General features: G+C 42.8%; 2 protein-coding genes, 1 long non-coding RNA gene and 5 other non-coding genes across 8 annotated transcripts; 1 reads left to right on the top strand and 7 right to left on the bottom strand.

Moving 5' to 3' along the window:
- Positions 1-364834: 364834 nt before the first annotated feature.
- On the bottom strand, positions 364835-407451 carry LOC126095089 (uncharacterized). Its single transcript, XR_007521908.1, has 3 exons — positions 407296-407451; positions 390858-391059; positions 364835-364979 (listed from the first exon to the last, which is right to left on the bottom strand). It is a non-coding gene; the product is annotated as an uncharacterized LOC126095089 (long non-coding RNA).
- A 197-nt stretch (positions 407452-407648) lies between these two features.
- Positions 407649-417222, bottom strand: LOC126095460 (mucin-7-like). The gene is made up of 3 exons (XM_049910252.1): positions 417130-417222; positions 416776-416976; positions 407649-407780 (listed from the first exon to the last, which is right to left on the bottom strand). The coding sequence occupies exons 1-3, from the start codon at positions 417220-417222 to the stop codon at positions 407649-407651; spliced, it is 426 nt and encodes a 141-aa protein (XP_049766209.1).
- Positions 417223-431293: 14071 nt separating this feature from the next.
- On the bottom strand, positions 431294-1100294 carry LOC126095459 (lutropin-choriogonadotropic hormone receptor-like). Its single transcript, XM_049910251.1, has 21 exons — positions 1099900-1100294; positions 792787-792858; positions 690988-691059; positions 670477-670620; positions 663068-663139; positions 645924-645995; positions 644741-644809; positions 632381-632524; positions 608932-609072; positions 582021-582086; positions 578387-578530; positions 531581-531652; positions 472685-472977; positions 467469-467651; positions 465484-465678; positions 461909-462181; positions 454826-455130; positions 449752-450037; positions 445520-445739; positions 431498-431757; positions 431294-431301 (listed from the first exon to the last, which is right to left on the bottom strand). Exons 1-21 carry the CDS (start codon positions 1100292-1100294, stop codon positions 431294-431296), a joined length of 3486 nt encoding a protein of 1161 aa, XP_049766208.1.
- Trnas-cga (transfer RNA serine (anticodon CGA)) lies at positions 532709-532783 on the bottom strand. Its single transcript has one exon. It is a non-coding gene; the product is annotated as a tRNA-Ser (tRNA).
- On the bottom strand, positions 826199-826273 carry Trnat-ugu (transfer RNA threonine (anticodon UGU)). The gene has a single exon. It is a non-coding gene; the product is annotated as a tRNA-Thr (tRNA).
- Trnat-ugu (transfer RNA threonine (anticodon UGU)) lies at positions 826623-826696 on the top strand. The gene has a single exon. It is a non-coding gene; the product is annotated as a tRNA-Thr (tRNA).
- Positions 830670-830744, bottom strand: Trnas-cga (transfer RNA serine (anticodon CGA)). Its single transcript has one exon. It is a non-coding gene; the product is annotated as a tRNA-Ser (tRNA).
- On the bottom strand, positions 1069487-1069560 carry Trnat-ugu (transfer RNA threonine (anticodon UGU)). The gene has a single exon. It is a non-coding gene; the product is annotated as a tRNA-Thr (tRNA).
- Positions 1100295-1153433: the final 53139 nt, after the last annotated feature.

The raw sequence follows: 1153433 nt of genomic DNA, 5'->3' as shown, positions 1-1153433 counted from the left end.
AATTCTATGTAAACACATCACGTATCACTACGGAGTCACCATCACCTTGCACACAGCCTTGTTGACAACTTTTGGCTATGGCTTCGCGGAGTCGCGCCACATTCTAACTCTACTATCAGCTCTTACCAATGAATTCGGGACTCACGTGATCAGGCCACGATCTTTCAGTCGTCTAGAGTCCAGTCGATATGGTCACGAGCCCAGTAGAGGCACTGCAGGCGATGTCGTGCTGTTAGTAATGCCACTTGCGTCGACCACCTCCTGCCATTGCCCGCATCTCGTGGTCGTGCGGTAGCGTTCTCGCTTCCCACGCCCGGGTTCCCGGGTTCGATTCCCGGCGGGGTCAGGGATTTTCTCTGCCTCGTGATGGCTGGGTGTTGTGTGCTGTCCTTAGGTTAGTTAGGTTTAAGTAGTTCTAAGTTCTAGGGGACTTATGACCACAGCAGTTGAGTCCCATAGTGCTCAGAGCCATTTGAACCATTTTTGAACCTCCTGCCATTGCCCATTAACACCAAATTTCGCCTCCCTCTCCAAACGGATACGTTCGTCGTACGATCCACACTGACTTCTGCGGTCGTTAAGTGAAGGCCGTCGGCCACAACGCTGTCCGTGATGAGAGTTAATGCCTGAAATTCGGTATTCTCGGCACACTCTTCACACTGCGGATCTCAGAATATTTAATTCCCCAACGATTTCCGAAATGAAATGTTCGATGCTTCTAGTTCCAACTACCATTCCGCGTTCAAAGTCTGTCAATTCCCGTAGTGAGGCCACAATCACGTCGGAAACATTTTGCGCGATAATCTGAGTACAAATGGCAGCCCTTTTATACCTTGTGTACGTAGTATTAACGCCATCTGTATACATACATGCATATCGCTATCCTATCTCTTTGTCACCTCAGTGTATCTCTGTACCGATACAACCCAAACGACGGGTCCTTATACCAAAACACTCACATAATATTCTTAAATAACCTCCGATATTTTGTCTATGCAGTTCGGGTTTACTTTATGTATGTAGGCCTGTACTCGGTGTCCCTTTGTTTGTTCTGAATGTTATTGGTATCCCGATACTACAATTCGGAACAAACAACACAGTTCAGCTAAACTAATATTAGACAAAAGGAGTTCAGACAAATTCAACAATTCCGGAATATACCAGCTCACATGTAACTCATGTCAGGCCCAATATATTCGACAAAGAAACAGAAATTTCCCAATAAGGTACACATAGCACATGAGAGCCCTAAAGAGTGACAGCACATATTCCACTTTCTCAGAGCATGTAATGAACAAAATCTACATACAACCCACTAACGTCGAAAGTGATCTACACGTCCTGAAACAGAGCAACAGTTTGAACCGAGAAATTACAATAGTAGTAAATTATTGCACACAAAAGGCTATAGTGCAAGGGAAGAACATAATAAACGAAAACACAACACTTTGCAACAACACTCTTTTTACCGCTGTAAGAGAATTGACAACTGGTTCAAATGGCTCTGAGCACTATGGGACTCAACATCTATGGTCAAAAGTCCCCTAAAACTTAGAACTACTTAAACCTAACTAACCTACGGACATCACACAACACCCAATCATCACGAGGCAGAGAAAATCCCTGACCCTGCCGGGAATCGAACCCGGGAACCCGGGCGCGGGAAGCGAGAACTCTACCGCATGACCACGAGCTGCGAGAATTGACACAGGACCCAGAATAGGAGAACACAAACACACATACACATACACATACACACACACACACACACACACACACACACACACACACACACAAAACACTCCCCAACCACACACAGAGACATAAATGAGGAACGGAAGTCGTCAGAACTCCCCCTACAATTTTCATAAGCTGCTCGTAATATGCGATACACGCGAACAGCAAGATGGCGTAATGTTTCGAACTACGAACGAGATGCGGAAGTTATGTTTTTCTGTGTATAAAACTAGCAAGTCGTCCTACAAACGTGAGTACATGATAAGCTACGTCACAACCTAGTATACACCACAACGCCTTATCAACGCCAGTCGTATAACGCTGACATACAGAAGTTCAGGTTTTGTGTTTGTTCACAAACAGCCACACACACAGCTGCTGTGACAGGATTTACGCCAAGAAAAACGGCAAAAAAAAGATAGAAAATGTGTCAGGAAACGGCTACAAAAATCGTAAAACGATGCTGTGATGTATAGTAAATAAGGTATTATGAAATATTTGGAACCAGACAGTACACAAATAGTAATGTTTTACAAGTATGCTATTTCTGCATGCTTTAGAATCAAAGAATCCACTGGTGATGGCGATATTTGTCGCTGAAACAGGTTTGGAAATAAATAAGTAAATAAACAACGGAAGTGTTTTGCATCAAAGCGGACCCAAAATACCTTATTGTTTTTGTATGAAAACACACACCAATGGAAGACGTTCAAGATAAAATTATTGTCCTACGAAAACTACGTCTCATAAGTGAAATGAATTTTCACATTCAAGTGGGAAGCTATGAGAAACACTCATATCTATGTAGAGGCAACTGCATTTTACAGGTCTCAGCGAGATGTAGAAGACCGAAATTCTCTTATGAAAGACGGATGGACCATTAAGAAAAATTAGTCTTAACTGCGATCTAAAGTACCTATCAGCCAGCCAGTTTCACGTGAAAAGAAGAAAGATGTTGATGCTTTAATGAAAACCACATTCGGAGAAGACTGGTAAAATCAAGAGCACTTAAGCTGGCACATGTCCATCATTGACGATATACCCATCATGTTGTTTTGTGTCATCGTCAAAGTAGGGAGAGAGTGCCATGGATATGATACGCGAATTGGGATGGCAATCAATAAAGAAAAGACGAAGACGAGTTTCGTTGCACCAGCGTCGTCTCATGAAATTTCCATCACCAATTTTGTTTTCCGAGTGTGAAAATATTTTGTTGGCGCCAACCTACATAGGAAGGAATGATCATCAGTATAAAATAAAGCAGGACGGAGTGGCCGTGCGGTTCTAGGCGCTGCAGTCTGAAACCGAGTGACCACGGTCGCAGGTTCGAATCCTGCCTCGGGCATGGATGTGTGTGATGTTCTTAGGTTAGTTAGGTTTAATTAGTTCTAAGTTCTAGGCGACTGATGACCTCAGAAGTTAAGTCGCATACTGCTCAGAGCCAATAAAATAAAAGACATCAGAGGCCGCGGGAAATATTTAAGTGTACGTTTTTCTTGAGCACTGTTCGAGATTGGAATGGTAGAGACACCTCGAAGGTGGTTCGATGAATCCTTCTCCAGCCGCTTAATCGTGAAATGTAGAGTAATCATGTAGATATAGGTGTAGAACACAGAGGAAGTTGCTCATCATCGTTTAGGAGATTGTTCTGGTTTATATGTTTCAGTATAGCAGTTAGCTCAAAGAACTTATCTAATAATAAGTAATGCCAGGTACCTTATTGTTTTGATATGGTGACTTGAAACATTTCAAATAATTGTGAAGCAACAATAAAATCAGAAATTTTGACACAGCACTGATAAAGCGTATCGACTTTATAGTTGTCAATTTGTATTTTTTTTCTAATTCATATTTTGTTGTCTTTACAAAATAATGAATACAGAGTATTTTACACTAGCGTATCGCACTCTGCTTCGCTCGCATAAACTTTGTAATCTGCACCAACTGTTTTTGTTTTTTTTAATCAAATTTTTATTTTGTTCAAAAACTGTAACAAATGGTTCAAATGGCTCTGAGCACTATGGGACGCCACTGCTGTGGTCATCAGTCCCCTAGAACTTAGAACTACTTAAACCTAACTAACCTAAGGACATCACACACACCCATGCCCGAGGCAGGGTTCGAACATGCGACCGTAGCAGCAGCGCGGCTCCGGACTGGAGCGCCTAGAACAGCACGGCCACCGGGGCCGGCCAAGAAACTGTAACACCTTCTAAGCTTTTCATGCTAATACAGGCCATGGAGTCATGGTCTTTTCTGAACGTACTTATGGCCAGAAAGCGTTCTCGGAGCTGGAGTGCAAGGTTTTTGTTAATGATACCTCCTGCGTTGATATTTCCACGGAAACTTCCATACCGTAACACTTTTTCTTTGTATGTTACCAAGAAGTAAAATACCAGTTTTCATAGATTTAACTTCAAAAACTTTTTAATATAACGAATATTTTCTTAAAATTTTCATCCGCTGTTTCACCCCCCTTAGGAGTGGAATTTAGAACATTCCGTTATTAAACGATGCCTATACTATAAGATCAACAACTTTTCCAAATTTCAAATTCCTATCCTTAGTGGTTTGGGCTAGGTGATTATGAGTCAGTGAATCAGTCTAGTCCAGTTCACCACCTTAGGGGCTGAAATTCCAAAATCAGTGGACCACGTATTTTTTTATTTCTAAGAGAGAATTCATATACAAATTTTCATCGATTTAGCTTAAAATGCGCTCATAACGAAATACTTTCGTAAAACGTTTCAATCCCTATTTTACCCCCAAGGGATTGAATTTACAAAAACACTGAATGACGTTTTTCTTTTATTAGTAAACTATGAATTCAGATACCAGTTTTCATGGATGTATCTTAAAAATACTTTAGTAGCTCTTTAATACTGATTTAATTTAAAAACAGCATTTTACCCTCTACTTTAAATACTGTCTATAAAACTTTTTAAAATTTTCAGAAATTTTCTATATGTAGTCTCAAACGCATTAAATATCGCATATTTTTTTAAAAAGTGATGACCAGTTTCGATAGCGTAACTACCATCAACAGATCACCTACGGTAGTTATATATGCACTAGGAGTACACAACACCGTTGTACCGTCCATAACATTCTTAAATGGCTCTGAGCACTATGGGACTTAACTTCTGCGGTCATCAGTCCCCTAGAACTTAGAACTACTTAAACCTAACTAACCTAAGGACATCACACACATCTATGCCCGAGGCAGGATTCGAACCTGCGACCGTAGCGGTCGCGCGGTTCCGGACTGAAGCGCCTAAATCCTCTCGGCCACTCCGGCCGGCCATAACATTCTTATTTTAAATCTGCGGGTATAACTTGAATGTTACTGACGATGCATGGTAGTTGTTCACTAGTGGAGCATTTATAGTATTACATGTTATCCGATGATGATAGTTAAGTTACCAAAAATAGTCATCACTTAGTAAAAATATATATTGTTAGATGCGCTTGAGACAGAACATACAAAATTTTTGAATATTTTAAAAAGTTTTATAGACAGTTTTTAAAGTTTTAAAATTTTACATTTGATTATTTACAAAATACTAGTGTTTGCTCGTGTTTTCACTGAACTGCGTGAGATCGGTGCAGTGCCTCGCAGTCACATGTCATCTGAATGTGCGAATGAACAGATGAAACGAGACATGATTGCCTTGGTAGTAGGTAATCCTCCAAAAATCACACGCAGAACTTCTGTACGTATGAGTATTTCATATGAAAGAAAATGGGAGTCATTAATTATGCACGGACTGTATCCTTATCATTTACGGCGGATTCAACACGTTAGAGAATGAGATGACAGTAGACGCAGACATTTTCTGGAACGTTCCCGTATAAATGTGTCGTTTGTTATGACAGATAGGCAGCTGACTGGTCCTGTTGTATTACCGGATTGTCTTACAGGATGCTGTTATCTGAACTTCCTCGATAAACGGACTTCAGTCGCTACAGGGTGAAACTCTTTGAGCTACGAAGGAAGGGGTATTCTTCCAGTACGATGGAGCCGCTGCTCATTCTTGTCGCAAGTGACACATCCCCGGAGGATGTATCGGAAGAAATTGTCACCTTTATTGGACAGTAAGGTTAACAAACGTTACGCCGTTAGATTTTTGCCTCTGGAGAGTACTGAAAGACGAAGTTTACAAACAAAAAGTAAACCCAAGTGACGGATTGAGCGTTAGGATTATGACGAGTGTTGTTCTTTTGTAAGGAGGATTCGATACTGCAATGACACCGGAGGTGGAATTTATGAAAATCCACTTTGAACATAATCATATGTCTTCACATTAAACCTTCGGGATCTTTGGCATTCCAACAACTGTATATCGATAACCAATAAAAATTGAATCCATGTAGTGTGTTTTGTTCGAGTTAGTCTATACTATCGTTCCTACAGTATTTACTATTGTGGGTTGGCAGGAGAGCCAACACCGTGTTATTAGAGGAAGCCGAAAGGCACGCGTTTTAGCTCACGCAGGCTGGCGTGAGGTCTGGAACAGGACAAGGAAATTAGAATTTAAAAAAACGGACGTAGCTGATGGAATACTTAACTTTAATCCATAAATGGTGAACGTCGCTCTTGACTGTACATGATTCAGTATCAATAGTAACTGGTAATGGCGCCTTGCTAGGTCGTAGCAAATGACGTAGCTGAAGGCTATACTAACTATCGTCTCGGCAAATGAGAGCGTATTTTGTCAGTGAACCATCGCTAGCAAAGTCGGTTGTAAAACTGGGCGAGTGCTAGGAAGTCTCTCAAGACCTGCCGTGTGGCGGCGCTCGGTCTGCAATCACTGACAGTGGCGACACGCGAGTCCATCGTATACTAACGGACCGCGGCCGATTTAAAGGCTACCACCTAGCAAGTGTGGTGTCTGGTGGTGACACCACATTTACTATTCCTCCAAAGCATCCAGTATGTACAATCTGGCGACGCACAATAGAGATAGCTATGAATAGAATAACGTCCTCAGACGATTAGAAAATCTGCCGGTGCACGAAATATCTGCGTCGTGAAATACGTAACAGACTTCTACGCACGGGAAAGGTATCGCGAACAAATAAAAACAGCGTGGTTTGGATGAATCTACGCTAAACGGGCCTTACACTGGAAAGATATCTAGAACATTTAACTGAAAGAGAACCAGGTGAGAGTGAGGGCTGGCTGCTGGGCGAGACAGATTGTGGCTTCAGCTTGGGGGCAGAGGACGTCAGCCGCGCCTGCGACGGGGCCCCGGCCCCAGGAAACGTCGCATTAAGCCTGCATTGAGGCACCACGGCCGGCGAACCGTCCCCCCAGGTGTCTCCGAGGGCTGCTGTATAAACACTACCAAATGATAAATACGAGAAACAGATCGTCCGTCACCAGTGGCAGAATTAGTCCTGCATGTGGATTATACAATTAGTCTTGTGAAGCCGAGCGAAGAAGCGTCAATAGTGAAAACATTAAATGAAGAATGGTTACGGAAAATGTTGTAACTGCCAAACCCGACATTTGTCACGAGAATTAAAAAACAATGTATCCCAATTCTATTTGTACATAAATGTTGTATCCAAAGAAATGAGGTGTTCTGGTACCAGAGGACTACGCTATTGCCGGCCGGAGTGGCCGTGCGGTTCTAGGCGCTACAGTCTGGAACCGCGAGACCGCAACGGTCGCAGGTTCGAATCCTGCCTCGGGCATGGATGTGTGTGATGTCCTTCTGGTAGTTAGGTTTAAGTAGTTCTAAGTGACTGATGACCTCTGAAGTTGAGTCCCACAGTGCTCTGAGCCATTTGAACCATTTGACTATGCTGTTCACCGCATCACCCGCCCCCCCCCCTCCAAAAAAAAAAAAAAAAAAAATAAGCGTCTAAAATTAGAAAATCAAGTGCCATATCAAGAGACTGAATTGGTTCTAAGTGCAAATAAAGTTTTAACTCTGTTAATAATACTACTCGTTTACATAAATAATTCTGTTTATTCACCAGTTTCGAAGAGACAGGTACATCTCCAGACGGCTGTTCACATTTATATTACATTAGTTATTAGCTACAACAGTTGTAATTATAAACATGAACAACCGCCTGAAGAGAAACCTGTTGATTTGAAACTAGTAAATAAGTAGAAATATTCGTGTAAAGAAATATCATTATTAACAGTGGCTGGTTGCTGTTTCCTTTTTTGCACCAATCAACTTGTATTCTGTACACAGACACGATCTCAAAAATGTCCTTTTCGACAAAATACCAGGAAAAAAGTTTTTGTTCCTACTGCCATTAATACTGAGGCATTTAATATAAGTACATAAATACAACCGCAGGTTTTTACCGAGCACAGCTGTAACGAACAATATATCATTCACATATCTATTATTTTATTTAATGGTTCAAATGACTCTGAGCACTATGGGACGTAACATCTGAGGTCATCAGTCCCATAGAACTTAGAACTACTTAAGCCTAACCAATCTAAGGACATCACACACATCCATGCCCGAGGCAGGATTCGAACCTGCGACCGTAGCGGTCGCGCGGTTCCAGACTGTAGCGCCTAGAACCGCTCGGCCACTCTGGCCGGCTATATTATTCATGGCTGTAATTTTCAGCAACTGTAGCATTATGCAGTATTCAAGGATAAAATTCAGTCATATTACGCTTTACCGGTTTCGACAAGTTAATACGTCATCTACAGAAGCCTACAACATCAGGGATATTATAAAGCTTTTGATATCGGCCGTACATGTATTTGAAGGATAGAGTATATTACTGAAAGTTACTCAGTCTTGGTTTAGCAGATGCCAATGTCTTCTTGATAGAAGCATAATGCCATGGTATGTCCAGAAATGAACATTTTGTATCTGACTATTTTGAACACTGATAGACAATTTACGATAACTGAATCACATCTAAGATACTTTAGTGCCAGCAACAAAGAACATATATGAAAATATAACAGAGATATACAAAATAGTTATATACAGTACATTTGAATAGCATCACACATAGTTCTAATATATGAAATAAGTTTTTTGCAACTGATGACTGAATTTTATCATGGAAAAATTTCAAATATTTTTTTTTAATTTTGGAACTCCAGGAGGAAGCACATCTTGGCATAAAAGACCATACGCCACGTACTAACGAATGTTTAAAAGACTTTCTCTATCGTTTGGCAATTTGCATCGACCCTAGGTACAAGCAAGACAGTACCGTGAACACAACTGCACTGAAAAAGAGTTTTTTGAAGAAAATGATGCTTAGAAAGTTTTTGGTTTCCACTCTTTAAATGTCGTATTTCCGAAACGCGCTCGTGCGCTGACTGTGACACCACGTTCAAACTCACTTAAATCTCGATAACCTGCCACTGTCGCAGCAGTAGCCGATGTAACAACTTCGCCAGACACTTGTTGTCTTTTGTGGGCGTTGCCGGCCGCAGCGCCATGTTCTGCATAGAAAATACCCCTTTGTATGTAAAGAATGACAGTGCTGGAAAAATTCTTACGTTTTTTGATTTTCAAACAGCTGAGCAAAAGTGAACCTGTCAGACAATTCTCTCTTTACTTATTCTGATCATCACAAAACTGACACACAATGTTTTAGCGCAACGTAATCTGACTCAAAAATCCCTACAAAAGAATGTCTCTGACTAACAATAACCTATACCCTTCATGAATCACTTACCTCACAAAAATCTTCGTTATTCGAACTACTGCAATACAGCGAGCGCCAATACTGCCAGCTAAATAAAAGGTTTTAAAAACTCTGGCATCTCTCTCAAAAAATGGTTCAAATGGCTCTGAGCACTATGGGACTTAACAGCTGAGGTCATCAGTGCCCTAGAACTTCGAACTACTTAAACCTCACTAACCTAAGGACATCACACACATCCATGCCCGAAGCAGGATTCGAACCTGCGACCGTAGCGGCCACGTAGTTCCAGACTGGAGCGCCTAGAACCGCTCGAGGCATCTCTCTCCCCAGATTCACTACTGCTGGCGGCTCACCTCCAACTGCCCAACGCTACACGCTGTCCACATCCAACTGCCCAATGCTACACTACCGAATATTCCAACAATGAGCCCAAACAGCCACAGACTGCACAAAGCGCAGTCAGTGATTTTCATACAGATGGTTCAAATGGCTCTGAGCACTATGGGACTTAACATCTATGGTCATCAGTCCCCTAGAACTTAGAACTACTTAAACCTAACTAACCTAAGGACAGCACACAACACCCAGCCATCACGAGGCAGAGAAAATCCCTGACCCCGCCGGGAATCGAACCTGGGAACCCGGGCGTGGGAAGCGAGAACGCTACCGCACGACCACGAGATGCGGGCTGACTATCAATGTACCTATCTATGTAAGTGTGTTGTGTACCAACTCTCTTCCTCTTATTAACACGCAGTGAGCTTTTTGACACGCAGTAAGAGGAAACTCTGTCTGGGGGAAGTAATGGAACACATGTACTCTCCTGGCCATTAGGACTGCTTCATCATGAAGGCGACAGGAGACAAAATTCAAACCGACGTGAAGTGTCCGATATGCTTAGTTATCCAAATGATTAGCGTTTCTGCGAGATCATACGTAACGCCACACATAGTCTATACTTAAGGAAATATTACCCACTTGTGTTTCACAGTCACAAACCTGTTGTTTGTCTTAACGCAATGTTGATGGCACGTGTTGGTAGGGATCCCAACAGTGACATGCCAATACGGAATCGATGCATTCATGTCCGCAGCACATGTTCTAGTGGCTAGCGTTGCTACCTCTGGATCAAGGGGTCCCGGGTTCGATATCCGGCCGGGTTGGGGATTTTCTCTGCCAAGGGACTGGGTGTTTGTGTTGTCTTCATCATCCTCATCATTCGTGACAGTGGCTAGATTGGACTCCAAAGAAAAAGTTGGACTGTGAAAATAATTAGGACTTTATGTGCGCAATAATGACTGCGCAGTTTAGCGCCCCACAAACCAACATCATCATCATCAACTCAATGCCGTACAGGGCCTCATCGGTCCCACCCACCTACCGTCAGACATGACATATTGTCCGCACCGCAACGCAGAATGGTTCAGCCACATGAGTTGCCTTGAGTCAGGAAATGAGCTTGTTTACACCAAGGGAAGCATCAACACCGGCAGAGCGATGGCTTCTTTGTCAAGATGTTACCATATACTTCAAAACTGAAAACATTACGTCTTAGGGTAATCCTGATCACCAACGCAAGTGAAATGGGAAATCAACCTAGGACCACGCATTAAAATTTTCAGTTTGATTATCTGTGGCTAATATGGAAACCTGTAATGTTAAAATTTGTAATTAGTGATGTGAAGTTTCGTTTGTCCAAAACGGTGAGAATGCAACAATTTGCCTTACAGAGATCCAACTCTGCAACAGCTATGACAAAATACTCCTTTCCATTTCTTCGAATATCGTCTATCCGTAACATGTTGTTTTTAGTTTGTACATTGAGGTGATAAAAGTCATGGGGAATCACCTAATATCGTGACGGAACTTCTTTAGGCCGGCATGATGCAGCATTCGACGTGGAATGGACTCAACAAGTCGTTCGAAGTCTCCTTCAAATATATTGAGCCATGCTGCCTCTAAAGCCATAATTGCGAAAGTTTTGCCAGTGCAGGATTTTGTGCACGAACTTGAAAAAAAAAATGGCTCTGAGCACTATGGGACTTAACATCTGTGGTCATAAGTCCCCTAGAACTTAGAACTACTTAAACCTAACTAACCTAAGGACATCACACGCATCCATGCCCGAGGCAGGATTCGAACCAGCGACCGAAGCGGTCGCGTGGCTCCGGACTGAGCGCCTAGAACCGCTCGGCCACTCCGGCCGGCCAAAGGTGCACGAGCTGACCTCTCGATTATGCCCCATAAATGTTCGATGGCATTCATGTCGGACTATCTGGGTGATCAAATTACCAACTCCAACTGTCCAGAATGTTCTTCAAACCAATGGCGAACAATTGTAGCCCGGAGACGTGTCGCATTGTTATTCGTAAATATTCCTTCGTTAATTCGGAACAAGAAGTACATGAATGGCTGCAATTTGTCTGTCAGTCCCCGAACATAACCATTTCCAGTGAATTATCGGTTCAGTTGGAGCAGAGGACCCAGTCCAAGCTATGTAAACGCAGCCCACACCATTATAGAGCCATGATCACGTTTCACAACGTCCTCTTTCCAAATTGGGGCATGGCTTCGTGGATCTGCGCCACACTCTAAATCCACCATCATCTCTTACCAACTAAAATTAGGGCTCATCTTACCAGGCAAGCAGCCGATGTCGTGCTGCTAGCAAAGACACTCGAGCCGATCGTCTGCTTCCATAGCCTATTAATGCCAAATTTCGCCGCACAGTCCTAGCAGGTACGTTCGTCGTACGACACACATTGATTTCTGCCGTTATTTCACGCATTGTTTACTGTGTGTTAGCGCTGACAGCGCTACCTGAATGTCACTGTTCTCGATAATTAAGTGAAGGCCGTCGGTCACTGTGTTGTCCGTAGTGAGAAATAAGGCCTGAAATGGTTCAAATGGCTCTGAGCACTATGGGACTCAACTGCTGTGGTCATAAGTCCCCTAGAACTTAGAACTACTTAAACCTAACTAACCTAAGGACATCACACACATCCATGCCCGAGGCAGGATTCGAACCTGCGACCGTAGCGGTCGTGCGGTTCCAGACTGTAGCGCCTTTAACCGCTCGGCCACTCCGGCCGGCTAGGCCTGAAATTTTGTATTCCCGGCACACTTTTGACAATGTGGATCTCGGAATACTGAATTTCGTAAAGATTTCCGAAATGGAATGTCACATGTGTCTAGCTACAACTACCATTCCGTGATAAGTCTGTTAATTCCCGTCGTGCGGCCGTAATGACGTCGGAAACATTTTCACATGCACCATCTGAGTACAAACGACAGCTCCGCCAGTGCACTGCCCATTTATGCGCTGTGTACGTAGAACCACCGTCATCTGTATATGTGCATGTCCCTACCCCATCACTTCTGTCACCTCAGCGTAAAATAGTTTTCTACTAAATGTTAATACGTTTTGTTGTCAAAGATGCATACTCCTAATATTTAATAAGAAAACTACTACAAACTTAAGTTCACTCTGTAAAATAGTATTCATCCTCCCTCCTTCCCCGCCTTGGGGTTCTGTAAACGGTACATAACGTGTACCATCTCGGCACGTTACTTAAGGGGAGACTGTAAGTCTTATACTGCCAGTGTTAAATTATCAAACTTTACGATCGATTAGGGTGAAAAGTTTTCAAGGCACTAGCTTTTAATTTTGCATAATTATTTACTGTAGTTTTCTAGACCTTGTAACCTCCCCACACGTAAAATTATTCACCACAACCTCTCAACAGAAAATGTGAACATATATAATATTCACGCCAAGTGTAACCTCCCCACAAGAATTTTATTAAATTGAAATTAATTATATTATTATTATTATGGATAGCGATTCTAATTTTTGTGTGACCTCAGAACAAAATTGGTTCCCATTTATAATCTCCGTGCACAAATGCATTCACATTTAATGCACCCACAAAATTCTTTTCTCATTTAATGTAAGCTCGAAACAGAAGAATTCCTGAACCTCATAATAAAAAATAAATTCAGTAACCTGGTAAAATTTGGACGACAGCAGTGGTGCGCCGTGGCCCTGTAAGATCGTTCTGAATAAAAAGCAAAAATTCTTACCTCAATAAAAACGGCGAATATATCTGCTCTTACTTAACACTTTTTTGGCACAGCTCCGTGCAATGCTGGCTTATACATTTGTGATTTGTGAAAGGAACAAACTGATTTTTAAAATTGAAATGAATGCTTTTAAAAATTACTTTATATTGCAAAAATTATTATTAGGACTTTTAAAAAAAAAAAACATTTGGATGACGGTTCAAATACATCACTAGATATGCGCGACGCTGCTTCTTTACCTTATACTCCATCTCCAGATTCCCGACCAGAGCAGACTGCAGACAAGCGCAGACCATCTCAGACAAGCGACTAGCAACAACTAACTGCTACAGTGACACAGTTCGTACTGCAGTCAACACTACTCTCTGGTCAGCGATTCTCATATCGCAGACAGCGCATACTTCTTACAACCTACTGATTCAAAATGGTTCAAATGGCTCTGAGCACTATGCGACTTAACTTCTGAGGTCATCATGTAAGTAGGCTGTTTATGTTTTCTTTATGTAAGTAGGCTGTTTATGTTTTCTTATTGGCAACGTTACGTAGCGCTCTATATGAAAATCACTGGCTGTGCTGTGTGCAGTCTTTTTTTGTCTGCCATTGTAGTGTTGGGCAGCGGTAGCTGGATGTGAACAGCGCGTAGCGTTGCGCAGTTGGAGGTGAGCCGCCAGGAGTGGTGGATGTGGGGAGAGAGATGGCGGAGTTTTGTAATTTGTCATGAACTGCTATATATATGATGATATTAAGGTTGTTTGTTCTCCATTAAAATCTTTCATTTGCTAACTATCCCTATCAGTAGTTAGTGCCTTCCCTAGTTTGAATCTTTTATTTAGCTGGCAGTAGTGGCGCTCGCTGTATTGCAGTAGTTCGAGTAAGGAAGATTTTTGGTGAGGTAAGTGATTTGTGAAACGTATAGGTTAATGTTAGTCAGGGCCATTCTTTTGTAGGGATTTTTGAAAGTCAGATTGCGTTGCGCTAAAAATATTGTGTCAGTTTAAGCACAGTCTCGTATACAATTCTTCTAAGGGGACGTTTCAATCAGTTGCCTAGAACTTAGAACTAATCAAACCTAAACAACCCAAGGACATCACACACATCCATGCCCGAGGCAGGATTCAAACCTGCGACCGGAGCGGTCGCTCGGTTTCAGACTGTAGCGTCTAGAACCGCACGGCCACTCCGGCCAGCTAGACCTACTGAACTAGAATTATTGCAAAATGCTTATAATGAGCATGTTATGATTTATTTCTCAAGCACTTAATTTTTCTGGTATGATTTTGAAAATAACCGAACGTAAAAACTAAATAACATAAGACATTTTTATTTTAGTTCCATGTGTGTTGAATCATATTCTTGGCGTACTGTGACAATTTCGTGTTTCTACATTCAATGCTTTTAGAGTCATCTTGTCGTTTATAGCAAAAAAAAGTAGTTCCGAGACATTGAGGTTCCAAGTTTTTTACTCACTAACTTTTATACAGACATAAAAGTTCTGGCTCTTTCAGGCATTAGAATTTTTCTGGCCCGTACTCTGGATCCTGTTCAGTGACATAATCAACCAATGTTTGCCTTTTTCTTTTTTACTTTCTTGCTTACTTCCTCATTTGATGATGAACAAACACTGTTCGCATACACGAAGCACATCCAGTTCTCACAGTCCTCTATCTACGTTTTTCCCCTGTCACTCATAACATGTTCAGAACCTTTGCTGTTATAGTTTCAACGTTAAATATATTACAGCATCAGACACTGCTAACTTTAGAGTCATGAGGGGAGAAAAATAGGCACACAGGACTAGAAAACATTACTGAAGGAAACGTTCACATCCTGGATCTTCCCAGGCAAATATTTATTTTGTAGTTCTGGATTTGACAAAAAGTTGATTATAGGTTTGATTTCCTCTGTTACTGTCAAAGGTAGATAGTGTTTACCTAAGACTGCATCTAGGTTACTCGAAAATTCAACTTTCGTATGCTTACACCAAGCAATATTGGGTGTGGTCACTTCAGAAACATTATTCTGATTATTTACATTTTCTTCGCCGTTTGCACATGTATTTGGAATCCGTAAATTTGAGTATCTATTACGCGTAGTTATTCTACAAACCTACAAAAGAACAATGTATGGAAGTCCAATACAGAAATCGCTGGCCAGCACATAATTCTCTAATTTCTCTAACAAACTAGTGCCAGAAACGAAGTATGACTTTTTTTATTCGTAATGCCAACTTATGAGACGTAACAGTGGCATCTAAGCAAGGCAATTGACAGTCTTTTAGACTTTATGGTTTGCATCATGTGACTACTCAGTTCTGGCGTTGTATACGAGGAGGTAAATATTGTCAGTCGTATGTCAGATTTAAAGATGTTATAGTCCTAAAACTGTCTGTTTTTAGCGCATAATATAACCAAATGTTCACGAGAGTAAAGTACACTATGGAACAGAAAACAATACAAGACAAATTTCATTAAATTTAACATACAATCTCCCCTTAATTACGGTGCACAAGTGTTGCCTTTGTTTGCTTAAGATAGTTCAGAGTTCAGCATGACGATTTAAACGTCACGATAAAAGATATTAAAATTAGATACCCATGATTTGCCTAAATTTGCTTCCGTAATGCAAGAGCAAAAGAAAAGTTATGAACTGGGGCACATTCAGACTTCATGACAGTTACACTCCCTCCCTAAGTAAAAGTATTCTAGCGGCCATTCACCGCTCAGAATCTATGACATACGTGACCTCAGGCAGGTCTGCCTTCTTCCAGACCTTGACATAAGCGTGTCCTGAGTCGCTCGACTCCCATAATGTTCTACCACTGCGTAATTCACACTGGCTGCAGTCCATGCCCACTAAATATATATCGTTCTTGTGTTCTACGGCCATGTTCTGACTCAACTTGACCACTTTCTGTTTTATACTAATATTTAGCAAAAGAATGCTGTAAACATTCGCTCACACTCAGACCATTTACCATAAATGTAAATAATACTTTGTTGATAGATAAATAAGCCAGCATGTTAATGTTAAATGGCAGTAAAATGATATTAAATATTGGTTAAACAATTATTTAGATTTGCTTGACGAAAACGTCTTTTGGTACTCTTTCCAATGGTGGTGTCACATAATACATCTGACTGCCCATTTTTAAATTACAGATGTTCTTAATGTCAACGTAGTCAACATTTAAAGGATGTCACTGGCAAAACAATAAAATATTCATTAAATAATTACACAAGTATGACAAGATATAAGGCATTGATACTGTTTTCGGTTGCTGTGTTATCATGGAGAACATGACGTTCTGACAGACATTTGTATTACTAAACAGATAAAAGATACAGATGTGCAGTTTTCAGGAACGATAGCTAGAGTGCTATGCCGTCATGATGTGAAACGTTGTTTGTTCAAATCCCACAAACACTGAAAAATTGTTGATTTCAAGTTTTATTGTGAAGATATCCAGTTGCTGTAAATTATTAACTTTTGTAGTTTCTAAAATACTGAAAATATAATTGTTTGATTGGATGCGCCTCCATTTTCTGAGATCGCAAAGGAATTCGGATTTGCTTTACTATGGAACTGTAGTTTATTATTGAATTTTTAAGAATTGTAGGTAACCATATTTGACATTGCCTTAAACGCCACCATTACTTGTACATCATTTGCACTCCGGCCATGCAAGTAATTACCGTCCAAATTCACCCTGCTCTGGGAGTACCCAAATCTGGCGACGTGCTTACAGCCTTTGTACCTGAGGGCGCCTGGGTATTAGCGAGGCGTTTCCTTTGGGTGACTAATCATTTTGTAGGATGTGCCTATATAGAAAATTACTTTCAATTAAACAGTAATGAAATACCAGTTTGTAATTCAATTTCACTCCTTTGTACCAATAAATAATCATATAAATAAAACGAAATAACCGGCCACCATAACTTCCAGATGTTGATCTAAAATAATAAGCTCTGCTGCTAGAAACTCTATCGTGCAGAAATAGTCTCAAGAACTGACGCCACGTGTCCATTGTCTCCATTTCGGCGTGTTGGACGTAAGCAGCTGTCGCGCTAAGAAGGCGGCACTGCTGTCCACCTCCGCGCCTCATCTCCATAGCGCTTAAATCATGAAAATTCCGCCGGAATGGTCGCGAGGGCGCGGCCTCTCCCTTTCACTGCTACAAAGTGTTGCGTACTAAGGGCCGCAATATCCCGCGCCAATAAACAAGTTTTTATGGCGATCGCAGTCGGCGGCGCCATTCGGCATGACAAAACAGTGCCATAAAACTAACTAATCGCGCCGAGTTCCGCCGCGGCCAGGGAGCAGTAGCCGCCAGCGCCATCAGCCGCTCGGAGCCGAGTCGGCCTGCACTCTGGACCAACGGCGGAACCGGGAGGACGGCCTCCCCTACATGGCGACGCGTCCTGCGTGTAAACTAGCGCCCACAGTCCGAAAACAGCCAGCAGCGAGTTCCGACGTTACACACGAACTCTAAAGTTCAGGGCGAAACTGTTTCAGGAAACATCCATTTCTGTCCAACTGTTGTTACTACACACGTTTGTCGGGCGGTCATTCTCACTTTCACCCTCGACAAACAAACTACCATAAAACAGAAGAAGCAATTACTTATAGGTCATAATAACAATAATAATAATAATTATTATTATTATTATTATTGTTGTGGTTGCTAGAGGAAAGTGCCATAAACCGAAGCCACATTTTGTTTCTGGTTTAAAAAAATAGGGAAAACTGTGTTTCAAAAGCAATATTATTACTTTTTAATGTTACGTATCATCTACAGTCAGCTCTGAGGAAACATCATTAAAGATTACGAAAATAATTTCAAAATAAATTGTCAAAAGCGGACCTCTTCTAGAAATAAGGAACGCAACACTAAAAAAAATTGGAGAAAGGTATTGAATTAGAGAAAACATTATCTAAATTGAAACTAGGTATCTTCCAGAAGGTTAAAGAATACCTCTGTGTTTCATTTGCTGAACCAAAGAGCCCTGCTACAGGAGGTTCCTTTAGGCTTTCTTTCTGACAATTTGATACATTTTGATTTATGTCGACTATGAAAGAGACTAATCCAATTTTCCCCGACAATTTGGTCTTTGAAAGGGTGTTCAATGTTATTTTTCTCTGCTAATTGTAGGACAGTTTTTCACAAGACAATAAGATTATGCTCAAAGAAAGAGGCTAATACTATACTAGCTCATTTTCAAGATCTTAACCCAAAACTGCATGTCTACCTATTTTGTTTTCGCTGCTTTCTCTGGCGTGCCGTACTTCACGTTGCAAAATCTCATGACAGTTGTTTCTGGAACATTAACTGTTGACAGCTCTTCTTCCAGCTCATTCTCTTTTTCTAATCTGCGTGAACAGCCTTACTCATTTTAGAAGGACTTCACTTTCTTTGATCAACTACTTTTTCTATCAACTTTCACCTTATCTTCTTGGAATCCGCAATGGAATTCCAAGAGAATAAAAGTATGTACTAAGACACGCAGACTTTACACATGAAAAAGTGAGGTGTCCGTTTGGAGCAACTGAAGGGCGTCCAGTTTATGTAACTGCAGCCCACATTTTGTTAACCAAGTAAAGTTTTAATTATATGTCTAATTTAACATGTTTAATACCATTCAACAATCCATAAACGTTGAAATGCTTGACTGGGTGAATGTAAGATAAATCACGAAAAATGTAGCACAATGTAAACACTTTTTCCATTTTCAAAATATGTAATGGTGAGCTATAAGTACCAAGTGCAGAGTGCGTTTCGTGCCCCAGTTTCTACCAAAGATTTAATTGTACGTAGCAGTGTAATCATACAGATGTAGATACAGAATAGTAGAAGCCCAAACCACTATCTACACTTGGTTCCACTAGAGTTCAGCAGAATGCCGAATGCGGAGTCAAGAGCCAGGGAACTACTTCAGTGGAGTGGGGTCCAGTCTTATTGTCATTTGTGGCCGAACGCAAGTCTTCACACACTTGCTCTCCATGTCTTTCTTCGCCTGTTGCTCTCTTTTTTTTGCACGTAGTTTCTGCTTCCTTTAATGTCATCTTCCATCTTGTCCTTTTCATTTCTCTTCCACACACTAATCCTTCCAATAATGTAATCATAGAAAATGTCCGTCGCAACATGTGACCATGGCAATTCTTCCTCCTCTTTCTTATAACTTCCAATATCCTAATTCCCTCCCCAGTTCTTTGCCTCACCTCTTCATTAGTCACTCTCCAACCACAATTCCTCCTTCCATTTTAATGAAGATTTTTCAGTGCCATACACTCACATACACACAAAAGAAAACAGTTGCCTACTCTTTACCTGAGCTCTTATCAAACCTTCCATATAACTAGTTCCTCTTTCTATTGAGACTCTACATGGAACTAGTTCAGACCTTTCAACATACTGTTTACATTACTATCGCTTACTTCTAGTAACACCGAGGCATGGATGTTGACTTCGGATAGAGGACTGGTTTGACACAGTTCTCCAAGCTAATGTATCCTGTAAAGGCCTCTTTATCTTCAAATACTTACTGTTGCAACCTATATCCATTTGGACCTGCTTACTGGATTCGTCCGTTGCTTTCTGTGTGCATTTTTTACAGCCACACTTCCTTGCAATAAAAATTGACAGTTCCTTCATGCTTCAGAACGCGCTCTGTCAACCGAACGCTTGTTTTAGTCAATTTATGCCACAAATTTCTTTTCTCCCCATTTATATTTAGTACCTCCTCATGGTTACAAGATGTACTCATCTGGTCTTCAGCATTCTACCATAGCACCACATTTCAAAAGATTTTACTCTCTTGTTGTCTGTTTCACTTCCATAGAAGGCCAGACTGTAGACCAACGCCTTCAGAAAAGACCTCCTTATACTTAAATCTGTATTCGATGGTAAAGAATTCTCTTCTTCAGAAACGCTTCTCCCGACACTGCAGCCTGCATTTTTTACCTACTCTACTTCGGTCATCAGTTGTTTCACTGCCCAAATAGCAAATCTCATCTACTACATTATGTCTCTCGTTTCTTAATCTAATTCCCTCACCATCGCCTGATTTAATTCTACTATATTCAGTTACTCTCTTCTTTCTTTCATTAATGTTCATCTTATATGCTCCTTTCAATACGCTGTCCATTCCGTTCAGCTACACTTCAAAGTCTTTTGCTGCCTCTAACAGAATTACAATATCATCGGCAAAACCTCTAAATTTTCTTGTTCTTCTCCATTAAATATAATTCCTTCGCCAAATTTCTCTTTGGTTTCCTTTACTGCTTGCTCACCGTACTGATTGAGTAACATCAGTGAGAGGCTACAACCGTGACTCACTCTCTTCTCAACCGCTATTTCCTTTTTAGATCCTTCGACTCTTATAAGTGTCACCTAGTTTCTGTACAAGTTGCATATAAACTTTTTCCCCCGTATTCTACCTCTGCTCCTTCATAATTTCAAACAGTGTATTCCAGTCGACATTGTCAAAACAATTTTCCAAATCTACAAAAGCAACAAACGTAGGTTTGCGTTTCCTTCACCTATGTTCTGAGATAAGTCGTAGATAGTATTGTCTCGCGAGTTCCTGTATTTATTTGAAATCCAAACTGATCCTCCACGAGGTAGGTTTATTCAAGTTATTCCATTCTTCTGTAAACAGTTCGAGTCAGTATTATGGAACCACAAGTTATTAAACTGATAGTTCGGTAATATTCCCACCTACCATCGGCTTCCTTTGAAATTGTTATTATTACACTCTTCCTTAAGCCTGAGGGTGTGTCACGTGTATCACATATCTTTCACATCGTGGGGAATAGGTTATTCATAGCCTGCTCTCCCAAAATTAACAATGAGGGAACGCTTTCGACAGAACATTTTGTTGCTCCTTAACACAGCTGGTGACTCACTACAAGCACATAACACCCGTCACTCGTTTTGTAAAGCGTCAGACGACCACCCGCTAGAGAGCCCTGCTGTATCAGTTCTCCCTGTGGTGACGCGTAACAGAACCAGGGCCGTTATCGCACAGAGCAGAGCTGGAGCAGACGCTGGGATAAGTCCGGTCTATACGCGGTGTGCCGATCGGCTACTGTACGTGACCGCGGCGGCCAGGCGCTTCTTAACGGCGGACCCTGCGGTCGGCTCCGGCAAAGCCGGGATAAGCGCCGCGGTCAGCGGATTACAACGCAGCGATCGGAGGGCACACAGCACGCTGGGTACACGCTGCAAAGCACAGTCTACAGCAGTGCTTCACAACCTGGGAGGTAAACTGAAATTTTCTGAAGACTAAAAACTAAATAATTCGATTCTTTTCCAGACACCAAACTAAATTATTTTCAAAAGAACATCGCTTTTATCACGTTTTTAAGACTATACCATTGATTATACTCTGAAGAGCCAAAGAAACTGGTACATCTGCCTAATATCGCGTAGGGCCCACGCGAGCACGCAGAAGTGCCGCAACACGACGTGGTATGGACTCGACTAATATCTGAAGTAGTGCTGGAGGGAACTGACACCATGAATACTAGGCGGCTATCCATAAATCCCTGAGAGTACGAAGAGGTCGAGATCTCTTCTGAACAGCACGTTGCAAGGCTTTCCAGATGTGCCCAATAACGTTCATGTCTGGGCAGTTTGGTGGTCAGCGGAAGTGTGTAAGAAGAGTGTTCCTGGATCCACTCTGTAGTAATTCTGGACTTGTGGGATATCGAATTATCCTGCTAGGTTTGCCCACGACCGTCTAAATGCACAAAGGACATGAATGGATGCAGGTAATAAGACAGGTTCCTTAAGTATGTGTCACCGATCAGAGTCGTATCAGTGGTCCAATATTACTCCACTAACGCACTCCACACACCATTTCAGACCCTCGACAACCCTGAAAAGTCCCCTGCTGACATGCAGCGTCCAGGGATTCATGAGGTTGTCTCCATATCCGTACACGTCCATCCGCTCGATGGAATTTGAAGAGAGACTCGTCGGACCAGGCAACATGTTCCCAGTCATCAACTGTATAATGTCGGTGTTGGGCGGATCAGGCGAGGAGTAAAGCTTTGCATCGTGCAGTCATCAAAGGTACACGAATAGGTCTTCGGCTCCGAAAGTCCATATCGATGATGTTTCCTTGAATGGTTCGCACACTGACAGTTGTTGATGGCCCGGCATTCAACTGTGCAGCAATTTGCGAAAGCGCTGTACTTCCGTCACGTTGAAAGATTCTCTTTAGTTCAAAAATGGATCAAATGGCTCTGAGCACTATGGGACAACCTCTGAGGTCATCAGTCCCCTAGAACTTAGAACTACTTAAACCTAACTGACCTAAGGCCATCACACACATCCATGCCCGAGGCAGGATTCGAACCTGCGACCGTAGAGGTCGCGCGGTTCCAGACTGTAGCACCTAGAACCGCTCGGCCACCCCGGCCGGCTCTCTTTACTCGTCGTTGGTCCCGTTCTTGCAGGTTCTTTTTTCCGGCCGCACAAACTAAATACCATTCATTTTAAAAATAAAAGTGATCCAAAATAAGTGTTTCTTTCTGCAGATTAGTTAGGTGATAAAGTTGGTGATAATGTGGGAGAGGGTGGGGGAGGAGGCAACCGGCGGCAGGAAGGAGGACAGGACGGGGGTACTAGTTGATGGCTGATTGCGCTCAGGATAATGGTTTAAAATATGTTGGAAACCACTGGTCTACAGGCTCTCCGCTGAAGGGGCCTGAAACTCAGGAACCACGTTCAGTATAGGAAAGTGCCAAACAACACGTGGAAGGGAGACCTATCAGATAGTTCGTCGTTTTCACCAAATTAACATTTATTTAAGATAAACATACTGATCAATTAAAGTCCACATTAATAACAAGAAAACCACCAGAATTATAGTCACATGTAAAGTGCCAAACTACTGAAATTTATTGATATAAACAAAAGAGAACCGTATTCAATAAACACATAGCATCTGAGTTTATAACAGTAAGAATGAAATTTGAATCTTAGTTTCCAACGTTCACGAGTTACTCCTGCCAAACTCCACAGCCTAAAACACTGGCGGCAGTCGCTCAACCCAGGTACAGCTCCAAGGAACAATACAATTACTCAACTTTTGCTAGGTATGACAGACGACGCGGCAAAGCCCTCCCGCGGCAACAATTTAGACTTCGGGCGTTGGGCAGGATGACACCTGGGTAGCGGCCCAGAACTCACGGCTGCAAACACACAGGTAGACTCGCGTATTTTTCAATCAGCTGTGAACCTAAATGACACGCGAGGGAGCACCCTCAAACTATAAAAGAATATACACTCACAAATGATCAGACTCGCTTTAGCAAGATAAAAACAACTCGTAACCTTAGATAAAACAAATAGTTAAGCCAAACTTAAATAAACTATACACGCTTTCAGATGGCTTTTGATCAGGTCAGGAGAAACCCGCTAAGATTGATAGAAATAATTAGAAAGGGTTTGGGCGTACACAATAAATACATACGCCGCTGTCTAGGTACGATGATGAGATAATAAGTGAGTACATGTAACTGACAAGGTGCAGTTACAAACAGAGCAGTTGCAGTTAAACCCTTGAGAAAGGCAGAAAATCTCTCTCAGTAGTAGCCGTACGTACTTCAATTATGACTAAAACATATCAACGTAGGTTACAATGAATACACTTTACTAAATCACAATTAGATTTCAAAATCGTACCCAGTACCTGATACAGTACCTTGACACTGCCAACGGGTACAGTGCCACTTACTTTAATTTATAGCATCGCATCCCAAGCGAGTGTACACAAGCGGTTTACCAATAAACAGAATCAGTTGGCTTCAAAGAAGACGCACTAATAGCCATTGGCCACTTTCAAGCCAAGACACACTGCAAGACAAACAAATACATATTATTCACTGAACACGACACAATAATATTGCGCCAATTTTCCTTTAAACAATAAAAGCACAGGTCAGAATGTCCACAGGCAGTATGTTATGGTGCGGTCTTCCCACCGTTAATTATCCTTTTAACTCCTCTTCAAATAACAGAAGGTAGGCCCCCGTCACCAGAGCTCCAGAGCACGACCTTCGTCACCTTCTTTAGCGGCTGCCCAACATTCGACAAGACGCTCGGCGATCCGGCTGCGTACATGCGTTGTCCATCCAAAATCTGCCCAACCAAACCCCGCCGCCCGGCACTGCAGCTCCAGCCCTCCTCTTTCCGTCACATTCCGTTCACAACTCACCCGCCGCCGTACCGAGCCTCCACCTCAACTAGGAAAACCAAAGATAAGTCACGAGGGAGGTGACTATCGATACCGGTGCCAGAGTTAGTTACGCCAGCAACCCGAGCCGCCACGACTCAGGGCCGAGCATATCCTTTCCATTGTCGGCAGGGACATCACAAAACGAAATTAGTCGTTTCCTTTCCATTTACAGATACAATCAAAAGGAATCGCAAGAAAATACGTAAGAAGTACGTTAATATTGAAACAATGTTCTTGTTGTGATCTTCAGTCGCAAGACTGGTTTGACACAGCCCTCCATGCTCTCCTACGAAAACATGTTTGTCTCTTTTTAACTACTGCAAACTTCATCCATTTGAGACCCGCTTACTGTATTCAAGTCATAGACTTCCTCTACAATTTACCCGCTCCATTTCCTTCCATTACCAAATTCAAGATTCCTTGTTGCCTCAGGATGTCCTCCTTCCTTTAGTGAGGTTTTGTCACAAATTTATTTTTACCCCAAATTTGTTTAGTGCCTCCTCATTAATTATTCAATCTATCTGTCTAATCTTCAACGTGCTGTTGTAGCACTACATTCCCAAACCTTCTCATTTTGCACAATAAATTGCAGAGAACCGTAGGAGTTGCAACATTAATTTTTTTCTATTTGATGACTAATTTTGAGCTCGTTATCAAACCCTCCCAAAACTCGGAAACCAAGTACACTCCTGGAAATTGAAATAAGAACACCGTGAATTCATTGTCCCAGGAAGGGGAAACTTTATTGACACATTCCTGGGGTCAGATACATCACATGATCACACTGACAGAACCACAGGCACATAGACACAGGCAACAGAGCATGCACAATGTCGGCACTAGTATAGTGTATACCCACCTTAGGCAGCAATGCAGGCTGCTATTCTCCCATGGAGACGATCGTTGAGATGCTGGATGTAGTCCTGTGGAACGGCTTGCCATGCCATTTCCACCTGGCGCCTCAGTTGGACCAGCGTTCGTGCTGGACGTGCAGACCGCGTGAGACGACGCTTCATCCAGTCCCAAACATGCTCAATGGGGGACAGATCCGGAGATCTCGCTGGCCAGGGTAGTTGACTTACACCTTCTAGAGCACGTTGGGTCGCACGGGATACATGCGGACGTGCATTGTCCTGTTGGAACAGCAAGTTCCCTTGCCGGTCTAGGAATGGTAGAACGATGGGTTCGATGACGGTTTGGATGTACCGTGCACTATTCAGTGTCCCCTCAACGATCACCAGTGGTGTACGGCCAGTGTAGGAGATCGCTCCCCACACCATGATGCCGGGTGTTGGCCCTGTGTGCCTCGGTCGTATGCAGTCCTGATTGTGGCGCTCACCTGCACGGCGCCAAACACGCATACGACCATCATTGGCACCAAGGCACAAGCGACTCTCATCGCTGAAGACGACACGTCTCCATTCGTCCCTCCATTCACGCCTGTCGCGACACCACTGGAGGCGGGCTGCACGATGTTGGGGCGTGAGCGGAAGACGGCCTAACGGTGTGCGGGACCGTAGCCCAGCTTCATGGAGACGGTTGCGAATGGTCCTCGCCGATACCCCAGGAGCAACAGTGTCCCTAATTTGCTGGGAAGTGGCGGTGCGGTCCCCTACGGCACTGCGTAGGATCCTACGGTCTTGGCGTGCATCCGTGCGTCGCTGCGGTCCGGTCCCAGGTCGACGGGCACGTGCACCTTCCGCCGACCACTGGCGACAACATCGATGTACTGTGGAGCCCTCACGCCCCACGTGTTGAGCAATTCGGCGGTACGTCCACCCGGCCTCCCGCATGCCCACTATACGCCCTCGCTCAAAGTCCGTCAACTGCACATACGGTTCACGTCCACGCTGTCGCGGCATGCTACCAGTGTTAAAGGCTGCGATGGAGCTCCGTATGCCACGGCAAACTGGCTGACACTGACGGCGGCGGTGCACAAATGCTGCGCAGCTAGCGCCATTCGACGGCCAACACCGCGGTTCCTGGTGTGTCCGCTGTGCCGTGCGTGTGATCATTGCTTGTACAGCCCTCTCGCAGTGTCCGGAGCAAGTATGGTGGGTCTGACACACCGGTGTCAATGTGTTCTTTTTTCCATTTCCAGGAGTGTACATATAATTTTACATATTGTGTATACCAAAAAATATATAGACTTTGTCCACCCTCATGTTCATTAGGGGTGGTGTAGAAATTTGAAGTAAATTATTTTGTACATTAAAAAATAGTGCCACAATATAAAGATGTCTGATGACAATTGATACATTCCAGTAACATACAATGGTCAATCAGAACATTATGACCACCCACCTACTATCAATATAAACTCATCCAGGCGACAGCAGCGTCACCTGGCGAAGAGTGACTACTAGCCAGACGCACGCAGGGTGCCTTAGTCTCACTATGTGTGCGGTCCGTATGTAGAATGTGAAAGTCGCGCGATCTTTCTGAGACTCACCGAGGGCAGATTCTGATGGCCCGGAGGCGTGGCACGAGCGTTTCCGAAACCATAGATCTGCGAGGAGTTCTGTGGTAAGTGGTTTCAATACGTGGTGAAACCAAGGTGAAATCATGTCCAGATGTCGTGGGGTTGGGCGACCATCCCCATTACAGATGTCGGACATCGTAGGCTGGGCAGACTGGTAAAACAGGATGTTGTTGTTGTTGTGGTCTTCAGTTCTGAGACTGATTTGATGCAGCGTGACTTGATACTCTGTCCCGTGCAAGTTTCTTCTTCTCCCAGTACCTACTGCAGCCTACATCCTTCTGAATCTGCTTAGTGTATTTATCTCCTGGCCTTCCTCTACGATTTTTATCCTCCACGCTGCCCTCCAATACTAAATTGGTGAACCCTTGATGCCGCAGATCATGTCATACCAACCGATCCTTTTTTCTAGCCAAGTTGTGCCACAAATTTCTCTTCTCCCCAATTCTATTCAATACCTCCTCATTAGTTATGTGATCTATCCATGCTTCTGTAGCACGGCATTTCGAAAGCTTCAATTCTCTTCTTTTCCAAACTATTTATCGTTCATGTTTTTACTTCCATACATTGCTACACTCCATACAAATACTTTCAGAAAAGACTTCCTGGCACTTAAATCTATACTCAATGTTAACAAAATTCTCTTCTTTAGAAACGCTTTCCTTGTCATTGCCAGTCTACATTTTATACCCTTTCTACTTCGACCATCATCAGTTATTTTCCTCCCCAAATAGCGCAACTCATCTACTACTTTAATAGTATCATTTCCTAATCTAATTCCCTCAGCATCACCCGACTTACTTCGATTACATTCCATTATTCTCGTTTTACTTTTGTTGATGTTCATCTTATATCCTCCTTTCAAGACACTGTCCATTCAGGATAGGCTGCGAGTTGTGGCGAAACTAACATCAGACTTTAATGCTGGGCAGAGTGGGTCTGAACACACAGCGCACAGAACACTCCTAAAGATGGACCTCCGCAGCCGACGATTCATGCATACGCTAATGTTAACACCACGCCATCGGCAACTACAACTGAAATTGGCACGTAACCATCGACACTGGACGTTGGTGCAGTGGCAGAGCGTTGCGTGGTCTCATGAATCCCGATACCTTCTTCATTATGCTGATGGGAGGGCGCGAAACCATAGTATGCCAGGGAAACAGCTTCTTGACACCTGTTCTGTGGCACTGAGACAAGCAGGCGTCTGCTCCATTATGCTCTGGAGAACATTCACGTGGACATCCTTGGGTTCAATGAAGCTCGTACGTGGCTAATGACCATCGTACACTGGTTGCAGACAATGTACACCCATTCGTGACGTTCATGTTTCCCGACGACAGTGGTATTTTTCTCCAGAGATCTATAAGGCCTTGCTTTCATGTCATGACGCGTCGCCCCTGCCATCCGTGCCAAAGCAGGAACTTTATTTTAGATACATTTTTCCCTTTTTCCAGCTTTTATAAAGTAACAAGCGTTAAGAAATACATAGTAAAAACACAAGCAAAAATGTTTACAAGAAGACAAATTGTAAAGTAATGGGAGCAAAAAGACTTATATATGTCGTCATGGCAGCGCCATACTCGGCAGATCGATGAATCCAATTTTGAGCGTCCGGATGACGCTAGTAAAATAAAAACAAATTAACACCAACAAATAGATCCATAGACAAATTATTACAGACTGCTTAGTACGAGATGGCAAGGTAAGAAACTCCAACATTAATAAAACCAGGTGTGTGGCAACGGGTGGCGGGGGAGGGGAGGGCTTTGAGAGCTATAGCCCCCCCCCCCCATGGAGTATCATATTGCACTACATCAAATGACTTCAGAAATCAGCGAATATATTACTCCAATAGATTCCATCATTATTTTTATAATTATGTAGCAATATAGGTTGCCATGTATTCAAAAATTGTTCAAATGGCTCTGAGCACTATGGGACTTAACTTCTGAGGTCATACGTCCCCTAGAACTTAGAACTTCTTAAACCTAACTAACCTAAGAACATTACACACATCCGTGCCCGAGGCAGGATTCGAACCTGCGACCGTTGCGGTCGCGCGGTTCCAGACTGTAGCGCCTAGAACCGCTCGGCCACTCTGGCAGGCTGCCATGTATTCCAAAAACGTTTTAACAAAAGAATAAGAGCGGCAAAAAGTTACTACCTAAACCAATAAATATCATTTAACTTAAAATAGGCGTCTTATTAATTATTAATATACATTTTTTACCCTGAACCCCAAAACAGTTACCAAAAACTATTTTCAGCAACACCAAATTTTACCAATTTGTCGGTAGAGGACACCAACCCTCCTTTTGTTAAGCCATATTCCATTCCCCCAACCCCTCCCCCCCTTCCTCCCATTAGCCGCCCATTGACCGACTTCTAAAGTCGCCCCTGAATAAAACTACACATTCAGGTAGATAATTATAAAAGTTAGACATGAAATTGTGGTAAAACCACACAGCCTGGTATAAACCTTTACATGAAGTCGAAAATAGTAGGAAAAGGGGGAAATAAAATTTCGATTCCCTTCTTGCCTGAACTTACACTCCATACATATATCTTCATGAAAAATATCCTAAGAGTTAAAATGGTATTCGAAGATAGCAAATCATTTTTTAGAAATACTTTTCGTGCTATTATCAGTCTGCGTTTTATATCTACTCTACTTAGGCCGTAATCCGTTATTTTGTAGCGACAATAACAGTAATTATCGATCACTTTTAATGTCTCGTTTCCTAATCCAATTCTGTTAGCGTTCCCCTTGTTTTTCTTTTGTTGATATCCGTCTTACAACTGCAAAGTTTTCATTTCCTCTCCATCAAATTTAATTCCCTTTACAAGTTCAATTTTAATTTTATGGAATGTTTGCTCAGTGTACATATTGAATAACATCGTAAATAGGCTGCTACCCTCTCTGAAACCCTTCTTGACCCCTACTTCCCTTTAACACGTCTTGATTCGTATAACTGCAGTCTTTTTTCGTATAAGTCGTAGATAACTTTCCGCTCTGTGCATTTTTTCTTTTCTGCATTCAGAATTTCTAAACAGTGCATTCTAGTCATCGTTGTCAAAAGTTTCTCTGAATCTCCAACTGCTATAAACGAAAGTTTTCATTTCCTTAATATGTATTCCTTCGTAAGTACCGTTTCAAGAGTTCCTTCCCCTATCCGAAATTCAAACTGATCTGCCCCCAGGTGAGCTTTTACCAGTGTATCCATTCTAGAGTAAACTACTCGTGGCAGTATACTTCTTACACTATGGTTCGTAAATATTTACACCTATCAGCATCTGACACTCTTGAAATGGGACTTATTACAATATAGCTGAACGGCTTTGTCGCTGTCTTTCCCAAGGACATGATTAACTCTCTTGGAAATGTCGCCTGGGCACTTGTTTCGACAAACGTCTTTTAGAGTTCTTTCGAACAGTTCACCTACCTCATCTTCATTTTCTTCTTCTCTTTCTATAACATTTTTTTTAAGTTGATTTCCCTTGCAGAACCCCTTAGTACATTGCTTCAGTATGCAGCTTTCTCTCTTTTGTTTAGTACTCGCTTGCGATCTGAGCTCCTATATTCATACATTTGCTCCTCTTCAAAATCATCTTAAATTTTAATGCACGCTGCATCTATCTTTTCCATATTCATGCACGAAAAAAAAAATGTTCAGATGTGTGTGTATTCCTAAGGGACCAAAGTGCTGAGGTCATCGGTCCCTATACTTGCACACCACTTACACACACATACACACACACACACACACACACACACACACACACACACACACACACACACACACACATGCACGCCTGAGGGAGGACTGGAACCTCCAGCGGAAGGGGCCGTGCTATCCGTGACATGGCGTCTCAAACCGCGCGGCCACTCCACGCTTCATGCTCCTTTCTTACACCATGAAACGATACTAGAATGATTTTTGTGTCTGTGATTGGTTTTCGATGTATGGATAGCTAGATGCACTATGTCAGGATGGTGAAAGATAGGAAAAGGTCTCCAAACTGCCTGATGGACTAGCGGGCCATTGGGAAGTTACGAAATGATATCAGTGTGGAGGCCTTTAGTGACATCGAATGTAAGGGGTTCATTATGTAAGAGGTTTACTGTTCACTACCCTACTGGAGTAAATGTAATTTCGATGTATTGCTCACACGCTGCCCGCGATATAAAACATCTCTGCTGCAATAGAATCGCAGGTCAGAGCAGTGTCGGCAGCAATAATAATCGCTCGCTCTTACAGAGCAGTCGCAATAGTTCGTTGTTATGGAGCAGTCGCAATAGCTCGCTGCTATGGAGACGTCGTAGTAACTCACCGCTATAATACAGTTGCTGGACACGTAAGAGCAATAGCAGTCGCCGCTGGTGCAGCGCAGTTCATTGCCATGTAGTGTAAGGTAAACTTTATTATTCTTCATTGCCATGCGCGGAGCCGGCCGTGGTGGCCGAGCGGTTCTAGGCGCTTCAGTCCGGAACCGCGCGACTGCTACGGTCTCAGGTTCGAATCCTGCCTCGGGCATGAGTGTGTGTGATGACCTTAGGTTAGTTAGGTTTAAGTAGGTTTAAGTAGTTCTAAGTCCTAGGGGACTGATGACCTCAGATGTTAAGTCTCATAGTGCTCAGAGCCATTTGAACCATTTTTTTTTTTTTTTTTTTTTGCTATGCGCCGACTTAAATTTGTTGTCTGAGATGTAAATACGAACTTTTTTCAATATTTTTGTGATATTTCAGCACTAATTAACTTAGAGTTGTAATGTTCCATTTTTATGTAATAGTTTGCAGAAATGTTTTCAATAATAAGGTTTCTCAGAACATAATCTTTTACCAGTCATTTACTTGAATTTAGATATTTTACAAATGTTCCCAGGCCATAGTCATGTGTTGTTTAATAACCAGAGGACCAGCTATGCAGCTGCGTCAACAAGCAAAGTCAGTTTTTTTTTCTAATAAGGCAAATATCAGACAAATGTTGTTCAGTAGTAGTAGATAGGCCAGCATTGCACTAAGCTATGTCATTTAGGAGCAGATATATAGACAGCGTTATCCGGCTACACCATTATGAGGTACGAATTTTTTCAGTTTATTCAGGCTGATTTCACAGGGCCTTGATGTAGCGCTGCTTACGTCCAAAATTTATTAGTTTCAATTCTCAGTCAGTTTTGTACCGGAAATTTTTCTATATGGGAAGGTTACACGACACAAAAGTGTTCAACCGTACAGCTAAGCTGCACGTTTGGTCAGTTAGGCTTAAAACTGACAGAAAAGCAAGCAACCATAAAACACTTAGTCAACATAAAGGATCAGCCTCAAAGCTTACGTGTAAAATAAGCTTTCCGATCAGGTAATCGTCAGAAATACGGGTAACTGGGACTACTCATATAGTAACTCCCGAATTTTGCTTTCAGACTTAAATATAACTATAGTTTATTATGAATTATTCCGCTACGGAAGAATTCCATATTTAAGGATGAATAACAAGTACACTGTCTTTGTTCTACTGATTTTTTCAATCTTCACGAAACGACCAGTTTCCTGAAGATGGCATAATAAGCCGAAAACTAGATCGAAATAAATAAAAATCAGTAGATCAAAAACAGTGTACTTGTTATTCAACCTTAAACTATTGTTATTATTGTTTCTTTTCTCAGACGTTATGTCTGGTCAAAAATGGAAAGTGACGCGGACCTTGATCAAGCGTGACTTCCTTTTAACTGTACGGTATATGTTACATTGCATTTAGGAACTTTCGGGTAATTGAACATGTATCAATAATTACAGATTTCTGTAGTTGTATAAATAAGTTTGGATGTAGCTGTATTGCGTTGATGTACTGGTGGATATTGCGTGGTATGACTCCTGTAGTTGAAAGTATAATTGGTATAATGTCAACTTTATCCTGATGCCACATGTCCTTGACTTCCTCAGCCAGTTGGATGTATTTTTCAATATTTTCACCTGTATTGGGTATGAATATTTCGATTAGTTGTGTTAATTTCTTCTTTTTATTGATGAGTATGATGTCAGGTTTGTTATGTGGTGTTGTTTTATCTGCTATAATGGTTCTGTTCCAGTATAATTTGTATTCATCATTCTCCAGTAAAAAATTGTGGTGCATACTTGTATGTGGGAACGTGTTGTTTTATTAGTTTATGTTGTATGGCAAGTTGTTGATGTATTATTTTTGCTACATTGTCATGTTTTCTGGGGTATTCTGTATTTGCTAGTATTGTACATCCACCTGTGATGTGATCTACTGTTTCTATTTGTTGTTTGCAAAGTCTGCATTTATCTGTTGTGGTATTGGGATCTTTAATAATATGCTTGCTGTAATATCTGGTGTTTATTGTTTGATCCTGTCTTGCAATCCTTCCGTCTCACTGTATATATTGCCTTTTCTTAGCCAAGTGTTGGATGCGTCTTGATCGATGTGTGGCTGTGTTAGATGATACGGGTGCTTGCCATGTAGTGTTTTCTTTTTCCAATTTACTTTCTTTGTATCTGTTGATGTTATGTGATATAAAGGGTTGTAGAAGTGGTTATGAAACTGCAGTGGTGTAGCCGATGTATTTATATGAGTGATTGCTTTGTGTATTTTGCTAGTTTCTGCTCGTTCTAGAAAGAATTTTCTTAAATTGTATACCTGTCCATAATGTAGGTTTTTTATGTCGATAAATCCCCTACCTCCTACCTTTCTGCGTAATGTTAATCTTTCTGTTGCTGAATGTATGTGATGTATTCTATATTTGTGGCGTTGTGATCGTGTAAGTGTATTGAGTGCTTCTAGGTCTGCGTTAATCCATTTCAATACGCCAAATGCGTTGGTCAATATTGGTATAGCATAAGTATTTATAGCTTTTGTCTTGTTTCTTGCTGTCAATTCTGTTTCCAGTATTTTTGTTAGTCTTTGTCTATATTTTTCTTTTAGTTCTTCTTTAATATTTGTACTATCTATTCCTATTTTTTGTCTGTATCCTAGATATTTGTAGGCATCTGTTTTTTCCATCGCTTCTATGCAGTCGCTGTGGTTATCCAATATGTAATCTTCTTGTTTAGTGTGTTTTCCCTTGACTATGCTATTTTTCTTACATTTGTCTGTTCCAAAAGCCATTATTATTATTATTATTATTATTATTATATCCTAATACACCTGAAGGTATTGATACTGTCCGAACATCTGATACTGCCTAACTGATGTAATTCGCTTTACCTTCCTGAAGAAAGGTGTCTTTCATAGAATGAAAGAGCCACATTCAGGCTTCCGAGACTTATTACGGTTGGAGATAGACTTCGGATGTAAGTTCGGTAGTTCGCTTTTCCATCACGGTTTTGGTGTAAAGGGGCTACTTTCAAGTGGGAAGAGATTGCTTCAGTTATGTTTAGAAACCATTTCCTTTGTTTCGACCCTTGCGTCCCAAATTGGATGGCGATTTCAGTGAATGCCTTAAAATTAGTGCAATGTTTCCTCTCGTCCAATGCATTATGCTGTGAAAAGGAACGAACGGGTAAGTAGTGTAACACCTATTTTCGAACTATTTTCTATCGGTATCGATATTTCTATGTCGGTGTGTGGTGTTGCTTATGTAAAGTGTTGTATCTATCATGGAAATTCTTTGACTATGTATACATATTTCAGTTATGTGAACTTTTTGAACGATGTTGTTTAAACTGGGCTTCTGCATCTAAAAAACTACTGGAATGATTGTTATATAATGTATTGTAAATGACTTGGTCCATAATTAGGGAACGTTGGGTTGACTGTAAAAGACGTAAGGAAGCCCCGCAGCTACGGAAGTAGCCTGGCGCAGTGGAGAAGGTGTGGCTGGCTCGCAACTGGCGACTCGTCCTTAGTGACGAGTCTGTGCTGAGCAATGCTGTGGTTATAATCTCGCTAGCAGTAACGGATCATCGTCGCTCGGAGTTAAAGGCAGTATTTAAGCGCCTCGGATGCTGCTTTTGGTGATACTATTAACATGGTACTGTTTTTGATCCTGTAAACATATACCATCCGACGCCAGAGAATCTGTAGCACGGCGAGGCCAACAGTATTGCCATGACTGCATCGCCGACCTGTTAACAGCCACTGCAAATTATGCCACCAGTCTTTCACTAAATTGTTTATACTTGTCACTCTGTAAAAGGACCAGGAATTTGTGAAATTTGGTTGATTTTAATAATAATTGTGGTGTTGCTAAAAGCTCTATCTTACACCCGTGATTATCAAAAATCATGAACTCCGACAGGAATCCTATCCTAGTGCATTTAATTCAAGGTGTCCTAATTTATTCTGGAAAGATTTATTCGGCAACTGTAAAAGTAACTACGATTGCCTTCTAATGTGTGGAGTTATAGTATTTAAAGTTCAGTTTTATAGTCTGAGAAATATCCCATTACCAGTGTATTTTTAAATCAATCTTTTCATCTGTTTTCTTAAACAATTTGCCTAACTTGAAAAGCTGGCTGAAAACAGTAAATTTGTTACTTAAAATAACAGCAATATTGATCTGAAGTGAAAAAGATTATTAATTGTAACATTTATGCACTTTGATCAGAATTACAAAGCTTTATCAGTGTTCATTTGATGAGAAAGTATTTGATCTTGAATCAATGTTGTGATTGCACAGCAAATTATATTTTGAGTAGATTAAAAGACTGCTTATAAAACTACATTTGTTATTCAAAGATTTATAGTTCGTTGTACTTTACTTAATTAATAATTACTGATGAGAATACTTACCATTTCTCATACATACTGTGTAGTTTTGTTAATGAGTATGGTCCATCCAACAATGAAAGTTTGAAGGCCCTCATGTGCTAGGCTAGTTAGTTAATGAAGCAAGGCAAAAGGCTCCTTCAGAGCCAGTGTAGCTAGATTTCCGTTCTGTTTAATTGCTTCAAACTGAGCTTAAGAAAGAAATATTTACTGCAAGTTGGTTAATTCACAGGCGTAGAGAACCTGTACTAAGGGGTGATGATACAATGATCATTAACAGACCCCTTGATTTTAGTCATAATCATTTCATGCTCTTCCCTGATTGGTATTGCTGTTAGTTTCATGTGCGTTGGTGATTGGTTCTATAAACTGCTGCATCTAGTTCGTTTAAGGTACGTGTTGTTGAGAGGCATAAGTTGCTGTTTACTATCTCATTGGCCACTTGTTTGTCTGACTTCCAAGTTAGTAGTACATTTATCTGGATGATTATGTTACTGTATTGTAGTTTGAACAGATGTAAAAAAACAAAAGAAGAAAAGAGTTTAGTGTGTGTGTGTGTGTGTGTGTGTGTGTGAGAAAAGGTTAGGTTAGCCTTAGCACTGCCTTTTGCTTTATTATATTGCTTGACACAAGAATGCCTAATTAGGCTCGCTACCTTTATTAGTATTTAACGTTAAAACGTGCTTTTGAGCTGGGAGAACGTCTGTTCCTGACCCACCTGTTTACTGTTGCTTATGCTCTGCTGGAGTGTTTCGGAAACGAATCTCAGTCTGATTGTTCTGTTCCCATTAAGCTATCTCACGGTCACAACTTTTCTTAAAAATTCCTCACAGAGGTTTAACTTTAGCATCGACTGCCGTTTAAGGTGATCAGTGTTACCGTCACAGTAGTTTCTTTCGTAGCGACAAAGTTATTATAAAAGGAAGAGAGAGATATGGGGGACAGTCATTCTGGTCTATGGCGTTCAGTTAGTATTGCTAAGCACACGTTTTAGTGACTTCCTTTCAGGTACTATTCGATCTCCTATGCCTTCCACATAGCAAAGTTTTCATCTGGGTTCCTCCCCCTCAACAGCGTCTTTGACGACTGGAAAGCAAACTGACGGAAGAGAACGACTCCTTACATCGCTCAAACGCTCGATGAACTTGACCCCTGAGACAAGAGGTAATGGATATGTGCGATAGAGTCCTCACATAGGAAGAACGAACGGGAGAATAGGGCAGTTAGTTCAGTGAGGGGCTCTTGGGCGACAGTGTCATTTCGAGGAGAGGTAAAAGGACCGTGCAGTTACCTAATATGACCCATCCACTTTTACAGCGACTGGCTGCAAGTTGGTTGTAAAGGAGAGATGAACAGTGTTTCTTTCACGAAGGTAATTAAGACTTCTACCCTCTCTCCAATGACACTGTCCCTTAAATGGAAACAAAATCTGACTTATTTTCTTTATTCTGCGTTTTTATCTACATTTTACTATCACTATCCTTTTGTGGTGAGACAGGAATATTTTATTTTACTTTATCTGCTTATCAAGGCCATACTGGCCATAGATGGTATACTGCCAGTGTCTTTTGTTGACTGTTCAAATGGTTCAAATGGCTCTGAGCACTATGGGACTCAACTGCTGTGGTCATCAGTCCCCTAGAACTTAGAACTACTTAAACCTAACTAATCTAAGGACATCACACACACCCATGCCCGAGGCAGGACTCGAACCTGCGACCGTAGCAGCAGCGCGGCTCCGGACTGGAGCGCCTAGAACCGCACGGCCAGCGCGGCCGGCTTTGTTGACTGTCTTACGGGTACTGCATTAGGGATGGCCACGACTCATGGCTAAGTGGTTAGCCTCGTTTAAACGGAAACCTCCTTCCCTGTTCAGTAGACTTTCGGCGTCTTTATTTCGATATCCTTTATTACTCTGTCCTGTAAACTTGGCTTTTGCTGAAAGCCAGTACTTGTGAGACACCGCCGAAGGTGACGATGTGTCCGATACTAGTCTGCCAATAAAATAAAAACTCTAAGCAATAGAATCTACTGGGCAAACTTCCATCAGTATAATTTTCAAATGAAGATAAATGGATGATCGTCATCCCTACTCAGGTGTTACCAAACGGACAGAAGTAGGCTACTTTCGTGTTGCTTTGAAGTTAGTCATATAAAATTGGCAAAGGCACTTACGCAGCTGGATTCATTTCCCACGTCTCTAGTGATCTGCTGGATCTTTGTCACGTCTGTGTACAGGATTACTCAAAAGAATAGGAAATTTTTGATCATGCTGCGAGATAGATGGCGCAGAATAATACATATAATACTGCTCTTACTGTCCTGCCAGTTAGTAAATGATACACACGGAGCAATGGAACGGTGTGCTGTGTGACTTTGCGGTAAAAGCCTATTGCAAGTATGTAAGCGGGAAGACCGCGCGTCGAGAATTTAAGTGCCGTTTCGATGTGGGACGGCACGATCGTGTTCTCTCATCGCATTCAGTCAACTCCTGGTTCCGCGATTTTGAAGCAACTGGTTCTGTATTGAAGTAGCAATCTGGAGACATACCAAGGCTGTGCGAACTACTTTCCGAAGAAGACCACAGCATTCTGTTCGACATCATGGAGAGTCTGTACAGTTGCATCGTCCGAATGTTCAACAAATACTAAAAGTGTGTTTAAAGTTCCGTATAAGCTGCAGGTCGTCTAGCAACTTCAGCATGACGATTTGCTAATGCGTAAACAATATCCTTAACTCAAATTAGGAAAAGTGCACGACGACACAATTTTGTTAACAACCTGTGGATGTCGATCGAATCCCGCAGTCACATCAGATGCTTTGTCAACAGGTAGAATTTTCGCTATCGGTCACAGAAGACGTTAGCTTCACGAGCGTCCACTGCACAGCAGGAAGGTTACTGTATGGTGCACCACGAAATCGAGTGGCGTTGTAGGCCCCTACTCCTCTGAAGATGATGATGGGTGTGAAATAACTGTAACGTCTGTTCGGTATGTTGCCATGATAAAGATTTGTTGCGCATGAATTGCCCCATTTTCCTGCCAACAGTTGGTTTAAACGGAGCAACGCAACGTACGCACTCATCTCGATGGGGGCTGCACGACGACTGTTTTGTAACCGTGTCATTTCAAGGCATGGTGACACTGCATGTCCCCCAAAATCGCCTGAGCTGACAGTATGGGATTTTTTTTCTTAGGGGCCATCTTAAGAGCGTCGTTCACCATACTCGACCTGCTACCACCGAAGAACTTAAAGCAAGGAAATCTCCGGGATTGAAATGTTAGGTCGAGCCATGCATGACGTTCCTATCAGGCTGCAGGAATGTGTAGGCCGAGTGGGAGCTCATCTATTGGATGTGGTATTAAAGAAATAAAAATGTTGAACATTCAGTAATGTCATACTCCGTACTATACACTGACATAAATAAGTATGTGTGAAGTAATTGTGCTCTTCCATTAATCTCCATTCCAAAATAACCCGTTATTTTGTGTCACTCTGTATTTTTAGCAGGCTACAGTTGATACTCGGCTTCTGACAACAAACAGTGCGTAGCTCAACATACGTACATGTTTCTGGTGACATTTAAATATGTTGCAGCCCAAAATCTGATAATGATCAGGAAGGAATGAAAGCAAGCGTGCTATTTGCGTAGCCTTAAAACTTCCTCGTTAGCTTCGAAGCCACTTAAAACCCGTTGGTCGCCCCTGTGTAGCTCACAATGTGCCGGAGCTCGGTTTGAGACCTAGGGTGGTAAGCGCCACTTTCAGAGGTATGCAGGACTCCATTGGTCTGGACGTAAAAACGAGCGGCGCGGGCATCAAATATGCGCAAATAACGTCAGATGAGTGCACTGCCGGAAGGTTCATAACGTCGCACATCGTAAAATGGTGTCCCCACAACCAAGTCGCTTGCGCGTGACTAAGCCCGCCGTTCTTATTTCACCCAGACGACCACGATCGTCCTGACAGTTTTTCTTCTCGTCGAATTCCTCCCTGTTTCGCTGCACGTAGGCAGCATTAAATCGGACAGAGAGCGGATGTTGAGTGTCGTGACGGGCGTTTCTCCGAGATGTTGTTCTAAATCCTAATTTCATCATGTATTACACTCTAATAGACAACTTTTCATTTATTACAAATGTAAAAAATCACAGAAATTTGACATTTAGGTAATGATTAGGTAATTTGAAAGTTTGACGCAGTGCATTAAATATCTGAGTTCTGTGTATTCTGGTCGTTTATGTGTATTTATCCATTGTTATTTGATGGCTGAATGGTCAGCGTGATGTCCTAAGGGGCCCGAGTTCGATTCCCGGCTGGGTCGGGAATTTTGTCTGCTAGGGACTGGGTGTTGTCTTCATCGTCATTTCATCCCCATCCGGCGCGGTCACCCAATGTGGCGTCGACTGTAATAAGACCTGCACCAAGGCGGCCGGACCTGCCCCGTAAGGGGCCTCCCGACCAATGGCGCCAAACGCTCATTTCATTTTTTATTTGTAGTTCACTGTTATTCGATTTTACATGTTGTGGGAGTGGAGTTGTGGACGCTAGAAAATGTAGTGCAAAGTGGAGAACTCTTAATATTTCCGGCATATTCTGCCTTCTGAGTTCAGTAGAGGGCCGACAGCGGCGGAAGTAACCAGAAACATTTGCACCGCGTATGCGGAGTATGTCGTTGGTCAGAGCACAGCAAGAAAATGGTTTTCTCGTCTTAAGGTTTATTGTTTTGGCATTAGAGACACTCTATGTTGTGGAAGACCTCCGGGATTTGATGAAGATCGTTTCAACGCAGCATTAACCCACAATGATCCGTGTCAGTGTACTCGAGAACTGGCAAATGTGATGAGCTATGATCATTCCACCATCGTGCGACATTTGAATGCTATGGGGAAGCTTCAAAAATAGGTTGGAACAACGACGGTAATGTGTACTATGAACTGTAACCATCACTGCAAACTTTATTGTCAACAACTGAGACGTCTTGCAGACGCAGTCCATAAAAAACGACCAGGAAGACTGTGTGAAGTAATGCTACTAAACGATAACGCCCGCCAGTATTCTGCTAGATTAACAAAAATGCTAGGCAGGAGTTAGGTTGAGAAGTTATTCCGTACCCACCCTATTCAACTGATGTTGTGCCCTCACATTTTCACCTTTCCCGCTCTCTATCTAACATTCAAGGAACTCCTTTTCTCGATGAAAATGCGCACCGAACATCTCTCGACCAGTTATTCGCCTCAAAATCACTTGATTTCTACAGTCGCGGAGCCTAAAAGTTACCGCAGCGTTAACAGACTGTTGTAAATAGTGAAGACGAATATACAGGGTGTTACAAAAAGATACGGCCAAACTTTCAGGAAACAATCCTCACACACAAATAAAGAAAAGATGTTATGTGGACATGTGTCCGGAAACGCTTAATTTCCATGTTAGAGCTCATTTTAGTTTCTTCCACCTACGCTCAATGGAGCACGTTATCATGATTTCATACGGGATACTCTACCTGTGCTGCTAGAACAAGTGCCTTTACAAGTACCACACAACATGTGGTTCATGCACGATGGAGCTCCTGCACATTTCAGTCGAAGTGTTCCTACCCTTCTCAACAACAGATTCGGTGACCGATGGATTGGTAGAGGCGGACCATTTCCATGGCCTCCACGCTCTCCTGACCTCAACCCTCTTGACTTTCATTTATGGGGGCATTTGAAAGCTCTTGTCTACACAACCCCGGTGCCAAATGTAGAGACTATTCGTGCTCGTATTGTGGACGGCTCTGATACAATACGCCATTCTCCAGGGCTGCATCATTGCCTCAGGGATTTCATGCGGCGGAGGGTGGATGCATGTATCCTCGCTACGGAGGACATTTTGAACATTTCCTGTAACAAAGTGTTTGAAGTCACGCTGGTACGTTCTGTTGCCGTGTGTTTCCATTCCATGATTAATGTGATTTGATGAGAAGTAATAAAACGAGCTCTAACATGGAAAGTGTTTCCGGACACATGTCCACATAACATATTTGCTTTCTTAGTGTGTGAGGAATGTTTCCTGAAAGTTTGGCCGTACCTTTTTGTAACACCCTGTATTTTTTGTGACTGAAATCTCTTTTATGTGTATTTGTTGTGTCTGTAAAGAACGTTATGAAAGAACGCTACGAACTTATGCACGAAACAAATACATGTAAAAATGAAAGAACCCACATGGTTATAAGAAGTACGAAAAATCTTGTTCCTATATTTATTAGTAAGAAACAATTTAACGAAAGAGAGAAATAATTTTTCTTAGCTCATTCACATCTTTAGGAGTTGTAGACAACATTGCTTGTAACTTCTCAAAGACGCATTTGCTTCTTAACAACATTGGGATTGTCAGTCGATGGTGACTTGTGTCATTCTATCTCTACAGTGTGAAACTGTTCGAAGGATACTTAAAGGGTGGTCGGAAACAATCTGGAAAGCTTGCAAGAGTGTTGCAAGGTAGATTGTGCTGAGAAATAATTGTTAAGAACGAAATTCGATACGTCGCAACGTTTACGGATTAATTTGGATAGACGTCATCCGATCAGGCCGTTGCTCACGCAAATTAAAGCGGCCCGCCAGATACAGTATGAAACGTCCATTTAGAAAAATTAATTAATTACTGTGCTGTTAAACCTCTTACATTATTTGATTTTCAAACAGCTGAGCAGAACTGAACGTACTCAGACATTTCGCTCTTTACCTATTCTGATCAACACTAAACTGACACACAATATTTTTAGCGCAACGGAATCTGACTTTCAATAATCACTACAAAAGAATGGCCCTGACTAACATTAACCTATACCTTTCACAAATCACTTACCTCACAAAAATCTTCGTTACTCGAACTACTGCAATACAGCGAGCGCCACTACTGCCAGCTAAATAAAAGATTCAAACTACTGAAGGCACTAACTACTGATAGGCATAGTTAGCAAATGAAAGATTTTGATAGAGAACAAACAATGTATTTACCTTAATAGTGTTCAAAAGTCATTATATACAGTATATCATGGACTGATATCAGTCCATGATATCCAATATTACAAATTTACTCTTTCTGATGGACACACGTCCAGATCGTCCGCTCTCAAAATTCCGCCATCTCTCTCCCCACATCCACCACTGCTGGCGGCTCCCCCCCAACTGCGCAACGCTACGTGCTGTTAACAGGCAACTGCCCACGCTACAACAGCGAATATTACAACAATGCTAACCAACCACAGACTGCACACAGCACAGCCAGTGATTTTCATACAGAGCGCTATGTGGCGTTACCAATATAAAAACCTAAACAGCCTACTTACAACAGTTAAAGTCAGTCGTTCTCAAAGAGTAGATTACAGCGTGCGAGACTGCTCAGCCTTCGGTCCTTATTACCGTCCTATGTCAAATTTTTGTGGAGCTCTCTTTCAGTATTAGGAAACCAAACAAGACGTTCGGCGACACCGTCTCTGACAAGCCGCTTGGATTTGCTCTAGCAAAGGCCTGAATTGCTAACTTAAGTGCTTATTAACTCGGAAGCGGCGCAACGTATCGTTTTTTTCCTCAAAATTTACTTATCAGCACAATTTGATTGAATTCTCTAATGTTCCTAAGCTGTAGCTACCCTGCAACACCCTTACAAAGCTATCCAGACTCTTTCTGATCACTCCGTATAATAATTATGTTGTCACATTTTGTGATTATCTTTCAGCCACATTTCCTTTTTTGTTTTGCTATATTGTCTTTTTTGAATAGCTGTGTAACCAATTCACTGCCTTCGATCAACACACGTTCCAGTCAGCTATATGCGTTACATGTGTCCGAGGCCAAACTCTTTGCAGTATGGTAACGTGGTTCATTTTGCAGCGTCCCATTAGTAAACACAGGCTCATGTTGCACGGGAAAGAGCAAAAAACCGAGAATAACCTTTTAGATTTGATCATACTGGCGTCCATATGACCCTTAGAATTCTAAATCCGAACAGCCAGGTGGAAAATTTGACGTTTGTTCTCACGAATAAATGTCAAACTGCGCAACAAATGAGATACCTCACTCCGTCGAGATAGCAATCAGATGTCTGGCAAACATGATGGTGCGTTTTAAGGTACATATCTACAGACCTAAAAATGTTGGTTACCCATGCAATGAAAGATCACACTACGAATGATCTCATTTCCTCGTTAACTGAAGTTTGTGTGTGTGTGTGTGTGTGTGTGTGTGTGTGTGTGTGTGTGTGTGTGTGTGTGCGTGTGCGAGTGTGCGCGAGCGTGAGAGGGAGGGTGTGGGAGTGGTACATTCATGAACCAACCTTCTACTAACAGCTTCTCACTCCGTTCTTACAAGGGAACCTCCCCATCGCACCCCACTCAGATTTAGTTATAAGTTGGCACAGTCGATATGCCTTGAAAAACTGAACACAGATCAATCGAGAAAACAGGAAGAAGTTTTGTTGAACTATGAAAAAAATAAGCGAAATATTCAAACTGAGTAGTCCATGCGCAAGATAGGCAATATGAAGGATAATGTGAGCTCAGGAGCGTCGTGGTCCCGTGGTTAGCGTGAGCAGCTGCGGAACGAGAGGTCCTTGGTTCAAGTCTTCCCTCGATTGAAAAATTTACTTTCTTTATTTTCGCAAAGTTATGATCTGTCCGTTCGTTTATTTACGTCTCTGTTCACTGTAATAAGTTTAGTGTCTGTGTTTTGCGACCGCACCGCAAAACCGTGCGATTAGTAGACGAAAGGACGTGCCTCTCCAATGGGAACCGAAAACATTTGATCGCAAGGTCATAGGTCAACCGATTCCTCCACAGGAAAATACGTCTGATATAATCTATACGACACTGGTAACGGCAGGTGCGTCACATGACAGGAATATGTTGTCGACCCACCTAACTTGTACACTTGGCGAATGGGTAAAAAGATTCTTCTACCTTGCCCGATTTAGGTTTTGTTGGGGATGTGATAACCACTCCCAAAAAAGTGTGTTTCGATGTTTGTTTAGGTGTAGCGTCCCCATACTACGGCGCAGTTACCTCACATCAGGCGGATGAACGGACAGATAATAATTCTCTGAAAATAAAAAATTAAATTTTCCACTGGAGGGAAGACTTGAACCAAGGACCTCTCGTTCCAGAGTTGCTCACGCTAACCACAGGACCACGGCGCTGCTAAGCTTACACTTTCCTTTATGTTTCCTGTCTTGCGCATGGACTACTCAGTTTGTATATTTTGCTTATTTTTTTCATAGTTCCACACAAATTCTTCCTGTTTTCTCGATTGATCTCTGTTTAGTTTTTCAAGGCCTATCCACTGTGCCAACTTATAACTAAATCTGAGGGGGGTGCGATGGGGAAGTTCCCTTGTTAGCAGCGTACCAGCGTACCAGCGTACCGTGGATTTCATAAATCTTGGTAGGTTGCCGGAGGTAATGTCGCGTTAGGTCACGCAGATCTCGTAAATTACTTTCGGTTTAAGATCAGGTGAATTCGGTGGCCAAGACATCAAAGTGAGGAAACTATCATGCTTTTCAAACCACTGCAGCACAATTCCGCACTTTTGACACAGATCGTTGTCCTGGTGGAAGTGATCATCGGCGAAGAGTCAACAGCTTCAGGTGGTCTGCGGTAATCTTCACGTAGTCCACAACAGTCGTGGTACCTTTGATTATTACCATGGATCCCGTGGAAGCACGCGTGTATGTCCTCCGCAGCGCAATACTTCCTCACCAACATGCGTCGGTCGTGCAGTACAAATTTCGAGCATCCGTTCGCATGGATGAAGGTATGACCGGACACAACCATCCTCGCGTGTATGACGGCATACCATGTCACGACCATCGTTCTGGTCTAACACGAAACGAAATTCATCCGACCAGGCAACACGGTTCCATTGACTCGCGGCCGTGACTCGATGATCCAGCGTACACTGCAATCGTAATTGACGACCCCGTTGAGTGGAAAGGAAAGCTCTTATGGGTTGTCTGCTACTGAACGCTATGTGCAACAAAATGCACAGAGCGGCATGATCTGAAACGCTTATGCTTTAAACAGTTATCTGCCAAAGAACGCTGCCTACCCTGTCTCACGGGGTAGGCAAACCTTGCGAGGTGCCGGGGTGGAGAAGAGTTTGAACCTCTTTAATTGTGACGAATTTTGCATGAGAACGAGACATGCACTCGACCCTCTCCTTATCTACCACCTAAGTAATTTTGCACAAAACGGTAATCGAAGGAAATGATGGTGGACCCTGCTAGTTTGTAAAATAAGTAGTGCACACTCACAATAATTCAATAAAAGTCGTAATCTACTCAGATAAAAAAAGAGAACTTTATCATACTAAACAACAGGAAATGGGATTTTGTATATATCTAGGAAATGATATGAGGATTAAATATTACAATGAGATTTATTATGCATCAGAACATAAAAGCACATTATTACCGACACAAACAGTAGGTTAAAGGGCGGGGTGTTCTGAACCGAGAATAAGAAAGAGTTGGTTCGAGGACAAGAGGCTCCTACTCTCTGTGATGCAATAGATTGACGATAATGACTGGAGCTCCTAATGAATCAAATATTACTCTTCCGACTATATTGCAGTATCGCGATTAGTAGCGAGAGCTCAAATGGGATCACATGGAGAAACAAGCAAGGTGGACGTGTAGCAAAGCGAGCGCGCGTGCTGCTGAGGGCTTCAGTATACAAATGATAGGTCCTACAGTGCCGGAGCCTCAAAATACTATACTAAACCTGAAATCTGTCGCAGGTCGTCGGTAGGCAGCGTTCTGATGATGTAGGCGCCGGCTTCTGCTGTGCAGCAACTCTGTTTCAACCTCTGGATGCGAAGGCTGTCCGAGATTTCTAAGTTCTACCGAAAAAGTGCGACTAAGTCGCAAGACCGTCCGATTCCCACGAAGATCAGACCCCGAATCCCTACGTCCACGCAACGTAAGAACGAAGCCAACATTGATCAGCTCCCCACTCTCCTCTAAAACCGCGAATCAGCATTCAGTGCTGATTCCAAAATTCCCTCATACTGTCTCAGAACATCATTCGCGCCAACAGCGACCGTTCGCTCCGATTTCGCTCAGGGCTTTATGACGTCAACTAGCATCAGTTTAAGCTGACAATTTATGCCTCTGCTATTCAGCAGAGGGCGCTGAACTTGCCATTTAACAGCGACGAAAGCAACATGCCTATAATGCTGGCCATCTGGCGCCAGACACTCGCACCGAGGGACAATGCACTCAGTCGGTGCCAGGAGTCTTCGTTCCAGACGCGCTGGAATGGTAAACACATAAACTGCAGTGACACTCAGGCTTTTCGCATGTCGTGTCGCCCTCCATACAATAGGCGAAGCTCGACCGACGTCAGTTGTTCCGCCAGGCGTTTAAGCCCTTTGTACGAACCCCTCAGAATTCGGGGAAGTGCAGCCCCCAACCGGAAATGCAGTGTGCCGCGTCACAGAGTAAAGGCCGGTTCCCACTAGAGCGCGGCGTGCGGCAACGGCAGCGGCAAGCGTTTTCCGCGTTGACGCGGCGGCTCGCGGAATTGGCGTTCCCATCTGGAAGCGGCAGACGTTAGCGGCAGCCAATGACGGACAGCCACTGAGGTACGGGGCAAGACCCACTGAAACGCGCGGTGCGTTTGAAAAACTATATCTAGTTGGGTGAAGACATACCAATTTTTCATTTTCTGTACAATGTACTCTTTCACATGTTCCATTATGCATCTTTTCTCATTTCACCATAAACAGATTTCATGATTACCGTTCATCATTGTTCACTATCTAGCACATTGCTTAAGAATCATGAAAGAATAATACATATTTGGAGCAAAGTTTTCGAAACCAGATTTTAAATTATAAGACATTTCCCGGTGCAGACGCAAACCTACAATACTTTATTAGTTACGAGCTGCAATTTACAACTAAAGAGACAGTAAACGGTAGCAAATTAAGGAAATGGAACTTGAATAAGTCAAGACCCACAGTTTTTCGATAATCTTAAAGTTAGCGTAATGCAACGACTGACTGAAACAGAGGAAGGAATCCGCTAGAATACGAATGGATATCTTTGAGAGAAGAAGTGGTGAATACAGCTGAGTATGAGAACAGGAAGAAGGTACAGTAGAAATCCTTAGATAAAACGTGAAATATTAAATCTGACAAGAGGGGAAAATATAAAAATGCAGCAAATAAGGTAGGCCATTGGAAATAGAAATGTCCAAACATGACGTTGACAGAAAGTCCAAAATTGCAACGTGATTTTGCACTTGGAAAACATAAGGGAATGAAAATGAGAAAGAACAAAGAAAACTTTGCTCAAAGGAGAAGCAACTGTCAAGAACTCATTTGGCAAGCCAGAACTAAGCAAATAAGAGAAGGCTACATAGTGGAAGAAATATGTAGACAGGAGAGGGGGAGGGGTTGTACAAACTAACATAAGTACAATGTTAGATTCGTGTGAGATGTCTGAACACGCAAGGCAATTCTGATCCTACCACTTAACTAAGTAGACACACTGAAGAACAGCGAAACTGTGTTTATAGCATTTGCATGTTTAGAGAATCTTAATTAAAAGATTCTTTGAAGCTCTGGAGATGTCATCGGTAAAACACAGGGACACAAGATTATCTACAGCTTGTACAGAAACCAAACTGCATTTCTAAGACTTCAATGACTTGAAAGGGAAGCAGTAATTGAGAAGGCAGAAGTAGAGAGGATATAAAATGTAGACTGTGAATAACAAGAAAAGCGTTCTGAAAAAGAAAATTTGTTCACATGGAATATAAATTGTAATGATTGGGTACTATTTTACGAAGGTATTTGTGTGGAGTGCAGCCTTGTAAGTGAAATGTGGGCGATGAACAGTTCTGTCGAGAAGACAATGGACGCTTTCAAAACGTGGTGATCAATAAGAATGCTGAAGATTAGATATGAGGATCGTGTAACTAAAGAAGAGGTATGGAATTAAATAGAGTAGGAAGAGGAAATTACGGCACAACTTTGACTACAAGAGGGGTAAGTTGACAGGACATATTATGAGGCGTCAAAGAGTGAGGACAAAGGGGTTGGGTGATAGTATTCTGATAATAATCATTTGTTCAAATGCTATTCTACTATTTTATCTGTTAATGTAAGCAGTGAATTTAGTCTTCCATGCACTCCTCCACAAAACATTTAAACCAAAACTGAAATCAGCTGAACACCAAACCTTTCAACCACTGTCTGACAACTACTGGATTCACTTTCAACTTTCTGTAACTATCACTGGCTAGCCCCACACATATACAGATATAAGGAGAACAGAAATAAACAAACAATTTCAGCATATAATTCTTTAGGTTGGCAACATGTACATAAACAAACCAAACAGGAAGGGGCATGAGGTGAACACACTGTAGTTACGACTTCAAATCAGTGTTTTCGGTAAAATGTCTACAGCTAGTGACAGAAGAAAAAAGAGCAAACATGAAAATGTGCTTATGTTCCATAATCTAAGTTTTAGTTCAACCTCCAGCATGTGACCAGGTGAGGGGAAACGTATATGTCCGCCAAAAACTCGGTTCACTGTAAGTAATCAGTTATGCATTTAAAACAAAACTGAATCATTCTAGATTCCACCGAAAATGCCTTAAAGTAAAAGGCGAAACGCGTCTTGAACCAATAAAGTACACTCGATAAAAAAAAAAAAGTTTGTTACTTACCAAAGAAAATAATCAATAGCTGTAAACACTTAGCAAATTACATCTTATGACATACCAGCAAATTAGTTTCTGTTTAACTTCTCATTCCACACGCTATTAAATGCTGTTTAAAAAAAAATCATCTATCCCTTCTGAAAAACTGTAGTTTCTTTCATATCTCGGTAGATAAACAGATTTTGGATATTTATCATGCAACGAAATACATGAATTTCACAAGTTATCGTTTGCAAAAAAACGCTTTTAGATTTCTTGAACCGTTAACGAAATTTGCAGTTGATACAACCACATGGTTTACAACGAGCAGGACGAAGTATCGGTCGCGTCGCGAGCGACCCGCGCGCGGCCACCGCACAGCACGTCTGCCGACATATCATTCAATATCTCGAGAACGGTGATAGCTATCGTTCTGCTCTCAGCTTTAAAAGCAATTTCGATATGTTGACTAAATTTCATACGCAATACTGTATTACCTAAAATGAACTGTACGCAAAGTCCACGCAATGCGTTTTTACCTCTGCACACTCATTAAAATTTCGTGTAAAGGTTTACGTAAATGCGATACAGCAAGTAACCACGACGAATATCGAAAAGAAATTCGGCCCTTTATCGAGAGAAGATGTCAGGCTGTAACATGCCCAAGAATCAAATTTTTCTACCGGATAGTTTCCTTGGAATCGGATGATAAGTATTTCATAGCTGGCGCCGCGTCCGCGCCAGCGGTTCGGCGAAAGTTCTTGTGGCCTGGGGTTGCGTACCTGACGTCACGCTCAGCGCGTTCTGTGATTGGCGGCGCGCACCTGGGGCGCATCACGCGGCAGCGGAAGCGGTTCGACATGGTCAAACCGCGACGCAGAGCCCGCCGCGCCGTGCCGCTGACGCCGTTTCCATGGCAACCACGCCGCTGACGCGCGGCAGCCCTAGTGGGAACCGGCCTTAACATACCCCGCGTCCTCCGATGCTCGCCTCGCACAGGCCACCCAGGGAAGTAACTCAACATGCATAGGAATCAAGTGAAAAGTGTTTTTGAGCTCTCAGTACAAATACTCTCATTAGAATAACGTTATTCGGTCTGTTACCACCATGCAATTACATAGAACATTAATAAAATTGATGAAAATGAGAAGTGACATGCAAAAGGAGACATGGAACCTCTCAACGTCTGACCTCCACGTTCTAAGATGTTTGGACGTGCACCACCAATTCACTTCGTCGTGTTATCACTATCCTTCAAATACTTTGCAGAGTCTCTCATAAGAGCATGCTAGTAATCGAGCAGCTTCGCCGTTTGCGAGATGCTCGATCCCTGGTGCCCGGTCATAACAGTCTGATTTTTGTCAAAGTCGCTAATGTCATGGATCTCCCCATTTGTGGCCCTCGTCGTCGCCAGAACGATTTCCCATAAGTCTCTGGTGCATTTATCTACTTTCTCTGCCGTATGCACAACGCCACCAGGCGGAATTCAGTTTCTAGGTGGGCAGTGATTTATGTTTCGGTTCATTGGCATGTGTGTGGAAACGAATACATTCGAGATATGAGCCATTTCACTACGCGAAAATCTGATTGTCGACATTACAGGACGTGCCTGACATGATTACTACCCTTGTTACACTTAACCCCTCAACGCACATGTTTGAGGGTGTCAGTAGGAAAGGTTAATGTTTCAAATGGCTCTCAGCACTATGGGACTTAGCATCTGAGGTCATCAGTCCCCTAGAACTTAGAACTACTGAAACCTAACTAAGGACATCACATACATCCATGCCCGAGGCATGATTCGAACCTCCGACCATAGCAGTCGCGCGGTTCCAGACTGAAGGGCCTAGAACCGCTCGGCCACACCGGCCGGCAAATGTTAATGTGCAAAACCTAACTCTGGAATGCTTGGACCTATGTCAGCGTGACTTGATACCCTTCCTATATGAAAACTATCGAGACTGTGGCACCCGTGGCAGTCCGTGGTATGTTCACAGAACAGAGAGTATATAGAAAGAAGAGCAGAGGGCGGCTCTTTTGATTTGTGGGTAGACAAGCGTTGCTTTCGATATCGTACTGAAACCGAGTAAACGCGAAAAGATAGCTGCTTATTACTGCGCGTCGAGATGGACATTTTTACGAAACGAGAGTAATCTAGCAGACTTACAAAAAACTTTTACTAAAGGAATCGGTAACGAACGAATCTGTGCTAAATCTTTAGTTAAAAACCTAAGCTTTAACACTGATTCATTATTGTTCACATATGGAAGCTGTGAACGGTCACTGCTTTTGCCTCAGATAACAATGAAGCTACTTTTTTCCGTAAATAGCGGGTTTTTCCTTGGAGAAATTTTATTTTACTTCTAAAATTCTTTTCCGGCACTATGAGCTCATAAATCAACTTCACTTCCTGCAGAAACAGCTCTTATGGGACACTCTGCAGGAATTTCAGTGTTTGTGTCAGTGCAGGAATTTTCATTCATGCTTGGAAGTATCGCTCAAGTGTTACTTTAATCGAGGACAGTAGGCTGCAACTAAGTTTAATTTATGCAATCGCTTTAAATTAGGCCCAAACCTATAAGTTCACTCTGACGTACGTAATATCAATCACACTCGTTTAATAAATGATGACTAATACATGCCGTAAAAAAACTTTTTGCATGATTTATACTAAATGTGAAATGTGTTTCAGCTTTTCGATTATGTAACGGTTGGTGAAGAATTTCTTCTTCTTCGTCTTCTTCAATTTCTTCCAGCAGTAAGTACATCAGTAAATCGCAGTCACTAATTTAAGAAACGTTTGTGTGTTTGCACGAACTGTTCACGTTTAAGCCGCAGGCTACTTGCACGTGAGGCCGTCAGGCAGCGCGCACAAAGAAAATAATTGAACGTCTATTTTCTACATACTGTAGTGAGATGTGGCTCTCTTTCTAACTTTGAAAAAAAAATTCTATATATTACCTACATTTAATACAAAGCATTGAAATGAGCCGAACGGCCGGCCAGAGTGGCCGTGCGGTTCTAGGCGCTACAGTCGGGAACTGAGCGACCGCTACGGTCGCAGTTTCGAATCCTGCCTCGGGCATGGATGTGTGTGATGTCCTTAGGTTAGTTAGGTTTAATTAGTTCTAAGTTCTAGGCGACTGATGACCTCAGAAGTTGAGTCGCATAGTGCTCAGAGCCATTTGAGCCGAACGTAAAGTACACAACAGGCACATTTTTCACTGTAAACTCATCAGTGTTGTCGTGCACTGTACTAGAGTATCACAGTAAATATGATTAATATCGGAAAAATAGACACTTTGTCATCGAGCTGTAATATGAAATTATAATAAAAGAAAAAAATTATTTTGTACGCCAGTTCGTTTCCTCATAATCGAACGAGAGGTAAAGGCATTTCCCATCAAGGGTCGCTTCCACCAGCCACTACGCCGAGCGTCAACTTAGTTTGCGCCTATTATACATACAGTAGCAGCGAAGAAAACGCGCAAATGCGAATCAAGTCGTTTTCAATTTCTTTCAACAAAAAACAGAATGTCTACCAAAAACTAACCCTAGGAGATGATGTAGGGTTGCTTCATTTACATACGGCATTTCTTACAGTTTAATGGAGTTTTACTTTTCACAGCAGCAAAATCGGAAAACTCGTATCTCTCATGTACTGCTAAGAGCTGCTTAGTAGGAACTGCTCGTTACTCTCCTGTGTGGTGTTTTTTTTTTCATTACTAAATCAAACAACTGTTTACTTGATGGTGAGCCCAGCTTCATACAAAGCTGTTTACTCGGTTTCAATAAGGCAGACTTCGTGAATGCGCCTAATTTTTGACGCACGGATTGTTGCCGAATTTTCATTCTGTATACTTTCTAACATGACGAATGGTGGTGGGGGTATGGAGATGGTGGAGTGTGACATATAGGCATAACACCATAGGCAGTTTTAGTTCTCATTCTTACCTGGTGTAAGATTAAGGTGTGACTTGACGGCTCAGTGGGACAGAATCTAAGTTCTAGGGTTTGGTCCTCAGTCGGTCCTAGGCTTCTTTTTATATCGGTTACCGCTTCTTTTCTGTGGTGTCACCGCCAGACACCACACTTGCTAGGTGGTAGCTTAAATCGGCCGCGGTCCATTAGTACATGTCGGACCCGCGTGTCGCCGCCATCAGTACTTGCAGACCTAGCGCCACCACATGGCAGGTCTAGAAAGACGGACTAGCACTCGCCCCAGTTGTACGGACGACATTGCTAGCGACTAGACGTACGAAGCCTTCCTCTCATTTGCCGAGAGACAGTTAGAATAGCCTTCAGCTAAGTCCATAGCTACGACCTAGCAAGGCGCAGTTAACCATATCTGGAGAGAGTCTTACTTGTATTCACCATAGAGATGTACCACACAAGAGAATAAAGTTAAGTATATGAGACGCTCCGTTCTTTTCTTATTAGCATTCATTGAGCATCCTGTTTCAGACTTCACGATATTCTGGGTGAGATTATAGCGTGCCTATTCGGCCCGTCTAAATAACACTGTGTCGGCACTTCTGTCGACACATAACATTTTCCCTCAAGCCTAATTTGTAAATGGGGGAAAGTGGGGGAGAGTAACAAGTTACCCGTGGTTCCAAGTCCAAATGCTTGGAATGCACAATATATCTCCAGTTTTTCTAAGCAACTTATTATACCATTTATTTAGTCGGTGGAGTAGTTTGACATGTTGTTCTACTTTTCCAAATGGGTCTCATTATGTATGCGTGTGGCTACTGCTGATGTTTTGCGTCTGTTATGTGTGTGTATGCATTAATGTGCGCTGTGTATCTGGAGTTGAAATTTCGGCCTGTTTGTCGTAGGTAGAGCATGGTGCATTCCTGGCATGTTGCTTTGTGTATTCCAGAGTCACAGTACCGGTCGTGATTACACCGTATATTACGTATTAGTTTTTGTTACAGTTCATTTGATGTAGAAAACCCAGCTTTTACTTTGTGATTTTTGAAAATATTTCCAGTCTTCCGTGACATATTGCCAGTGTACATGATGCTAGATATACGTTTGTTTTTGTCTTTGAGTTTAGGTCTTTCTTCACTTTGTCTAGGACCGTGTCAGCCATGTAAGCAGTATAATCATTAATAACTGCAATTTATTTCTCTAGTGTTTATTTCTGTTGTATGGTCTCTTGGTTCAGAGGTATTTTAGTTGCCCCATGTTACACTGACCGGTTTGCTACCTGCTTACTGATGTCTGGGTGACATGAGGTTGTAGCGGTTTGGTATCAATCACTGCACTTTCCCTATAAATTTTGAATGTGCATGTGGTGTTGTTTCTTGTAATATTTAGGTCAAGATAACTGATGCTTTTGCTATGTTAATGTTCCACTGTAAATTCAATTTTCTCATTTAGATTATTGGAGCAACTTAGGTCTCTTATGTCTTTGGCATCCCCTTTCAAACGCAGTGTGTCGTCTACATATATTCTAAAAAATTCAATTATATTTACTCAGGGTTCTTGGCTGATAAAAAATATTTTTTCCAGGTGATTTATATTTATGTCAGCTATGGTACGTAATATGCATGATCCCATTGCTAGGCCATCCGATTGCTTATCAATGTTGCTATTGGAGGTAAAGTAATTTTAACTTAGAATTAACTTGAGGTGTTCCAAAATTTCAGTAATTTCTCTGAACGCAAGTTTCTTATGTCTTTTGGATTACTGTTACAGGTTATTGTATTGGTGCCTTTGGTAATTTTAAGCGATAAGAACTGAGCATCTTGGGAGTTTTTTGCCTTTTAGTTCTTCAGCGAGTATCATGTTGCTTTTTATCGTACTGTTAGGCACGGTGCCTTCGGATTCATGTATGTAAGATATTTCCTCTCAGTTTGTGTCAACAGGAGACGTGTCTCTTTAGTTGTTTCTTAATTTTACTCTGAAATTGTTTTCTTGGGTCTTTTTTAAATGTGTTGAATGTTATTAGCATCAACGAATTTACATGTTTTCTTGTGTACTCCTTTCCTTTCGTCACATTTAATGTACTGATTTTGTCTGACTTGGTGAGAATGGATTGGTTGTTTTTCAGTTTATTACATATGGATTTTGTATCATTTATTGTATATTTAGAATTAAATTTATCTTTCTTCATTTCTTTCTCAAGAAGCTTGCTTACTTTGTGACCTATTGCAACTTTCGGATTTAAGTTTAATTTTGTAGCATCTGCTGCATTTTTAGCTGCAACTATTATCTGTTGTAGTGTATGGCTGTGGAGCTAGGCTTTATGTTGTATTTTAGCCCATTTTGGAGAAGATTACTTTCTCTTTGGTATAAAAGCACCATTGTAAAATAGATATAAGAATATTATTATCCATTTTGTTAAGATAAATATGCCTTGTACACAAGCATATCATACTCTGTGTAAGACCTGTAAGATTATCTCTGTCAACTGCCCTAAAACCATCCTTGTAACTGTTTGTTTATATAAGTCATTCTCGATGTATAGTGTACTCTGAAAGTTTTGTGTGATGTTTAACTCATGAGAGACTGTACATAAATGGAACGCGAGGAAACTAAGTACAAGTTATTCCAAGTTTCACCACTAACTACATACAAAAATCGCTAACTAAACATTGCACGTTTTCCATAGTTGCAGTGAAATCAAGAAAACAAAGCAGAACCTCACACATCGAAAACAGTACGTCAAAATGGCGTAGTGCAAAAGATGAGAATCGTTCCACGAAAGATGTCGTGCAAAATATGAGTGAAAGAAAATCGTGACTGTTGGTAGAAAATTTGATTGCAAACAAGCCGTTTGAAATAAGAGCAGTTAAGAATGGACTGAGATCTGAATTAGTAATAAGTAATAAATTGGTATCTGCATGAATTTGGTTAGTAAATATTGTTATCATTATTGTAATTAACAGTTAACTGACAATTTTTGTATGATTCAAACAGTTACCAAATGAAATTTTACGGCAATAATTAATAAGCACATAAAGTTACAGTTTACGCTAATTTCCAGGTAGCAGTCCTTCATGTAAATTATATGCAAATAAACAGATTAATGAATAAATTGTCCACGTTGAACTATAGTACACAGTGTAACTAGTTAGGTACGTCAGTTCAATCTTACGGTATGCTGATAACTTTTATGTCTGGACCGTCTGATTACAACAGAATGAAGCACAGCTTTAGTGGCATACTCGTTTCGCCTTCATTCTTTCCAAAGCTCCTTCAGTGGCGGTTTCCGTGGATGTTATTCTATATGTTGTGTTTTTGTTCCATTTTTCGCTTTTATTCTTCTTGTAATTGCCATTTGAAATTTTGTTTTTCAGACTTCACAGCACTAGGAACTGAACACATAGACGGTCCAAAAGTCAAAATTTTTAACATACCATAATGTTACACGCAACTGAGGACGACAGGACTACAATAGTTGAAGACGTTATGTGAGGTCAAACTTCGGAGGAAGGAAAGGGCATACCATTTTGAATAGCACATCGTCCAGTAGAGCACTACAGTGGTCAAACCATCCTTCGGATTGTGGTCGACTTGTAAGAGAAATAAGGAACTGGGTTAGTCTGAGTTATCTCATCGTTGGGTATTTAAATTTTCTTTTATTATTAATTCTGACGGGATCATGCAAGGATAAATGCTAGGGAGTTATCCAAACTTATTAAAATAATTAAATAAATTCTTAAATAAATGATTTTTGTTAATTCATATCCCTTATTTGGCGCGCTTGACAACGACTTTGCGTGTAAGGGACGTTCTGATTCTTTTACTCGACTGTGGATATCTCTTCAGATGAAAACTTCGTTTATAGGATTTCGAAAACATTTACTCACCGAAGAAATGGTTCATACTGGACTATTTATGTGCATTTGAAGAACACAGACCCCTATGCTATCTCAAGGCGCAGTATAGCTTAGGATGACTTTTAACAAACAATGAAACAAATATTAAGTAATATTACTATACTCAACTATCACATATAAACAAATTTACAGTGACTCTCTAATTAAGCAAAATATAGATGATACTGGCCGTGTGCCGTGTATATATCACATACAAAACGCCCAAAAACCTAAAATAAATTTGCTCAATGTTGTAATGAATGTTCGAACAAGTGAAGTGAGTGTTTTATAGCATGTCTTTCTGGCTTTTGACGGAGCTAAGACATCTCGATTGAGATGAGGCTGAAAAGCATGTAATGTGCGAATCACTTATTAACAGATTGCATTTACAGCACAAACAGACACAGTAAATACACTTGAAAAAGGCGAACGTTGCGCATGGAGCAACTGATTCCAAACAAAACGACAAATTATAATTGCAGGTGCTGTCAAACTTAGTCACACAACTCGTGCACCACTGATTTAATCTCATACACGTTCACAGAAACGTTGTGCGAGATCATTTAAAGTATTCGTGAATGAAGATGTTTACATGTTATGATGGATAACCAGGATGCCGAGTTAGGATAGCCACTGCACGACAAAACATAATCATACATACGGTAATTGGATGCTCATCATCATTTCTTGCAGATCGAAGCGTAAGTTGAGAACCGCTTGATCAAGGGCTGCCATCAGCTAGGTGCTATGACGAGTTTATTAAGAATCAGGAACCAATGGATATTATTCACCAGATATCCCTGCACCCGGTTCTTCAAACTGGCGTACAAGAGACGAACCCGGCACCACAGGGGACGCAGGCTTCTTGCAAATTTAAATACCGAGAACAAGTCGGGTTCCGAGCATCAAGCAGAGATAGTTTTTCCAATGAGCAGTCCTCACGGCCACAGCCGATACTCGGTCCCACCGAACCCGCATGACCAAAATCGCAACGTTTAGCAGCGGGCCAAGGACCGTGTCGGCCATGACGTCACGGCGTTTGCTCCAGCCGCTGTCAAATACACTGCTCAACCGCGAGTCACTTCCAGACCACCTCCTGGCTGCGACAGCGCTGAAACGCCAGGCGGCAGACCAGGCCTCTATAGGCGAGAAACTATTACGTCCAGAAAGGCTAATGACGAGTGGGCACTATCGATATCGAAATCTGTCCGCGCTGCACATTATCTTTCGGCCATCTTCTTGATGTGCTGGCAGAGTGAAGCTACAGCATTACCACCGATCTCTTAAACCTGCTGATCTTGCCACTGCACTTGTGGCCACAGACGCATAAACTTAGAGATGTAGTCAGGCGGCATACGACTACCCATAAGCTAAGTCTAAGGTATAGTTGGTCGATCAGTGTTTGGATGTCAACGTGTGGTTAGAAGCTGCTCTGTACCGACCGCTTTACGAGTTTGTTAAGGACAGCGACCGGATTTCAAGCTTTTATCCGCCTGCTACCCCAAAATCTATTAATTATATTCTTCTGCTTATGAACTTCTACACCTTCCTTCAACACTGACACTCAAAACTGAAGCCGACGCTAGAATTTCACCATTGGATTAACACAGATTGACCGGTGTTGAAGCAGTGCTCCGCCACAGCTGGTTTATTGGACTATATCAGCCGGGTGCTCCTTCAGTGTTCCGTGTATATTTCATAGAATGCGCGAGTCGTCTACTCATTGTCTGAAACGTCACACACGCAGTGGATATCCTAACCGCCCGCCTTGTGCAGCATCATATTTTGCCGACATCCCATATATAGCAGCAAAACCAAGTATCTGTGCCTCTCTATGTCATCTTCCTCATTCCGTAAATCCACTATCTGTTTGATCCATAGCGTGGATAGTATACATTTGCTTCAAGAACTCCTTTTTAAGTGCAGAAGCTCATTTGTTCAGCAGTGCGCCGACTCTGGGGTTGATAACGAAACTAACAGACGACGACACCCGTGCTTAGGACACCCTACAGAGTACTCCAAAAAATGGTGGAGATTTTGACTGTCTAGCCAAAATTGAACGAGACTGTATTGAACTGAAGCATGATTTTCGATAAGCTACCTATTAATACGAGGTGCATTAAAGTTCTAAGGCCTCCGATTTGTTTTCTCCGGACTGGAAAGAGATAGAAACATGCGCATTGTTTTAAAATGAGGACGCGTTCGTTGTCAATACGTCCCAGAGATGGCAGCACCGTACGGCAGATGGAATTTTACCGCCAGCGGCAGGAATGAGAACTGTTTTAAATACTTAAAATGGCGTCGTTTTCCTTACTTGAACAGCGTGCAATCATTCGTTTTCTGAATTTGTGTGGTGTGAAACCAACTGAAATTCATCGACAGTTGAAGGAGACACGTGGTGATGGAGTTATGGATGTGTCGAAAGTGCGTTCGTGGGTGCGACAGTTTAATGAAGGCAGAACATCGTGTGACAACAAACTGAAACAACCTCCAGCTCACACAAGCCAGTCTGACGACATGATCGAAAAAGTGGAGAGAATTGTTTTGGGGGATCGCCGAATGACTGTTGAACAGATCGCCTCCAGAGTTGGCATTTATGTGGGTTCTGTGCACACAATCCTGCATGACGACCTGAAAATGCAAAAAGTGTCATCCAGTTGGGTGTCACAAATGCTGACGGACGACCACATGGCTGCCCGTGTGGCATGTTGCCAAGCAATGGTGACACGCAACGACAGCATGAATGGGACTTTCTTTTCGTCGGTTGTGACAATGGATGAGACGTGGATGCCATTTTTCAATCCAGAAACAAAGCGCCAGTCAGCTCAATGGAAGCACACAGATTCACCGCCACCAAAAAAATTTCGGATAACCGCCAGTGCTGAAAAAATGATGGTGTCCATGTTCTGGGACAGCGAGGGCATAATCCTTACCCACTGCGTTCGAAAGAGCACTACGGTAACAGTGCATCCTACTAAAATGTTTTGAAGAACAAATTCCTTCCTGCACTGCAACAAAAACGTCCGGGAAGGGCTGCGCGTGTGCTGTTTCACCAAGACAACGCATCCGCACATCGAGCTAACGTTACGCAACAGTTTCTTCGTGATAACAACTTTGAAGTGATTTCTCATGCTCCCTACTCACCTGACCTGGCTCCTAGTGACTTTTGGCTTTTTCCAACAATGAAAGACACTCTCCGTGGCCGCACATTCACCAGCCTTGCTGCTATTGCCTCAGCGATTTTCCAGTGGTCAAAACAGACTCCTAAAGAAGCCTTCGCCGCTGCCATGGAATCATGGCGTCAGCGTTGTGAAAAATGTGTACGTCTGCAGGGCGATTACGTCGAGAAGTAACGCCAGTTTCATCGATTTCGGGTGAGTAGTTAATTAGAAAAAAAGTCGGAGGCCTTAGAACTTGAATGCACCTCGTAAAAGGTAAAATTATGTCTGTGTTCCGAAGACTAGAGAGAGATGGAAATTAGAATATCTTATTTGTATTTTCGAAGTATTTTAACTGTGATGTAATTACTGTCAATTTATTCGTTACTGATTTTCACTAAAATCGCACGACAGTTATATGAATACCCTTGTCTATAATCATAGAAAGGTGCTGGAATTTTTCTAGCCGTAATTTTGAAAACAATAAAAGCAATTTTGACACCTTTTCGTAGTAATCGACTTTCATACTAAGTTGATCATTCTCCATCGAAATAACTTTACTGGCAAGAAAAAGCCCAAAGCGTTTCTAGTGGCCAAATCGGAACACGTTTATGGGCAATCGTAATTCTACTCAGTTTTGTAGTACAGTACTGCTAAAAATCAAATAATTCTAGTGAAAAATGACTGGGCGTGATTCCAGAATAAATCTTTTATTCTGCATCGGAGTACACGTTGTTTAAAAACTCACTAGTTGATTGAAACTGTGTGCCGTGACAGAACGTGAGACAGCCAAAAGCGAGGTTCCGCGGTCGAGTCTAGGTCCGTCGCATATTTTTAACCAGCCCGGCACTTAATAAACGACATTAAATAATACTTTTTGGTATTAAAAGATATGTTCAGTACATGATATTCCGATATTTCATCACAGATTGATTTGTTGGCGACTTTTACATTACAGATTTCCCCAGAAAACAATAACGTGAAAGCCGGCCGGAAAAGCCGTGCGGTTCTAGGCGCTACAGTCTGGAGCCGAGCGACCGCTCCGGTCGCAGGTTCGAATCTTGCCTCGGACATGGATGTGTGTGATGTACTTAGGTTAGTTAGGTTTAATTAGTTCTAAGTTCTAGGCGACTTATGACCTCAGAAGTTGAGTCGCATAGTGCTGAGAGCCATTTGAACCAATAACGTGAAATCATAACAGAAGAGTAAAAAGTAAAAATTTGGTTGTTGATTATTGGAACAAATAAAAATGATTTTAGCAAGGAGACCAACATACTGTTATTGGTATAAATTCCCGCAGTCACAAGTCCTACATTTCTTCCTCCTAACATTAATTGCAGTAAAAACTCGGTTAGTGCTTTTGTTCCTTCTATTGTTGGTCAACGGCTGTTTCGTCGTAAATCTCTCTTCCTTTTCGGCGCTCGCAGAAGTCCATCAGACACAAAAGCTAATTTGTGCTCGATGATTAAATGCCTGGCGCAGAGTATCTCTGTCCATAGAGAGAACATAAAGGTCTACAGAATTGTATAGTAAGACCATTATAACGAACCGAGATAGTTCGAGAACGCTTAGAAGCTTTGGTGAAGTGTGACCCGGAAAACTAATGGACTGGTTTAGTCAACATTTTAAAGGATGACACTGATGCTCAACTGATTTTTGTCAGACAAGCCTGGACTTCGTTGATTGTTATCTCCAGAAAGCAGGAGTTTAATCACAAGACTAGGGCAGATGTCTTTTCTCGAATAAAATTCGGAATGAACACAAAAATACAGCTCTCAAGCCACTCTGCCTGATGCTGAAGAAAACACATTGTGAAACTGAATCTGTAACATCCTTGTCCCAAAAAGTTTCAAATCATCTGAGCAATTTTAGTCCAACTGTCCTCGATGATGGCAAACAACAGAGAAGAACACCAAATCTTTGCGGAGAAATCAATAATCCACCAGATTTCGTGCATGCACCTGAGGAAAAGAAGTGATCTTCTTCATATGACATTTCTACCTTACACCTTTCGGATATTTTTCGAATGCGTCATCAAACAAAAACTACAGCACTCGTTCTTGTCTTTTAAATCTGTGGGTCACGCCACTACGCATCTCTGTACATCACACTTCGCAAGCCACATAGCGGTGTGTGGTGGAGGATGCTTCTGGTACCACGAACTTATCTCCTGAACACTTTCCCTGTCCCATTCGTGAATGGCGTTTTGGAAGAATGATTGTCATTAAGCCTCTGTATTAGCTTTCATTACTCGAATTTTCTCGTCGTGGTCATTTCGTTAGCTGTTTGTGACAGGAAGTAACACGTTGCCCGACTCTTCCCGGAAAGAACCTCGTCCAAATTTCAAGGGAAACCTCTCGGTGATACACAACACCTCTCTTGTCGTGTCTGCCACTGACATTTGATGAGCATCTCTGTAACACTCTAGCGCGGACTAAACGAGAGTTAAGCAGCAACTCCGAATTTCTATCATACAGGGTGACAATTATTGAACGATATGAAAAAAACGTAAATTAATTACCAACTACGGCGTACACGCCCCTTATTCAACATGTAAACGCCACTAAAGGTATTAGAATTTAGGTTGTGACATGTTCGATATGCCTGCCATCATTGAGGATGATGTGGCGCAGAGGAATAGCGAAATTCTGCAGGACCCACTGAAGTGTCGGAATGTCGATGTCGTATATGACCTCCTGAATGGCTGTTTTCGGCTCAACAGTGGTTTTAGGGGTATTGCTGTACACCTTATCTGTAATACAGCTCCACAAAAAGGTGTCGCATATGTTCAGATCCGGAGAATATGGCGTCCAATCGAGGCCCATCCCAGTGGCCTTTGGGTAACCCAGCGACAGAATGCGGCGCCCAAAGTGCTTCTCCAAGACAAAAAACACTCGACTGGGTCGAGCTCCATTTTGCAGGAACCCCTTGTCGCCGGAATCAGGGTCTTTTTTGATAATGGAGATGAACTCATCTTCTGAAACCCTCACGTAACGTTCGGTAGTCGTCGTGCCATCAAGGAATAATGCACCGATTATTCCGTGAATGGATATTTCACCACACAGTCACCCGTTGAGGCTGAAGAGACTTCTCGATCGCGAAATACGGATTCTGAATCCCTCTAACGCGCCAATTTTGCTTACTGATGAACCTATTCAAATGAAAGTGGGTTTCGTCGCTAAACCAAACCATATTCACGTCAAAATACCCATCATGCCCCGCGGCCAACCGAGCAGTATTAACGTCCTAACGCAGACCGTTCAGAAGTTATGACGATTTTATTTCGTGTAGTTCAATAATTGTCACACATGACCGTGAAGTTCATAACCAGATACGAATACTGGTGCCATGTTTTACATAAGCACGAATGGATTTCGTGTAATTCATGCGACAGACCTGAAGATGACGTGAATGGAACGTCGAAACTGGTCGCTTAATAAACCAAAATCAAAACAACGGCTCTCGGTACAGTATTATTATGTGTAGCTCATGTCACTGCGTTGTTCCCTGACAAAATAAGACTGAAATACTACATTTAACTATAGTTGTGATTTGCAAAATTTTAGATAGTTTTCAATTATCTATTATTTTTATTTTGAAAAAAACTGAAAAACCTGCATTACTCAGAAAACTTAGTAATAAACAGCTAAAAATTAAGGAAGCAACGCCCCAGAAAGGCAAAAGTACAGGCTGTCACCAAATGTAGACTCAGTGCTCCATCAAAAAATAAATACATCGCTCTATTGCTGAGATGAAATAAAAAATAACTCGTCCGATACAGTACAGTATATTGGCTTATTGGTGGATATCCTAAAGACATTCTATTCTAGAACTACTAAAAACAGACTCAAATAATCTTTATTTCTGGAAAATAAGTTAAAATGTGAAAACATCGTTTTTCAAGCAGTGCTGCCATCTACTGACAACATGCAACAACGAAAGCAAGTGATTCACAGAAAACACGTGGTGTGAAATATGTGCGAAAATCGAGCATAGCGAGTTTAGTTTATTCCACAAGCTAGAAAAAATATAAATAAATGTTAGATATAGCATATATGCTACAAAGATGCTGAGGAGGTTACGGAGATGGCAAATTTTGAGAGTCATTGATACATACGTAAGAATGATTTTCTTCATGTATAGTACCACAGCCGGGTAGATTCAAAATCAGTAGGACGAAAAGTAAGCATTCATATGAGTACAGTAATGACTTCACTTCAGTAATACACATACACACTGAAAGATTAAATATCACAATTAACTGTGGTAGCAATGAAATTTGGCTTTAATATTAGAAATTGTGGCTTCCGCGAAAGAAAAGGCGTATTGTGTGATAGTCGCAACATTGCTAGATGAAAGAAGCAGTTCGAGGAGGCAGGGTGCATATGGAAGGAGAAACTGCAGGAGGGCCAAACGCCGAGGATTATGTGGGGGAAGACATTCGTACGATCTACGAAAGAACCCCCAAAAAATCAACGCGTGGAGCCATCAGATAAGTGAATGTGCCGCATCAGCAGGGCGGCGTGTGTTGCGCAAGCTTCTGCTGTAGAAGGAGTACAGAATCCAAATGTGGCAGACGCTAAAACTAGCCGATAAACCAGAACGGAAACAATTATGCATTGTTTTCCAACCACTGATTGAGGTGAATGGTTCCGCATACAGGTTTGTGTTCTCTGATGAAGCCAAATTTTACTGAAACGCCCAAGTAAGCAAGTATAATTTGCAACCCCATGCCTCGCTGGAATATTGACCTGATTCTCTGAAACTTGATGTTTTCTGCGCCACTGGTAAATGCAGAATGTTTGTCCCTTTCTTCTTGCGGAATCTACCATTACAAAAATAACCTACTAGTTTCTCGAAATGCTTTCTCTCTGGCTTTTACCTCAGTTGACTTTATTCTGCACGTTTGCATAACCTCATATGCGGTCAGATGAGCGGACATCTATCACAGTGCTGAACTGGTCGTGTTGGGTCGAATGCTGCGTCGCCCATGTTGTGGCCCGCCAGCTCAGCTGATTGGATTTTTTCTTTTTGGGATTTGTGAAGGACATGAGTTGTGTACCCCCATTTCCGCAGGGGGGGGGAGGGAGCCATATCCCATTTCGGAATGTTTTGTACATAGTTCCGCGTAGTCAGTGCTTACACAACTTTCCCACTAGAGCGCGCCCCGCGAAGCACAATAGCTCAGGCGCAACGCTCGTCCGTCTCCGCACTACAAGATGGCGCTGCCATAGAGACGGACCAAATTCTGCTTCCGCCGATCGGCGTATTAATATGTAACGCAGCCAATGAGATTGCTGCTAACGTAGAACCTTTTCTCTTCACGGATCACACTCGTGCAGTGATACCTGAACGTGCAAGGTATTATAACGAGTATACAGACCTCCGATTTCGAGTCTGCATTTGTCTGGATCAGTCTGCATTAGTCTATAGTCAAGTTTCAGTCGGCACCTAGTAAGATTATCATATTCCTGTACATAGCCATGGAGATAAATGTATAGACACTTTGTCAAGTATCAGAGATATGCGAGAATAAGATTAACATAACAAGACCAAAGAAACTTCAGATTGTCAATTGTAAAAAGCATCCAGAACCAAGTTAAGCTATTTTTATGCTTTTTATTATTCTAATAAATGTGTGTGAAAATTAATCAAGTTATGTTTAAAGTTGGTCATCGTCAATCTGCTACTCTAAGCGCGCAAGTAGCATTTCTATCATCAGACCTAACGGCAGAAGATAAACACGCCACGATAAGACCAAAAGACATATTGCTGACACTCGCCTACATCGTTAGAGCGACAAGTCAAATAACCTGATGGTGTGTGCACTGAAGGTCTTACAGCACTCACACCACACGGAAATTATTAGGAAATTCAGAATTCCGAGATCCACTTTGTTAAGAGTGTGCCAAGAATACCACATTTCAGGCATTACCTCTCGGTACGGACAACGCTGTGGCCGATGAACATCACTTCATCACTTAACGACCGAGAGCAGCGGCGTTTGCGTAGAATTATCAGTGCTGACAGAAAAGCACAGCTGCGTAAAGTAACCGCAGAAATCAACGTGGAACGCACGACGAAATTATTAGTTAGGTCAATGCTGCCAAATGTGGCATTAATGGCCTATGGCAGCAGACGACCGACACGAGTGCCTTTGCTGGCAGCACGATATCACCTGTAGCACTTCTCCTGGGCTCGTGACCATATCAGTTGGACCCCAGAAGACTGGAAAACCGTGGCCTGGTCAGATTAGTACAGATTTCAGTTGGTAAGAGCTGATGGTGGGGTTATAATGTGTGAGCCACCCCTACGAAGCCATGGACCTGTTAAAAAGACACTATGCACGTTCATGGTGGCTCCATAATGGCGTGGCCTATGTTTAGACGGAACGGACATCCTCTAGTCCAACTGAACCAATCATTGGCTGGAAATGTTATGTTCGGGTACATTGAGATAATTTTCAGCCATTCAAGGAATTCATGTCACCAGACAGTTGTAAGACGTGTATATTTCTATTGTATATTTTCAAACCACAATTTATGAAAGATGTTTATATTTTATTAATAGGATTAAGTAGGAATAATTAATATTTGTCATTTTGGAAATAATTGTGGTAGCAGGGAATGTCTGCACCAAAGTATTGTTGGCGGGAGAGACCGCACACTCATATAACTTTAAAAATGGCGGGAGAGACCGTGTATGAATACATTTTAAGAAAAGAGCCGGAAAGACAGCGCATTGATACATTTTGTAATGGTAGCAGCGATTGTCTTCGTCAGAAAGCACTGCTGGCGGGAGCGACCGCACTTTAGCGTTCGTAGAAAGTCAGTAGTAAGCGAGATGTGAAGCGAGTCGGTAGCAGGTCTGAAGCGAGCGGTTGAGAGGAGCGGTGTGCCTGCCAGCCACAAGCTATGATTTACAAGAGACTATAAACGGATGTACAGAGACATCAGCTAACTATTATCATAAGAGGAACTAATTTTACTGAATTACTTTTTTTTTGAGAAACTCAAGACTACTGAAGGTATGTTTTTGCAATGCTAGTTGTAAGATTATTGTAAAAAGTAAGTCCCATTGAATGTTTATAAAATGATTTCATTACCAACAGTAAATATTTGAACAATCGTTTTCAGAATATAATTAATTTTTGCCAGCAATATTGCATTACTGATTATAATCCATCCGAAAAACAATCAATGTAAAACTTTGCAAAATTTTATTGTTGTCAAGAAAAAGTTTAACTGTGAATTACGTAATTTCAGTCAAATGAATTAGAGAATAACGTTAAATTTGCTATTGAACAATAACGTCAGCTTTGGTAATAAATACTTCCACTTCTTATGACAGCCCACCAGCAGCTAGTAGAGTATAGTAAAACAGAGTAAGTATATGTCGCAGTTCGATGTAGCAGTCAGATGGCGATCCAGTAACAGTAAAAAAGGTAAGGAACAGTTTTGGGCTATTGCAGGTAACGACTGAGGGCCACGACGACGACACATTCTATGTTTCGTCAAAATAATCAGCAAATCACTTTTCATAAGCAGCATTTAAATTTGTATGCGAAGACTGCACTTATTAAAAAAATTAAATGTGTGTGGAATCCTATGGGACTCAACTGCTAAGGTCATCAGTCCCTAAGCTTACACACTACTTAACCTAAATTATCTTAAGGACAAACACACACACCCATGCCTGAGGGAGGGCTCTAACCTCCGCCGAGACCAGCCGCACAGTCCATGACTGCAGCGCCTTAGACCGCTCGGCTAGCACTTATTATTATTGAGAAAGAGGATTAATTTCAACGGGAAGATTTTATTTGTTACTATTAAGCAAGGGATAGAAATCCTAAGGGAAGGTTTCACAGGTTATTGTAGAAGGGAAGGTTGCGTAACAAAAGAGATATAGAGGAGACGGGAAGCAAGACTTAATATTTATGCAGGGGGCTTCTAACAACTTGTTCAGTCCCTGTCACATCGAGTTGCTACACTACACAAGGCGAATGGAAGTTCGGCAGCCATCCGGGGTGACCGAGCAGTTATAGGCACTACAGTCGGGAACCGCGCGACCGCTATGGTCGCAGGTGCGAATCCCGCCTCGGGCATGGATGTTTGTGATGCCCTTAGGTTAGTTAGGTTTAAGTAGTTCTAAGTTCTAGGGGACTGATGACCTCAGAAGTTAGGTCCCATAGTGCTCAGAACCATTTGAACCATTTTTGGAAGTTCGACACTATATTGGAACGTGTTGTGTACATAGTTCTGCGTAGTCAGCGCGTACACAACTTTTCCACTATAGCGCGCCCGCTAAGCACAACAGTGCAGGCACAGCACTCGTCTGTCTCCGCACTACGAGATGGCGCTGCCATAGAAATGGACCAAATTCTGCTTCCGCCGATCCGCGTATTAATACGTGACGCAGCCAATGAGATTGCTGCTTACGTAGAAACTTTTCTCCTCGCAGATCAGACTCGCGCAGTGATACATGAACGCGCGAGGTATTATAACGAGTGTACAGACCTCCGATTAGTCAGTCTGCATTTGTCTGTACCAGTCTGCATTAGTCTGTACCAATCTGTACGAGTTCTACATTTGTCTCTACCAGCCTATAGTCAAGTTTCAGTTTGCGCCTAATAAGATTACCATATTCCTGTACATAGCCATGAAGATAAATGTATAGAAACTTTTGTCAAGCATCAGAGATATACGTGAGAATACGATTATCGTACCAATACCAAAGGAACTTCAGATTGTCAATTTTAAATAGCATCCAGAACCAAGTTAAGTAATTTTTATGCTTGTTATTATTTTAATAAATGTGTGTGAAAATTAATCGAGTTCTGTTTAAAGTTGGTCACCGTCAATCTGCTAATCTAAGCGTGTAAGTGGCATTTATATCATCTGACCTAACGGCAGAAGATAAAAATGCCATGATAAGATCACGAGACATATTGCTCACACTCGCCTACTTCGTTAGAGCGACAGGTTAAATAATCTGATGGTGTTTGTACTTAAGGTCTTACAGTATGTACACCACAGGACGTACCCCATGATTTTTGTCATCTCACAAGGGAACCTCCCCATCCCATCGCACCCCCCCCCCCTTCCGATTTAGTTGTAAGTTGGCACAGTGGATAGGCCTACAAAAACTGAGCACAGATCAATCGAGAAAACAGGAAGAAGTTGTGTGGAACTATGAAAAAAATAAGCAAAATATACAAACTGAGTAGTCCATGCGCAAGATAGGCAATATCAAGGACAGTGTGAGCTGAGGAGCGCCGTGGTCCCGTGGTTAGCGTGAGCAGCTGCGGAACGAGAGGTCGTCGGCTCATGTCTTCCCTCGAGTGAGAAATCAAATTTTTTATTTTGAGACAATTATCAAAGTTCAGGCACTCACACATAATCAACTTTGCTCTCCAAAATTCCAGGGCATGTTCAGATTTGCTGGGACATATTTGGATTTGACGGTCTACACACGGAAAAATTTGAAAACGTTAAAAACGTATGTTTTGACAGAGCATAGGGAAAACTATGCGACTGTGAAACTGTTGCATTCATTTGTTACAGTTTACGTGACAAACTCTTATGTTTTCATCACTTTTTGGGAGTGATTATCACATGCACAAGAAAACCTAAATCGGGCAAGGTAGAAGAATCTTTTTACCCATTCGCCAAGTGTACAAGTTAGGTGGGTCGTCAACATATTCCTGTCATTTGACGCACATGCCGTCACCGGTGTCGTGTAGAATATATCAGACGTGTTTTCCTGTGGAGGAATCGGTTGACCTATGACCTTGCGATCAAATGTTTTCGGTTTCCATTGGAGAGACACGTCCTTTCGTCTACTAATTGCATGGTTTTGCGGTGCGGTCGCAAAACACAGACACTAAACTTCTTACAGTGAACAGAGACGTCAATGAAAGAACGGACAGATCGTAACTTTGCGAAAATAAATAAAGTAAACTTTTCAGTCGAGAGAAGACTTGAACCAAGGACGTCCCGTTCGTGCGGTTAAAGGCGCTGTAGTCTGGAACCGCAAGACCGCTACGGTCGCAGGTTCCAATCCTGCCTCGGGCATGGATGTTTGTGATGCCCTTAGGTTAGTTAGGTTTAACTAGTTCTAAGTTCTAGGGGACTAATGACCTCCGCAGTTGAGTCCCATAGTGCTCAGAGCCATTTGAACCTCCCGTTCCGCAGCTGCTCACGCTAACCACGGGACCACGGCGCTCCTGAGCTCATAATCTCCTTGATGTTGCCTTTCTTGCGCATGGACTACTAAGTTTGCATGTTTTGCTTATTTTTTTCATAGTTCCTCACAACTTCTTCCTGTTTTCTCGATTGATCTGTGTTCAGTTTTTCAAGGCCTAACCACTGTGCCAACTTATAACTAAATCTGAGGGGGGTGCGATGGGGAGGTTCCCTTGTCAGTCGGATGTATTGTGACATGCTGGCACCTACGGCACTTGGGAATGGCTTGCGTGAAGCTAAAGAAAGTAAAATACCTATATGAAACGAGCCGATGCAGGAACGTCACAATTTCCTTCAACATATATAATACTTCGCTAGTGCATGTGGCCACGTGAAACGTAGCCCTTCATTCAACCACGGAAACTAAATTTCTAGATAATGTGATGAAAAATCCTTTCTGTGGAGGTTATTTCGCTGCGGTTCCCCGACGTCAGCCGCTCAGAGAGCCTAGCAGGCGTCAGCACCTCCGGCGCCGTCACACGCTACCCTCTCGCAGCCCTCGTACCCTGCCCGTCGAGCCCCTGTCAGCAGCGGAGCGAGGCGGCGAGACGCGAGCTGAATGGCGGCGACGGCTGCCAGCTTTGCGTAAGACGCCGCTCCGCAGATTATGGCGTCCAGGATTCCATCGCCGCCGCGCGCGCAGCTAATGTATTGAGATGGCGCACTCTGTATGCCGGCGGACCTGGGGGCCGTCGCTCGCGCCTGCTACGCTCTAAGCACATCGGCCCTTCCTCCCCCTTCGCGGTCCACGTCTCCACGTCACAGTTAGACCTGTCTCATTATCCGCTTAGGCACGTACGCTGTTGCATTATGTATGGCTGTGTACCCCACGCACCTCCTTCGTCAGCTCAACCGGTACACCGTCAACAAAGCGAAGTTGCTGCATTTACAATAAAACTTCATAAATCACTCTTTTTTTTAATTAGTAGACTGCGATACTTGTTTTCCAGATTACGTCCTGTCATCAGGTCATAAATTGTGTTGCCGTTTCGGTTAGATGTAGTTGCGTTACATGACACTAACTGAACATCGTACCTCACACACAACCTTAATTCGTATAATGTTACAATGCAAAAAATAAGGCGAAGTTTTCTTTCAGGGAGAATCTTATTTATTCGTCTACCCCATGGTTTCACTTAAAAATAGTCTATGTTAGAAACCAGCGGAAAAATGCTCCTGGCGGAGCATAAAAAAGTCTAACTGCCTTATTCTGCTTTCCTCAGTATCTTCAGGATTTTCCAAAACATTTTGGCATCTGAACATATACGCGCTCTTCTTAACATGCAACTCACCCCCCACGAGCTCCCCTAACTGTAGCTCACACCCACTAGTCCATAGCTGTAAGTCGCTCACATCCATCCGCTCCCACTTGCACATTCGCACTCACTTATTCAGCCCAACTCATTGTAATTATCTCTTTGTCTCTCTCCGTCTCTCTGCCTGTTTCATATTTGACAGCCACAGATTTCGTTCTGTCCTACTACGACTGTATCTTCCCACAGTCACTATTTCAACTTGCTCTCTGTTACTGCTACTACCTCATTCATTCATTCCCACTGGTGCTGTCTCTTCGCACTGTAACTACCTCTCTTTTCCTCCTTGTGAAAACTCTGTCCCTTATTATCAGTTTCTGTCACCCACATCATTGTCCCACTCTTTGCTCCTCTCCCACAGACTCTCCGTACTATACTCATTTCCTAGCACTATTCGGTCACTGTCAGTTGTATTCAGTGGAACTGTTTCCCTCTCTTCTTCTCACACTGCCATTGCCTCGCTCTTTCTATATCATAATCTGTTCACTGTCTTTGTCCGCAGCTCGTGGTCTTGCGGTAGCGTTCTCGCTTTCCCCACACGGAGTCCCGGGTTCGATTCCCGGTGGGGTCATGGATTTTTTCCCTGCCTCGAGTTGACTGGGTGTTGTTGTCTTCTTCGACATTATTCATCCCCATTACGGTCGAAGGAAGGCAATGGCAAACCACGACCTTGCCTAGTAGGCAATGCGAGTCACCTGCATCGTTCCCTACGCTCTTCAGTGTATGGACCTCATCATCACTATCACAGATGCCTGCTTCAGCGGCATGTCACACATATGAAAAGAACTTTATCGGTCAGTAAAATTCTAGCAGTTTACTTACATGAAATTGAAATAAAGGAAAACAAATTTTACATCTCAGACCGGATTTTACACGGAAAAAAACTTTGAATGTGCTTCAGTACTACAAATGAGGTTCCCAGAACCATTCTCTTGATAACGGAGACACTTCGCAGTATATTTATCTCTGCTATGTTTTCGCCTCACACTGGATATTACGCTCGCCATTTACGTATGCAAGCAGTGTAGCTTTCAGCCTCTGTACCTCGGAAACGGAAAATATATCAAGAAATTTTTGAAGGTTATTCGAGATCGGAATCTTAGGATGACACCGTAAAAATTTCAGCCATTTGCTGTCCGTAGCCGTCTTCGAATCCGCAGCTCAGTTTTGCTACCCCAAAGCGCTGTTTTGTTTGTTTTTTTTGGAACCGCCCGTGAACTAAATGATCGCTCCATAAGTTTCTTAAGGTGCACCGTATGCGACATCTAATGCAAAAAGAACCAACCGATTTGCTCCATTTGCCTAAGCTGGAGGAAGTGTGTAATATTCAAACTTTGATGCTGTAGTGTAGGATAGTTACAGAAAGATGATCCATCTGCTGAGTATAAAAATGTTCCCTAGTCCAAGCACTTGACGCTACCTTTGTATCGCCCATACAATCTGAAGTATGAGCCCCGAAAACCTTGTTTTTATGCGCGACGTTTTGGGACATTCTAGGAAGCGCATGCGTACCGATATGCTGTAAACGCCTCGAAAGAGAAACAGATCAAGCTTCACAAATTCATGTCAGTACCCATCATCCTCTATGGATCTGAAATGTGGGTTACAACATAAAAGGCTGTGAACAGGATCCATATTGGAGAAATCAGTTTACCCCATAGTATTAAATTGTGCACCAGAGGAGATCGCTTACGAAATGAAGACATTACAAATGAATTACAAGTTGATTCAGTACATAAGACAATGGATCTGAACAGAAACTCTCGACTACAGACCTAGAGTAACAATACAAAGGAGAAGACCACAGGAGAAATAGTTGATCCTTATTGACCGCTACACTTGAATTCAGCTAATCCCTTCATTGTGAAGAAAGAAGAAGAAGAAGAATATGATGATGACGATTATGTTGATGAAGATGATAACTATGATGTAAATCGCATGGGGCCATGTCTAGCCAATATGGAGGCTAGGGCATCATTACCGTAGCTTTTTTGATAAAAAATTCACGAAGAAGCATCGGAGTATGAACCGGTTCATTATTGTGGTGTAAAAGCGATGAATTGTTTCCCCACACATCAGTACGATTTTTCGATTTGCGTCACATAATAGGTGTTGAACTTGTGAGTAGTACCCCTTACTGATTGTAAGTCCTTGCAGGAACGACACATGGTACACTACACGTTAAAAATTTATCAGCACATATGGCTGCACTGGTCAAGCTTTCTTGCTAAAGGCTAGCCATCAACAACGTCCCCCGCCTTCGAAATCTGCCAATCTATAAATTATTTTATTATAGGTATAAATGGGACGTCCTTCAGTTTCTAGGCTAAGGGGAGAGAGTTGATGTCAGCACTGTGTAGTATCGCTGCTACATCGAGCTTTATTACTGCAGTAGCGAGTGGGCGCTGCGTTTACGTGCTGTAGAAAGCGCGAAGTATAGACTCTGCAAAGTGACGATCTGACAACTCATTTTGCAGTCTGACGATCAATTCAGTATTATCCAATGATCTACAGAGAGCCACTTTAATCTTGAATTAAAAAGCTAGAGAACATATTAGATCAATATCTTCGTTTGCATGGCCATCTTCCGGGGCAGCTATTATTATTATTATTATTATTATTATTATTACTAGCTGGAGTACAGGGCTTCGCTCAGTGAGTTACTAATTGCATTTTTCCATTCATGCAACAGAATCCTGGTGTTTCTCTACTGCATTTTTTTCGCGTTGCAAAGTTAGCACATGTTATCCTTTTTCCAATTACGATGTGTTTGTGTTTGTTATATTCTTTCGTCCGGTCGTAGTGGAACGCTTCATTTGTTAGGCTGTGCTGTTTAGTTGTCCTCGTCCGCACTTCTTATAGAGTGATATTCTCACCATGGCTGGTTTGAGTTCGAAGTCTTTTATTGTAATATTTGGTCTCAATTGTAGATTCTTCAATCCGTTCACTTCATTGTTCTGTGGTTTCTCTGCTACTCAAGCTGCTCATTCTCGTTCGTTGGGAACTAAAACATGCTTCGAGCTCTTCGTCCGTTTCCTTTTCCGCTTTTCTTGTTTTCGCCGTTTTGCTTCACAACTGACAAGATCTCCTCTTTTATGTTTGTGCTCTGTATAAAATATAAATCAAATCTACTTTTTATTAAAAATTGCTCTAAGTACACTTTACACACTTTTCATACTAATTTTCGATTTATATTCACTCACTGCAACAATTTGACTATTCACATTGCACTGTTTGTTTTCATTCACTCACTGCATTACTTTTTATTTCCCTCCGTTCGTCACTGATAAGTAACTGACGTTCGAACCCATGACGGGTCTTGCTTTATGTATCAATGTGTAGTTCCCCCAGAGGTGAATTCCAGAACACACCAAAAATCCTTCGAATGGTCTACAATGTTCCGGAACATTTCACAGTATTCGGGAGTGTTTTGGAATGTTGCACAATGATCTGGGATATTCCAAGATGTTCCGGAACATTCTGGAATCTTCTCGAATGTTCGCGACTATTCCCTAATATTCCAGAACAACCCGTATCATTGTGGAACATTCTTAAATGTTGTAAAATGCTCTCGAACACTCTTGAATGTTTTGGAGTGCACTAAAAATTTCTGGAGGCGAAGATTCCCACTCCTTGTATCTTCAAACGCATACCTTTCCGGTTAAAACGTGAAACTTCTTCATGAACGGGGGTAGACGACTACCACACCATATAACTCACTCGATTTTACCAGGACTAGTTTCTGTGTTTTGGTGACACGCACACTGTACACTTACTTTATAATACATTATTATTATTATTATTATTATTGGTTTTCCCTACTTAAGTTTGTTACAAGTAACTAAAGAGTATATTTCACCAACTTCAATTCGCTTTTATTTATAAAGTATGTTCTCTCATCATTCTATAAATACAGTATAGTATTAATTATAGACGTATGACACATCATCACTCATATTATGTATCCATATTTCCAGAAAGTAGAAGATTGTTTATAAATAAATGCAATCTGTCGAAAAATAATCTTTGATTGCTTACAGCTTGTTGGAAAAGGAAAGAATTAATAATAATTCATTATGAATAACACCTCTTTATTACCCAAACTACTAAGGGTAAAACCAAAGTAAGTGATCCGATTATAGTTAACCATATCAAATACTTAAGATTACAAAATCATGTGGGATATGGATCAAACAAAGGAACAAACTAAATCCTTTTAATTATTTCTGTGGAGCCGTACGACGAACACTGGGGTGCCAAGCCCCCAACCATAATTAAATTTTATAAAGTAACACCATTACAGATGTTCCTGTATAGCAGTTACAACAAAACAAAGCCTAAGATTCTGAGAACTTTTTTAGAACATCTATTGAGAGCGACACATGTACCTCACAGTTCTCAGTATAAATTCGTATTACTGTGATACATAATTTGCTGCAGAGTTCCACGTTCAATAGTGTGCGCTGAATGGTGTGCCGCAAGACACTAGTACCTGCACGATTGTACTCTGTCGCCGGAACGGCCAAATATTGCCACCTGTCGCGCTTTACAGAGCGGGCATGCCTTCGATCTCTACGTCCTGTGATAAGGCGTGGGCGTCCAACACCTTGTCGTGGTTTCACCGTGCTTCAGACACTTCACAGAGATGCTCACGATGGTAAGCAGCTAACAATCAACCAGCTTCTCAGCTTCTGCTAGGCAGCGACAAATAACAACCTGCTCTTTGAAAAAATATAATGTCAGCGGATTTTCCCATTTACGGCCCATGTCGTCACTGGAATGTTTCCCTGTTCGTCACTGCTCCGCCTATATACGAGGGCGAGTCAAATGAAAACCTTAATTATTTTTTAAATATTATTTATTGTGCAGAAGTGGTACAAAGCTGTATCACTTTTCAACATAATCTCCCACACTCTCAATGCAAGTCCTCCGGTGTTTACAAAGTACATAAATTCCTTTAGAAAAAAATGCTTTTGGTAGTCCGCACAACCACTCATGCACCGCGTGGCGTACCTCTTCAACAGAACGGAACTTCTTTCCTCCCAATGCGTCTCTGAGTGGCCTAAGCATATGGAAATCACTTGGGGCAATGTCTGGTGAGTATGGTGGATGAGGAAGACACTCAAAATGCAGGTCTGTGATTGTTGCAACGGTTTTACGGGCAGTGTGGGGCCTTGCATTGTCATGTTGCAAAAGGACACCTGCTGACAGCAATCCACGTCGCTTTGATTTGATTGCGGGCCGCAGATGGTTTTTTAGGAGATCTGTGTATGATGCACTGGTGACAGTGGTCCCTCTAGGCATGTAATGCTCCAAAATGACGCCTTTTTCGTTCCAAAAGAGAGTCAGCATAACCTTCCCTGCTAATGGTTCTGTTCGAAACTTCTTTGGTTTTGGTGATGAGGAATGGCGCCATTCCTTGCTCGCTCCCTTTGTTTCCGGTTGGTGGAAGTGAACCCAGGTTTCGTCCCCAGTAACGATTCTTGCAAGGAAGCCATCACCTTCTCGTTCAAAGCGTCGAAGAAGTTCTTCACAAGCATCAACACGTCGTTCTCACAACTCGTTGTGCCTGACCTGGACGAGGAGAACCTTCCACTGAAGTCACACCATTTGCGAACTTCCTACTCCATTCGTGGATTTGCTGCTGTGATAAACATGCATCACCGTACTGAACCTTCATTCGTCGATGAATTTCAATAGGTTTCACACCTTCACTACGCAAAAACCGAAAAACAGAACGCTGTTGGTTCAAATGGCTCTGAGCATTATGGGACTTAACTTCTGAGGTCATCAGCCCCTAGAACTTAAAACTACTTAAACCTAACTAACCTAAGGACATCACACATATCCATGCCCGTGGCAGGATTCGAACCTGCGACCGTAGCGGTCGCGCGGTTCCAGACTGTAGCGCCTAGAGCCGCTCGGCCACCCTGCCGGCAGAACGCTGTTCTTCCCTGGTGCAAGTCGCAAGTGGGGCGGCCATCTTTATACTGATATTGCGACCGTATGAGTGCATCTGCACTATGCTGCCATCTACAGGCCATTCTGCACGCTGTTTGTAGCACGCTTACAAACTTACACGATAACGGCGCGAAATTTCGATTTGTTATTACAAATGTAAGGTTTTCATTTGACTCACCCTCGTACTGTCATCGCGTCTTAGGCCTGCAACTTAATATGCTTTCAGTTATCAATGTATATTAGTAGGTTTTTTTTTTTTTAGTTTGTGTAACAGTGTCATCGTTTGTGAGACGTAGAGGGCTCGTTGTGGGCCAGACCAGAAACGAGCTCCCCTACAACACACTACTACACCAACAGAGCTCAATTTGACTTTCCTAATTTAAGCGCTAACAGTTACTATGTACATTTTCTTTAAACTTTATAACCATTGTGGGACCAACTATCTACCATAGTTCACTTTTATTACACATTGTTACATGCGCCAGAATCAGTCATCGCACTTGAAGTCTTCTACGGAAACCAGACGTAGTGATTGGTTTCTTGTTATATAGGGTGATTTTTTCCACCATGTACAAACTCTAGCGACTGACCGATGAGAAGATATGAACATAAAAGGTCTAATAAGCGTATATCCGAAAATGCATGATTTCCATGCTCGACGCCATTTATACAATCATACATTGTTATGTGGTCTAAAACGTGCTGTACCATGAAGCCAGTTACAGTATGCGTTGAAATTGGTTTCCACATTCCTCAACGCATGCATGTAAGCTCCGTAGTATCTCCTGTCTCACATGTTCCTAACGGTCAGGCTGCACGAATACGCTGCACCTGATTCTCCTAATCTGGAATGGGATCTGCATACAGGATACTTCTGGAACAGTCCCATAACCAGAAATTGCACGGATTGAGATCCAGTGAACGAGCAGCCCATGCAACTGGCCCCGTTGACCAATCCATCGACCAGGGAAGACACAAATGAGATGTGTCCGGACGTTAACGGCGAAGACGGCTGGTGCAGAATCATGTAAAAGCCAGATAACGCTTCGAATTATCAAGCAAATTTGTAAATTTGTGGTAAGGTCTTATGGGACCAAACTGGGAGGTCATCGGTCCCTAAGCTTACACACTACTTAATCTAACTTACACTAATTTATGCTAAGGACAACACACACAGCTATGACCGAGGGAGGACTCGAACCTCAGACAAGGGGAGCCGCGTGGACCGTGACAAGGCGCCTTACACTGCTCGGCAACCCCGCGCGGCTCAAATCATAAATGGCACTTCTTCCAGCAGGGGAGGCAAAGTCGCCCCGCGAGAAACGCCGATAGTTCGGTCCTCATTGACGACGTGGAAGGAAGACTGGTCCCACAATACAGTCCTCAGTTATCCCGGTCTACATATTCCAGCTGTACCGATGCTGATGATTCGCTGTCTCCATACCATGGGGGTTCTGCCTACTATCCCACAGATGATTGTTACGAAAGTTGAAGACACCAAGGGTGGCCTCATCAGTGAAGAGGATGGTTGATACAAATCCCGGAATCGTGCTTGCATGGTGAAGAAACCAGTGACAAAACTGTTCCCCATGTGGAAAGTCTGTAGCTAGCCCTGCAGACGCTGCAGGTGATAAGGGTGGTAACAATTGTCATGGAAAATGTTCCATACGTCGTCTGGCTTACTCTGTTCTGGGGGGCCCAGCTGCCTGGTACGGACCCGAAAATTTCGGGTAAGTACTTCATGATTTCCTTCTTCCAAGGAAACGACACTGTCTCACACAAACGGCGAAACACTGTTCCAGAGAAGTGAATCGGACACGACATTACCAGTTACTACGGCAGGAGAGACGCTAGAGCATGACGTATGAGGAACAGTACCTACCTCTAGGAAGAAATGATACGTACTGTAACTGTGACTGCATGATACAGTGCGTATTAGCCCGCAGTTTGTGTAACAAACTATGACTGAGTAAATGGTCTCTAGCATGGAAACCAGGCATTTCCAGACGTAAGTTTATCAGACCTTCTTGGCTCCGTATTCTCTCATCAATGAGCCCCTAGAGATTGCACCCAGTGGAAAAAAAATCACCTGTATATTTGTACAACTGTATGATTTTTGTCGTTCGTACTACAGACCGTGAAGATGACTACAGACGCGTCGAAGCTGGTAGCCTAAATAAAAAGCTATAAAAATAACGTCTGTTGGAATAATATTTTTACAATTCATCGACCAGCCGCTGTCCCACACTCTGTAATCACAAGATGAAGCTACGTTTAAGTTTGGCTGAAATCCGTTAAGGATTTTAGCAGGAGATTTTTACTCGCAGCTTTGTCCATGTACACAGTTGCCACACATCTTTCACACACATTTAAAATATTTCACTCATGTTTCTACACATGGTTCACCTGCGTATTTAGTGAATTTCCCCTTGCAATTTCGTTTTCAAGCAGCTCTATGATATCACATCTACTGAACTATATGCCGTACAGTGATGTAATATTACTCGTAAATTCAGTGATATCCTGTCTGCAAAACGTGTTGCAAATGTTGGTACCAGTTTTTGTTGTTGGGGTCTTCAGTCCTGAGACTGGTTTGATGCAGTTCTCCATGCTACTCTATCATGTGCAAGCTGCTTCATCTCCCAGTACCTACTGCAACCTACATCCTTCTGAATCTGCTTAGTATATTCATCTCTTGGTCTCCCTCTACGATTTTTACCATCCACACTGCCCTCCAGTACCAAATTGGTGATCCCTTGATGCTTCAGAACATGTCCTACCAACCGATCCCTTCTTCTAGTCAAGTTGTGCCACAAACTAATTTTCTTCCTAATTCTATTCAATACCAACACATTAGTCATGTGATCTACCCATCTAATCTTCAGCATTCTTCTGTAGCACGACATTTCGAAAGCTTCTATTCTCCTCTTGTCCAAACTATTTATCGTCCACGTTTCACTTCCACACATGCCTACACTCCAAATAAATACTTTCAGAGACGACTTCCTGACACTTAAATCTATAATCGATGTTAACAAATTTCTCTTCTTCACAAACGCTTTCCTTACTATTGCCATTCTACATAATTATGTCCTCTCTACTTTGACCGTCATCAGTTATTTTGCTCCCCAAATAGCCAAATTCCTTTACTATTTTAAGTGTCTCATTTCCTAATATAATTCCTTAGCATCACACGATTTAATTCGACTATATTCCATTACCCTCATTGTGCTTTTGTTGATGTTCATCTTATATCCTCCTCTCAAGACACTGTCCATTCCAATTGCTCTTCTAAGTCCTTTGCTGTCTCCGACAGAATTACAATGTCATCGGCGAACCTCAAAGTTTTTATTTCTTCTCCATGGATTTTAATACCTACTCCAAATTTTTCTTTTGTTTCCTTTACTGCTAGCTCAATATACAGATTGAATAACATTGGGGAGAGGCTACAACCCCGTCTCACTCCCTTCCCAACCACTGATTCCCTTTCATGTCCCTCGACTCTTATATCTGCCATCTGGTTTCTGTACAAACTGTAAATAGCCTTTCGCTCCCTGTATTTTACCCTTGCCACCATCAGAATTTGAAAGAGAGTATTCCAGTCAACATTGTCAAAAACTTTCTCTAAATGAACAAATGCTAGAAACGTAGGTTTGGCTTTCCTTAATCTTTCTTCTAAGATGAGTCGTAAGGTCAGTATTGCCTCACGTGTTCCAGTATTTCTACGGAATCCAAACTGATCTTCCCCGAGGTCGGCTTCTACCACTTTTTCCATTCGTCTGTAAGGAATTCGTGTTAGTATTTTGCAGCCGTGGCTTATTAAACTGATAATTCCGTAATTTTCACATCTGTCAACACCTGCTTTCTTTGGGACTGGAATTATTATATTCTTCTTGAAGTCTGAGGGTATTTCGCTTGTCTCATACATCTTGCTCACCACATGGTAGAGTTTTGTCAAGACTGGCTCTTCCAAGGCTGTCAGTAGTTCTAAAGGGAATGTTGTCTACTCCTGGGGCCTTGTTTGGTACCGTAAAGAAGTAATAATTGAAACATTTTGCCTGATTCTCCTTTTTCACTGCATGAACAGCGAAAATGTAGAAAGGATAATTTTGTCCATCACTTTTTGTGGGGCGTGCGAGAGAAAAGTCTCGTAAAACTTTGAAATTTTGTGTAAAGTTCGTTGCATGTCGCTAACTGCTGTCATTCCCAAATACTCGATCAATATAGCATGACTATTTGCGTGTCGTGATCTACAATACTTTTTGACCCCCATCCCTAATCCTTTGAGACAGAGCTGGCGGTGGTGGTTATTACTGTCACAGTGGTTCGTAACCTCATAGTGGTACTTTGCAGACAGTAAGTGATATATGTACTAAGTTTGATTGAAATCGATGCAGAGGTTTAGGAGGAGATATGGAAGATACATACACACACTTTTGTAATATATATGGATTTACATTCCAAGCAAAAACACTGTTAAACGTAATCGCATATTTGAGTACCTTTCCAATAAGAAAACTATTATGAGGTCAGAGTTTCTCGCGACAACATCCTGGCATGAAGTATTCTGTTTTCTTGAGAATGTTCTATCGTCTTTCCCGCGATAACTAACTGTCGTGGCTGGCTCTGTGGTGAGCAAACATGGTTTATTATTGACATCATTCGCGCAACGTATACTGCTAGACACAGCGTCCATGACTGCAATGGCTGCGCCATTACACTCTTAGCATCGTAAACAACATTGTACCTTGATCTGTTTTTACTCGTGGTCAAGAGTTCGCTTCTACGTACCACTAATTGTGAGATTATAGCCACTGCATCGACTAAAATCGTTCTTGCACATTCCGAATTGTACTGTTTCTTTAATAACAGGCTACAAGCATGTAGAAGCGCGAGACAAGACTGTAGTTTCCTTAAATACTACTCTGTGTTTACCTGTCTCGCAACTACTGATTTCTCAAATTCTTGATCTTTAATGTGGCTTGAGCATTCTACATAAGGGTCAGTAAACGGTGCGAATAGACTGATCGTTGTGACCGACATAGCTGCTCCCGCACTCACAAGGAATGTTGTAAATTATAGGAACCATGACACTAAGACAGTTCTGAACCCTTTCACAGGCGCATTTTTTGTTACGAATAAGTGAAATTAAGTTTTTGGTATCGCATTGGATCAATTGGCTATATTTATTTTTCGATAATTTTACTTTTCTGATTCAGGACCAAAACTATGGTGGTACGTACGTACATCCTCCCGGTCCGCCGGCCGAGGTGGCCGAGCGCTTCTAGGCGCTACAGTCTGGAACCGCGCGACCGCTACGGTCGCAGGTTCGAATCCTGCCTCGGGCATGGATGTGTGTGATGTCCTTAGGTTAGTTAGGTTTAAGTAGTTCTAAGTTCTAGGGGACTGATGACCGTAGAAGTTAAGTCCCATAGTGCTCAGAGCCTCCTGGTCCTTTTGTGAGCTGTTAAACTATGGTTGTAAGTGTATTTTCCACTTCCCTTTTTCGATCTGTTATGTGTTGTGTGTTACTATTAAAAGTGAAAAAAATAATAAAAAACGCGTTCTTTTTTTTAACTTTACTTACCACAGTGGGAAACCAATCCTTGAAACTGGTGCAAGTCTTTTTATTTGACACCGCTTAGCGACTTGCGCTTCGAGTATGATGAAATGATGATGATAATGATGATTCCCGAGCAGAGAAAATTTCCCGATCCCGTCGGTACCCGAACCCAGGACCCCGTGATTGAGAGTCAGCAAAACTAGCCGAAAGATCACGGGATCCTGACAAGTCACAATAATATAAACTGTGGAAGCGAAGTTGTGTGTTTAGACTTCACAAACGACAAAACTAATGATGCCATGATAAACAGAAACGGTTGTTGTAGCAGTATTATACATCTGGCACAGCGCCAGGAACACGCAGAGGGGGTAAGACGTATTCCCATCAACGTTGTAAAACCACTGAAGTAGTGGTAAACAGGCTTCTAAAAATCCACAAAAGTAATATTAGTTTTGTGTTAAGCATACTTTCCATGTCTTGTGGAGCATCTACGTATTTCCCAAGGGCCTTGAGAACAAGGCTAACTGGTGGTATGTATGCTTCCCACGGCCCTAAAACCTTTGTTTCACTGGTGTAGCGGACTACCACTAGATGCGAAGAGCGTATAGAAGGGGTACGACATATTTCCATATACATAGTAAAGATATAACAGTTATTTGAAAGGGTTCCGGGAGAAGCTTCTCCTTTCCGTTCTTTAGTTGATCGTAGACTAAGTCTTATGTTGCAGACGGGAAAGAAACACGATATTGTCCAACATTTTTATGAGCTAGCGACTTTGTGAAGGCATTGAGAAATACAAGTATGTTGAATTGTTTCCATTCCTACGAGAGCAGGCGTGGACATAGTCTCTGGCAGTGACATACGCCAACCAGTCGTAAAGTGTGTATGGGAAAAAAAGTCAACAACAGCCATACTAGTGAGGAAGGCGATGGAGATTTTCCTGCAAAGCTCGAGATTTGATAAAAGTTTCAAAACCGAGGATGTTTTACACATGAAGACTGTTAGTCCCGCTTGTACACAGAGTAACGTGTCCATAATCCTACACTAATGCATGCAGGCACTGGAGGCCTCGATAAGCGTTTCAACCTAAATTACGCTCTAGATGAACACGGAGATATGAAAATAAATATCTATACGAAACATGAACAGGAGAACATTTATACAAAAAACTGTAAGATGGCAAGAACTATGCCTCTTACATGAAGTCATTAAAGATCACCTAACTCACGTTGAGCGAACAGTAGGGCTGAACAAAAATGACTGACAAGGCACAATGCATCTTGTAGAGGGTCGTATTGGAATAATTAATGTCGGGTGATGGTTTTAAAGTAATTCACTCGACATGAAAACTTTATGGAAACGCGTCGATTTACTGGAGGCTAGTTTATTCCAGGGAAGTATTCAAGTGACCGTGGCCGGCGGGGCAGCGGCGAAGGGAAGCGACAATAGGCAGCTTAGGGCAGCTCAAACTCTGAGAAAGCGGTAACGGGGTGCGGCCTCCAGCCGCCTTAAGATGAGTGGCAGTGAGTGGGTGGTTAACTCCATGCTGGTGTACTGGGAAGCAGACAGAGAACTTGTACACCTGTTGATAAATGTCCGTCGTCCTGTTTTCAGTGAAACATGTGAGAAAGCCACGCAAAGCTACGGTGGAGTGGTCAACAGAGGCCAAAATATGCGTGTTCGTGACTATAGCATCTCCACGCTGAATCCACTGTCTGCAGAGTCTGAAGTAAATCAGGTGAAGAGCGACAGAATGAAATACGCCGGCCTCTGATGGGAACATAGGACCGAGGAATTTGAAGTACTCTCCTGGGAGTCAGAATTCCGGAAAAATTGGTGTTTGTGCAGATGCTAACCTTGATGGGTGGCCTGGGAGGAGCTAAATAGCAGAAGTTGAGAGGAAGGGAAATTATGTGGGAATTTGTTCACTTCCCAGAGCAGGCACTGGTCGGCACTGGGAAGCGACGCGTAATTAACGCGACTTGCACTGCAATTGGCGTAAGTGATTTTGCTGGAGGGGAAACCGAGGTGAAGTGCGGACTGGAGAAGTCTCCGTGGTGGTCTTCCGTTCCCAGCTTGCCTAGAGTGCGGACGTGGCATTCTTTACTCAGCTTGCCTGAGAAAGAGTGAGCATCTCTGCAGTTTAGGACTTAGCAAATGGAACGATTGACCTTGGAGATAGGAAGTTTTGGTTCAGCTATATACTGAGCAAGATAGATAGGAGTGAATAGACGAGCGCAGCCTTGTAGCACCGCGAGGTCGGCCGATGTCTGCACAATGACGCCGCTCCGCCACGCTGTATTTGGTGATATTGTGCCCTCTCCGGCCACTGATTAATTTGTTGGATCACGTCGGCAAAGTTTCCACGAGGGTTTCATGGGCCGTGCATTGTAGAATTCTTCTCGCACTACGCATTACGCCTGAGTCAGTCGATAGGAATTACTTTTGAGTTATCGCGCTTTACTCCACGCAAACACAATTTATTACCACTGCCTGATAGGAGAGTCTTGCAATGTGATGATTGAAGGTCGGGAGTTAAAATAAATTTGTGCTAATCGACTGCATCTGTTTTCAATCAAGTAGTTGAAATCCCAAGTCACTTTCTTAATTAATTTTATGTTCAACATTTGCATCTGATGTTCAATAGCTGAATGTAACATCAATGTGCACCCCTTTTAATTAAAAGGGATCAACTCTGAATCAATTAATGTCAACACTGCCACCGCAGTTCAATCGGGAGTCACAGGGCCATATTACTTCCTTTGCGTTATCCGACATTGCGGCAGTTTTGCACTCTCTGTTGATCTGTTAGTCAATTACCTGGTGTGAACACACACCAAAACCACATAAGTGACGGGTGGGGGTGTTACAAAACATGAAGGATCCTGTTGTATACTGCAACGTGTGCCGTATTTCTCAGCGCTCTCATGACCAACGATCCCATCCTTACACGCAATACCATAATCTGCCGTCGTTCACCCCCAAATCATCTCTGGAAATTAACACTTACAATCTTAAAGCCATATGTTGAATTAGTATCCACGTTATTTTTATGGCAATGAAGTGTAAAAACACAGTGCTGAGAAAAAAATTTAAGAACACCACCTAATTTCATTTACGTCAATCCTGCCCATAAACTTATTTCTCGACATAAAAGTTGTCTGGGTGTGGTACCGCGTCATAATGTATAAAACTACTACTGCTAGAGAAAAACCAACTTTTCGGCCATGGTTGCAGCGGTCTTCTTCTGGACCTATACTCATTTCTTATCTACTTTAGAATTAAATTTGTGTTATTCGTCCTTGTTAGCGAAACACTTTGCATAGGGAGACAATTATGTAGCTAAGATGTTTTAGAAGTTGATAATTTCTTTGCATTTTCAAAAATGACGAATAATTATCTAATATTTAACGGTAAAAATGGGCTATCTCAAAAGCCACTTATCATACGAACACTTTAAGTTGTTTACTGCTGTGCATTACAAAAGTTAAAAACTTTGTTTCACTTGTTATTTGGGTATTTTGATTCTTGATATGGCCTATGCTTTCTTCATTGTTATTTCTTTTTCTAACGTCTTTTGGTTTTTTTTACCACACCACTTTCAGAAGGAGTAAAACATCTTAGTATCTGAAACTTCCAGACAGATTCTGGAAACATCACCCAGGGCTGTCGTAAAGCCATGTCTCCGCAATATCCTTTCTTCCAGGAGTTGTAGTTCTGCATGGTACGCAGGAGAGCTTCTGTGAAGTTTGGAAGTTAGCAAACGAGGTACTAGCGGAATTAAAACTGTGAGGACGGGTCGTGAGTCGTGCTTGGGTAATTCAGATGGTAGAGCACCTGCTTGCAAAAGGCAAAGGTCCCGAGTTCGAGTCTCGGTCCGGCACACAGTTTTAATCTGCCAGGAAGTTTCATATCAGGGCACACTCCGCTGCAGAGTGAAAATTTCATTCGGGATCTTAGTATCTGTTGCCAACTGAGGTGAAGGGGCATATTCAAAACAGCTTCAACAAAAAGAAAACCCAAGAAAAAATAGACCGTTTTAGAAACCGGAAAACTTAAAACAACGGGTGAAAAATATTATAATTTTTCGTAATGCACAATAGTAAACGTCTCAGATCATTCTAGCCGGCCGCTGTGACCGAGTGGTTCTAGGCGCTTCAGTCCGGAACAGCGCTTCTGCTGAGGTCGCAGGCTCGAATCCTGCCTCGGGCAGGGGTGCGTGTGATGTCCTTAGGTTAGTCAGGTTTAAGTAGTTCTAAGTCTAGAGGACTGATGACCTCGGATGTTAAGTCCCATAGTGCATAGAACCATTTTAACCATTTAGATCATTCCATTATTGTGCCAAAACTCAGTCCTATGATGAGTCACTTTTGGGCTAGATCATTTTTCCCCTTATAAATCAGGTGATTATTCGTCATCGTTGAAAACGCAGAGAAATTAATAACTTCTAAACCACCCGAGTTACAGGATACTCGTTATCAGCGACCTCAAAAAAATTTGCATGCGAAGTCTTTCCCGAATCAGCTGAACTTATAATTTCTGATCCATCAAACTGTATCCGCCATTTTGAATCTTTTAATTCCGACGTCGGATTCATAATCCACTACCTAAAAAATCTAAGAAATATGCAGTTCGTAGGATTTTATGTCCATTTTTCTGTAATGTGCACATTTTGAAGCGAGTTGGCCGACTCTGCGAGAGATGATCATTGACAGCTGTTAGCGCTTTTGCCACCTGTCACCTGTGAACCACAACGACTGCTGGCGAAAACAGTAACCTTCTCTAGAGATGCGACTGTGACAGCACTGAGACGTTGCCGTAGAGGTGTATACAAAATTCGTCACGATATTGGCTGAGGAAGACGCACGAAGTCCATCGCAGGTATCAGGGATATTTGCTCTCGCTGACTCTTCTATGGTCGTTTGCTGTAAGGGTATATCAAGGAACGACTTTTGGTGAGCTCTGTTGTCAGTACGGCAACGTGGCTGTGCCATTCCCCCCCCCCCCCCCCCCACCTCCCACCCCCTCCTTCCGCTCGTGTCCTGTAGGTGCGGATACGGCCGATGTGCCACATGCAGCTCAGCTCATAGAGTCAATTACAAGCAAAATGAACAATCATGAAACTGTGGGCGTTTTAGACGTGTGAAACGGATTGTCCTCTCACTGCGCCTATAAAAATGAAAATCTATTGTTGCATCTTGGTATTTAAAAAAAATTATATGTTACTCATTGCTGACAAAGGCTGACTCCTCAAAAAACATGCGTGTTAACTGCACACTACAGTATATGAAATGTAGTTATCAAAGTAAGTAGTTATTTGCTTTTATAGTTAATGCATCTAAGAGCTGTGTTATTAAAAACTTTTAAAACGAGTGAATTCTGAATGCATAAAAGACTGCCTCTTAAATAACTGAATTTATGTAGAATTTAAAATAATTTATAATTACATTGAAACAAATAATGAAAATATACGTGTTTATGTGTTTCGCACCAGGCATACGCTGCCAGGGTTAAATAAAAGTGCGAAAGTCCTAATATAAATTTTGCCTTAAGGAATCCATAGAGGCTGTATACTACCGGAAAATATATCCTATATACATGTGGCTCACTTGCCCCTAATATAAAATAAGGGCAGGTTGGTGCCTGCCAAAAAAAACCTTGAAGTCTTCTCCCTAACAACTTCGGGTAGTTGATCCTAGGACTCACACTTTTTCTATATGTTTAGAAACACGATATAAATTTTGAAGTAGAATACTCGCTTACATATTGTGTGAGTATGCAATTCCTTTCCGCTTCACTAAACACCAAGTTATGCCCTAGCATCTGAAGCTAGTTCAGCAATGGAACCTCGCAACGGAGAAGAAAGATCTGACCTTCCGTACGAATACAGAATGCAAGTTTAATTTGTCTCTTTACAAGTGCTTAAGGAATGCCTTACAAATGTTTTGCAAGTACTTCTATATTAAACTGCTTCTTGGAGGGGTTTGACGATCATTAAAAGAATAATTCATGGCCATACATCAGATTTATTACAAGGTATCTCACTTTCAAACATAAAAGACATTGGTAAACCAGTTTATGAGATTCATTTTATTTTCTGACAATTTAGACTGATATAACTGAATTAGCACATGACTCAGCAGTAGTATTTCTCAGTAATGAATCAGGTATAATGATTAGGGAGGAAAGGGAAAGGAATATGTGGCAGTTTAACAGTTACCGAAGTTGCTAATGATAGCAAAGATATGAGAATTATTAGCATGCACACCATGTAGATAGGAGACGGACTGAGGAATAACTCAATGCAGGACGGATAAAAGAACGAAATGGCCTGCAGTCCGCAGCTTACGCAAATTTCGATGAAATTTATCACATGATTCTTGGATGACTTAAATATAAAATTAGTTATTACTATTATAATTAGTATTATTATTATTGCGAGCTCGAATATCTATCGTAAAGAGTCAACCACTCGCCACATGGTCTCAAGATCTGACACATTAAGCGACAGGATTCTATCCCGTGAATACCGCAAACTCTTAACTATTCAAGTCGCTCACGGATCACAGGACATGGTGGAAAATCGATAGAGGCAAAAATAATGAAGCGTGAGAGACGTTACTTAACGAGGACCTCAAGTGAATCCACGTGCATGGAAACTAAGTAATAAACCAACCCCTTACGCAAAGTACAATATAGCTCAAATCTCGGTGAACTTTACGCACAATAAATATGAAAATACGGATACTATTTCAACTGGAATAAAAAATAAAAAAGCGCTGATGCTTCCTAACTCACTAAAAGCATCGCGACTTTAATTTCGTGTCCATTAGAGACACACATGTTTACCGACCAAAGGCTGGAGCACGACTACTCCGCAAAGTCAACCTTTGTCCCTTGTTCAGAACAGAGACTGAAGTTCTTAGGTGAGGGGAGTGGCACCTCTTCCAATAGCCTATGAGTATGGAAAGAAAAGCAACGAAAGCTCGTCGCGGTTTTAGCAGACATCGCATTTTTAGCAGACAGCCCAAGGGAGGCGGGATCGACTGTGATTTGCTGAAGTTCATTCAGGGAGAGCTCTTTGCGGCAAAAAAATACGGTAAGACCGAGATTTTAAGGGTTCGTACTACTACTTAGGAGTATAAAAAACGGGACTTCCTTTGCCTCTACAAGACATTCAAACCACTCATCCATGCTTTCAAGGTAAAAGGTCTGGGCGGGAAAGGAAACCATTATAGCTGCAGGACAGAGACTGCTGAATTTAAGGAAACATGAAACAAAATATCTTTCTCCCACACTATTTCAAGTGTCAATGTAACTTTGTCACAGATAATTATGAGGGAGAGACGCACGTCTTTTATTCTTTGCATGAAATCGTATGATAGCAAAAATATTACGAGGTATCGAAGGCTGTCGATAGCTGTCACCACACGCCGATATAAATGCAGTGACAGTTGTATAGACTGACTCTTTTCCACTGTGGAAATCCACATGAGGTCCATGTAAATTGTTCATTTGCTGTACAGGCGTCGCCAGGTGAATCTGTAACAACGTGAATGTAATGTCCTGCAGCGCCGTCATGCTTATTCCGCTATGACTACAGCGAATCATTTTCAGGATATGTTCTTATGACAAGTCGTCAGTTTATTATTCTGAGGTACCCACCTTCGACTTTGGTAGAGGTACTTAAATATACCTTGTGTATCTATAAGTGAACGAACAACTGATTGACGGATAATCACGGAAATTTGGCCGAGTTGTTCTTCATGCACGCGCAGTTAAAAACAATAACGAAAGGAAAGGATTCAACTATCCTCTGAAAAGAAGCTGAAAGAATGTAGCCGATCATACTACAATGAAATTTGTGTACATCTACCACAAAATGGCTAATAGATACTGTTAACTACCAACGAAAAGTAACTAAACAACAATTACCCTCAGATGTAGACGCAGCTACCGATCAAACACGTTTGAGGCCCGAAAATTGTGATGTAGCTGCAACTAAGGAATCATGGATTCTTAATAATTATTGGTGGAAGTTTTTTGTTGCAGTCTCATGCGTCTTCCATTAATATTGTAGTAATGCCACCTACAAGAAAAAAGATCTGAAGCTGAAACAACGTTTGGCAACTATATGCCAATTTACAGAAATGTTTGGACTTCGCGCAACACGAATGCCATTGCTACTGACAACATGGCTAACGATTTTTAAAGTGACGAGTAAATAGAATATGTTATCAATAACGCCTCTGCACAACGAGCTTATTATTATGAAACGTTTACTAAAAGTGTGTGCAGGTTGGGTAATTGTGGCTGCAAGAAGGCAACTTTTGTTTTACTGCTGTTAATATGTTACCCGCACAGCTTTAGCACGGCCGGCTTGTGCGCGTAGGAACCTGCCGCTAATTGTGTGTCAGTTCATATCCAGGTTCTTTGTGAAAACCACGTCTTTATGTGAATCTCATATGCAGTCACTGGCAGCACTGAATAACGCTCAGCTGTGTGGTACGTTACCGCTCTACTGCTGCTCAGCGATCTTTCCGAGAAACACGCTGCGTAGTGATGGAGCTGCATCTGCGCCAGTGACTTACCTGGAATCAGAACAGAGAGACACCAAATTAAAAATTTTATGACTTAGATTAAAAGTGTATTTTAACGTACCAGTGAACCTTAAGTACTGGTGCTCTTTGATTACCTTTATTCTTTTAAGATTTGAAGGTTAGTGACCTTACAACAATTTTCTAAGGCAGTATGATGCACTCGTCGAAAATATGCGAAACAATAGACTTTGAAGTTTCGAAGATGCGAGTGGTGACAAGTATAAATAATTTTGAGCGTTATGTAAAATATATCTACTCCTTGTTGTGTACACAACATTTTAGTCTTATAATTGTTATGTCACTGAATTGATTCTCGCTACAGACTTTTTTTTCAATTCTGTACTGGGTGTCAAAGAAAAAGTGCCAGTTATTCCTACAGGAACTAGCCCTTAACTCACTAGTTGACTTTTCTGTAACGTATACCACGAGGCGTATTCAAGGGGCCTCTATCTTTAAACCAAGATTTAAGATGCAAATCGTTTGAAAATTTAATTTATCTTATAAAACATTTGTGGTTACAAATATATAAGTGTTGTTTAAATATTCGTTGATGATTTTAATGCACAAATAAAGGCACCAGTATTTAATTTCTGTATCACGCAAAAACCACATACTTTTGTGACGCTTTATCAATAGTACACATAAACGAACTGTTAGAGGACTGAATTTTACGTTTTGAAAAACTATGGTATCTCTGTAGGAAGCAAATTTTAACATAAAACTAATGTCCGGTGTTTATACTTGCATTTAAAAGCTGAAGTGGAAAGTCAGAGAAAGAAAGGCTACAAAATTATCATTCAGTGCTGAGCTCTACATTTTTCTTTACCACCACTCAGAATTTTAACTAACACTAAGTATTTTGTTGGAGAAAGCTTCTCATCACCACTGTCTTTAAGTTCTTCCTCTGAATGGTTCTCTTGTTCGCTAGCAGAATTATGATCACTGGCTATTTCAAAATCGTTATATTCTTTGTCTACTTCTTTTTCTGCGTCATTGACATCAATCTCCATCCACCGACTAAAAATTTCATCGAACTTAGAGTGCGTAAAATTGTCAGATTCTTGCGAACACATTTTGTACTGAGCTGACGAAAACAGGTGCGTTGTTCACGAGGCGAGGTCTAGGAGATACCATCACATGTCAACAGCACATGTCAGCAACAATCAACCAAGGCAATAACGCAAATGACAATAGTAATTTGTAGAGTTAGTGATTACAAGAGGGTAGGTGATAAACTATTCCACCATAACTGACCTACGAGAGTGACAAACTCCTGGCGCGATCTGAGAGACCACATCTCGTAATTTAAGAGCTAGTATTGGACAAAACTAGAAGACATGTTGGTATAATTATATGTCCAGAAATGAATAACTAATGAGATGAGAGCCGCTTTGCTTGTGACGAGTAATTTGTAGTATTCGGTAACGTAGGACGTCACTAGATGTGGCATAGAAAATTACCACCGTTCACACGTATGGGCAGATGTGAAATGTCAAACTGTCATGGAACTGCGGCAAAAGGATCGATTTAGTGTCAATGTAGGGCCAGGAATTTGCGGTGGCACTCATAAGGTCGCGCACTTCACGGGCGTCGGATTTGTTGAGGTGGTCAGTTAGCAGGGCCTTCCCATTGACAAGACCCGAATCTGTTTTTTCTGTCTGTGGGGAGATTTAAAGGCTTCGGTGTATCCATGATCCATCGACAATGAGGAGACATTACAGAAGAGAGTGATCAACGCATGTGACACAATCAGAATGGAGCCAGGTATATTCGAAAAGTGCGTGCGTGATTTACTGCGAAGGAGGGCTGAAGGATTTGTCAAGATACATCGCAACCACACGCAGCAATGCCTATAGTGCCTACTTCTACGTGAAAAAAAGATGTGAGTGAGAGAACAGATTGGCCCATATCTGTACAGTCATTGGTTTACAGGCATATAAATTTACAGACTTTTATTTTTGATCAGTACTACCTCATTTAGCAATACGCTGCACATTTTTCAAGAGACTACTTATTACCAAATTTTTTAATAGTGATTAAGAAACACTGAACCATGGTCTTCTACTGAATAAAATTATAAATGTTTGCTTGTTCAAAATCGTAAATGCCGGCCGGAGTGGCTGAGCGGTTCTAGGCGCTACAGTCTGGTACCGCGCAACCGCTACGATCGCAGGTTCAAATCCTGCCTCGGGCATGGATGTGTGTGATGTCCTTAGGTTAGTTAGGTTTAATTGGTTCTGAGTTCTACGGGACTGATGACCTCAGCAGTTAAGTCCCATAGTGCTCAGAGCCATTTGAGCCAAATCGTAAATCTCCGAAACTTCTTCACCGATTGCTCTGAAATTTTGACACAACGTTCCATTCGAATACGGCTTGTTTTTATACACCTACTAGAACGCCATATGTAATTTTATATATATATATATATATATATATATATATATATCTATATATACTCCTGGAAATGGAAAAAAGAACACATTGACACCGGTGTGTCAGACCCACCGTACTTGCTCCGGACACTGCGAGAGGGCTGTACAAGCAATGATCACACGCACGGCACAGCGGACACACCAGGAACCGCGGTGTTGGCCGTCGAATGGCGCTAGCTGCGCAGCATTTGTGCACCGCCGCCGTCAGTGTCAGCCAGTTTGCCGTGGCATACGGAGCTCCATCGCAGTCTTTAACACTGGTAGCATGCCGCGACAGCGTGGACGTGAACCGTATGTGCAGTTGGCGGACTTTGAGCGAGGGCATGTAGTGGGCATGCGGGAGGCCGGGTGGACGTACCGCCGAATTGCTCAACACGTGGGGCGTGAGGTATCCACAGTACATCGATGTTGTCGCCAGTGGTCGGCGGAAGGTGCACGTGCCTGTCGACCTGGGACCGGACCGCAGCGACGCACGGATGCACGCCAAGACCGTAGGATCCTACGCAGTGCCGTAGGGGACCGCACCGCCACTTCCCAGCAAATTAGGGACACTGTTGCTCCTGGGGTATCGGCGAGGACCATTCGCAACCGTCTCCATGAAGCTGGGCTACGGTCCCGCACACCGTTAGGCCGTCTTCCGCTCACGCCCCAACATCGTACAGCCCGCCTCCAGTGGTGTCGCGACAGGCGTGAATGGAGGGACGAATGGAGACGTGTCGTTTTCAGCGATGAGAGTCGCTTCTGCCTTGGTGCCAATGATGGTCGTATGCGTGTTTGGCGCCGTGCAGGTGAGCGCCACAATCAGGACTGCATACGACCGAGGCACACAGGGCCAACACCCGGCATCATGGTGTGGGGAGCGATCTCCTACACTGGCCGTACACCACTGGTGATCGTCGAGGGGACACTGAATAGTGCACGGTACATCCAAACCGTCATCGAACCCATCGTTCTACCATTCCTAGACCGGCAAGTGAACTTGCTGTTCCAACAGGACAATGCACGTCCGCATGTATCCCGTGCCACCCAACGTGCTCTAGAAGGTGTAAGTCAACTACCCTGGCCAGCAATATCTCCGGATCTGTCCCCCATTGAGCATGTTTGGGACTGGATGAATCGTCGTCTCACGCGGTCTGCACGTCCAGCACGAACGCTGGTCCAACTTGAGGCGCCAGGTGGAAATGGCATGGCAAGCCGTTCCACAGGACTACATCCAGCATCTCTACGATCGTCTCCATGGGAGAATAGCAGCCTGCATTGCTGCGAAAGGTGGATATACACTGTCCTAGTGGCGACATTGTGCATGCTCTGTTGCCTGTGTCTATGTGCCTGTGGTTCTGTCAGTGTGATCATGTGATGTATCTGACACCAGGAATGTGTCAATAAAGTTTCCCCTTCCTGGGACAATGAATTCACGGTGTTCTTATTTCAATTTCCAGGAGTGTATATATATATATATATATATATATATATATATATGTGTGTGTGTGTGTGTGTGTGTGTGTGTGTGTGTGTAACAATAATAGCGGAAATCATATAAAAAGGTAAATGTTCCTTTGATCAAAATCCTACATTTACGAAATTTATACACCGACGGATTCCTTGTTGCGATAGAAAGTGGCATTCGAATATGTGCGTTTTATCTTTTTTCCATTTAACCGGACTACTCACAGCAACATGTGGTCAGAGACAGTTTCCAATAAAAATATCATATTCTTTATTTAAATGACTAACAGAACGAAAATGCCAGTACTCATTCTAAAATATTGGCACAAAAATCAGAAATGTCTTACCGTTAAATATGAAAGTTTTATACATGAATTATACAGTTTACATTTGTCTATAATCTTTATAAACAATACAGGAGTTTTTTTGGACTTTACCTTGCTCATTTTTGTACCAAGATTTCATAGCATACCTATATAGTTATACAGGTGGTAATTACAAACAAAACGATATTTTATCTAGATAGTGTGGTTCAGTAGCTGTTCATCAACATTTATTTGTGTTGATAATTTATATGATTCAATTAGAAACAAAGAAAAATTCGATCTACCGTGAATCTAATCATATATTTCACAATTCAAGCCAAGATCGCTGCACATACAATTACACGCAGTTCCGTCTAAGCCGGCTCGAATAGTCAAAGTCAATCTTTTGAGTGTCCTAGGGCAGTACATCTTAGTGCTTTTGGAAACTGCCCAGTAAGCCTCGGCTCTTTAAACAACCGAACTCCCATATATCAAAAAAGATTCAAACGTGTGATTGCTTTAGAAATGACTTACGGATCGAAATATTCGGCATTAAATACATAAGCGAGAAAAATTTTACGAAGTTTTAAAATTGTCCTTAAGGTTTGACGGAAGTCACTAACTGCGTTCATTATAAAACACTGAATGAATATAAACTGGGTAATTTGCGTTCCATTTTAAGCAACCGAATGTTTATGACGACATGTTCTCCAGCTGTGTCAGTTGATGCTGAAGTTTTAGCGAAAATACAAGGTAATTCAGGTGTCCCTTACCAATCCGTTTCATAGCATCTGCCCTGCGCCTATGTCAAGAACAATATCGAGACAGGTGACAGCTTTATAATCAATATAAGTTCCCTCTCAGAGCTCTGGGCGACTGTTGGCAAACTGAATCACACTGTAAAAAGTACTAGTGAGAACTGATCGTGGGTTACATGGTATTTTTGGACCAAGATATATCTTACTTCTGCCGTAGTTACCAAGTGTTTCCGTTCTTCCTTTGTCTAATTATCTGTATAGTCATACAAGTATTGGATGTCTCTGTAAGTTTATTTCGTTTGTAGCATTTAATGTTTTATAAATGGTTCAGAAGTGTTGCTTTATGAAGTTTATTTTACCGTTACAAACAACGAAATTAACATGAAATATCAAAATGGGAAGCATGAAAGGAACAACATTCCAGTATGTAACGAAATGAGAAGATTAATGTATGAGTCACCACGTTAATGGACTAAGGTACTTTTATAAACAAAATTTGTGTAATAGTTCTACGATGGCTTCGTATACTTTACCAGTTACTCTGCGACATTTTGACTATGATTCACATCTCCAGAGTTAACTGATCAGTAACAATGTTCTGCCGTGAGAAGATGCATAAATCGGACATCGGTAGGGGCGGCTGAATCGCCCTTCGTATTAATCGTTTCATTGGATCGTATGTGGGAAAGTTGTTACTTTCACATTTCCGCTATTGATCTGTTAATTTCGTTGTTTCCGACAGTGAAGCACACTTTATAAGACAACGTTTCTGAATCATTTAGCAAGATTTAGCACTATAAACGGAGTAAACTTACAGAGGCACCTAAAACGTGTATCCAAAACGTGTATGACAACACCGCTAATTTCACGAAGAAAGGCTGCAGACACTTGGATACGTATGGCAGAAGTAAGGTATATCTTGGTCCAAAAATACTTTGTAACTCATACTCAATCCTCACTTGTACTTTTTCAATATGTGTTTGCTAACAGTCGCCCACCACTCTGAGAGGGAACTTTTAACGATTACGCCTCATCTGTCTGGATATCTTTTCTGATCTAGACGTAGAGCGGGTTGCATGAAACGGATCGATAGGGGCACCTGAATCCCCCTGTACAGTAAGTGATAAACTTTTTTTCCTTCCACCATTTTGTACCGGGTATCGAAGAGATAAAGTTTCATAAAGCCTTGAAAATGTGTGTAGCTGGAAGTCGCTAGGTCCTATAATTCTCAAATCCTGAATGAATGAAGTGTATTTGCGTGCCATTAGTTACGCCACTTCAAGACAAACACGTTTTTTCTAATTGTAATACTTGTCTTTCAGAGAGAAACTTCTAAATTAAGACTATATCTTTTAATGAACAAATTATGATGCGATATTAAATTTTAAATTCGATCTGTGATTACACTAAGCACTGAAAGTCAAATTTCTTGGTCCTACACTGCGATTGGTACCGGGTTCTGCGATAGAAGTTTAGTAATGTACAGTAGATGTTTGGGCACTGACCTTCAAATCCTGTAACTATGAACAAAGTTGAGACGGGGCAGACTGTAAAGATGTGTTTGCTAAATAACATAGGTTCATAATTAAATTATTTTCCTAAAGGATTTTTTTGTTTATTTTTTGGTGCTGATTTCAGATAAGGTACCAGAATGTCGAATAACATGAAGTTTTCACACAGATTTTGCGTTTCTGTGAAAGATGCAAAATGTAGTTATTTAACCGTTTTATTAATGTCAGTACTTTTTGTCAAAGTCTGCAACGGAACTTGCTACAAAAAGAAGTATAATTTTATAGTTCATAACACAGCTACATGTATATTTCAGTGATATCGTGATTCTAAGGACTATATGTTTGTTGTATATATAATTTTTTACGGAAACTTCACCAGTGTATGATAAATCGACTGGTGCTTGCTTTTGTGAATTCTGTGGTTTCAAGGGGCTATATTACTACTCCTGATTACGTCTACTACATCTGTGGTAAGCTTGCAGTGCAAAAACAGCAGTGGACAATCTAAGGCTTATCAAGAAGTGTATTTGGGGTTAATTGGCGTAAAGTTAGAAGATTAAGTCAAGTCACTAGCCTCACATCGAGTATATACTAATTCTATGGAAGGGTTCCTGCTTCCTACGCAGATGAGACAGACTGCAAATGACAAGCACTGTCAAAAATGTGGCCAATTAGAACGTGAAACGTTGAAGAAGGAAACGTATTATTCGATTCAAAGGTGGCTCCAAAAATGTTTCTATCTCCACCTCACATAGAACTTGGAATTATTAAAAACTTTACTATAGCCCTACCATAAGATGGTGACACTTTCAAGTGTATGTCAAGTACGTTACCAAAGTTGTTAGAAGATAAAATAGAGTTATCATCGATCAAGATATTCGGAAACAATAAAGAGGAAGCATTCGAAGACAAAATGAAGCAAATTTAAGGAACATCTTTAAACAATTTGATAATAAGTTTCTCAGAAATTCCAAAGACCCTTGTTTGTGAGTAGCGGTATATGGTAAGAAGCGTGCTGGATAAGTTCAAAGCACTTTCCCAGCAAACCTACGTTTTGCAAGTAAGGAAGGGGGAGACAGATTCACTCAAGAGATTAAAGAAACGAAATATTGGTACCAAGACCGAAGGGATGTCTAAAAGATAGCTGACTACTGTTGGATGCTGCACTGGTAATGCATTCAATCAGTGCATAGAAGAAAAAGCAACGGAGATTTGTGCTATTCCTGAAGAACATACTACTTCATTATAAGGCTAGGAGCGCCTTATTTTATATTGTTTTTGAATAAAGTCTTTTTGCATATATGTGTTTTATATGTATTTTCTGTTCCTTCATTAGTATTTTGTGAAGAACCTTATTTGATGGAGGGAAGCCCTTACGATTGCTGACCAGTATAAATTTGTAGCCTTGTGTAGTAGTATCAAAGAACCACTTGACGATCATAAGTGACACGATCTCAGATACATCAAATAACAAGCTTGTCTTTGTTGACGTTATGTTGGGAAGCCCCTGCACAGTTTATGAAAGATTATTGTGAGAGGTATAAGAAAGAAACTGTAACGTCCCCTTTGAAAAATTATTAATAACTGTTCTGGTAAACTACGTTATTTGATTTTCAAAGAGCTGAGCAAAACTCAACGTACTCAAACAGTTTTCTCTTTACTTATTCTGATCATCACTAAACTGACACACAATATTTTTAGCGCAAAGCAATCTGACTTTCAGCACTCCCTACAAAAGAATAGCCCTGACTAACAATAACCTATACCTTTCATGAATCACTTACCTCACAAAAATCTTCCTTACTCGAACTACTGCAATACAGTGAGTGCCAAAACTGCCAGCTAAATGAAAGATTCTAACTACTGAAGGCACTAACTACTGATGGGCACTGTTAACAAATGAAAGATTTTGATAGAGAACAAACAATTTATTTACCTTAATAGCGTTCAAAAGTAATTATATACTTGTGACATCCAACTAAACAAATTTCCAATTTCCTTTCTCTGATACAAACACGTCCAGATCGTCCTCTCAAAACTCTGGCATCTCTCTCCCCACATCCACCACTGCTGGCGGCTCACCTCCAACTGCCCATCGCTACGCGCTGTTCAAATCCTACTGCCCAACACTACACAAGCGAATATTCCAACAATTAGTCGAACCAGCCAAAGACTGCAAACAGCAAGTCAGTGATTTTCATACAGAGCGCTACGTGGCGTTACCAACATATAAACCTAAACAGCCTACTTACAAACTGAAGAATTGGTTAATGCCCTGTTAGAGCACCACTGTCGTTCGAGCTATAAACGTCTCCTTACGCGATGTTAGACGCGCGCCCTGTTGCTCGATCATCTCACTGTCGGTGGCATTAGGTGAGCCGTTTACTACGGACATTAACTTGCGCTTCACGGGGAATCGATGTGCACAATGACATTAAGAAGTGAATGAGACAGATTAAGTACATTTGTCATCTTCCAAACACGATAAATTACCGGGCATCAAATAAGTAAGATCCCCTTTTTAATCGGGATCATTGTAAAGATATATTAGAGGCAATGCGGATTTTAATTACAGTATCTCAGTAAATTTTCTAATGCGTTATGCACATCAAAAATGACAGTTATAATTATTGCACAAACTGTTCTGTCCATTACTATTGAACAAGATATACGATGAACTTTGTAATGGAATCATGCTAATAAGGTAATAAGAAACGCCAGTAGCAGTTGGTATCGATCTTTGATACGTACAATTTCGATAAACACACAGTCATTAAAGTGAGTATTTAATTGCGTAAATATTTACATCCTGCACATTTAAACTGAGGCCGCAGCTCGTGGTCGTGCGGTAGCGTTCTCGATTCCCACGCCCGGTTCGATTCCCGGCGGGGTCAGAAATTTTCGCTGCCTCGTGATGACTGGGTGTTGTGTGATCTCCTTAGTTAGGTTTAAGTAGTTCCAAGTTCTAGGGGACTGATGACCATAGATATTAAGTCCCATAGTGCTCAGAGCCATTTGAACCATTTAAACTGATGTTGAAGCATTTTACCTGGATTCATGTCAATCTGTATTACTAATTGTTTCAAAGTTGTACCAAAGATTATTATCGATAGGTTTATAAACGCTTTGCCGTCTACGAGAGATTAATTTCCTTGTTGGTTGAGAGGGAGGTACACAGGGGTAAGACGGTGTGGAATGGACGCTCTTGGCAAAAGAGTTCTTGAAAAGGGACTTGATACTGTTTTGTAGTACAGCTGAAGGTATATATTTAAAAGTTCAGAAACTGCACTTATTGGAGAGGCCATCGAAAGTTACCTGAATAGCAGTCCCCTGACCATTTAATATTCCCTTGGTAGAGGGACAACTAGTTGGGACCAACAACATATCCATGGAAGGCAACGACACCAACAACGAAAAACACAGTTGTTTGTTGTTGTGGTCTTCAGTCCTGAGACTGCTTAGATGCAGCTCTCCATGCTACTCTATCCTGTGCAAGCTTCTTCATCTCCCAGTACCTACGGCAACCTACATCCTTCTGAATATGCTTAGTGTATTCATCTCTTGGTCTCCTTCTACGATTTTTGCCCTCCACCTTGCCCTCCAATACTAAATTGGTGATCCCTTGATGCCTCAGAACATGTCCTACGAACCGATTACTTCTTCTAGTCAAGTTCTGCCACAAACTTCTCTTCTCCCCAATCCTATTCCATACCTCCTCATTAGTTATGTGATCTACTCATCTAATTTTCGGCATTCCTCTGTAGCACCACATTTGGAAAGCTTCTATTCTCTTCTTATCCAAACTAGTTATCGTCCATGTTTCACTTCCATACATGGCTACGCTCCATACAAATACTTTCAGAAACGACTTCCTGACACTTAAATCTATACTCGATGTTAACGAATTTCTTTTCTTCAGAAACGCTTTCCTTACCATTGCTAGTCTACATTTTATATCCTCTCTACTTCGACCATCGTCAGTTATTTTGCTCCCCAAATAGCAAAACTCCTTTACTACTTTAAGTGTCTCATTTCCTAATCTAATTCCCACAGCATCACCCGAGTTAACTTGACTACATTCCATTATCCTCCTTTTGCTTTTGTTGATGTTCATCTAATATCCTCCTTTCAAGACACTATCCATTCCGTTCAACTGCTCTTCCAAGTCCTTTGCTGTCTCTGACAGAATTACAATGTCATCGGCGAACCTCAAAGTTTTTATTTCTTCTCCACCGATTTTAATACCTACTCCAAATTTTTCTTTTGTTTCCTTTACTGCTTGCTCAATATACAGATTGAATAACATTGGGGAGAGGCTAAAACACTGTCTCACTTCCTTCGCAACCACTGCTTCCCTTTCATACCCCTCGACCCTTATAAGTGCCATCTGGTTCCTGTACAAATTGTAAATAGCCTTTCGCTCCCTGTATTTTACCCCTGCCACCTTCTGAATTTGAAAGAGAGTATTCCAGTCAACACTGTCAAAAGCTTTCTCTAATTCTACAAGTGCTAGCAACTAGGTTTGCCTTTCCTTAATCTAGCTTCTAAGATAAGATAAACAAGGTACGTAGTAATTTAGACCTATAGATGTGATGTGGGACTCAATAAGAACTAACTACAAGCTAATGTTCAACGTCTTGTTTGAAGGCTGATCTTTGAACAGCCAGTATTGAAAATCCCACTACAACTTACATTTACCAAGCAAAGCAAACACAAAACAGCATTTTGTACGAAGTAATAGTATCATCCAATAAATGTTGCAACGAGATCAAAGATATTTCTAAAACAAAATTCTTTAAAAAGGTAGTTTAGTAGTAGATCCTATACAATGAAGTACTTCTTAGATAACACACAGAAGAAGTTTTATCATTTTTTAGCTCTGCTTTCATTACGTATGCATGCCGATTCAGTTTTTCAGACAACTCAATGGGGAGCTTATGTATACAACATTGAAGTCATACTCGTTGCAACGGTCTTTGTGTAAGCTTATTGTCTAGCGTTACATTATGAAATGATATGTATATAACGTGCCGAGTAACCGGTACTGCGAACTGAAGTAACTGTGAAGCGTTATCTTTTTTAGGTTATTAAATAATTTATTTGCAGTACAGTATTGTACACTATGGAAAACCGAATGAGGTTGCACTGCAGACTAACGTTGTATTCGGAAGGACGGAAAAAACGGGAATGATGATTAGTGCTTAACGTCCCGTCCACAACGAGGTGATTAGAGGCGGAGCACAAGCGTAGATAACGAAAGGGAGGGAAAGGAAATCGGCCATGTCCTTTTCAAAGGATCCATCCAAGTATTTTACAGGAGCGATTTTGAGAAACCACGGAAAATCTAAATCTGGATGCCGGACGGGAATTGGAACCACTACACCACGTCGGTAGGTCGGAAAGAAGTAGCTCTAATCTCCATCCAGCCACAGTGACTAAGTTTCTTCATGATTACCCCGAATTAGTTCGGGAAAATGCCGAGATCGTTCCTATCAGAAGGTCACGGCCTGGTATATAAATGCTTTTGTAAATGAATTACGTTTCTTCTTCTTCTTCTTTCTCTTCTTGGACCGTAATACCAGCGAAATCTACCATCGAGCTGACCGAGCAGGATAACACATGCCAGAGGGTGAAGTTCAAGGTCGCGCACTATCTGTTCACAACATTTTTAGTAATGTGAGCATCCTCGTTTCTCTTTCGTCAGATACTGTGTACTGAGTGCCCCTTTTCAGTCCATGTAGAAGAATACATCGAACAATAAACGTGCTACAGCAAATACATTTCATACAAAACTTCTGTGGATAGTGTCAGATGATAACTTTATTTTTTCCGTCCTATATTATTTTAAAAGAAGTACCCACCTTTTATTGCATATCTTTGGTGCTACAGACTACATAGCTTTTGGTTGATAATTGTTTTCACCGCTCTAATATGTGGTGCTTTCATCGTTCAAAGGCATGTGATGTTTCCTCATTGAACTTCCATCTCTTAGAAAGCGCTAACTGTCGGAATATATTTTACCCAATGTACACACGAAGAGGTTGTGCAAACAGCATTTGGACATTATTTGACTTGACAAATACCGACTTTTTTTATCATGTAATGAATCATCTGCTTATCATCATTTTGATCATGAAAATTTGTAGTAGTTCTGCGGAATTTTGTCACAGTTACTTGCAACGTTACAGATATTATTTCAATACATACCCTTATGAATAAACTGTTTCTCATTATATCGTGTTGTATACGGATGAAGGCAAAAATGGCAACGGAGTTTAGTGCACATAATTTGAGGTGCTGTTTGATCTGTTTATCATTCTCCTAAGATGCTGGAAGTCCGATCCACAGTAACCTACAAAGAATGCTAGCTCCTCATGAGATCATGCGAATATAAGAAAGAAATCATGCAGATTTAAGAAAGTAATCAGGGTTACGCAACAGGAATGTCTTGTTCAAGGAAAACTAATAGGGGTAGCCCAAGCATTCATGGAAATACGGGTACCACACCACACATGGACATATTAATGAAGGGGCCCATCTACTACAACAGAAACAAGTTATCACTTAATCTGACTTATTACCATAAAACATTGACACATGAATTATCTTCTGAGATAATTAAGTGAACATTTAATAAATGTACATGTGTATTACTTGTATGAAATGATGGTGTCCTGGGGTGATAGATTTCCTCAGAGCGCTGTCTGTATTCGTCTGGGGTTGTTGATTCGGTAACATTCTTGGTATCTACTGCTGTTAAATCGGGGGACAGTGCGAGCCATTTCTGAGCAACCCAGAGCCCTAACCATCTTTTAGGAAGTCTGTTGTTCACTTCTTGTACATGATCAATCGGAGAACGGGCTGCGCGCGTTTCGTGCTGCAACGACTCACGGCCTCTAACGTCGTTCTAGACATTTGAAAGGAGAGCACCAAAACTGTCGAAAATATAACCCCGATACATCTCATCCGTCACAGCACTTGCTAAGAAGTGTGGACGGATGATTTCATCTCCACGATTCCCACAGCACACATTACTGAACTCCTTCCTTTGTCGATCGACATCACGTACCCATTTAGGATTTTCTGTAACCCAGTGATGCATATCACTCGGTTCACTGCACCAAAATTTGCGTACATGATTTCATTAGAGAACGTAACACTTCTAAGGCATCATGAGTAAAATTATTTACAATCAGTTCACGGAAAGTAACTCTTTGAAGTGATATCGTTCCCATGAAACTCCAATGTCTGTGGCAGGTGGTACGGATGAAACTTGTGTCCGTGTGCTATTCGAAACAGAGATGAAAGTCTGATGCCAGCGGCTGCAGCAACTTTTAGAACCCTCACGTAAGGCTCGTAAGGTATCTCAGCTACAAGTACTTCCATATTTTCACTTCTTGCTCGTATTCCTGGATTACAGTCACGCCCCCTCATTTTTCTTGTTTCTCGAAATCGCTGTTCAGCATGTAATTGGTGATGGAGCTCGTCTACCAGGCCGTCTCAAATTTCACTGACGTGTCGCTATTTGCCGTGTATCAGCAACATGTCAGTGTACTCGATAATGTTTATGTCACGTTTATTCTAATCAATATTTGTGGCAAACCAAACATCGTTACCTCGTCCATTCCCACAAGCCTTGTATAATACCTATTCGGGTATTTTCTACAATGTAGGCGCTAGACGAATTGATAATATGCTACAGTTACGCATTGTACTGTACATAGGCGTTCTTATTGTGCACTGCACAATATCTTGCTGAGGAATTACAAGCGTTGTAGAGGCTGACAGGGGAGAAGGGTGTTGTGTTGTGTTGTGTTGGGGAGGGAAAGTATGGGTGGTATGGTAGTTGGAGCGCTCTCTCTCTCTCTCTCTCTCTCTCTCTCTCTCTCTGCTGCTGGTGCGTGTGCGTGAGTGTGTGTGTGTGTGTGTGTGTGTGTGTGTGTGTGTGATAGTTGGATTATTGTTCTCCTGTTACTGCTGTTTTGATTATTGTGAATATTTTCGTTTTCTGTGACCCTGTGAATAAAATTCTCTTTCTGGAGAGTGAGTATTCGTGTTTGCTTTGTTATGTTGGCATACGACTGCCATATCTGTTACTATCGCAGTGTGATGGTGGTTTTCTTCTATTGCATGTTCTGCATATGTGAAATGGCCGCTTACACTCCTCAATTCCCTTACACACCAATGAGTCCGCTACCCACAGAGAGACTGTCCGCCTCCCAATTTCGCTGCAGGTACACAGAGCGGTAAGAAAAGTACACAAGCAGTACAAAGATAAACGGGGTATCATTCTGTCTACGACACCGGCGGCAAATGGGAAATTCACTGACGTAAATGACTTTGACTGAGGCCAGATTATTGTGTGGCAGCCCACGACGAAAATCATGCATCATCGTTTTACGTCCAGGACAGTACCAAATCACTAGTGTAGATGACCCTAAACCCGAATAGGTGTAAAACAACAGTCAAAAACGTCACAGCTTTACTTGGGTTCTTTTTTTCTATGTCAAATACGTCAAAAAGGTAAGACAGATGATAGTGTCACAATACGTTTTATATCAAAAGTGTACATAGATTCTGTTATTCTATTACGAAAATGTTTTTTTTTCAGACATTTTAGATGTCATCTATACTTCCAAGACGCAAAAGGACATTCCAGCGCTTGATACTGTGCTATGCTGAAAACTGCTATTTACTTATTACTCTCTTGTTCCTCAATTCACTTCGCACGGACACAACTACTTACACCTCCCAATTTCGTAAAAGAATTGAAAACTTCACAATTTAAAGGTCACATTATTTTTTATTATGAATTGGTCGCTACAGGACATGTCGCAGATTATCGCCAACAAAAACCATCCATATTAATCACGACGTGTGCTGTGAGCACTGGGTTGAATATGGTTGTTGATCAAACAACTAGTAACGTAAGATCGTCAAATTAGTTAACGTGGTCGAGTATGTACTCAGTGTTCAAGACTCACATTTTAATTACAATGCTTGGGAATACGCAGTTTGTAATGTTCCTCAAAGATATGGTTGGGTTGGGGCTAGAATTTCCCACCGTTACACTGAAATTTCGCTCTAGCAAATTCTTTACCTAGTTTTCGTGCTATGACCGCTATAAATCACACACATGTCGAATGGTATGACAACGAGTGACTTAACGATTTTTCGTGACTTACCGATAGCCAGTTATCAGAAATGAGCCTCGTTATCTTAGGCAAAGAATAAGTAGTTACAAACTGTATAGCTGTCACGAACTTCACTTTAATATCTTTATAAAAATGAGTGATTTCGACTAATTACTTTTATTTCCCAGAAGGAGATACAGAAGAAATTGGTAGTGACCTGGAGACTGATTTTGATGATGACGATAATGCTTATGAGTCAGACAGTGATTAAAAATGTAACCTTTTTTCTCTTAAATTGTATTTTTAGAACTTTATTCCACTTTGGTTTCATTCAAAAAATCCTCCAGTATGATGGTTTCGAGTAAGATTACACACTATCTTACCACACTGACTCTCATACATCTCAATACGATCTTATAATGGTTTTTGAGTACTGAATAGTTTTCTGATTAGTAAACTGTCGCTCTAAATTTGTCTGACAATTTTTTTCTGTATCTGGGCAATATATTTTACCAACTCCAACAGTTTTCTGATGTCATGCTTTGTTGGCGAACCATTTAAATTTAATATATTCGTAACGATCTCAGAATGGAAGATGCTCATACTTGCCTCTGAAAAATGAATTTTGCATAGTAATTGACCCAAGTCTACTAGTAAAACAGATTCTCAGGCGTTTTCCTAGGATTTTGTTTTATGGTTTCATTATTTATTTTTTCTTATTATTCCCCAGGTTTGCGCTACGCTTGCAGTCGTCTGAAAAAAAGTGTTTTGGGCACCTTAAATCTATCATTCAACGGTATTCTATAAAATCAGAAGTGTTCCTATGACATATTTCGCTAACATTTGTTCAAATTTTTTAAAATGCTGTCAGCTCATGCATAACGCCAGATATTTCCGAAATCCTTTTTCTTTTTAGTAATTGAATCTACTGAAATAGCACAATTTTAGAGACTTTCATGGTCTCATGCAGACGTACTTTTATGTACAGAGACTGAAGCAGCGACTGAAAATTTGTAGCAACGCTGGGAATCGAACCCAGGTCTCTTGCTTACTAGGCAGGTGCGTTTGCCAATGAGATATTTGAATCCAGGAAGGAAGCGCGCCACGGTAATCCGTGCAACTGTGTGACCTGCCGCGCTCGTGGCTTAGCGGCTAACACACTTGCCTAGTAAACAAGGCGGCCGGGATGAACGAGCGGTTTTAGGCGCTGCAGTCTGGAACCGCGAGTCCGCTACGGTCGCAGGTTCGAATCCTGCCTCGGACATGGATGTGTGTGATGTCCTTAGGTTAGTTAGTATTTTTAAGTAGTTCTAAGTTCTAGGGGACTGATGACCTGAGAAGTTAAGTCCCATAGTGCTCAGAGCCTAGTAAACAAGAAATTGGAATTCGATTCCTGGTCTTGATACAAATTTTCACTCTTCGCTTAATCTGTTGTTGTTGATGTGGTCTTCAGTCGAGAGACTGGTTTGATGCAGCTCTCCATGCTACTCTACCCTGTGCAAGCTTCTTCATCTCCCAGTACCTACTAGAACCTACATCCTTCTGAATCTGCTTAGTGTATTCATCTCTTGGTCTCCTTCTACGATTTTTGCCCTCCACCTTGCCCTCCAATACTAAATTGGTGATCCCTTGATGCCTCAGAACATGTCCTACGAACCGATCACTTCTTCTAGTCAAGTTCTGCCACAAACTTCTCTTCTCCCCAGTCCTATTCCATACCTCCTCATTAGTTATGTGATCTACTCATCTAATTTTCGGCATTCCTCTGTAGCACCACATTTCGAAAGCTTCTATTCTCTTCTTATCCAAACTAGTTATCGTCCATGTTTCACTTCCATACATGGCTACGCTCCATACAAATACTTTCAGAAACGACTTCCTGACACTTAAATCTATACTCGATGTTAACGAATTTCTTTTCTTCAGAAACGCTTTCCTTGCCATTGCCAGTCTACATTTTATATCCTCTTTACTTCGACCATCGTCAGTTATTTTGCTCCCCAAATAGCAAAACTCATCTACTACTTTAAGTATCTCATTTCCTAATCGAATTCCTCATCATCATCCGAATTAATTCGACTACATTCCATTATCCTCGTTTTGATTTTGTTGATGTTCATCTTTAATCTAATCCAATTTACTGATTTCATATGGTTTTTGCCGTATTGCTAAAAGTCGAAACTTTTGGTGGTGGGCTCTCGCATTTTTGTTATAGCCCAGCTCCTAGGAACGCGCATCTCAGAACTGGCGCAGCTGGTCGGCTGGTCGCATGCAACTGTCGCGAGCATCTATGGAAAATGGTTGGAGGGCGGTGAAAAGACAAGTAGGTGTCAAGTTTTTGGACGAGGACATCTTCTCACGAAACGTGGTTCAAATGGTTCAAATGGCTCTAAGCACTATGGGGACTTAACATCTGAGGTCATCAGTCCCTGAGACTACGAAACTTAACTAACCTAAGGACATCACACAAATCCATGCCCGAGGCAAGATTCGAACCTGCGACCGTAGCAGCAGCGCGGTTCTGGACTGAAGCGCCTAGAACCGCTCGAACACAGTGGCCGCCCCGGAACGTGAAAGTAGAAGGCTTGCCTTCTCTGTAAGAGGAGATAGGCGGCCATCGTCGGCAGATCTGATAACCGAGTACGTTGGTGATACAGGTACAATTCCTTCGGAACAGATCATTCAGCACAGATTGTTGTACAGAGGGTTCCGCATCAGACGACCCCTGCATGTTCTAGTATTGATCCACAGAGGACATCGTTACCAATGCAATGGGCACTGTTCATCGAGACTGAGGCCGTGGATCACGCAAACGTGTCACCTGGTGGGGTGAGTCACGTTTTTTTATCGCATCAGGTGGACAATCGAGCCTGGATAAGGTATAATCCAGACTGTGGAACAAGAATCGCACCGTGGACGCGGTCACATGGTTGCTGTGTTGTGTAATGAGGGTCACATTCACTTGAGCTTCCATGGGACCTGTGGTAATAATAGAGGGCAGCTTGACTGTTGTGGACTACGTGAGCATTATTGCGGACAACCTACATCGCTCGATCCTTCATGCCTTTCCCGAAAGCGGTGACGTCTTTCAGTAGGATAGCTGTTCGTTCGATAGTCCATAATCACGCTACGCGGTTTGAGGAGCACGATAGTCACCTCGCGCGGGTGTCTTTGGCCATCACATTCGCCTGATCTGCTCCCGATGGAAAAGCTTGGGACGTAAGTGGGTGCCAGATATACGTCTCGTAGTTAATGGGATCTGAGCGATCGGTGCGTAGACGCCTGGTTTCACGTACCTCTGGATATGCATAAAAGATTTTTCGAATCAATGCCAAGCCAAACTCACTGCTATATTGCGCTCCAAAAGTGGACCAACACGTTAAAAAACAGGTGGTCTCAGCACTTTTGGTCGTCGGTGTATGTTCTTTATACTTGGTATTAGAAAGTCTTGTAGATATTTCAATGGTGAGCACTGAGAGCTGTAATTCAAAAAATGGTTCAAATGGCTCTGAGCACTATGGGACTTAACATCTATGGTCATCAGTCCCCTAGAACTTAGAACTAGTTAAACCTAACTAACCTAAGGACATCACACAACACCCAGCCATCACGAGGCAGAGAAAATCCCTGACCCCGCCGGGAATCGAACCCGGGAACCCGGGCGTGGGAAGCGAGAATGCTACCGCACGACCACGAGATGCGGGCAAGCGAGCTGTAATTCATATAGTCTTGTACCAGACTCTTTCTCTTCTCCTTGAAAGTTTTGTTTGTGAGCTGGGTTTTATGGTTGTGTTGGGAGATGAATTTTCTGGGGTGTGATTGCATTGAGTGCTACTGTTCTGCATTCGTACAGCTGAAATATTTCTACTTTTGCTATCTTCTGTATGTGCTATAACAGTAATGCCTCCGAATATTTTTATGTGAAATCTATAATGCCTCTTAAACAAAACAATCGTTAGTAAAATATTATCGGGCTTTCAGCCGCGTCAGGAGGTTAAAATCCCACGAGCTTTCGACCGAACTCTCGTCAGCCATTGTCAAGTGGTAAGCGACTGCAGCGCCGCCGTCGCATCGCCTTCATCTAGCCGCGCTGCTGGCTGTGACGTCACTGCCGTGGTGGTCTCCCGCATCCGTCGGGCTCGCCTTAGCCTCCCGACGGTCGGGTAGCAGGCTGCGCTGAGCTGCAAACAGCTATGATTTTTGATGGTGTTTTTAGCGTCTCAGACACTGAAAATCTACCACCAGAATTAAGCCAACTCTGAAATGCCTTCCGGGAAAATGGCTAAAATCATCGCCAGGCAACACACGATATTTCTGATGAGATACGCAGGGAAAACACCACCGAAAAACAGAACACGGAATTCGCATTTTTGCCTTTCCGTAACACAGTGTCGGGAAAGATCAGCCGGATCCTGAAGAAATTTTTCAGCCCCCAGGAAAAACACGACTGCTAATGAGGCCTGTGAAGGACGGTATGGGGCACAGAACGCCTGGAGTGTGGCTGCTGCTGCTGCTACTCGGCCAAACGGTACGGAACACGAGAGGTGCTTACGGCTACGATATCCTGAAAAATCAGTCGTGGCAGAACACGCTTTAGAAAATCGACACCAATATTTATTCGACGAAACATCTGTAATTATGAGGACGTAGGGACTTTGTGATAGGCCTAGGAACAAAAATATCTGAAAACTCCACCAACAAGGAGGGCGGTTTGCAGCTCAGTAGGGCCTGGATCTGCCCATCACGAGGTTAAGCGGGTGCGACAGACGCGGGACGAAAACATTTCCGCAACTGGAGAAGGAGAGCGCAACAGTGACGTCAGAGCCATCGGTGCGGCTATATAATGGCAAGGCCATGGCGACATGGCCGTCATGTATCACTTGACAGTGTCCACGAGAGCTCCGTCGAAAGCTCGAGGGATTTTAAGCACCTGACGCGGCTGGAAGCCCGAGTAATATTTTAATAATTCATATCGCCGCGAGACCATGCATTCATACAAAATAAACTCTATTCCACATCTTTATTTCTCAACATAGTCACCCTGGCGACGAGCTCGTTTTTCCCGACGAGAGACCAACTTGTTGATAGCGTCACTGTAGAATGTTTGACTTAGGCACAATCTCGCCTCTGCTTGGACAGGTTCCTCACCATCAAAGTGAAGTTCTCGTAGGTACTCTTTTAAGTTCCGGAAACACTCCGAGCTCTGTCACACTCCTTGAGGTTAGCACCACCGTTTCCTTTATTACTATCACAAACAACACAACGGAGCACATAACTGATATCTATACAAACATCATCGTACACAGCTTTAATTTTTCTATGAATTTCAATTGGAAACACGTTTTCTGAGGTTAGACACTCAATTACAGCACGCTCTTCCTCACGCATGGACAAAGTTACGTCACACACCGCCTTGTTATACGCTGCTATTCAGAGAGCCCTCTGTGAGCAGAGGGTTGCATTTTGCGTCAGCAAAACAGGAAACGCGACCGAGTCGACTTTTTAGCACGGTCTCATATCTGCTTTCTAATAGTGTAGTATAGCCACTGTTTTTGTACAATGTTCATGATATACTTCACTCTTTTTTATATTTATATCTCCATAAGGTGTTTTACGTAGTCTGTATGTCATGCATGCACCAGTTTTTTTTTTTTTTTTTTTGGAAAGGGCGTTCTTTCATTAAGTGTGCGTCATCCATGTCTGCAGTAGTTTCGTTTCTGAAAACGTTCAGGTAGTGTATTTGCTGATGCAGAATACATCTTAAATGGATTTTATCTGCAGTATAACATCTGCTTTTTAAGCTATCTATTGCAGCATACCACATGGTTCAAAAATTCCTTTCAAGAAATAGTAGTCACCAAATTCTCGTGGATTCAAGACGATTTTGGAAGAAAATTCTATATTAATTTTCTTCTCTAGAAAATGAAAATTTTATTGAGTTGTCTTGCAACAGTAGATTTGAGACACAACAAGGCAACATGGATGTCCATTATGTTTGGATATCAATAAAAGATGAATATCCATTGGCCAATGCTAAAGCTCGAAGAACATCCATCTTTTACAGTTGTGTGTTTCAAACGTTTGCTTTTGTAAAGAATAAATATCTGAGAAAATTGAAAATGGACATGACATCAGGTTAGCTGTATCTAGTTTGAGAAACTGTGTGGTAAACAACAAGCACGTCTACTCCACTAATTGTGTTAATGATAAATCCGAGCAGTAAATTGTTTGTGAATTTCAAATATGACTCATTTGTTATCGTATTTTTAAACTGACGTAACGGCACTTTAACTGGACTGGCAGAGCATTCTGTGATTCGCGGTGTCGCATGTACGTATTAAACGTTTGGGAACCGCTGGTATAGGTCATTAGCATTTGCAAAATGCTTTTCGTGTGCGAGTGATCTTAAAAACTAATAACAAGGCTCTTAAGAATTCGTTAAAGCAAAAATGTTATGCAAATAATGTTTATCACTAAGGATGAACTAATAAGATAAAAGCCTTAAAAATTGCAAATGTCTCGAATAAAGGAGTGAACGACAACACTACGATTCTAGGCGTTATGAAATGCAGAGAAATAACAAAATAACTTTTATTGATATTCTCGAGGCTCCTTTCCTCTAGTTGCCTGCCTCGAAGATTTACCAAATGGTTAATTTCCCTCTGGCAATCTGAAATCGTTTTTTAGCCCATCTACTCACAATACACTGTTCTTTTCCAGACGTGAGGTTTGGTGAGTTGAGACGAGTAAACTCGAACATCTCTTTGAACCACCGCTTTTAGTCCCGATAAGAGACGTTGAAGTAATTAAAAACAGAAAACGCAATTAACAGACTAATGAATAACATGACGGTAACAGATATAAAGATTGGCAACTACCTACACTTGTACTCAAAAAACTTTACTTAGCATGATGGCAAGAGTTCAGATTTCTTCTCATTCCAATTTTGTCACCATCATACGTAATCGGGTGAAAAGTATTTATACATTCATAACTTAATAACAGTTCTTGAAACTTTATAAGTAACCTTTCAGGGGATCTGTCTTCAATAGTCTATCCTGTTCTTTCAACATTTTCGTGATTCTTTCCCGTATGTCAAACAAACTGTGACCACTCATGTCGCCCTTCTTTGTGGCACCCACATCAGTTGAGACTAAAAGAGGATCTGAACAATTACACGTCGAGAAATATCGTGAGATGGGTCGTACAAGTGATCTGCAGACATTTCCTTTTTGTGGACTGACTGCTAATAAACGAAATTTCTGACAGAAGATTTACCTACGACTCACCCTGTATGAACAACTCATTTCATGCTCCAATAGTCCACTGGTGTACTGCCGGTCCATAGTGTCCAACGGGCACAGTATTTCGGCGATCAGACATGTCGCCATTGTCAGGTGAGCTAACGAACTGTGCTCCTGAGGGCGGACAGCTGTCTTAAATCCCCTCCTCCTGCGAGGCGTTCTCTCTGCAGCACTATTGGGAAGTGTCAAAGACAATCTCGGTTTGCGGAAGGTCGGCATATACCAGATTCCGTGTCTGTGTGGGAAGACTTATACTGGACAGACAGTGCGCAAAATCGAAGATCGTTGCCGAGAACATCAGAGGCACACTCGACTTAGGTACCCCAACAAGTCGGCTGTCGCAGAGCACTGTTTTTCCGACAACATACCATCTAAACACTGGGACAGACAGCTAAACATTGGGGCAGTATCGTTAGAGAGGCTATCGAAATTCGTACCAAGGACGGACTCATCAGTCGAGATTGCGGCTGTAACCTCAGCAAGACATGGGAACCAGCGTTGAGACTAATTAAAAAGACGCTCATCAAAGAAATCGGACGAGCGACCAGGGCGGACGAGGCAATTAGGCCGACGCCACCACAGACGCCGACGCCAGCATCTCACCGACCGCCGACTCGCAGCCGCAGGCGCGGACCGCGGAAAGAATGCCCCGCAGGGGGAGGGGGTTTAAGACGGCCGCCCGCTCTCAGAAGCTCAGTTCGTCAGCGCACCTGACGATGTCGACAGTCCTGATCGCCGAAATATTGTGCCCGTTGGACACTATACACCGACAGTACACCCGTGGACTGGTCGAGAAAGAAATACGACGGGAGAAACTGAAGAATCACAACACATTTCATATCTTTACAAATTGTTACACCTTGGTTTCTGAATGACTTGATTCTTTCTGTCAGTTGCCTAGCAACTGATGTGTTTTCGTTTCAGACATTTCTTGTGTAACATCGTCATCTGAGTTTTCCAGCAAAATTACCAAGACAAGTGTTTAATACAAAACGTCAGCCGTGAGACAGAGTGGTTATAATTAAACTTCCGCTACTTCAGAGGGCCCACATGAAATACATGTGATCGTAAGTCAATTAAATTTTGTGGAAACATTTTTAAGGCCAAACGGAACAGAAATAACGAATAACCCATTGAAAGAGGTACATTTATTTTCCGTATTAGTGGTTAACATTTGTTAATCGTGTCCGTGTTTGCGTTTCAAGTTGCAAGTAGTAGTCAATGTGACGACCAGCCGCGTCCACGACAGCCTGCAAGTGCTGTAAATATTGCTGTACTGCTGCCCGGAACAACTCATGTTGAATGTTGTCCACCTCCGTCGCTGGGGTCATCTCCAACCTTGCGATCTTGGTGCCCATGCAGTATGGTAAGATTATTTGGTTTTCTCCAAATGTGTTACACAGTAACGGTGTGACCTCGTGAGCGATGTCAATTGGAGCTCTATGATGCACCAATACAGCTGAGACCGAAGCACCTCTCCCCCATACAGAGCAGGGAATACATGTTGGTGCAACAGATGACAGCAGCGTGTGTCGTTCACCCAGCGTCCCCTTGGTCCTTGAGGACTGACTACCGTATCAGTACTGGCGCCTAACGGCAAATCGTGACACTATCGCTAATAACAACGCAAATCCTGCAGCACACAATCTGAACATTATTTCTATAACGTTGGGTACCCATATAGTTTACTATAGTTTTCCGTCTACGCTGGCTCAATTAGCGAAAGTTTAATCATAAACACCCTGTACATTTTCCTCCTGTTTCCATTTGTTTACTATCAAATCCAGCAAGTGGATGAGTTCCGTCACTCCAAGTACCAGCACTGGTTTCTAGTTTATGAGAGTCACAGTCAGTTTTGTGTTACCATTTTAATAGCTTCACGGTTAAGTCATTGATACTCTAAGACAAAATTTCTACTTGTGGGTATATCTCTGGCAAGTTTCTTTCGCGATGTAGCTGTGTTTTGCCAATACGAAATGTTGATATCTTCTTAGCACCCAACCTAAATCGTAAGTTAAATGTTTTATAATCTAGGTGGAAATGAAGGGGGAAAAAATAAATCAGTTTTTCTGTTTTCATGTCGCTTTTGCGAAAGAGATGTTCAACTACAGATTATGTGGCTGCCATCTCCCTGTGAAAGATGAACACTTGAAAAACAATCAGCGACAATTTTAAACACGTAGCGTCTCTTGACATTGAGAAAAAGATGCCATGTTCTTCATTTGGATATGTAACAGTAGAATCTATATATTTTCTGTGACTTTTTTTTAGAGAGAGATGGTGGATCAACATCGACATTATACAGGGTGTTACAAAAAGGTACGGCCAAACTTTCAGGAAACATTCCTCACACAAAGAAAGAAAATATGTTATGCGGACATGGGTCCGGAAACGCTTACTTTCCATGTTACTTCTCTTCAAATCACATTAATCATAGAATGGAAACACACAGCAACAGAACGTACCAGCGTGACTTCAAACACTTTGTTAAAGGAAATGTTCAAAATGTCCTCCGTTAGCGAGAATACATGCATCCACCCGCCGTCGCATGGAATCCCTGATGCGCTGATGCAGCCCTGGAGAATGGCGTATTGTATCACAGCCGTCCACAATACGAGCATGAAGAGTCTCTACATTTGGTACCGGGGTTGCATAGACAAGAGCTTTCTAATGCCCCATAAATGAAAGTCAAGAGGGTTGAGGTCAGGAGAGTGTGGAGGCCATGGAATTGGTCCGCCTCTACCAATCCATCAGTCACCGAATCTGTTGTTGAGAAGAGTACGAACACTTCGACTGAAACGTGCAGGAGCTCCATCGTGCATGAACCACATGTTGTGTCGTACTTGTAAAGGCACATGTTCTAGCAGCACAGGTAGAGGATCCCGTATGAAATCATGGCGGTGAATCGAGGAAGTACAGTACATACTGACGAAACTAAAATGAGCTCTAACATGGAAATTAAGCGTTTCCGGACACATGTCCACATAACATCTTTTTCTTTATGTGTGTGTGAGGAATGTTTCCTGAAAGTTTGGCTGTACCTTTTTGTAACATCCTGTATATCCTGATTGTACAAAAGTATCTTGTAATTTGTTCCAGACTGCAATACAGTGTATGTTATTGGAAGGAGTTGTTCCTTTTATTCAGATTTCAGCCTGCTATTTTCTGAAAAATTTCAGTTACTGTTTTTAAGCACACAGTTTTTGGAGACAAGAGTATTATATCATGAATTTGCTGTGATAGTAAAAGTAATTAATTTGGAATCTGAGCACCACATTGCACTTATGTGAGGCTGATTAAGACGAACATTTCCAGAGACAAGCGAAGCTTGTGACTATAATTTCACGTTAGTAAAGATGAGGTCAACTTTATGGAATTTAGCTGAATATGTAACTAATATCGTGGCTGTAGTGGTTTAATGGTCTTAAGAAATTAGAGAAGAGACATAGTGCTAGCTGGATGCTTTCTTCAGAGATCCGTTTGCTGTGTGACAATGATTGCCTCCGAAGCGTGTGATGCAGGAGACGCAACGACGTTTGTAAACTAGATGCATTATTATCTTTGCAATCCTAGTACTATAGACTGTTAATTTCAAAAGCTGTGACATCAATACTAGTAAACAACCGGGTATTTCTTGTTAAACACTGATAGAAAACTATGCCAGCTTCACTACTCATTAACTTTTTACCGACAAGTCCCCATTTACTCTCTAATACAGGTCTATTGGCCATTAGTATCCTGCCGACAATATTTTAACTGTGCTTCGTTCGCTTCACAAGTGAAGTCCGGTTTACACGGATACATTTGCTACTACTATCAATGTAGTAGATTTACAACACACTGATACATCTACATCTACATCTATACTCCGCGAGCCACCTTACGGTGTGTGGCGGAGGGTACTTATTGTACCACTATCTGATCCCCCCTTCCCTGTTCCATTCACGAATTGTGCGTGGGAAGAACGACTGCTTGTAAGTCTCCGTATTTGCTCTAATTTCTCGGATCTTTTCGTTGTGATCATTACGCGAGATATATGTGGGCGGTAGTAATATGTTGTCCATCTCTTCCCGGAATGTGCTCTCTCGTAATTTCGATAATAAACCTCTCCGTATTGCGTAACGCCTTTCTTGAAGTGTCCGCCACTGGAGCTTGTTCAGCATCTCCGTAACGCTCTCGCGCTGACTAAATGTCCCCATGACGAATCGCGCTGCTTTTCGCTGGATCATGTCTATCTCTTCTATTAATCCAACCTGGTAACGGTCCCATACTGATGAGCAATACTCAAGAATCGGACGAACAAGCGTTTTGTAAGCTACTTCTTTCGTCGATGAGTCACATTTTCTTAGAATTCTTCCTATGAATCTCAACCTGGCGCCTGCTTTTCCCACTATTTGTTTTATGTGATCATTCCACTTCAGATCGCTCCGGATAGTAACTCCTAAGTATTTTACGGTCGTTACCGCTTCCAATGATTTACCACCTATGGCATAATCGTACTGGAATGGATTTCTGCCCCTAAATGGATTTCTGCCCCTACGGATTTTACGGACTATAAGACGCTACGGACCCCAAGACGCACCTTAATTTTTAAGCAATTTTTACCATTTTTATTATTACATTGCAAAGCAAGAATAAAAAATCTTAGTTTATAAAACCTAAATGACCTTCAGAATCACTGAAAATCCTCATCTAAACTTCCTTCTTCTTCTTCATCTTCTTGGTCTTCTTCTTCTTCCTCTTCGTCGTGGTTATTGTCCTGTTCATATATAAGATTGTCTTCACTGGCATGGAGAGCGTTACTTGCTCCGCACTTCTTCTGCCGCTCCTATTACGCCGCATTTCTTGAATGATTTAACAGTAATGTCTTGGTTCAAATGGCTCTGAGCACTATGGGACTTAACAGCTGTGGTCATCAGTCCCCTAAAACTTAGAAATACTTAAGCCTAACTAACCTAAGGACATCACACATCCATGTCCGAGGCAGGATTCGAACCTGCGACCGTAGCGGTCACGCGGCTCCACACTGTAGCGCCTAGAACCGCACGGCCACTCCGGCCGCCACAATAATGTCTTCTTTCAATCTAGATCACGACTGTTGTCTCGTCGGCCGCGGTGGCCGAGCGGTTCTAGGCGCTTCAGTCTGGAACCGCGCTGCTACTACGGTCGCAGTTTCGAATCTTGCCTCGGGCATACGTGTGTGTGATGTCCTTTGGTTAGTAGGGTTTAAGTAGTTCTAAGCCTAGGGGACTGATGGCCTCAGATGTTAAGTCCCATAGTGCTCAGAGCCATTTTTACCATTTTTTACGGTTGTATCCACTGACACATATGATTGTAGGTCGTTTTAAAGCTCCCTTCGCCTTAAATTCATGTTGGAATTCATCCATCATCCATTTTTTTTTCCATTTCTCTCTCATATACACTTGAAATGGTTTATTGATCGAACATCAAAAGATTGCAGTTATGAAGTAAGTTCTCCCGGAATAGCCGGCCGAGGTGGCCGAGCGGTTCTAGGCGCTCAGTCCGGAACCGCGCGACTGCTACGGTCGCAGGTTCGAATCCTGCCTCGGGCATGGATGTGTGTGATGTCCTTAGGTTAGTTAGGTTTAAGTAGTTCTAAGTTCTAAGGGACTGATGACCACAGATGTTAAGTCCCATAGTGCTCAGTGCCATTTGAACCATCTCCCGGAATATCAGCAAGCGCTCTATTTCCATGTCTCAATTTCTCTTTCACAGAATTTTTCAAATGACCACTTAACTGATCTAGCACAAGAAGAGAACTCCTTTTCGATAAAGCATCTTTCCTTCTCTCCCACATTCTGATAATCCATAATTTCAGACCAGCATAATCCATCCAGTCTTGGCCATGTACTTGAACAACAACACGTGGCGGTATTTCAGAAGGTTTTGGCACTGTTTCGTGCTTGGAAATGATTAAGTTTAGCACCAGCAGCACAACATGAAAGGACAACAATGTAGCATATTTTTTCATGTCAACGTGTTTTTACATTTACAGTTTTAGCACCTTTCATGGCATCTGTTCTCTTACTCGGCACATCAAATGTCAGACGACTTTGGTCCATATTCGCTATTTGACTTAGTTCAAAACCGGTTTTCTTTCGATGTTGAGTAATAGAGCGAAGGAAAGATACTCGTAATATTTGCTCTTAATACTCTTGCGGCATTTTCTGAGATATTTTGGTTTTGGTTCGGACGCTAAGTCCATGATGCTTCATAAACCAGTAGCTCCAACCAACTCCACCCTTCAAGTGCCACTGTAGCGCTAGCTTACGAGAGTGTTTTTGAATCATTTGTTTATTAATTCCATTGCCATTATGACGATGGCCTTGAACCCATTTCAATACGTCGTCATCTAGTTTAGGCTACTTCGCCATTCAGTCCTCTGTTTGCACATTTAGTCTTCCTCACTTTCTTCAGTTCTTCTTTGCTAGCCCGCCAATCACGAATAGTTTTTTCTTTTTTTTTATGGAGGCCGAAATGCCGCTCAGCTGCTCTGTTTCCATGTAATTCTGCATATGCTATTACTTTAAATGTGTATTTCGCGTCATATGAATATCTTGTAATTTTTTGCATTAAGAGACTAACTACTAGCAAAAATATTGGACTGTCACTTTCATTTCAAGTTTACTGGTACCGTAGACTCCAATGTTTGGGTTTGTGGTGATGGGGCTACAATTTTATCATGCTGTGAATCTCCGCAAGTCATGTTCATCGCATCGGTGCACCACTGCTGCCATTTGAATCCAATGTTTCCAAACAGAGAGAGCTGCCAAACATCGAATATGTGGTCATTTTTAAGACTGGCGGGAATTTTAAATCAGACACTGGAAATTTTATATTAATTTCGAGTGTAAGACGTATCTGAATTTTGAAAGCAGTTTTCCGAAGAAAAATGTGCATCGTATAGTCCGTAAAATATGGTACGCTTTTCAACAAGTCTTAGAAAGCTTAAGTACCTAGATTCCCGAATGAGAAGGACAGAAGGACAGAGTGTTATTTAAAATTATCTTTCTGTTGCGCACATGTTCGTAACAAAAAGAGTTGCAAGGCAACCATCGTGATTAATGGCGTACTGCTATATTTATTTTGCATTGGACAGGAAGTATTTTGGGGTGGTCAATATAAATTGGAGACTGTATATCATGATAACGGCCTATGTCGAGGTAACCAGTGACACAGAATAACTAACTTGCAGCGAAATGAAAATTAAAACTGAGAACTGGTTGCACCTGAACGCATAGGGGCAGAGAATGACTATAGCATTTCCTCTCCTTTAATAATTATTTTAATTTATATGATGAAACATTCGCAGTTACGAAATCAGTTGAACTTTGAAGTGCACTACCGGCCATTAAAATTCCTACACCAAGAAGAAATGCAGATGATAAACGGGTATTCATTGGACAAATATATTATACCAGAACTGACATGTGATTATATTTTCACGCAATTTCGGTGCATAGATCCTGAAAAATCGGTGCCCAGAACAACCACCTCTGGCCGTAATAACGCCCTTGATACGCCTGGGCATTGAAACAAACAGAGCTTTGATGGCGTGTACAGGTACAGCTGCCCATGCAGCATCAACACGATACCACAGTTCATCAAGAGTAGTGACTCGCGTATTGTGACGAGCCAGTAGCTCGGCCACCATTGACCCATTGGTGAGAGACCTGGAGAGTGTGCTGGCAGCAGTCGAACATTTTCTGTATCCAGAAAGGCTACTACAGGACCTGCAACATGCGGTCGTGCATTATCCTGCTGAAATGTAGGGTTTCGCAGGGATCGAATGAAGGCTAGAGCCCTCGTAACACATCTGAAATGTAACGCCCACTGTTCAAAGTGTCGTCAATGCGAACAAGAGGTGACCGAGACGTGTAGCCAATGGCATCCCATACCATCACGCTCATGTGATACGCCAGTATGGCGATGACGAGTACACGCTTCCAGTGTGCGTTCACCGTGATGTCGCCAAACACGGATGCGACCACCATGATGCTCTAAACAGAACCTGGATTCATCCGAAAAAATGACGTTTTGCCATTCGTGCACCCAGGTTCGTCGTTGAGTACACCATCGCAGGCGCTCCTGTCTGTGATGCGGCGTCAAGGGTATCCGCAGCCACGATCTCCGAGCTGATAGTCCATGCTGCTGCAAACGTCGTCGTACTGTTCGTGCGGATGGTTGTCGTCTTGCAAACGCCCCCATCTGTTGACTCAGGGATTGAGAGGTGGCTGCACGATCCGTTACAGCCATGCGGATAAGATGCCTGTCATCTCTACTGCTAGTGATACGAGGCCGTTGGGATCCAGCACGGCGTTCCGTATTACCCTCCTGCTAACATTGGATCTCGACCAACGCGAGCAGCAATGTCGCGATATGATGAACCGCAATCGCGGTAGGCTATAATCAAAGTCGGAAACGTGATGGTACGCATTTCTCCTCCCTACAGGAAGCATCACAACAACGTTTCACCAGGCAACGCCGGTCAACTGCTGTTTGTGTGAGAAATCGGTTGGAAACTTTCCTCATGTCAACACGTTGTAGGTGTCGCCACCGGCGCCAGCCTTGTGTGAATGTTCTGAAAAGCTAATCATTTGCGTATCACAGCATCTTGTTCCTGTCGGTTCAATTTCGCGTCTGTAGCACGTCATCTTCGTGGTGTAGCAATTTTAATGGCCAGTAGTGTAGTAGTGTATTTGTACCAACCCCTGCTCCCCTTTAAGCTAAGCTCACACTTGTTACGGGATATTTGTGTGCTGCGAGACGTTTCTTGGGCGTGTTCTGTGCGTGTTGTGCGTCCGGAAGAGCGCGCCTCGGCCGCACGCAGGCGGCGGCGCGTGGCTCTGCGGCCGGTAGCTAGCTGCGTGGAGGCTGGCCGGCGCGTGTCCTATATAGCGGCGCGCTTTCCTCTCGCTATGGCAACACTCGCGCCGGCCAGCCGCGGCCGCGGCCGCCACGCCACGCAGCTCGGGCTCCGCTGCCGCCACTGGCGCTGCCGGTGCCGTTGCGACAGCCCGCCTCGGTCGCCACCGGCTGGTCTGCCGGGCCCCACGCTCGCTGCTACCTGCCTCCCATTCAAGGTCACGCTTCTGACCTCTGCTTGCAGTTTCCTGCAATACGGCACTTCAAATGGCTCTGAGCACTATGGGACTCAACATCTTAGGTCATAAGTCCCCTAGAACTTAGAACTACTTAAACCTAACTAACCTAAGGACATCACACACACCCATGCCCGAGGCAGGATTCGAACCTGCGACCGTAGCAGTCCCGCGGTTCCGGACTGCAGCGCCATAACCGCTAGACCACCGCGGCCGGCAACAATACGGCACTGTGCGGTCAAATTCTAACCGAGCACCGCTCTGCCTTCAGAAAGAAGAGCGAGCGATCTCTTCTTTTCCAGTTCTTGATTGTAGTGAAATTACGAGGAAATTTCGGAAGTAGAAAGTTACACCAGTATGGGTGACGTTCGTCTCTTGCAGAATCCTAAAATGCACTGCTCTGCAAAACCCAGGTTCTCATTCAAAATGGTCGAAAATTCGATTTTTTAATTTGCATCTTTTACAAGGATGTACCTATCTATCTATAATGGTGGGACAAAAATCTTTTTTAATTCCTGAGTTACGAAAGTTTCTACAGTCTACTGTTCGCAGCGCTGCTTCCTGGACTCGGGTAGGCGCGCCGGCCCCGGATCGAATCCGCCCGGCGGATTAACGACGACGGCCGGTATGCCGGCCAGCCTGAATGTGGCTTTTAGGCTGTTTTCCACATCCTACTAGGTGAACACCGGGCTGGTCCCGACGTCCCGCAGTTACATGACCCGCAGACTTTTGTAACACATTTACACTATTTCACGATTTACAAGAGACGCAGGCAGCTGGGGTACACTAATTCCGTCCCAAGGGGTATGGGGTGGCGGCAGGAAGGGCATCTGGCCACCCCTGAAAATTAACCATCCCAATTCCGTACTTAACCCTGCCGACTCTGCGCACAATGCGGGATAAAGGCAGTAGCAAAAGAAAGAAAGAAAGAAAGAAAGCATGCAAACATATTCGCCGAAAAAGCTGACAAACAACGTGTGCAGGCTGCCGAACGCGGCATATCCAGCTCAGCCAAATCGGCTTTTCCCACCAATCAGAACGGGGGAACTGCTCTCCAAGAACAGTTAAAGTTAGAGGAAGAGTTGATATACGGTCCTGGAATTTTCGTCAAATTTGGTGACGCGCGACCGCTACGGTCGCAGGTTCGAGTCCTGCCTCGGGCATGGATGTGTGTGATGTCCTTAGGTTAGTTAGGTTTAAGTAGTTCTAAGTTCTAGGGGACTGATGACCACAGCAGTTAAGTCGCATAGTGCTCAGAGCCATTTCAACCAAATTTAGTGAAAACAAAATTTTTGTTCCCCCCGTCTGGATTAGCCAATTTGAATATCTAAGTTCGGATTTGTGTCCAGCAATATAAAAAATACACAACAACACGAAGTTTTGGTCCAAACAGAATTAATAAAACACATAAAAGTTTTCACTAAATTTTATACAGGTTTTTATCGAGAAATGATGTTTCAAAACTGCGTGCTGCGGTTCAACCTGTCCACTTCTACCTTTGACCCACGAAAAGTAAACTCGTTTCTTGGGAGGTTGTATCTGTAACATACGCAATTTCTTAATATTAACTATTGTTTTGTAAAGCCATAAAGAGTGAAACGAACCCCCACAAATCAAGGTCAAAGTTCGATTTAGTACCAAATCGTTAAATTTAAGGTTATTCCATTGTGGTTAGCTATAAGTTCCAATAAATTGAACATAGTATCGACTGATGTTATCCGTTTTTTATTTCAGATAACTCTTCAAGGGCTATGGTGTATGGCTACTCAGTCTGCGTACTTAAAACTCGCAAGCTCTTGAATGAGATTTTCACTCTGCAGCGGAGTGTGCGTTGATATGAAACTTCCTGGCAGATTAAAACTGTGTGCCGGACAGAGACACGAACTCGGGACCTTTGCCTTTCGCGGGCAAGTGTTCTTTGTCAAACCATAATTACAGGCGCCATTCAGTATTTCGTTTCTGTTTTTGTATTGTAAATCTAAGATAAAGTTCAAAGTATGATCAATCATAAATCCCAAAGGGATTCTTTGTAGGTGTCTTCATTGTCTCAAAATAATTTCCAAACCTTACCTATTTTTTGCTGATTTGAAAGAGAACCTGGCCTTACAGACGAGCTAGATGAAATAACATAACACATTGATTGCTTGTTGTAAGTGGATGAAACTGCGGAAGCATGCTGCCAGAGGTCTCTCAGTCGTGCACAGAAGGCTGTACATCACACAGCGTGAGCTCTGCGTAAGTACTGCGCCAAACGAGGTTGACTCTGCAACACGAGGCAGTTGAAGGAACGGGAAAAAAACGTGTGTAAATCATCGAGCAAGTACCAGTGCACTGTGGTGCTGTTCTTCTTTATAACATTCCCGAAGATATCTGGATGATTTCTGGCGGGAAAGATTCATCGGGAAACTGAATGGAGGGCGAATTGTAACGAGTGTAGCCCAGGAGTTTCTTAATGCTCACAGATTTTCTTCACGCCCATGGGGAGTGTTCCGAACCAAAGACAGCGCTGCCCAGAAGAGAAGAGATGGTCGACCACAGTCAACTACGGTAGCAGTTGACCGCTACATTCTGGAACAGGCAAGAATGCAGCCACGTCAGACAGCGATTGCAGTAGCAACCACGTTTAACATGACTGCAAGGCACAAAATCTCACTCTCCGCAGCGGCACGACAACTGGATTACTGATCTCTTCGCCAGACGACCAGCACATCGTGTTCCGTTGACGTCCGCACATCCCCGGCTGTGGTGTCAAGAGCGTAGCGAAACGACTAGCGAAGCGTGAGGTTGCACATTCTTCTCGGATGAGAGCAGATTCAGTCTGAGTAGTGATTCTGGACGTACCCTCATATGGCGACAGTGGGGACCACGTAATGCACCAAGCCACATTGTCAAACATGATCGTTTTGATCGTCCAAGTGATGGATCGCGTAGGAATCGAACCCGGGCCGCCTACCAAGATATTTATTTATTTATTTGTGATGAGCACAGTCAGGGGCAGGCTGGAGGGGGAAAGGCGGGCAGGGGTCGAATTCCGAGGCTTGGCCACTATGGATCCCCCGTCCTACCACCGAAGCACACCTTAACATTTTTTTAATTTTAATATAATAAGCAACAAAACAAAAGTTATGACGAGGGCCTTCTTTCCCGCTGATATCACGTTACCGAAGCGGGCGGAAAGTAAAAGGCGGTCGTCATTACAATGGGAATCACCAGTCATCAACGGTAGGAGTGCCCGGGGCCGCTGCACACAGAGACTGTTTCTGTTATCGTACGGGAATCGTGGAAATATCACGTCTGCAAGTCAACTTCTTCTCACACCCGGCACACCCGAGCTGGGCCGTGTGTCCATCAATGACGACCCAAACAGTTAGCAAAAAGTTTCCGGTATTCCGTTCTGTTTGTTAAGACCAGGAACTCGTCGATCATGTAGCGCCACAAATCGAGGACTTCCTTTTCGCCGTCACGGTGCATGTAGTGTATTGCTATTCCTTATACCCAATTGATCGCATTCATCCGGGTCATCGGCAAATAGACGGCGCCGGGATGAAAGAGGTCCAGCGGCATAATCGAAACATAGTGGAAGCGTAGCAGGAAAGCCAGTATCTGGCGGATCAGTTTCCAGCATTCGCGTGCGGGGCCACACTTCAATCTGTGTTCACCCATATCTACCGTCACATGTGGTCGTCAGTTGGGCGAATGGCATGTAGCCTTCGTCGGGTCGGAAATTTCTCGTCCGTGAAAGTACCACGTCGACCGCACTAAAGTGGACAGGAAGGGTGCGTGGATGGTTCGCCAAACCCGCGTCCAGCCTAGCGTGGGGTGGCGTCGTACAACGTCGTTAGCCGGATTCCAGCGTTGGAGAATAATAAATCTTTGCTGTCGGATTTCGTGTCTCCGGTATACCCCCAAAAATTAGATGTGGTCCACGAAAAACGTCCTAATATGTGATAGCGAGGGCGATAAATGTCCAACGGGTACCGGTGGGCCCACCGTGTGAGGGGCTACCTCCGCTATCAGGATGCCAGGAAGATTGTCTGTTGGTGAAAGCCGGAGTCACCGCTTTGAGCGAAGGTAGAGCGGCAACGCTATGTGCCTGACTGAGTCCAACATCTCTTTTGTGGACGGCTAAACTAAGAGCAACGAAACGGATCTTAAAAATCGCACCAGCGTTCACTAAGTGTCCGAACACAGCCTGTATCCTGGAAGCCAACGTGTCTGACATCGATAATACGTGGGCGTAAGGTTAAGTTGAGAAGCCATGTACACATTGACGTACTGAGCGCGTTGCAAAATGTCCAGCGTTCTAAATTTGTTGAGGCGATCCTCTATGCAGAGTCGTAAGAACTTACGATAAGTAAAGGCCGCCGTACGTTGTATTTTTCGATGGAGCGATATCCGTAAACATTTGAGCATTGAGACTTTTGTCAAGGGAACATCCAGTTCTGCAGCCTGCTTCGTCCCACCTCCATATAGGGTGATTTTCAGAGGTTGATCACGCTGTCTGCCACCGTTCCATACTTCTGGAGCCAGGAAAGCGCCTTTCATATTTCGTCACCAGTCCGTGCTAACAACATCATATCATCGGCGTCTGCGCCACATCGAAAGGTCACAGAGTGGAGACTAAGACGTTCCAAGCGCCTCCGCAGTCCGTGAAGAGCAGTTTCGAGGGCAATGGCGAATAACATGGCAGAAAGAGGACAACCTTGTCTGACAGACCTCTTGATACGGACGGGAGCGGACAAACAGCCGTTTACCATAATTATCGTGACAAATGTCGCCATGCGTGGGATACCGATGTGTTCCATAACTGCACGCAGAAAACCATGTTCGACGCGATCGAAAGCGTGATCAAAATCCAGCGCAACAAGCGCGCCGTGGAGATAGCATGTTTGCAGCAGCGCTACCACGTCACTATACGTGCTCAAAGTCGTAAACACATTAGCGTTGCCTCCGAGGCAGGTTTGATCAGTGTGAATGGCTGCCATTACCGTAGATCTGAGCCTCTCACGGAGGATGCGTGTCAAAAACTTGTAGTCGGTGTTTGGCATTGTCATTGGTAGAAAATCAAGTGGACGACGGCCTTCCCGCGGGTTTGGCCACCGGAATCAAGAGGCCCTCAGTGAATTCAAATGGAACTTGAAAATCGGGGTTCAGGAGTTCTCTGTACATCCTGACCCACATTCGTCCCCTAAGATCAGAAAACCTTTTGTAAAATTCAAGAGGGAGTCCGCCATGACCTGGAGTTTTGTTGGGAGCACCGCGCAATATAGCCTCTCGTAGTTCCTCCAAAGTCACCTCCTACATGAGCGCCGCATCATTTTGTGGGTTCCGAGAGACGGGTACGTCGGATAGGAGGACTTCCCTGACTCCTACATCCATGTTGTACTCTCGCACGTAGAGAAGTGTGTATGACTGTGTGAACGCTCGAACGATGTCCATTTGCGTTTCAGCTCGTTGTCCATCCTCCGTCTGGACATCCGTAATGAGCTGCCTCTTGCGGCTTCTCATATCTTGAATGATATGGTGGAAGGAAGGTCGTTCTCCTCTAACATCACCAGTTGTCTTCACCAGCACCCGCACACCCGCGAGACGTACGGCGGTGATACATAGCAACTGTGCCTTGACGCCGGCCGGGCTGGCCGAGCGGTTCTAGGCGCTACAGTCTGAAACTGCGAGACTGCTACGGTCGCAAGTTCGAATCCTGCCTCGGGGATGGATGTGTGTTATGTCCTTAGGTTAGTTATGTTTAAGTAGTTCTAAGTTCTAGGGGACTGATGACCTCAGAAGTTAAGTCCCATAGTGCTCAGAGCCTTTTTTTTTGTGCCTTGACGTGGTGCTCTGCCGATTGTCGTTCCGGTGACGGCGGCTGCACAGCCAGTTCGCCGAGCGCAGTGTAGTAGAAACCAGTGGTCGCGTTATACCAGCGCGCTCTATCTCGTCCGTAGCTGGCTAATGTTCGGCACAAGGCGGGCTTGACATACAGTAACCACAATTGAAGTACGGAACCGTAAGCGGGTAATCGCCGTTGGCATCTGCTCCATGTGGACTCAACTTCGCGTCTGCAATTTACCTCATCAAGAAGGGCCACACTGAGGCACCACTAACCTCTACTTCGTCGGACACGTTGGCGGGGTAGGGTGAGACTACACACATACGCTAGGTGGTCCGTGAACGCTGCCAGCCACATCTCGGCGTCGACAACTGCCGATAGCAGGCCGCGTGTGAATAAACTCGATCCAGACGGCTGACGGAATTACTAGTAAAGTAGGTGTATGCCTTTCGGTCTCCGTGTTGTATGAGTCGTGTGTCTGACAAAGCCAAGTCCTTTACAAGCGCCTGAAGTGCTGGGCAGGTGGTATAGTGCGGCATCTGGTCGGATGGTCTGAGAACACAACTGAAATCTCCGCCTACCACCAAGTGATCGGCATTGCCCTGTGCTAGGTCTTCGGCTAGAAAAGTGCGGCGTTCTCTCCTCCTGTCGATGCCGGAAGGAGCATACAGGTTCACCAGACGAACTGTACCAACCGCAAGTGCGACTCCCCGGACCGACAGTAAATAGGATACGTCAGTTGCCATAATCCTTTTCCTCAGCAGAATAGCCGTACCTCGTCCGCCCTCATCTGAAGGGATACCGTACGCGTCATATCCGTAGGTATCGATACAGAGTCCTGCTCGGACTTCTTGAAGGAAAACGTCATCCAGATCCGCAGCTCGTAAAGTATCTTGCAACATACCGGTTTTGAGAGCAGAAGTAACGCAGTTGATAGTGACGAGGCGGTATGCCTGTGCCACCAAATCGTGGTTGCTGTCCTTGGTATTACAGGTGGAGCGTCTTCAGGGCGTAGAGATAGGAAACGACAGGAGTGGGGTCATGCTGGCCTAGGCGTCTGTCGCCGTCAACGTAAACGTTCCCAACGGCATCGGGGTATCGTCAGGGTCCTGAAATGCATCCTGCTGCATCTCCATCTCCTAGGCCCAGTCTCCCAGGGAGGTCAATACCACTGGATCTTCAAAGGTAGTCGTGGGTGCATCCCTGGGGACGGGGCTGCGGTGATCTCCCGCAGCCCTACAGAGCGCGGACCCACCGGTAGCGGGAGAAGACAGCGAACCGTGCGATACGTTAGTATCGGCCGTGTCGCATCGGTTTATCGGCTGACGCAACTTATCATCCATCGTCGATTCCTCGGGCCCTTCTACTGCGTCGTCGTTATGCGCCGTTTCTTATGTCGCTTCGGCGATTTCTGTTTACGCTGTCTCGCCTCTGTGTCTGGCGCTGGGCAGGGGATGGACGCGCCATCCTGTTTTTCAACTTCCACCGTACCGTCGGCTTGTCGTTGTAGTGATGCGCCTGCGCTCGACGAGAGGGCAACAGAGGCATCGGCACTGGAAGACTCAGGGGGCTCCTCAGGAACTGTGGCAGAGGCCTCCAAGGCTTGCACCAATATAGAAGGATCGTCATAAACAGCTGGCGTCTCCCGTCTTGCCGCCGCAAGCGTGGAGGTCGCTCTCGACTGTCGAATCTGACCGGATGAGGGCTTCTGCACGAGCATTAGATATGCACATGTCCTACCTGTCCACATCCGGAGGAGGTCCTCGGCTGACCGTCGCAAATAATTATCGCCTGGCAACCAGCGATCGTGAGGTTCGAAGGTATATGGCGGTCAATTCAATACGAACCTGCCACTCCCGGTTAAGGACAAGGTAAGTTTCGAAGGTCTTTCATTTTTCGGCCATATGACTGAGGACTGTGCCATGGGGTGGAAGAGCAAGGGAGACCAAACACGCGCACGTTTTGTATTCCCAGTCCAGCACGTTCGAGCGTTACCACACCCACGTTCCCGTCAGAGTGGCAGAACCTATAACTTTCCGTCGATCGTCTGAGAGGGTATTCACAGACCTCATCGTCAGTGAACATAAGGTAGAAAACGCTGGAGACGATAGATAAGGGGTACCTAGCAGCTCGTTGGGGTCAACATGTATCACGTTGCGTAAAAATCTCTCTACTTCGTGGGTCTCGGGTCGAGAGTACTTAGTGTCAAACTACAGCTTGATTGTGGCTTTCCGATACGAGAGAGCCATCGGATGTCAGGAACGTAACTATGACGCCCTACGCTAGCGCGGTGACGCGGTAAACAACAACACACCCGGAAACGCGACACGGAGCGACCGGGACGTACCGCACCGCTCCACAGCCAAAGGCCGACTGGCCAACTGACCTAACCAAGCACGACTCACTACCCGCCCTCACAGCTTTACTTCCACCCGTACCTGACTTCTTACCTCCCAAACTTCACAGAAGTTCTCCTGCGTAAATTTCCGGGCTAGCACACCGTGATAAAAATATCTAGTGGGAAAATGCCTTAGCCACAACTTTGAACAACGTTTACGGAACAAAATTTCACTAAGCAGCTAGGTGTGCTCTGATTTAAAGAGTTGCTGGCAGTAGGAAAGCTGTGAAGTTGGATAGTGGGTTGTGCTCGCAAAGCTCATTCAAGAGGGCATTTGCCTGCGAAGGGCAAATGTCCCACATTCGAGTCCGGGTCCGGCATGTGGTTTTAATGTGCATATAAGATACATCTTGCCTTGTTTTTATACGACACTTTGCAAACAACAGGTGAAACGACAGATTCCGTACCCCTACATACCAAAAAGGCGTCCTGTCTAAGACAGATAACGGGGAAGAATCCGTGGGAATTCAGTATAGATGTCCATTTATTACTTGTAGATTTCAAAAAGGTCTACTATACTATACGCTCCAAAATGTAATGAGGGAATGTGAAACACTGTCAAAGGCAATTAGAGTAGTCAAAATGTACATAGATGAAATTTTATATTTGATGAAGACACCTATAGGAGAAACTGAAAATTTTGATCACTGGATTGAGACAAGGGGGTGCCATTTGGCCTACTTTATTTTTAGGAAAGTCAAATGAAAACAGAACACTTGCCACAAAGGGTCCATGGAACAGTTCCATTCAAAAGTAATAATCACACGCTTTAAGACATTTATCACACTTGGACAGAAGGCGGATAGCCGCTGACAGATCCACAACTTCACCCATGCTTGAAGTTCCTCGACTGACTAAGACCGCCGGCCACGCATATATTTCTTCAGGTCGCCAAAGATGCGAAAATCACGCGGTGAACGATCCGGGCTGCACAAAGGATACTGCATTGTTCCCCAACCAAAGCGCTGAGTGTAGCTTTCGTTCGATTGGTGTTATAGGAGAGGGCGTTGTCGTGCAACAGGGTTATTCCTCCAGCAGCATTCCTGTGCGTGTTGACTTTATGGGACATCGCAGTTTCTGCAAAGTGCCTTCATAACGCTGCCCACTGTCGTTCCATGCTCGAAGAACTCCAAGAGCAGAGGGATCCTGCAGTCGAAGCTGCACCATCATGCCCGCCAACTTGCTGCGAATAGGAAGAAGGCTACGCTTCAGATATTCGGTTGGGAATTACTGCAGCATCCTCCGTAAAGCCCGGATACTTCACCGTGTGATTTTCACTTCGTAGGTGACCTGAAGAAAGACTCGCGTCGACGTTGTGGACGCTGATTTAAGTCGGATGAGGAATTGCAAGAGTGGGTGCGGTTGTGCATCCATCAGCGGTCGACGGCGTTCTACGAAACAGGAATTGATCGTCTCGCCTCATAGTGGGATAAACGTCATAAAGCGTGTAAGTATTACTTTCAGTCCCCGCATCTCGTGGTCGTACGGTAGCGTTCTCGCTTCCCACGTGCGGGTTCCCGGGTTCGATTCCCGGCGGGGTCAGGGATTTTCTCTGCCTCGTGATGGCTGGGTGTTGTGTGCTGTCCTTAGGTTAGTTAGGTTTAAGTAGTTCTAAGTTCTAGGGGACTGATGACCATAGATTTTAAGTCCCATAGTGCTCAGAGCCATTTGAACCATTTTATTATTTTCAGTGGAATCATTCTAAGGTCCCGTTTAATCGGGAGTTCGGTTTTAGTTTGACTGCCCCTCGTAAGCTCGTCTTATAGAAGGTCGATAGAGAATTTAGTACAGCTAAGCTACAAGGGATCCAAATATTGGAGGTGAACACTGCTAAACTTGGCTATGCAGATGATTTAGTGTTAATAAGTAGTTCCCAAACAGAATTAATCGGAGGGATGCAAAGTTATTACAAAATCGCTGAGAAAACAAAATTACTTGTTAGTGGAGAAAAGACGAACATCTGGTCACAAATACGGGAGATTGTGGCTGTTATTATAAATTTTTCAATGGTTGGAGTTCAGAAGTCTACAGCCATTGGCTAATGAGGATCCGGTGATGCCAGAACCTGCAACATTTTGGGAAAAAGAGCAAATACTTAGTTCATCTTACATCTTCAAATGTGAAGCTATTTCGTCTTGGACCGTCAAAGGCAGACATGCCTTCGCTATAGAGCTGCAGAGAGCTTATCGAAGCTGCCGGGTCTGAACTTTCAGTTGTCTCTGCAACCACCCTCAGTACCTAAGTCTTGAACTGTTGGTAAGCATGCGCTGCACTTGCCTGCATCGTGACGAAGGGACTGCGAATTCATTTGTTTCGAGTTGGAGGCTTACTTTTCTAAATTAAAATACGCAGTCAGCTAGTTAAACTCAACATGTGGTTAGGAAAGCGAGTTGGCACATATGTATTTTCCTGGGTCATTCTTCAATCTGTTGTCCAACTCAGCTATCAACGGCAGTTTAAAGTGACATAGCTAATCGGATCATTTCATTTCCATTTCCACTCACTTGTGCCAATGTCTTCTACACCTACATATACACTCCGCTAGCCACAAAGCGGTGTGTGGCGGAGGGCACAATTCGGGCCAGAGTCCTCCCCCTCTGTTCCACGCGCGGATCGCGCGAGGGAAAAACGACTGAACGCCTCAGTACGAGCTCTAATTTCCCTTATCTTTGAATGGCGACCAATACGCGATTTAAAAGTTGGTGGTGATAGTATATGCTCTACATCCTCGAGGAAGATCGGATTTCGGAATTTAGTGAGCAGCCCCTTCCGGTTAGCGGGTCGTCTATCTGCAAGAGTGTCCCACTTCAAATTTTCTATGAGATTTTTAACGCTCTCGCGAAGGCAAATGTACCAGAAATGAATCTTGCCGCTCTTCTTTGAACCTTCTCAATCTCTTGAATCAGACCCTACTGGTAAGGGTCCCATACAGACGAACAATACTCTATGGACGAACTAACGTATTGTGAGCAATTTCCTTTGTTGAAGGACTGCACCGCTTCATAATTCTAACAATAAACCGCAACCTGAGTTTACCTTGTGCGTTACTTGTGTAATCTGATCATTCGATTTGAGATCATTTCGAATGCTCACACCCAGATACTTGACGGATGTTACCGGTTCCAAAGACTGGGCATTTATTTTGTATCCCAACATTAATGGGAATTTTCGCCTTGTTATACACAGTAGGATACACTTACTAATATTGAGAGATAACTGCCAGTCATTACACCACGCATTGATTTTCTGCAAATCCTCATTCGTTTGTTCACAACTTTCGTGTGATTCTACTTTCCTGTAGACTACAGCACCATCGCTAAACAGTCTAAAACCGCTGTCAGTACCATCAACCAGATCTTTTATATAAATCGTAAAAACAGCGGATCTATTAAACTGCCTTGGGGCACACCTGATGTTACAGTTGTTTCTTTTGAAGTCTCCACATTCAAGACGACATACTGCTCTCTGTCTGTTAGAAAACTTTCTATCAAACCGCATATGTCATCGGATAGACCGTAAGCGCGCACTTATTGGAGCAAGCGACAGAGGGGAACTGAGTCGAATGCCTTTCTAAAGTCGCGAAATATGGCATCATCCTGGGAGCCGGTGTCTGGAGCCTGTTGTATATCATGCACAAAGAGGGCCAGCTGTGTCTCGCATGATCGATGTTTTTTAAAACCGTGCTGATTTCTGCAGATGGGCTTCTCAGAGTCTAGAAACGTCATTATGTCTGAACACAAAATATGTTCCATGATTCTACAACAAATAGATGTCAGTGGAACTGTCCAGTAATTAAGTGCATCATATTTTCTACCCATTTTATAGAGTGCTATGATCCTGGCCTTCTTCCAGTCCCGTGGAACTTTCCACTATTCCAATGATCTCTGATAGATGATGAATAAGAATGGTGCTACATTTGTAGCACAGTCAACATAAAATCTTTCAGGGATACCGTCGGGGCCAGATGCCTTCCTGGCGTCTTATGTTAGTTTTAATTGATCTGAACCTTTGTGCACTTCAGTATTACTGGTTTTGTAATTTAATGAGTAGAATCACATTAATGCGTCGTTATAATAAACAGGATTTTAGTAAGACCTTTGGTTTCATTTTATAATTCGATGATACATCTTTCTCATTATGTCTACGCGAGTTATGGTACCAACATTTACATACTTAACTGGGCCACTCCTGTTTGAATTAAGGGGAGCCGGAGGTGGTCAAATCCAAAAAATTAAGATTTTTTTCTTGCCACCGAAAATTAATTGGAACATTCCTCTTTAATGTAAACTTTGAATTATTGTTCCACTCGCCCAAGAAGTGGAGTTATTACCATTTTCCCCCACGCCTGCAGAGGAAATGGGCGGCCGCTGAATGCATCTAACACCCTCTCGTGACTTCCTGGGATTTTCTTGGCCTGTTACGCATACAGCGCCTTATGTTACGCATACAGCGAGTGTGCAAGGGTTGGCTACATTGTTTTCTGTGACAAATGAAGCGCTAAGAGCGTGGAACATCGTCTGTTTGCTGTTTACCTTTTCGAATTAGTTCAGTGTTGCGCCTGTTGTTGGTAGTATTATACTTCTTGTGTAAAGCGTTGTTCTGGTTACGATGCCACGTTTTAGTAACCGTGTATATAAGAAGAGGAAGAACGTAGGCAAAAGAAAATTAACACCAATACCAAGTTGCGATACTACAATTACTGAAAACAGTGCGTTCTTCTGCTAAGCCACACATGGCCGGCCGTAGCCCTGCGACATCTTCTAGCAAATACTACCTTGGGGATGGTGACTCCAAAGGTTTCAAGACTATAGAGGAACTGAAACCATATGGAAATGAATTTGTAGTTGAAAAGTTGGAATACATTGGGCATGTGCAAAAGCGTATGGGTGCACGGCTTCGAAGGCTCAAACAAACATTGGGTTCAAGTAAGCTCAGTGATGGAAAGACAATAGGAGGGAGAGGCAGGCTTACTGATGAGGTGATTGAACGTCTACAGAGATACTATGGGTATGCTATAAGGAAAAATACTAGTAATTTTAGTGACGTGTGAAAAGCAGTGTGGGCATTGTTCCTTCATGCTGCCTCTTCCAATGAATACCATCAACACATCCTGTGCCCAAAAGATTCCTGGTGTAAATATGATGCAAAAAAGGACTATGATCACAAACATGGTTTGCCAGCAGCTGTGATAAATGCTACAAAACCAATTTTTCATGACTTAGCACAGCCAGAATTGTTACACAAATGTCTACACGGAAAGACGCAGAATCCTAATGAGAGCGTAAACAATTTGATTTGGAAAGTGATTCCAAAAAGGGTATTTGTAAGCATAAAAACACTGCACTTTGGTATTTATGATGCAATAGCAACCTACAACCAAGGGAACAGTGTGAAGTTCAGAAGGCATTACGATTTACAGCTGGGGTGAACACTGTACAAGCACTAAGAAATATTGACAGAGAAAGGATAAGAGGAGCAGAAAGAAGAGAAAGGCATATGAAGTATGATGGAACAACAGGCCAGAAAAGAAGACAGAAGAGGAAACTTTTGGAGAATGAAGAAGACCACCCTGATGATCCATCCTATAGTGCAGGAATGTATTGAGATACTTTGATAGCCATTTGCCGTAAATTAGAATTTTTCGAATATAAGGAACATTTTCTCAAAATCCACTCAAGCTAGAGAGATGAAATTTTTATACAGCACTCCTAGTGGTCAAACTTACATTGCAACACAGCCATTTGCCAATATGTTCAGTAGTTTCATTTCAGTTTAATTATAAAGCAATTATTTGTAAAAAAAATTGGGTCATTAATAAAAAAAATAATTGGAAGGAAACTAGAAAAGATACTCCAAAATCCCTCTGTCATAACTGCAATACTAAACCACTCTACATGTAAAAAAAATTCAAATTTTTCTATTTGGTAGTTTATTCATAAATGTTACTCATACTTAGTGATTTTAACATGGGCAGCATAGCCACCTCCGGCTCCACTTAAGATGTTCAATGGTTTCCGTTGCGCGACTTATTCTTAATATTTCTCATGATCTTATGGGAAGCTGTTTGTGCACTGTCACGCGGTTCGGATCTTGTCACCACATCAGGGGTATGCTAAGTGCTCACGTGCAGTCTCACACCGCACCATTGATCAGAGACTAGATGGAATTACCCTTCCCTGTGTAGGCTGCCACTAACACCACAATATAAACAGCTACGTTAGAGATGTTATCGTCAACCTTCGTCAACGAGTATGTTGGCGGCATTGAGAGATCCTTCCAATGCTTGGAGAGGCACAACGGTCTTCGTGTGAGGAGCCATCGGGCATGATCTCAGGTCACAGCAGGTAGTGATTTAGGTAATTGTGACGGCACAACGATACGTCACGGATATTCTGCGTTCTTATGCATTACCTTTCACGTGACAATACCGTGGTGCCATTTTCAACAGGGCTCGTCCGAGCACGGGGCTCACAACCCGAACCACACGCCACTGTTAAGCACTAATGAAGGACTGGGTCCCTTACTTCGATTGCACACTATCCGTTAAGGTCAATCCAACACATTTATTTCAAATAAAATAAATGAAGTTACATTTGAATCTGTCTGACATTAAACAGGAATTTTAAAAAAACAACAATTTCAATATCAGCTGATTTAGTGCATGAAGCGCGAGTTAATCCAATAACCAGATAAACTAAACAATTCTCCGTAATTCAAAAGAAAGAGAAAAACAAAATTGAATCAATACACCCCACTGACAAATATCCAAAAAACCTTACAACACTACTCAAAAGAATACACTGATGTGGGGAGCAGTCATTCACCCGACGGAACACTTCAAAATGAGTTCAATAACACAGCTGCGTGCCCCAGAAAACTGCAAGACATTAAATACACTTCATTTGACAAATAACCAATACTCATTAACATTACGCCACTTCTGTTTGAACTGCAGTGTCCCAAAGAAACAGGCGCTTATTCTGATAGAACAATTTTTTTGATATGTTTAAATCACAGCATTAAGGAATTCCAAAAGATTTCCAATCGAACCCCCCCCCCCTTTCCATTGAGGCAAAAATCTTTCCCCTTTCTAGGCGGAGGCTGAGCCAGAAACAGAAAATGCCACAAAAACACAGTTTTACTGTGAAGTCTTACAGGACACTCGGAAGCAGTAACAGACAATGGGTCGGCACCCACAAATAATACAGACTAAGAGTCAGGCTTGGAGCACATCCTACGAGAACTTGTTCACACTATGCTCACACAAACTGTAGACATTCCGGCCGAACATCCACTTGCGGTGGCTGCCAGAAGGACGAAGCAACCAACAGGCCCATGCCATGCCTCTCATACAGGCACCTCAATTTGTACAAACATCTAGGCCAACAGCAACTCCGGACTCCCCTCTCACTGCGAGGCTTGGCACAGTTTATATGAAATGCCTTCCAAGCAACCAGTAACCGCTGCAGGTTCAAAATGGTTCAAATGGCTCTGAGCACTATCGGACTTAACAGCTGAGGTCATCAGTCCCCTAGAACTTAGAACTTAGCGGTCGCGCGGATCCAGACTGAAGCGCCTAGAACCGCTCGGCCACTTCCGCCGGCCCGCCGCATGAGTTTCACGATTAGCAAACATCCCCAACGTATCAGACATCACACATGTGCTTACGCCCGAGCCACAACTCCGCCAGTCTCACCGGCCGCCCCAAACCGACTTACTCTCGCCGTCCCGCGCGCCCCAGCTGAAAACGCAAACATGCTGATGCCCGGGGACGCGCCAAAGATAACAAGCCGATCGCTGATGATCGACCAGCGATCTGGCTCAAGGGCAATGCGCGTTCATACATAGCACATCATCTCGCTATGAACTATGCGTGATGTTGAATTATTCCCGCGGTCACAGGAGAATAATTCCGTGGTCTGTTGCTTCTTCATATGTCACTCACACTGATCTGCTACTCTAGTGTGCAAACATCTTCCTTAACAGCTAATCCTACCATATCCATTCCTCCCCCTCCTCAAATTAACGTCGTAGTTATATCTCGACCTTCGGTCTGATTGTCCATCACAACAGTGATGAACCTATATGAATGAAATAATTTATTTAATCGTATTTTTTTTTAAATTTCTCTGCAATTGTTTCCGTTAATCCGCCTGAAAATGACTAAGATGATCTTAAACATGCTGAGTGAAATGCAAAAATGAAAACCAGAAACTATTCCATCGCACCTGTTGCGTTTTCAAGGGAAACTGTCCTCCCATCTACTGAGAGCTCTTCCTACATTCCATTGTTCTACTGGCCTATACTCAGCCAAAACCTTTTTAACTCTATTACTGTTCATTTGTTCGAAATGCTCTTTTCTTTTCAAGTTAAAAATGTACAGTTCCTTCCTTACAACAAGACTTAATATTTTTCTGTCTCGGCAGATTTTAATTTCCTCTTATCTGCGTCAATCTCACTGCCGTATGTTAACACTTGGACTACGATCAGATTGTGCTCTTACGTAAAGGATAAAACGCTAGGTAAACAATTGTGACATACAACAATAAAATGACAGTTATCGTCAATAACACTGAGCTTTTGCATAGAGCCAACAAGCGGCGATGTCTTTATGTGAATGAAGAGCTGGAAATGTGTACTGCCAAATGAAAGGAACCTGATACCTGTCTTTATCAGCAAAATAAATTGTTTCGCAACGTTTATTTTAATATTTACGATGATGTTCTGCAGCAAATGTTCAGTGCCTGACGGCTCCCTCATCCGCTAACATGGATGTGTTTGCTGGCCGTAGGTGGACTGTTCGGCGCAGACTGCGGCCTTCAGCACGCCTCGTCACTTCACAAGCTATCGATCGTGGCAACTGTTTCGCCAATTACCTTGTAAATCTGTTGTTAATATGTAATAATATTGTTTCTAGTTTTTTTCTTGCATTTTAATCTTCTCCAAGTTGTGTTTTAACCGATGGAGGATTCAGTTAATGAAAATTAGAAGGGTTTGTTAATTTTAAACTTCGTCTCATGAAATATATAAATAGACGCGAAAATGTACAATCCTGCTGAATCTGCTGTAAGGTTATTTCCTACATTTCTATTTTTACCTTTATCTTGTGATACATCAGAAATACTGAAAATGTATCAGTCTGTCAATGTGCTGGTCAATGATGTGAGGGCACTGACTCGTGCGCGTATCACTTGACTGACTTCGTAGCTTTCCCTATCCCATGCTCTGTACATTTTTACACAATTTTATGTTATATTCTTTCTTGCTTGTCAGATCGAAAGCGAATATTATTAACAAAAAAAATAGTGATCGAGGCAGTGTGTTTATTAAAGAATCTGTCATCTGCCTTTTCTGCTGTCTGTTTGATACGGTCGTTCCGCTTTAAAGAGCTCTGTACGCTCACTGCGAGATATTTAATAAATATGCCAGCGTCCATTGATTATTCGGCAATCGCCTGGTAAAACAATAACAGATCTTTCTGCATATTTATTCCCAATGCGATACATTTGTTTATATATAAGGTCAGCTGCCAATCCCTGCACCAAACGTTGACCCTCTACACGTCTTCTCATTTCGCTACAACTTTCAAGCTTCGCGGAATCTCTGTACCCAACAGAACATCTACATACATCGATCCACGCTTCCGACGTTATCAACTGTTCTAGGGATTGTAGAGACGTCTTACAAGGAGACCGCACCTACTTGATGTCAACGATTTCGTTCAGATACATGCAAGGCTTTGCCAGAAATGAAAGTGACTTTTTTGAGTTTCAGTCTTTTTACGTTACTTACACTGTAAATGCGCCGAAACAGTACTAAATTTGACGTGTTTTTTAGGTTTTCATAAAAGGCATGAAAAGAAAAAGCAAAGGAAAATTTAGGACTAAAAATAAATTTCCGAGAAAGGATTGTAGTTACAGCGTCCACGAGGACTCCACAAATAATTTTCCAAGAAGGTGCTGCGTGGCGGGATTTTTCGCTCTTTCTTTCGTCTCCTTACCCTCTATCTCCGTCACTTTCATCGAACAGTTCACCTACCTCTATATTTATTCTTTCCGACGTCCCTTCACTCTGCGGTAGTTGATACACGCAAGGCAGTGTAAAGCAGCGTTGATGAAACCATTACCTAGCCCACAGAGGCCGCGTAACTCAAGTTGCAAATCAGTTCCTGAAAGTTCATTTTCACAAATTTCGGGCGGTAGGAGAACGCAGTATACTTGTAGTAAGCATTTGAAAATTCTCTTAATGTCTTTTTATTCATAAGGAAGCACATTTAAAGGCTATCAAGTCTGTATTTAATAATGCAAATGCTCTACCGTTCCAAGTTCTCTGTGTATACAACATATTTCACACGTAACTAGAATTCCTGGAAGTCCGACTCGATTAATTTTGCGATCGAACCATCACTGACCCACCGCTATTAGCAAGTTGAACATGCAATCGTTTCAGTTGTCTTCTATGTTAGAAGTGCTCGCCAAAATATTCCACAAAGAACACGGAATATGCCACGCGGATTTGTCTTTACGACCAAATGATCACAAGCCTCTAAAACTTCAACTAATTAGTTCCGAAACATCACATTTTCCTCAAAATATTCGTAACTCAAACCGCTTCAGTCACGACACCTTCTATCTGAAATGATCTTACTAGCTCTTCATTTTACATATTATTTTCGCGAAGACATCTAGCATGGTGTTACCTGGAAGCAGGTTAGTGAGCGACTTTCTCGATGCTCCTCTCCTCCCTCTCTATGTAACTGTCAATTTCAATTTCTAATATATTGTTTAACAAAACAGAACGAAATGAAAAATATTCTTTAAATTAATATAGAAAGTTATTCCGCTTCACTTTTATTCTGGCTGCTCTCTTACAAAAGCAAGCACACATCGACATACGTGATCAGCATCGTTGCTGCAACACAATTTTCCCACGGTTCAATTTCGTAAGGTTTTACATAAAATCACATTAAGTTTTAACGTACGTCCCACATACTCTCTCATTCATTTCCATGTATTCACACAACAAAATAATAAAAAAAATAATAATTTAGAATGATTTTTTACATTACGTAACATAGTGTAATTAAAGTTTTGAAAAGAAAATTCCAATTAAGTGATTTTTTTATATACTGTGAACTTTGTTATGGCTTCAGATGACAATAAAAAACATTTGGTTATTGTTCCTAACTGAGTTTTGAAACACAAGTATCGATCTTAGGACATTTAAGTAATTTTCTCAATCTCCGTAACTGTAATTGAGAAAAATCTGAAATTTTGACAGGATCCCTTCCTTAATAACAATTTTAAACAAAATTGGATGATAATTACAATGGTTTATTTAGATTCGTAGGGGGTATGAATTTGCGTATCGACTGAATGTTACTTGAGACCCTTCTCACGGCTGGTAACGTCTGCTGAGCTGTGAGTCAGAGCGAAGAAAAAACACGGCCATCCTGAAGCCACCATGCTACACAGCTGCGTGCCTTGCTGCGTCGAATGATACTTCGTAATAACTTGCTATGTTACAAAGAGATGGTAATTAGTGTGTCCGATCCAACAGGTAAGTCGAGAATTCTCACTCGACAACATCAACCTAAATCCTCTTTTTAACGACTGTGTAATAAAATACGGACATTTGTATATGCTCTTCCCAGATTACCTGTTCAAATAGACTTAAGAACGAACCCTGAACCACTGATGTGCCAAAGTATTTCTCGTGAAAGCACAGGGTATAAACAAAATAACCCACTCGTATAGGGCGCAATACGCTGTAACCGTTACTGAAAAATTATTGCCAAAAGTACAGGGTTATTACAAATTATTGAAGCGATTTCACAGCTCTACAATAACTTTATTGTTTGAGATATTTTCACAATGCTTTGCACACACATACAAAAACTCAAAAAGTTTTTTAGGCATTCACAAATGTTCGATATGTGCCCCTTTAGTGATTCGGCAGACATCAAACCGATAATCAAGTTCCTCCCACACTCGGCGCAGCATGTCCCCGTCAATGAGTTCGAAGGCATCGTTGATGCGAGCTCGCAGTTCTGGCACGTTTCTTGGTAGAGGAGGTTTAAACACTGAATCTTTCACATAACCCCACAGAAAGAAATCGCAGTGGGTTAAGTCGGGAGAGCGTGGAGGCCATGACATGAATTGCTGATCATGATCTCCACCACGACCGATCCATCGGTTTTCCAATCTCCTGTTTAAGAAATCATTATGGAAGTGCCGTGGAGCACCATCCTGTTGAAAGATGAAGTCGGCGCTGTCGGTCTCCAGTTGTGGCATGAGCCAATTTTCCGCGGGCTACGCGTGAAACTTGCCCGCACGCGTTCAACCGTTTCTTCGCTCACTGCAGGCCGACCCGTTGATTTCCCCTTACAGACGCATCCAGAAGCTTTAAACTGCGCTTCCATCGCCGAATGGAGTTAGCAGTTGGTGGATCTTTGTTGAACTTCGTCCTGAAGTGTCGTTGCACTGTTATGACTGACTGATGTGAGTGCATTTCAAGCACGACATACGCTTTCTCGGCTCCTGTCGCCATTTTGTCTCACTGCGCTCTCGAGCGCTCTGACGGCAGAAACCTGAAGTGCGGCTTCAGCCGAACAAAACTTTATGAGTTTTTCTACATATCTGTAGTGTGTCGTGACCATATGTCAATGAATGGAGCTACAGTGAATTTATGAAATCGCTTCAATCATTTGTAATAGCCCTGTATGTGTATGCCCACAACAGAATACTGGCTCAATCGGACCGCGGCTTCGAAAGTCGGTGGATGCGTACGCTGCAGACACTAGAATGTCGTCATTACTTCATCGAAATCTAGCAAACTAATAACGGTCATATACAAAAATAATTTGAATGATGTGATGAAACCCTACGTGCAGCAGAATAGATTTCTTCTGTTACTTGACTCGTGTGGAGGACAAGCAGATTCACAGTTATACAACGAATCTTTGCGATATGAAGAAGGATTACCTTCGTGCAGTATTTAAGAGATTCCTCCAAAGTCTCTCAATTACTGCAGTCACAACGTCTATTTTTACCGTAAGTAAATAATTTCGCCAAAAAGCTTAAAAACTGCTCTTGTATCATCGAGAGAGGAAAAGAAATCACATCCCGAGAAGATGCTATCAAAATATGTTCCATTGTATATCGGGATCTATCCGCCACATTATTTTGCGAAATAATCGGTTACGCGTGGTTTGCTGCCAAATTGTTCGAAGAGACAGAACATTTTATGGATGTGCAGCAAGTTTGTTGTTCTACAGAAACTTTTAAAAAACCGTGTCATACCATGTCTTTGTAAAAATGCAGCGTTTATAGAGTGGCGAGAAAATTTCTGCTGCCCTGCTCTTACGATGAATATCACCCCATCACGTTTTTGTCAACTGTGAAACAACAGACATACGTAATTTTGTAGAAGTTCACGCGTGTGACTTTCAATCCCTCCTGCAAATTTATTCGCAATCCCAAATTTTCCTTGGCCTTTTATGTTTTATGCACGCCTTCATGCATTACTTCGCTTTATTTGCGATACGAGAAACGCAAAATTTGAAAATAAAAAAAATCCGCGTAGTGACTTGACCCATGGTCCGTTCGGTTACCACTCTGTTCTCTTTCCACTGCACCAACCGCTATTGAGAAACTTTTTTTTTTTCTTTGTCATCAGTCTACTGACTGGTTTGATGCGGCCCGCCACAAATTCCTTTCCTGTGCTAACCTCTTCATCTCAGAGTAGCGCTTGCAACCTACGTCCTCAATTATTTGCTTGACGTATTCCAATCTCTGTCTTCCCCTACAGTTTTTGCCCTCTACAGCTCCCTCTAGTACCATGGAAGTCATTACCTCATGTATTAGCAGATGTCCTATCATCCTGTCCCTTCTCCTTACCAGTGTTTTCCACGTATTCCTTTCCTCTCCGATTCTGCGTAGAACCTCCTCATTCCTTACCTTATCAGTCCACCTAATTTCTAACATTCGTCTGTAGCACCACATCTCAAATGCTTCGATTCTCTTCTGTTCCAGTTTTCCCACAGTCCATGTTTCACTACCATACAATGCTGTACTCCAGACGTACATCCTCAGAAATTTCTTCCTCAAATTAAGGCCGGTATTTGATATTAGTACACTTCTCTTGGCCAGAAATGCCTTTTTTGCCATAGCGAGTCTCCTTTTGATGTCCTCTTTGCTCCGTCCGTCATTGGTTATTTTACTGCCTAGGTAGCAGAATTCCTTAACTTCATTGACTTCGTGACCATCAATCCTGATGTTAAGTTTCTCGCTGTTCTCATTTCTACTACTTCTCATTACCTTCGTCTTTCTCCGATTTACTCTCAAACCATACTGTGTACTCATTAGACTGTTCATTCCGTTCAGCAGATCATTTAATTCTTCTTCACTTTCACTCAGGATAGCAATGTCATCAGCGAATCGTATCATTGATATCCTTTCACCTTGTATTTTAATTCTACTCCTGAAACTACGCTCACACAAATGACTCACGCCTTGCCCGCCCCGCCCCAAAAATGCTATTTTTTCTTGACGCTTGGTCATCTCGAGCTCCCACTTCTTACGCTTTCATTTCTGACCAAGCCCTGCATATGACAATCAGTCGCGGTCCGCTTGTTAGTAGATAAATTTTGATAAGGAACCTGTAACGCAAGGTACCGTCTGGATTTAGAATAAGCTCGAATGTCGCATTACTTTCGAATTCCCCGCTTCACGGTACAGTACTTTATGGTAGCTGCACAACGTGTGTATACCCGATGTTTTCCGGATGCGATCCAAAGACGGGCACTACGGTTTGTGGAACGTACGTTTGGAAGCACGCGTCGGAGACGCATTTCACAAAAAAACTCAAGCAATTCCGTAACTCGATCATCTAAAATGACTGGATCTGTCAACATGTTGGCGATCACTGATCGAAAGAAAAACTTGGAAATCGGCTTCCACTGCAGCGTGAGGATTTTCACTCGACCTTCAACGATTATTACATCTTTTGTTGAGTCCATTCCCTGTAGACGTGGCTTCATCTGTAAATACAGCGTCAAAGAGGTAGGGTTGGTAGCGCACGTAAGTGCACGCCACTAGGCCAAAAATACAAACGTACGTTAAATGTGTTCTATACCCGAAACCGTTCAGAATAAGTATGAAGTTTTCTGCTTCAAATGAGCATTCCTCTTATATCCCTGAATATTAACTGTTCCACCTGGGATACCATGTGTGATACTATACGCTATTCGTGTTATCTGGCGTAAATATTCTTTAATAAGTGTAATTTTAGTATTAAATGTAATTAATCTCTGAAACTGACTTCGTGTCACGAAATGCAGGTTGTGCGTCACTTATGGAAAATGATAATGAACGTCAAATTTAAATATCCCCAGATATAACTATAATACACAACCCACTATAAGGTTAAGTATCTTTTCTATTTTGTACGTTTGTAAAATAGTATTCATTACTTGTTCATTAATCAGAAAAATATTAGGATTAGGCTACATAAATCATGTACGCGTGAACACTGGAACTGACTTCTCTTACTTTATTTCCTCGTAAGAATTAAATGCTCTTACCTCAGCGAGTCAGCAAATTATCATCGGCACTTCGCTAAATGTTTCAATGATCGAATGCAGAATGAACGAATGAAGAATGAGTCTTTTCCATACGTGTTAATTCATTTTATAGTTACACTAAGAGAGTAGATACGCTTGGCGGCAAAGCACCCTAAACATCAATTAATATAGCATCTCTAGGTTTCGAGGCAGAGATAAGGCAAGTGCACAAAGTACGAGCTCGTAAGTGATATGTTACAATGCGTACCAAGGAACGAGAGATTTTACGGTGATTCATTTTACATCCAATTGTAAATTTCCGGACATGGGTTCCTTATCAGAATTTTATATGTGAAGTCCCTCTACAGCCTATAGGAGCCTGCAATAGGAGTAATTCAAAAAAATTTTCAAATGTGTGTGAAATCTTATGGGACTTAACTGCTAACGTCATCAGTCCCTAAGCTTACACCCTACTTAACCTAAATTATCCTAAGGACAAACACACACACACCAATGCCCGAGGAAGGCCTCGAACCTCCGCCGGGACCAGCCGCACAGTCCATGACTGCAGCGCCTTAGATCGCTCGGTAGGAATAGCTAAACAGGCTGTATATGTGGAATAGTGGATGTCCATGACACTCCTTCGGCGTACGCTCTAATTTTTCTTTTAGTCCGTAGATTTCGCCACGGTGAAGAATGACATGCTGTATTCTGTTTCCGAAAAAAGTGTTCAACACATTCACAAAACATTCACAGATGCTCCGTACGTTCGAGTTTTGTTGAGCAGGTGAAAGTGTGGGACGCTATGTAAAACTACTCTGTTCTATATTGAATCATGAAAGGTTTGTGTACTGGAATAAGTCTGTGTGTATTGCCTTGCGGTAAAGAGAATTGTCAAGCCGCCCATTTGCAGTAACATGTAAAAATGGCGTTTTTTCCTCCCGTCTGTAAGCTCTGTATACGAATGAATTCGACGTGGCGAAAAAACGGAGAAACATGTAGCCAGGAATGTCAATCCGAAATATCTGCCACAATTTACATTTTGAAAGAGAAACAATGCCATAGCGAAATAACGTAAAACAGTATTACGTCGAAAACCAGGTCGATATTTTTTCTTATCTTAATAAAATAGTGTTTCGTTACCGTGCAGAGAAATTTTCGCTTTGCCTTACCGAGGGTCACGAAACTTAATTGAAGGCGCAGGGCGCTATTGTGTGAACAGCTGCGCACGTTGTACGTCCGCAGAGGAGAGTCCTCGGCAGGAATGTGGATGTGGAGGCGCTTCGGGAGAGGGGGCCGTTGTCCCGCCTGGGGTCCCCACCAGAGCCGCCCACGCATCGCGCTCTGCCAATTCTCGTAGCCGGCCCGGCCCGCACAGCGCCGCGTGCCAAATCGAGACGGACGCACGGTTGAGCTGGTCAGGCACGGCTACCGCCCACCACAACCTCTGGCTGGAGACCAGAGTGCCGGCAAAACAGGTGTGTCTCGCACTTGTATCCAACGCCATCAATTATTTGCTGGATGTATTCCAGCCTCTGTCTTCCTCTACACTTGTTTAGCCTCTACATCTCCTATCATCCTGTCCGTCTTCTTGCTAGTGTTTTACATATATTCCTTTCCTCGCCTACCATGCAGAGAACCTCCTCGTTTCTTACCTTATCAGTCCACGTAGTTTTCAACATTACTCAGTAGCACCACATCTCAAACGCTTCGATCCTCTTCTATTCCTGTTTTCCCACAGTCTACGTATCTCTATCATACAGTGCTGTACTCTAAATGTATATTCTCGAAATTTCTTCCTCAAATTAAAGCCTGTGTTTGACACTAGAAGACTTTTCTTGGCCACAAATGCTCTCTTTGTCCGTGCTAGCCTGCTCTACATGTCCTTCCAACCTCGTCCGTTATTTTGTTTCCAAAGTAGCAGGCTCCCCTACTTTGATATTTTCCTCCTGATCCCTTTTCTGCTGGTTCTCATTACTTTCGTCTTTCTTCGGCTTACTCTCAATCCATATTGTGTACTCATTAAATTTTCCATTCCATTCAACATATTCTGTAACTCTCCTTCATCTTCAGCGAGGGCAGCAATATCGTCAGCAGAATATTGACAGCTTTCAATCAGAATTTTAATCCCACTCTTTTCCTAATTGTAACTCCTATTCCCCTTGGAACATCTAACAGCATTTTACATTCTTCTGTAACTTTTTTTGTACTCCTTTCCCTACTACTGTGTTCCAGACGCCCATGGCTATTAGATTTTCATCTCCCTTAGTAACTTTGCATAGTGAATTACACCAATATCCTCACATACTTTATCTTCTGCTTATTAATTCGACATGTACACCTAAACTGTTGCCGGCCGGAGAGGCCGAGCGGTTCTAGGCACTACAGTCTGGAACCGCACGACAGCTACGGTCGCAGGTTCGAATCCTGCCTCGGATATGGATGTGTGTGATGTCCTTAGGTTAGTTAGGTTTAAGTATTTCTAAGTTCTAGGGGACCGATGACCTCAGAAGTTAAGTCCCATAGTGCTCAGAGCCATTTTTGAACCTAAACTGTTGTTGGCGCTGACTTGCTATCGATTCTGATGAGAACACTCCTACCACTGAACTGTACACAGTAGCTCGCTCTCTGCGCTACCTTCCTCTCCGTAATGAATCCCACTTTCGTTACACCATTTCTCTGCTGCTGTTGATTTTATCCGACATTCATCTCACCAGAAATCCTTATTCCCTTTTCGCTTCAGTCACTGCTGCTGTATCTAGAATGAGCATTTGAATTTCCCTTTTAAAATTTTCGAACTTCACAAACACGTTCAAACATGTCACATTCCATGTTACGGCTTTTAGTGTGTGACACTTTCGTTGTTCATTCGATCTATTTCTCATAGTTACATCCCTCTTGGCAGTCCCTTGCAGGACTCTTTTGCCAATGCATAGATTATGACCACACAGTTTTTCAATTATTAAGCGCGTGTCCTGTGCATACACATTGTGTGACTTTAATTCAGTGGTTTCCGTTGCCTTCTACATGCTCATGCACTTCATCAGTACAGATTCTTCCTCCTGTTACACTCAGTTCCCCACTGCAAGAGTAGCAAATCGCACGGAAACCCTGTTTTAATTATCTCTCGAAAACATAGAGTTGCGTAGAAAAAACTAAACTCCTCCCGCATAGGCCATGAAGGCAAAAAGGTACCGACTGGCCGCCATGTCATCCTCAGCCCACAGGCGTCACTCTATGCGGATACGGAGGGCATGTGGCCAGCACACCGCTCTCCCGGCCGTGTGTCAGTTTCCGAGACCAGAGCCGCCACTTCTCAATCAAGCAGCTCCTCAGTTTGTCTCACAAGGGCTGAGTGCACTCCGCTTTCCAACAACGATCGGCAGACCGGTTGGTCACCCATCCAAGTGCTAGCCTAGCCCGACAGCGCTTAACTTCGGTGATCTGACGGGAACCGGTGTTACCACTGCGTCAAGGCCGTTGGCCCTATACAGTTGCGTAAGTACATTTTTCCGTTCTTGGTACATAGGATTGGCGTGTCCTCTGTTTTTAACCCACTTTTTCTCCTGTTTCCTGTATTCTCGACATTTCTCTAGTACTTTACGGGTTGTCCCGTATTTTACCCATCTCACGTATATCACTATTTAATAATATTTTATTTATTTATGCAGACATTCCCGTATCATTCAAATATTATTGTTCCCAAATCAACAATCGATATTTCCAGTTTATCATCTCTGAATTCTCTCTTTTTCATGTTGGCTAGCTTGAACCTTCCATGACGAAACTTTCATCTTGTACTTCGGTAGCATGTGGACGCGCAGTTTGAGTTCATTTCAGTGGGCAGTTTGTAATATATTCAGTACATATAAATAACTAGAGGTAGGAAAAGTGACGACGAAGATCACTCAAAGACGGAGGATCATTATATGTGCGCGTATCTGCCAAACTGGGAAAAACCTTCAGTGGGATCAGTAAAAACTATTAGCAAAATGCTATTTACTCTTTATGCAGAAGGGAATTCAGCATAGCACATGGAGGGGCAAAAGCTCTTTGCAGCAGGCATCAACTATAGATAAAGTACTAATTAATTATATTGGTAGATGAAGACAATTACATTTACATTAATTTTTTAGTTAAACCTCTGGACTAGGCCTTTATTAACAAAGTAAAAGAATTTATGAAAGCCCATAAGTTAAAACAAGTTACTAATATTAAGTCCTTAACGTTTGTAGTCACGGAAACAAAGAATAAATAGCAAAGAGAAGCAGCATTATCTATAAATTTTTGAATACCGGCAACACATCAGCATTAAGTGACAGAATCATGGCTCCCGACGAAACTGCAGTCTACCACATTCTGAAGCATAATTTAAGCTATAACAGCATGAACTGTGAAAATGAACTACTTAACAATTAAATATTTTGGTAAATATGATTAGTGCTATGATCCTATAAAAGTTGCTGTGACTAAATATTGTGGTAAATATGAGTAGTGTCAGAATGTTGTAAGTTTGTTCTAATTAAATATTTTAAGTACCATGTACAATGACGAATTCTCCTTAATTTTTGAACCTGTTTCATTAAGGGAGCTTCATTACGTAAGCGTTTTGGGAAACACTCATTATTTGTGTAGAGTTGTAGGTAAACGCCATTTAAAGGTAAAACTTGTCACATTGGGACTATGTTGGCCATCATTTCCAAAATATCCTGCATTTTTAGTTTGGAAACCTGGCATATGTCAGTTTTCCAGGCACGCATTGAAACGGCCGACCCACAGCGTCGCAGCACGCCTCTGCACCAGAAAAGAAAATGGCACAATCCATTGATGAAGTGGAGTATTTTTTTTTTTTTTTTTTTTTTTGGTAGGGACAATCAAATATGGAGTTGGTGCAAATGTACGGCAAAAGTATAACATCACATGATAGAGTGGGTAAGTAGCTCAGACGTTTTCTGTGGTATCGCCCAAAGATCACGGTGCCACACCAAATTCGATTGGTGTCGATACCACAGGTATTAGCGATGACTCGCTACAACCCGCAGCAACGAGTGGGAGAGGCTAAAGAAGACACACCCTCTCTCAGCACAGCAGTGCCAACTTGTTCCGGTAATCAGTGATCCCCTCTTCAGAAATTAACTGTCGAGGCTACGGGAGCATTTTAACACGAAGACTTTACTGAGTTTTGACAACTGTAGTTATAATTCTTCCTGTGTGGTCGAATAAGTCTGAATGGTGAAGAACAAAGTAGCAGACCATCTCTCCGTGTACAACAAGGGATCGCAACGAGCGATGGGAGTATCACTATGATCCCGAGACATAGGAGTAAAGGCAGCAGTAGTAACATGAGGATCCCCCACGGCCAAAAATACATAGTCAACCGTTCTAACTCCCGTGATGGCAGACCATTTCTGCATGAAGAACCAGAAATCGCTCCCGAATAGGAAATTATGATTTTAATGGAGAAACCGTCACATTAATCCCTCTGAAATTTAAATTAGAGAAGATGAGCTTCTTTCATAAAACAGTTAATAATAACCTTTAGTCTCGGCAATCGATTTCGCTTCATAAATTTACTGACTAAGTTACGGGATGATGTTAATACACAGAGTTTATTGAGTTTTGACACCTGAAATAATATGACAGAATAACTTCTGTATCTACTACATTGATTGCAGCATTCAAACATATAATTGCATGAGTTGGACTACATTACTGGCGTATGATCGTTTTCGGTCATCATCTGAAGTTAGGATACAGAGGAGGTTACTGAATAGATATGTTATGTTACCATTAGGTATCCTTATTATTGTCACATCGTATTTGATGTTCCAGTTTAACGGTATACTAATGAGAAAATTCTCCCTTATTAGAGGAATTCGAAGTGAAAGACTTCAGTGCGTTTCTGACTGCTGACTGGAGAAGCCTCAGTTTCATTATCTTCAGGAAATGGACACATATCTGGAACTGACGAAAAGCAGCCACACAAAATGCTTAAACCAGCAAATACACTATGTGAGAATAGTCAACTGTCCTCATAGATTCAGATCCACCAGTATCCTTTCTGTCAGGAGTGCGGAAAATATGGAGGAGAACTTGCTTGTTGTTTGTAAAGTCGGAGAGAGCCACTGACTGAAGTGGAGCGTTGAGAGCGGGTCATGATTCCTGTCTGGAAATGTCAACCAGTAAGAGCATTTACCATGAAAGAAAGGTTACGGATGGGTGTTCCGATTCACAAACAGTTTTAATCTGCCAGGTAGTGTCATTTTACAGAGTTGTCAGAGACTAACACAATGTAATGGGAAAATGACTATTCCACTATTAAACAGAAGTGTGCCATGTGCTTTACTTATTGAGCCTAAGCGATTATTCCTTTTTATAAACTTGAAAATGGTTATACCTAGGTATTTTTATGAGTTGAGTGATTCCAATTGTGGCTCATAGAAATTGTAGTCACTGCAATTGTAGTCTTTCAAATTTGTGAAAGAAACAAACTTTACACTTGTGAAGCTTTAAGGAGAGTTGCCAATCTTTGCACTGCCATGAAATTTTGTCAGAATCTGACTGTTACATTAACTTTGACTTCTCTGCAAGAGTGTTCGCCAGACATACTGTGTTTGTGATTTTACACCCAGTTTTACCACAGTGGGTGACAATCAACTGAGGCAGAAGACAATGTATGACACAGCAGTTTCGGGAAACCGTGAATGATACTGTCAGGCTTATATGTGCAATGGGACTTCCAGATTTGGGGAACAGACACAGAAAAACTGCACTGTGCACGAGGCAGGCAATGCATATTTTTAATATATTTACTGTCGGTAGGGCAAAGGGGGTATCACCCCACTTTGAACTATGGATGCCCCCATTCCATCTTGAATAAATCTGGCAACAGTGCAGAGTAGGAGGATACCTGCTTGGCCCTACTACTACTGACACCGAAAGTAATAGAATGTATGCAAACTCACTTTTGAAGAACAATAAATAATACTGTACATGTTGTCTAGGGGGTAGCGTCTTTGATTAGCAGTCAAAACGTCGTGTCCTCGGTTCGAACTTCGCCACCACCTAAATTTTCAGTAAAAGTCACCAGCATTGGTGGCCTAAGACTTATGGCGTAAGTAGTGAACCTAACTTTGCCAATGGCCTTGTCATAGAGAGCGGACGGACGTTCAGGGCATTCTGTTGTCCTTGGGATGGGAAATTGCCCCTAAAAAGGCAGAGGAATCAGCAGTGATCAACAGTATGAGGATGCAGAAGGTAATGGAAACCACTGCATTAAAGCCACATAATGTTTATCGATAAGACATGAGGCCTGTAATGAAAAAGTTTCATGATGATCTCTCCACTGGAAAAAGATTCCAGACTAGCCCGCTTCAGATCTCCGGGGTGGAACTGCCATGGGGGAGGTGACCATGAGAAAAAGATTAAATAACTAACGACAGAAAAACGTTCTGCTTGTCGGGACATGGAATGTCAGAAGTTTCAACATGGTAGGGACGCTAGTAAATCTGAAAAGGGAAATGCAAAAGCTAAATCTAGATATAGTGGGAGTCAGTGAAGTGAAATGGAGAGAAAATCTAATAGTCACGGGGGACTGAAATACGGTTGGAGGGGAAGGAGTAGAAGAAAGGTTTACTGGAAAATATAGTCTTGTTACTAGGAATGAGAGTGAAGAATGGTTAATTGAGTTCTGCAATACATTTTAGCTGGAAACAGCAACTCCTCTATTCAACAACCACAAGAGGAGGAGGTATACTTGGAAAAGGCAGGGAGATTCGGGAAGATTAACTTGGATTACAACATTCTGAAAGCAGATACTGGAGTGTAAGGCGTACACTGCAGCACATACAGACTCAGATCACAATTTATCAGCGATGAAGAGTAGGCAGAAGTTGAAGAGACTAGTCAGGAAGAATCTATACGCAAACAAGTGAGATACCGAAATACTAAGGAATGGAGAGATACGCTTGAAGTTCTCTAAGACTACAGAAACTGAAATAAGGAGTAGCTCAGAAGGCAGTTCAGTTGAAGAGCAATGGAGCTCTCTAGAAACATCAATCACAGAAGTTGTTAAAAAAACATAAATGAAAAAAGGTAATTGCACAGAAACCATGGGTAACCGAAGAAATATTTCTGTTGGTCGATGAAAGGAAGAAGCACAAGAATGTTCAGGGATATTCAGGAGTACAGAAATACAAGTCACTCAGGCATGAAATAAATGAGAAGTACAGGGAAGCTAAGACAAAATGGCTGAATCAAAATGTGAAGAAATCGAAAAAGAAATGGTTGTCGGAAGGAATGGCTCAGTATATAGAAAAGTCAAAACAACTTTCAGTGAAGTTAAAGTCAAGGGAGGTAACATTAAGGGTGGAATGGGACCTCTCCTTATAAATGCAGAGGAGAAACCAGATATGTGGAACGAGTACGTTAAGGGCCTCTATGAGAGGGAAGACTTATTTGATGACATGATAGAAGACGAAAAAGGAATCCATAGGGAAGACCAAGGGGCTCAAGTATCAGAATCAAAATTTAGAAGTGGTTGGAAGACTTAAAATCATTTAAGGCTGAAGAGATAGATAACATTCCATCAGAACTTCCATAATCATTAGGGGAATGGCAACAAAACGACTGGACACGTTGTTGTGTGGAATACATGTGACAGGCGACATATCATCAGACTTTCGGAAAAACAGCAGCCACACAATTACGAAGATAGAAAAAGCCGACATGTCCGAGAATTATCGCACAATCAGTGTAACAGCTCAGGCATCAAGATGCTAACAAGAATAATATACAGAACAACGAAAGAGGAAACTGAGGATCTATTAGCTGGCGATTCGTTGGGCCTTAGGAAGGGTAAGGGCACCAGAGCCGTAGTTCTCATGTCCCGGTTAGTAATGGAAGATTGACTGAAGAAATACCAAGTCACATTCATAGGACTGTCGACCTGTAAAAGGCGTTCGACAGTTAAAAATGGTGCAAGATGTTCGGAATCCTGTGAAAAACAGGGGTCAGCTATAGGGCAAGACGTGTAATATTAGAATAATCATGAAGAAACATTAAGAATGAAAGACCAAGAACGAAGTTCACCGATTAAAAACAGTGTAAGTTAGGGACGTAGTCTTTCCCCGCTGCTGTTCAGTCTGTAAATCGAAGAAGCAATGACGGAAATACAAGAAAGCTTCAAGAGGAGATTAAAATTCTAGGTGAAAGGATATCAATGCTAAGATTCGCTGATGACATTGCTATCCTGAATGAAAGTGAAGAAGAATTACAGCATCTGTTGAGTGGCATGAACAGTGTAATGAGGACAGAATTTAAACTGCGAGTAAATTGAAGAAAGAGGAAAATAATGAGAAGGTGCAGAAATGAGAACGGCGAGAAACTTAACATTTGGGTTGATGGTCACGAAGTTAAGGAACTCTACTACCTAGCAAAGTAACCGATGACTAACGGAGCAAGAAGGACATCGAAAGCAAACGAACACTAGGAAAAAAGGGTAGTCCTTGTAAAGAGAAGTCTACTAGTATCAAACATAGGAAGAAATTACTGAGAATCTACGTTCGAAGTACAGCATTGTAAGAGAGTGAAACATGGACTGTGGGAAAACCAGAACGGAAGAGAATCGGAGCATTTGAGATGTGGTGCTACAGACTAATGTTGAAGAATAAGTGGACTGATAAAGAAACGAATGAGGAGGTGTTGCGCAGAATCGGAGAGGAAAAGAATGTATGGAAAAAACTGACAAGAAATAGTGATAGGATGATAGGTCATCTGTTAAGACATTACAGAATAACTTCCATGATACTAGAGAGAACTGTACAGAGGAAAAACTGTAATGAAAGATACAGATTGGAATTCATCCAGCAAACAATTGAGGACGCAGGTTACAAGTGCTACCGCAGTAAACCGGCAGCAGACTGACAACACAAAAAGATCACTCGACTACACACAGACACAGACACACACATCACACACACATCACATCACATCACATCACACACACACACACACACACACACACACACACACACACACACATGCGAGCGCGCGCGCGCCCAGCTAAATTTTCTATCTAAACTAACCAAAAGCATTTCTTATGTAATAACTTTGATTGTAAGTTTTATATCACTGCAACAAAAACTTCTCTAAATTAACTGAAGATAAAGTTAATTACTTGGTGAAATGTGGGTAATCCTTAAGACAAAAGGAAGTGTGTGTGTGTGTGTGTGTGTGTGTGTGTGTGTGCTGTAACAGTATATTGTAACCTCACACACTATCATTTGACGATTTTAGTATCTTATCTAATGATTAACCTTATAATGCTTTACGTCGAGATTCTAAGCGTACATTTCAGCACACGTAATCAAATATTTTTGTTTTTAATTGTGTTCCAAAGCTTTTATAAATTGTTATTATGACATCATTGTTTAATGTGAGATTTTTGTTAACAGCGAGTGTTACATAAACACGTAAGAAATACAATATGATAAAACATAATATTCAGTCATGCAGAGGTAGGTGTCTTCAAAAACTTGTATAGAGCCGTGTGGACACTACCACCAGAGAAACTACAATGAACAGGTAGGTCTGGCACATCGGTCAACTTGTTTGGTGTTATCGCTTTCCGTCGACTACTTTTTACTGCGTCTACCGCACGCTTTGTCTTCTGCAACTGGTCGTACAGCCGACTGACGATGAACTTGTTTTTTGCATAGCTATCATAGTTTTCCACGAAGGCATCTCGAGTCTCGACACAGCTAACACTTTAAATGCGTAGCAGAACAGGGTTACACTATGTAATGAAAAGTATCCGGACACCCCCAAAAACATACGTTTTTCATATTAGGTGCATTGTGATGCCACCTACCGCCAGATACTCCATATCAGCAACCTAAGTAGTCATTACACATCGTGACAGACCAGACTGGGGTGCTCCGCGGGACTCACGGACTTCGAACGTGGTCACGTGATTGGGTGTCACTTGTGTCCTATGTCTCTACGCGAGATTTTGCACACTCCTAAACATGGAGGAGGTTTGCACTCTTGTTGTTTTGCGTGGCACTATCACAGCACAGGCCTACATTGATGATTTAAGCACCTTCTTGCTTCCCACTGTTGAAGAGCAATTCGGAGATATCGACTGCATCTTTCAACACGATCGAGCATATGTTCATAATACACGGCATACGGCGGAGTGGTTACACGACAATAAAGTCCCTGTAAAGGACTGGCTTGCACAGAGTCCTGACCTGAATCCTACAGAACACCTTTGGGATGTTTTGGAACACCGACTTCGTGCCACGCCTCACCGACCGACATCGATCCTTCCAGCACCTGATATGAACGTATGCCTGCGAGAATGGAAACTGTCATCAAGGCTAAGGGTGGGCCAATACCATACTGAAATCCAGCATTACCGATGGAGGACGCCACGAACCTTTAAATCATTTTCAGCCATGTGTCCGGATACTTTTGATCACATAGTGTATATAGTAATGTTTAACACTCTCCTCCCTCATTTAAGCAAGAATACTACCTGGCGGTAGAAACTATCATCTCCCCTTAATATTGCTTCGCTTTTCGAACACATTGTATTATTCCTCAATATCTTCAGTTACATTTTTACTTCAATTTGTGAGAGCATACAGTGCGTTGAGTGGAAGTAATAGCTAACTCCATCATAAAATACAGTTTGGAGTGCACCTGTGATTAATGGTAAATTTTGAATCACTCATGTGACAGTGGTTTAAAAACTGCACGATGTAGCTGTAGACAAAAAGGAAGCTAACTATTGGTTTGAGAATTAGAGACCTTTGAAAGAAGGAAAATCGCATAGCAGGATCGAGAAAATCAAATACACTGACGGAAAAAAATCACAAGAGCAAGAACTAGTTGCGCCACATGAACGAAATTTGGTAGGCGTGTTTCTAAACTTGAAAGATGGCGTCTACTCAAATTTCGCGGCGGTCGCATATAAGTGGTGCTAGCAGCGCCACTGTCATGAACATTAGTAACCCTTGAGATTGGACGTGGTTAGTCGACGTTGGTCAAGAACGCATTTAAGCGACGAAGACGTCATTATCAACAACTCATTGAGTTTGAACGAGAAGCGGGACGTTCGTTGTGCGATACTGCAGAAAGAATTGTCAGGAATGTAGCCAATATATATGACTGTTGGTAGTGGTGGTCACTAGAATGTACGGTCGCAAGAGAGGACTCCGGACGGCCACGTGGCACTACCGAGAGGGAAGAACGTTCTGTTCGACGTACGGTTCTGCGGCATCGCACTGAATCTGCAGTAGAAATTTAAGCATGAGTTGGCACCACTGTCCCATAACTATCACGAATCGGTTACTTGAAGGACAAGTCCAACTCAGGTGCCCCAGAGACACCAAATCATCGCCATTTGCGACTTCAGTTGTGTCAATCGAAATCTTTTCGGAGGGCAGGAAAGGCCGGTGGTTTCTGAAAAAAGCTGGTTCTGCCTCCGTGCCAGTAATGGCCGTGTATTGGTTAGGAAGAGGCCAGTTCACGGCCTGCAACCATCCTGTCTGCGTGCTACAGACACGGAACATACACCTGGAATTATGAAGTGGGGTGCTATTTCTTATCACAGGATCACTTCACGATACGTGGATGACACGTTTGTGCTGTGGAGACATGACAGGGAGGAACTAAGCCGGTTCCACGAACATCTGAATAGTATAAACTCGAGAATTCAGTTTACAATGGAGGAGGAGGTAGACGGCAAATTACATTTCCTCGATGTGCTTGTTTTTAGAAACAAAAATGGTAATTTGGGCCACTCGGTATACCGCAAACCCACGCACATGGACTGTTATTTGCACCGGGATTCGGACCACCACGCCGGCCGGAGTGGCCGAGCGGTTCTAGGCGCTACAGTCTAGAACCGCGCGACCGCTACGGTCGCAGGCTCGAATCCTGCCTCGGGCATGGATGTTTGTGATGTCCTTAGGTTAGTTAGGTTTAAATAGTTCTAAGTTCTAGGGGACTAATGACCTCAGAAGTTAAGTCCCATAGTGCTCAGAGCCATTTTTTTCGAACCACCACCCACAACAGAAGCGGCGTGTTATCAAGACGTTAGCGGACAGAGCTAGAAATATTTGTGAACCTGAGTTGCTCGACGCTGAGATGGAACATCTCCACAATGCACTAATGAAGAAGGGATATTCGTCCCCCGAAATAAAACGTGCGTTGAGACAGCCACGCAGAAACCATAGTGGCGTACAGGCTACTGCAAAATATAAGGTTTTCCTGCCGTTTGTTAAAAATGTAACGGAAAGTATATGGAGGATCTTGACGAAGCGGAATATTACCGTAATTTACAAGCCCACCAGAAAGATACAGGAATACCTTAAGCCTGCCAAGAACGCTCGCAAACCATTGGAAAAATTTAGTGTGTATAGGATCCCATGCAGCTGTGGAGATATTTATGTGGGCACCACTAAAAGAACTGTTTCAAAACGTTTCGAAGAGCACAAGGGCAATTGTAGAAGAGGACAAACGGAACGATCAGCTGTTGCGGGGCATGCTTTCCAACCAGGAAACCACCATATTCGTTTTGAGGAGACGCAAGTACTAGCGGCCACAAGCGGATATTACGAAAGGTTCTACAGGGAGGCAATCGAAATCGCCAAACACCCTAATAATTTCACTCGAAAGGAGGAGAGCGTGAAATTAAACGGTATATGGATGCCGGTGTTGAAGATGTGTACCACGCGTCCACCACTGGATGATGGCAACGGCGATCGACGGCGACGGACAGCGGCCAATTGCACTGACGTTTTCAAAACACGTGACGCCACGCCTCGGCGAGGGAGCGCGCGGACACGGAATTTAGCGGCAGTCAGTAGCGAGCCAGTGGGTGTGTTGGACCTTCCATCGAGCTACAGACCCCTTGAAGATGACCTCCGCAGACGGGGACGAAACGTTGGGAATTGACACAGAATTCATCAACCGACCGCTGCATAACAGTCCGGATAATTATAATGGACAGGAGAACTCTCGTTGTTATCCGACGCACCCTGACTGCAAATTTGTACGTCAGCCTGGTGATTCGACCTGCTGTGCTCTCACTGATGAATAGCGTTCCAGGGGGTGTTTTTCATCAGGACAGCGCTCGCCCAATATGCTCTACAGAGTGTCGATATGTTTTCTTCGCCTGCTTGACCACAGATGTCCCCAATCGAGTAAAAATGGGACATCATCTGACGATAATTCCAGCGTCATCCACTAAAAGCTGGTCGCAGGTAATGCTCCAAAAACGACCATCTTTGCGAAAGAGGCGACGACCCTTTCTGCGCGATCCACTCATCATTTTGCACGACAATGCGCGGGCGCGTACAGCGCAAGCTATGGCTGCTCTGTTGGGTCGATGGGACTGGGAAGTACTGTACCATCCACCATGCTCCCCAGACGTAAGTCCTTGTGACTTTCATTTGATCCCAAAGATGATGGAACACCTTTGTGGAATTCGCTTCAGAACTGTTCGAGAGATTCGACAGGCAGTAGACCTCTCCATTCGCACTATCAACAGAACAGGCTCTGCTAACGGTATACTACACCTTCCACATCGCTGGCAATGGTTCTACACAACGCTGGTGACTACTCTGAAAGAGAGTGACAGGTGCAAACATGTAACTGTTTTATATCCGTTGTGAATAAATAGCTGCCACTACTTAAGTTAAGTGAAGAAGAGAAATTTGTTAACATCGAGTATAGATTTAAGTGTCCGGAAGTCGTTTCTGAAAGTATTTGTATGGAGTGTAGCCATGTATGGATGTGAAACATGGACAATAAATAGTTTGGACAAGAAGAGAATAGAAGCTTTCGAAATGTGGTGCTACAGAAGAATGCTGAAGATTAGGTGGGTAGATCACGTAACTAATTACGAGGTATTGAATACGATTGGAGAGAAGAGGAGTTTGTGGCACAACTTGACTAGAAGAAGGGATCGGTTGGTAGGACATGTCCTGAGGCATCAAGGGATCACAAATTTAGCGTTGGAGGGCAGCGTGGAGGGTAAAAATCGTAGAGGGAGACCAAGAGATGAATACACTAAGCAGATTCAGCAGCATGTAGGTTGCAGTAGGTACTGGGAGATGAAGGAGCTTGCACAGGATAGATTAGCATGGAGAGCTGCATCAAACCAGTCTCAGGACTGAAGACAACAACAACAACAACAACAACTACAACTTAAGTTCCAACCTACTTATATGTGAATTCCTAAGGGACCAAAGTGCTGAGGTCATCGGTCCCTACCCGAGGGAGGACTCGAACCTCCGGCGGGAGGGGTCGCTCAGTCCGTGACATGGCGCCTCAAACCACGCGGGCACTACGCGCAGCGCAATCCTTCGATCAGTTTCAAATGACAAACCACACACACACACACACACACACACACACACACACACACACACACACACACACACGTCACAGACAGAGAGACTTAAACGAATTGTGCTCGAAGCGTGTCGTGCATCAGCAATAACAGGGAAAAAATTTGCTGGTTGCAGTATTAATAGAACTCTATTGTTCGAACAACAGTCAATCATGCAGAAGGACCAATACCTACGTCTATTAATTGGAAACACAGGTGATAAAACTGATAGGTTCTCTATCGTAAAAGAATACGTCACTATATTTAAATGATCAGTTATTTACAAAGTATAATTAACATAATTAATCTAAGAGAACTGTACAAGTGTTTTAGCTCTGTTTAACGGAAAGATACGGTCGTGGATAACTATAATCTTCATTTTCACTCTCCAGTCGGTAGTTCCTTCGGACAAAAGAAATACTTGAGTTACTAAAAATACAAGATAAATTCGACGTTCATGATGTTTCGTGATAGTCCCCAGCTTGACTTCCCATTTCTGAACGGCGTTTTTAATCATGTGCATCTCGAGATGAAAGCAGTGCCGAGCTTCTTGCTGGATTTCTCGGCACTCCGCTTACGTGAGATGGCCGACATATCGCTCTGACATGCGACGTAAGCATTCTCTTTCTGTTATGACAGCAGCGCATAAACATCTCAAGAATATTGCTGTGGAATTTGTTTTCATGACGTACTAACAGCCGTAGTTAGATCGTAAGCTCTGTACGTGCGTAACCACAACCAATCCACGAGTCACAACAGTGTACAAATTTCCTGCTGCAGCCCATATGCCAACAGTGCTGCAGAGATCTGCTCGCTCTTGAACACAGACTTGTTCAGCACAGGGGATTGCTTAAAACTTCTGTGTATATGTTTAATATACTACCTCACGGAATGCTTCAACTCAGGCTAAAGTCAATAGTTATATCTCATTCAGTTCATCATGTATATTTTGAAGCCACGCGGGATTAGCCGAGCGGTCTAAGGCGCTGCAGTCATGGACTGTGCGGCTGGTCCCGGCGGAGGTTCGATTCCTCACTCGGGCATGGGTGTGTGTGTTTGTCCTTAGGATAATTTAGGTTAAGCAGTGTGTAAGCTTAGGGACTGATGACCTCAGCAGTTAAGTCCCATAAGATTTCACACACTTTCTTTTTTTATATTTTGAAACCCATTTCGAAACTCACAGCCGTCAATATTTTTATGTTCAGAAACTTTATGCATTTGCTAACTCCATGTTCAACTGTTCATCTGAGATTGTTATATAATTTCTTAACGTCTTCTGCTACTTCACTCTTATAGACATAAAGAAATATGATAACGCCACCCATACATTTTGTCTAACATGTACTGAAACTTCAGTTACACAATGGCCTATTAGCTATTAAGTGCTACTTCTAGTAGTTCTCATTTCACGGCGAATTTTCATTTTTCTTTTCTTCGTCGCCTTTAGTCGAAGACTTCATTACAGACAGAACTCAACACGTCGCTCATAACGGAACAAAATCGACAGAGGTATAGGTAGTTTCAGGAGTAGCTCAAGGAAGTGTGATAGGGCTGTTATTGTTTACAATGTATATAAATGATGTAGTCGAAAGTGCCAGAAACTAAAACTGTTAGCAGAGGATGCGCTTGTCTATAAGAAAATAGCAACGCCAGAAAGCGGAAAGACTTACAGAGGATTGATGCAGGCTCTCACAGTTGAACCTGAACGTAAACAAATGCAACAGAAAGCGCATACATAGGAAGGGAAAACCACTATTGTACAACTACACTGTTGATGACAAATTGCTGGAAACAGCGCCTACCGTAAAATATCTAGGAACAACTATCCAGAGCGACCTTCAGTAGAATGACCACGTAAACAAATAGTAGGAAAACCGAATGCCAGACGGAGATTCATAAGAAGAAGTGACTTACAAAGCACTTGTTCGATTGATTCTTGAGTACTGTTCATCACTCTAGGAACCTCACCAGGCAGGACTGATAGGAGGGTGGGAGGGAGAGAGAGAGAGAGAGAGAGAGAGAGAGACGGGCGACACGTTTCGTTAAGGAATCGTTTGGTCGGTGCGAGCGCATTACAGAGATGCTCAAGAATCTCTAGCAGCAGACATTACAAGAGAGACGTCATATATCACGGAGAGATTTGTTACTGATATTCCGAAACAGCACTTTCTGGGAAGAGTCAGAAAGCGTATTACTTCCTCCCACAAGTACCTTGCAAAATGAACACGACAAGATAGAGTGTTAATGCAGAGGCTTATCAACAATCGTTCTTCCCAGGTACCATTCGCGAGTGGAGCAGAAACACGGGGTCATTAGTTCACCAGAAGTACTCTCCCTCACGCGCCATCAGCTGGCTTGCGCAGTATGATGGAGATTTAAATATCAGTCAACGCTGTCTGCTATCATACATTACGAATAAGGAGTCTCATAATATCTGTGGCGTAATTAGTTGAGAATATGACAAACAGATGCAGTTCTGGGTTCTAATATTACTAATACTGCAACATCTGGAGGAACAGAGCTTGTCAAATTCGCTGTCATTCGCTGCATCTCTACTTTTCATAAGCCTTTCATAATTCGGCATATAGTTGGCGACTTAAAGCGTATGATGTAGTGTGCGGCAAATAAAAGTGGCCCAAAGAACAGAGTATCAGGGTGCAAAGAAACATAGCAGAGAAGTGGAATACAGTATTAACCTGATTATAGCAGATTTTGGAAGTGACCACCATTCATCTCTTGGGACTTTTGGGCCCTGGTCAGCAAGTTGCTGAATGCAGATGAAAGCTGGACTGCGAGAATTGCTGCAATCTTATGCGAAATGTTCTTCTGCAGTTCTTGAAGACCCTGAGTGTTGCTGCGATACACCTTAGACCATTAAACTTTTGAGCGACCAACTGACCACACCGTTTCCACGGCTTCGTTGTCACGTAACTTTCCTTAACGAACACCCGCTGCTCCACTATGAATACCATCGTCCATTCACTCTGAACCGGTGTGGATCACGTGGTGGGCGTGTACACGGTGTGTGCTCATCATGTTGTGTGGTTACATGCATACATTCACGTCCAATTGAATCCACTCGCCCGTGCCACATTTATTTGCCCCCACCCTATATTTAAAACATAGCCTCGTACCGCTCCACATCAGATAATTGCCGTACAGATGGTTCAAATGGCACTAAGCACTATGGGACTTAACATCTGAGGTCATCAGTCCCCTAGAACTTAGAACTACTTAAACCTAACTAACGTAAGGATATCACACACGTCCATGCCCGAGGCTAGTCATCCCACTCTAAGACCACTGCGCAGCGACAGGGTTGCATTGACAGAAGAGAGCACACGTTTACGGTTTCCTGCATAAAAAATTCTGCTGCGGTACGGATAACGGTTGCATCACAGTATGAGAGTATGGTGGTGCGGCAGCTGGAAACATACTCCAAAGCTGATGTAGGCGGCTAGTGAGGTTACTGCGGGCAAACCGTCTAAACTACACACATGTTCACAGTAAACTTCTGGCGTTATGTTGATCAAATGCAAAGTCTAGTACAGCCGTAGTGAAATGATGCCAACGATATGACTAAGTGCCCACTGACATGGGTGATGTTGATCGGGAAATCCAGAACTTACACACCATGCGATTTCCATCTTTTTGTCTAGCTGAATGAACATCTCAGGCAAGAGATTTTCCAACGATGGAAACATTCACATAGTGGTTCTCGAATGGCTCCGAGAGCAAGGAGCGAATTTCTGTCATTAAGGAGCTGAACGATTGGTAGAGCGTTGCGATCGCTATTTTCTGAGGATTGTCGGCTATGCTGAAAAATAGTGTCATGTATACTTCTCACTATGAAGTGTACTGCAGCATTCAATAAAAGTTACTTGGCCTACCATGGTATGTGTACTACACTTTTTGAAACCCTTCGTATTTCGTTATTGCAATAATTAGCCGTTTACTGTCCTATTCCATTCACGTATTGTTCGAGAGCAGCATATCCTAATTATTCGTATTCGTTCTCTCTGTCCCTAAACGATATGCAAGGTGGAGGCAGTAAACTTGTTAAAAACTCAAGGTCAAATACCGTATGAATAACTAGCTATCAAGATTTCTCAAGAACAACGACGCCCTCCATCCAACGATTCGCACTTAAACTATGTAAACTTCTTTGCGATGTGCCTGTCAGATCCATCAATTTCTTTCTTCCGATCTATCAAATCTTGTTGTTGGTGTGACTGTTGCCGTTCTTGTAGTAGTATTCAAGCCCTATACTGGTTTAATGAAGCTCCACGCTAGTTTATCCTCCACACAAATGCTGAAACCTACATCCATTTAAAGCTAATTATGCGAGTAGGCTCTTTAGGTTTTTATGTTGGTAACACCACGTAGTGCTCTGTATCAAAATCGCTGACTGCGCTGTGTGCAGTCTGTGGCTGGTTGGATCTTTGTTGATATACGCACTTGCGAATATATATATATATATATATATATATATATATATATATATATACACTCCTGGAAATTGAAATAAGAACACCGTGAATTCATTGTTCCAGGAAGGGGAAACTTTATTGACACATTCCTGGGGTCAGATACATCACATGATCACACTGACAGAACCACAGGCACATAGACACAGGCAACAGAGCATGCACAATGTCGGCACTAGTACAGTGTATATCCACCTTTCGCAGCAATGCAGGCTGCTATTCGCCCATGGAGACGATCGTAGAGATGCTGGATGTAGTCCTGTGGAACGGCTTGCCATGCCATTTCCACCTGGCACCTCAGTTGGACCAGCGTTCGTGCTGGACGTGCAGACCGCGTGAGACGACGCTTCATCCAGTCCCAAACATGCTCAATGGGGGACAGATCCGGAGATCTTGCTGGCCAGGGCAGTTGACTTACACCTTCTAGAGCACGTTGGGTGGCACGGGATACATGTGGACGTGCATTGTCCTGTTGGAACAGCAAGTTCCCTTGCCGGTCTAGGAATGGTAGAACGATGGGTTCGATGACGGTTTGGATGTACCGTGCACTATTCAGTGTCCCCTCGACGATCACCAGTGGTGTACGGCCAGTGTAGGAGATCGCTCCCCACACCATGATGCCGGGTGTTGGCCCTGTGTGCCTCGGTCGTATGCAGTCCTGATTGTGGCGCTCACCTGCACGGCGCCAAACACGCATACGACCATCATTGGCACCAAGGCAGAAGCGACTCTCATCGCTGAAGACGACACGTCTCCATTCGTCCCTCCATTCACGCCTGTCGCGACACCACTGGAGGCGGGCTGCACGATGTTGGGGCGTGAGCGGAAGACGGCCTAACGGTGTGCGGGACCGTAGCCCAGCTTCATGGAGACGGTTGCGAATGGTCCTCGCCGATACCCCAGGAGCAACAGTGTCCCTAATTTGCTGGGAAGTGGCGGTGCGGTCCCCTACGGCACTGCGTAGGATCCTACGTTTTTGGCGTGCATCCGTGCGTCGCTGCGGTCCGGTCCCAGGTCGACGGGCACGTGCACCTTCCGCCGACCACTGGTGACAACATCGATGTACTGTGGAGACCTCACGCCCCACGTGTTGAGCAATTCGGCGGTACGTCCACCCGGCCTCCCGCATGCCCACTATACGCCCTCGCTCAAAGTCCGTCAACTGCACATACGGTTCACGTCCACGCTGTCGCGGCATGTCGTGTTAAAGACTGCGATGGAGCTCCGTATGCCACGGCAAACTGGCTGACACCGACGGCGGCGGTGCACAAATGCTGCGCAGCTAGCGCCATTCGACGGCCAACACCGCGGTTCCTGGTGTGTCCGCTGTGCCGTGCGTGTGATCATTGCTTGTACAGCCCTCTCGCAGTGTCCGGAGCAAGTATGGTGGATCTGACACACCGGTGTCAATGTGTTCTTTTTTCCATTTCCAGGAGTGTATATATATATATATATATATATATATATATATATATATAAATAATGACATTATTAAGGAAAATATATTGTTTGTTCTCTATCAAAATCTTTCATTTGCTAACTACGCATATCAGTAGTTAGTGCCTTCAGAAGTTAGAATCTTTTATTCAGCTGTCAGTATCGGGGCTCGCTGTACTGCAGTAGTTCGAGTAACGAAGATTTCTGTGAGCTAAGTGATTCATGAAAGGTATAGGTTATTGTTAGTAAAGGCCATTCTTTTGTAGGTCGCTACAGTACAGCATTCATTTTGATTATCGGCGTCAGCAAGCCATTTTGTCATCCGGGTCAGTGACTTAGTTCGAAATTGTAAAGACAGTGTGGTCAGAAAGGTCTGTAGTTGGGTATATATATTTTAACATAACATGGATATATATATATACATGCAGTACATTTCAACGAATCTCGAACATGCACACATTACACCTATCACATCATAAAATGACGTTTGAAGAACATGAAAATCACAGTATATCGGCATGTGAAGTATAAAACAATCACTTCATAAAATTCCATGCTTATTGCACCAAATTACGTGCTCATTTTCATACAATATTTGAATGTAGACAGATTCTGAAGTAAACAATACAGTTGTTACGGTCAACCAACAAGCAAGGGGCAAGAATACATCTTCTCATATAAAGAATAACTGCAAACTAACATCGAATAATCAAAAAATTCAATTATACAATTTTTCAATTCGTAAAAGAAGAGTTAATCGAAATCAGAGAAAATTTAAAATTATTTTGTTAGAAATTTTTGAAGTTTAAAAAAAAATTTTAAAACTTTTAATTTTTGTATGAAATCACATAATCATCACAGAAGATTTTCGACAAAATAACTTACAGAAATGCACTTAAAGTATAGATGTTACATGTATCAAGAGTGTACCAAGAATACCAAATTTCATACATTATCTGTCACCACGGACAAATCAACGGCCAACGTCCTTCACTTAACGACCTAGGGCAGCGCCGTTTGCGTAGAGCTGCACGACATAGTCGCAGAATCAATGTGGGACGTGCGGCGAAATTTGGCAATAATCGGCTATGGCACCAGACGAGCGATGCGAGTGCGTTTGCTCACACCGCAACATCGCCTGCAGCTCCTCTCCTGGCCTCGTGACCATGTCGCTTGGACCTGCGTGCACGCATATCCGAAGGAACAGGCGCTGTGGTGGCTGTAGCCGTTATGAAGTGCATACTAACACAGGTCAAGCGACTTTCAATTATAACGTCTCCCCTGTACGAGAGTATACATAATGAATGTACAAGTGCAAGTTTGCAGATACGTGGTAGACGACGTGCAGAAGTTTGGGTATAGACGCGAGTCGTGCTCGGATAACCTACGGCAAAGGCCACCGATCCGCGATAAGTGGGACATCAGCATTCTAGTCCCAGCACGGCACTAATTTCCATTGACGTCATTCTTTCATATACATATAAAAAAAGTTTAGCGTCACCCCGGTCCACAGAACTCCTGAAGACAGACGTTGACTATGGATACTGTATCACAATCACAGTCCCAGTTCCTTGGACTGTTCAGCGATGTCACTAAATCCGTCCAAAGATGTAAACAACCATGAATGAGCAGTGCCTATTAGATGGAGGGGATGCGACAGCCTATCAATTCCAGTCATTCCACCATGAAAGAGGTACACGACTCGTGTTGTCTCTCGTTCAATCATGCCTGGACGGTCAATACCGCGGTTCGATCGCGTCCGCATAGTTACTTTGTGCCAGGAAGGGCTCTCAACAAGGGAAGTGTCCAGGCGTCTCGGAGTGAACCAAAGCGATGTTGTTCGGACGTGGAGGAGATACAAAGAGACAGAAACTGTCGATGACATGCCTCGCTCAGGCCGCCCAAGGGCTACTACTGCAATGGATGACGTCTACATACGCATTATGGCTCGGAGGAAACCTGACAGCCACTGCATCATGTCGAATAATGCTTTTCGTGCAGCCACAGGACGTCGTGTTACGACTCAAACTGTGCGCAATAGGCTGCATGATGGGCAACTTCACTCCCGACGTCCATGGCAAGGTCCATCTTTGCAACCACGACACTATGCATCGTGATACAGAAGGGCCCAACAACATGCCGAATGGACCGCTCAGGATTGGCATCATATTCTCTTCACCGTTGAGTGTCGCATATGCCTTCAACCAGAAAATCGTCACAGATTAGACACACTGTCGAGCGAGTACAGCGAGGTGCAGGTTCCCTGATGTTTTCGGGTGGCAGTATGTGTGGTCGACGTACGCCGCTGGTGGTCATGGAAGGCGCCGTAACGGCTGTATGATACGTGAATGCCATCCTCCGACCGCTAGTGCAACCATATCGGCAGCATATTGACGTGGCATTCGTCTTCATGGACGAAAATTCGCGTCCCCATCGTGCACACCTTGTGAATGACTTCCTTCAGGATAAGGACATCGCTCGACTACAATGGCCAGCATGTTCTCCAGTCAGGAATCCTGTCGAAAATGCCTGGGATAGACTGAAAATGGCTGTTTATGGACGACTTGACCCACCAACCACTTTGAGGGATCTACGCCGAATCGCCGTTGAGGATTGGGACATTCTGGACCAACGGTGCCTTGATGAACTTGTGGGTAGTATGCCACGACCAATACATACATGTATCAGTCCAAGAGGACGTGCTACTGGGTTTTAGAAGTACCGATGTGTGCACCAATCTGGACCACCACCACCTCTGAAGATCTCGCTCTATGGTGCTACACCATGCAGTGTGTGGATTTCATGAGCAATAAAAAGGGAGGAAATGATTATGTTGACTTCTATTCCAATTTTCTGTACAGGTTCCGGAACTCTCGGAATCGAGGTGATGCAAAACTTTTTTTGATATGTGTAGCTGATGATTGTGAATATTGGGAACTGCGAATACATTTCACGTATTCCCAATTACAAATGACAAATTATTGTTATCGGCAGTATTTGGCTAGCAAGTGTAGGATATAAGGTGATATGCAACATCTCAAGTCCTCTCTCTACATCTGCGTTTAGGTACAGTTCGCAACCGGACAACTGTGTCTCTTGAATGTTCAAATGTGTGTGAATTCCTAAGGGACCAAGTCTCTAGACATACACACTTCTTAAACGAATTTAAACTTACTTATGCTAAGAACAACAAGAACAACAACAAACACACAAACACACACACACACACACACACACACACACACACACACACACACTAACACACGCCCGAGGGAGAAGCCGTGTCTCTTTAAGTAAGGGCCTGTGACAAAGCTGATGATGACCCACATTCCGGACACGGATGCTGGAAACTGCAGCACCTTTGTTTTACGCCACAGGAGAAGGCGACTGCCAACACTGGGTTTCACGTTTTCCCTTCTCACAATCACTACTATCACCATCATAAGTAACACGACACTGCACTATAAACAAGTCAGTCATCTACACTATACACACCTAAGAGGCTGACGCGCAAGCCGCACAAAGATAATTACCAAGTCTCGCACCGTATTGTGAACAATGTGTGTTCACTTGTTTGGTACACTGAGGACAAGTTCGAATTTTACCGCGATCGTTGTTCAACTGTCTGGTGATTAGGAACTGCCGCCCCCATCTTTTGCCCCACGCCAGCCAAATTCTGGAAATGAAATTTGTTCTGACGTCACAATTCGAAATGCCAACGTTTTGCTGAAGCGCGATCACTGTACAATACGGTAGCAAACTTGGCTCTTGATGCCGATCTTGTTGGAATAGGGTACAGAGGTATACGGGGTGTTCAAAAAGTCTCTCTGCAGTGCCGTATGATTGTTAGCCGCGCGTGTCGCGTGTCGCAATGAATATACCAAAATGAACCTCAGTGAAATACAAATTATTAATTTATTGAGTATTCATTTATACTTACAAATGTTCACATTAAATGTTGAAAGTGTCCCTCCTGTTGTTGAATACAAAATTCAATTCGTCTAATCAGGTTTCCAAACACAAGCAGTTACATTTCTTCTGTAACAGAAGCATTGAAAGTGGGTATTGCAGTTTTCAGTTCTTCGATGGATTTTGGACGGTTTTTATAGACAGTTGATTTCGCTGCGCCCCAGAAGAAAAAGTCAGGAGTTGTTAGGTCAGGCGATTTTGGAGGCCAAATTCGTTGTGAAATTATGCGACCACCAAAAACATCAGCAAGCAGTGGCATTGGAACGCGACCTGTATGCGCGGTTGCACCATCTTGTTGAAAATAACCGTTTAGTATTTAACTTAACACAAGTTCTTCTGTGAATGGGTACAGATAGGATAACAGTGCAGTATCGTTGAGTGTTTATTGTTTCGCTGAAAAACCCAGGCAGGCGAACCATCATACGGCACTGCGGAGAGACTTTTTGAGCACCCCGTATTTTTGCAAGCCTACACGTCGTAATCCCCTTCATTTCCGACCGGTTGCGAGGACGAGCGCACGCTACTTGAAATCCGTTTGATATAAATTCAGTTTCAACGCGGAGACTGTAATGTGTGTCCTTTGTCTCTCTGTGTGTAATACTGATGATCCAGCTAAACAGTTAAGCGATACGCAATTTTTTTATGAGAATTAGGAGTGGAAAATAAATTTATAAAATAACTTCCTTCGACGACATAGTCATCACAGTCTCGTTCACTTCTGCATAGTAGCAGCAACTCAATGACATTGCAAGAAGACGAGGAAGAACTGCCACATCAAAAATTTCTTGCAAACAGATAAAACTCGAAACGGAAATGTGAGATGAAAATATACAGGTAAAAAAATTATTAGAGGAAAGAACACTGTCAGTGTATTTTGACAACGGATGAAAGAGTCTAGGCGAAGAAATACAAAAACATAAGACAAAAACTATTGACATTTCAGCCTATTAGGTGCGGGGCGGTACGTGCAAGATACGGCTGAAAGTCAGATGAATTGATCGAGTGAAGAATGAGGTCAACGAGAAAAACTGCCTAATAATAAAAATAATCCAGAATGAAATTTTCACTCTGCAGCGGAGTGTGCACTGATATGAAACTTCCTGGCAGATTAAAACTGTGTGCACACAGTTTTAATCTGCCAGGAAGTTTCAAGAAAAATAATGAATAGATGAGATAAAATGGTTGGTAAATATTATGAGACCTGCTGTAGGAGGACTGGTTATCTCTCGACGGGTAGCCACACACTGCTTATTACCGTTTTGGCATCATGTTAATTCGGTGAACGGTGAAGTCCCGCCACACAGGTAAATGTCATGACGAAGATGTTAGGACCGTGCCTAATTGGACTTGGTTGCGACGTGTGACCTCGGTTCGCCCACAAATATTGTATATGCGATCGTACACTGCAATAAAACTGGCTCAGGCACGCTAGATAAAGCTATGAGTGGAAACTTAAAGGCAAACTAATATATTTTTGTTAAATAAACACAGTTAATGCGACTGCCTGTCCAAAATATAGTAGGTGGTTCCTGTATTAAACATTTCGTCAGCCGGTCTGTAAAAACACACTATTCCGCTGTCGACGCTTTGGGTTATTTGGGAAAATGTTCCTGAGCACAAGATGTTTACTAAAGTTTAGTAAACAGTCCGTGAACGTTATTAAAGTCACTTTCCAGTAAATTTACAACATTTCCAGTATTAATGCTGTTATGACAGTTCATGTTCACAGTGTTGTTTATAATTTCTGATCCTTGAATACGTACGGTTTCCTTCTACATTACATTCCACCAGTTAAACATTAGTTAAGCGGCACATCGCATGCAGAAGCTATAAACGACACACTAATTCTTATTTCTGCGTATCACTTGGTACAAAACAGATGTTATCGGAACGTGTCAAACAAGGGATCACCCCATAATTGTTTCAGCGCCCACTGAACTGACTACACCCATAATGCAAGTTGCTCTGCGAGTTACGGACTTTCAGAGGATGGGGAGGGGCATGTAGCGATAAAAGACGCCTACAGTAGCTGAGGGGACGCAGGATCGGAGCTAGGTCGAGATCACAAGGCAGATCGTCGGTGGCGCGGAATGTAGCATTTGCGCTTAAATGCAGAGTTGTCTGACAAGAGATGTAATGGAATCGAATAAAACTTACGGTTGATGAGAAAACTGCAATTAGTACACTACATGCGTACTGCTGTCTCATCAACTGTCGGATTGAGTATATAGTTATAATGTTATTTTCCGTTTACTTGCGTCTGCAGACTTGCAGTTGTCTAGAAACGACAACATATTCCGCCGTTACGGTTATGAAATATATTTCATAACGATAAGGAATAGTTCACGTAGCAAATGTGGATCGTGCTGTTACTTTCCACACTGCTGCCACTAAAATGACAACGCTGTTAAGCGGTACGCAACTAATGTGAAACTGACAGCAATTGTGCTAGAATGAAGTTTTCACTCTACAGCAGAGTGTGCGCTGATATGAAACTTACTGGCAGATTAAAACTGTGTGCCGGGCCGAGACTCGAACTCAGGACCTTTGCCTATCGCGGGCAAGTGCTCTACCGACTGAGTTCCCCAAGCACGACTCACGCCCCGTCCTCACAGCTTTAATTCCGCCAGTACTTCGTCTCCTACCTTCCAAACTTCACAGAAGCTCTCTTGCGAACCATGCAGAACTAGCACTCCTGGAAGAAAGGATATAGCGGAGACATGGCTTAGCCACATCCTGGGGGATGTTTCTAGAATGAAATTTTCACTCTAAGCGGAGGGTGCGTTGATATGAAACTTCCCCGCGGAAGGCAAAGGTCCCGAGTTCGAGTCTCGGTCCGGCACACAGTTTTAATCTGCCAGGAAGTTTCAGCAATTGTGCTGCATGCTTGGCCATGCACCTGAAAATATTGGTGGATTTCTGGTTGCATCATTAAGTTGTTCTCGATCGATTATATCAAATTACGAGTCCAATTGTCGTCATTTGAAGGTACTTGTTTCTGCTTTGATATGAAGAAATCTGCGACTGAGACTCATAACAAGCTATGTAAGACCTATGGTGAGGTACCTGTCAGTAAAAGAACATGCAGAGAATGATTTCAACGCTTCAAGAAAGCTGATTTTGACGTCGAGGATCAGAGGTTTTCAAAGACACTAAAACCGACGAAACAATAAGAGGAGATCGTTATCGAAACCAATTGACGTTTTTCAGCCACAATACAGCAATGAATATGACAAGGTGATTTTTCAGGATGGAAGTTCTAGTATTACATATATCTTAACACAACACCGCTTTGATAACGCCATATGCAAGAAAAAATATAAGAAGTCAGTAGCAGAGTCTGTTAGAGCTGAAGCACCATAAGATGAGGGCACAAAATCCGAATGGTTATCGGGCATAATTTTGGAATGAAGATACTTTTGTCACTGAAATCGTAATTTGAAAATAAGCCCACCGAACACAAAAAGAAAATCTCCCCTCCCCCCCATTCCCCCTCTCACATGACATCTCGCTAAAACTGTGTAACACCACTTATAGCCTTGGTAACGGCCAAAATTCGCAGACGTAGAGAGAATATATGTCAATTCATATATCAAATTAAAGCCGCTCGCATTTATATATACAATTTCAACCGGTGTATGATTGTATTCACAAAACTCTAAAAGTAGTCGGTCGATTGACATGAAATTTTTACACAACGCCGCATTAGAACACGCGCATGTTTTAAATACCTATTTTTAAATGTATATAACATATAAATAAATATATTATATGAAATGTTGTTAACAAAAATCTCTAAAATTTCTGGTCAGATTTACTTTAAGTTTTTACAGAATATTCCAATAAACTTGTCGGCGGATATAGAATATATAATTCGAGAACAGCTCTCAGCAAAAGTCTCGAAACTATTTTCATTCTTCACCCCTTGGGGTGGAACCGTTCCTTCGACGGTCTCAGGCGCTGCAGTCATGGACTGTGCGGCTGGTCCCGGAGAAGGTTCGAATCCTCCCTCGGGCATGGGTGTGTGTGTTTGTCCTTAGGATAAATAAGTATTAAGTAGTGTGTAACCTTAGGGACTGATTACCTTAGCAGTTAAGTCCCCTAAGGTTCCACACACACATATGAACATTTTTCGTTCCTTCGAGGTCTGGCCCATTCAGACACGTAAGCGGCTTCCGCAGAAAACAGGGAAGTTCTGTCTATTGTTTATCGGCTTATGACTTGAATACTAATGTAGAATCTGAATTTTCAGTAACAGTAAACAAGGCTCAAGGTCTGACAGAGCGAGGGAGGGGGAGGGGGGAGGAGACGGACAGAAGGGAAGGAAGAAATGGAAGTAGAGAACGGAAAGCATGAAATGGACAGAGAAAGGAGGCAAGAGGAAGACGTACAGAGAGGAGACGATTGACTGAGTGAGGGCGAATGAGAAGGAGGTGGACAAATGGGGGAGGAGAAGATGGGCAGTGACAGAGGGAAGAAAGAGAGTGGGACGTATATCCAGTTGCCATACATATTACAAACGTGTGATTTCGCTTTTCTTTCTCCATTTCAGCAGACTGCACCACAGCAACGCGTGGCCGGCTACATCTAGTTAATGGTAAGATTCCCTCGAGGCACCAGATTGCAGAAATGTCGATTGCTGAGTTTTACCAGCAGTTCGGAGTCGGCCCAGACGTTTTCAGTGGGATTAAGACACGATAATTTAGCGCCCAGTACAGTGCGAGTGCGGATTTCCCGCACTGTCCTCTACGCTCCTCGGAGTATGGGACATCATCATCATCATCATCATCATCATCATATGTGCAATAGGTGGTCCACGTGTCTGTCAAACCCGGAACGTACAGATACTGTTCGCGTACAGCTGTGGACAAGAATATCGAAACATCACTATCAAAATACATTCCATGCCCAATATGGTGTAGGTGAAACTTTGGCATTCGAAACAACTCTTAGTCGTTTAGGAATAGATAAATACAGGTTCTGTATGGTTTTCAAGAGAATCTCATACTATTCCTCCCGCAAAATAGTGACAACTTCAGGCAACGATTATGGGAGTGAGTAGCGATCACGCATCCTTCTCTCCAAAGTAGACTACAAAGGCTCAACAATATTGAGATCTAATGATTATGAGGACGCAGGGACATGCGACAGTTCATCCTCGTGCTCACAAAACCAAACCTCGACGAAGCGAGCTGTGTGACAAGCGCTCCTGTAGTCTTGGTACACAGCAGAACCACTGGTGAACAAACATTAGACTATGGTATGGATCTGAGCACCAAAATGGTCATTTTATCCTTGACAGTAATGCGACTTTGCAGAGTAAAGACCGAGCCCATGGGATACCACGATATGGCTTCCCAAATCATCACCAAACCACGGCTATGTTTCACTCTTGGCTAGAATTTGGAAACTGTGAGAAACAAAACTCATCCGACCAAATAACTTTCTTCCGTAGTATGGATTATACGCCTTCGACACCACGTTTTCCTGTTACGGGTATTTACCTCACTGATGAGTGGATTTGGAATTCAAGCTCGCCTGCTTATGTAGCTAGCTTTGCGTAGTGTCAGTGATGACAAAACTTGGGCGAGTGTGATATTCGTCTCTGCAGTGACTTTGACATCTGTTGTCCTCTTATTTTTCGTCACAATTCTCTTCAATGGCCGTCTGCCACAATCATCCAACACACACCTTCGTCTACGATGTAACTTAGCCGATGATGTCTTACCACTTTCCCCGCACGCGGTACAAACCTTCTATACGGTTCCTCTTGAAATACTAAATACTCTGGCTACTTTGGTTAGAAAAGCACCAAACAACGGGCACAAACAATTTGGCCATGTTCGAATTCAATTAGTTCTGACATAATGAAGTCACAATTACACAGAGCACTAATCTGACCATGACTGAAACTTGTAACATACTGAGGGCACTGTCCAAGTGTCGTTCATGGTCAAACACAACAGCGCAAGCTGCCGGCTTGGCTAACATCCGCGTTTGTTTTCAACCATGCATTTCTCGCGGTGTTTCCATATTTTTGTCCAACCCCTGTACATCCAATATATCTGTGACGTTCGACTTTTTGATCACATTTCACTAGCATATGCAAAATTGTCCTGGCTGCGCTCAGACAAACGCAGAGATTTCCATACACTCTGTCTCATTTACTTCCTTATAAATGTACACTGTCCCTCATATCTCTCCTCGTCCTTAACGCTTATGTCGGAACAACATGACAGAAACACACGTTCCCATCATAATAAAATCCTCTCTGTTCCACTGCATCGCTCAGTCACCTTCTCCACGTCCTTTACAGTAGCGGGAACCCGACTCTGGAATAACCTCCCCCATTATGTTAGAGAACTTAAAAATATGTCCGGCTTCAAAAAACAGTTAATGACTTATCTACTTAAGCAACAGTAATGCCTTCCTCTGTATATGAATGCACTTCACCTCATTACTTCCCTCTTTCCCCCTCCTTAAATCTCCCTTCCCCAGAACTCGCTATACCATTAAACATCTATTTTACACACCAAGATATTAATGTACATCTGCACAAATCTTCATTACTATTGCCAATTTTTCTCATGTTTATCATTATTATTTGATTTTTTTTACTGTTATTATTATTGTTTTTATCATAATTTGTATGTATAGCACCTGTTGTAAAAATACTGCCAGCATTTACTTTATTAGGTCTTAGTCATTACTCTTTATTCATATTGTCACTAGAGTAATATAATTTTCTTATTTAAACTATTGTCATGATGTACCTCTGATGTGTGAAATGCTGCATTTGTGGAACACTGGTCCGATGTAAGAGAGGGCCTGATGGCCCTAATCTGATCAGGTTAAATAAATAAATAAATAAAAAATAAAATATATTGGCGTGCTGGAAGATGGGAGTGCTTGCAGCATACTTAATATGGAAGTATACAAGAAAGGCAAACACTTGGTTCATCGAGTATGTACAAATAAACATCTTAGTCGATTTATACGGTAATCCTAATGAGTGGAACAACTTTCGGCCATCGCGTCGGTACATTCATCGCCTTGAATGGCAAACCCGTGACTGTGGATCGCACTAGACGCTTCGAATTAGCTACAGTTCAGTGCGTGTGTTGTTTGACCCACTGAAGACATGCACTTCACGTTCCATTGCGAGAAATGGACTTCCGTGAGACAACCGACTCCAATATGCATTGCATGCTATATTCTAAGCAATGTTGGCACGAATTCGGTTCGAGATCGAACTATATTCAGTTATTTTCAGGTTCGAATGACAATGCATGACACTCTTCTCTAATCCCTGTCGGCATGGCTCTTTTTACGACGCGCCGATTTACATAACTAAGAGCGGTACGGCTTTCCTTGTAGACACTTTGGACATTCCATGTCGATACACCAACCAATGTGGCAACTTCTTCACGTTGCGGTCGGGGTACGCGCAAGCATGATAGCTCCTTAGTCCCATTCCGCCACGTCCTCATGTCAACCGTTGGGACCAATTGTAAGTAGGCTGTTTATGTTTTCTTTATGTAAGTAGGCTGTTTATGTTTTCTTATTGGCAACGTTACGTAGCGCTCTATATGAAAATCACTGGCTGTGCTGTGTGCAGTCTGTGGCTATTTTTGCATTGTTGTCTGCCATTGTAGTGTTGGGCAGCTGGATGTGAACAGCGCGTAGCGTTGCGCAGTGTTGCCAATTTAGAGACTTTGTCGCTAGAAATGGCGACTTTTGCCTTCGTCTTAGCGACAAAAAAGAACTTTCTAGCGACAAAAATTATTTAGCGACATATCTGGCGACTTTTTGAGTACTGACGACTTTTGAAGTACAAATCAAAACTATTTTGGGCCAGTATTTTCATTAACAAAACTAAGATTTTAACTATAGAATGGCTACTACACTGACTTTGTTCTAGATTTACTAAGTTAAATTAAGTTCTTAGCAGATCATGTAGCATTGTTTAGCATTTAGTAAACCTGAATTTGGTAATTGCCCAGAGTAAGAAAACCTTGACTATACAACAATTCATTATCCACTAGCTTGTTATCATCCATCCATCATCCATCTATAAGTCTTCAACTTTTGAACTCCCTTTATTTTTCTAATTGCTGAGTGGTCAGCGTGACAGACTGTCAATCCTAAGGGCCCGGGTTCGATTCCTGGCTGGGTCGGAGATTTTCTCCGCTCAGGGACTGGGTGTTGTGTTGTCCTAATCATCATCATTTCAAATGGTTCAAATGGCTCTGAGCACTATGGGACTTAACTTCTAAGGTCATCAGTCCCCTAGAACTTAGGACTACTTAAACCTAACTAACCTAAGGACATCACACACATCCATGCCCGAGGCAGGATTCGAACCTGCGACTGTAGCGGTCGCGCGGTTCCAGACTGTAGCGCCTTTAACCGCTTGGCCACCACGGCCGGCATCATCATTTCATCCCCATTGACGCGCAGGTCGCCGAAGTGGCGTCAAATCGAAAGACCTGCACCAGGCGAACGGTCTACCCGACGGGAGGCCCTAGCCACACAACATTTCCATTTTTATTGACAATAAACATACGTAATATTAAGTATAATAAAATACATTTCTGTCCAGCAACCTCTAATTTTTCGAAATGTTAACTCGCAGTCAAATTATCACCAGATGCACAGTGGTAACGCAAGAACTATTCGGTGGGGTATCTCAGACATTATTACGTTTTAAACAATTGACAGTATGACTGATATCGAGTTACCGAGTGAGTAAATTGTTTCATGACCTCTAGTTCGCCTGAGTTTTAATGTATTTTTAGTGATTATAAATTGGTGAAACTTATGTTGTGGTGGCTTACATAAGGGATTTACCGCAGAAGAAGAAGCAGTACGCTCAAAAATATCGGGATGCGTGGGAAGCAGAACCGGAATTCAATGGGTGGCTGAAACCAGTCGTTGGAGACTTATCCAAGGCAAGATGTCAAGTATGTGGAACAGAGTTTTATGCTAAATTGTGTGATATTAGAAAGCATTCGAAAACTATTAAGCATAAACAAAAAATTGATTTAAAAAAAACAAACCACCTTACCTGTGAAAATTGTTCTGAAAACTACAGTTAGAATAGTAAGCAGAGCGGAAGGCGCCCTTTCTTTATTTATTGCTGAACGTTGTTCTATTTTATCTGTAGATCATTTAGGAATACTGTGCAAGAAGGTGTTTTCCGGTGATGAGGGCGTTAAAAACATGCAATTACATCGTACAAAGTGCACTAACATTATAACTGAAGTTTTGGCTCCATATTTTACACCATCATTGGTTGAAGATATAGATAACCAAAAACACAGTGTACTAATAGATGAATCAACAGATGTATCAATATCTAAAATGCTAGGTATTGCTATACGGTACTATAGTGTAAACAACCAAACCATTAGATCAGCATTTCTCAAACTCGCTGTAGTAGAAACTGCAGATGCAAGAAATCTGTGAATTCTTGTGAATTCCTTGAAAGATCGCAAACCTGCAATTGCTGATATGGTAGGAATTTGCACAGATAATGCTTCTGCAATGGTTGGAATAAACAATGGGCTTTTCGAACAACTCAAGAGAGAATATGATTTGAAGCGTTTGGTATTGATCCGTTGCATTTGTCACTCTCTTCAGCTTGCAGTTTCGCACGCCTCAGTGAATACCACACCTAAAAACAGAGTTTCTTGTACGGGAAACCTACAATTGGTTCTCCATTTCACAGAAAAGACAAGAGGAATATAAAAAGGTTTATGAGACAATAAATCGTGGAAAACAGCCACCAAAAGTTTTGAAGGTCTGTGCAACACGTTGGCTTTCAATTGAACCAGCAATACGAAGAATTCTGGAGCAGTGGAAAGAACTAAAGCTACATTTTTCACTTGCCATGGTTCAAGACAATTGTTACACTGCCGATCTTTTGTACAAGATGTATTGTGACGATTCAAATCATCTTTACATGTTTTACCTTAAATATGCATTAAAAGACGTACAAATATCAATAAAAGCTTTTGAAGGAGAAGACAATGGCCCTACTAAATTACTAGATACACTTGTATTTCTCATGCGGTCACTCGGACAAAACATAGTTTTTCCAACTGTTGATTTGTTGACAACACCAGTTCCAAGCGAATGTGTGTACGCAAATCCGAACCTTGGCTTTATGTTTGAACAGAAATTGTCTGAGTCAAGTTTGTCTTAAGAAAATAAAGTTTATTTGAAGAAGAGATGCATTCAGTTTAGTCTGAAACTCGTAAAAGAAATTCAACAGAGACTGCCAAGTAACTTTACGATCCTGAAAAAAAATGTCAATGCTGAATGTTGAAGAAACACTAAAAGTGAATGTAGCCAAAAATTGGGTTTTAATGGCGATTTCATAGACGCTATGCTGCAAGAATGGCATAATATCAACTTCATTTGGTGGAATAACACTACTAACACTGTTCGATTCTGGAGTGAGGTTTTGCAGTATAAAAATGCCGCAGGGGAGAATCCTTTCTCTTTGATTTCACAGGTGGCAATGACTGTTCTATGCCTACCGCATTCAAATGCAGAAGTGGAAAGAATATTCAGTTCTATGAACAGTATAAAAACAACGTAACAGATTATCGTTATAGACAATTAATGCTTTGATCATACTGAGAGACCAGCCGAAGAAGCAAAAAGATTGTGCATCTTTTGACATCCCGTCGGACGTATTGGAGGTTATTGGAACGAACAAAAGTTACTCTTTTGCGACAAAACCAGTCGAACTTCAACATCACCTTTTGAGCGACGTTCAACCTTCTACGTCAACAACAGTTCTGTCAGAGCATGAAACAGAAGAGTTATTCGATCTTCTGAGTGACGACGATGAATAGCTCACATACCGGTATGTATATATTTTGTAACCTAATTTGAGTTCTTGCTTTCTTTTATTACAAATATAGTTGTATATTTCTAGTATATTTCACTACTGTGATTGAAACAACAATTTATGTGTTGCGTCAATTATGATAAAATGTTTAATTAAACGTTAGCGTATTTTATATGTATGTTATTGCAAGCGATGCGTCATTTAATGAAGACAATATAGCAATTACGTATGACAATTTTATTAATATTTTATTACCCCCCCTCCCCCCCCTCCCCTCCCACACACACAAACTGGCTTATTGCACCATTCACAGCACGAAATTTTCAGTACACCCATAGTAAAATCAGTTTTAGCGACTTTCTAGCGACTTTTGATATTGACTCTAGCGACTCGGGTTTTTTAGAGTTGGCAACACTGGCGTTGCGCAGTTGGAGGTGAGCCGCCAGCAGTGGTGGATGTGGGGAGAGAGATGGCGGAGTTTGGAAATTTGTAATACTGGATGTCATGAACTACAATATATATTATGTCTGTTAAGGTAAATACATTGTTTGTTCTCTATCAAAATCTTTCGTTTTCTAACTATGCCTATCAGTAGTTAGTGCCTTCTGTAGTTTGAATCTTTTATCTAGCTGGCAGTAGTGGCGCTCGCTGTATTGCAGTAGTTTGCGTAACAAAGATTTTTGTGAGTTAAGTGATTTGTGAAATGTATAGGTTAATGTTAGTCAGGGCTATTCTTTTGTAGGGATTTTTGAAAGTCAGATTGCGTTGCGCTAAAAATATTGTGTGTCAGTTTAAGCACAGTCATGTATAAGGGGACGTTTCACAATGACCTCGCAGTTTGGCGTCCTCCCCCAAATCATCCAACCGGTCTTACTGCGGCAATCCTATACAACCGACTGGAACACACACACTTCTTCACTGCTATAACGTACATTAGAGGTGAAGGGTCATATGACCGCATGATGCCAGTACTTTACTATGTAAAGGGCGCCAAAGCGACCAGTGTGCTGTTTTGAGGAGGTCACTGACTGTCTACGATACGGACTTAGTTTGATTAGAAGAGGAAAATTTGTGGTAAGTTTCTATGGGACCAACTGCTGAGGCCATCGGCCCCTAGGCCTACACATTCTTACGCTAAGGACAACAGAGACACCCATGCCCGAGGGAGGACTCGCATCTCCGACGGGGGGGGAGCCGCGCGAACCGTGGAAAGACGCCCTAGATCGCACGGCTATCCCACGTGGCAATTAGAAGAGGACTGAAGTCTTTGGCGATATGCGAACTACTAGTGAAGGTAAACACAACGACGAAAGTAAACTCTGTCTCCTATACTACGTGTGGTACTAATATTTAAACAAAGCACGACCTCTAGAATAGACGGAGTTTCGCAGAAAACACGGAATAACAGCCGTCTACTTTCAGTTGCGATAAAGTCGCGCAGGGGACCAGCAACTAATATGGTAATTCTGAGCAAGTCTTGCATCATTGTTTTATTAGAGACCTAAAATCAATAAGTCAATTGTTGTTAAAAAGTATCTCTGCTGACGCGTTTTGGTCACGGCCCATTAGAACATGTACCACATGAAACACAATTGCATTAAACTGCAAGCACCTCTGCCTCGTGATGACTGGGTGTTGTGTGATGTCCATAGGTTAGTTAGGTTTAAGTAGTTCTAAGTTCTAGGAGACTGATGACCATAGATGTTAAGTCCCATAGTGCTCAGAGCCATTTGAAACTGCAAGCACAATATATACATGACATTAACAGCCAAAATATTTAAAAACGTTCGCAATGAACAGTGTTAGTAGTACATAGTATTGGCACAAGCAGTTACCCGCTCGATATTCGTGTTCATCTGACGGGCTACTAAAATTTTAAAAGTACCATTTCCTGCAAGCAGTTTGCTAACTTGTATGGTTGTAGTGACATTAAAAGCGCTTATTAATGGTAGATGTACACATTAACCCTAATAATACCAACACGTTTTCCATAGCGCGCATTACCAAGCGACAAAGAGCGGGGGGTGGGGGGGGGAAATGTGTGTGTGTGTGTGTGTGTGTGTGTGTGTGTGTGTGTGTGTGTGTGTGTGTGGGGAGGGGGGGGGGGGAGGGACAAGAACCTAAAAGTGTCTTTAAGCACACTCTTAACAGTGTCAATGCGGTTTCAGTAACGTTTACTACCAGTGTACCAACTGGGTGGGGGTTGCGGGTGGGAAGGTACTTTACGCTCACCCTAAAAAGAAAATCAAAAATGCTTACTTCGTTATTTGATGTTGACTTTTGTACACAACATATGCTTTTCAGAGATACTGATGTGACACCTGACAATATTCAGTATGACATTCATTGGGGAAAATGACGTTTGGTATTACGACTCAGTCGGCCGAGATGGCCTAGTGGTTCTAGGCGCTTCAGTCTGGAACCGCGCGACCGCTATGGTCGCAGGTTCGAATCCTGCCTCGGGCATGGATGTGTGTCATGTCGTTAGGTTAGCTAGGTTTAAGTACTTCTATGTTCTAGGGACTGATGACTTCAGAACTTATGTCCCATAGTGCTCAGAGCCATTTGAACCATTTTATTACGACTCAAACTTCTGAGTTAAGTTTTAATGATAAATTTAAAGCATTTATGGATTAAAGTAAAAGAATTCATTAGAAACAATAAATGTGTTTGCGAAAATTTTAAAATACAAGGTAACTGACTAGTTTTCTATACCTTAAAAAGGTGGGCAGAAAGTACAACCCTCCCTCTTTTGGTATTGCGAGGGTTAATGACAAGGATAATCTTTGAAAAATGTTTCCTCCTATTATCTTTACATTTTTCTAATACTATTACAGTTATTAATTTGTTTTGTTTACTTTTAACGTCTCTACAGCAATACAATTTGGCATCTGATGGCATGTATTTGTAGTTAATTTTTGCAAAGGTGTCCTGCTATCAGTTGAGCACCGATATCGAGAACGTAACTATGTGACACAAAACTATGTATTAAAGTGTTTTATGTGATACTTAATTGTGGACGTTTTTAGATTGTTTTACTCTTAATGTCATATCTACGTTGTGCTTTTGATGTCCTGATGATGGGTTATGCCTAAAACGCGTCAGGAAATACAAGCTTTAACAACAAATTATTTTTGTATTTAATGACTTAATAAAGTTAGTTAGTTATTTAGTTAGTTAGTTAGTTACGTGCTCCATTGATTAATTGCACGGAAAAACCGTTACGATGTGGAACTAGTCAAATGCACAAGAAATGCGCACAGAAAAAAAGGTTTTTTTTTACATTATAGTGTTACACCTAAATATTTCTATTATCTATCCCATTCCCTTAAATGGGACAAAATGCTGCATATATTATATCTCCACATGTATTTACTCATATTCAAGAATTCATCTATGGTATAGAATGAGTTGTCAAGGAGGTATGATTTCAATTTGTTTTTGAAACTATTACTGCTGTCTGTCAGACATTTTATTTCATCTGGTAATTTATAAAAAAGTTGTACAGCAGCATATTTTACCCCTTTCTGTGCCAAAGATAGGTTAATTGTAATCGTGAATGTCGCTGTTGATTTTAAACTGGTCCATGTTGTTGAGAAAAAATTTCATTACTGAGTAAATGTACCGTGAAGCAGTTGTAAGAATTCCTAACCTTTTAAGGGGCTCCGGAACGCCCTATACTTGCAATGTTAAAATAACGCTTATAAATTACACCTTTCCTCACAAAGTATTTGAGGTAGGAAGTTGAACTTTTTACAGATTATTATTGGAATATGGGCTACAACTTAACACAGGGATTTTACAAAATTTTAGTTCAGTTATTAAGGATGATTTTTTTTCAATTGTAATGAAAATTCACAACATTTTTTTGCAATTTTTTATTTATATATTCTAAAATATACAGTTTTTTGGAAAAAGGCTGTGTTAAATTATGCAGAAGGTACTGTGTAACATTTACTGAAAGTTTGAAACAAATATGTTTGGAAGATCCTTAGAAAACATGTAATTAGTACGAGAAAATAAGAGTTTTGGGAATCGAGCGACAAAGATTGGATTAACTTTTTAGTGCATTCCAGGTCCATAGGATGGATTATCTTCATCCTCTGCAAACTCCTCCTCCAGCTTCCTATTGTTCCTCCTCCTGTTTACTCTTGCTTGTATTTCTAGACTCTTTACAGCCCTGTCTGCAGCCCGAAGGCGTTCCTTGTCTAAAGCAAGCATCGCTCGTACCATGTTAGAACCTATCTTCATTCCCATATTTCTAAATACCTTGCACCTTACAATGTTGCCATCATTGAAAGTCGCAACAGCATCATACACACCAAAGTGAAGTGTTTCTATTCCAACAAATACAGTCTTGGGGATTCTCGACGATATAACACTATTTACACTTTCATTGGGGTTTTGAGTTTTTCCGTGAATACACTTTTTCAACAGTTCAGGTGCTGCTAAGTCCCTTTAAATAGGTTTTATCACCTCCATTATTGCATGAGGCAGACTATGCTTATGAGTGTACACTTCACGAGTTAGTAATCCTTTGTTATATTTACACCAACTGTCTTCTTCTTTGGGACACAAGCTATGTTGGGGATTTTCATCGGTTGAAGAAGTATGAAAAAAAAGAGCCCAAACAGCCTTCTTCATTTCGTCGACACTTTGTGTATTTTGCCTAATAGCCATTCCATAATAGTTCTGTATTTTGTCAATTACACTGTCAGTTAACCTTCCCTTCCCATCCAACCCTTTACCATCACTGAGTTTTTGTTTTTTGTACGAAGCTTTCAGTCGCCGAAGTCTTGTTCCCATTCGCTTCTGTACGTGTCCAATACACTCAAATTTCTGCACTACAACATCATCACCATAGGGCTTCAGTCCTTGAACATGTTTGAAACTTTTAGAATCACCGTCACCAAGGTAATTAACATATCGCACAGCGCCACAGTGGGTCATGCCCATGTAGAACACATTTCAAAAAAAATTTAAAAATAGTTGTAGTCTTCGGAATTGAATAAATTATATATCTATTAAAAGGTAATAGTCTGCAGATTCAGAAAACGCAAAAAAGTAAAAATTGAACTTTTCATGATTTTTGAGCCTTTCCGGAGCCCCTTAAACAGATGCCTACAAGATGTGCGACTATGAACCCCACACATTATTCTAACTACTTAGACAGCTGTAAGATGAGCTCAGAGTTTACAATGGACTACAATTTGCTTAGCCACGAAAAAAGTACCTGTCTCACTGATGGATGTATTACGTGTCATCGAAATATGATCATAATGAGTTAGCCGCGCGGGATTGGCCGAGTGGTCTTAGGCGCTGCAGTCATGAACTGTGCGGCTGGTCCCGGTGGAGGTTCGAGTCCTCCCTCGGGCATGGGTGTGTGTGTTTGTCCTTAGGATAGTTTAGGTTAAGTAGTGTGTACGCTTAGGGACTGATGACGTTAGCAGTTATGTCTCATAAGATTTCACACACAATTGAACAATCGTAATGAGTCACTGCACTATGGATTGGCTGGAAGGTTTTGTCAGATGTATTGGACACGTCGTTGTGTTTAACTCCGCCGACGGAGCAACCATTAAAATGGAAGTAACAAAAGAAAAGGGGGTGGGGGTGAATGGCCAGTGGGGTACTGTGGGAGAAGGGAGCTGAAGTGTGTTGTGAGCTGGGACACCGTTTGTCTTTCCGGGGACTCCGATAAACAGATAGCAGCCACGCGCGCAGTCACAACATGCACCGCTACACGGGCCGAGCCGCCGCTGGTGGAGTGGGGAGTCATTCTTCAGGAAGCGAGGCCGCAGCCCGCGTAAACAGCGAGAAGGCGCTCGCTCCCATTCAGTCAGCAAGCAGACCGGCCGGCTGCGGCGTGACGCAAGAAGGCTTAGTGGAGGGGGGTGAGGGGGGGGGGAGGCAGGCTGGAAGCAAGTGGCCGGGCCGCCTGTGGCGTAATAACGGCCCAATCAGCGGGCTCTACACACACTGGGGCACCCGGATCCCGCCACCCAGTTCCGGACAACGTTCGCCACGCAGCTACAAGCGTTCAGAAACGCAGTGAGAACGACTGCACTGTTGAGGATTACGTACGTCAGACACAAAGGCGTCACTGTTACGTTACTGCGGTTCTAGCTTTCTTCCTTCCCCCTATAGTCAGGGAATGAGTGCGGGAAGGTGGCGCTACAGTCGCGTCCCACCGCAGACTTGACGAAGGTACGGAATAGGTTCCCAGATACGTGAGTGGCTCGACGACGTCTTAAGGGGCTCCGGAACGCCCTATACTTGCAATGTTAAAATAACGCTTATAAATTACATCTTTCCTCACAAAGTATTTGAGGTAGGAAGTTGAACTTTTTACAGATTATTTATTGGAATATGGGCTACAACTTAACACAGGGATTTTACAAAATTTTAGTTCAGTTATTAAAGATGATTTTTTTTCAACTGTAATGAAAATTCACAACATATTTTTGCAATTTTTTATTTATATATTCAAAAATATACAGTTTTTTGGAAAAAGGCTGTGTTAAATTATGCAGAAGGTACTGTGTAACATTTACTGAAAGTTTGAAACAAATATGTTTGGAAGATCCTTAGAAAACATGTAATTAGTATGAGAAAATAAAAGTTTTGGGAATCGAGCGACAAAGATTGGATTAACTTTTTAGTGCATTCCAGGTCCATAGGATGGATTATCTTCATCCTCTGCAAACTCCTCCTCCAGCTTCCTCTTGTTCCTCCTCCTGTTTACTCTTGCTTGTATTTCTAGACTCTTTACAGCCCTGTCTGCAGCCCGAAGGCGTTCCTCGTCTAAAGCAAGCATCGCTCGTACGTTCCTCGTCTAAAGCAAGCATCGCTCGTACCATGTTAGAACCTATCTTCATTCCCATATTTCTAAATACGAGTACCTTGCACCTTACAATGTCGCCATCATTGAAAGTCGCAACAGCATCATACACACCAAAGTGAAGTGTTTCTATTCCAACAAATACAGTCTTGGGGATTCTCGACCATATAGCACTATTTACACTTTCATTGGGGTTTTGAGTTTTTTTCCGTGAATACACTTTTTCAACAGTTCAGGTGCTGCTAAGTCTCTGAAAATAGGTTAGCCACAACACATACTTTATCTCACATCACTAAAATGTACCTGATGAACACGGACGTTAATAATAACACCATTTGACAGCAGTTTAACAGCGCCACAGTGGGTCACGCCCATGTAGAACACATTTAAAAAAAAATTTAAAAATAGTTGTAGTCTTCGGAATTGAATAAATTATATATCTATTAAAAGGTAATTGTCTGCAGATTCAGAAAACGCAAAAAAGTAAGAATTGAACTTTTCATGATTTTGAGCCTTTCCGGAGCCCCTTAAGGGGAAACAACTGGGTGATTGTCGAAAAGACACGATTCTTTTTTCATTGCGGAATTCTAATGTATATGCGTTGAAGAATTATTCTCCAAAATATTATGCTCGAATCCCAAAAAGTAACGAGGCCGTGAGCGCTTGAAGCAGAGCGTGACGGCACGCCTCGCTGCTAGAGAACCGGTTGTCACAAGTCGTTATCGATGCTATCACTCCTATTTATACCGATATGAGTAAATCTTATTTGCCGGAGCGTCGTTTGGGCGGTTATACTCAAAATGTCAACGTAAGTTTCAGTAGTCTCATTTGGAGATACGCTAAAAAATAACATCCAGCCGAAGTGAAATTGTAAACTTTGTTTCAAATTTGGCATTACGTCTAGTCATTATTGGCCATACTGCATTAATGCATGTAGCAAATGCCCTTCAAATCAAAACAGACGATGAAATGTGCCGATTCTGTGAAGATAGACTGCAGCGGTGATAAGCTCAGCGACGAAAAGGTCTTTGAGGTCTACAATAAGGGCTTATCTGTTCAGAGTAGTAGAAAGCGGCCATCCACTAGCAGGGGCGATACTTATTATGGTTCAAATGGCTCTGAGCACTATGGGACTTATCATCGGAGGTCATCAGTCTCCTGGAACTTAGAACTACTTAAACCTAACTAACCTAAGGACATCACACACATCCATGCCCGAGGCAGGATTCGAACCTGCGACCGTAGCAGCAGCGCGTTACCGAACTGAAGCGTCTAGAACCGCTCGACCACAGCGGCAGGCAATACTTATTATGGTCCGGGCATCGATAATATCCCCTAAGTTTCTAGCTTTGTGCCTTCTTTTAGTATCATGATTACTTGCAAACTTTAAACATGTATTTCTCAAAACCATGTCTTCCGGCATGGCTGTCGTCACTCACGCTATAATTTTCACCCGATTTTAATGATTTTTTGTCTCCCTTGAAGCAAGCGGACTTCTTTTCAGTTCATAATAGTCCAAATTTTTGTGTTGATAATTAGTATTTTCTTCTGCCAAATGACAATTTCTTTGAAATATCTATAATTTCGCCTAAAAATATTGCTTTGCAAATCCCAATGATTAACTAAATTTACATCTGTAAAGATCAGGATGTTATGTTACTTTCATGTTTCACAACCGGAGTTACAGCAACATCCGTCAATCTACCCCCTTTCAGAGCTGCCTCAGGAAAATCGCAATTATACAGTGAATATAGAAATATTTTTGAATAAAAGATACTAACGAAAGCTTCAAAGTATGCTTTATTCATTGCAGCAAACCCTATTTGTTTACTACGTTCCAGTACAATGAAAAAATGCTTAATTTGAGCAATATTTTCAGTGCGTCACCCCGTCGTTCCCCCTTAACTAACAGAGCTCATGGCGTAGTCCTCGACGGAGGATAAGGGTATCGTCAGCAATGCCCTATGGAAGCTGCAAGAATTTCTCCCGTGTGCTAAACCTCCAGAAGTACCTCAATTTAGCCAGTGAGTCGGTAGAGGATGGTACGCTGAAGAGCCATAGAAGTTGGTACACCTGCCTAATATTGTGTAAGGCCCCCGCGAGCACGCAGAAGTGCCGCAACATGACGTGCTATGGACTCGACTAATATCTGAAGTAGTGAAGGGCACTGACATCAAGAATCCTGCAGGGCTGTTCATAAATCCGTAAGAGTACGACGGGGTGGAGACCTCTTCTGAACAGCACGTTGCAAGGCATCCCAGATGTTTTCAATAATTTTCATGTCTGGGGAGTCTGGTGGCCAACGGAAGTGTTTATCCTCAGAAGAGTGTTCCTGGAGCCACTCTGTAGCAATTCTGAACGTGTGGAGTGTCACATTGTCCTGCTGGAATTGCTCAATTCCGTAGGAATGCACAATGGACGTGAATGGATACCCGTGATTACATATCATTCTAACTGCATAAGTCCCACCCATTACAGAGCCTCCACCAGCCTGAACAGTTCCCTCTTGACTTGCAGGTTCCATGGATTCATGAGGTTGTCTTCATGCCCGTACACGTCCATCTGATCGATAAAATTTGAAACGAGACATATCCGACTAGTCAAGTTATCAACAGTCCAATGTCGGTGTCGACGGACCCAAGAGCGATTTGAATGTTGGTGGTATAATATATGCTCTACATCCTCGGCGAAGATCGGATTTCGGAATTTTGCGAGCAGCTCCTTCCGTTTAGCGCGTCGTCTATCTGCAAGTGTGTCCTACTTCAAACTTTCTATGAGATTTGTAACGCTCTCAAGATGGCTAAATGTAGCAGTCACGATCCTTACCGCTCTTCTTTGGACCTTTCTCAATCTCTTGAATCAGACCCAACTGGTAAGGGTCCCAAACAGACAAACAATACTCTAAGACTGGACGAACTAACGTATTGTAAGCAATTTCCTTTGTTGAAGGACTGCATCGCTTCAGGATTTTACCAATAAACCGCAATCTAGAGTTTTCCTTGCCTGTTACTTGTGTAATCTGATCAATCCATTTGAGATGATTTCGAACAGTCACACCCAGATACTTGACGGATGTTACCGCTTCCAAAGACTGGGCATTTATATTGTACTCGTACATTAATGGTGATTTTCGCTTTGTAATACGCAGTGGGTTTCACTTACTAATGTTGAGAGATAACTGACAGTCATTACACCAAACATTTATTTTCTGCAAACCCTCACTGATTTGTTCACAACTTTCAAGTGATACTACTTTCCTAGAGACTGCGGCATCATCAGCAAACAGTTTAATGCCGCTGTCAATATCATCAACCAGATCGTTTATGTAAAGACGTGTAATATGTGATGTGTGCTAGATACACACTTACTCGCTATGGGCAGTAATGACCTTTTCATTTGCAAGATACTTTGATGTTCGCTAACTGTAAAAGGAATGTCAACAGAAGTTGGAAATAATTGAGGTAAGGAAAGTTGTTTTGTTACTAATGCAATGCACGTGTTCATAAGTGATGACGGAAACTATAGCACTCACATCCAATGATTTTGTAAAGCTAACTGTTCATGTATGCCGGCCGGTGTGGCCGAGCGGTTCTAGGTGCTTCAGTCTGGAACCGCACGACCGCTACGGTCGCATTTTCGAATCATGCCTCGGGGATGGATGTGTGTGATGTCCTTAGGTTAGTTAGGTTTATGTAGTTCTAAGTTCTAGGGGAGTGATGACCTCAGATGTTAAGTCCCATATTGCTCAGAGCCAATTGAACCATTTTTTTTTTTTTTTTTGTTGATGTTTAATCAGTTTACTCAGTGTGTTAATTGTGAGCAATATTAATTTTCAAAGAGTCAAACTACAAGTTTTAAAGTTACTGCTATATTGTTAGTTGCCCCAAGTCCATATCAGTTCCCAGATCCACGTGATTTTTTATTAACTACTTTTCTCAAGAAGTTATTGTCTGTCATATTCGATTCCATTAAAATGTATGCTAAGTAACAGCGGTGCACAGTGGCTGTTTGCTAACTTTACAGTTTAAAGTACTAACAGAGAGCATTACGAAGAGCGTTACCATTCAGCAAATAAAGGGATAAAGGTGAGATATTTTATTATTCTAGGGATAGCATTCATTAATCAGAGGGACCATTATTTTCAAATTGACCATGTTTTTTTACCATGGCCAATTTCAAATCAATGGTGTTACATGAGATTCAGCTTTTGTGTTACGTAAATTCATGAAGTTTTGGTTTGATTTAAAGTTATTGACAGTTTACATTTCCGCAGTCAGAAAATTTCAAAGCGCATAAGCGAGAAAATAAAATACACCTTCACATGCCATTCCTATTCTAACAGTTGTGTTTCAGACTACTGCCAGTTACCTAATTTCAGTTATATTTCAACGTATTTGCAGTCGATTTCTTAGTGGATGAGTCAGGTAAGATGGCATGTTGGACGGTAAGCGATCGTTTATTTATACATTTATATTCTTTCCGAAGAGTCGCCGCTCATCGAGAAGGAAGGAGGAACGAATAAACGTTCCTTGGACGGCGAGCCCATTAGCGACGGAGCGCAACGTAATTTTCACGGGAAACCACTACGCTGTATTCTTTAAGTCGTTTAAGGAAACAAAAAGTAAATGACGATTGATGTTATGAATCGTTTCCTCCGAATGCGAGTGCAATGCCTTAACTCCTCCCTTTATGGTTACACTGGTTAGATGATACGTATTAGACACCATATGGATGAGGACTTCATCTCAGCAACATTTTTGGAAAAGTCCTACTAAAGGAGCTGTGCTATAAGACGCCACCAGCTGTAAATTATAACTTGACATTTGGACGTTCCAATTTTCGGTTATAATATGATTTGTAACACGTTTTACAGTAATACTAACTGTACTATTTCTCCTTTGGTCTGTATGTTGGTTGCACCTATTACAATCCTACAGGAACAATTTAGTTGGCAAATCATGGGTCAATGAGCTCCAACAATTTGCATCCGTAAACCACTGGACGAAAACATTATCCGTAATTCTAGATCTGTAGGTTTTAGTGTATTGCACCTGGCTGTCTCATCCCTTATTAGTTCAGTAATCAACCAGCCACATTTGCCCGTTGTGTTATTTTAGACCACTCATATTGAAGCTATATAATGGGATTAGAATTGAACTTCTTGCCACACTCGTTTCATCATAGCCCGACAGTCTCAACACCGTTATGATGCAGAAAGGATGCATCGGTGCCAGGAGCGCATCGAAAAAAAATGTAATTGTGCTGGTCAATTGTGAATTGTTAGAACAGTCAACCCTTGTAATTGAGCTCCTGCCGTCTCAGAGAACCTGAAGTGGTGGTGATTTAGAGCACCTTGTTTTAATGGGGCAACGGAGAAAATAAATTTAGTAAGAGCAAACAATTCCTCAGCAAAAATTACCTTACAACTGCGATGATGATGATGATGATATTTGGTTTGTGGGGCGCTCAACTGCGTGGTTATCAGCGCCCGTACAATTTCCCAACCTTTGCTCAGTCCAATTTCGCCACTTTCCTGGATGATGATGAAATGATGAGGACAACACAAACACCCAGTCATCTCGAGGCAGGTGAAAATCCCTGACCCCGCCGGGAATCGAACCCGGGACCCCGTGCTCGGGAAGCGAGAACGCTACCGCGAGACCACGAGCGGCGGACTAAAACCTTACAACTGCATTTCCAGTCACACATAACACCGTTTCTCATACGGTTAAACTCCACTTATTCATACTTTGCATAAAACTTTCACAGAACTCCCCGACAAACGTTCACCTCGTTTACGTTTCGCTCGTTCAAGATGTGACTTACTGTAATGGTAGGGGTAAAATGACAAACATCATCAATATTACAACGAAGACCAAGAAACAAAAACAAAATAAGGCACATGTTGTCTTCCGGAGAATAAACTTTTCATGTACACAGCAGAAAATACTAATAAAGTCGTAAAATTTGGGCTTATGAAGCGCTTTCACCTGAGTAACGGTTGTATGCGACTTGAGAATCATCTTTCGTGAAACCTATATGGCAGGGAGACCTTTCGCGTCGAGGGAAGCCATTATGCACGCGAAAGTCGCTGTTAACGACACGCCATGTAGGGTAAGGCACGCTCAACTACAATAAACTCTACAATAACTTTACTGCTCATCTGTATGGATGTGTTCGTGGATAAAGAGAGTCGTAAAAGCAGAACGTTCATCAGAAGGAAAGGTCTAGGGATTTCATTATCCGACGTTGACCTCTGTGTAGGCGTAGTCTTCCAGTACATACGACGTGGCTATAATTAAATTGCCGGTACTCACCGAGGTCAAGTGTGGGCTATAATTATCGTATAGCAGCGAAACTTGGCAAATATCCTAAGGCGTTAATATGGAACTAGTTCCTATTTCGGCCACCAGATGCAAATCTGGCGCTGTAAGTGCGAGAAAGACGTAAATAAGTGTTTCCATATGTGATGGATTAGGAACGGGACGTGCGCAGAAAATGTCAAACATGTAAGAAAGGAATAATTTTGATTTTATTATTAACTGCCGCTTACAAAGTTTGCTCGATTCGAGCACTGGAACCGTCGACGAGATGTTGCATCTGTAAAATGACGTCATCAACAGTTTCTCACAGCAGTTCCAGTGTAATAAGCAAAGTGTTCCTGTGTACAGATCAGGTGGAGACAGGACGTGTCCGCTAAACGCGTTATACTAGATGTCCCCAGAGGGAGAAGTCATACGGAATCATATTGGATGATCTTACAGGTCATGCATCTGGACAGCCTATGGAAGCTCGTGTTAAGCACATCTTTCAATGGCCGAGCGACATGAGGTTTCCACACAGCTGCGCTCTTCCAAAGCAAAAGCCACATGCTGTACAACATTTTGATAATGTGCTGACCTTACAATACACCTGCCAGACCCTCTACGTGTACTGTCTTCAGTGGAGAACGGACCGAAAATAGAGATGTTTGTGAATCCACACTACACGGTCACATACGGTGAGTGCAGTGGCTTTCGTGCACAACACGCGGTTTAAACGTACCGAACTTCGGCAGTTCTATGTATTTACCACATCCTGTAGTTTAAAGTGTACCTCTTCATTCCATGCAACGTTGCTCAACTGCATGCTATCAAGAAAAGCAGGATGCATGTATAAAATGATTAAGCAATCCCACAACTGGAAAGATGCAATTTTGTAAGGAGAGAATAAATATTGCTAAATACGTGATAAAGGCACACCAAGATCATTGGGATAGAGTTATTTCTAATGTCAGAATGATGTTCACCGGAGACAGCAAATGGCCTATAAAGTTTTAAAAATTTGAAACAACAGAGAAAGTGAAGATATTAATAAACAATATTGAAAAGAATAGTGGGTAAATTATTACAAAGAATTATGTTATGATGAAACAGCACAATAAATTGAAATTGAAAGAAAAGATGACAAGGTTTAGATGAAATACAGTCTGACAAAATAAAAATCTGCCTTCACAGTATTTAAGAACAGAAAAGCGACAGGAAGAGATGACTTAGTGCTGAACTGCAAAAATATGGAGAAATGATGCTACAATTAGAATTGTTACGTACCTTAGACGAATGCTGGAAGAGCGAAAGTAACCACGAAGACAGAAGAATACTAGAGTGAAATCAATTTTCTTAAAGAGACAAAAGCCTATGCGGCAACTACAGAGGAATGAGTTTAATAGACTCTGCATACAAGATATATGCTAGGATTTTAAACTTAAAGGAAGCAGTACTGCACGAGGAATAAATGGATTTTATGAAATGACGCTCTAAGATACCTGCAGTTTTTATTTTACAGCGGATAATATAAAAATGCAGAGAATATATTAAAGAAGAGCACATTGCTTTTGTCGATTTAAAAAAAAAAAGCTTTTGATAATGTCAGTAGACAAAAACTTGTCGAGATAATGACTAATCTAGGATACCCAAAACATCTAATAAAGCCATTAAAAGTAGGTATCAGAACTCGACTCTCACTCTAGATCTCAAGGGAAGAATGTCTAACGAGATGCCAATTAACAAAGCAGTACAGCAAGTTTGATGTATCTCTCCAACTTTGTTTAACATTTACATACATGAAATAATACATATATGGAAAACAGAATTTCAAAAAGTTATATACCTAGACAGGACGACTCTTTTAAATAACTTACTATATGCTGGCGATGTAGTGATCCTAGCGGATACAGAAGAGGAACTTCCGACAGGAATTTACTTACTGAAGGAAATAAGAGCGAAATTTTACATGGAAGTATCAACAGAAAAAACTAAAACAAATCCCTTCATATGTAGAGTTCACATTAGAACCAAACTAGTGGTAGATCTAAAGATTTTAGAGCAAGTAAATCATTTCAGTTGCCTAAGATGTGAAGTGACATATGGCTACAGTAAAGATATCGAAATTAAGCTTTGTAAATTTAGCCTGGTGTGTGAAACACTAAACAGAAACCTTAAAAACCTGGGAAAGATATTCAAATTAAATTCTACAAAACAGTTGCAGCTCCCACTCTGCTCTTTGCAAGTGATACCTGGGGTGGTTATCAAAACGCAAGAAATCTGTACTCAGGCACAAGAAATGAAACTCCTGAGACGTGTTAAAGGTTGCACAATGGTAGACAGAGTAAGGAATCAAGATATTGGAGAGGAACTAAATATTTTCAGTCAAAATGACAAAATTGTAGGTTATAGGGGAAAGTGGAACGAACACCTAGAAGGAATGAAGACTGACATACTCCTCTTAAACGCTACAAAATGTAAGTGCCAAGGAAGAAGAGATAGAGGAGGACCCCGGTAACGATGGGTACCATAACAGGCAGTTTCACCTTATTCCTGAAGAGGAGAACAAGAAGAAGAAGAAGAAGAAGAAGAAGAAATGTCATCAATTTCGATCCGTGTCAGAAACCGATGAGCCAATTGAGAACGTTGTTGTGGGTAAATGAGGTTTCAGCTGCTGCGCCGTCCAGATCCCGTACGGGTGTCAGTGTAGTATAGACCGCAAAACTTTCCGTACTGTTGACCGTGAGATGGACAATTCTCGTGAGATTGCAAGAGCACTACCACGGACACGTGATGCACGGTCACTCACAGCAACTACCACTATGAGAGGACGTCTTTCTCTTCCAGATGTCACACCAAACTCACCTGTGTTTTCGAATTTCATTGTCATCATTTTCAAAACAATGACATTGCTTCTGTCCTCAAACCTTTTAGTATGCAATACCCTCTCAATGCAGCTCTGTAACGGCTGCCGTTCAGATAAAAAAGTATCACTAACAGCGCCATACTGTTCACTAACGTCCTGGCTTGTAGGATGACAGCGTAGATGTCATACCATCGTAGAATCAAAGAGCGTACAGTACCAGATTTGCAACTAGTGGCCACAAATGGAACTAATGTTTCTTCGAGCGTAAACCGGTTTCGAATTTATCAATACTATATACACTATGTGATCAAAAGTATTCGGACACTTGGCTGAAAATTACTTATAAGTTCGTGGGGCCTTCCATCGGTAATGCTGGAATTCAGTATAGTGTTGGCCCACCCTTAGCCTGCTCCCACTTTGGCAGGCATACGTTCAATCAGGTGCTGGAAGGTTTCCTGGGGAATGGCAGCCCATTCTTCACGAAGTGCTACACTGAGGAGAGGTATCGATGTCGATCGGTGAGGCCTGGCACCAAGTTCGCGTTGCAAAACATACGAAAGGTTTTCTGTAGGATTCAGGTCAGGAGTACGTGTAGGCCAGTCCATTACAGGGACGTTATTGTCGTGTAACCACTCCGCCACAGGCCGTGCATTAGGAACAGGTGCTCGATCGTGCTGAAAGATGCAATCGCCATCCCAGAATTGCTCTTCAACAGTGGGAAGCAAGAAGGTGGTTAAAACATCAGTGTAGTCCTGTGCTGTGATAGTGCCACGCAAAACAAGAAGGTGTGCAAGCCTACTCCATGAAAAATACGACCACACCTTAACACCACTGCTTCCGAATTTTACTGTTGGCACTACACACGCTGGCAGATGTCGTTCACCAGGCATTCGCCACACCCTGCCATCGGATCGGTACATTGTGTACCTTGTTTGGCATTTACCGGCGTGACGTGTGGCATATGGGCAGCCGCTCGAACATGAATTGCATGTTTTCTCACCTACCGCCTAAGTGTCATAGTGCTTGCACTGGATCCTGATGCAGTTTGGAATTCCAGTGTGATGTTCTGAATAGATGTCGGCCTATTACGCATTACGACCACCTTCAACTGTCGGCGGTCTCTGTCAGTCAACAGACGAAGTCGCCCGGTACGCTTTTGTGCTTTACGTGTCCCTTCACGTTTCCACTTCACTATCACATCGGAAACAGTGGAACTAGGTATGTTTAGGATTGTGGAAATCTCACGTAAAGACGTATGACACAAATGACACCCAATCACCTGGCCACGTTGAAAGTCCGTGAGTTCCGCAGAGCGCCCCATTCTGGTCTCTCACGATGTCTAATGACTACTGATGTCGCTGATATGGAGTACCTGGCAGTAGGTGGCAGCACAATGCGCCTAATATGAAAAACATTGTTTTTCGGGGTGTCCGGATACTTTTGATCACACAGTGTATAAGAAATTTCGCTATCATACGCTAATTTTTGCCCACACTCTACCTCCGTGAGTAGCTATGGGCCGGCCACTGTGGCCGAGCGGTTCTAGGCGCTCCAGTCCGGAATCGCGCTGCTGCTACGGTCGCAGGTTCGAATCCTGTCTCGGGCATGGTTGTGTGTGATGTCCTTAGGTTGGTTAGTTTTAAGTAGTGCTAAGTCTAGGGGACTGATGACCTCAGATGTTAAGTCCCATAGGGCTTAGAGCCGTTTGAACCATTTGAGTAGCTGTGCTTTAATTATAAGCACCCATAATGCCTCCTGATACACTCGGACTTCACTGAAGAAATACTGGCACATTCCGATTGAGTGATTTAACCATACTTGAGTGAAATTCGACATCCTTCTTTCCGGTCTCAGGATACAACAGTCACAGATTGGAAAACTGCGGCCTCATTACGCCGACACTACTGTTATTATATCTTTGTTAACCTCAGTGTAAGTAACTATGAGACCCCTGTAATGGTCAGTGTAATATTTTTTTGTGAAACACAAAGACACAAGCCACGCTTCTGGTGTCACCGTCTGTATGTGAAGCGCCATAGCTAACCGTTACAACTGCTTCAAAACTGAGCGACCGAAACGTACGAGTTGTGCCTTATGCGATCGTGCATTGACTTGGTGGAACACTCACTCTTTACAATGTTACTTCCGTCGATGTTCTTTCTCGCCTCCTGTTAGAATATCACGGCAGAGCTCTCTAAAGACCGTTTGATCCAGGATTAATGAACCCCTTATGAATAAACCCGTCATTATTAAAAAACAGGACAAGAAGTCAATGCATTTTTTTTCAAGTGAAGTAGCATTCTTCCGCTGTAGCTGTAGTAGATGATGCTTTGTTTCAGCATCATACATATAAATCCAACATCCATCACCAGTGACAACATTTGAAAGGAAGTTCTGCCATGTTTCTCCTAACACTCTACGAAAAGTCGTGGCAGAAACTTCGATTGATCTTTCTAATGTTCAGTTCACAACTTCCTTAATTTATTTTACAGGAGTTGGCGAAACCTTGGATGGTGCCTCTAGGACAACGGTTCCCAACCTTTTCTACTTGACGCTCCTCCTTGCGCTCCCAGAATATCTTGGCCCCCTTTCCTTATTTATTTTATTCATATTTTATTCATTTATTTCCTTTTTTGTTTTTCCCGAAAAACTTTATTTGACAATAATCTTCCTCTTTAGTACAAAAGGGTCGTCAAATGCAGAACATTAAAAAACTGTAGTGTTTCGAAGGGCTTGGTAGCCGATATATAAATCTGTTTACGTCGCACTTAAATAGCTAATGATATTGTTTTCACTTGAACAGCACTTTCTCATCTAACATTTATTTTATGTGACGAAAGTCTGAAGGAAAATTCAGAACATCAGTGAAATGGCTGAAAATGGTTTTCTTTAAGCAGCTCCCGAATGTTTGAATGTTTGGCTTCAGACTAGTTAACTCACATCTAAGGCCACTCTCGACGTTCAGGCGACTGCTGTGTTTTGTTTTCATGATGGCTAGCGCCGAGAATCCGGTAGCACATAGGTATGCAGATGAGAGCGGCAGGAAGACTAAAGGCTTCCTTTGCCATTCTTGGATAACTAGGAAAAAAGCTGGCTCAAAGTTTCCCATTCGCTAAAACTATTCTTTGGCATCAGAATCAAATTTCAATTCAATTGTACCCTGTTATTTCATCAGGAAGTACATGCATATTAATTGTGAATGGTGATCTCGCTAATTTGCAATGCCCATCTTCTGAAGACAAATGAGGAAAATAAAATTTGATCTCTTCTTGAACTCATTTCAAGTGTTCACTCAAGACAGCTCGTTGACATCGCACTGTTGCCTATCTATAAGTTCATCGAATCAACACAATGACAAAAAGTTAGGAATGGGAACATTCAATCGACTTTTCCATAGCTATGTCTTCTCCAAGACGGACATTATGGAATCTCTGGAATCCATTACTGTGATTTTCGCATCTTGTAATTTCAAATTGCGTTCTCGCTTCCCCCGCTCGGGTTCCCGGGTTCGATTCCCGGCGGGGTCAGGGATTTTCTTAGCCACGTGATGACTGGGTGTTGTGTGCTGTCCTTAGATTAGTTAGGTTTAAGTAGTTCTAACTTCTAGGGGACTGATGACCATAGATGTTAAGTCCCATAGTGCTCAGAGCCATTTGAACCATTTTTTGTAATTTCAGATTCAGATTATTTAGCGATTCAAATAAGTCTGCAAGGTATGCAGGGAAAACATAAAGCTGGATATGTACATGTAAGGTAAGATAATGTTGTTCAGCAGTGAGATCATTAAATAGGACTCAGGAAAAAACGAGTTTTCACAGAAGTTCACACGTAATTTTGTTAACTAAATTGATAGTCACTTTCAGTGCAGTTTAGTTTCTCAGGTAAATTTTTAGAAGCTACGGCTTGTCTGTGGTTCGTACAGTGAGAGCCAATAAATAAGATTTTTTTCTTTGCCAGTACTTTTTAAAGCCGAGCGTGAACCTAGCATGACTTGTGCTCTGCCACTACAAATTCTCATACCAGAAATTCATTAAAGGCAGAAAATTCAACCGAGACTTTGGATGTCGTTTATAAGTTTTAGCAAACAGTGCCTCTTCCATTACTTTCTTCTCATCCACGTAACGGTATACCATTAAGTGATATTGTTGAGCTGTATCGGTAGAATTGTTACATTGCAAAGCAAAGAAACGAGACACTTTCAGTCTTTCAACTAGCTATGCTTTCACAATCAGGGCCATGCCTCTGATCCTACATCACACTGTGGATAGGAAGACGTGTCTTGTTCATTTTTCACTAAATATCCTCCAGAAACAGTTCTGGTTGCTTTAAGAATGGGGGTTTGATTAATGTTTCACCAATAATATGATGTTTCCACATGATGCTTCAATAACTTATTCATTTTCCTGCTGAAAGACACTAGTACAATCCAGTTTCGTGCGATTTAAAGAATTTATTTTTCCAATAAATAAATAAATAATTTAAAAATCTGTTTTGGTTTTTTCCAACGGGTGATATGTTATTTGGTGGCATTCCAGACGCTTATTCTTCGTTATACAATCCTTTTCTTTGGCAGGCTTTCATTCAGCTTACAAAATAAATATAAATACTTTTTACTTCCACAAAGAACAACCGGCGTAATACTGAGTTAAGAATTCAGAGCGTAGAATAAAGAATGTGTTGTGTTACCCAGCTGTCCGGCTGTTGGAATGTGCGAACACTCTCAATCGAAGTGATCGACGGATCACAGTCAAATACCTCGCTGTTCAGCTGAACATCCTTGTTGGTAGTGCTGACGCAATAGATTTTACTATGTTCAGAACAAAACTTTCAGGTCAGTGATAGCAAAGCCGCAACCTCTCGGAAACACGAGAGTGGAAAGTCAACAGCTGTCCAAACCACTTAAGTCGCAGCCACTTGCTGCATTTTTTGAAGAAGGATGTTTAGGGAGACACCAAGCGATATTTCAGCGTAATCTTAACCACTTGCGCCCAAAATTTAAATTTAGGGATGTTTTGGATACCACTTCGTGGAGCCCGTAACGCGGAGAGAACAACAGACATTGACAAATCTCCCATAACTGCGAAATGATGACAAATTCATATACATGCCTCCAACTGATATATTTAGTTAATTAATTAATTTATTTATTTATTTGACCTGATCTGACTACAGCCATTAGGCCCTCTCTTACATCGTACCATAGTTTCAAACATACAGTACCCTTTTTACACATAGTTACCTAAGAAATAACAGTTTTAGTGAGACTACAATGTTAAAATTAACTACGTGTCTATAGATGTTTTCTGTTACAGTGAGTTCTAAGGTAATAAAATGTTAAGAGACTGCACCAGCTACGAACACTGCGAAATAAAGAAGATCTGTTTGGAAAGAAGGCCGTACAGGGGTAACGAGCGCATACAGGGAGAATGATAACAGCTATTTTTGCTGCCGTAGATGGTGTCATTAACTGTCCAGGGTCGGGCTCCTGCTACTGAGGAGGACTTCGAGAAAGTGGCTGAATGATGGAGTGGGACAGAAAGGATTTTGCTCTGATGGGAACGGGTGTTTCTGCCGTGTCTTTCAGACAGGAGAGTTAACGTCGAGAAGAAATATGAGGGACAGTATACGTTGATAACACAGTAGAGGAGGCAGAGGATATGGAAATATCTGCGCCTTTCTGCATGCAGCCAGGATTACTGCGCATATGATGACGAAATATGATCAAAGAGTCAGGGATATAACGAAGACAGGCATTCGTAACCAGTTCCAGGCGCCACTGAGAAAGGCCTTCCAGGATATCATCGGTGTAATCAATAACTGGAAGTATAAGTGTTCGTACAAGTCCCTTTTTCTGGTCAAGACGAAGAGCTTTTTGTGTGTATTATAGGGCATGGAGAGACGCTGATGCGTTCTTGCACACTGCAGTTACGTGCTCAGTCCAATTTAGATTTTCTTCCGTTGTTATTCGTAGACCCTATGCTGAGGAAGAGAAGCTGACGTTTATCACATTTATGATTAAACATAATAGGAAGATCCCGATATATCGGGATAATAGGCATAGAATGACCAATCAGCACCGCTTAGGTTTTGCATAGTTTGAGCTTTGGCACAAATATTCTGTGTCCATTTAAATAGCACATATAGGCCAGTTTTAATGGTTTTGCACTTAGCTATAACTGGAGGCTGCTGACTGCAGTACAATTTTACTGGCGCCAATTTATATTTCGCGGAAAGACCACAAACAGAAGATAAGAGAGATCAGGGCTCGTACAGAGGCATATAGGCAGTCATTTTTCCGTCGTTCTGTTTGGGAGTGGAACAGGGAGAGAAGATGCTAGTTGTGGTACGAGGTACCCTCCGCCACGCACCGTATGGTGGATTGCAGAGTATGTATTTAGATGTAGATGGAGGTCATCAGAGAAGTTGTGATATTTGCAGTAGGAAGAAACTGATAACACATCATTGACAAGGAATAGAAGACTGGAGGAGCTAACGCCGAACCCTGGGGGACGCCTGATACTTCACACCTCCATTGTGACGTTTTGGTAGCGGGCATCACGCATTGATGGCGTGACGCCGAGTATGGGCAAAACAATTACACTGTACTTGGAACGAAATTTAGGCTGCTGAATTCTAAGAAGCGTCCATGGAAAGCTTAAGGTCATCTGTTACCTTTATTAAGGCAGATATTGTGTTAAGATGTTTACAGAAACCTGATAGGTATTCGTTCAGCAGTTTGTTTGTAGCTAGATAGTTTATTGCCTGGTCGTGGACTACATATCCTAAGACCTTGGACAGTGCCGGAAGAATACAAATAGGTCGGTAAACAGAGGGTGCAGTGGCAACGTCCTTTTTAGGTGGTGGCTTAACCAGTCCCCGTTTCCAGACCTCAGGAAAAACGTGGCTCAGGAGTAGTTGAAGATATCTGATATAGTGGGCAGTAGGAGGTTAATAACACGATGGCATTTGGATGCTGACGCTATACGCATTATGATGTGTCTTATGCAGGTTAGTCCACAGGGTAGCAGTCACCACTTAGACACAAATTTTAAGGCTACAACAACAGGCAGGAAAAGTTTGCAGATATACTGCGTCCTGCACATAGGCTGGCAATAAGTCATCAAAATATGCAGTTTCTTCTGATATCGTAATATTACTTGAATTTTCCGCCCACCTACTAAGATCCTGGGCGAAGTGGGATAGAAATAGATGTTTGTAAACTATGGGTTTACCACATGAACTGCCAACGTGTGAAATCGTACACTGACAACACACTGAAGAAAACTGAAGACAGATGCTAATTATACAAATGACACGTGCGTACGATATTTTTGGCAAGGAGATCTCTTCTAAAATTGTTCGGCCGCCTAGTGCAAGTCTTTTTGTTTGACACCACTTCGGCGATCTGCGAAATAATGAGAAGAACACACACACACACACACACACACACACACAGACACACACACACACACACACACATATTTGTTTGACACCACTTCGGCGATCTGCGAAATAATGAGAACAACACACACACACACACACACACACACACACACACACACACACACACACACATATATATAATTATTATTATGTGCGATTGGACCCATACGGATCACGCAAAGCTTTTCCGATTCAATTTTTTAATTCTCCAAACTTCTCTCATTCTTTCCCCATGAATTCTCTTTCTTTCCTCTGTCCATTTTGTCCCCTGTCTCTTGCAAACTTCATTCTCGGGTTGTACTGTCCAGCTATTGATTTTTTGCCTGTATACATTTCTGTTTATAACTTCTGAAGAATTTATTTGTGCATTTGCTAGATCTGTTTTGGTTTCTTTTATCCAGGGTATGGTTTTCAATTTTTCAATGTATATTAAAATTTTGTGGGAGCGTCTGGGTGTTGGGAGTCTGTGGATATGACCGTAAAATTTTAGTCTTCTTTTCCGGATGTCTGCGGCGAGGTTAGATAATTTTTCTGTAGTTTTCCGAGACTGTAACCTGTATCCATCTTCAGTTCTCTTTGGGCCAAGAATCTTTCTGATAATTTTGCGTTCCTCTTTCAGGATGCCTTCCAGGTCGCCTTTTCTATGGAGTGTGAGTGTTTCGCTGGCATATAGTGCTTCGGGCTTGATAACTGTATTGTAGTGTCGTATTTTTGAGTGAATGGAGAGACACTTTTTATTGTAGATGTTGTGGGTTTTCCAGTATGCTGTTTTCAGTTTTTGCAGTCGAACTTTTTGTGCAGTTTTCTCTCCCCCTGCGGGTTCAAGGACCTCGCCTAAGTATTTAAAGAATGGAACTCTCTCAATTTGTCCATATTTTATAGTCAGTTTTTGAGTTTCAAATTTTGAGCAGATGAATTTGGTTTTTTGGAAGGAAATTTGTAGCCCAACTTTTTCGGCGCATTCTTTGAGAATGTCTATATGTTTAATTGCTGTGGTCTCGTTTTGTGCTAGAATGGCCACGTCATCTGCAAATGCCAAGCATGAAATTTTAATACCATCTTTCGATCTTCCTAGTTGAATAGGCTTCCAGTAATTTTGATTTAACAGTTCTTTTTCCCATTCTCGGATGACTTTGTCTAAGACAAGGTTGAAGAGGAGTGGAGACAAGCCGTCACCTTGTCTGTCGCCGGTTTTGATCAGGAAGGGCTCTGATATTTCACCCAGGAATTTTATCTTAGAAGTTGTGTTTGTGAGCGTTTCTTTGATAAGGTTTAGGGTTTTCGGATCGAGTCCTAGCTCCTCAAGGATAATAAAGAGAGATTGCCTATCGATTGAATCATAAGCCTTTGCGAAATCAACAAAGGAACAAATGATCGGACTGTTTCTGACTGCTTTGTATTTTAGTGTTGTCTTCAAATTGAAAATTTGTTCTGCACAGGATCGGTGAGGGCGAAAGCCAGCTAGGTATTCACCAATACTGTGTTCGAGTTGTTCATGTGTTCGTTGAAGAAGACAAGCTGAGAGGATTTTATAAGTGACTTGGAGAAGGGAGATGCCTCGATAGTTGTTTATATCTGCCATGTCTCCCTTTTTATGCAGTGGATGAATTAGGGCGCATTTCCAATCTTCTGGTAGTTTTTCTGTCTGCCAAATGTCTGTGATGATTTGAGTGAGTTCTTTGAGGGAATTTGGTCCACGATTTTTAAGTAGTTCTGCAGTGATATTATCTTCTCCGGATGCCTTGTTGTTTTTCAGTCTATGAATATGTCTTTGGATCTCCTCTAGTGTAGGTGGTGGGGATTCTGGATTTGTGTAGACAGCAGTTTCTTGAGGGAATCTTAAAGAAGGTTCAGGGCAATTGAGGAGTCCGGAAAAGACCTCGCCAGCTCCTCACAATTTTCCCGATTTGTGAGCGCTAGTTTTCCATCTGGTTTTCTGAAACATAGATTTCGTGAGCCGTATCCATTGATTCTCCCAGCAAAGGTCTTATAGAAGTCTCGTACATTATAGTTACGGAAATTTTCTTCAATAGACTCACACTGTTCCTTGAGGTACTTCCTCTTGACTTGTCTGATTGTTTTTGCCACTTGTCTTCTGGTGTTGTGGAAGTGATCTAGATTTTCTGGGGATTTTTTACTGTTATACTTCAGAAAGGCTTTCTTTCTTTCTTCCAGCGCTTTTTCACATCCAGAGTCCCACCAGGGGTGTTTTGCGTTCTTTTTCAATGGGATCAGTTCTTTTGCCTTCTTTGTAATTTTTGTTCGAAATTTTTCCCAAGAGTCAGCTGGTTCCTTTTCCCACTCCTCCTTCAGATTGGTTTCTTTGATTGTTCGTGTGTCAAATTTCATCATGTGTGTTTTCTTCGGATAGAATTTTTTTGGGGTGAATTTCACTTTAATGCGTGTTAAGTAGTGGTCTGAGTCAATGTTCGCCCCTCTGCGGACTTGGACATCATGGATCTCTTTCTGTACGACATAGGAGATGGCAATGTGGTCAATCTGATATTCGCTGATCTCTTGTATGGGGGACCTCCAGGTCTTTTGTTTTCTAGGTTTTTTTCTCAAAGATGTAGACATTATTTTTAGATTATTTTGTTGGCATAGTTCAATAAATCTCAGTCCGTTTCTGTTGGTGAATCTGTGTGCTGGACATTTTCCTACAGTTTTTTGGCGTTCTTTCTCTCTGCCAATTTGTGCATTGAAATCTCCCATTAAGATTTTGATATCATCCCGGGGAATTTTGGCCATGACATCTTCAAGTTTAGTCCAGAATTTTTCAGTTTGTAGTTGGCGTTTTTTGTTGTCTATGTTTGTGGGTGCATGAACATTTATCAATGTGTATTTCTTGTTGGCGCACTGGATACGCATGGTCATGAGGCGATTATTTATGGAAGAGACCTCTCTAATTGAGCCTAATATATTTCTGTGCACCGCAAATGCCATGCCCAGGAGTGGCGTACCATTGGCAATTCGTTTGTCAGTCTTGCTCCTGAAGATGCGATAGTTTCCATAGTCTATTGTATTTTCATCCGTGAATCTAGTTTCTTGTAACGCTAAGATCTTAATTTTTTGTTGGTCTAACTCTGTTACTAAGTTGTGTAATTTTCCAGGTTGAATTAGGGTCTGAATGTTAAAGGTACCAATGTACATGGGAACCTTGGGACGAAGTTTGCTTGAGAACTCTGATCGTGATGGCCCGGGTTCCCCAGAATCCGAAAACCCAGTTGTCGTCTGTCGACGAGTGGATTGGTTACCACCTGGGGTAATTCTGTCATTACTATATATATATATATATATATATATATATATATATATATACTGCAAGTCTTTTTGTTTCACACCACGTCGGCGATGATAATGAGAACAACACACACACACACACACACACACACACACACACACACACACACACACACGATCCAGAGTGGAGGAAATTCCCACCTTCCCACCTGGAACGGAATAGAACCCAGAATCGTGTGATCAAGAATCAGCAACCCTCACCACAAGACCACGAGTTGCTGACGTCAAGAATACAAAAACCATAGAAAAGTTACAAATCAAGCAAGTCTAGCTTTGTTTAGCACTCAACTGTGAACGGTGGATTGCAGAAAAACCAGAAATGCCCGAGTCGCCTTTTCTTCAACCCCCCCGGACAACAATACTGAAATAAGATTCTAAATGTGGATCGAAGTCAACCTCTTGTAATGCTCAGTGGAGATGTAAGCGTGTTCCAGGCTTACTCAAAGCTTAACGCTGACGGATTACCATCCTGTGTTGGTAGGGTGGCAACCGCTAACATATGCAAGATTCAATTTCATGAAACTACTGCTGCATTATGTTAAATAACTAACGATTATCCTTACTTATTCGCAAGAAGTACACTACTGACCATTAAAATTGCTACACCGAGAAGAAATGCAGATGATTAACGGGTATTAGTTGGACAGATATACTAGAACTGACATGTGATTACATTTTCACGCAATTAGGGTGCATACATCCTGAGAAATCAGTACCCAGAACAACCACCTCTGGCCGTAATAACGGCCTTGATACGCCTGGGCATTGAGTCAAACAGAGCTTGGATGGCGTGTACAGGCACAGCTGCCCATGCAGCTTCAACACGATACCACAGTTCATCAAGAGTAGTGACTGGCGTATTGTGACGAGCCAGTTGCTCGGCCACCATTGACCAGACGTTTTCAATTGGTGGGAGACCTGGAAAATGTGCTGCCCAGGGCAGCAGTCGAACGTTTTCTGTATCGAGAAAGGCCCGTACAGGAACTGCAACATGCGGTCGTGCATTATCCTGCTGAAATGTAGGGTTTCGCAGGGATCGAATGAAGGGTAGATCCACGGGTCGTAAAACATCTGAAATGTAACGTCCACTGTTCAAAGTGCCGTCAGTGCGAACAAGAGGTGACCGAGACGTGTAACCAATGGCACCCTATTCCTCGTGCCGGGTGATACGCCAGTATGGCGATGACGAATACAGGCTTCCAATGTGCGTTCACCGCGATGTCGCCAAACACGGATGCGACCATCATGATGCTGTAAATAGAACCAGGATTCATCCAAAAAAATGACGTTTTGCCATTCGTGCACCCAGGTTAGTCGTTGAGTACACCATCGCAGGCGCTTCTGTCTGTGATGCAGCGTCAAGGGTAACGGCAGCCATGGTCTCCGAGCTGATAGTCCACGCTGCTGCAACCGTCGTCAAACTGTTCGTGCAGATGGTGGTTGTCGTGCAATGTCCCCATCTGTTGACTCAGGAATCGAGACGTGGGTGCACGATCCGTTACGGCCATGCGGATACCTGTCATCTCGACTGCTAGTGATACGAGGCCGTTGGGATCCAGCACGGTGTTCAGTATTACCTTCGTGAACCCACCGATTCCATATTCTGCTAACAGTCATTGGATCTCGACCAACGCGAGCAGGAACGTCGCGATACAATAAACCGCAATCGTGATAGGCTACAATCCGACCTTTATCAAAGTCGGAAACGTGATGGTACGCATTTCTCCTCCGTACACCAGGCATCACAACAACGTTTCACCAGGCAACGCCGATCAACTGCTGTTTGTGTATGAGAAATCGTTTGTAAACTTTCCTCATGTCAGCACGTGGTAAGTGTCGCCACCGGCGCCAACCTTGTGTGAATGCTGTGAGAAGCTGATCATTTGCATATCACAGCATATTCTTCCTGTAGGTTAAATTTCGCGTCTGCAGCACGTCATCTTCGTGTTGTAGCAATTTTAATGTCCAGTAGTGTATATTCTACAGATTGCTACAGAAACTAGACCACGAATCGCAGGATCATTCAGAGCTTAAGAACACATGGGTCTCCATGGTTTATTGATAGTGTTTTGAGAGATAGTAGGATAGAACGCGACAGATGCTAGATAATAAGTACTGCTCAGACCATCCGGAGTTCATGGACTAGGGCACAAACGCGAACGCCAATTACGACACTTCAGCAGTTAGTATCAACTACTGAAGACTGATAGTCAATAACAACTATGAAAGATATATGGAAAAGGTACCAACGCAGCTGTATCTTGAGAATAACTTCATTGTCTCAAGATACAGGTATGATGGTATTTTTTCTCATCTGTATGTTCACCTGAAGTCCATCGTTCATGCACCTGGATGGACATCCATAAATTTAACTGCGAAAGACGTTCGAAGCAACAGGCGAATGCCCCACATAGAAATTTAATACCAAATAGAATGGAAGGGCTTTCCAAGGGACAACTGCGCTTTTATTAGACTCCTTCGCATGTGACCATGCAACTAATCTGAGCGCCTATCTTAGTATGACAGGGGAAATGTGCAGAAGTAGTGGACATACAATGTCCAGTCACACTAATGTGGTCATCTGTCAAAAGCCTGAATAACCGCCTTTTGACGCGCGAAAACTTATCAATGAGGTTCTGGACAATACCGGCTGGGACGTGGGGCCATGCCGTCTACATTGCCGTGGCCAGCTACCGCTACGTTTCACGGTCGGGTATCCGTGGCGCGAACAGCACGATCGAGGTGGTCCCAGATATCCTCGATTGGGTTTTAATCCGGGGAGGTTAGTGGCCCGGTGAGTACGGTCAACTCATCCTGGTGTTCTTCGAATAACGCACGTACACTGCGAGCTGCGCGACACGTTTTATTGTCCTGCTGGTAGATGCCGTCGTTCCCAGGAAAACAAAAGTGCATGTATGGGTGGACATGGGCCCCGAGGATAGATGTATATTTGTGTGGAGACGTTGTGCCTTCCAGAATAATGAGATCACCGAGGGAATGCCACGCGAACATTCCCCAGACCGTAACGATCCCTACTGCGACCTGGACCTTCCGACGATTGTTGCAGACTCTTTTTCCTTTAAGGCGTTTCACGCCGATTGAACATAAAACGTTATTACTGTACTGTGACGTCGGACATAGGCGGCAGTCCTGTGAACGTAACCTCTTATTGCGCTTGACTTGTGCTCGACGCTATCGAAATATTCTTACCACATCTTCATCATAAAGGCAAATGCAGAACAAAGCATTTTGTTGCACTTCTGTGTGGATACGTTTCAGCTTCATTTCTCGTATCATTACCTCGGCTTACACTAAGTCGGCACGAAGCGGATACTATGAAACACTTTTGAATCAGTTAGGGAAAAATGATTTCTACGATCTTGGGGATCTCTAAAGAATACAGCCAACACCTCACTGTTAGCGGGACTCGAGTTAATTCTATTAGGCCACACGTGTTTCTCGTGTCTTCCCAAATGGTAAGAACCGCAGAGAAACTTTGTCGAAAGGGTACAGTTTTGCCACACTAGGTTTGCTAAGCTAGAGGATGGTTGAGACCGCCAATTATTTAGAACCGTAAGCTCTTGATATGTTTTAGGCATTGTATCGTAGAATTTGTTATGGGTGAATTTTCAAACAGTTTTCAGGAATGTTTAATAACATTTCAGCATTACTTCTGCAGTGAATGTCCTTTCTTGGACTAACAATAACATTTATTCCTTGATTTGGTTCAAATGGCTCTGAGCACTATGGGACTTAACATCTGAGGTCATCAGTCCCCGAGATTTAGAACTACTTAAACCTAACTAACCTAAGGACATCACACACATCCATGCCCGAGGCAGGATTCGAACCTGCGACCGTAGCAGCAGCGCGGCTCCGGACTAAAGCGCCTAGAACCGCTCGGCCACAACGGCTGGCCCTTGATTTGGAATTTTGTATTATTTCAATTTGCAGAAATCGTCACTGTTACAATTTCGAGAAAAGATCGAGTGAGTTCTGTGTCACCTAACAGGGGAAGAAGTACAATGAATGCAGATGAGGCTAACAGTGTCATTCATTAAAAAGTCCGTTTCCTGCTAAGAACAGGATTTATTTTGTTTATACTGACTTACACAGTCACGTAAAAGGCTAGTCGGATTACAATCCGTTCTTTACTCAAATATCTACCCTTGCTCTCTATAGTCCTTGCAAGGCAACCTTATTTTTTTTTTGTAAGAAATCGCTTTTTCTAAAGACTTCGAAATTTACCCTCCACTAAACACTGACGAATACAGATCCACTTACATTATCACGTGCACACTCAAGTTGGTATTAAAGTGCATCTCTCGTCCCCATCTGCACTCAGCACTACCAGTACTGTGAATCAGAGTCATATAAAATATTATATCCGCAGTGTGATGTGGAACATTGCGCTCGGGGTGCTTGGATCAAAAGAATCAGTGTAAGTTGATTGGTAACGACATGCTTCCGTTCATGAGCAGCATTACTTATCAAATAACACTGTTAGCAGCAGCATTGCATAACAATACTTTGTAATTTCAGTTTCAACCGTATAAAACGTAAGCTCCATGCATCACCTCTTATTTCCTAAAAACACAGGCGCACGATTGATTTACATGCTGGCTACATTACAAGGGTATGCTTAATGCGAGGCGAGGCTCGTTTACATCAACTCTTAGCAGCCCAGTGTCCTGTTGCATTGTGCATGCAGGACTTCAGCGACCGAAGATTTTCAGTACTAGAAATCACCTTTCATTCTGCCATCTTCCCTCTTAAAAAATATGTCTTAAGGACATTTTTTATAATCTGGGTGGCTCATATAGATTGGTTTTAATTACGTATTGGTTGTACGCTTTGCAAAGATGCAAGCAACCGCAAAATGCAAAAGCTGATTTTTGGGATACTGTGAGGCACGTCGCCGGTTTAATAACGATAACATCGAAACTTTGATGTCATTGATCCCAGTAATGATGTCTAGCGCGATAAAGTAGCAGGAGAAACACACACAGTTTATCTGATCCTACGCAGTCGTCTAACAAGCATTCCCAGTGTTTAACTAATGAAAATGTTCGGCTAACGAACACATGGGACTGAAATGTTTGATTACTGCGGTATCGTTCTTGGCTGGTTGATGTTTTAAGATGAAAAAAATCTGCATATGGTTCCATTTTTTTCTAGCGAAATATATTTAGAAAATGTAATGTTGGCTATACAACTAGGAAGATTCATTATTTTGACGTCTTTTATATCGGACATCGATCTAGTGAGAACAACTGCTCACAAATTCTTTTGATTCGGCAGCCTGTACCGGCGCAATTCAGGGAGAGATTAAATTGAGCCAGTTTTATTCATGTGAAACTCGTTTCCTCAATGGTTATTTATCTTACGACTGCTTTTATAATCTCTCTCTCTCTCTCTCTCTCTCTCTCTCTCTCTCTCTCTCTTTGTCTCTGGACAAACACACAAAAACACGAGAGAGAGAGAGAGAGAGAGAGAGAGAGAGAGAGAGCGCTGGCTATTGTGTATTCCTGTTGTAGGCGTAGGGCGGAGACGACACCTTTTATTACTGCCAATATCGAAATTGTTAAGGACGCATAACATTTATTCACGGCTGTCTAAAACAGCTTCTGCGTCTCCATTCTGACAGTAGCCGAAGCTCTCATGGAACAGAACATGTTTCATTTTATCTTCGTAACGCGAGATTTCGGAATCCATTGTTCAATCCAAAGATGACTTGTCCTCATTGTGCTTTGTTGATTCAGATACTTTCCAGGCTTTGGGCAACTGCGTTACCTGATGATGCCTTCAGAGAAGTACTGACCTTGGAAATTCGTTCTCTGGTCTTATTCGACCAGCTGCAGTGCCCGCCGTTGTCCAGGATGTTTAATACCTGCCACATAAAGTATTTAGCTCTGTTCCTTGTTGATATACTGAATGCAAGCCGCATGGGAAACTGCAGTCGCTTTATATCAAAGACCATATTTGAATCACTGGGTGTCAATGGAATCCGACGAATGAATACGTCTACATCTGCAGCATACCCCGTGATGTTCGGCAATAGGTCCTTCACGGCCAGCCTTGTTTCGTTGCATATGTAACGACGGCAACTAATCAATAAATAAGAGTTTGCATTCATGTTTGTGTCAAATTGATAAGCTTTCTCTTGTTCCGTGATCTAGTGACGTCTGATAGTTCTATCTGCAAGACGGCTATTGCCGCTATAATTTATTCTCGCGACAGGAATTACACTCAGCGCGTTATTTTTTCTTTTGTTGGGTATTTAATTTTTCATTTATTTCCTTCATTGTTTCATCTGAATGTAGAAATTTGAAGTAAACCGGCCAGTACTTTGAAGTAAATCGGTCAAGTGCGTTTTGAGATGTTTGACAATAACGTTTCTTCTTTATATGTTTTATATACATATAATTTTACATATTGTGTATGCCAAAAAACATATAGACTTTGTCCACCCTCATGTTCATTAGGGGTGGTGTAGAAATTTGAAGTAAGTAGACCAAGAACTCTTAGAGATTTTTGAAAACAACCTCTCCCCTTAATATATTACGTACATATATGTTTCAAATCAGATTACGAAACCAGAGACAGTGATCTTCGTCTTACTTTCAAGGTAAAGGATGCAAAATCTCATCAAGATCGGAATAAAACTATAGATTTGTATGAATTATAAACAAACAAACAAACGGAAACACTTCTTCATATATGTATAGATTTTCCTGTTCTGATCTTTGAAGATTACCATTGTTCACGCTGCTAAATATGGTATATTATGATTTCAATGCACAGATCTGCAGAATGTAATAAACACAAACCAGTCAATAGTAAATGTGAAACAGAGATCCTGTAGTGAACAAAAAAAATGTTGAACAGCTTCATTTTCGCATATGTAATAAACCCAACATCTTTTGTAACCTGTTTTACATATTATGATCTCTGACAGCTCCCAAAATTTTTCCCTCTAAAGTAGTTTCAGTGACACTTTGCCGCTACAAATGTCCCATTATACTGTGTCTTCTGTGAAAGATTTCCCCATTGTTTCTTTCATCGGCTCGTCTCTCTATTAGTCAGCCTTGCACAATTTATCTTTTTTCTTCTGAGTATAGAATGGCCAGCAAAACTTCATTGAATCAGGCCATTGTACTATAACAGCGAGTGCTCACTGTTTCGTGAAAATAGTAAATGAGATTGTTGGATAGGCAGGCGACACAGAAACTAACAACTGCAAGTACGCCAAACGTTCCTTAAAAGTTTGTTTCGTTCAAGATAATAATCAGACACACAAAAAGTTAAAAATATTCCTAATATGAATCACGATATTTCAGTGTTAAAGCCAGAATAAGGTACGAACATACAGGGAAGTGATGACGCAACAAGAGACGACTATAACTACAAGAAATATAATGTAAAATAAATGAAAGAGTGTTTGTGTTAGAAGACAATTCCCCAAAACTGAAGAAATGAGATAGCTGTACTACTTCGCAAGAAAGGACACAAAAAAGAAAACTCTACAGGTGTAACAGTCTCCCCACAATAACGCACAACACGATCACTAAAACTACCCAGAATCACATATTAAAACCATTATTTCAGGGAAACGAACAGGCTGGTTATATAAGTTGAGAAAGCACATTTCAAGTCGCGAGTGAAATTGTGGGACATGGCTACGAGTACGAAGTGCCACTTAGATGGGATTTGTAGATTCTGAGAAACGTTGTATGGTAGCAACAACTCATGCGAAAAAAGATGTTGATTCAGCCTGTGGTAGTACACTTAATATCAAAACTGTGCTACAGCTTCCATTAGACTGCATGAGAATAATGAGAACAAGAGTCCGATAAGAAGATTCCACTGCACCAAAAGCAGTCACAGCAGGCCTGTAAGAAGTTTCCCTATTCTTAAACCGTAGCAAAACCGGAATATACACTCCTGGAAATTGAAATAAGAACACTGTGAATTCATTGTCCCAGGAAGGGGAAACTTTATTGACACATTCCTGGGGTCAGATACATCACATGATCACACTGACAGAACCACAGGCACATAGACACAGGCAACAGAGCATGCACAATGTCGGCACTAGTACAGTGTATATCCACCTTCTCAGCAATGCAGGCTGCTATTCTCTCATGGAGACGATCGTAGAGATGCTGGATGTAGTCCTGTGGAACGGCTTGCCATGCCATTTCCACCTGGCGCCTCAGTTGGACCAGCGTTCGTGCTGGACGTGCAGACCGCGTGAGACGACGCTTCATCCAGTCCCAAACATGCTCAATGGGGGACAGATCCGGAGATCTTGCTGGCCAGGGTAGTTGACTTACACCTTCTAGAGCACGTTGGGTGGCACGGGATACATGCGGACGTGCACTGTCCTGTTGGAACAGCAAGTTCCCTTGCCGGTCTAGGAATGGTAGAACGATGGGTTCGATGACGGTTTGGATGTACCGTGCACTATTCAGTGTCCCCTCGACGATCACCAGTGGTGTACGGCCAGTGTAGGAGATCGCTCCCCACACCATGATGCCGGGTGTTGGCCCTGTGTGCCTCGGTCGTATGCAGTCCTGATTGTGGCGCTCACCTGCACGGCGCCAGACACGCATACGACCATCATTGGCACCAAGGCAGAAGCGACTCTCATCGCTGAAGACGACACGTCTCCATTCGTCCCTCCATTCACGCCTGTCGCGACACCACTGGAGGCGGGCTGCACGATGTTGGGGCGCGAGCGGAAGACGGCCTAACGGTGTGCGGGACCGTAGCCCAGCTTCATGGAGACGGTTGCGAATGGTCCTCGCCGATACCCCAGGAGCAACAGTGTCCCTAATTTGCTGGGAAGTGGCGGTGCGGTCCCCTACGGCACTGCGTAGGATCCTACGGTCTTGGGGTGCATCCATGCGTCGCTGCGGTCCGGTCCCAGGTCGACGGGCACGTGCACCTTCCGCCGACCACTGACGACAACATCGATGTACTGTGGAGACCTCACGCCCCACGTGTTGAGCAATTCGGCGGTACGTCCACCCGGCCTCCCGCATGCCCACTATACGCCCTCGCTCAAAGTCCGTCAACTGCACATACGGTTCACGTCCACGCTGTCGCGGCATGCTACCAGTGTTAAAGACTGCGATGGAGCTCCGTATGCCACGGCAAACTGGCTGACACTGACGGTGGGGGTGCACAAATGCTGCGCAGCTAGCGCCATTCGACGGCCAACACCGCGGTTCCTGGTGTGTCCGCTGTGCCGTGCGTGTGATCATTGCTTGTACAGCCCTCTCGCAGTGTCCGGAGCAAGTATGGTGGGTCTGACACACCGGTGTCAATGTGTTCTTTCTTCCATTTCCAGGAGTGTATGTTAACGGAATCTATGGGAACCACATACGTTTTGCTAATTACGTTGGTCTGTTTGCCTCTGACCTAACTACAAGAATTTTCAATACTGATTTATCCTTCAAAATATGTTGACTAGGTGGCATAGTAAGATGACTTGAAATATCGATCACTTAAAAATGAGGATCCGTCGGTTAAACAACAAAAGCTTAGCTATACAACTGTATTTGTAGTTTTTATTAGTACCTTTTCACGACATCATTCCCGATCATGGGATTACTATACAATGAGTTAAGCGCTGCTCAGCTTGTCTACGAATTATCACATGGTGCACGAAAGAGAGAGTGACACTAACACTAAAAACAGGAAGTGTACTGTTTTTTGTATTTCACTCCGTGTTTAGACAGCGCTGAATGATACTGAATCCGTTGTTGAGCTTCGTAGCGTGTTTGAAGTGTGGAGTAGGATTCTCGATAAGGATCGTCCCGGGAGGGAGGAAGGGACGGGGGTGCGGGGGGGGGGGGGCACGCTAACAATTCTTGCGTTTGCCTTAGTACCAATGCAGAAATATGGGATTGAACCTCCCTGATAAAAATAAGAAAGTCGAGTCCATGTGTATGTGTAATTTGATTATAATGTGTGTGTGTGTGTGTGTGTGTGTGTGTGTGTGTGTGTGTGTGTGTGGAACAGTAAAGCCGATGGCTTGACGATTTGTAGTGCAGCATACGTAATCGATCGAGTATGACGTATATCAGATTGTCTCGTTTCCACTTCCCCGAGTATTCCATCATGATATAGCAATACCAATTGCAAGAACCATAAATAATCAGTATAATGACACTGAAAATTGTTTACGAAACTTTCTGTAGGGTTTAACAAGCAAATGAACGCGTACGACATGAATTACAAGACCAGTATATCGCCGACTGCTAGTCGCACCTCGCGGGTTGAGGAGAGCCGTCCCGAGACAAGCGCTACACATTTGCCGCTGCCTAGAAACACGTGTTACGGCTGCCGCAGGTATGTGGGTGTCCGCGAACGGTGTATTTGTATTCATGAGTGTCGCGTGTGGCTGCCACGAATTATGTGGTGCAGCGGCCGCTTACATACGTCACAGGGAACGCAGGTCGCCGTATCGCGTCGCTTGTCTTGCGCGCCGCGTCACGGAAAGCTCAGCCCCTGCTGTCCCCTCCTCATCTGCGAGTCTCGCGAACTGTTAGGTCTTATAAAGCAACACAATGTATCTTTACGAGAGAGTAAGAGGAACGATATATCTCGCAAAGACAGTAGTTTTTGTTCACTTAGATAGTTCCTCTCCTAGATGACTACACCGTGTTTCACAGGATGACGGCGGGTAAACTCGGACGGAGAAAAAATAATAGTCAGTGGGGGGAAATTACGAAGGGAGTCCCACACGACTCAATTTTTTGTCCACTCCTATTCCTTGCAGATGTGAATGATCTTCTGCTCAACATTCATCAATTAGCATTTGCGTTTCTTATTATAATAAAACTTATTAGAAAAATAGATACAGAAGAAATTGTTAATGTTGATTTTTAAAGTGGTTCTCTGTAAATGGAATCCTTAATTTTGTGGAAACAACTGTCCGATAAAGAGTCATATCCACAATCGATGTAGCAAATGACCAAGATAGACAGCATAGAATTTTTTGGGTGCACATATGGATGAAAATGTAACTGACAGAAATACAGAGTCTACCAGGAAAATGAGTACACACTCTCTCTCAGGCTCTATCGATACATTTATGTTGTCGTTCGATTTGAGTTACTAGTGTGTTGTAGAATGGTCTTTGGCTCAACAAATGTTAGTACTGGAATGAGATTTTCGCTCTGCAGCGGAGTGTGCGCTGATCTGAAACTTCCTGGCAGATAAAAACTGTGTGCCGGACCGAGACTCCAACTCGGGACCTTTGCTTTTCGCGGGCAAGTGCTCTACCATCTCATCTACCCAAGCACGACTCACGACCCGTCCTCACAGCTTTAATTCCGTCAGTACCTCGTCTCCTACCTTCCAAACTTCACAAGAGTTTGGAAGGTACCATAGGAGGAGTCCTATGGTAGAGCACTTGCCCGCGAAAGGCAAAGGCCCCGAGTTCGAGTCTCGGTCCGGCATACAGTTTTAATCTGCCAGGAAGTTTCAAATGTTAGTACTTTCATCTCTGTATCGAGAAAACAAGATGGCTGGAGCACGCCTGACATTCGAGCAACGAAAATGTATTGTGAAGTGATTTTTCAATTTAATATAATCCATTATGGAGTCGAGGTAGCAGTTGTCGTTACACTGGTTATCACTGTTAGCATTCAACCGCGATTCTTAAACATATATTTTAACAACGCGTTTGAAGAGACAATGCTCCTATCATCAGGTTGTAAAATCTATGTCATGAAATTAAACGGACTAAAAAGACAAAATACCATCACAAATAGTTGGGAAGTCCATATAGTAAAACAGAATTAAAAGTATATTGGACTGTGGCATAGTAAGATGACTTGAAATATCGATCACTTAAAAATGAGGATCGGTCGGTTAAACAACAAAAGCTCAGCGATACAACTGTATTTGTAGACGAGGACGCACAGTCCAATATACTTTTAATTCTGTTTTACTATATGGACTTCCCAACTATTTGTGATGGTATTTTGTCTTTTTAGTCCGTTTAATTTCATGACATAGATTTTACAACCTGATGATGGGAGCATTGTCTCTTGAAACGTGTTGTTAAAATATATGTTTAAGAATCGCGGTTGAACGCTAACAGTGATAACCAGTGATTTTTCAAGTTTGATAATGCCGTTGAAGTGCAACGTCAATGCAGGCAGGAGTTTGAAATAGAACCGCCAACCCGCCTAACAGTTAAAAGCATCATTGACAAGTTTGAATTGCGTGGAGCGATTTGCGATATTCACAAAAAGGATATCAGAAAGACAGCGTACAGTTACAAGTCCAGTTTGTAATATTTCTGGCTTAGTCAGCCATCATATTAGGCTCCAGGAAGCTGTTCCCAGAGCAGTGGAGATGCAACAAGTATATAGATGACGAAATGTTGTGTGAGGTACCTGTGACAGATGTTAGATTCGGTACCATTCCTGTGAGAAAGACCGCCTGCATAATGCTACTGCTCTGTGATTGGCTGCTGTGTTCGAAGCAAGGGCGCCAAAACGTTAAAGTATAGTTACTATTATTAGTTAAACTACTCATTGGAATGACTTCACATTTTAATATAAATATCTCTCAACAGCTGACTATCAATCAGTCATGTTAGAATTATTAAAAACAATTTAAATCAAAACCAAAAAACTGACTAAATTGCAGACGAAGCACTTCGGAAGCGTTCGAGTCACGGCTTTTCTGGTATGGCGCGCGAAGTGTTTCGGGCTGTTCGTCACTCTGGATTAGGCAGTCGAGAAGAACAGACATGTTGTCTGTCGTAGTATGTGTTTCCAATTTTTATTTAAGTTCCTGTTCGTCACTCTGGATTAGGCAGTCGAGATGTACAGTCATGTTGTCTGTGGCAGGATGTGTTTGCCAGTATTCAGTATTAAAAGATTCAGTCCGGTAGTCATGAGGCACAGACACGTGCCTCAAATAGTGTAAAGATACATTTTCGTAAACATTGTGTTTGATCATGTACTTTGCTGTATCATAAGGTGTTGTAATAAGATCATGTAGTCTTCTCGTGTGGCTATATTAAAATACGCGAGTGGCATCCCAAAGAAGTGATACATTATTTCAGAACAGAACTTCGCTAAAAGTCAGTTACAGCCTCAAGATGCAGAACCTGCGACCTGCGTGCTGTTTTCTGCGCTGGGGACATCAACTTGAAGACAGCAGGTTAGTGAACTATAACAGAACCTTCGTATTCCACACAGTGCAGTAGAAACAACTAGGTCCCTCACGTGTAGCCTACTGCATGCACAGAACAAATGTGCTCAGTGACACGTCATCTGCAGTAATGCAGAGGAGGTAAACGAGGATGATGGTTATTAACACCAACAATCAATTAATTCTTCCTTTCTTGCCGTATGCTGTTTTCTAGAGTCTTAGCAGGATCATGTTTTTTTATGCTACTGTCACTGAAGAAGTGTACCTGGAAATGTTACGTACATCAGTTTTGCCAGGTATACGTGCGCCTTATCGAGCTGATGAAAAGGTCTACCAAGAGGACGGGGTGCCACCACACTACCATCTAGCCGTACGAGTTTCGCTGGATGACAATTTTCCGGGACATTGGATTGGACTAAGAGCGCCCAGTGGGTTCCCTCAACGGTCGCCATATCTAACACCTATGGACTTTCACTTGCGGGGAACTGTGAAAGATAATGTCTATCGACGTAAGCCATGCACGCTGGAGGAACTTCGCCAGGAGATAACAGCGACATGTGGAGCTATCTCCACCGTAACATTGACTTACGTAGTTGTGGCGACCGTTAGTCATTCTGTTACATGTATAGCGACCAACGGTGAACATTTTTAACATTTAAAGTAACCATGTGCTAAACTGAAGGTTGTACAACGTGTGTGATCAATTATTAAATGTAAAATAAACACATCAGTAATACTTCTCGTTCCTAAAAGTGTGTATAAATTTTTCTGGCTGACTCTGTATGTTACTGAGCTGCTCAAACCCTCAAGTACATTTGCTTCTGTTCTTCGTATACTCGCTACTCTTGGAAACAAACAAATCAACCTGCCAACATATTTTGCGTATTCCCAATTAATAGTGTCCTGTAGAGCAATTTTCTGAGGTAACTCATCACTCAGAAAGAAAATTCTGATTGCACAAACTAAAGCGCTATGAGTAATATGAGGTGCTCACCTGCAATCATTTTGTAGTACCTTGAAAGAGTTAGTCATTCGAACCGCACCTTAAAAATTTTTCTCTATCCTCCTCTCAATCGTTGTGTCCCCTCTTCTTAATCTTCATCCCTTCTACTATCATATGAACAGCACATTTCTTCTGGACGTGTCTTTCTATTCCACCGACGAATTTCTGTTTGAAAAGATATAACCTCTCAGAACTCTAGTTTTACGAATAGTTGCTTAACTTTCACTGAGAAATACGTTCATTAACCTTAAACTTAGGTGTGTCATTTAGGAACTCTTAATTATGTATCATGTAACCATCCACTAAAATTAGTAATGTAGACATATCCCACACATTACCTCATTCCACAACATTTCTAAAAACAAATCGTTGAAATGATCTATGGATCACTTAACTGACTAAATAACTGAGGCTAATATTGATCATATACAAACTCAGCCAAGCGCCTCACGGGTACAACAGCTTTTCCGTCAACCTCCCGCCCCCCCTTTTCTCGCTCCATTCTGTTCCACTCTTATTTCAAGAAGTACGTTATGTGACGTTAATCTCATTTAAACCGTGCCAAAGACTTATTGATAACGCCAAGGAAGAGTTGACTTGTAGCGTCTTCTGTCGCCATCATCGGTACTGTTATATGTATCGTGTTGTTGTTATGGTCTTCAGTCCTGAGACTGGTTTGATGCAGCTCTCCATGCTACTCTATCCTGTGCAAGCTTCTTCATCTCCCAGTACCTACTGCAACCTACATCCTTCTGAATCTGCTTAGTTTATTCATCTCTTGGTCTCCCCCTACGATTTTCACCCTCGACGCTGCCCTTCAATACTAAATTGGTGATCCCTTGATGCCTCAGAACATGTCCTATCAACCGATCCCTTCTTCTGGTCAAGTTGTGCCACAAACTTCTCTTCTCCCCAATCCTATTCAATACCTCCTCATTAGTTACGTGATCTACCCATCTAATCTTCAGCATGCTTCTGTAGCACCACATTTCGAAAGCTTCTATTCTCTTCTTGTCCAAACTATTTACCGTCCATGTTTCACTTCCATACATGGCTACACTCCATACAAATACTTTCAGAAATGACTTCTTGACACTTAAATCTATACTCGATGTTAACAAATTTCTCTTCTTCAGAAACGCTTTCCTTGCCATTGCCAGTCTACATTTTATATCCTCTCTACTTCGATCATCATTAGTTATTTTGCTCCCCAAATAGCAAAACTCCTTTACTACTTTAAGTGTCTCATTTCCTAATCTAATACCCTCAACATCACCCGACTTAATTCGACTACATTCCATTATCCTCGTTTTGCTTTTGTTGATGTTCATCTTATATCCTCCCTTCAAGACACCATCCATTCCATTCAACTGCTCTTCCAAGTACTTTGCTGTCTCTGACAGAATTACAATGTCATCGGCGAACCTCAACGTTTTTATTTCTTCTCCATGGATTTTAATACCTACTCCAAATTTTTCTTTTGTTTCCTTTACTGCTTGCTCATTACTGCTGTAATTTTCACATCTGCCAACACCTGCTTTCTTTGGGATTGGAATTATTATATTCTTCTTGAAGTCTGATGGTATTTCGCCTGTTTCATGCATCTTGCTCACCAGATGGTAGAGTTTTGTCAGGACTGGTTCTCCCAAGGCCGTCAGTAGTTCCAATGGAATGTTGTCTACTCCGGGAGCCTTGTTTCGACTCAGGTCTTTCAGTGCTCTGTCAAACTCTTCACGCAGTATCGTATCTCCCATTTCGTCTTCATCTACAATAACATCGGGGAGAGGCTACAACCCTGTCTTACTCCCTTCTTAACCACTGATTCCCTTTCATGTCCCTCAACTCTTGTAACTGCCATCTGGTTTCTGTACAAATTGTAAATAGCCTTTCTCTCCCTGTATTTTACCCCTGCCACCTTTAGAATTTGAAAGAGAGTATTCCAGTCAACATTGTCAAAAGCTTTCTCTAAGTCTTCAAATGCTAGAAACGTAGGTTTGCCTTTCCTTAATCTTTCTTCTAAGATAAGTCGTAAGGTCAGTATTGCCTCACGTGTTCCAACATTTCTACGGAATCCAAACTGATCTTCCCCGAGGTCGGCTTCTACCAGTTTTTCCATTCGTCTGTAAAGAATTCGTGTTAGTATTTTGCAGCTGTGGCTTATTAAACTGATTGTTCGGTAATTTTCACATCTGTCAACACCTGCTTTCTTTGGGATTGGAATTATTATATTCTTCTTGAAGTCTGAGGGTATTTCGCCTGTTTCATACATCTTGCTCACCAGATGGTAGAGTTTTGTCAGGACTGGTTCTCCCAAGGCCGTCAGTAGTTCCAATGGAATGTTGTCTACTCCGGGAGCCTTGTTTCGACTCAGGTCTTTCAGTGCTCTGTCAAACTCTTCACGCAGTATCGTATCTCCCATTTCGTCTTCATCTACAATAACATCGGGGAGAGGCTACAACCCTGTCTTACTCCCTTCTTAACCACTGATTCCCTTTCATGTCCCTCAACTCTTGTAACTGCCATCTGGTTTCTGTACAAATTGTAAATAGCCTTTCTCTCCCTGTATTTTACCCCTGCCACCTTTAGAATTTGAAAGAGAGTATTCCAGTCAACATTGTCAAAAGCTTTCTCTAAGTCTACAAATGCTAGAAACGTAGGTTTGCCTTTCCTTAATCTTTCTTCTAAGATAAGTCGTAAGGTCAGTATTGCCTCACGTGTTCCAACAGTTCTACGGAATCCAAACTGATCTTCCCCGGGGTCGGCTTCTACCAGTTTTTCCATTCGTCTGTAAAGAATTCGTGTTAGTATTTTGCAGCTGTGGCTTATTAAACTGATTGTTCGGTAATTTTCACATCTGTCAACACCTGCTTTCTTTGGGATTGGAATTATTATATTCTTCTTGAAGTCTGAGGGTATTTCGCCTGTTTCATACATCTTGCTCACCAGATGGTAGAGTTTTGTCAGGACTGGTTCTCCCAAGGCCGTCAGTAGTTCCAATGGAATGTTGTCTACTCCGGGAGCCTTGTTTCGACTCAGGTCTTTCAGTGCTCTGTCAAACTCTTCACGCAGTATCGTATCTCCCATTTCGTCTTCATCTACATCCTCTTCCATTTCCATAATATTGTCCTCAAGTTCATCGCCCTTGTATTGACCCTCTATATACTCCTTCCACCTTTCTGCTTTCCCTTCTTTGCTTAGAACTGGGTTTCCATCTGAGCTCTTGATGTTCATACAAGTGGTTCTCTTATCTCCAAAGGTCTCTTTAATTTTCCTGTAGGCAGTATCTATCTTACCCCTAGTGAGATAAGCCTCTACATCCTTACATTTGTCCTCTAGCCATCCCTGCTTAGCCATTTTGCACTTCCTGTCGATCTCATTTTTGAGACGTTTGTATTCCTTTTTGCCTGCTTCACTTACTGCATTTTTATATTTTCTCCTTTCATCAATTAAATTCAATATTTCTTCTGTTACCCAAGGATTTCTACTAGCCCTCGTCTTTTTACGTACTTGATCCTCTGCTGCCTTCACTACTTCATCCCTCAAAGCTACCCATTCTTCTTCTACTGTATTTCTTTCCCCCATTCCTGTCAATTGTTCCCTTATGCTCTCCCTGAAACTCTGTACAACCTCTGGTTCTTTCAATTTATCCAGGTCCCATCTCCTCTAATTGCCACCTTTTTGCAGTTTCTTCAGTTTTAATCTACAGGTCATAACGAATAGATTGTGGTCAGAGTCCACATCTGCCCCTGGAAATGTCTTACAGTTTAAAACCTGGTTCCTAAATCTCTGTCTTACCATTATATAATCTATCTGATACCTTTTAGTATCTCCAGGGTTCTTCCATGTATACAACCTTCTATCATGATTCTTAAACCAAGTGTTAGCTAAGATTAAGTTGTGCTCTGTGCAAAATTCTACCAGGCGGCTCCCTCTTTCATTTCTTAGCCCCAATCCATATTCACCTACTACGTTTCCTTCTCTCCCTGGATCGTATCACTTTTAAATTTTATGTACTTTACTTACGTACACTCCTGGAAATTGAAATAAGAACACCGTGAATTCATTGTCCCAGGAAGGGGAAACTTTATTGACACATTCCTGGGGTCAGATACATCACATGATCACACTGACAGAACCACAGGCACATAGACACAGGCAACAGAGCATGCACAATGTCGGCACTAGTACAGTGTATATCCACCTTTCGCAGCAATGCAGGCTGCTATTCTCCCATGGAGACGATCGTAGAGATGCTGGATGTAGTCCTGTGGAACGGCATGCCATGCCATTTCCACCTGGCGCTTCAGTTGGACCAGCGTTCGTGCTGGACGTGCAGACCGCGTGAGACGACGCTTCATCCAGTCCCAAACATGCTCAATGGGGGACAGATCCGGAGATCTTGCTGGCCAGGGTAGTTGACTTACACCTTCTAGAGCACGTTGGGTGGCGCGGGATGCATGCGGACGTGTATTGTCCTGTTGGAACAGCAAGTTCCCTTGCCGGTCTAGGAATGGTAGAACGATGGGTTCGATGACGGTTTGGATGTACCGTGCACTATTCAGTGTCCCCTCGACGATCACCAGTGGTGTACGGCCAGTGTTGGAGATCGCTCCCCACACCATGATGCCGGGTGTTGGCCCTGTGTGCCTCGGTCGTATGCAGTCCTGATTGTGGCGCTCACCTGCACGGCGCCAAACACGCATACGACCATCATTGGCACCAAGGCAGAAGCGACTCTCATCGCTGAAGACGACACGTCTCCATTCGTCCCTCCATTCACGCCTGTCGCGACACCACTGGAGGCGGGCTGCACGATGTTGGGGCGTGAGCGGAAGACGGCCTAACGGTGTGCGGGACCGTAGCCCAGCTTCATGGAGACGGTTGCGAATGGTCCTCGCCGATACCCCAGGAGCAACAGTGTCCCTAATTTGCTGGGAAGTGGCGGTGCGGTCCCCTACGGCACTGCGTAGGATCCTACGGTCTTGGCGTGCATCCGTGCGTCGCTGCGGTCCGGTCCCAGGTCGACGGGCACGTGCACCTTCCGCCGACCACTGGCTACAACATCGATGTACTGTGGAGACCTCACGCCCCACGTGTTGAGCAATTCGGCGGTACGTCCACCCGGCCTCCCGCATGCCCACTATACGCCCTCGCTCAAAGTCCGTCAACTGCACATACGGTTCACGTCCACGCTGTCGCGGCATTCTACCAGTGTTAAAGACTGCGATGGAGCTCCGTATGCCACGGCAAACTGGCTGACACTGACGGCGGCGGTGCACAAATGCTGCGCAGCTAGCGCCATTCGACGGCCAACACCGCGGTTCCTGGTGTGTCCGCTGTGCCGTGCGTGTGATCATTGCTTGTACAGCCCTCTCGCAGTGTCCGGAGCAAGTATGGTGGGTCTGACACACCGGTGTCAATGTGTTCTATTTTCCATTTCCAGGAGTGTATTTGTGAAATTTATCATCGTAATATCGTTATATGTATAGCTGCGTACTGTTTCTTATTTTTTATAAGGTTGTTGTTAATGACGCTTCAGTATGTTCACACCCGTTAAAGAATTAGCGTGAGTATTTTACCGACATAAACTTTGGTGTTTCAACAGGTGTTCAGACATGAAGGGTTTCACATTCGTAAATGATGAGGTCATTAGGAATGTGGTATTGCAGGAGAAACTCGGATAGGAGAGGAATGAGGAACGAAAGTGACACTGTCTTTTTCGAAGGAGTCAGCGCCTTAGTGGATTAAGGGAAACTCTGAGCAGCCTGAGGGCAATGTGACATCCCGTTGAATACGGTTCCAGTAACTTGAGAACTGCGTCAACTCTCTTTGTAAACATGTACGAGGACAAAATAACAATTTCTTTTAACAATGTAAGTGTATTTCCACCTGTTCCCTGTTTACGGTAATGCATTTGGTCCAAAATTTGTAACGAGAGTCCTTTTGGCTCCAAAAACTGTTCTGGGAGCACTACGAAATATCTGCGACTGTAATAATCACTTCATTGGATATAATATTTTTCTAGCCACAAATTTCCTTTTATGCAGGAATGAGAACAAGTAAAAGATGCCAAAAATTATGATCAGAGTAGACCTTCCGACAATTACTATTTTCATTTCTCGGTTTTTCCATTGCTAAACCACCTTAGTGGAAACGTGCGAATGAAAGACTTTTTCTTGCTTTTCCAATATAGGTTTACGCCTTTCGTCAACCCAGCGATCCAGAAGCTTATAGTTTATTACTCTTCCCTTTAAAATAAGTTGATTACATTTTGCATAAAAAAAAAACAGTAGCTGTAATACTTACAGCCCATGAAAACTTCGCTTTTTGGCTGCAGATATCTTGCCTACCACTCACTACTTTGATTACCATTTCCACTCCATCGTAAAGTGATCTATCCCTGTCTCGTCCACGAGGTATTTGTTTTCGAATTTGCGTTTGAACAGCATTCAATAAGTCACAGCATAAAATAGGTCGTAGTCCTCCTTGCATACAAAATATATGGGGATACCCGTTCCATCTTCTTTGAACACTGACTGTCCAATACTTTATTCTGCACATTCATTATGTTTCTATTGTTTTGGGTCGTCCTCCACATGGCCGCTTTCAAGATAAGTTCAGCCACGTTTGATTCCAGTTCATCATTTTTCAAGGAAATTAAAAACGCCATATTGAGCTTCTACTTTCGTTGAATTTATGTTTCGAATAAAGCATAAAGTAAAGAATTTTCTATACGGTTCGTCACTTTAGAATATGAATTTGAACGAAACGCTCACAGTTAGATTACTATACAAAATCACATAAATGAAATCATTCCGCAGTTGCCCTTAACACTTTATTAGCGTTATTGTAAAGTGTGTTCCAACAAACAGAAACTAAATGTCATCTACCTCAACGTCGCCCGTGGATTGTCTGAACAGAAACTCTTCATCTCGTTTTTGCGATAAGCCACAGTAATTTAAAAAGAAACATCTAACTGTTTCGGGAAACGAGAAATTAATAAAACAGCTACTAATTTCGTGTTTCCTGTTTTCATGATATATTATTTTCATTGAAACATTATTAAACTAATTTAATGTGAATTTTGAAAATACATTTCGCGTAGTCGGGTTGTACGATTTTTTTATATGTCATTTGCTGTTATGTTGAAATACGGCAAATAAATTAAAAACCGAGTAACACCAAACGTGCACCACTGTATAGATAACACTTTTACTACTTCAACGAATTCGACTGCTGAAACTGGTACTGAGCGGTAGATGTGTTTTTCCCTTACAAACAAAACAGCAGTCATATTTTCAGAATCCAGCTCAATGTAACTATTTGTAATTGTAGGACAATCAGACTGTTACTCTCTTTTTTGGGATTGAAGTAACCGTAATTTTAATAATTGGAGCCATAAGAAACAGGACTCTCCAATATTCTAATTGCAAGTAATCTCAAACAGTGTCCGCAGAGCTGAACCTTGCTGGATGTTACTGTGGATTTACGATTGCGGACAATCAGCTTGAGTTAATCTGAATATCGTTGAACAAAGAATAACTTAAGTCGAATCGTACAACTTCAAGGACAGATAATGTGGTCAACCACTAAGCAGTTTCTTGGTAACGAAATGGAATAAAACAAGTTGGGTACTCACTTAAGTAGCGTCCTTCATAATGGCGTACACAAGGTCTTCTGGGTGAATCTGATTACATTCATAATCACAGTGTTTTAGTGATTACCAAGGGTGTTTTGTTATTTGAAATCTGTGCCGTAATTGTACATAAACAGCGAAATTCGACTGTCGGTTCGCTGAAAACGACGCTTTTCATTTTACGACGTGTTAACGACTATCGGTGTTAAGACAGGCGCTTAATCGACCACGCAGCTGTTCTCACATACCGTATCGATTTCTCCCCGTTCTCCTGCGTCAGGATGCCACCGCGTTAGAACGTTTCATGGAGATAAGGGAGCATGCAACAGCATATGTGTGGTGTCGTGCGATGAGCGAGATGCCAAAGTAAGGTTGGTACTTCGCAACTCAACTATAAGATAATCGCTGCGAGCCGTTTCGACGAGTGAGCAACAACGACAAGTCACGCCCGGAAGCATTTCGCTACGACGCCGTAAACGCTCTTCTACTTATAGCCGAGCACAGAACCGCTCAGCCTCGTCCGCTGTCAGCGAGTAAGGGCGACAGCATCATCTTCTAGCAGGCCAGATGTGTGGTCGATGTATTAAGCAGTACACTATGTTAAAGTTATTGTAAAATGTACTCTGAGCTAGAGAAAGGTAATTGGTCTGTATGAAGTGATACGTTAATGTTCAGAGACAGTTATACATACTGGCAACATTAGTGAGGAAATTAATTTTTCAAAGTGAACAAATTATTTTTATCTAAGTTATAACAAAGTGCACTAATGTATTATGTGCTACAGCATCCACTCGGTCTCCTCCTGGAGCTAAGTTAAGAACCCAACGTTGTACCTACAAGTGTATTTTCGTCTGTTGCGACAGTAGGTAGCAGAATTAGGCTCTCAAGGCCAACAACATAAACCACACTCCTGGAAATGGAAAAAAGAACACATTGACACCGGTGTGTCAGACCCACCATACTTGCTCCGGACACTGCGAGAGGGCTGTACAAGCAATGATCACACGCACGGCACAGCGGACACACCAGGAACCGCAGTGTTGGCCGTCGAATGGCGCTTGCTGCGCAGCATTTGTGCACCGCCGCCGTCAGTGTCAGCCAGTTTGCCGTGGCATACGGAGCTCCATCGCAGTCTTTAACACTGGTAGCATGCCGCGACAGCGTGGACGTGAACCGTATGTGCAGCTGACGGACTTTGAGCGAGGGCGTATAGCGGGCATGCGGGAGGCCGGGTGGACGTACCGCCGAATTGCTCAACACGTGGGGCGTGAGGTCTCCACAGTACATCGATGTTGTCGACAGTGGTCGGCGGAAGGTGCACGTGCCCGTCGACCTGGGACCGGACCGCAGCGACGCACGGATGCACGCCAAGACCGTAGGATCCCACGCAGTGCCGTAGGGGACCGCACCGCCACTTCCCAGCAAATTAGGGACACTGTTGCTCCTGGGGTATCGGCGAGGACCATTCGCAACCGTCTCCATGAAGCTGGGCTACGGTCCCGCACACCGTTAGGCCGTCTTCCGCTCACGCCCCAACATCGTGCAGCCCGCCTCCAGTGGTGTCGCGACAGGCGTGAGTGGAGGGACGAATGGAGACAAGTCGTCTTCAGCAATGAGAGTCGCTTCTGCCTTGGTGCCAATGATGGTCGTATGCGTGTTTGGCGCCGTGCAGGTGAGCGCCACAATCAGGACTGCATACGACCGAGGCACACAGGGCTAACTCCCGGCATCATGGTGTGGGGAGCGATCTCCTACACTGGCCGTACACCACTGGTGATCGTCGAGGGGACACTGAATAGTGCACGGTACATCCAAACCGTCATCGAACCCATCGTTCTACCATTCCTAGACCGGCAAGGGAACTTGCTGTTCCAACAGGACAATGCACGTCCGCATGTATCCCGTGCCACCCAACGTGCTCTAGAAGGTGTAAGTCAACTACCCTGGCCAGCAAGATCTCCGGTTCTGTCCCCCATTGAGCATGTTTGGGACTGGATGAAGCGTCGTCTCACGCGGTCTGCACGTCCAGCACGAACGCTGGTCCAACTGAGGCGCCAGGTGGAAATGGCATGGCAAGCCGTTCCACAGGACTACATCCAGCATCTCTACGATCGTCTCCATGGGAGAATAGCAGCCTGCATTGCTGCGAAAGGTGGATATACACTGTACTAGTGCCGACATTGTGCATGCTCTGTTGCCTGTGTCTATGTGCCTGTGGTTCTGTCAGTGTGATCATGTGATGTATCTGACCCCAGGAATGTGTCAATAAAGTTTCCCCTTCCTGGGACAATGAATTCACGGTGTTCTTATTTCAATTTCCAGGAGTGTATTTCAAATATGATCACCAGAAGTAGCATCCAAAATCCTTCCATAACTGCTTCGCTAATCTGCTCTCAAGACCTCTGTACCATATAACTAAAAAAAACTCTTATGTTATCTCATGTTGCCTCAACTTATCCCACCTATTATCGAAATGCTATAACAATGAGTAGAACCCATTTTTCGGAGTTCATTGCGTCGTGTACAAGGAAACTACCGTTGAAATGGATCAAATGGCTCTGAGCACTATGGGAATTAGCTGCTGTGGTCATCAGTCGCCTAGAACTTAGAACTACTTAAACCTAACACACATCCATGCCCGAGGCAGGATTCGAACCTGCGACCGTAGCGGTCACGCGGTTCCAGACTGTAGCGCCGACAAACGCACGATCACTCCAGCCGGCAAAACTGCCGTTGACAAAACACTCAGTCTTCCGTGTCTTCTAGTCCGCTTCTAAAGCATGGTTATACCAATTTTATATAGTGATAAGTTTTACGATCATATGGAAATTTTACAGTGACCATATTGAATAAAGAGGAAATGAAAGGAATGCACTCATGCTCAGAAAAGCAGAACACCTTGAAAGATTACAGATAAGACGTTCATATTCATAGGACACGTACATTAGTATGTTCTGCGCAAATGATTAGCATTTGAAACATGTCGGCCCGCGGGTTCAGAGCCATCATTGATATCACGGCGGAACATCACCTACCGGTAAAATATGCCTGCGGCTCTCGTTGTCTCTGTAAACCGAAGGTAATGGATCAGTGTGACTTAGGCAGACGTGCAGGTTACCTCATAAACGTATGCGCGAACCGTACCGTCAAATCAGTGAGTTTGAAGGATGGCGCATTATTGACACCAGAAAATGTAATGCATCCAACCGGGAAATTGCTGACCGTGTGGGACAAAGTGTTTCGGCAGTGCAACGGGTGTGTGCAGAATGGTTGATATCAGTAAGGCATATGATACTACTTGGAGACACTGTATTCTTGCACAACTGCATCAATGAGGCTTTCGTGGCCGCCTCCCCATTTTCATTCGGTCTTTCCTGTGCCAGCGGTTTTTTCGGACCCGCGTTGGTAACACACTGTCTGATCGCTTTGAGCAAGAGAACGGTGTCCCCCAGGGCAGTGTTTTAAGCGTTACCCTCTTTGCCATATCCATCAACAGTATAACGTCTACAGTGAGGAGTCCAGTACAGTGCTCCTTATTTGTGGACGACTTGGCTGTTTTCTGTTCCTCCTCCAGTGTTGCAACCGTGAGCCGTCAGTTGCAGCTAACAGTGCGGCGGTTAGAGGAGTGGGCTGCAAAGACGGGTTTTCAGTTTTCTGCTGATAAGTGTGTTTGTGTTCATTTTAATCGTTCTCGTCGTCTTTTTACTTTGCCTGCCTTGCATATGAGGGATACTGTCCTACATTTTAGAGACACAGTGCGGTTTCTGGGCCTGATTTTTGACTCCAGGTTGTCATGGCTGCCGCACCTACGTGACTTGGAAGCCAGAACCCTGAAGGCACTCAACATCCTCAAGTGCCTCAGCCACAGGTCTTGGGGAGCGGACAGGGCGCGTCTCCTTCAGTTTTACCGAGCTTTTGTGCGTTCACGGTTGGACTATGGGTGCACAGTATATGGGTCAGCGAGGCCGTCTTATTTGCAGATCCTTGACGCTGTTCACCATGCTGGGATTCGACTGGCCACGGGTTCTTATCGGACCAGTCCCGTACCCAGCCTCTGTGCTCAGGCTGGCGAACCGCCACTTACCATCCGGCGGCAGCTCCTGCTGGTACGCCAGGCTTGTAAGTTTCTTGCAGCTCCCAGCTCGCCTGCTCACCATCTTGTTGCCCATCCACCTCTGGACCGCCTTTTTTCACGCTGTCCTCGGGCTGCGTTGCCGTTTGGGATCCGTGTGCAACGTGTACTAGAGTCCCTCGGTGAGGAGTCTGTACTACCCCAAATCCAGGGTTTTAACCGCCTGCCACACTGGTTACTGAAGAGGCCCGGAGTGATTTTAGATTTATTGCAGTACAAGAGAGATTGCACTCCTGCCACCGTTTTTAATGCAGCATTTTCTGCCATTTTATCTGAGCACCACGAATATGTAGCTGTTTTTACGGATGGGTCGAAACAAGGGGATTCTATTGGTTGCTCTGTTGTTTTTCCGGATCGTGTCCTCAAGGTCCGACTGCCTCAGACTTTTACTGTCTTTGCTGCAGAATTGTCTGCGATCTTGCGGGCACTGGAGCAGATGAGACATTCTTCCTCTCCTAAATTTCTTGTCTGTTCCGATTCACCCAGTGCCCTTCACTCATTGCAACGTTTGTATCCGGCAGACAAAATAGTCCAGACCATCCAGGATGCCGTCCTCCGACTACAGCGACTGGGGAAGGTTGTAGCTTTCTGCTGGGTTCCGGGGCATGTCGGCATTGCTGGGAATGGAAGGGCAGATCTCGCAGCCAAGGAGGCGTGTCTCGCCCCACAAGTATCTCAGTGTGCTATCCCCTTGCACGCACTCACCTCGCTGTTGAGCTCACGGGTCATGCGTCGGTGGTAGGATGAGTGGCTGGAAGTGACTGACAATAAGCTCCGTACAGTCAAGCGCACAACGCGTGTGTGGTGTACTTCCTTTCAGCCCCATCGACGGGACGAAGTTCTTCTCACTCGGCTTCGAATAGGCCACAGCCCTATGACGCATGGCTTCCTGCTCCGGCGAGAGGACCCTCCAATGTGTGGTGCTTGCAGCGTCCAGGTCACTGTGCGCCACGTTTTATTGGATTGCGTTTTATTTTCTGACCAGAGGGCCGCGGCTGACTTGCCAGCGGACCTGCCATCTCTTTTAGACAACACTCGGACGAATGTGGCTAAAGTTTTAAAGTTCTGTGCCACGTCAAATGTTTTTACAAAGATTTTAGGGAGAGGATTTTAATTTGCTCACTGTGTGCCAAGCTCGCCCATATATTATGCAAGTGGCCAGACAATAACCATTTCCTGTGACATTCTTGTTGCTATGTTTTCCCTTTCCTTCGGTTTTACTTTCTTATGTAGCATTTTCCTTCTTTTCCTGCTTTTTTTGAGTGTGTCCTTCAATTTTTTTAGGTCTGTCCACATTCGTTCCTTTTAATGTGTGTCAGGCCGCTGATGACCTCGATGTTGAGCGCCCATAAGCCCCAACACACACACACACACACACACACACACACACACACACACACACACACACACACGGAAGGCCGTAGCCTGCATCTCGTGGTGCGGTAGCGTTCTCGCTTCCCACGCCCGGGTTCCCGGGTTCGATTCCCGGCGGGGTCAGGGATTTTCTCTGCCTCGTGATGGCTGGGTGTTGTGTGCTGTCCTTAGGTTAGTTAGGTTTAAGTAGTTCTAAGTTGTAGGGGACTGATGACCATAGCTGTGAAGTCCCATAGTGCTCAGAGCCAGCCACGGAAGGCCGTAGAACACGACGCGATGGGTCACCTCGCTCCCCCCCCCCCCCCCTCCCGAGAAGATCGACACCTCATCCGAAAGACACTGCAGGACATATCTGCGTCTTCCTCGGCTCTAGCTATCAGGGGTGACAGTCCATCGTCGTTTATTACGGCATCGGTTGCGTGTGCGTCGTCCACTTCTCCACTTCCTTTGATGAATGTGCAGAAACATGCTAGATGGCAGTGGTGCTTGGAACGACATCACTGGGGACAGAAATGGCAATCAAATAGTGTTTTCGGATGAATCCAGGTTCTGTTTGTTTGAAAACGGTGGCCGCATTTTGGTTAGCCGCAGACAGGGGACGCAGAATTACAGTAACCGCATTCGCCCAAGACATGCAGCGCCAAGTCAAGGCCTTATGGTATAGTATGCTACTGGGTACGACTACAAAACACAGTTGGCACGCGAATGACATCCAGGGACCCGTAGGCATGCTCTTTCCGCACAACACCCCAGACGCCGTTTTTTTAAAAAAAGAAAATGCACGGCCGCATGTTGCTGCACGAACACGTGTCTTCTTGTTGTCACAGGATGGCAGCCTTTTGCCTGGCCCACGATATCACGAGACTTGTCGCCAATCGAAAGGGTGTGGGATGTGATGAAACGGTGGTGGCAGCGATGTGACCCATTGCCAACCACCACAGATGAACTCTGGAACCAGGTGAATGCAGTATGGATGGCTATACCACAGGACGCCATTCACGCCTTATACCCATCGATTCCATCGTGCATGTAACATCAGGACCCATGGCGGACCATGTGACTACTAGGCACCAGGACACAAGCTGAACCGAGGTGACTGAAATGCTAATCATTTCTGAAGAACATACTAATATACATGTCATGTGCATATGAATGACCTATCTCTAGTCGTTCAACGGGTACTGTTCTTCTGAATATTAGAGTACGCATCGAACAACTGACCGAAATAAGTGGCACTTACTCCCTTGCCCCTCCCTTACATGGACAAGTACTGACAACAAATGAAACCTTAAAATCAATATACAAAGTACTACATTCCTCTTACACTTCTGGCCGTAAAGAAATGACTGCTCGTTCCATACATCTGTCTAAATACGAAGAAAAATAAGCATAAAAACGCCTCACTGGAAGTGAGTTGTCCTATTCCCACGTATAGCACAATGGCAATGCTCTCTGCGAAGCTCCAGTAAAATAATTTCTTTCGAAACGAGCAGTTAGAACGAAATTATCTATGCCTATATCCTTTGTTCACTTGTGGGATCTTATTATTCTTGCTTTTTATCGGAGAGAAATCTGTAAATGTGGCAGTAACGTAGGGAACAGCCTGACGGAGCTTTATACGACTGTTCTTAATAACTGAATGACCTAGTGGGTGACATTAGAACCTCCATGAGGATGTTAGCTGATGATACATTAATATACAGCGAAGTCGCAACGTTAGAAGTTCGTAGCGAAATTTCAGAAGACCTGCAGAGAATCGAAGCGTATTGCAGGGATTCGCAGTTAACTCTCTACATAAATAACTGCAACGCACTGCGCATAAACATACTGCAATACCCGTTATTGAACGATCACGCGACTGGCGAACCATCACTGTAAGCCGTCACATCCATTAAATATTGGTGAGTATGCGCACGTAACTATTTAAAGTGGAAGTATCACACAAAATTAATCGCAGGATAGGCAGATGCCAGACTGAGAATACATTGGAAGAATCTACAGGAAGCTAGTGCTTGCTGTATATTGCTGGAGAGTTAGGAACCTGTATGACACTGCCTTGACAGAAGACATGGAGAATATCCAAAGAAGAGCAGACTGTTCGTCAACGATTCGTTTAGTGAGAAAGCGTGACGGAGATTCTTACCCAAATTCAGCGTCAGGCACTAGTAGAGTGATGTGCGTTACGGCATGATTTACTGTTAAAATATCGACATCATACGCTTCCGGCAGGGCCAAGTAGTATATTGTTTTTCCTTTTACGTATAACTCCAGAAATGACGATGATGACAAATTCACCACGTTTGATTTTGTAACCGATATTCAACACTTTTTTTCTCAACAAAATAACAAAGAAATTTCGTGTCTCACTTCAGACGTTAACTGTACATCCTTAGGATAGTATTAAGTATTATTTTAAGTCTTCACGGTAAATGATAACAGCCAAACAGTTGCAGGATAAAGATTTATTGAAATCCTTGACCACGGTTTCGGTGTATCTAAATACACCTGAACAGGAAGACACCTTCATTAGCAAAAAACTTAGCACCATAACTGAAACAGGAAAAACAAAACACTTATAGCTTTAAGTAACCGTAAAATTAGCAATGTATTACAAGCACAAAAACTTTTAGTCACTTACTAAAATCACATCCTGCAGTGGAGATACGTAAAACAATCGTGCCAAAGGCGTCGTCAGTAGTTAAAATTAAAATATCACCTCCATCTGTACAGCATAATTATGAAGATAAGGTCGCTGCAAACATGGCATATTATCAGTACTTAGCCTGTGAAGTAGCGTGAAGAGTGTGTGGAAGCCCTAGGGCAGACAGCTTCACCGAGAGAGGGCACCTGTGGTATGCGCGATACACTCGCGCAGATTAAAACCCATGGATACATACTCATGCGCATCAAAATTTTAAAGGTTGTGCTAATTCATACCCTCAGTCTTAATAAATAAAACATATCAGAACCATTTAAGACACCTACATACAGTATGTTGTGGGTTGGCAGGAGAGCCAACATCGGTATGAGAGGAAGACGAAAGGCACGCGTTTTAGCTCACGCAGGCTGTCGTGAGGTCTGGAACAGGACAAGGAAATTAGACTGTAGAGAAAACTGACGTAGCTGGTGGAATACTTAACTTTAATCCATAAATGGTGAACATCGCTCTTGAGGGTACGTTATTCATAATCTCAATAGTAACTGGTAATGGCGCCTTGCTAGGTCGTAGCAAATGACGTAGCTGAAGGCTATGCTAACTATCGTCTCGGCAAATGAGAGCGTAATTTGTCAGTGAACCATCGCTAGCAAAGTCGGTTGTACCACTGGGGCGAGTGCTAGGAAGTCTCTCTAGACCTGCCGTGTGGCGGCGCTCTGTCTGCAATCACTGATAATGGCGACACGCGGGTCCGACGTATACTAACGGACCGCGGCCGATTTAAAGGCTACCACCTAGCAAGTGTGGTGTCTGGCGGTGACACCACACAGTAGAAAATATGAAACCAATTTGCCTGTGTCCTAGTGTCAAGCAGGTGAAGCTTGCGCTAAGGAACACCTCTAACGAGAGAGGGCACTTTTGTTATGCGCGAGAATCTCGCATAACTTAAAGACTAGGATACATACTAGCTAAAACGAACAAAAGGTTGTAGTAACTGTCGCCGTGAATAAAAAACATAATAGAATCATTTAAACCACACATACACATCGAAATCCGCGAACAACAGACACAACAGTATGATATAAAGAACACATGCCAAGTAAAAATGGGGAAAACTTATACAATTTCACGTTTGCTGAAAATCTATTGCTCTTACAGCATACGCCATGTAAATTGGATGACGTAGACGTGCTACACAAAGTGAATAAGGGTTACAAACTGGAAGTTTTCGAGGATTTTGAGATTTTCAAGCATCTGTCTCAAAAAGATGGTTTTATTCTTAATTAACAGGTGTGCTTAGAAAAACAATTTTTTGGTTCGTTTCAGAACCCTGCTTGCTCTAATATCATATAGTCTGGCTGTCTAGAAGTTAGTTTTCTTGTCTGTTGATGCTGGTGAGATTCTCCTTTCCTATCTTGTTGGGATTTTACGTATTTTTTGATGTTTGTTTTCGCGGCTTTGGATGTGTATGTGTGGTTTAAATGATTTTGTTATGTTTTTTATTCATGACGACAGTTACTACAACATTTTGTTCGTTTTAGCTAGTATGTATCCTAGTCTTTAAGTTACGCGAGATTCTTGCGCATAACAATAGTGCCCTCTCTCGTTAGAGGTGTTCCTTAGCGCAAGCCTCACCTGCTTGACACTAGGACACAGGCAAATTGGTTTCATATTTTCTACTGTATGTAGGTGTCTTAAATGGTTCTGATATGTTTTATTTATTAAGACTGAGGGTATGAATTAGCACAACCTTTAAAATTTTGATGCGCATGAGTATGTATCCATGGGTTTTAATCTGCGCGAGTGTATCGCGCATACCACAGGTGGCCTCTCTCGGTGAAACTGTCTGCCCTAGGGCTTCCACACGCTCTTCACTCTACTTCACAGGCTAAGTATTGATAATATGCCGTGTTTGCAGCGACCTTCTCTTCATAATTATGCTGTACAGATGGAGGTGATATTTTAATTTTAACTACTGACGACGCCTTTGACACCATTGTTTTATGTATCTCCACTGCAGGATGTGATTTTAGTAAGTGAATAAAAGTTTTTGTGCTTGTAATACTTTGGTAATTTGACGGTTACTTAAAGCTATAAGTGTTTTGTTTTTCCTGTTTCAGTTATGGTGCTAAGTTTTTTGCTAATGAAGGTGTCTTCCTGTTCAGGTGTATTTTTGGTTCTGATGAGGGTATATTTAGATACACCGAAACCATGGTCAAGGATTTCAATAAATCTTTATCCTGCAAGTGTTTGACTGTTACCATTTACCGTGAAGATTTTCAACAGTTGCTGCTTCAGCCATGTTTAAAATTTTGAATTGCTTTAAGTAAAACATTTTCAGCCAGAGGACACTGCACGTCATCGACGAAAGGCCTTTGCGGAGTGCGAGGATTGTTGGTGGGAGCTCTGAACGTCACAATTTTCAACGTAGCAAAAACTTTTAAATACTGCTTTGAAACTAGCGCTACTGTCTAACGTACTACGTAGGGGTATTTTAAAAATTGTTTTTAGCAAAATGACACCACTCTGCAATAAAAGACAATGGTTTCGAGAGAAAGATCGTACTATAAACGTGCACCAAAAATCGAAATTAAAATATGTCATAAGAATCCTTTTTACTGCATAAGAGAAAAAGCATACTCACGAGTTACAAAAAGTTATAACGTAACTACAATTATATTTCAAGAGTTCTAGCGTCTGTCAACTTGATTAAGACTGTTTTGAAAAAAAAAAAGCAGCGTCGGCAATGTCACCACCGTACAGTTTGACTTTTTTTCGTCGATGTCGAAACACACTCACTTTGACGGAATTGTATTGTTAACTGCTTTCCGCTTACCAGTCTAAGTGTTCTTCGCACGACAGAGGCTACTTTTCGAAACTTTTGTGTTCTTGTAAATACGATTGTTCATCATTTTCAAACACTCGCGTTTTACATCGTTTAAAACACAAGCAAAATGAGAAGTTGAGCAGAGGCAAGACAAGCATGTGCTTTCTGGCTCTAACATGAACGAATAATGGTACGAAGATAACTCTTGTTGAGAATAGTATTTGTGTTACTAGTAAAGCCCTCTGTGATACTACCCAAACTAAAACGACTCCTAATCCGTCACTAACTACTATGGTACCACAACGATTGCATTCCAGCCCTCGGATGCGCCAGACCCCCACGCAGTAAATCACGGTTTTAATATACTTTAACATTTATAGCACACTACCAATGAATAAATCTTAAAATAGACTCTCTAAGGAACATTTTAAGCCAATAAAAGCCCTGGTCTACCCCCTTAGAAGAAATTCGAGCTCACAAGGGAGGCTTGCCGACAACTGTTCTCACGCATCATTCACGCCTAGGATGGAAATGGGGAAAAGTGATAGTAGTATACAATAAGATGGCGCAGTGAATATAGATGTAAGTGTAGATGTTTCGGGAGGGAGACCAGGGACGCAGTGGTGGGGATCTCAGTCAGATCCTGGAGAACGGCGGTTCACATCCCTCCCCGTCCATACGAGATTTATGTTTGCTGTCGTTTTCCTAAAGCGGCTAAGGCAAATTCCACGACGGTTCCTCTCAAAGAGACACTGCCCATTTCCTTCCTTATCCTACAGCAATCAAAGCTTGTGCTGTGTCACTAATAATCACGTCGTCGATGTGACGTGATTAGTTTGCGTATGTGTCGATTCCCTCTGTCGAATAGTAAAGCAAATGGTGCTTTCTTCATACACTTACGCTTCTCCATTAAATTTCTGGCATACAGCCGCGCAAATAAAATTTCTTCCACTGATATTTCGTCCACGTATCGTCCGGTCATCCTCAGAGTGAGTCACAAGACTGACGACAAGATGCCAAGTGCGAACCTCATATGCTCCACCGAGGCGGTACTGCGCATGCGGGTCACAGATGCTGGTCGGCGGCAGAGAAATACGTTTACACATGCGGTGCCTGTGGCGAAGGCGTACAGACATTCGATTTGCTTATCGATGTACGATCGGCGGCGGTGACACCATGACGATTTCTCGGCAGTTTAATTACCCCAAGAGCCGGATTCCATGCTGAGTCCAAATTAAAACCATTATCTCTATTTATTAAATTATTAGCTAATCTAAACTCTATAGCTTCCTTGAAGACAGATTCCCAAAAAGAAGAGGTGGATGTTAAAATCTTCACATTCATGGAATGCCCAGTATCAATACAATATTTGGCCACAGCTGACGTGTCTGGCTGTAATAAGCGTGTGTATCTTTGATGCTCCACACACCTCTCATGAACGGTGCGTGTTGTTTAACCTGTGTGTGACTTTTCACAATTTCCGCGAGGAATCTGATACACACCAGCTTCACGAAGCTGTAAATCGTCCTTCACAGAGCCGAGTAAAGCTGCAATCTTCGTGGGGGGCCGGAAGATCACCTTAACATAGTGTTTCTCAAGAATACGGCCTATCTTCGAGGGAAGATCACCCACATAGGACAAAAACGCACTAGATCTGAAGGAATTACTATCTTCTTCCCCATCACATACCTGCATTTTAGGTTTTCCATCGAATGATCTACGAATTTGTTGCGGAGAAAATCCATTCGATTTAAAAATGCTCTTGAAGTATGTGAACTCTTCTTGCAAATTGTCTTCACCGGATGTACAGTGCGCCCGATGCACTAAGGTCTTAAGGACACCTATGGTCTGTGAAGGGTGATGGCAGCTACTGGCATGAAAATAAAGATTTGTGTGTGTTGGTTTCCGATATACGGCATGTCCTAATGTGCCATCACCCTTTACGGCGAACGACAACATCCAAAAAGGGGTGGTAGCTGTCTTTTTCTATTTCCATAGTAAATTTAATGCTAGCATGGATGGAATTCAAGAATTCGATGTAATTCATCCATCCCATGGGGCCATATTACGAATGTGCCGTCCACGAACCTCCAGAAGACCGTTGGTTTAAAACTTGCTGAGTCCAATGCCTTGTCCTCGAAGTCTTCCATGAATAAATTAGCTACCAGAGGGGTCAGGGGACTTCCCATGGCAACACCATCAATTTGCTCATAAAATTCACCATTAAACTGAAAATAAGATGATAAAAGCACATGTTGAAATAAGGCCGTTATGTTCTTATCAAAATATTGGCCGATAAGAGATAAAGAGTCCTTTAAAGGTACCTAGGTGTGTAATGATGCCACGTCAAAACTAACAAGCTTATCCGTACTATTTAGCCTTGACACAATCCAAGCTTTTGCTCCTTCTCTAATGAACTCAATGTTAACAGGACATTCTGCCCAACCTTCCTTCCTTCCTTCTGTCCTTCCTTCCTTATCTACTGGCCGACGTAGGAGCCAACGTCTTTCTGCACCAATAATCTTCCCATCATCCACATATTGCTTTTCGCGGAGTCCATCATTCATTGGGACAAACATACGGAAGCCAAAGGAGCGAGATCCGGGCTGTGCACACACTTGTGCTAGGCATCGCGTTGTCACGGATAAGGAGAAGTTCGTTTGCATTTTTGTGCCGACGAAAACGCTGCAGCCTTTTTTTTTTTCAATTTCCTGAGGAAGCACAGCACACTTAACCGTTGTACCATGAGGGGCACTTCATCGTTGCACCATGAGTGAGGACACCAAACAGATTAACTCCTTCAAAGTCCCAGAAGACCGTCGCCGTGAGTTTACCGGCTGAGGGTGCGGTTTTGAACTTTTTCTTTGGAGGAGAGTTGGCGTGGCGCCACTACTAATCCCGTTTTGTTTCCGGTTCCAAGTGATGAACCCATTTTTCATCGCCTGTGGCGATGTTCAACAAAAAAACTTCCACGATCAGACTCGTAACGCAGAAGCAATTCTACAAAACGGTCCTTCGTTGCTTTTCACTTCTCTTAGGCGATGAAAGCCCAGAGGTCTCTCACCCAGAGGGCCACGAGTGTGTCTGTACTACCAACAGAGACATCCAGTTGCATAGCGATGTGTTTGACTGTGATCTGTCGATCACCTCCAATGAGTGTGTCCGTAAGTTCGAACAATGGGCGAGTCACACCTCTGTGCTGCTGGCCGGCACGAGGGCGATACGGCAGGTTTGCGCGACCTTGTTGCGATGATGACAGACACCTCACCCAACTAATCACTAAGCTTTTGTTCACCGCCACAGCCGGCCGCGGTGGCCGTGCGGTTCTGGCGCTGCAGTCCGGCACCGCGGGACTGCTACGGTCGCAGGTTCGAATCCTGCCTCGGGCATGGATGTGTGTGATGTCCTTAGGTTAGTTAGGTTTAAGTAGTTCTAAGTTCTAGGGGACTTATGACCTAATATGTTGAGTCCCATAGTGCTCAAAGCCATTTGAACCATTTGAATCACCGCCACATCTCCGAAGACATTCAGCAAGCGCCTTTGAATATCTGCGACGCTCTGGTTTTCCACCAAAATAAACTCAATGGCATCTCTCTGCTAGGAAAGCACTTCTTTCAAAGACGCCATTTTGAATAATAGGAGGCGTGTTTTTTTAAGTAAGGTCCGTTTTGCTGTAGACGCTAATAGTTCGCGCGCATACCGCAACGAGCGCGTGCGTCGTATACCGGCATGCCTTGGGAACAACTGCGCTCATTTCAGCTTTGTAGCTAACCTGTACGGTTCTATTCTGTGCTTTCAAAATGTTTAAGACTATCAGCTCGCCCGCCGCTTGTGAGGTTCGCTCAGTGATACGGTGTTTGTCAGCAAGCAACCTGTCTGCTGCAGAAATTAATCGACAGATTTCCGAAGTGTACTGCGATACTGTTATGAGTGAAAGCAAAGAGCGTCAGTGAGTACGAGAATTCGAAGATGGCCTTGACAACGTACGTGATGAGGACCGCGCCGGTCGCCATTCTTTGATTACAGACGATTTGGTGGCTTCGGTTGAAGCGAGGATTCATGAGAACAGGTGCTTCACAATAACAGGTCTCTCAAACGAATTTCCTTACGTGTCGAGATCAGTGCTTTACAACATTGTTTCTGAACACCTAAAGTTTAGGAAACTTCTCCCGTTGGGTCCCGAAATTCCTAACCGAGGACAACAAAAACCAAAGATTTGAGTGTGCGATAAAGTTCTTGACTCGTTATCAGGAAGAAGGTGACGGTTTCTTGAGTCAGATTGTAACTGGAGACGAAACATGGATTTCGCATATCAGGCCCGAATCGAAGCAACAGTGCATGGAATGGAGACACACACGGTCGCCTCTAAAGGTGAAGGCCAAGCAGACTCTGTCCCAGCGCAAAATCATGGCGTCTATGTTTTGGGATAGGCTTTTGCAACGAGGAACCACTATCAATCCAGGAGCATACTACCAAACCCTGAGAAAGCTATGCAGAGCGATTCGAAACAAAAAATGGTTCAAATGGCTTTGAGCAGTATGGGACTTAACATCTGAGGTCATCAGTCCCCTAGACTTAGAACTACTTAAACCTAACTAACCTAAGGACATCACACACATGCATGCCCGAGGCAGGATTCGAACCTACGACCGTAGCGGTTGAGCGGTTCCAGACTGAAGCGTCTAGAACCGCTCGGCCACATCGGCCGGCTCAAAACAAATTACGTGGCATGCTGACACAGGAAATTGTCCCTCTCGATGTCAATTCATGACCTCACACTGCAGGTGAGACTCGTGATTTATTGGATAGTTTTGTCTGGGAAGTTTTACACCACCCACCCTACAGTCTTGATCTTGCGCCGACCGATTATCATCTGTTCCTCCGCCTCAAACAACACCTCAGTGGCAACCGTTACAATGATGACGACGACGTGAAAACGGCAGTGAACTCTTGGTTATCGGAGTAGGTTGCAGGTTTAGAGTGAAGTATGTACTTTCTGAAAATAAATTTACTTTTTTGAAATAACCTTTCGTTGTGTACCTATATTCAAACGGACCTTACTTAAAAAACACGCCTCGTACATGTAGAGCCGCCACCCATCGGACCTTCAATGAAAATGAAAGAATATCGGCTGAAGCGGGAGTATTCCACGATGTTCCTCAGCAGAAGTGCATTTTTTTTAACAGAAATTGTCTGAGAAAATAAATGTGTTGCATTACTTATTCAGTGCCCCTCATACTAAAGGAATTTTCATGGGGTTTTCAGGGTTAACATGAGCATAGCTAGGGACAACATTTAGGTTTTATTCCATGAAAATCGTTAAAATACATATTAAAGTTTGATACATAATGATTTTTTTCCACCATGTACAAACTCTAGGCATTGATCGATGAGAGGATATGGAACAAAAAACGTCTAATGAACTTATGTCCGGAAACGCATGGTTTCCATGCTAGAGACCATTTACTTAATCATACTTTGTTACAGAGACTGCCGTCTAATAGGCGTTTTAGAATGCAGCCACAGCTACAGAATGCATGGTTTCCTCCTCGAGAGTGGTGCTGTTCCTTGTACGTCATGCCCAAGCGCCTATCCCTGCCATACTAATAGATAAATCTTGGTCCGATTCAGTTCTCTTGCTGACTCACCTTGTAGTGGGTGTGATGCAGCGTTGTACTCAATGGTTCCGTATTCGAATCCAGAGCTTACCGACATGGTGTTTACTTACAGAGAGACAAGTGGCAACGGGCGGCGGGCTCCAAGGTTGTATCAGGAGACCTATCCCCTCCAACAACAACCACAGGATTCAGTGTTTGCAACAGCATTTCCCCGTTTGTCTGAGACAGGGTCGTTTCAGGTAACAGGAAATCATGGACATACCGGAAATGATCGTACACCAGACTTGAAGTAAAATATGATTAACACTGTGGAAATTTACCGCTGTGTCAGTACCAAGCAATTAGCCCGCAAGTACAGAGTGAACCAGACAACCGCATGGAACATTCTTCATGACAATTGTTACTACCCTTGTCACTTACAGCCTGTGCAGGGCTTACTAGCAACAGATTCTCTACACCGGGAGCAATTTTGTCATTGGTTTTTTCACCAGGCAACCACGTTTCCGGTATCTGTGTCAATCATCCAAGTCGCAGATGAGGTCACCTTTACGCGGAGTGGTATCTTCAACTATCATGAATCATCTGTCGGATAGTATGTAGAACCCCCAAGGTATGGTGACAGTGAATCATCAGCATTGGTCCAGCCAGAATGTGTGGGCCGGGATAAATGGTGGTCGTATTTCGGGACCAGTCTTGCTTCCACGTCGCCTAACAGTCCGGTACTATCGTCGTTTCTTGCGGGTGACTTTGCCTCCCCTGCTGGAAGAAAAGTCGATGGGTTATGTGGCCGCTACACGATGGTGCTCCAGCCCACTTCGCCGTTAACGTCTGGACGCATCTCAATCGCGTCTTCCCTGTTCGATGGATCGGGCGAGGGGTTCCAGTTGCATAGCCTGCTCGTTCACCGGATCTCAACCCATGCGATTTCTGGTTTTGGAGCCATCTCGAAAGTATCGTGTATGCAGAGGCCATTCCAAATGTGGAAATACATCAGCAGCGTATTCACGCTGCCTTTGGCACTGTTCGGACGCAGCATGGCCGATGTGAACGTGTGAGACAGGACGTGCTACGACGCGTACACACATGCGTTGAAGCACATGGAAACCATTTTCAACATACACTGCAACTGTGGCTGTGGCTGCATGGTAAAACGCATATTAGACCGCAGTCTCCCTAACAACGTGTGATTGAATAAATAGTCTCTAGCACGGAAACCATGCATTTCCGGACGTAAGTTCAATGACCTTTTTTGTTCCGTATCCTCTCATCTATCAATCCCTAGTGTCTGTACAAGGTGGAAAAAATCACCATGTAGATGCGAAAGTGTGTTTGTTATCTTTGTATGACGTTGAACGGATTTAGATCATCCGGTTTTTTTGGAACGTGTGTAGAACGAGATGATTGATGATTTGTAGGATATCAAGCGAATTAGAGAAATACATTTACTCTTTGCAAAAGCTTTCTAACCTTCGAGTTTTCATCTTTATCTTCTTTGTGGAAATGCTTTTATTGACTGATATGTTCTACACAATACTACTTAATATAATAAATACGATTCTTATATGATGGGCGTTCAATTAAGTAATGCAAAACTTTTTTCTTTCTTGGCCAGTTTCGGTTGAAAAATATGTAAATTTGCTGTGGGGCATCGTGGAATATTCCTGCTTCAGCCCCTATAGTTTCATGAAACTCTGATAGGTGGTGGTTCTATACGGAGCCTTCAAGGTCTCATCTGTAGGGAGGTGTGTTCCAAGCAGAGAGCTGTCATTGAGTTTCTTTTGGCGAAGAACCAGAAGATCGCCGATATTCACAGGCGCTTGCAAAATATCTACAAGACGAGTCGCTGAACGAGGCGTCTGTGATCTTCGCAACAAGATCGCGCAAACCTGTTAAACTTCCCTCTTGCCAGCCGGCCGCACATGGCTGTGTGACTTCTGCAATGTTGGAACTTCACGGTGTTTGTGACGACAAAAATTCAAACGAACTTCTCGTTCTCCATGACAACGCAAGGCCTCGCCTCACACGAGTCTGTGCATCCGAGAGGAGCCTACGGAACTACTTTGGAGGTCTCTTCTTCATTCATCCTACAGCTCGGATCTCTAACGTTCCGACTACTTTCTGTTTGGCCGCTGCACTCCGCGACAGGCAGTACCTGGGTGATGGATACGTGACTGATGCAGCAAAACGTTACCTCCAACGTACACCAATGCAGTCATATCGAGCGGGCATGCGGGCACTCCAAATAAGTTGGCAAAATGAGAACTGAACAGAGATTATGTTAAAAAATAGCGTCTTGTAGCCAAAAGAGTGGTGAATATTATGGTATATTGGAAAACCAACCTGCTTTCAGAAAACAATGTTTTACATTATTTACTGAACTCCGCTTGTAAATCTTCGACGTTTATAGTCCTTACTTCCATAGTGTAATATAATGCTTGTAAAACAATGTTACGTTTTCACGGCTAAACCGCTGAACCAATTTCAATGAAATTTTATGTGGAAATAGCTTAAAGCTTGAGGAAGAGCATAGGCTACTTCAGAAAGAAAAAAAAGTAAGAAAAATCGACGAAACCGTGATGTAGGGGGGAACTATATATTTTTTATATCAGTGAAATACATCATGTTAAAAAATTACTAAATTTGTCGCGTGATGTAGATCCTGTATAATGTATAGATGCTTCAGTAGCATGATGCATATATGCACGCACCTGCCCACGCACCACCCGGCAGTAGCGCTGTATGCGTGCCACGTAGTCTTGTGTCGGGGTAAGTGGTATGGAGTGCGTCTGTGCATTGTGCTACGTTTACCTTAACAGTGAGACACGTGAGAGCGGCTGACGTTGTGCGTACAGCAGCTTACTTACCCAGCATCATTCATCACAACAAAACTACTAATGTGAGAGCATAGCTGCTGGTAATGACTAGTAAATAGATATTTTTATCGACTAGTAGGCCTATCGACTGGTAGTATCCCTCTAATCTGGCAGTAGATGACTATTTCAGGCGCTTGCCTCGGCTATCTGCTACTGCATCCTACTGTTTTACGACCGAGTAGCTACGAGAAACAAACGAGGACAGTGAGTAGGAATGGGTCAAATTAAGTGGTTAAAACCGATAGCGGTATTTTAGTTCTGAATAACCAGTATTTACGGTATTTCTTTGGTTTCAATTATAATCGGCTTCTTTTCTTTTTCATTTTTTCCCTTTTTCCTCTTTGATGATAACTGGGTGCAAAACCGATGTATCTATTTCCCAGAGCAGTAATGCTAAAATTATTGGTGCTAGCTAAATTTAAAGAGAAAACAGCATTTCGTAGGGTGTTCTGTGGCTTTTGGATGATTGATATCATCTTTGGGAATTGCCTCGCATGGGGCCTCCCGGCCAACAATGCCATTCGATCATTTCATTTCATCTTTGAATGATAATGTTCCTCATGAAAGAAGTCAACTTACACATCAACATATTACAGAACTTGTATTTATGAGCATATTCCACAGTAAATATTCGCCATTGGATTAATTCATTATTGAAATTTTAACCATTGTTACGTACTTGTTCCCTGTAAATGTTATATTGTGCGCAGATCTATTCTTTTCGTTTCAATTTTCTGAAAGAGCACTTTTAACTTTCTCACTGAAAAATCAGTTATATTCAAATTCTCGTTATAAAGCAGGCTGAAGATAATACAGGTTTGACTAAAGGCATTTTTCATACGAAATAAAGAAAAAGAACGTTACAAATTTTACACATAAGCTTATTATTTGTCAGTCATTTCTGAGAAATAATAAAAGAAGAAGGAAGTTATGGCATAAGTAATAAAGTAGAAACTTAACATTTCATGCATAGTTTATAATAAAATCAGAAAATAGCTGATCTGCTGCCTATGTCTACATAATATGCCTTTATCTGCTTGCAGCTCTTATACACGGAAAACTTAATACAGAAATAGTTTCCAAACCATTCATTGGCACTGATTATTTCTTATGCCCAAATACTGGTATGATACTCGACTACAAGGTGATTTTTTAACATATAAAAAATTCGAATGAGTCTGAGAACGTCGGTAAATTTTTTGTAGTACTCAATCCTCCATACTTTTCGAGAATAGCTTCGAACAGTTGAGAGACTAAGTTTTGTTTTCAATTACCTACTTTATTTCATATTTTTATTCTATCTACCTTGAAACGAATAACGCACTGGGGGAGACGTAGAATTTTTCAACCTTTGATGTCTACGTTTATTGTTGGATAAAATAGAAAACATAGAAAAAGAAGCACAGAAAATCGGTTATTTCAGGAACAGGTTATTTGGTTAAATCGGAAATGAAAAAAAACCGGTGTAAGTGAAAACCGGTTGTTTCACCGACAACCGCCGTCCCTAGGACAGAGTCTAGGATGGGTGCACTGCGGCTCGTGCTGGCTGTGGCGCCGTACGAACAGCCGCCCGCCATATTCTTAGCTGGGCGGTGTGTCCCGCTGCCGGAAAGCGCTCTCAATTATTTTTTGAGATAAATTTAGGCCGCATGCGCGCCGCCGCTGTCACACTGCCAAAATCCAGCGGCGATTGCGGAATTGTTGCTGTCCCCCTCTCCCCCCCTCTTTCTCTCACGCAGTTTCCAGAGCCACTTTATGGAAACATGGCTTCCATTAAGTAACGGAGGTTTTAGTCGCGCTGCGTGTTCGCTGGCACAGGATTTCGCCCGTGTCGGCGGTTTTACTGCTAAAGCGCAGCCAAGCTTCCATCTGTAACTAACCGGCCGGTGTTTCTCTCTCTCCCTCTCTCTCTCTCTCTAGCGTGCAGAACAGTGGAACGGAAGAACGGACGTGTTACGGCTTCCGCTCACTCCATTGTTCACCTTCCACACACATCCGCATTGTTCCGCTCTGTAAACATCACTTATCCTATCTATTCTGATCGGCTCCGGTGGAACGCAGGACAGCATTAACTGATTCGAATAAATGTAATTCGATGTGTTTTGTTTATTTCATACCACTACGCACAGTTCGCTTGGAGCAGATAATCTAAAATTGAGATCGAATGAAACATCACAGAGTAAACAAATGTACGATGCACTGCTAAAGCACTTAGTAAATACAGTCGGCTATCGATGATTCGAAGTTCAATTATTCTAGGAAAAATCTCGATTAATGGATAGTGCGTTTTAAAAAATGTTTGTCAAAAAGTGGAATAAAATATAGGTTGACATAAGGGTATTGTCAACAAAAATAAATTTAAATGGTTCAAATGGCTCTAAGTACCATGGGATTTAACTGCTGAGGTCATCAGTCCCCTAGAACTTAGAACTACTTAAACCTAACTAACCTAAGGACATCACACACATCCATGCCCGAGGCAGGATTCGAACCTGCGACGGTAGCGGTCGCGCGGTTCCAGACTGTAGCGCCTAGAAGCGCTCGGCCACTCCTGCCGGCAATGAAGTTAAAAGTTAGGACTTTAGATTGAATAACATTCATATATATTTATAAAATGAAGCAAACAGTAACAACTAGAACGTTTACTCCAGCTATAAGTACATCATTACAATTGTTTACAATGAATACTTATATTCTTTTCGTATCAAGGAAGGAATCAGCTCCTTTTCGTCGTCGTCGTCGTCGTCGTCGTCGTCGTCGTCGTCGTCATCGTCGTCATCGTCATCATCTTCTTCTTCTTCGCTATCGCTCTTGATACGCGAAACGGCCAGTTGTGTCCATCAGGCCGCTTCAGACTGCATGATCTTCGGAATGTAGGAAATCATCGAATGTCATATATCCTGCTACGTTCAAAAGAAGGCCATAGGTATCGAGGAAACCTAGGTGCACTCACGCGTTGTTGTTGTAAATACTGCGGCTCCTTGATGAATTAGCATTTCTTGAAACAGACTGAAATCGCCGCCTTTCACGCTTTATCAGCCGTGGCTATCGTTGCTGGAAGTGTTGCGTTGGGCCTCTGACCATCTGCAGTATTAGACAGTACAGTGTTTACAAATTTCTTGTAGTACACTTTATAACTCTGAATCACTCTGTGGTCAAGTGGTTGTATCTACGAACTGGCATTTGCAAGTACAGCACTAGTGGCTGCCGCATCGCGGTCGCGAAGTGGGGCCGAGGCAGTTTCTGGTAAGTTTTTACTGTCTGACGATAATTCATGGATTTGTAGTTTTAACTTTAAGATGTCCACTATGGACAAACGGTAGTTGCTTTTATTCTAAAGAAGGTTGGGTTATCCCGACTGAAACTTAGGAAAATTCTAGGTAAACGGTGCAACTGAGGTTGTTGGTCATTAAATTTAAAATGATGGTTGTTTCTATTCGAACGTGGTAGGAGATGTGAGCTACGCAGCTATCTATAAAAGCTGGATTTTTCGTTTCCTTTTCTTCATTTCTATGTCCATGCTGAATAGCCAGTCATGGAAAAATATTTTTGTCATCGGCTTCTTTTCGTTGGAGCGGTAAGAGACAGGAAATCATCTGATACCCTTGAAACATCGACTGCAAGCAGCTTTCGCTATAGAAAGAGGTTTTAGTTTCTGAGACCTTCCCTAGTTCATTGCAAGCAAAGGCATTTCTCCTTCTTCCTCCAGTTCCTCTCTCCCCCCCCCCCCCCCAAATCTTTCCCTGCAAGTGACATTTCCTGTCACTGAACACGTCGCAGAAGTCGTTATTTATCAGCGAGTTTCCTGACTCATTTCTCCACGTTCAACAAATTGTGTCACCGTCGCCGACTCTTCCACCGTTGATCTTCATTCTAAATTTAATGAACCACTGAGCCACCAGTAATTGGCGGCGAACCATTCGAGGTGTAGACTAACAGCGTGTGACTTTTTAACGATTCAGTTATGCAATTATTTTTATTCTTCATGAAAATATTAATTTCAAACTTAAAACGAGACTGAGTGATGGAAGAATTGCGACAAACAGGAAAAATCCTTTCATTGATAATTTTACGAACAATTTGTTACATGTTCACTGCTAGAACGATGGAGCCACCGCCCAGCTTTGCATTCCGCGAAACGCAGTAGTCACGAAACATGTGATTGCGGCTATGGGCAGAACAAGCAGCGGTTTTTTGCAAAAAAATTGCAATTGCAATGCATTCATTTTGATCGATTTATGACTGCGCCATGTCTATTGCAGTTACCAGTCATATTTCTCAGTGTCAGGAGTTTATTTTACGTAGTGCAGTTATGTGAAGTATTTCGTTCTAAATAATATCTCGCTGTGTGAGTTCCTTCTTTTTGCTTAAGCAAATCGCTGGGTGAAGCTGAGATAAACTTTTAGTTTCTGATTTATAATTCTGCGTTGAATTGTTTTATGGGCCAGGCAAAAGAACGTTTTTAATGCAATAAGATGCTAGATTTAGGTAATTTTTCTTTTAGGTCCCTCTAATGTGTCACGCATCGTCAAGCAAAATATCTGATAATAAGTAGCCTGTTGTATCTGATGGTATACGAAGTAAGCCGGCCGGCGTGGCCGAGCGGCTCTAGGCGCTTCAGTCTGGAACCGCCGATAGAGGTACTCAGGGTACCCTCCGCCAAACACCGTCAGGTGGCTTGCGGAGTATGGATGTAGATGTAGATGTAGACCGCTACGGTCGCAGGTTCGAATCCTGCCTCGGGCATGGATGAGTGTGATGTTCTTAGGTTAGTTAGGCTTAAGTAGTTCTAAGTTCTAGGTGATTGATGACCTCAGATGGTAAGTCCCATAGTGCTCAGAGCCATTTGGTACACGAAGTAAACCAAACTGACTTTCGCCGTACGCAAAAATCTTTGAAAACTATTTCTAAACTACAGGTTTTCAATTTCTTTCACCTACTTATTTGAAATATTGCTTAAGCATACATTAATAGCAGTACCTTTTCTTTCCTAAGGAGTCAATTCAAGAACATCAGAAAAAAATATAATGGATGGCATTTTTTTATGTACTTTATTTCTTCCAGGAGAATGTAGAACTGCCATAGACTGTTTTAAAAGGCCCATGTATATAGCAGCTCTGGATTCTTACGCTACCAACAGAGTAATGTGTGATGCCTACAATGACTACCGTAGCAGAATATTGTCAAATGGCATTTTACAGAACCAAAAGTTATTCTGGTCGTATGTAAAGGCTGTTAGTGGCACCGAAGTTATTGTCCAGTCCCTAGCGAATGAGAGAGGAACTGAAATTGAGGGTACTAAAGCGAAAGCTAAAATGGTTCACTCCATTTTCAAATGTTACTTTACACAGGAAAATCCAGGAGAATTGACCCAATTTAGTCCTCGTACCACTGAAAAGATGAATGAAATAGTAGTGTCAGTGGTGCTGAGAAACAGCTGAATTGTTAAAATTTAACAAAGCTCCAGATCCTGATGAAATCCCTATCAGAGTCTGTACTGAATTTTCAGCTGAGTTAGTCCCTTTCGTAACACCAGATCCCTCGAACAAAAAACCCTGTCCAATTCTTGGAAAAAATCATAGTCACACCCGTCTACAGGAAGGGTAGTAGAAGTGATCCACAAAACTAACGTCCACTTCCCTTAACATCTATTTGTTGTAGAATCTTAGAACACATGCTGAGCTCAAACATAATGAGATACCTTGAACAGAATGGCCTCCTCGATGCCAACCAGCATGGATTCCGAAAACACTTCTCATGTGAAACCCAACTCGCACTTTTCTCACATGACATATTGAAAACTTTGGATCAAGGTAAACAAGTAGATGCAGCATTTCTTGATTTTCGAAAACATTTGGCTCAGTATCAAACCTATGCTTATTGTCAAAAGTATGATCGTATGGGGCATCAAGTGAAATCAGTGACTGGATTGAGGACTTTTTGGTTGGGAGGACGCAGCATGTTATTTTGGATAGAGAGTTGCTGTCAATCGTAAAAGTGTACCCCAGAGAAGTGTGTTGGGACCTTTTCTGTTCATGTTGTATATTAATGACTTTGCAGACAATACTAATAATAGTATCAGTCTTTTTGCAGATGACGCAGTTATCTATAACGAAGTACCATCTGAAAGAAGCTGCATAAATATTCTGTCAGATCTTGATAAGATTTCAAAGTGGTGCAGAGATTAGCAACTTGTTTTACGTGTTCAGAAATGTAAAAATTGTGCACTTCACAAAACTAAGAAACACAGTATCCTATGACTATAATATCAATGACTCCCTGTTGGGATCACCCAACTGATACTAATACCTGGATGTAACATTTTGTAGGGATAGCATGGAATGATAGCATCGGCTCAGTCGGGGACAAAGCAAGTGGTAGAGTTCGGTTTATTGGTACAATACTGGGTAAGTGCTGTCAGTCTGCAAAGGAGCTTGCTTACAAATCACCCGTGGGACCCATCCTAAAATATTGCTCAAATGTGTGAGACGCGTACCAAATAGGACAAACAAGGGGTTCTTGGTTCAAATGGCTCTGAGCACTATGGGAGTTAACATCTGTGGTCATCAGTCCCCTAGAACTTAGAACTACTTAAACCTAACTAACCTAAAGACAACACTCAAATCCATGCCCGAGGCAGAATTGGAACCTGCGACCGTAGCAGTCGCGCGGTTCCGGACTGAAGCGCCTAGAACCGCTCGGCCACCGAGGCCGACAAGGGATTCTTAATGTATACAGAAAATGGCAGCACGAATTACCACAGGTTTGTTTAATTCGAAGGAGAGTGTCACTGAAGGAACTGAACTGGAAGAATCTTGAAGCTAGACGAAAACTATCCCGAGGAAATCTATTAAAATTTCAAGAACCGACTTTAAATGATGACTCTAGGAATCCCCTACGAATCGCTCATGTAGGGATCGTGAGGATAAGATCAGAATAATTACCGCATGCACAGAGGCATTCAAACAATCGTTCTTCCCGCTCTACATCCGTGAAGGGAACGGGAAGAAATCCTAATAACAGGTACAGTGGAACGTACCCTCCGCCATACACATCATAGTGGTTTGCACAGTACATGTTATGTACATGTAAATTTAGAGAACGATCAGAGATTAATACATCGCAAAGAACGCGATCTCAATAAGACACAAACACGATCTGAATAAGGTACATCGTACTCTGTATTGCGGTGTTTCACTCGAGGCATTGAATAACAGGTAAATTCTAACCTCATTTTTAGGAAAGGGTTCGCCTCAGTTTTGTTAAATATGTAAGCCATGACAAGTAGTTTTTGTCCTATACAATGACTAAGCCTTATCAACATGCACTCTCGAAGACGCGGGAGCTCACCCTGACGGGTTCACTTCCTCTCTGCATAAGAAATGTACGCAGCAATCTAATCTCTCTGCTTCAGAATTGTCGACAGCGTGGATTAGGCAACCCCGAAACTTTTCACTACGTCCATCTTTTTCCACTCCACACTGCTTGCGAGTAACGTTGTTAAACTTAACTGTGATGTCTAGGAAACCAGAACGCACGGAATGTTAGGCCAGCTGTGTGATTGGATCGAACAGTTTCTAAAAGACAGACCACAGCATGTCATTCTGAATGGAGAAAAGCCTTCAGACGTAAAAGTAAATTCGGGCACGTTCCAGAAGAGGACCATTACTTTTCACTATATTCATTAATGACTTGGTTGTTAACGTCGGACGTTTCATGAAGGTTTCCACGGATAATACTGTTGTTTACAGAAACGTGGTGACAGTAGAAAATTGCGGTTAAGTGCAGGAAGATTTAGAGGATTGACACCTGGTGCAGATAATTCTTTCTTAGACCACCCGGTGAGTGTAGTCAGATATCATCCAGTACTCCCGCCCCCCCCCCCCCCCACTTACACTACTCCCATCTTTAACCGCTCCCCCCCCCCCCTCACCAATCCTCGGATCAACTTTAACGCCTAACTAAACTTTAGAACGAAAAAGAACTTCCTTTGAAAACCTTTGTTTCTAAAATGATGAAACATAAGTGATATTTAGTATGTTGTGTGTGTGTGTGTGTGTGTGTGTGTGTGTGTGTGTGTGTGTGTGCGTGTACGCACGCAATCGCGCTCGCGCTATAATGAATGATGAAACAATTCCCAGTGAATAACGAGTGCTACCTACAATTGAGTCACCAAAGCCAACTATCCACAGTGAGGGTAGAGACTTGGTATAAAATGTGCTTCCCTTGCACTACTCCTCTCCCTACCGGTTTTTGCTTCACCCAAAGCATGCATCCCTATTTAAAATACACCTAATTAAAATGTGAGCACTATAGTTACTGTTAGTAAATCACTTGACTGCTGGAATCCTTACTTCTGGAGTGGCAGAGATTGCAACAATTCAGGTTGTTAGCACTTTGTGTCTTACCTCTCTAATAACACAATAGTGATGACAATTCTGGGCACAGCACTATAGTGTCGGGCAGCCAAATATCTTATATGACTGTTTTAAAGGAAGTAGTGAAGCAATTTCTGGTCTATTGCAGGAACCATCTACAACCTGCAGCAGACATTTTCATGAGATATTTACCTTTCGTTACGTATGTATTACTTTTAATTTCATGGATGAAAAGTACAAAGTATGTGTGTAATCGGTTGTCAATGTTAGGTATTTGTGACTTCCACCGCATGATGCCATGCGTTAATGCTGGCAACTGAGGAAAATGTAACAGTATTAAAGTTTTACGAAATTGTTATAACAGTAATGATGTATTAAGAGTAATTTAGTTTCATGACAAACACAATCAACCCTTTTGGTTTTTTACCACTTAGTAAATCTCATTTTACCCCTTGGGAGGTAATTACCACCAGGTTTGGGAACACTGTCCTGCACAAACGTAACGTATTTCGAATACGTAGATAGAAACAACCTTTATTGTATGATTATATCATTGCATAACAACCGCTCCCCCTCCCCCTCCCCCTTCCTCGGATCAACTTTAACGCTTAACTAAACTTTAGAACGAAAAAGAACTTTATTTGAAAACCTTTGTTTCTAAAATGATGAAACATAAGTAATATTTAGTATGTGTGTGTGTGTGTGTGTGTGTGTGTGTGTGTGTGTGTGTGCGCGCGCGCGCGCGCGCAATCGCACTCGCGCTATAATGAATGATGAAACATTATTTCCATGAAGTATATAGGAGCATCCATACGGAGTGTTCTGAAATGGAACAACCATTTAAAAGTAATCACGAGTAAGGCAGATGCCAGACAGATCCACTGGAAGAATCCTCAGGAAATGTACTCTATCAGTAAAGGAAGTACCTTACAAAACACGGTACTTGAATATTGTTGTCGGTGTGGGATGCGTACCACGTAGGACTGACAGCGGAAATACACAAAATCGAAAGAAGAGCAAAGCGTTTCGTTACAGGTACATTTAGTAAGCAAGAAAGCATCACAGAGATGATCAACCAACTTCAGTGGCAGACGCTGCAAGAGAGGCGTTCTGCGTCACGGGGTAGTTCGTTGTTAAAATTCTGAAAGCGCACGTCCCTAGATGAGTCAACATATATACTGCTTTCTCCCGCATATATCTCATGGAAACACCGTGACATTAGTTAGTTACGTGTTCCATTGATCAATTGCACGGAAAAACCGTTTTGATGTGAAACTTGTCTAATGCACAAGAAATGCCACAGGAAACAAGTTTTTTTTTTACATTAAAGTGTTATACCTAAGTATTTCTATTCTCTATCCCATTCCCTTAAATGGCACAAAATGCATATATTATATCTCTAGATTTATTTACTCATATTCAAGAATTCATGGAGCTGTGAAGAAGGTTTGATTTTAATTTGTTTTTGAAACTATTACTGCTGTCTGTCAGACATTTTATTTCATCTGGTAATTTATCAAAAAGTTTTGTAGCAACATATTTTACCCCTTTCTGTGCCAAAAATAGATTAAGTAAAGGGTAGTGTAGGTCTTTCTTTTTTCTGGTATTGCAATCGTGAATGTCGCTGTTGATTTTACACTGGTCCATGTTGAGAAAAAATTTCATTACTGAGTAAATGTACTGTGAAGCAGTTCTAAGAATTCCTAACCTTTTAAACCGATGCCTACAAGATGTGCGACTATGAGCCCCATACATTATTCTAACTACTTTCTTTCGAGCAGTGAATAGCTTTTCCCTAAGTGCTGAGTTGCCCCAGAATATTATTCTGTATAGCATCAGAGAGTGGAAGTACGCAAAGTATGTTAGCTTACTAATTTCTACATCCTCAAAATTGGCAATCATTCTGATTGCAAAAGTTGCTGAACGTAGTCGCTTTAGGATATCCAAAATATGAATTTTCCAATTAAGATTCTCATATATATGTACAGCCAAAAACTTAGTATGCTCTACTCTGGCTACTGACTTCTTTTGATGTGTTATGTTTATTGAAGGAATTATACTTTTTGCAGCATAAAATTGGATGTACTGTGTTTTTTCAAAGTTCAGAGCAAACCCACTCGCAGAAAACCAATTAATAACTTTTCCAAAGACCTTATTTGTATCATTTTCTATCGGACTTTCTTTTACTGGATTAATAGTTATGCTTGTATCATCAGCAAACAGTGTCAGTTTAGCATCTTGTTTTACATAAGAAGGAAGGTCATTCACATATATCAAGAACAGGAGGGGACCCATGATCGAACCTTGTGGAACACCTAATGTAATTTCACCCCAGTTAGATGAAGTGACAAACTCCTTTGAATCACTTTAAGCACATAAAGAGACTTTTTGCTTACTGTTTTGTAGATATGACTTAAACCACTCACTTGCTGTTCCATTTATACCCTTAGAACTGTAATTTCTCTAACAATGTCTTGGTTCACACAATCAAATACTTTGGATAAGTCACAGAATATTCCTACTGGTGACATTTTACTATTTGAAGACTATTATGTGGACAGTGGAATTGTATATTGTTTCAGTGGAACAGCATTTCTGAAATCCGAACTGTGATTTACTAAGCATCCCATTACTGTTGAGATAGCTAACCACTCTTGAGTACATTACTTTCTCAAAGATATTTGAAAATGCTGTAAGCAAGGATACTGGCCGGTAATTATTGACACCTGTGGTTTCCCCCTTTTTGTAGAGAGGCCTGACAATGGCATATTTTAACCTGCCTGCAATAATACTCTGAGTCACTGATGCATTACAGACGTGACTCAAAAAATCAGTTGTAATTGCTCCACATCGTTTTAATAAGTTGTTAGAGATGTCATCTACTACAACAGAACATTTATCTTTCAAAGATTTAATAATTTTCCTTATTTCACAAGAGGTTGTTAGATGAAACTTAATCTGACTAAAATTTTTCAAAACTTTCTCTTCCATGTACTGCCTGGCTTTCTCTTTCAAACTATTGTCACCAGTTTTTTCTCCTACTTTTAAGAACTGATTGTTAATTACATTGGCTACCTGTTTACTGTTGGTTAGGATGGTCTCATTCTCTTTAACAGTAGTACTACCTACCCCAGTGGTTACTTTTCCTGTCTCCCTTCTAACAATATTCCATATTGATTTGATTTTATTGCTGGAGTTGTTAATTTCTTCTCTAACATACATATTTCTTGATTTCCTTACAACTTTTCTCAGTATGTTACAATAATTTTTATAGTGTAAAACTACTTTTGGATCTTTACTAGTTCTTGCTCTCTGATACAGTTTTCTGTTTCTTTCTGAAGACACTTTAATACCTGTAGTAATCAAAGGGTTCTTTGAAAAGTTTGTGGTGTTACATTTAGTAATTTTCTTTGGAAAACAATGTTCAAAAATGGATATAAATTTATCAAGAAATATGCTGCATTTATCATTAGCATTTGGCTCATTATATACATCTTCTCAGTTTACATTTCCTAAACTTTTTCTGGAGTGATCTATAGATCCCGGGTTGAGCACCCTCACACTTTTACTTAATGGTTCCTGAAGTGTACGCCCTGTTAGGTTTTGTAAGTTAATCAGTTGTGCATCATGTTCAGATAATCCATTTACCACAGGGAAAACACGTGTTTGTTCTCTTGCTGTACAAATACATTACCTATTAGAGTATTACTGTCTTGAGCTATACGTGTAGTGATATTGATCACTGATTCTAAGTTATATGTTGTTAACAACACTTCTAGTTCACTTTTCCTATCACAATTGCTTAGAAAGTTAACATTGAAATCACCACAGATTAGTATCTTCTTCTTTTTGTCTGACAGACCGCATAATAGGAAGTCAAACTTTTTATGAATAACTCCCAAAATATATCAGTGAGATTCGATTCCACATGGAGTGTCACCAGCAATCATTCTTTCCACAAACTATTGGCGGCTGGAACAGGAAAGAAGGGAAGTGGCAGTGATGCACAAAGTATCCTCTTCCACACACGTCGACAGCTCGTGGTCTCGCGGTCGCGTTCTCGCTTCCCGAGCACGGAGTCCCGGTTTCGATTCCCGGCGGGATCAGAGATTTTCATCTGCCTCGAGATGACTGGGTGTTGTTCTCATTTCATCATCATTCATGCAAGTGGCAAGATTGGACTGAGCAAATGTTGGGAATTTGTACGGGAGCTGACAACCACGCAATTGAGCGCCCCACAATCCAATCATCATCATCATCATCATCATCTTCTTCTTCGTCTTCCACAAACCGCATTGCATAAATGTAGATGTAGATCACCTGGTATCATGAAACTGCCTGCAGATGGTGTAATGAACAACGAAATCGAGTGGAATAGAAATAAACCTGAGAAATACAGCTGAGGGTGTCATCCCTACTACACATAGCAACAGCTGTTGTCCCGTGAGCTGTCGGGAGATGGATGCACGGAGACTCAAAATATTTGTCAATTAGAGAACTGGTCACTTAAAAAAATAATAAACTTGCTCACCGAATAAAGCTGCACTGACCTTCGTTTAGAATCAGTGCCACATGTTACCAGTGTAGCTTTAATAGCATTTATTATGTTTACCATAAGTCTGACAGTTTAACGATAACGTTCAAATGATCACACTGAAAGTGTGGAGGGCGTGAACACTGACGGAAAGAAAATCGCAACACCAAAAGATAATCAATGAAGAAAAATTTTCGCTATCAGTCACAATAAAATATCATTTATTCGCCACCCGAACGGTTTCGTGCTTGTGCCCATCCTCAGGTGTTTATACATTCATGTACACGTTTATATTGCCGGAGATCAATAAAGATGAAGTGGCCTAACTATAATAATGATGCTTCATCTTTATTGATCTCCGGCAATATAAACGTGTACATGAATGTATAAACACCTGAGGATGGGCACAAGCTCGAAACCAGTCGTGTGACGAATAAATATTATTTTATTGTGACTGCTAGCGGAAATTTTTCTACAACGTATAAAGGCACAGTCACGGAGTTCAACAGCATCTACTATCGATAAAATCCAATTAATGAAGACTAAAGAAATTTCGGGATTACGTTTGGGTAGATAACTTTGCAGAATCACATGTTAATGTAAGTGCGACATAAGCCATTGCAAATGTGAAATACTGGTACAGAAATAATCGGTATGACCACCAGGATGTTGACTGCAATGAATGTAAGCACGCTAACGAGCGTACATTGTCTTGTACAGGAGCGGGATGTCAATTTGTGAGATATAATTTCATACCAGTTGCTGTTAATAGTTGGTCAATAGGGGCAGTTAGTACTGTTTGTGGATGACGCTGGAGATATCGTCCGATGTGTCCCATAGGTGCTCGACTGGAGACAGATCTGGTGACCGAGCAGGCCGAGGGAACATGTCGACACTCTGTAGAGCAATTTTGGCTACAACAGCGGTAGGTGGGCGAGCGTTATTCTGCTGGAAAATAACCGTTGGAGTGCTGTTGTCGAATGGCAGCGCGACAGTTAGAAACATCAGACTGAGGCACAAATTTGCAGTCACGGTGTGTGGGATAACCACAATGGTGCTCCTGTTGTCATACGAAATCGCACACCAGACCAGGTGTAAATGCAGTGTGTCTAATACACAGACAAGTTGATTGTAACTCTCAGCTGGCCTCTCCCTAACAAAAAGACAAAGGCACAACCGGCTTTCATCAGAAAATACCATAGGCCTCCACTCTGCTCTCCAATGAGCTCTCGTTTGACACTACTCAAGTCGTAAATGGCGGTGGTTTGGGTGCAGTGAAATGTAAAACCGTTCACTGTGTCGCTGTGATGCGATCTGCTGCTCATATTACTGCTGCAGAGGCAGTACGATGCTCCAGAGCCATACGCCGACCACGATCATCTTTCCTCCCAGTAGGACACGTGGCCGTCCGGAGACTTCTTGTAAGCGTACCTTCCCGTGACCACCACCGCCTGCACTTATATACAGTGGCTATATTCCTGAAAATCCTTACTGGAGTTTCGGAGAAGGAACATCCAGCTTCTTGTGGCACTATTACACGACCTCGTTGAAACTCAGTGAGATCTTGATAATGGCGTCTTTGCCGACTTAAAGGCATTCTTAACTAACACAACTCACTACGTTCAATCTCAAAGGCAATTAACGCTCACGACCGTTACAGCGTGTATTTGAAGCAAACCTGATATTCATCCTTACAGTGGCGCTACTAACACCATTCTTATGCCACTACCGAGCGAGGTGGCGCAGTGGTTAGCGCACTGGACTCGCATTCGGGAGGACGACGGTTCAGTCCCGTCTCCGGCCATCCTGATTTAGGTTTTCCGTGATTTCCCTACATCCTTTCAGGCAAATTCCGGGATGGTTCCTTTGAAAGGGTACGGCGGATTTCCTTCCCCGTCCTTCCCTAACCCGAGCTTGCGCTCCCTCTCTAATGACCTCGTTGTCGACGGGACCTTAAACACTAATCTCCTCCTCCTCCTCTTACGCGACTGGCGCGAAAATGGGATAGACATCATCTTTAAGATGTAGAAATACGCCTACCAGCTTTCGTTTATGTCACTCATCTCTTTCTTGGTGTTGCGATTTTTCAAAATGCTCTAGATTCTAGCATTTTACAAAAGAAGATGTCGCGTTAATTTTCACTTTAGTAGCAGTGTAACGTTGTTGCTTGATTTGCTATGAAAGCGGTGCTGATAGACACTAAAAGCGGGTTAAAAGCTGTGAGCTGTCTGGGGAAGTTAACCTTGCATTACTGCGCAACTGTTTCACCAGGTATCCAGTCTAGCTTACCAAATTCCCAACCAGACTAACATTAATTATAATCTTTTAATAGTCATACGACAACCGGTGATATATATATAAGAAGAGAATTTAAATAAAAAGAAATAAATCAGTTTATATTTGTAAATTTATTTTAACATTGATCATTGAAATTTCAGCATATTACATTTGATTCATAACTAAACTGGTGCCTTATTTAGGATTGTGAAAATGTGAGATTGTAATCTTACGGAGCACATCAAATATGGAGCCAAGATTGGGAGACTGCATACAACACTGCATTCATAAAATAACACACGAAGAACGTTGAAACATATGCAAGAGGAAATTAACCACAACCAACCGATTCAATTTTCACCCAAAGAAGTTACGTTCGTAGCACAATCCTGTCCGTCATGTAATTACCACACACTGGTATACTAAATTCATACTAACTCTCTGTGAAATCTTCCCGAAAAGAATAGCTGAGGGCTACTTTAATGATTACACCACATGCTTCACGTGGTCAACTTGGTTTACACAAAGCGTGTAACTCCACAATAATTTTGATAATTAAAATAAATTAAATCGAAAAGCAATTTACAATAGAAAAACCTCGAACTGGTTACTAACGTCTTACTATTAACCTGATGGGTCAAACAATTATATAAGCACGTGGTAGTGGTCTCACAAAGTACACCCCACGCGGGTTGAACATAAAGGAAAGTTGCTATATTGAGAAATATTGTCAAAACGAGATGTTATAATCTCACGCACACTCGCATTTAAGATTGATGATCTTCGTTAGAGTTACTGATCAACACGTGGTTCCACTTTACTCACAAAGTAGTGACAAAGCAACTACTGGAAAATATTCTGAACTTCACACGCGAATTACCCTGTGTTGCAATTTAAGATAACATTAGATATTTTAGAGCTAAACCTGAAATAAAGGTCATTAAATTTTCAGTTAGGCTGAACTTAAGAAATCCATTGTCCTATGGACTTAGCAGACACGCGCATAGCGGGAGATCGTACCACTTCAGACGCTCGCCACGGACAGACTGACAGGTCCCTTCATGACGGTGGCTCACAAATACAAACGGAAGTGGCCAGAGGGGCAGCTTCCTATACCAACAAGACAAGGGACAGACATGACCATACTAAGGATAGAAAACCTCTTTGCTTTTAGAAAGCGTAGCTACCTGTTCCGACATTGGTCCTACTGTTCTCTAGCAGACAGGCTTGTCTGCTACCCTCAAGCATGCAACTAGAAATACATTTGCTCATTCATCCTCTCACACAGAAGGGAAACGGGATGACAGTATCTTATCATATACAGTACATAAAAGAAAGCGGATGTAGATTCCGTATGAGACTGTGTGACATGAATTACATATAAACTGTGTTTTAAAGTGTAGTAGTGTGACAGATCGTTCTTGTTTATGTGTACAAGTAACACGTTCCACTACTCAGTCTCCTCCCAGATAGTCAGAAACGCCACAGTAAATTTAGACGAGGAATTTATGCCGTAAATGACAACACATTTAAGAAATTAACATGAAAGGAATCCAACAGAGACCTTTCAGCAGTAGTCGTCCTTTTCCGTGTTCGACAACCTCTCGGAGTTTCCTATGCAGCGTCGTTTGTTACCTTTACACTCCAACCATCATAAATGCACATACCACGATTTGTTTTACCGACGCATTGCGCTGTTCTAGCGTATTCGTTACGTTGAGATTACAGTTTTTTTACTATTTTTTGTGTTTCTATAAAGATTGTTTCCTTTCCTCCTTGTGTTTCGTCCCCTTTGGAGAAGCAGCCTACGCCTGCGTGCTTTGGCTGTTGGCGTTCCTAAAACTCGCAGAAACGCCAGCCGCGTTTGCACGAGACAAGGGCCCGCACCCCGCCCCCCTTGCCCCCTACTGCCTGGTGTCTGATATTCGCCAGTGGCACGGAAATAGCGCCCACACAGCTGCCCGTCTCGCCCCAGGCACTCGTGTATCAGCCCGCTGCTCAAAGGGTACGGCGCGCCCTACACACCAACGCTTTCTGAGGAGCAACACCGGCGTGTCTCGTTACCAGCCGCCAAAGTAATAACCTTCTGAGAAATATATTTATCGATGTCCCACCTCGTAAGATAACGCGTTTCGAGTTTCTAGAGGTCTTCTCCAAACGTTGAAAGCAAAAAAATTCAGATTGTAAGCATATCACGTACGATCGCGATTACCCGACGCCGTGTACTGTTTGAGTTTCGTACGTCAATCGGTAAAAACTGAAAGCATAAAAGATTACTTTATTGTTCTTCCGTCTGTCTGCTTGTCCGACTCTTACGACACACTTTTCTCAGCAACGAATCAGCATCAAGCTGAAATTTATGTTTCGTACTACGGTGTATAGCAACTTTGTGGGCATCGATTAAATCAATGGGAAAGTTTAAAATTTATGCTGAACCGGGATTCTAACCTAGGTATCCTACTTGCTAGAAGATGTGCTGACTATTGCGCTATATAGATACAATGATGTTCAAAACTGAACGGACAATCCTAGCACACAGCCAGCAGCGTTGGCCGAGCGATTCTAGGCGTTTCATTCCGGAACCGCGCGGCTGCTACGGTCGCAAGTTCGAATCCAGCCTCGGACATGGATGTGTGTGATGTCCTTAGGTTAGTTAGGTTTAAGTTCTAGGGGACTGATGACCTCAGATGTTAAGTCCCATAGTGTTCAGAGCAGTTTGAAATTTGAAATCCTAGCACGCCTTCCATCGGATCCCAATTCGTAACTTAACCACACTCTGAAAATATAGCGCCCCTTCACCATTACCTCATTATTTGCTGTATTCCGCCGATACACATTAAAATTTTAGTGTGGTCCGCATCTGCACTGAAGGGATCAATTGGTTGTCGTCTTAATTATATGTATGGTGTCTGTTTTTTTTCGGACATATCCCAAAGAACAGACACCACACACGTGAAAAATTTAAGCTTATAAGTAAATGCAGTCAAAAGGAACTGTCGTTTGTACCACACACACACATCAAAAAAGGTTTTGCACCACCCCAGTTCCCAGAGCATCTGAAGACAGACGTTGACCGTGGACATTGTATCACAGACACAGTCCCTTTGACTGTTTAGAGGTGTCACTAAACCCGCCCAATGGTAAACAACCATGCATGAGCAGCACCTATTAGACGAAGGGGGTCCGAAAGCCGAACAGTTCCAGTCATTCCACCAGGAAGGAGGTACACGACTAGTGTTGTCTGTAGTTCAACCATGCCTAGACGGTCAATACTGCGGTTCGATCGTGTCCGCATTGTTACTTTGTGCCAGGAAGAGCTCTCAGCAAAGGAAGTGTCCAGGTGTCTCGGAGTGAACCAAAGCAATGTTGTTCGGACATGGAGGAGATATAGAGAGACAGGAACTGTCTATGACATGCCTCGCTACTGCAATGGATGACCGCTACCTACGGATTATGTCTCGGAGGAACACTGACAGCAACGCCAACATGTTGAATAACGATTTTCGTTCAGACATAGGACATCGTGTTACGACTGAAACTGTGCGCATTAGGCTGCATCATGCGCAACTTCACACCCGAAGTTCATGGCGAGGTTCATCTTTGCAACCACGACACTATGCAGCGCGGTACAGATGGGCCCAACAACATGCTGCATGGACCGCTCAGGATTGACATCTTCACCGATGAGTGTCGCATATGCCTTCAACCAGACAATCGTCGGAGACGTGTTTGGAGGCAACCTGGTTAGGCTGAACGCCTTAGACACACTGTCTAGCGAGTGCAGCGAGGTGGAGGTTCCTACCTGTTTTGGGGTGGCATTATGTGGGATCGACGTACGGCGCTGGTGGTTATGGAACAAGCCGTAACGGCTGTACGATGCGTTAGTGCCATCCTCCAACCAATAGTGCAAGCATATCGGCAGCATATTGGCGAGGCATTCGTCTTCATGGACGACAATTCTCCCCCCGCCCCCCTACCCCTCGTGCATACCTTGTGAATGACTCCCTTCAGGATAACGACATCGCTCGACTAGAGTGGCCAGCATGTTCTCCAGACATGAACCCCATCGAACATGCCTGGGATAATTTGAAAAGGGCTGTTTATGGACGACGTGAGCCCCCCCCCCCCCCAACCACTCTAAGGGACTTACGCCGAATCGCTGTTGAAGAGTGGGACTACCTGGACCAACATTGCCTTGATGAACTTGTGGATGGGTATTAGAGGTACAGGTGTGTACAGCAATCTTGACCACCACCTCCGAAGGTCTCACTCTGGTGGTACAGCAAGCAATGTGTGGCTTTCATTAGTAATAAGAAGGGCGGAAATTATATTTGTATTGATCTCTATTCTTTACAGGTTCCGGAACTCTTGGAACCGAGGTGATGCAAAACTTTTTTTGATGTGTGTGTTTTTACAGTCGCAAATTCACTCATCAAAACCTATAGGATACTTTCCACTGCTTTAGTTCGGGAAATTTGGGAAGAAGCAAGGTTTGATTGTGGTACAAGTAAAGGAAATAGCTGAAAATTATTAACTTGCAGTAGTATCACACGAAACAAATATTTCTCTTCTCACTTGTTATCCGACTGACTGTCTGTTAAGACAACTTTTTTACAGGGACAGATAGTTGTAACAAGTTCAACGTTATGTCACATTCAAAGGCCTACAGTTAAGCTTCTATGTCAATGGAATAAAAAGACACTGCCATTTGTGTCACATAATTTGATAAACGGGAACTCAGTCGTCATCTACATCTACATCCATACTCCGCAAGCCACCTGACGATGTGTGGCGGAGGGTACCTTGAGTCCCTCTATCGGTTCTCCCTTCTATTCCAGTCTCATATTGTTCGTCGAAAGAAGGATTGTCGGTATGCCTCTGTGTGGGCTCTAATCTCTCTGGTTTTATCCCCATGGTCTCTTCGCGAGATACACGTAGGAGGCAGCAATATACTGCTTGACTCCTCGGGGAAGGTATGTTCTCGAAACTTCAACAAAAGCCCGTACCGAGCTACTTAGGCACAAGGCCGCGACATTACCGCACTGACAGTTTATGTCTACGATTCGCACAGAATCCGTTTCGTTTCAAACCAGAGTAATACTGGTATTTGACGCAGGATTGCACTTGCGTTGTTACGAATAAGTTTCCTGTATCTCAGAACATATCCATTGAAGTGTCCCACAGAACAAATACATCTACATCATACTCCGCAAGGCACCTAATGGTGTATGGCTGAGGGTACTTTTTGTACCACTAACTGAGCCCTACAATCCTGTTCCACTCGCGAACAGCACGTGGGAAGAATGATTGTCGGTAAGCCTCGGTATTGGCTCAAATTTCCGGAAAGTGCTCTCTCGAAATTTTAATAGTAAATCTCTCCGTGACGCACAACGCCTGTCTTGTAGCGACTGCCAGTGGAGTTTGTTGAGCTTCTCCATAAAACCGTCGTGCCGACTAAACGATCCCGTGACGAAACGTGCCGCTCTTCGTTGGATCTCCTCTATTTCTTCAACCAGTCTGATCTGGCAGAGATTCCAGACAGATGGACAGAACTCAAGAATGGGTCGAATAAGGGCTTGGTAAGACAATTGCTTTGCGGACGAGTTACATTTCCTTAAGGATTCTGCCTATGAGTCTGTGTCTGGCATATAGCAGATGCTGTTTTCAGCGGTGTGTCATCAATAGTGTAGCACACCGTTGGGTGGCTTGCGAAGTATAAATGTAGATAAATGTAGATGTAGTGGATTTCTTTTCCTATGTATGTGCAGTATGTCATGGTAATTTACCTTCAGGGTCGACTGCCAGAGCCTGTATCATTCCTCAATTCTCTGGAGGTCATTCTGCAACTCGTTACTACCTTCTGAAGTTGCTACTTTGTTATAGACAACCGCTTAACCTGCGAACTGCCTTAGGGAGCCTCCGGCGCTTTCTACTAGATCATCATATGTTTGTAAACAGCAACGGCCCTATCACACTTCCTTGGGGTACACCTTAAATTACCTTTACGTCTGTGGATTTTGTTAGACATTTGCGTAACAACAACAGCCCTGTGGCTGTTTTTTTTTTTTTTTTTTTTTTTTTTTTTTTTTTTTTTTTTTTACCGCTGGATACTTCCGTCAAATCTTACCAGTAATCGCAAGGAGGACAATAGCAGAAGAAGTCAACACATCTTCAATTGACAGTTAGCATTGCACGTTAACATAACTGCACAAAACGTAAAACAAATGAAAAATTACAATAGCGAGTGCGAAGTCACCCAGATGATTTAAACTTAAAACATTCTCGAAAGTCTTGGAATTCCTGACACCCATATCATGCCATTATAGGTACCGATAACAGGCATCGCCCAAAGTTTCAATTCCCGGTATGGACTAACTGTATATATAATTAAATTTATACGGAACGTTCTCTGCTTGAGTCCTACGCTCACTTAAAAGGACTTTTTTTTCTTGTTGCTAAAGCCATCTACATCACTTCATTTAAAACAGCGTTTCGGTTACTGCCAACTTAATGATACGTGTTATACTGTACACTTCCTGGCAGTAAAAAATTGCTCTTTCAATAAAACCTATTGGCTGCCCAACCAGGGTGTCATAGGATAGACTGTTGCCACCCTTCGCCTCGGAACGAGCACCTCGCTAACAGCGCTTCTGGTCGACTGTTCACATGCTATTGCCTCGAGTATCTATGGAAAGTGGTTTAGGGACGATTAAACCATGAGCAGGCAACAAGGTGTTGGACGTCCACGCCTCATCACAGAACGTGGAGTTCGGAAGCTTGCCTACTTATAAAACATAATAGGTCGCAATATGTGGCAGATATGACGACGGAGGGACAAGTGTTTCGGAGTGCACCGTTCAGCATAGATGATTAAACATGAAGCTCCTACATGTTGCCATCTGAACGCGGCGACATGAGCTACGATTGCAGTGGGCATGGGATCATCGAGACAGGACCTTGCAAACTTGTCATCTGTGCGTATGACTCACATTCGTGGTTACACTAGGCTGGTGGCTGTGTCCGGATATGCCAATTTCCACGCGAATAACTCTACGAAACGTGTACCATGCCAGACATGGAGGCCAATGCCGGCCGTAGTATGGTGTGGGGGTGGTGTGGGGACAGGTAGAGGAATCGTAGGTACCATGACTGCTTTGCACTACGTGAACATTATTGCGTACCACCTGTATCCTTTCATGTTTTATGTACTTCATGATGACAGTGTAACGTTCTAGCATTTTAGCTAACCTTATAATAAGGCCACAATCGTGCTACAAGCGTTTGAGGAGCATCATGGTGAACCGACACAGACGTTTTGGTTACCAAATTCACATGAGTTCTAGTACAGCACTCGTGGCTGCCGCATCGCGGTCGCGAAGTGGGGCCGAGGCAGTTCGAGATAAGTTTTATAGTCTGACGATAATTTATGGATTTGTCCACTATGGACAAACGGTAGTTACCGTAATTCTGAAGAAGGTTGGGTTATCCCGAATGAAACCTAGGTCAGTTCTAGGTAAACGGTGCAACTGGGGCTGTTTAAATTCAGCTGGCCTGAGCCCGATGGAATACAGATGGTACCCTATCAGGCACCAGTTCCCCACCCCCAAACCACCGGCCCGCAATTTAAGATAACTGTTTGAAGTATTGAAACTTCCTCTTTAATTATTTTTTGGTAAACACTGACCTACAGAATTTTCCCTGTCAAAGACAAATCAAACATAACCTATTCATACATTACCGACAATATACAAGACGAACTCAGTCTGACTGCTATACATTGACAACATGACTTCCAACAATTAGTACAAAAGAATGACCCTGAATTGCAAGAAATCTTTACAGTAATACACTCCTGGAAATTGAAATAAGAACACCGTGAATTCATTGTCCCAGAAAGGGGAAACTTTATTGACACATTCCTGGGGTCAGATACATCACATGATCACACTGACAGAACCACAGGCACATAGACACAGGCAACAGAGCATGCACAATGTCGGCACTAGTACAGTGTATATCCACCTTTCGCAGCAATGCAGGCTGCTATTCTCCCATGGAGACGATCGTAGTGATGCTGGATGTAGTCCTGTGGAACGGCTTGCCATGCCATTTCCACCTGGCGCCTCAGTTGGACCAGCGTTCGTGCTGGACGTGCAGACCGCGTGAGACGACGCTTCATCCAGTCCCAAACATGCTCAATGGGGGACAGCTCCGGAGATCTTGCTGGCCAGGGTAGTTGACTTACACCTTCTAGAGCACGTTGGGTGGCACGGGATACATGCGGACGTGCATTGTCCTGTTGCAACAGCAAGTTCCCTTGCCGGTCTAGGAATGGTAGAACGATGGGTTCGATGACGGTTTGGATGTACCGTGCACTATTCAGTGTCCCCTCGACGATCACCAGTGGTGTACGGCCAGTGTAGGAGATCCCTCCCCACACCATGATGCCGGGTGTTGGCCCTGTGTGCCTCGGTCGTATGCAGTCCTGATTGTGGCGCTCACCTGCACGGCGCCAAACACGCATACGACCATCATTGGCACCAAGGCAGAAGCGACTCTCATCGCTGAAGACGACACGTCTCCATTCGTCCCTCCATTCACGCCTGTCGCGACACCACTGGAGACGGGCTGCACGATGTTGGGGCGTGAGCGGAAGACGGCCTAACGGTGTGCGGGACCGTAGCCCAGCTTCATGGAGACGGTTGAGAATGGTCCTCGCCGATACCCCAGGAGCAACAGTGTCCCTAATTTGCTGGGAAGTGGCGGTGCGGTCCCCTACGGCACTGCGTATGATCCTACGGTCTTGGCGTGCATCCGTGCGTCGCTGCGGTCCGGTCCCAGGTCGACGGGCACGTGCACCTTCCGCCGACCACTGGCGACAACATCGATGTACTGTGGAGACCTCACGCCCCACGTGTTGAGCAATTCGGCGGTACGTCCACCCGGCGTCCCGCATGCCCACTATACGCCCTCGCTCAAAGTCCGTCAACTGCACATACGGTTCACGTCCACGCTGTCGCGGCATGCTACCAGTGTTAAAGACTGCGATGGAGCTCCGTATGCCACGGCAAACTGGCTGACACTGACGGCGGCGGTGCACAAATGCTGCGCAGCTAGGGCCATTCGACGGCCAACACCGCGGTTCCTGGTGTGTCCGCTGTGCCGTGCGTGTGATCATTGCTTGTACAGCCCTCTCGCAGTGTCCGGAGCAAGTATGGTGGGTCTGACACACCGGTCTCAATGTGTTCTTTTTTCCATTTCCAGGAGTGTATAAATCCAAAAATTTGAAATTGACGAAATATTAAACTACCTCCAACTCTGTTCATTGTCTGAACTCATTTGAATCAAGAATCCTGATAGCGGAAACCCCATTCTTTTCCGTAAGTTACTTACCTCACAGAAAATCTACAACAATTAGAGCAAGAACGAACGACAGCCAGCTAAATAGTAAAGATTATAACTAACTTAGACTAACTACTAGGAGGCATATTGTTAGCAAAAGAAAGATTTTGTTGAAAAGCAAATAATGTACCTAGGAAGTTTTACTTATTCATGTGACATCCAGTTACAAAAATTATATAGTTGTCAATAATTCCACAGCCCAAACATATTCACAACATCCATCAACGAACATTTCCTTGCACATGTTCTTATCAACACATCATTTCATCTCACTTTACACTGCGTGTTCTACCAACACAGAGTCTCCACTAAGAAAATCATGTCTGTACACTTCCTTATCCACTCGCTAACTGCTAGTCCATCCAACCACAGAATCTCTCGCCAAGGGCGCGCAGCGCTGTCAGCGATGTTAACAGTCTATAGCGCTGTCAACATACAAACAGGCTACTTACAGTGTGTGTAGTTATCTGGGGCCACATATTTCCGTAAACATACCAAGCACTTGTGGAATCTCTGCGGTAGTGTGTTCCAGAGATGTTCGAACACGCTATTAAACTTTATCAGTAAACTCTTCCGGGCGAAGTTTCCGTGGTAGATCTGTAGAGCTTCTCCTCCCTGACGTTTCGTTGTCAACTATGGAGAACATCTTCCGAGGTGAGTCGACGACTGGCTGCTAGGAGCTGGGGCCGCCGCTTATACAGAGATCGGAGGGGGCGCCACCACACGTCACGTGGCGTCGATATGCAGCTATCTCTGGCTATCGTCTGTTCTCTCGATTGCAGGCAATCGATTGTCATGTGATTGATGCAACGTCGACCGCCATATCTTATCCAATTTTAATCCTTCTTCTTTACGATTAAAATTGTATTGATGTTTGTGGATTTCAATTGCCTCTCTATACATGCGTGTATAATAGTGCGACGTCCTCGCTAGCACGCTTGTTCCACCGAATTTTATTTCGTGATCTCCATCCTTAAAAACATGTTCCGCTACTGCCGATTTGTCGATATGTCCCAAGCGACAGTTTCTTTTGTGCTCCGTCAACCGTGTATTGATGCTTCTTTTTGTAGTTCCTATGTAAACCCTGCCACAACTGCACGGAATTTTATATACCCCTGGGGTGGCTAGGGTGTGACGAGCATCTTTTGTTGATTTTAGGCATTCACTAATTTTCTTAGTGGGTCTAAAAATGATCTCTACCTGAAACTTGGCTAGTACTTTTTCCAGTGCGATCCGTGATATTATGGATGAACGGAAGAAATACTTTTCCAGCTGATGATTGTTGCTGTCTCCTGTTTTTAGGCATTTTTCTATTTGGGTGAAGTGCTCGGTTAATCTCGTTTTTCGTATAACCATTTTTCGCAAAGGCCATTCGTAAATGATTTAGTTCTTCTTGTAAGTAGCCTGGTTCACAAATATTATTGGCCCTATCCACTAGTGTTTTTATGACCCCCCTCTTTTGCCTAGGGTGGTGGTTTGAGATCTCAAAAAAAAAAAAAAAAAAAAAAAAAACAGGGGGGGGGGTGTCATAAAAACACTGGTGGATAGGGCCAATAATGTTTGTGAACCAGGCTACTTACAAGAAGAACTAAATCATTTACGAATGGCCTTTGCGAAAAATGGTTATACGAAAAACGAGATTAACCGAGCATTTCACCCAAACAGAAAAATGCCTAAAAATAAGAGACAGCAACAATCATCAGCTGGAAAAGTATTTCTTCCGTTCATCCACAATATCACGGATCGCATTGGAAAAGTACTAGCCAAGTTTCAGGTAGAGATCATTTTTAGACCCACTAAGAAAATTAGTGAATGCCTAAAATCAACAAAAGATGCTCGTCACACCCTAGCCACCCCAGGGGTATATGAAATTCCGTGTAGCTGTGGCAGGGTTTACATAGGAACCACAAAAAGAAGCATCAATACACGGTTGACGGAGCACAAAAGAAACTGTCGCTTGGGACATATCGACAAATCGGCAGTAGCGGAACATGTTTTTAAGGATGGAGATCACGAAATAAAATTTGGTGAAACAAGCATGCTAGCGAGGACGTCGCACTATTATATACGTATGTATAGAGAGGCAATTGAAATCCACAAACATCAATACAATTTTAATCGGAAAGAAGAAGGATTAAAATTGGATAAGATATGGCGGTCGACGTTGCATCAATCACGTGACAATCAATTGCCTGCAATCGAGATAACAGACGATAGCCAGAGATAACTGCACATCGACGCCACGTGACGTGTGGTGGCGCCCCCTACGATCTCTATATAAGCGGCGGCCCCAGCTCCTAGCAGCCAGTCGTCGACTCACCTCGGAAGATGTCCTCCGTAGTTGAGAACGAAACGTCAGGGAGGAGAAGTTCTACAGATCGACCACGGCAACTTAGCACGGAAGTGTTTATTGTTGAAGACGCCGGCCGTGAAAGCCTACATGGAATGATACGCTATTAAACTGTTGGTCATTGAACACTAATAGATTCCTCGTCGATAGTACGAGGCTATATCTTTGGCGGTCGCTAAGCAACCTCCTCCTGTCGTCTGGCGAGAGGTCGCGCGCGGTGGCTGAACACCGTGCTCCTCCGTCTCTTGGTCAGTCCTGCCTTTTCGCTAACTGGAGAAGGAAGTTCCTGAGGAGCCATAAGTGGTTCCGTGGGGCTGACAGCCGACGAGTATTTCTCTGCATTGCGTTGTTTTTTTTAACGGATCTTAGATTGCTAAGCTCACTTGTCTGAGGAACACGACGCCCGAGTTACAACACGGCCTTGGTTCACCTTCGCTGCTTGGTCCCTGGGTATACGGATAGAGTGCAGCAGCGGATGCATATGGATTTGCTTGGTGAGCATCTTGCTCAGTCTTGTGGTCTGCTTGAGCTCTATGGTTAAGCTCATGAATTTCCAAAGGAGGACAGATAGCGGCGTTATTGGGTTATTTTGCCGATGTGCAACTGCAGCACTTGTCTTTTATCGGAAATATGTTTAACAAGTGTCTATGGCATGTATATACGGCTTTGGAAAGCTCAAGTTTCGTAGTGTTATTTTTTTGAGTTCACTGAAACGGTCTGTGTTGGTCATATTTACATGTGCTGGACGAGGTGAAGTGGATGTGTTAAGCATGAACCAATGTGTCCTTCAGGCTCTAAGCTACTGATACAATTTTTTAATCTGTTGTTAATTTGTTTTTGTTTGAATATTTTTAATAGAAAAATCATTTTGAGTGTAAATTTTATTTGCCCAATAATTGTCTTTTTTATGTAATATGGGCATTTGCTTGGAGTTCATGATTATTGAAAAGATATTCTTCAGTGTGTGGTGTGGGCTTTGTTTGGATGTCAGTATTTTGGGCACTCCTGTTCGTGCAATTTCTGAGCCTCATTTCCTTAATCGGAGTTATACGTTGTATTGCGCCCTTTTCTTATTGTAATTGGTCATGACAGCTCACTAGTTGATCTAGGGTGATTCTTAAACCTTCTTGAACACTCTTTCTCATCACTGTGTAATGTAATTTTCTTCTCTGTTTTAGTATTGTTTGTCTGATACAGACTGGACCAGGGGCAGTGCAGACTAAAAATAATTAAATTTCAACTTTACATACCTACTGTAAATATGTTACTAATATCTCTTTTATATGTTGCTACTTACTTGAGTATTGTTTTAATAGAAAAGTCCTTTGCTGAATTAATAGTACTCACTTACTAAAATTCTCAATCTTTCGTTTTTTTAAATTCTTTGAGCATTACGAGTCATCCATTTCGCTTCCATAAGCAGACATTTTGTAATAAAAGTTGAAGTAGAGAATCTGAATTTTTATGGTTATTAATTTTAACTGATGTTTTCATATAAACGACTTTTCTGGTGCAAATGTCAAGTTCTACTTCCCAGCACCTAAGCCGGGTGATGTTGCTGAGTGGTTCTAGGCGCTTCAGTCTGGAACCGCGCTGCTGCTACGGTCGCAGGTTCGAATCCTGCCTCGGGCATGGATGTGTGTGATGTCCTTAGGTTATTAAGGTCTAAGTAGTTCTAAGTCTAGAGGACTGATGACCTCAGATGTTAAGTCGCACAGTGCTCAGAGGAATTTGAACCGTTTTCTGAACCATCACCTAACCGCTCCCTGCTCCACGGTGGCTGTCCTGTTTCAGCCATAATGCTTTGTCTCATCAGTGTATACATACTTGAGTTTCATGGTACTTAAATATATTAGCCGTAACAAGCTGCTACTATTAATGAACTTGTTACTGCTACAATTATCATACATGCTTGATTCATGAAAACTGTGAGCTACGAGGTGAAATTTGCCCAAACAATGCAATAAAATGTATAGACTTGTAGAACAGACTATAAATCGTAAAAACACTTCAATAATTAAATTAATACATTTCGAAAGCAGCTCCAACTTTTGGTGGGATCAGTAACTTGATCCGTGAGTTTGAAATGCGTGGTGCGTGGTCTCGTTGATGGAGGGAAGTACGCAAACTGATTTCATTATATGCATTGGTGTGCAAAATTTAAGGACGATAGTAGCTTTCGTATTATGCGTCATTGCCAAGTAACATAGGTCGATAAACTTTGACATAGGAAGAACTGCTGAAGTATTCTACAGAAGGTAACGGTAGGAAATGCGCAAAGAGATGAACAGAAATAACACTTTTATTCAAAGAGAATAATTACTCTGAAGTCACATCGACTTATATTGCTCCCCTGTACATTGCACAAGGCGGAATATGGTTTTTAATAGGGTATGTGATCAACACGGCCAACGGCCTTGGCGCAGTGGTAACACCGGTTCCCGTCAGATCAACGGAGTTAAGCGCTGTTGGGCTGCGCTAGCAATTGGATGGGTGACCATCCTGTCTGTCCAGCGCCGTTGGCAAATGGGGTGGACTCAGCCCTTGTGAGGCAAACTGAGAAGCTACTTGACTGAGAAGTAGCGGCTCCGGCCACGAGAACCGACAACGGCCGGCAGAGCGGTGTGCTGACCACATGCCCCTCCATATCCGCATGAAGTGATACCTGTGGGCTGAGGATGACACGGCGGCCGGTTGGTACCGTTGGGCTTTCATGGCCTGTTTGGACGGAATTTAGTAGTGATGAACACTGACACCAGTGCATGCAACGTGTTCAGACACTGGTTACAAGGTTGGTAAGGAGTTCCTGCTGGTCGGTCGCTGGTGTATACGGACGTGCTGTAGTAAGTCTCCTCAACGCACCCCATAACTGTTCGATGGAATTTAAGTTGGCAACCCCTGACGCGACAGAGTTGTTTTATTGGAGAGGCTGCTCTCATCGCGACTGAGGACTCGCTGCTGAGGGCGCATGCACATTTCTCCTATCGCACATGTCTGTTGTTGGTGCAAGCCGTTATCCAAATACGGGGATCTGGATAGCTCGTCGCCCTCAGGCAACTTTGGAGGTGAACATCGTGCGGCCTATCAATGAGCTGTGGTCGACTCGGACAGCTCTCGAGTGCTGGTCGACCCATAACATGCCTCAAATGATTACTGCAGCACAGTCCCAGCCTCAATACCATAGACTTGTTTTGACCACGAGCGCTAGTCTTCTTTTTGTCCTCCTTAACTTCGTCTACTTCGTGATCACTAATTTTAATGTTAAGTTTCTGCTACTTCTCATTTCATTCACTTTTCTTCGGTTCATTTCATCCCGGACAGCGTGCTCGTTAGAATGTTAATTTCCTTCAAAACGTCCTGTAATTTTTCCTCATTTTCATTGAAGGTAGTAAAGTCCTCTCCGAACTTTTTCACTCACAACCTTCCACCTTAGATTTTAATTCGCCTCCTGAACTTTACTTTTACGTCTGTCATTCTTCCTTCGATGCATAAAGCTTTTATTGGGAAACAACGGGGAAGTAAAGCAGCCGGAACCTTTTCAATAGAAGCATTGTCTTTACCAAAACCACGGATAACCTAAATCTGGTTGGTAATGTAGTCTTCCCGAATGCCAATCCTTGCTGTTACTGGTGTTCTGTCTCGCTTGATAGTATGGTAAGACGTAAGGGCTGCTCACTGGCTTCGTTCTTTGTGGAGCACCTTTCGACGTTTCAGCAGTGTAAATTACAAGACGTGGAAAAACGTCGTTCCTAGACGTTGTCCTTAATGCGTTTTGGGGTGACGTCAACCCTGCCAGGGCTGCTGTTTGAGGTGTGGTGACGTATGTATTGTTGCTTATAGTGAAGTTCTCGACACTGGCCACGCTTCTACTTTCATATGGCTGTTTGGTTTTCCGTGACGACGGCGGTGTTCTGTAATATATCTGTGTTCCGTAATACCTCTGCTCCTTCTGCGAATCTGACAGTGATGGATCAGCAACCAGTCAGCTCTATCTGAACTGGGTGTCGGACTCCTAGTCCAGACTGAACTGTTACCTCCCTTCCTGTTTATTGCGTCAGATCGACAACTTGAGTTCCACAGACTCTTGTCCTAGAAATTTGAAACCGTCTCCACGACACTTTCCCCATGGCTTCTCGTTAAATAATTATTCTCCAGTCAGTGATTGGCTACGACTGTGGTGGTCAGATACATCTCCAGTCTTCCTTCAATACCTCTTCAAATATCGTAATTTTCTCTGCACGCGACGTAAATGATTGGAATCGTACATGAAATCTATTTTCTTGGTGCTGTTGAAAAAGCAGACAGACGCAGAACATGCCGGCTGCTATAATGATGTAGCAGTCATATTTTTTTATGTTTGAGAATTATATCCGTGCAATATATTTCCGATCTTTGGGTTTTATTTCTGACTCTCTGTCTCTTCAGGCGTTTTGGCACGGGGTACTCTTGGTATGTCGGAAAATTAGTGGTAGGTATTGTAACTGTTCGGCTAGAATTACTTTGGCTGATTGAATGGCATACCTCTGGTAGATAGTGTTGACTCTTAGATATTAAGATATCTTAGAAAATGAGTCCAACAGCTCTTCATTTACGCAATGCTTCCGGGAATTGTATGTAAATCAGAAAATGCTCTGTTTATCCAATAACGTTGGGAAGGTACCCTGAAACGAGCAAATAAAAGAGCGTAAGAGAATAAATTGTGATTCTGTCCCTAAGAGAATGAACCGCTGGAACATTTGGAAGTTAAATACCAGTTGGCAGTAGTCCAGTACACTTCAGTAAAATGCTCACCCTTGTCCTGTGACTTTATTGGTTAATTCCTATCTTACTACGAGTTCTTACAAATCTATGAAGCTGCTTCAGTACAGTTATGATGTTCTGTATTCTCCCTCTCCCTCTTCCTTACACACACACACACACACACACACACACACACACACACACGCTTGCACGGTGTTTCACAATTCCCGTTACACGTTTCTAGAGGCTGTGCAAGGGGCTTAGTAAATTCTTGATAAGGAAGCCATTCCTGGAAATACACCGTTTTGAAACAAAGTAATTTTGAAGACCACTTCATTTTCAAGTCGCTCGCTTCACCATGCGACATCACACATCTCTTTCGTCCGACAGCAACAATGGCGGCCAGAATCTGGTACATTCGCAATAGAAGGATATACTGTGGCTCTCCACAGTCGCGTAGCACTTTAGACTTCGAAGACAACGCCCTTCGTTACTTAGAAGTGAAACCGACGGTGAGAACTCGAAATATAGCCCATGTCACGGACGCTTTCCACATGAGTATCTGGCGTGTTCTGCGTGACCCGAAACTCCATCCTTTCCACCGGCATAACGTGCATGCATTCACTTCAGTAGATTTTCTGCTATGTGTCAGTTTCTCTACGTGATTTCTACATCAGTGTATCGGCATGCCAGAATAGTATGTCACGTCGCCAGGGAGCCGGTTTTGAACAGTCGAGACAGCCACATTTTGGATGATCAAAATCCTCATGGAACACCATCACGTGGACTTCAACAACGCCAGTACTTCTACACTGGTAACATTGATTGTTGTGTTATTGGGCCTTACGTTCTTCTGTACTGTTTGACAGGGTCCCAGATACTTGACTGACTTTCTTGGTAGAGGTACTAGAGGAGTTACTGGAAGATTTACCACTGTCACTTCATATGCAAACGTGGTTGGAACATGATGATGTACTAGCGCACTTAGCGAACATCTGAACTAAACATATGGTGATGGGAGGTTAGGTCGAGATGGACGAACTAGCTGGCCACCGCGGTCACCAGATTTAAGTCCTCTAGACTTCTTCTTGTGGGTCTTATGAAGAGACATAGTGCTTCCACCAGTTCTGGTGGCAGCAATAAAAATTCAACACACAGGAAGGTTTGTGGACCGTTTATATGTAAGTATGCGTCCCATATACAACTTGTCCATTGCTTACCTGCTGTAGAGCAGACAGATCAGGACCTCATACTCTTGGTTGTGTGTTTGTGTGTTTGCCGTGAAGTGGGAGATTTGAAAGTGATCATCAGACGGTACGTTTCCGAGCATGGATTGCTTATCAGAAACTACTCTCTCCATATGATCTAGAAACCGGCAATAGGAAATGTGAAACACCCTACAAAAACAAAGAAAAAAGAAAAAAAACACGCTGTGCAATGAACAGTGAACAGCAAATAGTATGCCGACAGAAAAGGCTGACTTTCATGAGGCATTTCAATGTAAGTCAACGGTTGCTCCTGGTTTTATTATTTGGAATCATATTAAAGTTTCTATTGTAACAACTACAGGATATTACCAAGGAAAGAACATTTGAAAACTTTATACATATATACGGATAGGCAAATACATGAAAACAAAGTTGTAGTAATACGTAAAATACGAACAACTTTACAATATGACTACTTCATCATACTTGGCAAGTGTCCAAAGTAAAATGTATGATTTAAGTACAATCAGAGCACAGTTCATTAACTACTTTCGATTGCCTCTGATGCAACGGTCTGATAACTCCATGAATGTAGTGTACAACAACTTCAGTTAGATACAACTTTTGGCAAGTTTTGTATACCATGAAGATGTCTTCTTGTAACTATAGGTTTGCTATGACGGTACTATTATTGACTTTTCCATTCTTAATGCAGCTACTCTGACGTCGCAGGAAAACCGATCGCATCTGCTTAGGATGGACGAGAGGAGGACATCCCACATAGGTAGAGCCTGACAACGTCTTCCGAAAAAGTGTTAGATAACCACGATGATCTTATTAACACAAAAAGTCTTCCACACAGTAACCTTTCAATATTCTACGTTGCGAGTGGGTACCTGCCTGTCGATTCTTTTTCTTAACATTTTCATTATAGTCGGCCACGACGCAAACAGACTTCTTATCTCTCGTTCTGCCATTCTTTTTACAAGAGGTATCCAGGAAGTAAGTTTCGATCGGTTGGGAAATAGAAACCACAGTGAAAATCCGATGAAGTTTTGCACATGTGCGTTGGACAGTGTCTCTGGTATGCCCGCCGATAACGTTACGTTGCACTTTGCAGTTCTAAGCGCACAGTGAGCAGATAAATACACCCAGAAAACAGTGACCCCCGCCGAGTACAATAGTCTGAAGAGAGATCTCACCTGATTTTATGCAACCGCACAAAACGTAACTGTCATGAATTTCTTCCTTAATGATAATTCTCGGACGTACAGTGCAAGGGCAATGAAGACGCTTCTGCAAATTTACAGTGGGAAGTGTTTGATATCCCACTACACAGCCTGGACTTGTCTCCCTCTGAGTTTCATCTCTGCTCACATGTACCACTGGCTATGAAGACCGCATTTCGGCACAGACAACAAGCTGTAGCTCAGCGTAGAGAATTGGCTGCAAGCTCAGGCGGCCGCCGTCTATGGGACACTGGAGAATTGCCACAATGCTACGACAAATGTCTCAGTTAGAGCAACGCCTATGTAGAGAAGTAGCTGCAAGGTGTGGCTAACTGTTGCAAATTAAACGTTTTTTTTTTCCATTTCGCGACGGATCGGAACTTATATTTTCCATGTCCCCTGCCGGTACTAACTAATACGTATCCCACAGATGTGAGCAGTATCCCTAGTATAGTCGTAGGACGCACATGTGTTCTGTGAACATTTCTAGCAAACGAGCTGCAGCTTCCTAATATCCTACCCTTGACCTTCTTCTTAATTTTCCTCTCTCATATGTTTCCGGGGTCGGCGAGTTAATTATTGGATCTGACAGAATGGAAGAGACTGGCTGGATGCCTTTTCTGTCAACAACCGTTTCCCCTCTCTATGAAAAAATTTTGTGTATTCTCTCAGTCTGCCATTAGTGTTATGTCGCGGGACTCTGTGCGAACGTTGTCTAAATGTTTGCGAATCGTATAACTGAAGCAGGACATGGGTATTCACCTATTCCGATGTAGAAAGTGTAGTGGGACGCGAAATTGAAGCGTCACCCATCCACCAGTGTCAGCCCAGTTTGCAGGTGAATATAAGTTTAAGTTAGTTTTGTTTATGTATTTTTTGTAATATTTGTAATGGTTGTGAATTGTCTAAAGTTTTTGTATTTATTTTTTATGTTTCATGTACGGAGAGGGCGGCGCAACGAACGGAGACAGCATCTTCGCTGCCGGGGCCACAGAGAAAATTGCTGGCCACTAGACGTCGCGGGTCGACAGCCAAAGAGCAACAGAAGATTCTGAAACCTATTTGTTGCGTAGTGCTTCTAAAAATTGAAAATGAATAATTTGTAATGTTTTGTACAACAATGACGTTATAGAGAGTTTAATCTTATTGAAAATGCTAGTCCTATCTTGTCAAGGCTCAGGTTCACGTCTGTATGTAGGAAGATGATAAACTAGTGGATGCTACTAAAGTTGAAATACGTGTTCCGAGGATTTATTTATGAAGAATTATGTGAATGAATTAATAATATATTTGAAAAGATTATTGAATTTTGACAGCGTTCATCGCGACTTTGAATCTCAAAAGTTTATTCAATGTGGTCCTAATATCGATTAAATCAGATAACGTGTATCAATATAATTTCTGAGGAGAAACAAACGACATCTACAGTTGAAAAAGTTTACGCAAACCAATTGGCCCGAGTGACGTAATTCTGGGAATACGACTCAAATGATGTTTTACAGTTTCGTTCAAGAACCATTCTGAGACAATTTAAAAAGAATATAAATTATTCTGAAGTGGGTTGTAACTGACGTAGGTGACGAAGTCTACACATGGTCATATGTCGAAAGAAAATCGTTTATAAAAAACTTACGTCGTTACACTACAAAATCCGCCTAAAAACCACATCTATGTTGGCCGGCACATCGGCCCTTATTCGTACGAGGGCGAATTCGACCCCGAGACGGCGCCTCTCCGAACCACGAAAGCGGGATGCTCCTGTGCACAGCTATCTGGACAGGTCTTTCCTATATCCTTCCAGCATATGTATTACTATAATTTGTTTCTATCATGTTACCAGAATCACTTCTAGCTCGACATTTTTCAAGGAGGAATTGGTGTAATTTTCAATTAAATCGTTAGTGACTTTGTGTGATGCAGACAGAAAAAAATGGGGAACGCATGCTCCAGCGCTACAGGCATCGAATGACTGAAATCTTAACGGAATTAAAAATTGGATGGCTAGAACAATTTCTTGTTAACTAACTCAACCCTGTGACCCTTCTGCCAGTTTCAGGGCTCTGCAAAGTCTTCACTTACACTCTGTCTTCATCACCAGTAGCTACAGCCTCGTGACCTTTCGCGGCACCATCATAGAGCAAATGATACACAGTATGCATTACACTGTCCGGAGGACTGGAAGGGAAACAGAGCATGGGCAAAGAGGTCCTGCAAGCTAAGTGACATAACCAGTTCTACAGCTCTCGTACGACAAAAGAGGGCAGAGACGAGAAACAGAGAGAGAGAGAGAGAGAGAGAGAGAGAGATTGACGACAAGGAAACTCGGGTCAGAGGCTATTTAGCACCCAATGAACAAGACGTTTCCCTACACCGTAAAGATTAAATCAGAGGTATCTAAATGGAAAGTTGTCAGCAGTGAAATGGAGTTCTTACAGACTTTTCCTGTGAATGAGCCACATAAATTAGACCCCATTAGTGTCTCGTTGCCAATATAGGTGATACCAAATAGTGTAATAGTTCTTTTTCCTGACACACGAGAAAACAAATTTACGGAACACATCGCTCTTTTCTATGACACCGCATCTGGCGGCCTAGGTCAGAATTCGACGAGGAAAAAACTACGGAAGGAAAACAATAATTATTACCCGGAAATATGCGATCTGCATTATCATACACGTACAGCGAATCTATTTCCAAAAATCATGCAAAACAAGAGGGCATGCACGGTGATCGGCTACTTTCTTAAGTTGATAATGTTGTCTGAGAAGTTTCTGATTCCGGAAGAAACTGGTAATAATGTAAATGTGGGAAGTGGTAAACAGAAAAATAATCCGATTCGTAGAGAGAACTTAATTCTATTTCTCGACAGCAGGCTGCTCTGTCGATGTAATGAAATACATACTTTTAATTATTTTTCATGATCCAAGAATCCAGTTTGCTATATCTTATGATGTGGAAACTGTCACTAACTTTAAAGATAGAAATACAGTTAATCAGCAAACAAACGGCGGTAAGATTATGATTTAAATTATGGGCTTTTACATTAAACACAATTTATGTTTAATGTTCGTAACTGATCTACTCAACAATTTATCTGTGGAATAAAAGGTATTGTCAGACATTTTTTTCTACTTGTATTACTAACTATTTTCATACTCTTTTAATAATGTTGATTCAAAGAAAGACTCAAATATTTTAACTATTGAATGCATTACGGGAACAGCATTGATCAATGTCTTATAAATAATTACTATTAAAAACAGTCTTGATCACGATTTATTTAACAAGGTGACCGGTTTCGACCACTACTGTGGTGATCTTCAGACCATTGAGTAGGAACCTCTTTCTGTTGGAGAATCACTACTAGTGAATTCTCCAACAGAAAGAGGTTCCTACTCAATGGTCTGAAGATGACCACAGTAGTGGTCGAAACCGGTCACCTTGTTAAATAAATCGTGATCAAGACTGTTTTTAATAATAATTAAATATTTTAACATCTGATGCTTTTCTCCCGTATGTCCAAGGTTAGGACGGAGTTGCGGGTTGCCGAGGTAGTTTTTGTCCCTCTGTTACATTTGTGAGTGTTGTTGTTGTTTCAGAATTTTAACAGGTTCTTAACAAATGGTTCAAATGGCTCTGAGCACTAGGCGACTTAACTTCTGAGATCATCAGTCACCTAGAACTTAGAACTAATTAAACGTAACCAACCTAAGGACATCACACACATCCATGCCCGAGGCAGGATTCGAACCTGCGACCGTAGCGGTCGCTCGGTTCCAGATTGTAGCGCCTAGAGCCGGGTTCTTAACAACCAGCTTCATTAAAAGACCCACTGTTCGGCAGTTGGATGGTATGCATGGGTCTTTTAAAACAATAACCCTCGCAGCACGTTTGAATGTGATGGACACATCGCGCAAGGGAAACCCAGAAGTTTTGTTTGAGCACCATCGAACTTTAGTAGGCGTTGTCTTATTCTTCTACTACCTCCGATCTAACTTGCCCACATTGTCAGAAGGAAGGGTGGTGTGGGGAGGGGGGGAGGCGGGAGGAAGAGGCGGAATATTGAACTACGATCCTCTGTATCTGTACGACCACACATATCCACTGCTAAAATGCATCATGTACGACTGAGAATATTATTCTTAATGATATTCATAAACGTATGTAAGCAAAGTAGCCTGACGCTATCAAAATCAGCAATCTTATGAATCGTGTGACAGTATCTGTAGTATGTGATTGCCAATCAAATTTTTATCCCTATGCACACTCAGGACATTAGAACGTTACATACTTCTGTTACTGATAAAACTATTCTTCCTTGGACAGAAACGAACGGTTTTTCTGCTAACTGAAGTACTATGACTTTGGCATAAATCCAATGAATAATTTTGGTAAAAGTTTATTTTGCCGCTCCTTCTTTTGGTGTGTCTCAAATGAGCTTGATTATTTATCGTTTATTTAGACTGATCAGAGGCCTTAAGGACCCCTCTTACATTGGACCAAAAGACGCATACCTAAAATGTAACAAAACATTCTCAAATTTTTGCGTACTTCTGGTTCACTGGTGTGCTTCTGAGGGGTATTATGGGAAGAATTGTAATTACAAACGCAAATATAACAGTGAGTAATAATAATAATAATAATAATAAGAGAGAACATGAAGAATAACAATAATAATAATTTAGATCGTTTAAAGGCGTGTTCTGTATCATCACAGACATAAGAGGAAAACACATAAATGACAATGACAATAGCTGTTAAGAAAGAAAGTCTTTAAGTAAAGGATTCTGAATACAGGGATGAGGGAGAAAAGGTGAGAGAGAAGAGATTGTCGAGAGTGAGCTGCGGACAATTATATGGAAGCGATAGCTATTGTGGAAGAACGTGGACGGTTACCTGCCTTTTGTAACTTGAGAAGAATTTAACTTCTCTGGTATGTTGAGGAAGATTGATCCAAATTCTGTCTCCTCACAGAGAAAATGATTTTCAGAGATGCCTGGATTATGTAGTGTTTTAGAAAGGATTTTGCTTTGTTAAGAAGGAGCGTTCCCGATGTGCTGTTCGTATAGTTATGGAAGAGTTGAAGGTAAACAGGAGGGAGGTCAATGACTGAGAAAACATTGGAGGAAGTATAGGGCATGATGTTCTCTACGCCTGGAGACATGTAGTCATGATACAAGTACACTTAATTAAAGAGAAAACTAAGACGAGAATGTGCATCTAAATGCGCTTTCATAGACAGGAGTTGTCGAAATGGTGAATGTCACAAAAGTATCGCACACCAGCATTTATTGCCAGTTCCAGCCGGCGTGACCTCTCATACGCGAGTTTTGGATAGTCTGATCACCATAATTAAGTATTGGGAGTGTTAGTGACTCCGTGAGTTTCTTTTCAAACTCGAGATACATGTATCATCAGCAAACAAAACAGCTGTCCATCATAATAAGATGGGCGATCATTTATATAAGAGGCAGTCAAACTCCGCCATTGCCGGTCCCAAGCCCGGATCCTCATCTTACAAGTGATGAGGGAGGAGGAGGGGGAGGAGTAACAACCTCGTAAAAAAACCTGGGTCCATCTGGCTCCGGATGGTAGCACCCTGTGAGGGCCCCTGCCTAGGGTTACGGGTGAAAACCGGTCAACGGTCTCATAGGCGGATGAGGAATTTTTAACTCCCAACGGCTGAGAGAGCGGAGGAACCAAAAATCTATAACTGCAAGCGTCTGTACCCAGATTGGGCGGCTTGTGGGCTGCGTCTGTTCCTCAATGTTAGAGGCGGCTGTTTCAAGAAAACCTTCTAACGCTAACAACGTTAGTCGTATTCCTGGTAGCTTACGCAAGTAATCTCCCCAACTTTGAAGAATTTCAACAGTTACAATCTTAACGCATGATGGAAATGTCTTTCAATAACGAAACTACCCCAGGTGGCCAATCCACCGTCGGCAACGACGCAAGCAGACCCATGGATTCTGGGGAGTCTGCAACACCATGCAAATCCAACAAGATTAAACCCAGAAAAATCTTCAACATAGCAACTCTCAACATAAACTCCCTTCTCAAAGTGGGAAAACTTAAGCACCTTACAGACCAGTTACACACGGAAGGCATACAAATTGTGGCGCTACAAGAAACTCGCTTCACTGATGAAAACACATTTGAATCAAACAAATTCAGAATATTTAAAGGAAAACCTGGAAAAATTGTAATGAAGAAATGCCCTCAGCTTGGCACAGCTTTTGCTGTAAACACAAAAATTCTGAACTCTGTCGAACATTTTTGGTCAACATCATCGAGAACATCTTTCCTCACTTTTCGATGTGCAAATAAAAAATACACATTAATTAATGTTCACGCTCCCACAAATGACAAAAATAATGCTAAAAATAGGGAAGAAACAGATGAATTCTGGGAAAAACGTAAGGATCATATATCAGAAATCCCAGAAAACAATGCAAAAATATTTCTAGGAGATTTTAACGCTCAGATTGGAAAAGAAAAGAAATTCCGCGATATTGTCGGCAACTTTCCCGCACACAAACGAACCAACAAAAATGGAGAAAGGTTAATTATGCTCTGTAAGCAGTTTAAACTCAAGCTAATGTCAACACGTTTTAAACATCTTCCCAGAAAACAAAAAACCTGGGTATCTCCGATAAAGAGTATCGGAGAATTTCAAATAGATCACGTTGCCATCTCCTCCAAATGTGAAAAAGAAATATTGAACACACGTGTCCGAAAATCTCTAAACCTCGACTCCGATCACTATCACACGAAAATAAAAACTAATCTGATCCCACAAAACAAACAGAAAAGCAGAAACGGTGAATATAAAAACAGAAATAAAATAAATTTTGATCTTACAACCCTGAGAAATTACAACCTTAACTCCAACTCTAACCTCAAGGATTTTCAGAAAAAACTAAAGACATTCTCCCCTTCACAAAACCTCCAAGAATTTCAGAACAACTTGATTGAGGCAACAGAAACAACCTTTCCAAAAAAGAGCAAACCGAGACACCCGTGGTGGGACAGCAACTGTAATGAAGTTCTGCATGAAAGACTTAAAGCCTGGAAAAAGTGGAACTCACATAAAACTGAAAACAACCTTGATGAATTTAAGCAAGCCAGAAAGAATGCCTCGAAAACTATTCGCAACACCAAGAGACAATATGAAAAACAACTGGACTCAATCGAAGAGAATTTCAAGAAATGCAACACGGCAGCTTGGTACAAAACATTCATCCAGAAACTCCGAGGACACCAGTCCCCTTGCCTAAACCTTATGAGCAATAATAAGACTCTCGTCACTAACAATACTGAAAACTGTGAAATCCTGGCTGAATATTTTGAGACACTCCTAAACTGCCAAACACCCATCCAGACTCTCAGTTTTACGCAACCAGAAACATTACCAACACATTCAACACCTCCGACACGAGAGGAAATCACAAACATAATCAAAAATCTCAAAAACAGGATAGCATGTGGAGAAGACACAATTACAGCAGAAATGCTCAAGCTTGAGGGAGAAACATCAGTAGAAGCACTACACAAAGAACTTTAACAAGTATGGGAAACCAAGAAAATCCCAAGTCACTGGAAAACTGCCCTAATTCACCCTTTGTTTAAAAAAGGTGACAAAAGGGATGTTAACAACTATCGTGGAATATCGCTTCTCCCAGTCCCATACAAAATTCTATCAAAAGCCCTGCTCAATCGTGTATCACCAATTATAGAGGGAAAACTTGGAGAATATCAAGCTGGCTTCAGACCAGGAAGATCCTGCGCCGAACAAATTTTTAACCTCAAAACAACAATGAACTATTTATTTACAAGGAGCAAGAAATATTTCATAACATTCATTGATTTCAAAAAAGCTTATGACTCAATCGATAGGGACACGGCATTTCGAGGTCAAAACCGGCGTCAGACAAGGAGATGCGCTGTCCCCGGTACTCTTCAACTGTGTTCTTGATAAAGTCATAGCGGAATGAAGAAAACTCACTCAAAAACATGGAGTTGAGAAAGTCCAAATTGGAGGGAAGTGCTACAAAGCCATTGAAACCAACTGTTTTGCATTCGCTGACGATCTCGCCTGTTTAGCTTACACACAAAAAGACACAATAAAACAAATAGAATTACTTAAAGAAACTGCTGAAAAAGCAGGCTTGCAAATTTCATTTGAAAAGACAGAAATCATTACAAATATCAAAAATCCACCAAAGAAAATAACTACGAAATACGGGAAAATACAGGTATCTAAACATTTTAAATATCTTGGTGAACTAATTCAGCCTGTGGCAAAAGGTCATCCAGCCTGCAGGGCTAGAATACAAAAACTAGAGACAGCAACTCACTACTGCAGACAAATGTATTCAAAAAAATGTATATCCAAAAACATTAAACTCAAACACTACCAGACTGTCATTAGACCGCAGATACTATATGCATCAGAAACACTGGCAAATTTTACATACGCAGAACAGATAGAAAATCGTGAAAGAAGAATTGTGAGGACAATTCTTGGACACAGGAAAATAACAGATGATCAAGGCAAGCCTGTATACAGACTAAAAAGCAACAAAGAAGTGTATACGAAGTGTAGCAAAATTACAGACGAATTTAGAAAAAGAAGATGCTCCTTTTATGCTCACATCATGAGGGTGAACCCAATAGGCTTACAAAACAAATATTTTCGTACATCGCAAATCTAAAAAATAAAAATTTATGGTTTATCAACACAGAAAGAGATCTAAAAGAAATGGACATAGATCAGGAAACAATATTTAACAGAAACCTTTGTAGAAAAAAACTGAATTCATTCACGGGTTTCGGTGTGAAAATTAAGAAGACTTGTGGAACTAAATGGTCTGAAGAGAGAAAAGCCGCCTTCAGCGCAAGAATGAAAGAAGTGTGGACTGAGAGAAAGAAGACTTCCCAGAAGCGCAAGAAATAACTGTTTTCACGGTCTTTAACGGCTAGATTTGTATAATAATAATAATAATAATAATAATAATAATAATAGATAGTCAATTGAAAACGAGAGAGATGGAAAAAAGTAAGTAAACTGTTTATCATTCCAAGAGTAATCGCCATTGCTGTTAACGCATTTATCACATTGTGAGACAAGACGGTCAACACTTTCACGGAAAGATTTTTATGGTTGCCTACGGATCCAAGATCGTACACAGACGCGCACCACTTCGTCCGAAACAAATCGATGCCACGAATGTTCTTTGTTTAGGAATCGAATAATATGTAGATCACATAGGGAGAGATTGAGAGTATATGGAGATGTGTAAGGCTTCTCAGCAAAACTTTTAGAGTGTGATCAAAACAGCGAGCACGCCAGCTCCGGGAAAGTCGTGACGACATTTCCCTTTGACTGCAAGGGCCCGCTACTCACTGGCTTTCTGGGACATGGCAGCACACTTAAATTACAGCGGCACGTGGACTGTTGGCAAAAATTGAAGCGCACCATCAAGCCTAAACGCCCAGGAACACTGACGGACGGCATCATTTTGTCGCAGGATAATGCCCGCCCAGATGTTGCCAAGGATGTTCCGGCTACGCTGCAGACTTTTCGGTCTCTGAGTGGGATAGAAATATCGAATGTTCCGGAATTACTTTTAAAAGCAATAAACAGTTTAGTTACATTTTTCCGCCTGCCTCGTTTTCGTTTCTCTGGTACCATATACGCACATATCACAAGAAGAGCGGGTATGAGGACACTTTCAGTGATACCCTATGCGTACAAAATTGTATGTTCCCCACTAACTTGCGTAGCCATCCTGCTTATATCCCCTTCGTCAAACTGCTTAAAATTCCTACGGACATCGGCAGTCACATATGTTTGTCGCATTCGATAGCAATCCACGTTCATATTATGACGACGCACTTTAATTGCAGGAATGAGATTAGATTAAATATTTTTAATCAAATTGCTCCATGGGAAGAGATAGTAATACTAACAGGTTTCAGTCTGGGGCAGTAGCCGGACATGTACATGGGTATGCACCACATACTCGCTACTACTGGAAAGATAGGCGCGAAGTCATTATGGCTACTTAGCTAAACGTAGTTCAGGATTCTTTTGAATGGTAAAGGTATACACGCATTAATGGTGACATGTGGGCTTTCAAGTAGCTTCTGGAGAGGCTAAAATTTTTGACATTACTGTTGCAATATTCAATGAGGAAAAATAAAAATAAGTCGAAAACTGAGGAAAATCATGACCAAACTTCACTTTCAGCTCCTGTCTGGCGACATGATCCACATGTTAAGAATTGTCATAAACCATAACCACAAGTACGATGATTACGTTCGTGTAATGTGGCCATTTAGGGGACAGTGTCAACTTCACAATTTCTTAAAAGCCTACTACGTCTATGAAGAGTTACGGAATGTAATATCAGGAAAACAAAATATACGTCACATGAGTAAGCATTGTGACAAATTAAGAAAGAATTCTATCCTACATATTAACAACCAATCTATGAGCCGTGCGGGATTAGCCGAGCGGTCTGGGGCGCTCCAGTCATGGACTGTGCGGCTGGTCCCGGCGGAGGTTCGAGTCCTCCCTCGGGCATGGGTGTGTGTGTTTGTCCTTAGGATAATTTAGGTTAAGTAGTGTGTAAGCTTAGGGACTGATGACCTTAGCATTTAAGTCCCATAAGATTTCACACACAATTTTGAACCAATCTATGAGTACTGAAATGCCATAACAATTTTTTAAAAACAAAACACTCACGTCTGGTCTCATGCTAGCGTTATTTTGCACTAGCACCGAATTGAGCAAATTCATTAATCACCCTGTCGTAATGTAGATCAGCTGCCTTGACCTTCCCTGCGAAATAAGTGATACTATCAGAGAATGACCTATAACAGACAACATTGAGATGCCTGTCGGCTGATCAGGCATCTGTACTTTATAGATTTAATAACACTGACTCACATTTTATGTTAATTAGTACATATCTTGTTTAACCGAGTATATTTCAGCATAATATTTATTGTTTTATATAAGAGAAGTCGAATTATATTCCCATTTCTTCTGATTATTCACATTTTTCTGGCCGCCTCACATCGTAACAGGACCTCAGTCACCTGATAAAGATACTACGTTCCAAATCACTGAGTGTGGCCTTGTCATCCGCTGTGCGTCGCAATTACAGAAATCCGTAATTTCGGGATGCGAGCCATTATCAGTGACTTTCATTTCATCGAATTTTAATGAGGAAAAACATATTTGCAATACAGTTTATATTCAACTACAGCTTTCCCAACTGTTCGCTTGTTTAGTCCGTTCATATGTCTTCGAAAGTCAAGGGTGCACAATCCGCAATATAGCTATGGACACTGCAGCACTTCGGGTTGATGAGTGACCGTATTTACGAATACTCTGGGCTTGAACTGCTAAAGCTGCAAAGACACTTCATAACAATTCGTAAAATGTTTTGTTAACTGACCGTGACATGTTTCAAATTTTAAGCATCTTCTTCATATGATAATACTGGGTTATAGCCTTAACTCGTCGCTTTACGGGGAGCTATCCCAGTGACATAAGATGTAAATTAGTTCATTATGTAGTTGCCTAACCATTTTAAATACGCAGTGTCGAATGAATACAAATTGACGATCATGATGATTACAACGGTTATTTCGAAGGTATAGGGGAAATTACTGAAACGCTATACTAAACACGTAGGTCTACTTACCACGAGTCTGAGAAAGTGTTCCTGCAAGACAGGTTACTGTACGAAGCCGAATATGATCTGAAGATGGGCATTTTCTATAGCTAGAAAAGAAACCATGAGTTCTGAAAGAATATTCCAACATGACGAAGGACTATGGAAGCATACTGATGTATGGTGTCATTATTTCTATGAACAGTTTTGAAATATCATTACTCTGGTGAATTAATATATCGCCGCTATTAAATTGTTTTTGTGTGGGACAGACATACCGTTGACGTAGCGTGCAGCTTTTCCTCGAATCTTTTCTATTTCTCCCGTTAACCGAATATAATAAGAGCCCCAACCTCGATAAAACAACTGTCTGAACGATGGATTCGTTACTGACTTCTTCTCTGGTGAACGTGAGACTGCGATCTCCCACCTCACTACTTCATTTATAAGATAATTTCATTTTAAATCATTCGGAACAGACGGACACAATTTAAGTTTTTGATGATCTGAGAACATGTATTCAAACAATATCTTATCTCTTGGCTTACTTGAGGTCATTACATTTCACATATTTACGTATACACTCACATGTCAGTCTTTCCTATTATCGCAGGGAATTTGACGTCGATGTCACGCGCAAGTGTAATATACGTATAATAAAACTTAACGATCTTTTCGTTTCTTAAGCATTTCACTATCTAAATTTCCATTATTTCAGCCAGCACCACGATTCTAGCGTCTAGCTTCACAAGGTGCAGGAAATAACTTCCCGTAACGCCTCTATCTGATAATCAGCCTGATGTAGTTCAAAAACTAGTTAATGGTACTGGGAGGTTATAATTATAGTGCAGCTACTCACAGAGACCCAGTGTAGTCTGTAATTATCGTACGGCAGCGAAACTTGCTGGATATGTTAATGTTGATACGATTTGATTGGAAAAAAATTAGGTCCAACTTTGGCCAACATGTGCAAATCTGGCGCCCTGAATGCAAGGAAGGCAGGTTGAAATGTTGGGATATGCACTGGATTAGGAATGAGACGCATGCAGAAAAGGTCCAACAAGTGAGAAATAAATAATGTTAATTTCATTATTAACCACCGATTTCTCTATTTCTGTAGTATGAGCATCCGAGACGCCAACGAGATACTGACAGGTTGCATACCATCGGACATTACCGCTTGGCTCAAAAATGGCTCTGAGCACTATGGGACTTTACTGCTCTGGTATCAATCCCCTAGAACTTAGAACTACTTAAACCTAACTAACCTAAGGACATCACACACATCCATGCCCGAGGCAGGATTCGAACCTGCGACCGTAGCGGTCGCGCGGTTCCCGACTGTAGCGCCCAGAACCGCTCGGCCACTTCGGCCGGCCATTACCGCTTAACAATCGCTTTCTTTACGTTTGCTATCAGTGTCTTACTACAATCCTCTAAAAGCTGGTGAACCGCCTAGAAACAAAGTGAGGATATGTGAATGGCAAGGTAATTTACGGAATATTTTTGTTCTACATAGTTATCCTCTTGTCTGTTGCTTAAGAATAAACAGTAGTTCAATTCATTTCTTATTCGAAAATCGTTGACTTGTAACGTGAAACACTGGGATTTCGTAGTAAAAATAAAAAAATCACTACAGATTTATTCTACAGCGCTAGAAAACTGAATTTCTTCAACAAAAATGAAAAGTAAAAAAAAAAAATACGAAAATATATCAAATATCGCTTCAATACTTTATTGAACTTAGGTAAAACGTGTTTTGTTGTTCGAAAGTAGGTAGATACGCTAATGCGTGAATGCGCTCTACGAAAACTACAATTCGGTAGATTTGATACACTACATAAATCATGTAATAAGTGACAGGATTACCGGTACCATTGGTAGGGAAAGAATGATAACGAATATGCAAGAAAGTATCTGTCAGCTGACTACTTCATTTTGATTATGATGGACGTCCTATTGAGAACAAAACACCGACAATAATTGTATGTTTTTTTACGTTTGTGTATATAATCTGTACTTGCATCAAAAGGAATTGTTTTGATTTCATAAACAGCGGAGAAGCCACGGGAACAACTTATTTTTATTACTTATAAAATGAAATTTGTATTCTGTAAAGATACAAAATACGCAACGAACTCGCACTGAATAATGTGCGGATCTATTTATGTGCAAAACAGACAAACAAACAAACAAACGAAAACACAAAGTGAAGTCGTCAGCTGACAGATATTCTCTTGCATATTCATTTACATTCTTTTCCTACCAATGCTACCAGTTGTATTGGTAATCCTGTCACTTACTACATGATTTATGTAGTGTGCATCATATCTACCGCATTGTAGTTTTCGTAGAGCGCAACACTAGCACTAACGCATTAGCGTATCTACCAACTTTCGCTGCCTAACGAGATTTACGGCCCACAATGGTGTTCCATGAGTAGCTGCACTTTAATTATAACCACTGGGTACAGTTGACCGTAGGCTTATCAGTTTCGAAAAGCGATAAGCTGCCTATTACACCTACCGGATGATCCAAAAGTCAGAATAATTTTGAAAACTTAATAAACCACGGAATAATGTAGATAGAGAGGAAAACATTGACACACATGCTTGGGACAACATGGGGTTTTATTAGAATCAAAATGCAGGATGGCGCTCCATCCCATATTGCTAGACGCGTCGTTTGGTGACGATCATGTGCTCAGCTGACACTTTCGTCATGCTTGGCCTCCCAGGTTCCCGAACCTCAGTCCGTGCGATTATTGACTTTAGGGTTACCTGAAGTCGCAAGTATATCGTGATCGACCGACATCTCTAGGTATACTGAAAGACAACGTCCGACGCCAATGCCTCACTATAACTGCGGACATGCTTTACAGTGCTGTTCACAACATTATTCCTCGACTACAGCTATTGTTGAGGAATGATGGTGGACATATTGAGCATTTCCTGTAAAGAACATCATCTTTGCTTTGTCTTACTTTGTTATGCTAATGATTGCTATTCTGATCAGATGAAGCGCCGTCTGTCGGGCATTTTTTGAACGTTTGTATTTTTTTGGTTCTAATAAAACCCCATGTCATTCCAAGCATGTATGTCAATTTGTACCTCTCTATATACATTATTCCGTGATTTATTCAGTTTTCAAATTTATACTGACTTTTTCACCACCCGGTACATAAACCACAAATAAAAGTTCGAGTTCTCGATAATTTTCACATCCACGACCCTATAATGATGGCTTGTGAATCTTGGAGAAGAAAGCTGAGGCTCGTTTTCGCGTAGCTCTGAAGAACAGCGTGGCACGGCGGCTGCTTCGAGACACGCGGACAGGCGCGTGCGGAGGTGGGCGTGGCCCTGCAGGCGCGTGCGCCGTCTCAGCCCACCCAAACACACGCCGCCCGGAGCGCAGGGTGGGGGCGCAGCAGGCGGCATTGTGGGCCTGCAGTAAGTGGGCCACAGCACGCGGCAAGCGGCCCACGGCCTGGTCAAAGGTCTCGCCATGACGCTGCAAACACACACACACACACACACACACACACACACACACACACATGTGGCAAAAGAGTAGTCTGCACTGCAATGTAGCGACCCACACACACCATCAATTAACTGAAGCAAGCTGTCTGAAATACGTCTGGGTACAGTTACACGCTCAATAGAAAGGCATACGTCGGAACTTCATTGCGCTAATTGACTGATTTGAATCTTACTAGAACCGTAAATCTTCTGCACTTATTTCTTCTTCCTACGTGGCGCTCAACTAGAGCAACTGTATATGGACCTGTTGCACAAGCTGATATGTAGTGCACAGAGGAAGGTACAACGTGCAACATGCCAATACTATCGATTTTCTTTCCTTTTAAATAAAAATTCCGCTGTTTAACTCAGTAGATCGCTTGTTCTACTAGACAATCATGATTTTGGCATCCTGCCATTTTCAAATATACCGGGTGATCAAAACGTCACTATACATTTGAAAACTGAATAAATCACGGAATAATGTAGATAGAGAGGTACAAATTGACACACATGCTTGGAATGACATGGGGTTTTGTTAGAACCAAAAAATACAAACGTTCAAAAAATGTCCGACAGATGGTGCTTCATCTGATCAGAATAGCAATAATTAGCATAACGAAGTAAGACAAAGCAAAGATGATGTTCTTTACAGGAAATGATCAATATGTCCACCATCTATCCTCAACAATAGCTATGGTCGAGGGATAATGTTGTCAACAGCATTGTAAAGCATGTCCAGAGTTATGGTGAGGCATTGGCGTCGGATGTTGTCTTTCAGCATCCCTAGAGATGTCGGTCGATCACGATACACTTGCGACCGACTTCAGGTAACCCCAAAGCTAATAATCGCACGGACTGAGGTCTGGGGACCTGGGAGGCCAAGCATGACTAAAGTGGCGACTGAGCACACGATCATCACCAAATGACGCGCGCAAGAGATCTTTCACGCGTCTAGCAATACCTTTTTTTTTTTTTTTGGTTCTAATAAAACCTCATGACATTCCAAGCATGTGTGTCAATTTTTACCTCTCTATCTACACTATTCCGTTGTTTAATAAGTTTTCAAATTTCTACTGACGTTTTGATCACCCGGTACATGCACACAGAGCGAAGCGAAATTCGCGCACTCGTTATTCACAGCGCGACACCTCACATGCCAGCGACAAGAAAAAGTTCTGTCCCAAAATTTCGTCTGACGAGAACATCCGGCATAAACAGGACGTTAAAGAGTCACAATCTGGCAACACTGTAACCACATGTATGGTGACTACCTCTGTCAGCACATGTAAGTTGTACTGTGCAGTTGGTGCAGTGTATAAAGTTGTGTGTGAGCTTGCAGGAGGTCGAGGGTTCGATCCTGGATCGAGCCATACTTTTTTTATTTGGTAAATGTAGTCCAGGTGGTACGGTATCTGGTATCTTAATCGTCAACAGCGATTGTAACGGATCCTGTAGAAAACATTTGCACTTACATGGAAGATTGATCAGCTTTGGAAGAAGCCCTTTCCACATTTCGGGTGTGAATTTATTCGCACCATTTGATCTACTAGATGTGAGACCTGTTTTCTTTGTACCTTCCTCCAATGGTCCCATAGATTAGTACCAACTATTATTCTTGCCTCGTTCAGGTCCATTACATTTCGTTAGGGCCTTACTTTACCAGTAGGATTAGCAACGTACTTTGTGAATAATGTCCGAACTCGGTTACTATTTGTATATGTTATCACTATGGTACCACTAATTATGCCTTTCAGTACTGAGTCTGGTAAACGCATGCTGTTTAGTACGTATCTCAATGCATTATTAATTTATTATTATTATTATTATTATTATTTCTTTACTTTCTCAGACGTTAAGTCTGGTTAAAAATGGGAAGTGACGCGGACCTTTATCAAGCGTCACTTCCTTTTAACTGTACGGTATATGTTACATTGTATTTAGGAACTTTCGGGTTATTGAACACGTATCAATAATTACAGATTCCTGTAGTTGTAAATATACGTTTGGATGTAGCTGTATTGCGTTGATGTACTGGTGGTATTGTGTGGTATGACTTCTGTAGTTGATAGTATAATCGGTATAATGTCAACTTTATCCTGATGCCACATGTCCTTGACTTTCTCAGCCAGTTGGATGTATTTTTCAATTTTTTCTTCTGTTTTCTTCTGTATATTTGTTGTATTGGGTATGGATATTTCGATTAGTTGTGTAGATTTCTTCTTTTTATTGGTGAGTATGATGTCAGGTTTGTCATGTGGTGTTGTTTTATCTGTTATAATGGTTCTGTTCCAGTATAATTTGTATTCATCATTCTCCAGTAAATTTTGTGGTGCATACTTGTATGTGGGAACGTGTTGTTTTATTAGTTTATGTTGTATGGCAAGTTGTTGATGTATTATTTTTGCTACATTGTCATGTCTTCTGGGGTATTCTGTATTTGCTAGTATTTTACATCCACTTGTGGTGTGATCTACTGTTTCTATTTGTTGTTTGAAAAGTCTGCATTTATCTGTTGTGGTATTGGGATCTTTAATAATATGCTTGCCGTAATATCTGGTGTTTATTGTTTGATCCTGTATTGCAATCATGAATCCTTACGTCTCACTGTATATATGGCCTTTTCTTAGCCATGTGTTTGATGCGTCTTGATCGATGTGTGGCTGTGTTAGATGATACGGGTCCTTGCCATGCAGTGTTTTCTTTTTCCAATTTACTTTCTTTGTATCTGCTGATGTTATGTGATCTAAAGGGTTGTAGAAGTGGTTATGAAATTGTAGTGGTGTAGCCGATGTATTTATATGAGTGATTGCTTTGTGTATTTTGCTAGTTTCTGCTCGTTCTAGAAAGATTTTCTTAAATTGTCTACCTGTCCATAATGTAGGTTTTTTATGCGATGAATCCCCTTCCTCCTTCCTTTCTGCTTAATGTGAATCTTTCTGTTGCTGAATGTATGTGATGTATTCTATATTTGTGGCATTGTGAACGTGTAAGTGTATTGAGTGCTTCTAGGTCTGTGTTACTCCATTTCACTACTCCAAATGAGTAGGTCAATATTGGTATAGCATAAGTATTTATAGCATTTGTCTTGTTTCTTGCTGTCAATTCTGTTTTCAGTATTTTTGTTAGTCTTTGTCTATATTTTTCTTTTAGTTCTTCTTTAATATTTGTATTATCTATTCCTATTTTTCGTCTGTATCCTAGATATTTATAGGCATCTGTTTTTTCCATCGCTTCTATGGAGTCACTGTTGTTATTCAATATGTAATTTTCTTGTTTAATGTGTTTTCCCTTGACTATGCTATTTTTTTTACATTTGTCTGTTCCAAAAGCCATATTTATATCATTGCTGCACACGTCTGTTATCTTTAGTAATTGGTTGAGTTGTTGATTGGTTGCTGCCAGTAGTTTTAGATCATCCATGTATAGCAATAGTGCGATTTTGTGTGGGTATGTTCCAGTAATATTATATCCATAATTTGTATTATTTAGCATGTTGGATAGTGGGTTCAGAGCAAGACAGAACCAGAAAGGACTTAATGAGTCTCCTCGGTATATTCCACGCTTAATCTGTATTAGCTGTGATGTGATATTATCTGAATTTTATTATTATTATTATTATTATTATTATTATTATTATTATTCTATCGATAGGAGTGTGAAAACATCAGGTCTATTACCGTCAAGGAAACAGGGTAATTCGAACCGAACATTTCACAATTAGCGGTGTCGGGATGAATCATGCAGAACAATATCTGTCAGAAGGGTAATGTGTATTAGGTGGAACAACGCACGGGACTGAAGGCGTGTTTATACTTTATGCGCTGTCCACCAGACAGGGACTAGTTGCGAGCGGAGTAACGTCCCGTGACAGACTCCAATGTACATGTGTACACGTATCGAATTTTCTCATTGTAAATGTCTAAATCACTGTGGCAGACATATGGCATAGACAAACGACGTATATGAGGATGTGCTTCTGGTCCTTGGTGCCTCTGATAACCGGGCTGGTGTTGCCGCTCGTGAATATGCTGCTAGATATCCTCGTCGACGCAATCCAGAAAAAATGTGTTTTGTCATCTGGAGCTGCGCCTTCGGAAGTCAGGTTGTCTCCTTCCAGCAGAAGTCGCCCACGGACTCGCCGTACTCCAGCTACTGAGGAAGCTATTCTGGAGGCCATACACCAAGAACCTCAGCGAAGTATGCGTAGCGTAGCAAGGCAGCTGCGTGTCTTGCAAAGCACGGTAGTTAACATGCTGCACGAGCATGGGCTGCATCCCTATCATTATGCTTTCACGCAACACCTGCATCCTGCACATCGCCGTGAGAGAATGTAATTCTGTGAAAGGTTCCAACAGCAACAGGAAGCCAATGATGACTTTGTGAGCACCGTAATATGGTAAGATGAACGAGTATTCACTCGTGAGGGTGTATTCAATATGCACAATGCCCACCATCGGTGTGAGGTTAACCCACGCATCACCCACGAGCGTGGATACCGAGTTCGCTTTGGTATCAACGTCTGGGCCGGAATATTGGGCGACAGGTGGTTGGGCCCTACATGTTCCCTGACTGGTTGGCTGCACGAAGGTATCACGCATTCCTCTCGAACTATCTGCCTGATGCGCTGGAAGATTTTCCACTACATGTTCGGCAGAGGATATGGTTCCACCGTGATGATGTACCTCCACACTCTGTAATTAATGTGCGACAGTATTTGGACAAAACGTTTCCATGGAAATTGCTCGGACGTGGAGGTCCAGCTGTATGGCCACCGCTTTCCCCTGACCTAAATCCCCTGGATTTCTTCCTGTGGGCACACCTTTACTCTACTCCGCGACGAATGTGGGTGAATTGGTTGCGCGTGTTCATGCTGCTCTTGTTACTGTGTATGCACCTTTGGTGCGAAGGGAGCAGAGCTGTATGATCCGGCGATTGCGAAATGTATGGACGTGGAGGGAGGTCGCTTTGAGCATCTGTTGTTCTGAGGACAACGTATTCTGTTGTGAATGTTATGTGGTCATTAGTATGGACATTATTATTGTCACTGGTTGACTATGTGCGACGTCTGAGCGCTCTATTACATGTAATATAAATGACAAGTAGATGTTGTGTTATTGTGCTGTGCTGTCATCTTTAGCATTTTGATACTGATATTGTTTTTAAAGTTATTCTGTCCTGTGACAGGTCATTTGTTTCAACTGTCTATTTCTTATTCGTCTAACCACGTATTTGTTATGTTCAGAGTTACAAAATGTTGTAAATTTAGGATATGCGTCGCTTAAGAAATGGTGTATATTACAGAATAAAATGTCGGAATGAAATAAGCAATTAAAGAAATGCGCCCCAACCCAGGATCGAACCCTCGACCTTTTGCGAGCTAACCCAAAACTTTATACACTGCATCAACTGCACAGTACAACCTATAGTGCTGACAGAGGTAGTCACCATACATGTCGTTACAGGGTTGCCAGATTGCCACTCTTTAACGTCCTGTTTCTGCCGGATGTACACGTCAGACGAAATTTTGGGACAGGTATTTTGTATCACTGGCATGTGAAGAGTCGCGCTGCATCGTAGGACGTCAGCCTATGTCGTATACTCAATGGTTGACCCCAGAGAAGTGATAGAGGTACTAAACCATAGTTACATAAATTGAATAAGGTTCATGTGCCGTTGGAGCGTCGTTCTTACATCATGATGTAAACATGTGTGCTTATAACAGGAAATTTAACAGTTGTAAGAGAGGAGTGTTATGCATCTTATACTATGTCTGATATGAAATATGCCGGCCGCGGTGGTCTAGCGGTTCTAGGCGCTCAGTCCGGAGCCGCGCGACTGCTACGGTCGCAGGTTCGAATCCTGCCTCGGGCATGGATGTGTGTGATGTCCTTAGGTTAGTTAGGTTTAAGTAGTTCTAAGTTATAGGGGACTGATGACCATAGATGTTAAGACCCATAGTGCTCAGAGCCATTTTTTTTATATGAAATATAATCATGTCTCAGGATAATCATAGGTCAGATGTAAAACAACTTTACGTAACCATCTTTTGAGTTGTATTATGAAGCAGGCCTATAGATCAGATACAATCGCTCTAAGAAATAGCCTATGAATGTTTACCATATAAATATTCCATACTTTAACGTAGCAGTGTATTGCAAAGCAATTGTATAGGTACTTGTGCTACACAAAATGTTAGATGTTGAGGCAGAAAATGGGGAAGGAGGGGGGCAGAACGTAATAGGTGGTCGAAGGGAGATACAGATGCAAGTACAAGGTGTTGTAGAGAGAACAGTGGGGAGACGTTCTATAATAAAATAAATAAATGAATATGTATATAACAGTGTGGGGTTTGGGTATTATGGATGAAGAGGACAGGGGTGGGAAGGCAAGGTGGGAAGCAGGAAGGGGACGGGGGAGCAGTATGGTGATGCTGCAGAACAGAGTAATGTATATACAAGATACAAGGATAGGAGTGGGTGAAGGTGTTAAAGGAGAATGTTACAAGGTGGAACAACAGGTGGTGGGGCGGGGGGGGGGGGGGGGGTGGAGGAGGAAAGGCAGAGGAATAAGGAAAAGTAAACAGTGTAAGAAAATTCTGTAGGAATATACAAAAAAAAAAGATGCAAAAGGAGGAAAGGAGGGAGGGAGGGTGGGAGGAGGGATTTTGAGGGGAGTGGGTAAAGTAAGAAAAGGAGAGTAAACAGGAAAAAGAAAGGAATTCAAAGCTGTAATTCGAATGCTTATATAAATGCTAACAGTAGTCATATAACCTCATAAATATAGTAATAATTTATAATTTTCTTTCTAGTCTATTCGTGTATTAAGTGATGACTCCACCTCCGTACCTCACACGTCAGTGCTGCTGATAGTTGACCCAGGTTCGATTCCCGGTTCTGTCAAGAATTTTTTACCTTGGTTGGTAACTGGTTGGGGTGTAGTCAGCCTTGTGAGACTTACTGAGTAGTTGCTCGACGGATCAGTAGTGGTTCCAAGGACAAGAAACACACCAACAGTCACAATTCGTGGTGGGCCGTGTCAAACTAGTCAGAAGACTGAAGACAAAAAGAATGAAGAAAGTACGACTACATGCCTCTGAATGCACCCTACTCCCCATTCATTCTCGTGACACCTAGGTCACATATACGATAGCGGAAAGTTATTGCAACATTTTTTCTTTTATAAGAAAAGAAAGTTTACTCAACCCAACAAGCTGTAGCGAGAGCTGCGCCTTCCGTTCAAGGGTTTGCATTTAAGTTGCCAAGCATTTCTGTTACGCCTCCATAAAAACTATGGCGACATGTTACGCTCCTAGCAGGGGTCTTCAAATCGTTGGATGTCCGTTGTCATACTTGCTTCATAAGGACACTAGAGCATCGCACTAGCTCTCGTATGTGGTTCAATGTACAAATTTACAGAACTTTCTCACAACGCTTCAAGAAAATCTAAGTCTTCCATTAGCCAGACGTAATTTACATGATCGTCTCATTTCATACCCTTTCTTGGTACAGTAGTATTCCTTCTCTTTGTAGTAGTCATCACCTTATTACAGATATTCACATTTAAAGAAACATATCATTTTTTATATGAAGATGACATTTTGACCAAGTCTTTCTGCAAATCGTTACGAACCTCCAAAAATTATACTTTAATGCACACAGCACCAAGATCAGTGAAAAATCTTATAGTGCTCCTGATCTCATTTGATAAGTCGTTTATGTACGAGAGGCGTTCAGTAAATAATGCATCACAAATTTTTCTGAAAGCAAGTTGGTTTTATTTAGTATTCCAAGATACTATATTATTCCCAACTGCTTTAACTACAAAACTATTTTTCAGAATAATCTCCGTTCACTGCGACACCCTTACACGACTTTACTGTTGAGGGCCTTTATGACCACATAGTACGACTTTACTGGTCGATGTCGGAGCCAACATCTTGGTATATCAATAACCATCATCATCCACGTACTGCTTCCCGCGGACTGCATCTTTCATGGTGCCAAATGGATGGAAGTCTGAAGTTGTGTCATCCGAGCTGTAGGGTCGATGAAGAAGAACAGTTCGATGAAATTCTGTGAGCTCCTCTTGGTCGCGCAGACTCGAGTGAGGCCTTACTTTTTCATGGAGGAGTAGGAGGAGTTCGTATGCACTTTCCTTCACAATACGCTTCAGAGTTGGTCGTTGCGCTTTCAAACATTTCAAACAGAATAACCCATTCAGAGCCCCAGGAGTGGCTCAGGCTGCGGTTTTGTCGTGTGGTGACATTCCACGGATTACTGTTCGTTTCCAGTTCGAAGTGATGAATTTATCGTTTCATCACCTGTAACGATATTCTATAAAAATTTGAGACGATCAGCCTCGTAGCGGGCAAGCTATTCTGCTCAGATGATTCTTCGTTGCTCCGTACACTGTTCTGTTAGACGGCGAGGGTACTTTCGAGAACCCCAACTGGTGGACGGTGCGCCAGCACTTCCAACAGAGACGTCCAGTTGTGCAGCGAAGCGTTTGATTATGATTCGTCGGTCACCCGGAGTGAGACTGTCCGCACGTTCCATCATAGAAGGAATCACAGCCGTATGCACCTGGAAAAATCTGGCACCTTCGTGCGACCGTATTGCAGTGATGAAAGACATCCCGCACAGCTACTCACAGAGCGGTTTGTTCACGGCCCAGGTCTCCGTAGAGATTCTGCAATCGACTGGGATGCTCTGGTTTCCCGTCAAAACAAAGTGAATGACAGTTCTCTTCTTGGAGCGTACCTTCGCTAGAGACGCCGTTTTGAAGGTTACATATAGTGCTGCCACCTATCGGAACTTCATGATACTATAGTGGCTGAAGATGGAACAATTCCTCGATGTCCCACAAAAAATTTCGCATTTTTCCAACCGAACGTGGCAGAGAAAGGAAGTGTTTCAGTAATTATTAAAGGCCTCTCGTATATCGAAAGCATTACAAGTCCTATTACTACTGTAGTCTCATCGTGCAAGATTTTCAAAATATGAAGCAAACTTAACGAAGAATATTTCTATGTTGTTGCAAACTCTGAATATGTTAATGGATGAAATGGTTTACACATTATTGCAGAGAGTATTCATTTTGACCTAGCACGTTAGGAGTGCCATTTATGCCGAGACTCACAGCGGCCTTCAAAGAAGAGATAGTAACGGTACTTCAGAGAAGGTTGAGCCAAGCACGGCTCGCGTTTATCTTATTTACTGTTTCTCATCTTCTATTACGATACTCCCACCTCCTTTTCTTATTTCATTTACTGGCGTCACTAACTTCCTGCCTTACTTGCCCGTGAGTGGCAGCAGCAGCGCGTACCGATAAGTGCACTGTCGTATCATCTCTGGAGCGATCGATAGTATTTCCGGGTCGCAGTGTGTCTGGCAGTCAGTTCGGGATGGACCAGCAGTCAGTTCGGGAAGCAGCAACGGTGAAGTCGGGCACGGAGCGCCGGTGAGGCGCCGTCAGCCAGTGCTCGACGACCTCTGGTGACACACATGAACTGTGCGACGGAGGGAGATTGAAGGGGGACGACCGTTGGTTGGTCGTTCGGTTGGTCGTCTCATCGGCCGACGTATATCTGGTCCTTTCGCCGTTTCCGGGCCTGAGCAGTAGGTCAGTTGGCGTGGAGCAAAGAGGAAATCTCCGCGGCCCGTAGTTTGGCCGGGTCACTGGCGGCCTCTACCCGTTGTCGGAGTGTCCCGTTGCTACGAGGTACATGGCCCACCGATCCTGGACATGAAAGTTGAGTTTTGACTTAATCTACCAGCAAGTCACGACTGTTCACATTGTGTCGTTTGGAGTTCGTTGTCGGGTGTTGGGATATTCCCGCGAGCAACAACGTGTGTTTTCAAGCTGGCAAATTTCAGCCACCCTCCGGTGGAGTTTAACTGTACTTGGTTACTTGAACTGAAGTGCACCAGCGGAATCTTCTGCCTTGTGGCCGTTAACGTTCCGGTTACCTGCCCTGGCCGTTGACGTAATTTCAGGCAGTGTATTTTCCTCATCGTGTTGTCGCTGTCCAGCACGGTGTGTAGTTTGACAGCTCAACGTACTCGTATAATTGGTTGTGGGCGCGAATACCTTCTACGTTGTTCCATTGAACTCCCTGTTGTGTGCTGTTCGGGTGAAGCGGAGGTTATCTTGTCGCTGGGTCCGTTGACAGTCTGTCGCTTGGGTTATCGTAGCATCGACAATGTTTGGGCCGACTGCCTGTCTCACCTAAGCGAGCATTAATGTTTGAATTCCAGGCCGACCCTCGGAAAATCTGAGCGCCCTTGGGTGTACTGCCTTTTCTTGTTTTTTCCTGTTTGTACTTGTATGGCTCCTAGCCGATTTTTAGATTAAGGTTGTTTTGTCCTTAAGGCGTCAGATGGTTTGGGCCTTCATCCTAATTTAAGAAATGTTTTATGTAAAGCCTTTGGCATTTTTAAAATTAATGTTACTGAGCCTTAAGTATTGAGCCTTCAACCGATTTTGAATTTAAGTTGTTTGTTCTTAAAATGTCAGATACTTTGGGCCTTCACCCTAATTAAGGAACTGTTTTAAGATAAAGCTTCGCCTTTTAAATTTCTGATTTTGGATGAGCTGTAAGTTATTGGCTTTCAGCCATTTTTAAACTGAAGTGGTCGTGCCCTTAAGGCATGAGATTGTACGGCGCATTCAGCCGCTAAATAAGTTCCAAAACTAAAGCTGTGTTTTTTTTTAATTTTTTTGGCTCTTATAATGTTTGATCAAATAAAAGGTTGTATATTCGAGTATACCAAACAGCCGCTTATTCTAGACCCTTTCCACAACTTAAACTACCTGTCCTGTCCTGCGGGTTTAGCAGCACGTCTCAAAGTCAAACATCATGCTTCTGTACGCCAAGTTCCTGAAGATGGTCAAACGAGGGCGCCAACACGAGAAATCCTGACCGACGTGCAAACTTCGAATTCGTTGAGTCCCACGATGTCCGTCCTGCACTTATCTTGCCATTCTGCTCTCCCTGCTGATCGCATCCACACGGCACTGGGCAAGTGTATAAGGATGCATGTGTGCAGAATTCGTGCTGCTGTTAGCTGGAGACAATGGAAGGCCCTTAGCTTTCTCTTGGTTCTTCCTGCCATCTCTAGCGACAAATGGCAAAGAATTCGATTATTCGTTTTCCTCTGATGACGCACTATTTTACGTGGATTGATTTATGGATCCACAAAAGCGCCGTATTTACGATCTAAAACAACAGCCTATTACGCAGCGTTATGGGCTGCAAAATACTAACGCGAATTCTTCACAGACGAATGGAAAAACTTGTAGAAGTCGACCTCGGGGAAGGTCAAATTATATTCCGTAGAAATGTTGGAACATTTAAGGCAATACTGACCCTAAGACTTATCTTAGAAAATAGATAAAGGAGAGGCAAACCTACGTTTCTAGCATTTGTAAGAGAAAACTTTTGACAATGTTGACTGGAATACTCTCCTTCAAATTCTGAAGGTGGCAGGGGTAAAATACAGGGAGCGAAAGGCTATTTACAATTTGTACAGAAACCAGATGGCAGTTATAAGAATCGAGGGACATAAAAGGGAAGCAGTGGTTGGGAAACGAGTGAAACAGGGTTGTAGCTTCTCCCCGATGTTATTCAACCTCTAAATTGAGCAAGCAGTAAAGCAAACAAAAGAAAAATTCGGAGTAGGTATTAAAATCCATGGAGAAGAAATAAAAACTTTGAGGTTCGCCGATGACATTGTAATTCTGTCAGAGACAGCAAGGACTTGGAAGAGCAGTTGAACGGAATGGACAGTGTCTTGAAAGGAGGATATAAGATGAACATCAACAAAAGCAAAATGAGAATAATGGAATGTAGTCGAATTAAGTCGGGTGATGCTGAGGGAATTACATTAACAAATGAGGCACTTAAAGTAGTAAAGGAGTTTTTCTATTTGGGAAGCAAAATAACTGATGATAGTCGTAGTAGAGAGGATATAAAATGTAGGCTAGCAATGGCAAGGAAAGCATTTCTGAAAAAGAGAAATTTGTTAACACGGAGTATAGATTCAAGTGTAAGGAAGTCGTTTCTGAAAGTATTTGTGAGGCGTGTAGCCATGTATGGAAGTCAAACATGGACGGTAAATAGTTTGGACAAAAAGAGAATAGAAGCTTTCGAAATGTGGTGCTACAGAAGAATGCTGAAGATTAGATGGGTAGATCACGTAACTAATGAGGAGGTATTGAATAGAAATGGGGAGAAGAGGAGTTTGTGGTACAACTTGACTAGAAGAAGGGATCGGTTGATAGGACATGTTCTGAGGCATCAAGGGATCACCAATTTAGTATTGGAGGGCAGCGTGGGGGTAAAAATCGTAGAGGGAGACCAAGATATGAATACTCTAAGCAGATTCAGAAGGATGTAGGTTGCAGTAGGTACTGGGAGATGAAGAAGCTTGCACAGGATAGAGTAGCATGGAGAGCTGCATCAAACCAGTCTCAGGACTGAAGACCACAACAACAACAACAACAACAACAATGGGTTTATTACTTAATTGCATAAAAGATTGCTGTACGCTCTGCATTTTTATAAACTGATAAGATTAAAAATTAAAAACTGAAATCATTAGGAACAACAATATAAAGATTGATCACCCTGAAGCAAAAATGAAAAAAAGAACTTCAGTTTTATCAGCGTCTTCAGGAATAGAACACTTAGTACTAACTAAATTTGCTTGTATCAATAAATATTATACCGTTGACATTTACGGTTATGAAGCACTAATATTTAGAAAAAAGCTGAAGAAAAACTGTTAATTTTGCGGAGAAAAATGTTAAGGGAAACCTTTGGACCTGTATGTGATGAAAATAACGTGGAGAGGACAAGAAAAAGAGAAGACACCGTAACATCTTCGGAGTGATAGAGAAGAGAAGTGTGAACTGAAATGGCCATACAGCAAAAATGATGCAGAAAATACTATCTAGAATAACGTCCTGAAAGACAGTAGATCGAACGAGATGAAGCGGGCTACCCAGAATTAAGGGGCGCGATAACAGTCGCGAGGGCACAATTATGATGAACACGTCAAATGGACAAACAGTGCACTCGACAGAAGGAGATGGAAGATGTTCGTACGCCAGTTGTATAGTTGATAAGGTCTTTGGCACACATAAAGTACGTCTGTAGGTACTCAGCACGGTTTAGAACATCGCTATGAGTAACTCTGTTCTAAGAAACGAACGAAAAGTGATTTGTGTCACTGAAAAAATTAGTATTTCTCTTTTAAAAATATGATAACAATTAAAAAAAGATTCGCAGAAACCGCCAAATGATTTGTGAAATTCGTAAAAAATAAGTACGAAATAAAATAGAGTAGAGAAACATTTGATTCGCGTTTGAATTATCATCAAAATCATTTGCAGTAGTTGAGATGCTCGAAAGTTAATGACGTCAGCTGACCGCAGAGTGATATTCTACCACATACATATCGTTTAACACTATAAAATTCTGTGTTAAACATCTATCTCCAAATTTTTAATCTCAACCTGCCTTTATGAAAATGATTTCGAGCAACGTTCGAAGACGGGTCAAATGATTTCCTAACCTATTTTATTCACAAAATTTTTGACTGTGCTTTGTCCAGAATTATAATATACTGATCGGAATTCTATTATTATTATTAACATTATATCAACAGAAAACAGAAGTTTCAATTTATGTTGTGATTTTTGTGACATTTATCACATAGCTAACAGCAGCCTTTAACTAAATTAAAAAAAATTAGTTTAAAATTTTACTGCTCATGCTCCAATATTTTACGTGGTGGGAGATGATTCTTACTTTTATTTAGCTATAACAATGAAACCCTACACGAAGCTGGAAAGCGATCGTCCTGTATCTTTGGTTCATAAACGGCTATCAAGAAAATTTTCTTTCTTACGGAATGCTAATGAGATAAAACATTGTAATATTTCATAATATATGTTAATAAGTGTGTTTCGTAAAGTAGATCCACTCCAAGCAAAAGTTCTGTGACTTTGGCCTCAGTAAATATATTTGACCTTGTCGCCTATCAGGAAAATCATCAGATTTCCTTTACGCAATGTCGAAAATTGCAGATTTCTATTTCAGATATACAGCACGATTAAATGCCGGCGGGACCGACTCAAAGCTCTGCCGCAAACACTTCACCTTTAAGATATGCTACTTGTCTCACAATATTTTTGAAATTAAGTTGTGACTGGGACCCCATAAATAATTCGCACGCGTTTGAATAACACTTTGTTTTCAAAATATTTTTTCAAAATACATTTACATTAATTCAGCAAAGAACATTAATCAGAATCAAATCAGTAAAGGAATGTGATGCGAATGAGAATGCCTATCTCAATGAAAGAGTCCACATTGTTTCGTCACTTGTACAACAATTGTGAAAAAACATTCTCATCACGTCTACGATTTAATTTCTTCCTGCTATTACATAAACTTAGCCATTGTGCTTGAACATTAACTATTATTGGTTATAAGTAACTAGGGAACCATAAAATACGACAAACAATCCTGTTGGACTAACATCCGCAACTGACCATTATACTACAGGTTGATAATACCGCTTCAGTTGTAAATTTCTTTTACTATCACGACCGGTTTCGGGCTCTCATAAGCCTATCTTCAGGTGTCGCTACTGTGCTGTGGCCCCCAAGCGCCGCGGTGGACATGTACTAGGCTCCAGAGCACAGTTGCGATACCTGAGGATGGGCTTAAGAGACTCCGAAACCAGTCCTGATAATAAAAGAAATTTACAACTGAAGCGGTATTTTCAGCCTCTAGCATAAAAATCTACGTAAAAACTCAAATTTAAGAAATGGGGCGCCACAGGCTGCTGGTGACTATTAAAATTTTCCCACAACTCAGTAATTAAGTGTTTGAAACGTATGTTATAAGACATACCTTGTTTCATTTTTCTCATCGTTTTACGAAGAAACCATTAGTCTCTGCGAGACTTAATGTTATAAAATGTGTATGCACTAACATAGATCAGAGAACAGATATTAACTAGAGGCCATAGACAGTGTGCGTAGAGCGTAGTAAATAAACTCTTTTTTGTTTTTTGTTTTTTTTTTTTGAAACGGAAAGAAAATGTAGGAAGTGAGGACTTTCTCTTCATTTCTGTTTTCATTGCCAAGCCATTAAGTAGTTTATGTTGCATTCTCTGTACACTCTTTTGTTTTATTGAACAATCAGTAAATTTATTGCTAATGCTATCTGCATTTAATGTAGGAACTTTTGTCAGTAACCTGTTCACTTTATTTGGATGATTTTAATGTGTTTCAGTCGCATACAGGACGAAGTTTTATACACATTGTAAATTGTTGGAAGGCATAACGACCCTCTGTTTATCGCGCAGCATCGTTTAAATATTGTATTATCAGTAAGTATTTTACGAAGTTGGAATTAATATGCTCTTTACCAGTTTTTACGTGGAAGTCAAGTTAGTATTTCCTCCGTTAACGGACACTCAAACGGTGACGATGTGTAATAGCCACAAGGCCTTACACGTCAACAGATCACGATACGCGATGGTAGAATCCGTTAATGAAGGTGATTCGGTGCAACTGAAAATCTGATGTACATGTTGATGTGTGAAATATCTTTATCGACATTATGCCATCGCACTATTATTGTGTCTTTCCCGAGGCAAACACTTACTCATGCACAACATACTTTAAATATTTCTTTCATATTTTCCTACCAGTAAGGAAACATATGTTATCTGTCCCTTATTTACACTGATTTCTTTCAAGCAATTAAATTGTTATTTGAAAAACTAGACCTAACGCTGATCAGTTTCACAACCCATTTGTTCATTTCCAACACTTGATTTGGTTATGAAAATCTGGTAACTTCTGGGGAATACTGTTTTTACTTCACTCAAAACATGCTTCTTAGAGAAATTCAGGAAAATAAATCGAATGTAACAACTATCAAATTTTACTTTTTAACTCGTTCATATACAGTACCTTCGCAATCAATAAGTTTCAAAATCAAATTTTAAAATATTCTTATTGGCTATTTGATTTGCGTCTACGTATATCTTCATAACAAAATATTGACGGTGTTAGCTTGATCTCCTTATGACGTTATGAATGAGTATGATGTGGGTCTTAAGAAGTGAATACTAACTGGCTTAATTCCTATCACTTGTCCATTGACAAACTTTAGGCGACTAACCGCTTTTACAATAATTACATTTACGTCTTCTAAAGTTGTAAGTGGGCCCACACCATACTGTTAAAACAAATTATTGTGAAATATAATTTTGTGGTTTGTGCCTCTTTTCGGCGCGGGACCCTAGGCTGAGCGTAAATGCGGTCTTGATGCACATACGTCACGCCTTCGGAACACAGAAAATCCACACCATCCAGCTGCACAAGTCCACTTCGTACGTATAAAAATTATGTGTATTTCTGCTACTCCCTAATAAATGTCACAACGTATGGTTAAGAACATGCAGATTGTATTGTCACGTGACTCTCACAACGGAAGGCACTTTAAGCAACTCTCGTGACATATCATTTCCTCATAGCATTTTGTTACTTTTTGAACACCCTTTGTCTTGATGAGCTTACTCTTGGTAATTTTGATTTAACACCAAAAAGAAAGGAAGAAGAAGAAAAGAATGATTGGGGTCTAGCGTGCCGTCGACAACGAGGCCATTATCTCGGATTGGACAAGGTTGCGGAAGGAAATTGGCTGTGCCCTCTTCAAAGCAACCGATCCAGCAATCGCATTTAGTGATGCAAGTAAACCGAGGAAATCTAAATTACGATGGTCGAACGCCGATTACATGTCAGCCTTACTACTGCACCATGTCAGTCAGTCTAGGGCACGGAAAAGATAATACTGTTTTTCCACTAACAGAGACGGTTGTTTAAAATTATCTTTACAACAATTTAACGAATGAATGATTTCACTGCAGAGCTTAAAGCTTCTATTTCCGCGTAACTATTATTAACCGTATTTTTTGTTTTATTTCTTTACTTATCTTTGTTTATATTCTTTCTAATTTAATTGTGTTATGCCGTATAAATTAGTTTCTTAATATTACACTGTTAGGGATACGAAAAAATGTGTACAATAAAGTGGACAATATTAAACGCTGTGAATGTACTGTAGGACCTGCTTTGCACAAACAGCAGGGCCGGTTTCATGATTGCAATAAATAAATTAACAGGTACGCTCTGGGTGTTATTTTCTTGACGATCTATGCTGCGAACTCTGTTTTTATCTGGCTGGACCTGTCGTAGTATTACGACGTACTTGGGCTTTATACGTTGTTCACCATTTGTGTAATCGCTACTAGCAGTAACGTGTATATAGCCTTAACTGGTATTTGTGTTCAAATTAATGGAAAAACAAACGCATTCCAATAGTGTGAACATTGTAATTCTAAATTATCAATAGCTCCATTCAATGCTGGTACTTCCTTGCCTTCCGCTGTCTTCAGTCTACAGTTTAACGCGAAACTAACTATGGTGCACCTTGAATGGTAAGCATAAAAATAGCGCTACCAGAGGTGCAATTAGAACAAGAACAATTCATATGCCGAATCGGGGATTAGCTATCCTCAGAAATGATTGATAACGTGAAGCGAGATCTCGGCTTCACATTTAAGACATACGGGATCGGGAACAGCTATGTTTCATTGTTTACACTAAAATTAGCCACTTTAATTTATTCATATTCTTAACGTCTCGCTGTTGATTTCACGTCGGTGAAGCCCAACTTCAAAGGCAGCCACTTTCTCGAAAGGCTGACACTAACATTGTCCGTCTTTTTCTGCCTTCTTAGAAATAAACTTCATGTAAAGATCTTGTCGATAGTAATTTGGATTGTACGAAGAGAGATAAGTTAGTATTGTTTTGTTCGCAAAGGTCAGTAATACTGTTGCGCCACAGATGCATTTAAAAAAGTGATATACATTGTAGTCTAAAAATTATTTGAGTTATTAATTTTCTGTTAGGCACAACATTAAGCCATGATGGAATGAATCAAATGACACATGGCTATGCTCGCAATATCATAAGACGAAGGATTAGAATGACAAATGAAACTTTGTTTATGAAAGCTCCCGTAACCTTTCCAATAAATTGGAAAAAAAAACTTAATCAGTGGAGTATGAGCGACTAGGAATTAAATAAGAACCGATAGCAAAAACTTGCAATGAATCCATCGTTTACAGTCCTTATAGAAGGCAGCAATACAGAGCGGAAAAACTGTACACAACTCTCACAGTCCGAAGCAGAAAATTCGTGTTCGGCATTTTTGGGCTTGGGACCTAATCTTGAGATACATAATTTTCCATTGCCTGGTGTCATGTTTCAGTAAAATAATCGTGGTGCTTTGACACTTAACTAAAATTACGATACGTAAATCATATACCCGCTGTGGATTTGTTAACGAATCTGTTTTATACGAGCAATCAGTGACTGGTACATAGTATCTCTACCGCGAGCACTGAGACAAGCGTCTCGAAAAAATACACTCCTGGAAATGGAAAAAAGAACACATTGACACCGGTGTGTCAGACCCACCATACTTGCTCCGGACACTGCGAGAGGGCTGTACAAGCAATGATCACACGCACGGCACAGCGGACACACCAGGAACCGCGGTGTTGGCCGTCGAATGGCGCTAGCTGCGCAGCATTTGTGCACCGCCGCCGTCAGTGTCAGCCAGTTTGCCGTGGCATACGGAGCTCCATCGCAGTCTTTAACACTGGTAGCATGCCGCGACAGCGTAGACGTGAACCGTATGTGCAGTTGACGGACTTTGAGCGAGGGCATATAGTGGGCATGCGGGAGGCCGGGTGGACGTACCGCCGAATTGCTCAACACGTGGGGCGTGAGGTCTCCACGGTACATCGATGTTGTCGCCAGTGGTCGGCGGAAGGTGCACGTGCCCGTCGACCTGGGACCGGACCGCAGCGACGCACGGATGCACGCCAAGACCGTACGATCCTACGCAGTTCCGTAGCGGACCGCACCGCCACTTCCCAGCAAATTAGGGACACTGTTGCTCCTGGGGTATCGGCGAGGATCATTCGCAACCGTCTCCATGAAGCTGGGCTACGGTCCCGCACACCGTTAGGCCGTCTTCCGCTCACGCCCCAACATCGTGCAGCCCGCCTCCAGTGGTGTCGCGACAGGCGTGAATGGAGGGACGAATGGAGACGTGTCGTCTTCAGCGATGAGAGTCGCTTCTGCCTTGGTGCCAATGATGGTCGTATGCGTGTTTGGCGCCGTGCAGGTGAGCGCCACAATCAGGACTGCATACGACCGAGGCACACAGGGCCAACACCCGGCATCATGGTGTGGGGAGCGATCTCCTACACTGGCCGTACACCACTGGTGATCGTCGAGGGGACACTGAATAGTGCACGGTACATCCAAACCGTCATCGAACCCATCGTTCTACCATTCCTAGACCGGCAAGGGAACTTGCTGTTCCAACAGGACAATGCACGTCCGCATGTATCCCGTGCCACCCAACGTGCTCTAGAAGGTGTAAGTCAACTACCCTGGCCAGCAAGATCTCCGGATCTGTCCCCCATTGAGCATGTTTGGGACTGGATGAAGCGTCGTCTCACGCGGTCTGCACGTCCAGCACGAACGCTGGTCCAACTGAGGCGCCAGGTGGAAATGGCATGGCAAGCCGTTCCACAGGACTACATCCAGCATCTCTACGATCGTCTCCATGGGAGAATAGCAGCCTGCATTGCTGCGAAAGATGGATATACACTGTACTAGTGCCGACATTGTGCATGCTCTGTTGCCTGTGTCTATGTGCCAGTGGTTCTGTCAGTGTGATCATGTGATGTATCTGACCCCAGGAATGTGTCAATAAAGTTTCCCCTTCCTGGGACAATGAATTCACGGTGTTCTTATTTCAATTTCCAGGAGTGTACATTGGCGTACCGCTGGTTAAGAAATGTTATGCTCCTGCGTATTTGTCCTCGCATAATAATGCAAGCCGAATGGTGTAACGTAATGTACTGTTTATGAAAGACTGCCCCCTAATTATACAGTACGTAAAAACAGCGAGTTACTGCTCTACTAACTTTTAAAGACCACTAAGCTTTTCACTGGCCATGCCATTATCATAAGGTGGATTTCGTTCCACTTTCATTATGGAATATACTTGTAGTATGCACATATGACGTCTGTTCAGCGTAGATCGATATGACGAGAAGAGTATTTCTCGTCTCCCACTATTAAATAAATTGAAAAGTTAAATGCAGCACAGCAAGGTTTCTTAAATAATGCTAATTATACAGTGTGATAATTATTGAACTATATGAAAAAATGCCAATTAGTTACAAACTACGGCGTGCTCACACTTTATTCAACATTTAAAGGTCAGCATAGATATTCGGATTTAAGTTATGACCTGCTCGATATGGCCGCTATCATTGGCGATGATGTGGTGTGGTGCAGACGAACAGCGAAATTCTGCACGATTCGCTAAAGTGTAGGGATATCGATGCTGTCGATGACCTCCTAAATGGTTGTTTTCAGCTCAGCAATCGTTTTGGGGTTATTGTTGTATACCTTTTCTTTAATATAGTGCCACAAAAAGGAGTCAAATGCTTTCAGATCCGGAGAACATGGCGACCAATCGAAGCCCATGCCAGTGGCCTCTGGGTACGTCAAAGCGGTCCCCAAAGTGCTCCTCCAGGACATCAGACTCCTGCTTTGATGGGATCGAACTCCGTCTTGCATGAACCACATATTGTAGAAATCAGGACCACTTTGGATAATGGGGATGCAATCATCTTCCAAACCCTTCATGTACCGTTCGGTAATCACCGTGCCATCAAGGAATATCGTACCGATTATTCCGTGACTGGACATTGCACACCATACAGCCACGCGTTGAGGGAAGAGACTTATCGATCTCTAAACGTGAATTCTCACTCCCCCAAACGCACCAATTTTGCTTACTGATGAATCGATGCAAATGAAAGTGGGCTTCGTCGCTAAACCAAACAGCAACGCGCGTAATAATTCCCATCATGCCAAGCGGTCAACAGTGCAGTCTGCACGCCCTAACGCAAACCGTTCAGAAGTTGTGACGATTTTATTTCATATAGTTCAATAATTGTCCTCCTGTATTTAGAAACTTGCGTAACAGAAAGATATACACTTCAATTTCATATGCATAGTAAGGAACACACGTTCTGCTCTATAGCAGCACGTATTGACGTAAATAAGCATTCTCCATACACTTAGAAATATCTAAAACACGTTGGTATGTTGCAGTTAACGCTAACATTTCTTCATTAGTGCAACACTAGATATAACGTTCTTGTGCATACATACATGCATGCATATACGATGAAGCTTTGCACCGTACTTTTGAAGAACACAGAAACTGCAATATAGTACTTATCTGCCAAAACCGAGCAAACGACTTTCAATTAAAATGCCTCCTCTGTACGGAAATATTCATACTGGATTCAGGTTGCCGGTTATAGACACATGGTCGGCGCCATGTGGAAGTTTGGGTCTGGCCGAAGTCTTGCTCGGACAGCCTAATGGTAGCCGGCTGAGTGCTCTCTGTAATAAAAAAAAAAACTGAGTCAAGAAATCAACGATCAACTTCAACGGTGGTCTTGTGACGTCCGCCAAGACAAAACGCAACGAACTATATCGAAAAAAAAAAATAAAGAAAAATAGTAAGGTGGCCGCTCGCGATAAGTAGGAAATCCGGATTCGAGTGCTGTCGGACACAAATTTTCACTGTCGTCATTCTATTATACAGCTGATGGTTTTCTGTATTCGCAACTGCGAATATATTGCATGTATTTCATAATGCCTGTAGTCACTGCAGTGTCTGTTGCCCAATTCGAGGCAGAAGAAAAACCTAGACCGCAGTACTCCAAAGACGTCAGATACTATGAAGCAGAAAACTCATATGACGAATTGAAGAGCCCAACACGGAACAGAAGAGCGGAGACGAAGAATTGCTGACAACTGATATTCATAGAATGGCTCAAATGGGTCTGAGCACTATGAGGCTTAATATCTGAGGTCATAAGTCCCCTAGAACTTAGAACTACTTAAACATAACTAACCTAAGGACATGACACATATCCATGCCCGAGGCAGGATTCGAACCTGCGACCGTAGCGGTCACGCGGTTACAGACTGAATCGCCTAGAACCGCTCGGCCACACCGGCCGGCACCGATATTCATACTGAGATTTGAGAGGAAGACCAAAGGGGCCGTGAATGAAGTTAAAAACTCCATCTTTGAAACTCTCCGTTTATTTGTGACCACTGACTTCCATAATTTTATGTATCTACAAAATTCGACATATCTTCTGAAGGAATTTGTTCCCCAACATCTTCCATACGCAGACAACCTACTTGTTTGTCTATTTTTATTTGCCATTATTTGTAAGGTTTGTCGTCTAACGACTATGACAAAGCGTAACGACTACTACATAAGAAGTAAAGGTATATCATAATTTAAGAACATGATCGTTGCTTTAACACAAACTGCAATATAACATGGTATTACTTATCTACTCAAAGATATCAGATTAAGTTAAAACTACGTCTAGTTTCTAACTAAACTTCTTATTTCTGATGAGTCCTCGTAGCAGCACACTTATGAGCAAAGTACATACAGCTTATTTGCTCGAGCTAACGGCATTGTCCTTCACTGCTTCCCTGACATAAAAAAATCCTAATCTACGTTATTTCATGTTCTATCATTAAACGCTGTAGCGCTGTAACAAATATGTATGAAAAGGCTGCGCGCAAAATCGCTGTTTGGGGAATCCTGATCCTCGGTACCTATTTGAGATAGGCACATGGGGTTTTTTGGTTTAGCTCTGACCAGCAGGACTCTGTATAGTCACTCTAACATTTGTCTTACTGTACCTATGTCACAGTATATTAAGCAAGGTTTGAACGAAGACCTGGAGCGGGCACACCGACAGATTGTGCGAATAGATTAATTCCTTTTATAAAAGATCTTATATATGGTGAGGGGTATAAGAACAGACAGACACAAGCTTACGAGCTTCTACAGAGCTGGATGCATCTACAACAGGGTGTATCCGAGTGTTGGGTGCACGTATAAAAGGAAGTATCCGAGAGTGGGGGAGCATCGGTGGGGAGGCGTTCATCCTGATCTTCAATAACACGTTGTGTCGTATTGCACGACATGAAAATGCCATAGTAGATGATGTGGCGGGATGTGTCATTTTATGCGACACGTCTTCAAGTATCATGTTACTTGACACGCTACATTATATTACATGTTATAGGCACTAATACAAACTAGTAAACACGCGCGAATGTGTCAAGATGTTTCGATTTAAATATCTTTGAAACTGCCAGATCAGTTGGAAAGGCACTTCCCCTCTTTTACATCCCTAATTCTGCCTGCAAAATATCTGACTTTTTTGTGCTGTGATAAGATCATTTTTCTTTCTATTAACACCTAATTCCTAATAAACTGATAGTTAGCCCAAAATTGGTCTCATTATTTTATCCCACCATTTGTAAAAATCCCATTTATAAATGTAGTACTGCAACGATAAAATACTTTGGTACCCTGATCGCTAAGGCAGATTTTTTTATCGACTACTATATATCTGCGTATTACATCCTGGAATCTGCGCTAGAAACGTGTAAACTAATAGAAACCCCGTACGGACATCCAGTTTTCACATCTCCTACGACCTGATTCCTCGACTTGATGCTACCTAAAATTATCTTTCAGCCGACTTTAACAATTTCCACAATAAAAGATTGTTACCTCAGTTTCTTTCCTGGGCATTTATTGGGTACCATACTAGACAAGCACTGTTTATCCACATCCTTGACATATTTCTATAGATTTTTATTAACCACGTAAATTTTTAATAAATTAATAGGCTTTTGGCCTTTTTATGGTTGAATGTAATCGTTCACATTTATTACAATAGCAATAAATATTTGACGTCAATAAGCGTAAGCACTACATTCAATAATCAGTTTGTTTGCATAGCCAGTCTCTACAGCAAGCACGGAAATACCTGTTTCGTAAATGTAGAAAAACAAACCGAACAGGAGGAGCCACATAATGAAGTTACAATATTTATGCATTATTAAAAGCACAGTGCTCTAACGAACAGCTACATCTAGTGGCAAAAGAATAATATTCCACCACAAAAAAGGAGAAACATGATGACCAGTATGAGAAAGTTCGGAATACCAAATTGTGCTTATGTTTCCGAAATAAAGGGGTAGTGCGACCTCCAGACCAGATGAGAGGAAACGCAGATCACTGAAAACTACCCAACTTAAGATGCCTTAGAGCAAGGAAAAGGCGAAATGTGCCTGGAAAAAATAAATTAACTTGCAGCAAGAAAAGGCGGTTTTATTTACAAAACGAGTGCATTCAACTATCACATTAAGACTGTGGACCCATCCGTCATCAAAATTCTTCTTTGGTCGAATGTCTGAGTGCAACAAAACTACTTATAGACTGAAGAGCCAAAGAAACTGGTACACCAGATTAATATCGTGTAGGGCGCCGCGAGCACGCAGAAGTGCTGCAAGATGACGTGGCATGGACTCGAATAATGTCTGAAGTAGTGCTTTAGGGAACTGACACCATGAATTCGACACGGCTGTCCATAAATCCGTAAGAGTACCAGGGGTGAAGATCTCTTCTGAACAGCACGTTGCAAGATATGCTCAATAATGTTCATGTCTGGGGAGTTTGGTGGCCAGCGGAAGTGTTCAAATTCTGAAGAGTGTTCCTGGAGCCACTCTGTACTAGTTCTGGACGTGTGGGGTATTGCATTGTCCTGTTGGAATTGCCCAAGTCCGTCGGATTTCACAGTGGGGATGAATGGATGCAGGTGATCAGACAGGATGCTTACGTACGTGTCACCTGTCAAAGTCGTATCTAGAAATATCAGGGGTCTCAAATCACTCCAACTGCATACGCCCCACACCATTACAGAGCCTCGACCAACCTGAACAGTCCGCTGCTGACATGCACTGTCCATGGATTCACGAGGGTATCTCCATACCCGAACACGTCCATACGCTCGATACAATTTGAAACGAGACTTGTCCGACCAGGGAACATATTTATAGTCATCAATAGTCCAGTGTCAGTGTTGATGGGCCCAGGCGAGTGGTAAATCTTTGTGCCATGCAGTCACTAAGGGTACACGAGTGGTCCTTCGGCTCCAGAAGCCCATATCGTTGATGTTTCGTTGAGTGGTATGCACGCTGACGCTTGCTGATGGCCCAGCATTGAAATCTGCAGCAATTTGCGGAAGGGTTTCACTTCTGTTGCGTTGTACGATTTTTTGCAGTCGTCGTTAGCCCCGTTCTTGCAGTATCTTTTTCCGGCCGCAGCGATGTTGGAGATTTGATATTTTGCCGTATTCCTGACGTTCACGGTACACTCGTGAGATGGTCGCATGAGAAAATACCCACATCAACGTTCCCTCGGAGATGCTGTGTCCCATTGCTTATGTACCAACTATAACACCACGTTCAAACTCACTTAAATCTTGATAACACGCCATTGTAGCAGCAGTAACCGATCTAACAGCTGCACCAGACACTTGTTGTCTTGCATAGGCGTTGTCGACAGCAGCGCCTTATTCTGCCTGTTTGAATATCTCTGTATTTGAATACGCATGCGTATAGCAGTTTCATTGGTGCTTAAGTGTAAACTACACAATGACTTTGTCCGAATTTTCAAAGCCAAAAGAAGAGAGGGAATTGACAGATGGGATATCAGACTGACGCCAGTGAGATCTAGTTTTGCAGAAAAATATTTAATTTGCTTTAAAAAATCAGGGTAGGTCAAAAAAACTTAATGATTTGAGGTAAAATTGAAATATTTCACGAAGAGCTACTGTCGTCTATGAAAATGAGGTGGTGGTGATGATTGGTTTGTTGCGCGCTCAACTGCGTGATTATCAGCGCCCAATATGTACGCAGTCCAGTCTAGCCACTTTCAAGAATGGTGATGGAATGATGAGGAAAACACAGACATCCAGTCCATGGGTAGAGAAAATGCCCAACCCAGCCGGGAATCGAATCTGGGACCCCGTGATCTAGAGGTAGCAACGCTAGCCTCTAGACCAAGAGCTGCGGTGTCAAAAGATTCATCTCTTCTAGACCTAGCTGTTTCGTGCATAAAATGTTGCATTGGTGTGATATTGAACTCTCAAAATATCTTCCTTCAAACCCAGTTCTAAATTCGGACATACTGAGAACATAAGACGACAAGAATGAGATTTTGTAAAAGTCTCTGCGGTGACGCTTCACTGTTGTACATATGCATTGTTCGTCTTGCAGCTGTTAGCGCTGCACCGTTGAAGAGACGTATTAGCGTTTGAGGTTGTCGCTGTTTGATTCCGAGCGGCCGCTTAAAACGGAAGGACTTCCTATGCTTTGATCGAATTGCTCTTTGACGATGACAATAACGAGCATGAAGGTAGACCATTTCAAAAGTTGAAATTACTAGAATTCCACTTCTCATCAGATTAGAAACTGTGGATTTCTTTGTGTCACACTGAAAAGCTAAAATCAATATGAAATTAAGGCCAATATTGATACTTCTCTGCGATGTAGGGTTTCATACTTCAGTCGGTAAAAATGGAACCGTTATAAGATCGCTTCGTTGTCGTCTGTCAGACTGTTAAAAACCCTTCTCCTCATAAACAGGTAGCTGTACCACAATGAAATTTGTCACATACCGAGTTCTATGGTCGCTTGACGGTGTAACAAATTGCAGCGTCCAAGCCAATGCAGTCAAACGATATGGCCACTTATGACACATATTTTGGTGCTTGCAAATTGGCTAATCAAAATCTATAAAGTACTTCCCGTTGGTTGAAAATGGCTCTGAGCACTATGGGACTTAACATCTATGGTCATCAGTCCCCTAGAACTTAGAACTACTTAAACCTAACTAACCTAAGGAGATCACACAACACCCAGTCATCACGAGGCAGAGAAAATCCCTGACCCCGCCGGATATCGAACCCGGGAACCCGGGCGTGGGAACTTCCCGTTGGTCTTACATCATGAAGTATGGGAAAAAAAACAAGTTTACAGAGTACAACTAAAGGAAAAAATCCGAGAATCGTTAATCTGTAACTGCATCACTCGTAAAAAAAATTTCTTTTGGCATTCGTCAGCCGAACTCTAATGTAAAGAAATCAGTAGTTCTGCATTCAGGCCGTCTGTGTCGCAATGGTGAAAGAAACATCAAGCAATGAATGACATTACTGCTGATATTATGCGTTTCGGAATTTATCCATCATCAGGTATCCAGGAGCGATTAGTGCACGTAAATATGGCATTTCAAGTTTTATGTGATCAAACAGAAGCAGACTAGTCGTTCCAGACGTTTAGCTTCTACAGTTGCGACCCAGTCAGCCTGAATAGGTAACTAATGATTATTACGAGGGCTATTCGGAATGTAAGGCCCGATCGAGCGCGAATTTGGAAACCAGTGAAAATCTGATGAAGCTTTGCACACAGTGTTGAGCAGTGTATTATATCCGCCCATCGCATCATGTCGGTCTTTTCAGATCTAAGCACACAATGAGCTGATAAAAATAATCTCCTGCCAAGTATGAGGACCTGGTGAGAAATTTCGCCTGATGTTCTGCATCCCACATAACGTAACTGTCAAGCGTTTCTGTCTTCATGACAGTTCTCGGCAGCACTCTGAAGTTGCAAGGAAGTGCACCTGCAGCGTTTTCGATGGGAAGGGTTTGATCACCTACAATCCAGCCCATAACTGACTCCCTCTGTGTTTCATCTATGCTCAAACGAAACGCTAGCTATGAGGACAACATTTTGGCACAGACAACGAGCTGTAGACCAGCGTAGAGAATTGGCGGCAAGTATATCCGGGTGCCTATTATGTCAAACGTATTGATGCAACGCTACGACATATGTCCAGGTTGGAGCTGTGACTGAGTAGAGAAGTATCTGGGAGTTGTAGCTAACTGTTGTAAATAAAACATTTTTTATTTTCACGGTAGATTCCATTTTGCGACCGATCGGACCTTACTTTCCGAATAATCCTCTCATAATAATGGTTGCCTCCCTACTGCATGACTTTGTAACATTTGTAATATGGAAATTAAAACGTTCTTTAAAATCTTGGAATCCCTGGAACCGTTATCTTGTCAGGCGAAAATGGTCGACATTGTCGATTCGCGGAATGGATGAACTGTGTCTTCATAATTGCAATTCAAACAACCGGTCAAATGCTTTGTGAAAAATAGATCAGACAAACATTTGCTGCCCCTTTCAGTGATTCTCGAAATCATATACATCAAATAAGATACCGATCGAGGATTTAACGTTCAATGTTTAAGTTACAATTTTTAAGGGCACTGGAGGATATTTGTCTGATGAATCATATTGCCCGTTCAATCTGCTGTAGTACAGTCTTGACGTATTTGTATCATCTATTGTCGAAGGTGTAAAAAATTGCCAACAATTTCTGTCTCAAAAATATTTAAATAGCGAATTCTTCAAATATTACGGAAGAGAGTGTGTGTGGCGTAAGAAGTATATCCTCTGTACAAGTGGTGTCGTCATCGCTGTCGTTTGTCAGTCACTTTCCTCTATGAAAAAATTGAGTTTATGGTTTAGGCACCATTCAGAGCGCTTCAATAGTTTTTCTAACCTCTTTAATTCTTACTTTCAGACAATTCATTTCACAAAACGTAGGACATTTTTTCAATATTTTTTGTGATGTTCAGTTTACTTACCGATAACTACTTTCACGAGCCATAACTGTAACCTTTCATCTATTCTCTTCACGTGTCATCCTATGTACACCACAGAAACGTTCCATGTTCATTTGTTAGTTATCCGTAGCCTCGTGTGGACCCTCTCGTTTCCTTGATTTAAGCTGTACGTCTATTCATCCCTGTCGGTCACTTGTCTCCTTTTCCCTCGCCGCTCTTTTTGTGATGTCTCCTAGGCGCAGTTCCAATAGGTGTGTTCGCTAGGTGCTACATGTCCAAATTCATATATTTCTGAGTGAAACTATGTCAAAGATAATTCGCTATATTAAGTTTAGAGGGAATATCTTCTAAACCATCATACATAAAAAAAATTGTTTCATCTGAATGTTAAAATGTAATTAACGTTCTTGAAAACTGTATAAGCAGCTTTTGTAATAATTAGAAATTTTGCAAAATAGCGCACCCCTATTACCTAATTTTGAAAAATTAGAACTTTCGTTACAATATAAATTAAAGAAGCTTTCACGCCACATACATGTATAAATGTGTACTAAAGCTGGCTTCTGTGATACCATTTTTGGAAAATAAGCTCAATACACAAAGTGCTGTCAAATTGTTTTCAACATACCTAATTACAATATCTATACTTTCACTATTATTGTGATTAATTATTTTACTTATTTTTGTTTTATGTTTCAAATTGTTATTTTACGTTTTAAATTCTTGCTTTTCTGTTTTTAATTTATCATTTCACATACAAGTATTTTTTTCACTGAAAATAATAAGTAACTCATCATTATGATAAAAATCGTTACAACAATGAATGTATGAAGACATGCGTAAAATATAATCATTGTTAACACTATGTACATAAAATGAGTGAAATTTCCTCATGTAATACACACGAAAGACAGCACAATATATCACAAAATATAGCAGGATTTCAAACTGCGATGCGTGATCCGACTAAAATTACTTGATGGATGACGCCTGTCACTTACAGCAACAGTTTTGCCACATGGGCTTCCTGCTGCTCCTCTGTTATAAGTGGCACACAAACATGGCGGGTCATTTCGCAAATGCTGTTAATGTGTAAAGTGGAAGTGGCCGGGCGAGCTACGCCGGAAATCAGAGATACTCAATCGACTGCTGTTTTTAAGTGACCGATGAATGAACTGCGGCAGGCGTCGAGTTTTGTAGCTCTGAATTTAAATTCAATCCTAAGCTAAACACATCATCGTGGTATGTAATACATCAGAGAAAACGTCGGTCAACAATGTGTGGCAGTACTAAAATCACGATCGCTCTACGAGCAAACTGAAGACAAAAAAAAAAATCAGTTTCAGCGCTAAAAGCGAACTGTTATTTCTCGTCATCACTGATTATCTAACTCTGACCTCACACTGACGACTTCAGCTGGCGCGTTACAAACCGATGAGCAGTCCTCGTTGGCGCTTTCTTATAGGTTATAGGTGACACAGGCAGATTCCAAACAAAAAAAGAATGATAGGAAGAATAATAAGAGCACATAAAAAGTCAAACGATGATGAAAAATTACGTAACAAAGAATTAGAAATAAAAACTGTATTTAAACCAATTAACTGAATAAAAATAAAATCAAACTCTTTCGGTCAGATTCAGAAATAAAAAGTAATTCGCTATAATTCACCATCTTCAGACCTACAACCTTCTACAGATAAGGCTAATACGCTAACCATTGCGTTACACCACATCACTGTAGATTGTAGCTATATTTATGACTCTGATGGCCCAATCGCAACGACAATTGCAGCCTTAAAAATTTCGCTTTAACGCAAAACCATAAGAAGTTTATCTATTATAAACCGATCTCTGATGGTAATTCTATGTGGGACGCCAAATAGTGTCTTGCGCAGGAATTTCTAGTAGTGTTTGGTTAGTACTGTGCTCCGTTAGCATCGTCGTGTGTATATATATATATCAAGATATATATATATATATCAAGATTCAGGATCCAAACACATCAAGAAAGAAAGCAGAACAATAATTGGAAGTGAACGGACTAATTCTTTTGGCAGTTTGGCAACGGCGAACGCTTCGGGTGTTACGTTGAGCGGTTTGATTGGAGGCAACCAGCACCAACGCGTTAAGTATCAATTTTTAAGTAATTTTAATCGAACTATACTGACTGCTTCTTGATTATATTGTGTCTAGACTGGATAATGACATCCTAATCAGTCAGCAGAAGTAGATCAGAAGATCTTTTTCACAAAGCTATTCCAACATCGAAAGCTGTGTACGTCCCACGGCCTTATGCAATCAGCCTTTTGCAAACACCAGATGAGAAAGTTTCTAGTCTTCCAAATGTTTTCCTTGTACTGGCCAGCCCCGTTTTCATAGTTTTAAAAGTAACTAGTAGTGTGTTTGGACCAAGAACTCGAGGATCTTTTTTTGTAGCTGCTAATGTTCCTGTGAGCATTGATATCTGGTAAACTAATGTCAGACCAGGTGAAAAGATACCTGAAAGAAGTTCTCTTTGCCAATGCGGGGAAGACTCTTGGGTGGTCAATGTGAAAGAACCGTTTTCAGCATCGTACCTTAGAACACGGAACTTCTACGTCTGGTGACCCCAAATCGCTCTACTGGACAGGTCCATCCGTTAACCATAGACGTCATTTGATTTTGAAAGAACTGTGAGATTTTTCTAATCTAATAATAGGTTTGTTTATAAATATATCTTCTGCTACCAGTCACGATTTTTCTTTATTTTACTTGTCGCACGACGCGTTTCGGGAAATGGTTCCCCTTTTGAAGTGCATTTTTTGTGTTACCTCTGTGGATTACCGGTAAGATCTTTGAAACTGTTTTGTTTATGTAAGATATTGTAGATGTGTAAAGTGTACAACAAATTGTGTGTGATGTTAGTGTGTGTGAGACTTTGTACAGATGAACCATTAGAAAATTTAAAAGTCAACGAAATGAAGCAGACTCACACGCACTGACGACATCAATAGAAATGGCTTAATACACACAAAAAATGCACTTCAAAGGGGGAATCATTTCCCGAAACGCGTCGTGCGATAAGAAAATTCGTGACTGGTAGCAGAAGATTTATTTATAAACAAACCTATTGTTTTCATGGTCGCAGGCTTTCAAAAACCATTTATAATGGATCAAATCAGAATTTCAAATCTGTTTCTGCTGAATGACTATGATAGCAATGTCCACTCGAGTAAAAAAAAAATATAATCGAGCTTCAGTCAACATAATCAATTCTCTTTGGGAAAGTTTTGCAATGGACTGAAGAAATATGCCTGATACAACTCTGGATATTTAGAGGACCTCCCGCCATAATTTGAGAATGTTGCTGAATTTTGTTTTATATTACGTTGTCCGTTAAGTATATTATGAGAAGAAATTTCGTTCATTTTATGTGTATGATGTAAAAAAATTATGTTTTAAGTATATCTTTACACATTAATGATTTTATATCATAACAACGAGTTACCTATTATTATTAGTTAACAAAATACAAATATGTGAAACTAAACTAAAAAAAACATGAATTTAAAATTTAAAATAACAATTTAACACAAATAAAAAGTAAAATTAATTAGAACGATAATAAATGTTTAAAAGGGACATGTATGTTGAAAATATTTTAACAGCACATTGGGTAGCGCTTATTTTCCAAAAATGACATTTTAGAAACACGTGGATGTATGTGGCGTGAACGCTTCTTTAATTTATGTTGTAACAAAATTTTAATTTTTCAAATTTCATTAATGGTGGTGGGATATTTTGTAAAATTTCAGATTACAAAAGTAGATTACACAGTTTTCAAGAATGTTAATTATCTTCAAACTTTTATATGAAACACATTTTTTTATGTATCGTGGCTCTCTTGATATACTCTCGAAACTTAATATCGCAAATTGCTTTTCGGGGAGTGTTTCATGCCTGGAAATTTAAAATGAGAGAAAACGAAAAAATACATATTGTATTATTTTGATTTCTCTACATACCCACCAGATATCATCAAGATGGTTTATTTACACTTGGGAATGTTCCCTTGTTAGTATAAACATCAAATTTAAAATACCACTCTATATTATAAGAAACATCGTCATATTTTATTGATTAGCCAATTGTAATCTAAGAAATTTCCTGTAAAGTTTGTACATTGAAAAGAATTTTATTCGGACAACTAAAAACAAGGAGGCCCGCGTAGGAAAGCGATCTGTAACGGCTGCATGGGATAGATTTGTAATAAATCCAAAACCGTAAAGGTTTTATTGAAATGAACATTTTTATGTCCTACTTGTAACAGCCTGGTGTCTTAAATTATAAACGTTATAACTGCATTACAATGTCTGTTTTCGACAAGAGAGCGTTTCCGAGTGTCGTTTGCCATAGTGACGCAGAATCATAATTTGGAAAAAAAATTGCCAAGTGAGAGTAAGACTCGCTCTGCGAGGGTTCCATACAGACTTAATCACGTTTACAGACAGTTCATCTATTCCGGGAATCGAGGATTCGACGACTTTTGCCCGCTATCAACATTGATTCTGGGAAGATATCGGTCCCAGGAATTCCAAGATTTTTGAGGATGTTTTAAATTCAACAATACAGACGTGACAAAGTCATGCATTATTGTAATGAACAGTAGTTTTGCATTCAGGCAGTCTGCGTCGCGGAGGTAGAAGTCAAACATCAGGCAAGGACTGACTATTGCTCAAATGGCAAGTTTCGGAAATTTTGCATCATCAAATATGAAGGAGCGACTGTTCGCAGACTAGTCTACAAACGTTTGTTTCACACACAACTTGAAACGTCATATATACGTGCAGTAATCGCTGCTGGACATCTGATGATGGATAAATTCCGACAGACTACATATGAACAATAAAGTCATTCCTTACCTGATGTGTGAATTCTACCTCCGCGACGCAGTCTGAATGCAGAACTACTTATTATTCTAATTTCAACTTTGAGCTGGGATAACAAATGACATACGAAATATTTTTGTCTGATATAATTACGAACTAATAATTTCCGGATTTTTCCATTGATTGTACTGGACGTCCTTGCTTTATGTCAAATCTCACGATTTTAGGTCAGTATGTGACATAAATGGCCGTATCATTTGATAGAAACTTCAATTTTTTTTTATACCGCCATAAGGCTATCTATCGATTTCAGTATGTGACAAATTTTCAATGTTATACGTCTATTCATTTCTAAGAAAAGGAGGTCTTAAGCGACGGACGGACAAACAGATAACAAATGCCAAAAAAGGTTTTTTTTCTTTTGATATAATTACAAATTTACAGTTTTCGGATTTTTTCCTTTGGTTGTAGTGTGGAACCTTCCTTACTGCCAAATTTCACGATTCTAGGCCAATTGGAAGTACGCTATAGGTTTCGATGAGTGAGTTTGCGAGTTTCAATATATGTGACATAAATGGCCGTATCTTTTTATTGCAGTGACATCTGAGTCTAAACGGCTACTCTGGAAATCACATTTAAAGGCCTGGCAGAGAGTTCATCGAAACATCTTCAAAATAATTCTCTATTAGACCACTCTCTAACGGTGAGCGGAAAGAAGAACGTTGTATATTTCCACGCTAGCTCTGATTTCCCTTATTTTATTATGACGATCTCCCTATGTAGGTAAGCGTAAAAGTAAACACTTTCGGAGGATAAAGTTATTGATTGAAATTTTGTGAGAAGTTCCCGCTGCAACGAAACACACCTTTGTTTTAATGATTACCACCCCAAATCCTACCTCTTATCCGTTACATTCTCTCCAGTATTTCTCGGTAGTACGAAAGGCGCTGCTCTAAATCCTATATGGTAAAGATCCCACACCGCGCAGCAGTACTTCAAAAGAGGACGGACATGTGCAGTGTAGGCAGTCTCTTATATGTTCTAAGTGTTCTGCCAGAAAAACTCAGTCTTTGGTTCGCCCTTCCCATAACATTTTCTATGTATTCCTTACAATTTAAGTTGTTCGTAAATGTAATTCCTAGGTATTTCGCTGAATTTAAGGCCTTTAAATTGGACTGATTTATCGTATAACAGAAGTTTAGCGGATTCCTTTTAGCACTCATGTGGATGACCTCATACTTTTCGTTATTTAGGGTCAGTTGCCAATTTTCGAATCACGTAGATATATTTTCTAAATCGTTTTGCTATTTGTTTTGCTCTTCTGATGGCTTAACTAGTCGATAAACGACAGCGTCATCTGCAAACAATCTAAGATGGCTGCTCACATTGTCTTCTAAATCCTTTACATACATATGGAATAGCAGAGGGCCTATAACACTACCATGCGGAACGCCAGAAATAACTTCTGTTTTACTCGATGACTTTCCGTCAATTACTACGAACTGTGATCTTTCTGGCAGGAAGTCACGAATCCAGTCACATAACTGAGAAGATATTCCATATGCACGGAATTTGACTACAAGGTACTTGTGAGGTACAGTGACGAAAGCCTTCTGGAAATGTAGAAATTCGGAATCAATTTGAAATCTCTTGTCAATAGCACTCATCACTTCGTGTAAAGAGCGAGTTGTGTTTCACAAGGATGATGTTTTCTAAATCCTTGTTGACAGTGTCAACAGACTTCTCTTCGAGGTAAATCCTAACGTTAAAACACAATATGTGTCTCAAAATCCTATTGCACATGCACGTTAATGATATATATGTTTATAATTTATTTACAATTTATAATTTGTAATACATGTTTGTAATTTAGTGGATTACTCCTACTGCCTTTCCTTAATATGGGTGTGACCTGTGCAACTTTCCAGTGTTTGGGTAAGGATCTTTCATCGAGCGAGAGGTTGATTTTTAAGTATGGAGCTATTGCATCAGCATACTTTCTTTTATTGATTTATGGGCTTCACTATTCCGAAGATATCTACTTTTGAGTTAACCATGTTGACAGCTACTCTTGATTCGAGTTTTTGGAATATTTACTTCGTCGTCTTTGGTGAAGGAATTTGGGAAGGCTGTGTTTAGTAACACTGCTGTAGCAGCACTGTCGTGGATAGTATTTCTATTGCTAACGGGAAGAGAAGACATTGATTATGTCTTTCAGCTACCATATTTTGCATACGTCAGAAGTTCTCTGGATTTTCTGCCACGTTTCGAGACAATATTTCGTTGACGAAACTATTATAAGAATCTCGCATTGAAGTGCATGCTAAATTTCGAGCTTCTGTAAAAGAGTGCCAATCTTGAGGATTTTGCTTTCATTTAATCTTTGCTTTTTTAAAAAAAACTGTTCTGACGTGTTTTGTGTATCATGGGGGATAAGCTACGTCGTTTATCGGTTATTTGGTGTCGATACTATGTCTTTTAATTCAAGACACATCTTATCTACACTTACATTGCTAATTAGGAAGAAATGGGGATTGTCACTCACTCAGTAAGGCGTAAAGCGAATTTTTATCTGCCTTTCTGAACAGATATATTTTTCCTTTGTTTTTGGTGGATTTGGGAGATACTGTATTCAGTCTCCCTTCGACAACCCTGCACCTGTTTTGATGCTCTTTATTAGTTCAGATTTATTTATTTATTTTTGCTAAGAGGTTAAGTGTGTTTTCACAACCATTTACTATTCGAGTGGACTTATCAACTAACTGCTTGAAATGATTTTCAGAGAATGCATTTAGCACAATTTCGGATGATGTTTTATGGTACCTCCGGATTTAACCATCTATTTTCCCAACATACCGAGTGTAAATTGAAATTAGCAACAACTATAATTTTATGAGTCGGATACGTATTTGAAATTAGACTCAAGTTTGCGTTCTTTACCTTTCACCGGCCGAGCAGCCGAGCGGTTCTAGGCGCTACAGTCTGGAACCGCTTGATCGCTACCGTCGCAGGTTCAAATCCTGCCTCGGGAATGGATGTGTGTGATGTCCTTAGGTTGGTTAGGTTTAAGTAGTTCTAAGTTCTAGGGGACTAATGACCTCAGAAGTTAAGTCCCATAGTGCTCAGAGCCATTTGAACCGTTTTACCTTTCACTAATTGTATGTCTGTGCTGGGAGGCTAGTAGAAGGATGCAATTATTATTTTATTCCTGTTGCCAAGCATGACCTCTACCCATAGTAGATACCTAGAAACCATCTACTAAAATTTCGCAAAAACATAAACTACCTCTAACAGCAACCAGTTGACGTTTAGTATGCCGCCACGGTATCATACACGTCAGTATGTGATGTAAATGACAACTTGACACGTCCACCCGTTCCCGAGAAAAAAGATTTTTAACAGTCGGTGAACAGACGCACAGACAGACAAATGACAAAGTCATCATATAAGGGTTCAATTTCTTCTGATCGGGCTCGAACTGCTAAAAAGAGATATTTGTGCCATCAGCAACACAATCTTATGTTTATTGTCTACCGGTTTCGAGTACTGCAATCATCTTCACAGGAAGTGACTGTAATAACCGAAACACGCAGAGAATAAACATATAATTGTTCTTTTCTTTCAAATTATCTTACAGCTGTAGGCAGTCACCTAATAAAAGCTCCGAAATCGTAAGTGTAGCCATTCGCAAAGCATCCTGCCTCGTTAAGGGGGGTAGGACGTCAAACGAGCCGACTTGGAGCAGGAGAGGCACCACAGGACATTTTAATTTCCACTGTTTATACATTTAGAAATAAATTCATAAAACTTTTTCAGCATGACCAGGAAGGATTCGAAAACATAACGAAGTAATTTCTTTTTACATTTTAAATTTCATCATTTTTTTCACTTACTAATGGCAGCATTTGTTGCTATAGGTACACTTTTCTTCATAAGTAAGAGAGATGGTTCGATGAATTTTGCACAGCATACAAACCATACTTAAAGGTGTATGAAACTCTAGAATTTTCCAAATCTATTAAAATCTGTGGTAAAAATTGAGGTATTTAACTACAAAATTCGTGTTTTTTCTAAACGTGAAGTTTAAAATACAACAGATCATTCGTTTTTTCATAAATTAAATAAATTCTAGAATTTCATACACCTGTAAGTATGGTATGTATGCTGTGCAAAATTCATCGAAGAGTCTCTCTTACTTATGAAGAAAAGTGTACCTACAGCAACAAATGGAACCATTAGTAAATGACAAAATGATGAAATCTCACACGTAAAAAAAATTATTTTTTTATTTTTTCGAACTTCCACTGCTGTGAGTGTGAGTTCTGAATCCTTCCTGGTCAGGCTGACAAAGTTTTATGAATTTATTTGTAAAAGTATAAACAGTGGAAATTAAAATGTCCTGTGGTGCCTCTCCTGCTCCAAGTCGGCCCGTTTGACGTCCTACCCCCCCCCCCCCCCCTTAACAGGCAGATTCTCACACATCGCTGCAGACCACCTCCGTCCGCGTCAGACGCGCCGCTCCTGTGTGGAACCGGCCGGCCGGCTGGCCGAGTAATCCGAAGTCAGCTGAGTGCAGCCGCGGGCAGCGCGGATCACTTACGCAAAAACCGGCCGCCGGCCACGGCGGCTGCCCTGCGATGGCATCGCGCACGTCGCAGCCGCCGCCGGCGCTCCATCTGCGCGTTACGCAAGCGAGCCGCTTGTCGGGGAGACCTCGAGGGCCCGCTTCCCATCGCGTCCGTGGATTCAGCAACATTTGCTCATGTGCCCTCATTCCTCTCTCCTCTCCGCGTCGCGGTTTTCGAAGGAGAGTTGTCCCCTTGCTCTTGGAGTCTTGCCAGCGCCTCTCTTCAGGAAGACGTACACAGCGTGGCCTACTGCGGCGTCGCGCAAAAAGCGGGCCATTCACACGGCGTTCTTGCGATGAGTGAGCACGCGTAGCCGTCACACTCCCTTCGTGACACATCTCTCAACCACAAAATGTGTTCTCAGAAAATGGATCCCAGCTAATTTGTCACCCTGTATTGTGATAGAAATTGTTTCAATTTGAAGCACGGCTCCACTATCCGTACTCTTGCCAGTCCAGGTTTAAATTCCGCTTGGCGAAAAGTTTGTTAAAGTACGTACTGTTTCAAAACAAACACGTTCCCGTCATTTTCAGAAGGCTATTACTAGCCGACCACGACATTACTGCACTTGCCGCTATCGGAAGCTCGCGGTGACATCACAGTGGCGACTGAGGAAAACACATTGCATTGGGAGTGAATTGAAGACAGTTGTACATACGCTGTCAAATGATTCAGGCTGTTCTCGCGACGTATCACGATAGAAACTCTATAATCCAACCGAAGCGTCCCCACTCCCACGTGCAGTAATATTGTGGTCGACTAACATGTGACAGTCGGGTATTCCCTGAAATCGTGGTTCAGGTGACACTTCTGTACCGTAGGTCTAGGTTAGGTTGCAAGGTGACAATTCAGTTGTTAGACGGGGAAGCCAACATATGTGAATGCCTAATAATGTTCGGGGTAACAGACGGATCTGTAGCTTGGTTTGACGTCTACGTTTGCACACCATATTTAACGTTAACGCACTTATCGTTATATAAACAAAATGTGGAAGGTAAATACAGGAAACAAATGACAGATAATTAACGGGCTCAGACGAGAATGAGATTTTCACTCTGTAGCGAAGTGTGCGCTTATATTTTGAGTTATATATAGATATTCGAGTCTCGGTCCGGTGCATATTTTTAATCTGCCAGGAAGTTTCAGGTCTCAGACTGTTTTGCAGCATGCACTCTATATAAAGTACAAACAACGTGTGGGGCACAACCATGTCGACTTTACTTTACTTTTAATTTCTAGACACTCATGGAACAACTCAGTCAGGTTACTTGTAATAATCCGATTAAAAGACCACACACACATAGAAACATCGTATCACGGGACGTGTGACTTAATCGTCACTGAGGATCTAGCCCCAAGTCCGTGAAACGTGTACCGAAGTTATGGCTGTACCTCGTTTAACATGCACTAATATGTACTTTATTATTCACTCACTTTCCTACCACCAAAATCAAGGAGGACGAAAATGAAGTGAACGTAGTTGTTACCTTAATTGTAGTTTACAACTAAGGAAGAACTCTATGGGATTTTCTTTCTTTTTTTCTGATCGCAGTTGTCTTATCTTTCCTCATATATGAAACAGCAATCAAGCTGAGTCCTTTAATACCAACAATTTCGTAAAACTTGAGCAGACGGCACATTCTTACACTTACGTGTGGCGCTATATTGAGGTATTGGAAAGGAATTCCTTTTATCCTTACTTATTTTTAATTTCAATTTACCGACTTCCAGTTGGCGGCCACGCAGCCATCTCCGTAATGGAAATACGATGCGACAGAGTATTGGAGACGATTTTCTTCTCAGTTTCGACGTGACCAATATAAGGGCAACACAACACCCAGTCCCCGAGCGGAGAACAGCGTTCTGCCGCGCTGACCGCCCACCTGCATTGGCGGAAAACAGAGGAAATTGAATTGTTTAAAAGCGACAAGAAAAACTCGACCATTTAGCGAGACCTAAGCTACGATGAGCCATTAGATGATACTGGTGTTTGACATGCAAAAGCGATTACAGGGATAAAAATCATTGCCTGTGACGGTGAGACAATGCTGAACCGTATCCAAAGTTGGCTTCCCAGAAAGGAAAGCGGTGCGCGTAGCTCACTGCTGTCCTCAGTGCTGTGTCACCGGTAGGTCCCTTGACGTCACGCGGTACTCACAGTTTGACGGTGGTCCTCGGCAGGTCGAGCGCTGCCACCACGGCGTCCCCGAGGGCGGCGCCGCGGCAGGAGACCTCGCGGGCGCCGGCCGAGCAGACGCAGCCGTCGACGGCGCACGCGTCGCGGCGGCGCAGGCCGTCGAGGACCCCCGCGGCCGCGGCGGCGGCGGCGAGCAGCAGCGGTGGCAGCAGGCGCAGCAGCGGCCGCCGCCGCATGTCACTGCATGCGGCACAGGTGGGCACGGCGGTCGGCTCGGCACGCGCACTGAACACGACGCGACGCTTACCACACCACACCGGAGCCAGCGGCTGCCGCTGCCCGCCAACAGGAGGTGTGTACCGCCTCGCGGTCGCGCACTAACTGACAGCCGGCTCCGACTCGGCGGACCGGTCCGCCGTGGGCTGGACCCGCGCCAGCGCTGCCATCTGGCGGCAGCGCCCGCAACCGCAGGGGTCCCACCGGCTCTCGTCAGCTGCAGGTCTCCCTTTTGCGTGGAATTGGTTTTGCACTTGTTTACTATGACGAATGCTTTGCAGTCTTTAGAATAACATTAATCGATTCAGTGGCAATTTTCGACGAAACCACACTATATGACAAAACAGTAACCATTATATGACCAATCTTCATCGCAATTGCTCTGAATCAGGTAACACTGAGTGTGTGTAGTATTGTTGTTAGATGGCTGGAACCAACACACCGTGTAAACAGAAATCCATGAGACCAGTGAATATATTTGGTTCAAATGGTTCAAATGGCTCAAAGCACTATGGGACTTAACATCTGAGGTCATCAGTCCCCTAGATCTTAGAACTACTTAAGCCTAACTAACCTGAGGACATCACACACATCCATGCCCGAGGCAGGATTCGAACCTGCGACCGTAGCGGTTGCGCGGTTCCAGACTGAAGCGCCTGGAATATACGTGGTGCGTACCCTAATGCACTGATGGTTGGACATCACAATTCATTTTTCATAGGGATCTGAAGATAACACTAATGCAATGTCGAAACGTGTCGCGTTATTAATATGTATATTTTACAAATAATACGGCTGTTGGAATTCCTTATTTACACAAGACACTCATTTAGATACTTCGCCGTATTGCTAAATTACTTCCAATAAACCCGAGATTGATTCCAACTACAAAACCACGGTTGACCTATCCACTTTTGTGAAACTAGACATGTATTCTAGAAATATTATGGAACATCATTTACATAAAAAATGTGTGTGGGAAATCTTATAGGTCTTAATTGCTAAGGTCATCAGTCCCTGAGCCTACAGACTACTTAACCTAAATTATCCCAAGGACAAACACACACACCCATGTCCGAGGGAGGATTCGAACCTCCGCCGGGACCAGCCGCACAGTCCATGACTGCAGCGCTTGAGGCCGTTCAGTAATTCCGCCCGGCATCATTTAGATTTGTGAGTATAATTTACTACTGGAATCATTAAAATGCTTAAAATCGAAACTAAAAGAAACTTAAACTTGCTGTATCTAGTCATCCCTTGTGAAAATGTAAATGCTAAAAAATTTCTTATTAAAATGAAGTCAAATGAAACGTGTCAAATTGAGGGTACTGTGAAACAAGATGTAATGATGCTTAGAGGTTACATACCTGACAGTATGATTCTGCAGTGCATCAGTGCAACCTTGCTCGCTTCATTTGCGGCAATCACCAACAAAATTTGCCTACTCTACGCCATCACAATTGAGGTGAGCCCTTAGAGAGTAAAGCAAACATAGCATCCAGATCTCTCAGTGTTGTCAGGAAAAATTTCCTAGCGGGCCGCAGTGGCCGAGCGGTTCTAGGCGCTACAGTTTGGAACCGCGCGACCGCTACGGTCGCAGGTTCGAATCCTGCCTCGGGCATGGATGTGTGTGATGTCCTTAGGTTAGCTAGGTTTAAGTAGTTCTAAGTTCTAGGGGACTGATGACCTCAGACGTTAAGTCCCATACTCCTCAGAGCCATCTGAACCATTTGAAAAATTTCCTTCTCCAAAGTGACATTCATATTGTTTGGACCCTAGACGACTGAAAAACTGTGATCTGGTCAAATGAGTCCCGATTTCAGTTGCTACGAGCTGACGGTGATGTTCGAGTGTGGCGCAGACACCACGGAGTCCTGGATCCATGATCTCAACAAGGTACTGTGCAAGATGGTGGCGGCTCCATAATGGTGGGGGCTGCGTTTTCATGGGATGGAGTGGATCCTCTGGTGAAAGTGAAACAATCATTGTCTAGAAATTATGAAGTTCGATTAGTAGGAGACCACTTGCAGCTATTCATTGGTTACATGTTCCCAATCAACGAAGGAATGTTTATGGATGACAGTGCACCATGTCACCGGGCCAAAATTGTTCACGATTGGTTTGAGGAACATTCTGCACAATCGGACGTATGGGTTGGCCACCCAGATCGCCAGACATGAATCATATATCTCTGGGATATAATCTAGAGGTCAGTTCGTGCACAAAATCCTTCACCAGCAACGCTCTCATAATATGGACGGTTTTAGAGACAGCATGGATCAATATTTCTGCAGGGGACTTCCGACTACCCGTTCAGTCCATGCCACGTCAAGTAGGTGCATTACGCCGGGATTAACAAGGTCCGGCACGATATTAGGAGATATCCCATGACTTTTGACACCTCAGTGTATTTCGTTAGGGAATTACATGTTTAAACAAAAACCTTTGCTTTCTGATTACAGATTGTGTCATCAAGAAGAGAATGAGACAGAAATTACAAATCATCATTGCCTTTGTAATCGCCGGCCGCGGTGGTCTAGCGGTTCTGGCGCTGCAGTCTGGAACCGCGGGACTGCTACGGTCGCAGGTTCGAATCCTGCCTCGGGCATGGGTGTGTGTGATGTCCTTAGGTTAGTTAGGTTTAAGTAGTTCTAAGTTCTAGGGGACTTATGACCTAAGATGTTGAGTCCCATAGTGCTCAGAGCCATTTGAACCATTTTTGAGCCTTTGTAATCGTGTAATGTTTCTCTATGTTAATTTTAATGCATCTAATTTCAAACCCTAATTATTAATTGTCACCAAGGTGACCATTAGTGACTCTCCATTATTTGAGGAACGACACCAGAAGCGGAAGGATACTTTCCTAGGAGGTTGTTGGTGGTAGGACCAGTCAGGTAACGCCAACCTAACAGATTAACAGAATTCCCTCAGAACTCATTTGCAAAGGTGGATAAAGCTTTTTGTAGGACCGACCATTTAGGGTGGCAACAGAAGACAGTGTCTGCCTAACCAGTCTACTGTTTTCATGCTTGGACACAGCTTTTAAATAGGATCCAGCAAGGTCACCCAACCCTACTTTTCTCAGCTTTCTGAATCGGTTAATAACGAACGTCGGCGTGGTCCGGGCCCTTCAGAGGACCGCATGGTAGACGAAATGTTTGCAAAAGCCGTCGCTAGGAATTTACGTACATAAATGCGTTGTGAGATCAAAAATCGAGTGCGACGTTTACTATTCGCAAGACATAAATAAGTGATTCATGCAATCGGAAGATAACCGCTGGCTGCCGTTTGCATAACACGTACACGTGCTACGGCCTATAGGCTAGCCAACATGCCCCCAGCAACAACCTAGTATTTCTCTCTCTCATTTGTATTAACTCCTATACTGGCTTCCTTTACATAATTTTGTAAATTTTTTAACTGATCTATGACCACTTTTGATACCTTGCATTGAATACTAATTTACTTTTCCCTCTCGATTTCGTAACACATTCCCATTAATCAGTCAAATGTGGACTCCTACCATTGTTGCGGTTATGTTCTTCATGCATATTTTGAACTGGTAGCTTCCTGCCTGGGCGTCTATATTTACGTACAGAGACTAGCATGTTTTCACTTTGTCCATTCTTCTTCCTAAATGTGTCATCTTACTTCTAAATATTGACCACTGTTTTAGATATCTTTTCTCTATCACGGACTCGGTTGTCATCACTCCGGAAACTGTCCTCTGCAACAGTAATGCTGCTCTGCAGGTGCTCAGATTCTGCCCACCTTCCTCCACATCCTGTGTTTACGCTCCTACGAGTGTGGCGGTGTATACCCGCCAGCCGCAGGTCCTGCAGCAACTTCGGACGCCTCTGCAGTGTTTCACTATTTGTCTCAGCATTCTTCGCCTGTGTTCTCTACGGTTCCGGGGTAGAGTGCCCTTTGTACAGAACGGAGCTCGGTTTACGTGAGTGATGTTCCTGCTAAACTGTTTACTTGCCACGCCGACGCGGGTAGGCGACTGTGTTGCGTGTCTGGGCAGATCAGGTGTAACCTCGAACAAACTTTGAAGTTTTCGTGAGTAAACATGAGATAAAATACTGCCCTGCTTGGAAAAAAAGTATGGCAGTATATACAGCAGGAAAGACACAATCACATCAGAGAGGCAGCAAGTGCAGTAGTGCACGTGATTAATAGTTCATCTACGACAACAAGAAAAACTTCTGTCGGTCATTTGAAACATGTGAAATGAAACAAGAACTACAAAGTTTCACTGACGCATGTTCTCTGCACAACCACATTATATACAGGATGAGTCACCTAACATTGCCGCTGGATATATTTCGTAAACCACATCAAATACTGACGAATCGATTTCACAGACCGAACGTGAGGAGAGGGGCTAGTGTAATTGGTTAATACAAACCATAAAAAAATGCACGGAAGTATGTTTTCTAACACAAACCTACGTTTTTTTAAAAGGAACCACGTTAGTTTTGTTAGCACATCTGAACATATAAACAAATACGTAATCAGTGCCGTTTGTTTCATTGTAAAATGTTAATTACATCGGGAGATATTGTAACCTAAAGTTGACGCTTGAGTACCACTCCTCCGCTGTTCTATCGTGTGTATCGGAGAGCACCGAATTACGTAGGGATCCAAAGGGAACGGTGGTGGACCTTAGGTACAGACGAGACTGGAACAGCACATTACGTCCACATGCTAACACCTTTTTATTTGTCTTTTTCACTGACGCACATGTACATTACCATGAGGGGTGAGGTACACGTACACACGTGGTTTCCGTTTTCAATTACTGAGTGGAATAGAGTGTGTCCCGACATGTCAGGCCAATAGATGTTCAATGTGGTGGCCATCATTTTCTGCACACAATTGCAATCTCTGGCGTAATGAATGTCGTACACGCCGCAGTACATCTGGTGTAATGTCGCCGCAGGCTGCCACAAAACGTTGTTTCATATCCTCTGGAGTTGTAGGCACATCGCGGTACACATTCTCCTTTAACGTAACCCACGGAAAGAAGTCCAGAGGTGTAAGATCAGGAGAACGGGCTGGCCAATTTATGCGCCCTCCACGTCCTATGAAACGCCCGTCGAACATCCTGTCAAGGGTCAGCCTAGTGTTAATTGCGGAATGTGCAGGTGCACCATCATGCTGATACCACATACGTCGACGCGTTTCCAGTGGGACATTTTCGAGCAACGTTGGCACATCATTAGGTAGAAACGCGATGTATGTTGCAGCTGTTTGGGCCCCTGCAATGAAGTGAGGACCAATAGGGTGGTCGCCAATGATTCCGCACCATACATTTACAGTCCACGGTCGCTGTCGCTCTACCTGTCTGAGCCAGCGAGGATTGTCCACGGACCAGTAATGCATGTTCCGTAAATTCACGTCCGCCGCTCGTGGTCTCGCGGTAGCGTTCTCGCTTCCCGAGCACGGGGTCCCGGGTTCGATTCCCGGCGGGGTCAGGGATTTTCACCTGCCTCGAGATGACTGGGTGTTTGTGTTGTCCTCATCATTTCATCATCATCCAGGGAAGTGGCGAAATTGGACTGAGCAAGGATTGGATAATTGTACGGGCGCTGATAACCACGCAGTTGAGCGCCCCACAAATCAAACATCATCATCATCATCACCGTAAATTCACTGTCCCGTGGTTTGTGAAACCCGCTTCATTGGTAAACAGGTAGAACTGCAACGCATTCTCTGTTAACGCCCATTGACAGAATTGCACTCGATGATTAAAGTCATCACCATGTAACTGCTGATGTAGCGACACATGAAACGGGTGAAAGCGGTTACGATGCAGTATGCGCATGACACTACTTTGACTCAGTCCACCGGCTCTCGCAATGTCCCGTGTACTCATGCGTGGGTTCATGGCAACAGCAGCTAACACACCAACTGCACCCGCTTCTCCTGTGACGGGCCTGTTACGGACCCGTTTGCGTGCTACGACCATACCTGTTGCATACAGTTGGCGGTAGATGTTTTGCAATGTGCGGCACGTTGGATGCTCTCTGTCCGGGTACCGTTCTGCATACACCCTGCAGGCTTCAGCTGCATTTCGTCGGCACTCGCCATGGATGAGTATCATCTCCGCCTTTCCAGAGTTCGAATACACCATGGTCACAGTTCCTACAACACTACACTATCACAGACGTCTGGTAACACAGTGTACTACAGTTGGTCTGCGTGCGGAGACGAATGCAGAATAACAATAGCAGCAAGCGCTACATGCGGACACTGCGACAGCTAGACCAAACCACAACAGTGCACTACAGCCACACTCGTAAACACGGTCGTCATCGTAAACATGTCAGTGCAGATGCTGCTCGCCGACCGTGGCCAGTGTTTGTTACAACACGCCACTGAACGTCGGAGGTTTCAAGCGTCAACTTTAGGTTACAATATCTCCGGATGTAATTAACATTTTACAATGCAACAAACGGCACTGATTACGTATTTGTTTAGATGTTCAGATGTGCTAACAAAACTAACGTGGTACCATTTAAAAACGTAGGTTTGTGTTAAAAAACATACTTCCGTGCATTTTTGTATTGTTTGTATTAAAAAATTACACTAGCCCCTCTCCTCACGTTCGGTCTGTGGAAATGGTTCGTCAGTATTTGATGTGGTTTATGAAATATATCCAGCGGTAACGTTAAGTGACTCACCATGTGGTTGTGCAGAGAACATGCGTCAGCGAACAGTTTCGTGAGCAAATAACAGTTCAATACAGGAATGGAAAATCATGAAATGGAGACACAACAATCAGTACACAGTAACTGAAGGAACTGAATAACTGAAGAACCGACGCAGTTACGATAAACAATTTCTTTGCGTCCGGCTTCTTCACATTCCATAGTGTGCAGTGTGTTCGTGCCAAGCATACACAATGACTGTCCTCCACTTAGACACAGCGACGGAAGCAAAACGTCTATTTGTGTCGGGCGTTCCTTCAGTCAGTCACCACTTCCCGCTTACTCGTAGTAGTGATTAGATTCGAACTAGCCTATCGGGACTGCGTTCGTGGAGATAAACCCTACTCTGTCATAGAGCGTCGACAGTGTGTGTGGCCACACTAGAATAACAGTTCGGGTCTACCTAGGCCACAGTGCCGAATACCGCCCACCACAACGTCGAAAGAGCTTGAATCGGAGACCTGTGTGGCATCCATTCCTAGCCGCTTGTATGCTCCTTTGAGTGTCAACGGTTTTCCTACAAAAAAAAACAAAAAAAGGTTCAAATGGCTCTGAGCACCATGAGACTTAAAATCTGAGGTCATCAGTCCCCGAGAACTGAGAACTACTTAAACCTAATTAACCTAAGGACATCAAACATATCCATACCCGAGGCAGGATTCGAACCTGCGAACGTTGCGGTCGTGCGGTTCCAGACTGAAGCGCCTAGAACCGCTCGGTTGGTTTTCTACACCACATTAAGCGTGAGGAAGTTTTGCAACTGTGATGTTTCCATATTTCTGTCCATCCGCTGTAGCTTACAAATACAAACAGTAGTTGACCGGCGTTGCCTGGTGAAACGTTATTGTGATGCCTCGTGTAAGGAGGAGAAATGCGTACCATCACGTTTCCGACGTGATGGATGGTAGCCTACCGCGATTGCGGTTTATCGTATCGCGACATTGCTGCTCGCGTTGCTCGAGATTCAATGACTGTTAGAGAATATGGAATCGGTAGGTTCAGTAGGGTAATACGGAAAGCCGTGCAGGATTTCAACGGCCTCCTATCACTAGCAGTCAAGATGACAGGCATATTATCCGCATGGCTGTAACGGATCGTGCAGCCACGTCTCGATCCCTGAGTCAGCAGATGGGGACGTTTGCAAGACAACAACCATCTCCACGAACAGTTCGATGACGTTTGCAGCAGCATGGACTATCAGCTCGGAGAGCATGGCTGCGGTTACCCTTGACGCTGCATCACACACAGGAGCGCCTGCGAAGGTGTACTTAACGAGGAACCTGGGTGCACAAATGGGAAAACGTCATTTTTTCGGATGAATCCAGGTTCTGTTTACAACATCATGATGGTCGCATCCGTGTTTGGCGACATCGCTGTGAACGCACATCGGAAGCGTGTATTCGTCATCGCCGTGCTGGCGTATCACCCGGCGTGATGGTATGGGGTGCCACTGGTTACACGTCTCGGTCACCTCTTGTTCACACGGACGGCACTTTGAACAGTGGACGTTACATTTCAGATGTGTTACCACCCGTGGCTCTACCCTTAATTCGATCCCTGCGAAACCCTACATTTCAGCAGGATAATGCACGACCGCATGTTGCAGGTCCTGTACAGGCCTTTCTGGATACAGAAAATGTTCGATTGCTGCCCTGGCCAGCACATACTCCAGATTTCTCACCAATTGAAAACGTCTGGTCAATGGTGACCGAGCAACTGCCTCGTCACAACACGCCAGTCACTACTCTTGATGAACTGTGGTATCGTGTTGAAGCTGCATGGGCAGCTGTTCCTGTACACACCATCCAAGCTCTGTTTGACTCAACGCCCAAGCGTATCAAGGCCGTTTTTACGGCCAGAGGTGGTTGTTCTGGGTACTGATTTCTCAGGATTTATGCACCCAAATTGCGTAAAAATGTAATCACATGTCAGTTTTAGTATAAAATATCTATCCAATGAATACCCGTTTATCATCTGCATTTCTTCCTGGTGTAGCAATTTTAATGGCCAGTAGTGTGATATGAGAACAAAGACGCACCTTGGATATAAACAAATCTTTTAACTGGTTTGGAGCGTTCATAACGATAGTAACGTAAACCTTTTCCCATTGCAGTCAAAAAATGCATGTATATTACACGAAAAAAACTAGGATGTAAATGAACAATAACTACAAGACATACTTTATGTGCGTCGTGCCGTAAGCTACTTCTGTATATTCCTCAGTACCAGTTACTTGTATGTTTCTGTTTGAGTGACTTTCTTCGGATTTATGCGTTTTGTGTGAGTGTACGATTACAAAATATCATTGTTCGTTTGCGCCACTTTTGTTCTCAAGTGGTGGACATTTCGGGAAAATAGTGATTTGTTTTTGCAAATGCGGTTTGCAAAGAACGAATTTAAGGATTCACACTGACAGCGCCATATGTTATCCGTTTTTAGAAATGTTTAGAAATTTCTCTATTACTTTTATGTAAAATACTTACAGCCTTTACAATAAACATACCTTTTGTTGCTCTCGTCTATCAACCTTTGTTTTCGATATATTTATTTTTTGAATAAGGGGTTCCTACCCTGGACACGCTGTAATATTTTCATTACTAATAGTTTAAGTTTTTATGAATAAAGGTGTTCTGCTCTTAAGTATGTGATATCTGTCTGAAGCTAAAAGTTGTCCCCTGGGAAATACAATAAGCATTTATATCTCTCAGTGAAGGGGGTGTCGATAGAATTGTTTTGTCCAAACACATTCTGCTACATTTTAGTGTGAAAATGTGACATAAATCGGTCAATAACTTTTCAACATTTTTGCTAATAACATTTTCGTTTACATGTTATGTACGGTGTATATTTATATACCGTATATATTAAAATATGTAGCTTATGTCTGCCAGAACTATTGTTGCGATATCGTGTAAAAAATTGAGGTAAATAGGTGAAGCCCTTTTCGATTGCTTTAGCAACAACTTTAAATAAGGTTTTGTTATTGTACATTAGTATGAAAGATTAGTGTGATACCGCAATATCCAGGATCACAAACAATTATCGCAGCACCTGCATTAGGATAATTACAGCTAAACAATCCTTTGAGGCTATCAAAAATATTTCTGTATAAAGTAATTAGTTTTAATTATGTTTTATTTGTCATCTTACATGTTTTGCTCAGTGATGACTTCACACTAAAAAGTACTCTCCACACTTTTTGCTGATCGTGATTGCTATTAATTCAGAAGCCGGTAATTTTCGCTAAGATGGCGTTGTCCATACCAAGGGAGCCCTTAGTGAAAAACTCTGAACTGTACTACACTCATGGATACACAATAGAAGTGCCCAGAGAAGCGATTTTGAACGTTACAGTAAGGCAATATTTGCCAATCTAATTTAATTTCGTAGGCTGGCCAAAACTGTGAAAATGAGTTTTCCTCCTCAACCCGATGTGTTAAAGATAGACTCCAGACCACATTAAACTACCGTTTATGTGCCATCTCTAGGTCATCTGAGTTGATACAGGCACCAGGAAGTCGATCTAACACTACTGATAATTCAGAGAATCAATACTTGGTCATGATACCTGTTAGCTGCAATAATCAGACTATCCAAAACTACTACTCGTAATTACGATCGCAAGCGTATCACCTCTACTCCCTGCTGCCGCCTATCTAATCTCTCTCGTTTACTATTGTTTCCCCACCATTAGATGGTTACTCACTGGCTCGCACTCAGTTACGTATATTAAGTTCTTTCTTTTGTATGTGGTCTAATGATACATGTGTGCAGGATTTCTAGACTGATCTCGCGTTGTCTGCCGGTTCTGTAATCACTATCTTGTATCCGGGCACTTTTGTCATCTATTTCAGTGTCATTTTACCTTGTATGGGTTTCATTATTGATGTAACTGGTTTCTCTTCTTTTCATTATACGTTCTTTAAATAGTCTATAGTCGACTATTATTCCAGTAGAGTTGTGCTACCCCTTTTTTCCTTAATCTACCAGATCTAATTCTGTGTGTTTGTCAAGGTAATTACGAATCACGGCTGTAGTTGGATGTCAAAGAGATTCCTTAGGGTCACCCGGGGAAGCGGAGGACTGTTTCCAAGCCACAGTGCTGGTCCCACGATTGCAGCCTCTTCCAATATGTCTTGCATTACTACAGTATATTACCAATGAGAAAGCTTGACCACAAGGCTTACACACAAACACTCACACAAAACGCATAAATACGAAGAAAAGTCACTCAAACAGAAACATACAAGTAAGTGGTACTGAGGAATCTACAGAAGTAGCTGTAAACCGAAATACCTTACGTCACGACGCACATAAAGTATGTCTAGTAGTAATTGTTCATTTACATCCTAGTTTTTTTCGTATAATATACCTACATTATTTGACTGCAATGGGAAAAGGTTTACATTCCTATCGTTATGAACGCTCCAAACCTGTTAAAAGATTTGTTTATATCCAAGGTGCTTCTTTGTTCTCATATTATTTGTAAGCATCACAGTTACAAGACTTCCCCAAGCTCAGTGCGGTGTAGGAAAACCGACCGAGCGGTTCTACGCGCTTCAGTCTGGAACCACGCGACCGCGACGGTCGCTGGTTCGAATCCAGCCTCCGGCATGGATATATGTGATATCCTTAGGTTAGTTAGGTGGAAGTAGTTCTAAGTTCTCGGGGACTGATGACCTCAGATGTTAAGCCCCATACTGCTCAGAGCCATTTGAACCTTTTTTTCTTTTTTTCTTTTTTTTTTTTTGTAGAAAAACCGTTGGTACTCAAAAGCGGCTAGGAATGATTAAATACAGGTCCCACATGATTTCGATGGTATCTTTTACCGCTCTTCCTGCAAAACAACGGCAGGTTCTGGTAATGATGATGGAAGTGGATAGCGATCAAGCATTCATTTCTCCAAAGTGTGCCACAAAGGCCCAAGATTGTGGTGGCCTAGACAGATGGGACATTCATCACGGTCCTCACAATACCAGAGCTGGACGATGTGAGTTGTACGTACAGCAGACCTGTCGTCTTGGAACAAAGCATCCCGACGTGGGATCCACGTGATCAGCCAAAATGGTCACATAATACTCGACAGTAATCTGGCCTTGCAGAGTAACAATGGGGCTCATTAGAATACCACGAAATGGCTGCACAGACCAGTCACCGAACCAGGGCCATATTTCTCTCTTGGGATGTAAACTCGACCAGAAGTTGTAAGCAATGCGCAGAAAGGCTCATTCCACCTAATGACTTATACTAGGTGTTGCGGCTTCGGCACATTTACCTTTTACGGGCGTCTGTATCACTAGTGAGTAATTTTGAATTCCAGCTCGCTCTACAGTTCCCCGTGTTGTCTTGATGCTGATAGGGACCGCGAATGCGTCATTCAGTTCTACAGTGAGTTTTACAGCTGTCCTCGTATTTTTCGCCACAGTCCTTTCCAGCTACCGCCCGTCCCGATCACTCAACATAAATATCCTTCGTGTTGTAACTTAACGGATGATGTTTTTCCGCTTTCTCTGCACGTGGTATAAATCTTCCATATGGGGCCTCTTGAAACACTAAATACTTTGCCGGTTACGGAGACACCAACAAACGAGCACCAACAATTAGCCTCTTTTCGAAGTCACATGGCTCAGATATAATGCATTCATAACTACACAGAATATTGTTATGGTTGCGACTGACAAGTGCAATATATTGAGGACACTGCAGAGGTTCCCTTTGTGGCCAAATGGCTCAGCTGGCTCTAAGCACTATGCGACTTAACATCTGAGGTCATCAGTCCCCTAGCCTTAGAACTATTTAGACCTAACTGACCTAAGGGCATCACACACATCCATTCCCGAGGCAGGATTCGAACCTGCGACTGTAGCAGCAGCGCGGTTCCGGACTGAAGCGCCTAGAATCGCTCGCTCTCAGCGGCCGGACCTTCGTGACCAGAAACAACAGCGCAACCTGCAGACTTGACTAGATTCTGGATTTAAGTTCAATCACGCATTTCTCGTGGCGTTTACGTATTTTTGTTCGACTCCTGTAGTTACTAGCATAAGCACAGTTCTGTACACTACAGCTGTAGAATACATCACTGAAATGTACACAGCCGTTTTTCGAATCTTTCATTCCAAGATCAAGTGAGCTAGATAGACTGTTGTGGAACTCTGGTCTTTCCAGCCATTCACGTCCCAGTGAGTTTTAACCGGAGAAGCGGTTTCAAGTTGGTAATATTTGGCAGGAGATTTACAGCTACAATATTCTCCTGAAACCAAAGGACCCCTAGTCTGGAAACCGGGGCTGGAGCGCTCTCTCTCCCTCTCTCTCTTTCTCTTTCTCTCTCTCTCTCTCTCGCTCTCGCTCTCGCTCTCTCACTGTGTGTGTGTGTGTGTGTGTGTGTGTGTGTATCGGAAACGGAGCCGGCAGAACTCTTGAAGTTAGACGTTGACTGTGGTTACTGTATCACAGACACAGTCCTCTTGAGTGCTCAGAGATGTCACTAAACCCGCCCAAAGATGTAAACAACCACGCATGAGCAACGCCTATTAGACGGAGGGGTCCGACAGCCAATCAGTTCCAGTCATTCCACCAGGAAGGAGGTACACGGCTCGTGTTGTCTGTAGTTCAACCGTACCTGACGGTCAGTAGCGAGGTTCGATCGCGTCCGAATTGTTACTTTGTGTCAGGAAGGGCTCTCAACAAGGGATGTGTCCACGCGTCTCGGAATGAACCAAAGCGATGTTGTTCGGACATGGAGGAGATACAGAGAGACAGAAACTGTCGTTGACATGCCTCGCTCAGCCGCCCAAGGACTACTAATGCAGTGGATGACCGCTATCTGCGGATTATGGCTTGGAGGAACCCTGACAGCAATGCCACCATGTTGCATAAAGCTTTTAGTGCAGCCGCAGGACGTCGCGTTACGACTCACACTGTGAGCAATAGGCGTCATGGTGTGAAACTTCACTTCCGACGTCCATAACGAGGTCCATCGTTGCAACCACGATACCATGCAGCGCGATAGAGATGGGCCCAAGGACATTCCGAATGGACCGCTCAGTATTGGCACAACGTTCTCTTCACCGATGACTGTCGCACATGCAGTCCACCAGACAATCGTCGGAGACGTGTTTGGAGGCAATCCAGTCAGGCTGAACGCCTTAGACACACTGTCCAACGAGTGCAGCTAGGTGGAGGTTCATTGCTGCTTTGGGGTGCCATTATGTGTGGCCGACGTACGCCACTGGTGGTCATGGAAGGAACCGTAACGGTTGTACGATAGGTGAATGACATCCTCCGACCGATAGTGTAACCATATCGTTAGCATATTGGTGAGGCTTTCGTCTTCATGGATGACAAATTACGCCCCCATCGTGCACATCTTGTGAATGACTACCTTCAGGTAACGAAATCGCCCGACTAGAGTGGCCAGCATGTTCTCCAGACATGAACCGTATTGAATATGCCTGGGATAGATTGAAAAGGACTGTTTATGAACGGCGTGAAATACCAACCACAGTGAGGGATCTATGCCGAATCGCCGTAGCGGGACAATGTGCACCAACTTGATGAACTTGTGGTTAGTATGCCACTACGAATACAGGCATGCATCAATGCAAGAGGACGAGCTACTGGGTATTAGAGGCACCAGTGAGAACATGTCTGGACCACCATCTCTGAAGATCTCGCTGTATGATGGTACAACATGCAATGTGTGGTTTCCATGAGCAATAAAAAGGATGTAAATGATGTTTATAATGATCTCTATTCCAGTTTTCTGTAGAGGTTCCGAGACTCTCGGAACCGAGGCGATGAAGAACATTTATGATGTGTAGTTTTTCTCATTTACAGCAGAACTCAAGCATTCGTTTTAATAACTCAAGGGCTTGTTTTATTAGTATCACAACTGTGATAGTAAAGTTCACCTAATTTCTCCAAAACCTCAATATTAATCAGATGGTTACTGTTTTTACTGTTAGCCAAGTGAAAGGATAACCAATAATTTGAAACACTACACTGTTAGTGTTTGTGTGTCGCCGGCGACGCTGCCGAGCAGTTCTAGGCGCTTCAGTCTGGAACCGCGCGACCGCTACGGTCGCAGGTTCGAATCCTGCCTCAGGCATCGATGTGTCTGATGTCCTTAGTTAGGTTTAAGTAGTTCTAAGTTCTATGGGACTGATGACCTCAGATGTTAAGTCCCACAGTGCTCAGAGCCACTTGAACCATTTTTTGTTTGTTTGCGTGTCATGAGCGATAGAATTACAGTACTCCGGTGAATTCTTGTTTTTGATAGATTGTCTGTGATTTAGTTCACGTCTTCCACTGGAGTGGAAAACACGTCTTCCACTGGAGTTTCAAGCCTTTAGTTTTCTGACAAATCCTTGACAACATATGTGAAACGTTTTTTCAATCTTTTATATGATTTGGTATCCGTTTCTACATACAATGTCAGGTTTTTACGTAAAATAAGCGTTTATGTTTTATGATCTTGGCTTATCCAGTACAGATAACGAAATATTGTCAATATAATAAGCACAGCGCATTACAAACAACGATCATAGAGAAAACTCTTGTTGTGAGTTAGAGATCAACACTCTGATGCCTCAAAATCTTTGGTATTCATAGAACTTTAGATCTTAGGACCAAGTATTTATACGAGAGAGAGAGAGAGATATCCTGATCCATGTCGTTCACTTTGTATTATTTATACCAAAATAAATACTCTCAAACAGAACAAAATATACATTTGCTTCGTAACGATATCACTCCCCAGCTTCAGCCTGAAAATTCTCTGACTTAATCTGAAAATTAGTTTCTTTTTTTTTTCAGTGCAAGCAATTTTACCATTGTAATAAAGAAACCTTTGCTGAAAATACTACGTTTAAAATAAACTGAACAATATTCAAAAATTCGCATTCTGCTGCACGACACAGCACAGTCACTTGATCGAGATATTGGTTTCAGTGTAATGACGTCATCCGTTATCTCTATCGTCTATGGTATAAGATAAGGTACTGCACATGTCGTAAATGTCTAACCGTCATTGGCAGGTGACACTGGCACATTTCTGTTCTTTAGGCACACATTTTGCTTAAAGACGGAAACTTTGATATTGCGTGTATTTGCCCCGTTCTCATACATATATTTTTCATCAACAACAATGTTGATGAATTTTTGCTGCTACGGAAGCAAGTCTAATTTCGCCAAAACAGCGAAAATCTGTTTTCCTAGGTGATAAGATTTAAACCAGGCAGTCTCAGTCATCACCTCCAGCTTATCCCCTTCTCCAAACCGTTATGGTTATTTTAAATTAGTCACAATGCAACATCAAAGTGCTAGTATCTATGACGGGAAGAATCTGTATCTGTAATTAATATTTTAGTTTCCCAAGGGGTGAAAGATCTAATCTATGATCCCAGAAAGTACAAACTGAATAATTTCGTCCTTAAAAATATTTCGTAGTTTGAGAAATCGCTAACTTGCTCCATTTCATGGTTTCATAGCCAATATTTTAGGCACTCTCTCTTTGGCGTGCATGCAAGGCATTTCGCCATGCTATGGAATCATAATTTATTAAAACAGAGACTCGACAATACTATCAAGAGCACAATAAAATCTATAAAAATTATGATGACAATCCTTTCTTTTCATACAAAAAAGTAATAGCGACAAAAAAGCGGTGACAACTGCCGCAAACAAGCGAAATGCCCTTACATATACCTCTTCAAACCCTTAACCCAGTTTAATCCAAGGCATCTTATGCAAATGATTAAGATAGCTGTGAAAGACGGGTACAACACCACGGTACTTTTAAATGAGGTCTACCTATAATAGCGATGTAATGACATTCAAAATCTGCAGAGCGCTTACGAAAAAATAAATAAATAAAATCATACGCCACAGTATCTCACATGACGTTCTGTGTCCAAGTAGATGGTCGAAAAATATTCTGTTCTGCTTATTTGAATGCCCTCTCCATAGATACTTCTACTGTATGGTTGAAGAAGTCTTCCTTACCGTGCATTACTCATGGAGGCGTGGCGTTGCTGCTGCTAATGCAGTGGGGTGTCTTTGCGCTGTTCCCAGCAATCATAACAGGGCACAGCATGGGCTAGTGGTTTTTATCAAATGCTGTGAAACTTTATTTCTGGATATATTAATAGTGATGATTTGTATAAATAGTGTTTATCAAAGGAAACATTAGCTGTAGTACACGAGGTTATTTCAGAATAAAATATCCATGTTTAGGTATTCACAACACAGTGTTTCCAAAACGTTAGGTGGCTAAACTAATAAAATTAGTTGAGTAACAACGTTTATTTAAGTAAGAGACACACTAATTAATGCACAGACTACGCTCCTACGAAATTTCTTGAAACTGCAAATTAGAATTTTCTCGTGGCTGCTGTAATCCGTTGTCATCCAACTGCACCCGAACGTCTGATTTAAAACTAAAATTTGTCACCGCTGATTACAGGCGCAAATCGGTTCGTGCTAATTTCCGATACCATACGGTACTCAAGAACATTCATGTGATTATACCAAATAATAATTTCAATACCAAATGTCTACGTACCGAGGCAGTTGATTCCTTCCTTACATAACTCAGAATCACGTCCAGGCAACGTTGAAGCCAGACTAGGATCTCCTTACTCCTCACATTCCTCGTAGATAATATCGTTACCTATTTTTAAGTTAAATTTGGCAGTAGCTACGAGCACATATCCTAGAATAAATTAATATTTAAAAATACGCATGCTTAACAGTTCCTTGTGTATAATAATACAGAATTACGTTCACGCATATACACAACAGCCTTGCTACAAAGTAAGCTACCTCATCAAAATTCCTTGCACTCTTTTATCATTGTTAACTCCCTTTACTGTTTGATGACAACGGGTCCATTCAGCAATGATAACTGAAAGGATCAACAAATATTCAAAGCTGTTATTTTATAGTGTAACGCCTTTCCTATTAATGAATATGGATTGATGACCGATCCACAACTGTCCTTTTGCAACTAACGTAAATGCTATTACAGCTTGTAAAATGTCTATTTTTAACGTGCATATTTAAGGAAATGGTTCCAATCAGAGAATGTGATTTACTCAGGGTAGATGGAGGTGAGATCAACGCCTTCAGTGAGGCCTAACAACACTTCATTCACATAATGCGTTACATAATTAAGATGTGATAATCTTATCGAACTACATTCAAATATGTGCTCAAAAAATATAACAGCGAAAAAATATCTTGGTAATATAATAACCAAGGTATTCGGTAGTCAATGTAGTACAAAGAATCGATTGTGGAGAAGTGAAAACAGTAAGTCTTCAAAAATGAATTTGGTGCCAATAGTTGTAATTTATTCATTTGGAGGAATACTGAAATTACGAGATGAAGCTGACTTTAATAAATGTTAGGTACATAATGGGAAGTTGTTCAGTGCATTGACGATGACCAACAGGAAGTTTGTGCTGGATTCCTGAGAAATAACTCTCTCGTAGCCTTGTCCAAGACTCTGTAAAAGTGGTCTCTCCTTGTAATGAAGTGACATAATTATCTCTTGCACTACACATTCTACTACTTTCACATTATTTAAATCATTAATAAAGTAAACGAAAATATATCACTGTAGAGTAAAAAAGGTAATGTAACTTTTGAATAGCTAAAGCAGAAATTTAGATAGTTTCACACGCTACTAATAATTGGCACTTACTGTTTTTTTTTCATAAAACATTAACACTTATACTGAAAGGCTTCAAAGTAAACTATTTAACAAATAGAAAATGAAAAGAAAGAAAATTTAAATCGTGAATTATTTCCTTGAATTTACTGTGCCATTTACCTGTCCTTTATCGCTTAACTTCCGTTGCGGGTTTGGTACTGTACATCATAGTATGTACGTGATAAGCTACTACTAGCCATCAATCAATCAATTAATCAATGAAAGAACAAACGACGAAACGCCTTTTGCATTAGTGTGGATCTCAGACAATCATATTTTCTATGATTCCCTCCAAAGGCGTGCCACATCTTCTGAAGGAAACATCTGTTCATTTCCACGTGTTTAAAAACAGTTTTGATGCTACAGCAGTAACGCTCGATCGAGGCCGATGTACTAAAGAGTTGTGGCTGATATAGCATGAATACAATACCCTTTGTGTGTGTGTGTGTGTGTGTGTGTGTGTGTGTGTGTGTGTGTGTGTGTGTGCATTTATTGGTCTTAGGTTGCACCTACAGAGCCACCATAAAGATACAGTGTCTTCAATTATGTGGTGCATAATACAAAATACCAAACATAAAACGCCTTAGAATAATACTGAAATAGATACATCGACCCCTTAAGTTAGCAATCAGATTTCAAACAGTGTGACGGTATGAAAAGGAAAGATTGCTACTCACCATATAGTGGATACAGGCACAACAGAAAAACTGTTAAACAAGCTAGCTTTCGGCCAAAAAGCCTTCTTCTAGACATCACACACAAAGACACACACACACACACACACACACACACACACACACACACACACATACATACAGTCACACATACACAACTCACACACATTATCATTGCCGAAATAGTGACAAGGGTGCTACCACTGTTACGAATAAAAGTGTGTTCGTCAGGGTGGATCCAAAACCTCCTGTTCATGTACGTAGAGCTTCGTTATGGTACCTGCCGAATGTCTGCAGCATCAGGCCGTGCCATATAACGTGCAGGTATAATCTAGGTGAGGCTGCAGCAGTGTGCGCTACATACATGTCTAAAGTTATTACGTGCACAAACTTTATTCAGTACGCTTTCATACTTACCTATGGTAGGAGGTAGGACTATTGAAGTTTATTGTCTGTATGAAGGCCAGAAATTCTTCCCTCCTGAAACGTTAGGTTTGGAAAGATCTGACGGTAAGGTTCACCTTTTAAGTCTAGGCCTGTGTTATCTTTCAGCTTCATTGACAGTGTAACTTCAGCAGGGTCATTCATAGTGCTTTGTTACTGTGACTTTAGAAGCAGTGACATATTCAGCTCTCTGACTTTGTCCAGTTACACCAAGTCCTGATGAAAAACACCACTCCTCGTTGTAGGGTGTTACATGGAATGAGCTCGATGACAGGCTGTGTATCGGCTGTCTCATTTTTTCCCACAACTGTTTTGTCATTAACATCTCTCTACTGGACAGCTGACTGATAAGCGTTCACTTTCGACTTGACAGGGTTCCGACTTTACTGTTGTTCGTTTGACTTCTATACAAGTATAACTCTGCTGGAGCACTCTGTAGTTTGGGTCGTCTCTGAAACCCCTTCACTTCACTGTTCAAATGTAAGTTCAGCCGCCACCTTTCATAACGCAAGCGTACAAAAACTGATACGTTATCAAAATATCTTGATAAAATCAAAATATCTTGAAAGGAGGATATAAGATGAACATCAACAAAAGCAAAACGAGGATAATGGAATGCAGTCAAATTAAGTCGGGTGATGCTGAGGGAATTAGATTAGGAAATGACACACTTAAAGTAGTAAAGGAGTTTTGCTATTTAGGGAGTAAAATAACCGATGATGGTCGAAGTAGAGAGGATATAAAATGTAGACTGGCAATGGCAAGGAAAGCGTTTCTCAAGAAGAGGACTTTGTTAACATCGAGTATAGATTTAAGTGTCAGGAAGTCGTTTCTGAAAGTATTTGTATGGAGTGTAGCCATGTATGGAAGTGAAACATGGACGATAACTAGTTTGGACAAGAAGAGAATAGAAGCTTTCGAAATGTGGTGCTACAGAAGAATGCTGAAGATAAGGTGGGTAGATCACGTAACTAATGAGGAGGTATTGAATAGGATTGGGGAGAAGAGAAGTTTGTGGCACAACTTGACTAGAACAAGGGATCGGTTGGTAGGACATGTTTTGAGGCATCAAGGGATCACAAATTTAGCTTTGGAGGGCAGTGTGGAGGGTAAAAATCGTAGAGGGAGACCAAGAGATGAATACACTAAGCAGATTCAGAAGGATGTAGGTTGCAGTAGATACTGGGAGATGAAGAAGCTTGCACAGGATAGAGTAGCATGGAGAGCTGCATCAAACCAGTCTCAGGACTGAAGACCACAACAACAACATCAAAATATTGAAAATTCGTTGGCAATTTTAAAACTTTTATTAAAATTTTTATCTTTAACGATTTTATAAGATTCTTTCCGAATAGTTCTGATAATGAAGGCACGTTCCTAAGAAACACGTCAGTTTCAATGCTTTCGCATTATGAAAGTTGACTGAAACTACATTTTAGCACTGATTATGGCAAAAACGACATCGTATTCATTGCGGATAAAATCAAATCTCTTTCTCCCGTTTTCATCTATGTACGTCAGCCTTTTCTTCACTGATCACTTTAATCTTCTTTTCATGGAGACCAGTAATTTTCTGTTGTCTATCTGTTATTAAATCATTACTTTTTAATTTACCTCCGTTCAATGTCCACTACTTCATTTTACGTCTGCTGATCCACATTGCTCAGATACCACCAAACCAGTTATTACAAGTAACACAAAAGGAGGAAGAAAAATATATGTTGGCGCAAATTTTTCCTCATGTGCTGGCATCTTTGTGAACGTGTAACAGATCTTCATTAGCTAAGCATGCTTGCTTTTCTTCAGAATCTACTTTTTTTTCTCTTCTCCTTACATTTCCTTGATCGAATGTCTCCTGACATTATTGACTCTTTGTGACACACTTAGGAATTATTTCACTAGGCTACGGTTTCTTGAAAAAACTATATGATTTCCCACAAAAAGTTTCCATTAATTATTTCTGTGGGACTTATAGTCTACACGTAGTGAGAGAGAGAATATGAAAATTTTGTACGTGGTATTTGAAGGCGTTGTGGGTTGCATAAAACGTGCAGGTAAGGGCAGCTGAAACACACTGTGTATGTAAATATATATCGTTTTTCGTCACTTCAGAGATGTACCGAAGACAATAGCTGGAGCCTTACTGGTCTGCATTACTACTTCTTAGTAGATAAGACATTGTTTCCTTTGTGAAAATTACATTAGAATCTCTCCACTGAATGATCTTTTTAAGGTCCTCCAGTCATGGCCTACATGATTTGAAGTGTTTGTGTTTGTTGACCGAAAAGTTATTTCTCAGAACTCTTTAAGCCACAGGAGATCGATATGTACAGCAACCCTCGCTGTGGAGGTAAACATACATCAGAATTATGAGAACAGCTCAGTCATCTCGATGTCTCTTCCGTTCCATGTACTGGAATTTGGGACAGCTGTAAACCCCAAATCGGTGAGTGTAATGAATCGTCTTACTGATGTCCCTCATGTCTTATAACTACGAGAGAACACAAAAATTAAGGGTGTGTGAGTTCACAGGCTATTGAAGGAAGCATACATGAGAGTTAACTTTTGTAGGATTCATACATGTTAGGTTAATGTACTCGTATTTTTCTTGTCATTCAATATAATCGGTATGTGTTGTCCATATATTGACATTCCACCAGTGGTACAAGTTTACATACTTCAATCATAATTTGACGAATACTGACTTAACTGTGGCAACTAGTTTGACATAGACATTGATGTAAATGTATTAATTTGTATAGGAAGTAAGCCTTAGATGATATAGCGTTGATATTACCAGTTGTTCTAGAGATGCTTTGAAAAACGTCTTGTGTCAGCAGGAACAGACATTAGAAGAATTAATGAGAGTTACTGTTTAAACTGCTCTAAACTACCTTAGAAGACGAAAGCAAATTTTATGCCCTCCGAATGAAAGCAGGGTGAAGTAAGTGGGACACACTTTGAATTTTATTGCCAACATAAACATTAACAGACAAAACAGTATGTACACAGATTCCCAGAGAGACAGTCTTTAAGCAGCTCCAGCAGGGAGGACGCTTGAAATACTCCAAGGATAAGCGAATGCCCTGCCTGCACAACGTCTACGCCACTTCTCACGATGACGCACACCTGTAACATACCAGGTCATTAATTTAACAGTGTTGCCTTGGTGAAGTAACTTAAGGTTAAAGATGATAATGCTTGCATTCATGTAGATAGGAAACTGATAATAAAATTAAATCAATATTGAGAAAATTAAGGGCTATAGCATTCATTTTTCAGATATATTTCTTAGAATACTATCGGTACTGGAATTTCAAGAAATAAGCTGTTCATTGTACGTCGGAGACACTCCCATATGCATGTAACATCAAGGAAAAGCTTCCAAGTAAGCCATCTTCTCCCAAAGAAAACTGAATAGCTTAACATCGCTCAAAAGGAAAACTTTCGATGGCTTTGCATATTTAGACTAAAGTAAAAATTTAATTAATTTCAGTCTTTTCTTTAAACATTTCTTTCCAAAGAAGGTTCCATTTTTCAATTAATCTATGAAACAATGCTGCAATTCAGTGCTATAAAACAATCAACTAGTTCTTTTGATTTTGTTGTGTAGTTCACTTTGTAGGATTAGAACACTGTAGACGAATTAGATCAGTATTAAAGCCCTGGGCACTTATCCAGTAAGAACTCTGTTCATATCCTCGTCTAGTAATCACTAAAGACGAATGCTAGGAAATTTCTATTGAAAACTCAGTGGTCAATTTCTTGCCCCATCTTAGTCCAATTCACAATAGTGTCTATCTATTATGATCCCGTCAACAATCGAATGCTTAGGTATAATCTTTATTCGTTTTTTCATTAGAAAAACTAATGTTCATCAGCGCTATGGATATCGCGTTAAGGAACTTGGTAACTATGTGTAATGAATGTGATAAAAAGTAGTCCATATCGAAACAAATAACTTTTAACTCCCATAGTCGGTTTCGGTCTCAATGACCATCTTCTGACTGGCTTCTCGCATCATCTGTAGCCTTTTGTCTGAAGATGATCGTGCAGACATAAACCGATTACTGGAATAAAAAAATGTATTGCGATCTGGACTGCTTTTTATTAAGATATTAAGTGTGATCTTTGTGGATCCTCAATACGTGAAAAATTATTTTGTATAATGAATAAGAATGTACAGAATATGGAGTCCTTCCCATACTCAAGAACATGAGTTCTTTTGTCTGATGGCGATAGCATTACAGCGAAGGCTAACACGTTTACCTAAATACATTGACGGCAAAAAGAAGGAATTGTGCGACATAAACGAAAGTTAGTGGGGGTGTTTATACATGTGAAAGACGATGTCTGTTCCAATTTCGCGCCATATGCATATGAGTGGCGCTAGTAGCGCCGCTATGAGAAGCAAATCAGATTTGTTTAAAATATACTTTGTAACGGTCGTGACTGTTAGTTACGTAAGAGATTGGATGTGGTGAGTTGATGTTCGTCAGGAATATCTTTCAGGCAAACAAGACGCCAATAGGGTACGAGAAGCTGGATGCTCCTTCTCCGGTACTGCAAAAAAGTCATGGTAGAAATTTAGCCACTATACATGACTGCTGGCTGCGGTGGTCACGGGAATGTACGGTATCAAGAGGACTGGGCTCGGGACGGCCATACGGCGTTACCGAGAGGGAAGACCAACGCGTTCGGCGTATAGCTTTGGCACATCGCACTGCATTTGCAACAGCAATCTGAACAGGAGTCGGTACCACAGTGACAGAACGAACTGTTACATATCGGTTACTTCAAGGCCTGCTCGGTGCCAGACGCCCTGCAGCGTACATTCCACTGACCACCGCCATTTGCGATTTCAGTGGTTGCCAGGCTAGAGCTCATTGAAGGGCAGAGTGAAAGCTGCCGTGTTTTACGATGAAAACTGATTCTATCCCGGTGTCAGTGATGGCTGTGCGTTGGTTAGAAAGCGGCCAATTGAGGGCGTGCTGCCAACCTCTCCGTGTGCTGGACACACTGGACCTACACCTGGAGTTATGGTCCGGTGTGCGATTTTGTATGACAGTAGGAGAACAGTCGTGGTTATCTCACGCTCCTTGACTGAAAATTTGTACCTTAATCGGGTGATTCGACATGTCTTGCTGCTACTCATTAACAATATTGCGGCCGGCCGCGGTGATCTTGCGGCTCTAGGCGCTGCAGTCCGGAACCGCGGGACTGCTACGGTCGCAGGTTCGAATCCTGCCTCGGGCATGGATGTGTGTGATGTCCTTAGGTTAGTTAGGTTTAAGTAGTTCTAAGTTCTAGGGGACTGATGACATAAGATGTTAAGTCCCATAGTGCTCAGAGCCATTTGAACCATTTTTTGAACAATATTGCAGGGGTGTTTTCCAACAAGAAAACGCTCGCCCACATATCGTTGTTGTAGCTCAACACGCTCTACAGTGCCTTGTCCTGCTCAATTACCTGACCTGTCTGCAGTATATGGGACACCATAGGACGACAACTCTAGCGTCGTCCGCAACCAGCATTAAACGGCCCTGTACTGACCCACCGAGTACAACCGGAATGGAACTCTGTCCCACAAATTGACATCCAACACCTGCACAGCACAATGCATGAACGTTTGAATGCCTGCATTCAACATTCTGGCTGTTACACCAGTTATTAATGTACCAGAATTTCAGATTTGCGAAGGCTTATATTGTTCATACATTAACCAGAGGTCTCGCAATTGTAGTACCTTAAACATGATACCTAGACAAATGTATTCATCAAATTTCATTACTCTATATTAATTATTTTTTGGTGCTGAAATTTTTTCTGTGAATGTATTAAGAAGGCCAATCACATTTTCTCAAAACATACTCTCATATTTGGCAAAAAAGGACATAGTATGAAGTGGTAACTATTTATGTCTCTTGCATCAACGTTCTAGCAACTTAATTTTATTAGCAATTGTTATATGGTTTTCTGAAAGCAAACTGTGTTGAACTTAGCACATTCTGTTCTACAAGGCACGACACCTGATAGCCTCCCTGAAAGTAATACTCGAGCAAATGTCAAGAAATAAAATGAATTGAACAATATGTGGAGTTCATGTAGAGAACTCTTGAGGCAACTGCGCACGCTGACAAAATTCCTAGCGGTACATTTTTCAGTTACCAATAATAGTTTGGAAACGTTACCATCTCTCACAATATAAGTAACAAAGAGAGGTCGTGGCTTCCGACTCCCGATTTCGACAATCTTTGCTGCCCGAAAGCAACCTCTGTGAAACGGTTCAGGTCAATACGCTTCGTTTTCTGAAATCATCTAGGGCAAAAACCATGGTGCGGGATCCTTTTCGGTTCGAGTGTAGCTGTTAGAACATTCAAAAATATGATAATCTCATTTAAACATATGAGTACCAAAACATAACAGTTCCGAGAAATTGGAGAATTAGTGGATTCTCTACGTTGGGTTTACACTTGAGAAGGAAAGATAGCTCTTGGTAACGAAGGTACGAGGAAAGTAACTGCGAAGAAACCATGGGTAACGGGAGACATACTTCGGTTGATCGATGAAAGAAGAAAATGCAAAAATGTTGAGGGAAATTCAGAATACAGAAATACAAGTCACTGAAGAATGAAACAAACAGGAAGTGCAGGGAAGCTAAGGCGATATGGCTGGATGAAGAATGTGAAGAAATCGAAAAAGAAATTATTGTCGGAAGGACTGACTCAGCATACAGCAAAGTCAAAACTACTCTAGGTGAAATTAAAAACAAGGGTGGTAACATGAAGAGTGCAAAGGGAATTCCGCTGTTAAATGCATAGGAGACAGCGGATTTGGGGAAAGAGTACACTGAAGGCCGCTAAGAGGGGGAAATTTATCTGACGTGGTAGAAGAAGAAAAAGATTCGATTTAGAAGAGAAAAGAGATCCAGTGTTAGAATCAGAATTTAAAACAGTCTTGGAGGACTTAAGATCAAATAAGACAGAAGGGATAGATAACGTCCCATCAGACTTCGTAAAATCTTTGTGTAAGAGGCAACAAAATGACTATTCTGGTTGGTGCGCAGAAAGTATGAGGCTGGGGACATACCAACTGACTTTCGGAAAAGTATCATCCACACAATTCCGAAGACTGCAAGAGCTGACAAGGGCGAGAGTTCTCGTACAATCAGCTAAACAGCTGATGCATCCAAATTGCGGTCAAGAATAATATACAGAAGAATGGAAAAGAAAACTGAGGATGTATTAGATGACGATCAGTTTGGCTTTAGGAACGTTAAAGGCACCAGAAAGGCAATTATGACGTTGCGTTTGATAATGGAAGCAAGATTAAAGCAAAATCAACACATCTTCATAGGATTTATTGACCTGGTAAAAGCGTTCGATAATGCAGAACGGTGCAAGATATTCAAAATTCTGAGAAGAACAGGGGTAAGCTACAGGGAGGGGCGTGTAATATACAATATGTAACAGAGCCAAGAGATAATAATAAGAGTGGACGACAGAGACCGAAGTGATCGGATTAAAAAGGATGTAAGACAGCGATGTAGCCTCTCGCCCCTGCTGTTCAATTTGCACGTCGAAGAAGCAATGTTGGAAATAAAAGAAAGGTTGAGGAGTGGGAGCAAAATTCAAGGTAAAAGGATATCAATGATACGATTCGCTGATGATATTGTCATTCTGAGTGAAAAGAATTACGTGATCTGCTGAACGGAATGAACAATCTAATGAGTGCAGAGTATGGATTGAGAGTAAATCAAAGAAAGACGACAGTAATGAGAAGTGGCAGAAATTAAAAGAGCGAAAAAATAAACATCAGGATTGACTGTCACGAAGTAGATGAAGTTAAGGAATTCTTCTATCAAGGCAGCAATGTAACCACTGACAGAGCAAGGAAGGCATAAAAAGCAGACTAGCACTGGAAAAAAGAGCATTCCTAAGAGAAATCTACTGGTATGAAACATAGGCCTTAATTTAAGGAGGAAATTTCTGATAATTTACGTTTGGATCTCAGCATGGTATAGTAGTGAAAAATGGGCTGTGGGAAAACAATCGAAGCATTTGAAATGTGATGCTACAGACGAATGTTGAAAATTAGATGGACTGATAAGATAAGGAATGAGGACGTTCTGCGCATAATCGAAGAGGAAAGGAATATGTGGAAAACACTGAAAAGGGGAAGGGACAGGATGATAGGACATCTGTTAAGACATCGGGGAATAAATTACACCGTACTAGAGGAAACTGTAGAGGGCAAAAGCTGTAGAGGAAGATAGAGTTCGGAATACATCCAGCAAATAACTGAGGACGTAGGTTGTAAGTGCTACTCTGAGTCAAAGAGGTTGGCACAGGAAAAAAAACGAAGGCAGTCGCCACGTAATTGTCTTTTTGGTGTTGCGGTTGATTCTTTTGCCCTCTCAATACTGAAAGAGACAACTTGTGAGCTGAGTCATACTACTCGTCATTGTCCGCGAAGTGCCTGCATCACAACGGGCCGTTGTGACTGCATCTGACTGGGGTCACTGTGTACTGTCAGTCCGACCTTTTCGTGAGACAACAGATGCGTACGAGACTTGATAACCTTCTACAGGTGTCGCCGATTTAATTTAATCTTACAGTGGGATGCTACGACATTCGGATCACAGATTTACTTCAAGCTTTGTACACTTTTTGTAGCCTATTAGGACAAGGTAATGTGCAAACAGTAAGGCGCACTACTTACGCGATTTCGAGAGTATCGCAAGAGAAGTTTTACACGCCAGTGATGTACCGGTGCGTTGTGACCCTGAGCATGAGCTGGAGGTAATCATGTGATTTGCGCCGAAGCTCCGCTGAATCGAGTCCCTCTCACTCTTTCTTTAAATTTATGTTTTTTTTTTTCAATACTAGCCATATTACTAACTACATGTTACACCCGAAAGGTAACATGATGGAAAGACAGGTTTATTTGCGTTAACTTCTATTGAATTTTAAATATTATTTTCTTTTAAAAGCTTTTGTTATTACAACAAATATATGCGACTTTTATTTTTATAGGCAAGTTAAAACCTTTATCAAGAGGCTTCAGATTTGTTGATATTTGATTGACAATGAAAGAAAAATTGCTTCTTATGAGGATGCTATTAAAACGTTCAATCGTACCTTGCCAATTTTTCGAACCTATAATTACGATATCTTTGCGTTATATATATATGTTTTGCACCAAAACTGGTGTCCAGGTACAAAGTAGTTCGTGGTAGCTTACCCGACTGCAGGTATAAAGGATTTCGGCAATCACGACAAGTGTACATTTTCAGGAAAACTTTATGCATTTGGTCATCTTCTTGTCGATTGTTATAAATATCATATTTGTTATGATGATAAAAATCAGTAAACAACTAAATAACAATCGAAATTCAATTAAAGTTGTTTTTTCACCATGTTACTCTTCAATTATAATATGTATGACATAATATGACTAGTGTGAAAAAAATATAAAACAAAAAAGAATGATACATGAGTGAAAACAATTATTAGTAACAAAATAAAAAGATTCTCAGTAACCAGGAACCAAACTCAAATTCTTGTTTCTATTTTTAACTTTTATTCTATTTTCTATTTTTTTATGTGTGTAAGGAAGAAAAACGAACAAACCAAGGCTTCACTTCACTGGGCATCAGAAACAGGGAAGAATCAAGGCTACAGGGAAACTTAATCAACATTCTGTCGATTAAAAACAAGAAAAAGAATTTTTGCAAAAAACGCTCGATAATACGGGAGCCAAAAAAATGGCTCTGAGCACTATGGGACTTAACATCTGAGGTCATCAGTCTCCTACAACTTAGAACTACTTAAACCTAACTAACCTAAGGACATCACACACATCCATGCCCGAAGCAGGATTCGAACCTGGGACCATAGCAGTCGCGCGGTTCCGGACTGAAGCGCCTAGAACCGCTCGGCCATCGCGGCCGGCTACTATGGGAACCGCAGTCACTTCTAAATACGCGGTTTTCAGATGATGATGTAAGACACGGGAATCAGGGCCGTTCCCTCCATCAACAATGTAGTGAATGTTGTGTTCCAAGTGCCAGTCGATCGTATTCTTTTCCGTCTCAAGAAAAAGGTATACATCCGGAGAAATAATAAATTCACCGGGAAAAGCAGATTCACGCCGTCGCGAAAGAAAAGCCAACTGTCGACAAGTGAGAGTAATTGATCCCGTCCACAACAGACCAGGCCGCGAAGTAGTATACCAGTGTGATGACATTCGTCATGTTGATCAGTCAGGCGACAGCCCACGCGAAGAAAACGGTCGCCGGTGAGTATCAAACGATGAATGACCATATAGCATGACAAAGCCATCTCAGTCGGTAATATAGGTAGACTATTATGAGACCAGAAAGTTTTCCAGGCTCTTGACGCGGAAGCTACTTCAATAGCGCAGAGGCAAAATGGCTGACCGCCACGGCATAATAAGTCTGCGGCTGCGAGGTTCGTCGTTGAAGGGATGTCAACTCTCAAGAAACTGACAATTATATTCTCGGACATGTCGCAATTTAGGGTTAATCCGTCCAGCACTAGCGGATGGATTCAGACTGACCGGCTGGGGACAGGACAATAAGTGACATGTAATGGAATTCGGAGCCTGTGCGCCTGTTACGACATTGCGTCATACAAACAAGGTGGACTCTTTCACTTCAGCATCGGGAAGACACAATCCTCTGATCTTGCGGGGCCTGACCACCACTTCATACCCAATCCGAAAGATGGTTCGTCGCCACAAGAATCGACCGGATAGTTATTTGAGGCTGCGGTGCATCATCGTGGCAAGCGGAAAGATCTGCGAATGTAATGTACTTTACTGAAAATGTAGGTGTCTAAGACGTGAATTACGTGAAGGGGGCTAAGGGAACTGCGTTCGTGCTCAAGAATAGCTCCCTGACCACGCGTCGTTACCTCTCGCCAGTTAAGTGCCATCATTTTGGGCTGATTGCGATCTGCTATGATCCCTTAAACATTACAGCGCTCGACAACCGTCTTCCAAGGAATTACCTCTTGGTTAAAGCCCCGCAATGGCAGGAACGTGCATTTGTGATCATCAATGTGGGCGCCAGCCGGGCGACAAAAGGAATCCGTGGTATCCTCGACCCTGAAATGTCGTCGGCATGACGTTATCGGCGTAAGCGTGGACGGAGAATCGTTCTTGCAATATAGTCCAGTCACGTAGTTGCATGGAAATACGCTGAAACAAGGGTTCTAAAAACAAAGATCTTCCTTCGGGTATAGCCCGTCGGATCTAAATCCGAGGGGGTAAGTTGACCGTTCATAACAACTGATGCATGGATGCCAGAGAAAAGATTGGCTACGGCCTGGCATGTGTCGTGAGTAAAATTCAAAGTGGTTAACACACTCATGAGAAAACTGTGACTGGTAGAAACAATTGCCTTGTGCAAGTCGAGAAAAAGCAAAGTCCCGGAGATATGAGTGGTCGCAACCAGGAAACGACATCTCGATATTCGATAATGTAAGTTAGTACCGTGCGTCCAGACGGACAACTTTGGCGAAAGACAATAATTTTGTCAAGAAACGTAGTGAGACGGGTGTTTATGGCTCGAGCAATTGTTTTATTGTCGAAGTTCATCAGGTGGAAACCTTGGTTCTTGGGATGAGGACTATTTTACTTTTCTTGAAAGGAGCAGCAAGCGAGACACCCTGTATCACTTCACTGATCTGCGACATTATTGTGTCACCAAAAATGAACATAAAATACTTTTAGGAATACAATACAGTCAAAGTGACTCTTGTGACAGGCCCGGTAACAACATCATATATATCGTACTTAGGAAATCAGGCAAAAGTCATCATCAAAATTTTCAACCCACACAGTTCAATAACGTTGTTAAAAATTAAAATGAAAACGTCAAGGTAGGGCGTTGACACACCACCATCGGCATTAGTAAGGCATGCAAAGCAAACGTATTTCCTGCGCGCTCCATACGGATAAGACGGTATAGTGAAGTCAATTCACATTGTAATGCGGATTTTTCCCGTTGTCTGAAATTGTTTTAACTCTATCAGTTTGGCCTGAATTCGACGTACATCCGTAATCCACAGAGGAGCTTGCCTAGCTCTATCGTAAAGCTGGCTCAATACGGAGTGCTAAATCCTTGGGTCTGCATAGTTTCCACCAATCCACAGTAAACGAGTACCGTTCTATAGCACAGGAATACCAAGGGAATGGCTCAATACGAAGTGCTAAATCCTTGGGTCTGCGGGACGTTCGTCGCCGTTACGGCACCAAAACGCGTAAGAGCTTTACGTATTTGTGGCTTGGCATGCAGTTTCCACCAATCCACAGTACACGAGTACCGTTCTATAGCACAGGAACACCAAGGTAATAGTCTTGTAGATAGGCTATACCGAGCATCCAGAGAAAACGATACAATTTTACCGGCTACTGCACATAATTAAATGTGACGGCTACAGCACAACGATCAGAAGAAACAAACGCGTATCACGTCAACGTCCACAAGCTTCCTACACACGGAATCAGCAAGGTAAAAGCGATCAAGTTGACTGCTAGAGGTGGCAGTAACATAAACGTTTCAGACAAGTGTAGGATACCGACAAAACCAGAATTAGGAAACTGACCCACCGACCGGACAACACAATTAGAATCACCACCGTAAAGTATATTTGTAGGGGACTTGCAACGTACGTAAATGAGTTTCACTTTGTAGAAAGAAACGTGAACGTATCACAGAACGACGAGAGCCAGAAGGCGCATAGATGAGAAGCAAATTAGGATCACAAAAGTTGCATCCTAATCCGTACCATCATCGGGAACTTCTAAATTTCTTAATGGAATTCCTTCTCTAAAGTAAGGCAGCGTCCGTAGAAAGTTCGGAAGCCACAGTAATAAAGGTCGAGAGTCCAGGAATCGAAAATAATACCAGTCGCAAAGCGGCGAGCCTGAGTTCAGAACCAATCCCTTTAATGTTCAAAGTGATGAAAGCATATGGCTGCGTAGACAACTAAACAGGAACAAAAATTACAAAGTTACAAAACCATCATAGAACGGAGCTATGTACCGGTATACATAGCTGAATCATCGGACGAAACTGAGGGTGAAGTAGTGTGAACATCTCGTCCAACTCTTTTTTCTTCTTCCGTGATGCGAGTCTCTCTGGCTGGATACGTCGTTTACTGCGGCTCCTCGGAACTGCCGCTACCACATGCGGTTGTGTGGGTGGGTCACGCAGAAATCAGTTTCAGATTGAGAGGGACAGACCTTCGCGCCTCACTCGTCGACGGACAGGGACCCGAGTATGAAGATTTGCTCAGTAAAGACGGGGTGGTCTGCCCCTGGGAATGAATCAAGTTATGCTCGTCAAGGGGTTGTGCGCGGAGGTCGTGACAGAAGGTGGTGAAATACTTTGAGAAGATGAGACGACCCGTGAGGTATCCGATAGAGACGAGGGAGCAAGTGGGGCCCTGAAAGAGACTCCGTAACAGGCCGCACCTACGAGGCTGACTGGATGGTGGGAGAATCGTCAGATGATCTGATCAGGTGCGGAAGCACCCATGACTGTCTCGTCCACAAACTCAGGCAGGAGAAGATGGTCTTTCAATGGAGAGCTACCGAAGGGCGAGCGAAAAGAACAGGGTCCTCTACTACGTCATCGTCTTTTATTCTGCGACGCTTGCTTTGAATAACCGGGGCCAGCGCTGAGGGAGTGACGGTGTTAATCTTCCGACATGGGGGCAGCAAGGAAAAATAACGAGCAGTGTCTTTCAAAGATCCTCTTTGATCATCAATAACCGTGGTTGGTTCAGCTGCAAGACTCTGCGGGAGAGGAGAAGATCCGATAAAGTCAACTTCTTACGCCGCTCGTAAGCTGATTTTAATACTGCCGCACGACGTGGACAATTTGTGCGGACGTGGCCGCTATGATTACCTGCTTTACAGCAGGTTCCTTCCTGGCCATTATAAATTATGTGAAACCGATAACCACATACCAGCAAGTGAGAGGGAATTTTTCTTGTAGTCACCATTTCTACCGTACGTGGAATAGACGTGGGAAGCATGCTGGACATCAAACAAAAAAGAATAGGTGGGCGGGTCACGATCCAGCGAGCACGGAACTTGAACGCTAACCACATGACGGCCGCCATCCCGTACCAGGGGTCGCAGTGCGCCAGTACATCCTGACACGTAAATCTTGTCTTGTGATTTTCTCGACATCGGTACGTCTTACTACTTGCTCATTTTGTTGTCCCAATGCATTACTGTCCGCTCCCCGTAGCTGAGTGGTCAGCGCGAAAGACTGTCAATCCTAAGGGCCCGGGTTCGCTTCCCGGCTGGGTCGGAGATTTTCTCCGCTCAGGGACTGGGTGTTGTGTTGTCTCAATCATCACCATTTCATCTCCATCGACGCGCAAGTCGCCGAAGTGGCGTCAAATCGAAAGACTTGCACCCGGCGGACGGTCTAACCGACGGGAGGCCCTAGTCACACGACATTTTTAATGGATTACTAAAAGTGCACAAAGTTCAAAGTAAATCCGTGTTCCCCCCTTATTAGTACATTCAGAAATCCCGAGCGAGGTGGCGCAATGGTTAGCACACTGGACTCGCATTCGGGAAGACGACGGTTCAATCCTGCGTCCGGCCATCCTGGTTTAGGTTTTCCGTGATTTCTCTCAATCGATTCAGGAAAATTCCGGGATGGTTCCTCTGAAAGGGCACGGCCGACTTCCTTTCCCATCTTTCGCTAATCCGATGAGACCAATAACATCACAGTTTGGTCTGCTCCATCAAATCAAACCAATCTGACCAAAACTAAATTCAGAAATAAAACTGAAAAACGTAGGTAACGGCAGTTCAAGAAATCAAATATCCCCAGGACTACGTTCAAGCCTCACGTGGTTTCTGGGAACACACTGATAAAGCAGAAATCTGTTTCAATGATCTGTACGAGTCGAGGACATCGACATATTCTGTTCTGGCAACGATATAGAAATGAATCTCTATGCAGGACTGAAGTAAGTGGGGTTCTGTTAAGTATGATCTCGAGGCTGGCTCTTTTTCTGCCACAACTCACACTAGTATAGAAAATGTCAACAGTGCAATAACGATCAGGATCTCGGCAGCTGGTGAGACATTAGACTCTCTCCACTGGACGCGAATATCGGTAAACCTGGAGACCTCATATGCAAGCAACAGGATTAAGCGTGCTGAACATGTTTCATCCAAAAACCATGAGGTAACAAATATACAGAAGACAGTCTGGCCAAAGCGGAAGCCGTCTTCATAGAAGCATTCACGAAGTTTGAAAAATTTGTACTCTAATGACGAACATAGTTGTACTTCACAAAATGTTCAATAATTAGGCGTAAGAGTCGTGGATAGAGAGGAAGTACAATTTGTATTCAATTGTTAATTTTCTTTTTCATTCCTCTGGCATAACATTCGTGTGTTGCACTGATATATTGTGAAAATGACTGTGCATGGATACGAAGAATCTGCATGAGTGATCTAGACACACATGCATGAAGATTCTTTTAAATTTGAACGAAAATTGCTTCCTACCATTCTATATTTCAAGTAAGACTAGATAGTGAATTTTGACAAAAGAATCAATAAATCTTTCACGATGTTTATACTGGGCGTTCATAAAGTCTCGATACCATTTTTTAAAAAATCATAGTTTGATGGTATTAAAGAAAGCGAATTGTGGTTCACTTTAAAAGGTTTAGCAGATCTCAAACTTTATCTATTCGTAATTTCTTGCAGATTTGACTTGGAATGTATAAAATTATAGACAGATCAGAAGAAGGCGCAGTGTGTGGTCTGATACGGAGAAATCAAATCTGTGATAACGGTACTCCGAAATTATCGATGTCGTTGTGGGAAGGGACCACAGCCAAACACAAGTATAACGAGATGCTTCAAAAACACTGAATATACAGGCAGTGTCGTCATGGTACCATCACATAGCCTTCGCTCTCCCTATGCCCAACTATTTGACTTCTCTTTGTAAGGTTACGTCAAGGGTCGCGTGTGAACAGGCCCAGTCAACGACATTGATAACTTTCGTGCACGGATCAGTGAAGCAATCAGAAATGTCGATGCTACTATACATAAGCACAATTTGAATATCGCCTTGACTTTCTATGAGCGACGAGTGGGACAAACACTGAAATTCTGGCATAATAGAAAAACATTTCAGAACTGCTGAATGTTATACAACAAATCATAACCTTCTGTTATTAATAGTTCCCAAATTATAATCTTATGAACTGATAGCGGGACTTTAAGGAGACGCTATATATTGTTATTTCAAACAAATACTTTTTATTGTGAGCAAGTAAGAAGGGACTTGCGTACATCCGATGTTTATTTGTTTCGCCAAGTAAAGAAATTCATTAGTACGACACACTTCTTGGAGTATTTCGAGTACTGTATCATCGAAACGATGGCATCAAGACCAATAGACTTGATCTTAATCAGCTGTCACCCACAATATTAAAAATTATTTTATCGTAAACAAAAAATTCACCGAAATAAACCGGTAAGATCTTGATAAACGTAGATGAAGTTTGATTTCCATCGCCTATTGAGCGGTAAATACACTCTAAGTGAAAAAAACGATGAGCGACGAAAGAGTTATCTGAAAGAACCCGAAATCGGTAGATGAGATGTACATGTACAGATAAACAAATAATTATAATTTTAGAAAAATTGAATGATTTGTTCCAAAAAATAGAGCTTCACAAATTGGACAAATCTATAACATGTTGATGCACCTCTGGCCCTTATGCTAACAGTTATTCGGCTAGTCATTGATTGACAGAGTTGTTGGATGTCCTCATGAAGGATATCGTGCCAGATCTCATCAGGTTGACTCATTAGATCTTCAGAATGCCGAGATTATTGGAGGACTCTGGCCATAATGCTCCAAACATTCTCAACTGGGGAGAGATACGCTGACCTGGCTGGCAGAAGGCAGGTTTTGGTAAGCACGAAGACGAGCTGTAGAAACTCGCGCTCAGCTTGCGGGCACTAACTTGCTGGGATATAAGATCAGGATGGGTTGCCATGAAGGACAACAAAATGGGGTGTAGAACATCCACGTACCACTGTGAAGTAAGGGTGCCGCGGATGACAACCAAAGGTGTCCTGTTGAGAAGAAATATCACCCAAGACCATCACTCATAGTTGTTGGGCTGTATGGCAGCTGTAAGGAGTATCTCTCCAAGACACGTCTCTGCTGGTCATAGGGGCTCAATTCGAAGCGGAACTGATCACTAAAGACAGTTCTACTCCAGTGAATGAGGTTACAGGCCGAAGACGTGACTGGAGACGCCATGCACAGCGGTGCGATGTCAGCCTGAGAGTCGCCCGCCATAAGGCTCGACAACCAGAAGTGATGGTCTGGGGTGCCATTTATTTTCAAAGCAGGATCCCTTTAGTTCTCAGCCTCGGCGCTCTTACAGCACAGCGGTAAGTCGACGATATTCGACGCCCAGTTTTGTTCATGGCAAGCCATCCTGGGCTTACATTTCAATAAGATAATACCCGCCCGCACGGCCAGAGTTTCTACCGCTTGTCTTAAGAGTTTGACAGACCCTACCTTGGGTAAAAAGTCGCAGGATCTCATCCCAACTGAGAATGTTTGAAGCATTATCTGCGCTCCAACCATCTCGAGATTTTGACGATCTAATGGACCAATTGGACAGAATTTTACACGGTATGCTTCAGGGGGACGTCCAGGAACTGTGTCAATCAATGCTAAGCCGAATAACTGTTTGTCTAACAGTCAGAGGTGGAGTAAAGCATTACTAACTTGCTCCATTTGTACAGCTCTTTCTCTTGACGAAATCATCTTATTTTTCTGAAATTCTATTTATTTGTCTGTACATGTATATCTCATCAATTATCTTCTCATTCGGATAATTCATTCGTGGTGCGTCGGTTTTGTGCGCGCGCGCGCTCGCGCGCGCGCGCGCGTGTGTGTGTGTGTGTGTGTGTGTGTGTGTGTGTGTGTGTGTGTGTGTGTGTTTTACGGTTTATGCGCTTGACGAAAAATGGCTTTCATGAAGGAAACGTTGCGCACACGATTTCTTTGATTTCCTTGTCTCTGTACTGAATACTATCCGACGCAGAGAAGGCTTCCGCCAACAGGAACAAATTAAGTGAATAGTCATTAAATGCCACTGGAGAAAGGAAGATAGTAACGTAATTGCTCAGCTATCTTCAAATATCAGCGCACACTCCGCTGCAGAGTGAAAATCTCATTCTGGCATCTTCACATTCCTGATAAAGGACAATAAATTTTATGAGAAAAAGAAACAGCCTATACCGGGAATGAAACATGTGCTGTTTATCAAAATATCCACGGGTGTGCTGCCGGTCTATAGTGCGGGCACAATATTTAGGCGATCATACATGTCGCCATCATCAGGTGAACTGACGGACCCAGCTCCTGTGAACGTGCCGGCACGGAGATCCGTACGCTATGGCTGCTCAGAGGGAACTGGGTTCGGTAGCGGCGGCGGCCGATTTGAATACCCTTTGTCCTCCAAATAAAACTCGTGCACTGGTGGGGAGCGCCAAAGATGACCTCGGTTTGAGGAAGGCCGGCGTGTACCAGATTCCGTGTCAATGTGGCAAGTCGTATATTGGTCAGACGATGCGTACCGTCGAGGATCGATGCCGTGAACACCAGAGGCACACTCGACTGATGTATCCGAGCAAGTCGGCGGTCGCTGAACATTGTTTGTCGGAAAATCACGCCATGGAGTATGACCGCACGAGGATTCTGGTACAGACGTCGAGATACTGGGACAGCGTTGTTAGAGAGGCCATCGAAATTCGCACCAATGACGACCTCATAAACCGTGACAGTTGCTATAATCTTAGCAAGGCTTGGGAACCAGCGATTGGGTTAATCAAGAGTAAATCGAGCAAACGTATAGTTGTGACGACCACGGCGGACAGAGCCATCACACCGACGTCATCTCAGACGCCGTCGCAATCTGTTCCACCGCGCGACCGTGGCGCGGGGCGCGGTCGGCGGAGGGAGCGCGCCGCGGGCGGAGGGTATTTAAATCGGCCGCCGCCGCGACCGAACCCAGTTCCCTCTGAGCAGCCATAGCGTACGGATCTGCGTGCCGGCACGTTCACAGGAGCTCAGTCCGTCAGTTCACCTGATGATGGCGACATGTATGATCGCCGAAATATTGTGCCCGTTGGACACTATAGACCGGCAGCACACCCGTGGATATTTTGATTATCAAATACGCCGGGAGAAACTCAAGAATCACATGTGCTGTTTATCTTCATAGTCCCGTATGCAGGTGATTTTATTTTTCTTCTTAATAATTAAATGTATTTTATTTAAAACAATATGATATAAATATCATGATAGGATTTATTCATTTTTTAAAAAAGTAAAATATATTACGAAAAGCGTGATTCTATCCAAAGAACACGGGAAGTGTTCAAAACGCACGTCTAATAAACAGCTTAGCAAGTATTCACCTTGTCAGGCAAAGACTGATGAGACGAACAATATGGTCACTGTCCTTCGCGATACTGAATGCACTGTTCTGGTGGCAGTGTGGGCATGTGACACGGTGCAGAAAGTGAACAGAGCGACGATGTGGCCACAAATGGGAAATCCAGTAACATAAGCGACTTTGACAAAGATGACAAGATTAGCCGGCGCCTGGGGACGAGCAAGCCAGGAACGGCCAGGCTGATCAGCTGTTTGCGTACTACTGCGTGTCTGGAAAGAATCTGGAAGACAGTGATGTCACACGTAAGCAATGAAATGTTGGACATCCGCGTCTCATCACGTAACTCATCACAAACGCGCGGCGCAGAGCGCAAAACAGCGCCGCGTAAAACTAAGGAAAGAAGTTCGGCGCAGCATGGCGCGCCTCGTGTACACGGCAAACAGCGCCGCTTTGCGCATCGACAAATTAGTTCAGCGCAAGGTCGGTACATCAAAGGAAGTGGTTCGTTCCCGAGTGGCTCAGTAAAGACAGCGTTTCTCGTTTTCCATTTCTATTGACGCAAGGGCGCGCACAGTGGAACACCGCTGCGGACCTACGAATACATGTGTCCAAACTGACTCACCGTGGCCGAGTGGTTCTACCACGCGCTTCACTCTGGAACCGCGCGACATCTCCGGTCGAAGGATCGACTCCTGCCTCGGGCTGGATGTGTGTGATGTCCTTCGGTTAGTTAGTTTTAAGTCCACTACTGGCCATTAAAATTGCTACACCACGAAGATGACGTGCTACAGACGCGAACTTTAACCGAAAGGAAGAAGGTACCGTGATATGCAAATGATTAGCTTTTCAGAGCATTCACACAACGTTGGCGCCGATGGCGACACTTACAACAGGCTGACATGAGGAAAGTTCCCAACCGATTTCTCATACACAAACAGCAGCTGAACGGGCGTTGCCTGGTGAATCGTTGTTCTGCTTCGTGTAAGGAGGAGAAATGCGTAACATCACGTTTCCGACTTTGATAAAGGTCGAATTGCAGCCTTTCGCGATTGCGGTTTACCGGATCGCAACACTGCTGCTTGCGTTGGTGGAGATCCAATGACTGTTAGCAGATTATGGAATCGGTGGGTTCAGGAGAGTAATACGGAACGCCTTGCTGGATCCCAACGGGCTCTTATCACTAGCAGTCAAGATGACAGGCATCTAATCTGCATGACTCTAACGGATCGTGCAGCCACGTCTCGATCCCTGAGTCAACATATAGAGACGTTTGTAAGACAACAGTTCGACGACGTTTGCAGCAGCATGTACTATCAGCTGGGAGACCATGGCTGCGGTTACCCTTGACGCTGCATCACAGACAGCGGCGCCTGCGATGGTGTACTCAACGACGTACCTGGGTGCACGAATGGCAAAATGTCATTTTTTCGGATGAATCCAGGTTCAGTTTACAGCATCATGATGGTCGCATCCGTGTTTGGCGACATCGTGGTGACTGTGACCGCACATTGGAAGGGTGTATTCGTCATCGCCATACTGGTGTATCACCCAGCGTGATGGTATGGGGTGCCATTGGTTACACGTCTCGGTCACCTCTTGTTCGCATTGACGACGCTATGAACAGTGGATGTTACATTTCAGACGTGTTACGAGCCGTGGCTCTACCCTTCATTCCATCCCTACTAAACCCTACATTTCAGCAGGATAATGAACCGCATGTCGCAGGTCCTGTACCGGCCTCTCTGGATACAGAAAATGTTCGACTGCTGCCCTGGCCAGCACATTCTCCAGATCTCTCACAAACTGAAAACGTCTGGTCAATGGTGGCCGAGCTACTGGCTCTTCACAATTCGCCAGTCACTACTCTTGATGAACTGTGGTATCGTGTTGAAGCGGCCTGGGCAGCTGTACCTGTACACGCCATCCAAGCTCTGTTTGACTCAATGCCCAGGCGTATCAAGGCCGTTATTACGACCAGAAGTGGTTGTTCTGGGTACTGATTTCTCAGGATATATGCATCCAAATTCCATGAGAATGTAAACACATGTCAGTTCTAGTGTAATGTATTTGTCCAATGAATACCCGTTTGTTGTTGTTGTGGTCTTCAGTCCTGAGAATGGTTTGATGCAGCTCTCCATGCTACTCTATCCTGGGCAAGCTTCTTCATCGCCCAGTACCTACTGCAACCTACATCCTTCTGAATCTGCTTGGTGTATTCATCTCTTGGTCTCCCTCTACGATTTTTACCCTCCACTCTGCCCTCCAATACTAAACTGGTGATCCATCGATGTCTCAGAACATGTCCTACCAACCGATCCCTTCTTCTAGTCAAGTTGTGGCACAAACTTCTCTTCTCCCCAATCCTATTCAACACCTCCTCTTTAGTTATGTGATCTACCTATCTAATCTTCGGCATTCTTCTGTAGCACCAACCACATTTCGAAAGCTTCTATTCTATTCTTAACTAAACTATTCATCGTCCATGTTTCACTTCCATACATGGCTACACTCCATACCAATACTTTCAGAAACGACTTCCTGACACTTAAATCTATACTCGATGTTAACAAATTTCTCTTCTGCATAAACGATTTCCTTCCAAGTGCCAGTCTTCATTTTATATCCTCTCTACTTCGACCATCATCAGTTATTTTGCTCCCCAAATAGCAAAACATCTTACTACTTTAAGTGTCTCATTTCTTAATCTAATTCCCTCAGCATCACGCGACTTAATTCGACTACATTCCATTATCCTCGTTTTGCTTTTGTTGATGTTCATCTTATATCCTGCTTTCAAGACACTATCCATTCCATTCAACTGCTCTTCCAAGTTCTTTGCTGTCTCTGACAGAATTACAATGTCGTCGGTGAACCTCGAAGTTTTTATTTCTTCTCCATGGATTTTAATACCGACTCCGAATTTTTCTTTTGTTTCCTTCACTGCTTGCTCAATATACAGATTGAATAACATCGGGGAGAGGCTACAACCCTGTCTCACTCCCTTCCCAACCACTGCTTCCCTTTCATGCCCTCAACTCTTGTAACTGCCATTTGGTTTCTATACGAACTGTAAATAGCCTTTCGCTCCCTGTATTTTACCCCTGCCACCTTCAGAATTTCAAAGAGAGTATTCCAGTCAACATTGTCAAAAGCTTTCTCTAAGTCTACAAATGCTAGAAATGTAGGCTTGCCTTTACATAATCTAGCTTCTAAGGTAAGTCGTAGGGTGAGTATTGCCTCACGTGTTCCAATATTTCTACGGAATCGAAACTGATCTTCCCCTAGGTGGGCCTCTACTAGTTTTTCCATTCGTCTGTAAAGAATTCGCGTTAGTCTTTTGCAGCCGTGACTTATTAAACTGATAGTTCGGTAATTTTCACATCTGTCAACAGCTGCTTTCTTTGGGATTGGAATTATTATATTCTTCTTGAAGTCTGAGGGTATTTCGCTTGTCTCATACATCTTGCTCACCAGGTGGTAGAGTTTTGTCAGTACTGGCTCTCCCAAGGCCGTCAGTAGTTCTAATGGAATGTTGTCTACTCCCGGGGCCTTGTTTCGACTCAAGTCTTTCAGTGCTCTGTCAAACTCTTCACGCAGTATCGTATCTCCCATTTCATCTTGATCTACATCCTCTTCCATGTCCATAACATTGTTCTCAAGTACATCGCCCTTGTATAGACCCTCTATATACTCCTTGCACCTTTCTGCTTTCCCTTCTTTGCTTATTACTGGGTTTCCATCTGAGCTCTTGATATTCATACAAGTGGTTCTCTGTCCTCCAAAGGTCTCTTTAATTTTCCTGTAGGCAGTATCTATCTTACCCTAGTGAGATAAGCTTCTACATCCATACATTTATCCTCTAGTCATCCCTGCTTAGCCATTTTGCACTTCCTGTCGATCTCAATTTTGAGACGTTTGTATTCCTTTTTGCCTGCTTCATTTACTGCATTTTTATATTTTCTCCTTTCAGCAATTAAATTCAATATTTCATCTGTTACCCAAGGATTTCTACTAGCCCTCGTCTTTTTACCTTTTTGATCCTCTGCCGCCTTCACTACTTCATCCCTCAAACCTACCCATTCTTATTCTAGTGTATTTCTTTCCCTCATTCCTGCCATTTGTTCCCTTACGCTCTCCCTGAAACTCTGTACAACCTCTGGTTTAGTCAGTTTATCCAGATCCCATCTCCTTAAATTCCCACCTTTTTGCAGTTTCTTCAGTTTTAATCTACAGTTCATAACCAATAGATTGTGGTCAGAGTCCACATCTGCCCCTGGAAATTTCTTACAATTTAAAACCTGGTTCCTAAATCTCTGTCTTACCAATATATAATTTATCTGAAATCTGTCAGTATCTCCAGGCTTGTTCCATGTATACAACCTTCTTTTATGATTCTTGAACCAAGTGTTAGCTATGATTAAGTTGTTCTCTGTGCAAAATTCTACCAGGCGGCTTCCTCTCTCAATTCTTACCCCCAATCCAGATTCACCTATTATGTTTCCTTCTCTCCCTTTTCCTACTACCGAATTCCAGTCACCCATAACTATTAAATTTTCGTGTCCCTTCACTATCTGAATAATTTCTTTTATTGCATCATACATTTCTTCAATTTCTTCGTCATCTGCAGAGCTAGTTGACATGAATACCCGTTTATCATCTGCATTTCTTCTTGGTGTAGCAATTTTAATGACCAGTAGTGTAGTTCTAAGTTCTAGGGGACTTATGACCTTAGATGTTAAGTCCCATAGTGCTCAGAGCCATTTGAACCATTTGACTCAGCGACATCAATCGCGATATTAGCGGGCATGGGAATATCGAGATTGGGCCGTGGATAAATCGGAACGTGTCGCCTGATCGGATAAATTACGTTTTTTGATCGTGCCCGGATAAGCCATTGTCCAGACGAACGTTTGCTCCAAACGTGCACCACGCCACGGACGCATCTACAAACATACCCTGCAAGGTGCCGAACTGTGCATAGAAGAGTGTACCATGCACCTGTTCATTTCGTCTTCCACTTGCAGACAGAGCGAGAAAAAACAACTCTCTATATGCCTCCGTACGTGTCCCAATTTCGCTTGTCATATTTCGTGGTCGTTATCTGAAATGTAAGTTGGTGGCAGCATATTCGTTCTGCACTCAGGTTCAAATGCTGGTTCTATAAATATAACTAAATGGTACTATTGTAATTTGTAATTCCAAGTACGCTACTAAGTCTGATTGCTGTTATTTTACAACAGGCCTGTTTCGGCTGAATTGCCATCATCAGGTTCTTTGTAAGTAAATGGAACATAATGCTGGTACAACATTTTTAACTTTGTAGGCGATTCTCACACTTATTTCATTATTATATACCTTTTACATATTCTAATGGTTTTGGTATCCATGCGATATTCGTGGCCGGTCACTCTCGATTTGTTTGTTAGCTACGTTCCGTTGCTGTTACTCTACTAGTAATTATTGGTTTTCACCTTATTCGACTTATTACTTTATGCGGTTGTCATATTATGTTCTTTAGATCTGCATTTCTGTGACAGCTTGTTTTACAGATAATCCATGGAAATAGTATGGTTACAGGCAGTGCTGTTTATCCTCAATTTTCATGTCGTTGTGGCATCGCTGGGTGCTGTCATTGTAATCAATTTTCGTAAACGGATTACTCCAGCGTAACGAAACTAACAAGCAAATAGACAATGACAGAAGCACCGTTATCACTTGTATATAAAAACCATCAGACGTATTAAAAAGGTATAACAATGAAATTCATTTAATAATTTACCTATAAAATAGGAATAACGTACCAATAGTATCTAGCATTCATTACACAGAACATCATAGCAGTTCTGCCGAAACAGGTCATTTATAAGGTATGAGCAATCAAACTTAGCAAGCGTATCTCGAATAATTAATTACAATTAAAATATTCAAAAAAGACGTATACTACGCGGTGGGACCAGAAGAATATAAATTTCTTAGTACTGTTCCGGAAAAGAAAGTCTTCCCTCCAAAGATTCCAACTTGAGTTCGTTAAGCAACTCCGTAATACTCGCGTGTTTATCAAACCTGCCAGTAACAAATGTAACAACCCCACCTCTGAATTGTTCTGAAGTCTTTCTTTAATTCGAACTGGTGGGCACCCCAAACACTCGAAGAGTACTCAAGAATTTGTCCCACAAATGGCCTATATGTGGTAGGAAAACTCTACTTACCTAGAATTCTCCCAATAGAACGAAGTCAACCGTTCCCCTTCCCTACTACCGTCCTTACATTGTCGTCCCACTTCATAATATCGCTTTGCAACGTTACCCTAAATATGCTTTATTCGAACATTACGATATAGTTTTTCTCCATACTTAGAGCAAGCTAGTATTCATCAAACCAAACAGAAATTTTGTCCAAATCATCCAATTTTCCCACAGTCAATAAACGACGACACCTTACCGCACACCACAGCAACATCAGCAATCGGCCTCACATTGCTGCTCATCCTGTGTGCCAGAACATGTAAGTATATAGGGAATAAGAGCGCTCCTATCACACTTCCATGGGGCACACCAGACGTTAGGCTCTTAACTTACGAACATTCGCCGACCAGAACAATGTACTGAGTTGTATTACTTAAGAAGTCCTGGAGCTACTCACATATCTCGGAACCTATTCCGTATCCTCCTACCTTTGTTAACAGTTTGCAGTGTCGTACCGTGTCAAACGCTTTCCGGAAGTCTAGGACTATGAAACCTGAATGTCTCCCTCCATCCGTAGTTCGCAAGATATTATCTCATTGAAGGACAAGTTGAGTTTCGTTCAAGTAGTGCTTTCTAAATGCATGCTGATTTGTTGATAGAAGGCATTCCGACTCACGTAAATTTATTATATACGAAATCACAATGTGTTTAATAATTCTACAGAAGACAGATTTTAAGGATATTGATCTGTAATTATTAGGGGCTGTTGCTTTACCCTTCTTATATGCAGTGGTCCCCTGCGTTTTCTTTTCCAGTCGCTTGGGACTTTGCTCTGGATGAGAGATTCGCGATAAATGCAAACTAAGTAACTGGGCATTGATTACTCTCCGTAAGCCGAATGCAGGGTGGTGGTGCAATATTACGCTACGGCTGACATTAACCTGCGCTTGCACATGGCCTGTGAAAGTAATCGCACCGAGAGACCTGTGGTCAATGTCAAAATTATTGTGGATCACTAATATTCCTCCATGCTTGTTGTCTTCCCCGACAGCGATGACACCTTTCAGCAGGATAACAGTCACTGTCACAAGGCCAGAATCGTGCTACAGTGATTTGAGGAGCATAATAGTGAACTCACTTTGACGTCTTGGCCACCAAATATGCCCAATCAGAATACAATGTAACATATATGGTACACTATCGAGGTCCAAGCTCCGCGCTCACAAAACGCCGGTCCATATGAATTTACGAGAAATGTGTGCCTGTGCATCGACATCTAGTGCCATGTGCTTCCAGAAAGCTATCAAGAACTTGTCCACGTTACGTCCCTCAGAATCGCCGCTATATAGCGATCGAAATGTGGACCAACACGCTATTAAGTAAGTGGTCATAATGCTTTGGATCAGCAGTGTAAATCATGTATATTATCCATTACTCAAGCACAGCTGGCTAAAGATAAAAATAAAATTTGCAGACAAAAAAATCATTTATAACTTACCATTCAAACAGATGCTTTTACACTACAGGCCATTAAAATTGCTACACCACGAAGATGACGTGCTACAGACGCGAAATTTAACCGAAAGGAAGAAGATGCTGTGATATGCAAATGAATAGCTTTTCAGAGAATTCACACAAGGTTGGCGCCGGTGGCGACATTTACAACGTGCTGACATGAGGAAAGTTTCCAGCCAATTTCTCATACACAAACAGCAGTTGATCGACGTTGCCTGGTGAAACGCTGTTGTGATGCCTCGTGTAAGGAGGAGAAATGCGTACCATCGCGTTTCAGACTTTGATAAAGGTCAGATTGTAACCTATCGCGATTGCGGTTCATCGTATCGCGACATTGCTGCTCGCGTTGGCCGAGATCCAATGACTGTTTGCAGAATATGGAATCGGTGGGTTCAGGAGGTTAATACGGAACGACGTGCTGGATGCCAACGGCCTCGTATCACTAGCAGTCAAGATGACTGAAATCTTATCCGCGTGGCTGTAACGGATCGTTCAGGCACGTCTTGATCCCTGAGTCAACAGATGGAGATGATTGCAAGACAACAACCATCTACACGAACACTTCGATGACGTTTGCAGCAGCATGGACTGCTAGCTCGGAGACCATGGCAGCGGTCACCCTTGACGCTGCATCACAGACAGGAGCACCTGAGATGGTGTACTCTACGACGAACCTGGGTGTACGAATGGCAAAACGTCATTTTTTCGGATGAATCCATGTTCTGTTTACGGCGTCATGATGGTCGCATCCGTGTTTGGCGACATCACAGTGAACGCACATTGGAAGCATGTATTCGTCATCGCCATACTGGCGTATCACCCGGTGTGATGGAATGGGGTGCCATTGGTTACACGCCTCGGTCACCTCTTGTTCGCACTGACAGCACTTTCAACAGTGGACGTTATATTTCAGGTGTGTTACGACCCGTGGCTCTACCCTTCATTCGATCCCTCCGAAACCCTACATTTCAGCAGGATAATGTACGACCGCATGTTGCAGGTCCTGTACCGGCCTTTCTGGATACAGAAAATGTTCGACTGCTGCCGTGGCCAGCACATTCTCCAGATCACTCACAAACTGAAAACGTCTGGTCAATGGTGGCCGAGCTACTGGCTCGTCACAATACGCCAGTCACTACTCTTGATGAACTGTGGTATCGTGTTGAAGCTGCATGGGCAGCTGTACCTCTACACTCCATCCAAGCTCTGTTTGACTCAATACCCAGGCGTATCAAGGCTGTTATTACGGCCAGAGGTGGTTGTTCTGGGTACTGATTTCTCAGGATCTATGCACCCAAATTGCATGAAAATGTAATCACATGTCAGTGCCAGTATAATATATTTGTCCAATGAATACCCGTTTATCATATGCATTTCTTCTTGGTGTAGCAATTTTAATGGCCAGTGGTGGATATAACGAAAGTAACTTTAGATACGCATCGAATCTTGACAGCTGCTTTGAAATTTCGTTTAGTTCATGTTATAATGTAATAACTGATATTAACCAAAGTTTATTTCCCCTAAGCAAAAATTAAGTTCATCGCAATCATGGAATTAGAAAGCTAAGAATAATTTCCTAAACCACCAGTATGTAGCCAGAGAAACATTTAAAAGATGCATTTGACTATTTGATTTATAACATGCTGATATTACATATCATGTTTCGCATTTTATGTGAACTATGGAAGAAGCAGCAAACAAAACTATTTACATTATTAATGGAAATTAGGATATTGGGCATCGTAATACGCAACTTCTAAGCAATCTTTATGCTAGGGTGACATTATAGCTACGACGATACTCACCAAGTCCACAGGAAGACGAAGGCATATCGAGGATGGTTTGTGGGAAACTCAAGTGCCACTGTGTGCGGATGACACATGGCAGATGACACTGGGCTGTGGCATCTCGGGGATTCCCCGCTACCTTCTCACGTCGTCGGGCGGAGACAGTGGAAGGAGGTCGCAGGTGAGGTGTGGGCGCGTGTCGTCAGTGGGTGGCGCTGCTCTGGAAGGAAACCGGCACGACATGAGGGAGGCACACTGCCCATCAAACTGCTATGGATTTAATGACGAATCGGGTAACGAAAGACCAGATCTGTGAGACTCGGAAAAGAAGGTGTATTAAGAAACAACCGACGCGAAATACTACCTATGTTGAGGTAATATAATAATACTGTAACCTTCACGCACATTCAAACATCTTAACTGAAGAAATTTTTGAAAATAGTTTGTGACAGTTGCTTCGGTGCTTCTGTGTATAATTACGTTACATTTGTTTGATCTGATTGTATATTAAGTATTTAAAGTAAAAATTGAAATACAGTTACGTAATTAGTCATACTTTCATTGAGAAATCGTATTAAACATGTGAACTTAGTGACGCCTTTCACGTTATACCGAGTTGCCTTAAATGTGTTCAACGGAATATGTAGCAAACTAACTACCATAAAATGTGATTCGATGCTATCACGTCAGAAGACAAATGGGGATATCATTCAAAGATTTTTTGGACAGGTCGGTAATGAACCAATGATACAGAAAATAATTTGGATTTTGCTGTTGAAGGCATTATCACTTGATCTTTTTCTTACCTCTATCACAAACATCGGATGTGGTGCTGCATTCGCTTACTTCGAACTTCAGTTGTGAGTACTGATCTAAATTCCAAGTTATATCGGTTATACCGTCTTTTTCCACTGTAATACAAGATTTATTATTCCTTTTGATGGTAGCAGGAGCGTCAGCTCCTGTTTTGTGTGTGTTTATACTGATGTGTGTATAGCCGTGTGTGTGTGTGTGTGTGTGTGTGTGTGTGTGTGTGTGTCAGCGCGCGCGCGATCGCGCGTGTGTGCGTGTAAGGAGAGCTAAAATGTCTAATGTCACCTAACCTCTGTGTGCGTAAATTATTGCTTTACTATGGTACAGTGGTGGTGATTGAGAGTAGGTGAATTGTCTTGTTGATGTAATACTATTTTTGTGGCATCTACAAGGCTTTTATTTATCTACAATAACTTTTATTGGTTTAAATAACGTTGGGTTGCTAACGTTTGTTTGCTCGATTAGTATGAGTTTCTTTCTTATTATTGCCTTTCGGATTTGAAAGTTCACCTGTATGGCCAGAAGCTGTTTCTTGTTACTGAACCTGACTATTCTCATGTATGTTTCTATTGTGGTAAGGTTGTGGTTTTCAGTGTCGGAGGTGTTCTGCATATGTTGAATGGCTGATGCCATGCTTCCATGTTCTTTTACGTTGTTTAAACCTTGTTTCAAGTGTTCTACTGGTCTGCCCTAGCACAGAGCATCAGAATCATTGCACTGGAGTTGGAAAAATTCCACCTTTCTGTTATACGTCGGTCTCATCTTTGTTACTTAAACATTTCTGCACTGAGCTATTCCTTTTGTACGTTATTTTTATTCTTTGTTTCTTGCTGATCTCCCCAATTATGTGCATCAGCTTCATTCTATACGTGAGTATGTACCATCTTTTTTTATCCAATATACTGTCTCAAAGACAGAGGAAGGACACAGACATCATAAATATAGTCCTATAAGTGACCTGATATGAAAGAAAATTAAAAGTGTCATAGCTACATGAGCATAAAAAAGCGAGACAGATAAACACAGAAGCTAAAACTCTGGAAACCCTTAGAGAAAAACTACACAGAAAATTTAATCATAACCACAGCGGACAAGGGGAACACATTATTTCTCATGGATCAACCGTGGATCTCATGGAAAGTAGCAAGTCACACAATTTCATTTCACAGAATAAAATCACAGAACTACTATCAGTCCCAAACAGCAGCTTTCCATACAAAAAGAAAAATGTTTTAAAGACTGTAGAACACACACTCGATGACAGACAGAAAGCTCATATCACACTTGTGGAGCCTAATGCTCTAAAACTTAGGAGCCAACCAAAACCTCGAAAAGTAAATAGTTATGTTAGACCAGTTGTAAAATAAAGAAAATCATCCACACACACACCTTCACCAGAAATACATTAAATCTACTTACACGGCAGTATAAAACACCAAATGACAGAATAGTAAAAAACACAAAAGAACTAATAATCACCAAAAAAGACTTCATATTCCAGAAACATAATTCCGGTGTCATTTAATGTAGATAACGTGCACTCCACATTCACATCAAAAGAAGCAATCAAAATGCTAGAATGAGACCCAGATATAATCAGTTACCATAGTAGCACTCTTACACATCATTTCTGTTAGAAACTACTTTCACTTCAATAAATCATTCTTCTTACCACAAGAATGGTTACCATCGGGATCCTCATTTCAGGAATGAACATAATTTAAGAAAGAATGTTCCAGAAAATAGTGCCAGGAAAATACAGCATAAAATATTGTTAGAGATACATGGATCAATACTGTGATTGGCAAATGACCAAAAAATAAGTTAGAACAACCACACACAGAGATAAACCAACTACACATAAACATGGTTCAGTTTAGGGAGAGAAAAAGCACGCCAAATACAATTCCTAGATGTATCCATCAAAAAGGAAAATAGCTTACACTCATTCAGTATGTACAGTAAAAAAAGAAAAGACCACACCAGAAATAATATTGCACAAACCATCTAACCACGCCCAGTATGAAAAACAAGCAGCTCTCAGGTATATGGTTCACCAACTAAACAAAGCACCATTTGATGGTCCGCCCTGATAACTGAATGGTCAGCGTGACGGACTACCGTCCTAAAGGGCCTGGGTTCGATTTCCAGCTGGACAGGGATTTTCTCCGCTCATGGACTGGGTGTTGTCTTCATCTTCATTTCATCCCAATCTGGCGAGCAGGTCGCCCATTGTGGCATCGAATGTAATAAGAACTGCACCAAGGCGGCTGGACCTGCCCCGTAAGGGGCCTCCTGGCCAATGACGCCAAACGCTCATTTCCATTTTCATACCATTTGATGAGCAGAACTATAATAAGGCGTTGCACATACAATCCATGTAGCAAAAAGTAATGGATGTCAACAATTTCTAGTTTCAGAACTGAATGAGAAAAAAAAATTAAAAACAGGAATCACAAGACCACATAAATCCAGAAATGGGCAACACCCACTACAAACACACACACCAACAACACCTTCACGGCACAATGAAAAGAGATTCAGTAACAAAAAACATCTTCTGATGCTAGAAGAGAACTTCCAAATCGAAACGGAAATAATGTAAAAGAACTGCATAGCAAAGTAAAAACAAACTTTGGCAACCAAATATTATTTAAACTAATAAAACATGTAGTAAGTAAAGAGGAGTCCCTCAAGAAGCCACAAAAATAGTGTCACATGAACAAGAAAATGTACGCACTCTAGATCACTACCACTGTACCACAGTAAAGCAACAATTTATGTACACACAGGTAAGAACATACTAGACATATGAGCTCAACTCTCAAACACATACATACATACACACACACACACACACACACACACACACACACGCAACAGGTATCACTATATGTACAGGGTGGTGACAAACGGTCTGAAAAGCTTGTAGGGGGGTTGCAGGTTCCTCTGCGAAAATCTGTTACGGAAAAATCGATACATTGCGCTAATCAGGCCATTACACATTCAAATTCAAGCAGCCTGCCAGAGACATGTTCTTTATTTGGTTTCACGAGCCGAACAAGAGAGCAATACAACAACTGGACGTGGCATGGCAGTAAGGTTCAAACACGTTCCAAATTCTGAGCGGTCTTGTGAGCTAATATCTGCGATATGAGAACTACTGACACTAATTGTATCTGGAAAGCCACCTGAATTTGTGTGTGGAATTGCCTGATTAGCTAACTTAAATGATAATAAACTCAAAAACGCCGCAACATATCGAACTTTTTTCTTAACAATAACTTCTCAGCACAGCTCCTCTATAATACCCTTGCAATCTTTTCAGACTGTTTTTCACCAATATATAACTCCGAAACCGCTAATGTGGTGCTTCCTGGACTCTCAGGTAGGGCGCTAGCCCCAGATCAAATCCACCCGGCAGATTAACGACGAGGGCTGGTGTGCCAGCCCGACTGGACATGGTTTTTAGGCGATTTTCCACATCCTGATAGGTGAATACTGGGCTGGTCCCCACATTCCGCCTCAGTTACACGACTCGCAGACATTTGACAAATGTTCGCACAATTCCATGGCTTACGCTAGACACAGACAGCTGCGGTACACTAATTTCGTCCTGGGGGGGGGAGGGGGGGGGGGGTTGGGGTGGTGGCAGGAAGGGCATCCAGCCACCCTCTGCAACTAACATTGCCAAATCAATACTAACAAGGCCGAACCCACCCTGAAGTGGGAAAGGCCCCGATAAAGAAATAAATAAATAAATAAATAAATAAAGATACTGACTGACTGTCTCTCCCATGAATCATCAGGCGCATTATTTCAGGTGTTTCACCAGATATTTGCAACATGGAGCTGGGGTAAGCCGAAACAAATCCTGCTCATCATGTCTTTCATAGACGCCCACTGTCGACAGAAAGCCTCGTTCTGTTGATATTACAAACGAATTACCTTTAAAATGCAATTTCACGTGCCCATTTTCAGAGCAGTCTCAATTTTCTTTCATGTGTTACTCGTTTTATAGATATATATTGACAGGAACAGTAAAACATGAAGAATAATCAGTACTCCAGCAGCGACTGAGCAGCACTTTCGTATGATGGTAGCAGTTAGCTCAGCCCAGAGTGGCGCTGTCACTGTGGAAGTATGCTTATTCTTTGCGTTTTACCGAACCTCTTAATACACACCGAAAATATGAATATCGGAGTAGATTAATTTTGTCCAGCTCTGTCGAATGGGCACAAGAACATAGACTTTAAAAATCATTTTGTTTGTGATGGGAAACAAATCGACGGCTTCCGTTGATGGTGGATATCACAAGAAAGAGGTGATAAGCAGTATTTGTTTGGGCTGACTCCAGTTTTATATTGCAAAAACGAAACTGCAAATATCTGGCGAAACGCCAGTGAAAATTATCACACACACACACACACACACACACACTCTCACACATACATTAGTCAAAATACATAAACACACAGGCATCAATAGCAGAAGTTTCTGCTCTACCAAAACGAAATAAAAGACAAATTAATTCTGCAAAATCAAAACAATGTACATTAAATGGTGAGTTGACAGTCGACCTTTACATCAAAAAATGTAATATATAAAGTGTTAGTTCAAACGCTGCATGTTGAAATCTATCCACATATGTAGGGAAGAATGTAAAGAATGACATAAGAAACAAAAAAAACCATAGAGTAGTAGTGATAATTTAATACTATTAATAGTAGCAAGTGTAAGCATGAGGACTGTTCATGACCCTAGCAAACAAAATTGTAAGAAATTAGATATTGTTATAGTGACCTCGGAAGATGCTTTAACATAAAGCGAAACTTGTTCTTAATAAGACCTACATCACAGATTCAGAAGACAGTATACCCTATATAACTTATAAAAAGTGTGGAAAAAGAGGCTGGAAACAGAGATGACAATATTTATAACTTAAATTTTGTTGTTTTAATTTAAGTAGATGCTAAGCAAACGTTCAGTCCAGTTTCATTGCCCAAAATTTCAGTTTTAAGGTATTCCTTAATCTGACTTCTGTTTTGGCTAACCGAAAATGCAGGGTTGCGTATTTGCAAGATGAATTTAGACAGTAATTGTTAGTGTTCCTTCAGAAGAAGACCAACAGTTAACTGACAGAAATGAAGAACCACCTTACAGTGTTCGCAATTCAGGATCTTATGCTGTGATTAAATGTATGGAAAAAGTAAGCAGTCACTAATTTTGTATGCATGTAAAATTTGCTATTTAGAAGGCAAAAGTTATGCTAAGGTACTATATTTAGTCAAGCAGATAACATATGAAAGTTCCTTGTTACCTGAGGGAGTCCTAGTTGAGATTCAAAGATATTATTTTTAAGCATGATGTTGGTAACAATGTACTAACAAAAAAGAAATTCATCATTTTAATGTTGCAAGAAAGTAATTGTAGATGTAATAACTTTTATTTGGAAAACCTTCTAGAAGATAAACTACTGGTGGAAGTAACACTGTGAGGATGAGTCATGAATTGTGTATGGATGGCTCAGTCGATAGAGCACTTAGGCTTAATACAGAAAAATCAACAATTACTGATATATAACAGCTGCTGTGGAAGACAGCCATACAAACAAAAAATTGTGTGAAGCATATCAAGCATTTTAACACAACAGCAAATAGCTGAGTGAGCATTGCTATCATGAAGTACCTGGTTTATGTTTGAGTAGCAATTACTTTTTGCAACTTATATTTGAATTCTATAATTATTATCAAATCGAAAAATCAATTAAAGATGAACAAATATTGACTCATGGTTTTTAATAAATTATTTTCCTTGTTTTTAATTATAAATGGTACAGAAGTAACTAAAAAATTATAATGAAATACCAACTGTGTTGTTAAATGAAAAAGTTTCTTACAGTAACAATAACATTCAGTCTCTAGTTCAATATGTGTTTTACTTTTAATTTCATATTTTACATATTTGCAACAACTTTTTATTTAAAGTCACTACTCACATTTTATATGACTAGTAATTAAAAATAAAAAGGTGCACTTTTATTGTAAATTGTTATTCATTATTTATTAATTAACATTTCTATTTGGTAATAAATATAATATTTTAAAAAATTATAAAATGGATTTAGCACTACTGAGTTTCAAACCTATGGCTCTGTGGTTACAAGACTTACATGCTATAAAAGAAGCTGGTGACTTCATTACACTGTCAGAAATCTTTAAATGTCCACAGTTACATTTTTAGAGGTTTACTGAGGATTGTATCTTACTGCTTTAGGCAACAACTGTGCACAAATCTTCCAATTCTATAAGTGCAAAGGAAATCAAAGAGGATCAGGCCATAAGGTTCACATGTCAGCCACCGGGTTAGTCTAATTTCTAAAATTCTCAGACACAAAATACTTTTGGAAGTAGCTGAACATCATGATGAACAGATATACCACAGTTGCCATTTACAGCGCCAGCTGCCAGTCTCTGTACACACATGCCACGTTCACTGTGATATTAGATGGACTTCATGCTCTGTCCCCTAGCTACCACCCATGCCAAAGCAACCAACTATTCAATCAAGTAACGTGGACTGCTGCTCATCTGGCCTGCTAATGACCGTTCCTCTGGATATCAGATAAAAACAGACCACATCAACAGACATGCACAAGGCTGTTTTCAACAAAAACTCCAACAACTGCCACAATATTGTGTGACGCCATCCTCGCCACCTGAGCCTTAAGCATCGCCACAAACAGCATTGGCATTACAGTACTACCTTGCTTTCATAAATGACATTAGAATTCTTCAGCAAGCCAAGTATTTAGGCTGCTGACCGTCTGCTCTGCAGCCAGTCCACGCTTTGGGATTACGCCAGTTATGCCTAGTTACTCATCCTGCTGTGGAACAAGGAGTGTCCATACACTACAACCATCTTTGAGTTACCGACTCACTGGATCTTGCTTCAACCACCTTCAAGCTGCCACCTTATTATATCTTCACCATCCTCAAGCTCACCACATCATTGCACATCATGTTCAATCCATCCTCAAGAACTTCCCAGTTCTCCACTGATCATAGCCTCTCAGACTTAATTCTTGAAAGAACATTCCAGGACAACATAAGTCATTGATTTTCAGTATAAACCAAGTAGTTTGGATTGACATCCCAAGGAAACTGTTTTATTGGACTCCCTTCCTTCGTCTTCTTAATAAATGGACAATTGCTCTTTGGTACCTCAGAACTCAACTGTAGTCTTTTTTCCCCTCAGACATGAATACTGCGATGGTGATGAGGATAACCTCTCCATTACATCCCAGGAGTGACTAGTGTCCAGGCATTCAGACTTTTCATGTTTTCATGTTTTGTGTAGCCTTCCATAACTACTGCATGGTCTGTTGCTGAATGCTTATCACTTTAGAGATGGGCGATCCACTACTGAACTGATTGAAAGAGCTAGACCCTTTCACAGAGTGAGTGATCAGTGACTCAGGAAAAAGTAATAGTAGCTCTTCAGATCTGAAAAGCCTTCCCAGTGATATCAGTGTGTAGAACAAAGATTCTAGGCCACTGCAACAGAATCCCACTGAGCATGCTGAATTAATCACTATGACTGCAAAAGAAACACTGTATACAATACATTAGATATAAGTTTAGATAGTTTGCTACCGTGAGTAGCTTTTGTCAGTCACGAAAAGAATAGAAATATCACTCCCTTCGAACACTGTATTAATGCATAAAACACTTTCTTGCCTTTTATTTTTGCTTTTGATTTGAAAAGGCAGCTCACAATGAGCTGGCATATTAGCCCATTCGATACTGCACCACATGACATAATGCTCCTTGAAGCGGAAGGTTGTGGCTCCCCTACCACTTCCTACTGAGCACAGAGTTGATGACAGGTCACTCATGAGTCACAGCCCTCGTTGCTCACTCACTGATTTGTATTGTATGTGACTGACTTGTGATTTTGCTCTTCACTCATTAACTCACTGAACTCCTAGAAGCTGCTCACTGCTTCTGAATATACACAGAGTGACTCAAGAGCTGCCCTACTCTTAGCATTCTTGGCTCACTCACTGATTCAGCTCACAGTGATCATGGCTCATTCCTGATTAAGCTCACAGCTTGACTTGAATCTTTTGAGTAACAGCTCTTCATTCAAATTAAGCTTACCTTAGATATTATCTATTGTAACAATAATAATGTATATATATATATATATATATATATATATATATATATATATATATATATATATATATATACACACTACATTATTAAGTTTCATATATATATTAGTGCTTTTATACATTATTGAATACACTGAATGTACATGTATTCTCATTTTAAGTTTTTACTATTTAAAAAGTGCTTCTTCATAGAAGTATTTCAATTTTTCAACATGAATTTTTTTAAGATCTTAGAATGTAAGTCAAGCAATTTGCCTTCATTCATAAAAATTGAAAGTCATAAATTATATGCTTTTACCAATCTAGATTAAAAATGCAAAATGCCATTAGCAGTAGTTTCCTGTTCTTCTGGCTCCTCTTCAGACCTGAAGACCTATCTAATATTAAAGCACATAACACTAATTCTGGAACAATGTGGTCAGAAACTTCATCGAAATCAGTCAGTCGATGATTCTTAGGCAGAAATTTGAGAAATTGTTTCTTATGAATCATGATCACCAATGTCTGCTTCCACTTCAGATGAAGTTCTCAAAACAGGAAATTAAAGTGAGTATCTCATTTCAATCTGCCATTGTCGTTTGGTTCCAAACCCAGTCCTGGTTTGGTTCCTTTTGAGACATCCTCACTCTTAACCGATTTTCGTTCGAAAAAACATATAAGCAAGTCTGTCAATGATATAAAGGCAGTCACATTAAGTAACATCATTAATTTCTTGTACTATGAACCAACACATTCTATAATTTCTTTAAATGACACCATATTCGCTTGTATCTCTTCCTGTTCGTATTTCACTAATGCAGTTTCTGTGTTTGAGCCATTTTCAAGGACCTACTAAGCATAACGTAATATAATGAGAAAATCATAATAGGAGACCAACGGTAAGTACAATCAGTTTTGTAGTTTAACATTCATATACTTACAGTGTTTTATGTTATGTAAAATAGGTAAAGTTGTTAAACGACTGTGTTAATGTTGATGCTAATATGGTCATTGGTTTTTGTTACTGGCATTAGGACATTTCTTATTGATGGTCAATGACAAGTGGACAATATTTGTCTGTATACACCTACAGCACATTTTGTAGATGGTAAAACTGCATCAAATCTGAAGAAAAGCGTACTATAGAAAATATTTCGAGCTGGGTAAAGGCCATTAAGCCAAATATAACTTGAAGTTAAAAATCAGTATTATACAGATGGACAATAGTTCAAATATGAAGCCAATTGTGAAGCTTCTGTAACTTCCATATGTCCCATGTTTTGCACACTCCTTACATCAGACTGTGGAACACAGTATGAAAGTCAATACCGAAAACATTTGATGAGGTTAAAAGACAAGTTACGTTTTTCAGTAAGAATTCTTTTGCCTTCATACAACTATCTGAAATACAAGAAAATTTAAAGAAAGGCCAATCAGCAAAAACTGTCACAAAAGATGGCAACTGTTCAGTTTTGGAGGTGTTGGGTGATACTGTCAGTCTGTTCCAAGGAAGCCACAATCTGGGGCTAGCAGCGATTGCCAAAATAGACATATACTGCTATGCTGGCTGTAAATGACAACTACAGATAATTTCAGAAAGTAATAGATTAATTTCAGTTATATTTCATATAATACTTTGTTTTCAATAAATTTATGAAAAATTAATAATAATGAGTTACTGTTTTAATTTTCAACACCCTTATTCAGAAATTTGTTGTGATATTTTTAATTGATACTGAATTAGAAATGTAAAAGTCTTTGGAAATCTTAAAACTGTAAGGAACGAAAATTATTAGTCCTATTCCAACATTCTTTAAAAACAGGATAAAATAAAGTAAAATTATATGTACAGTGACCTTGAATTAAAAAGGAAAGGCGCATTGCTTTCATTTAATTCGAGAAATGAATGGTGAGTGGAGAATCATAAGAAACAGCTAGCTCATTCCAATGAAAAAATGAAATGATCATATGGCACTGTTAGCTGGGAGATCCCATTCGGGCTCAGCCGCCAAGTGCAACTCCTATTTCAGTCAGTGCCACACTGGGCGACTTGTGGCCAATTTGAGGATGAAATGACGATGGTGACAACACAACATCTAGTCCACGAGTGGAGAAATTCTCCAACACGGCCGGGAATCGAACCTGGGCGCAGTGCATGGGAGGCAAGCACTTTACCACCCAGCTAAGCAGGCGGACAGTTCATTTCAATGAGTCGGTAGTTATGATCTGATTCTTCAAGAGAATAGTTTCGCCCATCTCTACGCTAGATGTCTTCTAAAAATCTACCATCTACTTTCAGTGTAACACTGCAGCACTCTGACATATTGGCACAGCTCTTGCTTCGATTGCAGCACTTACAACATGGCTCTGAGCCCCCTTGCAGACGTTAGCTCTTCCACACCCTGCCCTCAACCCGGAACCAATGACTGGGCCACTGATACCTGTGGAACGAAGAGCTGAAGCCACAGCCCGCCTTCTTCACAATACAGTACTTCAGATCATGCAGACACTTGCCAATGAGCTTTTCTTCTCGCCCATTCATCTGCTCATACCTACTGTGCTCCTCAGTTCCTCATCCCACCTCTATCGATGCCACAGAATTCCTTACTTATCCTCCTTACCTGTCCACTTTTCCATACTCTTTCAGACACAAAACACCCTGCAGTGTCCTCTGTATTGCTACTCATTATTCCAGCTGATCTGTACTCCTTATTCACACTCCAATGGCCCATCCCTATCCAGTCCAACTGCAGATGACCCAACCACTTTTTTTTTTTTTTTGGTCATCAGTCTACTGACTGGTTTGATGCGGCCCGCCACGAATTCCTTTCCTGTGCTAACCTCTTCATCTCAGAGTAGCACTTGCAACCTACGTCCTCAATTATTTGCTTGACGTATTCCAATCTCTGTCTTCCTCTACAGTTTTTGCCCTCTACAGCTCCCTCTAGTACCATGGAAGTCATTCCCTCATGTCTTAGCAGATGTCCTATCATCCTGTCCCTTCTCCTTATCAGTGTTTTCCACATATTCCTTTCCTCTCCGATTCTGCGTAGAACCTCTTCATTCCTTACCTTATCAGTCCACCTAAGTTTCAACATTCGTCTATAGCACCACATCTCAAATGCTTCGATTCTCTTCTGTTCCGGTTTTCCCACAGTCCATGTTTCACTACCATACAATGCTGTACTCCAGACGTACATACTCAGAAATTTCTTCCTCAAATTAAGGCCGATAGTTGATATTAGAAGACTTCTCTTGGTCAGAAATGCCTTTTTTGCCATAGCGAGTCTGCTTTTGATGTCCTCCTTGCTCCGTCCGTCATTGGTTATTTTACTGCCTAGGTAGCAGAATTCCTTAACTTCATTGACTTCGTGACCATCAATCATGATGTTAAGTTTCTCGCTGTTCTCATTTCTACTACTTCTCATTACCTTCGTATTTCTCCGATTTACTCTCAAACCATACTGCGTACTCATTAGACTGTTCATTCCGTTCAGCAGATCATTTAATTCTTCTTCACTTTCACTCAGGATAGCAATGTCATCAGCGAATCGTATCATTGATATCCTTTCACCTTGTATTTTAATTCCACTCCTGAACCTCCTTTCTTTTATTTCCATCATTGCTTCCTCAATGTACAAATTGAAGAGTAGGGGCGAAAGGCTACAGCCTTGTCTTACACCCTTCTTAATACGAGCACTTCGTTCTTGATCGTCCACTCTTATTATTCCCTCTTGGTTGTTGTACATATTGTATATGACCCGTCTCTCCCTATAGCTTACCCCTACTTTTTTCAGAATCTCGAACAGCTTGCACCATTTTATATTGTCGAACGCTTTTTCCAGGTCGATAAATCCTATGAAAGTGTCTTGATTTTTCTTTAGCCTTGCTTCCATTATTAGCCGTAACGTCAGAATTGCCTCTCTCGTCCCTTTACTTTTCCTAAAGCCAAACTGATCGTCACCTAGCGCATTCTCAATTTTCTTTTCCATTCTTCTGTATATTATTCTTGTAAGCAGCTTCGATGCATGAGCTGTTAAGCTGATTTTGCGATAATTATCGTACTTGTCAGCTCTTGCCGTCTTCGGAATTGTGTGGATGATGCTTTTCCGAAAGTCAGATGGTATATCGCCAGACTCATATATTCTACACACCAACGTGAATAGTCGTTTTCTTGCCACTTCCACCAATGATTTTATAAATTCTGATGGAATGTTGTCTATCCCTCCTGACTTATTTGACCGTAAGTCCTCCAAAGCTCTTTTAAATTCCGATTCTAATACTGGATCTCCTCTCTCTTCTAAATCGACTCCTGTTTCTTCTTCTATTACATCAGACAAATCTTCACCCTCATAGAGGCTTTCAATGTATTCTTTCCACCTATCTGCTCTCTCCTCTGCATTTAACCCAACCACAGCTGGCTCAAACACAGCAGCTCAAACACAGCCAGCCCAACTGCAGCGACCCAAATGCAGCTCTTCCAATTGCAGTTGCCTCAAGTGCAACTGACCAAACCACAGCCAGCTTTTCTGCAGTCAGTTTCACCTCATCTGCCCACATTGCTACGGACCTGTTGGAAGCCAGCTATTCCTCATCTGCACATTTTTCTCAGGCCACTAGCTACATTTCCCACAGCCTCTAGGTATGCATTCTTCAATTGACGCAAACCTGTGTCATGCTGGATCCTACATTCACTGCCATCATCAGCAGCTCGATCTACCTTAGATGATGATGATGACATTGCATCTCCATCAGCATCGCCATTCCTGGCGACCAGGTCGACCTTCCTAGAGGGTGACAACTTACATCTCTGTTTTTCAGGTCCAATTCCACCAGTCCTCATCCAAGTTGCTCCCGTCTGTTGGGGGCCTCGTGAGGGCCATCTGACGTCCTCCAATGCTGCCTGGGTCCACGCTTCTGCCATCATTCCAGTGACCACCTTCCTGATCCTCGGGCGCCTACTGCCATTGGAAGTTACTGTTCTTTGAGACAGATCTGTCGTCTCTCCCTTAGGGAGAAAAGAACGCTGTGACTGTGGCTACTGCCTATACCAACAACCATGCAGCTGTATATCAAGAGTTACCACAGCTCTGGTCTGCCAGTGGCACTTCCACCGGAGGTCAGATGAAAACAGTTCACATCAACAGACACACGCTGTGTTGTTTTTCGACTGAAACTACAGCAGCTGCGAAGGTATCATATGTCATGAGTCTTGCCACCACAGGCATACACATTGCCGCAAATATCGCTGCCACCACGTCACTACTTCACTTCTGTGAGTCACGTGCGTCCACTAATATCCTGCTGAAGGAGTATTAAGTCACAGCTTGACTGTTCTGCAGGGAGTTCACACTCCAGGATTACCCAACCTGAACCTAGTATCTCACCACTCAGAGCTCACCTCGCCCACCCAACAAGGAATATTTCACTGCAGCTTCCTTGGACTTCAATCATCCTCAAGCTACCACCTCTCTGGACCTCGTCAGAACAGTCCTCAAGCTACCACCTAAATGTACCTCATCTTCACCGCACTCGATCTCGCCACCTCACTGGATGCTATCTCCAGTCCATTTTCGAGCAGCTTACCCTCTTCGTTGACCAGTGTCTCACGGACTTCGTGTCTGTAAATCATACAAGTGCCACATAAATGACTGACTGTCAACTTGAACCAAGTAGCACAGACTGTCGTCCCAAGGAAACTGTGTTACTGTGTTCTGTTCCTTCAACTTCTTTATCGATGTACACTTGTTCTTTCCAAGCTGGATACTTCAATCGTAGCGTGTTCTTCCCCTTGGACGCGAACACGGCATGTAAACTATGCTGCTGGCTTGGATGCAGATACAAGAATTATCCTGACATCTTCGCAGTCAGCACATAACTTGGTGTATTAGACTGCAAAATTACGGTTCCGTAGCAAGGAAATCACCAGACTATGGGCCGCCATGGTATCAGTGGCAGTGAATTTGCCTATGTTCTCGCTAAGAAAGCCATCATATTGAACGATTTGTGAAAGGGACTTGAATGAATGGCACGCAGGTGTTCTTGTTACCACGTCGCAAATATTGGCCACACTAAGCGTCTTTCATGCGGGATAAAAACTTAATGTTTTATCAACTGGTAATTTTTTTATTTCCTGTACGTGTTACAGATTTGGGTTAGTTATCCACTGAAATCGTGGGGGTAATTGAATTTAGATTACAAAAGTCATGAGATAGCAATATGCACATGTACAAAGGGCGGTAGCATAGAACACACAATGTATAAAAGGGCAGTGCATTGCCGGAGCTGTCATTTGTACTCAGGTAATTCACATGTAAAGGTATTCGACGTGATTACGGCTGTACTGCGGGAGTGACCAGACTTTATTCGCAGAATGTAGTTGGAACTAGACGCAAGTGACATTCCATTTCGGAAATCGTTAGGAAATTCAGTATTCTGAGATCCACAGTGTCAGTGCTAACAGACAACTAACACTGGGTGACATAACCGCAGAAATCGGTGTGGGACAGACGACGAATGTATCCGTTAGGAAGGAGCGGTGAAATTTGGCGTTTTGAGCTGCACGCCAACCTGCAGCGTCTCTCCTGGACTTGTGACCATATCGGTTGGGCTCTAGACGACTGGAAAACTGTGGTCTGGTCAGATGAGTCACGATTTCATTTGGTAAGAGTAGATGGTAGCGTTCGAGTGTGACGCAGATCCCACGAAGCCAGGACCGAAACTGTCAACAAGGCAATGTGCAAGCTGATGGCGGCTCCATAATCGGGTTTGTGATTACATGGAATGTATTGAGTCCTCTGGTCCAAGTGAACCGAACATTGACTGAAAATGGTTATGTTCGGCTACTTGGAGACTATTTTCAGCTATTCATAGACTCATGTTCCCAAACAAAGAGGTCTTGTCAGTGGGTCACAATTGTTAACAGTTGGTTTGAAGAACGTTCTGGACAGTTCAAGCGAATCATATGACCATCCAAATCGCCCGACGTGAATACTATTGAATATATTTGAGAGGAAATTTAGAAGTCAGTTCATGTACAAAATACTGCACCGGTAACACTTTGGCAATTATGGTCTGAAATAGAGGCTCAAAATTTTTGCAGAGGACTTCCGACGACTTGTTGAGTTCATCCACGTACAGTCACTGGACTGCGCCGGGGAAAAGCAGGTCTGACATGATGCTAGAAGGTATCCCGTGACTTCTGTCTTTACAGTGTAAGATTTAATTTACAGGTTTGCAAAATAATATGAATATTTTATCAAATGCATGGAAATCAGATTATGGGTTGTGTGTGTGTGTGTGTACGTGCGTCTGCGTGTGTGTGTGTGTGTGTGTGTGTGTACGTGCGCCTGCGCGCGCGTGTTATTTGCTAAAATGGGTGCTACACACTGGGAGATTTGTAGCACGTAACGTATCGGAAGCTGTCTGATTGTATCATATCTAAAGGTCACAAATAAATTGAAATGAAAATACCTGACCACGTACCTAACGTACCTGGAGGCATCCTCTGGGACAGCAGCCGGCGCCTTCTGGGTCGTCTGTATGGAATGTGGTGGCCAGTGGCTTCAGGCGAGTCACGTGTTGGCAGCTGAAGGCTCTGGCGGATGGGACGGGGCGTTCGGCTCACGACAGGGCGCTAGCCGCGGGGGCCATCTGGGATGTGGGCGGCGGCGTCGGCAGGCAGGCAGCGCAGCGGGGCGGCGCCGGCCACGGGGGCGGCCGGAAGCGGAGGCGCGGGAGCGGGCGAGCACCGCCGGCCGCAGGGTCCATCTGGCGGCGGCACCCGCCACGGGGGCGGCGGGAGGCGGAGGCGGAGGCGCGGGGGCGGGGCGCGCCGCTCAGGACGTGGGCGCCGGCCGCGCCGACGACGCTGACGCCGACGCCGAGGAAGACGACGACGACGTGGAGGCGCTGCGCGGCGGCGGCGCCAGCGGGCACAGCCGCGGGTCCGGCGTCGTCGTGACCACCACCTGCCGGGAGTGCCGCCCACTCACTCACCACCTGCCTCTCAACCCCCAGACTTGTCCACGGCTCTAGCAACAGATAGCTCATACTTTGGCAACGTAAGCACCACGGGGGCTGTCCTTTATTTGATTAATATGTTTATATTAGTTACTATAGACAAAAATGAGCCAAAACATTTTAAACTTCATCCGAAAGTCCCACTGGTACAGACCGACCGCCGTCTCGTCCTCAGCTTATAGCCGTCGGTGGATTCGGATATGGAGTAGCATGTCGTCAGTTCACCGGTCTCCCGGCCGTTGTCTGCTTTCGTGCCTCGAGCTACTACTTCGCTATCAACGGCTGAGTGCACCCCGCTCGGCAGACACGGATGGTCGCCCATCCAAGTTCTAGCCAAATCCGACAGCGTTTAACTTCGGTGATCCGCCATAAATTGGTGCTACCGTTGCGCCAAGTGCGTTGACCAAAACATTATAACTAAGTGCTTAACTGAGAACTGATATACCTACGGAACTTCAGCAGTGAAGTATTTCCATAGTTCTGCCTCAGTTAGTTTTCAGTCAGGAATTTCAGCTGGGGGGGGGGGGGGTACAGGAACAATAGGACAGTCAACGGATGTCCCGTTTGAGGTTTGTCCTTATTTTCTGTTCTGCTTTCTTTTATCGCCAGCGGCCTTGCCCAAATGGTAACACCAGTTGCCATCAGATCACTGAAATTTAGCGCTGTCAGACTTAGCTAGCTCTTGAATGGGTAGCCGTTTGGGTTAGCCAGTTGCTTCTGGCAAGCGTGGTACACTTAGCACTTGTGAGGCCAATTGAGGAGCTACTTGAGAGCCAAAACTGACAACGGTCGGGAGAGTACAGCGCTGACTGTATGCCCCTCCATTCCACATCCAATGACGCCTTTTGGCTGATGATGACACAGAGTTCGGTTGGCATTGTTGGACCTTCCGAGGCGTGTTCGGACGGAATTTATTCGTTTTATCTGTTGACCTCGTCTTCACAGGCAGAAATTTTGATGTCAAAAACTCACGAGTCCCAACTGTCTGACTGTCTGTTGACTCTACGAAATGAGATTACTTCTTCATGATACTTCATATATTAAAGCAAATATTTCAAACAGACACACTTCTTATAGTGGTTTTCTATAGTAATCTTGACATTCAATACATTAATACATCAGACTTTACATATGATATCGTTGAGAGAGAGAGAGAGAGAGAGAGAGAGAGAGAGAGAGTGCTTATCACATCACCGCTCACTGTCACGACTCTCAGAATTCTCTGGAGCAGTGCTTGTCTCCAAGAAGGGGTACACTTCCATGGAAGAACCGCCGGGCCCAACAAGTGTCTTAAAACTGGAACCACCCGCCAGAGTCACGTCTTTATGCAGAATTGGGGCTCCCAGATTTCCAGTTATATGCACATATCAACGCATTGTCACACGGTATCCTTATCTGTCTACAACGAGGTATCAGATCTATTTTCCGGTATCTAAGAAGATAAAGCAGATGCTATGCCCTGTTAAGGACAGAGTCGGCCTCAGGATTCCTGCGATTTACAATATCCCGTCTGAGTGCGCAAACAATTACATGGGTCGGAGCATCCGTATCGTGTCCGCCCGCTGTACAGAACTTCAACAAGATATTATCACCAGAACGAGGCTCCTGCTCATACAGCGTCTGGCGTGGTCAAATTAGGTTACCAGAATGAGTAAATTTGTTATCAAGACTGATCTTAATAGTAACTATTAAAAATAGGAAACTGGAGAAATCTGCAGTTGCTGAGAACATCCTCGCAAACAAACATAAAATACTGTTTGAGGAAACAAAATTTTTTCCCAGGGTCCCACATACTGGGGCTCTACAATTAAAGAGGCTATAGACAGAGAAAACCTTCAACAGCGATAGCGGATAAAATTTTAGCTGTAGGCTAAAGCAAGATGTCGATGCAGAGAAGGGCCAGAGTCGCAATATTTACACTACGGTGGGAGTGGTGGTGCCACCTACGTAGACGTTGACACTATCTGGGACACCATGACATAAGTACCGACCAATCAGGAGCCGTCTCTGGGGTATCTAAGGCCACCACAGCACCAATTTTGACGGTCAGTAGCTCCTGACGAAGCGATAATGGAAATCGTTGAAGCTCGAGGTTTTACACTGAAGCGACGCGGCAAGTAGTCCGAGAACGTTTTATACAAGAGTGCCGTCGCGAAAGGCTTCTCCCTCATATACTCAAAATTCTATCTGCGGCTGACGAACATCGTTCATCGGCAACATCGAGTAACCTATCACTTTCATGAAGTAATACGTTATGCTTCAGCAGCCGCTTTACGTTGATTGTATTCGAAAAGCCTTTGGTAGTTTACTGCAGATTCGAGGCACCAGATATTTAAGTAACATCGTCCAATTTTCGTAAATTATGAGCCGGTGGCTTGTGGGCGCTAATATGTCGCCCGTTGGCGTCATAGATTTTTTCTATTGGTTTCAGATCGGGTCAACTTGCTGACCAAGACGTAGCCACACTACCATTCTCCTAAGACCACTGTTGCACAAATCTGGCCTTGTGACACGGACAGTTATCCTGCGAGAACATACCATCGCCATCGGAGAGAACATCAAGCATTAAGGGAGACAGGTGGTCCGCAGTACCTCTGTTTATATAATCGACAGCTGTTATTGTGCTCTCGATTATCACCATAAGTGCCACGAAAGCTCAGGTGAATGTTCCCCAAACGATAAGACTGCTGCTTCGTCCGTGGCGCCGTGCATGTTTCGAGCAGGCATTCGCACGGAAGATGGCGTAACTGCAGCTCTCATGTACTCATAAGCGTTTGCTTCATCAGTGTACTTTACAATGGTGTAGCAAGAAACGTGATTCAAGCGCCCACTTGAAACGCTTCCATTATTCCACTGTCTAATCTCGATGATCGAGTGGTCAGCTAAACCTTATTTGACGATGTCGTTGGGTCCATGGGAACATTTAGGGGGCTCCTGCTGTGGATCCGAATGTTCAACTATGTGCGCTTAATGGTGTGCTCCGAATCTCTGACACAGAACGGCGCCTATCCTACTCTACCGGAGCAGGCAATCTTCCGACCTCCAGGTTGTGTGATGAGACGTGGACATCCACCACTCTTCAACCACTTTAACAGATACTCGCGAAAGTAGCACACGAACAGCCGTCCAGCTTCCCCATTCCTGAAACGCCCGTTCCTCGGTGCCGGGTCATAACAATCTACGCTTTGTCAGTGTCACGTATGTGAGCGGATTTTTTCATATAGAGCCCGTATCGTCGTTAGATTGATATCGCATCCTATTCCGCTCCGTTTATTTGCAGGGTGGTTATAACTGAACTTTCGCAACTTGAGATGGGCTTCCGTGATAAACGACTTATCGTAGGACAATTTTGAAGAACCATTTTTAAGGACATGCGGAAGAGATGTAACGAATAAATCAGTGAAAGAAATACATTTTTCCATATTAGAGGGTAAAAATTGTTAATCACGTACCATGTTCATGTTCCAGGTTAAAATCCTTGCCATTTTTTAAACTCTTGTTTCTCATGCAGATTTATTTTATGGAAGGTAGTTCAATAGTGTCAAAATTGATACCTGTAAAAAAAAAATTAATGGAAATGGAAATGGGACCTCATCATAAGCCACACAACCCCCTCCCCCAGCCCCTCCCTCCCTCGCTACGAATCCGCGCCAGACGTGAGGTGTGAGGAAGTGAGACAGGATTTTATTGGATCCAGTGAGCACTGATTGAAGACGATAAATGCCAACAGAGCGACGGGAGAGGCGTTGTAAGTTGCAACGTTACTGAAGTGTTATAATTTGAGACCGGTATAGCAGCAGAATAATTTGGAACAGAGGTACACACTGCGTTGTAAATCATTGAAAGTTACTTAAACCGCGGAGCGTTATGCGACATTTAAATTATTTAATGAAATGCCGCTCCAGTAGCTAATAAAAGCTTTATTAAGTCCACGACTGGTTTCGGCTTGTACTAGGTTCTTCATTTCCAATGTATTGGAGAGAAGTACATTTAAAAAAAATTAGAAGAAAGCATGGGACACTTAAGAAAAACGAGGGAAAACATATATTTAGAAAATTTTATGCACACAGCACTTGCCCTTTGAACCAGGTACTCTGATGATTCCGAAAGACTTCTGTAATTTCTCTGCCGCACTGCCACCGAGCTTTAAACTTTTACGTACGTTTTTAAAATTTTATTTTGACATTTTATCATAAAAATCTGCGCACGATGACCAACTAAAGTGTGTCTTGACTATGAACAAGGCCTTCACTTTTTCAATTTTATCTCTCCTTTGCGTTTTTCTTTTTTTAAAAAAAAAATATCTGGTTACAAAGAGTTCATTAAGGAAAACCCGTTCCACAGCAGCATTTGACCGGCAATTGCCAGACACAATTCCTCCAAATGAATCTCATTTCTCGTGTTAATGTTTTTACTATTGAAATAGATGGACAATTAACACGAGTTTTCACGGATATTTCCATTGTCTCCTCATTAACTTTTTACGCCATTCTGAACACATGAACACGTTATTCGCAATGTCAGACCTTAACAGCCCACTTTTCATATTGCTGTTAAAATTGCGCTTTCGTTTTTGCGTGTTGAAACAGTGACTGCAGAGATCTAAAATAGACACATACGCACTATAACGTCTTCACAGTACTTATTTCAACGGAAACTGAAAATCTTGCTATGTAAACCAATCGAAAATACAAGTTAACATGAATTGGTACTACTAACAGTGCAAAACAATAACAGTAAATAAACAAAGGTTGTAGAGTAAATTGTACAAGTGCCGCTTCTTAGCGTATACACTTACACAGTAAAATGTAAATAAAACATCGCTAAAAAGCGGGATATTTGAGCGTCCCCCCCCCTCCCCCCAAATAAATTTTCGGGAGAGCTGGACTTGTTGGAAAAAGACAGGGCCGTCCCAGGTAAAGATAGGACAAATGGACGTCATAGCCTGTAAGTCATCCCATCATCAAATGGATCATAAACTGCATCTGTTAGTGCGTAATATGATGGCTATATAAATATTTCACATAACTGGAGGGGAAAATAGAGCTTAGATATGTAGAGTGTAGTTACAGAACTAATATATATTGTTGAGGAGAAATTCCAAATGACAGAAAACGTAAAAGTCAGGTTGAGAAAAATGAGCGTGTCATGGCTGTAAAAACTACCATTACAAAGAGCTATATTCTGATATGTTCGAAATTTTAGATTGCATAGTTTACCAATAAAAAGGTAAAACTAATTATTGGATTCAAAAAGAGTTTAAAATAGTTTCAGTGGACGGGGTGTTCAAGTAAAGTTACAGAACCTAAAATAGTTTCAGTAGACGGGGTGTTCACGTAAAGTTACAGAAACATTTGAAAATGTCCTGATGTACAGATCGAAACAGGTCGTGGACTCGCAGTTACCAACTGAAGTGACTTTTGATGGATTGAACATAGAGATGTGTTACCAGCACACTCAGAACAAGGAAAAAATAATAAATTTAGACCATTTCATCTACTTAGGTAGTCCCATATCTCTATGGACGTATTAGGAAGATACTTTGTGTCACGTGATTCCTAAATCGAAATATTTTGTTACAAATATATGAAATACTGCACTGTGAATAAACTGAATAAATAATCTTCTGTAGTGGAGAGAGATAAGGATCACTGCAGTGGACAAAAAGAATTTCGGTTTTATATGAAGATGCTAAACATTCCATGGGCAACTGAAGTTCTACAGGCCTATGATGAGATACGAAACCCCATTGAAAGAAAACGTGACACCTGGTTGGGGCAAACACAGGGACATAAACATCACATCACATCACAACAGTCTGCGAAACAATTGGTCAGTCAATGATGAACAGTTTCCAACAAACTGTGTTTATAGACAATCTCTTCTAGCGAAACGGAACGGGAGGGTATCTGGAGACGATGTAAATACTTATAATATTGGAATCCACTGCTGTGAGTATCACATTCTTCAATAAAACACTAGGATATGGAATCATTATCTCTTGGAGTACAGCCAAATACAATTATCAACCATATGATGTAGATCCGCTGAGCACTTGAATACTGAAGTCTGCTCGCTGGTTTTCTACGCAGCGAAGTCCTCCTCTGCTGCCCAAATCTGTGACTACTGATTCTAATACACAACAATCGCAGTCCCGCCCATGGAGGGAGTGCCCTTGGTATAGTTGCTCGATATTTGGACAGCCCTGAAATGTTTATCTTGACAGAAAAAATAGAAACACGAAAAAAGCTCCGTTTCTTTCAGTATTCTGTGAGGATCAGATTATCAGCAAATTTAGCAGACTAATATTTGGGGTAGAAACTGCTGTAAGTTGCGTGGCAAAGGCGTTGCGTGCTGTCCACAGAGAGAGTAGCGAAGTGGAAGGCTGTGTTTCTGCTGAAAAATTTTCCAACGCCGTGGGCAGGCGACAAATTAGTTTAGGAAATAAGCGCCTGAGGTCACGCACTTCACCCAACGAACAGTGAACACGCACTATCCTTTTACCAGTTAAGATCCACGTATGCTTTCCTATGGCCTCAAGGCCATTCCCTACTCAGGTTGTCTTCACCCGTACCTAAACAGCCAGCGTACAGAAGTTATTTAAGTAAGACACGTGGGCATGGTCGTCTGAAGAGAAAATTCCATTTTTTATAAATGAGTTGATCAGTTTCGAGACGTAATGCTTTAAGAACTAAAAATTATCGATGACAAAAAAGGTTGTAATTTTGTAGAAAAATGAAGTTTACACAGTCACTATAAGAATGAAGACTTTTTTCTCCAGATTACAGGGGAGTGGGCGGCAAATGCACCCTCTCACCCATTCTCTCGAACGCCTAAGCCGCTGTGCATTACAATAACATACAAGCCCAATATTTGCGTCACGTCACTTGACACAACAACGGTAGTTGACCTGGAACGTACATAAACGTAACATATTGCACGTACATAGAAGGAAAAATGCACTTTGTTCATCTACACCACTTATGACAATTTGCTGGAAAAAGAATCTACTGAAGAGTATCTATGGTTTTCATTAGGGGCGACCTTAAGTGCAGAGGAACATAAAACAAATACCAGGAAAAGCAGACGCTACACTGACTTCATGAGAAGAATGTCAAGGAAATGTAATTCATCAACGAAATAAGTGGCTTACAAAACATTTGTTCCAGCGATTTTCGACCATTGCTCATCACTTTTGCACTCTTACCAGGTAGGACTGACAGAAAAGATACAGAAGATCCAACGAAGAGCAGTGCGTTTCGTCACGGGGTCGTTTTGTCGACGAGGAAACATTACAGAGATGCTTGACAAACTCCAGTGTCAGAAACCACACGAAAGTATTGTGCATCACGGAGTGGTTTGCCATTAATATTGTGAGATATTATGTTCCAAGAAGACTGACACCAATTTACTTCCTCCCACATACGTCTCAAGCAGTGATCACAACGAGAAAATTCAAGAAATTAGAGCTGCTAAAGAGGTTTACCTACAATCATTCTCCCCACGCGCCATTCACTAACGGAATACGGAAGGTGTGAACAGATGGTGCTACCAGACGTAGGTATACGCTAAACTCTCGACATCAGTATTTGATTGTACTCAGTATATCATCAGTCATCCTGTGTGTGTGTGTGTGTGTGTGTGTGTGTGTGTGTGTGTGTAAAAGATTAAGATGCATGACAGATGTCGATACAAGGCGAAGCTGTATCAGACAACTCGATACAAAGTCTATGTGTGTCACATAGCTCGACACACGACCAGTACATATCACACAATTCGACACACGGCCAAGGCTACTAGCTACTAGCATTGCCTCGTACGACTCTGTATGAGAACTTTTTGTCACTCATCTTGATACAGTTATTTATAATACACCAAATGAAAGATCACCATATGGTCGACTGGTGATCTCTGTGAGCCTCGGAGTTGGGAAGATGGTTTAGACATGCCAAATGTCTGCTTGTAGGGTCAAGTTAAGAGGTTCGTGTAACATGCACATACCGAAACTTATTAGTGCCTCTTGGAAAGAAGTCGATGAAACATCTTCAGAGTTGCTCAGAGGGATATGATACAACTTGTGCAGCGGTGAAGAGACTCTGGAGGACAACTCTTTCTAAGGTAGCTGAGAGCATAGCAAGTCGTGAAAGCCGTGTAGGTAAATATCATTATGATTAGAATGCAGTCTCTCTCTCTCTCTCTCTCTCTCTCTATCTATCTATCTCTTTCTTCCTTTACTTCATAATTTTTATCATGTACTTTCATTTTTGAAATGACAGTTGTACGATAAAACCTACAAATAGATTTTATATGACACGTCTATACAGATTTCTAAAAGGAAGTCCCTCGCCGCGTTTTTCTGTCTGTAGGTTGACGTGATCGCAGTAACTACTGTAAATATTTCGATTGGTTTTCATTAATAGATAGAGTGATCGACGAGGAATGTTTTTGTATACAAATTATCAGCGCTACGCCAGACATGTCGTCCTGTCGAAGATACCTGTACTTTCAGAAATTTCGTCCAAAAATGCAGCCCTCACCGTCGTAATTAATTATATATGTAGTGTCTAAGCATGGGCACTACCTCAGTGTAATGTGATGTCAGAATCTGGATCTGACGGAAGGCGTCCGTGCTGTTGTGGTCGCCAATATGTCCGGATGGTGTAGTGGTCAGTGCATCTATCTAGTAAGCAGGAGATCAGGATTCGAATTCCGGTCTGGTACAAATTTTCAACTTGTCCCATTGATATAAATCAATACTCACTGCCAGTTAATGTCTTGAATTCCTTCATGTCTTTATTCATAGTGACTACAGGACCTGTCAAAAAGAACAGCCACCACATGTAGATAATAAAACAGGTGTTTGTACATCTTTCAAAAACAGGCCACACCCTCAGCAAAACAGACTGATATGGATAGCAGGTAGTATATTTGCAGAGAGGATACCTTGGTCGTGTGTGGCGGCCCAGTATGGAGGACGGCATAGCAGGGCGTGGTGGTGGGTTTCGTGGCTGTGGTGGTGGTGGTGAGCGCGGTCTGTGGAGGCAGCAGCGCGGCACGCTCCTCCTCCTCCGCCTCCTCCTCCAGCAGCTCAGCCTCCCCAGAGGACGGGATGGTGGTCAGCAGTCGCGGGGGCGGCGGCAGCACCTGCGGTAGGGGCGGTGCCGGCGCCGGTGGCGGCGGGGGCGGAGGAGACGGCGGCATCGGGGGCGGAAGGAAGTCGTCCAGCTGCACCGCCGCCTGGCGCGTCAGCCGCGGCCGCGGTCGCCCGGAGGCGGGGGTGGGGGTGGGGCCGGGAACCGTGCCACTGGACGGCGGCGTCGATGTGGGCGTCGCCGACGACGTGGCTGGGGAAGCGGGAACTGCAGGCGCGTTCACTAGCCCTGCAATCATAAATCCATTTACCACTGCTAGGAATTTGTAACCAGTCTGAACATTACCGTAAATGTGTAAGTGTACATAATTAATTTTCACATGTTTCATTTTCTAGAACCCCCCAGTTTAGCCGAGAGCGGTAACGCGCCGCTACCTAGACTTGGATAGGCCCGCCGGCCTCGGATCGAACTGCCCAGCGGATTGACGATGAGGGACGGTGTGCTAGCCAGCTGGGATGTGGCTTTTAGACGGTTTTCCACATCCCTCTAGGTGAACACCGGGCTGGTCTCCACGTCCCGCCTCATTCACACGACTCGCCGACATTTGTAAACGTGCGCACTATTTCATGGTTTATACTAGACGCAGACAGCTGGGTACACTGATTCCGTCCTGGGGGGCACAGGGTGATGACAGGAGAGGCATCTGGCCACCCTCTGACACTAAAATTGATAAGTCCATAAAAACAATGCCGATCCCGCATTGGAGTGGTACAGAGGCCCAAAGAAAGTGATGACGAATGTTCAAATGTGTGTGAAATCTTATGTGACTTAACTGCTAAGGTCATCAGACCCTAACCTTACACAGTACTTAACCTAAATTATCCTAAGGACAAACAAACACACCCATGCCCGAGGGAGAACTCGAACCTCTGCCGGGAACAGCTGCACAGTCCATGACTGCAGCGCCTAAGACCGCTCGGCTAATTCCGCGCAGCAAAGTGATGATGACATATTTCATTTTCAAGGGTTTGCGGGGAGAGGATAGACAATGGCATAAGTTTGCGGTTTTAGGTAATAATACCTTTGTATTCTGTAATCTTCCGTATGTTATACATTGTGTCCCAGGAGGAATGGTCAGATTTTCCGGTATATAACATGAACGCCCATTTAAAGCAAGAAACTTAATATGGACTTATACCCTATTTCGAATGCTGTCCGAGATCGAACTCATTTAACCTACATTTGTTTTCCGGTAACTGGCGCACGCATGTGTGTCTTACTCACCCTGCCTCTTTGACGATTATTTCTAGCCAAACCTAACTCGTTGCTTTCAGTCTCTTTGCTCGGGATGTCTTTCTGCCATTAAACTATCCCGCTGAACGCCCAGTTGTAAGTGACATATTGTGAGTGAAGTAGTGCGAGGAATTCAGAATTTATCAGAGAGAATCATCGCTTAACTGTTTTTGTACACGCTCTGGCTAAAATGCCACACATCTGCACTAACGAAGAATGTACAGAAATAGTGTACGTTTACGGCTTCTGCGGTGCCAGTCGCTTCCCGACACCTCGAATTCCTATTCGCAGAGTGTTTACAGGAGTTTTCGCCACATTTGTTGAAACAGATAGTCTTCCAAGTTCCCATTTTTCTTCTGAACGTGTAGTTCAACAACCTGCCCAGGAATAGTAGCACAATGTTGAAATGTGGCAATGTAGTTCTACTACGAGCACACGGCGACTTTCTGCACGTGTCTCACGTATATATCTGCGGCGAACACTACAAGCGGAAAACTTGTGCCCATTTTGTGGTGTCACCGCCAGACACCACACTTGCTAGGTGGTAGCTTTAAATCGGCCGCGGTCCATTAGTACATGACGGACCCGCGTGTCGCCACTGTCAGTAATTGCAGACCGAGCGCCACCACACGGCAGGTCCAGAGAGACGTACTAGGACTCGGCCCAGTTGTACGGACGACTTTGCTAGCGACTACACTAACGAAGCCTTTCTCTCATTTGCCGAGAGATAGTTAGAATAGCCTTCAGCTAAGTCCATGGCTACGACCTAGCAAGGCGCCATTAACCATATCTAGAGAGTCTCACTTGTATCATCAAGAATGCTGTATACAAATGATGGATTAAAGTTAAGTACTCCAGCAGCTACGTACTTTTCTTTATAGCATTCATTACGTATCCTGTTCCAGACCTCACGCCAGTCTGCGTTAGATTAAACGCGTGCATTTCGGCCTCCTATTCCAACACAGTGTTGGCTCTTCTGCCAACATTACACATTTCATATGCACCGTGTCCACAGTCTTCATATTGCCAACAATGCCACACGACTTTAACTTTGTCTCTTGTTAAATGTAAATCGTCATATGCTTTCATTAACACTATTCACTGATGAAGCCACATTTACACGGAATGGAATCAACAACACACGTAATAATCATCGATGATCGTAAGAAAATCCACGCGCTACAGTGGAAACAAATTTCCAAGTTAATTTTTCGATCAATGTTTGATGCAGCATGATCGTTATATTATTGATAGATCCAGTCATTTTAGAAGAGGGAATGGGGGACAGAATTATTTGCAGTTTTTGGAAAATTCCTTTGTTGAACGCCGTGATGACGTTCCTTTGGCCACACGGACTGCGATATACTTGAAGCATGATGGAGCCGTTCCGTATTTGACCGCCCTTACCCTAATCACTGGACTGACCGTGGTGGTACAATTAAGTGGCCATCAAGGTAGCCAGACCTTGCGCCATTAAATTTTCGTTAGTAGGTTTGGATGATTTCTGAGGTGTATAAACAAAATGTGAATGCTCGAGATGAACTACTTGGTCATACTTTTCACATCTTCCAGGCTGCCGCCCTAATTAAGGACCGTGAAAGGCACTGAGACAAGCAACTAATGTTCTCCATAGAACACACAAATGCAATGAATTTGACCATGGGATATTCGAACATTTATTGTGAAATATACAACAGCTGTAACGTGACGTGTACGAAATGTTTAGATGTGAATATGTTAAAAATATGTATTATTGAATCGATACAGTGTAAAACGCATATTGTAATGTTTACAATGTACTCTATAATGCAGAGAATAAATAGCAATGTGCGTCACGTGTGTTCTATCTAGGAATCCTGAATGCGTGTATATCCATAGGGAGTTTTTGACTTCAAGTGATAGTTCCTGTCATATCCCTGAATGATGACCATTTCTCCCGGGATATCCCGTACAGTATTTGTTGCAACGAGAATCTGCGCATAATGTAGCTTTGATTTATATTCATAGTTCTGAGTTGCTTGTAATATCGATCCCTTGCCTCCTTTCTGCCGCCTTACATTCTATTATGTTTATCATTTGAATTATTTGTCTCAGGTTCCCTGCATTGTATGCGTTTATTGGTAATGAGATCAGCATCCCATTGTGTGTCTATTCTGTCGTCTCTGCACGATTGCTTGTTTACTGGTGATTTGTTTCAGTGTGAGTTGATCTGGAGTGTATCAACTTTTGTTGTAACTGCCAAAGACATCCAGACATTAAACGCACCAGCCAGAATGTCTGTGGTGGTCCCAGGGGTGGTATGCATAAACTTGTAACCCTCAGTGATTGACTTACTTTCCAAGACAATTACATTACTCTGATTTTGTATGAAGAACCCTGCTAGGTAGTTACTTTATAACACTATACGATACTTCATATTTTTCACATGTTTTCTTTCCACGTTTTAAGAGTAATTTCAGATTACAAACATATATATTTCATCAGTTTATTGTCAAGACTATCTGTCAACACTTATTTGGAATACTGTAGCACAAATGTACTGCAAACCATTAAAAACGATATGGTAAAGAAGAGCAGTAACAGGTTGGGAAAAGGATTTTTGTTATGTATAATAAAAATATATTACAGATGTGGTGTCACCGCCAGACACCACACTTGCTAGGTGGTAGCCTTTAAATTGGCCGCGGTCCATTAGTATAAGACGGACCCGCGTGTCGCCACTGTCAGTGATTGCAGACCGAGCGCCGCCACACGGCAGGTCTAGAGACACTTCCTAGCACTCGCCTCAGTTGTACAGCCGACTTTGCTAGAGATGGTTCACTGACAAATTACGCTCTCATTTGCCGAGACGATAGTTAGCATAGCCTTCAGCTACATCATTTGCTACGACCTAGTAAGGCGCCATTATCATTTGCTATTTATCTTGTGATGCATGTACCGTCAGACCGATGTTCACCAATTATGGATTAAAGTTAAGTATTCCAGAAGCTACGTACTTATTTTTACTAGACTCAACTCCTTTAACTGTTCCAGACCTCACGCCAGCCAGCGTGAGCTTAAACGCGTGCCTAACGGCTACCAATCATAGTGGCTTGGCTGTCTTGCCAAGTCACAACAACAGACATGGCACTAACACCGAGAGCGCGCACAGACAGGAGTGCAAATTAAAAGTGAGTGAGGCCACACATATGTAATCGTGAAAGCGCATGCAAAACTTAGTCTACAACCTTCGTCGTGATAAAATGTTGGGCAAGGCATTGTGAAGATAACGAGCAATAGTATGAGCCATTGTACTCCACTTATTTGGGAATAGTTTCAAAAGTATTAATTGAGGAAAAGTACTGTATTGTCAGATATATTTAATTTTTCTCATGAATGTGCCGAAGAGCATGTTGTCTAACAAATCTCGTGATCAAATCACCACGCCTTGCCTACAACAATTCCACTTCAAAGTAAGACTGCCATTTCAGAAATGTAGAACGTAAAAGACTTTCCAGCATATAAGAATCAGCAGCTGACCTTTATCGGTATTTTATTAACTTCAAATTTATTCAGTGTTAGTAACTAGCCCAAGCAATCACTGCCAACCGTAGGACCCATTTCCTTTCATTTTAATAACCGAGTATCACATAAACAAAATAACTTGCATATTAGATTCATTAAAGACACAAACAGTAAATCTTAAATTTTATTAGCTCAGTGAAAAGAGAAACTTTACAGTTTACCTGACAGTGTTGATTAATTTTGTAAATTCAACTACTTTCAGTGCCATTCTGAAAAAAAGAGACTTATTAATCATTTAAATCGGGCGTTTGTCTGGAAATACAACAGTACATAATTTATTTCAACAGTGTTACATAAATTTATGTATTTATCTGTACGTTGTGTGATTCTCGGCTTTCGAACGTTCGGCGTTGCCTGACTCTACTGTTGCTGATTGTTACGTATTCAGTGTTCATTCATTATTTTTCAGGTAATGAGTTTTGTGTATTGAAAGAAAACGAGTGCTAAATCCAGAAAACAGTAATTATTATAGTGAAGTAACGCTCCTCTATCACTGTTGTATTACGTGTCACACTTGGTGAATGAAACGTAGCTTCTGAATTATTACAAAGTGTTCAGTGTTATGCGAATTAAGTTTCAGTGATTTTACAACGTATCGCATTTTCCACTGACCTCTCGCGTATGCATTGATTTTCATTGCCTACAAAAGTTTCAGTACTTATTACGTAAATTCTCATTTTCACACAACATAATGAGTTTCATAAGTTTTGCTCAGACATGAGCTGGAGACAGTATTTTTCATTAGGCAACTTTAGTTTTGTTAAATTTTAGTTAAAATTAATCGTATTCTCGTTAGCTATTCGATATCACTGAACATAATTACTTTGTAGGAGGTGGTGATCCACAGGTCGTAGATATTTGAAAAATGTCATGTTTACCCTTTTTAAATCTTTATGTAAGCAGCCATCGGTCTACTGCCCATCATCAAGTTCTTATGTGCACTTATAGCAACATATTATTCGAATACAAAAGCACTGTCGTCAGATAATAAAATCATGAATTTGTCACTGTTTCGCTTCGTAACATTAATCACACTGTCAATACAGAAACAGTTCTAGGCAATGCACTTTTTCATGTTACGTCAGCAATCGGCATCAACGTTGTGAACGGACAGTTAAATAATTTTTGTTATCTCGATCGTTAATAGTGCAGCGTATTTGGTTAGCTTAATAATTTTCAGTAGCACACTTATTCACATTCCGTCGGTACAAAATACTTCGGAGTAGGCGGCTTTTCTGAAAATAACAGAACATTAGATACACGTGCCATTTAATTACCAGAGTGTGTGGATGGGTTACAACTTTAATTTCCTAAAATTCTCGTTCGTCCAGTTTGACGTCACTGATTTCTGCTCTACTCTACCAATGGCGTTAATTCTGTACAGTCACTGCGTGCAGTCCCACGCAGTACAGACTAGGTGTTTCAGCCCTCAATACCCACTGTGATTCTTGGGGTTCACTGTGGATCTGTGGCCATAAAGCGACCGCGTGTGGAATTTTGTACATTCATTGTACCACAAATCGCATTATTCTGAAGAATGGATACTACATTTACTTGCTCAAGCTGGTTCATATCAACTGTCAAATTTAGGGAAATGTAAGATTCAAGTTGGTTTGTTGGTAGATAACTAGCTGCGTTCTTTACTGGGTAAAGTGACACGGCAAAGGAGAACAGGTGCAGCGCCTCGCATCAACTGCAGCACTAAGGATGGCAGCTCATTTGGACAGGACGGCGCTGCAGAACACGCTCCGTCCCGTACCGACAGCGGTCAAGTTTCTGCGCGCTTGTAGCTCGCTGACTTAACGCTTTATAGCGGTAGCGTCGCAAACGGTGAGTTAGCAACCTTCTCTGCATTTTGTTAGTATTAGCAATGAAACATTTTTCAGGAAGTCCTACCGAACGTGGGAACCAAATTTTGCGGTTCAACGCAATGTTTGTGCGACCGTAATTGCTATGTACCGATGTAAGGCGCTTCCACACCCAGCATATTTCCAGTTTCTGTTGTGAAAAGGATTCACTGGGAGCAATGAAACAAAAACTCATGTAACAGTCTATATAAGACGTCTAGAATATCAACAAAAATAGAGCAAGTCAAGATCTCATAGTCTGTGACGATGATTACTTCTGCATTGTTTAATGCTTACAAAGGCGCAAGCTTGGAACGCATTAGGTCGATAGAGACAGACTAAGCAGTCGAATTTGTTTATTAGTAACCATGTAACAGTCGTTGAGTCATAGAAGTTCGTTATGCGGAAAATAGAGAATTATCAAAGATGGATGAACCACGGCTATGTTGCTACTACCTTCAGTTAATACTAAACACCACGACAAGAGTAAGGTGAAGCTAACCGTCAGCAGAAATGAAATTCACTCAAGAAGATGTACGAGTGTATTTCTTCGAGACTATAGATATAGCGATAGTGAATACTACAGTAGCTAGTTGTGGGGGAAAAGTGCTAATTACAGAAGTTAGACAGACAAATTTATATATTTTTAGGTAACTGCGAAGAAATTCTGCTCACCAGAACGAATAAATTTATCGACGAATGAGGAAAACACAAAAAAATCAGAAAAAGTATGGAATACAGCAATGAGAGGCAGCAGGAGACCCAAAAAAGTTAAAGAAAGTGGCTGCAGCAATAATGTGAAGAAATCAGAGAGGAAATGGCAGTTATAGTAAATACAAATTACCGAGAATGTTGGTCTTGGGCTTGATAACGTGAGGTACCCATATCCTGCTTCTCTCTCTCTCTCTCTCTCTCTCTCTCTCTCTCTCTCTCTCTCTCTCTGTCTGCTTTGACCGCTACCTCGAATTCCTCTTCTGCGCTAACCTTTTCATATCAGAGTAGCAGTTGCACATTAGCACTTGCGCCCTACGTCTTCAGTTATTTCCCTAGAGTTTTTAGCGTCTACGTTCCCTCTGGTACCAGAGAGGTTATTCCTTGATTTCTTAAGACATGTCCAATCATCATGTCCCCTCTTTTTGTTAGGGCTTTCTATATGTTCCTTGCTTCGACGATTCTGCAGAGAACCTCTTCAGTCCTTATCTCATCAGTACACCTGATTTTCAAAATCACCCCATCTTAAATACTTCGTTTCTCTTCTGTTACGGTTTTCCCACAGTCTATATTTCACTATCATGCCATGCTGTGCTGAGAAATTTGTTCCTCAAATTAAGGGCTATGTTTGACACTAGTTGCCTTGGCCAGGCACGCCCTTTTTGAAAGTGCTGGTCTTCTTTCTATGTCCTCCTTGCTCCGTTCGTCATGAGTTATTTCGCTGCCTAAGTAGCAGTCGCTATTCTCATTTTTGCTGCTTCTCATTATCTTCGTCTTTCTTCGATTTACTCTCAGTCCATAGTCTTTACTCATTAGACTGTTCATTCCATTCAAAAAAACGTGTAATTCCTCTTCACTTTCACTGAGAATACTAATGTCATCAGCGAATCTTATCATTGATATCCTTTCACCTTGAATCTTAATCACACTCTTCAACCTTTCTTTTATTTCTGTCATTGCTTTTTGGATGTACAGCTTGAACAGTAAAGCGAAAAACTGCATCCCTGCCTTACACAATTTTTAATCCCAGCACATCGTTCTTGGTCTTATGATCTTATGGTTTCCTCTTGGATGTTGTGCAAATTGTATATTAGCCGTCTTTTCCTACAGGTTACCCGTATTTACTCAGAATTTCAAACATCTTACCCATTTAAAATTATAGAATGCTTTCTCTAGATCGACAGATCCTATGAGTGGTTGATTTTTCTTCAGTCTAGCTTCCAATATCAAGTGCTACGTCAGAATTGTCTCTCTGATGCCCTTTTCTTTCCTAAAGTCAAACTGATCGTCGTCCAACAGATAATCAGTTTTCTTTTTCATTTCCCTATATCATTCTTATCAGTAGCTTGGATGCGTGGCTGTTAAGCTGATTGTACAATTGTTCTCGCACTTACAAGTGGTAGACAAAAATCTGGAAACACCTAAAGCACAACACATTACTGTTCCAATCGTCTCGGAACTTGTGGATAGAGGTTCTGTACTGTTTTCAAGGGAACGTTATACCATTCGTATTACAATGCAATGAAAAATACAGGTATCAATGATGGAAGTGGAAAGCGATCATACACCCTTCTTTCTAGCATAGCCACAAAAGGCTCAATCATATTACGTCTGGTGGCCGAGGGGATGCGACAGTTCTCCCCCGTTCTCAAATACCCAATCCTGGACAACGCGAGCAGTACGAATTAGGGCCCTGTCGTCTTGGAATACAGCATCACCACGGCGATGGACCAGATGAGCTAAAATAGTCATACAGCCTTTGACAGTAATGGAACCTGTCAGAGAACCTGTGGGGCCACGGAATACCACGGTGTGGTTGCAGAAATCATCGCTGAATCCCCGTTACGTTTCACTCTTGGGGCGTAATCTCAGCCATATTGGTCCATAGTGCAGGTGTTACGACTCTGGCACTACGTTTTCCTGTTACGGACTTTTGGATCACTGATGAATGGTTTTGGAATTCCTGTTCGCCCTGAAGTTCCTGCCTTATGGAACAGCCTTCGTGTTGTTTCAGTGCTGACATTGTTCACCAATGTGACATTCAGTACTGCAGTAAATTTTGCAGTTCTCATCTTCTTATTTGTTGTCACAATCCTCTCCAATGACCGTCTTCCACGATCACACAACACACAATTTCGACCACTTTGTGGATGTCTTGTCTCGGAATCTCCGTCTGTCTATGTTGTAATCCAGGTGAAATCTTCCCATATCTCCTGGTCTTATCGAAGTATACTACATCGTCTTGTGATTCTCGAACAGAATATTCGTTATTACCGTCTATAGTTTCATGCAGAGCTCAGTTAGCTTATCTCCTTTCTCATTAATGCTGCCAAGCCTTATACTGCCGTAACCGTTTCTTCTATTCCTTCCCCTATAACCACGTTCAAAACTCCCACAATTATTACATGTTCATCTCCGTTTACATACTGACTTACACGTTTAATATCCTAATATACTCTATCTCTTGCTTGCGATGTTGGCATGTATAACGGAACTGTCGCTGCCATAATTGGTTTGTTGTCGATTCTCATGAAAACAACCCTATCACTGATCTGTTCACAGTGGCTGGCTCTCTGCTCTACTTCCCTTTTAATAACAAATCCCACCGTCGATGTAGCATTTTTTGCTGCTGTTGATATTATCCTATATTCGTTTGACTATGACTTCTTATCTTCTTTCAGTTTCACTTCACCGTACACAACTATATCTAGATTGAGACTTTGCTTTTCGCTTTTCAGATTTTCGTCTCTTCCTACCACGTTGAAACTTATGGCTGCTCCGATTCGTAGGATGTTATTGTTTGTTTCTTTATTTCATCTTTTAATGTTGGTTACCTCCCCCTCTGGAGTCCCCTGTCAGAGATCGGAATGTGGGACTAACCGGGAACGGAGAGATCTTCATGAAACTTTTCCAGTTACATGCCACATGTCCTCTGGATACACTTTATGTAAGGTGCAGTCACATTAATGTAACCACCGCCCATGCTCTACGTCAACATGCAGTTACTACTCACAGATGGCAGGTGGCAGCAGTGCAGGGTATACGATGCGTGAACAGTGCAGTCTTGTCATAATACGGAAATTGAGTGATTTATCTGACACTAAGAATGACAAGATCATTGGTTTTAGGGCCAAGAATGGAAGTATTTTCGAAACGGCTAAGTTTTTAAACTGTTCACTTGCCGCCGTCGCCAAAATATACCGTCCATGGAAAAATGGCAGCATCTAATACTGGCTGCAAGGCAAGTGCGATGACTACAGGCCATGGATGACAGAATTGAATAACAGCAAAATGGCACCATCTAATACTGGCTGTAAGGCAAGTGCGATGACTACAGGCCATGGATGACAGAATTGAATAACAGCAAAATGGCACCATCTAATACCGGCTGCAAGGCAAGTGCGATGACTACAGGCCATGGATGACAGAATTGAATAACGGCAAAATGGCACCATCTAATACCGGCTGCAAGGCAAGTGCGATGACTACAGGCCATGGATGACAGAATTGAATAACGCCTGCGATGACGTGTACGAGTGAAGGTGCGACTGTTGAGCTACTAACCGCCCAGATGAACCAAGGGACTACCAACAGTGTTTACTCAAAGACTATTCACCGAACGTGGCTGCGTATGGGCCTCCTCAGCAGGGAGGCGCCGGATTACATATAACCACGCTGACTGCCGTTCTTCTGCGACGAAGACTGGGATTTGCACGGCAATACCGCAGCTGGACGCGCACTGAGTAGTGACAATGGCCTTTTTGGATGAATCACGTTTTATACTCCATCGGACAGATGGCCGTTGGCGTGTACGACTTTTTGAAACGTCTGGAAGCTAACACGCTGCAACGATCGTCGGAAGAGTCCAGGACAGAGCCATTCCTTGAGTGATTTCGTCAGTCTGGAGTGCACAAAGGATCAACACAACTATGCGTCTATCCTAGAGGACCATGTCCACTCTTGGATGCAGTTCGTTTAACGGCAGCACGGTGGCATCTATCAGCAGGACATTGTAATGTGTCATACAGCTCGCAGTGTCCATGCACACCGGAATGAGTTACCTGTACTTCCCTGGCCACCAAATTTCCCAGATTTAAACCAAATCGGAATTCAGCGGGACCACCTCGATCGAGCTGTTGGCGCCATAAATCCTCAACCGAGAAATGTAGTGCAGCCGCCCACGGCACTGGAGTCAATACCGCTCCACATCTCTGTCGACACAATCCAGAACCTCATTGCCGCTCTTCCCGCACGTCTTGCGGGAGTTAGCGATCCAAAAGTTGTTCAAGTTTTTAACAATGGATGGCGTATGTTTCTCATGGAGTACTTCGCATTGCATTCTGCATACTGATTCCATAGGTAATTTGATCGAAGCTGGTTGTTGGAGCTTTTAGGGGCACCATCTCACCTCGAGGTGAGTATATCGAGAGGTTGTAACAATGGAAAATTGTACTGAAATGCGGGAGGATCTGCTACGAATTGACGCATGGTGCATGGAATGGCAATTGAATCTCATTGTAGACAAGTGTAATGTGCTGCGAATACATTGAAAGAAAGATTCTTTATTATTTAGCTACAATATAGCAGGTCAGCAACTGGAAGCAGTTAATTCCATAAATTATCTGGGAGTAGGCATTAGAAGTGATTTAAAATTGAATGACCATATAAAATTAATCGTCGGTAAAGCAGATGCCAGACTGAGATTCATTGGAAGAATCCTAAGGAAATGCAATCCCAAAACAAAGGAAGTAGGTCACAGTACGCTTGTTCGCCCACTGCTTGAATACTGCTCACCAGTGTGGGATCCATACCAGATAGGGTTGATAGAAGAGATAGAGAAGATCCAACGGAGAGCAGCACGCTTCGTTACATGATCATTTAGTAATCGCGAAAGCGTGACGGAGATGATTGGTAAACTCCAGTGGAAGACAATAATATTATCTTGGAACTCTTCCATTTGGTCAGTGTTTGCATAGAAAAACAGTAAATTGAGTGCGCCTTGACGCAAAACACATTGTTACAAGTTTATTTCTTTATAATCCCAAACTAGTTTCGGCGACAAATATCACCATCATCAGGTTTGAAATATAGTTTTCTATTGATACTTTCATACTACATCATTTATTGTATGTTACAGCATGTTTTAAGCAATTATTGGCGCTGTTTGCGACACATTTTCTGTGCTCATTTTTCCTGTTGCCGTCTTTTTACTCACTCTTTACATGGTTTCAGATAACATGATGTTTGCTAAGTGAAAAGACGGCAACATAAAAAAAAGAGCACAGAAAATATGTCGCAAACAGCGCCAATAATTGCTTAAAACATGTTGTAATATACAATAAATAAGGAAGTATGAAAGTTTCAATAGAAAACAATATTTCAAAAGGCGAATTGTAAAAATGTGATAATGTTTTACTCTGTTTGTATAACGATGCCATTTTCTGCATGTTTTAGATTAAAAAACCCCAGTGATGATGGTGATATTTGTCGCCGAAACTAGTTCGGGATAATAAAGAAATAAACGAATAACAAGGTGTTTTGCATCAAGACTCAGTTTCTGATATTACTGTTTTCCAGTGGAAGACTCTGCAAGAGAGACGCTCAGTAGCTCGGTATGGACTTTTGTTGAAGTTTCGAGAACATAAATTCTTCGAGGAGTCGAGCAGTATATTGCTCCCTCCTACGTAAATCTCGCGAAGAGACCATGAGGATAAAATCAGAGAGATTAGAGCCCACACAGAGGCATACCGACAATCCTTCTTTCCACGAACACTATGAGACTGGAATAGAAGAGAGAACCGATAAAGGTACCCATAGTACCCTCCGCCATGTAGATGTAGATGTAGATGTAACAACCTTGAGACTCTGCTTGCTCCTCCGCTTTGTCTGACAACATCGTTGATCAGAACAAGGATGACTTCCTATGTCGGAAGCCTTCGGCCGTCATTGGTAAGATTTTTATTCAAATTTTATGCTGTGGCTCGATTCGAACCCAAGACCTTGGACGTTTTGATTAGTAGTCAAATACATTACCCCTAAGCCTCTCGCTCTCATTTTTACATTATCACATCGGCTGTCTCTCTGGCTGTCACCGAGTTCATCTTCGACACTTTCTCTCTCACTGTCTCTCTATGTCTCTTTCTCGCGGTAAATTACTCGCTCGTACCCATTCACTGTGTGTCTGCCTCTTATTCACTCTCACTGTTTCTGTCTCTAACCTCGTCTCTGTCTTCCACTTGCAAAACTTATTTCCTTTCTTTGGCCTCACTTTCCCCCACTCTATCTCTTTTACTCTCACTGTGTCTGTCACACTCTTTCACTCGCTCTCTCTGCTTCTGTTTCGCTCTATTTCTCTTCCTCTGTCACTCCAACCCTTCCTCTTTCTCTCCCTCTGCCTGTCTATCTACAGCCTGTCTTCTACAGTTTCTCTGCGTTGTACTCTCATTTTCTCATTCTCTCCCCTTCTCTAGCTCTAGCTGTGACGCTCTCTCTCTCTCTCTCTCTCTCTCTCTCTCTCTCTCTCTCTCTCTCTCTCTCTCATGGTATCTTTCTGTTTTGATTTCTCTCTCTCTCTCTCTCTCTGTCGCTCTCTCTCTCTCTCTCTCTCTCTCTCTGTCTCTCTTTGTGTATGTGTGTGTGTGTGTGTGTGTGTGTGTGTGTGTGTGTGTGTGTGTATGTGTGTGATTTTCTCTCTTTCCCTTTCATTACATCTGTCTATCTCTCTGCCTTCTGCCTCTTTCGGCCTCACTGTCTCTATTTCTCTGTTTCTGTTGCTCTCACTTTCATCTACTCTCTTTCTATTTTTCTCTCATTCACGCTGTGTCTCTCTCTCTCTCTCTCTCTCTCTCTCTCTCTCATTCTTTCAGTATCACTGTGTGTGTGTGTGTGTGTGTGTGTGTGTTCCGTCGTGTGTCTCTCTCTTTCCCTCTCATTATATGTGTGTATCTCTCTGCCTTATGCCACTTTCGGCATCACTGTCTCTATTTCTCTGTTTCTGTTGCTCTCACTTTCATCTAATGTCTCTCTCTCTCTCTCTCTCTCTCTCTCTCTCTATATATATATATATATATATATATATATATATATATATATATATATATGTGTGTGTGTGTGTGTGAGAGAGAGAGAGAGAGAGAGCGAGCGATAGTGTGTACGTACCTGAGACAGGTGCGGCGTGCGGCAAGGAGGCGGCGGCGGTGGCGGAGGTGGCGTCGCTGGAGCGGGAGACGCGCCACGTGCTGGTGCTGGCCGACCCGGAGGAGTCGTTGCGCGAACTGGAGAGCGTCGAGTCCTGCGACTGCTTGCGCGCCGCCAGCCACGACGTGGCGCGCTTCTTGGGCTCGAGCAGCCGCATCGCCATCGGCACGCCGTACTGGTGCGGCGGGCCCGCCTGCCGCCAAGAGTCCGACCGCGACGAGCTGCGTAGAACAGCCACACACACCTGTTGTCAACACCTGCCTGACGCCGTCCTCACACGGGATGTCAACGCCACTGAGGAAGTGAAGCGGCAAGTGCTCTATGGAGTCACGATGTAAAAATTTAAAGCTGCAGAACACTTGCCAACTTGCAACAACAGAATAAGCCTGCAAAATTTCCGCAGTTTAATTCGAATGCTTCCGTTGGGCCTTCATGGCCTGTTCGGGAGGTGTTTTTTTTTTTTTTTTTTACTCGAATGCTAGACAAGATCGCATTCTACTTTGCAGGCTGCATCGAGCAGACGTCATACTAAATACAGTTATCTAAAGCCGATGTGCCTATTTGTTGATTTTTTTAATTTGCTTTTTTAATTTGGTTCAAAATGGTTCAAATGGCTCTGAGCACTATGCGACTTAACTTCTGAGGTCATCAGTCGCCTAGAACTTAGAACTAATTAAACCTAACTAACCTAAGGACATCACACACATCCATGCCCGAGGCAGGATTCGAACCTACGACCGTAGCGGTCACGCGGTTCCAGACTGAAGCGCCTTTAACCGCACGGCCACACCGGCCGGCTTTTTTAATTTGCATTTGACTACTATGGAGGTGTGCTTTTGCAAGATAACGGTGCACGGAAGAGACAGCGACAACATATCTTTTGGGAACGATTCTTATAACGAGGCTCAGTTAAGTGATACGTCAGAGATGAAAATTGCTTTCGTACCTAAAAGTGCAGATGCAAGGCGAATCCAAAGTAACTTCATATTTTCAACAATTCTTTCAAATGAAGCGGTATAAGTTACTTACTTACACACGTAAGTGGCAACACTGCACTCTGCAACATCGTTTGACGCAACAATTTGTTTCGGTGTATCGCTGTGGATGGAGCTCTGTGTTCAGTGTTTACTGACAATGTATCGTCATTCCGTCGAAGAGCGCTTGTTTCTAGTGAAACAAGAATGAATTCAAATGGTTCAAATGGCTCTGAGCACTATGGGACTTAACTTCTGAGGTCATCAGTCCCCTCGAGCTTAGAACTACTGAAACCTAACCAACCTAAGAACATCATACACATCCATGCCCGAGGCAGGATTCGAACCTCCGACCGTAGCGTTCGCCCGGCTCTAGACTGTAGTGCCTAGCACCGCTCGGCCACAACAATGAATTACTGGTTGCATTAAGACGTGTCAGCAAATGTTCGTTGAATGGATTGGTGACCAGTATATACTGTCTAAGTGTTCCGAGCAAAAAAATGGCTCTGAGCACTATGGGACTCAACTGCTGTGGTCATAAGTCCCCTAGAACTTAGAACTACTGAAACCTAACCAACCTAAGAACATCACACACATCCATGCCCGAGGCAGGATTCGAACCTCCGACCGTAGCGTTCGCCCGGCTCTAGACTGTAGTGCCTAGCACCGCTCGGCCACAACAATGAATTACTGGTTGCATTAAGACGTGTCAGCAAATGTTCGTTGAATGGATTGGTGACCAGCATATACTGTCTAAGTGTTCCGAGCAAAAAAATGGCTCTGATCACTATGGGACTCAACTGCTGTGGTCGTAAGTCCCCTAGAACTTAGAACTACTTAAACCTAACTAACCTAAGGACATCACACACATCCATGCCCGAGGCAGGATTCGAACCTGCGACCGTTGCGGTCGTGCGGTTCCAGACTGTAGCGCCTTTAACCGCTCGGCCACTCTGGCCGGCCGTTCCGAGCAAAAGTGAAAACGTTGGAAAACAGTGGAACGGTGTTTGATGTTTATGGCGGGGAACGGCCGTCATTACCGGAAGAAAAAGTGACTGACATGAAACAACGATTATTAGCCTCTCCTGAAAAGTCTGTTTGACGCTTATTTCAAGAATGTGGTATGTCACAGAGCGCATGTTACAGAGCTGCGACGAAAGCAGGCGTCTATCCATGCAGGCTTACATTTGTTCGGGACCTGAATGCCAACGACAAAGACAAACGCATTACATTTTGCCGTTGGTTTGAGCAGTTTATTCCTCAGAGGACAGGTTTAGTGATGCGTATTTCTATCTCTCTGGCTATGTAAACTCTCAGAATAGACGTTCGTGGTGTAATGAAAATCCGCATACACTGGTCGAGCAACCCCTGCATTCACAAAAGATTCACATGTTCTGTGCAATATCACAGCATCACAGACCAATTTTTTTCAAGTCTACAACGACAAGTACAGTTTACATCCATATATTTCGGGAATTTGTCAATCAGATGGACGATCAAGGACTTACCCTCGGCTGGTGTTTTTTGGGCCTATTTCGAGTGGGACACCCTGTATAATTATATATTACAGGGGCTACTGTGCTACTTGAGTTACAAGGCAAGCATTGAGATGATATTCGTACTCTTCCCAAACATTGTGCAGCATGTCAGCGATGATGTACCTGCGATACGCTGACATAGCTGTGGCAAAGATTATGGCAGGGGTGAGGCAAACACTTTGACATAGCCCCATAACAAAATTATAAGTCACTACGTCTGGCGATCGTGTTGGTCATATGCACCACACTTAATCATTAACACCTGCACAGCCGAGACATCATCAAGGCAGATTTGTGCTTAGGTGTCCCATACAGCCAAGTGAAAGTGAGCCGGTGCACTATCTCGTTGGAAGATGTCGATGGAATTTTCTTGCAACTGAGGCAGAAGTCAGAAATGAAGCATGTTGAGGTAAGCGAAAGCTTGCGAACCTTTTATCTACGAAAAAGAAGGGGACCTAAATCTTCTCCCTCAACACTACGCAAAACACATTGAAATGTGGAGAACCTCTTTTATGTTCAATGGGGAAATGGGGTTTTTCTGTTGGTTGGAAATGAACATTGTATCAGTTAACTTGACCTTCAGTAGGAAACGATGCTTCGTCACTTAGAATTAACATCTTTGACATGTCGTTGTGACTGTCCATCCTTGCCAACATCTCGGTGAAGAAGTCAGATCGTGCCGCATAATCCCCTGGAGTGAACACGTGAACCAGTTGTAATACGTACAGTTTAATAGGAACGTGTTTAAACTGTTTTTTTTTTTTACGGTAATTTGAAGCTTATGACTTGCACTACATGGTGATTTCTGTGGGCTTTCCTGGCCTGCTTTTCGAACACGATCAACATTTTACTACGTCACAAGATGTGGATGAGGCTTTTGCCTTTGCAGATCGCTTATTAGGCGTTAATGGAGATTCCGTTTGATGGTTCCCGGTGCAAGAATGTGCGAAATTTCCTCTGAACAGAGGTTACCGTTTACGTTTTGCGAACTGAGGGGCACACTAGCTTTTCTGTTGTATGTAGTCACCCTAATGGACGCGAGTAATCTTTGGTGACAGCAGCCTACAGAAAATAATTACTACCATATATAAAAAAGGAAAACAGTTCCCAAGATACTCTGTTAACAGCTTCAAGTCTGAAGCGAATATGTACTACCGACTAATCTGTATGAACTTTTGAAAGTGTAAAGTTCTTTTTTGTTCACCCTGTATATAAATGGGAATATTAACCTTTCCGTATTTTTCACTGCACCAATGTCTGTGCTCCAGTTTCCACGAAGAAGTGAAACAATGGACTGAGATAATTTTGAAACATAAGGAAGAAAACAACGTTCAAAAATAAATTTTAATGACTATCTTCATACGTAATTGGAATAGAACGTTTTCAAAACTTAAGAATCTGCTTTGGGTTCCCATCGGACAGTATCGGGCAGTATCCTTGTAATTAAAAATTTTCTAAACCTGACATTCCTAATGGAATACCTCTGCAATAACGGTTTGTGAAACTAATTTTGTAATTTTTGATCAATGACCTACATTAACATATCTTACAAATTCATATACTAAAATTCATTTATTAAATACAAATATTTATATAACCCACGTGATGGGGTAGGTATAATACTCCGAAATTTACCTTTACTGACGTTGAAGTAAAACATTGGCAAATCACAAATTTTAATTTTCTTAAAATTACGGAGGAAAGAAAGAAACCAACCCACATCAAACTGCAAATACTTCTTACATTTGTACCCACAACGTTTGAAACTGAGACTGCGTTTTCTGTAACAATATGTGTGTAGAAATGAACTTTGGAAGAAACTTTAATCTCTACGCCAGAGCGGTGTTTGTAGTCAGACCTCTGTCTCCATCGATATGTGCTAGCCCAGCTGTACGAATACTTCCCCACGTATTGACTCAAACCTTAAACGCGGCCCCATTTCTCAGTTACTGCTCCAAGTTCCGCAGAGATCCACCTCATAACTTTGGATGTTTACCAGATCTGTTGAAAGAGATACTGAATGTGAGAACATCAAATAAAGTATTATTCAGAAACGACAGTGGGACTTATTTACACGCTCTACTTTTCGGGCAACCATTCTACGACATGACACCAAATTACTCATATCACTGACATCGATTTGTACTGCATCATTGGAACGTAGAATATGTTCGTTCGAACACAATGAAACCTCTCAAATAAACATATGTTGACACATAAGCAGGAGGTATTATGAAGATCTCTTTCTTGTGAGGTATAAATTGCTTTTTATTCACACTAAGTAATGAGTACTATCGACAGAGGATCCAAATTCATTCCATATTTCTAGTTTTACAGAAGGCTTTCGATGTCATTCCTCAAAAGGGGCTTCCAGTCAATCGGCGTGCCTATGCAGTATCGTCTCAATCGTGCGGCTGCATTCGTAATTTCCTGCAGAAAGGTGCAGTTCGTAGTAACTACAGGAGCTCACTTAGAGCAACCGAAGTGACATCTGGAATTCCCCAAGGGCCTTCCTCTGTTTTTAATATATGTAAGAGATTGGACTGTTTGCAAATCACGTTGTCGTTTGCCGTCTAGTAAAGTCAACAGAAGATCAAAACGAAGTGCATAATGATCTGGACAAGATACCTGCATGGTGCGAAAAGTAGCAACTGATCCTAAACAATAAGAAGTGTGCGGTCCTTCACTAGGGCACTAACAAAAGTCAGTTAAATTACCGTGTACGGTAAACCACACAAATTTATAGGTAATATATACGGATTACGTTTACGAATAACTTAAGCTGAAACCATCAAATAGAAAATGTTGTGGGGAAGACGAACCAAACGCTACGTTTCATAGGCAGAAAGGAGCTGCAACAAATTTACTAAACGGACCGCCTATTCTACATTTGTGCCTACTCCTCTGGAGTATTAGTGGGCAGTATGAGGTCCTTTTCAGCTATGATTGACGAAGGACATCGAAAAAGTTCAAAGAAGGGCAACTCCTCCTGTGTTAGCTCGAAATGAGGAACAGAGCGCCACCGATACGATAAGCTAGTCGGGGCGGCAATCATTAACAGAAAGTCGTTTTCCGTTACGGTGCTATTTTTTAGTTATGTGCTTGTTTTTCCTATGTACTTTTACAGTGTGGAACGGTCGAGGAATAGTTTGAAAGCGGCTCTACGAACCCTCGACCAAATACTTAAATGTAAACTGCATCATGTAGATGTAGGTGTAACTAATCATGGGATAATGAGCTATGAAGCGCGAGAGAGTTGTAATAAGTGCTGATTTATATCGATTCGCCTGACGTGATAGTACAGCTGACCTATAAAGGTGGAGGATTCTAGATGAATCTGCTTCGAATCCCCGTGAAACTATTGAACTTTAGGTTCCAGTGATTTCCCTAAAACAACAGAATATGTTGAGATGATTTTTTTGAAACAAGTCTCACCATACTTGCGCTACGGTTTCTGAAAACGTTCTTGTCGACAGGATGCTCAATCCCAAAATTTCTTTTTGTTTCAGATAACTGACTTATAGCTGATTGTCAGTAAATGGGAAATATGGGAGGACATATGCTAGTACAAAACGCTCGTCATAAAAGTGTCCGCTCTCTGTTTTCACAGCAAACACAGTTTCGCTTGAAGCAGTTAGACGAGCACGTGAGAACTCTGTTTCGTGGAATCCAAAATTTCTTGCTTGAAGTGCTTTTTTCATAGCGTGCTGACAGCATACGATATCATTTTATGGACATAATACGAGGGCGTACTGAAAAGACATGCTTACGATTTTTTTAATATGAAAGACTTAAGCTTTTTAAATATAACAACTCTTATTAACATTCTACGTGTTAATTTTTCATGTCTACCTATTTGCAGCCCTCTGCCGTTAGAGGACTCCAAACAGTAGCGAGTATCATGGCGATATGTAATGTAACTATGTTGGTGCATCATAAACAGCATGCTGTAATCGAGTTTCGAATTCCCAGAGTTCGTCCACACATGGAGCACACTCTCCATCATTATTAGTATGCCAGACCTCACACAAGCGCTTCGATATCTGCAACAATACTATTCCTTGGGTTTACTGTCATCGATCATCCTCCATACCGTCCCGACTTTGCCACATCAGATTTTCATCTGTTTCCAAACTAAAACAAACCCTCGAGGACTTCACTTTGATAGTGATGTGGTGATGCAAGCAGAAGTGAGGTTGGTGCTCCGTCAAAGCTGCAAGTATTTCACAGAATAATGGTGCCAAATGTTAATAATGTTTGATTTATTTAAAAAGCCTTAACAGTTTTCTCATAAAAAATTTGGAGGCACTACTTTTCAACAAACTCTCGTATATGTTTCAGTGCTTCGTTCACATATGTGCTGTTAATGGATGTTATCACTCGTGCACGTGCAACGCCTAGCATTGCTTCTGATGCTTAAGTAAGAAGTAGTGAAGTTGTACCATCAGTCGTCGGTCATCAAAATTATTGTAAATGAATATTAATGAGATACTAAAGACATGACAGAGGATTTAGGTGGGACTGAAACATGCCATTTAAGCTATACTGTTAGATTAATCATTATTAAAACGGAACTAATTGAATTACTTAAAGGTAGAAAACTGAGCAAGGCCTCACAGCAGTTAAGACACTGTGAAATTTCCTGTAACACTTGATAATTTGCTGTAAAAATGACTTGATATCAGATGCCTCCCACTATTGGTCATCCTTCTTCCTACACTTAAAAATAAGTCCACAATTGCACCTCACTGATTAACAACTTTACTTTTGAATTTCTGCTGTTTAAACTTGTTGCACGTTAGCTAAAATTTTCCTTGATAATAGATTCTTCCATTTCTTTGCCTCTCCATTTCATTCACTGTTCTTGCCGATGCATTTCCAAGGAACCTCAACTGTTGACATTATACGTCATTTTAAACATGATGAGCCTTTGAAAGTAATGATCTGCTTGTGCAGCATAATGCACAGCATGTGACGTTGCGAGTCAAGGATGCTAGCCAGACTGAGGTTGAATCCATACGTAGATGTGTTGTTTCTAGGCAGTTTTCCACGCTTGCTTAGGTAAATAGTGGACTTGTTCCCCATATAATGATTTAAACAGAATGATATGCAAACAAAAGAAGATAACACTCAGTTTACATGAGGCACATACAGGTGGTATCCACTACTTCCCTTAGGTTAATTTGACAACTGTGGGATCAGCTATCTGATCACAAAGTTAAATAATAAATGATAATTGTGAAATCGTGAAGAAACAGACCCCGCACCAGGTGGGATAAACGCCAGAGAAAGAAAAGACAGAGTGTTGCTCTTATAGTTTTCCTATACTACCACTGACCTACATGAAATTTTTAAGTAATTACATATTGAAAATAGTAGTAGTGGTTCTACAATGCTGAGGAACCCTCCACTTATGCGATAGAACATATACAGTTGATGCAGTCTAGGCATCAAAATCTGACAGAGCTTTGGAACTCTTGCCATGAAATAAGGCAATGGGAGGGGCAAGGGCAATGGCAACCAAATGACAATTCAGGTTGATGTGCAGAATCTATGAGACTGGAGACATGCCATCTGATTTCTGTAAAAACATCATCCACACTATACTGGAGCCAGCAAAGGTAGATAAATGCAAGAACTATTGCCCCATCAGCTTAACAGTTCTTGCATCCAAGATTATGACAAGAATAACATACAGTAAACTGGAAAGAAAATTGAGGACAATCAGTTTAGGTTTAGGAAGGGTAACACAACAAAGAAGTAGTTCTGGATATGGTGCTTGATAATGGAATCAATACTTAAGAAAAATCAGCATACCTTCATGGATTATTCCAGTTTAGAAAAAGCAATGGATCATGTAAAATGGTGCAAGATGTTTTAAATTCTCAGAAAAGTTTGATTCAGCTATAGGGAAAGACAGGTAATATATAATATGTACATTAAGCAAGAAGGAAGAATAGGAATGGAAGACCAAGAATGAAGTGCTCAAATTAGGGACAATTTATGACTATTTATCTGGACAATGAAGAAGCAATTACAGAAACAAAAGGAAATTCTAGTTGAAAGGATATCAAGGATAAGATTCACTGACATCATTGGTACCCTTAATGAATACAAAGAAGAATTAAAAGACCTGTTGAATGAGATGAACATTTTAATGAGCACAGAATATGAAGTGAGACTAAACCAAATAAAGGAAAAAGTATTGAGAAGTAGCAGGATTGGGGTTAGCAATAAATTTAACATTAAAAGCAATAAGCTTAATATTAATAGAGAAAATGAAAGACTTCTGCTTCCTTGTAAGTAAATACCCATCACAATATCAAAGAAGTTATAAGAAGCAGACAAGCATAGGCTAAGAAGGCATTCCTCCCTAAAAGAAGTCTCTTAAACATCAAACATATGCCTTAATCAGAGAAAGAAATTTCTGAGAACATACTTCTAGAGCACGCCATTGTATGGTAGAGAGAAGAGAATGTAAGCTTCTGAGATATGGTGCTACAGAAGAATGTTGCAAATTAGGTCAACTGATTATATAAGAAATATTCTTCAAATAATTTGCAATAAAATGAATCCTACAGGTAAATGTGGACGTTATGTGTCAGTCATAACCTGAGATCAAGAAGTTGGCACAGAATAGTTGTGGTTGGCTGCATCAAACCATTCAAAAGCCAGATGTCTCAAAAAAATAATACCTGTAATCCATGAGCCATTATAGAATGCGTAGTGGGGAGGAGGCTAAAGAAAGCACAGGCACAATTTAAGGACTTCATACTGATGCAAAGTACCATAAAATCGATTGAACTCTGTTTAGTAAGACATCTCCTTCATAGCTGAAATATGCTTCCTTAGTAAGCTTACAGTGGGGTTTCTGACAGCTTCTTCCATCCCTATGCCACACTTAACAGGCAGATAGGTAACAGATAAATTGGCAATACATACATAATCTACTAAAATATAGCACAAGAGTGACCCGGCTCACTGGGATCAATAACACACATAATACAAAATAATCTTCCATGTACTCATATACAACAACAAAACAGACAATATAGTAAGCAGGATATTACAGACACAGAGTTCCACAAATAATACAACACAAAAGCAGTCAACAAACCATGTCTGAGTGACTCACACACAAATATCAACTAACATGCAATGTTTGTCCATTTCAGTAGGTGAAACATCTAGCAATTTTCATACGAGGTATTTGTAACACCTGGTAAGCCTAAAAATCAACAGTTAGTATTACAGTTTCTCAGAACACTCAAATACTCACAACAATAGACAAACAAGACAAGGAAACACATTTAAAATAGCTAAATCAAACCAAGTCATACATCAGAGACATACCCTGAAGTAAACTTCCATAGGTGGTGAGCAGTAGCAGAGGGGAAACACATTCTATGTGGATATTAAGCATTCTGTAATGACATATTGAAAGAATAGAAAAAATTGTACAGGCAGAAAAACTGAGAACTAACAGACCTACACAGAAACATACATTTAATGATGCTCTTGAGTAGGGAAAAACAATGAAAAACGGCAACAGTCACATTCGTAGGGTGTATATAAACATTGTGTTTCATGAAGTTAGTGCCAATCGTTAACAAGTGTACGATTTATGTGCCACCAATATCACACGGGGAAAACAGACTGTGGATCGAAAACATTATTATTACCGACCAACTCGAGACTGAATATCGCCTTATAGTGTTGCGGGAACGTGGCGCGAATGGGGAATCCGTCTGCCGACAGTATATGTCGCAGATGCGGAAATTCGCTAACATGAGCGATGGGGACAGTGGACAGACTGTTATGTCTCGGCGTCTGGGAACGAGCATCTAGAAAACAGTAAAACTAGTTGGCTGTTCATGTGCTACTGTCGTATCTACAAAAGTTATCGAAAGATAGTGAAACTAGGAGTAGGTCGTCACAGAAGGTGAATGTCGGCAGCTTGATCGCTGTGTAAAGCAGGATAGGTGGAAATCCGTAACAGACCTGACATCAAATACAATGTGGGTGCTGCTCTGGAGCATAACGTTCAGCACGCACTGTTTAACTTTGGCAGATGAGTCCTATGTATTCTCATGTAGACCCACAATAATGTGACGACTGCCTATGTTCCACATGAAAGTGCTGTAACTATTCACAGATGTCAGGTAGAAGCACTAGCAGTGAATGCAGGAGATATAAAGTGTGTCGGGGGGGGGGGGGGCGGAGAAAAGCGCATCCTCGCCGTGAAGTGTAAACAGCGTGTTTTGTCTCGTGTCCAGAAGGGCATGGCTCAAATGGTTCAAATGGCTCTGAGCACTATGGGACTTAACTGCTAAGGTCATCAGTCCCCTAGAACTTAGAACTACTTAAACCTAACTAATCTAAGGACATCACACACATCCATGCCCGAGGCAGGATTCGAACCTGCGACCGTAGCGGCCGCGCGGTTCCAGACTGTAGCGCCTTTAACCGCTTGGCCACCACCGCCGGCCCAGAAGGGCATGATCATCGGCTTTCAGGCCAAAGGTGGAAGCATTTCCGAAACGGGTAAGTCTGTAAAATGTTCGTGCGCCCCCGTGGTTAAAGTATACTGTGCATAGAAAAATGGCGCTTTCCAAAACTGGAGGCAAATCGGCTGGGTGTACTACAGACAATGGATGACAGGAGTGAACAATGGCTGGGGAAATGCGTACGGGCGAATAAACGTGCAGCTGTTGAGCAGCTGAGTATCGAGATGCACCATCGGGCTACCAACAATGTCTCCTCAACGAGAATTCAACGAACGTCGCCGAATATGGGCCTCCAGAGGGGGTGCCTGGTTTGTGCACCCATGGTGACTGGCGCTCATCGGTCACGAAGGCTGTAATATACACCCCAGTATTGCATGTTGACGTCCACTGAGTGGCGAAAAGTGGTCTTTTTAGAGGAGTAACCTTTTATTTGTGCATTATGCGAAGCGTCTGAAAGGAACTACCGTGCAACATCCGTCAAAAGTCTCCAGGCCTAAGGTGTGAGAGTTACAGACTGGGGAATGTTTTCGTGACATTCTCTGGATGATCTACTCATGCTGCAAGGCACTGTGGATCATCACATGTATGCATCTATCCATGTCGACAATGTCCACTCCTACATGCATTTTGTTTTTCCCCTGTACTGCACTGACAACACACACTCTGGATTTAAACCCTACCCAGAATGTATGGGACGACCTCGATCAGGCTTTTCACGCGGATCCTCAGTCGAGAAACCTAGTGCAGCTGACTACAGAACTGCTGTCAGTATGGCTCCATCTGCCTGTCGGTACCTTACAGAACCTCACTGACTGTATTCCTTCACGTCTCGCGGTAGTCCATGCTACAAAAGGTGGTTATTCAAACCTTTTGACATGTGGTCTGATTAACTCGACTGCACAGTTTTTATCGTAAGTTGCGATTGCAGTGGGCACGGAATCATAAGAAACCTGTCGGAGGAAGAATGGAAACTTATCTCCTTGTATAATGAATCACTTTTCTTGTTACGCCATTTCGATAGCCATGTCTCGATTAGCTGTCAGACAGGCCAACGTCTGGTCGAATCATGCAATTCAGCATGGACGCTGGGTAGTGGCTTCATTATGATACTATAAGGGATATTTACCAATGCATGGTACTTGTTCCAGTCATCGAAAGCGCCGTGACGGCTGTGGGAAACATGAACATCATTGCACACCATCTTCACGCTCGATGTCTTCCCCAATGATGAAGACATATTAAAACAGGATATTTGTTATTGTCGCGAGATCAAACTCGTGCTACAGTTGCTTGAGGACTGCAACAGTGATCACGCAAGCCACCGTATGGTGCGTGACGGTGAGTACCCTGTACCACTAATAGTTATTCCCTTTCTTGTTCCATTCGCAAACAGACTGAGGGAAAACCAACTGTCTATACGCCTCCTTAGGTACCCTATTTTCTCTAATCTTATTTTGATGGTCCTTACGCGAAGTGTACGTTGGCGGCAAATGCCAGCTCTTTTAGTTTTCTCAGTAGTAGTCCTCCAAAAGAACGTCGTTTTCCCTCCAATGATTTCCATTTGAGTTCCCGAAACATCTCCGTAATTCTTCCCATGTGTTCGAACCTACCGGTATCAAATCTAGCATCCCGCCTCTAAACTACTTCGATGTCTTCCTTTAATCCGACCTGGTGCCGATCCCAAATGCTCAATAACAAATAGCACTAGTGTCCTATACGTGGTCTCCTTTATCCTATACGTGGTCTCCTGTACAGATGAATCGCACTTACCTAAAATTCTTGCAAGAGATAAAGACGACAATTAGCCTTCCCTGCTACAGTATTTAGATGCTCGTTTCATTTCACATCGCTTTGCAACGTTACGCTTAGATCTTCAATCGACGTGAATGTTTCAAGCAGGATACTACTAATGCCGTACTACAACATTAGTGGTATGTTTTTCCCACTCGCCTGCACTAACATACACTTTTCTATATTTAGAGCTAGCTGCCATTCATCACACTACCTATAAGTTTTGTCTAAGTCGTCTTTTATCGTTCTACAGTCACTCAACGATTACCCCTTCCCATACATCGCAGCATCAACAACAAACAGCCGCGGGCTGCTGCTTATCCTCTCCGTCAGATCATTTATGTGTGTAGAAAATAACAGCGGCCCTATCACACTTCGCTAGAGCGTACCTGGCGATATCTTTTGCTCTGATGAAAAATCGCCGTTCAGGACACATACTTAAGAAGTCTTAAAGTCACTCACATATCTGGGAACATATTCTGTAAGCTTGTACCTTCGTTAATAATCGGCAGTGTGGCATCGTTTCATATGCTTCATGGAAAGCTAGGAATATGGAAACCGTCTATAGCCCTTCATGTAAAAGTCTTCAGGATCTCTTGTGAGAAATGGGCAAGCCGAATTTGGCATGAGCGATGCTTTCTTATAATTTTTCTTAGAGACACTATCCGTTAAATTCAGCTGCTCTTCTGAGTCTTTTGCCGTACCTGGTATAGTTACAGTATCATAGCAATACTCAAACGTATTTTTATTTCTTGTTCCTGAAGATTAATTCCGTTTCCAAATATAACTTTGGAACTTCGGTTTCCAACAATGCGTTAAAATTTAGTTTAAAAATGTGTCAAGATAACATGTGTGCGTGCGTGTGTGTGAGAGGGGGGGGGGTTTGGTGGTTGTGCACAGAACATTTCTGGTGTAAGGGTACCCAATTACTAGAGTAGCACAGTTCTGTATCTTCGAGCTGGATAGAAGGTGTAGGGTGCGTCAGCACTGAAGAACTGTAGTGATAGGTGCATTCAGTGTGGAGAGCAGACAGCATGCAGCGGAAAGCAGAGCAAGGCACGGCATGAGAAAGGAAGCGAGAGCATGCGGAGTTAGTCTGCTGGGCGTTACGTGGGGCGGGCGGCGAGCAGGGCGGCGGCAGCAGCCTCCGGGGGTGGCGCGGCGCCGGGGTACCTGAAGTTCTCGCTGGAGGACAGCGACGCGTTGCGCTTGCCGTGCACCGCCGCCGGGCGCGACGTAGCTCCGCCTCCGCGTCGCCCTCCGCCCCCACCGCCGCCCCCGGAGGCGGCGTCGCGACGCCACAGCCGCATCAGCAGCGCCGCCGCCCACGAGCGCCTCCCGTCCGCCGCCGCCGCCGCCCCCGCTCTAGATCGTCCTCGGCCGCCTTTCATACCTGCCACATACCACCACGAAGCTGTTAGTGCGAGGCTGGCTAAGTCGCTGAAGAAGGGTGCGTGTTCGAAACGGTTACTGCATGCACAGAACTCACACCATTGGGCATTAATATTATTGCAGCACCACGAAAATGACATGCAACAAACGTCGAATCGGCATGAATGTGTACAGTATATACGCAGTCTGCCTACTGTGGAAATGCAAAGGTTACGTAGACGGCTTCTCGTGTAGAAATATCATTTGAAAGTTGTTTACTGTCGTAAGGTCGTATAAGAAAACGAACAACATGTGGCCTATCAAGGCTGTAGTTTGTTCTCCGATATTCCTGCCCTCGTCGGTTGGAATCTCGCGAGTATCTTGCGAATAAGCAACCGATTGATTCGGGAGGGCCGGCCGCGGTTCTAGGCGCTTCAGTCCGGAACCACGCGGCTGCTACGGTCGCAGGTTCGAATCCTGCCTCGGGCATGGATGTGTGTGATGCCCTTAGGTTAGTTAGGTTTAAGTAATTCTAAGTCTAGGGGACTCATGACCTCAGATATTCAGTCGCACAGTGCTCAGATCCATTTTTGATTCAGGAGGGCCATACTGAACCCCATGGATGTTCCAAACATCTCCACAAGATTAGAATCGTGCAGGATCTACCAGCCACATGACCTACATAGAGTCAGAAAATGGGCAAGTTCGCAGCAAGACTATTATCTACAAGACCAGTGCGTCGACGTCTGGGGAAAAAATGGTTCAAATGGCTCTGAGCACAAAGGGACTTAGCTTCTGAGGTCATCAGTCCCCAAGAACTTAGAACTACTTAAACCTAACTAACCTAAGAACATCACACACATCCATGCCCGAGGCAGGATTCGAACCTGCGACCGCAGCGGTCGCGCGGTTCCAGACTGTAGCGCCTAGAACCGCTCGGCTACTTCGGCCGGCGTCTGGGGAAACATGGACTGTCAGCGTCAGGTCGAGTGGTGCGGCGTCACTTGATGCGGGAACAGAAAGATGTGCAGACAGTGGCGCTTTCAACGACAAAATTAAATCCAAGAGTAACATCACATCGTCGTTTTAGAGAAGTGAAGTTTCTGATTATAGCGTGACGATGGACGTATCCTCTGAACCCGTCTCACTTTGCCAGCTTGCATTCATTATTGTCATACCTACTCAGCAGTGCTGTCTGTGAGCCCGTCTCGAACTGCATGATCAGCTTACGACACAGCTCGATAAAACTTGTTTACTGCTCTATCTTTCGATTTATCTGCGCTCTAGCGACTTCTGCTGGTACTATCTCGACGGCGAGTATTAGCTTTTCTAAACTACTGTGGATTTTAATAATGAACTGGAAGACACGGATGTAATATCTTCTAGTGCGCAGGTCATTTGCGACAACAGTAACTAATAAGTGTATAGAAGATCGAAATCACGAGTCGCTCAGACTGTCGATTTCACTAGTTACGTGATTTACTGGCGTCTTTTGGTGTTATCTCCCCGACGGGTCTTGCCGCTGCCATTTATACTCGCGATAGCAAATACCGCAAGTTTCGTATGATTTATTTCCTGAGTTATGTATGTAAGTTTTGATTAATTTTTTCCTTGTCTGATCTTAATGTCATCATCTTGTTTCCTAGCTGATTAAAGGATCGTAATGTTTTTTCTAATAATTATATGAACACATATCGAAATGGTCATTTCTAATATAATTGGTTAACCATTACAATTTCTCATAAAGAAATAAAATATTTTATTTGGCTCAGAAACAAGAAATTTTTCACCTTTGAATGTTAACTTTACATAAATAACAGTGTAAAGTTGTATGTGTATTCATAAACACCGTTATCATACGAGAACAGTTTTTCAATGTTTTTCAAATACAATAGTTTATACAGTGGTAGGATTTAATGTTACGCCCGTCCCGGTAGCTGAGTGGTCAGCGCGACGGAATGTCATGCCAAGGGGCCCGGGTTCGATTCCCGGCTGGGTGGGAGATTTTCTCCGTTCAGGTACTGGATGTTGCGTTGTCCTCATCATCCTCACATCTCCATCGACACGCAAGTCGCCGAAGTGGGGTCAACTGAAAAGACTTGCGCCAGGAGAACTGTCTACCTGACGGGAGGCCCTAGCCGCACGACATTTCCATTTAATGTTATTTACGTCTATGTTTGACACTCGCATTTTAAGAAAGTTTGTAGCAGCTAGTTGGTAGTTACTCGCCTATCCCATGAACTTGCTTCATGCGAGCCAGATGTGACGTGGTTGTTCAAGCAGATTCTATCGCACACGGTGGCATATCGGGAAACCTCGAGACCATTGGAACGCAAATATATAGTTTTTTCAGCCCTCTGTCTCGGCACCTTCAATGGTGTAGGCTACAATGCGTAACCGGGTGTTACTCCTAAAAGTCGTCAGACTCATTTTCTCTGGCGTTTCGGCTGATATCCGCAATTTCGTTACTGCAGTGCGCAGACAGAGGCGGTCCAAACAAATACTGCTCATAACATGTTCCACGTGACGTGTCAACAGAAAGTGTCTGGTTGTTCCCCATTACGGACGAAATAATTTTTAATTCTGTATTTTACGTGTCCATGTGACAGGGCGGTCCCAAACTAGTGCGATATTCCGTTTGTCAATACGTATTGATATGGACATCAAAACACCAAGAATAAATCCAGCAGCGATTCAGTAGCACTGCATGCTTGGCGGTAGCAGACAGGACGGACCAAGGCGGTGCTATCGCTGCTGGATTATTTGTTATTCTTCGTCTTTCAGTGTCCGTATTAACGCACATCGATAACACAGATATCGCACTAGACTAACATGGGACCACTCTATCGAATGAGCACTTAAAATTCCGCTTTAAAAATCATTTTGTTAGTACCGGGAAACAAGCTGACGCTTTCCACTGACACTGGGCATCGCATGAAAGACGTGATGAGCACTGTTCGTTTGGGCTTAGCTACACAATGCAAAACCGAAATTGCAAATGTCTGCTCACCAGAGAAAAAGTGCCTGACCCGGTATAACACCTGTTGTGGACTGACAAGACAGCCAGTCCACAGTGACGGGTAACCGAAAGGCACGCGTTTACACACGCAGGCTTGCTTTAGGTCTGAAACAGGATACGTAATGAATGCTATAAAGGAAAGTACGTAGCTGCTGGAATACTTAACTTTAATCCATCATTTGTATACAGCATTCTTGATGATACAAGTGAGACTCTCAGATATGGTTAATGGCGCCTTGCTAGGTCGTAGCCATGGACTTAGCTGAAGGCTATTCTAACTATCTCTCGGCAAATGAGAGAAAGGCTTCGTCAGTGTAGTCGCTAGCAAAGTCGTCGTACAACTGGGGGCGAGTCCTAGTACGTCTCTCTAGACCTGCCGTGTGGTGGCGCTCGGTCTGCGATCACTGACAGTGGCGACACGCGGGTCCGACATGTACTAATGGACGGCGGCCGATTTGAAGCTACCACCTAGCAAGTGTGGTGTCTGGCGGTGACACCACAACACCATCACACAAGCTTCGCAGAGCCAGTAATTTGAACAGCAGGCGATACAGTACCGATATGTCAAGGCCAGTGGTTGCGTTCCATCTTTGACATCTCCCTGACGTTATCTCTCAACAAAGTGACGCAAGACCGCATACTTTTATTGCCTTCCTGATCTCCATCGATTGAAGAGATATTCGACTGATCCACTGGGCACCACGTTCTCTACATGTCATACTCACTAAAAACATCTCGTCCTGAGTTGCTTGGAAACGGGGACGCCATCACTCTGTAGCCAATACGATTGACAAACCATGGTATGACGTACCTATATTTATCATACAAGTTCAGTTCGACTAAATCGCCAGCCGTATTATGGCCACTTACAAATTAAACAATGTAATTTTCCTACTATACTGTGTACATACAACAAATAAATATTGGGGTTTGCTGTTCCTCCTTGTTGCCGCAGTTTTAGTAGCGAGCAGTGCAGCTGACAGCTGCAGTGAGATCCTGCTGAGGAATGGATTACCTCCGCAGGCGCAGGCGATCTGCTGGTGCTGGTGATGTAGCTGTTGCTGTTGTTGTTGCTGCTGCTGCTCCCTGGAGGAGCGGTCTGCGAGGCTGTTGGTGTTGGCGGGCGTCTGCCGGTTGCTGAAGTTGGAGCTGTGCCGGCAGCGGCCGATGCCGCGCGTCACGCGCGACTCCTCGATCGCCTTGCAGATGAGCACGCAGTCCTTCTTGAACTGCTTCGTCAGGATCGCGTACAGGAACGGGTTGCAGCACGAGTTCAGCGGAAGCACGAAGACAGTGAAGATCTGCAACAGCCGTGTGCGGCTTCAGTAAGCTCATAAAAAATAGTTTCGGGAGAAACAGATGCCAGACAGATTCACTGGAAGAATCTTGATGAAATGTAATGCGCCCATAATTAGACCGATTCTTGAATATTGCTTGTTAGGTGGCATCCTTGTCAAACGGAATAGAGAGGAAGGAATATTACGATTTGGTTCAAATGGCTCTGAGCACTATGGGACTTAACAACTGTGGTCATCAGTCCCCTAGAACTTAGAACTACTTAAACCTAACTAACCTGTCTTGTGACAGCCAGAGCGAGAGCACCAGCAGCAGCGAGTACTGTTTGTATAAAGCGTTTATTTTGCATTTTGTTTACAACCTTCCACTAAGGAAGGGATTCTATTTATGTTTATCTGCTCTGCATAGTAACTAACAGTTCTTGATAAAACTTTACGTAGTTTTCGTGTTAGATTTCTTAGTGTTTTCTTGATCGTTTAGACCAGAAAGCGCCCTAAAACCGTCTTTGTTTGCTTCGCGGCCGTTAGCCACTAGTCACTTGAATCAGCAGTTGTCTTGTGACAGCCAGAGCGAGAGCACCAGCAGCAGCGAGTACTGTTTGTATAAAGCGTTTTTGTACTTATTTGCTGCGCTTAGCTTTTAAATAGTTTTTCTGGGAAAACCTAGCGTAGTTTTCGCGTCTCGTATTTCAGTGAGTGTTTATTGATTATCAGAGTAGCTCATCAGAAGATTATCTTGGGAATTTGTCACCGTATAGGGTAGGGTAAACATAGTCATGTGTAGGGACTGTGGTTGTTGTGAGCGGACGCAAGGAGAATTGGCCACTCTTCGGGGGCAGGTGGAGGCTTTGTCTGTTAGGCTCATCGAGCTCGAGGCGCAGGCGTCGGCTCGTAGTGGCGTTGGGGCAACTGTGGTGAGACCTATGCCTACTTTGGTGGCCTTGGCATCACATGGAACCCCTGATGTCGCTGCGTCTTCCGGCAGTGAGCATCTTACCGGTCAGCCATCACTCCAGGGCGAATGGCGGACAGTGGTGGGCTCGCGCGTGCCTGGCCGAAAGGCGAAGGTGGGATCTGGCCGCGTGGCAGCTGCCTTACCCCTTTCCAACAGGTACGGGGTGCTTCCTAGTGGTGATGACATCGTTTCCGAGCCACCACAGGATGCCTCGCCTGTTGGGCCAGTGGCCGATTCTCCGGCAAGGTCCCGACAGTCACAGAGGGCGGGCCTATTAGTTATAGGGAGCTCCAACGTTAGGCGGGTTATGGAGCCCCTCAGGAAAATAGCGGGTAGGTCGGGGAAGAATGCCAGTGTGCACTCGGTGTGCTTGCCGGGGGGTCTCGTCCGTAATGTGGAGGAGGCCCTTCCGGCAGCTATTGAACGCACTGGGTGTGACCGGCTGCAGATAGTAGCACATGTCGGAACGAATGACGCCTGCCGCTTGGGTTCTGAGGCCATCCTTGGTTCCTTCCGGCGGCTGGCTGATTTGGTGAAGACAACCAGCATCGCACGCGGAGTGCAAGCTGAGCTTAATATCTGCAGCATAGTGCCCAGAGTCGATCGCGGTCCTCTGGTTTGGAGCCGTGTGGAGGGTCTAAACCAGAGGCTCAGACGACTCTGCGACTATAATGGTTGCAAATTCATCGACCTCCGTTATTGGGTGGAGAACTGTAGGGCCCCCCTAGACAGGTCAGGCGTGCACTACACACCGGAAGCAGCTACTAGTGTAGCAGAGTACGTGTGGCGTGCACACGGGGGTTTTTTAGGTTAGAGGGACCCCCCCTTGGGCGAAACGATAAAATACCTGACGGCTTACCAGAGAGGACATTATCATCGTTGATAAAGAACGTCCGCCCTCAGAGACCAAAAACAGGAAAAGTTAACGTAATATTGGTAAACTGCAGGAGTATCCAGGGCAAGGTTCCTGAATTAGTATCTCTTATTGAAGGAAATAGTGCGCATATAGTATTAGGAACGGAAAGTTGGTTAAAACCGGAAGTGAACAGTAACGAAATCCTAGACACAGAATGGAATATATACCGCAAGGATAGGATAAACGCCAATGGTGGAGGAGTATTTATAGCAGTAAAGAATTCAATAATATCCAGTGAAGTTATTAGCGAATGCGAATGTGAAATAATCTGGGTTAAGCTAAGTATCAAAGGTGGGTCAGATATGATAGTCGGATGCTTCTATAGACCACCTGCATCAGCAACCGTAGTAGTTGAGCGCCTCAGAGAGAACCTACAGAACGTCGTGAAGAAGTTTCGTGATCATACTATTGTAATAGGGGGAGACTTCAATCTACCAGGTATAGAATGGGATAGTCACACAATCAGAACTGGGGCCAGGGACAGAGACTCTTGTGACATTATCCTGACTACCTTGTCCGAGAATTACTTCGAGCAGATAGTTAGAGAACCAACTCGTGAAGCTAACGTTTTAGACCTCATAGCAACAAATAGACCGGAACTTTTCGACTCCGTGAATGTAGAAGAGGGTATCAGTGATCATAAGTCAGTGGTTGCATCAATGACTACAAGTGTAATAAGAAATGCCAAGAAAGGAAGGAAAATATATTTGCTTAACAAGAGTGATAGGGCACAAATCGCAGAATATCTGAGTGACCACCATCAAACGTTCATTTCTGAGGAAGAGGATGTGGAACAAAATTCACTATTCACAGCATGTTTTTGAACTGATTTAAATGAACTTGGTCACATGTCACAATTATCAGCACTGTATGGTTTTTACCCTTCCAACTCAAGCAGGAGCGGATACAGAGGCAAACATGTTTATTTGGCCCCTGTCACATTGGCTGCACTTTATGGCAGGCATGTTATGTGGGTACAGTATTGGTCTGCCTTAATGACCAGTTTTGCAGGCGCTATATATGAGAACGGACATGGCCTGCGGATGTTTGAGATGGACAGAGGAGAGAGTACACAGAGAGAGGTGGGGGGGGGGGTCAGGACTCGGTTGACCAACATAGGGTAGAAGTAGGCATGGGACAGAGAGAGGAGGAGGAGATGGATAGAGAGGAGAGCATGAGATCGATGTGGAGGTATGGGAAGGAGGAGATGCATAGGGTGAACTGGGGAGGAGGAAGTGTAAGGAGATGTATAGGGATAGGGGACAATGGGAGAGGTAAAGGGAGATTGTGGTAGGAGGACGCAAGGGAGAGGAGCAAAGAGGGGGAGGAGGACATGGATAGTGGGAGGATAAGATGGGCAGAGAAAGAGAGGGAAGGAGGAGATGGACAAAGAGAGTTGGGGAGGAGTAGGAGAAGATGGACAGAAAGTGGATGGAAGAAAGACTGAAAGAGAGAGAGTTTGGAGGAGATGGAGAGATCTAGTGGGCAGGAGGGGATAAGTAGAGAGAGTGGACAGGAGAGGATGGAAATAGATAGTGAAAGAGAAGATGGAGAGAGAGGCAGAGAGGATGAGATCGGCAGAGAGTGGGCAGGAGGCGATGCACAGGAGGGGAGGCATGTAGGAGATGAATAGAGGGAAAAGGGACTGACAGAGAGATGGGAAAGAAAGAATTGGTGAGAGAGAGAGGGAGAAGGAGATGCGCAGGGTGAGACAGACTACTGGTGAGAGGAGAGGTGATGTGTGCCTGGGTCAGTTTGAACCAAATTTGGCACATAAACAGTAAACTTCACGAATATCAGCACTGCTCAGGTGTTTATAACATCCTAGCTTCTGTAGTAGAAGAGATGTAAACAAAAGTAAGTTTCGCAGCTCCTGCCATACAGGCTGCCTGCACGACAAGTGTGATGTGTGAGAGTAGTATCAGCCGGCCTTATCGACCATCAGTGCGACGACATGGCCTTCCAGCCACTTACATGTATTATACACTGCACAGCAGGTGTCTTGCGTTGGATTAGTATTTGCCTGCCTTATCGATCTGAATTGCGGGGCAGCAGGAAATGAATAGGGAGATGTAGGAATGATGAGATGAACAGAGAGTTGGTGGCAGGACAAGATGGACATGGAGCGGGAAGAGATGGATAGCGAGTGGAGGAGAAGGTCAGAGAGAGAAAGAAGAAGGGGGATGGACAGGGAGAGGGGGGAAGAGGAGATAGGCGCAATATATGTGTCTAACAGGCACAAGAGGGAAGCTGCAGGGAAAAGATTAGTAATAAAATGCATGTCATTAAGTACTCTTTGGGAACAGGAATGACTAAACCAGCTCAGTTTATTGTGTATTCCGAAGTCTGTATGATAGTGATGTGTGACCCACTCCTACGATCGACACTGAGCCTACAGTAATACTTAGCATCACATATTTTCCCAAAGTCCCTGAATCTTTGTCTATTTATCTGTTCAATTTAAATGCAAATTGGGAGGAAGCTTTCAGCCTCTCTGGAGCTGACGAGTTACTATATTACATATTCAGGTACTGTAGTTGTGGAAAGAAATTAGTTTGATTCTTAATATAGTTCATTAGTAGTTCACTATTCCCCTTTTCCTTTATTTTAAGCAGACCATCTAATGATGACTTGGATATTATGTCTAAACTGATAATGATCTATCTTGTGTCATCTGCGACTGAATTATTTATGTAAACAGGCTATAAGACATGTAACAGGTCGTCATTCTCCACCTACAGATGGAGTGCTCAGCAATTAGCAACTGGTGCTACTGCACAATTGAGTAAGAACTTACATGTCTACTTGATCTGCTTGAAGTTTGTCACATTGGAAAATAATCCTTCGGGGAATGATTGTAGTCCTGGACCACTGGCGTTATAACGAGAAAGTGCACCTACAACGATGCTACGAGGTGTTTTACCTTGGCTTGTTCCAGAGTAACCAGCTCGAGCCCGAAGGCGGCGGTGAGCGAGAAGAAGGCTACGGGCGACCAGCAGATGAAGTCGGTGAAGACGAGCAGCGCCATGCGCTTGGCGATGCGCGAGTCGTTGGAGTTCCAGGCCTGCGAGCCGCGGATGGCGCAGTACATCTTGAGGTAGCAGCCCATCAGGATGAGGAAGGCGACGCCGTTCACCAGCATCAGCATCACCACGTAGGCCAGGCTCGCGGGCCCCGTCGTCGTCTCGAACGGCAGGCACACCGCGAACTTGCGGTAGTCCGACACGCCTGCAACACGCCCAAACGTCCGGCCGTTACAGAGCATTGCTCCTTTTTGCAAATAAACGTAATATTATACAGGGTTCCAATGAACTGCACTCTTTCGTCACCATGGGCGTATTTTTATCGGCCTGGAAAAAGGGCAAGTCCAAAATGTGAATGTGGGTACGTGGTGGATATCCTGAGCAAGTGGTTCTCCAGTGCCCACGATATGGACAGGTTGTGTCCACATACACATCTCTCCCATAATACGTGATGTTGAATAACCAAACATTCTGAACCAATTAACACAGAAAACTTAACATCTCGTTTATCAGAGGGAAATATTGCTGAATTACACGAGACAAAAGACTTGTTAGATGAGAAGCAGCCATTGGCAACAAAACAATCCGAAAAGTGTTAGACGCCATGATGAACAAGGTGACGTGGCCAATACTGGTTGGGCCGGCTTGCCTGGAAGCTGTATGCCTAATCATTACTGATTTAGTCATGGAAGGCGTGGGAGCTTGAATGTTGAAAGGAAAACTTTCCTGTATTTTGTAAAACATGCTGGGTGAGATACAATGGTGACAGTGAAGATTGCGTCTCAAGTTTGTTCACCTCATTTTTATCCTAAATGTAGGTACTTCCAGTGCTGGGAATTATTTACCCAGAAGACAGCATCTACTAGTTAAATAGTTAACATTTCTTACTGTAATTCAAACATGGAATTGTGAAATATTAGGAAACAAGCGGTGGTTCTGATTTGGGTGCTAACACCTTCCTCCTCCATGTCAGCTGGGATGGGTACTGACTCTTCTCAAGGCTTGCTAAGTGGCAGGAATCGTGAGTAAATTGAATAAGCTAGATCATTCCACCCAAGATGTTGTTAAACAACAGTCAAGCAATTGATGAACATAGGTACAAAGGTTACTGGTAAACTACTCATATAATGACTACACTTAAAGAAAAAAAACACGGAAGAGTTCTAGTGACACATCAATAATTTTCGTCCGAAGTCCTCCAACATCAGAAATATTAGAGATCGAATGATTTTAAATTGTCTTAGCCTCATTGTATACACCGGTTCCCGTGAGATCACCGAAGTTAAGCGCTGTCGGACGTGGTCGGCACTTGGATGAGTGACCATCCAGCCGCCATGCGCTGTTGCCATTTTTCGGGGTGCACTCAGCCTCGTTATGCCAACTGAGGAGCTGCTCGACCGAATAGTAGCGGCTCCGGTCAAAGGAAACCATCGTAACGACCGGGAGACTGGTGTGCTGACCCCACGCCCCTCCTATTCGCATCCTCCACTGAGGATATAAGAGCCTTCATATGTAAAGTTTTGTACTTGTCTCTCCTCACAACAGGCGAATATGTTCTATGTACTCAAATGTTTAGTACATGGAATACTTTTAAATATGAATGCTTTTGTGTATGCGTTTGAAAATAATATATAATCGAAATGCGTAAGACAGTTCCAGTCAATAAACAGTGTAGCCAAGACAATGTGAAATTTGGAGTGCAACATATCGGCCACATCTCAGCATTTTTGCATATCATTAATTGAAGATCAAACTACTTGTGATCGAGAATGTCTCGGACTAATAGACACAAGCATACGAGCAGAAATTCAAGCTTCAATTCAAGTTAAAAAGAACGTAATTAATTTTTTGTCTGTCACAGATACATCACTGTAGTACCATACACATTGACAATGGTAACTGGCCCAACCGTTTTGTTTACCTCCTCTAGCAGAGTACTAAGGAATGACGATTTCATAGTGCAGCAGGATTGCAGACTTTTACCTGCAAACCCAATTAAATAAATGGCATAATTTTAATGTTTTGAGATGATAATTAAATTTTTATTGCTATCCGTCATATACGCAGGGTTAACAGTAATAACACCGACAACCTTCAGGGACGGATTCCTGACTGAAAATGGAGGAAAAAGGATCCTATGAACATATGTCCGGGGAATGCATCATTGCCATGGTTGACGACGTAAACGAATGAAAATTCCTCTGACCACGTGCTGTGTGTTCCTAGTGTGCTGTAGGCTGTGCGATTGACGCAGCATACTGTAAGCAGCAGAATGTACCGACATTCACGTGAGGAAGAAGCGGAGAAGATATTCATTTCAGGAACAAGCCGAGAAGTTGTTTGTGTACGGCCACGCAGACAGAAACGGTCAACAGACACCACAGCTACAGCCAAACAAGTACCGTCACAGACACCAAGCACATCGTGCAATATTTCAAGCCTTTTTGGGCGTTTGCGTGAACATGGGTCCTTTCAGACAGACAAACGTGCAGGGAGGCGGCGCACTGTGGGTACACCAGATTTGGAGGATCGGGTTTTACAGAATATTGAGACGAACCCCGGTACAACACGCAAGTGGCTGGCCAACATGCTGTAAGCCAAAGTACGATTATGTGTATGCTGTATGACAAGTGTTAGAGTCCTTATCTCCTACAACGAGTGTAAGAATTATTAGCAGCCGGTTTCCTTCTACTGGAAGGATTTTGTCGATATTTTTTACACCAGACCATCACAATTATCGGATGTCATCAGTCCTCTTTACCGACGTTGCAACCTTTACCAGAATTGGCATCATCCATCTGCATAAACGTTACCTGCGAGTTACAGACAATCCTCAGTGCATAGTTGAGGTGTCTCATGAGCATCGGTTCAACATCAATATGTGGGCAGGATTCTTTGCGATCACATACTTGGACCAGTTATTATTCCACAACGCCTCGACGAGAAACTTACCTTGACTTCCTGCCGAATATTCCACCTCGGCACCTTGAGAATGTCCATTTAACAATAAAATACATTACGTGCTTTCTGCATGACACAGCGCAACCCCATTTCCACATTACAGTTCACCGAAACCTCAACAACATCTTGCCTGGACGTTAGACAGGACGCAGAGACCTTGTAGCATGGCTGTCACTGGATTTAAACCACTTAGATTTTTACATCTGGGGACATTTGAAAATAGTTTTATGCTGAACCCGGTCCTAATGTGCAGACCTTTCAGCAGTGTGTTCACGACGCCTGTGATGCTGTTCTGAGAGAGCCTGGAAAGTACAAAATAGTGCGGCAATCCATCATGCGACATGTTAAAGCGGCGTTGCATCCCATGGAGGCCACGTTGAACAATTGTTGCGACCTGGATGCGGTGTAGCTCTGTATTATGTTCCGGTTGATTTGTTGTCGTTACATGCACACTGTCAATTTCCGGATATACGTCCATAAGTACTTTTTCCCTTCATTTCCAGTCAGGAATCAATCCTTGCAGTTTGTCGGTTTTTTAATGTTCGCTCTGTATAAATGCAGTCGAGAAAGAGTCGTGGGGTATTATATCGGCCATTGTTTTGGCCATTACTGGCTATAGTGGACTCCCAGTGAGAGTTCAGAAACTGAAATTAGGGAATTTTCTTTTATCTTGGACACGTTGAAGCAGAGCAGTATGCTCAGCAAATATGTGTAGTATTCCACAGTCATTACATTTGCTGGAATGAAGTTAATGAGATTAATGAGGATTAAGTGAATGAAATGCTACGATATGCAGTTAAGTAAAATTCTGTAATAAACGCTGAAGCAGCTATTTAGTTAGTATGTCGTGGTAAATGAAAGAATGTTCTAGAAAGAGAGTCGGATCCTCTGCTTACTGCAGACAGAATCCCCGTTTATGGTAGACAGTTGCCTTAGACGATAGGCCTCCAGACCCGACCCAGAATTCGTGTTTTCCTTCTTATTACTTAGAACACTACAGTCAGAGGTTTGTCCACGCGGGTTGGAGAAGTGTTACCATGGGAGAAAGGTTTACATAGTGGCCAGTGGTTTTCCCTGTAATAGGAAATTTTTTTTATCAAGATCGATGGTTTCAGTCAGTCTTGGTGTGCTCGTTTGGCGTAACTGGCTAAGGCGATTGCAGTAGGCAAGAAATTCGGGATAGATTTACAGCGTCGCTCAAAATTTTATTTGTTATGATATGTTCACGAAATGTACTATTATTGCTAGTCGCGTTTTAATATTTATTGTTTAGGTAGTCCTCCGAAACTTCTTCGCAGGTTGAAACTATGTGCTGGACGAGGACTCAGACTAGGAACATTGCCTATCTCGGGCGAGTGCACTTACGTAAGAGCTATCCGGAAACCACTAATTACCCTCACCATGTCGCCTGCGAACAGGACTTCACAGAAGGTAGGCACAGTGGAGAACTTATGTGAATTTCGGAAAGTAGGAGAGAAGAAGTTGCAACATAGAACTCATAAGGAAGGGTCGTTGTTCGTGCATGGATAGCTTAGTCGGTAAGAAAATTGTGTGTTGAAGGCACAGTTCCGGATTCTAGTCTCAGCCTGGAATACAGTTTTAGTCTACTAGGTAGTTTCTAAACTAACCACATTCCATTGTTGAGCGGAAGATTCATTCTAGGTAACTCTCTGATTGTTACATGCAATCTTTGAAGTGAAGAAATGAATCTTGTCTGTGTCATTAGATGTAAATATCTATATTCCACAGTATTTCGACAGCAGAACAAGATGTCACTGTCGAGTTCACTGTTGAACACAGCTGAAATCTTCTGCCCTTTAGAACGTTACATCCGGCAAAATACGACAGAACAAATCACCCTCCCCCTCTTCCACACCAAAGAGTTTCTAATTTCTTTACAACTTTTTGTTATTAAATCTAACTTCATTTAACTAGCAAGGAAGTAGCATTTGACCTGGTACTCAAAATACTGGGCTCTGTAATTAAAGACGCACAAAACAAAAAATGGTCATCCATATCCTCTATTAGATGACAAACCCAGCATTGACTGAGTGTTTACTTACAGCTGTCCCATGTCTGAAATAGTATGATTGGGGACATTAACGAAGAGCTTGTTTGATTCAGTAACACGCGGGAGAGCCACGTAAGGTTGGCTGTGCGAAAAGCAACTGACAAATGGCTCTGAGCACTGTGGGACTAACATCTGAGGTCATCAGTCCCTAAAACTTAGAACTACTCAAACCTAACTAACCTAACGACATCACACACATCGATGCCGGAGGCAGGATTCGAACCTGTGACCCTCGCAGCAGCGCGGTTCCTGACTGAAGCGCCTAGAACCGCTCGGTCACCGCGGCCGGCAGCAACTGAGATGCCGGCAACACACAGCGTCAGACCTCGTGGTTAGTTTATGGTCATGATATAACACAAGCTCACCAGAAATTGTACGCATCTAAAATGAAATGGTAAATTGATAGGAGTACGCGGGATTTGGGGTGAATGTAAATGTCGTGTGACTAGGGCCTCCCGTCGGGTAGACCGTTCGCCGGGTGGAAGTCTTTCGATTTGACGCCACTTCGGCGACTTGCACGTCTATGGGGATGAGATGATGATGATTAGGACAACATAACACCCAGTCCCTGAGCGGAGAAAATCTCCAACCCAGCCGAGAATCGAACCCGGGCTCTTAGGATTGACATTCTGTCCTACTGAGCACTCAACCACCGGGGGCGGGCGCGATTTGGAGTGTAAAAATCGCTTACGGATGCCACTTCACCTCAAAATTCAAATTCCATGATGCTACATTGGAAAGATGTGATTTTAAGTCTCAGTGAGTGAAGGGTTCTGAGGAGAGGGTAAATGCGTGAAGCTATCGATCAGAGTTGCGTTGCGCCTCGATTGTAGAACAATTTTCAATAGAGCGAGTTAAAGCCTGCTGTTCTCGAGCTGCAGGAAGTCTTCAAAATGTAATGAATAGGCACCCAATTACAATGTAGACTTAATAAATTCATTTTTCGTAGCAAATATTATAAGTGAAACCTATCAAGAGAAGCTAAGCATTGTCGTTAAGATTTTAACACACACAACGATATCAGTAAATCCATATTTCGTAATGAAATATGTTTCCTGTTAATTTGTATGCTTAAAGATAAGATTGTGGCACTTATTTCTGTCTCTGATTTAAACTTTCTGTAATACATCTGTCACTAACTTAAAAAAATTACGGTATCTTCTATTGGTTCATTAGTATAGCCTGCTTTGATACTATTGTTTCTTTGGTGTACCAAGCCGTGACGATTAAACATCCAAACTACTAAGCTGAGCAGACGATTCTAGATAAAATTATAAATTACGATATCTTTTATATCCATGATTAGATTTTGATGAAATGAAGCCCACGTGTTGTCTGAATCTACGCTCAAGTTACCTGTGAAAACCTTACTAAAATTTGCCTAGCAGTTTTGGAGATTATCATGTTCAAACAGACAAATACATAGACACAATGGTTTTACAGTTTCATCAGGTTACCTTCCATTCGGAAAATGGGTGCACTCAGCGACCGTTATGTGACTTATAAAGTATAGAGGGCAGCAATCAGTCGTCCATTTTTAGATTGTATTACGCAAATACAGATTTCGGCTAGTAGCCAGCCATTCTCAATGTACTATTTTCTATTCTCATTGCAATTAAGTCCCTGTTTTTCGGGCGTCAGTCACAGTTCTTTGAATATTCAAACAACTGTGACCGACGCTACTAGCCGAAGTTTGCATTTGAGGTAATAAAATCTAAAAAAGGACGACTGACTGCTGAACTCTATAATTTATAAGGTTTTACGATTTGCTATTATTATGTAGATATGGCCACCAACACTTCAACAGTGCAGTACTTATGTAAAATGATAAACAATAATCAGTTACTTAACTAACATTTCAAACTCATTGGCAACGTAACAACAACATATTCAGTGAAACCCCTCCCCATGACTCGTCCACAGTGGCTGCAGAACAGGGTGGAAGCCTCACCAAAGAGTGGAAGCACGGCCATCATGAGAGAGAAGATCCAGCCGCAGAGCATGATGTAGGCGGCGTGTCGCAGCGAGAGCCGCTTGTTGAGGTGCATGGCGTGCGTGATGGCGTAGTTGCGCTCCAGCGTGATGACGGCCAGCGTGTAGACGCTCAGCTCGGCCGACAGCACGCCCAGGAAGCCGGCCAGCTGGCAGGCGGCCGACATCTGCCACGGGATGGCGAAGCGCCGGAACTCGCCCAGCGTCGACGCGTCCACCACCGCCAGGAATCCTGTGGCGCACAAAAACGTGTGGCATTTCATTCTACGACAAATCAACGGGGGGCCCACAGTCTTTTGTGAGAAGGTGGCTAACCTCTGGCACTCATCCTACGTCGACACATTCACCACTCATAGAAAACCAGTTAACGTAAAAAAAATTTGACACTTACCCCACTGTCACCAATCATGTGACGTACAAAACGTGACATTTCACTCTCTGGACATATCAAAAGACAGCCCAGAGTCATACACTACATGATTCTGAATTTCTGCCATCGAATGTCGACTCATTTACGACTGATAGGACCTCTGCGACGTACAAGGCACCTGACAGTTCACTCGCTGCAAAAGTGATTGTACAGCTACAAAAGCAATCCATTTGGCAGATCACAAGCATATGCCATGAGGACCTTCCCCTACCCCTCCCCCTCCCCCCGCCATCCTGCCAACCCATTTCCTGTTGACATGTCAATCCCCAGGGAACTTTCGGTAGAGATGAGATACATCAACTTACCATTAGGACAATTGACGATAAATTTTGCTAGTTAACAAACTGACATGTTGCAGATATCAAGCACATGTCGAAGGGTCACTGGAGCTTATTGGACGCTGACGTATCCATCTTATCCAGCTCGACCATGATGTCTGATATAGGAGATATGATACTTGATACTCAGGACCATTGACAGTCGGCTAAGGCAGTCAACCAAGCTGCTGTCCGCGTTCACTGCTGCGTGATGTGGAAATGGGAGAAATCCATCAATAACGGGTCTACCAACTCCTCAACAACTGTTGGCACACGAGGAATTTGATTCAACTCTCTCACTTATATTGACAAATACTATTAATTCGTTTAGCAATCTATCGATTATCAGCTCTCACGAGATTGGTTGTAAGTTTGATGTCGTTGGGGGCTATCGCGTCCACTATATGCTAGAAAGTTTACCGCCACGAGAGTACATGGCCGTCTTAAATTACGTTTGCTACACAATGAAGAAAATTGTACTAGCCCATGTTGACAGTGCATGACGCTCTCACGACGTCTAATAACTTTTGGTGTCCTACATGGAACTCTGTCAGAGCTTGTGAAAACGTTATCTACAGATGGCAACGGGGTCTTTCGAGTGGGCTTCTTTGATTGGCCGTTGGTCTTTGCCCTAGCGCGTCACATTTATGCAAAATCGCAAACTTGAGACGACTGTTTTCATTAATTTCCCGGAGAGAAACCTCATGCTTGTCGTACGTTCGATTCTTATCTTGAGCAAAAAATCAACACAATATACAATGGTGTGCAAAACTTAAGGACGAATTTAAATTTCGCAAGATGTATCACCGCCAAGTGACATAGCTCGATGGTACTTGCGCCATACACGTCAGCAACTGCTACGGTAATCTACAGAAGGTAACTAAAAGAAATAAATGACGAGGCGAACAGAAATGACACTTCTATTCAAGGACAGTAATTAACGTGAAGCCATCGCGATTTATGACTGTTCCCTGGACATTGCAAGAGGTGGGATATGGTTCTCAATAGCTTATGTGATCACCACGGATGGCACGTACGCCCTACACCGTGGTCTCACGCTAGGCAGAAGTTTGACAACGGTCCTCTGCCAGCACAACTGACACGCGCTGGATGGTGCATGTGGACGTCAACGCGAGTCATGGCGTAATGTTCTGAACTGCGACCAAGGTACAAATGTTATGTTTTTTCTGTGTTTAAAAGCGACTGCAAACCGACCAACGAACTTGTAGATGACGTGCTATATGCCGAAGAAACGGCAACAAAACGCAAAAAATACGCCGGAAATAACGCCAACAAATGTAATAACCATGCTGTCCATTGTCGCTTAAATTAGTTTAGTAGAGAAAATAAAATAAATAAAAGCAAAAGTAGTTTGCATCAAGGCGGCCCACAATCCAATATAGTTGATTTTACGCAAACACGGACCAGTGGAAGAATTTCAATACAAATGTGTCTATTTATGCCCATTTGGTAGACATCAGCAAGTGTACTTTGCTTCGGGAACTACGAGCGTCTTTGAAGGCAGAGAATTCAGAATTCATTAACTGAATAGCACTATTCAGCATCTTAAGGAATAAAAGTGTTCTTATTATTATTACTCGAACTAATTACGAAGTCTTAATTTACAAATCTTGTAAATTTTAAGTCAGTGGAGGCGTGAACTTACGTCGATTCTGCTTGCTTTACGCCGCTGAGATTTACGGAATTTGGTTATATGTTTCTTCTTCCGCCATAACTACTTCTCATTTTTGACCATGAATACAATACTGATTTTTATCGGACTTCCTCTTCAGATGCAGGCAGCTACAGTGACATGACATTAGCATAATGCGCGGAAGAAAAGAAAACTTTAGTGGTTTTTCACTAGAAAGAACTCTCACACTTCATACTTTCATAAAAATTATTATTCAGGTAACACAATGTCTACTAAACACTTCTCACCGGAATATGTCTCCTCCCCACGAGAACTAAAGACAAAGACTTCTAAATAATTGACAAAAATTGAATGCAGTTTCCAACATTTTTCATTCGCCTTCCTGCGTAGCAAAATACATCTTTTCCGACGCTTACAGCGGTCGCGCTAATGATTATTATCATTTTTGTCGTAGCTTTTGGGGCTTTTCCTTACGTACCTATACAGATTACATTAAGAACTGCGGAAGTAAATCTGTGCTAACATGCTACTAAATTGTCCAGTCAAAACTATGGTATTTTCAACAGCGTTGATATGATGTCGATACTGCTTTTGGAACTACAACTAAGTTGCCTTGACAAAGGGTGCCCGACATACACAAAATGATCGTGATCCATTGCTTGTGGCACTAACTGTTGTAAGTGGAAACCACCTAAAAACAAGTGTACTGTACTTTCTTTGCTCCCACATATAAAGCTAAGCACTTATTCAATGAACAATTCCTATTAAAATATGTCAACTCTGGAATTTTTAAAAATATCGCTGAATGAGCAGTGTCACGAAGGTAATAGGTTAAAAGCGGTCGGCTTTGTGGTACCTTTACACCCGCTGCAAGTGTGGAAGCTTCCTTAGTCCTGTCTAGACTTCCACTGCACAACACTGTTCCTTCCATAACAGTCTTCACTGTCTGATTTTCGTCAAATGTCTTTGGAGCCTAATAGTGGCTCTTTTTTCTCAACTAAAATGAACGAGCTCTCCTCTAACAGTCCCACTATCAATGGAATATAGAACAATATAAACTTGTAAAAGCAAACGTCTGCAAGAGTTTGTAGGTTAAAAATGAATCACGTTTCTGTGAAGATGACTGGACTTACCGAGATAAATGCCCATGAAGAAGTCGGCGGCGGCAAGGTTGCAGACGAGGAAGCGCGGCACGTCCATCTTGCTCCTGGAGAAGATGAGCACGAAGACGACGGTACCGTTACCCAGCATGGCCAGCAGGAAGACCACCCACACGCCGCAGCGCAGCGTCCACCAGTCGAACAGGTCTTGGCACGGCAGGAATGGACCTGTTGGAGCAATATGACATCTTAGAGACTCGTAAATCCTCTAATACTATGCAACACCAACTCTAGCGTAGAGAGTAGCCTCATTTGGGCGAATCCAGGATCATGATAACGGTAACCTGAGTGGATCCAAGTCATAGTTAAAAAAAAAAAAAAAAAAAAAAACCCTGAGAGCATCTCAGAATTATCTACGGCCTGAACGACACCCTCCATACATTGCGAATTCTACTCCTCTTTGAGCCGTCAGCGCATGTAACTCCTTCAATCATTAAAGATTTGAGCGACATCACGACTTGTCGGGCCACACTACATGTACTCCGTCGGCCTCAGTCCAGTTTTTATGATGTTTGGCTCATTCATCAAATTTTCTTGTCAATGTTCTTTCGGAAACTTGTTCAGATGGCACTGAATTCGCTGACAGCAGTTCCTCTTTGTTGTGAAATCGATTGTCACAGTCACTGCATGACACTCGATCAAGAATCTTCTAACTCCCACTGTTCTCTTTGCCTTGTCAGATGATTGCGAGTGGTACACCATTCCTTGTAGCACAACGGGCATTTCGCGCTGCTATATTTACAAATCGAGGACCTCCATTCACGGTGTGGTCATGTGTACGCCAAACACGACAGCTCCGTTCTGCGATTCTGTCAGGCCTTCACGTCGACTCATCTTATTGTGCTGATTCCATGCAGCCGATTGTCACATATAGAAACCTTCACTGCCATGACTTACTCAATGATGGATAGTCATACGACCGACTAATTCGAGTCCTGTACCATCTATATCGTTCCAAACCGGCGAGTGTGCTCTAAAGGAGGGGGGTGACTAAAATTTTGCCACAAGATCAGGCATATCGAACAAGAGCAACGGGAAGAAATTTCGAACAAGAAAATGTAAGCATGGTATTTCCTAGGAGTGAACAATCAAACTACATCAACACAGTACGATACATCGAAACAAAATTATGTACAAGAATTCCACGTCATTATAATGGAAACAGCTGCTTTCACTGTTGCTATCCAAAGTCCCCAAAAAGTGTGGGAATTTGCATCTCATGTCAAAATCTCACGTGATATAAACACTCTTCTCTGCTGTTTTGAGACTGAAGGTACTCAGACTCCAAACTGCGGAGAATCGTGGTTATGTAGCGTGAGATTTTGAATCGAAGGTATTCAGTCTCCAAACTGCAGAGAAGAGTGATTGTCTGGCGTGAGATTTTGAACTGAGATGAAATTCCCCGCATATTTAGGTACCTTGATAGCAATAGTGGAGGCACCTATTTCTATTGTAAGTACGAGTTCAGTGCTCTTTTATTTGCTCTTCTCGGCGCAAACTATTTGTATATCAAAGTGCCTCGAAAAGGAACCGTCGGAAATACTATGTAAGGCTTTTTTTTCGTTCACGTTTGCATTTGTTGTTTCCAGGTGGTTCTTTCTTATGAGGAATCACAGACAGTAATTTCGTTTCATTCTGTCTTTATTATCTGTGGAATTATCAACAGTGAGACGTAGAAACAAATGAAGAGAACTTCTGGCAGGTGCACGATTGTTGCACGTGTCCCCACGTCGGGAATGGGGAAGCTCCTGTGCTTGAGCACGACGACCACTAAGCCAGAGAAAGAGCCAAGAGTGAATTTGCACCGTTGCATGCAGCACTCATTTCTCAGTACAACGGCTTCATGCACCTGCTGCATACAAAATGTTCTACAGGTGTGAACGAAACGTTTATTCGCGGTCTATTCATTCCTGCCGCGCGGCGTGCATAGCGGTACATTGCGTCGCTCGGCGGCCTACCTGGCAGGGGCACACAGCGCACGAAGTCCGCGGCGCCGTGGTCGGCTGCGACAGTTCGACCGCCGTCGTTCTCCTCGAAGTACTCCTCCACGTAGGCCGGCAGGTTACCCGGATACGTGAAATCCGACCCGAAGCTCTCCCACAGGTCTGTCACTTGAGGCCCGAACTTCTTGCTCAGGTTTTCTGCAAACATACATCACATCTCGCAACCATGGATTGGAGCACTCACATACTCATTTATTTCAATACAAAAATTAATTTCTTTCGTACAGTAAAATAATTTATCTGTGTCCTGCATCTAAGGCTTCAACATATAACGATATAATAGCGACGTAAACACTGCTACGGACATGTTCATTTATTATTAAAAGTAGAGTTCTGCTACGCTCCCAGCATCTTGGTGCATTGTCTTCGTCTGGGGAGCTCCGGAACAATACTATGACGAATACAGCGGAAAAGTCTCTTGAGCCTCACCGGTGATTTCACACTACACCTGCAGACGATTTCCTGGTGATTATCTGGATACTTCCGTTAGATATAGGGCTTCGTTGCAGGGTAGTATCGTATTTTCAGGGGCGGTAACAATATCACCGAATACATGAGATCACAAGAATTCATATATTTAATGAAAAACATATACGTGTCTGGGAATTAGACAAACTGCAGTTTGTTTGGGACAACAAAAACACTGCAGGTAGGTTATATAACATACTCCCAAGCATTACGAACAGGCTCAGCATGCGGAACATTGACCCAACGTAAAGTGGGGAGTATCTCTTAAAATAACATAACCCATGCCTCAAACATATTCTGCTAATCATGTCGTCTGGATCACGGGGACCCGGGTTCGATTCCAGAACGGGAGTGGGATTTTCTCTGCCTGGGGACTGGGTGTTTGTGTTGTCCCCATCATTTCATCATCATCATCGTCATCATCGTCATTTGTGAACGTGGCTAAAATTTGACTGTGCAAAGATTGGGACATTTTACGGGCACTGATGACTGAGCAGTTTAGCGCCCCACAAACCAAACATCATCATCATCACCATCATCGTAATCATGTAGTTCGTCCGTGTTTCCAGGTGGTGAGAGATTACAGAAAATTTGTGATTTTCAGGCAACTGAAAAAGATAAAATCTCTCACCTACAGGTAATTTCATCGTGCAACATAGACCAAAAAAGCAATTATTCAACAATCGGCTCTTAATATCATGTGTATGCTCAGAATATGAGACTAACATCAATACATCTGAAGACCGAAGTAAAAGAAAATGGAAGGCACGTCTGAAACGTAATTAAAAGAATGTATTAAAGTGATAGGGCCATCAACATAAGTATGCATAGGCTCGAGGGTTCCAGAGACGTTCACATACCAACAGTGCCAAGGTAAAATAATGTAGTAATAATTTATCAAGGTCCGTATAGCTGTTGTTAAATGGAAAACATAGAGCTCTCCCAAGGCAGTCAATAACAGCTGCAATAAGTCGATCCCGACTCACTCAAGACCAAATACCGGCGATAAAGTGTATACAGGATGAACTCACGTATGGGGTATTCCTGTCCGAAGGACGTTCCTATAATGCTGCAAGTTGTTTCAGTAAATGATGAATACTGATCAGAAGGCACAGTAAGCTTGTTTTATCAAAATATTAAGGCAGTTAAAGATACATCTTAACACTGACATTATTGTATCTCATCATTTAAGTAGCGAAAAAATAGTAAGGCTTCCTATGGAGGGATACTTCGTATGGAGGGGTACTTCATACGTGATTTCTTTGCAAGGAGTTCATTGCAAAATGGAAGAGTGGCCATTTACGCCAAGCGTAATATCTCATTTAAAAGAGTGAGAATATCAAAACACTGTAAAAACCTAATATTTTAAGGGTGTACAGAAAAATTTGAATGTTCAAGCAAAAAATTTCGTTATAGGGCTCTACAAATCCCCCAGTCCAGATTACGCGATTTTCCTCTCCAGGCTTGACTCTCTGGTAGGCTTGGTTTTTAGGGAAGACAAGAAGTATATTTTGTGTCGGTATTTCAAAATAGTCTTTCTGTAGGATTCTCCAGAGAAAGGAATTTTAATGGCTATACCTAAAACTTACAGTATGATGCAGAGAGAAGTATTCCAAACAAGATTTCAATGAAACAACAGCACGTTTATAGACAATATCTTCATAGGTTATTTTTTAGTTCATGCCCGCTATGTAAGAAAAATTAATAACAGACACATACACAGACACACACACACACACACACACACACACACACACACACACACACACACACACACACACACACACACACACACGCACACACTGCAATAGGGAAAGGTGTCAAAGAATAGTCATATACCAAGTCAGTGAACAAAAGATTTAGAGATATGGGCCCACAAGCAATGCAGAGATCCAAAGCCAATCTCGAAGGAGAAACAGGGCGAGACTTCTAGCATACAGGCAATTTGAAGGGTAAAGATAACACATCTCTTCAAATACTTATTACGCTTTTGATAGCTCTTTCCCATGAAAAATAATTGCAGTCAATCATGCAGTACTAATAAGCAACTGATTTTGGTAACTAATGGCGTTAGAATATTATGTAGAAGAAATCGGGAGTTGCATCACAATCTCAAGGAGAATCAGAGCCCGCTAACAGGATTTCACTACAGACAATGCTACGTAATGCTGAGGAATGTCGTTAGACAGGCTACAACAATGCTTTACACCAAGAGAGTGAATAACTGTCAGAACAAAATTAAAGATGTATGGTCAGTTCTGAAAGAAATGTCAGTCCAGAATGTGAGTGGTCAACATAATATACCTCTCTAGTATGATAATTAAACTGTTAGTCATTCATCACAGATGTGAAAATATTTATTACTCGCTTGTCATCAGTAGTTGGCATGTTAAATCAAAATTTTATTGGTACAGGATGAATATGCAGTACCACTGAAAGCTGGTGTTCCGAGACAACTACATCATATGAAGGTACAGGAAACAAAGAGTCCCATGTTGACACAGTGGGTGTATTATTACTCATTAGAGTATGGAGTGTGATGACAGACATGAACTGCCTCAGACTGCGTTATATAAAAGTTTAAATGTAATCAGTCAATAGTCGAAACAGGTATAATATTGGGTAAAAAATTGAAAGAAGTTGCAATGTAATCATTTTGCAGTTCTGCATCTGGCGCATCTTATACTGTTATCTTTTATAAGAAATTTTATTTCAGCCTGTCTGAAGTTTGACTTTTGCAAGTTGCCTCACTCCTGCTTCCCTGAATGCTTGCAAAATCTTCTGTTTAAGAACAACATATTCTGATCATGTGACAGTGGCAATCAGCAAGTTACCTTGTGATTTGCCCTAGAAGCTATTGGCCATGGACTTTATCTAGAACTGCTATATACAGCGTGTCCCAATTAAACACCGACAGGCTTTGGGGACACTTTCATCACACCAAAAGAAGAAAAAATGTTTACTAAACATGGGCTCTAAAATGCATACCTTAAGAGCTATGAGCACTTCCTCAGTTATCATACTATGAAATGCATCTCTTCTACTTCAAGCTCTTTGCTTTCCATATTTTGGGAGGAGGGAGGAGGTAGTCTGGACCGAAACAAGAAAAAAATGTCATGTAAATATGGGCTCTAAAGTGCATTCTTGTTCAGTAGATGAGATGTATTTCACTAGACTCCATGTTTACTCTACTTGCATTTTCCTTGGTTCGGTCTATATTACTTCCTTCTAAATATGGAAAGCAAAGTCCTTGCCGTGGAAGACATCTGTTTCATAGTATCAAACATGAAAAAGTGCTCATAGCTCTTAAGGTATGCATTTCAGAGGCAATGTTTACTATAATTCTTTTTTTGTTTCTTTGTTAGGAACCTGTCCCCAATATTTGTCGGTGTTTTTTGGGACACTTCTATTTACCCTTTTCAATAGAGGATAAGACCTTAAATAAGTAATTTCAGCAGGTATCCTTTCAAGAAATTACTTTCCTACGTAATTTACCAGTAAGAAACTCTTAAACAAATGCTGTTAAGAAACTTTATTTAGTGAAATGTATGTAAATGCTCTTCTAGGTTTTCAGGGCTAGTCCTTATGGATACCAAACATTTTTTGATGTCTCTGGCGTCGAGTACTAATCGTATTTTCCAACTGGCTTTGTCGCTGCAAGTAATGGACAAGCATACCGATTTTTTCATCACTCTGTTACTCCCTCCTTCCTCCCCAGCGTAACATCTGGTACATTTCTTTCTAAACGCCTGACCCTTTTGCTCAAGGGATTGAATATGTAAAACGCCCCTTATATTTTTCTTTTAATAATTAGTTTACTCAATTTTATACCAGTCGAAGTAATGAAAGGGTTTCGTTGCACGAGATACACAGGTGGCTACTAAACTGAAACAAGTGCCTAAACCAATCTGCAGACTGCATCCTATAAGTATAGGGAACAGTTTTTTAACTGGCTGAGAAAAAACGATTTCGCTTTGTCTTTATAGTCATTTGTTTTTTGAGACCATTCCAGATCACTTGATAACATTCAAGAACGTTATAAAGATGATCTGCCCTAATTGATTTCGGAAAGTAACTGGTGCATACACCTCATCACCGTCCTATATGCCCTTATAATCCACAACAGGGTAGTGGAATGTTGTGTAACATTTTCTAACACTCTGGAGAATTCTAGAACATTGTCGTTCTAGAAGATTCTCGAACCTTTTTTATCCCGTTTTATACCACTCTGGAACCCTGTAGAAAGCCCTTGAACCAGAAAATTCTATAACATCCCAAAACATTCTGTTTTGAACAGTTAAAACTCAGAAACATTTCGGCCAGTCCCAGTTGCTTTGTCACTCGGTTCCCAGCTCCTTGAATGGAGTCTGTAAATGGAATGCCAAGTTTGACTCCCATGTCTTAGTAACTAATCCACGCAATTCCAACCGACATCTTCATCATGGACAAGGGATGGAGGGCTACCATATGTAACCCACAAGGGGCTGGCAACGAGGTTGGGTTGTGGAGCTGTAGTGGCACGCACAGACAAACTACACTTGGACTTACGTATATGATCAACTGAAAATGACTTAAGTACATCAATATATACTTATTTTCCCAGCAACGAGAATTATAATTGTTTCACTAGACTATATTCTCAGGTTTTGATGAGGAATTTAGCAAATGCGGTTGCAGTGCTTAGTGCTCGGTGCAGCACTCACGGAACTGAGGCCAGATATCGGTCAGGCTGGAATTCCAGAGGCTCATGTCGAACTCGGAGTCCTCGGGGAAGATGACGGCGTCCTTGAGGGGTGGCTTGGGAGGCAGGTCGGGTGGCAGCAGCGGCAGGAAGGCGCAGCAGTGGTAGGCGTAGGCCAGCATCAGGCGTTGCACGCGCGGGAACCGCTCCGGTGGGGGGAACTCCCGAAGCTCGGGGTTGTTGAACACCTTCAGCACCAGCAGCCGCTCCAGGCCGGCCGTCGGCAGCACGGGGAACGTGTTCTCGCCCAGGTTCCTGTGGAAGACGCAACAAGTTTGAGAATTGTGGTTCGATAAGCCAGGCAATTAAATGTGATCTGCAGAGTATCGATGTAGATGTAGAGGTGTTAAGTAGGGTACTTTAGTGATGACAGCATGCAACGCCATATACACTGATCAACCAAAACATTCGACCTTTGCGCACTGGAAGTTTGGAGTGCTCCTGCTGGCGTTGCGGGCACGTGACGCAATAAGAAAAGTATGTAAGCCGAGCACAAGCTGATGGGGACTATGCTAGCGAAATTATGCTCTGCGAATGCAGAAATCTTCTGAGCTAAGCGACTTTGCCAAAGGGCAGAAAATTATTATGCGCAGCCTGTGAACGAGTATCTCAAAAACGGCGAAGCTGATCGAATGTTCAAGTTCTACTGTCAGTGAGCATCTATGGAAAATGGTAGAAGCACACTGAAACAACCACTACGCGCTAAATGGTTGGAGGTCCTCGACTGTTCACAGAACGTGAGCTTGTCTGCCTTGTAAAGTAGGGTATATGGCGATCTGTGGCAGCCCTGGTGAAAGAGCCAAATGTTGGTGGATGCACATGTGTTTCGGAGCACACCATTCAGCGCACATAGTTGAACAGGGGGCTTAGCAGCAGACGACCATTCGTGTTCGCGTGTTGGCACAAGGACATCGTCAGTTACGATTGTAGTGGGCTTGGGATCATCTAGGTTGGACCACGCATCACTGGAAACGGATCGGCTCGTCGGACGAATCAAGATTTTGCTACACCAGATCCTTAGTCGTCTCCACAAACGGCGGCATCCAGGCGAACGGCTGACGGAATGTGTACCGCACCACTGACGCAGGCTGGTGGGAGCAGTATTATGCTACTGCAGACATTCTCCTGCGTGTCTCGAAGTCAAAATCTCTGTGTAGCGGTTCGAGGAGTATTATAGTGAACTCACATTAATGGCTTGGCCACCAAATTCCCCTGATGTGGATCCGATGGTTCCCATCTGGGTCGCTATCGAGTGCCATCACTGCGTATGCAAATCAGCGGCCAGTTATTTGCGGGAATTACATGACTTGTGCGTAGACACCTGGTACCATAAAGCTCCACAAATATACCAACGAATTGCAAAATCAATGATACGCAGAATCGGTGATATACTGCGTTAAGATAACCCGACACGCTATAAAGCAGGTGGTCATAATATTTTAGCTCGTCAGTGTAAGTGTTACATGTGATGGCGTCAGTAGCCTAGTACTGGGCTCCGTAGCTGACGTCGTTAGTGCATTCTTGTGGGGCGCCACTGTTTCGGAATTAGTCGGTTCGAATCCTGGAGGTGGAATAATTTTTCATTGTGGCAAATAGTCGTGTACATTACTTCATGACTAGAAGTTGCGCCAAGTGCACTGGTTACCTTCATCCGTGATCACAAGTCACTTCAAGGTGCGTGGCTGTGGGGGAGAGAAGCATGTTTCGTGCCGGTTCCCTCTTCATTGTTCCAGTCGGGAACAGTTGTTGGTAAGCCTCCATGTGAGTTATAATCCCTCTAATTGTCCCCTAATTTTTTTCTTTTCTTTCGCTATATGAACGTCCGTCAAAGTCACATACTGGTTTACTCTTCTAGTAAATAGGCTCTCGGAATTTTAACAATAAACTACAGCACGCCGCACAATGCCTCCCTAGTAGCGGCTTCCTCTGGAGTTGGATGAGCAGCTACGCGACTCTCTCGCTTACTGAATGAAGCTGTGACGAAGCTCGCCTTTGGATCTTCTCGTTTCTTCTATCAACCGGATCTGGTAAGGTTCAAATGGTTTAAATGGCTCTAAGCACTATGGGACTTAATATCTGATGTCATCAGTCCCCTATAACTTAGAACTACTTAAACCTAACTAACCTAAGGACATCACACACATCCATGCCCGAGGCAAGATTCGAACCTGCGACCGTAGTAGCAGCGCGGTTAAGGACTGAAGCACCTAGAATCGCTCGGCCACAGAGGTCGGCATCTGATGAGGAACCCAGACCAGTGAGCAGTAGTCAAGTATCTGTCGAACAAGGTTTTTGTAAACTATCTTCTTCGTTAATGGACTGGATTCTTGACTATTGTTCCGCAGAATTTCCTATCATTAGCTTTATGTGTTCTTCCCAGTTTAAATTACGGTATATGCATACTCTGAGATCTTTGATGGATGTGACTGTTTCCAGTAATGTTTTGGTGTGCAACTAACCTTACAGGGGAAAGGATTAGTTACAGGAAGGGTGTCCGCTCATCCTGCACCACAAACATTCCTAAATCCAGCTTAACATGTGGACCCCATGAAGATACGGAATAAAGACCAGAAAAAAGAAGAAATATGAATAGATGGAACTGAAGAAAAGTAAGAGTTCAGATAACTTCAGCAGCCTATTGTAGGATATGACAATGTTTAGGTGTAGCTTCCTGTACGTGCTTAGGAAAGCTGTCTAGCGTAACACAATGCTTCACCTTTTGTTGCTGTCATAGTTAAGAGCTTGAGACTTGATCATGGACGGCAGTTTTTTTTTAAATGTGCTTCTCTTTTTATCTGATCATAAATGACTGTTTATTTTATGCATTTAACAAGTTACGGATAGTTTACCGCTTACTTCAAAAAACGGTTCAAATGGCTCTAAGCACTATAGGACTTAACATCTGAGGTCATCAATCCCCTTGACAACTACATAAACCTAACTAACCTAAGGACATCACACACATCCATGCCTGAGGCAGGATTCGAACCTGCGACCGTAGCAGCAGCGCGGTTCCGGACTGAAGGCCTAGAACCGCTCGGCCACAGCGGCTGGCTTATCGCTTACTTAATTTATAGTTGTTGGGCTTAGATCGGATGGGCGCGTTATTGTTAGGAACCATTAAAACATTACCTGTTGTGTTTCTATGGATTACCAACGTTTTCCGTGGTGGTCTGCTTCCTTCGCACCTACGGTTGATATAGTCTCTCGAAGTTTGTATGTAGCACACAGGTTGCCAATCTAGCTAGCGTACATTCTATCTGCATGATATATGCTTCAGCTTTTGATAGAGGTGCAGATTTTTTTATTCGTACGTAACTGTTATGTTTCCACTGCACGACACAAGCTCGATGCTGATTCACTATGGTAACTCCACTACGCACCAACTGTATTTTGTCCTACAAGTATTATATTACAGTGTTCACAACTTGTCTCAGTATTATCAGTTTATGGTTGTATTATACGTCGGTGACATTTTCGTTAACAATGGAAAATCCAGGATGAATATAACAATTATGAGAAGGAAAGTTGCTAGACTGCAGTCGTGTGTGTGAGTTGCACTAGCGTGTGTGTGTATGTGTGTCTAGTGTTGACGAAGGCAGAATGGCCGAAAGCTTTAATTATGAGAGTCCTTTTGTTGTGCCTATCTGCGACTCAGCATCTCCGCTTTATGGTGAGTAGCAACTTCCCTTCTCGATATTGATATTTTCGTTTAATTTATATGTAACATCTTCCTTCACTAGTTTAATGTGCGATCTGTCTGATAATCGATCCATTCCACCTGCTTCTTTACCTCCTTTCACTTTCATGTTCTTAAGACAACGATAGATGTCAGAGGAACCTAATAAATCTGTGCCATTAATACCGGGTAGTCATAGTTAAACTCTCCTATTCAACACGTTATAACACGGAAAATAATTACCGCAAGAGTACCAAACTTGGTAACTATAATGTCCAGAGTATGGGCTGCATGATTTCCATGCGTCACAGCGCCACCGTCTAGTTCCAACTATGGCCACCAGGGCCGTGATCAGTCATCGTGATTCATAATCTCACACACCTGACCAGTCGCAGTGGACTTGTTGACGTGTCAACATGAGCTTGGACAAAAGGATCAGGGCATTGTTGGTGAAGCTCTGTTATAAAAACAACAGCAATGCTATAGCTGTACTTCGAGGATATCGCGGGCTGAAAGGATCACGGTAAAGTCCTCTTTCTCCACCTGCTGTACGGACCGTGATGAAGAAGTTCGAATCGACTGCAGAACTGGGCGTCGCTCCGGGAAGAGGCCGTCGACCGATTGCACCACAGGTGGTTGATGAAATCGCTGTTGCTACGGCAGACAACGCCGCGCACAATTACCTATCGTCAGACAGTGCGCGCTGTGTCATGGCAGTTGAACGGCCTGTGTTCCAATGTACGGAAGGTTCTACGAACCATTCCCAAATCGTATCTGTAGAAGATCCACATCGTACAGCAGCTTGCACCAAAAGACTCACAACGACGTGTTGGCTTCGCTCTCCACTTTCTCGCAATCATTGAAGTTGACGGGGGCTGGCCCTGGACCATTCTATAGACAGACCAAGCTCATTTTTCTCTGGCGGGTGAGGTGAACACACTACATTGTCGAGTGTTGGGATCTTCACCTCCAATAACTGTGCGTGAGGTTCCTCTGCATGGTGAACGTCTCACGCTAATGTGTGGTACCACGGCTACGTTCATCATTTTTCGTCATTGGCCTATTCTTTTTTGAACAGTTTGGCGCTCAAAGATTAAAGATGAGCATTGTGACTGGCCAGCGTTACTGCGATATGCTTCGCCAGCATGTCATACCCGCCCTACAGGAGAAAGACGCATTGAACTCAACAATTTTCATGCAGGATGCAGCCCCACCGCACATCGCTCGTTAAGTTCACCTGTTTCTCCGAAACATATCTGAAAACTATCGAATTATCAGCCGATCTTTTCCAAATGCTTACCCGGCACCATCACCTGATCTCACTCCCTGTGATTTCTGGTTGTGGGGCTACCTGAAAGACAGGGTTTACCAGGGGGAACTTTCAAACATGTGCTGATCTGCGCAGCATATCTAGAGTAGTAGACAGCATACCTACGGACATGGTTCGTTCTGCTGTGCAGCATGAAATCCTGACTTTCAGACTCTGCTGGAGTCTAATGAGCGCCATATTGAGCCCCTTTTAAGCAGTAAAGGTGCCGTTATCTAATGGCATGATTACCGTAACACCATATTAAAAGTGTTTCATTTGAATTCATTCTGCATTATTTTTCTTCTCCTTGACATTAATGGTACTAAGTTTGGTACTCATACGGTCATTAGTTTCCGTGTTATAACGTGTTAAATAGGGAAAGTATAATTATAGCCATCCAGTATTTACATGCCTACATGGTCATTCTCGTTTCGTATGAATAGTCTTTCTACGTAGGTATTGTGCGCCAGAGCTCTGGATACTTCTTAGTGTGCACCAAAAATATACTTAGGTATATACTAGGTTTTCATAACATTCTGGACATTTGGCAAACTCTACATACGATCCGTTTGAAGTAATTGCTTGATGACCGCTACGGTCGCAGGTTCGAATCCTGCCTCGGGCATGGATGTGTGTGATGTCCTTAGGTTAGTTAGGTTTAAGCAGTTCTAAGTTCTAGGGGACTGATGACCACAGCAGTTAAGTCCCATAGTGCTCAGAGCCATTTGAACCATTAATTGCTTGATAATTGACCACTACGAAACACGGTGGGTCAAAAACCAATCTTTGCTCTTATTTTAAGATCCAGTTTTCCATTTTTATTTATACTGGCGTCTCGCATTTGAAGAATTCAGTTGAGCCTAAATTTCCCGAACGTCACTTTTTTTTTTTAATAGATTCATTTTAAAGAAACGGTTTGATTTAATCTCTTCGCCCAGAAACAAAGCATCGAGAGGAAGCTACAATATTGGAAAATGAATTTCCTTTGGTGGGGTAGGGGCGATGGCGGTAAAACTTAAATGCTAAATCTGTTACGAAACCTAAATTTGCCAGTCGAGCACTCCACGGCTCTCCCCGCCGTACGTCAGTTCACGTGTATAAATGCAAGGTAATGTCGATAAGATCAAAGTTTTCCATTACGAATTTAATGGTAAAATTGTGGAACTTGTTTAGCTGTTTCAACATTTACGGTTAATACCAAGAAGCTATAGGATCTAGGAAGACCACATAATATCAGCAGTATTGAAGCGCATGGAAAACAATTTAATTAAAAGAGACAAGGGAACGGAAAGAACACCGCATACAAGACGCTATTAGGGCAAATTGTATACTACTGCTCTAGAGTTTGGATAATAGAATAATAGGAGACAACTAATAAATTTAGAAACGCGTTGTTAGTATTGTAATGGGCCGGAGAAGCCCTCATAGAAGATAAAGTGGGACGCACACTCTGCCGTGCAATGTACGGTGATTTGCTAACTATAGTTACAGATGTAGATACGAGAAAGAAGACAGCGACCATTCTGCTGAGTCCACGGCGTATTTAATTACGGGAATATGAGAACGTAAGGCATATACACAGTCATTTTCCTCTCAATACGCGAATGGAACAGAGCCGAAAATGACTATAGTTTGATGTGGCATCTGTCGTGTCCTGTGTGCTATCTTCCATAATATATGAGACCTCACTGGATAAAATATTAGTCTCCGTTAAAAGAGCACGTTGGTCGCTTTGATGCGCTGTAGATGGTATAGAACTGGACGCAAGCAATCAGGGTTGCTCTCCTTCGCTTACATAAGGCATGGCAGTGAAATAGTGTATTGGTGCCAGTCGGTTTCATGGAATCAATGCAGCAAGGCAGATCGAGGTGCTGACGTAACAGAATGGCCGAGAAGCTATCGTCTTCGAACGTGCCCATGAAGTCGCCCATTTCCTGGCGTATCAGTGCGGACTGTACGAAGTGTCTGCAGTAAAAATAGCTCAGGCGCGAGAAGGACTCGCATACTAAAGATTCCGTACAAACTTAATTATGTAAACAGACAGTTCAACCACTCCAGGAATGCGGAAACTTCACGATTTTTGCCTGTTATCGATATTGATACTGGCAAGAATCTGTCCCAGGAATTCTTAGTCATTCGATAACGTTAATTTCATTTTTGAAGCCGGATAACAAATAACGAAGACCAACAACGAAGCGCTCGGATTAAAAAGATTGCAAGACAGGGATGTAATCTTTCGCCCACACTGTTAAAGCTATACATTGAAGAAGCACTGATGGAAATAAGAGGAAGGTACGAGAACGGAATTAAAATTCAAGGTGAAAGGATGTCAGTGATGGCATTCACTAATGACATTGCAGTCCTCAGTGAAAGTGAAGAAGAATTACACGGTCTGCTAAACTGAATGAACGGTCTAACGAGTACAGAATATTGACTGAAAGTAAACAGAAGAAAGACAAAAGTAATTAGAAGTAGTAAACCTGAGAACAGCGAGAAACTTAACATCAGGATTGATAGTCAAGAGGCAGGTGAGGTTAAGGGATTCTGCTACCTAGGCAGCAAAATAACCCATCACGGACGGAGCAAGGAGGACATCAAAATCAGACTAACACTGATAAAATGGGCACTCCTGACCAAGAGAAGTCTGCTAGTATCAAAGATAGACCTCGATTTGATGACGAAATTTCTGAAAACGTGCGTTTGGAGTAATAGCATGGTAGTGAAACATGGACTGTGGGAAAACCGGAACAGAGGAGAAATGAGGCATTTCAGATGTGGTGCTACAGAAGAATATTGAAAATTAGGTGGACTGATAAGGTAAGGAATGAAGAGGTTCAGCGCAGAATAGGAGAGGAAAGGAATATGTGGAAAACACTGACAAGGACAAGGCACAGGATAAAATGTAAATGTCGTGTGACAAGGGCTTCCGTTTGGGTAGACCGTTCACCGGGTGCAAGTCTCTCGATTTGACGCCACTTCGGCGACTTGCGCGTCGATGAGGATGAAATTATGATGATTAGGACAACACAACATCTAGTTCCTAAGCGGAGAAAATCTCCGACCCAGCCGGGAATCGAACCTGGCCCCTGAAGATTGGCATTCTGTAGCGCTGACCACTCAGCTGCCGGGGGCGGACAGGGACAGGATGACATGTGTTAAGACATCAGAGAATAACTTCCATGGTACTAAAGTAAGCTGTAGAGGGTAAAACATGTAGAGGAAGACAAAAATTGGAATACAGCCATCAAATAATTGAGGACACAGGTTGCAAGTGCTACTCTGAGATGAAAAGGTTGGCACAGAAGAGCAATAAGTGGCAGGCTGCATCAAACCAGTCAGAAGACTGATGACTAAAAGAAAAGTGTGATATAATTAAAAAATAGCAGTTTTATGATTCTTTTCCTTTACTTTGAAACCTTTGTTCTTGTCAAATTTTATGATTCGACGTCAAGGGGAAGTGTCCTATACATTTCAAAGAGAGAGTTTGCGGCTATCAAACTATGTGACATAAATGACAGTATATTTTGATTGCATTGACTTAGAAGCCTAACATTTTTACACCGCCAAAGGACAATAGACCTCAGAATGTGATATAAATTTCAACTTGACACGTTCGTCCGTTCCTGTATAAAGGTGTCTTAAAAGTAGGAATTAACAAGTCCGGAATTTTCTCTTTACTTGTACTGTGAAACTATTCTTCTTGCTAAATTTCATGATTGTATAGCAACGGGAAGTACGTGCAGCCGCGCGGGATTAGCCGAGCGGTCTTGGGCGCTGCAGTCATGGACTGTGCGGCTGGTCCCGGAGGAGGTTCGAGTCCTCCCTCGGGCATGGGTGAGTGTGTTTGTCCTTAGGATAATTTAGGTTAAGTAGTGTGTAAGCTTAGGGACTTAGCAGTTAAGTCACATAAGATTTTACACAAGTACGTGCAGGTCTTGATGACTGAGTTTAAAAGTATCAAAATACATGACATAAATGGTCGTATCTTTTGACTGGACTGAGGTTTTGAAGCTATCGTTTATTATACCACCATGAGGCCATAGACATAAATATGTGACTTAAATTTCATTTTGTTACGTCTACCCATTCCTGAGAAAAGGGGTTTTTAACGGTCCAACAGACAGACAGGCTGGCAAGTTATCCTATATGGGTTCCGTTTTTACAGACTGAGAAACGGAGACAGGAACCGGAGACGAGCGTCACACCCTGACAGTGACAGTCACTTTAAAACGCGGCAGGAACTGCTACTCTCCGTGAATATGTACCAAGTAATGAAGGTTACGTAGCACCGAGTTCAACAAAAGGATTGTATATATCATACGCGTTTCCCTTTACTTTAAAGTGTCTTCAGTCATAACTGTAACAACGTAGTTTCTCTTGCGAATCTGTTAATTACAGTTTAACAACGCTTAATAGTGGTAATATGAAACTGAAAACTGTTTACGATGACGGAAACAGATTTTTAAGTAACCTCTAAAGATGCTTTAAAATAAATCGCAACGCGTACAGTCTAAATATAACTTTTATTACATTTGCAAAACACGGTATTCATATTGCCAAGCGATTGTCCCGAAACCCCGAACCCATGAGGTTGTCTACCCAACGGCTTCCAGGAGCAGAAAAATTTGATTTTCAGTATTTCACTTGATTTATGACCTAATTTAAAAATTTAAAATGCTGTCACTAAGCCGTGCGCGGCTCATGTTCATGCCATTTATTGTTTGTCATCTGGTGTTTACGGTAGTGTCGCCTCGTTTCTTATTCGATTTACTGGCAACACTAAGTTTCTGGCTTGCTTGCCTGTGAGTGGCAGCAGCAGCGTGTATCGATAAGAGCACTGTCGTATTATCTTTGGAGCGAACGCTAGTTTTTCCGGGTCGCCGTGTGTCGGGAGTTGAGTCGGGACGAAGCAACAGTGGGGTCCGGGCACCCATGATTCGCGGGTCGCCGTGTGTCGGGATTTGAGTCGGGACGAAGCAGCAGTGGGGTCCGGGCACCCATGATTCACCCGATCGTTGCTGACACACGTGACTTGACTGGGGACGACCTTGGTTGGTCGTTCGGTCGGTCCTCTCATCGGACAACGTGTATTTGGTCTCCGACCGCTTCTGAGTTCTCCGTGTGTGTCTATTTGTGATTCGTCCTTGTTGTTCCTCAGTGACTGGTTTTAGTATCATTCGAGTTGTTTGTGGAAGTGTTTCCGCGGAACCATGCGTGGTTTTGACTGACCGGTTATTGTAACGCTCTCTGCATGTTGAATGCAGTCGGTCGGTTGTGACAGAGCAACGAGGAAGTCTCCACGGCGCGCGGTCAGACAAGGACCCCTGGAGGCGTGCAAGCGCGGTCGGATTGTATGGTGCTAGCTGCGAGAGCTACAAAGTTCTTTCCCCACCGAATCTGGACACAAGCTGAGTGATCAGTTAACCTGTTATCAAACCTCAACTGCTGTGACATCTCTTCCTTCATTGCCGGTTGTTGCTTCCTGGGCCGTTCCGGCTAGCAGCAACGTATGGTGTGTTAGAGTCGGCGAGATTTTGCAGCCGACTTCCAAATGGTTCAAATGGCTCTGAGCACTATGGGACTTAACATCTGAGGTCATCACTCCCCTAGACTTAGAACTATTTAAACCTAACTAACCAAAATACATCACACACACATCCATGCCCGAGGCAGGATTCGAACCTGCGACTGTAGCGGTCGCGCGGTTCCAGACTGAAGCGCCTAGAACCGCTCGTTCACACCGGCCAGGCAGCCGACTTCCTGCATGGTCTTCAACTATTAAATTGGTTGTTACTTACCAGTGAAGTGCACCAGCGGTATATTCTGCCTTGTGACCGTTAACGCCCCAGTTACCTGCCCTGGTCGTTAGCGTAGTTTTCCGGCAGTGTGTTTTTCCTCGCCGTGTTGACGCTGTCCGGCACATCGTGTAGTTCGACAGTGTTTTAGTTGTTCGTCCATATTTATTTCTTAGAGTGGTTATTGTGCCTCGTCCGTTTTTAGACGCCCATTTTGAAGACGTAGTGCTGCTGGTATCGTCGTCCTCAGCTGATACTTTCCGTTGTCTTGCCGTAGGTCGGGAGGAAGGGAATTGATTAGGTTGTTGGTCATTCCTTCAGCTATCCCTGGGTCGGGTTGCCATCCGATTATTTAACCTTACCTTTGGTTGCCTGTCTCACCTCACCCTACGTTAGAGCTACCTCCTCAGGCCGACCGTTGCAACAATTCTGAGCACCAATGTTCTGCTCGTTTTAGATTGTGATTTTCATTTTAACTGAAGTACTGTGCGAGGCCTTCAGCCGTCTATTAATTTAGTTCGTTTTAATTTTAAAATCCTTCAGCCATCTTAAATTAAAATTTGAAGATTCATTTGTTTAAAACATTTTTCTTTTAATTTTCCTCTGTCTGAAATTCTTGTTATCTAGGCCTTAAGCCCTGAGTTGTTCAATGTCTTGAGTGTGGCCTTCAGCCGAGTATTTACGTGAAATATTTTTTTGATGTGGCCTTCAGCCATGTGTATTCTTTGAAGCTTTTTTTTTAACTTGTGTTGAGGCCTTCAGACGTTCTTGTTTTTGGTGTGTTTTTGGGCCTTTCAGCCCAGGAGGTATCTCAAGTTTTATTAACTAGGCCTTCAGATATATTGTTTTATTTTGATCCTTTTAAGGCAATGTGTAATTAAGTGGTTCTTAGGAAATTAAAAATTTGTGTGTTTTGTGCAACTGGCAGTAACTGATTACGGCCCTCTCCACAATCATCTGATCCGTTCTATCCTGCGAACCCAGATTTCAGTCATGATATATTCATGAAGAGGTATAATCTTATGTTACAAGTTTAACACAATAAGACAAGTACTACAGGTAGAAAATGTGTGTCTGGAGACTGCGTAGCAGATGGTGCGCAAATATCCTACTTTATTCACCAGGTATTTGAGAATGAGAGCACTTAGAGATTTAGAAAATACTTTACACATAATGTCAAACATTCAAGAAACTTTTCTCGCTGACAACATCCACAAAGTTAACGAAAAAAAACACACTTCATATTTTCTGTTCATGCAAAAAAGTTAAGTATCAGACATGATATTTTTAATTTATTGTTTCTTTATCACAGATTCTATTCCCAACATAGAATGCACGCAATCTCCACATATACCACTCAGTGTGGCGGCAAAATTATATCATTGTGGAACACAGTTCAGGAGTAAACACGTCATAGACATTTAGATACGTGAAAAATTAGATCCTGCTTCAAAACTTCAACATCACGTACGACGTTTTCATTAATTATTTTCTTTACTACGAACTCTGTTTGAAATATCCTATGCAGGCAGTATCTACATGCATTGACCAGCCAAACATTTACGACCACTGCCCAGCGCGAAGTTGGATACCGTCTGGTGGCTTTGCAGGCACGTAACGAGTTAACAAAAGTATTGTGAGCGCAGAAGTCACAGACGGGGGATCTCCCTAGCGACGATGTGGGCGGAAAATCAGGAAATCCATTTAGGTAAGCGACTCTGACAAAGTGCAGATTATTATTACACAAAGACCTTTGAACAAGTATCTCGAAAATGGCGACATTGGTAGAAAGTCCACGTGCTACTGTCGTGAGCATCTACGGAATGACGTAGAAAGTCAGTGAAACCATCACTAGGCTCTAAATGGTTGGACGTTGACGTCCACGACTTTTCACAGAACGTGGGGTTCGGTTGCTTGTATGCTCTGTAAAAAATGGTTCAAATGGCTCTGAGCACTATGGGACTCAACTGCTGTGGTCATAAGTCCCCTAGAACTTAGAACTACTTAAACCTAACTAACCTAAGGACAGCACACAACACCCAGCCAACACGAGGCAGAGAAAATCCCTGACCTCGCCGGGAATCGAACCCGGGAACCCGGGCGTGGGAAGCGAGAACGCTACCGCACGACCACGAGATGCGGGCTATGCTCTGTAAAGTAGGATAGACGGTGATCCGTGGCATCTCTGTCGAAACAGCACAATGCTGGTGCGCAAGTGTTTCGGAGAACACCGTTCATCGTACGCTGTTGAACATGGAGCCCCTCTGCAGTCCACCTCTGTGTGTTCAAATGTTGACCCAACTACATCGACAATTACGATTACAATGTATAGGGGACCATCGGAATTCGACCGTCGATAGATGAAAACGTATTGGCTCTTCGGGTGAATCACATTTCTGCTACACTGGGTCGATGGTCTCTTCACGAAAGTTATTATCGAGGAGTACTACGGCTCTAAACGTGCAACGCGCCACGCACACAGGCTGTTGGCAGCAGTAATGTACTGTGGGAGACATTCTTCTGCGCTTGCGTGGGAAGAAGATACGCTGACAGCTGCGATTCACCTGCATCTCTTCATGCTTGCCGGCCGCGGTGGTCAAGCGGTTCTGGCGCTGCAGTCCGGAACCGCGGGACTGCTACGGTCGCAGGTTCCAATCCTGCCTCGGGCATGGGTGTGTGTGATGTCCTTAGGTTAGTTAGGTTTAAGTAGTTCTAAGTTCTAGGGGACTTATGACCTAAGATGTTGAGTCCCATAGTGCTCAGAGCCATTTGAACCATCTTCATGCTTGATGTCGTTCCAGATGGCGATATCATCTTTCAGCTCCATGTCTTGGAGCCAAAATCATGCTACAGTGATTTGAGGAGCATTATAGTGAGCTCACGTTGATGTCTCGGTGACTAAATCCGCCTGATGTAAGTCATATTGAATCCATCTATGTCGCTATCGGGCTCCATCACCGCATACGCAGATCCACGGCCCGCTGTTTATGCTAATTGCACGACTTGTGCTTAGACATCTATTTCGACGTACCTCCACAAACGTACCAACAAACTGTCGGATCCCTGACACGGAGAATCAAAGATTTATTTCGCCGTCCGCCGTGGCAGAACGGTTCTAGGCGTGAAGTCCGGAACGCGCTGCTGCTACGGTCGCAGGTTCGAATCCTGCCTCGGGCATGGATGTGTGTGATGTCCTTAGGTTAGTTAGGTTTAAGTAGTTCTGAGTCCAGGGACTGATGACCTCATATGTTAAGTCCCATAGTGCTTAGAGCCATTTCAACGATTTGATGTATTTCGTTCCAAATACGGACAAACAAGCTATTAAGCAGTGGTGGCTCATTAGTTGTGTACATCGCTGAATGTACCTACAGACTAAAATAACTGTACGACACGTAATTCAGCAGATATGTTATTACAGCCGGCCGCGGTGGTCTAGCGGTTCTGGCGCTGCAGTCCGGAACCGCGGGACTGCTACGGTCGCACGTTCGAATCCTGCCTCGGGCATGGGTGTGTGTGTTGTCCTTAGGTTAGTTAGGTTTAAGTAGTTCTAAGTTCTAGGGGACTTATGACCTAAGATGTTGAGTCCCATAGTGCTCAGAGCCATTTGAACCATTGTTATTACAAATATGAAGATGTATGAAAGCTTTGTATTTCCTTAAAATGTACTGCAAATTACTCAGACTATGTTCATCCAGTGTTTCATAATGAGAGCATTTTGCAATTTCCAACTAACTTACAGCACATTTTCAGACCTTTTCTACACCTTTTTTCGCTTAGTGCCTCACGTGAAATATTTAAAGATGTATGAAGTTGTTCTACACATGGGAGTTCGATTTTTAAAGAATTGGGGGTTTACTGGTATAACACCATTATGTCTTTAACTGCATAAAAGGCCTAGAAACAAAAACGACTCAAATATTTGATAGCACATCTATCTCTACATCTACATCTATACTCCAAAATTCATCTTACGGTGTGTGGCTGTGGTCATTTCTGTAGCATTATCATTTACCTCTCTCTGTGAATATAGACTCTCCAGAGTAGAGTGATGCTGAAAAGTTCTCGGGTTTCCAGCCAGGTGGCATTGCTAAAATGTCACGACTTTTCGACGAGTGTCACACTCTTCTGGCGAAGTGTTGAGATGTGCGGATGCTACAGTATTTATACTTATAGTGTTCCCTCCTCCATCTGGCTACGACGGCCTGGTACTGTCCAGTTGGTGGGTGGGGAAGGCAGGGATGCTGCAGTGGTAGGGGGTAGCGAGTGCCTCGTTTACATCTCTGTGGTTATTTCGGATGCGTCTTGGGAACTAAACGGTGCTGGCCACTTTGTCGTCGTGTTACCGCTAACGCAGGGTTGCACACTCACTTAGTTGGTATCCTTCGTCTTCGTTGACCAAATTCTCGTGAATCCGTGTTTCAATGGAACCCTTCATCTCTGTTGACCACATTCTCGTGAAACCGTATTTCAGCGGATCCCAATAGCCGATTGCCCGGCAAAGCACCCTTATATTCTCAAAGTCAAAAGTGCGGTCTGCCTCGATACTATACCCTACTGCAACCGTTTCCTCTGTCTCTCCCAGTTGCACTTGTCTGATATGCTCCTCGCAGCATTTGGAAATACAGCGCCGTCTTTGCCCAGCGCATTATTCGCCACATTAGCAGGCGATGCTGCATGTTCCAGGTAGTTTTAGTGGCTGTTTAGCAAAGCCACTCTTTCGTCTTCGGCGGATTTTTCAGGTAGCTTTGTAATTTTGGCTACAAGTGGTTCCAAGTACGGAAGGAGAGCGATTCTCTTTCCCGCTTCCTCTTCCTCTTCTTCAATGTCCTACGAATCTGTCTGCACTTCAGCCTACCCATTTTTGTGGAATAGTTCCTTCAAGTGTTGTATTTTGTCTGGGAGACTTTATTTGTCGCAGATGACACGCGCCCTTTGTACCAGGATGGTCAGCGTTGTCTGCCGGTGCACTGGATGGTGGCACTTCCTTATATACAGGTACGTGTCCGTGTATGAGTACTTCCTATACACTGAATGGCATAAAGTACAATCTGCCGTTTCCCTTACTAATACGAGGGGAGTCCGTGCAAAGTCCTATAGATGGCATCGACGTCATGTTTAGTTAATAGCATCTTTGGAAAGAACGCACATCAAGTATTAGCCATATTGGTCTATTTCTATGTGTTTGGCATTCGTGTGAATAAAGGAAGTCGAATGATTGGCAAAAAATGGAAGCAAAAGTATTTCGTGTGGTGATTAAGCATTACATTATGAAAGGAAAAACGCCTCAGGAAACTAAAGAGAAACTTGATAAACATTACGGTGACCCTGCACCTTCGGTTAGAACAGTTTATAAGTGGACTCAAAGTTTTCGGAGTGGCCATATGCGCTCAAGTGATGCTGAACGTTCTGGACGCCCTGTGGAGTTCACGACTCCAGAAATCATTCATAAAATGCATTATATGGTGATGGATGACAGAATAGATTGCTAGTGCTGTGGGCATGTCGAATGAACGGGTGCATAATGTTTTGCATAAACCTTTGGACATGAGAAAGCTATCCGCAAGATGGGTTCCACGATTGCTCACGCTTGACTAAAAATAGAATCGTGTGAAGTGTTGCAAGGATGGTTTTCAGCTGTTCAGGAAGAATTTGCAAGACTTTAAGCGTCGTTTCGTCAAAGAGGATGAAACATGGATACATTACTATACTTCTGAGACCAAACAACAATCTAAATAATGGGTTACCAAGGGAGAATCTGTACCAAAAAAGGCGAAGACCATTCCTTCGGTCAGAAAGATTATGGCGACTTTCTTTTGGGATTCGCAAGGGATAATCCTCATCGACTATCTGGAAAAGGGTAAAATTATTATTTGAACGTTAGAAAACTGAGCTGCAAGAAAAACGCCAGCGATTTTCCATCACGACAATGCACCAGCCCACACCTCAGCAGTTGTGGTCCGAAAATTAATGGAACTAGAATTCCAACTCGTTTCGCATGCCCCCTATTCTCCAGACTTTGCTCCCTCGGACTACTATTTGTTCCCCAATTTCAGGAAATGGCTGGCGGAACAAAGATTTTATTTAAATGAGGAAGTGATTTCAGCAACTAATAGCTATTTTGCAGACATGGACAATTCCTATTATTCGGAAAGGTTCAACAAATTAGAACAACGTTGGACGACATGTGTAGCCGGCCGAAGTGGCTGTGCGGTTAAAGGCGTTGCAGTCTGGAACCGCAAGGCCGCTACGGTCGCAGGTTCGAATGCTGCCTCGGGCATGGATGTTTGTGATGTCCTCAGGTTAGTTAGGTTTAACTAGTTCTAAGTTCTAGGGGACTAATCACCTCAGCAGTTGAGTCCCATAGTGCTCAGAGCCATTTGAACCATTTGATGACATGTGTAAGTCTAAAAGGAGACTGCCGAAAAAAAATAAAGGTCTACCCAAAACATGTAAGTATTTTTTATTTTTGCACGGACTTTACAAACGCCCCTCGTATGTCCAGGAAAGGAAGACAACTATTCCCCTCTATTTTCGTAGTGAACGAAATGTTCTGAAGGACACTGTTAAGGTGGCCCATGATCTCATCCAATGTTTATCTGCCACGCTCCAATACCACAAAAGTATCGTCGACACTAGAAATGCTTGTGTTTTGGTGAGCAGTTTGAAGGGCCACCTCCCCTAAGTGTTCCAGGTAAAGACCTGCGATCTCTGGAAGAGGGTATTTCAGGATTTCAGAGTCGCCCCATCCAAAAGTTCATAAAATCTCTCCGCTTCACTTGACGTAGGTGGTCAGCACTGCATGTTCAAAGAGTTGAACAGTATATGGCCCGAAATGTTGAGACACCAGCACCAAGGATTCTTGCAGAGGTACTTTCATGAATAGCGATGTAGCGTAGAAACCCACGAGAAGGTCATCTCTTTGTAATATCACGCCCTTGGGTATGATGACCGCAGTGTCCCACAAGGGGTTTTCGAAGTGTCACCAGATATTTGGCCAGTTCGTAATTGTGTGAACTGATAGCATCGAGTACTAGTCGGAGAGGCATCCATCTCTGCCTTGTGGATTTTCGGGAGTTCGTAAAGACATGCTATCGCTGGTGCCCTGGGATACAGCTGCTTCTTTGTGCCCAGTGGCATATCTCAGTTATTCACCATAGCGACGGCTTTCCTGATCATCGTTGAGGCTAGACGCTTATTGAGTTTCCTGTTGGTCGGGCCATGTAGCAGCGAGGCTAGTATATGACTATAGTCGTCGGTGCGTATCAGCATCGTTGCATTCCATTTGTCTGCTGGACGAATCATGATGTAAACATCATCTCTGACTCATCGGTTAGCGACCCGTTCTCCTGCAGTCATTTTCATTTCCGGAAGTCGGGACTTGTCGGTGATCCTGCAGGTTTGCCTCCGGATTTCCTCCACTTCTTGTTTTGGACGGTATCAGACTACTTCCTTCGCGCCACAGGGCGGCATGGAATCCGCGTCAACAGCGACACGACCAGGGCGCGGCCAGCACTGTCGAGCTCGCAAGACGTTGGCGGAATGCCCACACAGAGATGGGAACGGGGCACCTCCCACCCCCTCCATTGCAACCTCAACCCTCTTCCCTCCCGTCCACCGGTCGGACAGCACTCGGCCGCCTGTAGCCAGGTGGAACTGGCCACACCGCTGGTAGAAATATTACAGCACCCGCGTATGTTTCGCCAGAAGATGATGCGTATGACACTTACCAAACCGTCTCGGTATTTTAACACTGCCAGTAAACTGCAAACCCGAGCGCTTTCCATCAATCATTTACCACATTTTATTTCATTCCCAAATGGTGCAAGGGAAAACGACTGAACATAAACTTCAGTATGCGCTGTAATGTCTCAATCAGTTGCCCGGCAAAGATTGTGAAGAACTGCTTTCAATGGACATTTGGAGCTGCGAACATCGCAAAAGGCCATTACTCCCAACGGCACATAAATTTGCATTTCTTCATTCGATCAAAACTAGACAGCAGCCGGCAGGAAGCGTTTAGTGTGGACCTCTTTGCAAATTAGGCAAGGTGTCAAGTGCACCGTCGCCTCAGTAACGCATTTGAACCATGCTGTGCGGATTGTGTAGTTCCGGTTGGTATGGTTTTTCCAATTTTGGGATGTTTTCTCACCATGACTAGAGGTCTCTTATTCAGGCAACTGTTAATATGAACCAGGGTGCCAACTTCACTGTTATCTAAAACCAAATGTTGCGGTACGCATACGTTGGTGTTCAGACGAACACTTAGTATTTCTACATCACCTCGAATAATCCGCTGAAGCACCCTATCTTAATCAGATACCAAATATCTGAGGCGATGATTCAGTATTTTTCACTTCTTACTATATTTTGCTTCTCTCACATCGCGATATTTAGCTTTACAGTACTTAAAGTGAGTCTGTTGCCGTCAGTTTCCATTAGTCGATGTAAGCAGTGCAGCACCTCTTTGCATGGTCACTGAAGCAGCTCTAAATCGTTAGGGGATCATCTGTTTTGGACCAACGGGAGTCGTTCCCACTTTGCGGGGCGTGAGGTCCTTCTCGTTTGAAAGAGTATTCGCCATTGTAGTTCTGCTCCGGGTCACTGTTGGAGGCAAGTCTTGCAGCCGTGTATGCAGAGAAAACTGCCTTTTTCTGGCGGAGGTCAGTGCTGTTGTGAAGTTTCTACAATGAATATAGAATTAGGTGAGACAATTTAAATTTATTTGCCTTGTTGAAGCTTGGTTAAAGTGGTGAGGTTATATCACCATCCCTTGATCGTGATTACTCCGAGTGCAGTGATGCGCATTGTAAAGGTTGCTCACATTTTATTCAGTGGAAGCTTATCATAACATCGTTCAAATTCAAATGGCTCTGAGCACTATGGGACTTAACTTCTAAGGTCATCAGTCCCCAAGCACTTAGAACTACTTAAACCTAACTAACCTAAGGACATCACACACATCCATGCCCGAGGCAGGATTCGAACCTGCGACCGTAGCGGTTACGCGGTTCCAGACTGTAGCGCCTAGAACAGCACGGCCACCCCGGCCGGCAATATAACACCGTACATTACCTTTTCAGTACGTCGGGATGTAAATCCACATTTCAAAGCTGTTACCCTCTCCTGGAGCATAAAACTGTGAGATAATGACTTGATGTTTCGATTGCCGGTCATAAATCTCATTCATATACTTGTAAGTCTACGCTCACATGAGAGCTTGTAAAATCTTTTCTTTGTGTTCAGTTACAATACAACTGCTCATCCGTCTACATCTTCCGGATTTATTTTGATACATATCCTTGTCATTCTCCATATCAAACACTAGGTCGTGCCAACAGGTATTTTTTGATGCATCGACAGTCACATATCGAATTGCAGACGCGACAGACTGGTAATAAGTTGTTGTTCTTTCCATGCTATCAGGTTTCAGGTACTGATAAGGTAGGTCGATGGGTACTGTTTCACCTACAGCTATTCGCCAAAGACCGTGTGGTGTAGTCCCGAGCGCTACTGTGATGTTATGTAAAAACGATATTGATGAATTAAATTTCAGCTCTGATGGTTTAATATCCTTTTGTACTGCAAAAGCTACAGTTTGAATATAGAGGAAATATCGGCATCACATAGCTGGACGCTATCTGCAGAAAGATAATACTTGTCCAATTTGGATTACTGTTCAAGGAATCATTATTAACTGTGTAATGTGCTTGTAGTTGCGCTGTATTATGAAAGTGATTATGAGTGCAACTGTTTCTATTAGACTTTATGACTCAGATAGAGAGTCCAAATTACACTCCTGGAAATGGAAAAAAGAACACATTGACACTGGTGTGTCAGACCCACCATACTTGCTCCGGACACTGCGAGAGGGCTGTACAAGCAATGATCACACGCACGGCACAGCGGACACACCAGGAACCGCGGTGTTGGCCGTCGAATGGCGCTAGCTGCGCAGCATTTGTGCACCGCCGCCATCAGTGTCAGCCAGTTTGCCGTGGCATACGGAGCTCCATCGCAGTCTTTAACACTGGTAGCATGCCGCGACAGCGTGGACGTGAACCGTATGTGCAGTTGACGGACTTTGAGCGAGGGCGTATAGTGGGCATGCGGGAGGCCGGGTGGACGTAACGCCGAATTGCTCAACACGTGGGGCGTGAGGTCTCCACAGTACATCGATGTTGTCGCCAGTGGTCGGCGGAAGGTGCACGTGCCCGTCGACCTGGGACCGGACCGCAGTGACGCACGGATGCACGCCAAGACCGTAGGATCCTACGCAGTGCCGTAGGGGACCGCATCGCCACTTCCCAGCAAATTAGGGACACTGTTGCTCCTGGGGTATCGGCGAGGACCATTCGCAACCGTCTCCATGAAGCTGGGCTACGGTCCCGCACACCGTTAGGCCGTCTTCCGCTCACGCCCCAACATCGTGCAGCCCGCCTCCAGTGGTGTCGCGACAGGCGTGAATGGAGGGACGAATGGAGACGTGTCGTCTTCAGCGATGAGAGTCGCTTCTGCCTTGGTGCCAATGATGGTCGTATGCGTGTTTGGCGCCGTGCAGGTGAGCGCCACAATCAGGACTGCATACGACCGAGGCACACAGGGCCAACACCCGGCATCATGGTGTGGGGAGCGATCTCCTACACTGGCCGTACACCACTGGTGATCGTCGAGGGGACACTGAATAGTGCACAGTACATCCAAACCGTCATCGAACCCATCGTTCTACCATTCCTAGACCGGCAAGGGAACTTGCTGTTCCAACAGGACAATGCACGTCCGCATGTATCCCGTGCCACCCAACGTGCTCTAGAAGGTGTAAGTCAACTACCCTGGCTAGCAAGATCTCCGGATCTGTCCCCCATTGAGCATGTTTGGGACTGGATGAAGCGTCGTCTCACGCGGTCTGCACGTCCAGCACGAACGCTGTTCCAACTGAGGCGCCAGGTGGAAATGGCATGGCAAGCCGTTCCACAGGACTACATCCAGCATCTCTACGATCGTCTCCATGGGAGAATAGCAGCCTGCATTGCTGCGAAAGGTGGATATACACTGTACTAGTGCCGACATTGTGCATGCTCTGTTGCCTGTGTCTATGTGCCTGTGGTTCTGTCAGTGTGATCATGTGATGTATCTGACCCCAGGAATGTGTCAATAAGGTTTCCCCTTCCTGGGACAATGAATTCACGGTGTTCTTATTTCAATTTCCAGGAGTGTATTTTCTGGGGCAAAAGAACTACACTTTCTGCATAAGTTGAAGGCTTCAGGGCTTAATTATCACTAATTACGGGAATCATCACTGTTTTTCATCAGAACACACTTCTTCCAACTATTGCAAAAGGAGAGAAACGTAGAAGACAATATATCCGCAATTTGTTAGTTCTATGAGATCTAATGATTAATGAGTGCCTTCGGTTGGATTGGATGTATCTGAAGAAAATCGCGAACTCTCCTCTCAACGTAATTGAGGCCGTTATTAAGGCTACAAGATAGTATTATATCTTTTCAGCATGATGTACCCTGGAATTGAATAAATTTGTGTCTGATGAGCTTATGTACCAGTGGATGCAGGTGCGAGTCTGTTATCCATGGCAGCAGAACAAAGAAATGTCTACGATATCGACGTAAGATTTTTTGTTCATAATAAAAATACATACACTTTTTGTCTCATTTTTTCCACAGTGGGCGCCACATCGCACAGCATGCCGGCAGTGATATCCGCTTTATTCGCGCTCATTGGTCTTAATTACCGGTCGCTTCTGCGGGTGACTGTTTGCTCAAACTGACAAGGAAGCGACACAACTTGTCCAGAAACAGCCGGTGCGGCCTGGTTCCCCTGACCGCTGCGTTGACAAAGCAAATTAACCCCATTGTCCTCGTCTGCGTGACCCGGGTCGCACAATATAAGCCCAAATGCCGCTACCGACTCGCCACTGCGGTCGCTTCAAACTCGTCGCATTGAAAGCACGCTCACGCGCACACACACACACACACACACACACACACACACACACACACACACTAGCAATACAATAGTCTGACGACAGTCTCTTCACGTCCGATTGCTCGGTTACAAGTAAAACAAAAAAGAACAAAGTAACACGGAAATAGTTAACAAAAGCTCACAGGGACGCAGAACCACCAAACATACAAGTTATTGTCAAAGTCGTGAATGTATCGATGTGTCTCATTTGCCTTACTAATAAAGGAAATAAATGTCCTGTATAAGTTTGCGATTGTTGTAATTTTTTTGTAAATAAAGGCATTTAGATCACTTAATGTATGTATCTATTTATTTCTATGCCAGTTTCCAGGTTTTGATTTCATGAAGCCACAAGTCGAAATGGCGCAAAAGATCCATATACTTTATACAGATGGATTTGTGTGTGTGTGTGTGTGTGTGTGTGTGTGTGTGTGGTGTGTATGTGTTTTCCACATGTTCTCCTGAACCACTGGACCGATTTTAACCAAGTATACCTCACAGTCGCTGTGGTGTAAGAACAAACTATCCAACGTAGTTCAGAAGATATGACGTCATAAACAATGATATATGTGAAAAGGTACTGCATTATGGATGACGTTTAAACGTATAATTTCTGTGCTGCTAATTGCATTCACAATAAATTCCGAGGACGGTATCCACGTATGCCACAAAATGCACCCTTTACTGCTAAGACACTCCAACAGTCGAGTCAACTTAAGGAAATCCCTGGCACCTAGCAGCAATTTTGACAGCTTTCAACTGCGAAGCCCAAACGGCTGTAGGTGAAACCAATAGCCGTCTCTACAACCACGAAGAAGCGTTGCCATAGAAACGTTTACAAAATCGTGAAAAAGCTGCGTCCAACGTACAGTACAGAAACTGTTCGGGGACATCTCTCACCGAGTCTATTGCAGGAGTACGTATAAGAACTCGCTTCTAACAGAAATTAGGCAACATGAATATCCGGACAATGCTTGGTTTGTCGGCTAGTAAACACATATATCAAGTGTTCTAGACGATTTTCTTCCCAGAATCATGTTTGTTTGCTTATAATATTATTTCACAGACAAGTACTAGGAAACATGTTAAAAGAGAGCTCCTGAGCAGGCCGTGAAATCCCAACGGATGTGTACCGGCCGCCATGTCTGCCTTGTAGTGTAATGTGAATGTGCTATGGAGAACATGTGGCCGACACACCGCTCTCCCGGCCGTTTTTCAGCCTTTCCACGCCGTGGAGCCGCTATTATTCGGTCGAGGAGCTCCTAAATTTGCATAATGAGGCTAGGTAACCCCGTACCAATCATTCTACCAAGAGACGGGATTCGAAGCCGAGCCCTCTGCATGACATCCACTACGCTGGCAACTCAGGTACGGAGGTGGACTACTAAGAAACATGTTGTTGTTGTTGTTGTTGTTGTTGTTGTTGTGGTCTTCAGTCCTGAAACTGGTTTGATGCAGCTCTCCATGCTACTCTATCCTGTGCAAGATTCTTCGTCTCCCAGTACCTACTGCAGCCTATATCCATCTGAATCTGCTTAGTGTATTCATCTCTTGGTCTCCCTCTACAATTTTTACCATCCACGCTGCCCTCCAGCACCAAATTGATGATACCTTGATGCCTCAGAACATGTCCTACCAACCGATCCCTTCTTCTAGTCAAGTTATGCCATAAACTCCTCTTCTCCCCAATTCTATTCAATACCTCCTCATTAGTTATGTGATCTACCCATCTAATCTTCAGCATTCTTCTGTAGCACCACATTTCGAAAGCTTCTATTCTCTTCTTGTCTAAACTATTTATCGTCCAAGTTTCACTTCCATACATGGCTACACTCCATACAAATACTTTCAGAAACGACATCCTGACACTTAAATCTATACTCGATGTTAACAAATTTCTCTTCTTCAGAAACGCTTTCCTTGCCATTGCCAGTCTACATTTTATATAATCTCTACTTCGACCATCATCAGTTATTTTGCTCTCCAAATAGCAAAACTCCTTTACTACTTTAAGTGTCTCATTTCCTAATCTAATTCCCTCAGCATCACCCGATTTAATTCGACTAGATTCCATTATCCTCGTTTTGCTTTTGTTGATGTTCATCTTATACCCTCCTTTCAAGACACTGTCCATTCCGTTCAACTGCTCTTCCAAGTCCTTTGCTGTCTCTGACAGAATTACAATGTCATCGGCGAACCTCAATTTTTTTATTTCTTCTCTATGGATTTTAATACCTACTCCGAATTTTTCTTTTGTTTCCTTTACTGCTTGCTCAATATAGAGATTCAATAACATCGGAGAGAGGCTACAACCCTGTCTTACTCCCTCCGCAACCACTGTTTCCCTTTCATGTCCCTCGACTCTTATAACTGCCATCTGGTTTCTGTACAAATTGTAAATAGCCTTTCGCTCCCTGTATTTTACCCCTGCCACCTTTAGAATTTGAAAGAGAGTATTCCAGTCAACATTGTCAAAAGCTTTCTCTAAGTCTACGAACGCTAGAAACGTAGGTTTGCCTTTCCTTAATCTTTCTTCTAGGATAAGTCGTAAGGTCAGTATTGCCTCACGTGTTCCAGTATTTCTACGGAATCCAAACATCTTCCCCGAGGTCAGCTTCTACCAGTTTTTCCATTCGTCTGTAAAGAATTCGCGTTAGTATTTTGCAGCTGTGACTTATTAAACTGATAGTTCGGTAATTTTCACATCTGTCAACACCTGCTTTCTTTGGGATTGGAATTACTATATTTTTTTGAAGTCTGTGTGAATTTCGCCTGTCTCATACATCTTTCTCACCAGATGGTGGAGTTTTGTTAGGCCTGGCTCTCCCAAGGCTGCCAGTAGTTCTAATGGAATGTTGTCTACTCTGGGCCTTGTTTCGACTCAGGTCTTTCAGTGCTCTGTCAAACTCTTCACGCAGTATCATATCTCCCAATTCATCTTCATCCTCTTCGATTTCCATAATATTGTCCTCAAGGACATCGCCCCTGTATAGACCCTCTATATACTCCTTCCACCTTTCTCCTTTCCCTTCTTTGCTTAGAACTGGGTTTCCATCTGAGCTCTTGATATTCATGCAAGTGGTTCTCCTTTCTCCAAAGGTCTCTTTAATTTTCCTGTAGGCAGTATCTATCTTACCCCTCGTAAGATAACCCTCTACATCCTTACATTTGTCCTCTAGCCATCCGTGCTTAGCCATTTTACACTTCCTGTCGATCTCATTTTTGAGACGTTTGTATTCCTTTTCGCCTGCTTCACTTACTACATTTTTTTTATTTTTTCCTTTCATCAATTAAATTCAGTATCTCTTCTGTTACCCAAGGATTTCTACAAGCCCTCGTCTTTTTACCTACTTGATCCTCTGCTGCCTTCACTATTTCATTCCTCAAAGCTACCCATTCTTCTTCTACTGTATTTCTTTCCCCCACTCCTGTCAATTGTTCCCTTATGCTCTCCCTGAAACTCTGTACAACCTCTGGTTCTTTCAGTTCACCCAGGTTCCATCTCCTTAAATTCCCACCTTTTTGCAGTTTCTTCAGTTTTAATCTACGGTTCATAACCAATAGATTGTGGTCAGAGTCCACATCTGCTCCTGGAAATGTCTTACAATTTAAAATCTGTTTCCTAAATCTCTGTCTTACCACTATATAATCTATCTGAAACCTTTTAGTATCTACAGGGTTCTTCCACGTATACAACCTTGTTTCATGATTCTTGAACCAAGTGTTAGCTATGATTAAGTTATGTTCTGTGCAAAATTCTACCATGCGGCTTCCTCTTTCATTTCTTAGCCCCAATCCATATTCACCTACTACGTTTCCTTCTCTCCCTTTTCCTACTGTAGAATTCCAGTCACCCATGACTATTAAATTTTCGTCTCCCTTCACTACCTGAATAATTTCTTTTATCTCGTCATACATTTCATCAATTTCGTCATCATCTACAGAGCTATTTGGCATATAAACTTGTACTACTGTAATAGGCGTGGGCTTCGTGTCTATCTTGGCCACAATGATAGGTTCACTATGTTGTTTGTAGTAGCTTACCCGCACTAACTTTAACCTATCCATTTCCCTTTTCAAATTTTCTAACCTACCTGGCCGATTAAGGGATCTGAGATTCCACGCTCCGATCCGCAGAACGCCAGTTTTCTTTCTCTTGATAACGACGTCCTCTTGAGTAGTCCCCGCTCGGAGATCCGAATGGGGGACTATTTTACCTCCGGAATGTTTTATCCTAGAGGACGCCATCATTTAATCATACAGTAAAGCTGCATGGCCTCGGGAAAAATTTCGGCTGTAGTTTCCCCTTGCTTTCAGCCGTTCGCAGTACCACAACAGCAAGGCCGTTATGGTTAGTGTTACAGGGCCAGACCAGTCAATCATTCAGACTGTTGGCCCTGCAACTACTGAAAAGGCTGCTGTCACTCTTCAGGAACCACACGTTTGTCTGGCCTCTCAACAGATACCCCTCCGTTGTGGTTGCACTTACGGTACGGCTATCTGTATCGTTGAGGCACGCAAGCCTCCCCACCAACGGCCTTGGTCCATGGTTCATGGGGGGAAGAAACATGAAATGGGAAAATAATGTAAAACCAATATTAGGAAAGGCAGACGGAATACTTAGACTTGTTGGTAGTGTTTTTTAAAATTCAATGAATCTGTGAAGGAAACCACATAGAAAAAGACTCTAGTGCGAGTTTAGAGAAACGGTATTCGAAGAACGTGCGACTATTATGCTGGACCGTTGTACTGCACCCGTAGGGATCGTAGTAATAAGTAAATAGAAAGGCATATAGATAAAAAAAAATTTCTCGCTCAATACATGAATGAAATGGAACAGAAAATTTAAAAGATTGATACGTTGTACTGTACGACATGTACTGCACAGTTGCTTGAGAGAAAATATGTAGATTTAGTTTTGATTTAGGTTTCAGTCTTGCTATGAGTAAATGTCAGACTTTTTTCAGTTCCTTTTCATCAAGTGTGCGTCATACGAATAGACATGACGACGAGTAGCAGACGGAAATTTAATAGAGTCACTGATTGCGATTTGTGCCAAGTATTATCAGTACAAATACTTTGCTTTTGCCACGCTTGTTGATGTACAGAGATACATCATATCCGTCTATAATGCAGAAGAAACTCAAGAAGCTTTTATTTCATAAAAAATTTCCATATGCACAGTTCGGGTTCGCGCGATAGGTTGAAAATATCGGAATATAATCATAAGAGGTGTTTCGCATTAATATTTAATTTAATTATCCATTTCCTTAACGCAGTGGTTACACAGAGTTGTAAAATGGTTACAGGAGATGTAAGCCCCAACACTGTACTGTCGCAATCCGCTGTGTGCCAGAGGGAGCAGCTGTGTAGTCGCTTTGCGCCGTTTTTTCATTTCCTTTTCGACACTGCCGTAACTCTTGCATCTGCTCGACACTGAACCTTTTAAGCTTTCAGGAATATTTTGGTCGCGAGCCTTCCTTTAACTTGAGTTTTCTATCATTCCGAGTATATTTACGATTCGTACGTGACCAGATAGAGAAATTATATGAGGATACTTAACGGGCAATTCAGTACCCAACAGGAGATGAAAATCTAATAATCATGGCTGATTCGACGGCGCTTGTAGACGAAGGAAAAGAAGAAATGGCTACTGGAGAATATCGAATTGGCAGTAGGAATGGGAGACGGGAAGGACTAACTGCGTTCTGCAATAAATTTCAGATGGTAATAGCGAATATCAAGAATCACAAGAGCATTAGGTATAGCTGCAAAAGATTCAGAGACACTGGAAGATTCCAACTGGATTACATCATGGTCAGACAGAGATTGCTAAATCAGATATTAGATTGTAAGGCATACTTAGGAGCAGATGTGGACTCAAATCACCATGATGAAGGGTGGACTGAAGCTTAAGAGAATCATCCGGAAGGGTCAATGCGCGACCAAGTGGGATATTGAAGTGCCTGGGAACGGTGAGACAAGTTTGAAGGTGCGGATACTGCGATAAGGAATACAAGTTAAGCAGTTGAAGAGGAGAGGACATCTATGAAAGGGAAATCACAGCTGGTGTACGTAGGTACAAGGAAGATAACTGCGACGAAACCTTCGGTAAAAGAAGACACAATTCAATTGATCGACGAAAGAAGGAAGGACAAAAATGCTCAGGGAAGGACAGGAATAAAGCAATGTAAATCCCGTCGCAATGAAACAAATAGGAAGCGCAGGACAGCCAAGGCGAAATGGCAGCAGAAAAACATGAAGAAATCGAAAATGAGATGATTGTCAGAAGGGCGGACACAGCATACAGTAAAGTCAAAACACCCTTCGGTGAAATTAGAAAAAAGGGTGGTAAGATTATGAGTGCGATGGGAATCCCACCGCTAAATGCACAAGGGAGAGCGGATAGGTGGAAAGAATACATTGGAGGCCTCTATGATGGGGAGTACGCATCTGATGACGTGATAGAAGGCGAAGTTATAGTCGACACGGAGAACACAGGGGAAGCAGTATTAGAGTCAGAAGTTAGAAGAGCCTGGAAGACTTGAGATTAAACGAGAAAGAACGGATAGGCAAGATTCCATCAAAGTCTTAAAATCACTGTGGAAATTGGCAACCAAACAACTATTCAGGCTAATGTGTATTACTGGTGATATACCATCAGACGTTAGAAAAAATGTCACTCACACACTTCAAAAGATAGCTCGGACCGAGAAGTCCGAAAACTATAGGACAGTCAGCTTAACAGCCCGTGAATCCAAGCTCCTGTCAAGAATGGTACAGAGTAGAATAGAGAAAGAGACAGAGAATCTTTTAAATGAAGATCAGTTTGGCTTTATGAAAGGTGAAAGCACCAGAGAGGCAATTCTGACGTTACATTTGATGATGGAAGCAAGGCTGAAGATAACTCAAGACACGCGCATAGCACCTGTCGATCAAGCAAAAGCCTTCGGAATGTAAAATGAGAAGTGCGATATTCTGAGAAAAACAAGAGTAAGCTGTCGGGAAGTATAGGTAATATAAAGTGTCTACAAGAACCAAAAGGAAAAATAAGAGTAAATGACTCAGAACGAAATGGTCGGATTAAAAAGGTCTTAGACAGGGATATAGCGTTTCGCCTCTACTATTCAATCTACAAATCGAAAAAGCAATGAAGGAAATAAAAGAAAGATTCAAGGGTGGGGTTATAATTCAGGGTGGAAGGGTGTCAGTGATAAGATTAGCTGATAACATTCCTATATATATATATATATATATATATATATTGTCAGTGGACTGGAATGAACAATCTAATGAGTAAAGAATGGATTGAGAGTGAACCGGAAAAAGATCAAAGCAATGAGAAGCAGCAGAAATGGGGGAAGTAAGAAATTTAACATCAAAATTGATTATCAAGTAGACGAAGTTAAGGAATTCTGCTACGTTGGAAACAAAATAACCCATTACGAACAGATAAGGACGAGATAGAAAGCAGACCAACCCTGGAAAAGGAGGCATTTCTGGCCAAAAGAAGGAAAAAATTTCTGAGATTGTATGTTTGGAACACAACATTGTATGGTAGTGAATCATGGGCAGTGAGAAAACCAGAACAGAAGAGAACTGAAGCGTTTGAGACGTGGTGCTACAGAAGAATTTTGAAAATTAGATGGACTTATAAGGAGTGTGAAGGTTTTCAGGAGAACCGCTGAAGGAAGAAACATATGGAAAACACTGACAAGAAGAAGGGACTGGGTTATAGGATGTGAGTTAAGACATGAGGGAATAACCACCATGGTACTACAGGGAGTTATAGAAACCAGAGGACGGCGCAGAAGAGTATTTCGTAGCGGGCGGCATGAAACTGGTAAATAAATAAATAAAAAAAAGGTGACATCTTTAATTATTTTTTAAATTTCAATTTAATACCGATTTTCAGTCATACTCCGACAAAAAATTTTATTATCTGACTTTGGGCGCTAGTATTGCTTCGCATGATCTTCGCAATCACGTCTTAATAAATATCCGAGCTAAACGCGTTTCCAAGCTACACGAATATATAAATATACACAAAGCTAATTGGTAACACTCGTATGAGTGTGTGCTTATACTGGTGCGATGACGTCACAGACAGAACAAATACTGTACAACACACAGGTGCAGATATCATCTACACGTTATGGGCTTAACCACTGTTCAGGCATATTTAGTCTCGTAGTTATTAGCGATTCAAATCTGGCGGTATTCTGTCAGACAAGAAAGTTATACCGACAAGCGAAAAGATGTTTACCGTCAAAATACTGATGGCTACATCAGTAAATATGTCTCCGTAGGGCATACGTCTACAATGACGAGAAGAACCGCACAATACAAAGAATGACACGATTAATCCGAACAAAATAACAAATAAAATAGTATTAAATAAAAATTAACGTTAGGAAAACAGTAGGATTTACTTTTTATATCAATGGTGACGTGTGTAATCAGTAAAGGAGGTTTTTCCATAACAGTTACATACTTCGTTCCATTACAAGAAAAGGGTACAGCGCAATTATAATGAGACATGGACGTTACACCGCATTGCGTCCATCAGAAAACAATCCGTTTTTCTGAGAGTACCTGTATTTTACTTCTCCATAACCTAAGAGTGTTAAAAATTAGGAAGAAGTCAACCAGAAATTCAGAACTCAAATGGATGAAGGGGAACAGCATTTGAAATTGACTTATATTCTAGTAAATACCTTAATGAAGAATAGAAATCCAATAAAGCATGGAATCGGCTAATATCAAGTAATTTACAAAACATTTGTCGACGATTCTATCTTGCTTCCAGTCTGACAAACTTGTACACACATCAAAAAAGTTTTGCATCACCTCGGTCCCGAGAGTTCGGGAAGCTGTACAGAAAATTTGAAAACAGATTATCATAAACATAATTTACGCCCTTTTTATTGCCCATGAAAACCACACATTACATGTTGTACCACCATACAGAGAGGCCTTCAGAGGTAGTGGTCAACACTTCTACCTCTAATGCACAGTAACACGTCCTCTTGCATTGATGCGTGCCTCTATTCGTCGTGGTATACTATCCACAAGTTCATCAAGGCACTGTTGGTACAGATTGCCCCAATCCTCAATGGTGATTCGGCGTAGATCCCTCAGAGTGGTTGGTGGGACATGTCTTCCATAAACAGCCCATTTCAATCTATTCCAGGCATGTTCGATTGAATTCATGTCTGGAGAACATGCTGGCCACTGTAGTCGAGCGATGTCGTTATCCTGAAGGAAGTCATTCACAAGCTGTGCACGATAGGGGTTTTGTGTCCATGAAGAATGCCTGCCAGTATGTTGCCGATATGGTTGCACCATCGGTCGGAGGATGGCATTCACGTATCGTACAGCCGTTACGGCGCCTTCCATGACCACTAACGGCGTACGTCGGCCCCACATAATGCCACCCCAAAATATCTGGGAACCCCCACGTTGCTGCATTCGCTGCACTGTGTCTCTAAGGCGTGCAGACTGACCGGGTTGCCTCCAAACACGTCTCCTACGATTTTCTTGTTGAAGGCATATGCGACACTCAACGGTGAAGAGAACGTGATGCCAATCCTGAGCGGTCCATTCGGCATGTTGTTGGGCCCATCTGTACCGCACTGCATGGTGTCGTGGTTGAAAAGATGGACCTCGCCGTGGACGTCGGGAGTAAAGTTGCGCATCGTTCAGCTTATTGCGCACAGTTTTTATCGTAACACGACGTCCTGTGGCTGCACGAAAAGCATTATTCAACATGGTGGCGTTGCTATCAGGGTTCCTCCGAGCCATAATCCGTAGGTAGCGGTCATCCACTGCAGTAATAGCCCTTGGGCGGCCTCAGCGAGGCATGTTATAGGCAGTTTCTGTCTCTCCTCCATGTCCGAACAACATCGCTTCTGTTCATTTCCTGATGCCTAGACACTTCCCTTGTTGAGAGACATTCCTGGCACAAAGTAACAATGCGGACGCGATCGAACCGCGGTATTGCCCGTCTAGGCATAGTTGAATTACAGACAACACAAGCCGTGTACCTCCTTCCTGGTGGAATGACTGGAACTGTTCGGCTGTCGGACCCCGTTCATCTAATAGGCGCTGCCCATGCATGGTTGTTTACATCTTTGGGTGGGTGTAGTAACATCTCTGAACAGTCAAAGAGACTGTGTCTGTGATACAATATCCACAGTCAACGTTTGTCTTCAGGAGTTCTGGGAACCGGTGTGACGCATAACTTTTTTTGATGTATGTATATCCGCATATTTCGTAAGCTACTGACTGGTACAGGCATACCAGTAATGCATCAGATCACTCACTGGTACCCCACGAAAGTTGAACACCTCCGGTACTACGAGTGTTCGGGTAATGAACAGAACTTCTTCCAGGACTCTCTCATTTCTGTCTGGATACTTTTGATAATGTTCTGGAAATTTTCTTTCATTTTATCTCCATCGTGTAGGCGGCATATGAAATCACATGCTGACGAACACCAATAGCTAATAATATTATTAAAAAGAAAAGGAATAAGCCACGTTACAAAGTAATGCGGACTACTTAAGAAACTCGTAATTCAATCTACACAGGTCGTTTCACATTATTCAGAATATGAGGCGCAGTAAAGATTTTGTATTTAATTATACTATCATTCATTTCTCTGTTTCCAAATTGTTGAGAGTTATCATGTATGTATGCCTCAGTACCCCACAAAGATTAGCAGGAAAATGCTCTCCGACCTCGAAGACGAACCAGATAATCTCGTTGTATAGTGTAGTGCTCTTGACAAATGATTCCTTTCAGACCTTCCATAATTCAATACACCCCTGTTCTAGCACTTAAGAACTCTAAGAAGTCTCTTAGTTTTAAATCATGGAGCCATCATCAACACTTGTAATCTGCTAGATTCGTCATTTGATTTAATACTAAGAGCAATGTCTTTACTGGCTCTTGAGGAATTGTAAAACTTATGTAGTTCACAATGCTTCTCTTATAGGTGACTAGCTTAGCACCCGCTACTTCGCTAGTATAGACTGTATGGTCACATATTTTTTGTTTTTCTTTAATCAAATCTATGTGTTGTTTACAGATTGAAAGACCTTCGAAATCCTTCACGCTGACTAAGGCCGCAGAAGCATGATCTTTTCCGAACGTATTGTGTTGTCTCCTAAGTTCTTTCGTTTTGCTGGTGCGTTTCGTCTATAGCGCCTGCAAACCCTGCACCCGCCGTGACCCCCAGGGCAATATTGTTGCCTAACCGTGAAGAGTTTGACAGAGCACTGAAAGACCTGAGTCGAAACAAGGCCTCGGGAGTAGACAACCTTCCATTAGAACTACTGAAAGCCTTGGGAGAGCCAGTCCTGACAAAACTCTACCATCTGGTGAGCAAGATGTATGAGACAGGCGAAATACCCTCAAACTTCAAGAAATACACAATAATTCCGATCTCAAAGAAAGCAGGTGTTGACAGATGTCAAAATTACCGAATTATCAGTTTAATAAGTCACGGCTGCAAAATACTAACACGAATTCCTTACAAACGAATGGAAAAACTGGTAGAAGCCGACCTCGGGGAAGATCAGTTTGGATTCTGTAGAAATGTTGGAACATGTGAGGCGATACTGACCCTACGACTTATCTTAGAAAATAGATTAAGGAAAGGCAAACCTACGTTTCTATCATTTGTAGACTTAGAGAAGGCTTTTGACAATGTTGACTGGAATACTCTCTTTCAAATTCTGAATGCGGCAGCGGTAAAATACAGGGAGCGAAAGGCTATTTACAATTTGTACAGAAACCAGATGGCAGTTGTAAGAGTCGACGGGCAAAAACGAAAGCAATGGTTGGGAAGGGAGTGAGACAGGTTTGTACCCTATCCCCGATGTTATTCAATCTGTATATTGAACGAGCTGTAAAGGAAACAAAAGAAAAATTCGGAGTAGGTATTAAAATCCATGGAGAAGAAATAAAAAATTTGAGGTCCGTCGATGACATTGTAATTCTGTCAGAGACAGCAAAGGACTTGGAAGAGCAGTTGAACGGAATGGACAGTGTCTTGAAAGGGGGATATAAGATGAACATCAACAAAAGCAAAACGAGGATAACGGAATGTAGTCGAATTAAGTCGGACGATGCTGAGGGAATTAGATTAGGAAATGAGACCCTTAAAGTAGTAAAGGAATTTTGCTATTTGGGGAGTAAAATAACTGATGATGGTCGATGTAGAGAGGATATAAAATGTAGAATGACAATGACAAGGAAAGCCTTTCTGAAGAAGAGAAATTTGTTAACATCGAGTACAGATTTAATGGTCAGGAAGGCGTTTCTGAAAGTATTTGTATGGAGTGTAGTCATGTTTGGATGTGAAACATGGGCGATAAATAGTTTACACAAGAAGAGAAATTTGTGGCACAACTTGACTAGAAGAAGGGATTGGTTGGCAGGACATGTACTGAAGCATCAAGGGATCACCAACTTAGTGTTGGAGGGCAGCATGGAAGGTAAAGATCGTAGAGAGAGAGACCAAGAAATGAATACACTAAGCATATTCAGAAGGATGTAGGTTGCAGTAGGTACTGGGAGACGAAGAAGCTTGCACAGGATAGAGTAGCATCGAGAGCTGCATCAAACCAGTCTCTGGACTGAAGACTGCAACAAGAACAACCGTCCCTATGACGCAGAGGTCGACAACCTGACGTGCCATTGGACATGTCAGTGTGTGTTCGTGCCTAGCGTTGTATGGAACAGCGAGAAAGCAAGAAGAAACACTTCCAACATCTTATTCTGTGTTACTATCGTAAGGGGAGAGCCGCCTCACACTGTCGGATGAAGATTTGGGCTGCATACCGGTACGACGCAGTAACAGCTCGAGCATGTCAAAAGTGTTTTCGCCGATTTCGAGTTGGGAACTTCGACCCAACAGACAAACCTCGATGTGGAGAGACAGCGGTTAAGGACATGGAACGGCTTCATGAAACAATCCACGAATAACAACGCGGGTGTTGGTACTGTAGCTCAATGACGTTCGTGCTGCTTGTAGCTAGGCACTTGTTACGAAAACATTCGCGATGTATAGGTTCATCATGAACTGAGTAAAGCGAAGTTGATTCAGCGTATGTCCGTCTGCGACTTCTCATTTACATGCAATCAGATTGCCACTTTTGTGGAACTGGAGACGAGAAGTGGACCGTGTACAACAACTCCCGGAAGAGTAAATCGTGGTGAGAGACAGGGAAACAACCAGTATCGGTTCCTAAACCAGGGCTGCATCCGAGAAAGATTCTGCTATGCATCTGGTGGGGTCGCAAATGCATCGTGCATTAATAACTTCTTCCGAACGAGACTATCACTTCCGAGTAATAGTATTAGCAGTTGAGTCGTCTCAAGGCAGCCATTCATAAGAGAAGTCCGGATAAGAGACAATGTTGTCTTTCATCACGACAACGCCAGACCACATATCTCTAAGGTGACCCGTCAAAAGCTGCGTTCTTGTTAGTGGGATGTGTTACCCAAACCGCCATATTCACCGGACATTGCCCTTCCAACTGTCATGTATTCCGCCCCCTGCAGAATTTCCAGAATGGCGAACCCGGACTCTAGACTGAACCTCAAAAAGTTCATCAACCTAAAAACCCCCACAATTAAAAAAATTGTTTATAAGCTTCCACAGTAATTCCAATATATTGTCGACAATAACTGTGTATGCTACAGGAAATAAATTGTTTACAATATCGATCCGCCTTACTGATGTATATTGGCTATGACCTTGTTTGTAAGCAGACAGGCGGTCAAACACTCTGTCATAGCTGCGCTGCAGGGAGGTGTGTTCAGACGCGTTCTTTATTACTGAACTGTAACGAAAAGCGAACGAACTTACCGGACAACCCAATACTACTGAGCAAAACGCGATTCTGGTAGCTCAAGATTTTTGTTAATCATTCCTTTTGCGTTATTATCGTGATATTTTCATAGAAACTCTCGCCCCACATCTCTTTGTATGTGTTTGAGAATTGAAATGCCAATTTTCGTAGCTTTTGATATAACGAACTATTTTCTTAAAAATTTTCGTCCCCTATTTAATACCCTTAAGGGTTGAATTCCCAAAAACAGAGAAAAACGTATTTTTTTATTCCTAACAGAGAAACCAAATACGTATTCTCATGCATTTAACTTTGAAAATACTTCCATAATGAAATTATTTCATAAAACTTTTCATTCTCTATTTAACTCCCTTACGGTATTGAATTTCCAAATACTCTGAAACACACAATATATCTTTCTGACCAAGAAACCAAATACCAGTTTTCATAGTCTTTTAATAATGATTTGCCTTCAAAAACACTTTCACCCACTATTTTACCCCTTTAGTGTTGACGAACGATCGCAATATAGCTGAGAGATGGAAGGAGTACTTTCGATAGCTGCTAAATTGTGATGAACCCGCACTGCAGTTTGATTGCCAATACCCAGTTACAGCCGACGCAGATTATTCCCCACCTACCCTGGATGAGATAAAAACCAGAATCAGACACCTTAATCAGAATAAGAGCCCAAGTGAAGATGGAATACAGGCAGAATTGATCCTGGCAGGAGGAGAGAAACATGCATAAAGAATACACCGACTGATACAGGCAATATGGGTCAAAGAAGAAATACGAGCAGAATGGAAAGCAGCTCTGATTCGTTCAATACATAAGAAGGGTGACAAACTGAAATGTGACAACTACCGAGGAATCACACTGCTTAACATCTGCTATAAGATACTGCCCAGTTGCCTCATACACAGAATTCAGCCAGTGGCAGAATCGGTGATTGGGGGAGTACCAGGATGGTTTCCGGCCAGGGCAGTCAACAGTAGATCACATCTTCAATCTCCGGCAGCTCACTGACAAACTGGGTGAATATTGTGAAGATTTGTATTTCTTTTCGTTGATTTTAAGAAGGCCTGTGACTGTATACATAGCAAGAGCCTGCTACAGTCACTGCAAGTTGGGGACCAGTCCTACAAGAGAGTGCATGAATTCAAATACCTAGGGGCACTTTTCACTGAGAACTCGTCGTGTGAAGCAGAGATCAATTCCAGAATACAAGCAGGAAACCGATTTCACCAAGGCTTCAGTCCAGATAATTCTACAGACAATTCAAGATTCGACTACACAAAACCCTGGTCCAGCCTGTTGTTCTATATGGCTGTGAGACATGGAGTGTCCGGAAACAGGATTTCCATAAACTATCCGTTTTTGAGAGAAAAGTGCTTCGGAAGATCTTCGGTCCAGTTCTGGATGCAGACACAGGGAAATGGAGGATCAGACACAACTAAGAGCTTAAGGAACTATACCAGCGCCGGCCGCTGTGGCCGAGCGGTTCTAGGCGCTTCAGTCCGCGACCCGCTGCTGCTACGGTCGCAGGTTTGAATCCTGCCTCGGGCGTGGATGTGTGTGATGCCCTTAGGTTGGTTAGGTTTAAGAAGTTCATGTCTAGGGGACTGATGACCTCAAATGTTTAGTCCAATAGTGCTTAGAGCCATCTGAATTATTTGAACTATACCAGCAGGCCAGCATAGTAGGAACCGTCAAAGTCAAACGAATGCAGTGGGCCAGCCATGTGGCCCGGATGGAAGATCACAGACGGAAGCTCTTGGATTTCACGCCTACAGGAAAAGACCCCCAGTGATGGCCTCCATGAAGATTTAAACCAAGCATCAATAGATGTGGAAGGATTGCGGATAGCAGCAATGGACAGAATACAGTGGAGGAGGAAACCTGTACCAGCGTGCGGTCCACTGGGCCAGATCTCGTAGTGGTAGTATTGAATTAGTAAAAATGCTGAACCAAGAATTTCTTTATTTCAGACTGAGAAACCCCACACCAGTTTTCTCAGTTCTAGTTCCAAAATTGCCTTAACAGCGGAATATTTTCAAGAAACGTTTCATCTCCTATTTCACCCTCTTACAAGAGAAACTCCCTATCGCACCCCCCTCAGATTTAATTACAAGTTGGCACAGTGGATAGGCCTTGAAAAACTGAACACAGATCAATCAGAAAACAGGAAGAAGTTGTTCAAAATGGCTCTGAGCACTATGGGACTCAACATCTTAGGTCATAAGTCCCCTAGAACTTAGAACTACTTAAACCTAACTAATCTAAGGACATCACACACACCCATGCCCGAGGCAGGATTTGAACCTGCGACCGTAGCAGTTCCGCAGTTCCGGACTGCAGCGCCAGAACCGCTAGACCACCGCGGCCGGCGAAGAAGTTGTGTGTAACTATGAAAAAAAATAAGCAAAATATACAAACTGAGTAGTCCATGCGCAACATAAGCAACATTAAGGATATTGTGAACTCAGGAGCGCTGTGGTCCCGTGGTTAGCGTGAGCAGCTCCGGAATGAGAGGTCCTAGGTTCAAGTCTTCCATCAACATTCAACACCTATTTTTATATTTGTAATCCGGAAGTCAAGCACAAACTTTCATAGATATAGCTTTATAAATATTTTAGTAGCTCTTTCATAATGATCTATATTTAAAAAAAGTTCCCACACTATTTCATCCCCGTAGGGGTTAAAGTTCCAGAAATGCTAAAACACGTATTTCTTTATTTCTGATCAAGAACCAAATACCAATTTTTTTAGGTCTAGCTTCAAAAATGCATTAACAGCGACTAATTTACCTAAAACCTTTCATCACCTATTTGATCCCCTTAGAGGTGAAATTTCCAAAAATCACTTCTGAAATGATGTCTACAGAATAATTTCAAGTTTCTATTCTTAGCGTTTTGGACTGGACAATGATGAGTCAGTTAATGAGTCAACCAGTCATATAGAGGTTAATGAATCGATACATACACCCATCATAAAAACAAACTACAGAAAAATTTTAACCCTCAGTTTAAATACCAAATAAATCAAGGTGTTTGGGGAGAGTGGGGACGCCAGTGTCACTTTACGTCACAGTTTTCTTCCATTAGAAAGAACACCGTTTGCTCTGTGACAACTCTTGTTCCATTTTCCGCTCGGCAGTTTTGAACACCATAGTCCACACATCGAATATTTTAGATTTAGCACCATGTGACCAATTACTTCCAAAAATTATTATCTGTAGAAACAACGAAGATTAGGTTTAACAGAAGATGATGAAACGGTTGGAAGTTTCACAAATAGTTCTGACGTACGTGGTGATTATTTGAAACTGTATGTAAAAGATTTGCAATAAACATATCTCAGTTTGGAAATAAAATATAATGCTTTATGAATTCTTCGTGATTTGTGTATTCACTTCCCGCGAAGCTTGGAATAAAGAGATAGGTAACATCAGTATGAGGCAGTATCATGGATACAAATCACCAATCTACAACTTGTCTGAGTCCTGCGGCCAGCTACGAGGCTATCAAGGATGTTTGCAGGGCTGCAACGATGAAAATGTGTGATCAAACACTTGCTCTTACACGAATAGGAATACACAAGCGAGCAGTGAAGAGTAGCCGTGTATTTTCGACAATGGGTCGTTCTACAAGAGAACCAAACATCGCGAGGTGCGATGGAAAGGGAGGTGAAAATATACATACGGGTACTGACAGAAGAGAGGCGAGAGCGGCTGCAACGCCGCATTGCTCGACCGGCCTTACGGTGAAGACACCTGCGTCCCACTTTTAGATCCACAAACACGATAGCCAAAAATTTCTTTTGTTGTGAGGGAGAACTTGCTGGACAAGCTATACCTCTCTTCCAAGGTATTCTAGGTCTGATCTTTAGATGTCCGGTCCCTAGACGCCACGGGGGTAAAACTGGAGGAAGAAGAGAGAAAATATATAGTTTTTGTGGACTGCGGGTGATTTGGTCCTCCTCGCAAAGGATGAAAACCAGTAACAGGAAATATTGGATATCACTGAAGCTAGATACAATCAACAGAAAGAGAAAGAGAAGATAAATAACGATACTAGGAAATAAGTACATGGATAAGCATTATGCTCTGTAACTATCAATATATGCACGCATATGAATTAGATTTAATTGAGTAAAACTGACGACACCTTTTAAACCTACCACCGCCAATCACTAATTTTGCGGTTGGTGCATTTTTGCCACTGTAGAGTGTCATTTGCTGTGTTTGTGGAGATACAAGTGTTCGTAATGGTCGCCGGTCACCAGGCTATTTTCTCTGTCTTCAGAATCGACGTATGTTTCAAGAGAAAATATTCGAGACAGTTCTGTAATACTCTAGATTTTTTACGAATATTCTGGAATGATAGCGATTGTCTCCTAATGTTCTAGAATACTCTCCATGTATCAGAACATAGCTTATAAAAGACCCATGTCATACTGATACGCACTCCGGCAAAATCGCCTTAACCGATGAACAGAGGAGCGTAGTAAAGGCAGAGGAACAACTCAGCGAAAAAGTGTATCCGCTTGTAGTGAGAAACTACGTAAACAAACAATGGTTGTGTGACTGGACAATCTTCGCTATAAAAAAGCAGTTCAAACAGACAAATTAGTGAGTGCAAGGAAAGATAAAAATATAAAAATCAATTGGTTCGAAGATGAAGCAAGAGAAATGAGTAAACTCCCCAACAGAATTCCTAAATTCGCTCAATATTCCTTGTACGTCTTCGCTAAAGGCGTCTAAACAACGTCATAGTCGTGTAAATATTAACCAGAATAGAAAAGGGCAAGTAAGTGTTCATACAACGAATTCCACTCATTTCTGATTACTTACCATTCAGCAATAAAAGGCTCCAGTTTCCGGTAAAATTCGTGTACAATACATTCCAGTGATGAAAAGTGACTTTAAAAGAAACGTGTTTCTCTCACGGACAATTACACGTTGAGTGTAGCATGTTGGACAACCACGAAACTCATTCGCCTTTGTACCTCACTCAAAAACACCAACCGTATATAGGACTGTATCTTGAATACGTTAGGATGTATAACTGAGAGCATTAGCTGCACTTTTCAATAAATAAATCAAATAAAAGGTATGGGTCTTCTTCAACTAGTGAAGAAATATTATAATATGTGCAAAGCTATAAATACCTAGAAAGCAGAACAGAAAGCAATCGAAATTCAGCACAAAAATTAAACCAAATACACCCTTTGTATGAAAACAAGAGTTTTATAAATAATATAGGACAAAGATTTGAGGAAAAGGCTGATGAAATGTTTCGTATGGAATATCCCCCCGTACGGTGCTGAAATGTGGACAATGAAAGGCGAAAGGGATATAAATACTAGAGGCTTCTCTGACGTCAGTGAAGAATGGAAAAAATAAGTTGGATGTAAAGGGTGATAAACAGAGAGATGCTGAGAGGAGTAGGAGAGAAGAGGCCATTAGTGAGTGAAGTAAAAAAAAGGAAAAAAAAACTAGGCGGGACATCTGTTAAACTGGGATGCTATGTGGTAGGGAAGGGGATGCGAGGGAGGAAGAAAGTGGACTACTTGCCTGATTGCAACCAATGCAGCAGGTTGGAGAAGGAAACGGTGGACCGGAAGTAATGCAGACGCGCATGAAGCTGCTAACACAACAGAAAACTGATGATGATGATGATGATGTCATATAATAGATATTCATCAACATCTCAGCCCATACTCATCAAGGCTGACACATCGTATGTTAGCTAAGTGCCGGAACTATAATCGCTGCTCCTCTCACACAATGCAAAGGGCGCGTTTCTCCATTTTAATGTCTCTACTTGTTTCTTCACGTACAATCATCAGCGAGAACATTCTAAAGCAATTTCGATTCGAAATTTTGATCTGCATTTCGGTAGAGACGGCAGCCACAGAGTAGCTAGGTTGTTGCTTGCTTTATTTGTAAATAAAATGGCTGGATTTGCGTGGAAGTCCACAGAAGTGTTTTGCTATAACGGTCGGGCCTGTTCTGCACAGCCACGTTTAAAAAACTATATATATATACTCTTTCGAACATGGAACATGTCCGAAAGACTAAATACCATATATATTTAACACGAGGACAACCAATGATCTCTTAAATCGAGTTGGGCACCAGGCTCGTACTCTTAGGGGAATCGGCGAAATGCCACGAATAATGAGGATAATGGGCAAGGGGCACTACATTAACAGTGTGTCCCTAGGTTGAGAATTTGGGTCCGAGGGGAGGCGTGCTAGGTAATCCGTGCCTGTGTGACGACCATTGTGCTTGGATGGTGCAGTGGTTAGTGCTTCTGGCTTAGTAAGCAGGTGAGATGAGTTCGAATCTCGATGCAGCTCAAATTTTCAATTTTACCCATTGATTTAAACCAATGCCCACTCGCAGCCAGTTTCTGTAATTCCTTTGTTCTTAGAAGCTACTCTGTTATGCGAACTGTGCTTTGAATTCCAGCGTGTCCATACCACTAAAATTTGAATGTGTATTCACTATGAAACAGTATAAATATTTATCTGCCAGTTTCATTTTGTTTGTATCAAACTTGTCACTTTTCTCTGAATCTTACATCCAATTGTTGACAATTTCAATGAAAAAGAGTAAAGGTAAAATTTAAAGAAGAAAATTTATTATTATTTTTTCACAGAACACTACAAGGTTTTATTTTGAAGCGTTCATTTATTTGTGGTTTGTGGCGATGAAAACTCTAATACACTTATTTTGAGAAAATAGGGTTGCAAACACCATTTTAGAACGACAGCCGGTGTTACACGAAAGTTTAAGAATGCACTTTCGTCAATCTGACAAACTTACACGACAGTTTAATGCAATCGGATTGGAGAAATTAAAGGAAATAACATTTAAGAATTTTGTAACGTGGAAAGACACATATATAAACGAGGAATAAATAAAGCTTGTAAAAGAAAAAAAAAATCTTGCCCCGTCATTCAGAAACCGTCCAGAGAAGGTATGAAGCAGATAATTACGGTAAACAAGAGGGATACTGTGGAGGTATGTACCCTTTATGCCGCTGTATGAATAGCTATCTTCCGCCGCTACCTGCATGTCAGATCGTATGAAAAAGAAATTTCGAAACGATGTATACGGAGGAGTGTCTACAACGCATCTAAGTGCTCTGAAATTGTAAACAGTGAAATATAATAATTACTTGACTTCACCTATTTTGTTCGAAGAAGTTCATCATGATGTTTAACTGGTATAGTTTAATTTAAAATACTTGTTTTCCTTAAAAATTATAAAATAACTTTTTTAAATACATTTACTGACCAAACGGCTAGTGTCAAGGGCCAGTCAAATAAATCAGTCAACGTCACTGGAGGAGGTTGTGTGGTAGATGGGGGGAGGGGGGGGAGGGGAGAGTGTTGGTCCAAAAGTTTGGAAACCTCCCTCGTAAAATGTTTGTCATATTTATTCCGATTGGAGGAACATCTGCGTTATGAATGGAAAACTACGGGTTTCTTTCTGTTCTCCTGGAACAAAAGCAGATACACTATGAGCGATTGGGTCACTGATAAATGTCATGAAAATGTAAACTGTCACATGTCTTCAGTGGTCTTACTTCTTCATTTTCACCTTTTGCATCCTTCTCCATAAACTATTTATTTTCGTTGGCTTCGTGTCTACGACTGTTTTCCTTAACCTTACATCAATATCTTGGCTATGTGCTATGCTCTGTCTACAAATACATTAACTTGCAGTCAGATCTAGCTTGTAATTGTTTTGAGTAATGGCTCTGTTCCAGTTCCTATCTCACAACTACGTTTTATGAATAAGAACGCTATGCTATAACGACATTGATAAGGTAAATACATTGCCAGACCATCCCGGGCCAATTCAACGCAGCGATGCAGAGTCTGCAGGTGATTTTTGCCGTAGCGGCTAATTTCGGAACACTTGCATCGTTGGTATTCCACCAGTAGCGGCTTGGCTGTAATGAAGAACGTGATCGTATTTCGCAGCTGCAGCTGAACGGAGCTCCGCCGCGGATATTGCAGCCATCCGCTGGAAATCGTATTTTGTTTTGTCGCATCCGGCACGGTCGCATTGCTTGCACGGAACACAGTACGTGACCCTATGAGGAAGCACGGCACGTCGCTGCGGATGCGGCCGGTTGGCCGAGGTTGACGTCCTGTCACGGAAGCGCCAACAGTTGTCAATAATACAGGCGTGTGTGTACAGCTACACTATCCATTTGCATTGGGTTTGCTCCCCATAAACATTTCTACATCGTTGCAGATCTCCATTCGCGGCCGTCTGCATCATTCTACGAAATCTTCACTCTGCAGTGGAGTGTGTGCCAAATGAAGTCCCCACCACCCTATTGGTAAATTAAAACTGTACGCTGGACCTTGTCTGAATTCTAGAACTTTTATGATTCACGTGGTTCGGGTCAGTCGTCTTATCCAAGAGCCTTGCTGACTTTGCGTTATATTATTCTAAATCGCCTCATAGGTACACTCGTCTTCACAATACTGGACGTGCCTACTCTACTGAATCAATAAACACGGAACACAGGTTTCGTGCGCTCGCGTGTGTGTGTGTGTGTGTGTGTGTGTGTGTCTGTGTGTATGTGTGTATGTGCTTGTTTCTTTTATAAAGAGAAAAAATGGTTCAAATGGCTCTGAGCACTATGGGACTCAACATCTGTGGTCATTAGTCCCCTAGAACTTAGAACTACTTAAACCTAACTAACCTAAGGACATCACACACATCCATGCCCGAGGCAGGATTCGAACCTGCGACCGTAGCGGTCGCGCGGTTCCGGACTGAGCGCCTAGAACCGCTAGACCACCGCGGCCGTCTATAAAGAGAAAATGGTTCAAATGGCTCTAGGCACTATGGGACTTAACACCTGAGGTCATCAGTCACATAGATTTAGAACTACTTAAACCTAACTAAACTAAGGACCCCACGCACATCCATGCCCGAGGCAGGATTCGAACCTACGACCGTAGCAGCAGCGCGGTTCGGGACTGAAGCGCCTTGAACCGCTCGGCCAAAAGTGCCGGCTTTATAGAGGCATTGCCATAACTATCGCAACCATCACCAACAAAAACAACAATAACATCACGACACTGAAGTGTTTGCGATTTATCGGTATCAGTGTGTACAGAGTGCATGTGATGCTGTATATGATGTAATAGAGCAAAAAATTAATCTATGACCACAGACGAAATTATCGCATGTTACCCCAAAGTCGTCTACACAAGACATATAAGTGGCAGTCAAATGAACACGAGACAGATTGAAAAATGTAAGTGAAGTATTCATCATTTCAAAAGTAATCGTCTTAAATGTCAATACATCTATCCCACTCTGAGACAAGACGATCAAAGCCTCCGCAGAAAATTTTTTGCGATTGCCTACGGAACCATGATTGTACCCACGCGTACACTTCTTCGTCCGAACCAAATCGATGGGCACGAATCTTTTTCTTTGGGGCCTCAAAAGTATGGAAATCGCACTGGAAGAGATCGGACTGTATGTTAGATGCGTAAGAACTTCCAGCAAAATGTCTGCAACGTAGTCGAAACAACTCTGACAACATGTGCGCAACAGAAAAGTGGCGTCTGTCAACATTCCTTGGCGTTTGGACGTGATGTTGCGTTTCAGTTTTTGTAATGTGTCATCGTACTGCTGTGCGTTAATTGTGGTGTCGTGTTCCATAAAACGAATTTGCCCGTTGTTTCGAGTACTCTGCAGAATGCTTCTGGATGCTTCGGATGAGGAAGACTGGGTGCAATCATGGTTCAGCAAGCAGCTCCAAAGATTTTTCCATGAAGGCATTGACCGCCTTGTCTCACAGTGCGATAATTGTACTAATAGTTACGGCGATTAATTTTGAAATAATAAACTTACTTACATTTTCCGATCTCGTTTTCATTTGACTGCCCCTTACACAAGTCGTATTAATTCACATAAATTCACCAGATAATCGACGCTTAAATCTTTGAAATTCATAGCTGAAACAAAATAGATTGACACTGGCGACAGTGAACTTCTCGTTGCAGTAGAAAGTCGTTGTCGTAATTTGTCTTTTGCAAATTTTCAGAAATACTGGTAAGAGTATTCACAACACTGAATGCTATATACTAGCAAAGCCTCTGTTAATTTACTCCTGGTCGATATATTTTGCGTAGGCTCTCATAGCTGCCGTATCCTTTATAAAGAGCTATTCAAAAAGAAGGATCATATTTCATCATTTATTTCTTCCAAACTACAGAAAATAGAAACACAGCTCTAATGTTCCTGGAAAGAGGAAAGTTCAAATTTTTATCCATTCAATACGAGCACCAAGACTTCCACAACAAATATCAAACCGGTGACTCATTTCCTGCCACACACGAAGCAGCTGGTGTCTCGTCATCGAATTCATATGTTCAACATTGCAATGTCTCAGACTTTCAAGGGTGTGACGCATAGGAGGGATAAAAACGCGGTCTTTTACGTAACCCCACAGATAAAAGTCACAATGCTTGAGGTCTGGAGAACTGGGAGGCCACCGGCTATGAAGTTCGTCTCCTACTCCTCTTCCAATCCAACGTTTTGAAATGGTCTCATTCAGGTAACTTCGGATGTGCTTAGGGAGTTTCTCTGCGACTTCGCATTTCTGAAGCTGTGAATTCGATAACGAGAGACCGGTTTCTTCGTGTGTGGCAGCAAATGAGCCACCGTTTTGATATTTGTTGTGTAACACATGGTGCTCGAATTGAATTCATAAAAATTTGAACTTTTCTCTTTCCAGGAACGTTGGAATTGCGTTTCTTTCTTTTGTAGTTCAGAAGGAAAAAAAGTTTGAAATTTTTTCCTTGTTTTTCAGTAGTCCTGTATATCAAGGAGAGTTGCTAGCCACGGCAGGAAAGCCTCAGTTATTCACGACAATAATCCTAGTGCGCACAACAAAACTCACGACATTACATGAAGCAGATATACGAAAGAGTGAAGAAGCCAGGCTATACCTACATGACTTAAAACTTCCGGGCTATTAGGCCGGCCGGCCGCTGTGGCCGAGCGGTTCCAGGCGCTACAGTCCGGAATCGCGCTGCTGCTACGGTCGCAGGTTCGAATCCTCCCTACGGCGTGGATGTGTGTGTTGTCCTTACGTTAGTTAGGCTTAAGTAGTTCTAAGTATAGGGGACTGATGACCTCAGATGTTAAGTCCCATAATGCTTAGAGCCAGTTGAACCTATTAGACCGTGGTCGATGTACGAAACTTTACCCTAACGTTTCCAACTGCGGGAGGCATCTTCAGAGGTAAAATGGCGAACGCAACCAGAAATAGAGGGAGCGCCGAATATACCATATAGGCAGCGTAGAAGGCACTACACACTATTACGTGACATCGGCCACTAGATAATCGCTACTAATGCCAACATTCACGACTGAAAGTAATCGATCGTCATTCTTACGTTGCAATGTTGACATCTAAATTTTATCTGATTTAACATCTTCCTCTGTTCAAAAATGGTTCAAATGGCTCTGAGCACTATGGGACTCAACTGCTGAGGTCATTAGTCACCTAGAACTTAGAACCAGTTAAACCTAACTAACCTAAGGACATCACAAACATCCATGCCCGAGGCAGGATTCGAACCTGCGACCGTAGCGGCGTTGCGGTTCCAGACTGCAGCGCCTTTAACCGCACGGCCACTTCGGCGGGCCATCTTCCTCTGTGGTGCCTTCTACACTGCCCATATATTCGGCACTCCCTCGAGTTCTGGTTGCAGTTCGTCATTGTGACTCTGAAGATGTCCCCCGCAGTTGGAGAGGAAAAGTTAGGAGAAATTTTTATACATCGACCACGGCCTAATAGCCTAGAAGTTTTAAGTGATGTCAGTACAAGCCGTGAAAGCTTACATTATATGATGAAACCATACTGAGCTACTGATGACGAACACGACGTAGCCTTATCGATATGGAACGAATGTCTTACATGGAAACTAGGAAGCTAGTTTACACGAGGCTCAGACACATAACAGTATGATGAATATGCACAGCTCTTTGCATAAAACACTGAAAAATAGCGGAGTTATTGGTCAGACGTATTACAGCTAATCATGGACTCTGGAAACTATTTCATCCCAATTTCATAAAAAATTTGTGGTAAGGTCTTATGGGACCAAACTGCCGAGGTCATCAGTCCCTAAGCCTACTCACCACTTAATCTAACTTAAACTAACTTAAGCTAAGGACAACACACACACCCATGACACGAGGGAGGACTCGAACCTCCGACCCGACGGGTAGGAGGGGGGGGGGGGGTGGGAGCCGTACGGACCGTTACCAGACGCTTCTGACCGCGCGGCTGGCTACCCCCGCGCGGCCCAATTACGGTGCAGCTCTTATGATATGAAATTTTTCTATTACATACCACATATAATCTAAAATAACGACATTCTGTCTATCCAGCAAAGTGATCGACACATAATAAAAATCCTTTCACCTTTAGATACAATCAAAGAACATGATTATAGTCTTCATAGTCATACTTTGTCAGTATTCATAATATGCAACGCAGAAAATCTTTGTGTTAAAATCTTTCTTTCTACGATGGGATTTTAAAAAGTATATTACACCTTATTTTGGTAAGCCAAGTAACTTTTACTGAAGATCCGATGAGTCAGCCAGTCTGTGGATGGTTTTCAGGCGGTTTTCCACCTACCTCGGCGAATGCGGGCTGGTTCCCCTTATTCCGCTTCAGCTACACTATGTCGACGATTGCTGCGCAAACAGGTTCTCCACTTAGGCGTACACCATCATTACCCTACCACGCAAACATAACGGTTACACTCGACTGGTGTGAGACGTTCCCTTGGGGGGGGGGGGGGGGGGGGGGTCCACCGGGGTTGCCGAACCACACAATAACCCTGAAAGAGTAGTTCGGTGTGGGGCGGCGAAGGGGTGAAATGGACTGCGGAAGTCGTCGTGAGGTTGTGGACCACTGCGGCTGCAGTGGGAATCGAACCTATCCGTCATTTCTATGCTCCTAGTTAACATACAATACAATACAACTTTTAATGAATGTTACATTACTCTTCAAAGTGACACAAATATATTATACTATTTTTCAACAGTCCCCAAGTCACTGTCAACAACGGTCGCAACATTCTACCCATCGCTCTGTTCCTCGACGAAAGAAATTCGCTCCTCTCCTATTTAACAACCGCTGTGAGAACGTCCTCTTTCCCTAAAAATTTCTTTAGCTTGCCGAAAAGATGGAAACCGCATGGTGAAAAATCCGGACGGTCAGCATCACCAAAGTCTGGACGCGACACTGCGTTTGATCCACATATCGCCAGAATTCCACGGTCAATATGAGTGCAATTTAGACGTTTTGCCCACAAGAATCGTACTGTCCCGGTAATTCAGTCTGGAGTACGTTTTCAGTTATCGCGCAATTTCGCTTGCCCCCCTGTGGTGCACCTGTTATCCGCACCGCATCAGAAATGAGTCTGCGGGAAACCAGAAAAAAGTACTTTATGCCGACAATGGGCCACTCCTGTTACGTCACTGCCTTGCGTGAGACGACATGTGTAGCCCCTACGTATTTGTAAGTGAGGTAAAGTAAAAATCAAAATACATCCGGTTCACACCTAATCGTTATAGCCGGTCTATGCCAAGCAAAACAAGAAGGCCAGGAAGTAAGATTGTTGTTTAAGGGGAGATGGTACGCCCTTCCAAACAATGTGAAATTTAGTTGGCCGCGCGCGATTAGCCGAGAGGTCTCAGGCGCTGCAATCATGGACTGTGCGGCTGGTCTCGGCGGAGGTTCGAGTCCTCCCTCGGGCATGGGTGTGTGTGTTTGTCCTTAGGATAATTTAGGTTAAGTAGTGTGTAAGCTTAGGGACTGATGACGTTAGCAGTTAAGTCCCATAAGATTTCACACACATTTGAACATTTTTGAAATTTAGTTACTTGGCTTACCTGTATTTCTAGAACCACTGTAGTCATTGACATGAAACTCTTACAGTGAATTAAACTGTATCTTCTGAGTCTACTGAACTAAAATAATGCCATTTCAGCCATTACTTCGGAAACATAACTTTTAACTACACGGTTAAAATTTTGTGTACTTTTTGCCGTCATCCTAAATAATTTAAATTATACATAACATTATGTTGTTCTTTTAGTTCAGTAGACTCAGGATATGTCTGTTATTACTCCCTGAAAATTAGAATTCTCTACTCAAGTTGTTTCTGAGATTTAGGGAAAAGTGCAACAGAAAATTTAAATTTTCAGGAACGGTTTCTAAAGTTTCAAAAGACTGTAACTCATTTAAGTTGGTCGCAGGTTGTGTTCCAAAAATGAACAGCACAGAGACAGAAGTGATGTCACTTTCTCCAGGACCTGACCATAATTTTGCAGGACAATGCTCAAGCACGTACAGTGCAAGCTATTACTGATTTGTTAGCCGGGTGGTGTGGCCGAGCGGTTCTAGGTGCTTCAGTCTGGAGCCGCGCGACCGCTACGGTCGCAGGTTTGAATCCTGCCTCGGGCTTGGATGTGTGTGATGTCCTTAGGTTAGTTATGTTTAAGTAGTTCTATGTTCTAGGGGGCTGATGACCTCAGATGTTAAGTCCCATAGTGCTCAGAGCCATCTGAACCATTTTGAACTGATTTGTTTGACTGATGGGGCTGCTAAGTGCTATACCACCTACTGCACTCTCCTGACTTGAGCCCTCGCGAGTTCAACTCGATTTCTAAACTGAAGGAAATACTTCACAGCACTCGCTACAGAACTGCAACAAATTCGTCGGGAAATACACCGCGCCGCCCTAACTGTCAACACAACTGGTACTGCTAAGAGTATCCTACGACTTCCACACCGCTGGCAACGGGTTATAAATAATGCTGGTGACTAGTTTGAAGGTCAGTAAAACTTTGAAACATGTATCTATTTTGTACGAGCTGTAAATAAATAGCTGCCACTATTAAAGTTCCAACCCTCGTATGTAGGGAACAGCAGCAGTCCTATCACACTTTCCTGGGGTACTCCTGACGATGCCCGATGATCGCTCGCCTAGAGAACAATATACTGGGTTCTATTACTTAAGAAGTCTTCGAGTCAGACACATATTTGCCGGCCGGGGTGGCCGAGCGGTTCTAGGCGCTACAGTTTGGAACCGCACGACCGCTACGGGCTTGGATGTGTGTGATGTCCTTAGGTTAGTTAGGTTTAAGTAGTTCTAAGTTCTAGGGGACTGATGACCTCAGAAGTTAAGTCCCATAGTGCTCAGAGCAATTTGAACCAGACACATATTTGTGAACTTATTCAATACTCTCGCACCTTTGTTAATAGCCTGCAATGAGCCATCGTGTCAAATGCTTTCCGGATATCTACAAATATGTAATCTGCCAGTGCTCTTCATTCTTAGTTCGCAGTGTATCATGTGAGAAAAAGGCAAGCTGCGTTTCGCACGAGCAATGCTTTCTAAAACCATCATGATTCGTACACACAAGCTTCTCAGTCTCAGAAAGTTTATTATATTCTAACGGAAATTATGCTCAAGTATTCTGTAGCAAACCGAAATTATGGATAGTGTTCTCTAATTTTGAGGATCCATTCTTTTACCCTTCTTGTATACAGAGAAACGAGAGCTTTGGAGATTTGACTGCGATCCGATCTTGAAACTTATTTTACATACATACGGACATGTATTCCTTTTTAATACCAGGACTCCTCTATTACCTCTAGAATTCCTTAGCACCCTGTGTTATTCTTTGCTTTTCAATGCGCTTTCGTAAGGCAACATCCGTCGTGATGATCGGTTTGTTCTCCGACTGCACGTATCATACATATACCTCTCCCCTCATCTCCACTATAAATACAAAATCAAGTTGCTTCCTTGCCTCCGTCTCTGTGTGCAGGCTAATCTCAGAAATAGCTGTAGGGGTTCTGATCCGGTTTTCACTAATAGGTACGCTGATTCAGGAGGGGTGTTTTATATGTAATTTATAAATATTTCGTAAAAACTGTCTACACTATGATGGACTACAATTAAGTTGTGAAACCGATGCCACTGCCACCTAATGAACAGCTGCGTTGACTCGGCAGAGCTGCAGCGCTTTTAGATAGCAGAAAGAGTGACCAAACTCTTGTCTGGTGAGTTGTATTAGTAGTAGAACGTTTGGCTTAACACCGAAAGTTTGTAGGATCGAGTTCTTCTTAGGTAACTTTTCTTCACTCTGCCTTTTAACCTTGCATTCACCTCTCAATGAAGAGTGGAGTCGCCAGCAATGAAACGTCGGTCGTATTCCACGTTGCACTGTAGGCCCCCTTTTATCCAGTTAGATAATTGTTTAGGGACATAAAAATCACCTAAGTGACATCCGATTGCTTGCAGTCGATTCAGAACAACGGCACAGCAAAGAAATACGCCAGTCTGAAACCTGTGTTTTTCAATTATTTATGCGTAAAGTAAAACGAAGCATGGGATGCACCTTTATTTCGTTTAAACAAAGGAAGTTTTGCAGCAGCGCAGTAGATGACTCAGCTTTCTGGTTTACTTGTGACAGAGACGCGTGGTGAGCCAAAAGATATTATTTGTTTGGACATTTTCATATTATACAGACAAAATGGTTCAAACGGCTCTGAGCACTATGGGACTTAACTTCTGAGGCCATCAGTCCCCTAGAACTTAGAACTACTTAAACCTAACTAACCTAAGGACATCACATACACCCATGCCCGAGGAAGGATTCGAACCTGCGACAGTAGCGGTCGCGCGGTTCCAGACTGTATCGCCTAGAACCGCTCGGCCACTCCGGCCGGCAATTATAAAGACATCTGGAAAACGAATCTCTGCTGGCGAGAAAGAGATTTCGGCCTTTTAAAGAACGGAATGGCATGGGCACGATTTCGTGAATGGAATTCAGAAGTTTCCGACGAACGAATACACGATATTTCGAAATACTTGTATACATGGTTGAGGGAAGGATTTCGAAATAGATGACACTGTCAGAGTGCAAATTTCTGCTGCTTCACATTATCAGTCGCAATTCGCACTCTTAATTCACTACAGATTCTTCGAACAACGGACAGTGAGTCACTCAACTTTGAAGTTCACGCAAAATATTACCAATCGTCAGGATATGATATGAGACTAACAATACTTGTATAATGAAATACACTACTGGAAATTAAAATTGATACACCACAAAGATGAAGTGCTACAGACGCGAAATTTAACCGACAGGAAGAAGATGCTGTGAGATGCAAATGATTAGCTTTTCAGAGCATTCACACAAGGTTGGCGCCGGTGGCGACACTTACAACGTGTTGACATCAGGAAAATTTTCAACCGATTTCTCATACACAAACAGCAGTTGACCCGCGTTGCCTGGTGATACGTTGTCGTGATGCCTCGTGTAAGGAGGAAAAATGCGTATCATCACGTTTCCGACTTTGAAAAAGGAACGACGTGCTGGATCACAACGGCCTCGTATCACTAGCAATAGGATGACAGGCATCTTATCCGCATGGCTGTAACGGATCGTGCAACCACGTCTCGATCCCTGAGTCAACAGATGGGGACCTTTGCAAGACAACAACCATCTGCACGGACATTTCGAAGACGTTTGCAGCAGCATGGGCCATCAGCTCGGAGACCATGGCTGCGGTCACCCTTGAAGCTGCATCACAGACAGGAGCGCATGCGATGGTGTACTCAACGACGAACCTGGGTGCACAAATGGCAAAACGTCATTTTTTCGGATGAATCCACGTTCTGTTTATAACATCATGATGGTCGCATCCGTGTTTGGCGACATCGCTGTGAACGCACATTGGAAGCGTGTATTCGTCATCGCCATACTGGCGTATCACCCGGCGTGATGTTATGGGGTGCCATTGGTTACACGTCTCTGTCACCTCTTGCTCGCGTTGACGGCACTTTGAACAGTGGACGTTACATTTCAGATGTATTACGACCCGTGGCTCTACCCTTCATTCGATCCCTGCGAAACCCTACATTTCAGCAGGATAATGCACGACCGCATGTTGCAGGTCCTGTACGGGCTTTTCTGGATACAGAAAATGTTCGACTGCTGGCCTGGCTAGCACATTTTCCAGATCTCTCACCAATTGAAAACGTCTGGTCAATGGTGCCCGAGCAACTGGCCGGTCACTACTCTTGATGAACTGTGGTATCGTGTTGAAGCTGCATGGGCAGCTGTACCGGTACACACCATCCAAGCTCTGTTTGACTCAATGCCCAGGCGTATCAAGGCCGTTATTACGGCCAGAGGTGGTTGTTCTGGGTACTGCTTTCTCAGGATCTATGCACCCAAATTGCGTGAAAATGTAATCACATGTCAGTTCTAGTATAATATATTTGTCCAATGAATAGCCGCTTATCATCTGCATTTCTTCTTGGTGTAACTGTTTTAATGGCCATTAGTGTACTTGTAACCAATAGTTTTCCTGCTATCATTTGAGAACAACTGCATAGCAAAAACATGTGTGAATCCAAACTGTATGATGTTTTTTTTTATGCTTGAAGTAAAATGTTTACCGATAAAGTACTTCAGCGAATTTAGATTGTATATATAAAGTACGTTCTTTCAGTAGTGCAGTGTATGACTCAAGTTTCAGCTTTCTACCTTCAAACATAAAAGTAGACACGATTTTTTTCGTCTGCCACAAGGAGTCCACAACAAAACTGCGGCACTGAGTCTCAACGTAGCGTCACAGCGCGCACTGAGCTCCACAAGAAGAGTGCAGTAACACGGGCTAAGCATGTCCGAACATCAAGCCAAGTTTTCTTTTATTTTCTTTTATTACTCCGTCTCAGTCAACCTTAGATTCATATTGAAGCAGTTACACACACACACACACACACACACACACACACACACACACACACACATATATATATATATATATATATATATATATATATATATATATATATATATATTACTTACATCGCAATGTGCCCAGATCATTGCCATGGCATGTCACTCCAAACACCAATTCTATATGGAATAGTAACATTCATACCTTGAGACAACTGTCATGGTGTGTGCTGCTTGCGTCGCGTAAGTTATATGAAAATGATGATATTGTCTTTCTTAACGTTTTAACTTTATACGTGGCCGCCAAACAAAATACGCTACGTCATAGAAATCGTCTGGGCGTATATACACTCCTGGAAATGGAAAAAAGAACACATTGACACCGGTGTGTTAGACCCACCATACTTGCTCCGGACACTGCGAGAGGGCTGTACAAGCAATGATCACACGCACGGCACAGCGGACACACCAGGAACCGCAGTGTTGGCCGTCGAATGGCGCCAGCTGCGCAGCATTTGTGCACCGCCGCCGTCAGTGTCAGCCAGTTTGCCGTGGCATACGGAGCTCCATCGCAGTCTTTAACACTGGTAGCATGCCGCGACAGCGTGGACGTGAACCGTATGTGCAGTTGACGGACTTTGAGCGAGGGCGTATAGTGGGCATGCGGGAGGCCGGGTGGACGTACCGCCGAATTGCTCAACACGTGGGGCGTGAGGTCTCCACAGTACATCGATGTTGTCGCCAGTGGTCGGCGGAAGGTGCACGTGCCCGTCGACCTGGGACCGGACCGCAGCGACGCACGGATACACGCCAAGACCGTAGAATCCTACGCAGTGCCGTAGGGGACCGCACCGCCACTTCCCAGCAAATTAGGGACACTGTTGCTCCTGGGGTATCGGCGAGGACCATTCGCAACCGTCTCCATGAAGCTGGGCTACGGTCCCGCACACCGTTAGGCCGTCTTCAGCTCACGCCCCAACATCGTGCAGCCCGCCTCCAGTGGTGTCGCGACAGGCGTGAATGGAGGGACGAATGGAGACGTGTCGTCTTCAGCGATGAGAGTCGCTTCTGCCTTGGTGCCAATGATGGTCGTATGCGTGTTTGGCGCCGTGCTGGTGAGCGCCACAATCAGGACTGCATACGACCGAGGCACACAGGGCCAACACCCGGCATCATGGTGTGGGGAGCGATCTCCTACTCTGGCCGTACACCACTGGTGATCGTCGAGGGGACACTGAATAGTGCACGGTACATCCAAACCGTCATCGAACCCATCGTTCTACCATTCCTAGACCGGCAAGGGAACTTGCTGTTCCAACAGGACAATGCACGTCCGCATGTATCCCGTGCCACCCAACGTGCTCTAGAAGGTGTAAGTCAACTACCCTGGCCAGCAAGATCTCCGGATCTGTCCCCCATTGAGTATGTTTGGGACTGGATGAAGCGCCGTCTGACGCGGTCTGCACGTCCAGCACGAACGCTGGTCCAACTGAGGCGCCAGGTGGAAATGGCATGGCAAGCCGTTCCACAGGACTACATCCAGCATCTCTACGATCGTCTCCATGGGAGAATAGCAGCCTGCATTGCTGCGAAAGGTGGATATACACTGTACTAGTGCCGACATTGTGCATGCTCTGTTGCCTGTATCTATGTGCCTGTGGTTCTGTCAGTGTGATCATGTGATGTATCTGACCCCAGGAATGTGTCAATAAAGTTTCCCCTTCCTGGGACAATGAATTCACGGTGTTCTTATTTCAATTTCCAGGAGTGTAGTCAACGCTATCCGTGCGAAGCCGGGCCGGCTCGCCAATGAAATGATCATACGGCTTCACTGGCCAGGAGAATTCGTCGAGGTTGTTAGGCCGCCACGTGTAAGTCTTTCTGTCTAAATCTAAATCTATATCTACATCTACATCTACATATATACTCCACAATTCACCACACGGTGCGTGGCGGGGGCTACCTCGTACCACAGCTAGCATCTTCTCTCCCTGTTCCACTCCCAAACAGAACGAGGGCTGCCTATATGCCTCTGCACGAGCCCTAATCTCTCTTATCTTATCTTTGTGGTCTTCCCGCGAAATATAAGTTGGCGGCAGTAAAATTGTACTGCAGTCAGCCTCAAATGCTGGTTCTCTAAATTTCCTCAGTAGCGATTCACGAAAAGAACGCCTCCTTTCCCCCAGAGACTCCCACCCGAGCTTCTGAAGCATTTCCGTAACATTCGAGTGATGATCAAACCTACCAGTAACAAGAATAAGATTTTCACTCTGCAGCGGAGTGTGCGCTGATATGAAACTTCCTGGCAGATTAAAACTGTGTGCCCGAGCGAGACTCGAACTCGGGACCTTTGCCTTTCGCGGGCAAGTGCTCTACCATCTGAGCTACCTTGCTTCGGTAGCTCAAATGGTAGAGCACTTGCCCGCGAAAGGCAAAGGTCCCGAGTTCGAGTCTCGGTCGGGCACACAGTTTTAATCTGCCAGGAAGTTTCCTACCACTAACAAATCTAGCAGCCCGCCTCTGAATTGCTTCTATGTCCTCCCTCAATCTGACCTGATAGGGATCCCAAATGCTCGAGCAGTACTCAAGACTAGGTCGTATTAGTGTTTTATAAGCGGTCTCCTTTACAGATGAACCACATCTTCCCAAAATTCTACAAATGAACCGAAGACGACTATCCGCCTTCCCCACAACTGTCATTACATGCTTGTCCCACTTCATATCGCTCTGCAATGTTACGCCCAAATATTTAATCTACGTGACTGTGTCGAGCGCTACACTACTAATGGAGAATTCAAACATTAGAGGATTCTTTTTCCTATTCATCTGCATTAATTTACATTTATCTATATTTAGAGTTAGCCACCATTCTTTACACCTATCACAAATCCTGTCCAAGTCATCTTGTATCCTCCTACAGTCACTCAACGACGACACCTTCCCGTACACCACAGCATCATCAGCAAACAGCCGCACATTGCTATCCACCCTATCCAAAAGATCATTTATGTAGATAGAAAACAACACCGGACCTACCACACTCCCCTGGGGCACTCCAGATTATACCCTCACCTCCGATGAACGCTCACCATCGGACACTATTTCGACAACTTGCAAGTCCGGATATGTCATGTGAACAACATATATTTCGACTGTTCTTTATGTCACTTCGAAGCGGTACTGTTAAAATTTTTAAGTATTTGAAGACCATCAAGAAGACTGTCGTAGACACTGAAGATAGCCAACGTGTGGCCAATACCGAGAACGACTGTAATCATAAAAATACTTTGTGCATCCGTTTGTAGCGTACTATCAGTTGTTGAGCAGAGAACTTAAGGGATCATAAACCATTTCTCATGAGAAGGAGGAAGTGGCTGACAATGAACAGTACTCACAGGTCCTCGAGCTGCGTGAACGGCAGGAAGGCCTCCGGATGGATGTCGGTGATGCGGTTGTCCTCGAGGTCCCTGTGAACAGAGAGCTCAGCGTCAGGTGTGACGGCAGGCAGCAGACAGCAGGTAGCTGTCGGGTGTTGCGCCAGCGCGGCACACTTGGGCCCTGCTGTTGCGTTACACGCCTCACTTTGGCCCGGCCCCTGCTATTTATCCTTATCTGCGCTGCCTAATAATAGGCCCCCCGTTTCTAAACCTGCTCCACATCGTTTCCGTGGACACGAATAGCTCCGGGCTGCCTGAGCTCACTGGACCCACACGTCAGATCAGCCGAAAGTGAGTCAAAAAGGACAGTTGTGCCCTCAAAAGCTGAAGTCGAATGGTTATTAAAATGCAAATCAGACTGTTACTGCAAAGGTACGCACACGCATACACACACACACACACACACACACACTCAGCGCCCCCCCCCCCCCCACCCACCCACCCACACACACACACACACACACACACACACACACAAACACAGTGTATCATAGTTAACAATGGAAACAAACACAAGTACACAAAAATTGTTTTGCACTAAAAAAATTTTAGGTGTACATATTGATGAAAACGCGATGTGAAAGTAACATATTACTGAGCTGCTCGAACAATACTTTCGCTTTTCGTATAATCGCTAGTCTTCTAAACAACGCGATGAACGTCCTAACATATTTCATATATTTCCATTTAATAATATGCAATGAAATGGAAGGTAGACAAAGATTTCTAGTCAGATGAGTACAGAATAATACTGACAGCAGCAGAGAATGGTATAACGGGAGTAGGATTCGTTATGAATAGGAAGGTGGGGCAGAGAATGAGTTGGTGTGAACAGTTCATTGACGGTGTTGTTCTTGTCAGAATCAACAGCAAACCAACACCGGACACAACAGTTCAGTTATACATGACGACATCGCAAACAGAAGATGAACAGATATAGAACAGACATGAGGATATTGAAAGGCCAATTCAGTATGTAAAGGGAGAGGAAAATCCCATAGTCGTGAGGGATTGAAATAGAATGTGGGTTTGGTAGTAGGAACGAGAGAAGAGAAAGACTGAAACTTCCTGAGAGATTAAATATGTGTGCCGGACCGAGACTCGAACTCGGGACCCTTACCTTTCGAGGGCAAGTGCTCTACCAACTGAGCCACCCAAGCATGATCTGACAGCAAGTTTCATATCAGCGCACACTCCGCTGTAGAGCGAAAATTTCATTCTAGAAAAAAACCCCAGGTTGTGGCTAAGCCATGTCTGCGCATAGCCTTTCTTCCAGGAGTGCTACTTCTGCAAGGTTCGCAGGAGAGCTTCTGTGAAGTTTGGAAGGAAGGAGACGAGGTACTGGCGGAAGTAAAGCTGTGAGGACGGGGCGTGAGTCGTGCTTGGCTAGCTCAGTCGGTAGAGCACTTGCCCGCGAAAGGCAAAGGACCCGAGTTCGAGTCTCGGTCCAGCACACAGTTGTAATCTGCCAGGAAGTTTCATATCAGCGCACACTCCGCTGTAGAGTGAAACTTTCATTCTAGGAGAAAGACTGATTGAGTTCTGCAATAAATAGTAAGAACGAACCGCAAGATGAGGAGATGTACTTGGAAGACTCCGGGAGATACGGGAAGATTTAAGTTTCATTATATTATAGTCACACAGAGATTCCGAAATCTAGATTCTAACGCGTTCCAAGGAGCAGATATATATGCTCAGATCACAATTTGATAATGATAAAGAGCAGGCTGAAGATTAAGAGAAACGGTTCAAATGGCTCTGAGCACTATGGGACTTAACATCTATCGTCATCAGTCCCCTAGAACTTAGAACTACTTAAACCGAACTAACCTAAGGACATCACACAACACCCAGTCATCACGAGGCAGAGAAAATCCCTGACCCCGCCGAGAATCGAACCCGGGAACCCGGGCGTGGGAAGCGAGTACGCTACCGCACGACCACGAGCTGCGGACGAAGATTAAGAAACTAGTCAGGAACACTCAGTAAGAAAAGAAGTGGGATATGGAATATTAAGGAATGAAGACTGGAAGTTCTCTAAGACCATAGATACTGCAGTAATGAACAGTTTAGCAGGCAGTTCAGTTGAAGTGGGATGAACATCTCTAATCTGAACAGTCACAGAAGCTGGAAAGAAAAACATAGGTACGAGGAAGGAAACTGGGAGAAAACCATGGAACAGAAAAAAATACTTCAATTGATAGGCAAAATAAGGAAGTACAAAAATATTCGGGGCAGTTCAAGAATACAGATACACAAGTCACTTAGGAATGAAGTAGGAAAAGCAGGGATGTTAGGGCGAAATGGCCACATGAAAAAATGTGATGAAACCGGGAAAGAGATGATTGTCGGAGAGACTGACTCAGCATACAGAAAAATCAAAACAACCTTCGTTAAAGTTAAAAGCAAGGGCGATAACATTAAGAGTGCACTGGGAATTGCACTATTAGATGCAGAGTACAGAGCGGATAGGCCTCTATGAAGGGGAGGGGGTTGTCTGATGACAGGGAAGGGATTGGGGTTTCAGTATTGGAATCATAAGTTTTTAGAACTTTGAAAGACTTTATATCAAACGAGGCGGAAGGGATAAGATAACATACCGTTACAATTTCTAAAATAATTGGGGGAAGGGGCAATAAAGCGAGTGTTCAGGTTGGTGTGAAGAATATATGAGATTGGTGACGTACCATCAGGCTTTATGAAAAGCAAACAATTTCGAAGACAAGAAGGGACGATAAGACCGAGAACTATCGCACAATCAGTTTAACAATCCATGCATACTAGCTGCTGACAAAAATAATATACATAATAATGGAAAAGAATTTGGGAATCCGTTAGGTGAAAATCAGGTTGGCCTTAGGAAAGGTAAAGTCACCACAGAGTCAGTTTTCACATTGCGGTTGGTAACGGAAGCAATAATGAAGAAAAAGCAAAACACGTTCAGAAGATCTGCCGACCCGGAAAAAGCGTTTAACAACGCAAAATGGTACAAGATATTCGAAATTCTGAAGAAAATATAGGGTAAGCTGTAGGGAAAGATGGATGATAGACTGTGTGTGCAAGAACGAAGACGGAGGAATAAGTGTGGAAGACGAAGAACGAAGTGCTTGCTTGGATTGAAAAGGGAGTAAGACAGGCGAGCAGACTTTCGGCCCTACTGTTCAGTATATACATCGAAAGAGGCAGTGGCGGAAATTAAAGAAAGGTTAAAGAGAGGGATTAGAATTCAAGGTGAAAAGATATCAGTGACAAGGTTCGCTGATGACATTGCTATACTGAGTTAGAGTGAAAAAAGTTACTGAATTTTTTTAATGGAATGAACAGTCTCATGAGTACAAAATATGGACAGAGAGTAAACGCAAGAAAGACGAAAGTAATTAGAAGTAGCAGAAATGAGAACAGCGAGGCGCGTGCACGAAGTAGATCAAGTTAAGGTTTTCTGCTATCTAGACAGCAAAATAACCAAGGACGACATTAAGAAAAGTAGCATTGGCAAGAATGGTACTCCTGGCCAAGAGAAATTTACTAGCGTCAGACACAGACCCTAATTTGAGGAAGAAATTTCTGAGAATGTACGTCTGGAGCACAGCGCTATATCTATATCTACCGGGTGATCAAAAAGTCTGTATAGATTTGAAAACTTAATAAACCACGGAATAGTGTAATTACAGAGGTAAAAATTGACACACATGCTTAGAATGACATCGGGTTTTATTAGAACTAAAAAAAAAAAAAAAGTTCACAAAATGTCCGACAGATGGCACTGGACAGCAAAACGTCAGTGTCTGCGCATGACAATCGTGTATAAAAGGACATGTAATGAGAGAGAGAATCCGTGGGGTCTGGACCCCTCCACCATCCTCCACACCTATAAATCCCTCATCCGCCCTATCCTTTGTTATGCCCATCCGGCTTGGATCTCCGCCCCCCCTACCTTTTACAAATCCCTCCAAATCCTTGAACGCCATGCTCTCCGCCTCGCCTATCGCATCCGTCTCCCCTCCCCCACGCGTATCCTCTACGATCTCATCCCCTTCCCCCACCTTCTCCTCTTCCTTGAAAGGATACGGATCCTGTACACCTCCCGCAAACTCGATCCTCCTCACCCGCTCGTCTCCCCGCTCCTCTCCCACCCCCGCCTGCTGCCGTGCCTGTATTCCCACGTCCCACCCAGTCTCCATCTCTCCACCCTCCTTACCCTCTCCCGAGGTGGCTTCCGCCAGCTCCCCCTCCCTGATGATGTCCTCCTCCCCTCCATCTACCCCTCCTACCAAATTTGATCCTCCCTCCCTCTTCCTGTATCTGTTCCTTTGGGCACCCTCCATCCCTCCCCCCCTCCTCCCCACTTCTCTCCCGGGCCTCCCCTCCCCTGTCCTTCTACTCCTCCTGCCCTCTCCTCAGCCATTGGCATCTCTGTACTCCCCTCTCCTCCCTCTCCACCCACCCTCACCCTGCTTCCCCTCTTGGCAGGTCCCCGGACTCGCACACGCTACGTGGACTTTCGCGCGCCGGAGATCATCGCCATCTGTGTCTCGTGTGTGTGACGTCGTTTCGTGTTTTTAGTGTCCGCCGTCACGCTTCTCCGTTCACTTGTGCCATCGGATTCGTCAGTGTTCTGTGCGCCGTGTCAACGTGTTTTCAGTGTCTTTCTCGTCGAGTGTGAACGGCTCCGTGTTTTTTTGTGTGACTGTGACCACTGTTTTTTGCCCGTCACTATGTTCATTTCATTCTCCATTTTTTGTACTGTGATTGTCAACTCTCTGGCTGAAGAGCGGCGTAGCATGCCGCTGCCAGCCTACCTGTTTTGTTCAGGTGTTAAAATAACAATAAAGTAAAAAAAAAAGAGAGAGAATCAGATGTGCCAGCAGTCGTAGCATGTTGACGTTACCTGAAAAGGCGCTTTTAGTGAAGCTGTATTATCAGAATGGGGAATGTGCTAGTTCAGCGTTATGATCCTATCGCCATAGGAAGGGGATTCAAACGGGTAAAGGTCCGTTGACAAATGCAGCTGTGGCGAGAATGATTCCCAAGTTGGAAGCCTCGGGTTGTTTAGACGATAGACCCCGTAGTGGCCGACCGAGCACAAGGCGTAATGCTGCTGAGGCAGTTCAGGAAGAAATGGAGACTGTAGCGGGCTCGTCTATGCACGGGGAAGTCAGCGCTCGTGCAGTTGCACGTCGCACCAGCATTCCATACACTACTGTTTGGTTGGCACCTAGGCGTACCCTCCAATGCTATCCGTACAAAATCCATCGGCATCATGAACTGTTACCTGGCGATTTAGTGAAGCGGAGGGCATTTGCGATGTGGGCGTTTCAAAAGATGGCGGAAGGTGACGATTGGTTGAGTAACGTGTTGTGGACCGACAAAGCTCATTTCACGTTCCAAGAGTCTGTCAACACCCAAAACTGCAGAATTTGGGCTACCGAAAATCCTAGAACTGTCGTGGAAACTCCGTTGCACGACGAAAAAGTCACAGTATGGGCTGGATTTACCATATCTACCGTTATCGGGCCTTTTTTCTTCGAGGAAATGCGTGATTCTGGTTTTGTAACTGCTACCGTGACGCGTGAGAGGTACACCGATATGTTATAGAATCGCATCATCCCCAGCCTGGCTGATAAACACCTGCTGGAACGTACGATGTTTATGCAGGATGGCGCTCAACCCCATATTGCTAGAAAGATCTCTTGCGCGCGTCGTTTGGTGATGATCGTGTGCTTCGCCACCACTTTCGTCATGCTTGGCCTCCCAGGTCCCCAGACCTCAGTCCGTGCGATTATTGGCTTTGGGGTTACCTGAAGTGTATCTATCGTGATCGACCGACATCTCTAGGGATGCTGAAAGACAACATCCGACGCCAATGTCTCACCATAACTCCGGACATGCTTGACAGTGCTGTTAACAATATTATTCCTCGACTACAGCTATTGTTGAGGAATGGTGGTGGACATATTGAGCGTTTCCTGTAAAGAACATCATCTTTGCTTTGTCTTACTTTGTTTTGCTAATTATTGCTATTCTGATCAGATGAAGCGCCATCTGTCGGACATTTTTTGAACTTTTGTATTTCTTAGGTTCTAATAAAACCCCATGTTATTCCAAGCACGTGTGTCAATTTGTACCTCTCTATCGACATTATTCCGTGATTTATTCAGTTTTCAAATTTATACTGACTTTTTGATCACCTGGTACATGGATACTCCGGAAGCCGCAAGCCGCCGTACGGTGGATGGCTGAGAGTATCCTGTCAGTTCCTTTCCTGTTCCACTTGCTAATAGATACAGAGAAAAATAACTGTCTTTATGATTCCGTATGAGCCCTAATTTCTCGAAACTTATGTGCACTGTTCTTACGCACAATAGCAGTACAATCATTCGACAGTCAGCTTCAAATGCCGGTTCGCTAAATTTTCACACTAGTCTTTCTCGAAACGCCCGCGGCTTTGCAGCATTGGTAATACCAGTTCCCATCAGATCACTGTATTTAACCGCTGTCCGGCTTGGCTAACACTTGGATCGGTGATGCCGGTATGCCGAGCGCTGTTGGCAACTGGACTGCACGTAGCGCTTGTGATGCCATTTCAGGAGCTACTTGATGGGGAAATAGCTGTTTCGGACATGAAAACTGACAACGCCAAAGATAATGATGCGCTGACCATATACCGCTACATAACTGCATCGAGTTATGCCTGTGAGCTGGGGATGACACGGCGGTCAGTCGATACGGTTGGACCTTTAAGGCCTTTCGGAAGGAGTTTTGTGTCTCTCGAAAAGAACGTCGTCTTTCCTCCGGGGATTCACATTTGAGTTCTGCTAACAAATCTACCAGCCAGCCTCTGCATTGCTTCGATGTCTTCCTTCAGTCCGACCTGGTACGGATTCCAAACATTCGTACAATACTCAAGAATAGGTCACACTAGCATCCCGTATGCGGTCTCCCTTACTCTTTCCTAGAATTCTCCTAATGAACCGAAGTCGAGCATTCGCATTCAATAACACAGACGGCACATGTTCGTTCCATTGCATATCGCTTTACGACGTTACGCCCACATATTTAAATGACTTGACTGTACCAAGGAAAACACTAGTAATACTGTAACCGAACATTGTAGGTTTGTTCTTCCTCTTTATTTGGAGGAGCTAGCTACCATTTATCACACGACTAGGAATTTTGTCTAAGTCGTCTTGTATCTTCCGACAGTCAGTCAGCTTCGTTACCTTAATAGAGAACAACAGCAGTCACACCCTGGGGCACTCCTGGCGATACCGTCGTCTGTGATGAACATTCGGCATCGATGACAACAAAGAAATGGTTCAAATGGCTCTGAGTACTATGGGTCTTAACGTCTGAGGTCATCAGTCCCCTAGAACGTAGAACTACTTAAACCTAACTAACCTAAGGACATCACACACATCCATACCCGAGGCAGGATTCGAACCTGCGATCGTAGCGGTCACGCGGTTCCAGACTGTAGCGCCTAGAACCGCACGGCCACACCGGCCGGCTCGATGACAACATACTGCGTTCTATTACTTAAGAAGTCTTCTGGCCACTCACCTATCTACGAACCGATTCCATATGCTCGTACTTCCGTTAATAGCCTGCAATGGGGCACCGTGTCGAACGCTTTCCGGAAATCTAGAAATATGCAATCTGCCTGTTTCTCTTCATCCATAGTTCGCAGTACATCCTGTGAGAAAGGGCAAGCTGAGTTTCACACGAGCAGTGCTTTCTAAAACTATGCTGATTCATGCACATAAACTTCTCATTCTCAATAAATTTTATTATATTCGAACTGAATGTTCAAGGATTCTGCAGCAAACAGAAGTTAGGAATATTGGTCTGTAATTTTGCGGATCCGTTCTCTTACCCTTCTTATATACTGGAGCTACCTTCGCTTTTCTCCAGTCGCTTGGGACTTTGAGCTGGGTGAGAGATTCACTATTAAGGGGACCACCTGCCTATCTAACCCATGTTAATTTAGGCATGTATTTGATCCATTTCTGAAAAAACTATTTGATGTAGGACCTTAATATTTTTACTACATGTTACATGGTGGTAAAATTTACTGTACTAAAATCTACTTCATCCATTTTATAGTACTTTTTTAAATTTATTAACAAAAATATTAAGTTTTTTCTGTAGAAAGTATTTTTTGTGAACTTCCTAATGGGGGAATATTAATGAATGTAGTACCAAAGGTGGCTTTTCATGTTATACAGAGTCTCTGAAAATTTCATTCATGTATCTGTGGTAGTTTCTGATATAATGGGGCATATGTACTGAAAATTTTAGTTTGCAGAAAACTGACTTTAAAGAAAAATCTTTTGAAATTTGTTACTTACAGTTAATTAAAACTGTCCTGCTGCATATGATGGCCCTTCTTTGGATTCTAGCAGGTCTTCCAGCTTCTTTTTTATCTTCCTGGATGTTTGTCTAGCTTTCTTGGCCATATTAGATGCAGACTGTCTGCGTCGGCTATCCTCACTTTATCGCAATGTTGCAGCCCAGTGATAATATTTTCATCAGGATTAATTCCCAGCTTTATCGGTACCCAACACCTTCCAATATTACCACAAGTGAATGTAATAACAGCATCATGAACACCTAGTTTAATTGTGTGCATGTCTACAAATACAGTTCTATGTAGGCTTTTCCAAATTATGCTCTAGAAACATTCATTTCGGTTCTGTGTCTGCCCATGCAGGCATTTCCTTAGGTCAGGATGAGTCATGTCTCTGAAAATAGGTTGAATTGCTGTCATAACAGCAGCAGGAAGAGAATGCTGGTGAGAATAAGATTCTCCAGTTGACTGAGCCCTGTTGTATTTGCACCACGAATTTTCTCCTGATGGACGCAACCCATGACATGGCTTATCATCAGTAGACGACTTATGGAAGAATATGGCCCAAACATCTCTCTACGTTGCCTCCAGATTTTCTTTATTTCTCCTAATTGCCTGCCCATAATATACCTTCAAGTTTTCTATTTCAGTTTCAGTTAACCGACCCTGCCTGCTCAACGATTTTCCATCTTCTTATTTGTTTCCTCTCATATCAACAGTTGTTTTTCTCAGCCTTGTTCCCAAACGTTTTTGAGCATGGCCTACACATTCTATTTTGCTAATAATGGCATCTCAATATGGCTTAGAGAGTTCACCACATTTTTGTATGCCTTACTGTCACCATCGCCCAAATATTTGGTGTACCGTACAGCTCTTGTTTCTACAGAGCGATGAAATATTTGTTGTACTCCATGAACTTCAATACCACCACTTGTTCCTCTAGAATTAGTGACACAGTTGTGTTCTTTATGTTCATTGACTTTACAACATTTGCAATATTTAGACATTATCTCTACATCTAACACTTCACCGGTGTCTACACTCGTGACAGTCACTACTCCATTCAGAGAAGTAAGTCCTCTTTTCTGCCAACTTCCATCAAGTGCAACTGAAATATCCGAATATCCATCATTTTCTTCCACTACTTCCCTAGCAGCCAGTTTCATGCTTTCCTCACAGGCCTCACATACAGCTTTCTATAATATTGCAATTAGTTTTTCAAATTTATTTGGTGGTTGATGTAAGTTCATCACCTGTAACCATGCCCTTGTCAATCGATCGTAAGGTATAAACAAATCTAGAATTGATTTCATAAAGGCCACTTGCATCTGGTTTTGAAGAACTCATAAATGAAATCACAGCTGAGCATTTAGTGCAAATTAAATCCAAAGCAATTGCTAAGCCTTTTCTCCCACTGGCACTCTCACAAATTTTCACACTCTGTGACTCAACACACTGTCTAAATTTTACAAATTTAGTAACTGCATCTGATAATATTCTCAAATTTATAATAATATTACTGAACCCCTTGTCACTTACAGCAAATTAGTTGTAACTCTATTGAAATGGTGAGAGCTTCTTTGATGATGCACTTGTTGAAGAATTACAATTAGAATCATCGTTGCCAGGCGGCATAACCTCTTGTGCAGAAAGCTTTCTATACTTGTTTCCCATTAATTATCGTTTTTTGAAAATGCCTTTACGTTTCGTCATCTTCAATCAACACAACAAAACACACGTAAAGAAGCACTTCAAACGTAACTATAACAACTACTCGCAAAACACTTGCACAAAAATAACCGCTTGTTTGAAAGCGTGTTGCTTATAAACAGCAGAAACAAAAGAATACCGACAGTTGCATTCCAAGGATAGGCAACACACTTGGGAATAAAAAAAATCCCTAACGTGCAATGTAGGGGATATAAAGATCTAAAATATATGCAAAAAAGTGGGTGGCAGAAGTGGCAGCAAAGTGGGCGTGTCACATAAACACACGCGGTAGGAAAATGCTCTTTAAATGCTCGAAAAAATTTTTTTCAGAAAAATCCTTTTCAGAGTACTTAACTAAAACCTTAATCTATCGAAATATGATGAAAACTGAAAATCTATTTTTTCGACCTGAACCACGGTGTGGTCCTCTTAATGTAAGCTAGGTAAGGGGCCTGTGCCGTACTCTTTGTAAAGCCGAACTGGTGTTCCATCAGAATTTATTACTATGTAGTCCATATGGGAGTCAGTCCGATGGTCAAATGTCGGTGTACTCGTACAATTCTCTTGTGTGGAGGATTTCTTGAAAGTGAAATTGAAAATTTTAGCTTTCGTTTTGTTATCTTCAAACTGCCACACCAGACTGGTCAACAAGGGACTGAATGGAACACTCAAATTCGACCTCAATAGAGACAATATGTATGTCAGCTGTCATGAATACTCCCTCTCATATGGCCGCCAGTCCGTCTCTCTGATATACATTTCACGACCTCCTAAATATCTCAGATATTGAAACACAGATTGTGGGAAAACCGCAACAGAAGAAAATGGAAGCATTTTAGATGCGGTGCGACAGAGGGCTATTGAAAATTAGGGTGACTGATCAGGTATGTAATGAAGAGGTTCTCCGCAGAATCGGCTAGGAAAGGAATATATGGGAAGAATGATAAGATGATAGGGCATAAGTTAAGACATCAGGAGATAACCTCGATGGTACTGGAGGCAGCCGTAGGTTGAAAACTGCAAGGGAGTGGAAGACATGCAGCAAACACTTCGCCTTCAATAATCCCTCACAATTTGAGAATAATTATGATATCCATACCTACAACACTACAAGGGAGATTATCTTTATTACTATTTTTCATAGCTGTCAGTGATTGCGAAAGAAGTTCAGTATGCATCAACAAAAGTCTTTGACCATTTGCCAATATAAAAGTCTGAAAGTTGGGGAAAATATGTTTTAAATGTTACCTAAAATCTATGTTGTATATATGCATACTGAAGCGACGAATGGAAATTTGAACAAAGGCCGGGATTTGAATCCGTATCTCCTGTTCGCTTGGCAGATGCGCTAACACGCCATCCTGGCACAATGGCTTCGCACCACCTCAAGTATCAAACGTCTATAATGTATATTAGGTCTCTGAAAACATATAGTTTTATTTGCTTAACATAAAATCATTTCGTCTTGACATTTCATTCTATTCGATAGACGAATTTTTATTTAAAAACTGATAGTCTGGAGAAAAAATAATCTTGTTATAAGTTATTAGGACTCGAACCGATATTTTTGGCAATTTTGGGCTAGTGTGCTATTTTCGAACTAGCAAATGAACAACATGCACTGAAACCAGTCATGTATACATATTCTGTAAACGACTCGTTCCCATAGGCTTTCGCAAGGGTAGAGGGGACGAGGGGGAAGCAAGAAGGGCCACATGGCCCGCTCCAGGAATCTGGGGAACACGTTTTATTAATTTCAGAATTGGAAAAGGAAACACTGTGGCTTTAGTAAACATCGCATTTTTTGATTGTTAGGTTCTTCACAGTAAACTCGTCGTATACTGTTTTCTTGATGTGGCTGTGATTTCTGTTGTGGACTGACAAGACAGCCAGTCCACAGTGACGGGTAACCGAAAGGCACGCGTTTACACACGCCGGCTGGCGTTATGTCTGAAACAGGATACGTAATGAATGCTATAAGAAAAGTACGTAGCTGCTGGAATACTTAACTTTAATCCATCATTTGTATACAGCATTCTTGATGATACAAGTGAGACTCTCTCTAGAAATGGTTAATGGCGCCTTGCTAGGTCGTAGCCATGGACTTAGCTGAAGGCTATTCTAACTATCTCTCGGCAAATGAGAGAAAGGCTTCGTCAGTGTAGTCGCCAGCAAAGTCGTCGTACAACTGGGGCGAGTGCTAGTACGTCTCTCTGGACCTGCCGTGTGGTGGCGCTCGGTCTGCGATCACTGACAGTGGCGACACACGGGTCCGACATGTACTAATGGACCGCGGCCGATTTAAAGCTACCACCTAGCAAGTGTGGTGTCTGGCGGTGACACCACAGTTTCGTCGTTTTTTTATTATTTTGGGGGGGATTAGAAGTAGTGCACCCTACTGTTTCTCTGTCTATTTCTTGTTTAGACGTTAATGAACTATAAAACAGTACAGCTGCAATACCCAGCACAGTAAACGCGTGGCTGCAGTACAACTGCCGACACTCGTTCTCAATTCCTCCAAGGTCAGCCATAGAGTCGCAAGTTCTGTAATCCACTTATCATGGCTACAGAATAATGTGCCACACTAGGTAGACGCTTATCATTTTGATACAGTAGTAGGCTGTTAAGAGCTGACGACCAATTTAATGGGTGTCTTCAAAGATTTCCAACATCCGTATTTGTATTAATCATACAAAACTGCGTACTTTTAACTAAATATGCATACCTTCGATATAGCAGTAATATTTCTCCAATAAAATATTGAATGGACAACGTTTATGATACAATAAGGAGCCGTTTACGAGATGAAATGAAATGTGTGTGTGGCTCGGGCCTGCCGTCGGGTTGACCGGTCACCTGGTACAAGTTTTTTCATTTAACAGCACTTCAGCGACATGTGTGTCGATGAAGCTGGTATGACAATGAAGACAACACAACAACCAGTCGCCGAGCCGAGAAAATCTCCGACCAGGCCGGTATCAAACCCGGGCCCCTTGCACGGCATTATGCCCTGCTGATCACTCAGTTACGAGAAAACTGCGATGTGTTGTTACCAGCTGCCACTGACTTCAGAATGAAATATTGTCCTAGTTAGCACAAATGTATTTGAAAGGTAAACGTTTCAATCAAGTCCTCGTTTCATAAGGCTTGAATTCTTCGATAACCCATGGTTGGGAAATGGGTACGCGATGACTACCAGAAGCCTTCTTGAAACGTTTCTTCATTAAGGCATTGTTATTCGGCTGATATCTCGAGAAGGTTCAATCGACCATTTTGGGTCTGATAAGGTTTCATCCTACACGTCAAATGTTATTCACTTCTTCGGCTGCATGTGATCAACCAGGAGCACACGTTTGTTGTGCTAGCACACATTTCTTGTGACTTTTTTAGCGAACTGAAACGTTGACACTACAAGGATTCCTGTTGAAATTACAAATCGACGTAGGAACAATTGTCATCGACAGTCTCAATGTAAAGGGAAGAAAATAATTCGCCACCATCCATCCAGCAACGTTCCATAAATCCATGTTCTCATGGAATTTTCGGAAATTCCGTTTGTCCGTAACATTTTGGTGTTACGACGCCATCACCAATAAAATGTATCAACATATTCAATATTTATCAAACTATTATGTGAAACAGCTTATCAGAAGTTCAAATTTCACTCTCGTGACGTCTGAAATGCTACTACGTTACTAAGAAGCAGTTTTATATGGCAAATACACACACAATAAAAATATAACAGTTGACCCAAAACAAAGTAATACATCTAGTGGCTAATTGGCCAACATACAGATTGTTTCTGTACGTTTGCCGTGATAGACACGTCTTTGTGGTACAATTTGTGTCCTCAAGAGATTGTTATTATTTTTGTGTATCCTGGAGCTATGGTCATTATGAACTACGAAAACTTGCAGAAAATATGTTAACGAAAACCGAAATTCATAAGCATTGTTTAAGCTTAACATTAACGCAGTGGAAAGAACGAAAGATGCGTTAGCCGTGATCGTTCCCTACCTGACTGCTTATTGACCCTTTAAGATACAGCGAAAGGCCTTTTCGTTTAATTTCGATATACTACTGAAGTTCTTTACATCATTCATGGATTTGTAACGTGACAATAAAAATTAGCATGCGTAATACTTCGTCAGTTGACCATTCATTCAAGTGACACGGTAAGATGCCGTGATTTGTTTATAACTTAATATTAAACATGAGTGTTCACGGGGCCGGAAATCTGCGTTGACAAATAAGTAATGAACAGAAATAGGTATGCTCGTGAAGATAATACATTGTTACGGAAAATATATCCTCTAAGTTCATTTGGTTGCTTTTCTTTAGGGAGTTAGCCTGGAGACTCGTTTCATGCGATTCTTCACCCTGGTGTATCCTGTCCACGTCTCTTCATCTTTGCATAACTATTGCAGCCTATATACATTTGGATCTGCTTTTGGATCTGCTTACTGTAATCAGGCCTAGGTCCTTCCTTTACTTTTACCCTGCACACTTCATTCCACTATCAAGTTGATGCTCTGTTAGAAAAGTTTACCATAAATTTATTTTCCCGATTTCTATTTATTATCTCTTTATTACTTATTCGATATAACCCTCTAGTGTTCAGAATTCTTCTTTAACACACATTTCAAAAACTTCTATTCTCTTCTGGTCTGAATGCTTATTGTCCATGTTCACTTCCGTACAAGGCTACCCTGTCTACAAAGGGCTTCAGCAAATACCTTCCAACGTTTAAATTTATATCCGATATTAACAAATTCATCTCTTTTCAGAAATGCTTTTCTTGTTGGTCTGTATTTTACAGTCTCTCTGCTTCGGGTACAGTCAGTTAATTTGTTGCCGATGTAGTAAAATCTTCTAACACTTTTAGTTTCTTGTTTCTTAATCTAATTCCCTCAGCATCGACAAATTAAATTAGACTTCATTATATAAACTTTGTTTTACTATTGTTGATGTTCAATTTATAACCTTCTTTCAAGATATTATGCATTTTTTTATCTGTTCTTCCAAGTTCCTTTTTGTCGTGGGTGGAATTACAATATCATAAACCTGAAACTTTTATTTTTTCACCCAAAATTTTAATTTTCTTCCAAATTTCTCCTTGATTTCCTTCTTCAGTGTACAAATTGCATAACATTGGGGATGGTCTACTATCCCGCTCACTCTCTTCTCGCCCACTGCTTGCCTTTCATGCCCTTCAACTTTTATAACTGCCTTCTGGTTTCTGTAGCAGTTGCAGATAACCTTTACGTCCCTTTATGTTAGCCTTGCTACCATCAGAATTTTAAAGAGTGTATCCCAGTCGCCATTGGGAAAACTGTCTCTAAATCTGCAAACGCTATAGATGTAGGTCTGGCTTTGGTTAACCTACGTTGTAGGGTCAGTACTGCCTCGCATGTTACAACATTGCTCTGAATCCGAAAGTTATCTTCCACGAGGTCAGCCTCTACCACTGTTTCCATTGTTCTGTAAATAATTCGTGTCAGTATTTTGCACCTGTGGCTTATTAAAGTGGTAGGTGTTATTTACACCTGTCAGCACCTGCCTGTTTTGAATTAGAATTCTTACATTCATCTTGAAGTCTCAAGAAAAGTAGCCCTACTCAAATTTCTTACACAGCAGGTGAAATAGTTTTGTCATAGCTGACGCTGCCGCAACAATAACTGTAAGGAATGTAAATAAACACATGTTGAAGTCGCGTTAATTAACCAACGTCCAGAATTTCTTTTAATGGTTATTGCCTTGGAATACTGAAATATCGTCCCAAATAGAAATCCATAACGTTAATGAAACGGGCAATAATTGCACTTGACACTCCACTTGTCTGCTTGAGGTCTGAAGATTTCACGCATTGCTAACATGGAACAAATTTCACCGTCTATGGTACCATCCGTCAATTAAACTCCCAACATTTATTTAAGGATTTAACGTCTGAAGCCTGTGCGTCTTGAGCGTTAGTTTGGTGTCCTTTTCATGGATCCGAGGCGTACAGTAGTTGGTAACTTCTGTCGTTTTGGTAACACTGCTCCACAGCTGACAGGTATCGTCAAACCGTGGAGGGTGACCGGCGTTGCTCCAAAACTGGAGGGAGAACGGCAGAGACTGCTGAATGTACAGGTCGTAAAACCAGTTGAATTATTACCTCAAATTTCCTTACATTACTTTGTTACGTTATTCACTTAAGGACACAGCGCATAAGAATGAGTCACCACAAGGAGACATCACGGCAATACCGTGTAATACTCCGTCTAGCCTTGAAACTGGCCTCGATTCGAGGAGGGAGAGAGTCCTCAACTTGCTACAGGTATTCCTCATACAGCTCAAACCTCTCACCGGTGTTTATACATTGCACAGCTACCAAATTGTAGATACGTAAATTGCTGCGGTTCAACCGCTGTTCCACACATTCTCAAATAGTTCCCATGCGGTTAATTAACATCGAGTGCTTTACCTGCCCAACCAAGGTGCGATGCATACAACCCTGTGAACACGGTTGGTGTTATCGTAGAAACGGGAATGTCCCAAACATATTCATCACAAATATGTAGAAGTAATAGACACGCAAAGTAATTAAGAAAGGGGAGCCAATTATCTTGTATGTTTTATGTTCCATAGATCGTTTGAACGATTCTTGTTTCGAAATGATGTGGAACGAGTCAGTTTAGAAGGTATCTATAGATGTTTTACAAGACGTTCTCAAATCATGATACGAGTTTGTTAACTGAACATCGTTTTATTACATATTTTACCGCCATGCTAGAGTAGCATCCTGTCAGTTTTGCCGTAACAAATTACTTTTTTCATTTTTTAAATATTGACAACCTTACGTTTTCAGCTGTTATAAATAAACTTTCGTTGTTGCATCATAAGCCCTTTTCTAGCCGCTAGTAGCACTTTTTACGTAAGACGAATTCAGGTCCATTTTGTTAGATGATAAACTGATTATCCCTTCAGTGTATTCCTTCGCAATAGCAAACAATCTTTGAAACTTTTTTAAAATATACGTTCGTGTTTGTTACTTGTTACGTAATATTTATGTTTATAAATTATCTGTCAGAGTCATGTATTTCCATTAAATGATTATCATATCAATGTCTACTTAAGAAACTATGTTATAAAACTGCATTACCTAGTATATAATCAATTCCCTTCACCAAGGTTTTCCATGTACTGAAATGTGCGATGCTCAAATCAGGATATTTGGATAGTCATTAACCATAATATGAAAATCCTGCTGAATTTCTTTTTGTTATTTTATTTCTTTTTTTTTTTTTACATTGTGTCGACTGTCGTGTGTACTATATGAAGAAATTTCGTTCATTCTATGCGTATGGTATAAATAAATAAATAATAATTTTAAGCATTTCTTTGGAGTATCATTATTGTAATGACTTTCTATTACAGTAAAGAGTTACTTATTATTACTTATTATTTTCATTTAACAATATACATGTAAGTTATATGGCAAATTGAAGAAACAGAGTAAAAACATGAATGTGAAATTAAAATAACGATTCAAAACTTGAAACAAAAATAACTAAAATAAAAAGTTAGAAGAACAGTAGGTTAAATGTGTAGATATGTTGAATAGTTCTTGGGTACTCAGCGTCGTCCAATAGGCGCGATATTTCGGCGAGCCAACTTCTTTCCAACTTCTTGCAATTTTCAGTGTCGTCTTTACATCCTCTCCCCACTTCCAGCCGTCACCACGCGGTCGCCTCTGGGCTTGCACCTCGTGCGGCGGTGGGGGAAGCGCGGCGTCTGGCGCCGATGCGCCTTCAGTAGCGTGCCATCGTCGTCGCACCCGGACCTCTGCTAGTGTCACGACAAGACTCCTTCGTCCTGTTCTCTTGTCATGACGGCAGCGGACCTCCACGTGGACTGCCGCTACGCTTTGGTCATGCTGAAGGCTGGCTCCCGGGCCTTGCTTAATTGAAAACCGCTGTCCTTATTTCTTAGTCCATATGCAGTCGGATCTCTACAGCTTCTATGAGAATACAGACCCAGAAGGTGTTCGGTTGTTGTAACAACTTGGTATCGTTATGATTCATGGTATGATGGTGGGAGACGCGGTGCTCTACGGCAGCAGACTTTGTCGGCAGAACTTTGTCAGTATGGAGTTTATGCTCAGTGCATCTCTCCTGTACTGTCTCGATTGTCTGGCCTACATAGATCTTCCAACTCTGACGAGAGATGCGGTAGACTCCCGGTTTCCGGAGTTCTAAGTCATTGTTTATCGATCCCAGTAAGGTTTTAATCTGGGCGAAAGATGCACTCGACGTTGTGTTTCCGGAGTTTCTTCCGATTTTTGCTGATATGTTCCCGACATGTGGAATAATCGCCTTCACAACCATTTTATCCTCGCCTTCAGCATGCTGTGATCTTTGTTTCTTCGGTCTTGACGCACGGAATATCTGGCGGTTGCTTGCTGGAATACGACCTGTAAGCACTGCAGTACATCTGCTAGACTGCCACAGACCGAGATTTCGGGTGCTATGTGCACTAGCGTGCTTTGGACTCCTTCCCGTTGTGAAGGAACTGGAAAGCTGGAGGCATGCATGTACAAATCTGTATGTGTCTATTTACTGCAGACGCTGTGTCCTAGTGTGCCATCTGGTCATCGCTTGACGAGCATATCCAGAAATGGGAGTTTCATGGCCTTTATCTTTAACGTGAATTTGATGTTCTGGTGCTGCGAAGTCAGAATACCAGTATACGGACTGCGGAAATACGGGAGGAGGGAAGGGGTGAGACATGAAGGCAGAGCACAGTAGGTATCACTGTCATCAAAAACGCCCGCCGATGGCAATGCGAAATATATCGCCTTTTTGGATAACAGCATCCGACTGAATATCCGAGACCTATTCAACTTTTCCCTACGCCGGGATAACCTAAAATCATGCATTAAGTACTTTTACAGTGAGTAGATGCACATCAACATTAAGGAGTCTGACAGGCTTCCGAACAGGAAGGTGCGACTTTTGGCTTCCCTACTGTTTCTGCTGAGATGCTGAGAGGAACGAATCATACCATCTTTTTCGAAAGTCGTTCATCACATCAGAACTCCTGCCGCCAACCGGATCACCAGAAGAGCCAACCTGGCCATAGTCAGGGAGAGGATCCGGTGAACTTGACGCAAATTCATGGAGACCGCAAAAGAACTCCTCTCGCTCCATCCGCAGTTGGTGTCGACACTCCCCCCTGACTTGTGGGAATAGATAGATGCAGGCCACCTAGGCGTGGCAGTCAGCCACCTACAAACGAACTGTGAAATACAAACGCCTTGCGGCAAAACCACCGCAAGAAGAACCTCGTAGAACTGTCAGCAGCTGTAAAGAGAAAGTAATTAACGATGTTACCTGATCTGTACAAGGAAAGGGTCTAAATTTCACAGCAACGTCGACGTCTATACCAACAGCAGAATTTATTAATGCTGTGGAAAAGGTCGCTCTTGCGCTTCCACGGGACGCAGCAGAAGAAATAGGACGTTAAACATGCTGTAACATACGATGGCAGTCCCACCGAAGCCGGACATATCCAAGGAAGAGAGAAAAGTACTTAAGCAGTTACGAGAAGATTCTGTGACAGTCATCCTCCCAGCGGAGAAAAGGAGTTGTACAGTCTTGCTACCATGTTACGGTTAAAAGTAAAAATTATACGAACTGTTAGAGGATGACAATCAGAATTGAAGGCGATCCTACCAACCAAGTGAAGAGGAAGACCAATGAGCTACTTGAACACACATTCCCAGAGAAGAAGGTGGTGAAAAAAACTTCATGCACGAGCATCTGCACCACATAGACTAGTCCAGTTCTTAGCAACACAGGCGCACCAACATATGAATAGTGAAACTCATATGATTAGTGAAACACCTGAGAGGGATGCTCATCCCCTTTGTGGGCAAATGCCGGCACCGTATACGAAATTCGGCACGTTTCATCCAACAGCTCCAGAACTTCCGTCTGGGCCAAAAAGACCTGATGGTGCGCTACCATATGATATTTGTCTTCACAAGAGTACATCTATGACTATCCCTAAACATGATATGAGAAAACCTTGGACCCGTGCTAATCAAATTGTCTGAATTCATGCTTATGTCAACATCTTCTCGAAGGATATTACTACAAATAAACAAACTGAGTAGCTATGGGCTGTCCTCTATCACCAGTGCTGATCAGTATGTTTACGAAGTAAGAAGAAGCCCTCGAATTTGTAGTCTATAAGTACCCATACTCGTACATTCTTTGATATGTAGATGATACGTTCGTAATGTGGCAACACGGACGACAGCACCTATAAGACTTCGCACAAAAGCTGAATTCGCTGCAGGAGAACATCAAAGTCACGGTGGAGCCAGAAGAGAATCAACAATTCCCATTTCTGGATGTGTTCGTCAAACTATGACCAGATGGCACACTTTGATACAGCGTCTACCGTAAACCGACACATACAAATTTGCACATGCATGCCTCCAAATGACAAGCTCCTTCACAACGAGGTGTCCTAAGCACTCTAGTGCACAGAGCACGCGAAATCTCCGTCCCTGACAGTTCAGCACATGAATTGCAGCACTTACAGGCCGTGTACCGTACAGCAACGGACAGTTACGACGTGCATTAAGACCGCAGAAGCCGAAAGCACAGCCTGCTGAAGATGAGGATAAAATGGTTGCGACGGCGACTGTTCTATACGTCGGCAACGCATCAGCAAAAAACGGAAGTATATTCCGGGAACACAACGTCGAGTGCATGTTTCGCTCACTAGCCAAGAGCAGGGAGTCTAGCTCATGTGAGAAACTGAATGTAGGCCAGGTAATCGAGTCAGTACAGAAGAGATGCACTGAGCGTAAACGTCACACTGACACCATTCAGCAGACAAAGTCCGCTGTGGTAGAGCATTGCATGAGTCACGAACATACACTATGTGAGCAAAAGTATCCGGACACCTGGCTGAAAATAACTTACAAGTTCGTGGCGCCTTCCATCGGAATTCAATATGGTGTTGGCCCACCCTTAGCCTTGATGACAACTTCCACTCTAGCAGGCATACGTTCAGTCAGGTGCTGGGTAGTTTCTTGGGGAATGTCACCCAATTCTTCACACAGTGCTGCGCTGAGGAGAGGTGTCGGTGAGGCCTTGCACGAATTCCGCGTTCCAAAACATGCAAAAGGTGTTCTATAGGATTCAAGTCAGGACTCTGTGCAGGCCAGTCCATTACAGGGATGTTATTGTCGGGTAACCACTCCGCCACAGGCCGTGCATTATGAACAGGTGCTCGATTGTGTTGAAAGATGCAGTCGCCATCCCCCAATTGTTCTTCAACAGTGGGAAGCAAGAAGGTGCTTGAAACATCAATGCAGGCCTGTACTGGGATAGTGCCACGCAAAACAATAACGGGTGCAAGCCCCCTCTATGAAAAATACGACCACATCAAAATACCACCGCCTCCCAGTTTTACTGTTGGCTCTACACACGCTAGCAGATGACGTTCACCGAAAATTCGCCATACCCACACACTGCCATCGATCGTCACATTGTGTTCCGTGATTGTCTCTCCACACGACGTATTTCCACTGTTTAATTGTCCAATGTTTACTCTCCTTACACCAAGCGAGGCGTCGTTTGGCATTTACCGGCGTGATGTATATCTTATGAGCAGCCGCTCGACCATGAAATCCAAATTTTCTCACCTCCCGTCTAACTCTCATAGTACTTTCAGTGGATTCTGATGCAGTTTGGAATTCCTGTACGATGGCCTGGTTAGATGTCTGCCTATTACACATTACGACGATCTTCAAGTGTCGGCGGGCTCTGTCAGTCAACAGACATGGTCGGCCTGTACGCTTTTGTACTGTACGTATCCCTTCGCGTTTCTACTTCACTATGACATCGCTAATAGTTGACCTAGGGATGTTTAAGAGAGTGCAAATCTCGTGTACAGACGTATGACACAAGTGACACGCAATGACCTGACCACGTTCGAAGTTCATGAGTTCCGCGGAGCGCCCCATTCTGCTCTTTCACAATATCTAATGACTAGTCAGGTCGCTGAAATGGAGTACCTGGTAGTAGGTGTCAGCACAATCCAGCTAATATGAAAGACATATGTTTTTGGGGGTGTCCGGACACTTTTGATCACATAGTGTACCATAAATTGTGACGAAACAAAGTTGCAGGAACGATCTAAAACCTTCTGGAATGGTATTCTCTAAGAAGCTGTAGACATCCGGCTGCATGATGTGGTGTCACCGCCAGAAACCACACATGCTAGGTGGTAGCCTTTAAATCGGCCGCGGTCCGCTAGTATACGACGAACCCGTGTGTCGCCACTGTCAGCGATGGCAGACCGAGCGCCGCCACACGGCAGGTCTAGAGACAGTTCCTAGCACTCGCCCCAGTTGTACAGCCGACTTCGCTAGAGATGATTCACTGACAAATTACGCTCTCATTTGCTGAGACGATAGTTAGCATAGCCTTCAGCTACGTCATTTGCTACGACCTAGCAAGGCGCCGTTATCATTTGCTATTTATCTTGTGATGCATGTACCGTCAGACCGATGTTCACCAATTATGGATTAAAGTTAAGTATTCCAGAAGCTATGTACCTTGTTTACTAGACTCAACTTCTATAACTGTTCCAGACCTCACGCCAGCCTGCGTGAGCTTAACGCGTACCTTTCGGCTACCAATCATAGTGGCTTGGCTGTCTTGCCAAGTACAGGCCTGCACAACACATGACGTACTAATAAATAAGGACAGCGGTTTTCATTTAAACAAGGCTTGGGAGACAGCATTGAGCGTGACCAAAGCACAGTGGCAGTCTACATCGAGGTCCACTCTTGTCATAACAACTGAAGAGGACCAAGAAGCGTTATCGCCACGCCATCAGAGATCCGCGTCCGGTGTCGGCAGCGGCGCTACTGAGGATCCTGGATCGACGCCCGACGTCGCGCTTCTCCCCATACCGCACAAGGTGCACGCCCGGAGTCGGCGGGAAAGGAGGGGGAGAAGATATAAAGGTGGCACCCAGCAGATGTCTTAGAGTGATCAGAAGCTCCTCAACATTGCAAGAAGTTGGCCTGCCGAAATATCGCGCCATTTGGAAAAGGCCACCCTACTGAATACCCGAGAAGTATTGAAGATTTTCCTACGCCCGAAAAACCCAATATTACATACTGGTTAGATATTTTAAAGTGGAATGTTGAAAATACACTGACAGGCCGCTGTTTGTACATCCTATTTTTCGAAAATGGTGTTTCAGAAACCAACAAAAGGATGAGTGTGGCGTGACATCATCTTTAATTTACGTTGTGACAAAAGTTTTCATTTTCCAAACTTAAATAATGGTGTTGGAGTGTTTTGAGAAGTTTCAAATCATTGCCCAGGTTGATTATAGGGTTAATTGCATTTCAACTTCAATAAGAAACACGGATTTTATTCATCATTGTTTCAGAGATATTCCTTCTAAACCTAATATGGCAGGTAACGCTTTGCGGTATGTTTTACCCCTCAAAAGAGAAATCGAGCAAAATCGAAAAAATACGTATTGCTCTACATACCCGCCATGATTAATCAAAGTCGTTTATTTTCACACAAGGAGATTTCCTTGTTAGTGAACTATTTTTAACTTTGACGCTTGCACATTACTCGCTCTCTCTCTCTCTCTCTCTCTCTCTCTCTCTCTCTCTCTCTCTCTCTCTTTCTCTCTGGGAGTTGTTATTTTCTCTGTTTAATAATCGGATAATATACCAACACGCTGGGAAATTTAAGTATAAAATTTTTACGCTGCCCGTTGCAAAATCCTCTTTGTATGTCAGTAAGCCAAACATACACATGCTGTCTCTTTGTGCTGTTTGTCGTAGACTGCACTTCAAAATGGCTGCAAGACCGAAATTGGCTAATTGTATACGTTTTGATAAAGTAAGTAAGCAACAGCCAAGGTGGAAACATTACAATGTGTTGCACTTAATAATTAGTTTTTGCTTCAGGCTACCAGTCTTTAAACAAAAAATTGAGCACGGAATAGAAGGAGTTGTCAGTGGGAAACGATATATGGTTAGTTTCAAAAATTACTTTTGTACTTATCATAAATTTTATATTACTGGGCAAATAAGCAGAAAAGTTATTGTTGCATATTAAACTGCTTTTTGAACCACTGTCAGCATCAACATTGAACAACAATGATCATTTTTTATTCAAGTGAAGTATAAAAATCGTGGTTTACCTTCACTGTAATAACACTGGACCGAAGTCATTGTTCGAGAAATATTCCCAAGAATATCATCGAACTACCTCGGGCCTGAACTACACGCTGCAACACTGCGGGTTAAGCTCTTTCTTGAACCTTCATGGCCGGCATTGTAATGAAAACAGGACCGTCTTGTCTTTAAGAGAGGTAGGAAACTCATGAAGAACAAAAGTCGGGAACACCAGAGGGAGATCTGTATCCAGCTCCTAGTGGGATGCGCCTTTTCTAGATAAGAAACCGCAGTCGCTGTTCTTTCGAATACGACAGCATTGCTTTGCCGCTAAAAAGACTCACTCTCATTTTTTCAAGTAACCTGTAACCCAACTGCAAACATTATAGTTTTCCTTGCTGCAACGAAAATATGACACCCAAAAGAAAAGAATGGTCAATGTTTCTTTTGATCTAAACTGGAAGCGCGCTAGTGGATGCCCAGTGATGGTACGTTCCGCTACGAACTGCACATGAGCTACCAGAAACTACTACGAATAAGCTATTACACGTAATGTTGCTTGATAAGTAAGGTAACGATGAGCAGAGGCAAAATGTCAACGGCCTGGAGTTTTCCGAATTGGATTCATTCGAAACTAGTGAGCAGACGTTCAAAATAAAGATTACATTTGTGAGTTGACTTTGTGTTTCTATGGGCAACATTTAATTATTATTTTCCTGTCGTTATTTGGTATTATTTGCGCTTGTCTTAAGAGTAGTTCAGAATTCAAAGTAGCTATACTTGTTATGTGGGATGTTGCACAGTCTGTATCACAATAAATACCGAACAGTGACATGGATGAAAATATACGGTAACAGAAAGAAAAAGTTCCAGTAAACGTGGACCCACAGCACAGCCGTTGTGAGGTAATTGCAAATTTGCGGTGACGACCTTCCACTGGCTTCTAAATATTGTCCTAATTTGTATAAATGTCTCTCAAGTGTAAACATTTCGACTGCATTCCAATGTAACTGGGCTTAAATTCCACCCGCTTCCTACCTTAACGAGATATGCAACGGTGGTTTGATAAGTCTGGTAAAAAAGCAAGAAAAAATGTTTGTTTCGTAAACAACTCACCTTACTTTTCGAAATAGTCTCCTTCGGGGCATATACATTGGGTCCAGCGTTCCCCCATATTTTTCATTCCATTGTAAAAATATGTTCAATCAAACGCTCCTAAATATTCATTGACTACAACTATCACTTCCTCATTCGTTGAAAATTTCTTCCCACCAAAGCAAATTTTCATGATAGGGAACAGAACGAAGTCACATAGGGATAATTTCCTTAAATAGGGTGCATTAGGAACCAATTCAAACCCCAGTTCACGCACTTTTGCCACAAATATAACTGATTTTCGGGGTGGTACATTACACTGGTGAAAGAGAACTTTTTTGAGTGCCAGTCTTTGTCTTTTTTCAGCAAATGCAATTTTCAAACGAAGCAACAATGAAGCGTAATAGGGTTTAGTTATGATTCTGCTTCCTTTCAAGTAATCTATGAGGACTGTTGCTTGATAATCCCAAACAACAGGGGCACCACCTTAACAGCTCGAAAAAAGGTCCTTGACTTCATCGGTGTACTTTCACCAGCGTTTGTCCATTGTTTTGATTATTGTTTTGATTCTTGTATGTAATTATGGATACAGGTTACTTCAACAGTCACAAATCGGCACAAAAAGTCTTGCGGATTGGGATTAAACATCGCCAGACATTGTGTTGAAATGCTGTGCCGGATGTGAGAAATCACGGCACCCACCGCGCACACAGCTTCTTCATAGCCAATTCTCCGTGCAGGATATTACGTATTCGCTCAGTTGAGATACACACAGTCTCAACATTCTCACGAAATTTTTATTCTTGCGTTACCATATCATTAATTTGGCAAAAGGTTTCCTTTGTGGAGGCGTCAATTGGACGGCCGCAGTTCGCTTCGCCTTCGGTGCTTGTCCGATCACGTTTAAATTCATTAATCCAAAAGTAAATTGTCTTCAAAGATAGTGCAGAGCTTCATCCTGTTTTGATTTGCGCGGCAGTCCAACCCTTCAAATGAGAATGTTTAATAACAGCATGAAATTCGGTTCTCTCCATTTTCAATCGCAGTCTATCACTAATTCAGACGGCTGTCAACAATGATCTGTACACTGAACATGGTTCAAATTCTTTATACGTTCCTTGGAGCAGTCAAGCTTACCAACCATGCAGGCCCAACAAAAATCCTCCATTCTTTCACGGAAATTTACCAAGGTTACCAAACCACACTTGCACAACACTGCTTCAGTACTCTACACGTTACCAAACACGGTACACTCGTGCATGTTAAAGGTAATGTTCCACATGGCGTCCTGGAATTTGGACGAAACACAGCACTACGATTACTTTCAGACGTCCCCGTATCATCTTGTAAATCTTGACAAGGCTGAATAATTATCTATTCAAGTAAAAATATGTGTCGTGTCACCAGGGCCTCCCGTCGGGTAGACCGTTCGCCGGGTGCAAGTCTTTCGATTTGACGCCACTTCGGCGACTTGCACGTCGATGGGTTTGAAATGATGATGATTAGGACAACACAACACCCAGTCCCTGAGCGGAGAACATCTCCGACCCAGCCGGGAATCGAATCGGAGCCCTCAGGATTGACATTCCGTCACACTGACCACTCAGCTACCGGGGGCGGACATCTATTCAAGTAATTCAACTGTACAACATAGTACGCAGTACATTTAACTTCTGACATGATTCCAGACAGAAATATCCAAATTATTCAAGTCAAGTTCCTGGAGATAAAATTTTCTTGAACAGTCAACACAGGTTTAGAAAAAAGCAATATTGTGAAGCAGGTTAATCTGAATTATACACTATCGGATCAAAAGACTCCGAAGACCTCAGTGTAGTGTAGAATTTACCACTAGCTGGTACGGGAGATGGACCTGCCACTATAAAAAAAAAGCCCGGGAATATTGTGCTGCGAGCACAGAATCAATATCAGCAGACCGGGTCGGTGCGAGAGCTCAGTGACCTCGAACGAGGACTGGTATCGGATGTCACCTCAGTAACTAATACATCAGGGACATTTCAACCCTTCTAAAGCTGCACGAGACAACTGTTGGTTAAATGTTAATGTCGTGTGTTTAGGGCGTCCCGTAGGGTAGACCGTTAGTCGGGTGCAAGTCTTTCGATTTGACGCCACTTCGGTGACTAGCGCGCCGATGCGGATGAATTAATGATGATTAGGAAAACACAACACCCAGTCCCTGAGCGGAGAAAATCTCCGACCCAACCGGGAATCGAACACGGGCCCTTAGGATTGACATTCTGTCGCGCTGACCACTCAGCTACCAGTGGTGGACAACTATTGGTGATCTGACTGTGAAGCGGAAACGCGAAGGAACCACGACACCTTAACTAACACCAGGCAGACCTCGTGTACTGACGGGCAGATTTCTTCGAGCAATGGATTGGTGATTGTAAGAAATCGCATAAAATCAGCAGAAGGAATCATTTATTAGCTCTAAAGTGCTATCAGTGGTCCAGCTAGCATAGTTACTGCGCGTTGGGATTTGAAAAGGCTGGTGTACTATGGCCTAGCGGCACCTCATTAGCCACAAATTTTTGTATCCAATGTTAAGTGACGATCGAGTTGGTCTAAAATACTACGACTGGAAACGAGTGATTTGGACTGATGATGGGTAGTGTAACAGTTAAATGCGGGTAGTATTATGACATGAGATTTTCTTGTGATTTGTTTGGGGTCACCTTAAGAAAACGCTAACTATGGAAAGATATGAACACGTTTGACAGTATTATTTACTGGATACGGTAGAGGAACAGTTCGGAGACGTTGACGTTATGTCAGATGACAGTGCGGAACAATGGTCTGTGGACAACATCATTCCTGAAATGGCCTGGTCTGCCAAGAGAATCAACCTGAAACAAATGGTATACCTTTGGGATGGCGATTTCACTCCAGATACCTGTCTCCAACAGCATTACGTTTTCTGAATCAGCTCTTCAAGACGAATGCGCTGCCATTCTTTCAGACATCTCACTGAAAGTGCCCACGCAGACGTCAGGCCGTCATAAAAGCGAAAGATTACATTAAAATCAACATGAAATTCACGATACTTTTTATCAAATAGTGTACACGACATATTTCGAACTATGGGTACAGGTGACTGATTACAGTTGATGATGCTATGGATGTACATCTTAAGAATACTCAGCAGCTGCAGGGACACAAGTTATTATTCTTATTGCTCTGATTTATGTTTTATACCTGTCACTCTAGCGTTAGAGGTAACTTGTACAGCAACTCTGAGCCGTGCACGGCTCGTGTTCAATCCATTAATTGTTTGTCATCTTCTGTTACGGTAGTGCCACCTCGTTTTCTTATTCCATTTACTGGCGTCACTAACTTCCTGCCTTACTTGCCCGTGAGTGGCAGCAGCGCATATTGATTGCCGCACTTTTGTACCATCTCTGGAGCGACTGATAATATTTCCGCGTCGTCGTGTGCCGGGTAGTGAGAGAGTGGGAGACGCACCAGCAGTACAGTCGCGAAGTCGCGACGGAGCAGCAAGCAAGCTCCCGTCGCGCGTGGTCGGGCTGGAGCCGCTGGCGGCCTGCACACGCGATTGGAGTGCGACGAGGTGCTGCTTGCGAGTACAAGCTCGTCGTCCAACGATCTTGGACTTCAAAATTGAGTCCTCACTTAACACACTATCGTACATTTCTTCGTTTGATCCTGGTTGTCGCTTTTGGGACATTCCCGCGAGCAACAACATGAGTCTATATAAGTTGCCTAAGATTCCAGCCGTCTTCCTCTGAAATTTAACTTAATTTATTCCCTGTTATTGAAGTTCGCCAGCGGTATCTTGTGCCTTGTGGCCGTTGACGTTACTGTTACCTGCCTTGGTCGCTGACGTAATTTTAGGCGGTGTATTTTCCTCGTCCTGTTGTTACTGTCCAGCACGGCGTGTAGTTCGACAGCTGAGGTGTAGTTGATCGTTGTGGGCGCCAATATGCTGTGTGTCGTGTATTGAAATCTTGTGGTCGTTTTGCTGGTTGTGTGGAGCGGAACTGATTTCGTTGACTGGTCGGTCGGCTGTGTGTCAGATGGGTCGCCTCCAGATTAAGAAGTCGTTGGACAGGCTGCCTGTCTCACCTGAACAGCTGCTAGTGTTACAATCCCAGGCCGACCCTCGGAAACTTCTGAGCGCCGTTCCTTGTGTGTTTTGTAGTAATTTCCCTGTTTGGATTTTAGTTATTTGGTTGATGTATTGCTTTCAGCCGAGTATCAATGTTGTTGTTGTGGTCTTCAGTCCAGAGACTGATTTGATGAAGCTCTCCATGCTACTCTATCCTGTGCAAGTTTCTTAATCTCCCAGTACCTACTGCAACCTACATCCTTCTGAATCTGTTTACTGTATTCATCACTTGGTCTCCCTCTACGATTTTTACCCTCCACGCTGCCCTCCAATATTAATTCGTGATCCCTTGATGCCTCAGAATATGCCCTACCAATCTATCCCTTCTTCTAGTCAAGTTGTGCCACAAATTTCTCTTCTATCCAATTCTATTCAATACCTCCTCGTTAGTTATGTGATCTACCCATCTAATCTTCAGCATTCTTCTGTAGCACCACATTACGGAAGCTTCTATTCTCTTCTTGTCTAAAGTATTTATCGTCCATGTTTCACTTCCATACATGGCTACACTCCATACAAATACTTTCAGAAACGACTTCCTGACACTTTCATCTATACTGGATGTTAACAAATTTCTCTTCTTCAGAAACGCTTTCCTTGCCATTGCCAGCCTACATTTTATATCCTCTCTACTTCGACCATCATCAGTTATTTTGCTCCCCAAATAGCAAAACACATTTACTACTTTAAGTGTCTCATTTCCTAATCTAATATCCGCAGCATCACCCAATTTAATTCGCCGACATGCCATTATCCTCGTTTTGCTTTTGTTGATGTTCATCTCATATCCTTCTTTCAAGACACTGTCCATTCCGTTCAGCTGCTCTTCCAGGTCCTTTGTTGTCTCTGACTGAATTACAATGTCATCGGTGAACCTCAAAGTTTTTATTTCTTCTCCATGGATTTTAATTCCTACTCCGAATTTTTCTTTTGTTTCCTTTACTGCTTGCCCACTATACAGATTGAATAACATCAGGGATAGGCTACAACCCTGTCTCACTCCCTTCCCAGTCACCGCTTCCCTTTCATGCCCCTCGACTCTTATAACTGCCATCTGGTTTCTGTACAAATTGTAAATAGCCTTTCGCTCCCGGTATCTTACTCCTGCCACCTTCAGAATTTGAAAGAGAATATTCCATTCAACATTGTCAAAAGCTGATCATCCCCGAGGTCAGCTTCTACCAGTTTTTCCATTCGTCTGTAAAGAATTCGTGTTAGTATTTTGCAGCCGTGACTTATTAAACTCATAGTTCGGTAATTTTCACATCTGTCAACAACTGCTTTTTTTGGGATTGGGGTTACTATTTTTTCTTCTTGAAGTCTGAGGGTATTTCACCTGTCTCATACATCTTGCTCACCAGATGGTAGAGTTTTGTTAGGCCTGGTTCTCCCAAGCATGTCAGTTGTTCTAATGGAATGTTGTCTACTCCCGGGGCCTTGTTTCGACTTAGGTCTTTCAGTGCTCTGTCAAACTCTTCACACAGTCTCATATATCCTATTTCATCTTCGTCTACATTCTCTTCCGCTTCTATAACATTATCCTCAAGAATAATGCCCCTTGTATAGACAGTCTATATACTCCCTCCACCTTTCTGCTTTCCCTTCTATGCTTAGAACTGGGCTTCCATCTGAGCTCTTGATACTCATGCAAGTGGTTCTCTTTTCTCCAAAGGTCTCTTTAATTTTGCTGTAGGCAGGACCTATCTTACCCCTAGTGATATGCACCTCTACATCCTTACATATGTCCTCTAGCCATCCCTGCTTAGCCATTTTGCACTAGCTGTCGATCTCATTTTTTAGTCGTTTGTATTCCTTTTTGCCTGCTTCATTTACTGCATTTTTCTATTTTCTCCTTTCATCAATTTAATTCAATATCTCTTCTGTTACCCAAGAATTTCTATTAGCCCTCGTCTTTTTACCTACTTGATCCTCTGCTACCTTCACTATTTCATCTCCCAAACTTACCCAGTCTTCTTGTACTGTATTTGTTTCCACCATTCTTGTCTATCGCTCCCTAATGCTCTCCCTGAAGCTCACTACAACCTCTGGTTCTTTCCGTTTATCCAGGTCCCATTTCCTCAAATTCCCACCTTTTTGCAGTTTCTTCAGTTTTAATCTACAGTTCATAACCATAGATTGTGCTCAGAGTCCACATCTGCCCCTGGAGATGTCTTACAATTTAAAATCTGGTTCCTGAATCTCTGGCTTACCATTATATAATCTATCTGAGACCTTCCAGTATCTTCCATGTACACAACCTTTTTTTATGATTCTAGAACCAAGTGTTAGCTATGATAAAGTTATGCTCTGTGCAAAATTCTACCAGGCGGCTTCCTCTTTCGTTGCTTAGCCCCATTCCATATTCACCTACTACGTTTCCTTCTCTTCCTTTTCCTACTATCGAGTTCCAGTCACCAATGACTATTAAATTTTCGTCTCCCTTCACTATCTGAATAATTTATTTTATCTCATCATACATTTCATCAATCTCTTCGTCATCTGCGGAGCTAGTTGCCATATAAACTTGTACTACTGAAGTAGGCGTGGGCTTGGTATCTATCTTGGCCACAATAATGCGTTCACTATGCTGTTTGTAGTAGCTTACTAGCATTCCTATTTTCCTACTCATTATTAACCCTACTCTTGCATTACCCCTATTTGAATTTGTATTTACAACCCCGTATTCACCCGACCAGAAGTCTTGTTCCTCCTGCCACCGAACTTCACCAATTGCCACTATATCTAACTTTAACTTATCAATTTCCCTTTTTAAATTTTCTAACCTATCTGCCCGATTAAGGGATCTGACATTCCACGCTCCGATCCGCAGAACATCAGTTATCTTTCCCCTGATAAATACGTCCTCTTGAGTAGTCCACGCCCGGAGATACGAATGGGGGACTATTTTACCTCCGGAATATTTTACCCAAGAGGACGCTTTCATCATTTAACCATACAGTAAAACTGCATGCCCCGGGAAAAATTACGGCTGTAGTTTCCCCTTGCTTTCAGCCGTTCGCATTACTAGCATAGCAAGGCCGTTTTGGTTAGTGTTACAAGGCCAGATCAGTCATGCAGACTGTTGCCCCTGCAACTACTGAAAAGGCTGCTGCCCCTCTTCAGGAACCACACGTTTGTCTGGTCTCTCAACAGATACCCCTTCGTTGTGGTTGCAGCTACTGAGGCACGCAAGCCTCCCCACCAACGCAAAGGTCCATGGTTCATGCGGTGGGGGAAGGGGGGGGGGCGAGTATCAATATCTCTGAAATTAATGTTCTTGTCTTGTCCTTAAGACATGAGATTGTTATATTTTTATATGGGGCCTTCAGCCCAATTTTAATGGAGAGGTTTTAAGATGAGGTCCTCTGCCTTTTGGGTTGAAACTCTGTCTAGGCCTTAAGCCGTTAAACGTATTTGTTGATATGTGGCATTCAGCTGTGTATTAATATCTCCTAAATTAATGTCCTTGTCTTTCCTTTAAGGCATGAGATTGTTGTTCTTTATTTTATATGAGATGTTTTAAGATACAGCTTTCTGCCCTTTAAAATTAAGACTCTTCTTCTAGGGCTTAAGCCGTTAAATTATTTGTTGGTGAGCGGCCTTCAGCCAAGTCTTCATATCTGTTAAATTAATCTTCTTCTCTTGCCCGTAAGTCATAAGATTGTTATGCTTTGTAATTGGGCCTTCAGCTCAATTTGCATGAAATGTTTTAAGATAAGACCTTCTGCCTTTTGATTGAAACTTCTCTTATTGCATAATATGCGACCTCCAGCCTAGTTCCATTAAAATTAAATAGCTAAGGCCTTCAGCCAATTAGATTGAAGATTTAGAAAATATTCTTGGGTGAAACCTTCTGAAGAACCATGTATTTAAAAATTTTGCTTAAGCCTTGTGTCTTGGATTTTGAATGTGGCCTTCAGCCGATCTAAAGTTAATCAATGGAGGTCGATTAAAGTTTTGAGTGTTCTGCATCCTTGTAACATTGTGTGTTGATAAATAAAGTTTGTATGTTGAGTGCAACTGACAGGAACTCATTTTGGCCCCTTTCCACAACCTAATCAGCTCTGTCCTGCTAGCCTAGGCATTTCATTTCAAACTCTAAACTCGTGGTCTAGGGGTAGCGTCTTCGAGTAGTAATCAAAACGTCCTCCGAACCCCGCCACTGCTTAAGCTCTGAATAAAAATCAAGCGGCCTAAGACTCCCGGCCTTGTCAAAGAGGGCGGAGGAGCGGACAGAGGCTCAGGGAACTTTATTGCCTTTGGGGTAGAGAACTGCACCTAAAAGGTGGAATAGTAGCAATGAACAACGGCGTAAGGATGCTATGGTTGGTTGGTTGGTTTGGGGAAGGAGACCAGACAGCGTGGCCATCGGTCTCATCGGATTAGGGAAGGATTGGGAAGGAAGTCGGCCGTGCCCTTTCAGAGGAACCATCCCGGCATTTGCCTGGAGTGATTTAGGGAAATCACGGAAAACCTAAATCAGGATGGCCGGACGCGGGATTGAACCGTCGTCCTCCCGAATGCGAGTCCAGTGTCTAACCACTGCGCCACCCCGCTCGGTGGGATGCTATGGAAACCACTGCAAAAGAGATACAAAATATATATCCACAGGACATGTGACCCATTACTGAAAAAGTGTCAAGATAATCTCTCCGTTGCCAAAAGATACCGAATTATCTCCCATTCGGATCTCCGGGATGGGACAGCCAAGGCGGAGGCAACCATGAGAGAAAGATTGAATAACCAACGAAAATATATCGTTCTAAGAGTCGGGGCGTGAAATGTCAAAGAATGAATGTAGTAGTGAACCTATAAAATCTGAAAATGGAAATGCTAAGACTCAATCTAGATACAGTGGGCGTCAATGAAGTGACATGGAAAAAAGACACGGTTTTCTGGTCAGACGAGTATAAGATAATACCAACAGCAGCAGGAAGTGGTACGATAGCAGCAGGATCCGTTATTATGAACAGGAAGGTAGGACAGACTGAGTTACTGTGATCAGTGACAGGATTCTTGTCATCAGAAACAACAGAACTCCCACAGTGACAAAAATACTTCAGGTATACATGCCGACATCGCGAACAGAAAATGAAGAGACAGGGAAAGTATACGAAGATATGGACCGGGTAATTCAGTACGTAAAGGAAGATGAACATCTAATGGTAATGGAGGATTGGGATGAGGTTGTAGGGAAAGGAATAGAGAATATAGGCTTGGTAGTCGAAATGACAGAGGAGAGAACCAACTGAGTTGTGTAATAAATATCAGTTAATAAAATTGAATACCCTCTTCAAGGATCACAAGAGGAGGAAGTATGTTTGGAAAAGGTCAGGAGATACAAGAAGGTTTCAGTTACTTTACGTCAGGGTGAGGCAGAGATTCGTAAATTCGGTACAGGATTGTAAGGCGTACCCAGTGGCAGATATAGATTCAGATCACAATTTGGAAATCATGAAGAGTAGTGTCTTAAACTAGTCAGGAAGAATCCATGTGGCAGCAGCTCGTGGTCTAGTGGCTAGCGTTGCTTCCTCTGGAGCAAGGGGTCCCTGGTTCTATTCCAGGCTGGGTAGGGGATTTTCTCTGCCCAGTGACTGGGTGTTTGTGTTGTCATCATTTCATCATCATTCGTAACAGTGCCTAGATACGACCGTGAAAAAATTGGACTGTGTAAAAACTGAGACTTTGTACGGGTGCTGATGACCCCACAAACCGAACATCATCATCATCAAGAATAAATGCGCAAAGGAGTGGTATACGGAAGAACTAAGTAATGAAGAGATACGCTTGAAGTTCTCTGAGGCTATAGATGCTGGAATAATGAATAACGCAGTAGGCATTTCGGATTGAAGACGAAGGGACATCTCTAAAAATGGGGATAGCAAAGTTTGAGAGAAAAACGTAGGTACAAGGAATGTAATTGCGAAGAACCATGGGTAACTGAAAAAATAATTCACCTGATCGACGAAAGAAGGAAGTACGAAAATGTTCAGAAAATTTCAGGAATACAGAAATACAAGACACTTAGGAATGAAATAAATAAGAAATGCAGTTAGGCCAAGGCGAAATGACTACATAAAAAATGTGAAGAAATCGAGAAAGATGATCGTCCGAAGAAGTGACTCAGCATACAGTAAAGTCAAAACAATTTCGGTGAAATTAAAAGCAACGGCGGCAAAATTGAAAGTCCAATAGTGTTTCTACTCCTAAATGTAGAAGAGAAAGAGGATAGGTGAAAAAGTACCCTGAGGGCCTCTATGTGGCGCAGGACTCATCTGATGACGTGATAGAAAGATAAACAAGAGTCGATAGAGAAGATATGGATATTCAGCATTCGAATCAGAATTTATAAGAACTATGGAAGACTTAAAATCAAATGAGGCAGGAAGGATAGATAACAATCCATTGTAATTTCTAAAATCACAGGGGGACATGGCAACAAAAAGATTATTCACGTTGGTGTGAAAAAGAGTCAAGACACGTTTATAGGATTTGTCACCCTGGTAAAAGCGTTCTACAATGTAATATGATGCAGGATGTTCAAAATCCTGAGAAAAACAGGGGTAAGCTCTAGGGAAAGACGGGTAATATACAATGCGTACAAGAAACAAGGCAGGAAGACGAATAACGAAGTGCAAGGATTACAATTGCTGTAAGACATGGATGTAGTCTTTCGCTCCTACTGTTCATTCTGTACATCGAAAAAGCAAAGACGGAAATAAAAGAAAAAGTTTCGGAGTGGAATTAAAATTCAAGCTAAAAGGATATCAATGTACGATTCGCGGATGACATTGCTATCCTTAGTGAAAGTGAAGAAGAATTGCATGATCTGCTGAATGGAATGGTCTAATGAGTACAGAATATGGATTGAGAATAGTTGGAAGGAAGACAAAAGTAATGAGGAGTAGCAGAAATGATAACAGCCACAAACTTAACATCATAATTAGAGATCACGAAGTACATGAAGTTAAGGAATTTTGCGAACTAGATAGCAAAACAACGCATGACGGGCAGAGAAAGGGGACACAAAAAGCAGAATAGCACTGCTAAAAGGGCATTCTTGGCCAAGAGAAGTCTACTAGTATCAAATATAAGCTTTAATCTGAGGAAGAAGTTTCTGAGAATGTACGTTTGGAGCGCAACATAGTATGGAATGTGGGTAAATCGGGAAAGAAGCGAGTTTTGGTGCCACAGAAGAATGCACACGCTGGAAGATGACGTTCACCTAGTATTCGCCATACCCACACCCTGGCATCCGATCGCCACATTGTGCACCGTGATTCGTCACTCCACACGATGTTTTTACACTGTTCAATCGTCCAATGTCGACGCTTCTTACACCAAGCGAGGCGTCGTTTGGCATTTACCGGTATGATGTGTGGCTTATGAGCAGCCGCTCGATCATGAAATCCAAGTTTTCTCACTTCCCGCCTAGATGTCATAGTACTTGCAGTGGATCCTGATGCAGTTTATAATTCCTGTGTGATGGTCTGCATAGATGTCTGCTTATTACACATTACAACCCTATTCAACTGTCGGCGGTCTCTGTCAGTCAACAGATGAGGTTGGCCTGTACGCTTTTGTGCTGTACTTGTCCCTTTAAGTTTCCACTTCACTATCAGATCGGAAACAGTGTACTTAGGGATGTTTAAGAGCGTGTAAACCTCGCGTACAGACGTTTGACACAAGTGACACCCAATCACCTGACCACGTTCGAAGACCGTGAGTTTCGCGGAGCGCCCATTCTGCTCTCTCAAGACGTCTAACGACTACTTAGGTCGCTGATGTGGAGTACCTGACAGTAGATGGCAGCACAATGCCCCTAATATGAAAAATGTATGTTTTTAGGGGTGTCCGGATACGTTTGATCACACAGTGTACAAGGGACAATCAAACGAGAAGGAGATAGATGGGAAAAAGTAAGTAACCGTCATAAGTGTTGATACATTTACGCCACTGTGGAACAAGACGGTCAATGCTGTCATCGAAAAATGTTCGGGGTTACCTACGGAACCACGTTTGCACCCAGGGGTGCTCCCGTTTGTCACAAGCAAACCGACGACCACAAATGTCTTTCTTCAGGGCTCCAAACAAATGGAAATCTCAAGGGGGGAGAACAGGATAATATGGAGCACGTGTAAGCTCTTTCCAGCGAAATTTCTGCAGCGTAATCGAAAAACGTCGGCGGCCCACATGTTGTCAAGGTTATTTCGCTGCAGAAGTTTCGTTAGAAAGCCCTTACACCTTACACTTCCTGCGCTCAGTCCCGATGTGTCCCCATGCGATTTCCATACTTTTGAAACTCTCAAGAAAGGAATGCGAGACCGTCTATTTGCTTCAGAAGAGAAGGTGCACGCCTAGGTATAATCATGTTTCACCAAACAACCGCAAACAATTCTCCATGAAGGTACTGATTGTCTTGTCTCACAGTGGGCTAAATCTACTAACATTAAGGTGAATAACAGTTCACATACTTTTTTCTCTCTGTTTTTTTTTCATTCGGCTACCCGGTACAGGACAATTCTGATATTATTTTGAAATTGTCGAACTGTTGCCCCCACCAAACATTCATAGTGCAGTCCAGCTCATAGTCTCATAGTTTCGTTGGTTGCATTAAGTCTGCAGTGATAGTTGCTTAATTAAATGCATAGCCTTGTGTTGCAGATGTCTAATTACAATACTCTAGCAGTGTTTGGACTTGCAGTATTTCGCTTTGCATATGGGGTTGCGGCAGTACCTAATTACGTGTTTTATGAACTCAAACTTCGCACAGTGAATCCCGCAATTTCTGCAACATCATTACGAGTGGACTGGTTAGAAAGGACGAAACCATTACATAACACGCAGCTACCGAGCAGTCTCCAGTTAAATTGCTCTCGAGCGCAATTAAATTCTTTTAACTCTTACGTACAACATTTACGTTTAAACAACTACACGTGACACCTGTTATCCTTTCAACTCTCTTTTACTGCCTTATACGATGAGTTACAGAACAGTTCCTGAATTCTTGGCAGACCATGGAACGCTCTTCATGGAGACCTGTAAATAACCACGGATATTGTAATAATTTTATGTAACGACCGATGAGCAGCCAATGACAGTAATATTGAAAGTGAATAGTGTGAAAGGGATGAAAATACATGAAATACTTTCTTTTATAATACAACTATATATAAGTAGAAAATAATGACGGGGTTATGGTTTATGTCCATCAAATAGAATAAGTTGTTATCAACTGAGATCTACTGATCTTTATTTCCTTATGACGACGACGACAAAAGCACTTTACTGTTCACTACTTTTTTTTATCAATTTTGACCAGCTTATGTTCTTCGCCAGACTATCAGTAGGTAAAAAAGACAATAAAAACAATATTGGAAGTAGAAACGAAGGAGTTCTCAAAGTCGGCTAGCCAGGAAAACGAAGTTGCGAAGACGACGGCTGATGTGTAGGTTAGATCTCATGTGGGGACTGATGATAATTTCAGTATTTAGCACACAAGTTATACTAATTACCTAGTTATTATGGAGGCTGCTGATATATCTCGTCACTGAATTCTCACAAAATCTGAGAAACACTCTACAATGTAAACTGATGTAAAGTATTCGAAATTCTCAGGAAAATAGGTGTAAGCTATAGCGAAAGACGAGTAAAACACAATATGTACAAGAAACAAGAAGGAAAAACAAGAACGGGAGACGAAGAATGAATTTCCCGGATTAGGAAGTGTCTAAGAGCCTGCTGTTCCATCTATACATCGAAAACAAGTGACGGAACTAGAAGAAAGGTTTAGGAGTGGTACTATAATTCAGAGTGAAAGAATCAGTGATAATATTTGATCATGAAATTGGTACCCTCCGAGAAACTGAGGAAGAACTGCAGGACCGGTTGAATGAAATGAACAGTCTAAAAGAGCTCACACTATGGACTGAAAGTAAATCTTAGGAAGCAGAAAGTAATGAGAAGTAGCTCATATGAAATTATAGATAAATTTGACATCAAAATCAGGGACCACCAAGTAGACGATATGAAGGAATTCTGTTACTAGAAAACTATGTCCGAAGAGGCCTTGAGGGCCACATGGTACCGACCGACCGCCGTGTCATCCTCAGATCACAGGCATCACTGCATGCAGATGCGGAGAGGCATGTGCTCAGCATACTGCTCTCCCGTCCGTTGTCAGTTTTCGTGAACGGAGTCACTACATCCCAATCAAGCAGCTCCTGAACTGGCATCACAAGGGCTTTGTGGACCTAGCTTGCCAACAGCCCTCAGCAGACCGAAGGGTCACCCATCCAAGTGCTAGCCGAACCCGACAGCGCTCAACTTTGGTGATTTGACAGGAACCGGTGTTGCCACTGCGGCAAGGCCGTTGGCAAGTCTGATACTAGGAATTAAAACAACAAATGACGGACGAAGCAAGGATGACATGAAAAGCAGACTAGCACATGAAAACAGGGCATTCCTGGCCAAGAAAGTAGCCATATTGGCCTTAAGGATACAGGGTACTGATTACATTGATATATACATTATAGGGCTTCAAATGAAAAATGACCTATATATCTCAAATTTTAAAGTTATGGTCATGTATGCCGCCACACCCCCTATATTACTGTTACAGAATCCAGTATTATTTCGAAAGGAACTGTGAACTTTCTGTTTTCAACGATTATACGTATGCATTGTACATGCTCGTAACAGTTCAGATTCCTAATGTCTGTAAATGATTATCCTTGCTCGTATTTATTCGTGTTTCACTGAAGCAGTTTGTTCACGTGTTACGGAATGTTTGTTGCCCAAGTGCTACATATATTTGTGGAAGTACATATACTTTAGTGTGCAATAAATACGAACTATGCCACACATCAAAAAATTCAATAAAAGGAAATTCCCGTGTAACCAGTTCACAAACACAGCAAGCTACACTGTTGGAAGTATCAGTTCTTTGGGGAAGAAACTCCTACATCGCATCCCTCATGGTGATTCAAACTTTTGTGTTAACAATGACGCTGTTTGTAGTGGATTTGTTGTTGTTGATGTGGGCATCTTATCTTCTTTAATAAGGGATGTGGCGAAATGTATACAATGTGATGGTGTAGGCAGTCTGGAAATAACTGAACAACAAAGTAGCAGGAAGGGTCTAGCTTAAAAATTAGTTGTTCTGTGTAGATCCCACAATAAATCTATCTCGAAAATGACTTAGAACATTGCGCATAATTCATATGACGTGAATTTGAAGTGCAATGCATGCCATAGGAAAAGAAAACAAGCTGCACAAGCGTTTTGCGGTTTGATGGATCTTCCTCCTCCTCCCCATAGGTTCAGCAAGTACTTCCATGAATGGTGTTGTAAGTGCTACTTACCAGTGGTCTAGGGGTAGCGTCTTTGACTCATAATCAAAACGTCTTCGGTCCCGGGTTCAATCCCCGCCACTGCCTAAATTTTGACAAATAATCAGCATTGGCGGCCGAAGACTTCCGGCATAAGAAGTCAGCCTCATTCTGCCAACGGCCTTGTCAAAGAGGGCGGAGGAGCGGATAGAAGTTCAGGGCACTCTCTTGTCCTAGGGGTGGGAAATTACCCCTAAAGGCGGAAGAATCAGCAATGATCAACGACATGAGGATGCAGAAGGCAATGGAAACCACTGCATTAAAGACACGTAACGTGTATCCACAGGACATGTGGCCTGTATTTGAAGAAGTGTCATGATGATCTCTCCATTGGCAAAAGATTCCGGAATAGTCCCCCATTCGGATCTCCGGGAGGGGACTGACAACGGGGAGGTTACCATGAGATTGAATAATCTACGAAAGGATAACGTACTACGAGTCGGGGCGTGGAATGTCAGAAGCTTGAACGGGGTAGGGAAACTAGAAAATCTGAAAAGGGAAATGCAAAGGCTCAATCTAGATATAGTATGGGTCAGTGAAGTGAAGTGGAAGGAAGACAAGGATTTCTGGTCAGATGAGTATCGGGTAATATCAACAGCAGCAGAAAATGGTATAACAGGTGTAGGATTCGTTATGAATAGGAAGGTAGGGCAGAGGGTGTGTTATTGTGAACAGTTCAGTGACCGGGTTGTTCTAATCAGAATCGACAGCAGACCAACACCGCCAACGATAGTTCAGGTATACATGCCGACGTCGCAAGCTGAAGATGAACAGATAGAGAAAGTGTATGAGCATATTGAAAGGGTAATGCAGTATGGATAATATGGGCTTGGGACAAGGAATGAAAGAGGAGAAAGACTAATTGAGTTCTGTAACAAGTTTCAGCTAGTAATAGCGAATACCCTGTTCAAGAATCACAAGAGGAGGAGGTATACTTGGAAAAGGTCGGGAGATAGGGGAAGATTTCAATTAGATTACATCATGGTCAGGCAGAGATTCCGAAATCAGATACTGGATTATAAGGCGTACCCAGGAGCAGACATAGACTCAGATCACAATATAGTAGTGATGAAGAGTAGGCTGAAGTTCAAGACATTAGTCAGGAAGAATCAATACGCAAAGAAGTGGGATACGGAAGTACTAAGGAATGACGAGATACGGTTGAAGTTCTCTAACGCTATAGATACAGCAATAAGGAATAGCGCAGTAGACAGTACAGTTGAAGAGGAATGGACATCTCTAAAAATGGCCATCACAGAAGTTGGGAAGGAAAACATAGGTACAAAGAAGGTAGCTGCGAAGAAACCATGGGTAACAGAAGAAATACTTCAGTAGATTGATGAAGGGAGGAAGTACAAACATGTTCCGGGAAAATCAGGAATACAGAAATACAAGTCGCTGAGGAATGAAATAAATAGGAAGTGCAGGGAAGCTAAGACGAAATGGCTGCAGGAAAAATGTGAAGACATCGAAAAAGATATGATTGTCGGAAGGACATACTCAGCATACAGGAAAGTCAAAACAACCTTTGGTGACATTAAAAGCAACGGTGGTAACGTTAAGAGTGCAACGGGAATTCCACTGTTAAATGCAGAGGAGAGAGCAGATACGTGGAAAGAATACATTGAAAGCCTCTATGAGGGTGAAGATTTGTCTGATGTGGTAGAAGAAGAAACAGGAGTCGATTTAGAAGTGATAGGGGATCCAGTATTAGAATCGGAATTTAAAAGAGCTTTGGAGGACTTACGGTCAAATAAAGCAAAAGGGATAGATAACATTCCATCAGAATTTCTAAAATCATTGGGGGAAGTGGCAACAAAACGACTATTCACGTTGGTGTGTAGAATATATGAGTCTGGCGATATACCATCTGACTTTCGGAAAAGCATCATCCACACAATTCCGAAGACGCCAAGAGCTGATAAGTGCGAGAGTTATCGCACAATCAGCTTAACAGCTCATGCATCGAAGCTGCTTACAAGAATTATATACAGAAGAATGGAAAAGAAAATTGAGAATGCGCTAGGTGACGATCACTTTGGCTTTAGGAAAAGTAAAGGGACGAGAGAGGCAATTCTGACGTTACGGCTAGTAATGGAACGAAGGCTAAAGAAAAATCAAGACACTTTCATAGGATTTGTCAACCTGGAAAAAGCGTTCGACAATATAAAATGGTGCAAGCTGTTCGATATTCTGAAAAAAGTAGGGGTAAGCTATAGGGAGAGACGGGTCATATACAATATGTACAACAACCAACAGGGAATAATAAGAGTGGACGATCAAGAACGAAGTGCTCTTATTAAGAAGGATGTAAGACAAGGCTGTAGCCTTTCGCCCCTACTCTTCAATCTGTACATCGAGAAAGCAATGATGGAAATAAAAGAAAGGTTCAGGATTGGAATTAAAATACAAAGTGAAAGGATATCAATGATACGATTCGCTGATGACATTGCTATCCTGAGTGAAAGTGAAGAAGAATTAAATGATCTGCTGAACGGAATGAACAGTCTAATGAGTGCACAGTATGGTTTGAGAGTAAATCGGAGAAAGAAGAAGGTAATGAGAAGTAGTAGAAATGAGAACAGCGAGAAACTTAACATCAGGATTGATGTTAATGAAGTTAAGGAATTCTGCTACCTAGGCAGTAAAATAACCAATGACGGACGGAGCAAGGAGGACATCAAAAGAAGACTCGCTATGGCAAAAAAGGCATTTCTGGCCAAGAGAAGTCTACTAATATCAAATACCGGCCTTAATTTGAGGAAGAAATTTCTGAGGATGTACGTCTGGAGTACAGTATTGTATGGTAGTGAAACATGGACTGTGGGAAAATCGGAACAGAAGAGAATCGAAGCATTTGCGATGTGGTGCTATAGACGAATGTTGAAAATTAGGTGGACTGATAAGGTAAGGAATAAGGAGGTTCTATGCAGAATCGGAGAGGAAAGGAATATGTGGAAAACACTGATAAGGAGAAGGGACAGGATGATAGGACATCTGCTAAGACATGAGGGAATGACTTCCGTGGTACTAGAGGGAGCTGTAGAGGGCAAAAACTGTAGAGGAAGACAGAGATTGGAATTCTTCAAGCAAATAATTGAGGACGTAGAATGAGATTTTCACTCTTCAGCGGAGTGTGCGCTGCTATGAAACTTCCTGGCAGATTAAAACTGTTTCAATCTGCCAGGAAGTATCATATCAGCGCACACTCCGCCGCAGAGTGAAAATCTCATTCTGGAAACATCCCCCAGGCTGTGGCTTAGCCATGTCTCCGCAATATCCTTTCTTTCAGGTGTGCTAGTTCTGCAAGGTTCGCAGAAGAGCTTCTGTAAAGTTTGGAAGGTAGGAGACGAGATACTGGCAGAAGTAAAGCTGTGAGGACCGGGCGTGAGTCGTGCTTCGGTAGCTCAGATGGTGGAGCACTTGCCCAAGAAAGGCAAAGGTTCCGAGTTCGAGTCTCGGTCGGGCACACAGTTTTAATCTGCTAGGAAGTTTCAATTGAGGACGTAGGTTGCAAGTGCTACTCTGAGATGAAGAGGTTAGCACAGGAAAGGAATTCGTGGCGACCGCATCAAACCAGCCAGTAGACTGTTGACCAAAAAAAAAAAAAAAAAATGTGCTACTTCTCTGTAGAACGGAAAAGTTGTTGATCTTGAGTGCTTATCGAAGTACTGCGACACCCGCCCTGGTAACACTGAAGGACATATTAAACATCAGTGTTCTATGAATTATGATGGTTACAGTGGACGTATGGAATGTGATGGAGCTCTAAAAATAATTCAGAGGTCAGTGCCTGTTGATAACGTTAGATATACGAAGTACCTAGGCGATGGGGACTCTAGCTTTCAATAAAATTAATGAATTCAGTGTTTATGGTGATACCTGGGCAACAAAACTGGAGTTTTGTGAATGGGTGCTAGTTCGAGGAAGCAACAAAGAGAAATGAAAGGAAAGTTGCTATCTGATGGAAAATCTCTGTTTGACAGAGGCAGACTGACAGAAACTGAAATAGACCTTCTCCAGAGTTATTATTGACTGGTCATTAGACGAACTCCACCTCTGAATGATGTTACAGTAATAAAAAAAAGCTGAATGGGCAACCTACTTTCATAAGTTGTCCACAGATGACCACCCTGTTCACCGACTTTGTCCTAAAGGAGCAGATTCTTGGTGTGGTTACCAAAACTCAAAAGAAAGTGGTCAAATATACCATCATAAGCATTCTCTTCCTGAGCCTGTTATGAATGAAGTAAAACCAATTTTTAGAGACCTGAGTGACCCTGTTTTTGCTTAGTAAATGTCTTTATGGTGGCACTCAGAATACAAATGAAAGTTTCAACCATTGCATATGGGAAGAATTACCCAAGAATGTTTTTGTAGGACTAAGTACATTAAAAGTTGGTGTACTAGATGCATTGATATGTTTCAATGTTGGACTGATAGAAAGGTTGGAAGTCCTGAGAAATTTAGGCATAAAATGTGGCTCTAATATGGAATATCAATTGCTTGCATGTGACAGACAACGGGTGCATGTAGCTGAAAGACTCGCTCTTCAAGTTACCAAAGAAGCAAGAAGTGCTAAAAGGAACGCCAAGAGGAAGCTTAAATATGAGTAAATGCTGCAGGATGAAGACTGTGCTTTAGGAATGTTCTGAGACACAGTTTAATTGGACTAATATCTTCATTCGCAATTTCCAGCAAGTTGTGTTTCTCAGAATTCAGGTACAGATATTTCCTAAAGTTTAAAAACCATTGCTCTAATATTTTTCTGTAACTTTCAATAGTCCATACTTACGTAGTAGAATGAAGCTTTACTGCTGAATCAAGAAAACTGTAGAAAAAATAATAGAAAAAAAATTATAAAAATTAAAAAGTAAGATATGATATGTTTTTATCCTTGTAATATACATAATAGCTGGAATTAAATACGTCTAAAACCTCAGCTATCATGTCATGCATATCTGGTAAAAATTTGTCTCCTTAAAATATATTGTATTGGGTACCTCAATTTGAGGAAGCATTTTGGAAAAAATTGCATCAATTTCTTTGTAATTTTTTAATAACCCTAAGCAACTTCAAAAATATTCAAAATGCTGCTAATTTGTTTAGAAAGTGTGCTGCATTACCCGATATCAACAAAAAATCTGTAAAACATATACATTATAAAAAGTGCCTGAAAGAAATAGGTGTTGATTTTTACATAATATTGAGCCGGAAAAGTACACTGTATCCTTAATTTGAGGAACAATTTCCTGAGAATGTACGGCTGGAGCAAGAACTGTATGGAAATGGATCATGGCCTGTGGTAAAACTGGAAAAGGAGAGAATCGAAGAGTTTTGAGATGTGCTGATACAAAAAGATGTTGAAAATTAGTTGGACTGATAATAAAACAAACAAGGGAGTTCTCCAAAGCACCGGTGGGGAGCGAAACACGTGGTATACATTGACAAGAATATGGGAAAGAATGATAAAACATTTGTTAAGACATCGGTAACTAACATCCATGGGTAAATAATGTAGGAGAAGGAAGGAACTGGCACTTATTTACAACATAACTGAGAACATTGGATGCAAGCGCTACTCTCATATCAAGAGACTGGTAGAGAATTCGTGATGGTCCCATAAAACCAGTCAGAAGACTGTTGTCAAAACAGGGGCGTTAGAAGATAAACTTTTGGTAGGTGTGAGGAGAAATGTAGAAAGCGTATGTGTGATGTTCAGAAGCAGGCAGCTGGATAGTGGAACCCAGGGGACTTCAGCTTGTGGCAGGCTCTGGAGAGAGTGCAGTTGGAGTAGAGGACGCGGGTGGGTGGGGTAGATGTGACGCTGTGGAGCCGGCGGCAAAGTAACGGTACTCACAGGACCTGCAGACGCGGCAGCCCCTCGAAGGCGTCCTTGGGCAGCCTATGGATGGAGTTGTGCGCCAGCAGCAGGTCGTGCAGCAGCGACAGCCCAAGGAATGGCTGGCCCTCCAGGGATGCGATGCGGTTGCTCGACAGGTCCCTGTGACAACAGAACACGCCATCACACTGTGGGTTCTAGATTAGGCGGCAGTATGAGAAGTTTGGCAATTTTCTGGACGGTTAAGACTATTAAACAATAATTGTTCGTCTCTTACAATGGGCGTTGCATGTGCGACGCAATCACTGTCACTAGAGTGTAGATGAAAGCATTACCCCCACTTCCCCCCAACCTTAACCAGACTCGTCACTGCAGTGACGCCGCTGTCCATTGCACAGGTGCTGTGTAAGATGTTAAGTCAGTTACCTGTGTGTGTGTGTGTGTGTGTGTGTGTGTGTGTGTGTGTGTGTGTTCGTGCGATCTTGCGTGTGAGTGTATGTTTTGCCTAGATTACTGTGCGTAGAGTATACGCTAGCCTAACTTGTGCAGAGTTTCCTTTCCCAGAGGTACGCATGAATGAATGAGGGCTGTTTCTTGAGTTAACAATGGATTAGCAGTGAAAGCTAGGCAGTTTTAATTATAATATTCGTTAGCCAACATACCCATTTTACGTCTGTCATGAGGTACAATTAAAGAACTTGAGTTATTGATTTCACTTTTGGAAAAGCTCACCCATGTGTTTCCACACATTTGTCGTTGAGTATACTGAGGTTCTTAGTTCCCTGTGGTAACACAATCAGGTCAATAACACAATAAGAAACGGATGATCCTAGTGGGTATCTATATTTACAGTTGGATATAAATAAATTCATGTCCACCTATATTCATAAAAATTAGTTGAAATATTCTTTTTTACGTATTTGAACTAATGTTGAGCATTTTATTTAAATTTTTGCAATTTCATTTTTATTACTTGTTTCAAAGATGTGTTATCTATTATCATCAACAAAGTTGTAAAGTCTTCGATTTTATATCTCCGTTCTTGTTCGTTGTGCCCAGTCTTGGCGGGAAGTTGTAAATGTACAATCTTGCCGATAATATCCTCTAAAATGGACAGTATTAAGAATGAGTTACTGTAAATGTAGCTAATGCGTTTTCGTAATACTGTTGGAGGCAGAAGCATTTTGTGTAAATATTTCAGTGTGTACGAATATTAGTGAATATAGCTGTTTCAAAGTTCAGAATCTTTACTACTTTGAATACTTATTTCAAGCCAACTGACTAACTCAGACCTTTCACCAGAAAATGTTTCACCGTATCAGAAATAGGATCTGAGACGACCACCATCAATAAAAGAAGACTGCGAGGCCAGCAACGAAATAGCTCGGCGGATTAGTGTCGAGTTGCGGTGTGCCGGCCTGCCTGTGGATGGTTTTTAAGGCGGTTTTCCATCTGCCTCGGCGAATGTGGGCTGCTTCCCCTTATTTCGCCTCAGTTACACTATGTCGGCGATTGCTGCGCAGTCACTGTCTCCACGTCCGCGTATACCGTAATTACTCTACCACGCAAACATTTGAGGTTACACTCGTCTGGTATGAGACGTTCCCAGGAGGGGGTCACGAAGCGCCGAACTGCACAAAAAGTCTGGGTTCGGTGTGGGGCGGCGGTGGGGTGGGTGGACTGCTGTAGCCTGTTGTGGGGTTGTGAACCACTGAGGGCTAGGGTGGGACGAAGCCTCTCCGCCGTTCCTAGGTCCCCAGTTCAATACACAATACACATACAATGTTTTATAACGCTAGATGTGGATGATGTATTCTGTGCAATTTACTTGTACTTAAATGATCAACATCTATTTCGAAGCCAAATCATTGAACTTTACAATCTGCAGCGGGAACTGGTATCTTGCTCATCAAACTATTTTAGAAATAGCGGATATATACATATATTTTTTTCTTTTTTTCGAAAGAGATCCAAGTGCGAGAGTTTGAGGTTCGCGCACTGCTGGAGGGGGAGAAATACCATGACGTCCAGTGTGCAGCAAGATGCCCATAGTGTCAAGGGAAACATGAAGCCATGGATGCAATTGCCTGCGAAGTCTGAACGCATCACGTAAGTTGAGCGGGTGTCTGTGTGGAATGGAAAACGTGAAATACGAAACGTGCAGAGTACACCGATCGTTTGTGACCCCGTAGCTACAGTGATGTATTCTTCCACTTGAGCTTTTAGTGACTCTTACGTAGTCTACAATCTCATAATTTAACGTGTAGTTTATTTTCTTTGCCTACATCCGCTGGAATAAGAATTACCCTTATAATTACATCCACTAGCCAACAGAGTTGCTGATATCTCATTCGGGAGCAGCAAAGTATTTTTGACTGGAAAAAGACGAAAGAAGCTTGTGTTCCAGAGAAAATCTGCAGTGGCTGATTGTCTCAATGCATGGCACAATATGGGTTACAAAAGTACCAAGATTTTTTTGTCGATGTCATTGTACTGCGACAGTGCACCTAAGATGCTGTCGAAAGGTGCAGGTAATCAAATATTGTGAACAGAAATAAACATTCCCAAATTAGTAGAGTGTGGAATTCACCAGTGGTAATGTTAAAGTTACAGTGATCGAAAACAGGAACTACTGGTTACCCAAGGGAGATGCTTTGGTCCTTACTTAAATATTCGGATGACACTGGTAAAGGTGGCCAAACAACTACACGGACGCAGAAAGAGGGCGTTGGTGCGGCCTAGCAGCAGTGCACAGTAAGAACAACAGTCTCTGTGCTTGGACTGTGGTCCTTGGTTCATCGCCCGACAGGGGGCGTAGCTGTCCTCCCCCTACTGGACATGAACTCTTCGCTGTTGGTCACCGACTTTGGTGCGTTCGCACCTGCGCGTTTCCCACCCACATGTTGCCAAAGTTGTTTCCAGTAAGTTTGCAGAAGCTTCGCTGGGTAGCCCATATATATCCTCCACACAGTTCTGATCTCTCTCCATGTGATTTCCACATTTCTGGAATCCTGAAGAAAGACATTCGTTGGTGCCGACCTGCTTCGGGTAAAGAGGCAGGCAGGCCTGAGTACAACTGTGGCAACCCCAAATATTTTTCCATAAAGGCAATGACCATCTTGTTTCTCAATGGGACAAATGTATTAACAGTTTTGGTGATTAGTTTTGAAATGATAAAAAGTTTACTTAATTTATTTCCATCTGTCTCACTTTCCTTTGACTGTCCCTTATAAATACTGTATACAGCAGTGACGTCCGAAAGCTACGTAGTTTAAGACCACTCAATAATTGAATTTATACCGCTGCAAGTCTTTAAATGGAAGGATTAGACACGTTGCAAATGTGCAATGTCATGATTCAACACCCAGCATTTTGATCTTTACACTAGTGGCTATGCCATGGAAACCTTGTAATCACTTTGTAAGTCTGTCCTAGTACTCTTACTATTACGTTTATGTTTAATCTGATTTGTGAAGCTTCTTTTTTGAGGATCAGTTTTGATGCTAGTTTCTTAATTTCTATATGTGTGAAAACTTATCTTATGCGTTATTAAATAATTCTTGTTGTGCAGTCATATGTACTAACTCATCCATTTCCAACTGACTGAACACTGAAAACAGAGTAAAGGCAGAGAAGAGGTAGCTATACTCACAGCACCCTGAGGTCCTTGCAGCCACTGAGGTCTGGAATTCTGGTCAGCTTGTTCGATCTCACATCCCTGGAACACACAAACCCATCTATATGAAATTTTTCGTTTACTCATATCTGTAGTGATCAGCTAACCAATATGAAAATTGAGATTATTAATGTAAAGTTTGCTACTTATATGCCATAACATATGGTAAGGTCGTTTAGGGGAGCCAGCTTTGGCTTTCCTGAGTTAGTACATGGCGTTGCATCTTTTCTGTCCACTCTTTCCTTTTGTCAATGAGTGACATAAAATGTGTGAAAGAGTCAGCGATCGTAATGGGACTGGAAAATGTAATACTCCATCTCGGTGGCATTTTTATTATATTAAATTCACAATTTTACACATTTCGGTTTTAAGCCGTCTTCAAAATCTGTCAGATGAAAAGACGCTAAGGAGAAGTGGTAATTTTACAGAACACAGAAAGAGTACCATGGGCTAGTGTTACTATTTAGTGAAATAGGTTGCCTTATACCAACAATGTGGAAGTTAGATAGTGTTAATGCAAAAATGTTTTCGGAAATAGCATCTGTAAGATTCAGTGTTCCAGAAATTTTCTATAATAAAACTGAATCCCATAAACTTAATAGAATTTGCTGTGGACTGGTGTGACGGTGGAACCAGTTAAATATATAACACAATACCATAGGAACGGGCTTACGTCTTTTTTAAAGTATGTAATCGCTAAATTTAAGTAAAATTGTAATAATGGAACATGATTATGTATTTATTATTACAATATACAGCAAAGGCTTTTGACAGAAAGCGACTGCATGCTTAAGATTAAAGATTAAAACTTCTATATGCCCTACTCTAAGTCTTATATGCGCTAATTTCACCTAACGGTCACATATTGTTTTACTGAAGATGCTTTAAAGTCATTATACAGTAAAAAACCGCGTAGCATTACACAGCCTTTGCTTACGAAAAGATAGTTTCCCACGTCGCTATTATTCTTCTTCGGGTAGAAAGAGTAGCGACGAATAAGCACCACAGACAGTTTGGGAATAACGAAGAAAATGCACTTAAATAACGTGACGTAACTATATATACGGTGGTTTCCCGTGTAATGTGGTCGTTCAATTTATTTCCTGGCTGTACAAACACCGATGCAAGGCTTCAGACGAATGACTGTTTGCGAATTCATAGGTATTTGCTGCATAATCTACGCTCGTAACTTTTCTATCTACCGAGATACTACAGAAACTACAATTTTCTTACGAAGGTAACCGTTAAAATGCAATCTTTAGCTCACAGCAGTCTCATTTCCTTGTTACAAAGTTCGGTACATAAATTCGCAATATACCTGTTATCATTACTATCAAAATACTTTCAATATTCCAGAATGATACTCTCTTTGTACTACGATATTTTCACGTTCACACAATGTTTTTACTTAGATTTTCTAGCTCAGAAAAGCTTATTTATTATTGCAGTTACTGCAGTTTTCATAGTGTCCATATTTATCTCCAATATTCTTAATATTTCCCCTAGTCTAATAACGAACCTGTCCGTCTCGTTTATGATCGGTTTGCAGACCTGAACGCTATTTAGTTTGGGGGGTGGGGGGGATTGCATTTTTTATCTAATTTTTAACTGATTAATTTCATCTGAGTGACCCAATCGTTTAATTTAGCAAACAGTATTTTGTGCGATCATGTCATACTACGCTATTTATATTCTTTACCAAAAATATCCCTCACCCCGCCATAACGTCATTGTGACAGTTAACAAAGCTATGTCTTTTACAATTTCTTTCATTTATTTTACAGATTTACTTCATCAAGTTCTTGAAGGGTATGTGACTGAAAATCTAATAAATCTGAACAAGATTTCCGGTAGACATGCCACGTGACAAATGCTCTTTGCCTGAATAGCTGTGCTTAAAATCATAGGTCAATACTGAATAAGATCGAAGGTCAAACAATCTATCTGATTCCAGCTTCAAAATGGAAATAAAAATAATACAAGCGCTTTAGTCTTTGAAATGTCAGGAGCCTTATGCTACAGGACACTTTTGACGCAACAGTACGTAGTATAGTGTTTTAAAAGAGCGTAGTGCAGGGGATTGTCGGCTACTATCCGACACGTTAGCTTTTTCGAAATTATTTTTTTTAATTATACTGGAAAATACACTAAACAGTACCATCATATGTTACTTAACAGAACCATAAATCATACTGACACAAGAATGCATGTTCGCTGATTTTTCGATTTTCTTTTTTCCGCCCTTTGCATTTCAGCCGCAGAAATTTTTCGTGGGTTGCATCGAACGTGAAACTACAATGCGTTAAAAAGCCATTTTTGTTGCAAAAAGATTTAATTGGATCACAAATCCATATAAACTTCCCGTCCGTTCACCTTCTATGTCAAAGACTCTGTCAGCTTGTTCCTTGGTGAGACCTGTTGCTCGCTGCAAACCAGTGGATTCATTTGTTCATATGTTTTCTTCATGTCTTAGTAATAGTCTTAACGTGGCAAAATTAAAATTGGGTAAAGGACTAATGCTTCATTTTCAGTTAGTCTGCATAGCTTTACAATAGATTGAAGAAACCATCTTTACGAAAATGTGTAAGCTGGCTATCTAAGTTTTTAGCATGACGGTAAATACCGTTACCTGTTTATCAGTAATGCACTCGCAGTAAACGTTATTACATCTTGAAACAGGTTTATTTCTCTCCGCGTTCTTATCCTGTAACGCTTTTTAGTCTGTTAACTTATTTACGGTGTATTTCTCATTCGCTTACTAGACTGCCATTCCAAGAAGTCGTGTTTTTCTACGACTTCTTTCAAGTTATTTCATCCCATTTATGCCCTGACCTCTCAATTTTTGCCTGTTAAACGAAAAAAAGGCAAAGTTTAAGGTTATAAGCTATCTGTTTCAACCCGACATCTCTTCGTCCGATTCATCCCGAATTTCTCGATGTGATCGTTTAAGGTTCCCATTGTTAATACTTGGGCTACTTTTTGCCACAGCTTACAATATAGAGAATAGTATCGGAAGTACCTAATATTGCAGTTAAAATTAACATTTATTTTCAAACAAAACAATACACTTGAAAGTTACGTTCATGCAGTGAAAAACTCGCTAGGAAAAGATAATTTGTTGCCACTTCGAAAGACACTGTTGTTTCGCCTCAAACTCTGGTGAACGATAGTTCATAGCGCAGTACCACCACAGTGTTTTCAATAGAGCAACAGTCCAGAAACGTCTCTTGTCCGATATAATACGCTGTCCTACGATACTCGACTTTCTCTTACACGTAATAATGCACCTCAAGGATACGAACAGTAATGTAATAATAGCAAATGTGCACTAAAAGTTGCCCGCATCTCGTGGTCGTGCGGTAGCGTTCTCGCTTCCCACGCCCGGGTTCCCAGGTTCGATTCCCGGCGGGGTCAGGGATTTTCTCTGCCTCGTGATGGCTGGGTGTTGTGTGCTGTCCTTAGGTTAGTTAGGTTTAAGTAGTTCTAAGTTCTAGGGGACTTATGACCAAAGCAGTTGAGTCCCATAGTGCTCAGATCCATTTGAACCATTTTTTTGCACTAAACATTCGCTCAGTGATGGAGGCAATAAACACTACTTTTTGAGTCAAAATACCACGTCACGAAATGCCTGTTTGCAGAAAAAGCAAAGAGTGACACTCTTTCTGAAATTGCTCGGGATACGTACAGCAGAGTTAGAGCGTCTCGTTCTTCGTGAGAAATACCTGAGCTCGACATCTACAACCGAATAAAAAAGATTTTAAAATAAGTAGGTGCATCACTTCTAACACAGGACAAGGTCGTTTCACAGCGTTTGTGCAAAGTCATTGTTTGAAGCTTCAAGAATCTACACTACTGGGCATTAAAATTACTACACCACGAAGATGACGTGCTACAGACGTGAAATTTAAACAACAGGAAGAACATGCTGTGATATGCAAATGATTAGCTTTTCAGAGCTTTCACACAAGGTTGGCGCCGGTGGCGACACCTACAACGTGCTGACAAGAAGAAAGTTTGCAACAGATTTGGCATACACAAACAGCAGTTGACCCGCGTTGCCTGGTGAAACGTTGTTGTGATGCCTCGTGTAAGGAGAAGAAATGCGTACCATCACGTTTTCGACTTTGATAAAGGTCGGATTGTAGCCTATCACGATTGCGGTTTATCGTATCGCTACAATGCTGCTCGCGTTGGTCCAATGACTGTTAGCAGAATATGGAGTCTGTGGGTTCAGGAGGGTAATACGGAACACCGTGCTGGATACCAACGGCCTCGTATCACTAGAAGTCGAGATGACAGGCATCTTTTCCACATGGCTGTAACCGATCGTGCAGCCACGTCTCGATCTCTGAGTCAACAGATGGGTAGGTTTGCAATACAACAACCATCTGCACGAACATTTCGACGACGTTTGCAGTAGCATGGACTATCAACTCGAAGACCATGGTTGCGGTTACACTTGACGCTGCATCACAGACAGGAGCTCCAGCGATGGTGTACTCAACGACGAACCTGGGTGCACGAATGGCAAAACGTCATTTTTTCGGATGAATCCAGGTTCTGTTTACAGCATCATGATGTTCGCACCCGTGTCTGGCGACATCGTGGTGAACGCACATTGGAAGTGTGTATTCGTCATCGCCATACTGGCGTATCACCCGGCGTGATGGTATGGGGTGTCAATGGTTACACGTCTCTGTCACCTCTTGTTCGCATTGACGGCACTTTGAACAGTGGACTTTACAATTCAGATGTGTTACGACCCGTAACTCTACCTTTCATTCGATCCCTGCGAAACCCTACATTTCAGCAGGATAATGCACGACCGCATGTTGCAGGTCCTGTACGGGCCTTTCTGGATACAGAAAATGGTCCACTGCTGCCCTGGCCAGCACATTCTCCAAATCTCTCACCAATTGAAAACGTCTGGTCAATGGAGGCCGAGCAAATGGCTCGTCACAATACGCCAGTCACTACTCTTGATGAACTGTGGTATCGTGTTGAAGCTGCATGGGTAGCTGTAAGCGCCATCCAAGCTCTGTTTGACTCAATACCGAGGCGTATCAAGGCCGTTATTAAGGCCAGAGGTGGTTGTTCTGGGTACTGATTTCTCAGGGTCTATGCACCCAAATTGCGTGACAATGTAATCACATGTCAGTTCTAGTACGTTATAATCACATCTATGAAGCTCCATATTTGCACTCCAACGATCTGTACAAATATAGTAACGCAAAGTATTTCCAACCATCCAAAGAGTCATCGGCTATGTCACAGTCTAATTCATACAGTCACGACACTCTCCGGTGCGAAATGTGTTCGTTGACAGCTTGAGCGACATTAGCGGTTCAAGCGGTTAGGAAGCAGACAGTCACATACGTCGTAAGCATAATTTCGCTTTTAATGTTTTACTTAATTAACGAAATATATCTTATATTTTAGCAATCCAGATGTTAGTAAATTACCAAGAGACATGAAATATCATGAAATACGTATAAAAACAGAAGAATCACACTTGTTCAATGACATATACTACAAGTTATTCATGGAGCATAAGAATATGAGCATATTTGCATCTTACTCCACCGAAATAAGAGGAAATAAATACACATTTCATGCGTGAGAAGTATATGTTTCTGCTATTGTCTGTTTTTATTATCATAGGCGCCTTAATTAACAATTAAAAACTTTTTATTGAGTCTAATGATACATCCATTCTTACATTCAACTCGGCTTTGTATAATACAGATTATTTTTGTAAATGTAACTACTTTTGCTTCAAATGCTGATTTGCTGAAGATTCTCGCCGTTTGTTGCCCACATTTAGCAATTTCTTCGGTGTTGGAAAACAGTTTTACTGCCTCTGACGATTTATTATCACGTCAAGTTCCAAAGTATGTGTATACTATACTACAGTCATAGTCCTTGTGACTGACTATAGTGTACACATATTTTGGAACTTTTCATTGACCTTGATCTTGGACCTTGTTCAGCCGGCCGCTGTGGACGAGCGATTCTAGATGCTTGAGTCCGGAACCGCGCTGCTGCTACGGTCGCAGGTTCGAATCCTACCTCGGGCATGGATGTCTATGATGTCCTTAGGTTAATTAGGTCTACGTAGTTCTAAGTCTCGGGGACTGATGTTAAGTTCCATAGTGGTTAGAGCCATTTGAACCATTTTCACTACGACAACATCACGCACTGTCTGTATCATCTGTGGTGTAAGCTACGGAGCAGGGTAGTGCAGTGGGTAGCACACTGACCTTGCATTCGCGAGGACGACGGATCAAACCCGCGTCCGGCCATCCTGATGTAGATTTTCCGTGATTTCTCTCAGTCACTTAAGGCAAATACCGGTATGGTTCTTCGAAAGGTCACAGCCGCTTTCCTACTCCATCCTTCCTTAATCCGAGCACGCGCTCCATCTCTAATGACCTATTTGTCGACGGGAAATTGAACACTAATCATCACCCCCCCTCCTCCTCCTCCCACGCCTCCTCCTCCTATGATGTGAGCCTGTAGATACCCCAACCGGAAACACGTCTGTGGTAACTACTGATATTTCAAAACACAAGTACGCATTAAAAAAGTGCTATACAACACAGTCTTAGACTATTATATAGACTGCTACCTGTCGTGTTACTCACAACCAAGTGGAACAACAGCGTTTCTTAGTTGTGGCAAGGCGTCGCCTGAATGATGCCGGTCACGTGTGCTGCGGGTTGCCTCCTCGTTTCCTGGTAGGAGCGGCACAGCTCGAGTTCGGGCCATTCAATTAGCGGCGTTATCGGGTATCCTCGCCCAGAACATAAAAGACTCGCCGTCCAGCGAGAACCGTGCGCTCGTTACGCGAGGAAGTGCTACCAGCGGTGGCTGTTCGGCACACAAATGTTGCTCTCCTCCCGCTTCTGTGGCGAACAGAATGGTGAAATGGTATTGTGGACTGTGCAAAGAGTTGTTCCACTTACTAAACCCGGTCACGTGCTTTATTTTTTGCAGTTATAACGTTGGGTTCCAAATTCTGACGCTATGGGAAACGCTACGCGAAAATTCTACCATACATCTAATAGTATTAAGCGATAAATGTTCCTGTTAATTTTTGTACAACAAGGAACCACAGTATTCGTACACATTCAACGATGATATGACAAGAGAACCTTCACTGAAATTTTTATTTCTCAGAACGTAGTGCATGAAATGACTTGTACGAAGCCTCTCTGTTGACTTCGCGAGTATCATTATCGTTGGGAAATTACTGCACTTTGCGTTTTACATAATTGTTAACTGGAGGAAGAGATTTTTAAGAATATACGTATTAAGAACAGTGTTTCATGGAAGTGGACCATGAACTGAGGAAAACCGGAAAAGAACAGAATCGAAGCATTTTAGATGTGGTGATAAAAAGATGCTGAAAATTAGGCGGACTGGTAAGAAATGAGGAGGTTGCAGAAGGACGTGTGGAAAACATGGACGTGAAGGAATAACGTCACTGGAACAAGAGGGATCTGTAACTCTACAGAGTGTACAGGAAGAAAAAGATTGGAGTTTATCAACAAAGTAACTGACGTCGCTTGGTGCAAGTGCTACTCTGAGGTAAAGGAGTTGGCACAAGATTGGTATTCATGGTGGGCCGCATCATAAGACTGACAATAAAAAGAGATATATGAAGTTCTACGAAAAGATAGTCAAACGACAGCTACTGCTCGAATGTGTTACAAATTTCTGACGAACATCTGAATGCGAATGACAGTTAAGTTATCTAGCGTAAAATCTCCACTCCGAAGACGCTTTTAGTACATCTGCCCGGACCGCTGTTTTAAGCAGTTCTTTTTATTCTGGTGGATTAGATAGTGATTTCAAGGAAAAAAGTATATAAATTCATCAAAAAAAGGTTAGCAACACCTCAATTCCGACCTTGTACAGAAAATTGGAATAGAGATCGACATAAACATCATGTCCGTCTTTTTTATTGCTCATGAAAACCACACATTGCATGTTGTACCACCATACAGTGAGACCTTCAAAGGTATTGGTCCAGATTTCTGGACACACTGGTACCTCTGTGGCACGACCTTTTGCATTGATGCATGCCTGTATTCGTCGTACCATACTATCCACAAGTTCATAAGGCACTGTTAGTCCAAATTGTCCCACTCCTCAACGGCGTAGATCCTTCAGAGTGTTTGGTGTGTCACGTCGTCCATAAACAGCCCTTTCCAATCCATCCCAGGCATGTTCGATAGGGTTCATGTCTGGAGAACATACTGGCCGCTCTAGTCAAGTGATGCCGTTATCGTCAAGGAAGTCACTCACAACATGTGTACGACGGGGGCGCGAATTGTCTTCCATGAAGACTAATGCCTCGGCAATATGCTGACGATATGGTTGCACTATCGATCGGAGGATGGCGTTCACGTATCGTAAAGTCGCTACCGTGCATTCCATGACCACCAGCGACGTACATCGGCCCCACATAGTGCCACCTCAAAACCGCAGGGAACCTCCACCTTGCTGCACTCGCTGGACAGTGTGTCTAAGGCGTTCAGCCTGACCGGGTTGCCTCCAAACACGTCTTCGACGATTGTCTGGTTGAAGGCAGATGCGATACTCATCGGTGAAGAGAACGTGATGCCAATCCTGAGCTGTCCATTCGGCATGTTTCGGGGCCCATCTGTACCACGCCGCATGGTGTATTGGTTGCAAAGATGGCCGTCGCCATGGACGTCGGAAGTGAAGTTGCTCATCATGCAGCCTATTGCGCACGGTTTGAGTCGTAACACGACATATTGCGGCTACATGAAAAGCAATATTCAACATGGTGGCGTTTCAGTCAGGGTTCCTCCGAGCCATAATCCGTAGGTAGCGGTCATCCACTGCAGTATTAGTCCTGGGGCGGCTGAGCGAGGCATGTCATCGACAGTTTCTGTCTCCCTGTATCTCCTCCATGTCCGAACAATATCGCTATGGTTCACTCCGAGACGGCTGGGCACTTCCCGTTTTGAGAGCCCTTCCTGGCACAAAGTAACAATGTGGACGCGATGGAACTGCAGTACTGACTGTCTAGGCTCTGTTGAACGACAGACAACACGAGCCGTGTAGCTCCTTGTTCCTGGAATGACTGGAACTGATCGGCTGTCGGACCCCCTCCATCTAATAGGAGCTGCTCATGCATGGTTGTTTACATCTTTGGGCGGGTTTAGTGACATCTCGGAACAGTCAATGGTACTGTGTCTGTGATACAACATCCACAGTCAACGTCCATCTTCAGGACTTCTGGAAACCGGGTTGACGCAAAACTTTTTTTGATATGTGTATATAGGCATGTTGTTGTTGTTGTTGTTGTTATTGTTGTTGGTGATGTCTTCAATCCGGTGGTTGGTGTCATGAAGCTCTCCAAATTAACCTAACCTGTGCAACTCCCTTCATCTCAGTAAAACTACTGGAACGTCCGTGAAGTGGAGGTTTCAAGACTTTAGCATCACTACATAGGAGGGTAGTCATTGTTTTTTTATAACAACACACGTCTTTTATAGCGTGTTCCCTGCCCAACTGATGACATCCAATCTGTAAATGCAGCGATACACATGAAATTCAATTTATTTTTTGTCTGCTACTTATTTGTAACTCGTACTTAATAAATGAATATTTATTTATGTTTCTTGTGGAACACACGATGGATGCAACAATCTAGTGACAAGATTTTCACTATTGCAGACATATATTAGTCTGGTGTTAAAAGTAACAGAGGTCAGCTGTAACATTTCAAATTTACCTGTATATGTCGTTCGTAGAATTTCCCAAACCCGGCCACGGGCTTCAGTTGTGTTCCATAAGGAAGGTAGCAAAATACATAGACAATCATTGTGAGCTCATTGTATAAGAGAAAAGAACTTGCTTTTACTGCGTTGAAGCAAAAATAATTTTTTTATTGATTTGAAGATAACATTTTATTTTACGTAACACGAGGAATTTTATGTTAGTTACAGTACTTTCGTTTCGAGTAGGACTTAATTTAGAATTATTCGTGTGGCCAGAGCTACTCAATTTTAACGTTAATACGCCATGATGTAGTCACGTCCTTTGGGACCTTTTTAACTTATTACAATGTGTCACCAGTGAAAACGAGTAGCTGCTTGTGCCCGTTCCTAAAATTTCGAGCTTGGATGAGTAGGACTTACGACATATATTTATCAAATTTGTCTCATTAACAACTTCTATTGTGTGATGAGGAATCTTAAGACTACAACAGAGAGGACGCAGCCGCCAGAGAAAACTGTGGAAGGAGCTGTCGCGGAAGTTTTAAATTCCGGAAAATCGATGAGGGAGAGTAACCGGAATATATCACACGCCACTGCAGAGATTATCTCATAAAATTCGGAAAAACGAAATTCTAAAAGCTTGCTACAATCAACACAGCAGCGCATTCAATGCCGAGCAGTATTAGAAACTTGCAGAAAACATCAAACATTCTGCCGATCTGTATTATGGCTCGTCCGCAAGTGATACTGGATACAACTCGCTAAGTGCTCTCAATTTCAAATATTGGATAAAAATAGGCCTGCGTAATTTGGCACCGTGATTTACGCTCGTACCTTTAATACTTGTCTTTCTTCGCTAAGCCTTTAATGTAAGACTATGCCTCGGAATTAGTAGATTGTGATAACATTTTACATTTTTGAAATCGGTCAATAACTATACCAAATACTGAAACTCACATTTTCGTTGCACCTGGAAGCCTTCCTATAGGCAACCTGTCAGTGGGCTTTGTTAACTGTACGCCCTTTTTAGCCATTTAGCAATATACAGGGTGCAAGCAGTAACTGTTTACGACTTACTACAGAGGTACAGCGGACGTCGAGACGGGCCCGGAAACTACCTAAAATTGCCCTATACAGTCCACCTAGGCTACGGCGCATGCACACTGCGTGAGGTTTTAAACATACCATACCCGCTTAGTAGGTCCTACTTGTTTGAAGATAATTTCTTTTTCTAGGTAAAATTTTTCTTGAATGTTAAACACACCTTGTCCTTGCACTTATAAATGGTAAAACTGTCTTCTCTGTGTACATTTTACCTCAAAATTTTGTGGATTTTAACAATGTAAAATTAATAATTAATTCATTTGTTTCTCTGGCATTTTTATAATGAAACTACAGTACTTGTAATGGATAAATTTAGATGGAATTGTAAACGAAATTAGTTTTTGCATAATATTTACAAAATACCCTTTTCTCACATTCCCTTCACAGGAAAATTTAAGTTAGTTATGTTAATGAAATAAAGACATTTCAAAAGCTGGTCGACTAAGTGAGTGGCGAAATAGGGGGAGAAGGATTTTAAAATGTCGCTCAGCGTGCATGTGATTTAGCTTGGGTTTATTTTTTATACCAACTTGACATTGTTTCCCAGCTTCATAGACCATAAGTGTAGTGTATCAAATTCTTCGTATCGACTTCCCCTACATCACTGTGGTACGTTATAAACAGTTATCATCTACACCCTGTACATAGATGAACGAACCCAGTATTATGAGGAAGAACTGGGTCTTTTTGCACAGGAAGAACATTCTTTCCTCCCGCACGTTATATCAATATCATCCATTCACTAACCTACTCCTTTTTCGTGTCAGTCTAAGAAAAATCTGACTGTTAGTGAACCTCCGTTCTGTTCTCTTACTCTCATGATATACTGTGCAATCAATACTATTATCGATCTACGTCTAGTACTGGTGGTCTATACCTTCGCAACGGGATTTCGGGAGAATGATGTCACTTGTCTGCGAACAATACCAATGCTCAAAAAATGATGATTACACCGGAATTTGTGCCCAAAACCTTCCATCTGTGTGTGTGTGTGTGTGTGTGTGTGTGTGTGTGTGTGTGTGTGTATGTGTGTGTGTGTGATAGAGAGAGAGAGAGAGAGAGAGAGAGAGAGAGAGAGACAGCTCTCTTATCAGTTCGGACTAACATTTGGGCTACGTATGGGACACATTCTTAGTGTATATTTTTATGTCGTATTATAAAGTCCTCTCAGTCATCTCTGAGTTACGATTGGTTGGGCAGTAATCCATGACTTTGCTTAATAAAGACCTACGTGTTAGGTACCTGAAATATTTACGAGAGCAGCTGATTTTGAACCTCGGGCGTCGCGCAAGCAATTCTTCGAATGAAAAATTGAAATAAAAAGACTCAGTGTCAAAATCATGAATTTGAGGAAAATGAGTTTTAAGTATACTAGGTAGTTAATGGTCATAATTTCACTATTAATACGTTTTACTTGAAAGTTAAGCTTAGTATGGATCCAGTTTCCAACGGAAATTACAAACATTGTATTTTAATAGTATGAAAAACTTGCTAAAAGTGGAAATGCAATGAAAAGCCGCAGTTCCATGCTCAGCAAAAAGGTAGTAAAAGTGGATTCTGCTTTTGAAAAACTGTGTTTAGTCATTATTTGTCAGATACTGCATTATTCCAATCAAATCTTTCTCCTTTTATTTACAGATCTGCCTTGTAACATCTATGGTAGTTATTTCCATTTTCTTGATGTCTTATATTTTAACACATTTTCTCAAAATAGGGGTACCTTCCCAGGCCTCAGTTTCATTTAAGCCTTCACTGGCCTTATGTTTCTGTTTGTCTAATTATAGCCACTGTACTTTGGACATGTTTAAATTTGCTGTCTGCTGCTTTCTTGAAATCTAAGAAGTCAGGTGCCTTCATGTTACATGGCTTTATTTGTCTTGATGCTGTAACATTTCCTTTTACATCTTCTGGAACAATATATTTGGTAACTCAAGCATAAACATTCCGTCTCGTTATGGTGTAGGTTAGCTATCAGTAATGAGACTTAACTCCTGTGTCGGACGAGCTTCTGCAGGAGTACATTTATTAGTTGAACTTATCTATTCACACCCTCCATGTTTCAGCTTTTTCCTCAATGCTGCCACACTACCTTCTCCTTTAATTCGTCGTTTCTTTCCACTCTTGCAAACATCTATTGCCCCCGTCATCTTAGCTAACACTGAGTTGTAAGCTAGCGGATAATAGAGCATTTCATTCATTAACAGCTGTGGCTCTAAAACTGTATGCCATCTGTTGATTGCACTTGGTACTACATTTTCATTCGTGGCAGCTTATTAGCCTTTTATACGTCATTGTGCTTGGCCTGTAAATCCTATTTCAAATAAAACTTCAAAATTTCTTTTTTGCCACTTAGAGCCTGTTTTATTTTAAGTCTTCAATTTCTCACTACAGACTGGTTAACTTTTTACAACTAGTCTAGGAACCATGATGCTTTAATGGACAATATGCCGTGCCGAGTGGTACGTTGTCGAGTTGAGTGTGTGTTAATGAATCAGTTTTTTACACAATTCTTAATTATCTACTTCCAATTCTTCATTAACCATAAAGTACATGCACAAAACCATGGTATTTTCGTTTGACAGGGGCGAAAAAGACCACCCCGTCTGAGGTACATTTGCTATTGAGTCTTGATCGATGTTGCAAATCCACTTTGTTCTAGAACAGATGTTGCTACAAATCATGTCATTTATAAGCATGAATTGTATCGCCTTGTTTTATCGAAGAAATGCTTGAATTCTGAAGTAGTCCCAGGCATCTAATAGAACAATGACTCTGGAGGCGATATGAACGGTAGTCGGAGACGCAATGTAGCAGCACGTACGTGAAGCTTCACCTGGTTTATGCCTTTATGTAAACTCCACCCCTAAGGGAAGCAGATAGTTCTTACCCCCACACTCCTTCTTTCCAAATGGAAGGTTATGTGTATATCGAGATCGGCTAAAATCGGTCCTATGTGGAACACATAGACGTACATACACAAATGTTTCCGTAGTTTCCGCAAAATCTGGAGCCTTTACTTTGAAAAAGACACGGTCGGTTTCGTTCTTTACCTTTCCCTAGTGCTACGCCTGTAATAACAGAGCTCTTCCTTCCTTTATAACATAGGGTGCCATGTAACGGATGTATGCTCGATAAAGTAACGGATACTGAAGAATACAGCCAAATAGGAATGGGCGGAACTGCTTTAACCAACACACCCAAAACACTTGTGACTGCCCATAGAACAAACTTCTGCTCCACGATATTAATTTACAGATCTGTTTATTTCAAACGGAAGAAAAAGTAGGATTGAATGTCCTGTCGGATAGAGTTTATTAGATATAAAACAAATTCTGGAGAGGGATGTTGAAGGAAATAGTCAGTGTCCTTTCCAAGGAACAATCCCACATTTGGTTTAAGTTATTTAGAGGAAACACGGATACCTAAAACTGGCCCGTCGGATGGACATTTGATCCGCCGTCCTCCTGGCTAGGAGTCACCCGGTAGCTCCATTCCAGCTTTATTACTTTGATGATCGCTGAACCCTATCGAACAGCACATAATTTAACACACACCTTTAAGTGAATCTTTCAGGAACAGCGATAATATTGTAAAACGGATATATTAATTCTGTAGAACGGAAAATAGAACAGGGGTAGAATATAATTGAATCTGAAATAAGGGCAATCAATTAACTTAGTAAAGCTGTAAAGTTCCGGGGACCAAGAGGAACTCTCCAAAACCTCCCTCTCCTGCCGTTTTTATGTTTCCGACAGCAGCAGCGATGGTGACGGAGCAGTAGCTCACTTACCACGCCACAATTCAATTACTTTAAGGAAGTTACGGAAACCATTAATCAAATTTTCCGCTCGAGGACTCACGCCCATTATTCATCATCACGAAGATAATGTCTTAAGCACTACTTAATGCCAATGTCCCGGCTGGAAGGGCTGAACGGGAACTTAAGGTCAGGAAGAAATTAATCTGCAACTCTGTATTTCAAGAATATCGTTGTCCATTTTTATATCCACCGGATATCCGCTTGGCGTTATCACGCCGCTTCGGGATAAGGGGAAGCTCGCAGGACTCGTATCGAATCGTCCCGGCGGATTAACGGCGGGAGTTGGTGTTCCGGAAAGTTTTTATGTGGATTCCTACATCCAACTAGCTGAATAACGGGTGGCATCCATGTCCTTCTGCAGTTACACGGTTCCCAAACATTATGAGGAAGATCTCACACTTTCACAGTGAAAATACTAGACGCAAACAGATGAAGTACAAATTTTCCGGCCACCCTGTACCAATAACATTACCAAACCCAGATTCATATGGCAACCCCGCTAAGATATGAGATAAGGGACACGAAATGAAGAAAGAAGAGGACGTTATCTGCTTTTATCTCATATTTAGTTCAACGAGTAGTGAACATGAAGCACAGCTGGGTGCAAGTACAAAGAAGAAAACAGAAGGATGGAACGACTTTTATTGACTTCATGGCTTTTTACGTCTAAGTATTTGAGTCTCAAGTAGATCAAAGAGGTTTTAAAGCATATATTAAGGAAACCTCCTGAGGAAAAAAAAAATGGCTCTGAGCACTATGGGACTTAACATCTGTGGTCATCAGTCCCCTAGAACTTAAAACTACTTAAACCTAACTAACCTAAGGACATCACACACATCCATGCCCGAGGCAGGATTCGAACCTGCGACCGTAGCGGTCACGCGGTTCCAGACTGAAGCGCCTAGAACCGCACGGCCACACAGGCCGGCAAACCTCCTGAGGAGATTACTGAAGTACGGGAAAACCTAATCCAAGATATAAGTGCGTAGGTTCTCACGACCGGCTTCAACTTGAATAAAATCCTTTTGCATGTAAACGCTTAAACATTAAACATTAGAACAACTACGTAGTCGATCTTTCGGCAATCTTTGCAGTGGTTTTCTTTAGGGTGACTAAACTATCAGTTCAGTTGTCCTGACGTGGCCCGCTGCAAAAAAGGTCAAAACGTCGGCTACGTATTTGTTTTATTGTTTAAATAGCCGACAAAAGCAACATTATCCGGGTATTCATTGTGCGCATTTTGCGTTAGAAACTAAAACAAAGAAATGAACTGCGTGTCGTGTAATATCGAAAAAATTTCATTTCCATACATTCGTGAAAATAGCATTCGAATTATGAAACAGCTTCTGTACGCTGGGGGCAGCTGGTTCGCGTGTCTGCAACGCAATTTTGTAAACGTCTCTATGGCAACGCGTCGAAACGGCTACTGTTTTCGCCTACGGCCGTTTGCACGTCGCAGTTGAAAGCTGTCAAAACCGCTGCCAGGTGTCAGGTATTTCCTTGATTCAGTTGTAGGTGTGTTTCGGTTGTAAAGAATAAATTTATTAAAACTTCGTGCACAATGCGGCACTTTTTCACGCGTCTCAGAGTTAATTTCATGTCTCTTGATCTACGTATCATACAATGATATAATTTTGTACACTACTGGTCATTAAAATTGCTACACCATGAAGATGACGAGCTACATACGCAAAATTTAACCGACAGGAAGAAGATGCTGTGATATGCTAACGATTAGCAATTCAGAGCATTGACACTATGTTGGCGCCGGTGGCGACACCTACAACGTGCTGACAAGAGGAAAGTTTGCAACCGATTTCTCATACACAAACAGCAGTTGACCCGCGTTGCCTGGTGAAACGTTGTTGTGATGCCTTGTGTAAGGAGAAGAAATGCGTACCATCACGTTTTCGACTTTGATAAAGGTCGGATTGTAGCCAATCACGATTGCGGTTCATCGTATCGCTACATTGCTACTCGCGTTGGTCCAATGACTGTTAGCAGAATATGGAATCGGTGGGTTCAGGAGGGCAATACGGAACGCCGTGCTGATTCCCAACGGCCTCGTATCACTAGAAGTCGAGATGACAGGCATCTTATCCACATGGCTGTAACGGATCGTGCAGCCACGTCTCGATCCCTGAGTCAACAGATGAGGACGTTTGCAAGACAACAGCCATCTGGACGAACAGTTAGAAGACGTTTGGAGCAGCATGGAGTATCAGCTCGGAGACCATGGCTGCGGTTACCCTTGACGCTGCATCAGAGACAGGAGGGGCCAGCGAAGGTGCACTCAACGACCAACCAGGGTGCACGAATGGCAAAGTATCATTTTTTCGGATGAATCCAGGTTCTGTTTACATCATCATGATGGTCGCATCCGTGTTTGGCGACATCGCGGTGAACACACACTGGAAGCGTGTATTCGTCATCGCCATACTGGCGTATCACCCGGTGTGATGGTATGGGGTGCCATTGGTTACAAGTTTCAGTCACCTCTTATACGCATTGACGGCACCTTGCACAGTGGACGTTACATGTCATATGTCTTACGACCCATGGCTCTACCCTTCATTCGATCCCTGCGAAACCCTACATTTCAGTAGGATATTGCCCGACCGCATATTGCAGGTCCCGTACAGGCTTTTCTGGATACAGAAAATGTTCGACTGCTGTCCTGGCCAGCACATTCTCCAGATCTCTCACCAATTGAAAATGTCTGGGCAATGTGGCCGATCAACTGGCTCGTCACAAGACGCCAGTCACTACATTTGATGAACTATGGTATCGTGTTGAAGCTGCATGGGCAGCTGTACCTGTACACGCCATCCAAGCTCTGTTTGACTCAATGCCCAGGAGTATCAAGGCCGTTATTACAGCCAGAGATGGTTGTGCTGGGTACTGATTTCTCAGGATCTATGCACGCAAACTGCGTGAAAATGTAATCAATATCAGTTCTTGTATAATATATTTGTCCAATGAATACCCGTTTATCACCCGCATTTCTTCTCCGTGTAGCAATTTTAATAGCCAGTAGTGTATTTACATTCAGCTGGCTATTTGAATATTGTCTGGAAAAAGTGTTGCGAACAGAATTAGCAGGAAAGAAGGAACAAATTTATACATTCATGATGGGGCAGCTTTTCATGCATACCTACCACTTTTGTGGCATCGTATCTCCTGAATTACGTGCGATAACATGATAAATTTTGTAGGTGTATTTCGCAGAAATTTTTATGAAAATGCTACGAGACGTAGCGGCCATCTGGATGCATTTGAATAAGTTTCCTGATGTCTTGACTGCACTTTTTATTACTTCCAAAATCACCTCACGCGTTTCGACGCTCCGTTATTTTCAATGACAGTGTTATGTTAGTCATATAAAATAGTTCATTAGATACACTGTATCAGGTCAACATTCTCAGTCTCGAGACAACCTGCACCTGGAGTTACGATATGGAGGTGCAATTTCGTGTGACCGCAGGAGTCCTCTCGTGGTTATCCGATGCACCTTCACTGCAAAATTGTGTGTCAGCCGGACGATGTGACCTGTTGTGCTACCTTTCATGAACAGCATTGAAGGAGGTATTTTCCAACAGGACAACGCTCGCCCACTTACCGCTGTTGTAAGCCAACAGGCTCTACAGAGTGTCGACATGTTTCCTAGGCCTACTCGATCACCAGATCTGCCTACAATCGAAAACATACGGGACGTCATCGGGCGACAGCTCCGGTGTCATCCCTGAAATGGCACATGTAACGCAACAGGCATAGAACACACGCCACAAACTGACATCCGGAACCTGTACAACACAATGTATGCATGTTTGCATTCAATATCCTGGCGGTTACACTGCTTATTAATGTATCAGCATTTCACATCTGCAATGGCTGATCTGGCGCTTGCATTAACCTGTGATCTTGCAATGTTAATAACTTAATTATGTTACCTAGACAAATGTATTTACTAAATTTCGTCAATATACTTTTCATTGGTTTTTGGTGTTACCATTTTTCTTCCGTCAGTGTAGTAGGAAGACCGCAGCTAGGAGCGAGCTTTCGGGTTGCATTTACGTGATTGGAAACAATGATAGCATTGATTTTACGTAAAATTGTATACCTTTTGCTTCCCCTTTTGCATGTGAATTTGTCGTCCACGATGGTGAGTCTATTACTTGTTTTCGGGTTACACGTGGTGAACGGTATCCGGCTCTGAGTTAATCATCTGTAAATTCAAGTAATTAGAAACGGATCCAGTAACTATGAGGTATATTTCTAAATTCCTTGCAAAGTTCTTTACTGTAACTTCGGAAGGGATGTTAAATGTTCTGACGCGATGTCTGTTAGTAGCCATAACAGCAAACTAGTATCAGAGCTGTTCATATATTATATTCTATTTTTCGTATATTTAGACCTCGTGAATTCGTTATCTTACAGCTTTCTTTTGTTCATAAATTATACCACGTGTACTTTGTCTTCATGTCTACTTCGTCTTTGTTTCATGTAAAACATGCACCACTCAGTTACATTGTATTTTGCTTAGGGGATGCGTTACGAATGCTTGCAGTGCTTGCGATCATTAAATTTCAGAAATCCAGGTAACGTGACGCAGCTGCATTTCTTCATGCTGTACGGCAGCGGAGACAGTGTCTTTGTACACCACAGCTTTCAAAATACAGGTCTTGTATTTACAAGTTATTAGGTAGCGTAGGCAACAGACGACAAAAGCGATTTTCTTGCACAATGAAGCCACTCTTTCGTAGTATAGTAATTGAAATACTTATTTTTATTTAATTTGAGTTATTGGGATGAGTTATTATGTCAAATTTTGTTTGAAATTTACTACTTTATTAATATAATGAAATAATTTAGATTTTTCAACGAAGCTAAAGGCTTCAGAATAACAAGTAGGTGTTATGTTTTTAGTAGCGTAAGTATTTGTTTTAGACGTAGCTATTTCTTCTGTCAGCTCTCTCTCAGTTACAACTCTGTTACATTTATGTTTGTTGTTGAAAAGTGTTATTTGTGAAAGTTTCTTTTCGTACTAGTTGCGAATAAAATCGAATCAAAAGTAATCTCTAGTTCAGCTTCGTTATTTGTGGATTTTAATGTTTGGAATTACTGAAGTATTACGATTTTACAACTGCGGCTAATTGCTTAAAAATACTAGACTTCACTTAGTATAATTTTGCCAGTCTCTATTGAACAGAAGTTAAACAATGTTCATGAAAAAGTTAACTTCCGATAGCAGCACAGCGCGATCGACTGACTGTCATTTATTTGAAGAACTTCACGGACTACACTGCAGCAATTTTCCTGACTTTCAGTGTGTAATCTGACGCGAAAATTTAATTACGGCGAATATAAGGTGTCAAGACATTTATTTTCAATTCTGAGTGCTCCAAATATATTCTAATTAAAAACAAATCGTGTTTGTTCACCGAATTAGACCGAGCTTTCTTAATAACAGGGCTAGTGAATAAACAATTGACGACGATGTCAGTCTACGTTACGTCTGCTATTACTGTTTCAAAAGATTGTAATGAAGTTTGTGACTCGTCCTCCCAGCTTTAAATAAACATAAACTGAACACGACCCTGTAGATCGAAGACATCGTCACCCCCCAACTAAATAAACTAAAATTTAGCACCCATGAAAGACTACAAAAGGAAGGAGCCACAACAAGGCGAACCCATTAGGTGCGATTTCCTGGTCTTTGAGAGAACATCGGAGGAGGTTTGTGGTTAATGTTCTAATTGAATGCTGTTTCATGGCGTAAAGCTCTTCCATCTTCTTACACGAACACTCAGGTACAGTTCTAAAAGGAATGGCAGGTTGCAAGCCGTTCGCATCCACCTGACCCTTGCCTCTGTCTTTATGTCTTTAATCCCTCGTCCTATCTTTTCGTACCAAAAGGAGTCCATCTCCAACCATTTGGTCTCGCTGTATGTACAGATGCCGACTGTACGGTTTGGCTTAATGATTTGAGGATATCCTCCAAGGCTACGGATGACAGTTTTAATATAATGGTGTCACTTTGCCAAAGTTCTTTTTTAGTTCTGAAATTTTCACTTTCTTGGTGTAATCGAAAGAGAATCATTGTATTTTTGTATATAACCTGAACAAACTGATGTTGATCAATTCTGTTCTTTGATTTTCAGAAATGACTGTAACCAGTCCCCTTTCAGGTTGGTACAAATTTTTACCCCTTTGTCAGTTACAAGTCGCCTAGCGACTGATCATCAGTGATTATTCATAACGTAGTAGTGATTGTTGCGTAGCTGTATGACTAGAAGGCAAGATCGCAAACAGTTAACACCGAATATGCCGAGGTATCAGAGGTTATTTACATCGTATAATCAGAATGTCGGCTTAGTGGCGCTTATGTTATCTTGGTTCCATACAATTATTCCTGATGCACGAATCACTTTAGGAAACATTGCTTATGTTCTCCAGTTACATAAGATACACGGCACTACACACACACATTGCACAAATAACTTCCATACGCCATCCATGGTATACAGAAAACATACAGGGTGGAAAGGAAAAAAGAAAACGACGTGATCAGGCCGTAAGGACCTTACGATAGTCGACCGACCGGCGTGTCATCCTCAGTCAGTCGTCATCGATGTAGTATGGAGGGACAAATGGTCAGCAGACTGCACTCCCGGCCGTTTTCGACATTTCGACCTTGGAGCCGCTACCTCTCAATCAGGTAACTCCTCAATTGGCATCACGAGGCTGAGTGCACCCCCTTCCAGTCCTCCTATCAAGGAGAAATCTCTGGCAGCATCTAGAATCAAAACAGGATCCTCACCACAGCAGTGAGACACGCTCACTATTGAGCTACCGAGACGGACAATGTTACAAATAATATATGTTAATTTTGTCTGTGGGCGACATGAAACCGCCAGTGGGAAAATTTAGATTCTACCACAAAGATGGGCGACTGGTATTAGGCATATCTTAAAACCTGTTTTCAGCCCAGTCATCCATAATACATAAAGTACCTTCTTTGGTTCTCAAGTGTTACCACTTCTCATACGATGTAAAAACCAACGAATGTTGTAATGGGATTTCTATCTTGTTTTTATAACTTCATTGGCAAAATGTAGATGGACCATTGTCCTGTATCCACCTCTAATACCAGCTTATTGCTATCCCAACTTGCTGTCTAAATTTTCCTTCCTTTTTCCTACAAGATTATTGACAACTTTAGTAAAATCTTGTGTTCCCTTGCAGAAAACTGAAGAACCACTAGTTATCCAGAAAATCTATTATCACTTTCTTCTCCTTGTTCCAACTATCGAATATCGTTAACATTCTGTTGACAGACGAGTAAGTTTCGTTCTCATCGCTTACCTACTGTTTTAATCATTTTTTAATGTTATCCTTTCAATCACAGGGGCTGTTCTTCATTTGATGCAAAGAATCACTTTCTCTACTTTTATTGACAGTGCTGCGGAATGCACTCGTTCTATCTGACTATTCGTTTATCTGCATATTCGTTTCATTACGTACACTGTATAGATTTTAAAAAAAAATCTTCCAGCCCTATTGTCACTGCCTCCCAATTTGTCCTAGCAGTGCCATCTGACATCCTCAATGTGATGTAACGGCAATATAGTATAAAAGCTTGTTTCGTTTTCTCCATATTTCGGTTGTTCTCGACTGTCTACCTTACAGTCTTTTTCTTACAGTCCCCAGAACAATCTTGTACATGTTCCTGAGTAGTTACGTTCAGCTCTGTTAATTGTGTCTGTGTTATGTTACCATTTATTTTTAATTCTTTTCTCTTCTGCATTGCCTGTCTTCTGATTTCTGAAATTTTGTTTCTTTCTTGGTCGCTCTTGCAACATCTTCAACGTCTTTGTTAAATCATCATTTTTCATATTTAAGTCTATAGTTTCTTCATTACCTGGCGCCTCAAACCAACTTGTTAATTTAATTGTAATTCTGCTAATTTTACGTTAAAAATTTCTTGAATCAGTGAAACTGATTTCTGTTAGATTAGTTTGGTGTTTTCTCATATAGTATCCATTTTTGTGACTCATATTAGTAACCTGTAGTCACAAGAGACATTGAACTGGTTTAAAACCAAAACAATAGTTAGGATTTTTTTCTTTGACAGCCTACAGTCGGTGATATTTTTATTACGCTTCATCCATTTCACATCCATTTGTTGCCTAGGTACTTCTTGCAAAATGTGCTTAGAATAAAGTTTTTTTTTCAGTAACTTTCTCTAGCATATCTTTGGCATCGTTTCTGGCATTGAAACCGGACTTAAAAGTCTTTTTCCACCCTTTGTTCTCACCTTTGAATTAATATTGCCTCTACTGTCCTATAGTTTGAATTATTATTTACCATTTGTTATAGCACCTTATGAAGAGCTTCCACTTTCTCACGAGGGTGCGAGGCTTTTGGGGGACAAATTTCTGCTATTTCCAATGAACTATGAAAAATGTGTGTGCTTTCTGTTGTGTCCTAATACCATTCAATAATCGGACCTCTGTTTTTCTTGTGTTGATAATCAACTTATTTCTGACAACCTTCTTGATCTGAGCCTCTATAGTGAAACATTTACTGTCTGGTGCCTTACCTGATTCTCTTCCTTTCTTCGGATCTCCAATACCCTACTGATTTCCCACATTAAAACGTGAACTCCTGCTGGTGCTTCTGATAGGTTATCTTCACTCGTAAGCGTCCTTCAGTCTAAGGCCCTTGTATGTGGGTTGATGAGACAACTCTTTATGATGGAAGACAAAATTATTGACCAAAGATCGTCGTAAGTAGGTAGGAAACGACCATAGAATCCGAAATTCCGTTTAGACGAAGTATAATACGGTAAAGAGGATGCACAGCGAATTTTCTATGATGTTCGTAATAATTCGTATACACACGTTTTTCTTTTTTCCCACAGCTTTGTGCACAATAGCAGTACGCTTGGCAAAGGCTTAATGAAATTTAGTTACATACTGAGCATTGGGCGATGTCACAAATATGCAGCACAGTAATAAACTCCAGAATTTGTTTACCTGTCAGCTTGCATTGGCGGGCTGATGCGGTTGCAGCACACGAAGACAGTGTTGACACACAGGTGGATTGCCACAATTCGCTTCGTTTGCACATATTGTTGTCACGACTGTGGTACACACAAAATTTATAATCTTTGGCTTCCAGTGAAAGCTGTCGACGTATTTATGAATTCAGTAAATTCTCATTCTACTCGTATATCGATTTGGTAATTGGAATCGTCAGCCAACTCGCAATTTTTGAATAACTTTAACAGGAAAAAAAGAAACAACTTTATGGACATTACAGTGAATATCTGTGATATAGCACACGCAACAGAAACATTCTGAAACTATCGACTGCGATGGAACACTACCCATTGACAAGATTAAATTCACTAACCTGCATGCATGTTAACTGTCACCCATCTTCGCAACTTCTAATTGAATACAGATTTTGGTCTAACGTCCTGTCTACGAGGTTGCTAGAAACAGACTACAAGCTCTGACTGAGGCTGAAATCTTCCCTCTTCTTTTCGCGCAATTTATGAGAACTGCAGAAAACGTATATCTAAATGGGCAGACAGCGATTTGAATCGCTGTCCTCTCGAATACGCGTCCAGCATCTTACCTTGCCACTAGGCCATCTCGCTTGAAAAGCACTGAGCATGCTCCTCTGGAATTAGCGTGGTCTGGGACTCAAACTCATAGCCTCCATCGGATGGTAAGTTCTCCATCAGCAATGTAAAATGGTGTCACGTCACTGCATTAACACAGAGCTGCCTGTAAAGTAATGTAGGCAATAGACCCTGTAACGTTTTCATCAGGTTGCAGACCGGCTGTCAAACATTTGAAATGACGGCAGTGCTTCGCGATGCCGACCAAAGTCCATCGCGAATTACCACCTGTGGGCAGTCACTGCATTTACATGTTTCAAAAATATCGCCGGTCATCGTTCAAAAAGGACTCTGAACGCCAAAAGGCAAAAGTGTATCTCTTTTTGGCGCCTCTTTGCTATGAGTTCGATATTTCTGGCGACGACATTCTTGCATGAAACTTTCTCGGTCTACTTAACGACTATTATCTGAAATCGCGAGCATTCGACCACGTGCTCTATCCCCTAATCATCAGGAACAACTGAGAGCCGTGGTTGCTTTTATGGTGGGCGTTTATTCCCCATAGGCGGCTTCTGATTGGTCGGCGTATGTTGTCATTATATCATACTGATGAAGATTTGGTACTTGCCTGCATAGGCACTGCCAGAGCTCTCGTAGGAACGTAAACATCTCTGAACATTCCCTGTGTTTTCTCAGCATCAAGAGATCTCTTCTGGGCATCACTAAGATTATACTCGTACATTAGAGCAGTATCTGTATTTGACAATGTTCCTTCGGGCAATGAACTTTACAGGCAGCGCACTAATTTATTTCATGCCAAAGCCAAGGCGATCTGACGAGAAAGCTAAATAAGTCTCTCCCTGTATGGGAATCACATTATTGTGTGAGCGTAATGGGAAGCATTAAATATGGAAGGCCTTGATGCGGATAGCCCAACGATTTAAGGCGACCGCTCGCGTAAAGCGGAAAATCTGTGTTCGCATCCCGGTTCGGCACTAATTTTCTTTGCTAGCGGTAAATTAAATAGCTATGGTGTTACCGCATTTTCAATCGGCGAATACTCGTACATTAGAGCATGGCGTTCCCTATTACCCTCCACAACCCACTGATTCCATATTCTGCTAACAGTCATTGGATCTCGACCAACGCGAGCAGAAATGTCGCGATACGATAAACCGCAATCGCGATAGACTACAATCCGACCTTTATCAAAGTCGGAAACGTGATGGTACGCATTTCTCCTCCTTACACGAGGCATCACAACAACGTTTCGCCAGGCAACGCCGGACAACTGCTGTTTGTGTATGACAAATCGGTTGGAAGCTTTCCTCATGTCAGCACGTTGTAGGTGTCGCTACCGGCGCCAACCTTGTATGAATGCTCTGAAAAGCTAATCATTTGCACATCACAGCATCTTCTTCCTGTCGGTTAAATTTCGCGTCTGTAGCACATCTTCGTGGTGTAGCAATTTTAATGGCCAGTAGTGGAATAAGGTGGACAGAAAATTGTAAATTCTTAGGAGTGCATATTGGTAGGAACTTCAGCTGTAAAAACCATATAGTAAACTTACTAAAATTTTTGGTTTCGGCTGCTTTTTCAGAAGAATAATTACCAAGTATTTGGATATGAAAGTCAGTAAGCTAGCAAATTTTGCATACTTTCATTACTGAAGTCTTATGTGATAACATACTGGAGTAACCCCACACGTAGACGAAAAGTATTCTTTGCACAGAAGAAAGTTATTAATAATATTATGTGTGGGGCTCACAGGTATACATCTATCGTAACAAGTATCTCTTCAAGCAGCCGTATTTATTAACCGCAGACTCGCGCTACATTTATTCATTTATGAAATTTGTTATCAAAATTCCATCTGAGTTTGAGAGTTCTCGAAACATTCACAATCCCAACAGTAGAAGAAAAAATGATTTTCATTACCGTTTAATGAATCTACGCCACATAAGGAGTGAAATACGCAAATTTGCAGCTATAAGACCCTCTGACAACCTTCCCATGGAAGTAAAGTGCCTGACAGATAGCAGCGTTTCCAAATGTAGATTTACGGTCATTCTCCTCAACAACTCCCAATATACATAGGAATTCTTGAATAAAAATAAGTAGTCATTTTCGTAGAAAACCATGTAAAAGGTCAGCGTGTAACCTTATAATTTTTTTTCTACTTGTGTGAGTGTACGGGTGTGTGTGTTTTCTATTGCGTTTATCGCAAATATGATCTGTGGAACAACCAACTAACTAACTAGCTAACTAACATATGTCATTGTTGTACTGTGTCAGAAATATTGGACTGCAAAATAAATAAATAAATAAAATAAAAAAGGAGAGACCATTATGATGCTACAGTTGAACGACGCTTCTGTACATAGCATCAGGAGAAGATCCTGGTTCAAACAAAAGTTTTTGTATGGCAGCATAACCTGTGTAACTTAAATAACACCTTTCTCCTTGCTAAAGGCAGAAATAACTGTTAATTTTACAGTGAGCACTCGGCTTTTGTCGACACTGTACACTTTCAGACACATTAAGACAGTAGCAATTGTGGTGTGCTCAGGTACTCACAGACTGCGGAGCCTGGGACAGATGGAGCAGAGTGAGGCGGGCACCTCCTGGAGTCCAGCCCTGTCCAGCCGCAGGATCTCCAGCGCCGTTGTGCCCTCCAGGTTGGGGAACTCCGTCAGCTCCCGCGCGTCGGACAGGATGCTGGCACAGAAAGGCAGAAGAAAGTATTATCAGCTCTGTCAGGAGCACACTATGAATACTAGCAACAGGGCAGCATGAAATTTGGTAGTATTCCTGAGCAACACTGGCGAACATTCAGGACATACGTCCTAAAGTGAAAATGAAGTTAACAGGGTATGCATGGCAGTACTAACTCTCACCAAGGTACTAGCCACTGTGATGTAAAACCAACAGAGACCAATCGTGAGAAAGCGTGCCTGAGGAGCTCTAACGTCGGCACATACACAGAGTGTATCACAACTAATTGTGAAGCATGGAGGAAGTAAACAACATTAGATGCAAAACACTTTTGGCTAAATATGGGAACACAAATGAGTTGTTTGCGAGAAAACTGCGGAACTTTGGTTACGAGCTTCCAATAATTTCAGTATGAAATTTTGTCCTAGTTAGATTAAATGTGTTTCAAATGTAAACTTTTCGATTAAGTCCTCGTCTAATCCATGGGTTTTACCACATCTCTTCATAGTCTAACCTCAATCTTCTGATGCCGTTTGACGCAAATCTATGCTGCAAGCTGGGTGGTTTTTAAGGTTCCTGGTCCTAATACTCTTCCCATTCGCACAGAGTGCAAACTCCACAAGCAGAGAATACTGTTTTCATTTGTAATATACAATACTATATAAAGACACGTCATTGTTTAAAGTTGTTGCAAAAAGTCTCTGAAAGTTCATGACAAATTTACTTCATATATTTACACGATTATTTAGTTCTGACGGACATATGTTGCTCATTTTCTTCATTATATATGGTATGTCAATACATACATAGTATGTAAATGGGAAACTTTGTTACAAAAATTTCGAAAATTTCTTGACAAATTTATGTCTAAATTTTACACGGTAGTCTAATAAACGTTCGTACGAACATAGGCTACATAATTTTTTTTCAAGTGTGTGTGGTATAAAAAATATATTCTTTATAAAGGATAAAAGTTTTTAGCAAAAATCGCGAGAAGTTCTTGACTGAATTAAAATTTTTACACGATAATGTAATATACATTTATACAGATATATGCTAAGTATTTTTAAAACAAGAGAACGAGATTTTCTGTTAAAACCGACTCCAAGAAAGAAAATACTTTGCTTAGCTGTGGTGTGAAAATTTGTGGCTTCGTTTTCTTTCACGTAGTCAGTTTTAACTATGATAGCGCGGCATTTACACTGTTAGCAAAACTGTTTCTTCCATATATATTCTCTGTCCTTATATATAATTTTAATCGAAAATCATATACTCAACTACGTGCTGTTTTGCTTTCTTCCTCGCGCTTGGTTATAGCAGATAACAGATAGGTTGTATTAATTGCCTTTTGGCTTATGATTTTGGAATACTACTATGAAACCTGAATCGTTTGAAACGTCGCAGACTACCCGTTCACGGACTAAAACAATGTAAATTACTGCCATTGAAGCTACTATCCTCGCAGATGCATCAGCAGGAGAGGTCTCGCGTACCCCATAAACCAATGAGCCAAACCGTTTTACCCATTCATTTTAAGCGACTTCAGTTTTCAGTCAAGGTTTCGTTTGCAAGAGTAATAAACAAGGAGGGGGAAAGAGAAGATCGTCAGAGAGGGGAAGGAAATGGGCACACAGACGGACAACGATCAAACTAACGGTGAGTTTTGAGGCAGAAATGGAGTGTTATAAGGGTGAAGGGGGGAGGAGAGCAGATGGACAGATAGAGGAAGGTGATGTAGAGAGAGAGGTGGAGCAGGAGGAGATGGATAAAGAGAGGGGGAGGATGAGAAGAGAAGTACGACGTGTATCCAATTCCCATACATATCGCAACGCAAAAAAAATAATTTATTTATTGTAATGAGGTTTCAGGAAAAAATTGTCTATGTAACTATTTAAGTGATTAACATTGCAAGATCACAGGTTAATGTAAGCGCGATAGAATCCATTGTAAATGTGAAATTCTTGTACATGAATAATCAGTGTAATCTCCAGAATTTTGAATGCAAGCATACGAACGTGCATGCATTGTGTCGTTCAGGTGCTAGCTGTCACTATATGCTGGCCTCCACGGGCTACTTACACCACATCGACCGGTTATGAATACGGCGGAAGTACGCACTTTACACGGGATTTTATGTTTTATTTTAGTGATTTTAACCACTTGGTGTTTATCGGATGTTATAATGTATCGTACGTGGTGTTATCGGGCGTGGCTCATTCAGCAGCCAGGCTTTGTACATTTTTACAAACATCTTTTGGATGTACTCAGCTTTATTATGACAACTCAACATTGACTTTTAAAATGGACAGCTTCCCGAAAGCTGGAACTCCATAATTGTACATCTAAATTATGGAAATATAACCATTGTGAACCTGAAAGATGCGTCTATACGGACGTGAAAACGGTAGTTGCGAATAAAGCACCCTCACTCAGCTATGCGGCTTTTGGAAACACCTCATCATTCTTGACTTTTTAATCGTTGCAATTTTTGTGATACTTTGGACAGTTATTAAGTGTTGTTATCGTTATTCTTTAACAGAACGCTTTCCCTTAAAGAAAAACGAAATCTTCTATTCTTCACCATTATGAGCGATATTTTGTGCTAGTTCTATCACGTAGCGCGTCGTAGCAGTGCTCTGAGATATTTAATCGACATAGTTGAGTGTTTACATTATTACGTATTACGTGCACTCCACTGACACCAAGTCACCGACATTTGCGAAGTCAGTAGTGTCAAGCGAGAGCTCATTGGAGGACAGCCCGCGTACTGCTGTTGTAACCCAACATGCTCTACAGAGTGTCGACATGTTGCCTTGGACTCCTCTATCACCAGATATGTCTCTAATCGATCTGAAATGGGACGTCATCAGATGACAACTCCAGCGTCATCCACAAACAACATTAACCGTCCCTTATTGACCGGAAAAGTGCAACAGACGTGGAATTCTATCCCACAAAATGACATCCGGTATCTGTAAAACACAATGCATACACCTTTGCGTGCTTGCATTCAAAATTCTGACGGTTACACCTGTTATTAACGTATCAGAATTTCACATCTGCAATGGCTTATCCCATGCTTACATTAACATGTGACCTTCCAGTGTTAATCACTTAAGTAAGTTACTTAGACAAATATATTCCTGAAATTTCATTACTCTACATTGATTATTTTTTGGAGTTGCGATTTTTTCCGTTCGTATATTAAGTGTTGGTTGAACATCATTCAGAACTTCTGGCAGGGATGTGGTAGGATGGAGAGCGGAAGCAGAGAGTCTCGCGTGGCAGCCGGAGGCGGATTCCGATGAATGAAGGGCGTGGCGCATTCCTCGCAAGGTCGGACCGAGTGTCAGCGCGTCCGCTGTGCGTGCACTGCTGCGAACGGGTCCGCTTGTTTTTCCAGGGGACGAGCTCTATCACTGGCACCGCCCCTTCATAATGAAGAAAAAGTACCGCCTTGTGTTCAGCCAGTTACAATTTCAAGTCTTCCCTGGTACCCGCTGTAATAATTACATTGCAGCTGAAAGCCCACGCCTTGGCGGATGTCCGTGCACGTATCTGTGGATATCCGCAATAATAGTTACTTGTAGCCAAAAGTTGAAGGTCACGATTTTCCTCTATTTGTATTACATAGGATCAATAGTGATAATTGTTAGCGTTTTTTAAGTCACAACCCATTCGGGACACGGGTACCACTACTTTGACCATAATGCACAGTGTCTTGGATCCGTAAGGTCTAAAGATAGTGACACGCCCTTTTTTCTCTTTCTCCATACACTTACACACGCACTTTATTTCCATGATAGCAGAAACCTTCCTGTTGCCTTTACTTTAACAGCTCTCACTTACGTTGCTACCGAATCCTGCCCCAAAGCGGCTTGGCGGCCATTCTAGAACACTGCAACATTTCCAACTTTCGATTCATTTTAGGACTCATGTATGTGTTTCGTATTCGACATAAAGAATCTCCATGTTTAAAAAGAAATACCGTGACTGACTCATTATCGCCCAGTCCAAGCCGCTGAGAAAAAAATCTTCAAATATGGAGAGTGTCTTGATCTTACACATTAGACATGTTTAAGAAGAGATTATCCGGGATGAAAGGTTTCTTGAAAATATGTCGCTATTAAAGCAGTTTTGAGGCTAGAACTTCTAAAACTGGTATTCGGTTTCTTGGTCAGAAATAAAATATATGCGTTAATCATATTTGGAAATTTAATCTCTATGAGAGTGAAAGAGTAGGTGGAACTTTGTTTCGCAAATACATCATTACTGAAGAACTATTAAAGCATTTTTAAAACTACAATTATGAAAACTGGTATTTTACTTCTTGGTTAGAAATAGAAAAAAACGAACATATTTCAGTGTCTTCGGAAATTCAATCCCTAAGGGAGTGAAAAATGATATGAAATGTGAAATGAAAATATTTTATTATGGAAACATTTTCAAAGCTAGATCTCTGAGAATTTGAATTTGGCTTCTTGGTTAGACATACAAATTACGTGAAACAATGTTTTGGAAATTCAGTCCCTAAGGGTGTGAAATAGGATATTACTGATTCAGCGACTCATCATCGCCTACCCCAAACAACTAAGGACAGAAACTTGAAGAGCGTGCTGATCTTATACTGTAGGCATCGTTTAGTAAGGTATTGTACGAAATTCCACCGTGCTCGTAAGGGAGTGAAGTATGGGATGAAAGGTGTCTTTAATAAATGTCGCTAATAAGGCAATTTTGAAGTTAGAACTGTGAAGATTGGTATTTGGTTCCTAGATCATATATTTAAAAAATACTTGCTTTAGAATTTTTTAATAATTCAACCGCTAAGGGTAAAATAATCTGTGAAATTTTCCTTTAAAACAAATCATTATTAAAGAACTACTAAAACAATTTTAAAACTACATCTGTCGACACTGATATTTGACTTTGTAACACCGAAAATAGAGATATGATACCTTCTGCACCATCCAAAATTTTTCGGCGTTTAATATCCGTCGATAACTTGTCCTGTACTTCTAATTCTTACTATGTAGGCTTTGTTACAGAGACCATATTAGATATGTAATGCATGTAATAGTGTATTTATTTCCGAATGTATATAATTGATTATAACTATAATATCATCAGCCAGTTCTATCACTTAATGATGCGGTATCTTTGAGTCGCTGCGTAACAAAGCATCCCAGTAAGATCATCCATTTCTTCCGACCCTGAGCTTCCAGTTTCCAATTGAATCCCACTGTCTTCCTTGTATCTGTCTCATCTGTCTAGTGGTCTTCCTCTGGGTCTTTTTTGGCAAACTGGGCTTCAGTCTAGGTCTTGTTTAGACTATCTTTTGTTCGAGCAACATGACCAGCACATTGCCATTTCAATGTAATCACTCTTTCCATTATGTAGGTGACCTTCGTTGTTTGTCTTATTTCAACTGCTCTCTTCCTGTCTGTTCTCGTGTAACTCAGCATCGACCTTGCCATTCCTCTTTGGGCTACTGTTAGCTTCCTAACAATGAACACATTTAATGTCCATGTTCCGCAGCCATAAGTTATTATTGGCAGTACACATTGGTCAAATATAGATTTCTTCAGCTCAACCTACACCTCAGATTCAAAATTGAAGAGTGCCTCCCATAAGCTTGCCAGCCCAATTTAATTCGTCGTAATATTTCTGGTTTTAAGTCTTCTTTCACGTTTATCAGTTGACCCAGATAGATATATTCTGCGACTTTTTGGAGTTGTGTACTTCCAACTGATATACTTCCCTCAGGTGTCCATTCATTGATCATTATCTTGGTTTTATCAATGTTCATTTTTAGTTAAATTGAGAACTATAATGTAAATATTGTAAACTGCTGGGTAATATTCAAGGAAACTTTAATTTTAATGTAGCAACAACGAAATGGCATTAGCTGAGCCGTTGTGTACATTTGTGTATGGATAGTCTCTGTCACGGAAGCGGAGCGGCTAGAGTGATGAAAGAGTGCGGAAGTGTTTGTTGGGCGCTCCTGCAGTCGCAGTGTGCAGCTATGATCGCGCCAGTGTAGGCGCAACTAATTCGTCAACCCGCGAATATTGAGAGCATGGTAGGAGTGGACCGGCGGAGGAAGCTGCAATGCTAAATATTGCCTGTCCCATAATTATCCGTGGCTCTAGGGACGACTCGGGGATCTGAACCAGCAGCGGTAACAGTAGCAGCTCAGCATTCTCGTCGGCTACATTCTTCGTCGTCCACCCAGCTACATCGCAATACGGTTAAGTGACAGATATTGTTGAGGCATCACACAGAGGCATTTCTTTGGCAAAGTATGACTAACTCGAATAATAACGTGCAACAGTTAAAACTTGTAGGGAACCTGTGTTGTCACTGTCCGCAGACATTATTACCAAGCAAAGTCCCCTTCTTTTCCACGAAATCACCGAGTGTCATCCAAATATGAAAACTGATTCATTATTTACTGCCAATTCTGTTTATTTGCTAACGACCAGTTTCAGTCTCATTTTTCTGCCTCAGTAACTGTTCATTTTTGTATTGCATAACAGAGACTTAACTAATTTTCAGTTTTGATTATTAACTTCATTCACTCAGAGTAAAGTTTCACTGGAAAAACTAATAAATATAGATACAATACAAATTAAGAGTGCGCAATTTCATTTATTCTGTATTTAGCTTATCGACTTCTGCTGGCTTTGTATTATTTTATTGTTGTTATAGTAAAAATAAAAACAGTTTCTCATTTGCTTAAAGTGAATTCAATTCAATTTTTTATTAATCAAACGTAAATTGCTTGCCTTTTTCTAAATTTTGCATTACGTTACACTGGCGTTACTGAAACTAATTTTTTACGCAACAAAGTTTTAGTTACATTTATTTAACCAGTAACTTCATTTAACTTTACGTTCAAAATTTAGTATTTTAGAATAAGTAACTACAATCTCAGTGCTTTTTGATTCATTTATTCTTTCGTGAACTGTCGTGGAATGCGTGACAACCTTCTGTTGCCACACCAGTGTTATTTTCTTACATTTCTTTGCCATTACCTTCCTTAAGATTCTGGAGATTCATTATCCTAGTGTGTTGGCGACCGTTTAATTACCCCTTTTTAGCTAATCAGTTATGTTATGTTAACCGGGGAACTAGAAACGACGGAGAGGCTCCGTCCCCACCGCAGCCGCAGTGGTCCGCAACCCCACGACGACTACCGCAGTCCACTTCACCCCTCCGCCTCCCCACACCGAACCCAGGGTTATTAGCTAATCAGTACTTTTCGTATTATCAATATTTTTGTATTAAAAAATATTACGTGGTACGCTTTTCCCCCGCATGTGGTGAAACACGTATGTAACATAGCAGCGATGGCGAGGCATTGTAGCATCTGTGACCAGAGAGTATGCGCTTGACCGCGCGAGTGTTGCGAGCGCTTCTCAGTCTGTGAGTAACTCGTTGCGAGTCTGCAGCTCTGTCTAGTTGAGAGCAGTACTCAGTTAGTTGTCGTTGAGAGCAGTTATGCAATAGTCGTCATGCAGAGCAGTCGGTCAGTAGTAGCAGCCCAGTGCGGTTGTGTGATGCGGTCTGTCGGCAACACTGGTCAAGATGCTGAATAAGGTATATTATTAATTAAGGTAATCATCAGATAATTTAAAGTTCATTTATTGTAATTAATTTGCAACAAGTGCCCCAATAATAATTTGATTTCAAACCAAGCATTTTAACAAACAATCGTTTTTTTAAATAATATCTCCCTAGCATTTCCTTAAAGAAAACTTTCAGTTAAATTACAAAAAAAAGGAATATTATTATTTGCAATGCAGTTCCTCCAAGCAGTGCGGAACAATAAGAGCAGAAATGTGACTAGCAGTTACAATGAGGTAAGAATTTAATTCTGATTTTTGTACAGGGCCAAAGACCGATATTTCGGTTTAATTGAATTTTCACTGCCACTGATTTTCATTAGCACTGAATTGTTTTTCATTATTTTGCGGAAGCTTACACAGAGTCAGATTGCGAATTTTGTTTAATTGTCATTGTCAGTAAATTTCATTACGGGAGGTTACACTTGGGTCCCATTTGTATTAAATATTGTCTTTTCTTTTAAAATTTTTGTGGGGAGGTTACACTTGGCGACACCCAGTCCAGGATCGTATTTCGTTGAGAGTCTTTTGAAAACCAGTCAGATATCTGCTCTTATTTGCTTAGATATAATTAGGATTTGGCGCAACGCTTTTATTAACTTGTGACTTTCTTTCTACAGGTCAACGGCAATTCGTTGCTCTGTTGCATTTGTGTGTTGTTTTTGCATTTGTTCTTATTTGTTTTGTGAATATTTGTGACTATTGTAAAAATGCCGCGAAAGACTGTGAATAGTGTATCGCGAGGTATTGTGAACGAAATTACTGACTCAAACAACTTAACCGAAAGTAATTGTGACACGCAGTGTAATGATGACAATCCTGCGTTCACCAACAATCAATGCATTCCAACCACTAATGATGATTTTTGTCTTAATGATGAACGAACGAACTCGATTGTGTCTTCTGTTGATTTGACGACAATCGATGATGCGGAGCGCACTATTGTAATGAGCGCTGCCCAGCTTAACACAACTGGTTTGGAAAATTTAAGTAATGTACAGACAAATTTGTATAATGAAAATGAACAAGCTACACAAAGTACGCCGGAGTTATGTAATTCCGAAATAATGACCGACAGTGTACATTCGACTGATAGACGTTTTTGTAAATTACAGAGTGACCAAATGGTCACGCAAAACGCGACACTTGCAAATACACCGTCAAACGGTACAGAGAAAGGAGTAGATAATGTTACATTGGGTCAAATTATGGCGATATTGATACAAAATAGCGAGGACAACAAACAACTTAAAGAAAAATTAGACAGTAATAATGAAAAACAAGACAAACTTAATGAAAAATTAGACAAACAAAGTGATGATTTTAAACAACTTAAGGAACAGAACAGACAGGATAATGAAAATCTCAAACAACACTTAAATGAAAAATTAGACGACAATTCCAGACAGTTAAATGAAAAATTAGACGACAATTCCAGACAGCTTAGTGAACAAATTAGAGCTGTTGCCGCGCAGTGTCATGACACTAAGGAACAGTTGCGCGCAGAAATTGAGGCTTGTTCACGAAAAAATAGCGAAGAAATTAAGTCTGTTGCGCAAGAGTTAAGGGAAATGCAAACAGCCGCAACAGAAACACTCAGAGACGAAATTAGCGGAGTCGCTAAACAATGCTCTGAAAAAGCTACACAATTACGCGATGAGTTTAAAGCAATGACAACAGAACTTTCGCGCACAATGGATGAAAAGATTGACGCGAAATTCGACCAACAGAACACTCAAATTAACGAGCGCTTTAATCAGCACATAGAAAACAGTAATACGCGTTTCCGCAAATTTATTCAAGATCAAAATAAAGTAAAACGTCAGGTAATGGAAACAATCACGGCTCAGAGACAAGAAGACAAACGTAAAATGTTCGCGAAAGCGAAGACATACGTAGACAACAATATTGCCTCAGTGTCCGACGAAATTAATTCCATCAAACAGTCGAACACAGAATTACGTGACGAAATTTCCAATCTTAAATCAAAAACAGATACACACACAGTAGATATTCAAACAGTGACAGACAGATTCGAACAATTAGAACTAACGCAGGATTGCGATGTTATCAAAGCTGATGTTAGAAAACTGAGCGAAACTACGCGTAAGTTGCAGAAACAGATTAATGCGTCCGATTCTAAAACTGATGATCAGGCAAAAATACTGACTGAAAAATATGATGAATTAGCCAGTCGTATTGATGCTATTGAAAGTAGTAATGATAATAAATCAGACGATACTGCACCGATTTCATTTAACCAAACACCTGAATTTCAAAATTTGCAGCAGACAATTAATGAGATCGACTCGTCTAACAACACGTTGCGTAGAAAACTGTCGAGTTTACAGCAAGAAGTAACAGAGATTAAAAATATTTCAGCTAATAACACATCACAGCAGGCGCCACTTTTCGAACATTTGCCAGACTCACGCAGTGCGTATAATTTGGGTAATCTACAGAGAGTACGGGACTTAGATTCCGAACAACCACAGTTCAATAGATACTCTTACGATCCTGAACCTGTTGCATCACACAGAGATGATAATTTCGATTACAAACATTTTCTGTCAGTGAGAAAGTTTAAAGTATTTAAAAACGATAGAACGGAGATTCACCCACTGGATTGGATTCAACAATTTAGCTTTGCTCTTCCACCGACTTGGCCTGTAACGCATAAACTTGAATTTATTTGTAGTTTTTTGGAAGGCGAGCCGGCAACTCGTATGAGACCGATCGCGAGGCAATGTTACTCGGTAGAGGAATTTCAGAATGCTTTTCTATCAGCGTACTGGTCGAAGACGACACAGCGCGGAATTAAAGATCAGTTAATTAGTTTGCCGAATTACGAGAACTCAAATTTTCCCAGTGTAACGCAATTTTTTGAGCACATGGTACAACAGAACCAGTACCTAAGTGAACCGTACAGTGAATCCGCACTTATACAATTATGCATCTCTAAATTACCACGGTCATTACGAGTGTCACTTTTAACTGGTCAGCAAAAAGAAAACATTTCAGCATTCAGGGATCTGTTGCAGCTTTTAGAAGTACAGCAATCTGATTATTCTTTTGTAAACAAAAACTTTTCGTATAATAGCCAAGGTCAACATACTTACGGTAATTATGATCAGGGACGTAATTTCAATAGGAAAAATAACAGACGCTTTAGGAACGACAACTACCAGAACTTAAATCACAGACAAAACTCAGATTATCAATATCGTCAAAATTTTCAGCAACAGGGAGTACATTTTGGTAACAATAGAAGTTTTCCACCGCAACAGCATGAAAGTCAACCGGTTAGTATACGTAACCAACAATGTAATGCACAAGGTCAACCAGGCTTTAATGTTACGCCGCGTGCACATATAGTCACAGATCCAACAAATAGTAACGCACGACAGCAAGGAAACAACTATGTACAAAGAAGACAGTATTTCAATTCCCATCGCAATACACCGTATAGGAATGACTATTACGACAGACGTAAAATTAATGAGAACAATTATCAGCGTACATGTAATAACAGTCGGTCTTACCAGCAACAAAGTAATCAGCAAGAACATATTCTCATGAATGAACCCGACAGTAGGTACCATCCAGAGCGTAATACGTCAGAAAGAAGTAATAGGACAGTTCAAATCGTCGAAATGCCACAGAATCCTCCTAATAATAGTAACACGTCAGACAGAATCTGACTAGATAATGTACAGATCGCATCTTCCAATAACACAAGCACTACGTTTGACACGCAAAATGTTGTTCACGAAAATGTAATTACTTTTGACGATATCAGAGACACTCTCTTGCAGGAAAAACCATTTGTTCAGAAAACTATTTCACATCCTGTCATCGAAATTAAAATTGTTTCATCAAAATTCTCAGCAGTAATTGATTCTGGATCACCTATATCAGTAATAAATAAGGAGACTTTTAACGAGTGCAACAAAGAGTATACTTATCCGACATTACCTTTAGGCAAAACAAAAGTGAAAGGAGCAGTATCAAGTAAAGGAGTAGACGTTAAATTGCAGACACATTTATCATTTTGTATTGGAGGTCATACTTTCCACTCTAATTTTTGGATTGTTCCTTTATTGACAACAGACGTAATTTTAGGTACGAATTTTCTGGTACAACACGACGCAGTTATCGATTTTCAAAATTCTTATTTAATGCTAAAGGATGAAAATGTACAACTTGCTTTAGAATTTCAGCACTCTTTATCTGCGGAAGAACAAACAATTAACCGCACAGAGGTCATTTCCGCAACACGTAACATAGACTGTAATCCCACATTGTTCACGAATACGTACGTACACAACGATAATACTCCAGACGAAGCTGACTACGACGTAATGCAAATGATTTTAGATAAAGTTAGACAAAGCAGTGCAACTACAGACGACGAACGAATGCAACTACACAAAATTCTTTTACAGCAAGCTCCAGTTTTTGACAACATTCCTGGTACTATGTCCGGATTTATGTATGAATTTCAAGTCAAACAGCACGATACATTTAAAGCAAAGCATTATCCTATTCCATATATCCACAGAGAACAAGTTAAGAAAGAATTGCAGGATATGCTTGACCAAGGAATTATAGAACCAGCAGTTAGTCCGTACATAAACCCGCTACATATTGTTAAGAAAAAAGATGGCTCGCTTCGCCTTGTACTTGATTCACGTCACATTAATGACATTATTGTTAATGAAACAGATCGACCACAGACACTAGAAGAACTACTACAGAAATTTCACGGTACTGCTATTTATTCTACATTAGATTTGAAATCGCGATTTTGGCAAATTCAACTTCATCCAAATTGCAGAAAATATACAGCTTTTCTTTGTTTCGGCGACTGTTATCAATTTTGTAAATTACCATTCGGCTTAACTATTTCTTCTGCAGCTTTTATTCGCGGTTTGAACACAATACTTCCGACAGAACTTAAGGACAGAATTACGACGTACGTAGACGACATTCTTATCGCAGAAGCTAACTGGTCTGATCACAATCTGATTCTTGAACAACTGTTACAAACTTTTCATGCACAAGGACTTACAGTTAATCTTAGTAAATCGCACTTTGGCAAAACTTCTATAAAATTTCTTGGACACGTTATTTCAGCGGAAGGCATTGCACCTGATCCGGAAAAACTTCAAGCTCTACGTGACATTACTGTTCCTACGACAAAAAAGCATCTACGCAGTTTTCTGGGCTTAATTAACTTTTTTCGAAAATTTATTCATCACTCTGCTTTAGACACACCTAGATTATGTCAACTGACAGGTAAAAACAGTATTTGGTCTTGGGATAAGCAAGCACATTCTGAATTTGTGAACCTGAAACATACTCTGTTGAATGCTCCACTTTTATCGCACCCAGATCTTACCAGAAATTTTTCCATTGCCACCGACAGTTCCAACACAGCTTTAGGCGTACACATTTTCCAGGAAATTGAAGAAGTTGGTTCGATAGTAATTAAAAACATCGCATTTGCAAGCCGCATTTTGTCATCTGCTGAACGAAATTACTCCGTTACAGAACTGGAAACATTATGTGTTGTATGGGCTTTTACGAGATTTAGACACTTTCTTTACGGAAGACATACCACCGTCTATACAGACCACAGAGCTATACAATTTTTACTTTCAGCTAAATTCACTCACGACAGATTAAGCAGATGGAAGCTTTATTTACAGGAATTTAATTTTACAATTGTTCACATTCCCGGTACGCAAAATGTTGTAGCAGACGCACTATCGCGTTCTCTTGGCAACAATCAGCAAGACGTAGCAACCAACTTCTGCAAAACAAATTTCAGTGTCATGTACATTCAGCAAGTAGCATTTGAAAACTTTATTTCGTCGTCATTACAGGACATAGCACAAGAGCAAAGTAAAGACAACGTGTGGAAAGAAATTAAACAGCTTTGGCAAGATAGGAATAATGTTACCATTAGAAACCATTACACTGTACGCAATAACATTCTGTTTCGTCGCTCTCATCCTGACAGCAACAATTGGTTATTATGCATCCCTGACGAACTTGTTAACAAATTAATTTGGTACACTCATTTAAGTTACGCACATTACGGAGCACGAAAATGTTTTCTTATATTGAGACAGAACTGTTATTTTAACAACATGGAGAAACGTATACGACGAGTTTTAGCGTCATGTAAAATTTGCCAGAAAGCTAAATCAGACACCACTTCACATATTCCTCCTTTATATCCCATTGTACCTGTTAAATTAAGACACATGGCCGCAGTAGATATTTTTGGTCCGATTCCGAGAACTAACAGAGGTTTTTGCTACATCTTTGTCGCTGTTGAGCTCACTTCAAAATTTGTTACTTTCACTCCGTTACGCAAAGCTACTGCTAAAACTGTTTCGAAAGCATTTGTAAAACATTTTCTATTTCATGTAGGGCATCTGATGAGAGTAATTTCTGACAATGGATCTCAATTTCGTAGTAGCGTATGGACACGCATGTTACGAGCCAGAAACATTTCTCCGATCTATATATCCAAATATCATGCTTCTTCGAACCCTTGTGAACGATTAATGAAAGAAATTGGTAAACTGTGTAGAATATACTGCCACAAAAGACATATTGATTGGGACACACACATACTCTCATTCCAAGATGTAATTAATTCAATTCCAAATGAATCCACTATGCTATCTCCGTCTGTTATACTGAAAAACGTTGAACCACCAAACAAAATTAAGGAATTTGTAAATTTTCCTACATCTCGTCGCTTACGACACCACGAAATAATCGACATTGCACTGAACAACATCAAACGTGCCGCAGAGCGCCGGAGAAGACAGCAAAAACAGGTTTGTACACGCCGCGACTTTCACGTTGGACAGAAAATATTAGTACGTACACACTACTTATCCAGTAAATTAAAAGGTAAGTGCAGTAAATTTGAACTTCTATACGCAGGTCCATATCGGATTCGCAGCATCCCTCACCACAATGTTGTACACGTCGAAACTTTGAGAACCAGAAAATCGAAAGGCAATCACCATATCTCAAACATTAAACCGTTCATTGAATGAAATCACTTTATGATGTAACATGCTATGAGTGTCGTATTTTTTCTTGGCAAGTGCCCGGCAAGGTAAGGTTAGCAGGTCGCTTTTCTTGTCGTTACACATCAGACCGTGCATATTTTTTCCAGACGAACTTACACATTTTATAACCACTTATGCAATTATATAATTACCTACTGATGAGTGTCGTATTTTTTCTTGGCAAGTGCCCGGCAAGGTAAGGTTAGCAGGTCGCTTTTCTTGTCGTTACACGTCAGACCGTGCACATTTTCCATTTTTTTGTGTGTATGATTGTTTTCCTCTTTTGTTTGTATGCACTGTGAATTAGTTAAGATATAGCAAACACCAGTTGACTTTGACATTTTTGCCCTATGATGTCTCAACATCGTGACTATTTTACGTTTTTCTTTTTCTTTTTTTTGCTGCTGCATTGTGATATTCCGTGTACATTTTGTCTTTGAACACTGTCTATGCTTTTGACATATTACGTTTTCTGTTATGTTATGCTGTATGCTTGATTCTGTTACCGTTAATCAGTAATTATTTAGTGGGTATATGATTTGAATGCAAGACATTAATCTTTGTTCATCATTTTCAGAAAGAAATAACGTGTAAAGAAAATAAATTAAACAGAAATGAGAATTTCACCTACGGAATAAACGATAGAAGATGCAATAACTTTATGAGGAAGAGTAAATGGATCAGGATTAACAAGCATTAACAAGAATATACTATACTTATCGTAGAATAGCAGTCTTAACTAATTTTTTCTTTCAGAATACAAGGTGATTGATGCAGGCTGTCAGACTGAACTACACGTCTTAGTTTTAGTGATGAAATATGCTAGAGATAAGGAATAATTGTATAATGAGTAATGAAGTGATATTTTTGCAGATGATAATGAATACTGATGAATAATGATGAAGAATATGCTATTATGAATAATGAAGTTTTTCTTTACAGGTAATGATAATGATGGAGTTATGAATAATGAAGTGATTGACAATGAAGTTTTTTTTTTCTTTACAGATGAGGATAATGTTGAAGTCATGTATTTATGCTACGTAGTTATTTAAGTATTTGTTGCAGTTTGTTTTGACAGCAGGTGTTATATTGCATAGTAGGATGACGGAAAGTTTTGGAAAGGACAGCTATGAAGCACATTTTATACACATTTCACTACTTGTTAATTCGAAGTTCACTACTTTTCAGCATAGTGTGCGTTTCTTCTTTCAGGTCAATAATCCATTTTGTATTTTTTCCAGGAGAAGTTTTTCATGATACTTACTAAACCTGTTACTTATTATACCTGTTCTAGTACTTGCATTTTTTTTAACCCATTTGTGTTTATCATTTATAAATGTGATCACATATACTGCCTTGTTACATAACCTTGCTACAGCTGACTCATGACGAATGACGTTACACAGGAACAACCCAGTACCATTTTTTTTCTCTTTTTTCTCTTCTTGCTTTCTCTTGTAATTACCCAAAGCAATGCGTTGCTAGCACAAAAACAAACAAAATATATATTACCAGTCCCCAATAATGCCTTGTAACTGGCTAATAACTGCCACTGTTTATTGTAATGAGACTACTTATAATGCCCATGGTTATTAATGCTATGACTATGATTAGCTGATTTTTAATAATGACTTTGTAATGATCTGAATGTCACTAAATGAATTGTTATTACTTCTTAATGATCTGAATAATACTGAATGATTAACAATGTTTTATACTATTCGATACTTGATGGCCACTGAGTGCCAATAATTTATGTCAATCAATGAATTAGGTTATTAATTATGCCATTAATTAGTTTCTGTTTTCAATTATGACTTTTCATGTTTTAATAACTGGCCACTGAGTGCCAAGTACCAATGATGAGTGTAATGTTGTGTACTATTCAGTACTTGCTGGCCACTGAGTGCCAAGAATGAGTGTAATGTTCTGTAATATTCAATTCTGTCATACTAAATATTGTAATACGATTACCCATGATGCCAATAATTTAATTTTGTGAACAGTTTCTGTAATACTACATTCATGGTACAGAAATGTTCAACACGGGGATATGAATGCCCCAAATGCAAACTGTAATTATCAATATTATGTGACTTAATGTCCTTCACCTCATGAGCTAACTACCCTGAATTACTGCAATGTCCATTTGTCCTGTCCATCCTAGTGATCATGGAGCACTACCTTTGGGTTTGCACTACTTCTACGTTGGTGTGCCTTGTAAAGCGTGGTGTTGACACGACATGCTGTCCACCACCATGAGCGATGAAGACGTTATTATGGTCCCACTGTTTGGTGTACCTAATGTACTGCCAAAATGAGAACATGAAATATTACTACGAGAGTTCAGTGTCTTGGCTACACTGATGAATTCTGATGGGAAAAGTACTGCAAATTGTGTCACTTGGTGTTGTACTTCTGTGGAAAGATATGGACTTTCAGAACAGCTGTGTGCAATCTAAAGTGCTACAACCATGATGCAATCCTTCCCTTTCCTATCCTAATTCTTGTCACATAGTGAAAATAATTTTTTTGCTAACATTATTTATGTTCATGACTATACATATTTTTGATTCGCTGAACTCCAGTGCGAGTACAGTTATGTCACTTGTCGATATGATTTTTGCCATTATGTTTATTTATTGCAAAAATACCTAAGACATTTTTTCGATTTGTTCTCAAGTACAGTATGTGCACTCTTGTCTTTTATATTGTATATACATTTTTTTAGTATTTTATTTTAATGATATGTTCTGAATTACAGTGCATGTGCACTTATGTTGTGTGTTAATATGTTTTCTACTGAACTTCAGTGCCTGTGCACTTTTCCCATTTTTCAATATGATTTGTACTCATTCTGTATATTCAATACTTCAGTGCGTATGCACTTATGTCATTTGTTACTGATATGTTCTCAACTGCAGTGCATGTGCACTCATGCCACTTGTCAACATAATATTTTTTGCCAGTCTGTTTATTTGTTCTGAATATGCTAAAGAATTTTTTTAGTGCCTGTGCACTTTGTTATCTGTCAAATAATTTGTATATACATTTTTCTGATTGCTACTATGTTTTGTACTCACATTTTGTCTTTGTCTGATATATTTTGTACTTAGTGCGTGTGCACAACATTTAATTCATGTACTACATCTAAATATTCTGTAAGTTATAGAAGTTTGTTAATTAAAGAAAAATTTTGCCGCGCTTGGCAAGTCCAAATGACTCACCATCGCTGCCAAATTTTTGCCCCCCCAGTGGAGGGTTATGAAACACGTATGTAACATAGCAGCGATGGCGAGGCATTGTAGCATCTGTGACCAGAGAGTATGCGCTTGACCGCGCGAGTGTTGCGAGCGCTTCTCAGTCTGTGAGTAACTCGTTGCGAGTCTGCAGCTCTGTCTAGTTGAGAGCAGTACTCAGTTAGTTGTCGTTGAGAGCAGTTATGCAATAGTCGTCATGCAGAGCAGTCGGTCAGTAGTAGCAGCCCAGTGCGGTTGTGTGATGCGGTCTGTCGGCAACACTGGTCAAGATGCTGAATAAGGTATATTATTAATTAAGGTAATCATCAGATAATTTAAAGTTCATTTATTGTAATTAATTTGCAACAAGTGCCCCAATAATAATTTGATTTCAAACCAAGCATTTTAACAAACAATCGTTTTTTTAAATAATATCTCCCTAGCATTTCCTTAAAGAAAACTTTCAGTTAAATTACAAAAAAAAGGAATATTATTATTTGCAATGCAGTTCCTCCAAGCAGTGCGGAACAATAAGAGCAGAAATGTGACTAGCAGTTACAATGAGGTAAGAATTTAATTCTGATTTTTGTACAGGGCCAAAGACCGATATTTCGGTTTAATTGAATTTTCACTGCCACTGATTTTCATTAGCACTGAATTGTTTTTCATTATTTTGCGGAAGCTTACACAGAGTCAGATTGCGAATTTTGTTTAATTGTCATTGTCAGTAAATTTCATTACGGGAGGTTACACTTGGGTCCCATTTGTATTAAATATTGTCTTTTCTTTTAAAATTTTTGTGGGGAGGTTACAGTGGTTCGTGAGCGATTGCACCAAATTTCTACTCATTTCAGAACTATCATCATTAGGTTTTGAATACATCGTTCTTTCAGAAGGGTCTGTTGTACACTTTCCTCCTACTGACTGGTATTATTTTCCTTCCGTAACGACAGCCTAACTCACTGTAAAATATTATTTGGTACACGCGATCGCAGTCTGATGTATCGCAATATAGTACGCCGATGCCGAAATTTTGAGTGAGGAAAACTGAATGAGAATCGAGAAAGCAGGTTCGCAACTTTTCGGTTAGAGTCTTTTAAAGAGGAACATATTCCGCTTTTTGTCCTCCGACATGAGTATTTTTCAGCTGGTTCCCTTGTTTTCCCTGCTACTTCAGAGTGCGCTGATCATATAAAATATATTCTACGGGTCAGTGAAATTTTGGCTCCTTTCTTATATACTGCGACCCATATAAACATCAAATGAGTACGCACAATATAAGGTTAACTCAAAATCGCTTACATTAAATTTTTTTCTGGATACTTTGCTCATCGAAAAAGTCCAACATATGATTTCTACTCACAAAATATAGTATCAAATGCCGAAAATTACATAAAAGAATGGATCCAGGAAACATTCGCACATTTTAACATGGGATAACATTAGACGTAGATAGTTGGGGAGGACTAATTCAGTCCCGTGGAGAAGGGATGGTGACAGGAATGCCATCCACCCATCCTCTAATACTGTCAAATACAATACTAACATGCCGTCCCCCCCCCCCCCCCCAGGATAAATACCAGGAAAAAGAATTAAAGTAGTCTAAGCGATACGCGACTACAATTGGTATGAGCTTCATTCGATTTCTAAAAATTGTAAAAATTATCGGAGAAATGTTTATAAAATGAGTTTCAGTATTTACATCAGAAAACTGTAGCTTACCTACTTTATCAAGAGTATGACAGGCTAGAAATGTGTTCACGAGGAACCTCTACGTCTTTAGCGAACGGAATGTAAAATACGAGGTTCGGGTTGAACAGAAGAAGACGCATGCCAAACGCAAGCCTGTGGCCAGAGCTAATGGATTAATGTGGTTTACAAGATTTTCACGTCCACAGACGCGGATAAAAGACTTGCTGACAAGGGAATTGTGGTTGAGGAATGCGTAACCAAAAATACTGAAGCACTTAATCAAATTTATCGAGGTGATCATTGTGAAGATAAATTTCGTTTTTGTTCGTCATTGCTCTGGAGCACTGGGTTGCACACTTAAGGGAATTAATATTTGCATAAAGCGTTGAATCTGATGTAGCTTGAGAGAATAAGAAAACGCCGCATATCACGAAGATCGCATTTGGTTTTGAACCATGAGAATATATTCAGAGTTTAGCGACATGCTAGAACTAACGTACTGCTTACTGGAATTTCAACCACTACTGTGGTCGATATCTATTTGTGGACACTCAGATCAGCATGCTGCAATGCTAGCATTGCTACAAACTGGCTTTCTTGTTTGATTTGCCCGTTGGAGGTGCGGCCCAGTTCCAGATGGGGAAAAAGTTTCCTGAAATGTATTCTTATTTGCGTGAATTTGACTTATCAGTCTGCTTAAAGGGCTGGAATTTGGAATTTCAAGGGTAAATATGATATGAGGATGGATAGTCTACATAAATTGAAGTAAGATGCTGTCTAAGAGCAGTATAAATCACAGCAGGTAGAGGAACGTAGGTAAAGAACTGTTTGCATAGATGATGAGCTAAAATAATTTAAGAGACTAGGTATGTGCTAAAACTGCGAGCCATTGTTATCTGTTGCAGAAATGAAGACAGTGGGGAAAATATCATTTACTCCTGACCAGTGGAAGTCATAATAACGTGACAAATTTTGTTTTCACTGTTTTAGGCTAAAACGTAGATTTAAAGAAGGAGAACATGCAGCAGCGCCCACTCAAATGAGACGTGCCTCCTAATATCGTGTCGGACCTCCTCCTGCTGAGGCTAGTCCAGCAGTTCCACATGACATGGACTCACTAAGTCGTTGGACGACCCATGAAGAAAAATTGATCCATGCTACTTCTATAGGCGTCCACAATTTGAAAGTGTTGCCGGTGTAGGATTTTGCGCACGAACTGACCTCTGGATTATGTCCCATAGATGTTCGATCGGATTCATGTAGGGCGATCTGGATGGTCCAACCACTCGCGTTAATTTAATATTTCGCACAGGATACTGACAGTTCGTTTCTTATTTTTCTACATCTACACCTACATCGTCACATTCAAGTGCCTGGCAGAGGGTTCATCGAACCACCTTCACAATTCTCTATTATTCCAATCCCGTAAAGCGCGCGGAAAGAATAAACACCTATATCTTTCCGTAAGAGCTCTGATTTCCCTTATTTTATCGTGGTGATCGTTCCTCCCTATGTAGGTCGGTGTCAACAAAATATTTTCGCATTCGGACGAGAAAGCTGTGGATTGGAATTTCGTGAGAAGATTCCGTCGCAACTAAAACGCCTTTCTTTTAATGATTTCCAACCCAAATCCTGTATCATTTCTGTGACACTCTCTCCCATATTTCGCGATAATGTAAAACGTGCTGCCTTTCTTTGAACTATTTCGATGTACTCCGTCAGTTCTATTTGGTAAGCATCCCACATCGCGCAGCAGTATTCTAAACGAGGACGGACAAGCATAGTGTAGGCAGTCTCCTTAGTAGGTCTGTTATATTTTGTAAGTGTCGTGCCAATAAAACGCAGTCTTTAGTTAGCCTTACCCACAACATTTTCTAAGTGTTCCTTCCAATTTAAGTTGTTCGTAATTGTAATACCTAGGTATTTAGTTGAATTTACGGGTTTTAGATTAGACTGATTTATCGTGTAACGATGCGACTGCAGCCCTAAAATCTTTCAAAGACGGGCGAAGTGACGCATGCGCGAAGGGGCGAGTTGGGCAGCTCACAGCAGCTTCGGCCCACCGCAGGGCCGATGACGTCATCTGGCGTGAGAGACCGACACCACGTTTGGAACTGCAGCACCCGTCTCCCTAAAAGCATAGAGCATCCGTATTTCCTTGTTTTCGATATCCAAAGCTCGCCAACAGGTCTTAAAACGTGTGTACTCTGGTCTCGTTAAAATTATTGTGGTTTATTCTAATCTCGGCCTGCTAGTTTATAACGGGATCCCAATATGATGACGCATGAGCCAAGACTCTCCACTTTCCAAGCAATGTTCAGCTATGGCCGAGTTCTGAAGCTCCCTTAGTTTTATATGTCGCTTGTTCCTAGTACGACTCTCAGCAATAGTGACAACAGATGTATGCAGATGCAGCTACATTCCCAAGGTATAAAGTATACACCGGGCACTCTAAGAGCTATGTCGTCTTTGTTGGGGGGTATATATGATGCATCTCTGAGCTGGAACACTCATCTCAGTTTATGTCTCTGCTGCTCGTTGTCTCGCAGTATGGCAGGAATGCAGCCAGCTTTCGCACTTCAGCCTTAATGAGGCGTCCTTCGTCAATGGCATCTGAAAATATTTGGAGTACAGCCCTCGCTGTGACCATTCAGTCTGAACACTTGTCTCAAATGATGCAATTCACACTGCACGTGGTCATCGTCAGAAGTAATCTCTGTCTTGTGTAATAACGTGTTCACGACTGCTTTCTTGTTGATAGAATGGTGAAAACTGTTGGTGTTCAAGTGCCTGTCACTGTGCATCGAGTTTCGGTACATAGAATGACGAAGTTGGTCTCCCAACTTCTGCTCCGCTAAAACACCCAAGAAACGGTAGCTTTCCATCTCTCTGCATGTCGATAGTAAACTGAATGTTCGAATGGGCACCTTTCATGAGGGTGACGGATTTCTGCAGTGCATTTTCACTAGGAGGCCATATCACGAACATGTGGTCATCATACCATAGGAAGCAAGATAGACAAAATGTTGCAGAGTTCAGAATCTGCTCCTCGAACTTGCCTATGAAACAGTTCACGGTAGCTGGAGACAGTGAGGATTCTGTCTCTGAGATCTGCCTTCTCACAATATTCATGGTACAATACATATGTTTTCTTTACGACATGACAAAAACTTGACGATCTCAGGTGGAAACGGTAGTACCACTAAATCAAGTGTGTCTTGAAATGGCACCTTGGTATAAAGTGACACTAGGGCCAGATTAGTGACTACGTCATTTTGGCCTATCTTCACTTTTTGAGTCTCTCAAAAAATATCTGCAGGTTAACAATATGGTGTTCACAAAGTCCCTGTTTCAGTGCTAACAAACCCACTAGACTGATTTGCGGTAACAACAGGCGTATGAGGGACACCTTCCTTGTGTATCTTTGAATCCTGGAAAGTCTGGTGGCACGTAGCATTTTCTTCACCACTTTGTCTGACATGCCAGAGTCTTTTAATAACTTTTCTACCATTCTAACAATGGCGTTGAAGTACTGACAACGTTGAAATTTCAGTCCATCACAGAGTTTCGTCTTAAGAGAAATATTTACAACCGAGTATCGTGTTGGAAACTGTACTTTCTTAGTAGCGTACACGATTGTGGTTTGAGTACTCACAGCTTACGCAGTCTCGGCAGGTGGGAGAAGGCAGTGGGCGCGACAGCCACCAGGGGATTCCCCCGCAGCTCCAGTAGTGCCAACCCTGGCGCCTGCTGCAGCACACCGCCAGGCATGTATTTGATGCGGTTTCCAGAGACTGACCTGAAAGAGTATTTCGTGGTATGTGTATACATTTTAACAATGCGATGGTGACCACCAGGGATTTCCCTTAAGGCTCCTAATAAGCCAGTACTGGCATCCACATGCCACAACGCATATACACCGACAGAAAAGAAAAACATACTTATAAAACATGCATCAAAATATGAAGTAGTCTGGGATGGCCATTACTTTATAAAGATTATTTTCGTGTGTCTCATTTGTAAACCACCTGTTCACTGATCCACATACGTTTCCAGATTATGCTTCCGTTTATCTATATTTTTGTCACACACTTATGTGAGAAAAAAAATCCCAGATGACTGAAGTGACTAACTTGTTCTATTAATGTACTGCCAACCGTTAATTTTGTTCTTATAAGGTCCATTCTCATAAAACCGGTTTTCTTTTCTTTGTGGATACAGCAGATAGAATAAGAAACATATTTAACGTAAAACAGTGGAATAACATCTCGTCAGAATGAACTAAAGAGACGACCTTACAAAGTCAGAAATTTTAATCCGGTATGACAAAGAAGTCTGGGAAGGCCGAGGAAGAGATGTGCACCTTAACAGTCAGAAGCACAGTACTAAAGAAGAAGAAGGATCAGAAAAAGAAGAAGATAAAATACTGCAGTATTTTAACTGTCACAAATGACGCACGATCATCTAAAAGTACAATGTCTTCACGCACGTGATAAACGGCGCACATAGTCAGTCACAAAGAGAAATACAGCACCTCATGAACCCGTAACGGGAACGGGAACCAACCCATAATATAGTGGCATACACTGACAGAAATTGCTACACCGTGGTCACTGATCGAACGTTACCAAACTAATATTCCAGAATTTTGCTGCAGGTGGGATATTTTGATTAAAAATTTAATGCTTATGTGAGTTTAACTCCACTATTTTCAATATCTAGAGGGGAAAAGCCATTCCTAAATATGAAGAAAGATTTGAAGACTCTATCGCTGATGGGACTGTCAGCCGTTACTGGCACTTTTCAGGTGGAGATCACAACACAATATGCCCAGAGGACGTATGCATGCGGCTTATCTGCATCTTTCGTACTTCGACGAAGGTCGAACTACTGGCGCGAAGAACACGGGACCATCTACCGACAAATCGCACGGACAGTAGATTGTAGTACAATGACTTCAGAACGAATGGTGAAGGTCTCAGGACGGCAGTGTGACAAGAAGGGCAGACACGAGTCCTTCCACGCCATGGTGATATCGTAGGATTGTTTCACTGATTCTGATGAATATACAGATAATATCAGAGAAAATTCGGGCAAAGGCTACAGAAGAAGTGTCACCAAGTAGGAAACAGATCAGCAAAAGCGGGGTTGAGATTTCGACTTGCTATATGTTGTTTAGCGATGACGCCAACCCACGGTCAACAAAGACTTGATTGAGGTACAGCCAGGATCAGCTGGAATAACGGGTGGCAGCAACGAATGTCGCTCCTGTTCATGGTGATCACACACGTCAACAGACGATCTGATGAATGGTGATCACACACGTCAACAGACGATCTGATGAATGGGCACAGGAAGTCACGATTAGCAAGACCCTCGCCTCTCTAACTTCAGGATCTATCGTGAAGGAACAACAGTGAACCCTGTTGACATGTATTTCGTGGCCAAGGTATCAAATGGCGTACTCCATGACAATAACGTGAGCCCAGTTGCAGTTCGTCCGCAGCTCGTGGTCGTGCGGTAGCGTTCTCGCTTCCCACGCCCGGGTTCCCGGGTTCGATTCCCGGCGGGGTTCAGGGATTTTCTCTGTCTCGTGATGACTGGGTGTTGTGTGATGTCCTTAGATTAGTTAGGTTTAAGTAGTTCTAGGTTCTAGGGGACTGATGACCACAGATGTTAAGTCCCATAGTGCTCAGAGCCATTTGAACCATTTTAAGTTGCAGTTCACACCCAAAACGCCTTGAGGAATGTACGGCATCTTGAATGTTCAGCCCAACCCCATAATTTATCAACCGCATAGCATGCCTGGCATACTATGGAAAGACATATCCTTTCATACAAGCCTCCAGGCAACAATAATCGTGCACTAACGCAATAGGGGAGACCGGAGAAAGTTGATGAAAGAGGCAAGACGCCTAACCATGTAGTTTTTCATTTTTTTCTAATAGGCAGCACCACATTACGCTCCTCACGCCGAGACACTAAAAAGTCCAACAATCGAGACGCTCCCTCCAGTTCGGTGTGTGTCAGTGCTTGTTGTCTACATTACCAGACGTCTTATAATTTTCGAGACGTCCAACATAAGCTCTTGTGGTCTAATAGGTATGATATTTGGTTATTCTTTGCAATACATTACTATCTCAGTCATTATGTGTCTCAGAGTCACTGTTTATTCATGTCTTAGTCTTGTTAATTCTACGTTAAGGGACCGATGACCTAGCAGTTTGGTCCCTCCCCCCTCCCCCCCCCCTCTTTAAATCAACCAACTAACCTACGTGAAATTCGACGACTTTTAAAATAGATAAGTGGGGTATGATGACGGGGAAAGTTGTCGAAGTCCTCATGTTGCTCCACTTGCTTTCTGCTGCTTTATTTTGATGATTATATGCATTTCTGAGTGTGATGTGTAATTTTCTGAGCTTTATGGGCAACAGACTGTGCAGCAATAGTTTTTAAGGGGTGTTGACAACAAAAAATTTTCTAACACTGCTTTCTGAGTTATTTTATTAATTTATGCTACATCACAGTGGGAAGCTTCTTTGAATGCCCGATTCACAACGTGGCTCTTGAAACTATCCTCCGCAGATAGGGACGAATCGTTGGGTTTTAATAGAATATCCATCCGATCACCACGTAATAGCTCGAAATTTTTATTAATTATGACATTTTGAGGCTTTGAAAGTGTTCATTCTACAGCTGACCTCAATGTGTGTGACAGAGCTGGGAGTGGACGACAGTGTACGGCAAAAAAGTTCAAGACCATGCGTCCAGTAGGCAAAGTGATGCTCACAACGCGCTGGGATGTTCAAGGTGTGGTGCATTTGGAAATGCCCAAACGCACTACCGCAATCGCTGAAAGGCACTGTGAGACCCTCATAAAACTGAAAGCACTAATTCGAAGCGTTCTTCCACACTTTGAGCACTCTCTCCTTCAGTTTGACAATGCCAACTTTGCGACAACTGCAACAATCCGACGCACAGCTTCACTGTCACAGAGACTCCTCTGTACAGTCCCGACTTGGGCCCAACCGATGTTGATCTCTTTCCAAAACTTAAACAGCACCTTCGAGGACTTCATTTTTATAATCATGAAGTGGTGCAAGCAGAGGTGAGGCTGTGTCTCTGTGAAGAAAGTCAACGTTCTATGGTAACGGTATCAACGAACTGGTCCCTCGTTGGGAAAAATGTGTTCGTCGGCAGAGTGACTACTTTGAGAAATAAACACGTATACATGAAGAACAAAATTTGTTTGATTTAAAAAGCTTTAAGGTTTTTCACATAAAATATTCACAGGCATTACATTTCAGCACGTCCCTGTATTTACGAGTCAACAGGGTGATGCTGGTGGTCAGTGGTAGGTTCCCCAGAGCCAGCAGCAAAGCCATCACCGACGTCCTCACGCAGCCAACCATGTATTTCATGAAATTCTCAGGTACTGACATCAACCGCTACTTATTTACTTGTATTCATAATTTAAGAAGGTGACATTTTACACTGACGTTGTGACTTGTGAACCTGGCGAAAAACTCATAATACACTGATGAGCCTAATACTATGATCACCTGCTAAAAACCTTTTGTTCCACTTTCTGGAACGAGTATAGTAAGCGACACATAGCGAAAACTCCTTAGTAGCTTCCAAGAGGTATCTGACACCAGATATCTAAGCACAGGTAACGCAAATCCCCTGAATTACGGGCCGAAAATTTGTGTACAGTCAGCTGGCGCTTTATACATCCCAGATGTATTACATCGAGTTGAGATCGGAGGAATCTGTAGTCAAGACAGAAACATGAGCTCACTATCACGCTCCTTAAAAAAAAAAAAAAAAAAAGTTCAGATGGCTCTGAGCACTATAGGACTTAACATCTGAGGTCAGTGGCCTGGACTTAGAACTACTTAAATCTAACTAACTTAAACACTTCACACACATCTATGCCCAAGCAGCAGCGTTGTTCCGGACTGAAGCGCCTAGAACTGCCTGGCCACAATGGCCGGCTCCTCATACCAATATTGCACGATTCTGGACTTGTGGCATGGACTGTTATCCTGCGGAAAATTCCCGTCGCCGTTGGTGAAGAAAGCCAGCATGTATGGTACATATGGAGCCGCAACAATGTTCACATAATCCACAACTGACATGGTGCATTCGGCTACTACATGTCTCATAGATGCCTTAGTGTACATTCCCAATAGCACAATACTGCCTCCACTTGTAACGCCGAAAATGCATATCCTTCAATTTCCATCTATTGTACTATAATTTTTTTCCTTATTTTGTCACCTGAAGATATGACATTTCTGTCTCTTTATTGTAATTGTTTTACTGTTTGTATATATATATTTCTGCATTTATGGCGATGTATAATTGGTTTCTTTTGTAAATATTATTTGTATTTTTACGCTGGGTCTGGCCTAGGGAAAACTATGCTATCGAACGAATACATCGATAGGTCGTGTGGAGAACAAAAGTGTTTAGGATCTTTGGTAGTTGGAACTCGGCCGCGTGGAGCGCGGGCAGAGGAGAGTCTGGCTGGGGTAGTGCAGTGGAGCAAGGGTGTTGTGTGACGCTCCCGCGAGTTGCCGCGCTTTCGGGGCTGGGCAGCATGTAATTGCGCTCGACTTGCTATGATAGTTTCTGACACGGTGTCGCGGACGGGAAGCATTAGCTGGCGCACATCAAGAGCCCGTTTCGCCTGGTGACCGTGTCGAGAAGAAGGCGCGCCAACATCCAGCTTCTGCAACAGCGACAGCCGACAATGAGTGACTGTCGCCACCTCCTCGATCGACGGCTTCAAATCTTCAATCAACCAACAAGGAAGACCGGAAGCACGTAAAGTTTTAGAACTGTATGGCAGACCTCAGCTTTTCAAACTGTTCAAATCACAAAATTACAGCAACGTAGCATGAACCTTTGTTGCTCATTGTCCCAATTGCATTACCAAGCAGGGTCCCATCCTTTTCCGGAACGAACCCGAGTGTCGTTGAAATTCAAACGCCAGCATCATTCGATTTCACTGCTTTAATTTCAAAGTTCAGTTAAGGTGTTCATAGCTGGCTACAATATTTAGATTACACAAGAACAAATTAAGAGTGCGAGTTTTGTTACCGTATTTTAGCTTACCTGTGACTGCAGCTCAGCTTGGTACGTACTAAATTTTACTATTGTTAATTGTTCAGAATCATTTAATTCAAGTTCAAAGTTAAATCTCTTATTTCTAAATTGCGTAGATTCAAGTAGCTTTTGAAATGATTGTTGAGGTAGTCCAAGACTAACCGTATTTTACTGAATTTCGATGTGCTTCAGAAAGAAAGCTCACTATTAACCTCAGTCACTAAATTAGCTTTCAATTTTCCGGTTTTATTAATTCTTTTGCTAAATTAAGTCAGAGTGTAGCGAAATTTATTACTTCTGACAAACTTTCAGTTTTCACACTACATGTGTCAACCTTCAGTTGCCACGCTTCTAGTGCTAATTATATGTGTAATAACCTTTCTTTTTCAGTTACTATAGTAATTGTCCTTAGGACTGACGACCGTAATTTCCCCCAAATCTCAAATATCTAATTGCCGCTAGTTAATTGTTAACGTAATGGCTTCACATTTACTTTCTTTTTCAACTTTACCCCTTTTCAAAATTAATTTCCACAAGTTTCATTTGCATTTTTCCTTTCATTTAGATGTAACCCTTTCCTCCCTCTTTACCGACAGATTAACTTCGGTGACGATTGCTTTTCCCAAATTTCCATTAGGTACACGCGGTTTGATTTTACACTGTGATTAAGGTCGATAAGTGAGGGGGAGGTTACACACTGACATGCGGCAGTGGCGCGGTGCATACTTCTACTAGCCTTTCGCCTGGATGACAGTGTTTCTAGAGAGGACGATCGAGCGATCGACTTGGTGTAACAAGAAACGACATTCATCCGACCACCCGAAACGTTTCGATCGATCCACGGTCCACTCTCGATGATCCCGTAGCCACTGCAGTCCTAACTGGCGATGTCGCTGCGTTACATGGGAACAAGAACAGCCAACCAGTTTCCCCATTTCTGAGATACTCGTTGCCAAGCGCCGTGCCATAACAATCCGCCCTTTGTCAAACAAGGTTTTGGATTTCCCCACTTTCGGCAGGGGGTTGTCTCTAAAATGAGTTCTCATTCGTCGTCGTTACTGCGTCGCGTGATCACAATGCCACCGGGCATATTCGACTGTTGAGGAACTCCGTGTTTAACAACGTGCGCTGAACGAAGTGCTCAGAAACGTACCTACACCAGAATTGTACTCTGTCGTCAAATATACCACAGGTCGCCGCCTTTCCACCTTTACAGTACCGTATAGCCTCTGACTACCACGTGGTACGTCGAACACCTTGTTGTCTACTCGTGGTTTTACCATCCAACAACCACTTCCCATAACTGTTCATGACAGTACCAAGCGAACAGCTGGCCAACTTCGCCGTTTATGAGATGCTCGTTCCCAGGAACTGGGCCTTAACAGTGTGCTCTTTCTCAAAAATGGGTTTGGATTTCCACATCTGCGGCACGTATTATCGCTAAAACTAGCGTACATTCGTCTTCCTTACTGCGCCACGTTGTCGCAACGCTACCAGGCACATCAGTTTCGCGGTTGGCAGTAGTCATAATACTTTAGCTTGTCTATATATATTTTTGTAGATGAGACAGTTTAACATTTGAGGAAGCAATCGCGTGCATTCAGTAAAATGGAACTGTATTTAGAGAGCAGTCATGCTTTTCAGAGAAAGTTGGCGCTTAAGCCATTCTGGAATACCGCCTTCTTTTTTAACAGTTTCTCTTGTCTCGTAAGAAAAACAATGCATTACGGCCGTTATAAGTCTCTTGCATTATTTGTTGTTTCTTGGTCATCTTAAAAGCCCGTCCAGAATAGTTTCTACACCAAAAGTATTAAAACGGACTACCTAATGTGGAATGAACACTAAACCATTTGGTACTTCCTGCCAGATTAAAATGTGTGTCAGACGAAAACTCGAACTGAAGACCTTTGCTTTCCGGGACAAGTACTCTACCAAGCACAACTCGCGACCCGTCCTCACAGCTTTCCTTCCACCTTCTAAACTTAACAAAAGCTCTCCTGCAAAACTTGGCCGTGCACAAGCAGAAAACTTGAATCCTGCAAAAAGAAAGTCGAAATATTCTACTTGCACTATTCAGTAGAAGCCAGTATTTAATGGGCTTTAGCCGGCCAGTGTGGCCAAGCGGTTCTAGGAGCTACAGTCTGGAACCGCGCGACCGCTACGGTCGCAGGTTCGAATCCTGCCTTGGGCATGGATGTGTGTGATGTCCTTAGTTTAGTTAGGTTTAAGTAGTTCTAAGTTCTGGGGGACTGATGACCTCAGAAGTTAAGTCACATAGTGCTCAGAGCCATTTGAACTATTTTTTTTTTTTTTTTTTTTGCAACACTTGCAGGACTAGCGCTCCTAGAAGAAAGGATATTGCGGAGATGCAGAGACATGGCATAGCCATGTACTGAGGGACATTTCCAGAGTAAAATTTTTACTCTGCAGCTAAGTGTGCGCTGATATGAAACTTCCTGGTAGATTAAAATTATGTTCCAGACCGACTCTAACTCGGGATCTTTGCCTATCGGGAGCAAGTGATCTAGCGACTGAGCTACCAAAGAACTGCCCTCACACGCTACAATATCCTTTCTCCACGATTGCTAGTTCTGCGAGTGTCGCAGGAGAGCTTCTGGAATGTAGGACATGACGTCGAGAAGAGCTGAATAATTTCCCTTTGCATATCCTGAGCTACATTTTGTTGGACACGGTCTAGCATGAGGAGGCAGTGACCGATGTCACGAATCTTGCAGCATGTCTTCATCATTGTTAACCTACCAGTTCGGTACGCCGACACGTGGCCGGCATCAGCTTGCAGAGACACGTGCCAGCGTAAGCCCAGCTGACCCCAGATAAGCAAGCTTGTCTGCTAGAGTCAATAAACACAGCCTTATCTCAGGCGGTCCACATACAGGTCTGTTTCTACATACAATGCATTGTCACTCAACCGCACTGAGTACCTGTTGTCTTGTTCCCTTACTCTGAATCATTATGTTGAGGTGTGTGTGATACTGTTACAGCGTGCCATTAGAACATATAAGGAAAAGTAATTATCTGTAAGACAGTCATTTGTTGGAGAACTTAAAAATATTTTACATAGGTAAAGTGACACGAGATTTGTTAATATTTGGTTTCTTCAATGTGTTCCTCGTGCTCCTTTGAAAGCGGCATCGAGTGAAGGGGCAATTTTGTCCCTCGTGACTTCCGTCTCGACACGACAAAGCAGTGGTGTAAATTCTTCCTGATACTTTCCATAATAACACTCCTTCTAAAACATGACCCCATGCAGCTCGTATTTTACGAAAATTAAAATCACTAGGTACATCACAGTTACCTCACTCTTATGTCTTCATCCACTTCTCCTTCCCTCTCCTCATTCACATTTTTCTGACCACACATCGCCTCCTACGATTCGTCTACGTTTGCCACTGACCGCATGTGTCAAATAGTGTATAGTTGTTTGGGATTACGAAATTGGCCAAAAGTTCAACAGTAACGTTCATCACAGGAATTTTAATGTTTTCATGCAATCATAACGTATGTAATGGGCATCTAAGTGACTTTGCTGATGCCCAATGGAATACGTTTGTGTCCATTGCCTCACTGTATGCCATCTAGCTTCGAAGGTCATTCAATAACTGAACAACACATACAACAGACTTAGAGGCTAATGCAGGGAACTGAAACTTGTGTGTCAGTTGACAGACTTTCGAAGAGTCTTAGTCATTTGTTCAATAATATTTACGTAAACATAACGTGCTAGGTCTTAGTAACGGTGGTGTATCTGTCCAAGAATCTAACTTTGCGGAAAAGCGTCCTGTGATCCGGTTTCGTTTTCGAAAAATGTATAGCCATCAGAAATATCCTTTCGGATGAAAAAACAATATGACATTAGTTTAATGAGAAACCCGAATTTTTTACTCGTGGATGAAAAATCTTAGAAGGGGCAACAAATGGGGAGCCGACGGGCAATGTTTCAGGCGTCCGGCGGTAGTAAGGACTTGGGCGAATCAAGTTCGTATTGATTCACTTACCGAGAAGACCGACGATTTACAGTTGAACAGATCTCAAGTAAACGTTAGCACAGCTCATTCCATCGTTCAAAACCACTTGACTTAACATGAAACTTGTGCAAGGTGGTTTCCAGAGAGTTTACTGTTCATAATAGAGGGAAGAGATACTGCATTTGTGTCGTGATCAAAAATCGTTTCAGCATCGATGGCCGAACGGTTTTGCACAGGTTTTTAGCCTGGATACAGCTCTTTGAGGCGGAGTCCAAGCATCAAAGCATGCAATGGAATTACCCTCACTCAACTGTCCGTAAGAAATTTAAAACGCAACAATCGGATAGGAAGGTCACAATTACCTTCTTTTGGAATGATCGTGGAGATATTTTTAGAGAATCAATGCTCAATCAAAGGCTTACTCAAGCATTATTGAGAACTAAGTCTACCCCTTGTTGAATAGGAAATGTCATGAACGGTAGAGACAGCATTCAGTCTCATATGGCACGAGTGACGCGGGAAACTATTGGCAGAGTGAGAGGAGAGGTCTACCCACAAGACTGGCTGACCCTGCGGAGTGTTATCTATTTAGTTGGATGGAAGGAGCTCTGTGTGACATCAAGTTCAGTAGAAACTAGTTTCGAGATTAAGGCAAAGAATTATTCGCCAAGATGATAAAAAGATTGGTAAGAAAGTGCAGAAGTGCGCAGAGGTTGTTGAGAATTACGTAGAAAAACTGACCATTGAGTTAATAAACTTTTTCTGCACTACCGCTATTTGTTTTGTTACTGAATGCTCCTCGTATATTAGTCACCCAAAATGGGCTCGACTATTAACGTTTCGCCGTCCTTTACAAATGTGTTGAAGGTTCACGGTTTCGTCGTAATGAAACCAAATTCAACGTTAATATTCAAAAGAAAGTTGTAGAATTGTAGAACATGTTTTTTGCTCGCGTATCTTCTCAGAATCTACTCTGTAGGAATCAACATGGATTCCGGAAACAGCGATCGTGTGAGACCCAACTCGCTTTATTTGTTCATGAGACCCAGAAAATATTAGATACAGGCTCCCAGGTAGATGTCATTTTCCTTGACTTCCGGAAGGCGTTCGATACAGTTCCGCACTGTCGCCTGATAAAGTAAGAGCCTACGGAATATCATACCAGCTGTATGGCTGGATTGAAGAGTTTTTAGCAAACAGAACACAGCATGTTGTTCTCAATGGAGAGACGTCTACAGGCATTAAAGTAACCTCTGGCGTGCCACAGGGGAGTGGTATGGGACCATTGCTTTTCACAATATATATAAATGACCTAGTAGATAGTGTCGGAAGTTCCATGCGGCTTTTGGTGGATGATGCTATAGTATACAGAGAAGTTGCAGCATTAGAAAATTGTAGCGAAATGCAGGAAGATCTGCAGCGGATAGACACTTGCTGCAGGGAGTGGCATCTGACCCTTAACATAGACAAATGTAATGTATTGCGAATACATAGAAAGAAGGATCCTTTATTGTATGATTATATGATAGCGGAACAAACACTGGTAGCAGTCACTTCTGCAAAATATCTGGGAGTATGCGTGCGGAACGATTTAAAGTGGAATGATCATATAAAATTCATTGTTGGTAAGACGAGTGCCAGGTTGAGATTCATTGGGAGAGTCCTTAGAAAATGCAGGTCATCGACAAAGGAGGTGGCTTACAAAACACTCGTTCGGCCTATACTTGAGTATTGCTCATCAGTGAGGGATCTGTACCAGGTTGGGTTGACAGAGGAGATAGAGAAGATCCAAAGGAGAGCGGCGCGTTTCGTCACAGGGTTATTTGGTAAGCGGGATAGCGTTACGGAGATGTTTAGCAAACTCAAGTGGCAGACTCTGCAAGAGAGGCGCTCTGCATCGCGGTGTAGCTTGCTGTCCAGATTTCGAGAGGGTGCGTTTCTGGATGAGGTATCGAATATATTGCTTCCCCTTACTTATACCTCCCGAGGAGATCACGAATGTAAAATTAGAGAGATTCGAGCACGCACGGAGGCTTTCCGGCAGTCGTTCTTCCCGCGAACCATACGCGAGTGGAACAGGAAAAGGAGGTAATGACAGTGGCACGTAAAGTGCCCTCCACCCCACACCGTTGGATGGCTTCCGGAGTATAAATGTTGATGTAGATGTAGAAAGTTCCCGGTGAAGAGATAATTTGCAAATCGATCGAAATTATGGCAGACGTTGAAGGGAGTGTGATCTTCCCTACAGAATTTCTAAACTCTTTGCAAGTACTAGGAATTCTATTACACTGCCTTCGAATTGAAATTGGACTTCCGATCACACTACTCACCAAAACTATGTAATGGAACAAGGATTATCGTCAAATAGCTATCGAATAATGTCATCGAACCCGAACTTATGGCTGGAAAATACAAACGACACACACTATTTATCCCCGGAATACTGCTGATCTGTACTGAACTGTCATTCCAATTTAAAAGACTGCAATTTCCAATCAAATTAGTCAATAGATTTACAATTAACAAAGCGCAAGGAAAAACTTTAAAATATTGCTGGCATCAACCTCGAAGACTCCTGCTTCTCTCATGGTCAACTACACACAACTTCCTCTCGAATAGTAAATTCGAAAAATGTGTACATATATAAAACCAAAATAAGAAAAACGTAGTTTGGAAACAAATACTGTAAATAGCTAGAATACGTTTTCTATAAACATTTTTCACCTATTATACCCTAACAAGTATTGTAAATAGTGGTAATACGTTTTCAACAATTTTTTTACCCCTTATACTTTACAGTTTATCCTTTTATTCCATCTACCACACAATATCATATCAACTCCCTGAGTGAAGAAGGGTACCCTAGCTAGAAAAGCAAAACAAGGAAAGATAAAAAGTGCGCATGCGCTACTCACAGTTCCTGCAGAGAAGTCAGCCTTGTGAGTGCAGAGGGTATCTTGTGCAGAAAATTGTCATCCAGATGCCTGCGAACGGGAGGTTTGGTTAATACTGCTTGACAACCATATCAAAAATATGTAAGTGATTTGAAATATGATGAACTCCATCACTGATGTCTCACTTGTTACAGTTAAGAAAGCTAACTTCACGTTAATTATACATGTAAGACTGAACTATTGTAAACTGGGTATGTGCCTAGTCGTTTACTGAAACCAAAATATGTCACGATATTTCAAGAAGATCAAATCGATTTCAGTAGGCTGTATTTTCTACATGAATGGAGATGGAAAAAGGCAATTTCAACTTATGGGAAGGACTATAAATTTTTAATTTTCAAAAGAATCATTCGATTATACAGAGATATATGCATGTGTGCCTACACAACTGTGGCATACTTTTTAAGTCATTTTTTATTAGACCGCTTTCTTATTGGTTTCTTTGGAACAAATTTTTCAACAGATTTCAAAGTTAACTTCCCCCTGAGTAAGGGACACGAAATTTTAAATATAGCTCAGAAGTGGATGATAATAAATATTAGCTCGCCTTGTTATCCATCTGTTCAGTGTGGTTGAGGGTGGGTTGAAAAAGATGGCAATGCCTGACATCTCAGCTGCCCTGCAGAACTGGCGTGTTTTGCAGGTAGTATCAGAATGTGTTTCAGGAGGTAAGTGTTCTGAGGGGCATAGCTGAGCAGAGAGAGAGATGGGGGGGGGGGGGGGGCGAAGAGGAGGAGATGTGTGTGATATATGTGACATATGCATACATGGATGAAGCCATGGCGAAAAAGTTAGTGTACCTAGTGTACTTAGGGGTATAGTGTCTCCACAATCCCACCAGCAGCCATGAACTGGCATCTTACAGCTGGTGCCAACAACCTCATACTTTCCAAGCCTAAGTTAAAATCTCCATCAGGTATATATCTTCATTCATGTAGAAAATGCAGTCTTCTGAAATCTGTTTGAAAGTGCAATAATATTGATCATTCTAATTATAAATAATAACATTTGCTTTTAAAATATTCCTCATCTGAATAAGTCTTGCTGACTTCACGAAATAAAGTGCACTCCTTTAAGAATTTGGGCCAATCTGACAATAGCGTTCTTTGCTCTCTAAACTGTAATAAATAGTTCAGAAACTTACAGAGATCTCAGAGAAGTCACATTCTGGAAGGCGTCGTCGTCGATAGTTGTGATCTGGTTCCTCTTCATGACTCTGCAAGAATAGAAATGTTTTATGAAATGCCATTAGTATTGAACGCTGGTACTCTTTGTATTCGCTCTCTGAGTAGGAGTTATATTTATCTCTTTTTGCATGAATTTTTCCTCTGGGATCTTTTCAAGTAGCAAATAACATTGCTTTTCCGCTTCAGGCACTCTTCGTGTAGGTCCATAGGGCGCCTCAAAGATTATTGCAAAGGCAATGCTATCTGTGTCTTTAATTCTGTTTAAGCCTGGAGATGCGTTTGCAGCACATAAGCGATATGCTTTCGCAGGCACTGTTGAGACAAGAATGTGGCCTACGTACATGCAAAAATATACAGAAACGTTTCAGTTTCATAATTACAGTTACTGTTTCGTCACAATACAAAACCACCAAGTCTCATTGCAGTCTGCCGAAAACATGCCGCATGCTTCAGATATAAAGGCAATTAAAGATTCAAACAAAACAAATTCACCTGATGACGACAGCATGAACATCGGAATACATACGACATTTGAATAAAAAGTTAGTGTCATATGAAATCGGTACTATTACATGTCATTCGAAACAGCAGTCCACTATAAGAGAAGTACGTAGTTTACATACTCGTATTTATATGCAGTAATATGAAAAGTTTGGAACAAAGACCCAACAGCGTTTCTCGATTATTACAAGTAGAATGTCACCAATTTCTGTGGGAGCGCTATTCAAAGAAGATGAACCCTTTGACACGTCCACATCAATGCGCATATCTGTCAGTAAAAGAACAAGAAAAATGCTTCTCTGGCAAAAGTGTCAGATAATAAAAGTAAACAGATTTTTAGTATTAATTCTGTCTGTTCTAGTCTAGGACTCCAGCAAGAAGTATTTCCGAGACATTTAACTTTTAATGATGTAACTTTCTGCTGCAGCATCTGCAGAGGTGTTTTTCTTTTTTCATTTTTTTCACATCGGAGAGAGATGATGAGCTGCAGGAGAGCTAGCCTTTTCCAGTCAGTAGTTTTAGTTCATACTGTGGTGTTACAATTTATTTAGGAGAATTTGGATGCTTATTTAATTTCGATGAGTTTTGTTGTTGTGGATGAGAGGAAGATGTTCTTATTCTTATCTTCTTTCTTCGCCTTACGGTTGAGGGATCACACACACAGACTTCATACATAGTATCATATAAACACTACTTTTCCCCTTACTTCATTTGCAGGTGGAACGGAAAGCCGAATAACTAGCAGTGGCTTAGATATATTCGGCCATGCAACGTATGCTGACTTGCGGAGTATGTGTATCTAGACGTAGACGTATATATCCAATCTAACCCAACCGTTCTAGTCCTCCACCGCAACAGAACCGACACAAATGTTTCAGTAGTCCCTTTTTACGCAACCAATCACACCGCACGAATTAACTACGTAGAGATATGTTTCCCAAGTATTGATATTTTATAGTGTCTGCTCCATAGGCAAATGAAAATTGTTCACATTGGTGCTGCCATGAATTATTTACCGTGACCAGAAAATCGTCTGATCTTCGCTGAAGGAGAATACTTTGCTTCAGTGTATTAAAGTATACACAAAACGTGCATACCAATTTCTACGCTTTTTTGTAATCAACCTCTGAGAAAATAAGAAGAAATAAAAGATTTACACATCGTACGATAACCACCAGAACAACCATCAATATGATCCTCAGTTGCAGTTGTTCTTCAAATGAAACTCTGTGTACATTTATTTGCTTAAGACATTTGCTATCAATAATCCATCAAAGTCTGAGAATAATATAGATTTTCACAAATGCAACACTAGAAGAAAAAATCAGTCTAGCTTTGGCGCAGAAGGGGTGAAAACCCTTTGATCTACCCACGGAAATAAAAAGTCTGACAGTAGCAGAAGTGTTTTCAAATGTTAGTTAAAGATGTTTCTCTTTAACAACTGCTTCTATAGCATGGAGAAACTTTTGAGTAGGGGTAGTTAGTAATTTCTTAAGGATAAAAGACCTGTAAATGGTCAGCATATAGCTATGTAAATAAAATCTGTTTTTTAGTTTTTGTTTTTGTATAAAAGTACTGAGTGGATCGTTCAGTTGACACGTTCTACACGTTTATCGTGAATTTGATCTCTTCTACAGGTAACTAACAGCAGGCGCCCTGAGAGAAGCAGTGACATCTTTTAGCGTAATTGAGGATAGCCTTATCGAATTAATGCTGAAACGGCGTTACAGCGTTTGTAGCAGCACAAAGGTGTTTAATATGTTTCCATCTACAGCTATAATTAATTAACTAGTACGTAACTGCAGTTTCTTTTCATCAGTCTTCTGACTTGTTTGATCTTCATCTCAAACAGCACTTGCACTCCAACACCCTCAGTTATTTGTTAGTTATGTTCCAACCTCTGTTGTCCCCTACACATTTTACACTTCACGATTCCCTCATGTGTCACGGATGTTCTTTCCGTATATATTAACATTTGTTTTATCAATCTGTCTCCTTCTCTTGTCTGTGATTTACATGTTTCTCTCCCCGTCGATTCTGCGGAGGAACTCCTCATTTCTTAAGTTATCAGCTTTAAACATTGCACTATTTATGTTGACGCCCTTGGTTTTAACTATCACCGAAGGTTGTTTTGAGTTTTCTATATTCTGAATTAGATCTTCCAATGACCACTTCTTTTTTCGATTTCTTCACTTTTTTTTGGAGCCATTCCACCTCTGCTTCCCTTCGCTTCCTATTTATTTAATTACTAAGTGACTTATACTGTCGTATTACAATCATCCTCTTAATATTTTTGTACTTCCCTCTTTTGTCGGTCAACCGTTATTTAGCTGTTACCTTCTTTGCACCTACACTATGTGATCAAAAGTATTCGAACACCCCCAGAAACATACGTTTTTCATATTGGTGCATTGTGCTACCACCTACTGCCAGGTACTCCATATCACTGACCTCAGTAGTCATTAAACATCGTGAGAGAGCAGAATGGACGCTCCGCGGAACTCACGGACTTCGAACGTGGTCAGGTGATTGGACACTTACAGCACAAAAGCGTTCAGGTCGATCTCGTCTGTTGACTGACAGAGACCACCGACAGTTGAAATGTGTGTGAAATCTTATGGGAATTAACTGCTAAGGTCATCAGACCCTAAGCTTACACACTACTTAATCTAAATTATCCTAAGGACAAACACACATGCCCATGCCCGAGGGAGGATTCGAACCTCCGCCGGGACCAGCCGCACAGTCCATGACTGCAGTGCCTGAGACCGCTCGGCTAAACCCGCGCAGCCCGACAGTTGAAGAGGATCGTAATGTGTAATTGGCAGATATCTATCCAGACCATTACACAGGAATTCCAAACTGCATCAAGATCCACTGCAAGTACTATGACAGTTGTGCGGGAGGTGAAAAACTTGGATTTCATGGTCGATCGGCTACTCATAAGCTACACATCACGCCGGTAAATGCCAAACGACGCCTCGCTTGGTGTAAGGGGCGTAAACATTAGACAGTGGAAATACGTTGTGTGGAGTGACGAATCACGGTACACAATGGGGCGATCCGATGGCAAGGTGTGGGTATGGCGAATCCCCTGTGAACATCATCTGCCAGCGTGTGTAGTGCCAAGAGCAAAATTTAGAGGCGGTGGTGTTATGGTGTGATCTTGTTTTCCATGGAGGGGCCTTGCGCCGCTTGTTGTTTTGCGTGGCACTATCGCAGCAAACATATTGATACTTTAAGCACCTTCTGGCTTCGCACTGTTGAAGAGCAATTCGGGGATGGCGATTGCATCTTTCAACACGATCAAGCACCTGTTCATAAAGCACGGCCTGTGGCTGAATGGTTAGACAACAATAACATCACTGTAATGGACTAGCCTGTACAGAGTCCTGACCTGAATCCTATATAACACCTCTGGGATGTTTTGGAACGCCGACTTCATACCAGCCCTCACCGATCGACATTGATACCTCTCCTTAGTGCAGCACTCCGTGAAGAATGGGCTGCCATTCCCCAAGAAACCTCCAGCACCTGGATCAACGTATCGCTGCGAGAGTGGAAGCTGTCATCAAGGCTAAGGGTGGGCGAACACCATACTGAATTACAGCATTACCGATGGAGGGAGCCACGAACTTGTAAGTCATGTTCAGCCGGGTGTCCGTATACTTTTGATCACATAGTGTTTGTTTGCGTGTCCGACTTTAGTAAATACCGTTTGTAGAGATGTCCGTTCCTCTTCAAGTTAATTACCTACTGTAATGTTATCGTCGTATCTACATCCTTAGAAAAATTCAGGTGCGACTCATTATTACTTCAGTACCCCTCTCCTTTCCACATTGATTCTTCCGAACTATCCTTTTAAACTTCAGTCTGCTGTTCATCATTACTAAATTGTGATCGGAGTCTGTATTAGCTGCTGGGTACTGATCTGAATCCAAGACCTGATGAAAAATCTTTGTCAGACCATGATGTAATAGAGCTGGCCCCTTCCTGTGTCACCGTGCATCTTCCAACAATACCTTTTCCTCTTGTGATTTTTCAACTGTGTGTTAGCTACTATTCGCTGAAATCTGTTTCAGATGGCAGTCTTTATCTTCTTTCACTCGTACTACGAAGCCCATATTCTCCTATAAATCCTTCTTCTATTCGTTCCCCTACTATCGCGTATCTGATCCCCTTCATTAGAGGCTTATAATCTCCCATCATATACTGGAATGCCCATTCCATATCCTCATATACCTTCTCTGTCTCTTCACCTTCCGTTTGCAACGTCGGCATGTTAGTGAATTATTGTTGATGGCATTAGTTTGTTGTCGTTTCTGATTACAGCAACCTTACTTGGGTAAGAGACGAAATACTTTAATTGATCGACAAAAGATAGGAGAAAAAAAAGTTGAGGGAAAGACAGGAATACAGCAACATAAATCCCTTGGGAATGAAATAAAAATAAATAAAAGACAGAAAAGGTAAAATGGGTGAAGAAATCGAAAAAAATGATCGTCGTGAGAACGGCATACACAAAAGTCAAAACAACTTTAGATTTAATGTTACAGCCTTTGCTTTCAATTTAGAGTGCAATGGGAATACCACTGTGTGCAGAGGAGAGAGCGGTTAGGTGGAAAGGGTACAGTAAAAGTCTCTGTGAGGAGGAAGACTTATCTGATGACGTTGGAATCGACGGGGATGACGTAGAGGACCCAGGATTAGAGTAAGAACTTAAAAGAGCTCTGGGAGATTTAAGTGCAATACTGCACAGGGGACACATAACATTCCTCCGAAAGTTCTAAAATCATTGTGTTAAGTGGGAACCAAATGACTACTCAAGTTGGTGGGTAGAATCTATGACACTGGCGACGTACCATCAAACTTTAGGAAAAATATCATCCTCACAATTCCAAAGATAGAAAGAGTAGATTACTGCGAAAACTATCGCACAATCTGGTTAACAGTTGATGCGTCAAAGGTGCTGAGAAGAATGGTATATAGCCGGCCACTGTGGCCGAGCGGTTCTAGGCCGTTAAGTCCGGGACCGCGCTCCTGCTACGGTCGCAGATTCGAATCCTGCCTCGGCCATGGATGTGTGTGATGTCCTTAGGTTAGTTAGGTTTAAGTAATTCAAAGTCTAGGGGACTGATGACCTCAGCTGTTAAATCCCATAGTGCTCAGAGCCATTTGAACCATTTTTGACGAATGGTATACAGAAGAACGAGAAAGAAAACAAACGATCTGTTAAATGACAATCAGTTTGGCTTTAGGAAAGATGAAAGCGCCGGAGGGTCATTTTTGACGTTGCCGTTGATAATGGAAGCAAGGCTGAAGATAACTCAAGACACGTTCATAAGACTTGACCTCGTAGAAATATTGTTGGACAGTGTAAAATGACTCAAGTTGTTTGAAATTCTGAGAAAAATAGGTGTACGCTGTAGGGATACGAGAGTAATATACAATACGTACAAGAACGAAGGTGGAGCAGTAAGACTGGAAGACCAAGAACAAAGTGCTCGGATGAAATAGGTTGTCAGTCTGGAGTGTACTACTTCATCCCTAGTGTTCCGTCTATACATCGAAGAAGCAATGATGGAAATAAAAGAAGCGTTCAAGTGTGGAATTAAAATTCAAAGTGAAAGGATACCAATTCTAAGACTTGTTTATGACAGTGCTATCCTAAATGAAAGTGAAGATGAATTACAGGATGTGTGAATGGAATGAACAGTCTAATGAACACAGAACGTGCACTGAGAATCAATCGAAAAAAGACGAAAGTAGTGAGAAGTAGAAAAATGAGAACAGCGAGAAACTTACAATGAAAATCGCGGATCAGGAAGAACACGAAGGAAAGGAATTCTGCTACACTGTAAGCATAATTACATTTGACGGACGAAGCAAGGAGGACATAAGAAACAGACTAGCACAGACAAAGATGGCATTTGTGGCCAAGAGAAGACTACTAGTATCAAACATTGGCCTTAATTTCAGCGAGAATTTTCTAAGAATGTACGTTTGAAGCACAGTACTGTATGGTAGTGTATCATGGACAGTGGAAAAACCGGAACAGAAGAGAAGCGAAGCATTTGGAATGTGGTGCTACAGAATAATGTTGAAAATCAGGTAGACGGATAAAATAAGGAATAAGGTGGTTCTGCCCAGAATCGGCGAAAGAATTAAGTCCAGACTTCTGACATTCCATCTACCGACGCCTAGAGCGCTATCCTTTAGTTAGTTGTTTAATTTTTTGCAAGTTCTCACCTCTCACTTGTTAGGCCTTTACCCGCAACCCGAATGGGGGACTAATCCGGAATCTTTTGCCAATGGAGAGATCAGCGTGTCAATTGTTCAGTTACAGGGCACATGTGGTTATACATTATGTCTCTTAAATGCAGTAGTTTCCATTGTCTTCTGCCTTGTCATGCCCCTAATCATTGGCGATTCATCATCAGTCATTTAGAGGCAGTTTCCCACCCCAAGAGCAAGAGAGCCTCAAATACTGCCCGCTCCTTCACCCTTTTCGACAAGGTCATTGGAAGAGGGACGATGAATCCTTATACTGAAAGTCTTCGTCCTTTTATAAAAAATTTTTGCATTGGCTCAGATCGAACCTGAGATGTCAGGATGTCTTAGGTTACTTCTAAAAGACGCCACCAGTTCAGTTACAGATTACTGAAATGTATTCACCTATTTTGACAATCTCCTGACAAATGATCTTGCTAGTGAGTATTATATTCAAATGTTTTATGTTTTTGATGTTATACTTTGACTTCTTCTACACCCACGAGAATCATCCCGTTTTTAGGTCTATTGAACGAATGCTGAATCTAATCTAACCACTAGACCGAAGTGTTCAGTAAACAGAGAAATATTTATATCCTCACTGGATGTCAATTTTAATCGCTTCAACTACGCTAACGATCCGCCTCTCAGTGAGGTGGTACTGTCAGGAAGTGTGGCTAATGGGGCACAGGTACGTGGAAACTACTGCAATTACAGTCGTTGGGAGCTTACGGTAGTTAAATCTGAGATATGCCGACTGTCAGAGATCGCTAAGTAACAGCAAAAATATCCACAGCGCCATCGCTGCCAGCGATCACTGCGCGTATGTTCGTTGTTCCGCTCCGCCGCCCAGCCCGGCGTTAAGTGTGGAACCAGTACGTGGAGATGATATCGCAACAGCATTCCACAACTTTCCGGTCTCTGCTGGACACGCTCCTGATGGCGCGATAAGCATCTGAAGCGGGCGCTAAGTGTAGTGGGACAGCATATGTCTCTACCACCGGCTGTCACTTTGCTCGACAAAGGTCGGAAAGTGCGAGCAAGTCCACAACTAGAAAAACTGGCAAACAGGACCAGATGACCCACTTGTGGCAAAGCAAGACGAGTGGCAAGTGTTGGTTACCTGTACAGCCTGCTGTTGTCTGAAACTGAAACTCTGCAGGGAAACCTCTGAGTCGTGTAACGCTGTAACGCTGAAAGGCTGCCAACTAGTTTGAATACATGGACATCCAACCAAAACATTGTGGTTGCCGAGATCATTTTGAAAGTTTTGTTTATACCTGTTTTTTTGAGAGAGAAAAACAATATGACGAAAATGAGATACCTGTTACTCATCGTTATTTCCAATTCATCTCTCTTCACACTCTCATTTGCCGTCTAGCGCGACTAGTTTCGAACAGCGCTTCTCGTAATATTAGCGTTAGTCACCAGGTTCCTTACAGCAAATTGTTCTATTCCATGACCACGAGCTCAAGGAATTTCCTACAGATGACAAGCGATGCTGTTCGACTATACTTAATACTATCAAGATAAAGGGGCTTCTCCAGTATTTACGCTGTATTGGTGGAGTAGGAGAATTTCTTGCAATATGTATTTATTTTCATTATTTGATGTATAATATGCCAAAGAACAGGCATTACTTCCTTAAAAATGGCTCTGAGCACTATGGGACTTAAAATCTATGGTCATCAGTCTCCTAGAACTTAGAACTACTTAAACCTAACTAACCTAAGGACATCACACAACATCCAGTCATCACGAGGCAGAGAAACATTACTTCCTTGATGTGCGTATTTGGTTATCCGCAATACACATAATGGATGAATTTTTTCCCTATTTGTAATTTTTCCTCAACCGTTTGAGTGATATACTGAAAGGTTGATGAAATCTTATCGGGCTCTCATCTGGGTAGCTGAGTCGAAAATCCGCGACGTTTCGATGAGTGTCATTCTCATCATCTTCGCCATCGTCACTGATTTTCGACGCAGCTACCCGAATGGAATTCCGAGAATATTTCATCAGCAGTATACACCGAGAAAGCCTACACTCACATACTGAAAGGTTGTCTACAACGTGTACGGATGCAAAAATTCTGTGATAGTAATCAACAGAAATGAAAGGGAAGCAATAGCAGAGAACTTCGCAGGATGTCCCTTACGTTATTCAATCTACAATGTCTCCCTCCTAAGAGTCATCAGGTACCCTTTCTTTGATGTTTCGGCAGATAACTCCAATTTCCTTTCTGCAATGTGTAGCTGGAGTCAAGCAAAACATTCACTCCTTATGGCGTCTTTCATACAGGGAAACAAAAAGGATCGGTCTGTTCACTGTTACAAACAAAGTGATTTTTAAAGCAGAATTCACAGCGGTCAAGATTATTCTATAGGGGTATTTTTTGATCGATATTTATTAACAGAGACAGTAAAACGCGACGAATAACCAGTAATCCAGCAGCGAATGAGCAGTGCTGTTGCATGTCGGGAAGAGAAGCATGGACCAGTGTAGCTCTGCCTCTGCTCGCTATTGTGGTACTGCTCATTCTCCGTGCTGCCGGCCGGAGTGGCCGAGCGGTTCTAGGCGTTACAGTTAGGAACTGCGCTACCGCTACGGTCGCAGGTTCAAATCCTGCCTAGGGCATGGATGTGTGTGATGTCCTTAGGTTAGTTAGGTTTAAGTAGTTCTAAGTTCTAGGGGACTGATGACTTCAGCAGTTAAGTCCCATAGTGCTCAGAGCCATTTGAGCCATTTGAATGACGAAGGGTTCTGAGATCTTCCCCATAAATTTTACTTTAGATTTCGTGCCAACTAGTGTTTATTTTATGATTTCTCATGTCTTGGGATATAATCCCCTTTCTTCTAAAATTTGTAATGGTGAGAGCCTGTCTAGTGAATCGTAAGCTTTTTTGATATCTACAAATGTGCCTTCTACAGGGTTTCGCCTGAGAGTTCGCATTTTGAGTATGGTTTTGAGGTTGAGCATTTGCTCCGGACATGATCTGTTCCGTCTGGATCCTGCCTGATATTCTACTACTTTGGGTTATAATTTCTGCTGTGTTCTATTCAAGAAACAAGCTGATAGAATGTTGGAGGTGACAGGTAATACAAAGTTCCCCCTAAGTTGTTTACATCTGATTTATTATCTTTTTTATGTGGTGAATGGATTAGAGCATTCAAGAGTTCTGCTACAATTTCGTCCTCCCCTGATGCTTTATTGCTTTTAAGTTTCTTGATGTGTGCATAAATTTCGTCTTGTGTTGGTGGTGACGAGTTCTGTGGTGAGGTTTCTGGCTGCACTTTCGGGAATCCCTCTTTTGGTTCTGTCAAATTTAAAAGCTGTGAAAAATATGTGCCTAGTACTTGGCAATTTTCTTTATTTGTCAGGGCCAATTTACAATATTGTTTTCGAAAGCAAAGTTTTTGTGGTGAGTACCCTTTGATCTAGTTTGCGAAGCTCTTGTAGAAATCGTGTGTATTGTAGTTTTTGAAGTTTTCTTCGATTGACTGCAGTTGCTCACTGACATATTCTCGTTTGATCTGTTTCAAAATCTTAGAACTCTCTTTGCGCATTTCGAAAAATTTCTTGTGCGTTTGTTCTGATTTGTTGCAGTTGTAATTTTGATATGCCTTTCTTCTCTTTTTTAGTGCGTTCTCGCATTCTTGATTCCACCAAGTGGATTTTGGATTTTTGTGAAGAGGGATCAGATTTTTTGCTGTTTTGATGATTTTAGTTTGAAATTCCTCCCAATCTTCTGCGTGTTGTTCTTCCCATCTTCCAGTGATTTTACAGTCTCTGATTTTGTGTAGATCAAATTTTGGGATTAGCGGTGTTTTTCTTTTGAATTTCCTTTTGGGTGCGAATTTAATTTTTATTCTGGTTAAATAATGATTCGAATAGATATTTGCACCTCTGCGTACGTGCACATCGTGAATTTCTTTTTGGTAGTCATATGACATTGAAACATGATCAATCTGAAATTCTCCCAAATCATGGATGGGTTATTGCCACGTTTTTTTGTTTTTTGGGGATGTTTTCGAAGTGAGTTTGACATAATTTTTAGTTATTTTTGTTGGCATTGTTCAATGAGTCGTGTTCCATTTCTATTGGCCAATTTGTTTGCTAGATAATTTCCTACTGTCTTCTTGTATCTGTGTGCTCTGTCTATTTGTGCAATGAAGTCACAGAGCAGAATTTTCATATCATCTTTTGGAATTTTGCCTGTTTCAAGTTCTTCCTAGAATCTTTGTTTCTTCAGGCTCTTTTTGTATTACCACCATTTGTTAGCGTATGTACATTAATAAAGGTGTAGTTTTTGTTGGTATGTTTGATTCTTAGGGTCATTAGTCGATTGTTGATGGGTTTCACATCTGTTACTGAGTCCAGCACTTTTTTGTCTGCAACAAAGTCCATTCCAGATAGTGATGCCATTTTCCTTGTTTGTTCCACTTTTGAAGATTCTATAATTATTGTACTGTATCGTTTCTGAATCTTGAAAGGCAAGAATTTGAATTTTGTACTTCGTCAGTTCTATGGTGAGATTGTGTAATTTTTGTGCTTGGATAAGAGTCAGATTATTATTATTATTCTTTCTTTTCTCAGACGTTATGTCTGGTCAAATATGGAAAGTGACGCGGACCTTGATCAAGCGTGACTTCCTTTTAACTGTACGGTATATGTTACATTGCATTTAGGAACTTTCGGGTAACATGTATCAATAATTACAGATTTCTGTAGTTGTATATATAAGTTTGGATGTAGCTGTATTGCGTTGATGTACTGGTGGATATTGTGTGGTATGACTCCTGTAGTTGATAGTATAATTGGTATAATGTCAACTTTATCCTGATTATTATTATTATTATTTCCCCATTTTATTTGATATTTTGATTGTAGGTATCTTGAAACGTACATTGTAAAAGTCTGAGGGCGTCTTCGAATTTTTTAACATTTGTTCGATGTCTATCATTACTACTGGAAATCGGTTGTTTCAGATAGGGGTTATTTTAAGCAGTTTCAACAATCAGGTTGAACTGGAAATGAAAAAAAATCAGAATAACTGAAAACCTGTTGTTTCAGCGTTAATCGCCATCCATATCTGACAGTAATATTTGACAGTGTGACGTCAAAAGTCCGATAAAAGTGATAGAGTGCGCGATTAAATCGTTAGGATGTTTCGCTGATGTAATTCAGCTAGCTCTACTGCAAGTATGCAAAACGAAATACCATAAATTGTCAGAACTTTGAGCTTACTTAAAATTTTTGGGTTGTTACTTAAAGTCAACAATAATACAGAAATGAACCAAAGGATTGCGAACAAAATTTGTCTTTTTGTCTGAACGGCTTTGCGTCCACGTTTCACGTTTGTACAGTACATACACTTTCAGAAAACACTTAAGTTTAAATTGACGTTCGATTTTAACGAAGCTCTCATTTTTAGAAATGCTTTTCTTGCTATCGAGAGTCTGAATTTTATGTAACTACTTTGGCCATCGCCATTTATTTTTCTTTTTTTTCTCATGATTTATTTCGGCTGCACTCCATTACTGTTGATCTAAATACACTGCTGTTGGTGTTATAATCACTTATCATGACACTATTCATTTCTTTCCGCTGGTCTTCCTAATGCCTCGTCGTCTTTGGCACGATTACAATGTCATCAACAAACCAAAAGTTTCTATTTCTTCTTATTGAATTCACTGAAGCGCCAAAGAAATTGGTATAGGCATGCGTATTCAAATAAAGAGATACGTAAACAGGCAGAATTCGACTCTACGGTCGGCAACACCTATATATTACAACAACTGTCTGGCGCTGTTGTTATATCGGTTACCGCTGCAACAATAGCAGGTTAGCAAGATTTAAGTGAGTTTGAAGATGATGCTATAGTCGGCGCACGAGCGGTGGGACACAGCATTCCCGAGATAGCTGTCCCGTACGACCATTTCACGAGTGCACGGTGAATATCAGGAATCCGGTAAAAAATTAAATCTTCGACGTCGCTGCGGCCGAAAAAACGGGACCAACAAAGACTGAAGAGAATCGTTCAACGTGACAGAAGTGCAACCCTTCCGCATATTTCTGCAGGTCTCAATGGTGGGCCATCAACAAGTGTCAGAGTGCGTACCATTCAACGAAACATCATCGATGTGGGCTATCGGAACTGAAGGCCCACTCGTGTACCCATGACGACTGCACAATACAAAGTATTCCGCCTCTCCTGGACGCGCCAACACCGACATTACACTGCTAATGAATGAAAACATGTTGCATCAACTGAGACATGGTCGCGCATACAAACAGTGATCAAAAACTGTCAAATGTTTTTTATTCCAGTAATTGATCACAATATCAATTCTTTAGACGATGACGGGTTTCAGTCCGTAATGACCATCCTCAGATCTTTTTTACACAATCTCCTAAAGTGATAAGGCCATAGTGGCATCGTCAAAAGATATAAATATAATCAGCACAGCATCGTCACATAGATCTAAAATAAGGTGTAGAATAGGCCACATCAACCAGACAGTCCTTATTGGGTTCAAAATGGTTCAAATGGCTCTGAGCACTATGTGACTTAACTTCTAAGGTCATCAGTCGGCTAGAACTTATAACTAATTAAACCTAACTAACCTAAGGACATCACACACATCCATGCCCGAGGCAGGATTCGAACCTGCGACAGTAGCAGTCGCTCAGTTCCAGACTGTAGCGCCTAGAACAGCACGGCCACTCCGGCCGGCTCACTATTGGGCAGTGACATTACAGAGCATATCTAGGATGCCTTGCAACATGCTGTTCAGAAGAGATCTCCACCCCCTTGTACTCTTAGGGATTCATGGCGCCAGTTCCCTCCAGCACTACTTCAGACATTACTCGATTCCATGCCACTTCTGCGTGCTCGTGGGGCCCTACACGATATTAGGCAGCCGTACCAGTTTCTTTGGCTTTTCAGTGAATAACCCTTTTCCAAATTTCAATTTGGTTTCCTGCAATGCACGCTCTATGAAAGCCAAATCAATAAGCAGCACTTCCTCAGTTAACTAATTTTCTCGTCGCCTCTTGTAGAACAGCACATAATAAACGAAAAACACAAAATATATCACTCCTTCATCCGCTGTTACCCCACTAACTCGCTCACCACTATTCGAATTGATGGCATTACGAGTCTGCGACAAGTAGACGGAGGACACGCTTAAGAGATTATCACGTATCTTTCCTTGAAAATAAACGGAGCCAGTAAAAAGCTTTTGTGCACTGATGATTTGAATCTACCACCATTTCTCTTAACAGACAATGATAAATGAAAGACTGCAATATTACAGTATGAGCTCTCAAAAATAACGTGGAAGTATAGAGGCTGCGGTGCTTAAATCCAGACAAATGAAACTTTTTGTAAAAAAAGCAAATTTATTAAAACAAAATAAAAATGAAAACGAAAATCCTTTTACATATAAGTAGTGGTATCTTACAAGAGTAAGATTACTCGATATAATCCCCTTCAGCTGCAATGACTCCCTCCAGTCTTATCGTGAAGCGACCGCACGCACTCTTTAAAACAGCGCTGTCCATATTCGCGAATGCTGCTTCGATAGCCGTGCGGTAGAGATGCGACATTAGGGTACCTCATCTTATTGGTAACTCTTTCGACTACGATCCAAATGTAGTAACCGAGGGGGTTCAAGACCGAGCTATTTGGAGCCAGGGTTTCTTTGACCAGAACATGTTAAAGTTCAGAATGAGATTTCCACTCTGCAGCGGAGTGTACGCTGACATGAAACTTCCTGACAGTTTAAAACTGTGTGCCAGACCGAGACCCGAACTAGGGACCAGCACAACTTCTGTGAAGCATGGAGGGTAGGAGACGAGGTACTGGCAGAACTGAAGCTGTGAGGACGGCTCGTGAGTCGTGCTTAGGTAGCTCAGTTCGTAGAGCACTTGCCCGCGGAAGGCAAATGTCGCGAGTTCGAGTCTCAGTCTGGCACACTGTTTTAATTTGTAAGGAAGTTTCATGTTAACATTATCAGAGGGCTACTTTTGGACTAAATGGCTCGTATGAGGCAGTGCACCGTCCTTTTGAAAGACATATTGTCTCCCCGAGGCTCCAGTTACCATCCACGGTTTCACGACACTTCTCAAAACTTGCAGATAAACTTGCAGATAAACTTATTTTGTGACGGTTTGTCTCTTTTCAAAGAAATGTAGCGGCATTATATCACCCTCACTGGACACAATATCTAGGATATGAACCGCAGAATTCTCCGAAGCATCATACTTGGCCACAATATCGTAAATACACTACTGGCCTTTAAATTGCTACACCACGAAGGTGACGTGCTACAGACGCGAAATTTAACCGACAGGAAGAAGATGCTGTGATATGCAAATGATTAGCTTTTCAGAGCATTCACACAAGGTTGGCGCCGGTGGCGACACCTACAACGTGCTGACACGCGGAAAGTTTCTAACCGATTTCTCATACACAAACAGCAGTTGACCGGCGTTGACTTGTCGCGATTGCGGTTTATCGTATCGCGACATTGCTGCTCGCGTTGGTCGAGATCTTGACTGTTAGCAGAATATGGAGTCGATGGGATCAGAGGGTAATACGGAACGTCGTGCGGGATCCCAACGGCCTCGTATCACTAGCAGTCGAAATGACAGGCATCTTATCCGCATGGCTGTAACGGATCGTGCAGCCACGTCTCGATCCCTGAGTCAACAGATGGGGACGTTTGCAAGACAACAACCATCTGCACGAACAGTTCGACGACGTTTGCAGCAGCATGGACTATCAGCTCGGAGATCATGGCTGCGGTTACACTTGACGCTGCATCACAGACAGGAGCGCCTGCGACGGTGTACTCAAGGACGAACCTGGGTGCACGAATGACAAAACGTCATTTATTTCGAATGAATCCTGGTCTGTTTACAGCATCATGATGGTCGCATCCGTGTTTGGAGACATCCTGGAGAACACACATTGTAAGCGTGTATTCGTCATCGCCATACTGGCGTATCTCCCGGTGTGATGATATGGGGTGGCATTGGTTACACGTCGCGGCCACCTCTTTTTCGCATTGACGGCACTTTGAGCAGTGGACGTTACATTTCAGATGTGTTACGACCCGTGGCTCTACCCTTCATTCGATCCCTGCGAAACCCTACATTTCAGCAGGATAATGCACGACCGAATGTTGCAGGTCCTGTACGGGCCTTTCTGGATACAGAAAGTGTTCGACTGCTGCCCCTGCCAGCACAGTGTCCAGATCTCTCACCAATTGGAAACGTCTGGTCGATGGTGGCCGATCAACTGGCTCTCACAAGACGCCAGTCACTACTCTTGATGAACTGTGGTATCATGTTGAATCTATACACGCCATCCAAGCTGTGTTTGAATGCCCAGGCGTATCAAGGCCGTTATTACCGCCAGAGGTGGTTGTTCTGGGTACTGATTTCTCAGGATCTATGCACCCAAATGTAATCGCATGTCAGTTCTAGTATAATATATTTGTCCAATGAATACCCGTTTATCATCTGCATTTCTTCTTGGTGTAGCAATTTTAATGGCCAGTAGTGTAGTTGATCCCGGGTACCCGAAGAATCGAACTGTTCCAGTGGGCGAACACCCAGCGCAAAGACTTTCGATAATCGCGGCTCCTCAGTTGTACTCCGCACTTGTCCGTAACGTCTCGTCCATTTTCAAGTTCTGACTGTTTACTAAATGCTTATGGGTTTCATGAACTCCAGCCACGATATTTGATGGAACTAAGATATGGTGGGAAATTCAAACCGAAAATTGTTCGCACTTAAGCGCCACACCCTGTACAGTTGTGAGGTGTATGTTACGGTTGACGCCAAACTGTCAGGTTTTGCGAATACCGTACGCCCGGAAACAAAGTTCACGCTTCACAGTTGCCGTTCGTTGCAACGACCGTCAGCGGCGTAAATGAATCACACAGAACAAGGCGTAGTTATAACTTGTGCCGCAGTGCTGAGCCCTCGGTGTTTGCACGCCATCAATTATGTTGGCAGAGAGCGTAATACTGTACGCATTCGTCAGCGACGCCATTAATGGAGAAACATTTGCGCTAACCGCGCAGTTGTCATCACAATCCGGCAGCAAATCTATTTTCCGTTATTACGCTCCACCCCAGGCGGGCAGCCCCACCCAGAACTGCGTCTCTCGTGGCTTCGCCAGTATCCATTTCTCCTGGCCAAAGGAGCGACATTCTCCCGCTCCACTGTAATGCAGGGAATGGACAGTCGTAGCTACACAGGCGGTTGGGCAGAATTAAAACCAGTTAGTAGTGAACAGAGAGGATGTATACTTACAGCACAACCAAGTTTGGCAGTCGTGGGAAATCTCCTGCAGAAATTGACGTCACGAGGTTGTTGGCCAGGTTCCTGTAAACAGCAGAACAGTGTCTTGTTAGTCCTGTGTACTATAAAATTTGAATTTATTGCGTACACACGTGTGCACAGCAAGCGGACGACCTGAAAGCTAAACATCTACAAAAGACTATTGAAAAGATGTGTGAATTTTGCAATTTCGAAAGTGAAGTAGATAAAGAAGATAGGAGCTAGAAAGACAAAGCAGCAATTACTGCACAAGACCCAAGAACTTTCCGTAAAAAGAAACAGCAGCAAACATACAAAAGCACAGACTTCGAAACCGGAAAGAAGATTCATAAAAAGCAATACTTGGAATACATTTCTGTAGCGAGAGGAAACGTGGACGATGGGGAAGATAGAAATGAAGGTCTCTCAAACGTGGTGTTAGAGGATACTGCTGAAAATTAAACGAATTGTAGAGCAAGGAATACTGATCTGACAATTTGAGAAGATGCCTAACAAAGAACGCAATTACGGAAGAGAGAGATTTATTGGGCGCATATTTGGAAATCAGTTGCTACTAAAAAATATTCTATATAAAATGGTCGAAAACAGCAGACGTAGCTACAGGCCTTTACATGAGCGTTAAAGATAGATCGCGGTAATGTGCAATGGCAAATGAGAGGATCTGAAAGATGCGTCAAAACAGTCTTTGGGTTCTCGTTAACTATTTTTAAACTTAAGTGCACAGTCTGTAAGAACTGTCGAAAGAACGTTATATTTCGCTTGTGGCTGTAGGATCTTCTACTGCCATCAGCTACAAAACTTCTAATTTTAAAGTTGCTTGTAAATATTAGCAATGTATTATTAAATGGCTGTGTAATAAAGAAGAATGTTGACAAGAACCCGCGCTTTCCGGATATGAAAGCTACGGATCAATAGCAACGCAGCTAGCATGCAACACATTGAATTTTATGAAGCAGAAAATGAGGGGCAAATAGCAATTTAACTTCTTCCACACATTCGAAACTGGGCATTACCCCCTGTTGGGCTACTTCAGAACAGCGCGAACGTCAAAATACATTCCGAAACCAATCACATGCAACTATTTCAATGAATTCTGTAACATTTGGTAGGGAACTACGCAACGCTGGAGCATCTTGCCGGTTAGGCAGAGAAATTTCGAAACGATTACTGCACTGCCTCTGTTGTACTCAGTTACCAGTTTTCTGCTGCAAATAATAAATGTTTGTATAGTCCAGATTATGTATTAAACGCTTGCATTGGCGTAAAACAAGGCTGCTTACAAAATCGGCTATTTTCTCTAGTTTCTCTCTCTCCTAACACTGAAAATATGGCTTTCCAATTGTACAAAGCAATTATTTCAATACCAGATTTACAGGTGACATATGAACCAGAATCAGTGCATAGAATAAAGTCTTCTGAAGTTTGAAGTGTAAAAAGTACGAGAATAAATATTTGTCGTATTCAGTACCTATAAATCAAAAAAATAATGCAACATGGCTCAAATTAGAGGAACAATAAGTTCAAAATGGTTCAAATGGCTCTGAGCACTATGGAACTTAACATCTGTGGTCATCAGTCCCCTAGAACTTAGAACTACTTAAACCTAACTAACCTAAGGACATCACACACATCCACGCCCGAAGCAGGATTCGAACCTGCGACCGTAGCGGTCGCGCGGTTCCGGACTGATCGCCTAGAACCGCTGAACCACCGCGGCCGGCAACAATAAGTGAATTATCAAAATTATCCTAGTAAGCAATCTTAAGGAAGGTAAAGAGGAAGGCATCAGAAGCAAATCATGACCAGTTAATAATGTTTACACTTTCAGATTTAAGGCTAATGGACACAGAATTGATGAAATGGTATCTGAAACACTGAGTCTGGCGCAGAGTCATGTAGGCAGGTAAGCTGTAAGGTTAGCAGTAGGAAGCTAGACCAATTCAAAATAAACTTAAAAATTAAATGAGAAGTAAAATGTAGAATGAAAAGGGACTAATAAGGAGAGATGAATAAGAAAAATGTGAATTAGTGTTTTACGTTTTCTCGACGAATGGGCAGTTATATATGCAGTCAAGCTCGGGATGAAGGGATATGAGAGAAAAGGGAAGAAAAATGATCATACTATTTTTGAAAGAATTCGCCTTAAGCGATTTACAGTCCATGAGAAGTATAAATCCAGAAGGCCGGATGGAGATTTGAAGCATCGTTCGACCGGAAACAAGACGAGTATCTTAATCAGTTTTCCAGCACGTTCGGTTGCATTGTGAGAAACAGAAGAAAATATTTACGAAAAGAAACAGCGGCAGGCGTCAATTATACTCCGTTCAAATGGCTCTGAGCACTATGGGACTCAACATCTTAGGTCATAAGTCCCCTAGAACTTAGAACTACTTAAACCTAACTAACCTAAGGACATCACACACACCCATGCCCGAGGCAGGATTCGAACCTGCGACTGTAGCAGTCCCGCGGTTCCGGACTGCAGCGCCAGAACCGCTAGACCACCGCGGCCGGCATTATACTCCGTCATTCTGGTCAGTCTGCTAACTGAGCGAGCAGCAAAAGGAAGTGGCTGGCTCTGAGCACTATGGGACTCAACTGCTGAGGTCATTAGTCCCCTAGAACTTAGAACTAATTAAACCTAACTAACCTAAGGACGTCACAAACATCCATGCCCGAGGCAGGATTCGAACCTGCGACCGTAGCGGTCTTGCGGTTCCAGACTGCAGCGCCTTTAACCGCACGGCCACTTCGGCCGGCTCAAAAGGAAGTATAACAACAGTCTACATATCAATACACACAAACAGCCATGTCGTTAATCGTTTCCCTAAATCGTCTGAGGCAAATCCTTGGAGGGTTTCTTCCGAAAAAAAGTCGGTTTTCCTTCCCCATCCTCCTGCACACCGTGCTCCATCTCTAATGACCTCACCGTTCTAATGACCTTCGTTCCTTCGTTCGAAGCGATCGTTTCATGTGCAAGTTGACGAGTGCATATTTGTGAGTCTTTCCTCACACGATACATCATCATATCCTCAAATTCTGCTGAGCATACAGTTCATTGTCAAGAACCTTCATCATCTCTCTGTACTTGAATGCTGGGCTTCTGTCCAAGGCAATAAGTTTCTTCCAAATAGGATGACTCCTGTTGTGAAACTAGCTGTACATTACAGGGTTATCCATAAGTGTGAACAATCCTTTTAAAGCGAAAACAATTGGATAAACAAAAACTGAAAGTAATCTAGAACGAGATAGGTGCACGGGGGAAAAGTGTGAAGTATCATCAACATGGCGGCCATTTTGGAAGCCACTTTGTATTCAGTTCGTAATTTTCAAATTCAAAGGGAATCGTGCGACGTTGCGAACATTAGAGACTTACAAGAGAAAACTAATTCTGGCTTTCATTTGAGCACACATTTAGTCATACTCCAGTTATAACATTCCTCATTAGAGCTAACGTGAAAGATGACGACGAACACAAATCGAATGCATTAAGATCGTCCATACATCAAGAAAGTGGTGCACTCATGTTACTGCAGAATATTTCAACAATGTCACCCAGACAGACATCCCATTATCTACAGAGCGGTGGTGTAGTCTCTCGCAAAATTCCGTGATACTGGTTCTGTCACAGACTAACCGAAAGCTGAACGATCGGAAATAATGACAAAAGAAAGAATATCTACCGCTTTGCTAGCATAGTTCAGTAAAAGTACAGAGCGCAGTGCTCGTATATCATCAATGAGAATCTAGATACGTGTGTTGGTTAACATCCAAGCAATGGGGGAAGGTGATTACAACCACCCTGCAACGTGCTGGACATGTAGAGGACATCCCTTTTCATGTGTTATCACAAGCATTTGCTGTGTTCTGAATAACATGCGACATAACGCGAGAATGAAGAAATCTATCCTCAAATGAAAGACACAGTTCTTGGGTAATTTTCTGTTCGTTATGCCAAATGAAATCCTTTGCGTTTTAAAGCTACAAGCCTTATCCAAGCTTCCTAAATGGCCGCCATGTTGGGAACAAAGCTCCACAAGTATTCCTCATCGCCCATCTCATACTACCTTAAATATTCGTTTATCAACGTTTTTTTTTTTTTTTTTTTTTTTTTTGTTTTAGAGGCTTCGTTCCAGACCAATGGACCACCACGCAGATCGGTATTCGGAGCATTACATGCAGCTGCAGTTTGTATGAAATGCATGTCTTTGTTATACAGAATATTGCTCCATCTTCGAGAACCAGTGATGAAATTTAAACAGTAATAAACCACAGTCTGGAAAAATCGCGGACGACTGTGTATTGTTTTCAAGGTTATTCCACCGACATCCATGTAGCACGTAAGTAATTCATGTAAAACACAACCAGTTAGCATAAGTATGCTTCACATGTGTTATCCATTGAAGACCTCGTAAAAGAGTGAAATATTCCTTTGCAGCTATTGTTTCAAAATACGCTGGTATGCAAAACTAAGGCTGAAGTAGTTTTCCCATGATTTGTCACTAACAAGTAACATAGCTCGATGAAACTTGGACCGTACATAAAAAGAACTGCTACACTATAAGAATGAAGGTTGCTGTTGTTGTTGTCGTTGTTGTTGTTGTTGTTGTTGTTGTTGATGATGATATTGTTGTCTTCAGTCCGAAGATTGGTTTGATACAGCTCTCCATGCTACTCTATCGTGTGTGAGCCTTTTCATCTCCGAATACTTACTACAACTTACATCTTTCTGAATCTGTTTACTGTATTTCTCTCTTGGTCTTCCTCTACGATTTTGACTCCCCGCACACACACACACACACACACACACACACACACACACACACACACACACACACACACACTCACTTCCCTTAAATACTAAATTTGTGATCCCTCGATGTTTCAGAATGCATCCTATCAACCGATCCCTTCTTTTGGTCAAGTTATGCCACAAATCTCTAGTTTCCCCAGTTCTGTTCAGTACTTCCTCACTAGTTACGTGATCGACCCACCTAATCTTTAGCACTCTTCTGAAGCACGACATTTCGAAAGCATTTATTTACTGGCGGGCAGCTGTGACCGAGCGGTTCTGGGCGCTTCAGTCCCGAACCGCGCTGCTGCTACGATCGCAGGTTCGAATCCTGCCTCGCGCACGGCCGTGTCTGATGTCCTTAGGTTAGTTAGGTTTAAGTAGTTCTAATTCTAGGGGACTGATGACCTCAGATGTTAAGTCCCATAGTGGTTAGAGCCATTTGAACCATCTATTCACTGTTTGTCTAAACTGTTTTCGTCCATGTTTCACTTCCACATGTGACTACAATCCAGACAAATACGTTCCAAAAATTCTTCCTAGGATTGACTATATACGATGTTAGAGACTTCTCTTCTTCAGAAATCCGTTTTATTGCCATTCCAGTCTACATTTTATATCCTCCCAAATACGGCAATAATCAATTCTTTTGCTCCTGAATAGTAAAACGTATCTCGTTTCTTAATCTGATTCCCTCAGCAACACCTGATTTGATTCGCCTACCTAAATTATACTTGTTTTGCTGTTGTTGATATTCATTTTATATCCTCTTTTCCAAACACTGTCCATTCTGTTCAACTGCTCTTCCAGGTCCTTTGTTGTCTCAGCCAGAATAACAGTGTCATCGGAATACCTCAATTTTTTTATTTCTTCTCCATGAATTTTAATTTGTACTCCAAATTATTCCTTGGTTTCCCTTACTGCTTGTTCAATATACAGATTGAACAACATTGGAAAAAATAACATTGGAGATGGGCCAGAACCCTGTCTCACTCCCTTCTCAACCATTGCTTCCCCTTCATGCCTCCCGACTCTTATTACTGCCGTCTGGTTTCCGTACAAGCTGTAAATAGCCTTTCGCTCCCTGAATTTTAGCCCTCATAATTTCAAAGAGAGTATCCCAGTCAGCATTTCCAAAAGTCTACAAATGCTATGGATGTACGTTTGCCTTTCCGCAACCTATCTTCTAAGATAATTAGGGGGTTTCGCAGGGATCGAATGGAGGGTAGAGCCACTGCTCATAACACATCTGAAATGTAACGACCACTATTCAAAGTGCCGTCAATGCGAAAAAGAGGTGACCGAGACGTGTAACCAGTGGCACCCCATACCGTCACGCCGGGTGATACGCCAGTATGGCGGTGACGAATACACGCTAACGATGTGCGTTCACCACGATGTCACCAAACACGGATTCGACCATTATGATGCTGTAAACAGAACCCGGATTCATTCGAAAAAATGACGTTTTGCCATTCGTGCACCCAGGTTCGTCGTTGAGTACACCATCGCAGGCGCTCCTGTCTGTGATGCAGCGCCAAGGGTAACCGCAGCCACGGTCTCAGAGCTGATAGTCCATGCTGCTGCAAACGTCTTCGAATTGTTTGTGCAGATGGTTGTTGCCTTGCAAACGTCCCCATCTGTTGACTCAGGGATCGAGACGTGGCTGCACGATCCGTTACAGCCATGCGGATAAGATGCCTGTCATCTCGACTGCTAGTGATACGAGGCCGTTGGGATCCAGCACGGCGTTCCGTGTTACCCTCCGGAACCCACCGATTCCATATTCTGCTAACAGTCATTGGATCTCGATCAAAGCAAGCAGCAATGTCGCGATACGATAATCCGCAATCGCGATAGGCTACGCATTTCTCCTCCTTACACGAGGCATCACAACAACGGTTCTCCAGGCAACGCCGATCAACTGCTGTTTGTGTATGAGAAATCGGTTAGAAACTTTCCTCATGTCAGCACGTTGTAGGTGTCGCCACCGGTGCCAACCTTGTGTGAATGCTCTGAAAAGCTAATAATTTGCATATCACAGCATCTTCTTCCTGTCGGTTAAATTTAGCGTCTGTAGCACGTCATCTTCATGGTGTAGCAATTTTAATGGCCAGTAGTGTAGAATGAAATGAAATGATCGATCGTACGGCATTTGTGGCCATGACACCCCGTGTGGGGTAGTTAACACGCCTAGTGCAAGTTTTTCAGTGTGTCGCAACATAGGCGACATGCGTATCGCGCGACCGCTACGGTCTCAGGTTCGAATCCTGCCTCAGGTATGGACGTGTGTGATGTCTTTAGGTTAGTTAGGTTTAAGTAGTTCTAGGTTCTATGGGACTGATGACCTCAACAGTTAAGTCTCATAGTGCTCAGAGCCATTTGAACCATTTTAACTTGCGTATCGACCGAGGGGGGGGGGGGGATGAAATGATGAGGGCAACACGAAACCTAGTCCTCGTGCCGAGAAAATTCCCGACCCAGCTGGGAATCGAGACTGGGACCACAGTAACTATATGTAGCAATTTCATCCACTTGCTGTGACTCTGTACAGTTCACGGAAGAGCTACAGCGACCAGCTGGTACTCACAGAGCCTCCAGGCGGACGAGTGGGCGCAGCGCCGCCGAGGGCACGCTGGAGAGCCGGTTGTCGTCCAGGCGGAGGTTCTTCAGCTGGCGCAGGCCCCACAGCGCCTCTCCAGGCAGCTGCCACAGCGAGTTCTGGTCCAGCTGCCTGCCAACACCACGAGCAGCGCATCTCAGCCACATGAGTTTCAGTCCATGTAGAGTTAGAAGTAGTCACGGTGAGGGAGTGGGGAGGGGGGAATGGGAAGACTGTGGAGTGGGGGAATCCTGATTGGTGGGATGAGTCGCTACAAATACCCAGTAAACTGAACTGCTGACATCAGCACGGTGACAGCACCGTCGCTATTGCACCTGCGACCTGAACTTTTTGTTTATACACGTCACAGAATGAAGGGTCATTTAAAAAAGTAGAAAGCGGACGCAGAGTACGGCTCACGTTGGCTTCTCCCGTCACCTCACTGGAAAGGTTCTGTAACAGCAGTCGTGGGTAAACAATAACTTTCTTAGTGTAATTCGATGAGGCATTTATGTTCGGTACTTGTTGACAGCAGCAGCTAAGTTGGCGGGAGAGCGTTCCGCGTCGGCGGCTTCTTGCCACGTGGGCCTGGCTTGCTTGTGGCCGTGTGCACGGTTCTCGAGCATTTCCTAGCGCGGCTTGCTGTTTATTCGTAATCGCGTGTCCTGACTGTCTCAGCTCAAGATGTTATCCGACTTGCACAGTAAATGGAAGTTTGCTTTCAGTCAAGAAGCCTCGATCTAATTAACTGGATTTGCACAGGGAATTTTCCCTTGAATGTTTCTGTTCTGTTTAATACATTTCTAGCTTTGTTCTAAAATTTATTTTAAATTATTGGGGTTAAGGGCTTTGGGTAAGCCGTAAAGGCGGAGTGCTACACTTTGTGAATCAATTAATATTTATCTTCTGTGGTCTGCCTAAGGTCTTGGTTTTGCACTCGCTTGAAAAAATTTTGCCTGAACTCAGTTTATTTAAACTTGTTTTGTTAAAGTCTTATCTTCTTGCATCTTGTTTAAGGTCATTAAAAGGGTATTACTGTAATTCACTAACTGCGTTCTGTGTTATTCGTCATTCTGAACGCTTTTCGAGTGTGTAAATTTAATATGGCAAATTAACTTGGAATTTCAGTATCTATTTTTTTTTCGAACCTGTTGTTATTTTGAAAAAGTGTGTTTGTGTGTTGTAGCTTACGGGCGCTCAACGTCGAGGTCATCAGCTCCCTGACACACACTAAAAGAAGCCTAAGCAAACACGCAAAGAATGCAGGAAAAGAAGGAAAATGCTGTATAAGAAAGTAAAACGAAAGGAACACGAAAACGGAGCATCTACAGGGCTATTACAAATGATTGAAGCGATTTCATAAATTGTAGTTCCATTCATTGACATATGGTCACGACACACTACAGATACGTAGAAAAACTCATAAAGTTTTGTTCGGCTGAAGCCGCACTTCAGGTTTCTGCCGCTAGAGCGCAAGAGAGCGCAGTGAGACTAAATGGCGACAGGAGCCGAGAAAGCGTATGTCGTGCTTGAAATGCACTCACATCAGTCAGTCCTAACAGTGCAACGACACTTCAGGACGAAGTTCAACAAAGATCCACCAACTTCTAACTCCATTAGGCGATGGTATGCGCAGTTTAAAGCTTCTGGATGCCTCTGTAAGGGGAAATCAACGGGTCGGCCTGCAGTGAGCGAAGAAACGGTTGAACGCGTGCGGGCAAGTTTCACGCGTAGCCCGCGGAAGTCGACGAATAAAGCAAGCAGGGAGCTAAACGTACCACAGCCGACGGTTTGGAAAATCTTATGGAAAAGGCTAAAGCAGAAGCCTTACCGTTTACAATTGCTACAAGCCCTGACACCCGATGACAAAGTCAAACGTTTGAATTTTCGGCGCGGTTGCAACAGCTCATGGAAGAGGATGCGTTCAGTGCGAAACTTGTTTTCAGTGAAGAAGCAACATTTTTTCTTATTGGTGAAGTGAACAGACACAATGTGCGTATCTGGGCGGTAGAGAATCCTCACGCATTCGTGCAGCAAATTCGCAATTCATCAAAAGTTAACGTGTTTTGTGCAATCTCACGGTTTAAAGTTTACAGCCCCTTTTTCTTCTGCGAAAAAAACGTTACAGGACACGTGTATCTGCACATGCTGGAAAATTGGCTCATGCCACAACTGGAGACAGACAGCGCCGACTTCATCTTTCAACAGGATGGTGCTCCACCGCACTTCCATCATGATGTCCGGCATTTCTTAAACAGGAGATCGGAAAACCGATGGATCGGTCGTGGTGGAGATCATGATCAGCAATTCATGTCATGGCCTCCACGCTCTCCCGACTTAACCCCATGCGATTTCTTTCTGCGGGGTTATGTGAAAGATTCAGTGTTTAAACCTCCTCTACCAAGAAAAGTGCCAGAACTGCGAGCTCGCATCAACGATGCTTTCGAACTCATTGATGAGGACATGCAGCGCCGAGTGTGGGAGGAACTTGATTATCGGCTTGATGTCTGCCGAATCACTAAAGGGGCACATATCGAACATTTGCGAATGCCTAAAAAAACTTTTTGAGTTTTTGTATGTGTGTGCAAAGCACTGTGAAAATATCTCAAACAATAAAGTTATTGCAGAGCTGTAAAATCGCTTCAGTCATTTGTAAGAACCCTGTAGAATGCCACAGATAATTGTCATTGGATGGCCACTTACATAAAATACGGGCGAGCTTGTCACTCTGTGAACAAATTAAGAACCTCTCCCTAAAATCTTGGTAAAATCATTGGACAACTCACAGAACTTTAAAACTTTAACCGCATTCGTGTATTTTCTAAAAGAGATGGCAGATCCGCCGGCAACTCAGCCGCGGCCCGCTGGTCAGAAAATAAAAACGCAATCCAATACAACTTGGTGCACAGTGACCTGGACGCCACAAGTACCAAACATTGGAGGGTCCTCTCGCCGGGCAGGAAGCCATGCGCCATAGGGCTGTGGCCTATGCGAAGCCTCGTGAGGATAACTTCGTCTCGTCTATGGGGCTTGAAGGAAGCGTAAATGATGGTTAAAGGGGCCTTGCCCTTCAATGTTATTTTCCTGATGCTGGTAATTCACAATCAAGGAGTTCTCTCTGTACAGGTACATTTCTGAAGTGCTCAAGAAAAATGTGCAGGTAACACCGAGGGCGTATCGAACTGGGTGGTCCTAGACGGAACCTTTCCCTTTTTACTCACACAAGCATCTGGCCACCCCCCTCCCTCCCTCCCCCCCCCCCCCCCCCATGATCATACCACAGGGGGCACTAAACAGAAGGGCACGCTTTGCTACTACGCGTCTCGTTCAAATTATACATATCAAAAAAAGTTTTTCATCACCTCGGTTCCGAGAGTTCCGGACAGAAAATTGGAATAGACATTAACATTAACCTCATTTCCGCCCTTTTTATTGCTCATGAAAACCACACATGGCATGTTGTACCACCATACAGCGAGAACTTCAGGGTTGGTGGTCCAGATTGCTGTACACACGTGTACTTGTAATACCCAGTAGCATGTCCTCTTGCACTGATGCATGCCTGTATTCGTTGTGGCATACTATCCATAAGTTCACAAAGGCACGGTTGGTCCAGCTTGTCCCACATCTCAAAGGCGATTCGGCGTAGATCGCTGAGAATGTTTGGTGGGTCACGCAGTCCATAAACAGCCCTTTTCAGTCTATCCCAGGCATGTCCGATAGGGGTCCTGTCTGGAGAACATGCAGGCCACTCTAGTCGAGCGATGTCGTTATCCTGAAGGAAGTCATTCACAAGATGTGCATATCCCAGGCATGTCCAATAGGGTTCATGCCTGGAGAACATGCTGGCCACTCTAGTCGAGCGATGTCGTTATCCTGAAGGAAGTCATTGACAAGATGTGCACGACCCCATGCATGTCCGATAGGGTTCATGTCTGGAGAACATGCTGGCCACTCTAGTCGAGCGATGTCGTTATCTTGAAAGAAGTCATTCACAAGATATGCACGATAGGGGCGCCAATTGTCGTTCATGAAGACGATTGCCTCGCCAATATGCTGCCGATATGGTTGCACTATCGGTCGGAGAATTGCATTAACGTAACGTACAGCCGTTACGGCGCCTTCCATGGCCACCAGCGGCGTACGTAAGCCCCACATAATGCGACCCTAAAACAGCAGGGGACCACCTTGCTGCACTCGCTGGACTGTGTCATAGGCTGTCAGCCCGACCGGGTTGCCTCCAAACATATCTCTGACGATTTAGTTCAAAGCATATGCGACACTCATCAGTGAAAATGTGATGCCAATCCTGGGCGGTCCATTCGGCATTTTGTTGAGCCCATCTGTATCGCGCTGATGGTGTCGTGGTTGCAAAGATGGACCTCGCCATGGACGTCGGGAGTGAAGTTGCGCATCATGCAGCCTATTGCGCAGAGTTTGAGTCGTAACACGACCTCCAGTGGCTGCACGAAAAGCATTGTTCAGCATGGTGCCATTGCTATCAGGGGTCCTCAGAGCCGTAATCCGTAGGCAGCGCTTATCCACTGCAGTAGTAGCCATTGGGCAGCCTGAGCGAGGCATGTCAACGACTGTTCCTGTCTCTCTGTATCTCCTCCATGTCCGAATAACATCGCTTCGGTTCACTCCCAGACGCTTGGACACTTGTTGAGAGTCCTTCCTGGCGCAAAGTAACATGCGGACGTTATCGAACCGCGGTATTGACCGTCTAGACATGGTTGAACAACAGACAACACGAGCCATGTACCTCGTTCCTGGTGGAATGACTGTAACTGATCTGCTGTCGGGCGGGTTTAGTGACATCTGTGAACAGTCAAAGGGGCTGTGTCTGTGATACAATATCCGCAGTCAACGTCTATCTTCAGGAGTCCGGGGAACTGAGGTGATGCAAAACTTTTTTTGGTGCGTCTATTCCGTCAAATAGTTTTGAATGGTTGCTAGTGGTTCTACACTCTACACTAGAGAAAAAATTGCGTGTGATCACATTCAATGGGTTTGCACGCCCAAGATGTCCTCAGAGAAGGGTGAATCTTTCGGAGAGTGCACCAGGGTCAAAGGTTGTCCAGAACGTCGTCCTACTGCTCATCGCACTGCAATCTGTCGTTTTCCACCATGAAATGTGTGGGAATGAACGAGCCAATGTAAAGAGTGGTTTTATTGACGCCCTTCCCATACCATCCTCCAAGATCTTTTCGCATGCATTTAAGAGCAGCGGTGTGTGTCACACGTTCTTCTCGGCCGCTTAAAAGAAAACTGTGTCGCGGTTCCGACCTCCTTCGAAGAGGCGTCGAAAGGAGGGGTGAAGTGTGGTAAGAAGGGGTGTGGCGATCTTGCCATCGTGCGACACGTCCACAGCGCCGCTGGTGCAATCTGGTGCCAACATCATTAAACCACCTTACACCTCACATGAACGTCTAAACTCTAACTTTCTTTTTTTCGCGTATGTTGACACCTGGCTTTTCGAAATGTCACTGAGTCTGAGAGAGACTTATGCGTCGCTATGGGAAACTTTCACGCGGCTTCAAAAAAATCACCTTTTAATCGCATCGCACACCGTAGTTCCAGGAACTGAACAGTCTATGGCTCGCTTTGCCAAGTTATAGACCAGAGTGCTTAAAGCTGCGATAAAGACAAAACCACATTGTACACACTGTGAATAATGCCTTGGGGGATACACGGTAACATCTACTCACTAAATATTACATATTTTGGACTCATGTGCCTTAAATGGTAATTACCAGTATTGACTTATTATCATGTCACCATCAAAGGATCTGTTAACAATGGAAGAAAAGAAGGGCGGGATGGGAAAATCCTACTAAACGAAATTGCGTATCACACTAACATATATAGGGGGTGGTCCATTGATAGTAACCGGTCCAAATATCTCACGAAATAAGCATCAAACGAAAAAACCACAAAGAACGAAACTTGTCTAGCTAGAAGGGGAAAACCAGGTGGCGCTATGGATAGCCCGCTAGATGGCGTTCCCATAGGTCAAACGGATATCAAATGCGTTTTTTGAAATAGGAAACCCCATTTTTAATACATATTCGTGTAGAACGTAAAGAAATATGAATGTTTTAGTTGGACCACTTTTTTCGCTTTGTGATGGATGGCGCTGTAATAGTCACAAACGTATAAGTTCGTGGTATCACCTAACATTCCGCCAGTGCCGACGGTGTTTGCTTCGTGATACATCACCAGTGTTAAAATGGACCGTTTACCAATTGCGGAAAAGGTCGATATGGTGTTGATGTATAGCTATTGTGGTCAAAATGCCCAACGGGCGTGTGCTATGTATGCTGCTCGGTATCCTGGACGACATCATCCAAGTGTCCGGACCGTTCGCCAGATAGTTACGTTATTTAAGGAAACAGGAAGTGTTCAGCCACATGTGAAACGTCAACCACGACCTGCAACAAATGATGCCTAAGTAGGTGTTTTAGCTGCTGTGGCGGCTAATCCGCATATCAGTAGCAGACAAATTGCGCGAGAATCGGGAATCTCAAAAACGTCGGTGTTGATAATGCTACATTAACATCAATTGCACCCGTACCATATTTCTATGCACCAGGAATTAAATGGCGACGACTTTGAAAGTCGTGTACAGTTCTGCCACTCGGCACGAGAGATAAAAAGGGACCTTGACAGTTTTTTTGCACGCGTTCTATTTAGCGACGAAGCGTCGTTCTCCAATAGCGTTAGAGTAAACCGGCATAATATGCACTATTGGACAATTGAAAATCCACGATGGCTGCGACAAGTGGAACATCAGCGACATTTGTGGGTTCATTTATGGTGCGGCACTATGGGAGGAAGGAATAATTGGCCCCAATTTTATCGATGGCAATCTAAATGGTGCAATGTATGCAGATCTCCTACGTAATGTTCTATCGATGTTACTACAAGATGTTTCATTGCATGACAGAATGGCGATGTACTTCCAACATCATGGATGTCTGGTACATAGCTCGCGTGCAGTTGAAGCGGTATTGAATAGTATATTTCATGACAGGTGGATTGTTCGTCGAAGCACCATGCCATGGCCCGCACGAACACCGGATCTGACGTCCTCGGGTTTCTTTCGGTGGGGAAAGTTGAAGGATGTTTGCCATCATGATCCACCGACAACGCCTGACAACATGCGTCAGCGCATTGTCAATGCATGTGCGAACATTACGGAAAGCGAACTACTTGCTATTGAGAGGAATGTCGTTACACGTATTGCCAAATGCATTGAGGTTGACAGACAACATTTTGAGCGTTTATTGCATTAATGTGGTATTTACAGGCAATCACGCTGTAACAGCATGCGTTCTCAGAAATGATAAGTTCACAAAGGTACATGTATCACATTGGAACAACCGAAATAAAATGTTCAAACGTACAGTCATACTCAAAAGTATCCGAACGACCTGAACTGCATTTCGCCTGATTCGCATGCAACCGGCATAACGCGGCTCTCTAGCAGGTCCTCTAATCGCTCCTTGGTACAGTCGTTTGACTATTGAAAATGGTTCCAACATGTCACCACTAGAAAACACTGCACTGTATCGCAATAACTCAAGATGTAAAGTAATACCACGATGCTACATATATCAGGGAACACCTTATCACAAATAAGACTGTCCTTAAGGCATGTAAGCTGACATTTATTACAATAAATGACATACCTGAAATGCTACCACTCTCATTATTACGTCAGATAGGTAATACACGTAGTATGTTCGTCGTATTCATGATTTCCTCTTCAAAGTAACATACAGTACTTATTATTTAACACAAAATGACATTAAAAATTTAAGTTATCCACGAGCAGCTAGTTGAGAATATGTATGAACTTCAAATGACACGACGAACCGTCTCGTTCTGCATAGCCGGCCGCGGTGGTCTAGCGGTTCTAGGCGCTCAGTCCCGAACCGCGCGACTACTACGGTCGCAGGTTCGAATCCTGCCTAGGGCATGGATGTGTGTGATGTGGCTTAGGTTAGTTAGGTTTAAGTAGTTGTAAGTTCTAGGGGACTGATGACCACAGATGTTAAGTCCCTTAGTGCTCAGAACCATTTGAACCATTTTTTGACTACACACAGACGCCAGCTACCGAATTTTTCTCCACCAGCAGCTCGGAATAACATCTTGAACTTACAGTGATCTCGCAAATAGTTCTGTGTTCCACTGGGAGTCAAAAACGTCAGATATCGTTAGTGTTCGCAACGAATGAAAAAACATTACAAATCAAAATTATTACCCACCAGCAGATAGGTGTTCTCATGCTAGAGGTTGATAATAAATCTTTAGTGCCGGGCCAGGATTCGAACCCATTCACGCGTAATATGTGGAGATGTTGAGGAATCTACAGTTTTGAACAAACAACAAATTATAGCCGAGCTGTATTGTCACGAAGGGATCAAATTCCGCGTTAAGGGCGGTCTGAGTTGCATTCTCAGTTCAGAACCAATTTTATCGACATACAGAAGCTCAGATAAAAGATGGAATAAGTGCCCTACATAGCGTTTGTTTCGTCACTAGAAATAAATAACTAGTATAAGAAAGGTTACTGGTGATAGAGTTTCTACATGTCGCCACTCCAGACTTTATTGTGGTTCAACCTGACATCTACTTGGCAGAGAAGGAATATCATTTTTAATGTGAATTTCAGACCACACTGCCATTATATCTTCTTCACTTAGTGTAGCTAGAAGAGAATGGAATCTTTCTCTCCCTATCTAAAATCACTGACAGAAGCGGGAATCGAACCCAGACCATAGGTATAAGAAACTATCATCAGTCCAACAGACCACCAAATCCTCTTTTCTGTGATTCATTTTTCTATCGTAACGCCGTTGCGCCACACTGGATGAGAATTCTGACATCCAGGCCCCCTATAGTAAATTGCATCATGTTCAGTAAATTCATTTACTTGGTTGACCGAATCACCAAGAACTAGCTGCCTCGGCTACCCAGTGCATACATTCGACTCTATTTTGTAATCACAGAAATAAAATCACGTAACTGCCACCTACACAGAACTGCCAACAGCGTAGGATGCAGAAATTTAAATATGAAGTGTTCCTTTCCACTTGAGCTATTGTATGGCGCTATCTGTTTGTGAAAAACGTCGTGCAGCGCAAAAGAAAAGCTGTAACCGTTTCTCTCAGAAGTCTAGACCCGGCCATATGCATTATCTCGCAGCGCTGCGGTACGCAGAAGTTCTGGAGGAATTATTGTTCAGCTCTGGATCTGATATAGCTATGTGGCAACTAGTAGCGTAGTGGGAAGTGTCGTGCGCCATAGATAAAATGTCGCGAGTTCGGATACATTTACTGCTAATTTTTTTTTTTACACACAATTCTGCTGTCTGCTGAAGTTATTAATCTAATGGAACTTTGAACATAATTCCCTTCACTTCTCAACCCAAAATAGTCGCATGTGGAAAAAGGGCTAACTTCTGTGACATTTTGTTTTTTTCATGTTTAATAGACAGCCACGCAGCAGATGCATCGCGAAGCTTTTTTATTATGTATGGGGAGAGCGCATCGTGCCCAAATACGTCAGAAAAGTTTTTTCTACATTAGCCGTCGTGTGATAGTGGCATTTTATTCTTCTTCAAACATTGTTTGACAGCTTTAACTCAGAACAAGTTTTCTACATTCATGTAATCAATAAACAGCATGTGCATTGTCAGACTATTATAGATAACATCAGAGAATTCGCATATATCGCTGATGATTAATTTCGCTCTCATGTTTACTATTGTTTCAACAACACTAAAGGAAACCTTACGAAAATTGTGCACTGTCTTATAAGAAATGAAATAAAAGTACCCACGATAACTTCACGACGAAAGTCTGTTTTAATAAAACTGGGTATCTGTACACAAGCATGCCTCTATCGACACGAATTAGTAAAATACTACTCACTTAGATTTTGATTGGGTCTGTATTTAATTGGTATGCTGTGTCATACTCAAGAGGTATGCAAATGTGGCATTTCATAAATGTAGTTATGTATTTCTAGAAACTCAAAATTTGCTTGTCAGCAGCAGAAAGAGGCGTTACTTGTTGTGCAGCATTGTAAGTTTTTCACCATTGTACTATGAGCTGAAAGTATTTTCTTGCGATTTCGTTGTTGATGTTTGATCTGACTGCTTGTAGCTCTTTCACAGAAGGGGTAAAAACATTCGAGTCAGTGAGATTGGAACTGCGAACCATAACAGACGCTTTTTGACAGGTCAGCACGTTACCACAGAGCTGGCGAAGAGGTATGTGTCTTGGCTTCCTCTTACGAGGCCAATAGTGTCTAGAACTCATAAACCGCTATTTAAAGGACGAGATTAGTGGCGATTTCCACCTGCAACGACTTTCCTGGGCTGAAAACCGTAAGTTTACAATCTCTTGTTACACCTCAAGCGATAATAACTGAGATTACTCAATGGAAATGACAGGTAAAATCAAGTGAACTTTGAGGCTTAATTCCGTGCACACAAGAAAGTAACTCGTCGATCACAGAGTTGCCAAACATACGTTGCCTTGTTGCCAAATCTCAGTTACAGTACCAGCAGTAGTGTTGTTGAAACAATAGTAAACATGAGAGCGAAATTAATCATCAACGATATATGCGAATTCTCTGATGTTATCTATAATAGTCTGACAATGCACATGCTGTTTATTGATTACATGAATGTAGAAAACTTGTTCTGAGTTAAAGCTGTCAAACAATGTTTGAAGAAGAATAAAATGCCACTATCACACGACAGCTAATGTAGAAAATACTTTTCTGACGTATTTGGGCACGATGCGCTCTCCCCATACATAATAAAAAAGCTTCACGATGCATCCGCTGCGTGGCTGTCTATTAAACATAAAAAGAACAAAATGTCACAGAAGTTAGCCCTTTTTCCACATGCGACTATTTTGGGTTGAGAAGTGAAGGGAATTATGTTCAAAGTTCCATTAGATTAATAACTTCAGCAGACAGCAGAATTGTGTTTTAAAAAAATTTAGCAGATGTTATTCCGAGCTGCTGCTGGAGAAAAATTCGATAGTTGGCGTGTGTTTGTGTGTAGTCAAAAAATGGTTCAAATGTCTCTGAGCACTATGGGACTTAACATATGTGGTCATCAGTCCCCTAGAACCTAGAACTACTTAAACCTACCTAACCTAAGGACACCACACACATCCATGCCCGAGGCAGGATTCGAACCTGCGACCGTAGCAGTCGCGCGGTTTCGGACCGAGCGCCTAGAACCGCTAGACCACCGCGTAGTCAACAACGATATGTGTGGGGCTCTATTCCCAGTGAGCACTGAACTCATCATCATATTATTTCTAGTTCAAACATGCTCACATGTCGCTGCTGGTGCAACAAACCCATATTTAACGTTCGTTTTCTCTAGAATATAACAGCGATAGGTGCCGGGTTGGAGTCCTGGGAAGGAAAAAATTAATGTTTCGTCTCGTCATTTCAGTTAAAAGATCTAGCTACTGCCGAGAAAATCCGATATGTCACAGTTGGTTGTGCTTCGATATCAATCCGATTAGATTCTGGGTTCGAATCCGTCCAACACAAAGCTTTGCCTCACGGCCTTTCAAGTAAGTTACTTGTGAAGAAGCAATATTTAACATCTTTCGTAGTTCGTTAACAGGGACAATAGATGCTGGGTAGGAATTCGCGTCCGTTAAAAATGTTTGCGTTATGTGATTTAAAGGTGATATTTGCTAACTGATACTGCCTAAAATCGAGGTATATCACTGTCTGTATGCCTAATCAGGAATGACTGTTAGTTTGCGTCAGTCACGAAATCTTTGTTTAGTCTGCCTGACCTGAGTTTGAATCCATATGCAGAACGAGACGGTTCGTCGTGTCATTTGAAGTTCATACATATTCTCAACTACCTGCTCGTGGATAACTTAAATTTGTAATATCATATTGTGTTAAATAATAAGTACTGTATGTTACTTTGAAGAGGAAATCATGAATACGACGAACATACTACGTGTATTACCTATCTGACGTAATAATGAGAGTGGTAGCATTTCAGGTATGTCATTTATTGTAATAAATGTCAGCTTACATGCCTTAAGGACAGTCTTATCTGTGATAAGGTGTTCCCTGATATATGTAGCATCGTGGCATTACTTTACATCTTGAGCTACTGCGATACAGTGCAGTGTTTTCTAGTGGTGACATGTTGGAACCATTTTCAATAGTCAAACGACTGTACCAAGGAGCGATTAGAGGACCTGCTAGAGAGCCGCGTTATGCCGGTTGCATGCGAATCAGGCGAAATGCAGTTCAGGTCGTTCGGATACTTTTGATCACGAGTGTACCTACGTTCTGTATTTTAATTTTAAAAACCTCCATGTTACCAACAGTTCGTCTAAAATTGTGAGCCATGTGTTTGTGACTATTACAGTGCCATCTGTCACAAAGCAAAAACGTGCTCCAACTAAAATATTCATATTTCTTTACGTACTACACGAATATGTAATAAAAAATCGGGGTTCCTATTTTAAAAAAACGCAGTTGATATCCGTTTGACCCATGGAAGCGCCATCTAGCTGGCCAACCATAGCGCCACCTGCTTTCACCTTCAAGCTAGACAAGTTTCGTTCTTTGTAGTTTTTTCGTTTGACGCTTATTTCGTGAGATATTTGGCCAAGTCACGATGAATGGACCACCCTGTGTACAGCTACACATACTTCGTTACTAACTAAATCGTCAAGTAAACAGACTTTGAGAGGCAGCATAGTGCTCACATTAATTTATGTCCCCTGGCACTTGAAGACTGTGCGCTCGACCAGGAGTCAAACTAAATCCTTTGCTCCCACCGAAAGCGCTCTCGTCACTTGATGCTTGCAGCAAGGTTCCCGGCAACAGGTAGAGGAATCATCCACTCACACGCTCGTTCTACTTTCTTAATCAATAGTATCCTGACTGAGTTTATGCATCCCGCCATGATTTCCTTTTCTCTGTAAATCTTTTCATCTAAAATTAGCACCTACACCAAATGTCCTCTATTACTTTTGTATATACAGGATGGACATTACTGAATATATGAAATAAAATCGTCATAACTTCTGAACGCTTTGCGTTAGGACGTTCAAACTGCACGGTGGTCGCGGGGCATGATGGGAATTAGTATGCGCTGTATGGTTTGGTTTAGTGACGGAGCCCACTTTCATTTGGATGGGTTGGTCAGTAAGCAAAATTGGCGCATTTGGGGGTAGTGAGACTCTGGATTTCACCCTCACTGGGTGACTGTGTGGTGTGCAACGTCCAGTCACGGAGTAGTCGGTGCGATATTCCTCGATGGCAATGGCACGGTGACTGCCCAACTGTGCGTGAAGGTTTTGGAAGGTGATCTCATCCCCATTATCCAAACTGACCTTTATTTCGGCAAGATTTGGTTCATGCAAGAAGGAGCCCGACCCCATCGAAGCAGGAGAATGTTTGCTGTCCTGGAGGAGCACTTTGGGGACCTCATTCTGGCTGGCGTATCCAGGGGCGTATCCAGGGGCCTCGATTCGCCGCCATATTCTTCAGATCTGAACACATGTGACTTCTTTCTGTGGGGATATATTAAAGAAGACAAGGTGTACAGCAATAACCCCAAACAGCCATTCAGGAGGTCATCGACACCATCGATGCTCCGAAACTTCAGCGGGTCATACAAAGTTCCGCTATTCGTCTGCGTCACATCACCGACAATGATGGCACGCATATCGAATAAGTCGTAACCAAAACCCGAATATCTGCAGTGACGTTTACATGTTGAATAAAGTGTGTGCACGCCGTAGTTTGTAACTAGTTTACCTTTCTTTTCATGTAGTTCAATAATTGTCACCTTGTATTCAAACTTCTGCTTCTAATTTTGCCCTTTGCGGCTCTATCTTATACAGTAAATATTCGCAAATGTCTTAATTGATTCCCACATCATCCTTACCCTTCCTTCTGTCAACACCTCCCCCACGTTCATTTGATAGACAATTCTGTGTGAAACAGAATTTCCTGTTTCATCAGTCTATTTTAATTTTTAACATCCTTCTGTATGACCACGTATCTCTCTTCTTTATTTTTTACTTCCTCTTTTTATCACTTTATGATTTTCTTCAGTACAGTGCTGTGCGCTAGACGAATACTCTCAGAAATATCTTCTTCAAATCAGATCCAATATTTGACAGTGGAGGACTTCTTTTAGCGATGAACGCCCACTTTGGTTGTGCAAGTCTCCTTTTTATATACTCTTTACTTGCTCCTTCATGGCTTATTTAGCATAGAAGGTAGCAAAATTCCTTCCTTCGCTTGCTACGGGGACCACAGTTTTGATTTAAAATTTATCGCTAATCTCGTTTGATTCTGTACAGAATGAATGTGGAAGCCACAAATAATATGCTTAGCAACATCACTGGTAGCACTTGGAGCTCTCGATCACAGACCCTAAAAACGATGGCACTAGCAACATATTATAGTGCTGCGGAGTGTTTGTGCCCAGTCTGGCAAGAAATCTATCCAAGCGAACATTGTCGACGAAGCGATAAATTAAACATGTAGTCTTATTACAGGAAACTTTGTAAATCTCCACAAGCTAGCAGATGTAGCACCACCGCCTATTCGTCGTGAAGTAGCTTCCAACAGGGAGAGAACAAATCAGATTCATGAGAAAACCACCCATTACATGGGCACATACGAGCAGGCAGTCCGCAGTTCGTGATCTAGTGGCCAGCGTTGCTGCCTCTGGATCACGGGGTCCCGGGTTCGATTCCCAGCCGAGTTACGGAATTCCTGTGCCCGCGGACAGAGTGTTCATTTCATCATCATCATTCGTGACAGTAGCTCTATTGGACTGTCACAAAATTGGACTGTGTAAAAATTGTGATTACCTACGGGCGCTGAAGACCGCGCAGTTGTGTGCCCGAGAAACCAAATATCATCATCATAATCATCATTATACGAGCAGCCAGAAGGTTGACGTTCAGAAGAAGCTTCTTCAAGAGCAGTTTTGCAAGCAGCAGCTTCGAAATAATACTGTGTTTCTCGAGTTCCGAATGATTCTACCTGGCTTCTCCATTAGAAATGCTGTCATCTCGACATGAGCAGAATTGGATCGTGTGGAGGTTAATCAAACGTTTTCGTTCTAGAATTGGAAGATTCAAGATTAACCTTCAGAAATGGCACTTCCCCGTGGACATCATCAACCGTGACTTCAGAGGAGCACAGGCCATGGAACAACTACTCGTTGTCAACTATCCCCTGTATCTTGCACTGAAGATCTCCTGTTCGCTCAGAGCCCATTTAGAGTTGAACGATTTTGATGAATTATAGTGTAGCTTTCATTCGTTTTAATGGTAGTTACCATATAATTTTATTGTTTCCGAATCGAATAAATAATGAATAAATTAATACAAACGACAGTCGACGTCATCAGGGTATCTTGTTATTGACATTCCTTCACCAAGAATTTTAATCGTTCTTCTGAAAATATATTTTAATTCCATCATTCATTCTGCGATATAAGGATTGAACAGTAGCGGTTTCTTTCAGTTTTACCGCGCTGCTGCTACGGTCGAAGGTCCGAATCTTGCCAAGGGCATGGATGTGTGTGATGTCCTTAGGTTAGTTAGGTTTAAGTAGTTCTAAGTTTAGGGGACTGATGACCTTCTGTTAAGTCCCATAGTGCTTAGAGCCATTTGAACCATTTTTGAACCGCTCCCTCTTGATCCTTGTTCATAGTGTAATTACCCCTCTTTTCCTACATTATTTACTTATTCTCCTGGTCATTTCAATCAAGCTCGACCATTTCACATTTTCCAGCTTTAAGGGAATCACTTGCATGATTGTGGTTCATGGTTCGTAAGTCTTGCTTCCACGATGACCTCTATCGTCAGAATTGGCTCTCTGGTATTTTAAATTTTTCTAAAGCTAAGCTGATCGTCTTTTAATTTTTCTGTATACATTTTGGTCCGCAGTTTGGCTGCATCAGCTGTCAAGCTCATTGAGCAACATCTTTGGCATTTATGTGCTCTTTCCTTTTTCCGAGAGTTCGATGACAAGTCTCAAGGCTCATAGACTACACATTCTTCGTAACTGCTTAACCCCGACCATAGCAGCTTATATGGTGTGTAGTAAGTGCAGAGTTAGTTACTAGCCTGTGGCGGAGCTGCAAGGATGAGGAATAAATCAGCCGACACCACCCAAAAAAGGTCACCGCTCAATATAGCACGCCCTCTTGATACATACCCAGGAACGCTGGTAATCTCACGATGTCCGTCTTGCACTTAGTTTTAAAGACGTCTTAGTTGTCAGTGGTGGATAAAGAAATTTTCTGACGTCAGCTGCATATATTAATAGTGTTTTACAGTACACTGCCCACATTTGGTGATTGTTTAGCATAAATTGTAAAATAATTCAAAGTATACTGTTCAAATCTGGCATAATGTTACATTTCATCCGTGTTACTAACAAGATAATTCAACACTCGCCTTGTATCTAAGGACTTCATTAATTGCAAGAACTTCAACAGTGAAAATGTTGGTTTTCGTTGGAAGCTGAAACATAGCCCAAGATAGTGGATCATCAAAAAAGTAAGCAAAGTGCCCTCTCTTGTTGTAGAGCTGTCTGTGAATATTTTGACTGATGATGGCCATGTTGGAGCAATGAGATGGGAGATATAACAGTAGTACTACTACCTTCCGCTCCTCCGCTCTTAACCTTCACAACACCATAACAGCAATGAGTGGCGGGCAGCGAGGCCGTGGAGGGGGAAATCAGGGGTCCTTACACCACCGTTTGAAAATACTGTAATCTAGTCATTATGTATATTACATTTTAAAACTCTGAAAAAAAACATTATTGTTTTGAATTATTTGCTATGCCAGAGTTCGTATTTATTTTGAATTTTTCAGTTAAACTTAACTTAAAAATGCAAGTATTACAATTAGTTGTAAACGTGGCTTTTCGAAAAAAAGAAAAACGTCGTGTTCATATATTCAAGTTTAGGACTCCTCTCACACATCTATATATGCTGACGGGAAAATAACGCAACAAGAAGACGATCTTGTCCGACATAAATGGACTGGTAGGCGTGTTTTCACATCTGAAGGTTGATGTCTATCCAGATTTCGAGCTAGCCGCATAGGAGTGGCGCTAGTAGCTCCACTATGAGGATGCAAATCAGGTTTTCTTTAAATACACTCTGTAACGGTCATGAGAAGTAGTTAATTTTGAGATTGGACGTGGTGAGTTGATTTTTGTCAAGAATGCCTTTAAGGCAACGCAGTCGCCATTATTAACAACTAACTGACCTTGAATGGGGTCGTGTAATACGTCCACGAGAAGCTGGATGTTCCTTCTGTGATACTGCATAAAAATTTGGCAGGAACGTAGCCACTGTACATGATGGTGGTCACCAGAATGTATGATTGCGAGAAGACTAGTCTCCCGGCAGCCACGTGGAGCTGGCGCTACCGAGAGGGAAGAACATCGTGTTCGGCGTATGCCTCTGGGGCACCGTACTTCACCTGCAGCAGGAGTCGGAGCAGCGGTTGGCACCACAGTGACGCAACGAACAGTTATGAAGCGGTTACGTCAAGGATTGCTCTGCATCAGATGCCCTGCAGCGCGCACTCCACTGACCCCAAACCATCGTCACTTACGACTTCAGTGGTGTCAAACGAGAGCTCAGTGGTTGGCGGAGTGGAGGTATGTTGTGATTTCTGCTGAAACTGGTTCTGCCTCGGTGCCAGCGATTGCCGTGTGTTGGCTAGAAGGGAGCCAGCTGAGGGCTTGCAACCAAGCTGTGTTTTAGTTTAGTTAAGTATTAGTTACGTCATGTTCCGTAGATCATTTTCCCGATTACTTTATCGATATGATGTGGAACAAGTCAGATGAGAAGACACACACACACACACACACACACACACACACACACACACACACACATATATATATATATATATATATATATATATATATATATATATATATACATACAGGATGCTACAGAAAGGTACGGCCAAACTTTCAGGAAACATTCCTCACACACAAAGAAAGAAAATATGTTCTGTGGACATGTATCCGGAAACGCTTACTTTCTATTTTAGAGCTCATTTTATTACGTCTCTTCAAATCACATTAACCATGGAATGGAAACACACAGCAACAGAACGTACCAGCGTGACTTCAAACACTTTGTTACAGGAAATGTTCAAAATGTCCTCCGTTAGCGAGGATACATGCATCCACCCTCCGTCGCATGGAATCCCTGATGCGCTGATGTAGCCCTGGAGAATGGCGTACTGTATCACATCCGTCCACAATACAAGCACGAAGAGTCTCTACATTTGGCACCGGGGTTGCGTAGACATGAGCTTTCAAATTCCCCCATAAATGAAAGTCAAGAGGGTTGAGGTCAGGAGAGCGTGGAGGCCATGGAATTGGTCCGCCTCTACCAATCCATCGGTCGCCGAATCTGTTGTTGAGAAGGGTACGAACACTTCAACTGAAATGTGCAGGAGCTCCATCGTGCATGAATCACATGTTGTGTCGTACTTGTAAAGGCACATGTTCTAGCAGCACAGGTAGAGTATCCCGTATGAAATCATGATAACGTGCTCCATTGAGCGTAGGTGGAAGAACATACTGACGAAACTAAAAAGAGCTCTAACGTGGAAATTAAGCGTTTCCGGACACATGTCCACATAACATCTTCTCTTTATTTGCATGTGAGGAATGTTTCCTGAAAGTTTGGCCGTACCTTTTTGTAACACCCTGTATATAAATAGTGCTAATATTAATATTACTGAAATTTTTAGTTCTACACATGCAACTACATTTAGAGGTACAATTTTTTTTTACCATTTCTGAAACAAAAACTACCCCCCCCCCTCTAATCTTGGTAGTAGGCATGTGTGCATGCTATAACCAATGGATCTACACCTCTGTTATGGTCTGGGGTGCGATTTCGAATGACAGCATGAACATGGCAGCAGAAGCTCTCTCGTGGTTACCCCACGCACTTCCTCTGCAAATGTGTATGTCTGTTTGATGATTCGACCTGTTGTGATGCCATTTATGAACAGTATTCCAAGGGTTGTTTTCCAACAGGATAACGCTCGCCAACATACCGCTGTTGTAACCCAACATGCTCGACAGACAACATGTCGCCTTGGCATGCTCTATCACTAGATCTGTCTCCAGTCGAGCGTACATGAGACATCATCGGACGACAAATCCATCGTCATCCACAAACATCATTAACCGTCCCTGTACGTACTGACAGACAAAGAGTAACAGGCACTAAACTCCACCCCGCAAACTGACATCCGGCACCTATACAACACAATGCATGCATGTTTTGCGTGCGTGCATTCAACATTTTGGCGGTTGTACAGGTTATTAATGTAGCTGCATTTTACAGTTGCACGTCAGGCTTACCTCGTGCTGACATTAGTCTGTAATTTTGCAATGTAGATCACATATTTGTGTTGCCTAGACAAACGTATTCCTGAAATTTAATTATTCTAGATTAATTATTATTTGGTTTTGTGATTTTTTTCCATCAGTGTGTTATCTAATAAACTTCTCTACTTTATGGTCACAAATTTTTGTCATCAGACTACCGGTTTCGGTCTATAATGACCATCTTCAGATCTGTTTTATAAAATCATGTCCTAATGTAGTGCAGTCATAGTGGCATTGTCAAATGTTAAACACAAAATTAGCACCAGCATCGTCAAATATATGCAAATACCAGCATATGCAAGAGTCATCTTGTCAGCTGCAGATCTGAAGATGGTCATCATAGACCGAAACAGGTAGTCTGATGACAAAAATTTGTGACCATAGACGTAAAGTAAACGAAATTTATTCTATATTCGGGTCACTGTTTTATTCGTGACCATGTCGCAGCTTGTGGAAGTGTATTACCTCTTGGTAACAACTAACATCCCGCCTTCTGAAAATTCTTCTTCTTTAAAAAATATGTTGCGAATAAAACTTAACGATAAACAACAAAATCTGTATTTTTTTAAATTTTTTGTCGTGGTTATTAAGTACCCCTCCTCACTGTGTACACACTATGGTACAACTAAGATTGCACGAAAGGATATCTTGAGGTACTGGACGTTTCTTAAATAGCAGTGCCCATTAGAAAAAGTTACTGTTAATGAAAGTTAACAACAATTAAAGAATTTTTTATTTTATTTCTTTGCAGTGAGCATAAAGTACGCCCCACTCGTTAACCCCCTCCCCCCCGCCCCTTGGTAGTAGGCATTATGGAAAATACGTAAGGTTAATGTATCATTTTCCGATGATCCATGAAACAATATTAATCTGAAAGAAAGGAACAACGAACAACTCTAGCTATAGTTACAAATGCGTGAATTCCATTTGTTTACCATAATACCACCCACTGCATTACCATAATACCATAAACAATCTTCAGAAAAAAGCTAGTCATTCACTATTTAATATACTTACAATCTCTTCAGGGCCTTGTTAGTTGAGAAGACTCTGGGCTCTATAGTGTTCAGAATGTTGCCCGAAAGAATGCTGAAACAGAAAAGAAAAAGCGTTGATGCAAACTCTTCCAGTATCAACAATTAATCGGCTAACTGTGAATAGGCAAGACAAGCTCATTGTTGTCACCACATCAGTCTTGATTCAAGCAAATAGGAGACGAGGTACTGGCAGAAGTAAAGCTGTGAGTACCGGGCGTGAGTCGTGCTTCGGTAGCTCAGATGGTAGAGCGCTTGCCCGCGAAAGGCAAAGGTCCCGAGTTCGAGTCTCGGTCGGGCACACAGTTTTAATCTGCCAGGAAGTTTCAAATAAAAACATGATTATCAACAGATTCCGTTATAAATATTCCCTTTATGTAAATTACGTGACACCCACGACGGAATCGATCACATTCATGTTGCTGCAATGTAGGAAGTACGAGAAACTCATTATAATTTTATTTCTATTGGTAATAAAGCAGCTAATATTGGCAACTGAGGTCTATAATAGTGAGATCTTGAAACACTGCCTATTGACTCATTGTCATCGGATGCCTTATCCTGATATCGATGAGTATTTCGTCAGTAAACGTAATATCGGAACAAGACAAACCTTTCTTCTGTATAGTATTCTGATCAGTCGACATAAAAGTTTTCTGGGTTTGGTACCGCGTCATAATGTAAAGAAGACCTAGAAGAATGCCGCTTCAATCGTGGCCAAAACGTTGGCTTTTCTATAGCAGCAGCAGTTTTTACATTATGACGCGGTACCAAACCCACAAAACTTTTATGTCGACTGACTCTGGCTGCGGAAGCCTACGCAAATATAATATTCTGATCACTTTATGAGTATAGAAACGGAACATGTTACAAATGTCGATGGCAGAAACAAACCTTAGTGAGTAACATTCGACAGGACGACGATACAAACGCGCGTCCGGCGATCCAGATTTAAGTTTTCCATGATTTTTTCCGAATCGCTCCACAAAACAAGTACCCGTTCTCTCAGTGTACACATGGTGGTACAGCTAAGACTGTGCTAAAAGATAGTTTGAGGCTCTAGACGTTTCTCAAGCAGCAGTATCCATTAAAAGAAAGGTACTGTTAGTGAAAGTTAACAACAATTGACGATAAAATACCGGATCCTTCGAAAGGCCACCACCCTCTCTCTCCCCATCCTTCAAAAAATTCGAGCTTGCCCTCCGATTCTAATAAGCTCTTTGTCGACGGGGCGTTATAGCCTGATCTTTCTTCCCCTCTTTATTCCTTCCTCCTTCCTTTCTTATTTTGCGGATTTAGGTTTTCCGTGATTTCCCTAAATCGCTCCAGGCAAATGCCGGGATGGTTCCTTTGAAAGGGCACGGCCGACTTCCTTCCCCATCCTTCCCTAAGCCGATGAGACCGATGACCTCGCTGTTTGGTCTCTTCCCCCAAACAACCCAACCAACCCCCAACCTACCTCTGGATGCGGCTTGTTACCTACTGTTTCTAACCTATGTTTTCTAGAAGAGCTGTTGGAACATTATGTAAATTATTAATCTGGTATTAACTTCTTAGGCTATGAAACGTCCCCTTAGAAAAGTTAATGAATTGCTGTGCTGATAAACCTCTTACATTATTTGATTTTCAATCAGCTGAGCAGAACCGAACGTACTCAGACATTTCTCTCTTTACTTATTCTGATCAACACTAAATTGACACACAATATTTTTAGCGCAACGCAATCTGACTTTCAATAATCCCTACAAAAGAATGGCCCTGACTAACAATAACCTATACCTTTCATGAATCACTTACCTCACAAAAATCTCCGTTACTCGAACTACAGCGAGCGCCAATACTGCCAGCTAAATAAAAGATTCTAACTACTGAAGGCACTAACTAGTTAACTGCTAACTGATAGGCATAGTTAGCAAATGAAAGATTTTGATAGAGAACAAACAATGTATTTACCTTAATAGTGTTCAAAGGTCATCATATATATATCAGTTCATGATATCCAATATTACAAATTTACTCTTTCTGATGGACGCACGTCCAGATCGTCCTATCTCAAAATTCAGCCATCTCTCTTCCCACATCCACCACTGCTGGCGGCTCACATCCAACTGTGCAGCGATACGCGCTGTTCACATCCAACTGCCCAACACTAGAATATTCCAATAATGCAAACCAGCCACAGACTGCACACAGCACAGTCAGTGATTTTCATACAGATCGCTACGTGGCGTTACCAACATAAAAACCTAAACAGCATACTTACAGCTACAATATCTCGTAAATTATTAAGAGATGACTTAAGCATTTTTCTTTATGTACAATGCAAAAAAGCAAACAAATAAATTACTAATAAAGTGTACTGATAATTACTTCAAGAGTACTGTGACAGCAACACCAAGATAAAAGACATCTTCATCTTTTTCCAACGGAGAAATAACACAGGCAATCGGTTGCAAGTATTTTTTGATACATTGACCTAGGTGTCGATAGCTCTAAAGATGTCTGCATCAGAGAGAAATTTTAACAACCGTAAAGTTACATTGTGATCAGGCAATAGTCAAAGTTACGAGCAGACATCTTCAAGCCAAAAATTAAAAATTAAAGAAATGTTCCAGCCTTTGATACATATACCTTGCAATGAAAACATCTAATATACATGTTGATTATCAACTATCGGTAGGTTTCACAATGCCACATTTTCACCAACACTGTGCGTAGACATACATAAGGTATTCCAGGAAGAGTGGTCAATATTCACGGACATGACAGGAACGATAATTCGAAGCAAGAAATTCTAGTCAACACGGGCTCTGACATGCATACGTTAAAAGCTCTGAGCACTTGTTCATTTCCGATACCGTGGGAGACATATCTTCAACTGAATAAGTGCCCGTAGCTCTTGAAGTATGCATTTTGGAGCGCATGTTTACTAGACTTTTTTGCTTCGAATGATCGTTTCTGTCATATCCCTGGATACTGACTTTTCCTCCTGGGCCACACTGTATACCGGCTGTTTCAGGACGAATATTAAATATTGTAGGTGGCGGTATCGACTATTTCGAACAGAACATACCATACAACGTGTGTGAAATTTTATTTGCTACATAGATACTGGTCGTTACAGAGGTAAGTTTTCGTTCTGCATTTTGCTGTTCCAGCCCCTACGGGTTTATTTATCGACTGTTCTTTATTTTTTTAAGCTCAAGGTGTGAAGCTGTGGTTCACTTTAAGTAACTGAATATTTCAGCTGTTATTGTATTGTGAGTTGTTGGCCAATTCTAGTGCATCGTTTAACTCTTTCGCTGCCACTGTAATTGGCCTTGCGTAGCTACGTAACCAACTATTTTTTAATATAATCTCAAACTGTATTGCTAAAATCATATAAAATGTATTTATTTTGTAAGTGAAAGATAAAATTTACTCTCGTGAACCAAAATTTTTTGGGACGCACTAAGGCGTCAGTGGCATATCAGGCACTTCTGTAGCGGGTGGCCATGGACGCATTAGTGCGTCTCGTTTATTTTTACTGAAAATTGTGGCAGTTTAGAGTACTACATTTTTATTTTATATTCCTGCTGACAAACGACATAATTATTGAACAAAAAATATAGTAGAAACAGCATTCAAAAACAAACACAAGATCTTGAAGAAACTTCTTAAATACAATATATGTCAAATATGCTACAGAAGAATGCTGAAGATAGGGTGGGTAGATCACGTAACTAATGAGGAGGTATTGAATAGGATTGGGGAGAAGAGAAGTTTGTGGCACAACTTGACTAGAAGAAGGGATCGGTTGGTAGGACATGTTTTGAGGCATCAAGGGATCACAAATTTAGCATTGGAGGGCAGTGTGGAGGATAAAAATCGTAGAGGGAGACCAAGAGATGAATACACTAAGCAGGTTCAGAAGGATGTAGGTTGCAGTAGATACTGGGAGATGAAGAAGCTTGCACAGGATAGAGTAGCATGGAGAGCTGCATCAAACCAGTCTCAGGACTGAAGACCACAACAACAACAACAACATGTCAAATCTCAGAAAAGATACAATCAAGAACTTTACCGATTACACACAAACAAATAAAATAAATACAAAGTTCAAGAATAGTACCTACAGATAGCTGTCGAAAAACGAAAGAACAGTGAAAGTGCTATCTGCTTTTAGAGGTGGTGAACAACACCCTGCTTTAGTTGGACAATCTGTTCTTTGTCTTCGGCTGGCAAGGGCTTCACCTTTTCGTAATTTTGCCTTCTGTATTTCTTTGCGTGTATCCTTCCCATTCGCCCTCAGAGTTCCCGTGCAGTGCCTCTTCTTATCCAGGAGCAACTTACCCAATTCGAGGCTATTATAGTAATTGACCATGTACACGTGGTGACCAGCATTCAACTTTTCAGCCAGTAAATGAAGAACAATTTTTTGCGCGTGGTCTCTTCCTCCTAAATCGTCCAGCATCCCGGTCTATACGGCAAATTCTAGGATCATTCCAGTGGGAGTTGTCAAAATATATAGCTTTATACCACATTTGTGCTTTTTATTTTTGATGTATTGGCGGCAAAGTAATCTTCCACTACAAAGGATCATTGATTCGTCCAGTGACAGTTCCAGTCCAGGGTAGTACATTTGGCACATACTTTCATTGAAAAAGTCGATGACTGGACGTATTTTATACAACCTTTCGGATGGTTTTGGTTCGCCCTGTTTCGGATTTTCAGAAAAATGCAATGGACGTGGTATTAGAAGAAAATGATTTCGTGAAATACTATCGGAAATTCCTCTCACGTGAAATAAAGGGTCCTTTTTTCCAATAGTCCTGCAACTTCCTCATCTTTACATTTGTCATGTGCAGGAAAACTCCCAGGAATACTAACAATTCGCCAACCGTCACATCTTTCCAAGCATTTATTCGTGATTGTTCTTTGGTTCCCACATAAAGGAATAACTCAATTACGTTTCAATTTCTTGCTTTTACATTTTACAATAGAAATTCGTCCGTCAGCAAAAGACGAAAATAATCTAAAAGAGTGTTTCCCGTTAGTTGAGTTAGCAGTCCATTTTTTATAAACGGGTAATGTACCATTCCAACTGACTCTCTTTCCAATCCAACACAATCAGCTACGTTACCACTTGTTATCACTCCTGCTCTTTCCCTGTCGCTTGGATTCACAGCCATTTCTACTGTCTCATCTAAAGCAAACTCAGCTCCGTCCGACTCTTCACTGGATTCCCACCAGTCCTCCTCACTGGCCAATTCCGTTTCCGAATCGCTTTCTTCTAATATTCGTAATAATTTCGCACCCGTTAAGTGTTTGTACGTTTATTGTGTCCCGTATTTTACGTTTTTAGGTTCTGAAGGGCCCGCCGTGTCATGATTGTTTCCCATTTTCAGTGCCACAACAGAGAAAAACTGTAGGGAAGAAACGTGAACCGTACCCGTGAAAATTGAAAACAATACGTTCTTAGAGTGTGTGCAGAATAAACCACACCGAATGGCTATGACCGACTAACCCGTGGAGCCTCGCAACAGCTGTGTCTCTCGCAGCGCAGGCGCGTCCACGGCATGTGTACCAGTACCGGCCGGGCGCGCTGGTGCGCCGACGGCAGCGAACGTGTTAAGCACGCCGCAAGTGTTTACAAATGCTGAGTATACCAGGATCGTATTTTCGTGCAGGTTTTGTAGTGGTAACGCTCCTAATGCTTGTGTAGAATACGGTAACTATTTCCTAGACGCAGAGTACCAGATTCAGGACTCGTGTTTTCACCGAATTGCATGACACAGGTACAATGCCCATCACTCATATCTCTGAAATGAGACGTGTATAGAAAAGATATATGTAGAAGATATGATTCAGTTGATAGAATAGTATATTTTGTTCTCTTACAGAAATACAGAACACCTGAAGTAATCGGCTCTTGCGGATACAAAATCGGAAAGTATCTTCTTTTACGTTCCAAAGATAGATCGTGGCCGTAATAGCAAGTCGTGTACGAGTATCGTTAGCCAGCATGCTCAGAAAGCACTAGTCTGACAACACGTTTAGACAGAGATCACTGTGACGGCTAAACAGCGCAAAACTAATTCATTAAATAATGAAGACTGTAGAATATAGCACCACTGTCGTGTGATTTTCATTCATAATATATAAAATGCGCTAACAAGAATCGGCGGTAGAGTCGGCTAACGAACAGATATATCATTAATGATCCAAGGTTTGCAGAGCCGTAAGTCATTACCATGATGCTGCCATGATTGACATCTGAATGAGGCAGGCGTAGAAATTAAACACGACTACGTCAATATGTCTACATCTAAATCTACATGGATACTCCGTAAATCACATTTAAGTGCCTGGCAGAGGGTTCATTGAACCACCATCACTATTCTTTATTATTCCAATCTCCTGTAGCGCGCGGAAAGAATGAACACATACATCTTTCCGTACGAGCTCTGATTTCCCTTATTTTATCGTGGTGATCCTTTTCTCCCTATGTAGTTCGGTGTCAACAAAATATTTTCCCATTCGGAGGAGAAAGTTGGTGATTGGAATTTCGTGAGTAGATTCCGTCGCAACGAAAAACGCCTTTCGTTTAATGATTTCCAACCCAAATCCTGCATCATTTCTGTGACACTCTCTCCCATATTTCGCGATAATACAAAACGTGCTGCCTTTCTTTGAACTTTTTCAATGTACTCCTTCAGTCCCATCTGATAAGGATCCCACACCGTGCAGCAGTATTCTAAAAGAGGACGGACAAGCGCAGTGTAGGCAGTCTCCTTAGTAGGTCTGTTACATTTTCTAAGTGTGCTGTCAATAAAACGCAGTCTTTGGTTAGCCTTCCCCACAACATTTTCTGTGATTTAAGTTGTTCGTAATTGAAATACGTGGGTATATAGTTGAATTTACGGTTTTTAGATTAGAGTGATTTATCGTGTAAGCGAAGTTTTACGAGTTGCTTTTAGCACTCATGTGGATGAGCTCACAGATTTCGTTATTTAGGGTCAACTGCCACTTTTCGCAACATTCAGATATTTTTTTCTAAATCGTTTTGCAGTTTGTTTAATGTGATGACATTTAAGTTGAATTTTCTGGAAGGAAAAGCGTTACAGTGGTAATTAAAGCTTTAATTTACCTCCCCTAAAATGGTTTTGAAATGATTCAACTTTTTGAAAAGAAGATATTAACTGGAATTCACATTTTATGATAACTAGCTATGACAGTCGTTTGATAAATAAAGCAGAATTCTTTATGATTTAATTGGTAATATTTACGTCATTATCTTTATTTAAAAGTTGTTATAATTTAAAAAAAAAAGCGATCTGAAGGATAGCTCGAACCTAGATCGCACACGCTACGAGCCACTCCGCTACAGGCGTACCCATCTCGCTGTACTGCCATGGTGTCTCAACTGACCGGTGTACGAGCTGCGTATGAGATTGTATAGCCTTTTCTCGGAACCTTTTGGATAGTGCGCTTTACAGATTTTAAAGGTGGACCCCCTTGATGTATACTACTAATCTGCGAAGTCTATTCCCGAACTGAATTTCAAAGACCATAAGGTCCCCTTGTCAGAACGTATCCTTTTCCGCTCTTCAAGTGTAAGAAATATGCAAATGTTGTATGTGGAGCAGGAAATATGCTAATGTTGTACGTGGAGTGGGCGTGAGAGGCCTTTAATAAGGAGTTTGCCGGTACGTTGAGCTGTGGCACTTGCCGCTTACGAGTGCGGCGCAATCCGCTTGAGCGCACCCCTCTCTGGGGACATTGCAGCCGCTCGCTGCCCGGCGCTACGTCGCGCCTGCTGCTGTCGCACAAATGTCGCGCGGCGTTTGTTCCGGCCGGCGCTCGCCCATTCGCATTAAAGCGACCCGCGGCCACCGCCACACAGCCGTCGTGTAATCACCTGAGTGCTCTCGCGACATGACCTCCTGTTCCAATCCCACACGCACAACACCGCTTTCTAAAGCGTGTCGCTCCCGTAAATCCATTCCTCTAAATGCCAACAACCTCCCTGATCGGACAACGATCTGGATCTGGCTGCACGTATGAAAATGCTACGGAGTACAGAATCACTGCAGCTGATCGAAATTGTCAGAATGGTACACTTGTAATAGACATTTATCATGGAAACGCTTGTTCACTTCATGGAGTTAACAACGACATTGAGGATGTCATTCAGCCGCCAACTCGAGTTGTCAAATAACATCGACAATATACACAGTGATTTTTTTTTTATTTTGAGACAACGAAATATCTCACAAACTAACCACAGGATTAAAAAACGGAAAAATACGTGTTCAATGTTTTGAAAACTGAGGGGGCGGAAGGGGGGGGGGTTGGGGGGGGGGGGGCGGAGCTACTTTGACATCTAAAATAGGAACATGAGATTTTCATAGTACATTAGGATTCTACGGTAAAAAAGTACGTAGCTTTCGTACGTAACACTTTTTTCGTTGTACGATAGATGGCGCTATAATTGAAGAAAAACAAAATTGCGTTCAAAAACGATATTATATCGAGAATAATGCATTGGATCAAAAAAGTAAAACCAGACGTTTTCAGTAACTGTGAAAAAATATGATTCCGATGTGTCCTCTCACCGACGGGGTGTTTGTTTGTAAGTATTATTTCACAGTTAGAACTCAAAAATATCGCCGCTCACTTCGATACACTTACTTGTTCACATATGGAATAATTCGACAGAACTGAGAAGTGCTTCTGATGCAATCAGCTGACATGCATTGTTGATACGCTGAATAGTGTTCCCCCGCGTTGTTGGCAAGTCATTATAGGTTTTACTCTTCAGGTAACCCCATAAAACTCAGACTATTAACATTTGGCTATCTTGCAGGCCAAGATACGGCTCCGCCTCTTCCCGCCTACCGACAACTGTACATGCGCTCTAATACTTGGTGTGCTGCCACAGAATAATGTGCTGGACACCCATCATATTGTACACTCATTGTTTGCAGCTAGTGCAAGGGAAGGTCTGCCAGCATTAACGCAAGTTCGATCTCCAAGAATGTTCGATATTTATCACCGTTGTACACTAGATTACTAAATCCACTTAAAATTTACGATAGCAGTTGGTAACAATTCGCGGATCCCACCAACCTGGTATTGTTAGTATGACATGTAAAACAGCACATTTTGTACTTATTTTGTATGTGACATACCAAAGGAGATCTTATAATTATAATTAACTAGTGTATAAGCTGTGCCGGCCGGTGTGGCCGAGCGGTTCTAGGCGCTACAGTCTGAAACCACGCGACCGCTACGGTCGCAGGTTCGAATCCTGCCTCGGGCATGGATGTGTGTGAAGTCCTTAGTTAGGTTTAAGTAGTTCTAAGTTTTAGGGGACTGATGACCTCAGAAGTTAAGTCCCATAGTGCTCAGAGCCATTTGAACCATAAGCTGTAAGTCATGGCTTCCTTTGAATAAGCCGTAGTAAAATTTACGATGGTTTAGTAACATTTTCCCCCTTCAGTGCTCTAGGATTAAGATAACATACGTAAAAAATGGAAAAATTATTCCACACCAAACTTTCACATTCCATGGGCGCTGATGTTCAACTTGGCATAGCCGTTACGAGTTATCCACATCCCAAAAAGGCATGTTGTGTCGGTTAAACGTATCGTGTCACAAGCTGCGACATTGTCGCAAATAGAACAGTGACCCGAATATAGAATAAATTTCCTTTACTCTACGTCTATGGTCACAAACATTTTGTCAAAAGATTACCGGTTTCAGTCTAAAATGACGATCTTCAGATCTGTTTTATAAAAACAATGTCCTCATGTACTGCAGCCATAGTCAAATGTTAAATGCAAAATCAGCACCAGCACCGTCAAATATATGTAAGTAACAGCATATCCACAAGTCGTCTTGTCAGCAGCACTGCTCATTGTTTTTATAAAACAGATCTGAAGATGGTCATTATAGACCGAAACCGGTAATCTGTTGACAAAAAGTTTGTGCCCATAAAAGTAAAGTAAAGGAAATTTAAACGTAGAGTGGTTTGTGAAGATCGACTTACCTGAAAGCAATACTAGAGGAAAGAAACTAGGGTCTCTCTTCATTTGCTGATGTGATCAATCTCGCAAAAATCCACTCTGTTCTAGAAATCATTACCATGAAGTTCCTGGTGGAGGGAAATATGAAACTCATGATATTTTATACGTTTCAAAATTCGGCTACCCGTAGCGTGACTACGTGACACGATTGACGATATGGTGGCAGAGAGCTAATGATTCATTACTCCCAATACAGCAACTTCATTATTGTCTCCAGAAACAGTTCTTCGACGGTTCCTCTTCCGTGGCTGTACAGCTTCTTCGTTGGAGAACTAGACAAAAACCGGCTTGGAAAACGTTAAGCATAAATGGCTACAGTATTATCGACGTTCCCGCCATTTTCTCCACAAATGTAAACCATTTCACTTTACTCTTCTATAGACCGCATTATAACCAATAACGCTGTCAGGCTATGAAGGAAGGTATTTATTAAATGAGGAACGATACGCACGCAATGAGTCCAAGTTAAAAAATATTGAATGATTGAGAACTTCAAAACTGAAAAACACTGAGTCGTTTGCCATATACGTCTGACTATGATTTTCATCCAAATGCACTTTTCTCGACGTAACACCATTTTCAAAATCAATTGTATTATTTGTCGATTACAGCGCCACCTATAACGGAGTGGCAAACGTCGTACGTACAGACGTTACGTATTTTCCACCGAGTAATCGACTTTAAAATAAAACTGGGATGACCCTTGAAAGGTACCTCCCACTCCCCTTCCTGCATGTGTGGCAGGGGGGTGTAACACTGGTAACGCAGGATAGCGTTTTTAAGAATACTGAACACATATTTTTCCGTTTTTTAATCCGATTCGTAGTTTTTGAGGTATTTCAACACAACAAACTCATTCAGTATATTACTATATTGTGGGGAGTCATTTACGCCCTAACTCGAGTTATCAAATAACATTGACAATATATATTAATTTTCAGCCCTCTAGATAGACTCTGGAAGACTCGATATATCGTACCTAGTTTTTTTTTCTTTTTTTTTTTTTATTCAGAAGGTGTGCAGAGCACGTCTTCTATAAGAAGTGGAAAAAAGTTATTAATTTGGAGATTGCGTTATATTGTGTTCACAGAATATCACTGAAATAAGGACTTGTAACGCAACCGTAATCCGATTCGTGTTGACTAGCTAAGCGGTTAGTACCAATTTTGTATTTTTCCAAAAATTTGGGTCTGTGGCCTTTCAATATGACAATCTGTTCCTAATAAGAGTTTGTTACAGAGAAATTAATTAATGCTCTAGGTATATATAAGGCATCAGAAATATCTGCCACTAGCAGACGCAATGATTCCTGATGCCTTATTTATAATATACAGTGTGTGACTGGAATGTTACGACTAACTTCCAGTGGTTGTGGAGGATGTCCTGAGAAACAAATCGAGGATAGGAACTCGCGTCCAGAACGTCGGCTACTTGACATCCGCTGCTCCATAACGGCCTCTTTTCCCACGCATTGAGGAATTTCGCTACAGCCATAAATGCTGTTATTACATGCAATTTATGTACCTTACATTATGACGGAGCCTCGGTGTTTTCCAGTCTCCTGTAATCTGCCAAAGAACTTACAGTTCCGTAAACTATCCGCTCCTACAATTTCATTTTCATTACAGTCACATCTTCCACTGATTTCTTTCAAGTTCCTAATAATTAGCAACATAATACCTCTCGATTTCTCGCTCTGTAACTCTCGAAAACGGACTGGTTTCGCATTACAAAGTGTCATAAGTAGCACATACAGCGTACAGTAATTGTAAACTTTCGATTTCTGATAAATAAGAAGATTAATTTTCAAAATTCATCTGACCTTACGAGAGGCTTTCTAATTCCAGATATTATTTTTCCACGCCTTTACGAAAACTACTGATCGACATTATCAGCCCCAGCCCAAATTCTTCACCAACACACGCGCTGTTTGCATTTTCTAGCCACAACTCGACCTTCCAGGTGTATAAACTCTGCCGTCACACATTAAGGCAATAAAGTTTAATTGCTACCTCTGTCTCACTGGTGGATCAATGATCGCAGCTTCATAGTTAAATAGCTTATCGCTATGTAGTATCTGTAACTAACTCAATAGGGTTGGATCAGTAATGAGTTAGATATTCAAAAATGGTTCAAATGGCTCTGAGCACTATGGGACTTAACCTGTGGTCGTCAGTCCCCTAGAACTTAGAACTACTTAAACCTAACTAACCTAAGGACATCACACACATCCATGCCCGACGCAGGATTCGAACCTGCGACCGGAGCGGTCACGCGGTTCCAGACTGAAGCGCCTAGAACCGCACGGCCACACCGGCCGGCTAGTTACATATCATGTCCCGAAGTAATACGAGGTTACATAGTAATGCTTATCCACTTCCATAGCTTTACTTACAGCATTTTTCTTAAGGAACATTGTGACGCACCGAGTCATATTGTAGACTTCATTCTAGTGGGGTATTGGAGAACCTCTGTTCAAATCATATGTTCCAACCTAGACCTTGCACAAAATTTTGACACTGCCATCATGTCTCACGGAAATTTTTGCGAGTATAACTATCTTGGTCAGTTATTAAATGCTAGTAATCCAGCACCACAATTTTCAATTAATCGAACGCCGACTTACAAATTTAAAACGTCATGCCTACTGCTGGAGTTTCACTGTATGAACAGCGAAAATCTAGTGGCCAATAATCTTTTCCCGTAAGGGGGAAGGAGAGGGGGATAGTGTCAGCGGCGAAAAATTCTAGAAAGATTTGAATCTGTGAGTAAAGTTTATTGCAAGTCATTTACTGCTCTCATTCTCAAATACTTGTTGAATATAGTCCGGGTACTTGTACACGTTGAGATACGTTACCTCAATATATTTCTTTTTTCAAGCAGCGGAATTCTAAATAACGCAGCGAGAAATTTTATTGAGACACGGTGGCAGAAAAGACTCCTAGGAGACACCATATTTCATCATGTAAGATGGCAGACGCAGTAAGTAAAACAGACAGAAAACTGGAAACGCAACATCCTGATTTCATTCGATTACGTTCCGTTATCCTTGTTTAGCTTTTGTGGATATTCATCTTACATTCTCCTTTCAAGGCAGTATCCATTCCTTTCAGCCATATGAGGGTACTCCAGCACAGCTGAGATAAATTCACATTGAACATCATCATTAAACTATACGCTACGCTGTAATTGGTGGAGCAAATCAGTTCAAATGTTGGAGGATGGCAACTCGTAAGGCAGCCAGGAATACTGCGTAAAATAATCGTTTTGGTGATCCAGCTCCTATGTTGCTGGGAGGCGTACTGCTGCAGGGGTGTATTGACGTCCAGATCTTTGAAAATCGTACGCTCACCACCCAACGTGTTTGTGACACTCGACCCCGTCCTCATGTGCATCCTATCAGCCTTCAGTTTTAAGGGTGATGATGACGTTTGGTTTATGGGGCGCTCAACTGCGCGGTCATCAGTGCCCGTACACATTCCCAATATGTACACAGTCCAATCTGTCGACTTCCATGAATGATGATGGCATGATGAGGACAACAACAAATACCCAGCCCCCGGCCAGAGAAAATCCCCAACCCGGTCGGGAATAGAACCCGGGATCCCGGGATCCAGAGGCAGCTACGCTAAAGTTTTAAGGGTTACAATGCACAACGTTATCGAATAGTGTAGGCAGAGGAGCTCTTGGAACGAAAGAATGTTCAGTGCATGGAATGGCCATCCCATTCCCCCGTCTTCAGTTCCATCGAGCACGTATGAGATTCATTGGGGATAAGTACTGCAGCACGTCCGCATCCACCAACGACCATCCAATAGTTGCCAAACGCTCTGGCCGAAAACTGGAATTCCCTACCACAAGAAATAGTTACCAACCTTGTAGCCAGCGTTGAAGCACGTCGAAGAGCAAGCAATGCCGCCCGTGTTCATCACACAACCTATAAAGAACCATGTTCCATCTTCTGTTATGTCCAAGAGACCATCAAAAAATGCTGTAATTTCAGTGTCATTATTCTCTTTGAGTAAACGTGTTATTTGTGTTCGACTCATGCGTATTTCTTTCTGTTATTACCTGTACTGCGCTGTAGCAGTAATCTGTATGTATGGTCAACGTTTCATCGAGCTATAGGACTTGGCAGTGACGCATCTGCGAAAGTTACTTCCGTCCTTTCCTCCTTAAGTTGAACAGAAAGAGATTAGGATAATCCATCAGAGAGCCTGGTCATGGGATTTTGCAGAAGGTTACTTTAAAGTATGCCACTTTACTGCAGAACGACAGCTGTTTACTATTAAATAACGTGAGTTATTAGCATTCCTTACTGTGTGAAAAACTGGTGGAAGCCTACCTCGGGGAACATATGATTGGATTCTACAGAGATGTCGGAACACGTGAGGCAGTACTGACCCTATGGCTTCTATTAGAAGAGAGGGTAAGAAAAGGCAAACATAGGTTTATAGCATTAGCAGGCTTAGAGATAGCTTTTTACAGTGTTGACTGGAGTACTCTCTTCGAACTTCTGAAAGTAGCAGGGATAAAATGCAGGGCATGGAATGCAATCTTACAATTTGTACAGAAACCAGGCAGCAGTTATAAGCGTCGAGGGGCATGAAAGGGAAGCAGTGGTTGATAATGGAGTGATACATGGGTCTAGCCGATGCTATTCAGTCTGCACACTGAGCAAACACTAAAGAAAACCAAAAATAAATTTTGGAGGCCGGCCGTGGTGGTCTAGCGGTTCTAGGCGCTCAGTCCGGAACCGCGGGACTGCTACGGTCGCAGGTTCGAATCCTGCCTCGGGCATGGATGTGTGTGGTGTCCTTAGGTTAGTTAGATTTAAGTAGTTCTATGTTCTAGGGGACTGATGACCACAGATGTTAAGTCCCATAGTAATCAGAGCCATTTGAACCATAAATTTTGGAATGGGAATTAAAGTCCCAGGAGAATAAATAAAAACTTTGAGGTTTGCCGATGATATTGTAATTCTATCAGAGACAGTAAATAAACTTTACAGAGTGGCTGAAAGGAATGGACACTGCCTTGAAAGGAGAATGTAAGATCAATATCCACAGAAGTAAAACAAGGATAATGGAATGTAATCGAATTAAATCAGATGATGCTGAGGGAATTAGATTAGGAAACGAGGCACTTAAAGAAGCAGATGAGTTTCTTGTTATTTTGGCAGCAAAATATGAGTAACTGATGATGGCCGAAGAAGAGAGGATATAAAATGTGGACTGACAATGGAAAGAAATGCCTTTCTGAAGAAGAGACGTTTGTTAACGTCGAATTCACAGTGAAGTGTTAGGAAAATATGGAAAAGAGCCACCGTGGTACAACAACCGAGTTAGAAAACTGCTGCGGAAGCAAAGGGAACTTCACAGCAAACATAAACATAGCCAAAGCCTTGCAGACAAACAAAAATTACGCGAAGCGAAATGTAGTGTGAGGAGGGCTATCAGAGAGGCGTTCAATGAATTCGAAAGTAAAGTTCCATGTACTGACTTGGCAGAATATCCTAAGAAATTTTGGTCTTATTTCAAAGTGGTAGGTGGATCAAAACAAAATGTCCAGACACTCTGTGACCAAAATGGTACTGAAACAGAGGATGACAAACTAAAGGACGAAATACTAAATGTCTTTTTCCAAAGCTGTTTCACAGAGGTAGACTTTACTGTAGTTCCTTCTGTAGATTGTCACACAGATGACAAAGTGGTAGATATCGGAATAGACGACAGAGGGATAGAAAAACAATTAAAATCGCTCAAAAGAGGAAAGGCCGTTGGACCTGATGGGATACTAGTTCGATTTTACGAATGCCCCCCTTCTTGCAGCGGTGTACCGTAGGTCTCTAGAAGAGCGTAACGTTCCAAAGGATTGGAAAAGGGCACAGGTCAGCCCCGCTTTCAAGAAGGGACATCGAACAGATGTCCAGAACTATATATCTCTAACGTCGATCAGTCGTAGAATTTTGGAGCACGTGTTATGTTCGAGTATAATGACTTTTCTGGAGACTAGAAATCTACTCTGTAGGAATCAGCATGGGTTTCGAAAAAGACGATCGTGTGAAACCAAGCTCATGCTATTCATCCACGAGACCCAGAGGGCCATAGACACGGGTTCCCAGATAGATGACGCAAGGCGTTTAATACAGTTCCCCACAGTCGTTTAATGAACAAAGTAAGATCATATGGACTATCAGTCCAGTTGTGTGATTGGATTGAAGAGTTCCTAGATAACAGAACGCAGCATGTCATTCTCAATGGAGAGAAGTCTTCCGAAGTAAGAGTGATTTCAGGTGTGCCACAGGGGAGCGTCGTAGGACTGTTGCTATTCACAATATACATAAATGACCTTGTGGATGACATCGGAAGTTCACTGAGACTTTTTGCAGATGATGCTGTGGTGTATCGAGAGGTTGTAACAATGGAAAATTGTACTGAAATGCAGGAGGATCTGCAACGAATTGACGCATGGTGCAGGGAATGGCAATTGAATCTCAATGTAGACAAGTATAATGTGCTGCGAATACATAGAAAGAAAGATCCTTCATATTTAGCTACAATATATGAGGTCAGCAACTGGAGGCAGTTAATTTCATAAACTATCTGGGAGTGGGCATTAGAAGTGATTTGAAATGGAATGGCCATATAAAATTAATCGTTGGTAAAGCAGATGCCAGACTGAGATTCATTGTAAGAATCCTAAGGAAATGCAACACGAAAACAAAGGAAGTAGGTTACAGTACACTTGTTCGTCCACTGCTTGAATACTGCTCACCGGTGTGGGATTCGTCCCAGATAGGGTTGATAGAAGAGATAAAGAAAATCCAGCGGAGAGCAGCGCGCTTCGTTACAGGATCATTTAGTAATCGCGAAAGCGTTACGGAGATGACAGATAAACTCCAGTGGAAGACTCTGCAAGAGAGACGCTCAGTAACTCGGTACGGGCTTTTGTTGAAGTTTCAAAAATGTTCAAATGTATGTGAAATCTTATGGGACTTAACTGCTATGGTCATCAGTCCCTAAGCTTATACACTACTTAACCTAAATTATCCTAAGGGCAAACACACACACCCATGCCCAAGGGAGGACTCGAACCTCCGACGGGACTAGTCGCACAGTCCATGACTGCAGCGCCTTAGACCGTGTTGAAGTTTCGATAACACACCTCCACCGAGGAGTCAGGCAGTATATTGCTTCCACCTACGTATATCTCGTGAAGAGACCATGAGGATAAAATCAGATTAGAGCCCACACAGAGACATACCGAAAATCTTTCTTTCCACGAACAATAAGAGACTGGAATAGAAGGGAGAACCGATAGAGGTACTCAAAGTACCCTCCGCCACACACCGTCAGGTGGCTTGCGGAGTATGGATGTAGATGTAGATGAAGTCTTTTCTGACGGTATGTGTCTGGTGTATAGTCATGTGTGCAAGAGAAAAACGAGTAATAAAGTATTTAGACAAGAAGCGAATAGAAGTTTTTAAATGAGGTGCTGCAGAAGAATGCTGAAGATTGTATGGTTAGATCGCGTAACTAACGAGGAGGTACTGAAAAGAATTGCGGAGAAAGAAATTTGTGGCGCCTTGGTAGGATACATTCTCAGACATCAAAGGATTAGCAATTTTGTGTCGGAGGAAAATTTGGCGGCGGGAGGGGTTAAAAGTCGTAGACTGAGACCAAGAAATGAATACACCAAGCAGATGCAGAAGGACGTTGGTTCCAGTAGTTATTTGGAAGGAAAGAAGAAGGAAGATTGGGTTTAACGTCCAATCGACATCGAGGTCATTAGATACGGAGCATAGGTTCAGACTGTGTGAAGGGTGGGAAAGGAAATCGGCCGTGCCTTTTCAAAGAAAATATCCCGACATTTGCCTGGAGCGATTCAGGAAAATCACGGAAAACCTAAATCTAGATGCCGGACGCTGTTTTGAACCATCGTTCTGCCGTTTGAGACCCACTGTGCTTTTCACTCTGCCCCTCGCTCGTTCCAGTAGTTATTTGGAAATGAAGAGGCTTGCACAGGATAGACTACCGTGAAAAGCTGCAGCAAACCAGTCTTTTGACTGAAGACCAAAACAACAACAACAACAACAACTCTTTTTTATCTAAATAACCATTGAGTTTGCAATATGAATTATTTAAGAGGTATTCTTTAACTGTCTTTTTAAATATTTGGATTTTATTTGTCTCTTTAATTTCCTTAGGCAATTTATTGTACTCCTGCTTCTAGAAAGAAAGAAATCAATGCGTAGGACCTCTATATTTGCATTTATTTGCATCAACATGGTTACTCTGGAATCACAGTTAAATGCCTGGCAGTGTGTTCACCGAAACACTTTTAAGCTACGTCTCTACCGTTCTCTACTCTCGAACAGCCCGGGACAAACGAACACGTAACTCTTTCCGTGAGAGTTCTCCCCATATTTTCACACTCTGAGCAGAAAGTTGGTGATTGAAATTTCATGAGAAGGTCCTACCGCAGCGAAAAACACCTTTGTTTTAATGACTACCAACCCAGATCGTGCATCATATCAGTGGAACTTCCTCCCCTATTTCGCGGATAATACAAAACGAGGTGCCTTTTTTAAACTTTTCCGATGTCCTCTATCAGTTCTATCTGATGCGAATCCCACGCCGCACCTTATTATCCTAAAATATATCGGACAGGCGTAGTGTAAGATATCTCTTTAGTAGATCTGTTACATTTTCTAAGTATTCTAACAATGAATGGCAGTTTTTGGTTTGCTTTCCCCAAAACATTATCTACGAGGGTTGGAACGTTAATAGTGACAACTATTTATTTACAGGTCTTACAAAATAGATACGTGTTTCAAAGTTTTACTGACCTTCAAAGTAGTCAACAGCATTGTACATAACCCGTTGTCGCCGGCGGAGTGGCCGTGCGGTTCTAGGCGCTACAGTCTGGAACCGGGCGACCGCTACGGTCGCAGGTTCGAATCCTGCCTCGGGCATGGATGTGTGTGATGTCCTTAGGTTAGGTAGGTTAAATTCGTTCTAAGTTCTAGGCGAGTGATGACCTCATAAGTTAAGTCGCATAGTGTTCAGAGCCATTTGAACCATTTAACCCGTTGTCAGCGATGTGGAACTTGCACTGCTAAGAGTATCCTAAGACTTCCACTTCGCTGGCAACGGGTTATGCACAATGCTGGTGACTACTTTGAAGGTCAGTAAAACTTTGAAACACGTATCCATTATGTACGAGCTGTAAATAAATAGTTTCCACTATTAAAGTTCCAATCCTCGTATGTGATCATTCCAGTTTAAGTTCTTCGTAATTGTAATCCATCAGTATTTAATTTACAGCATCTAGGTTTGCGTAATTTATCAAGTATCCGAAATTCAGGGGATTCGTTTCATTGCTCTTGTGGTCGATTCACACTTTTCGTGATATAGAGTGAATCGCCTCTTTTTATATCATACAGATACCCTGTCTTAATTATTCTTCAATTCGTTTTCATCATCTGATGGCTTCACATGACAATAAATGACAGCATCATCTGCAAGCAATCTAAGAGAACTGCTGAGATTGTCTCTTAATTCGTTAAGTAGATCAGAAACAACAGAGGGCCTATAATACTTCCTTGGTGAACGCCAAGTATTACTTTTGTTTTACTCGATGACTTTCCATCAGTTATTACTAACTGTGGCCTTTCTGATTGCAATCACTAATCCAGTCACGCAATTGAGACGGTAGCTCATAGGCACGCAGATTAATTAGAAGTCGCTTGTGACGGACGGTGTCAAAAGCCTTCTGGAAGTCTAAAAAAATGGAATGAATTTGACTAAGATTGTGCTGCTGGCCAGCCGGACGTGAGTGCAGGCTGTTAACAACACCAAATGTTTCGCAGCACTTGCCCTTTAAGTGAAGCTGTGACCTGTTTTACCTCCGGCGCCAGTTCCTACAACGGTGCAGCGCGCACATCAAAGGAAACGTCTCCTTCGCTGCCGCGGGGCGGCTCCACAGATGTGGAAACGTGGCGAATGTGGCGGCAGGAATGCGTCCCATAAGGTGGACTCGCTGTCACGGCCGGGAGAACGTCTCTTTTTCTTCTCGAGCCCACAGCGGAAAGCGGAGAGAATGGCTTGTGATATAAGAATATACGGACCCGTGACGGGACGGAGTTGAAAACTTTCGGGGATATATAAAACGGATTTAATGGCGAGGAAAGGCCCTGCACGTCGCGGCGCGGGCTGAGGCCAGAGGCACGGCGGCGTGACGTGTCGGGAAGCGAACAGAGGCAGCGGAAACTGGCGCGATTTGTCAGCTGCTGCTGGCGCAAGTTCGCTGGCGGCGACGGCTTCGGCGGCGGCTCTCAGGGACTCGGTCTCGTCTCGTCTGGCCGTTCTTCGCGCGTGCTGCGCAACGCTTCACGAACCGTTCGCCTCTTGGCACTTCACAAGAGAGAGAGGATACGGCCGAAATTGCCGCAAGAGCAAAAAAGTGCGAAAAAAGTGGAAACTCTAAAAAACAACGGTTGACTTTTTAATTAAATATAAATTCTTCCAGTCCATATGTGGCATAACAGCAAACCAGTCCTTAACAGTATTGGTTAAAAAACAGTCTTGGTTGCAATTTTAGTTTTTTTTATTTTTCAAGGGACGCGTTTCGCCTTATTTAGGCATCTTCAGGTTATCTAAATAGAAAACAGAGAACAAATACATCTATTTAAGAATCGCGATCGCGTTGTGCAGACTTGGATAACCTATAAGCATGTATAAACAGATCACCTATTGAAAGAGCAAATACCTTAATTTGGTATTTCTTAAGAATCCTTTAGTCAGTGTAGCCAAAGGGCATCGTCGAATATATCACTCCAACATCGCCTTCGTTAAACTCAGTAAAAACTAGAAATATAAAATCGTAAAATTATTACCTTTTCTAGATGGACGCGAGAGGCACCAAGATCTACGTAACGCGTTCCCCTTTACAGGAGCGAGTAACAGTAAGATGGGGGCTCTGGTAGTAAGCATAATGTGCCACAGCGTCGTGTGCCAGTACTGAAGCCTAATACAGAATCACCTGAAGAGGTGGCGCTGCGACGCAGCAGTGATTAGAAGTGAGAGAACGTAAACTGGATATACATACCAACTAAAACTTTATAACCGTAATGCACATAAAACATTGATAAGATGGAATTACTAGGGCCAACACCTGTGCTTAACTTATCCTAAAATTTTGACGAAGTAAAATATAAATGAAGGCGGTAAACACTCAATACTGCGTCAAGTTTGTCGCTTTAAATGTTGACGCATTTTACACATTTCACTGTAGCTATAAAAAAAAGGGGGGGGGGAGGAATTTTACCCGCATAGCGTCCGTCTTCCACGTTGGTGTGTATTTTTAAGCCTAATAATTTTACTTGTATTTTATAAAAAAAGTTTTCTTGCTAGACGTTCTAGCTCCGAATGACGCAGTATTAAGTGTTAAATGGGCGGACTCTTTATTTGAAATTACAGTTTTAATGTTCTCGTTCTAGTGGTATATGATACGAAAACTCTGTTTATGTACTGCATTTGTGTGTTGTATTATACACCTTGTTTTCTCATTTTAAATTTACCGCCTTCATTTATATTTTACTTCGTCAAAATTTTAGGATGAGTGAATCACACGTGTTGACCTTAGTAATTCCATCTTATCAATGTTTTATGTGCATTACATTTACAAAGTTTTAGTTGGTATGTATGTCCAGTTTACGATCTCTCACTTTTAATCACTGCTGCGTCGCAGCGCCACCTCTTCAGGCGATTCTGTATTAGGCTTCAGTACTGGCACACGACGCTGTGGCGCATATGCTTACTACCTGAGCCCCCGTCTTACTGTTACTCCCTCCTGTAAACGGGAACGCGTTATGTAGATCTTGGTGCCTCTCGCGTCCATCTAGAAAAGGTAATAATTTTACGATTTTATATTTCTAGTTTTTACTGAGTTTAACGAAGGCGATGTTGGCGTGATATATTCGACGATGCCCTTTGGCTACACTGACTAAAGGATTCTTAAGAAATACCAAATTAAGGTATTTGCTCTTTCAATAGGTTCAAAAATAATTCGAATGGCTCTGAGCACTATGGGAATTAACTGCTGAGGTCATCAGTCGCCTAGAACTTAGAACTACTTAAACCTAAGTAACCTAAGGACAACACACATCCATGCCCGAGGCAGGATTCGAACCTGCGACCGTAGTGGTCGCGCCGTTCCAGACTGAAGCGCCTAGAACCGCTCGGCTACAACGACCGGCTTCAATAGGTGATCTGTTTATATTTTCAATAGGTGATCTGTTTATCTATGCTTATAGGTTATCCAAGTCTGCACAACGCGATCGTGATTCTTAAATAGATGTATTTGTTCTCTGTATTCTATTTAGATTATTTGAAGATGCCTAAATAAGGCGAAACGCGTCGTTGAAAAATAAAAAAAAATAAAATTGCAACCAAGACTGTTTTTAACCAATACTTTTAATTAAATACTCAACTGAAAGAATCTGAATCACACAAAGGAGATCTGTGTAAACTGCACCACTTTTGAGATTTTATTTCTTATAGCCTAAATAGTAAGTAACAAGCTTATTGAAACAATGCCATCCTCAACTTTAGGATGCTGCTCTTGGTGTCAAAAGTATGAGAAAAGTTGCAAGCTTCCTACTTTCTTTTGTAATCAAGACTTTAACAAAAATAGCAAGGTAATGTTAATCATAACATAAGGAGGAGTTGTGTTCTAAATAACAATAGATTTATTCATTCTTAACATCACAAGACAAATAAAATGGCTAAATAAAAGTCACACAAACAATTTTATTTGATAAGCGCTCTCACTAATACGGTGCCTATGGTTGACAAAGTGATCAGCTGGGGGTCGACACACGACACTAACCAGAACACTAAACGCTCTATCTGACTTCATACACGTGAATCTGGTGTATGGCAGAAAAACTACGCCACAATCAAGCATCTATACTCTACTATTCCATAAAGAAAAATATGGTTGCAACGAACAGGATGCTGCGAAGCATATATTGGAGCCCTACGCCGTAGCAGCGAATACTTTACCATCCTGGAGGTTAGGGCAGCACACCACGATGCGTTCGGCGACTGAAGTCATGAAATAGTACAAAGTTACTAATGTAGTAGTGGTACAAATCAGGAGCCAATACAATGTGGGTAAAACTGAGGAGCTACTCGACCAATTAGTAGATGTTCCAAGATGAAGAAATCCAACAACGACCGGGACAGCGGTCCCTGACACTACCGCATCCAATGACACCCTTGGCAGAGGATGACAATACCACACGTGGGGCAGACTGTCTCTGGGACCAGAATACGGAGCTTTACTTTTTACGGTATAGGCAACTCTCCCTTATAATCGATACCTCCGTTTACCCAGTAACGTGCGTGACTATAAAGTCATCATCTGCATCTAGATCTACATGGCTGCTCTGCAAATCACACTTAAGAGAGGGCTCATCAACAGTGCAGAAGGTTCATCGAACCTCCTTTACACTAATTCTCTATTATTCCTCTCCTGAGCAGCGCGCAGAACAAGCGAACACTTAAAATTTTCCATGCGAGCTCTGATTTACGTAATTTTATTATGACGATCTTTTCTTCCTACGTAGGTCGGCGTCAAAGAAATATTTTCGCTCTCAGAGGAGAACGCTGATGATTGAAATTTCGTGAGAAGACCCTGCCGCAGAAAAAACGCCTCTGTTTCAATGTTTTCACTCAAATCCTGTATCATGTCCATGACACTCCATTTCTCGATAGTACAAAATGTGCTGCTCTTCTTTGAACTTTCTCTTTGTACTCTCTTAATCCTATCTGATAAGAATCCTACACCGCGCAGCAGTACTCCAAAAGAGGATGGACAAGCGTAGTGTGTGCAGTCTCTTTAGCAGAGGTTCTGCGCTCATAGGCAGCACACCGCGCCTGGTACACGCGGCGCTCGGGGACCACAGTACATCTACGTCACCTGAGGATGGGCTTATAATAGTCCGAAACCGGCCGTGTGAAAATAAATTAATTTACAACTGAAGCGGTATTTTCAACCTCTGCTATAATGCTCACTTGCGGATGTTCTTCCAACAGGATTGTTTGCAGTCTCTTTAGTATATCTATCACATCTTCTTTCTGCCAATAAAACGCAATCTTTGGTTCGCCTTCCCCACGAGATTTTCTGTGAGCTCTTTCCAATTTAAGTTGTTCGTAATTTTAATTCCTAAGTATTTAGTTGAATTTACTGTCTTTAAATATGACATATATCGTGTACCTGAAATTAAACGGATTTGTTTTAGCGCTCATGTCGATGACATCACACTTTCCATTATTTACGGTCAACTGCCAATTTTCGCACCATACAGATGTTTTATCTAAATATCTTTGCTATGGTTTTCATCTACTTATGATTTTACTAGACGATAAACGACAGCATTACCTGGAAACAACCTAAGATGGCTGCTCAGATTGTCTCCCAAATCGTTTATATAGACAAGAAACAAGGTAGTATTATAGACTACCTTGGGGAATGCCAGAAATAACTTCTGTTAGTTTCTATGAACTGTGACTTCTCTGCAGGAAATCACGAATCCAGTCGCATAACTGATACGATATTCCATAAGTACGCAATTTGATTACGAGCTGCTCTTGGGATATGGTGTAAAAAGCCTTCTGCAAATGTAGAAATACGGACTCAGTTTGAAATCCCTTGTTGATAGCACTCAACGCTTCATGTGAGTAAAGAGCTAGTTTTGTTTCACAAGAACGATGTTTTCTAAATCCGTTTTGACTGTGTGTGAATACACCGTTTCATTCGAGGTAATTCCTAATGTTCAAACACCATATATGTTCCAAAATCCCGCTGCATATCGATGTTAATGATATGGACTTGTAATTTGGTGGATTTTTTTCTATTGTCTTTCTTGACTATTGGTATGAGCTGTGCAACTTTACAGTTCTGGATTACGTCGATCAAGTAGTCTACGAGTATGTGATTGCTACGTATGGAGCTATTGACTCAGCATACTCTGAGAGAAACCTAATTGGCATACAATCTGGACCGTAAAACTAGCTTTTATTACGTGATTTAAGTTGCTTCATCACTCCGAGGATATCTACTTCTAAGCTGTGTTGGCAGCTGTTCTTGGTTCGAATTCTGGAATATTTACTTCGTTTTTCTCGGTGAAAAAATTTCAGAAGGCTGTGTTTAGTAACTCTGCTTTAGCAGCATTGTCATCAATAGTATTTCCATTACTATTACGCAGAGACAGCATTGATTTCATATTGACGCTAGCATACTTTATATGCGACCACAATCACTTTGGATTTTCTGCCAGGATTCGAGACAAAGTTTGGTAGTACAAACTATTATAAGCATATCGGATTGAAATTCACGCTAAATTTGTTCTAAGCAAATGTTTATCCAAATAATGCTGAAAATTACTTAGCATAAAATAATACTCGCGGTGGAGTGAAATGTACCAGACGCTGGTACAGTTAAACAGAGAATCCAATCATTATGTGACTTCTTGTAAATCGTGAGCTTATATAATCACGTGACTGAAAAGAAACAGGGAAGATTTTAAAAGAAACGAACACATGAACACCAAATTTCTCAATTTGTTAATAGCTTCCTCTATCAAGACTTATTTTCTTCTTTGTTTTCTACAGGATAAGCAGACGTGCGCTGAGTCTTTTCAAATAACATGGAAACTCAGACTGACTGCAAGAGAGATAAATTTATTTACAGCACATAAAAAATTATGATTTTAAAGAATCGAACTGACATGCTGCTGATTGACATGGAGTTTTATAACCTATCATCATCAAGGATCACAACAGCCTGTATGGATAACCTTGTCTATGTGGACAAGCGACTCAACCTGCACACAAAGAAAGTAAGTTTCGTTTTTAAATCTAAAAGCGAAGTATTGGCGACAGATATGCTAACGACATCACCGGAAAACAAACTTGTCCTATGTGGGTGGATCGGATTATATCCGCAATGCGTTGCTTAAGCCAATACCATGTAGTGACCTCATACACAGAGTTGCATGTGAAACAGCGACCTGTGACCACGTGATCTATTGGAACAAAAAGCAGACCAGAAGCAGAAGTAACAGAAACCGAGACAACTACAAAAACCGGGCCCACGCCACACGAGTTCAGATAAAACACCACGACCTTTCATAACAAGCTGTCCGATTGGCCACCGAAGACCAAAGAGCTTCCGGTAAGACATGAAATACGTCGATCCAGGCCAAAGAGCTACGCTAGGCAGTACATAGTCGATTCCAGAGTGCAAACATTTGTCTCTCTTTTGGGTACGACATGACAATATGATAACTTATCAGTGACACGAGTGAAGGTGAATCTGGATGTGTTTTAATTTTGCTGTATGCACCAGCAAAGCTTCTAGTCCGACTGTCACGAAATTAAAAATGTTTCACATGCAACGATTAAAAGCAACTTAAATATTTCATAATGCTACACTTGCACCCACACAGAGGTCTACGTGACAGGGGTCTTGAAACTATGGCTGTTGTTTATCGTATGTATTCATTACTGAGTAACGAATATGGAACAATAAGTACCGTTTCGTTACTGCCTGAAAGGTTTTGATGCTCGCCTGTTTTCTTATCCATACGTAGTTCGTGTCCGATTCGGATTTATTTGGTTGTTTTCATGTGCCTCCATTTCCTTATATTCGGTGAACTTAGAGAAACGGATAAGTTTCCACACTCAACTCCCTCTTATCCGTACGCGTACACACAATCAGCAGCCATGATGATTCATACGGTAAATTTTTGATTAAAGTTATTATTCGCTATCACAACATATTTTTCATATTCATACAACATACTGACACCCATGAAATAGATGTACAAAAATGGATCGACTTGCGCCGTTTTCTCAACCACGTGGAACGCTTCGCTATGTCAACGACCTACGGTAAACTTCAGCTACAAGAGCGGCCAATTCAACTAAATATTTTATATGGAATCTACTAGGTATACTATCAGAACCAGTGTCATTTCCTCTGTCGTCACATTGGGCTGGTTTCCTAATGGCATTTTCGCATATGCAGTGGTTCGTGGGACGATTTCCAGAATGCAGTCTTGCCAAGAACGTGTAAATGTTTTGCGTACAATGTACATTGTCTCTCAAAATCAGACAGCAAATGAACACTTCGAATATTCCTCAGAAAAATTTCCTTTATCTTCTTACTTTTATAAGATGCTTAGCTTTAGATTAAAAGGCCAAAGATAGATGTAGTGTTCCAATGTGTAAGTTTAACGGATGATGATACAGACAAACCACCATTCAATAGGAAGAACTAGGAGAAGAGATTAATTACTGTGCAGAGGAGGAGGAGGAGGAGGAGGAGGAGGGGAGACTAGCGTTTAACTTCTCACAGACAATGAGGTCATTAGAGGCGGGAAACAAACTCGGATTAGGGAAGGATGGCGAAGGAAACGAGCGTGTCTTTTCAAAGAAGCCATCCCGACATTTCCCTGAAACGATTTAGGGAGGTCACGGAAAACATAAATCAGGACGGCCAACCATGGGTATGAACCATCGTCGTTGCGAATGTGAGTCCAGTGTGCTAACCACTGCGCCACCTCGGTCGGTCAATGTGCAGAAATCAGTAACTGCCTGGAAAATATAGGCAACTTCCAGCATCTCCAGCATAACAAAAATATTTTCATTTTATAATAATTATTTCAGGAAATATGTGAGTTTTTGAAATGATTTTCTGCATATTTGGGCAGCAAGTAAAAATCTCATTTTATGTGTACACGCAATAGTCATTTCCAGAAGCTCAGTCGGTAGAACACTGCCCGCGAAAGGTAAAGATTCCGAGTTCGACTTTCGGTCCCGTACAAAGTTTCATATCAGCGCACACTCTGCTGCAGAGTGAAAATCTGACTCTCGAAACAAGGGACCAAGGGAATAGGACCACATTATCTTCACCACTACACCCAATCCATTGCTGTGGGCCGTTTAGGTAGCGACGAAAACCGGTGCACCTATGAGGGGGGTTTTGATGGCAGACAAAATTCTCAGATCCAGTTGTTAGTTGTGGAAAAAACCACAACTGCAACACATCAAGGTGAGAGGTACCCGTCACAGCATTGCTACAGAAGAAAAACGTACCGTGTAGCTTCATCTGTGACAGTAAAAAAAAAAAAAAAAAAGAAAAGTGTGACTAGGGCCTCCCGTCGGGTAGAGCGTTCGCCGGGTGCAAGTCTTTCGATTTGACTCCTCTTCGGAGACCTGCGCGACGAATCTCTGACAATGCAAAGGAAACATTGACGTTCGGTGAATCTCTTCCATGCACCACAATTTCATGAGGATCTCCAGCGTACCACACTCAGACATTATGGCGATTAACTTTTCCAGACAAATGGAAGGTTGCTTCTTCGTCGAATATCAGCCTGAAGCCGGAATGATCATCCGGAGGTTCTTCCATCATTGTGATGAATAATTGAAGGCGCCGGCCATAATCTTCCGGTTTTAATTATTGCACGAGCTGCTGACTTACTGTCTGAAATGTAACGCCTGTCGCATAATCTTCCACATAGTCTGCTGCGGTATTCCATTTCTTGGCTTGCGCGGACCGCTGATGTTTCTGGACAGCGTACGAAACTTTCTCTCACCCTGTGCACGGTTGCATCTGACAGACTTGGTCGACCGGTACCTCTCTGTTTACAGAGACAACTAGTCGATACTAACACATAGTGCTCTGTTTACATAGCGGTTTTATCTATTATTCTTTCTGAATGCGCGCTGCAGTCTGGAACCGCGGGACTGCTACGGTCGCAGGTTCGAATCCTGCCTCGGGCATGGATGTGTGTGATGTCCTTAGGTTAGTTAGGTTTAAGTAGTTCTAAGTTCTAGGGGACTGATGACCTAAGATGTTAAGTCCCATAGTGCTCAGAGCCATTTGAACCATTTGAAATCTGAATGCACATTGCACTGTAATAGCAGGTAAACAACTCGCCTACTCCAACGAACGAATGAATTGTTTATAGGAGCCCTGTATAATATTCCTGGCGTCACTTATTTATTATGACCAACACCTCGAAAGCTTAACGCTGCATTCTATTCAAGGTAGGATTTCTTCAGTCATTGACTTCCTAGCAGAATTGATTAACAATTTTCATATAATTTTGAATGCAGTTGCTACTTTCTTCCGCTCATCTACATCTGCGTGCAACACACGTGCAGAACCTTTTTACGGTTATTCGGATGTATCCTGATATGAAACATCAATATAAGAGGGCGTCTGCCTATTAGCAGTCCTTTTTGCAACCCTTAGTCTACTGCCCTACAAAACGTACCTGTCTCTAGACACCTTGAAGACAAAACCTTGCCTACGTCACATAGCTGAGTACCTCAAATCACCGTTTATTTTTTAAATTTGTTGTTGTTGTGGTCTTCAGTCCTGAGACTGGTTTGATGCAGCTCTCCATGCTACTCTATCCTGTGCAAGGTTCTTCATCTCCCAGTACTTACTGCAACCTTTGCTTTATGTATTCATCTCTTGGTCTCCCTCTACGATTTTTACCCTCCACGCTGCCCTCCAATGCTAAATTTGTTATTCCTTGATGCCTCAGAACATGTTCTACCAACCGGTCCCTTCTTCTTGTCAAGCTGTGCCACAAACTCCTCTTCTCCTCAATTCTATTCAATACCACCTCATTAGTTATTTGATCTACCCATTCAGCATTTTTTTGTAGCATCACATTTCGAAAGTTTCTATTCTCTTCTTGTCCAAAGTATTTATCGTCCATATTTCACTTCCATACATGGCTACACTCCATACATATACTTTCAGAAACGACTTCCCAACACTTAAATCTATAATTGATTTTAACAAATTTCTCTTCTTCAGAAACGCTTTCCTTCCCTTGCCATTGGCAGTCGACATTTTATATCCTCTCTACTTCGACCATCATCAGTTATTTTGCTCCCCAAATAGCAATACTCATTTACTACTTTAAGTGTGTCATTTCCTAATCTAATTCCCTCAGCATCACCCGACTTAATTCGACTACATTCCATTATCCTCGTTTTGCTTTTGTTGATGTTCATCTTATATCCACCTTTCAAGACACTGTCCTTTTCGTTCAACTGCTCTTCCAGGTCCTTTGCTGTCTCTGACAGAATTACAATGTCATCGGCGAACCTCAAAGTTTTTATTTCTTCTCCATGGATTTTAATACTTACTCCGAATTTTTCTTTTGTTTCCTTTAGTGCTTGCTCAATATACAGATTGAATAACATCGGGGAGAGGCTACAACCCTGTCTCACCCCCTTCCCAACCAATGCTTCCCTTTCATGTCCCTTGACCTTTGTAACTGCCATCTGGTTTATGTACAAATTGTAATTTATATTTATTTAAATTTGTATTATTCTACCACACAAGCAGATGGGACATTTTCTACAATTTATTACTTTAAAGTTACATCTTTAACTAGAAAACTTATCAAGTAAGTGGCCAGAAATTATAATGTAGTTTAAAAATCTGTAAAATGAATTATGACGCCAAAACGGCCTCTGTAAGTCAGAAGAAAAGATAAAACACAGGAAATTGGACATAACAGATAACAATCACATATTAATTAATCGACGATATGTGGGAGATAGTCGATACTATTAGCAGCGTTTCCACAGTAAAATACATCCGCACCTCTATCCATATATCTTAAGCTTTTACCCAGTGTCGACGCATCCACTCGATGTTCCTTACGTGTTACACTGAAAACACATCTGAAGATGTCCTGAAAGTGCCGAAACAGTTCAAACATCATTTCTCAGTTGTGACTAAAATAATCGCTTTTAATTCATTACTCATTCATTATTGATTTACGACCCTTCTCTTTGAGTTTTCTCGATAAACGAGAACCCTAACTCAACTGATACTAAAACCCAAACTGAAAACAACGCGAAAAGGTGTATGATGGGTGGCGTGATACCCCACCGGCAAAGAAGAGGGCTGGTCTCTGCCGTGTGGGTTGCCTGCAGCTCGCGGGCAGCAGGCGGATTCATCTGGAGAGCATTCTCCTCTCCTCACCTCTCTCTTCACCCCTCTCCCTCCCCCCTCCTCCCTCCTCCCTACTCACTGCCCCGCTCCGCCGGCGAGCGTGGTCGCTCCCGCGAGTAATGAAAGCGCTCGCAGCCTCTGTAGCGCTCGCAGAGGTGACGCTGAAAGCCACTCCAGTTCCTACGCCACTGTGATTAACCGCGGCACTCTGCGACACTCGGTCGACTCCAGCACCGCACAGACGTTCTTTTCTGCCAGTTAGTCACACGACAGTGATGCTATTTCCTCGCTGTCTGCCATTCCAACTGTCTCCAGCTGGTTCCCACATACAGCCCAACACGATTCTTCTTCTAAGACTCCACATAAGTAAGATGGCCATGTGAGTGAGTATAATATGCAAATAGTCGGAGGTAACCACTTGACAATATGAATACGAATGAGGGAGTGCTAAGCATAGTGGAGAACGCGAGAGGAGATAGGAGTGAATGTGAGAAGCAGAGTTGAGAGTTGGTAGAGATGGAGAGAAAGGAGAGGGAGGGAAGGAAGAGTGTGGAAAGGGGAATGGAGAATGTGAACGGCAGGTTAGAGATTGATAGGGATAAAAATGAGAGTCTGAGAGAGAAGTGAGAGGTAGGATAGCGAGAAGGATGAAGTGGAGAAGGGGTAGAGGTGGAAGAGAGAGCGGGGAGAAAGAAGGAAGGAAGACCAGAGTTTGATGTCCCATGGACTGCGCCGTCATTAGAGACGAAGCACAATTTCGGGTTATGAAATGTTGGGAAAGGAAATCAGCTGTGCCCTTTAGAAAGGGACCAACCCTGTTTTCCGCCTGGGGTGATGTAGGGAAATCACGGAAAACCTTAACTGAATGGCCACACCGTCGTTTCTTCCTAATGAGTGTCCATTCGTGTCAACTGGGCAAACCTCTTCGCCACTTCACTCGGTTCAGAATAGGAAGAAGGACAGAGACTAAGGCCAGAGGGGGGCGGAGTACAGGTAGGTGGCGAGGAACAGAGCGGGAGAGGGCAGGGAAATAGGTGTCGGACAGAGAAAAAAGGCACGGGACAGAGAGAGGGGAGAGGGACAGAGTGGGGCGAGGTGGAGTAACAAAGCGTCGCACAAGGCCCAAGCCGCCTGAAACTACAGCACACTGCAGGCAGGAAGTGTCGTGGCGGTGGGGTAGAGGGTTTGGCAACTGCACGCGACTGCGGCAGCTGCAGTACTGGTAAAACTGGCGTAATATGTGCCGTGCCTCACGCATGGGCATCAACGCACTATTTCTGTCGTAGTTGGCAATCCTCAAGCACAACAGATTTTGTATTCCCCTTTTCATTGCTTTAATTTTCACAAATGACTGATTTCAGTTCAGCACGAACCATCCAAAACTTAATAATTTTTATTAATTATTAATCCAGTGTGTGTGTATATATGTTTCATTCAAATAATACAAATGTACCATACGCTGTCTGTTGTTAGCAGCCTTTGGGGGCTGTATAAATAATGAGGATTCTAGCAAACCACAATTTTGCCGGACGCGGTGACCGAGTCGTTCTAGGCGCTTCAGCCCAGAACCGCGCGACTGCTACGGTCGCAGCTTCGAATCCTGGGGTTGGGTTGTTTGGGGAAGGAGACCAGACAGCGAGGTCATCGGTCTCATCGGATTATGGAAGGGTGGAGAAGGAAGTCGGCCGTGCCCTTTCAAAGGAACCATCCCGGCATTTGCCTGGAGCGATTTAGGGAATGGCCGGACGCGGGGTTGAACCGTCGTCCTCCCGAATGCGAGTCCAGTGTGCTTCGAATCCTGCCTCGGGCATGGATGTGTGTGATTTCCTTAGGTTAATTAGGTTTAAGTAGTTCTAAGTTCTAGGGGACTGATGACCTCAGATGTTAAGTCCCATAGTGCTCAAAGCCATTTGAACCATTTGAATTTGAACCACTATTTTATCCTGTGAAGTAGCATATAAATTTCGCTGCTAAGTCGAATGGGCTTTTCCTGTAACCGACACAATTAGGCATGTTCCGGTACCTTTGACGGTTGTTAATCGTAAGGAAAATAACATCGTCATATTACTTAGCGTATCTGTTGCCTTGTTATTTTACTGTTATCTGCATATCAGTGCACGATTCCCGAGGAACCGAAATCACACATTTTAATAAATTAAAGTAATTAAGGCATAGAATAAAAAAATTGTTTTACAACCAATGAGTACGAATTTTGTCCAAGAACTTTACGTCTATTTTTAGAAAATCCGAAAGTAGTTTTGAACAAACATAAGGCGTAGACTTACAAATACGTGCTAACTGATACAGAGGAAAGCAGATACCTTCCGTATTATGTTAGCATTTCCTGCAGGCTACATAGCAACTATTCTATTTACTGTCCAGATAAACTGCCACGTGTGGCGCATTATTTGATTTTCCAGCATGTTCATGATAGTGTCATCAGTACGTTGCTGGTTCAAATTGCTCTGAGCACTATGGGACTTAACTGCCGAGGTCGTCAGACCCCTAGAACTTAGAACTACTTAAACCTAACTAACCTAAGGACACCACACACATCGATGCCCGAGGCAGTATTCGAAACTGGGACCGTAGAGGTCGCGCGGTTATAGACTTAGCGCCTACAACCGCTCGGCCACCCCGGCCGGCTCAGCATGTTTATGACGGTGTTGAATGGTACTTTAAGACCCTAACAAATCAACGTGTTGATATAATTGCAATAGGTGCTTTAAGCCCCTATGTATCAGCGTTTTGATTATGGTGCTGACACGTGTTATACGTTCCTCACCATTTTTAGTTATTCTGCACATAGTAACAAAATTTCGGGGATGTAACCTCTCTGTATGTATAAACCGCTTCGTCGGTGAACCGTCCCACGGAGCTAAGAGTCGTCTCCCAGGACATCAATACATGTCTTTTAGCATTACAGCCGTCGCACATCCTTGACGTACACTGAGCTCTATATCCATGCGTCATGTTGTCTGTCTAATAAGAACAAAAAAACGAGTTCGGTCTGTTATGGAGTTCTCATTCTCATCACACACTTATTCCGGCATTCCATACAAAATGTACACTGCCGGTCATGAAAAGGTATTACTAATTTTGCACAGTGGTACTTGAAGCCCCTCATGCATCTGCGTATTGATTATGACGCCGAGCGATGCTTTAAACAACAAGAGCAAAGAATGTCTTTTGACGTTATCATCCGCTGACCAGAACTAGTCAAATAAACCAAATCATATTCGACCGGTGACGGTTTATCTGTATTTTACTGGTCAAAATTGTACTAAAATTTCGGATGGTGCTTTTTTAAAGTAGAATAGTTGACGATTTACTCTCATTATTTCACAAGTTTCTTGGGCAGAAACAGTGCAGTTTTCCATATTCCTTGTAACGTACTGTAGTAAGCGAGAGTTGCTTTGTGTGTGCGGTCCGCGTAGTGAGATGGATGTTGACGGAGAAGTCTGCCGGAGGCGTCATTGTTTGCAGGGGGCGCCGACCCACGCCGCAGCCGCCATTAACGGACACGGGGCGTGTTTCCAGCCGGGATGCGTCCCTCGGGAGCTGGCTCCTAAATCTCAATCAGCGAGGTGCGGCGCGGCCAACATCTGCCGTCGCTACGAGCTGAAGGCACCGGCCGCGGCCGTGCTCCGGACAGCTAGAGAAACACCCGAAAGCAAGAGAGCTACTTGTCGAGTACCACCAGGGACGGCAGCGAATATTTTCTGCACCCCTGTCTCCCTTGTGATCATTATGCTCAATGTACTCTGAGGTGATGAAAGTCATGGGATAGCGATTTGCACATATGCGCATGGCGTTCGTATCCCGCACGACGGGAATTGACAGACTTTGGGTGGTTGGAGCTTGACCCACGAGACATTCTATCTCGGAAATCTTTAGAGAATTCAGTACTCCGAGATCCACAGTGTCAAGAGTGTGCCGCGAATACCAAATTTCAAGTATTACCTCTTTCTTCGGAAAACGCAGTAGCTGACGGCCATCACTTAAGGACCGAGAGAAGCGGCATTTGCATTGTGTTGTCAGTGCTAACAGACAAGCAACACTGCGTGAAACAACAACAGCAGAAACCAAAGTGAGATGTACGATGAACGTATCTGTTAGGACGGTGCGGCGAAATTTGGTGTTAGTCGACTATGGCAGCAGAAGGTCGACGCGAGTGCTTTCGCTAACAGCACGACATGGACTGCAGCATCTCTTCTGGGCCTGTGAGCATATGTTGGACCCTAGTGGACTGGAAAATCGTGGCCTCATCAGATGAGTCATGATTTCAGTTGGTAAGAGCTGACGGTAGCGTTCGAGAGTGGTGCAGACTCCACGAAGCCATGGATCCAAGTTGTTAACAAGACAGTACAAGCTGGTGGTGGCTTCATTATGGTGTGGGATATGTTTGCATGGAATGGACTGGGTCCCCTGGCCAAAATGAACCAATCATTGACTGTAAATACTTATGTTCGGCTACTTTGAGGCATTCATGGACTTCATGTTCCCAAACAACGATGAATTTTTCTGGACGACAATGCGCTATTGCATCCGGCCACAATTGTTTCAGACAGGTTTGAAGAATGTTCTGAAAATTCGAGCTAATGGTTTGGCCACCCAGATCGCCCGATAGAAATTCCATCGAATATTTATGGGACGAAATCTAGAGGTTAGTTCGTGCACAACGTGCTGCTCCAGCAAACCATTCGCTATAATGGACGGCTGTAGAGGCAGCATGGCTCAATATTTCTGCAGGGGACTTCCAACGACTTGAGCCCATGTCAGGTCGAGTTTCTGCACTACGTCGTGCAAAAGAAAGTCCGACACGATATCAGGAGTTATCTCATGACTTTTTATCCCATTACTTTCGTCACTTCAGTGTACAGTGACGAGCCTAGACGTTATTATCCCTCTCCACCAAGTGACTGATTGCCTCTTGGAGCCGTTGCACGTACGGCAAGCGGTGAGGAATGTATCTAAGTGGAGAAGAGACGGATGGGGACTCATTCTACCGACTGTACATGCCACAAATGGAGATATCCATTGCCATTAGCGACTTTGCCAAAGGGTAGCTTGTTACGGCCCGGCGCCAGGGATCGAGCATCTCAGAAAAACAGAAGCTAACCGGCTGCTCGCGTGTTACCGTGGTGAGCGTGTGTGGAAAGTTGTTGAAGGGCTGTGGAACCACGTGTAGGCGACGAGATTTTGGACGTCCGCGCCCCGTAACAGAGTACAATGCCGGGCCCGCATCTCGTGGTCGTGCGGTAGCGTTCTCGCTTCCCACGCCCGGGTTCCCGGGTTCGATTCCCGGGGGGTCAGGGATTTTCTCTGCCTCGTTATGGCTGGATGTTGTGTGCTGTCCTTAGGTTAGTTAGGTTTAACTAGTTCTAAGTTCTAGGGGACTGATGACCATAGATGTTAAGTCCCATAGTGCTCAGAGCCATTTGAACCATTTTTAGTACAATGCTGGTGTGTTACAAGTGTTTCGGAGCACATTTCCCTGAGCGTATTGTTGAATATGGAGTTCCACAACAAACGACCCTTACTTTGCCATGCTAACCCTGCGTCATCATCAACTATGATTGCCACGGAGACTTGATCGTGTATTATCCATGGACGACAATCGGTGGGGCCAATATTATGCTATGAGAGACAGTTCACCTGGCCTTCCATGACACCTGACGTAGTAGTCGATATCACTCCATCAACGTTCTGCAGACCACCTGTATCCCTTCATGCATCATGTCTTCTCCGACATCGAACGTTCATGGAACATCCCCACTTTGGTTTCTGCTGTTGTTGTTTCAGGCAGTGTTGCTTGTCTGTTAGCACTGTCAACGCTACGCAAACGCCGCTTCTCTCGGTCCTTAAGCGTCACAAGGCCAGTGGTTTGAGGAGCATAGTATTGAATTCACATACACGTCGGGGTGGCCCACTAATTCGCATGATGTGAGTCCCATGGAATACATGTGGGAAGCTGCAGAATGCCAGCAGCATGCACACGGGAATCGTCGCATAATTTACTGAAATTCAGTGACCTGTGCGTAAACGTTTGATACCACACACCTGCCGAGTCTTTGTCGAATCCATGCTTCGCAGAAACGTTGGTACAGTGCACCAAGAGGCTATTAAACATACTGTTTTTGCTCATCGCTGGGGCTTGGAGAAAATAATATATTTCTAGACTTATACTGCAACGTAGATTTTCTAAATCTGAGAACATAGCTATTCCCACCTTTCTTGAAGACAGCTCAGTTCCAGTTGTTGTTGTTGTTGTGGTCTTCAGTCCTGAGACTGGTTTGATGCAGCTCTCCACGCTACTCTACCCTGTGCAAGCTTCTTCATCTCCCAGTACCTACTGCAACCTACATCCTTCTGAATCTGCTTAGTGTATTCATCTTTTGGTCTCCCTCTACAATTTTTACCCTCCACGCTGCCCTCCAATACTAAATTGGTGATCCCTTGATGCCTCAGAATATGTCCTACCAACCGATCCCTTCTTCTAGTCAAGTTGTGCCACAAACTCCTCTTCTCCCCAATCCTATTCAGTACCTCCTCACTAGTTATGTGATCTACCCATCTAATCTTCAACATTCTTCTGTAGCACCACATTTCGAAAGCTTCTATTCTCTTCTTGTCCAAACTATTTAACGTCCATGTTTCACTTCCATACATGGCTACACTCCATACATATACTTTCAGAAACGACTTCCTGACACTTAAATCTATACCCGATGTTAACAAATTTCTCTTCTTCAGAAATGCATTCCTTGCCATTGCCAGTCTACATTTTATATCCTCTCTACTTCGACCATCATCAGTTATTTTGCTCCCCAAATAGCAGAACTCCTTTACTGCTTTAAGTGTCTCATTTCCTAATCTAATTCCCTCAGCATCACCCGACTTAATTCGACTACATTCCATTACTCTCGTTTTGCTTTTGTTGATGTTCATCTTATATCCTCCTTTCAAGACAATGTCCATTCCGTTAAACTGCTCTTCCAAGTCAGTTCCAGTTCGTGCGGCAATTCTCTCTCTCTCTCTCTGGGTGGATTAAAGAAAGCAAGAACAGTGCTTACACATTATCTTTGAATTCTCTCTCTCTCTCTCTCTCTCTCTCTCTCTCTCTCTCTCTCTCTCTCTCCCCCCCCTCCCTCCCTCTCTCTCTCTCTCTCTCTCCCGTTAATATAACTCTATGACACTCCCAGACCTATAAAATACCCACAGATTGATCGAATTAGAATTTTGAATGCTCTAGTTCTTTAGCTTTCTCTCGACAACCATGAATCTGCCGTCTTTTCCCGAGGCTACAGACATGCAGTCTCACAATCCAATGATCATTTTCAGCTTGCCACAACCCCTTTCATATTCCTTTCCTAAATGCAAGGTCTCTGAATTAACTTCAATTTTTCCAAATTTGCTGCCCTGGCGATAACACGTGATGTGTTCTGGAGGAGTTACTTTCTTGATTCGTACTGAAAAGTAGATTCTCGAAGTTTGCTAAGACTCTCCACAATATCTCATACCATTCAGCTAGCGTATCTCGTTGCTGCTGAGCATTTTTCTGACAGTTTCGTCGACTTTAAACACTACCGCAACAACATACAGTGCTCTCTGTTGAGTCTCTACCATCTTCTTGTTTTACTAAGTAATCCTTTCGTTATCGGTCCCAGATCTTCCAAAACGCTCAACAACTGGTAAACCACCACCGTCTGTGAATTACCTTTCGACTGGACCTTTACAGCGTATCTTAGACTGGCATCTGTTCCCATCACGGCCAGTTGTACGACTATGTGGCCGTCCCGAAGAGATCCTCCTACATACTTCATGGTTGTCGTTGATTGTGGTGACTGGTCGCTGATCGTTTACTAAAATGATATCTAGTTTTGTGATATCTTTACTCACATTACGTTACATTCGTTTATGTTGACTATTGCCTGCTAGTCTATGTAGCAAGCCGTAATCATCTTCAACTATTTCTTAAAAGACATCATAGTTGCCGTTGACTGTATAAAATATGTATTGTTACTATTGCAATTTCGGCCTTAAGGCCATTTTCAGGTAACACTGCAAAAGTTACATTCTGTCAGAATATAAAACTATCTATTACTATGTAATAAGTGTCGTACTCATCGGATCTTGTGGGACTCTTACAGTCAAAAGGCTGCATTTTGATGACGACATGTACTCATGTCAAGTAGTTTTATATTCTGACAAAATGTAACTTTTGCAGTGTTACTTGAAAATGGCCAAAAGGCCGAAATTGCAATAGCAACAATAAATATTTTACACAGTTGACAGCGACTATGATGTACTTTAAGAAATATTACGTGACTGTGAATCCCAACCGTGAGAAGTTAATCATCTTCAATTACTCTACCTGTACTAGGGTCGCTCAATAAGTAATGCCCCACATATTTTTCTCAGAGCATATTTATTTTTAAGAGTCAAAATTTGGTGACAATATACATCAATATGTCTTGTCCATGTACTATTTTTCTACGTAGTATCCATCACGCCAACGTTGTGGAAGAGCATGTATTCCCTGCTGGTAAAAGCTCTTGTCCTGTAGGCGTAGCCATGTTTTCACTGCATGACTGCCACTCTCGTCATCTTCAAAGTGTGTTCTCCGTATAGAATCTCTTAGCAGCCTAAAGAGGGTGCCAAGACTGGACAGTAGGGTGGATGAGGCAATGATGTCCAACCCAATGGACTCTGCTTCTGCATATATTGTGGCTGTAACTTTCTTTACCAATCGCCCAGTTGTACTCGTATCATTTGCAGCATCGCCATACACTACACACCAACGTTTATGGATGTTTACCTCGATTTCTTTTTCTGCACGCAAGTATTTAATAACAGCACGCTGCTTGTAACTTGAGTTGTATGCAGACACCATTTTGACACTGAACTATGGCTTTGCCATCTGCCAGAATGGTTCGAAACCTCACCGGCGAACAGAACAAACATCAAATGTGAAACAACAACGAGGATGTTTGTCTACGTATATTAATGGCTTAAAAAAAATGTGGGGCATTACTTATTGAACGACCCTCGTATTAACAAATTTTTATTGGTGTGACCTCTCTGAATGTGTAACTGCTTCGTCGGTGAATAGCCTCAGAGAGCTACAGTCCTCTCTCAGGACATTAATACATGCCTTTTGCAATTGCAGCCCAGTTACATTCCCTTGCCGTACACTGGATTCTACTTTCACGCCTCATGTTGTCTGTCTAATAAGAACAACATAACGAGCTCTGTCAGCTATTGAGTTATCAATCCCTTAGCACACCTGCTCCCACATTCCATACAGAGCGTGCACTTCTGGTAATTAAAACAGGAACATCATGTAGACAGCGTGCAAAAACTTCAAATTGTCATAAAATGTTCTACATGCTTTGTACGTTTGCACCTTAAAGCCAATCATTTGCACATCAGAGTAAGTAGGAGTAACACAATCTACATTATATATCAGAGGGGGCTTCAAAACGTTAGTTACACGTTATTATGGCAGGCCAAGCAACTTTTATTGAATGCTGCACTATACTTTATAGTGACACAGATACAGGACACTATTTTTCAACTTAATCACCAAATTGCAGTAAAAAATAAAAAAAAGGTCATAACGTGCTACAAATGGTTCAGGTCCTTCGCGGTGGACAACCGTTCCTTGCTGACGGAGACATTCGAGACTCGCTGTGTGAACGTTCTCATTACCGGAAAATCTGCGGTTGATGCGGATCAGTTCCTGGATTGCCTGGACATTGTCGTCTGCGGTCGTTGTCAATGGCCTTCCTTCCCGATCAGTATCACCAACGTCTGTACAGCCTTGGTCGAACTGTTGGCACCATTTCATTGCGGCTGCTCGCGACATAGCCTTTTATCTACGAGGGGAGTACGATAAGTAGTTAACACTTTGTTTCAATACATTATATTATTCCCTAGACTTATGACTACAAAACCCTATTTTTCAAAATAATCTCCGTACAATGCAACTGCCTTATGCCACTTTACTGGGGGTTGGAGGGTAGGGGGGGGGGGGGCTGTATGTCCGCATGGCACTACTCAAAGTCAAATAACCTCATCATCCACGTACTGCGAGCGGAGTGAATCTTCATTGAGTCAAAGAGATGGTAGGCGCGAAATTCTGGCTGTAGTGGCCGAGAGGTTCTAGGCGCTTCAGTCCGGAAGCGCGCTGCTGCTACGGTCGCAGGTTCGAATCCTGCCTCGGTTAGGTAGGTTTAAGTAGTTCTGAGTCTAGGCACTGATGACCTCGATGCTAAGTCCCATAGTGCTCAGAACCATTTGAACCATCGGGCTGTACGGTGAACGACAAAGAACAGCCCAATCACGTTTTGTGAGCTCCGCTCGGATGCGCAAGTTTGTGTGAAGCTTTGCATTGTCATAGAGAAGGGGAATAATCAAAACGCCTTCGGTCCCGGGTTCGATCCCCGCCACTGCCTAAATTTTGATAAACAATCAGAATTGGCGGCCGAGGGTTCCGGCGTAAGAAGTCAGCCTCATTCTGCCAACGGCCTTGTCAAAGAGGGCGGAGGATCGGATAGAGGTTCAGGGAACTCTCTTGTCCTAGGGGTGGGAAATTGCCCCCTAAAGGCGGAAGAATCAGCAATGATCAGAAGGCAATTGAAACCACTGCATTAAAGACACGTAACGTGTATCCACAGGACATGTGGCCTGTAACTGAAGAAGTGTCATGATGATCTCTCCATTGGCAAAAGATTCCGGAATAGTCCCCCATTCGGATCTCCGGGAGGGGACTGCCAAGGGGGACGTTACCATGAGAAAAAGATTGAATAATCAACGAAAGGATAACGTTCTACGAGTCGGGGCGTGGAATGTCAGAAGCTTGAACGTGGTAGGGAAACTGGAAAATCTGAAAAGGGAAATGCAAAGGCTCAATCTAGATATAGTAGGGGTCAGTGAAGTGGAAGGAAGACAAGGATTTCTGGTCAGATGAGTACCGGGTAATATCAACAGCAGCAGAAAATGGTATAACGGGTGTAGGATTCGTTATGAATAGTAACGTAGGGCAGAGGGTGTGTTACTGTGAACAGTTCAGTTCAGTGACCGGGTTGTTCTAATCAGAATCGACAGTAGACCAACACCGACAACGATAGTTCAGGTATACATGCCGACGTCGAAAGCTGAAGATGAACAGATAGAGAAAGTGTATGAGGATATTGAAAGGGTAATGCAGTATGTAAAGGGGAACGAAAATCTAATAGTCATGGGCGACTGGAATGCAGTTGTAGGGGAAGAAGTAGAAGAAAAGGTTACAGGAGAATATGGGCTTGGGACTAGGAATGAAAGAGGAGAAAGACTAATTGAGTACTGTAACAAGTTTCAGCTAGTAATAGCGAATACCCTGTTCAAGAATCACAAGAGGAGGAGGTATACTTGGAAAAGGCCGGTAGATACGGGAAGATTTCAATTAGATTACATCATGGTCAGACAGAGATTCCGAAATCAGATACTGGATTGTAAGGCGTACCCAGGAGCAGATATAGACTCAGATCACAATATAGTAGTGATGAAGAGTAGGCTGAAGTTCAAGACATTAGTCAGGAAGAATCAATGCGCAAAGAAGTGGGATACGGAAGTACTAAGGAATGACGAGATACGTTTGAAGTTCTCTAACGCTATAGATACAGCAATAAGGAATAGCGCAGTAGGCAGTACAGTTGAAGAGGAATGGACATCTCTAAAAAGGGCCATCACAGAAGTTGGGAAGGAATACATAGGTACAAAGAAGGTAGCTGCGAAGAAACCATGGGTAACAGAAGAAATACTTCAGTTGATTGATGAAAGGAGGAAGTACAAACATGTTCCGGGAAAATCAGGAATACAGAAATACAAGTCGCTGAGGAATGAAATAAATAGGAAGTGCAGGGAAGCTAAGACGAAATGGCTGCAGGAAAAATGTGAAGACATCGAAAAAGATATGATTGTCGGAAGGACAGACTCAGCATAGGAAAGTCAAAACAACCTTTGGTGACATTAAAAGCAACGGTGGTAGCATTAAGAGTGCAACGGTAATTCCACTTTTAAATGCATAGGAGAGAGCAGATAGGTGGAAAGAATACATTGAAAGCCTCTATGAGGGTGAAGATTTGTCTGATGTGATAGAAGAAGAAACAGGAGTCGATTTAGAAGAAATAGAGGATCCAGTATTAGAATCGGAATTTAAAAGAGATTTGGAGGACTTACGGTCAAATAAGGCAGAAGGGATAGATAACATTCCATCAGAACTTCTAAAATCATTGGGGGAAGTGGCAACAAAACGACTATTCACGTTGGTGTGTAGAATATATGAGTCTGGCGATATACCATCTGACTTTCTGAAAAGCATCATCCACACAATTCCGAAGACGGCAAGAGCTGACAAGTGCGAGAATTATCGCACAATCAGCTTAACAGCTCATGCATCGAAGCTGCTTACAAGAATAATATACAGAAGAATGGAAAAGAAAATTGAGAATGCGCTAGGTGACGACCAGTTTGGCTTTAGGAAAAGTAAAGGGACGAGAGAGGCAATTTTGACGTTACGGCTAATAATGGAAGCAAGGCTAAAGAAAAATCAAGACACTTTCATAGGATTTGTCGACCTGGAAAAAGCGTTCGACAGTATAAAATGGTGCAAGCTGTTCGAGATTCTGAAAAAAGTAGGGGTAAGCTATAGGGAGAGACGGGGCATATACAATATGTACAACAACCAAGAGGGAATAATAAGAGTGGACGATCAAGAACGAAGTGCTCGTATTAAGAAGGGTGTAAGACAAGGCTGTAGCCTTTCGCCCCTACTCTTCAATCTGTACATCGAGGAAGCAATGATGGAAATAAAAGAAAGCTTCAGGAGTGGAATTAAAATACAAGATGAAAGGATATCAATGATACGATTAGCTGATGACATTGCTATCCTGAGTGAAAGTGAAGAAGGATTAAATGAACTGCTGAACGGAATGAACAGTCTAATGAGTACACAGTATGGTTTGAGAGTAAATCGGAGAAAGACGAAGGTAATGAGAAGTGGTAGAAGTGAGAACAGCGAGAAACTTAACATCAGGATTGATGGTCACGAAGTCAATGAAGTTAAGGAATTCTGCTACCTAGGCAGGAAAATAACCAATGACGGACGGAGCAAGGAGGACATCAAAAGCAGACTCGCTATGGCAAAAAAGGCATTTCTGGCCAAGAGAAGTCTACTACTATCAAATACCGGCCTTAATTTGAGGAAGAAATTTTGAGGATGTACGTCTGGAGTACAGCATAGTATGGTAGTGAAACATGGACTGTGGGAAAGCCGGAACAGAAGAGAATCGAAGCATTTGAGATGTGGTGCTATAGAGGAATGTTGAAAATTAGGTGGACTGATAAGGTAAGGAATGAGGAGGTTCTACGCAGAATCGGAGAGGAAATGAATATGTGGAAAATACTGATAAGGAGAAGGGACAGGAAGATAGGACATCTGCTAAGACATGAGGGAATGACTTCCATGGTACTAGAGGGAGCTGTAGAGGGCAAAAACTGTAGAGGAAGACAGAGATTGGAATAGGTCAAGCAAATAATTGAGGACGTAGGTTGCAAGTGCTACTCTGAGATGAAGAGGTTAGCACAGGAAAGGAATTCGTGGCGGGCCGCATCAAATCAGTCAGTAGACTGATGACCATAAAAAGAAAAGGAAGGGGAACTTCGTTTGCATTGTTGTGGCGACGAAAACGCCTAAGTCGTTTCTTCGATTTCCTGCGTTTAGTACAATACACTTCTAGTTGTTGGTTCCACGATAAATGAGGACATCAAACGGAATAGCCCCTTCAAAGTCCCAGGAGACCGTCGTCATGGTTTTACAGTTTGAGGGTGCAGCTTTGAACTCCTATGTTTCATCGCCTGTGACAATATTCAAGAAAAATTGTCACGATCAGCCTGGAACGCGCGAGTAATTCAAAACAGATGGTTCTTAGTTGCTCTTTATTTGGTCTTCCAGTGATCCGTCGATCACCTCGAATGGCAGTGTCCGCACATTCCAATACTCCACTAGTGACAGCTGTGTGTGGCTGGCCGGCCGTGCGATGGTGACAGACGCCTCCCGCAACGACTCACCGCTCGTTTATTAACTGTTAGGTCTTATTAGTCATACTGCAAGGCCTAAGAATATCTTCAATGTTCTGTTTTCGCACCAAAAGAACCCCAATGACAACTCTCTGCTTCGAAAGCACCTCCATTACAGATGCCATTTAGGAGGAAGCGTACCGATCTGCTACCAAATGGAACTTCATGAAAGTATAGGGGCTGAAGTCACAATATTCTTCGATGTCCCACAACAAATTAAGAATTTTTTTCTACCGCAATTGGCCTACAAAGAAATACATTGATTTACTTATTGAACGGCCCTCATATATACCGCCAGAATTTCATGGTGAATCTATGTGCAATTTACTCACTATGTGAACAAGAATGGTGCTGTCCCACGTACGAGTACTTCAACTTTGAAGCAAATTTGCAGTTTTCGTGCCATTTTATTCGCACACTGTAATGCATCTGTCAACCGCACTGCAGCGGAACCGTGCCTGCAAGGAACCCAGAACGTGTACTCCCTTTTGACAATGCGTCACGCCTGTTGTGCAGTGATATTAGCATGGAAGGAGAAGTGTAACTTCCGTTTTGAAGTCCCCTCGTGTGAGGAAAGATAACGCAGCGTGTTTCTTATTCAGAAATCGTATCTGAATACTGCTTGTAAGTGGTAATGTTGTGGTAAGTCTCGTTCAAGAAAGAGAAATGTCTACTTGCGGATGTCGGAACTCGACAGCAGTAATACTGTTGCCTTTAAAGACTACTTCATCATTACACGGTACTGCTGCCACATAGCCAAGGTCATGATAATATGGAATCGATTGGTTCAGGAGGTCCATACTCAACATCCTACAGGATTTCAGTGACCCCACATGACTAGCGCCTTAGAGGACAGACATTATTTACTCAGTGAGGCAGGATCATACAGCATTTTCGTGTATCGTTTCAAGGAATGGACTTGTTTGGAGCAAGACTGGTGACCACACAGACAGTGCAATGACATATAGAGCATCGTAAAGTCAGCATGGTACTCACAGTTGCAACTTCCCTCGGCACAGCGGAAGAAAGGCGCATCAACTGTGGGCACTCGATGATAACCCTGTATATAGGAGTGGTAACAAGTCATCCATGTGTAGGCTTTAACGAGAAAGTATGCTACCAGACTACATTCATCATCATCATGTGAGGTCAATATCGGATCTAATATGAGTTCCGGTTTGCAAGGCTGGTGATTTGAACAGAAAGTGTTTCATTTCTGACGTGTTGTATTTCAACAAGATTACGAAGTCTAAAATGCTCACTATTTTTCTCTGAGTTATAACGATACAAAAGGTGTTTGGTTGTTGCCCTGGCCAGGATAGTCTCTAGATTTCACACCAATGAAAACATCTGCTGATGTGTTGCGAAAAGACAGGTACACCACCACTCACCAGTTACTATGACTGATAAACACGAACGTACGGTTTTTAAATTTTTTATGGAAACATTCTCTGTAACTTTCTGAACAAGAATAATTTGAAAATGGCTGCAAACATGATGGTGCTCCCATGTAAAGCAGACAGCTCTGTTAAAAACAGAATTTTGTTCTTGCTGTGTGTTTTCTATAAATTTTTGCTCTCCGTTATCAAAAACCTGTGAAAGCCTTATGGATGCTTCATTTTTGTTGGTGGAACTAGTTGTTGTAGCTCTGTTATGAGCCTTTACTGAGAACGTCACGAAATTTTATGCTGTTTTTCTTAAGTAGTGGCAATATTTTAAATTTTTTATGTCGTTTGAGAAAGACAGTTTGGGGTACCTTGTTTCATAAAATATCTATAGATTATAACCCATGTGATACAGTCTCCTCTCTCCTTCTCTTACCTCAACTCCATTACACTAACATATCCCAGGTCCATATTCATCATGTTCCTTATGTTGTTGTTCCTCCTGCCAGAGGGCTATTATTCAAGGTAAGATCTACAACCATAAGTATTGTTTTCCAATTGCTATAATGGAAGTTGTAAAATCTTTATATGGGGATCTTGGCGTCACAACAGAGAAGTATTTACATGGTAGGACTCAAATGAGAATTTTACAACTCTTATATAGGAACAAATACAAGAACTGTTCCAGTAGGTCTAAATACACTACTGGTCATTAAAATTGCTACACAACGATGATGACGTGCTACAGACGCGAAATTTAACAGACAGGAAGAAGATGCTGTGATATGCAAATGATTAGCATTTCAGAGCATTCACACATGGTTGGCGCCGGGGGCGACACCTACGACGTGCTGACATGAGGAAAGTTTCAAACCGATTTCTCATACACAAACAGCAGTTGACCGGCGTTGCCTGGTGTAACGTTGTGATGCCTCGTGCAAGGAGGAGAAATGCGTACCATCACGTTTCCGACTTTGATAAAGGTCGGATTGTAGCCTATCGCGATTGCGGTTTATCGTATCGCAACATCGCTGCTCGCGTTGGTCGAGATCCAGAACGCCGTGCTGGATCCCAACGGCCTCGTATCACTAGCAGTCGAGATGACAGGCATCTTACCCGCATGGCTGTAACGGATCGTGCACCCACGTCTCGATCCATGAGTCAACAGATGGGAACGTTTGCAAGACAACAACCATCTGCACGAACACTTCGACGACGTTTGCAGCAGCATGGACTATCAGCTCGGAGACCGTGGCTGCGGTTACCCTTGACGCTGCATCACAGGCAGGAGAGCCTGCGATGGAGTACTGAACGACGAACCTGGGTGCACTAATGGCAAAACGTCATTTTTTCGGATGAATCCAGGTTCTGTTTACACCATCATGATGGTCGCATCTGTGTTTGGCGACATCACGGTGAACGAACCAAGGAAGCGTGTATTCGTCAACGCCCTATTGGCGTATCACCCGGCGTGATGGTATGGGGTGCCATTGGTTACACGTCTCGGTCACCTCTTGTTCGCATTGACGGCACTTTGAACAGTGGACGTTACATTTCAGACGTGTTACGAACCCGTGGCTCTACCCTTCATTCGATCCATGCGAAACCCTACATTTCAGCAGGATAATGCACGACCGCATGTTACAGGTCCTGTACGGGTCTTTCTGGATACAGAAAATGTTCGACTGCTGCCTCGGCGAACACATTCTCCAGATCTCTCACCAATTAAAAACGTCTGGTCGATGGTGGCCGAGCAACTGGCTCGTCACAATACGCCAGTCACTACTCTTGATGAATTGTGGTATCGTGTTGAAGCTGCATGGGCAGCTGTACCTGTACACGCCATCCAAGCTCTGTTTGACTCAATGCCCAGGCGTATCAAGGCAGTTATTACAGCCAGAGGTGGTTGTTCTGGGTACTGATCTCTCAGGATCTATGCACGCAAACTGCGTGAAAATATAATCACATATCAGTTCTAGTATAATATATTTGTCAAATCAATACCCGTTTATTATCTGCATTTCTTCTTGGTGTATCAATTTTTATGGCCAGTAGTGTAGTTTGAAAATTGTTGCCCTGGATGCTCTGCTATATTTTAGCGATGGTACCAGGACAAGATATAAGGTTATCATTTGATGGGAGTGTTTTGTAAGTTAAATATCCAAAAACGTTTAGTAGCCATTGACGGAAAGAGACTTTTTGAAGCAGGGAGATCAATGTTGTAAGCCACCAAAAAAGCAAGAATATGGAGAATCCTTAAAAAGAAAAAGGAGGAAGAAAAACATCAGAATGATGAATATGGACCTGGGATATGCTAGTGTAATGCAGGTGAGGTAAGAGAGCTGAAATGTTGCATGCTGTCTTAAAACATACTGAACAAAAAACTACATGTTATTATGACTTAAATTTGAGAAATAATGATTTTTTAAAGGAAACCCAGGAGTTAGCTACTGAAATTTTTGATAAACATGAATTTAAAAAATTTGAAACACAGTTTCTGACACCATCTTTTTCAAGGTCTACTTTAAACGTAGTGTTGTTAACAACTTCCAGAAAGAAAAATCAATCTTCTACTTCTTTTCTATTTCAAGACTGTGCACCTTTTCTCTACATAAACATCTAAGAAGCTTTTTTTCACTTGCACCACTAAACACAGTTTAGAGGAAAATGTCTGATCAAACGCTGTAGTTCATAAATCAAAATGTTCCCAAAAGATCTGTTTAGAGACCATAAGTATTACACGACCATACAACTCTTATTATTTTAGCTACAGTAATTAGAAAACTGATAAACCGTGAAATGAAGTGCCCCTACATGTAACGCAAGCTTATTTCGAAGTGATACCCAGTTAGGTTAGAACTATTTTGCTGACAAAGGTCTCATCTCAGTGAACTAAATTTTGCACCCTGTTTACCCCCAAATCACTTAGAAATTTAATCACGCATTCATTCTACAATACTGTAGGAGCACAGTAAGAAAGACTTTGTTATTTGCTTTCCGTCTTGGTATTGTCATTCTAACATAATGGAAAGTGTATCTTGTTCACTGGGCAACATGGTATCTAGAAGTCAAGAAACTAGGAATCAACATGAGCAGTATTCTTCGTGAAACAACAGATCTGTGTGTCAGGTGATAGTTGCTTGATTCAAATGTCCAATTTTCACTTCACCAGCAAGACAAAAGATGACATCTGGACCGCAAGTGCAGTGCAACGAGTAACGTAGCTCAACAAAATGCTGTTAATTGTTGACTGGCTTCTGTTCTGAGATTGTAGACATTCACCCCAAGCATTTAGTCATACATCATTAGGGGGAACACCTTTCTCCGTGTGAACAAAACGAAGAGCACCCTGTGACTAGTGGCGGCGTGGAGTCGACAAGCGTGGCGTACCCCGTGGGGCACGTAAGAGCATGCTGAATTCCACCAACAGCACTTACATCTTTGCGCTGCGTTACGCAAGACTATGGAATAATTTCAGACAGCCACGTGGCCAAAGTGTTCTTTTCTTTAGTTAAAATTAAACAACTATTGCACAAATACCTTGTTCATGATTTAAATTCAGTCAGGACGCTACTTGTCTCAGTTAACAGTAAGTGACAGCACTAAAGTTATGGTTATTCTCATGTACGACTGTGATGGTGTTATCCTAAAGCATTACGTTCCTCAACGGCAGATCGTTAATGCACAGTATTTCTGTTCGTCTTTGTAGCATCACCTGCGACCAGCTTTGCGAAAGAAGCGGCTACACTTTCTGCGCAACGCACCCATCATTTTGCACGAGAATGCGAGGGCGCATACATCGCAAGCTGTGGCTGCTCTGTTTGGTCGATGGAATTGGTCAGTACTGTACCATCCACCATACTCTCCGGACTTAAGTCCTTGTGACTCTGAATCCGAAGATGAAGGAATTACTTCGTGGAATTCGCTTCAGAGCTGTTCCAGAGATTCGACAGGCAGTAGACCGCTCCTTTCGCACCATGAACAGAACAGGCTCTGCTAACGGTATACTACGCCTTCCACATCGCTGGCAACGGGTTCTACACAACGCTGGTGACTCTCTGAAGGAAAGTAACAAGTGCAAACATGTAACTCTTTTGTATCGGTTGTGAATAAATAGTTGCCACTATTTAAGTTCCAATCCTCGTATTATCTACCACGTAACCATAATATTGGCTGCGAATGGCAACTAGGGGCGGGACTGTTGATATCCAGTGGTGAGCACAGCGTGAGGCTAAGGAACGTAATTAAACTGCTTAGTCGACGAGTAACTCACAACACTGCTAAACTGCTAGTGGCATTGACATAAAGCTGAGCAATGGCAGCCATAAACAAACGAAACTCTGCATTTATATTCATAATGATCGTTGCCGAAGTTGACATTTCGTCATAAAGGAAAAGAAGGACTTTCTCAGAGTTAGAAAGAAGTGGCAGATGAAACATTAGCGTTTCTACAAGATACGTCAGTGGAATGTGTGGCGTCGTATACGCTCGACTGGGTGGACAATGTACATGATGAGTACAATGATGACGATACGTGCTTAAGAAGTGAAAGCGATACTGAAACAGGTGTCGAGCCACGTTGTTTATCGTCCTTGGCGGACTGGGAGCCACAAATCCCGTCTTCAATGAAACGTAGTAAAGGACAATCGTCATCCAAGGAGCGGGTACTAAACATAATTACGTACGTGGAAAATCATCCACAGCATAGCAAAAAAATATTTATGAATAGATTTCGAGTAAGTCCGCAGCAATATGACCGTGTAGTGCATAAGAGAAAAAACGAATATGCAAGGGAGGACAAGGCGCACTTGTTACAAAAGCTGGTGTTCGTGTGTTTCAAGGATGATCGATTCAGTTTACCTAATGTGGATGGTAGTGACCTACTACGCTATGTACATCAAATTACGAGCCACATACATTGCAGTGATTTCAAGGGGAACCAATGGGTAGTTCCCTAATTTCAGATAGTGTTACAGAATTGGAAGACGTATTATAACGAAATTTCAAACGAAGCGTCAATATGGCGGTGCACAGCAAACTGCGGAATCGGCCCAAAAATTGATAGATGAGAAAAACAAACTTATCCCATCGTTCAGTAAGGAATTCGTTTTCAACTCAGACCACTCGTGATATGAAGAGGAAATGTATATGAAAGAAACCCTGTAAATTAGAGGTACCAAGACAACTGTGTCAAGATCAACTAACATTAGCGCCTTAACGCACTCGCATACAATTGTTCCAACTGTTAAACTGGATGGTAAACTGGCTAGAAAGTTATTTATTGTGCTGCAAGAAGTTGGAGGTGCTCTGTCTGCTAGGATTCCTTCTCACGAGTCTGATCTTGGAAGACCAGTAGTGAATACTTACGTCACAGCGAGCAAGAGTGGAAAAATGGGCGTAAGAGAACTACAACTGTGGCTTGAGAACTCATTTTTGCCACAGTTGGTCAAAAAAACTTATTTTCACTTGATTCCTGGTCTGCCTATAAAAATCGTAGTCCTTAGAGCAAACTATGCCTTCTGAGAAGTGTGTGACATTACAATTCATACTACCTGGAACCACTGGGCAAATTCAACCTCAGGATGTTTGTTTTTTCCATACCACAAAACATATTCTTGCACTATCTGCAGCTACGCCTTAAAGGATAGCCAGTTTCACGATAAGCTCCACGACAGACTGTTTCGCATTCGGTTGCAAGCCATCACATTCTATCAGTTCTAATCACTCCGTTACAATGTTCTATATGCATTCATTAACAGTTCCGCACTGTCGCCTGATAAACAAAGTAAGAGCCAACGGAATATCAGACCAGCTGTATGGCTGGATTGAAGAGTTTTTAGCAAACAGAACACAGCATGTTGTTATCAATGGAGAGACGTCTACAGACGTTAAAGTAACCTCTGGCGTGCCACAGGGGAGTGTTATGGACCATTGCTTTTCACAATATATATAAATGAGCTATTAGATAGTGTCGGAAGTTCCATGCGGCTTTTCGCGGATGATGCTGTAGTATACAGAGAAGTTGCAGCGTTAGAAAATTGTAGCGAAATGCAGGAAGATCTGCAGCGGATAGGCACTTGGTGCAGGGAGTGGCAACTGACCCTTAACATAGACAAATGTAATGTATTGCGAATACATAGAAAGAAGGATCCTTTATTGTATGATTATATGATAGCGGAACAAACACTGGTAGCAGTTACTTCTGTAAAATATCTGGGAGTATGCGTGCGAAACGATTTGAAGTGGAATGATCATATAAAATTAATTGTTGGTAAGGCGGGTACCAGGTTGAGATTCATTGGCAGAGTCCTTAGAAAATGTAGTCCATCAACAAAGGAGGTGGCTTACAAAACACTCGTTCGACCTATTCTTGAGTATTGCTCATCAGTGTCGCATCCGTACCAGATCAGGTTGACGGAGGAGATAGAGAAGATCCAAAGAACAGCGACGCGTTTCGTCACAGGATTATTTGGTAACCGTGATAGCGTTACGGAGATGTTTAGCAAACTCAAGTGGCAGGCTCTGCAAGAGAAGCGTTCTGAATCGCGGTGTAGCTTGCTCGCCAGGTTTCGAGAGGGTGCGTTTCTGGATGCGGTATCGAATATATTGCTTCCCCCTACTTATACCTCCCGAGGAGATCACGAATGTAAAATTAGAGAGATTCGAGCGCGCACGGAGGCTTTCAGACAGTCGTTCTTGCCGCGAACCATACGCGAGTGGAACAGAAAAGGGAGGTAATGACAGTGGCACGTAAAGTGCCCTCCGCCACACACCGTTGGGTGGCTTGCGGAGTATAAATGTAGATGTAGATTAAAAGTGGATAGTTAGCTGAACGTCCTACAGCGTTCGTAACTCCCAAAGAGATGACGTTCGATCTTGATTATGTGGTCACTGTGGTGCGCCATTTTTCATTCGATATTCACGGTGCATGTTAACAGTTTGTTTTGAACATTTACTGAATTCGACAGTGTCCATTTTGTGAAGTGTAATACGTACGTCCCTTAGAAGGTTTATCTCTGCATCTCCCGGTCACTCATTTTCTGCCGCCCTCCCGATGTTCACGGTGAGTCATTAGCAGCTAATATTCTTCCTGTCATAACTGTTAACACAACCCTTCCAGATAAGCCCAAGTAAAGGCTGAACTTGCGACCTCGCACTTCCTAGTAAGTCCATGTCTCCGTCCACCAGGTTCTTTGGTAGTGATTCATTCTGTGACGGCGCTGTGCTTTGTATCGCCTACGGACACTGTACACTCGCCTTTCGGTGATATTCTGCAGCCCACGCCTGCCCTGTTAGAAACTAATAATGTCTCTCGGTTGGAGAAGCTGTAGTAGAACGAGTCACACTAACAGTACCAAAAGGATGTATCAAAAACTTTTTAGTTTCAGGTTTAAATGGCTATTAATTGCGAGAAAGATTTGGAACAAAAAAATTTACATGTATATCGTCGCTCCATGGTTAGACGCTCTCCGTCAAGTCTGTACTAGGCTGAAGTTACAGTATCGACATTCACACGCAGTCACAATCAAACTCAATAGCCAGTTTAGGGTATACACCCAACCGGTCACAAGAAAATTTACAAACGGATTGTCTGAAATAAGCTGCTCGCTCTGCCTAACACAAATAGGTCGCTTGAAACATTCAGTTCCCGGTTACGACTTGTACTCATACAAAATCCAGAAGTCACACATTCGGATTTAGACATTCGGATTTAACTTTCACCCTTTAACACTTCCCGCTACTCCAAGATCGATTTTAAACCATAATTCCGTAAAATTGAAATATATATTCCGATCGTGATTAAAGCTGAACGCCAAATGTGCTTGTAAACTCCTCTAGACTCCAGAAAGCAAAATACGTGTAAATTCCGTCTCTTCTGGTTGGCTGTGACACATTATAGCCACTTAGCTTCCAGTATTAAACCACCGTATCTCCTGTCTTTTACTTTAAAGAAGTAGCACCATGTCTTTTCACGACAGTTTATTAAATTAACAAATTCAGGTAACTGATAAATAACAAAATAATCCTTTCTTAAAATACCGAAATTATGTGAGAATGCTTCTCGTTTCCCCAACAGCATAAGCTGGTGAATTCTACATTACAAATTTCCCCTGAGCATTTGATTCATTCACGCTGTTTAGTTACAGTTCGCACATTAGCATTTTCTCAGTTAACATCTATAGCAACTGACACGTATCACATTACTTCTAGTTTACACCTTCACTCACTCTAACAATTAAACACATTAAATCAGCAACAGTTAACAGAAGACAATGTTCACAACAAATAGAAGTATTTACGAAACATATAGTGTCTTGATTGTTTCAGATTTCATCTCCAGTACGATACCTGCATCTCTCGGCTGGAACTGTGACTATTAGAACCTAGAACGTAAGAGCACACCTGTCACGAAGTGGTTGTGACTCATCACTACCTGTTGGTTGCTACTGTCAGCTTGATGCATGGCGCTATGCCACTGTTGTCATCGTCATTCGGAGAAATGACGGGGCGGACACTGGAAGCGGCGCACTTACTCAAAGAAAAGAGAGAAGTAGCGAGAGAAGCAGTACAACAGATAATATAGTAAACATGTGTGGGTTCAGATCTCTATAGCGTCAGTACTCGAATGTGATATTCAGTCGGAAAAGTCTTTGCCGTTACCTAATGTGCCTGATCGTCGTCGCCAAGACAACCAAGTTGACAGAACTTATGGATACTCGTCGCTAGATGTAAGCACCAAGTCAATACAGACCATGTTAGCGCATGTGACGTGCATATTTCGGCTGCACTAGTGACCATGACGAAAACTTAGTTCTTCTAAGAGGTGTTCCGTAAAATGACTCTTTGCCGTAACACTAAGTTTCAACAATGTAACAGATAAGCTGAATACTATAGTTCCAACACAGCAAAACTTCCCTGTGCGCGTTGTGCTTGGATAGCTCAGTTAGTAGAGCATTTGACCGCGAAAGGCAAAGATTCCAGGCTTGAGGGCCGGCCCGGAACACAGATTTAATCTGCCATGAAGTTTCAGTACTAAGGATTAATGTATCAGATTTCATCTGTCGTCGAAGTAAAGGTCATAAAATTACTTCCACGTGTTAAAAATGCATAAAACTTCAATTTGCTTGCACAACTAACGTTCATTACACATTCATTAATAGCTCGAAAGACAGAACGTGCCATTCTTTTCATTTAAGTATAAAAACCCCAAGATCAATAAATTTTTGTTTCAACTTAAACTTCAGTTTTACTGACACAAGGCATTACTGAATAGTTTCATATGACCAATTTGTAACTCATTCATATTTGCAACGAAACCCACGACGGAAAAATTTACGTTGGGTCTTATACAACTCGTTATAAGATGTCAGGACGTCAGGACAAAGAATGCTGCCACATCTCGTTCTAACCAACTAGGACTTTTTTCTCTCTGCTTGTCCAACTAAGTCAGGGTTCTGTTTCTGACAACAATGACGTACAGGTATATGGAACTCCAAATGACATTGCCTTCAAAAATTTAAAAAGTCTTCCACTATTAAATATTACCTAAAGTCCCCTCCTACCCATAGTCCCCTCCTACAAGTATCTTACTGTACGTCACAATAATAATAATAAGCATTCAGTACAATAAATTCATAGTCGTTTCCAGTTAAGGCGGCTGAAACTCAGGATTCGTCCTACTGTTGGCATGGGCTATTAAGTGGCGAGATAACGAAATTTCCGTTTTTGGGGAGGCATCACCAGTTTCTACACTCAGTAACGTGTGAAGAGTGTGTGTGTGTGTGTGCGCGCGCGCGCGCACGTGTGTGTGTGTGTGGGGTGGGGGGGGGGGGGGCGCACGCGCGCGCTATCCGTGTTTATAGATGTGGAGTCTGTGGAGCTTGCGATCTTGGCGCTCCATGTGCTTACGTATAACCTTGCTGTGGTGTCACCTCCAGACACCACACTTGCTAGGTGGTAGCCTTTAAATCGGCCGCGGTCTGTTAGTATACGTCGGACCCGCGTGTCGCCACTATCAGTGATTGCAGACCGAGCGCCGCCACACGGCAGGTCTAGAGAGACTTCCTAGCACTCGCCCCAGTTGTACAGCCGAATTTGCTAGCGATGGTTCACTGACAAAATACGCTCTCATTTGCCGAGACGAGAGTTAGCATAGCCTTCAGCTACGTCATTTGCTACGACCTAGCAAGGCGCCATTACCAGTTACTATTGATGCTGTAAAACATGTACCGTCAAGAGCGATGTTCACCCTTCATGGATTAAAGTTAAGTATTCCACAGCTACGTCCTTTTTTGCTAGTCTAATTTCCTTGACCTGTTCCAGACCTCACGCCAGCCTGCGTGAGCTAAAACGCGTGCCTTTCGGCTTCCTCTCATAGTGGGTTGGCTCTCTTGCCAATCCGCAACACTTGCCGAACTCCGCTAAACTGCCAGCTTTTCAAGCGTAGGTCAGAACTAAGTTTCCTTTTGTGATAATCTCTTCAACCAAGAACAGCACTTGCACACAGTGTCCCCAGATGCTTTTTTAAAATAATCCAATTTCTGTCTTTTGGGTCCGGCAGCTCCCTGTAGTACGACGAATTTTGTTCACTGGCGTCTTAACAAATGGCCTACCATCATCTTTCTTCTCGATCTTTTTATTGATTCTGTGGAAAAGTTAATCGTTCCTTTTCAGTCACCTAATTTTCAACATACTTCAGTCTGTTCCTTTTCTGTTTACGCCAAATCCATGATTCACTTCCATACAATTATACCCGCCGTTGTGACCAGACGAAACTACTATCGCCTGACCATAACTGTTGGTTCTTTAATTGCTCTGGAAGATGGCTCACCTGCACTACAACATATGAAATATTACTTCACTTTCTTACATGACTGATAAAAAATTTTACATAACTTTACAAAATCTTTTCCACAGGAGTGCTTGGTAATTTATAACTGTCATCGACTGCTAAATCATCACCTGACGCACTAATTAACAAACTGTTCCCTAAAAGTACGACGTTCAACATTTTCAAAAGTACCCTTTTGCCCTACTCAGTCCAATTGACTGCTTCAGCTGTGGTCACGAACTGGGGCACTCCAATATGAGGGCACTGCTGTGCTGAGAGAGGAGTCTCTTCTTGCCGGCCGGAGTGGCCGAGCGGTTCTAGGCGCTACAGTCTGGAACCGCGCGACCACTACGGTCGCAGGTTCGAATCCTGCCTCGGGCATGGATGTGTGTGATGTCCTTAGGTTAGTTAGGTTTAAGTAGTTCTAAGTTCTAGGGGACTTATGACCTCAGCAGTTGAGTCCCATAGTGCTCAGAGCCATTTAGTCTCTTCTTCAGCCTCTCTCATTCATGACTGCGGACTGCGGTATTGATGTACGTTGCCGATTCTTGTGTGGCGCCACGACCTCTGGACGATACCACACGCTCCAAATGCACATTCTCAGAAAGTAATTTCCCAAATCGATACTAGCAGACTTCTTGTGGCCAGGAATGCAATCTTTTCTTGCGTTGTTATTCCCTCGTTGTTTCGTCTATCATACACTACTTTTCTTCCATTGTAGCAGAATTCTTTCCCTTCGTCTCCTTGACATACCCAGACTCATTAGACTACTGCCCAGTCCATATTCTTTTGTAATTTTGTCTTCCATTCCTTCCATTACTACCACGTTCCAATTCTCATGATTATTAGTTTATCATCTCCTTTTACATACTGAATTACCAATTCAGTATCCTCTCATACTTTCCCTCTCTCTTCACCTTCTAACGGAATACCATTGTTGTTGCGTTGGTTAGCTGACGAGAATTATCGTGTCACTAAACTGTTCACAGGAATTCACTCCCATTATACAATTTCTGCCTTTTTTGATATGACCCTATATTCATCTTAGCTGAAATCTTCATCTTCTTTCCACTTCACTTCACTTCACGGACACACATTGTCGCCTGAGCCTTTGCAATTTCCCTTTTGAGATTTTATAACTTTCCTACCAAATCCGAACGTCTAACATTCCATGCTCCAATACGTAGAGTGTTACCCTTTCGAAGATTATTGAATCTTGAGCATTGATAGTACCTTCCTGAAACTCGATATGGGGAACTCAAATGGTTCAAATGGCTCAAAGTACTATAGGACTGAACATATAAGGTCATCAGTCCCCTAGACTTAAACCTAACTAACCTAAGGACATCACACACATCCATGCCCGAGGCGGGAATCGAACCTGCGACCGTAGCAGCAGCGCGGTTCCGGACTGAAGTGCCTAGAACCGCTCGGTCACAACGGCCGGCTAAATGGGGAACTAATTCGAAATCATTTTTGCAGTGGAGAGATCACCATGACAGTGTCTGGATTAGAGAGCACATGTGCTGTGGATATACATTATACGTCTTTAATGTAGTTGTTTCTGTTGCCTTCTGCATTCTCATGCTGTTGATAATCGCTGGTTCCTACAATGGAGAAATTCCCCTAAAAGATGTAAGAGCGAGAGGGTCATCCTACCCTTTGTCCGCTCCCCCAACCTCTTTGACAAGACCGTTGGGAGAATGAGGGTGACTCGTTATAGAGGGAGTCTTCGGCCACCATTGATAACTTATATTCAAATTTTGAGCAGTGGATAAGATCGAATCTGGAACAAAGGACGTCATGAGTAATTGTAGAGGATGGTACCCCTACACCACCGACACCACTGGTGCAGGCAATGAACAGCACTAGCAAATATACAGCGCGTCCTAAATCTTTAGAGACAAAATTCATTCACGAAAGACACTATCTGTTCAGAAATATCCACTCATCCTTATGCAATGCGGAACTGATAACTACGAGGTGCATTCAAGTTCTAAGGCCTCCGATTTTTTTTCTAATTAGCTACTCACCCGAAATCGATGAAACTGGCGTAATCGCTCTGCAGACGTACAAATTGTTCACTACGCTGACGCCATGATTCCATGGCAGCGGCGAAGCCTTCTTTAGGAGTCTGTTTTGACTGTAAAATCGCTGAGGCAATAGCAGCACGGTTGGTGAATGTGCGGCCACGGAGAGTGTCTTTCATTGTTGGAAAAAGCCAAAAGTCACTAGGAGCCAGGTCAGGTGAGTAGGGAGCGTGTGGAATCACTTCAAAGTTGTTATCGCGAAGAAACTGTTGCGTAACGTTAGCTCGATGTGCGGGTGCGTTGTCTTGGTGAAACAGCACACGCACAGCCCTTCCCGGACGTTTTTGTTGCAGTGCAGGAAGGAATTTGTTCTTCAAAACATTTTCGTAGGATGCATCTGTTACCGTAGTGCCCTTTGGAACGCAATGGGTAAGGATTACGCCCTCGCTGTCCCAGATCATGGACACCATCATTTTTTCAGCACTGGCGGTTACCCGAAATTTTTTTGGTGGCGGTGAATCTGTGTGCTTCCATTGAGCTGACTGGCGCTTTGTTTCTGGATTGAAAAATGGCATCCACGTCTCATCCATTGTCACAACCGACGAAAAGAAAGTCCCATTCGTGCTGGCGTTGCGCGTCAACATTGCTTGGCAACATGCCACACGGGCAGCCATGTGGTCGTCCCGTCAGCATTCGTGGCACCCACCTGGATGACACTTTTCGCATTTTCAGGTCGTCATGCAGGATTGTGTGCACAGAACCCACAGAAATGCCAACTCTGGAGGCGATCTGTTCAACAGACATTCGGCGATCCCCAAAAACAATTCTCTCCACTTTCTCGATCATGTCGTCAGACCGGCTTGTGCGAGCCCGAGGTTGTTTCAGTTTGTTGTCACTCGATGTTCTGCCTTCATTAAACTGTCGCACCCACGAACGCACTTTCGACACATCCATAACTCCATCACCACATGTCTCCTTCAATTGTCGATGAATTTCAATTGGTTTCACACTACGCAAATTCAGAAAACGAATGATTGCACGCTGTTCAAGTAAGGAAAACGTCGCCATTTTAAGTATTTAAAACAGTTCTCATTCTCGCCGCTGGCGGTAAAATTCCATCTGCCGTACGGTGCTGCCATCTCTGGGACGTATTGACAATGAACGTGGCCTCATTTTAAAACAATGCGCATGTTTGTATCTCTTTCCAGTCCGGAGAAAAAAAATCGGAGGCCTTAGAACTTGAATGCACCTCGTATGTGTCGCAGGAGCCCACCGACCAGTAGACAAGGAGGCGGAGAGCATTATGTAAAACTTTGAACATAGCTGCTAAGGAGGAGGAGGAGATTAGTGTTTAACATCCCGTCGACAACGAGGTCATTAGAGACGGAGCGCAAGCTCGGGTGAGGGAAGGATGGGGGAGGAAATCGGCCGTGCCCTTTCAAAGGAACCATCCCGGCATTTGCCTGAAACGATTTAGGGAAATCACGGAAAACCTACATCAGGATGGCCGGAGACGGGATTGAACCGTCGTCCTCCCGAATGCGAGTCCAGTGTGCCAACCACTGCGCCACCTCGCTCGGCAGCCGCTAAGGTTCAGTGACCGTGTCAGAATTATATTAGAACAAGTAAGCCCTCGGTCGCAAATATTAAGTCAAAATTGTCCAGGTTTCGACGCTACTATGAGCGTGGTCTTCAGAATTAAACTAACTGTTCTAAAACATAATAGGTATATAAGACATTAATAAACTAAAGTGTGTACTGACTGGAAAGAGATTCAGTACTTACGTCACGTTCTAAAAAAATCTAAGCCGGAAAGGCGACGTCATGAAAAGTTGTAAATAAGATAAGATGACGAGCCGCTAAGGGCTGCTCGTACCTGTGTGAACACGGCAACCGCTTTTATGGACTGACTGTAAGTAGACACAAACCTTGTCGTTCTTATTTTCTATTACTCGTCATTTCCAAAATGCTAATAAGTAGTTTTATACATTTCTGTTTACATAATCACCTGATTATGCAAATATAGTTTGGAAAACCGGTCGTGTCTTTCAATAAAGATTTTAAATAGACGCAGCGGTCTTTCTAATTCAGTGGAATATTACGACTGTGGATGCCCTATATACACAAAGAGTTAAGGAAATTAGTTTTGCATTTTATATCCTTTCAACTTGGACTATCGTGACTTAGACTGCCGAAATATCGAAAGTCATCTGTTGACTTTGGGAGAAGATAACGAAAAGAAAAAAAGTTTGTGAATCACTCTCTCCCTCCTTTTCTCTCTCTCTCTCTCTCTCTCTCTCTCTCTCTATCTATCTATCTATCTCTATCTTGCTGCGTTTTGGGGGTGGGTGTCGCAATATAATTTTATGTTCGTGCTACGTTTCAGCTCCAAACAACAAGGGTCAAGTGAGATAAAGGCAAGTGTAGTGTGTGTGTGTGTGTGTGTGTGTGTGTGTGTTGTAGCCGTTTGCGGCTGGCAGCAGCGCTGCCGCTTCGCTGAGTAGCCCGCAGTGCGTGGCGAGCAATTCATTGAGGCCGGGCAATTAAGCGGTTTCGTGTCGCAGAGCGCAGCCTCGAGGGGCCAGTAAAGGGGGGGGGGGGGGGAGGAGGAGAGCACTTTGTCACGAGCGCCGGAGACGCGCCCTCTCCAGCGCCACGTGGAAGCAGGCCCCCGCTGTGTGCCGGCTTGTTTGCGGCGCCGCATGTAACTGGGTCAGCTGGCCCGGCACGGGCTGGGTGTGTTTACTGTCGTTGCGCTTCATTACGCGTGGGTGGGCAGGGCGTGGCGTGGCGTGACGGCACGAGGCAGCGGCAGTGGCAGTGGCAGGGCGCCTCCTTTTCTGCCGCCGGCACTCCCGGCTCCTGCCAGATCGAGCGTCTGTTTGCCCTTCATTAAGTGACACTCTCTACTGCGCTTACACAGCGGGCGCTCCGCTGATGGGCCGCACTTCCCTAGTCCAGGAGAGCGTGCCATGTCGCGCGCCTGCCGCCTGCGCCGTCTTCCGTCTTCCGTACCTCGGTACCTCGGCCCCTCTTTTTTTTTTTCCTCAGATGGTGTCAGCCGTCCAAGATTGGTATAAACACTTCTCAACGATCCTAGCGTCACCCAGAAGTTCGTCAGCAAGCCGCCAGTAAATTGTTTTTCTAAATATTTGTTTGCAAGTATACCGGACAAAAAAACTGGGTCAGCAGCTAGTGGTCGTTCGGTAGCGTTCTCGCTTCCCGCGCCTGGGTTCCCGGTTTCGATTCCCGGCGGGGTCAGGGATATTCTCTGCCTCGTGATGACTGGGTGTTGTGTGATGTCATTAGGTTAGTTAGGTTTAAGTAGTGCTAAGTTCTAGGGGACTACTGACCAGAGATGTTAACTCCCATAGCGCTCAGAGCCATTTGAACCATTTGAAAAAAACTGGCCGCTTTAGGCACCGGCACACGGGACGAGCTAGCGAAAAGATGACGTGGGATTCTTAGAATTTTGTGACGTCACTTCCTCCTGTTCCACCTTGCGGAGTCATTTCGTCACACGAAGAAAAAAAAAGTTCCGTGACATTTCGGCGACGCGTCATATAAAGTAGAACAAATAGGAAATAAGGACGCTCCGTGCACAAGCAGAAAACTTGAAGACTGCAAAAAGAAAGTCGACATATTGTACTTGCACTGTTCAGTAGAAGCCCGTATTCACTGGGTCTGCCGGCCGCTGTGACCGAGCGGTTCTAGGCGCTTCAGTCCGGAACCGCGTTGCTGCTACGGTCGCAGGTTCGAGTCCTGCCTCGGGCATGGTTGTGTGTGATATCCTTAGTTAGGTTTAAGTAGTTCTAAGTCTAGGAGACTGATGACCTCAGATATTAAGTCCCATAGGGCTCAGATCTATTCGAACCATTTTCAGTGGGTCTTACGTTATACCTTGCATCCCATGAATGCACGCTGTAGCCGGCCGAAGTGGCCGTGCGGTTAAAGGCGCTGCAGTCTGAAACCGCAAAACCGCTACGGTCGCAGGTTCGAATCCTGCCTCGGGCATGGATGTTTGTGATGTCCTTAGATTCGTTAGGTTTAACTAGTTCTAAGTTCTAGGGGACTAATGACCTCAGCAGTTGAGTCCCATAGTGCTCAGAGCCATTTGAACCATTTGAATGTACGCTGTTCGAAGCACCGCCACATTGTATGTCTCGAGAACGAATTGTTATTGGGAAGATTTGTTCCAATAAAATGACAAGAAACGTCATATTGGCGGTTAAAGAATTTTCATATTTAGTTATAATCACATTATAACTCGAATGTTATCAGAGTAAGCCGTTTTGAGGCAACAGCACATTGTAGAACAACGTGTCGTTCTCGTTAAGATTCGTTATAATGAAATGTAAATTAATAACATATCGGAGAGTAACGCCTACAGAAGACTACAACATAAAGTAAAACGTCACTAGTGGCGAAGCTACAATTTGGTGTAGCATGTAGAAGCACCTTGTTAAGAAGAGAGGTTAGGTGAGTATAGAGTTCGAATCATGTTGAAACCAATTTTTTTTTCTTAGAAATTTTTTCTTTTTCTGTAATATTTGATGCTATGCAAATGTAAGTGCAGTCTCAGTCAGGGATGAATTTATTGGATGTGGTGGACTTTTTTAAGCACATCTCCTTACTGACTGGACTTGTATCCTCCCTTATTTTTCTTACTAGTTGTTCACAAATATTGAACTTTTTATTTGTGTACACCACAGACAGAACTACATTACTAGCACATGGACAACGGAGGAAATGTGCGTTTTAATAGAGCTAACTCAGTAATTTTACGGGCACCCATTTTCGTGAACGAACTATAAGGTTTGCAAGCCAAATAAAGCCCACAACTGCCGCTGGAGAGCGATGAGGATGCAAAATCACGTTAACTAGCTCGTCCCACGTACCGACGGCGCTGTGTCTCGTGACGCTGGACACACTGTCTGCACGCACGTGAAGGTAAGCTGCTTCCTCCAGCGTGCCGACGGCTCTACACCGCACAACAGCGTCCGTTTTCACTGCTGAGTGCTGGGCGTGGCTGCCTGCTATGTGGTGAATCCAGGTTCAATTCGCGGTACTGCCAGTGACTTTTCCTCGGTGGTATGTCTGGTACTGGGTGCAATCAGCCTCATGGGGCTCTCTGTGGACGTAATCGAGTGATTAGCAGCAGTTCCAACACCTTCTCATACCTACCCATCTAATCTTCAGCATTCTTCGGTAGCGCCACATTTCGAAAGCTTCTATTCTCTTCTTGTCTAAACTATTTATCGTCGCCGGCCGAAGTGACCGAGCGGTTGTAGGCGCTACAGTCTGGAACCGCGCGACCGCTACGGTCCCATAGTGCTCAGAACCATTTGAACCATTTTTATTTATCGTCCACGTTTCACATCCATACATGCCTACACTGCATACAAATACTTTCAGAAATGACTTCCTGATACTTAAACCTATACTCGATGTTAACAATTTTCTCTTCTTCTGAAACGCTTTCCTTGTCATTGGCAGTCTATATTTTATGTCCTCTCTACTTCGACCATAATCAGTTATTTTGCTCCCCAAATAGCAAAACTCATTTACTACTTTAAGCGACTCATTTCCTAATCTAATTCCCGCAGCAGCACCCGATTTCATTCGGTTACGTTCTATTAGCCTCGTATTGCTTTTCTTGATGTTCATCTTATATCCTTCTTTCAAGACACTGTCCATTCCGTTCAGCTGCTCTTCCAAGTCAACGGCGAACCTCAAAGTTTTCATTTCTCCTCCACTGCTTGCTCAATATACAGATTGAATAACATCGGGGATAGGCTACAACCCTTCCCAACCACTGCTTCCCTTTCATGCCCCTCGACTCATAACTGCCATCTGGTCTCTGTACAAATTGTAAATAGCCTTTCGCTCCCTGTATTTTACCCCTGCCACCTTCAGAATTTGAAAGAGAATATTCCAGTCAACATTGTCCAAAGCTTTCTCTAAGTCTACAAATGCTAGAAACGTAGGTTTGCATTTCCTTACTCTATTTTCTAAGATAAGTCGTAGGGTCAGTATTTCCTCACGTGTTCCAACATTACTACGGAATCCAAACTGATCTTCCCCGAGGTCCGCTTCTACCAGTTTTTCCATTCGTCTAAAAATAATTCCTGTTAGTGTTTTTCATCCGTCGCTTATTAAACTGATAGTTGGGTAATTTTCACATCTGTCAACACCTGCTTTCTTTAGGATTGGAATTATTACATTTTTCTTGAAGTCAGAGGGTATTTTGCCTGTCTCATACATCTTGCTCACCAGATGGTAGAGTTTTGTCAGGGCTGGCTCTCTCAAGGCTGTCAGTAGTTCTAATGGAATGTTGTCTACTCCAGGGGCCTTGTTTCGACTTAGGTCTTTAGCACCGTATATGATATTTATTCAGAAAATCATATATGACAAATACCACGCACACAGAGACAGTCATTTGACAGGACGATACTAGTATCAACATATCAAGGTTAATACTAGTACGTAAGATTTTAAAACTGTGCATATTATCATTGGGAAGGTGGTCTGGACGGACACAGGAAAGAGCTGTTTGTGATGTCGAACAAGCGAGGTGGCCGGCAGCTGGCCGGTGCTTCACACGGCGGCTGCTTTGTCGATAGAGTGGCACTTGTGACCTCAGGGATGGTTGGGGGAGCCTGAGATCTCACAGGTGGAAGAACAGAGAGAGGGCGTGCGTGAGAAACAGAGGGAGGCTGTTTCCCGCCGTTGCGGCTAACAGGGACACAAATACGGCGCCCCCATGAAAGGTGGGAGATCCACGCGAAATTTTAGAGTCCTGATTGGCCGAAAAGCGTAGGGATACATGCGAGAGGAACGGTAAAATTTGGCGCCAACAAGAACCGCGCGAAAATTCAGAGTCCTGATTGGCCAAAAAGAACGCGTACCGATACATGTGCGAGGAACGGCGAAGTTTGGCGCCAACAAGATGGGGACTCTGGTGTCTGCGGTGGTGCTAGTAGGACGCTGAGGGTCTGCTCCGCAAGAGCTCTCTCAGAGGAAAGGCGGCATCACGGCATCACGCTGGTGCCTGGGACGACTGTCGTAATCTACGTGCGTAATTATGGTGATGTTAGAGCAAACAGCTGTCAAAGTAGGACATTGTAATTGAAACTGCGTACGCGCTCCACTAGCTCTTTGCTTGAGCTCTCTGATTCTGTGTCCGTCTAGGTGGAACTTCAGTAAAGCCACTTGCGTGGCCATTATTAACCTACCTAAGTTAGAGAAAGGGACGATTAGGGATAGAGTCTCCATTGCGCCAATGGTAGGATAGTTAGTTTAGGGAATTAATTTGACTGTAATGTTTTACGTTAGGAATATTGCTCATCCTGTTTTTAATGAATAAATGTAAGATTTAATAAGAGACCATAATCAAAGCATTATCATTTCCGTACGTAGCAAACTACTGATAGAATAAGAGTTTTATTAATAAAATAAATTATAGCAGTAAAGAAACAAGAAGTTTCATAATCATTATACCCCCGTAGGTTGCAGACTGGTCCGTAAAAGTCCAAAAAACGTAAATTCTGCCTTTTATAAACCTAGTCGTAATAATGACGATGTTGGCTTCATATTAACCTTCCCACTCCCAAGTTCTTTTTAGGTGATTAAACTTCATGCTTCAGCACAAAAAGTTTCCTAGATAGGCTATATCTTGTAAGCACATGATGTCTTCCTCACATCATGACCAATGAATACTTCATAAATGTTACGACAGTCGATCTAAGTACGTTCTGTAAAGGTTAACATACACGCCCTTTTCCTCAGTTATACCTCTTATTTCACTTTACTAGTAAATTAAAGGTCAGGAGTTAAGTTCACGTCTTGTCTCAACAAGTAACTATTATACAGTTTATGCGCAGGCGCAAGGTATTGTGTCCGCCTAGGCGGGCCTCATGACGCTACGGTCAGTTCCAGTACAGCACTCGTGGCTGCCGCATCGCGGTCGCGAAGTGGGGCCGAGGCAGTTTCAAACAAGTTTTACATTCTGACGATAATTTATGGATTTGTAGTTTTAGCTTGACGATGTGCACAATGGACAAACGATAGACACTGTTATTCTGAAGAAGGTTGGGTTGTCCTGACTGAACCCTAGATAAATTTCTAGGTAAACGGTGCAAGTGAGACTGTTCATTATTAGAATTAAAATTAATATTTATACAGTTGCTGACAGGGCCGCGAAGTATTGAAGATATTTAAATTCTGCCTTATCTTTCACCACGTAATACTGCCCCTAGCCTTGATAAGAACCACAATTCAGCGAGGAAAAGAATTTAAAAGCTTCTTCGGATATTTTAGAGTAAGCTGACACAGTTATGTCAACACAGAGCGCATCTTTTTCACCACCATTTTTGGCTTCTGTTATTAGCTGTGAAAAAGACGCACTCCGTATTCTTCAGATGTGCCATTTCTAGCTCATTGCATGCACTGATGATTATATACGCAGAGCTATTAAATTGCATGTTGACCCGCTTTTCGGGGTAGTCCCACACATTTTGTATGCCATTTGGTGTTTAGCTAGCTAATCGAGGTGCTTTTGGGTCCCTTAGTGTTCCTCAAAGCAGCTCAGTGAACGTTGCTGTTGTCATCTTGGAAGACGGCAATATCCATGTGTAACAAATCAACGCAGTTGATATAATAAATACTCTTTTTTTTTAATTTTCTGAGGTATATGCTTTCGTAGGAAATAGGGCAGAAGTCTGCACGAGACCTGCTGCGACACACTTCCGTTGCTTACTGCGAAGAAGCGGGCTGGACTGGAGTAGCGCTCTTCGAAGAGTGAGGGAATGGTTGAGAGATGGACAGTTTTTGCTCTGTAGGTCACCTGCGTGGGCAGCAGTGAGCCGGCTGCAATCTGGTAGAAGTTCTTCGTCACGTTCACTGAGCCGTGAGAGCACAAGAAACGGTCGTCGCTGAAATCTGAATTCGCCGCCATATTATGCAGGAGCCAGTCACATTGCCGGGTGCACAGATATGCTCATAAAACTAAAAGAACACTTTAACTGTGCGTGTAGTAGAAGGATTAGCTCCTTGACATCTAGCATAAGGACACATTCTCGAAAAATACACAATAAAACTGTGCGGAGTCATTGGTAACATTGCAGACAAAGCAAAGGCACTTCATTTCGTGATGTGGAGTCAAGAGCGTTAAAAGCACCTAAATGTGGGCCGATATAGCATAATGCATTTGTAGCCCAGTGGCACACTCGGCGTTCGAGTAAACAACTGACAGCCGACAAAGTTTGGTTCGTATCTGGCCCAGTACATCTTGTTATTACTTCGTTAATTTGTTTAATCCGCAGACATTAATAAATTAATAGAAAGAACAGTTCACGACTCTCATTAAGATACTTTCGGCCTTCAAAAGGGCACAGCATATGGCTTCTTTCGCACTTAATATCAGTCCAAAGGACGTCACCTCATGTTGCTGTCTGCAGCCTTCAAAGAAGGGCAACTATGAGGTTTATAAAAAGTGTCTCATTTCGTGCCACCTCCTCCAAGGGAGCTAGGGTGCCAGTCCAAAGTCCATTACGGGTTCTTGGCGGAGGATCAGACCAGTTTTCTCGCATGGTCCGTTTAGTCTCTACCCATATGCTTTGAACAGGGTTTTGGTCTAGTCCAGAAGAGGTCAGTCGAAAAGAGAGATATCATTCTGTTCTGCAAGGTACTTCTGCACCATGGTCGACATGTGTATAGAAGACGGGTTCTGCTGCTGGAGACAGATTACTACCTCAGAATATAGTCGTCACATTGATGGTACTATAACATTATTAAAAATATGACTAAACTGGGCAGCATGAAATCCGCTATCTATGCTATGAGGCATTCCAAATCCATTGGAACGCACTCAGTTCCTAACGCCACAGACACACGCCCACTACGAGATGACTCATGGATGCACCTGGAGTCGACCCTGCACCTTGTGGCCTGTATACTCGCACTTGACAATCATTCGCTAACAACAATACCGATTCGCCGGAAAATAACACGTTCTGCCAGTCACGATTGACAATGCCCTCGGCAAACGCTTGTCGGTAGCATCACTGATTGCCACGGCGCCTCTCCTTGATGGCCACATGTTAGCTAAATAGTCTGGCCTCAGAAACCGGCGCCGAACTGCATCCAACGATCCGGAAAATGTTGCAGAGTACGTTTTAAATGCACTGCGCTTAAAAATGGAGTTTTCCGTGACGAGTTACAAATTCTTTATTCTGGACAGGTGTTCTTATACACCAAATTCCAGTTACCCAACGCCTTCTGGATTCTCCAGTATCTCTAAAATGTTTTATACACCGTTTCGCAGTGCGCTCAAGATCGCTATGCCCTGCTGAGGCATCCAGCACCGTCAAATTCCATTCCTACAGGAGAGCAATGATGCTGTCACGAATAGCCTGTTAGCAATGTGGCATGGCGCATGACTAATGTGACTCGACTGAAAGTGATGCGGTGCAGGTATTTGATCTTGCTCGTGTACTGTCATTGGCTATTACAGAACGAATGGTGCAGGGCAGGCGTAACTCACAGTGACAGACTCTCTCTCTCTCACCGTGTAATGTCAATGAAAGTCTGTGAATAATTCTCAAGTATTATTGCCATAGAGGAGACGTTATCTGCCATTCTTATCGTGCCGACACTGAAGTACAGAAAAAGGTGGTATAACGGTATAAGATTGTTTTTCGTGGTTCCTTATTGCACTTAAGTAAATTGCAAATGCGAAAGGATATGAACACATTGTACTGCACTGGGTACTTTGTATAACGGAGGAACAGTTCGGAGACGATCATGTTTTGTATCAGCATGACAATTCACCCTGCCATAAAACAGCTTCTGTGAGGCAACGGCATGTGAAAAATAAGATTCCTGAAGTGAACTAGCCTGCTCCGAATCCCGACCTGAGCCCAGTGGAGCAACATTGGAGTGACACAGAATGTCGTATTCGTTCCAGACCCCAGCGTCCGACATCACTATGTTCTCTGGTCTCCGCTCTTGAGGAAGAATGGGCTGTCATTCCTTCACAGACGTTCAAACACTTCAATGAAAGTGTCTCCAGTAGAGTTCAAGCCGTCATACAGGTGAAGGGTGAACACATCCCGTATTAATGTCCACTAATAGGTGTTCAGATACTTTTGATCACATTACTTGCTGTAAGACTGTTTTAGCAACAGAGAAAAATGACGATGAAAATAGTTGAGCTTTGAGAGCATGATTAGCCCCTTTTAGTTCGCAGCGCGAGGGATTCGCTTTCGGACCCAGATTTCTCGAATTTTATTTTACTCTTTTCCCACAAGTTGTCCGATCCTTCATATTTACGGCTGAATGCCACTAATATTTCCAGTCGAAGTACCTCAGGGGTTAGTAAGTAGGGCTGCATCTCAAGAAGCATTAAATCAGCTTTGAAGTATTCAGCTAGCACTGATGTGTAGAAGGCTACTATAAACGTGACTGTTTTCTCAATTTCGCCATTCATCCGCTTCATTATGTTTCTTGCATCGCTATCATCTTCTTCATTTAATCCATTTTCTAGCTGTTGCATATCCATCCTCATTGGGTCTCTCCAGGGCACACAGCTCTTCAAATGGTTCAAATCTCTCTGAGCATTATGGGACTTAGCATCTGAGGTCATCAGTCCCCTAGAGCTTAGAACTACTTAAACCTAACTAACCTGCGGACATCACACACATCCATGCCCGAGGCAGGATTCGAACCTGCGACCGTAGGAGTCCCACGGTTCCGGACTGAAGCGCCTACAACCGCTCGGCCACCGCAGCCGTCCACACAGCTCTCGCTGAAATCGAAGTTATTGTGAACCCCGCAGATATTGCGTATTCTCATAGTCGTTTTTCCTTTGTAATTGTGACACTTGCAGAGATGTTTCATCGAAATGTGTTCAGACTATAAGGTCCTTTACCAGCTCAAGGTTTAATGCTACACTAAAAAGCTTACGGACTCCACATCATGTTTCAGCATAATGAAATAATAAGCAGTTCTACGAAACATATGATACAGAACACGTTCTTTTCCAGTTCATTTGTTTCATCAACGTTGCCGTTCTCGAAGTATGGCTGGTTTGTTGGGAGCTATTGCTTCCAGACCGTACACCCATATCTTTGGGAGTCTTGTCAGTCTGTGAGCCTAGAACCATCTAGAGACACTGAAGTTTGATGAATAAATAAGGAGCCAAGCAACCAGTATATTCTGCCCATAATTGAGATATGGAAGGTACTCGAGAGATCCACCGCTAGCGATTGTTTTAATTAGGCAGCCCTCCAGATCGTTGACACACAGCACAGTTTGGGACTGAGATTATATTACAGATGTTTCTACCATCTTCTACATCTACATCTACATCCATACTCCGCAAGCCACCTGACGGTGTTTGGCGGAGGGTACCTTGAGTACCTCTATCGGTTCTCCCTTCTATTCCAGTCTCGTATTGTTCGTGGAAAGAAGGATTGTCGGTATGCCTCTGTGTGGGCTCTAATCTCTGACTTTATCCTCATGGTCTCTTCGCGAGATATACGTAGGAGGGAGCAATATACTGCTTGACTCTTCGGTGAAGGTATGTTCTCGAAACTTTGACAAAAGCCCGTACCGAGCTACTAAGCGTCTCTCCTGCAGAGTCTTCCACTGGAGTTTATCTATCATCTCCGTAACGCTTTCGCGATTACTAAATGATCCTGTAACGAAGCGCGCTGCTCTCCGTTGGATCTTCTCTATATCTTCTATCAACCCTATCTGGTACGGATCCCACACTGCTGAGCAGTATTCAAGCAGTGGGCGAACAAGCGTACTGTAACCTACTTCCTTTGTTTTCGGATTGCATTTCCTTAGGATTCTTCCAATGAATCTCAGTCTGGCATCTGCTTTACCGACGATCAACATTATATGATCATTCCATTTTAAATCACTCCTAATGCGTACTCCCAGATAATTTATGGTATTAACTGCTTCCAGTTGCTGACCTCCTATTTTGTAGCTAAATGATAAAGGATCTATCTTTCTGTGTATTCGCAGCACATTACACTTGTCTACATTGAGATTCAATTGCCATTCCCTGCACCATGCATCAATTCGCTGCAGATCCTCCTGCATTTCAGTACAATTTTCCATTGTTACAACCTCTCGATACACCACAGCATCATCTGCAAAAAGCCTCAGTGAACTTCCGATGTCATCCACCAGGTCATTTATGTATATTGTGAATAGCAACGGTCCTATGACACTCCCCTGCGACACACCCGAAATCACTCTCACTTCGGAAGACTTCTCTCCATTGAGAATGACATGCTGCGTCCTGTTATCTAGGAACTCCTCAATCCAATCACACAATTGGTCTGATAGTCCATATGCTCTTACTTTGTTCATTAAACGACTGTGGGGAACTGTATCGAACGCCTTGCGGAAGTCAAGAAACACGGTATCTACCTGTGAACCTGTGTCTACGATCCTCTGAGTCTCGTTGACGAATAGCGCGAGCTGAGTTTCACATGACCGTCTTTTTCGAAACCCATGCTGATTCCTACAGAGTAGATTTCTAGTCTCCAGAAAAGTCATTATACTCGAACACAATACGTGTTCCAAAATTCTACAACTGATCGACGTTAGAGATATAGGTCTATAGTTCTGCACATCTGTTCGACGTCCCTTCTTGAAAACGGGGATGACCTGTGCCTTTTTCCAATCCTTTGGAACGCTACGCTCTTCTAGAGACCTACGGTACACCGCTGCAAGAAGGGGGGCAAGTTCCTTCGCGTACTCTGTGTAAAATTGGACTGGTATCCCATCAGGTCCAGAGGCCTTTCCTCTTTTGAGTGATTTTAATTGTTTCTCTATCCCTCTGTCGTCTATTTCGATATCTACCATTTTGTCATCTGTGCGACAATCTAGAGAAGGAACTACAGTGCAATCTTCTTCTGTGAAACAACTTTGGAAAAAGACATTTAGTATTTCGGCCTTTAGTCTGTCATCCTCTGTTTCAGTACCATTTTGGTCACAGAGTGTCTGGACATTTTGTTTTGATCCACCTACCGCTTTGACATAAGACCAAAATTTCTTAGGATTTTCTGCCAATTCGCAACGAATTAGTTAAACTAACGTTACCGTTCCCTGTGGCATACGCACAATACTCGCAATCATATAACACCGCGAAGGAAGAGTGGTTTTAAGAAGATTTTAACAATAGAGACAAGAAGCTTGTGTCCGCCACTGTCAGTGCAAATCTGTTTCAAACTCTACGGGACTTGCTGCTATTAATAAATGCAGATCCTTTTTAGCCATTTCACGAGCAAAAATTTCAAAGGGGACTGCATATAGTGAAATAAACTTCTGGAGTCGGATACATCGCAACTTCTTCTCTGGACCAAACAACACAAAGGCTGGGAATTGTCTGACTCGAAATGTCCAGTGTGGACCGAAGAGTCGTGATTTTTCCCACACTGTGTCGAGAGTGTAGCTCAAGTTTCAGGTGGTTCTAAGATATTTTCTTTTTTATACCAAGACGGGCTCACCTGTACCAGTTACTTTGGAGAGGGAACAACATGATTATTTCAGGCTTCTAGATAACCAAGAATTGTTGTTTCTTCTTCATTTTCATGATGAGCATGCTTTGGGCACTCCCGTTATCCATGATCGATGATAATGACAGCCGTGCTCACAGGACTGCACGCATACTGAGCGTCTACGATAACGTGACGATTTCACTAGTCGGAAGATATTCATTTGTCTCCGAGCGCTGTCAGCGCTTGGATACTCCTAGAAGCGAAGCATCAGCGCACACATACACTCATGCTCATAAATTAAAGATAATGCTAATACACGGTGTAACAACGCTCTGGTGGGCCTTTTGCGGGTTTAAATCACCTCGGGGCATGACCATACGGTGCATTTGACCTGCGGACGTCGCACGGTGATGCTGGCAGCAGTCCACATACGCAGATGTGTCTTGGTGCATGTCAGAGTACGGTGCAGCGAGTAAGTGTGCAGACGTTTTCAGACGTGCTAATGGTGACTGTGTTGAAAATGGCTCAAAGAACACATATTGATGTTATGAGGGGTAGAATACTAGGACGACTGGAGGCTGGTCAAACACAGAAGGTCGTAGTACGGGCCCCCCGTGTGCCACAGAGTGTGTTCTCAAGATTATGGCAACGATTCCAGAAGATTCCAGTAAACGTGTCCAGGCGCTACAGTACGGCACATCCACAGTGTACAGCACCACAAGAAAACCGATATCTCACCATCAGTGCCCGCAGACGGCCACGGAGTACTGCAGGTAGCCTTTCTCGGGACCTTACCGCAGCCACTGGAACAGTTGTCTACAGACACACAGTCTACAGACGACTGAACAGACATGGTTTATTCGCTCGGAGACCTGCAAGGTGCATTCCACTGACCCCTGGTCACAGGAGAGCCCGTTAAGCCTGGTGTCAAGAACATAGTACATGGTCATTGGAACAGTGGTCCCAGGTTATGTTCTCGGACGAGACCAGGTACATTCTGAACAGTGATTCTCGCCAGGTTTTCATCTGGTGTGAACCAGAAACCAGTTACCAACCTCTTAATGTCCTTGAAAGGGACCTGTATGGAGGTCGTGGTTTCAAAAATGGCTCTGAGCACTATGGGACTTAACTTCTGAGGTCATCAGCCCCCTACTTAAACCTAACTAACCTAAGGACATCACACACATCCATGCCGGAGGCAGGATTCGAACCTGCGACCGTAGCGGTCGCGCGGTTCCGGACTGTAGCGCCTAGAACCGCTCGGCCACTCCGGCAGGCGAGGTTGTGGTTTGATGGTGTGGGATGGGATAATGATTGGTGCACATACTCCCCTGCATGTCTTTGACAGAGAACCTGTAGCAGGTCAGGTGTATCGGGACGTCATTTTGCCTTTTCAGGAGTGAAGTGGGTCCCACCTTCCTCCCGATGGATGATAACGCACGGCCCCACCGAGGTGCCATCGTGGAGGAGTACCTTGAAACAGAAGATATCAGACAAATGGAGTGGCCTGCCTATTCTACAGACCTGAACCACATCCAGCACGTCTGGGATGCTCTCGGTCGACGTATCGCTGCACGTCTTCAAACCCCTAGGATACTTCAGGGGCTCCGACAGGCACTGGTGCAAGACTGGGAGGTTATACTCCAGCAGCTGCTCGACCACCTGATCCAGAGTATGCCAACCCGTTGTGCGTCCTGTGTACGTGTGTATGGTGACCATATTCCTTACTGATGTTGGGGAACATGCGCAGGAAACAGTGGCGTTTTGTAGCACATGTGTTTCGGGTCGGTTTTCTCAACTTATCACCAATAACGTGGACTTACAGATCTGTGTAGTGTGTGTTCCCTGTGTGCCTATGCTATTAGCGCCAGTTTTGTGTAGTGCCACGTTGTGTGGCACCACATTCTCCTATTATCCTTAATTGATGAGCATGAGTGTAGTTAAGTGTAATGGAGCCAACACTGCGGGAAGCAGCTCACGCTACCTTCTCCTTACTGTTCTCCTCCCTTCTGCAGGGACGTGGGACGCCTCTAGCCGTTTCTGACAACCACCACGTCAACTTATCGTGGACAAGCAGTACGTTCGTGATTTTACGAATATTCAGTTACTGACCACACCTCGACTGGCTCCCAAAATCAGTCAAATTAATGTCACAGATAATGTCTCAGTCAATTTGGAGCAACATATGAAACATAGCAATCAACATCTCCTCCATTGGGTAGGTCTACGGGCTTTAATGATCAGCGAGTGGGTTGAGCTGGATACAGCGTACCTGGAGAATCCTCTTGAGTCTCTTACTCCCCACACTGAGACCATTATGAAGGTTGCAGGTGATATTACAATGTATGACCTGCTACATCATTCCTTGCAGACACGTCTGTCAGCCCACATGGATACACCAACAAAATGGGCAACGTCATTCACAATGAACTAATGGAGTGACAACACTGGTCCCCGTTAGATCACTGGAGCTAAGCGCCGTTGGGCTTCACTAACACTTACACGAGTCACTGTCCGCGTCTGCTGAGTGCTGTTGGCAAGAGGAGTGCACTCAGTCCTTGTGCGGCCAATTGAGGAGGTACCTGACGGAGAAGTAGCGGTACCTGTCACGAAAACCGACAACAGCCTGTAGAGCGGTATGCTGACCACATATCCGCAACTGGTGACACCTGAGGATGACTTGGCGGCCGGTCGGTGCCGTTGGGCCTTCAAGGCCTGCTTGGACGATGTTTGTTTCCATTCACAATGTGCTCATGGGCAAGTTTATTCTGTAACCTCTCCTCGTCGAGCCATCTTACAGCACTGACTTTATATCACAGGCTGGTATATATACACACAACTATCACCACTTACGTTAGCGGTGGTGGTTTAGTTGATCGCCTGGTGCCATTTATACACTACCTAATGCCCTTCAAAGCGACCAATGTGCTGTTGTAATGGAATGACAAACTTTTTTTCCAGTGAGCTTGCAACATTCCAACGCCGCACCACACAGTGCGCGAGAAAGCACACAAAGGGCCTACCGCATCATTTTCCAGCTCAGGAACAGCGTGTTCCCCAAACTCGCACCCAACCAACGCCGACAGAGTTCCCTGAAGTGCTTGCCTTTTGGAACAGCCCAGCAGGAGCGTATGGCTAGTCGAGGACGTGGTGAGCATTACACTGCGAAACAGAGGATCGAAAGAATTATCTGTATCATGGAGCAGCTTGTCGGTAGCCTCCACCTTGAGGTCCATGCCAGACTAACAAACACGAAGTTAATGTCATTCCTCTCATTTGTAATGCAGCCTGTTATTTCACTGAATGTCAGAGAGTGGTATGCTTATAGCCTTTCGAACAAAGGCGAGAACGACAGCCTGCATTCTTGTTACAGTGTTATGTGAGTCATTTCATAAAGAAATTGCAGTACCAATCCGACTTCAGTAGTTCATGTATGATTTCAGTTTTTTCTCATTGTGAAACACAAGCTTACAGCTTCGGACACTTCCGAGGCGTGTTTCCTCTGACGAAAAGTATAACGACTTGTCCAGTGTCTGGTGACAATAAGCAACAACTTTAGTCACTGAAGCCTACATTTACATCAAGAAACTTTGCTTCTGACACGTCCCTCTGACAGTATCTGTAACAAGACGTCTAAGTATTTTCTAACATCGATATCAGTGATATTATATTTTGTCATAACACTTGTGTTAGAGGGACGTGGCGTATACTACAAAGGCTTATCACCGCTGAAACCTCGTCTCGTTTACAGAGCTGATATGGTGTGCCCCCAGCAGCTGATAATTGATTTCCACAACGCTCATCTCCTTTCCAGGCAATGTGAAGCGTTTGTCTTTCAAAGAGAACATTAAAACAATAGTTACAAGAAGCATTCTTATGGAGGGCGTACCGAAAAACTGAAATTCGCATCTGACATTTTCTGCGATGACGAACTGCACTGGTTGTAAAAGCGGGAAAGTAAGAGCAAGTTAAAAAAGAAATGTGAAACAGCATGAAGGAATAAAAGCAAAAACTGCTATTATGGTGATTGAAGTACCACTGTTATGTCTTATGAATCCTTAGCGACTGTTGTAAAATGAAACACCATTTATTATGCGAATGTGCATAGCGTTCTAGGTGTGGTGTGATGTTCTGGAGAAATACAAATGCTGCAAAATAATCCTTAAAGGACTTACCAGCAGAAAACCATGCAGGAACATTTTAAGGAATTTTTTAGACACACTGAATTGTATATACCTGAATGTGTATGTTCCCTTCAGTCACGTATGGAATTTTCACTATTAAATCCAGGTTCACAATTATGTACTTAGAAGCAGAAATTATTTTCTTAGAGAAACACATAGCTAAGCACTACATCACAAAACCTAAAATAATATCCAGCGGGTTACCTACAGAATACAGAATATGGAAACAACACTGATGTTCATGAAAAAGTCGAGAAATATGCTAATATCTAATAGTTGTTATAACATTGAGGAGTACACAGATCATTCACTTTGACACACATGTAGCAGTGGAACGGTGTGCTTGACTATGTGTCTGACACAAAAACAATTTTTCCTGCTGCTTTCTGTTTTGATCCACTTAGGCAGGCGTGGATCCAGAATACAGTTGAAGTGGTCTTGGCGAAGAGCAACAGTAACTGTGCAACAGGACTTAGGTGTGTGTGTGTGTGTGTGTGTGTGTGTGTCTAAGATATTCATCGTTTTTGTACATAAATAAATTAACTTTTTACGTTACATTACCTGCTCGCTGTCTAATGTATTCCGCTTTTTAGGTAACCTGTCCATATCACTGACTAAAATGATCAAAGTATGAACAAATATTGTTTTTATTATTATTATTATTATTATTATTATTACTATAATTTCCATCGCACCTGCAAGAGTATTCCGTTACTTCAAGAAATAAAACTAAGGTGTATTCGACGTATCTGACGATTCGAACCTACATATGTGGTTTTGGACTACGAGGCTGACTCATTCGCTGAGATATATTATAGCGAGTGTTTTCAATCGATCTCTTGTCAGACTAGTAGGCCGGCGGCGAAGAAGCGATACATCGTGTCCTGCGAAGGAACTGGCTGTATTGTAGGTCACTGCTGACAGGACGTGCTATTTTTACGGCACAGAGGGCCGAGTGAGCCGTGGAAAGAGTAACAGTTCACTCTTTCACTCTTCATTGCCCGGATGTAGCAATTAGTAAAGACGCTAGTTCCCGGTGCGCCAGATTGTGGTGATATGAGATTTAAACCAACCCATTTCTGATTCCGCTAATGCTCTTATTAGGCCACTTTAGTATTACAGCAATGCGTATTTTCCGATAAAACAGGATAGATACGTCGTACAATGTTATCTGTCGCAGATTCCATGGCGATTCTCATTTAAGAACATTATAATTAGGGGACACTAATTTGGTCGTATTTGTTCGTGCTCTGAGTCTTTTACTTATTACTATTACTATTATTATTATTACTGTTAGTGTTAGTTGTTATTATATGGAAGGTATTGCAGTATCTTTGGTATGTGTTGGTCCTGCTCACATGTAAGAGAGTACTTTAGGCGTCTAATCCGGTCAGGTTAAATAATCAACAGATAAATATTTAGAGACAATTCAAAAGCCAAGATCGCTTAAATACTGTTTACTGGATAACCGGTTTCAACACACTATAGGTGCCATCATCGGATCTGAACGTAGATTAACATTTATTTTAATCTACATTCAGAACCTATTATGGCACCTTTAGTGTGTTGAAACCGGTTATCCAGTAAACAGTATTTAAGCGATCTTGGCTTTTGAATTATTTCTACAACAGAGTGATCGCCCCACTACGCACTATGTGTTCACCCCAAGATAAATATTTACTGGACACTAGTCATTTGCTACGCGAGCTTCATTCTCCTCTGACAATTTTTCATTATGTTTGCTTTCTTGTTCATTAACGTATTGTTATTTGGAACTGGTCTGATATCGCTACCTTAAAAATTATATAGTTAGCAATATTTTTGCAGCCTACATTCCCAATAAACAACCACATTTTTTCGTACATACATATTGTCCCCTCCCTACCTCTTCCCGCCCCGCCCTAACACTCATACTCACTCATTCACTCACACACACACACACACACACACACACACACACACACACACACACACACACAGTTTGTTAGGTATGGGTCACCACAGATACATTTTTGGTCTAAATGCGCCAAACAACGCTATACCTCTACACCCCACGCAGCCAAGCGGTTCAGTAGTAATCTCAAGCCCCTGCCGTCTCTAGTGGACTGAATTTTTGAGATCCTGTGAGGTCCCGTGTATCTAAAGTCCAGCAACTGACGAAGTAAGCTGGATGTGTGCATAATTTGATTTCTGCTGAAACAGCGAGTCCACCTTTCCTGTCCGGCGTAGATGTTGTTTGAAGCGACCAAGATTGAACTTCAGGCGTGTCACTCTCCTGCTATGAGTTGCTGAACCTCTTTCGTCTACGCCAGCTCAGCGTCATCGCGAGACTAGTAAACTATTTCACTGGGATTGTTTTCACAGAACTGCATTTCCCTCGTGCCTTGACCAGGCATATCACACTAATATTACCAGTACTCTACGCAAACACAAGAGACGGCTTCGTGATTAACTTCGTAATCCAAAAACAAAATACGTCCCACGCAGGTCGAGCGAGTCGCAGAGTGCTGCACGGCAGCCCGCTACGCGTCACTGCCGGCCCACGGGTTTGCGCGGCCGTGTCCTCGGGCTCACTTCCTCAGTTGACGCGCTTCACTGCCAGCCCGCCGCAGCCCACAGCACCGGGTGGGCTGGGCCGCCTGTCAAATATACATCCCGCGCTGCGTACCGAGCTCTACCTCTTTCACAAGCAGAGGTCACGACGCTGCTATCAGAGACTTACTTCAGACTTTGTACACGGTTAGTAGGTCATTAAAGCTACATAATATCCAAGTAGTACGGTGCACTACTCTGGCAATTTCGAGAAAATCGCAAGAGAGGTTTTACGCGTCTGTTAAGTAAGTGATCTACCTGTGCGAAGATGCTGCCCCTAAGAACTCATTGTGGTCAAATGGTTACCGGCACGGTAGCTGAGCGTGTTGGGTCAGAGGATTAGCTGGTGTGTGTAATAAAAAAAAACTTTGTGAATGAGTCAACGATGAACTTGATGAACTTCAACGGGTGTCATGGGAGATCCACAACAAACAATGACCGAAAAAATGGGATTAAAAAAAAAAAGTCAGGTTACCTTCCATTCAGAAGGCTGTTGCACTCAGCGACTGTTATAATGACTTGTAAATAATAGACTTCAGTTATCAGTCGTCATTTTTAAATTTTATTGGCAGCTCTAGATTTCAGCTAGAAACTAGCAACTCTCAGTGCACTATCATTTTTGATTAATGCATGTAATGGCTGTTGGTCGGGCTTGATAGTGCACTGAGAATGTCTAGTTTCTAGCTGACATCTAGATCTGCCAATAAATTTAAGAAAGGCGACTGATAGCTGAAATCTATTATTTACAAGTTAAAAAAAAGTGTTTAGCTCAAATGGTTCAAATGCCTCTAAGCACTATGGGACTTAACATCTGAGGTCATCAGTCCCCTAGACTTAGAACTATTTAAACCTAACTACCCTAAGGACATCACACACATCCATGCCCGAGGCAGGATTCGAAGCTGCGACCGTAGCAGCAAAGAAAATGGCTCTGAGCACTATGGGACTTAACATCTATGGTCATCAGTCCCCTAGAACTTAGAACTACTTAAACCTAACTAACCTAAGGACATCACACAACACCTCCGTAGCAGCAGCTCGGTTCCGAACTGAAGCGCCTAGAACCTCTTGGCCAAGTGTTTAGCGTTCGCGCTTAACGAGAAGGTCGTGGACATGACAAAGGTTCGAATCCCGCAAGCACTTACTTTTTTAATTTGTACTTCCCTCATCACTGGTCAAACTATTTAATTTATATGACATTTAACAGGTTAAAATGTGTGTGAATTCCTGAGGGACCAATTTGCTGAGGTCTTCGGTCCCTAGACATACACACGACTTAAACTTATGCTAAGAACAACACACACACACACACATGCCCGAGGGAGGACTCGTTCCTCCGGCGGGAGCGGCCGCTCAATCCGTGACATGGCGCCTCTAACCGCGCGGCCAGCCCGCCTGGCTTTGAGAGGTAATATAGTGAAAAAAACTATGTGCGTCTCCGTGAAGTTGTAGTAAATTTCATATGTTATTTTACTATTTATTATTTGTAATTAAATTTTTTAGGTCAAGGGACAGGCCTGGAAAGCCCTAGTCAAACCTCAATAAAGCGAATGACGTTATTCAAAATCAGTAATACAGCGAGTCATCAATTTTGTATCCCGCATGGGAGGCGGCGCGTGGGTAAGGAACAGGAACAGGAAAAGGTACTAATCTCTAGGTACTGCAAATATGGTTTGAGCACCTTTACTAGTGGATAAACATATGCAAACATATTACATAACTTTCAAGGTGGTGCGAAGTTAAAGAGAAGTGTCCTGGCTGGCTGCACCTGATGAAATGGCGGAACCTGTAGCGGAGCTCGTAGAGCTGCACAGCACCAGCTAGAGGGCGCTGCCGTCGGTGTCTCGTGGTAGTGCCAACCATTGAAACTATGTGCATCGTTACCACAATAAAGTGCCAGACCACAAGAGTAATGTACACTTACTCGTCGGATGAGCTCTCGACATCACACGTTGCAGGACGGTATTTGTAACGGAGACATGGAAAACATAAACTGAAAGTTCATGCAAATACGTGTGTTCTTTTTCGTTATATTACCTCTCGAAGGTCACATAATTTAAATAATACGACCAGCGATGAAACAAGCAGTTAATAATTAAGTCTGAGCGAGAGTCGAAGCGTCGTCTCATACACTTTTTTCTTACGAAGCTCGAACGCTAATTTCGTGACCACTATGGGCTCAAACGCCTGGGACCTGGGCACAGATGCATAAGGTACATAATAGACACTTTAAACTTCTCTTGCGATTTTCTCGGAATTGCCAGGGTAGTACGCATTACTACATGTTCATTATGTTGTTTTAATGGCCTACTAAAGATGTACAAAGTTTGAAGTAAAATCTGTCAGTACAATCTCGTGGCCTCCCCTTATTAGTGAGAGATTTTCCTAAATACCATGGAATGCATGTAACACGGAACTGATATTTTTCTATGTTAAAAGAATTTCACTTTACAGGAAGCATGCGAAATAAATGCTCAACAATATATTCGAATTAATTTTTTGACATATTATTTACTGCTAGAATGTACTTATCCAGTTACTAACACACAGGCGTCAAGAGAAAAGTAGACACCCTTTGATAGTCAATATTAACGGGACAAATGACATACCATTATAGTTCTTGCACCGGAGAAAGGCTCTTTTGTGTGTTCAAAGTGTCCCCCCATTAGCAGCCAAACAACGCCGATTCCGCTGAACTGTTGACCGAACTACGGCTGTCAGCGTTGCCGTTGTGATAGCCGCACAGGACGTCTCGATGGTTTCTCGTAGCTCGTTCAGTGTAGCTGGCTCCTGCTCATGAACTTCTTTCTCAAGCTCCGCGAGAAGTAAGAGGTGTAAGGTCTGGAGACCGTGGTGGGTACTCCACAGCTCCTGTTAGACTTATCCATTGTCCAGGTAGATTTGCATCCAAGTAGATGCAAATGGCTCTGAGCACTACGGGACAACATCTGAGGTCATGAGTCCCCTAGAGCTTAGAACTACTTAAACCTAACTAACCTAAAGACATCACACAAATCCATCCCCGAGGCAGGATTCGAACATGCGACCGTAGTGGTCGCGCGGTTCCAGGCTGAAGCGCCTAGAACCGCTCGGCCACAACGGCCGGCTTCCAAGTAGGCTCTGGCACCAATGTGGTAGCGAGGCGGAGATCCATCTTGTTTTAGGTCAAATCTTTCATTTGAAAATGCCTCTCGGATGGCAGGTAATACTAATGTTGGCAGCATATGAAGATATACCTCATCATCCACGGTACCTTCGAAGATGAATGGGCCAATCTAACCTCGCGATGACATACCACACCACATCAACAGCAGGTAGATTAACATTTTCGTCTACGTGATAGTGAAGATCTTCAGAAGCTCGGTACACGAATTTGTACCGGTTTACAGTGCAGTTCAGCCTGAGTTGCGTCTCAAATGGTTCAAATGGCTCTAAGCACTGTATGACTTAACATTTGAGGTCATCAGTCCCCTAGACTTATAACTAATTAAACCTAACCAACCTTCTATCCGGGTCGTCCTTTTCATAGCGTGCGGCGATCTTGGAATGTACACTTTCTACTTTTCAGCCTTCAGAATTCATCGTACGCATGGTCGGCTTATCCCGCTTTCTCATGCACCCTGTTTCACAGACTTTGGTACGACCTTGTAAAATGTTGCGACACAGCAGTGCTGGAAGCTGATTTGAGGTTTTTGTTCCGCCATACCTTTCATTATGCACATCCTGAAAAGCGCCGTCGACTTCAAATTCATCCCGAATCCGATAAATCATCGTACGTTTTGAAAGCTGAGTTCCATACACATTAAGCCATTGCTGTTGTACCTCCATCATGCGTTACTCAAACGACAATCTTACTTCATTCATTTCTGCACAGTCATCTTAGGAAAACGAGCTCCAAGATCTTTTGAGAAAACAATGGACTACGCTACTGCGCAAAATTGCAACGATATGTCGTTTTGTTTCAAAAATACTAATTATTAAAGAGTACCTACATTTTTATGGACCGCTCTACATATCTAACCAGATACGTTTGTTTACACTCTGAATATCTTCATTTTATGGGAAATGGTAGGTTGTATTCGTATAGATTTCATTACATCCAGAACCGAATTCGAAAACTGACTAGTTAAATAAAATATCATGACACTGGCAGCACCTGAACCTGCCCAAAAGCACACTCATTTATTCTGTTCGGACGAACAAAGAAACCAAAATAAGTGTAGATGCGACAACGTAAAGTAGGTTCTGACTATCTGATTTTGCTGAGAAGAGGATTACTGTTGTTTAAAACCATTTTGTTTCGTACTAAAAAAATAAATTAAGTATCCTATTTCGTGTCAACAGACTATAAAAATTAAACGCTTTCATGTTAAACGACTTTGCACTGCACTAACTTCAAAACATGATGACTTACAGTGTGATAAAACTACCAACATGATGTCTAAAACACAATAACAATTCACAAAGAAACAGGTGCGTCAATTTGGCTGCAATAATCAACGTCAATTTGAGAATACTTTGTATAAATGAAAACTAATAGTAAAGAGAAACAATACTCGATAACCGATTTAGAGAGAATATAAAACAAAACTTGGTGCGCAAAAATATGTACAGCACATTCCTTCCTTCATTTGGTCTGATACTGGAGATAATATGAAGAAGGAGAACAGCATCAACGTTGTCCAGATGCGAAAGTGACCGTAGTACACTTACATTACTGGCCATTACACTTGCTACACCAAGAAGAAATGCAGATGACAAACGGGTATTTTCTTGGACAAATATATTGTACTAGAACTGACATGTGATTACATTTTCACGTAATTTGGGTGCATAGATCCTGCAGTACCCAGAAAAACCACCTCTTGCGGTAATAACTGCCTTGATACGCCTTTTCATGGCTTGGATGGCGTGTACAGGTACAGCTGCCCGTACAGCTTCAACACGTTACTACAGTTCATCAAGAGTAGTGACTGGCGTATTGTGACGAGCCAGTTGCTCGGCCACCATTGACCAGACGTTTTCAGTTGGTGAGAGACCTGGAGAATGAGCTGGCCAGGGCAGTAGTTGAACATTTTCTGTATCCAGAAAGGCCCGTACAGGACCTGTAACATGCGGTCGTCCATTATCCTGCTGAAATGTAGGGTGTCGCAGGGATCGAATAAAGGGTAGAGCCACAGGTCGTAACACATCTGAAATGTAACGTCCACTGTTCAAAGTGCAGTCAATGCGAACAAGAGGTGACCCATACCATCACGCCGGGTGATACGCCAGTATGGCGATGACGAATACACGCTTCCAATGTGCGTTCACCGCGATGTCGCCAAACACGGATGCGACCATCATGATGCTGTAAACAGAACCTGGATTCATCCGAAAACATGACGTCTTGCCATTCGTGCACCCAGGTTCGTCGTTGAGTACACCATCGCGGACGCTCCTGTCTGTGATGCAGCGTCAAGGGTAACCGCAGCCATGGTCTCCGAGCTGATAGTCCATGCTGCTGCAAACGTCGTCGAACTGTTCGTGTAGATGGTTGTTGTCTTGCAAACGTCCCCATATGTTGGTTCAAATGGTACAAATGGCTCTGAGCACTATGGGACTTAACATCTGTGGTCATCAGTCCCATACAACTTAGAACTACTTAAACCTAACTAACCTAAGGACATCACACACATCCATGCCCGAGGCAGGATTCGAACCTGCGACCGTCGCGGTCACGCGGTTCCAGACTAAAGCGCATAGAAACGCAAGGCCACACCGGCCGGCCCCATCTGTGGACTCAGGGATCGAGACGTGGCTGCACGATCCGTTACAGCCATGCGGATAAAATGTCTGTCATCTCGACTGCTAGTGATACGAGGCAGGCGAGCACGGCGTTCCGTATTACCCTCCTAAACCCACCGATTCCATATTCTGCTAACAGTCATTGGATCTCGACCAACGCGAGCAGCAAAGTCGCGATACGATAAACCGCAATCGCGATGGACTACAATCCGACCTTTATCAAAGTCGGAAACGTGATGGTACGCATTTCTCCTCCTTACACGAGACATCACAACAACGTTTCACCAGGCAACGCCGGTCAACTGCTGTTTGTGTATGAGAAATCGGTTGGAAACTTTCCTCATGTCAGCTCGTTGTAGGTGTCGCCATTGGCGCCAGCCTTGTCTGAATGCTCTGAAAAGCTAATCATTAGCATATCACAGCATCTTCATCCTGTCGGTTAAATTTCGCGTCTGTAGCACGTCATCTTCGTGGTGTAGCAATTTTAATTGCCAGTAGCGTTGAATGAAACCTATAGAAGTAAATTGTTTCTAGGTTTCAAAGCTGCATCACTGTACATACAACATTTTTCTGGCGATCTTCTCGAGAGTCGTAAAATTTTTTCCGTTTTCATTCCAATAAGAAGCCACATCTTGGTCCAATTTACAGTTTTTGTTTGATAATATATCTCATCTGTAAGAGCCGGATTGTCGAATTTTTTAATAGATTACTTCTGTTATCATTTTCCAAACAAAATCATGATAAATAACTAAAAGTGATACAATGTATAGTCAGAAATTATAATTACTGCAATGCGGCTAATCGTCTTCTTCCCGTAAAAAGCGCATTACTTGTGTATGTCGCCTCAACTTATCATCGATTTTTATGTGGTAGAAGAATGAGGAGATTAGTTTGTTTATATACTTCTCTTACATTTTTGTGCTAGAATGTTGTAGATACGTGACACCTGATGGTCGAGAAAATATGTGTCCTGTCAGGTCAGTGAGCTTGCTACACCCAACCGACTGCTAAATCTCAGCGTGCGGCAAATATAACAACTACGATGCAGCTGGCCACTACGAACGTTTGCCAGCGACTGTAAAGAAGAAACACGTATTGTTAAAGAGAGAATTAGAGTGATATGTTTGTTCGCAGAGACTGGTTCTTGACGTGCGCATTTAGAATTTCAGTAGTAGCGTCCGAGTATTGTTCGGGTAGTGTGCCTCGAGAGAGATTTTCTCAAGAGTGTGTCGAGATCGGCTCACACGATACGATACGTGAATTAGTCTGCAATACGGTTAGAACGCAAATGTGTTCAAAGTTCTAAGTCGCTTAGAAAGGTATTTTGAGAAGATTATCGGCTTGCGTAGAAAATGATTATCTCGCCCATTCTGGTAGGGTATAGACTCGCCAGGTATAGGAAAAATCTCCGATCTATTGAAGTGTGAGATTAGTTTCTCCTGGTTGTGATTAACGGTGCGTTGCGTTGCTTCATAGCCACGCGATGGTAGGCGAACCGTATTTCAATATTTTTGTGAGATTTTCCATTGGATGGTGTATGTGAAGAGACGTGTTCACGAGAAGTCGTTTAGTTATTTTGTGGTTGAGGATTAAGGCACGCACTAACGGATAGTAGCGTTGCATTGCATTATTGTGGCTGTATAGGTGTACGCAAGCTCTAAGGAGTAGTGACTTAGTGATATTTGGTTAGGATTTATTCTGTGACTTCGACAAGAGCGTCGCAATGACGTAAATGCCGGAAATCTGGTTGGATGCACTTTACGTGTAGTGTATATTAAAGAGAACGGTCGTCCCACGTAATATTTTTTTTTTTATTGAGAGACAATCGTAAGTTTATCGAGAATGTGATAGCTTTTCTCTTTGGCTGAAACGACAAATCAAGAACCGTTTAGAAGAGGACACGCTGATTCTCTCTCAAAGAGATCATCGAGTGCTGCGTTTTGAGATTTAAATGTTAGTGGATCTCGGAAGTCAACGCCTGAAGTAGATGAGCTTTGTTTGATTATTTGATATTCATACAGCTGAAAAGTAGCGGTGACACTCAGGTTTTTGTTTTATTTTTCTCATTACATTTACGCTTTTTGGTGTTTTGAGTAAAGAACCAGCGTTCGTAAAATAAAACGCAGTCTTGTACCTGTAAACGATTTAATTGCAGGAAGTAAAGAAAACATTTTTAAAGTTAAAAAGTCAGTACCCGGCTTGTCCTTTACCCCAAACTGTACAAGAAAAAAATAATCAGAGGCTTATTTGAAAGCAGTCTAATATTTGTAATAAATCCTTTCGGAATAAATTAATCTAAACCCCCATAAAGTAAAAGAGTGGAATATTGGTGAAATCAAAGTTCAAAGAAAGTAAAGGGAAGGAATAGTATTTTTCAGTGAACGGCTTGTAACGAAAAGAAAAATAATTAATCTTTAGAGAAGGAAAGCAAGTTTGCGCGTTATGGAAAAGTGATTAATTACGAGGGTTGCTCGGAAAGTAAGGAACGTTCGGTCGCGAAATAGAAACCTGAGTGAAAATCAAAACTGTTTTCTTTGCACATTTAGCTACACCTTCCAAGTACTTCTCTACATAGTCGCCTTTCCGACTTAGACATTTGTTGGAGCGTTGTACCAAATTTCCAACACCGTCGTCATAGAAAGCAGCTGCCTGTGCTTTCTGATAATTCTCTACACTGGTCTCTAGCGCCTAGCCTGCGTTCAAGTGTTGTCTTCGTATCCAGCGTTTCATATGAACAGAGATGATACTCAGGACGAGCCAATTATGGCTCTGTTGTTGGTGATCGAACACTTCCCATCGAAAAGGCTGCAGTAGCGTCTTTACTGGCCCTGCAGAGTGCAGCTGAGAATTTCCATGAAGAAGGAAGTGCGTGGCAGATGGTGGTAGGTGGGCTGCATTCATTAGGGCGAAGCTTCTCAGCTGGCCCTCCTACTTGGCGAGAAACATTGTTGTCCTAGGCACCTTCACTCGCTGACAGTGCGCTCATAACTGAAAGAGCGTCTTGATGTCATCGAAGGGCATACTAGAGACACTGCCAAAAATGTCTGAAAAGCCTCGTCGGATTTTCACAGTGGTTTCCATTTCGCGACCGATTGTTCCTCACTTTCCTAACAGCCCTCGTATAAATGAAAAGTTATTCCATTTAATCGTGAAAAGATCAGATTAACGAAATAGTTTGTTATGATAAAATTCCAATAAAGGATATTGTTGTAGCAAGCGCTACTTATAGAGGTTATCGTTGATTGAAAACAAGACATAAACAGTATAAAATTATATCTTTGCCTCATGAACGTATTTTCTGACTTACGTAAAAATTTATGACTTTCGAGTGTATATACAATTAGTCGCTGAAGCTTTAAAAGAAGAGCAACTACAAGAGGCAAAGGGTCTATATAACTTATTCATTAGTTATACACGAAAGCTATCGTTTCTGACACCTATGTTGTTGAGAAAGTTTAGTTGTCAGAGTACACGGAGTAAGCTTCACTGTAGATTGCTGTCATTGGTGAAGTAAATGCATTATTCCTGCTCCTGGTGTACTCTCAAATTTAATATTTTTCTGGTGATCCATACTAGCTTCTATGGTAGTTTATCTAATAGTTAGCTGCGTTGTTGTAATAAATATCCAGATAGCTGTCATTGACTCCATTATACCACGGAATGTGTTATTGTGTCCATCCTTTGTATATAGTGATGTCGTAACGAGCTGTAGTGTTATTTATAGCGTGAGAAGCTGAACATCAAACCTTACGTGACGTCGTTGTGTTGTTGTTGTCGTTATTGTGGTCTTCAGTCCTGAGACTGGTTTGATGCAGCTCTCCATGCTACTCTATCCTGTGCAAGCTGCTTCATCTCCCAGTAGCTACTGCAACCTACATCCTTCTGAATCTGATTAGTGTATTCATCTCTTGGTCTCCCTCTACGATTTTTACCCTCCACACTGCACTCCAGTACTAAATTGGTGATTCCTTGATGCCTCAAAACATGTCCAACCAACCGATCCCTTCTTCTAGTCAAGTTGTGCCACAAACTTCTCTTCTCCCCAATCCTATTCAATACCTCATTAGTTATATGATCTACCCATCTAATCTTCAGCATTCTTCTGTAGCACCACATTTCGAAAGCTTCTATTCTCTTCTTGTCCAAACTAGTTATCGTCCATGTTTCACTTCCATACATGGCTACACTCCATACAAATACTTTCAGAAACGACTTCCTCACACTTAAATCTATACTCGATGTTAATAAATTTCTCTTCTTCAGAAACGCTTTCCTTGCCATTGTCAGTCTACATTTGATATCCTCTCTACTTCCATCATCATCAGTTATTTTGCTCCACAGATACCAAAACTCCTTTACTACTTTAAGTGACTCTAATTCCCTCAGCATCACCAGACTTAATTCGACTAGATTCCATTATCCTCGTTTTGTTTTTGTTGATGGTCATCTTATACCCTCCTTTCATGACAAGTACAGACGATTACTTCAAGTCACACGGATTACGTCGTTGAGTGTAGGCAAGGTCTTGTCAGGACAGTTTATTGTGGTATTACAAGGCTGAACTACATTCGCCGATATTGCTTTTCACCTACGTATTGCAGTGTTGATCGAGCTTGTTCATACAGTATATCTGCTATGAGATAGTGGCATCTGAAGGATGGTGCAGCACATTACCTAATGCAGTGTGTGATCGATATTTATAATACGGTTTGCAAAAAATATGAGAAGCGTAATAACAACCAAATGCGTAAAACCGTAAATAAGCAAAAACATTTGTAACTTTATCGTATTCTGGTGTTTTCAGTACAAGAATAGCATAAATTTTGGTAAACAGAATATTAATGTGGCATTTTCCCCTGAATGTATGTTGGGTTGTCTAGTAATCTACAACATTCATTAATGTGAGCAGCTGTAGGAATCAAGTGTACACTGACTGGCGTGTTCTAGATGTGATGCTATTCATGTTGGCAAACTGGACGAAGGCCTGCCCACCCTGATAGGACGTCACAATTAAAATTATTGCACGGGGGAAAATTGGAAATTGGTGATAAGGTCTTACGAGACAAAACTGCTGAGGTCATCGGTCCCTGAGCTTACGCACTACTTAAGCTAACTTAAAGTAACTTAGCTAAGGGCAACACAAGCACCCATACCCTAGCGAGGACTCGAGCCTCCGACGGGGGAGCCGCCCAGACCGTGACAAGGCGCCTAAAACCGCGCGGCGCTTGCACGGGGGCGAAAGAGGAAAATATCTCGATCTGCTTGGGGATATTTTTTAGTATAAAGTCGGCCAGATGTACGCTGCTCAACAAACAGTGGTCAATGTAAAGCACTCACTTTTGACAACACTTCGCAACATTTCTGGTGCCGATTACGAAAAATTAGACCCGTCAGTCCAGAGGACGGGCAATAGGGTTTACATAATTCCCTTTATATCATCCTACTGCAGCAGAACACCACGCGAGAGCAAAATCTGTTTGGAAGGATTGTATAGAGCTACTCTGTATTTCGGTTTATGTTTAGATAAGAAAAAACTTCATAACACCAAACAGGAATGCCATGTAGGTTTCGTCTGAATTGTAGTAAAGTGGTGTTATCATTCTTCAGATTCAAACACCAAGAGCGCGCTAAGGCACTACATGATGTCAAAAATGTTCAAATGTGTGTGAAATCTTATGGGACTTAACTGCTAAGGTCATCAGTCCCTAAGCTTACACACTACTTAACCTAAATTATCCTAAGGACAAACACACACACACCCATGCCCGAGGGAGGACTCGGAACTCCGCCGGGACCAGCCGCACAGTTACATGATGTCAATGTCACTCTACCTGACTATGATTATGAGAATTTGGTATGCTGTTTCTAAAAGGTTTTAGATGGTTTCGTGTATAAGTTTATATCTATATGGTTTTTATACGTCATTAAAAATGCAAGAGTGCCAGATTAATGTCAGAGAATGTGAGTACAGTGACTCTACCAAAATAGGAATAATGACGAAACTGTAACTAGTTTTTCAAACGTTTTTGCACGGTGTTGTGTATTTTTACATCTAAATTGTATTTTAAACATCTACTGTCAAAAAGGCATTTAGATTTATATTAGTCTAACAATTAATGATAAAGGGCATAACGCTGTAACCTAATCTCTTGGTTGCGCTGTAATTACTTCACTGTTATGTTTACATAATGGCTGGAATACTGTTTTCTAGAATGGTTCATGCTACGCCACGTACTTTGGGACATGGTTCCTGAAACGCACGCCAAAACGCGTGAGAACTCTCAGTCGATGATCTTATGATTTACTTCCATGGATTTTTACATTTAAGGTTCTTGATTTGTGCATGGTTTAGATACATGTCATTATATCTTCTATTTTCATTAATAACATATTTTGTAATAACGATATTTGAAGAGGGCGCTGTAGCGTCCGGTGTTGGTAATGAGCATAGCTGCGTAGCCCAGTTACAAGTGTACCTGCGGTCTGGCAAGTACTATTATTGATATTGCAATTGGCTTGTATCCATGCGTCATCCGGGCTGTAACACTAGGTATGGTTATGAAAACGCTCTCTTCTGTATGCTCTCACTTTTATACTTGGGCAGATGTAGTTTGTTATAGTGCAGTTTGATTATTTTATTCTTGTTTCTCAACAGCACTGATCATGGTCATGCAGTTATTGAAATCGATTTGGAACAAAAATAAATATTTCTACTTCAAGGATAATGCTGACCCTGCTTTTGCTACTAATAATGGTATTGTGGTCGTGGTGCACGCATTCTCTTGATAACTGTAAAGATATCTACGTAACAAAAAAGAACTATATTTCCCATTTTTGTTAAATGTAAAGATTTCTGCTTAACATAAAAACTAATACTTTTATTTCTAAACACTCTGTGTCTCATGATTTTATGTTTCTTCTGTATATATAACTACGATTTGAAAGCCACGTCATCTATGTTTGTGACATTTAGTTGTCACATAACGATGCCTAAGAAACCGGAAGCCGGTTCGTAATTAATTAAATAACATTTCGAAGAATATTAGGAAGGCGGTTCCTATTTAATCTTATGTCACGTTCTGTCAAGTACTGCTGGAAAATTCAGTTAGTGTTATGAAGTGCAATTATTCCACAGGTGAAAGAGATTAATAAAACACCAGCTAACGCCATCTCGTTCAATAAAGAATGCTTAGATTGGAACGTAACTCAACAGTATGTCAACATCAGATCAATGTGTACTTAATCAGTTGCAGCGAATACTATCACCACTGATAAGAGAGCATGTATAAAAGACGAAATTCCAAACTGATACATAGTTCGTGAGAACCCAAGTTCGTCACGTGAGTATTTACATAATCGTGCGAGTACGATAGTTCCATTTACAACGTGCGTGAAGACATTCATTCACCAAATGCATCTGCGTCATAAAACATCCGCCGCCAACACCCGTCCAGAAACCACAGTTCGCCGATCGAATCACGATTTTAATCAATATAACAATTACTACTGGTAAGATGAAAGAGCTGTTGTAATTAATTTATACACTACCTTGCGCAAGCTCTGATAAAAATATGTACAAAAATCTGATCTTGCGTTAAGGGATGACGTTTATAATAAATCTTTGGTATACCACGAGCTAAAAATTGACGCAGACTGTCGCAATGAAACCTAATACTTTAGCACGTTTAAGAAAGATATTTCCAATGTGTCATCACCGTCCAAGTCGACAAATCGCTGTTTAATTTTACTGAAAGAAAGTGATTACGTTAACAAATTTACCGAGTTCCTTAACAGTTCTGCGTTGCAACACTTGAACAAAGATCTGACAGCAGTTCTTACCGAACAAGCAAAAAGTGTGCAAAAGCATACAATAAGAAACCAGCAACCGTATGCTTGTTAACAAGCATCCCATTGCTCCTAGATTGCATGTACGTTATGATGGTGTTCTAAAACCTCCAGTTGTGTCATCTTTCTCTTCTCCGTATTACTTCCTAGCAAGAGAAACAAATACACCATCATAATGAAATGCAAATTTTTAACTCCAGTTTGGTAGCAGAAATTGAAATTGAAGATACGCTGGTCCCACCCAGTTTTAAGCTACTGCCATTTGACTACTCTAGCTTATTTACAAATATTCCAACTGATGAGTGTATAAATATATTAATAGTTCTTTTTCACAAATATGAAGTAAATCCTGTAGAATTACATGACGTAATCGTTGGTACTCAAATATGTTTAAAACGGAATTATTTCCACTGATTATAGACAGTGTGATGATCTAGCTGTGGATATCCCTCATAGGCCTATAGTGTATGAATTTAGAACATGCTTTCCTACTGAAATACTGTATCATGCAAGAGGATGATGCCTTGTGTGTGTGGACTTGTATCACTAGATAGTTAGATATATTCCTACAAGATATGAACTGTCAACGCCATAAAGCTGAGTTCACGAAAGAACTGAACAGCTCTCCCATACATTTCTGAGACCTTAACATATTCATTAGGACAAAGGACACATATTTCGTATTTGCAGGGAAATAAATCCCAGCAAGGTCCTAACACTAAGAATGTCACAAACATGCAGCTTTCCATTCTACGGCATATTGCCATGTAACAGTTATTCTGGTTTATCTGCCATCAAACGAATCTATTTCAGTAAAGGCTACAGCTGTGACTTGATTGATAATGTCCTACAAAAAAATAAATACCTAAATGTGCACCACTTCTGCATGCTAGACAACAGGAACCAGAGTTACAAAACCTGGTGCAAAACGGTGATGTATCATGCCATGGAAGCAATAAGACCTTGGTAGGTCGCTGGAGGGAGTTGGCATCATGTCTGCACACACAAATCACCTAATTCCAGAAAACTCTGGGGAGGGGTACGACCAGCTCTGACGCCACGTTCAATCACATCCCAGATGTGTTCGATCACGCTCACCTCTGGCAAGTTGTGGGGCCAGCACATCAATTGGAACTCGCCAATGTGTTTCTCTAACCACTCCGTCACACTCCTGGCCTTGTGACGTTGCGCATTATCTTGTGTAAAATGCCACTGCCGTCAGGAAACATGATCGTCATGAAGAAGTGTACGTTGTCTGCAACCAGTGTATGATACTGCTTAGCCATCTTGATGCCTTGCAAGAGCTCCACTGGATCCGTGGATACCCACGTGGACGTCCTGCAGAGCATAACGGAACCGCCGCCAGCTTGTCTCCATCCCACAGAACAGATGTCAAGGAGCCGTCCCTCTGGAAGATCAGGGATTCACGCCCTTCTATCGGCATGATAAAAAAAGGTATAGAGATTCATCGGACCATGCGAAGCAAAGCCATTGTGCCAATGTCCAGGGCCAATGGTCACATGCTCATTTCAGTCGTAATTGTCGATGTTGTGGTGTTCACACTGGCACATTCACAGATTGTCGCCTGCAGAGGCCCATCGTTAGGTGGTTTCGTTGCACTGTGTGTTCAGACACATTTGTATTGTGCCCATCATTAAATTCTGATGTTAGTTCTACCATAGTTCACCGCCTGTTCTGTTTTACCTGTCTGACCAGCCTGCAACGTCCGACATCTGTAATGATGGGTGGCCGCCCAGCCCCATGCCGTCTGGATGTGGTTTCTCCTTGGTGTCGCCATGTGTTGAAGACACTCACATAGCACTTCTCGAACACCTGACAAGTTGTGCAGTTTCCAAAATGCTCATGCCAATCCCCTGGGCGATCACAATTTGCCCTTGGTCAAACTCACATGGATCACGCACCATTCCTATTCTATACACGGACTGCAGGCTCACTGATACCACATGCACGGTGCACGTGTCTGAATAGCTGTCACTCCTCGCCAAATGACGCTGCCATTGCCTGGACATGTTTATATCGATAGTAGGTCGGTGGTCACAATGCTCTGGCTGATCAATGTATAGATTAGTCACTCAAGCAGACGTGTGGAAATTAGATCACCGAAACATGAAAAGCTAGAGATAAGGAAAGACAGATGCAACATTTGCGGAATAATCTTGTAATAACAAAACACCTATGCGACGTAGACTATGGCATTTTACTTACCATTAAAAGAAGTGGGATTACTGAAAATATTTGGAACCAATAAATGTATGACAGAGAATGTCAGCTTACTTCCAAACAACCAGACGCAATTTCCTTATCCCCTTTTAAATTAAGTTCAAATTATAAGAGTTTTAGATACGATAATACTTGAAATTGATTTTTCATCTCTTGTGGGATGTAACGAGTTCCAAACAACGTAAAAAGCTATACTTTTCATTTTCTGTTCGATGTTTAGGATTTCTGTTTTTGATAAAACATAAAACTATTCTTGTCAAACATTCTGCATTTTATCACTAATTACAACATGCAAGCATCACCTGATAATACCTAAGAAGCCAAAACCTGGTTCATGATAAAATAAATTATATTTTGCATTTGCATATTACCAGGCACATCTTTCCTATCATATCATATACACATATAAAAATGTAGGCATATATATATATATATATATATATATATATATATATGTGTGTGTGTGTGTGTGTGTGTGTGTGTGTGTGTGTGTGTGTGTGTGTGTTTCATTCTCCTGATTCGATTTCAATCATGTCTGATACACTTATTACTTATTGTCTAGATAGAAGTAATTTGGGGGTCTGGGTAGGGGGGAAGGTAAGAACCACCTAGTTATAAGAGTGAGAGTGGGAGAGAGAAGAGTTGGTAGCCCCTGACACCTAGGAAACCCTGCACAACAGGTATGTTGTGCAGATAGTATTGGAAGGCAGTTCAGGGGTTATATATGTGGTTGGGCATAACTGAGAGAGGATAGAAAGAGATGGATAGTGAGAAAGGAGAGGAAAAGATGGGCAGAGGAAGAGTGGAGGTGATGGACTAATCGAGGGGGGCGGGAGAGAGGAGGACAGATATGGAACGATAAGATGAACAGAGAGAGGTGGAGGAGAAGATGGATGAAGGAGATGGATAAAGAGAGGGGAGGAGGAGATGGTAGAGAGAGAGAGGGAAGAGGAGGTGGGCAGAGATAGGAGGGAGGAGGAAGTGATCGATAGAGCTAGGGGGAGGAGAGAGAGAAGGAGATGGGGACGAACACAGAAGCGAGAAGGAGATGAACAGGGTGATGGAAAGGAAGAGGTGGATAGAGAGAGGGTAAGGAGGAGATGTAAGCAAGATATGTGCTGTAAATGTATGCAGGCGAAGCTGTGGGTGAAACGCTAGTTTAAGAGCACACTGATGGGAGAAAAATCGCAACACCAAGAAGAAATAGAGCGACATAAACGAAAGTTCGTAGGCGTGTTTCTACGTCTGTAAGGTCATGTCTATTCACATTTCGCGACGGCACAGAATTACTTGCTTATTCTTTTAAAATCAGATCATTAGATGGAAGAGTCTTTCTGAGAGTTTCTTTCCTAGCCTGGGTGTGCAGTACTGTGCAACATGGCCCGCCCGGTTAGCCGTGCGATCTAACGCACAGCTTTCCGGGCGGGAAGCGCCTGGTCCCCGGCACGAATCATCCCGGCGGACTTTTGTCGAGGTCCGGTGAACCGGCCAGTCTATGGATGGTTTTTAGGCGGTTTTCCATCTGCCTCGGCGAATGCGGGCTGGTTTCCCTTATTCCGCCTCAGTTACACTATATCGGCGATTGCCGAGCAAATAAGTTCTCCACGTACGCGTTCACCACAATTACTCTACCACGCAAACATAGGGGTTACACTCGTCTGGTGTGAGACGTTCCCTGGGGGGTCCACCGGGGGCCGAACCGCACAATAACCCTGGGTTCGGTGTGGGGTGGCGGAGGGGTGAAGTGGACTGCGGTAGTCGTCGTAGGGTTGTGGACCACTGCGGCTGCGGCGGGGATGGAACCTCCACGTCGTTTCTAGGTCCACAGTTAACATAGAATATAATACAATACTGTACAACAAACGCTGTGAAGTTTTTGAAAAGATGGTATTTTCCCGTATTGTTCATAATACCGCATATATTCCTATTTAATAATACATTTACCTACATAATCAATGAACTATTCCGTGATCTTACTTATTCTGATATGGGGCAAATACTTCAGTCCTACTAGGCAACGCGTCCTTTCTTCCGTAATTTGCACACCACTGACGTCGTGGCTTGCAGTGAAGGTATTTTCCACGATCACTTTTTATGATGATTTTTCGCAATAACACTGCAAGGTAACAGTATATGCTACTTTGAACTGGAAGTTGACTATACCTAGCAGCTCGATAAAGTTAGTTCCCGCTACAGCTGGGTAACCAGTTCGTCTTACCAAGAAAAAGTAAGGCCTCTGAGTAAAACAACAACAGCAGCAGCAACAACAACAGTAACAACAACAACAACAACAAAAAAGACCATTGGACGCCACTCTCTGGCTTTTCCCACTTTCCACTCCACTTTATACTTTTTCCTACAAGTAGCGTCTGCAAAACAATAATGTGGATCTAGTTTATACATTATCACTTAGTTTTAGATCAATGTGATAATTTAGGATGTCAAATTTACGTAAAGAAATGAATTATGATGAGCAAAATATACGCAAAGGGCATCGAAATGTGTTAAATCAAAACATAATACGTGATATGGCTGGTAAGAGATTTAAACAGTTTATTCGCAACCGTCACGGTACATACAGAAAGCGATTGAGAGCATAGTTAACTGCAGAATTTCACCGTCTCACGTTGACGCTTAGATAAACGTTGAACTAGCCACAATTTTTAAGAGATTTCGTACTTGCATAAATAATAGTAGCTGATGCCACAAAACAAACCGACAAGCAACACACTGTGGCAATGAATTAAAATGTCTTACAAGCAGTTTAGTATGTTGTTCAACGTAACGTGCATAAAATTATCAAATATAAATCATATACAATTAATCCTTAAATCTGTGATCTTATCATCAGATAAACTAACGTATGCGTCCCTTAAAGGAAAACAAAATAACCAGCGACGCATACCGGTTCGCTACGAACATCGCAAAGCTTACTGGTCTCTCGCTATGGGCTATCATTTAACGGGATCTGACGCACACGGAGTGGGCTGCAGAATCCAGACATGACACTGCTTATTCGCGTAGGCGACCTATCATTTGCTTACGAGCAGCACACCGGCAAATCAAAAGAGAGAATGAAGATGACGGTGTAGTGCTGTTATTTGGACGGTCCGCCGCTATATAAATGGAAATACGCTATAGATCACTGTCAGACGTCCCGATTATCTGCAACGGCGTGTAACGCCTCCCATTGTCATTCCCAAAATATAAGTTTGGATGCAATCACGTACTTACAAATTGCCTGCCGTACATAAATCACGACGCGTACGTTATTAACGTCAGTTTTGGTGTAGGAGGGAGGGAGGGGACTTTATCCAGATGCCGCCTGTTCCCACTTTGATATCACAGCAGTTCAAACCTCTCTCAGAGCACGTGGTCCCATAATGTGACGGTGCAGGAGGCGAAAATATTGAGCGCTGCAGCTGAGCCAACGAAATTTGCAACAATATCAACGGCACTAAGGCACTCACTTTCATAGTATTATCAGCTGCAGCTAGACCGCTTCGTACGGTCGGCTTTTTTTAGGGTTACGTACCTTACTCGGTAAACAAGCGACCCTTCTAGGATCACTTTCAGGCCGGCCGCGGTGGTCTAGTGGTTCTAGGCGCGCAGTCCGGAACCGCGGGACTGCTACGGTCGCAGGTTCGAATCCTGCCTCGGGCATGGATGTGTGTGATATCCTTAGGTTAGTTAGGTTTAAGTAGTTCTAAGTTCTAGGGGACTGAGATCCACAGATGCTAAGTCCCGTAGTGCTCAGAGCCATTTGAACCATGACTTGACCATTTTGAGTGACAAATTAATAAAAATACGTTTTAACAATCCAAACTCCTTCTTGCTGCAATATAATATTTATTCATGCTGCAGATGCGTTTCACCTTTTATAGTGAAGTATCTTCAATGTACTTCTTTCTGAATCAATGTTGTTTTGTTTGCTACATGTGATGATACAGATTTAGGGTGCGAGAACGCTTATGATGTAAAGAACAAATTATTCACATTAGTAGAGAAAACAGAGAACAACATTCCACCAGATGATCATCAGAATATTGGTACACAACCCCTCCCCCCCCCCCCCATTCTTCCCTAATTAAATCCAAATAACCTCTAAACCAAAACTCCAATCATTTTTACATATAGACTTCCCATCCTTCCCTCATTCCTGACAATTATTACATATACATTCAATATTCTGCAACTTCCTTCACCAATACCCAAAATCTCACTCTCACATTGTCCACATTAAAAACAGTTACACGCATTAGCATGCGTATATGCTGGTCTTTAACTTTCTCGTGTGTGGGCGAGGTGGGAAATTTTTTGGAAATTCGTGGTAAATTCCTATGGGACCAAACTGCTGAGGTCATCGGTCCCTAGGCTTACACACTACTTAATCCAACTTAAACTAGCTTACGCTAAGGACAACACATACACACCCATGCCCGAGGGAGGACTTGAACATCCGACGACGGAAGCCGCGCGAACCGTGGCAAGGTGCCACAGACCGTGCGTCGGGGAGGTGGGTTTTATGACTTATATACATAAACAAAACAGTAGATACTAAAGTATTACGACACATATCGTCACAGTTCTCGTATTACAACTTTGAATTTCTTTCCATATCAATGGTGAACACTGAGTGTTTCACATTGTAGAAACAGGAAAACCATAAAATATCTATCCGAAAATTTACCGAATTTTCGTAAGTGAACTGGAACTTCAGTTTTCAACTAATGATCAAATGAGAGAAAATGGTTAATTTGGCAGGGCAGGCCAGTGACTGCAAGAAATATTTTATTGATGTAAAAATTATGTTGTGAACTTTATGGAATTTGTAACAACCAAATATAAAAAGTATTAATTCATAAATAAAGCCACTGGAGATGCCTTTAAAATAATAAGGAAGAACGTATCTGGAATGTAAATAAGTATTATACTTCAGTTGGATACGACGTTTGCATTTATGATACTAACATGTTTCTCTAGCCTTTATAAAGTGAATTGTCTCTCTGAAGTACGGGAATGTATCATAAGTGCAACGTATGGAAAAGGAAACTTATTAACAGCATCAAAGTCGCCCATGTCGACAGGATTAAAGTGAATAAAGTACTTACAGCTCCTCTAGGTGTGGCAGCTGCGACAAGAACTGCCGGCTTAGCCTCGTGAGGTTGTTGCCCGCCAAATCCCTGAAAGGAGGAAACGTAAAAAATTAAATTCTGTCTAGAAGCGCGTCAGTAGCACGGGATACTGTCGACAATGTAAAAGTTTAAAACAGTCCAACCAAAACACTGCAGCAACAAAAAGAGGTATCTCCTTGTTGTGCTTTCTGTGTCTCACGCCTGTTGGCTCTGTAAAAGTATTAACGTACAAAAACATCCGCGCGAAAAGCTCTTGCTAATTCATAAATTGTTCTGTTTCGCTTTCTTTTTCAGAAAATAACACAAAATTTAAAGGAAAATGTATGCATGTGAAGTCTGCTGAAATCCGTGTTTGTTCCAGAGTCGCACCCACCATCCGGTTGAGATTGTTTGACGTTGCTGCGGTTCATGGAATGAACAAGAAACAGCCTGTGCCTTTATCTCCTGGTATCGTAATTAAGTTCTGTGTGATAAAGACAGAATGACGGCTCCTATGTTCCAGTGTTGTTGAGGTCTTTGTTCATTCATATATAAGATTTACTAAACACAATATGAATCTAATACAAAAAAGGAACTGTGTATAGTATGTGCGTAATCTGCAACATCCTTCAAAATTCTTGGGTATTTATGACATAATTTTATAAAGTTTATTTATGTGTAAATCAAAAATAACTATCGTGTGTCTAATACCCTTTCCAGTTTGAATACATCTACATCCACATGATTACCCCTATTCACAATTAAGTGCCTGGCAGAGGGGTCAGTGAACCACCTTCAAGCTGTCTCTCTACCACTCCACTCTCGAATGGTAAGCGGGAGAAACGAGCACTTAAATTTTTCTGTGCGAGCTCTGATTTATCTTATTTTATCGTGATGATCATTTCTCCCTATGTAGGTTGGTGCCAACAGAATGTTTTCTCAATCGGAGTAGAAAACTGGTGATTGACATTTCATGAGAAGACCCAGTCGCAATGAAAAACGCCTTTGTTTTAATAATTCAATTCACGTATCATGTCTGTGACACTATCTCCCCTATTTCGCGATAATACAAAATCAGCTGCCCTTCTTTGTACTTTTTCGATGTCATCCGTCAGTCCACCTGATGCGGATCCCACACCGCACGGCAATACTCCAGAATAGGGCGGACAAGCGTGGTGTAAGCAGTCGCTTTAGTAGACCTGTTGCACCTTCTAAGTGTTCTGCCAATGAATTGGAGTCTTTGGTTTGCTCTACCCACAATAATATCTATGTGATCGTTCCAATTTAGGTTATTTGTATTTGTAATCCCTAAGTATTTAGCTGAATTTACAGCCCTCAAATTTGTGTGACTTATCACGTAATCGAAATTTAGCTGATTTCTTTTAGTACTCATGTGAATAGCTTCGCACTTTTCTTTATTCAGGGTCAATTGCCACTTTTCGCTCCACACAAATATCTTATTTAAATCATTTTTCAATTCGTTTTGGTCATCTGATGACTTTACAAGACAGTAAATGACAGCATCATCTTTAACTAATCTAGGAGGGCTACTCAGATTGTCTCCTATATCGTTAATATATATCAGAAACAATAGAGGGCCTATAACACTTCCTTGAGTAGCGCCGAATATTACTTCTGTTTTACTCGATGACTTTCCGTCTATCACTTCGAACTGTGATCTTTCTGACAGTAAATCACGAATCCAGTCGCACAACTGAGGCGAGCCTTCTGGAGATCTAAAAATAAGGAGTCAATTTGACATCCCCTGTCGATAGCATTACTTCATGAGTATGAAGAGCTCGTTGGGTTGTGCAAGAACGATATTTTCTGCATCTGTGCTGATTATCTGTCAGTAAATCGTTTTCTTCGAGGTACGTCATAATGTTCGAGTACAATATATGTTCCAAAATCTTACTGCAAATCGACGTTAGTGATATGGGCCTGTAATTCAGCGGATTACTCTTATTTCCCTTTTTGGGTATTGGTGTGACTTGAGCAACTTTCCAATCTTTGGGCACGGAACTTTCTGTGAGCGTGCGGTTGTATATAATTGCTAAATATGGAGATATTGCATCTGCATACTCTGAAAGGAACCTGACTGGTATACCATCTGGACTGGAAGCTTTGCCTTTATTAAGCGATTTAAGCTGCTTTGCTCCACCGATGATATCTACCGTGTTTGTCATCTTCGTAGTTGTTCTTGATTGGAATTCGACAATTACTTGATTGGAATTACGTGAAAAATATGAGTGGTAGAAGTGTCGAATCCGATATCGCCGCCTCGTGATTCAGGTACTGTGCTATAACATACGTTAAGCGTTGAAATAATGTCAGGTGAAAGACGATCCAATTTGTCTCATTAAAACCGTTTTATCTTTTCAGACTCCGTTATTATCACATAAATGTTTTCCATTATCAGTCTAGGTAAGTCATTTTCATCGAGAGATGTGACATGAATATTCACAAAATATTTTGCCGAAACCGGTAATATGAATATTTTTACATTAATTAGCGATCCTGAACAAATAAAAATCTGAACGGATTACAACCTGTGTCACCCAACCAGTCGAATTTACGGAGATGTTCATCGTTGATCATAATTTTACGAAATTTGTTACAACAGTTATAATAAGATCTTCATTGTCTCACAGCACTGTTGATTTTGTGACTGGATCAATGATAGGAAGGCTACAACATGCCTAGTTGGCACCCGAGATATAATTCCCAACAGTACTCTCTCACCCTGTCAAGTACCCATACTGGTATCTTTGGTTACTTTTATTGTACCACTCTGCAGATGTTTCAGTGGCTAAAGATCACGCGCCACTGCAACACAGAACACAAAATTATGAGCAGTGCAAGGTCCATGTAATGATACTGTAACAGAGACTGCCAGCAGTGCTCCTAGTGGCCTGGGATTGAACTTCGAATACAGAAAACTTAGCGCGAAAATCCGTGTCCTTTCTTTGCGAAATAACCCTATTAGATGATGATATTTTTCATTTATATTTTATGGGTGGGGCTGGTACTCTGATAAAGTTTGTATCTGGAAACTAATATGCGAGAAAATACGGAAATGGATGTGAAAAACATAAAGTAGGATACAAGGAACATACCAAGAATGCATTTAAATCGAGCAGTTCACACACGAATTCGTAAGTAGTAACAAATGTACGTAAGTCCACAGAACAAGATCCAATGAAACCACTTTCTGTTTTCTGTGAAACAGAAACAAATACAGCATCATTTGCTCTGCCCATTATTAAATGTGCGAGCAGAATACGAGCTATGCATTTACAGTGCAATTCACACAGTGAGAGACACACGAGAAACCGTAATCAGAAACACAGTGTGATGGAACTAGCTTCTATTTAGAACGAAATCAAAATAAATATCTTAAATCACCCAATAAGAAATCGAGATGGCGGACTCATAAACTTGCAGCGCTCCAAGTGGCCTGCAAGGGAATCAAGATCCTGGTACCGGAAATCCCTATATGAGTTTCACGGCCTTGCAGCCACATTACGTACTGTGGGCTGTATGTACTCCAGTATTGTGGCTGAATTTAATATGTTGGTTTCTGGCATGATGCTGGTTCATAATTATAGTTGGCCATGCACCTGATTAATGATGACACACATTGAGTAAACAGTAGGTAAAAATTATGGTAAGTATTTTATGATTGTTTTTGTAATCATGCATGGAAGTTATTTTTTGTCTTTTTTGTTGTATGTAGATACCTGAGAATTGTCCGTTTCGGACCAAAACTGGGTGTTTAATAAAGTGACAATACAGCTGTTTGCAGGTCATGATTTCCGAAAGGTACTACTACAGTTTTAATCGGTTATAATTCTTCTCAGAGACAATAACATCGCCAGCAAACAGTATTTAGTAAGTTGGTTAGTTGTATGTTGAGTAAATCATTTGAATGATTCCTTTTTTCAGTATAGTGTAACACAATTTAGTTCATAGGATAAGTATATATGATTAATTTCAGTGGCTGGCTACATGCTAGCTACTTAAGAGTTCCTGAATGGCACGATGGCCTCCGTTTAATATTAAGGAACATATTATCACGCATTCCTACTCCTCTACCAACACTTCAAACCGTGCCTTCATACAGGCTACCAGTTTTACATAAAAATTCGCATGTGGAACAAAAGGAGTTGTCCAGAAAAAATGAGATTAGGTTAGCTTCAAAACTTGCTTACCCCCATCAGAAATTTTATGTTGTTGGATAAATAATTAAAATTTTTGTTGGTGCATATTGAACTCCTTCTTGAACCATTGACAGATTTAATTATGATTAATAAAGATAATTTTTCTTCTAATGTTGTTGACATCTCCACTCATTTCAGATTGTGCTGGATTTTTTATGACTATTTTAACTGGAATATATACTATATATGTTGTGAAGGTGTAGTTAAAATGCCAAACTCCTTCTTGTGCAATCGATACTTCCTTTCTAAGTGATGAGTTACTGAATGGGAATAAACGCAACATGTTTGGAAGTTCATTCGTTCATTTCCAAAACTAGTAATTATATGAAGAGCAAAAGAAATTGAACTAAATTGTTGAATCAGCTAAGTAATACATTTCCTCCCATTAAAAGTTTCAGCACCGTGTACACACAAAAATTTTTAACTTTCACTCCGTTTACAAACTTCTGCTCACCTACCGGTACTTCATCAGTTGTCCGTATGACCACTTGTTGTCTAAAACTGAACATAGTATGTTTTCTCAAATTCACTATTCTTTATAGTGAATTTTCTGACAGCCACTTATTAATTCTTTCTATCAAATGGAATATACTCTACAACCGTCTACAAGGTGTACAAACGCTTCTTCATAAATATGAAGTGGAAATATTAAACTAATACTGCCTACCTAGTATGTCTGCAAGCGGCTCTCCATCCAAGACAATGTGCTGCGTCTGTCTTGTCAGAGTATTTATGGTCAAGCGTAAACCTAGTCTGATGTCCCAGAGGAGTATATTTTTTGTATGAGGCGGCGTTGTGGACCGAAAAAAGCTAGAAACACATAAGTAACCTGTTTTGCTTTTTTCTTGACGCTGTATGGTAAGTGTGCAGCACTTATTGGACATGCGACTGTCACATGTCTCACTCCGTGCATAATTCATGTTCCTTTCTTATAGATGTAAGTCGCTTGTGTTAATTTCCAGTCCCAGGACACGTATCTCTCCTCAAAGCACTTGCGGTAAAAATATGGCCAAGAGTGGAGAAGTAGTGAGGGGCCTATCGAACCAGGCAGAAGACTGAGGGAGATGCTTGAGGGTATTTTTCTCCTCCTTTCACTTTTGTTTATTTTAGTACGACCAATACCACCTTCTGTAAGAATTTGGGACACTTTTGTCAACAGGCTGTAAATGATACACAGGAATTCGAAGGCAGATCAGCGGACTGCGCCTTCTACACTGATAAATAAGTGCACAACAGTACTGAAAGACTCATGAACTTAACGTTGTCGCCACCAGCTCTTGTACTCCAAAGACTGTTGCACAGCTTTTCCCATAGTCAATGATGCACAACTAGCATTTCGGAATGACGTTTGATACCGTTTGAATTTGACTGTGAGCAAATCCAGACTGTCATAATTGACGCTCCTGGAGAATTTTTCAAGTCGACGTTGGACTGTTACGTTAGTTCCTCTTGGTGCTCTGCGCCTATTCGGAATGGTAGTTTTTCTCTTACGTTACACTTTACCGCAGAAGCAGACGAATGTGCACACTATGACTAAATTCTTGAGTCATTCGTTTCTAGTTCACTTCGCTGATTTCGCTGTCTCTAAGAAGATCCTTGATCTAAAAATCGGCACTTAATTTCTACAAATGAAGAACATTGCCACTGTTATTGTCAATGTAACAGTGTCGCAGTCTGACCAACTATAACATCATTTACATGGTAGCGGCAGCATATATTTCGAAAACAGAGGTATACGGAAAATTTCGACTAAAACTTCCAATAAAATAATGTGTTTAATTTTAAGCTGGTAACATCACATGGCTATATGGAGTTGGCAACCGCAGGTAAATAATTTCCTCTATTCTTACTTGTAACTCTCAATTATTTTAGCTCGTAATGTCATATACTGGGCCAACAGAAATCTCCGTGCCACTTCTGAGACAATTAGACAATAACAACGGAGCATGTTATTTCCTGAACCCCATAAGAAATCTTCTACATAAACATCTTGCGAAATGTTTTCCAATGTTACTGAAGAAACATTGCTTTGACTACAATAGTTTTGTGTATCTCTATTGTGATACATCAGATAATTGTTATATCAATGGCAAGTTTAAGAGTTTGTAGTCTCTTTCAATAATTCTCTCTTTCTGGGGAAGATGAAAAGAAAAGTTTACGTGTAAACATAAAAACAAGATTCGAACTGGTTTATTGCTATGTGCTCTGGTTTCATCTTTGGATTATCAGGTGACTAACATTACACTCGTTATTTTAATTCTGATATGATTTTCTTCAAAAAAGTCCACATTTTGTTGGTGTTCGTGTCAACCATTATTATGTTTTGAGAATTGCGCATTTAGGAAAGTACAATTTCTTGTTTTCCTCTGAACTGTAGGTTACTCATGAAGGTATTGCCAAAGTATATTTCTCGTACTCTCAGTATGTTCTGATACTCAACCTGCTCGACATGATATGATAAAATGACTTGTTGGAACCTCTTGAAATGTTACAGCACGACCACGTTGCAAAGCGACTGACAACATTTCTTATGACGAACCGATTTTTTACACTGTGATAGCGTTTGGTTTTTAAGGCGACTGCCTGAGGACTTGTAGAGTACAGAGAGAATTTCAGCCATGAGTGAAGTTTCATCACAACAGCTGCATGCACCCTTATCTCCTCAGATAGCTGTGTGCAACGTTCTGTCAATTCCAAACCTCCTTCAGTGAGTTTATTTGATGACAGTAATGAACTCCAACAGTGACGCACTTAAGTCCAAGACTAAATCGTTTGATATTGTTGGAAACACAGTAACACGGCAGCAGCAAAACACAACAAGCCTCGGTCGTCGCTTCGTCGCTATTACTCACAGTAAAGATAAGAGAAGATGCAGGTCACATAAATAATGATATTACGAACCTGTAGGATCACCCCAGCAGCTTTGGAACTCTCAGGAGATTAAACAAGAGCTTTCAAAATTTAATACTTACAGGCCGACTAAAAACTACTTTATCATCATCCTGAAGTACTGCAAGCCAGATTATTGCGATTCCACTTTGTTCACATTGAGTTCGTGTCGCATTGCCATCGCAAAAGTGGACAGATCTAGTGTTCTGCACAGCTAACTACCGGGATGCCTGCGGAGCGACAGCCAAACGAAGAAAAATTTATCTGCTAGGCAGCGAAGAAGAAGATAGTAAAACAACTGTATTGTGGAAGCGTGAAATTCGATTTCGGCACATCAGTGTCTCGAAGATGGTGCTTATTGTTAGTTCTCACCCCAGTTTTTAACAACACTGACCGTCGACAATACAGAATGATCATGACGACTGCGTAACTTGGGGCAGCAAACTAAAAAACCTTGCTGGTACTCTACTGGAACAGTGGACGAGTCTGACTACTCTAGCCTGATGAATCCAGTAGCGTGTAGGCTGGTGACAGGGCGAGTCGGCGTTAAGACCTTGATAATGGTAAGTTATTATGACGACACGGGCGCATTAGATGAATGGTACGTTCCTGTGTAAATTTTGTAGGAAGGTACTGAACCAATGGCAGGTGCAGTCACGGAGAGAGTATTTTGAGCACCGTGGTTAGATCTGGCAGTGGATTACACTGGCATGCATGCTATCAGATCACTAGAAATAAATTTATTCTTAAATAATATTTTTACTATTTCAAAACTATTCTTTGCTTTCTTCTCTAACGTAGAGCCTTTTATAATGGATTATTTATTTTAGTTTTAGTTATAGGAATTTTATTTAGAAAGCGAAAATGCCATTTTTATATGAGTATGGTGTTGAAGCAAAGTAAAAACATTGCAGTGTAAATGTCTGGCAAAATCGGAGACATTGAGTACCTGGCATAAGAAACATTTTGCATAAACCGCTTGTACACCACACCCAAAAAAGACGTTGTTTCAGTCACTACATATCGAATAGAGCTTCATAAAGCAGTCTGTGCCGAGCGAGCTGGCGCAGTAGTTTACATACTGGACTCGCATTCGGGAGGACGACGGTTCAAACCCGGGTCCAGCCATCCTGATTTAGGTTTACGGTGATCGCTTCAGGCAAACGTCGGTTGGTTCCTTTGCCAAGGGCACGGCCGATTTCCTTTCCCCCCTTCCCTAATCCTATGAGACCGATGACCTCGCTGCTTGCTCCCCTCCCCCAAACCAAACAACCAACCACGCAGTTTGTTAGGGCTCTTCCACGTGATCGGTCTGCTTTAAGTATCTTTCTGTTAAGAAATTTGGTAGCTGTAACTTTCGTTGGTCCTCAAATTCAAAGATTGATGAAAAATTACGAACTTGAGAATAAAATGACTGTTAGTGATAAAAACACATGGACTCTCTTCAGGCTCGTTACGGGAAACATTCTAAGGAATAAAAAGGATCAAAACTGCAAGAACACTGTAAAAATCATGGAAAATATCAAACAGTTGGTTTGTAGCATGAGTGTAAAAGTCCACTTCCTACAGTCATACACTATTTCCCTGCATATCTGGGACACTATTATACACAGGAAGGAGAACGTTTCCACCAGTACATTAAGGACATGGGGAAAAGGTACCAGGGAAGATGAAATGTTGAATGATTTGAAGAGGCACAGTAAAATTGAAACCGGAAAAGAGAAGGTTTGAAGACTAAACGTAACCGAGTACTCATAGTGCTGCTAAAAGATTCCAAGTATAGAATTTTTCCTGTGTCTCTATAAAAATAAAACAATATTATATATTATAAAAATACAGAGGTCAACTGAAATTTTAACGTAGGTGCTTCATTTACTTATATCTTTAAAATAAAAATGATTCTAGACCACCTACTTTTGAACAAAAAATTTTAAAAACCGTGGCTTGTATGCGCAGTTCTGCAGTTATGGGTTTACTTCAGATTCGATAGTTCACGGATGAGGCATCTTAGAACCGTGACAGTATTTACAAATCTCATAATAGACGTGTATGGAGTGACGTCCCTCTCAGCGCAACGGTCTTCCATCGACTGGTGGGCTGGAACTGTGGAAGATTAAGTGATAGGACCTTATTAACTCTCAACTCATTTGGAAGGTGAACGCTACCTGGTGTTCATCCGCAAAACGGTTATCGGTGAGAAGATGTGGATCCAACACAGCGTAGAACCATCCCATGCCGGTGTATGTCTATGAACACCTGAACAACAGAATGCGCTTGCAAGCCACAGATTTTAAAATTTTTTTGTTCAAAGATTTCTCAAAAGTACGTGGTCTAGAATCATTTTGTAAGATATCATATTTGAAAGATATAACTAAATGAAGAACCTGCGTTAACAACATAAATCGAAGGGAAGGTAAAAGCCATTGTCGAGATGCGACCTTGGATCACACTCCTATTAATTCTAGCCTATGAGGCTACAGAAAATGGTTCTACGAAAATGAAGATCTATTCAGTGGAGTCGTAGCAGATGACAGTTCTATCAACTCCTCCCCTTCTGCATTGTTGAACTCAAATGGAGAGTAATTACTGGAGCGATTTTTAATCCAGAGAAACGAATCGCATTTTTCAGGAAAGTATTTTTCAAAATGAAGTTGAGATAACTGTCCTTCAGTTACAGGAAAAAGTATCTGCAGTAAGTCCTATCTATTTGTCGTTTATAAAATGCTGCAGACATGGGGAGTAGTCCATTTCTCCTCCGTCCTTCATTTTTTTCTTCCAAAGAAGAAGCTTCTTTCCGAAGGTCGAAACTTTGACAGGAAGCTGACTGAAACGAGATTCACTTCGCTGCAGAGACTTTTTCAGTGATTTTAACTTCTCAGATACACTGCATGGGGCCTTTGATAATAAAAAAATCAATTTCTAGAAAGTAATTATCACTGATATGATTGTCCTCTCCCACGTAAGAACAGACTACTCACTCAAGTTACCAAATGCGTGATAAATCATTTCCCGTGGAAAGCCACTGAGTGCTGCTATAAAATACCTGAGAGATTCAGCCCGATATGGTGACACATTTCTCTAAAAAGAATCCGGCTTTCTGGGAAGGAATTTGAAGATAGTTCACCACATTTATGACAGTTTGCAGTAGTTGATTCAGATCAACAGTCAAGTGTTGCAAAGCAAGTGCTGCTCTATGGATAACGCAATGTGTCCACATAATAACAGAAGCTTGGCAGAGGGTAAGTGCTTGTAGACCATTGTGTCACCCCGATACAAACCAACACAGTGAGCCTAGTTAATTTGATTTTCTGTCATCAAGTTGTCCACTATTTCGAACAAACATCTGCATGTCGTACCTCCATTTATTCCCTAGCAACAAAAGATGATTTTCGATCATTTTGTTACTTTTTTCATCAACACATCGCATATAGAAAATTAAATGAGCATTTCTATGCTGTCAACAGCTTCATCAGTCAGCAAATGAAAATCCCTCCCTCAATTTTTTTCTGTACATTTCTTCATTAAGATATTCTCCTAAATGTTGAATTCGACGACTAATAGCTGTGTTAGATAAAGGAATGGGCAAAGCTGTTTTGCCATGAACTCTCCAAGCGTAACGGACACCATGTCAATAGCACAGTATAGAATTAGATCTGCTGCAGATGTATGAGCTTTCTTACATTTTGTTATTCCGTAAGCTGCACTGCAACACGCTAAAAGCGCTTCATGAAATATTTTCGCTTGCTTTGCAAATGATGAGTTTTATTCTTTCATTTGACTCAGTTTCTTAGAAAAATATTCTCTTGGTCCGACCACGTCATTCTTATGAACACTTTCTAAATGATGATTTAATCTGCTAGGTAGCGTACACTCAACAGAAAGTGCTTTAAAACACAAAACACACTGCGGAAGCTTTTCACTGTTGACAACAGTGCACTTGAAACCAATATCTAAGTACGTATAGTGTATTTTCTATACTTCATTACCAGTCTCCTAGTTGTCTTGAGTACAGTTCTCGCTTGTTACTTCCACTTGACAAATTTAAAATCTTTTACGTAGTTTTTTCGACTTTATCAGCTATCTAACGAATTCCCAATATAATAAAAACTAGTTGAAAGGGCAACAATCATGGTGGTGTTAAGTGCAACGCACTATAGTTCAGCTTAGAGGTTATGTCTTTTTACGTAAGCTAGCCAACATCTGAAGTGGAATTCCTCCGAGGCTACACAGGCTGACACCATAATTGAAGTTTCCCACAACTGTCTTCTTTGCCAGTAACTGCGAAATAAATGCACGGCGTCCAAGGCGGTCATTCACGGCCCAAGAGGGCGGCGGGGAGCACGGGTGGAATACCACTGGTTTTCAGGTATTATCGTTAGGTGTAGGTTGTTTATGTCTGTAAAAAGCTAACGTTCATTTGCGACTACTAGTTTCTTCTCTCGAAGTACTCTGTTTGACGTCCATTACTATTTGATTTGATTTTGACTCAAATATATGAAACAACCTGTAAATGCTGACCATTTTCGTGCAGATGATATACCTTCTGATTATATGATTATAATCAAGAGTTCGTTTATAACATAAAAGGAGTGGTCAAGGAGATACAGCTTTTGAACATATCATCAGACGGCTTCATCATGCACGGTTAAAGAAAATTTCGAATTTGTTTGATGGAGAAAGCTGTTAGAAGTATTGGGAGAGAAACTACTTTTCCTTTCAAATTTTAAATTAACGGCTCGAATGAAATGAGTGCTGTTGGTCGGTGATCGCTGGAGGGCGTGCAGCTAAAATAACAGAAACAGCGAGGGTAAATATTGTTTAGGTGTCTGTAAATGTTTGTGTCTCATTATCTTTACTTTTTTAACGATAACGAGACCTTTCTGTATATCTCTACTCAACCGCGCTTGAAAACGTAATAGCGCTGTATGAGACAAACTGTAACAATTTCGTTTGAACTAATATTATGGAGTAGCAATATGGATGGGTCATGCGATATTACAAATTAAGTGTTTATTTTTGTAAGAAAACATATGAAATTACAGGAAAAAACGTCTATTTAAAATGTCAAGAGAAATACACAGCGAAGCAGCAAAGGACGTTTCATCAGATCCTGATTATCATCGATGTCGATTGAGTAACATTTCATGAACAGCAGTAAAAGATGCCAGGATCGTTCTCCGACTGAGGCCACCGGCTTGTCAAGGTGAGCTAATTCTCCGTCGACAGTGAAAAGCAATCTCTTCCATCAAGAGTACACCACCATGCTTTATCACGCAGGGCGTTTCTCCGGTGTGCCGTACTGTTTGCTAATTTTGAATTAAGCACGGAAGCGTACTCTTCCAGAAATTTTAGCTCCAAAAGCATATAATATTCTTGGTCGTCCGAGATACATTTTATTTGCAACATCTGTAAAAGTGGTATAGGGTATGAGGATGCGGACTACCTCGACTGCAATTCTGCTAGTTGCAACTGATACATGGAGCCTCGCTATGTGGGGTTGTAAAGACTGGTAGTAAAAAGAACATAAAAAATAAACCCAACCATGATTATATACCTGAAATTCACAGTACTTTATTCCTTTCTGCAATTGCCTCCAGAAGATACGGAACACAGGCATATACGGAGGAGCGGCGAACTGCCTAGTACTCAGGCGCACCTGAGTTAAGTGCAGCATCCAACAGAGGCCGCAAAAGATGAGACGTATTTTGTGATTATGCCTTACGTCCCACAAACACGAGGGTGAGTCAAAAAAATAACTCGCAGACGCCAAAATAACGGATATCATATTAAATTTCGTGCATATACATATCTAAAAGGTGGCAGCACGTGTCGCGTGCAAGGTAGGCGATGAACACTATTTTGAGGCCAATGGTTAACGATTTTCAGACCAAGATGGCAGGTGTGCTACAAGTGCGTACCTGACTAGAAAAACGAGATTTCTGTGAGCTTGGGGCTGTCCACAGAGCACGTCCATAGCGAAATTCATTCGGTGTATGTTCACGACTGTATTTAGTGGAAATCTGTGTTCGATTTTTTACAGGAGTTCGGGAAAGGACAAGAGAAAGTCACAAACAAGGAGCGTCCTTGCTAACCTGGTTATCCAGTGATGGCACATTATTAACGGAGCTACGAACATGTGAAGTACGTTCATAGATATGTCAGTGACCCAGTGTGTTGACGGCGAGGGTATCGCTAGGAGGGCCCCAGCGAGTGGGATAGAGTACCCTCCGCCACGCACCGTACGGTACATCTAAATCTACATCTACATTTATACTCCGCAAGCCACCCAACGGTGTGTGGCGGAGGGCACTTTACGTGCCACTGTCATTACCTCCCTTTCTTGTTCCAGTCGAGTATGGTTCGCGGGAAGAACGACTGTCTGAAAGCCTCCGTGCGCGCTCTAATCTCTCTAATTTTACATTCGTGATCTACTCGGAAGGTATAAGTAGGGGGAAGCAATATATTCGATACCTCATCCAGAAACGCACCCTCTCGAAACCTGGCGAGCAAGCTACACCGCGATGCAGAGCGCCTCTCTTGCAGAGACTGCCACTTGAGTTTGCTAAACATCTCCGTAACGCTATCACGGTTACCAAATAACCCTGTGACGAAACGCGCCGCTCTTCTTTGGATCTTCTCTATCTCCTCCGTCAACCTGATCTGGTACGGATGCCACACTGATGAGCAATACTCAAGAATAGGTCGAACGAGTGTTTTGTAAGCCACCTCCTTTGTTGATGGACTACATTTTCTAAGGACTCTCCCAATGAATCTCAACCTGGTACCCGCCTTACCAACAATGCGGGTGGTGGTGGTGGTGGTGGTTAGTGTTTAACGTCCCGTCGACAACGAGGTCATTGGCAAGCTCGGGTTAGGGAAGGATTTGGAAGGAAATCGTCCGTGCCATTTCAAAGGAACCATCCCGGCATTTGCCTGAAACGATTTAGGGAAATCACGGAAAACCTAAATCAGGATGGCCGGAGACGGGATTGAACCGTCGTCCTCCCGAATGCGAGGCCAGTGTGCTAACCACTGCGCCACCTCGCTCGGTAGCTTGCAGAGTATCGATGTAGATATAGATGTATTTTGCAACCCCAAGACACATAGGTATTGTGTGTTTCAGAAATGTAAGGAAGCAAATAATCTTGTTATACCCCGAGAGGTCACTCTTTAGTTGTCAACGCTGCCACAATAACTCCATGGTGCAGGCTTTTAACTCCTTATCGAACAATGGGATACGTGTTTAAATTTACAAAGGCAGTATACTGAAAAGGAAGACAGTTTTCAGAATGGTACACGCGTCTCTGAAGTATGACCTAGTTTGCGACTTATTTATTGACTCATCCTCGTCGTCCCAAGTTAGGATCTACACGCTAAACACGGATGTAAGCCGACAAACGGCTACACTCAAGTCAGTTTTAGCACAGTATTAGCTCAGTGTCGCGCAGTACTTGAAAACAGCATTAGGACCGTGTCTACAGCTAAGAAGAGCTAAACGGACATTCCACAAGTAGCGGTAATCGTAGTTGCCATTCACTGTATTCAGGACTAGACCAGAGTCAAAGTCGAATCAGAGCATGTGAACACTGAACTACTGCGGCGTAACACCCTCGTACCACAGTTAGGCAATGTGAAATTTACATTAATAATTATTTGTAAACAGTTTGCTGATCCTTATGGCCATCATATTGCTATAAATGTTGCCTAACTCTGTTTGGGCCCGTGAAAATTCTGTATTATTTGTCACGTGTCAGCAGACCGCTTCATAACAGCGACTACTTTTTGTGGTGGCGGTTCTCCTCCTGAAACATATTTACATTTGACACCAAAAGCATTTGGTGAATACGACATTTTCAGTGTCAAAAAGACAGCACAGTCCGACCAGGCCATGAAGCCCAGCGGTACCGACCTGCCGCCATGTCATCCTCAGGGCCTAGGTGTCACCACATGCAGATATAGAGAAACATATGGTCAGCACACCGTTCCCCCAGTCGTCAGTTGTCGTGACCGGTGTCATTTACTTCTCATTCCGGTAGCTCCTCAGTTGACCTCGTAAGGGTTGAGTGCAGCCAGCTTGCCAACAGCGCTCGGCAGACCCGGAGAGTGACCCATCCAAATGTTAGCCAAGCCCGACAGCGCTTAACATCGGTGATCTGATGGCCACCGGTGTTACCATTGCGGCAAGGCCGTTGGCACTTGCAATGCCAGGTAAGCAGTTATGTGTATTGTCATAAAAGAACACAAATTTTGTCTTGTACACTACTGTACATGAGGAGATTATTTCTCACAACACATAACAAGCTCACTCACGGGGAAGGTATGGGCAGGAGCAACTGTTACGATAATAAGTTTCATTCAAATGAAATTGAGGAATCAACAGTTTCCACGTAAAATAAAAGGCGCTCCAAATCTATAAGCTCAAAATTGCCAAGATGTTAGAGCGTTCAAAATTAACACTTTGAGATAAGAAAATGATTATCAGAACGGATTTAGCCTCATCGTCATGAATTGTTGCATCAGGGAGAAATACGTTTAAATGGCACGAACTGTTGAGAGTGATTCGAGTCGCCGGCCGGTGTGGCCGAGCGGTTCTAGGCGCTTCAGTCTGGAACCGCGCGACCGCTACGGTCGCAGGTTCGAATCCTGCCTTGGGCATGGATGTGTGTGATATCCTTAGGTTAGTTAGGTTTAAGTAGTTCTAAGTTCTAGGGGACTGATGACCTCAGATGTTAAGTCCCATAGTGCTCAGAGCCATTTTAACCATTTGATGCGAGTCGGTGCATACGTAACACATTGGCAGATATTAATTCTGGGTTCAAACTGATTTAGCTCCATCGCTTGCAGACTTTGTACAGGGTGTCCAGAAAAGGACTCCCTGATTTCAAAATTAAATATCTCTAAAACAAAGATCGATAGAGGAATGCAGTAAACGGTATGTTTATTGTGAAAGCTGTAACAAGTTTGAAATAATAGTTACAAAGCTGCTAACAGATGGCGCTGTACGCTGTACAGCTCATATCAGCATACATTAGTGAAATAATCTTTGCAAACAATCACATCACAATGTTTTCAAAATGTTCACCATTGGCACTACAGAGGTGGCGCAAACGAAGAATGAAATTCACCATCACATTTCGTAGTGTCTCAACCGAAATGTATTCACATGCCACAGAGATCGCCGATTCAAGCTCGTCCAGCGTGGCGGGATGCTTCGGGTAGACCATGTCTTTCACTGTGCCCCACAAAAAAAAAGTCACAGGGAGCCAATTCCGGCGAATATGGAGGCCAATCCATGCCTGCACCAGTAAATTTGGGATATTCCAAAGCAATGACTCGATTCCCGAAGTATTCCTCAAGAAAGCGAAACACTTGTTCGGTCCGATGTGGTCGGGCTCCATCTTGCATAAACCATTCAGTACCTGGTCGATCCTCTAACGCTTGCTGTGTGGCGACAAATTGTTCCAAAATTGAACGTAACGTGCACCAGTGACCGTTTCTCGAATGAAAAAAGGGCCAATAATGCCTCTGCTGCATACTGCAGCCAACACAGTAACTTAAGGAGAATACAGGGGTTTCGCTTCACACCAATATGGCTTTTCGGAGACCCAAAATCGCCAGTTCTGCTTATTCACGTGTCCATTCAGGTGGAAGTGTGCTTCATCTGTAAACCAGATGCAGCCAACATCAAATCCTTCACTATCAACCATTGTGAGCATCTGATTAGCCAAGACAACCCTTTGTTGCACAGCTCGTACGGGTATGGCCTGGTGCGTTTGAATGGAAACTTGTGTAGGCTCTTTCTCAGTATTTTCTGCATGCTGGAACGCTTCAAACGAGTCTCAGATGCAATTCTACGGACGGATGATATTGGATTTCGCTGAATAATTCCAGAAACTGTGGCGATATTTTCAGGCGTAACTGCGGTTTGCTTGCGGCCAACATGCCCCACTAGATCATCAGTTACGCTGCCTCTTCGTTGAAATTTTGCGAAGAGCGTACGAATGGTTTTCGCATCGGGTCCTTTTGTAACATTAAATTGTGCTTGAAAACTTCGCCTTGTTGCCGTAGGACTCTCTTCTAATCTGTGGTACTCTAGCACCAGAAAAATGCGTTGTTCAATGGAGTACATGGTTTTAATCTGTTCCTTCGGTACGCTAACCTCTTTTCACGTTTCCATAGTGGAACTGATCGCTCTGGGCTTCGGATCGCTGTTTATACTAGGCATCACGTATGGCTATTACAGCGCCATTTGTTAGCAGCTTTCGTAACTATTATTTGAAACTGCTGTATAAACTTCTTACAGCTTTCAAAACAAACATACTGTTTACTGCATTCTTCTATCGATCTTTGTTTTCGAGATATTTAATTTTGAAATCAGGGACTCCTTTTCTGGACACCCTGTATATGGGGTGTTTCCGTAAGAGAGTGAAAAAATGTAAGAGGACATAGAGAATGCTCCACTAAACAATTTGAAACAGGGAACCTGGGTCGGAGAAGCCAGTTTAACAAGACATGGAAGTAAACTTGTCTACCGCTTTGTCTAGTATATTTACAGGTAATATGTGTGCAAGTTTATACGTTCTGTGCTGTTTATTTACATATAAACTCTGTATTTCCTGCAAGGAAAGACGAGTCTGATTACCAGGAAGTTATGACACAGGTTTTGTTTACTTTACTTGTCCGTCCCGGTGGCACTGTTGTATTATATTTGCATTGTTCTAAGACAGAAGGTGCTGTGAATCAACGACAGACCCAGTCATTACTCACTGCTATTCAGAGACGTACAGTACAATACCATGGATCAGTACTGGTACAGTATTTCCTGGTGCTGGATTGTAAGGGGAGGTCCTATTCCGTGGCCTGTGAGGTCACTTGACCTGAATCCTTGATTATTTCCTATAGGAATATCTAAAGTCACTTGTTTATGAGATCCCAGCGGATACGGAGATGGGATTAGTTTCCATAACTGAAGCTGCCTGTGACGTGATTCGAAACACACCAGGGATTTTTGTCAGTGTGCGTCAGAATCTTGTTCGCCGATATCAGGCTTGCATTTTGGTTGATGGCCGTCAGTTGCTGCATATTTTGTAAGATACAGTACAAATGGTACGTTCATTGTGTCAATGATGGTATTTGCAGTTAACTAGTGTAAATATACAGGTACACGCTAACGTGATTTTATTCCTATTATCTCCTTCAGCTGGCTCCTCCGACCCCAGGTTCCCTACCTCAAACTCTTCAGTGGAGCATTCTCTACGCCCTGTAAAATTTTTGCACAATGTTACGGAAACACCCTGTATAGCAAGGGTGTAGCTGCTGCTCATCACTCTGTAGTCTTCGAAGCTTGTACTTCTCGGGCAATTCGACATGTACATAATATGAACCTTCTCCCACGTTATACAGCTATTTACCCTCATATTGCATTATGCGAACAGTTCTTAATGTGGAGCCTTAGCCCGTTGTCAGTGATTTGTAGCACACAGTTTCTCTTCCTATCACCTGCGGTAAATTTCTTCCAATTAGGGCGACTTTTATAATTAACATCGAGTTGCACCAAATAAACACATACCTGTAAGTCACTGAATGAACTATGCTCCATCTTCGACAACGAGGCATGAACTGTAAACAAAGATAAACACCGCGGACACTTTACAGACGCCTGCGTATCGTGTTTCTAGGTCGCTTCACCTACATAGATGCAGCAGGCAATTTTTTGTTAAGAAGCATAAGTATTTTCTAAACACATTAATATGAAGCATTGCTGTTCCGAGACATCGCACTGCTTCAAATTTCTGACTATTGGTTCCTGATCACATGTATTGTCTGTCAAGTGAACACCCCTTTTTCTCGACGTGTACTGAGCGTTAGAAAAGTTTCGTAACCGGCTCCTGACATTGCATACGGATTTTGCGCTAAAACTTACTATTTGTGGGAAATTCAAACATAAATGAAACTTTTAACTATTGTAGACAAAGAGGCGTCGTGGATGTCCAGCTTCATACATGTAATTCACGAAGTGACATTAATCACGAATAAGAGACTTTTCGCAGTATCTTATTACAAATACAATTTTAGTTGTTTTAAAGTACTAATTAAAGGGATAGGTTGTGTATAGCATTGTCATAGGTAATAATAGGCCACTGCGGTAGTCCATTATCTCTTTCCGTCGTACGAGTTGACTTGTCTAAACGAATACACTTTCAGAAATGACATTGGCGCCCTCAATTTTCATTTACCTATATGCTACTACTTACTATAACTGAAAATGTTTGTCGAGTTAAAGTTATACTTTCCCTACTGACAGTCCCTGATCTCTGCCAACAAACAATCCGAATGCAGAACACATTTTTGGACACACAGAAATGTATGTACAAGGATGTCTCATAAATTCATGATTATTATATATAACTGTTAAAGATGTATTCTCTTCCTTAATTCATGGTTATTATTGAGTTTTAGAAATGTTTTCTCTTCATTCCCACAATTACCCATATCCCAACGACTACACGTATTCCCAATGTTGTCATTATTTAAAACTATAAAAGTGCGAAAGTTTCGGACAGGTCCCCATATCACGAATCATCAGCCCGAGGACTAGGCAATCTTAAAAATTTGGAACATAAAGGTTTCAAAAACTCTGAGTACGTACTGTAGCCCGACAAGGGAAGGGGAAGCGTAAACGACATCGGCATACTGTGAAACGGCTTGCGGTGCACCATAATTCTTATCCATTTGCATTCGTGTTCCTGAGAAGAAATGAGTACAGGCCGTAACGTGTTATAAGACGGTCTTTCTTTTCGAACCTCCTTTAGGCCAAAAATAAAATGCAAGCGTAAATAAAAAAAAATTCTTTTATTACTGAAAGTTTCTTAATTTATAGTTAGTTTTCGACGTGATCACCATATCGATTACGGTCTTTTTCCGTACCTACGAATAAACTTTCCAATAAATTCTTCACACCACGTTTCCGCTAGTGAATTGCGTCTTGATGTTGTCTCATAGCTCCTCGTTATTTGGAACCGCTATCCTCCTAGCCACTTCTTCAGTTCAAGATGGAAGTGACTCGGCACTGGGTTGGGACTGTATAGCGGGTGACAAAGCTTCCCATTGATACTGCTCAAGGGTCGGTTGGGTTGCAGTGGCACTATGAGGATGGACGTTGTCATGGGTCAAAACAATTCCATAAGTCAGTAACCCTCTTCTTTTGTTTTCAATTTCACTTCGGTGAATTTCTGCACCGCTTGCAGAAAACGAAAAGCATGTCTCATCTACGGTCACAATTCATTGGGCGCAACGTTTTGTCAATAGGGCAATGGAATGCTTGTCCGTAGCTACAATAAACGCGATGATCGGTACGGCGCTTTTGTCGAAAACTAACCGTAAGTGTACTGAAGTTTTGGTAGTAAAATAATTTTGTTATATGTATTAGTTGTCTTGTATTTATGGCCTATCGGAGGTGAAAATAAAATTAGTCCTCGTTCATGACTGTAGGGTTTGATGCCTGGTCCACGTCCATGTCTTTAGAACAATGCAACAATGAAAATTTTAATCGAATGAAAATACAAAATTCTTATCAGCTATAATGTGCTGATCGCGAATATCACAAAGACAGTTCAAAATTTGCTCTAGTTTTCATTTTATACTGTTTTATTACGGTGAGATAATTATATACGGATTTTTATGTTAAGTTTAAAATAAAATATTATAATGGTTTGTGAGAGTCATAATAACTACTAACAGTGGGTTATATTATTGTCCCTGGTCTTACTTGTGTGCAATATTTTGGATATAAAATTTTTGATACCAATTTTAGTGATCTTTCTGTCTCCCTCCTCTTCAACTTCAGTGACATCATTAATGCATGTAATAATTTTACACATTAGTTTCCAGATTAACTACCAGTTATTCAAGTTGACTGCTACTGGAGTGAACAAAAATGCCACGAGTTTGTGTTATCAGTGTTGACACATTTTGCTATGTGCGTGGAGAAGTGACATTTGCTTCAGAAAAACAGTAAATAACGCCACTGATTAAAAAAGATTACAGTTGTTATTTTGGGTGCAAAATAAGTGATCTGGATAACCCTGGGCTCCACATGTGTTCCGCAACACTTGTGCCAGCAACCTCAGAAATTGGATACATGGGGAAGGACGATCAATGCCCTCTGCAGTACATCTTTGTAGGCCCGCAGATTCGAGAGCTTTTTGGAGACCATACTTTTGATGGAATCATACAAGGTGATGAGATACACACATGGGAATGTTTTAAGACAGTCTGTTTACAGTTATTAGGGAAGGAACGAGCAATTAATTACAAGGAGATGTTGTCATCGTATGAAAAACTTGGTTGCAACATGCCATTGAAAATGCATTTCTTACATAGTCATCTTGACTTCTGCCCCAAAGATTGCAGTGCAGTAGGTGATGAACATGGGGAGCGACTTCATCAAGATATTGCCACATTTGAAAAGAGATATGCCGGAAAGTGGAGCCTTACTACACTCCTGGAAATTGAAATAAGAACACCGTGAATTCATTGTCCCAGGAAGGGGAAACTTTATTGACACATTCCTGGGGTCAGATACATCACATGATCACACTGACAGAACCACAGGCACATAGACACAGGCAACAGAGCATGCACAATGTCGGCACTAGTACAGTGTATATCCACCTTTCGCAGCAATGCAGGCTGCTATTCTCCCATGGAGACGATCGTAGAGATGCTGGATGTAGTCCTGTGGAACGGCTTGCCATGCCAATTCCACCTGGCGCCTCAGTTGGACCAGCGTTCGTGCTGGACGTGCAGACCGCGTGAGACGACGCTTCATCCAGTCCCGAACATGCTCAATGGGGGACAGATCCGGAGATCTTGCTGGCCAGGGTAGTTGACTTACACCTTCTAGAGCACGTTGGGTGGCACGGGATACATGCAGACGTGCATTGTCCTGTTGGAACAGCAAGTTCCCTTGCCGGTCTAGGAATGGTAGAACGATGGGTTCGATGACGGTTTGGATGTACCGTACACTATTCAGTGTCCCCTCGACGATCACCAGTGGTGTACGGCCAGTGTAGGAGATCGCTCCCCACACCATGATGCCGGGTGTTGGCCCTGTGTGCCTCGGTCGTATGCAGTCCTGATTGTGGCGCTCACCTGCACGGCGCCAAACACGCATACGACTATCATTGGCACCAAGGCAGAAGCGACTCTCATCGCTGAAGACGACACGTCTCCATTCGTCCCTCCATTCACGCCTGTCGCGACACCACTGGAGGCGGGCTGCACGATGTTGGGGCGTGAGCGGAAGACGGCCTAACGGTGTGCGGGACCGTAGCCCAGCTTCATGGAGACGGTTGCGAATGGTCCTCGCCGATACCCCAGGAGCAACAGTGTCCCTAATTTGCTGGGAAGTGGCGGTGCGGTCCCCTACGGCACTGCGTAGGATCCTACGGTCTTGGCGTGCATCCGTGCGTCGCTGCGGTCCGGTCCCAGGTCGACGGGCACGTGCACCTTCCGCCGACCACTGGCGACAACATCGATGTACTGTGGAGACCTCACGCCCCACGTGTTGAGCAATTCGGCGGTACGTCCACCCGGCCTCCCGCATGCCCACTATACGCCCTCGCTCAAAGTCCGTCAACTGCACATACGGTTCACGTCCACGCTGTCGCGGCATGCTACCAGTGTTAAAGACTGCGATGGAGCTCCGTATGCCACGGCAAACTGGCTGACACTGACGGCGGCGGTGCACAAATGCTGCGCAGCTAGCGCCATTCGACGGCCAACACCGCGGTTCCTGGTGTGTCCGCTGTGCCGTGCGTGTGATCATTGCTTGTACAGCCCTCTCGCAGTGTCCGGAGCAAGTATGGTGGGTCTGACACACCGGTGTCAATGTGTTCTTTTTTCCATTTCCAGGAGTGTATTTTAGCTGCTTACTGCTGGGTTGTCATAAGGGATGTTCCAGAGTATGTGCATAAACGTCAAGCCAAGCGAAAACGGTCATTTTCTGAATTTATTTCTGAACAAAATATGTAATTGTATATACTGTAAATATGGACATTTAACATTTGTAATCCTTTACTTCCTTTTTTGACCAGTTAATTTCTGTTGTGCTTTACATAGTTCTGGTACAAAGTAGACTTACAAAGTAGTTTCACACATTTAATATTACCTTCATTTTTTCATAATATTTTACTTTTGTACCTCCAGAATGGCACTGAAATTTATCGATGCATAACACAACATAATTCTACATCTACATCTACATCGATAATCCGCAATTCACCATACGGTGCGTGTCGGAGGGTACCTCGTACCACAACTAGCATCTTCTCTCCCTGTTCTACTCCCAAACAGAACGAGGGAAAAAATTCAAGTAATCATTCTCTTAAAATTTATGCTGAATCTTGGAACATGAATGCATATTTAGTTAGTGAGCTATTTATACATAAATGTAGATTACGTTTTTAGAAAACTAGAGCTACATATCTATGAAGATGGTGATTTTGTATCATTTTTACTTAAATAAACATAACTCAAAATCATGCCATTTACACATTTTTGCTTCAAATTTGTTGTTGAGTGAAATCGATTGTCTCCTTTCAAATGAACCATCCTCCCATTTGACTTAGGCAATTTTTGGAGTCACGAAAAAGTAATCTAGATTGCCGCAAGGGGATATGAACCGTTGTCCAGTGTCTTACCTCTGCTCCACCTCGATCGGTTTGGAAGCACGAATAGACATACCTGTCTCGCTCCGACAGATCGTGCGTTATAATTCTCATAAATTCACCGCTATCAAAATTCAAGGATCGTAATCTGATCGATTGCTTCTGAGCAAACGCCTCTTACTGTCTTGCTTCCACTTCCACATTTTACAAAACGGATTTGATGTGGCGAACTGTACTTTAGATTACAAGGCAACACTACTTTTGTTTTCGTATTTATCTTTTTAAATATATATTTATTTTATCAGTTACATGATTTATGGTAAGAGTTTTTTATTTTTGGTTCCCGTTGTAGGAATTATACTTGACCCTGCCAACACTTATTGGCTGTCAGAGCCACATTTTACTCGCAGTAAGGTTTTATGGGGGTCATCTTTCGTCAAAACCTGATGTGAAACGATAGCACTGGACCACCTGTTTTCATACATTCATGGAAACAGCTATCTGAATCAATATGACTACCTCAACCAATACAGTAAATCAAAATACCCACTTTCCCCACACAATTAATGTGAATAAATTAAAACATCGTTACGAAAAATCCGATTACATTTCATATATCCTGCCTACACAGAATATGATTCCATATTCATATCCCCTTAATATTATGGAAGTGGAAGAGGATGTAGATGAAGATGAAATGGGAGATACGATACTGCGTGAAGAGTTTGACAGAGCACTGAAAGACATGAGTCGAAACAAGGCCCCTGGAGTAGAAAATATACCATTAGAACTACTGACGGCCTCGGGAGAGCCAGTCCTGACATAACTCTACCATCTGATGAGCAAGATGTATGAGAAAGGCTTAGACTTCAAGAAGAATATCATAATTCCAGTCCCAAAGAAAGCAGGTGCTGACAGGTGTGAAAATTATCGAACTATCAGTTTAATAAGTCATGGATGCAAAATGGTAACGCGAATTCTTTACAGACGAATGGAAAAACTGGTAGAAGCCGACCTCGGGGAAGATCAGTTTCGCTTCCGTAGAAATATTGGAACACGTGAGGCAATACTGACTCTACGACTTATCTTAGAAGCTTGATTAAGGAAAGGCAAACCTATGTTTCTAGCATTTGTAGACTTAGAGAAAGCTTTGAACAATGTTGACTGGAATACTCTCTTTCAAATTCTGAAGGTGGCAGGGGTAAAATACAGGGAGCGAAAGGCTATTTACAATTTGTACAGAAACCAGATGGCAGTTATAAGAGTGGAGGGACATGAAAGGGAAGCAGTGGTTGGGAAGGGAGTGAGACAGGGTTGTAGCCTCTCCCCGATGCTATTCAATCTCTATATTGAGCAAGCAGTGAAGGAAACAAAGGAAAAATCCGTAATAGGTATTAAAATCCATGGAGAAGAAATACAAACTTTGAGGTCCGCCGATGACATTGTAATTCTGTCAGAGACAGCAAAGGACTTAGAAGAGCAGTTGAACGTAGTGGATAGTGTCTTGAAAGGAGGATATAGGATGAACATCAACAAAAGCAAAACGAGGATAATGGAATGTAGTCGAATTCAGTCGGGTGATGCTGAGGGTATTAGATTAGGAAATGAGACACTTACAGTAGTAAAGGAGTTTTGCTATTTGGGGAGCAAAATAACTGATGATGGTCGGAGAGGATGTAAAATATAGACTGGCAATGGCAAGGAAAGCGTTTCTGAAGAAGAGAAATTTGTTAAAATCGAGTATTGATTTAAGTGTCAGGAAGTCGTTTCTGGAAGTCTTTGTATGGAACGTATTTGTATGGAAGTGAAACATGGACGGTAACTAGTTTAGACAAGAAGAGAATAGAAGCTTTCGAAATGTGGTGCTACAGAAGAATGCTGAAGATTACATGGGTAGATCATATAACTAATGAGGAGATATTGAATAGGATTGGGGATCATAAATTTAGTATTGGAGGGCAGCATGGAGGATAAAAATCGTAGAGGGAGACCAAGAGATGAATACACTAAACAGATTCAGAAGAATGTAGGTTGCAGTAGGTACTGAGAGATGAAGAAGCTTGCACGGGATAGAGTAGCATGGAGAGCTGCATGAAACCAGTCTCAGGACTGAAGACCACAACAACATCCTCTTAACCAGATGCTGTTGTTTCACGTGTGTGAAAACATCAACTTTTGTGGTACATGTCTCTAGGACAACAATTATAAACCATTTCAATCAATATGCATATATACAGAAATCGGCACTCTGAGAAATATTAAATTTTTTAATCAGGGAACCATATAGCAAATTGGCCGTCAGCATAAATTAACAATATACTTCACCTTTGTCTAATTGAGTGTTGTGTCGCCATTACGACGTAGTTCTGTCGACGCTCGAAAAATGACGTTCCAAGCCGCAGACCAAAAGAAGCTGAACATGAGCACTGTGTGTGAGCTACAAGTTGGTACATTACGATTTGCTTGTGTAGCTGCAAATAAGTTTGTGTGACAGTCGCTATGGTGGTAATTATGATTTCGACCATATTTACATTATTTTGATATGATAGGATGGTCGTATGTTTTTGTTTGAAGATGGCAAATAACGACAAACACTATCCGAAGTTTATCATTTATTTTCTCGTTTTCCATACTAATAAACAATAAAACCTGAAAATTGTTTACTTGCAGCTTAGGGCTAGGCAAAGATGCTCGCGTCTGAAAGGGCTCGAGATTATGCCGGAGCGGCTGGTACAGTATCGAGCTTGTTCGGACAATCACGCAACATTTGACTAGCGTGGCACGAACGCAAGAAACACGCAAAAAACTGCTAAACAGCCACAATAATACGCTACGGCTCTGCTTAAAGTCTGAGAATTTCTTGAAACATTGGAGCAAATACCAATAAATCCTTCCACCGCCCAAACTTCTACTGTATTTGAACAAGTTAAGAACACGCGTATTCATACTGCACCGATGTGTATGGACATATAAACAAATATGCTGATTTTTAAGTAATGACAACAGACAAAGACTAAAATATTGTCCTAAAAAAAATTGCTTTATTGAACCTAGTTTTTTTTTCATTTTTTATGAGAGGCGGTAATGATTTACTAAGCAGGTTTCAAGTGAGCATTTCAGTTCACATATTAGAATAATACACTCCTGGAAATGGAAAAAAGAACACATTGACACCGGTGTGTCAGACCCACCATACTTGCTCCGGACACTGCGAGAGGGCTGTACAAGCAATGATCACACGCACGGCACAGCGGACACACCAGGAACCGCGGTGTTGGCCGTCGAATGGCGCTAGCTGCGCAGCATTTGTGCACCGCCGCCGTCAGTGTCAGCCAGTTTGCCGTGGCATACGGAGCTCCATCGCAGTCTTTAACACTGGTAGCATGCCGCGACAGCGTGGACGTGAACCGTATGTGCAGTTGACGGACTTTGAGCGAGGGCGTATAGTGGGCATGCGGGAGGCCGGGTGGACGTACCGCCGAATTGCTCAACACGTGGGGCGTGAGGTCTCCACAGTACATCGATGTTGTCGCCAGTGGTCGGCGGAAGGTGCACGTGCCCGTCGACTTGGGACCGGACTGCAGCGACGCACGGATGCACGCCAAGACCGTAGGATCCTACGCAGTGCCGTAGGGGACCGCACCGCCACTTCCCAGCAAATTAGGGACACTGTTGCTCCTGGGGTATCGGCGAGGACCATTCTCAACCGTCTCCATGAAGCTGGGCTACGGTCCCGCACACCGTTAGGCCGTCTTCCGCTCACGCCCCAACATCGTGCAGCCCGCCTCCAGTGGTGTCGCGACAGGCGTGAATGGAGGGACGAATGGAGACGTGTCGTCTTCAGCGATGAGAGTCGCTTCTGCCTTGGTGCCAATGATGGTCGTATGCGTGTTTGGCGCCGTGCAGGTGAGCGCCACAATCAGGACTGCATACGACCGAGGCACACAGGGCCAACACCCGGCATCATGGTGTGGGGAGCGATCTCCTACACTGGCCGTACACCACTGGTGATCGTCGAGGGGACACTGAATAGTGCACGGTACATCCAAACCGTCATCGAACCCATCGTTCTACCATTCCTAGACCGGCAAGGGAACTTGCTGTTCCAACAGGACAATGCACGTCCGCATGTATCCCGTGCCACCCAACGTGCTCTAGAAGGTGTAAGTCAACTACCCTGGCCAGCAAGATCTCCGGATCTGTCCCCCATTGAGCATGTTTGGGACTGGATGAAGCGTCGTCTCACGCGGTCTGCACGTCCAGCACGAACGCTGGTCCAACTGAGGCGGCAGGTGGTATTGGCATGGCAAGCCGTTCCACAGGACTACATCCAGCATCTCTACGATCGTCTCCATGGGAGAATAGCAGCCTGCATTGCTGCGAAAGGTGGATATACACTGTACTAGTGCCGACATTGTGCATGCTCTGTTGCCTGTGTCTATGTGCCTGTGGTTCTGTCAGTGTGATCATGTGATGTATCTGACCCCAGGAATGTGTCAATAAAGTTTCCCCTTCCTGGGACAATGAATTCACGGTGTTCTTATTTCAATTTCCAGGAGTGTAGATAAAAACTTTACCAGACGTCAATCAGTTTAAAAACAAGACAGCAACATTCAGACGGATCAATCATAGTGTAGCGTAAATTATACCTAGTGCTCCAAACGATTCAATTTTTCCTCTTTCTTGATATACAATGTGTGAAATAATACCAAATCCTAGTAAAATTAAAATATAGGCCTCTGGATGTCCAAAGAATCATAATAATCTATGGATATAGAGGCCGCCACCTCGGTACGCGCCGTTTTCACCGTGACATCATCCAGCCAATGAGAAGCCGTCCACTGCTTATAAAAGCGGAAGCCTCATCGGTCCACGACAGTCAGTTTTACCCCTGACGAAGATGACGGAGGTAGTCATCGAAACATTGGGATGTTATCCAAATTTGACGCGGCAAGTAAACCGTGAGCTTTTTATGCAAGGACTCCATCGCGAAAGACTTCGTAGTCAGATCAGAATAAGTGTTGATATAAAACAGGAGACCCTATTTTAATCGAGAATGTTACCATGCTATGATTGTTTCATCTGCATGTTGCTGTCTTCTTTTTAAACTCATTGAAGTCTGGTGAAGTTTTTATCTGCTATTCTAATATGTGAATGTAACCAAGAGCTAAATCCCGAACAAATGAAATATATCGGAATACAATGACTGTAAATTCTATCCCGAGAGTGAAATGCAGTTGCTAGAAGTCTTGGACATAGAACTATCAGACGTCACTGGATTACGGGACGAGCTAAGGCTCGAGAACCGGACAAAATCATGATTGTAATCATTTGTCTGTGTATTAGAAACCTTTGTTGAGCATGACCCGCAACCTAGAAGGTATTTTAGTCCGTGTTTCACATTTATGTTTATTTAAATCCGTAACACATTACGACGGCTAAGATAGGTCGTTGTGATGGCACTAGATCGAAGGCCGATGAAAACATGGAAACCAACCCCAGATTTTCGCAGCTGTGATGTAAAGTGCTCGAATAGTTCTAGTCGTGTTCAATCCTGTCCCTACCGACGTCATAGACGAAACAAGGTGTAAATGTGAAAAGTAAGTATGACAGCCATGAATATTGTGGATTGGTGATCTAGGTATTTACATTTATGGAATTATGAAAAACTTCCTAATAGAGAAAACGATATACAGGATGATTTGCCAGGGGGGAACAACTGCAGAAAATATTCTATGAGAGAATAAGGAGAAAAGAAGGTCATGTGAACATATGATTGGATATGCGTTGTAAATGTGGTACACCCACCTGAAGGTGGAGTAAAAAGTCTTCTATGGTATAGGTTTCAACGTGTGAAAGAGCTTGAATTTGTAGTCGAGGTAGATGTCGACACACCACAGAAAGGAAATGAGGAAGTGAGCTTGAGCACTATGATACACTCAGCTGACAAATTTCATGGATTAGCGATACTACCAAAGAAAAATCTCACCTGGTAACCTACAGAAACCTAAAAAATGTTAACCATGCCGCTCTTCAAAAGGATTGCTCAGACATCCCTTGGCATGATATAAGCAATGAACCGACTTTAGACGGAAAAATTCGGGAATTATGTCGTAAAATTATTGCACTGTATGATAAACATGCTCCTCAACGCACTGTCAAGGTAAAGAGAGCTCCCGCTCCGTGGCTCACCACTGAATTACGCCAGTTAATGAATAAACGTGATGCTGCACATAGGGCCTTCAAGCGTAACCCAACTTCCGAGGCGTACGAAGCTTATAGGAAACTCCGAAATAGAACCAAGCAAAGCGTGAGGAATGCCAAAGTCAGACATGCCCGCTCTGTCGTATGCGGTATAACAAAACCTGCTGCACTGTGGAAAAAGCTGCGCAGTTTCGGTATAGGGAAGCGAAGATCTGACGCTGTTTATCAAGCGTCTGCAGAAGAATTAAACGATTTCTTCTCAACAGCTGTAAACTGCCACGCAGCGACAAATTACGAGCCCCAAGATATCAATCTCTCGAGAGACAAGTTTTTCCTAAAACATGTAACTACCGGCACAGTACACAAGGCAATTATGAGAATCTCTTCCGAGGCAGTAGGAAATGATGGAGTGTGCATTGGCATGATTAAGAACGTCGTAAACACTGTTACTCCAGTTATCACAGACATCTTCAACCTGTCTCTTGTCAGTAGTACATATCCTACTGAGTGGAAGCAAAGTTTAATTCAAGCTATACCCAAGACTGACAACCCTAAGTCGCCAGGTGACTACAGGCCGATCAGCATACTACCTGCAATATCTAAAGCCCTAGAATACATCGTCCATGAACAGCTGACGGATTACCTCAAAACTCATAACATTCACAACAAATGTCAGGCTTTCGAAAGCACCATAGTACAGCAACTGCATTAATCAAAGTAACTGATGACATTAAACATGCTATGGACAGACGTGAAGCTACCATCCTAACACTGCTTGACTTTAGCAAGGCTTTTGATACAGTTGACTTTGATATATTACTAATTAAAATGAAACAGCTGAATTTCTCAAACAGCGCTATACACTGGTTCGACAGCTACCTCAAAAACAGAAGTCAACAAGTCATTTGTGGGTCGGAAAAGTCATCATGGAAAAACGTGCGCTCTGGAGTTCCCCAAGGCTCCGTCCTTGGTCCATTACTCTTCTCACTGTACATTAATGATATTTCTTCAGTGATTCACTCCTGCAACTACCATCTATATGCCGACGACATCCAACTGTACATAAGTGAAAGCCCCAAAAACATTGCTGACGCAGTAGCGAGTATGAACGCAGATCTTTGCTCTGTTTCTCGATGGGCACAGAACCTAGGTCTGAAACTAAACCCCAAGAAATCCCAGGTCATACTTATATCTCATCCAAAGTTAATCAGTCGGTACTTTCGCAAAACAGTCCCTCAAATACTCCTCAATGGTACCCAACTACCATACCAAAAAACAGTAAAAGACCTTGGAATAATCTTGGATGAACACCTAAACTGGGAAGAACAAACAGTCACAGCTTGCCGGAAATCGCTCCCCTCCCTACATGCAATTCAAAAATTTAGAAAAATATTTCCAGCCCATGTTAAACAAAAATTAGTCCAAACACTAGTCTTGCCTAATCTTTACTACTGTGATGTAGTTCAACACGGCACAAATAGTGAAAATTCGAGATGCCTCGAGCTAGTGATGAATGCTTGCGTTAGATACGTATGCAATATACGGTTGTATGATCATATCAGTCCTTCATACTCCCAGCTAGGTTGGATACGCCCACATAAGGCACGCGATCTCCACACGGTGTGCTTAATTCATCGATTTCTTAGCCACTGGTGCCCCCAATACTTATCTTCTCACATTAAACACCTATCATCATTCCACAACCGCAATACCAGATCGGATACGTCTAGCATCTTGGCTGTACCTTTACATAACACAAAATCTTTCTCTGTGTCATTCTCCATCTCAGCCATACGACTATGGAACGCGCTCCCCTGTGATCTGCGTCTTATCCAGAACCACTTAACATTCAAGAGGGAACTCAAGACTTACATATTAGGGACGGTATAGCCACCATTGTCGTGCCCCTCTCATAGTTTTCTTTCTCCTCTCCATCATAGCTTCGAATTTTACCATTCTATTTCTCTTCCTCTAACCTATCTACCTCTTCTATATCTCTTTCACCCCATTCTATCGTCTTATGTCTCTGATTGGTGAGAATAACTCACAAGCTGCAAGAATATAACGAGAAAATTCCCAACTAGCAATAGGACTGACATTCATAAAAGATAAAATATGTTTACTTTCCTATACATAGTCATTACTATTATTATTATTCTTGATTATTATAATTATTTTTTGATTGTTATATTTATCATTCTACTACTCTTATAATCTCTAATTTTTTCTGTAACATTAATACTGTATAACATGTTATATGTCCTTAATGTTCTGTAGAAACTGAAATTTGTTGAATCTGAGTATGCCTGGTTAGGTGTAAGAGAGGGCCTGAAGGCCCTAATCTTGCCAGGTAAAATAAATGCATAAATAAATAAATAAATAAATATGCGCTTATGCAGATAGCGATAGTATCGCGCACGCAAGGTATAAAAAGGCAGTGCATTGGCGGAGCTTTCATTTGTACTCTGATAACTCATGTGAAAAGGTTTTCGACGTCGTTATCGTGTCACGACGGGAATTAAGAGACTTTGAAAGCGGAATGGTAGCTGGAGCTAGACGTATACGACATTCCATTTTTGAAATCTTAGGGAATTCAGAGATCCAATTATCAAGAGTGTGCCGAGAATACCGAATTTCAGGCATTACCTCTCACCATGGACAACGCAGTGGCCGACAACCGACGGCAACGGCGTTTGCATAGAGTTGCCAGTGCTAACAGACGAGTATCACTGCGTGGCATAAGCGCGGAAATCGATGTGGAACATACAACAAACGTATCCGTTGAGACAGTGTGGCGAAATTTGGTGTAATGGACTACGGCAGCAAATGACCGACGTGAGTGCCTCTGCTAACAGCACATCACCTGCAGTGACTCTCCTGAGCTCGTGACTAGATCGGCCCGGAAATCATGGTCTGGTCAGATTAGTCTCGATTTAAGTCGATAAGAGCTGACGGTAGGGTTTGAATATCGCGCAGACCCACGGAACCATGTACCCAAGATGTCAACAGTGCACTATGCAAGCTGATGGTGGCTCCATAATGGTGTGGGCTGTGCTTCCCTGAATGGGCACTCTGGTCCAAATGGAAATGGTTATGTTCGGCTACTTGGAAAACAAGTGCAGCAAATCATGGACTTCGTGCTACGAAACAACTATGGAATTTTTATGGATGACAATGTGCTTGTCACCAGGAAACAACTGCTCGAGAGTAGTTCGAAGAACATTTTGGACAATTCGAGTGAATGATCTGGCTGCTCACGTGGCCCGACAGGAATTCCATCGAACATTTATGGGATATAATCGAGAGTTCAGTTCGTGCGCAAAATCCTGCACCGACAACACTTTCGCAATTGAAACGATAATTAAATGAACACCCTAGCTGCAAACAGGCGTTGATGTACTTCATTGGGGACATGTTGAAAATGTGTGCCCCGACCGGGACTCGAACCCGAGATCTCCTGCTTACATGGCAGACGCTCTATCCATCTGAGCCACCGTGGGCACAGATGAAGTACATCAACGCCTGTTTGCAGCTAGGGTGTCCATTTAATTATCATTTCATTTCTAGCCAAGCTGCATGATCATCCAGGGTAAATGTTCTTTCGGGAACAGATACTACCGCCATATATAGTTAAAATATGGCTTCCCAGCCATTGACCTTCTTGTGCGACCGCACACGCTATGCCCGAACTCGTACGGGGCTTGGTAGATTAATCTGCCACGAGTAATAAGTATGTTGGGCAAACATCTATTAGGCGCACTACGAATGTAGTGGTGTGGACATGTTGGGAATGTGGATCTCACGAAGAGCGTGCAAGGGATAAGTCCCTGCAGACGCACTATCCTCTGTGGCCACGGTGGCTCAGATGGATAGAGCGTCTGCCATGTAAGCTGGAGATCCCAGGTTCGAGTCCCGGTCGTGGCACACATTTTCAACATGTCCCCAACGCCTGTTTGCAACTAGGGTGTCCATTTAATTATCATTTCATTTCTAGCAAAGCTGCACGGTCATCCACGGTAACTGTTCTTTCGGGAACAGATACTACCGCCATATATACTTTCGCAATTATGGACGGCTATAGAGGCAGTATGATTCAGTATTTCTGCAGGGGACTTCCAGTGACTTCTTGAGTCCACTCCATGTCGAGCTGCTGGGCCACACTGGGCAAGAGCACGCTTAGGAGGTATACCGTTACGTTTGTCACCTCAGTGTGTAGGACATCTACATCTACATAGATACTCCGCAAGCCACCGTACGGTGAGCAGTGGAGGGGTGGATCGTACCCTGTACCATTATTAGTCGTATCCTTTCCTGTTACATTCGCAAGTAGGGTGGCAGTAGAATCGTTTAACGATCAGCTTCAAATGCCTGTTCTCTAAACTTTCTCAATAGTGTTTCCGCATTACGCTTCGCAGCCCGAAGTGCACGTAGCCAGCGGGGCAGGCAGGGTCACCCTCATAAAATACAGATATGCCTGGCCGCTGAAGCACTGTGTAAGGATGACTGGTCCCACGAGATAGTCGCCAGTAAACCCCCGCCCACTCATTGAGGATCAGCCGGTGGTAATACTGAGAGAACATTCCCACTTACCTGGTGTGTGCTCTCGTGCGCTTTCAATCATTAAAGACTACACTGTAGAAGATTTATGTCCACCAAGTCGTTGCACCTACCTTGAAACGCATTTCCGGCCATATTTCTATGCTGCCATTTTTCCTCCTTGTCCGGTCACAGTTCGTTCCCTGAAGTTTGTCCCCGTCTAGCGAAATCAGCGTATGTAAATCGCTATAGCAGACACAGTGTTGCTCCCACGAGGAAAACACGAAAAGTCCCATAACCAGATTTCCCAAGAACTTCGCTCAGTGGGAGAGGAGTCAAAATAAGCGAACACGTGTCTCAGCTTATCCTTAGAATCTCGACCATTTCTGAGAAAACGACCGACAACGTTTTCGACATACTTTAGAAGTAATGATAATTAAATCGAAACCCTTAGCTGCCGACAGGTGTTGTTGATATATATCAATGGGGACAGCTGAAAATGTGCGCCCCGACCGCGACTCGGACCCGGGATCTTCTGCTTACATGGCAGACGCTCTATCCATCTTTTTTTTTTTTCGTGATATAGTTCGTTGCGTTTGGTCTGGGCGGACGCTACAAGACATCCGTTCAAGTTGATCATTCTTTCCTTTATTCATTTTTTTTATTATTATTACAGAGGGCAAGCAGCCCTCTGACCGAACACCCTGAGTTACCGTGCCGGCATCCATCTGAGTCACCGAGGGCACAGAGGATAGTGCGACTGCAGAGGCTTATCCCGGTCGGGGCACACATTTGCAGCTGCCCCCATTCATATATATCAACACCTGCCGGCAGTTAAGAGTTTCAGTTTAATTATTATTTTATTCTAGAGAAGCTGCACGATCATCAATGGTATCTGTTCTTTCGGGAGAGATACCATCTTCATATACTTCAGACGTCTTTCAGTAAACAATAGGCTAGCCCTGACTGGTGGCACAGTGGCTAGCGTCGCGACCTGTGACTTTTGTGTCCCGTATTCGAAACCAGTCTACTTTTTTTATATATTTTATTTCAGTTTTTCCATTTATCTACCCCTGTCCGTAGAGATTTATTACATGAATATTTATTATCAAGTTAGGGGATGTTTCCAGAATGAGATTTTCACTCTGCAGCGGAGTGTGCGCTGATATGAAACTCCCTGGCAGATTAAAACTGTGTGCCCGACCGAGACTCGAACTCGGGACCTTTGCCTTTCGCGGGCAAGTGCTCCACCAACTGAGCTACCGAAGCACGACTCACGTCCGGTACTCACAGCTTTACTTCTGCCAGTACCTCGTCTCCTACCTTCCAAACTTTACAGAAGCTCTCCTGCGAAACTTGCAGAACTAGCACTCCCGAAAGAAAGGATATTGCGGAGACATGGCTTAGCCACAGCCTGGGGGATGTTTCCAGAATGAGATTTTCACTCTGCAGCGGAGTGTGCGCTGATATGAAACTTCCTGGCAGATTAAAACTGTGTGCCCGACCGAGACTAGAACTCGGGACCTTTGCCTTTCGCGGGCAAGTGCTCTACCAACTGAGCTACCGAAGCACGACTCACGTCCGGTACTCACAGCTTTACTTCTGCCAGTACCTCGTCTCCTACCTTCCAAACTTTACAGAAGCTCTCCTGCGAACTTGCAGAACTTGCAGGAGAGCTTCTGTAAAGTTTGGAAGGTAGGAGACGAGGTACTGGCAGAAGTAAAGCTGTGAGTACCGGACGTGAGTCGTGCTTCGGTAGCTCAGTTGGTAGAGCACTTACCCGCGAAAGGCAAAGGTCCCGAGTTCGAGTCTCGGTCGGGCACACAGTTTTAATCTGCCAGGAAGTTTCAAGTTAGGGGATGTTTTTCTTGTTGTTGTTGTTGTTGTTGTGGTCTTCAGCCCGAAGACTGATTTGATGCAGCTCTCCATGTTACTCTATCCGGCGCGAGGCTCTTCATCTCCGAATAATTATTGCAACCGCCATCCTTCTGAATCTGCTTACTGTTTTCATCTCTCGGTCTCACTCTATGATTTGTACCCTCCACACTTCCCCCCAATACTAAATTGGTGATCCCTTGATATCTCAGAATGTGTCTTATCAATCGATCCCTTCTTTTAGTCAATTTGTGCCACAAATTTCTTGTCTTCCCAATTCTATTTAGTACCTCCTCATTAGTTACGTCATCTACTCATCTAATCTTCAACATTCTTCTGTAGCGCCGGCCGAAGTGGCCAAGCGGTTCGAGGCGCTTCAGTCTGGAACCGTGCGACCGCTACGGTCGCAGGTTCGAATCCTGCCTCGGGCATGGATGTGTGCGATGTCCTTAGGTTAGTTGGCTTTAAGTAGTTCTAAGTTCTAGGGGACTAATGACCTCAGAAGTTAAGTCCCATACTGCTCAGAGCCATTTGAAACATTCTATTTCGAAAGCTTCTACTCTTTTTTTGTTTAAACTGTTCGTCGTCCATGTTTCACTTCCACATACAGTGCTTCATTTCAGATACACTCAGGAAAAACTACATAGCACTTCAATATACATTCGATGTTAACAAATTTCTCTTTTTCAGAAATGGTTTCCTTCGCACTGCCAATCTACATTTTATATCCCCTCTACTTCGGCCCAAATAGCAAAACTCATCTACTACTTTAAGTGCTTCGTTTCCTAATCTAATTCCTTAATACCTGATTTAATTCGACTACTTTACATTATCCTTGTTTTGCTTTTGTCGATTTTCGCCTATCCTTCTTTATATCCATTCCATTCAGCTGCTCTTCCAAGTCCTTCGCTGTCTCTGACGTTGGCAAATCACAATGTTTTTGTTTGATTTCCCTGAAGTTTAACTCCTACTCCAGATTTTTCTTTGGCTTCCTTTAGTGCTTTTCAGTGTGCAGACTAAAAAAACGTCGGCGATAGGCTACAACGCTGCCTCAGTCCCTTCTCAACCACTGCTTCCCTTTCATATCCCTCGACTCTTACTGCTGCCGTCTGGTTTCTGTACAAGTTGTAAACAGCCTTTCATACCCTGTATTTTATCCCTGTTATCTTAAGAATTTCAAAGAGAGTATTCCAGCCAACATTTTCAAAAGCTTTGTCTAAGTCTGCAAATGCTGCAAACGTTTTTTTTGTTTTTTTTTTCCTTAACCTATCTTCTAAGATAAGTCGTATAGTCAGAAATGCCTCGTGTGTTTCTACATTTCTCCGGAATCCAAAAAACAAGGATGGCTTCCTCCAGGTTTCCCATTCTTTTGTATAGAATTCGTGTAAGTATTTTGCAATCTTGAATAATTAAACTGATCCAGAATGATATTTTCACTCTGCAGCGGAGTGTGCGCTGATATGAAACTCCTGGCAGATTAAAACTGTGTTCCCGACCGAGACTCGAACTCGGGACCTTTGCCTTTCGCGGGCAAGTGCTCTACCAACTGAGCTACCGAAGCACGACTCACGCCCGGTACTCACAGCTTTACTTCTGCCAGTACCTCGTCTCCTACCTTCCAAACTTTACAGAAGCTCTCCTGCGAACCCTGCAGAACTAGCACTCCTGAAAGAAAGGATATTGCGGAGACATGGCTTAGCCACAGCCTGGGGGATGTTTCCAGAATGAGATTTTCACTCTGCAGCGGAGTGTGCGCTGATATGAAACTTCCTGGCAGATTAAAACTGTGTGCCCGACCGAACTCGGGACCTTTGCCTTTCGCGGGCAAGTGCTCTACCATCCGAGCTACCGAAGCACGACTCACGCCTAGTCCTCACAGTTTCACTTCTGCCTTTGCAGGAGCAGAGAGTTAGAGTCTCGGTCGGGCACACAGTTTTAATCTGCTAGGAAGTTTCAATTAAACTGATGGTTCGGTATTTTTCACACCTGTCAGCAGCTGCTTTCTTCGGAACTGCAGTTATTATATTCTTCTTGAAGTCTAAGGCTATTTCTACTGTCTCATAATCTTGCATAACAGATGGAACAGTTTTGTCATGGCTGGTTCTCCTAAGACTAAAAGTAGTTATGATGGTATATCGCCTACAATCAGGGCCTTGTTTCGACTTAGGTCTTTGAGACCTCTGTCAAATTCTTCTCACAGGATCATATCTCTCATCTCTTCTTCATTTACGTCCACTTCCCTTTCTACAATGCTGCCTTCAAGTTTATCTCCTTCCACCTTTCAGCTTTCCCTTCTTTGCCTAGGACTGGTTTTCCATCTGAAATCTTAATATCCACACACGTGCTCCTCGTTCCCCAAAAGCCTCATTAATTCTCCTGAAGGTGATATCTATCTTCCCCTAATGAAATATCCTTCTAAATCCATACATTTGTGCTCTAGCCATTCTGCTTAGCTATTTTGCACTTCTTGTCAATCTCATTTCCTAAACGTGTGTAATCCCATTTTGCTGTTTCGTTTGTTGCATTTTTGTTTTCTCGTTTCATTAATTAATTTCAGTATCCCTTGTGTTATGCAACGATTCCTACCTGATCCTCTGATACCTCCACTATTTCATCTCTTAAAGCTCCCCATTCGTTTTTAACTGTCTTTCTTTCCCTTTTTCTAATCCAGGTTCCATCTCCTTAATTTCCAAATTCTTTCCGATTTCTTCAGTTTTAATCTACAGATCATAACTAATAAACTATCGTCATTGTCTATATGAGCCCCTGAAAATGTTCTACAATATAAAAACTGGTTTTTAAATCTCTGTCTTACCATCATATAATCAGTGTGAAATGTTCCGATGTTTCTAAGTCTCTTCCACATATGCAACCTTCTTTCATGATTTTAAACCAACTGTTAGCGAAGATTAAATTATACTCTGTGCAAAACCCTACCAGGCGGCTTCCTCTTTCATTCCTTAGCGCCAGTCTACGTTCATCTTCTATTTTTCCTTCCCTTCCTTTTCCTACTGTCGAATTTTAGGCCCAAATCACTATTAAATTTTCGTCTCCCTTAACTAACTTAATAATTTCTTTTATCTCGTCATATATTTCTTCAATGTTTTCATCACCTGCGGAGCTAATTGGCATATAAACTTGCACTACTGTGGATAGGGGGATACAAGGGCGTTATATTAATTATAAATATACAACTGCGTTTTACAATAAGTGTCAGACATTTATTATATAATACGTGTGTCTATGTCACTTTCTGGGTTTTCAACCTATTTAAATTCTCGTATTCTTATATTTCATTTTTGTATCAGTTCTCAGTTCATATAATTTGTTCTCATGTTTATTCTTCAGGAAGATTTGGTGCATTCCCTTGGATGATGATTCAAGATATACCACAGAAATTTCACCGAAAAACAGTACGAAATTATTTTTTCTATCTATTTCATAGATTTTTTTTTCTATTCATTGATTCAGGTCACATACAGTGACTTCACGAATGAGGACAACGTGACTTCAGTATATATTGGAATAAATTCGGAGATGGGTAGATAAATGGAAAACAAAAATAAAAGTAATAATAGTGTTTCGCGACGCAAACCACTGTATCACTGCCTCAATTGAAATATTTATTCGCTAAAAAACACATAAAGTACCTCGAAATCGTTGAACGTCATTTTCTCAGGAAAGGTCGAGTACCTACGGATAATCAAAGACACGTCATTATTTGGAACTCTCTTCCACTGAGCGAAGTTTAAGGGAAATCAGGTTATGGCAGTGGCCGTGTCCTCATCGTCATTAGCGTTCGACAGAGCACATCGTTTGGTCGGGCGATAAAGTACACAACAGTGGGGTCAAAGCGCTGTGATAGTTTTGGGGCATCCATGAGTCCTCACAAGAGGACCAGGCCCGCACGCACGGTTGGCGAATAGAGAACAGCTGCCGCACTGGCCGCGGACTTGGCGCCACACGCACGGAGCCGAGCGAGCGCGCGCGCCGCTGCCGCGCTGTGCCGTCCGCCGAGGTCTGCGTCGGGCGGCGCACTGTGGCCGGCGAAAGCCGTGGCTGCGGCTGCGGCTGCGCGCCTTTGCAGGAGCAGAGAGACCACTTTCTCCTGGACGGCCTACTTGGCCGACTCCCACGGCGCCGCTTCCGTGGCACGCCGCGGCGAGCAGCATAGCACAGATCACACCGCACCGTGTCGCGTGGCACTGTCATGGCAAGTACTGTCCCACAGGACTCCATACATGGACCATTATTACGCGACTAAAGTTTTGAGTGGAGCTGTGAAAGGACGGATCCTTCCCTTCCATGTAGATCGCCGGCTCCCTGGACCGACAAAGAAATAACGATAAATTCTACGAGAGTGAAACCACGAAATTAATTGTCGAGATTTCATCAACATCCCTTAACAAGACTTCATGTGAATTTGTTTGTTTCTGTGACACGTTATTAAAATATCTCGAAACCCGTAACGACCTCTCAGGTAGCAATAAGTATGCAAGGCGGGAACCTCTGTCTTTGACTGGAAAAATACAATATTAAGATATTGAACTTGCAGTTGAAAAATTTAGTCTATAAGATCAAGTCAACCTGGATCAGCTATATGAAGAATTTTTAGTTGTGAAAGATAACTTTGCTGACTGCATCACGAAGGATGGTGATGTGACTAAGAGCGTGAAATTCTTCACACTGGTGCATCAACAAAAAAGTGACGAAATCTATCGGCTCATATGTGATATACTAACCACACCATATTGGAATGCATTTGTGGAACGAATGTTTTCGATTATGAAGAATAGGTGGATTGTTGTTAGGAACAGATGTTACACAGAATTCATAAAATCAGAGCTTCACATTGTAATAAATTTTGACATGTCCTGCAAAGACTTTTTAATCTACTAAAGAATGACACTAAATTTCTAAATAAAGATAAATCAGTTTCAAAATACCACAGTGATACGAAGCAATAGGGTTTAAGACGTAACGTGAATATTTTTGATCTAAAATAGCATTTAATAAAAGTTGAAACGCATGAGTCGTCAAAACATATATTCATGAAAATTCTTCCTTTTTTGAGAAGAGAATGTCAACCCTAGCCAACACGCACGTGCGTATTGGCAGCTGTCACCAACCTGACAACCAGTACAGGCAGACCAATGGCGTCCCGAATGCAGTTGAGAATATGGCACATACGACAACTGATAATACGGACCATTTACAGGATGTACCTTAAAACTGCAAAAAACTTCTGAATGTTATGTCTGTCCATCACGTAACGTCCGCATGTCTTCGCACTTCAATCCAAAGGTGAGCGTCCCACCTCAGTAAGTTGTAGACGAAAGGTTCACATCCATGTTCTTCCAATCACTCTTAGTGAATCTTTATTGTAAAATAGAGCATATGCTCCTTAAACACAAAGTCTTGCGGAATGAAAAACGTAAACAGTTGTATGTAAGCTCCTTTATTTGGAGCCGCAACCGGCTTCGTAGATAAGGCCGCATCTTCAGGTGGGTACATAAATTACGTCATATGACATCCTAATGAAGGGGTGGAGAGAAGAGACAACATTCACTGTCCGTATAATAGTGATCCGCGAAATGAGCGTACTGTTAAAATTGTACGTAAGTTGAATGGAGTCATCAATATCCCCCGAAAATCGAGCCAAGACAAAATTAAGGAATAAGATCTCATCGCGCGATATGAGTTCCAGCATGTAGGCTAACAAGTTGTTGCTGCACCTCATAAGGTGCGATGACCAAAGTTCAGGAATAAGATGTCACCCCATCCTATAAGCTCCAGCAACGACATGTAGACTAACAGTTTGTTGCTGGAGGTCATCCGGTGCGATGAGATCTCGTTCCTGAATTTTGATTCTGGCCCGATTTTCCAGGGATGTTGTTGGGGCCATTCAGTCTATGCATAATTTTAAAATACGCTCAGTTGTTGGATTACTTTTATTTGGACAGTGAATGTTAGGTCCCTTAGCCAGCCCCACATTTCGGTTTGACGAGACATAATTTATATACTCATCTGCAGATGTGGCTTTAAGCTTCGAATTTGATAATTCCAGTAAAAGTTGTTACGTACAACTGACCACGGTTTTCATTCCACTAGATGTACATTTACAGCTGCAGTTGCCCTGAAGACAAGCTGCAATTGCCCTGAATACAAAGTTGTTTGCTAACATAAAGTGAAGGTTACTTTCCTCCTACCACCAAAGACTAACACGCTCTTTGGCTCCGTGAACCATGACTTGATTCCACGGAAAGCAAACATGTGTGGTTTGTCGTATATAGGACGTACCTTACGTGCAGTTCAAGAACTCTGCGCGGAACATCGACGCTATACCCGCCTGATACAGCCTCATAACGTTGCTGGGGCCATGCGCTGAATACAGGTAAAAGATGCTATGGACTCCAAAAACGTACATATTTTACTGTTTCAGCCTTCTTTGATTCCATTTGCAGGGAAACTATTGAATTATTTAATGAATTGTATCATTTTAACCCAACAAAGTGTTCAATCCGGCAATGGCGATAGTTAACCCTGTGTTGCAAAGTGTCGACCAGAATTCGTGAAACGAAGTATGTTCTCACAGCTGTAGTAAAGTCGCAAATGTAAAAATTTAACAATAACTATACAGGAAACTCGAAACAGATTCGTATATAGAGTCCACTAGCTGACAATGCCAGCCGCAAACCGATGTAATTCACCATGACTGCCTTGCAGAAGAACGCCGCGTAGTATGCCTCCACAAAGTCTGCAGATTGAATTACCGTAATGCTCTAGAGCACGCAGGTGAGAGAGGGTCTCACTCACAACGTTCAGAGTTTTTTCTCATAGGCGTGAATGTTTGAAAGTCAGAAGAAGAGACAACTAGGTCATAAATAGAAAAGGAAATAAATTTGCTAATTACTAGATCACGAGATAAAGTCTTTCACTTCTTATATGTTGTGAAAGCGATATAAGTAATGTTGTGAACCTGGGACTAGTTGCCATGATGTAATGTCACTGTGGCCTAAACAAAAACTCAATAATGATTTCTGAAAGAACGGATTAATTACTCCCATTACTGCAACAGGCGCTTCCTATCCTGATCATACATGTCATTCAGCCGATTCATCAGCATCACTCTTCCTTGCACCCAAGATTTCACGTACCAATATGTCTGTGGTCAGCCTGTAGCGTTTCACTGTTCAAAACACAAAATTCTCTTGAAAAAACGTAAAGTTCTTTCGGGTTTCAGTGAATAAGTATTTAACAGTTGTCACGCTCATAGGAACTAATGTTCTCGCGGTCTATAAATGAGGTTCCAGATTACACTTATAAAACAGAAATAGTACTCTTTGATTATCATTTAGCCGTCGTAATCAAGATCAACAGAGCTGAAAGATCATAAAAAGCAATTAATGAGCTATTCAAACGTGTTACTGACCGGTTCTCTGTAAATCTGATCTATCACATAACTTAGAAAAAAGAACAGTAGATTCAGTTCTGTGCAAGGCAAAATATTTAACCATCAATAACTAGAGGGGGAAAGTAAATATATAGAACTAACTATCCAATATTTCTGTACGTGCGTATTGTTCAGAACTTGAATTGTCACAGACATCAAACGCATGAGTTTAGCAACAAATTCTATACATGAATCTGCTAATTGTGGTCGTGAACGCATTAGAAAATTGCCTTAATTTGTATATTTCCATTCATTGACGACATGTGGAATAATTTTCTGGGGAAATTGTACACATAGACGCAAAGTATTCATTGCACAGAATTTTTGGAGTCTCGGATTGCAAGTGCCGCTCTGGGCTGGTGCAAAAATAAAATTCTCGAAATTGATGTAGGCTATTGTTTAAAAAAATTGGTATATTTAAAATAACCTTACAACACATTCATTGTCTTGTGAACCTTTTTGTGAAGCGTCGGACACAATTCGAAAATAATAGCAGACTAGGTAAATATAACACTAGCAGCAATGATAGCTTCCACTATCCACAGCTTTACCTTACTCTTGAACAGACTGTAATCTAGTAAAACACCTAGGGTCATTATAAAGAATACTTATATGCATACAACAAATACGTGTTACAGGCTACTGATGATGTTTCATAAATAAATGGAAGCTAAACGCATATCGTATAAAAACAACAAACTTTTATTTAGTCGCAAAGACGGTCCACATCTCCAGGAAGATAATGATAATAGTATTTTAGTGGTAGCTGATGCCGTAATCTACTAAAAAATTATAGTAAGGCTCTCTTGAAGTCAGCCCGAAATTCATGGCAAACGGTACTTAATAATTACGGAACGTTAGGCTTAAATTGTTTCCCACATTGTGCTCACAGGTGCAGCGAGCGATGTGGGGTAGTGGTTAGCACACTGAACTCGCATTTTCCGTGATGTCCCTAAATCTCACCAGGCAAATGCGACCGTTGTCCTCGCTGTTTGGCCCCCTCCCCCCAATCAACCAATCAACCACTCAGAGTTGCACTTACACGCCACATCTAGAATTATTTGTTGGATACATACCAGACTCTCTTCTTCTTCTTCTTCAGCTTCTACCCTCTACAGCTCCCTAAAATATGACGTAATTTGTTACTTGGCGTTTTAGCACATGTCCTAACATCTTGGTCTTCCTTCGTGTCAATGACAAACTTTTTCCTCTACTCGTCGATTCAGCAGAGAACCTCCTCGCGTCTTATCAGTCGATCTAATTTTCTACAATCTCTACAGCAGCGCATTTCAAACACTTAGATTCCCTTTTTCCCAGTTTTTCCGTAGTCCATGTTTCACTTCCACAGGATGCTGTGCTCTAACTGTCTATTCTCAGAGATTTCTTCCTCGAATCAAAACCGATGTTTAGTAGTGTTAGACTCCTTTTGGCCAGGATTGCTCTCTTTGATCAGGCTGCTTTTTATGTCCTTGATTCGCCCATCATGTACTGTTTTTCCTCCAAGGTAGCAGAATTGCTTCACTTCATCTATGTCGTGGTCCCCCAGTTATGATGTTAAGTTGCTCGCTAATTCCATTTCTCCTATTCCTCATTACTTTAATCTTTATTCCGTTTACTCTCGATCCATATTCTGTGCTCGGTACATTGTTCATTCGTCTTAACAGGTCCTGCAGTTTTTCCTCCCTTCCAATGAGGATAATAATGTCATCATTAAACCATATCGTTTATATCCTTTCGCTGTGAATTTTAATCCCCCTTCTGAATCTTTTTTATATTCCCTTGACTGCTTTTACGATGTGTAGACTGAACAGTAAGGAAAGAAGGCTGCATCCATGTCTTACAACTTTCTACTCCGAGCAATTACTTCTTTTTTATTTTTACTAGAGCAGTTTACCAGCATCAAACTGCACCTTTTGTGAACAAAAGGCTAGTACTTCCCTTAGCCACAGGTACATTCATATGTTTCTATGTTCTCAAACATCCATAGTTAACTACAGAGAGAATATGGAAGGAACATACGAAGAGAGATACAATGTGATTTAAAAGATCTTTGGGCCTCAGAATGCCTAAGATCTTGGAACTAATTATGGAGACGCTTGACATATGCAAACATATTGTGCATATTCAGAGTCTCTACGAGTTCGTTTGCTAGGAGTTAAAGGTATCATCGTACATCTACATGACTACTCTCCTACCCATAATTAAGTTCTTGGCAGAGGATTCATCGAACCACATTTGAGCTACTCCTCTAACCATTCAGGTCTCAAACAGCGAGCGGAAAAAATGAACACTTAAAATATTTCCGTGCGAGCTCTGATTTCTCTTATTTTATTGTGATTATCATTTCTCCTTGTGTAGGTGGGTGCCAATAAAATATTTTCACACTCTCAGGAGAAAGTTTGTCATTTAAATCTAATGAAAAGGTCCCGCCGCAGCGAAGAAGTCCTTTGTTTTAATGACTGAAGCCTCTGTTCGTGTATCGCATCCGTAGCTCTCTCTCTCTGTCTCTCTCTCTCTCTCTCTCTCTCTCTCTCTCTCTTATTCCGCGATAGTACAAAACGAGCTGCCCTTCTTTGAACTTTTTCGATGTCCTCCGCCCATTCTACTTGATGTGAATCCGACACCAGACAGCAGTGCTTCAAAAGATGGCGAAGTCTAAGCGTAGTGTAAGCAATCTCTGTAGTAGACCTGTTACATTTTCAAAGTGTTCTGCAAATAAATCGCAGTCTTTGGTTTGCTTTTTCCACACCATTATCTATGTGATCGTTCTAATTTAAGTTATTCGTCATTGCAATCCCTAATATTCAGTTAAGTTTAGAGCCTTTAGATTTACGTGGTTTATCGTTCAACGCTATACGGGCGCATAGAAATATTTTTTCTCGTCATTACTTGCAATAAACATAATCAATCCCACATGCTATTTGTTCAGTGGTTTTTAAGGTGTGTTGTGTAATCATCCCACAGGTTATTTAAATTGAGAGCGAAAGCTGAGGAATTAAACTTAATATCTGCGTGGGTGTTTAAATTCCATGGACAGATTATTCTGAGTAAGATCTATATTTTACTTCACATCTCCAGTCTAACAAAGATCAAACTTCAGTTATTTTCACTTGCTCTACATTCATAATCTGAAATATTCCCGGACTGTATTTGCAACAGCTAAACCGAGGCATTATAACGAATACTCCTGAATTTCTGAGCAGACCCATGCGGTATATCTGTGGCGGTTATTGGAAGCTACTTAGTCTTCTCCGGCGTGCACTGTACCAGAAAGAAAAATTTTCACTGAGCTGAGTCCTGTCTCGGAATTAATGTCACGCATTACAGCGGGTGGTTATGTGTGCGTCTCTCTCTCTCTCTCTCTCTCTCTCTCTCTCTCTCTCTCTCTGTGTGTGTGTGTGTGTGTGTGTGTGTGTGTGTGTGTGTGTGTCTGTGTGTGTTCGAACGAAGCATTATATGACAGAATTCACTAAATATTTCCGAATTACGTAAAATAGTGTTGCTTAGTTATGAAAGTCTCACAGAGAATGCTGCAAACGATCTATGAAGGATGAATAACTCATTAAGCCAAATATGAAAGCGAGTCTGACAACTAAATGCAGCAGTCGTTAGGAAAGCAAATAGTGTTTCGCATGTGGGTAGTGTGTGCCCACTGTTGTAGCAGCTGGCCATTCATTCTGTATGTTCACTGAGGTGAAGGTGCCTTTTGCCGTTGGTAATGTGAAATAATTCAAGTAGAGAGGGTAATAAGTTCGTAGCACGAAAGCGGTTACTCCAAGTTATAATGGCCTAACATGCGAAGAATGAATCGCTTAGTGAAGTTAGAAGACAGACGGCTGACATTCCTTGTAGAGAATTTCTACAGAGTGGTACAGGAATCCAGGTCAGGAGCGACGAGCTTCAATCTCTTCCTGAAAATGACGACGGTGACCACGTTCTGCGGAGTCTTCAGACTACAGCCATGGAACCATCAGGCTGCCCTGCAGCGTGAGGAGGATCTGTTTCCAGTGTACTTCGCCTGGAGCACTCTGTGTGTAAGTGCAGACACAGGAGGTACAGAGGGCGTACAGTCAGTAAAGGAACACATTTTTTTCTCGACCAAATTCGGTTAAAAATGCGGAATTTGTGTGGGACACTGTGGAATACTCCCGCTTCAGCGCCTCCTTCAAAATGGAGTCTGTAACGGAGATGTGTTCCTAGCAAAGAGTTTCTGTCGGCGAAAAATCAGAGTATCGCAGAATACAGAGGCATTTGCAGAATGTCCATACAGACCGTATAAAACCACGATGGGACGTTTGGCGAGGTCATTATCGCAACGAGATTGAAACAATATACAACGATCACCCCGAAAGGAAAAATGGTACGAAATAAGAATGACGTCACAGGATGGATTGATAATGTTTTTTTATTTTTTTTTTCGGGATACTTTCAGTATATTTTTGGACGAACGGCAAAAGAAAAAAAAACAAAAGTGTAATAATGGCAATAACTGTTCATGGTAAGCTAAACAGAATTGTTAAGGAAAGTTTTCGATGTTACTGGAAAGGTAAGCTTGCTGTGTGTAATAGAACTTTCGAGTATCGGGCTGAGACTTTGATTTTTAACGCAAAAACCGTTTAAAGTCTGATGGTTGCTCAAAAAGCTATGGAGAACCATATATTGGCAACAGACGAGGGTTTAATATGTAGTTATGGTTGTGATGTAATGTATGTACGAGGGAAATGGGACGATAATTTTTAATAACAAATGATACAAGGACCGATGATGGAAACAAAATTTTACTGACAATCTGTAATTACGCTGTATAAAGATGTACAGCAAAGCTAAAATATAATGTCGCTGAAGACGTCAGAGGGATCTTAATTCCAATGAACATTTTCGATTTTCTTTTATTCGGTGTTCTTGCAAGAGCGCCGGCCGGTGTGGCCGCGCGGTTCTAGGCGCTTCAGTCTGGAACCGCGTGACCGCTACGGTAGCAGGTTCGAATCCTGCCTCGGGCATGGATGTGTGTGATGTCCTTAGGTTACTTAGTTTTAAGTAGTTCTAAGTTCTGGGGGTCTGATGACCACAGCTGTTAAGTCCCATAGTGCTCAGAGCCATTTGAACCATTTGAACCTTGCAAGAGCTGCACGTTAAGTAAGGTCTGTCTGAATAATTCATGGCAAAATTTCTATACGTTACTGAAATATACTTCAAGAAAGTTCGAAGTATTGTCTTCCTGAGTTATTTGAAACCCAGTATACAAATATTAACTAGTGACGGAAGGGAAGAAAGCACAGCTAAAATGACCGATCGCCTTCCATTAGAATTGCACACGGCTTAAAATCATTATTAGCAGAACGGCAAAATCTGTCAAATCTAGGTAAAAGCAAAACTTCGAAAAGGTAACGCTTATTGGACGCCAGCTATAATTCCGACAGTGCGGCGTATGAAAATACAGCAAGGAATGTTAAATCGAACTTCTAAAACAATTGTAAGAAAATTATTTTATTTCTTTGTTGTGTTAAATATTTCATGGTTAGAATGAAAAAGAAAAAGGGTGTGGGTAAATGGATGCTAGATGGACTAAATTTAGATGTTCCTTGATTGCAAGAGAAAAGTGATGGGAACGGCGACAACCCAGAGGAATGTGGTAGGGTTTGGTCCTTATTGTCCCACAAATTCATAGCATGGAGATCTTCAAGGATGTAGCTCACATAGCAAGGCAAGAATGCATAATAATGTGTTTACGAAAAAGAGAGAGATATCCAAATGTTCCTTACAATGATCCTAAGTTAAACAGCCCCACTGACGTGCAATAAGTCAAAAACTCTCAAACACGTTTTCTTTTAAGAGACATAAAAACGTATCACGATCATGTAAGTGCATAATTTTCTTCATGTGATGCACCACAGCCTTATATTTGTTTAATGACATAGTAAAAGTTCCACCTAGGCTGTTGTTTACACATATTCACTTCATTAAATTCGCACAATTAACCAATTTTGGCTTTATAGGCCTTTCTCAAGTGCTGTAGATGTCAACATAGCGTAATATATCCAGTTATTTAGCAGCGGACATGACAGTTCTGAAATCGATCACAAATACGAGTAAGCATCAGAGTTAAAATAAATAATTTAAAACAAAATGTCTACTGACTGCAGTAACAGTAATCGTAGAAACGATTGTCACACTCTTAGATACTGTATGTGCTCACTTTCGTACCAGTTGTCAACTCTATCCACGTGCGAAACAGACAAATTAATGTACTCGTACATTCACTGAGGTGGACAACGTATTTATTAGACTATTATAGCCAGGAATCATGAAACAGAAGCTAGTTTACAATACTTGTTTTCATTGATCACGTTACTGTAACAAACTGTGCAGAAGTCAGATTTTACGGTACCGTATCACGTTCGTTAATATTAGTAATAAAAAGTATATCAATAGATATTCGTCAGCTGGAGTTTGCCACCAATAAATCATTTAGAACAGTTTTAGTTTTAGAACACTTTTAATCTGAACTCTATTAGAAGCTAAACGTTTTATGGCGTAAGTACCCGTGCTCTGCGGGTAGCGTCTTTCATTAGTAATCAAAACCTCCTCGGTCCCGGGTTCAAATCTCACTATTGCTTCAATTTTTAATAATAACCGGCACTGGAGGCCAAAGACTTCCGGTAAATCACCCTCATTCTACCATCGGCCTTTTCAAACAGGACGGAGGAGCGAACAGAGCTTCAGGACATACTCTTGTCGTTAGACTGGGAAACTGCCACTAAAAAGGTGGAACAATCAGCAATGATAAGCGGCATGAGGAATCAACTACATTAAACACATATAACGTGTATCCACGGGACATATGGGCTGTTGTTGTTGTTTGTTTGGGGGGAAGAGACCAAACAGCGAGGTTATCGGTCTCATCGGATGAGGGAAGGATGGGGAAGGAAGTCGGCCATACCCTTTCAAAGGTACCATCCCGGAATTTGCCTGGATCGATTTAGGGAAATCACGGAAAACCTAAATCAGGATGGCCGGACGCGGGATTGAACCGTCGTCCTCCCGAATGCGAGTCCAGTGCATATGGGCTGTAATTGATCAAAAGTTATGATCTCTCCATCGGCAAAAGATTACGAAATAGCGTCCATTTGGATCTCCGGGAGAGGACTGCCAAGTGGAACGTGCCCATGAGAAAATAATCGAACAACCAACGAAAGGATGGCGTTCTACGAGTCGAGGCGTGGAATGTCAGAAGCTTCAACGTGATAGGGAAGCTAGAAAATCTGGAAAGGATACTGCAAAGGCTCAATCCAGATATAGTACGAGTCAGTGAAGTGAAATTGAAAAAAAGATAAAAGTTTTTTGGTCAGTAGGAAATAGTATAATGGGAGTACGATTCGTTATGGATAGGAAGGTAGGGTAGAGAGTATGTTACTGTGTACAGCTCAGTGATTTTGTTGTTCCTACATACCAACGCCAATGATGACAGTTAAGGTATGAATGCCGACATCGCAAGCTGAAGATCAAAAGATAGAGAAAGTATACAAAAATATTGAGCGGCTAATGTAGTACCTACAGGTTGGTGAAAACCTAATTGTTATGCGGCTGTAGTGGAAGGATTAGAAGAAAGGGTAGCAGGAGAATATGGGCTTGGTATTAGGAATGAGAGAGGAGAAACACTATTTGACTTCTGCATTAAATTTTAGGTAGTAATAGCGAATATTCTCTTCAAGAATGACAAGAGGAAGAGGTATACTTGGAAAAGACCGGGAGATATCGGAATATTTCAGTTAGATTACGTTAATGTCAGATAGAGAATCCGAATTCAGATACTGGATTGTAAGACATACCCAGACTGCAATAGACTAGACCACAATTTATCAGAGATGAAGACTAGGCCGATACTTAAAAGATTAAACAAGAAGTATCGGTACATAAAGAAGTGAGATACAGAAATACTAGAGAATGACGAGATACGCTTGAAGTACTTTAACGCTATAGGAATAGCTCAGTATGCAGTACTGTTGGAGAGGAATGGACAACCCTAAAAAGTGCAATCACAGAAGTTGGAAAGAAAAACATTCGTAAAAAGAAGGTAACTACGAAGAAACCTTGGGTAACAGAAGAAATAATTCAACCGATCGATGAAAGAAGAACCGGCCGGTGTGGCCGAGCGGTTCTAGGTGCTTCAGTCTGGAACCGCGTGACCGCAACGGTCGCAGGTTCGAATCCTACCTCGGGCATGGATGTGTGTGATGTTCTTAGGTTAGTTAGGTTTAAGTAGTTCTAAGTTCTAGGGGACTGATGACCACAGATGTTAAGTCCCATAGTGCTCAGAGCCATTTTGATAAAAAAAGGAAGTACAAAAATATTCAGAGAAATTCAAGAATATAGAAACACAAGTCCCTGAGGAAGGAAATAAATAGGAAGTGCAGGGAAGATACACTAGTGGCCGTTAAAATTGCTACACCACGAACATGACGTGCTACAGACGCGAAATTTAACTGACAGGAAGAAGATGCTGTGATATGCAAATGATTAGCTTTTCAGACCATTCACACAAGGCTGGCGCCGGTAGCGACACCTACAAGATGCTGACATGAGGAAAGTTTCCAATCGATTTCTCATACACAAACAGCAGCTGAGCGGCGTTGCCTGGTGAAACGTTGTTGTGATGCCTCGTGTAAGGAGGAGAAATGCTTACCACCACGTTCCCGACTTTGATAAAGGTCGGATTGTAGCCTATCGCGATTGCGGTTTATCGTATCACGACATTGCTGCTCGCGTTGGTCGAGTTCCAATGACTGTTAGCAGAATATGAAATCGGTGGGTTCAGGAGGGCAATACGGAGCGCCGTGCTGGATCCCGACGGCCTCGTATCACTAGCAGTCGACATGACAGGCATCTTATCCGCATGGCTGTAGCGGATCGTGCAGACACGTCTCGATCCCTGAGTCAACATATGGGGACGTTTGCATGACAACAACCATCTGCACGAACAGTTCAACGACGTTTGCAGCCGCATGGACTATCAGCTCGGAGACCATGGCTGCGGATACCCTTGACGCTGCATCACAGACAGGAGCGCCTGCGATGGTGTACTCGACAACGAACCTGGGTGCACGAATGTTAAAACGTCATTATATCGGATGAATCCAGGTTCTGTTTACAGCATCGTGATGGTCGCTTCTGTGTTTGGCGACATCGCGGTGAACGCACATTGGAAGCGTGTATTCGTCATCGCCATACTGGCGGATCACCCGGCGTGATGGTATGGGGTTGCCATTGGTTACACGTATCGGTCACCTCTTGTTCGCACTGACGGCACTTTGAACAGTGGACGTTACTTTTCAGATGTCTTACGACCCGTGGCTCTACCCTTCATTCGATCCCTGCAGGATAATGCACGACCGCATGTTGCAGGTCCTGTACGGGCTTTTCCGGATACAGAAAATGTTCGACTGCTGCTCTGGTCAGCACATTCTCCAGATCTCACCAACTGAAAACGTCTGGTCAATGGTGGCCGGGCAACTGGATCGTCACAATACGCCAGTCACTACTCTTGATGAACTGTGGTATCGTGTTGAAGCTGCATGAGCAGCTGTACCTGTACACGCCATCCAAGCTCTGTTTGACTCAATGCCTAGGCGTATCAAGGCCGTTATTACGGCCAGGGGTGGTTGTTCTGGGTACTGATTTCTCAGGATCTATGCACCTAGTGTAAGACGAAATGGATGCATGCAAAATGTGAAGCAATCGGAAAAGAAATGATTGTCGGAAGGACTGATTCAGCATATAGGAAAGTCAAAAAGACCTTCGCAGAAATTAAAATCAACATTAAGAGAGGCGAGAGCGGGTAGGTGGAAAGAATCCACTGAAGGCCTTATGAGGGGAAGATTTGTCAGATGTGATAGCAGAAGAAACAAGAGTCGATTTAGAAGAGATCCAAGATCGAGTACAGTATTAGAACGAAAATTTAAGAGAGGATTTAAGTTTAAATAAGGCAAAAGGAATAGATAACATTCCATCAGAGTCTCTAAAATCACTGGGGGAATTGGTAATAAATCGACTGTTCACTTTGGTGTGTAGAATGTATAAGTCTGGTGACATACCATACGACTTTCGGAGAAACATCGTCCACACAATACCGAAGACCGCAAGAGAATTGTCGCACAATCAGCTTAACATTTCATATTTCCAAGTTGCTGACAAAAGAATAATATAGAGAAGAATGGCAAAGAAATCTGTGGATGTGTTCGATGACAATCAGTTTGGCTTTAGGAAAGGCAATTCTTACGTTGCAACTGATAATGGAAGTAAGACTAAAGGAGAATCAAGACACGTTCGTAGAATTTATCGAGCTGGAAAAAGCTTTCGACAATATAAAATGGTGCAACATGTTAGAAATTCTGAGAAAGGCGGGAGTAAGTTATAGGGAGAGACGGGTAAAATGAAATGTGGACGAGAGCCGGGATGGAATAATAAGAGTGGAGGACAAATAAAGAAGTGATCGGATGAATAAAGGAGTAAGACAAGGATGTAGCCTTTCGTACGTGTTGTACATAGAAGAAGAAATTATGGAAATCATAGAAAGGTTCGGGATTGGGATTATAATTTAAGGTAAAAGATAACAATGATACGATTCGCTGATGACATTGCTATCCTGACTGAAAGTGAAGAAGAATTATATGATCTGCTGAATGCAATGAACATTCTAATGAGTACAGAATAAGCACTGAGAATAAATCGAAGAAATAGGAAAGTAATGAGAAGTAGCTGAAATGAGAACAGCGAGAAGCTTAAAATCAGGATTTATGGTCAGGGAGTAGATGAAGTTAAGGAATTCTGTTGCCTGGGAAGCAAAGTAACAAATGACGGACGGAGCAAGGAGGACATTAAAAGCAGTCTGGTACTGTCAAAATGATCATTTCTGGCCAGGAGAAGTCTGTTAGTATCAAACATAGGTCTTAATTTTAGGAACAAATTTCTAAGAATGTACATTTGGAGCACAGCATTGTAAGGCAATGAAATATGAACTATGGGGAAACCGGAACAGAAGAGAATCGAAGCATTTGAATGTTGAAAATTAGGTGGACTGATACGGTGAGGAATGAGAAGGTTCTGCACAAAATCGGAGAGGAGAGGTATATGTGGAAAACATTGACAAGAAGAAGGGAGATGATGATAGGACCTCTGTTAAGACACCAGCGAAGGTACTAGACGGAGTTGTAGAGGGTAAAAGTTGTAGAGGAAGACAGAGATAGGAATACATCCAGCAAATAAATGAGGACGTTCCTTGCAAGTGCTACTCTGAGATGAAGAGGTTGGCACAGGCGAGGAATTCGTGGCCGACTGCTTCAAACCAGTCGGAAAACTGATGGCTCAAAAATATCCACGAAGCTTCAGGATTACAGTCGGATTACGTCGGACTTCTTGCCACGATATTTCAGCTGACAATCATTCAGCCATCGTCAGGTAAGTGTTTTGCACTTTTTATGTTTGCTGGAAAATTATTTTCTTGAATAATGGACACCTTTGTATTCCATGGTTAGCGATTTTTTAACCTTTGATTGGATTGTGCTTATTTCTAGTATTGATTCCGTAAAGTGAGCTGTTGGTTTGAAAAGACAATGATAAATTTCCCTAGGCCATAGGTATATTGGGAAGATGACATTCAAAATCATGATGGAGCGCCAAGGATGTGCATAGCTTAACGTAGCAGTATATCGAAATGTCTACAAATGCCTGCAGGAAATCTTTACGTAGTAGTGGATGTCAAATGATAAATATTAAAAAACGAGACGAAATATAACGATAACCTCAAATTAATAGCAAGGAAGGTGAGTGCAGTCTTGGAGTTGTAGGAAGCCTTTGGTGCCAGTGCGATGCATTTGTTAAGGAAACCGAAGTACACCGAAAATATTTTGCATGATTTTCAGGGATAATTTCTGATTATATTGGTACGAGGGACCTGTGGAATCCGTTGGCGTGATAGTAAGAATGCAATAATAAATTATCCTGCTTATTACCTACATTGTCTTCATTTCTATAAAAATACCTTCATAACATTGGAAAATCCTAGACACAGAATTGCAAAAACGTACAAAACAAGAAACAGTACGGAACAACCATGAAATACAAACCTACTGTGATATGGCTGCCGTCGCTGCTGGAAGAAATGATCACAGCATCTTTGTGCTACTCTTCCAGCATTAAGCGAACCCATAAGCGAGATATATATCGGCCGGGTCTCCATCAGTAAACCTGTCTAAACGGCTGCGTACCGTTGTTAACGTCCGCCTAACACTTCCGCAGAAACAAACATGAAACGTAGTTTACCAGCTTGAGAGAGAAGAGTAAAATGAGTAGTCCTTTTCTTGACAGCTGCTCTCCTGAATAAAATGAAACAAGTTTGGAAACAAACAAGACAAAAACTGCATATCGCCAACATTAGTACTACTATGCACATATTTTCAGTATAAGACAGATCTAAAGATATGTGGCACTAACATTGCACTATCATCTGAAACGAGCCATCAGAAGCCAGGGTTCCTGATACGAAAGTACTCAGAAAATATCCGTGAGCAATTTCTGAAATTTTGACGATGGAGTTAGGGTTCATCTTGTGTACTGCTGTTCCAGAATTTGGAGCTCCAAACAAGTGGACGCGACAGCAAATGTCCAACGCATCCTGACTCCCATCCCCCACTAACATAAAGCTGGAAGTATAATCCGCCAAAGGCTCTACTAGTTTGGTCATAACCATCTATAGCAAGCTAACGTACGTGCACAAGCGACAACATCGGCAGGCCCTTGCAAATCAGCAATATTGACTGGGTATGCCAGCTGCTATTAAAGCCGACCAACAGGCGACAGCAGGGAAACCGGTAAGATCGCACACTAACGCACAAACAAACCGCCAACACTATCTTACATTCTGAATTTGATACACGACCTATCGGACACAAAACGATGATGAACCTGTTTCAGGTATGCCAACGGTGGCCGAAAAGTCAACACCAGCACCCAGCAGCAGGCGCCGAGTAACAGCACCGCACAACGTCAAGCTATCGACCTGCATGATACTCACTACTAACAAAGCCTACCTTTGCATGACCTTTCGCAGGCAGCCAGAAAATCCTCAACCTCCTTTTTAAAATAAAAAAAAATAAATAAACAAATAAAAATAGGAGGTCAGTATAATCACGACGAAAGTATAACGATGATGCTCAGGGAATTTAAATGGGAATAAATAGAAGGAAGGCGCCTTCGTTCTGTACAAGACATTTAGGATAAATTTAGAGAAGCGATGCCAGAGGAAAGATGTATGACAAGATCATAAGAATAAGGTATGAGACCAAGGCATATACCGAGACTATAGAGAATCACCTTTCCCGCGCTTCATACCCGAATTAAAAACGTCGCCAGTGTTGCTGCGAACAGTCCTCCGCCTTGCACTGTACATCGGCTTGTGGAGTGTAAATGATATTAATAGGACTGCATGTGGTGAGAGGTGGTAGTACGAACCAAAAATAGACCAAAACATCGGTTAACATGGGCTACAAAATGAATACTTTAAGAGCTATGAGCGTTTTTCATCTTCGCTACTGTGAAAGACACGTCTTCTACTGCAAGCTCTTTGCTATTACGAGTGACCTACAGACAGCCGTAAACAAGTGTTATTATAGGATACGGTACGCAGTAAACATCTGTTACTGTAATTTGTATTCACAGTTGTGGCTAAGCGCAGCGATAACGTTACTTCTAGTGGAACCTCTTTGTGGTTTTATAAGTTTGTAAAATACCAGCATAATGGAACACTTATTTCACACGGAAAGAGGCAGACATGATATTCTGTTAATGTCTGCCAAACAGAAGCTAGTGCACGTCGTAATAACAAGCAGGCTACACAGGGACAGTCTGTTGTTTCACAATTACAGGATAATGTGTTCTCGTTTGTTTGCTTATTTATTTACAGCATTCTGTAAGTCATTCGCAACAGCAAACAACTTGCAGCGACGTGCTACATAGTAGCAAAGGTTAACAAGTGCTCGTAGCCTTTAACGTCTCCATTTTCTAGTCCATGTTCAGTGGACTTTTTTTGTGCATACTGCCATCGCTCAACATATGCATCACTTCTTTAACACCTTATATGTTTAGAAGCGGGTAACGAAGATTTAAACGTGAACGAAGAGTTATGTCTCAGAGTCACAAGTGATTGGAAGCAGGCAGATGGCGTCTGGAAAAACATTTTCACATCCGCCGCTGAAATTCACCACAGGAAACTCATTAAGACATTAAAACAAAAACTGGTAGTGGGTTTCAGAGCGGCTAATTGGAATCACCGGATACATAAAACATTCATAACTCTTTTAAAGCGTAACTCATAAAATCAGAACGTTAATGACCAATACCACTCTCCATCCTCACGTTTAGAGCACGTACTACTTTTGAGCTGTGGCCTAGAATAAATATCCATACATATTATGAAAATAGGTGAACGGGTGTATGTCTGTCCTCCTAAATCTTTCAGTCAAACTTGGTACACATATCACGTATTGTTTGTAAAGATCGCCGTGGGTGTGAGAACCACTGTCTATCAGAGGGGTGCGGGTGGGGTTGAAAAAACAGTGTAGCCTACAACGTGCGAATACCCACACTCTAGTCAACCAGTATTTGAGAATGAGAGCACTTAGTCAATATACTTTACACATTACGTCAAGCATTTACGAAACATTTCCTCGCTGATAACTCCCACAGAATGATGAAAGGAAAAAAGTTTACCGCTAACTACATTTTCGCTGACAACACAGTAAAAATTCCGCATGGAAAAAGCACGACGTTTTAATTTATCACTTCTTTATTACTAAATATATTCGGAACACATTTTGCCGAGAGTACTCACGTGTACCACTAAATGTACTGGCGAAATTACATCATTGTACAACACATAGTTTAGGACACATGACATCATAAACACTAAGGTGTGTGAAAAACTGCCGCATAATGCATGACGTTTAAACTTATTACTTCTTTGCTTCTAGCTGTATTCGCACCACATTTCGCAGACATTATCCACAAAAGCAGCTGAAAGTTCCTAATTGAATATATATTATTGTACGACATTTAATGGTGCTATGAAGTCAAATACTGAGATGCGTGAAGAACTGCAGCATCATGTATGACGTTTTCATTTATTACTTCTTTACGACCAAGTCTCTCCACTACACGTTTATCAGACAGTCGCCATATATACCACTGGATGTATCTCCAAACTGATATATGATTGTGTAACAAATAGTTCAAGAGATATGATGTCATAAACATCGAGCTCCGTGAAAATGAAGCTGCAGAGCGAAATTCGCTAGAGATACAGGTTAAATATGTATACAAATACGTCTGAATTGTGGGAAATAAACGTGAACAATATCTGACATGTGCGTAAGTGGGCAAAGCCACAGGTAAGATCATCCTGAACTCATGCAACGATTTCAACCAAATATGGTGCACACATTAGTTACGATCTGGAAAGATATGCTGTACTGTGTGGGGTGACAACCACCCACCACCTGTTCGGTGTGAAAGCGATAATGTGGAGAGAGTGGGGGGGGGGGGGGGGCGACTGGGAGCAAAATATGACAGACAGAAGAGGAAGAGAAGGAGGCGATAGAGATAGGGGTGCAGCGGATGATGGACAGAGAAAGGAAAGAAGAGGGTACAGACAGAGACAGTGTGAGGAAAAGACAGGAAAAGTGATTAACAGAAAGAGAATAAGGACACAAAGGAGGAGAAAGAGGAGGAGGTGAACAGAGGAAGGAAAGAGGAGATCGACAGACATAGGGGCAGGAGGGGAATGTACAGAGGTAGGAAGACTGGAATGGAGGGAGGTGAGAGGAGGAGACTGACATAGAGAGAAGGAACGAGGAGTTGTAGTAAGAGGGGGAGGAGCAAATGGACAGAGGGGAGGGACGAATGGACGGAGAGAAATGGAGGAGCAGAAGGACGGAGGGAGGGGTAGAAGGAGCTAGACAGAGAAAGGAAGTAGAGGAAACGGGCAGTGACAGGATGAAATAGGAGATGGATGGAGAAAGAGGGAAGAAGTAAAGGAGCTAATATAAGACTGGAAAAAATAAATACACCGGCAACGCTGGGTATTCAGATAGTTACATTTAAGCATACTTAGTGCAACGGCTTGTGTTAAGTTAGAGCGTTTTCCAAAGAGATTTATCCGATTTCACACGACCATATGTTAAACACGAGTGGAATTAGAATTTTCGCTTACGTACAGAGACTAAATCTCTGCGTCGGTGCCATGAGTATGTTGCCGGTTCATATGGTTGCTACCAGAGGTCTCCCTGGAGCACCTATCGCAACAGCCCAAGCCGTTCCTCCGTTACATTGTCACCGCCGCGACACTTTCACATAAATGAGTTTCTCAACAGTGGACGGCTCGAGGAGGGATCGCCCTTAAGGAGTGTACAGATCTCGCATGGCACCATTGCCCTCCAACGTAGCCTGGTTCCACAATAGCACTGAATGCAGTATCTCCAGGCATACTCGTAAAAGTATAGAACGATTGCAAGTATCTTCTGTTGCTTGTAGTGTCTCCAGTGGAGCAAGCATTGAACGATTGTGAAAGGTAACTGAAAAATTTGATCCCAAATGTAAATGCATAATTGGTAAAAATTGGTAAAAAAGGTTGTATGAGCATACGTACAAGAATTATATCATTGTAAAACTGATGTGTTCTTTGGAAAACGGAAGCTTTACAGTGCCATGCATATGGTAAAACTTGCTTAACTTTCTTATTATTGTAGTCCAATCCAATTAATCTTTCTGACACACCATATTAAACAGCAACTTTTAAGTTCAAAATGGTTCAAATGGCTCTGAGCACTATGGGACTCAACTTCTGAGGTCATTAGTCCCCTAGAACTTAGAACTAGTTAAACCTAACTAACCTAAGGACATCACACACATCCATGCTCGAAGCAGGATTCGAACCTGTAACCGTAGCGGTCTCGCGGCTCCAGACTGCAGCGCCTAAAACCGAACGAGCACCTTGTAAGTACCTTTGTACCAAGTTCAACGTAATTTTGTTTACTGTGAACGCCTTTGTTTTGTAAGTTAACTACAAAAACAAAAGGAACAGAAAATAGAACATGTTGGATTAAATAAATTGCAAGTTTATAGGCTATGACTGAAATGTCTCCATGTCGCGAGCTCTAAGTTTGTTTTTACGTAACTGCAAGTAAAATTACAATTATTGACCAAATAACAAAATAATCTCCCCTCCGCTCGGCATAATTCGTCTAAAATCGTTTTTTTTTTTTTTTTTTTGGATTCCTCAAACAGTTTGTCCACCGTCAGTTTTTTTCGCAATATAAGGAGCCCACTGTGCGTTATTGACGATGCTTTGACAGCCCTGAACCAGACTAACGGAGTGTCAAGTGGGTTTATTTCGTACAAGTCGCTTTTTAAGTCATTTTTCACAAGAACCCATTTATTTCACGCAATAGAACTCCAAGACATTATAATTTAGTGTTCGTTACAGAAACGCCTGCATGCGAAGCCTAGCGCAGACGTACTAAAGCTACGAGCAATAACAGTTGGTCCCACAGTAAGACAGCTGTGCATATTCATCGCGAGGGCGCTGGAGATAGCGAGACAGTGAGAGGCCAGAGTAGTCATTAAAAGCGTTGTTTTCTCGCAGTGCGGCCAGAGAAGACGGATGCCGCGGTTCCAGCGCGGCCGCAAACAAACACAGGGTCGGCTGATGTATGGCTGGCCGGGGCGAAACGTCAAATTTACGGCCGGCAGCCAGCGCCCGCTGCCAACAAGGCGCGGCGAAAGAAGAAGGGATGAGAGGAAGGAAGCAAGGAAGGAAGGAAGGAAGGAAGGAAGCAATTTAGTGGCCGCTTCTGCCGCCACGGTTCATCTCTCTCCTGTCAAGAGTATTACGCAAGCAATGGAGAGCTTTAAGCGGGCGTGTCTCCCGTGAAACTTGCCCGCGTCAAGGAAACCGGAGCACCACTGGAACTTTTTTTCGAGAGGGGGTTCTGGCGACGTGGCGGTGCCCTCTGGTTGCTCAGGTGTACACGTCACGAAATCAGTTCTCGCGCTCGCGTACTCAGCCCAATAAACTTGGCATCTTCATCCAGCTAGCGGATACCCTGACAGTTTCGTTAACAGTGCTGCCACCGACTTGCTCAGCTAACGAAACTCACAAGCCGGCTCTTACTGCAACTTCTAACAATCCTACCACAACAAAGGTCAGCATTTAATAACGATTGTGGCGTTGCTCACGCTGCTAAATACTGAATTTTCGGGCAACATCAGTCATATTATGTGGCAGGTGTCATTAGAGCACAGTTAATAGTCATTTCATGTAATAATAAAAAAACTAGGCACTCATCTTTTTGTGTTTTCCACGCTGGTCTCGTATTATCATGGCTCAATCGTTGAAAATCTAGGTAATTATGATTCCAAGCTCGGATGCAAAGAGGCCTAGGTTTTATTCTCCTACATTCAAAAGTTTTGTAGATGCGCTTCTCAAACCATTCTTGGAGATTAAACATTTTATAAGCCAACTACAATATGCATCTTTCCAATATGACGTCCAAGACTTGACCTTCTCAGGGTCCGACTATCTAGCAACTTAACAACTAACTAACAATCGCTTACGCGCCCAAAACTCAGAGATACAAGTACGTCAAAGATCATAGTGACAAAAGAAAGAATACACATAAAAATAATATCATTACAATATAAACATATCGATGTATCACAAATGAAATTAAATCTGAATGTTGTCTCAGAAATATGTTAAATATTTTGCAGAAACATAGTAGAATATAGCTGGTATCGAGAGGTTCAGGTGAGGTGCCGTAATGGTTGTGTAATTCAAGTACCATTACAAACTGAAACACGTACCGTCCGTCTGTGTCTCGGATATTCCATCACGACGCGCTGAAGGACCCTCGCAGACAGAATCGATATCCTCTTGACGATGTGTGGCGCTTGAGACATATTGCGTGAATTAACTACTCCGCAATCCGGATTAATTTCTGGAAATCTGTGGTTAAGTTCCTACGGGGACGAAACTGCTGAGGTCATCGGTCCCGAGGCTTACACACTACTTAATCTAACTTAAACTAACTACCACTAAGCACAACACACACTCACACCCACGCCCGAGGGTAGACGGGGGAGCCACGCGAACCGTGGCAAGGCGCATAAGACCACGCGGTCCCAGATTAATTCTCTGCTCTGCTACACTTAAACGTTTTTAATACCTTTCATTCCCTATCCCAAGAGGTACAGTCGGCTATTTGTGTAATGACCCATGGGGAGTCAATAACGTTTCAGTAAAATACCAGGCGAGCTAGTAGAGGGCAGCAGGGCATTCCAATTACTAATATTTGGGAGAACATTTACAGTTCCAGCATTTTCATTACAACCAACGGAGTTCTAGCGAAAACCTCGGTCAGAAACGAGGGATGCATAACATATTTAATCACTCTACGACAATCTAGCCCAGACAAAAAAGTGAAAGCTTAGTGTATGTATACATAAATATTATAAAAATGAATGTGAGAAACTGTTACGCCTGCCTAATATCGTGTAGGGATGCCGTGAGGCCGGCCGCGTTGGCCAAGCGGTTCTAGGCGCGTCAGTCCGGAACCGCGCGACTGCTACGATAGCAGGTTCGAATCCTGCTTCAGGCATGGATGTGTGTGGTGTCCCTAGATTCTTTGGTTTAAGTAGTTCTAAGTTCTAGGGGACTGATGACCTCAGATGTTGAGTCCCATAGTGCTCAGAGCCATTTTGATGCCGTGAGCATACAGAAATGCTGTAACACGATGTGACATGGACTCGATTAATGTCTGAAGAAGTGCTTGAGGGAACTGACACCATGAATCCTGCAGGGCTGTCCATACATCCGTAAGAACACGAGGGTGTGGAGTTCTCTTCTGAAAAGCACGTTACAAGGCATCCCAAATATGCTCAATAATGTTCATGTCTGGGGTGTTTGGTGGACAGCGGAAGAGTTTAAACTCAGAAGAGTGTTCCTGGATCCACTTGATAGCAATGTGGAGTGTCGCATTGTCCTGCTGGAATTGCCCAAGTCCGTCGGAACACGCACTGGACATGAACGGCTGCAGGTAATCAGACAGGATGCTTACGCACGTGTCACCTGTCAGAGTCGTATCTACACGTATCAGAGGTCCCTTATTACTGCAACTGCACACGCCCCACACCGTTAAATAGCCACCACCAGCTTGAACAACCCCTGCTGACATGAAGGATCTACGGACTCGAGAGGTTGTCTCCATACCCGTACACGTCCATCCGCTAGATACAATTTGAAGCGAGACTCGTCCGACCAGGCAACATGTATCTAGATATGAACAGTCCAGTGTCGGTGTAAGCGGGCCCAGGCGAGGCGTAAAGCTTTGTGTCGTGCAGTCATCAAGGACACAAGAGTCGGTCTTCGGCTCCGAAAGCCCATGTCTATGATTCTTCGTTGAATGGTTCGCACGCTGTCACTTGTTGATGGCCCAACATTGAAATCTGCAGTAATCTGTGGAAGGGTTGCACTTCCGTCCTGTTGAACGATTCTCTTTTGTCGTCGTTGGTGCCGTTCTTGCAGGATCTTTTTTTTTTTTTTTTTTGCGGCTGCAGAGACATCGGAGATCTGATGTTTTGCCGGATTCTTGATATTCGCGGTACACTCGTGAAATGGTCGTACGGGAAAAACACTTCTTCATCGCTACCTCGGAGATGCTGTGTCCCATCGCTCGCGCGTCGAGTGTAACATCATTCAAACTCACTTAAATCGTGATAACCTGCCATTGTAGCAACAGTAACCGATGTAACAACTTCACCAGATAACTGTTGTCCTATAAAGGCGTTGCCGACCAAAACGCCGTATTCTGCCTGTTTACATCTCTATTTGGATACGCATGCCTATACCGGCTTTTTTTATTTTATTTATTTATTTATTTATTTGCGCTTCAGTGTACTTATGCCTCAAAAGCATCATCGTGGTGGTAAGGAACCCCACCTATCAAGAGGTGAGGAATGGCGATGAGAACACAGTGTAGCTTAGGACGCGCAAATATCCATACATTATTAATCCATTATCTGAGAATGCGAGCACATAGTAACTCACAACAAACTTTACACATAATTTCAAACCTTTAAGAAACTTATTTTTGCCAACAACGTATACAAAATGATGAAAGGTAAAATGTTTATTGCTAAGAGCATTTTCCCTCTTCCTGTAGTAAAACTGCCGCATGAACATGACGTTTCAATTTATTACTTCTTTACTACAAATTACACCCGGCAAACATTTTTCGGACATTATTGACATATGCCATTAAATGTATCAGCAAAATTATATCAGTGTACAGTATATAGTTGAGGAGATCGATGTCGTAAACATGGAGTTGCGCAAGAATTAAACTGCAACAATACAGATGAGATATATATATATAAATACGTGTAAAATGTATTTGACGTGTGCGTACGCGGGCGAAACCACTGTCAGAAAGGCCGTGCTAAGCCCCTAGAACGATTTCAATCAAATTTGGCACATGCATTATTTACGATTTGAAAACAAATAATGTGGCGGTAAATTCCACCAGTTTCCTATTGGGATGGGGGGTGTTAACATGGAGAGTGGAGGGGTGGGGGAGATGAAGAGGGGATAAGCAGACAGGGAAGGAGGAAATGGACAGAGAGAGAAGGGCAGGAGGAGATGAATAGAACAGGAGGTTGAAGAGGAGGACAGAGAGAGGAAGTGCAGGAGATGGACAGAAAGGGGAAGGCGGGATTGGAAGTTGGACACAGTGAGGCAGAAGGAGAAGACGGATTAATAGAAGTATGGAATAACAACATACCCGAGCAACGTCGGGTACTCAGCTGGTAGCTATATACATGGTGTCCCATGAGGAATGGTCAGTATTCAGGGATATGACAGAAATGATCTTTCGAAGCAAAACCTCATGTGGGCATACGCTCTATTCTGAATCGTTCTCTACATAGAACACAGTAGATGTACATTGTTATTTACACTGAAGCGCCAAAGAAACTGGTATAGGTTCAAATGGCTCTGAGCTCTATGGGACTTAACTTCTGAGGTCATCAGTCCCCTAGAACTTAGAACGACTTCAACCTAACTAACCTAAGGACATCACACACATCCATGCCAGAGGCGGGATACGAACCTGCGACCGTAGCGTTCGCGTGGTTCCAGACTGTAGCGCCTAGAACCGCTCGGCCACTCCGGCCAGCAAACTCGTATAGGCATACTAAAGTACAAAGAGAGATGTTAACAGGCAGAATACGGCGCTGCGGTCGGCAACAGCTATATACGACAAGTGTCTCGCGCAGTTGCTAGATCGGTTACTGCTGCTACAATGGCAGGTTATCAAGATTTAAGTGAGTTTGAACGTGTTGTTATAGTCGGCATACGAGCAATGAGACACAGCTTCTCCGAGATAGCGATGAAGTGGGGATTTTCCCGTACCGTGAATATTAGGAATCCGGTAAAACATCAAATCTCTGGCATCGCTGCGGTTGGAAAAAGATCCTGCAAGAACGGGACCAATGACGACAAAAGAGAATCGTTCAACACGACAGGAGTGCAACCCTTCCGCAATTTGCTGCAGATTTCAATGCTGGGCCATTAACAAGTGTCAGTGTGCGAACTATTCAACGAAACATCATCGATATGGGCTTTCGGAGCCTTCTTAGAACTATCGTCTACGTCACATTACAGCTGAGGTACAATTCACAGTAAATGTGGAAATGATATCCCGCTAACGGGCCTGTTTCGCCAAGTCGCCGGCGAACTGTCATAAACGTTTGCGAGTGTAGGTTGCGTCTTGCTGGGTACCGTCTCTCATGCAACCGTCGAGCTTCACGCCCATTACCGTCGGCTAGTCCATAAACAAAAACCCTATCTCGTTGCTCTTCGAACCAATACTGTGCCGCCATGCTTACTGTATGACTAAATCGCAGGTGACTTGTGTGTGCTCCGAAGCGAAGCTTACGTGTGTATATCTCTTACGTGAGGTGGAGACAAACAGTTAGACCTATTCGACACGTGTGCGTATCACGTTGGGGAAGTGACGGGGCGAGGGACGTTTGTTTGTGCGAAACCGACAACCATAGCGCTGCCCGCCAGCCGACGAACGGCAACAGGGCTGTCCCACGGCCAATCGGAGCACGTGGCGCCAAGTTTCCGTAGTTTAAAAGTGGTGCGTTGTCGACATTGAAATGTGCTCGGAATACAGAGTTAATCTCGAATGGTACTACATAAAGTAAATAACACATGTTCTCAAGACAGTTAAAGCGGGTTACTCACTCATAAATGAACAGAGTTTATGCTAAATTAAACACAGTCCTTATGCGAATATAAAAGAATATTGAAGATAAGTATTTTTTCTTGAAGATAAGAATGCTTGTACTTAATCAAGTTCATTCTGTAGTGCTAGAGAGCAATCAGATACTACTTTGTACGTAGACGGTTTTCTTTTCATTTCACTTTATGTTAAGAACTGCAGAAAAATATACATCCATCACTGCGTCCATTTCTATTTTGCTGGAAGGTTTTCGTGTATTTTTGCGTGATTTCGTCATTCAGGATACCTACATCGGCTGTGGTCTCCTTGAATGTTAGGGATCATACAAAGTATATAAGCACACGTAAAATTTTCAAACTCGATTTTCTCTAAAACAGTTGAGAGTTACATTTTTCAGTTGACATATTTTGTCATAGGCGTGCCCTACTCATCCTTTCAAAATGACTCGAATTGGAAAGCCTTGCTTGGCTAAAAACTTCGGCTCTTTCCGCCAATACTGCTATCTCTCTAATTCCACGAGCACCTGACTGTCCTATCTATCCTCTACTCTTGTCTGCTCTAACTACTGTGCCTCTCTCATCAGATTTTCAATCAATTTCCCCTTCGCCCCTAGCAATCCCTAACTTGGCGCAACGTAGAAAGACACTCGCCATCTCATTGGGTTAGTTTTCCAGAAGTTGGGAGGAGGGAGGCAGTCGTCTTTCGTAAATTCATCTCCAGTAGCTGCTGTAGGCTCTCCATGACGTACATGTGCCCCTTCCAGGAACTTTCTCTCTTATCCCTCTCTTATCCCTCTCTTATTCTCGCTCTGAAATGATATTTACTTCTTACAGTGTTAATTGTTCAGCGCAGCTGTCGTCCCCATGGCGCCACTAGCGGAAAAAAATGGCTCTGAGCACTATGGGACTTAACAGCTAAGGTCATCAGTCCCCTAGAACTTAGGTTAGTTAGGTTTAAGTAGTTCTAAGGACAGTACACAACACCCAGCCATCACGACGCAGAGAAAATCCCTGACCCCACCGGGAATCGAACCCGGGAACCCGGGCGTGGGAAGCGAGAACGCTACCGCACGACCACGAGATACGGGCTCACTAGCGGAAAGATTCCATCTCTGTGAGTTGAGGCATCTGAGACTTTATGTAAGCCTGTTGTGCTCTGGTGCTCCTTGCCTCGCCCGTAACTTTTCCCTTGTTGTGCCCTTTCTCCTGTTATTAACTCATAATATTTGGCCGTCAATTCCATGGACAAGACAACGGTAGACGATTTCCTAACTTTTGTACCGAGCGAGTGGTTAGCACACTGGACTCGCATTCGGGAGGACGACGGTTCAATCCCGTCTCCAGCCATCCTGATTTAGGTTTTCCGTGATTTCCCTAAATCATTTCAGGCAAATGCCGGGATGGTTCCTTTGAAAGGGCACGGCCGATTTCCTTCCCATTCCTTCCCTAACCCGAGCTTGCGCTCCATCTCTAATGACCTCGTTGTCGACGGGACGTTAAACACTAACCACCACCACCTGTGCCGAGCGAGGTAGTGCAGTGGTTAGCTCACTGGACTCGCATTCGGGAGGACGAAGGCTCAAACCGTTGTCCGGCCATTCAGATTTACGTTTTCCGCGATTTTCCTAAATCGCTTCAGAAAAATGTCGGGATGCTTCTTTTAAAAGGGCACGGCGGCAGACTTCCATTCCATCCTACCCTAATAAGCTGTTTGGTCCCCCCCCCCCCCAAAAAAAAAACAACCAACCTAACTTTTGTAGAAATAAATTTTTATTTTCCATCAGCTGTATGCATAATATTTAGTGTTGATCGGTTTTGGTTAATTTGACCATCATGAGCTGGAAGAAAAATTATAATTCCTGTTGGTTTAACAACGCACAGTTCTCACAGAAGACGTTTTCGTATACAACACGTGACGATGACAGAATGTGGAATGAAAATTAACCAGATTTTGACATTATCTTAAAAATTTTGGTGAGCTGGACGTACTCTTCTGACAGTTAACAGGCGAGTGCCATCTCAGGTCAATGTAACCTAACTGCATACTACCAAATTCAAGAGTGTTTATTCGTGTGTTTATTAAACTGCGTGACAATGGTGGAGGGCCCAGCAAGCATATTTCATTTCAAGGTACAAGAAATTCAGTTGTCCTCGAAAAAATACACGCAGAATTTCAACACTTACCGGTGTAACACGTACATGAATATGGCGGACATTAAGAATGCACAGCCTCTATCCTTATCACTTACAGCAGATACAAAACTTTCGAGGAGAAGTTGAAGCTAGACGGTCGGACTTTGTCGTAGACTAATTGCAAATCAGTGAGTAATCCTATTAGTACTGTTAAGTCTTGAAGTCACTTTTACTCGTAGCGGTATCCATAACTCATCCGTTACTGGCATGCGTCGGAAATCCGCTTGTCTTTATGGGGATACACTTTCGAGAACGCTCCTCTGTAAATGTGATGTGCGTAATGTGTGGTATCTCATGAATGATGTAGGATTATTTCGGCCTATTTTGTTATCTCATCGTACTGTAGACTTTCTTGAAGACTGGAATCCAGCGTTCCTTTGGTTACAAGGAGAAATATATTCTTCCAGCATAACGTGGCCCCACCGAATTCTAAACGCCTAAACCTAATAATCCTCGGAATACGGGAGGGCAAAAATGGTTATGTTTCTTGGCCACCGAGGTCAACGGATCTTGCCGGCCGGTGTGGCCCTGCGGTTAAAGGCGCTTCAGTCTGGAACCGCGTGACCGCTCCGGTCGCAGGTTCGAATCCTGCCTCGGGCATGGATGTGTGTGATGTCCTTAGGTTAGTTAGGTTTAATTAGTTCTAAGTTCTAGGCGACTGATGACCTCAGTAGTTAAGTCGCATAGTGCTCAGAGCCATTTGAACCATTTGAACCATCTACGGATCTTGCCCTTTTTAAAATCAATAAAAAAGAGAAAAGACAGATCGTCTGGCACTAAGGTTAGAAAATGTAAGACTTCTTTGGAAAAGTTGGGATATAGTATACACTTAGATGGATATTGTGTATAATTAGAAGAAACATAACTATAAAAAAGTGACTGATACAATAAAAAGCAACAAACAGATGTTTTATTTTTAATAATCAATAAATTATTTAATAGCCATCCTTAAATCTGCACAACCAAAGCCGGGTAATGCAGCTGGTAAGCTAATATTTGTGCTACAAACAACCAGCATCACCAGTAACTGTACTGCCACAGCAGAAAAATAGAAAAATGTTCTCACTTTAAAGATGACTCCGCAACGAAGTCTAAGAAAACCCCACAGTTTACATATACCTGTTCGTGTAAACGGTGTTCCGAAATGAGAAGATGACTATTATATGCTGCCACGACTTATTAACACAGATTTTGTACAGGTAAAAGTAAAACTCACTCTTTTTTACACTCTGCATTCCAATAAGGTCGTAAATTATAGGTTCCGTGTCTTCCTGATATCGAGTTTAATCCTGAGACGAGGTAAATGCTCAAGGGAGTTCCTTCTAAGAAAAAAAGAAATTAAAAAAAAGCCTGAACAACGCAGCGCTATGCGGTGCAGTTTTCGATTCCTCCACAAAGCAACAGGTGCGGTAACGACCGCATTATCTGGCTAGCAGCTCTCTGGGGACTCCGTCACCGGAAAAAGCTGCAAGCCAATGGCCGCTTTGCATGCAAACATGGAAAGGGTGTTACCGAGGGTTTTGTAAGTTAATTAAAGAAAGCAATTATTCCGTGAGTAGGTTTTGTGACAATAGTAACTACTGCTATGCACCATCACAATGGAGTACGTAGTTACTAAAGCAGAAACTAGGGAACGAAACAAACTTTTTTTGCTGCTGAATACATGTATTATTTGCCTGCTAGATATAGTATGTAAGCGCAAATTCTAACGTGCAAAATTCATTTCAACCGTAAAGCACGTAAAGATCACGAAGATAAAACGAAGCGACGGAAGTGGCATGGGAGAAGGGGGGTGGGGGGGACAGTGACAGTACTTCATAAGGTACCCCCCACAACAAAGTATACATGGTGCTTGTTTTAACTTGAGAAAGCTAAATATCTTTAAAACGACACATAGTACGAAAATAATGTTATAGGTGACAATTTTCTACTAGTAAAAGGGGGATATCCATCCATGCTACAACTGGCTGCCTACTATCCTGCGTGGGCGGTGTCAACTTCGTATTTTCAAAGAAGACCCTTCCATTTTTATTCCACATTCGGATTCTACGCCAAAAAAAAATACATACGGTTCACTTAAGCCATTGTTCCCACTCGTGATAGATGGCGCTGTAATCGACAGATAACAAGCGTGCCTGTCATCACTTAACACTTCCGGGATGAGATGCCGCGGTCCATACATAAGACTCTCCCCTGACGTTTCGCCTTCGACTGCGGAAGGCATCCTCCGAGGACAATCGGCGAACTGCGACGAGAGCGCCAGTGAGCGCTATATATACAGGGTGTTACAAGAAGGTACGGCCAAACATTCAGGAAACATTCCTCACACACAAATAAAGAAAAGATGTTATGTGGACATGCGTCCGGAAACGCTTAATTTCCCTGTTAGAGCTCATTTCAGTTTCGTCAGTATGTACTGTACTTCCTCGATTCACCGCCAGTTGGCCCATTTGAAGGAAGGTAATGTTGACTTCGGTGCTTGTGTTGACATGCGACTCATTGCTCTACAGTACTAGCATCAAGCACATCAGTACGTAGCATCAACAGGTTAGTGTTCATCACGAACGGGGTTTTGCAGTCAGTGCAATGTTTACAAATGCGGAGTTGGCAGATGCCCATTTGATGAATGGATTAGTACGGGGCAATAGCCGTGGCGCGGTACGTTTGTATCGAGACAGATTTCCAGAACGAAGGTGTCCCGACAGGAAGACGTTCGAAGCAATTGACCGGCGTCTTAGGGAGCACGGAACATTCCAGCCTATGACTCGTGACTGGGGAAGTCCTAGAACGACGAGGACACCTGCAATGGACGAGGCAATTGTTGATGCAGTTGAAGATAACCCTAATGTCAGCGTCAGAGAAGTTGCTGCTGTACAAGGCAACGTTGCCCACGTGACTGTATGGAAAGTGCTACGGGAGAACCAGTTGTTTCCGTACCATGTACAGCGTGTGCAGGCACTATCAGCAGCTGATTGGCCTCCACGGGTACACTTCTGCGAATGGTTCATCCAACAATGTGTCAATCCTCATTTCAGTGCAAATGTTCTCTTTACGGCTGAGGCTTCATTCCAACGTGATCAAATTGTAGATTTTCACAATCAACATGTGTGGGCTGACGAGAATCCGCACGCAATTGTTCAATCACGTCATCAACACAGATTTTCTGTGAACGTTTGGGCAGGCTTTCTTGGTGATGTCTTGATTGGGCCCCATGTTCTTCCACCTACGCTCAATGGAGCACGTTATCATGATTTCATACGGGATACTCTACCTTTGCTGCTAGAACATTTGCCTTTACAAGTACGACACAACATGTGGTTCATGCACGATGGAGCTCCTGCACATTTCAGTCGTTCGTACGCTTCACAACAACAGATTCGATGACGTATGGATTGGTAGATGCGGACCAATTCCATGGCCTCCACGCTCTCCTGACCTCAACCCTCTTGACTTTCATTTATGGGGGCATTTGAAAGCTCTTGTCTACGCAAGCCCGGTACCAAATGTAGAGACTCTTCGTGCTCGTATTGTAGACGGCTGTGATACAATACGCCATTCTCCAGGGCTGCATCAGCGCATCAGGGATTCCATGCGACGGAGAGTGGATGCATGTATCCTCGCTAACGGAGGACATTTTGCACATTTCCTGTAACAAAGTGTTTGAAGTCACGCTGGTACGTTCTGTTGCTGTGTGTTTCCATTCCATGATTAATGTGATTTGAAGAGAAGTAATAGAATGAGCTCTAACATGGAAAGTAAGCGTTTCGGGACACATGTCCACATAACATATTTTCTTTCTTTGTGTGAGGAATGTTTTCTGAAAGTTTGGCCGTACCTTTTTGTAACACCCTGTATAAGACATCCAGAGGGCGCCGCTGTCAATCACGTGACGTCGGCTGTGTTATGATCTCTCAATTGAAATTAATCGATTGTCACGCTGTTGCTGCATTGTTGACGTCCATATCTTATCCAGCTTAATGCCTTCATCTTTTCTATTAAAATTATTGCAGTGTTTGGCAATCGCAGTGGCCTCTCTGTACAATCGCGCATAATAATGCGACGTCTTTGCTATGACGGTCGTCTCACTAAAATTTACTTCATGATCACCTTCCTGAAACACATGTTCTGCTACAGCCGATTTATCAATATGTCCGAGGCGCAGTTCCTTTTATGTTCACCCAGACGGGTGTTGACGCTTCTTTTTGTTGTACATAGGTATTATGCGCGAATGTATAGAGAGGCCAAACAGCTAGAAAAAGACTAGCCAGATGGTATCGTTATGTAGACGACACAGTTATATATACCCATGGGGAAGAGGAACTGGATGCCTTCCTGTTGCATCTGAATAGTATTAATCCAAGAATTCACTATGGAAAAGGAAATAGATGGCCGCCTGAACTACTTACATGTGACCGTAATCAAACGAGAGGACGCATCATTGGGTCGTAAGATTTTCAGAAAAGACACACACACTGATCATTATCTGCAGAAAGATTCCAACCACCACCCAAGACATAAAAGAGGGGTGGTTAAAACATTAAAAGACAGGGCGTACAAAATATGTGAACCAGTTCACTTAGACGATGAGATTGAGCACCTTAGAGCGACCTTCAAGAAGAATGGGTATTCCAACTGAGAGACAGATCGTGCACTACGCCCCAGACTGACAACCAGGACGGACGAGGCTCGACACCAACCCAAGCGGAAAAATTCATCAGTAAGGTCACTGATCGCATTGGAAAAATTTTAAGCAAGTACGATGTGGAAACTGTCTTCAGACCCACCGCGAAAATAAAAGGACGTTTAAGATCGGCAAAAGAAAACGACATCTTCTAGTTACACCAGGCGTCTATAAAATTCTGTACAGTTGTGGAAAGGTCTATATAGGCACAACAGAAAGTAGCGTCAACATCCCTCTGGGTAACATAAAAGGAACTGCCGCCTCGGACATATTGATAAATTGGCTGTAGCGGAACATGTGTTTCAGGGAGGCGATCGTGAAGTAAAGTTTAGTGAGACGACCGGCATAGCTAAGACGTCGCATTATTATGCGCGATTGTACAGAGAGGCCATTGAAATTGCCAAACACTGCAATAATTTTAATAGAAAAGATGAAGGCATTAAGCTGGATAAGATATGGATGTCAACATTGCAGCAACAGCGTGACAGTCGATTAATTTCAATTGAGAGAGTTGGCAATATCAGAGATCATAGCACAGCCGACGTCACGTGATGGACAGCGGCGCCCTCTGGATGTCTTATACACATGGCGCTCCCTCGCGCTCTCGTCGCAATTCGCCGATTGTCCTGGGAGGATGCCTTCCGCAGTCGAAGGCGAAACGTCAGGGGAGAGTCTTACGTGTGGACCACGTCATCTCAGCCCGGCAGTGTTAAGTGATTGCAACACCTGCCGTGAAAGCCTTCATTCTATGATTAAGCGTGTCTGTCTTTGCTTCTAAGAACAGAGGCATTTTATTCTACATTTCATTGACGATGTAAATGTAAACCTTTACGTTCTAACCGTTGACAGTGATATCAGAAATTAACTTTAGTGTTGCAATGTCAATTTAGAAACTACGTTTAGAGTGATCTAGGAACAGTTACGTGGATGTAATAGTTTTCTGTTCCCATCGGGATGATTTACTTCGGCGAGTCCTCTTGCTACTCACCACTGGGGTGCTCGATTTCGGTGAGTATCCATGGCAAGTGCGCCTATCACTGTTATTTCATGGACACATTAGCCTTTTGACAATGGTTGTTGTTTGTATTCCGCAGGTAGCCGCGTAGCGGCCAGCGCGAGATTTACAGAGGTTGGCTGGAAACATACACCGAAATCAGTCACCCTTATGACGGGGTTCGAGGCGGCCAGCGAAATCAAGCATTCCGATTGTTTGGGGACTCGCCCAAACCTACGCCGTAGGAATAGAATACTCCTTTACCATACAATAGCTTATTTGCCAGAAACGTCAATGTCTAGCCGTATTATTTGTACTGTACAATCACATCTGCAACACTCAAGTAACGTTTTCACTTCAGTATCAACCGTTGGAACACAAATGTTTACATTTACATCGTAAATGAAATGTAGCATCAAATGGGTCGGTTCTTAATTGTAAAAACGGGCATGCTTGATATTTATCAGTTGCAATGCCATACACCACGAATGGAAAACACTTGTCTGAGTAAACCATATATTTTTTTGTTTAGAAGCTGAATATGTATAAAAAAATAGGGGTTTATCATCTGTAAATACAAAGTTTTTTTTTTCTTTTTTCAACTGAATACCTATTTAACCCTTCACCAAATAAAGTCTCAAGATACAACATGTAAGCATATATACTCTGAAGAGCCAAACGAACTGGTACACCTGTCTAATATCTATTAGAGCCCCAGCGAGTGAGCAGAAGTGCCGCAGCACGACGTGGCATAGACTCGGCTAATGTCTGAAGTAGTGAATCCTGCAGAGCTGTCCATAAATCCGTAAGAGTAAAAGGAGGTGGAGATCTCTTCTGAACAGCACGTTGTAATACATCCCAGATATGCTCAATAATGTTCTGTAGCAATTCTGGACGCGGGGAGGGGTGTCGCATTGTCCTGCTGGAATTTGCCTAGTCCGTCGTAATGCACCACGGTCATGAAAGGATGCAGGTGATGAGACAGGATGCTTATAACCGTGTCACCTGTCAGAGTCGTATCTAGACGTATCAGGGGTCCCATATCACTCCAACAGCACACGTCCTACACCATTACAGAGCCTCTACCAGCTTGGACAGTCTCTTGCTGACATGCAAGGACCTTGGATTCATGAGGTTGTCTCCACGTCCATCCGCTCAATACAATTTGAAACGAGACTCGTCTGACCGGACAACATGTTTCCAGTAATCAACAGTCCAATGTCGGTGGCGAGACGTGAAGCTGTGTGTGTTGCAGTCACCAAAGTTACATCAGTGGGCCTTCGGCTCCGAAAGCCCAATCGGTGACGTTTCGTTGAATTGTTGGCACACTGACACTTATTGACGGCCCAGCATTGAAATCTGCAGCAATTTGCGATTCTCTTCAGTCGTTGTTGGTCCCGTTCTTGCAGGATCTTTTTCTGGCCACAGCGATGTCGTGTATTTGATGTTTTACCCGATTCCTCATATTCAAGGTACAATCGTGAAATGCTCAAACCGAAAAGATCCCACTTCATCGCTACCTCAGACATGCTGTGTCCCATCGTTCATTTGCCGACTGTAACACCTCGTCAAACTCACTTAAATCTTGATAACTTGCCATTTTATCATCAATAACCGATCTAAGAACTGCTCCAGACACTTATTTTCTTACATGTACGCTGCCGTTCGCAGCGCCGTTTTCTACGTGTTTACATATCTATGTATTTGCATACGCATGCCTTATCAGTTTTTTTGGCACTTCAGTGTAATATTGTGTAAAAAGAAGACAACTTAATTGTTTCGTACCATTGTGTACAGTCTTTAAATCTCTGTAGACTGCAACTGTGCGTAGGGACTGATGACCTTAGCAGTTAAGTCCCATAAGATTTCACACACTTTTTTTTTTTTTTTTTTTGCAATTGTGTCAATTTAACGTTGATCTCCTGTCGAGAATCGCCGTTGATGCCATTCTGTAACTCTTCAAAGATCTCAACTGCACCAGAAGCGCACACTTTAGAGGCCACTGGATGGAGTCTGTGCAATACAGTACGAGATGCATTTAATTTCTAAGGCCTCCGATTTTTTTTCTCCGTACTGGAAAGAGATAGAAACATGCGCATTGTTTTAAAATGAGGCCGCGTTCATTGTCAATACGTCCCAGAGATGGCAGCACCGTACGGCAGATGGAATTTTACCGCCAGCGGCGAGAATGAGAAATGTTTTAAATACTTAAAATGGCGAAGTTTTCCTTACTTGAACAGCGTGAAATCATTCGTTTTCTGAATTTGCGTGGTGTGAAACCAATTGAAATTCATCAATAGTTGAAGGAGACATGTGGTGATTGAGTTATGGATGTGTCGAAAGTGCGTTCGTGGGTGCGACAGTTTAGTGAAGGCAAAACATCGTGTGACAACAAACCGAAACAACCTCGGGCTCGCACAAGCCGGTCTGACGACATGATCGAGAAAGTGGGGAGAATTGTTTTGGGGGATCGCCGAATGACTGTTGAACAGATCGCCTCCAGAGTTGGCATTTCTGTGGGTTCTGTGCACACAATCCTGCATGACGACCTGAAAATGCGAAAAGTGTCATCCAGGTGGGTGCCACGAATGCTGATGGACGACCACATGGCTGCCCATGTGGCATGTTGCCAAGCAATGTTGACGCGCAACGACAGCATGAATGGGACTTTCTTTTCGTCGGTTGTGACAATGGATGAGACGTGGATGCCAGTTTTCAATCCACAAACAAAGCGCCAGTCGGCTCAATGGAAGCACACAGATTCACTGCCACCAAAAAAATTTCGGGTAGCCGCCAGTGCTGAAAAAATGATGGTGTCCATGTTCTGGGACAGCGAGGGCGTAATCCTTACCCATTGTGTTCCAAAGGACACTACGGTAACAGGTGCATCCTACGAAAATGTTTTGAATAACAAATTCCTTCCTGCACTGCAACAAAAACGTCCTGGAAGGGCTGCGCGTGTGCTGTTTCACCAAGACAACGCACCCGCACATCGAGCTAACGTTACGCAACAGTTTCTTCGTGATAACAACTTTGAAGTGATTCCTCATGCTCCCTACTCAACTGACCTGGCTCCTAGTGACTTTTGGCTTTTTCAAACAATGAAAGACACTCTCCGTGGCCGCACATTCACCAACCGTGCTGCTATTGCCTCAGCGATTTTCCAGTGGTCAAAACAGACTCCTAAAGAAGCCTTCGCCGCTGCCATGGAATCATGGCGTCAGCGTTGTGAAAAATGTGTACGTCTGCAGGGCGATTACGTCGAGAAGTAACACCAGTTTCATCGATTTCGGGTGAGTAGTTAATTAGAAAAAAAAAATCGGAGGCCTTAGAACTTGAATGCACCTCGTACAACGCAACGTATCGAATGGAGGCTAAAAGCACATATGACGAAGTAAGAACGGCAAACACGAAATGCAGTTGGTTCTGTATTCAGTCACAATGCGTAGTGTACGAAAGCACCTCTTCTCGCACGCCAGACTAGATGGAAACGTCTTCCAAAGTGAAAACATAATATGACATTAAAAGTTTCTGTAGCCTCGACAAGAAGTATTTACATTTTGCTCATTTGGGATACCAAGTGCAATAAACACCGTTTCATGTGTAGGATTTAGGTTCGTCTTCCTTCATTTTACATTGGAAGAATGTCAGACTGGTTGGATTCATCGTAAGTTTAACCATTTGTGACTCATTTGTGGCAATTATTAATTACAGTAATAAAGATATAAAAGAATTAATGACATTAGCTAGTAGTGGGCATTGATTTAAAGCAATAGGGAAGGCAGAAAGATTCAGCAGGACCAGGATTTGAACGTGTGACTCCTGATTGCTAACCACTATAGTTGGAGTCAAGAACGGTGGCGTTCGAGTTTAGGCTTGTTCTGCGTACCGACATCACGCGTTCTCCGACAACCAACGAGCGGTCAGTAGTGTTCTGAACGTTCTGTTCTGAATGTTGTAGCTAATGTAAGCATTAAACGTAATCGTACCGAATTGTTTAGTGAATTTTTATTCCATATGATGCGAGTTGTCATCGATGATGGTGATGGTAAGTGATACATTCCGCATAAGGGAGGGAAAGACGTAATTTACAGGATTTACGCTTTCTTCAAGCGGAAAGCATGCGCACGTGCGTACCGCAACTGTCGCTTGGAATCGTCAACAATGCCCTCCTCGTCCGTGCCTCGACATGGGCGAACCGCCATCGTTCGTATATCGGACTATCGCCCATCTGGACATAGTGGTTAACACAACTGCACGGACTACCACAACACGCTTCGCGTCAGACCCAAATTCTCAACCTAGCCACACACTTCTAATGTGGCGCCCCTTGCCCCTTTTTCCTCATAAACGGCATTTCTCTTCTCATCTTCAGAATGGCTCAAGATACAAGAAAACCCTTCCAAAACCAGTGGCTTTTAATAAGGAAATTGTGGCAGAGGCGATTCATTTTGCCTCGTGACAATAACTAAGTAATCGATTTAAGGAGAAGTTGGTGACTCCACGCTCTTAACCTGGCACTGACGCCCGAGACATCGCTGCCTTCAGTAGGCCTGCCTCTGCAGTGGTGATTCAGTTTGGGATTCCAGTTGGCAACTTGCATTAAATGTTTGGAAATGTAAAATTTTGCACTTCACAAAACGAAAAAACCGGAGTATCCTATGACTACAATATGAATCCGTCACTGTTGGAATCTGTCAAGTCGCACAAATACCAGGGTGCAACACGTCATTAGGATTGTAAACGAGAAAACTGGCAGCATAGATCGTAACAGGTTTGAAATAATTTACCATAGCAAATCGATATCGATCACTGTGTGACCAATTTCAGTGCTAAAAAAAAGTAATGCGACACGATTACCACGATACCAGTACCCAAAGTATAACCGATGTGTTAAGCTTTTCCTCTAACAATTTTCCTTTTCAACTTGGTTTCCATATTTCATAACATCAAACTATGTCATTATTCAACTCACTGATCGGTACATTATGTATAATCATGGACATTTATGGTATTTTTTCTAAAACCGCGTACGGCAGTCGTTCAATGGACTCGTTTGGCTTACAAGTCGTCATTTACAGGTGAAGCAAAAATAAATATTAATGTAAAATGGTCATGCGCAAACTCTAATTATTTATTGGATTTCTTCAACTATTAACTGGCTTATAGTCATGTAAAGTTCTTTAATGCCTGTTATCGTTTTATTAATGGTATGCCACAGGGCGTAATTCTTCTTATTGCTGTGGTTTTATATTATTTATATTCGTGATTTCTCGGGTTGCAAAGATCCTGTTTTAATTTTTACTTGGCTCTTTTTGTTCTTTTGAATAAACCTTGGTCTCTCTTTCGTAATAAAATATATCCTATATAATGTGTTACTTGAAAAAAGTGTGCACCGTGAGGCCTACGCCATTTACCGACCTTCGCTGCATGTGATTGTAGCCGGCAAGCTCAGTTTAAGATTTGTTAGTTAGCTTCCATGTTCTTCTGTGTTGACGCCATGTTGAAGTTGTAATGTACGCTTTTACTACGCGAGCCTACAAAACTTTAATATTTGGTATGTACTATACAACGTAAGGGTACTCCATGTAACTTGTGCCTGTGTTGGTTGGTTGGTTGGTTGGTTGGTGTGGGAGAAGGGACCATTACGCCTATGTTCTATGATATGGTCTTCATGTCTGATTTTATACCTTAACGCTGAACATGGTCACACAGACCGAAATAGATTTGTTGTAATAAATGATTTCAAACCTCTTACTACCGACGCTGCCAATTTTCCTGTTTACAATACTAACATTGCTGTCGTTGAGCATCTAGTATCCAATGGAATCATAACTTAATTCGTTAGGGTATTACGTAGTTTTGGTCGTATGTAAGGCATGCGGCAGGCGGCGATTCACTGGTATAATACTAAGGAAATGCAGTCAGTCTACAAAAGAGACTGTATGCAAACCACTCCTGAGGCCATTCCTAAAATATTGGCTAAGAGACTGGGACCCGCACCAAATACGGTTAACAGGGGATATTCAACGTATACAGTGAAGGGCAGCACGAATAACTGCAGGTTTGTATGACCTATGGGAGAGTGTCCTGAAGATGCTGAAGAAACGGGCAGACACCTGAAGATAGATGCACACTATCCCGAGAATAATCAAGAACCAGCTTTAAATAAAGAACCTAGAAAAATACTACAGCTCCCTGTTGTGCAACTCACGAAGACAACATTAGTTACGGCGCTAAGGAGATGTTCAAGCGATCGTTCTTCCGCATTACAGACTGGAAAAAAAAGCTCTAATATCTGGTGCAATGGGAAGTACCCTCTGCCGTGCACTTCACAGTGATATGCAGAGTATAGATGTTTATGTAGATGTAGATAAGAATGTCTGACGGTGCGTCTGGCTGTCGTACAAGCCACGGCAGCCGTCTGTCTCATTCGCTTACTTATTCTTTCACGTCGCTGCTAGTCTGTATCGACCTCCGAGCCAGGGGATGAATGGTGTTAACCTCTCTGGAGCGCGACAATAGGTACGTTGTTGCAGCGTATAAACTGTGCGATTTTTGAGTCGTTGTGTGAACGCAGTGGTTATATGGCTGCGCTGCAGAGTTAAAGATTAATTATGGAAGCTAATCAGCTAGCTTTCGAAATGAGTTTGTAGACCTCGCTTCCATTCACCGTGCAGCATAGTTAAATCACGAGCTTTTCAACTCAATGTCGCACTATGTTAAAATCTAATGAGACACAGCGCAAGCCTAGTAAACTGTACGAACTATGCTACATAGTCCGTGATCCATCTGTGTCAATTTGCGCGTTTTAGCTCTGATGTCACCGGAACTAAATACCATCCAATTATCCATTACCAGGCGCGCAAAAGCACTGTACTCATACGTCAAGATAGGCGCACGACACGTGGGTCATACATCAGCTCTTGACGTCAGTTCCTGTCCCTGCCACAATCACCACTCGCTGCTCGTTAGTCACCTAGATCGCAAAGTGAACATGCGGTTCCGTGGGCGACGTTTCTACAGAGAAGTTAACCTGCTACTGCTACGCGCGACGATCGTAGTGAGAAATCATTGGGCATATATCGTTTACAGAACATGTAACACCCAACTTCACAGTTTGGACGAATACAGCTTCAGTTAGTCGCAACGTTACCATTCTCTACTTACGCCACGAGTTGATTTGACAGACTTCAAGATACTTTTCAAACATGTTTCAAGTAAAAAATAAAATATAAAATAAAATATAAAATAAAAAAAAACAATAATCCAGACACTTATTGCTTTCCGAGTGGACATTATCCACGCGTTCTTCATCACAATGAAAGAAGATAGTTATCCAGATTTCAAACATGAGAGCATTTGAGTCAAGCTAATGCTCTTGGTACGCATAAGAAACAAAACATTTCTCAGGTTGTCAGGTAGGGGGTAGTTTGTGTGTGGTATCGCATACGGCCTTTCCCACTCCATTCGCAGATGGTTCAGAGGTACAATTACTGCAGGTAAGCCTTTTTATGACCTGAAGCGCATGGAATTTACCGTCGTGACTATACTGCACTGTAAATGTGGAGGTACTGTGAAGCTACTTCTTGGTATATATACTCTCTGAATTTTAATAGTAAGCTAATAAATCGTTATAAGATGAAGTATACCCTGCGAATTATTTCATGGAGCTCGTGAAGCTACGGATTAATTTGCGAGGAGTATTCGGAGAGCAAGGTCCAATCGGTAGCGAAACGGAAACCATAGTGAAATTCAAAAATGTTTTATTTGCAACTGTTTGCTACACCTTCCAGCTACCTCTATGCATTGTCAGAATGGTTCAAATGGCTCTGAGCACTATGCGACTTAACTTCTGAGGTCATCAGTCGCCTAGAACTTAGAACTAATTGAACCTAACTAACCTAAGGACATCACACACATCCATGCCCGAGGCAGGATTCGAACCTGCGACCGTAGCGGTCGCCCGGCTTCACACTGTAGCGCCTAGAACCGCACGACTACTCCGGCCGGCTATACATTGTCACCGCTCCGATTTACACATCTGTCGAAGCGATGTACCAGCGCCGGCCGCGGTGGTCTAGCGGTTCTGGCGCTGCAGTCCGGAACCGCGGGACTGCTACGGACGCAGGTTCGAATCCTGCCTCGGGCATGGGTGTGTGTGATGTCCTTAGGTTAGTTAGGTTTAAGTAGTTCTAAGTTGTAGGGGACTTATGACCTAAGATGTTGAGTCCCATAGTGCTCAGAGCCATTTGAACCATTTGATGTACCAGCTTTCGAATACCCTCGTCATAGAAGGCAGCCGTCTGTGCTTTTAGCCACTTCTCAGTGCTGTTCTGTAGTCCTTTGTCTGTGCCAAAATGTTGTTTTCATAGCAGAGATGAACATGAGAAAAGCCAAGTCCGGGCAGTATGGTGGGTGATCAAATTCCTACCATCGAAAACGATGCAAGAGCGTCCTCCTTACCCCTGCAGTCTGCGGCTGAGAATTGTCATGAAGAAGGAAATGCATGACAGGAATGTCATGTGGCGTTGCATGAAATCAGGCGAAACCTTGCAGCAGGTCCCCGTACTTGTCAGGAGACACTACTGTTTTACACTGGTGTCCAAACTTAAGGCAACAAACCGCTATTTTCCCGTACTGTGTCTAATTCATGATATAGTCAAACTGTCAACGACTGTGTTTTGCGTGGAAGATGGCATTCTGGCCAACGGGCTACTATGCGAACGATGACGTCAGGACACCTATCAAATGGGGCAGCGTTTGCCGGGTAGTCCCACATCCACAATCGTTGTGTACCCAGTCACACACTGTGCAGTATGGCACAAAGAAGGCGCCTACCAGGTTCTCTGTGGTGGAGAGCCATAGCAAGGATGTAAGTGGGACAGTCGCAAACTGATGTGCCTCGATGGCTTAATGTGAAACGTTCTGTTGTTTCTCGGATGTGGCGACAGTTTATAGAAAACGAAACTGCATCCCGAAGACCAGGGCAGGGACGACCATGTATCTTCCCAAAAAGAGAGGACTGTTCTTTGGCTGTATGTGTGCCTCTAACGCGTCTTCACACAACGGAACGTCTAGAGTGGAATCGTCAACATGTCACATGGACTGTCGAACATTGGACCAATGTTCTTTTCGGAGATGAGTCCGGATTTGATCTGAAGGATGATTCTTGGCGGACTCGCATCTGGAGGAAACATGGAACACGATTTTTGGCACTCAAACGTTGTGGAAAGGGGCCGATACGAGGAGGATCCCTAATGGTGTGCGCAGGGATTATTGAGCACTCTAACACTTCTTCATGAAATTGTTCGCGTGAGTGGGCAGATTTTAACTGCTGTCAGGTATTGCCATGAGACCTTGGGACCTCATGTAGTGTTGCTACGAGGTGCTGTGAGCCCCTGACTTCTTATTGATGGACGAAAATGCTCGACCTCACGGAGCACAGATGCTTGATACTTTTTTGGAAACGGAACATATGGTACACATGACGTGGCCTGCTCACGCTCCCAATTTGAATCCCCTACGACACGTCTGGGATGCATTAGGGAGACGGGTTGCACACGTCAGCATCCACCAACCATTCTCCAAGATTTGCGAGCAGCTCTGCAAGAAGTTAGTGCCTCAACTTGAGATCGATGACATCATTCACAGCATCCCTGTCGTTGTCGGGCCTGTATTGCTACTAGAAGTGCTCGCACCCTGTACTGAGCACATTAACCGGTTGTCTGAACGTGTGCAGCCGCGCGAGGTGCCTCCTTGTCACGGGGCCTTGTCACGGTCGGGCGGCTACCCCCGTCGGAGGTTCGAGTCCTCCCTCGAGCGTGGGTGTGTGTGTTGTCCTTAGAGTAAGATACTTTAAGTTAGGTTAAGTAGTGTGTTGGCTTAGGGGCCAATGATCTCAGCAGTTTGGCCCCATCAGAATTCACACACATTTGAACATCTGAATGTGTGCAAATCCGTTATGTTGGAAAAAACGAAGAAAATATTTGTCTACCATTATTCATGTTGCAGTTATATACGTTCTGTATGTTTACATTTTTCTACTTTACTACAACCTGTTTGAACCGTTTTGTGGCAAAATAAACACAATATTGTAAAATTTCCGTTTGTTGCTTTAATTTTGGACACCAGTGCTAGTATCATTGCGTACTCCTCTCTGAGCACTATGGGACTCAACATCTCAGGTCATCAGTCCCCTAGGCCTTAGAACTACTTAAACCTAACTAACCTAAGGTCATCACACACATCCATGCCCGAGGCAGGATTCGAACCTGCGACCGTAGCGGTCGCGCGGCTCCAGACTGAAGCGCCTAGAACCGCTCGACCACCACTGGCCGGCTTACGTACTCCATGTGTGCTCAGAACTGAAAAGAATTAAGTGACGATGACGCCATCTACAGGCATACTAGAGACATTGGGTAACACAGCTGTGGAAATCTTCATCGCGTTTTTAGTGTCATTTCCATTTCTCGACCTGTCGGACCTTACTTTCCGAGAGCCCAAGTACTAATGCGCGTCCTGCATGGCAGCGGCCTTACACTGTCATTATCTGACCACAAGTTACCAGAAACGGCTGTGTAATGCGGAACTGATCACTCGTTATCGTGAGAGGCGGATCCACCAGTACAACTGGAGGCGGCGAGTACTGTGTCGTCTGCAGGGAAGCAGTACAAGCAGTGTTGGTCAGTCAGGTGTGTCATCTGATTATGAAATCCGTCAGGGACGTTTCAGATCTTCTCCAAGTGCCAAGTCGACTGTTACTGATGTGATTGTGAAGTAGAAAAGGAAAGAAACAACTGCAGCTAGCCCAAGACCAGCCAACCCTATACTGAGGGACGGTGACCGTCGAGTGTTGCGGTGACTCGTTGTAAAAACATATCATGAAATCAGTGGAAGGAAATGTTCGTGGGTGTCCAAGTACTACCAACAGTCCAGAAAGTACAATAACCGTGCGCATGGAGATAAAAAGAACGGGATGAATCTGTTGTGTAGCTCCTGCTCAGCCACATATTTCTCAAGTCAAAGCTACGCGACGCTTGAGAAGGTATAAAGAGCGACGTCAGTAGACAGTAGATGACTGGAAATGAATGATTTTGAGTGATAAATCACGCTGTACCCTGAAGCGTTTGGTTTTGGAGAAATTTTCCTGCCGTTATGTATAGTGCCAGCAGCGAAGTACGGAGCATGAAACGTGTATCTTGGGGTGGTGCACAAGTTCGTAGCGTTTTTCCATAAGTCTAATAATAATAAAAATAATAATAACAAACACAATAGATACGCATGAGTAATACAGTCTCCTTCACTATTTGCAAGGGACTGACACTGCGGTATGTTTTCGATTCTAAGACTGTAGAAATCACTTGGTTTTGAGGGGAAGAACTCGTCAAGCTGTGTTCACAGAGCTTTTTTTATCCAGAAAGGAAGTTCCGTGAAAATTATTCGATAGTGAGAGGAAAACGTGGAAATCTGAGGACGCAAAGTTAGGTCAACAGGTGAGTGCGAAATGACTTCCAAATCTAACTTCTATATGGTGTTCTTTGTCAATCCAACAGAATGCGTTCGGTTGTTATCGTGGAGTAGCATCATTTCCCACAGTCTTCCTGTCGTGACTCCTGAACTGCATCTGCAAGAGGTCTCAGTTACTTCCAGTAAACGTCAGCAGTGATGGTTACACCTCGGGGAAGCAATTCGTAGTACACCATACCATAGCAGTTGTACTAGATGCATTGCATTATCTTTTGTGGGTCAGCGTAGGTCTCTGTACGGCAGGCTGTTCCAACCGAGCTCCAGGGAGCCGGAGCGCTCCAGAGCGCTCACTGCGGCAGCTCGGAGCCCGCGTGGAGGGGGAAAGCGAACTCACTGCCCCCTGGCCGCATGCAGCCGCAACTGACGCAATAATCCGTGTTCAATGACAGCTATGATTAGCTGCGGGAGCCCTGTACCTCTATTGGAGGATACCTTTCTATTCATTGAGAGGGATAGTCGTCCACAGTGTCTTGTATGTCATAAAGTAATTAATTCTGCGAATATACAACGACATTATACACGTCTTCACGCAGCGCACTACGGTCAGGTAGAAGGCGTTGCACGCAGAGAACTGGTGGCCAGGCTTAAGAACGACATACCAGGAGACGTTAAGTTTAAAAACGGTTTCGTAATACGGAGGGTATCAAAACATGCAACATAGTTCATGATCTGTAATGCGTTTATAATTTTCAGGTGAATGAGAGCGGAGAAAACACTACTGAGTCTGCAATTCGAGCAAGCTGCAGGGTGGCTCACATCATTGCGACGAGTGGCAAGCCGTTTTCGGTGGGACCACTCGTAAAATCGTGCATGGTAGCCATTGCAGAATGTTTGTTTCCAAGGGAGGTGCAGGCAATTGAAGGGGTTTGCCTGTCGAAGCAACCAATGTCTCGTCGAATCCTAGACATGGTAGCGGATTTAGAGACACAGCTCAGGAAAAAGGCGGAGAGCTTTGTTGCATTTTCGCTAGTGCTTGACGAAAGCACCGACATATCGGACTGTGCTCAGCTTGCAGTTTTTGTGCGTGGAGCTGCAAGTAACTGAAGAACTCTTGGATGTGGTACCACTCGATTACACCGCAACAGGACGTGACATTTTTGAAGCTGTTTGTGAATCAGTGGACAATAAGCTCCATTCTGTAGCGACAGACGGTGCACCACAAACGATCGGGTGTCACCAAGGTTATGCTTCTCGTTTGAAAATTAAACTCAGGGACGAATTCGGGAAAGACATTTTGACTCTTCATTGTTTTATTCACCAAGAGGCACTGTGCGCTGAAACAATAGAGCTAGGTGGCGTAATGAAAGATGTCGTGAAGTGTGTGAATTTTTTGCGGCGTCACGGTATGAATCATCGCCAATTCAAAGGATTCCTGAAAGATATGGAAGCGGAGTATGGGGATATACCTTACCACAGTACAGTTCGTTGGCTGAGTCTGGGAAAATTTCTTGATGTTTTCTTTGCCATTCGTGAGAAAATAACCCTTTTTCTCGAAATGAAAGGGGAAGAAATGCGTTTTCTGAAAGATATAAAATGGATATCAGAGCTGGCGTTCCTAGCTGACATAACTATGCATCTAAATAATGTAAATCTGTCATTGCAGGGCAAAGGGCAGCTAATAGTTGACATGCACGACCAGATCAAAGCGTTCATGCAAAATTTACGTTTATTTGAGAGGCATATGAATAATGGACATTTAACGTTCTTCAATCGTCTTGCTTCTTTAAAACTACCTGAAGGTACTACTTTCGGCGATTACCAAGCAAAATTAAAGCAGCTCATCACGTCGTTTGAAACACGATTCCGAGACCTCACTAGTTTGGAAATGGAACTTAAGGTGTTCAGCATTCCTTTTTCAGTTTACCCCGATGACTTGTCATCATCACTTCAGTTGGAGATTATTGATTAGCAAAATTCAACTTTGTTGAAAGACAGGTGCTACAACACGTTGTATTTGTCATGATGGTATCGTTCATTACAGCAAAAAACATTTCCCAAGCTTCACAATAATGCTGCTCAGATCATGGGCATGTTTGGATCTACGTATTGTTGTGAGCAGCTTTTCTCAGCAATGAAAAGAGTAAAAAGTAAGGAACGATCGTTTCTTCAGGATGCAACAATGAAGGCCATCCTCCGCATTACCGCTGTGAACACTTTGACGCCTGATATTTTCGATCTTGCAATGAAAAGAAAAGTCAAGCTACAGAGGCCCAATAAATTTAGTATGCAATTTCTTATAAAACAGTTGTTTCTTATTTATTTCCTGAACATCGTATTTCCTGGTGTAGCATATCACCACGTCTTAGGAGCTAAAAGTATGAGGTTGTCGATCTTGTAAGACGCAACTGGCACATCAAAACGCTTGCCTTGCCGCCTGCCTCAGCCTGCCGTGCCACCTGCCGGCGTGCCGGCCCACTTGAATGGTCACAGCGAGCGACACGGCTCCCTGGAGCAGGGAGCGCTCCGCGGCTCACAACGGAGCCGACGAGCTGGAACAGCCTGCTGTACGGGGAGCTGCTGCTTTGTTTTGGCTCAACCATTTCTTTCTTTTCCTTAGATTAGCATAAAATCACCTTTTATCGTTACCAGTAACGATACAGGAAAGAAATGGTCGGTGCTGTACATGAGTCAGTTGATGACGAACAAGAAGAGATGCACACATGGGCATCCGCTCATTTTTAAGGTTTTTGCATGCAGTATCAGTACACACTATGTTTTTACTTTCTTCATCGCATGTAAATGTCGCACAAGGGTGGAATGATCACAGTTCACTACGTCTGCCAGTTCTCCAGTACGCTGATGTGGATCGTTGTGGATTAATGCATTTAAACAATCTTCATCAAACCCCGAAGGGATTCCTGAACGTGGAGAGTCACTAAGGTCAAAACGATCCTCCTTAGAACGAGAAAACCATTTTCTTGCCATGCATCCACAAAAGAAAATGTTATGCATATGGTGGATCAGCGACGGGGTGTTGAGCTACGAACTGCTTCTCCGATGTGTGACCATCACTGCTGACATTTCTTGACAACAACTGAGACGTCTTGCAGGCGCAACCCACGAACAACCACCAGCAAGGCTGCCTGAAGTGATGCTACTTTATGCAATACCCTTGTGCAGTCTTCTAGACTGACAAAAAAACTCTATACAGGAGTTTGGTTGGGAAGTCATTCCACAATCACCTTATCTTGCATCCTCAAATTTTCACGTTTTCCGCTCTCTGTCGAACAACCTCCAAGAAACTGCCTTTCTGGATGAAAATTCACTCTGAACATCACGAGTTCTTCGTCTAAATCCAATTTACAGTTGCGGGCTCGAAATATTACCCCATCGTTTGCTCACTGTTGTAAGTAGTGAAGGAAAATATGTTATTGATTCTAAAGTCCCTGTTATTTGCATCTTTTGTGCACCATACTATTTCAACTCCCTTCCCGTTTTAGTGTCGTCCTTATTTCTCCTTGCTGTCATCTCGTCGTACTCCTCCTAATCCTACTCCTTACCCTCCTCGTGTACCTCTGTATTCTCCTTTATTTTCCCCTTCCTCGTACGTTCCATCCGTTACAAAACAGCTCCCCCACGCACTCGTGGCCCAGGACAAGCGGCCTGCGTCCATAATTTAATGCGCCAGAATACGGACACTGACGAGGCATAGAAACTAATACACCTGCCTAATACCGTGTAGGGCCTCCGCAAGCACGCAGAAGCCCACAACAAGATGTTGCATTGACTCGACTAATGTCTGAAGTAGTGCTGGAGGGAACTAACACCATGAATCCTGCAGAGCTGTCCATAAATCGGTAAGCGTACGAGGGGTGGAGATCTCTTCTGAACAGCACGTCGCAAGGCATTCCTGATATGCTCAATAATGTTCATGCCTGTGGAGTAGGGTGGCCAGCAGAAGCGTTTAAATTCAGAACAGTGTTTCTGGGGCCACTCTGTGCCGATTCTGAACGTGTGGGGTGTCGTTTTGTCCTGCTGGAATTGCCAAAGTCCGTCGGAATGCACACTGGACAGAATGGAGGCAGTTGATGGGACAGGATGCTTACGTACGTGTCACCTGTCAGAGTCGTATCTAGACGTATCAGGGGGCCCATATCATTCCAACTGCACACACCACACGCCATTACAGAAACCTCCAGAAACTGGTAGAGATTGTAGAGCACTTGCCCCCGAAAGGCAAAGGTCCCCAGTTCGAGTCTTTGTCCGGCACACTGTTTTAATCTGCCAGGAATTCTCAAATCAGTTCCCACTCCGCAGCAGAGTGAAAATCTCATTCTGGAAACCTCCACAAGCTTGAACAGTCCCCTGCCGACATGCGGGGTCCATGTATTTATGAGGTTGTCCGCATCGCCGTACAAGTCCATCCACTCAATACAATTTGAAACGAGGTTCGTCCGACCAGGCAACTCGTTTCCAGTCACCAACAGTACAATATCGGTGTTGGCGGGCCCATGCAAGGCATAAAGCTTTGTGTTGTGCAGTCATCAAAGGCAAACGAGTGGGTCTTTGGCTCTGAAATCCCATGTCGATGTTGTTTCGTTGATGGTTCGCACGCTGACACTTGTTGATGGCCCAGGATTTAAATCTGCGGCAATTGCGGAAGTGTTGCGCTTCTGTCACTTCGAACGATTTTTTTCAGTCGTCGTTGGTTCGTTTATTGTGGGATCTTTTTCCGGCCGCAGCATTGTCGGAGATTTGATGTTTTACCAGATTCCTCATACTCCTGGACTACTCGTGAAATATTCGACCGGGAAAATCCCAACTTCATAGCTGCCTCGCAGCATGGACTGGCCGCACGGTTTGGGACACCATGTCACGGACTACGCGGCCCCTCCTGCCGGAGGTAAGAGTCCTCCCTCAGGAATGGGGGTGTGTGTTGTTCTTAGCATAAGTTAGTTTGTGTCTAAGTCTAGAGACCAATGACCTCAGCAGTTTGGTCCCTTAGGAATTCACACTTATTTGAACATTTGATGCTGTGTCCCATCGTTCGTGTGTCTATTATAAAAAATGTTCAAACTCAGTTGAATCTGGACAACCTGCCATTGTAGCAGTAATAACGGATTTAACAACTGCGCCAGACACTTGTCCTCTTATATAGGCATTGCAGACTGCAGCGCCGTATTATGCCTGTTTACATATCTCTGTATTTGAATACACATGCCTACACAAGTTTCTTTGGCACTTCAGTGTATTTTATGGGCATTCGATTCATGTGATGGCAATGTAATCGGTTTACATACAGGAACACTGGTATACGGTGGTGGAGCTTTAGGGGCTCTCCGATACGGTGATGTCCAGACATGCGGTTGCCGCCTTCGGACCGGTCCGCCTGGAAGCGAGGGGCCAACCCGCCCCACGGTCTGGAGACACGCCCACGCAGCCGCCTCCACCTCCCAACTGCTACTGGCATCCGAAAGGGTGGCACACCACAAGCTTCTTTAGGCACCCTTTGCATCCACCAAACTCATTTCCAAGAACAGTAAACGTCTCAGCTCTTGCCATGTCTCATTGTAAGGTGGCGTGATCTCCTTCATTTCTTACATATTCCGACCTCACTGTCGTATTCTGCGTATCAGGACGTTTCATTCGAGCCCAAACTCAGTAGGGTAGAGTCAATTTTACATATTTCCATTTAATCGATATGCAAATCTAATAAATAAATTGCAAGTGCGCACCAAGATTAAAAACTTGAGGCTGTTGTTCTCAAACATTCAAGACACGATGGCCATAGGAGTTTTTGTTCGGTAGAGGTAACCAGCTTGCTGGAAAGTCTGTAGGAGGTTGAGTTAGCACGCAGCAGTGGCGGCTGGCCGACCGCCCAGGGACCAAAACAGTTTTTTATCAGAGAAAAGGGATAATGACCTGTGTGTGTTCACCTTAAAAGCAAAACCCACTGTATTGTTTGGGAGAGCCATAGCATACGCATTTTTTACTGACTAGCGCACAGTTTCAGAGTTCTCGCAGGTGGACAGTAAATGCCTAATGCAGATACTATATACACTCCTGGAAATTGAAATAAGAACACCGTGAATTCATTGTCCCAGGAAGGGGAAACTTTATTGACACATTCCTGTGGTCAGATACATCACATGATCACACTGACAGAACCACAGGCACATAGACACAGGCAACAGAGCATGCACAATGTCGGCACTAGTACAGTGTATATCCACCTTTCGCAGCAATGCAGGCTGCTATTCTCCCATGGAGACGATCGTAGAGATGCTGGATGTAGTCCTGTGGAACGGCTTGCCATGCCATTTCCACCTGGCACCTCAGTTGGACCAGCGTTCGTGCTGGACGCGCAGACCGCGTGAGACGACGCTTCATCCAGTCCCAAACATGCTCAATGGGGGACAGATCCGGAGATCTTGCTGGCCAGGGTAGTTGACTTACACCTTCTAGAGCACGTTGGGTGGCACGGGATACATGCGGACGTGCATTGTCCTGTTGGAACAGCAAGTTCCCTTGCCGGTCTAGGAATGGTAGAACGATGGGTTCGATGACGGTTTGGATGTACCGTGCACTATTCAGTGTCCCCTCGACGATCACCAGTGGTGTACGGCCAGTGTAGGAGATCGCTCCCCACACCATGATGCCGGGTGTTGGCCCTGTGTGCCTCGGTCGTATGCAGTCCTGATTGTGGCGCTCACCTGCACGGCGCCAAACACGCATACGACCATCATTGGCACCAAGGCAGAAGCGACTCTCATCGCTGAAGACGACACGTCTCCATTCGTCCCTCCATTCACGCCTGTCGCGACACCACTGGAGGCGGGCTGCACGATGTTGGGGCGTGAGCGGAAGACGGCCTAACGGTGTGCGGGAGCGTAGCCCAGCTTCATGGAGACGGCTGCGAATGGTCCTCGCCGATACCCCAGGAGCAACTGTGTCCCTAATTTGCTGGGAAGTGGCGGTGCGGTCCCCTACGGCACTGCGTAGGATCCTACGGTCTTGGCGTGCATCCGTGCGGCGCTGCGGTCCGGTCCCAGGTCGACGGGCACGTGCACCTTCCACCGATCACTGGCGACAACATCGATGTACTGTGGAGACCTCACGCCCCACGTGTTGAGCAATTCGGCGGTACGTCCACCCGGCCTCCCGCATGCCCACTATACGCCCTCGCTCAATGTCCGTCAACTGCACATACGGTTCACGTCCACGCTGTCGCGGCATGCTACCAGTGTTAAAGACTGCGATGGAGCTCCGTATGCCATGGCAAACTGGCTGACACTGACGGCGGCGGTGCACAAATGCTGCGCAGCTAGCGCCATTCGACGGCCAACACCGCGGTTCCTGGTGTGTCCGCTGTGCCGTGCGTGTGATCATTGCTTGTACAGCCCTCTTGCAGTGTCCGGAGCAAGTATGGTGGGTCTGACACACCGGTGTCAATGTGTTCTTTTTTCCATTTCCAGGAGTGTATTTCCGGATTGGTCGGCTTAAACGGAGCGCCATTCTCACGTTTGTGAGAATAACGCTGACTGGCAAACTATTTCTGACTCAATGAGCCGGAGGAATGAGGGAAAGGCAGCAGATGATATACCCTTTCCCCTTTTGCGTGGAGAGGGGTCGTTCCGGTGACACTCTTGAAGCAGAAACACGTAGCGGGAGCAAGTGCGCTCGTGCGTGTACGCAGAGAGCGAGGAACAAAGTCTCTACTCAGTATTGCACTGAGAGAGCAACTCTGTCACTAGCTAATCAGAGTGATACTATATATTGAGTCGCTCGCGATTAAGCGTTTGTTCACTGTGTTTGCCGCGACACTTAATGTGCGGTGTGAACACAGAGTATTAGTTAGCACCTGCGAGTGAACATTGAGTGGCATCGCGGTGGACTGGTTATCTGTTTGGTGTACCACGCCAACGGTTAGACTAGGGGCAGATAGGGGTCCTTGACTTCATCTAGGCATAGTGAGAGTTCGATTGGCGAAGGTCAATCCAGATAGAAAGAGCTACTTTTGTTATTTTTAGCGGCGAACGACGCAGGCAGCAGTTGTTGCAGCTTACAGTATTGTGCGCTACAGCATAGGCGAGCCCCATCTTTCGTCCATTAGGAATAACATACTTCAGTCACGTCACTCCATTACATTACTTACGCGTCAGCCTCGAAGGTACTTAGAAAAATTCAATCGGATAATTATTCAAGTTGAGTAGGCGTGGCTCTCAGCCATTCTGCCGAGTAAATAACATTCTTAAAGAAAAGGGATAAAAGAGCTTTCTCACACTTTGTACATAAATTTCATTAACAGGATCCCTATCCGTAAGAGGTAACCTCCTATTCCGAAATGAACCCGGAAATATGTCTGTCAGTTTATAAATAATTTCCCTTGATTTTCTCAGATTTTGCAATAAATAATATTTTCCGTTCGTTTAATGTTTTTCTTACACTAACTAGCAATACTCCAGTACCCAAGTATCCCACTAGTTACATAAGAAAATAGAATATTTTTGTGTCTTTTCCTTACAGCGGACGACTCCAGAAAATATTTATTGCAGAAAGTTTTTCAGGCTTTTTTTTTTTTTTTTGTACGTTAGGAGCGTCTGTCTGACTTCTGTAGTAGTGTGGGGTGGAAATTGCTTTTTGCAGGAGCCAAAGGGTACTTGTCAGATCAATCAATTGCGCAACTCGCAACACCCACATACATACATCATTAAGACTACAAGAAGCACTGCAAGCTTTTCTTTTTTATGTTGAAAATTGCTAACATCGTTGTCCGCCAGACGGATGGAGAAATGAATGCCACTCACGAAGAAGGTGGAGACGGCGCCTGCGCAGCACTGTTGGCTACAGCTTTGACTGAAGACGCTTCGATAAATAGCTGACACAACGCCGCCCAATCGCCATTTCCAAACAGAACTTCAGTTTTCGTTGGTAGTACCTCTGATACAATTGTTGATAATTATGATTCTCTCGAATTTGCAGCTCGTTTAGCATCCAGAAACAGCCGCAGCTACAAGTTCTTTCTGGAGTATTGATAAGTATTAACTCTGTTTTCTTCATACGTTTTTGAGAGTAATTTTCAACAGTTTATTTCAACATTTACAGCCTGTCTTAGCATCTAAACTTTTGACACTCCATTTGTTCCTGTGTAAAAAATTTCAGTGTTGGTTTCGGCATATTGGATTGGACCATTGCCATGTTACACACATCGGCGTCATCCTACATTCAAGAGACTTCGAATGCGAGAAAAACGTAATTTGTTCTGTAGAAAAGAAGAAAAGAACTCTCCAGTATCCGTGTAGACATTACTGGACAGAAAACTGGTGCAAATAGTGCGAAATACCCCGATATATTTTGCTAACAGCTATGATTTGCTGTGACATGCGTGACATCTCCTAAACTCAAAAAACGATTGAAGTCTGAGCTCTCTTAGTTTACACCACAGATCCAACCTTTGCATTTCATAACATGATGAATTGCACTACTGGCCATTAAAATTGCTACACGACGAAGATGGCGTGCTACAGACGCGAAATTTAACCGACAGGAACAAGATTCTGTGATATGCGCATGATTAGCTTTCCAGAGCATTCACACAAGGTTGGCGCCGGTGGCGACACCTACAACATGCTGACAAGAGGAAAGTTTCCAACCGATTTCTGATACACAAACAGCCGTTGACCGGCGTTGCCTGGTGAAACGTGGTTGTTATGCCTCGTGTAAGGAGGAGAAATGCGTACCATCGCCTTTCCGACTTTGATAAAGGTCGGATTGTAGTCTATCGCGATTGCGGTTTATCGTATCGCGACATTGCTGCTCGCGTTGGTCGAGATCCAACGACTGTTAGTAGAATATGGAGTCGGTGTGTTCAGGAGGCTAAAACGGAACACCGTGCTGGATCCCAACGGCCTCTTATCACTAGCAGTCGAGATACAGGCATCTTATCCGCATGGCTCTAGCGGATCGTGCAGCCACGTCTCGATCCCTGAGTCAACAGGTGGGGATGTCTGCAAGACAACAACCATCTGCACGAACAGTTCGACGACGTTTGCAGCAGTATGGACTATCAGCTCGGAGACCATGGCTGCGATTACCCTTGACGCTGCATCACAGACAGGAGCGCCTGCGATGGTGTACTCAACGACGAACCTGGGTGCACCAATGGCAAAACGTCATTTTTCGGATGAATCCAGGTTCTGTTTACAGCATCATTATGGTCGCATCCGTGTTTGGCGATATCGCGGTGAACGCACGCTGGAAGCGTGTATTCGTCATCGCCATGTCATCGCCATACTGGCGTATCACCCGGCGTCATGGTATGGGGTGCCGTTGGTTACACGTCTCGGTCGCTTGTTCGCATTGACGGCACTTTGAACAGTGGACGTTACATTTCAGATGTGATACGACCCGTGGCTCTACCCTTCATTCGATCCCCGCGAAACCCTACATTTCAGCAGGATAATGCATGACCGCATGTTGCAGGTCCTGTGAGGGCCTCACCAACTGAGAACGTCTGGTCAATGGTGGCCGAGCAACTGGCTCGTCACAATACTCCAGTCACTACTCTTGATGAACTGTGGTATCGTTTTGAAGCTGCATGGGCAGCTGCACCTGTACGCGCCAACCAAGCTCTGTTTGACTTAATGCCCAGGCGTACCGAGGAAGTTATTACGGCCATAGGCGGTTGTTCTGGGTACTGATTTCTCAGAATCTATGCACCCAAATTGCGTGAAAATGTAATCACATGTCAGTTCTAGTATAATTGTTTGTCCAATGAATACCCGTTTATCGTCTGCATTTCTTCTTGGTGTAGCAATTTTAATGGCCAGTAGTGTAATTATAGAGCCTGCATGGCTGTTTTGGCTGATCAGTACCTAGTTACAGCCAGTTTGCTTCTTTCGGATTCTCTAAGTCATATCTTTGTTCTTATCATTAACATTATATTACTTGTATGATTAGTTTTTATGTGATTCGACAGTCGTAAGTAAGTTAAACCTTTTTTTTATAGAATTGATTATGCCAGATAGTGTTGTGGTGTGTAAGGTGTGTAACCATTTTCCAGTGTTGTTTACGTAAACACACGCTTTCCAGTGGTTACTTTCAATTTCTTGGTAACATGATTTTGGTATTTTTGCTGGTTTTCTCTTTCCACTCGTATCTTCTTTGGAAGGATAGTTTCAATAAAATTTTCTGTGTAGTATTTATGATTCAAATTGGTCTGTTAATTTAGTATTTCTTGAGTGTAATTTTGGATGTGTAAATATATATATCAGTTTTTTTAAGAATATTCATTAGTGGTTCTCACTGTGCAGTGCCTAAAACCTCGACGACCAGTTCTATGTAGTCCACTGTTTTCAAATGGTAGGAGAAAGTTGATGGGTTACTGCCGCTGCCTGTGATGTGTCCTCGGTATCGAATACTGAAATACCGTCCTGTTTGACCTGCATAGAATTTATCACATCATTTACATAGAGTTTAATATATTCCTGGATTTGAATATATACACTCCTGGAAATGGAAAAAAGAACACATTGACACCGGTGTGTCAGACCCACCATACTTGCTCCGGACACTGCGAGAGGGCTGTACAAGCAATGATCACACGCACGGCACAGCGGACACACCAGGAACCGCGGTGTTGGCCGTCGGATGGCGCTAGCTGCGCAGCATTCGTGCACCGCCGCCGTCAGTGTCAGCCAGTTTGCCGTGGCATACGGAGCTCCATCGCAGTCTTTAACACTGGTAGCATGCCGCGACAGCGTTGACGTGAACCGTATGTGCAGTTGACGGACTTTGAGCGAGGGCGTATAGTGGGCATGCGGGAGGCCGGGTGGACGTACCGCCGAATTGCTCAACACGTGGGGCGTGAGGTCTCCACAGTACATCGATGTTGTCGCCAGTGGTCGGCGGAAGGTGCACGTGCCCGTCGACCTGGGACCGGACCGCAGCGACGCACGGATGCACGCCAAGACCGTAGGATCCTACGCAGTGCCGTAAGGGACCGCACCGCCACTTCCCAGCAAATTAGGGACACGGTTGCGAATGGTCCTCGCCGATACCCCAGGAGCAACAGTCTCCATGAAGCTGGGCTACGGTCCCGCACACCGTTAGGCCGTCTTCCGCTCACGCCCCAACATCGTGCAGCCCGCCTCCAGTGGTGTCGCGACAGGCGTGAATGGAGGGACGAATGGAGACGTGTCGTCTTCAGCGATGAGAGTCGCTTCTGCCTTGGTGCCAATGATGGTCGTATGCGTGTTTGGCGCCGTGCAGGTGAGCGCCACAATCAGGACTGCATACGACCGAGGCACACAGGGCCAACACCCGGCATCATGGTGTGGGGAGCGATCTCCTACACTGGCCGTACACCACTGGTGATCGTCGAGGGGACACTGAATAGTGCACGGGACATCCAAACCGTCATCGAACCCATTGTTCTACCATTCCTAGACCGGCAAGGGAACTTGCTGTTCCAACAGGACAATGCACGTCCGCATGTATCCCGTGCCACCCAACGTGCTCTAGAAGATGTATGTCAACTACCCTGGCCAGCAAGATCTCCGGATCTGTCCCCCATTGAGCACGTTTGGGACTGGATGAAGCGTCGTCTCACGCGGTCTGCACGTCCAGCACGAACGCTGGTCCAACTGAGGCGCCAGGTGGAAATGGCATGGCAAGCCGTTCCACAGGACTACATCCAGCATCTCTACGATCGTCTCCATGGGAGAATAGCAGCCTGCATTGCTGCGAAAGGTGGATATACACTGTACTAGTGCCGACATTGTGCATGCTCTGTTGCCTGTGTCTATGTGCCTGTGGTTCTGTCAGTGGGATCATGTGATGTATCTGACCCCAGGAATGTGTCAATAAAGTTTCCCCTTCCTGGGACAATGAATTCACGGTGTTCTTATTTCAATTTCCAGGAGTGTAGTTAGCCTTGTTTGTCCGGAGTGTAGTAGTTCTCGGAGATTGTGTCTAGCACGCAAATTTTATTTCTCTCTGTTTCAGTACTGCATTAATTGTGTGCGATTTCGTTACTAGATATGTCGCGGCTCAGTGTATAATTTTTGTTTTGTTGGCAGTTCTCTTGTCAGCGTTATTTCCGTACGTACAGTGGAATGTATACGGGTAGTTGTTTATCGTATAGGTATGTGACAATTTTAGCATAAAAATCACTTCGTTCTGCAACGTATTGTAGGATTTGTGAATCTCTTTGTACGATACTGTGCTCCAAAGGCAAGTTTATTAATCGATCACTCATAGCCTGAAAATATGCATATTTTCGTGAATTTTCATGACAGGAATATATGTTAATGATGTTGTCTGTGGTGGTCACTTTCCAGTAAATCTTGAATTTGTATTCATCATTCATGCTCTTTATGATCAAAACCAGGTAATGTATTGCTTTTTTTTATTTTATAGTTCTATTTGTGATTTTTATTTTGGGGTGCAGCAAACTGCCTGTAACCACATAACACTGCTGATTCAACTGTCAATGTAGCTGTCACGGAACAGACTTTCGTAGTTAGACACTTACGTAAATAACTGTTCTAACAAAAGTTTAACGTCTACTTTAGCTCTAATAGCATAAAGCAGTTCGACAGCAAATGACTCATCGACGCCAGATGAATATCAAGACCACCTGATGTACGTACCAAACCATAATTCTATAACAAATTAAATTACCTACTCAAAAATTTGACATATTGTACCAGGATTTGAACCTTTCACAGATAACCTAAAGATGGTAATCATGCCGAAATAGTCCTAAATTTTCAAATATTATGTGTAATATATGACGCAGTGATCCCAGATGAGCATAGAGTATTTATATATATCGCAAAAATTAATTGTTCTGTAAGATTCCCTTGGCGGGCGCCAGAAATTAATCTTACGTCTGAAGACTTCTCTCCATTGATAAGGACATAATGTGTTCCATTTGCTAGTAACTCTTCAATGCATCACATAGTTGGCCTGATATTCCGTGCGCTCGAATTTTGTTCATTAGTTGACAGTGCGAAACTGTATCGACACCTTTCGAAAGACAAAGAACACGCCATCTCCCTGTGTGACTGTGCTGTTGCTTTCTGGGTCTTGTGGACGAACACAGTGACCTGCGTTTGAAAAGAGAGTCGTTTTGGGAATCCATGGTGATTCCTACAGAGTAAATTATCAGTCTCCAAAGTATCTTAATATGCGAGTATAAAACGTTCCAAAATTCTACAACAGACCGACGTCAGAGATATTGGCCTCTGTTCTGTGCTCTTCTTGAAACTGTGATGTTTAAGTCATACATCTTCCACACAAATCATTCACACTGTCTATTGGTTGCACATGCCGTTCCAATTCACAGGAACACTGTCTAATCAGTCCAGGCGTCCACTAACTACGAATGAGAAAGAAAACATTGCTACTGACCAAATGTATTCTCTATTCCGTGTCACTAGCAACACAGTCCGTTGAGAATAAGAAACTATAGGAATCTGAAAATTACCGAATCGGCACGAATTGTGCGCGGGGAATATGACATAGTAGTAACGGATCGCTTCCACCACTCTTATCACTGTTTCACCCAAATCTCATACTGTACGGCACAATGAGATTCTTGTCTATGTATCTCAGTTTATAGCAGGTGCCGGAAGCTATGCTCTGCTATATTTGATCGAAGTTACCATGCAGTTCGCCAGATTACTAGGTTAATGTCATTGTTAAAACTACTCCCTGCGTGAGGTGCATCAGATTAGAGTCAAAGGACCTTTTAACAACATAGCCAATATCGTTATCGTCGAGAAATGAAATCCGCAGTTCGATATCTGCCGTCGGCGAGACCGATGGCTATGATTTTTAAACGATACTGGCGGCAAAAATTTGCGAATATAGATTGACTTCAGCAATTAATCTAAAGAGTTTCTCAGATACATGAATGTGAAGACAGGCCACGATTAACTGTTTTGCAGAAAGGCAGGCAGGATTTGCAGGTGCGGAAATCCATTAGCGGCGAAAAAAGAAGAAAAGAAATTCCGTTACAAGGGATTTTTGCCCGGCTACTGAAGACATCAGACTGAAGAAATGAGGCAGCACTGCATAATGCGTCCTAATGACTGATTTAGGGCTCATTAAACAGCCGCTCAATAGTAAAAAAACTCTGGACTCTGGTTCCCAAAAAAACAGATACTGGAGCTGTGGTTTAGCACGCCTATTGATGGACGGCCGTTGTTAGCCACCTGTGAAATCACTCAAGCGTTAAACGGAAGGACAGGTTCTATAGCCATTGGCGGATTACCTGCGCACTTCGCATGCTACACCGTATAATTAGCCTCTGACGGAGGGGGGTTCCTACGTGAATAGTTTGCAGATTCAAGGCCACGGCAGCAGGTGCGCACGGCGTCTACGTCAGCGGTATCAGTGGCGCATCTGCCAGTTTTCTCACAACTATAATACTCGGAAATATGCATTTGTGTGAAAGGCACCGTATTATCCAGACTGGTAAATGCTTTAGTGGTAGCACAACACAAAACATAATTTATATTGTATATTAGTACTGTAGCTGACCGTCACGTAAAATTGTTTTACAGTTGAATGGATCCAATTTTTGTAATTGTAACTGATGAAATTTGACAGTAATTTTGGTTGGCGTTGTAAATACAGAGTGCGTCAAAAAGTGCGTCAGATGGAACAATGCCTGTTCACATTAACACGCTAAAAGTAGGGTAAGTTAGTACGTCAGTAGTATGTGTTGCAGGATTATAGCGCAAGCCGTTTATGAGATATCGTATTTTGAAAAGTTTTCACACCGGCATTCGTTTGTGCCATTCAACCTGCATAGTTGCTAGGTACAATGTTGTTATGTTTGCTTACAGCGTGCCTGTGTGTTCCTTGAGCGTATTGCGACTTGCTAATCAGTTAGTGTGACACAGTCCAAGGAGTAGGTCGTGAATGGACGATAGGATTTACTAATGCAGAAAAAGCCGACAAGCAGTCAACCATCTCGGCAATTATTTATCAACCTCTTTACTCAGTTACGAGAAAGTGGTAGAGTAACACCTATACATCGTAACAGAAGGAAACATGTGACGACAGACGAGGGGGAAATCACTCACTGTGCTGCTGTTGCAGTTGACCCGCAGGATGAGTCAGGCAAGTGTGCCACGTGTCCCCCATTGCCACAAGTTCCATCCCTAACACATCTCTCTCCATCAAGAGCTGCATGGGCACGATTATGGCAATCGTATTCACTTCTGTACATGGGCATTAAGATACTCCAGATGTATCATGTTTCTTGTCTAGTGGTGAAGCCACATTTGCCAATCATGGCCAGGTAAACCGCTGAAACATGCGCTGTTGGTCTGTTGACAATCTCCGTTGCCTTCGTCACGTGGGGTAGCCGCGCAGTCTATGGCGCCTTGTCACGGTCCGTGCGGCTTCCCCCGTCGTAGGTTCGAGTCCTCCGTCGTGCATGGGTGTCTGTGTTGTCCATAGCGTAAGCTCGTTTAAGTAACATTACGTAGTGTGTCCCTAAGGCCCGACGACCTCAGCAGTTTGGTCCCATAAGACCTTACCACAAATTACCCATTGGCTTCGTCAGGTGAAGCGTCAGCGTCCATGGAGTGTAAACGTGTGGCGTGAGATAGTGAACCAACAACTCATAGGCTCTTTTTTCATAGACGGAACAGAGAACACGCTCAAGTATGGCAGCCTCGTAACAAACCATTTTCCATGGGTGCTAGAAGGCGTTGCTCTGCAGACTAGGAGGAACCTGTGGTACCAACATGATTGCTGCCCAGTCCATACTGTACGAATAACTACAACACGTTTTCACCAACTGTTTCCATATCGTTGGATCGGACACGGAGGACCTGTACCTTGGCCGACCCGTTCCCTGGATTTGACGCCTGTAGACTTTTTTATGGGGGGGTAAGCTGAAACACGCTTCCTACAAGGATATAGTAACTATACCCGATATGTAACGACGTATTGCTACAGCCTGCACGGATATCAGACGGCCGCTGTGGCCGAGCGTTTCTAGGCTCTTCAATCCGGAACCGCGCTGCTGCTACGGTCGGAGGTTCGAATCCTGCCTCGGGCATGGATGTGTGTGATGTCCTTAGGTTAGTTAGGTTTAAGTAGTTCTAAGTTCTAGGGGACTGATGACCTCAGATGTTAAGTCCCATAGTGCTCAGAGCCATTTGAACGATTTTTGAACCTCCTTTATGGTAACTATCACGAAAAAATGAAACAGCGTAAAGCCCTTGAGAGCGTGCAGGTATATCGACTGCTTTTTATCCACTGTCCTGGTACATTTTGATCCAGGTATTTCGCACATCCGTATGATAAAACCATGTTACCTACTTTCCTTTATCTATAGTACCTTCAAAACTGGAAGGCCAAACGAGATTCTTAGGAGATAAAACTGCATCATGCACACACACACACCTGGCCAGCTCACAGCCATTTCAACAGCTAATTATAATTCGTTATTGCCACTGCCATTTTGAAAAAAAAGGACCACAGGTCAGTTTGGCGAGACAAGAGCACGAGGCGCCAGCAACGTTCATAATGGAAGCTCATGCAAGCAGCGTAGGCGAAACCTCATTTGCCATTATTTGGAAAAAAATGTTCGCGGTTAAGTAGTGGTAGGAGCTATGACTGTTCTGCAAAAGTAAATTGAAAGCGAGTATCCCCCAATGACTAGCTCTCCCTTTAGAAACTGAAATGTTTTCTTCGGAATTTGATAAGAATCTGCTCTGAACATTCCTATTAATGTCTACATTTAGAGGTTAAAAGTGACCACTTTGAACTACTTTTTATATAATATCACATTGCTAAGAGTTCCATTTACGTACTTAAATTTCAGTGTAGCCTCTCTTTCTGCTTCTCTTTCCGCGAGTGATGACATCTTAGAGTAACTTACATGGTATCCGATGGATCATCAGACGTCAAAATCTGTGGAGGAAGACAGAGACTGGAATACATCAAAAAATTATTGAAGACGTGGGGTTTAGGTGTTGTATTGTGTAGTGTCTATTGAACCAGAGACCTAGAAACGACGGGGAGCCTCATCCCGCTATAGTCCTCAGGGTTCACAACCTCACAGCAGGCCACAGCAGTCGAACCACCCCACCGCTGCCCCACTCCGAACCCAGGGTTGTTGTGCGGTTCGACCCCCCAGTGGATCCCCACAGAAACATCTCATACCAGAAGAGTGTAAACCCCAATGATTGTGTGGTAGAGTAATGATGATGTACGCGTACATGGAGACAGTATTTGCGCAGCAATCGCCGACATATTGGAAATGAGGCGGAATAAGGGGCACCAGCCCGCGTTCGCCGTGTTAGATGGAAAACCGCCTTAAAAACCATCCACAAGCTGGTCGGCACAGCGGACCTCGACAATAATCCGCCGGGCGGATTCGTGCCGGGGACCGGCACGCCTTCCCGCTCGGGAAGCAGCGCGTTAGACCGCTCGGCTAGCCGGGCGGGCGGGTATAGACATTACTCTGAGGTGAAAAGATCTGCACAAAAGAAAAGGTCACGGTTGGCTCTCTGAAAACACTCAAAAGAGTGGTTCAAATTCCAGTCTACCGCACGAAACCCACAACAGCTGCGCCACGGATGTTTAGTCGTTCTACGCCTGCAGGAGTAAACACGTATTAAGGGATGGTTTCACTCATTTTATGCTATTTATTAAGGAGTCTCTGCAAAAAATCGCATGATTAATGGTACAAACTCGCCATGAATGTTTGCCAACATAAGCCTCTGGTACAACATCACCAGTTACCAGTCCGTAGCATAGACATAACAACAGTCGCCGCTTTCACACATGCTTAATGGTCTTATCATCCAATGTGTTCAGTCTGACGTTCGTCTACTGGTGCTTAAAGTCAATTTTATTACTGACAACAGCCTATAGTGGATCAATATTGTCGATGTGCAACTGAACTATGAGACATCGTAACTTCCCGATTGTTTGAGGGCTAATCACATGGGGATGTGTACTGTTCGCAATAAAGGACTACAAAGCAGCTAAAGCAGAGTGAAGAGTCTTCATTCACTTTGAGTCCCATCAATTCATAAGAACTTTTTTTTTAGTAAAGGACGGTTTGAAGATTAAAAATTTGAACAGAGCTGCTATCCTGCAATGGTGAGTGTAAATGAATGATTTGAAAAAAAAATCAGCCAACCATTTGCAAGAATAAAGGTTTATTAACAACCCCTGACCACGGCTCCAACAATTGCTCTTTAATTCCATGTAGCTGTGCCCGAGCGGCTCTAGGCGCTTCAGTCCGGAACTGCGCTGCTGCTACTGTCGCAGGTTCGAATCCTGCCTCGGGCATGGATGTGTGTGATGTCCTTAGCTTAGTTAGGTTTAAGTAGTTCTAAGTTCTAGGGGACTGATGATCTCAGATGTTAAGTCCCATAGTGCTCAGAGCCATTTGAACGATTTTTGAACCTCCTTTACGGTAACTATCACGAAAAAATGAAACAGCCTAAAGCCCTTGAGAGCGTGCAGGTATATCGACTGCTTTTTATCCACTGTCCTGGTACATTTTGATCCAGGTATTTCGCACATCCGTATGATAAAACCATGTTACCTACTTTCCTTTATCTATAGTACCTTCAAAACTGGAAGGCCAAACGAGATTCTTAGGAGATAAAACTGCATCATGCACACACACACACCTGGCCAGCTCACAGCCATTTCAACAGCTAATTATAATTCGTTATTGCCACTGCCATTTTGAAAAAAAAGGACCACAGGTCAGTTTGGCGAGACAAGAGCACGAGGCGCCAGCAACGTTCATAATGGAAGCTCATGCAAGCAGCGTAGGCGAAACCTCATTTGCCATTATTTGGAAAAAAATGTTCGCGGTTAAGTAGTGGTAGGAGCTATGACTGTTCTGCAAAAGTAAATTGAAAGCGAGTATCCCCCCAATGACTAGCTCTCCCTTTAGAAACTGAAATGTTTTCTTCGGAATTTGATAAGAATCTGCTCTGAACATTCCAAAGTGACCACTTTGAACTACTTTTTATATAATATCACATTGCTAAGAGTTCCAGTTACGTACTTAAATTTCAGTGTAGCCTCTCTTTCTGCTTCTCTTTCCGCGAGTGATGACACGAGGGTAATAATGTAGGGGCAGTAATGAAATGCGGAGGATGGTGGTAACTTGTCTTGTCAAAATCTGTTCTACAGAATCTTTATGTACAGAGTGTGTTCCGGTTCTGTTAGGATTGTAGGTATTAAAAATAAAAATCATGGGTTATGTCCTCAAAATTATTGTATTTACTCAAAATAGTCTTTCCTTGAATCAAAACACAGCTGAAATTGTTTTAACAGTGTTTTCAAATAGCCACTCTAAAACCGTTTTGGCGTTGCATTCAGTACTGCAATACAATTTTGTGGCATGTCCTTAATTGTATTATAACGGTGTCCTTTAATTGCCAGCCTCGATTTGGGGAACAATTAGAAGCCGGGTGAAGCCAAATTTGGCTAATACGATGGGTAATCCAGAAGTGTGATACATTTTCTTGTAAAAAACCTCGTACATAGTCTTCGCTTTGTGAGCTGGAGGTCGACATGGAGGAGCAGCCAGGAACCGGCCTCTCGGTATTCGAGTCGAATTCGACGAATTATCACATAGAAACGCTAAGAAACTTGAAAAACTTCATGTTGCTTCAGAGCTCCACTGCCATTTTCCGATGAGTGTCAGGCACGTACTGTTACATTTGCGGTCAGGATGCCTGCTGCACCAATGCTAATGCTGTAACTTTCTACACAGTTGTTTTAGAAACTTCACGGATCGTAGCGCTGCGTTCCAGTTTGGAATTTCACACATGCAGTCCTAACGGAACTGATACACACTGTGTATTTCGTGAACGGTTCGAGTCATCGAAACGAGGTTTCCGGAAGTTTATACAGGGCAAGTACATTTGTCTCATGGATAATTCTCGTTACTCTTGTATCAACCGAAATGTTGAACAAAGCACGGTCTTTTATGGAACGATATAGCTTACATTTATTAACATCACTCGAAAATTCTTTAAAAGGAGGGCAGAGTGAAAGAATGTTTTTTACTGTTCGCGCTGTAACTTTTCGTAAATAATGTGCTAGACGTGGAAGGCAACATGGCTGGAATTGGCTACTGCGGTGTAAACAGCGCCACGTGGTGAAAACATTTTATTTTTTTTATTTTTTGGCGTCATGTAGGCAAGAGAGGTATTTCCTGCACGCTTCACAGTTTAGGCTCTCAGCCTGGATCTGCCGAGATGTTATGCCTAGATCTTTTACTGGTTTTCGTATGGTCATTAGTCACCATTAAGGATGACTGGAGAAACTGTTTCACGAAATAACTGCATAAAGAATCTAGGAATGCGCTCTGCACGTAAAAATATCGTTTGAAGCACATTACGCTACGTTTGTGTAAAATAGATGTAAGGACTTGGTAGAGACTAGCCACACCGTTGTTTGAGGAAGTTACAGGCCCACTGTCTGTGACCTTCGCACGATGTTATTCTTGGGGAGCTGACTGATCGCCTATGTAGCGCTGCACAGTCGGGTGTGAGACCGCGGGGTCAGAACTGACGGCAGGGGCAAGGTCACCAGCTGCCATGCTCTGGCCTCGAGGAAGGATCGCAAGGAAGGTATTAATAGTTACACAACGCTCAAATGTCTAAACATCCACAGGGTCTGATAAGATAGCATACTGGTTCGTGATATCATATGAGGGTTGTCTGAAAAGTCTGGTAAATTTCCATGAAAGACTGAAACATTTTTGTTGTGCCTTCGTGGTTGGTAAGCTTGATTATTTCACGGATCGTATAAAGAACTTCAACGATGTGTAAAGTATAGAACATTGTTGACAGCCATCCCAACTGGTCGGTGTGCCGACAGCGATTGAAAATGCAAAAAAAACAGAGTTTCGTGCTGTTATTAAACATTTTCATTTTACGAAGAACTGGACAGCAGCACAAATCAAAACAGAATCGGATGAAGTTCACACTGATTCTGCACCATCACTGAGGACCATTAACTTCTGGATTAATGAATTTCCACCATTTCTTTGGTCGCACCGACGACGAAGCGCGTTCCGTCCGTCCAGTCGCGATCACCACGCAGGAAACCATTCACAAAATCCATGATATGGTAATGCAGGACGATCGAACAAAATTTCGTGAGATTTCTGAGACTCTAGTCATCTCAACTAAGCGAGTGCGCAGTATCCTGCACGAAGAACTGGCTGTGTGCGAGGGGTGCCGTGATTGCTCACAGTCGATCAAAAGCGCATCAGGCACAATACTTCAACACAATGTCTGATAATGTTTAATCGGAGTTTGTAAGACTTTTCGTGCCGATTTATGTTGATGAAACCTGGATCCATTATTACACACCAGAGTCAAAAAGGCAGTCAAAACAATGGGCAAACGAAGGGAAAGTGCACCGAAGAAGGCAAAACCGATTTTATCAGCTCTTAAGGTTATGGCCACTGTTTTTTTGGGGTCCCCAAGAAATAACCCTCATAGATTGCTTGGCAAAAGGGAGAACTATAACTGGATCCTTTTATGCTTCATTGTTGGATCCTGTAATCTAACGTTGACTGAAAAATAACCAAGGTTGGCACGCAAAAATGTGCTCTTTCATCAGGATAATCCGCCATTCAACACATCAACGATAACAATGGCAAAAGTGGATGAATTGAGCTTTGGATTGGTTACTTATCTACCCTGTTCAATGAACATAGCTCCAAATGACTTCTTCCTGTCCTATAACTTGATACTTTGGTTGCTGAGAAGAAATTTTCCTCAAATGAGAAAATGATAATTGCAGCCAACGAGTATTTTGCGGAGTTTGATAGAACCTATTTTTCCGAAGGTATGAAGTGCATGTCCCTCAAACGAGACTACGTCGAGAAAAAAGATAAATTGCTTACGAAACAAATATTTTTCTCGCTTTTTCACCAAATTCATCAAACTACCATCGTAGATATCTTGGGACAAACCTGAGCGTTTCGCGAGAAGAACAAATACCAAAGAGCAAGTCTGTTTTCTCTGAATATAAATCTATTCTCATAAAAATATTTCTTGTTGCGATAATTATAATACAACCAACTTCAAACCATCTCCAGAAACTTATCTACATCCCTGTTTCAGCACTGTAAGGACTGTACTTGACATTGTAGTAGAACTGCTATGGTGGCTGTATCCGTCATCTTAAACGAATGAGAACACTGCAACAGTACAGTAAAAATGAAATTTCACTGTAAGCTGTCGTCTGACCATGCTGGGCTTACTGTTACTTCGGAAGTACACCAGTTAATTTTTCCCAGCTGCATACGATTCTGTTCATTGTGTATGACAACGGTTAAGAGTGGCAGGTTACGTTCGATGCAGAGGCCTGAAGAGTACACCATGTGATGTCGAAACTAGCAGCGTGTGTTAAAAAGAATAAACGACGACAGATTCAAATACAGAAGCTGGTTTTGTTGCCATTATTCAAGGACTACGTGTCCGGCTACAGTCCTGCTTCTCTTGATGGATTATCAGAGACGTAAAATACACCATCGGATCAAAAATATCCTGACGCCTATTAGTGAACATTAATATCGCGTGTGTTCACCATTCGCGTTGTCCGCCCCAATAGCTGGGTGGTCAGGGTGACGGATTGTCATCCTATGCGCCCGGGTTCGATTCCCAGCTGGATCGGGGATTTTCTCCGCTCAGGGACTGGGTGTTGTGTTGTCTTCATCATCATTTCACCCCCATGCGGCACGCAGGTCGCTCAATGTGGCGTCGAATGACCTGCACCAAGGCGGCCGGACGTGCCCTGCAAGGGGACTCCGGCCAATGGCGCCAAACGCTCACTTCCATTTACCATTCGCGTTTATGACGGCTCTGCGGGGAACTCATTCAGTGAGGTGTCTGAATCTGTGGAAGAATGGCAGCCTACTCTTCATCAATAGCCGAAACCAGAGAAGGTAGTGAGATTGAGCTCTAGGCTCCGGAACGAAATGGATATTGTCTTTCCGAAGGTGTTCCATTGTGTTCCGTTCAGGATTGGGCAGGCAAGTCCATTTCAGGAATGGTATTGTCCACAGACTACTGCATAACGGAGGCTGTTTTATGGCAGGGTGCTGTACCGTGCCAGTACGAGGAACGTCCAGTAACTAATGCAACACTTTTTCTTTTCTCGGCCAATGTCGATTTAAAAAGTGTGGAATTTGTTGTGGGACATTGAGGAACATTCCCGCTTCAGTCCCTCTAGTTTCATGATGTTTGGAAAGGTGGCTGCGCTATACGTAGCCTTCAAAATGGCGTCTGTAACGGAGGCACGTTCCAGGCAGAGAGCTGTCACTGAGTTTCTGTTGGTGGGAATCAAGAGACCTACAGACATTCAGAGGCGCCTGCAGAATGTCTACGGAGAGCTGGCAGCGAACAAAAGCACGGTGAGTCGTTCGGCGAGACTGTCGTCATCACATCGTCGCTTAGAACAAGAAACAAAATGGCAATGCATGGAGTGGCGCCACAACGCCTCTCCTCTGAATGATAAGTTCAAAGCTGCACCCTGAGCCGGTAAAGTCATGGCGACGGTCATCTGGAAGTCTGAAAGAATTATTCTGTTTGATGTCCTGTCTCATGATGCGACGATCAATTCGGAAGAGTATTGTGCTACCATCAGGAAACTGAAGAAACGGCTTCAGCTTGTTCGTCGCTATAATAATGCAAGCGAACTATTTCTTCTCCATGACAAAGCAAGGCCTCACACAAGTCTGCGCATGCAAGAGGAGCTCACAAAACCATTATATTGTTCTTCCCTATCCATTATCCAGCCCGAATCTCGCACCTTTTGACTTCTATCGATTTGGCACAATGAAGAATGCACTCCGCGGGGAGCTGAATGTTTATGATGGGAAGGTCATTGATGCAGCAAGACGATGGCTCCAACGTTGACCAGTAGAGTGGTACCATGCGGGCAGAAAGGCCGACCCAGTAAGATGGGGAAACGCCGTAGCATTTAACGGAGTGAAAAATAAGGTTTTGTAACCAAAAGATTGGGGAATAATATTTTGTGTTGGAATCCTGAAAAAAATCAACCTGTTTTCAGAAAAAAGTTTGGTGCATTACTTGTTAAACGCCCCTCTTACAGTCTTTGTTATCAAACTGTTCGTCCAGCGACCACAGTGTTATACAGTATGTTTATATCTATCCGCATTAATGGTATTCTTAAGCAAAATAATCCGATGACCCCCTAATCACGAAAACATACCTGCACCGCAATACCATCTGCTCCACTCCTCAGCAATGGCACTACACATGATGGCAGGTAATGTTCACCAAGCATTCGCTAAACCCAAACCCTGATTGAATCAAAGTATTTCGTGATTCATGACTCCAAATCATTTGTTTTCAGTGGCGCCCTTGTTTACACCACCTCAAGCGTCGCTTAGAGTTAACTAGAGGAATGTACAGATTATGAGCTGTTCCTCGACCATTATGGTCCACTCATTTCTAACTCTACGCCCATTCATTCTGCTAGCACCACTTTGAAACTTACGAATAAATTCCTTCCACCTAACATTTTCCGCAATCCTGAACAGTTCCTGTCATCAGTAAATGAGGTCTGTTGGTTTTGGCTTAGCTATAGCTTTTCCTAAGCGTCTCCACTTCACAGTCATATCACCAACAGTCGAGCTGGGCAGCTTTAGAGCGAATATTTACTATTAAAAACAATCTTGATCACGATTTATTTATTAAGGTGACCGGTTTCGACGACTACTGTGGTCATCTTCTGCTGGAGAATCAGCAGAAAGAGGTTCCTACTCAATGGTCTGAAGATGATCACAGTAGTGATCGAAACCGGTCACGTTAATAAATAAATCGTGATCAAGATTGTTTTTAATAGCAAATATATGTAACAAATTGATCACTGTCACTCCCATAATGTATTCAAAATTAGCTTTAGAGCGATTGAAATGTCTTTGATGTTACTGAGGTGAAATCCAAAGACTAGTTGACGTCCAAAATCACAGACCTCTAATGAGCGAGCCACTCTATTGTGTTGCCAGTAGAGAACGAGCAACAATACTCTCCGCCTCCTTTTATATTGGCGGGTTCTCTTCTTGCGACATATAGCAGTCAATTTCCCATTACGTTGGGATTAGATATTTTTGATCAGACAGTGCAAAAATCAACATAAAAAGAACAAGAACTTAAAATCGGATGCACCAAACAGATATTCTTTTCGATTTTTAACCTCATTAATCCATTAAATAACAAACTATACCGTTAAATTTTATACAGTTAAATTATTGATCTTACATGCTGCTTTATATGGTGTCAATCGTAAAACTGCAGTAAAATGCTAATTTCGCGTATTAATTGTCGCAAAGTTTACCTAGGTCGGTCCCTGGCCGCAGATTCATTCTGGGGATCTATAGGCTATAAATACGGCACTGGGCTCATAAGTAAGAAAAAGGATTTAGTCTGAAAACTCCAGGAATTCGACTCGCGCTATCACTGACGCCGTTGAGCTGCATCCTCTAGCGACAGGACGTGAGCTGAGACACGAAGCGAATTAAGGAAGTGCTATCGGACAGTGAAACGCGAGACGTGGAATTGCCGGAGCAGCGGAGATTCCGCGTAACGCGAAATCGATGCACCTCGCCAGACAGCTAAGCGCAGCGCAACACATCACAGTGCAGCGCAGGAGACGCTTAGGCTGTGCGGGCAGTCCGCCGTGCAGGCGCACGTCGCCGACCTTCGGCCGTGCCGGGCGAGTCCAGTGCGGCGACAGCGTACGCTGATGGACCGAAGCATTACGGCCACCTGCTTGGAGACGTGCTGTCCACATTTGGAACGCAATAAAGCGGAAATTCCAGGTGTCCTGAATCCGACGTAGGTTTCCTGTGGAATGTGGCGCCACATGTCTACTTAGAGGTCATGCAATTCCCGTAAATTATGGGCCGGTAGGTTTTGGGCGTGGAGCTGGGTGCCGATAGCGTCCCAGATGTGTTCCATCGGGCAGATTTGGAGGACAAGACACTGACGCTCCCGAAACCACTGTACCAAGATTCCGGTCCTGTGGCATGAGCGTTATCCTGTTGGGAAATGCCATTGCCATTAGGTGAACATAAAGTATAAAGGGTTGCAGGTGCTGGACAACAATGTTCATGCAGTCCGAAGCTGACACGGTGGCTTCGATTACTACCATAGGTGCCATGATAGCGCAGCTGAATTTCCCCCATGGTATAATACTACCACTGCTGACCTTCACACATTGTGCAGTGCACGTTTCGATCAACCTTTCTCTTGTATAATGGTGTATTCAGACAAGACCATCGATTTGGTATTACAAGGAACGTGATTTACCCGACCAGACGACACACTTCTACTGGGCCAGGGTCCAATCTAGATGCACTGCTATAGTAACTAGCGATGTCGTTGAGTCAACATGGTAACATGTGGGGATGGTCTGCTGCGACACTACATGTTCAACGGTGTTCCGAAACACTTACGACTGGCCACCATTGTACTCTCTAGAGAAGCCTATTATAACTAGCTGCCCACCCTACGTTACAGAGTCTACAAGCCGTCAATCTGCACATTCCATTATGAGGCGTAGACGTACAGTCCCAGGTCACCTGCAGTGATTTCACTGTTCATCAACCTTTTCACCTACTCGTGGTTTCACTTTTCTTCAAGCATTTATCACAGATGTTCACGACAGCAGCACGCGACCAGACGAACATCTTCGCCGTTTCCTATATGCCCGTTCCCAGGCACCGGACCACAAACCACTGCCCTTTGTGAAAGTCGCTTCGGTCAGTGGCTTTGCCAACTTGCTCCCACTATCGTGGCTCATACGATTCTCAAAAAAGATTCAAATGGCTCTAAGCACTATGGGACTTAACATCTGAGCTCATCAATCCCCTAGACTTAGAACTACTTAAACCTAACTGTTATAACCAGGAATAACACAATAACCTCTTCAGTCAATGTCCGGATGTGCATGGTGGGGTGCACGTTCCGTAATTATTTCCAAGTCCAGTGAAGTTCAGTCTCTCCAAGTGAAGTCGCAAGATTTTCCACCGAGTAGCCAGGTAACCTCGAGTATTGCGGCGGGTCATCCACAAGCAGCTGGAACAAGGCGTACTGCACTTTCCGATGAGAGCTGTCGTTTGCGGCGGCGGCCGGGTTTATATAAGGCTTGCTAGTTCATGGAGCCGTCGTCTGGGGTCGCTGTTTTCCAGGGAAAACCAATCGCAATATTTCCTGGCGTAGCCAATTGCTGTGTGCTGCCAAACGCGCGCGCGCGGACGCGGCCAGCGACGGTAGACGCGAGCCGCCCAGAGAAGTGCGGCCAGCGATGTATTTGGCGGCCGCGTACTGGAGCGCATTGTTCGGTGTTTGTTAGAAGTGGTGTATACCACACTAACTAACCTAAGGACATCACACACATACATGCTCGAGACAGAATTAGAACCTGCGACCGTAGCAGCAGCGCGGTTCCGGACTGAAGAGCCTAAAACCGCTCGGCCACAGCGGCCGACAGTACGATTCTCCATTCGTCCCTGTTCCTCTCATATACCGGTTGATTAAAAAAGAAATAACAGGTTTCAGTTGTTTATTATATACTATACAAGATAAAACACACTGCGCATGTCGATGGAAATAGGAAGGATCAAAGTTTTGACACAACAACATGGGACTACACCACATGTGAAACCATTTTGTATGTTGTAAATTGCGCGAAGTCAATCCATTGTTGAAGTGCATTGCTGAAGTGCATTCTTGAAGAGCAACGACCATCCCGCCGTCGATTCGGCAAGAAGCCGCCCCTGTACGAGCCGATTTGTGATTGGCATACAAAATTCTTTGAAATCGGTTGCGTGTCCAAAGGGAAACACACTGGTCGGGCACGCACGTTTGATGAAAATGTCGAACGTATCCGGGATGAGTTGATACGAAGGCCTCGGAAGTCCACAAGACGGACAGACCAAGAACTTTAACTTCCTGAAACAACGTATGGCCTGTTCTGGAATGACGCATGTATGTGAGACCTTACCAGTTGCATTTACTGCAGGAATTGCGTCCCAACGACCATAACATAAGGTGCGAATTTTTCATTAAAGTTCTCCAAGATAGGGCAGAGGACACTTTTTCCAAACGACTCATCTGTTCGGACGAATCTAAGTTTCATCTATCGGCTAAAGTAAAGCGGCATAATGTAAGATTTGGACGTTACAAAATCCTGGCGTCGTCGTCGAACGTGAAAGAGGCTGTCAGAAAGTGAATGTCATTGTTACTGTTGTTAACAAAATTTATGGACTTTTCTTTTTTTGCGGGGGAGACTGTGAAAGGAATGTCATAACTGGACATGCTGCAAAATTGGTTGCTTCCTCAGCTTCACAAAAATTCCAATGAATTCATTTTCATGCATGTCGGCGCCTCTCATCACTTTCACTTTGAGGTGTGGCGTTATCTTAACAACACCATTCTTCAACGTTGACTTGGAAGAGGTGGACAACAAGATATTGTTCATTAGTTTTGGACTTCCAGATCACCAGATTTTACACCATGCGATTCTTTCTGTGGGAGTACATAAAAAGAGAGAGTCTTTGTTCCATCTACGGCAGCTACTCTTCAAGAGATGATAAATCGTTGTTGAAGCTGTCGATTCAATAAACAGGGACCAGTTGGTTCATATGTGGCATGAAATGGACTACCGTCTCGAAATTTCTCGAGCAATATATAGTGCTCATATTCAGTGAATGGTATAGAGTGTGTGCGAACGTAAATCTTTGAACCTTTCTCTGTCTAGTGATATGCGCAGCGTGTTTCCATCTTTCGTAATTTGTCTGCAATAAACAACTGACATCTCTTATTTCTTTTTTAGTCACCCTGTATCTTCCTTACAACATCACTTGTAGGCAGCGCCAAAAGGTGGCATTCAACTTCGCAGTGCGTGATGGTCATTCGCAGTGGTAGTGGTAGTGGTCGCAATGTTTTGCCTCGTCAGTTACTTTTCTCATACTGGTTTCTTTGCCTTCACACAATGAGAGCAGAAACTGCCGGTACTGTTAGATACATTCTATGGCCAGCGTCTCATAAAGTTTTTCATAACCATTAGACGACAAAAAATTATTTTTTACTGGTGTTTGGTACACATAACAGTCCACATAACAGGCACGTCACATGATTTTAAAAAATTGGCTGAGGATATATAGAAAACTTCCATCGCCTCCACGCTCTTTCTTTCTGTATTAAACACTATTTAAGGACGACGAGGACAATATGGAGAAAAAAATGATTTTTCCAAAGAGACCGAAGAGCAGAGGAACCTCATAGCTACTACTCACAAAAAGGAAATTTCATCTCTCTGGTTATTTCGACCCGAATGTAAAAGTGAATGGCATTCGCAGAAATAAAGGAAGCCGTGCCATAAATTACGATGGCACAACTCTCTACTGAACGTTACTCCCACTGAATACGAAGCCAGAGTCCTTGGAAAATTATGAGTCTGTCCTGTAATTACTACACAAAAATTGTTCCTCGTGCTAACACAGCACCAGGGGTTGTCTCATCATAATACGAAGCAAGAAATCGAACATCTAACATTACGTTGTGGTAACTATGTAGATACACCGAATCCGGCAACCTACAGGGAAGAAACAAGAAAAAAATCATACATGTTTTAATTGCATTCTTAACTGACAGGTGTAGAGCGGGATTGCTTTGAAACTGAGGAGATTCACAATCAGATAAAATTTAATGAGCGTGAGTATGTTACCACACAAGCTTGGATCAATATTTATTAAAGTAATAATAGTATTTACTCTGGGGAACAGCTCTTGAGTATATCGGATCCCTTCGGTCAAGTGCACGCGTTTTCTATGTCTTCATAAAATCGCTTAACGACATAAGCTATATGCCCACAAATATTATTATTATAGAATTTCATTACATATAACGATGTCATAGTAAATTTATAACGTTATTAAACCAATTCTTTCAGCAAAGATACGGGTCTTGTGATTGTGAGGGGATATTAGTGTATATCAAAGTCTCCCAGAAAACTTTTGAACGCGATATAACACACAAGAGGTACATTTTCTTTTAATGGATTGATTAGCTTATTGAATACAATAAATCTTTAATTCGGTTTGAATTAGTAAAAGACTAGAGTTATTTTTCATCTACATCTACGTGACTACTCTGCTATTCACAATAAAGTGCCTGGCACAGGGTTCCACTCTCGAACGGCGCGCGGGAAAAAGGAGAACTTTAATATTTCTGTGCGAGCCCTGATTCTCTTATTTGATCGTGATGATCATGCTCCCTATGTAGGTGGGTGCCAACTGAATGTTTTCTCAATCGGTGGAGAAAACTGGTAATTGAAATTTCATGAGTAGGTCGTGTCGCAATGAAAAACGTCTTTGTTTTAATGATTGCCACTTCAATTCAAGTATCATGTCTGTGGCACTATCTCCCCTATTTCGCGATAGCACAAAACGAGCTGCCCTCCTTTGTACTTTTTCGATATCACCCGCAAGTTCCGCCTGATGCGGATCCCACACGGCACAGCAATACTCCAGAATAGGGTGGACAAGCGTGCTGTAAGCAGTCTCTTTAGTTGACCTGTTGCATCTTCTAAGTGTTCTGTCAATGAATCGCAGTCTTTGGTTTACCCACAATATTATCTAATGTGATGGTTCCAATATAGGTTATTTGTAATTGTAATCCCTGAATATTTAGTTGAATTTACAGCCTTTAGATTTGTGTGACTTATCGCGTAATTGACGTTTAGTGGATTTCTTTTAGTACTCATGTGAAAAGCTTCGCACTTTTCTTTATTCAGGGTCAATTGCCACTTTTAGCACCATACAGATATCTTATCTAAATCATTTTGCAATTGGTTTTCTTCATCTGATGACTTTAAAAGACAGTAAATACAGCATCATCTGGAAACAATCTAAGATGGCTATTCAGATTGTCTCCTACGTCGTTAATATAAATCAGGAACAATAGAGAGCCTATAACACTTCCTTGAGGAACGCCGGGTATTACTTCTGTTTTCCTCGATGACTTTTCGTCTATTACTACGAACTGTGACCTTTCTGACAGGAAATCACGAACCCAGTCCCACAATTGAGGCGATATTCCACAGGAACACAGTTTGGTTAGAAGATGCTTCTGAGGAATAGTGTCGAAAGACTTCTGGAATCAATTTGATATACAATGTCGATAGCACTCATCACTTCATGAGAATAAAGAGCTAGTTGTGTTTCGTAAGAACGATATATTCTGAATCCGTGCTGACTATGTGTCAATACATCGTTTTCTTCGAGGTACTTCATAGTCTTCGAATACAGTACATGTTCCAACACCGTACTGCAGATCGCTGTTAGTCATATCGGCGTGTGATTCAACGGGTTACTTCTCCTTCCCTTTGTGGGTATTGATGTGACTTGAGCAATTTTCCAGTCTTTAGGTACGGACCTTATCATGTACTTTTGTCTCGTGTGTGCCGATATTTCGTGTCCCCTCACCCCCCCCCCCCCCTTCCCTTACCTCGGCCACTTTCCCGCTCTCGAAATTTTGGGTTTGGTCACAGACAGACATAAAGCGTTACCAGAGGTCTGCCGTTAGATTAGATGGTGAATGTGAGCCGGTGAATGTGCGTGTGAAATATTGTGCTGACAGATGATCTGAAACATAGCACGAGGTCTACTTTCATCGTTGGCAACATTTGCACCATTTTTGATGCGCGTCATTATGACGACGTTTGAATTCTACGTTGTGACTTGTTCATAAATGCCTTCTTGCAGTATGAAATGGTCGTAGCCAACATTGTCTTCATATTAACGCATTTTTCATTTATAAATATCTAGAAGTGCAAGCTAAATTCGGAAATTCTGTATTACGTACTGTTTATAGATCCAACGACTGTTTTCGTACGTCTTCATCTACATAACTACCCTGAGGTAAATACTAGACAGAGTTCATATAACCACTTTCAAACATTTCTCAGTTGTTCCATCATTTATCCCTATGTAGAGGAGTGTCAATAATATATTTAGATAATGGAGAAAAGAGCAGCAGTCGATCGAGAAATCCGTCATTTGACTACAGCAGACCTAGATTTCAGCTATTACATAGTCATCTTCAGTGCATATAACAACAGGTGATTTTTGTCCAAAGCGTCACGTAGCAAATGTTGGTCGATGCAGAGAAAACATGAGTCTCCCAATAATATAAAACGAGTTACCCTTCTTCGACGTTTTTCGATGTCTTCCGTCAATCCTCTCTGGTAAGAATCCCATAGCTTGCAGCAGTATTACAGAAGAGGGCGGACAAGGGTAATGTAAGCAATGTGTTTAGTATATTTGTTACAGCTTCTACACGTTTTTTTTTTACATCTTCTACGCGTACCGTCAATAAAACACAATCTTCTGTTCACCTTTCCGACTAAATTTTCTATTCGATCGTCCCAATTTAAGTTGTTCGTAAGTGTAAGACCTGGGTATTTAGATGAATCTACAACTTTTAAATTTGTGCGTTTGTGTGATTTATCGTGTAACAGTAATGTAACGAACCTTTTATTAAATTACTTACGTAGAAGAAACCCTGCTTTTTATTGTTCAGGGGTAGTTCCCACTTTTTTGCACCATGCACATACCTTGCCTAAATCATTTCGCATTTCGTTCTGATCTTCTGATGACTTTACTTTTTGATAAACGACAGAAGCATCCGCAAACAATATAAAAGGGCTTTTCTGAATGTTCATAAATCGTTTATTCGATTAAGAACAGTGGATAGATTATAACACTTTCTCGGAGAATCTCAGATTTCATCTCAATTACGCTAGATGACTTCCCATCCATTACTATGAACTGTAACCATTCTGACAGGAAATCGCGAATCCAGCCGCATAACTCATTCCATCTAGGCACGAAAAGTCATTAGCAGCTGCTTGTGAGGAACGCTGTCAAAAGCCTTCTATAAATCTAGGAGCATGGAATATGCCCCTCTCGACGGCACTCATTACTTAGTGTGAATAAAGAACCTATTTTGCGATTCACAAGAAAAAACAAATAGTAAAATACATACCGACAATATATTTTGGGACAAATATCGAATAAAATAAACAAGTCTTAAATAAAAAATCATAAAACCAGCTTTCCGAACAAATAATCATCTAAAATCTTAACTTCAATTTTTCTCAACCGACTCATATACAAAATTTCATGCAACGACTGCGCCAAATTCTATATAGGTCAAACGGAATAAAATTTCAGCATTAGATTTAGAGAACGCGGAAGAAATTGCGGCAGCAATCAGTCAAGCTTTTACCTGCATCCCAAAACCAAAACCACAAAGCAGAACATACCGAAAATACGTTACATGTTGCACACAGAATATCGAAACGACATGTCACGAAAGTTTGGAAAATTTAGGTATATATATATATATATATATATATATATATATATATATATATATATATATACGCTCACAAAAAAATCAATCAAACGATATCCTTAATGAACAAATCTATGGCAAACATAAAAATTATCTATAAAATTTTATGGACATTTTGGTAAACAAGGTTGGATAAAGAACACCTTAAACAAAAAAAGATAACCTCAGATAAATATCTTAACAGAATTATAATATAAATCAAACATAATTAACATCACTGACTAACGAAGATTACACTGTAGACATAACGCATCAACCAGAATAAACTATCGATCTAAATGCCAACAGCATCTGTCGAGAATATTCTAGACAAACAGAACTTACGCGCTTATGAAAACATAGCAACAAACAGACAGTCGACAGTTTATTCACGGATGCAATATGCCCATCAATTCCAACTAGAGATAAGTATATATATGTAAACTGACATTTATATGCAACGTTTATAAAGTGAGTACACTCACCACATGTGACATCTGCAGGTTTGCTTGAGAATGGGGCTATAGCCTCCGAAACAAGCTTATAGTAAAGAAGAAACATTATTAACCAAACTATTACAGCTTACCTGAAACTAATGTGCTAATTTTGTACGTATCGTAAATCAAGCACGTAACCGTTACCAAACTTTTTTTGTAATGGACATTCTCACATAATCATACTGCATGTCAGTCACAGCGGTTATATTTGCACTTTGTTTTTATTACGTACATCCTGTTGACGCATTTGAAAATGTGCATGGGATAGCGCTTCTATATTATAAGCTTGCCACAGTACATAGACATCGTTCACTCCGCATTTCGATCAGGTCGGTTACCCTCCACGTGTTTTGCTAAAGGGAACTATTTTGCTCTATTCTCAATGACTACATCTATACTTTTAATCGGCTATTTAGTAACTACGCAGAATTAAGTAGCAGTTTTGGGGAAACAAAATTGTCTGGAAGACAGTTCAAATGGTTCAAATGGCTCTGAGCACTATGGGACTTAACATCTCAGGTCATCAGTCCCCTAGAACTTAGAACTACTTAAACCTAATTAACCTGAAGAAATCACACACATCCATGCCCGAGGCAGAACGCGGTTCCAGACTGAAGCGCCTAGAACCGCTCGGCCACCAGAGGTGGAAGACAGTTGCTTACGTTGTAACGAATTGTGGTCTAGTACGATTGCATTACGGATATTTAGCTCTTGGTAAGGAGTAGGTAATCGGTTATCAAAGGGCACGACGGCATCACACGCTGAGCGTTCTTTTTCGTGAACATACGAGCGTGTAATGGCTGGCCTGAGTTACTTTACATAATGGTGGAAGGCGCCACAAGCAGTACCTCCGTACTCGTTAGGCAGATGATGTGGTGGAGCTCCGAAGTGCATTAGGGGCGCACGAAGTTACTTGCGTCACTATGCCGTACCGCCGACAGAACACCGGCCTTCGCACGAAGCCATCAAGAGCTTCCTGTCCCCACCCGTAACCACAGCTGCCCCCTTCACCCCCCCCCCTCTCTCTCTCTCTCTCTCTCTCTCTCTCTCTCTCTCTTTCTCCCTCTCTTTCTCGTTCTATCCGAGCCTCTAATGGAGGAGGGCGTTACTGAGGGTTCGGCAAGCCTTAAAGAGCCTCTCTCCATCTCTCTGCTCCCAAGGCACTGGGTACTCGGACTGAACGACTCCCATTGATTCAGCTGCAGCCACCCTACCCTTGAAACAAATTAAAAGCCACTTAATGTCTTAAAGCCTTCTTCAGAATCACAAAAAGTTCGCTCCGCATCTAGAGATTCCTTCCTCGGTGGGATATTAAAGTTGAGCACATACAGTCACTTTCACTGTCATCGTTCGACGGATAATGAAATGTGTGGAGCATGTAAGTGGCCACCAAGTGTATCAACGAGCCGTGAAGGAACTATGAAAGCGAACCACTCGTTGTGTTACAATATAGGTCCGGAGATTTCATTTATCAACATTTAGGAGTTGTAGACGTGAGTCACCACATAATAGCCGGCCGGCGTGGCCGAGCGGTTCTGGGCGCTACAGTCTGGAACCGCGCGACCGCTACGCAGGTTCGAATTCTGCCTCTTGCAGGGATGTGTGTGACGTCCTTAGGTTAGTTAGGTTTAAGTAGTTCTAAGTTCTAGGGGACTGATGACCTTAGCATTTAAGTCCCATAGTGCTCAGAGCCATTTGAACCATTTGAACCATCAAAGTCGGAAACGTGATGGTACGCATTTCTCCTCCTTACACGAGGCAGGACAACAACGTTTCACCAAGCAACGCCGGTCAACTGCCGTTTGTCTATGAGAAATCGGTTGGAAACTTTCCTCATGTGAGCACGTTGTAGGTGTCGTCACCGGCGCCAGCCTTGTGTGAAAGCTCTGAAAAGCTAATCATTTTCATATCACAACATCTTTCTCCTGTCGGTTAAATTTAGCGTCTGTAGCACGTCACCTTCGCGGTGTAGCAATTTTAATGGCCATTAATGTAGAAATCCACGTCCATAAACGTGCCGTTTCCATTCTAGGACAATTTTATTTCAGATGTTTAACTTATCGACTTATGCTTGAGGAATCGAATTAGACGTAATGCAGTTCTGTTATTAGGCAACAATTCGAAAGGCTCTGAGCACTATGGGACTTAACTTCTGAGGTCATCAATCCCCTAGTACTTAGAACTACTTAAACCTAACTAAGCTAAGGACATCACACACACCCATGCCCGAGGCGGGATTCGACCTGTGACCGTAGCGGTCGCGCGGTTCCAGATTGTAGCGCCTAGAACCGCTCGGCCATCCAGACCGGGCAACAATTCGAAAGGAAACGTAACGAAACATCCATTCATCACATGAGCACATTTTTTTGTGTTAACACTTAAACGTTGCGTGTTTACATTATTCCAAAACAAAAAAGAACCCAGCATACAGAACATTAGTGATGCACTACAACAGCGGCACATGTGGCGACAGCTAACGTTTTTACAGATGCTGTACCTTCGAAGCATGTTCTGGTACGCACTCCCCATCCCACCTCGTGTCTCTTCAGCTTCTAGTGCGGCGGCCAGATCTCGTGCCAGCAGATCTTCATCTGCCTCTACAGTGGTCTCGTAAATTAAACTTTGCATATGACACCACAAGAGGTACTCCGTAGGAGCTAAATCCGGAGACTGTGGCTGCCACGTGATTGGGCCACCTCGGCCAACCCATGTTTCGCTATATCGTCGGTTGAGATGTCTCCGAACCGCGCAAGCACCAAGGCAGACCGTAAGTGACATCTAGTGACCGTTTGATGTACTACACGTCATTCTGTCTACCTTATTGCATACCAGGACAATCAACTTTTACTCAGCAGACGTGGAAGTATCAATATTGAAACCACCGTAGAACGGAAGCACTAAGTTACTGGACATGGGTTCTTTTTCAAAATATTCTGTACTCTCTGCCCTCTACAAGTCTTAGAAGTTTGTAACCTGAATTTCCGTACAGCCTGTATTTTATTGGTTCCAGTCGAGTATGGTAATTTTCTGCCCTTACGTCCATATGTTTCGGATGACATGCGATATTAATATAGGCTTATTGCTTAATTCTGTTGGCAGCCACAACGCACACACAATGTAGAAAAAGATAAAGTACACACTAAACTAAATATTAAAAAAATGATATAGACATATTCCTAAGCTACATAAATTATATATGTACCCACCATCACTGAAACAAGAAAACAAACAACAACGCTGAAGGTGCGACAACTGTGGCGAAACATGTTTGGGGATTAAACAAAACAAAAATTCTTGCAAGAAGGTGGACATTCTGATTTTCATTATTATTTCCCGCAAGCACGGGAAAATAGCTTAAAATTCCATTTTGATACAAAATAAAACATTTATTTTACGATAAGGGTTTTGTTTTACGCTTTTAAAATATCTTCGTGGTTTGGGATGAAACATATTTAGAATTTTGGTTTGCTTCTAGATTTCAGAACTATTAGAAATCATAATGAAGTAGAGAAATTTTGTCCGATTTTCAATTACTTTCAGTCGTGCCGTCTGCTTGCTCATTTTTCCATTCTTCCTGGCTTTGGCACTGATGTTTCAGGTCTGAAGTCACGTAGATTTGAAGCACTAGACATTTATTGAAGTAAAACTTCAAAACACTAGTAGTGCAAAGGTTTTTTCTGTTTTACGTCAACAAATATGTAGTGCTGCAACGCGGCGTGAAATTAAGCCAAATACTTCAGTGCCGTATACATGAAGTACAAGGAAGCAGACGATACTCCTAAATATATTCGGAAATCAGACAAAACTGTTATGCAACTAAAAATTACTCTGAAATATCTTTTGCAGCGAACTGTTTTTGTATCTAAAAGAAAACAAAAAATGTAGATATGAATGTAGATATGTTTGACTCCATACTTCTGACAAATTTTTAATGTAGTGAAAGAAAACAAGTATGGTAAAATAAATAGTATTTTTTTCGTTGATGCACGTATGGATCTGCGCTATCTTTAAAAAATGTAAAGCAATTGCGGTGACTATGGCTCTACTGTATGCTTACTGATGAATTTTTCGTAGTATTTAGGTCTTTCACTGACTCATTATTTCTAGCTCTTTAATTTTGATTCATGTGTAAAAGCAGAAAGGAAGCAGTGCCGCCATCTTGTTTTCTAAGTACTGTAATATATAGGAATCACTTGTCAAGCTGATAGTAGCCCTTTTTAGTTAAGACCGATGTCTGTAACTGGAAAGGCTTTTAAATTCAAAACGTTTTCCTGTTATTTTGCAGAGCCTTCCATAACCAGTATCGTCACTTCTTCTATCTCGCTAATATGGCAGACTTTGCAGATCCAATAACAGAGAGTTTTTACAGAGCTTTGTTAGAATTGCAATCAAATAAGGCAGATGGGGTAATTAATATTCCTTCGGAATTCCTCAATTCACTGGGGGAAGTGGCAACCAAAGGATTACTGACGTTCGTGTGTAGAATCTATGAGCCTGTAGACGTACCATCAGACCTTCGAAAAAGTATCCTCCACACAATTCCCAACATAGCAAAAGCAAACGAGTGCAAGAGCTATTACAAAATCAGCTTAACGCCTTATTCATCCAAGCTGCTGCCAAAAATAATACACATAAGAATCGAAAAGAAAGTTGAGGATCTGTTAGATGACGATCAGTTGCGAATTCGGAAAAGTAAAGGCTGTTCTGGTGTTACGACTAATTATAGAAGCATAACACAAGAAAAACCAAGACATTTTCATACGACTAGTCAACCTAGATAGTATTCGATAACGTAAATAGGTGCAAGATGCTCGAAATTCTGAGAAAAAAAGACGTAAGTTACTGGTGAAACGGGTGCTATACAGTATGAACAATACTGAATTATAGTAATGGAAGACCAAGAACGAAGCAAACGAATTAAGAAGTGTGTAAGAAAGGGATGCAGTCTTACACCCCTACTGTTCAACTCTACATCTAAAAAGCAATGGCGGGAATAAAGGAAAGTTCCAGAGTGGGATTAAAACAGTGGGACTAAAATTCAGCGCCGAAGTATGTCAAATTCGCTAATGGCATTTCTATCCTCAGTGCAAGTGAGAATATTTGCAGTACCTACAATCTATCGAGTACAGAAGATGGATTGAAGAGTAAACGAAGGCGTACGAAAGTAACGAGTAGTATCACAAATGGGATTAGCGATAAACTGAACACCAAAAGTGGTCAAGACGCAGTAAATGAACTCTTCTACCTTGGAAACAAAATAACACACGACACACAAAACAAGGAGGACGTAAAAAGCGGATTCACAAAGGAAAAGAGGGCGTTCCTAGCCAAGAGAAGTCTGCTGGTATCAAATATTGACCTCTCGTTTCTGAGAATATATCTTCGGAACACAGGGGATGGTAGAGTATCATGGACCGTGAGAAAGCCGGAAGAGAAGAGAATCGAAGCGTTTGAAATGTAGTGCTTCAGAAGGAAGTTGAAATTTAGGTGTGCTCGAGCATTGACCTTACACACACATACATACAGGGTGTTTCAAAAATGACCGGTATATTTGAAACGGCAATAAAAACTAAACGAGCAGCGATAGAAATACGCCGTTTGTTGCAATACGCTTGGGACAACAGTACATTTTCAGGCGGACAAACTTTCGAAATTACAGTAGTTAACAATTTTCAACAACAGATGGCGCTGCAAGTGATGTGAAAGATATAAAAGACAACGCAGTCTGTGGGTGCGCCATTCTGTACGTCGTCTTTCTGCTGTAAGCGTGTGCTGTTCACAACGTGCAAGTGTGCTGTGGACAACATGGTTTATTCCTTAGAACAGAGGATTTTTCTGGTGTTGGAATTCCACCGCCTAGAGCACAGTGTTGTTGCAACAAGACGAAGTTTTCAACGGAGATTTAATGTAACCAAAGGACCGAAAAGCGATACAATAAAGGATCTGTTTGAAAAATTTCAACGGACTGGGAATGTGACGGATGAACGTGCTGGAAAGGTAGGGCGACCACGTACGGCAACCACAGAGGGCAACGCGCAGCTAGTGCAGCAGGTGATCCAACAGCGGCCTCGGGTTTCCGTTCGCCGTGTTGCAGCTGCGGTCCAAATGACGCCAACGTCCACGTATTTGCTTTGGGCTATCCGAAACATACAGGAGGTGCCGTGGATTGGCCTCCCTATTCGCCAGACATGAACCCCTGTGACTTCTTTCTGTGGGGACACTTGAAAGACCAGGTGTACCGCCAGAATCCAGAAACAATTGAACAGCTGAAGCAGTACATCTCATCTGCATGTGAAGCCATTCCACCAGACACGTTGTCAAAGGTTTCGGGTAATTTCATTCAGAGACTACGCCATATTATTGCTACGCATGGTGGATATGCGGAAAATATCGTGCTATAGAGTTTCCAAGACCGCAGCGCCTTCTGTTGTTGACAATTGTAACTACTGTAATTTCGAAAGTTCGTCTGCCTGAAAATGTACTGATGTCCCAAGCATATTGCAACAAACAGTGTATTTCTATCGCTGCTCGTTTAGTTTGTATTGCCGTTTCAAATATACCGGTCATTTTTGAAACACCCTGTACATACACCGAGAGAGACCATATGGTGCACGGCGGACAGTACCTTGTAGCACTGCTAGTTATTTCCTTTCCTGGTCCTCTCGCAAATGGAGCTATGGAGCGTGTGGGAGACGACAGTCTATATGCTTTCATACGAACCATGATTCCTCTTATCTTACGCAGGATGTATGCTGGTGGCAGTAGGATCGTTCTGCATTCCGTAGCAAATGGCCGTTGTCTGACTTTCTCACTAATGTTTCCCGAAAAAACTTTTTCCCTTGAGGGATTCCCATTTAATAATTTTTTCATAATGCGGTGCCACAGTCGTAATATATTTCTTTAAAGTCAGTACCACCATTACACTGTTGTTTATTTACAGTGTTACTTTTACACTTACACAATCATGATTTCGGCTTCAAAGTGCCATTATAAAGTGTTTTCTGAAAGCGGGTTAGACAATAACATTGAAATACGTAACAAGTGATATAACCGTATAAGAATCCATATTTGTAATGCTTACTTACAACTGTTATAAACTGCCTAAGATGGCATACTGTCGTATTATAAGACTATTAGACACATTGTCTAAGTGTCTATATTTATGGCATAGCCTACAGCTTTGTTTCATTACTGAGTACACCATATTGACTGAATGAAAGCTGGCTAAGTGTCAAATTTTCTTGGTCAACGAAATTCCTGTTACAAGCAGGTGACTTTTTTTAGTATTTGGACTCAGTGTCCGGTAGGACAGGAAATGTTAGGAGCAATTTATTTTCTTTCGTAGTTGTTACATCCTTGCAGTACCTGTTTACCTTAGTATACAATGAAGTTCCCTGCTCGTAAACATAAACAGTAACAAACCTCTCGATAATATACACTACATCCATAAATATAGCAATCCAGTTAGTCATTGACATTGTTTAAAGCGCGTTTTAGTAGGTAAAAATACAGCTTTGTACTGCTATATTTATGGATACAGCTAATATTATCGAGAGGTTTGTTACCGTTTATGTTTATGAGCAGGCAACTTCATTTTATACTAAAATAAACATATACTGCAAAGATGTAAGAGCTACCAGAGAAAATAATTGCTCCTAACCTTTCCTGTCCTACCGGACACTGAGTCCAAAGACTAAAAAAAGGTCACCTGCTTGTAACAGGAATTTATTTTACCATGACAATTTGACACCTATCCATATATCATTCAGGTAAGATAATATACTCAGTAATGAAACAAAGGAGTAGGCTATGCCAGAAATACCGACTCTTAGACAATGCGTGCAATAGTGTCTTTCAATATGACAGTATGCTGTCTTAGGCAATTTATAACACTTGTAAGTAAGCATTACAAATATGGATTCTTATACGGTTACATCACTTGTTATGTATTTCAATGTTATTGTCTAACCTGCTTTCAGAAAACACTTGATAATGGACTTTGAAGCCAAAATCATGATTGTGTAAGTGTAAAAGTAACACTGTAAATAAACAACAGTCTAATGGCGGTACTGACTTTAAAGAAGTTCCTATTTGAGTTCCTGAAGCATTTCCGTAATACTTGTGTACTGACTGAATCTACCGATAATGAATCCAGCACCACGCCTCCGAATAGCTGCGATATCCTCCTTTATTCCGACCTAGTGGAGATCACAAACACTCGAGCAGTAATTCAAGAAAGGGGCGTTCAAGTGTTCTGTACCCAGTATCCTTTATGGACGAGCTAAACTTTTAAGAATTCTCCCATTAAACCGAAGTTGACTATTCGCCTTCCCTAACACCAATAATACGTGATCGTTTCAGTTCATCTGTGTTTGCGGCGTTATGCCTTTATTTAATCGACGTGACTCTGTCAGGCTATGGCTGAACATTAAAAGATTTTATCTGATGCTCATCTTCATTAACTTACATTTTTCAACGTTTAGAGAAAGCTGCCACTCATTGCACAAAATAAATATTCAAGTCATCCTGTACATCCTATTGCAGTAGTCAAACGACGACACTTTGCCGTATACTATGGCATCATAACCAGACAGTTGTTTGGTTGTTTGGTTGGTTGATTATGGAGAGGGGGGGGGGGGAGGAGGGACCAAACAGCGAGGTAATCGGTCACGAAACTAAACAGGCGTCGACTGCTGCTCATCCTATTCGTCAGACCGTTTGTACTCATACAGAACACAAGTGGTCGTACCACACTCCGCTGGGGACGCTTAACAATCCCTTTGTCTCATGTGAACTCTTGCCTCCAGAACAACTTACTGACTTCTATTGCTTAAAATGCCTTCAAGCCATTCTCATAGCTGAGAACGTATTCCGCATGCTCGGACCTTCGTTAACAGTCTGCGCTGTGTCAAACGTTTCTCAGACATGTAGGAATATGTAACCTGCATGTTGCCCTTCCTCCATGCTTCGTAGGATTCACGTGAGAAAAGGGCAGGGCGGATTTGCTACGAGTGATGCTTTCTAAATCTGTGTTCATTTGTGGACAAAGCTTTTCTCCCTCAAGTAAGTTTGTAAAATGTAAAATTTAAGCGTTCACGGCCGGAATTGTCACAATTATAACATATTCCGGGCTATTAGGCCGTGGTCGACCGCGGCATAATAGCTCGGAATATTTTATTAATTGTTTCACGTAAGTTTATTATATTCGTACTAAAAATATGCTCAATAATTCTTCATTAAATCGACGTCAAAGATATTAGTTTGTAGTTCTGTGGGTTCTTTCTTTTGTCCTTTTCTTTATAAGGGAGCTAGATACGCTTCTTTCCAGCCGCTTGGGACTTTTTTCTGGGCGAGATATTCGTAATAAATCCAAGCCAAATAAGGGGCCAGTGCCGGAGAATGTAAAACCGAAATGGTTTTTCATTTATGTGCTTTCAATCCTTCCAGCTGCTTTTCAATACCAGAGATGCGTATTTCTATGCCCAGGATTACGGGAATTTGTATGGCAGCTAAACGATGGTATATCTGTACGACCCTCACGCGTGAATGCTTCTTTAAATGCGATATTTAGAATTTCGGCTTTCATTTTTCTTCTGTTACCGAACCAAACTTTTCTACCAATCACCAAATACAAGCCTTCATCCCTCTTCACGACTTTTCGTAGGACCAGAATTTCCTGTGATTCTCGGCAATATTTTTCACTAACATATGACGATGGAAGTCGCCACAAGGTTAGATCAGTTCGTTATTCTGCATGACTCAGTGTAGCGAAACTGTAAAGAGGGTATTTTGGATTTGTCGTTTTGTTGACAGCTTTGCGTTGTTCGAAATCTATATACTGAAGAAGGATCCCGTTACCTTTCCAAGCAATGTGTCCTTGGAGCGAGTATTTTCCATGATAAGCGTTTCTCTCAAACAAACAAAAAACAATTACTGAAATGTAAACCTATTACTGCGTGTTATATTGTTCTCAGTAAACGAATAAACAGGATAATTAGTGATCAGGATTAAACAAAAAATGGATGTGCCAGAAGGAAGGGAGGTTGTCACTTACCCTTGTTATGTAGCTTTCCTACTGCTCTCAGTTGTTATCTCTTTCCACAAGCAAAGAGCGAAACTGGTGAATGATTAAAAAATAGCGGGAAGTTACTTTATCATATAGTGTTGGCTAGTATGCCGAGTGGGTACAAGGTGTCTTTGCTAAGAGCCGTAGGGACTTTCTCTGGTGTTTCGGCGGATATCTGCAATTTCAGTTTCCAACGTGTAGATGGAGCTAGCGCAAACAACTACTGCAGACAGTGTGCTGCATACAGTTGACATTGCCAAAGGAATTGTCAGTTCTTAATTGTTGCACTCAGTTTTTTTTTAATTGGAATTTTATGTCTCCATTCGACAGAATGTTCGTAGAGTAACCTAGTACGTTATTCAATCCTAGGATGTGTATTCACACGGACAGCAAAACACGAACAATAACCAGAACTCCATTAGCAACGAATAATGCTGTTGCACGGCATTCCCAAATGTACAGACTGAACCCGCACTCAAACCACAGAACTTCGGACGTTTTTCATAGATTTTTATTGAGTGTTTTGGTACAAAGGAGCCGCACTCTCCGTTGGACGGACTAATAATTTAATAAATTATAAATAAATATAAATATAAATATAAATATAAATATAAATATAAATATAAATATAAATATAAATATAAATATAAATATAAATATAAATATAAATATGAATATAAATATAAATATAAATATAAATATAAATATAAATATATAAATATAAATATAAATATATAAATAAATATAAATTTCTCGTGACTGGGGCTCATAGTCATGTAAAATTTTGTAAAGGACATCATAGTCGCCTTTGATTACAAAAGTTTTTTATTTCCGCCACTGCAGTGTCGGCCATATGGCCATTATCAATTGGTGTAGCAGTGAGCTGGCGCATGTCAAATCTAAAAACCGTCTGACATGTACATATGTCATCATCGTATCTGTATATTGCGTCGCTGTTAATGTTTATATGACAGGCGGGCTTATTTCCAAAAGAAAATTTTTGCCTATCGTTCTGAAAGGAAATAAAAAATTTTAGGAATAATAATTTTGTACTTCAATCTGTGAAAAAAAATCAGTCATAAACAATTTGGACTGAAAAAATCTATGAACATTCTCAAATTTTACAGATGCATGCAGGAGATATTATATCGTAAAAAATCTTAAAGTATTCTCAGATAAAATATAATTAAAAAGTACGGAATTGTTCCGCCTGTCCAAGGGGAAACGTCTTCACTGATGAATCTGAGTTCTGTTGGACACTGTAGAAGCTTCCAGATCAAAAGTTGTTAGAAAAATTATAAAATTCATTTGGATAACATCTGAGGCATGATTACTGTATCGTGTCACTTACGATGATTTATTTACGAGGGACCTCGTCTGCGGCAGCACGCTATGATTCGCGTATCGCCGCCAATATTCCCGTTCCGAAGGCTCGCCGTAACAGAAACTCCGTCCGCACAGGCCTCGAAGGTCCAATGGTACCCAGCGACTGCGTGTCATACTCAGCTCATAGGCGTCAGTGGATGCTAATGTGAGGGGCATGTGGTCAGCACATAGCTTTCCTGGCCGTCGTGATTTTTCTTGACAGGAGCCGCTACATTTCCACCAAGTAGCTCCTCTGTTGGTCTCACAAGGCCTGAATGCACCCCAGCTCTCGGCAGATCGAGACGGCACTCATCCAAGTGCTTGCCAAGTCCGGCGGCGCTTCTCTTTCGTGGTGACGGGAACCGGTGCTACCACAACGGCAAGACTGTTGGCGGCTTTCCTTAATAGGACCTAGCACATTCCTTGCCTCCAGAAGAGATAGTATTTGCAGCTGTTACGGACCCTTCATTATGCAACAATCACCCAAATCGCCGTTATATATTACACGAAAGTACCAATAGCTACTTTCAGGCTACGATTTCTTTTATCGTCGTATTTGTTCGATTGATCTTGCGAAACTGGAGTCATGCAGGTAGCTTCCTTATGCAATAAATGCACAGGTTGCGCCATTGTACCCCCCGTTCCATGGGAAGTTTCCGACCATATCACACTTTCTGAACTTAAAACCGATATCTTTTCGAACGGGTGTTACGAGCTTTCATACAGGGTGCGGCAGCGTTCATAGTAGGATATTAAAAATACACCGTCAGGCAGTAACTGTAATTTATTTATTATCTCTTATGTCAATTAATAGTTAAAAGGTATGCCATTTATGTATTACTTTTTGAATATGACTCCTGCCAAATGATGGCCCCTCCGCACAACACATTCATTTAGGCGGCGTTGAAAGCTTTCCATAACTCGGCGTAACGTACTCCCTGGGACATTGCCGACGGCAGTTCTGATGCGATCCTTCAATTCAGGAATGGTGGCACAACGTGTTCGAAACACTTCTTCCTTCAGGTAGCCCCAAAGAAAAAAGTCTGCACATGAATGGTTTGGTGAGCGAGGCTGCCAGGAAATATCACCAAAACGGGAAATTACTCTACCGGGAAATGCCTGTCGCAAGAAATCATGCAAATTCTGGCTGTATGCGAGGTCGCTCCGCCTTGTTGAAATCATAATTGTTCCACATCCACATTGACCGTACCTAACTAAGGAAGAATGAAGTCTTGCAGCATCTTTAGGTAGCGTTCAGTGGTGACAGTTACAGCCACACAGCTGTCATCCCAAAGAAGTGAGGGCCAATAATCCAAAAGGACACAACTCCGCACCACAATGTGACACGAGAACTGTGCAAGGGCTTGATGTGCAGTTCATGCGGGTTTACATCACTCCAATAACGCATATTCTGTTTATTCACTGAACCACAAAACTCGGAATGAGCTTCATCTGACATCAGGATGGCGCGCAACATTTGTGGATTTTGGCGAAGGAGATCACGCACGGTTAAGCAGAATGTTTCGTGTGAAACCCAGTCACAAGGCCAAATTTCCTAAACAATCTGCAGCTTATATGGGTGAAAATGGAGATCATCGTGCAATATTGTCCTGATTGAGCGATCGGACATATGCACAGTTTGCGCATGATGACGAACAGATCTTTTTGCGCTAGGCAATAGTACACCACAAACATTTTCCACGGCTTCTAGTGTCCGCACAGTTCTTTCACTTCTTCCCGGTTTGCCATTGCAAACAGAACCTGTTGTTCGTAATGCACGTACCCACCTTACAATGGTTCGTCCATCTGGAACTTTCCCATGACGTCCCAAGTTGAAATGTTACCAAAATAGACACTGGGTAGCAATAACAGAGTCGTTATTCTTGAAGTAACTTTCAACTGCAAGGGCACGATGCTGTGCACTCCACCACTCCATATTACTGTCAGACACGAAATGGCCGCTCATCAGTACACGAATGCGGCACGAGCTGGCGCGCATTGCTGCAGTACGTAATTTTACTACGCAAGTCAAATTACGCTATGAATGCTGCCGCAGCCTGTACTTGTTATAACCAGGATTAACACACTGTTGTACTGTTTATTAGTACACCACCAATGCAAATAATTTTGTCACCAAGCACCCGCCTCCAACTTAGGTATAACCGCAATCAGTTTATATTATTTTCACAATGTCCAGGAAGTGCAAGTGGAATGTGGAATCCCGATGTCACAAGTCCGTTGACATACTAAGCCTAGTGAAAGTTGAAGTCCAAGTTCCAGTATGACACCCAGATTCTAAGTCCAGAGGGCAGCCAAGTCAACAGGTACACCATTCCAAGAGCCGAACAGTCCACCGCAATGTAGCAATTTCGAGTTGAGGAGTAGAATGTAGTGGTATGAGAACTGGCGTTAAATAAAGCTCCATAGTTAATGGAGCCCGTGGCTGGGGTCGCTACAAATTCTGGACCGACAATCGCCGTATGTTCTGGGAGGCTAACCGTTGTGGTTTCAAGCACGCGCGCGCGCGCGAAAGCGGCCTGCGATGCTAGCAGCAGGCCGCACATGGAGGAGCGGGAGCAACGATGTGTTTCTCGGAGAGGGCCGGTATTCGTTGTGGAGATTTAATAGTGGTAGACACCACTATACTCAATTTTGTAGTTTTGGACAGACTTTTAGTGGTCGTAGGATATTCTCTGTCAACAGCATAGCTGAAGTTAAGCGCTGTCGTGCTTGGATAGCTCCTGGAAGGGAGACCTATAGGGCTGGCGAGGGCAGTTGGCAGGCAGGGTGCAATCAGCCCACGTGAGAACACTTGAGCAGCAACTTCATTAGGAAGTAACAGCTCCCGTCACGAAAGTTGACAGTGGCCGGGAGAGTGGTCTGCTGACCACATGCCCCTCCACATGCCCCGTCTAGTGTCGTCTGTGGGCTGAGAATGACACAGTGGTCGGTCGGTACCACTGGACATTCCAAGGCCTGTTCGGACGGGGAGACAGAGAGAGAGAGAGAGAGAGAGAGAGAGAGAGAGAGAGAGAGAGAGAGAGAGAGAGAGCTGTAACACAGTACTGTGGGGCACTTCTTTCTTAAAATCGCCCGTTTGAGTAAATGTATTGTCTCTTTTGTATGCATTTCGTAGCGAATGGAAGAGAGCAAGAACAAGTTACGACACCGCGGATACGTTGCACTGTTCTTTCTGAGACCCGAAGTACTTTGAAAGGTATGTTGTAGGGTCTGATCAGGGCAGATCCAGAAAATAAAGTCGATAGTTGCCAACCGCAAGGTGGAATAATATCTTTGAGTAGGAGGATCTTTGATGGTTAAGAGAGCCGGGCACGCGCACTAAAAAGCTCGATCGTCGCAGCTAGGTGCCCGGAGGAAGCAGACGGGTGGTGACACCTTGAAGATAGCTATGGCGCTACACAGTTCTCAGGCTGTACACCGGGCAAACTTTATCACGTTAATGGGAGGAGCTATAAAATGTGGTATAATTATAGTTATCAGTTCCAAGTTATTTCAGACAACTAATTTTATGCCATTGCACAACTGGCGTTATTCAAGTCAAGATATAATTTCATTAAGTAACCATCAGGGCCAAAAGTTAATTTTTCAGTACCATCTTAATGTCATTGCACAAACGGCATCATTCTCTTAAACTTGATTGCTGAGTCAAATACATGTTTCATTCCCGGAAAAATGGAGGAGTGCACGAAATAAGTTCGGAGACGCAGTCAGATGGGGTTTTGTTGAATAATTATTTTGGAACAATTTTATCTTTGATCTATCTATCCATATCCGAATCCCGCTCCAGCTACTGCCGGGTCTGGGTGCTGACGAGTCCTCTCCATTTGGTTTGGTCCTCCCACCACTTTTCTTCCTCCACTTGCTGCCAGGTCACACCTCTCCTTTCAACAGATATTCTCACTCCCATTTTCCACCGTGTTCTTGGGCGGCCTCTAGGTCTTTTCCCATCCTCTCTCTGCCCATGCATCCTCTTAACATGCCCGTACCATCTTAATCTCTTTCTTGCAATTTCTTCTCTCATACTTTTTTGTTTGAGGTCCTTTCTAATCTCTACATTCCTTACTCTGTCCATTCTTGTTTTTCCCTTAACTGCTCTGAGAAATTTCATTTCCCCTGCTTGCAGTCTGCTCCAGTCCCTTTCTGTCATTATCCATGTTTCTCCACTGTAGGTGACAATAGGGATGTAATAATTCTTATACATAAGGAGTTTTGCTCTTTCTGAAACTTCATTGTCCCAAATCAGATGTTTTATTGTTTGGTAGAAATTGCTTCCTTTCTGTAACCTCCTATTAATTTCGTTAGTTATTCTTCCATCCCTAGATATTTCACTCCCTAAATACACTCCTGGAAATGGAAAAAAGAACACATTGACACCGGTGTGTCAGACCCACCATACTTGCTCCGGACACTGCGAGAGGGCTGTACAAGCAATGATCACACGCACGGCACAGCGGACACACCAGGAACCGCGGTGTTGGCCGTCGAATGGCGCTAGCTGCGCAGCATTTGTGCACCGCCGCCGTCAGTGTCAGCCAGTTTGCCGTGGCATACGGAGCTCCATCGCAGTCTTTAACACTGGTAGCATGCCGCGACAGCGTGGACGTGAACCGTATGTGCAGTTGACGGACTTTGAGCGAGGGCGTATAGTGGGCATGCGGGAGGCCGGGTGGACGTACCGCCGAATTGCTCAACACGTGGGGCGTGAGGTCTCCACAGTACATCGATGTTGTCGCCAGTGGTCGGCGGAAGGTGCACGTGCCCGTCGACCTGGGACCGGACCGCAGCGACGCACGGATGCACGCCAAGACCGTAGGATCCTACGCAGTGCCGTAGGGGACCGCACCGCCACTTCCCAGCAAATTAGGGACACTGTTGCTCCTGGGGTATCGGCGAGGACCATTCGCAACCGTCTCCATGAAGCTGGGCTACGGTCCCGCACACCGTTAGGCCGTCTTCCGCTCACGCCCCAACATCGTGCAGCCCGCCTCCAGTGGTGTCGCGACAGGCGTGAATGGAGGGACGAATGGAGACGTGTCGTCTTCAGCGATGAGAGTCGCTTCTGCCTTGGTGCCAATGATGATCGTATGCGTGTTTGGCGCCGTGCAGGTGAGCGCCACAATCAGGACTGCATACGACCGAGGCACACAGGACCAACACCCGGCATCATGGTGTGGGGAGCGATCTCCTACACTGGCCGTACACCACTGGTGATCGTCGAGGGGACACTGAATAGTGCACGGTACATCCAAACCGTCATCGAACCCATCGTTCTACTATTCCTAGACCGGCAAGGGAACTTGCTGTTCCAACAGGACAATGCACGTCCGCATGTATCCCGTGCCACCCAACGTGCTCTAGAAGGTGTAAGTCAACTACCCTGGCCAGCAAGATCTCCGGATCTGTCCCCCATTGAGCATGTTTGGGACTGGATGAAGCGTCGTCTCACGCGGTCTGCACGTCCAGCACGAACGCTGGTCCAACTGAGGCGCCAGGTGGAAATGGCATGGCAAGCCGTTCCACAGGACTACATCCAGCATCTCTACGATCGTCTCCATGGGAGAATAGCAGCCTGCATTGCTGCGAAAGGTGGATATACACTGTACTAGTGCCGACATTGTGCATGCTCTGTTGCCTGTGTCTATGTGCCTGTGGTTCTGTCAGTGTGATCATGTGATGTATCTGACCCCAGGAATGTGTCAATAAAGTTTCCCCTTCCTGGGACAATGAATTCACGGTGTTCTTATTTCAATTTCCAGGAGTGTAAGTGAAACTTTCTACCACTTTGAGGGGTTCTCCATTCAAGGTAATATTTCCGTTGATTCCTTTCTCCCTTCCAACTACCATTACTTCACTCTTATCTTTATTTATTTTTAATCCGTACCTTTTCATTATTTCCTTCCACCCATCAAGCTGTAACTGTACATCTACCTCTTTATCAAACCATATTACCAAATCATCTGCGAAAATCATCTTTTTGTCTTTTTCTTTTACTATATCTTTAACTGCCCTATTCATTGCCTCCATCACAACGTTAAAAAGCGCAGGAGATAGAATACTTCCTTGCTTAAGTCCTTGTCTTATTTCGAAGTATTCAGAGTTCCCCAGTGGTGTTCTAATTCTACAATTGTGGCCTCTGTACATTGTCTTTATAACATTAATGTATCCATCTTCTATATCTATCTTCTTCAGTTCTTCCCAGAGTCTTTCCCTGTCAGCTGAGTCATATGCCTTTTCTATGTCTATAAAAACCATTATCACCCTTTTGTTATACTCCCAACTTTTTTCCATCAGTTGACGGATCTTTGATACTTTCACTAATTAAAAAGGAAACAATTTTGGTTAGATACTTTCACTTTTAAAGATAATTTTGGCCGTGGTACTTTCAAATTCATCTATCAATTTCTGTGCTTGGGCAAAGTTAGAGTTCCGTCTAGTTTCTTTGTTGAATTACTTGAAGACAATAGTGATTACATATTTACTTTGCTTTCTAATGTCCATTTCGTTCCAGCATACACGGAGAAGACATGACCTAGTATGTTATGCGCAGCACGTTGCTCTTCAGAATCATAACTATTTGCAATGCAGAACAAGTTCATAGAACAAATTGAAGTCCAAGGAAGAAGCGAATTGTGGCTGTTGACAGCCCGTACCTCACGTGGCAATATTGCGGAGCCAGGGATGGAGCGGGATGGGACAGGGACAGGCACGTGCGTCCCAGAGCCACCTACCTTTCCGATACGGACTACAGTTACTGTTTCCTGTCACAAAAGGATTGCAAATACCTGTGGAAATGCCGAAGGAACTGCACCTCACTACTCTTCGAAGGAACATCCGGTACGTGGGGGTGGTAGTCGCACAGTGTGGGGGCACACATTGTTATTACGACCAACGGCAGCAGAACAGGTGTTTGAGGAAGGAAGCGCGCGCCCGCAGTGCCGCCACAGGACAGCCAAATCTGAAACGTCGCGCGGACAGGTTAGATTTAGTGTCGTCATAAAGCGGGAAGAAGCCGCGGCAGGGCGGGCCGGCCTGAGTTAATGTCCCGTGCTTTACTGGCGCAGTAAAAGCCCGCCCTCGCCAGCTGATGCCCGCCGCCTGCCGGGCCGGCACGGATTTAGCGGAGCGCCCGCTTCCAGCCGCCAGTCCCTAAATTATCACCTACCGCCGCCCTCTGCACAGTCACTCTTTGTTGCTTCCTCCCTCGTTCCCCCCTTTGTATGAGAACCAGCATTTTGTTTTATTCCCAGCTTAACGACGCAGTCTCTTTGACTACACGCAGCTGGCTTTGGTAATATATCACGTATGCGTTCCTAGTTCTGTCAGCGTAGTAGATATCACGTCGACAACATTCTGGAAGACTCTCCACCTGCTCTCTCTCCAGCACATATACTGCTTCACGGCCACCTCACGTCTTGCTTCTTACTGTTCCTGAGACTACACTCCTGGAAATGGAAAAAAGAACACATTGACACCGGTGTGTCAGACCCACCATACTTGCTCCGGACACTGCGAGAGGGCTGTACAAGCAATCATCACACGCACGGCACAGCGGACACACCAGGAGCCGCGGTGTTGGCCGTCGAATGGCGCTAGCTGCGCAGCATTTGTGCACCGCCGCCGTCAGTGTCAGCCAGTTTGCCGTGGCATACGGAGCTCCATCGCAGTCTTTAACACTGGTAGCATGCCGCGACAGCGTGGACGTGAACCGTATGTGCAGTTGACGGACTTTGAGCGAGGGCGTATAGTGGGCATGCGGGAGGCCGGGTGGACGTACTGTCGAATTGCTCAACACGTGGGGCGTGAGGTCTCCACAGTACATCGATGTGTTCGCCAGTGGTCGGCGGAAGGTGCACGTGCCCGTCGACCTGGGACCGGACCGCAGCGACGCACGGATGCACGCCAAGACCGTAGGATCCTACGCAGTGCCGTAGGGGACCGCACCGCCACTTCCCAGCAAATTAGGGACACTGTTGCTCCTGGGGTATCGGCGAGGACCATTCGCAACCGTCTCCATGAAGCTGGGCTACGGTCCCGCACACCGTTAGGCCGTCTTCCGCTCACGCCCCAACATCGTGCAGCCCGCCTCCAGTGGTGTCGCGACAGGCGTGAATGGAGGGACGAATGGAGACGTGTCGTCTTCAGCGACGAGAGTCGCTTCTGCCTTGGTGCCAATGATGGTCGTATGCGTGTTTAGCGCCGTGCAGGTGAGCGCCACAATCAGGACTGCATACGACCGAGGCACACAGGGCCAACACCCGGCATCATGGTGTGGGGAGCGATCTCCTACACTGGCCGTACACCACTGGTGATCGTCGAGGGGACACTGAATAGTGCACGGTACATCCAAACCGTCATCGAACCCATCGTTCTACCATTCCTAGACCGGCAAGGGAACTTGCTGTTCCAACAGGACAACGCACGTCCGCATGTATCCCGTGCCACCCAACGTGCTCTAGAAGGTGTAAGTCAACTACCCTGGCCAGCAAGATCTCCGGATCTGTCCCCCATTGAGCATGTTTGGGACTGGATGAAGCGTCGTCTCACGCGGTCTGCACGTCCAGCACGAACGCTGGTCCAACTGAGGCGCCAGGTGGAAATGGCATGGCAAGCCGTTCCACAGGACTACATCCAGCATCTCTACGATCGTCTCCATGGGAGAATAGCAGCCTGCATTGCTGCGAAAGGTGGATGTACACTGTACTAGTGCCGACATTGTGCATGCTCTGTTGCCTGTGTCTATGTGCCTGTGGTTCTGTCAGTGTGATCATGTGATGTATCTGACCCCAGGAATGTGTCAATAAAGTTTCCCCTTCCTGGGACAATGAATTCACGGTGTTCTTATTTCAATTTCCAGGAGTGTATATTCATGCGTCGGCAGTTTGGCAGAATGACAACTGCCGATCGTTGAAGCCAGAGCAGAGTAGCATTCACACAGGGTAACTTATCAGCGCTGTTACCAAATCCCATTTGCAAAATATCGGCATATAGGGATCGCTTCTCAAGAAAATCGTCGGCATGAGGACCTATAATTTGGAACTTAAGAAATAACAAAACCAAAAACTACACGTAATTGTTCAATTAGAGAAGTAATTCCTTATAATACACAATTACCGGACACTGCTAAGCAATGTGAAAGTGACCAATTGGTGTCACTAGAGGCGCAACAGTATAAAAGAATGCGGGAGTGTTGTATTGTCAGTAGAAAAGCAGTAACAGCAGGTGAGCTCAGTGGCTTCGAACGTGACTAGCCATTAGATGTTACTCAAGTATCAAATCCCTCACGGACATGTCAACGCTTCTATATTGGTTGGCTGGTTTATTGAGGTGAGGGGACCGAACAGAGAGGTCATCACTCCCATCGGATTATGGAAGGATGGGGAAGGAAGTCGGCCGTGCCCTTTCAAAGGAACCATCCCGGCATTTGCCTGGAAGGATTTGGGGAAATCACGGAAAACCTAAATCAGGATGGCTGGACGCGGGATTGAACCGTCGTCCTCCCAAATGCGAGTTCAGTGTGTTAACCACTGCGCCACCTCGCTCGGTCCCTTCTATATTGGCCCAAGGCGACTGTTGGTGAAATGACTGTCTGGTGGAAGAGCGAAAGAGTGAAGAAAACTAAATTAAGAACACATATACCTCATGTAGTGACGGACAGGTATTGTCCAGCAGGGTCGAGGACGGCTGTAAAAAATCGCATGAAATTAGAGGAAGGAATAACTCGCGAGTCCCAGAGTTCTGCCAGCAGGCCAGGTAGGACAATGACTGTCCGTCGGGAGTTGAAAACAATGGGCTACAATGGTCGATCAGGTCCTCGTTAGACACATATTTCTGTAGTAAATGCTGTAGAAATATATGGCTAAGCCTCGCACATTAGCCGACAATTTATTATTAGCTGATCGTAGCTGCCGTCTGTTAATCAACATACGCTTAGAGAGTCAGTGATATAGTTGACTTTCCCAGGCACGCTCCCCAGTTTCCCAGCTTTCCCATTTTCCTGTTCTCATGCTAATTAGTGTTCCTTGAAACTAAAACGCCTCATTGGGTGACATTAAGGGCCTGAATGAAACTACCTCTTCCCTTGGGGCGTGGATTCCCACATATTTCGCCGTCGAAAACGACAGTTTGCCGTGGGATCAGCAACAAGACGACGTTTTGACAACATTCGACAGGGCTGACAGACCCCTAATGATTCCATCCTTCTCTAAGCAAATAGTAGGTCTGCAACCCTACTGAACGTTATTGTAACCCTCCGGAGCGTAGCACGAATGCAAATTTTGCTCTCGTAGAACCATTATGGACCGTTCAAAACCACTCGATGAAATTTGGACGTTATTCGAAGCAGCAGATGATGTTTACGATTTTTCAGTCCTACTGCTTCGCAACCTCCTTTGGCGCGATCACGAGTGATGCGACGTTTACAAATGCTTGAATGGCAGAGGATCGCTCTAGGAGTCCCGCAGTGCCACCCGTGCATCTTTGTTGAACGGTTCTAGGCGCTGCTGCTATGGTCGCAGGTTCGAATCCTGCCTCGGGCATGGATGTGTGTGATGTCCTTAGATTAGTTAGGTCTAAGCAGTTCTAAGTTTAAGGGACTGATGACCTCAAAGTCCCATAGAGTTCAGAGCCATTTGAACCATTTTGTTGGACGCTTTAAAAACGTCCCCGTACAGAGAGAGCCATTCATTGATGCTTATGCGTAGTGTGACAACCAAGCATCTCGACGTACCTCAGCTCTGTGACACAATGTCGCTGAACTGTTGGCCGCGTGTGAAATTAAGAGTAGGAACGAAGCGAGGGTAACAGGGGGAGTGACGACCTTCCATCAGGTGACATGGTGGCTTTGGGCAGAACTCTGCTGAAATTTCGTGTCAATGTAACATCATTAAGCCACCTTATACCGCATGTGAAATTCTTCATTTTTTCACATGACTCGACACCTTGCTGTTTGAACCGTCGTCGAACCCTAGAGTGATGAAGCTGGGTATTGGGACTGGAAACGGTGTCTGATTCTGTTTGGAATTACCATACCGACTTATCTCAAGGACTTGCGTTACGTTGCAGAGCTATTTCTTTGTGTAACGCCGCCAGTCGGGAGTGTGTGTGTCCTGCACAGGACATGTAAGTAGAGTTTTCGTTCAAAGGAACGGAACGTTAATGCGTTCCAGCGTTAAGTCCCCCACTGGAATTGCAGGCCTCTCTTTCCGGATTGTATTGGCTCAGTCATAGTCCCATTGGAACACGTGGATCCTGTCAGGTTCTCCAGTAGCCTTAAACCAGGTATTGCAACTGGCCAGCTAAAAATTATGAAGGTGTCTTTCCGTCAAAATAACTTTCCCGCCTTAATCGATACGAGAATTAATTGATGTATAATCCTGCTGAACGATTAGGCTATTTGCAAATGTTTCGTGCATTTCAATGAGCTATTATTCAAGTATATCTACGTAAGCATCTGAAGTCATCCTCGTATCCTCCAATGTCACAGCGCTGTCCAGACCATAACGCGTAAATCTCCTGAGTTTCTGTACGTCTTCACACGGAGATCCATCTGGTCCTTCCAATTTAAGCGTTATGCTCGCTCAAAATCCTCGTCGTCGGAGGTCCATAAATGTGTGGTCTTCAGCGAAATCCGTTTGGGCACCCTTCAAGCTGTCATCGAATCATTTCTTAAACACAACATCTTCTTCACTTACTGTCACAGTTTGTCTTCCACGCTTGGTGGTAGTCTATCTTTTCAAATTAGGCTGAATTTGAGAGTAACGGGTTTTGTGGCATTCTTTCGTGGATTAACATTTTAAAGTGTTTGAAAGTGTTAATATTTGGCCATACTGCTCTTGTGTCCATACTGTTACTAGTATTTCATAGTAATCAGTATGTAGTTTAAACAGCGTGACTTCATATCGATTGGATAGAATCAATTCACTTCACCTGACAGCCATATCATAATATCAGGCCCTGATTGAGGACGCTCACAGACACATTTCTTCTTTGTTTTCTTCCACTTCCCCGTTTACATTCGCCCCATACCACGTGATTGCTATTGTGATTACGATGTATTTCAGCTTTCATTAGCAACGCAAAAACCTAAAGCGACGTAATTAATTTTTGTTTGTTTGCTGGAACATGACTGCAACCATGGTACACACTGATATCCCTGGGCCATAGTACCACTCAAAGCCGCTAGGAAAGAAAACGGTGCAGGCCAAAGATGAAGTGAATGTGGGGTGCCACATTTTCTTTTGGCCCTTTTAGCGGCTTGCTGCGGTACTGTTGCTCTGGAATTTCAGTGTGTACCAAAACTCCAGACACGTCCCAGCAAATGAACAAAAACTTAATTAGCTGTGTGTAATTTGTATTTTTCGAGGGGTACATTAAAGCTTTATGACTACGTCTGTCGATTTCCATCCCAAAAAACTGTATTTCGAGATATTCATCTAATGTGAGAAATGTTAGTCATGGAATACCTGCTAATATCGTGTCGGACCTACTTTTGCCCGGTGTAACACAGAAACCCCACGTAGGATGGACTCAACTCGCCGTTGGAAGTCCTCTGCAGAAATGGACAGTTGTAGAGGCGACACGACTTAGTATAATTGTGGAAGTGTTGTCGGTGTAGGACGCTGTGCACGAACTGACTGCCTCATAAATATTCGATGGGACTCATGTCGGACGATCTGTCTAAACAAATTATACGCTCTAATTGTCCAGAATGTTCTTCAAATAAATCGTGAATGGCGCACTATCATCCATAAAAAAATTCTATCCTATTTTGGGAACAAGTACCCGATCATAACCGTTTCCAATCAATGATCGGTTCAGTTTGACCAGGGGACCCATTCCATTCCAGGTAAATACAGCTCACGAGTTAAAAAAAATGGTTCAAATGGCTCTGAGCACTCTGAGATTTAACATCTACGGTCATCAGTCTCCTAGAACTTAGAACTACTTAAACCTAACTAATCTAAGGACATCACACAACACCCAGTCATCACGAGGCAGAGAAAATCACTGACCCCGCCGGGAATCAAACCGGGGAACCAGGGCGCGGGAAGCGAGAACGCTACCGCACGACCACAAGCTGCGAACCCATGAGTTCATACCATTATCGAGCCACCACCAGATTACATAGTACCTTGTTGACAACTTGGATCCACGACTTCGTGCGGTCTGCACCACACTCTAACTTTACCATCAGCTCTTACCAACTGCAATTGGGACTGATCTGACCAGGCCACGGTTTTCCAGTCGTCTAGGGTCCAACCGATACGGCCACGAGCCCAGGAGAGGCGCTGCAGATGATATATCACTCTTAGTTAAGTCTATTTCATGCAGTGTTGCTTGTCTGTTAGCATTGACAACTCTACGCAAACGCCACTGCTCTCAGTCTGTGAGCGAAGGCCGTCAGTGACTGCGTTGTGCGTGGTGAGAGGTCATGCCTGAAATTGGGTATTTTCGGCACACTCTTGACACTGCAGATATCACAAAATTGAATTCCCTAACGATTTAAGAACGAATGTTCTATGCGTCTAGCTCCAACTAGCATTCCGCTTTCCAAGTTGGATTGGGTAATTTGGGGGAGGAGACCAGACAGCGAGGTCATCGGTCTCATCGGATTAGGGAAGGATGGAGAAGGAAGTCGGCCGTGCCCTTTCAAAGGAACCATCCCGGCATTTGCCTGGAGGGATTTGGGGAAATCACGGAAAACCTAAATCAGGATGGCCGGACGCGGGATTGAACCGTCGTACTCCCGAATGCGAGTCCAGTGTGCTAGCCAATGCGCCAGCTCGCTCGGTACTTTCCAAGTCTCTTGATACCAGTCGTGCGGCCAGAATAACGTCGGAAACCATTTTACAAGAATGAACTGAGTACAAATGAGAGTCCGCCAGTGACTTTTATATCCTGTATAAGCGATACTACCGCCATCTGTATATGCGCATATCACTATTCCACGACATTGTCACTTTAGTGTACATGTGTTGTGTTCCATTCCCAGTAACTATAGCTAATTTTGTCAATAAACCTATTTTTCGACTTATAGTGACCTCCATACAAACTATGTTTAATAATTGAGGCAGTCATGCATAATTGAAGTCCAGAGATCAGTAATGGATTCTGCGTTAACTGGTTTTATTTGTCCTACTGAAATATTTTGATAAAAATCTAAAACCATTTTTTAATCGTTATAAGGTGTCGGACTTAATTTACCACTGCATTTTGTTTAGTTTCGTGTTATCAAGGAAAAATAACATTTTATCTGGAAAAATGTAGAGCGTGGTGACATAATTTTAGCAGGAAGATGAGGTATTTGTCAGTGGAAAAATGTCAACATTTACTTCCTCCGAGAGCAAGAGATCCTTGCTGCCAATATGAGCGGGGGAGGGAACGCCGGCGGTCGCTTTGAATTTCAGCCGAGGTGCTGTTCGGCCTGCCCACGCACAGGTTGGCCTTACTGGGGTGGCGCCACCCGTCTGGCCTTCAGAGATACCGGTGTCCTTCCGCGCAACTGTCGTCTTGGCGTGGCTTTTTTAAACCAACGGCCACTTGGTATTCTGCAGCTCTACGCCATTTTGACGAATTCATTAATTAAGCGATCGGTGAAACCAGAAACTTCTCCGTCCCTACCATGTGATTGTCATGTACTCACGCAAACTAGCGGTTGTAACATATGGCTTGAGAGAATTACCTTTAATGCACAATTAAATTCACTAAAGTCATCATTTTTCTAATACAGGAGTACGCGAACCAGTGCCTACTACCACTGAAATTGTATAAGCACCCTGAACCAGTGACTGGGGCAGCAGTTTTAATTTTATGTTACCCCCTCTATTTGTATAGGTACTGGGACGATCGCTATAGAGATTTCAACGTTTGTCTTATATGTCTCTGGAAAGTCTCTGATTTACAACTTCCCTCTTCTTGTCAGCTGACAAGTGGTTTTTTTGTAGCCCTCATCGTAAAATCAGACCCGTTCGGGTAGTCGAGAGAGCTAACCCGCCCGTTCTGTGACACGGGGCGGCGAGCCAGCCCTGGGTTGTAACCACCTTGCTTATTAACGACGACAGCTAGTGAGCCAGCCGGCTTGGATGTGGCTATTCGGCGGTTTTCAAAAGCCAACTAGGTGAATACTGGGCTGGTTCCCACGTCCTGCCTCAAATAAACGCTACGTAAACACTTCAAAAATGTTATCACACTTGACCACGACATCTGTTCTAGACGTAGACAGGCAGAGTAATACAGATTCCTTCAGAGGGGGGGGGGGGGGGGGGGGGGGGGGGAATGATAGCATCAACAACGGCATCCGATCACCAAATGCCACTAACACTGTTAAAACTAATGTTTAACAGTGCCGACCTGGTACGGAAAAGGGAAAAGGCAGAAGTAAAAGAAGAAGAAGAAGTTACAGTAAAAGTAAGTTCAATGTTACATTGGTAGTAACCCCCACACTACTCTGGGCCTCCTTACCGCCCACTTTTCTGTGAATATCGTGGTATCGTCCAAAGATCACAGTGCGATACCACATCCAACAATTGGCATTGATACGACAGATGTCTCGCTGCAATTTGCAACGACGAATGGGTAAGGTTAAAGAAGACACGCTCTCTCTCTCAGCACAGCGGCAACATTGCACGTAGGTCAATATAGAGCCGAGTATAGAAATCTCCTGCCCCAGATGATGGCCTCAGCTGAAGCACTCAGCATCATCTAGTAGGACTACAGAGTTATTCAAGTCAAAGATGGAAATGTACTTTTGTAAATGTTCAACATCCTACTTCAAAACAATAATTTGTTAATTAGTGCATCGGGTGGTACTTTAACAGCCAGTGAAGGTTGTAAATTATCAGGCATTCCTGTGGCAAAGGATTGTATCGATTTAAGAAAATGTTTGTATCATTCATGTAATAAAGTGAAATAATGTTTCATCTGTTGTTCCAATGAGCCATCTCCCAGAGGAGTCTAAGAACACACAGTTATGGTCGGACGATTCTAGTTTCGTCCGCTCATAACAACTACTATTTAACTTTTTTTTTCGTGTTATGAGAGTTTCTATTCTGTGTTTGGCTGTTGTGAAAACGAGCATAATCGTATTCTTCGAGAGCTGTACAACACCACCCTTCCCATCTGGCAATAAATACCATACTGTTACTTATTGTCTGCTATCCTCTTGAATCATCACACTTATAGTGAAACTTTGTTTTTACAGAAGTAATGACCATCAGACCGACTGAAAAAGAATTTTTTTCGGCACGTCTTAGCCCGTTTAGCCTGAACAGCAGCCTGGCCTACCTCACATGCCATTTATCGAGGCGTGTATCGATCACTACTAATGGTTCTTGCAAATAGCCCACTACTGAGGTTGTTTCTGAAGGAACTTAGGTTCGTTTTTTGGATATAAGTCATACTTGCAAATTTTGACACTTAGCACATTATGGGTGGTCGGTCTTAAATTATTAGTAACTGATCTCGAGGTTATTAAATCATGAAACCGGTCGTTCTGGCAAAATAAAAATAAGAGGCGTCGATACCCGTGTCGGTAATCTCATTTTTCCTTAAAACGGTTGCTGTATGCTTACTTATCAAACTTTACGACTATGTAAAGCGGTATAATTATCCAAGAATATTAATGCTGATGTATGCCTGTCCATCTTTTGTAAATATAAGGCAACCGGAAATGTCGGACAATTTCCCGGAAAGAAACTCGGGACCCGCGTTGCAATAGTAGGTGCATGCTTACTTTACTGATTCGCCCTTCTCCCACTATTTGTACGCTAAGTTTCATATTTAAATTAAATTGAAACAGAAGGTCCTCTGCCAAATGGTAGAATCTGTAAAATAAAAAAGTAGTTCTAATGAGTCAACAGTGGGAGCGTGATGATGCATTTCACGGTGGTTTATTTAACGAGTAAATACAGTAGACGGAGAAAGAACCGAGTAGGAATTTAGCGATAAGATTGTGTCCATTCACAGCAGTCGACGTCCAGTCGAGGTAGAAAACTCGTTACTCTGCTCTGCGACGTGTCGTGTATCTTATCAGTCCGCAAAGACCTCTTTGGAAGTCAGTGTCCTATCTGCTCTGGTAGCCGGGTTACCGCGTTTGCTAGGGATCAATACCTTGTTATCTCCGGCGTCTAGCAACAGCGAACTAGCCGCGCAAGCGCCAGGTGGTGGTGTCGAAGTCGTAACGACACGAAACTTGTGCACAGAAACTCTGATTGCAGCTTAAATGAGGTTTTCTAACTATTCCCATTTAATCACTATTTTTTTCGTTCAGTATATTTAATTGCTCATTGTTCCCACGCGCTACTCTAGAGTGGGACGGTGGAGAAACGATTTGTAAGTGTTGTCTTCCACCTTCTTCTGTTCATTTAAATGAGACTGCAGAGCAACGCTGCTGATGTTAATGTCTATTAGGGATTATGTAAGAGCTCAAAATGGATAAGAGAGCCATTTAACGTACGACATCTGCCTGGAGCGGAGTAAACCACTGGGAACCTTAACATGGGTCTGTATATGGGAATATGAACTCTGCTCGCGCTAATGAGCGTCCAGTGTCTTAACCTCATCTTGTGTGCATGTATTTACGTCTTATCAGTCATCTCTAGAAAGCGACATGCTTTTATTAAACGAGTGTTAGAAAACGGCATACTGCATCATCAGACTACGTTTCGGTGACACATGATATTCACTTTAAGAAATACAGCATCAGGCAGTCTTTATGTATTTTTATTTATATCAACACTACTTTCAGGCATTCGCCCATCTTGAGTTGGCATAATACGTTATTTATATCTTCAATTAGCACATAGTTAAAATCACTCACGCCGGCCGCGGTGGTCTAGCGGTTCTAGGCGCTCAGTCCGGAGCCGCGCGATTGCTACGGTCGCAGGTTCGAATCCTGCCTCGGGCATGGATGTGTGTGATGTCCTTAGGTTAGTTAGGTTTAAGTAGTTCTAAGTTCTATGGGACTGATGGCCATAGATGTTAAGTCCCATAGTGCTCAGAGCCATTTGAACCATTTTTGAAATCACTCACTACAATTAACTTGCTGCAACTGCGTTTCTATTCCTCTTGTTGTTACTATTTTCTGCGTTTATAACAGTGGCGCAAACACTTTTTCTTTGTGTGGTACACAAAAACAGCGCCAGTATCTGTCCTGAATGTAATATAATCCACAGCCACGGAGTCCCACAAGCAGATAAAGTAATAGATGTTATTCAACCCATCCCCATAAGCTGAAAGTGCTGCCCCGACAATATTTTTCAGCCACATCGTTCTGGCATGTAAAATGCAACGGAAACAGAAAGAGGGGTTATACATGAAACTTCAGAGACAAAGAGTCGCATTTTTCAGTACGATATATGTTGTAATGTGTATGAAGAAGTTAACTAACCGCAAATCTTTAGTTTCCTGTTTGTCTTAAGCAGACATCGTTTTATAAATTATTAAATGATCCGACTTTATTGAAATATGAAACTCAGTAAATGAATATAATGGAACTTCACTGATCGCTGTTGATCACGTGATACTGTATATATTCTTATAGCACAGCGTTCAATATTCAGTGACTGCTATATTTCATGGTTATAGTTTCAATAGTTGATTGAGAGCCTGGCTGTATCTTTTGACTAAATGAGGGCAGTAAATACGTAAGTTCAAGGTCTGCTTCTAACGCAGAAAGAAGAGGTGTCAGAGGTATTCACTGAGGTATGAGTCGATTCGAATTCTCCTAGTGGTAATATGAATTTTTGTGCACGAACTTCACAAACTGAATGTCCAGTAACTGAAGAACGGAGCCGCATTATTGGTTTTAATCTTATTTCGTTTACAGACGAAACGTGCAAAGTAACATGTGTCTGCAGCATAGATTCCTGCCGCATGAAGTTTTTGGACTCCGTATTTAGGTGACGATCGCAAGGCTTAAGTCTGCCGTGTCGTATTGCTAGCCCAAGGTTTAAATGGCTCCACAAACTGAGAGAGTTCCATTGTATTTTCTTCCCCGGTGACCCACCAGACTGACTTGGACTTCAACAGGGAGAAAAAATAGACCAAGGCCTTATTTAAGAAATGACCCTGGAATTGTAATGAGGTACCTCACAGTACTCTAGTGCATCTTTCGGTGCCATATCTGGGTGGCGAGGCGAGCCACACTCCTAATTGAGGTCCAGTTTTTTAGACCGAAACAATGTTCCATATAGCATACAATTTAAATAGTCTGCATCCAGAACATAACAAAGACAGCCTTCTTACGACCAAAAGCAGATATTTCGAAAGATGCAGAGAAATTTATTGATTTACTGATCTGGACGCATCCTGAAAAGCTGAGCATTATACAGTATATATGAATTCATGGAGAAGAAGTAAAAACTTTGAGGTTCGCCGATGACATTGTAATTCTGTCAGAGATAGCAAAGGACTTGGAAGAGCAGTTGAACGGAATGGACAGTGTCTTGAAAGGAGGATACAAGATGAACATCAACAAAAGCAAAACGAGGATAATGGAATGTAGTCAAATTAAGTCGGGTGATGCTGAGGGAATTAGATTAGGAAATGAGACACTTAAAGTAGTAAAGGAGTTTTGCTATTTAGGGAGTAAAATAACCGATGATGGTCGAAGTAGAGACGATATAAAATGTAGACTGGCAATGGCAAGGAAAGCTTTTCTCAAGAAGAGGAATTTGTTAACATCGAGAATATATTTAAGTGTCAGGAAGTCGTTTCTGAAAGTATTTGTATGGAGTGTAGCCATGTATGGAAGTGAAACATGGACGATAATTAGTTTGGACAAGAAGAGAATAGAAGCTTTCGAAATGTTGTGCTACAGCAGAATGCTGAAGATAAGGTGGGCAGATCACGTAACTAATGAGGAGGTATTGAATAGGATTGGGGAGAAGAAAAATTTATGGCACAACTTGACAAGAAGAAGGGATCGGTTGGTAGGACATGTTTTGAGGCATCAAGGGATCACAAATTTAGCATTGGAGGGCAGTGTGGAGGGTAAAAATCGTAGAGGGAGACCAAGAGATGAATACACTAAGCAGATTCAGAAGGATGTAGGTTGCAGTAGATACTGGGAGATGAAGAAGCTTGCACAGGATAGAGTAGCATGGAGAGCTGCATCAAACCAGTCTCAGGACTGAAGACCACAACAACAACAACATGGAACCTGGTAGTCAAGGGAAGGCAGGATTCGTTTACGATTGTGGACGGAGCCGTAATCAGTTACTATTGGTTGCCTTTTACAGTTACACAGAATTTATTTTCAACTAGTAATTCCAGACTTCACAATAAATAAAATACCACACGTTATTAATGAAGGAATAACGAACTGTGTAAATAATACCGTTTCCAGTCAGTTACAATTTAGCAAATCACCATTAAATACAGAAACAACAGATAATATTTTGAAAGCAAGCCACTGTGATTTCGCCGAAGGCCTTAGACGCAAGGAATGGCAATAAATTAAGAATTGTTTAAGAACTCGCTGCAATTTGTAACTAACAGGTATTGAAATATTAAAGGTAAATCGCCACAAACACAGCAGACGCTATCAGAAGCCATGAATGGCAGTAAATAAGGTTTTAATGCTTACTGCTAAAATACAAATACCAAATTAGAATTTTAAGGCAAATGACCACAATCACGGCTGAAGGCCTAACATGCCAGTAACGGCAATAACATAAAAATATTAGAAACCTGCTGTAAAACAGCAAATACAATAGCAAAGGTTAATTAAAAAACAAGCAACTGATCACCAAACGGGTGAAGTAAGATGATGGTAAACTTTGTAACACAAGGGGCCACAGACTGTGCTCCAGGAATCGACCTCTGAGAATGACTGGCAACAAACACTTTCACGAGCGATGAGACAGGCAGCCAAGAATTGCATTTGAAACGTCCCCTTGGAAAAAATTACACATGGTTGTGCTTAAACTGACACACAATATTTTTAGCGCACCGCAATCTGACTTTCAAAAATCCCTACCAAAGAATTGCCCTGACAAACATTAACCTATACCTTTCACAAATCACTTACCTCACAAAAATCTTCCGTTACTCAAGCTACTGCAATACAGCGAGCGCCACTACTGCCAGCTAAATAAAAGATTCAAACTACTGAAGGCACTAACTACTGATAGGCATAGTTAGCAAATGAAAGATTTCGATAGAGAACAAACAATGTATTTACCTTAATAGTGTTCAAAAGTCATAATATATATAGCAGTTCATGACATCCCTTCTTACAAATGTACTGTTTCTGGTGGACACACGTCCAGATCACCCGCTCACAAAAATCCGCCATCTCACTTCCCCACATCCACCACTGCTGGCGGCTCACCTCCAACTGCGCAACGCTACGCGCTGTTAACATCCAGCTGCCCAACACTACAATGGCAGACAACAATGCAAACTAGCCACAGACTGCACACAGCACAGCCAGTGATTGTCATACAGAGCGCTACGTGGAGTTACCAATAAGAAAACCTAAATAGCCTACTTACACATTCACTTCACAAGATGGTAACTAATGATAATCTAGCTGAAGCTACCTGACGTCTGATAAACCAAATGCAACGGGCGGTTTGCACTATGTCCCCAGAATACAGTGTTTAGAGCGCCTGGAAGGAGAAAGAAACCACTACCACATGAGTAGAAAGCACTGCTCTTCACCTCGGTGACACTACGAGCAGCTGCACGAACTCAAGTCACTGGAGAATCGCGAGATGTCACAATGGTGGAGGTTTCTCTAGTTGGGTTGAAATGCACTCATCTTAAGGCTTGCTGGATCCGGCTTACGACGAGGTCGTGCACCCTCGTGACCACAGCCCTTCCATCCGGCAGTCCGTGCGTGCCGCCAGCGGTCCCGGCGTGCTCTGGCACTGCGCGGACCTGGCTGCTCCTGAGTCCCCAACCGAACGCCTCCCTCAGACGACCCGGAGAAACAACGACGTCGCCTCAAAGATAGGGCAATAATTACTACATATCGATAACCGCCGCTGTTGCCACTAGCGGACAGGCAACGCTTGCGAAACCGAGTGGCGCCAGTGAACACGAGAAGAAGACAAACAACCGCAACCATGCCGACTAAACGATACCGTCTGGCCTGCAACAGAGGGCGGAAACCTACCAACGCGAGCCGCAGCACTGCTCAATATACTTGTTTGTCATATGCATATAATAAATGTGCTGTATAACGTGTATACATTCCAGTTGTTTTAATCTCTTTTCGTTCCTCTCCAAAACGTTGTTTCGTAGGTTAAAAAAACTTTTTGGAGTGTAACAATAAGATAATATCTGTAGTATAGTAATGTACCTGTAAACATTATACAACAATTTATTACTGAAGAATCAACTTTTTGGAGCGCAAGTTTGGCAAGGTCAGACTACATTTAGTTCTACTTGCGAGTTTTTGGAATCTCGTTATCACATTAACTGATCAAATGTATTCGGACACTCCCACGTAATTCGAAATTGACCGCTAGGTGTCATTAGAGAAGTATAAACGTAGGCGTGGAGTGTTTCGTTGTCATTGCAGATACAGTAACAGCAGACTGGGCAGTCAGGAGAGCTCACTGACCTCGAACGTGGGCCAGTCGCTGCGCATCATCTGAGTAACAAATTCATCAGGGACATTTCAACCCTTAGAAAGCTGCCCAAGGTGAAAGAATAATGACTGTGAAGTGGATCACTGAAGGAACAACCACGGCTAAAACAAGATCACACAGGCCTCATGTACTGACGGACAGAGGCTGTTGAACATGGTGGGGATTGTTCTAAAAACTCTCATGAAATCAGCAAAAGACTCAGTAATGAGTTCGAAGTGCTACCAACAGTCCAGCTAGAACAATAACTGTGCGTAGGGAGTTAGGGTGTAGCCCCCTTATTAAGAGAATGCTATACGCAGGAGGCTATGAACACATTTTACAGAGTTGTACAGTAGAAGAACAGTTTGGGGACGATGATTGTATCATTATGACAATGCACCCTGTCATAAAGCATCATTTTTGAGGCAATACTTTTTGGATAATAACATTCCTGAAGTAGACTGGCTGCCGAGTCCCGACCTGAACTCAATGGAATACCTTTGTGATGAATTGGGTCGTTGAGTTCGCTCCAGACTTCAACGCCCAAAAAACACTACCTTCTCTTGAGGAAGAATGCGCTTCCAATCCCTCATAGACATACAAACACCTCACTGAAAGTATCCTCAGCAGAATTCAGGCCGTCATAAAGCCGAAGGGTGGACACAACCCATATTAATGTTCACTACTTGGTATCTGGACACTTTTAATCAGATAGAGTATTTGTCCCCACAGTATTGTGTCTAGTTGTCCTGCGTACATGCGGATGCCCGATTTTCGGTGTTAGCGACCTTATTTTACCATATCAGTTCACTTCCTCTGGGTATTCGTGCACTCGGGCTTCGCAGCGCGACTCCTCAAGTGCCAGCGATAAAAAAATGTCTCACAAAATTTCGTCGGGCGAATACATCCGGCAGAAAGAAGAGTGACAATCTGGCAACATTGTACCCAAATGTATGGTAACTGCCTCTGTCAGCACCTATTAGTAGTGCTGTACAGTTGATGCAGTGGATAGAGTTTCGGGTTAGCATGCAGGAGGCCGAGGGCTCGATCCTGGGTTGGGCCGCATTCTTTTTTTTTATTTGCTAATTTCATTCTGACATTGCATACTTTAATATGCACCGTTTCTTAGGTCACCTGTATCCTAAATTTACAACATTCGGTAACCCTCGAGGTAAAGCGGTGAACTGTTTACGAGTATCCAGGACAAAGTGTCCTTTTTGGAGAGGTACCTCGGAGGATGTCTCCCGCAGTCGGAGACGAAATGTCAGGTGAGAGCTTTACACATCGACCAGGGCCTATCAGCCCGGAGGTTTTAAGTGAAGACAATACCGGCCGTGAAAGCCTACATTGTATGATCAAAGTAATTACTCTTTCCAGCTGACTTGGTGGGAGACAGATCCTCTTTGTCTCTATGTCTTGAATTTGGGTATTCGATTTTATAGTAAATAGGACTTACACAAATTAAATGCAACGCTGTGGTTCGTTGACTCCGTTTTTAGCGGATTCTAGTACTTCTTAGGCACACCAGGCCGGCTGGACTGTTAACTCATGCGCACTGGTCGCTCAGCAGTTTAACATGGCGACGTCCCGTTGACGAAATCCGACGTTCGTATTGCACCTGCCCTATCACACAAGGCTATTATGTCTCTTCAAACCCCTGGAAAGCGTATCTGACCGCTTTCCACTCCTGTGTCTGCTCTAATGTCATTCTTCAGTATAACCGCAGCACGTGACATTAGAGTGGTTCGAATGGCTCTAAGCACTATGGGACTTAACATCGGAGGTCATCAGTCCCGTAGTCTTAGAACTACTTAAACCTAACTAACCTAAGGACATCACACACATCCATGCCCGAGAAGGATTCGAACCTGCGACCGTAGCAGCAGCGCGGTTCCGGACTGAAGCGTCTAGAACCGCTCGGCCATGCTCCATTCTATTACAAAGCATTAGTGATTGAATCAGTTAGTCTGATTATATTGTACATATGGGCTTGATGTTTTAGAGGATAATCTGTACAGTGAGTCATTATTTATGTTAATTCGGTCATTTATTACTTTGTTGTTCACTGTAAGGACTTTGTAGGTGGAGCTGTTCGTATAATGTCGAGAATTTTCTGTTTAGGTTGTTCATTCTAGTAATTTTCATACCTTGTTCGTTTTACATGGTTCTACTCATAACTTATTAGATGGTTAGTAAAGGTAGAATGATACCTCGAGCTCCCTGCTACTTACTTGGTTTTTTTACTGATGTGTGCGTAAATGTGACTGAGGGGTGTGTTTCTTTAACGTATGCTGAATAGCAAAATCAAAACACTAAAGGCTAATGAAAGCAAACTGAGAACACACGCGCTGCAAAACTCTACAACCAATAGCCGCACTACGATAAAAAAGCACGCAGAACAGAAATACTTATGGTATGTGGTACACATGATACCAATGGCCTTTCCGCAGTGATAACACTGGTTCCCGTCATATCACCGAAGTTAAGAACTGTCGGGCTTGGCTAGCACTTGGATGGGTGACCATCCGGGTCCGCGGAGCGCTGTTAGCAAACGGGGTGCAGACAGCCCTTGTGAGGAGCTACTTGGCTGAGAAGCAGCTGGCTGTTACAAAAGCTGACAATGGCTGGGAGAGAGAGAGTGTTAACCACAGCCCCCCCCCACCCATACAGCATCCAGTGACGCCTATGGACTAAGGATGACACTGTGGTCGATCGGCACTGTTTGCACGTAAATGGTTGAAATGGCTCTGAGCACTATGGGACTTAACTTCTAAGGTCATCAGTCCCCTAGAACTTAGAACTACTTAAACCTAACTAACCTAAGGACATCACACACATCCATGTCCGAGGCAGGATTCGAACCTGCGACCGTAGCGGTCGCGTTGTTCCAGACTGTAGTGCGTAGAATCGCTCGGCCACCCCGGCCGGTGGCAGATTAATACACACACACACAAATCAACACACCTGAAGAAACAAGGGTTATAATGAACAAGATACAAATCCAGTTACATTTACATACATCATCAGATAAACAAGACAGATACCAAGGAGCTGGTACATACCCTTTAATGTGGGAACGTTTTTCGTCGGCTTTGTCTTTTCCACCTGATCTGGCGGTTTCTGAGATTTGTCTCATGTGATCGCAACTCCACTTCTCACTTACGGAAACTCGACAAGTATTCGAAAAAACCGAAATTTCAACGCGAACATGTGCCTATTTCTGTTAACTAAAGTAGAAGCTGCTGGCACATGTCAGAAAACTCAAACATCGACAGAAGAGGCAACTCGTGCGACCCATTCTACAATATTGGTTAAGTTCGTGGGACAGTACCATATAGAACTAACGGGCGATACTGAACTTTTAAGAGAATGGCAGCACGAATGATCGCAGGTATGTTTGACCCGTGGGAGAGTGTCACAGAGATGTTGAAGAAACTGAGCTCGCAGACTCTTGAAGACTGAAGTAAACTATCCCGAGAAAAACTGCTTTCGAAGTTTAAAGAACCGACTTTAAATGATGAATCTAGGAATATTCTATAGCACTCTACGCATCGCTGACATAGGAATCGTGTGGAGAAAGTTAGAATATTTATAGCGCGCTTAGAGGCATTTAAACAATCATTCTTCCAGCAATCAATAAGTGAATGGAACGCGAAGAAGCTCTAATAACTGGTACAATGGGACGTACCCTCTGCCATGCAGTTCACAGTGGTTTTCAGAGTGTGTTTGTAGCTGCAGAACATGGCACGACTTCTGGTAACTTAATTAAAACCTGCCATCATATGTCAGCAAACTCAGAAGTCGTCAGGACAGGCAAAGTCAAAGCGTATGTTACGGGATTCCTAATTTACAGGCCGCAGCATCGAGATTTTTCTTTCCTTTATTTTTTTTATTTTTACGACGAGTGAGAGCGCGCATACGTGTTTGTGTGTGTGTGTGTGTGTGTGTGTGTGAGAGAGAGAGAGAGAGAGAGAGAGAGAGAGAGAGAGAGAGAGAGAGAGAGAGGAGCATGCGTCGACGTTCCTGGCGTCTCTAAAAAGCGATTTAAATTGAGTGATATTTAGTTCGAAAGTTGAAAATTTTAGTTCCGTACTGTCGATGTCAAGTGCATTCTACAACCCTTCAGTCCTGGCACATTTGCAGTAAGAAGCCGAGAGCGGCCGCTGACAGCGGGCTGGCACGGCCACACCCCCCGGTAAGTGGGTCAGCGCGCAGCCCAGCCCCGCCACGTGGCGCTCCGCCACCCTCCTTTGTGGGCGGGATTCCTGGTTTTACGCCCCCTCCCACCCCCGCCTCCAAGCTACGGATCGCCTTTTGTGTGGCCGTCGGCCAAACGCTCGTGTTGCGTCCCAGCTGGCCTGGTATGTCGCGCTGAGTCGGCCTGGTATCGCTTTTTCATTACACGGGCGCGGTCGGTCCGGTACAGCACACCAGAGCAGGGCGCTGCGCCCCTCGCAAATTAACGACTGCATGCCACCCCCGCGGTACGCCCAGCTCAACCTCACGCCCGCCCACGCACTCGTGTTTTATCGCAAACTCCGTGTCGTACTGCCGCTGGTGCTTGTGTTAGCCGTCGCTTTTTTTCTTTTTTATTTACGCCAACCACAACTTGTTCCAGCAGCAGATAAACTGTGCGGGAAATTTAAATTCCATCCGCCCTTCTTCAGATCGGCAAAAGGAGTTGTTTACTGCCTAATGGAATCCACATTCACAGACTCGTTGTGAAATATAAAAATCCACAACCATTTTTACTCACTCCCAGTGGTATTCTGACTGTTCCGACGCCTCGATTTCCTTCTACAGGTAATAATTTGCCACAATCAACATGACGATCTCTTTTAGGTACTCCAACCATCGTCCCATTCTACTTTTAAACGTCCTCCCTTTTTTTCTTTCTTTCCGTAAAAACTTTTGGGCAAAAATTTTTCAATTACCTACTATTTTTACTCTTTGTCAGTTTCCTACTTCAACCTTTCGCTTTTTTATCGTTTTATTTCGAGTCTGTACTTGCAAGGCAGATGTTTCCTATCATTTTTATCATTCTCCTACACTGAAGCCTCAAAGAAATTGGTATAAACATGCGTATAAATACAGAGGCGTCCAAAAAAATGTATCCACTGTTTAAAACTCCATAACTTGCAAACTAATTGACGGAGTTGTCTCATTTTTGGTAAAAGTGTAGCTTAAAGTCCAACTTAAAGATATCACTGTAGATGTTCGAAATGGTCACTATTAACATCCACACACAAACGATGCCGCCGAACTGCAGCACGAACTACTGACTGCAACGTGTTCAGTCGGATATTTGCACATGAATGTACGATCGATTCTCGAAGTTCATCCAATATGGGTGGCTTTTGTCGATAAACGACGTCCTTTAGTGTTCCCCACAGGTAAAAGTCCAGAGGAGTTAGGTCTGGGGAACATGGTGGATACTCCACAGCACCTCTACCGCCTATCCATCTTCCTGGTAGATTTTCGTCGAGACACGCCCTATCACGATTTTGGTAGTGGGTTGTGGCACCATCTTGTTGAAAGTAAAGTGTTCCGTCTCCATAAAAGTCTCGGATGGCAGGTAAAATGGATGTCTGAAGCTTCTGAAGGTACACCTAACCGGTAACTGTGCCGTCAAAGAAGAATGGCCCAATCAAGCCCCCGTAAGACAACCCACGCCACACATTTACTCCTGGCAAATTCACAGCTTTGTCTACATGGACGTTCGGATTTTCGGCGGACCAGTAGATGCAATTGTGGAGATTTACTGTACCATTGAGTTTGAACTGTGCCTCATCAGACCACACAATCATCTCTGCAAACTCTTCATCGTTGCGCACCATGTTAGTAAACCACCCGCAGTACTCCATTCTACGATCTGGGTCGTCCTCGTTCATTGCGTGTAGCAATCGTGGGATGTAGCACTTCCACTTTGCTGTCTTCAAAATTCGCCGAACACTTGAGCGACTCAGTCCAGTTTCACGGGCACTGTGGTGTCACCGCCAGACACCACACTTGCTAGGTGGTAGCCTTTAAATCGGCCGCGGTCCGTTAGTATACGTCGGACCCGCGTGTCGCCACTATCAGTGATTGCAGACCGAGCGCCGCCAAACGGCAGGTCTAGTCTAGAGAGACACCCTAGCACTCGCCCCAGTTGCACAGTCGACTTTGCCAGCGATTGTTCACTGTCTACATACGCTCTCATTTGCAGAGACTATAGTTAGCATAGCCTTCAGCTACGTCAATTGCTACGACCTTACAAGGCGCCATTTATCTTTTGCTGATTATCTTATAAAGCCTGTACCGTCAGACCGATGTTCACCAATTATGGAATAAAGTTAAGTATTACATCAACTACGTACTTTATTTGCTATATTAATTACATTGTAATGTTCCAGACCTTACGCCAGCCTGCGTGAGCTGAGCGCGTGCATTTCGGCCTCCTCTAGCTACACGGTGTTGGCTCTTCTGCCAACAAAATAGGCACAATGTCTCATAGACGTCTGTGGTGAGCGAGTGAATTGTTGTAACACACGACGGGAGTTAACTGGACTTGTTACTGTTATAGGTCGTCCAGATCGTTGTTTGTGTACATCTTTAACACAGCCTTCGGCTCCAAATTTGTCTCGGATGCGACTACTGCCGGAACTACAAACTATTACACTACCAAAGATGAGACAACTCCGACAATTAGGTTTCTAGTTATGGACTTTTAAACAGTGGATACATTTTTTGGACCCCTCTGTATGTAAAAAGGTAGAATACGCCTCTGCGGTTGGCAACGTCTGTATAAGACAAGAGGTGTCTGGCGCAGTTGTTAGATCGGTTACAGCTGCTACAATCGCAGGTTATCACGATTGAAATGAGTTTGAACGTGGTGTTATAGTCGGCGCACGAGTGACGGGACACAGCATCTCCGATGTAGGGATGGAGTGGAGATTTTCCCGTATGACCAATTCATGAGTGTACGGTGAATATCAGGAATCCGATAAAACTGCAAATCTCCGACATCGCTGCGGCCGGAAAAAGACCTTGCAAGAACGAGACCAACGACGACTGAAGAGAATCGTTCAACGTGACATAAGTGCAAGCCTTCCGAAAATTGCTGCACATTTCAATGCTGGGCCATCAACAAGTGTCAGAGTGCGAACCATTCAACGAAACATCATCTATATGGACTTTCTGAGCCGAAAACCCACTCGTGTACCCTTGATGACTGCACGTCACAAAGCCTGGCCTGTCAATACCGACAATGGACTGTTGATGACTGGAAACGAGTTGCCTGGTTTGACGAGTCTCGTTTCAAGTTGTATCGAGCGGACGGACGTGTACGGGTATGAAGACAACCGTGTGAACCCATGGACCCTGCATGTCGGCAGGGGACTGTTTAAGCTGGTGGAGGCTCTGTAATGGTGTGAGGCGTTTGCAGTTGGAGTCATATGAGACCCCTCATACCTCCAGATACGATTCTGAGAGATGACACGTACTAACCACCCTGTATGATCACGTGCATCCATTCGTGTTCATTGTGCATTCGGACGAACAGGGGCAATTCCAGCAGGACAATACGACTCCCCACACGTCCAGAATTTCTAGAGAATGGCTCCCGAAACACTCTTCTGAGTTTAAACACTTCCGCTTGAGCATATCTGGAATGCCTGTTCAGAAAAGATCTCCACCCCCTCGTACTCTTACAGCCCTGCAGGATTCATGGTGTCAGTTCCCTCCAGCACTACTTCGGACAATAGTCGGGTCCATGCCACGTCCAGTTGCGGCACTTCTCCGTGTTCGCGGAGGCCCTACACGATATAAGGCAGATGTACCATTTTCTTTGCTTCTTCAGTGTAAAATGAAAAATTTAGCTGCAGTGACACTGATTTCCACTGAATAAATACTCAGACGAAGTAAGATGCAGAAGATTTTGACGAACCATGGAAGATCTGAGTGCCACATTATGATTAAATATTGCTGATTTCGACGCACCAGCGAGAAAAATAGTTTGCCTTACTGCTAGCACCCTACATCTGCACGCACCCTTCAATAATGTTGATTCAGAGTAATTCATTTGGACGAAATTGCAGATTTCTATGTTGGAGCCACTAAACATAAATATTAACAGATAGTTGCCTGTGGCTGCACTCGCATATCAGTGGTTTTGTTATGATGAGTGATGATGGGTGACTAAGCTGTTTTATGTGCAATAACATCAGCTGCCCTCATGTGTCTACCTGTTCAGGTAAGCACAGCTCGTGACGTGCGTCCCACTCTGCTCCCTCGGAAGACGTCCCAGCGCAAGATGCGTTGGCACACGCAGCGTCGCTGTCGAGCAGTGCGTACAAAGGGCCGGGAGCAAGAGCGCGCATCTATCCATCGTGCTACTGAAGTGGCTACACATTATACAACAAATAGTGCGGACGTATGGATTAAACACAAGCATTGTATTTATTGCTTTGAAAAGCACCACGTAGCACACATTCCTATCAATCAGCAGCAGCATTTTCCCAGATATGTTAAAGATCAAAAGTTAAAAATTTAATAAATTTCTGAAAGAGTAAAATTTTTCACCTTATTCACGTAATATTTTTCAAATCAATAAGTATCTTGTAGTGCGCAGTTTCTACAGCAGCCTCTGTTATTCCTGAGGGTTTCAAGAACCCTCCACTGGCCGCGGTGGCCGAGCAATTCTGCAATTCTAGGCATTTCAGTTCGGAACCATGCGGCTGCTACGGTCGCAGGTTCGAATCCTGCATCGGGCATGGATGTGTGTGATGTCCTTCGGTTAGTTAGGTTTAAGTAGTTCTAAGTCTAGGAGACTGATGGCCTCAGATGTTAAGTTCCTTAGTGCTTAGAGCCATTTTAACCATTTGAAGAACCCTCCACTCATACTAAACCTTCAGAAATGTCTCAGTTTAGATGGTGAGTCCGCAGATGGTAGTACACTCCTGGAAATGGAAAAAAGAACAGATTGACACCGGTGTGTCAGACCCACCATACTTGCTCCGGACACTGCGAGAGGGCTGTACAAGCAATGATCACACGCACGGCACAGCGGACACACCAGGAACCGCGGTGTTGGCCGCCGAATGGCGCTAGCTGCGCAGCATTTGTGCACCGCCGCCGTCAGTGTCAGCCAGTTTGCCGTGGCATACGGAGCTCCATCGCAGTCTTTAACACTGGTAGCATGCCGCGACAGCGTGGACGTGAACCGTATGTGCAGTTGACGGACTTTGAGCGAGGGCGTATAGTGGGCATGCGGGAGGCTGGGTGGACGTACCGCCGAATTGCTCAACACGTGGGGCGTGAGGTCTCCACAGTACATCGATGTTGTCGCCAGTGGTCGGCGGAAGGTGCACGTGCCCGTCGACCTGGGACCGGACTGCAGCGACGCACGGATGCACGCCAAGACCGTAGGATCCTACGCAGTGCCGTAGGGGGCCGCACCGCCACTTCCCAGCAAATTAGGGACACTGTTGCTCCTGGGGTATCGGTGAGGACCATTCGCAACCGTCTCCATGAACCTGGGCTACGGTCCCGCACACCGTTAGGCCGTCTTCCGCTCACGCCCCAACATTGTGCAGCCCGCCTCCAGTGGTGTCGCCACAGGCGTGAATGGAGGGACGAATGGAGACGTGTCGTCTTCAGCGATGAGAGTCGCTTCTGCCTTGGTGCCAATGATGGTCGTATGCGTGTTTGGCGCCGTGCAGGTGAGCGCCACAATCAGGACTGCATACGGCCGAGGCACACAGGGCCAACACCCGGCTTCATGGTGTGGGGAGCGATCTCCTACACTGGCCGTACACCACTGGTGATCGTCGAGGGGACACTGAATAGTGCACGGTACATCCAAACCGTCATCGAACCCATCGTTCTACCATTCCTAGACCGGCAAGGGAACTTGCTGTTCCAACAGGACAATGCACGTCCGCATGTATCCCGTGCCACCCAACGTGCTCTAGAAGGTGTAAGTCAACTACCCTGGCCAGCAAGATCTCCGGATCTGTCCCCCATTGAGCATGTTTGGGACTGGATGAAGCGTCGTCTCACGCGGTCTGCACGTCCAGCACGAACGCTGGTCCAACTGAGGCGCCAGGTGGAAATGGCATGGCAAGCCGTTCCACAGGACTACATCCAGCATCTCTACGATCGTCTCCATGGGAGAATAGCAGCCTGCATTGCTGCGAAAGGTGGATATACACTGTACTAGTGCCGACATTGTGCATGCTCTGTTGCCTGTGTCTATGTGCCTGTGGTTCTGTCAGTGTGATCATGTGATGTATCTGACCCCAGGAATGTGTCAATAAAGTTTCCCCTTCCTGGGACAATGAATTCACGGTGTTCTTATTTCAATTTCCAGGAGTGTATAAGGGGCGTACAGTGTAACTGGCCGCGCTTCCCCACCCGTGTTCTGCGCTAGTTAATCCAGTCCGTCCTTGAATTGACTTAATGAGCCACCGTGCAGGAATTCTTTCTGTCTGTTTTGTGGAGATGCTGTAGTTGTTTTTATGTCCCTTGCAAATCCGTAGCAATGCCGTCGGTTTCTGAAAGCGCAATTCTACTGTCGATGTTTTACGTAATGAAGCAGGATGAAGACTTTTATTGTGCAAATAATTTTCCACGAAATGCCATTACGGTGTTTTTATTTAAGAAACATCGTAAAGTGAACTTCTTCACACTGATTATAAGCTACGAGAGCATGGTGTACCGCACGAGTAGATCGAAAGGCATCCTATCGACGACTGCCGACAATGGCGCACAGTCTGTAACTTGAACGTGCAATCGGTAAAGTTCGTATAAGATTGTACATCTTCGGTTATGCCAAAGTTATTTATTTAACTATTTATTAATATCAACGTTTCCTGGCATTTTAAAGATACTGAAAGATACTGTTTATGACCAGTAGACTCCTCCTAATGTCTGAGTGACAAAAGGCAATTTTTGTTAGGAAATACTTATTAATAAAAACCACTCGATTGGCGCCAGAATATATGTACTTCCCCTATGTGTCTCTCTGCTGACGGCACGAGCAATTTCTGCATCGGCACCTCTTCGTACCGGCTCTGAAAACGCCAGATGGCCAACCGCTTCTGCTAGCCTGTGTAGGAACCTACCGCTCGCTCCTTATTCCGTACCTACTGCAGCGCCGACACATTCACTTAACATATGTGAAACAGCAAAACTAGAAATAAAGTAAGATGCGCTCTTATCTGCAAGTAACTAGACCGTACAGTTTCGATCTGTCTCCATACCACATTTCAAAGAATTCGGTTCAGCGGATTAGTCGTCAAAACGTAACGGAGTTACTTACGCATTTATAATATTAGTATGGATAATACTTTTAGTTGCGATATTTTTTTCCCGTGATCTGTTTTTGATTAAATAAGCTCTAAGCTTCACGGGTTATCAGCCGAGTGGCGTCGTCTTCTAGCCGCAACGTTTCAGTGGATTGCGTATCCATGATCTTCGCCTGAAGATGATGGACACGCAATCCATTGAAACGTTGTGACTAGAAGACGACGCCACCCAGCTGATAACCCGTTGAAGATTTCATAGCTGAAATACGCCGAGAAAGCCTGCAATCGCATATAACACACGAAAGAGACTAGCGTGTTTAGATACTCAAGACGGTTTTAGTAAAACTTTATCCATGACTTATTTTTCGTTATTCGATACTAATGAACTAAAGGTGCCCCAAGCTATGCTCAAATTATCTTGCGAAAACCTCACGAAAATTCGTCTAGTAGTTTTGGAGATGCTTGTTCAGACAGACACGACTGTTTTACAGATTTATTATCAAATGGTTCAAATGGCTCTGAGCACTATGGGACTCAACATCTTAGGTCATAAGTCCCCTAGAACTTAGAACTACTTAAACCTAACTAACCTAAGGACATCACACACACCCATGCCCGAGGCAGGATTCGAACCTGCGACCGTAGCAGTCCCGCGGTTCCGGACTGCAGCGCCAGCACCGCACGGCCACCGCGGCCAGCTCGATTTATTATCGGCAGATGTGAGACCGTAGTTGAGGCTGGTCACCTTTCTTCACCCAGAAGCAGTTCTTCCGTTGGCTTCCTTCTACTGCCTTATCGTCTCACGGAAGAAAGCTATAGTTTCATCTTCCCTCGAATGTAATTATCCGTTGCTTGACTCTCCACAGTGCCCTTAATGCAATCAGCTCTGCACGTCTCGATAGGGCACAACACAAATTTCAGACATTTTCCTGCAGCGAGTCGCTGCTCCCATTGCGCTGCAGATATTGGGTTCCGTTCCTGCACCTGGGTTACACGACGAGAATTCTAACCCCGCGTCGCGCGCCGGCGGAATATCAAGCTCGTTCCTTTGTCGGCCGGACGCTCTCTGCCTGCTGCCGAAATAGCAACACCGCTGTCTGGCTGTGTCTGTCTGGCGCCAGTGAGGCTGCGACTCACGTGTCCTTTCGCAAGCCAGTCTACTAGGTGGCGCTGCAGTCAGCAAAAGTGATTTCAAGAACACAAGTTCCAGGGCAGATATCACCCATTTTGTTGGCTCCACATTCGTGACAAAATCCAATACTGTACCGTTACATCTTACAGTAAGTGTCTCCCTATGGAACTCTCCAGGAACGATAAACGAATCTAGTCCAGACATCGAAGTTGTGGCCTGTAGTATACAATATGCGCGTAAGATAATGCTTCCGGCTTGAGAATTCCGATGTGGAGAAATCTCTGCTCTATGCTTATATCTGACGTCGATGTTCTTGTACCCACCAGCGATGTGTGTCTACTGTGCAACAGTAAATCCTAAGAGTTTATAATCGAATACGGAGAACACCTTTATAAGTTAAAAAGACACTGGACACTGACGCGGAATCTGAAAAAACCGCCAAAACAAAACTATCGAAGGAACGTTCAGGTACTTCTGAAACGTGGTAATACCCATTTACCATTAAAATGCAGACTACTATTGTATGACGATTAGCTTATAAGAGGAACCCACTAAACCAGATATATCAATATTTCAGAACATTCACAATATTTTCATTCATAAATTTGAAATTGTACACCCAGCGAGAGAAGAAACCATTAATTTGAAACAACTATGTTCTGAGAAAACCTACGTCTACTACTGGATCGTAATTTCCAAAGCTCTGATTATCACCACAAAAATTTTACAATAAAACCACGTAAATACACCCAAAAAGAATGGAAAAAGTACATGGTTTGATGGGCCATTCCTTGACTTGGATCTAGCTATAATTTGAGTTGTACATGACGAACTTCGAAACATCGGTAGACGACATTACTTTCACACATTATATTATTTTTTATGAAGCTGACCGCAATTAATTGTTAGTCTTACTATAACTCACGAAGACCCTAGCCAATGTTATGAGGATATTCCATTTGTGGTGCTCTGATACATATTTTTCAGTAATATGTCATATGAGGTATACCAGGAGGAATTCAGGGATATAACAGGAATGATCAGTCTAAGCAAAAAAGTCTGTTAAACTTAGGCTCTAAAATGTGTACTTTAATAGCTATGAGCACTTCCTTCGATATTTTGGGCGGAGGTAGTATGGTGCAAAATATGAAAAAGTGACCAGTAAACATGGGCTCTACAGCGCGTTTCTTTAAGATAACTGAGCACTTGTTCAGTAGAAGAGATGTGTTCCGCAGTAGCGAAAATGAACAACTGCTCATAGTTCTTAATGCATGCACTTTAGAGCCACTGTTTACTGAAAACTTGCAAGACTACACTGGACTTTCAGTATGTTTTGTAAGACGACAGGCGACTCTGAGTTACCACCCTGACAGCAATCATTTTAACTAGGCCCACATCTCGTGGTCGTGTGGTAGCGTTCTCGCTTCCCACGCCCGGGTTCCCGGGTTCGCTTCCCGGCGGGGTCAGGGATTTTCTCTGCCTCGTGATGGCTGGGTGTTGTGTTCTGTCCTTAGGTTAGTTAAGTTTAAGTAGTTCTAAGTTCTAGGGGACTGATGACCATAGATGTTAAGTCCCATAGTGCTCAGAGCCATTTGAACCATTCTAACTAGTAAACCTTCCCCTTCACTACCTGTCCCATGCATCTGCTAAACTAATTTCGCCCTTTAACTGTTTTCGTTGTTGTTAGCCTGCACTAGAGGTTATCACATTTATTATAAGCTGAAATAACCTGAAGGCTGAAATAGTGTTAATGAAATGGCGGATCTGTCATTACTTTTATCAATTCCTGATGGGTGATAAATATAGCCACATGTGCCTGATCTTTTATTAAAGTTATGATGTAAGTTTATTGATTAAAATCTAGACAACAATACATATTGAGCACGATGACATAAATAAACATGATCTGATGGTAGCACAAGCATGCAACTCACAGTTGACAATCCTGTCTGGTGGCTGGTTGGCAAAGACTAGGGTTTGTCTCACTGAACTACTTACTCTGGCTCTAGACATGGACATCGCAATCTGAAATTACCGAACACTGAATAGATCTTGATGGATTTATTCACCACAGATGTTATCTGTTTTGGCCCACGAAGCCAGAGCAGCAATAGAATGCCCTTTTTCTTGATGAGCAGCGCTACATCGAGTGTCCGCAGAACAGTGACACGTAGCGCCTGTAATGTCCTATCATAGCCTGAAAATACGCGAAGTTTCAATCTGTTAGACGGTTCGCAATTAGTCTCTAACAGAGCCCTGAAATTTCAGCAGATTCCAGTGTGTGACTCTCCCGTTCGCCGTTCATACCATGGACCAATTTGACTTACTTATGCAGCAATGTTCACAAGGAGATCAAACGTGACAGCAGTGTACATGTCACTAATAAGATTGCCCTTGGAACAGAGAGCTGTCCAAGATGACTGAGGTCTAGACTGTTGGTTCAGCTAAGCCCACAGGCTCCCCAGTAAAAACCAATGCCAGTGCACAGTCACACTCAGGACAAGTGTCCCAACAGCACCCCACTCATAACAAAAGTCTGGACCACAATCCTCTCCAGATTAGAGTCAGAAGATCCAGCAGTCTGAATTGTAAGACATAGTATCACCACCATTCACGTTCCATCCAACCTCAGTAAACTCCACAAAAGCACTACCTCAACCGCCCACACAACGCTTTCGTGTCAATCACAAGACTCGACAAGGTCCATATCTCTCCTCTTATTCGTTTACTCTAGCCATTTGCTAATCCTAATCAAGATTAACAGTATTCCACTCGTTTAAAAGGAAGTGGCCAATTGTTGACTCGCAAATTCCTGCACGGAGAGAAGGAGACGTGCTACTGGCTTGTCTTTCTTTTTTCGTGGTCACTTTAGGCAGCGTGTTATTTTGAGTTTCCATAAAGCTTTAGAGTGAACAGCACATTTGTCATGGAGATCATTATCTGGTTGGCCTGAATATTATGACTTGTACAATCAGGGGCCCCAGCTAAACCAAGAAAAGTGATTTTTTGTCGAAACATCGGATCATTTCAGAGCTGCCATAAATGTTTCACTGCTTCTAAAATTGTTTTGAAGGCCTGAGGCTTCCCAAAAAACTTTTAAGTAGGCTGTTTATGTTTTCTTATTGGCAACGTTACGTAGCGCTCTATATGAAAATCACTGGCTGTGCTGTGTGCAGTCTGTGGCTAGTTTGCATTGTTGTCTGCCATTGTAGTGTTGGGCAGCAGCAGCTGGATGTGAACAGCGCGTAGCGTTGCGCAGTTGGAGGTGAGCCGCCAGCAGTGGTGGATGTGGGGAGAGAGATGGCGGAGTTTTGTAATTTGTCATGAACTGCTATATATATATTATGACTATTAAGGTAAATACATTGTTTGTTCTCTATTAATATCTTTTATTTGCTAACTATCCCTATCAGTAGTTAGTGCCTTCTGTAGTTTGAATCTTTTATTTAGTTGGCAATAGTGGCGCTCGCTGTATTGCAGTAGTTCGAGTAATGAAGATTTTTGTGAGGTAAGTTATTTGTGAAAGGTATAGGTTAATGTTAGTCAGGGCCATTCTTTTGCAGGGATCTTTGATAGTCAGATTGCGTTGCGCTAAAAATATTGTGTGTCACTTTAGTGAATGTCTGAGTACGTTCAGTTTTGCTCAGCTGTTTGAAAAGCAAATAGTGTAAGAGGTTTATCAGCACAGTCGTGTATTATTGTTCTAAGGGGACGTTACAAACTCTGCATATCGATGGAAAGCACCAATTAATGTCTGCCTCAATAGCATCATGCCCATAGTGAACATGTGAACTCTTGAATTTTTATGGGCTCCATCCTCGTTCAGAAATAGCGTTTATGACACTGTTTAACACATTGACTGTAAGACCTAGGTTTCTCTCACGCCCTTTGCGTCTGCTGAGGCAAAAGGCGCCTAACAGTCAAATCCAGGTAGGCCGTTTTTCCGCCCCACCGACCGAACGCATTGTCTGCACACCATGGAAGAAATTCTTGGACCCAGCATTCTGTCCCCAGTAAGTGCTTCGAGATGTTCCTTTCTCTAATAGCTTTGTTGGTTAATAGGTTTTCAGGCTCCTAACGTCCATTGCTAGATTTACTGTTAAATTACTGAAATGCTTACTTGTTCTCAACTCCAGAAAAATACTATTCGAAGGAGAACCACCATAAAAGCCCTGCATGCTTTAACAACGTACAAATTTCCAACACTGCCTGCTCATGCTGATAATTTCCCGTCGTCTCACAAACACGACGTCTTGAGTGAAAAATCAACATTAAATGGTAGCCTTGAATATGGAGGATAGTGAGAGAGTGACTCGTCCTCTCTCAAACTATAGCGCAACTGAGGAAGACCTACTTGGAATCGTGCAAGGAGTGGCAAACGAACGAAAACCGTTATTGTTTTATAATAGCATCAATGCTAAATCAATGAAAACACACAGAACCAAATCCCTAAATGTGATAAAGATAAAAAACAACATAAAACAGATGGCAGACAGTGTCTTTGAAAAGCAAATCAAATGTGATTCATCGACGAAGAAGAAAGCTCATATACTGATAATTTCATAGTGCCGAACCCAGTAGAGATACAACAAACACCATTGTGATATTCTTCCATATCCAGTAGTGGACAGTATAAGAAAGTGTTGTGTATCACAGAGAGGTTTATTCTTACGACAGAATAGGTTTATAGAAAAGACAAGCTACGTATTACTTTTCCCTGCATATATCTCAAGAAAATACGGCAAAATTAAAGAAATTTGAAGTTTAGGGACAGTCATTCTTCCCACAAACTATTCGTGAATACAGTATGAAGGCCGCAAAATAATATTCGTACATTAAGTTACCTCCACGAGCCACTGTAAGGTTTCTAATGGAGTAAATACACTCCTGGAAATTGAAATAAGAACACCGTGAATTCATTGTCCCAGGAAGGGGAAACTTTATTGACACATTCCTGGGGTCAGATACATCACGTGATCACACTGACAGAACCACAGGCACATAGACACAGGCAACAGAGCATGCACAATGTCGGCACTAGTACACCTTTCGTAGCAATGCAGGCTGCTATTCTCCCATGGAGACGATCGTAGAGATGCTGGATGTAGTCCTGTGGAACGGCTTGCCATGCCATTTCCACCTGGCGCCTCAGTTGGACCAGCGTTCGTGCTGGACGTGCAGACCGCGTGAGACGACGCTTCATCCAGTCCCAAACATGCTTAATGGGGGACGGATCCGGAGATCTTGCTGGCCAGGGTAGTTGACTTACACCTTCTAGAGCACGTTGGGTGGCACGGGATACATGCGGACGTGCATTGTCCTGTTGGAACAGTAAGTTCCCTTGCCGGTCTAGGAATGGTAGAACAATGGGTTCGATGACGGTTTGGATGTACCGTGCACTATTCAGTGTCCCCTCGACGATCACCAGTGGTGTACGGCCAGTGTAGGAGATCGCTCCCCACACCATGATGCCGGGTGTTGGCCCTGTGTGCCTCGGTCGTATGCAGTCCTGATTGTGGCGCTCACCTGCACGGCGCCAAACACGCATACGACCATCATTGGCACCAAGGCAGAAGCGACTCTCATCGCTGAAGACGACACGTCTCCATTCGTCCCTCCATTCACGCCTGTCGCGACACCACTGGAGGCGGGCTGCACGATGTTGGGGCGTGAGCGGAAGACGGCCTAACGGTGTGCGGGACCGTAGCCCAGCTTCATGGAGACGGTTGCGAATGGTCCTCGCCGATACCCCAGGAGCAACAGTGTCCCTAATTTGCTGGGAAGTGGCGGTGCGGTCCCCTACGGCACTGCGTAGGATCCTACGGTCTTGGCGTGCATCCGTGCGTCGCTGCGGTCCGGTCCCAGGTCGACGGGCACGTGCACCTTCCGCGGACCACGGCGACAACATCGATGTACGGTGGAGACCTCACGCCCCACGTGTTGAGCAATTCGGCGGTACGTCCACCCGGCCTCCCGCATGCCCACTATACGCCCTCGCTCAAAGTCCGTCAGCTGCACATACGGTTCACGTCCACGCTGTCGCGGCATGCTACCAGTGTTAAAGACTGCGATGGAGCTCCGTATGCCACGGCAAACTGGCTGACACTGACGGCGGCGGTGCACAAATGCTGCGCAGCTAGCGCCATTCGACGGCCAACACCGCGGTTCCTGGTGTGTCCGCTGTGCCGTGCGTGTGATCATTGCTTGTACAGCCCTCTCGCAGTGTCCGGAGCAAGTATGGTGGGTATGACACACCGGTGTCAATGTGTTCTTTTTTCCATTTCCAGGAGTGTATGTAGAGAATCCTCCGTACCTAGCAACTGTGCTAGGTTTGAAAGCACAGAATCCAGTGAATAGTTACTCCAACAACAATATTAATAAAATCAAGTGCAGCTTTGCATGACAGTTCACAAGTTTTGTACGTTGTGCGACGAAACGCAGCGATGTGGGAGTCTAAATGATGATTTTATTATTTTAATAACAGTCTGCATCTTGTTCCGCTTGCAGCACGGAATTAAGGCTGATTCACAGGGGTTCAAAAGCTTTATCGGGCGTGGTGCCATTTCCATAGGGGAAGGGAAAATTGCAGCGAAATTGGCTTTAACTAGCAGCTGTTAGCGCCGGATCGGTCTCACGCTGGAATCTTAAAGTGGCGTAGCAAACTGCACGCCACACCGTGTCTTCTATAATGCCCAGAGTACAGAACACGTTCTAGAACTACGGTACCACCATGATGAGTACAATAAATTAAAATGCTAAGCTGTACACCATAGTGTGAAGCGCTGATGACTAAAACATGATGACCACCTGATTAGTACCAAGTTGCTCCACATTTGGAACGCACTACAGCAACGGCGTTGAGTAGCTTGGATTCGACAAGTCATTCGTAGGTATGGCGGTTATCGCTAAACAATCGGTTTTGACTGTATCGGCTTTTTTTCAGTCCCGATTTCACCAGGCTATTAAAACAGCTAAAAATAACCGGTTTCTGAAGTACCTGATTTTAGGTTATTTATTGCTAGTCTATTACTTCCAAAACTAACTTACAGGATGCTTAAGGAATCTGGAGGTAGTGAGTGATTATGTATATCTAGGCTCTCTGATCAATCACAAAGGAAAGTGGATAAAGGGATAAGACGACGAATCTTTCTTGGCCGAGCCGCAATGGTCAGTTGCGGTTGGTAGAAGCATTGGTGTTTCCTGTATTCTTATACGGATGCGAGAACTGGACCGTGAAAGATTGTAATGAGAGCCGCATTGATGCCTTCGAGATGTGGTGTTGGCGGAGGATGCTACGTGTACGGTGGACATAGAAAAAACAAATGTTTCAATAACAGAAGAACTTAAAATCACAAGAAGGTTATCTTCTCGTGTCAGCCAAAGACACCTTCAGTTCCTTGGGCACATATTGAGAAGGAAAGGGGATAATTTAGAGAAGACCATCCTGCAGGGAAAGCCTGAGGGCAGAAGACCACATGGGAGAGCAGCAAACAGATGGTTGGATCAAGCGAAGATTACCAGCCTGCCGCTTCACGTCATGTTAAGAAAGGCCGAAGATCGCTGTAGATGGAGACATCTGTCTGAAGTTTCAACTACGTAAGAGTGAATGAGGAAATGAGGTCACGACACTCAGCAATGGGTAAAACGACTAGTGAAGATGATTATTTCCAACTGAAGGCTGAAAAATTCTAAGACTCCCTCAGACTTCCGCAGCATATATTTGAAGATAAATAGAATTAAAATGCCGTATAAAATATGTAAATATAAGAAAACTTAGTCCAACTTTCGCTGCCTTTCTCGAAAAATAATTAGGGATTGAACAGTAAAAATTTTCACCGGTATTGTCTTATTGATTGAAATTTTTTTATATCTCTGTTAACGAATTACGATATAATCGAGGATCATACACTATTTGGCATTATGGATAGTCCGTGCCAAAGGGTGAAAAACGTGGTTGGAGAACTCTATGATAAGTTGTCCTTTTCCGAGGGCTACAGGAAGATAAAGGGATGCTATGTAGACACATTTAGCAAATCATCTACTTTCTATTTTTAATGTTAACTATGAATGAACTGACCAGATTTTAATTTATTGCTGTTGTATATCATCCTGTCTCTTTTATTATTTCGTAGAAATGGCAGAAAAATAATTATCTTTTGTGTAGCATTCTTTTTCTTTAACTATTTCGAAGGACAAAGACAGTTCTAGTCAAATATACATAACTTCACTTTTTACTAGGAATTTGAATACAACTGATTTTTCACTGACAAAACAAAAAAATGGTCTCTCAAAAAATTGAAATGAACAATTTAAATAGTAGGCATAATTTAAACTTATAACAAACCATTATGCGACAATAAGTATAATTTAAATAATGAATTTATCCAGTGGCGAATATTCAGTGTCCAGTCTATTCGAAAATACTTTTTCTGTAATGTGTCGATCTGTAAATTGACTACTCCGATCAGAGACAATATCATTAAAAGAGGATCCCACTCTTTCAAAAGTCACAAAACGAGCTACCAAACTTTTTTTGGAAAATGTTACATTTAAAACCAAAAAATTTAGCACCACTGCTACGGCTAATTGATAAATCGGTTTTATACCCGGTTGTCAGTAAAAAAGAGAAATACCGGCTACGATCTAGACCAAACAAATAGTGAAAAATATCCGTTATTCAGAACTGAAATACCGATATCGGCTTTAACCGGTTGGTTTTCCTGACGCCTAATACGTTTCTGGAGGTAAGTGGTTGGGGATGCCTGCGCGCAGGTCACGTAATTATTACAAATCACGGTCGGGTGGCTTGTGGATGGGAAGCTGGCATCCGATATCGTCCCAGATATTTTCCATCTGGGTTCAGACCATTCTAATTTGTTGGCCAAGATATCAACTGAAGTCTGATATTGAGCCGTGTGCTGCTCGCGTTAATGCCGTTCATAGCTTGGCATCTTGTAATAGCGATAGTGGCGTCTCGTTTTCTTAGTGTGTTCATTGGCGCCACGACGTTTGCTCGCCTTGTCTGTCCGCGAGTGGCAGCAGCAGCACTTATCGATAGCGGCCTCTAGTATTTCCGGGTCGTCGTGTGTCCTGAGAGTTGGGACGGGAGCAGCAGTGAGGTCCGGACAGCCAGTACTCGCCCGACCGCTGGTGACACACATGTACTGTCCGACGGAAGCACGTGGTCGCGAGAGTGTACGACCACGTCAAGGACCGGATTCAGCGAGTTTTAGTTGAATGGACTGTCAGTTTCGTGTAGTGCAATTTTCACCCTTGGAACACATGCTGAGAACCGTTTGTTCTGATTCCCTAGATTGTAATGTTTGTTTGTTTTAACGATGTTTGTAATTTTCTAATTATTGTTGGTGTGGCCTTCAGCCGAGCAATAATTTCAATTCTTTCGTAATAGGGCCAGCCGTTTTATAATAAGTTTTTTTTTTAAAGCAAACTTGTTTTTAAAGCAAAGTATTTGTTGAAATGTGTGCTATTGAGGATTATTTTTCTAATTCAGGCCTTCAGCCGTTTTTTGTTAGAAACTATTGTTGGTGGCCTTCGGCACAAAAAAATTGTGGAATTTTTTCCCTGTGATAAGGCCTTCAGCCGCCAGTGTAGTAAAATCTTTTAAAAGATTGTTGAGAGTCATTTTTTTTTAAATAAAGTGTATGTGTTTTCTGTGCATCCAACGGTAACTGATTAGTCCCCGTCCGCACCTTTTCTTGCATTCCCTAAGTCCCACGTCTCAGCTACCACGCTCCTCAATGGACTGCAGCACGATGCTGGCCTTATGACATGGACAGTCATCTTCTGGAAGAAGATGCTATTGCCGTCGGGGAAGACATCTGGCATGAAGGGATGCAGCTGGTCCGCAATAACGTTCGCATTATTCACGGCTGTCATGGTGCCTTCGAGTACAACTACTCGTCCCACGGAAGCCAAGGCGAATGCCGCCATCGCTCGATACTGCTCCCACTAACATTCGCCCGTTACGCAGTTCATATCTCGAGCAGCCGCTCACCTGCGTGACGTCGCACCAGGACAAAACCATCCACCTCGTGTATCAAGAAGCGTGATTCATCCAACCATGCGACACGTCTCCACTGATCAGTGGTCCAATCTTGATGATTTCGTGGTCACCGCAAGCGTAGTGGAAGTATTTGTAGTTTTCTCGTTTCTTTTGGCTTGGCATGTATCGAAATGAAAAAAAAAGATGAGTTTTTGCCTCTCAGCGGCTTCCCTACCATCAGATTATGAGAATCTCAACTGATGATGTACTGCTATCCGGACCGTGATGGTATCGGATTCATCTTCACGCAATGCAGTGATGTAGATTGCTGATTAAAATTAACTGGTTAATAAAGAGAACAGGGGAAGGCTACATAGCAGAAACACATAGCTGATGGGAAAGCACATATTTTCTCGCAAGCATACTGAAATGAGAGGCATTCTCGACAGACATAGGTGGTAACTTGCGAGTCCACAATTTCGGACATAAGCGATCCGCAGATTGCTCTAGGCCAAGTCACAACTACATCAAAAGATACAAAATACGAACAAAGATAACGATAACTATTCCAGGGGGTTCTGATGCAGCTTAAGAAAGATCAGCTCCAGGAAGCGAATTACAAGTTATGGAAACACATTGCGAGCACATGGACAGGGGCAGCAGAGCAAAGGCTACCAAATTAACAGTGATAAAACTGGGAGACTGATCTCTCGCGGTCCAGACAGAACACAGTCTGCTTTGCTATGTGCGTTCTACCGTGAATGGCTTGATCAAAACTGAGTGCAATCGTGCCTGGTTGCTTTCATGGGGCCGTGCGGGGTAACTGCACGGTCTTAGGCGCCTTGCCACAGTTCGAGCGGCTCCCCCCGTCGGAGGTTCGAGTCCGCCCTCTGGCATGGGTGTGTGTGTTGTCCTTAGCGTAAGTTAGTGTAAGTTAGATCAAGTAGTTTGTAAGCCTTGGGACCGATGACCTCAGCAGTTTTGTCCCATAGGAACTTACCACCACCACCACCACCACCACCACCACCACCACCACCACCACCACTTTTCATGTGGGTGGAAACGAAGACATACTATGCAAAATGACGTAACTGCTGCATGACTCCTGGTCACGAAATAACGCCTAAAATGTAGTAACCACGAATTGACCCTACCGAGCACTGTCAAACTGAGGCCTACATAACGACTCTCAGCAATTTTGTAATCTTTGGTCCTCGCGCCCTGCATACTTCCTTCGACAGCAAAACGTCCCTGCTGCCAACATTGAGCGGCGGCAGGAATTTCGGCGGTCGCTTAGACTTTCAGCCGAGTGGCAGTTCGACACACCCAAACGCAGGACGGCGTTACTGGGGTGGCTCCAGGCCTCTGGTCACCGGAGAGGGCCCTCGAGCAACCGTCGCCTTGCGGTGGATTTTTGAAATGAACTGCCGCTGGATTTTCTGCAGCTCTGCGCTATTTTGAGGAATTTATGAACTGAATGATAGATGAACTAAGAAACTGCTCCGTCCCCGCCACCGCCATTTGATAGTCCTGTACTCAGTCAAGCTATCGGTGTTTACAGATCAATTGACAAAAATCATCTTTCATCAAGCGAATTAAAATCATCATCTTTTTAATAAATGGATGTGCAGTCCAGTTCCTACTATCATTAAACTCGTTACTGTATAAGCAACCCGAATGTGAGACTGGAAGAGCAGTTTTAATCTTACATTACCTCCTCTCTTGTATAGAGAGCGGGATCGACCGTCATAGAGATTTCGAGACGTCCTTTGAAGGTCTCTGTAAACTCTGTGTTGCACAGTGTATAGGAGCCTCTTTAACTGAAAACTGAACTGTTCGGTAGTATAGCCAGAGAGCGAGGTTCCAAAGAAACAGGATCCAAGTGAATTGAAGAAAGAGAAAATAGCCCAAGGAGGGAGAATGGGAAGCATATGGAAGACAGGGAAAATGGATGAAAAAGCGCTGCGCAATCACAAATTTTCCATATGCAAATAATAATAATAATTATTATTATTATTATTATGGAATTAATATAAAATATCTTGTTTTTGCAGAAGGCTTTGCAATACTTTCAGAAAATCTAACAACTGCAGTTATTCAAATAAATTTTCTGGAAACAACAGCAAATAGGACTGGTGTCAAAATTTCAGCTGAAAAATCGAAGTTCATGACAAATATAAAAAGTTAACCAAAATTCATAGAACAGTTAAAACAGAGCGAGTAAGTGAACTTAAATGTCTTCACGACTGAATGGACTAGAAAAATTTGCAGCAAATGTAAGAGTTACCAAGGTGAAAACAGCATATGGTCTGACAAAGAATATTTACAACAAGAAACGCGTATCTAGAAAAACAAAACTAAAACACTGCACCTCAGTGGTACGACTAGAATGTTTACGTGGATGTGAATGCCTACCGATTAAATATAAGCTGGGCAGATTAGAAGTACTGGCAATAAAGATTGTTGGAAAGTAATGGTATCAAAAAATGATAATTAATAAGGAGATCTATAAAAATTTAGGGAAAAGCTGTAATACAGAGAAATCATCAGAAGTAATGGCTATGCGAAGTTTAATCTTTTTTCTATCGAACGAATGGGAACAGGCTGACGAAACAAATATTCCTGTGCTTCTGGGCGAAGAAATCGACACTAGCATTGATTACATACGTAAGGAAAGAACTAGAAAGTGACAGCATGAAAGAATCGGAAATAACACAAAGGAACCTTTTTCACAATAAAGTACTAACTTTAGAACACTTTCAGAGCAGAAGAAATAAGAAGTTGGGAAGCAAGGAAAAGACAACAGGGGGAGAAAATGACGGAGTACTGGAAAAACAGGAAACAACTGCAAAGAAAGAAGAAAAATTTGTTTCGTGATTCTAGTTACTGAATACGAAGATAATAATAACAATAAGAAGAAGAAGAAGCAGAAGAGTAGGAGGAAATGCACATCCATCATAACGTTACTAGGAATTATTTATTGTTAATAAGATTTTGTTATGATACTTCACGAACGATCGAAGGAACGAAAACACACACATTCACATATTTCTTTTTAGTCCATTATTACACCACGCCCCCCTCCCCCCGGCTCCCGTACCGCCAGCTGTGTGTGCATTGAGCAGCTACAACCTGGGATTTCTGTCTGAGATGCTGGAGGAAGGCAGATTGTGCCGCTAGCTCATTAAGCCCCTGCTGAGCGATTCGCACGTACTGCGATGTTCCTCTTCATTAGCCACAGCCGAGCAGGCAGCAGTTCACTGCCCCAGGGCGCTGGAACCCATTACATCGGTCATGATAGAGAGGATTCTCTTTATCTGATATTCTGTACTAGGCGCAGAATGATCTATACCGTGCATTAAATTACAATACAGAGAGTTGTTTTGCCGGTCTTTAGACGCGCAGCTAGTTCCCGCATGCAGTTCCAGTTATCTCACCGCTCGGTGCACGCATGCTGTAGTATCTGGATTGTAACTCCTGTTCCGCAGCCACAGTTCTAGTTTTTCAGTGATCGTTTCACTTGAAACGAATATCCAGATGATCTCAGAATAAATGCTTCTGCGTTAAGGTCAACGCTGCAACTTCTTCTCAGTCTAAAATTTGTTTCTTACCGGATTTCTGCTTTGGAAAGCATGAGAGAGGTACAGACAGACCAAAGATATGATCACGATAGGTCAGTCGGTAAGAGGATTTAAGGTGTAAGGCCATTGTCCGCGTTCGATTCCTATCCCATCACGCATTTTTAATCGCCAGATAATTACGCCAACGAAGTTTCGAACGACACCTCATACTTTGTCGATGCAGTGTGTCTCCTATCATCTGGACGGCAACAACTTTTAAAACTGGTATCTAGACGATTACTGCTATGAGACCGATACATTTTCTCCATGGATTCAGAGATAGAAGAAACTACGTTCGGTACATTAGAAATTTAACGGGTAGATTATTATTTTCATTTCACTTTGCTGCATACCAACTGTTTCTTTCACACTCTCCTCGTGTAAAAAGCTTTGATTATGTGTGTGACCGATTTATAAAATTTGTTGTCTTCGTTGGAATCTAGATGAGCGCTACACACTAGATACCAGAAATGAACGCCGGATACTCGCTTAAAACTCGCCAGTAAGTTCCGTGACGTCATCTCCGAGCTCGCCGTCTCCGCGTGTGCCTATACTCAACTCGTGAGTCTCCGCCGCAGCTCACTCACCACATGAGTCCATCCTCGGGTACAAGTGCACTCGACTGGCTCAGAAAGGAGAGCTAGTACACGTGTTCGCAAGTATAAGCGCGGCATTCCCGAAACTTATGCAACCGTCGTGAAAGAAATTTACGTCATTACACTGTAAATTACAACTGATTTAATTCACATAATCTTGATTTCGGTTTTATAGCCATTCTCATCCGCAAATTGAAATGTCACAAGATGACCCACCCACCTAAATGACCGAAGCAAGTTATATACCAATGCGACGACTGATTTTCAATTAGGATTACACAGCCAACCGGTTACAAATGACTGTTTGGCACAATGACCTAGCTTTCGAAACCTCTATGGAAGTCTTCATCAGAATGAAATTTTGCGAAACCCTATAACATAATACATAGAAAATTGAGTATGACAACGAGCATTAACAAAGATTACAATTGTCATGACGCACAAAGGTTACTTACGCAAAATTGTATTGCGATAAAGCAATGTTCAGAATTAAGAGCAGATATGCTTAAGTCAAGAAAATAAATAAAACACGTTCCAGCCGTTGGCGCCTGTGTGTAGCTGAGAATAAGATCAGACTGATCGGTCTAGTGGCTCATATTGCTGCCGCGCGGGATTAGCCGAGCGGTCTATGGCGCTGCAGTCATGGACTGTGCGGCTGGTCCCGGCGGAGGTTCGAGTCCTCCCTCGGGCATGGGTGTGTGTGTTTGTCCTTAGGGTAATTTAGGTTAAGTAGCGTGTAAGCTTAAGGACTGATGACCTTAGCAGTTAAGTCTCATAAGATTCCACACATATTTGAACATTTTTTGCTTACATTGCTGTCAGAAAACAAAGTTGCGACGCCTATCGGTGCGGACAGTGACGTGTGCCCAATTGAAACATTATTATAGAAATAATGAAAAAGGCAGCTAATTTTTTAAAAAATATAAAGGAAGAGAGCTTAATGTGTTTTTGAAAATACACAGTAGTCAAGCAGATCAAGTATAACTAAGACCCGCCTGTTAGGGATTTACAGAAATTACTATTATGTGAAGGACAGAATAATATAGAAAAATTATACAGACAGCTGTGTATCTCAGAAAATATGTGCATGAAGGTAGCACACATCTACCTACATGCAGATATTTTCTGAAATGTACAGCTGTTTGTAAGATTTTTACATATTATTCAATCCTTTGCATAATAGTAATTTCTGTAAAGAAAGCCTAATAGATGGCCCTTAGTTATACTTGATCTGCTTGACTGTTGTATATTTTCAAAACTACATTAAGCTCTCTTCCTTTGGAATTCGCTTTTAAAATTAGTTGTCTGTTTTTTCAATTATTTCTGTTATAATGTCTCAAATGGTCATATGTCACTGTCCGCCCCCGATAGGCGGCGCAACTTGTACAGTTTTCGTGGCAGCATTGTAAGCTTGTGGGCCGATCATTCTGATGCTATTCCTAGCTAGGCACACGTGTCAAAGGTTGTGACATGTTTTATTTTTTTTAATTTTATTTTTTATTTTTTTTATTTTTTTGACTTGAGCATATCTGCTCTTAATTCTGACCATTGCTTGCTTGCAATGTAACTTTACGTAAGTAACCTTTGTAGGTGATGACAACTGTCGTCTTAGTTAATGCTTGTTGTCATACCTAATTTTCTATGTATTTTTTATAGGGTTTCTCAAAATTTCATTCTGCTCGAAACGTCCTTAGAGATGTCGAAACATAGGTCAATGTACCAAAAGTTATTTGCAACCGGTTAGCTGTATAGTCATTTGTTGAAACTAATATACCATTGCTGAGAAGCAGCCATGCATAAAAATGGAATTATGTTATGTTTACACACACATTTACATAGATAAGGTTTTTAAATATTTATTTTTTATTTAAAGAATGTTCAACAATTACGATGACATACAGTTTCGAGGATTTACCTAGTGTATAACGGCAGTACCAGAAAACGTGACATGAGGATAAAGTGCAATCTCTAAATGGTGGTTGATTGTTGAAATAAATTACAGAAATGATTGATAAGCTACACAATTCGCTGTTAGCCCACAAACGCAACTTTCCATTACCAAATTAATATAGAAATAGCGCGCTTTTTTCTCACGGGTGTATAATAGTTACGTTGCTCTGTGCCAATTTTCGTTTGACGAAGCGTATATGTTTCCTCATGGTGGATGTGAAATAAACAAGAATACAGCTATTTTGCTTGAGTTGGACGAAATTTATATCTTTCTCCTCAGAAGCGTGGACTACGGCGTGAAACTTATTGCAGATATCACTCCTCCTCTAGTGGATTACATTTGCAATTGTGTACCTCGCATCAATTAATTTATTTTCGTCTCTCCGTCGACGGTTTCATAAACGACGGTTAAAGGCCATTTGATCCCGACATAAGGTTATTCCCCTTGTCAGTGCTGCTTTACAGCAGCAAACTCGCGTATTACCAATAAGTCACGACTAGCCTTACACTCTGCATGCTCCAGTAAGAGAGATTGAGTCGACGAGTATGAAGCGACCGCAGCGCCACAGCATTCGGACCCGGAATAGTCGCGGAACTACGGCGGGAACTAAGGAATCCCATTAGTATTAACGTAACAGCGGGTCCTTGATCTGGGAAGTATGCAACCCGCAACATTAGACTCGCACTCGCTCTGTTTCTGGTCTCTACTACACAGTTGTCGCATTATCACGTTATGTTCTTCTGCCGCATCCTTGTAATGGACCATGGCAAGTTGATGCGTCAGATATATCGTCGATAATTCTTCAGCACTTAATTATTCAGTTAAGTCCCTATCTAGTGCCCTCCCTCCCCCCCCCCCCCCCCTGCTACAAGAAGATGAGGCGACAGTGCGACAGTGACCGCCACTACAGTGACGCCTCTTGGTAATCTCCAGCAAAACCGTTTTGAAATAGAAATAATCGCACTGCATTCGACTCATTATGTAATTTGCTTGCTGTGCTCAGCAGCGTTAGCTGTACAAAATCGACGGTGCTTGAATCTGAGCGTGACTTGCCTGTTGTACTACAGACGGTAAGGACCCTTCACAGGAGAAGTTTCCGGTGCTGCTCTCGGGACTGGGACCGCCTTTCAGTCTGGCAATCATTCGCATGCTTTCTGTACCGTTAAAGCTGCACGGGCACCAGTGGCGCCCGGTGACGTTCGCTGCTGGTAATTGCAGTGCAAATAGCGGTCTGCGCACGCAATCGCTTTTTAATGAGCAGCGTGGCGCCCACAGGTAGATGATCCCGTCGTAAAGCGAGCCGAGGCTCGGAACCCGGAACTGCGCTGGCCGCGAGCGATGCAGCACCGCCGGCGCCTCCATGCACTCAGCCGCCGCTGCGTCCGACACCATCACGTGTGCTCCTTTTTCCGCATGGTGCGACTCCCTATTATGCGACAGTTCAACTGTTTTGGCAATCATCTTTTTCGGCTGTGCGTTATTGCAATTCCAGTGGCCATTCCGTTAGTTCGGGGGTGTGCACACTTGTGTCCCATTTCAGGTACTCTTCCGGTATCACAGCGTCAGTTTAGCCCAGGACAAAACACAAGAGTTATCTGGTAAACCGCCTCACGTCATTGGCATTATTTTTTTTTTACTAAGGGCATTCAGTAATGTAATGCAACACACTCTTCTCTCGGCCAATATCGGTTGAAAAAATGTCGAATTTGTTGTAGAACGGAGAGGAATATTCCCGTTTCAGCCCCTGCAGTTTCATGAACTTCCCATAGGTTTCCGCGCTATACACAACCTTCAAAATGGCGTCTGTAACTGAGGGGCCTTCCAAGCATAGAGCTGTCTATGAGTCTGATTTGGTGGAAAACCAGGATGTCGTAGTTATTCACAGGCGCTTGCAGAATGTCTACAAACACACAACAGTGAACAAAAGCACGGTGAGTCGTTGGGCGTGGCATCTGTCATCATCGCAACAAGGTCGCACAAACCTGTCCGCTCTGCCACGTGCAGGCCGCTTGCACGTAGCTGTGACTCCTGCAGTTCTATAACGTCAGGACAGAGTGTTCGTCACCATAAACATGTAAACCAAATTTTCCATGACATCGCAAGGCTCACGTAAGTCTGCGCACCCAAGAGGAGTTCACAAAAATTCATTGGAGTATCGCCTGCCGCTGTGGCCGAGCGGTTCTAGTCGCTTCAGTCCGGAACCGCGATGCTGCTACGGTCGCAGGTTCGAATCCTGCCTGGGGCATGGATGTGTGTGATGGCCTTAGGTTAGTTAGATTTAAGTAGTTCTAAGTCTAGGGGATTTGTGACCTCAGATGTTAAGTCCCATAGTGCTTAGAGCCATTTGAACCATTTGAATAATTGGACTATTCTTCCTCATCTTCCGTATTGCCCGGATCTCGCACCTTCCGACTTCCATCTTTCTGGCCCGAAGGTTCAAATGGCTCTGAACACTATGGGACACCTGAGGTCATCAGTCCCCTACAACTAAGAACTACTTAAACCTAACTAACCTAAGGACATCACACTCATCCATGCCCGAGGCAGGATTCGAACCTGCGACCGTAGCGATCGCGCGGTTACAGACTGAAGCGCCTAGAACCGCTCGGCCACACCGGCCGGCTGAGCCGAGCGAAATAGTAAATGGATGACAGGGAGGATACTAAATCAGCAAGGAGTTGGCTCCGATGTCGACGAGTAGGGTGGTATCATAGGGGCATACACGTCTCCCAGTAAGGTGGAGTAAGGCTGTAGCACTAAACGGAGAGTACGTTGAAAAATAGAATTTTGTAATCATGGTATACGCTATGTTGGAATAAAACCAACCTGCTTTCACAAAAAAAATTTTACATTACTCATTGACCGCACCTTGTATACTTATTGTACCTGAATTTCAGAACTGAAATACTGATTTCCCAAAATAGTTCGAAGTGACTGTCAAAAATTCTCGAGAAAATCGACTTTGAAGTTTCCTGACCCTCTTCAACATGCAAAAGCGAGGTCGATTGTTGTCGATAGGCGGTATGGCTGTGTGATAAAATACTCGCCTGTTACGTAGGGGTTTTATGTTCCTTTCCCGGCAGATGAACATTTTTAAACAGAAGTATTTGTCATACTAGCAATTCCGTGAAGTTCAATATACATAAGATTTGAAAAAAGTCAGTACCGCTTGAGAGTGGTAATCTCTGGTTCGAGTCTCGTTTCGGTCATTATTTTTTCCGTTTATTTTCTGTTCGGGACGAATTGCTACGTCATTTAATTATGAAATTAATCCAATATATGCCAGCCAACAAATATTTAATTCCTATTTTTATGAAAAATGCACGTCTTCTTATTTCTAATTACAAATGGCATGCAAAAGTCCAGTTTACAACACAAATACATATTCTTAATTATTAATCTTCTATAAAAGGTAGTTTAGATTTAAAAGAATGCAAATTAAATTCTTCTTCATCCTCATGTATTTTACGCGTCATGGAAATGTTCGTGCAACATGCACCTTTGTTTCAAATTTTGGCAGGACTGGGAATCGAACCTGTGCCACAAACGTGGTAGGCGCCCATTCTACAAATCAGCCACACATGTCCAGAGAAAATGACCTAGCTTTAGCGTATAAAAGACAGTCGGAAAACTTCGATTTTCCTGAGAATTTTTGAGAGTTGTATCAAGCTGTTTCTAATGATTGAGATTTTATTTCTGACTCATGTACCGTAAATACAGGGTGAGTTACGAGGAAAAGTACTTGTTCTGAGGGGTGACAATATTACTGAGATCGTAAAAATAAAATAAAATAAATATTCCTCATACGGACATATTCCCTATTCCAAATGGTTTCCAAGATATAACACATGTAATGAACAATCGTTATTTATTTTCTGTGTTATTCATACATTGTCGTTATTCGCATCTTACCACAGCACTCTAGAAGAAGTTGAGACGCGCAGTCTGGTATAAGACGCTTGTGGTCTGTCGAGTCGGAAGTCTACCTCAAAGTGGCCTACACAAACTGCCTACGCTACAGCGCATGCTTGTCACGCGAGATTTTTAATATTCTCACGCTCTCTTCGCGGGATATGTTAGGCCTAGAGAAAGATGAATAGAACTTTTTTTTAGAAAATTTAGTGTAATATAGTTTTGTACTGCGACACGTTTTCGCAAGAGAGTGTGATTTTCGAGCTGTCCAAGAAAAACGCACAAAAGTGACATTAAGTGTGCTCTATGTCGGCAACCTTTCGGAATAGATATATGCCCACATGAAGGTATTTTGTTCAGAATCACTAACACTGTCATCTCTCAAAGCATGTACTTTTCCTCCTGACTCATCCTGTATAAAAGAATACAAAAATCCGACTAACGTGTAGTCCTCTTGCAAACCACTGTCTGCTTGTGTTTTTACGTTAGGCTAGTGTGGTGAACAAGAAACTCAGACGAATTTGCAATGTGATGAGCTGAAGGACGTTAAGAGTGCCACTTCAACAATAATTTAGTTGTGCAGGCTAATGGTGCTCTTTTTATAGCGGAGTTGTTGAAACTTCTCCAGGCAGATTCAAAATGTGTGCCGGACTGAGACTCGAACCTGGGGCCTTGCCAACGCAGATCAAGCGTTGTACAAACTGCGATATCCAAGCACGACTCGTGACGCACTTTCACAGCCCCACTTCCACCAGTTCCTCTTTGTCGCCCTTGTTTCGTGTCCTAGTTTGGCACACAGTTTTATTCTACCAGTAAATTTCAAATCAGCGCACACTCCGCTGCAGTGGGAAAATTCCTGCCGGAAACAATGCCTTAAGCCATCACTAACAAATTTCTGCGCAATACCCCGAATGCTAAACCCGCAAGGTATGCAGGAGATCTTCTGTGAAGTTAGGGAGGTAGGAGAATTGGTACTGGTGGAAGTAAGGCTCTGAGGGCGGGCCGTGAGTCACGCTCGGATAACTCAGTCGATGCCATTATGTGCGTCGTGTAAATGAAAAATGACTATTTCCATTTACCACTCCGTTTAATGTATTTGGTTGGGCACCGAACTTGTTAAATAATGCTCACTATGATGTATTTGTTAGACGGTCGGGATACCTACGTTTACTGCGCTATCAGTCAACGCGTCCAAACGGAAGGTCATACAGAGGATTCGAGGTAAATCTTCATCTAGAGTTGTTCAGATCTGATGATAAAGTAGAAATTCAAAAGGACGTTGCTGCAATGGAAAAAAAACGAGGATCGTGAAACTGAACACGGTCACGTATCAAGACATTTCCCTTGTCGTTACGAGAAATCGTACAGCGGTTATACTTTGATGGATTTTCAGGGTGAAATGAGATTGTCGTGACTATTTTTTAACTTCTTCGATATTTATATTAGTGAACATAGGGGCTTACATGAAAGGATCACACACAAATTAGTTCAATACATTTTCTAAAATGCAAAGCCAGTAATGGAAAAAAAGGTAGGTGGGCAGAGTTAGCATAGATTTGGAGATACATATGACTGGTTTATACTTCCACCACAGCTGTCGGCTACCGTTCGATTTTGTAGCCAATATTTCAAAAACATAACGATACTTTGACCGGCCAGAGATAAATGAATTGCTTTATTGAGCCCCCATAAAAGAAAAAAATCCTAGTACGATACATAAATCAGTGTGATCGATGATCAAAAGTATAATAAAAGATAGTAAGGTGAAGTACCACATACATAGCGCCAGATTTATCTGGCCATAATACCTTCAGTTTCACCCATTTGCGACTTAAATCCTCCTTTCATAACGCCCATTTCAATTAGAATTAAGGTAATCTCTTCTTCAATTATCGAGACAATATCTGACACTTGTGATCAAGCAAACTTCATTCCTTGCTTAGCCGGCCGCGGTGGCCGAGCGGTTCTAGGCGCTCAGTCCGGAACCGCGCGACTGCTACGGTCGCAGGTTCGAATCCTGCCTCGGGCATGGATGTGTGTGATGGCCTTAGGTTAGTTAGGTTTAACTAGTTCTAAGTTCTAGGGGACTAATGACGTCAGAAGTTGAGTCCCATAGTGCTCAGAGCCATTTGAACCATTCCTTGCTTTCAGACATATTTGCCAATTTAGTGTCGTTTCTGAATCACTCCGCGAACCGCAACAGCTCGCAATATGAGCAATACATGACTGACATTTGTTTTTTGTAGGCACATTAACATTTAGAAATGAGCCTTCGTCTGTATAGCTGTGATTAATGTGTGCATTCCTTAATTCCATTGTCATTGGCATCAACATTGTTTAATAATTGTGTTCTATTATGCTGGGGTAACAATGACCAGTGGTCAAAGTAACCTCCAAACAGATAAATCATGGACAAGATCTCAAAGATCAGGATGTTGCGGTAGATAAATACATTTGATCAAAAAACTAATCAGTGGTCTGCTTTGAGAATTAATCGAGGAACATACACAACATACTGAAAAACCGATCGCTTTGCAGTTAAATGATGTCGGCAGATCCTGTACTACCTGATTTTAATACACTTTCTCGTATACAATTGTAAGTTGTAACAGGTTCGCCAACTGTTGCACAAGAAAATTGGCACTGCACGGCGCCATTTAGCTTTTATTGATGCTACTTTAGCACCAAACTACACTAAATACCCAATTGAAGATCAGCAAAAAGCTATTAAAGTTTACGTGTATCAGAGCTCAAAGTAACCACAGCAGTCAAAGTATAACAGCTTTACGGTACCCGAAAGTGTTGACACACATGCTGTAGCATCGAAGTTATCATCAAATGGTATTCTGAATATTACATATCCAAGACATCCTTAAAAGACGCCAAAGAGCGTGTAGTGCCCAACGTTCAGAAAAATAAACCATCTGTCATAGAAGCAGCACAGTAGAACCCAGATGGAAAGTAAGAGAAACCGGAAACCGAATAAACCTTACAAAAAGGTATCACTTACGAGTGAAAGGTTTACTTATATGTACTGAAAAATCGGTTCCATTTTCTGGAAAGATAACTTATGTACGTCCCTTTAACCAGCTTTCTTATGTACTTCATCTACTGCAGTTAACTGTTAGCTTCAGCATTCTGAGTACTTTGTGAGTATAGCTTTTTACGAGTAAAGTAAAGAAAAAACATAAAGAAGTCGGTAGAGTTCTTTCCCACGAAAGGCACAGGTCTAAAGTTCGAGTACCGCCCCAACACACAGTTTCAGTCTGCTAGAAAATTCAGAATCAGCGCACATCCTTGCTTTTCAACATGGGAATTCTTTATGAATCTGAGCCGTTGATTTCATTTTACCCACAATATTTTGACGCAATAATGCTGCGAGATGAATGTTGCGAATACTCGCTGCCTAGACTTCAATAATACTGTCAAGTACAGATAGCGTCATATCGCTTTTTATAGCCGAGTTCGACTCCCGGCGCCCGCTACGCCCTCTGCTGCTTATTTGTTTTTAAGAATCCGCTATGTTAATTGGTGAAACGCACATTCTCACTGCGGTTTCCAGATTTGAAGGACGAGATGGCCGGCAAGATGTTGATAAACTAAATGCCGAACCCGGGGCCTTGTTTAAATCGAAACCTACGTCCCGGTTTATCGGGATTCCCGCCTCTATTTCGGCAGACTCCTTAGCTACGCTGTCCCAGAAACTTGGCGCCCGCACAACGATGCGGTCCCGTCGGATTTCAAGATTATATTCTGGTGTCAGCTGATTTACTCGGTTCTTTTAGCCGGCGGTGTGTCTGATGTTCGTTGCAGCACGTTGGATATGCCACATTCGCACAAAACGCGAACGCACCTTGCTTTCGGAAGCGTCGTTGATACGAGCGAAATACACTGGATACCGTCTTTCTGTAGGAGTTTACGGATCATTCCGAAGACTGGACCACAATAAGATGGATAAGCGATTCTAGGCTTTCCGTGTTCTCAGTCTCAACCCCTTCCTCATGCATTGTTGATTATGCCTGCAATGCCCACTCAATTTGTAGATCTTCTACACCTACAGCTACAGGCATAAACCGAAAGCTACCATACGGTACATGGTGGATGTTACCCTATACCACTGCTAGTCGTTCAGAGCCAGAGATTCCCAAATAAGTTCACGGAGCAACATCCGTAAAGTTCGCTTGTTGGTAAAAGCCATAGGTAACAAATTTATCTTGATGCCTCTGAATATCTTCGATGTCTTCCTTTCCTCCGAGCTAGAGAGAGCCCCCAAATACTCGAGCAGTACTGAAGGAAGTTCTCACAAGTTTTGGCTATGCGGTCTCCTATATTGGCAAGCTACACTAGAATTCACTCAGTAAAGCCACGTTGGCCATTGGCCTTCCTTACAAACGACCTTTCGTGCTCGTTCCATTTCATGTCGCTTTGCAACGTTGTTGTGAGATAATCGACGTGACCGTGTCAAGCAGCATTCGAACATTACAGGTTTGTTTCTCCCTTTTTCGCATCCCTTCGGAACTCCAACCGCATGTGTTATGATTATCTGGTGATTCTCTCCTTAGGCATGTTCCAACTCTGTAGTCTAGACTCACCGAGTTAGATTCGATATTTCATAATGGATCGTTTACAAATCGTGATGGAAATTACGAAACCCAGCAGTTCTATGAATGATCATGTTGCCTGGATTTCATACATGCATTTGACTCAGTTCAAAAAGTATCTGTACCAGCAGACTTTCAAAATGGAGGCACTGATTAGGTATCAAGAACTAAGACTTCAATGTTTCGCCTCACATTGGGTTCTATTAAAGTGGATTTTGAAGATGAATCAAGGAAAGAGATACTGCACAACCAGACTATTAACAATCGTCGTAGAAGAAGATTTCGGATCGTTGAGATGATGAGGCAACCGAACATAGTTAAAAAACTAAAAGCGCAGAGAATAAGATTGGCAGGCCACATTGCTAGGAGACCAGACACCTCGCGGACAAAAGTCGTACTTAAGGGAAGACCTGTCCAATCGGAAGACCCAGAAAGCGATGGGAGGATGAGCTACACAAAGACCTTTGCCAGCTAGGAGTCCGTGGCAACTGGGTCCAAAGTGCACAAGATCGCCGTGTATGGAGGAGCATTGTGAGGTCGGCGCATGATGTACAGGGCCCTCGATAGCCATTTTGATTTGATGATGAAGTTGGGAAGATATTGAGAAGAAATGCGCTTTAATGAAACATATGAATCGCTTTCGTGTCTCCCGAGGGCAGAAATATGAAGCTGGTGTGTGTGTGTGTGTGTGTGTGTGTGTGTGTGTGTGTGTGTGTATGTGTGTGTTTTTCTGTGCGGTTGTTTGGGGGAAGGCGGGCGGCAGGAAGTGTTTACAGAGCTCAGATAGCAATGTTTTCGTCTTCAGGACACTGAGGCACTCATCCATACTTTATTTACCGTACTCCAAATGGTCAGGCATTAAACGATACATCGCAAATCACTTAGTTCACTCTGAGCAGTAAGGCATAATTTCGCAGCCTACAACGTCACAGCCAGAACTTTAACGCCTGCTGAATTTTCTCTGAAAGTGCTTGTTTTTCACACTTCATTTACCATTAACATCGCCATGCAAGTAAATCCATAAAAATGTATGAGATCGCAAGAAGCATCATGTGGTGGTGTAAGGATATACCGTGTTTCAGACCGTAAATGTCGGGGCCTTGGGGTCTAGTGGTAACGGTCCAAGGAAATTTTCTCGTCGCTTTTAACACAATCTGGAGAGGAGTCGCGAGGAACGACATATGTTTCACATTCCACGTTGAACTGTAGGTCCGGCAGCGCGGAGTGGACACGCGGTTAGAGGCACCATGTCACTGACTGCACGGCCCCTCCCGCCGGAGGTTCGAGTCCTCCCTCGGGCTTGGGTGTGTCTGTTGTTCTTAGCCTAAGTTAGTTTAAGTAGCGTGTAAGTCTAGGGACCGATGACCTGAGCAGTTTGGTCCCTTAGGTATTCACATACATTTGAACTGTAGGTCCACTTTCCCTGGTTGTGCAGCTGGGATAGATTAAGAAAAGCAAGACGCCGCAAGTCGCATTCATCTCAAAGACTTGTACCCGGTCTTTGGGCAAAACGCAGTTATTGTCTTAAAGTAATGTTATTCGTGTGATGAGGCTTTGTGCCAATTTCATTCTTCATTGCTTCGTGGAGATGGAATATAATAGTGCATTAAAATTGCCTGTCCTTTGCAAAAGCAGGCCTCGAATTATTTTACCATTTCCATAAGACATGGTTTCTACATTCCGCATCTTTTTCAAAGTGTTTACAAGATTGATAGGAATCAGCATATGATAGCACGGATACGTTACATTAAATGCGTTAATCGTTTCATCGGCGATGTAAACTCTGTAGTGATGTTATAGGCAGATATTTCGAGTATTGTCTCTAACAAAATGTAATTTTAGGAGGAAGAGTGTTTAAAATTTAATATCTTTTTCATCACTTATTTCAAATTGACTGATATACTGTAATCATTAGAATAAAAGTAGCTTACAAGGTGCTTGTTCAACCGATTCTTGAGTATTGTTCATCAATATGGGATCCTTACCAGGTAGGACTGATAGAAGAGATAGAGAAGATCCAATGAAGAGCGGCACGCTTCGTCATAGGGTCGTTTCGTCGGCGCGAGAGTGTTACATACGCGCTGCGCAAACTACAGAGGCAGACGCTACGTGAGAGGCGTTGTGCATCATGGAGAGGTTTACTTTGGATATTACGAGAGAGCACTTTCCGGAAAGAGTCGGCCATGTCACTTCCTCCCACATACATCTCGCGAAAGGACCAGGTCAGGAAAATTCGAGAAATTAGAGCTAATACAGAGGCTTACCGACAATCATTCCTCCGACACGCCTTTCGCGAATGGAAAAGAGAAGACAGAATCAGTTAGTAGTACCAGGAGTATCCTCCGTCACACACCATTGGTGGTTTGCGGTATATGGTGCAGATGTAGAAAAGTTATGTTGTCCGTATATTAGCGAAAAAGGTCTTTAGATTTCGTTATTAGTGATAATTAGCGAACCGCCCCTGCTTCACAGCCCGCATCTCGTGGTCGTGCGGTAGCGTTCTCGCTTCCCACGCCCGGGTTCCCGGGTTCGATTCCCGGCGGGGTCAGGGATTTTTTCTGCCTCGTGATGGCTGGATGTTGTGTGCTGTCCTTAGGTTAGTTAGGTTTAAGTAGTTCTAAGTTCTAGGGGACTGATGACCATAGATGTTAAGTCCCATAGTGCTCAGAGCCATTTTTGAACCTGCTTCACACGCGTAACACTATCTGCCGCCCGGCGACCTGTCTAGCGTAGCGGTAATAAATTATTCACGACAGCCTTCCTCGTGAATCAGTCCGTCTATTAATGCAAATTGTATTAGCGTCTCCAAGGTAGTTCCTGAAATTAGGCCGAATATACACACAGAAAAAAGCGGCGGGGTACTTTAATTGAGTAATATGTGTACATGCACCTTAGAGTACCATGTTTCGGCTAAGTACAATGCCGTTTCTGCATTGTAATTAATGATATTGTGGTATATTTACCGTAGTTGATTTAATAACCAAGCTTACAGACTGCCGTGCAATTTCGTATGACAGAAGGAGTTCTCTTATGGTTATCTTACACACACTGACTGTACATCTATTCTTCAGTCTGGTGAATCAACCTGTTGTGCTGCCATTCATGAACAGTATTGCAAGGGGTCCTTTCTAATAGGGTTACGCTCACCCAAATACCACTATTGTAACTCAACATGTCCTACAGAATGTCGACAACTTGTCTTGGCCTGCTCGATCACCAGATCTGTCTCAGATCGAGCACGTACGGGACAACATCGGACAACAACTCCAGCGTCATCCATAACCAGCATTGACCATCCCTGTACTGAACGATCAAGGGAATAGGCATTCAACTGCATCCCAAACACAGACATCCGACACCTTTACGATGCATTGACCTTTGCAAGCTTGTATTCAATATTCTAGCTGTTGCGCAGTTTATTAATGCACCAGTATGTCACATTTACAATGGCTTATCTGTTGCCTGCATTTATGTGTGATCTCGCACCGTTAACAACTTAAATACGATAGCCAGACAAATCTTCTTTCAGTGTTCAACCCTGAGGTTGGTTTGCAGCAGCGCTCCATTCCTCTCATCTGTCTGCCTTCCTCTTCATTTCCACGTATGATCTGTTGCATGTATGATATCCTTGGTCGCCCCCGCCGATTCCTTCTCCTTGTGCTATTGTTCCAATTATGTTGTAGTGCACATCCTACGACACAACAAGTTTGTCTCTTCTTGTTTGGATGTACCTCCACAGAGATCTGGTTTCCTGTACTCTTCTAAGCACCTCTTCATTTGTTACTTTGTCACTCCAGCTGATCTTCATCATCCTTCTATAACACCACATCTCCAGGGCCTCTAGTCGTCTTCTCTCTTCTCTTCCAATTGTCCAAGTTTCACATCCGTATAGGGCCACACGCCAAACGAAACCTTTCATGATACATTTCCTTATTTTCAGACTGATGTTGTTCCTTCTCCGATTAAATGCAATTTTGGCCTTTTGTATTCTCGTCGCAATTTTTTTCCGGCTTCTACCATCTCTTGTTCAAATGGCTCTGAGCACTATGGGACTCAACATCTGTGGTCATAAGTCCCCTAGAACTTAGAACTACTTAAACCTAACTAACCTAAGGACATCACACACATCCATGCCCGAGGCAGGATTCGAACCTGCGACCGTAGCGGTCACGCGGTTCCAGACTGAGCACTATGGGACTCAACATCTGTGGTCATAAGTCCCCTAGAACTTAGAACTACTTAAACCTAACTAACCTAAGGACATCACACACATCCATGCCCGAGGCAGGATTCGAACCTGCGACCGTAGCGGTCACGCGGTTCCAGACTGAAGCGCCTTTAACCGCACGGCCACACCGGCCGGCGCCCTCTCTTGTGATTTTGCTTCCCAAGTAAGTAAATTCTCTATCACTTTCAGCTCCTCTCTTCCAATTCTCACTCACAGAGGTTCATATTCTGCTCCTGAACTGCATACCATCACTTTAGTGTTTTTCTTGTTTATTCTCATACCATATTGACTGCATAGAATTTTTTCCATTGTTCTGAGGACTTCCTCTAGATCTTCGTTTGTCTCTGTGACTATAGTAACATCATCTGCAGAACATAGCATGTCTATCATCTGCCCATTAATTTTGATCCCCACCTCAGTAGTTTCTCGAACTTGGTATATAGCTTCCTGGATGTAAGCATTGAATATAAGAGGAGAGAGAGAGCACATCCTTGCCTTACCCCTTTTCTAATATTTGCTTCTTGTTCATGGTGACAGTTCCTAATCAGTGCTACCTCATTCGTATAGAAACTGAGTGTAGCACGAATGTCTTTGTACTTTATTCCACTTTTCCTCAGCACTCTGCCAGATGACGTTATCAAGTGCCTTTTCCATGTCTACAAAGGCAATATAAGTTGGTTTATTTTCTGTAATTGCTTTTCGATAACGAGTTTCAGTGCCAGAATCGCCTCTCTTGTTCCCAATCCCCTTCTGAAACCAAACTGATCTTCACTCAACATATCCTCCACCTTCTCTTCAATTCTCTTCAGAACTATTTTATGAGAATTTTTGAAGCATGTGAAATTAGGCTTAGAGTTCGGTACTGTTCGCATTTTGTAGTTGCTGCCTTCTTTGGTATAGGAACAATGATATATTTCTGCAAGTCTGTCGGTATCTCTTCTGTGCTATAGATGGACCTAATAAGTTTAAGCAGCATCATTTTCATGCTGTTACCAGCATTCATTATTAGTTCTGCAGGGATGTCATCAATACCCATTGCTTTGTTGTCCCTTAGTTCTTTTAGAGCTCTGTCAAATTCTTCTTGAGGAATGTCATCTCCCTTGTCATCTTTCTCTACTTGCTCTTCTCTTCCTATTACTTCCTCCGCAAGAGGTGTTCCGGCATACAACTACCCTTCACCATGTCTTCACCAAACAGCATTTTCCCCTCTTTATTTTCTATTGTGCTTGACAGTGTTGTTTTACGTTTGTTAAAAAATTGATTTGCTGTTATGTAGCCTAAATCAGTTCTTCCGTTTTGCGTATTTTGTTTCACTTCTCTGCACATTTCTTCAAGAAAATATTCTTTTGCTTTCCTAGCTGCTCTATTTACTAAATTCCTTAGTCTTCTGTATTCAGCTTTTCCTTGTTCATCAGTTGCATTTTTGTGTAATCTCCTGTTTTCTATAAGTTTAATAATATCTGCTGTAATCCATTTCCTCTTTTTTTTGGGTTCAGTTCCTCCAACTACCTTTTCTGCTGCTTTGTATATATACCATATTTAATTTGATTTACTTCACCATGTTGAAAATTCTTAGCTAGATTGTCTGTTTCATGAGCATAGCGCTTTGACAGTCCCCCAGTTTTCAGTTTTTCTAGTTCCCATTTAAGTTTTACTGGCTTCTTCTTCAAACGTTTTAATCTCCGTGAACTTTTCATCAGGACCAGGTTATGATCACTGCCAGTGTCTGCAGATGGATAGCTCGTGCAATCTTTTATCTGGTTCCTAAAACGTGCTTTCACTAGAATGTAATCAATCTGTTGTCTCCTCAGGTCTCCAAGGGCCTTGTTAGACAAATATATTTTGCTAGACAAATATGTTCCCGAAATTTCATTAGTTCAAAATGGTTCAAATGGCTCTATGGGACTTAACATCTATGGTCATCAGTCCCCTAGAACTTAGAACTACTTAAACCTAACTAACCTAAGGACAACACACAACACCCAGCCATCACGAGGCAGAGAAAATCCCTGACCCCGCCGGGAATCGAACCCGGGAACCCGGGCGTGGGAAGCGAGAACGCTACCGCACGACCACGAGATGCGGGCGAAATTTCAATAGTCTATATTATTTCTTAGTGTTGCGAATTTTTGTCCGTCAGGGTATATAGACAGTAGTCTTACCCATAGTCCTACCTACACTGCATTTGCTAGAGGAACAGCAGTAGAATGTACTGTCCGCCATTCACCGCACGTAGTTTCCTGAATTGTTAAACTGTCTCTCCCTTCCCCGGCCCGTGTGGCCGAGCGGTTCTAGGCGCTTCATTCTGGAACCGCGCCACCGCTACGGTCGCAGGTTCGAATCCTGCCTCGGACATGGGTGTGTGTGATGTTCTAAGGTTAGTTAGGTTTATATAGTTATAAGTTCCAGGAGACTTATGACCTCAGAAGTTAGGTCCCATAGTGCTCAGAGCCATTTGAACCATTCGTCTCTCCCTTCTCTCGTATAGTACAGGTACGACACAGGTCGCAGAGATAGCGGGCGGCCAGCCTTTAGTGTAGATGGCGCCGCAGGCCGGGATCGCGTGCGGCGCTGTGCGGTGATTTAGCGGACAGATAGGCGGTGGCCCACGTAGCGTAATTAAAAGAGCAGGCCACCTGCGGGGCCGCCTCCGCTAAGGCAGCGAGAGCAGCGTGAGTTGTGGCGGCGGCCCGCCGCCCTCATATCTGGCCGGCCGTCTGCGGCGCTACGAGCGGCTCTGTCCCCAGCTGTATCAGTCCCACATCACTGAAGGCTCCATCCGGATCACATAATTCTCTTCCTTCGGAAAGTAAATTGTTTCCACTAGTAACGACACTGGCAGCGTAGCAGTTTTCTACTAAGTATCGGAGAAGACTGGCTCTTTTAGGTTTAAGGATTCGAAGCTCACTGTGCGGCCATCAGATTCCTGAAGCAATACGACGCAGTTGTCAATGAAACTCGGAAAAAATGCCTTTGAAGTTTAAATTCATGAGCTCTGTCAAGTCAAAGTGCAGGGTAATTGCACAGCCCAGTCCCATTAACGGGATAAACCTTTTAAAAGCCTAAATAAGTACCTTTTGCAACGTGGACATGCAGGGAAGGAGTTAATGAGATTCTCGTTGTGGAGCCACGCTGACTCCAGTGGTGTGGCTAGCTATTCTCCATTTCTCGGTTGAGAATCCGTGGCGCAAACAGAACGATCGAGGTGGTCCCACTGATTCTCGATTGGATTTTAATGTAGTTGGTTTTGTGGCGAGAGGAATACGGTGATCATACTGGTGCTCTTCGAACCATGCACATATACTGCCAGCTGTCTGGCACATCGTGTTGTCCCTTTGATAGATGCCATCGTGATGAGGAAAAGCCGCGCGGGATTAGCCGAGCGCTCTAGAGCGGTGCAGTCATGGACTTGGTTCACATGACTCTGAGCACTATGGGACTTAACTTCGGAGGTCATCAGTCCCCTAGAACTTAGAGCTACTTAGACCTAACTAGCCTAAGGACATCACACACAACCATTCCCGAGGCAGGATTCAACCTGCGACCGTAGCGGTCGCGCGGTTCCTGACCGTAGCGCCTAGAACCGCTCGGCCAAACAAGCCGGCTCAGTCATGGACTGTGCAGCTGGTACCGGCGGAGGTTCGAGTCCTCCCTCGGGCATGGGTGTGTGTGTCCTTAGGATAACTTAGGTTAAGTAGTGTGTAAGCCTAGGGACTGATGACCTTAGCAGTTAAGTCCCATAAGATTTCACACACATCTGAAGATTTGATGAGGAAAAACAAACTACATATAGGGGTGTACATGGTCGCCAAGGATGAACGCATAGATTCTTTGATCCACTGTACCTTCCAGTATGACGAGTTCACTCAGCAAATGCCTCGAAAACCTTCCCCACACCATAATGCTCTCTCCTCTCGGCCTGGATGCTTCCAGCAGTTATTCCATGGTGTTTGCTCTCAGACATTTCACGCCAGCGGCCATGTGTCCGATGCAGCATAAAATGCAGTTCATCTGAAAAGGTCACCTGGCACTACTCAGCAGACGTACAGTTGCGGTGGCGACGTGCAAATTGCAGCCTTCATCCCCGATGAATGGTAGTCAGCATAGGTGCATGAATTACCTGCTGCAGAGACCCATCTGTAGCAACGTCGCTGTAACTTTGTTGAGGAGACATTTGTGATAGCCCATTGGTTACCTGAGCGGTTATTTGCTGGACAGTTCCAAGTCTGTTCGCCCATACACATATCCACAGACATTCTGCGTCCCTGTAATCGATGGCCCGTGGTGCACCACAGTTACCTCAGCGCCGGTTTTAGAGAGCGCCATTCTGCTTTGAACGGTATACTTTAAGTTAACAAACTTAGCCGTTTCGGAAATGCCTCCACCATTGGCTCACTGCTGAACTACCATTGTCCTACCGCCGTGACTTTCTCCTCAGCAGGTATGCATGACGTTTGTCTGCCACGCATGGCCACCCATCCCATGCCTCCTTCTTTGATGATTCCTTTAATCGTCAGTATGGCACTCGTCCCTCTTCTCTGTTACCTCCTGGAGTCCGCTTTCGCCACTTACTACTGCGGCTTAACTTCACACTACCTGCAACTTTCCCAGTGGGTGTGAACCCTTCACCACCTTGGCTTCGTGAAGCGGCTCATGTCAACCTTGGCCTTCATTCCCTTCATAATGGCACCAGACTCGGTCTATCGCCTCCAGTTTCACGACCTTCGCATGGAACTTCGCGATAGTACCTTAATATACACTGATGGCTCTCGGACTGACCGTGGGGTCGGGTGTGCCTTGGTCATTGGCACCCGTGTCTTTCGATATCGGCTTCCGGCACACTCCTCAACCAAGCTCTTCGCCTTGTATCAGGCCACAGAGTTCATCAAGCGACACAACTTTTCCAACTGTGTCCTCTGCTCAGACTCACTCAGTGCCCTTCAAAATCTATGTGCGCTGTACACCGCCCATCCCTTAGTGCAGGGGGCCAGGAAAACTGTCAACTGCTCACTCCTGGTGGAGCCAGTGTGATGTTTCTGTGGCTCCCTGATCATGTCGGTCTGCAAGAAAACGAGGTTGCTGACGCTCTTGCCAAGGCTGCAGTCCTCGTACCTCAGCCCGCGAGTACCTCCATTCCCTCCGATGATCTCTGCGTTGCCGTCTGTCAGCAGGCGGTGTCTCTTTGGCATCGCCTATGGTCCTACCTTCGCGGTAATAAGCCTCTCCCAGCGCCCTGGACAGCCTCCTCTCGGTCTTCACGTCGGGATAATATTTTAACTCAGCTGCGTATTGGGCATCATTTACTCAGTGGCGCTGCCCCACCGCTTTGTCCACATTGCGCACAAATTTTAACCGTCCGCCACTTCCTGCTGGAATGCTCTTTTTTTTACCAATTACGTTCCAGCTTAGGTTTGCCACCTGATGTATCAGCCACTTTAGCGAATGACGTGCGGGCTGTCGACCGTGTTTTATTTTTTATCAAAAAAATGGCTCTGAGCACTATGGGACTTAATATCTATGGTCATCAGTCCCCTAGAACTACTTAAACCTAACTAACCTAAGGACATCACACAACACTCAGTCACACAAGCCAGAGAAAATCCCTGACCCCGCCGGGAATCGAACCCGGGAACCCGGGCGCGGGAAGCGAGAACGCTACCGCACGACCACGAGTTGCGGACTACTTTTTATGCACCGCAGCAATATGCCGAATGCCATTTAATTTTTAGTTTTGGACCTCCATTACTGTATGGTGTTTTCTTAGCGCTTTTTCCACGTGCGTGTTTTTAGCTGTCTCCTATTCTGCCCATTGGGACTAACGCATATTCATTTAACTTCACTCTGTGTTCGTGTTTTCTAGTTTTGACTTCGGCGTGTATGACCCCAGCTGTTATGTTGCGCCCTAAAACAAAACAAAACAAACCACGTCTTTCTGGACGTCACGTAAATCATTCCGTTTCCGCATTACGACAGCGGCTGCGCTGTTTTCCGCGACACACTTTATATACTGTCCACTGCTAGCGCTAGCATCTGCCGTCTGTGAGTCGTTAGTGCACGCTGATGGGGAACGTAGGTAGTGGCGACAGTAATATGATTGGACAGTGTATAAGGTCCATGAAACGGTTCAAAAGATTAATACAAATAAATGTCCAGGACCAACGTAACAAATGACACGATCTTTGAAAGATTTATTTATAATGTTTACGTTTCCTTCCTCCACACGGCACACAACCAATCTGTGGTCCAGTTATGCCAATACCAAACCTAGCATATCAGGAGTAAGAATAGCTACTGCGACGCGATGTTGCAAATCCTCGATGTTCTGTGGTAGAGCTGGAACGCAAATGCTACGTAGGACGTAATCCCGCTAGAACAAATCGCAGGGCATCAAGTCCGGCGACCCTGGTGGCCACGCGAGTAGCGACAGGTCAACAGGTCAGTGGCCTCAGGACTGCATATCCAGCGACGTGGCTACGTCTCATTCAGATAATGTCGTACACAACCGTGCAAATGTGGAGGGGCTCCATACCGTTGACAGCCGAAATCCCTGCTATCAGCGAGGTGTCGTCAGAAGAGCGAGGTGCCAAAGCGAGGTTCGTACTTCGCAACGCAACCACAAGAAAACGATAGTCGCTGCCATCCGCAACGACCAATAAGTGACATTGGCGTCTCCACGCCCACGACGTTTCGCTACGCCTCTGCAATCGCTCTTCTACTTACGGCCGAGCACAGGAACGCTCAGCCCAGTCCAGGATCGCCGGCCGGGGTGGCCGAGTGGTTCTAGGCGCTACAGTCTGTAACCGCGCGACCGCTACGGTCGCAGGTTCGAATCCTGCCTTGGGCGTGGATGTGTGTGATGTCCTGAGGTTGGTTAGGTTTAAGTAGTTCTAAGTTCTAGGGGACTGATGACCTCGGAAGTTAAGTCCCATAGTGCTCAGAGCCATTTTTTTAACCAGTCCAGGATCATCGATTGAGACGGCAACATCGGCTTCTAGTAGGCCAGCTGTGTGATCAATGTATTAGGAGCAGAACAGTACATGCAAGTTATCGCTAAGTGTATTCTGAGTGAGGACTTGTAACTTGTTTGTATCAAATGATACTCTGATGTTCAGAGAAAACTATACTCATGACGTTTCCGTGGAAAACTATTGTGGAAAGTTAAGTAATTCTTCTTACCTAACATGTAATAAAGTGGACTAATATATTACGTGTTATAGTATACCTTCGTTCTAGTCCTGAACGAAATCAAAGAGTCCACTATTGTACCGGCGAGCGTATTTTCGCCCGACACAACAATCACTTTCAAGCATCATCTCGAGATAGGTGATATCAATGACAATTCTCTCAATGAAGAAGGATTCATACACTGTCATGCTGGGCAAGGAACAGAACATTTTGATTTTCAAGGTATCCCAGACGTGTTCGACAGTTGCATTTGGATTCTCTGTCCCTATAACCTTTCCCGAAAGGTGAAAAATGACTTCCTTACTGAAGGTTAATTTTCTTCCAAAGTCGCAGTTCTGCATATCAATTCAAAACTGTACACGGTGCAATTTTTCGTGATGACTTATGGCTTCACCCTTAATTGCTTACGAAGGATTTTCCATACTGTTGGCTGAGGGATGTTCAGTTCTTCACTAGCTCGAAAGGCAGACTGTGTGTAATTTCATAATAACACGTCCGTCACACGACACACCAATTCCAAAGCACGAACAACCAACCTTCTCAAATCCTTTCATCCACTTAATGGAGCAGTTATAAACTCGTGGTGTCTTGCGAAACTTGCGACGAAAATCTCCTGAAAACACTCACTACTGATGGGCAATGCGCAAATTCTAGCACACAAACTGTTTCGCCACTTGACAGCTACTATGCTCGGTAGCACCCTTGTTTGCGGTTTTATAAACTAACTTGCCAACATGACGTACAAGGAAAATCTTTCAGGGTTTGCATTTCACGTACGGTACTGTATCATTTCGTGCATTATGACTAGCCATTTACCTATACCGATTTTTAAAACGTTTCATGAACTTTATAATTACCCTGAATTCGAGAAGACTAGATATAGTCGTCGGTAGCTGGTTGCGTACTGTAAAACTCTGGAAGACATACTCGCTGCTTCGAAACTCTCTAGTTGTAACATTTTGTTTTTAATTTTATTTAAGTTCCATAGTCATTAATAAATAGAAACGTTAATTAAAAATATCGAATCATAATTTTTAAGCAAAATAACATCTATTTATTTTTAATTACTGAGTCTATGTAATTTGTCACAGTCATGGGGGTATGCAGACAGTTAAATGAGAGAAAGTTACCTACATTAACAATACTGTTCAATCTCTCTCTCGGGATATATTCGTGATTTCCTGTAAGAGAGATTATAGTTCGGAGTAACTGACGGACAGTCATCGAGTAAAACAGAAGTGATTTCTGGCGTTCCCCAAGGTATTCTTATAAGCCCTTTGCTGTTCCTTATATATATATATAAACGAGTTGGGAGACAATCTGAGCAGTGAGAAGTGTTAGGTCATCCACCTGAGTGCTAAAAGGAATCCCTTAAACTTCGGTTACACGATATATGTCAAATCTTAAGGCCGGAAATTCAACTAACTACTAGGAATTACAATTACGAACAACTTAAATTGGAAGGAACACACAGAAAATATTGTGCGGAAGGCTAACCAAAGACTGCGTTTTATTGTCAGGACACTTAGAAAATGTAACAGATCTACTAAGGAGATTGCTTACACTACGCTTGTCCGTTCTCTTTTAGAATACTGCTGCGCGGTGTGGGGTCCTTACCAGATAGGATTGATGGAGTGCATCGAAAATGTTGAAAGAACAGCAGAACATTTTGTATTATCGCGAAATAGGGGAAAGAGTGTAACTGAAATGATACAGGATTTGGGATGGACATCATTAAAACAAAGGCGTTTCTCGTAGCGGAGGTATCTTCTCATGAAATTCCAGTCACCAACTTTCTCTTCCTAATGCGAAAATATTTTGTTGATGCCGACCTACATAGGGGGAAACGGTCACCATGATAAAATAAGGGAGCTCGTTCGGAGAGATACAGGCGTTCGTTCTTTCCTTGTGCTATATGAGATTGGAGTAATAGAGCATTGTAAAGGTGTGTCGACACCAGCACTTCTGTTTTCTGTTCTCTACACAGACCAGCAGAATCTATCTATTCTATCCTCTAATCAACACTTCTTAGAATAAAGGAAGATTAGAATTTATCATCCCGTTGACGACGAGGTTATTCGAAACGGAGCACAGTTTCGCGTTGGGCAAAAGACAAGTAAAACATTGAGCTGCGTTACAATACTTTTTGTGAATACGTAGCTTCTAGTTTCTTTCTAAGATCGCTATATTAATATTCGTATACAAAGTATCTATGTTACCATCTAAACTGATTTTCATGTTATAATACATACTCCTTTCTCCCGTCACTACCAGTCACTTTTACGCAGTAACAGCCTCTGTGATACAATACTCTTCAGCAGAAGCTGTGGTAGTTTTGAAGTCGAATCCTAAATTCCCTTTTGCCACTTACGTTCGAGAAAACTTGTGCGGACAGACTACCAATCAGTGCCTAAGGAAAGTACTTAATGTTTGAACCCTCCTGTCTGACGCATATGGTTCAAATGGCTCTGAGCACTATGGGACTTAACTTCTGAAGTCAACAGTCCCCTGGAACTTAGAACTACTTAAACCTAACTAACCTAAGGACATCATACACATCCATGCCCGAGGCAGGATTCGAACCTGCTACCGTAGTGGCCGCGCGGCTCCAGACTGTAGCGCCTAGAACCGATCGGCCACGCAGGCCAGCTGTCTGGCGTATAAATGACAGTAGTCCGTCCAAGTACAGTTAAGGGCCATTTCACACGCAGCGCAAGAGAATCCCCAAGGCTAAACTCGACAACATGGCTGGAACGCCGATATACCTGGCGCTACAGCTGGACGGTAATAACAAATTCTATCTTAAAGACGCCTCCACATCTTCAGGGTAGCTAGGCAGTTCATTACTTGTGACGTCTTGTCGGCAAGGTAAACTGTACGAATAGCGCAGACAACTGCGTAATTCACTTGGACACTGACGACGGCATATGGAAGATTTTGCCTGGCCGTGAAGCGCGTTCGAATAGCCCAAGTCGTTTAGGCGACCGCTCGCGACAAGCTGGAAATCCGCGTTCGAGTCCCCCTCTAGCACAAATTCTCATTGTCGCCATTCCATTCTACAGCTGAAGGTTGTCCTTATTCGCAACTGCGAATACGTTTCACGTACCTATCACCAAGCCTAACAGTACAGATTTTGTATTGCATGGACAGCTGCGCATTTAAACGGGAAGTGTGTAGGATCATTTCCAAGGAAGAATGCAGCTCACGGTGCCACGTTAGCTAAACAGTAGCCTGTAAGCTGGTGGGGTGCGCAACAGTTGTCACCACTGAATGGCCTCCATGCTGGATGTCTGAGCCTCCAGTATTAAAAGTTGATGGTTTGGAGGCACCAGCTAGCGGGTGTAACGAAATGTAGCTGCCAGGGCGGCGGAGCTCGGCGGAACCTCAGCCAGCGGCGGCCCTCCAGGGTGGAGATTTAATTTTCTTCTCGCCCGGGATTACAAAGCGGCGCTTTAAAATGCTTAAGCAGCCATTATCAGGGCCTCTCAGGACCTTCATTAGCCAAACTGCCCCGGCTCTCCTTATCCCGGCATCTCGGCATAATAACGCCACGTTAATTTGCCGCAGCGGCGCTCGCCATACGTCACGCCGTCCCACGCGGGTAAGGCGGCCGGCGAAGTGCGTGTTCGTGGGGTTCTGATAACAGCCGGGGGACGGGGAACAGGGCAGGGGGCCAGCAGCGGTGGAGGGAAGATGAGGGACTGAGCAACGGCAGCCACAGCGGAATAACAAGCAGGAAATTGAGAACGAGAATACGCGGGATTAAGAGAATGTCAGGAGAAGAAGAAAACGAAGCACAAGGAGGAGAGAGTAAGCAACGACTAATTAAGCTCGAACTAATAATGTTGAAGAGTGAGTAGAAAGAAACCTTTCGCTAAGCCCAGAGGGCGCTCCAATAATGACGACGGATACAAGAATAGCCGAGGCCTCCCACAATTAACAAATTCACTATGCACGGTTCCTAGTTTGTTTTTGTATTCAATTAAAGTGATGTGCGTTCTATTTTAATTCGATGTGTCGTACTTCTTATTTGTACTCTGGTCACTCTTCAAACAGAAATCTTCAATAGTCGATGTGTTACGTCACAGAGGTTCTGAATACAAGCAAAGTAATTTTTGGTTGTCAGTAGCTTTGTCATTGCCAGCAGCATTCTGTGAGAAGGCAGGTGAGTCATGTGTTGGTCATGATACCACACAGCCTGGGAAACGCTGACATACCACACAGATTAAGATGCAGAAGGTGTTAAATTCCGAAGATATGATGTGGTAAAGACTGATTTGAGAAAAGTGCAGTTTTTCATGTAATGTTGTTGCCGCATTGCTTGCTCACGAGTAATTTATCATCGGTTTGAGAAAGACGATTACTTAACAATTTTCTCCTTATTTGTTCGGTCAGTTTAATTATTGAGAGACGATTAAGAAAATTATCTGTTCATGTAACTTGCACTCACACTAAGAAATTTACCACTCCTGTATCATTTCAGACACTAATCTCATGGTAGAATACTGTATTTTAGTAAGAGCGATTTTTGTAAAGATGTTGACTATAGACAATGAAATTTTTCAGCGGTTGTGACCGCATTGTCAATATGTAAAACTACCGACGTTTGGTCACTGTTCCCAAGTGACCCTCTTCAGGGTGTTTTTGTTTACTGCTGAATGAGATAGCTCATATACCTGTAGACGTGGCTCTTATCTAATTCTGATTCAGCAGTAAACAAAAGCACCCTGAAGAAGGTCATTTGTAACAGTGACCGAAAAGTTGGTAGTTTTACATGTTGAGAATGCAGTCACAACCCCAGAAAAATTTTATTGACTGACAATGGCCGGGAAAGCCTACGTTTATAAGCTGACAATAGTTAAGGTATTAAAGGTTAAATAGCGTTTTTGATCGATAGTCTCTTCTACATAATATGTAAATTCCGCCGGAGTGGCCGAGCGGTTCTAGGCGCTACAGTCTGGAGCCGCGCGACCGCTATGGTCGCAGGTTCGAATCCTGCCTCGGGCATGGATGGGTGTGATTTCCTTAGGTTTGTTTGGTTTAAGTAGTTCTAAGTTCTAGGGGATTGATGACCACAGCAGTTAGGTCCTATAGTGCTCAGAGCCATTTCAATAAGTCGAATTTCCAGCATCATCTCCTCACGAAAATTTGGTTTTTTAATAGGGTGTCATCTCAATGCACGAGTCAAACACAATTGCACAAAAGTAAAACTAAAGCTTAATGCACTTAAGGTAGGAGCATGTCCTTGAAATGCACTGCGCATGACTTTCTTTGCTTCATCTGGTTTCCTGCTGCGCTGAATTTTAATCTTCATCACGTTTAAGCAGTACTGAATTTCCGTTGCCACAAGTAGGACATAAAATTTGTTATTGCCAGATTAGTATCACAGTCAGGAGGCAATAAGATCATTCAGAGATATGCACTGTATTTCAAAATTAATATCATGTTCAGTCAGGGTAGAGTCCAATTCAGATCTACGTCCTGTTACACAGTCATATTCTTACAGGGCAGTGGTACATTCGCGTATGTATTATTTAATGCTTGGAATTTTCTTTAGTCAGTTTGAGCACATAAATTCACAGGGAATTTTTAGATAAGCATTTTGGGCAGTTATTCTTCCAAAATTCCATTTGTGATTATATGTAGAATTTATTCTGTTAGTTTTTTTTTTGTGTGTGTGTTTCAACTGAAGATCAACCTCTGTGACGTCACGTATTGTAGTACTGTCCACTCTCCTGGGTAGTCGAGAATTTCACGGGCCAGCTTATTTAGTTTACAGTTGTACGTTTTCTAATTAATTCGGTTAAAGCTAATTGCAACACAGTTATGCAGTATCTGATTTTGGCGTCTTATTTCATCAGATATCGTTTACCTAATAACACCACTCGCATTGTTCAGGATCACAATACAGACGTACACGAAAGTATTAAGAATAGTAAACCAGTTCAGTTAAGGTCAGTTTAGTTTATAATGCACAACAACAAACCTAACAAGCTCCAACTACCCCTTTGGTAGTGGCGCAAAGTTCCTGATCAGCAAATCTCCTGGGTTAGATGCCAAACCTTTCAGTAATGTCTCGTGGAGAGGGGACACGTGGCACTGCTGTTGGTGATCCGTGCATCGGATGGAGACGTCAGACTCAATAGCCCCCTTGGTGCTATTAGACAGGAGTAAGCTATGTGTTTCATTCTCTCCATTTACTCATGATCATCAAACGCAAACATAACACCACACACACACACACACACACACACACACACACACACACACACACACACACACACACCACTAATCTACACGTATCAAATACACTTAACACACGATTGCAACACTTCGCGAGGCAAGACACGTGCACGAAGGATAGTAAAAACCTCTCCAATTACGCGGCTGAAAGTGCCCCTGAGGGTCTCCCAGACAACCACGCCATGCGGATTTTGCTGTTTTTACTATGTCTTTCCTACCAACTAATCCCTTGTTTTATCGAATTGTGGCATAAATTTATCTTTTCCCAATTTGATTCAGCATTTCCTCATTGGTTATTCAATCTAACCATCTGTCAGTATTCTTCTGTAACAGCTAATTTCGAAAGCTTCTATTTTATTCTTGTCCGAACTGCTCGTCGCCCGCGCATCACTTCCGTAGAAGGCTGCACTCCACACCAGTACCTTCAGAAACAGTCGTGTGGGTTCGGTGTGGGGCGGCGATGGGGTGGGTGGACTGCTGTGGCCAGTTAAGGGGTTGTGGACCATTGTGGGCTATGGCGGGACGAAGCCTCTCTGTCGTTTCTAGGTTCCCAGTTCAATACACCCACCTCCAGAAAATATTTATTTTAGATGACAATAAATCCCTCTTGTTCACATTTGCTTTTCTTACAGTTCTCCGTCTGCATTTTATAGCCATTCTGATTCGGCCATCGTCAGTTTTTTGCTGCCCAAATAGCAGAGCTCATCTACTTGTTTTACTGTTTCATTTCCTAATCTAATTCCTTTAGCTTCACCTGATTTTATTCTGCTACATTCAATTTCCCTTGTTTTACTATTGTTGGTTTTCATCTTGTAATCTCTTTTCAAGAGACTATCCATTCTACTCCACTGCTGTTGCAAGTTCTTTGCTGACTCAGAATTACAGCGTCATAGACAGATCTCGAGGTTTTTATCTCTTCCCGCTGAATTTTATTTCCGTTTCCAAATTTCTCCTGGGTTTCCTTTATTACGCTCAATGCAGTAATTGAATGACATTGAGGATAGGGTGCAATCCTGTCTCACTCTCTTTCCTATCACTGCTTTCATGCTTTTCGATTCCTATGCTAATTTTTTTCATGTCTATGTAACTATTACACCTAACATGCTCTACAATCTGTTTTCCAAAGCCTGTCTCGGCATGCCGTCTTTTTCTTTCTCTACTGCTCCTCCCATATTCAGGTTATCTGTTACTGGAAGGCACAGAGGATATCCCAGTAGCCTGCCCCTTCTTATGGTGTCTTCTGTAGACGTCTATCATAGTTGCTTATCAGCTAACATTGTATTCAATTACCATGGAAGCTACAAAATAATCAGTTCTTTCTATTCATCACAGAACCTTGGTATTTATGATAGGAACTGTTATCGCAGATCGCTACTTCAAAACCTCCGAGATCCCAACATGCACACAGAAATAAAAAAAAGATGCTTCCTCCAACGTATTATGTGTCTGAAATATCTTTACCGACAGCAAATACTGGAACTAACTGTGCGAGCTTTCAAGAGCCGCCGAGTCTGCGAATTACATTTTGATCTTAAAGTGACTGGCATATTCTGTACAACCTACTATGCCACGCAAGTTTTATAGGTTGTCTCATATATCGTAATCAGCAAAATAGTTTTTTCCCAGAAGTAAAATAAAAAATACATCAAACTTTTAGCTATTGGGGGGGGGGGGGGGGCGAAACAACATTATTGCGTTTCGTGTAACTTTGTTCGTTACGAAGTTATTATCAGCAGGTACCGGGGGAACTTAAATCGCCCACTTGCTCGAGCTAATAATAAACAAATGGAAACACAAGGAAAATACACACCAGTCTATCAGCAGTCCTTAATTAAAAACTGCATCATTATTTTTCTCTTACTGTGGTTGAAAAAAAGGTTGCTACTACTCGAACAGAGGAACTCTATAGAGCGCACAAGACGATTGACAAGAACCCACCTTTCGACAGATGTTTTCTCGTCTTGTTGTGAAGTTTCAGGAAAAAAGTAAGTATCAACCCAAGGGAACGCATTCGTTGTAGAATTCGCACAGTCGAAACTGGTGAATTTACTGTTTTAGCTTCCGTTGCAATTAATCTAAACGTGAGCGCAAGACACCTTGAACAGGAGAATGGCGTTCCTAAAATTAGTGTACATCACATTCTAAGACGTCGCCAGTTCAACACTGTAATGTACACTTAATGAATTGCTTGGGAATGATTTCTAGGAACTTGTACACTTCTTTAACTGTATTTTCCTTGTGTTTGCTTTTGTTTACGGTCAATTGCAGTAAACGCCATGTGCTGATATTGGAGACTGAAAAGCAGTTTTATGTTATGTTTTTAATAACGTTAGATTCACTTTAATGGTGCAGTATGAAATGTTTCTGACTTCTGAATATGTCTTGAGGAGAGGAAATGGAGGTCCACCTGACAGCTAAGCAACATTAGATTCATGTACTTTTTTTATTTTGTCCTTTGCTTCTATAAAAAACTTGCCTGCAGTCCTAAAGATAAATTAGGCGCCCTGTGTCAGCACTCACCGTGTGTCCACGTGCACTGCAGATTGTCCACAGGATGTTTCGTTCCATACGTGGAATGGAGATACCCACAAATAACACAACGCATTTAGGAGGAACTGATGATCATATTCAATGATCTTCATTTCAGTAAACATGAGAAACAAACGCCTCGCTATGAACTGCTAGCATTTGTTAGTACAAATGAATATAAGCCTTTGTACACCGTGGACAGAGTTTTAAAAGAGAGAGGTTTTCTTTTCTAAAATCCCTTTCCTCCCCCACCCCCACCGCCCACCACCCGTTTTACTGATACCTAAATCGGGTCAGGCTTATATGGGAAAGAAATAAAAAAAAATTGGCAAGCAATATCATCAATACTTCGATGGAGGCTTTGAAGTGTGTGACACGAGCATTCGTTAAAATATTGGTTCACAATGCTGGCTTCGTGATGTTTTAAACGAATGAGAAGATTTTCGACGTAAATGTAGAGCAAAGGGACCATTTCATTGACATTCGCACTACCAACGTATGTAAAGAAAGTTCTACCGACACAACATCAAGATCAGATCATACACTGATCAAACTACGAAGACTTCAGATGTATTACAAATTTTAAAAACATATACAACAGTCAATAAGCCACATTGTTACTGTCATCCTTCTTGTTACGACTTACGAGCAAGCGATATGTTCGCCTGTATTTCTGTGCTGCCCGCAAAGTTTCGAAATGCAGCATTGCCATACCTGCAGTCCCTACTTCCTCAGTGGTGGTAACAGCTTATGTCCACAAACATTAGCGCCCGCGCCGCCCAATGGTAAAGTTATGCCAGACAAGCAATATATCTCGGGAAGCTAATATCAGAGGAACTCTGGTGTTTACAGAGCGGTTTCTGTTATCAGCCTTCAGGCATTCCTTTCACGAACAGAATCGGAAAGAGGAGGTTGATTCTGGGATACCTCCTATCCTCCGCCACTCATCGTTCTGTTGCTTTAGAAGTACAGGTGTTGTGAAGAGCTCGGATTCCACGTTGTCATGTGTAAAAACTAACTAAGAACTGTGTAGATAGGGAAATCTGTCAGCAAAGTGGCTAAAATCCTTGTCAGTTATTTTCACAGTTATCAGGTCGCCAGTAAGATAAAAGCAAGCAAGTAACTGAAAGCAGATGGATAGAACTCTGACACACGCTTATTTTCAAATCTCCTTCTTATTTACCATAATAAGTTATATAAAATTCGTCTCAAATCAGAATACAACAAGCTAAAATCCGCCACTCTAGGGATAAGTGCTTATGCAAACAGGAAAGCGTGATGGTCCGCAAGCAAAACTAACTTTTTTCTTCTTCCCATAGTGATACTATTTGCTGGGGCTGTAAACTGGTCCTGACAAGCTACTTCAAAATATGCATCTATATATTTCGACTGCTCTTCTGCTTTGATCAAAGTATATCCTGCCACCGAAATTCTTCGCGATAATCTATTCAAAATTCTCTTTTTTTCTCGTTCTTTAAATAAAGCAGCTACATGGCTCTGAGCACTATGGGACTTAACATCTGTGGTCATCAGTCCCCTAGAACTTAGAACTACTTAAACCGAACTAACCTAAGGACATCACACACATCCATGCCCGAGGCAGGATTCGAACCTGCGACCGTAGCAGTCGCGCGGTTCCGGACTGCGCGCCTAGAACCGCTAGACCACCGCGGCCGGCAGCAGCTACATGTCCGTGCGGTTAACAGCAACGGTATTTCAAAGCAATGAGAAATTATATTACTGAGGAACTACTGCATGTAAGACTCCCCTATTTCTCACATCTCCTCGAAGTTGGGTACGTGTAGATGAAAGCAAAATTCCGCTTAAACTTACGGCCAGCATGCAAATCACTGAAGACTTAAGCCAGCACTGGACAACGACGAGGCAGGATACCGTCCGTAAAATTATTTTATGATATGATGTCGTAATTCGTCAGAAATTATGTAGAGAACTCACGAGAACCGAAATCAGGACGGTCGAGCAGGATTTTGAAAATAGATTCCTCGAATAACAGACCAATGTGTAAAGCAAACCGAACTATAAAAAGATTTGCAGACTTTTGCGACTAAATGTCGAATGGATGTGGGAGCATCGCTACATGGAACAAGGTCTATTGGAAACTCAAAATGAGTTGCGAGCTCCTTGAACCCCGATGAGAGGGTACACGATACAAGGCATCGTCAGAGTAGAACAACAGTGTATAGTGGGCGTATTGGCCACAAAAGGATATTCTTCTAAAAGCGTGAAAGTAATAAGTTATAAATATATTCAATACACATCTTGAAGAAACACCGTCGGTTGAGTCCTCATCTTCAGTAAAATGTCAGTACCGCATACTCAGCTGACAAGCAGTATCGCTGACGTTACAGTTGTACAACGGGCATGATTCTTCTTGGTGCAGCTTTGTGTGAATTTACTACGGACTTTGCTTCTCGAACTTATTGTAACGGATCGTTCACCCGTCCACGAAGACTAAGAAACTATCTTATTCCCTTCTTACGTGCTGCACCAAGAGTGTGTATTTCTAATGTGTCGACCTCGACAAACTGTCAACACAATGAGGAAAATTCGACTGTGTTCCGTAATTACACGTATGATGTCTGTCAACTGTTTGCGATAACGTTTCGCGTAAAAAATTACTAAAAATACAGAAATTAAAATTAAAAATAAAAGTTATAGTTGGGTTTTATTTAAAGGAGGAGCGGGTACTTTGACTTGCTGGATAATCAGAGTTTTGGCAATCGCATCGGGTAATTTTACAGCAAAAAGTTAATACAGAGAAGTTACTAAATGAATTAAGTATCGTATTCTGGTCTTTCCACCTCACAGAAGTTAATAAAGCACGGAATCGGAAATTGGCACCTGTAGTAAGTAGGAGTCAGAGAGAGCCCTTGAGATTTCCGAGTAACGTTGCCGCCTCACGGCCACCTGTTGTACGCTCCGTGCTGCCGAGATTAACTGCTGCGGTCTGGGAAGTCCTTGCCCACGCGCGGCCGCTTCGCACGTCCATCAGCTGCATCTCGGGTTTTCAAGGTACCGTTTCCTCCACGTATCCTTTAAAACAGAAATCTAGTCGCCCATTCGAGGACTGTTTCAGTAAATTCAAGTTCACAGTGCACGGCGAACTTCAGCTAACACTACGTATCACCTGCATCTACATGCCTGCTCTGCTATTCACATTTAATTTATTTGCAGAAGGTTCCTAGGACCACTTTCAGGCTATTTCCGACGGCTACAATCACCAAAAGCAAGTGCGAAAATTTATCACCTATGTTATTGTTAATGTGGTCCTCAGTCCGAAGACCGGTTTGATCCCGCGCTCCATGCGACTCTATCTTGTGCAAGCCTCTTCATCTCCGAATAACTACTGCAACTTAAATCCTTCTGAATCTGCTTACTGTATTCAGCTCCTTGGTTCCCTCTACGATTTACCCCACAACTCCAGTATTGAAGTAGTGACCCTTGATGTCTCGGAATGTGTCCAATCAACCGACCATTTTTTCTAGTCAAATTGTCCCAAAAAATTTTCTGCCCAATTCTATTCAATACCTCCCCATTACTTACGTGATCCACCCATCTAATTTTCAGCATTCTTCTGTAGTACCAAATTTCAAAAGTTTCTATTCTTTTCTTGTCCTCCCCCCGTCGGAGGTTCGAGTCCTCCCTTGGACATGGGTGTGTGTGTTGTCCTTAGCGTAGATTAAGTTATATTAAGTAGTGCGTAAGCTTAGGGACCGATGACCTCAGCAGTTTGGTCCCTTAAGACCTTACCACAAATTTCCAAAAATTTCTTTTCTTGTCTAAACTGTTTATCGCCCATGTTTCACTTCCATAAATGGCTACACTCCATTCAAATACTTCCAGAAAAAGACGTCTTAACATTTAAATCTGTATTCGATCTTAACAAATTCCTCTTTTTCAGAAACGCTTCCCTTGCAATGGTCTATCTACATTTTATATCCTCTCTACTTCGGCTGTAGTCATTTTTCTGCCCAGACAGCAAAACTATACTACTTAAAGTGCGTCGTTTCCTAATCTAATTCTGTCAGTATCATCTGATTTATTTCGACTACATTCCACTATCCTTATTTTGCTTTTGTTGACGTTCATCTCATACCCACGTTTCAAGACGCTCTCCACTCCGTTCAAATTCCCCTTCACGTCCTTTGTATTGTCTCTGACAGAATTACCATGTAATCGGAAAATCTCAAAGTTTTTATTATTTCTCCCTCAACTGTAATTCCTTCTCCAAATTTGTCTTTGGTTTCCTTTACTGCCTGCTCAATGCACAGATTGAATAACATTGGGGATAGGCTACAACCCTGTCTTTCTCCGTCCTCAATTACTGCTTCCTTTTCATGCCCCTCGACTCTTGTAATTGCCGTCTGGTTTCTGTACGAGTTGTAAATAGTCTTTCGCTCCCGTATTTTACATGTGCTCCCTTCAGAATTTCAAAGGCAGTGTTCCACTCAACATTATCAAAGGCTTCCTCTAAGTCTACAAACGATATAAACGTAGATTTGTCTTTCGTTAACGTATATTATAAGGTGAGTCGTACTGTCAGTAGTGGCTCGCGTGTGTCCACATTTCTCCGGAATCCAAACTGATTTTCCCGAGTTTGGCTTCTACCAGTTTTCCATTCTTCTATAAAGAATTTGTGTTACTATATTAAACTGACAGTTCGGTAATATTCACACGTGTCAGCACCTTAACCTCCTCTTTTATTACGATGGTTATTCTTCCCCATGCTGGTGGGATTCATAGAAGAAATATGGTGATCGTTGTTACGCGAGAAGATATCATCGCAACGAAAAACGGTTTTGTTTTAATAATGGCACCCCAACTAGTGTTAATATCCGTAACATTCCCTCACCTGTTACAAAACATGCCATCATCGTTTTTCATTTTAGGTGCATTGCGCTGCCACTTACTGCCAGGTTCTCTATATCAGCGATCTCAGTAGTCATTAGACATCGTGAGAGAGCAGAATGGGGCGCTCCGCGGAACTCAGTGGTTACTCGGAGGTGAAGAAGCTTGCACAGCATACAGTAGCATGGAGGGCTGCATCAAACCTGTCTTTGGGCTGAACACCACAACAACAACAACAACAACAACAACAACAAACACAATCGGTAAAAAAAGGAACTGTTTAGGAAAACTTCTATCTGTATGACGACCCGACTGTTCAAAACTATTTTTCTGAGGAATCAGACTGAAATTTATGTCACATTTTAAAGTCCACGGCTTCTGCGTCAATGCAATCGAAAGATACGGCCACTTGTATCACATATTTTGACATTCGGAAACTCACTCAAGGGTAATTCCCTATTTGCCCAAGAAATTCACAGTGCCGTAGACACTGGCGAGCAGATTGATGCCGTATTCCTGGACTTCAGGAAGGCATTTGATACGGTTCCGCACTTACGTTTAGTGAAAAAAATACGAGCTTACGGAATATCGGACCAGGTTTGTGATTGGATTCAGGATTTCCTAGATGAAAGAACACAACATGTCATTCTTAACGGTTCAAAATCTGCAGATGTAGAGGTAATTTCGGGAGTACCGCAAGGAAGCGTGATAGGACCTTTATTGTTTACAATATACATAAATGACTTAGTTGACAACATCGGTAGCTCCGTGAGGCTATTTGCAGATGACACGGTTGTCTACAAGAAAGTAGCAACATCAGAAGACTCGTACGTACTCCAGGAAGACCTGCAGAGGATTAATGCATGGTGCGACAGCTGGCAGCTTTCCCTAAACGTAGATAAATGTAATATAATGCGCATACATAGGGGCAGAAATCCATTCCAGTACGATTATGCCATAGGTGGTAAATCATTGGAAGCGGTAACGACCGTAAAATACTTAGGAGTTACTATCCGGAGCGATCTGAAGTGGAATGATCACATAAAACAAATAGTGGGAAAAGCAGGCGCCAGGTTGAGATTCATAGGAAGAATTCTAAGAAAATGTGACTCATCGACGAAAGAAGTAGCTTACAAAACGCTTGTTCGTCCGATTCTTGAGTATTGCTCATCAGTACGGGACCCTTACCAGGTTGGATTAATAGAAGAGATAGACATGACCCAGCGAAAAGCAGCGCGATTCGTCATGGGGACATTTAGTCAGCGCGAGAGCGTTACGGAGATGCTGAACAAGCTCCAGTGGCGGACACTTCAAGAAAGGCGTTACGCAATACGGAGAGGTTTATTATCGAAATTACGAGAGAGCACATTCCGGGAAGAGATGGGCAACATATTACTACCGCCCACATATATCTCGCGTAATGATCACAACGAAAAGATCCGAGAAATTAGAGCAAATACGGAGACTTACAAGCAGTCGTTCTTCCCACGCACAATTCGTGAATGGAACAGGGAAGGGGGGATCAGATAGTGGTACAATAAGTACCCTCCGCCACACACCGTAAGGTGGCTCGCGGAGTATAGATGTAGATGTAGATGTAGATGCCGTGAAATCATGAAATTTGTAAAGAAGAAAGGTTTCACAATAGAAATGAAGGGAAAAAATCCGAAAATTGTGAATTTGTAATTGTATCACACGTTAAAAATAATGGTTTGTCATTTGTTATACGATATAAAACTTCAAATTAAAAACTTCTCGGAAGCCTTGGAAGCCGTGGGGCCCACATCTTGACAGTATCAATCTCGCTAACAAACACAAATTGTCGATATCCTCTTATCCCACAACGGATGAGCTGTCTATATACATAAATAGCGTACCCGGTAATGCTTCGTAATTACTAAATATGTAGCGGAATTGTATATACGTCCTAATCTCTTTTCCCCCCCCCCTTCTCTGTTAATCACCTGCCCCCCTTTCTCTCTGTCCACAACCTCCCAGCCCCTCTATCTGTCCACCTCCTTCTCCCCCACCCCCTTCGCTCTATCTTCTTCTTCTTCTTCTTCTTCCCCTCTATGTCCATTGACTTCCCCATCCCCCATTCCCACCTCCACACTGTTCATCTCTTCTTCTCCCCTCTCTCTGATCTTGTGTCATGTTTATTGTCGTTGCCAACGAATCCGTGAATGGGAATTGTATTGCCTTGATAATGAATGGGAAGATCGTGATGGGTCACTGCATATGGGGTATGGAATACCTCTCCTGTTGCAGGATCTGTGAGGGTAGCAGCTTCAGTGACAGTATTTCGCATAGTTTTAATCTGTGAACGGGTAGGACGACGAAGTTTCAGAATATTCAAATTCTATAGTACTATTCTGATCATAAGCCGATCACCCATTAATACAAATTTCCTGTTTTCTGTTAAAACCGAATGTAAAGAAGAAAACCAAACTACGCACAGTTGTGTACGCAATCTTTGTTTAAAATTACGTATATGGGGAAAGAATGTGAATGAGAGAAGCAGTTCGTGTAATGCTTTGTATGCTAGTTGTGTACGCAATCTTTATTTAAAATTACGTATACGGAGAAAGAATATACATGAGAGAAGCAATTTATGTAATACTTTAAACGCCCTTCTATTGCAGTTAAAACTGACTGCAAGAAATAAAATGAAACCGCATATTTTCACAGCACAGCATTTTCTTTTTCTCTGTCGGTTTTAATAGATAACCTGTACAAAGTTCTTGCAAAAGATATATAGCCTGTGTCCGTCTGAATATTTATTGGAGTTCTGATACAAATTGGTCAAGAACTTTACGAGATTTTTGGTAACAACATTAAACAACGATTCGTCTTTACATAGCAGTATAGACCTAGTTTATACGAAACCCTGAGTGCACGCAGCCCATCCGCCCAGTAATCCTATTTCCTGTTTGGTTAGCGCACGGATAATTTAATCAGATATCTCAAGAGATGCACTGTCGGGCGTGGTGGTCCAGTAAAGTTCGTACCTGGAAAGCGGGAGGTAGCGGGATCAGATCCCGGTTGGACCACAACAGTGCCGTGCGGGATTAGCCGAGTGGTCTGAGGCGCTGCACTCATGGACTGTGCTGCTGGTCCCGGAGGAGGTTCGAGTCCTCCCTCGGGTATGGGCGTGTGTGTTTGTCCTTAGGATAATTTAGGTTAAGTAGTGTATAAGCTTAGGGACTGAAGACCTTAGCAGTGAAGTCCGATAAGATTTCACACACATTTGAACATTTTTTTTGCACCACAACAGTGTTCAATCTGTCTTTAATTTAGCCTTCGCCTGTCAACAATCTGAGGAGGAACGACGCATGTTTCGGATTCCACGTTGAACCATAGGTCGCTTTTGCTAGACTGTATAACTGGGGTGGTTTAGGCGTCGAAGTGGCGTCAGACTAAAATACCCTTGGCCTTTAAGCCAGACGCAGTTACTATTACAAGAGGCAATGATGAGCTAAAAAAGCATGGCCCCCTGCTTAGTAACATGATGACCCATCTACGGAGCGCAATACAGCAGCGACTCAGCAGGAATTCGACAAATCCTTATAGTTTTCAAGAGGTATGTGGCACCACATGTCCACGCACAAGTCACGCTTTTATCTTAAATTACAGGGTATTAATCTGTGGGCGCGGAAATGTCGCCCAGTAGCGTCTCAGATGTGTTGCCTGGGGCTCAGACCTGGTGGCCAAGACATCAAAGTGAGTTCATAATCATACTCCTCAAACAATTATAGCACCATTCTGGGCATGTGACACGGACAATTATCCTGCTGGCAAATGCCATTGCCGTTGGGGAAGTTACATAATTGTGTCAAGGGACGTACATCCCCAATAACGTTCACATTGACCACAACTGTCACGGTGCCTTAGATTAGCATTAGGTTTCGTAGCATAATACTATCCCCGTGCCGGCCGGGGTGGCAGAGCGGTTCTAGGCGCTACAGTCTGGAAGCGCGCGACCGCTACGGTAACAGGTTCCTGCCTCGGGCATGGGTGTGTGTGATGTCGTTAGGTTAGTTAAGCTTAAGTAGTTCTTAGTTCTAAGGGGCTGATGACCTCAGAAGTTAAGTCTCATAGTGCTCAGAGCCATTTGAACCATTTAGTTCAAGCAGATGGTATTGTGTCTAGTTACTGGCATTATATACCTTCCGTCCTTAATTTATTTTTCAACATCAGCTACAAATATCTTTGTCAGCGAAGCGAAATACAAGAATCATGTTGTCGTACATCTGTGTAAACACAGTTCCCATTCGCTACCGTATCAAATAATGATAGCCCCTTCGCTTCTGGGAATGTTATTCAAATACATGTTTCCCAACTTACTGGTTCACATTGCTTGTTTTGTGTCCTCCATTTCATTTTCTAATATTCTTTGTGATGCCATCTTCCGTTTCAGTTTTCTGTTTGCGTTTCTTTCTTCCACATTCTCACCTTACTTCCACTTGTGGTGCAAACATGTTATTTCCCTGAACTTCCCGTTTATCCCAACACAATATTTCCGTCCACCTACTCCCAAATTGTCTGAGTTATTAAATCATCTCTCTCTCTCTCTCTCTCTCTCTCTCTCTCTCTCTCTCTCTCTCTCTCTCTTTTTTTAATCATGAATGGCCTCAGGAGTGCTGGACGCGCTATATAAACAAATGCGCGCGCACACAAACAAACACACACACACACACACACACACACACACACACACACACACACACACACACACGCAGAAGTGGCTTGCTCCAGCACATGAATCATTTGTAACGATCCTCTTGTAGAATAATTATAAGGCAAGTTTCCCCTTCCTGGGACAATGAATTCACGGTATTCTTATTTCAATTTCCAGGAGTGTACTTACTAAGTTATCTGTGCACTGTTCAATCTTTCGACCAACTTTGTTGTATGAGAGCGAAAGCTGGGTGGATTCAGGTTTCCTTATCAATAAGGTTGAGGTTACGGATATAAAAGTAGCTAGCAGGTACTAGTAGATGGGAACAATGGCAAAATGGTGTCCACAATGAGGAAATCAAAGAAAAACTGGGAATGAACTCTATAGGTGTAGCAGTCAGAGCGAACAGGCTTAAATGGTGTGGTCATGTTACACGCATGGGAGAAGCAAGGTTACCCAGCAGTAGAGGGTAGGAGGAGTCGGGGTAGACCAAGGAGAAGGTACCTGGATTCGGTTAAGAATGATTTTGAAGTAATAGCCTTAACATCATAAGAGGCACGAATGTTAGCACTGAATAGGGGATCATGGAGGAATTTTATAAGGGGGACTATGCTCCAGACTGAACGCTGAAAGAAATAATCAGTCTTAATGATGATGATGATGACGATGACGACGTACATACTTCACAATTCCTGTCAACTCCTTCACTGCCGTATTTGAAATTAACTATCAATAATATTTAAGTCGTCGTTTAGTTGCAGCTTCTTTCGCTGAAGTACGAAGGATCTAAGGGTAGCGTCTTTGATTAGTAATCAGAAGCCCTGCATCCCAGGTTCGAACCCTGCCACCGCTTAAATTTTGAATAAAAATCATCAGCACTGGTAGTCGATAACACGAGAAGTCACCCTCATTCTGCCAACTGCCATATCAAAGAGGGAGGAGGAGTGGACAGAGCTACAGAGCACTCTCTTCCTCTTGGGGAGGGAAACTGCCCATAAATGCGGAAGAATCAGCAATGACCAACGGCATGACGATTCAGAAGGCAATAGAAACAGCTGGGTTAAAGACACATAATGTGTATACACAGGACGTGTGGCCTGTAATTGAAAAAAAAATCTCAAGATGATCTCTCCATTGTCCGAAGATTCCGGAATAGTCCCCATTTAGGATCTCCGGGAGGGGACTGCCAAAGGGGCGGTGACCGTAAGAAAAAAGTGAATAACTAACGAAAGGATAACGTTCTACTAGTCGATGTGTGGGATGTCAGTATTTTGAACGTGGTAGGAAAGCTAGAAAATCTGAAAAGGGAAATGTTAAGGCTCAATCTAGATATAGTGAGGGTCAGTGAAATGAAATGGAAAGCAGATAAGGATTTCTGGTCAGATGAATGTAGAGTAATATCAACAGCAACAGAAAATTACATAACGGGAGTAGGAGTCGTTACGAATAGGAGGTAAAGCAGAGAGTGTGTTACTGTGAACAGTTCAGTGATAGTGTTGTTCTCATCAGAATCGGCAGCAGACTAATACCAACAACTATAGTTCAGCTATACATGCCGACGTCGCTAGCTGAAGATGAAGAGATACAGAAAGTATATGACGATACTGAATGAATAGCTCAGTACGTAAAGGCAGATGAAAATCTAATAGTCATGGGGGGCTGGAATGCGGTTGTAGAGGAAGGGATACTAGAAAGCATTACGGGAAAATATGGGCTTGTTTCTAGGAATGAGGGGGGAGAAACATTAGTTGAATTCTGCTATAAATTTCAGCTAGTAACAGCGAGTATTCTGTACAAGAACCACAACAGGGGGAGGTATCCTGAAAAAGGAAGGAAGATACTGGAAAATTCAACTTAGACTACATCATGGTCAGACAGAGATTCCGAAATCAGATACTGGTTTTTAATGCTTACCCAGAAGCAGATGTAGACTCTGATCACAATTTAGCAGTAAGACTGAAGTTTAAGAGACTAGTCACGAAGAATCAGTGTTGAAGGAACTGTGGTACGGAATGACGAGATACGGTTGAAGTTCTCCGAGTCCGTAGATACTTCGATAAAGAATGTTTCAGTCAGCATTTCGGTTGATGAGGAACGGACATTTTTAAAATGGGCAATCACAGAAGTAGGTAACTGCGAAGAAACAATGGCTAACAGAAGAAATACATCGTTGATCGATGAAAGAAGGAAGTACAAAAACGTTCACGGAAATTCAAGAATACAGAAATAGAAGTTGCTGGGGACTGAAGTAAATAGGAAGAGCATAGAAGCTAAGACGAAATGGCTGCATGAAAAGTGTGAAAAAATAGAAAAAGCAATGATTGTCGGAAGGACTGACTCAGCACATAAAAAAAATGAATCTTCGGTGAAATAAAAAACAAAGGTGGTACCATAAAGAGCGCACTGCGAATTCCACTGTTAAATGCAGAGGAGAGAGCGGATATGTGGAAAGAGTACATTGAAGGCCTTTATGAGGGGAAAGTTTGTCCGATATGATAGAAGAATCGATATAGAAGAAATAGGGGCTCCAGTATTAGAATCAGACCTTAAAAGAGCTTTGGAAGACTTAATATCAAATACGGTAGGAAGGACAGATAACATTCCAATAGAATTCCTTAAATCATTGGAGGACGTGGCAACAAAACGATTATTCACGTTGGCCTGTAGAATGTATAAGACTGGCGGTATACCATCTGACTTCCGGAAAAATATCATCCACACAATTCCAAAGACTGCAAGAGCCTACAAGTGCGAGAATTATCGTAAATTAGCTTAGCAGCTCATGCATACGAGTTGTTTACAATAATAATATACAGAAGAAAGGGAAAGAAAAGTGAGGATGTGTTAGAAGATGACCCGTTCGGTTTTAGAACAACTAAAGGCACCAGAGAGTCAGTTCTGACGTTTTGATAAATAATGAAAGCAAGATTAAAGAAAAATCAAGACACGTTCATCAGATTTGTCGACCTGGAAGAAGCGATCGGCAATTTCCAAATTCCCAAAACAGGCATAAGCTATAGGGAGAGACGAGTATATACAACACGTACAAAAGCCAAGAGGGAATAATAAGAATGGAAGACAAGAACGAAAGGCTCGAATTACAATAGGTGTAACACAGGGATGTAGTCTTTCGCGCCTACTGTTCAGTCTATACACTGAAGAAGCGATGATGGATTTAAGATAATGTGTCAACAGTGGATTAAAATTCAAGGTGAAATGATATCAATGACAAGGTTTGCTGATGACATTAATATCCTCACTGACAGCGAAGAAGAATTACAAGATCCACTTAATGGACTGAACAATCTAATGAGTACAGAATATGGCTTGAGACTAAATCGAAGAAAGATGAAAGTAATGAGAAGTAGCAGAAATAAGAAGAACGAGAAACTAAACATCAGAATCGATGATCACGAAGTAGATGAAATTAAGGAATTCTGCTACCTCGGCAGCAAAACAAGCAGTGACAGACGTAGCAGGGAGGACATCAAAAGCGGGCTGGCAAAAAGGGCATTCCTGGCCAAGAATCTACTAGTATCAAACATAGGCCTTAATTTGAGGAAGAATTTGAGGAAGGGAATGTACGTTTGGAGGATAGCATTATAAGGTAGTGAAATATGAACTGTGGGAAAATCGGAACAGAAGACAATCGAAGCATATGAGATGCCTTGTTACAGACGATTGTTGAAAATTATTTGGGCCCGCATCTCGTGGTCGTGCGGTAGCGTTCTCGCTTCCCACGCCCGGGTTCCCGGGTTCGATTCCCGGCGGGGTCAGGGATTTTCTCTGCCTCGTGATGGCTGGGTGTTGTGCGCTGTCCTTAGGTTAGTTAGGTTTAAGTAGTTCTAAGTTCTAGGGGACTGATGACCATAGATGTTAAGTTCCGTAGTGCTCAGAGCCATTTGAACCATTTTTTTGAAAATTATTTGGAGTGATAAGGTAAGAAATGAGGAGGTTCTGCGCAGAATCGAAGACAGAATATACGGAAAACATTTACAAGAAGAAGGGACAGTATGATGGGACATCTGTTGAGACATCAGGGAATAACTTCATCGTACTAGAGGAAGCTGTAGAGGTTGAAGGTGTAGAAGAAGACAGAGACTGGAATACATCAAGCAAATAATTGAGGACCTAGGATGCAAGTGCTACAATGAGATGAAGACGTTGATACAGGGGAGTAATTCGTGGCTGGTCGCATCAAACCAGTCAGAAGACTGATGACTAAAAAGAAAAAAAAAGGCTTTAAATAAGCATTGCAAGATTTTTTTTTCTCTCGGCTAATTTCGGTGTAAAAAATGCAGAATGTGTGGAACATCGTGGAACATTCCCGCTTCTGATCCTGTAGTTTCATGACGTTCCAATTGGTGGCCGCACTATGCGTAGCCTTCAAAATGGCGTCTGTAATGGAGGTACGTACCAAGCAGAGAGCTGTCATTTAGTTTCTTTCGGCGGAAAATCATAGCATTGGAGCTATTCATAGGCAGTGAACAAAAGCACGGTGAGTCGTTGGGCGAAACGTCTGTCATCATCGCAGAAAGTTCGCGCAAACCTTTCCGATCTCCCGCGTACTAGCCGGCCGCACGCAGATGTGACTGTTGCAAATAAAGCAAATGCAAACGTTTATTCCAGGTGGTCGCCGGATCGCAAGCAAACACCTTGCTGCGCAATTGGAGGTCTCTGTTAGTAGTGCAGACACACTTTTCCACCTGTAGGGGTACCCAAAGAAGTGTGCGCGCTGGGTTTCTCACCGCCTAACGGAAGACCATAAAGAGTAACGAAGGACCATCTGTGCGGAATTGCTTGCGCGTTACGATGGAGGTTATTGACGTAGCAAGACGGTAGGTACGACGACGACCCGTAGAGCGGTACCTCGCGGGCATAGGGCCTACAGGCCCTCCCAGTAAGGCGGCAGAAGACCGCCGCATTGAACGAAGATTATTTTTAAAAACTAGGGTTTTGTAGCCAAAAGAGTGGGAAATAACATAGTGTATTGGAATCCTGAGTAAAATCAACCTGCTTTCAGAAAAAATGTATTGCATTACTTATTGAACACACCTCGTACTTCGTCTACCAAAGCACGACAACCTTTGTGTTGGAGACTGCTTCCCGTAATTTCCTGTCCTTAGCTGTATTGTGCTAATATATATGCGGCCTCAGACGTTATTCACTTCCTCCCTGTTTACGACTACCATTGAGAAAGATTGTCTATGGTCGTCTTACGATAGTAGCTGAAGTTGAAATAACCGGAAACCGTAAAATATTCGCCGTTCCATGAATGTCAGTCGTAGAGATGAGTAGATGGCTATTTCTATACGTATTAATGGCCAAGATAATAAATCGTATTCCGTTATTTACTACCCTACAGTATACGGCAATCTGACGCCACAAACCGCAAGACAACAAGAATGACACTCGAGTCTCCTTACGGTTAACCACGGCTACACGGCGATTAGAAATTCCCAGAGTGATCTCAATACTGCACGTGAAGGGTCGTTCATAATACCCTCAACGGAGCTCCCTCAGAGCATAAAGTAAAATAAAACTTGAAAAAATAAGACTTGATTTACAACAAGCGGCTGTATGATGACCATTTGTACATGACCACTTACGATAATGGTTGACGTAATCAATATGTAGGCACCATGCAAAAAATATTAATGGTGTCTCCCTAACACCGTGCAAAAATGTTGCAGGACATAGAGAACGCACCACTGAAAAGTATGAGGTAGGGAACCTGGGGTCGGAGAACCCAGGTTAAGGAAACTCGTCTACCGCTTTGCCCAGCATTACTGTTTTCCAGCTTATTTAAACTAACTTGGGTACAATTTTACACGTACTGTGTTGTTTGTTTACATGTACATTCCTTATTTCCTGCAAGTTGCAAACCTTGCAGGACGTTCAGCTAGGCACCCACTGTAATAAATGCATACGTAATCATGAATGAGATTTTCACTCTGCAGCGGAGTGTGCGCTGATATGAAACTGCTTCCCTTGAAATCACTGTAATCTATATCGCGCGCAATTTGATATGAATAACATGGCAGGTCATATCATGCACATCCCGTACGGTACATCGACCATCCTTGAAACGTGCAAACGCCAATTTTTGTAACATGTGCACGTTGTTCTCTGTTGAATAACCGTAGCTGTTCTTATTCACTAAACGATTATATTGTTGCGGCCGTTTCGAAATCTGTTCCTAATGTTTTTTTTTTACTATGCTGCGGATGATCTTCCAAGTACGTAATTATGTTTTGCACCCGCTTCTAGGACAACGCTTGTCCTTTATTACGTTTCGCTCGAGATTGTATTTGTGGCTCCCTGTCAGATAAGGATAGTTCGACCCTTGTTTCAATATAACTTTCACTTGTTAAGCACATATCGTAAGCATTCCTCATGTACACTGTACGCACAGTCATGTGTATGCGAAAACACACATTCCACTGACTTATCTTGCAGAAACGCTAATTTTTCATCTGGCACTTTTTTACACTCTGTGAAATTCCCTGCGTTCTCTCCTGACGGAATCTTACCTTCGACAACTGTTGTTGTAGATATCATGCAGTGTTTGCTTTGTTTATCTGTGCCAGTGCTCTGTTGCCATTGTTGTGAGTTACTCGTCAACTAAGCAGTTCAACTACCTCCGTAGCCTCAAGCTGTGCTAATCATTGGATATATCCAGTGCCGCCCCCTGTTGCCATTAGCAGTCAATGTTCATTGACCTTTTGCGACCTCGCACTCAAGGAGTTCCTTGTGAGTACTTCGATCGTTGTCTTCCACTTTTATTGTTTTCTCTTGGTTTTTACACACATTTGTGTAGGAACCGTCTCTACCCATAGTTTACGAGCAATTTTATGTGAATTTCGAACATCTTGTATCATTGCACAGTGTGGAACACTTTTAAAGCTCGACAGATCCTACGAATGTGCCTCGCTTTGACTATGAACAGCAACGTCAGAACTACCTCTATGCTGCTTCCACATTTCCGAAAGCTAAACTGATCGTCATCTAATAAATTTACTTTTCTATTCTTCCTTATAAGATTATTGTCAGTAACCTGGATGTACGAGCGTTGACGCCGCTTATCCATCCTTGCTACCCTCGGGATTGCGTGGATGATGTTTCTCCGTTAGTCTAACGGCACATCTCTAGTTTCGTAGGTTCGACACACCAACGTGAATAGTTGTTTGGCTGCTACTTCCCTATTAATTTCAAAAAAATCATAAGGAAATTTATCTATGTCACACAATATAAAAGAAGTCTAAGCTGCAGAAAGAAAAGTTTCGAGAACTGTATTTAAAGGCATTCCAAGGCAAGCATCAAGAGAACAGTTGTGAAATGATTGAAGAAAGCCATGATTGAAGAAAGACATGGAAAGAGATTAAAGAATTTGGGAGGAAAAGAAGAACTAAATGGTACGGAATTCAAACTGTCACGTCGTTTCTATCTTATCAATATGAAAGAAGCAGATCAACACTTTTGCATTATGGTGAGTCATTCTCGACTCCGACGACTCATGTAGAAGGTGAGGAGGGTCGGAAACGATAGGATTGCCTAAGACAGTCGTCAAGAGTTCAATAATTTTTTTTTCATAATGCGGGGCCACAGTCATATTTCTTTAAAGTCAGTACTGCCATTAGACTGTTGTTTATTTACAGTGTTACATTTACACTTAACACAATCACGATTTCGGCTTCAAAGTGCCATTATCAAGTGTTTTAAGTGTTATAAGTTGCCTAAGATAGTATGCCATCTTAGGCAATTTACAACACTTAAAACACTTGATAATGGCACTTTGAAGCCGAAATCATGATTGTGTAAGTCTAAATGTAACACTGTAAATAAACAACAGTCTAATGGCGGTACTGACGTTAAAGAAGTCGTCAAGAGATTGTCTAGAAGTGGTTCACGTAAGAAACGGTGTCTCGGAAGAGTTGTGATATGCCTGGTACCTGTCTGCACACAAGTGAAGAAACGCGAAGGGAGCCGGCGCGCGCCCTGAGTCATGTAGAGTAGATGATCTTTCGCAAGCGCCGTGATGTAATCTCGCGGCGGCCGGAGGCAAACGGAGGCAGGGCTGTGTGGGCCGGACCACTCGCCGCTTTGTGTATCTGGCACATCACATCGCAAGTCGCCGGTCGCTCGCCATGTAACTGAGGGCTCACTTCCCTTGCGGCCGCAGAAGGAGACGTTCGTTTGCATTTTTGTGGCGAGGAACACATTGTAGAAACCACAGTTGTGTTCGGCCGGCTGGCACGCAGGAAATCACACAGATTTTCACCATATTTTTGCGATGTTGGCGGACGCCTCGCCCAACGACTTCCCATGCTTTTGTTCGCTGCCAGGTCTCCGTAGACTTTCTGAAAGCGCCTACAAATATCTGTGCTGCTCTGGTTTGCCGCCAAAAGAAACTCTGCTTGGTACGAACCTTCGTTACAGACGTCATTTTGAAGATTGCCAATAGCGCCGCCACATACCGGAAATTCGTTAAACTATACGGGCAGAAGTGAGAATATTTCACCATGTTCCACACCAAATTCCGCATTTTTTTAACCGAAACTAGTCGAGAAAAAAATTTCACATTACTTATTGACCGCTCCCGTACATTCTGTATGTAAGGAATTATTTCGCGGAGTGTTCCTCATTGAGAAGTAACATTTCAGTGCTGGTCGTTCGTGACCTGATCGTGTTGTGCGGCGTTTAGGAGGGGGAAAAATGGTTGAAATGGCTGTAAGCACTATAGGACTTAACATCTAAGGTCATCAGTCACCTTGACTTAGAACTACTTAAACCTAAATAACCTAAGGACATCCACACACATCCATGCCCGAGGCAGGATTCGAACCTGCGACCGTAGCAGCAGCGCGGTTCCAGACTGAAGCGCCTAGAACCGCTCGGCCACAGCGGGCGACTAAGAGGGAGAAATGTGTATCAGTAGAGGTCGTAATTCGACAGTGGCAGCGTCGTGGCCCGTAGGGACAGAGGTTTATCTTCCACAATGTCGTACCCTGCGTTGGTCGGTAACCATGTCTACCGTGAGAACATGGAGTTAATGGGTTCAGGAGGACCGTGCTTAACGCCTTGCTGGAATTCAATGGCCTCTGGCGGCTAACACCCCAAATGGAAGATATACTGGTAGCTTGGATGTGCAGTGTCGTACAGCCACATTAAGCAACTTGAATCAACTAATGCACTTGTTTGCAGAATACAAACGAACAGGGTGACTACGCCTGGAGCAGTACTATCCGTACGTACGATGATCACTGCTACGGCATCGCTTAACGTAGCAGCACAGCAACGACTGCAATGCACAGAGGACTGTCACCACGGCAGCGCTTTTCAGTGGAGTCCCAGTGTTTCCTACAGCACATGATGGACGTATCCGTGCCTGGAGACTCCCAGGACAACAGGCATTACCAGATACCACTCATTATCGTCGTTCGAGCGCAGCAGCTGGTGTAGTGTTATGGTGTACCACTGGGACACAACACGATAACATGTGTTTCGTATAGTCAATAATTTGTACAGCAGCCACTGACGTGTTGAGGCCAGTGGCGGTGGTGATCTCAGTGACGTTACTTTTCAATAACATAGTGTCCATACTGTCCAAACCTTCCTCGATAAAGAGGGTGATCGACTGTTGTCCTAAGAAGCGTCTCTCACTCCTTGAAACAACTGGTCATCGGTTCTGGGAGACTGACAAGTTACCACTCGCCAGCCACTGTGACTGGCGAACTCTGGCAGTATGGAACGCCGTACCCGTATCTGTCATAAGAGCTTAGTTCTATTCGATGCTCAGTCATCTTAGAGCCATCTTTGCTACTGGAAGTGGCATCTCTGTGTAGTATTTTCGTACCTTGTAAACCTGCACATCGCGTAGAAATGTAATCACGTATCCTTTCTGCTGTACTGTGAGATGACAAAAGTCATGGGACAGTGATATGCACATATACAGATGGCGAAGTATCGCCCAAGCAGGGTATAAAAAATGGTTCAAATGGCTCTGAGCACTATGGGACTTAACATCTGAGGTCATCAGTCCCCTATAACTTAGAACTACTTAAACCTAAGGACATCACACAACACCCAGTCATCACGAGGCAGAGAAAATCCCTGACCCCGCCGGGAATCTAACCCGGGAACCCGGGCGCGGGAAGTGAGAACGCTACCGCACGACCACGAGCTGCGGACTACGGTATAAAAGGGCAGTGCATTGGCGGAGCTGTCATTTGTACTCAGGTGATTAATATGAAAACGTTTCTGACCTGCTTAAGGCCGCACGACAGGAGTTAACAGACTTTCAATACCGAATTGTAGTTGGAGTAGACGCGTGCGAAAGTCTATTTCAGAAATCGTAAGGAAATTCAGTATTCTGAGATCCACAACGCCAAAAAAGAACTCTAAATTTCAGGCATTACCTCTCACAATGGACGACGCAGCTGCCGACAACCTTCACTTAATGACCCAGAACATCGGCGTTTACGTAAATTTGTCAGCGCAAACAGACAAACAACACTGCGTGAAAAAACCTCAGAAATTAATGTGGGACGTACGACGAACGTTTGATTTAGGACAGTGCGGCGAAATTGGGGGTTAATGGGCGATGGCAGCAGACGACAGCAGACGATGGACTGAGTGCCTTTGCTAACAGCACGACATCACCTGCAGCGCCTCTCCTGAGCTCGTGACCATATCAGTTGGACCCTAAAAAAATGGTTCAAATGGCTGAGGTCATCGAGTCCAGTAGAACTTAGAACTACTTAAACTAACTAACCTAAGGACATCACACACATCCATGCCCGAGGCAGGATTCGAACCTGCGACTGTAGCAGTCGCGCGGTTCCGGGTTGAAGCGCCTGGAACCGCTCGGCCACCGTGGCCAATAGTTGGACCCTAGACGACTGGACAACTGTGGCCTGGTCAAATGAGACCTGATTTAGTTGGTAAGAGCAGACGGTACGGTTCGAGTGGTGCACAGACCTCACGAAGCCGTGGATGCAAGCCGTCATTGTGCAAGCTGATGGTGCTGCATAATGGTGTGGGCTATGTTTACATGTAATGTACTACATCCTCTGGTCCAAGTGAACCGATCATTGACTGTAAATGGTTATATTCGGCTACTTGCAGACCATTTGCAATTATTCATATACTTCTTGTTCCCAAACAACGATAGACTTTTATGGATGACAATGCATTATATTTTCAGGCCACAATTGTTCGTGATTGGTTTTCAGTGGCCACCCAGATCGCCTGAAATGAATCCGATCTAACATTTATGGGACATAAACTCCAATTTTATTTCGTTTCTTCCTAGATTCTCTGTACGACAGTTTATATGACCCATCTCTGGGAGTGTTTTGCATGTTTGAGAGATTCAAGTCGTCTCACTGAAGAAGGCGACCAGGTTAGATGTCAAGATATTGAACACAAAATGGAATTCTCATCTCTAGGAGACCACGAAACATATTAGAAAAGGAGTTAAACGTTCCTTCGTTGACGAGGTCATTGGAGACGGAGTACACGCTCGAGCTGGGGTGGAATGGGGAACTTAACCCATCGCGTGTCTTTCTAAAGGAACCATCCCAGCATTTGCCTTAAGAGATTTAGACGAAAACCTTCTTTCTACCAAATGCGTATCCAGTATATAACGTCAACACCATGTAAAGCTGCAAAATTTAAATATTAATCATAGAAAAACTCTTAGTTCCTCAAGATCACCTGCAGTCACAACTTACGACTGCACACAATTTCTTTTTAGATGCGAAAATTTTATGTTAGACTATACTACGACTGTTGCAGTATAAACTGGAACTACAGGCTTACTGTTACCATTTAACAATTTATTTTACTTCCAGTACACGTTTGAGAGGTTTAAACCTCCATTATCAGAGGGATCCGTGTGTATTAATAGGATATGTATGTGTTATGTGTACGACTATTCTTCTACTGGACGGTATCACAGGCTCCCTCAAAACCGTACACTCAGCACATACATGTGGTACTAATTCACGTCAATCCACTTGATAATAGAGGTTTAAACCTCCGAAATGCGCAGTGGAAATAAATTGTGACTTGTAACACAATTACTTATAAATTTTCTGGTTACGCTGCGTCTTGTATGACGCCTATAATCGAATTTGTACTTTGTTCGGTCTGGTCAACTCGACCGTGAATATTGACTATCGTGCTGTTTACTTCATGAATTTAAAAAGGAATATCTTATTAGTGGCGCTGTGTGTCAGCGTATTTCGAGAAATTATTTATTGAACATTTCAGCAATTACAACCATTTGCCGCGATGAACAACTGTTCGTTTTGCAGTTACTCCAATGTGGGCGGTATGCCGGCAGGGAAAATCAAACAGCAATAATTTAACACTAGTTGACCGCTGCGAATAACTCGCACTCTATCCTGATCAGTCACCGACAGCTAATATAGCTATGGAAAGAAAGTGAATGCAATTATTTATTAATAAAAGGTATAATTTGAATACTAGTAAAAAAATATTAGTCTCACTGTAAAAAAATCGATACATTATACACAATATGATTAAATGCAAAATATATAAGAAGCAGATATTGTCTTTCTCAGACTGATTTTATTTCCTAGAACTTTTTTTTTTACAAAACTTCTTTGAAAATAATATTAACACCTATAGCGTGATCATCGTTTACTTTTTGTCAGTTTGGGTCTTCAGAATCATAACTGAGGTAAACCATTGCCTCTCTAGGTAACAAATTGAAAATGACATTCACTAATTGTTGTAGAATCGTTGTTTTTGACATAGTATCACCACCGAATAGAGCTGCGAAACATTCTGTTTATCGATTTCAGTGGCACTGAATGTGGTGTTAATGAAATTATCATAATTACAATAAAAATGTGTAGTAATTTTGATTGCTTCTTTGAAGTAATCTGATTTCCTAAATCACCATTTCCCAATATAGGTATCCATTCAATGAAACCGGTATCACAATTTGCTCTCATATTTTGAGTCAGCTTACGAATCTTAACAGGAGACTATTAGGGTGCAATTCTGACCAAGGCTGCTCTATTGGCGTGTCTACCGACGGGTAATCATCATCAGTAATCTGCTATATTAGCAGGTCCTTTGCCTCTCCATTTTCTGCGATCCATTGCTTCCTTCTTAAGGCTGCTGTATGTTGTACCGTCTATCTCGTCATCCAGTATCTGAAATCTCGTCCTTCCTCACTTCCTTTCCCTTCAACATAGTCTTCTAAAACTGTTTTTATCAGTTCGTCATTCTTTTTTAATATTTGCCCAATCCAGATTCTTTTTCTTCTTTTTATTACTTCTAGTAACTGTCTCTTCTCTCGCACTCTTCTCAGTACGAATCTTAACAGGAGACTATTAGGGTGCAATTCTGACCAAGAATTCTGTGCATCCAACTTATTTTTTCCATCCTCCGCCGTTTCCACATCTCAAAAGCCTCCAGTATTTCTCTATATTTCTTCCTCAAAGTCCATGTTTCAGCGCCGTATAGAGAACACTCCATACAAGACATTCTATGAGTCTCTTCCTGAGTTCTCTGTCCAGACCGCTGCAGAAAATTCTCCTTTTCTTGTAAAATGCCTCTTTTGCCGTTGCTATCTTCGTTTTAATTCCTGTGGTGCACATCCAGTCGGTGTCTCACCTGCTTCCAAGATACTTAAAATTTTGCACCTGTTCTAGTATTTCTCCATTCAGCATAATTCTTATTTCTTAATTTCCTGCTAGTGCCAATACTGAAATTTTTTTGTGTTATCTTTCATTCCATAATTTTTCCGTTAGCTTCAATGGTGTCCAGCAAATCCTGTAATTCTTTTTCCCCTATGGCTAGAAGGATCATGTCATCAGCAAACCTCAAACACCCTACTCTTCTTCCTCCAGTTTCTACACCTTCGTCATCTAATGAGCATTGGTCAATCACAGTTTCCAGGTAGAGGTTGAAAAGAGTAGTACCGACGGTAATCTCCACGCAACTGAATTATTTTGCCGCCATAAGGTAGATATGTTCTCGTTTAAAAGTCGATTGAAAACTATTGAAGTCGCGTCCTAAATGAAGAGATCAGAACCACTGAGAAATTTTGCATCGTTAGTGTGAGTGCGAATCGATGAGACTGTTGTGTTCAAGATGGGTACAAGTAGTCTGAGAATCGAATGAGATGTGTGTCCCTCTGGCAGGAGAATGGCTACAACGCCTATCCATGCAATTGTTAAACCAACCTTATTTTCACATCATAAAATGCGATACGAAGGTTCTCAGCCACATGTCTTACAGAAGGTTCCCGATCTGTCACTGCACTAACAATTGGGAATCTTATTTCTCACTCAGTGTAAGACTACCTCAGCTACTGCCTACTGTTCTTCGTTTAGGTTTTTGTAAGTTGTCTTGGCGTTTATGCCGTTATGTAATTCAGTTTATTCGCACAGTACATAATGCTTGCTTGAAAAAAAGTTAACAACTCCAATCACGGTTAAGCATAACAAAATATAAGATCGTCAATAGACGGCGCATTCTAAATTTCTTACATCGACGTGTATGCCCGAAATCGCGTGATACGGTTCGCTTGCGTAAAGAATCTACAAAACTACAGCAGTTGTCGTGCATGTTTGTTAAACACTGTCAATAGATGGCACCTTTTACATTCTATTTTATAAAAATGTTTTCAAAATAATGTTTAGATTACTTGTTCGTCATTTCTGGTGAACTAAATCATGAATATTATGTCTCAATCATTAATTTTTATTAATTATTACGGGAGATATGGTGTATCGAAAATCATACCTTTGAGAAATATTGTTTATGATAATAGCATGTGGTCAGTTTAATTAGTTTAACATTATCAGAGGTTATTTAATGTCCGTCGACACAGAAGTGGAAGATGTTCTGTATTTAAGTTTACGACCACGCCTACTTGTCATCGGGATTCGCTCATTCAGTGTGCGTCACTGTGACTGTTGGAAAAGTTCTTCCCTGGCAATGAATCGAAACCAGTAGCAAGGACTGAGGTAAAAGTGCTGGAGAGACGAGGATATCTGTTTCAATATAAATGGTGCAATTTCTTCAAAATATGGAATAAAGTACTTACGAAATCAGCATGTTATATAAAGAATCATGGAAAAACGTAAATACAAGGTCCACTCGAAAGGAGACATTTGTTGAAATGATCACAGTGTCACTACAACGCATAACGTTAATATTACTTTATCAAAAACTCTTTTATATTGCTCACAAACTTTTCATGTAAACAGATGAAAGGTATTGTGAGCAGGAAAAGAAATACAGTAACTCCTTGCATGATACTCCGTAGAAACACCGTGACAGGAATTTCTGAACGAAGGCGTGTTTTTGTTCTTCATCATTTGACTTAAAAAATATTTTAACATTTTACTATACAGTATCACCTGTTTATAGTGCAAGTACAGTGTTCTTCAGCAGTGGACCCTTACATGTGAAGAAAAACTATACTGAAATTTACAATGCCAGTAATGTTATATTTGAAAAACAAAAATGACCACTTGTTATGTGAAACTTTCCCAAGTTAAATTACTAAGAACGCTTTTTTTGTGAGCCTTGCCTTTTTTTTAAAAAAGTTTGGTTACTGCTAACAATTTGGGCAATGGAGATGTTCTCGCTCAGACAATTCGGCCTCAATACTAATGTTGTGTTTAAAAAATCAAGTTCGGTTCAGGGCTTGGCTTAAGTATAAGCAAAAAACGCATGAAATTTCCTGTATCTTTCTTCTAGCCACATCCTCATTTCTCATCAATAAAGTTTATGATTCGGTAGCATCTGTAATACACAATTTTGGTTAAAGGAATTAAACTAATAATTCTTATAGTACATAGAAAACGTCAAACATGACCGCCTAGGTGGCTGCTTGGTCAGCACGGCGAATGGTTAATCGAAGGGTCACGGTTTCGAGTCCTGGCAAGGTTAGAGATTTTCTCCGCTCAGGAACTTGGTGCTGTGTTGTACTTAAGCTCGGATCGTCATCATTGACATTCCACTTTTGAGATGGCTCTATGAGAAAGTCCCTAAAGCCAATAACTTTAAAAAAGCGAAAAACATCAAACGTGCAATAGTGAACATGCTTCCGTGGAACTTTCGAATGGAAGGCTATGCGACTGATTAGTAGATATGGAAGTACGAGGTACGTTCGCCGTGTATGCAGTGCAATTAATCCGTTCACAGATGATTTACACTATGATATTTGACGTCATCGTAACACAAAGAGACAAATAAATAAAACATTCATTGATTCATACATTCATTCACATTATTACAGACAGATTTAGCTGTCAAAGGATTTTTATGTTGTGTTCAATGATTTGCTTGTGTATGTTGTTGACGCACTACACTGCTCTGTTCAGTGTTTGAGCTTCTCCATCCATGCTAACTACGGCAGCCTACATCTACTGGAAACTCTTTCTTGTAGACTGGTCCTCCTCTACACTACAGGCCTTCCCTCCCTTCCCCCCCCCCCCCCGCCCCCGCTTCCGTTCGTATCCACCACACTTTCCTACTCCCCCCCCCCCACTACCACACTGACAATTATTTGACGTTTCAGGATGTGTGCTATCAACCGATTCATTCATTTAGTCGAGTTGTCAGGTAAAGTCATTTTCTCCCTAGTTAGATTCAACACCTATTCATTACCTACCTGCTCTATCCATCTCTGTAGTACTACATTCATAAAGCATCTATTTTCGTCTTTTATTAACTGTTCGTCATCCACATTCAACTCCCGAATAAGGCTATACTCTAAACAAATACCTACAGGAAAGACTTCCTAACACTTACATTTATATTCGATGCTAATGAATTTCTGGTTTTGAGAAACACTTTCTCTGTTGTTGCCGGTCGTCATCCTACTTCGGCGACTGTCAGTTATTTTGCTGCCTCAATAGCACAGCGAATCAACTACTCCTAGTGTCTCATATCCTAAGTCATTTCTCACAGTTTCATGTGGTTTAAACCGGCTACATTTCATTACCCTTGTTTCGCTTCTGTTAATACTCATTTTATAATCTCTTTTCACGACATTATACATTCCGTTAAACTGATCCTCCAACTCCTCTGTTGTCTCTGGTAGAATTATTATACCACTGGAGAATCTCAAAGTTTTCTTTTTTTCTCCGTGAACTTTTATTCCTTTCCTCAATTTAAAGTTCGTTTCCTTTACTGCTTCCTATACACAATAGTAAACAAGTTAACGAATGATATTAGAAAATCTTGGTGTACTATTTGTTGACGCTGCTTCACCGACCTCTGCTTATAGGCACAAACACACGCGAGCACGCACGCGCACAGAGATATATCTACTGAAGTTAGATCAATGTATAAAGTTACTTGGTGTTTTGTTATCTACCCAGCTAGTCAAAGCAAAGGAAGGAAGACTATATTAAGCGAAATTATAATCGTCAAGGGGCGTCATTCACGTAAAATACGCTTTGTTTAGAAGATACAACAAATCCGCAATTTTTAAGATGCGGAAATGAAAGTTTCAACCAAGCTTTACATGAAATTAACGTATTCACTGTTAATTTACTTGGATTATATACATTTATGTTTTTATAGAATTTAAAAATTTTATTTTCAAAAAATAATATAAGCACTTTTTCTCAGAAACTATTCAAGAGATTTGTACAAAATCCTCTCTATTTAATCTCTTTGCTTGTAGCAAGCATTTCTCATGAGGTTTTTTGAATATATCGAATAAGAGAGATTTAATAATGTTTTAATTATGATTGGGTGTAAAAATACCCATGCAAAAATTACAGGCACTTTGACTCATAACTCATCTTACATTCAGAATTTCAAATTTTACTCTTGAGACCTCGGGGAAGATCAGTTTGGATTCCGTAGAAATGTTGGAACACGTGAGGCAATACTGACCCTACGACTTATCTAAGAAAATAGATTAAGAAAAGGCAAACCTACGTTTATAGCATTTGTAGACTTAGAGAAAGCTTTTGACAATGTTGACTGGAATACTCTCTTTCAAATTCTGAAGGTGGCAGGGGTAAAATACAGGGAGCGAAAGGCTATTTACAATTTGTACAGAAACCAGATGGCAGTTATAAGAGTCGAGGGACATGAAAGGGAAGCAGTGGTTGGGAAGGGAGTGAGACAGGGTTGTAGCCTCTCCCCGATGGTATTCAATCTGTATATTGAGCAAGCAGTAAAAGAAACAAAAGAAAGATTTGGAGTAGGAATTAAAACCCACGGAGAAGAAATAAAAAGTTTGAGGTTCACCGATGACATTGTAATTCTGTCCGAGACAGCAAAAAAATTGGAAGAGCAGCTGAACGGAATGGACATGGTCTTGAAAGGAGACTATGAGATGAACATCAACAAAAGCAAAACGAGCATAATGGAATGTAGTCGAATTAAATCGGGTGATGCTGCGGGAATTACATAAGAAAATGAGACGCTTAAAGTAGTAAATGAGTATTGCTATTTGGGGAGCAAAATAACTGATGATGGTCGACGTAGAGAGGTTATAAAATGTAGACTGGCAATGGCAAGGAAAGCGTTTCTGAAGAAGAGAAATTTGTTAACATCGAGTATAGATTTAAGTGTCAGGAAGTCGTTTTTGAAAGTATTTATATGGTGTGTAGCCATGTATGGAAGTGAAACATGGAAGATAAATAGTTTAGACAAGAAGAGAATAGAAGCTTTCGAAATGTGGTGCTACAGAAGAATGCTGAAGATTAGATGGGTAGACCACATATCTAATGAGGAGGTATTGAATAGAATTGGAGACAAGAGAAATTTGTGGCACAACTTGACTAGTAGAAGGGATCGGTTGGTAGGGCATATTCTGAGGCATAAACGGATCACCAATTTAGTATTGGAGGGCAGCGTGATGGGTAAAATCATAGAGGGTGACCAAGAGATGAATACACTAAACAGATTCAGAAGGATGTAGGTTGCAGTAGGTACTGGGAGATGAAGAACCTTGCACAGGATAGAGTAGCATGGAGAGCTGCATCAAACCAGTCTCTGGACTGAAGACGAGAGCAATAACAACTCTTGAGACAACTTTTATTGGGTTTTTCAAAAAAGTATAGAAAATTTGATAGTTCTAGCCTTCATACGTACTGAGAAAAAGGTACATAAACTTTCAAAAACGTAAATTTTCAGGAAATTCAGTATAAAGTTCAACCTAACATTTTTCATATGTCACCTCTTCAAAAAGCCTCAGATTTGTACTCAGGGTCCTCTTTCCCTTCAATGATTCTCTTCTGGTTTCTTCTTTTCTGACTTCTTTCCTTTACCAGGTCTTCAACTGACTTTTCAGCTGCAGAGAGGCGTTCTGAATCTATTTTTCTCAACATGTCTTGAGAGAAATTTCCTCTCCTAAAGCACATTCTCTCTAATACCTTCCTCCGCCCTATGTTTGCATCATTAAATGCAAGGACTGCATCATAAGATGCAATTCTGACGACTGCAAGATATGGAATTGGGTCTTAGATTATTGGATCCACATGAATCAATTCATACTCATTTGGCTTTTGGGTTTTGCCACGAACTGACATGTATAGAAGGTTAGGATCGGCTAAAAACCTGTAAATCGACTTGACAACATGCAGGATGCAATTTAGAAGCTTTGTGAATGCAGGGGTTGTTATCCCTCTATTTTCAGCAGATATTCTTACTTCGTTTCTAGCCCCATTGTTGGTCTATTGATGTTTCTTAAGTCTTGCATTCAATAACTTCTGGAAACGAGGTTTATTCAGTTCTCTACACTGTCTTTGTGACCGCGGCATTATTGAATGATGAAGTAATCGAACACTTGCGCAAATGTCCGTCAGTAGGACAAGGCAGAACAAGAATTGCATTTTCATAAATAAAGCAGCTTGTTTGTTATTGTTTCTAAGATACGGAGTCACAGACGATCTATAAAACTAAGGAGTATATATCACAGCCTTCTAGATGTACCCCGAGAAACTTTGCTTGAAAGTAATTCACGGAATCGTTGTTCACTTTGGAAGATGGGCGCGGCAGGAAGGTCACGTAACACATTTATTTACTTTTCAGGCACTTTGGATGCGATTTCTTCGTTAAAAATTTGGGAACTGATTGTCCATGAGTAATAAACAAAAAGTAAACTGAAAATTGACTTTCTTCTATCAATTTTGATGAACATTCCTTCTTCAGCTTTCCGTCTGGATAAGTGACAGAGCTTGGCAACAAAAGAAAATACATTTGGTATTAACAGTCTGTACATGGTTAGGTCATGTGGTCACGAAGAGAAGCTTGGACTACGAAATGGCAGAAAATTGTGTTGTTCTATTGAAAGTAGCCTAGCATATACCTTGATCAGGCTTTGGGAGATCACATAAATACTTCAAATAGTTCAAATGGCTCTGAGTACTATGGGACTTAACATCTATGGTCATCAGTCCCCTAGATCATTGAACTACTTAAACCTAACTAACCTAAGGACATCACACAACACCCAGTCATCACGAGGCAGAGAAAATCCCTGACCCCGCCGGGAATCGAACCCAGGAACCAGGGCGTGGGAAGCGAGAACGCTACCGCACGACCACGAGCTGCGGACTCACATTAATACTAAATCTGGGTTGCTTAAGGGGGATCTGACTACTGGTCTTCCTGGAGGGACGTCCATTGTCTTCATCACTGTGCCAACTGACTCGCTAATGAAGGACCTTGATGTGAAGCGTTTGAAATGACTGTAAGAGCCTGCAACACGGCCGGTAAGGCTTACGCAGCGTGAGCCGTTACAAGAGACGAGCGGATGACGCGAAATCGGCGCATTCGTCTCCAGAGTGTGGAGTGCTGGAGGCCGGTGCTAGCGCTGGGAGCGCCGCGTCACTGGTGAAACCATTTGTGAGGTAACGCCGCCTAACCCACTTCGCAGGCCAATGTCGTCAGCCGCTCAGGTTCTTTGGAAGTCAAGAGCCGCGCAGTGCAGCCGCTTCGCCTACGGCGTGATCGCTGCGCCGTACGCGTCAGTGGCCAGCGGTGTTGGGGAGCGGAGCAGTCTGAACACGTTACACAGCAACGATCGCCACCGAAATATTGCTTCTGCGTGTACGTCATCACTGCGCTGTCATGTGACGTTCTTCACGTAGGTGAATGACCGGTGCAAACTGCTCCACTTGCGTTGCTAGTTGACACGGTACCTAAAGCCAATACGGAAGCGAAGACCCACAGCAAGGTATATCTGAAGTTTGTAAATGAACCGTACTGTCGCTGTCCTTTCTTCCCTCTCCTTCTCCTCCACCGCCATTATCACCATCACCATCACCATCATCACTGTGTGTATCAACAACGTCGTAGTCGCAGTCGTTCTCACCAACACCCTTCTGGCAAGGGAGTTGATGCACGAGCTCTCACTCATTTCAGTGTCACGAATAATTCACGGTTGAAGTTACTAGTCTTCAGTTATCGAAAAAAAGGGGATTACAAAATCATGTCGTCGGATTAATTCACAAACATTATTAATAAAATATATACCTTAAAGGTTTTACTCTATTTCCTGCCGACTGGCACGCAGTGTTAACATTTTTTTCGTTTCTCGTGTAGAAGTACTTTCTGCAGTTATACTAAAACAGGGAGCAAAAAACTATATGGAACAGAACGAAAGCTTAATCCATGACGGGAAGAATGAGATGAAGAAGGAAAGGAAAACTTATATCATATGGGACAAAATGGTATCAAGTGTCGTTTTGTATTGCTGATCAGCCAGATTCACATTTAGCTGATGATGTGAAATCACATCTAAGGAACAAACAGGGACTAGGATAGTTAGGTCGAGTCAGCCTTTTTTTGGCGACAGTCTTCTGTTTTTTGGATGTGTCGATCGTCTCAAACACACTAATACGGCTGAGGCTGAAGAAATGGAACAGCGAATTACACAGTATTTACAAGATGCTCTATGTTCTCTCCGAAAAACTCGTGGCTCTCTGCAGAGAGTAGTGTAGAATTGCATCCAAATGTGAGGAAAACTCGTGGAATACCTTATTTAAAAGGTACGAATGTACCTTGTAACGTGTGGAAGTAGTGCAGTATTCCTTGTTAAGGTAATCCATGGGTGAAATCTGAACTGAATTTTATGGGGACTTATTCGAAAAATTTATATTTTTATTGCATTTGTACAAAATATGACAATGTTTCATGGTGAAGTCAACGGCGCCTCATAGTCACACACTCGCACTTATCACACAAACTGCTTATTTGTAGACCCACGTTTACTAGAACGTTTCTTTCTATCTATTACTGGATACATTCACCCAGGGCTGAATTTGGGCCGGAATACGCCAGAATGGCGTTCCAAGGAAATTCTTCACTTTTCTTTTATTTTTTTCTTTACTGGATTACCTCAGCACCAGAGATTTAAAATGGTACAAGTGAATTTAATCGCAATGTAACTGTAATTTGTCGCTGCGCCAGTGAATGTGGCAACGGGTGTTGAATGTGATGCGTGGGACGGGGAGAGGTGCAGTGTGTGTGCGTGTGTGTGCGTGTGTGTGCGTGTGTGCGGATGACAGCAATAGAAAACATGACGTCAAGACTACCAACTTGTGCCGATATATATAGAGCAGAACCAGGGAACAAAGTGACTCTACTAAGTGGACAGATAGTAGCACCTGTTGTTTATAATAAATCTTGTGGTTTTAGTATTGTGATCACAAGGCCTAAATTTCATAACATTCTTTTCTAAAAAATGATTTCTCATTGTAAGTTTCATCAAAAGTTTTCAAAATAGAAACCTGTAATTTTTAAGTCTTGAAGGGGAGGGGGCGTGTTTGTAAGGTTGAAAAGGTGCGTTCCGAACAAAAATTTTATAAATTAAGCACTGCATTCACCCATTTCACTTTCCCATTATTAATTATAATACACATTGTGAAAATGGTTTGATGTATACGAGTTGAATGATTCTTTTTCATATAGAAATCGAAACGCTACAAAGCGTAGCAGAATGTATGAAAACTTGCAGAAGATCGACTCTTGTTGAAGCTCCTGCAGTTCACTCCCAATGGCAAACATATGTCACGTACTACGCGTGAATACGCGGATAGATCCATTACCATACGATTACACTGCAAACAGCGAATTAACTGGCCTGAGTGATATAAAGTAGATAGACCATCAAGATTATTTGTAAAAAAGAAAAAGCAGCCGCCACACTTTGTCGTTGGAAGAATCTAGGGGAAATTTAACTCACCTACGAAGAAAGTAACTCACAAAACACTCGTTGCACCAATTCTTGAGCACTACTCATCCGCCTGTTCCTCTCACCAGGAAGCGTTAATACAGAAGAGCGACGCGTTTCGTCACGAGACCGCTCAGCTAGCGCGGGAGTATTATGGGAATGTGCAACAAACTCCCAGTGCCACACGCTACAAGAGAGGGGTATTGGTTCACAATGAGGTTTACTGTCAAACATTCTGAGAGCGTACGTTTTAAGAAAAAAATAGGGAACATCTTAACTTCTTCAACACAAATTAATGTGACCATTAAGGGAAAATGAGAGAAATTAGATCCGATGCGAGGCCTTTTTTCATTCTTGATAATTACAGCCTATTAAATGTAAACTTAAGAAAGGACATGCAAAGAAAGTTTTTGTCTATAATAAAAAGTGTATCTAGTACTTACCTACACCTGGTACGTACAAATTTACAAAATGCCACTGCTATAACTAGTCTATTAAAAAACCTAATGCTACAACAGAGAAAAAAGATAAAAACAGTTATTGCTTTCTATGAGCACAAAACTACTATTAAGCCGTTAATCAATTACCCAACTACTAATATTACAGTTGGTACTATATACTTTATGACTAAAATAGGGGAGTTTCTGTTTTTGTTCATTCAATATAGTATCTGTAAGTTGCGAATGGTTGTATCCGCTAATGGACCCAACCTCAAACTATCCCGGCCAACTGCCATTGACTGCTGGGTTCCTTGGGCGTAGGACAGAACGTCAGCAGCGTTCCATCGTCAGTCGTTCCCACGATTCCTTGTAACAACTTAAGCCGCGTGTTCTTGGGCGCCTTGTCATGGTCCACGCGGCTCCCCTCGTCGGAGATTCGAGTCCTCCCTCGGGCATGGGTGTGTGTTGTCCTTAGCGTAAGGTACTTTAAGTTACATTAAGTATTGCATAAGGGTAGGGACCAATGACCTCAGCAGTTTGGGCCCATATGACCTTACCACAAATTTTCAATTTTCTAACATCTTAGAATCCACATTTCTGTAAACTCGCACCATCGCGATGGAAAGTCTTGTAAACAGTTTCATTCGGTAGTCTCCGATCTGAGTTGCCGATCCATGGGATGTCAGTATACTGACGTGTGGCTGAATACCTCGTGAAGTCGACCTTGGCCATCCTGGATACTGCTGTTGAGGTATCGTACAGGATATCTTATCTTCGTAGAGCGCAATGCTTCGAAGTTCCTACATTCCCACTGGCGCAACTATCATCCACCTGCCTTCTGACTTTGTATAGAAATGTAGCACATAGGCCAAGGCCGGTCAGATAACGCGTCAGTCAGGTCGACGAGTAAAGTTTTTCCCTCATGTTGGGGAGAAATTCGTGCTTCCTCCCACCTGTGCGTGAAATATCCCATTCATTTTTCCACGGTTGCCGTATGCGATCTTGTATTCACTTTTCCGAATTGTCCTCAGGCCCAAGCAACCTTCGTACTTCTATTTGATTATATTAAATTAAATAATATAGTGTTTCTCTTTTCCCGATTTTCAAATCCGGTGCACATGTTCCTAGACTTACGTACAGTGCGTTATTTTCCGTCGGCTTTTCCGAAGTGTTTTTTCCGCGCATACCTTTCGCGAATCGAAAAGGGAAGAGAGGGAAATGATAATGATACCATAAGTACCCTCCATCACATATCAAAAGATGCTTTGTAGAATATGAGGGGGACTCAAAAGCTATAAGAATTATTTCACAAAAGATCGTGTATTTGACGGAATATTTTCGGAACGTAAACACCTTCAAAAAATGTCAATCATACGAGTAACACACATGCTCCAGCGCCTTTTCCATTAGTGGAAACAGATATTAAACCCTTCTGCTACTGCTTGCAAACCTTTCTTTCCATTCTTAACAGTTTAGCAGAGGACCAGGCTCTGTTACTAGATACAATGACTGTTAGCAGAACATGGAATCGGTGGGTTCAGGAGGGCAATACGGAACGCCGTGCTGGATCCCAACGGCCTCGTATCAATAGCAGTCGAGATGACAGGCATCTTTTCTGCATGGCTGTAACAGATCGTACAGCCACGTCTCGATCCCTGAGCCAACAGATGGCGACATTTGCAAGACAACATCTATCTGTACGGTCAGTTCGACGACGTTTGCAGTAGCTTGGACTATCAGCTCGGAGACCATGGCTGCGGTTACGCTTGACGTTGCATCACAGACAGGAGCGCCTACGATGGTGTACTCAACGACGAACCTGGGTGCACGAATGGCAAAACGTCATTTTTTCGGATAAATCCAGGCTGTTCTGTTTACAGCATGATGATGGTCGCATCCGCGTTTGGCGACATCTCGGTGAACGCACATTGGAAGCGTCTATTCGTCATCGCCATACTGGCGTATCACCCTGCGTGATGGTATGGGGTGCCATTGGTTACACGTCTCTGTCACCTCTTGTTCGCATTAACGGCACTTTGAAGAGTGGACTTTACATTTCAGATGTGTTACGACCCGTGGCTCTACCCTTCATTCGATCACTGCGAAACCCTACATTTCAGAGGGATAATGCACGACCGCATGTTACAGGTCCTGTACGGGCCTTTTTGGATACAGAAAATGTTCGACTGCTGCCCTGTCCAGCACATTCTCCATATATCTCACCAACTGAAAACGTCTCGTCGATGGTGGCCGAGCAACTGGTTCGTCACAATACGCCAGTCACTAATCTTGATGAACTGTGATATCGTGTTGAAGCTGCATGGGCAGCTGTACCTGTACACGCCATCCAAGCTCTGTTTGACTCAATGCCCAGACGTATCAAGGCCGTTATTACGGCCAGAGGTGGTTGTTCTGGGTGCTGATTTCTCAGGAGCTATGCATCCAAATTGCGTGAAAATGTAATCACATGTCAGTTCTAGTATAATATATTTGTCCAATGAATACCCGTTTATCATCTGCATTTCTTCTTGGTGTGGCAATTTAAATGGCCAGTGGTGTATTATCGAAATGGATGACGCGTCGGGTGTTGTTGTTTCACGAGATTGCAATGTGCTTACACGTCTGACACGACCGCAATGTGTTTACACGTGACGGGATCAACTGTCGCCAAGAGATGGGTCCTTATTTTGGAGCAGCGACATTTGGGCGAGGGTCAGGGAGCTGGCACTGTGCGGTGCTCAGTGTCGCGATGGGTCAAGGCCGCGCGGCCGCTGCCAGGCTTTCGTCTTCAGACGTCACGAGTCGTGAGGACACCGCGTCGTACTGGAACAGTGGTTGTCAACCTTTCTTAGACCGTGACCGCTGAGTGCAGTCAAAGACTAGCTCCCCTGCCTCCTGATGTCTGTTGTGCGCCCTCTCCCCCACATTATCACTTACTTCAGCATCTATCTAATCTGTAGAATGAATGACTTTTTTGGAACAATTTTATTTTCAAAATGGTGAAAGATGAATGATACTTAGTTTGTGTGTGGGGGGGGGGGGGGGGTGGGGGGGGGGTTAGAATAAATGACGCCGGAATTCGTGGTGCATCGCAAATGCTATCCACAACCCCTTCTCAGATAAGTAAGCTAACTATCCACAGTTAACGTAGACACTTGTTACAAAACATACTTTCCCTGCATCACTCTTAAATGGTTCAAATGGCTCTGAGCACTATGGGACTTAACATCAGAGGTCATCAGTTCCCTAGAACTTAGAACTACTTAAACCTAACTAACCTAAGGACATCACAGCCATCCATGCCCGAGGCAGGATTCGAACCTGCGACCGTAGCGGGCGCGCGGTTCCAGACAATCGCCTAGAACCGCTCGGCCACACCGGAAGCTGCATCACTCTTCTCCATTGCAGCACTCCCTTAGCCTGCACACCGCAACCCCATTTAAAACCAAACAAGTTCAGATGTGTCCACTATACTTAGCGTTCGTAAGTCACCAGATTGCTCCATTCCTTACTTCTGAACCGGCAGAAATTAGAAGACTTCAGGCTGTTAATGCTTTGTGTCTAATCACTTGAATAATAACAATGATAATAACAATATTGTGCACAGCACTGTAGTTACCGCTGTGTCGTGCTATCAATTAATTCATTTATCTTTTTCGAAGCGAGTAATGAAGCAAGTTCTGGACCAGTACAGGTACTATCTACAACGTGGACAAGACATTTTCTTGAGATATTTAGAATTTGTTACCTATATGTCTCACTTTTCGCATCAGCGATGAACGGAACGAACTACAACATATGTGTATAGCGGGTGTACTATGTCAAGAACCTGTGCCTCCACTGCATTAATGCTACTAATTAAGAGAAACTAATTATTGATAACTTATATAATCAGTATTAGACTCTTACTATATTGTAATAATAGTAATGATCTTTTGAAAATAGCTTAGGTTTGAGGCTGAAACGGAATCGAATTGTTTAGTTTTTACCCCTCAGAAAATTTCCTTTTACCATGATAGCAACCACTGTACTAGAAGCTCCCTGACAGGATGGCACAGTCTGCCTGACAGGGACTCTAACACAGACCATTACGTTTGGTGCACATATGTCAGTTCGTGGAGCACCACGACTAACAGACTGACAATCGTGTCCGAACACCGCGTCCGAACAGCCTGTGAAATACAGTGTACGTGCGTCTGTATAGGAAGGATAAGGTAACATAAGTTTCCAGTATAGGTAATTCAGCAATACACTTTTTGTTATAAACGTGAAGAGGTGAACTCATCCATTGTAGTGAAATTTCCTGGCAGATTAAAACTGTGTGCCGGACCGACACTCGAACTCGGGACCTTTGCCTTTCGCGGGCAAGTGCTCTACCAACTGAGCTACCCAAGCACGAATCACGCCCCGTCCTCACAGCTTTACTTCTGCCAGTACCTCGTCTCCTACCTTCCAAACTTTACAGAATCTTTCCTGCAGACCTTGCAGAACTAGCACTCCTGAAAGAAAGGATACTGCGGAGACATGACTTAGCCACAGCCTGGGGGGATGTTTCCAGAATGAGATTTTCACTCTGCAGCTCAGTTGGTAGAGCACTTGCCCGCGAAAGGCAAAAGTCCCGAGTTCGAGTCTCGGTCCGGCACACAGTTTTAATCTGCCAGGAAGTTTCATATCAGCGCACACTCCGCTGTAGAGTGAAAATCTCATTCTGGAACCATCCATTGTAGTGTTTGCTACTTTTGGCAACAGATGTCACGAGAATCTCTTCTCTAGTTGCGTTGCAGCCGAACTCTTCCGTAATTAGTGGAATGTTCAAAATGGTTCAAATGGCTCTGAGTACTATGGGACTTAACTGCTGTGCTCATCGGTCCCCTAGAACTTAGAATTACTTAAACCTAACTAACCTAAGGACATCACACACATCCATGCCCGAGGCAGGATTCGAACCTGCGACCGTAGCGGTCACGCGGTTCCAGAATGTAGCGCCTAGAACCGCACGGCCACTCCGGCCGGCAAGTGGAATGTACTGGCAAGACAAATTACAGTAAGGTTTATAAATTAAACAGCAACCAGCCACAAGTAATGTCTAAGGTTTATGTGAACCATGACCAGTTTCAAATTTTTTATAAATCTATCTTCAGAGCGTTGTTACAGGTTTCGTTGTTTTCTTGCTGGGGTTTCGTTTTGTATCTGTTATCGGTTTGCTGCACTAGGATAGACAGAAAGTCTTTTTTTCACTTTTTGATAAATTTTAGGAGAGATTTAGTTCTTACGATCTCTATCAAAGCAGTTTGAAAATGTTTTCAACTTATTAAAGGGCAAATGTAAGGAAAGTGCATGTGCTGTATGATTCTGTGTTTTTGTTGATTTTAAAATGAACGCATCTGTGGACGTGCACTTTGTGAGTGCTGTTCGGTTCACTGAAACACACCTTACGCCAGACCATTGTCTATTCAATGGCAGCATACACGATGTACATTTACAAAGCATGGTCCATTCGTATAAACTACTGGCCATTAAATTTGCTACACCACGAAGATGACGTCCTACAGACGCGAAATTTAACCGACAGGAAGAAGATGCTGTGATATGCAAATCATTAGCTTTTCAGAGCATTCACACAAGGTTGACGCCGGTGGCGACACCTACAATGTGCTAACATGAGGAAAGTTTCTAACCGATTTCTCATACACAAACAGCAGTTGACCGGCGTTGCCTGGTGTAACGTTGTGATGCCTCGTGCAAGGAGGAGAAATGCGTACCATCACGTTTCCGACTTTGATAAATGTCGGATTGTAGCCTATCGCGATTGCGGTTTATCGTATCGCAACATTGCTGCACGCATTGGTCGAGATCCAATGACTGTTGGCAGAACATGGAATCGGTGGGTTCAGGAGGGCAATACGGAACGCCGTGCTGGATCCCAACGGCCTCCTATCACTAGCAGTCGAGATGAAAGACATCTTATCCGCATCGGTGTAACGGATCGTGCAGCCACGTCTCGATTCCTGAGTCATCAGATGGGGTCGTTCGCAAGACAACAACCATCTGCACGAACAGTTCGACGACGTTTGCAGCAGCATGGACTATCAGCTCGGAGACCATTGCTGCGGTTACCCTTGATGCTGCATCACAGACAGGAGCGCCTGCGATGGTGTACTCAACGACGAACCTGGGTGCACGAATGGCAAAACGTCATTTTTCAGATGAATCCAGGTTCTGTTTACAGCATCATGATGGTCGCATCCGTGTTTGCCGACATCGCGGTGTACGCACATTGGAAGCGTATATTCGTCTTCGCCATACTGGATTATCACCCGGCGTGATGGTATGGGGTGCCATTGGTTACACGTCACTGTCACCTCTAGTTCGCATTGACTGCAGTTTCAACAGAGGACGTTACATTTCAGACGTGTTACGACCCGTGGCTCTACCCTTCATTCGATCCCTTCGAAACCCTACATTTCAGCAGGATAATGCACGACCGCATGTTGCAGGTTCTGTACGAGCCTTTCTGGATACAGAACAACTGCTGCCCTGGCCAGCACATTCTCCAGATATCTCACCAATTGGAAACGTTTGGTCAATGGTGGCCGAGCAACTGGCCCGTCACAATACTCTTGATGAACTGTGGTATCGTGTTGAAGCTGCATGGGCAGTTGTACCTGTACACTCCATCCAAGCTCTGTTTGACTCAATGCCCAGGCGTATCATGGCCGTTATTACGGCCAGAGGTGGTTGTTCTGGGTACTGATTTCTCAGGATCTATGCACCCAAATTACGTGAAAATGTAATCACATGTCAGTTCTAGTATAATATATTTGTACAATGAATACCCGTTTATCATCTGCATTTCTTCTTGGTGTAGCTATTTTAATGGCCAGTAGTGTAATTAGCATAAATAGTGGTTTCAAAGATGTTAACAGTCATATACATGTTAGGTTAGCGATACTGTTAAGTGTGTATGAGCGTACTAAGATGTGTATTTGCTAGTGCAATCGAAGTAATTTAAAAAACGCAAGTAAAATTGCTAATATGCTGAATGGTTAGGATCACATACACAAAAGTGTACATAAACAATAGCAAACACTGTATGCAGTACATAACCACAATAGGATATGTTTTCTATTATAGTGATAAAGTGAATATTGAGCACTGACTCTATGGTTGCCTTTTTTCATTATAAAATAAGACTACGCAAATCATTTAAATGTGAATTTAACACTAAAGGTATAAGTAGTTTGTGCTGCATTCATTCAAGATGGATGAAAAATATTTTTATGAAACAAATTTTAAAGCACTACGACTATCTTGGACTATGGGAATATAACGTCAGTTCAAGCGATGAGAAGACCTCTTGGAAATTATTTACAAAGGATGCATTGGATGACACTGTTTATCCATTCAGAATATACTAAGAGAAAATGCTCTTATGCCGATGTATCTCGGTCTCCGAACATTGTTTATGTTGCTCATGTGAAGCTGGTCCACGCTTTGGAAATGTTCATCGTGTGTGCTGACATTAAACGGTGACAGGTGTCGTTTGAGTCGTTTTCAGTTAACTGACCAGAACTAGCATAGTGCACGTCCACAAATGTGTTGATTTTAAAATTCACAACAAAAACACGGGGCGATTTCTTCGCACAGGATCATATAGCATGTAAGCCTTCACCACATTTCGAGTTTTAATAACTTTTAAACGATTTCATAAATGCTTTGATAGAGGTCATAAGCACTAAATCTCTCGGAAATGTTACCAAAGAGTGAACAAAAATCTTTCTATCCATCCTAATGCAGCAAACCAATAACGGATACGAAACGAGTCCCCAACAAAAAAACCAACGAAACCTGTAACAACAGTCTGAAGACCGATTTGTAAGAAATTTGAAGCCGGTCATGGCCTGATCCAAAAAAAAACCTTGTTAAACTTTATTAGTGGCTAGTTGCTGTTTCAGTTATAAACCTTGTAGTATTACAACCATGGTTCTCAATATACCAGTTTTCGACAAATTTGCTTTGAAACAAGTTACTCTTGTGTGACGTATCTCTTGATAGAAGCAGACACATTTAACGTAAATTGTTATTTATTTTACCTATTATTCAATACATTGTGAGGTTTACGCATTAGGTTTTAGAAAGTATCGACAGAAAAATAGACATTTCTCGGACATTCACCTCTAAGCATTATCGTGCACCTCACATTACAACTGTCGTTCAGTTCACAACAAATGTTCGAATATCCCACCGTCAGTCTCATTGCATTTGTGCGCTTTTAGGAGAACATGTTGTGTTGCCTGTCTGAGCGTTCCTGCACGACCAAGCTTTTCATCTCATGTATTCATATTCCGTTTGTACACACCAGACTTCATCCAACCGTATAAACAAAAATCTAATGGCTTAATGTGTAGCCGGCCGGTCAATTGAACTACAACGACCACTCCAGTAATTAGTATATGCCCTGTAGGGATGGCGGTTATCGCTGAAACAACTGGTTTCTGGTTATATCGGTTTTATCCGTGTCAGTTTAACCTCACTGCTAAAACCGCACAAAATTTGTTTCCGCCATAAGAGATTCTCCAAAGTTCCAGATTCTTTGGAGCCACAAAGATCAGGGAATACTGAAAGTGAACCCACATTTAATCTAATTTTTGGAAACACTTCTACGTTCCTAGAGTTCCCTACAGCATTATTGGATCAATTTGTCACAGTCGATGATGACATGCGTGTACAGCGCCGAATATAACTGTCGTAGACATTTTGGAGATCGTTCTAAGCTCCAAAGATGAAGGGGACGTCGATTTGCCAATGAAACCAACACTGCAGTTCCTGTCCACACTATTTCAGGAATGCAGAAAAAGGATGCGCTCGCAACTATTTAGATGAAGAGTTCTATAAAACAATGGGCGATATCGAATAATTTCTTGAAGATTTTATGCTGAAAAAGACATCGCAAGAAACATTAACCTATTTTCCCATGAAAACTATAATGCAGTAGATATAGTTTCTTAAAGCTATTTGAAATCCGTTTCTGCCACTACTAAAAAATGCGTATTTACACAGGGTGAACCAGAACTCCACTGACGAAATTTCAGTGGTTGTTGGTGAATATTTTCTGAGCATTTTTGTACCAGGGGCCCGTGGTCTCCGGTGCCTCGTTACAGAGTAATGATTCAATTACGATTCATTCAGTTTATCGCGACAGTTATCTTTATTTATGGGAAATTACCTGTATAACAGTGAAAAATTCGCATTACGACAACACAAATCACAGATCAATGCAAAAGCCGTGACACAGGTATTCAGTGAAACCATACACGAGCTGCATTTCGGCAATCTCTCAATCAGCAAACTTATGCGTTGTGCTGTGTGTCTCTATTACCGAACAACTAACTCGACGTTTAAAAAAAAGCAACAGTATCGAGCAGCAACGAATGCAATCTTGAGGTCGAAGAGTAAAGTGGGCTTTAGTGTTGTCAACAACAACAATTACCATGACCGAATGGAACACGCGTTTCCAAACGAGAGACACAGAATTTCGTCGACATTGCAGTGTTATGTAGATGTTCTCAGTGCAATGCAGATAAAAAGAAAAATGAGCACTTGAAATAAAACGAAATGCAATTAATCTATAACGAGACACCAGAGACGGAGGGTGGTCCCTTATACTAACATACTCCGAAAATATCCCTGAACAAAATCTGAAATTTTCTCGATGGTGTTCTGGTTCACTCTACATTATCATAAACGTTCCGCTGCATTGATTTAAAATGAAAGGTATTTAAAGTTAGTTTGCGTTCTAAGTCTAAAAATTACTGAATTCCACAGGGTTCAATACTGTGTCCATTTCTATTCCTTATACAAGTGAATGACCTCCTACGTAACATTCACGTAGAACTGGTACTCTCTGCAGACGAAATTAAGGTTAGCCGGCCGGTGTGGCCGTGCGGTTCTAGGCGCTACAGTCTGGAACAACGTGACCGCTACGGTCGCAGGTTCGAATCCTGCCTCGGGCATGGATGTGTGTGCTGTCCTTAGGTTAGTTAGGTTTAAGTAGTTCTAAGTTCTAGGGCACTGATGACCACTGATGTTAAGTCCCATAGTGCTCAGAGCCATTTGAACCATTTTGAAATTAAGGTTACAATAAATCCCCTCAGGGAGAAAGCAACTGACGAGATTGTTAATGATGTTTTCCAAAGAATTAGTAAGTGGTTGTTTGTGAACGAACTTTTCCTTAGCTTTGAGAAAACACATTACATTCAATTCCCTACAACAAATAGAATCATACCAACTATTGATGTAGCGCATTACCAGGAGTCAGCAAAAAGTGTAGAATGTTCCAAATTTTTGGGTTTACATATTGATATAAACTTTAACTGGAAGAAGCATATTATTAAGCGTCTCAAACAATTAAATTCAGCTAATTTAGTTCTTCGGGATAATTGCTAGTGTTGCAAGCAAACGAATCAACCTGCTGACATATTTTGCACATTTTCACTCAATAACGTCTTACGGAATGATTTTCTGTGGTATCTCTTCACTTAGAACAAAGTAGTGAGTATATGAAAGCCAGCAGTAATAATAATTTGTTGTATTCAAACCCCGTCGTAACGTCTGGAAAGACTTAGGCATTTTATCTGCACTATCACAATGCATACAGGATGATTCCTATTAACTTTTTAAAATCCCCGTGGTGACGTAGAAGATGCTTAGACAAGTAATTTAATGTAAGACGCATGGGGCCGCAAATTGCGGAAAATATGCCAAAAGGGGATGACAAATGTTGAACATGTGACGTACATCCAAAGTACGGAAGGTATTTACGAGCGCGTGCGTGAAGGAATGATTGAGAGATGCGATAATTGCAATGAAGCAAACGGTGAAAAATTTCTAACACCTTTCGAAAATGTGATTTGTTGTAAATACAGAAGTTACAAAAATTATTGCTCGCTGTCACCAAGCAATAGTACCTCTCATTTTGTGTTTCTTTCCATTTCTCACTCCCTTTTGTTGTTCAAATGTTTTTGTTTACAGAAATTATGCAGTAAATGTACATAGTTCATTTACTGGTAATGAAGCAATTCGAAAGCTTATACTCGTTTACTTATGACGCAATACGATAGCTTTTTGTGTATTGTATTTACTAATAACCCAGCAGAGAGCTAGAGATCGATAAATAAATTAATACCTCAATTGTCTCACGCAGTGAGAAAATACTGCTTGCTAGACGCATGAATCGAACCGTAAGCTCCATGCACTGAGGCCGCACAAATAGACCAGTAACAACACCGAAGTGAATACTCGCAGGTAGGCCCAACCACTAGACGTGCGGCGAGGTACGTCATGTGATGACGTCATATGTTCAACATTTTTCATCTACTTTTGGGGTATTTCCCCGCGTTTACCGCCCCATGTGTCTAATATTACATTATTTCTCTCAGCGTCATCTACGTCGTTTCAGAGGTTTTTTAAACGTTTAGTTCGACAATGAAACTGCTCATAAGCAATCCATCATAATTTGAGAAGAATAGTGATAATCACACCTACAACACAAGAGGAAAAAATGATGTTTATTATTCATTACTGAAGCTGTCATTAGCTCAGAAAGGAGTTGCTGCAATAAAATACAACCAGTTCAAAATAAGGTGATATTCATTTATACAACTGCGTAGGCTTCCGCAGCCAGCGTCAGTCGATATAAAAGTTTTCTGGGTATAGTACCGGGTCATATTGTATAAAAAAATCTGCTGGAGAAAAACAACCAAAGGACGCTGCAACTGTGGCCGAAACGTTGATTTTCTCCAGCAGTAGTTTTATACATGACGCGGTACCATACCCAGAAAACATTTATGTCGAATGCTATTTATTATTCAGTACCTATCATTAAACACCAAAAAATATTTGAGTTCGCTGTTTCGTTTTAAGCTGTTTTCACTGTATGTTGTTTTTGCCGTAGAAATACACGTAAACTGTGAAATAAACTGCGACACTGTCACTAAGCTCGTTGCAGTGACGTTAAGTCACATTTAAACCTTCGAACCATCTTCTGCTCTGATATAAGACAGGTATAGTCTGGACAATCTCCGTTTTTTTCTGTACTCAGATTGTTCCTTTATCCGCTGTTACTTTTGTCTACTTTCAGTTTTATCAGGCATTAGGTATTCTTCTTTCTCTACCGCCCCTACCTTTCCTCTTTCCTTGGATGACTTTCCGTTGCATTCACTTCTTCGCAGTGTATGTCCCAGTGAAGACTCCTCCCTCGTGCGCATAATTTCCACTAGCTTTCATTCCTTTCCCATTTTTAGAAGTACTTCTTGACTCGTCACAACGTTAGTTCATTTCACTTTTCGCCTTTTCCTCCCTAGCCACATTTCAGAACTATCCAAGTGATTTTCCTCTTTCTTCTTTGATTGTCTACGACTCAATGCCATCCATATAACTACAGGCCAAACAAAACACTTGGTGAATCTTAGTCTTAATTCTGTCGGAAGTGTTTTTGCTGTCAACAAATCTTTCGCCTTTTCAAAACCAAGGATATTCTGCGTCCTTTGTTCTGCACGCAGCTCTTATTTTCTATCATTAGTGTTCCCGAATGCCTGCAAATTTTATTTGTTCTAGGTTCTATCCTTCTATAATTTAACAGAGTAAGTCAAAGTCCAATATCAGAGATTTCTATATGTTCTGAGGCAGCGTAAGTCACGGAGCGCAAGTCATCCACACTAAATTCATCCAGTATTTGAGAATAAGAGCCTTAGTGACTTCCAACAAAACGTACACACGAGCTCAAACGTTTTCGCAACTTTTTATCATCAACAGTCCCATAAAATAACGAAAGGAAGCTTATCGATTACTACATTTTCGCTGCTCATGCGGCACAACTTCAGCATCAAGTATGATGTTTTGATGTATTACAGCTGTATTAATTCTAGTCGAAACGCATTTTTCATACATTATCTACACGAACAACTGACTATAAGTCCAAAATCATCTGATTGTAAAACACACAGTTCAGGAGCTCTGACGTCAAAATGGTTCAAATGACTCTAAGCACTATGGGACTTAAAATCGGAGGTCATCACTCCCCTAGACTTAGAACTACGTAAACCTAACTAACCTAAAGACATCACACACACATGCCCGAGGCAGGATTCGAACCTGCGACCGTAGCAGCTGCATGGTTCCGGAATGATTTGTGTGTTTGTTTTTTTTTTGTTATTATCGGTGAATAACCCGAAGTAATAAACTAACATGATTATGGTTTCTCATCTTCAACCACAAAGTTTTTACATTCTTAACGTCAATGTTAACTCATTTAAAAAGTAATCTGTAAGCTCAGCGGACAAAAAACTAGCCAACCCAGAGAAATCATTAGAAGCATCAGTTAATACCGCGTAATTACGCCTCTGTACTTCAGATCGGCCTGGATGCGGCTAAGAAGTGATTCCAGAAGAGCGTGTAGGTATATCGCATCCAGATAAGTCACGCGCTGATGATGTCATCTAGCGGTTCCGCCAAGTTTCCGGTATGCTGAAGTCGGCGTTCTACTCACTGTTTCAATATTTCCCACAGATTTTCTTTGGGATTAAAGTCATTTTACTTTGAACGCCAGTCGAGCTGTAATAGTTGGGAGAATGTTCGAGAAATAAGTCTTATATTTTTCCAGTCCAATGATCTTCGCTGTTATCTTTTTGTGCCTGTGTGACCAGTGGCCTCTTGCGAGGAGAACGAGTTCAAATGCTCATTGCATCTAGTTGCCGCAGCAACGTTCTACTTCTGACAGGTGGAGAAGGATCTTCATTCACTCCCTACAGCACTTCCTGTCGTATTTGGAAGCGATTTAGATTCGCAAGTGTTGAAACACGTCTGTGGTCCCTTGCAGTCAAGATCTTTTTCCGAGATAATTCTGATGTCACATTTCGGGGCCCTTTGTGGTACACCACTGCATGTAGGCACTTTGAACGGTCCACCGCGAAACACCAACAAATCCAGCAAAAACACAGTATGGCCATGTGACACTGCAAATACGACTGCCCCTTTTTGCTACTCCGTCACGTTCTTATATTTACCCATGCTCACGTGCAATGTCCGCATGAAACAAAAATGACTTAACTGGTCGCTACACCTTGGCTCACGTAGAGGCAGTGTGCTGTCAGTTGAGCGTGTGACTGTCGCTGTTCGCGTGCGCACTGGGGTGACTAAGTTTTTTGTCCGTTGAGCTTATACACATCCTCTAAACCGACCCGTTCCGTTTAATTTCGATAATAGAATCTATAGAACATGATAAGTTTGTTTATAAATAATTCATCTGCTACAAGTCACGATTTTCTCTATTTTATTTTTAGCACGACGCGTTTCGGGAAATGATTCCCATTTTCAAGTGCGTTTTTTGTGTTTGTTATGTCATACCTTTGTAATGTTGTCGATGTGTGAAATTCTGCTTCATTTTGTTGACTTTACTGCACTATATAAGAAAACACGCGGTTTTTAGTTGGTTGTCGATCTTTTTGTGAAGTTAGTGGCGAAATTTAGAAGACTTTATACTTACAGTTTCCTTATGGTCCATTTGTGCAGAGTCTCACACACACTAAACATTACACACAACTTGTTGTACACTTTTAACCATCAAAAAGATTTTTCATGAACAAAACAGTGACACAGATGTTCTTACAAGTAGTCAACAGAGATGACATTATAAGTCTTCCACGGAGTATGATATGTTTTTGTACAGAGGTTATTTACCTTAAAAATTTGGATCATAATTTACTTATGTCTATTTTACAATTGTGCTTATTTCTAAGTGTTACTATTTTTATTTAAGTATGCTACCGAAACCTCTGAAGAAATTCTCTGATTCACTTTCAAATTTTTCATTTAATATTTTACCTTCATATTTTCTGTAATGGGAATATATTCCAGTTCTTCTAGCAAATCCATCTAATGTCCTTGACACTTTGCTCTGTTTTTCCAAATTGGTGTCCTGTATTATGTACATGTGTAGCTATGGCTGATGTAGTGTGTCTGTTGTGTGTATAGGCTTTTATGTGCTTGTGTACCTGGTGTCGAAATTTCGGCCTGTTTGTCCTAGGTAGAACATGGAGCATTCCTGGCATGTGACCTTGTATATTCCAGAGTCTGAGTATGGATCATGCTTACACTTTATATTGTGTATTAGTTTTTGTTGTACTTTATTAGATGTAGGAAACCCAATTTTTACTTTGTGTTTTTGAAAATATTTCCAATCTTTTGTGATACATTGCCAATATATGGGATACTAGATATACATTTGTTTTCTCTTCTTCTTCTTCTTCTTCTTCTGTGGTGCAGTTAGTACCTGGCTCTTTCTTCACTTTGTATAGGATTGTGTCAACCATAGAAGCACTGTACCCATTGGCAACTGCAATCTTTTTCACTGTGTTTATTTCTTGTTGCATGTTTTCTTGGTTCAACGGTATTTTAGTTGGCTCAAAAAAATGGTTCAAATGGCTCTGAGCACTATGGGACTTAACATCTGTGGTCATCAGTCCCCTGGAACTTAGAACTACTTAAACCTAACTAACCTAAGGACATCACACACAAAGATGCCCGAGGCAGGATTCGAACCTGCGACCGTAGCGGTCACGCGGTTCCAGACTGAAGCGCCTTTAACCGCATGGCCACACCGGCCGGCGGAATTTTAGTTGCCCTATGTAGCATTGACCTGTTTATGGATATTTGGGTGATATGAGGATGCAGGGATTGGGGTGTCAGTCATTGTGTTTTTCCTATGAATTTTGAATGTGCATGTATTGTTGTGTCTCGTAATATTTAGGTCCAGAAAGCTGATGCTTTTATTTTGCTCATGTTCCACTGTAAATTTAATTTTCTCATGTAGATTATTGAAGTAATTTAGAATGTCTGTGATCTCTTTGGTATTTTCTTTCACTAACAGTAGTGTGTCAACATATCTCCTATAGAATTCAGTTTTCTTGAGGCAAGGTTCTTGGCTGTTAAATAAATGAAGCAGAATCTCACATCAAATGGTTCTCGGCACTCCATGCCCGAGGCAGGATTCGAACCTGTGACATCAGCAGCCGCGTGGTTCCGGACTGAATCGCCTAGAACAGCTCGGCTACCGCGGTCGGCAATCTCACACATCGACAACATCACATAGGAATGACATAACAAACACAAAAAATGCACTTGAAAATGGGAATCATTTCCCGAAACGCGTCGTGCGAAAAATAAAATAAAGAAAATCGTGACTGGTAGCAGATGAGTTATTTATAAACAAACCCATCGTTTTCACAGTCGCAGGCTTTCAGAACCATTTATAATGGATCAGATCAGACTATAGAACATGTAACTAACTAACTAACTAAGTTTAAAGCTGTCTTGTACACGGAAGATCGAATCTTTAAAAAAAAAAATAAGGTAGAGGGTGGAGTTACTAGTTGTTACCTTCCCTTCTCCTCATACTATTCTTTTTTTTAATGTTTTGCCTGTTAGTCTCTTAGCTAAAACTGTGAAAAGCGAAGTCGAGCCACTCAGAAATTTTTCTTTGTATTTTATTACTGGTTATCAAAAATGAAAAGCTTCGGCCCTCATTTGTCCAGAGCACAGCTACGTCATTCGCATCAGCAATGGGTACAGTACTGAAAAGTGCCTGTAATAGGGGACGGAAAGCGTGTCACGGTGACAGCATTGCGCGCCTCGGAGTTGGGGATTCGTCTCAGAATCAGGCAGTAGCGAGGCGTTAGACGGACACAGCGAGGCGTGTTCAGCAAGCAGAGCCGACGTGTTCAGCAAGCGGAGGCCCGCGTCGCCTTGGGACACGCGCGCCGCCCTGAGCACCGGCCGAGAGCGCGGCGCCCGGCAAGACGAAGCCGAACACACTGTCAGGGCGACAGAGTCCTCCCAAACCACTCTCACTGTCCACGTGAGCTGACATTTTATGGCCCACCTACTCACTAATTCCAACTGCACAAACCGACGACTGTAGTGGTCAAAGTTGTCTGCGACACGAAAAAGGTGAACGCAATAACTGCAGAGTACTGATCGTTGTTGAGCTCTTCTGAAGGGTGATGTCGGAAAGATTCAAAGCAGTAATGTTAAAAGCGTAAATGGGCTGTGCTCGAAGACGAGATATGAAATGAGATACTAGGAGTCCTTGCTATTTGGGCGGAAAAGTAACTGACGATTGTCGAAACAGAGAGGATATTACACGACGGCAGACCATAGTAATAAAAGGGTTACTGGAAAAGAAAGATTTGTTAACATCGAATGCAGGAAATCTCTTTAGAAATATGCCCTCGCACGGACGTGGAACTCAGAATGTTGACATTTTTCACAAAAAGCCCTCTCAGGTTGTTTGCAGATGATGCTGTCATTACCATTTTGTAACGCTCAAAAATATTTGCAAAATCATTTAGACAAGATGTCTGTGTTGTGTGAAACTGAGGAGCAACTTGATTGAGAAGTAGCGGCTCCGGTCTCGGAAACTGAACTACGGCCGGGAGAGCGGTGTGCTGACCACATGCCCCTCCATATCCGCATCCAGTGACGCTTGTGGTCTGAGGATGACACGGCGGACTGTCGGTACATTTGGGCCTTCATGGCCTGTGCGGGAGGAGATCTGTGCGAAATGCAGAAGTTGACTCTAAATGATGAAAAGTATGAAGCCATCCACATAAGTATTAAAAGAAATCCGCTACATTTCGGTTACACGATAAAGCGCAGAAATCTAAAGGCTATAAGTTCCACTAAATACTTAGGGATTAAAATTATGAATAACTTAACTGGAATGATCACACAGGCAATGTCGACGGGAGAGCAAACCAAAGGTTGCTATGCATCGACAGAACACTTAGAAAGTGCAATAGGTCTACTAAAGGGACTGCTTACACCACCCTTGTCCGCTTTCTTCAGGAGTGTTACTGTGTGGTGTGAGATACGCATCAGATAGGATCGACGGAGGACATAGAAAAAGTTCAAGGAATGGCAGCTAGTTTCCTGTCAGCGCGAAATGGTGGATAGTCTTCCAAGGACATTATACGTGAACTGTGGTGGCAATCATTAAAACACAAATACAGGTTCTTCTCATGGAACTTCAATAATCAACTCTGTCGTCCGACTGCGAAAATTTTTTGTTGGTACCCATCTGCATAAGGAGAAACTACCACCATATATATATATATATATATATATATATATATATATATATATATATATATACTCCTGGAAATTGAAATAAGAACACCGTGAATTCATCGTCCCAGGAAGGGGAAACTTTATTGACACATTCCTGGGGTCAGATACATCACATGATCACACTGACAGAACCACAGGCACATAGACACAGGCAACAGAGCATGCACAATGTCGGCACTAGTACAGTGTATATCCACCTTTCGCAGCAATACAGGGTGCTATTCTCCCATGGAGACGATCGTAAAGATGCTGGATGTAGTCCTGTGGAACAGCTTGCCATGCATTTCCACCTGGCGCCTCAGTTGGACCAGCGTTCGTGCTGGACGTGCAGACCGCGTGAGACGACGCTTCATCCAGTCCCAAACATGCTCAATGGGGGACAGATCCGGAGATCTTGCTGGCCAGGGTAGTTGACTTACACCTTCTAGAGCACGTTGGGTGGCACGGGATACACGCGGACGTGCATTGTCCTGTTGGAACAGCAAGTTCCCTTGCCGGTCTAGGAATGGTACAATGATGGGTTCGATGACGGTTTGGATGTACCGTGCACTATTCAGTGTCCCCTCGACGATCACCAGTGGTGTACGGCCAGTGTAGGAGATCGCTCCCCACACCATGATGCCGGGTGTTGGCCCTGTGTGCCTCGGTCGTATGCAGTCCTGATTGTGGCGCTCACCTGCACGGCGCCAAACACGCATACGACCATCATTGGCACCAAGGCAGAAGCGACTCTCATCGCTGAAGACGACACGTCTCCATTCGTCCCTCCATTCACGCCTGTCGCGACACCACTGGAGGCGGGCTGCACGATGTTGGGGCGTGAGCGGAAGACGGCCTAACGGTGTGCGGGACCGTAGCCCAGCTTCATGGAGACGGTTGCGAATGGCCCTCGCCGATACCCCAGGAGCAACAGTGTCCCTAATTTGCTGGGAAGTGGCGGTGCGGTCCCCTACGGCACTGCGTAGGATCCTACGGTCTTGGCGTGCATCCGTGCGTCGCTGCGGTCCGGTCCCAGGTCCACGGGCACGTGCACCTTCCGCCGACCACTGGCGACAACATCGATGTACTGTGGAGACCTCACGCCCCACGTGTTGAGCAATTCGGCGGTACGTCCACCCGGCCTCCCGCATGCCCACTATACGCCCTCGCTCAAAGTCCGTCAACTGCACATACGGTTCACGTCCACGCTGTCGCGGCATGCTACCAGTGTTAAAGACTGCGATGGAGCTCCGTATGCCACGGCAAACTGGCTGACACTGACGGCGGCAGTGCACAAATGCTGCGCAGCTAGCGCCATTCGACGGCCAACACCGCGGTTCCTGGTGTGTCCGCTGTGCCGTGCGTGTGATCATTGCTTGTACAGCCCTCTCGCAGTGTCCGGAGCAAGTATGGTGGGTCTGACACACCGGTGTCAATGTGTTCTTTTTTCCATTTCCAGGAGTGTATATATATATATATATATACGTTGCCCCGTGATAAGTTTTAATGCTATGCTAGCGAGGAGATATTTCAAAACGAAGTCTACAGAACACATTAATTTTAGTGAATTCAGTGCCTCAGTATTTAGTACATTTTTACGAAAGTGCAGGTATTTTTTTAATGACATCACTAAGAACAACACCATTCTGCAAAAGGCAGAAGAAGATATATTACTAAATGTCCTAAGATAAATAGAGATATAGGCTCACATAACGGAACAGCCAGACAGCTTTCTTACCGAACAGATAGTTATGAAGTAATATGTAGCCGGCCAGTGTGGCCGAGCAGTTCTAGGCGCTTCAGTCTGGAACCGCGCGACCGCTATGGTCGCAGGTTCGAATCCTGCCTCGGGCATGGATGTGTGTGTTGTCCTTAGGTTAGTTAGGTTTAAGTAGTTCTAAGTTCTAGGGGACTGATGACCTCATATGTTAAGTCCCATAGTGCTCAGAGCCATTTGAACCACTTGAACCAAGTAATATGTACAACGTTCGTTCAATAAGTAATGCCCCACGTGTTTTTTCTCAGAACATATTTATTGTTAAGAGACAGAATTTGGTGACAATATATATCAACATGTCTTGTCCATGTCCTATTTTTCCATGTAGTCTCCATCACGTTCTAAGGCTGTGCGCCAACGTTGTGGAAGAACATGTATTCCCTGCTAGTAAAAGCTCTTATCCTGTAGCGTAGCTATGTTTTCATTGCATGACTGACACTCTCGTCAACTTCAAAGTGTCTTCCCCGTAGAGAAACTTTAAGTGACCCACAAATAATGGCATCCCCACGATTCAGTATGTCTGGAGCAGTGGCTGTGACAGGACGTCCCGAGAATGACTAATCATGGAGCTCTGTTTCTGCATTTCCTGAGGCTGTAACTTTCTTCACCCATCGCCCAGCTGTATTCCTATCACCTGCAGCATCGACATACACTGCACAAAAACGTTTATGGATGTTCTCCACGGTTTCTTTTTCTTCACACGAGAATTCAATAACAGCACGCTGCTTGTATCGTGAGTCGTATGTAGACTCCATTTTGACGCTGTACTACGGCTTCACCATCAGCCAGAACGGTTCGAAACTTCACCGGCGCACAGAAGCAAATGTGAAGCACCAACAAGGACGTTTGTCTTTGTATATTAATGAATTTTTTAAAAAATGTGGAGCGTTACTTATTGAACGACATTCGTATATAGAGAAATTTAACAATATTTCAACCGAATAGGATCGGGTAAGAGTTTTCTCCGTTTTCCTGTGTGTATAATTGACTAAATTTGACAAGATATGTTGGTTCATCCACAGGACCAGATCCCAACTGACAACCACGCCGTACGGCAGACACAGATTCTGTTGTATTAAGTACATTTTGCTTAGTGTGTTACTGGTAGTTAACATCATTTTTGTTTCCTTGTGATTAGATTCTGCCATTATACATTTTTACCCAGTTGCTGTATTCAATAGGTATAGTGAGTGCATGTCACAGATGTATCTACTTATTATCTTAGAAATAACTAGAGAGCTGTGGTCAAAGACTCTTTGCCATGACCACAAGTTCCATGTTTTCATAGAGTGACAGTGTTATGTAATACGACCAGGAAACTTAGCAGTTTATCGTATGACAGATTAACACACGACAGCCCGTGTACCACAGAGGTGAGGCAGAAAAAGACTATGTCGTGATACCATAGACATGGTTGTAATTAGGTTTAGAACAGCTGTGGAATTCTGTGTTTTCTAAGTCCACATCAATATTAACATCAAAGATTTCATACTTGGGATACAAGTCGTCTAATACAGATTTACACAATACGCAAGTATGGTAACCTTATACGAGGACTGTTCGCAATGTAAGGGCTGATCGATAACGAAATGTTGGGCAGTGTCTCTAGTATTTTCGTCGACCGCGTCATGTCGCTCTTTTCAGTTCTGAGCGCACAATGAGCACGTAAAGATGCCTAGAAAATGGTGTCTCCCGCCAAGTACGAGGGCCTGTGAGAGATTTTGCCTGATTTCATACAACCCACACAACGTAACTGTAGCGCAGTTCCTTCTTCTGACAATTCTCGGCCGCAAATTGCAGGGGCAAAGAGGACACTCCTGCAGCGTTGCAATGGGAGATGTTTGGTGACACGCCATACAGCCCCCTCTGCGCTGCTCCCATGAACCGCTGGCTATAAAAACAACATTTTTGTACAGACAACGAACTGCAGATCAGCGTAGAGAATTGGCAGAAAGCAAAGTCAGTTTCTTTCTATGACGAGGGTTAGAAAGTTGGTACAGTGCTACTACAGCTATCTCACTCTGAGCGGCAACTACGTAGAGAAGAGACTGGAAGGGGCAGCTAACTGTTGCAAATAACACATTTTTGATTTTCACTGTGGTTTCCATTTCGCGACCGATCGGACCTTACTTTTCGAACAGCCCTCCTATTGCTACTGTAATGCAAACAAAATGTTCTTAGGGTACACAGGCTGACAGAAACAGTCTGAAAAACTTGTAGCGGTGCTGCTGGGGAGGTTGTACAGAAGAATGTTTGTTAATAAAAAAAATCGATGCGTTGCGCCGTTACCGAGTTATTCAGCATTGAAGTCAACCAATCAGGCCGTTTCGCGAGCAAATTGAAGCACTTGCACTTGGTAAAATTCCGTAATGCACAGACACCTGTGGATCAGTGAGTTACCACTAACTCAGACGCTCACTGCCGATTAAAATGTATCTTTATCGGAAATAATAAATTTAAGTTGCGTGGGTAAAAGCTACGTTTGCTAGGTTTGAGAAAACCAAATGAAGAACACGTTTAGCGTCATTGTCTCTGGCAGGGTGCTTGAATCTGCGCACTCGACGATATGATTAGCGAACTTCAATGTTAAATAACTCGGAAACGGCGCAACAAATCACATTTTTCCCCCTAACAAGTATCCCTCCGCACAACATCCGCAGCAGCATCATTACAAGCTTTTCAGGCTCTTTCTGACCATGCTGTAGACATCGATACGAATAAATTTAGTTGTTTGTCCTCTGTACAAGACGGCATTGATGCTCGAATACCGGTCTGGTAATTAAGGGGAGGTCAACACGGATGACAATATGGATTTTTTTTTTTGCCTACAAAAGGATTTTTTGATTGTGAAAGTATTTTAGAATTACAGTGTATTGAATCGAACTGTTAGCCGACCTAAATATAGACAAATGTAGGCGCACGATGAATTAGTTCAAGGAAAGATTCTATCAGTATACGAATTTCTGTCCAATGAAAATTTGCTTCTAACTTGCGCCGCTGTCAACACTCAAAATGACAACGGAAGCTTCAACGCGTGCATTTAGAAACTGATATCGAAACATCCTCATGACGGAACGGAGACTGTTGAAATAGGAGCATGTTTCGTTGCTGTTATATTCAGCGAATGCTATTCATCTATTCTACTGACCATGAATGTGCTAGGAATTCTCGTACAGGTGAACAGAGGAAACTTCGCGGAGTTATCTGACAGGAAACGCGTGTCAGCTGTGGAGCTATTCGTTAAAAGAGCCCGGGCTGAAAAAATACAGCAGCTCTATTGGCCAGGGATCGCACATTAACCGTACGTTTTAAAACAACGTATTATTTTGTAACTTCAAACTTTAAACGCATTTTTCTCTAAACAACATGTTTCTGCGAAGCGCTCTGGAGCCTCGACAGATTAACCGATTTATTTGATTTTTTCTTAAATGAAAGATATCTAAATCTAGTGTCCTTAGCGAGAGCTGCTTTTACTCGAATTTAACTATTTTTTTCAACACTTGAACTTAGAAAAACATCCCGAAGAAATTGACAGGTTTTTAAAGTAACCGTCATTTTTCTTTTCGAAATACATTGCAAAACTCCATCGTGATAGCCCAAAAAATCATTGCAATTTAAGAATTTTCTATCTTTATGGGTTTTAGAAAAAATCACGGGTCTGTACAATCCTTCGCGTATAGTAGGACGGTTCTCCCTTTGACAAGTGCTGCAGCCGCCATTTTAATTTATTACTAGATAATTTTTTCCCCTATACGAATTTATCTATAATAAAGTGGTACAACCCCATTTTAATAAAAGCAAGCGTTGCATGTAAAAACACCTAAACTTTCCGTCTTTCTCGACTAGAACCTCACCATAAATATATTTTTCATGCAGCTCAAGTTTTATGGTAAGATTTCTTTTAGCAATTACTCCCAATTTATGGAACCACAAGCACACAAGTTTTTCGAAAACGTTTCTAGTTTGACGAACACTCAGGTACCCCACTGCGCTTCGACAGAGCCGCTATGCCACCCGCTCCTAATCACATAGGCATTGTCTAGGACTAAGCGAGCGAAAAGTAGCAATCAACATCTCCGCAGCTTAGTAGCTTTACAGGATGTAATCATCGTGGACGAGTAGCTTCACTTGGATATGGAATACCTGAAGAAACGTGAATCTTAGTGGCCAAGTTAAGGTCATTATTAAAGAATGAGGTTGTGTTACGAAATATTGCGCGATCACGTAGATCGGTCCTCTGTATCGGCAGAGAAGACGCATTTCTCTGTTCCAGATGGTTCTGTTTTGCAGCTGTAAATCCCGCAGTGTATTTTCTGGCGAAACTAGGTCATATTTCTTCATCGCACGGTCCACTGCCTCTTTTGCAAGAGTGGAGATAGCTTCATTTCCTCTTACGTTGCAGTAGCCCTTTTGGGTGATTCACTTCAAACTTTGGTACAGTGGTCAGCACGGACTTTCATAAAGCAGACAGTGCTAAAGTCCTCAGTTAAATTCCAAATGTCATCGCAGTACCGCAAGGAATAATGACGCGTGAGGCTGTTTGTTATTTGTCCGTCGGGTAGAGACATTAAGATGTACAATTCTTTCTGCGCTACTCGAGTGAACTAGGCTTATGGGCTGCCTTCGGACTGTACACTGTTCTGTTATCACTATCATACTATCGTCCGCATAATCTTCATCATCTCAATCATGTACGTTACCATCGTCATTTTCATTGTCGTCGATGACCCAAACACCAAACAAATTCAACAAGAATGTATCCGTCAGCGACATCACGTAGGTACGTAGGTGACACGTAGGGCTGCCAGATTAAATTAACAAAATTACTGCACATTGTCTGGCGAAAGGATTTGCTAAGCTGAGTGGTGAACACAGTAAAACACCTAGTAAACATTAAAAATTATATTTATTATTGCTATTTACAGCTTTGAAGAAAATTTTGTTACCCTTGATTTACTGATCGTTGCATGTTGCAAACTTCGAATTACAACGGATGCATAACTCTGCTTTTAACATATCGACACTCAATTTGTTTCTGCCCTCCGACTACAAATGATTCAGGTATTTCCACATAGGCATTGCTGCGTGGAACTAGCATTATCTGTTTGATAATTCTTTTATGTTAGGCGTTTTTTCTCCGTTTAAAAACGTTTTCCATAAAAACCAGTTTGTGGACGTAAAAGCTTGACTTCGTAATTGCTCCAAAAGTTTATGTAATATACGCGTCTCTTCGTATAAACTATGTTTATCACTGTCTTCTTTAGTACCCATGAACTGGAAACTGAGCAAGTATCTTTGTCAATCACGCCTTATGAGAAGTTCCTTATGCAACACCAAAGTGTTACAGAACTGTTTAAATAAGTACACTGTGACATAGCAGTTGAAAGGGATTTTACTGTTAGAAGTTCATAGCAGATAGTACGACCAGTGGTACGGGCATCAGTGTTATCGGAGCTCAGTTAACGGGAAAACCGGCTACTGTCGTCGTGATGTTTGGCGACTCCGCAGGTGTCAGTGAGATATTTTGCGTAAAGGGACTATAAAAGTTGGTTCAAATGGCTCTGAGCACTATAGGATTTAACATCTGAGGTCATCAGTCCCCTTAGACTTAGAACTACTTAAACCTAACTAACCTAAGGATATCACACACATCCATGCCCGAGGCAGGATTCGAACCTGTGACCGTAGCATCAGCGCGGTTCCGGACTGAAGCGCTTAGAACCGCTCGGCCCCAGCGGCCGGCTATGAAGTTGAAACGTCGTTAAATCTGAATGTAAGGGTGGACGGCAGTTGGTGGCTTGGACAAATTAAATATGTTTAAAGCTACTGCTGACCAACTATTCCAGACAATCACAGAGGATTTTTGTGGTTTAAAACAGACAGAGGAGTTTTGTTGCCTAGATAAAGAGGCAAAACAAAACAGGTCCGTTGCTTGTACACACGTTGCTTCAGGCCTTGTTAGTGCTTGAGGCACCATTTCACAACGACTGCACAGTGTCGAAACTCATTCTTGGAAACACGAGCAGTGCGTTCCACTGAACGTTACCAAACGCCTGAACAGATTGTATCGGTACACTGACTATGGTGATATCCTAGAGAGAGTCCCGTTTCCACGTAACGAGTGATTCTACCCACATACGAATAACCAACTCTCATGTTTATAAACTGAGCGAATTATAGTCTGGGTGGGTATAATCATGAAAGGAAATCACTTTGAATTATCACAGATAGATAGTACATTGAAGGACATAATGAAGCTAGATAATGGCCTCACATGTCCGGCTTTACTATTGTGTAATGGGACATCAGTTAACTCTGACGATAAGGGCAGCCCAACACATGCTCCTGTTGCTGCAACACAGAGAGAAGAGATCAAACGAATTTAGTGGTCTGCATTTTGAAAGAACCGACTGTGATGGGAAGAACTGCTGTGATAGGCTAGGTGGACCATATCCCCACCATCTGTTTCTATGGCTACGACAACCGTAATCAGGGAGTGTCAGAAGCAGTTTGCCATGAAATCCTACAGCGTTCTCTCTCTCTCTCTCTCTCTCTCTCTCTCTCTCTCTCTCTCTCTCACACACACACACACACACACACACACACACCCACACACACACACATTCCCTAAGCAATGTTAATTCCCGAGTGTGTTTCGGAAATAAATTACGATTGTAAATACTATCACTTATAATACGGGGCAAGGAGAGTGTATATATTTAAAATAGGAAAAAATGTTTAAGAAAATGAAATGACATTTTTGTTTGTTTGTATGACAATATGTCCAGAGTTGCACAAGTATACTACCACTGACGGAAGCACTAGCTGTTGAGGTCGTAGAGAAACTATCAGGACGAATGTAGCTATTGCAACGGCTACCGAGAAAGGCATCTCAGCGTATGAGATCTGTTAAAATTCTGAAGGCAGATTTTTTTTAAATACAAGGAGCAGCTTTTTATTCACAATGCGAACGTAGTATTTTGCCGAAGCGTACAGAATAGCATAACTGATAGCTATGGAACAATTGCTTGCAATAACGTGTCTTTTATTTAATTAAAGTAAGACTTACGTCTCTTTTGACTTCGGTTTGACACACATCTGCCAGAGATGGATGTATGGAAACATGAGGAAAAAGGAAGAATACTGCGAAAAGACAACTGGTAATATTAAATATGTAAATCTGAAGCACTACTTGGGATATAAATTAATAGCCGTACTACGCCGTCTTCGATATTTACGCAACTTTTTCATAAATATGAATAACAGATTGGCTTTATCTTGTGAATTTTAATAAATATGGAATAATACAAATGTGTATACTTCAGAATAGGAAAAATTCAGATCCTGCACATAACCCTGCCCTACCAACAGCCATGCATGCAGAATAAATAATGGCAGTCAAATTCCGCTTGTTATTTAAGCTACAGAGCGCTCTTATTGTACGATTCTTCCCCGTACATATTTAGGTACATTTTTGCCATTACCGACAGGGTCTGATTTATGGAAACGGAAAATATAACTTGTGAGTACTTACAGTTTGTATCGACAACGATGCAAACTATAAATATTAAGAAAGTATTGTCATGAAATACTTTTTTTGCATCGCAGTTAGTGTAAAAACGAAAAGTGATTGTTAGGCACCGGAGTGGATGCGGCTATCCGCAGTAACATTCACTTCGTGGATAGAAGTCTGTGATGACACGGATATACGTGGGAACATCAACGCATAAGGGCAGTAATAATTACTGTGTGCTTAAAACATAAGGGGTAGTGCCAGTTTTTGTGCATCACTTAACCTAACAGCATCTTTTTATTTTTTTATATTTTTTTTTTTTTTAGTTTTTTTATGATGAGCTTAAACGTTATGGCCACTGCGCACCGCGTCACTGAATGCCACCTAGTGGCGCTGAGGGTATGTGATACGGTAAGAGCCGGCCGAAGTGGCCGTGCGGTTAAAGGCGCTGCAGTCTGGAACCGCAAGACCGCTACGGTCGCAGGTTCGAATCCTGCCTCGGGCATGGATGTTTGTGATGTCCTTAGGTTAGTTAGGTTTAACTAGTTCTAAGTTCTAGGGGACTAATGACCTCAGCAGTTGAGTCCCATAGTGCTCAGAGCCATTTGAACCATTTGATACGGTAAGAAAACTATGTAAGTGGAGCATACAATCAATCTAGCGATGACAAGGGCCGCAAATGGGAAATATGCCGTCATAAACAACTGACAAACGGCAGAATGTTACGGCCCGACGCCTGGGAATAGGTACCACGGAAACGGCGGAGCTGCTCGGCTGTTCGCGTGCCACTGTCCTGAGCGTGTACGGAAAGTGCTTGGAGGAAGTGAAACCACGGGAAGGCGACATGTTGGAGGTCCATGCCTCAAGACAGAGCGCGGAGGTCGGAGGCGTGCGCACTCCGTTAGTCGGTTCGGGCGGCAATCTCAGACGGATATGACGACAGAGCACAATTCCCGTGCACACACAAGTGTTTAGGAGCAAGCCTTTCATCACGCATTGTTTGCACGTGTGCCGCTGCACCTGATTGTCCCGACATCTTCCCGTGATGACCTAACGATATCGTCAATTACGACTGCAGTTGACACGGAATCTTCTATAGCGTACCGTGGATCACAGGTAACGTGTCACCTTGTCGGATAAATCTTATTTCTAATCACTCCAGGTTGATGCTCGTGTCTGGATACGACGTCATGTGCACCAGCCCACGAAGGCATGCCGGTAATGCAATATTATGCTGTGGCGGGCATTCATCTAGGCTTTCACGAGACATTCGATAGTAACTGAAGGCACCGTGACCACGTGGACTACGCGTACATCATTGTGGACCACCTGCATCCCTTCATTTCTTTGCCGGCCGCAGTGGCCGAGCGGTTCTGCCCGATTCAGTCCGAAACCGCGCGTCTGCTGCAGTCGCAGGTTCGAATCCTGCCTCGGGCATGGGTGTGTGTGATGTCCTTAAGTTAATTAGTTTAAGTAGTTCTAAGTCCCATAGTGCTCAGAGCCATTTGAACCATTTTTTTTTTCATTTCTTTCCTGGCGGTGAAAGTAACTTATAACGCGATAACTCTCCGTCTATTAAGATCAGAAGCGTCTCACAGCGGTCTGAGGAGCCTGAGCTCGCATTGCTGTCTTGGCCACCATATTGGTCTGATCTGAATCCGATGGAACACATCAGGGATGCTATCGTGTATGAGCTTCACGCACAAACCACCAGCCTACAATTTACGGGAGTTACGTAACTGGTTCTTAGAAATTTGATGCCTTTTACCACTGGAAGCCTACCAATGACTTATTGAGTCAACGCTGCTCATAATTGTGGCTGTATTGCCTTCCGAAGTTGGAACAACCTGTTATTAAGCAGGTGGCCATAAGGTTTCGGCTCATCAGTGTATTTCCGTACACACAACGCAACGGTGAATCAGTGAATCACTGAGAACCATAGCACTTCAATTTGAGGTATCATCTTGGTGAATTAACGCACATTATATGAACGCACGGTGTCTGTTTCTTTGAAAGAACAGAAGCTACGCAGATCCCGCAGCTGTGGAACACTATATGTTGTAACCTCCCCACAGAAAATAGTAAAATGTCAATGATAATGAAAATGTACCAGAATGTTAACTTCCCTACAAAATTAAAGAATGATGATTGAACATTAAACCCACCATAATATTAATTAGATAATAAACCATGAACTGAATGTAACATCTGAACAGAAATAATTAAACCTGATAAATTTTATAAGGACAGCAGCTCTGACCTTCAGCCCTGTGAAATAATTAAACCTGATAAATTTTATAAGGACAGCAGCGCTGACCTTCGGCCCTGTATTCTGAATAACAAAAGCAAAATTCTTACCTCAATAAACTGCATCTATATCTGCTCTTATCTACCGACACAGCTTCGTGCAATGCTGGCGTATATTAAATTTTAATTCTTGGAGGAAATGCATAGGAAATATTCTTTAAATTGAAATGAATGTTTTTCTTTAAAAAAGTTACTTTATAAAAAAATTATTATTGGGGCATTTTTTGAACAAATTAATTACAATCAACATACATTATTAGATTTGCGCAATGCTGCTTCATTACCTTCTATAACAATATACATCGTCCCGAACCGTGACCAGAGTCGCGAGAAGAGCACGCCGCCGACGCATGCCGACGTCCGCTCAGTACAATCGTCCACTCGCTACTACTGTATCCGACTGACTACTACCTCTCCCGACTCGCTACATACAACAACTGTTCCTGCCGACTCGCTACGTGCTACTGTTCCTGCCGACTCACTACACGCTACTACTGTCGTCTCGCGCGGTCAAGCGCAGACTAGCCACGACAAATAACTCTCTGGTCAGAGATTCTGTCATGCCTCGCCATCGCTGGTAATGAATACATACGTGTTTCAATGTAAATGGAAGCGGGATCAGTGCTGTCAGGTGCAATAGTACATCAAGTGGAGTCAGAGGCGACGGGCGAAAAATGTGTACTGAACCGGGATTAGAACAGGGGATGTTCTGCTTACTAGGCAGGGGCGGTCACTACTGCGCCATCCGGGACACTGCGTATCGCACCTACACGGACTGTCTCAGTACGCCCCACGGCCGATGCAGACTCCCAGCGAGCACGACCTATTCGCAGTCCCTGTCCATCATACTCCCGTTCGCTACTCAGTGATTCCCATAGGAACGAAATTAGAATAATATTAATACCTTCAGCTGCTCACGGGCGTTGATATATATCAACGGGGACATGTGAAAATGTGTGCCCCCGACCGGGACTCGAACCCGGGATCTCCTGCTTACATGGCAGACGCTCTATTCATCTGAGCCACCGAGGGCACAGAGCATAGTGCGACTGCAGGGACTATCTCGCGCACGCCTACCACGAGACCCACATTCTCACCTTGTATGTCCACATACTACATTCGTAGTGTCCCACCCCAACACACTCATTACTCGTGGAAGACATTCTTACCGAGTCCCGTAAGAGTTCGGGGAATATATGTGCATCCGCACAGAATAAGGTCATGGCCGGTATTGCCAGAACTTGTATGGATATGGTGTGTCCCCGTTGATATATATCAACGCCCGTGAGCAGCTGAAGGTATTAATATACAGGGCTATTACAAATGATTGAAGCGATTTCATAAATTCACTGTAGCTCCATTCATTGACATATGGTCACGACACACTACAGATACGTAGAAAAACTCATAAAGTTTTGTTCGGCTGAAGCCGCACTTCAGGTTTCTGCCGCCAGAGCGCTCGAGAGCGCAGTGAGACAAAATGGCGACAGGAGCCGAGAAAGCGTATGTCGTGCTTGAAATGCACTCACATCAGTCAGTCATAACAGTGCAACGACACTTCAGGACGAATTTCAACAAAGATCCACCAACTGCTAACTCCATTCGGCGATGGTTTGCGCTGTTTCAAGCTTCTGGATGCCTCTGCAAGGGTAAATCAACGGGTCGGCCTGCAGTGAGCGAAGAAACGGTTGAACGCGTGCGGGCAAGTTTCACATGTAGCCCGCGGAAGTCGACGAATAAAGCAAGCAGGGAGCTAAACGTACCACAGCAGACGGTTTGGAAAACCTTACGGAAAAGGCTAAAGCAGAAGCCTTACCGTTTACAATTGCTACAAGCCCTGACACCCGATGACAAAGTCAAACGCTTTGAATTTTCGGCGCGGTTGCAACAGCTCAGGGAAGAGGATGGGTTCAGTGCGAAACTTGTTTTCAGTGATGAAGCAACATTTTTTCTTAATGGTGAAGTGAACAGACACAATGTGCGAATCTGGGCGGTAGAGAATCCTCACGCATTCGTGCAGCAAATTCACAATTCACCAAAAGTTAAAGTGTTTTGTGCAATCTCACGGTTTAAAGTTTACGGCCCCTTTTTCTTCTGCGAAAAAAACATTACAGGACACGTGTATCTGGACATGCTGGAAAATTGGCTCATGCCACAACTGGCTACCGACAGCGCCGACTTCATCTTTCAACAGGATGGTGCTCCACCGCACTTCCATCATGATGTTCGGCATTTCTTAAAACAGGAGTTTGGAAAACCGATGGATCGGTCGTGGTGGAGATCATGATCAGCAATTCATGTCATGGCCTCCACGCTCTCCCGACTTAACCCCATGCGATTTATTTCTGTGGGGTTATGTGAAAGATTCAGTGTTTAAACCTCCTCTACCAAGAAACGTGCCAGAACTGCGAGCTCGCATCAACGATGCTTTCGAACTCATTGATGTGGACATGCTGCGCCGAGTGTGGGAAGAACTTGATTATCGGCTTGATGTCTGCCGTATCACTAAAGGGGCACATATCGAACATTTTTGAATGCCTAAAAAAACTTTTTGAGTTTTTGTATGTGTGTGCACAGCATTGTGAAAATATCTCAAATAATAAAGTTATTGTAGAGCTGAGAAATCGCTTCAATCATTTGTAATAACGCTGTAATTCTAATTTCGTTATCGACAGCTGTAGGTCATCAATGGTGTCTGTTCTTTCGGACAGGCCCGAAAGAACTGGCACCATATCCATATCATTCCCACAGGAGGTCGGACGTCTTCCTTACATTCATACTGGCAGCAGTGATACCCCTTCCATTTACATATAGTGTTTCAGAGCTGCGGGATCTACATGGAGTCTGTTCTTTCGAAGAAACAGACATCACGTATTCATAAATTGATAAGCCTGGCAGGACAATGGATCCACTTACTTCAGTGCGAATGCACGACAGACGTCCGACCTCCTATGGGAATCTCTGAGATGCAAACGAGAGTATAGTAGACAGGGATTGCGGGTAGACGGCGCTCGGTGGTAGTGTGAATCGGCCGTGAGGCGTACAGAGATATTCCGTGCAGTTGCGATAACGCTGTGTCCCGGAAGGAGCAGTGTTTACCTCACCTGCCTAGCGAGTGGGAGATCCCGACTTCGAATCCCGGTCCGGTACACATTTTCGCTCGTCGCCACTGACTCCGCTTAATGTTCCTTTGCAGTTGACAGCAGCTATCCCCCTTCCATTTACGTATAATGAACGCACATTTGATAAACAAACTAAATTGCTTGACAGTGAAAGTGCAGCACCCAGAAGCTGAGAAGGAAAGGAAATGCAGCTACCTGGTTGAGAAACTATGTGATGTTATTTCAGTGATTAAAAGGTGTAGTCAAATTTACAAAGAACGTGGTAGTGTGTCGTTGCACACACTGTGGCCTGAATGTGCCGACTGATTCCGTTGGGAAGGGTGTTATAAAGCACCTACTGACGCAAGGTGACCACAGTTGGTGTTAATGGTTCTTGATATCTTGGATACTGTGACTGGGTCGGAGCTGACATCAGAGCTGGTCCCACATATGCGCTATCGCTGTCAGATTTGAGGTACTTGCTGCCGTTGGGAGTGCCTCAAGACGACTCACACAATTGCTAAAGACATATGGAATACGTGCACGACCATTGTCCTGTTGAAAAATCGCACCAAGATACTGTCGCGTGAGTTCCCGAAGCATCTCTGTAACACTTACATGTTGTTCGAAGCTACCAGTAACAAATCTTACAGTCCCCCTCTGAATTGCTTCAGTGTCTTCCTTCAGTCCGACCTGGTACGGATCCCAAACACTCGAGCAGTATTCGAGAACAGGTAGCACCAGAGACCTATATGCGGCTCCTTTACACGTGAACAACTCTTTCTAAACCGAAGTCGACCATTCGCTCTCCTTACCTGTCCATTGTACCATCTGAGTTCCCTCACTAACTACCAGCCGTCCGTCACTTTAAGTCATATCCAATACCCCCCTTCCCTCCCCCCACCCCCCACAAACACACACCATGGCGCCAGGAATAATACCATTGGGTCTCTCCAAAACATTGGAAGTATAGGACCTCTCCCTAGGTCGCCACCATACTCATGGGCGATGATCATCCGAGGTAGTGCAGAGCTACGATTCATTGCTGAAGAAAATGCGGTGCCATTCATAAGTAATCCATGCTCCCAGATGGAGGTACCACTCCAAACGCAGCCGTTCGTGTTGTGGTTCGTCGGCGTATGGGATGCTAATTCCGTAGTCCCGCTGCTGCTAGTCACCGACCAATGTTGAAGGGAATGCATTACTTTTTGTCGGATGGCAGGCGCAGATCGGAAGGGTTACGGTTTGCCTGCTGGACAGTACAGCGATCTTCCGTTGTGTTGGTCAGACGTGGTCTTTGACAACAAAAAAGCTTCCCCCATGAACCCATGCAGTCTAACATCGGGCCAATCTGGACATTGCATTATTCGGTCAGTTGGCCATATTGAAATCCACAAATATGCCCCTTTCCTACTCTGTTAGGTTCTGATAACGCTGCCTCACACGAGTTCGCTGCATTGCGTGTCCTTACTAGAATCACTCATAATCTGACACTGTTCACGTCCCTTATTATCAGGCATGGTAACAACAATAAACACGAACAACACAAATACACACTAGAGGCCATTCTAGTTGTCACTGAGTATCGCAGCCGTAATGATTTGCATAACCAACCATGTAGTGTAGGTGCACGAAGATACGATGACATCTGACCATGTCTTCTGGGCGCTTTACTTTTTTTGTCATTCAGTGTACATGTCTAACATTTAACAGTATGCAACATGTGACGACAACTTATAACACGACATCATTTGATTTCCCAGTGTTTAGGAAATACTCCACAGCAAATTTCGCAAAGTCTCGTTCAGTAATTACGACGGAATATTGTACCTCAGTGTATCAAGAATGTGTTGCCATGATTGGGCTATACGTTTCTAGTCTATGAACTGTCAACTATGAGGTTCAATTTCTGCAGGCGAAAATTCAACGCTACCGTCAGAGCTCCAGCGTCCCGAACGTGTTAAAGTGGTGTACAACATATTAATATCCGCGGTTGCTGATAAAAGACTTGCGCATGTGGGTAAGGCACTAGTGAATAAATTTCTCTTATCCGCAGAGACGTCTAGTGATTGAATTAATTCTCCTACGACCTTCACAAAAACATCACGCTGGTGCAGACAAGATATTTTGTTAGTTAATAAAGGTGCTGCGGAGTCTGCCCAACTATTAAATAACATGAAGACTGTAATAAGTAAATATACCAGTATGTAGCCTCGATTTTTCACCCTCGAATTGTATTGTAACGTTTTTTACTTTCAGATTGCAATAAGTCAAGTGCTTGAACCTGAGTTTGTTATACATACACGTACAATCTTGAAATGGTTTATACGATATTTCAGAAAATAGTGTTTTGTCTGTCTGGATGATTTGAAATTGCGTTGAGGTAACTCGAAACCAGTCATCCATTACATAAAAAACGAATCTTGCAAACTTTGACTGTTTCCATATTATACTGGCATCGTGTTACCTTAATTGAAGAGTCATTAACAAACATAGAAGTAGCTTCAGGCGTGCGCCAGGGAATTGTTAGGTCTCTTGCTGTTCATGTTTTACATTGATGATCTTGCAGACAATATTAATAATAGCCTCAGACTTTTTTCAGATAAAGCATTTACCTGCAAAAAAGTACCATGTGAAGAGAGATGCACAAATATTCGCATGTGTCTTGATAAGATTTCTAGGTGGTACAAAGGCTGACAATGTGTTTTAAATGTTCAGAAATGTAAAATTGTGCATTTCACAAAATACAAAATAGTAGCTACCTATTGGCAACGGCAACAGAGTCAGAATTGCGACCAGTCGACTAGAGCAAATACTTGGTTGTGGCGCTTTGTAGGGCTCAATCATAGGTCGCATGCATCCGTTCATTGGCAAGATACTGGTAAAAATGCTGTCAGGCTGCAAAAGACACTGTTTACAAACCACTCGTATGTCCCAACCTGGATATGTGTGTGGAACCCCCTTTAAGACTAAGAGGAGGCATTCAACGTATACAAAGAAAGGGGGCACGAATGGTCACAGGTTTGTCAGGTTCAAAGAGCAACGCAGAAATGCTGAGAAACCTGAATTGGAAGAATCTTCAACATAGACACAGTTTATCATGCGAAGGCCTAGTTACAAATTTTCAAGAACTAATTTTAAGTGTGTAATCTACTCGTATATATATTCTTTGCCCTGTTGCACACCGATCCCGTAAGGAATATGAAGACAAGATTAATTAGTGCCTTTAAGCAGAAATAACCCGTCACACGCGATTGGAATGGAAAGAAACCCAATATGTGACACTACCATGTTAAGTACAAAGGGTGTCTCCGGAGAAACGGTCAATTTTCAGGGATATGACAGGAAAGATTATTTGAAGCAAAAGATTTCATTGCAGTTGACAAAAATATTGTCTCTATTGAGGTCGTAGTTGAGTGTGGCAGTAAAGTTACATGGTCGAGTATAACTGGTCTAGCTGAGACCAAATCAATTGGTGGGTGTTTCTACCGGGCACCTGACTCCGCTGTGGCAGTTCTAAGAGTTATTCAAAGAAAGTCTACAGTCAGTAGCTCGTAAATACCCAGATACTGCAATACAGTTGGAGGCGACTTTAACCTACTGAGTATGGTTTGGGACGTCTACGCAATTACTGCAGGCTGTGCAGACAGTCTTGAAATTACTTTTAGACATGTTTTCCGAAAAGATGTCTTGAGCAGTTAGTTCGGCAGCTTACACGCAACGGAAATATGTTCGACCTCGCAGCTACAGACAGGCCGAATTTTATGGATGGCGTCAGTATAGAGACGCGAATTGGTGATCATGATAACATAGCGACTGTGGTTACCGGAGTTAATAAATCAGTCAAAAAAGCTAGGAAAGTGTTGATACTAGAAAGCAGTTTTTAGCATCTCACACAGGAATGAACTGACTTCATTCAGTTCCAGTACGATTGGCATTGAGGGACTACGGCCAAAGCTTAAAAAATATTACTTTAGTGCTCTGGCCAAGTACGTGTTTAGCAAGTGGATGAAGAACAGGAAAGACCCACCGCGGTTTAACAACGAATTTCGGAAAATGCTGCGGAAGCAAAGGCTGTTGTACTCCCAGTTCAAAAGGGCGACAGACAAAGGTTTGTAGAGATTCGTGCGTCAGTGAAAATATCTATGCGGGAATCATACAATATCTGCCACCTGATACCTTAGCAAAAGATCTGGCCAAGAATCTGGTAAAATTCTGGTCCTATACAGAATGGCTACGTACGCCTAAGGCTTGCATCCATTCACCCGTTGACCACTCTGGTGTGGCAGTAGAAAACAACAGAACGAAGATCGAAGTTTTATATTTCGCATTTAAGAAATCATTCACGCAGTAGACTCGTACAAACATACCGTCGACTGACGATCTCACATAGTCCCTTATGGACGACATAGTAATAAGCATCCCTGGCGGAGAGAAACAACTGAAAGCGTTGAAAATAAATAAGTCGACAGGTCCGGATGGATTTCCCGTTCGGTTTGACAAAGAGTACCCTACGGCATCGGCCCCTTACTTAGCTTGCATTTATCGTGAATCTCTTGCCTAGCGCAAAGTTCCAAGTGACTGGAAAAAATCGCAGGTGATCCTTGTATATAAGCAGGATAAAAGAACGAAACCGCAAAATTACAGAACGATAACCTTAAATCGATTTGCTGCAGACTTCTTGAACATATACTCAGTTCGAACATAGAAAATTTCCTAACTGTAGACTGTTAACGAAGGTACGAGCATATGGAATAGGTTCCCAGATATGTGAGTGGCTCGAAGGCTTCATAAGTAATGGAACCCAATATGTTGTCCTCTACGGAGAGTGTTCAACAGCGATAAGAGTGTCGTCAGGAGCGCCCAGGGAAGTGTGATAGGACGCTATTACTCCATATATACGTAAATGATCTGGCGGAAGGGTGGGCAGAAATCCGATGATTCTGTGGTGTACGGGAATGTGTCGAAGTTGAGTGACTGTAGGAGGACGCAAGTAGGTTGAGAAAAACTTTCTACTTGGTGTTCAAATGGTTCAAATGGCTCTGAGCACTATGGGACTTAACATCTGTGGTCATCAGTCCCCTAGAACTTCGAACTACTTAAACCGAACTAACCTAAGGACATCACACACATCCATGCCCGAGGCAGGATTCGAACCTGCGACCGTAGCAGTCGCGCGGTTCCTCTACTTGGTGTGATTAACAGCAACTAGCTCTAAACGTAAGTTAATTCGAATGAGTAGAAAAAACAAAGCTGTAACATTCGCACACAGCATTAGTTGAGACGTGCTTGACACACTCACGTCGTTTAAATATTTGGGTGAAACGTTGCAAAACGTTACGAAATGGAAAGAGCGTGTCGTTTGTTGTAGGAAAGGCGAATGGTCGACTTCGGTTTGTTCGGAGAATATTATGAAAGTCTGGTCCATCTGTAAAGGAGGCGGCGTTTAAGACGCTGATGTCACCTATTTTTGAATACTGCTGGAGTGATTGGAATCCATTCCGGGTCGGCTTAAGGGAAGACATCGAAGCAATTTGGAGGCGCGCTGTATGACGGAGATGCATCGTGAACACAAACGGGAATCCCTGGAGAGAAGGCGACATTCTTTACGAGGAACATTACTGAGAATATTTGGAGAACCGCCATTTTAAGCCGACTACAAAACGAATCTACTGTGACCAACATACATTTCGCGTAAGGACCACAAAAATAAGATACGAGATATTAGGGTTCATACTGAGGTATATAGAGAGTCGTTTGAAACTTACTCTATTTACGAGTGGAACAGGTTCAAAAACTGGTTCAAATAGCTCTGAGCACTATGGGACGTAACTTCTAAGGTCATCAGTTCCCTAGAACTCAGAACTACTTAAACGTAACTAACCTAAGGACATCACACACATCCATGCCCGAGGCAGGATTCGAACCTGCGACCGTAGCGATCGCGCGGTTGCAGACTGTAGCGCCTAGAACCGCTCGGCCACCCCGGCCGGCAGTGGAACAGGAAATGAAATGACTAGTAGTGTTACAGTATATCTTCCGCCACACACCGAACATTCGCTTCAGGCGTATGTATGTAGATATACAGGGTGAAACGAAATTCGCGCACTCGGGCTTTGCAGCGCGACTCCTCACAGGCCAACGCTAAAAAAATTCTGTCACAAAATTTCGTCCGGCGAGTACGTCCGGTAGAAAAAGGACGTTAAAGATTGGCAATCTGGAATCACTGTAACCACATGAATGGCAACTATCTCTGTCGGCATACAATCGTTCTGCTGTACAGTTGGTGCAGTGGACAGATTTTTTATTTTTTTATTTGCTAATTTCATTCTGACATTTCCTGCTGTTATGTACACTGTTTCTCAGGTCACATGTACCATAAATTTACGACATTTTGTACCGCTAAACGTAACAAATACGTGGTTAGACAATAAGAACTAGACAATTGAAAGAAATAACCTGTCCGAAAAACTACAAAATCAATATCAGTTTAGAGATGTTACAGATGATAGCACAATACAGTAACACAGAATCTACTTGTCATTTATACTACATGTAATATGAGCTCTCAGATGTCGTACATTGGCAACCAGTGGCAAGGCGCCGAAGACCGAACGGCTACCCCGCGCGCCGCAGGTGCTGCGTGAAAGCATAATGATAGGGGTCCAGCCCATGTTCTGCAGACGTTAATGACCGTGCATTTCAAGACACGCGGCTGCCTCGCTATGCTACGTGTACTTCGCTGAGGTTCTTGGTGTATGACCTCCAGAATAACTTCCTCAGTAACTGGATTGTGGCGAGTCCGTGGATGACCTCTGTCACACGATGGTGGAAGAACAGAACCTGACACCCGAAGGTGCAGCTCCAGACGACGAAATACATTTTTATCTGGATGGGATGGCGTCGACGAGGATATCTAGCAGCATATTCACGAGTGGCAACACCAACCCGGTTATCAGATGCACCAAGAACCAGAATCATATCCACATATTCATCGTTTGTGAATTCCATACGTCCCTCATACTGGTTTAGAGGTTTACAATGATAAAATTCGATGCGAGTACGCAAGTACGTTGCAATCTATCATGGGCGCGTTACTTCACTCGCAACCAGTCCCTGTCTGGTGGACAGCGCATACAGTATTAACACGCCGTCAGTCCTGCGCGTTGTTCCATCTAACGGCATTACCCCTCTGACAGTTATTGTTCTGTATAATACACACCGACACCGATAGTTGTGAAATGTTCAGTTTCGAGTTACACTGTTTCCCTAATGGTAATAGACGTGATGTTTGCACAATCCCATCGACAGAATAATAGTAATAATAATAATACATTGAGAAATGTACTAAACAGCATGCGGTTACCAGACTGAGTGATGAAAGATATAATTAGTCAGACCACGGTGATAACACATACAAATAGTAACCGAGTTTGGACATTATCCGCAATGCACGTTGCTAGTCCTACTGGTAACGTAAGGCCCTGACGAAATGTAATGTGACTGAACGAGGCAAGAATAATAGTTGGTACTAATCTATGGGACCACTGGATGAGGGTACAAAGAAAACAGGTTTCGCATCTAGTAAATGGTGTGAATAAATTCACGCCCACGATGTGGAAAGAGCTTCTTTGAAAGGTGACCAATCTTCCATCTCTACGACTGTAGTGTGTAAGTACAAATGTTGTCTAGATGACCCGTTGCAATCGCTGTTGACGATTAAGATGCCAGATACCATACACCTGGACTACCTTTAGCAAATAAACATATGTCTCGACCCAGGATCGAACCTTCGACATCCTCCATGCTAACCCAAAACTCTATACAATGCATCAAGTGTAGTGCACAACTAAAATGTGTTGTCAGAGGTAGTTGCCATAGATGTGGTTACAGTGTTGCCAGATTGCCACTCTTTAACGTCCATTTTCTGCCGGATGTACTCACTAGACGAAATTTTGTGACAGACATTTTTTTATCGCTGGCATGTGAGGAGTCGCGCTGCGATGCCCGAGTGCGCGAATTTCGTTTCTCCCTGTAGATGTAGAAACTACATTTGTTTTTGGGTTAGTGGCGTGCACGTTTGTATTTCACCAACCAAAAACTCTTCGACGTTTCATTCTAGTCCAACCCATCTTGTTGCTTTCAACCTCTTTGCTCGGGATGTCTTTCTGCCACTAAACTGAACGGCCGAACGTGCAGTTGACCATGGTATGTTGCGAGTGAAGTACTGTGTGGGATTGAGAGTGCATCAGAGGGAACCATAGGTTACCTATATTTATACACGCGATGGCTAATATGCCACACATCTATATAAATGAAGACTATGCAGACAAATTTTATGTCTACGGCTTCTGCGACTGTAGTACTCCTGCTACTGTCTAAGAATACCTTCGGTGCTTTCTGTCGAGTTCGTCGACTGTTCACCAAAGTTTTCACGTCTTCTTCCAGGTTCCCGTGTAGTCAAACAACCTATGCAGCAGCAGCAACACAATGTTGAAATGGTGCATCATAATTCTACTACGACACACGGCGATTTTCTGCACGTATCAGTGTCCCACAAAAACGTGTATGGCGAACATTACATGCGGAAAACTTGTACCCATTTCACATACAGCGTGCTCACAATTCTCACAATGGAGACAATTCGACGCGACGTGAATCTTGTCTCTGGTTCAATGACGATCGTCATTTGTTTCCATGAGTCCTATTCACTGATGAACCTACGTTTACGCAGAATGGAGCCAACAACACGTAATTATCATCGACGATCCCAGGAAAATGCACACGCTACAGTGGAAACCAATTTCAAAGTTCGTTTTTTGATTAATGTGTGAAGCAAAGTATTGAGAGGTCCCGTCATTTTAGAAGAGCTAATGACGGGACAGATTTACTCGATATTTTCGGAAAATTTGTTTGTCGGACTGCTTGAGGACGTTCCTTTGGCCACGAGGCCTGCAGTGTAAAAAAAAATGGTTCAAATGGCTCTGAGCACTATGGGACTTAACAGCTGTGGTCATCAGTCCCCTAGAACTTAGAACTACTTAACTAACCTAAGGACATCACACACACCCATGCCCGAGGCAGGATTCGAACCTGCGACCGTAGCAGTCGCGCGGTTCCGGACTGAACCGCCTAGAACCGCTCGGCTACACTGGCCGGCGCCTGCAGTGTACTTCCAGCGTGACGGGACATCTCTGCCGCCCTTCAGGGATGGGAAAAACAGATCGATTAAGACCGATACCCGTATTTTAGTGCCGAATAATTTTGTTTGGTCTCCGTTATGACATATTTTTTACTATTAATCGATTAGAAAAACCGAAATATTAATTGGCCACAGCAGCAGTGATGAAACTTTTCGTTTTTAAATAAACCTTTCTTGAAAAGAGTTACTTTTATTCATAAAATTTGCATTGTTTTGAAATATTGTGTTATTATAGAAAATGGTAAAAGCGATCAGTGGTATTTTAATAACAATGTCGACAGAAACGAGCATCAGTCACGTGGCATAAGAATTGGTTCAGAGAAAATAACGTCCCCGTTGCCGTGTGTTTGGGCTTCAGGTAAGCGTATACGTGCAGTGTGCAAGACTGGCCACTTCCTGGTCTATACGGCAGTTTCTCGCTGTCGTCGGCGGGCATCCATTATATTGCACAATGTCACCAACTCTAGTCTGCAACTTGTTTGCGAAATGACGTAGTAATGGAGTACAATGTTTCATTAACTTTAAAAAAATTTAAGATTTGTCTCTCATTTCTATGAATGAATAAAAGAGATGGAAATTACGGTAACTAAGAAATTAGCCGGCCGGAGTGGCCGAGCGGTTCTAGGCGCTACAGTCTGGAGCCGCATGACCGCTAAGGTCGCAGGTTCGAATCCTGCCTCGGGCATGGATGTGTGTGATGTCCTTAGGTTAGTTAGGTTTAAGTAGGTCTAAGTTCTAGGGGACTGATGACCTCAGATGTTAAGTCCCATAGTGCTCAGAGCCATTTGAACCATTTGAACGAAGAAATTAGAAACTCAACAACTATTCATACTACACAATATAAATAGAACGTAGCTGATCTGCTTCCTGTGTCTACATATTATGTCTTTACGTACTTGTTGCTCTTGAAATCGGACAAATTAACAAATAAAACAGACTTTCTCAATCTCAGGTTTCACCGTTTAGCACTGAGCATTCATAACGCCCAAATAGAACATCATTTTTGAGCAGTTTCAAAAATTAGAATCATTAGGAGAATACTGGTGATATTTTTGTACTATTCAACCACTTATCACTTTTAGAGAAAAGCAGTGAACAGTGGACGAAATAAGTTTTCTTTTATTCGTCCATTTAATTTAATATTTTGATTCTATGTATCTTGCATCTTAGAGACTCGAAATAGTTCAATCTGTGTTCGATTCGTACGTTTACTACGGCAAATAACAAGAATAAAAACTTATAAGTACCCTCTGCCATGAAATTCACAGTGGTTTGCAGAGTACGTAGAAATGTTGCTTTCGTCCTCTCAGCATAGCATCTAGTCCAGTTTGAGGAAGCGGCTAGAAGTCAACGCACTCTGACTAGTGTGCAGCCTTCAAGACCAATTATGCTATGTGCTGCTCCGCAGGTGAAATTAGAAACATCTACTGGCGGACCCGAATAGTTCTCTGCGGTGCTACACACGTAAAGTTAGTCACGGGTCGCCAGCCTCACTTTGACCGGCGAGACAAGGTTAAACTTCTCATTACTCGACAGATAATAATGTCGTGTAGCAGTCTAGCTACATCCGATCATTCCACTGGAATACGTACACCGCTAACAATTCCCAGTCGCTTCCAACTTACTTCTAACAATTCACGCCGTTAATCTCCACAATAAAAGAACTAGAGTATACAGAGTAACAAAAAGATTTGGCCAGACTTTCAGGTAGCATTCCCCAAATGCAGAGGCTGTTAACGTGTGATGTATACGAGGGTCCAGAAACAGGAACACTTTATTTCCATGATTGAACCCACTTTCTAGTAGTCTTCAGCACATTAATCGTGGGAAACTCTGAGGAAAACAACACTTCCGTGCAATATGTAAACTTTCTTAAAGGAAACATTCAGAATGCCCTCCGTTAGCAAGAATACGTGCATCAACGTGCCGTTGCATTGGATTCCTATTGTGAGTATCCATCAGTCACGGAATCCGTTATTAAGAAGCCTAAGAAGATTAACACTGAAATGGTAGTAGTTCCACCGTGCAGGAAGTGCATGTTTTGTCGTACTCCTATAGGCACATGTTCGTTCAAATTGGTTCCAATGGCCATGGTCCAAATCGCTCTAAGCACTATATCACTGCCGGCCGATGTGGCCGTGCGGTTCTAAGCGCGTCAGTTTGGAACCCCGTGACCGCTACGGTCGCAGGTTCGAATCCTGCCTCGGGCATGGATGTGTGTGATGTCCTTAGGTTAGTTAGGTTTAAGTAGTTCTAAGTTCTAGGGGACTGATGACCTCAGTAGTTAAGTCCCATAGTGCTCAGAGCAATTTGAACCATTTGAACCACTATGGCACTTAACATCTGAGGTCATCAGTCCCCTAGAACTTAGAACTACTTAAACCTAACCTAAGGACATCACACACATCCATGCCCGAGGCAAGATTGGAACCTGCGACCGTAGCAGCAGCGCGGTTTCGGGCTGAATCGCCTAGAACCGCTCGGCCACAGCGGCCGGCACGTTCTTTCAAAAACAGGTAGACTGCTCTAGGAATGAATGTTAAGTTTCTTCGGAGAGCCTGGGTAAAATAACGTAAGGCCCTAGCAGTCACGAACAATGCCGATCCAAAAGAACGTCTTTTTTGACGAGTATCGTGAGGATTCTCGACAGCCCATACATGCTCATTGTGAAAATTTATAATCTGATTACATTAAAAGAAAGACCACCTATGATCAGCACACTTGCGCTAAAGTGAGCGTTGACACATTGTCGTATGAATCATTCGCAGAAGTGAACTCGTAACGGAAAATCAGCTGCTGAAAGGTACAGATACGGCAGGTTCTCTTGTATAACTCTCCAGATAGTCACGTGATCAACATTATTTGTTGCAACTAATTAGGCTACGCTCACACTATCGTTGTCAGCTACACATAGAAATTCCTCCTCCAGACCCGCCTGGTTAGTCACGTGTGCTAACGCGACCGTTACCGGAAAAGGGCGGTATGCCAGCCCCTGATCAAATACGCCTGGCGAAATAATGACGAGGGTTCGACCAGCCTGAATGTGGCTTTTAGGCGGTTTCCTGCATCCCACCATGTTTCTAAAGGGCTGCTTTCTCATATTCAGCGTCAGACACACGTTACATAAACATTTAGGACACTTATATATGAAGGTAGAATTTCCCGGTGTGTTCTGCCGCTGAAATCTTGGGCTTTCATCCGGCTGGCTGCCGGATGGAAGCCTGAGAAGATTTCATCATTTAGGACACTTTCTCACACTTGCATACAGACGCTACTCTGCACGTAGACAGAATGGGTACAATGCCTCTGTCCAGGGGGGGGGGGGGGGGCGGTGAATAAAAGACTAATGGCCTTCGTTGTTTGATCTCCTTAAACACTTATTCAGAGGCAGTGTCCTCTCTCAGTTGAGATGTCCTCGTTCTTCTTGCCGCTAGTAGCAGGCTTAAGCTTTCATGTTCCCTAAGACGGTATTCTGAACGTTTCAAGTGAGAAAACGTTTCGTGTAAGGCTGAAACACTCTTCCTCTGTGGGTTTCCCATGATTAATGTGATAATGAAGAGAAGCAGAAAATCAGTTCTAACATGAAAATAAAGTGTTTCCGGATTCATGTCAATATACAATACTTTATTTCTCTATATGTGATGGATATTTCCTGAATGTTTGGTCATCCCCTTCTGAAACACCCCGTGGTTCGAAGTCAAGAGGGAAAGAGTGATACAAAACACCGCACTAAAATTTCCACTGAAACGAATATAATTGATTAGCTTCAGTGAAATCATCACCAAATCTATCTCATTCACTAAAACATCAAGAGTCGAACTAACTTTTTGGTTCCAAAACTTAGATTCAGGATTTTGCCGGCGGTGAGTACGTACAATCGCTACATGGCAGTACTATTCGAAAAAATTGTTCAAATGGCTCTAAGCACTATGGGACGTAACATCTGAGGTCATCAGTCCCCTTGACCTACTTAAACCTAACTAACTAAGGAAATCACACACATCCATGAGCGAGGCAGGATTCGAATCTGCGACCGTAGCAGCAGCGCGGTTCCGGACTGAAGCGTCTAGAACCGCTCGGCCACAGTGGCCGGCAGTACTATTCGCCAAAATAGTAAAATCGTTGAACATTCTACATCCACACACGGGTAACCCCACTACCAGTCCTCACAGGTCGTGCATCACAATGCTTCAGAACAAAGAAATCAATACTACTCTTGCATCAGCGCCTCCACTCCCACATTTTCGAGGGTTAATGATCGATTTCACGAGCTCCCAAAACATTCAAATAAATTGGGAGTTCCAGACAGTAAGGATCAGGAGCAGAATGTAGGAATTTTAATACGCCATTCTCTGCTCGCTTTTACAGTGCTTCCGCAAATTGCTGCTTCTTGCAAACGGTGTTGGAAAACATCCGACCGCCATGAGTAAATTATGCGTTGTTGAGATCTGCCTTGACAGGTCCGCCCAACATCTATTTATCAGGATTAGGGAAAGACAGGCATAACAAAAAAAAAACCTTCCTCCAGCAAACGAATACTGCCCGAGGCGACAGAGAGAAGAGGGCTATCAGACATAGGCGGTGTAACATTCCTGCCTCTTGAAGCCATAAGCTTTACTAACACGTTTCACTTATCACTGAACGAGGATGCTGCAGCTGATGCACGACGTCACAAAGCGGAATGAGGTACGAACGACAGATTCTTCTACAAGTTCACCTGTCGTGAGCAACTGAGCCAAATGAAGCGTCTTCTGATCTTATTGGCTACTGTGCTACAAGAGCAAGGGATTATCCTGGGGCTAACGCGCAAAACTCATATTCTTATTCATTAATTATTACTACAATACAATTATTCTGATTTTAATATATGAAGCCTTCACGGGTTGTCAGCCGAGTAGCGTTTCGATAAAATTCGTCTCCAACATCTTCGCCTCAAGATGATCGAGGCGCATTCCAACGAAACGTTGCTACGAGACGACGACGCTACTCGGCTGACAACCCGTGAAGACTTCATATATGAAATTCGCCGAGAAAGCCTGCTCACACATATTCTGATTTTGTTTACAATAATAGACCAGAACGTCTTAATCCGAGCTAACGCACATAGTGAAAACTCACTTTCGTATCAATTTTTGGAGAACATTTGAGTAACGAGAAAGAGCCCAATCACTTCGTGCGTGACCGGTTTCCCTCCGCATGATCGCCCAGCGAAGTATTTCGCGCTAGACAATACAGCTGCAGTATATGTGCAGGTCAGGAATTGGGTGTCTAAACTTATGAATTGCAGTGCGCGCTTAAGATCGCGACTCTTTGAGCAAGTGCAGGGTATAATTGCGCTTAAGGAGTGTAGTTTGATTTTGTGAAACATTTACCATGTTGTGTTGGCAGAAGAGCCAACACCGTGTTACGAAAGGAGGCCGAAATGCACGCGTTTTAGCTCACGCAGGCTGGCATGAGGAGGGAAGAACTATACTGACGTGAGGTCTGGACAATGAATTAGAATTCAGAAAGCGGACGTAATTAGTTTCATACATAACTTTAATCCATTAATGACGAACGTCGCTCTTGTCGGTACATGAGTCACAATATCATCTGTTCAGAAGATATGACTTATAGTAACTGAATATGGCGCCTTGCTAGGTCGTAGCAAATGACGTAGCTGAAGGCTATGGTAAACTATCGTCTCTGCAAATGAGAGCGTAAGTTGACAGTGAGCCATCGCTAGCAAAGTCAGCTGTACAACTGGGGCGAGTGCTAAGGAGTCTCTCTAGACTAGACTTGCCGTGTGGCGACGCTCGGTCTGCAATCACTGATAGTGGCGACACACGGGTCCGACGTATACTAGCGGACCGCGGCCGATTTAAAGGCTACCAACTAGCAAGTGTGGTGTCTGGCGGTGACACCACAGACCATATTTTCAGTCATGATTAACAGTGTGCAAGGATTGATATTCGTGAATAATAAAGACGACTACTAACTTGTGACTCTTTTAAGTGTACTTTTCTACCACACAACTTTTCTGATCAATCTCCCGATTACTGTGATACACTGTACATAAGAAAAAATCAGATGGCATTCTAGTCAACTACAGAACTTTCCATTTCACTGAATGTGAGCCTTAGCCAGTTAATTGGTAGTTTATTACACCTCACAGGAAGACTAAAGGTTTCACGATCTACGTGCTGTCTCTATGCTGGTATGAGAACATCACTTGAAGATGCCACGCTGGTGAATACTTTTCCATAATTTCTGTGTTTTGCTATTACGCGGCAAGACACAACTAGGCCGCTTACATGTCCTAATACTCCAGTACAAAAGGAGACAAATACGTGCCATCTGTGATAACACGTGGATGGGAGTAGCAAACGTACTCGTTGTGTTGACTTTAGAAATTAGGCCTCGCAAGGAGGCATATAGGCAGTCGTTTTTCCCTCTCTCTCTCTTTAGCAGTGGAACAGGAAAGGAAATAACTAGTAATGGTAGAAAGTACGCTCCGCCTCACACTATACCGTGACTTGTAAAATATGTAGATGAAGAGAGCGCAGTCGGTCTAGCGCAGCTGGCTACTTTATTCCAGGCAGAGATATTCGCTATCAGATTATGCGCGGAGTTACCATGATCATAGCATCTGCATCCATTCAGACGGCCGAGCAGCTCTGAAACGAGATCGAAGATCAATGGATCTTTGTAGTTCTTATGCAAATTGTATTTCAGTGGCAGTAGAATTGTTCTGCAGTAAGCTGCAACTACCGATTCTCTTAATTTCAAAATATTGTTCCGTGAAAAGAAATTCTTCTTCCCTCCGGGAATTTGATAGAACCTACCGATAACGAATATAGCAGGCCGTCTCTGAATAGCTTCGACGTATTCCTTTAATCAGATCTGGTGTCGATCCCAAACACTCTAGCAGTACACAAGAAAGTTCGTATTAGTGTTCTGTTCGTGGTCTCAATTACAGATGAGCCACACTTTCCAAAAATGCTCTCAAAAAAACTCACATCGGGAATTGCCTTCCCTGCTACCTTTATGTGGGCTCGTTCCACTTCATATCGCTTTGAAAAGTTACGCCTAGATACTTACCTGACGTCACTGCGTGGAGCTGCACGCTGCTAACCCTGTACTCTAACATTATGGGTTTGTTTTTCCTATTCATCTGCAGTAACTTAGATTTTTCTACATTTTGAGCAAGATGTTATTCAATTCACTACAAATTCAGTTTAACAAGGGGACCCTCCATAGGGTAAATCACGGATTTTGATGTGCTTCATATATGTTGTAGAAGCATTTACCCCGAGTACTTGGCTAGTTTTTTTAGCGACGGGCCTTGGTTTTTGAGAAAACCAATTTTGAAGTTCATTGCGCGCTTTGTATATCCGTAACATCAGAGATATTTCGAGTGTGTCAGCGTAGCGTAGCGGTAAAGATTCACGGCTACCGCGGTGGAGGTACCGTGTTGGAATCCTGCTCGTGTCTTTTTTTCAGAATCGACCGATTTTTACAATTTTATTTCAAAGAATATCAACAAACAGCCTAAGATGTGCGAAATTATGAAGATGTATTCAGTTATTACTTTCTCAAATATTCATTCCATTTATGGTTCGCAGTTGGAGTTCCAAATGTTCGTACAACGGTCGCTTCTTGTACTACCTGAAATCGATCTCTGCCCATTATCGCCCCCTCTCCCGTGAACACCGTTAGCCGTAACGGGAACCCCAGCACCTAGTTGTGCCAATGAGGATGCGAGCTGCATTCCTTTACGTTCGCATCTAACTACAGCGTCAGTTGCTCGCGAAGCGTCTATAGCGCCGTGTGTTAGAAAAATTATGTGAAATGAAAGAACCATATGTTTCTGCAGTAGTGTAGCCAGAAGAAGATCCATAAGTAGAGGAGTTGAACGAAGAATCAAAAGGCGAAATCACAAATGCCATTAAATACGCCGCGATTTGAATCTCGTAACGAATACACCGCCTAGCGTGATATCTGCCTATTCCGTTGCAGTTGGCGATGAGTTATGTATCGCAATACAGGATCTCTTGGCCAAAAGACGGATCATTATTGATGATGAACATAGATTTCAACGAAGAAGATGAATTGGGAGAATATGATGCGCCGGCCGAAGTGGCCGTGCGGTTCTGGGAGCTACAGTCTGGAGCCGAGCGACCGCTACGGTCGCAGATTCGAATCCTGCTTAGGGCATGGATGTGTGTGATGTCCTTAGGTTAGTTAGGTTTAATTAGTTCTAAGTTCTAGTCGACTGATGACCTCAGAAGTTAAGTCGCATAGTGCTCAGAGCCATTTGAACCATTTTGAATATGATGCAAACCACAAACTGAATGAATATTTGAAAAAAATTAATAACCGAATACATTTTTATAATTTCGCACACCTTACACTGTTTTCTGATATTCTTTTAAAATAAAATTGAAAAATTAGGTAGATTTTGAAAAAAAAAATACACGTGCAGGACTCTAACACTGTAGCTGCAGCGTGGTAGCCAAGAACCTTTTCTTTCTTTTTTCTTTTTTTTTTCGTTTTCGTTCGTTGCATCTGATCCGGGCGGACGTCGTAAGACACGCTTTTAAGTTCGTTGTTGACCTATGACCGAACACGCTGGGCTACCGTGCCGGCCTACCTTTACCGCTGCGCTACGTTGACATAGTCGAAATACCGCTAATGTTACAGATACACAGCGCATAATGGACTTCAAAATCGATTTTCTCAAAAACCAACTCCCGTCGGTAAAAAAAACCCGGATAGCCAGCTACTCAGTGTAAGTGCCTCTACTACATATTTGAAGCGCATCAAAATCCGTGATTTACAGCATGGAGGGTCCCCTTGTACGTCCTAGTGTATCCTCCTAAAGTCACTCAACGACGGCATACTCCTGTACATGAAACCACCTTCAGGAAACAGCCGCGGCCTGCTGGTTGCCCCGTCCGTAATATCATTTATGTACACCGGGAATAAGCGCGGTCGTATCACACATCCCTGAGACACTATTGGCAATACGCTTGTGTCTGATGAACACCCGCCGTCTAGGACAACGTACTGGTTTCTATTACTTAAGAAGTCTCCGAGCCACTCACAGACCTGGGAACTGGCTCCTAAGTTCGTACCTTCGTTAATAGCCTGCAGTGGGGAAGCGTGTCAAACTATTTCCGGAAATCTAGGAATACGGAATATGTTGCCCTTCATGTATGGTTTACAGGATATCATGCGAAAAAAGGGCAAGCTCAGTTTCGCCAGAGCGATACTTTGTAAATCCGTGCTGACTTGTGGACATAAGTTCTTCCGTCCCAAGGAAATTTGTTACAGGATTACTCAAAATAATTTAGACACTTTCAAGCGATTGTAAAAAAACGTTTGTATTGAGGTAAGTTACTATATGGTTATATGTACGGAAACAGCAAATCAAACTTTTTTTCCTCCTTCGGTGATCTCCAACAACATGGCTGTCAGACCAACAGAAAAGGCAGTTTTCGTAGTTCACGCCGCCCCTATAAGGAGACAGTGGTAATTTAATTTTTCAACAGGATGGTGCTCCATTTCGCTATCGCAACGATCTTCGTGAGTTCTTATATACTGAACAGCTATGACGAGGGACTGCTCGTGAATCAGCTGGCAGCCTCGAGTTGGTAACATAGCTCCCACTATCTCCGAACCTGGCACGGTTTGATTTTTACGCGTGGTGTTACACTAAAGACACTATTTTCACATCTCCATGTCTCCACAACGTCGCTGACTTCCGAGAATGTATCAGGGCAATTGCGACTGTCATCGACTTTGTCACTTTACTAGGGTCAGCGTAGGCCGCACTGGGACTATACACGGGGTCACCAATCTAATACGCGGTAGGTATCACGTGCATGCGTTTGTGAGCTGTGACGTCACTGTGAACCCCTGGTCACGCCACACTGCATCCAAGCTTACAGGCACATGACACATACCCATTCAACTCATACGCATATACGTTTCTTACCTAGATTTTCCATATTTTAGTGTATTTGTTGTAGTTATTGTCATGCTTTACATTAGTTAGAGTGTTTCTCCTATGGTCGGTGAAATTCTGTAAAAGCCTCCGAAGGACGTGAACATCTTTCACCTTCTTGGAGGACATTGTTTTTTTCTTACGGGAGAAGAGGCTCAAACAGGCTTAGAGAGATTAGATTGGATTGTTTGGGGGAAGAGACCAAACAGGAGAGGTCATCGGTCTCATCGGATTGGGGAAGGACGGGGAATTAAGTCGGACGTGCCCTTTCAAAGGAACCATCCCGGCATTTGCCTGGAGCGATTCAGGTAAATCATGGAAAACCTATATCAGGATGGCCGAACGCGGGATTGAACTGTCGTCCTCTCGAATGCGAGTAGTGTGCTAGCCATGCGCCACCTCGCTCAGTAGGTTTGGATCTCATAGACTTGTAGTACGGAGAAACCATCTATAATTACATTTTAAACTTTTTAACTGTGTTAACATGTTTTCTTGTTCTATTTTTGAATTTTATGTTAATACTTCTTTTCATTTTTTACGGTTTTTGTCTTTTCTTGGCAAGGCGAACTCTAGATTGCGGTTTTTGGGTAGAATCCTGAAGCGATGCCGTCCTTCAACAAAGGAAATTGCTTACAATATGTTACTCCGTCCAGTCTTAAGAGTATTGTTCGTCTGTATGGGATCCTTACTAGTTGGATCTGATTCAAGAGATTGAGAAGGTCCAAAGAAAAGGAGCAAGATTTCACCACTGGTACATTTAGTCATCGCGAGAGTGTTATAAATCTCATAGGAAGTTTGATGTGGGACACACCTGCAGATAGACGACGCGCTAAACGGAAGGGGCTGCTCACTAAATTCCGAAATCCGATCTTCGCCGAGGACGTAGAGCATATATTATTACCACCAACTTGCAAATCGCTCAATGATCACCATTCAAAGATAAGGGAAATAAGAGCTAGTACCGAGTCGTTCAGACAGTCGTTTTTCCCTAGTGCGATCCGCGAGTGGAACAGAGGGGGGTGGGGGTGAGAATATGACTTTGGCGCGAATTGTGCCCTCCGCCATACACCGCTTGTTGGCTAGCGGAGTATACATGCAGATGTAGATGTAGATATTTGTTCACTCTCAGTTCGCTTACTACTTATGCATTTTTCTCTCTTATTGATACTTTTCATTCTAATGAAAGTGCGTACCCTTACGAAACACGTTAGAACAATCCTGACAAAAGATAAGATAGGCAACGTAAAGTTCGCAATATTTTCAGATGACCAGTTAGTACACCGTCCTTTCATGGCCACTTCTTGTTGACAGTCAGAAAAGGAGCCCTGAATCATTTTTTGAACATGTTTGGTTTCATTAACGATCCTGTAAATCTGCATTCTTTTGCTTGAAGTCTTTCATTCCCGTTCCCATATTTTTATAACTGTTGGTATAAGCACGCATTGTCACATTCACAGCAGTGTTCGTTCTCACGGTTAACGTTTTGTCTAGTACTAGTTTCTTCACCAGTAGGCAATATGATTACCTGTATAATATCTTTTACTTCTTTACAGTCACTTCGTTTTTGTGTCCGAGGACAAGGAGGAGATCGGTGTTTAACGTCTTTTAGACAATGAGGTCATTAGAGACGGAGCAAAAGTTCGGATTAGGAAAGGATCGAGAAGGGAAGCGGCCGTGCCCTGTCGAAGGAACAATCCCGGCAGTTTCTCTTAAGCAATTTAGGAAAATCACGGAAAACTTAAATCAGGGTAGCCGGACGCGGATTTGAACCGTCGTCCTCCCGAAAGCGAGTCCAGTGTGCTAACCACTGCTCCACCTCGCTCGGTTTTTGTGCCCGAATATTTCTCTCATTATCAGGCTTATTATTAAGCCGTAATCAGCACCAGAGTATGGTATATTTACGGCTGGAACAGCATCAGTCTTCAATTTGCGTTCCGAACGAATATTCAACAGTTCACTTTTGACATCCCTTCCATATTGAGCATGCACAAGCATTTTCAACTGAAAACGAATCTGCATGTTTTCTGATTTTATCCAGTTTCGTTTCGTTTCATTGTTTTTAGGAAACGTATGAAACTTGATTCGTAACTTACTTACTTGCCTGCCTGGCGACCGCACAACAAACCGTTATTTTTCACTGAAAAAAGTTAATATCCTTCAATACGCTGATAATTACGGCGTAACTCTGTCTGCAGTCGCCAGTTACTAAATAAAAATTCACATCGCCGTAAACAACATTGTTTTCAGTCGTAAACTCAATTACCACAGAATACGTAATGGCAACTCCACGCTATTGAGTATTGATTCGGTTCTCTATGATTCGCTCTGACGTCAACGGCGCGGCTTGCTATTGTTCATACATCTAGTAATCACTACCTTGTATTCTACAGGGTGAGGCTAAAGTCTGGATACATCCCTATAAATCTCGAACGGTGTGAGGAATCATAACGGTGTCTGGTATGAGGTGTCTGCAGCTGGGGGCGCAAATTATAGGAGCCATGGCGATAGCGGCGGCCATCTTAAAATCCGCCATTTTGAATTTGGCTTACGTGTCTTAAACGGGAAAGGGGTCAGAGGCACATCACTCTGAGCTGCCTCTTTCTCAGCAATACACAAGTGAAATCTAGTTTAAGGTCTCTTTATGTGTGTAGAAGTTGTGATATTGTAAAGTTTAGGATACTTGTAATAGTCGGCATTACATCATACGCTCATTATGACGTACATTGCGTGGACACACAATCGGAGTCTATTTTGCCAGTCTTGCTGCATAGATTGCAGAATCTGTGGGTCAACAGACACACGTCTCCTTAGTACGCCGGCAAAGATGGGCTACATTTCTGATTTTTACCTCATACGCAGTTGATTTCAAATGTCCCCACACATAAAAGTCAAGAGAAGTAGACCAGAGGACCGCCGTGGCCATTCGATTGGGCCCCCTCCAGTGACCTCCAGTTCATCCAGAAACTGACACCATAAGCGTAGTGGGGGAGATGCACCGTCTAGTTGGAAGAAGGTTGGGAAATTACCCTGCGGATTCAACAGCGTTGACCCACGATTCCTGTGCCACAAATTCCACATCGAACCATCGCATTTTCATCACCAGCACCTTTACAGGCATCCACCCGCGAAGGGTTTGCATCTGACCACTAAAGATAATTCTGTTTATTTCTCCTTGCACATATAATCAGCTCCGTCACTGAACAACACCTGTCGTGTGAAATTTGGATTCCTGTTACACTGATTCAGATCGATTCTGCAAACCGCACTCGCCGATTAGTGTCCTTCTTCGAGAGACGATTTTGCTACTGTAATTGGTACGGGTGCCACTGGTGTGTGCAACACACGCAGGATTCAGTGCTACTGACATCGGATGTTGCTGTAGTATCCGTAGACCGGACGTGTGTATGACTAACGATTCGGACACTGAACATTTGTGAACATACCGCAAGACACTTCTTGCTGTTTCCATTCATATTATCATATTGTGTGTAATCTCACGAGGGGAGGCCACGATTCTAGGATCACGGATTTACTTCAAACTTTGTACACTTTTAGTAGGCCAGTAAAACAAGATAATGTGTGAGTAGTACGGTGCACTACTCTGGCAAATGCGAGAAAATAGCAAGAGTAGTTTTGCGCGTCTTTTATGTAACGGATTTATCTGAGCGTAGATGCCAGACGTTAAGAGTTCGTGGTCATCAAGTGGTTAGCTTTTGATCTTCCTAAGACGATCATGTATGAGGGACGGTTCTCGATTCCCGCTCAAACCTTCGTTTTTGTAGTAAAAGTGTAAATTCCGTGATAGTCCAAAAATTTACACTTACACTAATCGTTCTTGCTACATTAGCAACGTCTCAGCGCCACGCAGGTTAACTACTTGATGCGGCCCGCCTCTGTGTATGCAGCACGACAAAAATGGTTCAAATGGCTCTGAGCACTATGGGACTTAACAGCTGTGGTCATCAGTCCCCTATAACTTAGAACTACTTAAACCTAACTAACCTAAGGACATCACACACATCCATGCCCGAGGCAGGATTCGAACCTGCGACCGTAGCAGTCGCGCGGTTCCTGACTGCCCGCCTAGAACCGCGACACCACCGCGGCCGGCTATGCAGCTCGAAGCGTCGTGGTGCAGAGTAGTTACGGCTACCTCACCAGACTGCATGTATAAGGGATTTCGCAAATCGCGACAGGTATACATTTTCAGGAAAACCCCACGCGTTTCTTCATTTAATTGTCGATAGGAATAAATATGCTTGTTCTAATAATTAAATTTAATTAAAAGTAGTAAGTAGTGAAATAACATGGCATTCGTTAAAACTTCATGTAAATACAGGTGGTTCTCTTTAATTATATTATCTCTAAAATGTCATATAAATTAAATGATAAGAACAGTGATGAAAAAATATAGATTAGAAATTAAGTTAGAGCAGGGGCCGAACCATCGCCTCATACACTTTCGTCTTAAGTAACTCGAACGCTAATCACTTGATCACCATGGACTAGAACGTGAAGCATCTACGCACAGATACATCCTTTACATGACAGACGCGTAAAACTTCTCTTGCGATTTTCTCTGAGTTGCCCGAGTAGTTGAAGAGCTGCACAATGTAGGTGAAAATACGATCAGTAATGTGTCAGATTTCGATGTACAATGGGATATGAATGATGATGGAATTAGGATCACATTGAGGAAGTAGAGAAAATGGTCAATAGATTGCAGTGCAATAAAGCGGCTGGGGTGGATGAAATTAGGTCGGAACTCATCAAATACAGTGGAATGTCAGGTCTTAAATGGCTACACAGGATAATTGAAATGGCATGGGAGTCAAGACAGGTTCCATCAGACTGGACGAAAGCAGTGAACACACCAATCTTTAAACATGGAAACAGAAAAGATTGTAACAACTACAGAGGTATCTCTTTAATCAGCGTTGTGGGTAAAATCTTCTCAGGTATTGTTGAAAGGAAAGTGCGAGTATTAGTTGAGGACAAATTGGATGAAAATCAGTGTGGGTTTAGGCCTCTTAGAGGTTGTCTGGACCAGATCTTTAGCTTACGGCAAATAATGGAAAAGTGTTATGAGTGGAACAGGGAACTGTATCTATGCTTTATAGATCTAGAAAAGGCATATGACCGGGTTCCTAGGAGGAAGTTATTGTCTGTTATATGAGATTATACAATAGGAGGCAAACTTTTACAAGCAATTAAAGGTCTTTACATAGATAGTCAGGCAGCAGTCAGAGTTGACGGTAAATTGAGTTCATGGTTCAGAGTAGTTTCAGGGGAAAGACACGGCTGCAACCAGTCTCCACTGTTGTTCATATTATTTATGGATCATATGTTGAAAACAATAGACTGGCTGGGTGAGATTAAGATATGTGAACACAAAATAAGCAGTCTCGCATATGCGGATGACTTAGTTGTGATGGCAGATTCGATTGAAAGTTTGCAAAGTAATATTTCAGAGCTGGATCAGAAATGTAAGGACTATGGTATGAAGATTAGCATCTCCAAAACGAAAGTAATGTCAGTGGGGAAGAGATATAAACGGATTGAGTGCCAAATAGGAGGAACAAAGTTAGAACAGGTGGACGGTTTCAAGTACTTAGGATGCATACTGTGCAAGAAGGAAGTCAGTACCAAGACTAAGTTATCTGTGCACCGTTCAATCTTTCGACCAACTTTGTTGTATGGGAGCGAAAGCTGGGTGGATTCAGGTTACCTTATCAATAAGGTTGAGGTTACGGATATGAAAACAGCTAGGATGATTGCAGGTACTAGCAGATGGGAACAATGGCAGGAGGGTGTCCACAATGAGAAAATCAAAGAAAAACTGGGAATGAACTCTTTAGATGTAGCAGTCAGGGCGAACAGGCTTAGATGGTGGGGTCATGTTACACGCATGGGAGAAGCAAGGTTACCCACGAGACTCATGGGTTCAGCAGTAGAGAGTAGGAGGAGTCAGGGTAGACCAAGGAGAAGGTACCTGGATTCGGTTAAGAATGATTTTGAAGTAATAGACTTAACATCAGAAGAGGCACCAATGTTAGCACTGAATAGGGGATCATGGAGGAATTTTATAAGGGGGACTATGCTCCAGACTGAACGCTGAAAGGCATTATCAGTCAAATGATGATGATGATGATGATGTTGATGCCCGAGTAGTCCACCTCACTGCTTGCACATTATGTTATTGTAATGGCCTACTAAAGGTGCACAAAGTTTGAAGTAAATCTGTGATACCAACATCGTGACCTCCCCTTGTCATCACAAGCCCTGTTTATCCTAGGCTATACTCCGTATACCCTCAGCCCCAGGACGTTCGTCCGTTTTCGACCCGTCAGTAAAAGCGCCCTAATTCCGACCTCATCGTCTGCATCCTGTTCCGCAGCCCTGGCTGTGAGGCAGGAATGTGCTTGTAGGTGGCGGCCGGGCAGGCTAGGAGTGTGGGCCTAGAATGTAAATTGCCGCCCCGACCACCTGTGGCTGCGGCCGGCGCGTGGCGTGGTGTACCGGCGCTAGCAGGGCTTTCTCCCGGCGCGGCGCGGCGCGCCGTCAGGGCTCAGAGCCGCGTGCGCGCTTCCCGCGGCCGCCTTGCGACACGCGCTCGCAGGTGGCGGACCGGCGCACGCGATAATGGCACTTAGCGGCGGCCGGGCAGCGGGCCACAGCGCCGCGCACGTCGAGAGCAAAGCAAGCACGCGACCGAGGCGCGTGGAGTGGGGCACCGCGGCTGCCGATTACTCCACCGCACTCCGTCAACAGCTGCCAGCGCCGGGCGGCGCTCGCGCCAACCTGGGCGCCCGCAACTCACTCAGCTCTTCACTTTACGGGTCGCACAGGATTCGGCGATACACTGCCGAGAAGCGCGACAAAACTGTACGACGTGGGTTCTGTCAATGTGAATAGTCGTCACTTATTTGTAGATTTTAAGCACCTTACCATTTCTTTAGTTACAACTGAGAGGCCGTGGTCTATGTATGTAACACTCCCTGCGTTTACATGGGTAAGTATGATTACTTGTGGCTGGTTCAGTTTCAGTTATAAACCTTAATATCTCTCGTAATCTGATTTCCCAATACCGTTTCTGGTTGGTCATGTAAATTCTCCAATATCGATTGTGGAAATGTGGCTTTAGCTGCCACATTTGCTCTCACACAATCGATTTTTGCTCCCATACAAACGCTTCAGTTTTCATGTTACGCCTTGTTTTTGTAAAACTCTTCGTCTAACCTGGATGGAGTGACTTTTTCTGCACTGAAAGATAAGTTGAAATGTTTGACTGAGCACGGTCTATCTCCTAAACTAATTGATGAGAAATGGCTAATGTGCTCACTAAACAGGGAACCGGATCGGCTGATTTCCAGAGGCCTTTTGTATAAAATTACTTACACAAATCATCCGGAAACCGATATTTTACCGGTGTAGGGAAACCGCTTCGTGCTTTGGCAACTATACACAACAGCGTAAAACTGTTCAAAATTCGGTTTTCATCTTCCGGATGTAGTGACTCTTGAATGTTCGGGCATAGATATTTCCGAAGATGTCTCCCGCAGATATGGGGACGAAACTGCAGAAAATAGTTTCACACACTCTGTCCAGAAGTTTTATCAGAATTAAAACCTGGCCGTGCAAACCTACATTCTATAATCGATTTATTGTTTCCTTGGCGAGGTATCTTTCTTCGGCATTACGCTGTGGTCTAAGCATATTTGTGAGCCTAAAGTTTCGTCCGACAATGCTGGTGACGTCAGAGGACAGAAAGTGTGGTTAAACACAAACGACAGTCTGAAACACAAATAAGCTCAGCAAGTGGAGCTCTTTATACGTAACCACGCAACGGACGGGTTGTGGCCTCATTAGACCGCTTATTACGTTCGAGGATTATCGTTTTATCGTTGACGATCCCGTCCCACTTCTTGTTACTGCCTAAAACCGAATTTAGTTATTTGGTTCTCAGTCTCTTAATGCCTAGGTAAGCTCCCATGGACGCCAACGTCATGGGAGATGAAAAAGGTGTCGAATTGGAAAACATGCAGTTGGCTATGAAACAACGTGTTCTGCAACTGCTAGAAGCGGGGCATACACATATTGGTATCGCGTCGAACGACGAAATAGTTTTGAAATGTCTCTGCTACAGAATTCATACGTCTTAATGTCCACCGGGCCATCAAATAAGTTTGGTTTGCAGAGATGTCTATTTTTCTGCCCACCCTAATTCGTCGCTGAGCAAGCGCTAGTACAACGAAGAGAATGTAGAACATCATATCGCGTAAAAGTACTTCAGTTCTGTAAAACATGTACCCATATTGAAATATGAAAACATTATTCACTTGTGACTTAAATTGTCCATAGATTAGTAGCATTTCTACATTGTCTTCGTTGAAGATAGCGTTTTACTTGTTTTACATTTGTTTACCATCAGCTTCAGCAAGTGAAAGACTTACGTTACCCCGAGTACCTCCCTGTACGTTAGTCCTGGGAAGTCAAGATCAATTTCCTGTTGCGTTTTTTAACAACACCATATTTACGTGAATGGTACACTGTGATACGTTTCTGAACAGGTTTTGAGGCAAGGAAAGGGAAGAGCGAATAAAAAGTATAGACCGCTTTTTAAAATGAGCCGTACTGATGTCCATATTTCCTTAATGATTGCAGTTACAAGAAAGACATGGTGGCTAATGTCACCTGGTAGCTAAACAACATTTTCTTGATAAAATTTTTATTTTTCTTCTCTAGAAAAACTTGTTTGGGATGGACAAAGTAAATGGGACATTCTGTGTAGTATTATTATTTGGCTTTCATGCCACACACGTCGATATGATGGGATTGATAACATTTTTTGACACACAAAACACTTGGTAATGATCTTATAACAGCAATGGCAGATACGTATCATTAGTTGTTCACGAATCAAATGTTTATTTCAGTAATGTTTCTAAATAAACGAGGAGCTGCGTACGGCATTAGTAACTGGGCAAATATGCAGAAACAGAGCTGTCAAAGGCATAGTTGGAGACAGACAGGTAATAAATGGAGCAAGGAATGGCGAGCAGAGTGCATCAGGTACTCACAGCCTGGTGGCAGCGGGCGACACGGAGACGTCGTCGAAGAAGGCGTCTCCGAGCGCAGCGTCGCGGCAGGAGACGTCGGCGCCGCCGTCGAGGCAGCTGCAGCCGGGCACCACGCAGGCGTCCAGCCGGCCGCGGGCGGTCACCGTGTCAGAGGCGGCGGCCCGCAGCAGCTGCAGCATCAGTGTCAGCAGCAGCGGCGAAGCGCGGGCGTAGCGGGCCGCGAGGGCCATGGCGCAACTCGAGCGGCGCCTGCGACGGTCGGCGAGCGACTGACTGCCGGCGGGAGCGCGCGCCGGCACGCAGCGCGACGCGGGGCACCGGGGGCGGCGGTGCTGCCGCCCGGCGGTCGTCGTGCGTACTGCGGCTAGTACGTCACTGGTTCCCTGCTGCGTCATTGTTGGAAGTAACTCCCAGTTAACCAGGCGCACGTTTCTTTCCTGCTCCGCAATCGTCGATGTACAAGTCTCACACGAGGCGTGTACATCTGCCAGGTGTGGAAGTATGAAACCGGAATTTGGTTGCAATAATTACACTACTGGCCATTAAAATTGCTACACCACGAAGATGACTTGCTACAGATGCGAAATTTAACCGACAGGAAGACAATGCTGCGATATGCAAATGATTAGCTTTTCAGAGCATTCATACAAGGTTGACGCCGGTGGCGACACCTACAACGTGCTGACATGAGGAAAGTTTCCAATCGATTTCTGATACACAAACAGCAGTTGACCGGCGTTGCCTGTTGAAACGTTGTTGTGATGCCTCGTGTAAGCAGGATAAATGCGTACCATCACGTTTCCGATTTTGATAAAGGTGGGATTGTAGCCTATCGCGATTGCGGTTATCGCGACATTACTGCTCGCGTTGGTCGAGATCCAATGACTGTTAGCAGAATATCGAATCCATGGGTTCAGGACGGTAATACGGAACGTCGTGCTGCATCCCAACGGCCTCGTATCACTAGCAGTCGACATGACAGGCACCTTATCCGCATGGCTGTAACGGATCGTGCAGCCACGTCCCGATCCCTAAGTCAGCAGATGGGGACGTTTGCAAGACAACAACCATCTGCACGAACAGTTCGACGACGTTTGCAGCAGCATGGACTATCAGTTCGGAGACCATAGCTGCAGTTACCCTTGACGCTGCATCACAGACAGGAGCGCCTGTGATAATGTACTCGACGACGAACCTGGGTGCACGAATTGCAAAACGTCATTTTTTCGGATGAATCCAGGTTCTGCATACAGCATCATGACGGTCGCATCCGTGTTTGGTGACATCGAGGTGAACGCACACTGGAAGCGTGTATTCGTCATCGCCATACTGGCGTATCACCCGGCGTGATGGTATGGGGTGTATTATATCTCTTAAAAGAAATATAATTATTTTGCGGAAACACTCTCCTAGTAAATTTGTTTGTCCTTTGATTTATTGTGATCTGTTACTGATTTTTAGTGGAGTTAGTTTTTACTTTTAGCTTTCAAAAAAAAAAAAAGATACAAAAGAGATATAATAAGCAAAATAATGAATTTCGTAGGTTGCCAATTACGTATTATATCTCGTTTTATCGAGCGCCAGGCTCCCTACAAATTACTGTAAATGCAATAGCGTAGTAGTACTCAGCTCTGAAATTATTACTATCACAGAAAATAGACAAGTTTTAATAAAATTATTTCACTGGATTACTTCAATTAATTTCACTGAATATTTTTACTTAATTTCTTCCGCTCCGGCTATCAGACATTGTGCTGTGAAAAAATATTTTTAAATGTACCGCGTAATAGCGGCTAATTGTTAACAGTCAGAGATTACTGTTATTCGCTCCGCAGCAGCTGAAAACATGCTAAATAATTTTCATTAAATATTCTTTTCATAAGATAAATGTGGCGTAGGTTCTTGAAATAACACACGGAAATCACTTTATACTAATATATTCTTACTAGGACACAGTTTACACCATTAAATGTTTGCAATTACGTTACGACAGAAACAAATGCTAGCGCAGCACAATAGCTTGCGTACCTTATTCCAGCTAACACCACAACGAACAGAACAAAACAGACTAGACAGAAGAACGAGCATTGCATTGTATTTTATACTCTTACAAAGATAATCACATTATAATCTCATATAATAAAAATAATGTCTTTTCTGCATTTATCGATATATATATTGTATATTTTTACAGTTAAATCAATGATAAATCAATGTTTGCAATTAATTTTGAGTCACATACTGTCAGTTTTATTTATGTTTCACCTTGATAAGGATGAATATTGCAAAAGGGACACTACAGGTGCCATTGGTTATAAGTCTCGGTCACCTCTTGTTCGCATTGACGGCACTTTGAACAGTGGACTTTACATTTCAGATGTGTTACGACCCGTGGCTCTACCCTTATTCGATCCCTGCGAAACCCTACATTTCAGCAGGATAATGCATGACCGCATGTTACAGGTCTGCACGGGCCTTTCTGGATACAGAAAATGTTCGACTGCTGCCCTGGTCAGCACGTTCTCCAGGTCTCTCACTAACTGAAAACGTCTGGTCAATGGTGGCCATGCAACTGGCTCGTCACAATACGCCAGTCACTACTCTTGATGAACTGTGGTATCGAGTTGAAGCTGCATCGGCAGCTGTACCTGTACACCCCATCCAAGCTCTGTTTGACTCAATGCCCAGGCGTATCAAGGCCGTTATTATGGCCAGAGGAGTTTGTACTGGGTACTGATTTCTCAGGATCTATGCACCGAAATTGTGTGAAAATGTAATCACATGTCAGTTCTAGTATAATATATTTGTCCAATGAATACCAGTTTATCATCTGCATTTCTTCTTGGTGTAGCAATTTTAATGGCCAGTAGTGTAGATGTCTGTTGTTTGAAACCGATAAACATATTTTATTCAAATACTTGCTACTTAATACAGTCCTTTCACCTCTTCGGCAGGCCACGAATACCACGTAATTGAAGTGAACCAGTCAGCGAACCTTTTTCGTACATTTTCATACTCATTGAAGCGTTGTTCAGCGAGATCGTCTTCCACTAATACATATAGATGATAAACGGACGGAGCCAAGTCTGAAGAATAAGCCGCATGCCCTGGTATTTCCCAAATGAACGCCTCGATCGTTTCCCTGACCCGTTTTGCTGTGTGTAATAGGGCGATATCATGGAGCAATATCACTTTGTGTTGCCTTTTTCCATATTCCGGTCGTTTTTCACGTAATGCTTGATTTGAATCGATCATTTGCGGTTGGTACCGATCAGTGTTAATGGTTTCACCAGGTTTTAACAGCTCACAATGGAGGACATCCTAATCCCACCACACAAAAGCATTGTCTTCTTTCCAAAGCGATTTGGTGTTGCAGAAGATGTCGATGGCTTTCCTGGGCTCACCCTTGATTTACGACGCTTAGGATTCTCAAAGCATATTCATTTTTTATCACCTGTCAGTATTCAATGGAGAAACGACTTTGTTTTGTATCTGGCGAGCAAAGTGGTCTTTCGATTTGCTTGCTGTCTTTCATTCAGTTCATGCGGAAACCATTTTCCCACTTTCTGCATCTTACTCACAGCGTTCAACCGAAGACGCGTTCTGCGTCACATTCACTCCACGGCTTCCTGCTGGGTTTGAGTATCATCTTCATCAAATAAGGCCTGCAATTCGTTGTCTTCGTTTTCGATGGTTTCCCGCACAAAACTCGACATGTATACGAGTATGAAACAGATATGGAGCTTGGGTTACTGTGTGTTTACATTCGTCGTCAGCCGTTACAGGAAGCAGGTGGCTCTGCAGACGCGGTCTCACTGGCCCTACACTGATGGCTACCACCACCTACAGGGAATTTCCTGTTCGAGTTTGCTACGTGAAATATATTACAGCTTTTTAAATAAAAGAAACGTTATTAACATTCTACATCTTCTACATATTTGCTGCAGGCTGTTGCTATAGGGCTCCGAATTACAACGAGTAAGACGGCGGTGTGTAAAGTACCTATGTCTGTGCACGAGAAACAGAGTGCTGTAATCGAGTTTGTAACTAATTCACCATGACAATGTCAGACCACAATTTAGCGCTACATCTCCAACAATGCGACACCTTGGGTTCACCGTCATCGACAATACTCCATACACTCCCGGTTTGTCCCCATCCAGTTTTCATCTGTTTCCAATACTCCAGGAACACCTTCGAGGACTTCATTTTGGTGGCAATAAAGCGGTGCAGGCAGAGGTTATGTTTTAGCTCCATCAACAAAGTCAAACATTCTACGGTGATAATATCAACAAACTTCATCTCTCATCGGGAGAAAAGCATTCTTTGCCAGGGCGACTGTGTTGAGAAACTCTTATATAGACGTGAAGAATAAGGATGTGGAATGTTAGTAACGAGTTTTCACGTAAAAAATGCGGAGGCAATACTTTTCAAGTCGTCATCATGTACATTCATAATAACAAGTTGGCTCGTACCAATAATTGATATAACACATGAACAGGAATCAATAAACATGCTACAATGCTCCATAATTTTGGGTGTACGTACTGATGAAAACTTGAAATGGAAGAAGCTTATTACTGCTGTCTTCAAAGAAATTAGCTCAACTACTTTTGCTCTGACGTAACTGCTAGTCCTGGGAACAATCGAATCATTGTTCTCACATATTTTGCATATTTCCACTGAAAAATGTCTTGTGGAATAACGTTCTGGGGTAACTGATTACTTAAGGAAAAACTATCGATTGCACAAACGCGAGCAGAAAGAACAACAGGTGGCATTCATCCACAGCTAAATTGTAAGTAAGTCTTGGGTGAGTTAGACATTTCCACTGCGCCATAACAAAAGATAATTACATTCGCTTCTGAAATCCGTCATAAGAAAAACCTTCACAATTTGAGAAGAACAGTGATGGTTGGTTGGTTGGTTGTTTTGGGGAAGGAGACCAGACAGCGTGGTCATCGGTCTCATCGGATTAGGGAAGGATGGGGAGGGAAGTCGGCCGTGCCTTTTCAGAGGAACCATCGCGGCATTTGCCTGGAGTGATTTAGGGAAATCACGGAAAATGTAAATCAGGATGGCCGGACGCGGGATGAACCGTCGTCCTCCCGAATGCGAGTCCAGTGTCTAACCACTGCGCTACCTCGCACGGTAAGAACAGTGATGTCCATATTTACAACACTAAAGGAAAAATGACCTTCATTATCCATGATCAACCCTAGCAGTTCCAACGCATTTTCCATAAGGAATAATACCAAAGGGGGCGGGGTCCCCTGTGCCCACAACAAAAAAGCTAAAAAAATTAATTTCGATAAATATGCTTAGCTTTTATTAACAAAATACTTTTTAAATACGTACTAGTGTGCATGTAAGATACACAACCAGAAAATTTTTTAAGCACAATGCTAGCAACATCAACGCATTTTCCAATGTTTAGACCAAATGAGACGTATGGATGTAAATGATGCGCTATTTGTTCATGGTAAGGATACAGATTATTGTACTTTAGTGGACCTCATACCTTAGATTGTGAAACGTCTAATGGTTGAGACATCCGTCGTGTACTGGTACCCGGCCTACCTTGAACAGCGTCCATAACATCCTCACCATCGTCTTCACGTATCGAGCACTCGTACTGATAACAAACGCTACGTAGAAAACCTGTCTCCCGTAACACTCGAAATACTCCACTAATGGTTCGTGCATTCGGAATCCTCCGGGTTGGATAACGTACCCGATATTCGTTAACTGTAGCCGTAGCATTACCATCACATTTGCCACAAATAAACACCATACATGCGTATTCCTCTGTCGTAAAATTGAAAGACATCCCCATCTTATAAGCAAACTACAACTGTTACTATGTGGGCCGGAACCGCGTTGCTGCTACGGTCGCAGGTTCGAATGCTGCCTCGGGTATGGATTTGTGTGATGTCCTTAGGTTAGTTAGGTTTAAGTAGTTCTAAGTCTATGGGACTGATGACCTCAGATGTTAAGTTACATAGTGCTTAGAGCCGTTTCAACCATTTGCTACTATATGGTTTCACTTAAATACACTGTAGTTATTATACTATTTCACTGAACAATAAAGAAAACTAACTCGTTTCAAGGTTAGGAAACGACTGAAACAACTTACTAACGGTTGCCAACAACGACATAAACGTTTCTACATTCATAATGGAAAACAACCAAATTTACTTGTATAATAATCTTTGCTTCTCTGGAAGTTCTGGAAAACTACTGCAGATGCACGCTTGGGACATGTTTTATTAGATTCACCACATCAACAGCAACAAAATAAATGGAAGTCGTGCTTTACCTTAACCTCGTACAGTTTTGCGATGGCCTCATATTAGCGAAGTTGCTAAATTTCAGGCAAAATCTTTTATTAGCCGTAACTCCGTAACTAAACATTTGCGGATCTATGTTTATATGAACTTTTTTCTTTAGTTTTACTTGTAGAGTTGTTTGTTGTTGTGGTCTTGCAGTCCTGAGACTGGTTTGATGCAGCTCTCCATGCTACCCTATACTTTGCAAGCTTCTTCATCTCCCAGTACCTACTGCAACCTACATCTTTCTGAATCTGTTTAGTGTATTCATCTCTTGGTCTCCCTCTACGATTTATACCCTCCACGCTGCCCTCCAGTACTAAATTGGTGATCCCTTGATGCCTCAGAATATGCCCCACCAACAGATCCCTTCTTCTAGTCAAGTTGTGCCACAAACTTCTCTTCTCCCCAATCCTATTCAGTACCTCCTCATTAGTTCTGTGATCTACCCATCTAATCTTCAGCATTCTTCTGTAGTACCACATTTCAAAAGCTTCTATTCTCTTCTTGTCCAAACTAGTTATCGTCCATGTTTCACTTCCAAATACGGCAATGCTCCATACATATACTTTCACAAACGACTTCCTGACACTTAAACCTATACTCGATGTTAGCAAATTTCTCTTCTTCAGAAACGCTTTCCTTGCCATTGCCAGTCTACATTTTCTATCCTCTCTACTTCGACCATCATCAGTTATTTTGCTCCCCAAATAGCAAAACTCCTTTACTACTTTCAGTGTCTCATTTCCTAATCTGATTCCCTCAGCATCACCCGACTTAATTCGACTAAATTCCATTATCCTCGTTTTGCTTTTGTTGAAGTTCATCTTATACCCTCCTTTCAAGACACTGTCCATCCCGTTCAACTGCTCTTCCAAGTACTCTGCTGTCTATGACAGAATTACAATGTCATCGGCGAACCTCAAAGTTTTTATTACTTCTCCATGGATTTTAATACCCACTCCGAATTTTTCTTTTGTTTCCTTTACTGCTTGCTCAATATACAGATTGAATAACATCGGGGAGAGGCTATAACCCTGTCTCACTCCTTTCCCAACCACTGCTTCCCTTTCATGCCCCTCTATTCTTATAACTGCCATCTGCTTTCTGTACAAATTGTAAATAGCCTTTCGCTCCCTGTATTTTACCCCTGCCACCTTCAGAATTTGAAAGAGAGTATTCTAGTCAACATTGTCAAAATCTTTCTCTAAGTCTACAAATGCTAGAAACGTAGGTTTGCCTTTCCTTAATCTAGCTTCTAAGATAAGTCGTAGGGTCAGTATTGCCTCACGTGTTCCAATATTTCTACGGAATCCAAACTGATCTTTCCCGAGGTCGGCTTCTACCAGTTTTTTCATTCGTTTGTAAAGAATTCGCGTTAGTATTTTGCATCCGTGACTTACTAAACTGATTGTTCGGTAATTTTCGCATCTGTCAGCACCTGCTTTCTTTGGGATTGGAATTATTATATTCGTCTTGAAGTCTGAGGGTATTTCGCCTGTCTCGTACATCTTGCTCACCAGATGGTAGAGTTTTGTCAGGACTGGCTCTCCCAAGGCTGTCAGTAGTTCTAATGGAATGTTGTCTACTCCCTGGGCCTTGTTTCGACTCAGGTCTTTCAGTGCTCTGTCAAACTCTTCACGCAGTATCGTATCTCCCATTTCATCTTCATCTACATCCTCTTCCATTTCCATAATATTGTGCTCAAGTACATTGCCCTTATATAGACCCTTTATATACTCCTTCCACCTTTCTGCTTTCCCTTCTTTGCTTAGAACTGGGTTTCCATCTGAGCTCTTGATATTCATATAAGTGGTTCTCTTTTCTCCAAAAGTCTCTTTAATTTTCCTGTAGGCAGTATCTATCTTACCCCTAGTGAGATAAGCCTCTACATCCTTCCATTTGTCCTCTAGCCATGCCTGCTTAGTCATTTTGCACTTCCTGTCGAACTCATTTTTGAGACGTTTCTATTCCTTTTTGCCTGCTTCATTTACTGCATTTTTTATATTTTCTCCTTTCATCAATTAAATTCAATATTTCTTCTGTTACCCAAGGATTTCTAATAGCCCTAGTATTTTTACCTACTAGATCCTCTGCTGCCTTCACTACTTCATCTCTCAAAGCTACCCATTCTTCTTCTACTGTATTTCTTTCCCCCATTCCTGTCAATTGTTCCCTTAAGCTCTCCCTGAAACTCTTTACCTCTGGTTTAGTCAGTTTATCCAGGTCCCATCTCCTTCAATTCCCACCTTTTTGCAATTTCTTCAGTTTTGATCTACAGGTCATAACCAATAGATTGTGGTCAGAGTCCACATCTGCCCCTGGAAATGTCTTACAATTTAAAACCTGGTTCCTAAATCTCTGTCTTACCATTACATAATCTATCTGAAACCTGTCAGTATCTCCAGGCTACTTCCATGTATACAACCTTCTTTTATGATTCTTGAACCAAGTATTAGCTAAGATTAAGTTGTGCTCTGTGCAAAATTCTATCAGGCGGCTTCCTCTTTCATTTCTTACCCCCAATCCATATTCAACTGCTACGTTTCCTTCTCTCCCTTTTCCTACTACCGAATTCCAGTCACCCATGACTATTAAATTTTCGTCTCCCTTCACTATCTGAATAATTTCTTTTGTTTCATCATACATTTCTTCAATTTCTTCGTCATCTGCAGAGCTAGTTGGCATATAAACTTGTATTACTGTAGTAGGCGTGGGCTTCGTGTCTATCTTGGCCACAATAATGCGTTCACTATGCTGTTTGTAGTAGCTTACCCGCACTCCTATTTTTTTATTCATTATTAAACCGACTCCTGCATTACCCCTATTTGATTTTGTATTTATAACCCTGCATTCACCTGACGAAAAGTCTTGTTCCTCCTTCCAGCGAACTTCACTAATTCCTACTAAATCTAACTTTAGCCTATCCATTTCCCTTTTTAAATTTTCTAACCTACCTTCTCGATTAAGGGATCTGACATTCCACGCTCCGATCCGTAAAACGCTTTTTTTTTTTTCTCCTGATAACAACGTCCTCTTGAGTAGTCCCCGCCCGGAGATCCGAATGGGGGACTATTTTACCTCCGGAATATTTTACCCAAGAGGACGCCATCATCATTTAACCATACAGTAAAGCTGCATGCCCTCGGGAAAATTTGCGGCTGTAGTTTCCCCTTGTTTTCAGCCGTTCGCAGTACCAGCACAGCAAGGCTGTTTCGGTTGGTGTTACAAGGCCAGATCAGTCAATCATCTAGACTGTTGCCCCTGCAACTACTGAAAAGGCTGCTGCCCCTCTTCAGGAACCACACGTTCGTCTGGCCTCTCAACAGATACCCCTCCGTTGTGGTTGCACCTACGGTACGGCTATCCGTATCGCTGAGGCACGCAAGCCTCCCCACCAAGGTCCATGGTTCTTGGGAAAGGGGGGGGGGGGGAAATGTAGAGTAACATATTAAAATATTTGCATATCTTCGTGAATCACCCTGCATATCTGGCCATGGATACACCTTACAGTCCAAAATCTGATTCCCGAATCTCTGTATGATCATGATGCAATCCAGCTGGAACCTTCCTATGCCTCCGGATCTTATCCAAGTATACCTGCTCCTCTTGTGATTCTTGAACGGAGTATTCACCATTTTTTAACGAGCTCCTCGCTCAGGCCGTGAAGGCGCAAGTGATGTCTCTGGCCACCGTGTCATCCCATGCCATGCGATGTCATGCAGACGCGGTGTGGAGTAACATGTGGTGAGCACACCGCTCTTCCGGCCGGTCTGCAGACTTTCCAGATCGTGGAGCCGTTACTCTTCAATTGGCAGCACGAGGCTGAGTGCATCCCGTACCAATCCTACCGCTGCGGAAAAATCCTAGGCAGTAACGGGAATCGAACCTGGGTCATCCGCATGGCACCCGTCTACACTGACCACTAAGCTATGAAGGTTCACTTTCGCCATAACCATTTGAAATTTGTTGCAGAACTCTCAGTTAGGCTTTCCACTCTTGCATTCGTACTGCGAAGCCCATATTCTCGCCTCAGCCTTTCTTCTAACCCTTCCCATACAGCCACATTCCAAACCACTGTGGTTATGATAGTTCCATGTCCGTTTACATATTGAATTACCAGCGCAATATCCTCATATACTTTCTCTATTTCTTCATGTTCTGTTTGCGACGTAGGCACGTATGTCTGCACTATCGTTGTCGGCATTGCTCTGCTGCCCAAAGTGACGAGAACAATCCAGTCACTGAACTGTTTTGTGCCTCAATTTCCTATTCACAACGAATGCTACTCCCATTATACCATTTTCTGCTGCTGTTAGTATGACCCTATGCTCGTCTGACCATAAATACTTGTCTTCTTTTCGTTTCACGTCACTAACCACCACTATATCTAGACTGAGCTTTTGCATTTCGCTTTCCAGATTTTCTAGTTTTCCTAGTACGTTCATGCTTCTGCTATTCTACGCTCAGACTAGTGGAATGTTACCCCTTAACTGACTATTCAGTCTTTCCCTCATGGTCACCTTCCCCTTGGCAGTCCCCTCCTGGAGATCCGACGTGGGCCATAGAACCGCTAGTCGACGAACAGTAATAATATCAGCGAATGCGTCTTTGCGTTGCAACGAACTAAAAGACTTCTCGGCATCTGTTTCAGTAACTTTGTATTTCCTGAAGGAAAGTAACTCTAGATTCCTTTGGAAGCTCTAACTGCTTAACTAACAGTTGTACTGATGTTCCTGTCATTTACAAATCAACAACGTAATAAATTCTAATATTTCTCTTTACGCGAAATGTATGTTGGCAGCAGTAGACTAGCTTTGCAGTCAGTTTCAAATGCCGGTACCCGAAATTTTCTCAATAACCTTTCGCGAAAAGAACGACGTCTTACACCCAGGGATTCCCATTAATATTCAATCTTTTGCCACTGGAAAGACCGTGACACTTTTTCAGTTACAGACCACACGTCCTATGGATGCACATTGTCTTGAATGCAGTGGTTTCCATTGCTTGCTGCATCCTCATGCCTTTGATCGTTGCTGGTTCGTCTGCGTCGTGGGGCAGTTTCCCACCCCTAGGACAAGGGAGTGCCCTGAACGTCTGTCCCTTACTCCGGGCTATTTAACAAGCCTGTTGGCAGAACGTAGGTGACTACTTATGCCAGAAGTCTTCGGCCGCCCCTGATGCTGATTTTTATTCAAAATTTAATCAGTGGCTGGGTTTGAACGTGGGACCCCCAATGTTTATGGTTAGGCATCAAGAACGCTACCTCTATGCCAAGGCTCTCTGCTGGAAATGAACTGTGGAATATGTAACTAACTGACTCTAACTAACTAACTAAATACGCACCACTTGCCGCTCTACAGTGTGTACCATTGCCATTTCTCCTCTCTGTCTTGTTCAAATTGTCAGTGACGCACAGTATAAGCTTTCCTTGTATTTTATTGCCTCAGTAAATATGATGCTATGCTGCGACGATTTTGCAGCATGTACTATGAAATTTTTAAAGCAAAAATGGAAGTGAAATCGAACCTCGTACATCTGGCCCTGATTAAATGTTTTTTTTTTTTTTAACAATCATTGTAGAATATTTGATACACTGGATGTAATAGCGGCAATAGTCTATGAAGAGCAAAATTAAATTTAGATTCAGCTAGCCGCCTTACACTGATCCTGGATAGCTGTCCGTTAGCAAGCTGACATAGTTGCCCTCGCTTGTTGCGAATGTGGAACGGCATCAAACACAAAGAAGATGGTAGTGTCCATAGACAAAAAGCTACGGCACTGCATAGCGCGGATAAAGGGGAATTGTTGAAAAACACTGGTGCTAAATGTTGTGTCGCAGCATTTGCAGAGACTGCAGAATGCTCGGACACAGGTATTATAGATGTCAGGAAGTGGCTACGAAGTGACACTGACGCTGACTACGATATGATTTCTGATGAATCTATCGCCGTTTGTTCGCCTGCAGACATTGACGATAGTGATGACGTACTAGCTTACCAAGCTGGCTGCAGTCTGAAGAAACTGGCACATATAGAGGCAACAATGGAACTATACCAAAAATTGTTTGGATCGCTAGGAAAAAGTAATTTTAGCCGATTTATTGTTGGTGATACACCTACGTGGTCGTGCCGCGCATAAACGACATCCGGATTCTAGATTTGTCACCGGTAGGTTCATTCAAGACGAAAGTATTACGGAGATGCTCCTTGAATATTAATGGGAATCCCTGGGTGTAAGACGTCGTTCTTTTCGCGAAAGGTTATTGAGAAAATTTCGGATTCCGGCATTTGAAACTGACTGCAAAGCTAGTCTACTGCTGCCAACATACATTTCGCGTAAAGAGAAATATTACAATTTATTACGTCGTTGATTTGTAAATGACAGGAACATCAGTACAACTGCTAGTTAAGCAGTTGTAGCTTCCAAAGGAATCTAGAGTTACTTTCCTTCAGGCAATACAAAGTTACTGAAACGGATGCCGAGAAGTCTTTTAGTTCGTTGCAACGCAGAGACCCATTCGCTGATATTATTACTGTTCGTCGACTAGCGGTTCTATGACGGTTTGTTTTACTAAAGTTAGCCCTCTGTGGAGTTTCTCGTTTGTGCGACTACCTTTAAACTGTTTTTATACCAACTATACGCTTGACTACTTGTAAGCTTCATGTTTGCCCACCATATGCTGGTAGTTGGAGATCTTGGTTGTGCTCAGGCACGTCAACTACCAATAGAAAAGGCTCGAAACTGACCAGGAGTGGAAAATAAACCATAAATATAGTCATTTCAGTGACGCAGAGGAAATCCCAAAGAAGATTCTGGACTGGTCGATGGGTTGAACAGCGAATAGTGCTGTAAACGATGCACGTACATACTAACAGAAGTTATTCGTTAACGCAGTTGAATCTCATCCCATTTTCAGTTTTGAATTGAATGTAGTTATAGTGTGAAATGTCAGTTTGTGTTTGCATAATAGCCAGTTCTCGATGTAGCATCGACTGTCATCACTCTGAAGTAAGGTACTTCATCAGATCGATTTCAAGGTCGATATATTTTCCACACGGATAAAGTTGAACACCACGTCATGAAAATTATAAAATGAATGTATCATTGCCTTGTAAAGATAACTAATGAAGAGACCAATACTTGTAAAGACGATCTCCGAACCCCTAAAGCCATTAATTTTACCTATGTGGTCTTTTCGGAAGATAAACGTACACTTCGTTTTCTTCCTTTTTGGCTTTTGCCTTATCCGTACCATCACGGGACCGGCAACTTAAATCTGCATTTGACACCGGTAGTGGAACAGGCCGGCCGGATGCCCTTTCTGTACACACCCCTTCCCCACCTTGAATGGAATTTTTCTTGTGTATATTAATAACCTGTCATCTGTTTCATTACCAGATGTCAAGTTTGTCTTATTTGCAGATGATACAAACATAGCAGTAAATAGTAAATCAAATCTAAATTTAGAAAGAGCAGCTAATCAATTTTTTTTTTTTTCCATCAGTCTACTGACTGGTTTGATGCGGCCCGCCACGAATTCCTTTCCTGTGCTAACCTCTTCATCTCAGAGTAGCACTTGCAACCTACGTCCTCAATTATTTGCTTGACGTATTCCAATCTCTGTCGATTCCTCTACAGTTTTTGCCCTCTACATCTCCCTCTAGTACCATGGAAGTCATTCCCTCATGTCTTAACAGATGTCCTATCATCCTGTCCCTTCTCCTTATCAGTGTTCTCCACATATTCCTTTCCTCTCCGATTCTGCGTAGAACCTCCTCATTCCGTGCCTTATCAGTCCACCTAATTTTCGACATTCGTCTATAGCACCACATCTCAAATGCTTCGATTCTCTTCTGTTCCGGCTTTCCCACATTCCATGTTTCACTACCATACAATGCCGTACTCCAGACGTACATCCTCAGAAATTTCTTCCTCAAATTAAGGCCGGTATTTGATATTAGTAGACTTCTTTTGGCCAGAAATGCCTTTTTTGCCATAGCGAGTCTGCTTTTTATGTCCTCCTTGCTCCGTCCGTCATTGGTTATTTTACTGCCTAGGTAGCAGAGTTCCTTAACTTTATTGACTTCGTGACCATCAATCCTGATGTTAAGTTTCTCGTTGTTCTCATTTCTACTACTTCTCATTACCATCGTCTTTCTCCGATTTACTCTCAAACCATACTGTGTACTCATTAGACTGTTCATTCCGTTCAGCAGATCATTTAATTCTTCTTCACTTTCACTCAGGATAGCAATGTCATCGGTCGCGGTGGTCTAGCGGTTCTGGCGATGCAGTCCGGAACCGCGGGACTGCTACGGTCGCAGGTTCGAATTCTGCCTCGGGCATGGGTGTGTGTGATGTCCTTAGGTTAGTTAGGTTTAAGTAGTTCTAAGTTCTAGTGGACTTATGACCTAAAATGTTGAGTCCCATAGTGCTCAGAGCCAGCCAGCAATGTCATCAGCGAATCGTATCATTGATATCCTTTCACCTTGTATTTTAATTCCACTCCTGAAACTTTCTTTTATTTCCATCATTGCTTCCTCGATGTACAGATTGAAGACTAGGGGTGAAAGGCTACAGCCTTGTCTTACACCCTTCTTAATACGAGCACTTCGTTCTTGATCGTCCACTCGTATTATTCCCTCCTGGTTGTTGTACATATTGTATATGACCCGTCTCTCCCTATAGCTTACCCCTACTTTTTTCAGAATCTCGAACAGCTTGCACCATTTTATATTGTCGAACGCTTTTTCCAGGTCGACAAATCCTATGAAAGTGTCTTGATTTTTCTTTAGCCTTGCTTCCATTATTAGCCGTAACGTCAGAATTGCCTCTCTCGTCCCTTTACTTTTCCTAAAGCCAAACTGATCGTCACCTAGCGCATTCTCAATTTTCTTTTCCATTCTTCTGTATATTATTCTTGTAAGCAGCTTCGATGCATGAGCTGTTAAGCTGATTGTGCGATAATTCTCGCACTTGTCAGCTCTTGCCATCTTCGGAATTGTGTGGATGATGCTTTTCCGAAAGTCAGATGGTATATCGCCAGACTCATATATTCTACACACCAACGTGAATAGTCGTTTTGTTGCCACTTCCCCCAATGATTTTTGAAATTCTGATGGAATGTTATCTATCCCTTCTGTCTTATTTGATCGTAAGTCCTCCAAAGTTTTTTTAAATTCCGATTCTAATACTGGATCCCCTATCTCTTCTAAATAGACTCCTGTTTCTTCTTCTATCACATCAGACAAATCTTCACCCTCATAGGGGCTTTCAATGTATTCTTTCGACCTATCTGCTCTCTCCTCTGCATTTAACAGTGGAATTCCCGTTGCACTCTTAATGTTACCACCGTTGCTTTTAATGTCACCAAAGGTTGTTTTGACTTTCCTGTATTTACTGACATTAATAAGTGGTTCATAGCCAATTCACTGTCATAATATGCAGCTCAGAACTTCCAAGAGATTTCCGTCTAGTGTGTGTATAAATTATGATGACATGGAAATACGAGAAGTTGAAATTGTAAAATTATTTTGATTCCAACTTCATAATAAATTCAGTTGTGAGCGACATACTAACGAACTGCTAAAGCGCCTAAAAAAGTCTGTATTTGCAAAGCAAATGATGTCAGACATAGGAGATATAAATATAATAAACTGGCATATTTTGCTTATTTTCACTTCATTATGTCATATGGTATCATATTTTGGGGTAACTCCACAAACCGAGAAAACATTTTTAGAGTACAGAAGCATATAATAAGAGTAATGTGTAGTTTAAATCCAAGAAAATCATGTCGAAACCTATTCAAAGAATTGGGCGTATTAACCACAGCTTGTCAGTATATTTATTCCTTAATGAAGTTTGTTGTTAATAATATATCTCTTTTTCCAACTAACTGCTCAGTACACAGTATCAATACTAGGAATAAGAACAAGATTTACAATCACTTACTCTTGCCCAGAAAGGAGTCCAGTATTCAGCAAGGCATATTTTCAATAAGTTGCCAGCAACCATTAAGAGTTTAGTTTCAGACAAGGCACAATTTAAAAATAATTTAAAAGAATTTTTGGTGGCCAACTCCTTCTATTCCACCCATGAATTTCTCAACAAGTGCAGTAGACCATTTTTATGAAAATTTATTATAGTTTAATTTTTGACAATACTTGGTTGTAACAGCCAAGCAACTACCTACTGTGTGAATGACGGATGTATGGAAAGCAGATGTAAGTCTTAAGTCCATAAATAGTGGAAGTTTAATTTTAAATCTTGTACATAATTTGACTGTTCGTAACTGAGGATCATTGAAACGAATAATTTACTTTAATTTTTGACAATACTTAGTTCTAATAGCCAAGTAACTAGCTACTGTGTGAATGATGGATTTAATGAAAGTAGATGTAAGTATTAAACCTGTAAATATTAGATGTTTAATTTTAATTCATGTACATAATTTTACTGTTTGTTGACTGAGGATCATTAAAATTAATGAAACTCAAGTTTTTCTAATTACATTTTTGTAATATGTTTATCTAACATGTTTCACCCAGAAGAATCCCCTCTTTTGTAGGCCAATGGAATGAATAATTAATATAATCTAATCTAACTTTATCTGTATCCGTCTAGTGTTATCCGCACGAAATTATGAGAACGTTTTAGAAATATCTGAGAATCGTGTAACTGAGGCGGGAGTGTATACCAGTGCGGTATGCTGGTAGTCGGATGTGGGAAACCGCCTACAAACCACATCCAGGCCGGGCGGCACACTGTCTGGCGTCCTTAATTGGCCGGACGGATCCGATCAGGAGCTGGCGCTCCCACCCTAATCGTAAAGCCATCCTCTCACGGGACGTGAAAATGCACGTGGACGAGGAGCAGCCGACGTCACAGCGTGGAGTTCCACGTTCCACTACGCTGCGCAGCGTGTACTGAAGAATCTGGTAAGTCAGATTTTGCCTCTTGGAGAGTAAGCGAGACAAGGAGATGAGACATCAATTTACGTCACAAGCAGGACTTAGGATCCGCCAATTTGTACTGCGCTAAACCACGCATTTGTTATAATAAAATGACAGAAAACTGCATTACGGAGATAAAGGCTTCCTCTACTTTATGCTGCCGCGCGGGTAGCCACACGTTCTAGAGCGTCTTGTCACGGTCCGTGCGGCTCCCCACGTCGGGGGTTCGCGTCCACCCTTGGGCATGGGTGTGTGTGTGTGTGTGTTGTCAATAGCGTAAGTTAGTTTAAGTTAGATTAGGCAGTGTGTAGGCTTAGGGACCGATGACCTCAGCAGTTTGGTCCCATAAGACCTTACCACAAATTTCCATTTTTTACTTTATGCTTTTAGTATTATAACTTCTGTGCTATGAAAGTATACTGTTTCAGTGCTACAACACAGTGACGATCTATGAAAAGCGCGTCGTTTTGCTACAATTTGTCGTTGTTGAATATAAAATAATGACATTTGTAGGCACAGTTTTTAGACCGTGTATACCATATACGGAGCGCTGTGGCTTAGTTGATAGCATCGTAAGCTATGAAGTGAGAGGTAGCTGATTTGCTTCCACCTGCTTCCTATATCTTTCTTTTTTCCCTTTTGTTTTCTAAAAGATTGTATGTATTTCTCCTTAATTTTATAGAAGTATTACCTGCAGTTGTGAATTATCAACGGCATGAGGATAGAGAAGGAAATGGAAATCGCTGTATTAAAGACACACAACATGTATCCACAGAACATGTGGCCTGTTATCGGAGAATTGTCACGATAATCTCTTCATCGGCAAAAAACTCCGGACTAGGCTCCTATTCGGATTTCCGGGAGGGGACTGCTAAGGGAGAGGTGAACATGAGAAAAAGACTGAAAAACCAACGAAGAGATAACGTTCAACGATTCGAGACGCCGAATGTATGAAGTCTGAACGTGATAAGGAAGCTAGAATATCTGAAAATGGAAATGCTACGGCTAAATCTAGACATAGTGGACTTCAGTGCAGTGAAATGGAAAGAAGACAAGGATTCATGGTCAGACGAGTATAGTGAAATATCAACAACAGCAGGAAACGGTATAACGGGAGTCATAGCGAGTCTGAACGTGGTAAGGAAGCTAGAATATCTGAGAATGGAAATGCTACAGCTGAATCTAGATATAGTGGGCGTCAGTGAGGTGAAATGGAAAGAAGACAAGGATTCATGGTCAGGCGAGTATGCTGTAGTATCAACAGCAGCAGAAAATGGTTAACGGGAGTCACAGTGGCCCCTATTTTCCACTGTAGATTTTTTCGAATTTCGCGCAGTAACAATAACTATGACCATTAATGAAATGATAGACACATCACCATACACTTCACATATAAAGCTATAAGTAACGCAAAAACGAAATTATTTTATCGAATAGTTTCTGTAAAATCGTTGAGAAAGTTTGCAAGGCGTGCGCCTCGATTCCGTCGTCGCCGACTGGCCGAAACGTGGCACACACTGTCGCCCTCCCCTTCTGAACAAACGAATCAATTCGCTTAGTGCTTTAGATGAAGACTGGGCACTGCGCATCAGCCATCATATCCTAAGTGGACTCTACTTCCGCTAGCAGTGTTACTTACACAGTGAGAATTCATTGAGTCGAGAGTACTAAGAAAAAACATTGTAGTAAATGTATGCAGTAACTTACGTTTACAAGCGTGATGGGACCATTAAATAAGCGGTTTTGGTATGTAAAATTTGGAAATTTGTAGTAAGTTCCTATGGGACCAAACTGCTGAGGTCATCAGTTCTTAGGTTTACACACAACTTAATCTAACTTAAACTAACTTACGCTAAGGACAACACGCACACCCATTCCCGAAGGACGACTCGAACCTCCAACGGGGGTTTTGGCTACGTATTCAGTGCTAAATTACATATGATGTGTCACAAGACAAGCCCACACAATCTACTTACAATGAAGAGGATAAACGAGTTATGATCAACCAATTTCTATTATAAGTTTTCAGGCCGCACTTTGTAGCAGCGCATCTTTCGCTGTAATATAGGTCTTATTAAGGAGTAGACTTTGCTCAAAATTAATAACGCACTGCTGGACTTATTACCGGTAGATTCAATCAACATGCTTGAAAACACTGTTGCAAACTGACATTTGCAGCCGACGTAGGATAAGACTCGTTCCACATGGTACCTAACAGAGTGTGTGTGTGTGTGTGTGTGTGTGTGTGTGTGTGTGTGTCTAAAAACTTTAGGAATAGACGTAATGATCGTGAGATTCACTTATAAGCGACTTACAGTTCAGATAAACACAAAAAAACACGTCCGCAGACATACCTGCAGGTGCATAATAAAACATGTTTCCCTGTCTTAGTTTAAAGGAACTAATGCAGCAAACGAAATCATTTCATTCATCCAGCAGAATAACCCACCTATAGATGATCTACAAAACAACTGCCAGTATCACTGTCTTCTGTAATCAATTCCCATCTTAAAACAATATATATATATATATATATATATATATATATATATATAGTGCATGGTTTTATAAACCAGTTTAGATCTTGATGTAACACTTCAGGCTTTCCCGGCGAGATCTTGACATATGGAATAATCGGGTCTACTGCCAGATGTTTGGATCGCTCTGGCACAATATTTCGGCCACGTGGTCTCTTCCCCAATGCTCCCTTGGACGTCCGCGCCCGACGTGGTCGCCATCTGTGGCAGCTCTCTGAGGCCCGACCTGTGTCGGGCGTTCCGCTCGCGGTCCGCCCCCGCCTGGCGCTGCTCCTGAGGTGTTAGTACTTCTTGAGGAATTTCTTGGTTCCTTTCGTTGGGTCCCGGTAATCTCCAGAGCCGGACTCCACGCCGAGCTGAGCTGGTAATCGCTATCTCGGTTTATTAGGTTGTCTGTAACATTAATCATGATGGCCTCCTTTATGACACTGCCCCAAAATCTAGGTGTCCGTATCACAATTTTTGTGTTGTTGTAGTCCAGTCAGTGCTCCGCTATTTGGTTGCCTGTCCGAGTCTGGTGTGCCTTTAGTGTTCTTTGCAACTAACGTCCACTGTCCTGATTGTCTGGCCAATGTATGACTTTCCAAACTGGCACGAGATGTGTAAATGCCTGGTTTACATATCCCCAGGTTGTCCTTCACACTCCCTAACATTGTTCCAATTTTGGAGGGTGGACAGAAGATACTCTCTATATCATATTTTGAAAGAATTCTGCTGATCTTTGCAGAAATAAGTCCAGCATATGGCAGGTATGCCACCTTCTTCGCCTCCTCTGGTTCCTCTTCTGTACCCTGTGGTTGACTGGTAGCACGAAGTGCCCTTTGGATGTCTGTGGAGGAGTAACCATTTCTGCTGAACACCAGCTGCTCAGTCTCTGTGGCCAGACTTTCTGTATCTGACAGAGCCTGAGCCCTGTGAACTAATGTTTTCAAGACTCCATTCTTCAGTGTGGGGTGGTGGTAGTTACTGGCTTGAACGTATAAGTCAGTGTGGGTGGGCTTAGGATATACACTGTGCCCCAGATTGCCATCTGCCTTCCTCTTAACTAGGACATCCAATTATGAGAGCTGTCCATCCTTCTCTAGCTCTGTAGTAAATTTTATACTTGGGTGGCGTGAATTTAGATGTTCCAAAAAGTCATCTAGCTTCTCCCTGCCATGGGGCCAAATGACAAATGTGTTATCGACATACCTAAGAAAGAACTTGGGTTGGTAAGTGGCTGATGCAAGTGCCTTGTCTTTGTACATTTCCATGAAAAGGTTGGCTACCACTGGTGATAAAAGGCTGCCCATTGCCACTCCTTCCGTTTGCTCATAAAATTGACCCCATAAAGAATATATGTTGAGGTCAGTAAATGCTTGAACAGGTCGAGCAGGGCACCATCGAACTTCTCTCCAATGATATTGAGTGAATCGCTGAGTGGCACTCGTGTGAAGAGCGACACCACATCGAAACTGACTATGATGTCAGAGCCCACGGTGTGAAGCTGCCTTAGCTGTTGTAGGAAGTCCTCCGAGTTCCAGATGAGGTGTGCACATTTGCCCACATATGGTGCCAATATCTTCTTCAGGTATTGTGCAGTGAGGTTGCCGCTGCTCCGGTGTTACTAACAATAGTTCGAAGAGGGACCCCCTCCTTGGGAACCTTGGAGAGTCCATAGAGTCTGGGTGGTACAGGTGCTTTGGGATCAATCTTCTTGATGACCTGTTCAGGTAGACCTGTCTCCTTCAGCAACTTCCGTGTCTTCTTGTCCACCTTTTCAGTGGGGTCGCCATCTAGTGGTTTGTAAGCAGTGTATTCCAGAAGTTGTTGCACCTTCCTGTCATACTCCAACATGTTTAAGATGACTGTGGAGTTACCCTTATCAGCTGGCAGAACTACAACGCTGTCATCCTCCCATAGCTGCCTGAGTGCCACCCTCTCCTCAAAGGAGATGTTGGATTTGGGGGGCTTCGTCCTGGAGAGTGCCCTGCAGGTCTCCCTGCAGATCTCTTCAGAAACGCTGGAAGGTAGTGTGTTGATGACTTGCTCAACCAAACTGATGAAGGCGGCAACAGGTACGCTTCTGGGAGTCACTGCAAAATTGAGGCCTTTGCTGAGTGCTTTTGAGGTTGCTTGTTGCTCAGGTTGACCACTGTCCATGTGACCCCATCCTGTTGTACCTTCTTATTAATGTGCTCAAACTTGGCCTGTTGACATGCTGTTGATTTCCTCATGGTACATTGAGCCAAGGACCAGGGAACATCATCAACCTGGTCCCAGTCTTCTCGGGTCAGGGTAGATGCTGTGGAAAGTTGGAGATACAGCAAATCCCTGGATGTGACATCTAAGTGGTGGTGCATGTCACGCACTCTTTCTCTTGCCAGCGTGAGGCTGGCTAGGTGTTTGATTCTGTTGGCCATTCTGTTGTTAACATGATACTTGAACCTGGCAAAGACAGGAACTACATCCCCCTCTCGGCATCTCAGAAGGAAACTGAGAGAACTCAGCATCCTCCCCTTCCTCTGTTGAAGCTTATCCAGCTTCATAATATTAAGGTACATCTCCGCCCCATCGAGTCTTCTGATGTAACTCTTCAGGCTTTCCTGACGAGATCTTGACATGTGGACTAATCGGGTCTACTGTCGGATGTTTGTGTCGGTCTGGCACAATATTTCGGCCACGTAACTCGTTGCCTTCTTCAGGTGATAACTGAGACTGCTGTATTGGAGGATCGTCCAGTATTGGCCTGGCCTGGCTTTGTTTGTAAGGTGTTGTCTCTTCCCCGGTGCTCCCTCGGACATCCGCGCCCGATTTGGTCGCCATCTGTGGCAGCTCTCTGAGGCCCCTTCTGTGTCGGGCGTCTTGCTCGGGGTCCGCGCCCGCCTGGTGCTTCTCCTGAGGGTTTGGACCTTCCCTGGTGCTCCCACGGACGTCCGCGCCCAGCTAGTCCACCACCTGTGATCGCAGAGGCTGTCTGGGGCCGGACCCGCGTTTGGCGCTCCGTTCGTGGTCCGCGCCCTCTTGGCGCTGCTCCTGAGGTGTTGGTACTTCCCTGGTGCTACGATGGATGTCCATGCCCGCCTCGTCCATCATCTGCAGTTGGGGCTAATGGAAAGGTTAATTTAATTGTGGCGTGTCGGCAAGAAAACGCCATGATGGTCAACGAAGTCGGACTCTGAGACAAGCGCTAAGCAGAAGTAAACAAACGCGCGCTCGCTCACAGGCAGCACAACAGGCGAGACGCAAACAAGACGTGTGCGCTTCACCACAGCCAAAGGTCGACTGTTGCCTCTATACCATGGGTATTAGCATCTTACAGAGTTCGAAAGGCGGGTGCCTATTTGGCCAGCTGGACGAATGGTGGAAAATGCAGATTTGTGGAGCTTTCGAATGTGACAGTGGCCCGATGTTGCCTTGTGTGGGAGCGTGAGTGCAGGTATATTGTTCGCCATTGGTCTGGCCGGCCTTGCCTGAGCACCACAAGGAAGGATCGCTATATTTTGTACCAGTCACATAGTAACTCCTTCACATCTGTGCATGTCATGGGAGAACAAGTAATTTACTGTCTGCAACATTCCATGTGATCCTGCACCAACAGCCACATTAGTTAACTGCCGTCCTAGCGTAGGCTGCCGTTAATACCATAGCATAGGCAGCTCCGCCTGGAGTGCTCCCTTGACCAGGAAGCATGGAATGCTGATTAATGGCGTTACATGGTTTTCAGCGGTGAATCATGGTGATACACTAACCCAGATGATATCGTCAGCAAGTAATGAGCTAACTTGAGGAAAAGACATCTAATGTTTAGGGGAGGCGGTGCTATGTTATTCATGTGGTCATGTTGTAGGAACCATCAATTATGACTTCACGTCACAGCTGGTAATCCTGAGGAAACTCTGGAAGCACACGGCTAGGACACAGGCATCTTGCATCCTCATCCATCTATCACGCAACGGTATCTTGATTCCATTTTTCAACAGGACAACGCTTGTGTACATGTAACACGTGCCCATATGAAGTGTGTGGGTGATGTTGAGGTACTTCCATACTCAACACGATCCCCAAAACTATCCCTGACATAAAACACGTGGGACGAGCATGGACATCAACTCTTTATCCATGATAGCAAGGTCCAGTTACAACAGTTGTCAGTTACCTAGCGCCCGTTTCCCAACCGAATCAGTGCATGCATCTAGCTCAGAGGCGGTGTAACGTCATAGTGAAAAGTGGGAGCATACTATCAAGTTCTTTTAATAACTATTAAGTTCTTTTAATGATCGCACATTAGACTCGCACTCTGGAGGACAGCGTTTCATACCCCGCCCGGACATCCAAATCTATGTTTTCTGTGATTTTCCGTAAATTGCTCCATGCAAACTCCAGAATGGTTCCTCTGAAAAGGGTACGACCGATTTCCTTCTCTATCCTTTCGTACTCCTAGCTTTTGCTCCGGTTCCAACGACCTATCGAGGCTAAGTTAAACTGTAATCCTCTTTCCTTCCTGCCTTCCAAAGGGGTGTCTCACGGAGATTGCTCTTCAGATACTGTCTCAGACACAAACCAGACACAATTATAGTAAAAGACTAATAATGAAAAGTAACGTTCAGATGAGAAAAAATAGCTGTTTACCATACAGACAAGTCTGACTGAGACGAGAAACCAGAATTTAATATAGACAAAAAAAATTAAGTAGAAGCGTAGGGGAGAGAGCGGCCATGTGGATGCCTGTCGCTTCTTAACGAGTGGTCAAAAATCAGAGGCTGTGCCTCCCCAGGATTCTCTCCAGCTTTCCTGGGAGACACAGCAAAGTTGATGGCTTTAACTTCTCATATAGGTTTGGTGGACTGAAGATGGTGGAGTGGTATATTTGATTGACAACTTACGAGATTTTTGTGAATAGAATTACCATGAGTCCATGCGTCTTACACGTGCTGATATTTTCAGTGTCTGGTGTTGGTTTTTTAAAGGCTTTGGTATTGTAGAGGTAATAAACTTAAATGTGGCCAATTCAACGTCTTATTGGAGTGCTCGCACTCCTGGGGTCTCGCTCATAATACGAATTTTAGCATTCGTTTTTAAGACGATTTCCTCTAATGCCGTTGCTTTCAAAGGGCAATTTAGGTACAAGCAGATGTGCTAAGGCTTTTCTTACATAAGCCACATTAGTTTACACCAGTAGCATAGCAATTTAAAATCACAGCAAGCCGCTCAGACTAATTAACCTATTTCTAAACAGAACATACTATAGTTTCGTTATCAAAGTGTTAGGTTACGTAATAGACAAAAGTTGGTTTGGTAGCGTAGGTTCTGATACTTTTCCGACCATCCATATTTTGGTTTTTCGTGATTTCGTTAAACCGTGTAAAGCAAATATCACGATGTTGCCTTTGAATCGTTCCCTAATCCGAGTTTGTGCTCTGTTTCTGGTGCCCTAGTCATCGACGGGCGGTACACCCTTATGTCCGTCCTGTCTTTCGAATGAACTCGATGTCTGCAAGATGTAATCTAAACTTTCCTCCCCTTCCTAGGTACGTCACCTTCGCTCATCTCCCACGGGATACGTGCTGTCTGAAAGCATGAGCCTATAATGCATCTTCCTTCAATCGCCCACGATTCTGGCGGGCGGCGACCAGCGCGGGATGTAATTTCCGCTGCGCCCTCTGAACTTTTCCAGAGGCCCCCCTGGCTACGTCGAACATCGCGAGAAAGCCAAACTTCTCCCCAGCACAAGCGTTAGTCGTTTAATTGCATTCTCACTATCTGCAATTAAAAAGGGTCATCACCCATGTTATAACCCGCAAGGCATAGAAAAAATTTAAACACTTACTCTTATTTAAGTCTGTCTTAAGCTACTAAAAACTGCGTATTTGTTTTAAAATACGCGTTGCGTTTTATTCATTAAAAACTTCATCAGTGGTCTGGAAGCACACATACTTACAATCATAATTTGATTCTAAATCCTAAAATAGTTCGTTTGAGATAATATTCATGAATGACATTTACATACAGCATTTTTCTCTGATTTCCGCTTGCATCTAGAATGACGTCTCTACGCACTTTTTCCAAGTGTTCCTGCGTTTAGCACTGAAGTTTTTGGTCTAATTCGTTTCGGCTTGAAACATTACTCGTAAAACACGATAAAATATAGCAACGCTAATATTTATTTGGCTTTTCTGGCTACGTATGTCTGTTTGGTTCTTGTATACTGTGTTCTCAACTCATCTGCTAGATCCAGTTTTCATTTTATCTGGAAAAAGTTATTTTGATCTGTGCTTTGCCAAACGTGTAATGTATCGTTTTATTTATTTTTACATGTATTTATTTAAATATCTGAGTGAGATGAAGTAGTCTTCTTCTTGTTCTTCTTCCTCTTCTTCTTTTACACTTGCAGATTTGGGCACTTGTGTGTATTTCGTCTTCGCTTTTCACTGTCCTCTCGTTCTGCATCTTCCTACGTCCCTTCCTCCTCTTGGGTGGTAAAGCATGGCCGGATGTGGGATTCTCTGTACACTCACTCTCTGTAAATGATGTTTCGATAAGGTTTTATTTTCTTCAATCTTTTGGTTAATATTATAAATACCTACATGATTCCTAATATCCTCGTTTTTCATATGTTCTTCCCTGGTAACACTTTCCCGAGAAATGTCATTTCTGCAGTTCGTAGTTTACTTTTATCACGTTTTCAGGGATCCCGTACAGCTCTGGTTTTATAAAATTTTTATCTTTATTCCTTCCGTATTTTGTTTTGGAGTGTTTTATTCATCATTTGGTATACTGATTGATATTTTTGAATCTTATTTTCTATATTCTTGTCAATATCATACTTTGTATCTCATCCTAAAAAATTAAAGCTGCATACTTGTTCGGACGGTGTATTATTTATGATTATCTTTGAGTGAATGGAATATTTCCCATCCAGACCCATTTTTTTGTTTCTCTTTATTGATCTATGAAGGTTATATTCTCTTTTCCGTAACTAACGTAGTTTATGTACTGCTTTTGTAGCTCATCACTTTCTTCCAAAATTGTCTCATCATTTGCATATGTAATGATACTAATGTATTTATTTCTGTTAATCTGTATATCCAGATTTACTTCCTGTATCCAATTCTTAATCAGATCATTCATTACACATCAAAGAAGGTTTCTAACAGGTTACAGCCTTTTTCACACCGATTTCTTCAGTATTAGTGTTACCAACTTTTGTTATTATTACTACGTCCTAGTATAAGCTTTTTATAGCTTCAGTAAGTTGTATGGGCTATCCAGCTTTAATCATTATGTCCCATAGTTTCTTTCTGTTCACACTTTTACCGACTTTGGTCTCCCTAAGTCGACATCTCGTTGTTTCTCTAAAATATTTTATGACAAATATGTTACCACTGCATGAACGATCTTCCCGGAATCGGCTTTGTTCGTCGAATATTGTTCTTACACAATTATTAAATATTTTTGCGTACGTTCTATAGATGAGTTAAAGAGGCTAGTTTCTCAATAGTTTTTACAGTTCTTTTTTTGGATATTTTGCAAAAATATAAGTCATTTCTGAAATTTTCCGTATTATACCAATTGCAACATCCATTAAATAAATGTAATAATCGAAAATCACAAAGGGAATGGCTTATTTTAAAAGTTCCATATTGATCGTCTGGTCTACATACCTTCCTGTTTTCACACTTTTTAAAGCTACTTGCATTTCATCCATTGTGATTGAATCCACGTTACTATTACATAATGTGACATTCCCTTCCTTCACTCTTCATGCCGTTCGCCACGATTTGTATAAAATTCTTTCCTCTGAGTTTCGTTAACGATATTTAGTCCTGCAGTATCTCTCTCTGTTCTATTGAAGGGTTTCATTAGTTTATAGGTATTACTTTGCCTCTAATGTTTATCCTGTCCCACCCTACTTATAAAGTGATCCTATGACAGTGTGGTAGCTTAATTCCATGATAATGAAATGATGATGAAGATAACACAACACCCAGTTGCCAGGTAGAGAAAAATCTCCGAGCCATGATGGAATACAACCAGCTCCTGGCATTCAGCCACGCTCACCACTCTACTACGGAGGCGGATGACACGTAAATGTTGTGTTAAGATGGAAAGCTCATTTAAGATGGCGTGGATGTGTTTTCGAGTGAGAATATCGTGAGTAATGTTTGTTGGTATTTAGGAAGCGTATGTTGGAGAACAGGATATTTACTGATGTTGTGCAATGTACAAGATTGGAGAGGTAGGACAAGGTATAGAAGTGAGCCTGGTTGCAGGAATCGGTTATTGAGATTTGGTGGAAAGTATAAATTTTGCAGGACAATGGTTAAGAAACGGGTTTTGCCTTCAGCCAGTTGCGTTGAGGCCGAAGGGGCTTCTAGGATGGAAAGGGCCGTCAACAGATCGTAAAACTTGGGATTTTTCTGAAGAGATTTGGTCTCGCGCTTGTGGGAGAATCTATGATTGGATTTATTGCATATATTATAGGAGGCAGGGGATCTGAATTCTGAGCAATCTTGTTGGCGCAGTGCCTTCAAGTCCGCAGCTCGTGGTCTAGTGGCTAGCGTTGCTGCCTCTAGATCACGGGATCGATTCCCGGCCGGGTTCAGGATTTTCTCTGGCTGGAGACTGGGTGTTTGTGTTGTCCTCATCATTTCATCATCATCATCATTCGTGACAGTGGCTAGATTTGACTGTGTAAAAACTGGGACTTTGTACGGGCGCTGATGACCACGCAGTTGAGCGCACTATAAACCAAACATCATCATCTTCGAGTTCAAGAATTTTGTTTTTAGTCTGGTTAGCACATAGGTATAGCTGATCTGGGATGTTGAGTGAGAGGCATGGTTACGTGGATTGACAGGTGACGTTTGAGGGCTTAATGGACATGCTGGTTGGACGGGTATTATGTCCACAAACTCTTTCCTTTTTGGTTCTTCTTGCTATATGGTTTATAGATATCTCTTCACCATTACATTTTGGAGGCTTTCTAATAGCACAGTGTAAGGTTTGTTGGATCGTAGACGGCAGGAGTTGAGACTGTGAGCGTTGTCTTAGTGACTGTCCTGATGGCAGTAGATTATGGGTATATAGTTCTGCTCAGCATTATGTTGCCATCAAGGCTATGGATATCTGAAGATGCTAATGTCTGATGAGTGAGACTACTAATAAAGAAAATAACACCCAGTCTCTAGCAATTTATCTGCACATTAAGTCCTGATGGTTGCTGTGTCCACTACAGGCACTGCCTTGGCTTGCCGAGGCGAATGGCTGGACCTGGCAGAACTGGAACTAGCGATGGTGATGGCACTGGTGGTGGTGCTCTGGTGGGGGCGGTGATGTTGTGCTGGTAATGGTGCTGGTAGTGGTGCTACAGGTCGTGGTGGTGATGGTGAGTGTGTTGGTTATGGTGTTGGTAGTGGTGCTACAGGTGGTGGTGGTGATGGCGAGTGTGCTAGTTATGGGGCTGGTAGTGGTGGTGATGGTGAGTGTGCTGGTTATGGTGTTGGCAGTGTTGCTACAGGTGGTGGTGGTGATGGTGAGTATGATGCTTATGGGGCTGGTAGTGGTGCTACAGATGGTGGTGGTGATGATGAGTGTGCTGGTTATGGGGCTGGTAGTGGTACTACTGGTGATGGCAGTATGTCTAGTGTGTTGGCTGGGTGCTGCTAGTGGTTCAGCTGGCGGTCGCAGTCATGGGATGCCTGCTGGTTGTGGTGCTGACAGTAGTCTTACTGGTGGTGGCAGTGATGGTGAGTGTGCTGGTTCTGGTGCCCACAGTGACGGTCCTACTGGCAGTACACAGTAAAGGTGACGACATAGACGATGGTGCTGGCTGTAGCAAGGGCTGCTGTTGGTCATGAGCTACAAAACTGAAAAGTTGTAATAATTTGAAGGATGCTGGGAATGATGGGTAGGGAAGTGAGGTGTCTGTATTACAACCAGGATGTGTGTAAGGAGACAGGCGTAAAACGGTGGTGTGAGTAATGAAGTTGGGGGTGGTGGTGGTATGTCGATGCTGCTTCCCCACACTGTCCGTCATGGCACTGATCATGATGGAATGCAGTGTGTCACCTTCTTAACAGAGCACACTGATCGCTTTGGAGCGCTGTAGATGATGAAGAAATGGTACCACAAGATCTTATGATCCTCCACCACTGGCGTATATCATGGCAGCGAAGTGGTGTGTATCTGCTATTCTGTCGTGAGGAATCACCACAGTAAAATGAGTCCACATGATGACGTGACACAAAGGAAGAAACGGCAGTGTTATTTGGGCGTGCCCATGACCACATCATTAATGAGGTTGGCAGATTTGTTGTTGGTCCAAAGCTGACTGTCCAAAATGCTTACAATGAATGGTGCAGCATTCACAGTCATGTAACACAGCGCAAGAACAGAGGCTGGAGACAAGTCTCACACATTAACAAGGGCAATTGGTTTAAACCCAAAAGCAACTGTCGATAAGAGGGAATGTAGGTCCATCTCAACCAGTGTCTGGGCGAACATGTGAAAGGAGCAGCATGCAGTGGACAGTTCAAGTCGAATAACTCGTAAAATGATATTTCTTGCAGAGAAATATAAAGGTGGATTTCTTCAGTGGGCTAAACAACACAAAAACCGGACAGTAGTCGACTGGAAGTCGTGTAGTGTGGCCGACGAGTGCTGATTTGGTCTCTTCTCAAACGACGCAAGGCGTCGAGTGCAACGGCGGTCCAGTGAGGCGTTTCACCTGCAGTGTGTGGAAGGCATAGTTCAGGACAGAGCTAATTTTATGATGTTTTCTTCCCGCGACCATTTTTTGCCCTTTCTTCTGCATGCTCTCTAAACTAAACTCCTTCTGAACAGGTCTCGCAAGACCCAGTGCTACCGACCGACCATCGTGTCACCCTCAGCCTATAGGTGTCACTGGATGCGGATATGGAGGAGCAAGGGATCAGCACACCGCTCTCGCGGCCGTTGGCAGTTCTCGTGAGCGGAGCTGCTACTTCTCAATCAAGTAGCTCCTCAAGTTGCCTCACAAGGGCTGAGCCGCTTGCCAACAGCGCTCGGCAGACCAGACGGTCACCCATCCAAGTACTAGCCAAGCTCGACGGCGCTAAACTTCGGCGATCTACCAAGAAGCGGTGTTATCACAGTGGCAAGGCCGTTGGCCCTTTCTTCTACATACTCATGCTGTGTACACTCGCGCGTTGCAAGATAGCAAAATCAGTGTTCATAGTGTTGCAAACGTATGTTCCTGGAATGACGAATACTCAGGGCACTGTTTGCAATAGCGGGCAAAACGTAGCAATCAGTGTCCCAGCGTTTTGATTCTTCTACTGGGTCTAATCAGCTGTAAGTAGCTTCATCTCGGTATGACTCACCTAAAAATCCTGCCGACTCTCTTCCTTGGCGATTGAGGTCATTATCAAAGCTAAAGATGATTTACCCGTCATTAGGGTGATGTCTCCTGGATGCGACAAACTTTTTGTTTGCTGTGGTTAGTTAGGAAAGAGTGAATATTAAAACAGGATTACTTTAATTTTCATTTAAATATAACATATTCAGAACAAACGAATCGACTATGCCGCAAAGCAGATCATGGGGGATTTCAGAGAACTTACGAGAATTCTTTGGTTTCAAGTGACACCCGATGCCAGGCAGTGTATATCTTGATAAAACGATGCTCTGTGTAAAGTGCGTCGCGGAATTAAAAATGAAGTGAAAACGAAAAGACTATTTATCATGGAGTCCACTGCCCTCGTCCGATAATTTTATTACCATCGACTGTTGAAGACGATGTCACAGAACTGACATTTTCTAAGCCTGTCCTCCCTTTTCACCTTAGTAACTACAGTAAATTGGTGTCATTTTAGGGCACAGTTTATGCTCTTCTTCCCCCTTCCCCCTCCCCTCTAAACGACGCGAAAATTAATGTAATTGGAAGACATATGATGCAGATACAAGTAATGTTTATTCATTGTGGGTACTTCTCCTTCAACAAGAATATGTGGATTTATCTCTGAGCGAGGGGTTAACTCAAACATTGGTAAAGGTGCTTTAGAAATTTTGTACGTTAGTGGAGGTAATTAAAGTGTTTTGACACTTTCCAGCGTTACGAGTAAGTATTTAAATAGTTTTTTGTACTTACGTTCTCTTTTAAATTATTGATTATATTCTCGGCTTTATAATAAAAAAGCTAAATTTTGTTTTATTTAAGTGGGAAAAGACATAACAATTGATAGTCTTGAATTACGGTCAGAGATGCTATGAAAAGCAATTAGTTATCCAGTTGCATGCATATTTTCTTATCCAAGAAAGATCGTTAAAAAGGCATATTCCATTCACGAAATACGGAATATTCTTTCATTATGGAAATCTTCATAAGTCCGACTCCAAGTACTTTTACCACAAAATTTCTACAGTTTTTCGTTTCAAATATTTTCTATTCGAGGAGAACAGAAATTTTCTGCGATCGGAGAAATACTCCTATTTGTCCTCTTTCCCCGGTTAAGTTACAAAGAACGTCCACTGCCCTCGCTCGCGTGGTGCAGGCGATGTATGTCGCACGCAGCTGCGCTATTCGAAGTAATTACTCCGCTCTGGGTCGGTAAAGGAAACCTTTTATCGGCGCATCTGGATTCCTTTGATATCAGTCGTCTCAGTCGCTTCGACCCGAGAGACAGAATTAATTATCCGTAACGTCTACACTAGAGGTTTGAGCCCTTTTGGTATCAAGCTGCACTCAGAAGAACTCGAGATCTGAATGTAACTTACCACTAATAGTCTTAACATGACCGCGAATCTGGGTCCGTGCAACGACCTTACACCATCGAGAACAATGTAGAAAATAATTTCCTCAAAAACAATCCCATTTAATTTAATTTAACAATACTTCCCATTTATAAACACATGAAAATAAGTTTCGCATCACCTCAGTTCCGAGAGTTCCGGAACCTGTCAGAAAATTGGAATAGAGATCAACACAAACATTATTTCCGCCCTTTTTATTGCTCATGAAAACCACACATTGCATGTTTTACCACCATAGAGCGAGACTTCAGAGGTGGTGGTCCAGATTTCTGTACACACCGTTATCTCTAATACCCAGAAGCAAGTCCTGTTGCATTGATGCATGCCTGTATTCGTCGTGGCAGCCACAAGTTCATCAAGGCACTGTTGGTCCAGGTTGTCCCGCTCCTCAACGGCGATTCGGTGTAGATCCCTCAGAGTGGTTGGTGGCTCACGTCGTCCAGAAACAGCCCTTTTCAATCTATCCCAGGTATGTCGATAGGGTTCATGTCTGGAGAACATTCTGGCCACTCTAGTCGAGCGATGTCGTTATCCTGAAGGAAGACATTCATCAGATGTGCACGATGGGGGCGCGAATGAAGACGAATGCCTCGCCAATATGCTGCCGATATGGTTGCAACATCGCTCGGAGGATGACATTCACGTATCGTACAGTCGTTACGGCGCCTTTCATGACCACCAGCGTCGTACGTCGGCCCCAAAAAATGCCACCCCAAAACAGCAAGGAACCTCCACCTTGCTGCACTCGCTGGACAGTGTGTCTGCCCGGGTTGCCTCCAAACGCGTCTCCGACGATTGTCCGGTTGAAGGCGTATGCGACACTCATCGGTGAAGAGACCGTGATGCCAATCCTGAGCGGTCAGCATGTTGTTGGGCCCATCTGTACCGCACTGCATGGTGTCGTGTTTGAAAAGATGGACCTCACCATGAACGTCGGGAGTGAAGTTGGGCATCATGCAGCCTATTGCGCACAGTTTTAGTCGTAACACACGTCCTGTGGCAGCACGAAAATCATTATTCAACATGGTACCATTGCTGTCAGGGTTCCTCCGCGCCATAATCTGTAGGTAGCGGTCATCCACTGCAGTAGTAGCCCTTGGGCGGCCTGAGCGCGGTATGTCATCCACAGTTCCTGTCTCTCTGTATCTCCTCCATGTTCGAACAGCATCGCTTTGGTTCACTCCGAGACGCCTGGACAATGCCCTTGCTGAAAGCCCTTCCTGGCACAAAATAACAACGCGGACGCGATCGAACCGCGGTATTGACCGTCTAGGCATGGTTGAACTACAGTCAACACGAGCCGTGTACCTCCTTCCTGGTGGAATGACTGGTACTAAGTGTCTGTCGGACCTCCTCCGTCAAATAGGCGCTGCTCATGCATGGTTGTTTACATCTTTGGGCGGGTTTAATGACATCTCTGAACAGTCAAAGGGACTGTCTCTGTGATACAATATCCACAGTCAACGTCTATCTTCAGGACTTCCTGGAACCGGGGTGATGCAAAACTTTTTTTGATGTGTGTGTATTACAACTTATTCGCTTCAAACGTTGTCCTATTAATAGAGAATCTCTGGAAGTCTTTTAAGGGACAGGCGCAAGTCGTTTGTTGCAGGCTGTCGCCTCCAGAGAGAGCTAGTGTATAAAATGGCAATTACACAAAAACAAAACAGCAGGTGCGTCCTTCAGTTATAAAAAGAGGGTCAGTAATTGCTGTTCAACGAGAATTTGGCAAGCAGTTTCGTTAGTAACCAATCCAACAATCTCCAGTACCGGTATGCGTTGTACAAACAGTTATAAGAGATGAGCTGCATTTGGAAATGCGGAAGTCCTGGTAGATCTCCAGGGTCGAAGCAAAATGTTGATCGCGATTGAGCAGCATTCCAGGGAGTCGCACAAATATCACCACGCAGAGTAATTCAAATGGTTCAAATGGCTCTGAGCACTATGGGACTTAACGTCTTTGGTCATCAGTCCCCTAGAACTTAGAACTACTTAAACCTAACTAACCTAAGGACATCACACACATCCATGCCCGAGGCAGGATTCGAACCTGCGACCGTAGCAGCCTCGCGGTTCCGGACTGAGCGCCTAGAACCGCTCGACCACCGCGGCCGGCGCAGAGCAATTCGTGAGCCTCAGATCCCACAAACAACAGTTTCTAAAAGCCAGTGTAAGCGCTTTTGCGTGAAACCGCAGAGTTGGTTCATGCACTCACTCCAGTAGCTTATTGTCTGCACTGGATGTGGTAAGGATGGACAATGACAGTGTCATGTTAAAGAGGTTAATTTTTACTGATGAAGCAACGTTTCAAACTAGTGGCAAATTTAATGTTCGTTTTTATGCAAAAGAACTTCCCCATTACTTCATTGAACATGAACGACATTCGCCAAATCTCAGCGTTTTCTGCGCAGTATTGGGGCAGAGGTTTTACGAGCCCTTCTTTTTCATGGAGAAAACTGTCAGTGGCATGTGCAGACAACAAGTGTCCTTTCGTCGTGGCTTCTGCCTTAATTGCAGGAAGACTCTCTTGCAACAGTGTGGTGCATCTCCTCACGCCCATTTGACTGTACTGGAACACCTCAACGAACATCTGCCTGCACGATGGCTCGGCCGTGCAGGAGTTTATGACGATGTGTGGTGCAGGTGGCCATTATGATAATCTGATGTAACCCCTTTTTTATGGTATAATGTCAAAGAAAAAGTGTTTGACACCGTCCTGGGACAGCTGAGATAGCGTATGGTAGCTACGATAGAGTCCTTCGCCGACAGTATTCTGTACATGGTTTGGGAAGAGCATGAACATCGTCTCAAGGTTTGCCGTGTGACTCTAGGTGCACATATCGCTTTCCTGTAACCTGTACCGTTTTGTTGTATTAATTTTCAAAAAATGTAAAGTTATTTCGTGCTCACCATGTTAATATTTATTTGGCAAGCCACATCACAGTGCATGGCGGAGGGTACTTCAAACCGTTATCACCAATTTTCTGTCTCACTCCATTCAGGTACCGAGCCACGGAAAGACATCTGTCCACATGCCTCTGTGCGCGACCTAATCTATTTCATCATATTCTCATAATGCCTTAATGAGATCTACATCTACATTTGCAACTTGGCTGCGAATCACTGTGCACGGTGTGACAGAGGGTACGGCACCCTGTATAAATTATTGGGGTTTCTTCCCTTTCCATTCATGTATGGAGCGCGGGAAAAATGATACTTTGAATGTGTGTGTGTGTGTGGTGTGTGTGTGTGTGTGTGTGTGTGTGTGTGTGTCTGTGTGTGTGTGTGTGTTGTGCTGTAATTAATCTAATCGTATCCTCACGATCCCTATATGAGCGATACGTAGAGGACTGTGGTATATTCCTGGTGTCATCATTTAAAGCCGATTTTGAAACTTCTTTATTTAAATGGTTGAGTCTGTACTTAAATTTCAGAACGACTGAGAAGATGAAACTTCTACGTTATTCGATTCTGATACAGCTGAGTAAACTGAACGTACTGAGCCTACTTTCTCTTTACTTTTTCTTATCATGTCAACACTGACCCACAATATTCTAGCGTAACGCTATCTGACTTCAAATAATTAATTCAAAAGAATGGCTCTGACTAAAAAGAAATCTTAACAATAACCTATACATTTCATTAACCACTTACCTCATAAAAATCTTCATTACGCGAACTACTGCAATATAGCGAGCGTCAATACTGCCAGCTAAATAAAACATTCTAACTACTAAAGTCACTAACTACTAATAGGCATGTAGTTAGCAAAGGAAAGATTTTGTTGCAAACCAAAAAATGTATTTTTCGCCTTAATAATGTGACATCCACTTCAAACACGAATATAAATCGTCATTGACATCCAGTACAAAGATATATAATCATGAATAATTTTCAGTCTCCAAGTCGGATATTTCCAGATCGTTAGCCTACGCCAACACTTCAGACGTCTACCCTCCATCAATGTAACTTCTCACATTTAACATCCATCACTGCTGGCTATTCACCTCCAACTGCCCAACAGTGCTACCATCAATGCTGGTGACTAACTTCCAAATACCCAACAGTACTTCCATCACTGCTGGTGACTAATTTCCATCTGCCCAACACTACTAGCGATTAACTTCCAACAACGAGCCCAACCAAGCACAGAGTCTCTTATAAAGGAAGCGCAGTCAGAGATCCAATTGAAAGCGATACAAACACAGAAGCCGCTCACTTACAATTTTTGCATATTTTTAGTAGAGTTTCTCTGGACTGATTCTATCTTTCAAAAGTCCGCCAATCCAGTTTCATCAACTTCTCTGTGACACTCTCCCGCGGTCAAGTAAATTTGTAACCATTCGTGCTGCTCTGTTCTGTACGCATTCAATTTCGTCTGCTTGTCTTATTTGGTACATGTCCGACACACTTGAGCAGTACTCTAGAATAGGTCACATGGGTGATTTGTAAGCAACTCCTGGTATTCTAGCAGTAAACCGAAGTCTGCCACGTACATTACCCACAACTGAGCCTATGTGATCTAAGTTTTATACCCAGGTATTTCTATAAGTTACCAATCACTATTGTGAGTCACTGATATTACACCCATGATCAGAAAAAACAGACCACCACGAACTACTAAAGATAGCACGTTCATATTCGCAGGACACGTACATTAGTAAGTTCTGCAGAAATGATCAGCGTTTCAGTCACCTCGGTTCTGCATATGTCCTATTGCCTAATAGGCACAAAATCGATCACGGGCCCTGTTAACTTGCTCCATGCAAGATGGCATCGACGCGTATGAGGTGCGAATGGCACCTTGTTGTACAGCTTTCCATGCTCTATCCACCTCGTTCCCAAGTTCGTCTGTGGTGATTGGCATTGGATCACAGCGTTGCAACCATCGCTTCACCATATGCCACATATTTTGAGTTGGCAACAAGTCTGGTGATCTGGCGGGCCAGGGCAAAAGGCTGCCATCCTCTGACACCAATAAGGCACGTGTTCGTGCAGCAACACGTGGTCGTGCATTGTATTGCTGAAAAATGGCATCCGGTGTGTTGTGCAGAAAGGGTATGGCTACGGGTCGCAAGATATCATTCACATAGGTCAAAATGGTCTCAGTGCCGTGGACACGCACCAACTGTGATTTGTGGTTGTACCCAGTAGCACCTCACACCACAAGACCTCGACGTGGTCCTGTATGTCTTGTGCGAGTGCAGTCACTGTGATGCCGCTCCCCCTATCCGGGGAGAACCAAAATGAGACCATAATTTTCAAACAAACAGAAACTCGATTCGTCCGGAAACAATATCTGATGCCATTCCTGTCCCCAGTGACGTCATTCCGTACACAATTACCGTCTAGTACGTTTCTGCACAATCGTCAAGGGTAGGCGGAGAAGTGGACGACGCGCACGCAACCCATGCCTTACTAAACGGCAATGGACTGTCACCCCTGAGAGTGTACGATGTGTTTCGCTATTTCACTGTTGCGCCAGAGCCGAGGAGATGCAGATCTGTCCTGCAATGCCATTCGGTTGCGGTGTCGATCTTCTTTCGGGGGAGGGGGGAGGGATGTGTCTGGGTGGTGCGACCTGACCCAGCTCGTCGTGTTGGATGTGTTAAGTGAACCGTCCTGCACGCATTCGTTGCACTGCTGAAACACTTCGTCCCACACGAGTATCAACTTCCCCGATGGAGGCATCATATTTTCTCATGCCAATAATGCACCCTCTTTCATACTAACTGATTTGACGGTACAGTTCGCTCTTACGTCTGGCAGGTATACTGCACATCTGCTCACGACACGCTGATCCATTACCCTCGGATTATAGCGACAACGAGACCCGCAGGTTACATTTTACCGGTAGGTGGTGTTGACCCTGATCTCGTGGGCTGATGTCTTTCAAATGCTAATCATTTCTGCAGAACATACTAATGTACACATTCAGTGAACATGAACGTTGTGTTTCTACTCGTTCAAGGTGTTCTGTTTTGTTTTTTTTCCGAACACGAGTGTATATTCATAGGATACTATGTCTTATAGTTTTCTGAAGTGCATACTTTTACATTTCTGGATATTTACAGGACCTTGCCAATCTTTGCACCACGTTGAAGTCTTATCAATGTCTGACTGGATATTTGTGCAGCTTCGTTCAGACTGTACTTGACTGTAGATAACTGCAAAAAATGGCTCTGTGTACTATGGGACTTAACTTCTGAGGTCATCAGTCCCCTAGAACTTAGAAATACTTAAACCTAACTAACCTAAGGACATCACACACATCCATGCCCGAGGCAGGATTCGAACCTGCGACAGTAGCGGTCGCGCGGTTCCAGAGTGTAGTGTCTAAAACCGTTTGGCCACCCCGGCCGGCAGATAACTGCATTATCTGTGGAAAGTCTGTTGATATTGTCGGTAAGTCCATTATAATTATCCGGGCTGTTATGCCATGGTCGGTTGATGAATTTTGTCTCAATTCCCAACGTTTCGTCTCCGACCGCGGGAGACATCTTCAAGGGGGTCCGTAGGTCGATGGAAGGTCCAACACACCCACTGGCTCGCTACTGTGCCAGCGAGCGCTCGTGCTGCTGAGGACTTCAGTATAAAATTGATAGGTCCTACAATGCCGGAGCCGCAAAATACTTTACCAATCCTGAAATCTGTAGCATGTCGTCGGTAGGCAGCGTTCTGATGATGCAGGCGCCGGCTTCTGCTGTGCAGCAACTCTGTTTCAACCCCTGGACTCGAAGTCTGTCAGAGAATTCTGAGTTCTGCCGGAAAAGTGCGACTAAGTCGCAAGACCGTGCGACTCCGACGAAGATCAGATCCCGAATCCCCTGCGCCCATGCAACACAAGAGCGAAGCCAACATTGCTCAACTCTCTACTATCCTCGAAATCCGCGTATCAGTATTCAGTGCTGATTCCAAAATTCCCCCACACTGTCTCATAACATCATTCGTGCCAATAGCGACCGTTGCCTCCAGTTTTGAGCAGGGCTTTATGACGTCAACTAGCCTCAGTTTAAGTTGACCAGTCATGCCTCTGCTATTCTGCTGAGGGCACTGAACTTGCCTTTGACTGGCTATAAAAACAACATGCTTAGACCGGCCATCCGGCACCAGACAGTCGCGCCCAGCAGGGCACGGTCCACAAGTATTCTCAGAATCAAGAGGACAATGCAGTCAGTTGGTGCCTGCACTCTTCGTTCCAGACGCGCCGGAACGGTAAATACATAAACTGCGGCGACACTCAGACGTCTCGCAGGTCGTTTCGCGCTGCATACAGTACATCTACATCAACATCTACATCCATACTCCGCAAGCCACCTGACGGTGTGTGGCGGAGGGTACCCTGAGTACCTCTATCGGTTCTCCCTTCTATTCCAGTCTCGTATTGTTCGTGGAAAGAAGGATTGTCTGTATGCTTCTGCGTGGGCTCTAATCTCTCTGATTTTATCCTCACGGTCTCTTCGCGAGATATACGTAGGAGGGAGCAATATACTGCTGGACTCTTCGGTGATGGTATGTTCTCGAAACTTTAACAAAAGCCCGTACCGAGCTACTGAGCGTCTCTCCTGCAGAGTCTTCCACTGGAGTTTATCTATCATCTCCGTAACGCTTTCGCGATTACTAAATGATCCTGTAACGAAGAGCGCTGCTCTCCGTTGGATCTTCTCTATCTCTTCTATCAAACCTATCTGGTACGGATCCCACACCGCTGAGCAGTATTCAAGCAGTGGGCGAACGAATGTACTGTAACCTACTTCCTTTGTTTTCGGATTGCATTTCCTTAGGATTCTTCCAATGAATCTCAGTCTGGCATCTGCTTTACCGACGATCGACTTTATATGATCATTCCATTTTAAATCACTCCTAATGCGTACTCCCAGATAATTTATGGAATTAACTGCTTCCAGTTGCTGACCTATTTTGTAGCTGAATGATAAGGGATCTATCTTTCTATGTATTCGCAGCACATTACACTTGTCTACATTGAGATTCAATTGCCATTCCCTGCACCATGCGTCAATTCGCTGCAGATCCTCCTGCATTTCAGTACAATTTTCCATTGTTACAACTTCTCGATACACCACAGCATCATCTGCAAAAAGCCTCAGTGAACTTCCGATGTTATCCACCAGGTCATTTATGTATATTGTGAACAGCAACGGTCCCATGACACTCCCCTGTGGCACACCTGAAATCACACTTACTTCGGAAGACTTCTCTCCATTGAGAATGACATGCTGCGTTCTGTTATCTAGCAACTCCTCAATCCAATCACACAATTGGTCTGATAGCCCATATGCTCTTACTTTGTTCATTAAACGACTGTGGGGAACTGTATCGAACGCCTTGCGGAAGTCAAGAAACACGGCATCTACCTGGGAACCCGTGTCTATGGCCCTCTGAGTCTCGTGGACGAATAGCGCGAGCTGGGTTTCACACGACCGTCTTTTTCGAAACCCATGCTGATTCTTACAGAGTAGATTTGTAGTCTCCAGAAAAGTCATTATACTCGAACATAATACGTGTTGCAAAATTCTACAACTGATCGACGTTGGAGATAGAGGTCTATAGTTCTTCACATCTGTTCGACGTCCCTTCTTGAAAACGGGGATGACCTCCGCCCTTTTCCAATCCTTTGGAACGCTACGCTCTTCTAGAGACCTACGGTACACCGCTGCAAGAAGGGGGGCAAGTTCCTTCGCGTACTCTGTGTAAAATCGAACTGGTATCCCATCAGGTCCAGCGGCCTTCCCTCTTTTGAGCGATTTTAATTGTTTCTCTATCCCTCTGTCGTCTATTTCGATATCTACCATTTTGTCATCTGTGCGACAATCTAGGGAAGGAACTACAGTGCAGTCTTCCTCTGTGAAACAGCTTTGGAAAAAGACATTTAGTATTTCGGCCTTTAGTCTGTCATCCTCTGTTTCTGTACCATTTTGGTCACAGAGTGTCTGGACATTTTGTTTTGATCCACCTACCGCTTTGACATAAGACCAGAATTTCTTAGGATTTTCTGCCAAGTCAGTACATAGAACTTCACTTTCGAATTCATTGAACGCCTCTCGCATAGCCCTCCTCACACTACATTTCGCTTCGCGTAATTTTTGTTTGTCTGCAAGGCTTTGGCTATGTTTATGTTTGCTGTGAAGTTCCCTTTGCTTCCGCAGCAGTTTTCTAACTCGGTTGTTGTACCACGGTGGCTCTTTTCCATCTCTTACGATCTTGCTTGGCACATACTCATCTAACGCATATTGTACGATGGTTTTGAACTTTGTCCACTGATCCTCAACACTATCTGTACTTGAGACAAAACTTTTGTGTTGAGCCGTCAGGTACTCTGTAATCTGCTTTTTGTCACTTTTGCTAAACAGAAAAATCTTCCTACCTTTTTTAATATTTCTATTTACGGCTGAAATCATCGATGCCGTTACCGCTTTATGATCGCTCATTCCCTGTTCTGCGTTAACTGTTTCAGGTAGCTCGGGTCTTCAGTTTCTTTCTCGATGGATCTGAATTGCTTGTCTACTGCGATATATACACCACCTCCATTTCCCATTCCCTAACTTTTCGGTATACACTTCAATTTTCCCCAAAGATGTCTTTGGGGTTTAACCAGCTGTCCGTGCCTAGTAGGCATCAGTCGTCCCGCCAGGCGCTTAAGCCCATTTTTGTTCAACCCTCTCAGTATTCGCGGAAGTGCAGCCGCCAACCGGAAACGCAGTGTGCCGCGTCCTCCGGTTCTCGCCTCGCACAGGCCGCCCAGGGATGTAACCCAACATGCATAGTAAACAAGTGAAAAGTATTTTGTGCTCTCAGTACAAATACTTTCATTACAATAACCATATTCGGCCTGTTACCACCATGCAATGACATAAAACATTAATAAAATTGAAGAAAATGAGAGACGAAATGCAATAGAGAGCATGGAACCCCTCAGAGTGTTGGATGATTGAAGTCTCATCCAATGGTGACAGTATCATGAGGGAACTCATGTACAAGCGAAATGAAGTTTTCTCTAAAGATTTGGGTTATCTGGTGGTTAGAAGGGCACTATTACAATTTTATGCCCTTCTTTGATACTGAATCTTACCCAAACAGCCTCACATGTAGCTTCAGTTTCTTTCTCGATGGATCTGAATTGCTTGTCTACTGCGATATATACATCACCTCCATTTCCCATTCCCTAACTTTTCGGTATACACTTCAATTTTCCCCAAAGATGTCAATACTGTCATCTTTAGGGTTTAACCAGCTGTCCGTGCCTAGTATTATGTGAGCACCAGTGCTTGTTAGGAATACTTCAAACACTGGCACTTAGTTGCGATTGCTTCGACAGTTAATCACTAAGATTTTGTCCAGGAAGGAGAAACTTCGATCTCCACCGCATTCGGGCATGAAAGAATTCATTGGCGACATGTGAATATTTGTATCAAGACCAGGATTCGAAAGCGGGTCTCCTGCTTACGAGGCAGATGCGTTAATTATCCACGCCGCCGTGGCACAATGGTTACACACAACTGCACGGTCTACCCAAGCACGCCTCCCCCTTCAGTCCAAATTCCCATTTCATCCATACTACCAAAGTAGCACCCCTAGCCCTTTTTCCAGTTTTTCGCTCGTCGCATCAGGCGACCTCCCGTTCGAAGTTGGGCGAAGAGTGCTCTGCACTGAATTATCATATTAGGCTCTACGGCGCATATATATCTGTGTGAGTAGTGTCTGTTCTTTCGGACATCTTTAGAACTTGTTAAATAGATACATATCATATAGATACACCAAAATTTTAATACCCTCACATGCAGGAGGCATTTCTTTGGATGTTCCAATGATACTTCAGGGTTTCCTACAGCTATCGTTATCTGAATTGGATGGAGAGTTACCTAATCTAAAATACCACTGTGCGAACTGCACATATGCACTCAGCTACTTGGGTAGCTGCTTCTAATGTGTAGTGAACACCTGACCCGTTTAGGAAGGACTGAGCCAGAGTGTTGAGAACTCTGGGGTCCCCCTGTAAGCACCGAAGCTCACGTAATATTAGGCACAGTGAGCTACTTAAAACCTAAAGATGATAGTCATCTAACTTATTTGGGGAAAGTTGAAGCTTACACTGGGAACTCTCAACACTATGGCGCGAGCCTCAGAATTCACAACTTACCTTGTCACAGAGCCCTCGGATTCTCTGGTTCAAGCGTTCCACTTGACTCCGAATCGTGGGACTACAGTCTGTTCTAGGGACAATGCAGCAGATTATGAGCTTCGTTGTAACTCGGTGAGTAAGGCTGCTTCTCTCAACTTTCTGTGCTAGTTGCTGGAATGACCCAAGTATGACGTCGGAGTCCAGACGACGGGTATCATTTGCTCCGACGTGTGCCACAATATGCAGCTGATTGCAGCCAGTTCCATAAGTGGCTGTCGGAATAGCCTCTTCAACATACTGAATGGGGCCTCCGTGAATACACACTCAGTGTACCTGATGTTTCTTCCCATCCCCTGCAGTCATTTCCCTAAGGGAAACCATTATTCGCCGTACGTTTGAACTGCCGAGGATCAATAGTGACCTACCCCTTTGTTGTCGCTGCCGATTGACACCGGACACAGCAGGTTTTCCACCAGATAAATGGAGTCTCACTGGGTCATTTTCGGTTTCAGTGCAAGACAGCACCTCGAACCTGTTAGTTAGTTGGATGGGTGCAACATGCAGTGTCCCCTGTACAGGAAGGCCAAACCCGTCGTTGACACACTACTCACAGTGAAGTGGACAAGTAACGATGGGGTTTGTACTTCCTGCAGGAGAGGCGGTATCCATAGGACAGTATTTGATGAATCTTTAGTATCTCTGGCCGGCCGCGGTGGTCTAGCGGTTCTAGGCGCTCAGTCCGGAGCCGCGCGACTGCTACGGTCGTAGGTTCGAATCCTGCCTCGGGCATGGATCTGTGTGATGTCCTTAGGTTAGTTAGGTTTAAGTAGTTCTAAGTTCTAGGGGACTGATGACCATAGATGTTAAGTCCCATAGTGCTCAGAGCCATTTTAGTATCTCTGGTACACTGCTCTTGGTAGTCCTCCCAATACACCGCTTCGCCGCAACTTCTAATCAGGGCGATTTACAGGTGCTTATGAATACCAATCACCTCATGCCCTGCTCGAGAAAAGGGAATGCAGTTGGATAGCATAAATATACTGTGCAATATTTTACAGGAGGCTAAACATTGTAGTAGACAAATAACATTTTACTGAGCTTGCTGACTCTCTTTTAGTGTGATCTGCTACAATTATTAACAGTAGGCTGTTGAAATTAAAGTAATTTATAGCCAAAAACGAGATATCTATTACGGCAACATAAAACCTGGTACGAGTTTTACTGTGTTTCTGAAGGGTTTTTCATATTATGGTCACTAAGAAAATTCGATAGTAGCGTTAATTTACGATAAATGCAGACAATACACACTCCTGCTAAAAGAGAGAACTAAGATGACGCGATATCTGCAGTAACTGCAAATCACAAACACCGATTTATTATGAAATAGGTTATGCGAAACAAGCGAAAATTACGAAGATATTTGCAAGCGTCCGAAACTTCTCAAAAACATACTCTTTTCGCGTAAGTATATGACAAAAATTTTGGAACTGTTAGATGCGAACGAGGATGCTGTGGCCAATGTTTCTGAAAAGCACAGTTAAACTTATAGCTGACGATATAATAGTGCACAATATATAACGACCTTGAAAGGCACAGGTTATGTTTGCAACTGACGATCCAGTACTACACGATATATCAAGACACCCTCACGAGTTTAGATAATATCAGCACGAAAAGAACGTTTAAATTTTGCAAAACACGTTTAAATTTTTCATCGGGTTTTTGTACCTGTGTTTTCGAAATGAACTGATCTGAAGCACGAGATTTTACTCGAAAACAAATGAAATCCCGGAGATCGCCTTATATACACTATGTGACCAAAAGTACCGGACACCCGAGAAAAATACGTTTTTCTTATTAGGTGCATTGTGCTGCCAGCTACTGCCAGGTGCTCCACATCAGCGACCACAGTAGTCATTAGACATCGTCAGAGAGCAGAATGGGGCACTCACGGACTTCGAACGTGGTCAGGTGATTGGGTGTCACTTGTATCACACGTCTGTAAGTGAGATTTCCACACTTCTAAACATCACTAGGTCCACTGTTTCCGAGGTGATAGTGGATATGGAAACATGAAGGGACGCGTACAGCACAAAAGCGTACAGGCCGACCTTATTCGTTGACTGACAGAGACTGCCGACATTGAGAGGGTTGTAATGTGTAACAGGCAGACATCTATCCAGACCATCATGCAGGAATTCCATACTGCATCAGGATCCACTGCAGGTACTATAACAGGCGGGAGGTGAGAAAACTAGGATTTCATGATCGAGCGGCTGCTCATAAGCCACACATCATGCCGCTAAATGCCAAATGACGCCTCGCTTAGTGTAAGGAGCGTAAACATTGGATGATCAAACAGTAGGAAAACGTTGTGTGGAGCCATGAATCACTGTACACAATGCGGTTATCCGATGGCAGGGTGTGGGTACCGCGAATGCCCTGTGAACGTAATCTGGCAGCGTGTGTAGTGCCAACAGTAAAATTCGAAAGCGGTGGTGTTATGGTGTGGTCGTGTGGAAGGGGCTTGCACCCTTTGTTGTTTTGCGTGCCAGTAACACAAAACAGGCCTACTACATGTTTTAAGCACCTTCTTGCTTCCCACTGTTGAAGAGCAATTCGGGGATGGCGATTGCACGTTTCTACACGATCGAGTACCTATTCCTAAAGCACGGCCTATGGCGAAGTGGTTACACGACAATACCATCCCTGTAATGGACTGGTCTGCACAGAGTTCTGACCTGAATCCTATAGAACACTCTTGGGATGTTTTGGAACGCCGACTTCGCGCCAGGCCTCATCAACCAACATCGATACCTCTCTTCAGTTCAGCACTCCTTGAAGAATGGGCTGCCATTCCTCAAAAAACCTTCCCGCACCTGATTGAACGTATGCCTGTGACAGTGGAAGCTGTCATCAAGGCTAAGGGTGGACCAACACCATATAGAATTCCAGCATTACCGACGGAGGGAGCCACGAACTTGTAAGTCATTTTCAGCCAGGTGTCCGGATATTTTTCACCACATAGTGTAAGTACATGTGCAGCTGCGTGGAGGCTCTCAGAGGCTGTGTCGATTCTGTGACGGACATCATTGCAGATAGAAGCTCCAGAAGGAGCTGCTTTATTATTGGGTTCCCCTCTCTACGTCAGGGATGCACAACACATGGTCGCTGATAACCTCAATGTTGAGGGCCCGTAAGCTCCTCTACAACGCAGGAGAAGCAGCTACTCGGCTGGTAGAGTACTTTTGGTATGCACATGTAGCATTTTAGGCTAGACGATATCTTCAGGAACTCAAATGATCTGTCACCATTCGATACAAAGAGAGTGAAATTAAATCGCGTATAAAGTAAACACACTTGGAACGTCAAAATTTTAACAGTAAATATCCGAATCATTCGTCATAAAGCCCCTGAATTTACCACCCTCGCTCAAATTATATTCGGAACCGAGATCTCGATGAATCTCGAAGTAGAAAGCTCCGAAATATTTAACGAGGATGTCATATCATCCAGTCTCTTCTTCTTGACAGCGTTTTCCATATGTTTTATTCTTCATCGATTCTGCGAGAACCTCCCTATTTCTTATCACTCCATTTAATTTTCAGCATTCTTCTATAGCACCACATCACAAATGCTTCGATTCTCTTCTGTTCCGGTATCCCCACTCTCCATGATTCACCACCATATATTTCTGTGCTCCAAATATACGTTCACAACAATTTCTTCCTTAAATGAAATCTATATTTGACACCAGTACATTTACCTTGGCCCCAAATGCCCCCTTTTCCTGTGCTGTTCTGGTTTTTATGCCCTCTTTACTCGAAGGTGGCGGAATCCATTCACTTAGTCTACTGCGTGATCACCAACTTTGATATTAAATTTCTGCTGCTTCTCATTCGTTTGGTCTTTGCTCTCAATCCATATTTTGTATTCATGAGACAGGTCATTCCATTCAACAGATCCTGTAATTCTTCTTCACTTTTAACTGAGGATATCACTGCCTTTAGTGAATTGATATCCTTTCACCCTGAATTTTAGCCACAAGCTTGAACCTTTCTTTTATTACCGTCATTGCTTCTTTGATATAGAGACAAAACAGTAGGGGCGAAATGCTGCATCCTCGTCTTACATCCTTCTTAACCCAAGCATTTCGCACTTAGTTATCCAAGCCCATGATCCCTTCTTGGTTCTGAACATACTGTACATTTTCTGTCATTACCGACAGCTTATTCCTATATTTATCAGACTATCGAACATCTTCCCCATTTTACATTTTCGAACGCTTTTCCAGGACTACAGTTCCTATGAGGGCCCCTTGATTTTTCGTCAGTCTTACTTCCATTATCAAACCCAATGTCAAAACCACCTGTCTGGTGCCATTATCTTTCCTAAAGCCAAATCGATCGTCATCTAACATCTCCCCAATATCTTTCATTCTTCACTTAGGTGCATAATCTGTTAAGCTGATTATGCAATAGTTCTCGCACTTACCTACTGTTGCTATCTTCGAAAGTGAGTGGATTATGTTTCCCGAAAATCTGATGGTACGTTGACAGTCTTGTAGATTCTACACACCAAATTGAATATTCGTGTGGTTGACACTTCGCCCACTGACTTCAGAACTTCAGAATGAATCTTATCTACCCTTCTCTCTTATTTGATCTAGATGGTGCTCCAGGAATCGACCTCTGAGAAGGTCCAGCAACAAACACTTTCTCGAGCGATGAGATAGGCAGCCGAGAGTTGCATTCACTTCACAGGATGGTAACGCAGACTAGAGACAGTCTAACGAATGACTAATGATAATCTTGCTGAAGATACTTGAGGTCTGGTAAACCAAATACAACGATGGAATAATACGCCAAAGCCGGAACCGGCGGTCTGCACTACGTCCAGAATACTGTGTTTAGAGCCCCCGGAACGAGAAAGGAATCACTACCACCAGAGTAGAGGAATCACCAACCGGCCTACAATGAAGAAAGCTCTCAAAACTACACGCCTTACCGGACAGCAGCGGCAAGGCGAGGAAACGTACACTGCCGTTACATAGTCTAACCTCCAGGGCAGGTAACTGGGGCGTTAGCAGCCACCAGGCAAGAAAAATTACCGCTGGTTGAACTTAACAAATTGTAACAAGTTGAATGCAGTAAACAGTAATAAGAAGTGGAGGAAATCTAATCAGATCCGCCTTCCCCCACTCGCTGCTCTTCGCCTCGGCGACACTATGAGCAGCAATACGAACCCAAGTCACTGGAGGATCGCGGGACATCACAATGGTGGCGGTTTCTCTACTTGGATTGAAATGCACTCATCTTAAAGCTTGCTGGATCCAGTTTACGACGAAGTCTTGCACCACCGTGACCACAGCCCTTCCATCCGGCAGTTCCACCAGCGGTGCCGGCGTGTTGTGGCACTGCGCGGACCTTGCTCCTCCTGAGTCCCCAACCGAACTGGCCCACCACACGACCCGGAAAACAACCACGTCGCCTCAAAGACAGAGCAACGGTTACTACATATCGATAACGCCGCTGCTGCCACTAGCGGACAGGCAACGCTGCGCGTAGCGCCGGGCAAGTCAAAACGAGAAGAAGACAAACAACCATGTCAACTAAACGATACCGTCTGGCCTCCAACAGAGGGCGGAAACCTACAAACAGCACCAACGCGAGCTGCACCATGGCTCAAACGATGCATGAGAATCAACACCCCAAGACAAGAGATTGTTTCACTGATGCCGACTATGCCACCTCCTGAGGTCTTTTCGTGTCTATGCTGAGCGACGAAATGTCCGAAATCTGTTCCTCACCCACCCATATGATAATCGTGTGGTTTCAACGTTGGGTGTCGCAGTTCCGACCTCCACTGCAGAGGCGTCAAAAGAAGGTGTGAAATGTGGGTAAGACTGGGTGTGGCGACCTTCCCATCGTGTGACAGGTCTAAAGCGTCGTTGGCTTGGAGAGAATTGTGGTGAAATTTGGTGAAAATTTGACATAGTTAACCAACCTTACACTTCTCACAAATTTCTGATCTATGGCCCTTTTTTTTGTGCGTGTCGACACCTTACTGTTTGAAGCATCGTTGAGCCCAAGGATGACGTCGCAAGCCCTCACGCTCTTGCACCATTAAGGGGGAAGTGTGTAGCACCCTTTGAGTCAAATTTCAAACTTCTGCGTCGCATTGGGAGACAGCTAACAGGTTTCAAAAAAGTGAAACTTTTTTGCACAGTGTATTTTGTCCGCGGTCTCACCCCACAAAATAGCAAAGGTTAAACGTAATTCCTTATAAGAAAAAGGAAATGATAATAACGTAACATGAAAATAAACGACAAGACAATGTTCTTAAAACTGTAACGTTTAAAATTCGTCTTAAGAGAAGGAGTTGTTCTACGCACCGAGAAAAAGTGGTTGTCATGGTTGCTAGATGACGAGAAAAGGACTGGCAAGTTCGTAAATTTATCCCCATATTTATTTCATTCAATTTTTTTTTACATTGAGCCACATCTCCAAAGCATATTTTAGACGGAGTGATTAGAACACGTTTCGAGCGCTGGAGCACAGCTGCATAGCATTTTAGCTCCCATAAACCGGAAGGCTTACAATGAGGCTGCTGGCAGGCGGAAAAACTATCTGCCCAGCATCTGACGCGGCTGCAAGGAGCTGCCGGGCCGCAGAGCTGCTGTGTTGGCCGTAATGAGGCTTTCTTAGGCAACGAGTGCTAGGCGGCCAGGCGGCCACAGCCCGCGGCCTTCCGACGCAGGCGTGGCCACGTTTTTCGGCGCCCGAAGAATCGTCGACCTCCGGCAGGTCGATAACCTGCCGCCGCGCGTAGCGCCGGGCCACCGCCAGCAGAGGCGGAGGCAGTGGGGCGGCGTGCCCACCGACACCCGGTAAGGCTCCATACTACCTGCAGTAGAGCACAGGCCGAAGGTGGGGGTTTAAAGTCAAGGCGGTGACGAGGTCTTTAGAGACGGAGTGCATCCGCAGACCTAGCAAGGCTGCAGCGGCGAAACGGCGGTGTTCTTTCAAAGAAAACATCTCGATGTTCTCTTCAAGCGATTTACAAGGTGCATTCAAGTTCTAAAGCCTCCGATTTTTTTTCTCCGAACTGGAAAGAGATACAAACATGCGCATTGTTTTAAAATGAGGCCGCGTTCATTGTCAATACGTCCCAGAGATGGCAGCACCGTACGGCAGATGGAATTTTACTGCCAGCGGCGAGAATGAGAACTGTTTTAAATACTTAAAATGGCGACGTTTTCCTTACTTGAACAGCGTGCAATCATTCGTTTTCTGAATTTGCGTGGTGTTAAACCAATTGAAATTCATCGACAGTTGAAGGAGACATAGAGTTATGGACGTGTCGAAAGTGCGTTCGTGGGTGCGACAGTTTAATGAAGGCAGAACATCGTGTGACAACAAACCGAAACAACCTCGGGCTCGCACAAGCCGGTCTGACGACATGATCGAGAAAGTGGAGAGAATTGTTTTGCGGGATCGCCGAATGACTGTTGAACAGATCCCCTCCAGAGTTGGAATTTCTGTGGATTCTGTGCACACACTCCTGCATGACGACCTGAAAATGCGAAAAGTGTCATCCAGATGGGTGCCACGAATGCTGACGGACGACCACACGGCTGCCCGTGTGGAATGTTGCCGAGCAATGTTGACGCGCAACGACAGCATGAATGGGACTTCCTTCTCGTCGGTTGTGACAATAGATGAGACGTAGATGCCATTTTTCAATCCAGAAACAAAGCGCCAGTCAGCTCAATGGAAGCACACAGATTCACCGCCACCAAAAAAATTTCGGGTAACCGCCAGTGCTGAAAAAATGATGGTGTCCATGTTCTGGGACAGCGAGGGCGTAATCCTTACCCGTTGCGTTCCAAAGGGCACTACGGTAACAGGTGCATCCTACGAAAATGTTTTGAAGAACAAATTCCTTCCTGCACTGCAACAAATACGTCCGGGAAGGGCTGCGCGTGTGCTGTTTCACCAAGACAACGCATCCGCACATCGAGCTAACGTTACGCAACAGTTTCTTCGTGATAACAACTTTGAAGTGATTCCTCATGCTCCCTACTCACCTGACCTGGCTCCTAGTGACTCTTGCCTTTTTCCAACAATGAAAGACACTCTCCGTGGCCGCACATTCACCAGCCGTGCTGCTATTGCCTCAGCGATTTTCCAGACACCTAAAGAAGCCTTCGCCGCTGCCATGGAATCATGGCGTCAGCATTGTGAAAAATGTGTACGTCTGCAGGGAGATTACGTCGAGAAGTAACGCCAGTTTCATCGATTTCGGGTGAGTAGTTAAGTAGAAAAAAATCGGAGGCCTTAGAACTTGAATGCACCAATTATCTGTTGACGGGCGATAATGCACCAGTTATCCAACTGTGTGAGTTGGGTTGGGTTGTTTTGTGGGGGAGAGACCACACAGCGAGGTCATCGGTCTCATTGGGTAAGGAAAGGATGGACAAGGAAGTCGGCCGTGCCCTTTCAAAGGAACCATCCCGGCATTTGCCTGGAGCGATTTAAGGCAATCACGTAAAACCTAAATCATGATGGCCGGACGCGGGATTGAAACGTCGTCCTCCCAAATTTGAGTCCAGTGTGCTAACCACTGCGCCACCTCGCTCGGTCAACTGTATGAGTTCAAATGGTTCGAATGGCTCTGAGCACTATGCGACTTACCTTCTGAGGTCATCAGTCGCCTAGAACGTAGAACTAATTAAACCTAACTAACCTAAGGACATCACACACATCCATGCCCGAGACAGGATTGGAACCTGCGACCGTAGCGGTCGCTCGGTTCCAGACTGTAGCGCTTAGAACCGCACGGCCACTCCGGCCGGCAACTGTGTGAGTCATTTAGTTTAAAAACACTACATCTTTCGCGAATACATTAAAGCATCATTAAGTTCTATAAACAATTTCGCAGTATTTCACATACTGACATATGTGTAATGGAAATGTGGCGCTGGTGCCCACGTAGTACGCTGGTGCCCACGTAGTATACTAAAAAAAAATAAAAAAAATAAAAAAATAAAAAATAAAAAAGACGGAAATTGGCAGACGTGATGTACAGACAATTGATTACAATTGCAGAAAAAAATGGATGATCTTTAGATCCCTGGACTAGCAGGACAGAGCGGGTGAGGTTATGTTTGTGGAAAGGGACCAAAATAAGTTGCTGTCAGTTTCACTCAACATATAAGCTTTATTTGTTACAACACACAATGACATAAGCAAGAATTAAGAACTCTCAAGGTCTTAACGAAAGAGCTCCGTTTATTTAATTTAAACCGGCTGAAGGCCAGATATGAAAATCCAAGGCCCATGGCCTAAGCAAGGAATTGAGGTAAAAGAGTTCGTCTGGAAGTTTCACTGCTTTTAAAAAATATTCTTTTTCTTCAATAAAAATAGCCTGAAGGCCTTAGCTTAAATCTCTCCCATAGAACTCGGCTGAAGGCCTCACATTAAGCATGGAACTGTTACGGCTTAAGTCCAAAACAAAGATTTTCAATGTTAATTCTAAATAGGCTGAAAACTCGGCTGAAGGCAGCATATCAAGAAAACAATTTAACGGCTTAAAGCCTAAGAAGAAGAGCTTTCAATTTAAAAAGGCTGAGGGTCTTAGCTTAAAATATTTCATGTAAAACTCGGCTGAAGGCCTCATACTAAAGAATAACGATGTTATGACTTAAGGGCAAGACCAAGATTTTGAATTTTTAGTTAAGAGAGATTAAAACTCGGCTGAAGGGCACACACACCATGCAGAAAACAATTTTACGGCT

This window comes from Schistocerca cancellata, chromosome 8 (assembly GCF_023864275.1).
Source record: "Schistocerca cancellata isolate TAMUIC-IGC-003103 chromosome 8, iqSchCanc2.1, whole genome shotgun sequence".
NCBI lineage: Eukaryota > Metazoa > Arthropoda > Insecta > Orthoptera > Acrididae > Schistocerca > Schistocerca cancellata.
This window is presented reverse-complemented; position numbering and strand designations above follow the sequence as displayed.

Coding starts and splice junctions, on each gene's coding strand:
- LOC126095460 (XM_049910252.1), bottom strand. CDS start 417,222: ATGATTGCAGGGCTAGTGAACGCGCCTGCAGTTCCCGCTTCCCCAGCC. Junction 416,977..417,129: donor CGCCGCCGTCCAGTGGCACG/GTTCCCGGCCCC, acceptor CCCCTACCGCAG/GTGCTGCCGCCGCCCCCGCG. Junction 407,781..416,775: donor GGCCGCCACACACGACCAAG/GTATCCTCTCTG, acceptor CACTCCCGGCAG/GTGGTGGTCACGACGACGCC.
- LOC126095459 (XM_049910251.1), bottom strand. CDS start 1,100,294: ATGACGCAGCAGGGAACCAGTGACGTACTAGCCGCAGTACGCACGACG. Junction 644,810..645,923: donor GTGACTTCTCTGAGATCTCT/GTAAGTTTCTGA, acceptor TCCCGTTCGCAG/GCATCTGGATGACAATTTTC. Junction 431,758..445,519: donor TCCTCCAGCGAGAACTTCAG/GTACCCCGGCGC, acceptor TGTTCTACGCAG/CTCGTCGCGGTCGGACTCTT.